General features: G+C 36.2%; 17 protein-coding genes, 6 long non-coding RNA genes and 1 pseudogene across 57 annotated transcripts; 15 read left to right on the top strand and 9 right to left on the bottom strand.

The window, feature by feature from the left end:
- The first annotated feature begins 959 nt into the window (after positions 1-959).
- On the top strand, positions 960-1,752 carry LOC100642915 (peritrophin-1). Its single transcript, XM_003393293.4, has 2 exons — positions 960-1,081; positions 1,254-1,752. The coding sequence occupies exons 1-2, from the start codon at positions 1,075-1,077 to the stop codon at positions 1,577-1,579; spliced, it is 333 nt and encodes a 110-aa protein (XP_003393341.1). The 5' UTR covers positions 960-1,074; the 3' UTR covers positions 1,580-1,752.
- Positions 1,753-3,305: 1,553 nt separating this feature from the next.
- Positions 3,306-4,446, bottom strand: LOC100650232. Its single transcript, XM_020868678.2, has one exon. The coding sequence runs from the start codon at positions 4,444-4,446 to the stop codon at positions 3,313-3,315; it is 1,134 nt and encodes a 377-aa protein (XP_020724337.2). The 3' UTR covers positions 3,306-3,312.
- A 1,508-nt stretch (positions 4,447-5,954) lies between these two features.
- LOC100643150 (peritrophin-1) lies at positions 5,955-11,039 on the top strand. Of its 3 annotated transcripts, none has more exons than XM_003393295.4 (2): positions 5,955-6,083; positions 6,256-6,754. In XM_003393295.4, exons 1-2 carry the CDS (start codon positions 6,077-6,079, stop codon positions 6,597-6,599), a joined length of 351 nt encoding a protein of 116 aa, XP_003393343.1. In that variant the 5' UTR covers positions 5,955-6,076; the 3' UTR covers positions 6,600-6,754. The 3 variants fall into 3 exon arrangements, with proteins under 3 accessions (XP_003393343.1, XP_048266339.1, XP_003393340.1); XM_048410382.1 differs by lacking the exon at positions 6,256-6,754 and adding an exon at positions 10,539-11,039 and having other exon boundaries at positions 5,972-6,083; XM_003393292.4 differs by lacking the exons at positions 5,955-6,083; positions 6,256-6,754 and adding exons at positions 9,810-9,939; positions 10,539-11,039.
- Positions 11,040-11,044: 5 nt separating this feature from the next.
- LOC100652029 (flap endonuclease GEN) lies at positions 11,045-15,825 on the bottom strand. Of its 2 annotated transcripts, none has more exons than XM_003393286.4 (6): positions 15,594-15,825; positions 15,242-15,518; positions 14,886-15,172; positions 14,643-14,804; positions 14,397-14,562; positions 11,045-14,329 (listed from the first exon to the last, which is right to left on the bottom strand). In XM_003393286.4, the coding sequence occupies exons 1-6, from the start codon at positions 15,749-15,751 to the stop codon at positions 13,202-13,204; spliced, it is 2,178 nt and encodes a 725-aa protein (XP_003393334.1). In that variant the 5' UTR covers positions 15,752-15,825; the 3' UTR covers positions 11,045-13,201. The 2 variants fall into 2 exon arrangements, with proteins under 2 accessions (XP_003393334.1, XP_012166393.1); XM_012311003.3 differs by having other exon boundaries at positions 15,242-15,498; positions 15,594-15,735.
- Positions 15,826-19,132: 3,307 nt separating this feature from the next.
- Positions 19,133-21,097, top strand: LOC105665991 (basic proline-rich protein). Its single transcript, XM_012311012.2, has 2 exons — positions 19,133-19,235; positions 19,554-21,097. The coding sequence occupies exons 1-2, from the start codon at positions 19,229-19,231 to the stop codon at positions 20,975-20,977; spliced, it is 1,431 nt and encodes a 476-aa protein (XP_012166402.2). The 5' UTR covers positions 19,133-19,228; the 3' UTR covers positions 20,978-21,097.
- Positions 21,098-23,770: 2,673 nt separating this feature from the next.
- LOC100643273 (SEC23-interacting protein) lies at positions 23,771-47,391 on the top strand. Of its 3 annotated transcripts, none has more exons than XM_003393296.3 (9): positions 23,771-24,150; positions 39,006-39,467; positions 39,573-41,248; positions 41,579-42,064; positions 43,395-43,572; positions 43,934-44,373; positions 44,855-45,218; positions 45,714-46,035; positions 46,442-47,391. In XM_003393296.3, the coding sequence occupies exons 1-9, from the start codon at positions 24,018-24,020 to the stop codon at positions 46,689-46,691; spliced, it is 4,311 nt and encodes a 1,436-aa protein (XP_003393344.2). In that variant the 5' UTR covers positions 23,771-24,017; the 3' UTR covers positions 46,692-47,391. The 3 variants fall into 3 exon arrangements, with proteins under 3 accessions (XP_003393344.2, XP_012166426.2, XP_048265364.1); XM_012311036.2 differs by having other exon boundaries at positions 43,422-43,572; XM_048409407.1 differs by lacking the exon at positions 23,771-24,150 and adding an exon at positions 36,939-37,099.
- Positions 24,768-38,069, bottom strand: LOC105665993. The gene is made up of 13 exons (XM_012311023.3): positions 37,587-38,069; positions 35,814-35,896; positions 35,450-35,541; positions 35,240-35,377; positions 34,656-34,785; positions 32,760-32,966; positions 28,372-28,472; positions 27,971-28,279; positions 27,356-27,696; positions 26,513-26,672; positions 25,881-26,007; positions 25,347-25,520; positions 24,768-25,130 (listed from the first exon to the last, which is right to left on the bottom strand). The coding sequence occupies exons 1-13, from the start codon at positions 37,868-37,870 to the stop codon at positions 24,943-24,945; spliced, it is 2,334 nt and encodes a 777-aa protein (XP_012166413.2). The 5' UTR covers positions 37,871-38,069; the 3' UTR covers positions 24,768-24,942.
- A 41,795-nt stretch (positions 47,392-89,186) lies between the features above and the next one.
- On the top strand, positions 89,187-102,354 carry LOC105666091 (proline-rich extensin-like protein EPR1). 3 transcript variants are annotated; one of them, XM_020863276.2, is made up of 3 exons: positions 89,187-89,552; positions 96,462-97,587; positions 98,548-102,354. In XM_020863276.2, the coding sequence occupies exons 1-3, from the start codon at positions 89,538-89,540 to the stop codon at positions 99,633-99,635; spliced, it is 2,229 nt and encodes a 742-aa protein (XP_020718935.2). In that variant the 5' UTR covers positions 89,187-89,537; the 3' UTR covers positions 99,636-102,354. The 3 variants fall into 3 exon arrangements, with proteins under 3 accessions (XP_020718935.2, XP_012167550.2, XP_048270627.1); XM_012312160.3 differs by having other exon boundaries at positions 96,462-102,354; XM_048414670.1 differs by lacking the exon at positions 89,187-89,552 and adding an exon at positions 95,862-95,882 and having other exon boundaries at positions 96,462-102,354.
- Positions 102,355-134,505: 32,151 nt separating this feature from the next.
- Positions 134,506-138,185, bottom strand: LOC125384835. Of its 2 annotated transcripts, XR_007223654.1 has the most exons (3): positions 135,713-138,185; positions 135,399-135,608; positions 134,506-134,764 (listed from the first exon to the last, which is right to left on the bottom strand). It is a non-coding gene; the product is annotated as an uncharacterized LOC125384835 (long non-coding RNA). The 2 variants fall into 2 exon arrangements; XR_007223648.1 differs by having other exon boundaries at positions 135,399-138,185.
- Positions 138,186-138,689: 504 nt separating this feature from the next.
- On the top strand, positions 138,690-139,996 carry LOC110119925. The gene is made up of 2 exons (XM_020866907.2): positions 138,690-138,839; positions 139,489-139,996. Exons 1-2 carry the CDS (start codon positions 138,833-138,835, stop codon positions 139,749-139,751), a joined length of 270 nt encoding a protein of 89 aa, XP_020722566.1. The 5' UTR covers positions 138,690-138,832; the 3' UTR covers positions 139,752-139,996.
- A 90,037-nt stretch (positions 139,997-230,033) lies between these two features.
- On the top strand, positions 230,034-810,869 carry LOC100643794 (nucleolysin TIAR). 8 transcript variants are annotated; one of them, XR_007223602.1, is made up of 12 exons: positions 230,034-230,315; positions 230,630-230,939; positions 473,372-473,429; positions 672,218-672,305; positions 741,855-741,930; positions 748,618-748,720; positions 781,541-781,721; positions 789,523-789,652; positions 791,896-792,137; positions 797,089-797,269; positions 799,290-799,401; positions 801,273-810,869. XR_007223602.1 is itself a non-coding variant. In XM_048404767.1 (10 exons), exons 1-10 carry the CDS (start codon positions 230,688-230,690, stop codon positions 801,281-801,283), a joined length of 1,344 nt encoding a protein of 447 aa, XP_048260724.1. In that variant the 5' UTR covers positions 230,034-230,687; the 3' UTR covers positions 801,284-810,869. The 8 variants fall into 8 exon arrangements, 3 of the variants coding, with proteins under 3 accessions (XP_048260724.1, XP_048260719.1, XP_048260728.1); XR_007223608.1 differs by lacking the exon at positions 230,630-230,939; XR_007223603.1 differs by lacking the exon at positions 801,273-810,869 and adding an exon at positions 800,488-801,244 and having other exon boundaries at positions 230,034-230,939.
- Positions 244,664-588,013, bottom strand: LOC110119944. 2 transcript variants are annotated; one of them, XR_002308472.2, is made up of 4 exons: positions 587,624-588,013; positions 489,019-489,086; positions 262,998-263,181; positions 244,664-245,516 (listed from the first exon to the last, which is right to left on the bottom strand). It is a non-coding gene; the product is annotated as an uncharacterized LOC110119944 (long non-coding RNA). The 2 variants fall into 2 exon arrangements; XR_007223634.1 differs by lacking the exon at positions 244,664-245,516 and adding an exon at positions 258,574-262,685.
- Positions 369,652-387,350, bottom strand: LOC125384833. Its single transcript, XR_007223640.1, has 2 exons — positions 386,923-387,350; positions 369,652-378,055 (listed from the first exon to the last, which is right to left on the bottom strand). It is a non-coding gene; the product is annotated as an uncharacterized LOC125384833 (long non-coding RNA).
- On the top strand, positions 527,760-532,669 carry LOC125384832. 4 transcript variants are annotated; one of them, XR_007223637.1, is made up of 5 exons: positions 527,762-528,810; positions 528,938-530,715; positions 531,705-531,734; positions 532,013-532,391; positions 532,469-532,669. It is a non-coding gene; the product is annotated as an uncharacterized LOC125384832 (long non-coding RNA). The 4 variants fall into 4 exon arrangements; XR_007223639.1 differs by having other exon boundaries at positions 527,792-528,810; positions 528,938-529,289; positions 530,509-530,715; positions 531,705-532,391; XR_007223638.1 differs by having other exon boundaries at positions 527,760-528,521; positions 531,705-532,391.
- LOC105665998 lies at positions 592,154-596,296 on the bottom strand. 4 transcript variants are annotated; one of them, XR_002308457.2, is made up of 4 exons: positions 595,971-596,296; positions 593,385-593,578; positions 592,963-593,043; positions 592,154-592,865 (listed from the first exon to the last, which is right to left on the bottom strand). It is a non-coding gene; the product is annotated as an uncharacterized LOC105665998 (long non-coding RNA). The 4 variants fall into 4 exon arrangements; XR_007223628.1 differs by having other exon boundaries at positions 593,385-593,551; positions 595,967-596,296; XR_002308459.2 differs by having other exon boundaries at positions 595,967-596,296.
- A 3,490-nt stretch (positions 810,870-814,359) lies between the features above and the next one.
- On the top strand, positions 814,360-815,505 carry LOC100650590 (annotated as a pseudogene).
- Positions 815,506-818,269: 2,764 nt separating this feature from the next.
- LOC105665999 (U4/U6 small nuclear ribonucleoprotein Prp3) lies at positions 818,270-821,004 on the top strand. The gene is made up of 5 exons (XM_012311102.3): positions 818,270-818,543; positions 818,806-819,017; positions 819,128-819,914; positions 819,995-820,352; positions 820,431-821,004. Exons 1-5 carry the CDS (start codon positions 818,399-818,401, stop codon positions 820,825-820,827), a joined length of 1,899 nt encoding a protein of 632 aa, XP_012166492.1. The 5' UTR covers positions 818,270-818,398; the 3' UTR covers positions 820,828-821,004.
- Positions 821,005-821,150: 146 nt separating this feature from the next.
- Positions 821,151-829,991, top strand: LOC100643921 (peroxidasin). Of its 4 annotated transcripts, XM_048404737.1 has the most exons (10): positions 821,151-822,293; positions 822,576-822,654; positions 823,584-823,681; positions 825,123-825,894; positions 826,143-826,570; positions 827,043-827,290; positions 828,653-828,902; positions 829,038-829,156; positions 829,283-829,442; positions 829,544-829,991. In XM_048404737.1, the coding sequence occupies exons 1-10, from the start codon at positions 822,238-822,240 to the stop codon at positions 829,620-829,622; spliced, it is 2,289 nt and encodes a 762-aa protein (XP_048260694.1). In that variant the 5' UTR covers positions 821,151-822,237; the 3' UTR covers positions 829,623-829,991. The 4 variants fall into 4 exon arrangements, with proteins under 4 accessions (XP_048260694.1, XP_048260712.1, XP_048260701.1 ...); XM_048404755.1 differs by lacking the exon at positions 823,584-823,681 and having other exon boundaries at positions 821,151-822,654; XM_048404744.1 differs by lacking the exons at positions 822,576-822,654; positions 823,584-823,681.
- A 1,128-nt stretch (positions 829,992-831,119) lies between these two features.
- Positions 831,120-835,803, top strand: LOC100644048 (heat shock 70 kDa protein cognate 5). Its single transcript, XM_003393301.4, has 11 exons — positions 831,120-831,327; positions 831,739-831,800; positions 831,918-832,063; positions 832,655-832,778; positions 832,872-833,180; positions 833,393-833,555; positions 833,645-834,101; positions 834,282-834,578; positions 834,689-834,876; positions 834,987-835,127; positions 835,209-835,803. Exons 1-11 carry the CDS (start codon positions 831,235-831,237, stop codon positions 835,290-835,292), a joined length of 2,064 nt encoding a protein of 687 aa, XP_003393349.2. The 5' UTR covers positions 831,120-831,234; the 3' UTR covers positions 835,293-835,803.
- A 1,217-nt stretch (positions 835,804-837,020) lies between these two features.
- Positions 837,021-839,350, top strand: LOC100644280 (protein farnesyltransferase/geranylgeranyltransferase type-1 subunit alpha). Its single transcript, XM_012311133.3, has 6 exons — positions 837,021-837,169; positions 837,247-837,404; positions 837,923-838,277; positions 838,369-838,569; positions 838,655-838,838; positions 838,919-839,350. The coding sequence occupies exons 2-6, from the start codon at positions 837,266-837,268 to the stop codon at positions 839,024-839,026; spliced, it is 987 nt and encodes a 328-aa protein (XP_012166523.2). The 5' UTR covers positions 837,021-837,169; positions 837,247-837,265; the 3' UTR covers positions 839,027-839,350.
- An 871-nt stretch (positions 839,351-840,221) lies between these two features.
- Positions 840,222-1,025,407, bottom strand: LOC100644388 (Kv channel-interacting protein 4). Of its 2 annotated transcripts, XM_003393304.4 has the most exons (7): positions 1,025,099-1,025,407; positions 1,022,376-1,022,538; positions 1,022,220-1,022,294; positions 877,241-877,429; positions 867,899-867,972; positions 856,846-857,058; positions 840,222-848,296 (listed from the first exon to the last, which is right to left on the bottom strand). In XM_003393304.4, the coding sequence occupies exons 2-7, from the start codon at positions 1,022,479-1,022,481 to the stop codon at positions 848,186-848,188; spliced, it is 768 nt and encodes a 255-aa protein (XP_003393352.1). In that variant the 5' UTR covers positions 1,022,482-1,022,538; positions 1,025,099-1,025,407; the 3' UTR covers positions 840,222-848,185. The 2 variants fall into 2 exon arrangements, with proteins under 2 accessions (XP_003393352.1, XP_048260753.1); XM_048404796.1 differs by lacking the exons at positions 1,022,220-1,022,294; positions 1,022,376-1,022,538; positions 1,025,099-1,025,407 and adding an exon at positions 878,842-878,995.
- On the bottom strand, positions 887,394-974,693 carry LOC125384823. The gene is made up of 3 exons (XR_007223621.1): positions 974,457-974,693; positions 888,972-889,271; positions 887,394-887,531 (listed from the first exon to the last, which is right to left on the bottom strand). It is a non-coding gene; the product is annotated as an uncharacterized LOC125384823 (long non-coding RNA).
- LOC100644160 lies at positions 1,014,840-1,069,415 on the top strand. 9 transcript variants are annotated; one of them, XR_007223578.1, is made up of 14 exons: positions 1,014,843-1,015,299; positions 1,015,371-1,015,504; positions 1,015,578-1,015,735; positions 1,015,823-1,015,988; positions 1,016,070-1,016,325; positions 1,016,413-1,016,550; positions 1,016,639-1,017,906; positions 1,017,999-1,018,100; positions 1,018,186-1,018,229; positions 1,019,207-1,019,282; positions 1,019,960-1,020,131; positions 1,020,224-1,020,278; positions 1,020,492-1,020,557; positions 1,034,718-1,035,644. XR_007223578.1 is itself a non-coding variant. In XM_048404734.1 (12 exons), exons 1-11 carry the CDS (start codon positions 1,015,275-1,015,277, stop codon positions 1,019,280-1,019,282), a joined length of 2,247 nt encoding a protein of 748 aa, XP_048260691.1. In that variant the 5' UTR covers positions 1,014,840-1,015,274; the 3' UTR covers positions 1,019,960-1,021,210. The 9 variants fall into 9 exon arrangements, 3 of the variants coding, with proteins under 3 accessions (XP_048260691.1, XP_048260673.1, XP_012166590.2); XR_007223575.1 differs by lacking the exon at positions 1,034,718-1,035,644 and adding an exon at positions 1,069,400-1,069,415 and having other exon boundaries at positions 1,019,960-1,020,278; XR_007223574.1 differs by having other exon boundaries at positions 1,019,960-1,020,278.
- A 14,360-nt stretch (positions 1,069,416-1,083,775) lies between these two features.
- Positions 1,083,776-1,107,306, top strand: LOC100644509. The gene is made up of 5 exons (XM_003393305.4): positions 1,083,776-1,086,624; positions 1,092,795-1,093,033; positions 1,101,391-1,101,531; positions 1,102,250-1,102,387; positions 1,103,459-1,107,306. Exons 1-5 carry the CDS (start codon positions 1,086,276-1,086,278, stop codon positions 1,103,669-1,103,671), a joined length of 1,080 nt encoding a protein of 359 aa, XP_003393353.1. The 5' UTR covers positions 1,083,776-1,086,275; the 3' UTR covers positions 1,103,672-1,107,306.
- Positions 1,107,307-1,153,433: the final 46,127 nt, after the last annotated feature.

The raw sequence follows: 1,153,433 nt of genomic DNA on the forward strand, positions 1-1,153,433 counted from the left end.
CATTAAATATCTTTCGCCTATTATCCCGTTTTCGAAAAAATCGAATTTGAAAATTCGTAGCGTATGTCAAATTAATTCTAGACTCACATGTCCCAAACTTATGTTTCCCAAAACGAGTGCATAGACGAAAAAAAGGACATGAACATATTCACTAACGTTGCTTTGATTTGATACCCAAGGTAATCTAATTTATAGACTTTTTCTATTCTGTGTCAGCAACTACAATTTATGCAAAATCGTTTGATAAGTTTTGCTACTTATCATTCGTAAACTCTGTTACATCTTTTCTTTATTTTGTTGTACTTTTATGTTTCATTTATCATTTATAATACTTTATTTTTTGCATAAGCGTACAATTTCATCTAATTCTAAAATAGTAACAAAAGATACCTTCCAATTTTGGACAATTAAAAGCAATAGAAGTAATTACGTAAAAATTATTACGAAAAAAACTCTCTGCTTCAAGCAAAAATTTGATAAAATTTTAGTTCAAAGTAATATCTTGAAATTTGTATTTAACATACCTTTAAAAACGGAATATTTATTGATGTTTTGTTCGATATATTTGACGTTTCTTTCTCCAAGTGTCGAAAATTACTTTCAATGAAGAACGATTCCTTCGTTATGTCATACTTGTATCTTCAGATTAAGAGAAGTATAATATAACGCCGGTCGACAACTTTGAACATTAAACTGTAAAGAGTAAAAATTTAATACGTAAAGCATTTTGCCCTTCGGTATACAAACTAATAAACTAATGTTACATTAGAATTACATATTAGCTCAATTAGAAGTGTAAATATTTTATCGATCTTTCTCTGACAAGAGGACGGTATGATTAGAAACTACATTGACAACTAATGACTGTATGTTACCGCCGCACCTACAATTTTCAATTTTTGATTGTAGTGTTATCACGACACGTTAATATTAATAACCAATTATATACTTGCTTTTTGATAGTCTATCATAAAAAATGTATAACTGACGGATATATAAAGAGACAGGCAGACCTGATCGTCACAACGAAAACAGTGTCGAAGATACTAGAACACAGAACTCTTCAAAGAAAAAATGAAAGGTAAGATAGTTTTGGTTTTAGTTTAATTTAGTTCACGTTAAGATCGATTGGACAAAGAGTAAATTTGGATTTGTTACCAAATATCTTTTCCTCGTCGATATTTTTGGCCTAATCTTAATGTAATAAGTTACCGCATACGATACTAATTAAAAGTGTTCCATAATTGTTTTAGCAATATTTGTGGTTGCACTTTCCGCTCTTTTGGTGGCGTTTGTTTCCGCTACTCCACCACCTGAATGTCCCGATGAAAGCGAAGATGATGATGTTGCCTTATTTCCGAATCCAGACGACTGCGCAAGCTATTATACCTGCATTAGAGAACAACCGTTGTTGATGCAATGCCACCAAGGACTTGAATATAATCCGGTATTGAGAATATGCGACTGGCCAAAGAAAAATGCAACATGTAAACGCCGGCCTATACGACCACCACATTCACCACATGTCTCCACATCCAAATCAACAAAACATGTTGATATCGGCCGCATACCAGTATAAATAACAGTATAGACCCAGAGTGACACCGACCGGAATAATATGAAATCGTAATTTGTTCGAACAGCACAACATGTTGAATATAAAAATATTAATATACAGTAATGTAAACAATATAATGTAGATTGAAAATGTGGCAATTATAGGCAATAAAAAAGCATAAAAATTAACAAATACTTCATTAATTGTCATTTGTATAAATTTAATAAAACAATTACATATGGCAATTTGATTACATTGCTTATTACGTAATTGCAAAAATGTCGATAGAACCGAAAGTGGGCTGATTATGTAGATATGCAATTTCTATATGGTGTAGAAAAAGACTCATGTAGCCAATGCTGCGACTATTTCTTCGATTGGAACATCTAAGTAACGATAAGAACATTTAAGTTATAGCTGTACCTTCTCGTGTACCGGTTTCTGGACCTTGTACACAATGACAATTTTAGTACGCCTTTGTTATTAGCCGATGTCATAAATGTTCTTCGTTATGACAACGCATCGTCCTCACACTTCTCTCGCTGTTTGTCAGTTTCTTGCACGTTTTAATGTTTCAATTCTTGATTACCCGCTTTATATTCCGGATCTCGCTCCGTGCAACAGTTTACTATTACCCAAAGTTAAGAATACCATACAGGGACAGTATTTTGGGGATTAAAAACGATACAGATAGGAAGCAACGTAGATGTTAAAGCCCACTTGAAACAGAGAACCGCAGCACTGTTTTACGTAATGGAGAGGACAATGGATTAAGTGCTAAAGGCTAATAGTTTGAAGCTGACAATATAGATGTTGACGAGGTTTCCAGCAAATCATTTTTATTAGCTTCCATGAACTTTCTTTCCACACCTCGTACATTTCCAATACCTTTTCAATATTACTTCTAATGTAGTACTACTTCTTTAAGCAATTAGATTAACATGTAGCCTCCAATCACCTAATTAAATTTGAGTAGTGTGAAGAATCCCTCGATTATTCCTTCAGCAGAGATTTCTTTTATTAACGAATAAACCATTTGAGTATCCTCTTGAACTAGAGTATCGTATGCAGATACTTTCGCTGGCAATAAAATGAAATTATTTGCAATTTAAAAAGTAAACTTCGAACGATATTTCTGTACCCGAAGGTTTCTCATTGTCCTAATGTCTAGAAACATAGTGCTTTATAAATATCATCCCCTCCTTTTTTGAACACCAAGTAAATATCATGAAGTTTTTATAAGTACGTATGTATCTACAAAAAAGTTGAATCTTAATATATAAAATCGTGTAGCACATCTTATCATTATTTTTATGTTAACAAACTATATATGAGTCCCTTATTTCATTATTACATACTTACAATGTTTAAAAAATGTAATGGAATATACATATAAATTTAGCTTATCATTTTATTCTTTACATAAGTATGAAGATGAGTTTCTTAACGTTGAAAGATTATACTGACATTTTATATGGTAAATTATATTACATTGTAGTAAATTTATATCGTGGTAAGAATTTTATATATTAATTTATATCGATTTTATAAGAAAATATAAGATTTAAAATAATAACGACTTAGTTACTTAGAAATACAAAAGATCTTTTAAAATTATGTTTAACATATTGTGTATGTGCACGAATACTAAAATATGAAGGCAATCAATGGTATTTTGCACTTGTTCTGGTATCTTGTTTTAGTAACTAATTGCATTACGCATTAAATGCATCAATTACGTAAAGAAATTCACTTCATATTAAATGCTGCATGACAAATTCGGTTTCTCTGTCGGTATCATTCATAAGATCATGAAATCCAAGACTAAATCTATCGTTTATTAGCGTAGAAGTTCTTTGAAGTCTTTTCTTCGATTTCTCGCAATTTATTCTGTGATTAAGAGGAATATAGGATTCATTTATATCAGCAAATTCATCAACTGATTGATTATGAATTATATCATTTCTGAAACATTGATCAGAGTTCGTTTCACAATTAACTACGTCATCAACTGTTTTCACATCTTCAGTGTCTTTTTCACATAAATTATTTTCATCTTTAGATGTTTGCACATTTTCCGAAACATTAAATTTGAAGACCCTTTGATTACATATATTGTCTATTATCTCTGACATGTTTACATCATGATCATCGTTCTCGTCAATAAAATCATCCGGTGAAAGTTCGTTAAACATTCTATCCAATGTATTATTTAAGTTTGAATTGATATTCTCTAATTGTAATACTTTTTCGAACTGAGGACCGCGTTTAACTTTATCACTTCTTTTCGGACTTTCTTGTAAATCATCTAATGTTTTACATTTTTTAGATTTTATTGATGTAATACTCATCCTTCGGAAAGATTCTTCTAAAGACGTAGGATCATTTTTGGAAACGAATTCATCAATTTTTCTATTATTTTCTGTTTTTGCATTTCTCTTCTGACGCCTCTTTCCTGCTTTTCGTTTTTTATCACTAGCATCTGTGTCGTTTTGTATTTTCTTTTTATTCGGTCGTTTCTTTGTTTTCGCATTTCTTGCATTTTCAAATGCTTCAACTAATTCTGGATAACATTTTTGTACAGCACTTTGTGGCTCAATACTTGCCAATTCAAATGGAATATCTGCACCATTATCACTCACATTATCTAATGTAATATATTCTTTTAATCTTTTTATCGTACTATGATCAGTCTTCCAAATAATTTCGTAACTCGCAACAGACCTAATATTCCGAACTTTCTTTATTGCTTCAGGTATGTATAAATCGAGCATTGTTAGACGGTTGTCTGCAGAAATACCAGGAAGGTGTACAAGCTGCCAACGGGTCACTAGAGGAAATATCTTCTCAAATGCATATTGTGGTTCCCAAGATAAATATCGTTCCATGAAATCCTAACATAAATCAATTTATAGTATAAATTTAGTAAGAATAAATAAAGTAAACTTATAAAGTTTTATATGAAAACTTAGTACGAATTCATTTACCTGTAGTTATTTTTACTGAATATCTATTCTTACAGGTACTGAAACTCTTTTAATAGGAAATTCATCTATTAATTCTTGGTTTGCAAAAATTTCAATAAGAAGTTTTCTTCGTAAAACAATTTAATTCAACGATAAAGCTCTTTTCTCTCGACAAAAATATATCATAAAAAATACAATATAAATATGCTAGATAAATATGTTGCATAATAATAATATAACAAGCGTACTGGGATGAAATTTCATTCATGATAGTATTAATGTGACTTTCCAAAATGATTAGAACTTTCAAATTGTAGTATTGGATAATTCGTGATGAAAATGAATTGCCATCACACTAAATATACCAACATAAAATATTACCATGATAGAAATATTCTACAAACAAATTATAAGACGAAGGAATAAACATATATCAGATTCCAGAAAAAAATAAAAGAAAAACAATCTTTCATTAAGTGTCTTTCGCCTGTTGTCCCATTTTCGAAAAAGTCGAATTTGAAAATTCGTAGCGTATGTCTAGTCTCACATGTTCTAAACTTATGTTCCCCAGAACGAGTGCATAGACGAAAACAAGGCCATGAACATATTCACTAACGTTGATTTGATTTGCATCCAAGGTAATCTGATTTATAGACTTTTTCTACTCTCTGTCAACAACCATAATTTATACCACAAATGTCAAACGAAAAAATCGTTTGATAAGTTTTGCTACTTATCATTCGTAAATCCTGTTGCATTTTTCCTTTATTTTGTTATACTTTTATGTTTCATTTATCATTTATAATAATTTATTGTTTGCATTAGCATGTTATTCTATCTAATTCTAAGATAGTAACATAAGATACCTTCCAATTTTGGACAATTAAATGCAGTAGAAATAATTATGTAAAAATGATTGCGAAAAAGATTCTCTGCTTTAAGAGAAAATTTAATAAAATTTTTGTACTAACTAATATCTTGATATCTTTATATTTCTCGGAAACGTTATCAACTTTATTAATTAACATTCCTTTAAAAACGAAATATCTATTGATATTTTATTCGATACACTTGACACTTGTTTCTCCAAGTGTTAAAAATTACTTTTGATGAAAGACAATTCCTTGTATCATTAGATTAAGAAAAGTGGTCGACAACTTTGAACAATAAAATGTAAAAAGTAAAAATTTAATACGTAAAGCATTTTGCGCTTCGGCATACGAACTAATAAACTAATGTTACATTAGAATTACATATTAGCTCAATTAGAAGTGTAAATATTTTATCGATCTTTCTCTGACAAGAGGACGGTATGATTAGAAACTACATTGACAACTAATGACTATATGTTACCGCCGCACCTACAATTTTCAATTTTTGATTGTAGTGTTATCGCGACATGTTAATATTAATAACCAATTATATACTTGCTTTTTGATAGTCTATCATAAAAAATGTATAACTGACGGATATATAAAGAGACAGGCAGACCTGATCGTCACAACGAAAACAGTGTCGAAGATACTAGAACACAGAACTCTTCAAAGAAAAAATGAAAGGTAAGATAGTTTTGGTTTTAGTTTAATTTAGTTCACGTTAAGATCGATTGGACAAAGAATAAATTTGGATTTGTTACCAAATATCTTTTCCTCGTCGATATTTTTGATCCAATCTTAATGTAATAAGTTACCACATACGATACTAATTAAAAGTGTTCCATAATTATTTTAGCAATATTTGTGCTTGCACTTACCGCTGTGGTGGCGTTTGCTTCAACTACTCCACCACCTGAATGTCCCAGTGGAAATGGACATATTATGTTCTTGCCGAATCCAGACGATTGCTCATCCTTTTATCAGTGCGATAGAGAGGAACCATTGTTGATGCAATGCAACGAAGGACTTGAATTTAACCCGAAATTGAAAATATGTGATTGGCCTAAGAAATTTGTCTCCTGTAAACGTCAGCCTTCAACGACAGCAGATCCGTCATACCATCACACACATAGTTCCACACCATCGCCAGCAACTAGTTCTGCTTCCCCTGACATGGTACCAGAGGAAGTAACAGTATAGATCCAGAGTGACACCGACCGGAATAATATGCAATCATAATTTGTTCGAACAGTACAGCATGTTGAATATAAAAATATTAATACGCAGTAATGTAAACAATATAATGTAGATTGATAATGTGGCAATTATAGGCAATAAAAAAGCATAAAAATTAACCAATATTTCATTAATTCTAATTTGATTAAATTTAACGTGACAATTACATATGGCAATTTGATTACATTAATTATTACGTAATTGTAAAAATGTCTATAGAACCGAAAATGGGCTGATTATGTAGATATGCAATTTCTATATGGTGTAGAAAAAGACTCATGTAGCCAACGCTGCGACTATTTCTTCGATTGGAACGTCTAAGTAACGATAAGAACATTTAAGTTATAGCCGTATCTATCGTCGATAATCGTCGGTCAGCTCAAATTTCTTAACTATACGACTCGCGGATCTTCTTGTGGATCAGTTTCTGGACCTCGTACGCAGTGACAATTTTAATACGGGCTTGTTATTAGCCGATGTTATAAATGCTCTTCATCATGACAACGCACCACCGCCACACATCGCTCGCTGTTTGCCAGTTTCTTGCACGTTTTAATGTTACAATCCTTGATTACCCGCCCTAGCTTCCGGATCCCGCTCCGTGCAATAGTTCACTATTCCCCAAAGTTAAGAATACCATACAGGGACAATATTTTAGGGATTAAAAACGATACAAATAGGAAGCACGTGGATCCTAAAGCCCACTACAAACGGGGTACCGCATCAGTGTTTTACGCAGTGGAGATGATACTGGATTAAGTGCTGGGGGGTAATACTTTGAAGATGACTGTTACGAAGTACCTACCAGGTGGTGATCAGTCAGGTTGCAACTGGTTGGTTGATGTTGCGACCCTTGAACGCTATTAACGCTCAAGATGGATACAGATTAAAGATGTCTATTAAGCTTGTGTTTAGTAGTTTATTTGAACTGTTTAGTATACATGGTAGAATATGAACTATACGTAACGGTGTTATACTTAGGCCAGTACGTGATGAGTCTATGTGATGAGTCTCGTGCTTGATGGCTACCGAGCTTACATTCTAACTGTCCGTCTAAGGGGTCTGTATTTGTTAACGTTTCCTGTGAAGTGGGAATCTATTCTATCCAATTCTGTAACAATCGAACTGTCGTTGGCGTCTCTCATGTAGTGCATTTTGTGCGTACATGCTCGAGGGTACGTAGCGTAACATCCTGGTTTAGTGTTCCGTTGTCATCGGGTGTTGAGGTTTAGGACACGTGATTCACTTTGGAGCGGACCCGTTGAGCACTTAGGGCGTCACTTAGTCTCTACTCGAAAATGGTATCCCGCTGCGAGTAGCCACGCACATGTTATTTAGCAATTAAATTAGAAAAATTTACCAAATGTCCAGCTGGACAAATTGTAAAATACAAATTAAATAATAATAAAAAAAAACAGCCTCTTGACGATGTCAGTTTTGCAGATATTACAACTTGCGAGGTGAAAATCTCCAACTTTCCAAAAAGAGCAGAAGCATTGTCCGTGTCATAAACTGAGTATCACCGAAAATCTCGAACAGTGAGAGTATAGATTTTAACGAAGTTTCAAACAAATAACTTTTATTAATTCTTTCCGCGGATCTTCTTTCCACACCTCATACTTTTCCAATACTTTTCCAATGCTACTTCTAATATAGTTTACACAATTAGATTAACATGTAGTCTCCAATCACATAATTAAATTTGAATAATGTGAATAATCCTTCGATGATTTCTTAAGTAGAGATTTCTTTTATTAATGGATAAAGCACTTAAGTATCCTCTTGAACTATAGTATCGCACGAAGATACTTTCGCCGGAAATGAAATTAAACTATTTGCAACTTAAAAAGTAAGCTCCAAACGACATTTCTGTACCGGAAGGTTTCTCATTGTTCTAATGTCTAGAAACATAGTGCCTTATAAATATCATCCCCTCTTTTTTTGAACACCACGTAAATATCATGAAGTTTTTATATGTACGTATGTATCTACACAGAAGTTGAATCTTAATATGTAAAAACTTGTAGCGCATCTACTCGCGAATTCATGTAAATATAAGTTGACGACACAATAGGAAACCTTGAATCTATTTCGTTGTATAAGACGAGTTTATTGTCATTCACCACTGTTTGCTGGTCGTTGTCAGATGGGTCTATTTTGTGCTGAACAACGGTACGCATGACTTAACATGAACTCCTGTATTTCTCATCATACGTCACATATATATACATATCTTTATGTATAAACTAGAGAATAGTCATTATCTACGTTTCAACTACACGATGTACATAATAACATACTATTTATTTTTACTATCTATTATATGTAAGTTTGTTAATAATATTTTATTGTAACTACAGTGTATATATGACATTATTAAATTGGACGCAGCACATGAAATGCTGGAGAACGTGCAAGACGTGCATATAATCGCGTATGTTTTAACCGATCAACTGTTTTTATTTAATTTACATCGTTTTGTTTAGGTACTTCGGTATGTATTTAATTTGTCATAGATTATAATTGGTCTTTATAATTACAGATATCAAATGAATGCAACAGCCAGGCTAATACAGACTGATAAACGCCTGTGTCTAAATAATGTTACATGTACATCTTTGATATTTAGTATTGTAGTAATTTATACAGATTATTTTTATTTTAACAAGCAATATATGGGTACTTTATTTCATTACTACATAATTACAGTGTTTAGAAAATGCAATAAAATATATATATGATATTACAAGGTATTCAATTAAAAAGACGATATCACAAGATGTATTTAAAAATGTATAATCTATTTACAACACATTTGACGTTTGTTTCTCCAAGTGTTGAAAATTACTTTTAATGAAGGACAATTCCTTCGTTATATTATTCTTGTATCTTTAGATTAAAAAAAGTGAACAACAACTTTGAACATTGAACTGTAAAAGGTAAAAATTTAATACGTAAAGCATTTTGCGCTTCAGTATACAAACTAATACATTAATGTTACATTACAATTACATATTAGCTCAATTAGATGTGTAAATATTATCTCGATATTTCTCTAAATAGAGAACGATATGATTAGAAACGACATTGACAACTAATAGCTGCATGTTACGCTCCAATTTTTGACTATAGTGTTATCACGACACGTTAAGATTAAGTATCAATTATATACTTGCTTTTTCATAGTCTATCATAAAAAATGTATAACTGACGGATATATAAATGCAAAGGCAGGCCTGATCGTCATAACGACAGCAGCGTGGAAGATACTAGAACACAGAATTCTTCAAAGAAAAAATGAAAGGTAAGATAGTTTTGGTTTTAGTTTAATTTAGTTCACCCCTTTAGTTAACCCCTTGGCCTATAACCACGAACAAGATTCGTGGTAAGGGATTTGTGCCATAAGCGAAAACCACGAGTCAGACTCGTGGTAAAGAATTTGTGCCATAAACGGAACCCACGAGTCTGACTCGTGGTAATTTACAAATTGCTAGTGATTCATTATCCACTTTGAAATAATAAATTGTTTTTGTTAACTGATCAATTGATCATGATCATGCCCTAGACATCTTAAAAACACTATTTGTCCTCAAACGTTGTTTATTATTTCACAATTCCTTTTGTAGCCCCTAAATATACATGTCATAAGTATACATTTTGCGCCAGTTGGGGCACACGGCTGAACAGATGAATGGCACGGCGCACGACCGAACTTCTTGATTACTATGGCTCGCGCAATCGGCAGATAGCGTGTAGGCCAAGGGGTTAAAATTGATTGGTCAAAGAGTAAATTTGGATTTGTTACCAAATATCTTTTCCTCGTCGATATTTGATTTGACCTAATCTTAATGTAATAAGTTATTGCATACGATACTAATTAAAAGTGTTCCATAATTATTTTAGCAATATTTGTGGTTGCACTTACCGCTCTTTTGGTGGCGTTTGTTTCCGCTACTCCACCACCTGAATGTCCCAATGAGGAAGAAGAAGATGTTGCCCTGTTTCCGAATCCAGACGACTGTTCAACCTATTATTCCTGCATTAGAGACACACCGGTGTTAATGCAATGCAACGAAGGACTTGAATTTAACCCGGAATTAAGAGTATGCGATTGGCCAAAGAAAAATGCAAGCTGCAAACGCCGCCCTTCGAGGCCACCACATCCACCACATAGTACCACATCCACAACAACAGAAGGCCTACCTAATACCGAGCCAGTTACAAGAATAGAATAAATCCAGAGTGACACCAACCTGAATAATATGCAATCATAATTTGTTCGAACAGCACAGCATGTTGAATATGAAAATTTTAAAACACACTAATGTAAAGAATATAATCTACATTATATTCTTGCTAATGTAGCAATTATAGGCAATAAAAAAGCATAAAAATTAACAAATACTTCATTAATTGTCATTTGTATAAATTTAATAAGACAATTACATATGGCAATTTGATTACATTGCTTATTACGTAATTGTAAAAATGTCGATAGAACTGAAAATGGGCTGATTATGTAGATATGCAATTCTATATGGTGTAGAAAAAAGACTCATGTAGCCAACGCTGCAACTATTTCTTCGATTGGAACATCTAAGTAACAATAAGAACATTTAAGTTATAGCTGTATCTTCTCGTGTACCGGTTTCTGGACCTTGTACACAATGACAATTTTAGTACGCCTTTGTTATTAGCCGATGTCATAAATGTTCTCCGTCATGACAACGCATCGTCCTCACACTTCTCTCGCTGTTTGCCAGTTTCTTGCACGTTTTAATGTTTCAATTCTTGATTGCCCGCTTTATATTCCGGATCTCGCTCCGTGCAATAGTTTACTATTACCCAAAGTTAAGAATACCATACAGGGACAGTATTTTGGGGATTAAAAACGATACAAATAGGAAGCAACGTAAATGTTAAAGCCCACTTGAAACAAGGAACCACAGCACTGTTTTACGCAATAGAGAGGACACTGGATTAAGTGCTAAAGGGTAATACTTTGAAGCTGACAATATAGATGTTGACGAATTTTACCTAATTTAAACTTGAGTAGTGTGAATAATCCCTCGATGATTCCTTCAGCAGAGATTTCTTATATTAGTGAATAAACCACTTGAGTATCCTCTTGAACTATAGCATCGCATGCAGACACCCCCACCGGCAATACAATTAAATTATTTGCAACTTAAAAAGTAAGCTCCAAACGACATTTCTGTACCGGAAGGTTTTTCATTGTTCTAATGTCTAGAAACATAGTGCCTTATAAATATCATCCCCTCTTTTTTTGAACACCATGTAAATATCATGAAGTTTTTATATGTACGTATGTATCTACACAGAAGTTGAATCTTAATATGTAAAAACTTGTAGCGCATCTACTCGCGAATTCATGTAAATATAAGTTGACGACACAATAGGAAACCTTGAATCTATTTCGTTGTATAAGACGAGTTTATTGTCATTTACCACTGTTTGCTGGTCGTTGTCAGATGGGTCTATTTTGTGCTGAACAACGGTACGCATGGCTTAACACGATCTCCTGTATTTCTCATCATACGTCACATGTATATACATATCTTTATGTATAAACTAGAGAATAGTCATTATCTAGTAGTTTCAACTACACGATGTACATAATAATATATTATTTATTTTTACTACCTATTATATGTAAGTTTGTTAATAATATTTTATTGCAATTACAGTGTATATATGACATTATTAAATTGGACGCAGCACATGAAATGCTGGAGAACGTGCAAGACGTGCATATAATCTCATATGTTTTAACGGATCAACTGTTTTTATTTAATTTACGTCGTTTTGTTTAGGTACTTCGGTATGTATTTAATTTGTGATCGATTATAATTGGTCTTTATAATTACAGATATCAAATGAATGCAACAGCCAGGCTAATACAGACTGATAAACGCCTGTGTCTAAATAATGTTACATGTACGTCTTTGATATTTAGTATTGTAGTAATTTATACTGGTATTTTTTATTTTAACAAGCAATATATGAGTCCTTTATTTTATTACTACATAATTACAGTGTTTAAAAAATGGAATAAAATATGCATATATAACATTATAAGATATTCAATTAAAAAGACGATATCACAAGATGTATTTAAAAATGTACAATCTATTTACAACATTCACTGTACCAAACAATTACTTTGCATTTGAACAAATACGATTTAAACATTTTAAAAGCATATTTTAAAAATATGCGATTAAAACATAGTTCATACAATAACACATAAAATTGGATACATAAATCAATCTTTGTTATTAACACAATCCAAAGTAATTATTGATAAAAAATTTCTTACCTTCACGGTAATATTTCGCTACGTTCCTTAAATTTAGTTTATCATTTTATTACTTACATAAATATGAAGATGAGATTCTCAACGTTAAAAAATTATAGTGGTATTTTATATAGAAATTTAAATCGAATTTATAAGAAAATATAAGATTTAAAATAATAACGACTTAGTTACTTAGAAATACGGAAGACCTTCACTTCAATACGAAAGAACGCACTCATATTAAATGCTACGTGACAAATTCGGTTTCCGGATCTGTATCATTCATAAGATCATCAAATCCAAGACTAAATCTATCGTTTATTAGCGTAGAAGTTCTTTGAAGTCTTTTCTTCGATTTCTCGCAATTTATTCTGTGATTAAGAGGAATATAGGATTCATTTATATCAGCAAATTCATCAACTGATTGATTATGAATTACATCATTTCTGAAACATTGATCAGAGTTCGTTTCACAATTAATTACGTCATCAACTGTTTTCACATCTTCAGTGTCTTTTTCACATAAATTATTTTCATCTTTAGATGTTTGCACATTTTCCGAAACATTAAATTTGAAGACCCTTTGATTACATATATTGTCTATTATCTCTGACATGTTTACATCATGATCATCGTTCTCGTCAATAAAATCATCCGGTGAAAGTTCGTTAAACATTCTATCCAATGTATTATTTAAGTTTGAATTGATATTCTCTAATTGTAATACTTTCTCGAACTGAGGACCGCGTTTAACTTTATTACTTCTTTTCGGACTTTCTTGTAAATCATCTAATGTTTTACATTTTTTAGTTTTTATTGGCGTAATACTCATCCTTCGGAAAGATTCTTCTAAAGACGTAGGATCATTTTTGGAAACGAATTCATCAATTTTTCTATTATTTTCTGTTTTTGCATTTCTCTTCTGACGCCTCTTTTCTGCTTTTCGTTTTTTATCGCTAGCATCTGTATCGTTTTGTATTTTCTTTTTATTCGGTCGTTTCTTTGTTTTCGCATTTCTTGCATTTTCAAATGCTTCAACTAATTCTGGATAACATTTTTGTACAGCACTTTGTGGCTCAATACTTGCCAATTCAAATGGAATATCTGCACCATTATCACTCACATTATCTAATGTAATATATTCTTTTAATCTTTTTATCGTACTATGATCAGTCTTCCAAATAATTTCGTAACTCGCAACAGACCTAATATTCCGAACTTTCTTTATTGCTTCAGGTATGTATAAATCGAACATTGTTAGACGGTTGTCTGCAGAAATGCCAGGAAGGTGTACAAGTTGCCAACGAGTCACTAGAGGAAATATCTTCTCAAATGCATATTGTGGTTCCCAAGATAAATATCGTTCCATGAAATCCTAACATAAATCGAGTTATAGTAAGAATAAATAAAATAAACTTATGAAGTTTTATATTAAAACTTACTATGAATTCATTCACTTGCGGTTGTTTCCACTGAATATCTATTTTTTCAGGTACTGAAGCTTTTTTAATAAGAAATTCATCTATTAATTCTTGGTTTGGAAAATCTTCAATAAGAAGAGCTTTTTTTCGTAAAGCAATTTCATTCAATAATAAAACCCTTTTCTCTCTACAAAAGTATATCATAAAATATACAATATAAATATGCTAGATAAAATATGTTGCATAACAATTATATAACAAACGTACTTATAAGAGTCATGGCATTTCACAGTGGTTCCACATTCTATACAACCTGATTTTGTATGCTTCTGTAGTTTACCACTATGTCCACAAGACGAACATAAATTTGGATTCAGTAATTCTGCTTCTTTATAATCTAAAGTAGTATCGGTCCTCCAACTCTTCATTCTAAAAAATTAATAGTATTTGTACATAATATTTTTGTTAGATAAAAAATACATTTTAAACATACTTTAATTTATATTTTACCGTTCAAGAATATCTTCATCATTTACAATTTTAAAAAGCTTCATAGCAGCTTCTTTACCAACTCCATTCAGTCCATCATTATAATCACAACCACATAATAAAGCTAATGCTATCATTTTATTTCTCCCTAATTCTAATAATCTTTCTATCTTTTCTAATTTATATTCATCTACAGCACCACCTGAACTCCCACGATTTCCTTGAGTACTTGTACAAAAATTTCTGTAAACTGTTTTTGCTCCATATAAAAAGCAATCACTGTCTTGACTTATGCATCCATCAACAAGCTGTAAAAATAATTATTAAAGCAGTAAGTAACTGTGATTCATATCTTTTCATGTATATAAATATTTTACCCCATCTTCATTTAAATAAGCACACATTGCTTCTGCTTCCCCATGTCCTTGTACACACGCTAAACCCATAAGTTGAAGCATTTCCTTGCATTCATTGAGAATTCTATTAAACTGTGTTCTACCTCCTTTAGAAGCAGTTTTTTTCTCGCGAAAACCAGAGCGAACGTCATTTCTCTTTGCAATTGTCTTATGTTTCAAAGTAGGTGCTTTCCCTTCCAATACAAATACTGGAGATATTCCTTGCATGAGGAGAAATGCTGTACGAAAATAGAGATTCCTGTAATAATTATTCAATCGTATTTAACTTTAAATCTAAAAAGATAATAAACATAACCAATGCAAACTCACAAACCTGAGATACATTTTTGGTTGTGCAGAATGATCAGTTACTGTTTGACTATCCACAATCCAACAACTCATGTCAATGGCTACCGTTTTTCCTTGAAGCTCAAACATTGGTTTCCTCTCGCTCAAAGGCGACAAAATATTCCAAAGATCTTTTACTCCCATTTTTACTAATTTGAACTAAAGCTTGTAAACATTTTACTACACGTATTTGTTGGGGTCTATACGCAATTGTGTGTTATGTGATACCATGTTAAAAGGATATAAATCCCTATATAGTAAAGTTAAACACTAGAAAATAGTTTATACTGTTGTATATAGTGTGTTGTATGTGGTATAAGCTTGTAGCTCTCTCTAGCGTGAATATCTTGTACGATAATAGGGTAAAACCTAGCGCGGCGAATTTAACTTTACAACAGCGTAACCGAGGCAACGAAGAAAAGTTGCTTAACAAATTTATTGACTAAGTTTCAAAATTATTTATCAGTAATAACTATGATCACTTTCAAATTTCGTATTTACTTTCGTTACCATGGGAAAGAACATTGTCAATGCATAAGTCGCTTACTCTTTAATATTACAACTTCAATCAAATTAATGTTTATTAGCATTGGTTAATAAGAAATTGTATTATTAGATAACAGACAATCGTAGATTGTCATGTAAAATCCGAGTAGAAAAATGGGCTATTCTGTGACCTAAAAAGTGAGAGAATCGTTAGAATCGTTAAATCGTAGAATCGTTGAGTCATAAAACCGTCACGTTGAAGTCAGAGTCTAAGAAAATTTCATTAAAGCGCAAATCTTTGTTAAAGTCAAATTTTTTGTCAAATTCAATGTATTATAACTCAATTTTAAATATAAATTTTATTCAAGTTAATTTTTCTCGTTGTGTATTTTTTCATTTAAACGTAGAGTTAATTTTTTGAATTGTTTGAAGTTATAACACGAGCAGAGTGTTTCAACACTCCAAAAACTGCAGCGTCGCCAAATTGCCTCAAATCTTGAAAAGGCCACGTAACAATATACTAGCAACATATTTGAGATGATAAAATATAGAAATTTTTGCACGTGTTTGTGCTTTATTCAAGATAAAGACATCTTTTTATTTGCAAGAAACTGATTTCTTTAAAGTATTCTATTAAAACGTCATATCCAAAGCCTTCAATGGGAGTCATTCATATCAAACACATAATTCTGATCCTGGCATTAAATTGAATACTTTTGTTGTAAAATTTTTTTCAAAATAATATATATATATATATTTTCTGAAACCTACTGTTATAACAGATTTTTTCTTTGTTGCTATGAATTAATATATTACCACAGACAAAGTATAACATATAAAAATAATATATACAACGGATGTGTTATCTGATCTATTTATTGTTTCACGTCTTAATTATTTGTGAACTTTATCATTTTGATATTGTTTCCAACATCATCGATTCAACATAAAATAAAACTATGTACAATCACCGACGAATTAGTCAATAGTACAATCATAGATTAATACAAGAGCAGGCTGAAAAATTTCCGGAATGTCAATAACAAATAAACCAACTCCCAACGACGATTCTGGAAACTTTTCAATCTGCTCTCGTATGTACCTACATACAATCATGTTATATTAATTATATTCATGTATCTGAAGAAATATTTTCTATAAATTTATTGCTTATATATTATATGTTTATATATTGTATTTGTTGATCTATATTATATTGCATAATATACTATTATATTTACAAAGCTATCTCCTATCAATAATATTCCTACGCTGCACATATACAATCTTTCGAATCACTTCTTTTCAGATTAACAAAAAATAAAATTACACTATCCATTATGGATTTCCCAATGAAATATCGATAAAGGTAATCGACTATCAATCTACGTGATACAAAAAGCTTTATAAATCGAAAGATTTTTAATTTCTCTATACAATTTTCGATAAGGAAAGATAAATATACAGTCTATATTTTTAACTTTTGTTCACACGCACTTTTGTAATCACGTACACAATATTTCTACTATATATAGTATATTAGTATATATACTAAAATAAGCATTATTTGGCACAAAAGAAAGTAATTGCTTTTATTTACAACTGTAATGGGAATTTAACTCTCTTGTATACATTAAGCCCTTTAGCATCTTTAGTTTAAGAACTTTTTAAATGCATTCAACTTTCTGTTTCTTTTTCAAATTTTCATTCAAATTCTTAATGCAATGAGTTTACACTTTACAATGAGTTTAGGAATGAAGAAATAGAGATATGTACATATTAGTCTACTTTAAAGTATCTGAACACCGTCTAAATAGGTCTAAATTCGTGGTATAAATGATGTCAGGAAGATTTTATACCTTGAAATAGAACAAAAATCAAGAATGACAAAAGTTACGTTATCATAGAACGTAATTTTCATTTCTGAGGTATTTCTTCATTCCTATGAAGATCGAATTTGAAAATTTATCAAATATGTATGTATTTGATTAATTCTTGATTGAAAAAGAGCGCGCAATTAACAAAAGATTATTCTACATGCGAAACTAAGTTGAAAATGTGGAATACAATTTTTTCACCTGTTGTTTCGTTTTCGACAAAACTAAATTAGAAAATTTGTAGCGCGTATGTATCCGAGTTAATTCTCAACTCAGAAGCTTATTTTCTAAAGAAACGAGGCCTCAAACGAAAAACGTAAATACATGTATTTGCCAATGTTAATTTCCATACAAGGTTGTCTATTTTCTGGACTTTTTCTATTCTCTGTCAACAATTATAATTTATAATAAAAGTCATACGAAAAAATCGTTTGATAAGTTTTACCAATGTATTTAACAACCTTGTTGTATCTTTTCTTTATTTGGTTACAGTTTTATGTTCTATTTATTCTTTATAATAGTTTATTGTTATTTCATTTTTTTTCTGATGAATTAATGTAGAATAATTCCTCACTTTTATCAACTGAAGATAATAAAAGTAGTTATATGAGAAGAATTATGAGAAACATTCTCTGCTTGAAAATACCTTCAAATAAAAATATAATTTCAGTTTAAAATAATATTTCAAGATCTTTGTTTCTCTTAAAAACATTATTAATTTAATTAAATTCCTTTAAAAAACAAAATTTATGCCGATGTTTCGTTCGATATATTTGATGTTTGTTTCTTCAAGCGTTGAAAATTACTTTCAATGAAGAACAAATTGTTATTATATTTGATTAATTAATTGATTAACTTTTATATATTTTGAATACATAAAGTATTTTATGCTTTAATATACAAACTGGTATATTAATGTTACACTAGAATTAGATATTAATTCAATTAGAAGTGATTCTAAATAATTTCTGAAATCACTATCTCAAACTTTCTCTGAGAAGGAAATCGATATGATTAGCAGACAATATTGACACTTAATAACGTTACGTTCCAACGATTCATGTAGTAGCTAATTTTTTCTTCGTTAGACTTATCACGATATGATGATAATTATGATTGATAAACAAGTATTTGCTTGCTGATAATCTATTAAAAATACTTATGTAGAATATATAAAGAGAAAGACAAATCTGATCGTCATAACAATAGTAAGAAGGAATAGAATACACGACGAAATTGTGCGCTTTCAAAGGCAAAAATGAAAGGTAAGATAGTTGTAATAATCTCCAATAAAATTGTTCACGTTAAGATTGATCGGAAGAAGTGCAATGGAACATATTAATTTTAGTGAAAATATTTTTCTTATTTACACGTTCGACATTATTTAATTCTCATCTATAAAATCTTCTTCTTTATTATATTATACAAGAAAATGCATATACATAGACATATACATACAGAAACAGAATTTTCATCTTGTCATAACATTTTTCATTTTATATAAAGATTTTGCCGATATTTTTAACTTAATTATTAAATTACTAGATACGATATTAATTAAAATCATCTGATAATCATTATAGCAACGTTCGTGGCAATATTTGCCACACTTTTGGTGACGTTTGCTTCTGCCATCCCACCACAATGTCCAAATAGGGACGGAGAGGATATTGCCTTGTTTCCGAATCCAGATGACTGCTCCACCTACTATTTCTGCAATGCAGGCGTACCGCAGTTAATGGAATGTAGTGAAGGACTGGAATATAATTCGGATTTAAGAGTATGCGATTGGCCAAAAGAGCATGCAGAATGTAAACGTCAGCATTCAAGACCACCACATTCTTCAACAGCCCGTTCTACGGTGACATCTCGCTCTCCACAACCAACTGAATTTGTTGAAGACAGTGCTACTGCATCACCCCGTCCGCCACGACCAAGTAGTTCTGAACCATCTCCACTCAACCCTTCACAAACTCCTACTGATGAACCATCCCGTCCTCCAAGACCATCTCACCCTACTAGACCACCCCCTCCTTCAAGACCAACTGACTCTACTGATGGACCATCCCGTCCTCCAAGACCACCTCACCCTACTAGACCACCCCCTCCTTCAAGACCAACTGACTCTACTGATGGACCATCCCGTCCTCCAAGACCACCTCACCCTACTAGACCATCCCCTCCTTCAAGACCAACTGACTCTACTGATGGACCATCCCGTCCTCCAAGACCACCTCACCCTACTAGACCACACCACCCTTCAAGACCAACTGACTCTACTGATGGACCATCCCGTCCTCCAAGACCACCTCACCCTACTAGACCACACCACTCTTCAAGACCACCTCACCCTACTAGACCATCCCATCCTTCAAGACCAACTCCATCTGTCAGTCCAAGGCCATCTCGTCGACCGAATCCTGATTTCCCTCCACATCGCCCACACCATAAACCACACGACCGACCCCTTCCACCACACCGCCCACCTGGTCCACCACACCACCCACCCGGTCCACCACACCGCCCACCAGGTCCACCACACCACCCACCCGGTCCACCACACCACCCACCCGGTCCACCACATCACCCACCCGGCCCACCACACCACCCACCCGGTCCACCACACCACCCACCCGGTCCACCACATCACCCACCCGGCCCACCACACCACCCACCCGGTCCACCACACCACCCACCCGGTCCACCACACCACCCACCCGGTCCACCTCACCACCCACCCGGTCCACCACACCACCCACCCGGTCCACCACACCACCCTCCCGGTCCACCACACCACCCACCCGGTCCACCACACCACCCTCCCGGTCCACCTCACCGCCCTCCCGGTCCACCTCACCGCCCACCCGGTCCACCACACCACCCACCCAGTTCACCGCACCACCCACCCGGTCCACCACACCGGCCGGGCCTTCCCCCAATACCACACTATCCCCCCTATCCTCATTCCCCTTTTGATGGGCCCATATTTCCAAGATACGAAGAATAACCAATCTTATGATTAAAAGAAGTTGTTCAATGTCACTGAAATTCTTAGTGTGTTTGACAAAAATTATGTATTCAAAATATATTCAATATAGTTGAACTGCAATAAATATTTCTGAATTTATTTCTGTACATTTTATTTATTTCTCAAGTCTTTCGTTTTCATGACACAAATTTTAATTTATATTCAGCATTATGAGAAAATAAGGGAAAGTACGAATAGATAATTATTTCGATTAATTATTTTAATCTTTTTGGAATTTACTACTTATTTTTTAAAATCCATGATATTAAGAATTAGGAGTATTAGAATTCATAGACACTAATAAATGCCAAATTTCATTTGTCGTTTAATACAAGCGACTTAATAGTTCTATTCAATGTGTTCATTTATAATAGTACCGTAGGATCATTGATTTTCAACTGTTTTCAACTTTTTTGAAACATTGAAATACGATTCGTAAAAAATTTGTACAAGTTAATAAAAATTTGCACAAAATATTTTAGATGTAATTTAATCCCGTCTTTCGAAATTGCATCATAATCTGAACTTTATAAATTGAAAACTTAATGAATTCGATAGGAAAAACGTTGTAGAAACACATCACAAAATATTTACCTAATGTTACGCCGCGCAAGACATCTACATTCCATCCCGCGCGGCTTGACAGCCAACGGTCTACGTGCCGTCCTTTAAACCCTCAATAAGCCCAAGGACCCACCATAGACTTGAACTCCTAAAGTCATTGTTCGCACATATACATGAGGTTAAGCTGTTTGCCCGGAAAGAAGTTCATCGCCCTATTCCTAGAAGTGTTTTCAGCCGGCTTTTAGAAAGGTCCTTGGGTTTAGTACGCGCTCTTAAGAATTACGGAGAAAGCGGAGATCTATCTAACGGAAAATTCGAGTTTTCCCATAAACAATGTCGCCTAGGGCCCACGTTGGTAGGGGGCTTCTTCCTTCTATCTTCCTTCCCAACATTGGTCATAACCAATCAGCATCGCGGATCATTGCCCTCACTTTCCTAACTAAAAATGTAAGCAACGAATCCGCGTTCTTCGTTCAAAGGGCACACCCATACCGAGCTTTCCTCCGTAATCACATTAGATAAAACTTTAGAGTTTTGCTTCGGCTCTCAACGTGCCTACAAGGCCGAGAGTTCCTATGGATCTCACAGTGCCTCCAGTTCCGAGTTTTCCTACGAGTCAAAAATCTAACGCCTAACTTCTAACTCTAAATATAACGCCAACGGAACGTAATCCAAGTCCGCGACATTGTCGAACATTCACTTATTCTATTAAGTATCCTACAGTGCTACGTCCACTAATAGACTAAATTCAATTGTAAGAGCCTTGCTCTATATTCTACACATCTATATTATTTTCGTGCGATAAGTTGTTAATTATTTATATCTATTTAATCGTGTAGACTAAGTGTTGGAAATATATACTTTAACTCTGTGAACCACAGTGTTATACTAACTGAATCACCCCTATTATCCTAACGGAAATCAGGGGATCGAACTATTCGTGGTGTCGATTATTGCAATCGTAACGGGAATTTACGACTCCCGTTGACGCGTATTCTCGCGACCGCGTCTCCCCGCGATAGCTCGAAAATACACCTAAGAAAGTATAACACTAACGAATTTTAATGGAACTCAAGTTAAAATTTTATTAAAATATTAATATTGACGAATAAACTAAATTTTTAATTTATTAAAAGTATCAATCATTATTGGATCTGCCTTATTTAACGGAAACCGTTTTGTATGGAGTCTTGTAAAGTGTAATCTACTTGAAAGATGAAAAGTGAAAAGAAAGAAAAGAAAAGGAAACAGTATAACGAAATTTGATCTAATAAATAGTACACGTATCTATTTAAAGTTTATCTCAAACTTATTTACCAAATAGTAAAACAAAAAATAAATCGTTGTATCAATGAAAAATCACATCTTTTATGTCTTATAAATGAAATCGACAAATTGTACTCGAATGTTTGCAATTGTATTTAACTGTGCGATAATTATATACTCATGGTATATTCTTATTATTTTTATCATTAAATAGCTATTTTTAGAAAATTTAATATCTTTTTGTTGTTTGCAATAAATTCTTATGATATTTGATATACAATATATACTGGCAGGCACAACTCTTTCTCAACTGTTTTTTTTATTTATTTATTAAAATTCACAATTTGTCCAATTTGGACATTTGGTGGAATTTTTTAGCGGTTATACAATATATACATGCAGCATTTCATAATATATTTACATTATAACTCTTGTTGAGTTTTGTTTACATAATACTGTAGAAATCAGTTAATAATTAAGTTTAATAAATTTAAAATGAAATTATTAAAATGTTACGATCTTTCGATTTCAAGTATTCACGTACGTATTTAGAATTTCACATTTGTAACTGTATATAAGCGAGAATAAATATTTATGTACTTAATTATGTATGATATATGATTTTAATTTCACACATAGGTTCACAGTATATTCTATTATAACGCAAATTATTTCACGATGATGCATTAAAATATTTTTAGGTGTAATATCTTTTTATTGAATAAGAAAATTATGATAACGATCAAACAATCAATAAATGTACGCAATACGTTTTTGATTAAAAAAATTCCCGAATAATCTCGTTCTTTCTATCTGTAACTTCTATTCAGAGAATTTATTCAAAATATTATTTAAATAACGCACAATTCTGGTTTTCGTGAGAATCACTCTGAAGATAGCTATTGTGGGAAATAACGCATGCGCATCGTGCATGTACATTTCAGTAGAGAGCAGTAGTAACATGGAGTATATCTCTCTGAGCCACGTTTGAGCCTTTAGAACATAGATCTTTAGCTCATACCTCTACTATACACATGTTTACACATATGTATTTAGAGCATACATAAACGTGGCGATATAGGTTAAATGTTTATAGTCTATGGTGGACTAACAGTGTTTTGCAATTCGTAGTTTAGTAATCTTTTGATGGCAGTGTTTCGAGTTGCGTGGTGCCAACGTCACTGCAAACATGAGTGGTAAATCACGTAAAGTGAAAAATCCATTATTATCAGCTGCTGGTGAAGGCTTTCCGTTTGAAAATTACACCGAAAATGCATTTTTGATGCCAGTTACGCCTGCTACACCTGCGGTACTCCGCGATGGTGAGTCTGTTATTGAAACACCTGGGTGGGGCTCTCACAGATTCATATTTTCCTAATCTTGACATGTGATAAAATGTATGAATGATATTTATCACAAAACTAATCATCATTATGTATGTTTTCTTGTTTTTTTGTTTCATTTATTTTCAGGTATCATTCGCATCTCGGCAAACATCTGTGCATGCATAATGTTTGTTACAAGCTGAATGTCAGTTTATTTCTTACTAGATTAGAAATTGTTTTCCAACCTAGATACTTTATTTACTGTACTCAATGCTTGTACGTATGTTGCACAATAAGTATAACTGTTTATTGAATTCTAATGATTTTGAAATTTATATCAGTTTTGACCTTGTATGTATTTGTATGTAATTGTAAAATAAACCAGTTTACCCTTCCTTTTCATTAATTGTGCAATACAATGCAATTCTATTATAACGTAAAGTTTGTAATAGATTTTGTACATTAAGTTTTCCACTGTTCCTTTTGTTGAAATTTGTTTAATTTACAATTACATTAAGTTGCAATTTATACTTTTATCATTAAAATTATAATGCTATAAATTTAAATTGAATTTGATTGTTCTTCAAATATTAAATAAAATCATTGTGTCTGTATATAGAATAAGGTAATATCAACATTTATTAACAACAACTTATGTACATTATTGTAGATATAATTAACAAAAATGTATTCTAATCTAATGTTAGTTTGCAATATTAACTTATATAATAGCAAGAATGAATACAAACTACATCATACTACGATGTATATTTTAGTACTGATAAAGAATTAGAAAGTAGTCCTTTCTGACTGCGTAGGTGGTCTTGATCCATATCGTTGTGTATAAGGCAAGTCATGACTTTTCCTTTTTCGAATGCAATATATAATTAAGACAGTGATCGCAATAATGAATAACAAAGCTATCAATGCTCCTACTGTAATAGCTGCAATCTCAGCTTCTGATAAGTTGTTCCATGCTGAAAAGATTGGTCGTATTTGTTTTATTATGAAAGATACAAATTCTTCATTTCTCCATAGCTATATTATCATGTTTCTTAGAAAGTAATACAAATTCAGAAATATGTTTCTGATATGGGTGCTATAGAGTGTTGCATATTTTGTTCAAAGTTCATATTTATTTATGAAACAAGAAGTTATATCAATAAATGTAACAGCAATGATGCAATAATTACCTGTGACATCTATTGTTATAGTGCTGTAATTATCTAATAAATCTATTGCCGTAATTTTAACTGTCTTATCACAACACGTAGCAGAATAATAGAATGTTACAGGGCTTCTTGTGCCGCTAATAAATTCTGTACGTGGGTAAACATTGTTCAGTGACGGTATCACACGTTTCAAACCTGTATAAAATATTTAACATTTTTCTTTGTAAAATTCAGAAAATTCAGTATAAATAAGATAATTTTTGTTCTGAATACCAGTAAATTTGTACTTCATAAATTAACCATTGGAATATTAGAATATTTAGATTAGAGTTTAGAAGTTAGAGTATAAACACAGAAAATTATTAATAACACTGAGTAGAAAAAAACTATTTAGAAACTTTAATAAGTGCGACGTATTTAAAAATAATGTTTAGAATTAACTTAATGCGATTAGACCAGCAAGTATAATTTATTGCTAATTTCGTTTGTAATGGAAAAGAAGGAAAAAATATCGTTCGTTCTCAGATAAAGCATTGTGTGAAATTCAATTAATACCTGAGTCGTAATCTTGAATTGTAATGTCGACGCTCCAACGGGATTTATAGCATCGGTCTTTTACCAATTTTCCAGCGCAGTTATTATTGAAAGAATATTCAGTAGTTGGTTTTACATCATCGGTTAGCTAGATATTGTGACGTAACGTAATCAAATTTATAATAAAATGTTATCATCAAATTATCGTATTAATAGAAAACGTTATTTGATAAAAATGTATGTTATTGATAATAGCAGAGATATTAATATTTTCATTCGTAAACTCTTCATCAAAAACATTTTATAAATGAAGTTATATATATAGAGAAATACATTTTATAATGTTAATAGTTAAAATTAAAATTATTTAGCATTATTTTATGAAATCTTATTAAACCACAAAGAATATTTTAAGTTGCTACATAGTCTGTATTTTTATACAATATACATTTGCAAATATATTTGCACGACTTTTATTAATGATTTAATAAGCGGGTCTATCGCAAAATTTGAAATATTCAAGATTTTGTATGCTTTAATAAATTACCAAATGAACATTTTAAATTTTAAGGATTTATTTGATAGTGTTTTGTTTGGAAGATATATATTGTCATAATTAATCATTTTTGTGATTAACTTTTTCCAATGATTACCTTTGAAAGTGATCCTTTTACGTATAAATATACAGATTTTTCCTTTATTTCGGTACCCAAGATAAGCAACGTGACAGTATTAGCTGTATCCGGTGCAGCATTATCAGGTACAATCAAATCTACCGCTACGTTGCTCATCTGTCCGGGATATATCCATGTGCTAAAATATAAATAATTAGTAAATAATGAATAGGTTATCATATCGCGTAACGAAAATCCACATGGTGCTAATAACTGGGATGGTATTAAAATTATTCAACAACCAAGCAAAAGTTTTGTTCATTTATACAGTAATGATATTCGCTTAAGTTATTGCATTTTTTCACTAACATCTATAAGTCTATTTGAAATGCATAAAAAAATGTATACAATCTTTTGAAATTGTTTCTATGTAATTAATATTATATGATATTCTTATATGATAGTTTAAATATTTTTATTTGACTTTTGTTATTATCTCATATAATCTAATTATATAATTGATCATACGATGATATTAATTAATGTTATGAGTTGAAATGAAATTCATTTTTCATGATCAAGCAGGAACAGATCAATGAGATTGACGTATGAAGAAAGGATCATACGTATGGATGACGTGTACTTGATAATTACGCATGTATATAAAATAAAACGTTCATTACTTGGATATTAGCAGCAGACAACCTTATTCATTGTATGTCATTAACTTATAAAAGTTAAGTAAAAGAAATAGATTAGTCTCGACTTATCATACAACAATGGTTAAAAAATAAAATAAAAGGGAGACAGATAACTTAAAATATAATTAATCGTTAAAGGCTATCATGGGTGAAATTCGAGTATAAACATAATATAACTTACTAGGCTGGTTGAATGTTGTACAATCTGAAAGGAGTGCTCTTTACTCTGAATACATATCTGACAGGCAAAATACAACTGTTCATCACATCAAATACTATTCTGTGTATCGTTCCTGGTGTAACAAGCAGATTGCTATTTCTGTTTACTTCTATAAGCATTGTTTTCTCCTCGATAATATTTTCATTAGCATAGTTTGCCAATTCCTCGGATAGTTCACGATTATCTAAAGTTTCTATCATCCTCATAGATGTATCAACATTTTTTTGTATTGGTGTTCTGATATCAACGTCGAGGTTATCGATTACTCCAATAGAAGATTTTTTATCAGACTTATCCCATTCCTGAATTAATGATGTGTTATGTTTTACCATGTAAAAGTAAGAATTGCAAGTGAAATAAAATAAAATTAATTTCTTTCTGTTGACAATATGAGGGAAGTAATTATGTGTCGCTAATTTTTTTGTTTTATTTTGAATATTGTTCATTTACGATTAGTGAATGTAAATTTGACACCTAATTGAATCGATTCTAAACTACGTAATTACCTCGTTGTATCATAATTGGGAATAATATTATTCATTTACTTATTATTAATGAGAACTTTATTTTCTTTACCTCTATTGGAATCATTCTTTCAACAAATTTCTCATTCGAAGAATTTGAAGTAACAGTTAAATTTTTATCAATATTTACGATAGTAACATACTCATACAAATTAAGCAGCATGCTTTCAGTACTAGAAGTAATCATCGACAAATCGTATTCTGTTGAAATTTCTTTCCTTATTTGCTTATTTTCATCTCGATCTTGAATAACATATTTTAGTGATCTTTCTCGTGTTATCTTTTTATTCCCCGCTAATTTGTAATTACTTGTAGCATTCAAATTTTGTTGTTCAACCACGGTTATATCAGAATTAATCGGCTGGAAAGATGTATTGCAGGTTGGTGATGTTTCAATACAATTTCTAGTTTCAAATATATTCACAGAATAGTGGCATATTTAGTATACGTTACCATTATTTCATCATTAAATGTCTCCTTTTCATCTCGTGATATATCTGCTTCTTTTTTAATGTTTGAACGATCATATCTATTCGCTTCATCGTTGATGTTTCCTGTAAGAAAGTAACTTTGATTTTATTATAGGGTGGTATAAAAGAATTCGAGTATGTTTCTCAGTAGAAATTTATATAGGAATCTGAATTAACAAACAGATACGAATTTCGTCTATTTAGAAGATCGAAACGGAAATATCTGTTTACATTTTAAGTAATTCTCTTTCGTAATAATGTATGGATTTGAAAAGAGTTTAAATATTTTGAAAAAGTCAAGATCTAATATTTAATATTATAACTAACATCTATGAAATACTCATTGGAAGTAACTTTGAATTGTTTGCTTTCTGTCTAATATTAAAAGATGATATACTTCTCCTTTTTATTTAGATTACATTAACTTGTTCAAGGTAAATGCACAGATTAAAATTTGTGTATGATTATTATGATTTAATTGTTTTCAATGAGATATTGAATGCCTATATTTCAGTTCTGTGTAATTTTCGCAATCTAAACGAAAACAAACGATATGACGAGCATGTGTGTATTTATCACATTTGTTCGAAAACGTTGCATCTTTGGTACGTTAATTACAATATCTATAACATTATCTCCTAGCTAAATAGCAATGAACTAACGTATGTAAATTCTTCAGCTGATATCAATATTTTCTTCAAATTATTGTCGTCGATATCTTCTACCATTGAGAAACTTAAATAAATACGTGTGTGCATTAACGTAATATGTATTGATTAGAATTGTTCGAGAGATAGTAGAATCGAATTCGTTAGAAAAACATTTTTCAATTGTGTAATATCGTGCGCAATATTTGAATATTACTAACTTTAATTATATTTCATTTCAAATTCGTAACATTCAAAGTCAAGTATCTTTAAACTTATTTCCTTTTAACTTGTATATAACTATATACTTCGAATTAAAAGATTGGTCGATATACAAGCTAAGAATTCCTCTCGAAACCTATGCAAATTCTTCGGACAATTTTGCCAAGATAATAGACAGTATGTACTTAAAAACTTGAAAAATAGTTACTACTACAAGTAACTAGAAGCTAATACAAGCTTCCAGTTTAATTATCATCACTAAAAATAAGTATTCTTCTTGCAGTTATATGTCCAATGTCTGAATCACGGCGTAAACGACAATTGTTTTTAGCAAATCACGTTCCCGTAATAATTCGAACTTACGACTTGCGGTTTGTTTCTGCAGAAGCTATGAATTGAAACTTAGCATTATTTCAATTTATAGCTCCTATCTCACTAGTTATTTCGAACGTATATTTACGAAAATTTATATCTTTTGTGGAATCAACTTAAAAAATAGAATTTCAATACAGACTTGTTCCATCTTTTAAGTATTATAACGGATACCGTACTGTGTACTTATGTTTTGTATATCTTTTGGCATTATGTAATACATTCTTTTTATTCTGTATTTGTAACTTTCAGTTTGCCATACATGCATAATCATTCGTAGTCTAATAATCAAATTTACATATGAAATAGTTTATTCAATACAACATTTCTTCCTTTTGAAAGAGGCTCAATCAGAGATAAAAAAAAGCCAGGTGTCGTGCAATAAGATTTAAAACCGTCAACACATTCATCGTCAGTATCGTCGGTGAGATGAGACTGAATAAGACGACGATACATCAGACACGAACGTGTTGATAGCACTGATATATCAAGCGAGCACGTAACGCGTACGAAATCAGAAACAAAGCACATAGTCAAGGTACAACCAATTTGGTAATAATAGAACAGCACATTTGCAAATGGGTTAATTACGAATGCAGCCTGTTTCACAGAAATCCTGTTTTGTGCGTTCCCACACGTGTACTTAATTTTTTCATTGTATCTGTTCGATTTCGATGATTCATAAAGAAGAAATAAAAAGTAGGAGAAGGAATTGGCGAATCTTGATCTTCTCTTCCTGCATCTCGCGTGCGTCAGCTAAACGCGCAAGCTGGCTGATCAAAGGGCAGCTCGCCGTCGCGTATTGCACAACTTTTCGTGTATCTCTGAGCCAGAAAACAACGTTTCGGTTGGCAGTTGTCAGATGTGCGGCGCGTCGTTAGCAAGTCTCTTCAACGCGTTACGACGTGGTGGCAAATACGAACGCGACGGCGTTTGCCGACAGTTCGCGATATAAGTTTACGTTAGTTAGACCATCGGGGCCGATCTGTCGGATGTATGTGGTCTTTGGAATCTGTTAAATTTCAAACGATCGCCACGTTTACGTTATTGTCGATTGATCGTCGTTTCATAAGGTTGCCTAGGTAAGCTCTCGATATCTTGGTAATTGAGAATTTTAATCCTTTACACTCGGAATGCCGGTTATTCTGATGCGACTTTTTCTGTGTCGTAAATGCGGATCTGGTAAACTTAGCCATTTCACACAATTATTAGGCACGAACTTTGTATTTAGGAATATTTTCTTTTCCATTCAGAAGTATTGTCACGTAATTGATTCAGATGCATGTCAAAGGCGTTTAGAAAGAGCTAAAAAATCAAATTTGGAAGTGATAAGAACTCTATCAGCGAATATCTTAATTCTTTCAGCATCGAAGTGGAACATTTTAATTTATTCTTTTAAATAGAATTTCTGGTTTGAAATTCTTTCGCAACCACTCTTTCGAGTAATCATCCGAGCAATTGTTTCGAAATGTGTCAAACTTTATAAATTATGAAATGTAAATTATATTTTAACGCACAGTTATATATAATATATAAATGAAGTAATCGTACATTTTTCATATGAATTTGGTATTTAATTGCCGTGGTAATTAAGAAAGATGTTAAAATTCTTCCCAAGTGCAAACGGTTCATTGCAACCGGATTGTTGTATCACAACGATAAGACAATAACCTAGTTGAATCATCGTCAGGGAACACCTCGGTGGTATTCGAACGTAACAAGTGCACTTGTAACAAGTGTTCTAGCTGCATGTTATGCAACAACAATGATTTTAGTATAACATCCTTGACAGTGATAGTAATAATGATTATATCTACTTAGTATCGCTTTTTTCGTTCGTGTCTATACGATGCTATATATATCGATGTTGAATATGCGATCATCTTTACATAGACGGCTGGAGATTTGGAGACACGTGTTAAATACATAAATTATTTTATTGTATTCGTATCGATGTTTTCCATATATTGAGATAATTTTATGCACGCTGTTCGCAAAAAGTAACGCGTAATTTGTATTCAGCTTTCTAAATTTAAATACTACTATTTTTATTTATTTTATTTAAGGTCGAGCCAATCATTTTTTTAATGGCCATTTAAATTTAATATCTGTTTAAAAGATATGTTTTTATGCACCGAACGTTTCTGGTTGTTTGGGTATATTCGTAACGATACTTTCTTAATAAAAATTTTCCATTTATGGGCACGATATCGTTGGATGCTTATCTGCGGGTAGAGAGATTCGAATATAGTAAGCATTTTGGAATATCATGGAAATAGATTTTTCACCCAGTTGTTTATACAACATCGTATCAGTGTTGTTATATCTATTCCATCATACGTTTATATCATACTTCAATCATTTTACTCGTTTTTAATCGTGACATTGAAAAAAGAGGGATGTTCGTTAACGACTTAATTCTAAATATATAAATGTTTTACAAATATGCTTTTTAGATGGCATTTCGTCACAAATATCGTTTAATTATATTTTGAAACAAAGATTTCGTGTGAATTACATGATTTTGTGCAAACAAATGTTTTGTATTTAAATCTCTTATACATGTTTACATTACCAGTCTTTGTAATTAACAATTGATTTAAAATCATACGTGTGGTGTTGCTATTAATTCTGAAATTCTTATCGTTGTACAATTTAATGTATACTACTGTTTCCGTGATATTATATAACTTTCGAAATCTAAGTTCCTTTCACTCGTATGTAACAATTTCCTTTCTTATTATTTTCTTTATTAAGTCGCGCATCAATCACAAGTATGAAGTTCTCTTTTGATTTTCCCTCAACTGTACTTCATTTTATTTTATAAAAAGACTATAAACTTTTTAAATTTAATAAACGTATCAACCATATTTCTTAACTAAACACGTTCAAACATTATTTTCTTTAAAACGACGCCTTAAACAGAAAAAATATTGTACCTAAATTTACACATAGCAAACTTTCCCGGTCGATTTTCTCAACAATAGAGCCTTAAAGGAACAAAGTCTATTCTATATCTTCGATCTATTTTTCCACGTGGAATCATCCCTTCTCGATTATATCAACGAAGATCAAAGGGACACGCTGTATTTCGATAAACTAAAGATTCAAATTAAAAATTCTCACTCACCGTTCGATGATAGATTCGGCGAAAACAGTTTGTCTGCGTCATTCTCTTCCAGACCCTGCACGACAAAGCGATATTTTGAACCTTCCACCCCTACAAGTTTCATCCGCCACTCGCCAGGTGGCGCATTCCGTGTGTCAATTCTCACTCCGTCCGGATCTCCCTTATGCGTCCAAGATATTGCTGTTACGTCCGTTGACACTGTTGCGTCTGTTAATTAGAATATACAAAGTACGTGCACATAGCGATCTGTTTCGCGAGTATTTTCCATCTTTGGCTGTATTCGCGAGAAAGACGTTCCTCGAGTATGCGAATAATATTTCGGGATGATTTCGAGCGATCTAACAGCTTGACGAGAAATCGACGATAAACACGCGCGGAATAATAATCGCTGGATTCGTGTGGCGATAATATGACGATTATGGGTGCGAAACGAGGAGAATCGTTCGCTGTAACGTAGCGAATGCGGCCGGAATTCTCCGAGACGACTATGCGGTCGATACGATGAACAGTAGGCTGGTTGAAAGTGTTCGTGAACGAGGAAAAGCCAAGGGAAAAGACAGTGGTGTTTCGTTCGATTGAAAATCACTCGTTAAGGTGGTTTCTAAGCGAATACGTACATAGGTGACTACATAGGAACGATCGTTTTACTCGCAGAAGATTCGTGTTATTTTTGCTCTGTGTGGGAAAGTGTTTTAGGGTTAGCGTAAATGGCTTGACAGCATTGGCGAGTTAATTCCAAGCGTAAATGGAAATTTGTACGAATATCGGGAATAAGTTTGTTGTGGAAGAGAAACCAAGGTAGAAGCTTTGTTCGATCTGAGATCATCTAAGTGACTACGTGGATAGATCGATCGTCTTATTTGCAGGAAATTCGTGTTATTTTTCCACTGTGCGGAGCAGCGTTTTAGGGTGAACATAGTTGGCTCGTCAGTGTTGCGGGTTAATTCTTAATCTATGGAAATTCGTACGAATATTGTTAGTTTTATTGTGGAAGAAACACCAAAGATATTGGGAGCAAAACAGTGGCATTTCCTTTGATTTGAGACTATCCCTTTCAAGGCAATTCTAGGTGAGTAGGTGAATCGGTCGTTTTACCTACGAAAGATTTGTCAGCGTTAAAAATTGGACAGTGTTTGCGAGTTAATGGTGCATAGGGGTGCGTGGAAATTTGTGCTATATTGGTTAGGTTTATCGTGTTTGTAACAGAGTTGAGAATTTGATACGAAGCTAGTGAAGGAAAGAAAAAAGAGATATCACAATCTAAGATTAGTAATTTAAAGGAAAAATAGTTGGTGTTTGTGGTCTTCGTTAATACGTTAACACAGTGATGGGTACTTTTTGAACATAGATCTATAGCGATATAAATCGTTATCTTGCCATAAACGGAAACGTAGATGATGTAAAATGACAATTTGTTGTGTATATGTCAAAGAAAACTGTACCCACGCTAAAGTGACCGATATCTTTTTTAGTACAAGTGTGTTGTTCATCAGTTACACTTTTGCCGATACGACTTTGATAAGTATTTGTTATTAATTCGTGCAGTTTTTCTCATTTACATAAAACGAACGTGTTAAATGAAATCTTATGTTTCGCGTGTAATAAATATGCGTACAGGATAAATAACACGGCACATTAAACATGGACATGAAAATTGCCGAGTGCTATTAATTCACCTGCTAATCTACGTACTAAGGATCGAAGATTATTTTTAGTTTATAATGCATAACTAAATTGGCCGTGTAGTATTAAAACACGTGGCTCGAGCTGCTATTGCGTCGACGTAAACGGATTTACGTTTGATGAACTGGTTAATTTGCTGTTAATTCGATTTATCGAATTGATTTCGACCTGCTGCTTCTCTAAAATTTGATCAAGCGTTTAAGACAAACTTACCCATGGGTATTTGAAGCAGTGCGTTCGAAACATTTCCATCGATGTCTACGATGATTCGATGAATTGTACTGTTCACTAAGAAATTCATTTGCGTTTGTCCGTTCAAATTATATTTTTCTGTTATTTTTATCTGTAAAAAAATATTTAAGAAACACTTGTTATATTGTTAAATATATTTAAATATATGTAACTGTATATTCTGCTCAGACATTGACAGTAATAAATATGTACAAAAAAATGTTCATTAAATTATTTTATAATTTAAAATAAAACAAAAATTCATATAACATTTTTCCAAGACAACGGTATTTATATAATATCACTAATTAATGTCCCTGCTATAGAATATTCCTTTTCTTGTTGTTACGGAGAATTAGATATATAGATGTAGTTATTCTGTTGTTTATTTAATTAATTTTAAGACATAACCCGAGATCTATAAAATATTCATGTGATTCGGATATTCTGTACGAAGGATTAGTTCTAATTTTCGTTGTTCAAAATACGCCTGGTCTGAATTTCACGTTTCTCCCGTAACATATACATTTCGTGAATAAATTTAAAGTAATAGAAATAATAATTACGCCAACAGGATCGATGACCCTGCTCCGATCGTTTTTATTTCTCTCGTTATTTTTCACGTTTGGTTGGAACTCCTCTCTGTCTGCGTAATTCGAGGCAGTTCCTGTTTCAGTGGTGTTACAATTTAGGTCAAGGTAAATCTAAAAGCATAAAGAAGACGATGAGTGCTATTTAAACGGCAGCGCTATTGTGGAAATTTTGTTGAACCGTACCTGACAATTTTTGACGATGTTATTCAAATTTCGTGTATCCGTCGATTCTGTTTTTAATAGTAATTGCGAATGATCTTTTGGTCGAGGTTGATCTAAAATATTTCAGCATGCAAGTTACTTTCTCATAGGTTTGTTCCTATTTAATGAATTTTATTGAAGCTTAGTTGAAGCTGCGTCGAAAGTAGACAACTAAGCTGATTAGTTTGCTATACAATTAATTACTAATTACATAAAAACTATGATAGTATAAATGTCAATAGATTGGGGTTAGGTTAAAAATTAAATCCATAAAGCATGACCGTTTTACAGTTTTCACATGTTGTTTTGAAATTATAATTACTTTTTGCATGTTAATGTATCTTACCTAACATATTTACGTCGTCAGTCCAAAAGACATTGATATATTGTTTATTAACTCCGTCCTTGTTGTATCTATCAATGCAGTACCTTTATGATAAATTTTATTTTATTATTTACTATCTTAAATACATGATAAACAATGTTATTTAACATTTAATATTGTACATATTAGAATTTTCTTGTAATCATCAAGTGCACGTAACGTACGACTTAAGATCTAATTTCTACGTTTTTTATAAGAAATGTGCTTCAAATTTTTTGACAATTCCACCAAATGTCCAAATTGGACAAATTGTGAATTTCAATAAATAAAAAAAAAAAAATTTTTTTTGAAATTGCCTTTAGAAATATGTTAATATACCGCGCAAGTTTAAAGTCACTTTTACTGATATGCGAGCGTACAGCATTTCGCAACAATGTGCGTTTTTAGTTACTTCAAATAGGTCGAATACATAAAATTCATTAGATATATGTAAATTTTTGTAGTTCACTGCATTAGATATTTATTCAGTAGTTTTATTAGGTTCTTGGACAAGTTACGAATTGTCGGCTATTTGTCATTAAGATAAGTCGAATATTTCAGTACAAGTTGGTTGCGTTATCACTAAAATAGTTATACGAATGATTTTTGTGAAATTTTTCTACATTTCCTCTTTATTTTATATCCCATTCATAATTATTGTTATGTCGCGCAAGACATTGCACTTCATCCCGCGCTGCTTGGCAGCCAACGGTATACGAGCCGTCCTTTGAACCCTCAATAAGCTCAAGGACCCACCATAAACTTGAACTTCTAAAGTCATTGTTCGCACATATACCTGACGTTAAGCTATTTGCCCGGAAAGACTTTCTAAACCCAGAAGTGTTTTCGGCCGGCTTTTAGAAAGGTCCTTGGGTTTAGTACGCGCTCTTAAGAATTACGGTAAAAGCGGAGATCTACCTAACGGAAAATTCGAGTTTTCCCATAAACAGAGACTTCAATTAGTAACATTGGTAGGAGGTTCCGTTCCCCCTCAGCACTTATTAATATCGACTAACCAATGGACATAACAGATCATTGCCCTCACCTTACTGATGAAAAGTGTGAGCAACGAATCCGTTTTCTTCGCTCAAAAACCACACCCACACCGAGCTTTCCTCCGTAATTGCACGAGAGCAAAGAGTGAGTCTACTTCATACAGTCAAAATCTGGTCATTCGGTTGAGTTAAAGTCGGGTGGTCTGTTCAGTCGCCATTTCTATTACAACATGAGGGCCTTCATCTCTAACTCTCGTCTACGTCCTTTATATCGTACGTAATAGTGTAAATCAGTGGTGTGATAAAATTGGAAATATTCATTTTTATAACCCAGTTAATCGCGGTGTTATACTACAACAACCACCCTTATTATCCTAACCGAAATAAGGGGGGTTAAACTATTCGTGGTATCAATTATTACAATCGTAACGGGAATTTACGACTCTCGTTGGCGTGTTTTCTAGCGACCGTATCTCCCCGCGATAGCTCGAATTTATATTTATGAAGAGTGATTACTTTGAATACTTAGGTCTCCTCTTGAAGATATGAAATATGTTAAAGATTTCACTGTTCAAGGAAATTCAGAAAATATACAAATGCAAGAAAATTGATGTATGGATTTAAAAATACTCATGAATTGCCTTATGAGCATCAAAGAATTCATTCATCACGTCCCAATTAATGATTCTTTGATCCTCGATGATTCCGTGCAAGAAAATTCCAAAGATCAATTCTTAATAGATCCTCGCGATCACCTCACCTGGAACACGCGTCCGTAGAGGAAACTAAAATTCCATCATCACCGTTATTTTCTAATTGTTTAAAAACTTCCGTATCCACTGAACGCTGTATTGTACGAATCCAATGAGGTGCCTGTGGAGCTTTCGAATCTAACGATTGTCTGAAAAGCGTCCAGTTTTTTCTCGAATCTCCATCGATATTTCCAATAGGATTCACAATCGACGTATCGTCGAAAACTATCGCGCATTTGATACACATCAAATAACAAACAAACAAGAACCAGAAACACGTTAACGCTGACATGATATCGTTCGATGTTTCGGGAACACTGTGGTCAGAAAACTCGTCGTAAAAATGTGGCAGTTACTTATAAAGTTGCGGGCGTAGCCGTTTACAAAAGGGTAAGGTGTCTTGTCAATTAGGTGGACGATAACGTGGTCGCAAAGTAAATGTAGGTGTAAACGCGGCATATTGCACAATCACAGGTGTTTGATGTGAACGCGTGTACAGGATGTGAGATCGGCTATAGAAATCGGTAATACGAGATCCGACAGGATGTCAGCACAATCGTACGCGTAAGAAAAGATACAGGCAATTATCTTTGCCATCGGGATTTACGTTCATTGTATCCTGTCCAATATTGACAGTTTGTGAATAATCCAGTCGAGGTATCAGCTTATTGGGGGATTCACGGTTAATATAGCAAAGAATGAGATTGTGGATGGCTTTAGAACTGTAACAGGTTATGATTGCTGAGCTACGTCGTTTCTACGTCATGTAAATAGAGAATTTTCAGGAACTTGGGTAATTTATATGGCGTTGCGTCAGATTTTAAGCATCGAGATTAAGCACGCAGGTTTTGCTTCGTAAGAAGACAGATTTAAACTTCAGATTTTATTAAAGATTAAAGATAGAGCAGGGTTGCCTGAGATGTTTGTTATTCTGTTCGGTATTAGCGCGAGGAATTTACAGCGATGAAAAGTTAAAAATTATGCGTTCCTTGAAAAAGCGAGGTAATAGGTTTGTATTAAGGGTATTTGTTGTGATTAAAAGGTTGATATAGCATGTATAATTTTTGTGCAATAATTATACTCGAGATATTATTGTTTTACATAAATAAGGAATTCATTTGTTAATTTATTCATACGTTAGATTTTATTAAATTTTCATGATTTACACGTATAATTCTGTCTAATAAGATAATATTAGATTCGTTGCTCTCTAACATGTATGTGAATAATTTGTTTTACATGAAATCCAAACGTATTTTAAGTAACAATTGTAGAAAAATATAATCCTACTCGTATCATTATCAATCTTATTACTCACCATAATTAATCTTGATTTATTTTAGAAAAGAAACACTTGCGAAGAAAATTATCTCTATATCATAAAACTGTTTTATACTTTCTAAAATATCGTCAAATTTTGTTTTCAGCTGTTGAACCGAACAACCTCGTAGGTCAGGAGCCGGCGAGTTTACAGAATTCAACGACATCGGCAACTGCAGCCGATGCGGATAGTGAATTCACGCCAATACCCTTGCATCCTGAAGAAAGCAAGAATCCACCAACGAGTCAGCCAACGAAACAAGGCTACCTCACCTCCATTCTTTCCTCTTTGCCGAATTTATCATTGTCATCGATTACCGGCGACAATTCGACATCTCAGGCGAATCAAGGAATCGAGAAAGCAATCGGTGTACAGAATACAAATCCTTATGTGCCTTCGCATGATCGTAACTCATTGAGGGATACGTCACCTCCTGTAGTCGCCAATTTTCACGATCCCCGACGCACGAATTTTGCAGGATCCGTCGAAGTTAATTCTGGAATTAGCGGAAGTTTGTCAGCCCCGCCACAACCGACGGTGCCACCTACGCTTCCTTCGTCAACAAATGGTAAATTTATTAGATTTTTTAGAAAGTTACGAATATTAGGGGTATCCAGGTAATTGGCTTAAATAAATAATATATAATACAATAATCCTTTTTCTTTCGTTTCAGGATCCATTTCATATCGGCTTGGCAATCAAAGACGTCTTAAATACGCACCGCCGCCTGATTTAACATCAAACGCGTCCAAACAATATTCCGCCCCGGTAACTCAGCTGTTAACCATATCGAATATCGCAACACCTAATATATTCAATCCAAACGAATCTATCGCGCCAGTTCCAAGTTACCAACCCGTTGAAACGTCGATTTCCACCAATTCACCGTCGTTACAACGTTCCACGCCGGAATATCTGTCACAGGCCAACTCTTTGCAAGAGTCTTTTAGGTCCAGTCCAGTGGCAGCAACAGTTCCTTACAGCTCTACCGGCACTTCGCGAAGTATAACGCCTCAAAATCAAAATTCGGGTTCCGAAACTGTTCCTGTCGTCGACAGACCAAACGTTCCTCTGTCGTCTGCCCGGACAATTCCTCTGCAAGTTCCGGATCCGATTACTCCACAGAATACTCCGGCCAACGTTTCTTACTACGCGTTTGACGCATACGCTGGTCAACGAGATTTCCCCCCGAAGACGGTCAACTTAGAAAAAGAACCGGTGGTAACGAAGAGTCAAACAGACTCGCCTTTGCCAGTTTTGAAGGATAGTACTGTGAGACCTAGCGCGGAGGCGAAACCTTCTGTAACCTTTGCGCCAGTGTCTGCGGTTCAAGTTTCGGAGAAGTTGGAACACTTGCTTGCCGAACGAAAGGAAGATTCACCAGATTTACCCACCGAGACGTCAACGAAAGTCGAGGAAAGTGAAAAACAGTGTGAAATCACTGAGAGTTTCGACGATGTAAATTTAACTAGTGCTGAGGACAAGTACGATTTACCGAAATCTGACGCGTTGAGTAATGCGTTTGTAAGACAGGAGGCTTCAGAGGCGATACAGCCAACGATACCTTCGCAGGAAGTGCACACAGATCTCGAAAAGTTCGATGCACCGCAGAGTCATGGTGTTCCATCGAACGTGCAACCCCCACAACAATATTATCAACCCCAGTCTTTCGCATCAAGTGGTGACTTCTTTGTGGGAAAGCTGCCAGACCAGAGGTTGAGTTCTTCTGTAGCGGTTGCTTCAGTCGCCAGCACATTCCCCGGTCCCTCAAACAATTTCGCACAATCTGCGAGCTCATTCTTCGCTACACCGAAGGAGGATACCAGCTCGTTTCCTACTTTCCAGTACAAAGAACATAGCACGAATGCCTCTGTAGACGTATTTTATTCAGGAAACGATTTGCAACAAGTGTCGTTTGGTAGTTCGATCGATTCCAGTTTCGCTAGTCCTTCGATACCCGCAGCTCAGTCGCCGTGGGACGGTAATCAAACTTCTCAGACTGTGATTGCAACATGTAACGCGTCTGCTCAACAACCGCAACAGCCTTTGTTTTACAATCCCGCACAATTTCAAGAATTACCGCAATACACACCTGCAAGCCACTTGTACGGGCCACCAGTGCAAAATATAACAACGAATCACGCTCAACACTATTTCAATAATTTCGCTGGACCAGCGCAAACGTACGATATAACGAGTGGAATTGGCATCGAATTTCCTACTACGCCTCCTGTGACGGCAACCGTACCTGAACCCACAGGTTCGGCTACGCTGAATCCAGTTCAGATGTCAGTTAACCCATTGGGTGGACGCGACAATATTGACGGTTTTCCTAATATTCAGAACTTGGTGAGACACGCAATTGTATTTATATGATATAATTTGTATTTTATAATAATTCCGTGAGATTATTTCCATCGCTATACTGCTATCTTTTTATGCACTTAATGAATGCCTACATTATACAAAAATATACAAAATATCCACAATAGAGTACTGTTTGTAATTTCTATTTAAGTTTTAGCTGTTCATATTAAGATATAGATCCGCAAGTCTATCCATAACCATTATCTAACTCATAAGAATAATATAGTCTTTTAATCCATGATCGTTCTATTAAGAGAATATTTTTTATTTATTCCATATTTTATGTATTCTATATTTTGCGATTAATTTTAGGTTGCTGACTCTATGGATAAACGCATGCAGTACAGAGAAGTGTACCACCATTGGTTTTATCGCAAGAAGGTGGAACACAAAGTGCTATGGCTTCCGTTCTCCATGCAAGACAGCTTGCGTTTAGAAGACGTTCACAACTCCAGCGAAATCACTCCTGAAACGACAGTTGCTACTGACGGAGGTCGTTACGACGTGGACATTTTACGTCGTCAGAGATCCCCTGTTTATTGGAATGGAGAATCGACGGAAGTGAGACGATGTTCTTGGTTCTTCAAAGGACCAACCGAGTCAAAATACGTTCCTTACGACGAAAGCATTGCTGCCAAACTCGAGGAAGAGTACAAACAAGCATGTCTGTCGAACAATTGGAACCGAAGGATCGACTTGAACAGCGGAGAATACATCATCTTTCACAGTGCCACAGTTCAGGCCCATTATTTGACAGCTACATCACCAGAATTGGCAGCTTCGTGGGGCAATAGCGCGGTAAATTATACATATTACTGTATCTTTTTCTTGTTGTGCTGTTTTTTTATTTAAACGTACCATTTTCTTTTTTTATTAGTATTCTGCTGTATCAATGTCTTATTAATGTGTTATGGAATGTATAGTATATGGAAAAATTAAACTGAGATCGAATATATTAATGCATTACAGTCTGTCGTTGGGTGTAGAAAAGTTAATTTTGAAAAGTAGATTAAAATTTAAAAGCAAGCAAAAAATTAATATTTATTTGATATCATAAAGGGTTACCATAAAAGAGTATTGCTTTTTAAAAAGCATTCGGAATTAATCAATTTTATTCTACATTGTTCTTTTTTTTTTTTTTGTTCACATGTATAATATTAATTCCCCATCGATTGTATACTTCTGTCTAATTAGAGATTAGGAAAATTCATGTATACGTCACAAGTTGTTCAAAGTCGATTTTCCCAAAAACGATGTCTCTAACGCAATTTTGTTATTATTGATTTTCCTTTGTCCGTTTGCACCATGAATTGTGAGACACCTTGTATTAGATAATTATTTCGCATGTATAAATATATATGCTAATTCTGATGTTTATTTTATACTGTTGTCTCATACATTTGTATTTTGGGTACAAAGATTAAAAGTATTATTTGATCTTCTAGTCAACTAAATGTACAAATATGTGCACATGAATTATAATGTGTCTTAAGTAGTATGCGTAGAATTTTCAATGTGCTTTAACATTTATGTTCTGTTTTGTTTTAATTATTATGTTTTATCTTTTTTGTGTGTGTAGGATCACGATATTTTATACTAAACACTTTAAATAGATGCTTATTTTTTGAATGCCACACTTTTCCAGTTTATACTAAATGCTTGACATTTAAGTATTTTGCTAAATATTTTCGAAATATTATTATGCTAATTTTAGAATAAAATTTAAATTTGAAATAAGTTAAAAGAAAAGATACATTTTAAATGAAGTTACATTTTATGGAAAATAGTTTGTGGTCAAATAAAAAAAAAAAACGACTTTATTCTGCAGGCTCTATAAATTAAGTATAACGCATAACTGGAAGATGACTACTTAATAAATTGCATACTTGGCGATTTAAATATATTTTAGGCTCTTTGAACTAAATCTTTGTTGCTGGAAGAGTTCGCTATAATTTCATCAGCATAGTAAACAATTTATAAAATAATCGTTGATTTTCTAGCTATCGTTCAGCCCAACATAAACTGTTATCTTTGCAGGCATGTCACGCATTCATTTTTATTCCGATTATTTTCTTTTTCATTACGCACGAATGGTTCTGTTGGAAATGTTGAATCGCAATTTGTCCAGGGCTCAGAGGACAGTGCATATTTACAGGGTGCTGGTAGTAGGCCTAAGGTGATAAAAAGAGGCCTTGACGAGTTCCACATCGAAGATGGCGAGCCTGAGAAAGTGGATCATCTTCTGTTCATCGTTCATGGCATTGGGAGCGTTTGTGACTTGAAATTCCGAACCGTGGAAGAAGTTGGTACGATCAGGATTATTTTTATAAATTTTCGCTATTCCTTTAAATATAAACTTATACTACTTCTAAAAATTCTACTTTCTTAGTGAGGAAATTCTGAACGACATGATAAATAAAAAGTAATATTGTGTTAAATTGTTAAATGTATGAAAAATAATTTTATACTTTTGCATGATAAACAAGTCCTAGTACTAAAGCTTCTGACGCAATTTACTTGATTTGCCATTTTCTCTTATTTTTTTCCAAGAAGCTTCTCGAATAATAAATAATAGAAATACATTGTAATAATTATTTGTATTGGTAATAAGTTCAATGTAATAACAATTTAATGGTGATACTAATAACTCGTGTTATGGATTTACAGTCGACGAATTTCGAAGTATTTCGCTGCAGTTAGTCCAGTCACATTATCGAACCGCCAGTGAACAGAGAATCGTGAATAGAATAGAAGTTTTACCAATCTCGTGGCACACGACACTTCATTCCGAGGATACTGGGATCGATAAAAAATTACAAGCGATCACTTTGGAGAGTATACCGAAATTACGACATTTCACCAATGACACGTTGCTCGACATACTTTTCTATACTAGTCCCGTATATTGTCAAACCATCACAGAGACGGTTGGAAATGAAATAAACAGATTAGCCGCTCTTTTCAAAAAACGTAACCCGGATTTCGATGGTGGAATATATCTGGGTGGCCATTCTTTAGGTAGTTTAATTTTATTTGATCTGCTGTGCCATCAGAACCCGCTGTCGGATGATACATCGTGCGATGACAGTGAAACTAACGAAGAGCAAGTATGTAAATCATGTTTACTCGATTTTAAAAGGCGAAATTAAATAAAAAAGAGAATTTAGAAAAACGATCGAACAAGTTTTTGATTAAAGAATGCGCGAAGAAATCTTTTTATTTATTTTCATTTTTATATTTTGAGAAATGATTAATTTCAGAGAAATCTTTCCTGTTAAAGTTGCCGATGGAAACCAATTTTCATACGTTGCTTGTATACCTATTACTCCACGCGTCCAGTCAGAATTAATTTTTCTAAATTCTTGCAACTTGATTTATTATAATTACATTACACTTTCATATAAACTGACAGTTCTGAAAATCTTACGGATCATTTTAAAAATTAGAATAGCACAGTTTTGGAAATAAATAGTGATATTTAAACTGTGTAAACTGCGAACGATAATTATTAAAAAGTTAATCATAAACTTTTATTATCACTCGATTTACTTTTAGTTTATAACGACAGTTTAATTCTGTTTGTTTCAGAATCGAGAAAATATCGATCCCTCTAAATTATCCGATCATGTAGCGAAACGACGTCTCAGTAAAAAGATAAGCTACGTAGTAGGTTCTGCCGGAACGGGTCAGCCTTATATACACTATACACAGTTACATTTTCACCCACGTGCCTTTTTCGCTCTCGGTAGTCCAATTGGTATGTTCGTGACAGTTCGTGGCATTGATATGCTCGGGGAAGACTTTGTATTACCAACGTGCCCCGCCTTTTTCAACATATTTCACCCGTTCGACCCAGTAGCTTATAGAGTCGAAGCACTCATTAATCCAGATGCTCCTAAATATCGACCAATGTTGATTCCCCATCATAAGGGACGTAAGAGAATGCATTTAGGTGAGTATTCATTTGAGACTTACAAAATCTATTTCGGATCAATTAAACAATTTTTACTTCATATTTCAAAAGAGATATTTTAGAGCATTCTAGTAACATATTATTTGTGGTATGGTTTTATTTACTTGTCGTGTCCTTATATGCAATAAAATTCATTCCAACGTTCTTTCAAGTATCTCTACATTTGTTTCCATTAAAAATTTAGTGTTTCCGTAAATTAATATAAAGTTAATTTATAGTTATGCATTTTCAAATTGTAATTTGAAGTAAATAGAGATTAGTACAAATTTACTAACATAAAACGAAACAGAATTCTTTATAATATTTTGTAAGAATTCCTTTTGAAGCATTTTCGCCCCTACTTATTGCAAAATATGTCATAGAAGTTTTAATGTGATAAACAATTTATAAATTGAAAATAGTATACGACCGGAGATAAAATTAGAGAAATAAAAAATACGTAAAAGATGTTGCTATAATTTGTGTATCTTGTAGAATTAAAGGAAACAATGGCACGAGTCGGCGCGGATCTGAAGCAGAGGCTACTGGATTCCGTAAGAAGTACATGGAATTCTGTCTATCAGTTGGCGGTGTTTCACAGATCAGATAATAACACACTCGAGCGTGAAATAGATAAAGTTATGGAAGAACAGTTGCAACAAACAGTTTCGGATCAACAAACTAACGACGACATCGATGTTGAGCTTAAAGTGGGCAACCTAAATGGTGGGCGAAGAATAGATTACGTCCTTCAAGAAGCTCCGTTCGAGTACATTAACGAGTACATTTTTGCATTGACAAGTCACGTCTGTTACTGGTTAGTAAAATTGTTCAAATCGTATTAGAAGTTATTGAAAAATCTTCTTGAAGGCTTCATGTAAAGCTTCGTATATATAAATAGGAAATTAATTATTACTTAAATTTTAATTACTATTACTTAGTTTTTTAAAGTTTAAAATAGTATGTGCTAATATTTTCATATGTTAATTTATATCTTTATGAACACGTCTAAAAGAGTAGAACTTAGGCAGAGATTTGCTTGACTCTCTAAATATTATAACGACTACTGTACTTTTTGTGTAACGCTATTATGTGTATTTTCTATGTTTTTGCACCTTTAAATTTCCCATTGATGTAAACGCACTCACACTCTTCCAATGAGTATTCTAGGTACTTTGTAGAAAATTCTTAATTAACTCGAAACGTTATATATTTCTGTCTAGGGAGTCTGAAGATACTATGCTGATGATTTTAAAGGAAATATATGGCTCCGTTGGCATTCAGACAGACGCACAACTTCCACAGCAAACGTTGTGCGTAGAACGGCTGTCCCCATCGCCAACCTTGTCGTCATCCTCTAAATGTGACGGGATACCGCCTATGGCACGTGTCATTGGAATGAATCCTACTACACCTATATCTGAGAAACCTGTTAGTCCACCGCCTAAAAGTGGATTTGTTAAAAAGTCATGATCAAAATGGAATCGCTAAGTTTCCTGGGAACAGTTCAAGATAACGAAAGGCAGAGCGATGTTCAGAATCATTTAATCGCTACCTATCAGGTTGATGCGGGCATTGTACCTGACGATAACGCTAGTTACAAATTTTACGATTACTAAGAATCAAATTTTCCTGTTTCCTGAGGAGATGTTATCAAATCTGTGCTATAACGTTGTAAAGTATTGTCCAAGTGGATTGTTCCTCCGTGTGTTCTCAAATACACCGTTTAGATTCGTCGACCTATGTGACAACGTTCAAATATCAAACGATTAATTAAAAGCATCGTGTATTAAGAAGCGATTTAAATGAATCATGATATTCATTCTAAGTCCTAGGCGAACCGTGAAAATTATACATATAGGATTGAAGCGTTGGTCTTAAGTTGATATACACGGTACGTTGTCGCACTCTAAAGATATTGTAATATTCATCGAAGGAATTCGAAGGATACTAACATAGGGCAAGCGAACGCAAGTGAGAGATTTGTAATGCAAAAAAAAAGGTTATATATAATATAAGGATTAATCGCATATTGTTTATTGTAAATATATGATTTATAAATGAATACAAGTTAAATAGATTATAAAGTTTTTCAAAATGTGCTTGCATTATGAGAATTTAACTCTACGTTCTCATTAATGTAAGAATTTTAATAAAATACCATATTCTTCTACTTGTTAGATTTATTATCGTCTCGCACCTTGCCCCTCCATACGTTTTTATTTCTTGTATGGTATGGCCACTTTTTCGTAATCTTTGTATTCGTTGTCAAGTTTCACTGTTTCATTTATTTAACATGTGCTTCAAGAAACGAGCGATTTTGTTACTACGTCTCATTTCGAAAAGATTTTTCACTCTTCATGTACGTCCCATTCGCAGTTTAGACAAACTTCTGTTAAAAACGAAAAAAATATTTACATCAAGCTTTATATCAATGCATAATGAAAGAAAAGAATGAAACGAGCCAATAAGATGCATTGAAACGTTGAAAAACGGGACTAAATAGTTTTATATTCTTGTTAGATTAATGTCAAGAACAAGTTGCTGGAATCAACATGAAGAATAGTTGTCGAAAAATAATGCTTTACGTGTCACGTCAGTAATTTCCAACTATCTCGTCATACTTGCTAACATCATCTTACGCCAATTCAACGATTCTCTACGTATTTCACTCTTTTAGAATTTTACTTTCGGTGTATTTGCATTCGTCATCAAGATCATTCCGCGAGACGAACCAGGCGCGTTCCTTGTCGCTTATTTTCGTCTTGTAGAAAAATTCCCTCATAGAATCGTTAATCTCCGGTCAGGTCTTCCATGTGCTTTGGAACGTTGCTACACGTCCCGCAGGATCATCGAATGGTGTTAGCTTATCGCGCGAGCAGTTTTTAGTTAGCCGACATAAAAAAAAGAGTGGTTCGGCACATGCACGGGTATCACGAAACGCTAATTAATTGCGATGCAAGCCCACAGGGTCTACGGGCTCTGCTTTGCATTTTGCGTGCAGTCCCTCGTAAAACTACATGGCTGTCAGCCCGGGCGAATTTCAAGATGATTTATCGTCTTGGCAAAACTAAGTTTTTCGCGATACTTCGCGGAGGTTCTGAAAGGCGCGGGCAATGCCTTTATACATGCAACTATACTCGGTGCTGTTGGTTTACGCGGCTCGACGTCGTTGATCGACTTGTGTTTTATGTTCCTTCCATCCAACTCTGGCCACTGCTCCAACATGTTCCCTCTTCTCGCCTCTCAAACGTCGTTCGCTGAGTTTCCCCGTTGGCTTTCACGCGAAATGCTTCTGCGTCGTTGAACTATTATATTATCGGTATTTATGCAGGATAATGACCACCTCCGGCGCTAACTTTGGTAGCACGGAAACTTATCACGTTGTAAATATACGTATGTATTTGAATGCGATGGAGTCGTGTAGATTGCACGTCGAATACAATTTTATGCGAGTCACGGTATTTCTATTACTTCGTGCGATCAATTCGAATGAAAAATGGAAAAGGAAGAACCGGTGACGATAAAATTCAACGAGATTAAGTTTCTTTTCTACCAGTTGGTGCCTTGTTATATTCAGCGTTTGAAAGCTCGCACGAGATCATTGATTCAACGTTCTGAGAGATTATAAGGGACATGTAATCCTGAACTGATCACGTTGTTCTTTTGTGTTGCATTATATTTTATGCTATACACACGTGCAATTTTTGAATGCAACGTTTTGATTAATTATATTCATTTGCTTAATAATTTGTACCAACAATGTGCCCTAATACTTACGTCATCTAATTACGTATAATGTGTACTGTTGTTTTATTTGTATTTTAAACGATCCATTTATGAACGTAACGCGTTATTTAAATAACGTGAAATCTGTTACTCGTGGAAATATGGAAAAGAACGTTATGACGAACGATTATCATATTAGCTTCCTGGCATATCGAAATGATCGAATTCAACATTATCTTTCGTTCGTGTGCGCTTGTTTACGATCGTGTTACAACGTAAAATTGTAATGCGCTACCGAATACAACGTTTCGCTTCTCTATACAGAAGCAACCGCATCAGAGGAGAGACGTTTATGTCCAGCTGTTGTAGCAGAAAGTAAAGTAGAGGGTGAGATTTTACAACGAGCCTCGGCTGGAGTGATTTATATTTTGAAAAAGCTGCATGACATTTACGATATCTAGTCGCAAATTATTTATAGCGGCTGCTTGTGTCGAGAGCAGCTCGCGATCCGTATCTTCCTTTTGTTAGAAGATTCTCAGTGATCGCAAAAACGACAAAATTCACCTCCGTCGCTTGAAACACGAGATAAGAATAAAAATTAAACGTTCGAACTAAAGATATACCTTGAACTTTTGCGAATTATCTATTGTCCATCCAATTATTTCAACTGGTTGAAAGTAAATTTTGACTTTGAAGTTGAATTTATCGCAGATACTTACGGTTAGTTCGAAGTTCATTTCACTTTCGCAGTTTCGACGAGATTATTAAAAGGGGAAAAGTGCGGGTAAATTGAGTGCAACTTCGTCTCTAATGTCAATGACATTCACCGCTGTTTTAGTCCAACTGCGTTTATTCTAGGACAGCGACAGAGAAATTAATAGCACAAATTTAGTTTTTAGATTTCAGATTTTAAACTTTCACGATGGTGAGATGTCACGATATTTTTGCTCCTCTGGTTTTTCGCAAAGTGCAAGTGCAACAGCGACACGAACGCTTCCGAGGAGCAATGCATATTTAGTTTCAGTTCACTTTAATCCGAAAAGAACGTTTACCTTTCTGAAGACCATGCTACTTCTGCTTCCACTTCTTGGGAATTCGACGACAACGCATGGACGTTAATAATTCTTGACGTAATTTTGAAAGTTTGGATTTTTGCCTGTTTCCATTTTGACTCTGTCGACGGGTCAAGCTACACAGCTTTCTGGCACGAATCCATTTGTCGCTCTTTTCTGGAATCATAAACCGCTCCCCGCTTTTCTTTATCAACATTTGGCGATCAAATTCGAGTTTCCAATTAATCTTCGACTTTTGGCCAATGCACGCATTTATGACCGCCTTAACGTGGACCAGCATTTGCTAAAATAACGTGCTGACACTGATAACAGACTCCCGAAATTGTTCGTATTCTCTCATTTTCCGATTTATTTTCATGTTTTTCAACATGTTTTACGTTTGGTTATTTCTGCAACGATTTTTATCAATATTTGAACCGAATTAAACGATCATCTTTTATCAATTTTATTTAATAACAGATACTGTATCAGCCAGGTATGTTCGTATTGGCCTGTATTACGTTTCTAGATGTATAATCGCAAAATAATTTTCTTTTGCGAATTTAGCAATATTTTTAACACTTATCCTTATACGTTACTTTCAACGTTATTCTTATATTTATTATTATTTATTTGTATTCTTCCATTGATTTCCATTAATAAATGAATAATGGATTAGCATTAAAATAAATAATTATCTTTCGGTTGTATAATATGTTTTTGCTTACATGTTTCGTTTCGTTTCGAAAATATGTTTGTTCAGAAAATACCTGTTCCCGTGGAATTTTTGTGGAAAGGAATGTTACTTTTCTTTAAAGGAACTTCTTTGACAAGTGTTCTTATGAAACAAATATTTTAAAATTTGTGTAATAAAAGTTTCATGAAAACAAGTTATCTTAGAATATATATTCCAAAAAAGGTTTCATAGGATAAATAAAAATACCAATATATTATTAATATATCATATACTAGTTATATTTAACAATATCATATTGTTCATATGGTTATTTAGTACATAGTATATAAATCATAACATGATTAATTAACCGTTTTATAAAAAGTATTGAGCAGAAAAGAGAACTTGTCAAGATTAACAATTAAATAACATCTTTTTATAATTTAAATAAACTGAAATACACAGAAATTCTATAATATACGAGGGTATATTATCTACGTAAATTATTTAATAATTACTATGTAAATAATCTGTGAATTATCTACGTAAATATTACAAATAAACAATATATTCAGAATATCAATTAGACTGTAACAATTGTTTAATATCATTGTACTACTATTCACGGGATGATATTTAGCATTTGTTACAATAATCGAGAATTTCCTGAATATTGATGAACAAAATTCCTCTTATAAAAAAAATGTTTATTCGTTTATTTTACAAGTTCTATTCGCAGTAAAAGCTTCATTTTCAAGAACTTTTCTTTCCTGTTCTCATCGGAACTTAGAACGTGTGAACAGGTGAATTTTGAACAGAATCTATCAAAAAATTCCATAACTCTTCCTATTCCCTATAAATATCACTACATACTGTGACTTAATTTAGATTCCGTGCAGACTAACGGGCGTAATCTTCAAGCCGCCCCGTGGCAATAGACTTTCGATTCATTTCGGGTGAACGCCGTCAATTTGAAGAAAACGCGAGGCAACGAGCCGAGGCATAGCGAATTGTTCCGTTCCGCGAACCTCGTCACGTCTTAATTTCGCGAAACCGCGAAAACCTACAAGAACCGTGGCTTTCTCAAGACCATGCTAATGTTTCCAGAGGCACAAGCACGTGTACGTGTTCAACTGAGAACGCGTGCAAGTCTCTCGCAGCTCCAACGAACGAGAGACGGATTCACCTCGAAGCATAATTGCAGCAAAGAGCGGACATTGCTCGGCTGCGCCAAGAACCCCCGAGGTTTGTACACTTTTCTCCTTGATTCTCGTCAGATTTCGCCTTCTCGCTCTTATTTTTTCCTCCCTTTTTTTCCACCACAACCACCTTTCATCTTCTCCTGCTCGTTATATATTATTTCCCTTCCATACCAGTAGATTGCATGCGGCCAACTCGAGATATACGCTCGCCTTACGTGCACGCTTCTCGTGCGCGACTTAACACGTGTACATCATCCACCTTCGTGTGTACATCGCGCGAACCTTCTTTACCTCGTCTCCGCAGTTCTGTGCCGCCACCTGTTTTTTCCCATTTTTTTCTTCTTCCATCGTTCTGTTGAAGAACGTTGGCCCGTAACGCTAAATAACTTTTCCTCTAATGGTGGAGAAACGAGGCATTTCTCGCGGCTCTCGTTCGGCGAAACAGCGGCTAGTTAGTATCGCACGTTCGAGAGCTATTTATAGGAACGGAAATTTGGCGTGTAAAACTGTTAAATAGATAGTACGTTTATATTGTACGTGCGAGAGTGAGCGAGCAGACACATGTATGCATCCTCTCCCTAGAGTGTATGTGAGCGTGGCAGGATGTCCAGGTCTCAGTTGAGACAAAAGAGCGACTAGAAGAAAATAAACAAGCAAACGAGTGTGTTGTCGAGTCCATCAAAGAGTAACCTACGTGTAGAGCTAAATTTAGATAATTTGTAAATAAATTTTAACTTTTTGTTCTCTCCAAATCCTCTCTATACCTTAACGAAAACAAATTTATAGAGAATAACCGAGTTTCGAATAGCAATGGAATTTACTGTATTTGCAACAGACGTGTCTAGCACGTATATGACTCGTGAATTTGTTTGAACAGCGAAGATAAGAAAAATAACGGTGGCCACTTGGAGATTAAAATAAACGGAACGAGGTGGAGGAATCTGGCGAATCGTTAAATCCAACCCGTTCCTCGACGTTTCGTACGATTACAAATTCCCATGCATACGGGAACATTAAAATCGTTATTCGGTGAAGTATTCGTGGCACCATCATTCTTGCCGACATTGTCGTCGCCCATCTCCCTACGTTTTGACAGTTAATGTGTATCAATGTGTTGTGTATTTCACATAAGCAGCACGCCAGGTATTTACGTTTATTAGCTATAAACGCTCCGCGGGTGGAACTCACCCCCCGAAGAATTTATGGCTCAGGTTCTTACGAAGATACGCTTCTAGATGGGACATGGTCTCGTGCGTTATGGCAGCGATCTTAGATCAAATCGTCGGGAACGTCATTGTATCGATTCACGCGTGTCCGCCTAAGACTATACGAGCACTTTTCCTTCGATTGCTGTCGATACGTTAAAAACAGCTTATTCTCTTCAAGATTGCTACCTATAGATGGTAGCAAAGAAGATGAAAGATCTTTGCTGATTGAGAAAATAAATTACGTAAAATATAATACTTTATGAATGTAGGATATTCTGATACCTTCAAGGTAAGTAGCTAAGTCCGGACCAGTTTGTTTTGTTATAAAGTCGTGGTGTTTTATGTGATTCTGTGAAGATATATACAGCTTTGCAATTTCATTAATCGACGATTTATGTATGCATTTAGGAATAATAAACGTTAAGTATAAAGATACGTGCTACTAATTGATCAGAGTAAAGATGTAGAATTTTAGGGTAATTAAAGTTACGGATCCACTTTCGTGCAAAAGACCGAAGAATTTTCTTGTCACATGCAGAACAAAAGCAATATATGTACATGCTCATACTTGAAGAATTCCATCCGAAATGTTAGCTACGAAGAATTATGCTTCGTGATGAATCGCCATTTCTAATGCGCATAATGAATCTTGATGATTTATACAAAGAATTTTTCAGCTCGTAACAATAGAGTGGTTCTTGCAACTACAGGAAGACATATCACGTTCCTATGTTATTCGCCTTATATCTTCATCCCGTAACGTTGCACGTGTCTTTCGCTGTACGAGATATAGATCGTGATTTTACAGTTTACATAAATTACAGAGAACAACATTTCATTTCATTGTATGTTACTATTCGTCTGTTTTTTACGTAAAAAAAAAATACTATTAGAAACTCTTACCAACTTTGCAAATAATATTCCAGTGAGATATTCAACGAGTATAAATAATTTTACGAAGTATCGATGCCTGAAGTATTGTACAATATGGATATTTCAAGGAATATCGATATTGAAAATTGATGCTTAAAATTCCGATACCTTTCGATACTTCCGTTTGGAGTACTTTGATATCGAATTGTTTGAATATCATAAATATGTATTGATATCGGCCCAGTCACAAACCAAGCAGTCACGTGTTTAATGACAACTAAAAATACGTGGCGTACACGTTCGAATATGATATATGGAGTTTTCGTCGTATGAAAATCATCATAAAAATGCAACGAATGCATTTCACTGTTGCGTTGCGTTACGCGCGTTGAACTTGAAATATTTAACGAAATTTTCGAATATTCCCGTACTTCTCGGGATCCGCCGTAATACACGTTAAATTCAAAGCATCTATAGCACGCTAAATATGCGAGATTGCAATTAAACAGATGTCGCACGTATTCGCATCGTAGCACAAAGTTGGCTCGTGACTCAAATTAATAGAATATCGTCTCATTGGTTGAAAGCGTCGCTTTGAGGATACGGATACCTTGCGATGTTTTAATTTATTCGACCAATTCGCTGTATCGATTTTATCATTAATTAAAGGATAATTAGGAATTCTTTGCTTTAATAATGATAATTTCATGTACAGCCTGATTGCGTTTATTTAAATTTGGAATGATTGGCACGAGGAAATTAACAGACTACAATTTGATAATTTCGAACAATATAATTCAATAAATTGCTGTATTTGAAAGAAACTAAGAATATATATTAGCATTCTTATTATTTCGTTTCTGATAGTCATTTTTCTTGTTTCATTGTTTCATTGATAATATTATCTGAAAATTGCTTCGTTATCAATTTGATGATATCGAACAATACGATTCAGTGAAGCGCTTCATTAAAAGGAAAGATTTAAAAGAAAATTAATAATATAACATTACCATTCTTATACGTTTGTTTGCAATAGGTGTTTCTTGTTTAATCATTTCATTTTTATATTATTGTCCGTTACATTTCTGTTTTCTGTTCCCTGCATTTACTCTTATCAATTCCCCTTTCTTCTGTACTTTACTACCGCAATTTCTGTATTTCCATTTTCTCTAATTGTATATTTCCCCTGCCTATCCCTTTCAATTTCTTCAACCCTGTATTATGTCTTTATTTCTATCGGGCTATTTCTCAGCAACCAACACCAAAAAATGTTTTCATCGTATCATTCGATTAAAATTTTATGGAGGGTTAAACACAAGAAACGTTGTTTACATTTCTTACATACATATACATACATCGTTGTTTGCCAAAGAAACGTCAGTTTTGGGAAAAGAAGAGGCTTTTCAAAATTTACAAAGCAATCTTCGCGAGTCATTTCAACGACATTACAAGGCAAAACAACGCAAGTTATATCGGTCTAACTAAGGCCAGAACTGATGGAATTGTAAATGTATCGTTTGAGATTTGTTGAATTGTTGCCATTATCAGTGCCAAGCAGCGATGTATTATATGACACGTAGAAAAATCAGATAATTATAACATTAGCCACCGTTCGAAATTTACACTTGCCGTGAATTCTCCGCGTATTTTTGCTATGGTTGCACAATGGTTACGGTAGAACGCGTGGCATACAAACGACGCTGAAATGTCGTTAAACAGACGTCTCACGTATACGCGTCGCGGTGCAAAGTCCGACCGTCATTCGAATTAATAGAAACACCAGCCGCCTTAAAGTTAAAAGCAGCCCTCGTAGCTGGAAAAACATTGCGCGTTCGCGTAAATGGCCAGTCACATTTTAGTCGTTGCGACAAAGAAAGCCTGTGTCGAATGGTCGTACGAAATGTCCTCTTTTTCAATAAGAAATAGAACATAAATGAAGGTGTTACCGTTAAATTAAAAATGACCTGGCATTGCTACGGTACGCAGGTTTGCTCATTTTACACACGTTCGTGACTCGGACACGTTCTTAATCCCATTACAAAAATCGCGAACAAGCATATCACTAAAATTCGCTCATCATTTAGTGGATAATTTATTAAAAGGAACCAGCAATAAGTTACATGTTGTTAGAATTATTTGGAAAATTTATTACTTGCCAGAATTCTTATAGAATCTGCGTAGGTGATAGTATCATATCTTCATCCTAGCTTCATATTAAGCGATGTAATTGATGTGTTCTGTCACCAATCTTGGAACTTGTTTAAAATAACGCAGCCTTGGATTCGAAGGTCGCGTGTTTCCAAATTGGACCATGCTGCTGACCGTCGAGTTATAACTTCGGTTAAATGCCCGAACATTATCCGATAAGGTTCGAGGATAAACCAACTACAGTACTCGCTTACTGAATTTTCCTTGCAGATGTGTCTCATTGTTTCGCGATGAAGCAATACCTAGACGAAAGTCGTATAAAGGAAAAGGGATACGTTTGAAATGCAAAATAGGAGAAAATGGTGTATCGTTTATTGTTAGTTCTGACTTAAGATGTTCTTATATCCGATGTTGCTGCGAATATTTGCCAAACGAGGTACAGAAGCACTCTTCTGTGATAGACGTTCCCACGATGGTTCTCAACAGTTATGTTTATTTGAAGGTTTTTCTGCGGCAAGCTACAGAAAGGCCGGATAGTAGGATCGCGAGACGGACAGCGGATTCGGATAAGACGGTTGAGAATCAGCGTCTCGTGACTTTGGCGAACATCCAGCAAGATGGGACGCGTCTTTTCCTTGTTGCCTCAGCCGCGGAGCGACGACAACGAAAACGCGGATCTTTCATGATTTGACAGCGCGAAAGAAGCAACGAAGAAGGAACGAAAGTGTCGCGAAGTAGTACTTATACAGCAAAAGTTTTTCCTCCTTTTGGCCGCTTGGGACTTTGAACTTCGCGCTACGTGATCGACGACCTCGGCTCTGCTTCTTCCTTCGCTTCTATCGTATCGTGAATGATTGTCAAAGAGTAAAGTGGATTAACATGAGATTAAGATTAGATTTTCTTTATTGTGTTCTGTAGTTTTGGTGTTTCGAACGTTCGAAGGGAATTGAAATGAAAGAACCGAGTGTGAAATGTTGGAAATATCGACAGGAAATACAAGAAAAGCGCGTTATATAAAGACTCGATAATTTCAAAGATTTTAATGATTAAATAATTCACATTGATAGAAGCGTGGGCTATGTTAAGCGAGTATTCGTAGCGAGATTTGACGTTGAAAATTTAAATTTTAAGATGAAAAAGAAAATAAAGACGGTGAACGTAAAAGAAGTTTGAGACGATTATCTTTAAATAATTATGAACCTGCAGGTTAAACGCAAAAATATAGTAAAATGTAATACTTTGCTAGAAAAGCCGGTAATATACCTACTGCCTTTAGACAAAGATTGAAATAATATTCCAAGGGAATATTAACAACGTGCTAGTTATCTTAGTCGGGTAACGCGTGCTGCTCGATCTAATCTCGAGCAAAGTATATCTATGGAATGCTTGAATTTTCAGATGTGCAATTATTCTAATAATTAACGTTGGTGGATCATAAGTGTATCATGCAGTTCGAAAGGGTCAGGCCCAGTTCGGTTTATTTCAAATGTACATTTACACGTGCAAGTTCTGGTCGAGTACACTCATCCTCGTTTTGGCCTTGTACACGTTGCCGATATCCGCCTCGAGCATTCGGGTTATTTCCACGAATGATACATGGCCAGAAAACTATATTGAACGCTTGTAAAGCGCGATAAGTTATGGGAAACCGGTATAATGAGCATGCACGTGATGGTTTTATTCAGAATGCAAAAATCCATCCTCGTATCAGCATAAAATTACCTGGGTATTTAATTAATCAAAATCCGATCCTCTCGTAATTTGTTTCAACTACCAGTTCGTGTTTCGTTGTGGTACATTTCAGGTTTATTTAACACACTGACGGTCACGATGATCATCGGTGATCCATGTTGTTGAATTATTTGCAACGATTAAAATAAGAAATTTCATCGACTGAGTTAACAACGCGAGTGACTTGGATCACGATGTTAGAGAAAAAGCGTGCAAGTGCGATATAATACACTGCGAAAATTATATGCTATGGTGTATTGTAGTATACTTCATTCTACTGTTGTTCCTACAGCAAAATATATGAAATTCACGTGACAGTCGATGGTGGACGCTTTTTAATAAAATTCTACTGTACTAGAAACACGAGTAACGAGATTGTCGATCGTTGAAGATGTTGCATACTATGTTTTCATAAGAAACGATATTTCTAACAATACCATACAAAATTAATGTCTGTCGAATATTTTATTCAAGTATTGGTCGATGAAGAAGATCGTTCAGTATGCGTTATACGTTTCTGCATTGACATACGTATTTTTACGTAGTCTTTTTTTAAACTATTATAATAAATTATATATAGGACATAGAGTAATCATCCGGCTAATTAGCCGAAAGCCAACGCCGACGATCCATCATCGATCCTAAGGCTTAAAGTAAAATAGCATCGCGTTGATCCAAATATGTCAGAAATAACACTGCCATCATTAGACTACGGAATACCGGTTCTCAGAATTGAGAAATTGTCTGTTCACACGAAATGCTCGTTAACGCGTCAAAAAAATATGGCCAGCATCCAGAAGCATCGTGCAAAAAGCTTGTATCGATGTTTCCTTGCCAGAGACTTGTGGATCGGTCGTAGACTGGGGCTTGGCCCGGGACGAACATCGTTACGTGTCGATCAGAGGTGAGACCGCGCACAAACGGAGAGCGTGGGATATAAAAAGTATCGAGAGTCTGTTAGAAGGTGGGACAGGAGGGGGTGAGCCAGGTTTAGCGGTCGTCAGAGCGGCTGCTGAACAATAAAACGATAAATCAGAAGAACGGAAAAATAAGGGGCTAAAATAGAAAAAGCTTGTAGAGTAGATTTGGAGACGGGCCAGGGGAACGTGCAGTCACTGGATGACTCTGTGGCCTTTGCGGCTCCCCTTTTGCCTGTCTTCAGTTCTACCGCTTTCTTCTATTTCCTTTGCTCTTCTTGCACCTACGTAATGCCGTTCCGCGCGCTACTTTCGCCTCTACTCCCTTCTCTCTCCTCCTTTTTCTCTCCTTTTTCGTTCTTTCTTTTTGTTTTCACAACCCACCCCACAATCCCGTTTGCCTTTATTCGTTGACGCCGCTCGTGCTCCTTTCTTCTTGCTGTTACAACAACCCTTTTCTCGTACCAGTCGCCACCTAGAGCTGCCTACACAATCCACCGGTTCGCCTCGTAAGTCGCACAGCTTGGATAGTTCCTATAATAAAAGCTCATACGTAACACTCGGTTTAAGGTTAGCGGACTTCAGAGCGGACCTCTTCTTCCACGTTTTATACTTGATCTTCTTAGATTTTTCGTAATCCATCCTGTCATTCTTCTTTGTACACCGATTAAAGTGCTCCCCTTGTTTCGAATCGTTTTAAGACGCTTGGAAACGCGGTCGCGCTTTGTCGAGTCTTTCCTTTTGCCTGTTCGTTGATTCGTTTATGTCAGCCGACGATCGTTTTTGTTTATATACTTGTGAAAGAACGAGCAACTCTTTCAACTTGTTGATAATAAGGCGATGATCAAATAGACGAGATAAATATATTTGAAAGGATTGGAAATGTTGTGAACGCGTAGCTTATGGCCAAAAGAGAAATAAATACAAAAAGTAAATATAGATGGTGTGTATTTATCTAAAAGGATTTCAGTATAATTTTTTCCAGTCTTCATGAATATGTAATAACGGATTTTAACATTTGAAAGAATACAGATATATGCTACGAAATTGTATTCTATTCTATTTGTGAATTGCTGGCTCGTATATTATAACAGTTTAACGACTAATACCTTTCATGAAGTATTTTAAACTAGAAGTCGTATGCTTTATTAAACTTTTCAAGGTAGGCGTATCCGAATATAATATCACATTCTCGCAGTCTGTATTATCGAAATTTTTAATAAAAGGTCCTGAATATCATGAAATATTGGAATATAGATTATTTTAATTAACAACATTCATGGAAATTGAGAATGGAATCATTGATAATCCAACTTTTATTGAACTTGCAAGCACAAAACAAGATAGTTTCTATATATATATATATATTATTGAAGTTATCTCCAAATTGAATTTCCAATTCACGTCAATGCCTTTTTAGGGTAAACTTCGTCGTGTTAATTACCGATAGGGTCTCTTTGTTTTAAAACTCGAAAATCACGTGAACCAAGGGGGCTCGTTTAAAATTCTGTTGGGGTTGGTTACGGCAATAAAATACAATAATGAGAAGTTTGTTAAACGAAATCAGAGAGAGAGAGAGAGAGAGAGCGAGCTGATTGTTGAAATCAGGTCTTTTTTTATGTTCAAACTCGATCCAAGTTAATTACAAAGATCGCATTATATTTTTCATTCAATCCGGCGGCTAATGTAACAACGAAGTTAATAACGATGTGCTGTTCTGTACAAGCAAGCAAAATCTCCGATCGTGTCTGTTCATGTTAGTAATTAGCAGATTAATTAGAGCGATCGTCAAATCGTGGCGTTCGTAAACGATATAAATTCGAAAGTATAACACGCAATTATATTCCATTGGTAGAGGTTAATCAAGCATACAACCGACAAAAACGTGTCAATTAGTTGGTTTCTCCGTTCGGGTTTCATTAATTAGCTGGAAAAATGTTATTTCTATGATACCAGCAGGAATACGGGATTGTAACATACCTATTTAAATTTTATTCCCTCCGAGAATCATTTTGCTCCGCTTATTTTTCCGGCTGTATGGTAATTATGAAACTTTATTAACTGTCCGCCTTTCTGGAGCAATTTCTGTCCCGAATATTAATGAGAAAACACACATATTCGAAAAGTGCGAGGGATTCGAATTTTCGCACATTGTTTCTTTTCTATTTTCTTTTGCAAAATTTACTTCGCTATTTATGGTAATAAGAATTCATCTGTATATTTGTATACGTACGTATTTCTAATTAAAATTAAAATTTTTAACGAATCAATATTACGTACAGGCTTACGTCAGAAATAATTTTCTTCTCGTTTTCAAAACGTGGAGTTTCGGTTTGAAAGACGTTTATTGGAATTCTAAAAACTATCACTTCGAATTGAATTGAAATGAAAGATTGCAAATTATGGAGTAACCGCGACGGTTTCATATTTTAAATTCCATCGGTGAACCGTAGAAGGAAGTCAACAGGTTAGTACGATAACGAAATATCGCTTGATATTGAAGACACAAGTTGAGCAAGTTAGCTGAAATTATATGAAGATCAGTGATGGAGTGAAACCATGTAAACTTCTTGAAAGATCGCTGAAATTACTACGGCAGAAGTAACGGAGTTTTAGTTACAAATCATTCGTATAACTTTTAATTTTCTAAATTACATTCGCCCAACATTTATAACACAAACAAGCGTAAAAATGTACGATGGTTGATACTATTGATTGTGTAACGTAAGGAAATATACTTTCCTAAGGCACTTTTACACCGTTCAGGTGCAATTGATTTTCTTTCTCGTATTAAATCTATTTCGTATTTTCGGCCATAGAGTTTTCGTTTCTTGTATTCTCTTCGCTGTTGAGAACGATTAATGCAAATTTTATCGCCAGATATCGCGAGCACGTATCCCGATGCAATAACTTGGCTTGTCGTTGTCCTTTGCAAGCTGCGCGTCCTGACGCGATTAGAATTAATTAATTACCCATCGTTGATTTTTAATAATCTTTCCCAAGAAAGCATGTAGAGCAGAATTCAAATCTGGTTATTATTTAGAAGACAAGAATATAAATAGTTCTAGTAACTACATGGTTATCCTAGGTCAAAATCATCTATATTCGTATTATTGTAAAGCGAAATACTTGTTCTATTATGGCTTTGTACTCTATGTTACGACGGCTTAGGTTTCTTCGTACATAGATTTAATTTTCTAACAAAAGTATTGAAATAAACTTTTAATTGTACGAGTAAAAGTTTAGGCAAAAATTTATTTTACTCATAATAATAAAAAGAGGATAGATACGAGTACGATGGCACTGAACAAATAAGACACTCAATTATTATCTCATTCAATTATGTTAATTACATACTTAATCTTAATTTCGTTATTTAATTACGTATCTATTAATTCTATCAATTGAATAATTATAGGAAAAGAGTTTGTAAGAAATTGAAAATGTATATAATAAATATACATGTTATATTACAAATATATAAATTACTTTTTAAACAGAATAGATTCACGTATGAGAAAACGTAACAAAATTCGTTATAATAATTAGCCCATTAATACAACAGGAACCTTAATTCGCTTGAAATAACTTTTAATCATCGCATTAATCACTTAAAAGTGAAACGATTGTACTTTCTCATAATTCATCTATATAAATTAAAAGTATCTAATTAAAAGATTAAAATATTTATTTAACACATATGAAATGGCTATTAAATTACTGTCAAGTCATAACGTGCATATTGCAAGCATATATTCGATCAGAATATAACGGGAAACAAGTAAATACGTCGATGTAGCGTGCAATATTAAATATTATCAGGGTGGTGACGAGCAAGGTGGAAACACGAAAGAAACACGAAAAAGGAGGCCAGCAAGAAAGTTGTAAGGCCAATGTTCGAGAGTCAAGTTTGGCACATCGACTTTCTTCTTCGCCAAACAGGTTCTGACATCAGAGTATATTTGAGTCTCGTGGAATTGATGTTATTCGGAACTCGATGCGATGTTCCTTGTTATTTTAAAACGTTCTCCACGATTGTTCCTACAATGCTTTTAATTACAGACTGAAGCATTTGTATCGCTCATAAATATTTAAAATTTCTTTATGGGTTGCAGAGATGAAGCGGAGAAAGTACTATGTATTGAACGTATAACAAAGCAATGGAAAAACGACGACAAAGAATGGGTGCATGATTGATGCGAGAAGAGTTTATTTATTGAACAGAAATTGACACATAAAGTGTTTTAAATATTGTTTAGAGGTTTATCGAAATTATTTCTTCTCACTGAAGAAAGAAAAATTTTATAATTGCTCGTTATTTGTTTATAATTAACTTTTGAATAAATAACGTTGTCATTGCATTTTCCAATGTTTCAATGCCACAACGATATTGTATTATAATATCGTTTGATGTAGTATATAGTCTGAATGGTTGATTTTATATAATTTATCCATTAAACATGCACAGTGAAAATTCATTATTGTACTAGCGTTATTTGGTATCGTTGTTTTAAGTTTCAGTTTTCCTTGTGATCTGTTTATCTTTTCACTCAACTTTCAATTGTTCTTTCAATTTCTTTTCTCTTTTTAACTTAGCATCATTTATAGCTAATAAATTGAAGCAATAGAAGAAAGTTTATAAATAAATCGTGATCAGGTGATACTCGACATAGTACTCACGTTCTACATTCACATTTACAATTGGATTTTACTTATTAATTTCATACGAACGCGTAAAGTGAGCATTTTCCCTGGATGATTAATATTGAATTATTGAGAGAGAATCGTCTTTTTATAACTGAAATTCTGTTTCAGTGAAACTATTTAAAAAGTTCTGGCAGCAGATTCATTGCCGCGAATAATATGCGCGGATTATATTGAATTGTTTTCTTAAATAACACGCGTGAAAAATTGTTCTTGCGTTTGATACATTTCTATGTGCATATATCATTTGACCAAACATTTTACGAAGTCTTCATTAAAAATGATAATTAGAGTTTTAATGAGAAATTAATATGCAGCGGAACAATATTGAAGTCATTAAATGCACAAAACGTCCTCAAATATGTTAATATACCTCAAAACGTATCAGCACGGATCAATCAACTTAACGATATTCGCGAAGATATATTTTGTATGGTATAGCACATTGTTAAGGCGTAAGATTCAGAAGATAGTAAATGTGACAATTTTTCACTCTATTCTTACCTTTATGGAATTCCACTTTTATCATTAATACCATTACGTTCAATGGGATTTTGTACGAATCAAAATGAAATTGCGAGTTGCAGGAAACAGCGTAAGACGTAAAATATGAATGAGTGAAAGTAAGTTGTACATCCAGATAAAGACAGACAATGCAAAATTACTGCGTTCTATGAGAAGATTAAGAACTGATTTATTAGATCAGCTCTTCTATCATCGTTATTATCTATTATCTACTATATTATATAATCCATTACATTCTATCCCATTATTTAATCTATTTGAAGATTAGATAATTAAGAAAGAAACCCTACGAAGTATTAATACAATTAATGATCTAAGATACTGAGATTTTACTTTTGTGAACTACACGGTTCGTTTTTTTATTAGTTCAAATACTTCTGCAGATTAGTCTTGTTATGATATAGTTATTATTATGTTACATATTAATAGATAGAGATGTTATCGTACAAAGTTATTGTATTTTAATAAAAATGTTATTTTTCTAGGGTATATAAAAACTTTTGCAAGTGACTGTAAGTATTACAGATCTTAACAATACTTGCTTTTCTTGCAACTTCCGAAACACGGTTCTACGTACAATGTAGAATAAAACGTTGGTTTGTGCACGTGATTCGATTTTCCAAAAGCAAGGTAAATACACAAATCGATGATTCAGTCGAGTTTTCTGGTAATAGGGGGTCACAGTAACCAAGCAGAAATTGAACAAAAAGTAAGGTATAGGTAGAAAAATAAAAGAAATCAAAAAATGGGGATGTAGACATATTCGATTCTAACCACGAAACCCAATACAGACCAAAACGTTACGGTCAAAAATTTTTATGAAACTTTTATTAAAGGAAACGTTGTACAGTCGATGGTTAAATTCATTCGGCGTGTAAAAATAAATATTTCTCCAATTTTAACAAAATACAATTGAATCGCATCGATACCGTAATATTATATAAATCTGCTTTTTAAATTAATTTGTTTGTCAGATAAATTGTCGAAAATTGAAACACAGATTTCAAACAACTTTCCAAATGAAATAATTGAAGTTTAATGAATTACATCAAATAACACATAATATTGAAATATATCGAGTACAGTAATACAACAAATACATCGATGTTACAAATGCTAAAAGAATCTAATTGTAAATCGTGAAAAAAGATACAAGGAAAAAACTTGTTATCACTCTACCTGTCATATGTCGTTCATCCATGTTACACAAATATTGTAAATCTTTTATTTAAATACAAATAATCCTTGAGTAGAGCGATCAGCAAGATATCGTTCACCAGGCAAAAGTAAATCCATTCTCTCCCTACTCGTCTAATTCCTTCGTCCTAGGTTTTGAGAAAGATCAAATTTAAAAAATTCATCGAATGAGCCTAACTCGTCATCCTGTGAAATTCTCAACTCAAGAACATCCATAAATGGAATCTTAGAAAATTGAAAAATTAACGATCTCTATCCAAAGACTGACCAAAAATTGCCAGTTCCACGTGTCGATGAATCATCGATGCAGCAGTCTCGTTGGCCGAAACGCAATTCAATTACCAAGTATCGTCGGCCCTTTTCCAAGAACCGTAACCCGTAAGAATTATTAGGTTAGAGCGTTCGCGAGGATTCGAAATCGATTCAGTAGGACAGGATATCGAGCAAGGGCGAAACGTGACGCTGGATCCATCTAAGCGAAGATCTTTCGATTTAAAGTCTGTCTGTGCGGAAGGGGTGTTCGGGGTTCCGATAGGATATAGGATACGGCCGCGTAGTTTCGACGGTGGTGAGGCTGGTTCAAGTTTCCAGAGGAAAAGAGAGTAGTAGAGTCGGCGGAGGGCCTTTTCGCTTTTCCTGGAATTTTATCTGTCTACGGAGGGATACCGGTCCGCCGTGGCGCGGAGGGCCACAGTGAAGTGGTTGGGGCTATAATACCGGCAGGGCTAAGATAAGACAAGACACGGCAGGGGAGAGAAAGGGGGCAAGTTCGTCCGTCACTACAGCGAAATTCCGTCCGCAATCTCTGAAGGAATCTTTGGTATCCCAGCAGCCAGCGGGTGTACAAGCTTACTCCTCTTAGCCGAGCTTCGTAGCTTGGCAGCCTCGTGAAGTTCGTGAAAGACGCGCTCTGTCGCGCGCGCATGAACGCTGGCAAGCGCGAAAAGGTCAGCCGGTGTGTTCTAAAGGATGGACAGGAAGAGAACGGGCAACAAACGAAGGTACGAATGAAGGGACGAGCCTCGATTTTTCTTTCCTCGCCGCGGACGAGCGAGAAAAAGAACGGAAGGACAGTGAGGGAGAGAGGGAGACAATACCGATTGATAGAGCAATAGTTTCATTTTGCGCCGAGAAAACGAAGCAGACAAAACTGAGAACAGCACGGGAATTCTGTTCCTCGGTTGCCATTGGTTCGATTCTATCCTCTTCCTCTTTCTTTTTCCTGTCTGTTTCTCGGACTTGCACGTTCCACGTTCCTTCGTTTCTCGCTTTTACTAAAACTACTTTTACTCGTTGCCTTTCTCCTCTTCGTCGAGCCATATCCATCCACGATCTATCCGTTCCCTCCTCATGTTGCGTTTCACGGGACACCGGTCGTCGAGATGGCTCGTCCTTGACTGATGCGGAAATTAAACGAACGACCTACATTGCCGAAAATCTGACGTTTAATAAAGAACAAGAGCGATACCTTTCGCCGGCTGCACGTACCACTTGGATTTGAATTAATTCGCCAGGCTATCGCGCCGCGTTACGGATACGATAAGGGCTCGATACGACGGCTTCCGTTAAGGAAAATTAGTTGCGCCTCGTTCGTGACCGTTCGCACTGCGTATACGACTATGGCTGTTCTACTGTTTCGAGTTAATGAATTGAAACTGCTCTTTCCGTTGCAAAGCAGTATATTTTTCTTTTTTTCTTTCCTTTAGAGAATGGCGCGTTTTACATTTTAAGGAAAGAACAGCGAGTGTAACACAAAGAGATCGTAGCGATAAAATTATTAGTGGAATAACAGAGAAAGAATGGAAATTTCTTTGTTATAGATTCTTCCCGAAGGACGCTTAAGTGGCAAATTGCACGAGATTTCTCACAGTAACTAATTTTTTCGCGACTTTCCATATCAGCTGATGATGAAACAGCTTTAGAAATATCGAGTGTTGTGGTATTAAAAATTAGAGAAAATTAAATGACACAGTGTTTTCTTCACAGATTCACAGTTGTTTGCAGGGTTCATGAAAGGTAATTTATTTGAACTCTCACTTTCAAAATGCTGCGCTCTATAAAATGGATGCAGCTAATATCTATCGGGGAATACTTTCATTTTGTTGGAGCGTGCTCGCTGTCGGTTCTTATATAGTTTCTTCGAAATTTCAAACGGAAAAGGATTTCTTGTGCGAAGATCGATAAAAAATTATTACGATTACAAACGGAATAAACCAATATTTCCTGCTTTCATTATTTATGTAACTATAATTGGATTATCAAACGTATCGATGAAAATGCAGTGAAAGGATTAACAATTTCTTTTTAAGTATGTTCATAACGAAAATAGGAAAAAGTTTATTAAAGCGTTCAACTGAATTGTAATTGTTTCACTTAATTGTACGTAGACTTTCTGACTATAAGCGACCATAAATTTTACCTATCTCTTATGTTACAGAAATACTTTATAACAAAACGTAATACAGTAATATATAAAAGTAATATAGTAAAATAGGAATAATAGTTTTCTCACACCTATAATTACATGTCTTCAAATACGTATCTACATAAGTTTCAAATACTAAGTACTCAAAAAAGAACGTAATACAGCGCAAAATTCATTCAAGCGATATACGTCTCATCGTAATGGAATCGTCAGCGACTTAAAAAAAAAGAAAAAAAAGAAAAAAAATCGTAAGACTGGCGTTTTTCAAACGACGCGATGTAAATTAATGCGTCTTATGGGGTAACGAGCAAACTTTCGCGACCAGGGGCTCGTTTTATTTGATCAAATAACTTTAAAAGTCGGTATTGCAAGACGACACAGTTTACAACGTTTTCTGCTGAAATATTCATCAGAAAAAAGAAAGGTGATGCGAGTTCGCGCGGCTTCTTCTCGAACTTGCTGACCTAATACATTCTTGAGCTTCGTTTTCCTACTCTTTACGCGACACCAGTTTTAGAACTTTCGGGTTTGTAGCATCACCAAGCAGCCAGCATGTTTGTTATATAATACTTCAAGACTCGATGTGCCCCGCGTGGCCTTGAAATTAATACACAATGAGCTCTGCTGCTTTTTGAGATTGCACCATCTTCCAGAAAACTTTGCCTGTTGCCGGGAAAAATAGGAAAATGCTTTGTACCTCGAGTAAATATGTATGTACGTATAAAAGTAACAGATTAGATTAGAAACCTCTACAATTAAAATAACTATTAGGTAGAATTTTGATCTTTTAAATTTACAATCTGTTAGACAGTCGACAATGAAGATATTTAAAATAATTTATAATTAAAATAAACGATACAAAAAATATCGAAATGAAAAATAAAATGACAAGAAGTTTTATCTGTTTAAGTAAAAAATCTGTCATCTAGTCGTTGGTACGCTTGTATCGGATTAATTTATTTAATTATGCAACCGTTGCTGGTAGAGTTCTTTATCTCTGTTATTATTGAGGACGACGGGGTGTCATGTAACGCGTAGTTAATATTATTCCGTCATCAAATCATTAACAATGGCGTCACGTCAATTACGTCGTGAAGGAATTCACGTAATAGGGAAATTAACTCATCGTTCATTTTCTCCAGGAAGCTGGTGGTTCGAATTGTCTGGTCGCAGTTCAAACTCCAAAGATATTTGCATATCTTCGATCTGAAAACAAAGTCACGCTTGACCCTGTTACACATGAAAGCAGGTACATACGTAAGAAAATTCGATCGCATGGCCACGCAAATATAATTATTAGTTTCCTTGATGGCAGTGATCCTAAAATTTCTGTAACTACAACCTGTAATCGAAGGCTAGAAATAGCTATGTCATTATGAGCAGTAGCAACCTGTTAAAACGGTAATAATGCCGCATTACTATTTGATAATATTGTAGGTAACAAATATTTTTCCGCTACTTTGAAAATTTATTATTCTTTAGATATACACATGTTGAATGATTCTTCGAATGACATAATGTTTTTACTTGTCAGATTCACTTACATAAATACATATATATGTGCATGTTCGTGGATAATTGCAAAATTACATAGATAATTACATAACTACAGAATGCAATCTAGGAACTGCTTTATTAAAAGCAATATCCTTGAAACTTTCTATAAGAGCGAAGCTCGTTTGTCACAAATTATAACGCGCAGAACCAAATTACAATACGTGCCATTATTATATCCTTCTCTTATAACTTACCAATATGATTATCATTTCTTAGCAATGAGTCTAAAACATTTCTACAAAAGACGCGCGAACGTAATTTCCTAAATGTAATATTATAAGTAAAGTAAAAAAAAGAATTTTCTATGAATTACGGATTATCTGATATATTTAGATTCGACAAAACTCTTCTTACCATTCATCGACCTGCACGCGGAATTTCACCGATTTCGGTCACACAGTTGCAGCGCTCGTTTTCACAAAAATTTCACGCGTGCTCCACTTCGAAAAACTCTCTGGTGTTTTACGAACGACTGCCGAAAAATTGCTTGCTAATGTAGAACGAACGTAAAACAGGGAAAGTCTCTAACGCTTTCGGTGCGCGAAGCTATCTTTTCGTGAACAAGCCAGTAGGGTACCGTTACGAACTACTCGATCGGACGACTTTTCGTGGTATACGCAGGTATTACGTGATGAAATCCATTCCCAATAAGAAGATTAAAATATACGAAATGCCTGAACGAAGCGGAGAGCACGAGAGATTGGACACGGTAGGAGAAGATACTTTCTCCGGCCGTCGGTTCTTCGTTCCCGTGAAATGTCTTCGACTCCACTCGACGGGAATCGACATAAAGCAATCAACTTTGTGGTTCGAGAGTATCGAATTTGTTGCCTTCGTTTTTTCGTTCCTTCCCCAAAGACGACGTTCATAACGTTTTATGATTTTATTTTCCTTGCACAGCCTGTAATACCATGACTACTGTTCGATGAAATGCGATTATTAAATGCAAGCGATACGTCGCTATTTGTTTATTAAATCGTTTTGTAACAGTTTATCCAATATTAAATTACCAACGATAAATTTACGTAATATATAAATAAGTGTAATTATTAAATTAATTGCAAATACTGAGGACGAGTTTGTACTATTTTCGTCTTGCTGTCGTAACAAATAAGAATGATCATTTACCATTTAATTTTGTATTTCTTCGTGAAGACAGTTGATTGATATACTTGTATTATAATGATAGCTAGAATTCTTCGAACGTTTCTTATAATTTTTCCAATTCAAATCTATTCTATTAATTAATTTTAGTTATTTCTTTGAAGTAATGACACTATTTCCACACGTTTTGCCTTTTGCATATCGTTTAACCCACGCAGAAGTCACTCGTTCATTTTCTTTGCTTTTCTTATTTGCACCAGGCGACGAATAATGGTCGAATAGCTGAATTTCATTCGATTTCTTTTACCGCTTACTTTGGATTATTTCCAGTAATCTGTTCGAGACTATTGTTTCGATGCTATTTCCTGGCTTTTCCCTTTAAGCAAACTTACATGGTTCGCCAGAACAATGCGATTTATTTAACAAAACTGAAACAACGAAATAGGAAGGCGGGTGTTTGCACATTTCAATGAAATTTACAAAACCGGTTCTCTTAAAAATAGCGCCGAAACAAATTGGGTATAGGTACGTGTCGGTATGCATTTATACAATTGAAATAAAGCCTTTTGCGTGCATACACCTGCTCGACTTTCCTAAATTCGTTTGACTAAACAATCGTATCGGAAGAAGCTGACAGCATTTAGAGATCTCTTCGGTATTGCAATTGCTGGGACGAAACGCGATGATACTTCACGTGTATCAATCCAATGCAACGAATAATAAAACCGATAAAATCCTTGTTAAATATATTTAACATGCTAAGAACCTTATTAAGTTTGATTTATAATGTACGATACGAGTATTCTAATTGAATAATTCATTCACATCGTTGAAAATATTTTACTCCTTTAACCCCTTTAATCTTAATCTTTTAGTTCAGTTAGAAATTTATCTTATTTTATTGCAAAAAATTTAATACTGTGACATGTGAGAAATACTGTGACAGTGAAGCTATTAATGGATAAAATTGGTTAAAAATTTGTAGAACCGATATTTCATATACGCCCATCTAATAGCTATTTTAAAAGTATATTTTCAATCAATGTTACGATAGCGTGGATAAGCGGTAAATAAGCATAAATAAAACGTCGTTATATCACATGGATCATTGAACCGTATACGTAGCCGTGCATTGATTTGGTCATTACAGGAACTCGAACCTGATTTCACGCTCCGTATCGTCTAGCAACGGAAGGGTGCAGGAATCTGGATTGTCTGGTTACGGTTACGATCGGTTAGGCCTTCGACCACGTGTGACAGCTCGACACCTTGGCCTTTTGCCCTTCCATCTCGTTACGTAGCCGTGACACTGGCAGATCGCATTCGAATTGAATTGCGGAACTTGGACGAGAAGTTGTTCGGTTCGAAAGGCAGATAGATCGAACAGGATTGAACGATCACACGGATCTGTTATGTATCACGACACAGTAGAATGATGCATAGAGTACAATTGCTTTTGCATCGATTGTTTTACGATATGAGGGAGTTCTTGCAAAATAATTTGCAAACTAATAATAATCAGTGAATTCTGTAATTTTACGATTTCACGCAAGAATAACTGACATTGAGTCGTTCAGATAATTAGAAAGAAACAGCTACGCTTGAATTGCACCTGTTCTTTTTTTGTTTTGTGTTATTATTTTATTGCAATTATTTGAGTGTCTCGATAATTACTTCAAAAAATAAAAATTACATTCGATGAAAATTTCACGTGACGCGTTGAATTACGACGATTGTTAAAAGAATGCCATTGGCCGAAATTGGCGGGCAAAATATCAGATAGATTCTTTTGACTTCGAATCGAACGTTTAGGGTACGCAATTTTCTCAAACGACGAAACTTTTCCATTTCGGTTCGCAAACGATATTTCGAGATTTCATCGACGTTGGGCAAAGTTGCTTCGTAAAATAACGTTTCGTGTATCCGCGATAGAGCGAGCATGCGAGTATCAACGTAAAAATTACGAAAAGTAGGTGACCCCGGTCCGCGAATATACAATCTTGCAAAAATGTCCGGAAATCATATTCAAAAAGATATTCGTATGTGGGCCATGAACGAGCCCCAGGGAGTATGTCAGAATTCTCGTTTCGTAAGTGAATGGCGTCCTTTCCAATAAGAAAGTGGTCTCGATACGAGATTCCTGTGGTAACAGCTCGATTTTTGGAAATTGTTACACGAGCGTTAATCGCGTGAACTCGTTTTCTCCCCACTTTTTCTTTCTCTTTCCTTCAAAGAAAGTCAGTACGCAAGTATCTACGTCTGGTCGCGACACGAAACGTTAATGACAAATATTGATCATACTAATAGACGCAAGAAGCGTGACATTTTGCAAGATGAACAACATTTTTTTTACGTTACATAAATCATTCGCTAATATTTGCTTCCTTAGTTCTCTCTCCTTGTTTGAAGAAACGTCGTAACAGAAAAACGATAAACGGGGGAGGATACAGTTTGTTACGTAACGCCTCGGTGAAATTCCTCGTTCATTCGTTGATCGAAGTATAATTACGGTACTGAAAGAAATGTATATGGTGCAGAAAAATTTCAATTGCAAGTACCAATTTATTTCGACGAACGTGTTAGACGTACAAGCATGATAACGTTCGCTATGAGGCACGTACACGAGGCACAAGATTTTATATAAAAAAAGTTTTGCTCAAATGTAGAAGTTGATTCTTTACATTATCAAATGTTTCTAGTAGTTATTCCAAATATTTGAAGTGAAAGTTGAATAAACGAAGAGTTTCCTACTCTGTGAACTCCAAAAGTTTGAAAGAGATCTTCTCACTTAAAATCATTTCTACGTTCTTTTTTGAAGTTAATAATATTACCACGAAGGGTCAAACGATTCGCACTGTTACATAAAATATCATACTTTTTACAAATTATACTTTTTGTATACATATATTTTTCACACGTGTTATACCTTCTATTCTATTCCATCAATAAATAGTATAAATATACTGAATACAACGATTGAACGAACAATTGAGATAGTACCTGATAAATTAATGTGTACTATTTTATCACCCACAATTTAAAAATGTACAAATTTAATAATAATATTAAAGTATACGCACGTAAAACGAAACTTTCAAAATATGCAGTAAAATTTTTCAAGTTATATGAATAAATAGAGGTAGACAATTACTGTTTTAATTGTTCGTTTATGTTCATTTTTTGTAATTTATTTGTATATATTTGAAATATTTAAAAACTATAGTATTATATCTACAAAACATATTGTGTCGAGTTTACGTGTGTTTAAAGCATATTTCTCGCTCTTTTATCTTCTTTTCTTGAAAATGAATGAAATAATTTTTGCTCTCACTCGTGCAATAGAAAGTAACAAAATCGACTGAAATATTTTCACAGCTGACATGAACGAACGATGACGCATAGGACACGACACCGTGCGTCAGAAAATTCAGGAAGTTATTGCTCATTCGAAAAGAGAATATCGGAAACGAAAGTCCCTCATGGCCCTGTGCACCACGCAACAAGAAAATTTCTCCTGATGCATGATTCCATGAATGCACTTTCCGATCTAGCGTATGCGACACTGGATCGTAATGTGCACGAACGAGCACGTGCACCAGGTGTTAAGAATTTATTTCGTTTTTAACGACGGCGTGATTAACATTTGCGAAAAAAGAATACCAATTTGCCTGAACTTTAAAAAATGCCACCAGTGATACGTTGAAAATCCTGTTAAATATTTATGGAGAAGCGAAGGCATGCGCATATAATTAAAATATTACAAATCTAAAGTTCTAATATAATTTTATATTGTGTACAATTAAGAGGTCTTGAATTGGAAAACTAAATTATAAAGTAGTGATCTTAGTTGAGTAAAAATTCTAATAAAACATTTTAATGAAAATTCTTATTCGATTAACGTTTTCAAATTTTACATATAAGCTCGACAATTTATACGATACATAAACATTTTAAGATATTTTAACATTTGATTATTTTTGACAAATTATATTAGTATGTTATATCCGCGTATTATTTGAAAATTCTTTTCGCAATATAAATTATGAAACATCAAAAAGCAAACGCAAGTTTAGAAAGCAACTATTTAATACTTGTATTTATAATTGCTTAAAATAATCGCGTTAATCACTTTACCTATAGCAATTTAACCGCAATTATTTCTTTATGAAATTACGTCTTTCTTAGGACGAATGATTTTTATTTTATTGTTTACGACAGGTATAATATCTACCGTAATTGATAATTAATTGTAAATATTTGCACACTCCTCAATGATTTATTTGTAACGAACGAAATAAATCTCTTGCACGTAGCGGTTTCACATCCTTGTGTAACTTGCATCACTTTTTACACTTTCAAAATGAAACAATGAACAACAAATGCATTGTTAAGTAATTCCCAAATAAAATATTGCGGTCCTTATTTCTTCCAATCTTTTCCTTGCATTCATTGAAAGTCTTCGTACAAGTACATAGAAATAGATCATCTGTATACTTTTCCCAATTACATAATTATTGTCGTTCAAGATTTGCTGCTAATTTTTCCTTGCATAACGGGTGTAGGTATAATTTGCTAAATTAAGTAAGAGGAACATGTATGTATCCAATTAAACATTTGATTTACAGATTATCTTTTAGTAACAATATAATCTCTCATCGTTTTTTTTATTCCATATTCTCATCAATATTTCAAACCTTCAGATAATACTAACACCAGCGGTTATATACAGAGTGTTCACGTTATATCTTAGCGCGAACTATAAGTATGAGGAAAACATGAAACAGGAACAGGATGAATGGTTCGAAGTGAACTATATATTCATGATAGATTTATCGCAAAAATGTATGTACTATTTATCGACATTCTACGAAGAAAAGTACTAGGATAACATGCTTGAAAACTCATTAGTTTAAAAGATATTTTAACTTTAGTTTTGTAGTATTTATCGTATATAAGACAAAGTTGTGTAATAAAACATAAATACACCCGCATTATGTCTTCCTCTAAACAATTCAAAATATTTATCAAATATTTAACAATTTAAATATTTACAATTTAAAATATCATTCAAATTAATCAGTTTTCGATTATGTTACCAAATGATCATGCTATGATCACGCCTGATCGATCAGTTTATATGTTAATATCTTCTTTCGTGAAATGACGAGAGGATTCGATGTAAACAAAAAAAAAAAAAAAAAAAAAAAAAAAAAAAAAAAAAAAAAAAAATGTGAATAAAATAACAGGCATTTAAAAAAATATTGCAACCGCAAAATACGAAAAAAATATTATCGTGAATACATAGGTCACATTGAACCATTTATCCTTTTTCATTGTTTACGAGAAAAATGCTGCAAACTAATAGCGTAAACAGTGTATACGTATATATATATATATATATCTTACATTAATTTATTCGGCGAAATTGAAACTTAATTCTTTAGCGTTGTCCTAAGGTATGAAAGAGCATTTATCTCACTTTACGTACGCCTTGCGACAAATTGTAAATTGTATACGGAACGAATTCATTTGGACATGTCCGCAATACATACTGTGAATGGAGGAAAAGGTTCCTCGTGCCGAGATAACTGTTCGCCATTTTCTCTTTGCTCTTTTCCTGTTCGTCTATTTTCACTTTATCCCTTTACAATTTTCCGTTCCTCTGCGACAAGTAAATTTCATTTCACACCAATCACAGAACAACTTGTTAATTTGATTACAGTTGTGTACGCCTTTATATCTATTTGCTCTTTTCTTCTTTTTTAAGTACAAATATATGTATAAAATGTTGTTGATATTTAAAGATTAGATTTTTCGATTTTATCAATCGATTCTATTTACGATAAATGTTACTTACTAATAAAATTTGCACGATTAATAAGAGTATAAGATATTAGTTATCGTCTCGCGACTTATTAATTAAATTACTATTTGAGCGAATAGCTTGTTTCCCTAACTTATTCTTTCGCCGAAGAAAGCTATATCTCGAAATTAAATAACGATTAAAATATAATTTATTATGCATATGCAATTATTCCTTATAAATGTAAGAGGCATGACATTTCGAATTACAAAATTTATTGCTTCTTTTTACATTTATATTTCCTTAATACAGATCTTGCTTTGCATATCTGTCCAGATAAAATGCAAATTATGTATGTGGACATTTTGCAACTATGTAAATATTCTGCATCTTGTCTAGCCAATATGCTAGTCTCGTTTTACCTTATGTATTGCACATAATACAACATGTAATTACATAATTCCATAATTAAATGTTTCAAATATAAGCTTTCGATTATTTACACAGGTTTGTGTAAGTAACAAATTTTCCAATATAATATGAATTCTAGAGCCGACGCATAATTAATTTATAAACTCGAACGCGCTTTTCAAATAGGAATGTTTGCGATCTTCACACCGGGATCCATGCACAGGTCCGTTGCACCGGACGAAATCGTATCAATTAATCGTAAACAACGGTGGTCGAAACGTTGGGTCGCAAGGCCGACGATCGATCGGTGGCAGCCTGTACGTGACAGTTTATTCAGCCAAATCGGGTACACAGCATTCTTATTCAACGAACACGCGGTCCGTGTTGCACGAGGCTCGAACTTAATTACACCGCGATGAGCATTTACAACGCAACAGTGCAGGAGCATTTGTCTCTCAGCTCGCGAGCGTTAACGACAAATTGCGAATTGCATTCGGAACGAATTCATTTGGCCGCGTCCGGAATGGCGAGGAACGGAGGTGAAGGTTTCTCATGCCAAGGCAACACGACTATCAGCGCCTCTCCGTTCCGCTCCTATTCCGACTCTTATCCATCCGAGTCCCAGGATTCTCGTTTTCATCGTGGTGAAGTGTATCGTTGACCGTTTACCTTCTCTTTCACCGTAGCTTCTTTTTAGCGCGATGAACAGTCGCAACTGGCGGGCGACCGGATTTTCCGGAGAAAGGAACTTCTACTGTCGATGTTTTGGTCCGCGAACCGGAACGAATCGACTCGAGCACGTAGCGAATCACGGGATCAACCTCGTGGTTCACGCAGCGGCGAGTCACGGGACTCGTTACAGCCTGGGGCTCCACGCCGCGTAATCGCTCCGCGATTTACCGATGGGAGATTTACCTTACGCTCGGTTTAGAAAGCGCACTACGGATCACGCGCTCGATGATTCCTTCCCGCGCTCCCTCTAATCACCCAGAAATCTCTACTTATTTTTCTTTTCCCATCTTTCACTCATTGAGTTTCGGTCGTTCTCTTATGACATTCCTTCGTCTTTTTCGTCGTCGCGCGCGCCTGATACATTGTAATGGGAACCGCGTGATGCAACTGTGACACGAACACGAGCGACATATCAACGGATTGGTGGATACGTGTAATCGCGAACGGGACTACGATTTCTCTGATCGATGGAAGAATGAAAGTTCCGGTTGGGAGATCAGAACGGCTGCAGGCACTGATGAAACTGTCGGATGCTAGAGTTCATTGGGTACCGGGACGTTCGGTTGCCATTGTCGTCTCGCGTGCCATTTTTTTCGCAGCCGCTTTCATGATTCTTCCGACGAGCCTTTCGCATCGCGGGAACGTAATACGTGCCATGGCGAGATTGATTTTATTGTTATTGCGAAAGGCAGTTCGCCGAATCGTGATTTCGTTTGCGCGATCGCTTATGCTCGTTGTAAACGGAAATTATTGATAAAAGAGGTATGAGCAATGTTACAAGTTGAGCTCGGCTATGTATTTATTTTTGGAAGGCTCTGAAATATTCAAATCGACGATTAAAAAAATTGATTCGATATACGAATCATAAACTATTAGATATAGAAAATTAATTTTCTTAATTAGAATTTGATGGAGATTAATCTAAACAGAAAATAATTTCTACTAATATATTACTCGCGATTACGGTTGCCAATAATCGATTAATGCAAATTTTACGAAATAGTACGAATGAATTTGGTTTCCTTTTCTGTAATAATTTTGCTCATACGTATATGCTATACTAGAACCCGTTTGTTTATGTGTTGTTTGGTACACGGTCTTAATTATAAACGAACGTACAACGTCGGATGGTTTACAATAACCGGTTAAAAAGCATAACAGGTGCAAAGCAAGTTCATGCGACAAGGACGCTTTCACAAGCCTTTGGCGGCTATTTAATGGACATGCGGAACTCCCGCAAAAGTTTAATATTCCTTTTAATTGTTCCCGGTAAAACTAGACTATTAGTTGTATCGTTTCAATAAACGATTACCTTATAATTCAGCAAGAATATGTCAATCATCGATAGAACAGAAGTAATAACACAACGGTTACTTACATTCGACTAATATAAAACAAGAAATCGTGTACAATACTGTCCCTACAAACAGCCAGAATAATAAGGAAGCTTAATTTCTATTTTACATTCGACGGTAACACAATGAACTCTGCAGAAGAAGCGTACGATCGGATACGTGTCTTGCATCCTCACGATGATGTCTGCTCAGGTGTAACAGTCTGATACACGTGTAAGTAGAGATGCTTAAAGCGGTCGGTGAATCCCATGCTTGGAATTCAGTCTCTCGAGTCTGGAGAAAGTACTGTGCGTTCGAGCGACCCTGAAACCGAAGCTTGTTCACAAGAATGTATATTAATGAGTACGGTGAACAGTCAGCAGAAAACATGAAAGAAGCAAAGGAAGCATACACGGTACTTTCTTTCCTCCCATTTTTTCCTAACGATTCGTACATGGTGGTAAAATGTGCAAAGTGTTTCAGCGTTTCTCGCTTCTTTCGAGAAAACTTCTGAAAACCGTTAGGGAAACAGAAAACGTTTAAACGAAGATCTGGTTTCCTTCTTATTTTCTGTATAAAGGAAGTTACTATTTAAAACACAAATTGTCGTAGCAACTGGTAATGCGTATCGGCGTGTTTGCAGGAAGCAAAGCGCCTTTGTGTTCTCTGTAAGGAATGATTACGTTCTGCATGTTTTAGCAATAAAACAAAGTTGAGCCGCGACTCGGTTGATGAAGTGGCCACTTCCCAGAACATCACTTTCGCTCACAGAAGCTTCCTTATTCGAGATAAAAGTAAATATTTCCATACGAAAAAGCAAGTATTTACAGAATGTCTTTGAACGCGTGGCATAACCACGAAAAAGGTAAAATTGTTTTGAGGAAAGTGATTTGAGAATGTACGGTGAGGTGTATTTGAAAATAGTTAAGAAAATTGATGTTGCGTGTACGCGTGTGAGAAAACAAACGTAATACGATCTTTATACATATATAATTGATTCAGAAACTTACTGTCAAAAATAATAATTACATCTGCCTATTATTAAATATACCTGGTTATATTAATTTCTATCGTTATAAGTTACTTTTTAAATAACAGAGGTCTGAAGAAATCAACCACTAAATCGTTTACGTTTCCTTCTGGTAAATCTTCACCTGGCAAAAATCCAAAATTCTGATCAGGCCAACTCTTTCTAACAATATATGTCAAATCCCGCAGGTAATCCTGACATTTATAAACGAGAATGTACATGCTCCAGCCCATTACTAACGTCCGGTGATACCAGGATTTCACCGGGTGACTCACTCGGTTGGTATCGGTCTGGTGAAAACTCTGAGGTTCCGCGTTTAAATTGTAAATTTCGATCCATAGCCGGTTGCATACGCGTCTGATCGAGGTTTCGACCCAAAACTGCGTAAGAATTCCACAGTGAGGCCACTTCCTGGCCGCTGGCGGCTGACGTAGTCCGCTTTCGATTCGCAGACTGCGTAAGAGTCGCGGTATGCAAAGTCGAGTACGTGCACAGTTCGCGATGCAACGCGGCAATGAAAGTTTCGCCTGCACTCGGACCACATAAATAGAGCAGCAAATTACGACATTACGTTTCCATTGCCAGCAACGAGATATTACACGACGCGCCTATTACGCTTATGCGATCGTTAAAAGCTGTTCGCGCATCCGGGGATACCCTGAGATCTATGATAGTAATAGTTTCCTGTGATTACCGATCCATGTTGAGTGCTAAGTAACTTCAAAACGATTCGATACACGTCTCAGATTTTTTTAAGCATTGAAACTGCTTCGCTTAATGATTTCTATTTTGAGATAACGTGGAAGCGAAATCGTGGAAACTGACTTTCTTCCGTTAGCAAATCGTGCAACGAATAATTACAAGTAACCGAACGATGTTCTGTGTAAAAGGAGTTACGAGCTGATTTTTTGGGAAAGTGTTTTAGATTGTAACAAACGTTTGCCATTATTCGGTCAAAACGAATGTTTCAAGAACTTTCTAGTATTTAGTTTGTCGGTTTTTGCGATGGCAGGCACGAAATGATATGAAGACATCGAGATAAGAGATTGTACCGTACATTTGTTAATAATTCTATTTTATTGCTGGACTTTCTAATAACTTTCATAATGGATTTAGTTGATATGTATAATTACAGTTATAATAATCCATTTAGACAGATGGGAATGTAGTATTTTCACTTTAAATATGAATTGCACTTTTTGTTCACAAGTATTAACACATTCGCTTTCATATGAGAGGAGAAGAGAATTAAATTGAAGTTGAAATGTTCCTGCGAGGTTGCGATTAAATATCATTTTGAGATTTAGCAGTAACTTCGTCAATGCCAATATTAAATAAGCATTGAGAACTTTTACAACCATAACAACTTTTTGGGAATAGGAAGTGATGTCATAGCAAACTCCATTTTTAATATTGCATGTATTAAAATGTACACGTGCACAGATTATGAGTCATATTATAATTGAACTTCTGAATTATTCATGAGTTAAAAGCTATTGAATTTTTTTCGAATTTTGTTATTATGGTTGTACATATCTATTCTATTTCATTATAGAGTAAGATTAGATTAATTTCATTAATGATAAATTTATGTTTATTTATATTTCATACACTTCTATTGTAACTTTTATAGACAATTAAAATGTGATTATTTTATATTGGTTAAATCTACGATAAATTAATAGCTAAACCATTACAATTTTATTAGTTCATTTGGAATTTAAAGATAAGTAGTGTACATCTTTATTCGTAAATATATAACTTCCTGAAATGGAAACTTTCTCTGTGAAATTAAGCTAAATGACATTTTCACAGGAAATATCTAGAAATTTTGCTACAATATTATTTATTACATAGCGAATTAATCGTAATTGTAGAAAGAAATATATATATGTTGATGGAATTTCACCTTTTCACTGATAGAGACCTAATTAGTAAAAAGCCCCCCTCGCAATTTGTAAACTTTAATTGGAAAATATTTGTTAGAAAAAACTTTTTTTTCATTTGTTTCATTTATTTCGTCACTAATCCTGTTTCGTGCGAGAGACCACTAATTAGTATACTTGTAAGCTATAATTCGAATCTCGTCTAATTTCACTAATATCAGTTCCATTATGCAAAAGATCTCAGACGATGTTAACTTCCAAACGAAACACCTGGGCCCAGAAAAAAATTGAATCGAATCGAACATCAAACACTTAAAATTATCGAAAGGATTCGAGGTCATCGCCAACTGTTACAAGTCGATGATAAAAAAAAAACAAAGGTTGTGATTATTGGATGTTAATTTATTACAAGTGATTCAGTCCTACTTTAAAATCTCTGACATCATAGCGACAACCATACATAGCCAGGCATTATTCGAATCGAATTAAATATGTCAGCCAATGTCGGAGCTGGCAACCATCGAGACATATTTCAATACCAATTATGGGGAAGGAAAACAGGAAACCCGAAGGAATAACGAATTTAAGTGGTTTGAGACTGCGCGTTTCATGGACTAGTCATTCACGTGCAAAACCAAATTCGAACAGTCTGAGGAGCTTTCAGGGAATAAAAGTACCTTAACTGGCGACTACCTGAGTAAAACGTGGTAGATGATAGGCAAGGGGAGGGGGAGAGCTAGATGATAAACTCCGGTAAAACACGAACGCTGTAAACTTTCTCCGATAATGGCCGACATCAAACCAATTTCGCGCCCGCGTCATTATCCGATATATTGTTGACGACGACGAAGAGAAAAACATTGGTACTGCTACGTGGTCAAGTTTCCAGTTGTCGATATGTCGTTTATCGAAAGGCAGACAACATACGCGTTACTTATCTTCACTAGTTTCACCGTCGAGCTGTATTTAATCATCTTTAACGAAATTCTATAAAGAAGAATTTCGGCTACCTACGAGAGAAAATTTCGATGATTTATTTTCGCCTAAAATTTTGGTAAATAATAGACACGCTACGCTGGAGACTACACGCGAAAAGTTCTCGTTTTTTTTTAATATTTGTGCTTTCGCTTTTTCCCCATGGGGCATGTCCGCTCTGAAAATTGTTGGCTCGAATGGCCGCACACAAGTCCGTACGATTCTTCCATATTTGTTTCATTTATGAGACGAGAGTAAAAGGAAGTAAACTACGGGGCTTAAGCGAATACTTGATGCACGGTAGTCTCATTATTGCATTGTGATGTCCTCGAATGTCTCGTTACATCGCTCGATTATGGTAGCAATCGTGTTACAAAAATTTTGCTCCTTCTTTTTTACGAGGACGAATTTATGCAAGGGAAATACCTCCAGCGACATATTTTCTTCTCCCAATGTAGAAGGTGCTTTTCCGTAGAAGGTGTACACTCACGTTCTACGAAATACGTCGTTCAACCATAAAACAACGCGTACGTGTATTTTCCTGAATATTTTAATTCATATTCTATTTCGTCATTGGGTATTTACGTTCTGGTTTCTTATACAGAATACATTATTTAACCACGAATTCTGGTATACACAGTTTGTCTGCGTACATTCAACGAATATTGTGTCCATCTTACTAGAAGCAACAAAAAATCTACCTCGTGTCACAGAGTCGTTTATACTTATACGTGACATCAGTACCAAAATTATTTTGAACTTATTGATTATATATTTTTCTATATTAATAATTCCTCGTCAGAGAAACATGAAAAACGGAAGAAACAGTACATTAACAACCTTAATCTTTGGATACACTGCACTAACCAACAAACTATCTTACAAGTATTCGAGTTGCGAAATAGTTCTCCAACCGCGTGCGAAGCTACTTTATAACAGTAGTTAGAGCAAGAGCATCGAGACAATAAATACCATTCTTGGCCTGTTACAATTAAAAAATATTCGAATGCAAAATAAATCGATAGTTGAAGAGAATAAAAAAAGAAAGGAAAATGAAGAGGTGAAAACATCGGTAACACGAGTGAACAAGATTTTAACGCTACAATTGTCTAGAGATCTCGGTGTAAAAATTTCCATCCGGCAGATCTGCGCGAGACGAATTTTTCTGCGTGACAATGGTATTCGTCGTTATTTATCAGGCTTTAAAAGCGTGGACAGCTTACGTTACATTGTAAAGTTCCATTGCTGGCAGGTCTACTTTCAGTGGCATAAACCAAACATTAATTCGGTCGAGTCACTCCTGGATAGGTAAATGCGAATTGGACCAGCTGTGCTCATATACCGCCAGCCAGATATTTAACTCATTTAGCAGCGAGATCAGGTGCAATAAGCCAACAGCTTCTGATAAATGACTCGTATCGGTATTTACCAGATTTTCCGATATTATAATAATTTCCTCCTAATTAATCTGCCTGCACTACAATCTGTGTATTGATTTACTAAATTGTCTAAGATTGCTAATGAGCGATCGCACCGGCGTCTTTCTTATTTAACATCTGAACACAGTTCAGTGCACCTGCCAAGTGTCTCCGATGATTTTATTATTTATAATCATCGCTGGTACACATTGTATTTACGATAAAATACTATAGAACGATAAAGCCAATTTTTCGAAGGTTAATACGTGACAACAAAATCTACGTATTGATCGTCAAAGCATGGGAAATCGTTTTTCTGCTTCCCAAGCTTCTTATCTTTCGATTGTTTAATTTCTAAATTACCAATCGATTAAAAAAGACTGTTTTATACGTTTTATAGCCAGATGAAAACAGGAAAACTGTTGCAGTTAGTTCAAACTTAATATTTATATCTAGAGCAGCTAGAAAAGGTATTTGCACATAGTCTTAATTTCTAAGGAAATTAACGCACTAATGTCTAAATTAGCAATCGATTAAAAAAGACTGTTTTATACGTTTTATAGCCAGATAAAAACAGGAAAACTGTTGCAGTTAGTTCAAACTTAATATTTATATCTAGAGCAGCTAGAAAAGGTATTTGCACATAGTCTTAATTTCTAAGGAAATTAACGCACTAATGTCTAAATTACCAATCGATTAAAAAAGACTGTTTTATACGTTTTATAGCCAGATAAAAACAGGAAAACTGTTGCAGTTAGTTCAAACTTAATATTTATATCTAGAGCGGCTAGAAAAGGTATTTGCACATAGTCTTAATTTCTAAGGAAATTAACGCACTTCTGTTGGAGATTCTACACGTTTCGTTTCTAGGATGTGGATATTTTGTAGTCATATAAAATACGATTACCGGATTGCATATTTTAAATACTTAACAAATAAGAAAAGAGGTTCCGGAATTTCCTAGCGTTTCTTCGATTTGAAACGTTCGCTTCGTTCAAAGATTTCTCCGGACGTACATATATAAGCAGCACGAATGACCTCGAGGAAGAAGAAAGAAGAAAGTTTCAGCTGGGCGTACGAGATGATGCTGCCGCACCTGCGCGCATTCCATTCTGCGTGACCCTAAAATTTCAACGTTTGCTGTGCGTTCAACTTGACCGTGGATGGCGAACCGGGTCCGATACCTTCACCTTGGCCGGATCTCTATGCGACGTAGACGAATGCGCGATCACACGGCTCCGTACGCGGGCCTTGAGCGTGAAAGGGAACGACACCACTGATAATAATCGTCCGTTGAATATTCAGCGAAAATTTCTCGGCCAAATGACAAATTTACACACGCCACGCGTGAATTTTCGAGAAAGTGTTCGAAGATCTGCCGCTTCTTCGACAATGACACGCCATAATCGATTTACTTTTAATCGTTAAGATCGTTGTTCCGCTGTTATTAACGTTTACGCTTCTTTTCACAGATTCATCTAACAGCTTCGGCCTCGACTGACATGTATAGGACGATACTTCGGTCGAAGAGGGAGAAGAAGCGCAGTGAAAGTTTCGAACGCGTATTTATTTTGTGATTCATCGTGAAATACTTACCTCTTTGTGGACGACGAGGTGGTAATTAGCTTTGTGTCACAGTGTGTATACTGGTAATTTGCTTTAATTTGTATTCTTACAATTTTACATGTAAAGGAAGGATTTGAAATAGTCAAGGAACGTAGTTATCATTGATAATAACTTTCACTGGAATTTTAAATTGTAATATAAATTTTGGTGAAAATTGTTCTCTGTGGATTGTAATTTCTACTTGCTGATTCACACGCGATATGAAACGAATAAAGACCTTGAAATTATATACTCGCTGTACAAATATTTTGAAATCTAACCAATGTCATTGATACGTCGTATATCGCGGTGAAACTTATGCAATGCATCTTGGAGAGCATTCGAACTGTCGCTTGCATCTCGGTCGATGACCTTTCAGTATGAAACGGACGGAACTAGATAAAAACCTGTAGTAGTCAACTTTTCTTTGCTCTGATATATGGATGGAAATTTATCAAGCGAAGGGCGCTTCGTTTTGCTGGTCATACTAGAATGTTCATTTAGTTCGTGCAGAATATAAATGCAGAATATAAGACAACAAAAATCAACGATGTCGTAAAAGTTTCGACATGTGGAGGGAACTCTCAATCCTCTTACGATATTAATTCACACTCGTAAAACGTAGATACTTTCACACCTTCTGTTACCTAAAAATATATTTAACATACTTATTATCGTCGTTTAAACACTCTAGTCATAACACAAACTTACGTCGACTAGTTATATAACCTTTCTCCGTATCACTGATACTATCATTCTCCTATTTTCCAAATTATACACTCCTGTACATGAAAATTATACGCTCCTGTTAAAAGTTCCTCCATTCGATTATATAAATGATCGTACGCATGAAAATACAACCCCTTCTCTTACTTATACATCCGCCTATCTCATCCATAATGTATTAACGTCGGGCAATATTCACCTGTATTTGCGAACAGAGCGGCAGCAATTACATATCAATTTCCGGCGGAATCTTCGTTTCATTTCGGGGCTGCGAATCAGCGCTCTCCAAATAACACCGGAAACAAAAGAGAAGCCGCGTGTTTGGTAAATAAAAATAGAACGAGAGGGGAAAAATGGTAGCCGGATCGTGTTTCGTTGGACAATTAATTCCAGTGTCGCGATTAGTCGCCTTCATCGCTTTTGCATAGTGCACAGACATCCGGGTGAAACAATTTTGTTTGCGGCTCTTTCGTTATTTCGGAGGCTTTTGCGTCGGTAGAGTTGGCGGGCGCAGCATCCACGGCCAAGCAAAGCGAAACCCGCGAGGGGCGGCACTTTTGCGCTGAATTATTGATGTCAACGTAATGGACCTCAATGGGGCTGCGCAGATATACACACGGCGCTTCATCTTGCATGCACGCGCCACGGAACTACGCTTCTATCCTCTTTTTCTACATACACGTACATGACGTCTTTAAAACGAGACACGTCGTGGTCGGATTAATTCAGCTTCGTCTCTCCGTATCTCGAATTCGAAAACCACAAATCGAGGGAAAGGCCAATAACGTTTAACCGGGGGACGATGATAAATTATTGCTACCATGAAGCTTGAATTTTTCAAGCCGCAAATATTTGATCATTCGATTTAATTTTTGTTGGACGTTGAAAGAAATATTCGAAATTTATAATTAGAGGTTTTAATCGCTTAGAAACTATTTGAGCTACGATACCAGTTGTACCGTATGAAATTGCCGATCATGGAATAATTAATGTTGATATTGAACGTGATTAATAAACTTCATATGGTTTACACTTTTACTCGTAATATACGAAGGTTATTTATAAATTTAAATTTATTTTATTAAATAACTTTCCGTTGAGAATTAATTCATTCCTTATTTTTTTTTTTGTATAATAGTTCTTCCTATATATTTACGATGAATGATAACTTATATGTTCTCTCTACCATGCAAATTCTCAATATATGTAAATTCATACAGTTCAGCATAAATTACATTGACACGACATTATTTCTACCACACTATGATAACTATGTATGGAACTGAAATTCATTTAATTCGTACACATCAGGAATTCCGTCAGAGATTATATCATGCGAGACCTTGGAAGACGTACTTGGCAAACTAAGATGTCTACGGTTCACTTCTAGAACGTTTATATATATCCTCGCGTTTTGTTAATTAAGAAACCGTGCATATGTAAGTTACATGCAATTTGTAGCTTGCACAAGTACAGCGGAAAGAGAGGATGCTTACGTTACTCAAAGTGCTGCGTATGTACATAAGACAGAACCGGAAGCGTACTCTATACGCGTAACCGACAAGTACACCTCTTACACCAGTTGAATTTCTCTCGTAACCAGGATCGAAGGTCGACTACGAACTACAAGCCTTTGGTTACCACATCGTAAACTATTCGGCGAGAGAGGTTACACTCTGTTCAGTTTGATTTTGACGAAATCACCTATTTCCACTTGTTCGAATTCGACACAAGCGGAGCTGTGAAACGGGTCGCATTTCTATTTCATTGTGTTCTGTGCACCTCACTGCGCTGATGTGAGAATTACATTACTATTGTACTATAATTAACTACTTGAGCGAAACTTCAATCAACCGATGTTCCACGGTCGGTGAATCGTCGGTCGTGAATTTATAGCGAACGAAGTAACAATTTTTTATCTTATTGCTAGTCACTTTAAAGAACCTACGGATACTTTTTTGTAGAAAAAGTTTTTAGAAAATGTTCGAAACGTAATAATTAACCGGTGTAACTGTGGTTGCTACAACTGTTCTCGTATAGCAGTCCTATGATGCGTGTAAAGCGTTGCGTTGCATACAAATTTTTCTTCTAAGTCACGACACGCATTCGTCTGTGGATTATAGACCCTCGATTTTAAGACCTTACCAGCTCACGTGACGATAAGGAATAAAAGTTTCTACACGATTTGTTAATTGGGTGCTTAACAGTATGTTATTTATGGCGTGCGTGATCTGAACTGGCTCTGTGCAGAGAACTTGTGGTGAATAATATTTTCATTCTTAGGCCTTATAATGGTACAGTGATAATGTCGAGGACAGCAATTTTTTCGCGTTTAAAAGTTCTCGAAGAACGAGATTTTTACTGTTTAATCGTAAAGACAGATTTATTTTAAACATGAAATATGATGAAACCATTAAAAATAAAAATATGAATATTCCAATATCCGCATCGTTATCTACTGAAATAAATCAATCTTCTGTCGTTCGCAGCAAAATTTTCAATCGTAGTAACCTTGACAAACACTTTCAAGAATTCTCAGTTTCAACCCATTCACATGCCACCACTCCTCAAATTCTTGTCGCAAAAGTATTCCGCGGAAATGTTAAACAGGATGTTACATTGGTCGAACAATTTCTCGACACTCGCAATTTCGATGATACATTGTTCGACATCGGTGCAGAATGCTCGGGATACGAGTTTATCGATATAACTTTACGTATTCGCACGGGACCGATAAGCATCATCGGTCCAGCACTTCCGTGTGCATCTTTCTTCTCCAAGTCGGAGGCAGGGCTAGCCTACTTTCTCTACAAAGAGAATTTTTAACCGACGCGACGTGTGAGGGTTTCCCCTCTCCCTGTGTTCTCGTCCTGAACATCACCGCGACTCTCTTCCTCCCTCTCTCCTCCCTTTCTCTCATTTTCTCTCTTCCCCTCTGCCCCTTCGCCGTCGCCGTCTCTGTTCATTACTCCTCGTGCTCTTGCTCTCTCCTCTCTGGTTTGTCGTTTCCTCGATTTACTCGACAAGCTCAGCCGAGAATTCCTCCGGCTTAGTACCTCTCTCAGAGTCTATATAAGCGGAGTGTTCATACAAGACCGAGCATTTTTTGTGTTAGTAGTGACGGAGTCGTGGGTCTCCTCCATCAAAGAGGTTGACTACCGGTCGGAGAGTGTGAGGATGGTGTGCACGATGCGACACGGTAGGACCGCGTTCGATTGAGCCTGAGGAAACGCTGAAACGAGGAACGCCGCGCTCTGTCTTTTTTTCGGTGTGCCGACAAATCAATAAAAAGAAAGCGATTTGCCGTTTAATTTGTGTACAGTGCTGGCAGCAATTTGCGCGGGTGCAACCATGCTTCGAAGCAAGGTAGGTGATCGTGGATCTTCGAATATCATCGATCATTGCGCGAACGACGCTTCTTTATTATTTTTTCGTTCGACGAACGGTTCGTGTGTTGTTCAGTGCTTTGACAGCAGGATCGCGATTTCGCCAAGTTTCTTCTTTCGTTCTTTGATGTTTGATGGATCGTTTGGAGTGATCAAGGTGGACCGACGATCTGTGATTGCGACACGAATTCGTACCGCTGCGCTGTTGCAATTGAACGGAAGGATTTCCGACACGAAAACAGTAGTTTTGTCGTAGATGTAATTTTCTCCTCGGGTCGAGAGCTGGGAAAGTTTGTTACTCGCTAATCTTTATGCTGATGATTTCTCGCTGTTATATTCGGTAAAGTTAGCATGCGGTATCCGGCGTAGGTGTATTTCCTAATTGAGCGTGACGAACTGTAATAATTTAAATTAATTTCTGCTCGTATAAACTATCCTCTATATTTCTTGCTAACAGATATAGCTTAATTGCGATTGTAAATATGAATATTCCGAATGGTGAACAATTACTTCTATCAACTGGTATCATTGTATTATAGACGACCACTTTGGATTACGTTTGAATTAGATTATTTAATGTTGTATCGCATATAATATACAGTTAATGCAGAATGTAGACTAAGTAATTTAAAATTAAGCAATTGAAACCAAAGTGTCGTGGATCATCTAACCTTTAAGGATACTAGTTGAAAAATTAATTTTGCTTAATTTTACGATTATAAAAGCTTAGAATTAAATTCTTATAAAAGAGCTAATATAGCACTAGAAATATGAATATGGTGTACATTTTTTTTTTTTTTAATATCACGGTGTACTTTGACTCCTTATAAAATGTTCTTCAACACTCGACAAACCATTTAATCGGAGCGAAAAATACAGTTTCGCGGAAAACGTTAATCCCGTTAATCCCTGAATTTAAATTTCGTGCGAAAAAGGGGCGCGCAAATTACAAAATGTGGTCTAAGTGGTAGGAGCGTATTCATTATCGATAATTGCACGGCGACGATTTTAAAGCACAGATTAAATAATCGTAGGTTTCTTATCGGCTCTTGATAACCATTCACCCAGCGTTTCTTATTCTTAATTCACCGTTCCGGTGTCATTAATTTTAAGCAGTTACTCTTCCTTTCGACTGACACCTTTCATGTTCAGGAATATCTGCTATTAAGCACGTGTATCATTAACTGATCACGTTAAGAGCAACAAAATCTGTAAATTTTTTTCTCACCGCGTCGAGTGGAAAATAAAATGAAATAATAGCTGTTAGTTTTTAAGACTATTGAGATATTAACGACAGCAAATACGAATGAAAAGTCCAGGAACGTAGAGTTAGTTAACGGAACTTCTGAACGTGAAAGTAAAAAATGTCTTAGCTACTGAATTAATCGTGGACAATGTTACGTCAACATTATAAGAATAACTAAACGTGATTATACCTTTCGCTGCTCAATTAAGACTGAAGGTATAGAAAGCAGTAATTTTAGTTTAAAGTTATGGCAATCGACAGATATTTGCTGGCATAGGAACGATGGCGAAGTATTGAAATATAATTAGAGAAATTTGATAATGTAAAAGTAACAACTGAAAAGCTGAATTTCAAATGTCAATCATTGCTTGCTGATTCAGGAAGTTGGCCTATGTTACAAAATAAAGTAAAACTTACAGTTTTCTTTATATAAAATATCATTAAAAGAAATGGCAAACTTCACGCTAGTGTTTTTAACTCTTTATTTTCTGTTTTGTGAAACTTTACATTGCTTATCGTGCATATGTATCTACTAATTTCACAACAAATCACCTCGGCTTTACTAGACTGTAAAATTGCCAGAATTATACGTTACAGAGTTACAGAGGATTCTTAGCAATAACGTCTACCGTTTTCCTTGACAAAATGCATAGGAAAGCTATAATAATAAATATGAAAAATATTGCATAAAGCATCTGCAAACCAACTAGGCAGAAATTGTTTAAAACGTAAGAGTCTGATGGAACAAATTACTTCTTGTGCTAAAAACTAGCTGCTGTGAAGCGCAACCGTTTCATTCCGTAGTCTCATCGACTCTCTGTCGTGTACTTGATTAGCATTCCAAGTGGAATGTCCTACACAATATTTACATTCTATTTAGCAATAAAAATCCAAGTGGAATGTCCTACACAGTATTTACATTTCATCTAGCAATAAAAATCTTGTCATTATGAAATCGAAACGTGAAGAGCTTTTCAGATAATTCAACTTCTTATGACGACATTTATTTCGTCGAAGCTGACAAACGCTAAACTAAACGAGAATAGTGATCAATGCTGTACCATTTAGCGTACGCTACGCTAATTTACGCTTTTGTCGAACCGACCGGTTAGCCACAGCGACGGCCAACGATCCATGATTCTTAATCTGTTCCAAACAGAGTTTTGTTCGCTTATGAATAGATAGCACTGCATTTATGAAAAAGATGGAAAAATACAAGGAATGCATATTATCTAGCGTCTAAAAGTATTTGCATATACAATTTCGCAAAATCAAATATTTATAGTCATATGAAAGTATTACTAAATGACGCGAAATTTAATATACTAATTAACTAATAAAATTAATAAAAGTATAGCAATGATACTGGTTATAAATGTTACGATAAATACGATGATGCACAAATATTTTTCGTAGTCACTGTAGATAAGTATATAACATTAGATTACTAACTAATTACTATGGGAACTTACCATATTAGCTTACCAGCTAATAAAATACATCATGGGAAGCATATAACTTTTAATCGTTTCTTTCTCTCTTTCTTCGAAAAGTTTACCGATTTACGAAATCACGAGTGCATGTGCATCGAAGAAACAGGGGAAGCGGAAACAGCGAATAAGTTTGGTCGCGCGCGCAGAGAAAAGTTGGAGTTCGCACGTGGAAGGAAGCTAAATAAACATCGGATTTTCCGATGAATCGTATCGTATCGTTCGATAAGAAGTGATGGCTTCCACCGCGTTACGTGCACTTGTGCTACGTGGTCGGAATATATGACTATGCATGAAGGAGGTGTTTGACCTAGTCACAATCTGCCTACATCGATGCATTCGACCGTCTACTCGTTCTGGTTACAACATACGTTTAAACTATTGCACACGCGAGCACAGTTTGCGCCTCAATAAGTGGGCGCATCGTTAAGAGCGAGTCTTTGCAACGCTACGTGAAAATGATATAGAAAGAGATTGCATCAAGGACCAACCATTTGTAATCGAAGGAAACGTGAAATTTATTTATTTTTAATTATTATACACAGTCCTCGCCCATCGGTACGATCTTTTTTCTATTACATGTAGCCTTCAGTTAAGCAAGCTATATTTGACTATACGTAAGCGAGAGATATTTTGTCATATGAAAGTGATATAGAAAGAGGTAACATAAGACGATCAACCATTTGCATCCGAAGAATGAAAAGTACACTCTTATTACAGCAATTTTTCTCGTATTACATCTAACTTTCAGTTAGGCAGACCATATTCAACTATACGTGGACGATCGAGATTTTGCTCTTGAATATCTACTTTCACTCGAACAAGTTCAAGTAATATTATATGTAATACTCTATATTAAAATAAATGATTTAGTATTTATTGTAAATAATTATTTGTATATTAATATTCATTCTGTTATCGATGTATAGTACTTAAAGAAGAGGTAAATTGTTAAATATTCTGATGAAAGAAAAATATAAAGATTTGAAAATGCTCTCAGAGTTCATCAATCAATGCTATTTTTGTGACAAATGCTTCCAACTCACGCTATCTGCGGTAACAGCGTAACTTATTACCTGTCACATAGTTATAAGAGGTTGTAATTCATATTTTTCTTTTTTATCAGAATAAAGTTGAAATCGAAGCCCTTCGTGTTTTAGTTTTACAATCATCAATGTAATAAGCAAGGTTTATTTTTTTCTTTTTAGACAGAATATATACACCTTAAGCTTTACATATATTATAAGTTTTTATACAGGATAAGATTTGTGTAAAAAATGAGGATTGTATAAGAGTCAGAATTCTTTTTCGCTTTGTTTGTAATACATACATATAATTCATTTGGGTACATAAATCCATATAATGAGAATCGATAAAGTAATAAATTCATTTAATTTGTTATGTGCTACTACCAATTTGAAATGAGAAAAATGTAAATTAAACGTTCCTAAAGTTATCATACTACACAAAATACACAATAATATAAAGAAAAAGTAATGGACGATGGATGCACATTTACATAGATTACATTTATACATTATGAGATAGATGAATCTATAAAAATGCAAATTTATGTATTTTATAGAAAATATAATTGTTGAACAAGTAGCAAACACAGTCAGTACGAAAACCTCCTCCTATCCTTAAATTGCATCAAATCAAGTTTTACATTTAATTGATCTTACACATAGTTTAAAGAAATGCCTCAATTCATTAACTTGTTCAATAAAATAATTAACAAAAATAATGTAATATACAATGTCTCGGAAGAATACATACACTTATTATTCGAATACGAAATATTGAAGAAGGTACAAGCAATGTATTAATATACAAGTTCTTGTCTCCTATTTTTCCCTAGTATCGATGAAGTCATCATATAATCATTTCATCATAAAGTTATCATTATTATAAAATTCATTCTGACACTGATGAAGTAAAAGGTTCTGCAGTTTCCGATATAATTTCATTTTCAGGGTTTTGTGACTCGAATGTTTATATTTTCCTTGATTCATTCTAAAAATATGTTAACATACTATGGAAGTTTGAAATCGTTAAAAATTTCAAAAACGTGTAATATTTCTAGAAAAAATATAGCAAAGATATTTCTCGAATACATTCTCAAATTACATATTAGACACTTTAATAATACGGAAATCCCAATGAATAAGAACGTTTAGAAAGACAAAGATACAAATAAAAATTTAAGATAAGATTTATACTCAGATGCCTCTTCACTCCATGTTTATTCTTGCATTGCACTTCTCGTTGATGCACTTGGGAGAAAGTGCGGCATATTATGTTAACCTTGCATCTCGGTCATTGTGCCACTTAAGATTTCCAAGGATGGCTTCTTGATGACATTTACAGCTTCAAACTTGTGCGTTGCTTCTTGTTTCTTATCTAGTATCTTTTATAGAAAACGATCTGGTTGTCACAGTGGAATGAATATCTATTACCGTAAAAAGAGATATAAACCTCTCCCAGTTCCATTTGTCCTCAAAATAATTTTACGAGATATCGAACGATCTTCATTTCATTTTATAGTACAACAGCGTTTCATTAGTACATTTATAGTACAAAAGTAATCTTCGTTTTTGCCTATTAAATGTAACAAACTGTAATATTTACAATGCTTACTGCACTTTATTCGTTTAATCGTAATAATGAAGTCAGTTAACTTCCTTTCGATCATTTCAATTCTTATTCAACCCTCTGGTAGTAAAGCAAAACGACGAAGAATATAAAATAAACGATTTAGAGAATACCTCTTCGTTTTCAAGGCTTCTTACGTTTCTGGTTTCAGACATAAACAAATACATAATTTCAATTTTTTATTGGTAATGAATATTCATAATAGCATAATAACAAATCATGTATTTCTCGTAATTTAACGAGAAAGAATTTCAAGGTGACGATGTATTTAAGTATCAAGTAATATTTCGTCAACGTTATATGAAATTTTTGATAACAAAGTTTTATTTTGTGTGATCCATTTATCTATCAGAGTAACACTTGTTTAACATTGCGATGAAACGAAATCCAGAACTATCGGAGATTGAAGTGAAAATACTACTTTTCTCAGTCATATTCCCATACATTATACGCCATCTTTGTAATTAACGTAATTATTTACGGGTGCCTGCGTTTAATACTTACAGTGAGTAAATGCAGGTTCATATAATTCTCACATGCATCGGGATGACTAGTTCGCCTTGCGCCAACCGAGGTTGTAAACTAGCTTAAAGTCTCTCACGGCCTTCAATTTGGAACCATAGACAATGTGTGCTGGCACGAGCGAAATGTGCACACGATACCGAGCTACACTTATGTTCCTAACCAACTAATTAGAACAGGAGAAGATGTTAGACTACTAGTTAACTGTCAAACCTAAAAATTTCAGTAATCTAGTATTTATCTTGAAGCATAACGAGAAAAGATATTTAATCACGTTGAACAAAACAATTTTGATCAATGATTAAAGTTGATACCTTGAAATCTCCTTTCAAGATAACGAAATGTACAGAAGATAAAAAGCTGAATAATAGACAGTACAATTGATAAAGTCTGCTTGGTAATACCAGTTTTCTCATTGAATAAGATATCGAATACATTAGAACAGTAGATAATACGGTTCTTAAATTTTGTAGGAATGTATTGATCACATTCTCAGTACACGCACATATTCGTGAAATGTTTACTTTCTCTAATCTCGTTACTTACTTATTTAGTACAAACAATTATAATAAATTGCATATTATTTACGCTCCAGTTAAGCTTTGTTGTACTTCAAGCGATAACCATAACTATTATCATTTAATAAATAACTAGTTATCTGTTGCTTTGGTTACACTATATTAATCTTACTGCATTCTTTGCATCGTTGTAAACCGAAACGTGCTTTTTATTCTTAACAAGTTTGAAGAAAGAATGGAAGAATCATTATTGATAGGTATCGTTTCCGTTTCAATTGTACCTCTCATAATACATTTTATGCATATAGTAAATCTTAATGCACGTTAAAACAAGAGTGAGATCGGGACATAAAAATTTGAGGATTAAAGCGTAGCAGGATTAAAGAAGCAATGTGTTTTACATTGAACATCGTCAAACTATGACAAAAGAAAAGTTGAAGAATTCGGTTTGATTTCAGATGGCAATTACGCTGCTCTGCGTTCTGCTGATCGGACACCACGTCCAGGCAGTGGTTAACAAGGCGCAACCCCAAGTGCTTGCTAACAAGGAAGAAGAGAAATCGAACGAAATTAAGGCTAACGAAAGGATAAGCAATTATGGTCCACCTGCTGACGACTATGGACCACCGATCGGATCAAATATTAAAGGACCAGCACCGGTTTACGGCCCACCGGAACTAGTAGGTGATCAAGGGCCAACACCTATATATCCGCCACCACCGCCAGACATTCCACCACCTGTCTACGGACCACCATTATCTTCATATGGACCGCCACGAATTATTAAACCGCTTCATGTTCCACCGAAACAAAGTTTCGGCCCTCCTTTGTCTCCGTTGCCTTCGAAGCTGAGTTTTGGCTCGCTGAAACTTCATTACGGGCCACCGAAGCAACATTATGGACCACCGTATTCATTCGCTTCGTTTAGGCCACCGAAACTTCAATACGGTCCGCCATTGAAATTCACGTCCTCTGTGTCTAATCAATACATAGCCGTGGGATCTTCGAGTCTTGGGCCAACGAAACCGGCACACGGACCTGCCATTCCCGTATCTCTCGATACCTATGGCGCGCCTCCGCAAAAACTTGCTGTTCAATTTACTTCTCAACCGAATGACAACTACGGACCACCTCCTCCACCATCGCTTCCGGTGGTGCCCGAGGCACAGTATGGACCACCTGCTGGTGATCTGTATAGGCCACCTCCACCAATTCCTCCACCAGGAGTGCCAGCACCACCTACACCGCCCGATATAAAGTACGACGGCTGGCAACCTATTGCTGGATTGACCAATCAACATGGACAACCTGCGAACACTTACGGACCTCCATCCGATGAGCACAGGATTCTGGATGGCCATTCCGTGGGTGTGCACATTGGACAGACTACGAGCAACGTTATCGAGAATCCAAATGTACCAAATGATTCTTATGGAGTTCCAATTCACAATCCTGAGGCTCAAGACTTGAAAACCTCGGTGAAGTCTAATTCTAACGATAATAAAGGCTTACCACCGCCACCACTACCGGAATACGAACCATTCCACAACGAAAACCCACCAAAGAAGGAACATCCTCAAACAGGTGTGCATGGTCAGCTTAATTTACAATACGAAGTGCCCAAGGTAGAACCGCTTTCTATCGTAAAGACCGTTGGATTCGAGTTGTTACCTACAAATCCGTCAGTAACTTCGGATCATAGTGCAGGATTACCCACGTTAAAGTTACCCGTGCTTGATACCGGATCTCATTTGAATCACGGCAGTGGAGACTCTCACGCGTTCCATAATCTAGGAAATGATTTGTCGCTATCGCAAATATCTGTAAACGGCCTCTCCAATAACTATGGCCCGCCATTATCAAGCATTTCCTTTGGAAAATTGAATTCCATCGAATCGGGCATTCCTTTGCCACCACCTCCTGTTCTCGATTCATACGGCGCCCCTCCTCCTTCATCCTATTCGCCTAATGGTCCTTATCCAGCTGCCGAAGCAGGTCGAGCATCGTCGTTTGCTTCTTTCGCATTACACGGTAGCTCGCTTTTTAAGCAAAATTTGCATTACCATCGTCCCCACGGATCGTTTAGACATCCATTACCCCTTCCAGGTACCCTGATTCCTCCAAGAAACCGTGAACCGATTAAGTTCAAAGAATCCGTTCCTAGCGGACTTTTGACTAACCTTAACCGTTACTTGCCACCGCTGAGACACGTTGAGCTAGCCAAAGCGCCAAAAACTTACCTTCCGCCCTTATCGTTCGAACAGCAGTTACCTGCCCTCCATGCTCCAGTTGCTTTCAACAAACTACCTAGTGTCAGCTTGAATTCGCCAATAGCAGCTCCGAATGCCCAATATGGCACGCCATTATCCTTCAGCAACTTTAACACTCCAGCGCCAGTGTTGACGTACGGAGCGCCTAACTTTGGACCCGCTTCTTCCTTCGTCTCCACCTCCACTGGCTTTGGCAACAATTTATACGACAGCATCAGCAACACCATAACTACCACGTATGGCACCCCGGTAGTGAATTTACCGTTGTCGACAGGTGGTGGACATGATTGCGGTTTCGAACAGACGACTGGTACGCAGTATAGCTTTGAGGATCTCGGAAGCCACGCGTTAAACGTCGGCTCTCATGGCTCAAGTTTCGGGGCCGCTCTTTCCACTGGTCTCAATCAGAATTCGCTGTTTAAGGAGGGTTCCTTGTCAAACGGTTTTAGTGGGTTGGATATCACGCAGTCGATAGGTCAGCTAAGCCTAGAAAACATAGAGCAACCGAAAACCAACCTGAAGGACAGCTACGGCAGTTCGATAGGCGTGAGCTATGCCACTTCTGAAAACACGGACAACGTTTTGTCCAGCGACCACAGTCAATCGGCTGAAGTCACGAACGTACTTTCGGCGCCACCCGCTATACAATCTCAAGAGTCGTTCTCCTCGAACGCTCATTTCCAACAGGAGAACAGCGGGATAAAAGCTGAAGCGTTAACCGCGAGCTTGAACGAGCAAGGATACAGCCATGCAAAGAACCTAGCCTCGAACGAAGTGGACGCTAGTCAATTTCTGAATACCCACGAAGGCAGCGAAGCTCTGTCCCTGGCGAAGGGACTGACGGCCAATGGAGCCGACGGTTTCGAAGTTCAAGGTTCCAAGGGAACGTACACGTTGCAAATCCAAGCTGCTGATGGAGGATTAGGAACGGAGAATTCGGATGGTAGTATCAGGCATGATCAGGTGCTGTCTAATGGGCTCTTGCAGGATATCCTCGCGGCTATCGAACAGCCTGAACAAGGGCAGATACAAGTTCAAGGTCATCCGGAAGCACAGCAATTACAGCACGTGTTCAGCGATTTACCACAGGCTGGAAACATCGAAGTTCCTAAAGGACATTACATCACGGTAGCAGAGAACAATCAAAGGAAAGATTCTGATGAATTAGGTGGACAAGCTGACGATAGGAGCGAAGCCGAATTTAATAAAGGAGAGTCCACGAAAAAGGAGGCTGTCGCTCTTTTCTTCAACAATCAATACGGTGACTCGAGGAAAGAGATAAGGTCGGTGGCGAAAAACGAGAACGTGGCAACTGTTCTTTCGAACGATGGGAAGATTGTTAGCGGGACAAAGTCCTCTTAAATCATATCGTTTGTCTAGGAAATACTTTCGTTGATAGATTCTTTGGTAATGTATGGTAATTTATGTAACGAACAGACTTTCGTCCTCTTTCGCATTACCAAGTTAAGCCACGGTACTACGAGACTGAGGCGCAAAATTTGAAATCGTTCCGCGTAGAAGTTATTAATTAAAGTCATTAAGTTAAAGACTATATTTTTAATTACAAAATATTTAAATTTTATATATCATATATAAATATTATAGTTACAAAATGTCCTATTGCTAGAAACGAACTCAAAATCGCGCTCGCTTTCGATCGTTTCCGCCAGATTGCAATCTACAAACGGATTTGATTACTCTTTGCACCATAACGATTATCATTGATTACTGATTCGTGAGAAACATCTTGAGCTTACATTCCATTTTAGAGCATGCCAGAATGAAATGGAAGCCACAAATGGCCTAACATTCCGCTAGGAAGCGAAAACGATGATCGTTTCTTCAGAAATATATCGATGACAGGTTGTGAAGCCGAACGGTTTACTCACGAAATTCTCTTTCTTCGGCGAAACGGTAATCGCGTAACGTCATCGGCGAATCTCATTCTCCTTTCTTTCTTCTCACGCGAACATACTTCATGTTCGCGAAGGCAGATCCTATCAGAGTTTAATTGCGACACAAGCAAGCACCGAAAGTCCTCGAGTGTTCCTCCGTTCCTTTCCGAAGAACCATTCTACTCGCCTTTTCACTCGAAAACTCTTTAGGAGATGGAGAGGTTTCATGTGAACGAAAGCAAGTAAAAGTATCAGAGCGATCCGTTTCGGGGTCGACGAGCAATCGTGTCATGGCCATTCGCGCGAGCCAACACATCTTAGAATCGACGTCTTCTAATCGCTCGATTGACGCACGAGTGTCTAACGCGACAAGAATTTAGATCGATTACAAATTTACATTACAGATTTAGGTCGTTCGATTACAAATCGTCGTCGTTTGAGAAATAAAAGGCGAGAGATGGCCGTATCGAGCAACTTTCATCGTTGACGTTCGGGCACGTGATCGAACGAGAACGCCAGTCTCTCGCGCACTTCCACATCTTTAACCTTCACCGAGGTGAAAGTTCAGTACCTCGTCCAACAGCTTCGTGGTAGTGATACCTACCTTTTGCGAGAATCTCGTTTCCAGTGAAACGCATTGCTCGACTCTGCGGGCGTTCAACGAGCGCGATACACACGGTTTTGCATACCTTTGTGACAATAACAGGTAGATATGCATATATCTAGTCCGTTGTTTCTCGATGAGATACGCTATACCCAGTTATACACCGCACTAGAGGGGATGACTTTTTAGGCGTCTCGGCTTGCTCGGGGTATGCTAATCGTATTGAAAATAGAAACACCGTTACGTGGTACGTGGAACTTCAGCGAGATCTTGTTAATTGTAGAGTACCCTCGCGTTAATATTAGATACTTTTAATAGAAACACGCTACGTTGGACGCAATTTTTCATCATTTGCAATGACAATTACATTGTAATTTAATTTATTTACCTACACACACGTATACGTTATATTATATTCTGTGCAGAACAGAGAAGAAGATAATATGGGAGCCTGTTTTGCTTTTAAGTAATTTTTCAAGAAGTAGATTTACTATTATTGTCAGAAATAAATTTCTGCGCTTCAGGGTTTTCGGAACGTTGGTTTCAGATGACTAGTATTATAGCATATAGCAGATTAAACGTATAGAAGCAGATAATGCATATAGCTTCTCGCTTATGAATCGAACAAATGACATTTCCTTACGACAAATAAGAAGAATTCCACATTGTCATTCTTAAATATTTTCGACAATTTTTTGCCGAGTCTGGTAGTTCAGTTAAGATTACTAAATATTTTGTTTCTTTACTTCTATATCATTATGTATATTTATAGTTATGCCATCGTGCATGATACTTAAGATATTATTCTCAATGCGAGGTTCTAATTTACTAACAGGATTCTATATTGCTACTTTTTCCTACAATATTTATAATATGTGTATCGCTTAATTTAGCAACGTAATTTCGTTTGAATAGAACAGTTAGAACGTCTTTATAAGTGGACGCATTTAGAAGTACAAGCACCCAAAGATACACGAGTCATCCTCGTGTAAAGAAGCAGTAAAACTCAGCCGCCTGACACGTTGATAACGCGATCTAACAAGCTGAAATACAACTGGCCAGAGATATAGGTAATAAAATGTTAACGCGTTCGCATGTGCGCTCATCGACGCGAGCTTAAAACCAGCTGCGTATCGCAGCGTATACGCATTCCGTATTCGGAGTAGTCTTAAACTTCTTCTACTTTTATAGTGCTGCCTGGCAAATGGTTATGCATAACTTGGTGTATTGCAGATACGTAAAATAAGTAGAGCGTATAAGCTTAAGAGAGATGCTCATTGTTAAGAAATACGCAGTGACGATGCTGCCAAGCCATAAAACACGTCAACTCGCTCCTAACTTCTTTCCACCTCTATGTTCTTCCTTCCTTCCTTCTTTCCCTCTCTCTTTTTTTTAATGGATTAATTTATTATTTTATGTACGTAACGTCTCGTGCATATGGCTCACCGTACGCACGATACGTCCAATCGACGTTATTAGTTTGTTGAACATAGCGCGCGTACGACTGTATTTTATATATATATACATGTATTTGTTTACGAGGTTGCGTTAAGTATGTAAATATACGACCTATTTGTAAATAGAAAATCTTCTTTATTTCGCGGCCTTTTTTAATTCCTACTTCCTTTTAACGTGATCGTGGAACTCCTTTTCATTGGAACTATTTTGTATGTGTGACTGGCTTTGCCACTTCTTTCAAATCTCATCCACACAACCGAACAACAGGAGTTTCAGTTCAATCGCATCATCTCTATTATCAGTTGCGAACGAAACGCAACAGCAACTAAAAGAAGATCTGCAGAATCAGGAAATAGCAGTCGTTAAACGTTACCTCGTTCCGAAAGACACTTATGTACGGACAGCCGATAGAATTTCCAAGCATCTGGCGTTCCGTTTATCTCGATCCGTTTTTCCCATCACGCTGTTCATTCCACTGACCGTAATGTCGACTTTCAGCGACCGACATTTACCTTTCGGGTTCGCGGATTTGTTACACGGTAAAGGGCCATCTATTCCATGATAAGAATTTTAAATATCGCTAAAACGAATTTCAAAGCAGCTACGAAATATCGCGAGAATGATTGTTTAATAAATAAATTCGTGCTACCGATATCTTTCAGCGAATTATTCATTGAAAATGACAATTGCAGAAAATATCTTTCAAGTCGGATGTTATAAAAAATTTCTGATTTCTTAAGTTCTTCATAATTCAAAGAGATTCTAATGACTGGGCGGTGGACATTTATATAAATGATGTGTCGAGAGGTGGGATTTCATAGACAGAGAATATCGTTGATTTGCTAGAAAAGTGTCACAACCGAGAACGGTATATCCTTCAGAAAATCAGGTTTAAAATAGAAGAGTTAAAGTAGAAAATTATTAATCTACTATTCAACTACGTATTTAGCAATGAAAACATTCACTTTCTCTTATAATTTAGGTCGTACTCGTTTACATGTATATATATGTATTTATAAAAGCTAGAGGTTCTATTATATTTATTTAATAAATAATGTATTATTTCATATATTGCTTGTAAGATTAATTAATCTACGAGGATCTTGAGTGTTTATTACGAGGAAACGAGTAAGTAGGCACGATGTTCGCTCGGTAGCACGATGTACAAACGAAAACGTACGAGGGGAATTAGGCATCTGCCACTAAGTAGGATTACGGTTATGTAAATGAAACGCTATCGTGCCGGTTAGGTTAGCTAGCGCGGACAGTTAGCGTGTCCTAGCGCTGGTCGAAATTGCTTCTCGTACACTTTCCATCGTGTCTCCGGTTCCCTTCCGCTTTTCCACCGCTTCTTTCCCTTCAACCCTTCAATTGGCTCGACCTCGCACGGTTCTCTTCGTTTCCTCCATTATTCCGTTCTTCGCGCAGCAGACAATGCGATCATAAGGCTTCCTTTGCAAACTGAAACTCCACTAAACTATGGGAATGTTCGCACGTTTTCGGTTATAAAACCGGGCGCGTACGGTAACGCGAAGATTTCCGCTCGGTTAATTTGCCCCAGAGACGCGTTAATTGTTCGTTTTGCCGATTTTCAACGTCTTTCGTCGTTGGTCGTCCAGCGATACGACTAATGAAAACGTGTAACCTTAACAGAGGATTGTAAATAGTCGTTTGATGTTATTGCATATAATTTTCCCTTTATCTGTTGGTACAATGTTCGCTTTCAATGTAGTTAAAATTTCTCAGGTTACTTCGCCAGAAATGTCGTCTTTCATTTTGCATTTTGAGTTTCTAAAGGAAAATCAAATGGTAATTGTCGAAACTTACAGTTAGCAAATTATAAAGGGCATTTAAAGCTATTACATCATTCGCTCTGTTCTCCGAATTTAATATGAACAGATTTCCATTTACTTCGATCGTCATGCTAAAATTCTATAAAAAATTTAGTCTAACAGGGAAACAAACGAAACCTCAAAGCAAAGAACATTTTCATATCTTTCCAACAGAGCAATCGAAAATTACGAAAAATATGCAACATAGATAATACATTATTCGTTAGTAAATGCGATACAATTTTTGTTTTTTCAAGCTCTAAACAAAAAGAATGCTATTATTGTTCTGGATTCTGAAATCGGAATGTCTGTTAACGAATCGTGTTTACAATAATTTATTATATTTATTATATTTCATACTTGTCATCATTGTGCCATGACATAAAACTGTTACCAATTTACATAATAATTGCTTGGCAGACGCGTTGTATAAATGAATTTTCTACGTCGTCTTCTCCTTCTGATTCTTGCCAAATGTACCTTGCTCGTTACAAACTTGAAATGCTTTCCTAGTTCACGGATATTCAAGAATCCGAGCAATTCGTGCATCATTCCGCGTCGTTTGCAAGGTAAATCCATGCTTGTTCCACAAATTATGATTGCGCGCCTTAATCCAGTCGCTCGTACGAATCTCTCGTTCCTCGTTCTTTCCGAAATATTCCTGCAGTTCGCTTCCTGTCGCTTCGTTACGCAACAGAACGCATTCGCATACGAGGAATCCATGTCGCGAAATACCGGGCTCAAAGATAGGATCGTCGCACACGAAAGACACGCGAGCAGAACGTTCTTTCACGGAACTTTCGTAACCATGACGAGTGTAAAGACTCGTTCAGATTAATTAAGTTACTTGAATTCAAGTCACATGAATTCGCTTCAAATTCGCGTGGATAGGAATCTTTTAAAAAGTAACATTAATTCAAGACACCCGACTTCAGATGAATACCCACTTGGAAATGTTTAAAATGTTGTCGGAGATCGTACAAGAAGCGAAACACAAAATTAAATCGCCTTTAGCAATAATTTAACAATTGATAATATTGGTAAATTGATAAATTACACACGAATAATGCTCGGTAATTTTTAAATGTAGCGACAGATCAAACTGTCGGCTTTAATACTTTTGGATTTACTATGCAACGAGAAAGTTTATTACTATCGATATTAGTTTACTGATTTTCAGCATATTTGGAAAGGAACTTGTCTTTCAATCACTCATTCATTGATTCACTCAAATTTCCAAGGTGTATTCGATTGTCAGTCCAGTGTACGCATACCGTTTCCTGCGAAAGCTCACGAGTATATTTTTGTTTGCAGCATTCGATTGCTTTGATCAGGATACTCGGCGAATGTTTCGATATGAATGTTCGTAAACGTTTATAGAAACGCGCATTCGATGAATACACGGCGTAAAATCCTCGTGGTTGCGCGAACCGCTCCGATGAACGACATTAAGTACGAAGAGGACAAACTGGCGTAACGCGGTTGCTGCGTGTCAACAACGACGACAACGATGAAAACGACGTCGAAACGCGAATTTCGTTAGCGCTCAGACAAGCTCGAAGGAACCGTAACGACTTCCTTCTCGTGTAGCTTTAATCGAAAGTCGTATCACCGGGCTGTTGGCTGTTCGTGGAAAGCTGGTGACGAGAAGGGATTGCCAGAGATCTCGAAGGAGGGTTTTCACGGGTAGCCAGGGGGAACGTATGCATTTCTCGCGGAGCTCGGAAGTGCTTTATTTCCATAGTGAGGCGGTATCCGTACACACCGACAGTCATACTGATCTCGAGAGATACGTCGTTGCCTCCTGGGTGGTATATACGGAATATAAGGCGACTCCAAGAAGAGAAAGAGGAAGAGAGAGTCTCAGGCGTATCGTTGGTCGGTATGCTTAGCGCAGCCCGTTCGCCGATGGCAAGATTGTCTTTCTTTCGGAATGGCGAATAGTTGCTAAAAGTAGAATCTAAGGAAATAAAGTAGCCCCACTGGCTGCCTCTTTTAGAATCGCTTCGACGTTACTTGACAGTATGTATACCTTGCTGCATCTTGTACATATATGTCCCGCCTTAGAGTTATGCGAGTGTGAACATACATGTCGGATGTGGTGAACGTCCCGTTGTAAGAGAAATAATTCTACTACGTGAAATTTAGCATGTGTTTTTAACAATTTGATCGATTCAACGTCGTTACCGCTCTATCGGGGAACGTATTATTCACTCATCCGGAGTAGAATGGCTCTGAATATTTCAGTTTAGAGGAAGAAAGTATTCCCACGGGCTCGCGCACACACGATTGTAATGCATACCTTTGAGGACACTTTGAACGTTCCGTTCATGGAGCTCCTTTTGTCTCGACTTCTCGTTTGTGAGCGATTCGTTTCTATTACCTTTACGGGATGGAAGGAATTATTTGAAGGTAACAGGATGTCTGATAGCGAACTAACGGACCAATGAATTTGCGGAGTATTCGTAGTTTGAAGAAGTTTCCTATCTAGTATTTTGTTTCATTTACGCTCTATTAATAATACTAAACTTTGAGGACAGTACAATATATAATTTCATTTACAATCTTATTATTATACCGCAAATTAAATAAAAGAATTATTTTCGTATATTTTAATAACGATCAATAAACAATATTGTATATGTATCTAAAACAAAATTCTTCAGTAAAATGAAACTATTTGTATATCCAGTGAAAGGATATTACCATAATAGAAAAATAAATGTGATATATCAAATTTCCAATAAATATTCAAGTTTCTAACACGTTCACTATCAGACCGATTTTTTATCATTTTCCGTTCACAGTGGATTGGGGTTAGCTGTCCCCCGTGTTGTCGAAGCAAACAGTTCCTTTTATAACTTATAATGTTTACAATACTTATAACAATTGCAAGACTGAGAAGATAATCATAACTAAGGAAGATTTTCCGCATGGAATTTTGAATTCGAAAAAGAATTTTTAGATTTACATGGGAACCAAATGTACACTGTAACGCTATAGGAGAACGTAGTTTGTTCGACGGTAAGTGGAGGAAGGTAATGGAAGACGTTTACCAAAAACAGAATACCTGACCTTTCCGAGAACATTTTTCAAACGAAAGGGGAACGAGCACCACTTTTGAATATAAGGGTAATATTAATAATGTACGCAGATACAAACAGAATATTAATAACAAATCTAGGAAACTATAGTGAAATATTATTTTTATAATTTTCTGCTCTTAACGCTTGAAAACCCATTTAACAGTTTTGATATTCTTTCAACATGCAAAACTAAGTTCATTTGCGTCGTGATATTTTTGAGAAACATGCGTGATATGTTTAAAAAGTAGCAATTCATAGTAGCAGAAGTAGCATTTCAATAATCAACAATTATTTCATTCCATCATATATCTTCTAAATTAAGTCTTAAACATTTATATAATTATATTCCTATTATTTAATATGTTTTTAAAATGTAATTTTAGAATAAAATACGAAACATAAATTTATATACATTAATTGTCTCGTATATGGTTCGTGTGCAAAACTTATGATTTATATGCTCGCTGATGCAATTATTCCATGGTACAGTATGTCTATTAGAACCGCACAGTGATAGAAGCTGTAAATGTCACTTGCCAGATGATACTCTAATTAGCTGCATAATTGAGAAATATTGGAAATTTAAGGATATGACAACTTTAAATGGACACGCATACAATTTCTCATTAAGTCAGTCGAATTAGCAATACACTATTTCATTTGCATAATTAATTTATTGCCGGATGAGCCGTCACAAGTGACAGTCGGGAACGATAATATATTGCTGCTTTGGCCGCGGGAATGAAATCCCAGCTATAAGTCTTATGCCGTAAGTCCTGTGTATTCATTTTTATACTACCAATTCAATGTTCTGTTAAATTGATTTCCACGTTTAATTAAATAAATTAATAAATCAAATTGGACTATCGAGCGTTTCCGTGATAAAACAACATCTTCTATAAATTTTTATTTAATATCCTCAGAAAAAAGAACCAAGATGTTTGTATATACCATATACGCATACCTTTGTTTCTGACAAAATTACAAAATAAACGGAGCTACCATAACTTTATTGCTTCTTATTGTTATAGCTAAATATTGCATAATATAATTATACGAATCTATACTACGAGTACAATTAAAGTTTACAGTCGAAGGTAATACGTTATTTTAACATTCGCTCTACCGACAGAAAACGATACCTCCATCGATAGAATATTCCTTTAATGAAATTAAAGAGGGAAAGGCACTTCGATGAGAAGATGGCCATGGAGTATAGAATAATTCCCAATCGATATAAAACGGACGGATTACGAGGAACTCCTACGCAGGGCTTTCAATTTCTCGCGGAATCTTTCGTTCTATTTCCACGCGTTTAGCCGTGCGCCAGCCCCTTTACTGGCAACGTATACAACGATTCTCGGGAAGATCGCTGGAATTCATAGACGTCGGCCGGAATATTGTTCCGCTTGATCGATCGACAGTTCAACGGGGTTAATCGGAAAATCTCCGTACAAAATCCGGCCCCAAGGGGGGAGAACGACGGCTACGGGACGACTGAAGTACACGCTGCGTAACAACGAAAGATGACAGGCAACGACGCCAGAGTGCGACGAAGCGCGAGAAACAGCACGGGGACCGTAGGGTGACAGAAGAAAGGAGAGGCTCGACGCTCTAAACGGAAATAGCGGGAGAGGGAAAGAGATAGAGAAAGGAAAAGGGTAATAGCAAAGGGAAAGCGAAGAGGAAGAAGGAACGAGTCTAGAAGGAATTCCATAAAAATCGGTGAAATATGCATAGTACCGCGGAACGTGGAGGAGCGTCGCGACGTCGTCGAGTGTCCCGGGGGAAGCGGGAATCCCAGCACGAAGAAGAGAACGAATTGCAAGTAGAAGAAAAAGAACGGGCGGAGGGAAGAAGAGTGGCAGTGAACGGTGAAGGAAGAAGATGCAGTGCGAGGCGGCTGAAACGAGAGCTGAAGGAGGGGTATTCTAGGAGGCGGCGCGCGACAGATAAAGGAAAGAAGGTCGGAGAGCGAACATTTGGAACGTCTTCTCGAACGAAATCTAATTTCGGTCCCACGACGAAACTAAGCTATTTTCTCCGCAATATGCACGCGCAACGCCGTGCGCAAGTGTTCCGCCGATGTTTTTCACCCTTTGTGCGTTCACACCCCCCTGCCCCTCTTCTGTCATGTTAGCTCTCTTATCATCGGGAAAACTGGAATTTCTGCACGGAACGGAGGAGATCGATAAAGTTTTTCCTGTCATAATCCGTCGTTTTGCTAAACGGTCCACGTATACTTCACCACTATTGTAATTAGATTGCGAATTTCTATGCAAATTTATATTCTACGAAGGCGACTAAAATGATAGAACTTAAGCAGAGTTTTGCTTATTAAAAGTCACAATGAGTACTTTGTTTTTGACAGTATATATATTTTCATGCATTCTGTGCATTTTTACATATTTAAATTTCACATACATGTATAAAAATTCGCGATCTAATTATAGTTAATCAAGTCCAATTACGAACCAACATTGCTAAGCTACTAAAATTGGAACAATGTATGTATGTATTTATACAAAATTTTCTGTACGTATTATACATGATGTAAAAGAGGCTTGTCAGTCGATAATGATTTATATTGCGATAGGTAATAGGATTGCATTGTAATTTATTTAATTATTATAAGTAATTAACATACTCTTAAAACAGTAAGGTGTAGGAGAAACGTTCTGTTTGTAAGATCCTTATATAAGTGGTAGAGGAAACCCAACTTGCGTCGGACCTGTTGTACAGTGCTTACGTAGACAACTCTTGGACAAATATACGAGACAAACTTTGAACGCGTTTGCATTGCCATACAGTGGCAAGTGCCTAGATAGAACTTTGCTTGAGTCGCAATCACCGATGTTTATCGGTCGAATCAATAGACTAACGTAAAACAGGAAATAGTTACGGGTTAACGGGAAATATGTTTCATTTACATGTAATATAGGGATACATTAAGATATTGTCAGAGAAAGATCCCCAAAGAAATTATTACTTAAGTATTGTAAATTTTTTTAAAATAATATATAATGAACTTAAATAACCAATGTAAAAGTGTTTATTATTTGTTTACACGCAACTACCTCTTTAATATTTGATGAAACTATTTGTAATTCAAAAAACCATTTGCTAATTATTGTATATACTCTAAAAGAAAAGAACGAACACTTGAGTGGTTATTAATATAATAGTTATATTCATTTACAATCTTGTTTTCATTTTTATTGGTCATTTATAAGCCGCTATAAAATAACTTGCTACTTAGAAATGATATAAGATGTTACATCAAAATTACAAAGAGAATTATAAAAGAAACAAATTGCTCAGATATGCATTCGATATTAGGTTCTTTTGTTCTGCTACTCTCCTACCGAGAAGATATTTTTATTTTCCTTACTTTGTGATCAGATCATCAAAGTTCGATATCCTTGGTCTCGTACAATATTGGATTATTCCCAATTAAAATCACTAGTTTATTGTGGAATATATTCCACTTTTAATAAATACCTAATGTTCTTCATATTCTGCAATCATTTTCAAATATTCATTTTACATAATACCGTTGAAACTCATTTTCGACCAAAGTACGAACATATTTTATAATATCTACATTTCTCGTTTAGAAGCAAGCGAATGCAAATGACTTTGAAAGAAGACGGTATTTCAGAACTCTCAGATTATTTTAATCAGTATCCTTTCATACAAACTTTCATATTTTCCTAATCCGTAGCAAAGGAGCTGAGATTAAGAATATACTGCATTTATGTTATTAGTGGTATTAAATAAATACCTCAATTTTATGGTTGCTCTTGCAACCAAGAGGAATAGCTGTTTCATTAATCCATCCGAATATAATAAATATATTATACCATAGAAATAGAAGAAAAAGTGAAATTGTTGAATATATTTGGTAGGTTTGTAGGGGTAATTGTGTAGACATCGATTTACTAATTTTATAGCGTCGCTTAAAATCATCAATTTCAAGTACAGTAATTAAAAATATAGCTACTTTCACGCTATGTAACTCACAGATTAATCTACATTCCTCTCCACAACGTTGTCATTCTTCTTCAACGAAAAGAAGCTATAGAAGCACAAGCGACATAAATAAAATGTAGAAATAAAAGCTGTCTTATCGTCTCCTTATTATTTCATGTATTTGCACCGACGTATCAATTATCCCGAATGGTTATAGCATCCACTACCACTTTATCCAAAACCAGAATGTCAATCAAAATGTCACGATTCATTTATTTCTGGCTTCTGGCGCGATGAAACAAAAGTACGAAAAGTCGCTCTTTCACCAGCGACTTTCGCGTTCCGAGAAGATGCTGTTGTTTGTTGCAGCGTTACACCAGTTTCCTTTCTTTCTTTCAAAGAACGAGGAAAGAAAAAAAAAAGAAGAAGAAACAAAAGGCTCCTCGTGGCGTTCGTACTGCGCGGTCGAGAGAACTATCGAGAATCGGGGGAAACAGCGAAGAAGTGTACCGAAATGGGCAAGCTAGTGTCTTCGTGTGCGGCCAAGCTGCTAACAGGAAAGCACGAGGGTTTCTGCTTCTGCCCTCTCATAATTAAGCCCGGCGTTGGTTTTTGATGGCCACTAAAAATGTCGCAGAGGGTCGAATGGTTAAGGAGTTTCACCAAGGCAAGGGATGTCGACTTCGAGCGGTTTTCCACATAGGTGGGGATGAAAGGGGTGGTGGACTCGTTCTTTGTCTCGATTCGAGTATGAGAAACGAAGAAGGAGGAAGCGGCAGAGAGAAACATGCGATAAAGGGAGCGAGAGAAGAGAGGAGCAGCCCTTATGTTCTGATATTAGCAATAGCTAGTCTCGTAAAGTCGACTGTGCGGCAATTCGAGTCACTTTGCGAACCCTTTATATACCCGACTGCTCTCTTTCGCGAACCGTGGAGAATGTAACGCGGTGGAGAAAAGGGGAAAGGGGTGGGCGTTGAAATACTGGTGGGAGCAGTGATTTTAATGCGGGCGGTTCTTAAATTTTACGTCACTTACCCATCCATGGTTCAGTCGGCTCGACTGCAAGACCAGCATCGCTTCCTTGTGGACGCGACGCAGAACGCAGGATTAAACTGTACCGAGGTAAACCTGTACCAAGGTTTCCTCTGGTGTTAATTCGGTTATGCGGGTTAGAGAGTCGAGGGTACCCGCCGCGCCACCCTTTCCACCGTTTCGAGCATTTCAGTTAGCTCTTCTGAAAAGTTGTTCTATACTGTGTCCTCTGCGAGATACCGCTTAAGGGAGACGTGATAATACGTTTGGTCCAAGCGAGCTGCAGTTCGAATGGAAGTACAGAATGATTCAGTTTCACGCGTTGGAAAAGGTAAATGGCCACGGCTGGTTCAAAATATTTTCTACATAAATTGTATCAAATATTTAATATTAGATACATGTCTAACGTCTGAAAATATCTTCATGCGATTACATTAAATTTTATGTCACATGATTGTCAGTTCTTAACATAGCAGTTTCATAAGCTAAAAGGATAAATGGCTAAGTTTAAAATAAGATGATTAATATTATTAATACTATAAAATTACTGTTAATATATAAATATTGGATAAAAATATTTTTTCGTGGTTTAGGTTAAAACGCTTGAAAATGATTGTCAGAGTGTTGTTGTTTACGATTCTTAACATATTATAGAATCAGCACATTCTGATTTTTAATTCTGATTTCACGTGAAGATGTACATATGCAGTACCGTTCAGGAGTATGCGAATACTTGCGTATTTCTGATAGGCTATAATTCAATTAAAGAATTACGGGTATAAAGATGTACGAATTTTGTTCGGGAAATAATCGCGATTATTCGAAAGATTTAGTTAAACTTGCTACCGTATCCAATAACATTTAATCCTTTCGGTAAGGTAATTGAACAAATAGAAGGAGAGGAAAGTTAGCGAATGGATCGAAGATCGCGAAGATAGGTAGAACTTTTTACTGCGCCGCGCCTCTTTGATTTAATAAGTTCATTACCTAATGAACAGGTGTACGAAGCAAGCTACCCTTCCCTATCGTAGCGAGCTTACTAGCATCGGTCACCCTTCGATAATCAATACTTTTAATTACTGCATTTTTATGAATTCGGCTGTAGTTTAGCCTTAATTGGATACGAAATCGACGATATCGTCGCCCATATCCCGACCAATTTTCACGCTTCTAATTAATATACCGAGAACTAATTTATCGAACGATATTCATGAATGCTTCTGCGACACCATTTATTGCCTTTGTGCTTCCGCCTCTTGGTTTACTGTTAAGATTTCACGCTCTGTAAACGTTGATCATCCAGAATAATTGTTCTTTTAATGCCTTTGCTAAAGTTGAGGATAAAGAGAGTAATATATATTAAACGATGCAATCAATTTTACAATATAATTATTTCATTGTTTAAAATTTCTTAACTTAGGATTTAGCTTTTATAATAACATTTTTCTAGTTTCCTTCAGTTTCTTAGTTTCCTTTTCTGACATTTCATTTTTATAGTATAAATACTCTTGTTGTATAATATTATTCCTATACTCGTTGCATATCAAACATTATACACAAAATGGTTCAGTTCCTTTCGAAATACGTGGAGATACAGTAACGTATGTGGGAGTTATATAACATAATTATTACATTATTCTTACATAATTGTTTACAATACGATTATTTCTTTGTTCAAAATGTACTAATTTAGAATTTAGTTTAGATCGATTTAGTTTCCTTGGTGCATTTGGTTTCCTTAGTTTTCTCTTCTAGAATTCAGTTTTTACTTTATAATATACTCTCACTGTATAGTACTTTTACTGTATAATATTACTCTTATAACTTCAGAACATTATGCACGAAATAGTTGAGTGCCGCTCAAAGTCCACGGGTTCAGGGTGAAATATGTAGAACCGGTGTGAACGTTTTAAGCCTTTAATCTCTTGAGACAAAGAAGACGAGGAACATTGGCCGTAACCGTGGCTTTAGCTTCTTTCTTTCTTTCTCTTCTTCTTTCTTGCCCTTTTTCATTCCGTGTTCGTCGACCCTCTTTCACGAGCGCGATTGTCGTGAATTAGTGGAAAGAGATAACAAAGAAAGAATTAAGATTCGTACACACCAGCGTGGCTTAATGTATGCACCACGGAAACTTTTTTTAAATCGTCCGCTTCAACCCCGGTGCTTGCTAATGGTTGCTGAAACTCCCTGAAAATTCCTTACTTGCTGCTCAGGTCATCCGGATGGATAACGACGAACGCAAACCGCTTTAATTTATCGGAATACTTCGCGAGTTGTTTTTCGAGATCTTTTGTTAGCCCTTCCCATCTCTTTCTTCTTTTCCGATCGATACGTTTTACGATACAAACAATGATAGAAGGTTTAGGCTGGTAAGAAGACGTTGACAACGAGGTAATTAAAAGAATGATTACATCGACGAAAATGATGTTTAATGGGAAGACATTGAATGGGCAGTTTATGGAAAATAAATGATTACATGTACGCACACATACACACAAGCTATTGAATTAAAACACTCAATATTTTCAATATTTTTCACTCTTTTAATACAATTGGGAGGCGTGAGCAAAATTCTCATTATTTTGACAAACATATAGAATGTTTATTCTCCAATTGCGCAGTCCAGTAATCAAGCGCGTTACACAGGTGATTTGACCAAGGTTCCGGATATTCTCAATGGCATTCAAATCGCTTGACAGGCAAATGTGACCATTTAAAGGTTAATTTTACCGTGATATTTCATATATCGTATTGATATTAACAAAACTTTACTCAAACAGATTTCAAAGGGCAGTTATAAAGAATTACGAGTTAATATGAAAACATTAATAAATCCGTACGTTCCTATAAGTGCGTTATTAACAAAGCTAATTACGCAGAATTCGAAATTCATTGACTTATTATTATACAGCATAAATAACCATCGTTTGGAAGATTAACTCTTACAGATTAACTCTATAACTAACATTCCACAACGAGCCATGCGTTCTAGTAAAACAGACACATCGAAGCAAGAACTTACAGCATCAATGATCATTTAAAATTCAAAGGCACTTAATAAAAACGGGCCTTCTCCATGTTTGCCCTTCTTCAGGAAAGCAAACAGGTATTTCAAAGCTTAAAGATGTCGAAAATTTACATCATATCTATTCCACCATGTTGTAAGTATAGTTTCTAATTATTAGAACGTACTTTTATCTGAAAGTTTGAGGAATTTAACGAGAGTCTTTTCCGTTATGGGCTCTTCAATTATTTTTGTGCATGGCTTCGACGCGGTCGATGACCGATCATACGCGGAGTTATACTACTAACCGCGCCGTTAATCGCATCATAGGAAGCATGTATGCTTTGATTGCTTCGCTGTTCGTTCTCGTTCTCTACCGAAAGAGTTTCTCTCTTCTTCGTGTTGGTCCAATCTCGAAGGTGCTATTTCCTTCTCGTTTCTCCATCCTCTCTCCTCTTCGTGCCTTCCTGTACCCTTTCTCTTTTGCACGCGCGCGTTCACCCCTTTCTCATTCTCCCGCTTCGCGTGTCTCTCTTTCCGGGAAGCGTTAATTAACCCGCGCGAGCCGGCATCAAATAAATTTCGGTTAGAACGTGAGAAGCAACAAATCTGAGTCAGGTGGTGTCAACTACGGCGAATGCGAGCCACCTCTTACTTGAGTTACTTCAGCGCCAGGCTTTTGTGGTTTGCTACGGTATTATAACGCGGTACGCACGTGTACGCATAAATATATATACACGTTCGTATCATACGTATGCGTGTGCGCAGGCTCACATATGTATAGGGTGTTTCAAAAATGTTACGGAATATTTAAACATAAGGCCAGTGTGTCGTGACAAGGATTAAAGGTTGTAAATTCATTTTTCCCAAGATTTAATTTAATTTAACGTTAACGCTATTTTAATCGCCGTCAATGCTTCGGGATTATGTCATATATAATGCAAAACAAGAGGAAGATTCATATAAGTGTGATATAAACCCTGAGATTCACCTTTATTGAGATCTAATTCATAGTAGCACACTTTACATCTTATAACTATATCATCGCTTATAGAAACTACTATATTATTATATATATTAACAATACTATTAACGTTATAGGAAGAGCATTTAGGTTATTTTAATCTATTAAAGGACCAGTAAATATTATTAGTATCATTAATAAGTATAATTATTTGCACGTCTTTGACTTCTGAGGGGTACGAATATATTTCGTGTTTCGTGTAACGTAATAGCACGGTATTTTCCAGCGATGTATCATTTTGACATAGAAAAGGATAACAACAAGGGAAATATTAGAAGAAAAAAGCTGGCAGCACTGTCAAATGAATTTGACTTAAGCACTTACGCCCGCGTGTGTCTATGTGAAACTTATACCGAAGCTTTTTGAAACACTCGGTACATGTGCCCATATATGTATATATGTATACGTATGTATACAGAAAATGAGAGAGGAGCGGAAAGGGAGAAAGAGCTAAGCGAGAAAGAAAGTATTATACGAGAGAACGAGGAAGTTGACGCGGGGGATGCTGGGGGGACAGGGACAGAAGAAAGGGGCTTGAAGGGGGTCGTAGCTACCAACAGCGTCACCGCATCTCCTGCGCGTCCTAATTAGAGAAATTTAAATTCATAGCCACCCCATGGCGCTGAACTTACCCCTGGCTCACTCTCCCTCTCTCTTGTTCTTCTGCCAACCCCGTTCACTTTTCGTTTCCTCGCCGCTTTCACCTTCTCTCTTCTCCTCTGCTCCATACACCTCCGTCTTTTTCCACTTTTCACTTCCCCCTTCTCTTTCCCCTTCACCCTTCCATTCTCCTCTCCCTCTCCGCAACCGTCTTTCCGGCTTTTATCCCGCGTCCAAGCCCGAAGCGCGACGCACATTCCTTAACTAAAGCAATTACGAATCGCCTCCTTCGTGACTCGGCCGACTTACGCCAAAAGATAACGTCATTTTCCATCAGCCTTCCTTAGCAGCCCACTACCTTCTTTAAAGGCCCCTTCGTTTCTCCCGTTACCGATCTAACCGCGCGTGTCTGCGCGATCTAAATGATGAAACGTCTTCCTCGTTAGAAAATGATTAATCGCGCCATTGTTCGTACGATAGAGACATCAACAAACAAAATAGTTTATCGAAAGCGGAGGAAGTATTTTAATGTGTACAGGTGTATGTAAAGGAATATAGACGATAAGATACATATGTACATGCATGGACAATACGGGGAAAGGAACGTTTAAGTTGGTAAAGCAATAATTCAGACAGCTCCTGATTCTACTTTCCATTACATTTTCCTTACGCTTCTATGCGGAAGCGAATTTTACTCTTTATACCCGGCCGTCACAAGTTGCCAGCGAGCAGACAAGATAAATAGTGAAGAAGACAAATAGTTCAACTTTTAAAGTCAAATACATATTTCATCGTATATGAAATCCGCTTCCAGCAGCAGAGAACGTTATAGCATACTGATTTTTGCGTTGGCTTTAACGGTTCCGATGAAGTGGATGTGAGATTAACATGATATATAATTTATTGATAAATTAGTATCATTGAACTTTTTAGCGGTAACAACTGTTGTTTTTAGCCTTCTGCTTTCATGATCGAATTTATGTTCTCTTCGTTGTTTGGAAAAAACACGTATATGTATTTTAGAAATATTTTCTATGTTGAAACAGGAATTCAAGAATCCACTGGTAACGTTGTAGTTGTCAATGGATGGAAAATTTAGGTAGAGGAAGAAAGTTAGGCTACATATACGCTTTCTCAAGTCCAAACAAAGTTTTAACAATTTTTTGACAGCAAATTTTGTTTGGGTTAAGTTTCGGTTATTCATGAGATGTCTATCATACGAGTTTTCCAATCTCTCTGTCTTCTTCTTTTTTCGCTACTATTAAAGTTCTTACTTAAAGCTTTCTTGAAACATCTTGATAGAATAAATCACAGTTTTACTAATAATATTAAATTTTATACTTAATGTCCCCTCCTATTTAAAATGAAATTTTAATTTATCCCATAATCTCCCCAGGATCGCAAAATTTAAACGCGCAATTCGCCGTATTCTAGCGAAGCAGCTAAACCCAAAACAATTGTTGAAGTTATACTGATCGGAAGCGATTTTTGCAGAAGGGAGAAAAAACATAGCAGACAGATAAATGGACGATTTTGATCCAGGGTTTGACGTGTAGCTGCGTAGCCGTACGCATTATATTTTACACATAAATTTCACGGACTGGCACGTTTTACTGGTATTCAATCAAGCTTAAATGCTACAGGTACTATTTTTTATCGTTTAAAACAATCTTGAGAGGTGTAACAAAAAATATTGCCAAAACACTACAGCAATAATGAAAAAAGAATAACCACATTTTGTGCCATGGAGTTTTATATCGTTCAGACATAACTATGATAATATAATAATATAAATAACATCTATAATAATTCATGAAAGTATTCGAATACTTACGACAAAATTCTCTTATGAATATATTCTGTACATTATGCCATACTTGCTAAAGTTTCGTTAGCGCTGTAAGACAAAACTGTTATAATTATAATAGTAGATAAAATTTAAAACTAATCCGAAAATGTATGTAGGAATTATAAGACATTTTATCGTAAAAATACACTCAATGAAAAATTAGTATACGACATGAATAATGATCTTAAACATGTAATTAATGCTAAAGATAGCCTCACTAAATATAATGGCTTATAGCAAACAATCAATTAATAAAACATTTTCGTGATCTTTGCGAAATTTACCTATGCTTCCAAAAATTATCTTGTAACTTCTATAGTGAGCAATTGACTGTTCAAACACTTTGACGATCTTGGCGAAATCTTTACTTGCAATAAACATTTTCTAACTTCAATATACATTTTCATATCCGTTTCAAATTTTACCAATGTAACCACGATAGTCGTGTCTTGTTATCGACATTTTAATATATTTTGTATAACGCACACATAAAATGCTTCTAGCTGCGTTCGAATACTTTCGTGGAATATTAACAACGGCTGAGAGAGTTTCGTACAATAGAAGCGACAAGTACACAGAATAACGCGTTAACCTTCCTTTATGCAGTCGTACAAGGGCTTAAGTTGTCGAATTCCCTGTATCCTCAGTCAATCTACCAGGGATGAATTAACGACGAGAGGTGGGAATAGGGCGAATGAACTGGGTAGTTCAGAGCGGAAATTCGTAGGGTAAGCCCCTGGGTGATCTCTAGAGTGGTCACTAATACTCCCTAAGAACGCCTAGTGGAAGCTGTGGAACGTTGTTCCCTATCAGTTCGTACTGCCTACCGACACTGAATGCATTCCTTCTTGATTAGGATCCCTTCCAAGGGCCGATTTGCTCGCATTTAGAGATCCGCCTGATTCTATTGGCCGGGCATGGCGGTATCAATTGACTGTGATCTAAGAACCTCTATTTAATATTGGTTATTTAGCCTTCGTACTGCTTCATCGCGCGGAATGATTGCTACGTTGTGAATTTTCTATATATATTGTATTGTATATATCATTGTTTTACTTATTTTGTATTGTGTACAAACATTGTTTAGTACTCTGTATTTTTTCGCTATATAAGTGGCTTTCCATCTTGAAACGATTGTAACTGTTTTATTTATCATTTGGTTTGAGTAAAGTTTATGTTATTAGCGTTAAAGTATGAAAGAATTCCGAAATACATAAAATAATGTAAATTAAAATACCTTTCAATATCAATCTTTATCATTTACCTTATCTTTTATTTTAGGTAGGTATTTTTTTATAACTATAACAAATTATTTATAATTATTTACATAGTATCTTAATAGAAGTAGCGTGTACCTAAACATTTGCGTAATCTGTGTAACAACATTGTTCGTTATTGTTTAGTTTGTTTATACAAATTTACCACTTAACAATCATGTTTCAGCTTATTTTTAGTAAACACATCTTTCTTCACGCGCAAACGCTTGAATTATATTATTGTCCATTTTTGTTTCATGGAAAATTATGTGCCGAAAGACACCCGCGTTTAAACCATTTCCTGACGGAAGCGAATCATTTGTATGCTGAAGTTCTTAACTAGAAAGCTCTTTTCAGGGTCTAAAATTTTTCAATTTAGTATTCTCTTTCATGGCGTTTCAACGTATCGTGAAAAGTTTGCTTCTGTCCAGGGACATATTTCTACCCAAGGGTAGCTTTTTGCGAGAGCACCAACTAAAAGCTAGTATAAATCATAGGGTAACTGGACAGTCGTTTACAAAAGAGTCCTTCGAAGTCTCAGAATTGCCTTGGACTGAGTAAACCAAGCAAAAAAGCTTTCGCTGAATTAGCTAAAATCTGTTACACAAATAATCTTACATTGCATGCGACATTATTTCTACGACTGCCACCATTATTACTTCGATAGTAAATATTATTTTCAATCGTTATCAACATATTTTAATAAATATTTCGATGAATACATTGTATCATATTATACTTCTATACGTACGTTGTGCGGAATTTTTGGTGAGATGAATAGTTCAAACCTCAGTTACGATTATACTCTGTCGACCCATGTTTATTATGGACAGAACTGAGAAAACATCTGAATAGAAAGCTTTCTCACTCACATTATAATGGACATTTTACTTTGATTATTTTGTATATTTTTGCATATTATGTATTTTATCGTATTACGTATTAGTTATTATAACTTTGGAAAAAGTTATTAATAACTTCTACATGTTACAAACACCCACAACTAGAATGCAACGGATAACCTTAATTCGCTCAATATTAACGAACCACATCGACTAAAGCTCGTTAACGCAACATCCAATCATCACGTACCCTTCGATCAATCATGCCAAGCACAGTATCCTCCTCCTTACGTTCACTTATCGGTCTGATCAAAGCGCTGAACAAGATTACTTTCGTCGTTCGCTGAAAAGCAGATCCCGGGTAAACAGGCACACGATATAACCGTCGAAGATGTCAGTTATGTAAATTCGTGGTTTTTAAGCGCACGTGGATGTCGCGGTAGCGGTGTTATTCTTTACCCCCTCATAAAGGTGGCACCGGACACAGATGATAGGTACTATACAGGTTACATACTCGAACAGCGATTCGAAGCACGTTGTACTTCTGGCCAACTACGACTAGCAGGTAGAGGTGGCAGTCTAGGGTGCTCAGAGCCGAAGTTTCGAGGGAGCTAGACAGCAGCATCGTTGCCGTTGGTTAATTTGCATCCCTTAATGAGTCGCTCACGTAACGCCCTTATCTTTACACTTTGCCCTGCTGTCCCCTCCCCACGTCGTTCCTCCTTCCTCGTTGCCACCCTGCCAAAGCTTCCCTTCTTCCAACGAAACGAGTCGGTCGTCTTCCCTTCTTCAACTGTTTTCTTGTCATTCGGCCTTGTTATTTCTAAGTTGCGGCCCTTCCCGCCGTCCGTCTCTTCCATCGTAGCTCGCTCGCCTGTGTTGCTTCTCACCCTTCCTCGTGACCGACCCTTCGATCTCTCGAGGGTCTCACCGTGTAAGAACACGGTGCGCTGGCCACGGGCAATAGGCATCAGGTATTCATTCAGAACCGAACAACAAGGGTGGCTTCCCGTGACTTCTCCTACGTACTGTAGGCGGTTCATTGAATTATTTTTGTCTGTTGATCCGGCAGCAGTCGTTTTCGTATCTCCGTGTACACATCGGGAGCTTTTATCGGGAACAGAAGCTTTTCATTGGACATTCGATACTTGGCTGTTGTCTTTAACTTGTCGATTATTAGCGTGGAATGCTTCGTTTTAGGTGGAGTTGGGATGAAATTTATATGAACGCTTCTAACGAGAAGTAAATTTTGTGATAAGGAATAATGAGGTTCTGGTCATCATCTGGATTAAATTGTAAGGGTCGACTTTGAACGGAAAATTATGTGCTTTCTATATTTAGACAAGTAAAGTGCGATAGCTAAAAATGTAGCACTGTAAGGGCAGAAGATGGGAAGATACTCTATCATTTACAAAAATAAAATTTTCTTCGTATCTTAAACGTACACATTTTGCACAGCATCCGTGAAATGTACATTTTTACAGATTCCAACAATTCGAATAATCGTTGAGTGACAAACTGTTTTTGATTTTTATCGCCCTATTCGTGTCGTAGGGAAACGATCCCCCTCTTTATCGCGCGTGCTTCACCACGGCACAAGAAACAATTTTCTTCCCCCTTTCCTCTTTCATTTCACCCTATCGCTTTGAATTGAAATTTTCTCGATAGATAAACGATTTTCGCATGCAGTAAACGTCGATCTACACCGACAAAGACAGACAAATATTATTTAACAATTTTAGACTACGTAGACAATCAATTAATCATATTTTATAGGATACACTTTATTCACCTTGGATATTAAATTATTAATGAAATCTTAATATATTAACAGTTTAGAAGATAGAATTCCATATGCAGAATGTAATGATAAAAAGCTACTTTATTTAATAATTCTCAGTATCACACATATTATATTAGTACATAATGCATTATTCACATGATTTTCAAATGTTATTAGTATAATGGATAACATATTTAAACGATCATATTATAATAACATAATGTACGTTGCAAATAAATTAATTGTATTTAGATATGAATGGTATCGATATAGTATGATTTTATGTCACGAAATTCTAATATGTTCAAGACAAGGCAAACGTAATATCAAAACCAAAGAAGAATACAGATTTAATTTAAATATATAGCTAATTAGATTAAAGAGTCACATCTAAAAGAAATTTTATATAATCGCAACAATTTTGATGCATCCGGATACCCACGAACGGTAGTGTATCTCCACTATGCACATTTAGAATTAACGCGCTATGGACTTGTGTATTTTTGCCATTCATCGAAAGCCCGTTGCCTGCAGGAACATCTTTCCCTCTAATTTTGTAAGAAGTAAAATTCTGAGGGAATATTAACGACAGGGAGTAACTTCTAAAACACGAGATACTCGGTACCGCATTGTGCCGGCCCTGCTGTAGCAAACAGGCTGCCGCCCTTTTCCGTGCCACTCCTGCTCGGTTATTCTTGGTCGGGTGGCTCGGAAAACGCGACGCGACGCATCTGTTGCCAAATTATTTTGCCCACGGGCCCGTGAAAAATTCCCCCCGGTGCTATTATTGTTCCGTTGCGCGTGAGAATCTAGTTATTTGCTCATTTCATTGTTGCTCGTCGCGGCCTGGCCGGAAAATAAGCGGCGACGGTTTGCTAACCTGCCGCGAGCACCTCCGACGTATCCGCCAGTGATCGGTTCCCGTTAAACGGAAGAACGACGGAATGAGAAATTTCGCGAGATAACAAAGGAGCTAAATGCTTGGATCAAAGGAATATCGATTATCAATCGACTTTCGTTCCGCCCATTTGTCAGGATACCGGCTGATCGACGATTCTCTGATCAGTGTGCGTGAAAATATTTCTTTAGAACGATACGAAATATTGTAGAATATATATTCGCGAAGTTGCACGAATATTTGTAGCTTTTACGTGTGTTACAGATATACGGAACATCTAGAAATTTCATTAGCATTGTAACGAGACACGGCTGGCATAACTATATCGGTTTTTCTATCTGTCTTAGGGTAAAACGCGACAACTGTTTCCATTTGCCTAAACTGTGTCGCGAGCAAACTCAAGCCACAGGAACCTCCAAATTACCGCACGCACAGACAGCGGGCGCGTGTTTCACAGTAAAATGACATCGTAAATTACACGTATTTGTTGCTACAAAGACATCGGATCCTGTCATCCATCTTGAATACACTGTAAACCTAAACCCTCTCTTTATCCATAATTTGTCTTACAAACTGGCCGGGTCCTTGGTTCAGCTCAGGGCAATAAAAAGGAACGACGTCTTGCGTTTCGAGGATGGAAAGACTGGAACATAATCTCTGCCTAATATGTAGAACGTACGAGGGCAATTTCGAAAATTCAGTGAAACGCTGGCCGGCGATGGCATGGTTCGCGCCATAAACGGCCGAGCAGCATTTACGTTGCTAGCGAGGCGACATTATGGAAATAGGTCATCCGCGATGCAAATGGAGAAACTCGATGAGCTCTCTTCAGGTATGAAAGTGGGTCGTAGGTGCGCCGTGGCGATACTACGATACAGTTTCAGGCAACAGACATCGTGTGCAAGGAGGTTAAACGGTTTCAGGAGATCGTTTCATAAGGTGCACCCCGACTACGGACGGATGCTGTTGTCCGATTATTGGGAATTAATGTAAATAGAAGCCGGGCTGGCTCGCCTAAGCCCGATTAAGCGACGTACGCGGCAACTCTTCGAGGAAACTTGCTTCTTCCTCGTCGAGGATCGTCGCTAACATGCTGCGCGATACCTTCGCAAACCCGATTGTTCCTCTTGTCTCTGTTTCCAGCAACGTTCTCCAACCTAAATCCCCCTCCTCCCCTCCGCCTCGCCATTACAAGCGATCGTGCATCGCATGTAGACGCCTTTGAAACAGTACCAGTTACACCGTGTATCGGTGGAACATGTTTCAAAGGAGCGGAAATGACCCTTCCTTAATGCTTCCTTAGCTCAGTACCGTGGACTTGAGTAAATTCCAAATGCGTTGTTTCTTGAATCAGAGAAACTGTTAACTGGCAGACATTGTCAGACAATGTAAAAAGTTTATCGGAAAACACTTTCGTTCGTTATACGCGAGTAATTTACGAACAACGTCGTTATTGCAAATTTATAAGACTGGAGATCTTTTATTAGTTACAAGATATTCAACTTATCTTTGAGCATCGTAGTTTTCAGTAGAAAAATCATCATTTTACATACATATGTATTTCGTCTAATTGTTTCACACACAGTATTTATATAGTATTTTTACTAATTGAAGCAGAATAAATTTCTAAGTACATAACAGTAAAACACATTTATAATGGTTTATCTTAAATTTATTTGAGAAGCTAAAGGAAAAAGGAAGTCATGGAAGATATGTTAAAATATAAATGCAGGTTGAACTTAAATTTTATAATCTATTGTTATAAATAACGGATAATATAGTGATGCACACGCGTAATAGACGTTTCAGACTTTGTAAACTTTTGAAAGATAGAGTTCGATTCCACCGAACAAAACACGTTTCTGCCTGAAACAATGGGGATTCACCCGTCAAATTTGTTAACTATGCAACTTTGTGTAGCATGATGTGTTGTTCCATATCTGACGTATCGCTCAAAGAACGTCACTGCAGCGCTGTTGCTAACTGTTGCATGTCACGAAGTATAGCAAAGCGCTTTACAAGGTGGCATGCACGTTTCCATTTGATGTATGAAACGTCTGACAAATCCTGCGGTGTATTTATAGAACAATCTTGCATTCGACGGAACATTAAATGCCACATTTAATTTTCAAAGCAACTTGCAGCTTGAGCTTCCCAGCGTGGAAGGATGCGTTCTTTTCAATAACGTGACACAATGCGTTTTTCAATCAAAAATGTATTTTTAGCAGTTCGCTGACATTGGCACAAATCTCGGATAAGAAAATCTTTCTTATGAAACTAAGTGATATTTAAATTGTAAAATTATATCGCTTTATTTCATTATTCGTTTCTATTAAATAATACACGCTATTATCCACCTTCGATATTTCGTAAAATTGAACAGCCACACCGGTCTGTTTGCCACAAAGGACACCGGTAACTTGAGAACCGAAAATTCGCCGCGTTTGTTTGCCGTAAACGTTCGCTGGAGCGAATGCAGGTAGGGGATTAACGAAGGATAGATCGCACGTTTAACGTAGTCGCAGTCAAAGAGCTCGGGTGTACGTGCGTCGCGCGAGAGCTTTTGACCCGTTAAAGTTTCCGAACACTCCACTCCTGAAGAAGAGTGAAAGGGTTAGAGAGCGCGATGAAGAGCGGCTGCGAAGGAGTCATGTTTGGATGGGGCGGTGAGGCCTTGGAGGACGCGGCTTGGCTCTCTGCAACGACTTGGAAAGCGCGATAAATAATATCCCGTGCCCATTCGCCGGCCTGCACACAGTGCAAAGGGCGAGTAATTAAATGGAATTATTTAGTGTTATGAAAGGATGCGGTAATAGGAGCAACAGCCACGATACCGTCCAACTCGGTTACGCTACCCTCTTCTTTGATACCCTTGAGTATATGGAAAGGAACCGGGGTGGTTTGTGGAAGAGGTGGAAACGGGGAAGGGGAAGGTGAGACGGCGGCATTAGCGAGCGTAGGATAAAGAGGGAAAGCGACAAAGGTTGGGTGAGCCTCTGTACTCGGGAAGAAAGAGGAGGAAGCGAGGCGAGAGGAGGGAAACGGTGCACGCCGTAAGGGTCGACCGCAATGAATAGTTCATTTCTCTTTGAAACTTTGTTGGAGTGCACGGTGATGATTAGCGGAGACGACGGTGAAATTTGCCAAGTGACCGAGAAGGGCAAGACGCGAGAGTAATTCGCAAACTGGCCTTGAAAATCGGGTAAATACCGCCGAGTTGACGCTCGCTGAGACGTCCTTAATATTCAGAACTCAGAGGCTGAAGAAATTTCACCGAGCGGTTGATCCTTCGAGCGTTGTGTTGGTGCTCGTGCTTGTAGTTGTGCACGTTGCATTAGACGCGCTTCGTATTTGCATACGTTAAATCACATTGACATGGTTTCTCGTTTTAAAGCGATACCGGCACGGTGTAACTTGTATATTTGGAGGCTTATATATTTTGTAGAAAAAGGGATAAAATTATATTTTACATCGAAATGCGAGATTTTTGCATCGAATATTTAAACTTTGTTTCTTTAAGATCAAATTTAAATGAAATATTTAGTTCACAAGTTGAGAATGTACAACACAAGATTATCGTACAAGTTCAAAAGCATTGAACTTGCAAAGGATGATACGTACATAGTCTAGACTAACAATGTTAAATGTATTTCTTGAAAATTCTTGGAACGTTGAATAGCGTCAAGGCTTCAAACAATCGACGTCTGAAAATGAAAAATTCATAGCGAACATGGCATGGAATCTTCTTCGACGTATTCTTTCTTTTCGTCGCCGTTCTCTAAATGTACGTACTTCGTTGTGGACATTGCTGAAATACCACCGTTGTCCTGAATGTCCGTATTCGTCGACAATTTCTTGAAAGCGATTGGCTGCCACTCATATAGGATGTGTAAGATATATTTTTACGATTTCTTGTTTTGAATCGTATGGCCTTTTGATTCTCTATCGCATATTATACTCAAACATGTTATTACAGTATTATCGATATTGATGAATGGAATCGGTAAATGGGAAGAAAAACATGTGATATAACGGCGAGGCTTTGTTTCTTCGTAATAATTTACAAGCTTTTTACTCTTTCGTATATTCTTATTTTCATACCCTTATATATATTCTTATCGAAAAAAATATACCACTGGTTGTTTAACTAAACTGTATGATACGAAAATACGTATATAATATTAAAATAATTTTTTTAATCGGAAATACACTTTATGTATGCTTAACAAATTCTTGTTAATTCAAGTCACCTTTAATATTATAGATTGCAGAGCATCCATATATGTTGCAAGTAGTTTTTCTATACTTAATCATTAGTATTTTATTCGTTCGCTTGTCGAGGACGATATATTTTCCTTGAATTATTTTTTATAATGATGCATTGTCAGAAATTACTAGCGTCTTATAATTTGAAAGTTACTATCTTTTATAAACCATTCGCAGCGAAATACAAATTCATATGCAATTCTTTCTCATCCGAATATGAAATCGAAATTTTTCGATGATAATGTTAACATACTTCGAGGATATGCAAATTTACACGAGTATACTTTTTTCACGTAAAATGTTTCATTGCCTTGAGAAGTTTAAAAAATGAAATGGTTCAAGCAACGATTCTTATGAAATTACATTTATTGGCATATTTAGGTCAATTGATAATCAATTAATTAATATCACTATCGGGAATGTTAGGTTCCAGTTAATTAATAAAGCACTTGCTTCTCAAATTAACTACCGACTAAACAAACACTGGACCCTTCTCTTTATTCGCTTTTTCTGTTCTTTTATATATTCGTCACAGCGTATAGTATGTTTGAAAGCGCAGTGTCGACACATGGAACATGTGTGATAAACGTCACGTCATCTATGTGCCGCTTTATCAGGTCCCTATTTTATATCATCTGCACCAGTGCTACATTACCAATAGTATCTTCTGCATTGGTCAGCCAATATCTGGCATATTGGTGGATACTGATATTTCTGCTTTCCTAACTTACTCTCATGCGAAAATTTTAAACGAGCATCGTAATCTCTGGTTAGAAAAAAGTGCAGCATTAAGGAAGAAAACGATTTATATATGAAAAATATGAAACAAAAGTAATATTGGAATAAGATCGAAACGTAGATAGATCGATATGCTTTCTGGCGTTCGCGTATGCTTATGGTATTCGTGGACCTCTGCTCGCTCGTTTAACGGGGTGAAGTATCTCGAAAATAATAAAACTCCATATTTCACCGAAACTCCCATCGCTGAAGCAGCTATGCAAATTTCAAGAGGGACCTCTCCCCTACTCGTGATCGTAAGAGCGCGCAGATCTGCCACTGACGTTTTTAATTATTCAATAAAAACTTGAACGTCAGTATAGGTAACTATAGGTGAGATGCTCGTAGCTACATTATGTCATCTTTTGATAATTGCTTTGTCGATCGATCTGACGTAAATCATTAATAAATAAAAATTCATTTTATGGCTTTGCGTTATAAATATTTTATCGTAGCTTAAAATGTATTATTATAATGCTAGGTAGGGATAAAATCTTTGACAAAAATATTGCTTAATGATAAGATTACAAATTAAAATATTCGTGACCAATATTTAATAATCACTTTCTATTTAATAATTAATTGCTCAATTTTTATTACTTTATTATACCAAAAAAAATTTTCTTTTCTGAAAAATCATCTATGTTTTAACAAGCACTGTTGTATAATCGTCGAATAAAAATTATTGAATAATTTTAACATCAATACATTTACCAGTATAGTATCGTGGACAGATCGCCTAAGAAATAGCGAGTGAACTATAAACAATGTTGCGAGACCTAAGTGCTGACAGGCCAAAAGGGTCGGAAAACTTCAATGGGTCAAGCGACCCATCAATGCGTCGTCAGTCCTTCACTCGAATAGTTATGCAGGAGAAGGCTTACATGGCCATAATCGCGGACGGTTACGGAACGCGTACGTAGTGGAGGTATGAGAAGACGACAAAGGGATACTTAAGGGAGAAAGACGAATTAATCGGCAGTCGTTAACTGAGAGTCGAGTTATGAGGAGTCGTTAATTGAGAGTCGAATTGTGAGGAGTTAGTTGCGAGTCGGGGGAGCACGAGGTGGGTATGGGTTTCCAGGGTGTAGGACCACGCCCTGGGAAATCCCTATGGATCTGATATTCTCCTACAGCTAGTGGATCCGGCGCGGAGAATTTCGAAGAAGTTGGTGGGCCCATACCTGTCATCTCACCTTCTCGTGGGGCGCCCCGTCATCCTGCACCGGCATTGACCGGGGTAGGGTGCGGAAGAGTGAGTGGCACTAGGAATGAAACTGATGGTGACAACCTCGGCGAAACTTAAATAAATAAATAATATGGATAACAAACGTAAAAGGAATATAGTTTAGGGTACAGGCGAGGGAGACTCCAGTACCGGTGCAGTTGTGGGTAGTCCAGTGGGACCCGCTGTTTCGTCATCTTACGACCACGGCCATTCGGGGCTGGACCGTCAGGCTCCCGGATTAGTTTCTGTGCCTGGCGAGGCGAGGAGGTTATTGAGATTAGCGGACGGACAGGAGGGTACCGTTGTGGCTCCCTCGGATGCCGAACCATCTTCTTTAGAAGGATACTGGAGGGCCCGTACGAATCCATGCTGAGAGGGCAACAGAAGTATATCGCCGTCCGCTCCTACTGCAAGCAAGTCATGCTCGTAAAGGAGCACGCCGAGAGGGAAAAGATGAGAGGACAGCATCCATCGAGAGTGCCATCACGCCGAGGAGGGTTTGGCCTCCCTCGCGGACTTACACGACGGCCCAGGCAGCGTGGCGTTAGGAGGAGTGGTCCCTCCTAACGGCCCAATCAACCAAGGATGACTTCCGATTACACCATCAAGGAGAAGACGAAGGAGTGCCCCAGCAATAATACGAAAGATGGTCCAAGGGCTCTCCTACCAATCATCAGGACGACCATCGTGGAGGTTTTAGCTGGTATGAATGGAGAGCGCGGGGTGCCTATGAAGGTTTCCTCCACGAAAGAAAAAGTTTGTTGCGAGTCGAGAGTTGAGCTGAGAGAGTTGTAAAGAGAGAGAGAGAGAGAGAGAGAGAGTGAGTTGGCGAATTGTTATGAGTTGTAAATTATTAGCTGTGTTATTATTATTATTATATAAAATTATTAATACACGCATAATTTAAATGTTTTCTATCCGTCCTGTATGTTCCTTAGACGTTGCGGTTTGCTAAACGTACTTTGTACTCCTCGGATGCGACCTCGTACGATACGATTCTTTATAAATATCAGATGGCCGTCGAGAGATCTTACGGCACTGCGGTCAAATATTTTTACTATCTCCTGTTCTTTTTGCTCGCCGCAAAACCAAGAATTGTTCCACGCCAAAGGTCAATCCAAATTTCTGTAAGGCTCGTTCGTGCTTGGAGTGATAAAGATATTCCCTTCAATTTTCCACAGAGTTTTTGCTTCAATTTTCAAAGATGTCGAAGACATAAAGCGGTCGGGGAACACTTTATTATATCCTGCGGATTATTGAAACTCTTATGTACTACACATACTGATTCATGGTATTTGAACACTTAACACAATAAATTTTCATGAACATGTGTATTATGCGTCTTACAGGAAACTTTTTACTGAGACGGGATTATCGTAATTAGATTGGTAAAATTTGAAACCAATCCAAAAATGTACATAGAAGTTACGAGACATGTACTGCAAACATACACTCAATAATAAATTAGTATACAATATGAATAGTGATTTTGAACACATAGTTAGTGTTAAATATGGTCTAGTTAAATATCGTGTCTTATTAATATAACGAGTAATTTACTATCCATGCACTTTATTGATACAATATCTGTGACGATAATATTCTTTCTTAATTATCACTAAATTAGAATTTCCATCCATTTCCTTAGTCGTGTTTATAAAAATATGGATTTACATTAAAATCTGCAGTCCAATATAAAGTAGGATCGTATCATAGGAGTAGAGAATTCTGAACGTTTGAAGATTTTCCGTTACATACTCGTTGCTATTATTTCTTTGCTATTTCAGAAATGTAAGAAACATAGAAGGAAAGAAAGAAGAAAGAGAAACGGAAAGAGAGAAGAAAGACTAAAAGAAAGGAGGAAAAGAAAGAAGAAAAAAGTGCAATCAAAGCAATGTGTCTCAAGAGGAAAATTAGGGATCGACTTGTCGTTCGATTAACCATTTTCTCTGATTTCCTGGATCGCTATTCTCTTTTTGATTCCTCGCCCCGCATTGTGGCAATTACCGGCGAGCTGGGAAGCAATGCAGTTAACCAAACAAAAGGCCGTTAAAGCCACCCTCGATATCTGCACCTCTGCTTCCTCTTCTCGTTTATTCCGTTCCAATTTCTCCTTTCAGCTCCGTCAGATATTTCGGTTGATTCTTGTTTTGTACCTTTCAACAGAATGGTATCAGCAACCATTGTCTGTGATTACAGTGATTTTGTGTAAAAGCCATAAAAGGACAATAAAATCATCCTTTGCATATTCCACCTATCATTAATGAAAAACTGTATTTAGATGGCTGCGCGTCCGTTAAATCTTATTGTATGCTGCTTTAATAACGCGAAATGGAATGGCATGGAAGAATTTTAGTGGAAGTTGTGGAATAATACCAAATACGGATTTCCATAATTTCATTCATCGACATGCACAGCATAGCACGGTCGTCTAACGACGGTCTGAGACATTAACGCTGTTTCTTACTAATTTAAGTGTTTTATCAACCGCCGTTATTTCTGTGTCGCGTTCCACAAATAATGATAACGTGATATGAAAAAATCTTGTCCTATATTCTAAACTCGTACGTGTAGAATCCACTCTCTTGTCGATTGTACCACGATTCCTGAGATACTCTGCATAATTAGCGTACAGTTAATCCATTTTCCGAATTAAACAGCTGCGACTCGATTCATCGATTATTCTCTAATCTGCTTTACTACCAACAGGCATCGGTGTCAGACAAAACCATGATGTACACTACTCCAGAGTAACGAGGCTACGTTACAGCCGATCTTGTGTGTCAGAAACAAACGAATTGCAAATATCAGTCGATTTTGACTAGCCGATGACCTGTTAGTGGACAGAGAAAGCAGCATCGGATTGGAAAAAAGAAAAAACGCGTCGATACGCTATCTCGAAGAACAAAGCGTATACGACGACGCTAATCTCGTTGCGAACTCTTCAACTATCCCCGAATCGCCCGCGGCGCTCAAAGATACTCTCGTTAACGGAACCGAACTCGATCAGCGTAGCATGGGCTCGAGTCGGGCAAAACGGGGGGACGGAGGAAAAAAGGCAGATCCACCGAGGCAATGTTAAACGAGGAGGGAGCGTTGCAAATTGATTAACCGACTGATTCGCGGAAATGAAAGCGAACACAGAGCCTGGAAACACAATGGGGGGAGTACGGATCGCGTATCAAGTGGACTCGAGACACTCAAGGGTTAAATGGATCGGCCCGTATGAAGCCGGCTGGCGAGTTAGGAAGGGAAAGCTACGGCGGTCAAAGCGACGCTCGCTTATCTCGCTGGTTATTCAATTATGACAATTTGCTGGAAGGGAGGCTGGTACGTTCCATGCGCCGGCTCACTTTGTACTGGCGGCGGAGGCCGTTTCGCGATAAATTGAGCTCTCAAGGAGGTCTGCGATCGCCGTATATACGTGAATCGGTGTGGAAAAGGTGAATAGGCTTGCAGTAGTTCCGCTGCCACCGCTCTAGAAAGGACAACGATGGTGTGTGTCCCTTTTTCTGTCCTCTTCTACTCTTTCTTCTCCTGCCCCTCTATACTTTCGTTCATCTTCTTCGTGATCATGCTCACGCTTCGTGATCTCATTCGCTCTTTCTCATCCCTATGTACGACAATTCACGCACATATACCTGCACGCATACAGGGCCGAGTGCTCGATATGCAAAATCGCTGAATACGGCCGTAAAACGCAGGCGGCGTGTATGCCAATATGGCGAGCATGCCTGCCACGCTTTTCTCTCGTTCCCTCTGCTATACGAATCGGCGAGCACCAGGAAAATCGAGATATGAACGTTAACGTTACGCCCAAAATGTTCGTCGAAGCTTTTCGCTGCCTCTTTCGTGTCACCAACCACCAGTGTCGGTGGCCAGCTTCCCTTCGTTCATAGGAACCAGAGTTAAATTACGACAAGGCGCATTTAGTTTTTCTTCTTTTATCTGAAATCGTTCACTCTCCGAGCTGCACTCTAGAAAGCTCGCTAGAATGGCAATATTCTTTTTCTTTGGAATTGAGAATTTCTTTTGAAAAGGGAGTCTACAAGCCTATGGTACATGTACATTCCCGCTTAAAAGATTAGTAATTAATTATGCTTAGAAATGATACTTATAATGTTTTCATCTGTATACACAAACATACTAGTTTTTAATGAAATTTTCGTATATCCTCTGCCATTTTGAAACTATGGCTTGGCCCCAGTTGCGAAGGAAGTATTTCAATTATCTGTTTCTTGTGAAAATTTTCAAATAAGTGTACAAGTCCAAAGAAATGAACGAATGAAATCCAAAACTCTCTGACTAAACTAGTCTTCATCTCCATTCGATAAGAGAAGATTCTTGTTAACGCGTTCCTATACTTATTTAAATGGTTGTCGCGTTTAAGCTTTAATTATAGACAATAGAATAAAACGTGTAAAGATAAAATTCGAGCGGGAAATATCAGAAAATATGTACGCTCCGTTTAATTTTGTATCGTGAAAACTAAAGAGCTTTCAGGTAAATAAATAAGAGAAGTTAGTATTCCTCGATAAGAAACAAATAACGGAGAGAACAAATGTTTCATTTATTCAGTGGAATACTGAGAAAGTTAATGAATATTTTTCAAAATTTCATGTTGATAACGTATGATATTTTTCTTTGTTCGCTTTCTTTTATATGCCATTCTTTTAAATCGAAGATAGGATAAGAAATTACTATATTTTTCGCGCAATGTAAATTATATGCGTAATTTTTAAATGCGATATAGGAACAGAAAAAGCCGAGTCATGAACTGAAGAAAAATAAATTGAAAATTTCGAATCGCTAAAAGTACTACTGCATGATGCAAAGATACCTATAATTACACTCAATTAATTAATAAATGCTATAATGAAGACAACGATGTACAAATACTTTCCGTAACCATTGTATGTAAATTTCCAGATTTTTCTTCTCTCTGCAGATTTTCTCCCATTTGAGAATGCCGCGCGTTGTCTTAAGATCCTCAGGAAGAATTTCCAGCGATCAAGTCACATTCTAGTCGGAATGTCTCGTTTCTCGAGGTGAAGCCAAGTTTCACGTGTCGGTACGAACAATCTGCTGTAACAGTCGAAATGGATCGACATTTGCAAATGATTGAATTTAAATTATGGACACGGTGATAGACGAAGACGCGGTTGAAAGTAGTTGGGGGTCAGATTCGGTTCCCCGATCCCACCCCGTAACGAACCGAATTCTTTCCTCGTTACTTCGTACATCTCGTTACGGAGATGGGACGCAGATACGGCGCGATTTTCCGCGATCAAGAATTCCTCGCGTGCTTTCGGACAATAAAGTGTGATTAAATTCGAATTTCAAATGGTACAGAGATCGGGCAGAAACTTAAGGAAGTTGCCACTTTCTTCCCTTTTTACCCCTTTTCTTTTCTCTTTCCCGTCGGATTCGTTTGATCGTCATATCGTCGATTCCTTCCGCTGTAATAGTATTACTCGCTGGCAAATAATTTCGATTAAAACTCGATTGATAAATCCTTCGTGATATACTATATCGCTGGATTATTAGACTCAGAAAATTGGTCAAAGTTATTTTATTGATTTATATTACAGTTCGTAACGTAAAGGTGTTTATTCTCTTGCAAGATTATTTTAATTCTAATTATTATACGTAATTATAATTAAAAATGAATATTATGTATAATATATGTATAAATGTATAATTAATATATTACACTTACTACTAATATTCTGAAATATTTTTCAACAGTATATTTTATATTGAGAACACCAAATGTTCGGAATAGAAAATTCATTCTTCGGATGTATGTCGCGCAAGATATGATAAATGTTAACAGTAAATTTTCATACTAAATGTCAATGAGCGAATGTCCTCAATCACAATCTTCTGTCCACATTACGTTACAATGTTCTGTAGGAAGAACACTTATCTGTATTAAAATCAACAGCGTAAAGACACGATGAAATAAATAAAAGTCACTTCATAGTACTTTAATTAGATAAACGAATATGTTTCGTCAGTCTACATACTTACGAAATTTATGATAATTTGAGAATTTAATTCACTTAGAACGTACTCTGTATGACAATTACACTAGTATAACATGCACTTGCATCCAAAAATATCAGTTCTGTCTGTTCGAATGACGTTTATTGAGATTCTAAAAACAATAATAAAATCTTTAATATGAAGCAAAGAAATGAATAATTTTGATAGATGTATATAGAAAATGATTTGGTGCTTGTAGCTATTTTTCCACATTAATTTGAAACTTTCAAAACAGGAACACTAGGAAATTTAAGACTACATTTTTGTTTCGGAAATACGATAGCTTTGCGTTGTACATGCACTTCGAGATTGAGGTACAAAATGGATTAAATATCAAAGAACATTATCAACAATCTTATCTGTAGTACGTTAGGTGATGTAAGAAAATATTTTTGTAAAATGTCGTCTTATCGATACCATTATCATCGATATCGTTACCTTCAGTTTCTTGATACATTTCTTCTATTATACCTCAAATTTTTTCAGCGTTTCAAAATTTACTGATCGATGATACATGATGCAATTCACGTATATTAATTCCACGTAAATCGAACAAAGTTTATTAACGATAACGTATCTGTATATGTTTGTGCATTTATTAAATTTTCGGTAATTACATAATGAAATTAAATTAGAAAATGAACAAAAATAAAATTTTATCGTTATACTAACCAACTTATGTTAAAACTTTCGCTATGGAAAGGTAGCGGAATAAAAAATTGAATTTCGATCACCATCTCAAGTTTATGTTTTATAAAATCTTGATAAAACGTGAAAAAATTACACATTTTTCACGTGCGTTTGCTTGTAACTGTCTATTTAACACATTGCGCAGTCTCTCATTCATGGTCAACATACATGATACTTGTTTTTAAGATGGCCTAATATGAAATAAATAATTGATAACAATTTCATTCGACCCAGTAATACAATAACAAAACAGTCGATCTTGCTTTATAAATTATCGTTGCTGATAAAAGATAGATTATGGTTGTACAATTTGGCTTGATATTTCTATTACGAATTATGTGTATAACTATATAAAGACAGAAACGAAGAAAAATAATTTATGAAATAGCTTGTATAAAATTAGACGATACCTTTTATTTAATTAAATTTAATTAAATTTATTTCTCTGTTTGTTAGCATAAAATGAATATGAATACCCTTTGTGTATTAATTCATTGATGAATCAAAATTAATATTTCCTTTCTGCTTCAAATAAAGAATATTTCTTTGTTTTACTCCTTGTATGATATACATTTTATTCATATGTATAATTATGTATTTATAGTCTCCATCTATTTAAAGAATTCATATATCTGTATTCATCTTAGTTAACGAATAATATGTAGGAGAGATATATCAGTTATTTATAATAAATATAGGTAATAACTAATTGGCAAAAATTATTCGCAAATTTATATTATTTTACTTTCACATATATTATTATTAAATGGATATATACATTATGATTACAAGTCCACTTCAATCGCGGTATTGTAATCTGCTATTGTTACTTTTACCCTTTATACCGTCTATACACGATATATATCGAAAATTCAGGACAAAATTATTATCCTGCTTCGTTAATTATACGTTTCATTTTCGCTGCATAGCCAAACACACGGAATACATTGAAGCCGTCGCAGCAACGAAATATCCGGCTCGCGTATTCATCGACGGAAAATGCATTAAAATCTTTCTTTGAGGTGTCAAAAAGGTTTTCTTGATCGAGCAGAGAAGATGGAATCCATGTTTACGTTGTACCGTATCCAAGATTCAACGCATTCTAGCATGCCGTTTCATCCGTGAGGCTCATTTCCTAGCGACTTTCCTTCAGGCCGTTCAAAAAAGAAAAAAAAAAGAAATCAATATCGGTCTCTTTTCGCGGCGTTTCGTTGGATCTTATTGCCCTTGCCAAAAGCCACGAGTTACGCAAACCTGGTGTGGTGCATAGAGAATATAAGGGAAAAGCTACGTGCGTGTGCCGTTAAGGAGAAACAGAGAGACGAAATGAGGAACCTGGAGCAGTCCGTTGTGTGGAAGCGTTGGCACACACATTTGTATGGTGGGTTGCTCAACAATAGGCATTGTGCACCCGCCATAACCAGGAACCGAACGCGACAGCACCACGCCGGCATTGTCCGAATGTCAGACAAAGTTCTTTCTCTCTCTCTCTCTCTCTCTCTCTTGCTCGCTCACTCATCTCACCCCTGTAATTCGTATATATAGACGCATTTCTTGTAACATCTCTCTTTCAATGTTTTCACTCGTCCAAATTTTTGCCTCGTTTCTACACAAATAGTCGTCTGTATCGAAGAGAATGCCTATTCTTAGAGAATTCTTCAGAGTATAGTGCGTGATTAATCAGCTTATTAATTCTTTAAATACCCGGTTAACCCCTTAACGTATAATTTCCTTCGACCTAATTGATCGAAAATGCACAATTTGTCTTTAACGATCTTCTTTCTTCGCTATGTAACAATATATTTGTTTTTTGTTATCCTAACGTTACATCTGCCGGTTTTAATACAACAAGATGTAAAACACAAGGAGTAGAAAGTGGAAGAAAACAAGTGTTTCGATAAATACGTTTATTGGTACAGAAGAATATCAATTTACTGTTAGTTTAAATGTTAGTTAACCGCGCCTCACACGAGCATGAATATTAAAATGCAAGAGTATAAACTTTACTTTATCATCGATACAATTAAATTCCCTAAATCGTGCTGTTTTCCTGATGATGCGAATTATCGAAAATTGATCTCGTTACGTTACTTTTTCACGGACAAAATTCCTGAACTAACATTTTAATAATAACGAATCTTCTTGGAAGTATTTAAAAAGAAGAGATTGATCGCAAATTTATCAGTTTATCTTCGATCTCCGGACGTGGTAACTTACTTATACTTCAATAGCGTTTATCATGACTTGATTGATAACGAAATCCAACAAAGCAGAGAGCCGAATATCGTATATAGATAGCGACATTTAATTGGTCAATAGAGTATATAAAGCGAATCTGGAATTTGGTCAGGCAAGTTGTGTCTACGACAATACAGAGTTTGGACACTTAGCGTATTATCTTTTTCGAAAAGCAAAATGAAAGGTAAGCTAATTACTTCACTGAATATCTACGAATAGCTTGTTGGATGATATGTTAGCAAGGAAGAGAAACTGAAATTTGAATTGTTAGGCAAAAATAAATTCGAAATAATCAGAATCGCGATCGTTCGTTTTATTTATTTATTGAAGAGAATAAAAATAGAATCGTAAAAAGTAAAGTAGAATCTCTAGTAGGGAGACAAAGTCCCTTGATTATTCTACTTGGTTATTTCAATTGTTATTGAATCTGTAATTAATCTATTAAATTATCCTTATCCTAAGATTGCAATTGTTTGTTACACCAACTATGATGTTAGCTATACTAGTTCTATACTGTATAACTACATTAGCTGAGCTGTCTTAGTTATACTAACCGTGCTGAATTATTATCAAGTTCTCTAAAATATTATGTATATTTTCTTATTACATATTCTTAATCACGTAACGATTCAATTCTTCCGATTCGTATAAATATTAATAAACACGTGACCGCTTTAACAAAGCGCTCAAATAATCTTATTTTATAAATGGAATCTACCTGTTCCTTGTGTTTCTACCGATTGTAAAACTGATTTTCTGAAAATAATTCTTTCGAAGGTTTGAATCTCGTAGAGGAACGATTTATCACTTGTCTTTTGATTTTCTTATTTTAGCCGCAATTATCATTGCACTTGTGACCTACTTGGTCTATGTAAGCTCTGATGATTCCGTTCTACTGGACTGTGATACCAATATAACGGAGAATCATACAATGGTTCGACACCCATGCAGCTGCACCACTTACTTCGTTTGTCTGACCGACCCACCAATGCCCATGGAATGTCCTTCTGGTCTTTACTTCGATGAAGATAAGCAAGTTTGCAACTACAAAATTAACGTCAATTGCAGAATAAAGCCAGGATGTAGAACTTTCTAAATGTGGTTTAAAAATATTAAAAATATTCAAATGTTATGTATTCATAAATATCACGCTATTATTATTACAAATAATTTATAGAAATGAAAAAAAGAATTTCTGTAGCCATTAAATTGTTCGTTTAATGTTTCAAAAACTCTAATTATTATTGCCGACTCGCATATTTTAAGTTGTCTATTATTCATGTAATACGGTGTATACTTCATTATGTAAAAATAGATTTTATATTATATTTGTTCTTCTTATTTATTACGTTTCATTTCTTTCCATATTCGTCCAGTATTTTGATAAAACTTCTATCCTTAGTTAGAAAAGAAATTTACGTACATACACACTGATAAACAGGTTTATCAATCGAGTAAATCGGCTAAGCCCGTTAGAGTATTAAAACTTGATATTCTAACAAATCCATATCCTTTGTTCTTACCCTTTGAATTTCAAATGAAAGCGGACAACTCACTTAGAATAACAAAGAAGCGTTTCAAATTGTTCGAACGTTTCTTTCCACCTCGCACACATTCGCTAGCAACTGGCCCAGTTTTTCTTTTTTTTTTACGTGAACTCGCTCGTGAACGTTCGTATAAATCAGTTTCGCGGCAAGAGTGTCGCGGAGCTCTCTCAGTTGCAGCTATTAATCATAACAAGTCGTATGGGCGGGGGTGAAACGCTTCCAAGCCTCAGCTGAACTGCATCGGGTCGGTTGTTGCTCGTTTATTCGCACGGAGGACCGAGACTTTACAATTCAATCTCTTCGCCGACATCTATCGAACTCGCTCGTCCTTTCATGAATAAGTCGGGCCGTTTCCGCGAGCAAGTGGAGGAACGGTTCTCGATTCAACATTATCGGCGCGATCGATGGAAACTGGGCGAAGGAGACGGGCGGAAGGAAGATGAAGACGCGATCAGAGCCGGAAGACGATGAGGAACAGATGAAAAGGGGACTTACAAGAGGACTTTCGAATTCTCCAGGGATTGGCCGTGTATCGTGTGCAAAACAGGAGAAGGATGGCGAATCGGGGAACGAAGTCGGAAGAAGGTAGAAGAGGGCTGTTACTCTGGAAAGTGGGCAACGGTGAAAAGGAGACGAAACTAGAGAAAGAGAGATCTCATCAGAGCAGCGACACTTAAATTCCCTATTTCGTTTGGCGCTCAATACAGCTGCCAGGAGTTTGTCGCGTTCCTCGCGTACATCGGCGAACGGTACCGAGCTTCTCGGCGTTCTCGTCCGTCAGTTAATGTCGTATTCTCGATGTAAAAAGGAGAGCGACCGACCAGAAAGGAACGAGAAAGAGAAGGAACGAAGGAACGAAGCGACCGAACGAATCGAGACTTCTTATCGGTACGAGTCAGCTACCGGTTACCAGCATCGTGCACATTCCTTTACCTTCAAACCGCTCTTTTTCTCGCCGTCTCTGCCTCGTCTCTCGTCTACAGTTTCCCACTACTACTTTACCGTTTTCGTCGATTTCCCGCCTTCCTTTTGCCGCTTTTCGCCATTACTTGACGAAATGAATCCGACCTTAAAGCGTGCCACGAGAAATGTTAATGGAACCTATTCTGTGTCGAATTGAAAACCGATTGGATAGTATAGTTATAAGTTCCGGAATAATCACGCAGTGTCCCTAGTAGGTATTAAGATAGCGAATATATCTAATTTTAATTTATCGTTGACCCTTTGGAAAGCGGTGTAACCTGAGTTTCTCGGAAGCCAAATTAATCTATTTCACTTTTTCAAAATTTCTTAATTCTAGCGCTAGAATATATGATCGGTGTTTCTCTTGTCGGAAATCAAGTAAATTACACTTTGTAGGATTTATCAGTTTTGTTTCGGTGCAATGTTGAGCTTTTATCTTGTCTTAAGAAAAATTAAACGATTGTATTCACTGTGATTTGTGTGTATTTAAAAATTCCACCCAATAATTAGGTTAGTTCGCATTGGCCTCGCCTGTCTGAACGCTCGTTGATATTTCATCTGCACAGTTTCTACTGCTTTGAGAAAATATCCCAAGGCTTTGAAAGTTCTCAAGTGAATGATCAAAGAATTGGATGTTTGATTTCCATAAACGATGGTCGAGTCGACAATCTTGCATGTGTATTGTTTGGAATATTATGTCAATGAAAAATGTAAAGCTTCCTTTTCCTATAATCTTTGACGAATAGCATGTATCATAACGTAGGTATAAAAGCTTGTAAGTTTATCTAGAAAATGATTCGATCAATTAATTAACATGATTTGAACTGAATATAATCGTAGAGCCGCAATTCGTCCTAAGCTTACAAATAATTTTAGAGATACATTTAATTTAGAAATATAACATGTAGTATTGTATATATTACACACATATATATTAGTATTGTATATAATACACACATATTTTTATATTAAATATTTTAATATTTTATTTTTGATACGGTGAAATTAAATTGCAAATTGTTGTCATTAAAATCGATAAAGTGTTATTCTATGTACACAACTATCAATTTCTATTCTATATAATTCCAAGACTCGAACTTGATAATCAGAACCACGAGCAGCAAACACTTTCGAAAACTGAAAGCTTCGGCAATACACTTACTTTTCAATTATACATCAATACCGTTTGTTCGCATAATGTATGTTCAGTGCGTGACACAGCTTCCTCGTTATTCCATTCACATTTGCATTCAACTACACGAAAAATGTTTTACGATCCGGGTCAGGTTCGTTTAAACCCGTTGCCACAGCTCGAAGTTGTTGCGCCTAGTTGTTTCGTTTAAATCCTTGGAAGTTCTCGTTTCGTTCTTTTTTACCTTTCGTTCTCTGTTTTCTTCTGTCTCGCTTTATCTGTGGTATATAACAAAGGAAATTCGAAAGGCACGATCGGGTGGTTAATTTATGCTGTCTGTCTTGCTAGGTGGTACGTTCTGTCAAGCTGCTACTCGCGGCAGGAGGTGAGATCAAATTAATAGCCAGACATTTTTCCAACGTAGGGAGCGTACAAGGAACTCGGCAAAGAGGCAAGGCGGAAAAAAGAAAAGGGAACAAGGGAGAAAGGAAAGAATACCGATTATAAAACGCTCAGATGGCGTGCAAAGAACGCGAGGGCCTCCGTTTGCACGAGACACGAGGGAGGCAAGCTCAGGCTTGGCTTGCCCGTAGAGATTGGAGCTTTGTTGCATGTCTCCTTAGACTTGTACATTTATTACACGGCTGGTAATTCTCATTCGACTGGATTATCGTTTTTTAATCGCTCTCTTAGATGGTCTCTTTGTCTGCAGCACTAATTTCCCCATTGAAACTGTATTCTCTAAACGTATTCTATAACAAAGACGATTAACGCGATTATTTCTCTGAAGAGGAAATATAAAATTAGATTTTCTTAAAAATTTGTTATGCAAGCGGTAATTCGTGAGAAACGAAAATTCACGAAATATTAGCTACAACGAAAAGCTTGACGAACTATAACCACAGTTTTCTTCGAGTAGAGTTCCATATGTCATAAAGCTCAAATTTGCTACTCTACGTTCTACTCGTCAGAAGGAATTCGTCAATTCTATCGAGAAGCGATTCAAGGAAACTGAGTCTCTTGAATCGTCTTCATCGTCTGAAAGTTCCTTGAACGTAAAACCCGACGTTAGGATTTAAACTAAAATCATCGAAAAACTTTTTCGAAAACCATTTGAAGAAATTCTTTCGTAGAAAGGGGCAACCTGGCTGCAACGACGAATCAACCAAAATCTTTCTAGTCGTTGAGCAGAATAGGAGGAGAGAGAGATAAGGCTGTGATGTAGTCGCCGGTCATTCTCCGGTATCCCTGAGGAAATCAAATTATCAACACGACCAAGGCCAACTGGTACACGTACTCGTATGATGTAACGAAGGCCGAGCACAGGTGCTGCACTGATATTGGTTTTGCTTCCGAATTTTGTGGACACCTCTTGTAGTCGTAGTCGTACCAGAGGCTTAGCGAGGGCAATTACTCTACTAAATATTCACAAGTTCATTACGAACTGAGTTGAACGCGCGTTCTTCTCTTTATTCCGCCATTCTCCTCTCTTCTTTCCATCTCCGTCTACTTCTCTGTTCTCTCAATTTTTCATCTTCTTCTGTTTCAACGTCTTTGTTACCTCGTATATTCGCAATTCAACGGATTTTGAGTCGTATTTGAACGCTGAATAGTTAGTATACTGCGTCTTGCAACTGTAAGACCATTCTAAAACGTTGAATTCTTCTACGTGCATTTAAACTTACGAACGTGAAACTCGAAAGTGATAATTTGGTTACACAATTGTTTAGGGGAAAAATATTTCACATTTACATTCAACAAAATTCGTTTCCTCGAATTAGTTATTTAAATTGCCTGATATTCGAAGCGCGCTTCAAAATATCCGGTGAGTTCAAATGATTTGAACTTGAAGCTGAATGTCTGAGTACGCGTCTGGTTGTACTACTGAAGGGATTAACAAACGCTCGAAATTTTCCTATTTGTTTACCATTTTTAATTCGCGAGGTCAAATGAAACGGAAAGTTTGAAAACAACGAAACAAAAGGTAGAATTTCAATCGATTTCTAATCCATATTTTTTCAACGCAATTCGCCCGTGCAAACTTAAAAGGGGAGGTGAACGACAGCTTTCAACGTGCAGGTCAGACGCACCGCGGGCTTTCCGACAAAAAGCTCATAAAAATTTAATAGATCGTCCGTTCCGAATGCGACAGCGGGCTTTTTACGGCTTATAAATGCTTCGTTTGACCGAAAACAATTTTTCTCCTGGTTCGAGAGTCGCAGCGGCGCAAACTCGAAACCGGCCAGTTTAGAAACGCTTTCAACGACCAAGCCACTTCTAGCCGACCAGACGAGTAACACGAGTTTTAATTACTCGCCATTGGATTGCCCCCAGGTTTCGGTCGCCTAACGCGATGAACTTCGTAAATAACTGAATCTCTAAAGTTCCGACGCCCGCGTTTCGTCGCATCACATTTTTCTACGCAGCATTTCCGGTTAATCAATCGACTCGCTTATTTATTTTATATAAAAATTTTTTCTTCTAATTTTTTCGATAAGTTAGAGTAATTTTCCTATCTATATTAAGTAGACACTAATGCATCTATGTTGTCTGGTCGTATCAATTACGTGTGTTATTTAAGTAGATTTTTCTTTACTCTGAAGTGGTATCGAACAGCCCGAACACTTTACCAAGAGATCGATTATTTTTTTCTTTTCTTTAATTAACGTTTAACGTTGCGTCAACTGTATCGTTGTTGTGCAAGATTATCGAAAACAGTTCGTAAAAAGTATTATACTGCGCGTGGACGCGTTTCCATATTTACGTTATATAAGATGGCAGATTAATTTTGCTTCTTTTATCAACTTCATTCATATAATCGGTATCAGTGTCGTTTTATATAACAAATTCCTATTCGTTATATAATTAATAAAAAGCTGGGCTTGCCATTACGAAGAATCATGGAATCTATGATATTTTACGACGTTGAAAAGTAAGGCAAAATATCATGGAAATAGAGAAACAGAGGAAACAAAAGCCTGGCACAATGTACTGTTTGAAAGTTTTTGATTCGACACATAGAGAATAGTATAGCGTTATATAATACTACGCGCAAGGCCAAAGTCGACGATGACACATCGGGGATTGATTTCTGGCATATCGCGTTTTACGTGGATTTTCGAGAGGATCACACGTCAGCTATCCAATTCGACGAGGTCCCCGATTAAAATTCGATCGGTTATCATCGGAATGTCGTGTGATATTCCGGCCGAGTTTTATGTGTGGGACCGATAACAATCCGCTGGATTATTGAAACCCACGCATCGATTGATCGACAGCCACGATATCAGGAATTGCTCTGGCCTACACTAGTGCGCCTACGATTCGTTGGTGTACGTGCCGCTTCCGTGCGCTCAGAAAACCACCGTCGCCGTTTCTCTGTGTTCGCCAGCTTTGAAATTTCCGTGTCTAGACTTTTTAGCTGGCTGGAAAATCTGTTACAGGAAAATGTAAACTTTTTATCGATGAAACATCCATTACTTTTTATCATATTGGAACATGCATCAGAAACAGCAGTTTTCGTGGGAAACGATTTTTAACAAGGGGTATGCATTATTATATTCGATGTTATACGCACAGTACTGTAGAAAAATATACACTTTTTCGTTTGGAAACGAGAATTGAAGGAATTCTAGTTAATATTGAGTATGAAGTAATATTGGGCGATATAAAATATTAAATGTTACTCTCTGGTAGTTTGAATTTGACGAATCGATACCAAATATTACATTTTTTATTTTGTTAAATCGTCGTTGTTCACGTTGTACAAGGGAATGAGAAATTTCTGTTAATAAATGAGTAGACAAGATATTAACAAGATTTTTTACATCTTTTTTATATCTTTTTAGTGATTGTAATTAGTAATCGGGAAAAAGTTTAAATGACTTGTTAATGGATTACTCAGTACAGTAAAAAATATTTTCGAAGCATTCAGAAACGGATAGCGTTTATAATATAATGTATTTATTACGATATATCTGTTACTATAATAATATTAAAAATGATTAAACTTGCAACATTTATATATCAATTTGTATCTTGGAATGGATTGAATATACATATATTTCTTTCGTTCTTATTTGCTAGTTTTATCAAAGTTTTGCTCGAAGAAACAAAGTATTTTATCGATAGCTGTAACAACTGGGACAGTAAATTGGTCGACCTTGTGTATTATTGTAAATATTACATCTGAAATGACAACATAAAGTGACTTCAAAATAGATTATATCAAAATCATCGCTATTACCTAATCTTATATACGTATCAAATATATCAGATATCATACATGAGATTCTTGATACAATATACAACAATAAGTGATCCGGCGAGTGTAATTCCATTAAAATTCATCAGAATCGCCGAAGATCTATTTCAACAACTTTAAAGAGCGATAAAGTTTACAACGAAAAAATCTAGAAGATCGAACAAACTTAAAAGACTTGTCGTTATCAACGTCAAAATTTATATTTCTTTTAAACATGCGTATAAATTGAAATTTGCTTGATAATGCAATAGTTTAAACATTTCAAAGTAAATTAAAGTACACCAAAGTCACGTTCCAAGTCCATGTCGGCTGATCCCTGACTTATTTTCTTAACAAAGTACTATAAATGAGCAGCGAATGAAATAGCTAATCAAAATAACGTAACAAAGGTGCGTGATCGCTATCAGTCAATCAATAGTCATCGTGCAATAGCGAATGACGCATTCGTTCCTATTTCTCTGATTTGTGAAATTGTTTCCACGTTTCTTCTATTCGGTACAGCTTGACTTCTAATTTGACGGGTTCATAACAAAAATTACGCTTTTCCACGTTTGCCTTTCTCCAGGAGAGCAGAAGGATACTGCAGTGTCTTCGATTTCTTTCCAACATTTCGTTTCAAACGTTTTTAAGAAAATATCCACCGTTACATAATTTGGATTTGTATTTACATATGATACACCTAGAATACACATGATATATCTAGAAAAGCATTCGGTGGTAAAGTGTTCAAGTACTTTCACGAGTCACTGTGATGATAAAAGAATACGTTCCAATTTCAACCAATATAAAATGTTACTTCTCCACTGATCCCACTGCGTCTATTCAGAGCTCTTATATAACCATGAAGAAACGAATGGAACTTACAAGAAACAATGCAAAAGTATATGTAAAAGATATGGAAAGTATTCTACGAGCGAGTTACTATTCGTCGTACCGAATTTGCGCGATGTTCGGAATCGAATGCAACAGCATCTTTGCGCGGCCATTCGTTGAATTCATGTAGAATCCACTGCCTCATAATCCTATCGACGACTTTATGAAGATATTGCACAGATGCAAAAGAAGGCGGCATAGCGGTTGTAAAGGGGAGGGGAGAGCGTGAGAAAGCCCCTCTCTCTCACTCTTTCTCTCTCAAAGTCGATCTGGATTTACGATATTGGTTGCAACACCACCTGAACCCAGACCCTGGGCGACCCAGCTTTAAACCATCTCAAACCGGTTACCTTACTCCGTAAGCACGTTAGATCGGCTTCCTTTATTTATTTCCACGTCTTGTATTTCCCTTTTCCGCTGGGCCGCGTCTCTCCGCCTTTACGAGTGGACTTGTCGGAATAAGTTATGAGTGTCCTTTATAACATCGTTGCATTACTTATCGAAGGAAAATGGCATCTACCGAACCGCGTTTGCGTCAATAAATTCTGAGGATTGCAGGAGAACCGTTTATTCGCGGACTGGTTAGTGCCTTTGCCGAAGCTATCGATTCGAAGAAAAATTCAGCATCAAAATTTACGTCTCACTGAGTCTTAACGACACGCTCCGTACACCGTCGAAAGCCAATTTTCTTGGTTCTCCTTAATGGATTTACTATATCGCTAATCCAGCACAGGTGCAGTCTATTGTTCCATTCCGACTGATAAGAAATATAGGACTTCGTGATGACATAATTTAGATTTTAAATTTTCACGATATTTATTAGATGACATATTTGCGGTTCTATCAGTTCCGATCGTTCTTTTCGTAGTACGTTTCGCTCTGTTCCGACGTTTCACGGACATTCCGGTCCATTTCTTCAGGGCAGATCCGAAACGGTTTCAGAAGTGAACTGGAATGTTCATAAGACGTCGAAGCAAAGCAGAAGGTACTATCATTTAGCAAATACACGATCGAAAGTCAAGGAACCACAAATATATCACAACGTAATAGACATATTTGGACGTGACGCAATTTTATAATAAGGAAAGAAGATTTAACTGCAACGCATATTTTCGCTCACTGAATATGATGACAAATTTTGAACGCACATTAATAATGAGCGTATATAAGCCAGGAGAATGTATTTTTTAACACGCATTTTTGAGGAGTTGACAGCAGGATTCTTAAAAATTAAAAGACTCGTCAGTTTTACAGAAACATAAATATCAAATACGATTTGAACTTAATCCTCAAGTAGGGAAATAAAATTGTCATATTTACCTATATACATTTTTACCCGTGTGCATTTTCCAGAAAAATTCGCGATATTTCTATAACAGGTAGGGAAAACTTTCAATGGGTAAATTTATGTACCGATAGATAGCAAGGACAATATAAATGAGATTTTAAATATACGTATCGCAAGCTTGTTGTCGTGGGACGCGTGCGCAAGAGAGGCCTGTTCTCCCTTTTAAGCATATTTTCTATTTTCCACGACGAAAGGGACGCGATAAATAATCGACGCATAAATCTCGTCGCGTGGCGCGGACGTATTCGATCGTTTAAAACGGGAGAGGGCAACCGCGCTATTATTTTCTCCGCACACTCCGCCGACGGATTTTCTCGGGAAAATTCACGGCGCGCCTTTCTTTCCGAAACTCGAAAACTTTCCACTGATCGTTATGAATATTTAACGCTAGAAATGGCTTTCCTCTTGACGGTAATCGACCATCAACTACAGTACCGCGACTCGTGTCTTCGTTTCTTCTGGCTTTTAATTCTAGGGATTTGAATATGATACGATTTACAGTAGATTCTTAAAATGTCAATTACTATTGAAAAATATTTAATACTAAAAGGCTATCATGCGTGAAATTTCAGCCAATTTTATGTGTAATACCATCGTGTTGTGGCTCCTAACCGTAGGAAACAATAATTTTTCTACTTTTCGTCTAAAATTGAATAGCAAATTCCTAAATGTAGAAAATATAAAATTATGTTGAGATGAAATTTCATCATTTCATGAAATTTCATGATAGACATAAACGTGATTTGCTTCCGGATATCACTTTCTGTTATCCTTTCCTTTCGGAGTTAATAATAACATTTAAATGAATTACGAATACGCGAGAAACTTCAGAATATATAAATTATAGCGCTTAACTTAAAACGAACACTCACGACGATAACAGGAATATTCTTGCGCAAAAGTAATTTTTCTGCTGTAAATAACAATTTAGGAATTTCTGATTTATGAAACTCGAATCAAATCGGGATCGTAAAACATTTGAACGTATACGTAGCCACGATTCTACCAAGGTACTGAATAAGCGAAATCAATTTTCAAATTGAACTCTTTCATTACCTGTTTACATAAAAGACTTTTATGGAGCTAAGGAAAAAACGAGCCGAAGTCAAGAGCCAAGGCGGTGTGAATTTCATTAAAAATAGCGAACGGCAAACGGTACTGGTTGCAGATGGAGGAGAATGAGAGAGATAATGAATGAATTTATAGTTTTTAATATTTGTTCATTATGCTGCTGCAGAAGGTTGCGCATGGTGAACAGGAGAATGCTGGCGAAGAACATAAACAGCGTTGTTTGCGATAATCTATTATTCTACTTGCTGGTTAAGGGCGTCATTTTCTTACGTGTATACACAAGCTTGGCGTTTCGATTATCTCTAGTGGGCATAAACTTGAAGAAACACAATATACCGTATAATGTGACCATTACATCGCATACCTAGCTAATACATGACATTCTTTCGTGTACAGGAACGTTTTTCAAAAGGTATCTCATTATGCTACGCCGAGGAGCATGAAACGCGCCTTGAATAACTGCTGAAGAACTGAACATAATGGGATTTACACTGGTACGCTAAATATTAATCTTTGATTAGATCATCATTTTTGAAACTGAACGTTCTATTAAGAAATTCTTGTATGTACATACATATATCTTTAATTTCTTTAGATATATCGCAACTTGATGTAACTTTAGAAATTAAAATGTATGGAGTAAAATTCGAAAAAATTTTGTCCATAAAGAGAAATAAATTTTTACAATTTTTCATTTTTCGTTTTAAATTTTTAGTTACTTATTCTACTTTATAAGACCTGAATATTCCGTAAGTAAGTGGAGAAGTTGGAATTCTTATCGGATAAGCGAAATAATTTCACTGAATACAATGAAACGCGATCATACGAAACGAAAAATTTATCTTACAACGTATAATATTGATATTGCGAATACTAAAAATTCAAAGGCCATTTGCAAGCGTGTCGATACGTTAAATTATACTCTCGTTAAAAGCGGCTGAAACTGCGAAAACGTAATGGTTGCTTTTAGTAGCTGTGTTTCATATGTGATGTTCAATTGCCAAAAATCGTACATAATGTACGCGCCGCTTCAACACACGACGCTCATAATAAATTAAGAGGCTTTCAGCAGCCGCGCCTATTAGCAGCAACGGGAAAACAAAATAATACGTGAATATAATTCAATACGTATGTATGCAGACACGCGTATTCCGTGTATTACAGTTCGCGTCCGAAATATGAAAACATGAAAAACGGGAAAACGTATCGCGTAACACATGGAAATATATTTATATCACTGGCACACTGCAATGTGCTACTAGATACTGTGCATTGTTGGAAGCAAATTGCAGTCACAGAGGAACCTGCAGTTAAAAAATATCGACTGGTGTTGATCTTTGTAATTCCAGTTGCTATTTTAATACACAAATAGGTAAGTGAAATTTATCTAATCTTGTAAAGTTCACTTCGATCTTATCAATTCTGATAGCAAATTTATAAAATAGATGATCAACGAAATCTCTTTAATTCCAGTATATCTACAAATATATATACTTAGATAAAACTTACCCAATATTAAGACATATGTTTACAAAAATTCAAACGGTAGTTATGATGTAACCTTAGATAGTAACTTTAATCTTTTAAACGAATATTCCTAAAAAATAAATAATGAAAATGATAGTTTAAAAAGAAGGATTAACTAGAAGAAAATATTTTGGAATGGTTAATACCTACTAAAATAAATACAATAAAAATGAACCTGGTAATTTGCTGAAATACCATACTAAAACACTCACATAAAAAAAAAAACGATCAAAATTGACAATAAAGTTTTACCCGGACCTGGTTGTCATTAGTCGAAACCACATCGACATTTATTTTATTTGTCCACTGATTGATCAGCATTAGGAATAAAGGTAGAACAAGGCCATCGTTCTAGTGACGTTCGAGATAGCTGATGCAGGGCCAAGTGTCAAAGGACGTTGAAGAGTGGCGAAGGGATGGTAGGAGAGAAATGGTGCGGAGGGTGATTTTCGAGGACCCAACAGAACGTACCGTCGGTAATGTCGATGAATAGAGAGGTAATGAATCGTAGTGGACACCAACACGGAAGAGGCGAGGCAATTCTAGGCGTTTGGCTGGCCCTCTTCCCTGAAAAATATATACGTATGTTCGTTCCTCTCTTCCTCTCTCCTTATCGGCTCTCCTTTTCTTTCTCGCAAGACCACAACCTACCCTCTACCTATATCATACGCGATAGCTGCAGTAGGTGAAATAGAGTACATATAGAGTGGTATACCTATTCATATTAAAGCCTCTGAAATCCACCCTCTTATTCAGGCCTATGTTGGCATTCACGTTGGTACCAGACACCAGAAACTGACCACCTATACGCTTTCCGCACGTTCCTGGTATTCTTCTTGTTTCTCTTTATTTATTCTGCTCCTATTCCTGGATACCTGGCCCGTTCCGCGTGCCCGTAAGATATCGTACTACTTTCTGCCAAAACCACCACCGAGCGAAATTAAGACTTTACGTCGCGGATATGGCTCAATAAAGAAAATGAATTCTCGGTTGGACGAGAAGAAAAGATATTTCAGTGTTTCTCTTTCTTATCAATTCTGCAAAATGAGACGGTCAATGGAAAATTAATTAAACTGCTATGCTACAAGAACGACAATTAGATACGACCCATGTCTTGAAATATAGACGTTCAACATTAAAAGTTTAATTAATAGTTATACATTAATTTGTGTTGTATTTTTTGTCATACAATATATTTATAAAAAAGCATTATTAGAAAATACGTAGGTTCAAAAATATTTATCTACTTATATTCATACGTTAAAAAACCAATTTCCTAATATGTAGCTATATGTACATACCTTAGATGCTATTATACACGATAATTCCAACTTTTAAGAAGTATATCTCTTCTCACAATTTCTCATAATTTCTGCCATTTAAACTGTAACACACAGCAAAAGTTCTTTAGAAAGTCGATGTTACATCTCTGGATGTTTCTTTATTATTAATAATGTACGCATATCTTCTTACAATAACCGACTTATTTTCAAACGAAATTTATTCATAATTTAACGCATTCAAAACAATGTATTCAAGAATTGAAGATAAATAGATCGTTCAAGTTTCGTAAAAGTTGCAAATGGTGTACCGATTAATTTACTCAGAGGATCGTCCAAGTATTGGCAGACTTTGAACCGTTGTAGAATTGCAGGATTATTGGCAGTAGTTGTTTATTAATACGTGCTATGCTACTCTACATATGTGTTTCTAAACCCTATCTCTCTATCTGCTCTATATACTGTGATTCTGTTTGTGCTCTGATATATAACTGTGTAGTATATTTAAAGCCAGATGTGTGATTATCTAGCGCATTAATTAAACTCTGATGCGTATTCACGCATACAGTGTACTGTTTAAACTTCTCTATGTATTATTTAAACTGTGTCTTCTCTAGGTATGTGCGGAGTATTTTGGAGATCAAATGAAAATAGAACAATAGCACTCCGCTATAATTTCGTAAGTAACTATACTTATAATTTGATTAATAAGTAAAATTATCTTGCAACCCTACCGTTTCATCTTTTTGAAGATATTCGTACAAAATTCCTACGATAAGACAATCTAAATATATATACAGCATGCCAATGAATTTCATGGAGCATCTGAACATTAATCCAGTCCTTAATCTTTTCCCCGTTCAATTTTTACCGTTGTTTGCTTATCCCGTACAGATATATTAAAATTTTTCCATGACCCGGCCTCGCGTCACCGTGTTGTTGGTTCACGCGACCAACCAAACCGATCGATCGAATTCAGGATTACCAGTACGAGGGAAATCACTTTGCAGCGAGGCCGCTGGAAGAGAAACGCCTCCAGCAACCTTCCAGAAATAACCGAATCATTTAGATTTCGGGGATCTGACAGGGGTTTGGGGTGCCAAGCAGACTGTTGCAAGTTCTAGAAGAGCATGGAGGTAGCGAGGATCGAGAAACGAGGAAGAGGGTGGAAAAGGCAGCGACACTTTTATCGATATCGACGGCCCCGAAGCGGCTACGAAGCGGCCTTCTCCGACCTCTTTACTTTGCCAAGATATACAAACAGCTATATACATAGCTACGTAGGTGATCGCGGCTCTTTGGTAAAGCCGATAGAGGAAATACAAGCAGGGAGAATCCATTTTTGAGTAAGGAAACGGAAGACGCGAATTAGAACGCGCCATAAACTTTATAGTTGAGAGATGTAGGAAATTGTGGGACAGGTTTAATAACGTATTGATTGCGGATATATACCGAAATTCATATTTTTGCCAATAAGATTAAAAATATATTGTGCTAAATATTGTAAGGAATACTATGGGCACTTAATATTTTGTTGCACATTACGGACGTTCTATGTATTTCTGCATTCTAAAATTTCGCATAAACGCGCATAAAAATCCGCAATCTGATCATGTAGACATATTTGACTCTTTTTTGTTGGAATATTTATAGAAGAAATTATTGTTAATTTTCAATATAATCCTTAATCTTAAAAATTACACGTTTTCTTTTAGTTTCTTTTACGAACTGAAAGTTAAGTGCTATATGAGTGATTCTTGATATAATAAAAAATAAAAGGCTTGTTAGGGTTATAAAGCGAAAATGGAAATAAAGTCAAACATAAGCAAAATTTTGGTACCATGAAATTTATCGACAATGTACTGAGTTTTAAAATCTGACTTGTTGCAATTTCTTCTGCTATATTCATATATAAGCAACGTAAAATATTAATTAATTCTATAAAATAGCCTTACTTAACAACCTAAAATAATTACCAAATTGTTCCCTGAAATCTCATAAGAATACAATATTCCTTTCTCAATTTCCCTTCTCTTTTTATTCAACGAAAGTGCAGCTACATAATATATTCGTAACGGTATTGAATTTTAAAATTCTATTGACGCGTGTTTCTTTTCCCGGAATATGTGACAACAATGAGACATTTAACCAGAAGCCAAATCAATAAATTTACTAAGTCTGACTCTCCATAATTTATAGATCAGATAGCGTTTTCTCATACTGTTATAGTTTCTGTATCAAATGTAACAAGTTGACACGCTTGAAACGGAATGCCTTTCAGATTATAGATATAAAATGGAGAGCTCCGTTTTACATCAATCATACAGCTACAATGATAAAAGTCGCAAACATTCAACCTTGACAGCTGATTCAAGAGATAGAGAGTGAAACGTTAAAATTTTTTTACATCCTTTTAATGGCGATACTGAATTTTAAACGCCGTTTTTTTGAAAATCATTGCGTTACTTGGCACTTCCTATAATTTATTTCATTACTACGTATACAATGACTCGCGAAAGTACTTGGACATTTCACCATCCATTATATATATTATATAAAACGTTTTGAAGTTTAATTAACACGGTAATGAAACGCGACTGTTATTATATTGATGAAATTTGAAATCACTCCAAAGATATACATAGAAGCTACAAGACATTTACATAGACAGTAGCCTCATTTTCTTTCTCGTTTCTATCAACGAAGACGATTTTCACATTATCAATACAATTGCGGCAACATCGGCGAAGCACAGTCCTTAATTATCACATTTCGTTCGAATCCAGCAGGTGTTCTGATATTTATAAACGAGATTGTACAATCTCCTATAAAAATGCCAATTTTTCTGACCGATGTCGACGATGTATTTGCAAGAGAAAGAAAGATATTGGCTGGTCGACGGCGAAGACGGACGATTGATTCGGTAAAGGCGCGAAAACGAAAGTAAGCACGCATAGATATGCAAAGACTCGTATGTTCCGGCTGTGGACGGGGCACGCCTATTTGCATACTTCAATACGGTGGCTTGAATGGCAGACTCGCAAGAGACCCATTTTAGATACAGTCCATAACACAGCATTCAAACGGCAGCGTCGGCTTTTTCATTACTCTTTTTTGCGCTTTGCAGCGAAGCTGTAGCCAGGCGAGAGGTTATGCACGGCCCCGTAGCATCCGTCGAGTAACACAGCGTTGTAAAAACCCCATAAAAGTCCGTTTCCTGAGGGGCAATACCGACCGCGCTCCAGGCTCATATCCGTGGCTTAACCATTATCAGCCATTACGTATTTTCATAATATTTTACACCCTAGTGGCGCATCCCACAGTCGTCGGATACATTGTCGTTCCGGATATCGTCGCACGGAGATTTTTCATAGGGCCCCGGCGATGAATGAGAACCAAGCACCGACGAGAACATGCGGAATATCTAGTCACCATCGAGACGTGCTTCTCCTCCGCTCTTCCCTCGTTCTGTATTCCGCGCTCGTCGAAAATGTTCGACGATTTTTTAAGAATTACACCGACGCATTGTTTCGCGACACGAGGTTCCAACATGCTGACAACGAATTTTTCTTCCACCCCCCCCCCCTTTTTTTTAGATTCCATTTCTACCCTTGCACATTTTCATTTTCATCAAGCTTTGAGCTTCTATCGACGCTAACGAATGTTGTACTATGTCGGATAAAATGGAGGAGTTTACTTTAAAATATGAGACATTTTGTATTCTGCGTGGCATCCTTTTGTTCATTTTCCATGCATTCAAGTTGAAGAAAAGAACGTTTTATGTTAATATATGTGCAACAGGAATGCTGGCTTATTTGGCTTGGTAGTTCTGTAAAATATATACAGTGATTTATGAAGATATTTCAACGTTTATCATAGAAAATTGTTATGAGTATGTCGATCTTTTGAAATTCGTTCCTAGAGAAAAAATGTTTAGAAGATAAGTTACATTATTGTGAACTATATACTATGTGCACTTATTCTATTGTCTTTTATAACACACAAACGTGACGGAATTATACATACATATATGATATGACGATCAGTCTACGCTTATGTTACATTTATTATTTCAGACAAAATATGTAAAGTGAAATATGTCCGTAGCATTTTAGCGGAAGTTCATCTGTTCTGGTATTTTTTATTATTCATTGTACGTGTAACACCTTCTGTAAAATTCTTCATGAAATTTCAAGTTTGAAACACCCAGCACTTTTCCATCCTCTAAAAGAGTTTCGAGTAATCTTTTAAACATAGAATATTTTATGAAATAAAAGTATCACGAAACATTTCAAATATCAAAGTTATCAATTTAAATAGATTCTATATTTTAATTACATGGTAATAAAAAATTTGTATTTATTCGATTAATTATTGCCATATGTCTGAGTTTTCTTCCTTCATTCGAGGTTTACATTTCAGGAAGTAACTTTTTGCAGAGTAATTTATTAACTTTATATCACACATTGGAGCCGCTACATAAAAGCTTACAGGATCACCTGGTACACTTTTATCGTTTGCATTAAGGACAACGTGGAAGCTCTTAACGGCTCCCAGCTTTATGTTATCACGAACGCGTTCAAGCTACGGGAAAATATTTAATATAAAAACGTGCATGAAGGCGTATGCAAATTTATGAAATACACCTTAGACAGATTTATAGAACACACTTAATCAATTTAATCGGTTAATTGTGCAAATTAATTGGTATTCGGTATTTTATAACAGTATTATTTCTTCTGTATTTTAATAATTTTGTTTTATTAATTTTATACTACTAATTTATATGTCAAAATTTACGATGAACACTGTTATATGCAATATGAAAGTATTTACTATTTGTAAAAATGAAATTAAAATATTTCCACAAATTGTTACAACACAGATTTTTCGTATTCTCTAATCAACATTTTTATGCTTTTCAATCCTCGTAATCATATCCACATATATGTCAAATTGCAATCGTTCGATCACTTTCGATCATTACGTTCCCCTATAAACCAAATTTAATTTCTACTAATAATCAATAATTGAATGTACAAATAATTTAATAATGAATAATTGACGGACATACGGTAAACAGTGTTAACCACCGTGACCATTCCTGAATTATTTAAAAACCGAAAATAAATTTGTAGGAGGTACACTCCGTCAAAATCAGGATATAATGGATTACTTTTTTCTGATCTCATATACATTTAAAGCAGAACTTTAAACATTTGAAGTGAACACACAAAACATACGACACATTATAGATTGAAATAGCCGTTAGTAACATTTAATAGCAGCAAGACACGTGCTTTTATAGATATTGTCGATCATTATAATAATAAACTCGTGTAATGATACAAGATAAAATATGACCACGATTATTTGCCTGACTTTAATCAATGTGCTTAATTAGGTAACCAATTCAGTTGATTAATCAATTTGACCGGCTGACCTATTTAGTTCATTAACCTGTTTGGCGTATTAACCGCTTAGCTGATTAACTATGGTGGCTGGTTCGGACAATACATTTTGATTAACAAAGTTTCGAAAATACTAACCAGACATCATCTATTCTGCTAACAGTAAATAATATTTTTAAAATGTAGACTTATTTTTCATTCTGAACCTTCTTAACGTGAAATTTCTCTCGCTGTTGACGAACCTTTTTCGTGATTCAAATCATTACCTGATTGAAATCTGACTTAAGTATTTTAGCAATGTTATCTACGATACAAAACGCTTTCTTCTAATCATCAAGTGACATAAAGGTCAGAAAATTAACAAAAATGTACTTATCGTATTTTTCCACTTATCTCACTTATCGAAATAAATATACAACGCGAATCACGTCAAGAAATAAATAATGAAATATTTATAGAATGCAATCGCGATATAACAGAACTATCCAGCAATAAGTTTCTTAAAATCGATATTTCGAATGAACCAACGCGGCGTAATCATCGCCCACAACTTCTCTTAAATCCTCGATGCCATCATAAAATTCCATCAGATCCATCTGTTTTATCTGAAATGGCGGCGATTCCTTTCGGCTTGGAATAAAACGTTCCGCTTTAAGCTGTCAGCGCGGCGATGCACTGACTGTTTTGCTTACGGGTGATGGTAAGCGAGTGCGATAAAAAGCGTCGAAACCGCGATGCCAGAGGAACGGAGAGATCGACGAGAGATTTACCGGCTTGAAACGAGCTATCGAAGGTGCGAGATAGTCCAAGGCGCAGAATACGCGGAATGGTGGATGGGGATCAAGCTGGAGTCGACTGGTAGTCATAAACGACGTGAATCGGAAGAAAAACTGCTAAACGAAAATGCCTGCGCCGGAAGATCGGGCCGAGCGATCTAATGGAGAAAATAATGGATTTTCGGCAATAAAGATCGCCTGACCAGATCAGGTTATCCACCCTTGGCCATCTTACCCTCGATTTCACTCTTTCTGCAGTGAGAAAGGCGTCGTGGAAAGTGGGTCGGTTCCCAAGCTCGCGTATCAAATCGAGACCCACATTTTGCTAACGTGCGTCGTCACCCGGCTACGATAAAATCCTCGTTCAATCGTTTCGATTAGAGATATACTTTAATAAGTTACTGAAAATATTTGTGCTGTATCCGTGATATATCGCGAATGGCGTGCTTCCAAGTTCTGCAAGGAAGATGTCGCGATGCCGTGATTAAATATATTACCACGATTGATTCAAGCAATAGGATTTCAAATTAGTGAATGTATTAATAGATTAATAAAATAATCAAATATTCTATGATCTGTTGATTACGTAAGAAGATGACAAGTATTTCATTTAATCATTCATTTGTTACTAGTTTATGTATATCGTTAACAATCCTATATTTTACATTACAAACTGGTCAAAATTGCCAGAAACTTACAAACGATAGTGTGTCTTCCAGGAATTATCTCATTTGTAATTAATTGAAATTACTGTAACCATTGAAATTATCGAGACACCGAACAAAGACACTTCCATTGTCATCCATACTCCAATACGTAACAGCGTCGTGGAATTCATTGGTCTATCGACGATTATCAATCGCACGATAAACTAAATGTAAACGGGACACCGAATCGTTCCTAGTTTGCGTGGCAGAAGTTCTCAAAATTGAAAACGCGATAGCGATAAAGATAACCTACTATGCCTTTCTATAACGGCGTCTCGGTTCCTGCCCCGTTTCGTGAGCGGAAGTCTGAAGATTTTCAAAGCACCGTGCAAATTGACCTGACGGATTATCGAAGCTTCCTGAGGGCTAATTGATTGTTCATAAAATTTTATGCAAGTTCCTCCGCCCTTCCCCCTCTCCTCTTTCACTGTGCATAGAGTGAAAATTTACCGTTCTCTGGCACGCCAAGTTTCTTCTGCGAGCTGCGTGAATTTCTGCAAGGTACACGTAATGCACCTTTCATGACGAGAGTACAGTGGACTGTTCGCAGGTACGGCTGCATGTTGTTATCCGGCACAGGGGGATGGGCGAACGAGGGATTGGAGGACCGAGTAGACAGGGAAAAAAATTGGGAAAAAATATATATGTATTTAACTGCGGTACACCGAGCGCGCGAAACTTTCTTCTCTATTCTCGAACCTCCGTGGAATGTTGCATCGCGTGACGCAGTCCAGGGCGGAATTTTATTCTGAAATTTCCGTGTCCTCTGTGGTTGCTTTTAAAGCTTGCGGCTTGTGCCGTATGAAACTCGAACGTTTCGTCCATTCCTCCTCCTCGCCCCCTGTTACGGTTCTATATTTAAAAGCGTTTCCCTTGTGTTATGCGTTTCGTATGCTTTAACGTTCCCTTATTTCCTACGTTTCGTGTGATTTCGCCGCTGTTGAACTGTTGATCGCAGTTTAAATTCCTGGCAAAGGGTTCCGCGCGTCGTTAACCGACCCTGAAGAATTTCTATGAACGACGATCAATTATACTCAGTGCTACTGTTGTCGAAATTGGTACGTGGAAGCTATTACGAACTCTGCAGGATCCGTCATAATTGTACCTCTGATGCACATCTCGAAAGTTAAACACCTACGTGTTTTATATATTGCATCAAAAAATACAGGGACTGTAATTGTATGTTCATGAAGAGGAAAGTTAGATCATCACAAGGTATGTATATGAAAACGGTACAAAACATAAGAATGCCCACTATTAATTGGAATATATAATTGACATTTAAATATTAAAAAAACACGGAGCTTCCAACTACTTTCTGACAGCGTAAAACTAAAAGTCTCGCAAAGTCGGATGCAAAATGTACCGTACAATGGCGTAAAGTGGCGTAGATTTCGGCTTTCCATTTAAATGTTTGCAAAAAACACTTGAATCTGAAATCCTGACCATTTGAATATTTTCACCCTGGCATTTCACTATCCTCGTTACTCCAGCATTAATATTTCATGCCTGTATCCTCTCGCAAGGAGATACTTTCGCCTCGTCGTAAGGTATTTTAACTTATAGCACCGCACGGTACTACATATGCGCGCAGCAGTAATCGTCTGAAACCAAAATCTTCGTGCTCAGAATGAAAAAAAAGGCTCGCAGTTATAATGGAACAACACAGTAAATCCCGAGGGAACAACCTCGAACTGGCAACAAAAGGCACGGACACCGGTCGGAGGGCAGAATTAACGACGCAACACATGCGTGCATGTTCGATCCCAGCTGGTGCAGCAGTAGCAGCAACAGCAGTACCATAAGTACACAGAGCTCACGATCCGAAGAGGAAGGAGGGTCGTAGAGAAGCGAGGAAATCTAGCAGGAGAGGAAACGTATTAAGCTAGGATGGAACGAAGAGGACAAGAGGAGAAACGGTAGCGTGCAGTCTATCAGAGATTAGCGGGTCCATCCATTAGGGAGTGATTTAACGTGCGCTGAACGTACGACGGCCCACCATCCACAGATCGCACACACGTTCGCTACGTTACTCGGTCACATATGTGGTATCGATATCGAAGTAGTTGACGCAACAACTATCTCGGTCCTCTATCGTTAAGCACGAGCTAATGCAGAGCAGGAAAGGCTAGTCAGCTCAGACCATAGGTTCAGACGCGTAGGCGGTAGTTAGCGGTCAGCAATGGGCATAATCAGCCGAAATGAAGTACGTGCGCACTGGGGCTACATTCCACGAGGACGTTGAGCATGCCACCCTCTTCCAGCGTGCGGAAGCTTGCCCCTTTTCGACCGCCCTTAACAGCTTCTCCCTTCGACCAGATGAATTCCGTGTAGGAGGCGCGTTTACCCTTTCCTCTTGATCGGTAGATGACCAGTTTGCTTCTGGGACTAACGGCTGACCGGGTCGTAGTAGGCAGCTTGGGGAACGTAGGACAGAACACAGGATGATCGAGGGCGAACCGAGGCTGGAGTGGAGCAGGTACCCGGTGCTGGTCCCAGGGGCGCGATGTGTCGTGCCTAATTACAATGTCCAGCGCTTCCCTCTGTCCAAATACAAACAGCGAGGCTAATGTGGTACCGCCGTCACCGAAATGCAGGCAGCTGGATCGCACCTTGCAACGCTCTGTCAATATCTGTCGATATTGTCCGCCGGTCCGAGCGTCATCGTCCCTTCGAATCGGATATAGCGCGACGGCTAACTATCCGTGGAACCACTCAAGTCGTCGACGCTTTGATTAACCGGCGCAACGAATTGTTGTTTTCCGTTGCTACGTAATTTCTTTTCATGTGGCCAAAGGGAGCACAGTGGAAACGATCGACTAAGTAACAACGTGACGATTTGTTTGCGGAGAAAGTCGGGTAAATTAGTCGGTGAAACGTATAAATTGATTTCGGGAATAAGTGGAGTAACCGATGACTGGTGAATTGGATAGAACTCAAAGGTGGAGTCGCGGCGGAAATTGAATGGCAGGGTGTATATATTTCTTTTTACGATCAAGCAGGAGGGTGAAGATGTTGTAAATATTTCCCTTTCTTAAGAATTATCTTCCAATTGTATTTCAAGAGACCAGTATCGAATAATACACGTGTATCTACAAATTCTGATTGAAGTGACGTAATTAGCACGCAAGTGACAGTTTCCTAATGTAATTGCATCTAACTTTACTGTAAAGTTGGGGAAGTTGAAACAAATCGAAATACCGAAGATTCAATAACAAAAGTACATAGAGTGTAAAATTAAAAGCAAAGACCCTTTCTATTGATCCTTTTTAACACATAATATATGTAATAGCGTCCAATTATTAAATTCATAAGCGACGAAATTTTAGGAGTAACGAGTAACATGAAGCTTGTAACAAAAGAGGTGGGGATGTAATTTTATATCGTATTTTACCGACAAACGACGAATGGAAGTACTGTTGCCAGCGTAAGGGATGGAGGAGAGGGGTACATTTTCGAAATGCAAACCAATTTTCGTCCGTGAGATTAATGGACGGTAGAAACGAACGGCGCCAAATATCACATATTTTCTGGATAATGTGCAACGCTCGTAAATAATAACGGGTTGCCGAATAGTTTTCACGTAAAAAGCAGTCTACCATCGAAAGGGCGTTAAATAGCATTCATTAAAAATCTTTATCGTCCCGCTGTCTGGCACAATTAAAGCGTGTATCCCAATTTACACTTGGCGATTTAAAATTCTACGCGGTGATCGTCGTACGCTTTAAAAATTTTTCAAGTTATTTGAGAAAGAAAAGTGAGAGATACAAAGGATGGAAATTCGTGGTGTGTCGGTGAAAGGGACAAGCGCCCATCGATTAAAGCGAGAACGTAACAAAATTCAAACAGAAGTTGAAACATGATAACCGAAACAAGATTGATGAAATTGTACATAATGTTTACTCGTGTGACAAAAAGCTGTTTTTACGGTATGTCTGTTAACTAACGCTCGTACACGAGATGAAAAATTCCAGGGAATAAAACGCATTCAAAAACGAGGGGAAGATATAAAAGGATCTGTCAGTCCGGTTAAAAATACCGAAATTTTCCTCTGAAATTTTAATATTATATTTATGCAGTACCCCTGTTGGATATTCACAAACTCAAACATTTCAAATACTTAGATAACAAAAGAAGATGTAATATTAATATGGCATTGTTTTTAGCGATCAAGTGAATATGTTTCCAAATAATTAATAAATAAATCTCTTGAGTATAAAATTAATGAAACTGACAATGAAATGGATAAGATATAACACTCTCAAGATTCGAAAAACTAAAGTAGCAGACAGGAAAACTTTATCGTCTAAAATGACATAAGTGAAACACTTCAAATTATGCTTACGTAATATTACTATCGATGATGATTAAAATTTCAGTTGAACACATAAATTTCATATTGTTGATCGTGTTTCTATTATCGTTATGAAAGGAAAATTTTAATGAAACGATACTATCACAGACTTAAGTAAAAACGATAGAGTTAGATCGAGCTTATCAAGCTATTAAAAATGTTTATTCTGTCACGCTATAAAACTCGATCATAAAACCTCGAAATTCGCTCTTGGATCGAGTTTCATTTATCGAGCGTGCTACACCAAAACACGAGACCTTCGCTCCAGTTAGAATACATTTCTGCGTCGCCTTTGATCAGTAAATCGATGTAGTAGTATTAGATTAAAGGAATTGAAAACTGAGTGGAGCTGATTAGGAAAGTTGGGAGTAATTCTCGATCTCGCGCTAACTCCTCAAATTGGACGTCCGGGTTTCCCACTGTTCATTGGACCTGTCGTTCGCTTGTGTGTTTCCGTTTCGTGTCCGCCACCACCAAGATGGGTTACGAGAAGTTAAAGGGCATCCACGATCAACGCGTGATTCGAACAGTAGCCTAGGCGGACATTTGGAAATTTTAGTGGCCATAAGCTCTCTGTGTGGCTATCGAGATTACATAGGTAAACGAGGCAAGGGGATGGCCAATTACCGAAAGCAATTACCGGCTAGCAATTAACGCGAAAGTTACAATAAGTAATTAACGCCCTTGCGACTAGCTACTTGTAATTAACTTACGCCCAGCTGCGTTTTTCCATTATTACGTATTTTTCGACGCAAAAGTACTGCCGGTTCCTGGCACGGGACCGCAACTGCGCTCCACGTTCTCGGAAATGATACCTTTTCAACAGCTTTACAAATCGCATTAAGCGTACGTATATAAGTATTTCGATAATAAAGCACCTGGATTTTCCTAATTTTTAAAATTTCATTAATGTGAATGAATTCTTTCCACGTCGTGTAAAGGCTGAATCATAAATAATCTTTGATCTTTTACTTAACATAATCATTTATAAATCAATATTATAATATAAATATCACGTATTTTCATGTGGTCTTCATTTGTTAAGCAGTTTGAGTATACTATGGCGTAGGTGTCGGTGATAGTTTTGTAGAATTGATTACGCACAGTGATCCATTTTACAAAATACAATTTAGAAGGAACAACTCAGAATACTTTGTATTCTATGATGTTATATGTAGAGTAACGCGCAGTACGAATGAGCGAACACAAAACGATGCATATAGTACATGTACTTCTTGAAAAGATGTATAATTTCTAGAAAACATTCCAGGGAATATAGGACACGCTTGCTTGTAATTCCAAAAATAATTGCCAGAAGTCCGATTAAAAATTTAATTTAGTGATTTCGAAGTTTCTCGTTGACCTAACTATAAAATTTTTAATTTATCGTTCTGATTATACCGCGTTCATCTTGTTCTTCTCTGTGTTTGCAGACAAAGACCGTGACTCATATTCCACAGTGTTTTCATTGCCTTGAAAATAAAGGGAACCTGTAACCATAGCGAACATATTTCTTGGAAAATATATCTGTATCTTGTAACAATGGTGCTTGGACCGTGAACGTTAATAAAATTTACAGCATCTCTCTTTACCGCCTTTCTCTTGATGCCGGCGAGAACGATAAACCGTTATATTACGCTGCCTCGTGATAAACGCAGGGCTCCGGCATTGTTGAAGGGTTGCAGATGAACGTCACATATCATCAACTGCACACGCGTGTCTATATTTATATGAACGCGATATGCATGCCTCTCGCGAATAAACTCGCGTGATAAGGTTTACGATGTTCATTCAGCGAGAGCATTTGTCTGATTTCAGTAGCCACGGAAGGCGGTTCATTTCATCGTTGCGCTAGGCTCCTGAAAGAAATCCCAATTGTTCTACCGAGCTTATGCCCTTAACAACCACGTTGTTACCCACACTATTTTCTTTCCACGCGTGCATACACATATGGATTTGAAAATATAGGGCGTGAAATATCCCGAGTTGTCAAAGTTAAGACTAAAATGATATTTAAATCATTCAGAACGAAATATTTTTTCATCCCTAGAAGAAAAATTCTTTTTAATAAATTATGGATGATAGAAATATATCTTTTCGAATGGTTTTGTGAAAAAGACACGATGTACTAAAATCTATCAAGAGATCAATCTAGCTGAGAACGAATACATTTATCGTTTAATTAATTAGCAATCTATTAAAATATATTGTTGTGGACACGCAACGTCGAGCGTGAACGAATTTTAAGTTACAGAAATTACGAGATAAGGCATAATCACTTTCATGTAATTTAAAATACGGTATAATTATTTGCTTATAAGTTCTTCGATTTATTCTTCGATTTATTCTATTTAGAAAATTGTGTGTGACTTTCCCTTAATATCACCTAATATATATATTATATATTACAAATAAAATGAATTTATATTATACGCATAATTAGAAACAAATATTAAATGCTTGCGATTAATAGCAAAATGAAACAAATGTTCGAGTTTAATCTTTCGATGAAAACCATAGATTCAAAATAGTTTCATCCCTTCGATCGTGGAAACAACATAAAGAAATGTGTTGATATTTCTTTGTATGTGTACGCAAAGAAAGGGTGAAATATTAAAAGGAAAGCAGGCAGAAGGTACTTGGTAGAAGCGGAAAACAAAGCGATTCCCACCCACCCTTATAACCAGGAAGTGATTGCTACGCATTCGTTGAGTTCGTCGACAACGAAGCCGCACTGGCAGCTTTAACAGCCCTCAACCAGAGACTTTTCCCGGGCAAAGTAAGTCCAGAGTTATCTCTCGCTTTCTACAAGCGCCTCTTCATCCACCTTCTTCATCCACCGCAACCGTTTATCTTGATCTCTCATGGAGTTTACAGCTGTTTTATCGTTGCCTCGCAACTTTATCCCCAACCCACAAGTCGTTTTTCCCACCTTCCAGCTGTTTGTTTCAATTTCTTCCCGATACTGAAGAGTGGGATGGCGGTTAAGACAGCGTGGAACCGCGCCGATATCTATACAGGGTTTCTTAATACTTTCGCCGCACGTCATAAGCCGTATGGCGCGACAGCAACCGCGCGTCGACGCCGGATAGGATAAGTTTTGCTCGAGATTTCCAGACCATCCAGTCTCGAAGCAACGGCGGCGCGTTCCTTCGCCTTAGCGGCGTATCCCGATTCTATGTACGGTTAAAGTTCGCTCGTTGACGGTCACAAGCCGTGTTCGCGGTGCACGTCGTGATTTGGTTGCGGGAGAATCAGCGGTAGCAAGCGGGAAGAGGTGAAGGGTGTGTTAGAATGCGGTTTAGAAGAGGAGGATGGATCGGTAGGTGTAGAGAGAAGCAAAATGGTTAGGGGAAGTAAGACCGCCGTGCTCAAGGGTCTGCCAGAGGTTGAGAGAAGGTATTGGGATCCAGCTGGAATAGCTAATGCTCGAATATGTCATAGTTTGGTAGGATGCGGTCAGAATTATACATGCTTTGAGATATACGCGCAAGTTACCTCACATTCTCCTCTATTGCTCTCTCCGTACATACTGCCCCCTTCTAGCTGCTTCCTTTCTTCTCTGATTCTTGGCCCCATCCTAGTCGTGCTTCTTGCATCTACCTGCTTTACACCCTCGATACGTGCTCCCTTCTCTTTAACACCTTCTCTCTCCCTCTTTTCGTCTTATCGTTCTATCTCTCTTTCACTTTTGGTTCACGTCACAAGGCCTCCATTTCATATATGTACCACCACCATCAACAGCCACCAATTCACCACCCTGCTGCGACGTATATCGCGGACCGTAACGCAGAGAGTTACTCGGTTAGTTTAGATTCGCTCAAGCAAGTTTTGATGTCGTGTTCGCCTACTCCATGGCCCCCACCTCTAGCTCCCCGGTCGAATCTCTGTCAGCCGCTCCGTCTACTCATGGCCACCGAATCTCCTTCGGGAACCTAGCTTCTACCTTTCGCGCTAACCATCCAGCAACGACGACTCTCGCAGGCAGCCACCTTCTTCCACCCCTTTTCAGACAACCCCTACCAGAATATCCGAGTTCGCCACTACCGTCGACACATTACTAATGCCGAACTGGTCGTAATAGATTGGATGCCTGGAACTTGGATACGCCAACTAATGTGCCAGGCCAACCCCATTCACTCGTCACTTCCAATACCGTACTTGCACCCCTTTCTGCTCGCATCGCTGCCTGCTTCCTTCGTATTTTAGTCAATGACGCATAGAAATCGAACGTGTCGTGATTGAAGTGTTGTATTTACTATATTTAAGTATGATGTTGGTAATGTGGCAAAGTAATTGAATTATACTATAGAATATTGAAACCTTGTAATAGAAATTTTACTGTTCCGAGATAAATAAACTTAGCTTGTTGCTGGATTTTTGGTTGTCATTATATCGAAGTGTCATAATGGTTGTTATTAAAACAAAGTAAGATTACCATTTTTTAAATATAGATTTCAATTCCTGCTAGACACGAGATTAGAAAAAATTGAACGATAAAAGTGAGTTAATTTTTCGTAAAACAATGCAACTCGATAAAAATTACATAGTCGCACCAGCTACTACGATACAAACACAGGAAGCTACTATACGATTTTTCTACTAACAAAGATAAAGAAAGATTGCACGCTTCGTACATGTCTACTCGAAATCAGCTGAAATCCGCTACAAAATATACTTAACGCAGCGTATAAAGAAAAATTTCAGAAACATCATTCGTTACTACATGACAGTTCGATTAAGCGAAGAAACGGCTCATAAAACGCGACGATACAATCAACGCCGTCAGATACCGTCGTCAGAAATGTAAGCATTACGACCATGATCCTCAAAATATACACAACAAACTAAGGCAGCAGAATAATCCGGGAATCAAAGGTGAAGAAAAAAGGATTTCTTATGCACGAGGTGATGCCTATTCCGCAATGCGGTCTTAAGCGTGCGACTGAGTGGTGCGATCGCTAAGGAAAGTGCGCTGGCATTTCGCTATGTAACGAGGGGAATTAACCCCAAGTTTAAGCGCGATACAGCCGCCGACTTTACTTACCTACCCGTGTCCCATACCACCGGACTACCCCGTCGCCAGCAGCTCCGCACCAGTTCGCTCACCTCTTCCGGCGCGTATTCCTGTACTTACTTCTGCCTTTCTTCCGAGTCAGAATACTCGCAGCCCGCAACCATAGTCTCCGCGACGCTCGTTAGCTCGAATTATACTTTCCCGGGACTCGGTCGAGAAACGACGACGCGACATGGCGAACGTGACCGTGCGCGGCGAGTAATTCTCCGGTAGATTATTAATACGACCTAGTAGCAGCTCTGTTCGCGTTGCTCGTAGATTTGTATTCGACGATCGTCGACGTTCTATCAGTCTCTGTCCCGGATACCGCGACGAACCAAATGATGGAACAATACCGCCGTACCGACTGCGTGACATCGCCGTTATCTTGTTACCCTTCATAGGATGCGTCACTTGCCTCACTGTTTCCGGGTTATTGTCGATGATGACTGATACCGATACTACGAATTACGCGTACCTCCGCACGTTTGTCTACTCTGCTAAGGAGATGTCCTGATACGCGGCTCGACTCCACGTTGCATACGAAACAACCTACAGATTTATTGCACGCTATGTATATCCGCGTACGTATATCTACGGTGAAACGTGTATCCTTGCAGCCCAGTTAGGTTCATTGTACTTTTCTCTCAGTTGTTGAAATATTTATCTAGAAATGAGATAATTATTGGAGTAAATTCTGACTCGTATAACAAAAGGAAAATCTATAAAAAGCTCGTAGTTTTTTCTTTCTTTAACTTTAGAAGCTGTTTTGAAGTAGGTCTATGAATATCTCTTTACTCGGTTCCTTGCGAGACAGAAGTAAAATTGGGATTTCCTTTTCGTCTTATTAAATAGTGAATGCAGTTTTTGCGGCATGTATTTTTATATAGGAAATCGAACCGACTTTGAGACAGTAAAATATTGACAGAGTACATGATTTAACTGTTTGGAGAGTACTTTTAAATAAAGTACCGAGGAAGGGGAAATATAATTCCAATAGTGATAAGAATAATCATTCCATAAATATAATATTATAATAAGATGTAAATTATTCGATTCTTATAACTTAATTAATACGAGCATATTTAAGAACGACTTATTTGAGATGTAGCTTTCCAGTGCTTGGAAGATTTAGTATTTAGATAATAGAAGCTTTAATTTAAGAAATCTATGGATAAGCTTAAACTTTTATAGAAATATTTACATATTTTCAGGTATTAAAGCACATTACTACATATATATGTATAAAGCTTTGGCAGTTAAGAATAAGATCCTTTAGACAAATATAAATTTTATACATCGTTTCCTGTACTTACCTTCCTTTTGTGAAAGGACACAATTTTGTTACTTTTCTACTGAATTCAATTTGTAAATTCACATTTGTCAATATCGCGTTACTAGAAAATGACAGAGAAAAGAGCTTGTAAAATTTTTACATCCTCTAATAAAAGATCGCCAACTTTTCGTCTCGAACGAACATGCAAATACTCTAGCATTTGCGTAAGATGCTAAATTGAAATTGAAGAAGTTGAATTTAGTGTATAGAGTCTTATGTGTTTGTTTTCTTAAAAAATATTCATTCTATCATTATGTCGGCCAAAATTTGAATGTACTTGAACGTTGTTAAGAGAATCAAACAGGGAAAGGATACACGCTAAACGTAATATCTCGAGGGAATTTATGTATATATTGTTTATACAAGACTACGTATCCACTTAAGGTGATTGTGTCCGTGTTGTGTACCGTGCAAACACTAACGTGGAAACGCACATTACTTACCGTAACAGATCTATTAACTGAATGCTGTGCGAGATGCATCGACGGTCATTCGGCACACTGATAGTACAATGCTCATATTGAAATTAAATGACGGACAGATGGATTGGCAATTCCATTTCCAGACATTACGGCGATGGACGCGTTTGATAAGGAAAGCAGAGCGTAGATGTGCTAGCAACATTGTGCTTTATGACGTATAAAAATGTTTTTATGCTAAATAAAAGCCGGGTTAGTGCGCTAGGGAAACAGTTTCAAGCATAATGAAGAATACAAGGAAGCAAGGTAACAAAAAAGAAGGAAACATAAAAGAAGAGATAACTTCAAAATGTAAAGGAAATTTGTATCTTTACTTTGCGGATCACGGTCGATATACAATTTTTTGTTCCGCTATTTAATGCAAAAATTAACGCGATTCACTGGGTATCTCCTTGATTGAATAAACAAAGTTCAATGAATTTCGATAATTTCATTCGTGTATAAGCCATGAGTACAGGTGTGACTTATCCTATTTTTCGTTTATGTTCTTCAAATATTATTTAACATGGTAAAAAAAAAAAAATTTATCAGAGATGTGTCGATCCTTTTAGATTAGTGCTATTGGTATTAAATTTTCAAATTTGTTTATCTTTCTAAGCTAGTGATAATCCATTTTGTAACGCGAATAATGATAAATCAGTAAATAAGTAAATATTCACTTTATTCTATTACGTAACAATGGCAAACGATTAGAACGACGTAGTCACATGGTTGAGCAACTAATCGGTTAGTCAAATTGGCAATCGCGCGGATAAATAGGTCAACCGTATTGGTTGTTTGCCTGAATTTCTAAACGCCAGTTTCGATATATTGGTTAGACAGTTCCGGATAAATCGGTACATTGTAAGATGATGTGCAGGGCGTTTGTCCGATATTGCATGCTACATAATATAACATAGGCTTATACAGAGAGTTTCAAAATGATAAAATCCGATAAACAATTATATAAACTCTCATATTAATTAACACGTGTTCACTTACCATAAAACCTACCTCTTATCTCCTACTTCTACTGTTATTTATACTTACACATTAGTTCACATTTAATATTAAACGCCGAAATAGCTTTAACAATTGGTTGGACCATCTCGCTCGACTCATATCTCGGTATTTATCTTCAGCCATCAGCGGAATAACAAACCCTTAAGCAATCAAATTTTCCAAACAGCATCGAGGAAATAATTCGACGTACCATAGAAGTCACGTCTATCCATCGAAATGTGTAACGAACAGAAAAAGGCAGCATCGAGCAAAGGCGGCGGCGCGAGCAAAGAAATAGAGAAAGAAAGGGACGCAGCGGCAGAAGATTATCGGGCAACGAGGTTATCGAGGATACCTTAAATTCAATTTCCATCGGTGACGAAAAGTCCGTGAAATACCTACCTTGTTGCGGTGTCACGTTGCCGGAGAACGAGAACACCACGACGACTATCTGACGTACTTAAGACTCGGACGACACATTTGTACCGAGTTACTTTCGTATTAATGCGAAGCAACACCGTGAAATTGCCTACATCCGAGACAGTTCACATGCTTAGACCTCGTTGCTCGTACCGTTCCGGCCACGATCTTCCTCGATTTTCAGCCTTTACCAGAATCGAATTAGCAAAGTATATCTGTTGCGAGAGAGACGCATCTCACGCTACAGATTGATCGTGCCGAGTTTCCGGCGAGTTTCGAGCGTTAATGCGACTCATCGTTCTTCTTCGTGTCCTGTTCTAGGAAGAAATTTGTTCTACTTCACGGCAGTGCCTCGAGGATTTCTCGCTGGGAAATATTCTTCTTTGGCTATGGTGCTGCGTCGGATCTACGAACCGTGTTCTCCGCACTAGAAACGAAGTACCACACCTGACGAATTAGGCGTTGACAAAAGTCTTGGTTAAAATTATTGTCTACGTAAGTTTGTTTTTCGCTTTTCCTCATTCGTTATCTATTTCGTCTCAAGTATTTACAATGCGTATTGCTTTATACTGTTTGCTTAGTTAATACAAGAAGGACGATTTTCTTTAATAACTTTTGGCAAGAATGGTTCTATTAATATAGATTTATTTAGCAAATGAACTCGATAGCTCTGATTACGTCGAGTCGTAAAGAAGAATTTGTAGCGGCACATGAGCTATAGGACAATTCGAGCCGCGTTGTTGTCTTGCCTCGGAGTACCAACATCGTTAGGTTAGACATAATGTAATAATAAACCAACTCCGGGCAAAACAGTATCGCCGCTACGTGTAATCGTCAAATAAAGGCAAATGCAAACTTTCCGATACCCCGTCGACCAGTATAAATAAACGAACACGATCGTAAGTTGACCAGTTTTTCAGTCTCAGTCTTCAGTGATTTTATTAGCGATCAACACACAGTCTTTAGCGAATCAGTTTTAACGTTTTAACGAGCCGTATCGAGCAATCTACGGTTGACTCTGTATTTATAATTATTTAAAAATATATTTGATGGTTTCAATATCGAGTAATCTCGTCATTTAAACTACCACACGACCAATCATCCTGTACAAATTATTGAATACACTAAGGAAAGAAAAATGTATGTATGTAGGATAGAAAATCGTCTTATTCTTACGTTTATACGCATATAAAGATTTCAACTACATGGTACACAATTCTGATTTGTGTCATAACAAAGCTCAGAAACCAAACGCGGATACTATTCTTATTTTGAAAACAGGGGACACGATGTCATCGTAAATAGAAACGTATGAAAACGTTGAAGCGTTTCACGAAGGATACTTGGATCAGAAATCAAAGAACGGATGCTCTTTGTAACCATGCGGAAGATATGTCACCGTATGAATATCGGAAAAGAGAAGATACGAGTCGCAGAAACGGAAATCAGTTGGGAGCAGCAAGTTACGATTGAGATTTAAGTTATTGACAAGCTACTTTGGCGAACCTCCGTCGAAATCTGCTTGGTTTATCCCAGAGGCCCACTGCTTCTGATTTCCCTGAGGAGCCAACCCTTGAGAAACCATTCTTTTGTCCACAATGACTCCCTGCCCTTGCGGCACTTCATCTCCATTGCGAAGCTCTCGCGTTTGCTATTGGCGGCTACGTGTCACCACTATCGAACAACCACTTTTCGCACTCCTCTAAATGTCGATGCTTAAGAAATAATCACGAACCATTCTACAACCTGTTACTCTCCTCTTAAGACACGTTTCGGCAAACAACTTGATAATTACGTTCTTCGATTCTATGTTTAAGTATCGTAATTCCTCGATTTTGCACAATGATTTATTCATGAAGCGATTGCCTCCAATTAGAGAATATCAATGAATATGTAATATTATTATCAAGAACATAATAAGTTCCTTCTCGTATCGTAAAGAATTCCAATTTTTAGCATCCTAGTTTTCTGTATTAAAATATAAGTTTATTTATGAAGTATCTTTCATCAATTAAAACTTTTACTACTGCTAACGCGATCATATATTATATCCTCGGTGAAACAAAATACTAACTCAGTACCATTATCTTTCTTCCTTCTTTCTTTACTTAATTCTTTACTTAACCATTAGTCGTTGCGTATATTTTTAAAAAATTAAAGATATTTATATAAACAAATGCTTATAGATAATTAACAAAATGGAGCACTTTATATTTTTATTTCATAGGGTAATTAACTCTTTCAATAATATCAATAATGAAGGTAAAATGTAAACGTTAGAATTTGTATTGTAATTTCAATTAGATAGTAATGACTAAAGTACATTTAATTGATTTGACGACATCGTTCGAAGAAATAGGCTCACTGCGTCATGCTAAGACAAGCTATTAAAATACTTCGAACGTGATGACCGTCCAATTCGAATCGTAGAGAACTGTACGATTCAGCCACGATAGCAATAATAATGACAGTAATAAGATCACGAACCACTATTGCCGCAATAATGACATTGGGATTGGTACGCTGCCGGACTTGCCTCCCTAATAAAACAGAAGTTGTTGCAATTCCATCGTTTATGGTTGAATGGCACGCGACCACTTCGCTTCCTATTGTAAATATTAGCTGCTACTTGTTCCGAGGAGAGATGTATAAGGTCCTCCTCGAGTTGATCTAGTTACACGATTATTCTTCATGGTGCATGCTTGTCGACCGTATAGAAACCGATTGTTCGCTTCGTACTTCCAATCAAGTTTCCTACGATAATTGCAGCGATGATTGCATAAAATGAACTGTATCAAAGATCATGTGTACTCGTATCGATTTTTCTGACATTTCTCTGATACTTCGAAGTACAGTACTATTCATATAAATATTTAACGGCTTGTGAGGCAATACTAAAAGAACTGTGACAATAGCAAACGATAGGAAATAGATTGTAAACGAAGATAACAGGTGGGTGAGCAATCTGACAAATACTTTTCCGTTGACCCTTTTTTATTTTAACGTCACTACGTTTACAACTTCGAAAAAGGATCTCATACTTTTTGAAAATAATTCGACTCATACGAATTACGATTGATCAATATGGAATGGAGGTACGAGTATTGTTGATAATTCTCTTTCTTTCTAATAAAAACTTATTCATTTGTACAAAGAGTGTGTGAATATTTCTGACGATAAATAGCATCCATAAAAATTTTTCATTGTTCGTTATAACGGTAGTCTTCCAACAATGCAGTGAATTTATGAAGTATGCTATACTATAAAAATTTATGACACATGAAACTTTATAATGCGTAATTTACTGACGCATATATTTGCTTTGACAATTCCATAGATATACATATTATACTATTCCATAGATATATATACACCTATATATATAGCTATATATTTGGTAATAAACTATCGAGATTAATTCAACGTTGAAACATAGCAATATTTGGGACTGCACGTAATAACGTGAAAATGTTAAACGTATTTATAGAATAAGAGTAATATTACTCATTATTTATTTCCATTATTTCTGAACTCTTTCGAAAAAGAACTGAAATGTTGAAGCCCGCCATTCCTTCATATTACTCCGTCAAAAAATTAAACACACGCCGTTCCAATAGTGTACATTTCGGAAATTAGAATAAAGTTTAATATTCCTGAGCTGAAATAACTAAATATCGGGCTTTAAGCGCGCTATGGGTTTCATCAGAAGTGGTGGAACACATTTTGTCCTGCTTTCCCTCGTTCCGCCAAACAACTTCTCCCAACTATCTCTAAACGGATAGAACGAAAACAAAAAGGAAGAATGTAACGCAAAAAAAAAGAAAAAAAGAAAAAAGAGGAGAACCGAGTAGAGAAATGCAAATGAACGACGTTCAACTCTTTTCTAGCGTAGCCGATTTAATTAAAATGCAAACACGCGTGCCGGTCGTCAGTCGGGTCGTTTTACTATCGCAGAATTACTACTTCGTAAGCAAAATAAGAGAAACGATTGATTCTCGCGATCGCGTACGACACCTACCAACGTTTCCTATTCCGTGTCGGTCTTTTTCCGACGCCGCGTCTATCTTGAAGCAAAGCTGTCGGTAGAATGGCCGATTCGAACGAGGGAAACACGAACGAATCAACGAACGAACGGAACGACGAACGATGGTCAGCGGTACGAACGGTGGACATTTCGCCCATTTCGCTTGAAACCCCCCTGCCCCTCTATCGCTCGACACGTAGTATATTTTATCGCATTACTGGCATTGTTGCATCAGTTCCCGTCTATACCCCCGTGGTCACCATTCTCTCTCTCTCTCTCTCTCTCTCTCTCTTTCCCTTTCTCACCTCTCTCTCTCTTCTCTCTGTCTGTTCGTGTGTCCCCTTCGTTCGTTCGCTCGTTCGTTCGTTCCCCTTTCCCTCTGGCCCGAACACCATTCCACGAGGATTAAATATTGACTGCGATTCTGATTTATAGTAATTGCCGGAGGGAACGGGATAGCGAGAAAGTGAGATGAAACGGGCTGATTCGAGTGGGACGGAACGATTGAACCGAGGGGCGGTGGGTGAAAGAGGGCGAACGGATTGGTGTGAGGGAAACTGGACTGGTTTCGGGGGTAGATGACGGGGAAAGGGGCATTGGAGGTATAGCAGGAGGTGGAGGAAAGCCATTCCCGTGCCGCTTTCCCTCGCTGACAGATGCATTTGCCAAAGCGTTGCGGACGTTTCTGGCTCGTTCTACGTCGTCACGCAGCCTGTCGTTATTATAGCGCATTTTTATTTAGCGACTGTTACCGTTCATCCCGCTTCCCGGAATTCCTCTGTAATACTATCGTTCGGAATAATCGAGGAATTTATCGCTGAACATCTTCGCCAGTGAATAACAGTAAATCAGACATCGTCAGATTTTTTTAGCGAGGCGTATCGAACTTCTCGTTTTCGCCTGAGATTTCTTTTCTTTTTTTTTTTTTTTTTTTGTAGAAACACGGCTCCTGTTTCTCCATACGTCGATTCATCATTTATAGGAGCAATTGCAGTTCCAAGTATCTCTTGAAGATGGAATGATCGTGGGAGGATTTTTATCTGTGATGAATAGAAATCTTGCAATTACTCGACGAGGAAAGAAAATATAAAGTTCATTAACGACTAAGTAAAAATTGTAACGTACACTGTAATGTATAATCAGTTATCGGCTTGCCTTTCAATACGTAGTGAAACCAAATAGAATTATAATAAACATGCTATTTGTAGAGCCACGTTTTTTAGTCACTTTTGTTCCTTTTAAATTCTGTATAACGCGATAATTCTTCAAATTTTTGAAACGACACGTCTCAGAGAAGCAAAAATTTCTGTTTCCAGCCGCATAAATGTTTAATAAATGCTCATGGTTGAAAGCTACAATCTTATTTTATAAGCAGTAGGAAAGCATACGCATATTGTGCGTCATATAAAAGCACATTTTCTACGTTCAAACATTTATACCGTATACTGCACCGGAATAAAAGTGTCAAATTTTTAACAGACGAAGGTAGACGCATTACTATCGTATCGTCGGATAAAATTACCTTACACCAGAATATGATGACGTTGTATGAAAGTTTGCTTCAGATTTTCAAGCGATTATTTCGCTGTATTGCCGCGCGTGTGCAGCTCTAGCGATTAATTATCTGTTAATTACTACTAATTAAGGGAAATAATGAGATGGCAGTATGGTGGAGGGTAGAAAGCGAGTGACGTGATGGGACAAGCTGGAGGAGAGTAAGCAACCCGGGGAAGGATAACAGGAGGAGAGACGGAAACTGGTCACCGGCTACCAGTTGAGAAGGGTGATTTAGTGAGGGAACAGCAGGCGGCGCCCGATTATTTTTGGTTTTAGCCGTGGTGGCCATTATTTTTGGTCTGCCGCTTGCCGCAACTTGGACTCTGCTCGGCCAGAAATTCAGTGTGACCGAGTTCAAAGTACGCAAAAAGCCTGGCTACCTCGGCGAAAACTACACGCGAACGTGACGGACGAATTGTAGATTTCTCGTGACATCGTTAAAGACGAACTTCCTGCGGTAGAACACGGAATTCTGCATCAGCTGTCGGACTGCTCGCCGAATAACACTGGCATATTCGTTGTTGTACCGAGGCAAGCATGGAATGCTGCCTGCGAGAAAGCGAATCGTCGCGAATGCTGTCTGCAATTGACAGCGTTAGGATATTCGAGAAATTTTAATTGGTTTCTGTGTATAAATAAACCTTGGAAATGTAGAATAGATTGTTTCGTAAATTAAAGAGTACCATTGTTTTTTCAATGTATTTACTATATTTGCTACATTTATATTCGCATATAAATTGATCTTCAACTGTTATTAGCTACACGAATTTGTGTTGAATTTAAGTTGGAGTTAATTTTAGAATATTAAATTTTAATTTTTATATCACATTCTACACGATGAATGTTATTAATACTCTCCATTACGTGAAGCATAGAATACAAACTGAACTGAAGTACTCTAAAATTATATTTAATTCTGATCAACTTGGCTCAGACAGAAATATAGACCATTTATGATTCGATGATACTAATTCAGGATTAATTTCGTTTATTGTAATTTTATACCTTGCAAAAATACATATATAAATATAGTTACGTAGCTGTTCATGAAAGTATTCACACACTTATAGATACTTTATGGACTCAGAAATGCTAGTGACGAGAGTTTATCAAATGTAATTTTGTATGACTATGTATTTCTCTTGAATTATAATAAATATTCTATTCTACCTACTAAATTTTTTAAATACCACGAAAACCTAATTTAAATTTTCAATTGTCGTTATTCTATTATCTAAGAATGAATAAAAGCCACGTATAATACCTTTTATGAAATGTTCTTCTAATGTTCATTGGGGCCATTGAAGCGAATGAGATCTATCATAATTACCATCTCCCACATGTCTAGCTTTTTTCACACATATACACATCTATAAAAGGAAGAAGATAGGCGAACCTAGACGCACTGGATTACGTTTCGAAGCTGATAACTTATGAAGTTGAATGACAGACGGATATCAGTGCTGTAGAGTAGAAGAACGGACTTACCGGTAGTTTGTGAAAAATGAAATAAATGATGGAGAAGCACCCCTTGGCGCTGCTAGCAGTTCGGCCCGTCAGACGTTTTTATTAATTCCTCTCAGATACAATTAGTTGGTCTATTCGTCAGACGCGTTTCATTAAGTTTCCCTTTCCATCTTTCTTTTACCAACTCTTTACCCCTTTTCTCGCCTGTCGTACACTTTATCCTTCTTTACTCGAGGATACGAAACGGGCAACTGCTGCGAAAGAAATTTCCCCGCTTTCGTAACTTCTGGAGACGATACCAACGCGTATCTCGAGAAACGATTAATTTCGTAATGGTTGTAGATATTCTAAATGAAATTTCGTATTCAACTTCTCGATATTTATCTTCGATACGGTAAACATAAACTTTAGTATACATGTATGTTTAGTGCGTTATAAAATTAAGGTAATACATTTTAATCATTCGCATTTTAAAAAGATTCTGAAACTTTTTATAATACTACCTTTTTTATTTGAGAAAAAGGAAACAAAATGAACGTTTATATTTTGTATGGAATTGGACCGAATTTTCTATTATCAACATCCCATGAGAATATGAGGGGTTAATAGTATCATTTAAAATAGAAGATACTGAGGTCTCGAAGTAAAACATGTTCAAGCGTGACGGAAAAAATGAATTGAAGCACTTTTTTAAAAAACAAACTAAAGTCAGAATATCAGAGCAGAGATAAAGTCATCAGTAGGTTTATCAGAAACTGTTCAACTCATATTACTTTCCTTTCAAAACAAATAATCTGTTCCGTCGTACAGGAAAAATAATTTCGTTTCTTTTTAAGACACGGGGCTGTTACATGAATGGAAATCTATTACGGAATTAATGGGCGATTTTCTGCGAAGGGAATGGCTACGTTTTCGCGAACTTCGCAGATTGCCAAGCATTGCCAAGTGACCGTTTAGCTTGCGGCGCCGAGAATTACATGCACCACGATTCGTTCGATTTAAATTATCAGGTGCTTCGCGGCTCGACGAACAAATTCTATGGTACCTGCAACGTGAGAGTGAGAAGGGAAATGTTCAGGCTTGTTTTAGTATGAGAAAAAGGAAAACGAAACAGATAAAAGGAGAAAGGAGGAAGGATGAAGAAAGAAAGAAAAAAAGCGCACCTCAGGGAAAAGGAACAAGCGCGAAATAGAAATAAAAAAGAAAGACTACTCTAACGTGGAAAATAAAAAGAAAAGAACAAATTTTCGTAGTATTGCCTGTTAAATTTTAATGACTAGAAAGATTTTACATCTTCAGTCACCGTTAACTTTCGATAACAATTTCGATAATTTGGAGAAATTATCTGCGTAATTTCTTCGACGAATTTTTACGTGCGCTATTGATAAACCGGGATAATAGATAACTATTTCAATATATACTTGAAATCGTTTTAATTATCGAATCATATTCACTGAAAACCAGAGGTGGCTTTTCTAAATTACAACTTTTAACGCTCCTTCATGCTAAAATGATAGGTTTCAAATTTCTGACTTGTACAATTACTAAAAAGGATACAGGTGCTTTTAGTAAAATTAATTTTGACTTTTATTGAGAAAAACGATTATACATATTATTTATTATACCTAGACCCTTTAACCACATCACATAGTAAACTTCTATTAAGTTAATTCAAACGCAGTACCGCCAATCACACACTCTCGTTTCCACTTTACATAGAACATACACGTGTACGTAGCCGTCTCAATGTTAATACAGAGACGATATCGGCTTCTGACGACAAATCACATATACCAACATGACGTCACCGTTAGCTGTAGGTACATCGTATAGTTTGAAATTCATCAAAAATTAATAGTTCTAGTATTAATTCCACAATAGCTTTACGAGTTAAATTGAAAACGAACATTCCATGGAGCGATTTATTATAAAGAAAACTAGACAATCGGAAAGAATTTACGTCACAGCGACATAATCGTAAAATTCTTTCATTACGAATTGCCTCTTCTAGAAAAAGCATGTATACCAATGAACGTGTATTCCAAATAAGCAAAGCATTTTGTACGGTGATCTAGGTATTTTGCTTTCTCTGAATTTGCTTCTGAAAAGGAAACGTTGTTGGATCCGGGCTTACATGAAACTGCCAGCGCAGCGGCCAAGTAGTCGAAAAGAGTACAGGTCAGACTCGCGGCGCATATAAGGAGCGGTAATTGAGTTGTTTGTTAAGTCACAGACAAAGCACGATAGCACTGGAGCAACGAGAAAAAGAAAGGCGAAAACAGAAAACGGAAAGAGGATTCGAAGGACGAATGAGACACAGAGATACTCAACGTCAAAAAGGAAAAAGGAAAATAGGAAGGGAATGGATAAAAAATGAGAGCGTCAGATTGGGCCGAGTTGGAAATGAAACAGAACCGTGCATCAACACGGGAGGAAGAAAGAGAAAGAGCAGATGGCCGATGCACGTTGGCCTCTAATGGAAATTAAATAAAAGAGAATCGAATGAACTGTAACCAAAATTGTGTTCGCCCGATGGAAAACAAAGAGCCGACTATGGCTGGGGAATGGTCGATGGTACGAAAAGCAAGCCAAAGAGAGACAGAGAGTCACACGAGGAAGGTTTGGCGGGTTAGAGGGGACGATGAGCGACGGACCAGAAGCATCGACGTTGGATAGGGCAGAGGGGGTTGAAGGAGAGGGAGAGAGTGAGGGTTTAAAGAGAGGGAGTTGGAGTCTCGTTTCACGATCGGAGGGAGGACAGGGAAAGAAAGTAGCGGGACGTTGGAGAAATGGAGGAATTGCAGGAGAGGAAGTCGACTGTGGGCCGGGGTGGCGACCGGAGAAATACGTATCCAGTTAGTTTTACACTGTGGCTCCAATTGATTCGAAATCGATTGTCGTTCGAACGATTCTCAATTGATCGATTACGGAGGGTGGGCCGCAAAGAGGGCTACAGCCAGCTTCACGGCACCCTCGTGCCGGTGCGCCGCACCGCACCACGCCGTCAGCCTTCGGCTAAAAGAGAGAGAAAGAGAGTTTAGCCTCCAGGAGGACTTACTCTAAGCCAACGCCAATTGCATCCCGTTTTTTACGCTCGCTTGTTTCGACATGCCTTTACGATCGCCCAATTGTATCCTCTCCTCTTTTCTTCCTCTACGATGTTACTTTAATTTTTTCGCCGTCTTGCTCGAATTTCTTCTACGATTTTACGCTCAGCCTTTCACCCATCCTCGTTTTTCTTTCTTTTTTTTCAATTTACGCTACCGCTCCCGGTTTGTTTGCTCAACGCATTGCGATCACAGAGTATCGATCGGTTATCCTGTACCGCTCGCGATTTTATCCATGCCGTTATAGCTTGCTTGATCAAAGGATATTTAAATGGTGCCGATGACATTTCGAGAAAATGTTTATCCGTTGGTTGAAAGGAGTAGAAATTATGTGGATAAGTTATACAGGAAATTTAGTTTTATCAAATTTTAATGGATAGCACACGATAGATGTATCATTTAACATCATTTAAGTTTTATATAAACGAATGTCTTTAGACAGAATATAAAAAATTCGCATTTAATACTATTATTTATCAATCAAACGTTCAAACTCATTTCTTGAATGTGTTCAGAGCATGCACATTTTCTTGTATTACGTTCTGTTACGAACGGGAGCATTAATTTTTCTTACTTGCGACAGCAACATCATATTATATTTTCACATTCACTTGTATCTTCGTTCTCTCATGAAGCACATTGCATTCTGAAATTAAATAGCTACGGATGTCCCGTTTGTTCTTCTTTTTGAGGGAGATGGTATTACAATTTTTGCAGTAATAAGCACAAAGCTAATGACCTGCGACAATGTTAATATTATGTTTCAGTTAGTAAATCTATGGATAATATGTATAAAAGTAGAAAAATTAAATGTAATAATTTTGATACGCATTATCCTATAACGTTATTATTATGGAAATGAAATATTTCTTATTAAGGACAGTATTTCAGTTTTGTGCATACGAGATTATATAAATTTTATAATTTTTTTGTTTTTCGTATCATTGAATTTAATAAGAACAGATTTTGTACTTAATACATTAACATATTTCTGTAACTAATAAGATTTATCTTAATGTTTGAATATATCGATAAGAGGTTACTGAATTACGTCAATTACGAGTTTTAATATTCAAATATTAAAATTTAATCTTCTTCGTCTGTTTCAGAGTTTCATCTAATTCAAAGTAATGTACCATTCTGTTCAGCAACTACTACGGTGTATAGTTATGTAAATACGAAATCTGAAGCCAGAAAATCAATCAATTCCAGTTTACCTCGGTTAATCTACGCCAATCTTCCGCCCACCTTAATCAATTCAATCTCCCTGAACCTTCCACCGATGACAAATAACAATTTCACCAACTTACAAATTCGCAGTTTCAGAAATCAACAATATCTTGAAGCATTGATATAAATTTATACTTGCCTCTTCAAGATTCTAATAACTATCTCAAAGCAATATGATAAAAATTGTTTTCTTATTCCTATTTGACAAATTTCTTTGAGTAATTTATGAATTGCTCAAAAAATTACCCTCTCTTTTGCTAACTTTCTTACATTCTTTAAATTATAATTTAAATATTTTATATTTAAATATTTAACAAATATCATCCCTTATCCCTTTAATACATTGTTAATAAAGAATAACATGTCTGTATTGTCCTATTATTTGTGAACGATGCGAACAGTTGCATGCAATTTCTATAAAATTTTGTTTTTTCTTATTTTTATTAAGAGAATTTAGGAAACTAAATATTTATTTCTTCACGCAATGAAATTTTTAACATTGAATTTCTTTGGCTGTATATTAAGTTTAGAAAATAAGATATTTTATTTACCATTTCTTCTTCTTCTTTTTTTTTGAGAAAATTTAAAACCGATAGTCCTAGAGATAAATAATGCTAACACACGAGTAATTCGTTGAACTTTCAGTTTGCGTGTTACTGTTGGTTGTTTATTACAGACAACGCAACAGGAAGCACACGTTGAGCCGCAAGCCGTTCTCATCATTAAGCGTGTACGGTCTGCCTGCTGCGATCCATGTTAATTAAATCGGTTGACGTACACATCGTGCGTCCAACGATATACATAGACCAAGTCTCGCATCCGTTACTGCGTACCGCAAGTTAGACGAGCTGAAACTTTGTCACGTTCAGAGATTGACGATTAATTCGTCCTTCGCCGCGGAAATTGAAACTTCCAACACCCGAAAATATTTCGTGTAATCACACTTCTATGTATATCTAAAGATGATTAACATTTAAGTACTTTATCTATTTGTAATTGCTTCAATTATGGATTAATGATTTGTTCTTATATTACAGCTTCGCTACTAATCGAATTTCTATTATTTACGCTAAATATTAACAAATAACTGTCGTACAAAATCAATTTCTCTGTTTACAAGTTTTACACGATTCTTAGCGTTGATAGCGTAGCGTAAATAGAATAAAAGACCTACTTGGATCAAAATTATTCTTACCGCAACAAACAATTGACAACTTCTTCGTAGAAAAGAACCAGTTGTTTAAAGAAAGTTTTAATAATTTCCAATGAGATTCGAGTACTTTTTACAGCAACATTTGATTTCAATCGGTAAGGTATTGAAACGCAGTAAAAGAAGCTAGTTAAATACGTGCCATGGTAAATCCCACCTCTGGCGTGTAACGTATCGATAATCCTCCATGGTTCAATAATTCAATCGTCCCGAGGAGCGGCCGACACAAATCATTTCCCTTTCCTATCGATCCCCTCGATAACTCTGTCAATAATAATCACATTCACGCTTCTCTCTTCCATTCACCTCGAACAATCTCTCTGCTCAGGCTGAAATCGAGGCTCGTAAAACTGTTCTTCGACGAATCAATTAAGCAAGGACAAAAGTGAGGGTGAGGAACGCTTAAGGAGAGTCGGTGGCGGTCTTCGTTGTAGAAAGACGATCTTACTGGATTTTTGGTGACAAACGCGAGCCAGTCCCGCACAGTCTTGCAAGACAACACGTGAAGGACAAAAGACAAAAGTGGCGTGGAAATGGCGGCGGTACGGTTTAGAAAGGACTCGCTGCAGTTCTGAAATAATGAAAGGGTGTTTATCCAGAATTAGGTCCAACCCCAGTGGTACCCCCATAGTCCATCGTTCGCTCATTCAGACAAATTAGCCCAGCGGCGGCCCTTTGTAGTTTCGCGATTCAAAGCGCGTGTTACTCTTACCAACGCGCATTCGTGTTAGCAGAGCTCTTCAACACTTCATTTAGACGGGACGCGCTGCCTCGCCGAAAGAATATAAAGGATCTCTCATCTTTTTCTTTCCCCCTTTTTCCCTTTTCACGACAGTGCTTATCGACGTAACTCGCGAGACTCCCTCAATTTTTGGATTCTTCCATCCGTGCTTCGTCGAGAGTTCGGTCATCTGTCTTGAATTATCATCGTGTGTGCGTGTTTGCATGAAAATGTTCGTTCGACGAGAAAAGTGGAGAATATTAAGAGGGAACAGTAAGTTCCGTAAAATAGATGAGGAAGGTAGCGATGTTTCCAGGTAACCGCGAGATCTTTATTCTGTTAGAAATAGTTTGATAACAGTTTGAGTATGATTATGGTCGTTTTTTAGTGGTTAAGGTACATTAGACGAGTATCAGAAATATGATTTGACCACCGATGTATCTGAGATTTTTAACTAAGAAGGTTCCATCAGAAAGTGCTATTACGACTGAAAGAAGTTGTATCGTTACTAAACAATTCTTGTAGTGTTGCAGTTTTGTATCGAGTGAGAGTTCAATGTCCTAAACATCATTTTAAATCCAATGATATGATATTAGAGATTCAAAATTTAATTTTGTAAGTAACGTTGATTTCTATGATTCATTCGAATACAAGGGTAACATAAAATCAGTTGTAAGCCAGTAACTATGATTTTAGATGAGATCAACAACTATCATTTCAGATGAGATTAAATGCAAGATTGATGTACAAAAATTAATTTCGACAAATTTAATACCTGAAATTGATACAATTATTAAAGAACTCTTCCATTGTAGATAACAGCCCATAGTATAAGTCAGTATAAAGATGTGAATCAGTGTCCCTATTTGAAGGCTTCAATCCTGAAATAATTAAGTCAGACAAACTAATTATTAAATACACACACGCAGTCATACGTATCGTGTAATACGTGCAAAACTGTGCGGACATCTGCGATCGCATACAATTTCCATGTGGAGCAGATATCACGAGGTGCATTAATTTAGCGATACAAGTGCACTCTAATTGTATCGAACGCTCTGTAAACTGATACGGCTAAAAAGCGTCCTATGACACGCAAAATTGATTCGACATTTTCATATTCTTCATAAACAGTCCACGGAGAAAATTCATGAGTTTCAATACTCGAGATTAATGCTAATGCTCTTGTGAATACATATTCTGTGTCATGTTTATCTGTCTTTGAGCATAGAGAATTGTTGCATTACAAATATTGACTGAATTCTAAAGGACGTGTCTGTATTTGAGATAAAAATATCTTAAAATATGTAAAATGAAATAATTTAGGTCTTCGTAATCTATTATTGCACATTTTTAGCTTTTTACTGAACGATAGCGATTAAACTCAAACTTATAAAAGTGTAATGTTAGTTTGATGGCAATGTTGGCCAAAATTATATTACAGAAAGTTAATCACTCAAAATCGAGTTTGATTTATACGATTGACGAAATTAGTTGACAATGGATGCTGTAAAAATTCATCATTAATTGTTATGCTTTGATAGAAATTTAATCAAAGTTCTATTTGATGCATACGAATATCTACTATTAATTGCATACTGTCAACAACTGAGGCTCATTGATATCATTAGATTTGAAATCACGCTAAATTATTAATTTTGCGGTGAAGAGAATTTTAATAGTTAATCGTTCATCTAATCGATGATGATTGTGAAACTATCGTTGATTGTGAAATATAGAATGTAGAATACCTGTGAGTGAAGAAAATTTGTTTTCGTGGGATGTATCCAACTTCGAACTGATCTTAATAAAATGCTTGTTCAAACACTTCGTTCCATTTAATTGGTTTTCAAATATAGAATGCTTAATATCTATTATAACGTGAAGTGGAATTGAATTCGATGCTCAGCTAAAGACTACGTTTGCAGTCATTGGTAATTACCGCTAATCAGTCGAACGTCATTGTCAAACGGAATCAATAAACCACTAGATTTAATGCGCAGATAATTGTACAATGTTAACTAATTTAAATTGATTGTAAGTGTTAACCACATTGATAATATAAATATGTTCGAGGTACCTGAAGTGCTATCAGCAATATTAACCAATAAATGTAAAATGTGTAAATATTAATAATAAATGTAAATAATAATATTTATGATACACGATGTAAAATAATTATCTGCACGTGTTCGTTCGTTTTTCGGGAAAGATGCTATATAATTCCAAATGTTTAAAAAAACAATTTTCAGTAAGAATAAATTTTAAAATTTCTGATTTCCATAATATTTAATATAAAAACTATTGAAAAAAATATATTAATAATACAGGAAAATTGTTTCATCCCGATAAAATTATAAAGCCGATTAATAGAATAAATACCTAATTCTTATATAAATATACATAAATTCCACATACTATTTGATATTAGATTCTATGGAAAGCATTTTCGTACATTTCACAAATTACTTTATTTCAATTTAGAAGGACTATAAGACTGGCGCATCTTGGCAGAAAAACAAGCCCCTTCGATCGCAGCCAACACAAGTTAAAAGATTAACTGCATATTTTCACGTCTAAATTCGGTGTAAAGTGTACTGTAGGGCATTTAGCGGATAATATAAACGCGACAGCTGGAATAAAGTTACTTTATAGCGTCATTTAGTAACAGCTGGCAGCAGTGACAATAGTATTATTCCTGTGTATCTGAAATATGATGCGCATTTAAGCTAACCTTGATAAAGGGAAAAAAAAGGAAGCTTCAGGACGATGCTACGAATAGCGCTGTCACGTGTAAATTTGCATCGATAATTTCATAAAAATCGTTCTTTAAACAAATTTTGTCAAAGTTACTTAACTGTTTCGCCAGTTTAAATGCCAGGTCTTTAATCCATTTCAACGCTACTCCGTTTCTCACTGAACTTTAGAATGATGAAACATTTTTGAAGATTAATACAAGATAACTAGGACAATTAATTTTATTAAGAAAGAAACTCAAGATTTACGTTAATCGTGTTGACTAATTATTATATATATATATATATATCTCGAAGATTTTCTATGTTCTTTTCTATGCTTTCGAGTCTTATTGATATATACATAAATCAATTTCTTCTGATTATCGTTATACGCATGAATGAATTAATAATTAAAAAAAATTCTCCTTACAAAAATTATTTTCTTTTTACTTCCTTTTTATTTCCTATAACTTTTTACTTCCAATGCAAACACAGCTACGCTTTGCTCTTTGTGTATTTTATTTTAAACATTTGTTATTTATTAAAGAAATGTTTAAATAAACCAATAAATAACGTTAAGTCATCCATTCAATAAAGTGTATCGCGTCAATCCATTAATCTCGCGAATTAAAAGAAAATTAATTACCGTCGCTGCAGCTCGAATGGGCTGCGATGATGAACGATGAGCAACAAGGAACAAAACTTATAAAATACACAAAAATTAAAGAGGAGTCAAAGTCAATGTAAATAATAAATAGCTTAGCTTGCTAAACACATTTTATATTACATATACATATATCCCAGATATTCACTGCATTGTTAATTCAATTTTTTCTGTGGTAACTACATCGTAGAATTTTATACATTTACAGAAAATTTGAAGCTACGAAAGACCACTGAATACGAAAAGATCGCAGAAAATACATAAAACGTTCAAGATGAAGTACCTGTTATAATATTTAATAGGTAAAATTATTTTCTACCTAATAACAATAAGGTCCATGTCTTACAATTAATTCTATTTATAAAAATATGAATTTGCATGAATATTGGCAATCCAATAATAACGTACAAAATTACATATTTGTTACGAAAGAATATTAAGAAATATATTACGAAGCAAATAAGTGTTATTTAACAGTAGCTATATTCCAGTAAAACTCAACAAAGTCAAGGGTTCCTTTTTTCGGCAGGATGAATATTACGAAGGAAGGAAGCAGAGAATTAAACATGACCGGAAGGAAGTTCTTCCTCTGAACGCGTAGTTTAAACTTACGGCGGGATAAAGTTACATGTACTCCCAGAAGTGTTCAAAAATTTTAGCTCGACTTTTGACGCAGTGTAAAGAGCTTGGTATATATAAGCCTATTTTCAACCTTTAATGGATTCTTTTCCTTATACTCTTCTCTTCCCACTTTATTTCCTTTTAGGATGAAAAACTTCATACCTGTTATAGATTTCTTGTATTAATATTACTTATGAGCTACTTTGCGAGGAAGTAGAAGGGTAGAAGTGCCCATTAGGCGAAGTATTTCGTCTATCCTAACTTCGTGGATAAGAATACTTCTAATTTTCACATTAAAGAGGATAAGAAGGATGGCTTTTTACCTAACATTGTAACTTCGCGTATTGATAATCATTTCTGAAATTTACAGTTTCGAAAGTTTTATAAATTAAGCCAAGGGTAGCTACGTAGCTTTTAGTAACAATGAAAGAAAATTGCTGGCATGTAATAACTTTCAAATATGAAAATAGAAATCGATGAATTTAGAAATTAAAATATAACACTAAAAGTGGAACTAATTCCTAAATTCAATCATTTTCCGATTATTTAAAAAGATTGTATTATATGAAAAATAAATATATCCCTTTCAATAGCAACATAGCATACGCCGTTCTACCAAGAGATATTTATTTTAATCTTGTCAATTTTTATAACGTAGGATTAACTGACAACGTGCTGAATTCGAAAAATTCTCCCATAAAAAATGGAAAATGTGACTTACCGTACTTTTCCCCTCTCATATATCACAACATGACACGATTCACGTTTTTCGCGCTAACATTGATATAAATAAGTATCAAACAGATCTTAAATATTAAAATAAACAACATTACATTTTTCTATGGCTAGTAAATATCCATTTTCACAAAGCAACACACGGTCCTCACGATAATACTAGAAAAAGAAAATACATATATATATAACTTAATTCAATAGTAAAATAAACGCCTAAGTAAAAACGCTTAAGTTAAAACACTTTCCGTTCCAGATAGGAAAGGAAAGAAAAACATTGATATGTATTAATTCACTCTTCAGCATCTCCATTCGCACCCCGATTGAGTTCGTTTAGAAAAATAGCCACGGTGGTCTCGACAGGTCAAGATTGACCGGCAAATGCTGATTGGAATTCTGTGAGACGCGAATCGACAGATCGTTTAAAACGAACGCGAATCTATCTGACTGGATGAGGTACTATCTCTGTTCGGTTCATCCCTATCTCGTTCCTTGCCGTGCTCTCGCCGAGACAGGTTAAATATTCAGTTCCGGCAGGTTAAAGATTCGAGGAGGGTTCAGACCCTGATGTCGCTCGCCTCGCGTTACGTCTCGTATAAAGGAACACGAAAATCCGTTCCTCGTGAATTACACCGACGTCCTGTCCCATCCGTTATCCGAGCCACCCCCGTTTCCCGGTAATTAACTATCAATTCGTTGGATCGCTACTCGAGGACCGGTTATATTTTCGACCTGCTTTCTTCCTGCTTTCCAACTTCATCTACTTGACCATTTGTTTTAAGGCAGAGGATTGTGTACCAACTTATTTCCTGGAACATTGATACGTATTGGTCTAAAGGGCTCATATATCTGATTCTTCTAGTTCTGTAATGTGATTGGTAACATTTTATCAATTATTTTGTTCATTTCGTTACGTATTATTTTGTTTTTTAAATGTTCTTTCTGTACATACAGAATATATAGATTTCTATAATAAAATTTAATATAAATTGAAAAAATAAAGTAAAAACAATTCTGTTCAGATATTGCTTATCTATATTTCTCTTTGCGCGAAGGTATTATATTTTCTATTTTATGATAAATACTTTCAACTCATATGCATAGAACATATTGAAAACTGAAATACTTTTATCTTTATACTAGTCGTTTCGATATTATAACGCTTCTCGCATCTTTGTATTTTGCACAACACCGTCAACACCGGACGTTATTCGAAATATCGTCCCGTCTCAAATATCTACTCAGTTTTCAACTCCAATAGTGTTCGCATCGTTTGATTTTTAAGAAGCGGATGAACTACCAAGCTTTCTCTTTGCTAGGGTAAGCAGGTGAAAAGAAAAACGAAATTACATAAATATTCATAAGAACGAAAATCCTATATTTATCTTCACAAATGGAGATGCATTTATTATCGGCGCGTCCCTGATGGCGAATTCCATTAAAACGCTATACGTTGTACTGAAACAAACGATTATTGAATTAATCAATTAAACAAAAATCATCGACGCCGATGTACGTGATTTTCGATAATTTGTAGCAGAATGCGGTGTTCGGATTTTTTTTCTCTTCTTTTTTTTTTATGTTACCCTACGTGTCTTTATGCATACTCTCTCGTGGCAATTGGCGTGCTGCACAAGGTTCAAGTGTTTTAATTTTTAATCTCCATTTAGGATAATGCCATTAACACGCTAATTGTATTGGTACGAGTATAGGATTTCGACCTTTTTGGTCCATCATTCTCGGATTTATATTTAAAACGTACACCACCCCGACATTGTTAAATAAAACAAACGCGCGCGCGCGCGCGCGCTACGATCCGATTAAATATGAAACCATAATTGATTTACAAAGCCGAAATGAATGTGTACCCATTTACAATTCTTAATAATACACGCACAAATATATACGATACTGAGCTCTTGTTTCCATTTAAATCGACAGAGACGCGACATTTCATGACGTTAATGTTATTTTCAACACGAGAAATATCGAGCTGAACCGAATGAAAAATGCATCGATTCTTTGGTCATTCATTATCGATGCTTTTTTACTTGTATCTCGTGTACAGTCGCGTTATAATTTTATTCCGAATCGCCGTTCTTCAGCCATAAAATTATGTTTAAAATATGTTTTATTAGAAATTATCGTGACTTAGTAACCGATGTAACTGTTCTCATGTATAATACTTTCCTTCGTCATGATGTGTGGGCGAATAATGGCAGCTTTCATTTGTATATATTATCGTTGTTGCATTGTATAAATAATCTAAGCGGAAAATATTTGAATTCGTAAAAAGCAAAATTAATAGCTTTTGCATTAATTTTTCCTTTTGTACGTAAAAAATTTACTGTTATTGTCCCCAGCAATTTGCACGAGGAATGGAACATTTAACAAAATTGCACAAGTAATAGAAGATTTATAGTGAAGGGAAATAAAATTTATGAATTCATGAGCTACTATTAATTTTAATCGAATATTATAACGTATGTAGAAATAGGTACAGTTTGTTATACTACAAGAATATTTGTATAACCATGTTGATTATTAATTTATTTGTATATTTTCTTACTGACTATTAACTCTGAAATTCTACATTCATTGAGAGCTAGTTGTGGGACTATAAGCAAGTTTTCAATATTCGTTTGAAACATTTATTTGTCACGCTTCAGATAGAAGAATTATGGAAAACAATAAAAGTCACTGAATTTATCTTGCATATCTGAATGCGAGTTTTGCAGATTGATGTAAGCACAAAAATGCGATACTTCAAGAGTCTGTAATAGTAATTTAGAAAATTTCAACTTCAATAGGATGAAATATTTTTTCTCCTGGACATGTTTCTACATATTTTATAAAGTTGTTATTAATTACTAATGAAAACACTGATAATGTTTATAGCAAGTATAGAAATTAATTAAAAGATGTACATCGTTGTTTTCATATGTGGACTATATAAATAAGCCATGTTCATAGATTTCTCTAGTTAGGTTTGATTAAATGACTGAGTTCTCTTGAGTTCCCTTTTCCCGGGATATAATTCAGTATGCCCGTGGGAGAAAGTCACAGGGTTGGAAAACCACTAAACGCGCATCCTTGCAGGACTACCAGGTCTATAAATTTAACTGCTCAAGTAGTTAGGCGAATGAACTATTATCTTGCAAGAGAGATTATCTGTTTCTCTTGAACAAGTAAATATTTTACAGACGAAACTTTAATCCATATATGCTTCAAAATTATTGTATCTCATCGGGCAAAAATCATCACGTTTCCAATGAAATTCCTTAAACTTCGCTATTTTTCCAATAATTATTTATTGATAAGTATCCTAAAGGTACATAAATTCACTAACGGAACAAACAATCTACGTAAGTGATAATTTTTAATGTAGAAGATACATGACTCTAATGAAGTTTTTATGACGCGTGAAGAAATATTTTTTTCAAATTATTTCATTCGCGTCATTCATTTTATTCATACATGTATAAGCAACCAGAAAGAATGAAAAAAAAGACGCGATTTAAATATTCCCCGTATTTCCAATTCATGTTATTATTTCATATACGTGCATGTACGTTGTCTTTGTGGAAGGAATCATTTGAAGTTTCACAAAAACACCTTTCTCGACAAAAAGAAGAAAAATGTAAAGACCAAGAAAGCAGAGCCACCCTTCTTGACGCACCGAAAAACCTCGATGATTTGTGCGACGCATCTGCATTTTAATTACTCTGAATAATTCTCTGCATAATCTTAATCTCGCAAACTTGCCGAAGTTACACTCGGTTCTTCGCGTCTCGATTCCCCCTTTTCGCTCTCTATTCCGAATCCATGGCGGTCAATTTGACTAATCATGATTACCGCAGGATTGTTATGAGCAGAGTGTTAGAATTCAGATGAATTCCGAATTTCTGGTCGAAGTTTTGCCGAATGTCGTTGGAATAAAATTATAACCATATTTATATTTCGAACTGGTGCGCGCCAGTAGCCATCATTTTATGCGAAGTAAATATTAATGCGAGCGAGATGTATGGATATATAGAAAATTTCACCTAATTGGTATATATAATTACTTTATAGAATATATTCATAACGCGTAATAATATTTTCTAGAAGACGCTGGATCAGGCATTCTTGTGTAAAAATTTGAAATGAAAATTCAATTCTTTTGTTAATATTTTATAAAATTTTTAGATGAAGCGCATGAAATATTTCGATTGTAATTAACGATATTTCGTTAATGTAAATTTGTAACCTTGTATAACTGTTTCCTTAAAATAAATTAATATAAAAGTAGATGCGAAGTAAGAAATTTTTAATAATCGGAAAGACAGGCAATTTAACTGACTTGTTAAGGAAAATTATCAAGTGAAAACGGACTGTTTATAGTCAGACGCGTTCTCTAATCAATATATACGTATGCTTCTATATAAAAATTTTAATTTAGATGAATTATACTTTATATAAAATATTTGACATTAAGTACAGGTGTAAGAATCATTAACAATCTCATTAAAATTACACGTGGAGATAGGGAGAACTTTTTGTATTAAATAAGTTTATTGAACTACATTTTTTGAGTAATGTCAGAAATTAAACTAGTTTATCGATATCATTAGTAACAAAAACTAAGATTTAGCATACATACATATGACATGTGTATATGCATATTCAACAGAAATTAAATTTGTGGGAAACTAAATCCTCGATATTTCTCCAGTAATTGTATTTAATACATTTAACGAAAGTTAGTATGCGACGCGATGTTAAAACCTGCGCATATACGAAAAGAAGGAATACGATGATAAAATATTTAGTGCATTGAAAATCACGTCAAATAAAATTTAGTAAATAATTAAGAACTATTTATATTTAAACAGTGCAATTATATTTTATCCACCCTGTAAAATGTACATTATTTTATTTAAATCCTAAACTCCAAGATAGTTGTTGCGCTGGTAATGGTTGACCGTAACATTAATCAAAATTTAAATGGATACGAAGCACCTTTGCTTGCGATTTTAAAAAGTTTCGGGCCACCGCTACGCCACAGCGAAACGAAAAATTCAGGTATTGTTTAAATGAACGATATAAATCGTTCAGGTTTTTCTCACGTTTAAACTCTCGCGGGCAGAATATCGTGCCTTTTTCCTTTTTTGTTTTTATTAACCAGCTGCATTTATCACAGTCCGGAGGATGGATGAGTCTTGAGGGCAGAACCCTACCGCCGTCGCGTTATTTTTTCCCTTGGCTGAATATTTGTCTCTATCCAACGAAGAAAGGGTTGGTAAGCGGATCGCGGTAGAAGGGTGTCAGTCGCTTATTAAAAAAAAACCCCTTTGGTCTTGAACACAGCCAGCCTTTGTCCCCTTCTCCTTCTTTTCGTGACAATGCGCAATCATTAAGGCTCCCTTGCGAAAGAAGCGCTAAGAAAACGATCAAATTGCAAGCCCATAAAACTTCAAGGCATTCCAGTTGCAACATTGAACGTGGCTGAATCGATGACGCCGGAAATAATTGTAACACGTACAGGTAACTCGGTTACGCTAATGCGTTTTTACATTTACGCAGGAATAACCGTCGACTGGTAAATGGAATTTATGCTAATCGCAGTGATTTTAAGTTGCGATTTCTATAACTTTCGCGATCCATATGCACGAATTATCATTAAGCCCTGTTTAATAGTTACTGTAATGTATACGATCATTAAACAGCGGCCACGGATTTCGGTTCAATTTTGCATTTGGAAGCTGCTAAATACCGAAATGCGAAATTACAATTAGTTGTTAATGCCCTCGTTGTTCCATAAGAAACGTAATCGCCGTCCACAGTCTGCGGATAGAGGTAATTGAAATAGTGATCGATTTATTGAAACAACTAAAATGTAAAAATACCTTGTTTTTGCAATAGAATTCAATACCGAAATGAAATATTTTAAATCATTCAGAAAATTGAAGAAATAAACGTGTCAAAGAAAGCAATTGATATTAGAACGTACATTTTATTTGTAAATTTTGTTTCGTATAAGTTTGCAAATAATTTCGTGGCGTACTGTATGTTAGGTTAAATTATCACTCTTAACGATAAGAATAAAAGCTACCGAAATGTCTCACGACCTAATTTATGGAAATTCCTTATCTCCGAATAATGTCCATAAAAACCTAAGTGACATATTCAAAATGAGGGAACGGTTCAAAATGAAGAACAGAACGGGGTCGGGAACAGTGTCCAAACTCGAGTCGAAAACAGAGAATCCAGAATAGTGAATGGAGCAAAAAGCAAGAACTACGAGGAACCTATAAGCCGCAAGCCTGCAAAATTAATGTCTTGAATTGTTAGGGTTGCCGTTATCGTCTCTGAATATTGTACAATGGCGCCGTCTAAAATTTTCTTACTGGTTCGACGTATCGCCCAAAGTGACAGACTTGCGACTGTGAAAATATGCTGCATACTGATTACGTATTTGGCGAATGATTCTTAGTACTAGAAAACTCTTTGTCTATGTTCGGTTGTCTCAAAAGACGACACATCTTGCTTAGTCTCCGGCAATAGTTCAATGACTCGATGGTTCTTACTCTTGAAACTAAATCTTGTGGAAGATATCCAGGTCCGAGAAGAGAAAGAAGGTGTGAAGGACAGGTGTACGCGTAAGGATGAGATACCGGTGGTTGGCGGTAGGTGTGTCTCGGGAAGTGGGACCTATCTATTAAGGAACGTGGCAAAGCAGCGGAGGAGGAAGCTGTTCGGTCTAAAACTTGTACCTACCTAGAACTTTGCGTGAAATGCGCCTGAAGCACATCCTGCCGCGTCTCCTTCATCCTGTCTTCCATATTAACGTTCGTTCCTCCCTCCCCCGTGTCTTCTATACAGATTCCCTTTTCTTCCTTCTCCGCCAGACCTCGTCAAGTTGTTGGCGCAGCCAGCAAGGAATCGGTAAAGACGTTCTCCTGCCTTTTGTGAATTTTGCTTCTAATCAACGTGATACGTCGTGTATTTTCAATCGTTTCTGAATCGTCAATTTTGGTAGGATCTTGCAGCAGAGAGTGGCGGAGAGTATTTGAATACTTAAAGGAATCTTTCTCGAAATGCATGTACCTACATTACGTGAGTATATCATACGAGTAGTATCGATTTTAAATAATTTCACAAAGGAAAGTTAAAGCTTGGTGTATATTTGTATCGAATGTTATACTAACACAGTGACACCATTCTATAATTTCTTTAACGAAGGTCAGTTTCGTTTTTATCGCATTCTATGAAAGAAATACGTACGTCAAATATTTTGAAAACAAATACACTCGAAGCAACATTATACAGATCAGATTTTATCAAGAAAAGAATCAAGTAACCCAAAGATGTTCAGTAATCGATATGAGAGAACACTTCCAATACCTTCATCTTCCTCTATCTAAAGGAAAAATGTCTTTTACAATAAAACTAACAACTACAACGGATACAATGATGTGAAAAGTAGTACTCGACGTCGTAACATCAGCCTGTCTCGTACGTACCATGGCAAAGCACCATGGCCACACTTAATTGGATTAAGAAACTGGAAATTCCGAGTGTATTTGGTATGCCGACCGCGGAGGACAGTCGGTTGGACGGCAGCCTAATTCCCGGAGACCGAATACCCGGCGATAGCGCTGTTACAACTGGTTGAACGAGTGATGTTTGTCGAAATCAAGCAATCAACCCTAACCAGGCCGAGCAAAAGATTATTTCTGGCAAGCATTCGCAAAAATTAAACTGACCATTTTCTCTCCGGTCACTGCTATCCTGTGTTTCCGCGTTCTATCTCATGTTGTCTCTACCGGACCGAAACTCGAAACCAAAGGAGAGTCCACGAACCACTTTGCTCGACCGAGTTACCCAACAGTTTGTGTCGCTGATGGAATAATGGTCCATTTGGGATGCACGTGCTGTTGCAGTATCCTCCTAAACCCGTCGCGCTGCAGTTCTCCCCGCACGTATTTACATGTTTCGAACAATTAATATTTATGCCCTCTGCATCGCATCCTCTGCTCACCGATGCTCTTTCAACGCCCGATGTTCTGACCTTCGCGACGGACTTTAACACCACAGTGAATTCGTTTAGAATGTGCATAAGTCCGTCTGATCCAAATGCGTTGGCCAAATGTTTTAAAATGTCCTAGTCTCTCCCTCAATGTGATTTAAGTCTAAGCCGCAAAGCAAAAGTTTCCTGAGATTATTCAGTTTTTAAATGGGAAGATTACAAGATGCAGAAGCTGTTTATGCATTTTGAAAGGATAATCATTTGGTCATACGAAGTTTATGAGAACGCATATAACTGCGAGAATAGGATGGTGTATATAGACGTAATTTTAATGAAAAGGAAGGTAATATAGTATTTTCTTATTGATTTTCTCATTTCGATATTACTTGTCATAATGATACGTTAATGAAAGGTTGCCAAAATATTGATGATATTACTAATATTGCAAAATTGGTTGGTAATAAGATTTTTATTAGTTTAATAAAATTTTTCATTTCTAAATAACCCGACTGTATTCTATTTAACTCATAATATAACTTTAAAAATCCATACTAATCTATCATAACTTTTCTAACAGATTTATGTTTTTGTCGTTTCTTCATGAATTAGCGAACGTGCGCGCCGTTGCTCGCTTTTGCACGAGCATTCGCATACAGAGTACGGTGTAATGACATAATGACGTGACACTAGGTAACTTCGTTTTCTCGAAGCATTTAGTTTCGACAAAACTACGTTATATGCAACTCAACGTTGTAAAGTGTGCTTTACCCGATGTTACTCTCCTCTATACTACAAAGCGTATTTTTCCATCCTCTATTTCTTTACCGTAGCGTTACTTAACGTTGTAACACAGCGTTGCTTTCTCCCGCAATCACAATGACATAGGAGGAATGAAACGTGTTCTTGTTTGAAGATATTTGATAACGTTGAGTTCACTAACATTCTGTTCAAATGAGTTATGAGAATGATACTTATAATACCATATGAAGAATAACAAATAATACATATGGCTTGATCAGGAGTTGATTATGATTAAACATTTCGTTTATATTGCCAGTTATCGGTTCTTTAGCAAGTATACTAATTTTCTCGTCATACGTTGGGAAAATCTACATGGTTTCTATTTGCGGTATTAGAGAACATTGCTTGTCGTTTGCAGCTTTAAAGGTATCAAAGGATTTATGAATTTATGGTACATCTAAACACTTTCACAATAGTTTTGTCGATATATTGGAAATATATCTACTAACTGTTTTCTGTCTTTTATTGACACCAGCTTTCAAAGACCGGAATCAATGAGAAAACTATTTCATAAATCAATTAACAAACTTCTCCTTTCCACCCTCAATCTCCTTTTCCTCCAATTAAGTACTTTCTACCTGGATTACAATGCTAGTTATTTACGTAGACCAATTATACGATAGAAGGTTGAACTTGTAATTGGAAGATACTTTCAGTCGCATCAAGTATTTATATACATCGAAACAAATTCAGTCATTTCATAAAACCTATCGTTACGTTAACTGTTTCAGTAGCCATAAATTCTAGGTTCTTGGTAATTATTTGATTAGGATTATTATCATTTAATACAAAGTTAAATAAATTATATATAAATTGTAATATTCTTCGGAATTATATGCGTATCTTGAAATAAAGAACGAAAGAGGAATGGAACTACAACTGTTGTACTTTATTATAATTTTAGAAGAGGAAAAGATACACATTCTATGCCTTATGGTACATATTCACTAGAAGAGCGAGTAGTACATGTTTACAAGACTCTTACGTCGAATGCATGGTACGTCAAGGTGAGGAAACTTCTCAATCTAAAGAGCTCTTCGAGAAGAGGGTTAGAGGACAAGTGGCGAATGCTTTGATGCGAGTCGTAACATTCCAACGCAAATAGAAAGATCACTCGAAAGAGAAGTAATATGTGTGAATAGTGAAAAATGTATACGGGGAACTAAGAGAAAGAGAACTAACGATTATAAAAATTTGATACCGATGAAAATAAAATGTGGAATCCGATACTTCACAGGAAAGTAAGCATACTCGTGCAAATACATTTTTAGCCGTTGTAATTATTTTATTATTACATGCAACTGTTTATTACCTCAACCGGGTCGTGTCATCATGTAACTCAATATAGGGATATTACTTAAGTATAGAGTATAGAATATGGATTCCATTCGTTAAAAATTCAGCAAATTCGCCTCAATTTCGCTCAAAACTAGCTCAATCCCAACTATCAAGAAATGCATTATCCCAACCTTACGGACAGATGTTTGTACACGGTGAAGTAGGCGAGCGGCTATAAAACGAAGGTGCCCAGTTCGAGGCGCGAAATTTTCATATTGAAAAAGAGCAGCGTAAGATGGAAGCCGAACGCGCCGCGAGCATGGCAGCGTTCTTATGCGATCTGGCTGGTCGTAAATACTTCAGTACTGACGCGTGCAATATTAGAAGTGCAGAAGCTATAGGTAGCAGCATCACCCGGCCACTCGACGAGCGGATGGCCACGGGTATCCGAGCGTACACGCGCCTACACATGAACACGGCCGGGACTTACCGGAAGATTTATGTTGCTTACCTCCGCGTGTGTACGCGCGCGAAAAGCGCGAACGTTTACGGGCCGCTCTGAGTATCGTAGAAATCATTTACTCAGGCATCGATTTCCTACACGTCCGACGCGCTCTCCTGCCATTCGTACTTTAACGATTCATTTGCAACACACGGCACAGGCCATCTCCCCCGTTTCTCCGCACCATCGTCGGTCGAAACGAACACAGAGTCGAAAAAGGGTATGGCAAAGTTCGTAGGTGGCCTTGGTCGTTTCGCGAGAATACGAGCGTGGCTGGTTATTAGAGGAACGGCAACGGTTTTTACTTCTTCTCTCCCTTGATTTCTCGTGCTCGACTTCCGTGACCCGTTATGCAGAAACGGACGGGGCGCGCGGAGATTTACGGACGGGTATAGGGACAAGCTGCAGAGATTACTTCGCTTTTTTAGATGGCCACTTTCCACGTGAATTATTGTTCTTCCCGGCGCGTACCGATTGCATTTTAAATTCTTCGCCAGAGCACACGGCCGATTGGAAAGTTCGAGTTCCAGAATGTCCTACTCGCTCTTCCACTTCTCCTGTCCTTTGGGAGTTTTTACGAGGTGCGTTTCTTGTATTAGTTTTGCCGCTGATGATACGAGTATTGGGTTTGTTTAATTGTACCGTCTTTCTTGCGAAAGAGAAGATATATTGAAGGTTACGCATACGATATGTCCGATTTTTATTATCATTTTATTTTGTTTACGATTGTCATATTTCGTTAATTATGCTTATAAAAATATAAAATCGTATGAACTTTCGTAATCTACTGATTATAAGAAGTAAAACTAGCGGAGTTTCGTTTATCCATATTGTTGCAACTAACGTGCACTTTGTCAAACATACGCCAGTGCCATGTGATTTAGATTGATCACCAAAGAGGCAACATTTTCCTCATGGAAAATGAAACGCATTCCTGTGTACCCGTATCGTACGCTTCATTAATTCGCACTAATGATTCAGTTCGTATCCTTAGAACGCGAAGAGACTCGCTAGTAGAGCTTTTAGTCATTCATTCGTTAGCTCACGTCCTTTAGGTGGAAATAAATTATGGCCAAATAACACGGTATTTATATTTTACAGGCGGTCCGTCTGCGCGACGTCGATAAAGTCTCTTTACCCGATTCTGTTTTTCGCTGGCTTACACGCCGCCATTCGACTGTGCACCATCGGCTACCACCGGTTAAAACGACAAATCGTATTTACCATCTACACGGCAAACATCACCGCCGCGGTAAATATCCATTAATTGAAACGTGCTGAGTAAACGGCAAACAAATTGATTCTACAACGACGAACAATATATTAATATCGATTTCTCGCGGCAAAGAAAGCCACGATCGATTCGTCGTTTAATGCTTCTGTACCGTGTGTGCATGACCTTCCAGGTCTTTTGTATATACGCGAAGTCCCATTTTAATCTTATTACATCAATCGGTTCATTTTCCAATTACAGTACAAGTTCGTTTATCCGAAACCCATTTATACGGACCAGTTTTTGTCTACCGTCAGTTATATGAACTCGTAACTGAACCTCTATTATCCGAACCATGCTCAAACGTACTTTCAATTACACGAACGCGTCATCTGAAGTCGTACACGTTTTCTCTAGGCTGACATATAGTTTAACACAATTTGTGCCGAAATTATTGTTCAATGTGTGTTATCCGAATGGCAGCCTCTAATATCGAAACTCATAGCAGCAGCTAGTAGGGATAGTAAGTGAGCCTCTATTCTCCGAACTTATCGATCATGCGAAATATTTTATCCCTCGGTCGGTTCGGATAAACGAACTTCTTCTGTATTTGTGTTGTATAAAAAATTTCTTAATTTGGAGGAATCCTACCATAGAAGATTGGATCATAAAAATTCGGAGATCGTAGCAGGATTAATCTCCTTCCCAAACTATTCATTATTGAGACTAAACTGTGATTTCGTATACTGAGATTCAACAATCATATATGTTCGGAAAAAGTTTTGCGTTGTATTTTTACTTGATCGAGATAGGTTTCTTTTTTCGATACAAAAGCTGAACCACTACGATTTCGGATTTTATGGAAATATGTATAAATTTTGTAAGGAAGGAAGAGTGTTAGTTTTATAAATGTCATTTTATGTATATAATTGATTTTATTAGAATGGAATTCTTCGCTCTTCCTTGCTGCACAATTTTCTTTTATATATTTTTCAGCCAATATATCCCTGCAATCACATCTAACTATATATCGATTTGTATTAATTCGATCGTTGTCAATCGCAACATTCATATAAATTAAATTTAATTAACTCTAATTAATTCTGAGTCAATAATTATTACACTAGTAAATTAATAACTAATGACATAATAATCTGCAATCATTAACGTTACTATTCCCACGTAATGTATTAATTACCATTTCTGTTATTATTTCTAGATAATCTATTAATTGCTATCCCTGTTACCATTCCTGGATAATGTATTAATTTTCTATTTCGCAAATGAATAGACTTGCCTTGTTATTGAATATGTAACGATAAGGTTACAAATTAATTCCACAATATTATTAACAACAACCTGTTATTTCGACGATATACCCGATGTTCATAATTCTAAAAATAGTTTTGATCTTTTCTTTATAGATTCCTTTGAATGTCGAATAACTGGATATTGAGAAATTATGTTGAGAAAGTGTGAAACAAAAATTGTTTCTTTTATTCAGTCAAAATTTTTTATATTCAACATTGTATCGTAGTAATTTCAGAAATAACGTTTTCAGCCAAAAAATACTTTATCCAACAGTCATTTAAAAAGGAAAATGCTACTGTTTCGCTGTTAAACAGAGATTTCCCGACAATTTTAACGAGAAAACAGGTCAGCTCGTAAAATTTTGAAAAAAACGAGCAGCGCTCACAGTTTAATACCACTACGGGGAACAATAGCAAAGTATTAATTATGAAACATGTGAACATATAAAATGGTCAAAATCTGTATTACGCCCGGGAACAAAATATTTTATATTTTTAGTCTCTCAAATTACCGATACAACAAAGTAATATTTTAAGGTTACAAACGTACAACAGTCAAAGAATGTGCAACTGAAACCTCTTTATCGTTTCAGACACTGTATAAACTAGAAACGAGGCAACAGCAACACTTCATATTACGTCCAAGTTATTTATTCCGATAATTAAAATTAACTGGCGCTGATAGATACATATTAAAGCAAGATAAAGCCTGAAATGACTAACGTTACGTCGATATGTAATTTTGGGCTGATTTTATAGTCCACGGTAATTTAGAATTCCGCAGTAATATTTTAAATGCTATCTACGACTATGCTTGACTGTACGGGTTAGTCCGCATGGGACATCCCAATATAGGAAGAATAATCAGTTTGTATTGCGCTATTGCCAGCGTGAAGTTATACGTTATTGCCAAGATAACGTAGCAATGGAGTGTTTATTTAACCCGTGACGCTATTTAGATCGTGATCAGACGATAAATGTTACATTGCCTATCAATATTTGATATCGGTATCACTTTCACGCTCGGTTTACTTTTTCTTTTTTGCTGTTTCGCGTCAGCTCGTTCGAACTAACGTAAAAAGAAAGTTCGCAATATTCGATACTAGCGTGTTTCCCTTCAACTGAACTTTTTTTTATGGAAACGATAATTGATCGACTTGGCCGATTAGGGTCGATTAGAAAAATCCAGAATACATGTATATATTAGATCGCTCGGAAAGGTCGTTCCGATTTTCGAGGAATTTGTTCAACATGAAACATCATATCCAAGAATATCCATATGCGTAAAAGATAGAAAAAGTTTTATGGAACAAAATTGCATCTATATAATTCAATAAATTCTTATATCAGATGGAAATGTAAATCCGGAATGAACATTCCGGCCAACTCAATAATACATGGATATAATACTCGAATAAACAATTGATCCATTATCACTTAAGATATTATTAATCAAAAATCAATCAATCAAAAATAAAAAATCTTATTGTTATTAAGATAGAATTGTTTTCAAGGAAAGTTACAAATTGAGATACGATTTTCAATATAGAACACGTGAATTTACAGCAAAAGTAAATTTGCGTCTCTCTTCAATTTTAATATCATATCTATGTATATTTCATCTTTTTAAGATTACACCTCGAAAATTAGATATACTATTTTTCTTAAAAATTAGAATTTACAGAAGTGCTTAAATTACTGTGGTAAAAGAAGTAAGATTGCACGTTTAATGTCGTTCGTTAATTGTTCACGTTAACATCTACAAATAATCGACAGATTCAATTCTCATTCTAATTCAACCGCGTCATTATTAAATCGTCGAAAGCTTAAACCAAGCTTACTTCTGGCCAACTATCTCAACCTGAATCTGGAAAGCCCGATTGTCCTGCGTATACCGTTAACGAGTAAATTCACGATCCGTGTAACGCTAGGTTCGCGTAACGGCAACTATGAATTACAATATCTAAGCGTCGATCACAGACGATCGCGGGAGAATCAGTGTCGGTGTTGGTTCGTTTCACGAGTCATTTGTTGGTGGACGAGCGCTTTGTACACCGCAGGATTCGCATAATGCGCATGGCAGGGTGTCGTTTAGGCGAATGGCTCTATTTACCCATTTGCCGTGACAGTGGCAGGGGCCATCATCGTCTCGGTGAAAAACAGAGAAAGTACGCTGTCGTCGAGGGAAACGGAGAAAAACCGTTTGGAAAGGGAGGAAAGAACGTGAAAGTGGTGGAAGAAAAGGAAGGGAAGAAAGCATCCACGACGAGGTAGTTAACTTGATTAATCGCATATTTATGTATCAGCCCACTTAACCGAGCCGGTAGCTTTCTTCTTAAGCCCCGACCTGCTCCTCTTAGAACCAGCCCTTGCACACTACTCCGACGTAGAGCTCTGCCTTGTCTTAACGTTGAAATAATGCAGGCGAAATAAGGTCGGCTAAAATGTTTAGAGAACTAAGCGCGGCGCCGAGCCTTAAATCACCGTCCGACGACGTCGACTGTCTCCCCTGCTCTTCTTTTACTTTTACCTCTATCTTTTTCTCTTTTCCTTCTACTACCTTTTTTTCTCAATTTTTTCCCTTTCTTCTTCTTCTTCTTCCTTCCCGATATATTTTTTTCTTTCTCCCTTATACTTTTTCCTTACGTTTCTCCACCTATCTATTTCTCTTTCTCTCAGTCTCTCTCTCTCTCTCTCTCCCTCTCTCTCTTTCTTTCTCTTTTCTGCTCTCGGTCTTTCTGAACCTCTTTTAACTCGGGCATCCACCTCATGCCACTCTGGCTTCCCTCGCGACGAAAGCTCTGAAGTTTAAAAAGCTCGGCAAGCCTCGAGCGTGGACCGCCCCGTTCCTGGTTCGTGAGGTATTAGCGGCTGGATACGAAAATTAATTAAGGTCCTCCGGGGTAGTTTCGCGACGCAGCCATCGCCAACAGAGAGGACTTCTCGTCATCATCGACCGTCTCGCGACACGTTCGCCGCTCGTAGTTTGAAATTCTCGTGAAAGAAAGCTCTAGCTTCAAACGGTTTGATCCGGTTTCGCGAATCGTCGTAAATTGTCGTATGTTCCGGTTGATACAATATTATTTCACAAATTCCTTCTATTGTTTTCTTGGTAGTATTTTGAGTAATTCTTTGTATTCCAATTACATGTAGAATAACATTTTTGTCAGGAATGTAGGATTTTTCACTTGGTCAAATTTTTTGAATATCTTTTTAAAAAGCCGAGTGTGTAAATAGCCTACTGAGCTATTTATAAATATTTATAGAACATATTTAGATACGTATTAAAGACTAATTGCTCTAATGTTAACATTTATTTATTATATGCTATATAATCTGTTTACAAAATTAGAGCATAAAATTATGTTGTAAAACATGCTATCACCTATGCTAATTACAATTTCAAATTAGAAATATAATTAGTTTAATTATCTCAAGGGTAATGTATTTATTTATTATGTAAATTATTGTGAATGCGGTTGGTAATTTCAGTGCCTGGCTTACGATAAAGAAATGTTTATTAATGCTAATGTATTTTAAGAGGAGGTAACTTTTACTATAATCTACACTTGTGTCACAAAATTTTGAATGCATGGAGTGAAACAACAAAGCAGGTACAATATACAAAACTCATGAATCGATATCCGAGCGTCTGTGATTACGGGACGCAATTTGTTGGCAGGTGAAGTTGGGTAAGAAATATTCAAATAGACTGTTTAATATTCAACGATAATTTACAAGTAAATTGTAGATTTATTTTTCAGTCTTTTATAAGCATCTTTTTACACATATCAATGCATTTAAATTAGCCATTTTTATTTTCTACCACTACTATGATAACGCATAGGTTGGTTAACGAACGAAAAATAAAGTGTGTGACAAATAATCTTTGAGTAAATTACATATTTCTTCTGCGTCGAGTTCATCGTAAGTTCAATCGATTCAATAAGGAGTCAAGTATTAAATCGTTACATTTTTTACTAAATAAAGATGCAACTAACTTAACATTTTCATAGGGTAAATTGTAAAATTTGTTTTAAATTCACTAAATGTAAATTTTGCTTCTTATGCTCTGGTTTTTATCTAACTTAAGTATATATTACTAAAGTATATATTATTGTCATGTGCAACATTATAATTATATGTGCAACTGATATTTTATATAACAGATCCATTACATTCCATTTATTTCAGTTAGATATTTCATTTTCTATTATACTTTAAGAGTTTCATATTTCTTATAGATTTTGTATGGATTATGCATCCAAAAATTATGCAATTCCAATACGACTATAAACAATCGATTAAACAAAAAGTTTCTTTCGTTTCATTACGCCTGGTAAAACGATATAGACCTTATCTCCTCCCTTAAATCGCCGTGGAAAACAAACAGCGGTTGTAACACTTTTGTATGTTGTCTTCCTGACAAACTATCGCGGTTAGTAGGATAAATCAGAGTGGTTGAAATGCTAAACCAACTACATTACAAGCACAGACGTAAATTATATCGCGACGGATGCGCCACGTCACCTGCAGGCAGCACTGATATTTATCTATTGAGCGTGGAAATTGAAAGTGTTGCTAGCAGAAAATAAAGTGAGTGGCAACTTGAAAGTTCGAGAATACACGTCGACTCCCAACATTTCAATCGCTTTAGCCGCGTAACATTCAAATTTTTTGAACGCGTACAAAGGGAAATTGAATTTTAGTTTTGTATACGTCAGATAAATTTTTCAATTTAAAATTGGTATCGCAAATTATTTCCGTTATTTGCATATCAATGTAGGCGAGCGAAATTTTATATTGGAATGTTTCTTTCAATCCTACAACTTTTATAGGTGTGATATTTTAGATTGCTATTTCTGATTACGAAGATATATCAGATAGACAGAACTGATGTACATACATGATTCATCTAAAAGTTGTATAGTTCTAGAGTTATAATACTACCAGTCACAGCTTTGTTTTTCCACCTTTCTTCCTCGCGCATGAAATTTCGGATTTGCTCCTGTAATCACAAGGAACAAGGATAGAAATGACACGTGGAACGGGGACTCGTGAACTCCATACGTTCTGTTTATACTTCACCATGCGTCACAGGGGTGGGAAAGTGTATCAATATTCTATACACTGGCGCGATAGCAACGATATTTAAAAGTAATCCAGAAAAATCACCTGCCGCGCGACATTCGAGGAATTTGTTGTCGCTTTCAATAACACGAGTCGCCGCGTGAAATGGAACGGCTTATAAATCCTGCAGGTGCGACAAAACTATTTCCACATGCGAGAAATGGGGCTTCAGGAGAGAGGGGAGGGGTTGAGGACGAAAAAGGAGAGGGGACGAGAGAAGGGTGGAAAACGGCAAGGTCGAAAGGATACCGCGTGGAATCCTAAACGATTCGTTTGCCATCCGACTCTCCTCCCCTTCTTCTTCTTCGTCTGTTCTAGAATCCACGCTAAGCGACGCGTGCCGAGCTGCAATCTAGTCCTTCGTCTTCTTACTCTGCCGTGGAATCCCTTTCCCTCGGATATCCTCGAAAGCTCCAAGAAGCACGATGATTCCGTTCGTCTTGAAACGGTCTTCCTAATCTTCTCTGGAATCTCCTTTCGGAACAGAACCCCGCCTTCTCTCTGCACCAGCGTCGAATGGCGAGTCCTGAAAGGGCGGCACGATTCCAAAACTTCAAACCCCCACACGCTTTTGGAATCCTCGTTCGCGCGCTCGTTTCCAACGAATATCATCGGATTTTGAGGGGCGTTGATAACTTGATCTGTTTGAAAGGTCCTACGAAAGGTCGTTCGCTAGCCGAGACCATTCGAAGATGCGACCGCGCACGATCGAGGGGAAGAAATTCATGTTTGATTGTTTGAAGGTTCGTACGTACGTGGAATACAGATTTGTGGAACAGCGGACTCCTATTTTTGAATTTAGATTTTTGGTCATCTTGTGGTAAGTTGAAATAAAATGTAGGAAGGTAGGGATTATTTAAATCGCTTGAGCTTCTATATTATAAAATTCAATTTTAAGCTATCCACAGAATAATCATACTTGTTACATGTTATGAGACGGTATTAGCGTTTGACGTTGTAACGAAAAAATGGGAAGATATGGTGTAGTTTAGGTACAAGCAAATAACACTGACGATAAAACTGATGATTGAGTTATGGTACATGTATATGCAGATGCATGCATATGGTATATGCAGAGATAATAAAACAAAGAGTAATTTATTTGTGTACAGTTCCATTCATTCCGTTACGTCGATAATTTGCAACCTGTTAATATGAGTATAATATTCGAACATATCGTGCAGTAAATTTAATGTGTCTGCTATTTTAAGAAATATAGATGTGTTGCCAATAGTAAGTCTGACAGTGCTATATTTAAGGATTAAAAGGGATGTTGATATTTAATGATTTCAACAGGGAATGGAAATTAATTAGGTTTTATTATTTTCGTAGAAGTCTATGTAACTGTTGATTAATGTATTTCGAAGAACAAGATTATGTAATAAATAAAGAAACAAATATTACGGAGCTAATTAATTGCATGTAACAGCTTGAAAATTTAAGAAACAAATTTAAGTATTTATTTTTTATGTTATATTATCTTTCTTACATTTCTCTATATGCGTAAGATGATTATCATTATTTGAAAGTAATATGTATTCATTTTCTGTTTTCATGAGATCTCGTGAATCAGAATTATCCTAATTATTTTATTGAATAATAATTGAATCGTGCATGTTAAATCGCAATATCGATGAAATAAAAATAGACTAACAGTTTATTACAAACATTCGCTTTACATTCTCGTATGAAGCGAAAATACCTTATTAATTTCAGAAATAAAGATGCTGGTTTACTTTGGCTTCTCTAATGCATAATATGATGTGACATTTCAAAGAAATGTCAACAGTTTTATTGTCATAGTTCAGTTGAATCCTTCCTTTATAATATCATACTTTATTTTTGAAAGTTGCGGAGTGCAATGACGTCTTTGATCTAGAAATCCTTCTTTGGAATATTGCGCTTTCTGCATACCCTCAGGTGCAAGTATAACGATTCCTTCATCTTGAAAATGTCCTTCATGTTCAACACGAAAATCTAGATTCTTTGACGTATCTTCATAAAGTTATATTCTCTCGCCATTGCCCTAATTAATTACGCTCGAAGTGTAAAAGTTTAAACAAAGAAATGCAAATGTCATTTTATTTACCGATACTTTTGTACAATGCAATTCACGAAAGTAGATTTTATTTAAGTCGGGGAAACAATGAAAATTTACATTGCAGTGGCAAATATGAGATTTCAATACAAACATTTGATCATAAACATCATTGCACAAATTTGCAAGAAAGCTAATAACAGCTATTACCATATATTGTTGTGCCATTAGATATTTACTTATACACGTGCATGTAATTATTGATTATTAAAAGTAGTTACATTTGGATTATACGTATAATGCAACCGCGTTGACAATAGCGTAATCCAGCAAATGCAGGAGAATATAAAATGGAATAACTTGTAGCAATATTTTGATTCTACAGTCATAAAACGTTTCTCTTTCCTTGCGAATATTCCGACGATATACATAACTTTATTTCTGGAGACATTCTAGTCAAAATACACTACAGCTATATAAAGGCCAATCTAAGTTTACAAACGAGAATTGCATTATAAAAACAAGAGAACGGATGACTTTATCAAACTACGAATGATTTTATTCATGGCACAGCACCCACCCCGTTTTAAAATTGCAAACTCGAATACACATGTAGTGCATTGTTTATAAACCGACGAAATATCGGCGTTCTATAAATTTTGCAACAAAACGTTTCGTACAGCCGAAAAGTTAGCATGAAGCGAAAGAGTGCCAGACCACGCTATGGATTATCGATATCCCAGCCGTGGAATGGCCACAATTTCGAATTATTAATTACGTTTCTGTCTCCGTGCCCGGTTAATGTTAATGAATCCTCCTTCGTGAATTTTCTGTTTAAATTATGAACGTGCCGGGGCAATATTCGACGTTGAACGCGCGTGTATACGTTCGAAAACGTGTGGCGCGAAAGACTCCGACAAATGCTGTTTGAACAAATGCGAGCAGAGGTTCCTGCGCGCCATATAATGTTCCCACACAAAGAGCATTCGATGCTTTATTTAAAAACACATTGTTCAAATTCACAGGGTGTTAAAAAAAGTGGTCGATATTTATAAGCTGCGATTTTAGATATCAAGATAATGAAGAAAGTTCACGTATGAAAATATCATTCGAGGTTTATTTTTCGAGTTACAAATAATTCATTTTTGCCTTAAAAATACAATAGTAATTACGTAGGTTATTGTTTAGGGGCTATTACAGGAGGAACTTTATGGCAGCATTTTAAATTAAGCAATTAGTTAAACAAGTGGAATTATCATTCATATATCCAACACTGATTATATTTGTTTTATCATTCTTCGTACCATTCTATTTTTCTAGAGCAAGAACTAAACCGTTTATAACCTGAAAAATAAGCTATAATTTCGAATGACGTTTTCTTGCATAAACATTTTTTCATTGTCTTGATATTCAGAATCATATTTCATAAATATGCCTCTGTACTTTTTCAGCACCCTGTATTTAGCTTAGCATTTTGCATGGTTTACAACGACAAACTTTTCGGTAATCAATAATAAATCTACTTTAGTCGAGCCGGTTGATCCGCGAGCGAACGGTTAATTGGTAATTACATTGAAACAAATTATTCAAGTCGTAACATCTTCGTGGGTCCCCGATGGCTAATATCCGGGTAATGGGACGAGGTGCCTTCATCTCAGTTCGCTGCGGAGAGGATGGACGAAAGAGAGATAGAAGATAGGTCAAAGTAGGGGTGAACAGACGAAGAAGGAGTGGCCGAGAAGTGTGAAGTTATTCCGACGAGGGGCAATTGATAAGAGGGGACGAAATGATTGAGATATAAATTCACGCTCCGACAAGCTGAGGAATTAATATTTCTAATTCATGAGCCGCTCGTAAAGAATTAAGTTGATATAAACAGTCGATGAAAGCGCCCGTAGCGACGTTTTCGAAATTAATTCTACTTTAATTAATTTACTTTGCAGTTATGCATATTCCGTAGATTAAATTTTACTTAATTAAATTCATAATAATTATTAGTGTTTGATTGTAATAAATGCAAATACTGTATATTATCCGTTGCATATATAAAAGAGTTTCGAAAATAATTTTTCGGCAAAAATATCTGTTCTGTCGCGCAACACATCTGCACGCCATCCCGCGCGGCTTGCCAACCACCGGTCTACCTGCCGTCCTTCTAACACTCCATAGGCCCAAGGACCCACTATAAAGTTGCAATTCTAGCTGCATTGTTCGCACACATGGTCTAAGCACATCTGTTTGCCAGAAGAGACTTTCTAATTCCAGAAGTATTTTCGGCCGGTTTTTAGAATTATGTGCTCTTAAGAATTACGAAGAAAGCGGAGATATACCTAACGAAAAATCTGAGTGTCCCTGTGAACAATGTCGCCTAGGACCCAAGTTGGTAGGAGGTTTCTTCCTCCTCTCTTCCTTCCTAACATTGGTCCCAACCAATCGACATCGCGGATTATTGCCCTCACTCTACTAACTAAAAATGTAAGCAACGAATCCGCGTTCTTCGTTCAAAGGGCACACCCATACCAAGCTTTCCTCCTTATTCACATTAGAATAAGCTTCAGAGTTTTCCATCGTCTCTCACGGTGACTAGAGTTCCTGCATTCCCTACAACTCTCACCGTTCCTATATCTCTCACATTTTCCTACCACAGTAAAAGATCTAACGTCTAACTTCTAACATTAAGTCTCATACCGTTCTAAGTCATTAAGTGTTTATATCTATCCAATCGTGTATACTAAGTGTTGGAAATATAAATTTTAACTCTGTGAGCCACAGTGTTATCATACCTGAATCACCCCTATTATCTTAATCGAAATACGGGGATCGAACTATTCGTGGTGTCGATCATTCTAATCGTAACGGGAATTTACGACTCCCGTTGGCGCGTATTCTAACGACCGCGTCTCCCCGCGATAGCTCGAAAATACATGGTCCTTCGAGCCGGATCACGTGCCATCAAAGAAGTGCACTGACCAGTGACTATACAGTGTCACGTGAAATCCACATTCCAACACCTAGTCAACTGACCAAAGGAGCCGCCACCGGAGAGGAACACCTCCTTCGTTCAGCATCTACACGAGACCACGCCACACTGTAGCGAGTAAAAATCGACTGTCAGACCAACGCCCATTTGATCAAGGTAAGATCGTTCCTACCATTAAAATCAAACATGGCTCAACCTGACTCGATCAGCACATTGCGGCGGAGACGAAACGGCCTCGCCAACCGCTTTACAATCACGAAGCGCCAACTCGATGAATACGAAGAGTCTGGGCAAGTAAACAAGGGCTACTTAGTATCTTGCCGCAATTCGTTCGACGAGTATTGGAGGAAATTAAGCGCGGTTCAAGGCGAGCTAGAAGTGTTAGATCAGGGGGAAATTGCTTGTAGAGCCTCTTTGTTGCAAGAGCATCTGGAGATTAACACACGACTCATAGATCTCTTTGACCAAATACCAGCAACAACTCCCTCGACAACAAAAACACGCGACTCATGCGTGAACCCTGAGCCGACACCAATCACTTTACCAGAGGTCAGCTTGCCTCAGTTCGACGGTGCCTTCGAGAACTGGACCTATTCCTATGACACGTTTTCATCCACAGTGGACCGCAATGAACATTTGACCGAAGTGCAAAAAGTCCAACACGAGTCGACGCATCAAGTCGAAGCTGTCCAACTCGAGATAGAATTATTAGACTCGGATGGACAATCGCGCGATCTCGAAATCAGAGAGCAATATGAAGATATATACGAGCGGCTAAGACGTAACCAACGTGTCGCACGGCAAGCCCCGTCATCGAGACCGAGAACCAGTGAATCCGTCGCTGCTATCAAATCGCCACGAAATGTCTTCATTCAACCAACCTCTCACGATCCACTGGACCGGAAGGAAGTGAATCCCGTCCAGGACAACAAGAATCAAACTCCGCCGACGGGGAACACCACTTTACATATTACACCTGACATGGACGTCATAGCAGAGAATCTTTCTCCGGGCCCTAACGTGAAGAACTCTCCATCGCCATGGCGGCGAGGAGCCACGCCTGCGAGTGACCCAGATCGAGATAATCTCCACGCTATTACTACTATGACTAATCATTTAATTGTCGGTAGTTTTCAGAACGCGCCAGCTGATTTCAACACTTGTCCACTAAGCCCACAGATCACTACGTCGGACAAATCGCTGATTTTGTCTTTTGCGGATTGTTGGACTACGCCGGTACAACTACCAGCCATCAGCGAGAAGGCGCAATCCGAAGGGGTCAACGGGGGGAGCCTCATCCCTCAATCAACCATGACCTCCTTCACGTTTCCACAGCCGAAACAAGAACGAGGATGTCCAAATGATATGCAATACTTTCACGGGTCTGATGTTGCAGAAATACCATATAAGAAAGGCGAAACCTGCTCGAGGTCTTACCATGAAACAAGCTACGATACGTGGGACAAGACAACTCAATTGGGCCAAATCATCGGGGGGAGCTCAGTTCCCCAATCAAACACAAAACTCTGCGACGTGTTTGAACCTGTACCATGCATCATCGGAGTTTCATTCAATGACACCTCGTGGGCCGAGGTGTTCCACAATACTTCATGGGCCAAGCTGTTTCACGACGCGTCCTGGATCGTGAATTTCATCGCGCCCTCCGCGCGACGTCGAACCAGACTCCAGGACAGACGAATACCCTCAGCGCACCGGCCTTTCGGTCGTATCATCAAATTCCTCCTGGCGACCACGACATCTTCTGGACGGCCACAGTCCACATGGCAGCAACAATCAACAAGAAGGCGGATAGGAGATTTAATTAACTCTACCTCTACAGAATTTTGATCAGTGCCCTCTCAACGGGGGGAGGATGTTCTGTCGCGCAACACATCTGCACGCCATCCCGCGCGGCTTGCCAACCACCGGTCTACCTGCCGTCCTTCTAACACTCCATAGGCCCAAGGACCCACTATAAAGTTGCAATTCTAGCTGCATTGTTCGCACACATGGTCTAAGCACATCTGTTTGCCAGAAGAGACTTTCTAATTCCAGAAGTATTTTCGGCCGGTTTTTAGAATTATGTGCTCTTAAGAATTACGAAGAAAGCGGAGATATACCTAACGAAAAATCTGAGTGTCCCTGTGAACAATGTCGCCTAGGACCCAAGTTGGTAGGAGGTTTCTTCCTCCTCTCTTCCTTCCTAACATTGGTCCCAACCAATCGACATCGCGGATTATTGCCCTCACTCTACTAACTAAAAATGTAAGCAACGAATCCGCGTTCTTCGTTCAAAGGGCACACCCATACCAAGCTTTCCTCCTTATTCACATTAGAATAAGCTTCAGAGTTTTCCATCGTCTCTCACGGTGACTAGAGTTCCTGCATTCCCTACAACTCTCACCGTTCCTATATCTCTCACATTTTCCTACCACAGTAAAAGATCTAACGTCTAACTTCTAACATTAAGTCTCATACCGTTCTAAGTCATTAAGTGTTTATATCTATCCAATCGTGTATACTAAGTGTTGGAAATATAAATTTTAACTCTGTGAGCCACAGTGTTATCATACCTGAATCACCCCTATTATCTTAATCGAAATACGGGGATCGAACTATTCGTGGTGTCGATCATTCTAATCGTAACGGGAATTTACGACTCCCGTTGGCGCGTATTCTAACGACCGCGTCTCCCCGCGATAGCTCGAAAATACAATATCTTTCGCTATTATTCGTTAATATTAATCTTCCAATAAATATACATAAATTAACATACATACATAAATTATTGTTTTTAAATTTATTTCGATTTCTAGTAAAAAAAGACAACGTATAGTTTAACGATTAAACCGATTGACAGGGATATTAATGCAAATCAAATATAACAATATTCTAATATTAGAAATTATTTCGCATTCATAATATTACGAAGAAATATAGCTTTTAGTAGAAGTAGGCTCGTTGTACAATACGTAGGCGACACCTGATAACATACGGTCCATTTTCACTTGATTCGCTATATATGTGTTTTGTGCTCTCATAGGTTAGTCTATATTACACATTATATTTGAATATATTATCCGAATAATATATTATCTTGAACATTATTTCACATCGAATCGTATCATCGATCTACTCAGTCGAAAGACATTCAACAAACGAAAGCTCCAAGCCGAAAATTCCAAGCCGAAAGAAGAGACAGACAAAAGAACTACGCACGCAACATGAATCCTTGACAGACACGAATCGCGGGACCGCTCTTTCGAACGGCACGTCACGAAGCGGGGACACCGGAGGGGTGAAACGATTCTATACTTGACTTAATTTTCATTCAGAGCATTCCACGACGGCAGGAATTTCGGGCCATTAAGCACTCGCTATCTTTCGACGGGCTTGCCGTGCGTAACGCGAAGGGCGAGCCTATAACCGCGGACGACGCGGTAGTTAGACTACACGCAGTAACCCCCGTCGCCCATTTTAAAGCGAGACTTCCTTCTCGCAGACTCAGGACCGAAGCTTCTCCTCTCCCCTCCCCCGCCTTTCCCCCTCTTCTGCTAGTCGGTCGAGCCCATCTCTCCCTTGTGTCAGAATTATTCCGTATAATTATATTCGTTTCGGAACGACACCCTCGGGGCTCGAAATTGAAATTGAGCTTTCTTGCGATCGCAAGGAGAGAACCGTCTCGGTTCTCTCGACGAAGACGAGCCGAATTTTCGTTCTAAGATAGAACAGGAAGAGCCAAGACGGAAGAAACGTGCGTGAGTTGCGTGTAAGAAAGATAGAGGCAGGTCGTGCCGTGTCTACCGGCAGACTGGCTATGGTTTTCTGTAGCCGCGAGCCAAGCTTCCGTTCTTTGCCCTTAGTTCCTGTTTTTCCGCTTGCTCTACCCCCAAATCCCCACGTCTTAATCTTCCCTGGAATTTCGCCGCGCTCCCTCCGGCTATGCAAAGGACCGCAGCGAGGGGCGAACCGTTCGTCATGCTGTTCCTGCGTATCAGAAAGCGAGACGTCTGTGTTATCCACACAGCTTCTCTAACTCCTCCTGTCAATCGGTCGGTTATGCTTCTCTTTAGATTTCTCCGTTGACAAGCTCGATACTCCGACGTGGATAGTGATTTCATTTCCTATGGAACGGTACACGTTCTCGTGATAAGCGTTCTCATGCTCCGGTCTTCTGAAGAATCTATGTTATGGCTTTGACTATATTTTGCGAAGAAGGGTTTGAAGGAACAAACGCAAGTTTAACATGTGTACCGCTTGTCGGTTTTTTATTATTTGTAATTCTATGTCGTAAATAAGTTTCATACTAAAACTATTTCTTTATTGCAACACGGTACGTACATTCTTTGCGTGAATAGTTGTGTAGTACAAAATACGAAATTTATTTGGTTGTGCGATATGTAGCGGTACATGAGTCAATGGAAGATTTAAATCGGCAGAGACTCATATTATCGTGCCTTGGAATATCAACGTTGTTTTGGTTTGCTAGGTTCCAAGGTAAACAAACTCGGGCAAAATATTATTGTCGCTATTTGTAATCGTCAACCGGAGTCTTTTTATAATAACAGACGAACGTGTTCTCTGGGACAGTTTTTAATAATAGAGTAATTAGTAAATAGAGGAGTAGAATTGTTTTGAGCGAGCAACGACTACGACCAGTGTACACTATTTCTGTACTTGTACTTATAGTAATTTTCATATAATCGACTATTACAATTTTATCACTCGTTTCTTTATTAAACACGTTTAATGAATCTCAGGTAATTATTGTAATTTATGTAAGCAATCAACGAAACGTTTACGCAGCATTTAAACGAAATCGTTGGATCGAAAAAATAGCGAATATACTATTCTTCAATACTTATCTTTGGTTACACCTTCCCTTGGTTCGAATGTGAAAAACACGATTAAACTTGCAATTATTTAAGACAGTTCACGGTTTTGGGTTGCAAAACATGATCAATGGGAGCTAAAATAAATTCTAAGAAAAACTAACGATCATTGTTATTATTTTTTAGCCTATCTATAGTAGCTTCGTTATCGTTTGTAAAGAAACAAGTTAAAGAAACGTAACTTAATTTATTCGGTAAATTTATTCGCACAGTATCAGTATGTTTTTCGAATCTTGATGAAGCTAATTACGAAACATTGGAACGAAAGAATAATTGGATCCGATTCAAATCTTGAAGCCTCGTTTGATAATTCGAACAATTCGCGCGGCTAAGATTCAAAATTTTCGTAATTATAAAAGTTTAACAGTTTTGGAAAATGTTCCTTTTCAATGCTTACTTCGTAATATTCTTTTATCAGATAGAGTAATAATTATTAATCTGACGTAATACAGTTTTTCAGATGGAGAAATTATCGATTTAAATGGCATCTATTTTCAAATATAGTTCGATTTTAGAAATGTGTATAAAGAGCATATATAACACATAGCATTTGCTAAAACGTTTTTTTTTTTGTTGCTTATTGCAATCTCACTTTGCTGAATTTTCACGCACGAATTTAGTATAGGTTTTTCGTTCGGTCGGCAATCGAGCTGTCCCAAATGCAGTTTCGTCCTGATCAGCAGAAATTAGCATAGCTAATTTATGTCGGCGTATAAATAACATGTTTATCGTTATAATTTATGCGCGTTGCAACGCATCCTATCGACGCGCACGGCAAACAAATTTGAGAGCGGTAAGTGATCGATGCGCGTTTTGCATCCTAATTCAAAAAGCCCGTTAGCGTTTTTAATCATGGCAGTTTTGCTGTCCCAATAACCACAGCTGCGAAAAATCCGCGTTAACTAATGTAGGCGCTCCCATCGTTTCACAGTAACTTTAAATTGTGAAAATTATTAGTAAATTAGGTGGGTGTTTTTACATTGTGCACATTAAGGTGCTTACTCGTGATGAAATTTCAAGCGGCAACGTTTAAATTTTCGTTGAAATTCACGTTACTCTTTTAGGAGCTAGAGTGTAAGCATGTGTACACAAATAAAGTAAAAAATAACATATATCTACGTTTCTTAACAAGCTTTAATCAATTTTTTGTATTTAAATAATTAGAAGAATTTTTTTGTTAATACATTCGAAGAAAAATGCAATGTAGAAAAACATTTGATATAAAATATGTTCTTGAAATACGATGATTTATCCAATTGTATATTCTTTATAATATTCATAACTATCTCAAGGAACAGAAATTTTGCAAGCTAATTTGGATTGTTAGTGTATTGTTGAAACGAATAATTACCTATTTTACAAGCGAATACAATTCTAAACATTGAAAATTAAATACTATAAATGTACATTAACAACGTAATCATTGGTTTTTATTTTAAATACTAAAAATGAGTAAAATATTATTTTAAATCACTGTAATACCTTTAATACCATTAGTTGAATAATTTCTTCTGAAGTATTATTATTCCATGTATGGTTATGTATAATTCCATTTCTTATCATAATAATTATTTACTGACACAAATTGCGTGTGTAATTCATATTATCAGCGATTTATATTTAACATAAAAGAATAGCACTTACGGTTCTATGTTCTCTAAACCTACTGATTGTAGTGTTTGCTTAAACAGTATGCATGTATTATGAATTAAATTAACCATTTTTAATCTCCGGTGGTTATACTGTACTGTTTTAAATCACGCGACCAGATGCGTAAGCACATAAAGCCACTGCAAATTATCCGTAATTTGTGAGGAAAAAGAGGCAAGCGTTATTTTAATAATTTATTCGGCGAGCAGCCATTAACTATTACCATTTCACTACAGAAACGGTTTTGTTATTAAACAAAATTAAAACCGCTCCCGTTGTTTCACATTTGCTATCAACAATTAGTATCACAATTATCAAAGTAAACTTTGACGAATAAAATATTAATACGAACTATTGCAAGTTGTCATTGCGTTACAGGTATGCAATTTTTATTAAATGTAAGTATACAAAAAGTAACATATGAAAGTTTATATTTTAATCTCGTATCAATTAAGCAGATTTTCGAATAATAATAAACAACACCTCTTTGTTATAGTATTTTCTTTTATACATCATGCTCTTACGTCTACAATTATCTGACATTCCTTTAATATTAAACTTTCAATCGCATACAGGTATCAATATACGTATTTGCTGTATTTATTAGATCTGAGAATTAATTAGATCCGACTATATCGAATTCCGTACCATTAATAGTCCATACGTTCATAGGACTACAAACCTACTGTGAAAGAAGCTAATACTTTCTGCTGTCACTGTATACGCATTTTTATATAACAATAACTTTCAGGCACTACTCTCACAAACGACGTACGCTAGAGAGTCAGCTAATAATCGAAAACGACACATGTTACGCGACATCGAGTTTCGTATCAAAAGCTTTCAAAGTCGTTAACCACACGTCTCTGTTTCGTCGTCACCAGCCTGGTCGGTGCCTCGTCGAAAGTTATAGTCAGTTTCAATTTCTGTCCGATGCCACGGTCTGCCAACAGGATCGACGTCGTAGTATTAGGGGCGAGATCGCGGCTGGCGCGAGCGTTACACGCGCGGAAAGAGCCCGTTGCCTGCGAAATTGCGGCACGGGTTCGCCTGGAAATCGCGTCAACTCGCGTTTACGCGCAATCGATGCATTTTGCTCTCCCCTCGCGGCGCAACGATAACTCGTTATTCGCTCGCCCCGATACACGCGTGTATATGGACAGACTTGTGGGATCCAAGAGTCACATTGAGGGATGAGAAAGAGCCAGACATATAGAAAGAGAGAGAGAGAAATAGAGGGGGAGGGGAGAGAAGAGGGGTAGTCAGAACAGGAGGAGGAAGGACACGTGGACCGAACCCTCTGTCACGTACGAGTACGAGTGGGATAGGTCTGTACGATATGCAGCCATTTGCATACATATAGGGTCATTATAAATATACCGACTCCCTATATCCCTGTCTCTCCATCGTCCGGCCCATCAGGAGCAGAGGTGCTCGCAAACTGTCCGATGGCCCCGCTTATCCGTTATTGCGTTCACCGCCTTCGCAGTCATCACCTCTACGGATTTAACCTGTTTTCGAGTCTCAGTGGACATTTTGGCCTCGAACAAGCGTTTTTCACCGAGATTAAAGCAGCTTTGGCGTACAAGCCATTGACGTTCAATTGACCAGAATGGAAGAAATAAGAAACAAAATATTTATTACATTCGGTGGTTTCAAGTAAATCGACAAGACTGTTTTACCTTGATTATTTCGATCATTCTATTTTGTTCATTATATTATTTTGGTATTTTTATACAATTCTTCTGCAAGGAAAAAGGTCGAAGATAGTGCGTGTGATAGATAGGAAAGTGATGATGATAAGTGATGGTGTTCTTTTATTTCAGAATCAAAGGGATTGAGCAGAACAGAACGGAGATTGAAGGCAAAGCAGATATTCTTCTCCGAATGAAGAATATTCTTCGTAGAGAAGTTGATGGCGGCGTATTAACTACTTAAGTACTTCTTTGTACTTGCAGGAATTAATTATAAACGTTCTAAAAGGAAACAGATCCTCTAAAAAGCTGGCGATTTTGCCAGATATTAGCAACTTGCTCATATCATAAATTCATCGACTTAACGATACTTCTCCTAAATTGCTTAATTGAGGTACCAAATCCTTATGAGCTCAGAATCTTTCAATATTTTTTCAGTTTATCTCAACTTGCATTTTTATTTCATTCCATATACAGCAATTATTATATTAAAACACATGTATTATATCACAATTATACTTTATTACGTATATTACAATTACCACAACGTATGTAAAATACCTAAAAGTATAATACTCGTCGTAAAACTTAACAGGTAAAACTTAGGTTCCATTTCTCTAATCATATCACTAAACATATGAATTTACAATTTACCACATTCACTACGACTTCACTGCTTCGACACTTTATCACTTTTAACGCTTGAAATTTAACCACGTAACAGCTAAGGAAACAGCAAGAATAATCCGTCAAACGTAACCGAGATGACAATATGCCGATGAGTAAGAGCTGGTAAGGAACAATCACGTTGGCAACCGTACATTTTCCCGTCTCAATAGGAATAAATAAGAATCGTTACAGAATTTGAACGGCAGAGCGAAACTGCAGAGAGCAGCGACAAACGACGGTAACGACGCACGTCGTTCGAGTGACGTGTGAAAGGTTCTTAATGGCGCGTCTATTTTCTACGGTTTGCCGTAGCTTTTCGGTGGCAACCGGTGAAAAATACTCGAAACCTGGGGAAGCCGTGATCCTTGAACGGCTCGCGGTATAACGCGGCCGCGTGCTCGCCGCGTCCTATTAACATATTCCCCAGCAACGAGTAGTAAACTCTTTTCTCTGGGCAGGGGAACACGGAACACACCGCTATAAATGGCACCGCTGATGGGTTTGCGCGGAGCGTCAACGCTCGCGGGCCAGAGTTAGGGGTAGGTGCGCATTACAAATGCTAATGGGAAGCGCATAGTAGATGTTCCGCATAGAATACATTACCGTCTCGTTCCTCAGTCATTAGCCGTGAAAATACGAAATTTACCGGACGCAAAGTGCAGGTCGTGCTTGCTGCTCGCACTTTGTCCTGCGGCAAATATCGATGACTCGTCGAAACGCAAAGACGTGGAAAGCAGCTAAATATCAGCCTCTTCTTCCTCTTTTTGCTGTTCGAGAGTTTCTTTGATTCCTAAGGAGAAGAGGGAGGAGTATTTGATTCCTCCGAGACTTTGAGTATTACATGCTCACGAATATTTGAACGTTTGCTTACTTTTAAGGAGGTGTAATTTGATTATAAAATTTAGCGGAGATCATGCGAGAAAGACGTATAAATACATTTTCGTGTATTTTTTGATTTCAGTGTTGGTTTATTATTGTTATTAAAATAGAACGATTTCAATATGATATGATTGGAAATGAAAATATCCTGTTAGGTCTGAAAATGTATGTGTCTTCAAAATGGTTAATCAATTGACACACTTTTGTGGCAGTCGAATATAATTATTAAGACAAGTAACATTATTATATGTTTAATATTTGAATATTATGGCGCGTAATATTTCTCAAACATTTTGTTGAGAACTATGACAAAAATACAGGTTTTCTCTTCAAGAACAATAAACATTTGTAACATAGGATTTTTATATGTAAGAAGATTGTATTTTTTATTTTAAAATGATGAAAACCAATAATAACTTAATAATTCTATAAGGAAATGTGAAACATTAGTTTTATTAAATTGTCGTTACTGGAACATTTGTGTAATGTTACTACCAAAGTGTCAGAATATGTGCTATGAACTGTAGCGCAATTTTGTGTGTTAAATGTTCGAGATACATAGAAGATTATAGGGTATTATGAGTTTCGCTAGTTGTAAAGCGCGTTATTGTGATCATGAAGCATTTAAAGCTTTGAGAAGAGAAATTCTTGGTTTATGGATAACGTGAAAACTACATAATTTAGAAATTTATGTTAAATACAAGAGTAACTAAACTATATAATGATTAATATTGAAAGCTACTGAATCAGAAATATTTTATCGATTAATTGTGTTATTATGCGATACATAGAACGTATCCTGCAAGATAATATTCAAGTTGGAATTTAATCGCATTAGTTAAAATATTTGCTGCTTAAATGAACTTATCATACATCTACAAGAATTTTTATTTATACAAATATAAGAATTTGAGTTTCATTCGAGCAAAGTAATTTTAAAGGTCTCTAATCTATTAACACGTAACAATAATTCAAGGAAATTGATTTTTCTCAAAGTTATATCAATAGTAAAAACTCGGAGATAAAACGTATCATCAAACATAATAAATATAATATAACAAACGTATATATTTGGAATCACTATCACCATTGGTATGAAATTTCATTGTTATAAAATAAAAAAAAATACTTTGAATACAAAAAGTACTGGAAATTAATCTGAATTAGATAAAATCATAAAATTCATCCAGGACTAATTAGAAATAATCGCAAGTGTACGATGTCGCAGAACTATATTCTACTATTTTAACGATATATATATCCTGACTGACTGGTTTCTCTATTAAACGGAGGAACAAATAAAATCGGGACAAAATTCTATTTCGCCTAACGCATATCATTGTTAATACAAGTTAATTGCCGTGGTTCTGAAAGCACCAATTTAACAATGACCGATGTGAGGCATAATTAATAAATTCGAACTGTTCTAGCGATGCGATTGAAAATACGAAATGTTCAAATCACAGGGTGTGTATGCGTGCCAGTGAATGGTTGGGCGTCGATGATTGCTTGACGGTCGATTGACGAGAATTCATCGAGGATTTAATTACAGGGACGTGCGTGATTTCTTCCACGACAATGACCGCGAGCAATTTTTAATTAACACACGTGACAAAGTGGACAAAAATGACGGGTGCCGATCGATGCGTCACTAACCGCAGGTCTTTGGTTATTCCCGCCTCGTAGTCAACTAACGAAGACGGGAAAGAACAAATTAATTTGCCCCGTCTCGCCGAAGAGTAAAAGATCCTTCTTCTTTTTTTACATTTCGCGTGAAAGGTTCAGAATTTTAAATTTCTATAAACTTCAGAATTAGAACGTGATGGAGACAATTAATTTTTTCACTAACGTGTAAAAAATTTTGCCTTAAAATCTTGGGATTTATTCTAAAATTCTGCCGCGCCGGCCATAAATAGGCGCACACCTATATTATATTTATTGAAAAACACGAACAAATTTTACTTTATTTAAAATATTTTACGTTACAAGGCGCGCATGGTACGAATGAAATAAAAGGTTTTGAATAAAATAACTAAAAAATGAAAACGGCGAGAAACATTTAATTTGAACTACGAGTAAATATTAAAAGGTATTCCAGTAGTTATATATATTTAAATAATGAGATAGAAATAAAATAATAATACGGGCAATTCTTATTCTCAAAATAATCTCAATTCTTTCAAAATACTTTCTCTTCGAATCGTTCTTCCAATAATTTACATAGAAATCTCTTGTTTTTCAATCATACTGTATTTTTGAAGATCTCACACGCACAATACCTACACACGCGTGTACTATTTTACCACGCGCAATCAAATTTCCACGTAACACCATTCATCATATCCTATTTGTACATTTCCCAAATCGCTCATCACTCGTTATTGATGTTTTAACATAAACATTTGCCCAGTTCTTTAATACTTGTCAACAGAGTAGATTTTCGCTCCTATATAATTAAAAATGAAAAGAATAGTCGCAACAAAGTTCTACGAAATTTATTTTGTAAACAAATATAGAAATGCGGATGAAGTTTGCGAGTACCTCAACACACTGTTGCAAACCGATAATAAAGAATATTGAACATAACGTGACATTCATTCCTCTTTGTTAGCGTTGAACACATACTATGCATATTTTACTGCAAATCACATTGTATATAAATCCCATTGTTGCATACGTAGGCGACACTTTATAAAACATGGATGAGTTATGACGTATTACGTAAATATATCGATAGACTTGACGTGATGGAAGTGTTGCTAGAAATCTGAATGTAACTGGAAGTTATGTAACTTCGCTGCGAATAAAGAAACAGGAGCAGCATTTATTGCGAATGTGATGACAAGAGAATATTCGATTCGAACACAAAATATGTCAATTCATTTTAACTTAAATACATGCGTTCATTTTCAACATCTACGTTTATTCGATACATTTCTAACTCAATACAAGTGTCTCTTTCACAATAAAGATTCGAAAGAAAGCTAAAAAAATTGTATTCGTCGACTTGTATTAAAACGGAATCACTAATCGTACAAAGTTGTAAATAATAAAAGTTGTTAATAACCATAAGTATATACATACTCATTTTTCATATATTTTCCACTGAGAACTTAATTCACAAGAAAAAGAACAAAACCATCATCAAATACATATGAAATATTCCTCTGGTTTTCACAAATCGTTGACACAAACTTATCGAAACTTATCGAGTTATTAACCAATAACAGATAATCTCTAGGAATTTCGGTAGGTGAAAATCAGAGGGAACGCAAGATAAAAAAAAAATAGGGGATTGCGAAGGACGATAAAATTGATAATTAAAAAGCGGTGCAGGTGAAACAATACCAAGAGCAGTAACACGAACAGCCGTTTCCAAGGCCCGAGCTAGGGCGCTTTGCGCGCCCTCGGTCTCCCAAACGTCCGATCTACCCTCTCTTCCACCACCTCGAGGGAACGAAGGAACGAACCAGGCTCCCTCCACCTACCACCCACACGCCCCACCAGCCCGACGGACCACCCCTCCAGTTACCACCGCCGCCGCTGCCGCCGCCGTCGTCGCCACCACCGCGATACATTGCGATACACGGTTCTTGTCTCCACGCTACCTACCTACGTGCAGGTCACAGCGCTCCACCAAATCCATAGCTCGCTACGCACTAGGCCACTAGGCAGCATCCTCCTCTCGCCTCCACGTTCTGTGTTAGTCCATTTTTCCCCCCTACGCTCTCGCCCGTACGCCTCGATCCCTCGTGTCAAAGACGCGCTCTCTCGTCTACGTCCTCGCGCCGACCACAACCACCAATACAGCCGCGGTTCGTAAACACAACAAGCCACACGACGACGCACGCGTACAAAGAGGTACGTTTCACGGACCAATTCGTTTTTACGTCGTTCTTCGGCGTGATCTTGATCCAGCAGGATCTTTTCAACGAGGGAAGACCGTTCCAACGGCGCGAGTGTCGATTCAGCTGTTTGTGTTTCACTGGGCAACCACTATTGTGAATTGTGTTTCCTAGTGCATATTTCAGTGTTTACCCGGGTGTTTGACAGTGAAGAACCGGTCGAGCACGTGCGACCACGAATGATTCGCGAGATTCTGTTGCGGCCCGTCGGATGGATGTTTCGCTCGCTGGAAATCGGTTTCGCGAAGCTTCTCGTGAATCTGACAAAAACAGATTTGACGAATCCTTCGATTTCCTTACGCATGGTAAAGTATTTGGATTCGTTGCAACAAACGTGCTATTAATCTTGCAGACGAAATATAAAAATTGACGGCTGCTGCGAGTTCCTCTCAATATCGTTGTGTCGCCGTTGACAAAAACTAGAATTCTAAGTAATTAGGAAAATTGGAGAGATCACACGATCTACTTGTGCAACCGAATGCTGACTAGTGAATTTCGTGTGATCGGAGGCAACGCGAAAATTTAGTGAAATATAAAGAATTGTTCTTGATTCGAGTGATTCAAGTAAAGAAAGTGAAAAGATACCAACGACAATAGCGCAGTAATCTGATCGACGGTATAAATCTTCCAAATAATCATTCGACGCTACTGAGATTCTGTCCACGTTGACTGCGGCGTAAGCCTTTCCGACGTACCACCTTGTCACTCGTTCCACGCTTGGTTAGTTCCATCTGTCGACTAAACCGCCACGAGGAAGTTCACGGAGTAGAAATAACGCAAAAACGATAGAAATAAGGTATACTCGTGTAGTATCTATAAAATTACGTCGGTTGGTACGATATAAAGAAAATACAACGAACGAACACCCAGCAAACTACATGCACTGCAAACAGAAGATAAAACAGAGGAATTCCGTTTCGGCCGAGAGATATCGACGCCAAGAAGAAAGATTCTCCGCAACCGATGCGGTAAAGCTCCAGAGAAAAGTAGTTAAACTCAAGGTAGTACGAGCCACGTGAAACTGGCCGCTATTTTGCCGGGCCGTGCCGCTTGTAGAGGCTCGAAACCCCCTGGTTTCCCGCGCACAGCACGAGCCGAGCACACACAACCACCCCGACCAACCAACCAACGAGTCTACCCACCGCCACCAGCCCCTACACACAACAACCCAACGAAGCATCCCCCACTCTGAATCGCACAACAGCCTGAGCGGAAGTGCTAGTCAGTCGGCGAGCGACCTTCCAACATTACGGGTTAGGTTCCCTCTTTTTCCACCCGCCGTGTCTTCGTCCTCGTTTACAGAATCGCGAGGACGTGCTGCCTGATTAAGTTTCACACGAAGAAAAAGAAGAACATCTCGATAGATAACGATTCGGTATCTCGGTAGTGAGATCGCGATCTCTGTTGCTACGACGCTGAACGCGACAATGACGCGGAGCGTCTTCCGCAATTGATACATTCGTGGAAGATCGAGATAAATAGTGTAACGGATGAAGGTCCAGGGAGCCAAGGCTAAAGGGATTGTAGATATGCCATTGTAATCGTTGATGACACTTTTTCTTAAGGTGTACCACCGCGGTTGTAGTGTTCTTCATCGAGAAACGCGTTTCAAAAAGAACGTCGGGTAAACAACGTTCCGTGATTCCGTTTTCTATATAGTTCCGTACGTGAGCGTAATATCTGGTGAATGTAAAAAAAAAAGAAACAGTGTTCCTAGTTTGAATTCGCTGGGCCGGAAGCATCGTACTCATCTACAGTGGAAGTGCTGAACGAGCAGCTGGGCTTTTTACTTTTACAAAAGTTGGTTAATAGTGCGCCGACTTTATGAGGAAACGTTACTAGTAACTGAGCGCAAACACAGCTTTTCAACAAATACAGTTATCTCGAGGGGGAAACAAGAGAGCAATCAATTGTATACTTGTTGAACCGGCAAACCCGGCGTCTTTAATATTTGATACCGGCTTATACCGCGACTCATTCCACCACTTTACTCAACTGTAGGAAGTTTCTGTTGGCAATACAACACCGTTAACTTCTACCGAGACCAAACCTGTCGCGGAGGAAACGTTCGTTCCCCATTCGTATTTGTGCCGGCAATCCGAAAGATCGACGTGCGAGGCTACTCAAGTCGACCACGTGGTTATGAGTGTGCATCGACCACGCCGAGAGTTCTCGATACGTATCAAGGAAGTTTTCGGTAAACCGTTTGTTTCTTGTGTAACATTTTAAGACGTTCGAAGAGTGCGCTCGAACACATAAAGACTGATTATAGTGATTCGTAATTATATATCCGTTTACCGATTTCTAACTTTGTGTAAGCAACGTGTCAACGAAGTTCAACGGTGTGAACATATTTATACAACGATAACGGATAGTTTGACAAATAACCGCATCTAGTCAAAGCATTAGGTGACTTTAATCGTTTTATCCGCGAAAATCTTGTCGATCAAATAGCTAATACGAAAAAAGTGAGGTAGTGAAAAATAGGCAAAGTCGAAGTGAAGCGGCTGAGGATTTTATTAACGAGTAATCCAGCAACGAAGCAAACTCCCGAGTGTCTCGAAGATTAACGATAATTAAAAAACCGGTGTAAGTTGGTTACCCCGAGGAAGCTGCAAAGTAGCAAGATCCCACCCGCAGGAGATCGTGAACTTAAAGAGACCCAGGTGGAAGTGGTCCAGTCCGGGTCAACGATCGGCGTTAGTAGATCGTATCAGACCCCTCAGCAAGGAGGGTGGGTGCAGTGGTGCAGTGGTTGCAGAAGGGCCAGCGAGGTTGGGGTGGCCTCGTCTACAGGCGCCTTGGCACCGAGTGCACCGGGCCCCGGGGCTGCAGTGGTGGGCTGCTTGGTTGGGGTGTACCCGTGTTCTCCCTCCTCCACGGGGCCCAGGGGCCCCATAACTCATCACTTCCAGGCTATTCCGAGTCAACAACAACCGATTGGTTGCCGTGCCTGTTGCTGCGTGCATAGCAATCACCAGCCAGCTTCGGTCCAGCTTACCAGTCAGCGGGGCGGCCTATCGCTGAGGGTAGCGAGGGTGGCGTCCACCACCTCCGTCCGAGCCGCCCCCTACGCCCACCCCCAGCACCAGGGGCTGGGGCAGGAGTGCAGGTAATAATAAATTACTAAACATACATTGTAGCTTCACTTCGACACGTATAGTACTCTACTACTACTACCACTACTACTACTCCTAGTACTACTATTACTACAACTACTACAAATATTAACCACTACCATTACTACTTCTACCTGTACTACTACCGCTACATCCGCTTCTACTCTGCTTGTCGTCGTCGTCGGCAGTGTTTGATAAAATAAAAAAAAGTACAATATAATAAAAGTATAACGTAGTAGCACGTCGAAGTAACAAACACGGTTGATGGAGTAAAAGAGTTATCCAAAACCAAAAACGCACAAAAAAGGTGTAGGGAGGAGACGGGGGCATTGGGTGGAGGTGGTGCGCACATCCTCGGCAGCCCGATGCTGTTCGTCCCGTTCACGGTGCCCACCTTCCCCGCGACGCATCATCAGACGACCCACCCTGCGCATCAGACGCATCATCAACAGCTACAAGCCACTACCCAGAATCCGGTGCAGCAGCCGCAACAACTCACGCAGCTCAATCAGCTGAGCCACCTGAATCATCAAGGCATTGTACCGGCTACGACCAACCAGCCGACCATACACAGCACCAGCTGTTCGCCGCAGCAACAAGCAACCACACCGAATAAGGTAAAAACAATGTTACATCACTTTCTCATGCTCTTCTATTGGATGCACGATTCCTATTCGTCCCAATGAAGTGGAAAAATCGTTGAAATATCCGTACTTTTCGGCTTATCTTGAAGCTGCCATACCGCGAACACTGGTCGGGTTTGTAGGTCATTTATTATTTGAGCAACAGTAAAGCGGTACACGCTGAAAATATTTTCTTAGTTCCTTAGATCTCACAAATAATCTCTGATTAATCTTCTGACACTTTTACATTGAATTGACCGTTTCGATTTTCTGCTGTTATTGATATTATAGAATAACATCCGATATTATGTTTAATACCTGATGAAGAACGCGTGGCTAATGATATAGGAGAACGGAGATAAAAACTTCAACACAATACAAAATTGTGTTGCATTCAATACAAAAAATATTAACAATATGCAAACTTTTATATACTGTCGGGCATAAGAATTAGAATATCCTATTCCTTATATTTATTAATCAACTCTGATCAATTTTACTTTAATTTGAATACTTTAAGATTATGAAGTATGTATGATGCAAATGATGTAGCAGATCTATGATAAGATAACGAGTATTCAATTTATGCTAAATATCATCACGAGTATCCTAATGCTTATAGCTGATACTATATGTATAACACTACTTTGATAGAAACTATAAACGTATACGAAAGCTTAAAGCTAAAACACCAACCTCTATAAAACGACACTTTAGAGAAATAAAAATAATGTACAGCAATACAATTCAATTATTTTAAATACTTTCTCAAAAAAGATATTTTGTATTATATTATGCGAACAAAGGAGTTTTACCGTTATTGTCTTTCTCAATAGCATGATCATTAAGTTACGCCAAAAGTTAATTACGGTTTATGAACTGTTTCGATTTTACATTTATCAAAGTTATTTACCATTAATGACAGTTTTAATTACGGCGATATGCAAAAAACGCTCTTCACGTTGAAGCGAAACGTTCGATGGATTTTCGTTTCGGAGCTCGGAGGAATATCGCACGCAACAATCCTCCAATCCATCATTGCTGATCGTGACAGTTAAAAAATAATGTGCGTGTCTCAATAGTCAGGACAGAGCCGTTTATCATCGAGTTACCAGAATTCCAGTTCGCTGGTTTACATATCGGTGATTCAATTCGAGCTATTCAGTTAAATGTAAAATCGGAACTGACCAACTATAAATAAAATAACAATTCACTGTTCATGTAATCTATTCTGCGTGTATACTGTTTCATTAGCTGACCTTGTCTGCGCGTGTTTATTTATTGAAAACCGGCTTATTATCCTGTTGTTGCATAAATCTATTACCAATAACACGTGTTAATGTGCAAATTATGGTCTTGCACATTATCGTGCACTGGGAGTTTTGTAAAATTATTGTGATCATAATTATTATTACGTGCAGATAACTTTCATGATCTTACTTTTGAAAATTAATTTCTCTCATTTTCTCCTCTGTATAATATTTTGTTCCATTCCTTGTCTTTAATTGTTATTACTTATCGTTAATCAAAGAAAATATTATTTTCACTTCTCACACGATGCTTAATATTTATAAGTTTACTTTGTTATTTATTCGTGAAATTACTAAAGTATCATAAATTGTCAAGAATTAAAGTAGAACACTTATATCTCATAAACTTATAAAATTGTTGATAGAAGGAAACTATATGCTAATAATATGGAAATTCATTGGAATATTCACAGCTAACGCAAACGATAGTATTTTATGAATAATCATCCCCACGATCGATAATTGTTTACTCGGAACAACCTAAAGTTTGTTATAATCACAGATAGAAGCAGTGCAACGATGGATTTTTCCAAAGCACAGTAGATTTCACTTCTTTAAAATATTCATAGAGAAAAGTCATCATACTTTCCTTCTATCTTTGAAGTAATACTTTTTATTTTTTACTTTATTCGTGTAGCGATGTATTTTTCCATAACTATAGCTTATCAAACGCGAAAAGCAAGCCAAATATTCACGCATATTAATGTCCTTAATTAAAATGTCTGTGATATTACCACTGTTTTCGAATCTGAATGGATATTTTATCTAAACTTGATACTTACAATTCATAACTTGCTTCCAGAAGCTATTCAGAAGTTTCATACTTTTTGAATCAATTTTGAATCATTGATACGTTTCTTCCTTCTTTTTATATTAAGATTTAATGCAAAAGGATATGTTTCTAAAAATAAAAGAAATAAGGAAGAACCACAAAAAGTTAAATTTTTCTGAGTACATTATCATCGTACTATTTAACTCATTCTGTTACATTATTTTTTTTTTTACATTAAAAGATGTGTCGAGTGTGTTCTATGCAAGTTAGGTTTTATTATTATCGCCATCTAATAATGCCATTGCAATATCATTGCTGCAAACAATAATATTTCTGTTCTTCACTTAGTACTGAATAATGGATAAAACGGAGGATTCTTCGACATTATTAACTTTTTCATTTAAAAGATATATATTGTTATTAGGGTGAAAATTTAATTCATGATATCCTTTAAAGGTTGAAAGCCTCTTCTGTTTATTGAAACATAAGTAATATCGAAATATAAAAATTCAAAGATCACAGCGGAGCTTAACATGTGCAACGAACGTATAGTAACTGACTATAGTATATAGCACGATAATATCGCATAATCCATCGTATATTAAGTCTTATATCGATTGGCCGTTTAATCGTTATCATAATCTCAGTGACGCTTGACAATAACCTAAAGGATATAATAACTTTTAATTGATATCTATCGATATCGACATTTCTTTGTTTCGATCTCGATTCTTGTGACGGTATCGCTGCGAGAACGATGCAAGAGTCCTATTGCTTCTTTCATTCTTCTCGCCCGCGTTTCCTCGCAGCAACGCGCTTTTATTATCCTGGCCGTGGTTCAAGTCAATTTTCTTTAGCGAGCCATAACTCGCCAGCTGAGTTACTCTTGGGCAAGCATCGTCGAGATACGCAGAGAGCGCGACACGAACTCGTTGCCAGCCAGCGAGAACTTCCTTTAATTCTTAGAGTCTGGCAATCCGCGGGTGGCGTTTCCTCTTCCTTGTGCCGCTTCTTGGAATGCCACTACAGAAGCCGCATGGGACTTCTTGAAACGATACGACCTTCTCCCCGTTGGCGCCGGATTGTCGATGAGAAGAAAAGACGTATTCTTACGATACGAGTTATCAATTACTAAACACATTCAAACATATTCTGATTCTACAGTTACTTACTTTTTTCATTGCGGCAACGATCGAAAGGGAGTTACGCGTCAATTATACGATGCTATGCAGGAAGAACATTGTAGGAAACCTTATTTAATTTTGTAACCGGATAACTAGGCAATTTTCAACTCTTCGCGCTTTGAAAATTGTTATAATAGACCGACTTTAGCACGCTTTTACAGTTTTCAACGATTTTGGTTTGAAAAAAAAAACATTATAAATGTTTGTAAATTTTTGTAAGTATCCTTGTTATTTTTTTTCATATTTTTTCATATTTTATTTTACATTGTTAACGTTGCTATAATAGCATCCGTAGAGTAGAAAGAATTGAATGAATACTTTTGAAGTAAATAGAATGAACTCAGAGCTCTTATTACGATGATCGAAGTGTTTGAAACATATTGTATGTAATCGCATACCAGATAAGGGAACACAATATTCGCTACAATATTTCAGAAATATGAAGTCGAATAGGACATACATAATATGTTTATGAATGGCCCTTGAAGTAAGTTCTAACACTGAGACACCATGGGTATATGTAGTTAATTTTTCGAAACATATTATCAAGCAAAAATTTATAATATTAATCCAATAAAATGTTAGTCTTACTATTCTTCCAAATGCAAATAGTAAAGTATGATTTATATCACTATATACGATATAATTTTAATCAAAGATATAAGTCAAAAGTAAACTTCATTTAAATGTATAGTATGCAAATACCAAGACCAAAAGTAAAAATATAAGAAAAATGTAAATGTAAGAAATAAGTTGTATTTTCACGCGAATAACAAGTAACAACATCTTCTTCCTCTGCAACTTTAAAATCCACCTTCTTATTCAGTCTATCAATACCTTCCAACTGACTGCAAAGTGGGTCATCAAACTTTGTATAAAAATCGTTGCGACGTTCTGATATATTTTGTTAGACGGCTACAATCGTTACTCGAAGTTTCGAGTAAAAAAGGACATAGTTTGTCGATTGTTCTCTGCAACAATTGCAACAATTTCATGCGTGTCGATTATCGAGCGCAATTAATGAGAATAGGAATAAATCTTTAAGATAAGGTGTAGCTTTCATCCAATAAAGGGTTTGAAGTCTGTAGGTAGGTTTTCACGGAAGAATGAAGAAACGATAAAGAAGAGAGGTAGCCGGTGAAGGGAGGGAATAGCAGAATTTCTAAAGCAAGGGAAATAGCTGGTACAGCGGTAGAAGGTCGTGTAGAAGGAACAGGAAGACTTTGAGAGTTGTTCGCGTAACTTTATTAATTAAAGGCCGTTAGTCCTTGTTGCTCGATACATCTTATATACCTACCACGGTCGTGGTTCTCATATACAAAGAAGAATGAGCAACCTGTCCCTTCATCTATTCTGTCTCTTGGCGTCTTGTTCAATGTTCTTACCCCGCGTATCGATCATCGTCAATGTCCACCGTAGTTCACGATGGATCGTGCATCGTGTTATTGCTCCTCAAAAGATCTCGCTTCCTTTATTGTGTTTAGCACAATCATTTTGGATCTTCCCTTTACGAGCATCGTCGCATTGGATTACTTTAAAGGAGTTATGCATTCAGAGAGAAATTTTATTGACGACAAGGCTTGACAGATCTTCTTTGTCTTCTTTATCAGGCTGTATCTCACAAGAATAAAGTTCCATTTGCATGGATATGTTTTTCACTATTAGAGATTTGTACAGAATTTTCGTGTTTGGTAAACTTATTTTTATTTGTTGTAGATTTTTAATATCTTCTAATGACCAAGCAAACACGAATGACAAAAATTCTGTTCTATCTGACTTTTCAAAAGACAAAACAGAAACATGAAGGTAATGCGTGGTTTGCTAAATTACAGAGAACGTTTGATATCGAACTAATCAACGTAGGTTCCTGTACTTGCAGTAAAACAGAGAATATGCAAAGAGAATATGGAGCTTCGTATTACGTACGTGAATATCGAAAGGCATTTCGAGGCAACTATTATACAGAAGTTAGATGCTTCAGATGAAACTAAAACCATTAGGTAAAAATTGAAACATTCAAACGCGAACACTGTTTCAAACAACTTAAATAAAAATTAGAATATTCGAAAATGAGCGTCATTTCAAATTACTTTATTACAATGGTTGGTCCAGATTCAAATATTTCTCAAACTAGAAATAGTAGTAGTATATTAGGGAAAGTGGTAGTATACTAAGAAAAGCTTTTCACGAATAATGAGGTATACAAGTGAAAGTCGCGGCGTCTCGTCGGTCATAGCGCGTTTCCTTCGTGGCGACCGCGTGACTGTTCACCAGCAGCATCCTAGAGCGGCGGAATTATTGCGGTTCACCGGGCCGTTACGCGTCCCTTTTCTTCGTAGCCGCGTGCATTCTCTCCAGGCGTCTATTAACGTCGTCGTGCGAAAAACACTACGCGAAAAAGTAATTATGGCCGAGCTGGGCAACGGTAACCGGCGGAAGAAAGGAGCGGCGCGCGACAAAGGACAACCGGTTAGCGCTTGCCATAATTAGGAAATTGCTTCTCGCATGGTAAAAATGTATCGTGGCGAAGAAAGCGCAGAAGGAACTCATTACGGGAGCGATGCTCGGGGGCGGGCAGGGATATGATGAGGGTGGTTGGGAAGAAGTAGAGCGGTGGTAGGGATGTGGGAGGAAGGACTATGGTGGAGGAAAGTTAGCTAAAGGTAGGAGGCAGGATGGTTGGGACGGTGGCGAGTGGAACGGGGGGTTGCGTAGCCGTTTTCAAGGGAAAGCGACGCGGAGGTTGCTCATGGTGGAAAGGAGCGAGGCGCGCGAGGGGAAGATCAAAGCACTGGAGATGATTTCATTACGACACGCCACTCGTCTACTACGTTGAAATATCAAAAGAGTGGCGGCCTCATACAAGTACGCCAGTCGTCGGCGCGCGGCTCCGCTCGGCGCGGCGTGTGGAAGTTTTCAGCACAATGCTTTTCTTGTCAGGCTAAAGAGAAAGGAAAAACGTATACGGCTATCGCGGAAAGGAGTAGGATAGAACGAAGGAAAAAGCTGCTGCACGAAAGTAACCCTCGCCGTTCTGATTCCCGAGACCATCTCTCCCCCTTCTTCTCTACTTCTTCTCCCTTTGCCCCGAAGGGAAGAATATTATTAGTTCAAGCTGCTGCCTATTGTCGAAATAAGTTCGACCGAGATGTCAGATAAAGATACGCAGTCGATGCACTGGATTTGTTTGGCGTCTATGAAATTCAGTTTTACGGCGCGATCGTTCAATTTTTCATGATCGTCCTGATGCGTTCGGTGCGACTGCATGCTGTGTACGCTGCACGCTGTCAAAGGCATGGGGCAGGAAGTTTATGGAACATTTGAAACCACGTTTTGGAACATTCAGTCACGTGACATACTTATTGTGGATAGTGAAAAAACTTTAACTATTTATATGTGTATATAAAAATACGATCTTTTGTTCGGATATGATTTTTTATTATACCAATATAAAACTTATTTTACTTTCTGTGTTCAATACGTCATATTAACCAACCAATATATTCATAACTAACCTTTTTTAAAGGATATCTACCTCGAATCTTTCGTCGATATGTATCAATTTTTAGATTAAAGGTGATATATAATTTGTTTTTTTTAATGAAGTTCTATCAAATTTCCCCTTTGTTCAGGAATTTCATAATTTCATATTTTCGCTAATTTCCAACATTTCAGGGTTTATGAAGAATGGCGTAATTTCATATTTTGTTCTTTTTTTCTTTTTTCCTACGTATATTGCACTCCAATTATGAGTAATCAACGCCGTAATTACGAGGGTTTAATAACACATTTCGCTTTTAGTATTTCTGCTTTAATGTTTCAAGCTTCTTTTCTTAACGATGCTACAGCTTCTTACCTAGATCACGCAACTTAAGTAATTTCATTCACGATAATAGTGTTAAGTGCAATCTCAATTATTTGTTCACTTTTACAAAATAAAAACACTATTTATGATAGTAATATTCTATTATTTTTATTAATCAGAATTAATTAGATTAAATTAGAAGATGGAAAGTATAAAGAGGGTATAATTCAATTTTGTCCAATAAATGAGTTTTCAATAAATAGTTCCTGAATTGTATATTATAAAAGTTAAAATGGCAATGTCCAATTATTTTCCTTTAACGATCTTCCGTCGTACCTATCTCAATCTTCTTTTAACTGAATGAACATTGATCAAGTCCTGGCTAGTCTGAACACTTCATTACAATTCTAGCCACGTACAAGTTAAATTTTCACGTGTCATTCTTCAAATCGGTCTACATTTGTAACTGACTTTGTTAATTGATCAAGACGATGCAGTATGCCGAACAATAAACGTACGAAAAACTGCCCCATTCGAGAATAATCGGTTTATTAATTCACTTTAGCTTTGGATAATTGATGAAATTCAGCGCAGCTGTGAAGCTTTTAGCGGACAGATTCTCCAAGTTTTTCACATTGCCGACAGGGGCGAACGGAGAAAAAAAGCAGCTAGCGAAGAAGAAAAACTCACAAGCTCAATTAACGTAACCAAGTTTTATAACAATATCGTGTTTGGTTTCATTTTAACCAGGAAAATCTTACCAGTATGCTAATGAGATTTTTATCAACAAAAAATTAGGAATAAAAAGAGTTTCGCCGTTTCGTTATTAGTGTTTCACCGATACGAAGGCGATACAGATCTTTCCAGGGGAAGCCACTACCGTGTCACATTACTCGCTTAACTGGTTCAAGGGGAAACACCTCCAGTAGTGGGGATAAACCATGAACAATTAACGGGCAGATCCTAGCGAACAATTATAGAGTTTCTACTAAATCACAACACCGTTTGCAATTCAAATAATATGTGAAAGCAGAACGCAGGTGAACAATGATGCTATTTCTATAATTTTCATATACAAACTCATCTGAATATCAATATTGTTTTTGACTGCTATGATAACATAATAATAAAAATAGCCGATATATTTAAGAAAGTAAGGATTGTGTGTGGGTTTGCCTTAATCCCGAGTAACTGCGCTAGGAGTCATATGATAGTAAGTTAATCAAGTACATAGTCTTAAATTCCTACGTATAAAATTATAAGATACATTTTTCTTTTTATTTTTAATTTTGATGGTAGTCATTTATGAAAAGAGCTTCGTGATGCAAGTAAGACACGATAAATACATATTCAAGAATAATTTCCCGAAAGCAGTGATAGAATATTTAATTTAATTATTGGCTCAAATAAACGGAATATAAGAACCTGAATTACATTAAATATTCTGGGCGTGCCGCGGGGTAGGCTGGCCGGAAAAATATATATATATTCCCTAGTAATTCCAGCCTTGCACACAGCGGAGGCGTACGTAGCGAAATCGCGAAGGATTCTGAAGCAAACGTGGAAAGTTGTTACTAACTGGAAATATGATACTCGGGCATTGCCGAGAAGTGTATTATCGCCTGCCACGAACTCTACATATTACTCAACTTTCGAAGTTCCGGCTGTAGCGGTTCCAACTGATAGCAGTTTAGAAAATAATCAGTCGAGCTATGTACCTACGTTCTCCTTTCGAACGGGTCGAGTAGTACGCGCGACTGCGTGACTAATCGTCTCTCCTTGGTGTAGCTCGTTAAACCCTTTGATCGACGAGCAAATTTTTCAGCCCTTTACCCTTTTAATATCCCTTCTATCCCGGTGCTTCCGACTCTCGTCCTCCGCGGCCGTTTATCGTCCACAGGTCTCCGGTTGTATCCGTTAACAACCGGCGATCACGTAGAATTACGCGCCGAAAGGGAAGCCCGCAAGGGACACGATACAATTCCGCGGGATTTCGATGGTCCACGGATATCTGGCCTCGTCAGATCGATCTGATACGACGTTTAGTCTTGGAGCGCGCGCGCGCACACACACATTCTCGGATGGGTCAGTAATTAAAATGAAATTCCTAAAAAAGAAGCCGGTAGCCAGCCCCCCTCCCGTAATGGATACAGCGCAGCGGGGACCATCATAAAATTTTACAAATGAGCGTACCGAAGTGGTGGCTTACGGAGAACGGCACTGGGCAGGGGTAGGGGGCAGGACAGAAATAAAAAAGTAGATAGCAAAAGCGAGAACAAAAAAAGGACACTCCGAACACAGCTACATGCCGCTGCTGTTGTTAGTGTCTGCTCGTCCTCCACCTCCATCATTTCCTCCTCCACCTCTTCCTGCTTCGTCTCCACCTCCGCCGTGCTGCACTCGTACCGCAGATACAAACAAACAGCGGGTCATACAGGCGAAGTAACAAATGCCGGACATTTACATTTAGCAGCGAGGGTGGCCTTCTCTCTTTCTTCATCTCTCTGCTTTTTTTCTCTTTCTTTCTCCTTAACGTTATTCCCGCGCCATTCGGTCCGCTTGTTCTCCGTTGTGTTCTTTCTTTTTTCGCGTGTCCTCTCCCCCTCTTTTTTCCTCTTTCTCTATTTCACCTATCTGGTTTCGCTTTCCCCCCTCTATCCCTCTCTTTCTCCCCCTTATTCGCGGGTTGAACGCGTCTGGTAACGAGAACGCGCGTGTGTGCAGGTTGCATTATGTACGGTGGCTCCGTACAGTCCACGGTTAACACAGCGTCGGCCTTCCTGGCACTTGCAAATTTTCCGCTTTTAAATGTTAATTTCAGCGTAATCGATGGTACTCGCTGGGCCGGGCTACCAGCATGCTCAGTCTGACACCCTCTGCCCTTTCCGTCCATCGAGCCTCACCATCGTAGAACATACTGGTCCAACGCGGTTGCCCTTGTTAAGCGGCAAATCGATAGAACTAAAAACTGTTGGATGTACTCTGTCAATGCAAATTCCGTCGAAGCAATATCTTTGCACGGTTCATTCAGTGGGTAGTTTTAGAAAATTTGTAGCGGACGTATAAATAAGTTGCGTAAATGAAAATTTTATCGCGTCCTTGCGGTGTATGTTCTTCTTTAACAGTAGAATCTCGAATATTTCAGCTTAGATAAAACCTCGCTAGCGACCAGGTTCAAAGCATACAATTTTCTTCGTTTCGTTCTCGTTCATTTAACATGTGATTGAAATTACGACACATAATTAGAGTTCTATACAAAATATACAATTGTCTATTAATTTGTTAAAAAGTGCAAATACAGCTACGAACCTTTTGTAAGTACGACAATGCGACAGAAATGTGAAAGGTCATAAAATACCAAAGTGGACTAGCGACGAGGGAGTTGAATGAAACAGATGATGCTATTATGATCAAAATAGTATAAATATTTAGAATAAAGGAAAAGTATATGGTCTAGATAATCTTGTCCTATGAATTATATTCATTCGCGTATTATCACGTAACTCTTTAATTGTAATCATTCAGCGCGGTATATAACGTTGAATTAACTCATGTACATACAGCTCGTATTTTAAAACTCCCGTTATAACATTAATAATGTATCGTAAGCACGCATCAAAATTTAACACGGCTGAGAAATATCGCTGATAATTAGCGTCATAAAACGAACAACATAGGACAATCTCGATGTGGTTACACATTCAAGAGCGGCGCAACGACACGGATAAGTTCCAATAGCTACTTGCGTAATTGTTAATCGAATCAACATTATAAGTGGAAACGTGACAGAAAATTGATGAGCACGACGTATGCAAGTTGGTAGGTATGCAAAACAGAATCTGGCTAATACTGACAACCGACCTCTACTCATTCAGCGAATTACAGATGTGCTTCGCTGGCTGGTAACTACGAGTGTCCAATTACTTCCTGTTAACCGTCCGATTGTCGTCCATCGCCATGCAATGATACTTCTACCTCGAAATAAGCCGTGCTGCGGGCCAGTCACTGCCGCCGACATTCTGCTTAATATAATTACGAAGTATCGATCCTATCCGGTACAAGCGACAAGAGAGAGAAGAGGACGAAGGATTGTTAAACGTTTTGGATAATGTCATTATCTAATCGAAAAAACGCGCGTTTCATCTGTTACTCTTGAAACGCTCTTTTTTCTGTCTTGATCGTCCAAATTTGCATCTTCAGTAGTAGTAGACACTGTCGTAGTCGTAGACATTTTGTAGAGGGAAGCATATTGCTTTGAGATTTGGAATGGATTTCAAGATAATGCGAGACCATTGGAACTTCTTACGTTCAGATTCAATTGTTTCGTATCTCATTCAGTAGTGTCTCGTATAGTGTTAGAGTTTTATAGTGCTTTTGTTTTCACGGTTTCTATATTATAAGACATAAAAATCAAGATACAATTTGGTGGAGAAAAAGTGATCTTTTATTCTCGATAGAAGTGGAATCGCAAGAAGCAAAGTCTAAACTATGTGGAGGAGAAAATGAGATTTCAAAATCCAACTTCATACACTCGATTATAAAACATTACTTGATCTGTACTGACAGAGGGTCACTACACACACTTTCATTATACGCGCTACGTCGTTTTGTGTCTCGAATGAAAGGCCAGATTTGTAAAATAACCTTCGATATTCAACGATATTTCGCAATACAGGTACAAAAAAAAGTAAAAAACAGTCACGTAACATTAACGTATCTTACGCAACTTTTACTTTCTTCTGGTATATCGATGAATTTGTTAGCTCGTTCAGCCTCGCCGTCCAACGAGGCATCGCAAGGATCGAAGTTACTCATCGACATCGCAGCGCATAAAGCAGCTAGGAAAGTTGAAAACAAAGTGGCAGTACGAAATAAGGCGGCATAAAGCAGGGGATGCACGGGGTTGGCGGTTAGAAGGGAGAGTACGCGGGCAACACGCGAGGATAAGAGGGTTGGGTAGAGGCGGAGGGACTCGTTATGCACGAAACGCATTACTTTTATCTCGAGCAAGCCGAGAGTGGCGCCGAATTGCAATCAATTTTTTGTCTTTCTTTCTCAGCCCCACTCATCGCTCACCCTCTTCTTCCTCTGCCTTCTTCTCCCCTCCGCCCAACCGGCTCTCTCATTTTATCCGCAGTCCACTCAGTTCCATTCCTTTTGGTTCCGTTCTGAACTGATCCGTGCCTGGCCTGGGCCGTGTTTCGTTCGTTCGTTCGCTCATTCGTTCAGGATGGCTGGCTGGCGTTACCCCGTGCAACCGGAATTTGCATCCCGAATCCCACTATTTGCATTTCAATTCCACGAGACTCTCGCCACCGCCGCTGCCACCGCCACTGCCAAACGGCGGCTACAAACATAAATACGAATTCAAGGGTCCACAAATGACTATATCTCGCATAACTTCACGAACGATTCTGTGTATCCTGATTAGGTCCGGTTACCGCGGACTATACCGTTTCCTGTTCCACTTACGTACGCCACGGGATTTTGGAATTTCAAGAACGGAGCCGGGATTAAATCGCCCACCGCTGCTACCTCTTTACCTTTTTTATCGTTTAATATCGGTGTTACACGTTTTCTTCGTTGCACAGTTATAATATATAACTGCGTATTCCATTGCTTTGAAAAAGATTTTTATCTTCGGCGAAAAAATGTTGTATGCAAGGGACAGTTGAATAGGCTCATGATCGACTGGAAATGAAACAGTAATTGAAATAAAGCCAAGGTGTGCTGTGTTTTTTCTTTTTTTCCAATTTATAGCTGAATGAAAGTACGGTTGCCTGGTCGTTGAATTATACGCTGAAATTTATTTATCGGGAATTCTATTAAAGTTTAATATAGCGTGTATTTAAAATAACTGTGTTTCCGTTGCATTTGCTTTTGCATTTATATACCTTTATAATGACATGGCTGAAATACACGTATTAAACAGAATAATGCTTCGGAATTTTAACAAAAAGGGAACGATCTCTAGTGTACTGTCATAAATATTGCTCGTATCGTCGCGAATTTCCGTCTATTAAGAATACTAAAGAAGTTGGAAAGGTTGATCTACCAATAATTAGAAGTTCAATCGATACGGTAATTATTATATCTTCAAAATAAAATAATTGAATTACTATTTGTAGCCTCCTTTTGAATAGTAAGATTTGTTATGGAAAATGTTTTTTAAGTAATCGTAATTACTTCATTGAGCAATCCATTAAATTGTAAATGAAAATAATTAAATAAAGTGTATTTTTAGTATACACTTATTGCATATATTCCAAACATATAATCGACTCTATAATTAGTGGGATTAAACTGATAATATAGGATAACAAGAATAATAAGATAAATCATAACAAGATAAATCATATAACAGCGCATCATTAAATTAATCTGTGCAGTCATTAGGGTATATGAAAAAGAACCTTTGGTGAAGAATACGATGAGTTTCACCCAACTTTCCCTTTTCAATAATGCAATTACACTTACGCCGTATATAAGCAAACTTCTACGGGAACATGAATAATTGAAATAGTTGCAACAATTACTTACAAATTTCATCTCCTTAAAAAGTGTATGTATTATAAGAAATGAAAAATATTATAAGAATTAGATTTGTCAGATTTGTTAATTATATAACTTTTTTACTCTATCGCCTCTATAAAGAAATACAGAAAATTATGAAACACATCCCCCGTAACCAATATAATTTCAAAATATATTTAAACAATCGCTTCAACGACGAATATTAAATAGACGCCAAACAATGACCATAGTAAAACAAAAATTACGTCGGTATCTAGAATAGAATGAATAACGTTTATTTCTAGGCTAGCGTAACGTTGTTTCGTGCGAACGAGTTTTCCGTTTTGGAAAACGGGACCCCGGCATAATCCGGCGATCCGATCTGAAAATCCCGCGTGCACCGAACGTTGATGGCCGCGATCGAACCGCGTCCGATGGAACTGTTGGTCGCGTCGCGGCAAAAACGTTAATGCGACGTCTTCCCCAACGTGTGCGCCTCGAAGTACATCCGGTGATTTATCTACGCTGATACACGATAGTAGCCGCGTACACCGCATCAGTGTAACTAACCCCTTCACTCTGGAGAGCCCCTAAGGCGATGCTCTCTTCGACGCTCACGCTCGGATCGATCACATGTGCAGCGGTGTCTCTTCTCTCCTTCTATCCAGTCGCTGGTATCCATCGGTCTCTCTTTCTCGTGCATCAAGTTGGTCGATCGTGATCGTCAAAGGGTCGCTCACTCGTAATCAGTCGTGCGAGGGCTCACGCACGTCCTATCGCGACTATCGGGGTCGTTAACCCCCCACCCCCTAACCGTTCAACCCTCCACCACCGCCACCTCCATTTCTACCTCCTTCGCCATCACCTTCTCAACCTCCTCCTACACCTTGCTAACCTCCGACCCTCTTCTTCGACCTCCTCCTCCTCCTCCTCCTCCTTCACCTTCTCTACTTCCACCTTCTCTTCGTCGAACGATGCACGATCTCTCTGCAACAACATGCAGGCCCTCGTTCAAAGGCGTTGCCTGTGCTCTGAAACCCCGTTTCACGGGCAGCTGGATCTCAGGTGAGACGTGAACGGACAAGAGAAAATACGGGGATACAGCAAGAAGGAAAATAAGGATCGTGCAGCAGGTACTCGTGCGTGTCGATCGCTTTTCTGGATTTTGAATCATGACGCTTGCCTCCCTCGGCTGCTGCCTTCCTCTTTGATCTTTAGACACGTCGTTTATCGACGAGATCGTTATTTAGTTCTTTTCTCTCCTTGATCGAGACGAATCGAGAAGATGCACCGCGACTAGAGACGAGCACGGTTATGGGTTTTATTAAACGGGTGAGCGAGTTTCTACGAGCGCGCTATAATCATGATGGCTATCAAAGTTTATCGTAGTTATCGGTCAATAATTAACCGTATTATTGCCAGGTCATCAAATTCGGCTATCGCGAGCCATTAATAGCTCGCCGATTTAGGTCTAGCTGCAAATTTTCCGTTATCTCCGTAATATGGAGTTTAATTTGCTGTTTGTGTTTCGTAGTGGTATTCTCGTTAGGCGTTCGTTACCGTGTTATTTTCGTCTTTAATGATAGTTATATATAGAGATGATTGTGTAGACTGAAAGCTTAATGAGTACACGTATTAAAATGGAAGATTATTGGAATAGAGGATTTACCGATGAAGAATTAACGAGACGCAGAATTATTGAAGGATGGTTATTGATTCTAACTAATTTTAATTATTATATTCTCTTTCAAAAAATATTAATAGTTCATTAAGGATGTCTAACGTTCCATTAGATTAAGTAATCTTCTTTTTTCTAATGACACTGTTGAAGTTTCGTCTAGAGTGATACTTACAGTTGACTTCAGAAAGTTATAGATAGTTTTAATAAAAAAATTTGATTAGAAAGTATATGAGAATTTAACATTTACACCTGTAAATTTTTACATCGATCACTGAACGTTACAAATATTCAGAAATGCTGAGCGTCACGTGATTCTGTTTTCCCATTTTCCCTCTGTTGCCTTACGAGGAAAAACGACCATAGTGAGACACCGAAGACACGGCTAGTAGATTGCAAATGAGAGCTTTCGCAGTAGCTGTATGTATTTCCTTACTGAGGATTTTAATCCCGCGGGCAACGCGATGCCGGTTTAACGTCCAGAGATTCCAGTGCTCTCTACGTTTTGCCGCTTCTTTCGCGATTATCCGTATTTCACTTTCCTCTCCTTAGTCTGTTCTCAATGTGAACATTCTCTTCGCGGTCCGTTTGGCGCGAATAAAATATTCACCTGTACAGCAACTTGGATTATTTGAGTTCGGATTGCTTGCGTGTAGAATGTCAGAATGACAATGCGCGAATTACCTTGTTCAAAATCTATCGCGCGTATTACAATACGTTTATAATATACATTTGTCTTTATGAAAATTGACACATGCACAAGCTGAATTATTTAAGAACGAACGAGGAAAGACATTGAAGTTTGAAATAACTGCGGACACAGAGTCGCCGTTGTAACTCATCCTTTCTTCTCTCGATGAATCGTTGTCGCGGTGGAAATTGATTGATGAAACGAGAATCGGGATGGAAGAGAGAAATGAGAGAAACTGAATGTTGGATAAAGGATGTCACGCATAGAAAGCATTAATTGCGAGAGATAAAAACGTTTGAAGTTACAAGTAAAGGGTATATGTTAAACGATATATTTTATTTGAACTGATTTTTAACTGCCTGTCAGGGAAAAAGGATCTAACGAAAAATAATTAAAACGTCAAATATTGTTAAACGTTTGTTAAATAATATGTAGCAAATATATGCATCTACTATTTCTCATTTATATGACTACAGTATTAGTATGAATATACGGTAGTACATACACGATCGAAAGAGAATTACATCCTTGATCCTATACGTTGATTGGATACGAAATTCTTGACATATCGGTTACATCGAAATTGGTAGATCAATGATCACTGGTAATCAAGAAGGTTACGTGGCTCTCGTTACTAATCAATGTAATGGAGTACGACGAACATCTCGCATAACAGCGACGATGTCCGGGCTGCTGTAATTGCTTTCGATTGTTGCTTATATGTATATGTATATGGAACATTTGGCTGGAACCAGAGACGCGTTATTATTGTAAACACAAGCAGGGATATACGAACTATGAAACGAGGAGCGTTTAACGGATATCCGTTACATCTTCGCTTGATCTGCTTGGTATCTTCGAATTAGATCAAACCACTTATTATGTGCTTGAAATTTTTTATTACGGGAATAAATAGTCATAAAATTAACGTTTTATATGTTTGCATAAAAAGTCATCTCAATACAATTCGATCGAAAGGAACATCGAATGCAAACGATTGGCACCTTGACATTTTTTGCATGACGTGTTTGTATGACAAGGTATGTAAGTAAATTGAATCTGTGTGACAGTAAAATTTTCCAAAGGTTACTGATCATTTTACTTTAATTGAAACCTTTCAACAACACGAGAGATACAATAAGAGAGAGAGATCGTAAAATCTCATTGATCTTCGTCATCTGTACCCTTTAGATGCTTAAATTACACGATGTCATCAAACACAGGACAGTGAAAGTTGAACGGGGATTGCGCATGTTTGAAAATATTTAAAACTTCTCCCGGGCGTTTAATTAGGACACGTTCGCCCGAAGTTGGCAGAATTATGTTTGCACAGCGCTTAGCAAATATTACTCTGCACAATCCCTTCATAAATATTCCAGAGCCGCGATAAACTAACATATGAGTTCCTTCGATCAAACTTAATCTGTGCAACTCGCGAATTCTCTTGGCGTTAATTAATTCACACGCACGCGAATAAAAGAAAAAAGAACGGGGAAACTAGGAAGGTAGAGGAGAAGAAAAAAGAAAAAAAAAAACGTTGACGATAAAGAAACGCACCCAGAAGTATTTTAATCATTCGTGACAGTTCCGCGTAGGCGATGGTTGCACGCAAACTACATGAAACGTTCAAAAATGTGTTAGGCTGGAATAGAGCCGGAAATAAAGAATTACCGAGCGCACGAGTAATCAAAACGATCGTATTTTCTTCGACACAATTCAAGTGTTTACGAGTTTTCCACGACACGGCTAACCTTTGTCTACGAGATATATTTCCTAGTTTGCGAGGACCTGATATCTCCTATGGGACAGAGACTGTGGACAAGCACCTGCTTGCTCCCAAGATGGTCTTAACACAATACCAGCCGCGCTCTGCTAGTAGCTGGCCTGGTTCAAATAGCTCGTTGCACGCCGGTAAACTACCCGTGCAAACGGTAAACTCAAATAAATCATGAACCTCTGAAGAGACTTCGGGATGCGTTCATTAAAAAATTCATCGAGTCGCTCGCCATTGAATCGTGGTAACAGTCGGAGCAGCAGCTGGCTGCGTGACGAACGAATGCCATGGGAATTCCGTCGAACGGCCGTAATTGGAAACTGATTTGTATTCCGAGCTTTAAGATAATCACACGTTGTAATAGGTATTCACGCGGCAGCTTCTAATTAATTGCCGGTCGTGTACGCGTATCATCTGTAATTGTTTACCTTCGTCACTTTAATTATTAATTATAACGAACAAGCTGCCAGGCAAGTTTCATTTAATTGGATACGTCCACGCTCAATATGGAGTTACTCGGGGAAGTGGAAGCTGGGTCTTGCAAAATTTTCTGTATGTAAACCAATTAATGGCTGCCGTTAGGTGGAATTTTATGCCACGGGATGGAACATAATTCGCTTAACAGAGGAAGAAGCGCGGGCGAACACCGCGTATATACAAGAACCTAGAGGAATTGCGTGTTTACGCGTAAAGTTTTCACTGGCCCTGACAGAGCTTCGCTGGGTGTCAGGATCGTTGGCGACCTATTCGAAATCACACTTTTTCAGGCGCCGTTTCAGCAGGTAACCTGCAATAACCAGATAATAGTTAGCCGAGATCCGAATTTATTTCGTCAGTGCACAGTTGGCTTTCAGCGTTCAATGATAATAGGATAATCGATGAAACTGTCACCTCGTACAAGAGGCGGTCCGATAGGCGGGATTCTGGCGTATTTCAACGAGACAAACCGAAGCCACAGTACGCAGCGTTAAATAATTGCTTGGTATCCGTTCGATTCTCGAGGGTGATTCGAATGGCGGGATTGTCGATGAACCGGGGTGAAGCGAGGCTGCTCGAAATGGAAAACCACGAAAAAAATTGAAGCAACAAAGAGACCGAACAGAAAGAGGGCTGGGTGAGAGGGCGGGAAACGCGGGAAAGAGAGCGACACGAACAGAGGCAGGGGTGAGATAGAGCGAGAAGGAGAGGGGGTGGGATATCAGGTTGGAAGAACAGAGAGATCGGCGATAAACGAATCAACGATCGTCAGCCACAGGCTGACCGCCGACCGCGCCCCGACGCTCTGCGCCAACGAGAAATTGAAAATGGAAATGTTTAATTGCCCGAAAACACGATGCCGCTCTCCACTGCGTCGTTTTATATTTTTCGCCACTTCTACGATGCCGCCGTACGTACCGATCGTGTGTTTTACCAAAGGGTTCGTTTGTTTATTGCGGACAACGGAATCTTTTTGTACTTTAAATCGCAACATATCTTTCGTATTTATAATTGAAACGTTGCTTGTTCATTGACAGGGCATAATATGTTTGGCGCGTTACTGAAATGCCATTGAAGTGTTGTTAAGTAGTTTCTGTTCATTTCAATTTCGATATAGTGGATGCCAGTATATAAAGCATTATAATTCCGTATTTATAAAAATATTTATAATAGCAAAAAATGTTAATAGTATGGAAGTGATAAATATAAATTGTTATTTCCTATTCGGCATATTAGAATTACGTTTTGGTATAACATAACTATTATATTCAATTAAAAGGTATAACATCTGCTCGTTCTCAAGTATATACATGTATATATATATCTTCGTATATATTCCCTTTTCTGTGTATACCTTTTACGTTGCTCGTATAATTCAACAATTTTATGTAAGAAAGAATCGAGAATCGATTAAAATTATATGAACAGTACATCTACGAAATCAATTCAACAAAACGTAAATCGAACTCAAACACGGATCAAATCATGAAAAAATCAAAGTGTCTACGTTACATCCCCTTGTTGTTCCCATTCAAAGAACTGGTCATTAATCAAGCATGAAAGTAGTTTAAGTATCCGTTGTGCGTTTTATATCGCGTTCCAGTGTTGCCAATTTCTACAAGTTTGATCGAGAATTTATCCGTTCTATCATCCACGGATAATAGATGGGAAACGTTGGCCCGTTGCATCGTGATAAATAGGATGCAAGGGTAGCTGAAGAGAATCGATGGAAGACGTCAGACAAGATAGAGGGCTTCTCGAGAAATTGCCATAGACACGGAAATGTGACGAAGGCTGACGAAGCCCCTCTGAGCTACGGATAAATACGGATGTCTTATTATTTCCTCTCGGAGAGCAACAGCTATGACGAGCGACCGGATGCTGGGATCAAACCCCTTGTACTTTCTCTCTTAGCGCCAAAGCGTGTCACGTTCTACCGAGTAGCATTCGGGTTAATTAACCGCCGCAGAAAAGCTCGTGTTTCCCTGCAGTTTAGGTGCGCCTGATTTGCATGTAGAAGTTCATATCGCGAACCACGGGGTCGTTGGAACGTTTTTGTATAGGCGAGAAAAGAAATCTCTAGGCGAGTATGCCTGATATCTGCCTCGCTGTTTAGAAGAAAATTACGACGGCCTTTTTCGTAAATTTTCGTAATTTACGGTGAACTGAACTTGAATTTCGTTGGGAAATTTGAATACCACTAGGGTTGCTTTTGGGTAGAACCTATACTATAATGTGTAAAGGGTAATTTGTGAGAGGTGATAAAAAAATATCACCGAAATAAACAGGTACGCGGATGGTGTTTGAGCATACGAAGTTGAAAATTAATTCGGAGAAAACGTGAAAGGTTCTGCAATTTGTTTTATTATCACGAAGATGTAATATGTCGAAAATACAGAATAAAATGTTTCAGCCTGTAGCTTCGTTTACGAGAAAATCTAGTTTGAAAATTCATGAGGTACGTGTACGTTTAACTATCTCCTCCAATTCCTCCGTTCGTTTCAATTTAGTCTGATAATTTGTGAGATGAATTAATTAAACTATTTGAAAAGTGTACAGTATATTTTATCCTGTGCGCTTAATCAATGGTTAATACAAACACAGATGGTATAGAAATGTAATCAAACGTATGTAATAGATTTCCAATCTTGATTTTCTTGAAACCTCAAATCAAAAATATTTGTCATAAATTTTCATAAAAGAATTCTTCCTTTATACATTTAAAATCATTGTTTCGATCGTCATATAATGAGTTATATGTGACGCTTTGCATATGAGGGAACCTATTTTTAATTCTTTAACGAAGATACCATCCAACTTGGCTGTATCATCATTGGTTAATCTGCAATATTTACCTGGCATGTTGGCATTGCAACATGTTTGTCGAGTACAAATAATAGATCTTTATCAATAAAAAAACTTAATTACTCGTACAATCCGTAAATCCACGCTAACTGGAAGAACATTTTTATTTCTTTCAGCAAATACTCGCACATCCCACGCAGCTAAAATAACCGATGCCTTTTTATATAACTGTATATTTAATAACACGGTGCAACATACGAGTTTAAGCTGTAATTTGAATTACAAAGTAGCACGGAGAACTGGAAAAAGTGGGCGAGATTTTTAAACACGTTGCTTTTTAAGGGATTCGTTTTAAATTTACACTTAGAGAGCATTGTTCAAAGGAGAGACAAAAACTCACGGCATTATGTTCTTTATCTAGAAGTTTACATTCCCAAGGAAGCGTGTTTTGAAACCGTGTTTGTACAGTCAAGTTGGGCAATGTATGCACGGGTAGCTGAAACGTAGCTTGAAACGTAACGTTACTAGGCACCTTTGTCGCGTCTGGCCTGTGAAGCCTCCCGGTGCGGTGCCTCGTTATCTTTTTATCTGGTACTCGTCCCACCCTTCTTCTAGAAAGAGGGACGAAAGGGAAGAACGAAGGGAAGAGTCAGGCGAGCGCACATGAGACACCCACATTAATTATTTTTCTTCGTCCTTTTGTTTTTCCCAGTCTCGCGACTCTTAGCCTGCCCGCCATTTTGCGAGACGTCACTGACCGCAGATATCCAGCTGAAATACACGTAGATGTTTCCTTAAATGGATTGCCCGTCTTTGTCAAAACGTCCAAAAATTCGCGACCGTAACCCCTGCGACTATATATACATGTACTCGCGATATAGATGCCCGTTTTATATATTGTTAATAATTTAACGACCGCTTGACTTTTTAATCTACATCGATTTATGTAATTACAACGTTGATGAAAGTAATGCTTGAAATAATAAGCATGTTATTTATTGAGCCATCGAATTAAATTTGCGTTTTGAATACATTATAAGGGTAGTAAGTACGAATTTACTGGTTATCGTGAAGTCATTAAAATTTAAATGACATTTTACTATTCGCTTTCATCGTGATTTATAAATGTACGTTAGCCACAAGTATATTGAAATAATCCGCGTTATTCAATCCATACAGATGTACAGGAAATTTCTGTAGGTGTAAATGTAATTAGTTAACATTCTCCTGAAATTTTGGATACTAATATTTCCTATACCCAAACAAATTCAAACAATTTCCCTGCAATCATTTCTTCAATGATATATATATCTTTCATCCTGAATAAGAAGCTTTCCCGATTCTAGAAAATTTAAATTAATACATTATTCGATGAATATATATTGTTAGTATCTGAATAATTTTTTAAATACTGTTCCTATATACCTTATATCGCATTTATCCTTTCCAACGGTTAAAACTGATATAATTAAAATTAATCTTCTCTATTAATAGTTAATTCCAGGGATATCTTTTAGCTAAGAAACGAGCAAGCTAGCTGGCTGATGCGTGACAAACAACGTCTTACGCAATACGCGACTAATCATATTTTAATCGGTGATTATCCGTTAAGTGGCCTAAACGGCAACGGTTTTGCCACAAGATGCGCCGAGCAAAAGCATTTTTGAATTCGATAGCATCCGTAAGTCTTTCACGTTCAAGAAGCACATTCTGCAACGTGTCTTCAATTTTATCTAATAAAATGGAAGCTAGCGCCTTGTTAAGCCACCCTTTGGCGCTTGCTAGTAAATTAATGAGCTCACTGCAACACTACACCGTGCAAACCCTTATACCGTCCCAACCACCCCGTGCTTCCCACCCGCCCCCTTTACTCCGTTGCCAGTCTACTCGCTCTACGCTCTCCTCGGTCTACTCTCGAAACCAGCATTAAATCATACATCAGCGCACGATGTGGCGGATGACGAGGAGGAACGGGTCTGGAGAAGAGTAAAACGGGAAATGCTAACGGGGTGGAGAGGGTGTCGCGTATCCTAGTAACCATCACACGGCGAGACCAGACTTTGATAGGGTTTAGAAGAAAACGCTATAAAATATTTCGATCAGATTATTATTATGATTGATAAATTTTTGGAAACGTAGCTAGTTGTTAGTCAATTTTAAATGTAAAATATCGAGCAGGGTAAATATTAAACATGTATCAAAAATTCTCTCGAATCGTATTTTATAACGAAAATATCGAAAGCATGTCCCTATAAAAATTTGTGTGAGCAATTTAAAAGAAAAATAGAGTACGGTATTTGACTGACGTTTTTATTTAAACTTGCAGCACGTATTATTTTCAATTTGAAAAATTTTTCCGAAATATATATATCGTAGGCAATACGTTACAATTTATTATGGAAGCAATATTCGTGGCGAAACGTGTTTGCGAATATAAATAATCATTCTTCATCCAATATTCGCGATATTGTACGGGTACCTGGCTGGTAAAGGAAAATACATCATTTGATTTCGATAAATTGCAACCTCTAAGAGCAACAAGAGCTTAGAAATGAACAGCATTTATTCCGAAATCCCATTATAACCGGTAGTACCATTTCATCCACGTGAAAATCTACATTACGCATTGCTTATTGGGATTCAGTTGAAGTTATTTCACGGCCGCGTCGTGTAGATTAAGTCTTAAACATGCGGAATCTAGCCGAGAGCATGCAGAGAGGAAAAAGGGTTAACGCGCTGGCCGGAAGAAGGTCCGAGTGTGGTCAGCTCGTGTAATCCCCCTTTAAAACCGACAAGAATTAACTTTAGCACATCGCAAATTCGCACCACATTTTGCGGCTATTATGAATTTAAGCACTCTCCGTTTTGCGAGGTGTAAAGGATTCTGAAATGAACTCGTACGGTCAGCGACAAAAATGGCCCAGCAAGATGGCGATACGAAATGTTATTCAGGAAACAAGAGAAAATCAACGAACGCGGAAAATACTTAACAACGTGAAAAAAAAAAAGGAATGAAATACAAAACGTTGAATCATATTAAACAACTTTTATAAGCGCTATCTGCTTATTTTGTGCTTTATCTTTTTCAGTCTGGTAATTCTGATATTTCTCTAGCAGGAATATAACAATAAATATCTTTTCTAATAAAATACACAAGCATTTCCACAATTCATTATATTCTAATGTTTCCTATTTCTTGATAATTTTTCATTGGCGTGTAATTGCGTGATATTTTAAAGTTACCTTCAAGTTTGCATGAGCACAAAATGCAAAATTTTATTAAGAAGGTCGCATTGTAATGATAACAAATTCAGTAGAAAGTTTCAAAAGATATTTTTTAACATGTTGAAAGTTACCCCATTAACTCGCTACATTTAATCAATAACAATAATCAATCGACTAATCGAATAAGTTTATTATCTCTGATATACCTTTGTGTGTACGAATAAATTTCTAACTTTCACAAAATTAAAGGAAATACAAAAATTAAATGGCAAAATATCCCTACATCTTTTCAAGAAGAAAGTTACCGAAGACATATATTCAAGTAGGAAACGTATTTAATAGTAATCAACTAATAATTTATTCGTAATAATCTGCTTCCGACCGTTAAAATAACGACTATAAAATGTAGTAATTATACACCAAACTCGAGGAAAGGAGAATGACGCGTAACAAGAAGAACAATATGCAAGATTTCTGAGTTTAATAGATCTGACGAAAAGGGCAATGAAGTTATAACATGGTTTTCCATGGTTTTGAACTGGTGAGGATAGGGGTTGCTGGTTCTTCTCTCTTCCGACTACAGGCCGGAACTGGCCTTCTAACCTCGTTAACACACCCATCTTTCGTGCCGCGAACGAGCGAGGTTCGCCGATTTCATTACCAAAATGCTCCGCCCGGAAGTAATCAATTATTTCGAGTCAACGCAACGACTAGACCGTAGATGTGTCTCATACGCGTGGATCCTTCCATCTTATCGTGTTTTCAATTCCGTCACTCATGCAAGTGTCATAGGAAGTTGTGATCGATAGCACTTAAGAGATCATATATTATTTAATACTTGTGTGATTCTTCTACACAGTATACGTGTTGCTGCAATATAACGAAGTTGTTACGTTAAAAGAATATTTTCTTTAGTGAAAGTTCAAATTGAATTTTTAAGCGATAACCTAGTTTGACGAAATAACGTATGTAGTTTAAAAATAATTGGTAGTTTTGTTTATTCGCTTATTATTTATTTTAAGGTCGTGCCCATGCGAAAGGATCATTAGTAACTATATTAGCTCGTATGGATTTAGATCTACGACTTAAATAAAGCGAGATAAATAAAATGATAAATGTATACGCTAAGTAAGAACATGATGTTGAGTTTAAAGCAAATCTCTTTTCTGTACCGCAACATATGTTCAATTGCAAATACCAAGTACTTTCTTGCACAATGTTTGTTTCTGATTTTAAAAATTCTACTTGCAATATATATATATATATATATCCTTCGATATTTATCACTATTTCGCCATCCTTTGGAGTACGTTGCCTCTATTATTTAATAATTATTCGATTCACATTGCAGAATAATTTTAACGTATTTATAGCTGCATTTAAAAGTTGGAGCATTCAACCGATCGTGACAAGTATTCGTCGGTACCGAGACCTCGACAGCAGACACTTTATACCCGTAGACCTTACGGCATGTCGCTCCGCAAGTTCGCGACGCTTTCGTGACTCGCATGCGAGTCACTAGTTATCGTCGAGATTATATCATCCCCCCCGTGAACACGGTATGCCATATTGACCGTTAGTTGCTTATTAGTGTCGTTCCTTCGTCATCGACCAGGCACGTTACACATTTCGAAAAAATACGTGGTTATACGTGCAAAAATTCAATGGAAATTTGCGGTTTCGTGGTATTTTCGAACACCTACCGAAATTAACTACTGATTAGTGGTAGAAGCATCTCAGCTTATAATTTGCCTACTTTCCCTAATACTTCAGATTTATTGCTTTATAAAGAATCTCACGCCTCAAATATCGGAGAATTTTTAATCAACTCTAAATTGATAAAAGAAGAAAGAGACGGTGTTTATGGAAAATTTGACTTCTCAAGCAGTTCTACTGTCGAATTCTTTTATCTGTAGCTAAATGTACGTAAAATTTATAATTTGTATCACTTTATGTGTATTACTGGTTTAATTACGCTCATACAACTTGTAATTATATTAATGAGAAGTTGGTATTTCGCTGAACAAGATGGAATGCGTGTATATGGTTTTATTTTATCCGTCTGAAGTACTACAACGATCCCAACGAACAACGATTATGACAGAATTTCATTCAATAAATTATTAAAGGATATCATTAATCAAAAAATATTATTCGAGCCAAATTTGTCATTATATATAATAATAACTCGTCATTTTGTTAAAAAACGACAGAACTTGCATATGAATCTAATATTTCTTACGCTCAATGAAAACAAGAGGAGACAACCACTGTGAATGCAAGCCAGCGTCGGTATTCAGGTTCCAAAAAAAAAAGAATCGCTCATATAAAATGTACTTGGAACTCCAGAATCTTCTTATAGAATTAGCGATTCTCAACGACAATTCCAAACAACAGCGGTGTCTTTCGTTTGGTATCCACGACACACCAACGTTCTAGCTTGTCCAACCTGGCTTGTCGACGTGACACAGTCTCGCAGGCGTTCGCATCAGATTTAATTATTCTAGAGACGATCACATGCGGTAATTCGCTACGCGCATCGCATTCATACACCGCGGCGTACGCCGCTCTTGATTTTCCATTTTCCTCGAAATCGGCGTCAAACGCTGTTACGAGTGTTACGGTCACGAAACACAGAACGTACAATTGCGCCCTATCAAGCCCGACGATCTATCAATTAATTAACGAAAATCACGTTTTTGCCAAACGGAAGAGCTGGTTTCTACATCCTCTATTTCGGGGATGAAACCGTGGAGATTCGTTCGTCATGCGCAACTCACTGCCGATACTCGCCGGCGTCGTGGCTGGAGACGCGTTCGGCCTCGCCGCGAATTACCGGATATCTTAATGAGTACCGTAATTAATACGGCGGCAGATGAGGGAGGGATGTTGCGCAGGACGAGGGGTCGAGATAGCGCTTAACCGAAACGTACGGGCTTTGTCACGGACGTGTACAAGATAACCGTATATCTGCTGTGAAATGCAAACCGAGGCGACGACCACCGTGGACATCCCGCTGTGCTATACCAGAATAGGATTGCGGTAGATCGGCGCCGACGAAGCGCTCATCTACGCGCCACCCTCCTCTACGGTGATACTCGACAGCCACGTTCTAATGCCTGCCGTTTGAATGGTGCCTGGCGCGTGCAATGCCGGGACACGGCAATTACCAGCCGTGTGATTAGAACGTTAAGAAGTTCGAAGTCTTAGGGACGTGAATTGGCGTGTTTGCACGGGAGGGGAAATAGTATGTTGCAAGAAATTTACATACAGTTTGCTGCGAGTGTTGTTGCTGGGGAAGGAGTCGCCATTATCTCAAAGGCTTATCTCAACCTTTCGAAACGATAATCGGCAAATATTATTATAGTGTTCTGTTGTTTTATTTTTTATTTATTGTTGGTCGGAGAGTAATATTAGATTAGAATAGAATAATAGAATAAAAGAGGATGACAATATGTATACAATGCTGAATGTACGATTAGGTACAGTTTGTACGGAAGGTTTGTAAGGAATGTGATGTAAGGTCGAAAGTATTGTTAATTGCTGTAAGCGAAAGGTATACTATGCGTTATGTTTTAAAAAATGTGCATTTTACAGAATACAAAAAATAGATGCTAAAGCAGACGTATAATAACGCGTCATTAAAGGGAAATGATTTTACACGCACGCACAATATAAAAAGTAATATACATATGAATACCACAACGATGTTTATGAATATATATGGAGCTTAATGAATGTTGTAATTTGAAGCGTAATTGTTGCGCGATATGCATAAAATACTTATTAACGTACGATTGCCGAAGCAGCAGAACAACTGTATGCAGCTCGATTAAAAAAACATGCAAAAGAATGCGCGGCGTGATATCAATTAATTCAAAAACACTACACAAAAATGTATACGCAATAACTGACATAAATAGCAATCACCGGTATAAACTCATCGTTCATAGTTCTCATATTCGCCCTTAAACCCCTGAGTCCTTTCTCGTCGAAATAATCATACGATAACTTTCCACTAATTAACGTTAGGTTGCGTTTATCAAGAAATCTAATTAACACAACAGCCGTTAAATCATTTCTCTTGATTATCCGCGGGTTATAAATTATCGTATTGTAGGCATAACCCCCAGAATACTCACGTAATTAACATTCAGAGGCGCTGGAAATGGAAGTACAAACTAAAAGAAAGGAACGAAAGAAAAAAAAAAAAAGAAGGAACGACTTTATGAGATTAATTTAGCTCGTTGAAATGAATTTTTGAAAAGGTTCGTCTACCAGCGAGCTTAAATAGCTGGATATTCATAGATCGTTGCAACGCGAAACACTGATGTAGTTTCTCCTTCTTCCTTTTTTCTCTCCTTTCCTTTTCCTTTTTTTTTTCTTTTTTTTATTTTCCACCGTAATCACTTTCATCGAAAATGCGGCGAGTTGGAGTGCGAAAGTTTTACGTTGCCCCTAACACGAGGCAATCCTGCCGATCCTCATTGCCTTCCAACGCTGGGCATCTAATAAATATTAACAAGAACCACGACGAGATGGTAATCCGCAAAAGTTTTTCTTTGTGGATAGACTGCCAAGGGGATGTAACATGGCGCGGCGAGACGAGGATTCGGTTAGGGAAAGGGTAGCGACTCGGCAAGGAGTAGTTGAGCGAAGCGAAGAAAGACGGCTGGATAATTCAGACAAGAGGGCGCACAATGAAAATTTGACAATGTAAATTATCCTGTTATTCTTCTTCTTTTATTAACTCGCTTCCGTCTTCTAGGTACCTATCCGCGGAAGTTGCCGCGAAGAACTTTTGAAACGCTATTCCACATCGCCTGAATGAATAGGAAGCTGTTGCCAACTGTTCTAATATCTGTTGCACACGCTAAGAGAAAAATCCTCGCAATTAACACGTTTCTCCGAATTGTGCGAACTTTGTGATATACCGTGACTTGAGGATGAAAATAATTCGTGAAACTAAATTTAAACTTGATGATATGACACCGGAATTCGATTAATTTAATGAGCTGGAATTTAAAATAGAAGCTTTCACATCTTTTTATACATACAAACATGCCTTATTTAAACATGTATATAGCCAATTAAACATATCGTACATTAAAGTATTTTACATCAAAGGAAACAACTAATTCAAACTCATTTCAATGAATAATCGTTATCTTAACTCACATTACCGTACCTTTCAGGTCCACTAAATGCTTTCATCGAGTCCAGAATATTCCGCGTCGTTCATATTCAATGGGCTTCGAGTGGCTCGCCTCATCGTATCGTTTTCACTCGGCCGGTCATAAAACGCGACATTAATTCCGCGCGAGCTTCTTATTTTCTCGCCAGCTTTTCATACATTTCTTCCAGGATGGAAGAACGATCACAGCCACGAGATCTTCTCGTGTTTTTACGAGCCGAAGCTCGTCCATTCCCCTTCGCCATCGTATCACCCTCCCAACAGCTCTACATCCGTTATTTTCTCATTACTTTTTGGACGGTTATCGTTCACGAAAACGGAACTTCTTCTAGCAGGATCTTGCAAAGTTAATTCGTTCAACCTTGTCATTGTACTCGGATAATTTTAACAGATCGTCGATTGAAAACTAACCGCTTGGCCCTGTATTAAGCGGTCGAAAATCAGTGCTTTCGATACGCTGTAGGTCGCAGGGGGAAAGGCGTGCTTGAGCCGAACGGAGCAACGCAGGGCTATTCTAAGGGCTCGAGATTACAAGGCATTGTTCCCGTGCCACCCTTTGTCTCAAATTTACCCTTCCTCGACCAACCTTCACCACCTTTTTCAACCCCCGTTCGCCGCCTATCTCGTTCTTCTTTGTATTTTTAATTCGCAACTTTGTAACCAGCCCTGTCTCACTCCTACATCGAACGTCTCGCCTGCTACCGTCCTTCCTTTTTCGCCTGGCTTTTCCCGGACCCTAACGTTCCGTTTCCACTGGCCGACCCTCGATCCAATCCATGGGTGTCGTCGTCGTCGTCGACCTTCGTCAACGATTATTTCTCCGAGGAAATCTGGCCCTCCACGGTTGGGAAACCGTTTTGCATTTATTCGCTCGCTGGAATAACGTTGAACTGGGAGTTTACATTGGCCGTGAATGTACCAATGTAATTTTAAAGCGATTCTGGCAAGGCTGCGGAGAGATATCCGGTTACGCGGATCGTTAGACAAAGTTTGTCAAAGCAACGCGAAATGGTAATTTCGAGTTAGAATATGAAATATATTAACGTATATCATGGTACAATATATTAACATACGATAACGAAGCAAAATCGGAATGTTTAATTAGACCGTGATCAAGGTAGAAGAAGTTCGTACGTTATCTAAGATAATTCCTTGATATTTTAATGGAAATCTAGAAGATCTTCCTCGCAGAAAAATTATAGAATATAAGAATAGTTTGTGTGAAATCATCAGTACCTTCTTTGACACGTAACAAAGCGATCACGAGAAGTTATCTCAATTCAGTGATTCGTTAACGAAAATCGTAGCAGAATATTGATTAAACGCAATAATGTAAGAAGAAGAGGTTTCACTTTTCACAAGCTTCGCCACAGTATATCAAATAACGTCAAATTTAGTCATTGCAGACTTCGAACCCGCACCACTTACAACCGCAAATCTTTCTCTTTTTTTCTTTTTTTTTTTTTTTCTTTAAGAATCTCAATCAATACTTCAACCTAATATATAAATAACGCCTAAGTGGCAATGATAGACCTTCTATCTATCGAAGCGTAATGTTGCTCCGAGTAAAGAAAAGAACGGTAACGGACAGCGTAGACACAGTGTCGTGAAATCCGCTGCATAATTGTAAGACCATAATACCGAAGGACGAACGGGTTTACACGGTAGACGGGATTTCTGCAGTTCGCTAAGGAACGGCGAAAACCCATTATAGATAACGAGAGCCAGAAAGAGAGACAAAGTCGAGTGGTGGGGTAGTGCACGAAGTGAAATCGAGGTGCTGGTGTACGAAAAGGCCCAATACGCCTCCTCCAAGGATTTGCGAAACGATTCCCCGCTACGACTTTGAAGTCGTTCGCCGCTAAAAGACAGAGACAGAGAGAAAGAGAGAGAGAGAAAGAGAGAGAGGAAGGGATAGAGGAAAGGCTCTGTAGTCGCCGCTTGCATCTCTCCGGCCATCGCCGCCAGTAAAATGACATCTCCGAAGGAGGAAAGTAGAGTGGATATCCGGTGTGCTCCATGCAATTGGAAACTTTTAGTAAATGTAAACCGTTTCGTGCTCGAGTAGATACAATCCGGTGCTAACCCAGTATCCGCTACCCTCCTGCACCCTTTAGCCTCGCTTTTAAATCTCTCTTTTGCTCCTTCTTTCTTACCTATCCACGCGAGCCCGAACGACACCTAGCCCAGCTGTGCACGTTCAGAGAGATGCACACAAGTCGTCTGACCGGATCGGAACTTGTGTTTCTCCCTCATCGAAGAACCCTCTATCGGTTGGTCGATGCATCAGGCGAGAGGATACAGAAACGGGACTAAAAGGGAAATTGTAAAGTACGTCGCTTAGAAATTCGCGAACGGGCGAGAAGAACGGGAAAACGAGGAAAGAGAAAGAATGGTGCTCGGTTCGGTACAATTCGCCCCGCCACGTTCACCGGTTCCACGATCCACAGTCTCGATAGTCCGATTAAAACCGACTCTAAAATCCCGTCCCAACCTACCGAACCTATTGCGCCGCTGCTATTCCGTTTTATTGTTCGACGTACCATATGCATAGCAATAACTATGTCCGCCCCCTACCGATATCGAGTAGCTCTCGCGTTTCGCCACGTTTCAACCTTACTTACCTTTCGCTGTTGCTGACTCCTTACGACCTTCGAATTTCCATAGTTTCTCGAGAGTGTCGCGGTTTCACGCTGTTTACATCTTTTTCGATCCCTCCCGTCGTTTTACGATTCGTTTTTGTTCCTCGTCCTCTCGTTTGTGCTTTTTGCTTTAGACTTCTTTTAGTAGCTTCCGATGTCCTGGGATCTGTAATTGAACGTTACTTACAGGATTGTAAAGCTTCCACGTTTTTACGGTTCGTACAGCGCGACCGATTGAAAATCGTGCTGATGCTCAGTCGAGATTCTGACAATCTGAATTTAGTCGATATAAAAATTTATATTGTGTACTACGAAAGAAATGGTCTTCAATAAACGGAAGAATTTTAAGAAAAATACATTTCTATTACCATATTTTGTTACAACGTTTCGATAAAGGTAGCAAACAAAATTTCCATTTACAGTTTCCAAAACTTGACGAAGATCGTACACATAATAACAGAGAATATTATCTGTAAAGTATCTGCGACAAATGTCAGTAATATTTAAAAAATAACATCCATCATAATTCTAGGAAACGTATATTCAAGAATTTCGTATAAACAGAATATTTCACGCTAAGAAACACAACTCCAATGAAATAGGCCATTTCAAGGCAACTATCCGTCACTATAAACCAAAGTAGCCACGGAATCGTCTCGGTGCCTCGCACTGCCTACTACCGACGACGAAACGAAGAAGCGAGATTGAAAGTGATTAAGACCGGGCGGTGGGTGGCCGGAACTACTGTGCGTGCATGCAAACGCAGCATAGTAGGTCACAGTGACGTTAAAGGGTTATCAAATAGCCGTAGTATAAAGCGTTTGGGCGGCGAAAGGGCGAAGGGTGAGTCGGAGCCGCGTCGTATTGGCATACGGATGCTTACAGTTGGGCCTGTGAACACGTGTAGCCGAGCTGCACATCGCTAGCTGTCTGACAGTTTGGCATGTTGCCTTCCACCACCACTAGTACCGGCTCCGCCACCGGCATCGCCATCGCCAGTATCAGGGACGCTGCGTATCGGCTAGTTGTCCTCGTGTCGACACGCGACACGTTACCATGCTTCCACATGTATGCACACGCAGGTGTTTAACGCCACGGGAAATCGGTCAATCGGTAACATAGTATCTCGACGCCACCTGTAAGTGTATAAAGAGTATACAAAGAGCGCTGTGGTCCGCTCAAAACCTCGGAATATCATGCCGTTGTAGCGTCAGGTTGTATTTTCTCTATGAATTCGGCTATTTTATGGGACTTGGGACGATGGTATGTGGAAAACACTAGCGGACTAGCGACTGGGGTGAATTCGATCACTGTTGTTCCCGTTGTGTTGCACGGATGTTGGCTCGATCGTGTTCGTTTACATTCGATTTTTAGAAAAGTATAATGGTAGGTATGTAGGAGAGCTGCTGGTGTATAACACAATGTGACGTGTTAGGGAATGATGAATGAAACGGTTTTGTTGCTCTTGCTTCATGGTTGTGGCAACTGGATTTTTGTTTTTGTAAAGATGCGAAACGTTTTGGCAGATTTTGCGGAAAATAAAAGATTTTTGTTTATTTACGGGGCAAACGACGCGACGCATAACGGTGCGTTTGTTTTATTTACGGATTGATGAATATCGTGACAGAGAAATATTTTTCCGAATAAATTGCGCGCGATTATCTGATAAAATATGAACGATATAAAAAAACATCAAAGCATGGAATGTCCATGGTATTAGGGTGCACGGCACGTATATATTCGCATTTTATTGCATTTTACTTTCAAATTTTATTTGACGATACTTTGCCGTATTTATCCTCTTACTTCTGTTTAACTTTTTATTTGCTCTTTTAATGGAAAAAAATGTAAGTCTCACAAAGGATAAAAATATAGAAAACGAGTAATATTTTAGATATTATTAAATACAATTTAGTTAACTGCAAGACCAGATAATTTGTTACAAGCCGAGTTTCGTGTAACGGTATATTTCATCAGGACGAAAGTGTCCGTGTGGCGTTAATTTTGCGGACAAACGGGACAAATACGTTTCAGTTCAGATGTTTCGATCGAAGTTTATATTGTAACATTAGATTAACTTTGTTTAGATTAATAACATCGACTTGATGACATTATGATACTATAATAAAAATGTCTAAATACCTATATAATCATAGAAAAGGATGATCAGACAAGTACTTTTTATAATTATATTTTCAGTGTACATTCTTTTGCCTAGTGAATTTATGAGAGTCATTGCAAAACTATTATAGTTATCTATTTAACGCGCACGATACTACATTTTCAAATTTGTTTCTCTTGAAAATGAAATATCTTATGAAAAAGTTTTATTTTGCATTTTTTACTTATTTTCATTATTTTTTTATTTACTTCGTGCAGTTTAAACCTCTGTCGATTATTTACTCCGGTGCAGTCCGGAATTAAGCCAAATTTAAATTATACTTGTCAAATCTCGATTTTCTCGAAAAACGGAGCCACAGATGAACCAATATTATGCCAAATTTCTTTCTTTCTATTTTTTCTCATAAAATCACCCGCTTCCCGCTTGTTCTACGATCACTGCCCCATCCTCTGTACTTACCAACAATAGTCTTTTCATCCGATACGAACTTCTAATACACGACAGCGCTGATATTGACTGATTATGCTTCACGAAATGAACTTACGCTGAAACCAGAACACCGAATAGTTGCACATGGTGGCGTGGAGTACCTATACCGGAATCCAGTGATCCGGGTAAAGAATTCTCGCACGTGACATCAGACTTAAACGGTCGTCCCTGAAAAGGAGTCGATGGTTTCCCAGATTCGAATGTCGCGATACTGTCCATGGCGGGTTCCTATGGGAAAATTATTCTCCGCGTCGCGCAGACCCGATATCGCAAGCCGCATGATATCTCCATAGCAGCGGATTTCTACGACGATTTCGCCTATTTGCAATAACAGTTCGCTTGCCGAAGAATGAAAACGCGACGTGTCGTCGGTCGCCAAGCGGAATAAGGAACATGGCGTTCACCGGTGGGACGTGCTCCGCGACTGGGATAACCTTTATTTCGCGCCGCCACTGTTACCGAATGGAAATTAGATCGACGTTTACGTATGAGACGTGTAAATCGATACTGCACAGATTTAAATAATGCAGCCGCGGGTAACAGCGTGTGTCGGGAGTCGATGCCAGGGAATTTCGAGAACCGTTTTCGCGATAAATTCTGATTCGTGGACATGGAAAATAGGGTTTCTTCGCGGATACGAAAATGTAAAAGCGTAAGGAGATTGTTGCGGTAGATAGCGGGTATTGGAAGATCATCGCTCTATTTGTACAACGTAACTGATTTATGCAGTATTCGAATGCACGGAATCTTTTGCTGGTACATCTGCACGTGTTTGTTTAGGAATAAAGTGTTTCGTGTAATTTTACAAATATGAGCTAGTATTTGTGATGCTGAATATTTCGATATGTTAGCGAGTGTGTTGAATGAACGAAGAAGATAAATGGATTGGGCAAATAAGACTGTAACACTTGTTAAAAAATGTAAGCACATTTGCGTGATTAGAACGGATGACCGAAGAAAGTCATGAAAAATTACGAATCGTTAATCAGTTTCGCGACAGTTTTATATATTTTGCATTTGATAAATCGCCACGTATAATAACTAATGAGACACTTCCTTTTGCACTTTCACACCGCACTGTTCCAAAGATAAATCAAACAAACGTACATACACTGTTCCTATAGGCTAACAAGTTCAACAAACTTTAGACCAAATTACTCTATCAACCTTGGCATAAATTTCGCAATTAGACAACATAATCGCGTTTAAAGAAACGATATTCGAATGGGTGCCACGAAGACATTTATTCAGCGAGGCACTACGCTTAATTTGTCGGCGAAGAAGAAACAGGCTAATTGGATTACACCGTAGCGCCGGAGCAGCGTTTTTACAACATTGGCCGGAATGAAGAATGCAAAAGGGAATGATGTACGTAGCTACGTCGGGTGGAAGTAAAAACGAGGGTGAAAAAAGAGTAGAGGGAGTGAGAGGACGTGAAGTAAATCCAGCGTAGCGTGGCATCACCGACCCAGGAACTACATGGACCGTGGTGGTCAACGTACCATAACATTATATCTATCCCATGTAGCCTATAGCTACTATTTCTTTTGGACATGTGACTGGAAACCAACCCTTAGGTATCACCAGCAGCGCAGGACAATGTGCTTGACTTAGCCTGATCTTATTTTCCTCCCCGAGACACAACGGTAATTCCATATATGAAATCATATTTCCGAAGTCTCCCGACGTCACGGCATGTCTTGGGGCCTGGTCCGATTATTTTTCCCTTACAATGGACGATATGGTTCACACATCAAATTATTTCAATAATATCAACATGATTTTACGAATAATAATATCTCTTTAAAAATAGATTCTGCAAAAATCTGCATGCATTGCGTAGAAAATAGAATAAATTTTCAAATCTATATGAAAAAATGTCAGCGTTCTCAATGAAATGCTTCACATCGTTTAGGAGAAAGAAAAAAATCGCAAAAATACATCGCATAAATTATACAGGTAATGTTCTCCAAGATATCGCAAATACGCTTTGAACAATGAAAATCGTTCTATTACAAACAAACGTTTGAAAATTTCTCTTATTTTCGTCTCTCTCTCTCTCTCTCCCTCTTGTACAATCTAACATAGATTGTTTCCTGCTTGAGAAAGGATAGAAATTAAAATAAGAACGGCGCATGGATTCAAGCTTCGCCCCATCACCAGTTCCGTTTCCGGCAATTGTGCTTATATTCTTCGTTTCTTTCAATCGTCCGTTGTGCCCTGAACGTAGCGGTTGTACAAATGTTTCGTTTCGTTGGAGCAAAGTATTTTTATTCGAGCGGTATAGCGGTATAGACAGGTAAAGAGAAGCGTGGTGGAAGTACCTGAGAAAGTGGGGGATTTGCGTAGTTGAAGAGCGAAAAAGAGAACGGGAGAGCTTATCAAGAGCTTTAAGTTTTGCTCACAGAAGCAGTGAAGCAGGGGAGCACGGTCTCTGGCTTAATCCTGTATTGTAAACTAGACAGCATACAACGGCAAGTTTTCTACCTTGTGCCACTCACCTTCTATACTTGTTATTTCCTTTCTTTACCGCCCACCTTCCCAGAAGGGTGAAAGACATCATGGGTTAATCTGTCCTCTGGGAATAACTCGAAACACAGAACAAAAGCTTCCGTTCTTTTAGCTTTTCTCTCCCTCTCTTTCTTCCCTCTCAGCTCCACCGTTCTTTGAACATAATCTTAACCCTTTGCGCAATCAACGATACGTTCTCTTTTTGTTCGCCTCTTTATCCGCTCCGTGTAAGTCTTTAAGTGGAATTTGCTTAAGCATCATCAGAGGTGCGAGATGTAAATACGCGCGTTCTGTTTTGCGGCGTGTAGCCTTTGTTGGGAAATGAGAGACATTTATTAAAGTAATTTGCTCAAACAAATATTTATACACAGCCACTGTTTCTTGTGTATTATATCGAATGCTATATTCGTGGGTTAGAAGAAGTCTAATCGTGTTTCCTTTAATTTCATTTAGCAGATTATTTGAAAATAAGATTTTGGGCATTTTAACATCCTTCGCTTGGTTTAGCGTCGATATCCATTTTAGCAAAAGGAAGTTTCAGCTTCAAGAAACGTTACTTTCTTAAAAAGATTAAAATGGAAAATGGAAAATTAAATTGGGAATCATATTTATATTAATAGCAATAAAAACGGTTTTGAAAGCATAAATTATTTGGTTAATTGAGACATATACAGACAATGTACACTATAGGAATAATCACGTATTGTTGTAACGCAGGAATGGTAACATACCATTGTCAATTATTGGCTTATTTGCATGTTTGATTACCAAAAGTAGTTGAATTTGATTTGCATTAGTGATCAAATGAATACGAGATAACATATAATAAAGGGATGCAGTGGTCGAAAAGCATATAATAATTAGAGGATACAAAGAGTAATCGTAGTTAAACAAATTTGTCTGCAATGTATTATAATGACACATAATATTTTAATTCCATCGCAGTAAAACGTTCTCTCCTCTTTGTAAATGTTCCTGCAATACGCACTTCATATTCAGGGTTAATATCATAAGAAAGAGGATTTATTTCTCCATGTACTCTCAAATTTTCGCGTTTATGCTAAATCATGTCTACGACTTCGTATTCCAGCCACGTGTCGCGTCTTACATAGTTCGGCATAAAGCTAGCCTTATATTCGTCGGCGCGATGTAAGCGCGCGTGAATCTTTTCAATTCTGAGCAGTATATAAATTACAAGACCAAGTCTCTTTCGTGTTTTCATACTTGAGCGGAACTCTTTGCGATCTCGGTTAAATGGTCCGTCCTTGTAAAAAGCTTACTTGCTGGATGTTAAAACCTACGCCTGTTAGATTTCTTGCTTATGGTGCAATAAATGTATACAACTGGAAGAAGGTAACTTACCCCTATGTATAGCCGTGATGGGAGAAGATGAGCGGGCAGGTAGCTGCCCGCCGCTACTTTCATACATTTATTTATGAAGCGCTATGAATAAATGGATGCTGGCCCTCCTCTCCCGCTTAGTGTTTCAGAAAGCTGATATCGTGTTGTTCGTACACGGACATAGCGAATATAATGGTTGTTCGGGGGAGTACCTTGTCAAATCGATTAGCTCATTTCTCGGTGTCTGCCTTCTTTCCACCATGTTTTGGACAGAATTTTCAAAGGATAGCAGGTATGTGATAATTTTGAAAAATTTTCATCCGGTAGAAATCCTTCGCGTAAATTTTTACTTAAAAATCTCTGCTTTTATTAAAGAATTCAATTGCCCTTGTAAAAACATGAAACGTCGCGACAACTCCACACTGATAAGCTTACCAATAAAAAATATTTTCGTATATACGTGACAGCTCTAATTAAATAAAGGGAATAAATCTGCTCAAAATCTTAACAGTTCAAAAACCATCGTCACGAAGGAGGCAGATTAATAAACGCGATAAGCTGTACGCTGGCGCACCGAAAAATATTCTACTTCCTTAATTTCCGACAAATTTCACCCATTCCCTAATTAAGCAAACAGAGAGCAAGAGAAAGAGAGAGGGGGAGAACATAGGGATGAAGGAAGAGAGAGAAAGAGCAAGTCTCGGAGGGTGGCCACGGAGTGTCGTTCATCATGCCAGTCGTTTTATCGCCTCCACGTTCGACCGATTCGAAGAACGAGAAAATACAAAGTCAAAGGGCCGGAAGACACGAAGAATTCGAAGGAACAGCCGTTTCATCGAAGGAAATTCGCTCGCCGCTTCTTTTCCGGTTCGCCTAACCTGAAAAACGGTATTCTACTTCCCGCGTACTTTGAGTCGCGTCACGAAGCAGCGTGAAGTTCGGGAGCGTCAAAGTGAGAGGACGGTCCCTGTGCGAGCATGATGGCGGCAACGTGTCGAGGGGGTGAAAAGGTCGTGCAAAGGGATGAGCATGTAATTAACGAGTATTCTCAATAAGATGGTCGTCAGGTTAGAGGAGAGAAAGAGAAAGAGAAAGTGAGAGAGAGCATAGCAGAGCTGAAGACCGCGTCGAAAGAGAAAGCTCAAAGCTTCGAACGCCTCGCGCGTTCATCTGTTAAATAAAATACACTTAAATGCCGTGCGTGAAAACTATTGACTCCTCGGCCCTGCCTTTAACCTCCTGTTTCTTCCATCTCTGCTCGGGCGTGCCCTGCACGAGGCAGCTTAATGAGCGTCGCTCTCGTCTCGTTGGAAACCATCCTGCCTCTACGTATTTCTTTTATTTAGGCTGTCCCTCTTCTTTTTGCTCTTTAGCCTTCTTCTATTTTCTCTCTTCTTTATATCTTTCTGTCCGCGTCAACGCGTGACAGGAAGCACGGTGTCTGGCGAAACGAGATGCCACTGAAAAATGCGTAAATGTATCGGGCAAACGAGGACGAAGTATCGTATTATTGGAAGAACCGTAAGTCGTGTTTTGGCGAACGCTTGCAAAGTTCGTTCCATCAACAGGTTTCGAGAATACGAACTAGTTTCGGTTGGCTTTGTACTTGAAAGAAGCCTAGGGAATCTGTATCACGGAATTTAATTTAACTGTCGTCGCTGTCGAATCGTTGAAGCAATTCTGTAGAACTACGAAATTATTATTACAGGCATTTAAGGTGCATTGTGTGTAATATCGAATTTTCACGTTTAAACTAGTAACTAAACTAATTTCTATAATGGTTAAAATCATCTCTTTGTCAATTCTCCGCTGCGCCTTAATCATTATAGTATAACTTTTCATTATTATGTTTACGCTTATTTTTATTTCTTTGGATTCTTAGTTCATATATTGTTTCCTGCGCAATTATTAAAGAATCAAATAAATTCTACTTCGTTCATTAAAATTATAGAATAACTTCCACATATATAATTACGTTCCTTCAATGGAAACAATGCTAATGAACAATGAATTTATAAAAGTTACGATTTCACGACACGAAGGATCTTTTCTTTTACTGCCGCTCTATTTGTGTATATATAGTAATAACTTTGCGAAAAAGTCTGAAACTTTCTCATCATGAAGAAACTACAAGAACTTTCTTAGTCATCTTATATTTTATCTGTACTCGTAATAGAATCGATTATTGTTGCTATTACAAAATTCTGCATAAACAACAATAAACAACATAAAGAAATACTATCTAGAGAGAATAAACAGAAAGTGTTATTTCTATTTAACGATAAAATAAATTAACGTATAAACGGAGAGCATATTGAACGAATACAGACAATCAGCATTACAACCACGTAATATCGGTTGGACTGTCGCGTCATTAACGTGTCATTCCCCTTGTTCAGCGGTCGTCCTATTTTCTTTCGTTTTATTTTATTTGTCTTCTATGCCAGGGTTCTATTTACGACAGACCAGCACGTCGTCGTCAACGTCATCGCATAGTAGTTGTTCTCTCCTGATTCGTTCCATTTCGTTTCGCCCCGTTCACCGAGCTTCTACTCATCTCGCTTCGCCACCCGGAAAATAGATATTATTATACCGGATGCGCTCCTCGTGTATTGTAGATACGTCCGATAAATATCAGGGACGAAGCGTCTTGTAGCTATACCGTGGATAGACATGGTCGTCTTTTATGCGATGGCAGATTTCAACCTGGTAAAGACGTGTGTATAGGATACATCAACGCAAAGAATGCCGTATTATGCGAAAGCTAATGTAATATCAATACCGATATATCGTATGACTTTGCTTGTGGCACTTGATGATCGATTGTTGTCCACTGAATTTGATTACACAAAGAAGACGTAATGGTTTGCACTTAAATTATTGTGTTGCTATTGTGTACAAGATCCATATAACAGATTTTCTACATGTAGATTTATGGAATATTTTACCAGGGTTTACTAATATTTTATATAGAAGCGCCACATTTCATTTTAATTAAAAACATAATGAACGCTTGTAGCTATATTTGTTTCTAAAATTACAAATAACCGCTCGAATAAACTTGTCACTGTGATATTTACATGTGCGTTAATATTCAAGGTATATATCTACGTCACAGAAAGTCTATAACTTTATGAAACCGGGAACAGATACCTGGTTTCAATCAGACGCTAGTCGGTGGCGAGCAATAAAAGCTGTTGATAGAGAAAGGGATAATATACGGAAAGCGAGTTTCACTTCGGCAGAAAAATGTTCATCGTACGGTCGATAGTAAAAGGTAATAAGTCGGCGTATCGTAAATATAGACAAACCTTCATAAATTGAAATGAGAATCGTCAGGCTTTATATTCATACTGCGATTGGACTTTCTCAGCGCATTACTTTCATAATTCCGCGAGATTAGTTTTTGAAATGTTTTATGTTAAATTTATGTAGTATACTTCATGCAGTATTCGAACTGAAATAACAAATTCACATTCAAAACAATTAGGGAATAAATGCAGTAGGAAACATTCGATTTGTAATAAGTGTCATTATAAATATATAATGGTTATTTCAATAATCATTTTAGCTGGATATGAATTTCAATTGGAAGAATTTAAAAATAAGGAACGAAGCGGATAATAAAGATACTTTATACAAAGAGGATAATTTATTTTTCATACTATTCTTAGTAGAAGTGGAAAAGCATTTCGTCGCTAGATTAGGATCAACATAACGAAATAGGAACATAGGCTGTGTATAGGAAGTGAGTTTGAGCCAGCGCCAAAGGGGATGAGCGAGCCGACAACCCTTTACATTTTAATTACGCCCGTCTTAAAAGCCAATAAAGTCCTCGGTAGAATAGCAGCGTTCGTCAGGTTTGCTCAACCTCGGACGCGTCATGGGAATCTCACGAAATCAGTGCACCGTGAACGATGGCATTGTCCTAACGAAAGGCTGAGAACCACCGCGGAGGCCTAGCCGCCTGCCTCTCAGACATCTTCGAGCAAGCTTATCCGTCCATTTAGCTTCTCGCGCACACACGCATCGCTGTGAACAATATCCCTTTATCACTGATACGTTCCGTTTCGGATTCTTCTTTGCGCCTCTCCTTTTTCTCTTCTCGCTTTCGTATTCAAACGATGATCTTTTTATGCCGTGGACTCTCGTGTCGATCGCTCTTCGCGACAAAGTCGATGCTTCCGGATCCTCGAGTATTGTTGAAAAGAGGTATGCATTGATTACAGGGATTCCATGGTAAATTGTTATGTGTATTATATATCGTTTGTATATTATTTTTGTTTTTGACATACTTTCTAATATAGGACGAGATCATTCAATTATATAAGCATACATAAATTTATAACAGAATGTTTAATTTTTATTTGAGATTAACAATAAACGTGTATTTCACAGCTGTTTTTTAAAAGTAATGTTTCAAAGTTTCTTTCAGTTCGAGGTATGCATTTTATTGAGCAAAAACGTATACCTTGTTACTAGTTGAAAAATTTATAACATATGGTAAATTGTAAGGTGCCCTGTAATCAATTATTGAATATACATTTCGATAATGAATTCGATCAGTTTAGGTCAATTTAATTTTTCTTCGTTTATTTTTGATATCATCATCGATTTTCATATGCTATTTGACATTATTTAATTTGTCAAAGTTAACCTATATATATAGTATATATATATATACACTAAGAATTAATTAAACATTACATCACTGTGTATCCTCTTTATACCGAAAGATTATAATTTTCTGGTTTCAGTATCCTAAATGAGATGGTAATGAATGTGCATACGCTTTGAAGTTTCTTTGTCATTTTTGCGTTTTATAACCATCCAGTTGAATATTGCGCAAAGGGAATTACAAAGAGAAACTGTAACCGTGTCGACTGATTCTTGACGAAGGAACTGCGCAAAATGTTAGAATTCCATGAATAACATTGTAGAATATCGTAACGGGCATAGAAGTAAAATTACATCCGCAGCTGCCAGGAAGTTTACGGTTTTAAAATGTATCGTAAAACTTTTTGCTATCAAAAATCTTTTTCAGCCTTGTATATCTTAATGTTACACGTAACGTAGGAATTATATTTGTTCAACGATACGCTTCCGCACTTAAATCTCCTTCTCGCCCTGATAAATTTACTCTCCTTCGTTTATTAGAAATATCGATTAAAGAGAAATATTTATATAGAAATATTTCATTATACGAAATATTTATGTTCAAAAGAAGAGATATCGTATGCGTAAAATTGATAGAAGGACGAGGCAAAGGGAACATTCAAACTAAAATTTGCAAGGCTATCAAAATTTTTCGTCCACAGACTGAAATATAACGTTACCTTTGACATTCGAGGCAGTGTATCAATCAAGAAAGGCAGCTATCGCATGATCACAACGCTATCATTCCGACGATATGCGATACCACACGTCCTCTTTCTATATCTATGAATTCCCTCTACGTGCAGGCTGTCCAGGCTGTTAAATTCTTCCAATTTCGGTGCGCAATGTATTTTTCTATGGAACTATCGTTTATGATTTTTACTCCTGTGATCCTTCTTTGAGCCATCAATTTCCTTTCATGAATTTATTTCCGCCCTATCTTACATTTTCATCGTAACATTTGCAATAAGTAATGAAATGCAGCTATGTTTTTTTCATTTAATAACGAACTATTATTTTTATCTATGTATATACATATATTACCACTTAGGTGTGTTACGACTATCGATAATCAATACGGAGCTTACTTTGTTCCTAGATGCTTTTTCCCCTAGTTTTTGCAACGTCAAACCGTATATTGATATACTGACTTGCTTGCGTAAACTTATTCTGTCGTTTACTTCCACGTTATCGTGTAGTAAACGAGGGTCAAGCTAGGTTAAACGTCATACACACGCGAAGACTCAATTTAAAGAGCTACCACAAGGAAGATCATGCCAACGTGCAAAGTTAATAACACTCTGGATGCGACGTATTGATAGAAATCTAAATAAAACAAATATCGAACACCTACTATGTATTATTGTAATTAGCAGTATATTTTGTCTGTTGACTTTAACTATCTGCTCAAACTTAATTTGCCGTAATTGGTAGATTGCTATTTAATTCTTAAAATTCGTAATTAAAAATTCTAGTGTGACGGAATTCGTGGAGGTGTATAAAATAGGATAAATTATTGTAATTTGAAAGGTAACTAATATTTGTTACTTAAATATGTATAATAATTTATCAAATTCCATAGACACACTCGTATAGTAAGCTTGATGAATTAGGTATATTTTCAATTTTTAATGTACTTAATTATGTTACCGATGCCTTACTTAATTATTCAGAAAATTTTCGAAACGTATCGTACAAACCATCAACACCATTTTATGAAAGCATACATTCAGATAATACAACTTCGCCCTTTGCATTTTATTCTCTACAATTTTATATTGAAATAAATTTATATTTAGATATTTTATAGTTCTTCTTATAGTATCTACAGTTTGCTTTACATATCTACGGTCGAAATAGATAAATAAAACAAATATTCGTTTTCCCAAAGTCAGCAACTTTTATCGAGCAAGGTTTCGCGAGAACGTAATCACCGAACATTGTTCGCTTTTAATGAACACACTCTCGAGTTAGTTCGGCGAACATCAGTAGGATAATTCGCCGGTTCTCATACTGTACACGTTCAGCTTCACTTTGATGACAGCGCGTTTTAGAATCGACACCTCAGGGTTTCTCATCGAACTAAGTTTCATTGTCGGAGACGTATGCTTTCCCGTTTAGGAGGACAAGTTTTGGAGATAGCTTCCTCGAGAGCTAGCGGCACGAAACTCCCGCGGCGCAAAGTCTGGCTCCGAGTTAGATTAAGCCGTGGCCAGTAAGCCACCTTCAGAAATTGCTCGTTGCCCTTCGGATTTCATTAGCGTTTCAAGCGAATCTCATATTCTGCAAAGTGCTTTTCCAGAAATTTGCGGTTCTGTGGACGCCTAACTCGAGCAGAATGAGCGCCCTTTTTTCTTCACTGTTTGAGATACGGGCCGTTTCGTGGGCGGAGAAAAAAATTATAATTCTTAATTGAACATCTTCGTTGAAATACGCTTTCGGCTAAGTTCGTATCTTTTTTACGATCTTTTATGAAAACTGAAGGATTTAATAAAAATGAAACCAACTATATTCACTAAAGTAGTCTTCCGTTGGATTGGTATAATTAAAAAATAATATTTAATAAGCAGAAAAAGACAACGGTAGCTAATATTACCTCATTTTCGTTATAATTACATCTAGTTTAACCACCAATGGTTTAGCTAATAAAATGGAACTGGGGTTAGTGTGAGAACATAGTAAAACCTAAAACGAACTGTACATGAAACGTTTTAAATGTTGTATAGTAAGGTTAACGAGGACTAACTGAACCTCATAAAGAGGGTTTATGAAACAATAAAAATCAAATGTATCGTCAATAAGGATGAGTTACGGAACGTAGTTAAATTTCGTGCAACCGGTATAACATCGTCGAGCAAATAGCGTAATAAATATGTTTCCACAAACAGAAACGTTTGTTTCATGTTTCCCATTATCCACCCGGAAAATAGGTTGTTAAGTCTGAGCCAATAATTCGAATGTCACGCGAGCTTCCGTTTAGCAAACGGAATTCTTGTAACACCATTCTGTAACAGAAGTTCCGTATCTGTAATTAAGTAAGAAGATGAGAAACATCAAACGTTTAGAGACCTTTGATGTTCAATTGGCTGTTACGTGTGAATACTACTGGACGAAAGCGACCTCTCTTCGAGTAGAGTGTGAATTTCGCCGATCAGGGCATGATTAATAGCAGTAAATTGGAGGCTTCTACGTTTCGCGCAATAGGACAAGTCGCTTGGATGATACGTATGGGAACTATACCGCTTTCAAAGTGTTACGTGGCTGTTCCGATCGTTTTCCCACCTCGTCGCCTTTGTGTAGATTACATGTGATTTTCATTATATTCTCGTACTATGATATCGAATGATTAAGTGAATATTTAATAGGAAAATATTAGACGAGTGGAAAATTTTACGTGATAAAAGTATTTAATTATATTTTTAATATATCCATCTACATATGGACAGTTATGTACCTACAATTATGTACAATTTATTCCTGAAACGAATCTCACATATTACAGAACTCTCTGCATATCATGAAAATTTATATTCAAAATCGATTATAACGAAAAAATGAATTAATATTCGGACGAATGAATCACGCATTTTTGTAAATTTTATTTCAATGAAACATTTTATTAAAATGCAAGCAAATACAAATACAAATATAATATATAAATATGATTGGTAGATTTTATTTCGTGTTTGTTATTTGTTGAGCATTCTTGGACAATCGCTCGGTTAGTTGAAATGCTTACAGATTTAAATGTAAGAGGACGAACATTATTAATAGTAATGTAGCACAGTGACGAACTTTTAGATCGTTTGTTGCGAATTTATGAAATCTAACTACCTCTCCATATCTCTCAAACATCGGTAATTTCATGAATGCTGACGTTCTCGCCGCCTCATAGTACTCCAGGACGGATTTTGATGGAGAATCCGATTATCGAAAATCGGGGTTCGGAAACCGAGGAAGCGGAAATATAGCAAAATTAGCTGCTTACCGGTTCCTCGCCTCTTCTTCCGTTCCAACAATTCCCAGATAGTAGGTATGAAAGGTGCCACGCGCTTGTGTATGTACGAATAAAACTTTATTGGATTGCTCGAAATTGTTGTTTACTAAGAACAACTTCGTGTGAATATATTATTCTAGTACTGATTTCATTTGTACCATTCAACGTGAATGTACTATTTTATAACTTGTCTTATCATTAATCTTATTTTGCCCTCGATAAAATTCTCTTTGTCAGAGAAGGCCTCACAGAGACTTTATTTTAATTAAAATATTTTAAAAAGTATTGAAAAAAGTAATAAAACTTTAATAAAAGTTCGAGGGAAAATTGATTCGGTGAAATATTAATAAAAATTGCAATAAAAGTTAGTATTATTATAATGTACAATGATACGTGATAGAAAGATGAATCTCGAACACGAATTTCTATATTTCTAGGCAAAGTAACAAATCCATGTAACTACATAGGCGCTCTTAGCTGCCTTTTCGAAACGCTGCATCTTCGTGCTCTGCGTATTTGAAATCTTATGCCACACTGACAAATTTAATCATGTCTCATTTTTTATCTTAAAATAACATAAAAAATCAGGTTTAACACTACTCTTCATCGCACAGGCGTTCCTGTTTCATATTTTGGAATCGGGCCTCATGGTGTATCGTGGAAAGCAGGATGACTGGAGGGTTCTAGCGGTGACAGGACAAAATTACCGTTGTCGGTAAATGGATTAGCCGGACAGATATTACGAGCGTAGGGGCTCTTTGATGAGCGCCAGTTCGTTTATCGTTAATTTACAATGGTACCTCGTGCCCCTTCTCTTGGCCAGGACGCCCCATCGACCCCGACACATGAGAATATCCACCCATACCACTTAACTGTCTCCTACCTCGAATCGAATTCGAGTATGACCGGAAATCCCACCCCTTTCCGTCGGCTCGGCCACCAATTATTGCATTGGTAATCGATTGGATTATCAAAGTTTTGATAACGCATCCGAGCTCTTCCGGCTGCGCGGCCCGCCGCACTGCGCCACCCTCGGCACACCCTTCATCCTATCTCCCTCGTTACCATTCCACTGTGTTCCACGCCATGGCAAATTATTTGCTCCGACGAAGCATGAATTCCAACCGTAATTACATTTCGCCTGATATTCAATTAGGACTACCGGCTCGTCCGACGCGGCTATCAGGAACGGAGAAAAAAGAACGAACGATTGAAAGCAGTCTATAAGGGAAACCATACGCCAGCGTATGGGGACGCAGGACCGGAAGCGTCGGTTTGCTGATGAAACTCGGGACCTTCGGTACCGCGCGCCGATGGCATTTAACGCACGTAACAGCTTTTTCTTCTGGTACTAGCTTGTAAAATCTTTCGAAATACTGACGTACTTGACCGCGTTAGGCGAGGGAATGTACATGCGAAGTTAACTCACTTGAAACGTTCAATATTAAAGTTTCATTCTTGTCTGGAGTTTGTAATAATCGTATTCGGACGATTTGAGGTGAATATAATTGTAGGAGTAATACAAATCTGATTATCATTGTAATACGTTTATTTCGTATTATTCTGATGATTTTATTGAACGATGGATACATTAATGTATCTTCTATATAAAATGTGTATACGAATGCGAAATTAAAAACGGTACTAATAGCGCTAAATTTGGAAACTGTAATAAAATCTTCGATTACACGTTTCCACTCGTTTTTATGAGAGGCAATGAATACGTACATAGAAAAAGATTGCCTTTGTGTAAAGCAGCTCATCACCTTTTTATTTCTTTAACTCACGTAACCTTCCGTGATAACACATGATATAGAGTGTGCTTGAATTTGAGGATCTCGCGTGTATACGGTCAGCGTCAGCAAACAACGGTGGTTATATTTCAATATCTCGGGCAGTTTTCTTCTTGCTGTTATTTCAGTGGAACTGCCTTGAAATATAACTAAATCTCAAACGCCAAAATTTATTTGCATTACATTTAATTATTTGGATCAATTTTCCCCATAACTCATCTAATATACATATGCATACAGAGAAAAGAAAATCATGTTAAAGATAGTAACAGTAAAGCAGAAAAGTTTCCAAAATATAATTCACAAATAAACCACATATGCCTTTTTTACATCATGTAATAAAATTACACTTAAACAACTCTCATAGGAAAACTTTCCCCTACTTCATAGAATTATCGATCATCCTGTAGTCTCGTGTCGCGCTCATGAACGATCATGAACGAACGCACGATACGATAGGCATAACGAAATTGTGGTCGAGAGGGTTGTAACACAGAATAAGTAACGGTTAGTGTCATCAATAAATATCGAGTCACGTGGTTCTATGCTGTAGCGTTAAGTTGATCACTTCCGGTAAAGATCGCAGCGTGTCGCAGCACGACAACCATAAATCCTGTATACTCCAGGACGATGCGACGGGCATCTGGTTCCACGACCGTTTTTCACCAGACACGGAGTGCCCCGTACGTATACACACGCTCTTCGTGGACAGATTACCGTGGCACTAGCGGCAGTCACACGCCGGAGGCTCCCGAGGGAGTTTAATTTGCAGTAATGGGCGCATCCTCGCACGAGCGAAAGATTAAAAGCACCCACCGCCACGGCACAGACCACCCCTATCGCCACCCCTTCGTCAGCCTCACCATCTTCTCGACTCACCGACCAAATGGCTGTTCGCCCCGTACCCGTCAGAAAGGAACCAGTTCAGATACCATTTAGCGCTTTCCACGCTTTATCCTCGCCGCTTTCCCGCTTCTCCTTATCCCTCCGCGTCAGAGCCAACCGGTCTCGTTGCTCTCCTGATTAAATGCGAAATTCCACTCAGTTCTTTCGCGTTCATCAGTTCGAGCTTCAACCCACTCCCCCACTCTCCGTTTATTCCCGCCTCATCTCTAGACACTTTCCTTCCCTCTTGCGTTTCCTTCTACCACCGCTCTTTTCTTATTCTTCGACTTGCTTGTTTTCCCTCTACGCGTCTTTCTTTCTTACCGTTTCTATCTTTCTTCGATACAGCCCGTCCCTGTTCTCACGGATGAACAACCCCTGCTTCCTCGTTTCTACTCGCCAGGCAAGAGGGGCTGCGCACGGCTACGTGGATATTGCCTGCTGTTACGAGCGCGAAAGACGTTCACATCGCGCGGATATTTGTTTAACGCTAATTGGAAAATGCTTCGGCCTTATCGCTCTTCTCGCCCGCCGATATTCCAACCGTCTCCCTTCTCCCGTCTCCAGTGTGGTAACTAGTTTAACTGAAAGTGGTGCACGAGTACACATTTTGCACGTGCATCCTGTAGCACCCGAATTCTACTGTCCCGTTCGTTTCCCCATCTCGCTTCGATTTCTTGTCTTTCGTTCTACGGCTGAAAATCGAGTCACGTTTCTTCCCTCGTTTACTTATCCCGAGTAGTTGGTAATTAGCGTTAAGTATTTTGACCGACTAAAGTGGTGTGAGCATGCAATTGGTTGCGAGACAATAGTGGATGATAGTTTCATTGAAACGCTACTTTCTCTGTATTTAAAAATAATATGTCTGTCGATCTTTGTTCTTATAAAGTTGCAGATGGAATTAGCGGTAATAGATGGGAATTAATTTTTAACTGAATAGTATCTAAGTTATGAAATGAATAATATTAATTATGCAATGGTTATAATAAAATAGTCATTAATGTAGTTGATATTGTCTTAAAATAGCGCAGAATATACTTGGTTATCTTACATATATGACGTGAAATAAAAGCAGCCAGTGTTCGTTAATCCGGCCTGATTCGTGACTGACTTATACTACTTAAAACAAGAGAAACACTGACGTTACCACTCTTAAAAGGTAAATATTAGGTTGCCCCAAAAGTTCCTTTCGTTTTATAAGGAAATACTAGATGCACAACATTTTCTGTTTTATATTATTTTATTCAATTACGTTTGATCCACTTTATTATATTACTACAAAATGGATCATACATAAATTCATGAAATAATATAAAATAAAAAATATTGTGCATCCATTATTTCACTTACGAAACGAAAGAAACTTTTTGGACAACCTAATATATACTGTACAGTAAAAGTTATACATAACGATGTACTGTAGGTGTAGATAATACATTAAGATGCTAAATAGAACGAAAAAAGAAAAAAATAGACAATACCAGAAGTTGTAAGTAATATTCACTGGCTGGCTTGCAATACCATCGTGATTTCCATCTTCCTCTTGGATAAAGAGACAAAAATCTCAAGTAGTTCCTGACCTATAAACTTGTTTTCATTACCTCTATCAAATCAAAGGCTAAATCTTCAATATTCTTCTATTCTTTGTACACATGCTATTCAGAGATCACTATCTCTTTGTATACGTATTAAGGTAGAATATTCACAGGGTAAATATAAAAATACACAAAGCTCTTTTTAAGTATATAGACACCACTATCCTATATAGTGCAACGTCCCACTGTCGCGACAGCATCCCCGACGAAACTCGAATCGCTTTGTATCGATAGTAATATTCTTGGTGAAAAACAAGTCTCGTTGAAGAACAAGCTGGAGTCGGTAGTTTTCTTTTTCTCTTTTTGCCGAGCTACAGCTCTCGTAACGGCAATGATTTGTAATCTGCCCTTTCCAATCACGCCACCACGCTCACTCTGCAAAGATGTACCGTGGAAGTTCTGTTCGTCAATGAGAAGATAGAAAAAAAGAGGAGAGAAAGCGTTTCTTTATGTACCGCGGGTTGTGTTTCTGCGAAGTTCAGTGATGCGGCTGCAAAATGGTGGCTTTGCTTCATGCTTTTGACGTACGATGATTCATCGTTCCCGTACCATTTGTCTCAATGCAGTCTCATTTGCCGAAGTCTCGCGAGACGCCAATTCCAATTGCGAACTGCATCCGAGGCTTCTGAGACGCGTAAAAGTGAGCCAACTGTGCGTATGCTTGCTTTCCCTTCCTTCCGCAGTTTTTCTTTATGTTCCCCCCTTTTCGTTAAGACGAATCGAAATTAAACTGTCTATCGGGAATACGATCAACGCGTCATTTATTGCGAGACAGTTTCCCTCTTCTTTCGTCTGTCCGACTAGTATCATATTTTAGTATCTCTGTAGTCTCAGACACTTCATCTGGTAGCTACAAATAGTTGGAAAATCAGGTGCTGTAGGAAAAGATATTTCAAACAAAAGCAGCATAGTGTCAAAGGGAACATAAAATACAGTAATTAATTATTTGTTAGCTTCCTTTCTCATCGACGTTACTTTCAATTCTTCAAATGGGATACGTAATATTTCTTTTGAAATATTTTCAAGGTATCAAATGTGTATTATTCCTAAATCATTGGAAATCATATATTTTAGTGAATTGTCAAACACACGAAAATTTATACTTGGTTATTTAGAAATTATTATTTGACAAAATCATTACTCCTATCGAAGTTTCAGGTACTGTACGTACTGTATGTATCGTAAAATATCTTCTGAGACCGTAATTTTTAATTATCCCGAGTGTAAGGCACATGATCATCTCTTCGTCGAATTAAATGAATTTCAAATTTCTTTGCAAAGAGATTTAATTTCAATTAATTTACAAAGGCACGAATTCTCACGGTTGTTAAAAAATTAGTAGCTTGTAAATTCGACGGAAATTGAGGCACAATAAAGAGCTACTTGCCTTTCATAATGTGCTAAATTACGTAGTCAAGCATAACGCGAGTTTAATTATTAATTCACAGCGATCCGCGAAAATCGAGCCTGAGATAGAAGGGATAAATGCCGTAAATATTACAACGAGAAGGGGAGATTTCATGGGAAACAATCGAGATTCAGTTCCTCCGTTGCCGAGGTTCGCGTGTGTTAGTGGTGGATACGGACTTTACTAGAACAAAGCAAAATCTTCGTCTGCAGGATAAATTACAGTACGGTATAGTAAAGTGTACTAACCAGAGACTAAAGAGAATTATACACCATGATACTGCAGTACACTTTACAGGGTCGTTATTGCACGTTCTCTGCCGTACTTTTGTTACTATCCTGTTCGTGTATTTAAGGGTACGGTGATAAACATAACGTAATACTCTGTTTTATGGAATTTGTAAATTCAAATACCCATTAGTAGCGTAGTGTGCATTGCGTTTACTTAAATACGTTTGCCTCAGAGATACGCATTTTTGAGAATATTACAGCAATTGTTATTTGTTGAAAGGAAATTATTGTCGTATTCTATAAAAACTCGTCCTTTAATACTAAGTTAATTAGTGAGAAGAGCAATTTTATGATACAAATATAAATACACAACAAAATAGTTGAATTTTTGCAAAATAAATTTCCTTTGAGTTTGAAATGCCTTGTAGAAAAGTTTGGGAAAGTTTGCAGAGGTTGAACTACGTGAAACATTTTTATATAATAAGCTCATTTTGTTAGTCTCGGCTGTATCCCAAGAATATATTTCTACTTTATATTTAACTGATAAGAAATTTAGTAATATGAAATTACGAAAAGCTATGTTCGAATAATTGAACTAAATATTAATATATATGATGCGATCGATCAGTTTCAAGTTACGAACGATGAATTTAAATATTAAAAGTAATTAAATTTGACATATTACGAGAACAAATGGCGCTCTGTTATTACCAATGCAAGTCAATTATGTTACACGTGTATCATGAAAAATAGTATTAGTATCATCATCTATTCAAAATACGTAAAGTGCTTTGTATTATAAAATTCCACATTCCGGCGGGCAATTTAAAGCAATTTTCGCATCGTGCTATCAAAGCCTAATGACGATGACACGGATGAAATAAACGCGGAAGGAATCACCTTTTAGCGCGGAGAGCGCATTACAAAGGCACGTATAACCACCGCTGGTCACTGTCAATTTGTTTGCGCTTATTCTCCAACGGGGATGACGCTGGTCCAACGACGAGTGCACACGAACAACGAACCCATTTAATCGAGTGATTTATTCAGGACATGATCATTAATAGAAGAACATTACTCTCGCGTCAGGAATCAATAGACGGTCGGCTGAAACACGCCTGTACAACACAGGGTTGGCGGTTCGACGAGGAGGCGAGAGAGAAATGGAGGGTTGGCGAAAAAGGGAGGGAACACTGATTGAAGTCGAAAGAGGGAACGAGATCGAAACCGGAGAACGAACGCATCGGCGAACGAAACGGGAGAATTTCACGAAGAAAAGAGAGGCACACAGGAAATCGGTGTACGTTCTCTGAAACATAATCGCCCTTCCGCCTCCCCTTTCTCGTTTCATCCTTTATCTCTTGTACGTAACTTTTTGCCTGTCCCGCACCCTAGCTCTAGCCACCACTTCTTGTCGCGACGCCGTGTCGTTCGAACGCTAAACAGCTCGACTAAATCATGGAAACAAAACCGAAACAAACCGAAATAAATTGCACAGGTAATGCATTCAGGCTGCAAATGATTATTCCAGATCCGTCGGGTTCAGCCTGCCTGCGGTTTTCCGCAAACCGCCGTGCTTGCCGTACCCCGGTTACACCCTTCACTCCGTCCGCTAAATCACCTCCCACCGTTCTCCACCACGTAGTCTCGCGTGTCCATTTCTACATACAGAACTGTCTCTACAACCTTCTATTTGATCTCGTCACTCGAAACATAATTAGCTGTACGACAACTCAATTGGGAATTCGATATAGAGAATAGATTTTTTGTTCTTTCAATGAATTTATCGACCGTTTGGTAATGCTAGGTAGCATTGGTCGATTGCCATTAAACAAGATTTGTGTTTATTACACGATCATGGGCGATTGCTGTGTTTGGGGGCTTAGAATTTAGCGTTTCTACTATACGCCTGATAAGATCTGGATTGTACGTGACCGAACAGTTGCTCTCCGGATATCTTATATAGCCACGCGTGTTTAGTTCTCATAGGTTACACTTTTTCTTGTCCGAATGGCGGATTACCATGTTATGAATTACAGAATTTCTAGTGAATTTCTATCAACTAACAATTACCGCGATCAAATCGAAGCAAAGGAAAATGTCTACGGACGAGATTGCCGTTCGATCTGCCAAATAGAACGATTCAGTTCGTCTTTCAAAAAAGCAACCCACTGAAGGCCGTAATTGATGGAGGAATTATTATTAGAAACTCACGTAGACACGAGGTTGATATACATCGTGCAGAATTCTTAAACGTGTACAATGTTTTAGATAGACAGTTAGTACAATAGCATTCTACCATTCGGGTTGTAGAACTTAAACAATAAATCATGCCCCGTACGTTGTCGTAAAACCTACCGCCGTACAACATCCACGGTAATCACTAAAAAGCAAACTTTCATAAAGTAATTTACTATGTGAAATTTCCCTTCGGAGCTGGATCAACGCTCAACGTTCGCGACGAGACGTCGCGAAGTAATACGACTTGTCAGCCTATATTGGCTTGTAACACATATTGTTACGACCGGCAGCATCCTAAGGCGACGTTATACATCCGGGGACGCACACATACCGCAACGAAGAGAGACGCGTGACAGCTAGGCTCGGTGCAGCGACAAGATTAAGGAGCGGGGTATTTACCTCGACAAGGTGACAGGATCGGGGACGGAGTCGAAGTAACGGGATGGCTCTACGTGAAGATTTATGATTGTTACGCTGCAGGCAGTGAATGGTGGAATGTAATAGTCAGACCGTTGCTTCCCTAGGGGCCCAGAGGAGACACACGGTCCAGCAGACGAGGGTTAGCCCGCAGCTTCGTAGGTTTCCGTAACACGGGTCTAATAGCTCGTTTGATCCGCTCCTGTTTCACGTAGCCGGCTGCTCTCTCGCCTTGCTTCCGTCTTGTTTTATCTCTGCTTGGGCTCCTCGCGGTCGTTGCAAACCCACCCCGGCTATAAGAAACGTCGTTAAACGGCGCATCTTCTGTCAATGGCCAGAGCACCATGATTGTTGCCGCGGTTTTCTGGCTCGATTAATTTAATCAGAAGATTAAAGCGTAATCTCGTGGAAGTAGTATACACCCTGCGAGAATGTTTCAAAAATGGAACATTTTCTAATACATATACATATGTATATTTGAAAAATAATTGAAGGAATATAGAAAAACTAAATGAAGAAACAGTAACTAACAACATCTATCAATTTAATTTCATATGTTTTACAGATATCAGCCATTTGAAGTTTAATTAATTCCTCATGAAAGTGAAAAATATAGAAACATATGGCGCGACAATGTACAAACTCGGATCTCATTTAAAGAAAGCCATAAACACAAACATCATCGATCATTTGTAATTTCGCTGAAAATAGCGCATACAATAGTAAACTGGAAGGAAGCAACTTCGATGAAACCGCCGAGGGGCGACGAAGGGACAAAGGAACGAGAAGAAAGTATTCAACAGGGAGGGGAAGTTTTTTCTTTATCCGAGGCAATTCATTCTTCCGAAACGGACAAATGTTGAAACGCAGTAACGCCTAATAATGTAAACTCCAGATAAATGAATGGGTGAAGGTAAGACCCTTGTCGTCCTCGGGGCGATGGCGGAGGGATCGACTCGCGAAGACTGGTTCGCGAAGGAACGATTCACCGAAGTCAAGAAGGGAGAGCCCGAATCGGCTATGGAGAAAAAGAGAGAGAAAGAGAGAGAGTGAGGAAGGGATGTAGCACGAATAGCATGGTATGGGGAATAAGAGGATGGTCCTTAAAAGTTGGAGAAGAGCTGCTCTCTACTGGCGGCAGCTAGAGCGGGAGTTGTTATCTAATTTTACTCTCAACGCTTCTTCGATTTATTCGCCAACTTCTCGGCGCATTACAATATGCTGCTAACGGAGGCCGGATCGTCCTCCACGTCCGTTCTGATCCTGCTTTCACCCTCTTCCGTTTGCTTCCCTATCTTTTAGTCGCTGCTCGACAGAGAACCCCTCCGAGCCCCTGCTATACACATTCTTCCACCCCCTTCGTTTGATTTTACCAAACACTTTCTTGTTTCCTCTCGATGAGCTGATCAACTGTTTCTTTAACCTTCTTAGCGCCTTGATTTCGCCGCGATACTCGCGCAGAGGGTTGCATTTAACGTAGTCGAGGTACAATGTAAGATTGAACTTTTGACTTCGAATCTTACGTTAGGACTTTCACAGATAATTTGTAACCTATGAATACTTGTCATATTTTAGACAAATTAGGTCAGTTCATAAGGTAGCACGTATTTTTAGTTGTAACAAGAAGACAATAACGTGGGAAATTATGATTAGTTTCAGTCTGCAATACGTTTTATTGTATTACATAAATATATATCTGAATGTAATGTATAAGTGAAAGATGGCTATCAATTAAATTGTCAGAAGTACGTGTGAAGTATATGTTCGATACTATATGTAGTTTGTTACTTGAAGATAATAAAAATTGTTTTGATACGAGTTAGCTTTCTTATAACACACGATTAAAAAAACACTCAATAATAAAATATTTTCAACAAATTAAATCGTTATTTTAAATGGTAAAAACACAGAAATATCGAATATTTAGACGGAATATTTGAATATTTAGACGGAAACTCCTACAGATTTTCCGTTTTCCCTACAGCATAGCAACTGACGCTCGGATCTCTCGCAAAAAATAAGCATTTCTCTTTTACCTTTCAAACCTGTACCATTTTAGAAATGATCTTCCTCCTCTCATCTTGGCTCATCCGCGAACCGCTTTGACGAAAGAAAGTCGCTTTCGTACCATTATTACCTGTATTATTTGCGTCTCTACATGTCGTGCGTTATATTCAAAAATGGAAACAAAGACGATAATGTAATCGCGGCTGTACGAGAGACGAGCACGCACGTTTAAAACGTCTGGGTTGACGTTTGGCTGGAAGCTGAAGCAAGTTACAGGAAGTTTCACTGTAGTTGATCACGAGTGAAGTGACCCTGTTCGCGATCCGAGGCCGCATACCGAACGTAGCTGGTAACATTCTTGAAAGCCGCTCGTTTAAGAGCATTTAACTGGACGGCAGACAGAAACAACGATCAAAGATGCGGTGAACAATACGGAAAGAAATGTAGACCGATCGGGTTTTCAAAGAAGAAGAAAAGTCCGGCTCACCGGATACAATCGATCTTCGCCTCGGGGAAACACTTGTCCGACTTATTCTCCGGACGAACACGTCTTTTCGACTCCTTGCTGGTACAATTGTGCTTGTAAACTATTTTAATTACGGCTTTGTTACCATCCAGTTACGCTAGAAGTTCACCAGTTAACCGAACTATCTTGAAATTTTTTGCTCCTCCTCTGGTCTGTCCGTAGAGTGAAACGAACTTAAAGGGATCTCGAAGTGCAATGAGACAGAGAGAAGTGGTTAAGAAACGAAGGATGGACCAAAGATTGTAACGGAACTATGTTGATATATAAGAAGGGGAAAAAGAGTCAAAGGAGAGTTATATTAGTATTTTAATGTTTTGTTAGAACTTTGTGTCATTATTTTAACGCTTTATTCGAACGTTGTGTTATAAAAATATTTTTAAAAGAGGCAAAAATTTATCAAATGGAATATGAAGTTATGTACCTTTGGTAGTAAGAAAATTTAATAAACATAAATTCATATAATACTTTTCATTTACTATATTAAATTTCAGATATAATATTTTGATACGACGTCAATTTTCGTTTTAATATTGTTACACACGTTTCTCTGGAAAATGTATGGAAAATTCAGCAACTTTAACATTCTTGATTAAAATATACATATAAACTATTTATAAAACGTATGTTACAACTGATATTATGGAAGTATTTTCAAATCATAAAAAACTCATTGAAGAGCCCGCACCCACGTCATATTCGTAAAACCAGTGCGTTTCTTCATCCAATTACTTTCCCTTTGAAGTCAGTTCAATATTCACGAAAGTATATTTTTAAAATTATTCGTACAAAGGATTAACGACAGTTCGTTGAAAATTATCGCACAAAGTATCGACAAGTCCTTCAAATCGGGGCCCAATCTGCCGCAAACATGTTTTACATTCCATTTGAGAACCTCGACCATACGGAATTTGGAAAATCTATGCAATTTCCACGGAACTTTGAAATTATTACGAACTTGCCGAATCGATCAGGTCAAAAAATAGGGGGAAAAAAGGGAGCTATTAATACGAATCTAAAAGTAGCCAGTGGACGTGCAAAATTTATTGGGAGGTGGGTCGGGAGGAGGGAACGTGATAGAAAGGGGTGGAAGATCGAATAGGAGGGAGGGTAACCGTTTGAAATTTTCGGGAAAATTACAACCGAAATTCTTCCACACTCCACGGTTACACGCGTAACGTTCATCGAGTTCACTCCAGCGTGGAGGGCTGTTACACTTGATCAAAGCCGACGTGTACAGTTACGTACATTCGATCCTTTCTATCTCTCGCTCCCTCGCCATCGAGGTTCGCCCTCGTCCGCGCCTCTGTCATCGTATGGGCGCGCTTCAGCCGCGCTATTTGCATATTACCGGCGTGCGGCGTGCCGGCAACAGGCCATCGAAATACCGCTTGCCTCTCTTTCTTCCTCTCTCTCTCTCTCTCTCTCTCTCTTTCTCTGCTCTTTACGCCACTGTTACCTGTTCCGGTTTCCTATCGCCATCTAAAAGGGAAAAACGCGTTCGTCGCATTCTCTCTCACAAAAATTTCAATACCGTGCACCCGAAATCTCGAGTCGTGTGCTACTCAGCTTCACGTCGACCAGTATAATAGAAATGAGATATTGGCGAATTGACCGACCTGGATTACGCGAGAAAGTCAGTTTGAAGGAACCTCGTTCATAGACATGTGTTGTGTGACAGAAGTATATGAAATTTACAAAATCGATTCTTCTTTGCATCTTGATTGCGTGAAGGTAAAAGGGTAAGGTAAACAATGTGTGCGACATTTTGGAAAACTAAGCTGAATTTAATTTTTCTAACTTTCTTTATTCGTATAGCGGTTAGTGTATGCATTTGATAAAAGTTGTATCTGTATAGGTTAATATTGTAGAAGTATCTCGAGCCAAATATAAAATAAAAGGCAATGAAAATCATGAAATTATGTTTTTCGATATTTGTCTCTTTATCCTCTTACTTTCGTTTTATTAATTTCTTTATCATAAAATGAAGTGTACAGACACTGTTCGCAATCTATTGTACATTTTACTAGAAGTGGAATTTATGGAACAATAAATAGAAACTCGTGCGGAAAATATGTTTGTCCCACCACATGGAAGAATATAATGAGCAAGCACATGTGCAAGGAGAATTGTACAGTTCTTTAAAAAGAACAAGTTCGAAAAAATAGGTACTATTAAACAAGACCTAAATTCCTTACTTTCTAACATGGGCATATTTCCCTACACTAATATCAAAATGATAGAAGTTTAGAAGAATTTCTTGCTGAGATTCATTGTGAATTACTTTCATTGCTCTTCGTACTAAATTTTAGCTCAATATCAAAATCGACAAATTTGTCATATCTTTAATATTACAAAAACTATGTAAATTACCAAATTTTGTCAAGATATAACCTGGAAGATTATTGCGGACAATATATAATCCTGTACTTATCATATTCCACCTACAAATAGCTTGTGCATTTAGGAATGTTATCCTCCATGAATGCAAAATTTTGATCTATTAATCATTTCTTTGACAATTTGGACCAATTGCCACGTCCTATATAAAGTCAGAATATATTGTAATACTTATCAAGATATGTCTGTGTATTAAAGTTTTAATTATCTTAACAAATACGTCTGAAATGATTAATGAATCTCAACGTTAGTATACATAATGATACAGTTGTGCGGCAAATTTCTACACAACACGTAGCATTTAAAACTCTTCAGAATTTCTTAGCAGTAAAGCTGGAACGAGCGATTCCGGGTGTCGCAAACTAGTTATCGTGTCTTTTATCGATACGAAACTTTAACCGTTCCCATAATCACGTATCGCGAAGTTGATCCCCTTTCCTCTATCTCGTGTCCAACCCGCCTTTCCTTTATTTCCTTTATTTTCCCTTGTTTTCACCGCGAATCCCGAACAAAGCTGTGCTCGTTTGTGACGAGCGTTGTCCGACCCGTTGCCATCCACGCCGTTTGCCGCTCAACGACGCCCGGGGCTCAGGGGATACGATGAAGTTTCCAAGTTAAAAATTGTTTAAATTGTCGGTTAACAGTTAGCCGCCGGGGCTAATGAAACGTGGAGGCCCGACTATCAAACCCTGGCTACAACCACCCGACGCCAGCCAGCCTCTTTTCACGATGTACTATACCAACCCTTTGACCACGTCAGTCGCTACACGAACACGCGCCGAGAACTTCGCAATCACTTTTCGTCCGTTGGACGTGCCGTGAGGATAGCTTCGTCCTCACCTCTCCTCTACGTTTCCTTCTTTTTCCATCCATGCACTCGCAAACCGCGTACGAATCGTGCTTTTGACAAGTCAGCTTTGGCCGTTACGTGACTGCTCGCACGATGTCGCTACATAGACGGTTAATTAATGTAATATTAAATTGAGGAAGTTGGGTATTTGGCCGTTCAGAGTTGTAAATATTAATGTCTCACGTGAGTTAATCAATTCTACTTTCCTTCTTAGATTGTGATTTTTGAGAAAAAACTTCTGGTAGTTTTAAAGTTTCAAAATTAACGAAATGGATTCCCTTTGTTTTTGATTTTGTCATGTAATGGTTGTACGAACGCTTCGAATAAATTTAAAGCCGTAATATAGTTATCGGGTTGACATAAATGGCTAATAGCAATTATTGAATAGATATAAAACATGCTTTTAAATGAAAAGTAACTGTTGGCGATAACAGGTATGAATGCGGAAGTCTTTTCGTCAGTAGACAAGGAAAGACAGCAACTGCTGGAAAGCAGAAACCATTGCACATATGTATGTCTGCCGCGTTCTATCGCGTTGATGTTATTCTTCTTCTGTTTCTCTCATTTTGAATAAACTCGAATATCTTTCTGCATTTTACTTCATTTATCTTTTCCTCTCTCTATTTTATTATAATTTGTCACTGTCTGTCCGTGAATCAAGATTTATTCGAAGAGTTATTTGAAATTACTGACTAACACCATGACAATACGTGAATAGAAAATTGTCATATTTAATTCTATCAGTTATTTAAAATGATAAGTAAATGCAAAAATTCATCATCAGCTAGCTCTATATAAAAAATACCATACTAAGGTCTCGATAATTTTACGAAAATGTTACGTCAACACTTTTATCAGAAATTATTGTTTCAACCTAATTGATACCTTAAACTTCCACCTGAGATAGTTGAAAATGGTTAAACAACCAACTGATTGGAATGAAAAAAAAAAAAAAAATCGTTCAGCTTGTCCGTTACGCGCGAAGTTCAACTTCTCGAAGACAAGCGACAGAGTCTCGAGACCGAAAGTTACGAAACTTATAATCGAGGAACTTTTTAATTTATCTTGGTCCACGAATTACGATGACACACCTTGTCGTTAGTTTCGATCATGTTGCTGCTTCCTAGATAGACGTGTATGTGGTACGTGCATGTGCTCGCAATATCTTCCGTGTATACTTGCTACATTCCAATGGGGCGTCTAAAAATATGAACTTTAGTTTTGCTTTAGTTCAACTTAGAAAATTAATTAATGTTTTACGACTACAGTTCGTAAATGTGAAAGAATTATCCTCATGAATCCTTCCTACTACGGGACCAACGATAGCGATAGAAGTACGAATGAAGCGATAGAGAAGGAAGGATTGAGCCGCCTATTTGTACGCTTAAGAGCACGCACGTGGTACGTAAGAACGAGCTACTTTCGGAAATCAAGTCACGAATATCGCGTTGAAACAACTGAAGCGATTCTAGGTATCCTGGAATCCGGGATTCGCGGATAATCCTACCACGGCCACGCTTCGATCTTGGCGCGATGTTAAACGACATTGTAAAGAAAGAAAGCAGTAGCGGAGCTAAACGATTGAGACGAAGTAGTGAGACGAGTAGGAACGAGTAAGTCATGGTGATGTTTCAAATACTCAATTAACAAAAAGGCATCTCTGAAAGTAGAGGAAACAGTGGAATTTTATAATTTTTACAGTTTACAGATAGCGAGTGATACTTTTACTAAAAAATGTATATTTTTAGCACAGTAGGGAGTGGGGATATTTTGGGAAATAAATATCTATGGTTTTTTCTTGTTCTTCATTGTTATTAATTTTATATTATATCGTATTGTAGTGTTTATAACGCGTTTCTAATACCATTTATATTTGTACAAGTTATCATTAAACACCTTGCTTATACAATAATTCAGACGATCGAATTATTGACTCGTACTACTGAAATTCAGTTGAACGTTCAGTTGCATTTATCAAACTTAACAAAGCTGACTTTTATGTCTAAGAGACTTGTTAGGGGAATGTTACCATAGAATGCGGTTAATAATCTTGTTTAATGTCTTAATTGATAACAGATAACATAAGAGAAACAGATAACTTTAAATTTATTTAATATCAGGCAATATATTAGAGTTTTAATTTATGCACCTTAAAGGGATTTCTAATGTATCTACTACTATAACTGTCGTATTTTAACAAGGAGGTTGCTATCTTTATTCGCTTAAGAAGTAAAAAAAAATATGCTTTAAGTAGAAATTGTTCCATAGTGAAACTGATAGTAGATGCTAGTGTCGTATTATATTGCTATTGTCGTACATTATTATCGTTTTCGAAACAGTGAAACTGTACGATCAACAAAAATTGACCCATACGGTGCAAGAATTACAGCAATTACAATTTTCCCAAAAACAGAAAAAGACGCAAGATGCGTCCAATGTCAAATCACAGCAAAATACACATTCTGTTACCATTGTTGAACGTACCTATCAAATGCCAATATCGATAATCGATATCCGTTTTGTGAAATTTAAACGTAATTATTGCAATCAATGAAACTTACTTCGGTCGTCAATTTCATGTAATCCTATATTGTACGTATATTCGACTGCAATGATAATTAAACATTTACTCCTTCGTTTAACATTTTGTTCGCAGTTCTCTTTTGCATCATATTTGTAAAGAATATGTGAGGATATTTTATTAAAATTGATATAACGAGGAAAATAGAAATTAATAACAAATTACAATAAATTGGAATTTATTGTTATTTCCTTAATAACTTTTTATTTCGTGAAACGAATATCAGGCAAATAATACTGTCATATGTAAGCCAATATAATTTTGCTCAATTATTAAACATAATAAAATTACAGTCTCTAAAGTTTAATGCGCAGCACATGTTCAGCTTCCACCCTAACTTATAATTCATGCTAGAACCCCGGGGTTTTTAACCTTTTCTTCGCATTCTATAATGAGCGAGGGGTGCAGGAAGCGTATCATAAAACATGACCCTACAATTAACCGATTCCTTGATTACCCATTCCGTTTTCGAGTTGAAATATCTTGTTTCCAGCCAGAAGTTAATTTACTGCTCATTAATGTTAGTTCATTTTACGAAAATCTTTTTTCAAGCGTTTTATCGAAAGTGTTCAGTTTAAAATACTTTGATTTTGTATTTTCGTATTAAAATTATTCAAATACTGTTACCACTTCTGTCCCTGCGATATTTTATATTACCAAATTTAATTCTAATTTAGACGTACCTACACTTTTATCTCTCTCTACGATGTGAGATCTGTTTCTAAATCTACTTCTTTTGATGTATCTCATTTACATATTAGTCGTGTTATATATATATAACTGCTCAATATACATTATGATTTAATCAATGCATTTGTAAACGGATCTTCAAAAGCTATTAAAAAAAGAAAAATGATAAACATTTCGCATATATGTCACCTATTATTAAATTCGGACAGAATCAAATTTCGAGCAGACTTGTGAATCTACCAGTCTAGTGTATTTATGTACAAAACAAGCGCTTTGCAATTCGAATTCAAAAGATACAAATTACCGCGTCATCACGAGTAGTCTAATTATCACGCTTCATCCTACCAAAATAATCCAACATTGGAATTACATAAAATGTAGTTGAAAGTCCTCGTCCGGGGTGAAGGTTCGATAATCTGGAATATACAAATCATTGCGCCAAGAAACACCATGCATTCTAGAAACAACAACTGTCATCCATCGAGATACGTATGTACATATTCCTATTACCATCTTTCGCGTTATTACCGTGAGCAGTAAAGTGATGAACGTTAGAGGCGCGCCACGGAGGCGAAGCTCACCGAGAAGAGTAATATTGTCACGGATATTACCCGGCCAGTAGAAATACGTTGTCTCTCTCGATGGTCACGATCGTTGGAGTGTTTAGTCTAGTGTCCTCGGCTGTTGTGACAATCCATCCGCGCGCAAGCACAAAGACACACACGCACGATCACACGCACACAGGTAGGAATATCTCTCTGGCCACGCAGATAGGTGGAACGGGAGCACGTAGCAGCAGCAGTACCAGCAGCCGGGGACCGCGACGATGGAATGGGTTCTCTCTCTGTCGGTTCTAGGGGGACGATGGAAGCGTCGGCGGGCGAGAGTTAGGACAGAGGCATACACAGCAGGAGAGACGACGTACGTGTTCGGGATTACGGCGATCAATGCGGTAAGCCCTGTTTGTTTTGCGCTGGACCCACCCACACTCGTGCAAACATCCATCGCCACGTTGTTCCGAAATCAGCCATCTGTAGATTTCATTCATTGCTATGGTCTCCGTTTGCTCCGGAGGCGGGAGTATCCGACCGACGTCGTTGTCTGGCTGCCTGCTTCGATGTTTTCTTTTTTTCCTGCAACCTATGGAGAGGTTGTTCGACGTCGACACGTGGCTACCACCGCGGGGCTGCTGCTCATGTACGACGTCAACCTAGAGATTCGATTACCAGAACGATGTTGACCGTTGGTATGTTCATGTTTTCGTTTGAACTGTTTTTACCCTCCATAACTGGAGTTTTTCTTATTTATAGGGAGAAAGAGTTGTAATTGATTGCAGTTTTAAAGTTCGATCCGAGAAAAAAAATTAGTAATAAACAGTCGATACAATTTGTTTGGTGTATGTTATAGTTATAAAGTGAAATGATATATGCAAAATCAGATTTAGAAACAATAAATATATAGGCGTGTGCGTGTGTGTAAAACTTTTAACATATTTTTCGTGTTATCGAACAGTGAGAAGAATGCATCAAATAAACCACTTCATTCCTTTTTGATTGAAACGTGATATATGGACATTTAACATAATCAGTCGAAATCAAAGGAATTTCTAATCAAAGCAACCAGCATTCCTATTTACCGAAGTGTAATAGAAACTCGTTATATATTTTCCTGCCATTTTTGACAAATTATTTGATCTCATTTTTCAAAGTTGGTTTTGGCTTGACAACGACCAGGATTATAGAGTCAAATTTATCGAGTATTCGAATATTTAGAACGGTCCACGATAAATCTGAAATCGATAGAGCGATTACATAACAACGGCCGCTGTCCTTGTACAAGGGTGTTCGAAAGGGACGAAGAGGACCACCACTGAAATTATAATTACACGCAATTCAGCGCGGGCCGCGTTTTGATTTTTCAATTTCACCGGTGCGTCCGTCAAGCGCACCGCATTCCGCACGATAGCCCAACTGAACGAAGCTCTGCGTCAACCAACCTACACGAACGTTCTACGCCTCTGTGTCTCGTCGGTGGTAATGGAAAATCATGGGAGAAGTAAAACGCGAACTCGTTTCGCCTCCGTCCGCGGAGCGCGGTATATTTTTCACGCAACTCATAGTCGAACTCGAAAACGGGATTTCGGCCGCGCCGCTGGCGGCTCGTGGATATTAAAAGTCCATCCGGGACGGAATTCGGTACGCGAACCATGAAAATGCACCGACGGTGAGCGGAAGTCGCTTGTATCGACGAGAATCGTCGCGGTTACATTATTCTCCATGCCGTTTTTTTATTTTCGTCGTATCGTTGACTTTTATAGGAAAAGTTTCACGCTGCAGCCAGTGGTCGGTAGAGAAACCAAACCCGAAATTGCGACAACTAGTGACAGACATGGACAGAACGTGAACCAAGATTGAGAAGTATCGAGAAAAATGCTGGGCGTAGTTTGGCCAGCGGAAGAAATTTAGCGATACGGGAACTTTAGCGTTTAAGGGAGATTGGACTTTGCAAAGAAACCTTTAGCTTACCGTATGGTCTACTTTCTTGTCTTGGCTAACCGTCCGATTATTTCACCCCAACGATATTACCTTCCAAGCAGCAGTTCTACGTATACACGTTTACACGGAGTCGCGTTGCTCGTTACCATGTATCGACTTGAAATCGTATCACTTGGTTTCCGCACGTGACCGTGTACGTGTACATACGATCACCGACGAGGTGATCCCACAGAAATAGGCTACATATTTCCCCTCGTACGTACGGAGAAATATCTTGGATAAAGCATGAGCGATTTGAAGGGGAAGATGCGGTGCAAGGATGAATTTGTTTCGGCGATCAATGTTTCTGAACTTATCGCGGTTTTCCGCAAGATTGTACGCGTGTGTGTATGTGATTCTTATATAAGAAATGCATTTTGGCATAGAGAGAAACGAGGGCAAGGCTGCTTTAAATATCGTAATTTAACTGAGCGATAATTCTGATTGTAATTTTCAATTTTAAATCATATTTTACCTGAGAAATAATTAAGAAACATCTTATATAATTTTGTATCACATACGAGAAAAATTAAATATAAATTCATCCGTGTCCTTCACTTAAGGATCGAGGTAACATATTCTGCATTATCATCGACAACGATGTTAAATTAATCATGAAATCATTAAGCTGTTACTCCCCAAAGAAGCGATATCTAAATGAAACACAAATTGATCCTCATTTCCGGATTCAACAGCCGCATTTTGACAAGGAGAAAACTAAACTAACATTTGATACGTGAAATTTGTACGCGCATTAACTAGCACGACATATCGCCGGCGTTGAATCTCCTCCATAAAGACACCTAACTACCTATACGAGCATTAACCAACAGATGAGACTAATTACGCGTAACAGCATTCATCAAGGTGTTGATTTCCTAAATTAAGCCTAACTATACTCGAATCCGTCGATGAATGAGCCATCTCTATGTGCACATCTGCCATATCTAGAATTAATTCCAGACGGTGTACTTGATATTTAAGGGAGAAGCGAAGAGGTAAAACGAAAAAAGGCGAAGCGGCGCTTCTCATACAGCAACTTCGTTTCCCTTTGCCGTTTCGAAAGCGGAACGCGAGGTTAAATCATGTGGACGACCAATGGACCGGAAGAGCGAAAGGGAGAAAGAGTAAGAGAGCGAGATCTGCGCCACTGCATCGCCTCAACCAGTCGATCCTACTTATTTCAATAGCTTTCTCTTGCTCCTCGTTTGAATAAACTGCATCTACTGCACGCGTACCCTTTCGTAGCTAGATGCTCGTGGTTATGTGAATTCACGTATGAAATTCGCGTGGAGCCAAAACATGCAATGCCGCCTGGTTCCGTGGGTTCCTTGTTACGAGGACTGATACTTCATCATAGGGAATGGCAAGCGAGATGGCCAGAACAGCGGGACGAGCTTTTGCGCAGTTTACATTTGTTATGAACTGCCCCTAGGACGCATCCCGGGCTGCCATGAAAAATCGAACATTTTAATTTCTCTGGCCGTGGTTGATTACCGTGCCGGGCCACGCCGCGCCGCGCCGTGGATGCACGCAGTACGTGGCCTCCGCTTTATGAATGGCGTTCCTGATAACGTTTGCGGTAAAACTGAAATAATACCTACGTCGCTACCGCTATTGTTTCGCGAAGTTGCGCGATCGCGACTACTGATACAGAGAATGGACGCGGAAATAAAAACGATAAACTGTGCAAAAATCATGCACGTCCGCGGTGCCTTCGCTATTAATCCCCTACCTATGAAAGTTACGTTTTGTTTCAATGATGCGCCACTGGCTCGATCGTAAATCGTTCAGAATCTTATCAGTCAGAAGCTTATATAGCTCAATTATGACCGATAGATAGGTTACGTTTGGCCGAAGCTTTTTATCACTGTTAGGAATGATTTATACGCAATCGTATATATCTACGAAAGGACTATTTAATGCTAGGACTATCAACTTTGTCAGAATGACGAATCTCAGATTTTTTTACGACAGAACAAAATATAATGGGCGACCGCTAAATTTAATGTACAACCGAACGATATTTTATATATAGCAATCCAACATTGGCAACGATCAAGTGCAGAAGAAAAATGTATAATATAACATTCGTTCACCATACACCACATAAAACACCCTTCTTCTAGGTGAGAAAAATTTAAAGCAGCAACAATACATCTCGCTTTATCCAGCAGTCAATTTTCGTAACCTCAGCAGTCTATATTTCGGTATGCTTTCCATCTCCGGCAGCCTTTCTTTCCCTTTCGCGAGTATGCCTCTTCGCCAACGACCGTGCCGGGTATTAGTCGACCGGAATTGGGGTGCAAAATTCTCGAAGTCTGGCTCTGAAGTATTTATGAAGGTGTACCCACCTTCGGCTTCTCATTCTTCGTCATCACCCCCCTCCTCTTGTTTCGCTCGTTCTTTTCTCCCTCCGACCGTTTTTCATTTCCATCATTCCCTCGCTCTTGCTCCCTCGCTGTCTGACGTTCGCTCACTTCTTCCCTCGTCTACGGTTTCCTCTTTTGTCTGGCCGGTGCGCTACCAACCACCTTCCATCTGCTCGTATCGCCAAAGAACCGAGAGAGTTAATCCGAGGTCTCCATCCGCGGGACTCGAGCAAAAACTAAGCGAGCTGCACCTCTTCCTTTCAACGTTTTTTCCCTCTTCCAGCAGTCAGGTTAGCCATGCTGTCGATCGCGCCTAATCTCTATCCGATATCTCGATCCGCGGTCGCTAGTCGATGAAAAGAGCGCGATCGTTCGACTTGCTGTTAGCAGCTATTCTCAGCGGGTCGAACATGTGCGGTGGAGGAGGAACGATTGCGTCGTGAAGCTGAACGATTGGTTGTATTGCGGAAGATGAAGGAGAAGAAAAAGAAGGTGTGTTCGCCGATGAGAAAAGCGCAACGATAATGCACGACAGCGTGCGAGTAGTAGTCGCGACTAGAGTAGAGTCGTAGACAGGTAGACATTTTTAATGGCTCTGCTCAGCTCGTTAATAATTCTATAGGATTATGCGTTCAACGACACCTTGAAATCGGATTAGAAGGATCGTGTTTCTCTGCCGTACGTACGCGTTTAATCGCGTCATTCTTCATTCTTCGCGGTGTTATTCGCCAAGCTAATCCCGCGCGAGTTAACGGCCTGACTTCTTTCAGTTTCTGCAGCCTTATTATCCACGTATGCCTTGTGCGATATGCTTGTGTATAAATGTTCGTCGCGTTCAAGTCGCTTTTGTTGAATTACCTGCTGCCTTGTACGCCTGCGTCTATACGTAGACGTGAACAAGAAACAGGGAGAAATAGTATTCCTGTGCGATTTTACGGCGCGGTTGTTTATTTACGAGGGATATTTCTTTGCATTGGCGCTTTGTTATGAACGCTACTGCTTGAGAAAATCCAGACACTTTGCTTTTTTCCTGTGATTTTCCCTGTTATTTTTAGACTTGCTTTTGTTGTGATATAATTTACGTATAGAAATATGGTTAAAAGGATTTGTTTTACGTGTTTAGTAAAAAGAATCATCCTCCGTATATGATATAATATAATATGAACAAATTGACAGTAATATGAAACCGTAATGGCAAAATTATAATTGAAAGGGGTTTGAAAGATACAAAAGATCTCTAAGAAGAGTAACGATTGATAGTTTGAAATAGAATTGAAAGTGCGTACAATGGTAAAAGCATGGCAAGAACAGACGGAAAGAGAAGGGGCGAAAAGAACGAAAGAATGGAAGTAGAAATACAGGCCAGTAGCCATCTCTCAAACTTACGAAGCTACGTATCCGGTGTATATTTTGCTGGATGTTTTCATATATACTGACGTGAACGAGGGAAAAGAAGAGGCCGCACTCCGTTGCTGTAAAACAGAGCATTATTATCCTTCTAGTCCATTACCCAGGACACTACGGAGGCCGGGAAACCGGCTGGAAGAGGACGCTATAGCAAAAACCAAAAACCCGGGCAACTACGGGCAAGGGCCATTGACTCCAACACTACCGCCTTTCAACCTTCGACGTGATTTATCTCCGGATTCCTGGTTTTCGACTTCCATCTCTCGTTCGAATGCTTCGATCGAACGCCACCTCTCGCTTTTCCTGTTTCGTTATTCCCGTGTTTCATCCCTTTCCCAGATTTTAATATCTCTCTTCTTTCTGTCGATAACTCCTATCATACGTTTCGTGTGTTACATACACGATTCAATGAACCGTATCTTTTTCAACGTTTATATTTACCTAGGTAAACTTGTGGGTAACGATAAGTACATACGTGCTGCAGAATCATATTTTAAAAAGTTCAAAGGATTTCGATTTCGATTCCATTCTGTTAATAAGCAGGCTTGACTTTTATGTAAATGAGATATTTAGAAGATAGTATTCTATATTTTGGTTTGTTGTGGAATAATAAAGCTTGGATCGTGTCATGAAATAATCATGCATTAGTTAACCAAATGATTTTGTAACGAATGAAATGCTGCTCTATGTTATTTTTATTTAATGTAATTAGTCGCATGATTGTTTATTCCATTATATCAACTACGTATGTCAGTATTATAAAGTCCGTTACATAATCAGATTTATATACTCATTATTCAAAGATAATTGAAATGGGAACAATTCCAAGAGAAATTCTGCTGTTACGTTGTAAAGTAATCCGGATTTATTGTTCGCGAATTAAATATATGAAAAATAGAATTTCAGATGAAAAATTATCTGCAAGTTTGATTATAGACGTTGAGTGAAACAAGATCTATTTGATTCCAACATACGATTACTTTGCTACATAAAGAGATTTGTGTTTAGGAATTCTGCTGATTGTTCTGAAGTCTTTATCCGTTGTTTATACAATTACTACGAAATAAACGTAAAGTATGCAATTAGGTTTTTAATTATCAATTGATGACAAGAATTAAATACTCCCAAACTTAATGAAATATTATTAATATTGTAATTAACTACGTCTTTCAGTAAGATGGAAAAATTTTATAGGAATGAATTAAAGCGGTAATTGGTATATCATAAATCAATAAACGGTGCTTCGTTTGCATAAAATTTTCACTTATATCTGGGCGTTATTTATATCGATGATCGATTACGTTGCGTACGAAAAACGCGTTTGTATACGTTTCATTAATAAATCACGAGCGGTGGAAATTTTTGCATGTAAAGCAACGACGTAAATTAAAAATAAATACGCAATCAAGGTGGACGTAATGTCTGTTGCATCGAACTAATGAGGATGGCCGCTCATTTACATTGAATCAATAATCAAGAAATTATATCTGCATACAAATGTTCACACATATGGCGCCGCTATTTTTGTAAATGTCATAAAAAGCGTACCGGAACCGGCGAGCGTGCAGTTTAAAATGAATTCCGTTGATTGAATTTAGGAACATTTCGAACGCGCACGTTGTCTCTGTGTTTTATTTTAGATTTCAACGAAATTCAAATTTTTATATCTTTGCTTTTCAGAAGATATGCTAAGTCGCGAATTTTATCTTTTTTTAACGTCCATATAAACTTTATCAGACTGCACATTTAAATTATTAATCTAATGGATAGTCATAAAATAAGTCATAAATTTCCAAAACAAGACACATGCTCATCAATTACATTTTTAGTTAGATATATAAGTTTGAGATTGAGGTAAGAGAAATCGTCCCGATAATTTCTACAATATCAAAAAAATGGACTTGTGTAACTATATATGATGACAGCGATCGCGATCATAAAAAAACAATCTTCCTCTTCGAACGTATTGAGAGAAACACGAGACGAGGAACGCAAACAAAGTGCCTGCCAGAGAATACGTTCAGCCTTGTTCCCACGGAAATAACCACGGCAAATTGACTCGATTTCCCCGAGAACTTTCGAAAACCCGTTATAGAGTCTCGAGCATTACGTGCCCTTTGAAGCCTGCACATTTTTTTCAAAGTTCGTTACTACTTTAACGGCAGCGTGATCAAACACACGAGTCGAAGCGAAACTCTACGGTTCACAATAAGTCGACGGCCCGGTCCCGATGATGCTCCAAAAAGTTGCACAAAGCTCGCTGCGTTCTGACAACTGCTTTGAAAAGCCTCGAAAAACCTTTTTCCCTTTTACCTTGATCCCATCAGGCTGAAATACCTATGAGGTACGCGTTCACGGCCGTGGAAAGTTTCCCAGTTCCGCGGCGGTGTACGTATCCATCGCTGAAATATCTCGAAAAGTCTACCCTCTGGCGGCCGGGCAACATAATATCAGTCTCGCCGGAATCTAAGCATATTTAAGCCAGCGCGCCGGCGGAAGAAGAAATATATAGGAACGGTCGACGAGCGTGTGGCGCGGAGGTTGACGCTGAACCCCCGGGAAGATGGAAGTGCAGGGGTGACTGCATACCCCACTTTTTTATACAGCCGCGTCGAGAAAGGTTATGAACACGAAGTTTGAGGCATATGAATAAAGTGGCCAAGTTTTTGCCGCGCTATATCACCGGGTAATGTTCGCGGCCGTTTCAAAGCATTATATACATACGTTACGGCTGATGTAACCGGCTAATGCTCGAAGTTCTTTCTTCGACGGCGTGGCAGGAACATTTAATCGCGTTTGAGTAATTACGTACTGGCAGGCGATGAGTGACGCCGCTGCTGGCTGTAACTTCTTTCATTTTGAGGGGCTGAATGGGAAGCCGGGAGACGGCTACGAGGCGGTTGGCAGCGCGGGGAGGACAGCCAGTTCCGAATCGCTGGAGCATTTTTCTTTTTTACGGCTAATGGCGTTGAAATTTGAGCTCTTTATGTGTGTACGAATGGTACGTGCAAGTTTTCTTGTTGGTTTTGCGTGCCAGTACGAGCTTCGGCCCGGTAACAGACTAACGAAATTGTGGGAAAATGGGCTGGAAGGGGGTGCAAAAGAGTTTCGATAGTTTGAAGGTGATAGGGTGCTTGCGTTGCATATTCTTTTCCGTAATTGGTCATTCATTACGAGATCGTTTGTTCGAAACGATCAGCTTATATTCAGCGTTCGTGGTTCTATCTGTTTCGATAAGATACCTTGGATTTTGCAGAGTATTGATTTTAATTTGCGAATATGATAAAATTTGTTCTATATCTTATGACAGCGTTTGAAAGAGCGTGGCTAATTAGCAATTTCCACGTTCATTTTTACGCTTAAGCTCTTATCCATTCTTCATTTTAATTTAATTTCCACATTTTATTATCAGAAATGAAAAAAGCAATTTCTGAACATTCTGTACGTTCGAACAGCATTGTTCACATCATTCGCTGCTTTTCCTGTATCACGATATTGCAAAGGTAAAATTCATTGTTTCTTTTGTAACGCAATATTGCAAAAAGGTAAAATTTACGGATTTGTATTTACAACATAAAAAATACTTATGAACCACAAAATTTCATATCCGTAACCATGTAGATTTGATAATATAAACCGTTACAATAGTAGCGATATCATTAACAACATAGTAACGACATTGTTAAGGAACTCTTATTGTTCAAATGCGCAGAATATATTACAGAGCGCTTTCCATTCGCCGCATTTTTATCTAAAAAATAACGACAGTGCCATTGAGGTATCTGGCTCTTCATCGAGTAAACCGAGTGAAATCCTAATTAAACCAGCGATAAAGTCTCACAAAGAAGGATTTCGTTATTTATTCCCGGGGGAGACGGAGTAACTGCGCGGAGGGACGCGCTCGCGTGGGCGGACATACATTACCAGGCCGTAGGAATGATTCGATTCGACGCGCAATTAATCAGATTGCGATTTGCGTATCTCTGTGCGCGTGTCCCTCGGGCGTCCTCACTTTATTCCCATGTATCGTCGAGCTCTACCACGATGGTTTGCATTCCAACTGCATCGTTCGCGTCTTTACAACGTGCTGCAGACCGCGGTCGAGCCCTATTCCCCTCACTTTTTTCCACCTTTTTCTCCTCCTCTTTATTATTCGCGAAGCCTAATCAAGAAGAGTAAACGCAGAGAACGAAGAGCTGCGCAGAAAGCTGGATAAGCGGGGGAGAAAGGTGGAAGACAGAGACACGTGGTGGAAGCGTGTGTTATAGGGGTGAGCTAGAAACGAATCGATGCATTACCCAGAACAGTCGTTCAGTCGTTGACTGAAAATGAAGAAAAAGAGGAGCAAAGAGAGAGAGAGAGAGAGAGAGAAGAAGAGAAGCATGAATTGACACTTGGACGAAGATGGATGAAGAGAGTCAGATTGAAAGAAGGGGTTGGGGAGGGAGATCGATAAAAAGAAAACGTGGAAGGAACGAATGCTTATGTATAACTCGCGCCGGTGGCTGTACTGCACGTGTATGGCTGTGTTTAAGTGTGTACGAGCAACCAGGAAAAGGTAAAAAGAAATGCTTGGGAAGTACGGAGCAAGCAGAGGAGAGGGACGAAGAGAAATGGCAGGGTACACCGTGCTGGTATATGGTAGGGTAGTTAGCCAATCGCGCTGCACTGCTACACCGGATGAATATCAATGAGGGAAAAGCCACCCATCGCGTTTTACAATTTTCTTCCGCTTGTGTCTGAGAAATAGAGGACACGGTGGAATGCAGGGAGTAGAGGAAAGTCGTGCCAGGATCGCTTGTTTACGCAGGGATTGATTGAAAACGCGGTTTCTCATCGAGCAATCCAGTTAGGAACTTACGTGAAACTTGAAGGTGAGATTGATCAAGAATTTCTTTATTACTCCCGGCTGTAGCGGCAATCGTGGTTTCAGTTATTTACATTTCCCAGTGAAAGAAATGGAGGATACAAATTATTTTAAATGTTCGAATCAAACGTACGAGCTTAGCTAGTGGACCAACATGGTTTATTCGAATGGGAAAACGACTTTTTAAATCATATAGCATAAAATGTATTAGATCGTTACTTTCTACAAATTTTTTATCGGAAAATATTTATTAAAATATTGTAGTTCAATATCTTTTCTTAGTTGAAATTTCAAATTAATGTTCAAATAAAACGGACGCATACATTTAATACGATCATGCTAGCGGTCAATAACCTACCAATTTTTCATGTTTAAAAAGATTAAAATGTTTTATCTCTGTTTTTTATTGCATATTGTCCATGAATTTATTAATTAAAATAGGGAACGTTATACGTGATATGAGCGCATGCATGTCGTTTGTTAACGAAATCATTTGTATAAAGAGCAATACGAAATCCCTCGTGAAGCTAGCATTCATCGAAGCTCAATATAAAGCAGAATTGAATATGAACGTGGATTTTTGCAGTGCGTGACTCATCATTTCATTAAAATTCGTTCGGCGAAACCGGCGCTGTTTTACGAACGTACAAACAAAATAGCCAGACTAATAGCTGCTGCTGCATTGTTGTGAGCTGAAAAAGGCAAGCTACAAAAGCCAGGGGAAGGGATGAAAGAAGAGAAAATGTACAATCCAACGCGAAACATCGACGATAACCAACGTACGTGCTCTGTTGTCTAACGAAATCTTATCTTTATCGTTTCCTACATTGCATTTCTGCACCAGTTTCTAAGACATTTGCGAATTGTTCGGAAATACTATTTTGTCGTCAGTTTATTGTGCTTGACAGATATTTCTTCATGCGTTTGATTCAATGGCAGACTTGAAAAATATGTAGCTGCACAGAAAATTCCTAAAGCAGCTGAGAGAAAACAACGGAAAGAGTGACAAAAATCATTTCCTTTCTTTCAAACATTAATTCTACATTTATGAAGCGTTTAATGTCATCAATGTTCCAATTTTTATTCTCGTCGCTATACATACGTATGTTCATTATACTATCAACGTTGATTTTATTGATCTGATATTTTGAATAAATTCGCGCAACTTCTTGATATTTTCACTATTACAGTTAACAGATACAAATACCACATTGTATATCTAGTGTAACAGCCATGCATAAAACATATTTGAGTTTGAGTGCAAATTTTCATTTTCTTGCGCGTACAGGATGATCCCAGGATGCAAAGAAAAAAATATTACATTTTCTTACTGCGAAGAAGCAGGTACTGCGCTTTTACTTCTACCTCTTGGTGAAGTTCAGTAGCGTGACCGGAGCAATTTATGACTTTGTCGATTCAATTAGATTTTTTTTTACATCGAACACTTGTTGAGAGGACCGTCATAAATAAAGAAAAAGAGAAAATGTTTTGCGACAGCGTGCGCGCAATTACCGAACGGACAAGGACTCGAATTTAAACAAGGGATTTTTTCGAAAAGCGATGAAGATTAAATGAAAACGTAAATATAAGGTTGATTCCATTAATCTTTCGCTTACCCTATTCTAGTTTCTGTGCTACACCTTTTCCCTCAGACGTGCTTGTTTTCAAAGAAACTAACGGACGGGAGAGTTAAGCGGAAGCTGAAAGGTGAACGAAGAGTAATAGATGGCTGAAGGAAGAATATGCTATAAAGAGATTGAGAAATGAAAAATGATGCTAAACAAGAAAAATAGACGAACGAGGATCGAAGAATAAGCAACGTCATATTGGAGAAGTTGCTCATTCATTGAAACAATCACAAATTAGGACACAGATTAAAACATATGCAATTTTATTTTCATACGACAATAGTAATGTTTCTGAAATAATATAGTAGTTGTATTTTGTATACATATATGATCCAATGCCCCAATTAAAAAATAATACGTATAATACAAAAATTACACAAATTTTCTATTACTAAATCATACTTTAACACTGTTTCGTCTTCTATAAAAAATAATTTCAACAATTTTTTACGCAGATCAATACATGTGATGCACGATTATTGCAATTAAAATATAATTTAATATTATACGAAATAATTTTTAACAACGAAAATTGACGTTCGCGTCAATTGCACAAACATTTTCAACTAATACTATAAAAATAGAGGATACAAATTCCTGGTTAAGTTATTTAAGATACGAACTGCCAGCGCATCACGTGTCTAGTCGAAATAGGTGGTTGCTATCATTATGTGCTTACGGGCTAAATCTGTGGTGCATTAAACGAATTTACGCTACAGCAGAGTCCTTGCAATTACATACACATAGATGGCATTACAAGAAGCCTGGTTGTACGCTCTCTCAATGAAGTACCGTTGCACAAGTAGCACTCGTGTTCCTTTTCCGACGAAATGTTGTATTACACGTGTTTACAAACGAGAGCAGAACAAATCTCGAGCCTCTGTTAGTTTTATTTTTATTGACGCGGTGAATACGTTCGCAAACGGATAGGACATTTACTCCGAATTTTACAGCGTCTTGTTTGAGCTTCTGAAAAAAGTACGACGGTAAATAAGCTAAAGTTCCAGTTAAGATTTACAGTTTGTTTATCGTTCTTTATTACTTCTCGACGCGTCATTGTGTTTATCTTTCGACATCAACTTATTCTAAAATATCTATGGAGATTATTAAAAAAGGTTGACTACCACTTTTCATGTACAATGAAATTTTAATAACATTTAACGTATAAGATTATTAGTCTAATAACGAAAAAGTTATGTTTTTTTATATATTGTTATATGTATATGTTTTAGAGCTAAGTTTTGCATATACTATAATTATTCTATAATTGATAGTAATGGATTTCTGTCTTCTAAATTAACTGAAAATTATAAATATTAATATCTACTTTTGAAAGAATTCGTGTAAACTTAAATCGGAACCGTGTAACGTTTTCTGTGTAAATTATTTTCTTGCGGTGATAACAAATGTCATTCGAGTGAAAGCAGCAGCGAAAACATGAAATGGAATTTCTTGATCTTTCTCCTGGGAAAGCATGAAACCATCGGTCTCAGAGGTAAAGCGATGAATCTCGTCAGTGCGAAAATCCAAATCATGTCGATTTATTTCGACAGAGCGGAATAGAAGACTGAAATGCTTACACGAAAGATTTAGTAGAGCACGGTAACCTGTCTTAAAAGGTAAAGATATCGTTTCACGTTTTCTTCTCGATTTTCCGGAGACTGTTCCTCCCGTTGTAAATCTTATTTTACGTCTGATTTTGTGAATAATAATGAACATTGATTGTTAATAAAGACACAAAGATTTATAGACGATATACAGCACTCTACAATACTGATTTTATACTAAAAAATATTTTATGAATGACACGTTGATATCTTGCCTCTATTGTAAACTGTACAAATTCGATTAAAGTTTATTGAAACTTAAAAAATCATTTACAAAAGAAAATCTGTAAGAACTTCTACGTTTTGTGAATTAAAATTTTCGTTCGTTTACATAATAATAAGAACGTAAGTTTAATTCATTGGAAATATTTTCAATCGCGATATATGTAACACTTTCAAAAAATAAAATAAGCTCAAAACAAATAGGAGAGAGATATAGAATTTTGGAATATCCATCGCTATTTCATTTATTTAATTATTAAAATACTAGAGATAGAAATACGTTGGAGTACACTCATCGTTGAATTTCAATTACACTATACAAGAGAGTTTTCAAACAATTTTTGTTCAATCCAAACAACGTATCGGAATTCCTGTCTTCACGTGTCGATTTTATCTCGCTAAAATCCTGGCCAAGTTGTTCGCTGCACCGAAATCGATTAACCCGAAATCGCTTCCTATATTGTTACCAATTTCATGGTCATTCTATTTCCGTTTGCTGGGACGCTGTAACGCGTGTCGAGTATCTTTTGAGCCGAAAAGGAATCGCAAACACGTCTGGAATCAAGCCATAACTTAAAACGAGGAAACCACCGGAGGCAGAGCAGAGGGTACAATGAAATAAGATGTGTCGTGAGCGCTTCTTTATCCACGGTGATCCTGCTCCCTGAAGCTTATCTTTGCATTTGCGAGGCGTATACGAACACATACCCTTGTCTCTCTGACTCTTTCTACCGTGTTGTCCACCAATCTGCCTCTTTCTTTCTTCTTTCTCTGTTTCTCTTCGTCTCGCAGAACAGTCTGTTCACATGTGTGTACCAGTGGAGCACGAAGGCTGGTAAACTAAATCAAAGAATTTCACGGATTTACCGACATGCAATCCCGGGTTACCGCGAATGCACGGTCTCCGTAACCTCCGGTAGAATATTTCTCGGAACACGGCAGTTTTCCCTTCCTGCCGGAAGACCACTTCGTGAGAAAAACCTCTCCCCCGGGTATTACCGATCTTTCGACCTCGTTTCTTCGTTGCCTCGTAACTCTCTCGTTGCTTGTTATCGTTCCTTATCTCGGTTAACTTTAAACGGCCGTACATAGGAGTTATCACGCCTCCTCTAAACTGTTTCAAAACCTAACCCCTTCGAACGACGTCGCCGGAGGCCCCCAAATCATTATTGCTGTCTGCTCTAAATTGAAAGCTTCTGGATATTAGAAATAATATTAGACATTTTAACGGATACTTTATCCGATCGATTATGTCACTGGTTATTGAATAGCGGTCGTGACAAAATTCGTAATGCTATCGGGTTATCGACGGCCGTTCTCTGATATTCTTTTATTTACAATATTTACCTCGTTCTTTTATCGAATCGTAGTTTTCTTCCCGCTAGAAACTTTCTTCAATCCGAGGAAAATATTAGAAGAACTGTCATTGGTATGCGTGACTTTGCATTTGAATTTTTTGTATAAAGATCTTTGTTATACATTAGTCGTTTCATCAGTTCATTGTATATTTTTATACGTAATATCGCATGTGTATCTCGAAATTAATATGATAGCAATCAATAAAAAACAATTTTTCTCACAAATTAAAAAAGAATTCAATTCTAAGAGGACTAAGAGAACTCTGATTACTTCAGTTTTAATTACGAAACAATGGAACTTTATCTAGGAACAGGTGGTTTATGTATTAAAAAGATTGGACAAAGGAGCGTTCTTGTGGAATTGCCAAGAAATCTGTCAATAACATTTGTTATATACTGAAAATCAATACTTCACTAAGTATATGAGTGCTTGTACCTACGAATACTGTCCTTCTACGGGAAACAGTACTTTAACTTATTGAATTTTTCGATATGTGTTTATGCCGCAAGTACAAGGATTTCGTAGGGCGACTTCTAAATATGTGTACGTGTGTGTATATATATATGTTCATAAAGCAGAATTCGTTTTGTCTGAAGCAGCAGAATTGTATACAAGTGAATTTTTAACGAAGTAATTCGTCGGTTAAGCTTTAGATTGTCAACGTCTCTAATGTAAAATAATCTCCTTATTCTCAAATTTTCTATTTATTAACTCATCGCTACATTCTTTCTGAAGATATCTGACATAAATTCCTTCATAAATTCTTCTATAACACGACAGCTTTTCAATTCTTACAATTTTTATCGCGTGATATACCTTTATTAATCTACGAATAGTACGAAGCCTTCGTAAGATTATATCTCGTCGGTGATTACTGCAATAAAGTCCATATCAGCGTTGACCTCGACACCGAGCAGAAGCGGACCAAGTATCGTCGATATTGACAATTTCCTATCGTCGATCGAGCTGTCGATCGCTTCACGCTCACGGGCGTTACCATTGTCAAGCATTGAGCAATGTCGTTTCACCTGCGATTGTTATTGTTTGATGCGACGTATTACGGCGTGCCGTATCAAACACGAGCCTCGTGCCATTACGCCAATTCCATCGATCAGGCCGGCGTAGCATTTGTCAAGTTAACGGAACGGTGAAGACGATAAGAATTTTCGACCTCGCGAGATACAACATACTAAAGCGGAGTGGAAGGAGGAAGTAATGAAATTTGATAAAGTTATACCACGAGGTTTCCTCGTTTCCGTAAAGAAATATACGATATCGTATGGATGGACGCGATAAATAAAATTCAGGTGGGAAGAAAAAGAAAGCTAGACGAAAGACGATGTTGGGGACTCGTGAGAGTGCGGCGCCACGATAGAAACGGCGACGATGGAAGATGTAAGACGGTAAGCGGTCCAACGATTTACGCTTTACGCTCTACGTCCTGAGAGGGTGCAGCACGACGTCTTATGCGTTTCTCGTTCGCTGCTTGCCCGTTTGTGCCTTTATATTGTTGGCGTGCATGCGCCGCAAGGCAATGCTGTAAATGTATAACACCTACTGTGCGTACATCGCCCTATAAAGCGCCGCGGCACCGCTTCATAACTCGCGCCACACGCAACCCGTTTTCACATTGCATCACGTCGTTGCGTCCCCACCGTCGTCAAGTTGAAACTCGACGATGATAATGTCGGGTACGGAAACTGTGGAAAGGCGGAGAAAAGGCGAAATGATGAAACGTGGCTAAAGAAGAAGACATTGAAAATGGATGAAGGGTAGAGCATGTAGAAAGAATAGGAGCAGAGTGGAGAATGAAAATAAGAACGAAAGGAGGATGCCATATACAATTCGTATATACAAACCTCGCGAGACATTTAGGATGCACATCCGGTTGGAAAGATGGCCGACCGTCGACTTCCGGCGCGGCAGGGAGCTGACTTTCGCATTACCATTGTGTGCCAACTCGCACAAAGATTCTCTCTCCGCCGACCTCCTTCTCATTCTCTCTCCCTCTCTCTCTCTTTCTCCTTTTCTCTCCCCTTTTCTCGCCTTCCTTCCCTACCCCGTCCTATCCTTTTTCAACCGTCGACGCCTCTGTCTGCTTCTTACACGAATTTTAGTCCGCGTCGACTTTGTAACGTTCGTGTTCATCGACAATTTAATTTCTTCGTAATCTGCGTTTGAACAAAGGAATTCGCGTGGAAACTCCCTGGGAAATGGTTCTTGCAGGAGATCGTGGAGTTAAATGCTGTTTAACGGTTCCAATTTCTACTTACATTCCTGTTTATTGTAGCTAATTGGCAGATCTGTAACGCTCTGTTTGAATTATTTTGTAATAGGCAGAAATCAGAGTAGGATATTTTTGATGTATTTCACCTTTTTCAGGACGGAACTCTTTTAGTTTATGAGAAAGACAGTATCTTTTTGTTAATTGTTAACAATAGGAATATTATTTTCCAGATGGTTTTGTAAAGGAGACATAGTGTATTAAAATTTGGAGCTAGTTTTACCAAAAACGAATACTTTCATCGTTTAGTTGTTAATAATTTATGAAACTATAATTATGCGTAGATATCATGCGACATACTACGAATATAATCGGCAATATTCTTCTTCAAAGTATAAGCTGTGCAACGATATAAGACGATGAATATTAATCTCGTTCATAAACTTTTAATCTCGTTTTAAATTTCGACGAGAAACCTTCACTCGTGCTGCATCGAACGTGTCAATTTGGGCGTTGCTATATTCGCTCGTTAATTGCAACCTATAATTTATTAGTAACATTTTTATCACGGTAATTTTTCATTGAACAACTTATTATTACTTAGCAGCAGACGATAAATTACCTCTTCGTACGATAAACTTTTTCGTTACACCCCTGCCAACTTGGAAACCTCCTCCATCACTTTTATCGTTACCTAAAAACTCGCGTCAACGATTGCGAGCATTGGCAAGCGAGAAGACGAGGCTATTGTCTCGGAACAAAGGCAAATTAACGTTTCCATTTTATTAAATTTATATCGATTTAACGATGATCTAAGCGATGCCTCGTTTACCACTCGGCTCGAAACCAATTTTTGCGTATATACTCGGTCAATCTGAAGAGTAGCCGTATATTATGCTACAATCCTGTTACACATTCTCTCCTTCTCTCCATCTCCTTTTTGCCAATTAGAGTATTAACGATTTATCGGCCAGGATTTTGGCATACTATGACTCGGCCATCTCGGCTGATGCTGTCGGCGTATATACGATAAAGTTCTTGCTTAAAGTCCCTGCCCGTTTAAGATATTCCCGTCTGTTATATAGCTGGGGCTGGCTAAAACATTCGGAAATAAGAGATGGGGAGACCACTCTCCTGATATCCCTTGGGATGAGACGTTACGTTCCTCTGAGCCGAACGCACCCTTATCTTCGCGCAGCCTAGCCACCGCCTATTTTAAAGGACCACCCTGCTCGTCATATTCCTTGTCTACTGCAACTCTGGAAAATGTAGGCCCTGACCTTTCGAGCTCCTTGTATTTTAAGATACTATAATATTTATACAGACGTCGCTGAGTTTCAAAGCGGTATTTTTAGAAGAAGCTTGCGTAACTTGAGGCGAAATATCCACGAGAAGTTTGTTTTGTGAGTACTTCTATAACTGTTTTTACAAATCATATTTTGCAAACAACAGGGTAGTAACAAGATTTTGATGAATTCTTTTAAAATTATATGAACGATTGGGCAGATATAATTACTTTATTATTAAGAATTCTATTTAATAGCAATCTGTAAGAAATTTACAAAAAAGATTAATAAACTGTATTTGCACAGTTCGAATATCGTTTTACATAAGCACATATTTTCGATAGTTATAAAATTTTATTTCATTTCGATGCTTATGTTAGTTGATGCAATAATTATTAACAAATATTTTTTCTACAATAAGAATTATCATAAAATTAATAATAATAAATAATAAAATACATATTTCTATTCTAAAATGTTCAACGAAATATCAATTATTCAGAAAATGAAACTACAAGTTTATGTTTGAAGCGAAAAAGTCCTACTTAAAAAGTAGCTTCTAAATGTAACAGGTAAAAAATTGTACGACTCCTCAGAACACTACATACGACATTGTCTATTTATCTACACGTAGATAATAAGAAACGACTAAAACTAATAGCAAAGAAGATGGGGTTCATATAAGATGTCATCCGCAGAACTACAACAATTAATCGTATCCCAAAGCCTCGCTAGTGGAGGCCACATGTTCCTCGAGTAATTCTAATAACTCCAACTGCGTTGGCCGTAGGGACACGTACCCTGACAATTCTCAAACAGTCGTAACCAGGGCGGGAAGACAAACACAGAACTCAAACGAATTACTCGAAGTTGGCCAGGCGTATTTAAAATTCCTCCGTCTTACCAGCTTGACAGTCTCACGGTCCGTCGACCACGGGGTTGTCGAAACACGCTCCGGGGTCCTTTTCCAAAGTCCACCGAAATTTTTGCGCCAACTCCGTCGTCCATGCAAACATACACCGTGTCTCGCACTACCAATATTTGGCACATACATATTCTGGTTGCTACCGGTAGGTAGTCACCAGTTACGAAACGAGGGACGTACCACGGCATACCGTAGACTCTACGGCGTAGACGGAGAGGAGTTACGGCCGAGGACGGGAGAATTGTAATCGCCAAGGTGTACTTCGAGCTACGTCCCACACTCCTCTTTGGCCGCGGTGTGTAGCTTTCGTGTGGCGATACCGTATCTCGAAGTTCAATGTTTGCTCAGCTTGATTCATACCCCTTGGCCCACTCATCCCTGTTATCCTCCGCTCTTCACGCTGCCCCCAGCGGCCTCGATCCGCTCAAGCTCCGCTCTCGCAAAAGCCCATAGTCCTGCCCACGGCCTTCGTCTCCTTTCACTCTCTTTGCACGCATACATATGCAGACACGTGTACACAGAGTCCCGTGAGAGACATAGGCGAGTGGACGCGTGGGCGTAAGGTATTTTGAATTTCATAGATGTTATGCCAAACGGCCGGTGTTCAATCGTTGCTCGTGGGAGCCGGTGAGTCAATCCTTATGATTAGTCGGTCTTGTTTGGAAAATCACAGTGGCTGATTGTGATCAATGTTACGGAGGTATGGTAAATTTGTTGTGCTACAAAGATGTCAGAAATTTCTTAAGGGCACGTTGGGTACAAAAATATGTCAAAATTAAAATCTCGTTATGTACTATTGGAGGATATGAAAGTGGAATTTTAAGTTAATTTCGAGGTTTTAATTCTTAATAAACATAACGTTCGAACACTTTTATGACATTTATATAATTCAATGTTTGCTCTGTTTGACTGGTACCCATTGGGTCATTCATCTCTGTTATCCCACGCTGTTCAACCATTTTTAACGATTAAGTTTCGCGTATTCTTTACAATTGTCGCATGTATCTGTATAATTGCGAGAAGAATAAAAATAATCATAGTCGGTGCTTTCAGCGTGGTTTATCCAGAAACAAATATCATTTAAACGAAGATAAAGTAATCATTAGAAAGCGATATTGAAGCACTAAGAATATTCATTTCGAGAGGAAGTGGTAATTATAAGCTGAGGATCTGTGGAGAGGATCAAGTGGATGAAAATAACAGAACGAGGATTTTCCTTTAGATAGCCGTTTCTTCAGTCTGACACCTTTCATTTATCGTAACTTCTCCCTCTGGACCCTTCAATCATTGATCAATCGAGTGTTTACATAGCTATTAGGGAATATCCCTTTTCCTTTGTTTGAATTACGTGAAATTTCCAATTTACTCAACCACTAAATGTACTCACAATACGATTAAGAATTTATAACACGAAAAATAACCGAAGAATGTTTTAATGTCTCAAGTCGATAACCGTTGAATGGCAATTACTGTAATTGCAAAATCAGAATGCTCCTTATGATTCGATTTGAAAATAAAATCCTAAGTTCATATTACTCAAACATAAATTATCTTTGTAAAATTTAGAAACTAGGAGATATTTTTTTCAAAATTAACATCAGCTTCTCCTTCTTTCACAAAACAAATAGAAAGATCTCAAATTTTATAATTGTCCAAAATAATTGTTTGTAATATAATTAAATTATTTGTAACATTGAAACAAACAGTGAACCTATTTTTACACAAAATATCAGTTACACAGTTGTTTACCAATGAACTTCATTATTTAAGTATACTTCTCAATCGAGGAAGAGAAAGAAATTAATCGGTGGTTCTCCGATAGTATCTAAAGTAAACCATCCTATAAAAACCAGCGCAATTTAGCCAAGAGATAGCGAGTACATTTTCAATGTTACGTGACTCTAAACATAACAAGCTTAACGACATATGCCTAATGTCTTGGAAATTGTGAACATATATACTGTACATAAGGTTGAGGGACACAATTCAGCTTGAAATTCCCTGGCAACCGCGGTGCCCCGGGAAAAGCGTAAATTGCGAAACACGCTAGAACAAGAACTTACGTACGGGGTAATAAGAAAATTTGAGGACGGTGCACGATGCTATTTGTCATTGTCAGCCTGACCTCGAATGCTACGGGCCGGTATGCTACGTTGTTCTATTTCTGTGCTTTTAACAATATTGTACATCACGCGTTCGTGCATTTCCTTTTCCTCGGGTTCTTTTGTTGGCGGCTCTTCCTCGGCTTCAACTACGCTCAGTCACTTAAGTCACTTGACGATATATCTTCATGTAGTAAGAAACAATCAGTCACAGATCGCCATTAACGTAATTTACTAGATGGTATAATTGTTAGCTTGTTATCTAAATAGAATTTTGTTCTGTTAAACGAAAACAAGCGTGGACAATATTGGTCAGTACTCGTCTAGCTATGGCGAAGTAACGATGTACAATATACTTATTCAGTTAATAATTGTTATTTCGTACAATGTAATATGAATAATTTGAGAAATATACTATTGAAATTACGAAAGTTCGATGATATATGAAGTTATTATTGATGTAGCAATGAGCAGTATTTTATAGTTTGTAAATAATTTTAACTTGGCATTATATTTTGTTACAGGTAAGGATTATGAGTGCTGTTGCTTGACTTGAAATCTAGAGCTTTTATTCCGGATTCATCGAATGTAGGTAATATAGTTTTAATGTTTTAATTTCTAATATAGTTTTACCATTTCCTTTTTTTTTTTTTTGTACTTCAAAGCAAATATAGTTCGTTTCTAACGTTGCATGGGTTATTCTAACTGCATAGATAAGTCTTAAATAGATTATTCTATTTAAGTTCTATTATATACTTATATATAATCTACAACTTAAACTGAATTTTCAGTAATAAGTCCCTCATTTTTGTAAGAATTAAGAATAATAATTCTAAACTGTGAAAATGAGTTAAGTTTTCAATTTAATCGATGCTTTGACAAGTACTTAAAATATTGTTATTATCAATAGTTTACGCGCATGATAATTACATATAATAGTTACATGCATATAATTGACCATGATTATTTCTTACAGATGTAATTGTTCATTATGGATATATTTAATAAATGCATGTTACAATCTAATTTAATCGAGATCCTATGTCGATAACTATGAATTTAGATGCAGCAAACTTCCTTGTACGCAATTAAATAACTAAGTTAATAGTATCTACTGATCAATTTTCTAATTAATCTAAGCTAATTTATCAATTGATTAGCGTTACTAATAAAAAAAAAAATAAAAATTTGGCAAAACACGATTTTCATTTATTTTATTTTTTCGCTAATGATATTTTACTAATTATATCATTGTCGGCTTGAGAAGGGGGGAAATAGAGAAAGCTGTTTCAAAGAAAATTGTAAATGTTTTATCAGCGAATCTAAAACGTTACAGATATTTCGAATAAATTTAATATATTTCACTGAAAGCCTGCAGCGTATATTGAAATACCCGGTCGGTATAAAATTGATTTCGCAATTATGTCGGCTATCAGGGCGTGTCCATCATCGCATCCATGTAATATAATAGATATTTTCAAGGTACAGTGAAGATAGTCATTCAATTTTGATCTCACGCCAGTCCCATTTGACAACGACCAACAACCGATAATAGAACGTAATCACGTACAGCGGCGGATCAGCACAGTAAAAGTGAAAACCAACTCTTGTGCACCTGTTCGTACCCATGTTCGATTAGCGATGAATTATCTCCTGTGAAACTTCCTTACTTTCGACTCTACCTGTTGGCTCAAATTGCACTGTCTCATTGAAACTGTGTGCATTATTACATCATAAATCAAAAATTCGTACATGGATCCTTGTTTGTAGATCCTTGATAGTGATCTCAATTTCAATTTAATTTCTCGATTTTTACTTTTAAAAATTGAATATCATATACAAGAATTATGATAGATTAATTTGAGTGTAGCTATCATTAGAAATACTGTAACGTGTTAAATATAAAATCAAATAAATCTAAGGATAAATTCGGTAATTTATACTATACACGCGTTACATTCAAATTTAATTATTTTCATTCCAAAATTTAATATTACGTTGCGTTGCGGAATTATTCATAAAGAATGCAATTAAATTAAAGAAATCATATTTATGCGTAGTTGTTGAACATGAATAAAATTTCAAACAACAATAGAATACAAAGACGATTTTTTCTTAAAGTTGTCTTTCATTATCTTTTCGTTCAAAAATTTAATAATTTATTTAATTGCGTTATAGAATTGCTTATAAAGAAAAGGTGAATAAAATGTCAACCAACAATAGAATACAAAGACAATTTTTTCTTAAAGTTGTTCATGGCGTTCATTGCGTTCATAGATTTGCTTATAAATAGACAGGCGGAGAAAAACACAACTTCAAAAGAAAATTCCTGTTGTATTGTATTGTTATCTGAGATCTCTCATTTGTATTCAGCAAGTATGCATAAATGTAATGTCGTGACTGGTGTTGGTGTAACCTGTAATATTTAAAATAATTATATACTGTATAATAAAGCATTTTACTGAAACATATATTTTGTTGTTTCATGATTCCCATTGAGGCAACTGTTAAAGTAACAAGTAAAGTTCAAAATATTTCGAACCGTACAAATAGAAGATCAGTAAGCTCTACGAGCTATTGAACGTAATTTTTAAGTTCCCCGATTTCCCGAATAACACGTTGTACTGAAATTACTTTTAATCACTTGTGTCAAATGCAGCGCTTGGAACAACCTCGTAGATCCAATTCATTCTGAATTTACTGTGTCTTGCATTAGACACGTGATCGATGGTTACAAATTTCCTGCGGAAAGCTAAGCAACCACATGTACGTTATTTTATCGGGAAAAAAAGCGTCCCGCCTGTTGGACTCATTTACTCTAAATGTGAATTCATTTTCGTGAGAGATTAAAGCCGTATAGTAAAATTTACGTTAAATAGATTGCATTGTTTTAGTGTAAAATGGAAAATAAACTTGTTGCACTGTACGTATTTTAACAACATATTTTAATTCTGTTAAGTCAAAGTATATATTTGGACTGAAATATTTTTAACCTTTTATTCTTTCTGACCTTTAATTACTTCCATACATTCATGAACAATTATTCTTTAAACGAAATATAGAAGATGCAATATAGACACATTTTACCATTCCTTACAAAACTAATAGTGTTGCCTTTAATTATCGTTTCTATTTTAATAATTCCTTTTAGAAATTATTTAAATGTTAACACAGATTGAACATCGTAAAGTGAAATAATCATATTAACCTTATTATAGATTCACATGAAGCACGATATAAAGTTATTTCACTAATTAACATCGATAATGAATATAAACAAATGTCACGTTGGTTCCTACAAATTGAACAGTTATTACAATTGCACGATGTCATAAAACTCAGCAAAACGTTTCGCTGAATTAAGCCGTGACATCTGACTGTTCGCCTGGAAATGTTACAGCTTGAAATTACAAAGTGCACGGTCGCAATACGATTACCTTGTCACAATGGTAGTGCAGAGCACTGGTAAGAGCATAAATGTATCAAGCGAGCGATAAACATAAGATGGTCAATTACACGGCATGAAGAAACGGTTGTAGCGGTACCAACGAGTGAACAGAAAAGAGTACCGCGGGGAGTGGGTGGGGAGAGGGGTGGAATAGATAGGAGGGAAGAGAAATACGTGATGTAGATATTAAGTTGGTCGGTCTTACCATCGTGCCGAGGGTTATATCGCGCTGCGCTCGTTTATAACGCGGCTGGTTATAGAACGGACAATATCTTTATCTTTACGAGGCCCTAATGTTTTTAATTTCACGACGGATTATCGTAAACGAAACAAGTCATGGGTGCAGAACGGAAGCGGGTCCCTGGGCTGCTGGCTCGTTCTGTGGCACTTCGTTAACGGGTGCACGTAAACCTTGCCATTATAACGTAACCGCCAGTTAAATATTAACCGTTTCACGATATACGATGATGGAGACCAAAACGCGAGCGGAACCTCCTCTTCTTACCGCTTCTCGCCAAGGCTATGCTAATCAGATCAAGGTACGCGTATACCGTTCTGTAATTTCGTAAGCGACAAATTGGCTGGCCGAGCGCAACATCGATCGCACTGTGGTCACGCTGACAGAAAATCCGCGGGTTGGAATTTAGGACGAGCTATCATCTGCCAGAAGTGCTCGATCATAGCAGCTATCGCAAGAAATTGTTCGGTTACCGATGACTGCATAATGAGATCGGGGATTAGATATCGCTGATGAAAGTATTTATACACTGACACGATTATCGCATTGTCATCTTTCTTTCTGATTATGGTGTAGGAAGTTACGGAGTTTCCTTATATGGAATTATCGAGCAGAGTCTTATCTGTGAATGGGGTTTAAACAGAGAAATCTCTTCATTCGTCTTGCGCTAATTTTTATGTTATTTCCACCGCTACTATTTGTGAAGTTGAATTTCACACAGCAGGAAACTTGTATATGTTTATTTTTGTACTGTAAGGTAACGTGTTAGAACATGGCTGAGATGTTAAAAGGAGATTAAAATAGGATGAAGGTTATTGAGAAACTTAAGTGAAAGAAAATTGAAGTTTATAGAAATGTAGGATGCAGAAATGTAAATCCATACTACTTAAGAAGGCTGCAATACCATATTACATTTTACTTCGAGATATTTTCATTTTTGCATCGTAATATATTTTTAATCTTTACGGTTTTCCGCTATTCTTTATGCCTAAATACGTACCTGATATATACGAACGGATGAACTCGACTTTTTATCTTATGCAAGATATAACAAATTCGCAGCGTACGATGCTTTAATTTACAACGATTTATAACAGCTAGGCACATCGTTACTTTTTTTTTTCAACCCAGAGTCATAGTAAATTCTAGGTAGCCAAGTCACAGAGAACATGAGCTACTGTAAAAACAGACAAAGGGCCGTTTTTTATCCTCACTGCACAAAGGCTAGGCTAACATATAGCTGGCCGTATATTACTGCTCGTAAATAAATGTAAGCCGTTATTTATTCAAACCATTTTTAGATGCAATATACGACTTGATTCAAATTTTTTATTTTATTTATTTATTATAATAAAAGCGTATTAGTATTATATTGGTTTATTTACCTGTGTGATTTATAGTTTTTCGTGGAATTCATCGTATCAATACTAATGCTCCGTTTTATTTTATTTTCTATAAAAATATCAATATTCATATAATTAAAGCATGACCTATAATAAACTGACTGAAATTACTGTTTACGATTGCCTATTGCGATTATATTTCACATGAATTAATATTCATGTGAACAGATTAATATGGGAAATGGCTACTTTATAACATAAATACATTTATTATTATACCACGAATATTTCGACGTTTACTTACCACTAAAAGTCACTTATTTTGAAAATGGCCTTTCACGAAAATGATGCTCCATACCAAAGAGACAAGTTTATTCCATCGTGTTGTAGCAACGAATGGAATTCCCTGTTGCTACAGAACATCGCGATTTTCAGTCCATCTTGTATCTGAATTAAACAATTCGCACATGTCTGGGCGAGCCCCGATGACGCAGTAATTCTCTTTGTTAGAAAGCATGACGGGAATTCGAAGAACCTGTCGCGACAAGGCTTGCATATTAAATTTGCGTTACAGTACCGAGATCGCCGTTAATTGGGTTACCGGCAGAATCACTAGACACGCCTGTCATACTAATTACCATAAGATCGGTAGGTACGTCGCGTGAATAGAAATAATTCTTTTCTGTCGGCCGTTGTCGAAGCCTCGCTTCTCTTTCCCGTAAATCTTTCCCGTCCGAAATTTCCCCAAAGCTTTCCCCCCACTAGTAGAGAACCAGTTAAACAGATTTGTAAAAAATGCTTCATCCAAGATCTCTCGAAATTATTTAGAGTCATTTTGTGCAAAGCAGAATATCAAAACCAGGGCTGCAACCGAATTTATGGCGGTCCACGGGCGAGCGCTTTATATCGCAAACGCCTTTATGTCTTTCAGTCGACGGTCAGATAAGTACCCGCTCAGTTGTCAAAGATTCGGCATAGCCTCTGTGTACGTTGCGGAGAGGCAAAACCGTCTTGTTATAGACCGACTTCCATGTAAAATCTTCTTTACAAAGGTGAATAACAAGTTCGTGGCCTCTACCCTTTGCCCTTGCCCCTCTCGACGCGCCACTATAAATAAGCGTATTGAAATTGTACTTGTACTTCGTGCACCTTGCAGTTTCTATCGCGGGTACATAAGCCTCTTTTCCGTTCTCTTACACATGGCAGAGGCTGCGCGGCAGTTTCGTTGGTTGCTTCTGTAACATGCTTCAAAAAGATTGTTCTACTGTACTTTTCTCTTCTTTTCCTTCGTTCCACGGCCTGTCCTGTTTTGCGACAGGGCTTTCTTTCTTCGGCTCTCTTCCAAAGATTTCTCTTCCAAAGAATGAGAGTCACGGAAGAGATAGATAAACAAGAATGTCGTTAAGTTGTGAGACGCGATTGTTTTTAGTTACGTCGATTAAGAGACTGCAAAATATGTCGTCGTGACGATGACTAAAGTAAAGTAACTAGTCTTCTTTGTGAATAGCGAATTTGTACAGTTATGCAGTGATGATTTAATTACTATAGATTCATCATATAAATTTCCTAAGGAATGTGAACCCATGTATTTACGTAAAAATTTTAACAGCTTCGGTTGAAAATTCTAACAATTTAACAGACTCTGTTGTCAAGAAATTGATATCTACTGCACTAATTTTGAATGAATTAGAAAATTATCAAAAAACCATATACACACAACAACAAAAGTAATTTCAAGTTTTAAATTGCCAATGAAAATAAAAAAGAAACTCTCTGTCGATCTTTTTATTCCCTTAAGACGGCAACTCTTGTTACGAACTGTTCCATCGTCTTAAATTCACGACTCACAAACCCAGAAGAGCTGCATTACTTACAAAATGACCCGATACATTAATCGACCACAATTTGTTATTCTAATGCAATTCTCGGTAACCCCCGATTATTCAACCTCAGAATGACGAACAATAATTCGATCGTTTCTACTTAACCCAACAACTATCATCTTTTACAAAGCGTAGCGAGCCGGCTAAAGTAACCACCGAGTCTGGTCCTTAATCTTGGCTAGGGGAACGGAAAGAAAGAGAACGTAAGTGGAAAAAGAGGGGAATGGAGCACGGTGCAAGGACTTTCGGTGTGTAACTCCGGTCCAAGGGCAAAGGAGAAAGAGAGAGTTGGTCGAGCTGGGGGCGAACGGGTCGACTACCTCGTGAAATAACAATTCGGTTTCGATCGCGAGGAGTCTGGAAATTTTCATCTCCGCCTGGAGGCATGAGGCGCTTGGTAGGAGGGTTAGATCTACATCCGTCGTAGTCGGAGGTACAAGAGCGAGAGTAAAAGAGAGCAGAGGATAGATCTAAAGGGGGTGAGTGGTGAGGTGAGCTGAGTCAAAGAGAGTAAGGGAGATAGAAGGAGAGCAGAGAACCAGATCGTAGGGAGAGGGGGTGTGGGTGCAGAGGTGGTAAGGAAGACTAGGGGATGAAACTGGTGAACGAGAGGGGCATAACGGGGGGAGGGTGGCGAGCGAGAAGAAGAGAGCGAAGGGTTTAAAATAATAGTAGAACACAGAGGCTGAGTCGGTCGCGCGAGGAGAGTGAGGAGAGGGCTCCGCCCCGCGAAATATGGCGAGCTTCGCCAGGACGTGATTGGGTGACGGGAGGACCTCGAAGCTTGCAAGCCAAGACATTGGTGCCCCCTTTCCGCGTAGCTACCCCCTTTTTAACCACCCTCAGGCACCCAGTGGTACCCTCTTACTACATATAACCTCTTGCACTTTCTCCCTCGTTTTATCTTTCTCCAATGTCCCTGGCCTTCCTTCTCCCCTTTTGACTAGGCCCAGTCGAGTACCCTTGTCCATTGTCTCGGTTACGCGGACGATCAACCTTCGATATTCTTTACCATGCGTTTATCGCCACGTGCTACGGTAATTTCCTGCTCGACTAGTGGAAGACGTAGCTAGTAGTCGCGGTACGCGCATAGTCAGACAGTCGACAGTGTTACTACTTAAGAACGTATGGATCTCTATTTTTGATTATTAAAATGTAAAACAGTTTTGTTCTCGTTGAAAGCTTGATTGAAGTATCATGGAAATTTCATTCTTGTTATTATATTTATTAGTAGAAATTATTTTCTATATCTTTGAACGATTGTTTAAATTGCATAGTGTTGAAATATTATGTATTTCGTATTTCATTAATTACTACCATTATCTGGAAACAGTTGAAGTTTCGTTGAAAACGGAACACAATATCCGCGAAAAATTGGTTACAATTCACTTTCACTAGGTATTTCGTTAAAAATGTTCTTGTTCTAGGTGAAAATAACTGTAGGAAAAGTATGGGAAATATGCATATATTTCGCATTTATTTCATCTTGAAGTATTTAATGGATGAAAGAAATAACTCTTGCTCTTAGTTATGCAAATGAAGTTCATTCGAAATACTTCGTAATAATGATATTTGTATATTGTTTATTTATTCAATGAATGTGCCATTGTAAAGTAACGTGATACGTAACGAGAAGGAGATTAAAAACCAGAAGTTGAAAGTGAAATTCTGTGAATTCAAACATTTTTATTTTCGCAACCTAGTTTTGATTCAGTAGAAACGTAAAGAAACGCAAAGATTTTGAAAAACATTTAAATAGAGAAGATATTTATGAATCACTTTCTCCATTTTAGTTCACCTTCTTTAAATTTATGTATTTCTTCCACGAAAATATTTTAAGACAGGATTGGTGTCCAAATTAAATACAGATATTTTATGATCGAAAACCTTGCAATTTTCTTTGGCAGATACTACAAAAATAAATTTCATATATAATATCGCGATATTCTTATGTGAATCATCTGTACTTATGATGACTACCTATCCTAACTCTGAAGTCCATAAACCTTCCTCTAAAAGAAACTAATTACGTACTGCATGAAATAATTAGAGGACTATAAATACACTAGTTAAGTAAATAGAAGCGAAGGAAGTACTTGATACTCTGATATACAGATCGCTATATTATGCATGCAATATAATAAAAATTTATCTCATACAAAGGGAGTAGATGTATACTTATTATATGTATGAATCTATCCTATTATATACCATATATATGTACATGCATAGAAATCAAAATATTCTGGAAAACTATGCCCTAGTTATATTGATTGGTGGAGAAAAATATTCAATCTATCAATACCGAATCCATATTTACCGTCGAAACGAATGAACGAAACAACGATATACCGTGACAATAAAACTACTTGTATAAAACTATCCAAACTTCCAATACCGAAATCGTATTTATGCTTCAAAAAAAAAAAAAAAACAAAAACGAATCGTACACCGATATACCACGAATGCAAAACTAATTATATAAAAATCATTAATCCACCAATATGAGAACCGTATTTACATTCCAAGCATAAGAATGAAATACAAATACACCATGAATGTTGAATCTCGTCTTATCGCATAGTAATCATCGTAGCAGTGTTAAGAGTATAGCTGTACCTAGGTCTAGTATGGTAATCAGCCTCGTATGCCACGAAATGTCCTTATCGAGTGTCTGGTCAGGCACGGTGGAGGCTCGTTCGATGTCCCTTTTGTATGCGGAAATCGTACACGGCGCGAGAGGTGGAATTCGGTTCAGGTTCGAGGTGGTCAGCAGAACGAGTTTCCGGTCTGGAGACCCGATAATCTCGGTTGTGCTGTTCCACGCATGGAGTTGTCAATCAGGGTTGATGGTGTCCCGCTGGAACGTCCGCTGTCTGTCCGACTCGTCGACGGATATATACGAGGTCCGGACACTGCACGACATCCGCAGTATTCATGCGATCTATCTGATCGTCTTCCCGTTCACGGCCACCACTATGATCAGTCCGGCTGCGCACTATACCTGGATGTTGCATTAGCAATTGTTCCGCTCTATTAGAGTGTGCCACTGCACCGACGGAGGTAACTTCTATGGTTGCGCAAGGCATGATAAATAGAATTCGGTCGGGTTTGTTTAGAGACTGTCAGTCGCTGCACTGGATACGGCGTTGCATGGAATTTATGTTAATTTCGTGCTACTAGAGAGATACTAAATTATATCTGTACTTGTTGAGCTGAAAATAGATATGAAATTATTAATGCCTTCAGCGGTGGGATATATTCGATATAATGTATTGGTAGTATACAGGGTGTTCTTGTTTTTTTAAACTTACAAAAGTAAGAATACGTTGTTTAAAAATTTCGTTTCATAAGAAAAAAGATAAGAAACAAAATTGTTAATAACAATGACTGAAACCTTGCCACAGGAACATTCATGGCTATGATCATTACTTTTTTCCTCAAATAAAATTAATCTCTCATATAACAGCCCGCTGTCAACAAAATATGCCAAATTCACGTAATCACCCCCTCCACTGTTTAACAACTATAATACGTAATAATCAATTTCGTACGGATAAAAGCAAATAATAAAATCCTTAATAATAAGAATGATAGCAAACATTCTCACAAAATTATGCACACCTTTAATCATTATTTTATTTAAATTCAAATAATCTTCCATATAAGCAATGTTAAAACATGTTACGTTCCACAAAATCACATTCTCCATTAATTTAACAATTTTGTGCAATATTCCTCTTTATAAAAAATAACGTTACATAGATACACGTTATTGCACAGTGAGAGAGAGAGACAGAGAGAGACAGAGAGCCGAACAGGTATGCGTCTGTAAAATTCCTTTGATGCTACACCACGCGCACGATCGAGCAAGCATTTCAAGAGAATTTCGAGCGTGTTCGATGCATTTCGCACCCTCCTTTCTCGTGGTCTCGAAAACGAACGTGAGCGAGCGGAGCTCGAATTAGCGTGAGATTTCGAGCGGGTTTGATGGTAATTGGAAGCAGCCGTTTTTGCCATTTCGTTGCAATCGGTGGGTTGGTAGACAGATACGCGATAGGTACTTGTTTGCGGAGGGTACGGATAGATTAATCATCCGTTAAGCTTGGGCAAGACGTGTTCGCGTCGGTGGTTATTCCGGCTTAATCCAGCACGCTCACCCCTTTATGCCGGAGACTTCCCTTCTTTAGTATCATCCCCCGTGACTGTTGTGAAAGAGACGTAACCCAAGAGCTGCGCGTTGCGACAAGTTACGCCTACTTCAATACAGGCCGGATTACGTAAGTCCGCAATCTCACGCCTTTGTCTTCTTAATCTTGTTCGGTTGGTACGTTAATTCTTTCTGTGAAACGGATGGTTACGGATGGGCTATAGATTGGCTCGTTCCTTTGCGTTGTTCAGATAAATTGCGACCAGATACTGTATTAATTAGCCGATACGATCGAGAATATTTATATTTCTCAAAGGAAAAAGAAAAGAAAAAGAATAAAAAGTTTATTAAGTTCAAGTTTAAAGAAGTGAATTTTATAACAACACTAAAGTTAGTAGGAATTTTTATCACAGTTTTATTCTTGGTTAGGTAAATAATTCTGTTTATTATTAATTTAATATGTGTTTACTAAAACATATATTAATTGATTAAAATTTTTATGTAATGATATTATTGAAATTAGGTATCTTCCCGTAATTTATAAACTTCTCGTAACTCGACAATGGCACTTTTCATCGTTCATTTTCTATTGCAAAAATTTCATTTCCATCGTTATTTTATGAAATATAATGAACTAGAACAAAATATAGGAAACGAACGAAGCAGGAAGCTGAAGCAAAATTCGAATTAAAAAATTCCCTGATTGGCATCAAAGGATTTTATTACGAAAATTCTATTAAAATTTTAAAAGCAGGTTTCCATTCAGATTTGCGTGCATACTCTATTATTTAATTGTCTCTCTCTCTCTCTGTCGTTGGCTAAAAATATAATTTTCAGCCCAACAGCGAATTGAATAAAACAGCAATACCGTTGTCTATTTTAATGTACCATCCACAAGGTGTTTCAAAAAGTTCGAGTCAAGCTTCAGAAACATATACCTAATATTCATTAAAACATAGAGAACAGTCTTAACAAATATGGATACGATAATTAATAACAGAACATAATTTAATTGGTAGTACTTGAGCATCAGATTGAGAACTCAAAGAAACGACATTTGATAAGCACTCAATACATAGGGGAATATGGGGCAGAACAGGGTACCATTTTTTAAATATATTATTCATTTCTATATATTAAGGATTGAAATTTGAAAGTATTTGCATGTGATACTATAAGTTTTTAACAATCTGATGCATACAAAATATGGTGGAGAAAATAAAGTATTCTTTCAAAGAATAAAGTTATAGAAATGATAATCAGAAAGCTCACACCATCCAAAGCCAATTTTTCAAAATAAATATACAAATCTTTAAATGAAAAGAAAACAAACTTTGTATGTAGAATAAAATAAAGGCATTAAAAAGCTTCATGTCAGTATTTCAAATATCTCGAACAATAATTAAATTATTTTTTTTCGTAGTTAAAATCTCATCGAAATCACCCGTATACCAATAAACAGTATCTCGTTTTAAATAATTCTGTCTACCTATCGTAATCGATCTTGTTTTCCAATTTCATCAATCATTCCTTCAAAATTAAATATTTAAAGAATCGTATTCAGGGAACAATTTTTCAACAACCTGTATTACCTCATTGCCCATTTCAGTCCATATTCACCTACATGCTTCTTAAGTTGTTATTATTAGTATACAACTTTTGAAATATCCTATAGATGCACACAGGCACGTTTTATTTATTACAGCGTTCACGTTCCAGCAGCTGTTTCGCGCTTTCGAAAACTTTGTAACTATAATGACGCGTAAAGAGGTAGACGAAGAAAGTGGCGAAGGGTGGCGAGACCTTAAAGCTTCGAGAAGGGGTTTGCATGGTCAAACCATGACCTAAGCCATCAGCAACTTGGTTCGTCGGGAACATGTAACACGTCGCACGTTCCCTCGCGTTCTTACTTTCCCTGTGAGTCGAGATAGGCGATACTATTTCGTGCAATATCCACGAACTACGCAACCTCTCCGCTGCTCTCTTTTCCATACAAGCTCGCATCGATTTTGCGGTATAAACATGAGCACTGATTGTATCGCTATAATCGTGATCTCTAAACCAAGTTTGACCGCCTTGCGCAGACTTAAACATTTTTTTTCCACGGAGATCCAAGATTATACGGAACGCTCAGTTTACAAAATTATATTCTAAATCTACTTTGAAATTGTTTGCCAGGCAGTTTGGCTCGTAGTTCTTTTGTACGGCGATTCGGGACTTGTTGCGAGATCTCAGATCAAACTTTCTTTGCTGTTTCCACTTTACTTTTAAGTTACATGCAGGCAATTAAATGAAAAACTGTGTAGCGATGCAAATGAAAGGTTCTTTTTCACAAACGATACACGCGGGATGAGTAATTTAAATTGAATTCTATGATTTCTTCACAATTTAGATTTGATTTCTCCTTCTAAATTTTCTAAAGTGATTTTTCAAGATATGGTAGCAAAAAAAGATTCACATAAGCATTGAATGGTTTCAATGGAGAACATAGTTTGACGTTATAATATAATCAGTTTCCCAGTATTTTGGCAGCTTTCGAATATCTTTTTAGTTTGTCGAAATATTTATGTTTACGTAGAATTCAGATTCTAATACGTACATTTATAATCGTTTCATATACTTTGAATAATTTATACATATGTATATACAATTACTATTCCTACGTAATACCAATTTTTAACTTCTTTAGTTGAAATCCTATATTTGCTGTTCATTCGTGCAAACTTCCTTTAAGCCTCGCAAGAGCTGTAATGCAATCAAAACTTGGTGGCGAAGTGACGAAGTATCAGAATAACTTCTCTGTTGTTGTATCGAAGTTTTGTGAAAATTGTAGAATACTTTGCATATTAAGCAATAATTGTTTAAATTCAGCATAAACTTGGCAGAAATAGGAGCAAGAAAGGAAGTGCTTAGTACTGATATGAAAGTACTTCGTTCGTTTTATCCGCGAATCACTTGAGCGAGAAAAAACAAAACAACGACATTTCGGTTAGAGACGAGGACCAAAAGAAAGAAGAAAATTTCATAGCGTCGATCCCAGGGCTTTCGAGTAACGTCGTCGTAGAGACGATGCAGGACGCACCTGAGCGCCCCTTTCTCACTCGTCCTCTCCTCTCTGAGTGGCTTAGAAAAAAACTGTCGCTCAAGAAATTTAAGATGCTTTCAAAAAGGCGACGTTCTCGCATAATGAAATACCCATCTATTTATGCTCCCTCCGAAAATGCTGCTTTCAAGCGCCACGATATTTCTGCGGAAAGACGTGCCTTTATCTAACATCTTCGACTAAAAAGAAGAGAAAGAAAAAGGGCAGGAAATAAGATTTAATTTCACGCACATTATTAGAACAAGGGACACGGCTTGGTATTATGAAGTAAAATATAGCGCTCTTTCGGTTAAATTTATTCAATGAAGTGAGTAGATTCAGAAACGGTTGACCTAATTTCATTCAAACTACTGCCACGTCACACTACGGAAGTATTTAACCACGATACTCTGGCAAGAATTAAAGTGTAACAAAATTTAATCGGAGAAAAAACAGAGAGTTGGAGAACCTGATAGACGAAATTAAATGAAAATAAAGTTGAAATAAAGAAAAATACGTACCTAGGATCTATGTTAACTATATCAGCACAAGAATATATTGGTTTATTGGTTACCATGGTTTAATTATCTAACTTGTACATTTTACTAATTGCATCGTTTATCGAAGCAAATAAGAGCGACAGTCATCAAAGATATAAACGACCAAGAAAATGTAAACTTAATGAAACTATTAGAAACATTTCCAGGGAAGTATTTGCATGTCCGCAACGATCGACAGTATTTGTACGTGCCAACACAGTGCGGAAAGCATTGGACAAAAATTAAAATAATCTTTGTTCGATATTGATCTTATTATTTATTGATATCATAATTAAGTAAGTAAGTAACATAAATGTAAACAATAAAAATCGTTCGTACATTAAAATTTAATTACTTGGAAATTATCTCACTCGTTCATTATACATTCTTGGTTGGCAATTTTTATCGAATAGTGTTTGTTACATCTTAAATATAGAGAATTTGAGAAAAAATATGTATAATTTTAATTTCCAATTGAAAAATGTCTTTTTTGCTTTAAAAAGCAATTAAAAACTATAAAAATGCTTTGCTGTATAACTTTTTTGCTGCTAAAAACTGCTACACTGGATGTTCTTCATCTTTTTCTTTTAGTGAAATCCATTCGTAATTGCGACTCGATTGAAGAGTGAATTTCTGACTACATTTATTCCGAGAAAATTTTTAAAGTTACGCAAAATGTCTGTGTTTTTTTTTTTTTTTTTTTTTTACTAAATGTCAGTACAGTATCTGACGAAATGGAAGGGAAGATAAATGATTTCTGCATGACACTTACGAAAAAATGGAGAGATTGTTCCTGGCATCGGCATTATTCACTTAAACGTTACCATGTGTGGCTAGGCAAGGAAATAAATAATCACGATATTTAAACCGAGCCAGGAAATAGAAAAAATATTAATAATAATTTGACAAACATACTTTTACTTACCTCGGATCGTCTGATATTAAATTTCAGAGAAACTGCACATTATACGGAATTTTTTATCCTCGTCCCGAATCTTCATTCAAATCTCTCACTGTGGAACGTGAGGACGTACGTACGTTGCCTATAGTCGTGCGAATATTTGCCTGCAAACCTACGAATTCTCATTTTCGTCCTGAGTCCTTGTTCAAATGCCGTATTGTCGCTCGAACGAAGCGTCATATCAATAGCGAAGCTTTAAACATCGCACGCATGTGGGTGCATTAACAGCAAAATCAATACAGCAAAAATCAAGCCGTGGTGTTGATTCTGGTTGTACTGATTTCACCTCATCGTTAGTCGGCTGTTTCGAGCTGCCAATTCGGCTACCCTTCTCTATCTACCAACACCCTTTCGCTGCACATTACACGGGAAAGATGTACGAGGGGAATATCGACAGCCAATGTCCACTGGAAATTGTCCCAGTACCTTTACGAAGGACTGACCGGAGGAAGCCCTATAATTGACCGACGCGGTGTCGATTCAATAAAAAATTGCAACGGTGTGCAGTTTTATGAAAAACTGCGGACGCGTAGATTGGTAGAAATTGCAATGTCGTGGCACGGTCATTTTGCCATTCTATAGTATCTGCGATAGAATGTACTGCCAGTGAGTTGTTTATTACTACGGATAGAATGGTAATGAGAGCTTAAATTTCCAGACGAAACCCAGAAGCCATGTTAAAATAAATTTTTCTTCCAAAAGTTACTTTATTGTTCCTTGTCTAAAAAATTAGAAGAAAGAAAATCTCTACAACCCGATGATTTTCGCTTTTTCTTTGAGATTTAAGTTACTAAGATGTTGCTGTATTATTCGTGATCTGTGTAGAGATATAACTTCAGTTTACGATGCTACGATATAAATTCGAGCATTCATTTTGGATGAATTTAATACAAATAAAATGTTAATAGGAATAAATATCAATTTCAATTGTAAACGCGCAATGAAGAGATTTCGCATTTATCGCAGTAAATGATGGTGCATTGGAATTGTAACTTGTAACTTGTAAACTTTGCGAATTTCGATTGCTGATATATCAAATTACTAATAAAATTAAAGTAAAGCGTTTAAGCGGGTGCAAAAGTGATACGCAAAATTCACTTTCATAATTGTTACTCAATCTGATTATGACAATGCGAAATATTTGCCTCGTGCAAATTATGATACATTGCAATGAATTTATCGTAACTGTCTCGCAATAATTTTTCGATGCAATGAATTTGCAACGTATTATCGACGAAATTAATTATTAATTGTCGTAAATACGATTTGATGTAGTCACTGTTGTATGAATCGATTAAAAGAGAGATAAATTATTTCCAAGAATGCAGATACAATTCGAAAAGTGTACAATCTCTATAAAATTAATACTTTATATATGTAGGAATACATCCAGCTTAGAAATTTCTTCTAAATCGATAGAAAAGCTTCTGACGTTGATTTAAACGGAGATAGGTATTGAAATAAAAGCAATAATTTAGACAATGTTATTGATACATGATATATGCGACAAAAAACATTATTCAATATCACGTCATATGATAATCGATATACATGACATCATATATAAAATATCTGATAAATAATGATATCGATATATTATTGCATAAGCAATTGCCTACTGAAAGTAACGCTATTAACTATTACAAGGCATATCTTTAAAGTGTGTCATCTAATTTCTAATTTCGATTAATAACTCGTAATAATCGATTGTTCTCCCTTTGGTCACGCATGCATTGTATTCGGTTTACATAGGTGCGCTCTGTCTACAGTGAAAGCACCTACTTTCTACACGATGAAATGTTAAAGCCAACTGAAGCGTTGGACCCATGAATAACAAATGCACAATCTCTAGTCTCTCCTGGCACCTTGGCCCCTTACTTGGCGACGGGCTGAGAAGTTTTCCACCCTCTCCGGCGAACCTGGAAAACTTTTAACTGGATACATTACCTGCTTGACTACCGCCGGCTTTCCTTTTTTATCGCGAGGGAGGCTTTTAAACTCCTACGGTACCTTGGTGCAGCACCGCCGTTATTAGAGATTTCATGGTGAAACCGGGGGAAAATAATGAATAATTGTCGTGACCGTCGTCGTTAGGGCTTTTGTTCCAACGAGCTTGTAATTCTTCGATTCCTCCCGATCCTCGATTTGTGAAACGATTTCCCTGAATTATTACCATTCTCGCGATTGCGTTGCAATTGCTCTTTTGATGAATGTTACAAGTTACAATAACGCTTTCTGTTTGCTGCGTAGTTTGAACTTTATGAACATTTAGGACGCTGATCGATCTACACTTGAATTCTTTAAACGATACGTTCAAATTATCCTCTTAATATCTTTTAAAACAATAATTCGAGTGTAATTTTTCAAAGACGATTGGACTATGTAAGATTTGTACGATTAAATGATAGAAAGAAGATTAAATAATTAAGAACAAATATATACGATATTTGTGTTTATTTTGTACGAGCTCTGATGTATCTTAATTTTCACTAACGTAATTTGTTTCTTCGATTTATTATAGTAATTACCCTCGTTCTTGTGTATATCGTGCTTGCTTGGTTGAGGCACGGTGGTGCGGCTTTGTGATTAAGTAACTACAAGAGTCCAACCCTTAAAGTACAGGTCTGAAGTAGTTTCCACAAAGATTCGAGAAAACTAGATTCCGCTGTGTGATTACTGGTTTAGAATTGTTTATTTCCTTTAGTAGAGTGGATAAATTACAGGCTGTGATACGACACTGTGATTATATTAGTATAATTTTTAGTATTTGCAGTATTTGAAAATTCAGCTTAATATGCATGTACAAAGTACTATACTATAGTAGCACGTACACTTTTATCTTTGAATAACTGATAGTGAAGTTTATGAGGCGAAATTGAACAGTAGTCTTGAGACTTATATTTTTGCATCATTTACGTATATAACGCAAAATTATAATAATAATTATTATAGTATAATTAGTACAAAGAGTTAAAATGTTAGGTAAACCGGAATGAGGTAGCGTCACGTACAATGGAAAAGAATGAAAATTAGGGAAGAATAAATGGATTAACAATAACGAATATGAAAACGAAATTGAAGGCACATTAAATTATACGTCTCGCACGCATGCTAGATGCGAATGATAGAAACCTGCTTGCTGCAGAATGACATCGTAATTAGTAAGTTAAACAAGATGAATAATTTCGTTCTTGCCGAGTCTGGAGAACCAGTTTTCAACTGTTTCTCTAAAAGCGTTATTTCTCGTCGGTACTTGCCAACTTTCTTCCGGGGAATCCGTTTTTTCCCAGGATACTTATAAGAACTTTTATATAAATGAATAAAATTATTCCTCTATGGAAGTTAAATTACTTTAGAAAAGTTTCCGGTAAAAGGGAATTTACAATAGATAAGTACAAGCATACCGCTTTATTTGCATTTAATCCGACATCCGGATTTTCAAGGCTGTAATTTCGCATGTGTCACAGTGTCGCGGTGTCAATTTGTAGGAGTCGAACGTGCGATTGTATTATCCTCAGCGTTTACATATTATGAATTTTACATATGAATCTATAGCGTTAAATATTCGTCGACGATAATTCGTCAGTTTGACAAAGAATGAATTAAAAAATTTACGTGAGAAAGTTAATTTATAATTATAACAGGCAGCTGTCCTACATTTATAAGCTTCTCTTTTATGTGTTCCTCTATAGTAGACAAGAATTCTTGGTGTTGGAAGAACGACAATACAGAATAATGGTTTTCAATAATACGTAACGCGGTTGCATAATGCGAGAAAATAATTATTACACGATTTTTATGTAATCGCGTTACAGGAAATTACGCAGCGTTCGATAAAATCATTATTTCTCATTATTTCAATGGTTACGATGTGTACAGCTATTCTAAGTAACGTCAAATAAGTATTATTTTCTTATTGACATTATATTACAATTTTCGAAGCAACAATCACTCGCTAAATATCGTTCCACCTAAAGGAGTTAAATGTTTATCGAACGGAGGAATGTCTGCAAGATCTACTGTTTATTGTACATTTTTCAATCCGCGCAATGATTCCACGTAAAAAAATGAATCGCTTCGAAAAGTCCGGAAGCGTTCTCTTCCGGTTGCGTTTTCCGCTAATTAATTCCATTCTTTCCCCGTTTACCTACTTATCTGGCTTGCGTTGCTTATTAATTTCGCAATGTATCGTAGGGCAAATAATATCATTACCTTTCGTTTACACAAAGATCCGCGCGCATTGCTCGTAGTTATGCGTTTTCCTTGTGTGCATTGGTTACCGAAAGCATGCTCGAGGGCAACAATACAATTCGCATAATCCCATCCGGCAAAGGGCGTTAATGCGCCGCTTTAATTAGCAGAGAAGCTATTGCGATTCACGTTGAAAATGTATTTATCGCGACAAGGAGGCACCGACTAAGGAAGGGTGTAGATGGTGGGAGTTGAGAGAAGAGGCGAAAGATTATATTTTTATGTACCGAGGCAAATGAATCTCCCTGATTATGAGTTGCGAAATCCTACCTGGCCGACCGTGACTGCTTCTCTTGCCCCTTGCCGCTTTTGCCTCTCCTCCAGCCCCTCCTAACCCCTCTTACCTCCATCTAAGAACTCAAGCAAATATTGGTTTTGTCTAGTGGCCCCTGCGATTTGCATAATTAAATCTTGAGGGAGAGAAAGAGGAGGGGACGAGGCGCGGGGCGAGGGGCGAAGCCAGTAACGGGGTAGAAGAAGCGAGGGAACGAAGCGCAAAACTCGTGACCGGTCGGTGGATGCGAAAATAGGAATAATTAAAACTCGGCCAGTTTATTTACTGGGCTCCCTGAGCACGAGGCTTGGCCCGCCATGCCACGGAGATTTATTAAGGGCCGCTGACACACCGCGACGAGAACTGCACGGTTTTTTCTAAGCGTTTCCTGAAAAGACGACGCTTCATAAAGCACACCGGCATCTCTTCCGCGATCAGATTAATGAGGCTATTACGGATCTCGCGAAATGAGAGTATTCTCACAGAATAAGCCGTACATCGTGCGCAGTTAATGAAAATTTATTGATGCAACGGGACTGCGTAATTCGGGTATCAGGACGCTCGTGTGATCCTGAATCTCTGCGTGACGTTAATTCAGTACAGTTTGATACGTTTTTTATTTTCTTGTCTCGTATTAAGACACACGCCATTGAAGTATACTTAGCATTAATGTAACAGTATTCGTGTAGATCCTACGTAACACATGTATGGATCTTATATTTAATACACACTATGATGTGTATCTAATTATATACATCTAAAATACTCACAAACACAAATACTAATATATATCATTTGTCTAATACTTCACATGTTTTGTATTGATTTTACGTTACACTTTAGCGAAAGATTTGTGCGAAAACATTTCTACAATTTTAGTTCCGGCCACAAACTTTCTACGAAATACTTGTCGTGCATTTTTGTCGAAGAAAGAAGTTTCCATAATCCTATTATATCGCAAATCCTATTAAATTACACTGCTTAATCTCGTTTTTGTCTATAACGTTTAGAGCATAACAATGCGATGGTTCAGTTGTGTCGTAATCAGATTAAAAGGAATATTACAAAGTTACAAGAATTGAATAAATTCGTAGTAGGATAACGTGCAATTTTAGCAATTTTTTCCTACATTTTTAATAAAATATTATTTTACCAAAGGTCAATACATTCTTTCTATGTTAATGTCACCAATCAAGATGATGTGTATTTAAAATAAAAGATCTTATTACCATTAAGAAAATTGTATTAATGTTCTTTTAAAGAATAGTTTATTATTAATGCAGAAAAATGTATACATACACACATATTTATTGCTGTCGTATATTTTTACATTTATTATAAATATTTCATTTTTCGAACTTTTCGCATCGTCTTTCGAATCGGCCAATTATAATTAAGATAACCGTTAAATTTCAAGTAAAACTTGAGAGGCTTAAAATACCTTTAGAATGAAAATTCTAATTAATATATTAAACAAAAATGGCAACTTTCGTAACAACTTGGATCAACGAGATTAAAAACTACTTTTACTCTAATTAAAACAGCGTGTGGAGACCGTTGGAAATATCTGGCCATCGAGTTTTACGTACACTTCCACTGAAGATGATTTAGGGTAAAATAACTTTACAATCAGAATTTCGCAAAGTTTCGATTAAAATTGCTCGTACACTGCTGCCGGACTTTCTAATATAGCTATGTAAACTTTAGGTTCGACCTACTGCACCAAACAGTTTAGACCTCCTCGCTTCCACTTCTGTGAACTTCTCAAACACAAACTTTGATCTCGAAATCACAAAAACGTGCGCGCGTTAAGCTTCTCTCGTCATTCGGATTGATATTTAAGTTGTTCCTAACTTGTCTTGATATTAAGCTGCGAACTGAAAAGTTTATCGTTCATTAAACACCGAAGATCGGAGTTCAAGCCCTTGACAGATTAGTTATGGATTCGATTTTAATACGCGGGATTTCCACGAAATTTCAACTAAATTTATCGACCACGATAAACTGTGTATGCATACTGGTGCTACGTATGTGCACGCGTGTTCATAAACGAGGCAAGTTTCACGAAGAACGGAATACCTAGTCTCTTTTCCAGGCCGTTTCAGACCATTATGATAAATGGCGCATTAATGTTGCAGCTTGATCAGAGATAGACAAGCAAGCGGTCGTTTAACGTATCGTGCCGTGTATTCGTACTACGTTCGACGATGTATCGCATTAAATATTTCTAAGCCTTTCACTTCGGCGACTTTGTTTCCAGACGAAAATATTTACGCGATGCGGCGACTCGTTGTATGTCATCGGTGGAAGTAGAATGTTGCGAGGAAATGCGTGGAATATTGCGATGCATATATTTGCGCTTGCAGGAAAATTCCTCGAAAATCAAAATTATATTCCAAATCGCGCGGATAAGTTTCACATGCAAGGATATATTTATGTTAATTTTAAATGTAAGGCATTTAGATATGGAATATTCCACTTTCTTTCTCGACGAAATTTAGATTTTTAATTACGTAGAAAAAAAATATTTGATATATTACGTGTGCTTGAAAAATTCTAGAAAATTTGTTTTTTGATATTATAAAATTGATATTGTAATTTAATTAGAGTAAAAGACTATGTAGGATATGTTAAAAAAATTTAGAAGTTCCCTAGTCATTTATCTCTTTCATTCTCAATGGGCATACCTAATATTATGCTCGATTAAGTTATTAAACGATCAGTATGTTTATTTCCAGTAAAACCAAATTAAATTTCAATGCATTATATTCTCTTTTCATAACTATCCAACAAAATACATTTCTATTATTAATGATTGTTAAAATATAATTTTTCTTGCAGAATCAAAAAAGATTTAAAATGGTTCTATCTTATCACACTATATATTGTACATGAAACCTCTTCGTCAACCACTTAATCCTACATCAAATATTTGTCAGCATTAGTGCCACTAAATTAATACGTTGAAACAAAGTTCCAGACGCAAGACCTTTTAATCCTGTTATCGCGTTATACATTTACAACAGCTGATCGTTTGTGAAACAGCAGGAAACAGTTACGATTCAATTGAATCTCACGGATTTGGCCAATTGAGAATGAGTTGGTAGACACATAAGAACGAACGACTAGAGCTGTCGTGGCAAACCTTATGCATCCGCTAACATTATTCTCTTTCGTAACTCAGCCGGATTTGCTCGCTGCGGCCACTGGCTGCACAGCAGAAAATTTATTGCCAACTACCTATCTGGCTGGTAGGCGCATAAGAACCGCGAAGCGGCGTGTAATTAGCAACCTAGGAATCTCGACGCTTTACGCCGTCTACGGATCTTAATTGCGCTCGCACGTGGCGCGGACGAGCATTATTTTTCTGTAATTATATAGGAACAGTCTCATGTTGCATCATCTGAAACTCGTAGCATTTTCGCTGCGTAGGAACCATTTAACACCTGGACCATGTAATTAGCCTGTACACTTATCTATCACGATTTGACGAGTAAATTCGTTCGATGATTTCGAAATAGTAATGTAGTATTTATAGCGCTTGATATTTTTTCAATTAAGAAAAGGATAGTAACGTTCTTGGTATACTTTCTTAATTTTCTCACCTTCCAATTATAGATAATTGTATTTCATTTCATTAACAGGATTTATTAATTAATTAGGATATTTGAAATATAGATAGCTTCATTGGGTCTTTACGAGTCTTGATTTTATAGTCATTACGAGGTAAAATATTTCACAATAGTGGTATTACGAAAACAAGAATGAGAGACTATATTTGGACGTGTATTCCTAGTCGGGAATAAATATTCGAGTTCGTAATTCATTTCTAACAATTATTAGATTTATGCATGTCATTTAAAGTCAGAATTCCTGCAGAGTATATGAGAAATTTATGTTCAATGTCGTTGATATATCAGAACTAAACGAAAGCAAATAAATATAATTCTAAATCGAAAATAATACAAAATCGAAATATATAAACTCCAAATTTGTAGAACTGTGATCAAATTTATATTATTTCAAACTTTATTCGTTCAACTTATAAAATGAATTTCTATTATCGCCAGTACGTTGATACAAAAATTAAAGCCAGGAATTAAAATAGTCAATTTAAAAGTCTCGAAGTATCTCTGATTTCGTGAGCAAGTATTTTAAAATCCAGTATTTGAAAAAGATACACGTTCCATTTTTTGCGTATGACGTTCCATTCGCAGATTACTAGCACTTGAAGCGATGTAGGAGGTTTGTAAAACAACGCAGAAATTAAATACTTGACTGAAAGCATCATTTGCCTGGTAGGAGGCACGATGAGTGATGATACACACTTCCCTAAAATTGCTAGCCGAAGAGAGGGACAACCGAACATCGGGCCACGTTCCCCTTTAGGTTTTGCGGATGATAGATATTGTGAATGACGCTGAGAGCGAGCAGTAATTGTTACATCGCATGTCTGGAACGGGGAAGTAGGAGAGAAGTGAATCGCCTAGGATTGATTTATTGCCGCTGAAGTGCATGTAAAACGCACTTCGACCACCTTTGTACTACTCCCGCAAATAATGTCCGATATCTATCTTTTTATTATCATTTGATTGCAATGCAATATTTTGTGTTAGCTGTGATGTTTTAGAATTTCGGACATTGTTGGATTTATTAATATTTTTGTATATCCTTTTACTTTGTTTTATAACTGTATCGTAAACGAAACCGTCTTTTTTAAGCTTGTTCAACTTTTACAGTATATTATTTGTACGATGAAATATTAACGATTATCCTTTATATTCCCTTTCTTGATTTTTACAGAACGTTATTTTTATGATGAGACATTAACGATTATCCTTTTTAACACTATGTTTCCTTTGTTATAATAAAAGATTAAAATAATACCAATATTAAATAAAAAAAATTTTAATATAAAAGATTCAAATGCTTGATCGATACAATCTAAAAACCAATAAAAACATCCTAATGGAATACATAAATAGACCATTTCAAAATATATATTCACGGCATGAGAGAGCAAAATTTCATTTGGAGAGTATTCCAAACAACTTGCAGGTTTCATGAAAATGTTATATTTTCATGAGAACGCTTCCATAATTGAACGAGAACGTCGCTCGACCCTTCAATGTTTCGGAAATCGATGGACAGGTGTACAGTGTACAGGCGTGTCGTTTTATTCGTAAATGAGAAAGGGCCATGAGTTTGATCGCAAGAGTAGAGAACAGGTCTCGTTAGTTACATTAAGGCGTACATGTGCACGTGATTGCGATACGATATATCTCGTTCATGCCGATAGTTAACGATAATTGGAAACATCCCTTGCGCATCGCCGTATCGATTTTACCGGCACGATTGAGGAAATGGGTATGGGAAGAATTAAGGACTAAAATTATCCTTTGGTCGATTCTTGGCCCATTGTCATTCCCATCCCTTCGCCTAAGACTTTTCAGTAATTGCCAATTACACTAACTGCGGATTATGGATGCCAAGCGGACTCGTGGAATTAAACAATTTCACAGGTTGCGCGTATTAACACTGTATACATTGATAAAATTGAGTATTGCTATAGCACAACAAAGTATTTTGCACGATTAATTCGCAAAATCGATATTTTTAATTGATCTTAAAAGTTATTTGCATGTTCGTGTATCTTTCCCTATAGTTAACTAATTAAGTTAAACTAATTTATAGATTACAGTAGTAATATCGAAAGAATTCAGCTTTGCATTATTCGAGTAACTACTGTGTATAATTTGAAGGGCGTAATTTGAAAAAATTCTTATTCGTCGTATTCACCGTCTCGAATTGGACATTCAAAAATATCTTCGAAATTGTCCCTTCACATTTTTGTCTCCAACGTTTTAGTTGATTTAACGAAGCAAAATAAAATACCAAGTACTTTTCATGCCACAACGAAAAATAATCTGATTATAATACCTGCTCGCAAGCGTAATGACTCAAAATAGTTCAAAGTAGGGAAAATGAGAGTTCGTTACCGTCAATTGAATCGAAACCTGCCCGATAAGCCGGTCGCCCGAGATACAGGTGCGTGCGTATCAATACTTAATTTTCTCAAAACAACCAACTTGTTCGTCGCATGCGAACATAACTTCTAAACAGCCAGTAAAACTCCAGCGAAATCGCATTGTAACTGCTAATTCGTGCTAATACTACGAGAAAATAGGGAACGAGGCAGTTTGTTTTATCATCGATTCGACGTCTAACTTTTCCAACGTTTAGTACGCTACCCCACCATATTCCATTAATTTTCTTCTCTTGATAGTACATTTACGTAAAATGTTTATTATCCGTACTCGCGTTTCTCCGCGTTGTTTCGTTCGATTTTTTTTTTTTTTTTTTTTCTCCTTTAAGGACACCCACGGACAAAGTTCTTTCCCTTTAGAAAGGCAGGGTTTCGAGAACATTTATAAAAGGATTTAATATACGTACGCGAAAAGAGGTGACGGTGGAGGATGGATATCACAGGGGAATAGCGAGGTTAGATTAAACTCGTGTAGGAACGGCGCCTCCTGGGATGGCCGGAGCTTAAACAGTTTTAATCTATGCCTAGGAACCTCACGTGAAAACAAATCGCGGCCTTATCACCACCTGTGAGGTAGATAACAACTTTTCTCTCGCTCCCGCTTCACCCGCTCCTCTTTTATTCCTTGATTTTCCTCCCGCGTATCTCCGTGTCCCTCCCACAACCCTCTATCCACCCTGGCAACCCCTTTCTTTCCGTCTCATTTACGCTTGTTTCTCTTTCTCTTTCTCTCTTTCTTTCTCTATTCTCTTCTATACACATCCAACCCTTGATTCCGACTCTTTTCGCGTTACCATTCTCTCTTACTCGTCGGCTTTCATCGTTCACTCCCGGTCGCCCATCTTTCCCTCTTCCTCTTCGATTCTATCTTTTGTTTCCGGCCTCCCTTGACCTCTCCCTTCCTGTTCCTCCGCTGTCCTTGTCTCTCGGCTGCTCGCATGAACTACGAACGAACGACCATACGGCGCAGCCGTCGGATGCGCCGATTAAACTTTCGAAAACTGTTTGCATGAATAGCCAAGCGTTTCCCGCACATGTGCCGCTGCTGAGTACTGACAATTAACACGCTGGAAATAGAGAAACCGGCCGAGCGACAGGCTTCCTTTTCGCGATACATCCCCTCGTGGAGAAAGGGATGTATGCTAACTACGCGTAGGCGTAGACTTCGTTTAGCGAAATGGGATTCTAGGCCGATTCGATACAGCTGCAGTTTTGTGAAAGTCGCGGGGCTCGGATAGAATAGAAGTCAAACCGAGTTTGTCGTTTGAATGAAAAAACGCGCGCACGAGTTGAATTTTCTCGTTTTATTCTGATCGTCGTAATCAGTTCCATGAGAATCATTCGCATTGCGAAATTGGTCAGACTTATATAATACACGATATATGTAGATCGATACAGATGCATACTTTGTTTTTAGTGTGTCTTTATATGATGAGCTACATCATACATATAAATTACATTTATCTATTTATGGATTTAAGTTTACTTTGTTTGTGAAAATGATCAGACATGATAATGTTGTCCATTTTACTCCTAACTACAATCAAATTAATTTCTCTGTCAAGATATTGTCGAAACGTGTAATATACCCTTATGCCTTTCAATAAAACGTCTTCATAAACCAGATTGATCTCATTTTCCTTGTATCTATGCATCGCAAGTATCCACTGTCTCGTTTCCTTATAACTGTAACCACAAGTTCCTTTAAGAAGCGGCAATCAAGACGATGCAATCACCATCACTGTTTGTAACCTGTAATACTGTGCATTCTGCAACGTGGCCCGTAAAAACCTCCCAGCGGCTGTGTAACAGACGACCGAGATGTTTCGCATGATCACTGACCACAAGAATATTTTTTTTACGATATTGGACGCTGTTCTGTTACGTACTCCTTGAAATGGGCAATAAAGTCGCATAGAAACTGAGTCCTTAATAAAACGGCGACCCCCATAGTTCTCCGCCAAACGTGATTTTCCTTCCCCTCAAAATCGAGCAGGAATATTGGCGAAAGTGAGGGGAGAAGGAAGCATAGACGAATCCTCTTCCGCGCTCGTGAAAAAAAGACGAGAAGGCTTCATAGGCAGACAGACTGACAATTGTTTTCCCAGTGCGCGGATTTTGTTGGCGTGAATTTGTTACGGCAGGGAAACGACCGAGGGGAAGAACGAATTAACTGTTACCTGCAAATTACGACGCAGCGAGTTCAACAAATGAAAGCTGGATGAAACGACGAAGAATGCAGCTTACACAACTAACAAAGCAATCGCGATGCTCGGGGAAAAACACTTTGAAGAAATCATATTACAAATGTCGCTCCGTGATTAGCGCAGCAAGAGACATTTTTCGAAATGAAGTATTTATCGCGACGTCTTTATTGCTGTACAACGTAGAATAAAAACATGATTTTATAAAATTGATTCAAGATGACAATGATGTATGCATTTGTTCTGAAAGATTTAATACGTGAAACTTATAGTTGCATGGTATTTCGATTTTCGAAAACTCTAATTAATTACGCTAACGTAGCACTTAACGAGTTAAGCATTCAACGAAGATACTAGTACACCACGCAATATTCATCTCTGTCTCGCGTTTCCGTTAGTTCGTTTCTTTGAGCCACAAAAGCGTAAGCCCTTGAATATTCGCACAAAACACAATACAAAACTCAACGATGCGCGAGAAACCCTTCAATTGATAATTAAAAATGCCCTTGCCTCTGGAAGCGATTCTTAATGAACGCCTCTTCTCACCTCCGATCCGTTATTTAAACGTTCCCGTCTTAAGGCAGTCTCTTTCATTCGTTTGCTCATTCTTTCATAAACAGCTTATTAAAGTAGATCGTGCAATAAAGAAACCAACTGACGCTTCGATATTCCTCCGTGGACCGAGTCACCCTTCCTCCCTTAACCGATATCTTCTATCGGCGTATCCTGGCACAAGCACGGCTACTTATTCACGCGGTGAGCGAGCCGGATTAGCCAATAAATCGAGTCCGAAAGAGGAAATTCATTAACCCACAACGATAAATAACCGGGCATACCGCCACCAATGGTTTTCGCGAAACAATAGTTATAGTATATTTATGCAAAGTTTCTAGGTGCACAGGTGGATGTGAGAGGGTATGAGAAAAGGGTGAAGGGGTAAGTCTGGGGCAACCCAGGACGATGAACGGGATGGAAAGGTAGAAAGGGTGCCATTGTGTTTCCATGGTGCTATTATAAAGCTCAGTCTCTTGGGATATACGATGCTTCGCGTCCCGGTGATTCCTCATTCGTCCCTTCTTCTCTGTTTCTTCTCCATTCTGTTTCATCCTTTCGCTCTCTTCCTCCCTGTTCGTTCTCCGTTGTTCTTTGCGAGGCGGCTATGTTATTACTGAGATAATTATACGTATGTACAAAGCCGCGGAATTGAAATAAGGGAGGAAAATCGAGGACGTGGTAAGAACAAGAAGATTCGACAATGAGGAAACTGGTGGAAGAAAAGTCGCGATAAATTTGGAAATAAAGGGGAAAGAAAGGTTAATGGAACGACAATGAGTTGTGGAACGATTCCACTTACGGTCGACGGTGAAACGAGTTTTGAGGGGGTGTGTTTGCGTAAAAATATCGGGCATACGTTTTATCGCGACCCGAGAGATTTAAAGCGCAACGAATCGATTTCGCTGGAAAAATGTTTCCCGTGAAATATGCCTCCCCGTGAAAAGAAGAGTTGAACCGATATTACATATATTTCAGACGCGTTTGAGGCAATAACATTTGTTACGCTTAAAGTTCAACTTGTTTTCTTTTATATTTATTTATATCTATTTACATGCGTGCCAAATTTATCGAGTAATTCTAATCAACAGAAAACACAATAATTGTAGTCAACTGTTAAAAATTACTATGTATATGTATAATACGTTACTATATGCCATTTGAGTTTATTCAGAAGAATTAATTACATAATGAAAATTTCTAAAAGAATATCTCCAAAACTATAGAAATAATCAACGATTATTCGAGTCACTTTACAGTCTGAAAACAAAACTAGAGTTCCAAAAGAAGTACAGGGGTCGATTGTTAAAACGATAAACGGGCACACCATCATAAATGCATTTCGTATTTGACTGCCAAGAAGTATGAATAATTTAAGCGAACTCGAGGCCAAAAGAAACTCGAGGAAACAAAGACAGCACGAGCTTTGGGCTGGAAGCTGGACTAACTGAGGGTGCAGATCAGGAAGGAGTAGTGAAGCGACAACGAGGTTGTACGGTAGGACGATTTCATTCGTGAGCAAAATGGTGTCCGGCGGAGAAACTCCAAAGTGTTCTTGCAAGAACCGCGCCGATCCACTCCGTAGTGTCAAGTTTCCAAATTTCCGGCCGTTACAAGGTATACGCCAGAGAAGTACGCCAGCAGTGCAAAGAGGGGAATAGCGAGTCAAGAGCAAAAGGGGCAAGTTTCTGTTTGACTCCAGACTCTCCATCTTCTGCTACTCGAAACTCTCCGCTCTTCCCTCTTTCCCTATTGTGTCAACGTATCTCCTTTTCTACTTTTCCCGTATCATTCATCTTTTTCTTTCACGCGTTATCTTCCTCTCTATATGCACATCGATCTTTCCTTCTTGTTCTTCTTGTTCTCTCCACTTACATTCCTATGGCTGTCGCATCCGTCCTAAGATTCTAGCTGGGTGCTAACGGTTTATTTCGATTTGGACCTACGGGAAATTAGTCGAAACTCCCTCGAGGTAGATGGCATCTAGAGAGGAATCTCTTTACCGCACTCTGATTCACCTTTAAAATCATCTCGAGACCGGAATGAAACCTACTCGGCTCGCGTTCGGATTTTGCGACGATAGTTGAAACTTCGAAAATGGAACGAAGTAGCAGCGAGTAATGTGAAAAGGTTGCTAATATTTGAACGAAATTTCACGGGCTAACGGAATACATTTTCTTGCATTTTCGCCGCATTTGCATGTCAGATTTTGAAACAGAAGGTGAATCATAACTTTATCGGATTCTACAATCGATAGAGCAAATGCGAATTTTTAGTTCCATTGATCACATACGTTATATGTTTTCAACCATGTTAACGTTTATTTTGCCTTATTTTTCATTTAATCATTCGAAACTTTTAATCGAGTGTATTTTAGTCGGAAAATAATTTATGAACTTTAGGAGAGACAATCGATGCATTGTCTCCAAAAACCTTGAGCGCATCAAGCTTCCTAGAACTTTGAAATACCTCAAATATTATTCAAATCTTCGAGGTATTGGAAATCTTAAAAGTTTTGAAACACACACACGTATACACACACACACACACACTTTAGAAGTCTTATAAAGTCTTAAAAGTCACGAGGGATCTTGAAACTTTCAAGAAAATTGAAAATTTTACGTGTATCTGTACGGTATGCGCTGCATTTGTTTTTCTGTGTTCCAAGTGAACTTGTACGTATTTTCTTCCTTGTTAATCAATTGGATAAGATAGTATTGGACTAAAAGTCAAAGGAAATTTTGAAAAACAAGAGAATTCTCTAAACTTGAGGGCATCATAAAATACAGTCATTGCCTGATATCTTTTGTCGTTGACTTATACTACTAGCTGTGAGAAGATAACTCAGCAGCGTACATAATGACTAATAAAATTACAATTAACATATTCCAAGTGAAATTTCAAATATATAAAACATGGGAATTTTGCTTTAAATAGAATATTTAATAATAGCATATTGGTGAGAACTACGATCTCAAAAAATCCTTCAACGTTAAAGTTCACCACATTTTTAGAATTACGGTTTAGAAACTTATGAAATATTTAATCTTATGTTAATGAAGTGTCCACATTGTGTGACAATACGTAAATATATGGTTGTGTTATTAAAATTACACAAACGAATTTTTACTTCGATTTGGATTCAACATAGAAAATCGATTATGATTATGAAACTTTAATTTGTTTTCGATATTAACTGCATAGAGAACTTTTAAAATTTTCAAAACCTATAAGTTCAGGAACTTGGAATATCGTGCAAAGCTTACGTATGCAATTGAAAAGTATTGACAGCTGTGATACTTACAGTTACTATAATCTTCTATTATTAAATATAAGGTATATCCCTAAATTAACTTGAAAGTGTTTAATAAAGTGAAAAATTTCGACCTAAAAATCCCATGAATATATAAATGTTTCAATCAAATTTTGTTTAAATTAGATAAAATGTCCGTATTTAAACTTTCTATTCATGTACTGCTTCGACAGGATATAAAGCAGCATATAACGATATACACACCCTGGATATATGAAAATCACATTTTAGGTTTAAGACGACGCCTCCAGTAAGAATAGAGAGGTTTAGAAACTTTCCATGGATTCCTGGCACGAGATACTGTCGTTACAGCTGAACAGAATTTATTATGTTCCATGTGCCAGAATACTTAAACCAAAATTGTTTCCAGTAAATTAATAATGCAAACACCGTTGCGAGAATAATTTGTTAATTTTTATTAGATCTCAGAGATATAGAATTTTTTGAAACTTTTCTTCTTCACTATTTAAAACTGGAATTTAACATTTAGAGCAATTCAATGGTTCAGGTATTAATTATATACAGGTTAAATATAAATAATATAATTTATATAAAATATTAATCAATTGTTATGTCCGATTTGTTTATTTTGTATTATTTTAGCAATAATTTCAGCTGTACCAACATTTTTTCGTTTAAGAAATAGAAATTCGTTTAACTTCGATACATTTCTAAATACGTATTTCAACATTGAGAAATTAAATTCGAACGCATAAATTATTACGTACATTGTAAAATTTCATTGTGAATGTCTCTTTAATATTTTCGGTATATATTTAAAATATAAATTTCAAATAATTTTACTTGAATTTGATACAAAATATTAGTACTTTACACAAATATTTATTATTTAAATTAATATACATATTATTCAAATATATAATACATACATATTGTACAAATTAAGGAAACTCTGTTTCGCCGTTTAAATGAAAAACACATCCCACTGTTTAATAAGTTGACAAATATTCTTGCATTACGTTTATCAGATTATCTGGCGAATAATTTTTAACAATAGCCCTGTTCCCGATATCAAGCCAAATTCTATTCCGGTTGTCTGGGTCTCTGCTTCGATGACAAAAGTTTTCAGCGCGAAACACAAAGAACGCCAGGAAAATAATAGAAAGAAGAGAGGAAGCGTTCAGGAAACGCGATTTCAAGCTACGCCAGGCACAATATCCTCCAAGATACTGCGAATCCGGTGTTCTTGATTTTTTTTCTTGAATTTGCTTCGTCCTTGTATGTTCCTTAGATATCGCCGAGCGTTTTCTATGCTGAGTATAGTCACATTATAGGAAAAAGAGCGGCCAGATGAAATGGCATAAGGCCTGTGCTGCGGTTCGCGTAGGTAAAAATACACCTAAACGAGAAATACTCGCGATATCGATGCTCCTATCGTCTAGCGTGGCCTACCTCGCATCAGTGTGACACGCGTGTGTGGCAATTTACAGATATACGTGTGAGCGACGCTATCTAAATCGGAATCTAGAAATCAATGTCTCGTCCCCGTTCAAAGCATGTGCCACACTATGGTTTCTATGGAGGATGAACCGACTCGGATCCATCGGAACATCGAAATTAGAATGCGTCTTTTGAAAACATCCGATTGAACGTTAACGATACGTCAATGAATACTCCGCGGTAGTTTCGTTCAAACTTTACGAGGTCTGATCAAAAAGATCGAGAGCATCGTTCGTCAATGACAGCAGGAATGATGTATAAAATTAAAATATACAGGGATTCATTGCATCGATCCTTTTGTTATAAATTACCCATATTTTATTGAGTTAGACCTCCTGTGTAATTTTTTTTTTTGTGAAATATTTAGTATTTTATGCTCACTGTGACTAGTAAGTTGTGGATTTTTATTCATTTTCTAAATTCATATTCTTAGAATGACATTTGAAACAACGGGAGCTAAATAGAAATTTCGTTTACCATCTAAATATTATAATACGTATTTTAATTAAAATATTCTGTGTATTTTTTAATATTATGTACATTCTATACATTTATAGTTATCATAAATGTATAAACATTCGCAGTTTAATATCGAAGTGTAGGATACCTCTTCTAAAGAAAAAATATAAAACATATACTTTAAAAGATACAGAATATAATTCCTTGTTTTACTAAAATAAATCCATCGAAATAAAATATTGAGAATTTATGTGATCCGTTATGCGTGTGAAAATAATTCCGACCAACTATTACGTCAGAAAAAGTTAATAACAACTGATTTATATAAAAAAAATCCCTTTTTGAACCATCATAAAATACCCTAAAATCCCCTTAGAATCTTTTGATCAGACCTTGTATATTAAGTGTATATACCTCCTTCGATCGCTGTATTCTATTGAACCTAGCTGGTTTATATATATAACGCAAACTTCGTGAAACTTTCGAATAATAATACTATGTATACTTTCCGTGATTGATTGCTCGATAAACGTGGGTTACCGCTAAGGTGCGCGTAACTTTGTTAGTTCACTAGTAATTAGTGGATTGCTCCGAAAGGAGATAAAAGTTTCTTCATACCTGATGACTGTTAGTAATTAGTATGATACATCTGAAGAAAATAGAATTATAGTGTACGGCGGAAAACTTGTTCACGGTTGTGTATTATGATTTTATTACATATTTCGTTATTCGATCATGCGTTTATTCAATATCATTATTGCTTCGTTGAAATTAAATACTCCAGTTTGTTTGTAAATTTGTATTCACAAATATTAAAGATTACGTGAAGTTCTTTTCAAATAGCGAATTACTTAAAGCGATTTATCTAGCCCTATACTTATTAAGAAATGTTTAACTTAGCGATCCATTTTCTTCAGTGCTAAATTCACCGAACTTAAATCTTTAAAGTTAAATCTTTTAGTAATAACGTTAAACGATGAACAAAGATCTGTATATAAATTAATAAATAACAACTTTTCGCCTAATGTCGTCGTTATTTACCGAATTTCTGCGGTATGTTCTACAACCCCAAACAATTACAAATTGAAACTTGCATTCACTACATTATATCTCTATTATATTATATTACGTTTGTGTTCAAATCAACATAATATTTCTCAAAATCCTATATACGCATATTATTTTTAACATCTCAGATTATTTTCTGTAGAACATAAGATCTGCATTTTATATCCCATGCCGATACTTACATTTCGATACCCGATACAAATCCCTTAAATGCCATCGTTACCTTTATCCCGGGCTGTAAAATTTTACTCGAAACGACGTGACTAAGGCAACGGCACGACAATCCGATATCAACTAACAATCATACAGGGGCCAGAAAAGTACCGGTCAAATGATAAGGGGGGCTTTGGCTTTGGAATGGTACGATCACGCCCGTTGCCACTGAGGTTTTTGGCGAATAGTGCGGTAGTCGGAAGTTAAAGGGGATATGACCGAAGAACGTAATGAATATATTTGCATATCGGGGCCGTTACCGAACCGTTACTGGTACAAGGTATGCCGGAGTACAAGTCTGTCCGACTGCCAAATATGCATGCATCTCGCCTGGGGCCAAACCGTCCGCAACGCTTCAAACCGACCGCCATGCATATAACGCTCGGAAGAGAGAATTGTCGATTAGTTTGCAAACTAGGGACCGTGCATTCCGTAACGCGTCTATATACGTCTGTCTATCTGCTCGAGCATGGAATTTCGCGCTTAGCTTTGTCGTACGTTGCCCGATCAAGTTGATCGTCTCTATATGGGTCACAAAGACGCGTGTACACACGCGTTCGAATAAAACGTTGCAGATATATGTGTAGTATCGTGCACGAAGCCCTGACTACTTACTAGAGAGGTTATTTTCGAACGAGGTTCGAGCTTTGACACGTGAACGCTATAAAGTACGCGGAGTTGCGGCTTACTTTCGCATGTTACGCGTCGTGCACGCGGCTTCAAGCGAATGGAGGATTTATGGAAATTACGCAGACGATTAGGTGTGTCGCGCATTTAGTTAACAACGATAGGTGTTTTGTTGGCGGCCGGAGTTTGCGGTTAAATTTTATCGGGATTTTATTGCCTATGACCTGCTTACGCGTCATCGTTGAAGTGTGATAAGCAACACGGAAACACGTTCGCTAGAAAATTTATCAATAATTGTTCTAATTTCTTGTAGAAACAAAAGCATGTTATCCTTCTATCGAATATTTAATTGTTTCACGTTCTTATAGGAGTTTACATTATTTTAGTTATTTCGCAACTATAGTTAATTATCCTTTAATTTAGTTTTTAACGACGTCAATCGTCAGAACAAAATTACCTGGGAAAATCATAAAAATTTGATTAATTCAACACTCGGCGAATTTCCTTTTCGCGCCTTACATTTATCGGGAAGGATATGAGCCAAGGGTAACGACACGAAGCGTCGACGATTTCACAATGGACGTGTCTAGCGTTAGGTAATGGGTAACGGAGCCCTTTCGGACTTTAAAAGTTCGATAATTGCCGGGGACACGTCTGCCGGTAAAATCGGGCCGACCGCAGCCTTTGTGGTCTAGTCCCTTCTCGTTCTTCATTCTCGGTTCTCCCATTCTCTCGTTGACGGCCCTCGGTCGCCTGTAAAAGTCAGCATATTTCAGCTTCCCGCGAACCTCGTCTCGCCGAGGCTGACCGAGAATTGGAGGTGGTAGGAAAATGAGAAAGAGAGCGAAAGAGAGAGCGAAAGAGGGAAAAAAGAGAAAATGAGAAAGAGATCGTGGCGCGTGAAACAGGCCGAGAGCAATGAAGCGATTCGAAGGACGCAGACAGCGTGGACGACAACGGGGTGCGAAAGCTCGTAGGTAAAAATACTTCCAAACGGAAAAAAAGTAGAGATTAATGATAGCGTAGGAATAATGATAATAGCATCAAACAAATTCATACAACCGTTTATCTCAAACAATAATATTTTTCTATAATAAAATTCTGAAATATTTCAAAGTGTACAAAGTTCTAGTGTTCTGATTTTTTGTTACTGATTTTAAAGAGCTTGAAAAGCTCCCTCCATGATTATCTCGGACGATCGCGCCTTTTTGTATTAATTTATTTATATACGAGACAAACCCTTTGGTACATAAAAAATACCAAGTAGAAGAAGAAAAAACACATTGTTACACATGGAAAAGTTAAGAACAAATTACTATTGTATGATAGAGATTGGCCAAATAGATCGATCTTCTGGCGTATAAAGATGGTATGGATCAGTTGCTCGATTTATACAGACAAAACATGTGAATGCTGTTTAGACAGACGTTTCAGGAATTAAAGAATGTTTGGATAGGCGAAGATATCTGGCTTGCAAAGATATTAGTGATGACTTAAAAATAGAATTTGGTCGATTACAACACGGAGAGGGACGTAACAGGGAGGTTTGTTGATCTTCACATTCCTCGCGTTTATATTTCAACCAAACCGCGGTGTTTCACAAGATGTACAATCTTAAAAGTTTTGTAAATAACTTTTCTGAAAAGCAGCATTGTCCTCTCACAAGACCATCCAGTACGTGTTCTTAATTGTCTCTGTGCAGGTTTTTCACAGAAATTCAAGGCCACATATTCGATCGGCGTTTTTCGAGGATCGGTATAACAAACGAAAATTGCTGTTGGTGCGGTTCATCCAGCGAGGGGTGAAAAATGGGTTGAATGGCACCGGTGGCACTGCACCGCCTAGCGAAATTAAAACTCTAATTCGACCGGACAATATCCAATTACGGGTCTCGCATGGATATTAATTTCTAGCTTTTATTCCTGTTTATCTTGCTGGAACGTACCGCACGGCCTACGCGACTCGCAGCTCTAACGATATTTGATCAGCGCAGAAATTTGATGTTGCGATTCTGATATTTAGGGGCGTTATGAAATTTCCCCGGACGAAGAAATACGAGGGAAAGAATTCCCGGCGGGATTACCTTTCCCAGCGTATCCTTTTTCTAATTTCGTACTTTTCTTTTGGCTAATTTGCTACTGGCGCGATTACGTCTGATTTCATTTTATTCTGTGCAGAAGTTCTTTTAATTACCAATCTTATTGTATACACTCTTCCAAAACATTCTTTACATTTATCTGTAAAATTTCTAAAAATTATATCGACGTTCTTGAGTTTTCTATTTACATATCTCATACCAATATAAACAATGTTCGTGCCTTATCTCACTATAGAACTCTGTTCTATACATATGTCTATGTGCTATTAATAAAAAGTTGGAATTTTATCTGTATTAAGTCTTCCATCAATTTTATTATTAACTCGAAATTAATGTTACAGATATCAGTATTGATTTCCTCTCTGGTGGAAAGTTATTACGCGTTCTGTGTATTTGTATAGCTTCAAACGTTATATAAATGTATAAAAATTTGCAGTCTGAATATTATCATAACTAAATTCGAATCAAGATAAGATTAAACGAAAATATCCTATTTACTAAGCTTTCTATTCTTCCATCAAGCATACACGAAGGGTAACGAATGAACGTAAGAACCATTTCAGGTGGATTTCGAGCGATCCTTTCCGTCAGAGAAACGTTAAGTCAGGATATTTTCCTTTGACAAACGCGCCTTCATTGGCCCCTTATTCGTGACTGTTCGTCTATGAAATGCCTTCAATCGAATCAACGTGCAATCACCTAAATTCCTCGAGAATTTAATCAGAACGTGAGCTCTCTGTCCGTCGGCTCTCACTTGCTTTTGGCTCGCTCTCTTTCTCCTTCTCCCTGCCTCACTCTCTTTGTATCTCTTTCCTGCTCTGCGGTGGCTACTGGTTTCCGGACAATAATTTCGCCGCGCATGTTGGTTCTCCGGTCACGTGCATGGACTCCCAGTGGCTTCTTACAAGTTCAACGGACAAGTTTGGCTCTTTTCGTCTTTCGATATTTAGGTTTCAGCCCTTGCACAGTAAAAGTTATCGCGTATTCGTACGTACAGGATATTTTACGTTTTTATCTTTATATCATTTGCCCGCACGTGTTACGCAGAAAATAATTGTGCAAATGAATTGTTTGATTCGATGTTTTCCACTTGCTATTGAAAACTGGTTATTTTTCTTTCTGACTATTACGAGGAGAAAGGTGGGTTTCAACGAGGATTAAATTACAGAATCCCGAGATTTGGAAAACGGTATCGTAATTGTCCTTACAATTGTTTTCCGCTGTGGTTTTGTGTATGTGTGATATTACCTTGAACGGTTGTTGTACTGATAAGAGTTTATTATAGCAAATGAGCTATCCTTTGAATTATTTTTTTAAAATAATTTCAATTAAATGGAAAAACCTAGTGTCGTTTAGCCTATATTTACGAACGTGTATATGCTGTTATAAATGAAATAATTGCCGTTTAATTACTCGTGTGTATAATACATAAAATAATTATTATCGCAAGTAAATATGCAGTTTATTGTATTCTTTGTAACAATTTGAAAAAAATATGTTTCATCGCACATTTGTGAATTTTATATTAGATTGATCTATGATTTGGTTTAGAAATAAGAGAGAGTTATAAATTGTTGAAACAAATAAATAAATATATGTTATATAAATTCAAAAGATACGTTGTTTGAAGTTATTTTATCAACAGAATATGTTTTTTGCAAAACGTATTTACGAAAAATGTTTTTGAAGCAACGGCAAACATTACAACAGTATCAACCGCATTCGAAGCAGAATTCGAAACACGGCTTACGCCACAGCTGTTGGAACATTTGCAAACTTGAAGGTAAATAGAAGCAGTCGGTGTTGCACACGATTTAGACTATTCTGAAAGATCGAATATTGAAATGGTAAAGAATTAGCAATGTCTGCGTGACGATACATGTTTTAATAGCTCAATCATGCTATGTATATTCTTCATTTCCTCCTCCCCTCCCTTTAATTTTATTTATTTGATATTTATAAGAGTTAATCGTCATCGATAGAACATAAATGTGAGAAAGCTCAAACATATGTAAACGGTCCAAGCTGTACGGAAAATTGCGGAAATATTATTAATAATCACGTTACGAACTATGCTTGTATTTCGAAATGTGGCCCAAAGGAATCTATTTATTCTAGCGAAATTTTAAATAAATATAATATATATTTTTTAGATTATATTTTATATATAAATGCACATATAACGTACAGTAATTTCAGAGGATGCATTTCCTTTCAGGCTGCTTGTTTGATTTAACCTTTTATAGGTAGAATTTTATCTGCCTACAAAGAAATAGCTCTCCACTTAAAAATTTGGTAAATAATAAATATCACGAGTAAGTGATGTAATGTTAGTACAATGACATAGTAATAAAATGTAGTAATAGAATGGTACAAGATAAACATAAAAAAATAATAAAATTAAAGAGAATACTCAGGTGGGTATATAATTTCCATATCACAGATTCTGGTGGGTTAACTAATAAATTTTTGAAACCAAACTAGTGAAACTTTACATAAAGACCCCGTACAGTTATCGTACGTTAAGTATTTTTATCTGAAAACTAAATGTAAGTTACAATTTAAACAAGATATAATCCTCAAGTGTAGAAATAGTTAATAATACGCATAAAATCATTATAACCGATATAAATACAGATTGCGCAGTGCAGTAATAAAGCGTGATTATTATAATATTTAATTTGAATGCGATCCATACCGCTCAATCTTTCATGTACAACATACTGTTTATATAAAAATCTCTGAGTACTACCAACCTGTCCACAAAATTAATGTTATACACGATTAAATTGTACGGTTTTCCCTCTATCTTTCGCGAGATTAAAGCGCGCTGTTTCACCTTTCTTTCGCATGGAAATAAATTAAGAGAATTATACACTATATCACAGACAACTGTAATCTCGTAGCGCGATCGTTCAGAACTCTTTAAACGTAATCCATCACGAAACATGCAAAAACAGTAACACGTAAACCGTGTGTAAGGGAATCATTTCTTTCCGCCATAAATATCCAGCCACGACACGATAGCATCGACGAAATATTTTGAAACAAGCCCCACAACGACAAGTGGCGAGGTCCGATCAAACTTCGGTTTAGCAATGTTCGTTTGCTGTATTTCAACCGCATTGTTTGATAGCTGAGACGGTAGCCTTGGCGTATACGTGTTTCCTCGATTTCCACGGGCCGATCAATTTTATAAAAGAGATACGTGAAGTAGGTGGTGGGCCACTCGAGACAGAGAAAGAGAAATGTAGATGCAGATAGATAAAGCCGGAGTAGAAAGAAAGTACATCGGAAAGAAGGAAAAAGAAGAACGAAGGAAAGGTAGACAGGGAACCCAGGGAGACGCGCTTGTTTCGGAATAAACAGATAGCACCGATCGCGGTCTGAATATCAAACAGCTCATGGCTCGCTTTTCCATGGAACACGAAAATGTTATCCCTCTGTTATAGCCAGCTTCGAAACGTATTCCTACCGCGACGCGTATACGTCGTCGTAACACCAGACCGAGGACTCGCAACGGAGAACAGAACGAGTGTAGATATCTATCCGCTACTTTCTTCTATTGCAAGAGACAAGGGACACTAAAAGTTAACCCCGTCGACCAGGGCCACCACCCCTCTGGCAAACCTATAGGTAAGATATCCAGTTCGATGTACAAGCGAAAACTGCATTCCAAGTTCCTTCTGCCCCATCAGGGGAGCTCCTCTTTTTCCACTTCTTTCTTTTCGCTTGTTTCTCTCGTCTCGTTTCTCCTGCTCCTAACCTTCTCTGCTCCTATTCCTTCTCACGTTGATACTTCTCTCTTTCTTGCATCATTTCCTTGGGACTCACATTTCTCCACTAACCTCTCTGCCCCGTATATACCTGGTATTGGTAGCATAGAGAGCATCGGCGTACCGAAGATACGAGAAGTGACTTTTCGTGGACTCCCGCGATACGTTCCCCCGAGAGCCAGGATTGTTAAAACTTTTCCCTCGGTCTGCAAGGAAATATAAAAATGCACCTGAGACCCCGATAACGCGTGTCCGTGATAGGAACAACAAGAACGCGGTGGCGGTTCGTCCCGCGTTCACCTCCCTCAGATCGTAACTGCGTCGTTAATAAAGTTCGTCCGGGAACAAGTTTTATAGATTTTGATTTACGCGCCGGCTCTGGATGTTCTGTCTCGTCATAATGGGGCAATTTACGTTGAACGGTATAAAGCGGCCCGTTTTATCAAACGCGCGTTTATTTTGTATCGCGCGCTGGAATTCGCGCCGATGCAGCGTCGAAAATTCTCATTTCCATCGGCGGAGAAATATTCAACGCGATCGTTCGCGTGCCTACTTTTCCGATTCTAAATAGAAAGTTAAAGGCATTACGTTTGTTTCACACGTGTAATATACCGTATCATAATTTCCTTCTATATCAAACAACGCAATCCAGAACAGTCACGTTTCACGTTTTAAATCTCAAATTGCGATGAATCGATCTGTGTCTGAATAATCGTAATCGAATAAACACGAGAATTCTGACCGTTTTCTTTTCTCCTTCACAAAACTGCTGGTTTCCGCGAATGTATTGAATAATTGTTCGTCATTCGTGAAAATAAGAACTACAGATTGTTCGTGCGCAAATTGAATATTCTGTGACGGATTAGGAAGAAACTCGATGTCGCGGATGTCGCCCTGCGAGAACCACTCCATTCCCTTCATCCGATTTTCGACGTCCCGCGGGACGAGCTTTATTATTCGCAAACAACGTAGTGTTCCGGCTTCCTAATTTGCAATAATTCTAAATTATCCCATTTCGTAGCCGGAGACAGGCGGAAGACGGAAACGGAGTAGAAGAGGAGAGGAAGAAAAATGCTCTCGGGGAACGAGTCTTTTTATTACCCTATTAATCCCAACTAGCGCCTTATTTTTAAATTAACATTTTTATCTCCGGAGAAAACAAGCTTCTCTCTCGTCTCCTTTTCGTCTATTCCGTCCTCTCGTTCAGCACATCTCCCCAACCCCTAGCCCCCTACCCTGCCCTTTGTCTTTTCGCGATGCTCTTTCATTCTTCCTTTTCTCGGTTCTCCTCCCGCTCGAAACCTCATTTTAGCATCTTTATCTCCAACAGCTCTCGTAAAACACAGGATTATGGGGCTGAATTCTATTATCGTGGGCAGCTAGCGAATCGGAACCGGTAAAGAGCAGCTTTCAAAGTATCATTAAGTATGCCTGCGAAGCTGCGTCTCCGGCTGCATAGCCTTTGATACACGAGAAAACAACGACTCCTTGGATTTCTTCCTGTTTTATCGTCCAAAAATGTAAATCCGATGCACAGACGATACTGCATACATGCATAACGCATAGTTTAAAAAAATTATCGGCCAGACGAAATTTTCAAGCGTAAAGCGAACAATGCATGCATGGTGCCGTCTAATAACGGTGAAAACTTCGTCCAATTATGTGTCTGGAATAATAATGGCATAGTAGAAAAAATGTAGAAATTATTGCATAATTTACTCGTCAGTTTTTTGCTCCGTAATTATGATAATGTCCGATCAAACTTAAATATTATCGAACGGTGTTCTTTGCCACAATATCTAAAAATTTCATGTCGCTGGACGCGCATAGTCAAAAAAAACGATTACGAAAATCTTCGAGAAGTTGAGAAGCCATGTTAAATATTAAATGCTTCGATAAGACTTTTATTTTATTTCTTCTGCCGCGAATACGAATATACAGAATTAGAGTGTGAATATGTAACAATGCTCTTTGTTGTTTTTAATAAAAATGTATTAAGCGGGCTGGTTGTTTTTTAACTGTCTGTAATGTTCAAGGCGTTTTTAATGAATTCACATTGGGCGAATTCACATTGTAGAGTACAACTTTCGCGAACATCGAATCAGTTTATGCGAACGAGCAACCTCTTTTTGTGAGTAATGGTACTTGAGCTAAGTTTAAGTTTAATGCCTTAACAATGAGATTCAAAGAGACTCTTAAAGCAGATGAGTAATAAAAGGGAGAAGCAGATAATACTGAAGAAACCTAGATGGTCATTCGCCGCGTAAAGTGTCTTATTTTTATAGAATAATAAAAGCAGTAGATTTTCTTAAGCATTCCACGATCCTTAAGAAAAACGGGGCCGCCTTTTTTCTTTGTCACGATTTTCATGCCAACATTTAAGGATTTTCTGAGATAATCCTTAATATAGCAAATTTAGATAGTCCCAACATTTTATGATAATCAACGTTCTTTATTAAGAAAATCAGTAAGTATGCGCGTATAATCTTTTTCAAATTTAAATTTATATTGTATTATAATAGTAAGAGTTATCTGTAATTACATGTATAAGTATACATTAGAAACCAACAATTGAACATTTTTATCTACAAGAATAACGTATATTTGTACGATTATATGATAAAATTCATGTATTCCTATCTTTTTATCTTCTATCGATTCCAGTTGATAAAATCTGATCATGACGTGTGTTCTCAAAACCACTTCTTAAAACGCGTCTGGATATGTGCAAGAGTTATGAATATCTGCTGGCGCAAGTTTAAGAGGTTAAGTCATGAAATCGGCACGTCGAATTGGATTTTTTCCACGCGGAAGCTCACACGAAGGGGAACATTCGCCAGAAACGAAAAAGTATTGTCGTTTCCGGCACAGAGAAAGGGGCAATTTTCCACGATTCTATTCGAGCTCTTCGAATATTCGCATTTCAATACGTTTGTACGTATTCGATTTGCAATTGCAAGCAGAAAATTGGACATTTCTATAATTCTGACAAGTTTCCTGTTTCAATCGGATGTATTAGTAAAAAAGCTGTATGTATAACATGGATCACATGAATCCCAGTCAGTAATCATTATACTATTTTTTTTCTCAGCATAAATCTCTATAAAAGTATAGAAAATATACTTGTAATTTAAATGGATCATCGTTCAAACAAGTACTAAATGATTGCTCTTATCTTCTTCGTAATCGTTTGACTATAGTTTATAAAGTTGTAAATTTGTCCCTTTTTATTCAAAATAAATATAATTTAAGGACGGTATATGATAAATCAAGGACATATTGCAAAATTGTATGTAGTACATGAAATAATGGATGACAACATAGATAGACACTCACCCTTATCATTAAGATCTCGAATGCGATTTGAAAGATCTTTCCTATGAGATTATGTAATAAATGACCTAAGTTTCTGCCGCCTTAATATATGACAGCAGCGTGAAATAGGTGGTGCTAATGCTATCAGCTATTGACACAGCCGACAGACTGGCGCTGCTAGGGAGTTAAGGTTTCCCTACACTGTTACCTTCGAGGGGTTGACTACTATAACTGAATTGATTCTAGATAGTCCCAGACAAATCCCCGACGCCCTTGCCCATCCGTCCAGTGTTATTCTTACACAGTGGCGCCGAAAAGCTGGTACCACTAGATTCATTTCGACGTCTTCTTCAAACATAATATTTCGTCTTGTTCAAATGTCACGTCATGTGTCTCGCTGATCGCAAGCAGTATATTCATCCACGAGCACGAACATTTCGCTGATTCTATTTAAGCATATACATTTCTTACCGTCTATCTTCTCTCGTTGTGTAGAAGAGTCAATTCGACTGGCGGAAACCAAGATAACGGGGCACGTACGGAACTTTACTTATCTCGGTTGTGCAATATTCGACCCCGACAGAAATTTATCAACATTGTTCGTTATTTGGACGGAGATGTGAGGAATAAAAGGAGAAAATGTTATTCTTGAGAATTACGCCAGTGGCTGATGGTTTGACCTCGAAATATAGCTAGCCAAAGAAAGGAATGGTCAGAAACGCGTCACGTAGGTGTGCAGGTTTCGAGGTGTTGATATTACGGTGTTCCCTCATATTCCTTCAGGATCGTGGATTTCATTTTTTATTATATTCTCGGTGTCTTCCAATTTTTCCTAAAATCCTAAAAATCCTAACATTCTTAAAAGAATATTGTTCATATACTTGAAGAGCATATTTAATACACTTATATGAATATACAGAAGATTCTGTGAATAGTATCATTTTAGAAGCAAAAGTGTTCTTAATTTTTATATTATCTTATCGTCTAATAGAATGATCGAAGATACGATATCTACTATGCAATGCCTCATATCGTAAATTTAAAGTAGATCAACATCTTATAACGAATTTATTCAAAGATTTAATAGGAAGATTTGATAGATTCCGCGGTTCCACTTTTTCAGGTAGCATGATTTATTGAGAGCTTCAATTAAAGTTAAAAAAGAAAGCGATTTTAATCAGCAACACGAGGAGAGAAACCTGACATCTGTTCATGTAATAGATGAAAATCTATGAAACTTCAGGCAACGACGGCGTGCACTAATAAAAACGTTTAATCTTCCAATGAACAACGTTGCGATTTAAGTTGAAGATAAGTCAAGTGACTAAACACCGAACAAAACGATCATGATAAAAAGCTTAATAATCCTCCTAATGAAAAAGCAAATGATAAATAACACACAATAAGGCGGAAAAAAAAAGAAAAATTACACGAGACTGACACGAACCATAATGTTTCATACCTTAAACGTGGAAGTACTTGATCGAACTGACTGTGTGAGTCCGGGTAAATATTGACAGTGCATAATCGAACGTGTCGATGGCAGGCTAGGAGGAAATGTTCAGGTACCAGCGTAAACGGGGGAAAGAAAGGAGAGGGTGAACGTACAAAATTACACGAGAGAAAGGATAGGAGGAAGGGAGACAAAACAGAGGAAAGGTTAGAGAACGAAAGAGGGAGAAGAGAGGGACTCCGGGCGAACAAGGGTAAGGGTGTGCAGGTGGATTAAATTTGCGCGAGTATGTTGTACACCATGAATATGGAGGGCCTCGTTACTATACGTACCTACCATTCTCTCGTATAGTATACTTGCAGTATGCACATACTAGAGACAAGAGACACCACCATGTCCCTTCTTTTCCGACTGTCTCTCTTCCTCTTCCATATCTCCGTTGACTCTCTCAGTCATGCAAATACGTACACGCATACACATTTCGTCTCTGTCTCTCTTCTCCTGTAGCAAGCCGCTGTTGGTTTTATCGTTTAACACGGAGTTACCGTAAATTTCGCCGGAGAATCCTGGTCTGGCTGGTAGTTAGCTCGGTCGAATGTTAATCCTAATGCTACGGCCATGGCCGAGAATGTATCGCCGTATCTCAAGGCAAAAGCCACCACCTTCGCCCGTTTCGTGTCTTGAATCTTCTCGCTGCAAGATTTGCTGTTTCACTGGCGTTGTTTGCGTTACAGATACATACGATATGCAAGCTGGATCTACCATGACGGGCAGATTTTATTCGACGAACTTCTGTCTCTTTATTTCTACATTTTAGCTCCGAGGATAATCCTGTACATCTTGAGTCTTTCATGTTTACTTACATTGCTGTATTATTTGAAATGTTCTATAAGATAGTCGAATAATTCCGTATTGAAGATCGAAGATTATACAGGGATTAGACTTCTAATGTAAAATTTATTTACTTACGTTGAATTTATTTGAATCTTTATTTGAAATTATTATACGCAGAAAATAGATTTGTATCAAAATTTACAAGAACTATCAATAACGTCATGAATTTATACTTGAATGTAAAATTATATAAAAAAAAAATTGAGATTTAATTAATTTGAAATATCTGTATCGGTCATATGTAAACTGTATTCGAGACTTCTATTCTGTTTGTTATAGTATAACGTTATCGGAAGTACATAAAAATAATATTCACCATGATCAATGTGGTAGTTCTGTTGTCTGATACTGTAAAAAAAAAAAAAGATGAAAAATATCAAATATTAAAAAAATTCCGAAATTGCGATTCATATCATAAAAGTCAGGTCTGTTCCATTTGTTTTGAATATATCATATATCTTTTCACCACCATTTTACAAAAGTTCAAACGATTGTATTAATGTCAAATAAAATTAGTTTTTATCGGTATTTAATTTAAAAAACACTCGTCAGACCTTCAAAGAGATTTTTCGTTGTAATATGTTTCAGACATCAAACGCGGTTACGATTCAAAGCGTTGAATTCCCTAACAGTTTTTTTCACATTTTTATAATGTAGTAACTGTTTGATTGCATGTCAATGTACAAATATTCTACTGATATATTAAACTTTTATATCTCTGTTATATACAAATATATTCTACTTGTTATCTATTCATTACGAATCAACTTATGTTTATATTTTTAAAAATTCGTGAAAATTATTCGAAACAATTGGAAAGTCAGAAAGCGTGCTGCAACAACGAGATTTCATATCAATGCAAAATTTCACAGTAATGAAAACGCATATTTAGAGTCTATATTTAGTAAAATAAAAAATATATTCTCTTTTATATAAGGTCTTTTATTTCTTTGCCATCTCATAAACTTGTATCTATTTCTATTACAACAGATCGATACCTTTGAAAATTTAATCTAAAATTTAATTCAACAATTAAAACTTATATATACGGAATAGATTAATTACCGTTATAAATATCACCTAAACTTTTTTTCAAATACCATAAAAACAGCTATCATATTTAAATTTGCAAGCAATACTTTACTACTTTACTCTAATCTCTGTCGGAACATCAATATCGCACAAAGCAACGTCATTACTTCGCGAAAGTAAAGTTCGTGGCGTTTCGATCTCGCCATTAGAAGGATAATTTCTTCCTGGAAAAGCTGTTCAGCCGGTGGCGATGTAAGCGAAACGATCGGTCGAACGAGAGATCGAGCTGGACTAGGGGGATGGCGTTCAATTTCGTCAACTGGCAAGGTACGAAGGAGTCGTTTAACTACTAACAGGGTGAGACGTAAGAAAGGAAACGACGGAGGAAGGAAATTCGCGGGCGACCAAGGCTGGGCTAAGGGTGGAGAAACTGAACGACGAAAGGCTGGGGGAGGGGGTAGGAGGACAGGAGAAACGTCGAATAGAAGCAAGGATAGCAGCGGTAACAATTTGCCGGGCATGTTGAGATGATCCTAAAGTTGGCCCCAGGCGAGCCAATAATTGCAAACAATTATCGTACATCTCGACTTGGCTTCGCACCGCTTCGCTAGGTCTACTCGCCTCTTACATTCGGAAAACAATTGTCCCCGCGATTTCGTAAGCCATAAGAGACCAGCTTCTATCTCCGCTTTGCAATGGTTACACGACACCACCGAGTTTAAGTAAATGATGATAGTTGCCACGGAAATTTACTGACGTAATTTTTCGAAACCCCCGAACCCTAATGTGCACCCCTTTTTCTTTTCGCCTTTCTTCTGCCTCGGCTCAGCCTCTTCCTTCGACACCCTTTCGCGCTTTCCTTTTCTCTCTATCGGACACCGCTCGCAGGGTAAATGATTTCGAAGTAAATTGCTGTGCGGAGAAGGTTAAACCGAACTCCGCCTCCCGGCAATCTAGCCTTTGATTCTTTCAACCTAAAACACGTCCGTGCAGTTAAGGTACAATGCGCGATCCATCTGAGCATCAACGAAACGAAGTACAGGTGCGCCTTTCGAGTAGCTTTTGAGGAAGCGAACGCAAAGATCTTATCTTACGTGGAGTTGAAATAACAGCAGGGCCTCAATGTGTAGAACTAACAAAGGTACGAGGATAGTGCTCGGTCGTGCTCACGAACGTTTTGTGTTTTTCGTTCATCTCCTTTTTTCTCTCGCTTCTTAGATTTTACCTCACTTCCTGCCGTTGCCATGAACCATCAAATATCGCGCACACTTTCCCAACCCGAAAGCTTTCATCGATGTTACACGTTTTATTTGTACCGAAGATATTCGAACAATGATGGCCGCGAACGGAACTACTGCTGTCCCACTATCGATTATGTATCAGGAAATCTGTTTCACATGGTACATGCTAACTTTATTTTTGTATCATTCGAAATTAATTGTAACATTCGTTGTAAAATAGAGGTTGTTGAAAATAAAAAATCTTCTCTGATATACAAAGTTGTGTCGTGATTAATCTGAGTAGTTAAGATTCTAATGGACAATTAAAATTATTGTTTCTACTGTCAAGTTGGTTTTAACACAATTTGTTAATTTCACAACAATTTTTATGTAAATACTGTCGTAATAGCATACTAAATAATACAAAGAGCACATTTTAAAGTTGTCTTGGCGAAATGGATAGCGGTGTTCCTCGTAGTTCACTTATTCCCTCTGATAAATCTGCAGACTTTTTACTCAGGATTTTACGGGTGTTCGAGCCCGATATGAGCAGATCTCTCTTTTTCTAATCCTGTTCTCGTTCTCCTTTCTCGTGTTCCTCCCGTGTCTGTCGTCACTCTTTCTGTCTGTCCTGCTAACGGCGGGGACATGTGGTGGCAAATAACGTGTGATTGATTTCGCAAAAACCATACCCTCGGATAGGGTCGCCGGTGGTTGGTACAAATTGAAAAATAAGTTACACGTGTCCACTCGAACGTGTCCGCCCCTCTATTCCGGCGCGTCGAGTCCGAGAATGGGAGTCTCGCGGTGTGTTACGTTTATCGTAATGTAGGGTCCGTCACGGAAAGACATTGATTTTTATAGCATGCATGTATGATATCTGATAATTGCGTGGAGAGTAAAAGATCGGTGCTTGTAACACGAGTCAATTGTGCTTAAATAAAAAGCAATAGTGTTAGGCTATAGAAAATAGAGAGATTTCCGACATATGAATTTAGTATAAAGATAGGTATAATTCGTTAATATAAATGTTAGTACATTTTGATACGAAATTTGTCTATTTGTTCAAAACATAAGATATATCAATAATACATACTTTAGTTTCAGTTTGTATTATTTTTAGTGGATAAAAGACAAAAGGAAATGGTGAGTAAATAACATGGAAAACCACCTTCTGCGATGAATGTGCACATGTCCTTTACATTAAGTTCAGATTATTTAGCGATGATCAATCGAAGATAATAAATTATACTGTCCATAGGGTTGTTGGACACTAATTAGGTCTACCAAACTAGAACATTTTTAGACCGCGTTGCAACGACACTCTCTAACTTCTTTGGATTTTCGTCTTTTTATGTTTTCTTCATTGTCTTACAAGTTTACTTATGATGCACGAAGCTTTTCCTCTATTCAAATGTTTCTATATATTTAAACAAAGAAGCTATATTAAATATTACTCGTCAGTAGTAATTATTAACGATTTTAATTAACAATGTCAGTTTTGCATGATTTTTTTATCTTAACAATTCTAAGATATTTGAAATTTGTCATACATCAGAATTATTAACATTATTATCGTATCGTTTAGTATTAATATTATCACTTAATATTATCTAACACACTTATTAACGAATATGTTTTTGTTTTTAATTGTATTATTATTAACTTATTAATGTTTCGAAATCTGATCTCTATTCTTTGCTTTCATCTTAATATGCTTCTGAAGAAATTGCTCGTCTTTGTACGTACAATTTTGACTTCCTTCCCCATTTCAATTTATCCCAGTACTTATTCTGCTTTCAGTACCATCAGTTTTACACGCAATTTTACTCCTTAACAAACCTTACATATTATTTAATCTAATTGAATTCATAGAAACTGTGGATGAACGTACGTACGTACGTACATTGATTACAAGAACGTACGCTGTACGTTCTGTTGAAGTAAATTAATTCTTATTATGTCACTTGTTACGAAAACCTCCGCTGTTTTGCATTTAACACGGTCCTCGCATTTTGTACGCTGAACTTTCTGCTAAGTTAAATAAATTTCCCATGCGATTTATATGCCGCAGCTAAACCATAGGTGTTCCCAATTTTACTGAGAAATTCATACTAGATTCGATTACACTTCGGTTGCTTTATATTATACAAGCACAACACACGCGTACACTACATCGCATTAGAACATTTACTGCTTTCAATAAAATACAGTTTAATTACGGAAGTGCAGATAAAGACACGATTTCGCTATGTATAGTTGCAACATATTAATTACTGATTATGTAATTATAAATTAAATTATAAAGAAAATGTGACTTCATTCCTTTATTTCTGTTATTCAAGTTATATTTAGAATACCCGTGTAATTTTTAAAGCCTTTACGCTGACCCGTATACCTAAAAGAGAAATTTTTTATAGTAAGCATGAAGATACATTTTTTCCCTTTTCATTACAGCTGTGACTTGCATTCGGAATTAGGAGCATTCAACGTTAATTTCTTTCACAATTTTATCTCGAATTGCAATATTATAACGGTTTGGATTCTGTCTTGATTTACATTCACATGAATGTCGATTTAATTTCATATATTCTACGTATATATTCTGCTAAATAATGTTTAATATTTACGCACGTAATACTTAATACATAATATCTAAATACGTATTTAATTTGCTCATAATTACATATTTTATTTGTACATACCATGTATGTACTCTTGCATCGCTGAATTACTGTGTAGTTTTGTCGCTTGCATATAAAAGAACAGGGAAGAAAACGATGCACTGCATTCCAAGTTGGAAGGTAGGTGATTCACGTGCAAAGAGGTGGGCATTAATTAATTATAAATAATGAGCAACAACGTTTAACTTGCCAATAGTCTGGTCTCTTGAAGATCAAGTAATTTCATAGGATGACAAACACGTTTTCTTGCCAATTAATAGATGATTAATTGCTAGGGTGACACTCTGGATTTTACCATAACATTCTCTTCTACGTTATTACAACCTACTCTTTACCCACGCCATTGTAATTACAACGATGTTTTCATGAAATAATGTATTCAAGACTTGACGTAGCGAAAATGCTAATTACTAAATCTGCTATGCGTTCACCTGGCAGACAATCTTAAACAGTTTCCGTGCATCCTTTTTTGGTTAATTTCCCTTTTTACGTATGATTAGGATTTGTTATATAATTTTAACTTAATTACGAATATCAACATTTTCGATTCTAACTGGAATTAGAATAAATTCGGCTATTTTTTCTTTATGACCATTGCTAATTAATGCATTATAGGTTCGTGATAATGTTTAAAACTATTTGCTTACTTTAGATCATTTACTTTGAACGTAGTATAATTTCTTCATAATTGTGTATATTATAAATTATGTATGTACATACTATTAGTATTATTATGTATATTTAAAGTAAAAATAACTTTCTGGTTGAAAAGAAGCTTGAATTATGCTGTTATACAATATCGTAATCTCAAATTCCCAAACTCTTGTCTTTGAAATCTCGATGTTCGTAATTTTTAAACTTCTTTGTACAAACATGTAAACTGTAAACTCAGCAATTCCTTGAATTTAACGGATTTTGCAGCTGAAAATCTTTAATTTCGCGATACACGAAACTTCCAGACCTAGTATATAGGAATATTATCGGAATCCTTTGTTCCACGACATAGCTATTCCAAGAATTCGATTGTTAAAGCGAAACTGCACGCGTACGATCGCGCTGGTATACATAACCACGGTGGTTCACCTCCGCGATTCGTTCGTTTCCGGTGATTGCGCAGTGATTGCGACGTCACTCACAAAATCAGCCGGTCTGCGCTTGGCAAATTAACGCAATTTCCAAAACAAACGGGCTTTACCTGCCCTCCGCGCCTAGAGTGTGCTCGGTGCATGTGGCATGTACGCTACGTATATAGGGTTTAATTGCGAACTCCGCAGCAAACGCCACTCGTTTATTACATCCAGAAAAATACGAAGAAAGTCACACTGAAATCTAGCGTGCGTTCCCTGTTGTTTCAGTAAACTGGCAGAAATAGTCTCCACTCTTGAGCAATAAGCGAAGATTTTTTGTGAGGTGTATTGGACCAAAACTTTGCGAGTTCGATATAAAAACAAAGCAAGGAGAATGGTAAGAATGGGCACACATTACAGAAATTCACTCAGAATTATTTATGTACAACGCAAATTGAAGAAAATAATATGTTAAACGTTTCAATGGTTGCAATGTATTTCATTTTACGAATTTCCAGGTTATTGCGACAAACATTTTCTTTTAGAATGAAGTATCATTTTTGCGATACGGTATGCTGTTAGCCACTTTAAATCGCGCGCCTGACACTTTTGCCCAACCACCCCAATATTCTACCCTCGAATCCTCCGCCCGAGGCTTTTCTACCCTACATTTCAATCAGTGTTCTTGACAGGCCCTCCTTCAACTTGATGTAAGAACCACTTTTCCTCTTGGCAAATTAATTGCCAAATTAACCATGAGAAATTAATCTTCACTTGATCAAAGCTAACCAGAACGAGAAATTCTTCTAAATTTTTTCGCATAGGTATCTGCCATTCCTATTTGTGAATGTTCCAACAAACCTAGACGAGCCTTGGTGAAATTAGCACATCGTATAAGAGTACTCGTAAGGTTATTTATACAAATCACGAATTTTAGAAAAATGTGTGAAATAATGATAACAAATAAGAATTTTTAACTCGTCTAAAAGTAAGATCTTAGTAATGTAAATTTCCATTTACCGTCAATTAACTTCCATTGTTAATGTTCAAGTTTCAGGATTTCACAAGCATGTGTACAGATGATTATTAAGCAATTCCTTAATTTAAATTGTAGCTTTGATTTTAAGCTAGCTGTAACTCGATATTGCACTAATTAATTTTTGCTGAAAATTCTAATTACCAATCTACGTGCCTAATGAATATCATGAGCACCCTTCCATTGCACCCTTAACACGTTTTCAGTTGAAGTAGGTGTGACGATATCCAAACTAACTCCAAGTGGATAGAAATTCGATAATGGTATAGAATCTCCTTCTATATTTGACTTTTTTATCGTCAGATTATTACAAGTATGTAATTTTATAATTAAATCATCGCAAACTCAAATAAATCACGATACAGCTAGAAAGAAACACACGCACTCTTGTTATCTTCACGGACTCATTTTGGAATCTTCAATCCTCTTTAGAACTTATAATTCGATTAATATTCCTACCATGTATGCAACATTGCGTGACATTTTCCACCTGAATCTAATACAAAACGCTGCAAAAGTTCCTCTACGCTTATTCACCAAACGGCCGAGTATTAATTTTTCTGCCGATAGTAATCAACACGAACGGATCTCGGCCGCGATATTATTCCTCAGTGCCGGTTGCCTCAGAAACGGCAATCTGATTACTTCAGGAAGATTTAATTACCTCAAACAATCCTGCAATTCAAGTTACTTCCATGGGTTAAGAAAGCGCAATGGACGGAATCAAAGAATCACAAGAGTTCGGCTTCGTTTAAGAACGATCGTGAAGACTGAGTGAATGAGTGGGAGAGAGAGAACTCTCCTCCAGTTTGCGGGGGTTAAAAAACAACAGCGAAGGAATAAAGAGGCGGCACGACATGGATGGGAAATAAGAGGCAAAAGAGGGCAAAGGATAGAAGCTGTCGGGAAAAAGGGAAGCGCGGTATTCCCGAGGAGACCATTGGTAAACTATGTATTCGTTGAACCGATTGAAAGCCACTGTAGCGCGCTACGAAAGGGATACAAAAGAAACGTTGAGGCCGCAATAAAAGCTGGCCGTAAAGCGAGTTTTTATTTCGCAAAGTCGGACGAGTGACCCGCGGGGTTTCGTCGCTTCTTCGTCCCACCCTTTCTTTCGAACCAGCATCGCTGTCTCTGTGCTCTTTCTCTAGCCTTCCTCTCTGTGTTCTTCCTGCATTTGTGGCGCGCGCGCGCGCGCCAGGCAGCGGCGATTCTTTCCTTTACTTTTCGAGTCTCAGCACTGCGCCCTTCCACGCGTTGTTACTTTATTTATTTAGTGCATTCGTGCCTCCTCTGCTGTTCGGGCGAACAATCCACACCGGCGAAAACTGAAATAACCACGAGGGTACTGCCTCGCTATACAGGCCGTTTCATAGATGAATTTATTGCCCGGCCTAGCTTCGCTGTGACTTGGAAAGTTGTTATGAATTCGAAGCGGAATATACAGGCGGCGAAGTTGCCGAGATAACATTCTGGCCGGGCATTTTCTGACAAATTTATACGGGGACGATTATTGAAAGTTATAATAATAACAGCGCTTCGCGTTTTGTGCGAAGTTTACGTAACAACGATTAGTGGAAGTTCGAGCGAGAACGGCGCGGCCTCCAGCCGCCTCCATGGGCATCGTGTAAGCGGAATCAGCGATAAAAGCGATTACTGACTTGTTTCACTGAATGCTAGACAGGTCGCGATCGTGGCTGTACCCCTTATACAACGCACGAATATAACGGGAAGTTACGTTGAATGCCCGGAAATATAATATACAAATAGAGAGGCGAGGTGAAATACCAAGTACTGCTTTATGCTTACTTTGATATTTTACGGTACGAATATTCTTTTATCCTTTTGTCAAGATATAATCAAGTGTATTTTTTTTCTACGTAAACTACGTCTCGTAAAAAGATACAAAGGAAATCAGAAAAAGATTGTACAACTGAGGGTAATTGTATATAAATGATCATGTTTATGAAATAATAGGAAAACCTTATATAGAGCATTTAAAAGTTGATAGTTGTATTATGAACATATGTTTCAATTTACAGTAAATGAATATACTCTGAATTAACTGAATTAAATTTCTATCGTTTCATTATATTTTCTAAATTTTCCACAAAATTATTTTATTTTGGTAAAACAAAGTTTTGTACATATATTTGTAGATATAAAGCAATATAACCCGATGAAAACGTCAAATGGTAAACTATTTGAAATCTACCGATACACTTGCCAAAAATACGCCATCGAATTAAAGCTCTTTTTAAAGAGGAAAGACCGACTGTAGATTTTGGGGATAGACTTTCCAACGTCGTGAAAAACTTTCTCTTCGAAATTTGACAAATTGTATCTTTTGGATTAAAAATGTGCAGTTTATTCTCGTTTCTTTCGCGACGAACGGAATATAAAAAAAACTTGTTTAATTCGGGTCGCATGGAAATTTAACCCCGACTTGTCGTGAAACGTGGAAAATTATCAGGTATATTTCTCGAATTTATTTTTACGTCCTCGTTTTACGTCAGGAACATTTCAGCACTGCTCATTTACAGAGGTGAGCGAAGTCATCTATTTCTCATCGTGAATTTCTCGAACGTGGCACTGTTTCGCGAAATGGAAATACTTGAGCCAAGTGTCTACATCTTTCACAAAGCCTAGCACTCGATTCCTCCATCTTTCCGCTTGTGTTCTCTTCGAAATCTCTCAAATCCTTCGACAATGATACGCGTTTACGATCGTCTGGTGTCTGAATAATTTTTGTAAATTGGCCCCATATGTATGAATGTCCAACCCTCTCGAATTCACAACTAAAAGGGGAGCCAACATTTATATTTTTTACTCGTGAGCCTGCGTTCGTACGTTCGTCCTCTGAAGTCGTCTTGATTCGCGTTCTCGCTTCTTTTCGCCGTCTGTACGATACTTTCCCTCGCTGCTCTACCCTTACCTTGCGCACGCCATTTCAGGAGTGGAATTTTAAAACCGCTCGGTGGAAATAAAACAGCTTTATGGCCACCGTAAGCTCCGGAGCGGCTGGTTGCTTTCCAAAAATATAATGTCTTGCCGGTGTGTCCGCTTCGATATACGTCCGTCTGTCACCTTTACGATGCATCTGGGATATTAACGTAATATTTTTCTTACCGCTCCGAAGATTGGACGCGTATAAACTGGAATTAAAGAATCTCGTATTGCTACCTAGGAAGCTTATTCCTCACGAATGAAATATCAGAGCAAAAATAAAGTAACTGTAAGTCTGTAAGTAAATATATCTTTCTAAATGTAACTTTATAGCTTTAATATATCCAAGTAAACTATGTTAATCATACAAAAGCGAAGGAATTCATTTTTCTCAAAATCAAACACAAACATTATAACGAGATCAAGCATATTGAATATTTTATGCTCACATCTATTTTAGACAGTGAGTTATTTAGTTCATTGAGCAGTGGGATTAGTCCACTTTCGCTCGCAATATCCCTATTAATATCTCTTACGAAAATTAAAAAGTACGGTAAATTATATAATTTAATAAAGAAATACTAAGGTCTATTATTTAACATTTGTAATTGCAGCGAAATTTCGGTTGTATTTAATCAATACGATTGAGCTTAGTAAAACGTGAACTGCAGTGAAATTCATTATCTCGGTATCTGATTTAATATAATTCCAACTACAATACCGCATTGTTCATAACTATACATCAAGTAATGAGTTACAATACGAAAATTGTTGGAAAATATGAGGCAATTGGAATGATTGGAAATGTTAAACTCCCTGAATTCGATCGAATTCCGAATGTTTAAGTGACGCCGAATATGAGAATTTATGCGAGTAAACATAAGTTATTCACCCCAGGCGGGAACAGCTCTATCGCCTCGTTGATATCCTTATATACCATATGAGCGGGAAAGCGCGCCGGAAATGGGAATACCTTGTGACGCTTCCTTCTGAATTTCGATGATGCTTTCTATCATCATACACTATCTGGAGAAATCGTTTCACGAGACAAATAGACGAAGATATATGTCGAATAAAAATGGAAGCAACTGCGATAGCTTTTTCTCTTCGTATAAACAGTAGCAAGCAGCGTATACACGTACATATACGCAACATTTTAAAATATAAATATTATAATTTACAAATAGCAGACTGTTTCTAACATGCTATTTCACGTACAAATTTACTCCTTTGTCAAATAAAAAAATAAAAAACATTGCTCGACATAGAGAGAATAATTCCATTAGTTATATACAACATATTTATTACGTTTAGCGAAAAATTATCAGAAATTGTGTCGACAGCCTTCAAAAAACATATTTTAGAGAACAAAGCATCTAATTAATTATTTACAAATCATAGATGATACTTTCCTATATTTTGTATTTCCTCGTAGATAATTATTTATGAAATGGGCTATGTGATACTCTACAAGATACGACTAAATGAAAATACCAAAAGATAATTTCCTCTAGACTATCGGTCAACTCTGATCGCGCCAACTTTATTACGATACACGATTAAACGTCCCTGTACGATATCTCAGCAATAAATAGAAATTTCATTAAAACGAATCTTAACGACATTTGAAAAAAAATCCCATTTTACAGAATACCTTCTTTAGCCTCATATCCTATGCTATCAGCCGGTGATAGGGAATGTGGGTTAGGTATATACGTAGTGTAATGATGCATTAAAACTGGTAATAGCGAATGCCACAGTACGGTTAGAACCGATGGCCACTTTATGGTTAGATTTTAAACAAAATACGAAACCCGTAAAGCGATGGTCGTTAAGCACGCCGGGTATCCTACGTCCACAGACCGCTCACCCTTCGGCCTCTCCATTCGATCCTTCTGGTCATCTTGCGGTGAACGAACGGTCCGATACCAGGCCGACCCTTAAAAGCCCACTCCATCAAAAGGGTAGCTTTTATACCTTCTATATTTACGAGGGATGTTTCTTCTTCCGCCGCCGGCTTCCTTGCGATAAGAGTTACAGTCTCTGCTATATCGACCTGTCTTCTGTTCACGACCGCCTTCGTCTTTCAAAAAGTCGAGCAGGACACGTGCTGACAATCCAGCCTGAATTTTTTCTTACTGTAATTACGAAGCAATGTTTTCAAATGTCGATTATTGGTTTGCATAGGACAAAGTCGACCAAAAATTAACTCCCACTGTGTAAACGTGAGTATCTCGTGTCCCGGTTAATTCAAATATAAAGCTCCACCTCTGTGTGTATTTTATTTTTTATTATTTACCACGTAATGTATTTAAACAGATCAAAAATATTATGACAATCTTTATTCAGAATATTTGAAGACGTTATGTGAATTTTTTTAGAGCTCTTAGAGAGTCTTAGCCATTGGAAAATGCATCGAAGATGAAAGAGCTACGTTTACGTAATAAGAGCTGTATGAATATTCATAAGATTTCTATTTGATAACCGATATCTTTTAATGTTCTTTTCAGTGCTATTGCGTAATGATGATAAAATTCTGTATGATTGCAAGCAACAATTCTATAAACAATAGCTACATCGTAAAGCTCGATAAATATCAATTTTTCCTGCACATTATTTCACAATAAAGTTGTATTCGTGCTCTTCCACCTCTCGTTGTTTTCACATAAACCGGCTTCGCATACTTGAATACAATTGCAGAGCGAGAAACAGAAAGGCTCTGTTATCGCTAACAGTGCTGTGAACATGGACAACGGTAAATGCACCACGAGAGGCAAGGTAAATATTTGCAACTAACGGGCGAATACTTCGTACATACCATCATAAAACATGCACGGACAAGTAAATTTCATCGTATTTGGGACAGCGTTAGGAAATCTAGCTGAAATTTCGTTGCATTTACAATAAACGAATCCATTAATTAATGAAATCCTGGTTTCCAGTGTGATTAAACGAACTACAACCTCTAATTTGTTCACATTTCCAGTGATATATCTTATCGTTAATCTAATTATTTCATGATGCAAATATAGAAGACGGTATCTGAACAGTTATTTTCTTCAAACGTATATAATTTATGGAATCAAAATATGGAAATCGTAAATTATAACTCGATAAAATATTATTTTAAATATATACCTCTGTTCATAGCTATCAGATTTATTCTAAACATACACCTGTGTTCATAACTTAGAATATTTAGCAAATCTTAAGTAACTGGAAAATTGTTATTCACGTTTCTGCTACAATATGTAACAGTAAATAGTTCCCATGAATACTATTCTAAAAATAACAACTATTAACTTGCACGTAAATAGAATGGTAAACGAATGGGGAAAGTTATCGCTTTGCAAGATTTATTTTCCACATTCCACTCATTCAGCCTCCTATCAGAAATCATTGCCTCGATTGTCTCATAAATTCTGCCTCCCCCCTTTATTTAAACAAAACGGTTCATCGTTCGAAAGGCTGTATGGGAGAAGAATCACGGAGGTTAGCACACGGCTTTGAAATGATATCGAGCCCGATACGCTAGACCATAAATTTTTTTCTCCTCGCTCTCCTTTTTCGCATGGTTAGCTCGTTCGCGCTCATTGACTGCATGATTATGCAGTGAACTCATGCCGCCCGCCGGTTCGAAGGTCCGCATATTTTTATGCACGTCGCCTAGACGAGACTTTGTGGAGGGCTGCGTATAAAGAAGGGAGAAAAGAAAAAGCGCTCGAAAAATATATCCAGCACACGCCCTGCGCGGCACGCAGTTGTGTGTTACCTTCGTTATCCGTATTAACATAATCGCCGGAGCAGAAAGTCGGCAGGCGAACGTTCACTCGCGCACCGAGCCAAGAATCGATCGTAGCACGAAATATGCAAACCAAATTGCATTTCACCACCGCGAGCTTTGATCGGCCCGCGATCTCTTGAAGGCTTAATGACAAAATACTACGCAAACATCATTCGCGGCTGAAGCGAGACCGCGCGCGTGCTCTTGCAAACCGAAACTTCGCTCCTACCTGGTGATTAATAGCGTTTCTTTAACGCGAGACGAAAGAAAGCCACGAGGGAAGTCTTCAATGCGCTTTATTCGCGATAATCGTTGTGCGTCTCTACCGTCGTCCAGGCGAGCAAAACTTTTAACCCGCTTAACGGAGGCTGAACTAGAAGTGGAACGTAAAATCTCTTGGAAAGTCGCGTTAAATACCGTTACGAAAGAAATATGCATGTACGTAAGTATCACGTCTGCGCTCACCGTTTCCTCAGAATTTCATGGAATTAAATCCTATCCTTCTTTCTCTCTCTCTCTCTCTCTCTCTCTCTTTCTCTTTTGATAAGGACAATAACGTGAGCGAAAATGCAGATTTCATACGTTACCCTGAAATATCAATTCTCGCTTCCAATTAGTCTGGAACTCATTGTCAATATTAATACTAGAATTATCGATTTTTAATACGTGCAAGATCACTTTTCAGAAATCTCTCAAACTACGTGAATATAAATAAGACGAACGTATCAGGCTACAGATTTACCTGAAATTCCGCTGGTTAGTCTAGGAGAATGTGTTAGCGTAGCTGAAGCAAAGTGGAAGAAGGCAAAGAAAGAGAGGCATGCACTGTGAGTAACAAAAACGGCGAAAACACGGTAAATAACGGGGAAGCCTAATGTTGCATGAACGCGATAAACCGTAATCTGCGGTATATACATATCGTGGAAAAAGGCTGCATGCGGCGATCGGTGGCGCGGTCTGCTCGGTATCGAGGGGCTACCATTCATCCCCTCGTTCTAAATAAATAACAACCGATAGATAGCACGACGGAGGGACGAAAGACGTGGAACAGTGGAAGTTCGGGTCGTCGGAAGTGGTACAGAGAAGCGGAGGAAGCGGAGAAAAACGGGGCAAGGGCGACTCTCGAGACATAGGAAATGGTCGTTTCGTCTACGGACAGGGGAGGCGGCTCGCATTTCTCTCCGGAAGCCCGACGACAAATCGCTTTGACGTGGCTGTCGGTTGGAAAATTTCGCTCCTTCTGAGGTTACCGCTTGGGAACACGTGATCGCTCATTGCCCGCCGCGCCAGATTTCTGTCACGTCCATTTGTCCGGAGTCCGTAGCCCTGGCCAGACTCTACAACGGATCAAATCTGATCGAGCGTGTCCCGGCTTTCGATGTATGTATTTACTGTTTAAACGAATTAATACCAGCACAGTTTACGGGTTATTAATTCGCGGTCGGTGCGCTTGATTTAGTAACGTCCCACGGGAATCGAAGTTGGCTAGAGCGGTTACGGAACCGTGTAACAGATAACGAAGAAACAATTTCACGCCATTGTGAGATTTTTAGATTGATATCTTGACTTCTAGGTATTTTGTTTTACGTCTTGACAAACTTTCCTGTTTAAGCTTCGGTATAGGATTTGTTGTTTGCAATATGTTATTTTGATATTTAGAATGTAACCTGACCTAACAATTGTAAGACAGAGCATCCTATCTGAATCAGAGCGTCAGTGTCTGAGTAATGGCATTGTCAGATAATAGATTGGTCACTTTCCTCATATTAAATTTCGCCTAATCGGAATTAAAGAGATCAATTAAATTAATATTAAAATTGTTTCAATATTCAAATAAAGATTTTAACATAAGTTGGCAACTGTACGATCATAGTTCTACATACATAGAATGTATCTAAAGGTGCATATTACGTACAGAGGATTCTAAAAAGGCACTCGAGGTTCTATAAAAGTTCGAGTACCGAACCGCTGTATATTTTCGATGTTTGCAACCAAACGTTTCCAGCAAAATATTTCGTGCTCAATGCAAGTATCTCAACAAACTTCATTTAAAGTTGTACGAAATAATTTCGTCGAGCTTTTGTCATCGAGTCGTTGGTAAATGAACTTGAACGAAGGGTTGACAAATATATGCTTGATAACTGAATATACGGACGTATGTATACGAGCAATTAATTGTCAAAATACATGAAATATCAAGGCAGTGGAATACCTGGCTATTTTAAAATATGCTTATCATATTCAGGTTATCTTTATTATCGAAGTTGATTTTTATGGGCTGGCGTGTTTGTCTCTGAACGCGAACAAATTTTTGCAGGGACCCCGCAACTCTTCCAAAGTCATCCGATTTGGTTCTTTTTCCGCTGGATTATTCCTCGGATTTGCATGAAAATGAAACTTTCATAGATGGGCGAAATTAATGAATTTTAATAAGGGATTCTGTCCCTCGGTCGGTCGTCCTTTTTCTCCTGTTCACTATATCGTCTTCGCCCCATTATCGTCAGATAAATTAAATGCGCTAACGCTGCCAAAAAAACTTCGATTTTGCTCGATTTGCTCCTTGCTTCACCCTTTCGTTTAACGTCGTCACGTTTCTCTGTCTTTTACTTACCCTTTCCCCTTCCTCTATCCCCTTTTCCATCCTTTCAACTCCGACTTGATTAAGATTCATCAAGTTGCACAACGAAATGAAATGCCAACAGCTGTACAAAAGGACTATTGATCTTTCGTTAAAGCATGCACGCAAGTGAAAATAATTCACGCGAACTGTTTCTTTTGTAGAAATTTCCGATTGTTATCTAACATAGTTTTATGTATTTAATATCTGATGAAATACTGGACGATAGACTTTCTACTAGTATTAAGGGAACACGATGTTTGGACAACGATTCGCAAAGTTCGACGTGTTCGTTTCGCATACAAAAAGTTGCTTCGATTCTACCAACTATTTCGCTATTCCCACACTGTTCGTTTTTATACGCGCTATTATTTCTCTGACTATTGAAACTAGGAACCAATCTCTCTTATGAAAGTTATTCGATTTGATGGACGAAACTTAATAGAATTAATCGTATAATAGAATAATAGAACAGAATAGAAGAGAATTAGAAGCTAAAAAAGAGATTGTAGAACATGTATTGCATGATACAATAATATTTTATGCGAAATATTGATAACTATTTCAAACACTAAGCCAACGTCGCGCACAGAATCGATTTCTTGAAATAATCTGTCTCGCGTATTCACCGGAGCCTTTCAACAGCCTAATCGTGAGTTATCTGGTTTCAGGTAAGAGACGTTCCGGAGACCGTATAAGTCGTCGACTCACGATGATTCCCGACGATCCAAGGCAGTAAGGTAGGCCGCGTTATTCTATAAATATCTTAGATTATCCGCAAGCACAATCTGACCTTTCTCAATCCGTCAACGAGTCGACGAAGTCGCGCACTACTTTCTTCCCTTGCCCGATGAATAGGGGGTGATGTATAGAGGATCCTGGCGAGAACGGGCGAGCGAGGGTGCAAGGAAGGACGCCTCGTGGACCGAGGATAGGGAGAAACGTTGGTGAAACGATGAAGGAGAAAATGAGAGGGAAGAGAGGGCGAAGGTAGGAGCGAGAGTTTATAAGTTGGTAATTTGAGGCACGGGGCACGTACGCGGATCCAGATCTTTGCGGCGCCGAAATAAATCAGCCACCTACGACCCCAGCTCCTTTCTCTTCGTCTCCGCCGCGACTTCCTCTTACCACTTCTCTTTCTCTTTCTCTTTCACCTTCTTCTTCAGCCGCACTAGCCCGCCGTCCCCTTCTCGATCTTCGTGCAAGACCGCGGTTATTTATTCGAGAATTACCGTCGCTTATAATAAGCCCCTCTTTATTCTGCAGCGCCGTGACAGCCATGGCACTCACGATGGAACAGATTTTCCAGTGATTTAATGGAGCCTCCGTGAAAATACAGACCGTACACACGGGCCTGTCCTCCTTTATCTCGGTGAAAAAACGATTACCGTCAGATATATCGATCTCCGCTGGCCGGATCTTCTCGGAAAACGAGCGCTCCTCGTTTTGTTACTCGCAGATGTTGCTACGTTATCCAGTACAGTCTCTTTCGCTTTCCGTGCACCTCGTTGACCCATCTGCGAGGAATTACCGAGACGGTGTATCGACCTGGTGAGATTTTAAGTGTCTCTTCCGAGTTGCTTCGAAGTTAAGATCGGGGTCCGTTGGTAACTGTGTTTTTTCTGCTTGAATTAAATTAATCGAATATGGTTTGGAAATTTAGTTTGGACCAATTTATGTGAATACCATAAAGTCAGATGTACTTGACCGTAAAGAAGAGTAATTAGCAAATGTACAGTTGGACGATTCTTCTCGAAGAATTAATTTTTGTAGGAATATATGTAAAACTTTCCTTTGTAAATAATTTTTATGAAATTCCATAATTGTTTTTGAAACAACGTATTTTAAATTCGTTTAATTCGCGCGCGTTTATATGTGTTCGTGTGTGTATGTATGTGTTGCATGTCCAGTACAAAATATTGGAGTAGAAATGCCAGATATAGATTGCCAAACAATACAGTCATTCACATGTACAACAACGTTCAAACACCACGATATATTTACCTGCTACGAATCCTTCGAGAGCGTGATGTAACAATTGCGAAAAGCGGAATCCGAAAAATACAGAAAAATTCTGAATAAAATGAAAGAGTCCAAGAACAACAAACGGATCAAACATCGACAGTCATGACGAAGTACGAAGCATCACGATAGAATAGAAACGCGTTGAACTGAAGGACAGAGAGACAAAACGGACAACACTTTTGCAGGTATCGTAGAGAGCGTACGTGATCGCGCATTGAATCTCATTGGTGATAGCCGCGAGTGGCGGGTAATATATCCAGTGCAGTCAAGCCCCTTCCTTCTGTGCCCTCCCGGGCCCTCACCCCCTATAACATCAAACCCCGTCCCACGCAATCCAGCCGTCCAGTGTCCCCGGTGTGCGGCCATTGTGCGAAGCTTTGTTCGAACAGTGACGGGGTCACATTAATCTGTCTCTCGCCCCTTCAGCATACCACGTACGTTATACGATGTGCACCGACATACTCCCCATAGGTATACCCCATCATCCCCTTTTACAGTCCCGTCAGGCCACTCCGTGAAAAGTCGATCGATCCAGAATGATCCGACGATCCATCGATATCCGTTGGAGTACCAACGTTCCATTTCTGGTACGATGTGCCAAATGGTTAAACCTTAAATCTCGACCGGAGGCGTCTCAAAGTTGTACCGTTGTTTCGAGCTGACATTTTAAGCAACTACGATCACGCGACAGTCAGCTCCCAGCTATGGCTCCCTCGAGATCCCGTTGCCCATTGTCCGTTGTCTCCTGTTTCGCAGAATCCATGATTCTGCTTTCGAATCGTGTTTTCAAAGTGTACCTCTGTTCCGTTTCTATGGGAGACTTGGCTTTCGCGAATAGTAATGTGTGCATTAATTTTCCAACGAGACGAGATTCCCGATGCCTGTACTTACCGCGATTTTGGCTCATTTTCAAGCCACTCGTATTTTTCTATCGTTAGAAAATCTCTTGAATTTGAGGGAAATGGGAAAAAATTGTTATCAACGTGCGCGATTTCTCGTTTTACGCTAACGATTCTCTTGAAACGTCGAAAGAATTGTTATTGGTTGAAACGAACGTGAAATTAGGTAAAAAAATAATTCAGAAATCGTTAGAAAGCTAAGGATTTTCACTTAGTTAGAGTGATAGACTTTGATATTGCTCGTTCAAACGTTTTCATTGACTCGAGAAGTACGTGGAGCTTTTCTATAGTATGCTGATAAATAAATGTGTTCATAACGTTCTTGCATTAGATAGATGTATAACACTGAGACATAATTCTCTTTTTTTCGTAGATAATAATGTATGTGCGTAGAAAATTATTTTTAGAATCAAATTTTGTTTTTGTTAAACGTGGACAAATTATTTAATACAGTTTTGATAAAAATTCAGAGTAATGGCAATTTTATACTTTTGTTTGACCTAAAGATTAATCTTCAAGAAGCTTTTCTTTAGTTATATCTCAAATTTGATGCACTACGCGAAGGAAACTTTGTGATTTCAATGCATGTTTAGGTACGTAACCGTGAAACGCTATGTGAAACTGGCATGAAACTGTTACATTCTTTATAATTTACTTAATATCAGTGATCATCGAATGGTTACAGTTATTTCAAGTTATTAAATTATACACAACCAATGATTTTAGTTATTTTAAGTTACGCTTTACGTTTCTGTGAAAGAAAAGTTATTGGACACTTTATTGGTATGATGTTACTTGAAATTAAATATACAATTTTATAATCATTTTATAGTTATGATATATATGTAAGTTTTGTAATAGTATATAGTTTAGCATTTTTGTTACGATAAAGTCGGACAACTAGCCATCATGAAGTAAAAAGTAGCAATGGGATATATAATGTTCATTGAATGTATAACAGTCAGATCTAGATGATGACTTTATTCAAAACTAGTACCTAGTAGCCTTTTTTAAACAACGATTGAAATCGGTATTAACATTTACAAAGTGTTTTCCAAATGACAATGAAAATCGCCGTTACAACAAAGGAGTTTAAATCTAGAACATACTGATCTCATTTACATGTGTATAGTTTTATAAATAAATATAAATAGTAGAAACTATTTTATTCTAATCTACCATGCATGAAATCGAAAATGTACTAGCGCTTATTAAAATGTCTAAGAACACAGACAGCAGTAAATATCAGAAGAATATTTGAACATGCATCTATAAATTTCCTATCTCCTTTCGTGCATCTCCAATTGTAGAAAGAGCACGTAATTCTAATTATAAAATAGAAGTCTCCAAACTTTACTAATTTCCGATGTCTGTTTAAGAGAAAATATAGTAAATAAGAAATGCATCCGCGAATGACGATATGGTATTTACATTTGATCGTACATTAGACGTACTAACATTCCAGCGGTACTTAAATATCCTGTTATCTTGTTATCCTAAACCGTGAGACGTGCATAACTTCGTTATATTCACGTACTTCTCGTAGTTGTGAATGAACCGAATTCGTGAATGAATGTAACTATGTAAAGAAGCTATAGATATAGACCCACTACGTCTTAGCAGCTACAACACTTCATTAGCACCCGTTAGCGTAGTGGAGAATCCAAACGGAACACTTACGAGATGGTTGGAAATGACGTCTGTTAACAGTGAAAATATACGTGTTGCGAATAGAGTTGAAAGAGTCACCTCTTCGCGACGAAATGATTCGCTGGCTGTTACATTGTTTCAAGGCTCGATAGAGCGCCGATAGAAGGGGGTGCGTGCGCATTCCTATTTTGAGTTTCGAGACTTCACTCGTTGTATCGTAGCTGTATCGATTCACCCCCACCGGCTGTTCGAGACTGGTGGTGGGGAAACCGGTAGTTAGCCCATTCTGCACGAGGCGAGCTTTTTTCGAATCGAAGAATGGCTTTGTAGTGGTATTTTTAATATATGCTACATATTAAATATATTTCAATTTCTTCATAGTATAGTGTAAAGCATAATAACTAGCATAATGGAAATTTTCATAAATTTGAATAGTTAAAACATGCTTTATCGTAGCTACAATTATACAAGATAATGAAAAAAATGTTACTTTTGTAATTATGAAGTATATGAATTTTAGCAAAAAATATTCACCAAGATCAATAGTAGAGTGGATCATATATATTTGTATACCTTATTCTTTATTTCTGTATTGTCGCATATATATTACGCTATTTGTATGAGTTAAATTGTATTGCAATATGAAAAGGTCGCTTTTGAAACGAATATTGAAGATAAATTAAAAACGTTTGTGAAACTCTGTCGTATACGAGAAACTCGATTAGCGTCCACTTTACAAAGTCAAAGTTTCGACGAGGGTAACATGGACTTGTACAGGCTACCCCCACTTCTTTCTACGCGATCCCCTCCAAGGCTGGGTTAAGCTCACCCCTAAAACCCCTCCAACGAAGGGGTAACATTCGTAGTTCGAGATACGTCCACAAGATGACGCCAGTATTCGCTTTTTCGGCCGAATTCCAGGATCGCGACACCCCTATGTTGATAAGGTGGGAAACATCGGGGGTGGTTGATAAGATTTGAAATTTTCGCGCGACTGCACGAGGCTCCGCTATCTGTTTGAAATCTTGTCGATGTACAGAAGAGAGGTGAGCTCTAACACGAAAAGAGGGTGAAGTGTAGCAAGGACACGCGGAAAGGGTGGCGTGCGTAGGGCGGTGTAGGAGGAGTGTGTGTGTGTGTGTGTGTGTGAGAGAGAGAGAGGGAAAAGGAGAGAAAAAAAAATAATCCTCACGCTACGTACGGGTAGTACAGTAATTTTCAGAGCAGTCGTGCCCGGCTTGCTTGCAGCAGGGTAAGCGTGACTGGAGGCGATAGGATCGAGATCCCGCCGAGCGGATAAGCAGCCGCCAGCCAGGCCGTTTTATTTTCTAGTTTAAAATGTAAAATAACGGGAATTTTGCAAATTACAGCGGCGTGCGTTATTTGTACAAAGTAATGCGGCGAGCGTGCCTGTCCCTTCTTCCGTCTTCCTTGTTCGGTCCTTGCGCTCTTCCACTTCGCGCGTTCACCCCTTACAAATCTAGGCCCCTTAGCATTTCGCTTTTGGAATTCCTAGCTGAGGCACGCTATCATTATTTTTAGGACTGGAATTAATGCATAGGCTCGGATTCTAGTACGAGTCAGCACGGAAACGGAAGAGTTCTTACGACGCGGTAGAAGTTCGCCAAATTACGACGTAATCTCCTCGTTTTCTGTCATGCGAATAAATCATGCTTCATTTACACTAGTTTATCGACTATGCGAATCTGTACCTATGTCGAAAGAATCATATACGGTCTCTTGTTTAGCGTGGCATTTTTCAACTATTCGCTCTATGCAAGTATGTTGTTACTTTTTGTATAATGTTAAGGTATAGGATTAATGGAAAAGTAATGTCGAGTTTTGATCACGCTAACAGATACGGTTTCAACGACTCATATTTCACAATTCAATCCAAAATTATTTTACGAAGCTGATATTCTGTGTTTATAAAACATTACTGTCTGAACTTACTTAGGAGTTGGTGTAGATAGAGCAGCTTTAATAATTAGACATACAGCAGGGTGAAGTTTGTTTTTCATCGATATATCGTATGAATTTAGAAAAGATGGAAATTCAACTATTTGAAATTCTTTCTCGTCGTCCAAGGATTATCATCTTTGTCAGTCGTTATGAAAATATTTTGATGGAAGAAATATAAACAGTTCAGTTAATTTTTCTTCGATTAGTTCAGTTTACTTTCTGCGAAGGCGTCATTAATTCATTTTTCACCCCAATATTAATCTTTCGCCGTTAATGAATATTTGTTGCTTAATATTCGCCACAAAGCTTGGAAATGATTTCAGCGCTGTAAAGTAAAGGATTTTGAAATTAACGTGGTGGTTAGAAGCAATGCATGGCAGGCGTAAGGTTTAAAAGGAGAATTTAATATCAAAGTAACCAGATCCGACTTCATCGTGGGTCTCATGGATCAGTTTACAGCCCTTTGATAATCGGACACCGCGAAACTATTGCACCCCTAAATGCTCTTCTCTGCCATCATACCATGTCACTACGCTTCAAATTCATCGAGGGTAAAATCAATGCAACGTGATGAACAAACGTCAAGCTCTTCATGTGCAATAAGTCTATAAATTTAACATGCGGTTTCTAATCTTTCATTACGACATAAAATTTGATGGAATTCTAAGATATACTTGCTATAACAATTATCCACCTATGTATCAATATACAATAGTAATGTAATAAATACTCGTTTCTTTACGAAATGACTTTCAACCTTAAATAACAAATTTCATGTTTCTTGTTATGAAATAGACACAAATGTGGCAATAATAATTTTATCTTATATATCTTTTTGATATTATATATCTTACAATTTTAATGCAATAATGCAGGAAATGAAAGAAGACGAAATTCTTTTTATAAATACGAAAACTCTGTTGTTAGTATAAAAAATGTGTTAAAAATTGTTGACGTTGAAGGATTAACAACAGCACAACGTAAATACATTTGATAAAAAAACAAGAAAATTGTTTCTTCGGCGCACGTGGGTGCAGAGGAACTTTCGCCGGACCGGTTAGCTAACATCAAAATCAATACCCGCGCAAGGATGTTAGCTCCATCAAAATAAACATCAACACCGGGTTTGCCAACGATAGGTTTGCAGCCTAACTCGAAAATATCGACGACGCTGTGTAATTTTTCACAAAGGACCCCTCAAACATTTCCGTCTCGTCGACAGCGACTGGCCGGCGGGTGTTTACGCTGTGCCACTGGTCTCACAATGCACTCGACGTGTAGCTCTATGGCAATCAAAGTCCGTGGACAGGGTCCACCTGACGGCAGCTTGTGAAATTCAGGTCTGTGAAATATTTTACACGTTTTTTTTCCTCCTCTAGCGTTACACAGAGCATACATGCGATGAAAGTTACGCCGCGTAGGGGACCGGTGACGTGCATTCGCATACATACACGTCCACCTCGCCTACACGTAAAATGAGAAAACCGAGCAGACGTTCGTTCGGCAAGCTCACGAGGAGTCGCGTGAATTCTAGTGCGTGCTTCACGCAACATTGTCCCTATCGGTTCTGTCGAAGAGGTTCTCCGTTCAGTTATTTCTCTTAACGACCAGATAAATAGAACCAAGGACTGGTCTCGTTATTATTTGCAATGATGCGGTTTACTTTTTGGAACTTTGTGGTATAGATCCGTAAACAGGATATTTTGTTGGATATTATGGAATACAGTGTGTTCCTGCATGTGGAATAAGTTATTGGTGTGTGTGGCAGTGGTCCAAAGGTTGTGAAAATTCTATGTGGCTGGTTTTAGTGACAGATATTAAAATATTCTCTATGATTTATATTTTTGTAACTTGTAAGTGATATCTAAACAGCTTCCAGGTTGACGAGTTTGGAGAGGATTATGATATACATATTATTAATCGTGATTAGTTTCCATTTTAAATATTTAATTCAAAATCTGGGAACTAATAATTCTCATAAATGAATAATATGCATATGCATGTACTATCTGTGTGTTAATAATCCACAATAATATAACGATAAAGAAATAAAATAAAAGAAGGATGCAAGAAATACATACGTATCTAATATTTACGTAATACGACAGCAAAAGTGTTTAACCTATCTGTTAGGTTGTGTCCAGAAAATGCTGTTGGAATTTTCTAATCTCGGCGAAGATTCTTAAGAGAAATGTACTTGCTCACTGCTTTTTACACAAGATACCACAAAGTGCGACGAAAAGCGCCCAAAACTGTTGAGTCAATCTCACATACGTACTTTACGTCGTACTCTCAATGTTATCTTTCTTCTTATCTTCTCTTTCACCTGGCGCAATCTTCCCAACTACTTTCAGATCCATTTTACGCATTCGGATCCGTGTTTCGTTTCACCCTTTCGGCGGCATCGAATACAAGACACTAAAGTTTCATTCCTTTCCGTTAAAGTGACTTCCTTAATCGGATTAACGTGCAAATATTCGCGCGGTGGAGGCGACAAAGGACGTCGAACGCCTCCCGTTTCCATGTCGTGCGCCTCACGACGATGCAATTTCCAGGCTCGGATCCGTTTCCGCGTATTAAATCCGCGAGCGAGGCGTTCCTACACGCCGAATCGTTGCGAATGAGATATTGCGACAAGAATCGTGTACCGTATCACTTTACCGTCTAAATAAGATTTCGAAGAATAGAAACGTACCGTGGTGTGGGAGGCAACGGCGTTGTTAAGGTTTGTGGTATTCTCGTTGACACGAGGACGCATGTGTGTTACCAAGAGACACGTAAACGAGACGTTATATCATGATTTTTATTGAAGACTCGAAGCGACGCTCACGCGACGCATGATATCGCTCTGATAATCTGATATTCGTCATATTCTCGTCACGCTACCGAGGAACGATTTAAACGACTTCCAGAGGACAGTATCTTGCCTTGTCTCTGGGACTTTCTAATTTCGAAAGTTTTCAACTAAAATATTTAGAGACATTCTACGGTGGCAAGCAGGAAACTTTCTGTAATGGTACAGTAACACAGAATGTAGATAACATGAGTATGAAAAGAAGATCATTTGGTTTAGGTGGAGAGAATGAGGATCGTTTTATGTATATTGGAATTAATATAAAATTTATTCAATTAATCATTGTTAGAATAATTCTTATTTATTACTTTGTAAATAACTTATAATCAGTGAAACAACAATAATTTCACTAATACAATTAGAGAGATTACTTTCCGTGATAAATAGTAGCATAGTATTAGATTTATCTAATTAGAACATACGTTTGGAACGGTTTGATCTTTTCCCTATTTACGACCTGCAGATGATACAACATGAAAATATACTTTCTGTGACATTTAGATAACGATAAACGACCCATATAAATTTAATATTCCTTTATGCTTCTAATTGTAGCAATAATTTTATAGCAGGTACGTAATGGAATATCCATATAAAGAAAAACGAGATAAAAGCTCTCAAATAGAAATCTTTATTGCATCGATATTCGTTAAGTTGTGTGATCTAATAACAAAACATACCAACATGTTTTAATTACAGCGACAGATTTTTCTACGCAATCAATTTCTGTTATGCAATATTTCCTTACCAATACAGAACAATACCTTTTTATTACGTATTGTTTAACAGATTGCAACGTATGAAATATTTCAAATTTTACTTTTTATAAATATTTCAAAATTTACAAACTTACCAAATGTTTTATGCACTACCTGATACGGTTTAACAAGATTAATTTCAGGAACCTGAAAAATTCTCCGCAACTATTACTGATTTTTTCATCAGTATTTCTAAATCAATAAATAACACACGATATCACTTATCTACGTTCCGCAATTCTGAAACATCGATTTAGTTTACGCACGAATAAATTCTGCACGTTCGTACGTATATCTTGTTCACCAGAAACAATATCACAGCATGCGACCTCAATATGATATTATTTATAAATTTTATTGCCACGATTTATTTCGATTTACATGCTATTACGTCGAGAACGTTGGTTACATGTAATTCGTGTCGTAATAATACATTTCTTAAATTTAGGTGCGAATCGTGCGCGCGCAAAGTTTCGCTTTGTGAGCGATATTATTTTTTCCTGTTCGCCATATGCGGATCAAGCACCTGACCCATGTGTACGACAGAATTTTCGGAAATTGTCGCTAGAGAAAAAAGAGCACGTACGTAGCTTTAATGGCCGCAGCAGGAAGAAATGCTCTTTTTGCGAAACGTTTCCGCAGGACAGCAGATATGAGTTAGATAAATCTGGGACGTTGGTGTTTAACACACACCGTAAAGATGAATCACGAAGCGACGTTTCTGTGGCACAGTAGCACGTACGAAAAGCGTTACTAAGCATTCAGATTCTAAATATAATCTTTTTTTTTTAATATATATTCCTGTACTATTTCTAACTTGAGCAAAATGTATGCCTCATTAATTATTTCAGCCTTTGAAAATTATTGCTTATTCATTCTTCAGTTTCTAAATATTAAATTTATAATTCGATATAATAAAATTATAATAAGTTAACATTAATAAAAAAAATAGTTGATCGATCGTGAAATTAATAAACAAAATTATTGAATCAAACATGAAAGAACATACGCCAAATCAAAAATATCGTACGTGATCAAAACGACTTAACTAGATCCTATCTCTATCTTTTATATTATATTACAAGTTTACACGTCATAATTACCTATTTCAAATCTAAGATGAATCATCTCCATTTATTTCACCGGATATCAAATGTCTTGCTAACACGAACTCCAGAGATCGCAGTTCGTTAAAACAATTTGTCAACCACGATCATGGTTATTCCTTAGAATCATTAAAACAGAATGGAAGTCGTTTCGAAGGACGAGATGGGAAAACTGTAACTATCTGACCGTATAAGGGAAATAGATAAACGATGGTGGTTACGTCACCCCGAGGGGTAGCTTCGTCACGTTAGCTGGAACGGATGTAATGTTAGCGCGATAGGGATGGGATATAGTAGGGTTATATAGCTATTTGCCGTGGGCAAGAAACGACGGGTTGGAGAAGGGTATGAGAGCTTAACTTTGCCTCCTTATTTCCCAACAGACCTGCTTGCTCTGCCCTCTACCCTCACCCATCTTACGAACATTCCTCTTCTTGCATCTCATCCTCGCCCTGTAGCACGCGCGGTCGCGCTACCTATCGTGCTCTATGATTTACAACCAGCGATGCTCATCTTGTAAACAGAGACGGATGCACTTCCCGCGATTCTTCTTTCTTTTTGCAATACGTTTTCCTTCCTTCTCATTTTGGACATTTTGTCCAATGTTATTCACTGAAATTCCCCCTGCTGCGTTTTGGTATTATGCTAAGCGAACACGCAACATTTGGATTCTACGATCGCACAAAAAATATTCCGGCTAGATGAAAATCACGCTTTGTGCTCGGTTACTGATGTTTCATAAAATCATGATGAAACATCGCTACTATATTATATTTTGTTCATTGAGAGACACACTAAGCGGTGTCATTTTTATAGCGTATAATCCAGCTCGTTGAAACATTGTTTGTCTAAAGGTTTTGGGGACGATTAAAAAAATATTACATTTCCACAGAGAGATTATGTTTCTCTATAGTTCATATGTCATCAGGTAAATGGGTACTACGATATAACAATCGCGCGTTCACAATGCGATATATTGATTAGAAAGAATAATTTTTCGGATAATAATTATTGATTAATCCAGCACATACGTGCGTGCATGAATCTCGCTTATCTGTAGAAGAATTTCATTAGAACCATTTGGGGTATAATTAATTATATTTCAGTAGGGGAATATTGCGTAATTAGTGGTAACGAATACGCGATGGTCAATAATGGTTCACTAAAATAGATAACTTTAATTGGCTTGCATTACTTCCTCATAAATTGTCGCTGACGCAATCGTTAATATTTATGCGTTCGTGAAAGTACCGTGTTGTTCCTGCGCTATCGACGAGAAGATCGAAACGAGCTGAAACAGCAGAATGAGAGAGCAGAAACAACGTTGGTACAACAGTCGCTATTACATTCCGTACGATTAAACGACCGTATCTGCGTAGAAAAGATTTAACATTTAAATGTATGCATTGCCTTACCACGTAAAAGGCACTCGATGGAACGTAGTATTTTAGTTGAGAGCACCTAGGTGCCACGCCACTAGTTGCTAAGTGCAAATAGTCAGCTACGGAGCGGGCTCCGAGGTCCCAGACTTATTTCACGGTAGAACGAAGGCAGGATACTTCGGGACGCTGGGAATTCCGAATTCAGATCTGAGAATCCTTCCGCGAATCCATTGCTGAGTGACCTCATCGTCGGCTCTTATTCTCCGCTGTTAACTCCCCTCCTAGATGTGACCATAACCTGTCTACGTGTGCCTAATAAATCCAAATCGTGTCTCAAGTTCTCTGCCACAAATTAGACTGTTCAGTTATTCCATAAATAGTTCATCAATTCATTTCACACCGTGGATGTTTTATGCAACCATTTATCTCCTATAGCGTCTATAGTATTCTGTCTTTTCACCGCATGGTAAATTTAGTACTGTTCCCATGGCAACTGGTTATTTTGATTCCATTGTCTTCGTTACCTATTAACAGGAACGATATTGTTGTTCGTAATAATTCTATTTAGTCTCCGCTGCTAATTGCAGACGAATACTGTGCTTTTTCACATTGCCGTTTATGAATTTTAACTGTGGTGATGCTTTTCAAATAATTACTTGGAGTAATTGTTTTAAAATAACGCTGCCATCGATAAAATGAATGGATATTAAAATTGAAAAAAAAAAAAATGAAATTTCGGCGCAGATTTCATAGAATGAAAGCTGCAGTCTTAATTTTGTAATGGGATTTGTATTAATTTTATCCGGCGGATTTCATATAATCCTTTTATCGAACACATTGATTAATAGATTATACATATGTGTGTATATATACTTTTTGAAATTGACTGAGTAATTAAATTATAATGGATATGCGATTTCCACATATCCAACATGAATTTTGAGCAGTTAAAATCACACGTTTTAATTATCTTATTAAAGTATACAGGTATATATATACAATCATTTCACTCATCCTTAGAACAGATACAAAACACAACTTTGAAAAATAAGAATAACATCGCTTTCCACGGCATTATCAATTAACTTTATTCAAAGCAATTACGATTGAATTTCGTATGTGATATACGATCGAACAAATCAGCAAGCATACAGCAAGCATATAAAACAAAATTACAACTCGATGTAAGATAACTTCGAATTACAGAAACTATGATTACGTTCCTGATAGTAGGTACCCATCGACTGAAGTAAATCACGGACAGTGATCAAATCTGCGTACATATCGTAACTTCCGGGAGTATAGCCAGCCTATCATGGAAATAGCTGGTCGACTGTGCTTCTCGTGGATTTTTTCACTTTCGGTTGTGCCGGCACAGCTTCGCCCCTATCCATCGCACCCTCGTGCAGCAACAAAATGTATGGACACCAAGCGCGAAATGCGACACTTGGTGTCGGATCTCGTAGCAGATTTTACGTATAAATCGTTTTTGACTCGCTGATGGTTATACCAGTGAACCTTCAATTCCGCAGCGTAACCTAATCGCATAGATAAAATTCAGGATCTCGCGATACCCGATGATAGGCTCTGAGATAGGAAAAGAGTGAAAACATCAGGCGCGACAAAATACAGTTGAAAGGTTACACGATCGCTCGATCTACCAGTTATAGGAAAGCCTTGACTGGTCGACAAAGCGTAACTGCACTCTCAAAAGGATGCCTCCGATGTACGTACAATACCTTTGCTTGTATTACCTGTACGTGTGTACGTACGTACTACACCTGCTCCACTCGAATGGATCGATTTCTCGTGTCACTTCCCTCGTTCGTCTGTTCTTTTTTCGTCCAATTATATTTTTCACATGCTCCGTCCTTATCGATGCACCGGCAATAATTATAATCTGATTGAAGATCCAATAGAATCTCGCAGGTAGAATACTGATTTTCGTTACTAATGCACAAAGACAATAAGAATACAGGAGCGTAACATCGTTGAAATCTGTCCTGTAGTTCTAGTATTGACATGTTTATTAAAATTGAAAATGTTGAGAAATTAAAATTTGTTATCAGTTTTACGATAATTCTTTTTTTGCTTCTTCTACTTGCAATTTATATAAAGATAGTAACGAATAACGTGTCTTTAGCGACGAAAAAAAGGATCAGATGAGAAAATGAGAAAAGTTTTATCCTGGTGTCACTGATTTTTGCGCTAACTGAAAGTAATAAATATACAGATTCCTAAAAACATACTAATGTAGGAGGAATATAATATAGAAATATAATACAGAAGGAAGTTCAATGAAAATTTATATTCTTTATCTTATTGCATAGATTAATGAATACTTTGTAAGTATTATATTTCTGTAGAAAGGAAACATGTACAGTTTCTTAATACAGAGTGCCAATTAAATCGATCTATCTATTACCTTAACTATCTTTCTTTAGTGTAGAAATTGTGTAATTTATGTATTTCAATAATGTAATTGAAAGCATACAGTGATACTGTGAGGTATTCTAATCATATGTTTCACTTGCCTCAGGTTTGTAATTGATTCATAAAACAAGTAGACGATACAAGGAACAAAAGAGAAATTAATCGATCACACCAACCAGACGTTTAATCCACCATTTTAGAGTAGCGCGACAGCTTCGCTCGTTTCTCATTGCTGTTTTGCAGACCAGATAACAAAAAGTTTATGGCGTTGTACTGGAACACAGTATACGTACATGAAGGTGCACTATCGAGAGAGCAGGATTGAGAGAGCAGGATTGAGACAGCAGGTTTATAACATGAGTATATTTGCCATAATATTATAAATATTCACAAGACTATCATAAACACTGTGTAATAACTCCACTCCTTTTCTGTGTGATTTTGGTAATGATACCTAAACAATATTGTTCAATCAATATGGTTTATTTCCTGTTATATATTGTAAAATACTATGTATATGTGTGAACGTCTATTATTTTTTACAAATAGAAGTATAGCAAGTTTAATTAATTACGTGCCTCCATATCCTCTCATTTACATTTAAATTAAGTAATGGTTTAAAAGCTAAATTATATATGCCCCGATGAAAAGCATAATTATGCCCTGCTATTTATGCCATGATCGTATATTGATCGCGAGTAAAATACATTTTCAAATGTCTAGAATATTTTCATCTCTCAAGAAATTTAAATTCATACATTATTGTCTCTGATTAGTTATAATAACGTAATATTATGGATTAAAAAAGATTAAATTAATTTAAAAACATATCTGTTACTGTACAAAACCTTCTTTAACTGTTACACTTTTTTTTTAATTCAATATTTGCTAAATGTCTTGAGATTGTGTCACTACAGAAATGCCGAGAACTCAAGTGTATAATTTTTCAAATTGTATATCATATTCCAAATCATATAAGCCGATATATAAAAGGAAAATGATCTGAACTTGTTAGAGTCTCTAGACTCTAAATTACTATGTAAGACGTTGCGTGATCTGACAAATTTTTCAGTCACCGATATTTTTAAGGTTTTGAATACCATGTAACATACATTTATTAAGCCAAAAATGTAGCAAAGAGGGGTTTAACGTTCAATCGGGGGTTCGGACGTGACGACGCGCGATTAGTTCTTGATCTTGATATGTATCGTCTGGTTGGCTTGGTCGAAGACGAAAGAAAAGAGAAACGAACCGTTTTGAATAGCCACTAGCAAGACGTTTAATCTACCATTTTAGCTCGGCATGACAGGTTCTCTCGTTTCTCACTGTCATTTTGTAGACAGTGACAAAAAGTTTATAGCGTGGTGCTAAACAGTAGCACGTAGGTACATAGATTCAAAGCTGGTGGTAGGTGCGAATAGAGAAGATTATATTCGTGACTATGTCGTGGCAAACTCTGCCGCCAGAGACATATTTATTTAGAAGGTTGAATATTAATAGGGTACAATTTAATTATTTAATTATGTAAAGTCGCATCCACCTTACGGTCATTAGTGATTACACGATAATACACAATTACATCACATAATAAATGCATCATCTACCTTGGATTATATTACACAATATAAAAAATACGCATAATGCGTGTGGTAATTCTGGAGCATAGCGATAAGACTTAATTAATTACTGTTAAATCCATAGCTTCGTATATTTTTACTCTACTTTCCAAGGGAATTAATATTAATTTGCTAAGTACAAATATATTTGTGTACTTTTATAGTTAACAGTAAAGAAATTGCAAACTGTTGCCATCAGAAATAATTATATTACGTGTATTTCATGGTGCGCCTTTATTATTTGTCGCAGCTGAGAAATATTTTTCGTTCCCTGCAATTTCCTACGTACAAACGCAGCTCATCTGCTTATTGCCGATGGCACAAAGGATGAAAATTTAAAGAGTAACGTTCCGTCGCTCTTTCGTTTGTTTGCTTCAGCTTCATATCTGTTTTGTATCTTTACTGTACCTTCAGTGATATTGTTGATTGTTGTTACTAAACTATGAACACCGTAACAACTTTGCTCGAAACGTTATTAGTATACTACATATCCATTGGAAGAAGAGATGGTAATCGTAAGACAAACATTGTCAAAAAGATACAAATAAGTTTTGAATAAAAATATACTAATCTTAGCCTTCGTAAATAAACACATAAATGTTTAGTTTTTTAATGTAAAAATCACTTACTTTTCTTATAGTAAATAAAATCCAAGCCAGAAGCTTCTATATATTTTATACGCTATCTGGTACAATTTAAAACCGAGAATTTGGACGAACAAAACAACGATATTAAAAGATAGCAACATTCGATCGATTCGAAGTACAATATTACCTTAAAATTATCATGTACGTTAATACAAAACGCTCTTATACAGGACTCTCAAACATTTCCATTATTTAACTGAACTTATCGAGCCCATTTCTTCTCGTTACAAAGTTCCCACTTAAACCAAATGTAACTTCAATCTCATAAAGCCTTGATATACTTTAAATTCGAGCGTTATAAATATTTGTATGCCAATAAGAAGGCGATTAAATTGAATTCACCGAACAGGCCGGCTAAAACATATACAATAAACGCACACACTCACACGGTGGTGGTTAAGCCGGAGAAGTCGGCCAGTTGAAACCCCAAGGAGCCATGTCGATTTAGAAGTTATCGTTGATTTCGCGAAATAAAAGGAACAGCCAGCAAAACTTTTCATTCGCCGTAAGACCCTGTACATAACTGGCTAGCGGTTTCCTACGATATAACCGACGCGCCGATATACCGATTCCCCAGTATACTTTCCTGGCTGACTGCCGCTAGTCCCGAGGTAGCGATACTCGGACGAACGAACGAGCGGAGGGCGTTAAACGAAACCATTACCCCAACCCGCCGCCATTATTGCTCATTTATCGGTGAAAAGGCGGTGAAACTATTGGCCATAGGCTCGCCGCGACACGATACTCTCACTCTTCTTCCGCTCTTTAACAGTTCCGGCTATCGCCGTTAAGAACATCTTTCTTTCTTCCGCTTCCTCGCCATCGCCTCGCGCCGATAATTACGTAATTGAGTATTATCACCTTTTTTTCATTTTGTCGTTTCAGAAATATCTCGCGGATAATGGCAAGGAGAAAGCCGATTGAGATCGTCGATCTTTAGGAAATTCTTCTATTGTACTCTTTTTCTTTATGTACGTGTGCTACAAATTGCGAATATTCTATACCCCTTTTGTAATCTCGAAGTTTGAATCTTAGAGATTTCGATCGTTCATTAAGTGAAGATTTCTTTTCTCTAATTTAATGCGAATTCATTTGTAACGACTTTGAAACTGCAAGGTGTAATAATGATAAGTACATTCCTTTTACTTCGATATCAATGATTAAGATAATCAGAAAGGGAATATCTTCTTGATCTCACGATAACTCTATGGTGTTGGAAACTTTAAAGCAGCATCGAGCAAAATGTGTATGAAGATATTCACGGATTAAAGTTTCTTTATATTAAATTTTATTTTTTGATAAGAGACATACGATTGAAAGTATTATAACACGATAAAAACTGTTGCTATTCAAACCTTGTACTTTACAAGACTTAAATAGTGTATAATATATTTTCGTGTCCTGTGAAATATTCTATACAGGTGTTACATACTTACGCTGCTTTTAATAAATTGTCAGGTGATAAATAATCTGCTGTACTAAATTATGTTAAATTGAATGCACGGAGTTTGAACTTGCATTGGAGAACCTGTATGCTTAGTTTGATTAATGTATCCCTTGATTATGTTTCAAGATATCAAGTTGTAGCGAAAATCCACACAGATTACGTTTCAACAGGTAGTTTACAAATACTTCCCAATGTTTTGATAATAATTCACTTTCGTGACTTTAATAGAATAATTATACTTATGCTTATAGAGTGAAAAGTGCGTAGTTCATTTTAGTTTATCAATTCATTCAATTATTTATACTTCTTATCGTTCTTTATTTAATAAGATATACCAAGTTAAAGATTATTTATAAAGCTAATGCCCTTACCGATTTCAAGAATCTTGAATTATGTTGTCAAGACTAACATCCTGAACAACTTTTCCCTACACATCTTACCGTCATTCGACTTAGCTTCCGAGATATTCGCAAAAGTTTGTTTCAACGATAGGTATGATTTTGATAATCGAATAGTCATTTCTCTCAAATTACGAAAATATGGCATAAAGTTTACTACGGATTGTATCTGTCTTATTATCTATAATACCTTAAATTGCATCGTAGATTGAAGCGAAATTTTTTGCGGGTATCTCGGAAACTAAAGCAGATCGACGATAACGTGTATAGGAAGAAGTTGTTCGATATGTCGACCTTGACAACATGTTTCAAGGTGTCATCGAAATCGGTGAAGGCGCCTGCTTTGTAAATAATTGCCATTATGTTTTATGTAATTAAAAAACTTCTGCTTCTACTAATTTATTATTCCACGAATACTTGTAACTAGTTTTTCAAACAATTCTTTCATAAATTAAACTGATTACAATTGAAACTGATTTATCATGCTGCATTCTTTCACTCTATAATTTCATGTATAAAGGTTTCGCTCGAAATTAAAAGTTTTCCGTTCGTTGAAGCGAATATGAGATTGAGATATAAACAAATTCGAGAAACACAGCAGGGTTAATGCTATTTGAAATACACGTAGTCAAAGCGAGAACGTTTCAATCGCGTTGAACAAGAATCAATAAAACAATTCGCTGGAAAGTTGGATAGATATAATTACTTCGAAAACCGAGGATGGTAAATTTTAACACGAAGAAATTGCAGTCGAACTCTCTCCATAAAACGGTGGCTGTTTTTTCCGTAAATGGGTTTCCGAGTTCCGTTTGAGGAGTTTCGAGTGTTCGAGAGGTGACGCGATCTCCTCATTCGCTACCTTTCAGACCCATTCAAACGCAACCTGTAGCACCGAAACCGATTTCACGATTGGAACTTTCGAAACTTCGCACTTGTAAACACGACCAAAGAGGATTACAGCAGTTCAGTAGTATTTCCGCTTTGCGAATACGACACAAGGTATGTAACGTTGGGATTGCGTGCTCCACCCGACATGCCGCGATAAACGTTCGAATACGCGTAAACTTGCCTTTCCATTGTATCTTCGCTCCAAGTGCTTCCATACATCCTCACGTGAACGATGCCATGCTTGTTGTTCTTGATTCTGTTTTCATTAACGAGCATGCTAGTAGAATGTATTAATTCTGCTAGATCATTTGAATTTTCATATCTCAATCTTATTTTCGTTTTAACGAAAGGAAAGATTTTCGACGTTTCAAGAAACATTTTAACATGAAGTTGGCGTATTGGCAACAGCTCTTTCAAGTTTTCCTTAAACGTAAGAAAATTTTGAACGCTGGAATAAAACACGATCAGGTTAAAAATGGACCAGAGAACGCGTGATATTAGCGCAAGAACACGATCTACGTCATTGTTTAATATTTGTTCGTTTCGAATAAAATACACCTGGCGAGGTGTATAATTTTGAGATTTTAAACTGTTACCGTGGTTTAGATTTGAAAAGTTTCAATAGATTCTTATAAAACGTATTGTGAAAGTTAACATGCCGTGATACTACTCGTGTGAAGAAAAATAGTCATGAGATTTTCATAAACTATAAATTCACTATTAACATACTTCTGCTACCAGCTCCGCGTACATAAGTACACATTAAGTTTTTGATGCTTCTTTTAGTGGTCTTCAAACTTTGCATATTCGTTCGCCGTTTAATGACTACATTTCCAGCAATACAGTTCCCAGAAACAGTTTTTATTGCAAACCACAATAATCCTGCAGTTGCGTAAATAACTAGAAAAAATTTCTTTGAAAGTTCTATGATAGCCGTATCCATAAACGAGGAAACTTATGCAGTTTGCGCCATCGTAGAGGAGATTGTAGCCTAGCACGTGCATATATGTATACCGACATACTCGTACGATCTGCGACACGCACGTTTACTCGAATATTAGTGCACGCGAGCTTGCGAACGGCAGGGTCCTGTACAAGTATGTATACACCTGTACGTAGGTCCGATAATTAACGAATATGCTAATCAGGCGAATAGAAAAGGAGGGGCCTATAATTAGCTCAGGGCGCGATATAACGGTTACGTTAATTATTCAGTCCTTGTTCTTTACGACCCCGCGACCAACTGTAATTAATTTTCGAATGACGTGACTGCAAGGAGGTTGCATCTATTAGCATTGTCGGGCTACCGAATGACTTATGCATCTGACAGGTGGTACGTTTCCCAAGGTGTCGATATCCGATCGTCATGTTCCGCAATTCATTACTTAACGAACTCGGCTCGAACTATCATCGATATGTCACTTGTTGTCTCGCGCAATGATTTCGACGCCTACAATCGTTCGATTGTATGATATCTCAAAGTTCCTGTCGATGTGGAAGTTTGGCGAAGATGTTTGCATTTAACCTGTCTTGCTCTTCTTCGTTAAAACGTCTTATATATCAAAGAAAACTTAGGAGAAGCTTCATTGTTCCCTTTGTACCATCTTTGCATCTGTTCATCCAATTAAAAATATTTAATCATTGTATCGTAATAGCCTGAGTGATAGAACTTTATTTTAAAAAGTAGAAAATAGGTGGCAACAAGGTAGTAATCGCATCGGATATTTTAATATTTACTGACAAATGTTAGATATTTTCACTGAGAGGGGCAGTGTTAATCAGAGAAGATGAATTAACTGGTTACTCAGGTTCATTATTTCAAAGTGGAATGCAATAATTAGCGAGGAAGATTATATTCCAACACAGTAATATATAAATTATCTGTGAAACATCGCGTTTATTGAAACCAAAACACTGACTGTTGTCAAAATTGCAGAAGTTTGGAAGGTCTGTAGGATTAGATTAGATTAAATATATAATATATAAATATATAGAGCAAACTATAATTCGAAGAAATTTATATACCTGTGAAACTTTAACTATTTCTAACGTCCTTCGATATTTCCAGCATCTAACTGTTTAAAGTACAAGTTACTTTGGACAGTACACAGAATGATATTAATTTTGCTGTCGATTTAGCAATTTCGTGTAATTGTTATATTTAAATGTGAACAGCTCCAACTGGCATTGTATTATCGTAACGGATTAAAATTTAGCTGGCGTTTATTACTCAATAAATATCCGCAAGCATTGCTTTACCTAGTTACACTACGCAACTTACAACGCTATACGTATAAGCATAATGTTCACAAAGTACATTAACCATGATTATCTATCTATATAGAAATTTGTGTTAAGTACAAAATGTATATATTACACATATTTAAATCGTCATACATGTTGCGTAGATATTTGAGGTTCGCAAAACACTATTATTACTATTAAATACTTAATATCATTATTAATTGTGTATTTAAAACTTTTGATTATTTTTGGATTTCTTTCTAGAAACATTGTTAAGATTTTGACGTAAAATATTCGATCGATCGATATATTTTACTTAAATCTTTTTTTATTTCATTGATAAATCTGAAGAATGGAACGACGACGTAATATTTTTACGACGTACACACTCTTATTTTATTTAATGTTATTGTCATTGTATATGACCAAGCATTGTCATTATGATAAATAGAATTTTTCTTTTCAATTCATTTATATCAATTATTTTCGTATTAATGTTGTTTTCAGCCGTTCTAATCGCAAGCTATAAATTTTGATAGTCACTGTTTGATTTTATGCGAGAAATTCACAGAGCAGAGAAAAAGACAGCATCACTATATATTACCTACGAAATAATCTTGCTTCAACTCTATAATATTCTATTAAATATTTCAGAAGGAAATTCGCGAATGTCTAAAAATGCAGCCAAGTGTTGTACATTACTCAAAAGTTTAAATGCATCGAAATACGAAATTTTAATATCAAGGAGTAAAGGATTAATTACACGAAACATTCGTAACGAATTTTCGTTATGCATCGTATGAATATTAATATGAATGTTATTTCATATTTCAGCGTAAAAGTTGTAGCACTTATATTGTATGAGTATCGTAACAACGGCGCTAATGTATTATATGTAGATACGCGAGTTATTAATTCCCGGACATGTAGACACGATGAATCCATTAAGGAATTTTTTTCATTTTAACCGCGGTCGATACTTTTCGATTAACTTCACGTGAAATGGAAGCCCGAGGGCAGCTAATGGTTTCTCCCTCTGCCGTGGCATAAACTCACGTAAAAAACGTACGCGATGGCTGACTTGCAGTGACTGCCCGAATATGGGTTCGTTGAAGTACCGGGGAGGAAAAAATTAGGGTCCAGCTTGGACTGCATAGCGAACGATTAGTCGGGGTGTAATTGCGCGTAAATAAAACGTAGCTTCCTTCTGGTTAACCGATCTCTCGACCAATCTTCCAGCTTGTCTGGTTTATCAGCCACGATAAAAACCTGCTTGGTTAATTTCCTTAACTTCGTTTTTGCAAACAGATCTTATACGTGTGGTCAAGTAAACGCTTCCTTATTTACTTCCACAAACGTTGTCTACAAATTTGTAAGCAGCTTTTTTTAAAGAAGGTTTTCATTCGTTTGGATAATCGCTCTAATTCCCTTGTTTTCTCGTCGATTTCATTCTAGTTCGTTAATTTTTATTGAAAAATTATTTACGAGAATACTTCTACCATTTAGGATAACAGTTTTTAGAAATAAATAAATTTCAGTACTATACCCTAGATTAAAATGTATGAAATATATACCCCATAATATATACAATATGGTCAAATAGAAATGTGATTAAGCGAAAAACTATAATCTTAGTTATAACTTTATATTGTCACTGTACTGTATTATTAATATTTTTTAATCTCATTTTCCTCTGTAAGATTGATAAAATATATCAAGAAGATTATATAATCTAATGATATATATATAAGAATTCTGAAATAAGAAACGTAATAAATGAATATGTTGTATTTAAATTTAATTATATTTAATCACATCCCTTTATTTGGATGAGTGTCAAAATTCACACATTTTTAAAAACTGATTTTAGCGTATGAAAACCACTATTTATTCCTGGTGTTACAATTTAAAATTTTACATGAACATATATGCATTCGTTTTCCCGTACGTACTTTTTACACGATGTAACAGTACTATGATGTCACACACGTGAACCACGTTCTACAAATAGCAGCATAGTAACCAAAAAAAAAAAAAGAAAAAAGAATGTGTCATTCTCCTTGTATTTTTAATATACGAAAATACGTTTATTCTCATTATATAGGATGACTCCATTTATCACGGTGGTCATAAACGCGCTGCGTGAGTGCCGTACAATGTGCGTATAACTTCTATCATCATTTTAAGATTTACGGATCACTCGTTGCCAAAGTTATCTGTGGTGTATTTGTGCGAAAAACAGAGCGACAAATAAAAGCAGGAATATCCGCGGGAGTAACGGCCGCCAATGATAACAAATTCGATCGTCCGGCTAATGGAAATGCATGCGAGTTTTAACAATATACTCGTTAATGTTAATGCCGCGTTAACAGCGAACTGGGATAATTTGGCCGTAGCAAACAAAAGCGCGATTTCGCACGACTACCAGACTGCATTCGCCCTGGTAATGATTATCGGAGATATTTAATTACTTAACAGTTTCCAGGCCGAGACTAATGCGCTACACGGGTCATAACACGTGACATATGCGATATCGCGAAGCATTCATCTTGTATTTATGCTGAGTAGATCGTTCAGTTAGCAATGAGTCGCGCCATGTGAACTGAAAGTATACATATGCATGAAACAAGATGAACGCGATATAGAAATGTCGCAGGAAAGTGGGAGGAAAAAAAGTGGAATTGAACGTCGAAGAAGGGAAATCAGAGGGAAAGGCGGATGCGGTTTTAGAGTGCGACGGGACAATTACACGGAAGCACGATGTAATTCCAATTTCACGCACTAATCAGGCACGACGAGTAATTGCTTTAATCCTGTCGATAATTTGTTCGAATAATTAGTTCGAGTGTTGCCGTACCGTTGGCCGGGATCGATCGACTTTTCACGACCTCTTTCTATGGACGTTCCATGCAATCGACGTCCGTCAAAGACAGTTCTTTGTCAACGTCGCGTGATTCGCGTGTCGGTCTGACTAGTTTTGACATTTACCACTTCGGATCACTAACACACGGTTCATTCATTGGGACGCTCTACGTGCAAACGCCAGTGTTACTCATTGTCAGTTTCTTTATCACTGTTGAAGTAAGCTCTATGCGCTTGGAATTGAATAGTCCCTGTTCTGTTCGAAAGTGTAGTGTCAATTATTATATTTTTACGACATTCTGATAATAACGGATAAAGGAAAATTAATTGAAACGTGAAATTGCAATGACTATCAACTATATTGAGATGAGGCTTAGTGAATTATTTTCATATGCAAAACTCGTCTTTATCTATTTTATAAATGTACATTGAACAAAAGAAACATTGAATATGTGTTAATGAAAGTGGCGCGTTTTTCATATCATTGGTAACTCCCACGATGAGTTTGACGTAATAGTTTAAAAGTAGAATGACCATGATGATTCTTATTTAATGTTGAATCAACTAGATGTCTAAAAAATTTTTATGAAAATGAATTCACTTATATAGAATATTTAGATTCATTAACAAAAAGTACCAGTTAAGTTATATACATTTTATAATATAACTGAATCTTAGTGAAATTATCTAGAATAGTTGTTTAGGAGAAATTTCTATATGTTCAAGTTAAATTATACGACGCAAATAAGGAAGCTACTATATCTATAAATTTTAGCTTCAGCAATGCGCGTAGCTGTCAGATAGGATATAACTACGACCTTCTGATTCCAGAGTTAAATCGTAAGCTCATACATCACAGTCGCATTCCATCCTCCTTTGGTCTATACTTCGTCTCTTGTTCGAAAGGATTTCTGCCCGATAATTCTCTCGCTGACAGCGATTAACGAAGTTGAGTTCGAAATCCTTTTCTCTTCAAGGAACACGAATCACGATCGTATATATAGAATGACATTATTTACGGCATACACATTTGCAAAACTAATATTAATTAAATGACATATATTAATAAATCTTGTGTTCGAATGAAAGTATATAGGTCGTCCGAAAAGTTTCTTTCGTTTCATAAGGTGATAATAGATGAACAACAATTTCTGTTTTGTATTATTTTATTGAATTAGGTATGATCCATTTCGTTAGATTTCTATTATTATGTTCGTGCATAATTCAATAAACTAATATAAAAGAAAAAACATTGTGTATCTATGTATGTTATTTCCTTATCAAACGAAAGAAACTTTTCGGACAACCTAATATAATTATAATGTCAATTTTGAAAATCTTCGAAACTGAAAATCTTTAATCAAGTAAATAACATTCGCAAACTTCTCAAATATAAATTACTAAAACTTTATAGCGGGTTTCACAGCGTTATTGATTTGAGGTACCTAAATAAATCCATCGTATTACGTATAGTAAGCTATTTCATTTGGTATGAAATGGGAATTGCTGCAGTTCATTATCAAACTTAGAGAGTTTTTATTTTATAAGAACAGAAACTAAAATACTTCGTACTTTTTAGTACGTTAGAACGATTGCACAACTTTCCACAAAATAGGCCATTATAAAAATATCGCCTAGAAAAATGTTCTAAAAATTTCTCACCGAACATGCAAGACAATAAAGAGTTGAAGTGTAAAATAGTTGACTTGAAATCGCCACGAACTATCTGCGTATTCTAAGTTTTATTATACTACAGTACTTTTCTCTTTAACCTTTCAACATTTTCAAATTACGAAAAAAATATTATACGCTCGCTACAGCATGAAATACAATATAAAGTATGTTCGCGTGCTATACACGAATATTATAAAAAGAGTTATATTTGCAAAATCAGAAACTGTCAAATCGAATGATTTATTTTACAGACTCGTAGTATTCTTACAGGATAATTATTCTTCTACTTTATACTTATCAGAAGCTTGTATCAAGTTTGCTCAAAAGCGTTGCTTTGCTTCGGCATTACAAAGTCTTGGCTACCCTAGAAATCACCAGACGTCAAGACAGTGGAAGTCCATCTGATAAATCTCCGTCATTTAGTCAGAACCTAGTTAATCTGAGGCAACGAAATGCGAATCGAGTAAGCTGAGCTCAGACGATTTCGGCACTGATGCGACGCTTTAGTTAAAGATTTAGATTAAAAACGGTACGACGAAGGAGAATAATCGTGGGTGGAAAAAACCACAAGGGTAAGTCGTTGGCAAGTGTGGCTGCGATGGTGTCTGGCTGGAGGACAAAAGTTTCGCGTTTACGATACTGGGTCATTTGTTTCTACTTATACTGTGTCCACAATGAGTATCTTATTGTTAGTGTAACACTATCATTACGGAGAACGTGTTGATACCGAAATTGCTTCATTAACGTTATACCGTTGTGTGCTGGTTATAGCTGTTTTAACGATCGACTTACGCCTAATACGTATCAGTTACGTTGACTTTAACGCACCTGCCAATGACTTATTTCGCCGCAACCAGCTGCCCGAACGTAAATTTTCAGAAACGATTATTTTCTAACGTAGTTCACTTTTATTATGTCGCATCGTAATAACTTTAAAATTATCTTCTTATAATATTTTACAATAAAACACACTTTTCGTCATTAAGGTCTGTATGATTTTACGCGTCTGGAAGTTGACTATTTTGAGGTGATATTTTATGCAGTAATGATTGTTTTATTTAAGTTAAGCAACAAAGAATTTTACTCGGTAACATAACGGAAAAATTAATTAGTATGGTGAATCGTAGAACAAATCTGCCCCCATAAAATGTATCATAGTATAAATATGAATTTACACATATTTTAGCATAATATTAGTCTCATTAACATCATATCTGCCGTCTGATATACGCGTTTCATTTTGCGGAATGTTTGTTCACTACGAATCCTTTAATCGTGATTATACGATAAACAAATATAATTAATTACTCTTCATAATTAAAATGTATCTAATATTACGTGCAATGTTAAAGATGTTGTGCCATAATGAAAATACAGGCAACAGGCCCCGAGGCTTAAACCTCTGCTAATGAAATGCGCGAGTTACTATAATAATAACAATATATGGTAATATTAAGATATTGTATATATTCTGCATACTTAATACTTCTTTTAATACCTATCATATATAATATTTATTTTACATAATATTTGGAAAAAATATTTAAAATGAGCTAAAGCGTTATATACATTTTGCAAATTTACATTTATGTTCAATAAACGATATCAAGTAATTTATTAATACTTCTTGTCGCTATTTCTCAAAAAAAAATTTACAGCTATATAATTGTTGAATTATGAACCAACAAGATTTATCTCACTTCTATATTATTTTATTCTCTACGTTCTACCTTCATAAAATTATTGACAATAGGAGTTACGACGATTTTACTTTTTTTTTATCGAAGAAGAAATCTAACACAATTATTTAGTAGAAAGTTATATTTTTGTAATAAGAAATATATTATTCAAATTCCCGAGAAATAATCTTTTTCCAGTCGTATCATGGCACCCTCCCTGTTTTATTTCCCGCAAGATATTCCAGAATAGAAATACTACAGCACGTGCAACAGCAATCTCGCTGGCATATTCACGTTGATTCCGTTGCGGAATCAATTTGAAATATATATGACAAGGCGAAACCACCGTTATAGCGATCAAAGTCGATCCAGCAGGAACTCCCGTCACTTTCGGCAACCTTCCGTTTCAGTTCTGAAATTCTCGAACACGCTGGCGCAGTTTCCACCTTGCCAGTAACGGCTAGACGATTATTTATCTCGCTTCTCACCCCCGCGAAACACATATTTGTTTCTTCCCCGCGAGTCTTTCTCCGGGACGTGGCTCGCGAATTATTAATCAAATCAAGCAATAAGAGCACCCGTATAAATAACGATAGCAGCGAGGGCTCGTGCCCAGGTTGGCTTACGATCTCCTCATCGTCTCGTTCTCTTCGTCGCCCGCGGTTCGCCTCTCGCTTCCGCGCGCACACCACTCCCTTTTCCTCCGTTAGCCAGTTTGCACGATTCTGTGGTCGGTTCTAGCAACGATATCACTGTAGGCGCTACGCGGCGGGCGAGTGTGATTTGTCGCAGCGGATATGAGAGCGGCGAATGCCCCTTTGGACGCAATATTATTTTAAACGATGATATAGGAGGGGCGCGTGGTGCCGCAGAAACCGCGCGTTCTAGCCCTTCCACGTACGGGGTGTAACGCACGAAATGAAAATCGCCGCACGTGTATGAGTGGAACAGCGTCTGTGTCCTCTCTTTCTCTTTCTCTGTACAGCCCACGCGTGTGCACGGCTCGACGAACCACGCTAAATCGGGCTACGTTCCACGATGTCGCCCCGCTTTTGCAGCTCACGCGGCACCAAATTCCGGTCGCGTTTCGCGCAACGAGATCACCCAGGACCCCGTTAGCCACGATTTTTTAGTTAGATGCCGTCCCGTCGAAAGGAAAATAAAACCTCTGCGCCGCCTTTGATAACATTTTTCGCAATCTTTTGCGGAGATTTGATGGGTTCAAATAGCCGCAAATCCAACTCGTGTACTACGTTCTTTAATTTATATGTAGATTCACGTTTTATTGATAATGTTATTGGTACTTAATGGTTGTTCGTGTCTGTTGATATACAGTTTGCCGATATTTGATGTATTTATGGAGTACTTTAATGTAAAATTAATTGCAAATAAATTTGTAAAAATATGCAAAATGTCCAGAGCGAAGAGCTCATTATAAAGTTTGCACGGCTCTATTTCTTGAGTTGTATTTATAAAAATACATACGCAATTTGCACGAATGTGCACATTCTATTGACGAGAAATAGTTGAAATGGAATCGAGCCGATGGTGATTTATACGATGCACTTGTATGTGTATCTATGAACATTTCCCTCTTAGTATATATGGTGAAAGTTACAGTATTCGGGTGATTAGATAGACTTTAAAAAATCTATCACGTGGAGAATACAATTGAATTTTTTCTCATGTATATTCGCTACATTTCTCAATTACTAGTTTTACCAATTATTGGTTTTTCTGTATTTGCCGGTATTTCGTTCCATGTATGCCGTAAATTATTCCACGAAGATACTTCAAATTTTGAGTAAACTTTTCCAATTTAATTCCTATAACATTTTTTTCAATAGAAATTTATACATTGTAGAAATCGATTAATATGATTTTTAATACAACACATAAAACCTACTGGGATTTCCAAATTTTTTCTGTATGTTTCAAATTGTTATCATGAATGGATCAAAAATTTTGATGAATTAATCGTCTCATTGATAACTTCTCCGATTATGTCAGTTTATTGAATATATCATCATTGGATACTGGAAACATCGTAGCGTATGGAACTGCAGATTTGTTCGAAACTAAAATCGCTAAAGCAAAGGGAAGAAATCGGAGTAGTTGTTTTAGATTGACCTCCAATGACTCAGCTTCCGTCATGAGGAAGCTGATAATAACGATTTCGGCATGACTTGTATTTAGGTTTCAATTAATTAAGAGGATTAAAATGGAAAATACTTATGATTGATTTCGAACGATTTGAGCGAAGTAGGACAAATATGTTTTGAAATTTTACACTTCAGTTTACACAGATTTATGACCTTTCTCATTTCTTCTTTTATTTCATCAATTCCCTAGAATAATAAATGTATAGTATTATATAAAATTCTTAGGTCACCTATTAAATAAATATCTTGCCTGTACAAATGAATATAAAAAAATTTGATGTCATTTTAAATCTGTCGTTACTTATCAAGAAATATTCGATTAAAAAATTGTTAACAATTTTGCACAATAAGAACATTGATTAATTTGAAATAATTATTGAAATAAAATGTTGCCTTCGACAGCGAATTTTGCCTTCTTCCAACGTCTTATCAAATAATTTTTTAAGAAGCTCAATTTTGACATCTGCCACTTTTTCTTTAACATTGTAAACTATTTATCTACACCGTTTACATACTTGATTTCATGGCTCATGGCTCATGGTTCATATACGTATGAAAACATTACTTTTCTAAGAATTTTTGAAAAATACAAATTAAGGTATCTTGTGTATTCCTTTACGTGTAACAAGTGTTCTAATATCAACGGTATTAAAATCCGTAGTTAATCTTGGAGTCAGCGTTGAAGTATCCCACGGGTTCACCTGTACTATGACACGAGATAATTATTCGTAATTAACAAGCATGTATACCGTGCCAGGTATTAAACGTTGAACTACAGGAGAGGGACATTGCGATTAAATCAGTATCGTTTAACACTGCTTACATACGGATAATAAATTTGATACAAATACTATATTATCATACTTATCATTTACTGTAATGTATTACATTTTCAATTTTTATGTTGTGCCACAATTAACAAAGGTACAACTCTATCCTCTTATCCAAGTTTTGATCTGATTGATGATATTCATAAAAATATGAATATGCATAAATATCCTCAGTCTTATCCTATATACATCTACATTATGCTATAGTTAAAGCATATACAACACGGCACATGGTACAATAAAAAGTCACAAGGAATATGGAACGATACGTATTGAGTAGTCGAACGCATATCGAAGTTTCTTTTGATTCAGTCATCGCTGCGTCGAATTCTGACCGCGTTCGCTAAAATGAGAGTCACCGTGGCCTGTTTTTCTTTTGAATTTGAATTCCTTCGGCAGAAGAAACTTCGATTACAAAGCATGCCTCTCGTGATATTTCCGAACGTGCTTCGATCCCTTCTACTTATCGTGTGACTTTCCTCCTGATGTCGGCGTGATGCCGATACGACAAGTAGAACAAGCCAGTAATACACAGACAAGCAACTGTGCGTCTCCCTGCTGTTTTTTTTTTTTTTTTTTTTTTTTTTTTACGTAGACAAATTTCTATTATACATACACGAGCGAAAGTGTGTACTGTGTGGCAAAAAGACAGACAGAAGATCGATGCGTGTCGAACTCGTTTCGAGTCTCCGGCTAAATTACGTCTCGAATTCCTGTGATTTCGACGAAAGTCGGGGCAACGAGTTCGAAAATTCTTTCGCGTTACTCTGTGCAACGTTTCGAGCGGCCTCCGTGGAGGTCCTTCTGACATGGCAGCAGCATCTTTCCTGAACTATCGCCGCGTCTGAAATTATCGGCTTGGCAGCAATTCAACAGAAATGTATTATTAAGAGGCTGCGCTTGGCCGGCTACCAGCAGCGCAATTTCCAAAAAGAGAAGTCCATCGGTGCTTCCGGCACTACAGTTTCCTTCAAGGACTTTACTAGCTTTTAATAGCCTCGTAGGAACAGGCGATGGTAATCGTGAATCGAATTTGAATAAATGACACGCGTTCAGTTAGACGCAAAAATCCTACCTCAGGCAACATTCAACGTGATTTCCTCTCGTAGTTATTGACACATTTTCTTCTCTCTATGTAGCATCTTTTTATTTTTCAAGATACGTCGAAGTGTTGGCTTGTTCGTAGCGAAATTCCAGAAAGATTTCAAGGCAATTTCCATAGATCTATATCTTTATCAAATGATATGTAGTTCGTTCTTTCCGATGACTTCTCGTCACGTATTTTTAATTTTTCAAACAAATGTTCTTTCATTAATAAGTTTCTTCAAGCGACCGTTAGACTTGTAGTAGTTACTGGTAATTATACGACTATTTAATTTATCATCTTTGAAAGATTTGTTTCTAGCATTTGGAAATTTTGCAGAAATTCATTATAAATAACCTTCTTTCAACCACACGCAATGCACAATATATTCACAATGAAAAACGCTGCAAACTTATCGCACAATATAATATAAATATTAATATTTACTGCTGGATTAATTAAGAGCCGCAAGGATTGGAAAACAAAAGAAAATAAGATAAATATAAATTTCCTTCGTCGAAGGAGCCCTTCATTTTTTTTATACATATTTCACGTCCAAGTTGTATAGTATAGATTTTTAATATCAATTCTTTCCATGACACAGCATTTTTCAATAAGTACTCCCCGATAAGTAAAAATCAATATTTTACTTGTAACACAATTACCATTTTATCCGCTACTTAAAGACCACTATAATGTACAACAAAAAAAATCTTCAACTATCTACAACGTTTTTCTAATTTTATGCCACATTTACTTTAAGGAAAATGTGGAACAAAAATGCCGCTATTAACATTTCCAATTTGTCAAAATAAGATGAAACGTTTCATGATTTTGTGATGTTTCATATGACTTTTCGATGAAGACACAAATGTAGACGTTTCTCATAATTGAATTAAAAAGGTAGGAAGGAAACTTGCGTGAAAATTGAATAATTTGTTGAACATGCAGGCACTTACGTACTATGGTATTCATTAACGCTTAATAACCACGTTAAATAAAACATTGAGAACGATGTTGCTGGCGAAAATAAAGAGCAAGGGGAGGAAATTCAGGCTAAATTTAACGAATTAAACGTTCGCGAAAAACTCTTCTCTTCTTGCAAAACGGCCTCTGTTGGCGCATACTTGCGCGATACCAACGAACACATGTACACGTACTTTCACGTACACACCTCCACGAGGCTATACATTAAATTGCATCCCTGTTCACCAACAAACTGCCCAAACTGGCTGGCCGCCGACCGGAAGTTTTAACCGGAAGCAGCCAGATGAACGCTGTGCGCGTGACTTACTTCGAATCACGCCAAATTGACTTTCTATCTAGCTTCGCCGAGGTCTGACGTATCTTCTGCAACGAGAATATCGCAAAGCCAGAGAGAAAGATTGGCTAGATGAGAGGGACAGACAATGTGTACGTTGTATCGTGGGTGTACGTGACGAAACCGGCAGGTATTCTCTAATAAGGAAACGTAGTTTCCGATACGAGTAACCGAAACCTATGATACTTTGTTGCTCCTACTATCTCACGAACATCTTCGGTAGATTATGAATTTCTTGATTATCGAGTAGATCATGCGCTTGATACGCGAAGACATTCTGTAGAATACGAGAATGTAATCTATGATTTAACCTTTGACACACGGAATTTCGGTTTGCTATATGTGCCTATATCTAGGACTACGTTAGTAGTTGAGTTTATATGATTTTATGTATGTGTTGATAAAGGTTATTGTTAAGTAGGACGCTTGGGTAAGGAATCATGTAAATGGAAAAAGTCTTTAGATTGAGGAGACTGTAATAACTTTCGTGGTAGCATTTTTACGAGGTACACGAAATGTTAAAAGACATATTATTGTACGTGTATGCTCGTGAAGTTCTAGAGATTTGTAACAAAATATTCTAGACAAATATGAATTTTTATATTTTCTGTATCGTATCTTGTATTTATCTTAGCTTTTTTCCTCAAATATTTCTTCGTTGAGTCATATTCAATCATCTTTTTCATTAGTTTCATGACCAATTAATTAATTTTCATTTTTAATTAATTTTAATTGAAACGTTAGATGAACAATGATAATGTAAAGAATGAATAATTAATCATATTACACATAAGATTCAATGGCTAAAATAATTAATGTGTTTTAAATTTCGTGCACCGAGGACTAATATTAAATCACAAAAAAATAATAATTTTAAATGATTACAAAGGGAATTTACTTTAATAAAACATGAAATACCAATAAAATGTCAATGAAGTTATAGTGTATAAGTGTTTATATGTAAATGTTCATATATTTGTCCAATTAATAAACTACTTCTTTTTACTGTTTTAGCTTATATCGTCTTATAATTATAACTCGAATGTGTCAATGCATTCATAGTTATTACTTTTATATTTTTAGTTACAGTTATACTTTTAGTTATTACTTTTTTTATATTTAGAGTTGCAATTGTGTTAAATTACTCTACAAATAATACTGTAGAATCAAACTATTGACACAGTTTACTTTATTTTTCGAAATAATTAGTTTCCAAATCGTTTACATTGCCTGCATTTGTTAGATTCGTTTAACAATAAAATTCTTTCCAGACATAAAGATACAGAAGAGAAAAATATCAAGCTTCTAAAATATATTTCTATAGTTCTGTAGCATATAAATTGTTCGACATATATACATATATAAATGAATTGTGAAATACATACATTTAAGCATACTAGGTTCGTTGCTAAAATAACTAATCAAAATTCCTCGATTCCTTTTCTCCATGCACGTTATATCGTTGTGTACGGTATTTAATTTGAAACAAGCCCGAGTTAACTCTGCTGCTACTGCAAGTTAATACGATGCAAAAGAGTTTCCAGCTAACGCGTGTGCATATTAATTAACTCCTTCGCAAGAGATGTTACCTCGGGAAAGGGTGAATTGAAGATACGCCAAGGTTGATTATAATTTCTTCGTTCAATTTGTTGTCTACGTACGTACAAATAGATGCCCGCTTTACGGGTACAGTAGGTTTTTGAGGTATCAATTAATTTTTATATATTAATTTTTAGGTAATGTTATTTCATGTTCTAGCATGATACATTGCATAATATTTTCTTGGGAATTTACGAATAACCGCGTGCATGTATTCTTGTTTCGCAGACGCGGTTCATCCTGAAACATCGTATACATTTTACCGCTTGTAAACCGAATCCGGTTTTTTCGCTAAATTAAACAACAATACTTCAACTGTAAATCGACATTTCCAATAACCAGTAGGTAACAAGCGCATTAATTAACATTTATTTTAATAATAATAGACGTGAAATTACAATGTTGTATATCAAGTTGTATCTGTTGTCTTGTATAATGTCAATAACAAGGCAAAAGTGTTGAAATACCGGACAAATTAAAATTATACCATCCATGTAATAATGCATTAGTTGTACGTGCATGACAATCGTTATAGCTTCGCGCGTTTATGATTTGGTAATTAGCAATTTTATCTTTGAAAACGTAAAACGATGTATAAAAGAACATGGTTCAGAATGACTCTAATCACGGTAAAAGGTTTCACGGGATTATCTCTCATCGCGAGCTCTTTCTTTTAAATTTACAGTCAAAAAGGCACTTCAAAGAATGTCACTTTACGTTTTATGTCGCTTTCATTTACGTTACTTCGCTGCACCGTGTATTTACAACGCTTAACTTTTCGCTACGATAATCGTATCTGCAGTATCACAAGTCCCCGACGTACTTAACGAAACAAGAAAAAGCGGGCCACTGTCATCGCCGTTCTGACCCTTTTCTCATCGTTCTGTGTCTTACGTATGCCGAACAACGGGCACGGTTTCATTTCTATCCCTTTTACCGACGTTTTTAGCGCCTCTGGTGTGGTTTCCGGCATTATACGTAATAACGAAATTAAGCCACGCATACTCGCGTATATGAGCAGCCTAAATTACCCGCGGCACTCTTACGCAAAGCATGTATCAACAACGCTCTCGGAACGCTTCGGTTCCTTCCGCTAAACGTAATAAAAGTTTGTGTTATATACACGAGGACTCTGGCTAAAGGGTTTCAGATTTTTCGATAAGTTAAACGTTAAACCAATCTGTGAAATCAGAATAAAGAAAATGTTAATTTAAAGTCTGTTATCGGCTCTTCTTTGCTAATTATCGCTTCCTCGTTCAGACAAAATTGCGTATAATATGCTAATCACCGTTTGAAATTTCGAAAATTATCATTCAAATGTATCGTTATCGTCGAAGGTGAGATAAGTAGGTGTATCCTTCTCGTGCTTTATTATTTGATAAATTAATGCTAACGTAACCTTTTAAGAATATTATTAGTTTGTAGTTTGTCTAACGTTTATTATTCGCATTATGTGTGGAAGTATTTTGTATTTAAAAAAATAACAGATTGTTATTTAGAGGCAACCCGGATACTGAAAATCACGTTATACGTTTAAAGGGCTTAAAAAGCCAACATTATACGTTGCACATCCAAAGTACGTAGTCAGTTGTTAAATGATTTAACAGCACGACAGCTAATTTATCAGAGAAAAATCTGTTAATTCCCCTGTACAATTGCTATCCTTTCCAATACAGCGTGCAATATATCAATATACAATAATTTACAAATTCCAGATACATTAATTCCACGTTTCTCTGTTGCAAAATTAAAAGATATTCGACGGGAGGACTTATTAAAATCGAACGAAAATAATTACGACGAAAGATCGGATAGGACGCGTTATTACACGGAGGCTTGATTATTTCCAAAAATGTCGCGCGCATCTGCGGAACGATAAAACGGAGCGGAGTTAGTATTGAGAGTAAACATTAGCGTCGCTTGTAAAGTTGCCTGAAAAGCAGTTCGTGGGGGTATGCTCGTGGGACGTGCTAAAAATCGGTAATTTGCCTCACAAATAAGCGCGGCCAGACTAATTATTATCCGTAAAACAAACAATGCACGCTTTTATTCGGACCGCGATAAACATCGATAGATAGCCCCGGCATGTATGATGCATGTTTGTACTTATGAGAACGAGCCGGCCAATCAGGTATACGCGAACGGATAGGCAGGTATCCGCATTTTGTACATCACCGGCCTGTATTGGCGTATGCAAAGCTTCCAATATTTGACTAGCCGAAGCTTTTGATTTATACGCGCGTCCAATAAAATACAGGCTTAACTTTAATGCCCTGGATCTGGCTATACGCGCGCTGCATCCGCGTGTGCACGTATATTTACGTCTCTGTGATTGTACACGAATACATAGACACAGGTACAAATACGTGCGTACATAGACGAACAAACAGATACGGGTAGCAGCCACGTAGACAGACTGCTGCCTATCCACCTACCAACTTACCGGCAGGAAAACACAATATGGAACTCCCATCGCGATACTGTTTACCAAGTTTACGAAGGTTCGATGCGATACGTTCGCGTGAAAAATGACCGTCGTAATCGGGATACCGGCTGCTTTTGAAGCAACCCTTCGGATCGGTTCCACGATGCGATCCGTCAATAGGACACGTTTGAAAATATAACGATATTGCGTTTAACGGGAGCAGATATTGCCAACTGCTCTATGCCTCTGTGTGGACGTGCTTACAAGTATTGACAAATATGTCCTACGACGGTAATAGGATAATGGTATTTCAAGTAAACAGCAGAACAACGCGGACAAACGTTATTATCTGACGAACGATAACAAAACCCGTTAGACTGTCTCTTCTTACCTCTTGGTTACGTAATTTATTTAGCTGTTATCGAAACGGGACGTTTCTCGATCGTTGTAATTTTTGAATTTTTTATGCCGTCACGGTAATTGTATTACATTTTCTATCTCTTCGTTAAGAGTTAATTACGGGTATTATATTGTAGAATATGGTAAAAAGTTTAATCGTTTTCGCAATAGTAAACAACTTATTTGTTGTTTATATTTACGTATGACGTCTGATTTTTATTCTAGTACTGTATATTAAGTGAAATAGAAAACAGCTTGGAACGTGCCAAGTTAAATCTATCTCGTTATTACATAATTTCTGCATAATTTAAGGAAAACTTAATTTCCCAAAATCGCTATTAACACAGTCTATATATTTAATAGAATTTATGTCACTTTCTTTTTTTTCCAAACTGTTAGTTACATGGCTAAAAATAATGTCGTTAAATAAATCACTCTTATTAATTGCATTAATGCAAAGGCGTAGATAACGTACAGGCTTAGATATAGATGTGATAAAGTTATCACATGTATATTACTTAACGATATGTACTAAAACAGACAAACTTCTTTAATTCTTATCCACATTCGTAACCCACATGATTGATCAATTTAAGCACCTTTTTCTCATGAGTATGTAAATAATTTAATTTACAACTTGTTGACATTTATTAAGAATAATCTATTTCCAACGCCTTGAAGAATTTGAGAGCAAACTTGCTAAAATTTATTGATAACAATTTCCCCATATAATATGATCTAACAATCTACGTATACCCTTAACTGCACGATAGTAGATGTTTTAATTTATACACATTATTCTCTTTGGTTTGTGTTATTAATACGAATTTTAATATCGATATAAACACAACATTAATACGCTAAAATTAACATTAATCTTAAAAATGTTTGTAACTTCTGATAAGATGTCTATGACTAAGGAAGTTTCTCCAACTCTACTAATCTTTCACCGAGTCCGCAATGTATACTTCTCATTATTATTTCTAAACATTTCCCGGCATATCCGACAGAAATATGTAGCGAAGATTTCCGACGCGTGATTTATATTAATACATCAAGAACGATAAAACATGCACATAATGTAAACTCGTGTTCATTAAGCCAGATGATGCAAATATCGTAAAGTATAGAAACAATACGGAATTAATTATGTGCCACAGATGTTGAACGCTGGGCACCGTTAGAGTTTGTTTTACAAACCGAGAACAGAAAGAAAAACAATGGCTCTAGAGTACACGGTATGTCAAGGAAGTAATTGAAAAATTAATTGAAAATTTCTGGGGTCGTTGTACCGAAATAAACAGGGAGACGTAACGAGAAAAATGTAACGCGAACCAATACGTATGCAGGAGCGTGCGTTCCGCGAAAAGAAGAAAAAGGCTGTTTCCATTTTGCGGCTAACGATTCGATAGAAGGTTTTGATTTTCGTCAGGTAGTATTCGTCTGACGGGTGGCCGAATTCGTTCGGGAGAACCGATTGATTTCCGGGCTTAGGCAAGCACGTGAGTTAAATACGTATCGGGCTTTGCCTCTGGCACTCTTAACATTACCTAACCTTCCTCACCTTTTTGTTCGTTCAATTTCAACTAACGATCTTCCGCTTCTACTGGGATAACCGCCGTCTCGTGAGGATCCTTGACACAGGAGCACCGTGTTTCACCAATTGCTAATCTTTTGCTCTTTCACTAATTGCCAATCTGTACCCAATCTTATCCTCTGCTCTCTGCTGAGAGATCTGTTACTGACATATCTGGATTTAATTTAGTTCACTCGAATGAAAAAAGGTGAATATGACTAATTGGATTAGTTCGGCGAGTATTTGTGTCAAAAGTACATTGTATACATTTATTCGATGGTACGCCATGGTATCTTTTTAAAATTAGAATTGTACGTTGCATCAGGTATAAAGTTATTGGTAGCGCTGCATGATTTTATTAACAAACTTATATCGAGTAAGAGTATTGAAATTGTTAGAAATTAAAGTTAATTAATATTCCCTTGATTATTACTTTTAATCGTTGTGCTATCAACTTATCGATACTGATTCATATTGAATACTTGTATTGCTTCTATCTTCTATGCAATAACAAGAATCCATAGATTTTAAACGAATTTTATGTTTTCTTCGAGCAATCTTAGTTGAGATAGTTTGAAAATGCTTGTGGTTGGCATGGTTTAATACATGAGAAAAGTTACTATACTACGTCATGAGCGCAAATTGTACCGTATAAAAACGGATGTTCTCAAAGTTTACGCTTCAGAATTTCTCATCAGAATGTATGCTTCTCCCCTTAGTTACGCCAAACTCATTCCTCTTCATACGGAAGATGGTGAAACTTTCGGCGAAGACGCAATGTTTGTTTATTTAGTTCGTAATTATCCGTGCCGGAACTGTGCAAAATATGATGTCTTCCGTGAAAACATTCTCCATGGCGAGCTCGAAGGTTTTCTTTATATTATACTTGACAAATGGTGGAAGTAGACGACGAAGAAAATGTACTTGGTCGTTGAACATCGATGAAATTGAATAGGGAGAAATATGAATAATATCTTGCTCAAAGAAACTATCTTCCACGTGTTTCATTTTCTCGCATTTTAATTTTACTTTTATATTTATCACTAATTCATCTATAAAATTTCTAAATAAAAGCATGAACATTTCTGCATTAATAAATTAAATTTTTTATTTATAATATTTTATGAAGGTATTTGTAAACTTTCTGGAATTTCTTTAGCACTGTAATGAGACATAACGAATATAATCATAATTATTATATTTCATTACAGTTGTTTTGTATGATACACACATATAATAAATTTATAAAATGTTTCTATAAGCTTTCAAATACTGAACTATTGTGCATCGTTGCAATATCTTTTACAAATAACATAATTATCTTGCATGATAAATATTGATCTAAATACAAAAATTACTGATGTAAACATAGTTAAACTTCATTAAAATTTGAATCAAGAAATAAGATAAAGTAAATTAATACACTGTCGTGAACTTACAATATTTTCCAAATTTTTTAGCTGTTTAAACAAAATTTTATTGCGAAAAAATCAGGATAGGAATGCTTTTACATATTTTATTAACAGAACTCGTAAAAACATTGATAGAAATTCCACTACATTTGGACCAAAATCTACACTTGATTTAAAAAATATACATTTTCTATGTATCAAACAAAACAAAACAAGATAAGATGAGACGAGACCTGGACTAAACCAGGACTAAACCAGGGATTAAACCTGAACTACACCAGGACGAAACAGAAGAAAATAAAACATATCAAACAATCAGTTTTGCAATAAATATCGGTACATCAGAAATAAAATTATACAAACAACAAACCTAAAAATTTCAATTAAAACATCGTGTAATTATACACCTTCCAGCTATTAAGTTATGGTGAAATTCCTACTTTTCTCGAAGATAATTAAATATAGAAATTATGAATCTACTTAGACAAAGAAAAAAAAAGGAAGAGGAGATAATATAAATATAAAAGAAATATATTAAAAATTGGTGAACTATGAATATTAGTTACTTTTATATTAAAGATTTTTATCACATTTCTCATATTGCTTTTATCAAATTACTGTTTTTTCCTTATCTTACAAATTTCCTATCCTTCTACCTATTGTAAATGTAAAAAATGAAGATTTCTAGCAAAAGCAAAAAACCTATTCCATTCATTCCGACATTTAATTAAACTTAGCATTTAGCTATCCGTATAATAATACATCACAATAATGCGAATAAAAACAATGTGCCATTTTCGTAAAACAATAGCTGCAAAGCGGGTTTAATTTATAAAGTTTGGTATGGCAAATATCAACGAATAACATTACTTTTCGCGAAAGTCGATAGCTACTTGGGATGTATAAACAGATGTCGCGTTCGCACATAAAACGTCCTGGTCTCATGGTATTGTCAGTGAAAACAACAATTAAGTGAGGAGTGCAATCTTTCGGAATTATTGTTATTCCGTTTCGCTTTCTGGAAATAGTTAGGACAAGGTAGTACACGTTCTCGTTGATGGTCTGTTTTAATCATAACCGACAACTTTCTGAATGTTATTCGAAACAGACTTCGAAGTAAAGATTCTTGGATAACAAACGGAACAATCGACGTCTTGAGTGTATGTAAGGTAATTGATCCTAATGAAGCCGAGTGTACGTAGGAAAAGTAATATCTAATTAGATGTCAACACTTTTGGCCAAAGTTTTACGCGGAAATTTTGAAAGTAAAACGGCCAAGTTTCTGGTTAATAGAATCTATAGAAGGCTAATAAAATACGCTGCGTATCTTATTATCTCATGTCAGCGATCTGGTTTTCTTTGGAATGTCTGCTTGTTATATTCGTTATTATTTCTATAGCTGATGGAAAGCAACGCTCACGATGCCTCTGGCTACAATCATTTCGTGCGCCGCTTCTCGTTATCTTATATACGTGGGTATGTTACGGTATCAAGACTGAGGGGACTTTTGTGTTACAAGGATGTGTCCTTAAACATGGAACAGCGTATTCGATATAATGAAGGAGTATTTTCAAACTACGAACATAAAATATTTACAAGTAATTTATTAAAAAAGATTTCGAAACATCTCTGAAGATTTATACAGATTTATTTTATTTCTGATCTGTTGACTTTGTTATAAATTTCCTAGCGGTAATTAATTTCGCAGCTGTTTCATTTACATAATTTCTTACATACACCTTCTTACGTATTTTGTTTGTTCCTTGCTTTAAACTTCACATGATATACATGATATTCACTTTTCATTAACGTAAGAAGCAAACATTTTAACATTTTCAATATATAATATATTCAAACTTCAAACTGATCATTATTCAAACCGGTAAATTAACAAGACAAAATTTGATGAATTTCTCTGACAAAATTACTCCATGAACTGTCATAATGTCATACCAGTTTTCAACTGTAAGTGTTCAAGGATTACATTACTACAAAAATGTTTTCCACAACGAGACTATTTAAAAAGTGAACGATGATGAGCAACTAATTTTCTTGCACGTATCGGGAAGAATACCCTGTCGAGCCAAGTTTCTTTTGGAATATTTTCATCGCGAAGCGACGCGGAGAAAAGGTTGCTCGATGCACAGGCATCCGTTCAACAAATTCGAGCGAAACGAAGAATACTCTAATAGGTAGTCTAAAATAAACAGGAACAGTTCGAGATAACGGTTTCAAGATATTAGGGGGCTTGGCAGAAGTCGGAAATCAAGACTCTGGACTAACTTACAAGGTCGGTGCTCGTGTATCTCCTTAACGAGGAGAGGAGCCTTCGGTGAGAGTGGAGGCAGCGCCGAAGAACAACTCGGTGAGAAACTCAGATTAAAATGAAACATCTCGAAAACTCTCCTCTGCGTGTTTGCCTCGCCGGATGTTTAATCGTCCCGCGAGTTCGTATTGTCCTGTTAGAGTCAGCGTTTCAGGACATTACTTCATCTTAAGAATTAATGCCGATTTATTAGTCGGAGTTATTTTGCAGGTTACGTCACACCACGCCAACGGGGATTTGTATTTGCCAATTTAGATTTGCGTCAGCTACTTCGCTCCGATCATTTTCGCTTACGTTGGTTTAGGGTACTGTACGTTTTAATTAAAATAACCAGTCGTACAAGATCTTAAGAAAATATTGGACGAATACTTAACATATGCCTACCGTGATCATCTACAAATTGGGAGACTGTAACGATTTTCGTTATTTTTGATTTTGATATTTAATTATTTTTTTTTCTTTTTACAATTACTTTATACATGTTGAATAAAATAGGGGTAAGAACACCATCTTTATATACATCTTCTGGCCTGTGACGTTCAAGTATACTAATCTTACGAAAGTTAAAACTTGATCTTATTAATGTTTTCTAGCGCGAAGAATGTACAGTGTGTAGGAAATGTAAAGGTTTCCTCGATGAAAAAGAATTCTGGGAGAAAGGAATGTTTCCTATGACGTTCTAAGAATCGTATATTTTCTATAGATTAACAGAATTCTCATTGCGGATTGTCATTCTCCAGATTCGTAAATATCATTACTTTTCCTTCGTTCAGGATAAGCAAATAGATGGAAAGAGGTATCTAATTAGTAGCGTAGAAAATTGAAGAAAATGAAAAGACAACAAAATCCTGAAAGATGCTGTTTTGTATTTGGAATTAACTTGGTACACTGCACTGCTTTTTAAATCCAAACGAATGATATATTTACCTAATTCTTTAGCGTCTGCTCTGAATATTCCCACGTGACAGCGCAGTTATAATTAATTTAAAAAAATCAAGGAGTACAATTAAATGATTTTTATCAATGGTAATGAAATTGTTTAAATTCAATACGAAAATGTATATATTATACAATTTTACACGTATATGAATGAAGATAAATTATTGAATTTATCCTACGTATAATGAGCAACAACAGATCTAAATGCAATAATACACAAGTAATAAATAATGTGAATAGTAACATCTATTTCACTAATCGGTATTTCGTCATTTTTTACATCTGCAATTTATTTTCAATTTATTTCGAATAAAACAAATATCAACAATTTTAAAAGGACGAAATTAAAAGAAGTTTTTGTTCGTCTAATGTACAAAGACTTCTGTATACGCAGATTGTTGATGACATTCATTAATGAATATTTAAGCATGATAAAGGTCGCTGAACTTTCTTATGTGCAGTTAATATGCGTACATTACTGTTAAATGCATAAACGATCGATATGTATGCCGTGCATACGTATCCTTAGTGGCGTGTAAATATACGTATAATACATATGTAATGTTTATATACTTGTCACATGAAACGTACACGCGTGAGCACTTGGGAAACCTCAGCCATGTACATGCAGACGAGTACACAGATTCCAGCGATATTAACAATGCAACGTGTGCTGGGACCACGCACAGAATGCATAAGCTGCGATTTAGCAACTGCCAGAAAGATTATCCTGTTCTATCGGAGGAAATGTTTTAGATATTTCCGGTTTCCCAGTAATCGTATGTAGATGTTAAACCGTGACACTCCGTGGCCTTTGAATGCTATACGTGGGAATTGTTAATACTTACTGTAACGTACTACCTGAACCTATTACAAAAGAACATGAAAATTTATCGAGCAGTATTTCTTATTTGTATATAAATTCTTTTAAAACGTACAAAACAAATATTCTCAATTATATAAGAGAATCTTTTGACAATAAATTTTATAAACTAACATAAGCTAATACAGTTAATTAATATTCCAATTTATACATAACTAATATAATAAACAAAGGCAAAGATTCTATGATTTGTTAAAATTCATGAAAACGTTAAAATTAATCATTCATTCGTTATAAACCAAACAACGAACCATATTTACATATAGTACTATACTTTTTACGAAATAACAATCTTGTAATGGAGCAATTACGACTAAATCAATGACAGAAGAACAAATTTTTAACTTTAAAACTTTATGTAACAATTAAGTATTCCGTGTAAGCCTGAAGAGTTCAAAAGGAAATATCGATTTTCACTTGAGAATATCTTTTCAATTCTTTTTTTCTTTTTTTTCCGAAAGAGATTTTCCTATTATTTCAGTTCCTTTCGTTATCGCATCCTGTATAAACGAAATCTCGGTGCTTAAAGATTTATAACGCTGGAAAGATTGCAAAGGCTATGTGACACGGAGATTCATGAATATTCATAATGAAAGAACGAAACGGTAATGGCTAGTGATGTCGGACGCCGGTATGATAGCAGGGTCATGACCATGATCGAACGAAACTTAAAAGTCAACAGATCTGTCTCTGACTCATTATATGCTTGATTATAAACGATGACCAACGTTGACAGGACCCCCCGCTTGAGAAGAAATATGACTGGGCTCGATGTAAATCTGAGAAGGTAAAAAAAATTAACGAAAAGTTTTATATATACATTCTTCATCCACCTAAACGTTCAATTAAACAACTCGTTTCATCGATCGTTTCGGCGGAGGATACTTGAATTAAAATGTAGCATCAATCGAGTTACTTCTATTTTTAAGAAAATTAAATTTTCTAGTACAAGATTCATGTTTACATTCAATGGTATTCATGGTAGCCATATTCATGGTAACTTTTTTTTTATTAAACACTTGTATCCTCGACGAAAGTTTATTTCACTTGCACACGAATAAAGAAAGTTAAACAAATGTAAATTTTTCTATATATATATATATATACACACACATACTTATACATAAATGTATGGAAAAATTTACGTATGTTTACTCTTACTGTATCTTCTCTGTAATAAGCATACACTTTGCGTTGCATTACGCCTTTCAAAATGTATTTCACTGGAATACTTCCGTTGATATAGCCCCGTATGGTTGTATCATAAATCAGAATTTTACCTGAGCGTGAGAATAGCCCGGCAGTCGAAGACTTGGCGTGATTCACTCTTATTAAAGCGTTACTTGTATACTTACTGTTATATTCCGGCCATTAGCTGAAATCGTTCGTCGAGACACGTTCGGTCTGAAAACTTGGACGGTTTTTAATTTGCTGGCCGTCACAAACGACTTACGGACAGGCGGCGAAGTCGCAGATATAAACTACTAAACTTTGGCGTATTATGAAAATCACTGAAAGTGCAACTAATAATAAGGAACCGGGTTTCGCGGGAAAAATTTTCGTTCGCATTTATATCGTTATCGTTTCATATACAAACATCGTCAGTAGAAAAATGTAATTTTATATACACTTTTAGATACATATTAAATTAGTTATATAAATTTGAAAGGAGAAAATAAATAGTAGTCTTTGACGTGCAAATAATTTTTATGTTACTTTTAGTAGTTTTAACATTTTTAATACTTTGATCATTTATAGAAATTCGTATAATATTCTTCACGTTAAAATGATTATGAGAATGTTTTAGTAGTAAGTAGTATTACGTAGCTACGTACGAGTTTTATTTTCTCATTCATTTGAAAATTCCACTTACTCAGAAGGCTGAAACTGTTTTCCTGCAATTTATTGTTTAATTAAGCTACAATAGAGAAAGGATCTTTCTGCGGCAAATTTCTCCAGCTCTTTATAAAAATAATACACAATGCCGAGGAGAAAAGTGAATAGATTTTTCAAAGTTTAAAGTAGAACAATAGGATATGAGCATATAGTAAGAAGAAACTGATAAAGTTTACATGGCAATTGTTGCAACTTTCTAAAGATCCAACTTTCTTTCGTCTTATTATCCTTATCAAAATGTTTAAAACCACGTCTCGGAATAAAGTCAGATCTATCATTTTATAGAGTTTTCGATTAATACGATAATAACTGAAAACAGAGCTTTTTAATGCGTGCTTTGGATTATTTCAATAACTTAAAATATCTATTTATGTTTCCAAAAATGTCGCGAGAATTCACTAATAGAAATAATTGTTGTTACAGTTGATAACATATTCCCATACTGTTGTATACAAAGTACCTAAGTACATTATGGAAATAGCCTGCTCACGTGTATGTCGGTAACATTATTAACCTGTAACGTTATCAACTGCAATAATGACATTTGCCCTAGAACAATGATTTATAGGTAACCAATATATTATGTAAATAGGTATATTCATTACGTTCGGATAAAGACGAAAAGGTCATAGGTAAACGTGACTATAATGGGTATGGAACACTGGCGGAAATTGTAAAGTAGAATAAACGCAATTATATTTGTTTCTGTATTACCTGTTTCTGAATTTATTTTAAAGAACCAAAATTATTAATCAATTAAATTAAAATTGATTGGGAAGCCTGCAGTTATATGTTCTTTAATTACTCATTTTAAATCAATTCTTGTTGATAGTGTAATTTATCAGAAGTGCTTTAGCTATTTAGCATCTATATATTTTTTATGTTTATATATTTTTTTCTAAATTTTTCGAAAATGCATCTTTAGCAATTAATCAATAGCAAATCTTTTATTTTATTAATCAGGCTCCGCAGGAGAAATATGCGCATCACGTAACAGATGTAAACGTGAGAAGACACGCTTGTTCACTGTACGTGCGTGAGTGCCTCAAGTACTAACAATACCACCCTGACCTTCCTAATTTGTCCCGAATAGTTTCAATGTCTACAGACCCAACGTGAAATGCTTCGCGAATCGTTGCTTAACGATATTTATAATATTTAGTTCGAAATTAAGGTAAACTGCCTTTGAAAAAATTGTATTTTGTATAAATCAATTGCTATATCGTAAATATTATCAAACACAAAATTGGACATGCGGAGTGTACACAATTAAAAAATCTGTTTATTTTTCAATTAATTGACTCCCTTTTAAATTTTTGAAATGTATTTTTATACCTTTCAACATTTAACCTAATAAAACTATATCTTTATACATTACATTTTATAGTACTTCTTCATCGATGCTATGAAATTTGTGAATACTAAAATCACATGTTATCAAAGAAGACCAACATATTCGTATATATCGGAAACGTAGTCGATATAAAACAAATAATTTTTCGTGAATGAAAATTTATTTTAGAAAAAATAATTTCAAGTACAACGTACAGACGTGAAATATCGAGTTATTGGTGGTAAACGGACGTAGGTAACTAAAAAGGTAACAGATTTTAAGACAAAGTATCCGTAAACTCGCGCCATGGAACCCGAAAACAACACGATATTTTTACAACGATCGTACATGATTCTCGCAGATACAGAAATAATCGGATTACTCCTGTATGAATCGTCGTGCAGTTCGTAACCATTACGTTCCTTGTCCGTGTATCCAGTAGAATATGTTTCGTATGTATAATACATAGAAGAAATGGGCATCGCTGCCGGGCTTGCGGAGAAAACATCAAACAGATCTTCCGCCAAATGCCGCGTCAGTCGTACGTGGGGAATCCGATATTTTATTTTATTCCACTGGCCTTCTCATCCGCTATTTTTCTTTAACGTTTCTTTCTCCCCTCCCTCCCCCCTCCACCTCCCCCCGAGGCTTAAGTCTCGCCATTCGTTTTACCTAGGTATCTCGAACAGAATCGTGGTAGCATTCTTTCTGTTTTTACTTTGCTCCGTTAAAATCGACAGCCAATCGTCGTGATTCTATTGTCTTGCGGCCCTAGCCGCAAATACAAAGGAAATTTAATTTTAAAAACGGAATTGCTACATTACGGCTAAAAGGCATTCGTTGCAAGCTTCTCGGACAGCTACTAATACGATCAGAAAGAATAAATAGCACTGGCTATCAGATCCTACGATGCAGTCTGTCGATGGCATTGAAAATAACCTTTTCCAATGGATTTAAAAGAAATTTACGTTGCAAGATAATCTCCTGTTGCGAAAGATCGAACAGAATAGTTCCATGAAATATGAAAATTAACTGAAGATAGTGCTTAAAGAAGAGATTATTTTTCTATTGACATACAATCTTTTTATTGCCATATTCTCTTGTTTTTCACGTTATTAAATAAAACCACAAAATCCAATAGTAATTCATCGATGCGCAACCACCAACTATAGATTAAAAGTCTCCATTAACGTTCCTGTTATTACGAGTTAGTACTAGAAAAAGCAAAAAGCTTCTTCTCTCTCTCTCTCTCTTTCTCTCATGTAAAGCAAACAGCGTGAAAACAAATTAAACGTTTTCGTATGAATCGATGGAATTTTATAACATGTGGATTTATATTTGTATTTCATTGCTCATTCTCGCGAAATAAAACGAACGATGAATTCAAACATTCCTGAACCGTACGTACCGTTTGTTTATTATTAATATCGCAACTTTTATCGTCACTTTTACCATGTTTTCTTACGTCCGCACCTACTTCACCTTTCAACCGTGAAATATTGTTCTTTCTGTTCATTCTCAGTATCGAACCGCGAATAAATATTACGACCACTGGTTGCTTAAACATTCGAATGAATATTCAGTTACAATGTTGCTAATTGACGATCAGCTGAAGCTACATGTAAAAATGATCAACGGTGTCTTTTTATTTCACCTATTAGGAACGTCCTCGTTGGGAAAAATTGTATTTCAACGACATGTTCGAAAGTAATTTTATTGTTAATTAGTGGAACTTTAAATGCAATATTAAGGTAGGTAGGCGATAAAATTGTCGACCGAAGCATAACGTAATTTTAACCGTGCAGAGCCTGCTCATGGCTGCATCGAAGTCGCTCATGGGCGCACGCACGGCTGAAATTATTGCCAATAAATCTTCGCGATACCCTGGTCGTACTCTTATTGTTTTAACCTCGCAAGCTACAACGATGGAGAAATTAATTGTTATGCAATAGCGCAGAACGTTAGGAGAAAGCGACACTGAACGGCGACTCGTCGATGATTCATGCTTTGCATCTTCCTTTGATAAATTACTTTTTCTGCTATGCTTAAACGGGCTACGGATGTCCAATACGACGACATCCGACGTTCTAACACTCTTACCGTTACTTTATAAGGATCCACGGAGATTTTTCTTGTTTCATAGAAACTAAAATTTCGTAGAACTGTACTTGATAGGTAGACAATTTATTTCGTATGTCGTATCGCTTAATATGAGAAAGAGATCTTCCTGCTTCTTAGACATTACGAGTCATGATATTCTATATATAAAAAAAAAACGCTCCTACATTTCATGAAAACTTGAAAATGTTAATTTCAGTGGAAGAAGCAAAGTATATAAAGAATTTAAACAACAATCGAAATCGCTGAATTACAGAAACTTTTCTCTCGCTTAAACTGATGTTTCGTAAAACAATAACGGTTTCTTTTCGAGGAGCAGTTAATCTCTTTATTCCGTGAGGAGGCGCCCCTCGATTTTCTGCGAACTGTCCGATATAATCTCTATCCATTTGGAGCTATCAAGCGTGTTGCTGTCAGGTGAAAGAAGCACGGAAAGACTGAAAGAGTAAAGTTGGTGGGTGTTCGAAAAAGTATCAGTAGAGGATACCAACCTCTGGCGTGCAAGCCTTTGATCATCCACGAGTCATTCGGATGCGAATTGCTCGGAACTACGTAATTTCACGAGCGTAACCTTCCAAGTATGCCTGGAACTCCGTCTCTGTCCCGCAGGCCGGGAACCTACTAACTGGCCCCTTCCACTGGTGCATCCCCTTGGCTCCCATTTAACTCCCCCGTGGCCTGCGTATTTGCGCAACTTTTTAAATTTCCGGTCGCGGATTGCCTCCGCGGCTCCGCGCCATCCTCCCCTCGTTTTCTTTTTCCGTGGAACAATAAAGCGGACGCGCGCGTTACCGCTCCACGCGATACGATACGATAGGATACGGAACGATACGATACGGAACGATACGATACGATAGAACGCGATGTGATACGATACGCTATACGAGCTCTCGACTCTCTATGTCTACCGGACGTCCATTTCTCATCGGGCCGAATTAGAGAAAATTTCTCACTCGTGCCTCTGATCACCGATACGAGCCATGCTTCGCCTCGCCACCCCCTGTGTTCCCCTATCGACAAACAAATTGGTTTCTTGCAGTAGAAAATTTCGATGCTGCCTTACGGGACGAACCGAACGATCGGTGCACCTCTTTTTCCCGAATATCCATGGATTTTTCCCCTTTAAATTGCTGTTTGTGCATCTACGCTAGCACCCGTTCTTTTCTGTATCGATGCAGCCTGTGCAAGCAGGGGAAACGAGTCTCAATTCGTAATCTTTATGTAATGTGTACATGCACATTTTCGAATGGTCATGATTTTGTTTTCAAGGCTGGTTTCATTAGCCATTTAACATGGTAAAGTCGTAAAGGGAACACAATGTTTTTGCTGGTATTTCTTTCGAAATTTTTGCAATAACTAACGAAGTGTTGCAAGGTTTTAGTGTTTTAATAAAAGAATATCTTTCTCGTTGGATATTCACGTCGCTTTAAATAAAACGCCTGACAAAAGTCTCGCTCATCTAAGATAAATGTAGACTTGTAAATGTGTTAGAAGTATGAAATGGCGCGTACATCTGTATTTTTCACTTAACAAGACATTGTATTTACCTTATTCGTATCTTTGTTACCACTGAAAGTCAAATAGGACTGACCTTTGCGCAATGAAACTACGTAATATTTGTATAAATTACAGGTTAAAGTGAACGAAAAATAAAAATGATACACTAATTTGTATAAAAAAAATTACATTAGAAATTTGAATGCGAAATATCGCAATTTTAAAATAAACGTGAAACAGTTTAATTAATCGTTTCTCTGAACTCGGCAAGATTCTTAACAGCATTTACACAGCATCGTTATTTTTAAAGGAATGCTTTCATTTCAGTAAAACATCTTGTGGATAATTTTCTACCGTACTCGTCGTATTCAAACTCATCAGCTGTATATTTGCGGGAATCTTCTGCTTAACCACTAATACCGCGCTATACCGAAACAGAATTCTTTTCTTGCGGTTCCGCGTCTTCCATAGCAACTTAGTACTGTGGCACGTTCAGCCGGTCGCATTTGCAAGGGTCGAGCTATAGAAAGCGGAAAAACGGCGAGGAAGCAGGGATATTCTGAAAATAATTTCGCAGCCGCGAAAAACATGGCAAACTCGGACGTTAAAGGCAAGTCGTGTAGTCAGTAGAAGCGGAGAAGCTTTCTCTGTGGCTTCTGTATCGCGCTACTAGGGGGTTTTACAATCGTGTACTATGCTAATCCCGAAACATTACGCCCGGTATAAAACATAAAACTCACTCACTCATTCGCTGTCTTCTTCTATTACTTCTCCACTCGTCTACCATTATCGTACCTTCTTCGCTTCTCGTGTCTGCAATACGAATCGTAAAACTTTTCATCTAATAAGCAAATCTTAAAAATGCCTTGACCACGTACCGACCTCGATCGTGATAAATAATCGAGGAACTTACAGATTATTCGCAACTTACAGTCGATTACAGTCATTTGTAAGTACTAAGATATCTACTGATCTCATATAAAAGCTGAAAAGAGATAAATCTACCAAAGTACTATTTTTATGAAAAATAACGATTCAAAATACGGCGAAGAAATTTATGAAAGTTATCTGCGAGAGTTACAATACTTTGAGAAAATTTGAATCAAATAGAAAATAGAGAAGTGCTTGTTAATCTGTTAGCTGTCTTTAACGAGCCCTGTCAGTAATAAAATTGAAAAATAAAACAGTTATTTAATTGCAATTGAATTCAATATTATAACAGCCACACATACTCTGTGTTTCACAAGTATACTCGTCATTGCTTACTTTTTGCTACACATTTTAGGTACACACTATTCAAAGAGGTCGCAACAGCTAACCGGTTAAGAAACTAAATGTGGTTCGTGAAAAAATGATTTATGAAATGTATGGAATCGAGGAACGACGACTACAAATATATATATATATATATATATATATATATATATATATATAGACGGTTCGATACAAATATACAACTCGAGACAATACAAATATATAAAGTTAATTTTGACAAGAGAACGTTCGACGATATAACGTTAACAGCTTGTGGAATCTAACTGGATGCAATTTTATGTGATATCAATGATACTGTTATTTATTGAGTAGAAAGTTTGAAGAAGAAACAGGGTTCTTATTAATAAACCAGAAAATTGTTTATTACCGAATAAAAACGTTTACTGTAGAAAGAAGCACTTTTCTGACTTAAGCTCTAAGAAATAGAGAAGCTTTTTGTGCCATGCAAAAAAGATGACTCTATGCTCTTGAAAATGTAAATGGCCGTAGTTTCAGAATTTAAAATACCTTCATAGATGCATTAGGATTCTTGCTAACCGGGATTTTATGTGACTGGGCAAGGGTTTAATTTAAAGGCAAATTAGGACAATGGTTTTTTGGTAATATGTATAGAAAATTATTATGATAACATAAACGTAATACTTAATGTACTGGTTCTAAGAGTGTCTGACTACAGCAATCCCTTTTCTCCTTAAAATCAGCTTTCTTATTTCCTTAGAAGAAAGAGTTTCTTATTTCTTTTTAGGCAAATGAAAAAATATGCAATGAATTTATGTACCGTTACAATACCATACATGCCTTTTCACGAAATGATTATAAACTAATAGTAATAATATATCGAAAAATTTATCCTGTAGTTCTCTTTAAGGTAGCCTGTTACGAGAAGCGACAGAAGTTGGCGATCGGATTAATTAATTACTACTAAGTTAGGCTAAACATAGGATTAGATTTATTAAATAATATAGATTAACTTGTATAAAATTCCTGTTCGAAGACGAATGTTTAACACATTGTACTTAAGTACTCGATTAAGGGACATCAATTATATAAAAGATTGACTACTTCTCAACTTCGTGCAATGAAGTTCATCGTTATTAATTTACGTAGAAGATGAAGACGGTATGAAATAATAACTTAAACCGTCAAGTTTTGTTATTGAAATTATACAGGGTGAAAATATCGAATAAGGCTTTTTTTTAGAGGGCTTCATTTTCGAGAAAATCGAATTTAAAAATTCCTCGAAGATGCATGTATCAGACTAATGCTTTCTTAAACATACTCAAACTACGAGATGTAGATCGAAAAATTTGATTTTTATATTAACAAAGTCAGAATGCACTGTTACGCCGCGTACCTTTAATTCTTCACGCACGAAGAAAAGAAGGTGGACTCATGAAGCAGGTATTATAATTTATAGCACAGTCCGTGCCACTTCACGCATGCAGCAACGTTGCGATTCGTGTTACTTTGAGTTATTACACAAGCGTATGCCCCACCTAACAAAATTCATTAACTGCGTTATTAAACGAGATTAATCAGTAGCACAGGCAACACGCGTAATCGCTCTAATCTTTCCCCTAACGATTAATAAAACCCTTAGTTTTATATTTCAAACGCGTGTGCGTGACTCTTCAGTTTCGGGTAGTAAAGAGAACGGAAGTAGATTCGAAAAAACATCGAAAGCGTCCAAGCTGCCACCCGTGGGAGCCAGTTATTATAATTTCATTTCGGTAATTATGTACCGTATATGTGCGTCCCGAAATTAATTAAATTAATGCAAGTATGTGGGGAGTGGTATTTTAGATTCCGGCTGTGGTACGTGTGTCAGCTTTCCTAGCGCGTAGATAGCTAGACAGATAAGTACACAAGAGTGAGGCTACGATGTGCTAATTGGGTTAAGTGCCCTATAGCGAAGCGACAACAAATAAGAACATCATAAAGTCCAAATGGACTGGACGGAACAACTGTCCTCTTGTGCTGCTGCACTTTTTCGTTACACCCAACCCGGTTAACATACTTTTTGTTCATACGCGCGCAATAAACGCTGCCCGTGGGTGCCAGAAATTCTGTTGCTCCTATTTCCACTCTCCTCTTGGTTCGCTAGGCATTCCGCACCGTTGCCGCGTGAGAATGCGTTCCAGTTTTTCGTACAGTATATACATTAATTAAGTGCCTTTTCAACGTTTGCTTCGGTTTTGCTATAACATTCAATAAGTTAAAATTATTAGGAATTGTAATAGTAGAAATATTTTTATGTTGGCTGTGTATCTATGATTACAATGTATTTTTACAGGAGAGACTGGATTCAGTTTGGCAGTTTGGCCTCCGAGAGACTTATGTTTGGTGGACGAAATTATATTTTATCTAATTCTCCGAGATCTTAAGACGGAAAACGTCATATTAATTTAGTGAAGTAAATTAAGAAGATAACCACAACTAGCATCTTTTACGTTCTTTCACATCTATGCATACAGAGTTTTATTTATGTACATATTTTGCTTTATCTATACATGTATGTTCCGAATTAATCCAGATACTACTTTTTCGCTAAGGATCGACATTTTCGAGGGAAGATCCATTTCTTCCGCTCTAATTGCGCCCGTCGTACAGATTTAAAGCTGTTTGAAATAAATTTGCAAGCATTACGTCGTCTCTGTGTTCATCGATTTAAGCAAAGCACAGGCCCTTAATGGAAAGCCTGATAAAAATCGAGTTAAGTTCAGGCGGAATTTGCCTCCAGTTAATCGATGACTTAAGAAAGGAAGGGAAGAACAGATTGAAATAATAGGTGGTAGTTTCGCTATACTCGTATAAATTCTGCCGTTGATAATTCCGGTGTTAAAATTAAGTATTATAGAATGCGTCGAATGAGCAATCTTATGCTTTTAGAATCTTGTCATTTTCTTTTACGTGCGTGCATGCGGTAATTAAATTTCCTACAATTTTCATATATAACATCATGCACAGTATCTCTGAAAGTAATTTTAGATAAACTAAATTATCGTACTCGTTTCGAAAAATAAATATCCAAGATTAAAACGCTAATACACACATGGTTTGCGTTAAACATAAAAAAATTCCAAGGGAAAAGGAACAGTTTATTATCATCGATACGCCGTAAAACTCGTAGTACGTATATACTTGTATGTAAAATCCCATATATTGCATATATTCCCATACAATGATGTTTGCATAGTTTGTGTAGTTAGAAAAAGAAACGATAATTTCAGATAGTTAGGTTACATCCTTAGGGTGCCAACTGTGATTTGCTACAATTTTCATATATAACATCATGCACAGTATCTCTAAAAGTAATTTTAGGTAGACTAAATTATCGTACTCGTTTCGAAAAATAAATATCTACGATTAAAACGCTAATGCACAAATGGCTTGCGTTAAACATAAAAAATTCCAAGGGGAAAAGAACAGTTTATTACCATCGATACGCCGTAAAAGTCGTAATACGTATATACTTGCATGTAAAATCGCATATATTTCCATACAGTGATGTTTGCATAGCTTGTGTAGTTAGGAAAAAAAAAACGATAATTTCAGATAGTTAGGTTACACCCTTAGGGTGCTAACTGTGATAAATATGAAAAAGCAGCTTATTACTATGAACAAGTTACAGATTGCTCTTGATTATAGCAAGAAGTGTATTATTTCAAAGAAATAGGAAATAAATACACGTTTCTGTCACTGTTCCAAGATTTATGTAAAAATCATTCATGAATCTATTTCGCATTCGCTATTCACTTGATTACTTCCACGTTTTTTCTTCTCCTCATTATCGCATGCAGATTTAGAAAATATATTTCTTATCCAATATTTATCTTCGCTTGCATACAGATTATGCCTGGTTATGATTTGGTCGATCTACTTTCATTCTGAAAATCTTGTTCTTTCGTGCAATCTTTACAATCATTTCTTCTTTAGAATAGAAGAATTCAATTGAAGATTAGAAATATTGATTCTATTAACAATTACCCAAAATATTCAGCATCAAGAAGCGAGAATTTTTCTCAATGCAATATTCACACACTTTTTATAGTAACATCAGGTCGAATAATAAATTCTCTCGGCGGTGGCTCTGCTCCGCGGAAATACGTCAATTAAACGGAACCGTACGTACGAGTTCATCGCGAACCTTTAAATAATACATGCTCGCGTACAATACCTTTTTTTCTCTCTCTCTCTCTTTCCTCATTTAAAAGCGTTTATCACGGGACGTAACGCCGCGGTGTATACGCGAGGGTTTAGTTAAAAACGGCACATGCCCGTCGGTATCACGTGCAACGATTAAAACATTCCCGATAAAGCAGCGTTTAAATGAGAAAATTATACTCCTTGTCGACGCAGCCTGCAATATTCCCTGAGAGGTGGCCTATATAACATTAACGCGTGCAATAATAGGATTTTACGATTACTTCCTCGATGGAAGGAATTAGTCCAGCGGTCGTCGAGAATCCATTTCGCGTTGTTGTTTCTTCGAGCAAAAAGGAAAGCACGCAGTTGACCGGAAATCCGGCGCAACAGGATGACACAGAGCATTAGTGACCTCGGAGAACCGACAGAAAGGGATGAAAGCACCAGACGTTTTAGACCTTCTAATGTCAAGCCATGAGATCTCCAGAGCTACGAAACTTCAGTTTGAGACGGATTACTGATTTTCTTAGTGGTGCTTGTCCAACTTCTTCGAGGCAAGAAAGTACGCGCATCCGCGGATTTCTTCGTTCAATCTTTCATGGTATTAGTGATTACTGTCGATTATCTTGAACTACTTCTCTTTAGAGAGTCACAGATGAAAAGCTAAAGGGTGTTATAACATATGTAATCGGGAAGAGGGAACGAAGATCTCTTGACCTTTTTTCGATTGAAGTAATATTATTAGTGGATGTCTACAAAGCACGAGTTGCAAGTTGCGACTATTATTATCAGATTCTTTTGCAATATTTATAGCAACAAGTTTCGTAATGGAGCAAATGAACTCGAAGAGTGCTTGGAGAAAACACTGTTAAGTATCAGGGAACAAGCTTTCCAAGAGGAAAAGAAAACTTATGCATTAACGTAGTCCAAATTTATAAAAAAAAAGAACAGAAGTGTACGCGACGTTCTGACATCATTTTCCAAAATTACTACCATTATCTAAAATAACTATTTAGAAAGGGAAATTCGGCATCTAAATTCTACACTGCAGTATTATCGTCGATGTATACATAGAACATTTCCCACTGGAAAATCGAAATTTTTTAATTTTGGCGCTTACAGCGTTTTCTACAAGCACTGTTCAATTGCGCGAGAGTGTTCTTGTATAACATTCAATCAAATGTTTGTCGGTTTGTCGGTGTATAGTAATATATTGAAAATTATTATCAATCGTTTGAAATAATTATTTGTCACTGTTTCTGTATCAAATATTGATAGAATGCAAATAACAAGGGTAAAATAGAAGTGGTTGATAAGTAGTTGTTCATATAATTTTGTCGATTCTTTGTAATGATTATATATCTTCAATACATAATTTCTTTGTAATAATAATATATTTCATAGTTACGTAAAGCGACCTAAGAATTTTACGAGGCTAAGAAGCTAAAATTTGTGAAAGCATTAAACCTCATGATTCTACATAAACCTTTATTTATTCAGCATGCCAGAGATTTAATAAAATTTTTATAAAAATTTACTTTCCGCTCAAAAGTACGTTTTTAATAATATTTTCCTGTGGCGTTGAAAATAAATAACGTAAAAAGTAAACGCATAAATATTAATAAGTTTTTTACGACTATATTTCGCTTATTGCTTTGAATACGTAGAAAATACAAAATTAATTAAGCATCTGCCTTATACGTATAACAGCGTTCGAAATTTTCGTTCCATGTCATGTACATAATCATACAGAATAAAGTAACGTTAATAACAAAATTCGACGATTTTACTATTGCAAACACTCTGTAACAACGCGGCCTGAAAAATACTCGAAAAAGTACTGACTCACAGGCAATCAAAGCCAAAAAATATATTGTACTTAAAGCAGGTATAACTGCAGTTGTATACTGCCGCACATTTAGTCGTAAAAAGTCAAAACTGGACTAGCTTCCCTTTTTCCTGGAGCGCAAAGTGTAACTGCGTCCTCGTAAAACTCGAGTACAGGCGGGCAAGTGAATTTGGCAAAATAGCATTTTACAAAGTTAAGACGTCTAGTATCAACGGTGGAAATGGAGAACGCTAGGCAAAAACTTCATGACTTCGGTCTGCTATAACAACTGCTCTACTCAAAGATGTATGAAATCGTACACCTCCGTGGGTTACCTTAATGTGACTCGTCCCGACTGAAATCGTTTCTGAAAGACGAGTGCCAACTGCCATTAGAAGTTTGATCCGAAACGCTGGGCGGATCTTTCGAACTGTCGCATTATACGTGTTATTATATTCCCCCTCGGGCTCCTTTAAATATTCTCAACTTCTCCGTTGTAATTTTCCAGCGATGTTCCGCTGAAAATCTTTTGTCAGCCAATAAGTCGACGACGAGAAAAAGGTTCTCCCGACAGAAAGAGGACAGGGAGAAAGAGGGAGAAAAAGGATAGTTGGATACGACACCGATACGTTTGATACGAATAATTCAATTTTCGAAGCTCACTCTCGAGGACATTTCTATGCAAAACGAGCTCCGACACAGGAGACTTCCTCTTCGATTATGAATTAGTCTTTGAAACGAAACGTTTTGAACTCCTTCGTTTGCTTTATAACGGACGAAAAGAATCGAAATATTCAGACAGATTTTAAAAGTAATAGATAATGGTGGTAACCTTTATTCGACAACTAATTTTTTATCTTCATGATTGGGCAAAAATATTATAGTAGTATAAATAATTCTATTATTATAATACTATAAATAATTACATCTTTTTTATAATTATATAAAAGAATAAGATCTGGATGAAAGAAGAAATAGTGACAAAAAAAAAAAAAAAAGAAACTAGTCGATTCTTGAAATTCCGTGGAATAACGTTAAAAAAGAAAGTGCAACAATGTTAATTGACAAAGAATGATCGTAACCTAATTGACTCCTAATGGATTAAAGATACTTGCCATGAATTTGAAGTTTTAGTTCATTATTGGAATTTCAGTAATACGTGAGCCATATCTGATGTAAAATTAATAAAACTGAAAACTTGACAACGGAACAATAACAATTTTATATATACCGGTAGCGTAATGAAAGTAAATTAAAATAGTACTAAAAAGTATTAAAAGCTTTTCACAACCTTCAATTTTCAAAGCTCTTTTCATATAACATACGAAACTGGCAAGTTATCGATCCATACACGGATAACAAAGAATGTTCGCAGTTGTGAATACAAACGTTTAGTCAAACGAACAGGAAGCAATTTTTCCGAACGGTAAAATAAACATTTCACCGAGTAAGTTAACAATACTCACCCGAACGGTCACTTCAAGATATTTACTATTATGTCGATAATAGATGGAATTGTACCATATAAAATCTACATTCTCTACATTTAAAAATGAAAAAAGCACGTTATATCTAATTATCCTGAAATATGGAGAAAATTCGAAGTTAACCAAGGATTTATACTTCGAATTAAAAAAAAGAAAAAATAAAGAATGATAAAAGCTACCTGCTCAAACAAGAAGATTCTCTTTCATCCGTGCTGACGCGTTCGTCGTTTAATTGAACGAGCGTATGAATGTTTCTTATGTAAATTAGTCGACTAGTCGAAAAAAGAACAGCTTTTTAAATGTATAGAAATAATTCGAAATTAATGAGAAATATACTTTGAACAAGAATGATTTATAGAATTATTATTCTTATCTGTTGAAACAAGAAGATTCTATTTCGCCCATGTTCGCTCGTTTGTCCAACGCTTAATTGAACGATCGTCAACGTTCTTTATGTAAACTAAATTAGCCGACTAATCGAGAAAAAACCAGTTTTATAATTGATTTAAATAATTCCTGCTCGTCTAAATTAATTCGACCGGGGAACTCGGTTATTCTCAGCGGTAACGAAGTCTCGATTCGTTTCTTCCGTAGCTGACTTCCGAACTACTTGAAACTTCGTATCCACAGGTCATACGGCAGAATGGACTTCTTCGTTACTTTTATAGCATATTTAACGAGCCAAAGAAACCGCGTGCTATCCTTATCCCTGTGAAACTTTTTCCTTCGATAAACCCGCCACGTGCGCGGAATTTGATTAGCTTGATTTAGAAACTACAACACGACGGTTTATTAGCGTCGTTTGCGGTACGACACCGGCCGCTGCTCTTTCATTAGAAATTAATGAGCGACCCGTCGTCGACAACGTCGACCCGTACATCTTTCTCGCTTCTCTCTGCCGGGCCGGAAATTTAGAGGCCACGACAAAAGTTCTCCGCGCCGGTGAATAAAATATGCGCCCGACGAAACCAGCCCGTACACGAATTGCCGGTGAATCAAAATTAAGCTGCTCGCCCCCCATTCCTCCACGACCACGAAGGAAGGAAGCAACTGCGACAGCGATGTGGAATTAAGGGAAACAGAGGGAAATACCTTCTGGAGATTAGACCGAAGGGACGAATAGAATTCTTGAATCGACGATTAGGTTTGGGAACGCCATTTTTCTTCCACATAAAATCGAGGTCATGCTGTAGTCAAACTTCTTCTCCACGTCGAACGTCTACCATTGTCTTCTTTCCTGGGAATCTCCCATTTTTGGATCTTTAATGAAGTACTAACGATCCATTTTTTAACAGTAGCCCAATATTCGAATTCGCTGCAACTATATATTTATACCTCCTGATAGATCACAGTTATTTCTGACGAGTAAATTGTTTTCATTTTCTGGTGTTGGCTTTTGCGAGGGATCTCAATAAATTAAAATCACAAATCGACGCGTCAAGTTTAGAAATCAAACTTCTCGTAATGCGATCGGTTGATTTTACGTATATTTGTACGTTCGCCTCTCTACGTTAATCTTCCTTGGTAATTGCTTATGAAAAGAAAAACTGCTATTGCTAGTAATGTTTTTCTGCTTGAATTATTTAAAAAATGTATACAGTTAATATTTAAATCGATTCGTAAATTCAGCTTCCATAATAAGATCCTCTATAGAATATACAATAAATCTATTCAAAGTAAGGAAGCAACTAGTTTATTGATATTTTATCAATGTTATCCCAAGCACGAAGAAAACAGTCAAATGATATATGTCTTCGACGTCCGGAGATCATCGTCCATTTACGATTTGAAAACTTCATTCCATTTGACATCAAGTAATTAAAAAATATATACCTTTTGTCTATCATGATTACTTTTCTCTTTAACATCTTCCTCGGTTTTACATTCTTTCATATTCTCTTTCCAAACGACAACTAAATTGTACTGTACATGCAATAGTACAGAAAGGGAGAAGCAGCGGCGAAGGCAGTATGGCCTGCTGATAGAATAAGAAGCGTAAGGAATTTCGGGCAAAAGAATGTCCAAAGTATAGGCAAGACTACACAGGCTACTTGTTTACCCGCTGGTAGCTACCTTACATTATTGACAAGCTTGATTATCTTAAGCATACTTTGCGGTGTCGGAAGCTAAAATCTCACCCCCAGGAGAAAATGAGGCGAGCTTGTTTCGGAGTAGCAGGGTTGCTAATATATTTATTAAGAACCTCCGGTACAACCTACTAGCTGCCAGCTTGCCACGAATCTCCGATTCTCCCCTTTTCCCATCCTCTTCTCCGCTTCTTTTTCCCTTATGCATCTAAACCGATTCTCTCCATCTGTCGATATCATCGTCCATCTATAATTACGCAATATCGTATCGAGCTATTATTGCCAATGGAGATCAACAGCGACCGGACATCCGATAATACCGGATATCTGTCAAAGTATAAAAGAGAAAAAAATTATGAAGAAGCAATGGTGCAGTTTATGACGATCCAATGGAGCAACGTATGTGTTTCTTCGTTATAGCAATGGTTATACGCCTGCTCATACGTCCTCGTCGTGACGGATTTTGTTGGTCGTATACATAGAGGCGGAGAGGAACGATTGGTCGAGGCAGCTATTCGATGAGTCGTGGCATGTGAGGTGGTGCACACGACAACGGGTGGGGGATTAGGTAGGTTGCTTGCTGATTCTCGGCCTGCGAAATCTTCGGCAACAGAGAGAAAACTGGCAGGTATTGTGACCCAAATTGCGCGAAGGCTTTCGTGCATCGCCGGCAGCCAGCTTTCGTTGTGGTGGAATCCACAAGGTTGGAAGGAGGTGGAAAACGAACGAGCGTGGACAGGGAGAGGGAATGAACGAAACGGCACAGGTGAGGAACAGGTTCAGACAGAGAGGGAGAAAGAGCTTTCGTGAAAGCTTTAGCTAGCTCCGCCCCTTGCCAATGGCAAGGCACAAGGGTTCGCTTGTCTTCCGGCGCGCTGGCCAATATCAAACTTGCCCGGATGCGCAGCCTCCAAGGTGGACCAATCGGTAAACCGGCGGAAAAACGCGCTTCCGCGTTGTCACGCTGCTCGGACGAAACTTTTGTTATTGGCGTGCGTAAGCGTGAACAAGCGTGAGACATCGATGCACGCTAAAAGACCTTTGTTCCTGCGGCACGTGCTGCACCCCTTTTCTTCTTTCGCTTTTCCCATTGATCCGTTTTGCCACGTTGCTGCCCATCCTTCGTTCATTCGTTGCTTTCCTTTCGTCGCGTCGTTTTACGTTCTGTTTTCACCCCTTGTCTACTCTCTCGTCGTTTCTGCTTGCTTTTTCCACGTTTATTCGATACTCGACGATGAACTCGCTGCTACGAGTCAATGGAAATAATACAATTAGGATTTTTTGTAACCACACTGTGTTACAGACTATGATCGTAATTATTACACGTCTTATGGCCTTTTTAGGTTCGCTGTTTTGTTTTTTGTTTAAAATACACATGAACTGAAATCTCGAATGATTATTATTTACTTGGAAATCTATGAAAGTCCGTTAATTAATTCATAATGATAAAATTTTAAAAGTATAAAATAAGTATCTTTATTATTAAGTATATATATGTAGCTTTCTATATATTTTCTAGTATGGAACGAGAATTGTTAAATTAATTTAAAAGTAAAATAGTAAAATAATATTTATCAGATAAGGTAATTTTCACAAAATGGAATGTTTTATATTTATTTCATTAAACGAATAATATAAATCGACGTAAAAGGAAATTTTCTGTAAGAAACTGTAGAAAATAATAAATCCTTGTCTTCAAAAGAGGTATAATACCAATTCGAATTAACTAAAATCTGTAGTCACTTTCCCTCTGATATATCAATACAGTCCTTACAATTAATTGAAATATCAAAAACACTTGTATATCCATTCACGTTTTTCAAGATAGCGAACAAACTTTATCATTCAAATTACTACAGACATTTCCATAATTTTCAATTTCAGCGATGTTTTATTTCACATACAGATAATAAATATCTATAACCTCGCAGTGAATTCAAAGGTATAAAACACAGTAGTACTAATAACAATTAATAACGAAAAAGTTATAAATTACGTGTCGATATAATACATTGTCGGTATTTTAAAGAAACATCTGCGTACCCGGATTTAAATAATGCATCGATGATTGTGATTACACAGCAATCGATCATGAACTTGGTGGAAATACATCAAAGCCTCTAGACAGGAGAAAATCGAATGCAATAACTTTCACGATATTTTTTTTGGGCGAAACTTCCCTGGAGATAGGCACGTACTTGCCTACGCGGAGTCGTTCCATGTAATAATGCATGCGATGCTCATAATTCTGTCCTCATACTCCACGGATGAACGTATAAAATTTATGTGCAAGAATCTCTCATAAAATAGCAGAAAATTATCGGAATAGACATTCGCTTTAAACACGTGTGCAAACGTCTAGACAACGGACTAGTACGTGCAACAAATATTTCGGCAACGAGTATTCAACGGATTTAAATCATACGACAAACCGACGAACGACAAAGCAAATTCATTTTATTCGATACTGTAACTTTTCTATACTGTCATTGAGTATATTTAGTTTAAGTAATCTTTTACAGAACTTCATTCCTCGCAATTCTTTTGACTTTCATAGTCCCCTTACGTTTGTAGAAAAAAAGAAAGAATTTGAAAAATGTAGAACAAAGATAAAAATGTAATTAAAAGAATAAGAATGCAAAACCTTTGAATATAATAGAAAATCCTGAGCAGAAAATAAAAAATAACATAATACTTGATTATTTCTTATAACAAGAGAAAATCAAAAGCATCAACCATTAAGAAATATAACTTTGAAATTTTCTAAATCTCGCGTTCTATAAGCTTATTTTCCAAATGACTTTTTGTTAGCCAAGGTGGAAACATTCTAATTCAGTAAAAATGTGTATTTCAAATTTCATCGATGATTATAATAGCGCTGTATTTTAAAATAATAGATTACATGTACAAATTGCTTATTATATCAATCTAATATTTTACTCTTAAGTATTTTCCATTGTTTTCAATCTTATATATTAGCCATGTTCTTCTCTTTATGAAACCGATTTTCGATTAACGGACATTATTTAGTGAAGAGCATTTAAGAAGATTTCTTACGTACTGAACAACGATTGAAAAATGTCTTGCTTCAACGGAGCGGGGGAATTAATTTTTCGAATTGTCACGGAAGAACGAACTGACAAATTACTTTTCGTCAATAGACAGAAAGAATACTGCCGATACGTTACAAAATTCGCTTTACGGATGGGATACTTTCAGGAAATAACCGACCTTCCGACATGCCCTTGCCTCTTTTTGCTGGCTGAATTTTCCGTAACTCTGATTACACCGCGAAGCATCCAATTTCATGGACGTTATTTATGTTCGCTTCTTTTATGAGTGATTTCATTAGCAGAAGACGCATTCGTTACAGTAGAGTAAGCAAACATTTCACAACCTTCTGCTGGAAACTGTCGTGTAAATTAACATTTAAATCCGTCCGTCGAGAAGATGTACCTTAATGCTGCTAAGATTTTAAATTTTCTATAAAAGCGAAACATAGTTGCCAGTAAACTACTATTTACCATGAAATATCGTTATCTTGTCTACTAAAAGCTTTACTCCTCGGTATGTATTTTGATCTTCGTACCTTACTTTGTGTACAGATTAAAACATATAAATAACGGTTTCGTTGTATTTTATGTTTTATTAACTTTCATAGGTACCTTATATTTCAAGATCATGAAAGAAACACATGATAAGTGTATCTTTGTTAACTTTTTAATTTTAGTGTCGCTTTAGGATCAAAAAGGAATAGTTTAACAGAAAACAAATTGAAAATGAAAAGGTCCTCTTGGATCCAGGTAAAGATATAGTCGTTGATACAAACAATATTTGTTGATATCTCCAATATTTTGATATCACAGTAAGCAATAATTTTTAAATTACGAATGCGGGAAAATACATGTTTAGTCCTAAAACCAAATAGAGAGATAACTTTGATAACATACTGAATTTTAAAGCTGTTTCACTCTAAAATGTGAAAAATCTGACTGTAATCTCTTGCTTTTGTTTATTTATTTAATCAATACTACATAAACTCTTTGACACACTCAATTTTCGTTAAAACAAAACAATGTTTGTAAATCGATAATCCAAAGGTAGAATATAGAGATAAATTCACTCACGTTCGCGTTGTTTATTTGCTGCATCAATAAAGGAATATGATTTTCTCTAATTGTGTTTACTTTTCGGCCAAAAAATGTTACGAAATGAAAGTATTCCGTATTTAATGGTATAATAAAGCAAGCTCCGATTTTTATCTTTACAGCGTAATTTCACTGCGGCAGACGTTCCTTTACGAATAAAACGAATAATATTTTCGCTGTGCATAAATGCAAAGGGCAGAATAAGCGAAAGACCAAGAACAGGCAATTCCCGGTTAACTGCTTTGTTCCGAAGTTATTTTATAGAAAACAGGAATGCAAGAGATTGAAAAGAAACTGGCTCGTATACCGCGTGTACTCAATACCTTACCCACGATGCAATGTTACTTTATTACATTTTTCTATTAGCACAGTTATCGTTTCAATATACTCGCATAGTAACAGCACAATTGCCATTATTTCCTTTATCGTACAACTTTGACATCTCTTATACCTAACCGAGCGCATTGATTAAATGCAAAAGAACAACTCACAAAGCCGTAGTAGCTCTGGGGTCAGAGGGCACGAACACATGCGTATTCGATAGTAGAGACAGCCAGCGCAACGATAAAAATAAACGAAAAACTACTAAGTAGTTCGAAACCGGGAACAATGCTCTATGCAGTAGAAGATGTACATGCATGGTCAGACGTCCAGAAATAACATCGTTTATTATCGCCTTTGCGTTTTTCTGTTTCATTAACCTGTCTTCGTTTCACTTGTATGTGTTTCCATTGAATTGTAGCGAGTCTTCTAACATGCGATGATACTATCATATTGTTATTCGTTAAATATATTCGATAAAAATAAACGAAAAACTACTAAGTAGTTCGAACAGCGAACAATGTTCTATGCAGTGGAAGATGTACATGCATAGTCAGACGTCCAGAAACAACATCGTTTATTATCGCCTTTACGTTTCCCTGTTTCATTAACCTGTCTTCGTTTCACTTGTATGTGTTTCCATTGAATAGTAGCGAGTCTTCTAACATGCGATGATACTATCATATTGTTATTCGTTTCATTGTTCGGAAAAATGTTTGATTTCGGCACGTTAATTGGTAAAAGAAATCATTCAATCGTCATTTTAATGCGTAAGATGTTTTAATATTAAAATTTGTTTCAATATTATCTACAGCTTCCATTATCAAAAAGAATTTAATTTCTATTCAATGAAGTATGAACTTGCATAAACATGAGGTGTCTACTTACAGCTATCGTCCAGAGAACTAACTCACCTTTAGAGATCATGAGAGTATACTAACCTGAACACTGGAGAGACAAATAAAAAAATAAAAATACAAGAAAAACGGAGCGAAAGAATGGAATTGGCAGTTGACACACGATTGTCTCCATTATTCGCATAAGTCATGTAAATTGATAGTCGACACTGTTTCATGCGATTCGCCGAGTCGAGAGCTTTTAATTCTTTCGTATACAAACGTAATAATGATCGAAGCATCGTAGGACGATATTTGTCATAAAGCACGGTGGGGACACGGTCGATCGATTATTTCTATATTATCAACGCGGCTAGCAGTATGCCAGTCAGAATTTGGACATTTCTATGATCTCGAACATTCGAGTTTGCATAAAGCTTTACTGTTTGACTACCACTACTAGGGATTTTATTTTTATCGCGTTCCGGTAAAGTATTCTGATCGAAATGTAAATTTACGACGGTCTTAAATTCAATTTTTTGTCCCCCCACGGAACGATCGCAACACACATGCATACACGCGAGCTCAATCGTTTTATCTACCATACCATGAACTATGCATATGCATAGCTGCATGTACTTTGTAGCCACTGTATCCGGCTTCAAACATTTTTCAGTGAACCACCTTTAACCTCGATAACGTTTCGAACATCTGGTAAATAATTACCTGTATAACAGAAAGTTTGTCAAAGTTTCAATTTTGAACGGTGGAGATATTTTATAAATATATGCGAGCAAACTAACGAATACAACGTATGTATATGGAATATATAAATGGTCTCCTAAAAATTTTTAATAAAAATATGGAAACTGAAAAATTCTTAATAGGCAAAATACGTAATCCCGATTGCTTGTACGTGTGCGAATTTTGAGCTTCGCGTTGAACGTAAACATACGCTTTATTGATCTTAGTTTGTATGTTATTAAAACGTGCTCTGCAGTTTTGCGCTACACCATTTACGCTAAATTTACCAAAATTTTGCAGGTGAAATTTAAAAAAGGTGTTACTATACAACTTCGGTAACTTCAAAACGAGGATATAAATTTTATAGTTATAAAATGAATTTCGCCTTTTAAAATCCTCCGGCTCCTAAAAGTTTTCACCACTGCATAAGTCTAATGAATATTTCATGTGGTATGTAAGTACTATTTCGCCTAATTTAGGCCACAACGACGGCCATACGATATTCATTACGAACTTGCGAACATTGCAGAGATTGCTCATAAAAAATTAGTAAATTCATGCCAATATGAACCGAACATAATGCGGACATACGTTCGCTATGTTTCTTTTGTAAGCCTGGCAAATATTACCCGGCATAGAATTTTGCGAACCTTTGTCTGAAACGACTTACATAGAAAGTGTTATTCAGTTTTCGGTGTAAAAGAAATGACGCGATATCACGATGCAGAGTGCATGGTAAAGTATCTGGCGAAGGACGAAGGCACGGACGAGGCTCGTGTTTCGGTGAAATCTCTTATTAAAACAGGACAACGGGATAAGGAGACGAGACACGCGAAAGGACGATGCAACAGGAATAAGGTGAATAAGAGCGTTGGGGAGGTAGCCCATGTGATGCGGAAGTACGACGTGTTTTTATCATTTAATTTTGCAGACAAAGACCCGAGGGGCTTTCGTTCACGTAGGTCAAACCCAAAGGAAGCTGCCCTTCCTTCCTGGGACATTATCTTCTTCATTTGCCTCTTCTAGTTAAGAAACGTCCCGTGGGATTAGAGATAGACTTCTTTTGTTTCGAGCACAAAGAGCTCGCTCCGGCTCGGGTTATCGAATAGTTCTTTCAACATCTTTGTTCCGGATGCGACGAAAGATTTAGTTGAATTTCCTAAATAAATAAGCAGGTAAACACTGGCCAGCCTTTAATAATGTGATGGCCTGGCTTGATTACTGGATACTCCCGTAACACAAAAGCCTGATTATAAATAATTAATCAAAGTATATCACAAATATTGAAATAAATATTGAAACATTTATCCTTGTGAGAAAAATTATAATCAGAATTGGTAACTTTCTTGGTAACTGTTAACTTGGTAACTTTCTTGGTAACTGTTAACTTGGTAACTTTCTTGGTAACTGTTAACTTGGTAACTTTCTTGGTAACTGTTAACTTGGTAACTTTCTTGGTAACTGTTAACTTGGTAACTTTCTCCGTCTTAATAGGAGAAAAAAAGATTCTGTTATGTCATTGTTACCAGCTTCTCATTTGCAATAACAAATTACAATTTGTTTCACTAACGACTACATTTTTGTTCATTTCACATCCTATTGTTTTGCTGTGTTATTTCTATATTAAGCTCCTAGACTCTATATCACTTTGTACCATATTACCACGAGTTACTTAACGCGATAAAATCCGAATTATTTCAAAGCTATAGGATACGCTTGATCCGTTATCATCCGGAATATTTCATACAGAAAAAGAGGGGTTCTCTTTGTAGCGCGTAATCAAAATGACATCTCGTATTCTCCTGCGTGTTAAACAATCTTTCAGAACTACAAAAGGATACCAGCTTTAGTCTATAACCTTATAAAATCTTCCTTGGAGGCGCTCGGAAGCCTCTGTCGCTCGCGTGTACCTACGCCAGCCGGTTATACTGAAAGTTTTATGAAAAATGGTAGAGGGCCAGAGATTCAGAGGGAATAGCAGAAGAAGAAACACGCAGAGAACGAAAAGAAAAGGGGTAGTAGGAACGCGAGAGGGCAATGGGACGAGCTGGAGCAGCCAGAGGGAGAGAAGAGAGATCGGTATAGCCTCCACTGGTTCTCGCGGATTGCAAGAGAGCGAGATTGACGTGAATATCCGCTCTCTGCTCAATAAAACACGCGAAACAAAAAGCCACCGTAAAACATCGGTTTAAACTTTCATGCGAGTCTGCCCAGATACTTCTCTTGCTTTCTTCCCTTCTACCACATCTCCTCTATGCTCTCAGCACACGCTGCGTCGCGCTTCTACGTTCTCTGGTCTCGTAGACTTTGCCATGAAAATTTTTCCTCCGGCAGAATGGTCGAGGCTAGGAACACGCGCGCCAGTTGCCGCCATCGCCGACGCTCCGCCTCCACCTTGCGCGGGGAAACATTGTACGGAAGCATTAAACACGAATGTATGAAACCGCGGCACGTGGTGCCGGGCAAAGTAACGTTATTATAGGAAATCGTATCTTCGCGCGGAGAAATGCGCGCTACTGTCTGACTTCAATGTATCAAAGTGTTCGACTGAATCGTACGAAAGCTATTTTCGATACTCGTGCTCGTCGACGATACCTTCTGCCCCGTCTTCGAACATTGTTTTCGCGAAAGAAATTTTAGTTCGTGCCGTGGAGTTTGCGGGAAATCAGTTAAACTTAGATCTGTATAGAATTATTCCTTGTATTTAAACGTTTAGTGTATTTAGTAATTTATTTTGGCTAGAAACGATTATAAATTAATAGGAACGTTCAATAATTGGAAATAATCGAAACAGAGCAGATTAATTATTCTTGGTATTAATAACGTTCGGCGAAGAATTTAGTATCTCTCGAAGCAGTTTAGGCGTGAGACAATTTTTAAATCGACAACTTTCTTCTCTTTTCATTATTCACCGATGTATTTAGAAGCATCTTTGTAACGTTTACTACGTTTTATATGAAAATAAAACTATCACAGATTATTCAATTTGTTATTGAATTTACATTTAAGGCATTTACATCGTTAAACTCATACTAGCTTGAAAATGAGATTATTCAACTGACATAATTTACAAACTCTAACGAATACCATTTATAATCAATTATTATTTTCAATTACGTATATCTATTCTCAATATCATTTCAATGTAAATGTCACAAATATTCCCTAGATTATGAACAGAATGATTTACGATAGCTCTCGTATACATTCTAGGCGTGAATGAAATTCATACAGCGCGAACAGAAGTTGGTGAATGTGTGGAAGGCACTTCCTTCTAGAATGTCAAAGAGACTCCTTAGGGACATACCAGGCTTCTTGTTTACCGGACGCTTCTCTGAAAGCTCTCAAACCTTCCACCGTGGTTGTGCTTGATTTCATTTTTTATCTAATGTCTTTCATCTCATATTTTCTTATATCACGTTGCCATTTCATCTGCCAGTTGGAACAAACGTATTCGAAATAAATAGCCAGTTGCTTGAAATGTAAACTTACGGTAAATTATTCATAAAATATTTCACATAATTTTTCAGAAAATTTATATCAGTACGTAGCTGTTGTAACACGCACGACAAACTATGTGCTCTCGTGTATTCAATATTTGGACTACATCATTCGTGGTTTCAGTTAATTAATTGAAATGAATTTAGCCTATGCTTCCGATTTCTCAACAAATTTATGAGAGTTGATTAATTTGCACAATATTGCATCAGATATGGCAATTCGCGACGTAAATATAAATATCAGAATATCTGTTGTAATGCGTAAATGTTTGTGATGTAGCAATAATGCTTCCGACTAATAAACTATTATGAAACGGTATCGTGCAAATTGTCTTTTATTGTTAAAATCATATATCGTTCTCACTGGCAAAACGTACGGCTCTGATACTAATATAAGCATTACGAGTTATGTGCTCACAGTAATAAATTTATTTTCATCCGTCCGCTGTTGAAATATTCAATTCAATAAGATCAAAGACATAAACAAGATATTTACCATTTACTTATACAGCTCGATATTATTTATTGCCACGTAATTCTTTCACAATGATGGTACTCTATTATGCTATACATTTCCAATTTCGTTTCTTCAGGTATTCATATATGACGCACCATTTGCAACATATGAATTTTACTTATGGTTGCATGAAGCCTAAAAGTAGTCTAAACGTATTAATATATAATTAGTTCTTCGTAAAAATTGGAAGCTGCTATCTTTCATGTTTCAATTCTCAACTAATGTTGTTCATAAGAGACAATAATTACTTCTGTTAAATTCGAGTTAGGTTACCATTGAAACTAATAATCTATATTTTATATGATATATGTCATTGGCAGCGTTTATCACATGCAATACCTTTTTCCTCTTTTTAATTTTTACTTATTTTTTCTTAGCAAGGTGAACAAATGCGTGAAAATTAAAATTTGTTTTATGTGTCTGTATCTACGTTTTAAGGTATAAAAAAAAATTTCGTAAAGACACAGCTTGTAAGTGACTGTTAGAGGAACAAACGCGCCTGTGTAGCTTAAAACGGTGTAATCTGAGGAAAGCGAGAGGGAAAGGAAAAAGATTTTCGGGGGTGCGATGCCGGAAACGTGCTGACGCACTCCGTTTGCCTTCAAACTGAAAGAATGTAATTACTCGAAGGATCAAAGTCAGAGAAACAACGTCCGTGACCTGTGTGCGTCGCTTTCACCCTTCTTGTCGTCGCGCTCGTTCCTTTCGTCGTCGTCTTTCGATGCGGAATTTAAATATCGACGGAAGTATTCACCGTTCGACTTCGGTAGCTCCCCAGTATTCCGCCACCTTTCGTTCCTTGTACTGCCAGTCAAAGAAAGACAACTCGACGCGCGCCACCGTGTCTTTTCCTCTTGTCGTCGTCATTGTCGTCGTTCTCATCGTCGACAAAGTAAGGGAGTAAGGAGGAAAGAGAAAACAGACGATAGAGGGGAAACAAAGGAAGTTATCTACCGTCAACATCCTTAGTGTTTCCCGTTGTCTTCTTTCTCCAAACGACCGTTAAAGTACGCGCGGATATTTTAAAATTCTTGCCTCGCTTTGTTTTTGTCTTACCTCGTTATCCCTATGGTTCGTGAACGCCGTCAGAAATCTCTAGGCCTTCGGAAATAGAATTTTTATGCATTTCCTGTTAAATTTGCTATGAAATTGGAAACAAAAGTATTGCCATACAACAGCTTCTCTTCTAAGATTCTCTGTCAATTTGTAAAAAATATGATTCTATTTAATTCCTTTGTGTAATATAAGAAGCAAAGAGTTGAAAGCCGATCTTCGTTCTTGATACGATTATGTAGAACCTTTATCGAGAATAACTATTACAAGACACCGAAATTTTCAAGTTTTCCTGCTTCAATTCGCAGTTCCAACGTCGATCTTTTGGTTCTAATTGGCTTCGAAACGATCCCAGAAACGATATCCTCTCGAATTTTTTTCGTTAAAAATATTTCGTTATATATCTTTTATTGCTTATCTTTATCCTATGTTCGACAGTTACATCTTAGGAAATAAGCGAATAAGAAACTTGGACCTATCCAAGATTTTATGGCAAAATCTAACCTCTGTCAATATTTTTATCTATCAGCGAAGTAACGTTTCATCGACCTGAAATTTCCTTTCGTTGAGATACATACAACAGTGAAGTTCTATACAGATACAGATTAGATATTAACTGTTTTCAGATACATGAATTGGAAAGGAAAGTTTGTATCAGTATCGAAGTTCTGTCTATCACTGATATCGGTATACCCTCTTGAAGAAAACTATGCCGAAGGTACAGGCGCCGCGATACAGTGGCAACGATGTCACGATGCGTTCTAAACTTAGTGATGAGTGATTAGTTAGTAATTGCTAAACTACTTAGTTAGTTGGTAAACAGTATCAATTAAGTTACATATATCAGAAAACGTTCACAGTTTATCTCCGAAAACATTAATTAGCAGGTCACTTAATAATTCGGTGGATTTTAGGTGTCGATTTTAATCAATTGAAGCTGAATAATAATAAGATTCAGTAAATTATGAATCGTTAAAAATCCAACATTTTACATTCGTTAAAACCTAATTGATTAACAATTCTGTTACTCGTCATCCGATTCGGATATACATAGATAAATATCAAAATGAAGGTGTAGTAAGAGGTTTTAGCTCAGGTTCTTTAAGATTAACTCGAAATCTATCAGAATGGAAACCACGTTTGGATCCTCTCTTTTTAAATTAATATGACAACGGGCTTATTTCAGGAAGTTGCGCACTGCGTATAATACGCTTCGCAATTAAACCGTACTCTGCATTTTATTACGCAAAATAATCAGCGTAACAGGTTTAACGTTCCCTGGGGATCGGTGGAGGAGTTACACAGATAACGTCAACGATGCTTAATATCTCTTAACTGTGTGGCAATACGGTTAACAACTATCGGACTTCATAATTATACATTCAAGTGCATTTATTCGTTCATCCATATTACGTTCGTGCAATTATGTCATATTAACGACCTATAATTCCGCTTGGGGACGCGTGGCCACCGATAAATTCATATCGATTACAGAGGCTCCCTGTCGATGTGAAACTTTACTTTCTTCGTTTCCGAGGAAACACACGCGGACAGGATTAAGACTCTGTTAAATTCAATTGGACGCAATACCCAAGGAACTAGGAACGGCACTTTGCTCGATAAACCACTTGGCCGATTTCCTAGACATTAGCTTTCTTTAAATTGTTATTATTAGCCATCGTCTTTCTTGAGTGTAATTTTACTTTTTACTTGTATAGGAAGTTAACGCTTCAGTTAGATAAGTTTCATCTATAATTTTCTAAATAACAGGTAATTCTGTTTCAGAAATTGTTGAAGATACTTATTCGTCGTTACTAAGCTTCCATAAGATCGTTGCTAGCGCGACGATACTATTTTCCCGCAGAATTCACGAGTGTCTTTCTCATGTGATATTTCATCTAGTTCATAAGCGAATCAGTAGAAATAGAAAATAGAACTGTTTAAAAATCGCTTTGAAATTACATGTAAATACAAGCGAAAGCTTCGTGTTTTATACTTCTCACTTTAGTGAAATAATTTCGATCGCACTCGTTCACACACAGTTGCATTTCTTCGGCGTTTTCTAGAGGGATCATTTAATCAATAGATTCATTTTCAGAATTAACGAATACAATAATTCGTCTAATATTTTCTATTTGTTATATTCGTCACTACAACTGATGGGAGCGAATTTCGACAGATATCACGAGTATAGTTTTGAGAAATTTATCACAGAAGATCTTGTAAAGAAGAATTCAGAAGAAAAAATATTATACTTTAGAAAAACATAAATAATAACAAATTACATACTGGTGTTTTATTATTATACATATTTTATGAATAAGTATGTTGTCAATAAAGTAATAAATATTTGAAAGGAACAGTAAACAATTTCTCTACATTAAGAGATATCAAAATCAGAAAAAAATCAGTATTTCAGTTGAGTCGAGGAGGAATTAGAAAAATATAATTACAGCGCAAAGGATTAAGTAACAAGTAGTGAATACATTAAACTCTGACTTCGTAACTAATTTTGTATCTCGGTATTATATTTTTTTTATCTTTCCTCATACTTGTTGCATGTTATGAAGATATCATTCTGTACTTATTATGTTGGGACAAAGGGTGCATTCTAGTTGCTGTTTGTAGCTGACCTGCGCGATGAAACGTTGATCTAGCTAAAGGGATAAAATATGTAACAAAGACTCTACGTTGGATAAATCATGTAAACACTGTAAACGCAATACACCTTCTATGTTCAATCGGAACCTGTTTCAAGAGTTACCTGAACTATTTACGGCTGTTCAACTTAGTTATTCATCGTACCTGTTTCCTACTCTTCATCGCTTAATGTTTTACGTAACGTTCTACGTTATACGTAATGTCACGATGGATAATATCCAGATAAAGCTAGAAATGTTATAAACGATTTTTCTTTTAGAAACATCGTTGTTTAAAAAAAATATTGGAAAATTTCAATGGATGAAATTTATTCTTTTATTGTTAGACGAAATGTGTTTTAAATAGAAGATTCAATATATTTATTGTATAACTGAAAAATATATTATACTACACACACATGCATTAGCCATAAGATTTTTATATTGGCTCTTATTTCAATGGGTTTGTTGTTTCAAATATTAAAACTTTCCTTGTGAAAAATATATAAAATCCAGATTTTAAGGGATCTCGATGTTTTTGAGAATGAATGTGAGATTTGTTAAAAATATTACGTTACTTTAAAAAACATAAAATAATCGCGCAGCACGAGAGCGTTCAGTGAAGTAATGAAATCGAATATCCGTGTAATAACGAGGAATAAAACTACAAAATATCCTAGTTTTTAAATGGCATTATCGAAATCAGAAACAAAGTCGTACTTCTGCTTTTAAATATTTTTTACCGTTCCCTTCAGAAAAATCTATATACGCGTAAAATCCATGATAGAAAACGAAGAAACTAAGTTATATATATTTTAGAATAATAACATTATACCCATTTTTCAAATCCATTATCCATTACCCATCTATTATTTATATTTATTTAAAGGGAAACGTAACTAATGTTTAAAATAACACGTAATATTACGTAATACATTGGAATGATTTTAAGCGTGTACAAATTATTCTACAATTACAAAATATTGTACAAAAAATCTATTGACCATTCATAAGCATATATAGATTTAGGTTTGTAGATTGTAAAAACGCGATAATAGAAAATGCAGCGTTTCAAAAATCGTTCACATTCATAAATGCTTCTCGTTTGCAAAATCTGTGAAACAAAATTAATATTACAGCTATCGGTGTCATCATCCACCGAAATTAGTAAACATGAGAAGAGATGCGGATGTACTTGTCGGTCCACAAGGGAAAGAAGAGGCAGGCCACGCGTTTAGAATGTTTCGAGAGACGAGGAGCCACTTGAAGAGGAACGCATTCCATAGGGCGGGTGCTTGCGAAAAGAGGCTCCTATCTAAAGCGTTTTCTCGGTGAACCTTAGCGCACGGATACGTGCTTTCTGCGAGGAATGCGTAGGGCATCGCTAGTCGCCGTGCTGCTGTCTCAACTATGGCCAAACTGCGTTTCACGCGGTTCACCGGCGATGCAACGCTAAAAATTCACTGAAAGAAAGAAGGGCTGCACTTCAGACCAGTATATACATCATACATTCAGTCACATTCTCTTAGCCGTTTCCTGTTTTTCAGCTGGCTCCGCCGCCTTTTGTCCCGCCTCTCATTTGATTCTCTTTTGAGCCACACGAGCTAACTGTTGCGCGTTCCTTTTTGTAATTAAATCTGCTGGAAACTACGTCGCGTTTTGAACACCCAAGCACAAGCTCATAATTCACTCGTGTTTGCCAATTTTTCTATTCTCGCTTCTTCATACTTGCTTCTCCACGGCGGAGATTCAAGAATCTTTTCGAGAATCGATCGTAAGGATATCATTAAAAATTCGGTAGGTACAAGGTTTCTCCTTGTCTGCTCGTCGTCGAATGAAATTCGTGCATTCGAATTGGAAACATAATTTTTTAATTTTTATTTCCTTTATCCTTTCTTCTGTTAATAAGCGATAATCTTCTAAATGTAATAATATTAGATAGGTGTTCGTACAATTATTCGCTGTATCTGGAAATTTAACATAACGTTTGGCAGTTGTGCAGCTTGATACATAAATCCATTGAAGTCCAAAGGTTGCTGCGTTTTAACGTTCTGGTATCTGTCTCACCCGACAGATTTCCTGCTAATTGGTTGGAGCGATTATTAAATCTTTTAATAAATCTTCCTTCGAAACTGACTATTTCTGTTTCGTTGTTAATATTTACAAATCTTTCCTTATCATATCGCTTGAAACGAACTATGTGGTGCTTACTATTGCTCCTCACGTTTTTGACCGAAACTTCTTCAATATTTCTATATTAGAATTTGCAGCTGGACCGCACAACTGAATTCCATGTATCTGGATTAATTTTAATCTAGATTTATAAAGACTTTATTTTCTACAGTTTCAGTTTTAATTTATAGTCTAGCGTAATTTTCTTTCTAGAGTTGTGCGAGGAATAAAGCGAACGTCACAGAAGAATATTCCAGTTTCTCATTTATCCATTTATTACAAATTTTCGAGCAACACGATCGTTTGTCGCTTTTGTTTCTATGTTCGTCTCTTCTCGTAGCTTCCGCGTATTTTCAAATGTACCATGGTGTATCACCGTGGTTCCGATCGGTAAAACGATTGAAGACCGATTTACATAAACCAGTTTCTTCACTTGTGATTTACTTTTTAGGTCAACTCCATTTCGGCTGCATCATTTTACGTAGAACATTGCGCCGAATAGAATATTCAAATTTCGCAATTGGTTCTCCCACCCCTCTCCCGTTCCGCTTTTGCTTGGAATTTAGTTTTTCGTCATAAACTTTCATCTTCGCTTTTCATAAAAGGGAAAATTTCATTGCTGCCCCAAAACCTACGCATTCTCTTTTGCGACACGCTCTGTAACTGTATAGAATTTTAAATCGCTAGAAAGTTAAATTTCTTGTAACGGGCAAACTCACGTCGGCAGAACGCACAGAATAAAATAAATAAAAAGAAAACAAAAGAAAAGAAAAATGAAGGAACAGTTGTCGAAATCGCCATACTTAATTGCACCATGTCCATGGCTGTTTTATTTAACGTTTTCGCTCTCCTTGCATATTTTAGTGCGATTCCCAGAATTGCTAGGGTAGACAGACGTTCAACGTGCGTACGATGATACTCTACAAGAAACGATTTATGAGGATCGATATATTATTGAAGAAATGGTTGAAACGAGGCACACGGGATACATATTCGACTCACTACTTGCTTATAATATTAATCAGGGATCGTTTCTGGCCCTTTAAATGGATTTTGTGATAGACAGGCAAAATAATAAAGAAATTGTAACCTAAGTAACTATTCATTTACGGACTATTTTACAGACTCCTTTTCTTTTTATTAAAATGTAACCGTTAAATATACAAATTAATAACTATCGTAAAAAACAAATATATTTAGTCTTTACTGACCGTAGTGCGTAAAATATGCATAAAATTGGACATTTCAGTTACGATAGAATATTTAAAAATTTGGTATTCGAAATTATTACGAGAGCGAAATGATAAATTTATATATATATGAATTAACAATTGATATGTCTTTTCATGTGTGCTTCACAGAAATAACACTAATATTTTTATTAACGCGAAGAATTAATGACGATTATTTTATTTCTTACCTTTTTTCATTTCACTTTTCACGAATTGAATCGTGCACTATACTTTAACAAATATCATCATTGTTCAAACGTTTCTAACAATGTGTAGGCGTATTTCTATTAAGACTAGGATATATACGAGTACATCTTCGTTGATATTTCTAATTTTAATTTCACCCATAAGAAACATTCAACTCACAATTTTGTGCTAAAGGCCTCTCCTCGAACAGCTGATTAATTATCAATCTGCTGGTATATAGAACAAATATATTGATGAATATATGTGAAATAATTAAAAAGTGTTTACCTACGATCTATAGAAATATAAAACTAGCTCATTAAAATTTGTCACATTGAAATAAAATGTATGCATCCAGCAACGAAAGACAAGGAGAATTTGTCACATTACGTGAACACGTAGCCCGAAAATATGCGAATTTTACTTACCTGTGAACGTGCGAACGTGGCCAATGAATTTTGATTTTTATCCCGAACCTCGTCGCGTCAGTGTCAATAAACACATAAATCGCTTCATTATAGTACCACAAATCTATCATCGCGAAATGATCGCTGTTATTACGAGTGTTTGCAATTGGTTTGGAGGATATCTGACTACGAACGTAAATTCGTATGGCGTGTGAAAATCGAATATCGTCCCAGTGAATCTCACTGGCCCATTCGATCGACCGGCGGACAGTACGATTCCTCGTGAATTTTTCTGTCCGAAGCTGTTTGATAAAACGTCCAATCTATAGCGAGAGAACAGACCGAGCCATTTCGTTGCTAGAGATATGCAGGCCCGGCTGAATAGCCACGTAGTTGTGTACACCCTTGGTAATACATAATAAGATACGAACGGAGGGCATGCAGCATAATCATATATCATAGGTTAGTGCGGTAGGGCGAAGTATTCCTCCGTTTCTGGACGAACTGCCCCGCACACCACCATAGCTTGTGCACAATCACTGTCCCTACCAACCGCTGCTACCAGCATATCGCACGAAAGACTACATCGTTGTAACGGAGCTTCGCATACTTTCCTATAAAATACGAAGCTTTGTCGTAATTCTTAAATTCGCGTGGACTTGGCTGGATGTGTACGAAACAAACAAGAATTCGCGTTGGCGAAGTTAACAAAGAGAAGTTTCGTGGTAAACAGAACTGTTAGAAACTGTTTTTAGTTGCTTGTGAACCGTGCCATCAAGTTCACTTTATTCTTCGTTCTAGGATAGTCTTGTTTTTAATCAACACCGTGGTTGTTAACGTTTCGAGAAAATCCTTAACAAGAAATTGAAACGCAAAGTCAAGGACATATCAATGAGGATTATTCGTACTTTCCGAGAAATTAAGGAATTTATTGGAGAATATGACTGAAAGAAACGCAGGAAGTCTTTAACTACAAAACACTTTCTATCGATTTCAGGGAAGGAGTGAAGTAATTTGAGTAAAAAGACACAGAAACGGTCATTCCCAAAGGAAATTTCCTTTATTTAGAGGCAGCAGCCAATGTGTTAAAGGTTTTCAGAAGTCGTAGACTACTAACGCTTCCTTTTCTTTTCACTTTTCTCGTTCTCCTTCGTCGAGAATCGCTTAAGCTGCGGTAAGGTGTACACGTGGATCGACGTCGATGTTAGAGGAGAAGTGTGTGCGCTTGTGCGTTACCTGACATTTCCAACCAGTTTCCTCAACCTCTTTAACACGAACGGAGGTTTGCCCGGCGTACACTATCGACGAGTAAATGGTTTGAATGAATAACGGGATCATGGAAAGACAGAAAATGTGACTTATCGTGTTTTTCAATTTTCGCCTTTATATTTAATATAACGATTCCGATATTTGCGATATTCGTTTAAATTAAAAGAAATCGTAATGAGAAATCAGGTAATAAAATTGCAGAAACTAGAATTATAGAAACATAGCTCTTTTTAAATAGTCGACAAAAATAGAACGAAACGGACAAAATATTTTCATTCTCGTTATATATCTATATGTTCAAAAAATTTACGAGATAAATGTTTTATAATAATAAAATTTGTTTATTATATTCAGTAATATCATGATGAACGCATGGCCATTATTGAACTGTGTGATATTGTCTGCAGATACAATCATTCGTCGAAAGAGATACAATCACAGCATGTTTGTGGACGAAATAGAGAATATCCGATAAAAATCGTATGTACATTCGAAGAACCTGAACACACGGTTTCTTTAAAGCTCGAGCTGAACGCTGCAAAAATTTATATGACGCATTACACTATGAAACGCTTTATTGACGTAGTAAAATATATTATGAGGAAGGATCGTTCGTGCTTAGTTAGCAGAAATTTTTTTACCCTATAGTCAATAACTCACTGACTTAGAATAATTTAGGTCACCAGCTTAAAACAGAAAAGGCCGCTATCATTTGCAACTGGTCTATCTTGAGAATCAAGGAGAAAATTGTGAAATTTATGCGCCTGTGCCTCGTACAGAGTTAGAATCGGACGAAGGAAAGAAATTCGTCAACCATTCTCACGCGATATACAAATACTAGAAACTTGGTCTTTATTAGCATAAGAAATTCAATTAGAAGTGGCGACTGAAGTAATACAGTTTAGTTATCGGTGTAGTTTCTGTTTAGAATGCAGTAATGCAAATTCCAAAGCAAAGTATAATCTGCATTCTATTTAACATTATTATTAGTTTCGCTATTATTCTGTGACGACATTTTTCACGATGTACACTATCAAAAGTATTTGCGCATCTGCTTGGAATTCAATCGAACAACTGATATGTTTGTTATATTTTCAGAATTATGACAGAAGAATGTTTCTCTACTTCTTGCTATAACGATTAAATACTTTGTTAAATTTAAGCCGGAACTTCGTTTTTATTCGTTTATACCATAGAGTTTTAATTCGTACTTCGCAGAATTTATATAAATTTTCTAATATAATTAACGAAATGCATATTTCGTTCATTCTAAGTGCCCTAACAATATTTAGCAATCGTACTGTTTTACCAGTTTATTTATGCTAATTAGTATTTACCATTACTTTCATGAATATCTGCTAACAATTACACATAGAGCGATTTTAATCGAAACTATTTAACTTTTGTTAACCACCATGTGTAATTACCTAAGCTAAGATCGAAAGCCACAGAAAATTAGATTCAAGAGTTTCACTCGATACTTGACCGATATACTTCACATACCAGCGATAATGTGGAAATGTCTAAATGCTTGCGAACGATAGTGTTGGTGTCGATAGTCAGGATAAAATCTGTGACAGAACCGGTAAGAAGAATCGTCAGAAGATGTAGCCAAGAGAGACAGAAAGTATGTGGTTGCACGACATCGCGAGGAAAGTAACCCCGTGTCTCGTAAATTCCTTACGATAGCATTTCCGTGACTTATTACCGGGGCAGGCGAGAAACGTCGGTGGTGCCGCGGCGACTAATGGCGCCATGTGGTTGGAAAATAAGAAGATATAAGTAAGAAAACGTACAAGCAAGCTTGTAGGGGAGGTAGGAGAGTTGGGATGGCTGCAACCGACCGTAATGTCGGACGACAACGGAAGAAGCAGCCTCCCTTCGTCATGTGAAAGTCCGAAACGACCTTCCACCATTAAATATACTTATGTAAGATAGTAGCCCGTGGCCAGCCAGCCGCGTATCAATCACGATAATAGGACAATAAATATCTGACCGACAGTCGACTGGCCAGCTAAGGTCAAAAGTGCAGCAGCTTGCAATTTCTGCCCGACTTCCTGCCGATGCCCGTGCTCACTAACTCAACCTTCGCGTCCGCAATATGTAATCGGTTCTCTATCGCGGCCTAAGCCTCGCATTAAAGTACCATGTCGAACCCTGGTATTTCTGCGATCGAGTATGCTACGCTTTGCCAACCGGTTCGATAGTCGCCCGTGCCGGATTGTACTTGCTTGCTGTAGAAGAAAACGCGATTCAAAAATCTTGAGCTCGCTATTTCTACCTTTTGATATTATTTCGTGAACTCGGTCGAGCTTGTATTTAAGTTGCTGAAACCGGGATAGGAAATGTTTTACTCGAAGCAGCTGTGCGTAAAGTTAGCAATGAATTACTTTATACCACTGGCAGTTATTACTTGAATCAATATATCGTACGTTTATTGTTTCTTTATATGTTAGGTATATCGTATAATACAATAAAATTATATTAGAATCTTTTCCTTGAAACTTCAGTCAAAACTTCAAACACAATATGTAATTTGTTCAATAAATTCAAGTTGACAAATAATCAAATTATGACTGTTTGTTATATGAGCGGGTTCGCGAATTGCATGAAACTATTTTAACAATACCTCGTATATCGTCGCACGTATATCAATATTGTGTCATTAACAAAGATAGGATGCATTCCCTCAATTGTCAATATCCATCTGTGTGTTTACCATGAACCTTCCAGGCGCAAGTTAAAAAATCTCTCGTTGATCGACTAGAGCAGATCTCGTGGGACAACCCGTTGACACATAAATATGACACACCGTTAGAGGTGGGCATGAGTCGCGCGCGCATTAACCGTGCAAAACTACGGCATATAAACTTCCTCCTTTGCCGGCGTATAAACCATAAAAGAACGGGGCTCTGGGCCGGCAGACGACCTCGCAACCCGGACTAACTATTAAAAGTTGCAAATTGCTGCAGACACACTGCGGGCCCGACGTTAGCGTACCGGCCGTCTTGGGCACTCCTCCGTCCTATCCTAACTTACTTATCCCGCCAGACTTACTTCCTTACTTACATAGTCACTCGCTTACTTACTTATTCCTAGCCTTGGTATTCCTTATCCTTGCCTCTTTCTGCACCGCAGTTTCCTCGCGTAACATTACTTGTTCATGTTCTTTCCTCGCATCTGCTGCAACTAGTCTACCGGAACTCCCGAAAGGTGTACCAACCAGGTATACTAAACTTTGGATAACGAAACAACTCTCTGCGCGCGTCGTCGTCGTCGTCGTCGTAGTATTATTTTTCGCATTTGTTAAGGGCGAACTTTCGAAACGAGCGCTCGGCCTGCGAAACAGCTGGCCTGTCCCGGCACGATTATGAAGCCGCGTTCACCTATCCGGCCACGTTGATCCGATTATCGACTTATAATTTTCGACAGACAGCAAAATGAAATATTCATTGGACGGGATCGACGAAAACCGATATAAATATTATATCACAGTTCGGCCGCGTTTATCTTTATGTCGGTAATATTTATATACACGTGGAAAATTGCACGGCATCGACGACGATTCCATGTTTTTCAGCCCATTCATTTTCCAAATGTTTCTCGATGGTTTAAATCGCGTTAGCGTTGTATTTCGTTTTGTCATTAGCACAGGGCGAACGCTGTCGTACCAGATTTATTATACGGCTGTCCATATGCTTTGTTGTTTATACGGAAGAACGAAATTCGTTCTTCGTGTGACATTCAGGAGAAGCATTCAGCATAATCTTTCTTGTATTAGAAAAATATGAATGTAATGCGTGACTAAGCTATCTTGTTCGTACGCATGTCAAATTCCGTGGAGAAAAGTAAGCTTACTTCAAATTAGCATGGTAGACGTTAAGAAAAGCAAAGTAGTCATATCACCGTTTTTATTCCTCTGACTACTCAGTTTTCCTTAAATAAAATGTTACGCAGTTTACTCCTTTCTTAATGTACTTGTAACTGCTTCTTCCAATAAATAAATTTACGAAGTTGTGCTATTATGGTTAAATTAATGTAATAAAAAAATTCCCATAATAAGATACAATAAGACAATTGGATACAACACTTTTGCAACAATAATAATAGTAACATACCATAACAGTTTCATGCTTAATGTTGCAAATATGCATTATTGTATGTTAATTTAAAATTTCAAAGTGCATTTGTATATTCTCGAGCAATATTTAGAGACAATTAAATAGTTCGTACGAAGTCAATTAATAATGTCGAGTTTATTTAAAACATATTTTGAATATTTCGTAGGGTATTTGACCAAACTCAGGCACGTTTCATTCTCTTCCGAATTTCATTTGTCAGCGGATAAATATCAATTTAGAGAAGGCCATAAATTTTCTGTTGTATCAGTATTGAGCTACTATACAGTACATCGTCTTTGAAGTACTGTTCAAACATTGATTTTGCACTGCTAAATGTTGGCACAGTTCCATTTTTCCTTCATTTATTAGCATACCTTTGAAATCCATCAATGTCACTAATTGACACTTTGAATCTCAAATAATACGAACTACGGATCAAGCAGTACAAACCGGTGATCTGCAAATTCGAAAATTTTCGCTTCTCTATTTTAACGTCTTTCAGAACTCAATTATCCCGTAATCTTTGATAAAAAAAATGTTCTTTATAGAAAATGAAAAAAAATTCTTTATAGAATTCTTTATAGAAAATGAAACGTAACAAGAACTATTTGTATTTCTTTTTATTAGTTAGTTAGTATCTTTATTTGTTGGAACAGTGACGTAACTAATAGTAAAAATAGCCAAGTTTTTAAGAAAACGGTTTGAAATAAATTTGAAATAAAAAATTATTCGTGGACGTCCTTTAACATTTTGTTTTATAATTGGACCAATGATCCTTGTAATTATGAGGATCTCTGATAAGATATTGTTTATGCGTATTGCTTACTATTAAAAGAAGAATTAAAACAGATGTTAGGTTGTGACGATCTCCCTTTTAAACAGTATAATTTTATTTCTCTTTATTTCTCATCTTAGAAAATGGCCTACTTCTAGACTTGATCTACGCGAATACCTCAAAATCGACAATTTTTTAGATCTGCCTTCATCTGTCACCTCGAATCGACAACGCAAACATTGCTAGTTGTTCGTTTATGACAAACAGCGAGTACAAACGAATCCCATCCCAAGAGGAAACGTAAATCTACCATAAAAATGACAAATCGTGTGATAAACCAGCGTCACATTGCATTACACATCAATTATCGTTGTTGTTCATTTCGATCATCGTCGTTTTCTTTCCAATTGAGCATCGGTATCACGTTGTAATGGCTAATAAAGCAGATGAAACGCGTATTGTTGCACCCGTTCAGCAAGCATACGTGTTGTAATAAAGAGCATTAACGGCATTTATTTTACCAGTTAGTTGTGGCTTTCCATTTCTGCTCACGAATATATCCTATAAAGTATTTTGCAAGCTGCACCATGTTGGTATTCGAACAAAGCATCTCATCGACGTAAACGCTTTATCGACCAGAGTATTTTCCCTATGTACGGGAATTTCATCGTAATTCGGTTTAATTATCTCTTGATTACATCGAATTCAGGAACCGCATAGTTAACGTCGTTCTCCCTGGATATGATCGCAAAAAACACACGAGTAGATAGTTGAACTGGAGGCGTCATGTCATTTGAATAAATGAAAAGATACAAGGCTCTCGTAATCGAATTAGGTCATAGTGATCGGCGATATGGAATAAATGTGAATTTCCATTTTGTATCTGACGTACACCGCCGCTCGTATTAATGCCAACACTTTGATAGAAATTTATGACAAATTTTAATGACAGGAACCGATACTTATAGTTATTTACCCGTTATTAATCAACAAATTATGAATGTAAATTTTGTTTTTAAAGCTAGAAAACTAATGTACAGAGGATATGCAACTATTAATAGTGTAAAGATATAACAAATATGATACGAAAAATTTCTCCTTGTCAGGTATGAAAAATATAAATCAATTCTACTTAACACCATTATAAAGAGATATTTCCTATAATGTCCTCTTATTGTTTCAGCTACAAGTTTGCCTACGGTATTCGATGAAATGTAGGAATTAAGTATACAAAGAATGCCAGCGTGATGATGCAGATAACTAAGAAAATGAAAAGTAGCGATTCAATATTAGCGCTGTATCGTTTGCGTGTATCGTCCGTATGGATGACACAATTTTTCCATTAAGTTCGTCTACGATAGCAACGCATGGCAAGGTTTTACTATATCATTCGTTCAACTATTATTTTACCCTTCCTCCTGTGACTTCTATACATGCCGCGCTTAATATTCCTCACGATTAATTACGACCAGTGTAACCAGTCATAAATTCTAAGCAGCGAGTCTTGTACTCGTAGATATGCATTTAGCTTAGCCTTAGAACTTTGGTTTAGAGGTGAAATCTCAAGTCCTTTGAACTTGCACGCAATAATCACATATACTTGTTAGTAATTCACTCTTGATACCGCTATTCTCTTGTACAGATGTAGATACATATAACTGAGTAACTAGAAATTTACTTTATATTGAAATACATCTGAATAGAGCCGTATTGGAAACAATAATTTGTTCTTTCTGTATGAAATGAACGGAAAATATGCAACAAGGAATTAAATAATTACTATAATAAGATTATAAGTAAATGTGCATCTTCATGAATCATTTATTATGGTTTTGTTCAGAGCTGATTTCGATTCGTTAATGATGATTAATTAAACACGATGATAATTTCATGAATATCTACGTATTTGAATTTATCATTTCAACGAAGTTAAACATATAAATATATTTTATGAAATGATAATTCAGTTTGAATCTAATTGTTTTTCCCGGACTTAATTCTGAAAATCGAATTAATTTTTGTCTTCTCCTTTTTGTAAATGAGTGCTACACAGATATACTTACAATAGAATTTCATTTATATGAACGAAACCTTAGCAGCGCCCGATTAACCGAACTTTGGTTGAGTTCTGATTCAACTATTGGCGAACGTCAATCCAGTTATATCAACGTCTAATGATAAGACGTAAATAGTAGTGGCACGCTTACATATGTGATGCTCTCGCGGGTTTCGCAGTCGATACAAGTTTACAACATTGTTACGTAGATATTTAAGAGCAAATTTTTCATGGATCCTCTTATGAACATAAACTCCTATTAACTGAAGAGGACTCCTATTATATGAACGACCAGATTATATGGTCTATTGTATTATCGTATTAGCAGAGATGATATAGAACGAATTTGAAAGATGATAAAAGCCTCTTTGATTATGTTGATTATGTAAAGAATTACCTATTCGTTTAAAAGACCTTTTAACTGTAAATATTTTCTATAAATATTAAAATATCCCTTGGATTACGTAACACTGAATTGACGAAATTAATTACGACGAAAAATCGTCTTTCAGTTGTACCTTTGAATTGCTTTACTTTCTACTGCACGCTCACCCAGATTCGCAGCTTCTTCGAAATGACCTTCACTATTTATCGAATATCGGCTATGTCGACAGTTGGGTACATCACGATGCATAAAGAATCTAGTTTATGACATCTGTTAAGACCCGACGATACCCAACATGTCCTATTTCCGCCAGTCGAGGTCCTTTCGGCCGTGATATCGCTTCCTGTTGCTGCGGATTACCAGCGGATTACCGTACCGATTTCTAGCGAAAAGATTAACTTGATAATCTGTAAACGAAATTACTCGTCACTTGAGGAAATCCAACTGTCGCAGGAATATGTATAGGGAAACCGCATAGGTGCTTTATCAGCGAAAACGTTTTACGTTTAACGCGTCTGGCTAGTGAACAGACCGGTATAAATTTGATCGTTTCTTTGTCTTGACTTCCACTCTTGGATATAACCCCATTCTTTCACGGCAATCTTTTTATACCGACAATTTACGTGGTGAAATGTGAAATGTTATCTAGGATGTTTCGCGACAGTTGGGCGGCGTTGAACATTGAATTTCTAAAAGGTGGTCTAGCTTTCAGTTGGAGAAGTTTTACCAAAGCTCCGTGAGAATAAAAGGTTTCTTAAGGCAGCAGAATTTTATATATCTAAGCATTGAATTATATAATGTTTCATATATTATTTGTGATATATAACACGTTATTTAATGTATTATACAATGTTCTTATTTCATATTTTATTATATAATATAAAATTTTGTTTATCCTGCTTGCAAAAGAACGGGTCACTTATACTGAAGCTCAATTTCTTGAACATTTTGCATTCTGGAAATAATCTGAAAGAACTCTGCGATATTTATCAACGTTTCCACTACATTATACATTCATTCGTTAGTCAAATGTTTGGAACCTTTTTCACAGGAATACAAATTTTTTGGAAGATATCTAAGAGTAAAATTTTGCTTGGATCAACGATATTCAGTTTATTTCTGAACGATTAATATTGGGAATCTGTGTATAACGAACGAATATATGTACACTGTTTTCAAACCAATATGTCAGACATATGTATTTACTACAAGTATTGATATTTATTACAAGTATTTTCATGAGTTTTCTCTATTTCATAAGCGCAAAAGATAATAGTTACAGATGAGGCAACGATAATTAAATCGCATCAATGTTATATGGAGAGCATGAATTGATAAATCTATTACTGTATGTCAACTAGTTTGTAATTATTAAATTTATCCGAAAGTCATATAAATAGATGGTTAGATAAAACAACGAAATGTTGTATCCTTTTTTGTTCCTCGTTTTATTTCTCATGTATTTTGTAATACATAATTGATACGTATAGTATCGACTACATATCTAAACATTTAAATAAATGTATATTTCTTTGACTGTTTCAGGAGATGAAAGTTAACTGGGCCACGTCTCCGGGAAACCAACCAAAACAGGACACCAGTAGTAAGTAATATACAATTTATATTTTCATTTCCGTATGTAATTGGATGTCGATAATGGTACTTTTCCTTTTCTGTTACATTAGGATTTCGTTACACTATACGCATAACGCACGTTATAGCAGGTCAATTAACTAATATGCAATTTACAAAACTGTATGAGTTTTCAAAAATTGGAACAGTATCAGAGGTATAAAATATAACAATATAAGTTGTAGAAAATGGCGAAATGGAGGTATTCATAAATTAGTCCAAATATTTGGTTGTTATTGGGTTTGCTTTTAATTCCAATAATGTTGTTAAAAAAAATTAAATTATAATCTTACATGTTACGTGATTATTACTAATGAAGTTTTCAGAAGCGTAATTAGCTTTTGCGCATACAATGTTTACACTTAAAATTTGTTTACTATACCCAATGGTACAACGTTGGCTGAAATGTGATCTAAATGAAATAATTAATTTCAACCCTCCATATGAAGCAATACGAAACTAAAATTTTCTTAATACAGTAAGTGCAAATTACTGTTAAATATTGATTGAAACGCTCCAAAAGATTGTGGATCATAATCCTTCTTTGGACACAGGTTCAGCCTATCAAGCGGATATTTTTAAAGACTCTATTACGTAGTACAAACCTTTGTATTAGTAAAAAATGTTTTATTTGACACATGGCCAATATAAAGAAGTCCGTTAATTTGTGTGCGTTGCGATATTCAATTCATCGAGACTCGTTTTATTGAATAGACGATGTAGGTATTTTAAATTCAGCGTTATGCCATACGCTGTCAATATTATGATAATATATTGTTTTTCTAAAACATCATTTAACGCGATAGCGTATGTCAAACAAGTTTATAAATTATTAGGAATACAAATGTTTTTCTTTCATTACTTTCAGGTTTCTTTGCGTTCAATTACGTTCAAAGTATTGTCTGCAACACCAAAATATTTATACCGCTACGTCGTAATATTATACAGCTAGATTTCTACTATTAATTTCATTATTATTTTTAATATTTTATTTACGCTTTCTATTATTTATTCTTTAATTCTTATAAATTCACCATTATTTTCTATTATTATTTATATTATTTGAAATAAGTTATAAGTTGCGTTAATTATTCTTAAGGCATAATTCTTAGAAGAGAATTAAGCGAAACAAGTAGATCCACATTAATTCGATTTGCAGATTCTAGCTAATTCTTTGTGGAATAAATTACTCGTTTATAGCCCCGGAAACTTCACAGTTACTGTGGGAATTGAATATATGTAGGTCTCTAAACATCTTATCGTTGACCTTTAATCCTTTCGCAAGTTCTAGATTGTCCTTATTTAGGCGTTAATTACGGATACTTAAATGGAATTAGTTCCGTGGGTATAGTGTATCAAGTAACACTGTTCTACCAAGGCAACGATTCCAACTTAAAAGAAGTTACATAAAATAGCAACATGGACATAAATGACTTTATATTAAACTATTTACACTATGTAAAACTAAGTAGAAATTTTAGCGTAAAATAGACTACTATTGTATTATTAACCGTCTCTTACTTTCGCAACTTAATCTGCTCCTCGTACGTCAAATTGACACAATGATGAAACATCGATGAAATGAAAGATAAATAATTAATTTTCCTCTTTGTCGTTCACATGCATTCACATTGATCCTCCTTCAGAGTCATCGGATCTCATTCGCACGTATTTGACTTCGCATTATCGTTCTTAGCTTTGTCTCGCGGCGAAGAGAAGAACAAAGAGAAGGCATAAAGCTCTTCCTCCCTTTCTCATATTCACATCAAATTTCGATATTCAAAGCTATACATGTCTAGCTTCATACTAAAGAGGTTGTACGATAAACGCATAATTGTTGTGCAACAATTACGAACCACTGAGATAACCGTCACTGGACTTGGTAAGAATAACGTTGTCTCATAAATATATATATTCCATATTAAAAAAGTAAATCATAAAGTCTGAGATCAATTTTTCTTAGAATAGCGTCATATTTCACGCGAAAAATGTGTACGAGCTGTTGCTAATATTCGAGAAGCTAAGTTAGAGAATATATGTAATTCTGCAAACATTAAAATATTCAGTCTTTCTATTTCAAAGTATTAATTTATTATTGAAGGGTTCGATATTTTTTCACACTTTTCTGGTAAATTAACCGAATTATTAGGTCGTCCGAAAAGTTTCTTTCGTTTTATACGGAAATAATGGATGCACAACATTTTTTTAATTACGTATGATCCATTTTGTTCCATCAAGATAAAGATTACAACGTTCGACAGAATAGGTTTCATGTTTGTATAAAGATACGTTGTCGTAAAAGACGTGTCCGTAAAAGAAAGACACTTTTCGCACAACCTGATACTTGACGCAGCTTACTTATTACGTATACTTTATGCAGCTATCCGATATCACATATTTTAACACTTCATTAGCATTCCTATCTCTAACCGTCAAAATGGAAATAAAAAATATGGTAGCAAAAGTTAGGGGAAAATTGTAGGTGAGAATTTCAGCGATGCGCGTAAGTAGAAAATTATGAATAAAACGCGCAGAATGCCGTATAATCTTTAGAAAGAAGAAAACAAAGTGAGAATTAAATCGATATAGAGCAGAGTAATCATTTTGAGGAACATCTTGCTCGATTTTGCCGAAACAATGATTGAAAAGTTCCGTTATCAGATGGAATATTATACAAAGCAGGTACATATTCATGAATCGGCAAAATTACGGCGTAGAACTTGAAGTAACAGTTTCGTGTATTCGTACTATAATTTCTGCGTATAAGGGCTGTCCGGTACAGCAGTGGTTAGGCATTAAACGTACGTCACTTGGTAAGCTCTTTCGCTCTCTGTTGCCCTATCTACGGAGAAGCACAGCCGCAGACCAGTAAACCCGTCATAAGTACTTCCTTTCTAGGGATTTCCGTCGTTTCTATTTAGCAAGGAAAGAAGAAAAAAAGAGAGAAAGGAAGGAACGAAACAGATAAAACGAAAAGAAAAATTAATATGATTCTACGCAAATATCTTTCAGCATGAATCATTGAAAATTACCTTCTCGAATAACTTCGTTTTATTTCTCGCGTTTTATTACGCAATAGGATTGGCGGATTCGAAATCCTACTACTTTCCGCGAGTTATTGGAAACTATTAAACGGCGGATTGTTCACGGTGTAAAATATTTCTTTGAAACCCGTCCTCTTCTCCGAGATCATGACCTTTTGCGCGAAAGGCAGAGAACCTCCGACGCTTTTGCGCTGGCGCTCGACTCCGTGTTTTCCGTTTCGCTCTTTTGAATTCTGTTTAACGTTGATGTCTCGTTTAATTTCCGTGTTTTGTGCACGCACAAAAGACGGGAAAAATTTCATTATGCCGCAAGTACTTTCAATTAACCGGGAAAACTTATTATAATTAAATACACGCCGACGTTCCATTTGGCTAATTACGTTTGCAAATACCAGAAGTATTTGCTTATCATGGCAGATAATTTGTCCGAGAGCATCGATAATAATATCGAGCAACGTGTGTCAAGTGCCACCTGTTCGAAGAAGGAAACGCTCGTCACAATGTGAAACAATTGTTAAAATATATAATATTTTATAAGTTAAATGGACATTCTTGTATTCAGGAATATTTGTTCGACAAAGCATAATTTAAATTCTTAAAGGTATCCTGTAGTATATATGAATACCAGGAATTCAGAGAGACAAAGAAGATTGTATTTCACATTATTAGACTGTTTAATTTAATTAAGTTTACGGCACAAAATTTAATAAATACGCGTATTTGTTCCATTGTCAAATTAAAATTTGTTCAACGCTTGAAATCTAATTCGAGTGAAAACTGGAAAGAGTTGAATTTAAATTCTGGGCCTATCTACAGTTTCTTATATAAGATGGTGAATATTCCACGATATTTCTTGGATTATTTATTCAACATTCAATCTTGAGTTAAGTTACAAAGCCACGAGATTATCAAAATCCAATAATATTCTATAATTTCTTCGAAATATTTGTGTCGCTTCCGTCCTTTCTTACAGATAGCAGCAAATAAGATTATAAGAAATTAAATTAAAATTAAATATAAAAAGATAAAGTTTAATAAATAAAATTAAATTAAATAATTAATTAAAACAACCAAACGTTCGCTTTCATTACATATTATAAAAATTTACTCGAGTCTTCCAATGTTACAACATTGTCTAACTAAGTTTAATAAAGTATCGGGTAACAACATTGAATATCAGCGATGATATCATAAATAACAGAAGGAGGTCTGCTTATCTTACCTCTCTAGCCTGCCGTACATACGAGAAAGGCCAAAGAGTGAACACGTGTGTCCTTTTCCTATTATACATGTACGGCCGGGCGACGAATGCGTGTGCGTGTTTGAAATTCAGTGAGGGGTGGCGGCAATATTTAACTCAGTCTGAAATTCCTCTTTTTATAGACTTGTAAAACCGTGACAGGCACATGGGACTCGATCCTCTGCCTCCCCTTTCCCCATGTTTCAGCCATATCGTTCTCTGTTCACCCCTTGTTACCCTCGCTCTTCGTCGTACAGTTGCCCCATCTGAAACGGTTAGATGGTGTTCCTGTATCTCTCGTCGTTCTTCCGACCAGCTTTTCCATTGCTGGCCCTCTTCCGTCCTCCCATACTTCTCGAATCCTCCTTCACCCCTGTCCACCCCTTGGCGATCCCCTTTCGAAGCCGCGCCGTACCTCCCCGCGGACAAATGCAAAACTAAAACGCGCCTCCCCTATTCTCTGTGTAAATATGGTCGGGAACTACTGCACGGTCGTTGAACGGGGTGAGCACACTTTTTCCAACCCCACATCCCCTCCCCACCATCGTTTTCCATCCTCTACGATCGCATTCCCTACCCACGTTCACGAAGAGTGGATAGCTGTGTACGCGTTGCGGCTACAACCGAGACGAGGAATACCAAGGCGGCGAAGGCCCACGGTTGTTTTACTTTTCCGTAAGGGGATGCTACGAAACTTCGGCACATTGGTACACCTGCGCATCCTGCAACTGCGGACTCTCACCGTTTACTCGTCGGTCGAGCGTATATTACGCAAGCCTACGAAACCGTGCTACAACTTGCAGCGTATTTGTGCACCGGCAAATATGTACAGTATCATAGCGCGTGATATATGAATCTCTATAGGTTCGTCGTAAGATATTGGCGATCCTGTGTCTGCCTGGAAAAATGCTTCGCGATACGTTAAAGTATATAAGTGAATAAAGGGAATCGATAGGGAAGATCGATGGTTAACGTTTGGTGTTTGCGCGATTTTGTTTCTGGTATGGTTATAGTAGCCATCTATATTTTCGATATAATTTAGGAAATGAGAAACACACGTATTAGTTTCTATAGTTTGTAATAATAGTTTTCGAGGGGGTGGAAATGTGATTGGTTCGAAAGGAACTGCAGCAGAGTAAACTCTATGAATTCAGTAAAAATATATTTAAACAGGAAGCCTACGAGATTCATCCTCACGTATTTTAACACTTTTACCAGGAATAATTATGTAAAGTAACTCTTTTCATTACGATATTTTTCTACACATTGACTTATCATAAATGATTAGGATTTCCTGTTGGAAATCGAAGCTGTATATTAATCAGAAGATCAGGTCATACCGAAATCGTACAAGATCTAACTTACTTCAACCGACGAATGAGAACTTTAGAACGATGATCGTTTATGAACGGTCGTAATGCATGCTTGGAGAATCAGCTACACAGAGGAATATTATCCAAAGATGATATACCGTGTTACGTATAGCTGGAATGTAATGAGAGGAGATTTTGACAGTTATATTCAGCAAAAGAGAAACCTTTCGGACTTTTATGGTTTTAAATCTCCTTCATAATACGCATCATAAAAGGATACAATTTTTATGGTGGCTTGTAACATGTCATCGGGATTTACGTCGAGGACGATGGGATACATGCGAGTAGGTTATTGCAATTGTAACGAGTTGCGCAACATGGCTATGTAATATCTGTAAAATATCATACACATTAATATACTGTTGTTGTACAAAATGTACAAATTTTCAAACTTTTCCTACGTGTAAATTTAAGAACTTGCGGGTACTGTAACTGTAGTTTTAATTATCTTGTTCTAATTAAGAGCTACTTAAAGTAATATCCATTACAATATTCGTGGAAAGGAAACTGCACTCACTGTATCGTACTTTTTTTCACGTCCCATTATAGGTATTTTCAAGCTTTCACCGATAATACAGATATCAAGCGAGACGATGATCTAAACTTTTAAATAAAATTGTCCTGTCACAGAATATCACGGAAAATCCGCACCCAGCAAACAAGCAACCGTGTTCAATGTGTTACAACTACAAGGTTAGAAAATTCTATTCCTCCACGTCTATCGTGGAATAACGAAAAAATCTTGTCCATTTTACAGCGGATCGGAACAAATACATTTTTCACGTGTACGGCAAAAAGCAACGGGACATTCCTTGACCCGTTCCATAGAGTAAGATGTTATTACGACTATTCCGAAAGACGAACTCGTAGAAGGAAGCTGGGCTGAAAAAGAAGGGAATCCACGTTCCATTTTCTTCATATGATCATCGTCGGTGGAGTGTCGCGAAGGAACAAAAAGAGAGCAAAAGTTGCGAGCCTTGAAAGCATAGGATGGCGTTGGTGCACGGTGTAGAACGAAACGAGAGAAAAAGGGCTAGAAAGAGAAAGAAAGCGGATTGGAAGGTCGTGGTGTAGAGCCGGATTGAGCTTGACTGGTAGACTGCGTAATCGCGCATCGTTTTTCCTGCATTATGAATCGCGCCAGGGGATAATCGTGCCAGTATTTACGGAGCTTTTCGGCACAAAGGGGTTACACCGCGAGTCCCACTCCCGTATTCCGTTTATCTCTGGCAAAGCGTTTACCGTTAGACCATAAGCAGCACGCCTTTGCTGTTTATATGCATTACTGGAGCTGTTATCGTTATTAACAAAACACAAGCTGTCTTTCCCGTGTCTCTCATTTTCTGTCACGTACATCCCGCCAATGCCAGTTTCACTCGCTCGGGGCTCGTCGCGCTCGTTCCATCTCTCCGTTTCCCTTTCGCTCCGTTCACGCTCTGTCGTCTAGCGTTTTCGCGTATATACATCTTGTCGCGTGCTTTCTCATTCGCCAACTTGTTTTTTTTTTCATCTCCGTCTCTTCCTCCGCCTCCTTCTCTTCTAACTTCTCCCGCACCTCCTCCCTCGACGTGGTACTTAAATTTAATGACTCGCGAAAGAGCAGGAAATTTCGCGAGTCGTGTTTCTTTATTAATGTACGTGTACGTGGGAATAATGTGTAGGTTTGTGCTGTGAAGCGACCCGTCCACGCAGTGGCCGCTCCTCATCGCGAGCATAAATATTTTTCACTAATTCGCGTCATTAATTCTCGCGCTCGTGTAATTTGTACACTTTCTTCTTTTCTTTCTTTTTTCTCTCTCTCTCTCTCTCTCTCGCACGCGCGCTCTTTCACGTTTTTTATCCTTTTCTCTTTCGCTCAAGCTTCCTTTTAGAACTGTCGCGCGTGAAACGGTTACCCTTCCCGTCGTTTAAAATGATAAGCAACGTTTGTATTACGAATGAATGTATGCCAAACGAATGTTCTGAAATACTCGCGTACGAAATAGGATTTCTAATTAATTATCGCGACGATTTGTTAATTTTTCGAACGAATAGAGCGATTGCTCTTTAATGGTTTTATTTTCAGTTTACTTTTTATCAGAGAAGGTTGCTGTGGCGAAAGTAACGTTCTTTTGTTATAAGCGCGTAACAACACTGTTAAAACGGAAAATGAAACAAACAATGCAAATATAGTTAATTTGATGGAAATGTCTTGGAATCCCTAAGCTCGGCTTATACGTTAGGATATACTAATTAAATATGAAGCATCTGAAAAATATGAAACCAACGTAACCTACGATGAATGTAATTGCATTTTGCGTTTGTAATCTTTGAAGTTTTGACATTCAGACTTTTAAGTTTAAGACTTTGGAGATTACAGAGATTATAAGTACTAAAAAATCATATTGGAAAGTTATGGAGTTTCCCTCTCATTTTCAAGCTCACTTGGCATAATTCAATCACTACGTATTATTTATTCTGATCGATGCAGGACCATTTAAGTGGAAAAAAAGTCTGGTAGCCTCTATAGGAGTGACCAACGTTATACCTACAAGATTACTTCACGTTCGAATAAACAAGTTTTCATGAAGGAATTTCTATCGAGAGACAGCAATTGTAGATAGAGACACCTGCAGATAACATTACTGGTTACAATACAGATACACAAAAAGTTTCAATTTAATCGAATAAAAGCATTCAGTCATTAAAGCATAGAAAAAGTTTGCCAAGAAAAATATACTTAAACGAAAGCTATTCTCGCGGGAAACATCAGAACCGACAAAAATAATCCAAAAATGGGTATTAATAGGGAAACTTTGGTACAGTCGATATTACGTGACGAAGTTTTCACTTGCTTTCCAATTCTCCCGCAACGCAATTCGAGAGCTATCAAACCAACGGATTGATCCATACATATGCATGTACATACACGTGGACTGGCTCGATATTCCAGAAATTCTCACGAGGTATCATTTGTAAGAGTCAAGCACATGCAACGATACGATCGTCAACAAGAAAACCAAGAATCCCTCGTACGTATCGCGAGACGTAAGAAACGGTCATTAATCGGATACGGTGGGTTCCACCAGGTCTCTCGAGTTGTAAACGAGCGAGGGAGGCGTACAGGTGTGTAGTGACATTCGCGTTCGCGCAATAGCCGCGTTTAACTGACGACACGATCAGCTCGATGAACCGAGAGAATAGGATCGGGCGCGGTAGACAAGTGCATCGTGCATTCTCTTTGTCCTCGATGTTGTACGGAAACCGAGGTTCTCGCGCACACGTCCCAGTAGCATCCTGCCTGGACCTCGTGGTGTATCGCGTTACTACCGGTGGTGTGTAGCGTTGTGCGATGAAAGCACTGCGGATGGCATTTGTGGGTAGCGCACGGGTCGACGAGGGAATCGGTAAACCCCCGTGTACGGAGGGCGTCTGCGAGATCAGGCCGCGTGCACGCTGCCATCATATATCGTCTAATAGACACGAGGATACGCGCGGCTTTGCCCTGCAGGCTTATGTCACTTAACCTCTCAACATCGGTGCTCGATTTTGTCGCACGAGATCCGCCGTTGGAGATTACACGAGCCACAATTTATCGCTGGAATTTGTTAGTCGAATCGAGCTGATCTACAACTCCCGGCCTCCATTGGCAAATAGAAAATTTCGTCTCGACCCGGTTGTCTATAGCGGTTGTTCCACTTTCGAAATCCTGTTCGTTGCGTTTCGCGGTTCCCAGATTGCACTGTGATTTTTCGGCCGATCGAAACCAAGCGCGACTAACGCGAGATTGGATAGACGAGTCGAAAGCGCCGAGGCAAATATTGTTTTTTAATATTGTCGAAGTGTCAGCCGATTTTCGACCAGGAAATGAATAACGTCTGGCTGTCCAACGCGACGTTACGCTATGCGACGTAGCAAAAAGGCCAACCGTGTACAATTAGTATATTGCTTATAATACGTACGACGCGTGTGATTATACGCGTAGGAGGGGCATTAACGAACAACGTACAAGGTTTGCTGATAATTACAGGTGCGGAAGGAAAAACACGAGATGATTATTGCGTTTGCCCATCAGGTTCCGCAGCACGGAAAACAATCAGATCCTCGTGCAATTTTTATCCCGGTCGGTTACAAAGGAAATCTGCGCGAAAAAAATTCGCTATTCTTGCGGACACGGCGCTTTAAAGATTATTTTCACGTGCGCCCATCGGCGTTCCGTTGATGGAAGGATACGCGCTTTAATCAAGTTAATGCAACCACGCTCCACCTCTGTTCGCCCGAACTTCGCGTGCACACGCCTCGAGTACGTGTGCACGTGTCCGTGAACACCGATCAGGGTGACTTTTATGAACGTTACACACTTTGGAAACGGTGCCGCCGTGTGCCAACCGGAACCTCAAGCCACAGGCCGTTTCTTACGAGCACGTTTCTCGCAGATTGGTTCGAAGAAAAATGCGGACTCAATTTGGAAACCGTCTTTTCGATATTTTCCAAGGAAGATTTCGACGATTGTCAGACTACCGCGTGACGATGGCGATTTCGGACGTGTAATTGTTTTTTTTTTAACGCAGTTGATTAGATGGTTGATAGGTTTTATAGATTTTCCATATATGGTATTAAAATACCAATACACCAGCAATCCATGGTTCTTACGAGGAAATGTATCATTACGTGTTATTAAGTAAATTACAGATTGTTATTGCCGTTTCTTGTTGCCAGTCGTCATTTCGAACACAACACGTTCACCTCTTTTGATTTCGATCACGTCGAGGTCACCAATTTGAGGTACAAGAGGTAGTGTATGCTGGTTGTAATCGTCGCTAGCTCAATGCCGATCGAAGGAAGGATAACAATACACTGTCTTAGGGAACACGTTCATACATTTATATCGACGAATGTTACCACAAAAAGTTAACCTTCTCATGTAACTCTACCATAACAAGAAACAGCAATAACAATCTGTCTAGAGTTCATTTACCTCTGGACTTTGTAAAGCAAAACAATCTTTAGTATTCAAAGGTACAATAATACGGGTTTCTCCCAGACTTGAGCATTTTTTACGTTCGTACAATATTATCAAAATCCAACGTTTCAAAGAATTGAACTATGCACATTAAAGATGAAGAAATATTTTACACTATTTATGACATATCTTTAATATCTATTGAGATATGTATAATTTTTGTGCTGGACTAGGTCGAATGCGTAGTGGAGATGTTTGTATGTGGATATCAGTGTGTGGAGATATGTGTGTGCACGGCGACTGAGAAACAGATGAATGTAAACAGTTCGGTCGGTTAACAGTCTAAAAAAGGTCGGGTATGAAAGAAAGTGCTAAGACGCGTGCAAGTGTGTATCGATGAATATTCTAGAAATCGTTTATAAAATAAATATGTGTCTACGTTAATAGCAATGCCCAGTGTAAATTTAATGTCTCCATAACAATATTTCGGCCATCAAGATCCACAATTCTCAACAATATCGATATATTTTATTTTCAAATTACCAGCATACCCAAATGTTAGATTACGCGGCAATTTTTCAAAAGTTTGCAAGCAAGTTGGAAATAAAAATTTGCAGTATACTTTTAATTCGTCCTTGAAATTGAGAAATTACCCTGCTAATTTTCGTCGTTAATAAAGATTCGTAAGGGCAAGAAACGAAGTCTCCTGAGTTCGCGGTGCAGCTTGGCGTGAGTTAAAAACGTAGAAGAATTGGCACGGAAGATAAACACGGCCGGACTTGCCCAGTGACCGAACATTACTATGTTAAGAGTTCTCGGGAGAGATGCAGGGGTTGTTGCGTGGTATCCCCCGAACGGACGGAATAACATCGTTGGATAAGACTACGATATTGAACAGTGAGAATCACTGCAATCCCCTGTGTGTGATAACTCAGGTAGCGTGAATAAGCTGACCTCTCTTTGCTAGAATATACCGCCATTTATGCAACAACACAGCATCGCAGTTCTCGCGTCCAACTCTTTACTCTCACATTCGCACAGAATCCAGTATGTGCGCTCTGTACATGGCCAGCGATTTAACATCCTATCGTTTTACGGCACTCGTTAAACGTACAGCGGATACGAATGCTGCTGTATGTGTTCTGATTCCACGCGAATGTCCCTGTCTGCTTTCGTAAAAACTGTCCACATCGGAACAAATACCTTTTTTTTCGGATGCTGTTTTCTGACGCGACGCTATTTCCTGTCATTTTGCGTTCCTGCACGATGGATTGCGACGAGACTCGATTTGTTCCTTCCTTTCGCGTATGCTCATTTCAGAATTACAAATTTCTCGTTGTACGCAGTAATTGCATGATTAATCTTGGTTCTTGTTTGGAAAATAATTATGATTTATATTAACCTGTGAAATCGGATTGATGTTTGCGAGGAAAAGGTACGACTTCCATGTTGATACAAGAAATAATAAAAATGGACAAATGGTGTTTGAAAATAATCTTTCACAAGTAATCTGTTTAAATCGCCTAATCCTAGTGGCTAGACGCAGTTTTCCAATTATCTGTTTTCTAACGTAAAGCGAAACGTAAGGAGAGGTAAGTTCGAACTAGCTCGTGAACTCGCGTTTACAAGCAAGCATTCAAGCAAAAATGATCGTAATAATAAGTTAAATCACAACTTAGAACGTCAGTCAGTGCAATTTGTAACAATAAATATTTATTATGCATTGATAAAATGTCTATCGTTTTAATTTATTAAATTACACGAAACACCACCGAGGGAAAAATACATCGAGACAAACAACATAGTCTTAAGAGTTTGTCGAAAGTATAAAACAAAGTGTCTATATATCGCTTTAAGTTCGATTTGTACAAAAAACAAAGTGTATTTAAAATTGTGTTTCAAAGCGACGATAGGAGCCCGGCTTTCATCGAGTGGCGGAACAATAATTAAATATCAATCGCCGCCGCTCCCCAGAGAGTTTTCTTTCACGTTATAAGTTGTCCACTCCGCTTGACATCGACTTCCAACGCTTAATTGCTTCGACATTCTTTAATTTCACGCGCACTTTGAATGGATGTGATCGCACTGAGTTTCAAAGGCGTCATCGAGACGGTGCACAACTTTTGTCGATAAAAACCACGTTGGGGTTTAGCGGAAAGTGTTCGCGCGAAAGAGCAACGATCACGAGGTGAAATACAGCGTTAACGAAGAAATGAATCACGTCACCGTATATCTACCCCTACAGTTAGCTAACCGAGTAATTTTAAAATGCAGAAATTCACCTGGGGAAGCCTTATCCGCCTTGGAAGGAAAATTATTTTGTCGCCATGACACGTGCCTAGGGGAAAGAAACAAAAAGAGAGATGGGTAAGGAGCTTGCGAACGATATGAAAAACGGAGTTTATGGCGGTTGTAAAGATTATGCCGCAAAGAGTGCCCGATATATACGCGGCCGTGTTTTTTTCTTTTTTTTTTTTTTTTTTTTGTTTCTTTATCCTTTCTACAATGTCTTGTTTCTTTGACTGTTTTACTATAGCATATTCAAAGTTTTGTAGTCGGCAATAAATCAAGTTTGTATCGCTTTGTTTGCACGAATAAATCGATTGGATGGAAAATTGTCTGTCTTTTTTTCGTATAATCCCAGTGACCAGACGCAATTTTCCAATTACTTCTTTTTGTTCGTTGTAATCTAGTCATTATTTTCTCATTTATTTCTGATTTTTATTTCTCATTTAATTCGGTACATTATTTTCTCTTTACTCGGAGGAAACGAATGATTAATACTTTAAGTTTGATTATACATATATCACGTTGAGAATCTACTAAAATAATAGGTTGTCTGAAAAGTTTCTTTTGTCGTCTATTTTTCCGTAAATTATTTGAATTACCAATTATGAATGTACATCATATAATCATAATATCATCATATAAAAATCACAGCACTATCTAACCTGCTATATGTACAACAAATAATAAAAGAATAAAATGGTTCTCACAAGACCGCGATATATATGCGGATGCCGTTATTATTTCCAAAATTCATACGTCACTTTTCACGTTTACGTTTGCTTTAACAACGTTATTCCGATATAATCGATGTTCCACAAACCGAACGAAACTTGTTAACTGCGATTCGATCGAACGAAGCCCCACTGTCGTATCAAAAATCAGGCCGCGAATCATAAATTGACAATGCGTTGGCGGAGACATATTCTAACGTTCTCATCAGTCGAAGACACAGAATTTTATAATTCTTTATTCCCATGGTTTGCAAGCTGCCGCTGACATCGGATGAAACGTCAGTCGGTTGTTCGAAAGCAGCCAGTTTCTGATAGAATTCGTGCGCACGATGCACGTTCGACAAAAACCGCATAGGTGTTTTAAATAAACTGCTACCGGGCATGCCATAAGCTACTCAACGTGTCTGTGGCCATTTTTCCGATACGAACCTGTGGATTAACGGGACACGACCGCTTTAGGCAGGGAAGGTGATGGGAAAAGATTTAACAGAAATTTGCATCGAATCCGGTTCGGCCCAGTAAATATGCAAATTTCACCGAACATCGGGCGTGACTCGTTTTTTGACTGGTAGGAGAAAAAAAAAAGGAGAGCGGCGGGCAAAGACGATAAGTATTGTCCGTGGAAAAATGACATCTCTGACACGGAACAAAGGATGACAGCACGCGAAATCACGGCGAACTTCGGAAATAACGCAACGGTGCCGATTCATTTAAATTTTGATGAATTAATCACGCTTCTAGCGCGACGTTCGTTAGCATAGTACTTTTACTTTAAAATTTATCACTCGACAAAAGTAGTCACAGGATACACGCTCTTTATTCCCTTTCCTGTAATTTATGATCTTTTCTTATTTTTACATACGTCGATATTTTCTTTTATTTAGGAACCATCAAGTGCATTGTAGCCAGCTCCACGGTAATTAATAATAATCCCTGTCGCGATAGAACTACACCGATTTACACTGCATCGGCACTAAAATTTTCCAAATTTTATTACCGCCATAAATTACGATATATCTACGTTATTCATTTTTATTGGCTTCGAGTACAAAATCTTTTTATCTGTGCTAATTTTAATATATGCCATTCACACCTTTCGTGTTTCTACGTTTCATCATTTCTATTAATGGGAAACCGTGAACTAACAATAAATTTTCCAAAGTGACAACCAAATATCAACGTGCTTCTAACCACGTTCGATGAAATTTACGATCATGAATCACGGACAATAGATATTTTTTCGGAATACGAATATTTTTGTACAAATGAAAACGAAAGAGTAGTAAGTTGATACCGATTGGATAGCGCGATTGCAACGAAAAGCCAGCCGACGATAGTTAGCTGCAAGCCCACAGAAGCATCCAGTAAATGGAAACTTCGCAAGCATGCATTTCTCTCTCGTTAGGTGTAATTATCACAGTATCCATTTAATTACATTGTCTTAAGCCAACCAGTAGAAGCACCTGCCAGTAGGTTTAACCTGTATTTCACTCACTAACATTGTCAACATAATTCTCGGCTTATCGTAACTGCTGATCTAGCAGTTACATGTTACACGATAGTGTATCGATGCGCGCTAGTTGTTTGCTAGAATAAAGTAGTGAGTTACAGGTGAAGCGATGCAACCACGAAGCCTAGCCAGGCTGTCGCTCATTTCGCGGTAATTATACACTAATGAGACCTTCCAGACTCGACCCGTTTCGCCTCCAAAAAGTACGACAAGTCGATGGAAAATAAAAAGAGAAACGCTTGCGGCGACCGAACTTGGGTTACGTTCCGTAGCTTCATCAAAAGTATAACGATGACGTTGTATTTTATCAATTTAACATACTCGTTATAACATGGAATACGATAAAAATTTGATTAAGGTACAGGCAGTAAGTAAAATAATGCACAAAAATTACATAAACGCCGTAATATTAAAAAATGTAGGTAACTTACGCATTCTTTTGTGGAGATACAAAAAATGTATTAAAATAGCCGACTCTTTTCGTGTTCGCTACGAAAGTCTGAAACATAAAAAAGTTTCCATAATTTAAAAAGAAAAATTTATTTATCACAGTGCTTTAAATATTTATTTTTGAGTTCAACAAATTTCATAAAATTATAGAGTTTAGACAGAGAAATTAGTAACGACGAAAAGAATATTCGGTAAACTTCCGGATTTCCTTTCCAGATCATAATATGTTGAAAAATAGAATCTAATAATGCAAATAGATCGAAGAGAATTACAAATTGCAACGTTCACCCCGCAAATGGCTTCATCTCACGTAAAATGATACCAACGCGAAGAATATCTTTAGGCAACGGTATTTATAATGAAAAAAGTATCCTAAAAAATTGTTTCATATACGGCTAGCTTTTTCAGATATTTTAGAGTAGACGGTTATTCAAATTGCAATTTGATAAAATAATAACCACATTTTTCTCGTAATGGCTAGTTCGGTTTAAAGTTGCTCCGAAAGAGGAAGATATCGATCATTGCACAACGTTTTATTCTTCCTATTCACGTTATTTTTGCAAAAGGAACTGATAACGCATGCAATAACCGTTTAATTCTCGATGTACGTTAAACACGAAACGAAATTGGAATGCACTCGCATCTAAAACAAGCCTTAGACGATTACGCGGCCGCATATAAATTCTAATAGAGATGATTACATCCTACAACCTAGAATTTTATACTATAAACAGGAGCAACATAGTGAAATCTACATACAAATTGAACTCACTTTCTCCGACATGTATTCGACGTGTATTCGACGTGTATTCGACTTTTCTGCAAACTTTATGCGGTGCAATTAAGTGGTTTCGCTGTTAAAAACTGGCGACTACGATAATCGATATTCACATACCGTCGCCGGGAATGGCGTACGTGCATACGAAGAAAACTTAATGAGACTGCACGCACGGTATAAAAGCAATCACGATACCTGATTAAGCAAAGATTCGCCTCCTACGATTAATCGTGCCGCGTTTTCTTGCTTTTGCATTTAATTGATTACATTTCTTCAAGAAATTCTTAATTGATCGCTAACAGGATCGAGCCGAAGGCTTTATGGAAATGCAAATCGAGCAAAAGGATAGCAGCACCGTCAGGGGATTGGAATTTCAATCATGCGACGTGAATAGAAGATATCCACTCATCAAGTTGCAAATTGAAGAACGATCGTTGGAACATTTTCAAGAATCGAGGACAAGACGTTTTGTCAATGTTATTCTACAAATAAGTCTTGAAACATAACTACATCGGAGCGCTTCTATTGAGATATTGTGCAATGGAATTCTGTGCTATTTAATATTACGAGCATTGTTCTTTCCTTTGCAGCGCGTTTACTGTTTCTATTTAAAGAAATTAAGGTGTCTAAATATCGAAGTTAATCTCCGAACAATTGTACGAAGTAGTAACTTTTGGAAGGTCGCTAAATCTCTTTCTAAATCTGCGAAATAATTCTTTTAAATCGTCTATCAAGTATTACCGAAAGCAGACAGCTACCCACGAAAGAAAAGATATTTCGCAATAATACAAAAATAACGCTTCAATGGGAGTTAATTTATTTCTAAGTTGAAAATGATAAAAGATATTAACGCACTTACTCTCCATTATATTACGTCTGCTTTGCAATATGATAAATAATTCGTTAAAACTGATGTTATCAGATCTTAATTAACCCTGTGAGACTTCACTCTTTCTTACAGGTGAATCGAAACAGAAAGAAATAGAAGTAAATGACTTTATACTATGGAACAAGGAAATATTTCGTGCGATAGCTAGCTGTAAAGACGCTGACACGTTTTAAGACTGCAGAATTAATTTCTCTGAAAGGTATTTCAACAACACTAAACTTGCATCTCACACGCATAATTTTTCTATCCGGCGAAAGACATTTTCTTCACTTGCCAGGTAATATACAGGTAGTTGCCAATGGAGGAGCTCAAGAGTCGTATCTTCATTCCCTATAAACTCCGTGTGGAAATGGGCAGGGCGGTAATAAAGAGTTTAGGTAAAGCTTGAAGGTGACTTGTGGAGAGCTGTTCGTTCGGATAGAGTATGAAATTGCCTTGCATGGTAATACGATGTCTTCTTTATTCACGAAGTCTACAAACAAGCGCGAGAACATCTCGGGGCACTGTGTGCTTCACGCGAAAATATAACCTAAATAACTTAAACGCTCGAACTTTGCGAACGCGCGCGCACGATAACTAGTTTAGTTTCGATTTTGAAAAGCATGCGGATTGTTTTAAATTTGCAGAACGTGCGCCAATGAACGTCGCGTTCTCGTATCTTTCCCATCTGATTATATGTATATACGTATAAAAGAGGCAAAAATACTGCTGAAGATTATGAAAGTCTGTAACCGTTGTTAAGTCGGGTATTTCTATCGTTTATAAACTTTCACGATGCCGTGAGGAGATGGCGGACGATAAAGAGTTCCGGTATCGTTAACTCGCTCCTGTAGGACGCGTTATTCTTTCCCAAGAGGGTTACAAAATTAGCCTTCATCAGGATGCACGGCCCCTTTTTCGACGAAATTGTGCTCCTGGGCCGACATATACCTCGCAATAATTTTGTTGAAAGAAAGTGGAAACGAAGTAACTAACAAACGATAACTAAATGGAGTATCATTATCATACGGCGTATCTTAGATTCGTCAGTACTTGAATATTTGTTTTTTAAAGCGCGAAGGAATGTAATGAGAAGATGCGGTGAAATGTTCGAAAAAACATCTCTTAATATCTCCAGTGAAAAAAAATATTCGTGACTTTGAAAACTTGAAAAAAGTAACCTTTGAAAAAGAAATTCGCAAAACCATGTATTTTCCACATTGTACCAACTAACTTTGTTTTGGCACGATCTATTTCTATCTATGAAAGCAACCAAGGTATTTAGGAATTAGATAAACGAGATATCCTGGATAAGATCGAATAATATTTTAGCTATGAGATATAAATGAGTCGCTTAGAAGTTGGAAATGAGGATGACGAGTTTTCCGATACGTGCACATTGAGAGAATAATGTTAAATATGTAGACAACGTAAGAATCTAGCTTATACGGAGACTATGTTGAAACTTAGAAAGAGTAATAATGGAATTTTTAACGTGATCTTAATTTAACTTTCTAAGCTGTTCAAAAATTCTATCTGCGAATAGAATACTTTACATCGTATGTATTAAACTTACCAATTACTAATTTGAAACTTCAAAAAATTTAGAAAAAGATAGATCAAGTTAAACGATATTCAAAGTTTATTTTCTTCAAAGAATTAAATATTAAGTAACATTTTAACGGAAGTATTCTAATCATGTAGAAGAACAATCCATTCAGAAAGGGAGATTTAGAAAGAATTTTCTTTTTACGCATTTGCACATTTTCGTCTGCAAATCGCATTAAATATATTGAAATACGTTTGTTTCTACGATCGTTTTGATCGTGCCAAAGTATTTAGTTTCCTTATTTGGAACGTTTTGGAACGCTCATATATATTCGTTGAAATGATATTTTGTAACTAAATAGAGGGATATAGTTCTGGAGTAGTTTTACTCGTAAATCAAAACATAAATAAACATATCAGGTTAGTTCTTCACTCTACAATTCAATATAAAACTACAACTGGACAACATAAAATGATTCAACTCAACAACAACGTTCCATACAACGACCACTCCATTCAACGAGCATACGTGCGTTTAGTCTTTCTCTTTTTTACATTCTCTTCCACCCACTTTAAATAAACTGCAAACATTTAGGACACAGTTTGTCACACCCAGGTACTTAAAATCCTGGGTGTCCGTACTCATTTTGACATTTATTATTAAAATACCTTTTACAATAATATATGTATATGTATATGTATACACGTGATTGGACTTACTTTCACAATGAAACGGCGCAACTTCGCCAATATTCTTAACCGTCGATAGGGAACGCTCGAAGAAGTTCCAAGCGTTTAACCAGTCCCAAGAGTATCTTTTCTTTTAAACTCCGAACGTGAGTGTATTCGAGACGAATATTACGTCGGAGCCATCGTATCCCCGCTGAAACGTTGTACAAAAAAGCGGCTGGTAGAAGTGATGGGTAGCCGAAAGCTACCATCGGCAACAGTAAGGCCATCGTATCGTAATATTGGGCAGGTAACGATACCAGCAAACCAACGAAAGAGCTTGGTACGCGAGACCTTGGGGAGCAGTTAGATCGTCAAGATCCTTAAATTAGCAACGACGTAACGACGATACTGGAATCCAGTCGGGTGGAAAGAGGATGGCCGAAGCGGCGCAATTTCGCGCACGGTCGAATCGACTGTGTTGGGCCGCAACGCTACCGCATAGTTCGATATCGAAAAAGTATAAACCAGTGGCTATGCAAATGCGTTTTGGAAACGCTACGCGTTCGTGGTTTCGGTTACGTTGGACGGTCCGAGATCGTGGAAACTTCTCTCAGCCGCCAGTCCGACTGAATAGACGTTTTCCTGGACGCTAGTAGCCATAACTCGTCCGCTCGCATGGTAAAAGGTAACGTTCAAGAGCGTGCCTCGAAACCTATCTGCGCAAATTGCTCGGAAACGCTGGATACTTTGTTTTCAGAGGTTCTCTGTATAACAGTGATACGTATGCATAGGTTAATTTAACGGAAGGTATCTGCACTGGAATTGGTTGTAAAGCTATTCGACCGTGATTAAAGTAATTGGAACGTATCTTAATTAGATTTAAGTGCTTCAAGAATTCTGTGAGATATTCTGTTTGTAGTGAGAAGTGTTAAATGAAAATAGATGGCAAAACGATTGTGTAATAGTCGCGATAATTGAATCGCTATAATTGAAATCCAGCGTGTTTAAATGCAAGTAAATAGTAAAACTGCACGTGCCAGATAATTCCTACTCAAACACTTCGCTATGACTTATGCAATATTGTTTTATGTGGATAAACTGCTCTAATTAAATTAAAAACATCAACACCAGTGCTGATACTCCTCTCGAGAACTTGTAACTTATCTTCTACAGTAAAGTAATGCAGACACAGTCATTCGTAATTTTCATATTAAATTCCTACTACACCGTGGCTTCGATCTGTAAAATTCAAGTCCGTTCCTCTAACAATTTTTAATATTATCTTACCCCTTTCAATCTCGGCATATCTGGCAGCCCTGTACGACCTGTCCTAAGTAGCCATGTCCCCGGGATTGGTAGCATCAACGGTCCGCATTAGCATCGACAATAATTTTCCTTAAACGGGTTTCATTAGCGCGAAGCGGCGGATATCCAGAGGCGTCCGTTCTACGCCTTCGTTTCTGGTATTTTCTAGGTTTTCGTTGTTCGCCAGACGTTTACTTGCCAGTGTAAGGCGCTTCTCGTCATGAACCTGTGGTAGTAAAGTGTATCCCGTCGACGATAATTACCCGTACAGGTCTGTGCAGTAGAAACGGAACGTAGGAAAGGAGAGAGGGTGGCTCGTATTCAGACACACGTCGCTTCCATATGCCGCCTAACAGCGCGCGCTGCTCCTGCCTGTAGCTCGACGGGGACTTCCGTTTATTAAATTCATTTATCTTCCATGAAAATCATGTTTGTAACATGTACCTCTCTAATTGGGCGCATTAAAAATAATTTTCCGCGAACACGCCTTAATATGCAAGCACGCGCGTACCTGCCACTCTGCCCTTGGCCACTCCTCTTCAAGCTTCATCTACACCTCTCTGGCATCCGTGCTCCATCGTACACTGTATAGGTACGTACGTACGGAGCGGACACGAGCGCGCATGGTTTCGCGCGCGAACGTTCTCAGGCTAACGTATCCTCGCGTGAATCCTTTGCGCGTGTGTGCCTACGCAAACGGCGTACAGGCGACGCGAGCGATTACGCTTAGACGTCTGTGTGCCACATCTCTGTGTGTATTTAGATACGTAGCTACATCCAGATGATACATATTTATGATGGAACGTGTGCTGGCTGGCTGAATGTGTACAACTAAACACCAGGAGGCGGGCCGAATAGATTATTTGCATAGCAAATAGCGAGACGCAGTTCTAAGTGGAAACACCAGCCACGTACGCGACTAATCTCATCCTTTTGAATTCCTCGCCCTGTGTTTACGAGGCCATTTCTCGTCTGAGGTATCGCGTCGTCTTCGCCGACGTCACACGCGCTCGTGCGAGAATCTGCTATCGTACTCCTTATCTTCAGACGCACTAAGGAGTTTGTTCACACTCACATTTCCTGGTGTTCAAACATCGCTGGCGTTTAAGAAAGATATGCTATGTGCGTGTCTCTTGCAGGAAATTGTCATTTGCTCTTGGAGAACGCATCGAAGAATGTTTTCCTTTAATTTAACTATTTCGGGTTATATCTTATGACCGACGCCGATATCGATAATTTGTTCAAAGCGATAAAACACGTATAGTGACTTTGTCATTTACTATAGAAATTGTGAAGAAACAACGCAAGAGTAGAATTCAAAAACATATCTCCCTTTGTTTGACCGTATCACGTAACAGGTAAATATTTGACCAAGGAACCTCCTTCACTCATCTCATAGTTCAGAAATTAACAAACTTAAACATCAAGAGCTTTGTAAACGTCAAAATACTGTCACAGTGTTTGACAATCAGGAATATTAATTTTATTATTACGACATAATTTTACCAAGTCATAAAGTACTAATTAGACGATGTATATCCGATTGCAAATGGCCTCAGCCGAAAAAAGATTCAATAATAATCTTCTTCACGATCAGAGGAATTAAGTTTCGTGTCCTCGCCGCCTTACTTAGATGAGTCGATTAAAACACGACAGTGTGATTTATCCTGCTTGTCACCCTCTCACAGTTCCAAACTCGAGTGTTGTGCGCTGGTGTTTGAGGTATAGACTACTCGTCTGAGTACTCATGAGAGTTTTGACATGAACGCGATACTAATTGATGCTTATATGATGCATCGAACTTGTCTTACTGGATGGCTACAGTAGTCAACATCCTGCATAAAAAAAGACCCAAGAATAAATTTCCTTGCGAGCAGAGAAATCAAGGCTATATCTTCAGCGTTCTAACCGAATGCGCCGTGCAATTGATCCTCTTAGCGCAGGTTACGTGGTATAGACTACAGGGTATACGTGGAAGCTTCCATTTAAACGTGATATTATCCGATGATACACTCACAACGGTATTCAAAGACAACTATTACGATTCGATATGTGATTGATGATCAGTAAAAATGCGTTAACAGTGTGCGTTAAATTTCTTCTTTGAATCGGAATATGAATATCCGTTTCGTTTTGTCATGTTTTATAACCAAATATATACTTGGCATAAATATTCTATATCAGTAAATAGAGACAATTAAATGTAAAATATTCGCGCAGCCGCAACAAATATATATTTAACATACTTTTCTTTAGGAGGAAATGCAACAGGTTGGTAGATACTTAAAATATGTAACTATAAAGTACATTTCAAGAAGCACTTGACGCATTACTAAGGCAACGTTAATATTATAATTAAAAGTGCGTGACTTTTAATTATAGGAACTATATACTTAGTTTTGTATTTTTAATATCAAACTAAAAAGATATTTGAAACATATACCTTGCCGTACATACAGACGTATTAAACAGATAATACTCTAAGTTTTCATAACTCCGTCGAACTGGTTTATTCTAAAATTTTCTACCGTGTTTGTTCGCTCAACCACTTCGATAAAATTTGTATTGTACCAGATATATTTTTAACAAACGAATAGTGATCTTTTCTGTCAGCATGTAATATTTGCCTTTCAATTTTGTTCTAAAAATACATGAATATGTTTCACATTTGTGTACGGAGAAGGACATTTTTTAATGTTATTTCCCATTCCTGATATTATTTTGTATTCAAATCGAACAGTATCGTCTTGGAATGGAGAAACAACATAGAAATAAATGACAAAATTATAAATCATACGTCATGAATCAATCATATGAATCCTTCATAAATGCTTTCCCGTATACTAATGGATAAATACTGCATATGGTGTAAATCAATGTATAATGTTATAAAACATGGTATTTATTTATATAGAAACAAAATTGACCATTTAAAATAAATAATACAGAAAATAATGAATCATATAAACGATAACTTTCCATAAATGCACTTTTATTTATCTATATATGCATATTCTCTGATCAAATAAGGTAAATGACTCAAAGGATAAGTTTCAGCGTATTGATATAAAATATTTGTATTTGATCTTTGTTGAAACATTAATAAATTTCCAACTTGATTTAATTCTACTATTTCGAATTTATGTGCGTATAGTGTGTCACAACCGTATTCCTTCTGTAACAAGCGAGAAGATTTGTAGTCCTTAAAGGTGAAATTTCATACTGATAAGTTAGTTTCTCAATTTAAAAATCAATGCAGTCAACCAAATGCAATTTTATGATTATATTAAATATTAAACGAGAAGTAAGACAGTTATTATTTACAATGGTCAAAAATATTACGATGGTATTACTATGAGATAATAATATTATTATAGATTAGATTATTATAGAATAATATTAATATTGCATAATAATATTCGTATGGAATGAAATGTCGAGGGCCTTTAAGGGTTAATATTTTTTGAGAGATAGTTTAGCATATACAATATCTACTTTACTCAAATTTATAAAGTCGATTAAGAATAAAAAAACATGATAGTACCTACAAATGATCCAAAGAACGAAAAAGGAGTAAAGAATTTTTTGTTCCATGAAACGGAACGAAAACCACGAAATTTACTTATATTTGTCATTATCCGAAAAGTACAATAGTACAATAGTAATTGAAACAGTACCTAAATATTGTTAGAAACGTTAACAAACGACATTATTTTTTCAGCTTCCATCATTTGATCGGTCCCTGATAAACGATAAAAAAAAACAGGGACCTCTATTAATTTAACCGGTTTAAATTCGACAGAAAATAACATTAGGGCAAATGTTGTGGCGAATCTCGTGGAATTTGTCATCGTACTGCAAATTCTCGATGAATGATAATGTGCAGGTTTAATGGAATTACCAGGTCCTGAAATTTTCTGGTCGCGTCGACAACGAGCGGCAACGGCCAAGCATACAGAACAATAGCAAACAAAAATATGCAACGATAGTGTACAATTTGCAACACAGATGTGGACGAAACCTTTTAAAAATGTACAGCCCGGCGTGCTTGCTAAATCGCCAGTGATAACGGATAATATACAACGTTCTTGATACAATAGCTTTCAATAATAATTCGTTAAAAAGTCATAGGGAATGGTTGATGAGAGTTATCGTAACGTGTATAAACTGCATAAAGCAAACAACGAACAAAGCGTTTATAAGTACTACGCCTGTAGTACGATGCTTGAAACGATAATGTAAGTGACGTATTAATGATAAAAATTTGTAAAATTATAAACGTTCGCACTTTCCGCGCTATATCTTCGTAACACGTAACGTTATCCTGTACCGATTAACAATTACAGTTACTATCTGAGATCGAATTCCACCGTGAACTGTTATCTACACGTACTGTTAGCTCTCATGTCGAATACAGATTTAATGAATCATCTCCTGGAATTGGTATTCCTCTGTTGGTTTGATTCTCCTCATACGTAGATTATAGTTCCAATTCTAATAACCAATGAAGTTATCAACCAGTACTGAAATGTTTCGTATTCAACATAGCTTGTAAGATTACATTATAACGTAACGAACCGAACGTAAAGCGATTGAATGACATGTACGTAAGATTAAACTTTTGTATCGAGTACAATAAGATTCGTTATCAATTCGATCAAAGATCTAGATCAACAATGATTTAGATGCTAAGAGGGGGAAAAATTAGGAAAGTTACAGAAGCAGATAAAATAATGTTATAGCTGGATCGCGGCTGTGTATGCATTTATGGTAAATCTAAAAATACTGAAATGCACATAATATGCGGATGTACGTGAAATATCCAAAATACAGTTTATTATGATTATTAGATATAATGTACAATAAATAATGTAGGATAAAATAAATCTATGTTGAAACTCTATTTCCTTAGTCGTATTCATAAAAATTTGAATTTGTCTAAACATTTGTTTATGAATGGTCTACAAATGACACTGGAAACAATGCGACGTAAAACCAAAATTTTAAAGAAGTTAATTACACAAGTCCAATTGCGGGACTAGACGAAACGAAACATTGTACATACTTCTGCAACGGAAGTAAACCTCACATGAGATATCAGATGCTTAATAATAATTAAAAAAAAGAAACAACAAAACGAACGTGTGATGCTATATGACCAGCTGTCCTCGTTACGCCGCGCAGTAGATACAGCGATATAAACTCAGACGTGATATGAACGGAAAAAGGAAAGTGGCTTTTAGCCCGGCTCGTAACATTCGTCTCGAACTTGGCAGATTCTAAATTTGCCCGAGTAGTTTCGGATTTTAATAGGGAATAGCCTGGTAGCCGCATATGCAGAGAAATGCCGTGGTTAAGGGGCAAGAGGAGGAAGGGGGTGAAAGCAGATGGGCAGGCAAGATATAGACGTGGAAAGACCGAGTGAGACCAAGAGGCGGGAGGAAGTAGATAGGGTCATCCTGACACGGCAGCCGTTTGTGCTCGTCACACGGTATTTAGAGCTTTAATGCGAGCAGACTGAAATGCAGACCGGACTCGTGTACACGAGGTCGATGGAGTGAGCAGGGTAATGAATAGGGTGTTAGTGAAACACGATGTAACTGCTAACGTTGAAGCGGCCACGCGGCTGTATAACGCGTGGATATCGTAGCTAAAGAACGGCCACGCTTAACTGCACATGTATTGTGCTTGGTGACGTCAACACGTATCGTCTGATAGTTGTTTCAGTAGAACGGCGAAAGCGTGCGAGTCGTTCTTCTCTTTCTTTCCTACGTGTCCGCAGCCGAAATTAAAGTTGAAAGCAGGCTAGAAACGCTGTGGTAGCTAGCAGGGAGGTAATTTGAAAGATACGCGTCTGGAGTAATAGAAATACAGATGTAAGAAAAATAAAACGTTCAATCGTGATTTATTCTTCGTTGTTTGGTACAGTGATGTGGAAAAGTTACGATTAATTGGTATTTTTTGATATCGCGTTACGGCGTTTAGTCGCCATCGAATAAATTGAGTAATAATTGAGTTGTGAATATTTCAGAAGCTTCAAATCATTCCGATATCTTCCTTTTTAAACATTTGTGAAAATATTGTGAAACAAATAGTTTGAAATAGCAGATTTCAGTATTTGAATACGAAATGTCTCTGAACGTGGACGTCTCTTATTACTCACTGATCTGTTCGCATTACATATTTCTATATAAGTGATATATTTAGTAGACTTTCTTGAAATGAATATGTGATTAGTCTTTTTGTAACAGGTTTAATACAGTAAAATATGGTAGATGAATACGTGAGTTGAATACGAAGTATAAAAAGAAGAGAACAGACTTTAATAAAACAATGTATAAACACGAACATTTTAGAAGCTTTAAATCGTTTGACTATCATTTCTCAAAATAATTATAAATACTACAAAACTGTATATATACATATAAAATAAATATTTTCAATTTACAAAGTCTATACTTGAATATATTAAGTACATATTATCCCGGCATAGCATATGATTTCGAAGGGCTAAAATAAATTATAGAAACATTATAAAATTTGCAATCAACTTCTTTTAAATAAAATTCGAGATATTCAATTACCAAAACCATTCGTCGGAAACCATTTCATTAATGCAGTTTCAACTAACCTTCTGTACGCGCATAGACGAAAAACAACGCGCTTGTAAAATGGGGTTAATGGAAAACCTTGTATAACAGTTTCTGTATGTACCTATAAAACAAGATAAATATAAAGCCAGGAAACAGTAGCAGACATTAAATAACACTGCATGTGTCTGATTGCTTGAAACGCGAATACGAGTAGCTTGCATGGATGTTTTGCATCGTAGGAGAAGGCGAAACAAATGGTAATTTTTTCGTCGACATTTGCAAAACTTTGTTTTTCTTCAGTTATTATTTATCAAGGCATATTTCTGGAATGCCCTCGTGCATACATGATTTTTGCGCGTGCTAGGTCAGGCCTGTGTGTGCGCGCATATAGTCAGAGAATACATTGCACTTGTCTTATCGCGTATGCACGATGCTTGGTCTCTGTGGCGCAGCGGTTCTCAACAAAGTCGGCATAAATTATTCAAGAATCGGAGCGGCCCGATGAGCTTATGTAACCAGCTGCCACGAAATCTCAAACGAAATCCACCTGGAAAGATTACAGTTACGGGACTGAACGACGTGTATAATTGCTATATGGTTCGCCTTCGTCGACGATTCTGCATAACTGGTTACTTGAAAAATTTTAAACAATTTATCGATAATTTAGTTACGGTAGAAGTTTGAAAGATACGGTATGTGTGTTTAGAAGACGTTCTAAGCTATTAATCGAGAAAGATAAATAAATTATTTGTCATCCGGCTCGTTAATAGAACTTAATTTATTTAGCTTGAGGGATTTCAGAAATCTCCTGTTACATTACATTTACATTTACAAGGACCAGAACTAATCCGACTGAAATTAATTCGTCTCTATTAATTCTTAATGATCCGGTTGAAAGGTTGGAACGTATAACGAATGACAACGGCGAAAAGGCAATTCGTGACAGTAGAAAATACAGAAGAAACAAATAGCTGTTTCAGTAGAATAAAAATTCTGCCAAACTTTGACAAATGTTTTTAAACGATTCATTTCGACGCGATATACGTATATATGCCGCGTATGGATCAAACTCATATCATATCACGTTCGAAACCGATTTTTAATTATTCTTAATCAACGAAATCAATTTCAAGCTTTTATTTCGGCACAATCGCAATACCATAAAGCTAACAAACCGTAGGCAAGTAGGTTTCGGCAGCATTAACGGTGCAGCGAGCTGGTTGTACACGAGCCGCGAAATTATACAAGGGATTATACGAGACGGATGCAATTCAAACGAATGTAACTCGGTAAAATTGCAAAAGTTCCGGATTTCTCCGCGGCGTGAACACGCATGTATCACTTTATCCCCGATGGGATACATGATAAACACCGAGAGTGGAAAATCTAGTTAAATCCGAAAAAGTTCAGCCATGCAACCGAAAGTTGGTTGGATAGAAGGAAAAAGGCATTTAACGAGAGGACACGGCCAGCGGAACAATGACGATAGCTTGTCAACGACGAAGCGTACGGATACCTTGCGCGCTAGGTAGAAAGAGAAAGAAAAGGAATGGGGTGAAACGAGAAAAATGGAGAACGACTTTTTGAGCACGGCCCTAGCTATGGAAAAATTTGTCGTGGTTTCTCCTACGCTGGCGTAAAAAGCTATGATAATAGAAGCGTAAAGAGGGTCCAGGGTTATTTCATAATTACAGACTGTACTTAGACGAGCGTGCATTACGCCTGCTCCTCTTTTCCTCTCCCGCCTGTACGTGCATATATTCGTATTACGGAATTAAGGGCAGAGGCTTGTTCGTAGCCACGCGAAATCCGCCAAGCAGAGCACTTTCTTCTATTCTTTTGTGGTGCCTACGTTCTTTTTCGGCGACACCGTTACGCCCATTAGCGGGTTATGGGATTTTTTCTTAATTAAACATACAACGGGTCTTGCAACCTTATCCGGGCTCCTTTACCGTCGTCCCCTTCCTTGTTTTCTGAACCACCTCGTTTGTTTTTCCTTCTTTAATCTGCCGCGATCTCGCCGACGCGACCGCCCGAGAAAACTTCCTCTTTCAGCCAGCCACCCGTTAATTAACGTTTAACAACCGATGAATATTCTTTCTTATAATAAACTTATTCAATATATATTTTCAATAGATATTACTCAAAGGAATAGTTGGAAACTTCGATAATTCTTAGGTACCGAAGCGGTAATTATGGGATGAAGAATGTTTCCGTAGATTTGGAGCTATTATATCAAGCAAGGTACAAGCTTCTACTAAAAATATTAATATTATGAATGTTAAATATAAATCGATAGATATATTTTCATTTGTTTTCTTACTCTTATTATCTTTTCCTTGATTAATTTATTTTTCTCTGTATAACATCGATTTTTAATTATTCATATGTCACGAACATCTGATTGCATCGTATTTTATAAGAAGAATTTATTCAAACTCGCTTTATTCCATCTATCGTTTAACTTATTTATTCAAGTTCCTACGATTTCAATAATAACGATAATTTCTTTATAAAATTTACCATACTGTTGTATTTTGTATCAAAAACATGTTATCACGTTTACATGTACAAAGCCTGCGGCGAATCGGTCTACAGTTATCGATCTTGAATACCTTGTGCGCTGCAAGTTCCCAACTAGCAAAGGATCCAATTAATAGATTAATAACTAAAGACATTTATAAATAGCAATTTAACAGGCCATGATCTAACGTTTCGAGAACGCGATAAAACAAGAGAGATCGTTTGCCCCTTCCATCTCCTTGGAATTATTAAGTAATTACTCATTATTAGGTCAGTAGATACGGCATGATGAATAGAGACAAGCGGTGCCTTCGCAGCTATAGATCACGTCAAACGTCACCGCATGTCACGAACGAGTTCCTCTGACGTTGTAGTCGATCTCTCAAGTTCCTTGATTTGATGTATGCGTGCTTCTCTCCTCGGCTTCCCTTTGCTCTCTCGGCCCCCTTTCCACGCATAATCTCTCACTGTACTCGATGACGTTTGCACCGAGGTTTCCCTCGCTGCCACACTGTTGGTGCAGGTCATGGTGTACAAGCATTCCTATAAGCGATAGCATTGTGTGTACACGCTCGTGAGTGAGCGTGTACACAACGTGCCCGTTGCGTATACACGTTCACCCATATACTAGCAACTTCTTGACTGTTTGTACACACTGTGTGTGCTTCACGATGGTCGTATAAAACAGCCTGGATATCGCACCGTTTCCTTCCTTCTCCTCTATTCTACTTCTTACATCTTGCCCCATCACCTTTTTTGCATCTCGCCCCCTTATGTCTCTTTTTCTTTATCGTTTAGAAAAGAATCGGCGTGCAATATCCATAAGCGTGTAAGAAAGTTTGGAGTATCTTGTCGTCCAGTATTCTCCCCGGGAGGTTTAAAATTTCTTCAGCGTCACTGTAGAAGACTTGTCTCTCTCTCTCTCTCTCTCTCTCTCTCTTTCTCTCTTTCTCTCTGTCTCTCAGTGTCGAGCTATTTCCGAGATTCTTGCAGATTTCTCTGTATAATATTTCGTCGGGGCTTTGACCTTTGCTAGATGAATTTTTCTGCTGTCTGCGCATTGACATGTTTCTTATCGGCCACGTAAAAATACATACTTCTCTTCAATGTTATTACTTAGCTATGTAAAAGTATTTGATTTTTAATCTAGAAATTATTGTATAATTAGAGATCTAATTATATCTTCCTTCTCCATTTTCTGCAAATGAAAATGAATTGGTTGTGTTTCCCACATACTCGACTTCAACATATATATACACACACAGTACATACGATTGTACGTACATCTGTATACAATTATAATTTTGCAATATAATTTAATAAGTGTATGCTGGCATAATTACATTCATCTAACGACGAAATTACATCTAATTCTAAATAACGATAAAGATCTTCAAATGGAATAAAAGCTTAAAGTAAAACTTAATCAATATCGTACAAAACATACCTTTACTTTCCACTAAAAAGTATAGAACAGAGTCCATTATAATAATCCGCTATTATCAATTTCGAATAAAATTCCCTCGTTACGTATTCATTAATTTACGGTTTATATAACTATTACTATTTCTTTGCTAAAAAAAAAGACATTCTTCTCGATATACACTTTACAGAATTTCACTTCGCGATCACGAAGTACGATCATTAATCAAGCAACTTCCATTTCTTCTGTCCATACCATCCCCACCTGATTACTATATCCTGTCGAAATCTCTCGCTGCACGGTTCTTGAACATTTCGGATAGCTCGGGTAACTTTGCCATTTCAGCCGTGTCCACGAAGCAGGGCGATCAGAGGTAGACCAACACTCGTATTAAATCGAATACCAACACTCATTAAACTCGCACCTTTCCCTCGTCACAAGCGTTCGCTCGATCGATCGACCACAAGAGAGGTTAAAGAGGTTCAAGTACGCTTTGAAAATCGATGCCACCTAGAACGCCAGAAGCTAGCTAGACTGGTATGAGAACGGTTCGCCTATTAGGCAACCCGGTCTTCGGGATTTTCCTTAGGAATTGGAATCAAGCAGCGTTATGAAAGCAACCTGCCTTATCAATGGAACCGATAATCAAAGCTAAAGCGATTCTTGAAGCAATGCGAACCGACTGGACAAATGATACTCGAAATTATAGCTGCTTATCGATGAAAAAGAAAATTATACAATATTTATATCTTGTTATATATAAATGGAGATAGTTTCTAACATACTTGTATATAGTATAATCATTTATTGTAATTTGTAACAATTTATTCAACATTATGAAATCAACTTAAGATTTAGATCAATCAATAATGAATAAAGATACTAAATTGCTAATAATTATCAATTAATTAATAATAAGCAATTCTTTGCGATGCCATACGTATTCTAGATATTAAGATTGCCAGGTTATTTAACGATTGTAAAATTGACATGGAATATTGCAAATGGCGTACAATTGTTAAAAATATGTATTTTACGAGGCAGAGATACACAATATTCATAGACAAAAGGTACATGGTTTAACGAGTTTATCTCGTAGGTATTTGTGGTAGTTGGCCGAAATATCGCTTTGATCATTTCACAACATTAAGCGCTGTATAATTTGTTTGGTAATTCAATTAATCGCTTTGTTGTAGCAGGCATTAATTAACTAACAAATTTATCTCTAATCGCAATACGGTGTACCGAGTGTAACGCTATTTACAAATTCGCAATACACAGTGCGAACCGTCTACACATGAGCGGTACTCTGGTAATGCAATTCTCTAAACGTTATCCCACAGGGCTCGAAATAGATACGTAGCTACTCGAGAAAATTGCTGCAAATGGAAAACTGGAATTGTCTGCTTGACCGTAAGACCATGAAAATGTCTTTCGCGGAAATTTCAACGCGAAATAACCTCTTAAATGACACTTATATTACCGTTAAAAGCGTGCAAATATTTGTTACCTCTTTAAATTACGCTTTTTACATCCATCCTACATTTTTTCTTCTATATAAAATTTTATAACATCTCTAAGAATATCATCATGCTATTATGTATATATATCTTTGAATAATAGTGTTTAAATAAATGCTGGATGCTGTTACACATACGCAGATACAACTGATATAAGATCATTTTAATTCACTGTATTTATTGTTTAAATTGCCAAATTTGTTGAGATTTCAATCGTGTATACCTTTACCACGTGCCATTTTTGTAATAAAACCTTTAAATGTATTAACCCTCACACGCCTGAATACGCTTTACTGTAATAGATTATATTAATTGATATCGATAAAACTGATAACAAATTTTGATATATTATGATGCAAAGTGATACATTTATAAATTTCGATAAAATACGTTTCACCTTAAAAAGTTAATTATAACGTAATAACTCGAAGGAAAAAGCAGAAACGTAAAGCGACGTGGATAATCTTTAACTTTAAGGGCAATTCTCTGGACGGATCATTGAGCAATTTCAAACTGAGGCGGAGTTAAAGTGAGCGACGCGAATCTGATGCAAAGTTCTAACTGTCGTCTTGCTCGTTCAAGAGTTACAGTTCCAACTATTTGCCTAGTTCCATAGAAAAACGGAGCACTTCCTCAGGTTAATGAGAGACACGCGAGCTCTTCTCAGTCAGGATTCTATTCCTTATCTTGTTAAAGAAGGAAAGTCGATGCCACGGTTTATGAAAACGAATCATGTGTACGTACGTCCCAAAAATCTCATTCGTGTATCGTGAAATAATATCGCAAGAAATTTTTCGTTCGACTATTTAGATACAAAGTTTTACGATCAAATTTTCTACAGAAATTTTTAAAGCCAAAACTTGAATGAAATAAAGTTTGGAAATCGATATAGGTCAAACAGAAAATGCAAAGATCTGTTCCTGAACATAATAATACATTATTTCGTTAAATAAATTTCCCTGCAACCTGCTTTTAGAAGCTCGTGATTGTACAAAATCGCTATACGTATCGTAAGCACATCATGCAGATTGCCTATAGAATTTGACACTATCACACAATCTACTAATTAACGATCAAGCGAGTTTACTATTGATACAAATTCGCATACACGAATTCGCACATACGATAGACGCGTATAATTCGCGTTCCAACGATCGATCCAAGTTTTGCGAAAGTCGGATTCAAGGTTCGGTTTAATTTCGATCACGTGCTGATACGGGAAGGCTATAACGAGCTTGTCGGTGCGAAGAAAACATCTGCACATGAGGGAACGGAGATTTTTCCCGTAGTTGACGGCCGAAAAACTTGACTGACGTCGGAGCAATGTGACAATTATCTTTGACATAAATTTCATTCCGTGCCGCCGCTATGCATTTATCTCGCAGCAGGTGTCCACGAATGCGAATCAGGAGGATTCGTGTGAATCTGGCTGCAACGGAGCACGGTCGAACATTGTTAAAAAGTAGGAATGAGTGATTGCGTATCACGTTCGCGTGTTAAGGACGTCGATACGGCATCGGCCATCAAAAATGCTTAGCTTGTTACATCGTTGTCCCGGGATGACTGATAAGAGATAAGCCTCTTACGCGCCGATGTCTCAGATAATTTACGCTCGTCAAAAAATGCATTTAATCAAACGGCCGTGACATATCGCGCTGCGTGCATTCGCGAGATTCGATCAATCACTGTACAAGCTTGTTGCAGGGTCTCGCTGGATTTACTTAATTTATTTCTTTCGATTGAACGCACACGTGTTTCGGCGTGAAATCCATCGTAAATATAAGATATCGGAGTTGGATTTTAACGCTCGCGGTAAAGAATCAAATTATGGAATCGATATAGCAACTTTCGAATCATGTCCATTCGAATTAATTGTCGTGAAGGACTGTGAATTTGTAAAATTCATTTCACGATATTTTAGAAGTATGACATTTATTTACCGAGAATGCTGTGAATCGAATACTGCAAAGAAATAAGACGATAGGTTACATCTTCCACTTTTCACGGGTGAATAGCCCTAAAATTCAACGGTCACAGTAGTTGTTAATTAAGATTATCTGAGAAACTTCTCTCGTTTGGAACTTGACGTTGAATGCGTCTTAAATACATAGCATCTCCATTTCGCGGGCGACAATAAAATAGAAAAATAACGGAACTGGAAGGGTCGCGTAGCAGAAGCGAATGAAATTTAATTGCGTGGAAACTCCGACGTTAGCTATTGTTAGATGTAGGTATAGAGCACGGGGTTGACGCCACGTAACCCTTGCAGTTTCATAGGGGTTTACTTGAGTCAACCGGGTAATTAGCATGCGCCGTTATACCTAGCTAAGAGGAGAGGATAAGTAAGAGTGAGAAATAGTGATAGGGAGAGAGCTGCATGAAAGGAGAGATTGCGAAGGAAGACAGGAGTTCCAACACGTTGGAACAGTGGAAAGGATGTAAAGGGAGGGTACGCAGGCTGTTTGTTCATTTGTCGTGGGATAATCCTTTCGTACACATCGCGTAAAGATACTACACATGCGTCCGCCGCCGGCGTAACTAAAGCTACTTGTATCCACTTATTTCATAGCTGTATTCTCTGATGCAATTGTTAGTCGAGATGCGCAAAGAAAAAGCATATATCAATTCGAAAAATCCACAGCTTACACGGGCACGAGTTTCATTATGCTAATGCGCGCGAGTTAACGACAGCCTAATCGATAATTATACGTAAAGAGAGCGTTGTTATTCTTTAAACGTCATAGACACCTTTGTTCTAGTCCATTACGAAATTAGTGTTACGAAGACATGATACAATGGAGACAAAGGGACTCGTTCCTTTGAGTATAAAAAGATACATTTCGCTTTACGACACCATACGTTTAAACCGACTTATGAATAATCTTCTTATGTATAATCAGTGTTATCATTCGATTCTTTATATTGTTCCTTAAAATACTGGTATAGTTATTTTACGTGCCGAAGTCTTGAGAAACGATTTCTTATTTATGTATTCCATTGTCGCGTGTACGATATAATTAATTACTTTAAAATATGAAAAACATGATTAGCGACGAAAGTACAGTTCACAGATAGGTATATTTATGTGCAAATAATTTCCGTAACCACTGTATATAAGAAATTTGATCAAATAATTTCTTAATATATATCCACGAATATTTCATATTTACAAACCAAACGTTGCATAATATACTTATTCCCTACAGAATAATAAAACTGTATATGTAAATGTATATGTATAAAATTTATAAAGCTTGAAAAATTGGATAAAAGATGTTGTAATTCTTACACGTGTCCCGATCGATATTCACGCTTTAAGTTTTAACGATATAACCAACAAACAATTAAGCAATCCTAACGGCAAGATAATACAGTTACCATGAATTACGCACAATTTCATCGGAGCAGTCCATAATTAAATTTAAGTAAGTCGTAACGCGCGCGAGATAGAATTAAGTATTCCGAACACAAAGGAGTGGCGCGAGCGGTACATGCTTTGATTCAACTCTGTACTACGTATACAACATTATACGTCATAGTACATGGTGGATTGTTAGGGGTGAAAGGGTTGCAGGAACGAGCGAGTCGGGGGTTGCGTTTCATATTCATTACATCGGTAGCTATTTGTCACAGACTGGTATCGCGCTGAAATACTGGCCGAGATAGCCGGGGTCCCCTGTTGCATTGTTAAAATGTCCCGAGAAAAAAAGCTCCTCTTAAGTCAAGAAAAAAAAGTCCGCCCCGGTTGCCTTTCGCGCGCCCGCTCATCGGTCATGCGTCCATTATTGCTGCTTGCTTAACAGATGCCGTCAGGTTGGGTGAAACGAATTTCCGTGGTCTATCAGCTAATAAGAATAAGCGGCGTCCCATCGACGGAATTCCAACGCGCGCGATTTATTTCCTTGCTGTGTGTAGCGTGACAACCGAAGCTCGTTATGAGCTCGTTCTCTAGTGGATTTGTTCCCGGATGATCGATAATCCCCAGCGTTCCACCAAGTCGGCCACGCTTTTGGTTTTCGAGACGAGAGTGCAGTAAACAGTGAAATGATTTCATCCGCGGTTACGGAGCTTGTCGAGTGTGTAACGACGTGCTCGGTAATTAATCGTCGAAACAAGTAGTGATCGATCGCGCTAATTGACGCGCTCAGTTTTACCATCGACAACACACATCCGTAGGTATATTTAATGCCCTCGATTGGATGCTCCGTAATTCCACGCGCGATGCAAAGAAATTGCAAATAACCGGGTACGATCAGATTGTCGCGATGCAATAGCAATCCATAGCTATACACGCGTCCCTGCGGTGTTTAGTTGACTGGAATCGAGGTCTTAATGCCTTGAAATTCGTCTCGCTGTCCCTACATCGCGGCCGGCCACAGTATAAGAATAACCGATGTTGACACTTTCTCGAGATTAACAAGCCTGATTTATATTCATACATTCATCAATTACATACATATCTAGACCTAACGTGAGTGAGCGAGATATTCTAAGAAGATATTTACATGCACGGAAGGAGGAAAGTATAGACTTCGAGGCCGTGCATATGCGAACGCGAAACATTCTCTTTAACGTGCGATTGCCAGCTTGCTGCTTGGTACATATTTATTTCACGATGATTTGCATATCCTCGTTCTAATACTTTGATAATTTACAAAAGCAAATAATTGGTCATTGGACGAGTATTTTGCATCCGCTTCGCCGTATATCAAAAGCTCGAGAACAACAACTAAGAACTAACTTGAAGATAAATTACTAGCGCTTGACTAATTAAAGAATGGTATCGTGCAAAGTGTATAATCAAGTGTACGATCAAATTTCCATGTGTACGTATAGAATTTCTTCGGATGATTTACAAGAATAAACGCAAGAAATTCGTCAAACTGTCCTAACGATTTTCCATACGTTTGAAAGGCCCGGCAGAAAACCGAGCAAGACCGCGAGTTTCCGCAAGCATCGTTGTAAGCCGCGTGTTGCTCGGACGAAGGCAAAGGATAAATTTCCGCTACTTTTTACGACGTTGGCACGCTACGCGTTAGTTAATAAAACGCGATAGACGCATAGCCGTTGACGCGGGACACCAAGGTGGGGAACGATACGGACACGAATACGCGTAGACGCTATGTATCGTACGAAACGGAGTGAGAAAGAACGAGACGAAGAGGGAGGAAGTGAGGCGGGGATGCGGAAGGGGAGAAAAAAATAATTTGGAAAACCGCGGACACACGATACACCGGTATCTGCAGAGAACCACGCGCACTATGTCACGCGCTCTGGTTTGGGGTGATGGCAGCGGGGTCGCAGGGTGAGCAGAGGGAACAGCGTAAAAGGGGGATGGGCACGGCTACTCTGTCGAGTGGGTGGGTGTTAAACGCAACATTTTTCAGCAGATAAGTCACGTATGTTTAATTATGTATATTACTGCCTGCGGGGCTGAAAACCAGAGCACGACTGCCGCCATTGCCACGCACCCCTCTGTATCCCGCGGTTCTACCACGTCTGACCGCTGCGCCTCTCCCTCCAGTCGACCAGCGCCGCCAGCGAGGGGAAAGGGGTTAGTCGCGAACCCGTTCGCCGCTGTATTTTATTTTAATTATTAATTCCTCGTGTGCGTGGCCCATAGCAATTAGGCAGAGCTGCAGGAATGCCAAATTCCATGGTGGCCGGAGACACCCTCGCGCTCTACCTCTTACCACCGCGTTGCTGTCCACTTGCCGCGTTGCGGAATTGCATTACCCGTTCCTCGTAATTTCCTGACTACTCTTAACTCGACTCGATTCCTATATAAGAAAAGAAGAGGGAAAATTGGTGCTTCCACTTGGTGCTGGTCGGTGGGTGGGGGGTGGGGGTGAGGGGTAATTACGCCGTCGCTCATTAGCATCAGAGGTATCGCGCGTATAAAAGCCGTTTAGTGGCCGCGGTCTATCAACGAGACAGTTTAAGAACTCTTTCCGCAAATTATCGCGATACGTTCTTACGATACAGATTTACTTTGCTTCGTGCGCTCGAGAAACGTGTTTCGCGACACCTGCAAGTGACCTAATTTTCGTTGTTTCGAATTAAGTTGTCTTACGTATAAATATGATAGTTATATCATGGATGACATAAGTGTTAATAGGTTGAAGGTAGTTATTTGCTCGTGAGAAATTTAATGTAGTCGTCAAATATTCAAAAATGATTTTCAAGAATAAAATCACATTGAGTGGTTGAAGTCTTTTTGTCGTCTCAAAATACGCTCGCTACTGTGCGATGAAAATAATTCGAATACTAAAGCTCGCTTGTACTTTGAAACTCCGTGCAAATAAATGTCAAGATTATCTATAGTTAATAGAACAAAATCGATTTAATAATTTAAAAGAATATTTAGCAACACCATATAGGTATTTTAAATTGTAGTAGCGTATTCGTCGGATAAGGTTGACTGCGAACATCGTGAAACCTTTTATACAAGCAACGCTATTCGTTACGCATACGACATGGTTTGCCATTGAAGCAGACTGGCAAATTTTAAAAACCTATCACGCTTCAACGAAAGACTAAAGTGCAAAGAAAAAGAGGCATTTTAATGTACGCATTTGCTATAATTCAAAGTATCAACAAGTTGTTAATAATAAATCGTAGTTTGCATAGCCAATGCTAATCACACGGTACAAAGCGTAATTTCGATGAAACGGGAATTATTCCAGTGAATTCGTATCAATGGGACAGATTTAATTCGGATCCGAAAACAATTCGCGCAACATCCTCATGACCACTTCCGGGCGGGTGCGCGCGCGCTCTCCCGCTTCATTACTAAATAGCGCAGCCGTTTGCGAACTCATGGTTATCAGATTTCCTCGGCTATCTGCTTGACATGAATCGCAGCGAGGCAAGCCGGTATTATTAAGAACTTTCTTCCTCTGGCGCGGTCTTCTGAAGGGTTGAACTTCTCCTCAGGAAAATTTTGGAGAATGGTAATTAACTTCTCTTCGCTCCTTTGGATCCTGATATTTCTTTTCACCTGGTCTTAATAACCAACACATGGAGAGAAAGGGAAAAGGAGGAAGCGAAGAAGAAAAGCGCGAGAGAGGACAAAAAGGACGCGACGAAAAATAAAATAATGATCGAGCTATGTGCCGTCGACGATGACATGCTTTGACGGTGTCGCCTGTTGTCGCTATGCTTTTAATAATTAATATCATTACACACGCTCGAACGGTCAGAAGCAAAATCCACCACCGTGTATGTTATCTTGGGTAGGTGGCTCTTTATGACCATTTAGCCGGGGTCGCATGGTAGATAGCCATCGGCAACGTGCATACACACATCCTGAATTTACGAATACCGCAACAATCAAACGAACACGAAGCAAGAACGATTGCTCTCTAAGCGATTTCTCTCCGCCTCTTTCTTTTTTTTTCGCGAACGATTGGAAACCGCGTGTTTAGTAACGAATATCATGAGATCATATTCGCGTGCTATGTTAAATGTGTGCAAATGTTTAACATCCAGGAGTAATACATTTGAGACGAAATTATTTAGTAAAGATAACATCGTCGTCGCACAAAATACATGTGGTTTCTTTGAAATTTAAAGACAGGTCAATAATGCACGTTAAGTTTTGACACGAAAAGAAGAAATTTGCTATAAATCACGCGTACTCAATGCTAAGATACGTAAATCATTTCAAAAGAAATTGTAACAGCTCCATTTTAAAAATGTTTGATTTCTACGACTGATAACTTTTATAAAAACTAGAATAATGAAACCAGTTAGTCATTGGGAAAATGCACGGAGTCATGACTTGGAATTAATTTTAGCGTCATGCATGACTCGACGAGGAAATTATTCTGATTAAATGTAGGATATTTAGAAATAGCTATATGCGGTTAACGTTGTGTTTAGAAAACATTTCATATGCATCTAATTAACAATTCCTTTTAGAAAGTAATATTTTACAAAACCTTTTAATGGGATTATTAACTATTTAAATGATACGATAACTATACTTCAGGACAAATTGTATATTATTAAAGACAATAATGGTCTGATTGCAAAAAATTTACATATATAATTTCCAATAAAATAACACAAGAGTATATTTTTATACAAAGAATTACAGTGAATGATTTTAAAGCATCTAGTATAAATAATAGAATGCACAATAACTAGTACGAAGCACAAAACGGATAAAACGTCATAAGTATATTTTGTTGCCACTTGAAATTAGAAACACATGACGTAGAAAATAATTTATCTTAACGTTATTACGTATGTAAATCCAAGGAACAGACACACGCCATATAATTAAATGTGGAAATATTTAGAAGAATACTATTGTTTTAACACCTTTCAATACTTGAATCTATAATTCAATGAATCTCCCACATGCTAAGTCGAAGAACTCATATTTTTGTATCCATTAAAATACATATCGATCCATATATATGCTGTTCTAAAAAATTCATCGTTCTTCGTATCGTTGTAAAACAGGTACATGTACATAGTTACAAGTTTTCCCATTCGCGTTTATGCTGTGTAACAGAACCACCGCAGAGGTTAACGGCCAAACATTAATTACCACACCTTCGTCTATTTTATATGAGCGCCAACGGAATGAATTTAAATCGGCGAAATTACTTCGATGCGCGATGTATTTTTGTTTTTTTTTTTTTCTTTTTTCTTCTCGCGAGTTACAAAGCTTTATGCGCGTCGCGTAACCAAAAGCTACGGTCCGACAATATTTTTCATAAGCCGATTCACCCGTTTCCGTCTGGCCTGCTCACGTACCGACCATTCGAATTAATTCTGATTTCCAGAAATCACGAAGTCCCCCTTAAAATGCAGCGATACGCGTTCGTATCGAATGAATTACAACGGAAACTTGCAGACCAACCAGTCGCCATTAGCCCTGTTACGGTGTTAATTTATACCTGATATGATTCACGCATTGCGTAAGGTCAGCTTAGAAATAATAACTATGCGACAAACGGACACGCGTGGGGAAACTGCGGCCGGTTTATCGTAATTCAAACGCGTTATCATCGATCGTGTGGAATATCCACGGAGTAATTAAAAATTTTAATAAAACTCCGGATAAGGAACATAATCAATCACGAGCGTATTAGTCACTGCGAGCATACGTTCACCTAGCCCCTTGCCCGCCCCTTTTTTTCCATGTTTCTGCTTGCTATAATGTGTGCCAACGCGAACAGGGATTGGTAATCCTATTGCATACTCCTGCGCGCCATGACATAAATAAGAAAAGCCTGGAACGTGAAAGCCTAGTTTTACAACGGCATACAACACAGTTACGTAGCGGCGGCCCGCTCATTTGACGAGTTAATAGGCACAGCTTCATTAAGAACGAACGGATAGAACCGGATATACTACTGCTCCCTGTAATTATGCGGTAGATCTTAGTAATTGAGAAAGTTTGTCTAATTCGTGATTTCCTGCCGGTTACCCGACGACACTTTATTGTTCGTTTTAACTTAAATGACTTTTCGGCCATTTTCTCGGGAATTCCATGTAATGCACTGCATCTACGTTTCAGATACCTATGAACATAACGTTTGTTAACATAAAGTTTGTTCAATTATAGAAATTTTGTTAGACTGTTCTGAGAAAGGAGGCAAGGTTATTATAGCTACGATGTTGTAAGGTAATTATACTTTGAAATGAAACTAACAATAAGTATCATTGTCTTACAACTTCTTTTCATCTTTCCGAAGATAGCCTTTTTCAGTTTAATTTCTATCGTTCCTTCTCCTTTTAAATATATCTATGCTGTTGAAATTTCTCGAATTCCCATTAATTACTTTTAGCTAATGAGATAAGCAGCTTCAACGGGAAGTGAACCTTTCCATAAACTTTTGCCAGACTTATGCAACTATCTCGAGGTAAGTTGATACTATTGACAGGTGAAGACGAAGGAATCATGAACGACAAGTTATTTCGTTCACGGATATCCCATAAAATCAGAGCAACCAGAGGTCGGTGTCGCGTATTTAATAATGTAGAGTACCGGATGTTCAGAGCCTGGCATCGAATCTGTTGAGAGAGAAAGACTAAAGAGGGCGAGAATAAGCGAGAGAGGTTTGTTGCTAGGGGTGATCGGGAGTAGACTGGATTAAATATTTCACAACGCATTTCCGCCGTTGCGCCGTAGGGATGGTTAGGATAGGACCAGAGGGCAGTAGAAGAGGAAAAAGGGGAAAAAGTGCTCTGCAATTTTCGAGCAACAGATTCACCAGTTTGAATATGGATTTCTGAACGCGCAAGTGTTCTTCGGAGATTTTGAGTTTCACAATTGATAAAATGTTGCGACACCATTTATACCCGTAAACGTATTGTATACATTCAGATAGAAACGCGATACACCAAATTTCTTATATCAAACATGAAATAGTATACCCTTTATGCGTATGATAAATAAATTACATATCATCGAAAAATATGTGTCTTTTATGTATTTCAGAAAAGAACATTTCAATAAATTTATCTATTAGCAGTCATTAATGTATTTTCTATTTTAAATAACAAAGCCTTTCACCCATATTTATCCCTTTCTAAAGTCCAAAGTAAAAGCTATTCATAAATTTTTATAACGCTCAAATAGAACTATAATCTTTCAAAAAAATCCATCTCGAGTAACAGCACGTGCGAGCTAAATACGATACTTCAGAAGGTACATCTTAATACGGTACAAGCCTATAATACCATTACCAATTAAACCATTATATTATAGCAATTAACATAAATTTTTCAAACGCGTTCCAACCTGTCCGACACACCTTCTGTCCACTATAACCAGTCAGTCACTTAACGTTCTTTCCCAGGAAATATATCAGCCTATGCGCACTTAGAGCCGTAGAACCTGCGACCCTCCTGATCAGCGATCACCGTGCAACCATTAATGCAATACCCCTTAACCTTAGGAACGGTTAGATGGATCGCGTCGGGGGTGCTTTGTTGCGCTATGGCTCGTAATAAACGCGATCCGTTAGTCGGCAGTTGCTCACGTGCACGAATAACTTTATAGATCTCGTCGCAAAGCCGTTACAGACTCATCGTTAGTACTTTATATACTCGATCTATACCGATACGCTATCCGCTTCAATAGTACGGACCAACGAAAAGGATCAGCATGATCGCTCGACTCTCTGCTTCGTCCCCTATCGACCGTAGACATCCTTTACGTTGTAACCCGTTATCATCGCCAGCGTCTACTTCATTTATTATATAGTACAGTAGTGCTGTTTTCCAAGAATTCGTTTACTTTTACGTTAAGCAGCTTTCATAGTCATCATAAGGAAACATCGGGTCATTTATTCATAATTTTACAGGTAAAATGGTATACAATCTCGGTTTTATCTTAACTTTTATATCTTGACGATATCGCCATACCGAGCGATTCATAAATTCACGTCCATACTTTAAGGTGAAGCTACATATTAAAGCGAGTAAAGAACGTAATACGATTATAGGTAAATTCTATGTGGCATTAGTTTTCGAGTTTGGTTAAGAAAACCAGAGACTGATTACGATGATTAAAGAAGATGTTCGATGTTCGTCTCGTGCCACTTAGCCAGCAACCTGCAAAATTATATGACATGTACATTGTACACATAATACAACAATGCAGCTTGAAATAGAAAGAACCAATGTAACTGTACGTTAAGATTCTTACGACACCTTATGACGTTTTCAATTTTCTCAAGTCCATCGTACAACTATAATTACGAAGATAAATTTTTCCTACGTCAACTGAATGGCACCGGTACTTTGCTATTTTTCATGCGAAATATTCACAATTATTACATTTTGCTATTTAACGCGATGTAAGTGGTTTCATGTTAAATTTGATAAAGATAAACAGAGCTACGTCCATTTTCCTGCATCAAGCTCAATATTCTGCCTTTGTCCGGCTCGACCTAAAGTTTCAAAAGTAATTTAAAATTCTAAACGTAAATTCAATATTTGTGTTTAATTGTAACTTCTGCGCAGAGCATGCGATTCCACTTTACAGGGAAAACGCGGCACGAGCAACCTTTTTCTTGTGTTTGCCATGGCGGCCGAATAGTTCGTTAATTTATTTCCAAGTTTACGCGTGCTTACTGCTCTTTTGTGTTTTCGCTAACGTCAGACAGATTGCCATCTAATTTGCCAACATGAATTACGAAGCGACTAAATATCACGCGGACCGTGCAATTTGATTTATACTCGTCGATTTCGCGCAGCGATTATGGAACAGAGATTCAACATAAGCGTTAACTTACGTTTTACCATGCCGGTGAATTATGTTCCATGGTGACGCGTGTATTTCGCTTTTGTTACGATTCAAACGTACACGCGTGCTTTCATCGATGGTTATCGTTTGTTACGCATTTGCTTAAACAAACGTTGTCCCATGCGTTTTAATACCGGTTAATTAATTTCGATCCAACTGCGCGGTATTCTCGTTCGCTGCTGATACGAACGGCGATTTTCGATTAAGTTAAAAATGCTCATAGCTCGACTTTTTCGTCCGTTTCGTACAAAACAAATGATCGTCAACTAGGAGATTGCAATTAACGTTATTACGAGTAACAAATATTTATTCCGGTGTGGGCTATCGTCGTGCCTTGAACGTTTCATTATGTATAAATAAAGGAACGACTATGAGGGAGAACGGTATTATTCAAATCGTTGCGCGTATAAAATATCGAGCGACAAGGGGAATCGGCGCTAGAATGGACGAACGAAAATCAATTTTCATACGAGGCTGTTAGTGGCTTCTGTGCCCGAGGCACATTATTTTACTCCGATCGAAATATACAATTGGCTGGCTTCTTTTCTTTTGGCTGTGGCGCAGAGTGGCGGTCCAACCGAGCGATCGATAAATCCCCAGAAACGAAGAGGTTCCTCATATGAAAAATCTGGAAATCCACTTTGTTATTTATGCGTCCGCTTGCTCGCCAAGATGCAGGGATACTTGTGCATGTGGGACAAGATTATCATTTTTCCTCGGTGAATCCCGGCGAGGCTGCCATTACTTTTGGAGTTCTCGCATGTTCCGACCCTCTTTCGACCTGATTCTACGTCATGAAAGCGAAAAAACTACCACATTTTTTTTAGGTACTAAGTGCAGCCCCCGTTACGACTGTGATTTGCATTAAAGTTATACATGTATTTAGTTACATATATTTGCTAACAACGAGATGCGTAACGAGTTATGATCAGCATATTTCGCAAAATCATCTAAAACCTGATTCTTTGTTAGTTAATAACGTGAAATTATAATCGTCGATATAAATTGTTTCAAAAGTGCAAAAATCCTAGTCATATTAATTAAATAATTGAAAATAATAAAGAAAGTGATTGTAATACAAAGATAGATTTTTATTGCTATGTGCGTGCATACCATACAGAATATCGTTTCATCATGCAACCTTTGTCGAAATTTCAGCTGCGCATGTGCTTGTGTCAATTCGTTTGTCCTGATGCACGAAATGTGATTACTTTGATTATTATCATATACCTCGTGGCTCGTACTGCAATAAACATTACCTTAACCGTAATAACAAATATTATCCTAAAAATATCATATACGATACAAATCGTAATGTTTCCATTCGAAAGTATAATCCAAAATTTGTTAAACCTTGAAATAAAATTGATGCTTCCATTAAAATTTCTAGTGGAAGAACTTTGGAAATCTTGTAAATCGGATGATACAGTATCCTCGCGGTACTTTACGGTAGAAAGTACCTCAGGAGCGTACGGTGGTTCGAGATCAGAGGGGTCGTCGCATTATTTCCATTAGTCCTGAGCCTCTGGCATTAGCTTTAACCATTAATGAGGCGGACTAACCTACACGCGGCTATGTGCGAGCGTGGATATGTTTTGTCGCGCAGGTCAGCCTTATGTGACAAGCCAAACGTACAGTTTATCTCGGACCTTCGCTTGCTCCCCTATATTTACCCCAAAGCCGTATCCTTCCGTCCACAGTTGCTGAATTAACAAGTAATAAGCTGTACGTATGAATACGCCCGTGCTTATGTGACCTCAGCAGAATTACGCGTACCGGATAACGTTGGCAGGAAATGATTTTCTACGCTAATGCGATCGTTTGCAAGGAACTTCTGTTGTTAAACGCGAGAATAAATGCAGTTATGGTTAGAGCGAAATGGTGAAAAATTGATCAACTGTGTCGTGATTCTCAAATTATTTACCTTCCAATTTCGCTATCGTTAAAATTGAAAAATGGGCTGTTACTGTTTTCGGAAAATCTTTCGAATAGAATTGAAACGAAAAATCACGCATATCGATAACGATCCGTTCTTATTTAACCGAAGTTTTGGAAACTTTCTGACAGTAGAATGATTCGTTCGAACGTGTCACAAAGAATGCAGCAGAGGCAAATAAGCGAAAGAAAGTAAAATGTAAGAGGATGAAGCGTTATTTAAATGAATAAAATTTGAGAATTGACTTAAGCATGAATTATAGTTTATTCGTATCTATCAGAAGAGAAAGCAACGATACATGTTAAATCAGGGATACGTATCCAAGAGGAATTGAAGCAAAAGAATGGAATAATCAATGTGTAAAGAATACGAATGAAAAGGAACAAGTAAATACCATGTATAAAGTGATGAATAAGCAAATGTATTCTGTCAGAGTCCTTGTTCTTCTAATTCCTTGCGGTGCCGTTCCATTTGTTTTATTCTCATTGTTCGGAGCAAATTGTATTGCGAAATTCTTGGGTGTAGCGCTTAACACTTCGTAGTGGATTACAAAGCAAAATTCCCGAAAATGTTGCAGCTCCTGTGGTTTCTGCGAATGCTGCTATTCGAGGTAAAGAATTAGAGTATGGTAAGGTCGATAAATTTTATTCACAAATATTGCTGAAACGGAATCAAGCGAGAGAATGTATTTCACGAAAAAGCAAAACTCTCGTTTCGTTTTACACCTTTTTCATTTTTCGGAAATACGGTCAAACGTTTTGCCAATTGAAACAAGTACAAAGCCGAGAAAAATTAAACAATAAAAGCTAGCTCAAACGATGTGTATTTGTTTTTCCGGCTTTTTGCTGACAAATTTGCTAATAAATATACGTAAAACATCAAAATATTGATACGCAATAAAAATATATGGGTCGAGTAAAAGTTAACGTTGAATATTAAATGATTCAATTACTCAGTTTCCGATAAATGCTTTGAAACGCATTGAGAATTGTTAATGGAATAGTGAAAATAAATGAGACCTAACAAACTCTTCAGCAACATCAGCTTTCTAAGCAAAAACGTGTCTCGAATAGTTCTGTGTAATGTAATCCATATTACCTCTGGTAATTAAAACTAAACGATAAACTATTTTAAACATTAGGGACACTTTGAACGCACGAAACACATTTTAACCACTGCGTGACATACGCTTGAGTAGTGAAATTCCGCAGCTTAACAGGATTTCAGCGGCGAAAGACTTTAAGAAGACTTTTTGTTTAAGACTAAACAAAATAAACAAGACACTTTTCAAAAATCTTTTTATAAATCTCGCTGTTCGACGATTGCTATCCTGATAACTTCTACAGCCGTTGTTCCATCAAGGAACAAAAATAAAGAACCTGGGAACCAAAAAAGAAAAAAGAAAAAAATAAAACGGGGAATGATTTTCGTGCGGTTTACGGAGAAATTCAAGCCACGGCCCGCGGGCTGAAACCTGAGAGTCAATCGATGGGTACGTGCACAGGGATCCTTTTCCGAATTCGAATTTATTCGAAAATAATACCGGACCCGTACGGTACAAACAATAAGCCCGGCAGCGCTTTGAACGTGGTGGGCTTCGAAAATTCCACGCGCATTGAAGAGCACAGATGGACGAACGTCCGTGCACAGAAGCGAGAGCGCACGTGCATATTTCCCCAAATGCGTATCTCTTATTCAAATTGCATGGAAAATTCGGTACGTCCGGCCCGGCACAATTTATGGACGGGCCGCACTTTGCGGCGTGTCACGGCCGCTAGCCTGCACCATTGGTAGCTGTAATTGGGATTTATGGGTGCGCACAGTCCTTTATGGTGGCCATGGTACCACACCGTATATACCTGTATTTGTTTCTACGCGCGTAAATAAAGTGAATGCCACTGGAGGAACGGAGATGTATAAAAAGAGAGGGTGAAAGAGAGTGAATGATGTAGAAGGGAACGGAATGAGCAAGGGAGAAAGTGAGCAAGGGAGCGGAGGCATGGAGAAAGAGTAGAAGGCAGGGAGAGAAATCGTATACAACGGGGCACTTGATGTTGCTCCAGACCGAGCTTCCCACGATCGGCATCCATTTTAAACCTATGTACGCATTGTGCTGCCAAACGTAATCGATTTATCGTCTATGATTTCTTGCCATTATACTTTCTCTTCCTATAATCACTCTCGCGTCACTTTTCCTATAATAATAATAATAAAGGTTATGTGGTAAAAGGATATGACATAGCTGTTTGCCGTTTACGCAACATTTAATACGACTTATGACAATAATATTAATATAATTACCATAATTCATATGTGAAATATTAATTATATCTATAATACATTCATTTTATGCTTCCGTTGATATACATATTATTATTATATATACTTGTGGCTATTGCTATAAATATTATCATATTTCTATTTAGAATTTCTATGCAGAAGTACAAAACAGTGTATTTATATTAATAGAAACTGTTCCGAGAGGTAGTTTTGATTGTATAAAAATGTGGTTTCGTTATCGGTATCTGTAAAGTTTCAAATTTTTCTGAATGCTCGAAATGCCGAATTCCCCTTGTTAGATTATTTTGCCAATGATAATAAAGGTTACGAGAAAAACGGATATCGTATAATAATTCAGTATTTTTATAGCGGTATTTAACATAAGTTTAGGTAATTAATTACTGTAATGTCCATACGTGAACGATAAGAATACAATATCGAATATCGTAGAAATCAAGTTATTAAATTAATAGCTATTATTAACCCTATTAGATGTAGAGGTGAGATAGATAACCTTATTAGATATTCATACCTATATGTAGGTGTGATAGGTATCGCTAGAGATAGATATTGGTAGGATATCTCATGTTTGATAAATGTAACGTGAAACCATTCTGGTTTAATTAAATAGCAGTATAATATAATAAATTATACCGATCGTACTATGGAAAAGAAATTAGGCTTAATTGTATTTTCTTTTATCATTAGTTACAGGAGTAATAACTGCCTTCTTGAAAGAAAATTTGGAAGTGTCTTAATGAATCTTCTCTCCGAAGATATATCTAATTTTCAAAATTTCTTCGAGGAAACGAATTTATTTCGCAATCAATTTTTGACATATATTCAAAGACGCTTAAATACAATAAGTATAAGATCGTAAATAAAATACATTAGTATAATTAAAACATTGCAATGTGCAATATTTGTATTAACAATGTATTATATTACTAATCATGTTGCAATAATCTATCAATACTTTTGCGTTAATGATATCCTTGTATTAATATTATATTAATGTATACTAATATTACCTGATTAGTAGTAATGAATATAAAGAAGAGGGATTCTCGTTTAATTTAATCGCGAGAAGATTTATGACTTTGCTTGTATAGCATGGGAATCCTATATTCATTTGTGGTACGATACTTCCACAACTTCAATAACTTCACTACGTGAATTACATATCGCAGAACTGTTTCACGAGCATCAAATGTAATTCAAAATATACTCTTCATATCGGTTGCAAACCAGTAAAGTTTTGTCATCCAGATTTGATTCAAATTTATAACACAGCAAGATAGTTTGGAAACATTTTAGTATACTTTACAGTCCTATGTTTTAGTCGCGCATTGAGATTCAATTGATCGACGATGAACTAGTGACGTGACAGCTATGACGGATAAAATGTATGCAGCTGTCATCCAGTCAGAATCATCCGGAATAAAAAAAAAAGACTTTAATACGTACAATTTTCTAAAATTATATAACAATATAATCTTCGAATTAATAGACAACAAAAAGACTGCAGAGATCATTTACCTACGATTGTTTTGATTCTTCTGTATTTTAAGCTAACGAAAATATAAGATTAGCAACTTGTAGTTCCCTTCCATTTAATTTTACGCGAATTCTAAACATCTCCTGACGTAACCCCTTAATTTATCTTATCTCGAATAACCGAGACCCTAAGTATATACAATGTTAACCACCCAAACTCCAATCTACTCAACACCATCAACAGTAAACGCAGTAGCACAACTGGTTGAGAAGCTACCCTTGTCCATTAGCCGATCAACAAAAAACGAGGGGAAAAGGGAAAGTCGTAAAGGATGACGAAGAAGGAACACAGGCCGCGTGATTGGGCGATCAGCTTCTAGCGTGAGATTGGTTTCTAGGAATACGAGTGATAGGATGAAGTAACATTTCCCTCGAGTGCATAGTATTGCCCCGTGGGTCATAAAGTTTCTGGTGGCACGGGATTCGTGTTCGTCGCGACCCTTCGTACGCTTTCGAAGCATTAAGCTCTCACGGCTCGTCCGTGTGGCGCTCGGCCGTTGGAATATAGCTATGTTTGATTTAGCGCGGAATGTGGCCTGCGGCTAGTGCCACCCAACCTCTTCCAAATTACGTTTACATAAATGACTAACAGTTACCAACAAGCCGAGGATACAACAAACAAACGGGAGCGGACCGGGTTGGCCTCGCTTGGTCTACCGTGGCCTAAGTAAAAACTCGTTAATTAATTAACCTCTCCCTTTCTGTGCAAGCTTTGTGAGCAAACACAGAGACGGCGCGGAGAAATGGACAGAACAGCAGCGCGAACATACCCGGCCAAGGGAAAGGTGTAGCGTATCGTCCTGCTAAACTCCCAGGATGTCCAGACTCAAGAGGCCGTCGGCATGTTGCGGTAACCTGAGCGGACTAGAGCTACTACTCTCTAGGTCTGGAAGTCGCAGCAGTTGTTCCGACGTTACTGCCCCTTCGGCCAATCCTGCCCGTTATCCTTAAACCCACAGCCAGCATATACATTATGTTCTCTCTAAGCAAAACATACCTGCCAGCGTTTGCCCTCAGATTCGACTTTGCAAGGTACGCCCGTTGCCTCGTTGCTTCGGGAATTATGCGCAGGATTGTCAAAAGCTACGCAAAGTTCTACCGTGTGGTAGTTACCTTCGGATTGATATTCGTATTGTTAGGTGGCTAGGGAAACGGTCCACGGTTAAATTATTAGCAACTGATTTACCTTGATCCGGATGTTAAATCAGTACGTCGTTTCAAATTACATTTAAGATGGACCATTAGATCTTCGCGATAGTACGCTGTAACGTCCTTTGATATTTCTAAAATTATTTCGCTCCTAGTTTTAATTTTAGAATTTGTGTCATCTTTTAGTCACGGAAAATGAAAATGTACCCGATAATATCGACTCCTTTAACGGTTAACTTAAGTGTAGATTTAGATGGAATTTCGATCTTGATTGTTTGTTCTCAAAATTTTTATTTTTATGGAAAAAAATTTCCAATATTTAGATTGACAAATCTAAACGCGATGTAAGGAAAACGTAAGCGTGATAATTATTAGCGTAATAATCTTTCGATATTTGACAAGCATTTATACTTAAAATATATCGGTGTAGTATCTAGTCTTGTGCATTGTTGAGATTTATGGACATTGGACTAGATAGCATAGTTTATTATGCAATATCGTGATCGTATCCTGATATCGCTTCCATTGTTGGAGTTTACGACACAATTACGAAATATTGCTGTTTTTGGGTTAAAACGTTTTAATTTTATGTTCAATACCCGTTTAGCCACAATGGCAGTCATCTAGTTTCGCGAATTTAACACCAATAATTTAAAGTTGTATGAGGATCATCCCATGTAACGAACGACGTATATCGGTTCTTTTCTACAGCATAATTTCTTAATTTTGCAAGTAACGTGATAATTCATGCACCTGCAAAACTGCACGCTTAAACGCGAATTGATGAACTTATCAATGTCAATGTAAGTTGTAGTATTGTAAACTTATATTATTTGTGAGAGTTCAAGGTGAATAAGTAGCGTAGATCAAGGATTTTAGGGCCAGTTAAGATAGACAATTCTAAAGTTTTAAACAAATAGAGTCTTTCCCCGTTTGACTCTTTATTTCTGATTCTCTAAGTGTCAAGTATAGAAACATTTCATTACAGATAAATATAATTGCGTTTCTCGTTTAACCCATTGTGAACCAAGTGGTGAAACAATACGAAGAACTAATACCCACGCAACATTGTATTGTACCGTAAATATTTTAATTTCCACAAACTTCAGGAAATTATACGATGTAGGTGGAAAGTGAAATAACGACGAGAAAGGATACACGCCGTAATCGAATCTTCGATACTTCCCTTTATAAACAAGCAAAATACACTGTTAAAAACAGGAAGTGAACGCAACGTTGAAAAGCAAGATTGAACAAAATAAACTGATCAAACAAATTTTAGCGTGATGGATGTACCATTAGTAACGTAATATTTCGATATAATATTTGCAACTTTATTAAACCTTCGCATTTCGACAATTTCCGAAATTATGGATTTTGTTGCAAAAAGGAAAATGTTACAAATGTCTGTTTTATTCATAGCTTTAATTTCTCTTCCATATTTCATCAGTAAAAAGAATATAGACGATAATCTTCGTATTATTCGTATTGCCGTTTCTGTGTACGACAAAGATTTAAAAGATCGAACGATTAATTATTAAAAATAGCACAGTCGTAAGATTAATAATGATTCGTATCACTTTTTATATTTGAAACTAAATCTTATGCTTCTTGATAAAGTTTCACTTTCTGCTCGCAGCTTTGTACGTTTATACAGTTGTTGAGTCATTTTTACATTGATATAAGAAACTGTACGTGAAAGGTGCAAAAAGAATCAAACAAAGAATACACATGTACGTGAAGAAGAAGCTTGCGCATTTAACGGTCCATTCTGTCGCAATATACGCAAGCATCGCGTCATTCGGTTAAACGACGTCCACAGCTAAATGGTTAAGTCGCGTGCAATTAATGTCACGTGCATTATATTAATTAAACGGTTAATTAAGCTTCATAGTCAAATACATAATTAACGTTGCAAATGCAGAGTTGCAAATGTACGAGGTAGCTTTGATTTTAACGTACATACATCTGGTACGATACTGTATCGTCAACAAAATAAGACCTCGACGATTCTTCCAGGAAATTGAATTGTATTTAAAGGTAAACGCGTATTCATGCCGCAATCTTTTTCTCTTTTGTATGTAACATATAACATATTCCCACGGCACGTTTACGTTACCATCGCCCCTGTATTTATCGAAACAGCGTACAACAAGCTACGTTATTTTATATGCGTAACACAATTCCCCGAGGTGGTATATTATGTAAATCATGTGAATTGAGAAACTCTAAATATTGAGCGAATCAAACAGAGAGTTTACGTTGCATCGATTAAGCGTATATCTGTTGATCATATTTACGGTAAATTTCCGACAAGCCTAAGTACTTTGTGGCCCGGTGTACTCCAAGTTCGATCGATCTAATAATTAGGAGACCACTTAATTTGCATTCATAATCATTCGCAAAAATCAATTTAGTTATATAACCCTCGCGTGGACTAATTTGAGAAGGGTTCGTGTCAAAGCAAAAATTAACACTAAAGAGGAAAGTGAAAGGACGCGATACGGGCTGACTCGACCGATGATGATTGCGAATATCGTGCTGAGAGGTAGCAGGATGTGCATGGGAGACAAGGAGAAGGCATTCAAACGTAAAACAGAATGGGGGAAGGAAAGAATCGGCGTAGTTGTAAAGAGAACAGAAGAGAAGGAGAGCATTCTCTATAACGTGGCTAGCAGTTCGCGTTTGCGTTGACCCTGGAGGCTTTCGAGAAACGAAGCGCGTAATTACACGCCCAAGGGCGAGTGCAGTTCCAAGCAACCCTCTAACTCACTCCCCAACTCCCTTCGCTGAGCGACCCTCCTCTCATGCTCTCCACCGCTGGCCTTTCGCTCCCTATAGTCACCCCTCCATATTCCGCGTCGTTCTGAATAAACACTCGGGCGAGCTGACGGATGGACGCGGCTCTCTGTAGGCATATATGTACGTCGATGCGTGCGTCCGTGTGCGTGAACCGTCAGCGAACACGCCGTCAGAAAAATAACGTACTGTGGAATCGGTCGTTTGGCAATTTTTACCAAGTGCAACAGCATCGTTCGGCATCGTTGCGCCGGTAGAAAAGGTGAAATTTAGGAAATAAAAGGGCGGAGAAATACGCGCGGAACCAAGCGCCGCGGGATGCTTTAGAATTTTAGATTTTCTCGGTGGCTCGTTCAGGGTGTTGAACTTGTTGCAGCAGTTTTTAATTATTGAAAGTAACACGGGGAAGTGTGCAACGTGCATACGGTGCAAGCGTTTTACCAGCGAAATTGTTACAGCGTTGCTCATTGTTTCGCCAGCCAGAAAGTACCCTTTTCCGTTTTTTATTTGCCCGGGCTGTGGCTGCAGACGATACGAAACAGTGTTTTTGGGTAATGAAATTAGACGAGCCACCTTTCAATGTGAAATTCAAATCGCAAAAGAACGGCCGCTCGTCGGTATCCTGCGATTCTATGAAATCATTGCTCTTATTTGTATCATCGAATCGTATTTCTCTAGGTGATCACTACGAAAGCCGGAAACGCGCTTGGTGACGGGGAAGTTAAACTATTTGAAAAAGTGTGTCTGTTCGCTTCTTTTAACTGGCCCTCGATCGAGCTTTGAATAAACAGTGGAATGGACAAACCTCTGTATGGTTGTACGTACATTCTATTGAAAGTCACCAAGGCGAAAAAACATGTTATACACGTAATGGACGGTCGTGAAGCGTAACTATAAAAACTGTAAACAGTCATTTTTATTCCTATTCCCATAGTGATACGCATTAAATCGACAGAAGAATATATACGAAAAAGGGGGAGAAATAACAAACGATGAATTATAAGAACTTCGATATTTTCTGCTCGATATTGTTCGATATCATTGAAACGTTTCAACAATGGCATGCTCTTTTTGTAACTTCATTTATCTGAACACCGTTTATTCGAATGAAATTTTAGCTAGTGTGCAATTAACTAAATTCCTGCCTATTGAATCCACTTATATCTCAACGTGAACTCTCATTATTCGAATGAGAAATCATATACTAATGGGGAAAATCATTACACTTTTACCATATGAACTGTCTGTCTGGTTCGACAAGTTGAGAACATTGGAGCTTTACAAACCATAATATATATATAGTTTACTCAATGACATACGACACAATGTTTCTAATTTTCTTTTGTTCAAAAACAATCATTTGGAGATAATATGATATTCAGACGCACATGGATATCATATAAGATATCTCGAGAACATTTAAACATTTTTAGGCATTCCATAAATTTTTACCGTTAACGTCTTCCGTTTATACAAAATGAATTGCTACGTTTGCAATCTTTCGAGAGATCTGAGCCGGGGCTTGAAATTTCTGATCCCGACGACGAGTGATCCTGATGCTTTACATTCTTCAACTTCTTCCCTCTCAGTTTCTCTGCACGTTGCATATTCTCCATTGTTCCAACGATAAAGTCATGTCTACCGTCTGAATACCCTTTGAAATGAAAAATTTTCTTTTCTTTGATTGAATAATTTATGGAGATGTTGCATATAGCTATTTCTATAGAAAAGGATCTAATTATTTCTTTGTGTTTATTATGTATATAATGTATAAGTATTTATTATCAATTTCTCAATGCAAGTGACATATTATTATGTGCACTTTGTTATCTTACAATTCTGTATGTTTATACTATTTACTGCTTGTTTCTGAAAATATTATGAAAGAAACTCGTTACTAGAGATTGTGTATTTGCATGATCAACGATTTTGTTAGCTCTTAAAATACTGATTGTTATTTATGTATTGTATAGATCTTCAGTGTGATAAATTGCATAGAAATTTTATTCTCGTATATACACCTTTCGCAGTTTATCAATAGTACTACATATTTCATAATTTTATACTACTTTATAATTATACTTTATAAAATATCTCGAATCTCCGCTTAAGTGTTACAAATAGGTAACCTTGTTTGTGTCACATTTTCGTATTTTATACTATATTTACTGCACATTTATTATTAATAGCATTGTACGGTTATTCAATTTTTCTTATCAAAGAACCTCACATCGGTCTTTGCGCTACAGAGTTTTCATCTTACTTACGGGACGTCGTTCATCAAGATCAGCTTAACTACTGTCTTATCCCTTTTATACGCATAGAAGCAGCAACTTTAAGAAGTGAACGTCCGCATGGCCAATTGCGGAAAGAACAAGCTTTACCAGGATCAATCAATTTCTCGATGTGGCGTAAACGGAGTGGCTTGAGAAAAGCAACGCGGCAAAGAAGCGAAGGTAGCTGACACCTCCCCTCTAATACCAGATAAGCTGCTTACTATAGATCAGAAGTGATCTTCGATGTTGTATCACGGGCAATATGTTAAGCGTTAGGCGCTTACTTTTATTATCTTCCGTTTATGCCAGGAGAAAATGAAATTTTCCGTGAGATGCCAACGATTCGTCTTGTGGGATTAAGGAGCCCTTTAATTTCCCTAGCGGGAGCCAACGTAGCGCCACCTCTTCTTCCATAACAGCCTTCCTCTTGCATCCGCTTTCAGGAAGGTTGAACGTCACCCTACGAATCCCGTTTCGCGCCACCATCGTCTCATATAACCCAGTAACTCGCGTCTATAGCGTCCGATGGTCACGTTACTTTTTCGAAAGCTAAGCTAATGCGCCCGAATTAAACAGAATTTCCGATGAAGGCACAGCCAGCCAGCCTGTTCTCTGACATGCTAATCACCGAAACGCTCACTTCTTTAGAAAGTTTTTTCCTTTGCCGCTCACGGCTACTATGAATTATGCAGATACTACGTCACTGCTCGTTTCTTCGGATCACCGACGGTTCAAATATATATGAGCACCCGACCGACTAGTGCTCCGCATAAATTCGTAATTACGGACTACGTGCTCCCCCCCTCCCCCGATTCTTCTCATCCGCTGGTCACCTGCGGAATATTCATCCTCATGGTGTATCATAGCACGAGTGTTAGATTTGAATATGACAAATGATCAGCTGCTATTATCGAAGAATTAGAAGAATTAGAAATAGATGTCGTCAATCATTTTTCATGGATTTGTTAAGAGATGCTGAAATAAATTTAACAAATTAGAAGTATGGATATGTTGATCGAAGTATTTCAAATTATTCCATCAAAGAATATTGGTAATGTATTAGAACATATTAATTTTTAGGCTATGATTTCTAAACGTTTGTACACCTATTCTTTGTATAATATATGTTGATTCACATATCTTTACTGATATCATATCATCATTTACAGGTATCATATACCTTTCGATAAAGGACTAAGGTACATGTACTGACATGGATAAAAATGTATTATTTCCTTTATTTATTTCCTTTTCGATATTTCCATACCGAAACTATTGTACTAGTAACAATGTTAAACCTTTAAAGCTTAGACTCAAATTACATAACGTGCATGTACTCTAAACGTGTATTCCCCTCCCCTCTATTAATACAATTAATACTCGATACAATTACTATTCGGAATTTTAAGTAGAAATAACGCTACTACTATAATATTGTATTACCAATTTCGTATCCTTAACTCAATAAAATTTCTAGCACGATTACAGTTCCCGACATGAACGATACCCTTATGTCGAAACTTTTACCGAAAGCGCGAAGACGAGTATCAAATTTTCTGCTGTTTTAACCAACGAGGAACCGAGGAAGCGCGGGATGAAAGAATTCTCGGCAGTTTAGCAGGGGAGGTTTCCTACGTCGATTAGCAACGAGACAACGAGAAGGCAAAGGTTGGACGCAAACGGGAACACCGAGAACACCGACGCCATTCGCTATACTCTCGGACTCCTCCGTTAATTAATAAAGTAGCCGCGTAAACTAACAGTTTTACTGCGGAACCGACAAACTTAATACAAGAGAAACAGCTTTTGTTCCTCCGCAGTAGTGTAACGAAGTCGCCTGTGGAAGCCAGTTCGAGGTACCAGCCAGATTACTCGTTGCATACTTAAAACCTTAACAACTGGGCGCTTTGAGAAAATGCTGGACCATTTTCAGTGCTCCGCCGTGAATCGCTGAGCCTCTCCCGCCCATTCGTCCTACTTCGAAAATTTTTCGCCTGGTAGAAGAAAAAAAAGAGAAAGAAAGAAGACGAGGAAAGACTGAGGGTGGAGGGGAGGGAAAGAGGGAGGGAAGCCGAGTACCGAAGGAGTTTCGTTGCTACTTGAATGCGCACTTTTTACCAATGCGCCCGTTACCAGTTTTTAAAGTAGACGTCGAACTGCTCGAGAAGTTCGAGGGACTATGCTCTTTATTCATGCGTCATTTTGGATTCGTTTGAAGAACAGGAACCGATAACCGGGAAGATGTTTCTCTATTATATAGAAATTATCGATTCTCCTACTCTACGTTTAAATGTACGAAGAAAATAAAGTTCGCTGTTTAAAGGTAAGGACGCGATAGATTTCCCGTGGCCCAGAGGTTTTAATGAATTTCTGATAACTTCGGTGGAACTTGTAGCGTGAAAGTAAAGGAGGACGGTCGTTTCGAAACTATTTCAATGCTAGAAAATTATGTAAATTTCACTGCGGTTATAATTATAAAAACAATAACAAGGACCAAGGATAAAAGAAGCATTTAGTTCGGCCTATTGTTTAGCGACTAGATTTATGAGTCAACTTGCTGTCCTATGGCACTTGCGAGATCTCACCACAAGAATGCTGGCTACTGCCTTTTGCTACCCTCCTAAACATCATTGGAGTGCTTTACGTAGCGACGGTATCGGCGCGCCAACAAACAGCAAGCACTTGCTGATGCTGCTATTGCCACAGCTTGTTTTTCGATGTGCTTTTATTGCGCGTGCCGTGGCAGCTCTCGCGATTAAACCACTAAGTTATGCACGCGTGCGTTTACAGCGCGATACGTTGCCATCACTCGACCATTGCGCCTTCTTTTCACTTTGCCATCTACACGATTTATTTTTTTTTATAGATACCACGAAGAAAATTGTCTGGAAACCTCGGATTCTTACTCGTCTATAGCACATTTACAATACACTTATAAAATAAAGAACGACGCCATGAATTACGATAAAGCATGTAAAAGATCAGTATAACGTCAGCTCCATACATATAAAGTTGCGTAGCCTATGAACGATAACCAAAAGCACTTAATGTTACTTTATAAGTGAATTGTAAACGTACATGCTAATTACATTCAGCGTTAACAGAGGTTCAACTGTCAGTCGAGTTACATGATTACGAGTATTGATCCGTAAGCTTTTATGACGTTTCGTTAGCAATTTCAGTGGCAACGATAATCTTGCTCATTGTAACGCGAGTACCATCGAGCTCGCTCGTTACACATGCAAAACGTGATCCAATTAATAAATTACGGAAAACACTGAACGGTTAATAACGCGACTTCGTAACAGCTAATGACAATGATCGCGCTGAAACACGGCACAGGGAGCCGTGGCTCAAAGGAAGCCAATTACTAATTTAACAAAATAATAACAACAATGCTGGACATTGCGAAACCATGGACAGTGATGGAACAATTTTACTGTTTCGGTGGGGACTCCGTAAGCTTCTTTACAGAATCACAGGTTGGACAAGTGTTCGCGTGTACAGTATACGTATGAACAGTATAGCGGTACAATGTGATAGCATTATTCATCCCCTGGGCACGTTTGACCGAGTGTACTCAAACGAATGTTTCCACTACCATTCCCCCTTTTCAAAGTTTTTTCCAGCCTTTGGATATGGGCCGCACGAATAAGAGCAAGCTTTTCAATTATTAACCAATTTTTTTTTCTTCTTTTTTTGGATAAATTATTCAAGAAAAGAGGCAAACCAAGACGGATTGCCGCTGAAAGAACTGGACCCAGAAACCGAGCGTAAAAAGAAGGGTGATACGATATGATAGGGACGTGGAATACCAATGCACGTAGAAGGTAGTGCAGGTGTGTAAGCACAATAGGAATCGGCTTCGAAAGATGGGGTCTGTGAGAAAATAGAACTCTCGGCGATATTGGCGAAGGTAGGAAAGCCGGAAGACGGAAAGACGACGGAAGGAAGAGACGTTGTCGCGAAAGAAGAGGAGTAAGAGGAAGGGAAAATGGCGTGAAAGGGAAGAAGACAGAAGTATTAAGAAGGAAAATGGAAGAAGAGTACTCGAGTCGTCAATGGTGCACGTGCAGCTTGCAGCTGCAACGCGGCCCGCTAGAATATTACTGGCAGACTATCGCTAAAATATTGTCGACAAAATAACAAGGAAGGAATGAAAAACCCGCGGCAGGTGGGGGAGTTTCCGAATACGGAAAGAAAAATACGTGGAGACGTATCGAGGTGGGCGAATACGCGCGCCGGTATGCGACGATCGTGGGTTAAGGGTGAAAGAGGGTGGAAGGGGAGAAAGGATGGGACGGGGATGAGAAGAGCGCGGGGACATTGCGAGCTGGGTATACAAGTTTCAACGACGCGTTCTTATTTTCTAAACAAACACACGAGCGTAGCGGCGGCCGTTCCCTTTGGTAACGGGTTTATTTCGAGGATTCGTATAAGTGCGCGTACGAATTGTCGTGCGAGTGAAGGTCGTATCGTGGTCGTACCGGCCGGCCTGTTTGTTTGTTTGCGATAGAATAGGTACGGACAGAGTGTACGGTGTGGGAAACTTTTCGCTATTGGAATTCGAAAACGGGTGTATCGGGTCCAATAATGAATTGTCAACAGATAATGCGGAAAGCGACTTTTCCATTTCGCTTTCCCCGCGAGTTGTTTCCTTTGTTTCCGTATAACTTTTTTAAAACGTCCGTCGGGATTGCATTTGATAGACTTTCGTCCGGCTCACCGCTGCTTTCGCGCGTAGCCACGGTCTTCCGTCTTCACCCGTCGAGAAAAACATTTCCACGACTTATAAAAATATCCTACTTTTACAACATTTTACGCGCTAGTTGCTCTTCTATAATCGTGCTTTTCGCTTTAAAGAAAACAAATCCCACCATTGTTTATGATGCCCGGCGTATTTTTCCATGCAGTCCTCCTTCACAGATCAAAACTGGAATGCGAAATGACAGAAAGTTTATTTAGAATGTTTTCAAAATGCATCGAATGTTACGTTTCTATCGATGAATCACGATAGATTCGTTTCGTATTGCAAAAATATATGGCACTTAGTTGCATGAATATTTATTCGCATAAAATAGCAGTTCATGAAAGTATTTGTATATTTGCTGTAGAAAGCCTTCGAGCTCACGAGCCACGATACGTACAATATTTCTTCGTAATATGAATTATCATTTTTTGACACAAAGATAGGAAATAATAAAGTAATTTTACTTTTGATACCAGTAATTGAATTAAGAGCAAGATTAAACATTGCGTTTGTTCACCTTGACGTTATTTATTATTAGAACGCAGCTCTATACACGTCCGTTTCGTTTTCGAGGCCGTACAAGATGTATCAGTAGCAATCGATCGAATGGAACTTCTCATCTTCCAAGTGGTTTAGAATTTCAAGAGCAGAAACATACGCGATAATACACTTGGAGCTGAAAAGTCATGTTCTAGCTGATATTTTAGAGTGGTATCGAGTGGCGGCACAAATAAAATAATGCGGATGAAAGACCTGTACAGAGAGAAATAACACTGAAACGAAAGGTAATACTTAGAAAAGTATTATTTAAGGTAAGAAATATCATATTTCCATAAAAAATAAAACTGTCTAAAAACTGCTTTAATTGCGAATCCATAATAATCATAATAATATTTCACTAGTGTCATTTAAAATTTGTATCTCTTAACAGAAATATATCTACAAAATATTAACATAAATTTAATCGCAGGGAACAAATACATAATTCAATCTAATTAATAACAGGTTTGCTATCTAGTTTAAATTATTTTATTATTGTTCAATTATACATAGAACGTATGAACATAATTTAATCTAAATAGAATCATCGTTAACGACATTAAATAATGTGCTAAATTAAAGAACATTATAGTCCCTTCTCCCTCCACATAAATAACGTACTCTTTAGTGAGATCGATGCATGGTAAGAACGATGGTTCGAGAAGAACCACATATAGAGTTGCCATAGACGCAATATTCGAGTACTTGTCGTTCAGTACAAAGGGTGGACATTATATAGCGTTAAGGAAAATAAAGTGAAATATGCATAGAACATATACGAAATTATATAGATAAGAAATTTGCATTGAAAAGCGTTGTTAACTTACGTGGAAGATTGAAACGATCGACGTCATAGGAAAAATCAGACCACGCGTGTTTGTACATACAAGATAAAGAAAGGATCAAGATTGAGGATCGAGAGTAAAAAGCCGCAAACTACAACACCCCGTGACACACAATAGCTCGAAAACAGAGAGGAACTTACGCAGAGATCAGAAATAAACCCCACTGCAGGGCCAGCGGGCGCATTGCGCAAAACCCCCTTGCCTACTCTGCCCTCTTTCTCTCTCTCTGTTTCTTTCGCTCTCTCCGCTTTTCCATTCATCCCTCTCTCTTTCTCTCTTTCTCTTATCCTTCGCTAGCGGTTGCCACTATTACTCCCTTTCGCCCATTGCACCTCCGTGTCTATAGCCACCTTGTACCACTTATCCCTCACCAGCATTTACCACGTACGATCAAACTTCCCACCTGCTTGCAGTTCCTTCACTCCGGGGCCATTTGTCTATTCAAACCTTCCACCTTCTCCCTCTGCTTTTCGTTGTCATAATTTTGTTCATCTGCTTAGAGGTTTCCAGTTTTGTTTTCTCTTCTCGTTCTTCGTCCGTCTTTGTTTTCCGTCTTTGGTACTTTGTTCGATCCAGTTGCACGCACTCTTTTCACATTTATCGCATCTTATTGGGCACATCACATGGAACTATTTGTGACATTATTGCGAAAGTTGCTATGTTATACGAAGATTAAGGAGTTTTTTAAGAAAGAGATGTTAGAGAAGAGAAACAGAGGGTACATCAAGTTCCATTACAGTTATAATGACGTTAATAGTAGGTTTAAAATATTAAAACTCAGTATATATACGACGCACATTTGTCTCTGTATTTCTTATGAAAATGATATCTAGTACACTGTTCTCTGTTTGTTCATGCGTTGACTCCATTAATATAAATTGTAAAGCTCCTAAGAGATAACCCCGCTCGGGATACACATATAAAATGAGGTTTACCATTAAGAAACTGGGGGATTTACCCTTATACAGAATGCACTTCACGTATTCTTTATGCTCATAGATACTGCAATATCACTCTTCAGTCTATGCCATGTAGTTTAGGGTAAATCTATTCTACACCGTATGTAATTTAGGTTAGTAGATTCTTGGTTTAAACAGTAACGAATAAAAGCGAATTTGCGATTTTCAACACGTATTCTCAAACAGAAATTTCAGATGACCGTGTGTTTCATAAACCTGATTTTAGCAACGAGAAGAATTTATCCTGTGTTTTTGACTTCCTCCTTTTTAACTTGATGCTCTGTGTGCCATCCATAATATGTGTGTGTGCAAAATTTTATTTGGAAATTCGAAATATTAATAAAATTGAAGAGGTCTGGAGCGTGTTTCATTTAATTTAAACCGCACGCACGGATAGAAATGTTTTTCGCAAAATTGTATTTTCAAAACTGGCTGTCGCGATACCTCAAAAACTAATTAACTACTTAACCTCAAATTGTATATACATATTCTATACAAGCACATCTCTTCATCGTTCCTATCGGGATACCTCTCCGTGACAATTTTTACAATGACAAAATTAAAATTAAAAATCTTGTCGAGAAACCAATTTTTTACATTTTGCATGTAGCTATCGTTATAGCTATAATATCTATAACTATACTTGTTATTGATTATTTTTCCACAAAGAACTGGGTGAATAAATAAATCGACGAAGTATACAAATAGAAATATTTTGCAAATTTCTTTAGTCTCTGCTTGATATATTTATAGCTAAATTGAAGTTAAACTGAAAAATAATTAAAGAGAACTTCAAATATTAAACTAGTAATTGCTAATCAACAACGAGATCATAATTGTCCTTATCATACATATTGTTATTGTTGTATAAATTTCTACAAATAACGAAGAGAAATTGAATACTTTCTTAAATTGTCCGTTTTCCGCGGAGTCGCTTATCTTGATAGAAAAACTGTAATATCAGCTCGTTATATCTAGATTAGAGTTTATAAATTACACTTGGGTATATTAATTACACTTTATTTGAGGTTTTCGTGACGTAAAATATTCCTCGCTAAATGATTATGATCAATGCTTGCTAAAAAAATATTAATAAATTTACAGTAAATACTCGTAGTACGACTTCTTTTCTAGGTATTTTCGCGGAACGTCTTCTATGCGTCTGAATAGTGCGATTTCGTACTACTGTCGCGAGCTGAGAGTAGATTATACTAAGAAGTCGGTTTCCGCTTAGAAGCTGTATTAGATTCAGGCAACACGAAACATCTTGACCAATATAAACCTGTTACTTACTTTAAAGTCACTTGTATTCAAGCAGCTTTACTAATCTCAGCGAACTTTATCACAAATATTCGATCAAAAGTATTGATCGATGGAGGCGAAGTTGTACATAAGATTTAATCACAAACAGACTTGTATACTGTACGTCACAAGCTACTTATTGTTTCGTTCTTAAAAGTTATATCATTCCCGTTTACCATTCGTTTCAAGCTATTGTCCTTGATTTTTTCTAAATTATTCTATTCCATCATATATGTACTATAAAAATCCATAGAAAAGTTGTCGCACACGCCAACGCGGCGCAGCAAATACCGTTTTAGCTAACTTTCCACTCGACGCAAACGTCTCTTGTAAATTACCGCGATTTCGAGTGGTCGAGTGGGAAATTGGTTGCGCGTTCACGCCAAAGGGGCAGATATCGCGCGAATAACCATGCGGCCAAGATTGACCGTCGCAATAATCACCGAAACCCACCGTTTTCAGCTAGTTTCTCTGCTATCTTCGATAGTCGATATATGATGGTCTGTGTGCTAGCTTGGTGTGCAGGCATTCGTTAGCATAAAGGAACCACGGCTAACCCCTGACCCGTATCGCGACATTATCGGCCTTCTAGCGCGGTCGTTAACGGAGTAACTGTAATTGAACTGCTGTATACAGACAGCCAGTGGCTCTCTCTTCCTTCCGCTTATTTTCGAAATGCTTAGGCGCTATTCTGATCTTCTCTCGCGATCCTCGTCTTATGTCCCGGAGAAATTGCCCTTACAGTCAAAACTATCGCTGGCCTAATTGATCGGCGGTCCCGTTACGGCTAATCGAAGGATTAAGTCAGCGGAGAGAAAATCGAATGCTAATCTACAAGCACAGAATTTCACTGAAACGCCTCGACAATAATCTGCCATCTATTTAATCTCTGTGTGTACCATGTAGTTTTCGCGAAGCTCGTTCGTATCGAGTGTCCAGTGTAATTAAAGTAAGACAATAGACGTGGGAGCGCATCCCACGAGCTGTTACAGGAACGGTATGTTGCGCGTTTGTAACGATAAAGAAGAGATAAGAGATTGTAACGATAGAGAGAAAATATCAATTTATCGGAAATATTAGATAATATAGAATTAACGACGTTGATTGTGATAATTGATTGAGAGGGTTGATAGAGTTTTTGAACGTAAGTGAAATATGATGGGTTTGGATGTACCCAGCGTTATTTCGTGGAACCTGTGAAAGAAATAGGATCTATGTACTATAATGCGTGGTTTAGAAGACGCATGAGTCCCGTTGATCTTCTTGAATCGATTCTATGAATTTACCTTTGAACGAATGGTATGGTGAATTGGAAACGAGAAAGTACTATATGGTTACGGTCAGTGGATTATGAAATAAATTTATGATACGTTGCGCTGTGCATTATTTCCTATAATATATTTTATGAATCAGTTACACAATACGTGCCAGATCTCCTACGATGGCAACGAGGTTATAACATTCTTTTACTTCGCTTCGAGATTTCTAACAATATTTCCAAAATAACAATTGCAACGGTATATCGAGAATCTTCAATCAAATGCGATATTAATCATCGACGTTGAATATCCTTTTGTCAGAACTCTGTTGCACACATCTTGAAGATAAACAGATATTTATTTCCTATATCATTCATTCTGTATTCTTCGTCATTTTGTTACGCTCTCAGAGGGTAGAAAAAACACACGGTAATGAAACAAAACGTTTTATGTAAATTAATTAATTAATTAATTAAAACTTCTTTTGTAAAAAATAGATCTTCACTGGTTCTTACTGGAATAAGAAGTAGCTTAAATAACTCTGTTAAAGATTCAAATTTACGAAAGTATGGATTTTATTATTTCGAAATAAAGTGTAGAGTATGGCTGTAAATGATCAGGGATTCATTCGCAGTGAGTAAAATTTTAATACGCGGAAGGTACGGCAACAGCATTATTTATGTCGGGCAGAAAGAGGCAGCGAAGAGTAAAAAGTGATTACAAAGCGCAACGATGGCAGATATAGTTGAATCAGATATAGTTTTTATTTATATTCTCTTCTGAAAGACTGTTTATTTTGTATATCATTTGTAAACACGAACGAGAATACGAACCATTGTGCCGTGACAAGGGTAATGCGAGTTTTTACTTCAACATATGAAGTTCGGCTTTTAGGAAAAAATGTTTTTCATACGGGGCGTAATACATTTTTCCGTTTCTAACGGAATATAAAAATATATTAAAAGATTTCATCGAAAATTCTCTTCGTTTCAAGGTAACAAAGATAATTGAGAAATACTTTTCAGGTACGTAGTCGATCGAATTCCTTATTATCGTAAAAGTTACGCAAAACCTTCAGCAGGTAATGACGACCATTTTAAAAAATCTTACGAGTCAGAACCTCGTGACTGTGTTTAGATCAATACAAGCGAGCTTCCCAGAAATTTCTGTCAACTAGCTAGCACGTTATGTATAACTGAGACTAGTTACAATTAAATTAAGTGTCCCTGTTGGATTAATGGTTGAATATTATTCTTCTATAAATTATTAGCTGTCAACAAAAACTCTGTCATTTTATTACGGTACTTCAAATTCAAATATCATACTACCATACTAATTTTAACTGCCGTTTGACGTGTCGACATTTAATTCTTGAAATAGGCTTTTATTTAGCATTTTGCCTGCGATATAACTGCTGGCGCATGTTTAAATCTTATAAAGTGCACGTATTTTTTTTAATATCATAACTCAATAAAACGGTGTTAAAGTTGTTAACACGATTTGTTCTATTCTTGGAGACTATGTCGTGTTATATACCTCATATAAAAAAATTTATATCGAACACGTTTTAAACAAAATGAAATACTAAAGCAAGTCGTGTTTCAACGAATACGACAAATTCGAAATCCGGAAATAATAAGGATTACAAAATCAAAATGGTCAAAGAGTAGAACTTATTGATAACAACGGAGAATTATTAACTTACTAATTCGATTATTGAAAATATTTCAATTTCTATAGATGGAAATACATTTTGTTTAAAAGGGTGTAATTAATCAAAATGTATGAAAAATATTCAGTATTAATACAATACATATAATGATGCTGAAGGAATGGTATTTTTTCTAATAATTAAATTATTTTACTGTAAAATTACCAATAGTAACAGAGGCATTCTTGACAAATTTTTCATTTCCAGTTTGTAGATGGAGCAAGGAGTAAAGGTAACGTTAAAGCTTGAGAAACGTTCAGGAAGGTTTATGTTAATCCGTTTAAAGCCATTTTATTCTGGAAAGGAGGTTAACTTCCTTCCGGAAATAAGTTCCTTCTATCATCTCAATTCCTCTGTTCGAAGGCGTAAGTTACTGCCGTAGATTCCTGTGTTTTCTAGGTATAATAGGTATACGGATTGTTCCTGGAAACAACGAGAGGTACCCGACAGTTTCTAATTTTTTTCCCAGTATTAACTTTCCAGTCTTTAAGCTGTTCCCGTTTAACCCCTTCACTTAACGTCCTTGTGCATTATTGCTTACGCTATTCTCTACTTCCCTCTACGTCCCTTACATCTTTCTTCTTGCTTCTTTTCTTTCACTCGTTCAAAAGCTTGTCTCCTTTAAACTTTATTACCTAAAATATTCCCTTTACTTTCAGCATTGCAGAAAAGGACAATTACTCGTGAAGTACCTGCGAGCTTAAAATTGTACGGTTAAACGTCACGATTAAAATATCGTTACTTTGTTCAAAATGAATGATAAATTGTTCAGATATGCAGAAGAATTTTTGTATCTCGAAATTAAATGTTACACTTTCTTTAGTTCCATTTAATATTAATTCGAGAGATATAACGATAAAGACAATATAATCTTGAAAAATTGAAATTTCAAAAAGCGATATTAAACAGATTCCCGAATTCTTTAATGCTAATATTTATGGATTAAAAAACGTTTTCATTTGTTATCTTGATCGATCATTTTTTTGCATTGCATTTAATGGTATTGCGTTAAGCTGATAGTGTACGAAAAAAACAGATCCTTGAATTCTTTAATGCTAATATTTATGGATTAAAAAACGTTTTCATTTGTTATTTTGATCAGTCATTCTTTTTGCATTGCATTTAATGGTATTGCATTGAGCTGATAGTGTACGAAATAAGTAATGAAAATGTAAACATAACATAAAATGTCATTTCACAGAGACTGCACGAATTCATTGCTCGACGTTTGCTATGTAAATATTGACTGTACCAGTACAGAAACAGGAATGTTCACTGCACGGTTATGCCCTCGGTTACTCTCATACTTTCGTACGAAATGATTCATTTACAAATTTCGCTGTAATTTATACCTTGCAATCCTATATCACGCCATTTACTGTTTTATACGGCACACGATACTTCGTTATTACTCGCCTCGTTTTCCGGATTTTCCGAGGAATTCGACCCAAGGCAAACATCGCCGTTTTGAACGCAAATCATACGGAAAGTAGAATCGGAAAATATTGCATAATTTTGATACGGGTTACGTCGAATGTTCAATTTTAATCAATACAGGAACAAGAAAATGCTATAATTTAAATTATTCCATATCTTAAAAATATCATGTATCAGAAATAAAAGGAAGAGAAAGCCATTGCTTACGCATTGTTAGAATAATCTCTACCTGAATTCATTATAATTAAAAAAACAAAACAATGTTATTAATAAATAATATACGAGACGTAGGAATTCTTGCATCCTCGTATTATCGTGTTTTTCGAATTACTGCCAATATACTGTTAAATCGAATCATACCGAGCGGTAAGATTTATTCGGACGAAGTATTAATTATTTCTTCCTTTCGCCACGAGAAACGTGAAAACCACGTAGAAAAGACACAAGCCAGATATACAGATGGTGCAACGGATACGAGTGAACTCGGGAAAAAACAACGGTCGTTGCTTTTCCATTAATTCGCGGTTAACGACACCCGGTCGGAGCGAGAGACGGGCCAACGAAGGCCAAGGTAGGTGGGGTTGGTGGTCGGCGAGAGTGGATGGCGAAAAGGGCGAACAGGAAAAGCAGCGGAGGCATCTTTCGCGTGCGGGCATACGGTGCAACGTATCCGGGCAGGTATAGAGCGGACAATATACGTGCTTAATGGGAGCTCGCTCGCGAATAACTCGAGGAAACTTCTCGAAATATCACTCCGCTAGTCCCTAAACCAACCGACGCAATGGCCGGTATTCCTGTTGGAAGCGGAATAATATCAGCTGTGGGGGTAGCGTAGCAATTTCATTACCGTAACCACTGGGTAGCCAGGCATTCGTGTGCAACCGACAATGCTCTGCACGTTTATGGAAGGGACAGCCTATACGTGAGATTACACGACTGTTCAAGTAGAGCGGGCCACGTTGTTGTTAATTCACCAGAGAGCTAGAAACTTCGCTGTGGAACGCACGGACGAGTGAACCGTATCGGAGTGACTTCCGGATGAGTCGACGTATCAGAGGGGAAGGGAGACACGTCGTTGCGTCGTACGTGGACGAACGCAGTCGTAGGGCCCTCCCGGGGAAAGGGCCAGAGGGACGATGTAACCAGGAACCCCTTTCCGCCGGTCGGCTATATCCTGAGTGAGTGATCGACGTTGAAGGGTCGCTTCTAAAAAGCCGGATGCTTCCATCGATTTCCTGTGATTAAATTCCACAGGGAACTGAAATATATTAATTGAAAAAAGAATCGAGCCTCGCCAAAGTTTCCGACAGATTCATCTCACCCGGTTGCGTTTGTTCCTACGCCTAGCTCGTTGAAATTCGTAATCGAAATAGAACTTGGATAATAATACGTTTTACGTAACTGATTTTAATCAATTTCCTCATGTGATCGCCGAATATAAATATTCACTTTCAATATAACGATTGATAGTTTGAACCCTGCAAAGATTCTTCCGATTGTTGAAACAAATCCGAAGCAGAATAGCTGGGACGCGAAAAGAGACTGGTGCTATAACTATTCTAGTTAATCATGGATACTTAAGGTATCGCAAGCAACGGTCGTAACTAGCGAACACGTTGAACCGTACACACAATCCGAGTAATTCCCATTACGTATCAACGGTAACGGTAAGAGATATCCTACGGATCATTTATAGTAATTTGGAGCAAGGGAGTGACTGTTGAATTTAAGGGAGCATGGAACACGGAGGTCGGTAATGAAAGAAAAGTGCACGACTTTAATTAGGTTCACTGGGGCTAGAAACAAGCCCCAGAGTTGACAAACTACCTCCATCCACCGGTGTTCTTCTGCGTCTGTGTTCCGTTAACTTAAGGCAGCGTGTTGTTTCCGAGAGCCATGGTGGAAAGGCATAACATCGCCCCCATCATCTCCTAATAAGACCTTGGCTCTCTTATTTAGCTGGAACTTTTCTAGGGAGAAAAGGCAGTAAATTGCGTAACGCTACCTTGAAATTGCCAGTTCCTCTGCTTTGTCTCGGTGCCTTCTTTCATCTCTGAGCAAAACCAGGCACAGGGAAAAAGTACGATTTCTACGGGCGATTATACCGACACGAGACGATACGCTCAATTCCAGACAGAAGGAACGAGCACGTAAATACCTAAATCGTTCGACGTCGGATCCTTCAGTTTCATCTATCTGACTTCCGTACTTCTTCGTAACGATAATGTCCTCGTTTCATCCTACATTTATATCCGAACGGAGAAAATTAATTAAATCCAACATCATTCGAGGTTTAATACTTGCGTGAAGGAAGTTTGGCCTGCGAGCACATCGTTATATTAATTTAATACGCGTTTGAAAGGTTAATTTGAAGTGACTAGAATAGTAGTATTTGTGGCGGCACACGACAACAAATACCGCCACTCGACACTTACTACGCAACGGACACGGCAGTGCAATTGTTAGGCGCCTTAGGTTTCTTGAATGGTTTTGATTCCCGGCGCCTTTAGTCCTATTTTTCTTCCACGCATTAAAATAGAAGAATAATTAGCAGTACCCCAGCAGCGATATCTACAGCCGGCAACTACAATCATCACGGACTACATATATCATCTCATATTCATAGCGTCGAAGATGCCAGGTTAAGAGAGGAGACCAAATGATTACTATACTATCATTGTCGATATTGTGATAGCTACGCCGAGGCGTAATTACAATATTAACAATGTTGCGAATCGTTACTCAGATATAATGCACGAACATCAGGGAAGTACACACGCCGTAAGAATAATTCGAACGAGGACGGAAGGGCACGATCAAATACGTTCGTATGAACATTAAAGTTCCATTCAATTTGTACGTTGCATTTGTCCATTTATCTTTTCATGCAGATCGGCTAGCGATACAATTATAGCGGCAACATTCTCAGCCTCCTCCGTCGTCGTTTCTTAAGTGCGCAAACAACACAGAGGTGATGTTAATTGAATTTCTAGCACGTTAGCATCGATGATAGAAAATAGCGCGACACCGTAAATCGAAAAAGCTTGAACATAAGAAACGTGTTCAGTGTTTGACAAACAAGCCCCGCATTTTATATGCGCATGCATCAGCTTTGTTCGACGGGAACGTATTACTCATACTATCATACCATTGTCTCCACTATCGACTAAAGATGCCATAACTATTTGCTACATCGCTCCAACTGGGACTTTGTTGTAAAAGGTATTCGCATTAACGTCGTTCTTGATAGTTGACGTCTAGTTCATTGATAAGAACAGTAGTATTCCTGGAATACGTCAACTATTTTTCCAAAATTTAGCGATTTAAGAAAATCTGGAATCTCACATTTTGATGATCGTGATAGTTGAACTTGTAAATGTATATTCATCTGCACACGCGAGTGACATAATATCATACAAAGATACACTGGAATCTCAAATACGATCACTTTGACTTTTTATTATTTCGGTATTGTTAACTTTTAGTTTCGAAACTTTAAATCTAGATCTGAACAAGAACAATCTTTCGAATATAATTTAGCAAGAAACATTTAACTGTACGTACTAATTAAATGTTCGTTAGTCCAGTGGCTACATCATATCTATTCCGGAGATGACGTTCAGCATGGTATACCTATTCAAAAAGCGAGCTTCTCATTTGGAAGATATAAGTTTTCCAAAGTATGATAATAAAATAACGTGTGAGCCAAAACTTTCGGACAGCAGTATACTCGTATGTGTCTCGAAGTAGTAGGAATCATCGCGCAACTTCCGTGCAAAGTTCGTACTCGGATAATTGTTATTATCGCGTAGCCGGCTTAATTAGAAGCATCGGAACGGGACGGAGAGGCGGAGGTGAAGTAAATCTTAAGAATTCTCGTGCACGATTTGGCCAGTCATCGTACACACCGGGTGGCGGAAGCCTGTACACACCGGCCAGGTATGGAGATATATTTCGAGACTCAGCGAAACTCTCGTTGCAAATCGTGCGGCACGAACCGGAAAACTTCGTTGTACACGGGAGTCTAACTTCGTTAAGACAAACGTTTTGAACAGAACTCGAGCGTTTTGCACGGCAAAGCGTGTGTCGGTGATGTCAGACCGAGCATTCGCGAGCGAGGGTCAGCGAAGAGGAGCCGGTGGTACGGAAAGCTCACAAAGAAAGTAGAAAAACTTCGACACTTAAATGTTGAACATCCCCGGGACGAAAGGCCCTCCGGCGATTAATAACATTTATGATGAAAGAGACTCGCCAACGTTTTAAGAGAAAATGAATTCCCGTTACGTACGTACTTTTCAAACGGGTTCCCTCGACGTTTTTCCAACCTCCTGCCGTTAAAAGGAACGCAACGCCGGTAGACGATGAGGAGGAAGAACTTGCTTCTATTTATCCTGTAGAATCAATTCTTACCAGGTCGTCGTTGTGTTATCACTTTTTTAAATAGAATGAATATAGCGAGATATTCTCTCATCTTGGCCTTCGCCGTTGTCGTTTTTAATCAATTTTGTAACAATTTAAAAATAGGCTTATTTTGGCGACTATTTTTATGCTACTAGCTAAATCGATACACTATCGGAAATTCAAACGATTCAGAACGATAAAACATTCGACGTTGTGAGAGGAAATAAATGTTCCCGCTATACCTTATCCGCAGTTTCTTTCAATTGTTTCGAGTAACGCGACACTCCGCTTTCATCTTCGATATGAAATTAAGCTTTACAAAATCCATAATAGAAATGAAATTGTTTTATAAATATTTGCAAGGAAGCGGAGAAAATTGTCATTCCGGGCTGAGTGGAAACATAAATTGCGCTTAAAAATGTTGTAGCTCGTTTAGCTAACTTAAAATACATTGGAAATGTGCTAATTATTTCACAGAGCACGCGCCGTTTATACGTACGTTCTACACGCACTTCGCGTAAAAACGAAATATTTTGCGTTATGTTGGATTTATAACAAACATAAGCAGAAGCCTATTATCTTGCAGTACACGATGCCAATGAGAATCTTATTCGATCAATTTTAAATAATCAAAATTAAAATTTGACATGAATTAAATGGCGAATGAATTTAATTAATTTCGTATTTATCGTTTGCATAAAATATACGCATCTTTCATCGAAATATCTTTCACAGGCAAATTACGCGGAGTTTTGTATTACGTTTAACGATCCGTCAGAAATAAGAAAAAAAAAAACAACTCTGGATAGAAATATCCGGTTATAGTATCCAGCCTGACATTCTCCACCTTTTCTCTTTTCCGACCTGAAAGTCCCCAGGCGTCCCCGGAAAATATTTCATGTTCAGTTAATTAGCGTAAGACAAACAGGCGAAAGTTACGGTTTCAATGCGGACAAGGTATTTCTTTCCTATTTTCCGTTTCTCCTCTACCCTCTTTCACTGTCACTACCAGGTAAATAATAGCGGCTAGACATTTAATTTTTCGTTGAAAAAGCGCGTCTTGCAGCCTGAGATACAGATGAGATAGGGATGGAAATAACGCGTTCCATCAATGTTTGCCATACTTTTTTTATATCGTTAATCTTTTCATTAGGAGAATACCGCATTACGTGTTATCGTATAATCTGGGAAATACACGTGTGCATAATTGTAATTCTTATTGCCATAACAAATGTTTCATAGTCTAACATACGTAACGTTGTTTCACTGAACTTTTACATTTCGTGTCATGAACAACTAGCAAATGCTTCGCGAAACTCTATTGATATCCACTGCACGAAAATATGTACATTGTGTAGGTACAACGATAAAATAAAATTTTGAACTTGAGAAAAACGCATCGAATATGCTTTGCTTGATTGTTTCGCTCAAAATTATCCTGTGTACAATAGCTAGAAGAAACATTTGAAAGGGGAAACTGTTAAAAATTTCAGTATCTATTGCATCATCGTTCTATTAAATCATCTCGTAAGTAACGCGGTTGTTCCAATAAAAGCGGAATAGAAAATTTTTTAATAAAATGATAAAATCGTAGAAAAAAAGAATAAATGATTTTTGTAACATTGTTCAAGAATTATCTAAAATTATGGGATATAGGAAGATATCGTATTTCATAAGTACATATACGTACACGTAGTCCCATTGATTATCTTAAAACTTAAAACTGTTATTTTCATTTTTAGAAGTCTATTACAATACTGCCACAAGGATTAACTGGAAACGTCCGTTATAGCTCAGAAACCTTTCAACCGACCATTTAATAACCTCACACATTTGCATGAGAGACTTGGCTACCTTCGTCTAATTCGTTGCGCCGGCTGAATGTAATTACACACACTATTTCCCCAGATTAACAAACTAAACGATATGCACGTCTGAAAACTGCAAGATTACCAGAAATTTGTTATAATAAACTCACAACGCGAGATTACTTGAGAAAAGATTTGCTTCCCAAAAGCCACAAGCATTTCATTATTCCAACACAGAATTCATAATAAATTATTCAACATCCTTAACTATATACCCGGATAATGTTAATACAGCATAAACAAACGATATCGTCGGAAATTTGATTCATGCTGGAATTGATTGTCGTCACGCGTCGTTGATTAACCGATTAACCATCCGGCGCGACGCTAATAAACCAATAACATTAAATCAGGCCGCATTTATGCGGCTATAAAATGAACGTCATGACCACGATGGCGAAATACTCCGGTCTTCATAGAGGACAGTCCGAAGAAACCATAGAGGAAATCAAGATGGTTCGCTGGAGAGTAATCCAGCCGCCGTTCCAGGATAGCGATCCCGGCAACCAGCTCGAAACTCGTAGTCTAATGTTTCATCTCGGCGGCGCGGCGTGCAGGCTTGGAAATTACCGCGGCGCCCGAAGATGTGATCGCAGCCAAGAGCTATCCGTGCGCTCCATTATCATGCAGATATATACGCGTAACAATTCGGGAAGATGTACACGCAACGATCCTCCGTCTCGTCCCTTTCCCTATTTCTCTCTCGTAACGGAGAGAGCATTCCGTGCCTGTAGATTGAGTTCAAAGCGATACGCGCGACTCAGGGTAAGTAGAGAAAGGTGGAGGGAGGGGGAGGGAGGAAAGGAGAGAGAGAGAGAGAGAGACGGAGAAGGCCGTATGCAACAAAAGACAAGGAGGACCGCGGTGGTTGCGGGCGAATACAGAAGCGAACCACGGAAGAAAGGAGAGGAAGAGGTTTCATAAATAAGTTGATAGTTCTATCGGGTACAGCGCGGGCTCGCGCGCGGTTACGAATTAGTACATCAGAGACGGTGTACGCGATCGGGCCGATATCTATCCGGTCCGCACAATGGTTAGTAAAGCAAACGTAAAGCCGAATTGCCGACCGCACGAGTATGGTAGACCACAGTAGCATAATAACCAAGAGTAATGCGTGAATTATTGACTGCTTCCTATCTTCCTACCACCGACTCCGCGCTGCTACGTATACGCGCTCTTGCCTCGCGTCGTTCTCGCGTGCACGCGTACACGCGTTCCCACTCCACCTTTTCCGCTTCCAGTATTAAATGGTTTCGTACACGTAGATTAGCTGCTGTCCACCGCACGAGCAGGACCGTACGTCACAAACCACCAAGGTGCCACGCGTGTACAAGCGTACGTGCATACGCAGGTGTCCGTGTGTTTTCGCACGGGGCTGTCACGGAAAACACGGCAACTCTTGCACACGCGTGGATCGTGTTATCGCGGCCGTTCGTTAAACGGATACATCTGCGAACGGTGCTCGGTGGAACGTGAACAGAGGTGAAGGATTTTCTGGAGCGCTAGAGCGCGTGAATGAATTGGAAGCCACGAAAAATTCATGAATATTGTTAACCCTTTTGCTACTTGTCATTACGTCAACGTGGAAGGGATATTTAATTCTGCCACGGTCTTCGAATTTTCATATCTCAAGCCGGTTTCACTTTTACGAATGAAAAGATTGCGTCAGGCACATTGATTATAGAATTTATGTTCTGAGAAGAAATTTTGTCCGATCATCTAAAATTTCCAATCACCCACGAAATGTTTCTACAGCTATCGTCGGAAATGATCAATGAAGACCGTTGTATCTATTTACGATTACGCATAACTTGCGAGTAGTAAATCAAATTGAGGTGAACTGCTGAACAAGTCACACGACTGATCTATCTGCGTCTGTAATCCTAAATACTTGCACAGAAAGCGATTGGTCACTTGATGAACGTCTAAGGGTTGTTATTACGCAATATGAACTTTAGAGGAGAAAATAGAAAAAAGGAGAATAGGAAGAGTGAATTTGAATTGCTAACCAAGCAATGTTGTAATCTTGCGTGATCTTCTATCCACTGACCTATTTGGTCAACACGTAGTATTATAAATAATTTCCTACAACATTAATTACGAATAATTTACATATAGTATGCGTGATACGCAAAACAAGACGGGAAATTAAAATTTTATATTACATGTTGCAGGGTTTAATTAAAGTTTCTAAAATGAAGTTTTACTTTCATGAGCCGCCGTATATAGTTTCAGTTATACCACAAACAAATATCTCTAATTCGATATATATTCCACGTAGTATGGAATCTATCCAATAGACAAATATTTCAATTCCAACGTTGAAAGTTTCGACGTTGTATGACAGGCCTTCGAGGGATTCATTAAATTGAACTTCTCTAAACAAGACCTCTGTTGTTTCTATCGATGGAAAATACAAGATATCTTACAAACACAGTTAGACATTCTGTTTATAATATGACGAACATTCCTGTTATTTGATATTGATGCCATTTTAATATATTCGTACGATAACTGGGAAAAAACTGGGAACAAATGCACGAATCTTTTAAAGATTCTACTAATTTCCATGTAATTTTGAAATCTCCATGTGTTTTTGTAAATTCAACGTATTATACTAATAATTCATTCGTGTATATTTATCACGATGTAATTATTCATATTTTACAGGCATTATAAATATTTTATCAACATATATTTTAATAATGCTTTAGCAGAGGAAGAGCTGTGCGAATAATTTAAATATTAAAATGAAGTCAAGATGAGATAATCCAAGTGGTACATTAGGAAATAATTGTTAATCTCAAAAATCAAAATTCCCTACTTAAGTTACTTAAAAATGACAGCTAGAAGACATTCCTTCTTATAATAAAATAAAACTTTCTATATACTTAAACACCGTTTTCCTAATATGTCACAGAGAACGTAAGCAAAGTAAAATGTAACTTATGATTGTTAAATGCTGCAACTTTTGTTCAGATCTTTTGTAGGAAACTCAGAAACTCACGCACGTAACGCAAGTTATCACAGCTACTGAGAAGATGAGCAGTTGTATCTCTTCTTTCGGCTGTAAACGTTCTTGTTTCGTAAACTTTTGATGAGTATTTATAATTCTAGATATCGTTCCTCTAGACAGGGCTAAACTTCGAGTGACAAAAGTTAGATCTAATATCACGTACGATGTAACACAGTAATAGTAAAACATTTATGAAACTCGTAAGAATAACAAATCATTTTTCACTGACGCTACAAATAAGGTTCACGTGTTACTGGCAAATTATTTAGAAATGCATATTTCTATCTTTAGGCTTTAGGAACATCTAAATAGATTTTAACAAAATCGGTGATAGAAGATAGTTTTTTATACTAACGATAAATAATAAATTCGGATGTTATAATAGATCGTTTTAACGTTCATTTATCGGTGATTAATATTTTTGTAAATATTCAAGTAGTACAAGATTGGTATATTTGAAAAAAAAACCTTCATTAAAATATAAAGCCTCTGTTTCTGTTGTAGGTAATTTTATTTGTCACTAAAAAGACCATTATAATTTTGCATTAAATTAATGGAAACGTTAAAATGAAGAAATATGTGACTGGTATGTGCAGACAACTGTTAATTATTTTGAATTCGGTCCGCATTTCAAGGTGGATGGCGCACGGCAACGAAGGATATGCGTCTTTTTTTCCTTTCGCACCAAAAAATTTACGCTACCACAGGTAACGTCACCGAAATGAATGCACACATGGAAATAAAACACACGTGTGTTTCCTGGCTGTTAATGACGTATATTCGAATTTTCGTAGCACAAATTGAAATTTATTACTCAGGAAAGGATACACAAACAAAGAGAATCTTTTTCATTTGCGTCATGCACGCACACGCAATTCCCGATTCTTCCTGCAGGCATTTACGAAAATCCTCGATTTACAAATCTTCAACACCAGGATTTACAAATTGCTGATGCGTGAAACGATCGTACAATTGTTTACCTGGTCGAGTGATTCCCCATGACCCAGACTTTCTCTATAAACTACACAAAATACAGAGTGATGAAAAAACCAAATACACGATGTACACATACATTCGTTCAATCGAATTGGCTGTAAAAAGAGAAGGAAGAAAATGAAAAAAAAAAGAAAAAAATTAAAAGCCAAAACTAAAACTCGTTTTCCGAAAAACAAAGTGCGAAACTCAATGTTCTCGGAACAGGAAGTTTCACTCGAAAATGTAACGCAAACATCTTCAACAACGGTATTCCAATTTCGAATATTCTGTTTTCAAAGTTATTTCACTAAAATCTTGCTAAATTTTATCGCGTACTTTTTTTCGTTACTCGTAAACAAGTTATCAAATTTGCTCGAAGAAGAGCTCATCGTTTTTCCCTGAGCAACTGAAAAGTGTAATTTAATGGCCGGCTATAAATTCTTATATACATCATTGCGGCTTGTATAGTCACGCGGACATGCTGTCCCGTTAGTCTTGCGCTTGACATATGTGTATACGCGATAGAGGCATGAACTTCCTATACCTAGTACAAGCTGGGTTGCAGCCGATGTCGCCTATCAGCTCGATGGAGGAGTCATCGATCAAACCTAAGCGAGCGTGGTAACGACGGTGAAACTTGCGAGACAATATCCTGCTTCGAGGTGGATAACTCGTTAAAGGAGCACGCTAATGGACAGACCAGCTGGCGACTATACATGTATAATTGGCCGAAGATTCGCTGTTCGCGTTCATTTATAATATCATTATAGATATGAACTTCGTCCTTTGACGTCTGTAAACGAAACACATAATGCGACGTGTGGCTTTCATTCACGAGTACGGAACTAAGAATATAGAACCAAACAGGTGAATAATAATACGAAATTTATTAATTTGTAAAATACTAAATACCGAGAGTTGAAGAAAGAATAAACGAAAATCTAGCACGGAAATCGATACTTTTAACGGTCGAAATATGGCTATAGATCTGAGGTTCGTTAAAAATTTCTCAAATTAGGCAGACAATACATCCTCGTACACAATAAATGAAGAGATGTATAATATACTCGTAATATATATATATATAAGTAACTTTAATCGAGTACATTTAATCTGTCCCGTATTCAATTCCCTTCAAATAAATATTTTCTAAATTTTGTTTACGTACGAACAGATTATGATAAGCAATTTTAAAACTTAAATATGTATTTTTACACTTATTATGCCATTAGATGTATCTTTGACTTTTTACAAAATTAGACATCTATTTCTGGAAGGCTTGATTTGTAGATACAAAGCTATCCTCCTTTCAATTAACTTAGTCATCAATTACAAGTGAGTGACATTAAAGTGTGACATTAAAATAAAGAGATGAAGAAAAATGGAATTTTTTACATGTATTCTCCATTTAGTGACCCTGTTTCTTTATATCGTCTACGCTACTAAATCGTCCAGTTTAATAAATTGCAACGAACGTTGGTTTAATGAAAAACAGATTAGAATCCACGCCGAAAGAAAGCGCTTCTAGCGACTGTTTAGAAACTGCCCTAACTCCTGACAGTGCTAACGCACCATCACTTTGATGTAGCATCTGAGATGGTAGGGTACGAGGAAGGGATAACTCGGATGAAAAGACGCAGCGGATGAGATGTTACATCCTACCCTCTGGAGAAGACGCAGAGTGGATCTTGTGTTCCGTAGGACAGAGAGAAGAGAGACAAGAGACAGAGTGAGTAAGTGAGGGAGAGCGGGTAAGGAGGGAGTTCGAGCTCTTAATTAGCTACAATTACCGCAACATAGCAATGTCGAGCGAATCGCCCGAGGCTTATCCTCCATCCTTCCATCTACTTCCATCTGTATACCGTTCCTCGTTCCTCTTTCCTGTCCTCTTATTCCTCTTTCCGTATCCTCGTCGTCGCACGGAATCCTATGATTCTCTTGTAGCCGGTACCTCTTTTCGGAACCCCATCTCCGGGTTATTTCCCGTAAAACAGCCAATTTGCGAAGCCAATTTAAACTAATATGCAGAAAATAAAAATCGTGTCGGTTGCTTTCTTTCTACCCGTTTTGAAATTTGCTGCCAGGTAATAGTTGTACTCATGGCGAGTTTCCCCTTTTTCTTCTTCTTTTCTCTTCTTTCTCTTATTCTTTCTTTCGTATTACTTTCATTATTCCATATCGGAACGAAAATTCGAAGAGCATGAGGCGATTGTGATACGAAGAACAGAGAAGGCGGAGGCGTATAGTCGCTACTACTACCACAACCTCGCGTCCGCATCCGCTGTTGTTCGGGATTTTAGTTGGATAATGAGGAATCTTATCTAATATAATGGTACAACCTGCTGTATCGGTATCCTTCAGAGGAAACTTTTATTATTTACCCTGTAACTGTTCTTAACCCACCTTCCTCATCCTTTCGCTCGCGTGTCTTGTACTTTCCCTGCTTTGATAAAGGAGCCCTATCGCTTTTGTTATTTTCGTGCTTCCTGCATAGCAGCATCCTGCCTATAAATGTGTAATTCAATTAGCTGTAACGGAACGTCCTGCATACAAAAATATGTGTTTCTTTACGGCAGCGGATCAAATATGGTAATGTCGAGTAAACTCGTTACCGATTTCGGATTTTGATTCGATTCTTGCTTTAATTCTCAACGAATTGGAAATTAATTACGATGGCGCGTTAACTCGCGCTACCCTGATTTAACGGAGGGGAAAAAATTACGCGGCTGTACGTCATCGTTCGATATTTATGCGATCTGTGCGTGAAACGGTATGTTTATGAATTCCTACATAGATATTTCATTTTATTTTTCAAATAATCTGCAAAATATTTTATCGGTCGTTAGCCAATGGCACCTTTAAATTACTTTTCTTTAATTCGATCAATGCTAACAGTGGATTTTTTTGTTTATGCTATTTCCGCACGTCTGCCGGAAATATGAAATATTCATCTAACGTTTAAAGGATTGGATTTCGACAAATTCTGCAAGCAGTATTAATTTAGAAAAATTGATTGCAACAATTAAATGATCGATTTAACGTTGTACCTCTCCAATTTAAATAAAACGGAGTTGTACCTGACTTTATAAAATATTTTATTAAAAATTAACAACAAAATAATTTCGCCTGATTAGTTTTCCTTCAGCTTATTTCCCATTACGAAAATCTACTTGCATACAGGGCTAACTATTTTAACGAATTAAACGATTCTCTTCAAATTCTACTTTTAAGTGTTTTTTTTCTTCTCTGTCATAAAGAAAATAACAAAACTCTGTTGGTTACCTGATAGTATACGTTCGATCTATGAGTGTACGGGAACAGTATGAAAAAATATGTTTCTGAGTGACAGCAGACACACGTTATTTCGCAATGTATTGCTTGTCGAAGGATAAAGGGAAAGAAGCAAACTCGATGAAAAAGCGAAGGAAAAAGCCTGTCTCGATGAACATGAAGAATAGCGGATTGTATTCTGGCAGGCCGTTGCCAATAGCTCATGGATTCTGTGGCGGTCGGCTACGCGTCACCACGTGTACGTTCCGCATCTCGGTTTGTCTCCTCCTTCCATCGACTCGACAACTGCTACGCCCACGATCACAAACGGAATTATTTATGAGTTTGAACATGAGCCAGAGCTCTTCCGCAAGCCACTAAGACGCTTCCGGACGCTAGTCGCATTCTCTGAATATCGGGATAAGGCGTGGAACCAAGGTGATCCTGCCACATTCTGGAATTTCATCATGATTCGACTTAAATTAAAGATGCATAACGATGCACACGATTCGCATAACAACGGGGCGATAGCAATAAACGTTTCTGCGGTAGCTTTTACTTAACCTTCCTCTGATATCTGTTTATACATTCCAAAGGAATTATTCCTCTCTTTGTTTAGGATGGTCGGTCCCTTGGAATGCAACGATCTGACGAATAGATTCACGTCCGAATTCGAACTTCAGGTCTGCCACTCATTTCTATGAGTTTGGTTGGTTAATTCCAACGATCATTGTTTTAAGAAAATGAATAAGGTGCAGTTGATTAACGGACAAAATATTTGGGAGGAATTATTAATCGTTGGAGAATTCTCATCGCGTGAATATAAGCTTTCTGGTTTCATGATTAATGTAAAAACGCGCAAACCATTTAAGTTTTATTTTTCCTTAAATGTTTTGTAAATAAAAGTATTGAAATTATATCTGTATAAAATTTTTAACGAAAACATTTAATTTTCGAAGCATAAAATTGATATTGTATACAAATTTACAAACCATGAAACTCGTAATTTTATTAAATTATAAGAGAGACATTTGAGTATCTACACCACCAGTTGTGTACATGAATTTGCAAATAAATGTTGCTTCGCGCTTCCAATTGAGTATACTTTATGTTTAAACCATCACACTGCAAATATTTAGCTTCATTTTAATCGTGTAATAATGTTTCGTTTAATGTTACCATTACGAAATTAAAGCCCTAGTGAAGTTCGTCCTATAAAATCATTGTTTAATATCAGAATTAACGACAATATGAGAATTTTATTAAATACAAATCTACGTAACAGGGAACAATCTTCAACGCTCGTATTTCATCTTCTTTTATATTTCACATTTGTTTCATCCTTCAAAAATTCTACAAGCGCTGTGACAAGAGTAGTAAAAAAGTTTTGCGCTACACGCTGGTCCCCGAAAAGGTAAATTCGATATATCTTCTCGAAACTTTAAAAATCCTAGCTTGTCACGAAACGTGTATTTTCAATAATGTAAAACGTACATCGATATTCGGATCCTCGGACTTCACATCGAAAGCGTTTCCTGTTTTAAAAACTGGGAGCTGAGTCGTGCACACGCAAAGCCCTTTCGATGTCGATGCTTGTGATCTATTTTTTAAACAAATCGTACATTCAAGCCGCCTGCCGGTTCCCGTTCCACTTCGCGAACGCTACCATTCGTGCAAGTAGTTTTGTAAATCACGCTAAGTAATGATAGCTAGAAATATTTTCGTTAGCCGGATCACGTGTAACGCGGTGGTTCTTTCCGGAAACGTTGTACGGATTTCATTCGCGTAGGATAAAAAAGAAAAAAGAAAGTGGCGTGAGGCATGCAGTAAAATTTCGACGATTAATTATACGCGGATTCGTTGCGACGAAGCTGAGAATAAACTTGCGTGTTACAAAAGACCATTCTGTGTCACGTATTCTACTCTACTTAACGCGATAGAAACACGCCTTAAATAAGTCGCTTGAAATTATGCTCCAAAAAAATTCCACAAGCGGTTGCATCCATAAATTATAATTATCATTAACAAACGTTATGATCGCAACCGTGTTCCTGGCACCTCGGTCTACTTTCTAGAATTCTATTAACAATCCTCGCGGTTTTCAGAAAATTTTAAACTGTTTCGTGGTTAATAAAAGCTTCTTTATTTGCACTGTCCACATTTAAATATCGTGAATATGGTTGTTACGATTAGTAACATCGAGCTCTCCAACAGTGAATTTTTAATTGCCATCAAATATTCTTTTTCGCTCGTTTCAAATTGCTTTTCCAAGGCAGTACAGAGATAATATAGTTACTGTATCAAAAGAGAGTTAAAATATCCATGGAATTTCTAAGTAAATGTGATTGCAATTTTCATTTTAGCATTTCAATTCTGAAAATGTGAAATCTGAACGCTTTGTTGAAAATTTCGAATTTTACATATTTAATTTTAATCGTCAACACTTGGTTATATAATTAATTTACTCGTGCTTGTCGTGTTTCGTACAATGTTGACGTTAAACAGGAGAGAATAATTACTACGTTCAATAATCGTTTAATACGATTCTTTTCACTCATAACCAACATATCACTTTGTTACTTTGAATTACGATTTCTGAGCAAATATATTCCGTAGCTTCTTTCCTTGCCGTGCATCAATGTTACCGAAAACAGAGGTGAAATCCTTTCAGTATTCGAACCGAGAGTAGCATTGCAATCACTCTAGTTCGATCCAGCACCAGCGAGCGGCGCCACTTAATGGGTAAGTAGATACACACGTTATTGGGTCAGACGTTGCGATCTCTTTCACTAACAATAACACGTAACGTTAGGTAACGAACATGTAATGTTAGGTGATTGTCTGACGATCCAGATAAAGAATTACATACAAGCAGAAAGATAAAGTATTGTAAACAAATGCTCGAAAGTATCTCACGAGTTGTACAGATACGTTTTGATTGTCATTTCAATTTTAAGTTTTATTTCTGAGTAATGCACACAGACTTTGACAGAAATAAAATTGACGTTAGAAGTGCAGATTTCTCTATTACAATCTGTGGCGAAAAAATATCAAGTTCTGAGAAATATTATATTCTAGCACGATCTGCGTAATAAAAAGCCAATCATTACATTTTTATAGTATTATTAATTTAGTATATTTCTACATTATTACTATATTTTCGGATATGTATATCTTTATGCTTACATTTGAGTTTGTTTAAATTATCAGTAGTACGTATAAATCTTCCTTAACGTTATACTTGATTGAAATATTTGTGCAAATTTACAAGAGCTATTATAGAATATAATTCTGTTTTAAGGTATTAATTAATATATTTGAAAGGGATATCAGAAATTTCTACTCATATAATAAATGTTACATATTAGCATATGAAGATATTCATACATAAATATACATATATTATTGAGAATTTCAACTATGAAGTTTTAAATACACTTTCCATAATTGTTTGCCATATCCATTTATTAATCAATCGAGGTCGTTAATAGAAGATAATAACATTAGTCATGAATTGCAGGATATGAACTCTAATTACTCGAGGAATGTTTATATGACAAGTGAAAGACAATAAAATAACTGACTTTAATATTACGTACTTCCAATACGAACTTGTGAACTTTATCCCTCGTGTAGCATTCAATGGTCAATGATACACGTACAGGGGAAAATCTATATAACTGTCGGACAAGTTGAAAGCAAACGTTTTATTTGTCCAAATGTTCGTTAAGTGAGAATAATAAAATACGATAAAGTTTCCAATAAATTGAAAAATTACTCCTCTTGCACATTTGCATAGCATCTATATATTAAATTCGAAGAATAATTGTGAAATAAATACATTGCTAATATATTCATTAAATCCTTTTTCACTGAGTACCTTCGTTAATTAATCGTTTCTACATGAAATACATTTCGAAAATAAAAATAAATATGTATTAATTGGTGAAAGAAAAACATTCTTTTGGAACACCTAAAATAATGGATATCTTGTAGAAATAAAATTTTTGTCATTTAAATACTGAAATAAGCAATCCATTTCCAGATATGCCAATTTTATTCTTTAAATCACAATATAAAATACGATAAAATGAAAAATAAAATTATCCATATACAGCATAAACGATTTACATATTTTAATTGCAGAAGGGAATAAAAATACGAGTATTGATTTAAACATAATGGGCAACGTTGAACAACTATAAAGCAAAAAATGAAATGTCGAGGGAATAAGTGAATTTCTCTTAACGAAAATGAAAAGTATAAAAAATTTTTATAAGGGTATCTTCTGGAACTTATTTCATTTATTTCATGCACACATACTTTCGTTTAGACATGCATACCATTGCTTTAAATAAACGCGGAAGAATCCGACGTAGCTTCTTGGCATACGATTGTAAGTAAAACCATTTGCTTCGAGAGTAGGGAACTCCCTTTGAAAGTAAATTTATTCTGGTAACAGTACCTTCGGTCGAAAATTCTTGAAGAATATTGAAGATTCAACGATAAGATACTTTCCACACAAAGGCAAACAGCTACAAACACTGCGAACGCGTATACTCCTTACGGGCAGATTGTTCGAGGATTCAGCAGCAGATTTCGCTACAGATCTGCGAAATCATGCCATAGCGTTTATACTTAAGCTTGCGCCACGGTTCACCTTCGGCGGTTGTATTACATATGTGGCGAACTTTTTAAATTGTATGATATATAATTTATAAGACACTCGGTCCATAATTACTTTCAAGAAAAAGATCCCTAAATGCATTTTCGTCCTAAGAAAAGAACTCGGAGAATTATGAAAATCCTGAACGTTAAAGGATAAATGGAAGAAAAAATTACTTTCCTTAAGAACTCATGCTTCACATCAATCACTTCTCTTATGAGTTTCACCTGCATTTCACTTTTAAAATAACTGTATAAACATAATGGATATAGTATTGGCAAAATGCGACGTTTCTATAAATACCGGAATCTTTTATTGAAAAATCAAATAAATTATCAGTAACTCGTTTTCTTTTATCAAGGGGCTCCGCACAAACCACTTCAAAGCAGTAGTCGATAACTATTCTTCCAGACATGGAAATAGGGCTGTCAATCGCCGAAAGTTCAAACATCTGTAGACTCCAGGAGAAACGAATATTTCCAGGACATAATGTGAAGTGTTTGCATAGCAGATGGCACTAAGCGAACACGCTTCCTTCGAAGTCACTGTTGCGAATTCTCAATTAATTGGCGATCATTCAGATGCAACTGATCGGTTGATATCGCAAATATTGAACGAGATTAACACTCAAGGTGGAGGTAAATTAAAGATGCGAAGTAGTAGTATGTTTAGTTTAATTATTTATATTCTTTAGTATACAGAAAGAGAATCAGTAGCAAGTTAAGATGCAGAATAATGTTATGTTAAATTAGTTTAGTTGCAGTTTTGAGTAACAGGAAGAGTATGACGCTCTAAGGAAGACTTGTAGAATTGTCTCAAGAAGCTACGTCTGATCCTTATATACAAACTCTCTGTTCCCGGGTTTTCCTTCTTACCTGGCTTTATGGGATGGGAATCTATTATTTCAAATCTTGCAATTGTGTACTCTCGTGGGTGCGTATCCTCAGGTGTTGCTGATTGATGCCAGATGCTTACTTTAGACCTGACCCATCGGGCACTTAAATTGTTTAGTAGCCTCTTAATGAGGTCCGCATCGTAAAGTTTACAACTTGGCAGGTAGAAAGTTCGGAATTTTCCGAAAAAGATAAATGTGCTGTCCGAGTCAAAAACGGATGGCCACTTCAAGTTCCAACAGTTACAAAATTCTTCCACGTGTTCAAATTGGACAAATTGAGAATATAAAGAATTAAATAAAAAAAAAAAAAAAAAACTTCAAATCCCGAACAGTTACAACGCGTCTCGTAGGTCGAAACTTTCGTATACAATCGCGTTGAACACCAGTCAAACTTAACAGCTCCCGTTTCTATAGATATGAAGGATGTAGCATTTATTAAAACATGCAAATAACAGCCAAACGTTAAAAATGTCTATCGATATCATCTTTCGATCGCTTGCAAATTTTCAACCATTTTTCTTAACATCATTTACTTATTACAACAACTGATTTCCTTTTCGATTTAATGTAAAAGAATTAATACACTAAGTACAAGTAATTTCTATCCGCATAAATATGTGTGATATATTCAATAATGTATTACGAGTTTAACTGAAGAAGAAAACTGTACTTGGTATTGAATCAATACTAGAAAGCAAACAGGGAAATCGATAAAGTACTATACACGGTATTTACATTATATTTATCATCCAAATTGAAAATTTACACGCAATCTTGACCATTTCGAAAGAATCCAGATAAGAGGCACGTATGATAATCGACTGAAAAATTTAGATTAAATTTAATATTCGTATGGAAGAAAATAATGCTTTATATAAGCACCTCTAATATGTTTCGAATTGTATCTTATTAAACATTTTCGATAATTGAAAAACTTGATTGAAGTCAGTAAACAGAGTATTATTAATTAATGAATTTTATACTATTGACGTTATCTAATATAAGACCAAGTTGACGTATAACAATGTAATGCACTCATAAGATAAATTTACTAGGATTATAATTTATTGGCTGTACCAATAACAAATATAAGTTACTGATACATTAATTAGTGATTTATTAGAATAACAATTTTCGTGATAACCAATTTACATAAAACGATTTTGCGATTAACGAATGGCATTCACCGATACAATGTGATTCGAATAACATGATTGCCATCCAAGCTTACATTCCATTTGTTGTTTTTATTTAAATCGCATGTAATCAAGTAAAATATAGAAAATAAAGATTATTACACAGCTGATCGCATCCGGCTTTACAACAAACTTTCGATACAATATCTAATTAACATTTTATTCTGAAAAGACAGAAGTATATAATTTCAATATAATTCTTCTATACCTGCTCTAGCATTATTTATCGATATAATATCATATATAATAATGGTATCGATATATATGAATACCATAGATACCTCGTGTTCTATTGATTTGTTCATTTGTTATATACTAAGAATAACCTAGTTTATTTCTTAGTTTCATTACTAAAAAATTTAGCTAATTAAGGTTTGCTTTGCTTGAAATAAATTGCCTTAAGTTCAATGCAATTGGTACGAATTACTGGTAGATAAAAGTACATTTAAAAAAGGCAAAATACAACGGAAAAGAAAAACTGCGACAAAATGAAAAAAACAATTTCTCCTCTACCATTCCGCCCTCAGAAACTTTGATAGTCTAAACATTAATTCAATGGATTCTATCTAATTTATCTATCCGAGTTCTATTTATCTAATCGATTCTAATTACTTTTACTGAAAAATCGCAAACAATGATGCTTCTATTACGATATTCCTCGCTAAAATCTAGAAATACATTACTACTACGAATCCAGGAAAAAATTCAACCGCTCGTAACAATAACGTTTCATATACGATATTCGTTAAAAACGAGGGGAAACAAGAAATGGGAAGTAAACGAGCGGAAGACAAGTAGAGGGAAAAAAAGGAGGAAGCGTGAATAATTCGAAAGGACGAGAGCAGTGGTGCATGGACGCATCGAGCAACCCTTTCAGGTTGGCGGCGAGCGAGCGACTGCTGGCTCGCGTCTTAACTCGTGCGATTCCGCGGACGCTCGGGAACGCCGGCGCCTCTGGGCGTCGCGACGGCGGGCGTCCAGGGCTGGCAGGCTGGCAGGCAGGCAAAGGCAGGCGTCCCTTCGCGCTCTCCCCGCCAGACGAGTTCCGACTCTACGCTCGGCCGGACGTGACGTAACGCGAGCAGCGTGGAGAGCGTAGAGAACGTCGTCGCCGTCATTCTAGTCGTCGTCGACGTAGCCGTCGTCGTTACCGTTCCTGTCAACCCTCTCTCTCTCTCCCTCTTACACACGCACATACATACACACACGTAGTCTTTCTCCCCCTGCGACACAAACACCTCTGTTCTCTCGTGCACGCCGAGATACCGAGCCGTTCGCAACTCGTTGACGTTTCCTCGTCGCAGATCAGTCGAGTGTCAACGACAACAGACGGCACGACGCGCGTCGGCCCTCCCATCACGGTGTAGACGCGCCACGCACGCAGCACCGCGTGCGTTTTCACGCACGCCACTGCGTAACAACGGTGCGTCCACGCTCCAGCTGTAAAATAGACACGAACTGACGGAGTAATTTATCGCGAGCGGGGTCAAGTGCAAGTGAGACGAATATTCCGTACGAACGAGTGAAAAGGAAACTTTGTGGTGTGAGAAAAGATCGAGAAACGGAAGCAGTTTCGGTGGTGGTTCGATTCGGAGGATCAGAAGCGGACCGAGATCACGTGTGATTACTTGGAAAACGACACGCTCGTTACGTTACGGTGGATCGAGAGATCTGTACTGGAAATTGCGATACAAATCGCAGGAACGTCGTAGAGAGAGAGGGAGAAATTTTCGTGATTAGTTGAAGATTAAATTCGTGACGGTATCGCCGATACAGAGAAAAAGGTTAAACGCCGAGAAAGTTTCGAGGGAAGCAAACTCGAGAAAATCGAACAAGATCTTGAACGAAGCAGATGTCAAGAGATATCGGTAGGTCGAAGTGGGGTCGTGCGGCGATGTAAAGTAATGCCGCGAGGGAAAAGAGTTACCGCGATCTTGGCGACGTCGCGATAAATAGATCGCAGACGGTAGTATGCAGTGACTTCTTGATCTCGTCGAAACAACGTACGACAGCTTCCGACAGTCAGTTTAAAATATTACTGATCGAGTAATGCCACGTTCACGGCACATTAACGTCAGCGATTGATCCACGGAAGTTGCGATCGCTGTCACTTGTACGATCTACGCGCACATCCTATACGCTTTCAATCACACGACTTGTCTTACCTGTCTTACCTATCCAACGGTATTGTTTTTCCGATCGAACGATATAACACCGTGGAAAATTCGCTGGGTGCCGCGGACTAGTAATCCTTCCTGGATCACGTGACGAATCGCTGAGAAGACAATAGTTCGCCACGGCGAAATCGGAACCTAGCGAAGATGCTGACTATGTCGACCTTGATGATGCCCACCACGATGACCACCATGACGAATCCTGGACCTATACCGGCACACAGCATGCCGCAGAAGATAGAACCGCCTAAGCTGACCGCAGCAGCTACGCTCACCCACACGGCAACAGCCGGCAACAAATCAGGTACCGCTTTATACTACAGATTTATGGCTTTGCACTATCACTCGAGCGCGACTCTAAGATAAATTTAACCGGTACATTGTGCCGCCGAGTATGCTCCGTTGCTCCTGTCAATCCGTGAACGATATACGTCGCTAAAGTTACACTCTCGCCGTTAGGACGGTCGCGCGAGGTCGGTATCCTTGTTCGGTTTGCGCTCTTTTAAACCGCTTAATGCCCATCCATCAAATTATTGTATTCGAGAGAAGGGAGCTGCGAGCCAGTTAATGTTTCGACACGGTTATCGAGCCGATAACGTCGAACCTTCACGTTCTATTCGTTTTTCGTCTAAACAGCATTCCATTCTCTCTATCGTCTATTTGGAACGAAAAAACCGACGAAAGGAAAAAGTATGTAGGCACCGTCACGCGTTATCCAGCTATGAATGTCGACAAATTTTTCTCTTCTTATGATACTTGTTCGATGTGTAATGTATTTACATCCTCATCGACGTGTAAACAAAATAGCCGAATTAATTTTGCGGTTTACACAACTCCTCCGACGTCGTGTTCACGATACGGCGACAATTTCTGTGGACATATTGCCACGAGGCAAAAACCTACTAAATAAGCTCAGCGTTCTTTAATCGTCTTTATTTATCTCGATTTGCTGTCTCCTCTCTCCTGCTGGTTCCGGCGTAGTTCGAGGTATTGCATGAAACCAACAGCTTCAGAAATTTTTATCCCTTTTTATTTCATACATACCATTTTGATACTTTTGCCGCGAAACTACCGCAATTCTGTGTTCCAATTCCGGCGTCCATAAAAGAAGTGCTAACTTCTTGTAGGGTATGCGAGGGGTTAGGGGGGCGGAAAGTTGGGGGGAGAGAGAGAGAGAGAGTAGCAAGGCCGGCTGATCTGGATGTGACCCGCATAGAAATTGGAATATACGTCTCGGCTTTCTAAGATGCTCGTGAAAGTAATAACGTTGATCGCCAGGAATTAATTGCTCCCATTACGGATGTCGACTTTTCTCGATTAGCGTTCGTGACCGGCCGTTCTCGCGCGACTTCGTTCCCGACCTACCGAAGAGATCTACCAGCGGCCGAGAGCAATTATCTGCCGGTAATTACCGGCTAATAAACATTTACCGTGAGCCCCGACGAAACGTTATAGCTCAATTAAAAATTTATAACTCGGCCGCCGGCTTGACAAAGCCGCGGGAAAAAAAGGGTTGGCTGTTGGCCAGGACTTTGTAGTCGCGACTCGAACGAAATTCCTGCCAGAATCTTTCTTCGTTTCAACGAAAATCCTTTACATCCCGTGCTTTAACGTTGCGTATCGCATCGTCGAAACCGTACAGCGTTCCATCATCCGTAAGTGCTCTCCATTGCATGCAGAACCGCGTGTACCTTCTAATACGCACCGTCTCGTTGTTTCCGCGATTCCGTTTGCATAGCTTCCACGACGAAACGTTCAACGGTACGTCGCGGAAAAATAATTTCACCAGGAATAGATATCTCTGTTTCGTCAACCACGGGTAAACCGAATCTGTCGAGTGGTTGTATCTAGACAAGGGGAACTCTTAACTGTGCGTACTTAGCACGTACCGGTTTGTATCTGGATTACAATGAAAACCGTTGTTACGGCCATGTACCCGCTGTATACACCGTTGTTCAGTTTCGGAACGTCATCAGCGTACTCTTGTCGGTACGTTCAAAAGTTCTACACAGTACTCTAGGACGGTAGAATTCAAAGAGTGCTTGAACCTTTCTCTCGTGTCTCGACTACTATACGCCTTGTTCGTAGGGTTTCTTTTTCGACCGGTATTTACTGTCGCACAGCCGCTCCAATTTTCTCGTTGTTGTTGTAAGTCGAGTACGGCAATTTCATCCATGCGATCGCGACGAGGCTCTGATTACAAATTGCGCTCGCATTGATTTTGCATCGTGAAATTTAGCTCGTTCCTCGTGTTCCTATGGTTATTCGAAATTGCTCGTTAAACCACACGATGCTGTTACGTAGTTTCTTTTCTACCCTCTTTCGTTATTAAAAGTAACGAAAGAAGACGGCAACTGACATTATTACGGAAAGTGATTTTTACGGGTTATCGACGCTGCGAAATAGAGGTTCGTTCAAACGGAGAGATAGTTGCATTATACGGATCGTCGATAATGCCACACGAATGAACTATTTTGATCGAAATCACGCGTCTCAGCATTCGCGGCCATTTGCCGAGCAACGTCTGAAATTTCTATGACGATATCGAAATCCAACTTTCTAAATCATATTTGATTACGTAATTTCCAAGTTCGAATACGCAAAGTTATGTCCGTGTCAATTCCCAGCTATTGATTATCACCGTTATCTTTTATCTAGGACGCATGATAATCGTTAAAGTCGTGTTCCGTAACTAAGAATAGCCTGTATATTGTTACAACGAAGAAAACGATCGCTTACTCGCGATGATATACAATAAAAGTTTAGAGAAGATACTGAGAAAAATCGGAGACTTTATCGTGAAACGATATATTTAGACCTGGATTTGCAGTAAGAGGATATTCCCTGGCTTTCTGTAAATTTACTTTTCTATAAACGCGAGTTTGTTTACGTTTTCGAACAAAGACGTTAAACGATCGTTGGGACTCTGTAATCTTCTAAGATCTGCTTCGGTTATACCTTATTGAAAAAAAAAGCTAGAAAGAAGATACACATATGGGATTCAAATTCCTATACTTCAACTTTTCTATCGATTGACTAAAAGATTGAAAGAAAATCGCAGGACATTTTAATGACAGTTTTAATATTATTATTTATGATTGTATTCAAATGCACTAACAGTAAGTATAGTGTACTATGTATTGCTTTATACATGTACATACGTCTACATACTCATTCACACGGTACGTCTAAGAAATAATTGATACTCTACTTGATATCGTAATTTCCATCGAATTTGCCATTAAAGTAGTCAAACATCTCTTAGAAATGATTATTGGCAAACATAGTTTTATATTAATCGAACGAAGCAAGTCCTTAAAATATTTTCTTGAATATAACGTAATCTTATACTAACTTACGTCAGAACCACGTGTTTTAAACGAAATGCGATTAAAATCTGCAAACGCGTAATTAATCGAAAACCACACAGAATAATACAAGTTCGTTTTTGTTGATTTTATGTCGTTTCATGGCTAATTACAACACTAGCTGTATTATTAATACTGTAAAACATAAAAGTAAAGTTGACCACCATATAAATAAACGACATCGCTGTATCTCGATGATAGAATCTGTTAGCGTCGAGAAACTTGAACGTTTATCCGAGTCAAAAACGGGGGAAAAAAAGAAAGAAAGAAATAGAGAGAAAAAGGAATAAATCGGCGTAATGCATGGCGCGACAGCATTCAAAGGCGTGTTTATCCACGTATGTGTAATCCAGAGCGCGGAATACGTAGAGCTGCCAATAGGGCAATCCCTAGCCGCGCACACTTAGCACGTACTAACTGTAGTTACCGTTACATCGCAAGTGTACGTGTCGTGGGAGCGTAACAAGGGCGCAAGTCCCGGCATCGTGCCACTTCGCCACGTATACTACCTGCGTGGCATGCACGTTAGCTACGTAGGTAAGTGGATGCATGGAATTTATCGAAGACCACCAGACGTCACGGCATTTGGCCCCGTATCGGACTCCAACGTGAATCAATCCTGTTAATTACTTAAGGATTAGATGCTGCTGGTCATCTCATCGTCGAGATCCATCAAAATGCGAGCTTGCCGTTCTTCTTCTTTATCGAGCTACCCATTCCTTGCTTCCCTGCCCTCCGTTACTTTTCCTTAGCTCGTTCACGTTCGCACGCTTCTAGCACTTATCTTGGGGACGCACGCAACGTGCCGGATACATCGACCGCTCTGGGAGCAGGGAATTTTTGCTTTCACGAAGGTGTTAAGGTTCCACGTTTCGCGACCAAACGACTCGTTTGGGATAACGAAGACATCCCAGTGGCACGAAACTGCGCTACGCTGACGAGATGGAATGCTCAATTATTTACAACTGGTGAGAGAGCGTCGGGTGGGAGAAAGGGCGTCGAGAGGGAAGCAACGTGCTCTGATAAGAAAATTAATTCTGTTTACCGATGTTTTATAGGAATAAGGAGCGAAAGTGTAAAGGATTCGTCGCGAAATTATTCCCTTTAGATAGGTCGGAAATTTCGTTAGCGCTCTCGCGTCCACTCAAGGAGCTTCAAGTGAAGTTTGTTGTAGAAGAGGGGGAACTTTCCGTAGTGTACAATTCTTTCTATTATTTAACATAAAGTATTGCAAGAATATGATGATACGCAAGAAAAGTCTTATTCTCTGTGTATTAAATCCAACATATATGTTTAAATGTAATAATATATTGATACATATATTAGTATCACGGGAGTGTATAAATATGTTTTTTCATAGCATCGTATTTATTTTTCAAATTTGTCTCGATGATCGCAAATGCAGATATAGCATTTACATTTAGTCGAATGGATATAGATATTTTATCAGAGAGCAGGCGCCTGTAAACATTTTCAGCTGTTTACATATTGGTAACAGCGAAAAGGCACCCATTAGCATTACACGAAATTCGTCCAAACGCAAGCGAAGAACGTCGTAATTCAGAAATTGAGTTGGACGAAAGGTTGTCAGCATTTACCAGTGTTTCGACTGTGCTCACTTCAAAACGTGTATACTGAAAAGGTTCAAATAGTGAGAGCACCGGCCTTGTCCAATTACACAATTGCTACCCGGAAATTTGCGTTACGGTAAAATGGAACTGTGAAACATTTTGTTCGCGTGAAACGCAAGTGGTATATTGTAAAGAAAGATGTTCGTTTCGTAGAACATAATTGAATTCGAAACACGTAACACCTTCTGACCGAAACCACGAGCAGGATTAAATCGAAAAATATCACGATTAGCAAGGAATACCGTAATTTACCAAGTATTACTACTCTCGAAAGAACTATTTGAAATTATTGATCCCATAAACTCTGGAAATTTATGAACGAGCCGCATTAACGATTCCAGCTAAAGTATCACTATCTATGGCTCTTAAACTCTGCAACGAGATTAACGAGCAACAAAGTTCGGACCAATCGTTCGAAGAACAGAGAGAAACTCGAGAAATTCCAGTTTCCTTTGGCCTCGCCTCGATCTATCAACGCGTATACGATAGAACGAATGCATTTGGTATCGCGTCGGCGGCGGCCGTGTTGGAGAACCATGAGATAAAAAAAGAAGAAACATTGGCTGCGAGAGGTGAGAATGAACGAAAGAGGCAGCAATTTTCCAAGATAGAACAGAAGTCGACAATGGGTACGCCGATGGGAAAGAGGCCGACGACGAAAGCGGAGGCGATGGATGGCTTTAGCTTCGGTTTCCTGACGAGGTTACCGAAGTTTCGTCCGCAGATTCAATTTTAGTTGGCGCGCCAGGCCGCGCCACCACCATCCGCGCCGCTGAATGCTACATAGGTACCTTGCAGGGGTGGTAACCAGCCAGTCTTTCTATATTCACCCTTCCATCCCAACTCTGCCACCCGGTCGTCGCCGGCCTCTTGCCAACGGGCTGCTTCGAGGCCACTTTATTCAGTTCCGCTTAAGTTTTCGCGTTTTCCGCGCCTTCCGCCTGATTGCGGCTTGTTTCGACCTCTCGCTGGTAGTCTCGGTTTCAGCACGGATTTATCGACACGACTCTTCATTCTGACCGAGCTCGTTCGTTACCGCTGCTCACGGATGCGTTTGAATTTGATTATTAATTAATTACACCGTCGGCCGATATAAAGTAACGTTCAATATTGAGCGTTGATCACAGCCACTGCAGTCGCTGTTATGTCGTAACAACTGTTGGCATTGTTAATTCTATAGATAATTGCTATTATTAATTGGTAGAAATTGCGATGGTGCTGATTCGTATCGAACCCTCGAACAGGCGTTATTTTCGTTTCCGCGCAAAATATCGTACTTTCGAATTAATTGAACGTTCCGCGTTTTATTTTTTTTTTTTTTTCGTTTATAGCGCGACTCCGCTTTTACGTGTTTTGTTCGAACTTCGATGACCTATTTTAAATAATTTCCGGAATGTTTTTATTAATACAAAAGCGACGGAAGTTTTTCGTTTTGAACGATCTTCTTTTGTACTTTTCAATATTTCCTGCGCGAGGATTAATTCAATGGTGTATAGTATTCTGACAAAAAGCGATATGACTTCAGAATTTTGTCATAACCGTATACATTATCGAATATATTATATCCTTTTGTTATCAGAAGTATCAAAGAGCATTATATTTTTCCCTGGAAATACAAACTCTCCTATCAGTAGGGACGAGAAATATAATTATACCAAAGGTTTATGAATCGTAATGAATTTAATATTTAAATACCGTTACAAATATTTCATCATATTCAATTTTTGTTTCGAAAGTGACGTAATTCAAAATATCTGATTTTCAGAAAATTTGATCGTGTTAAATATCTATGATGATCATATCTAAATAATTGAATTACTTATTATATATTGCAACGCAAGTGTATATATTTAAGGCATGTGTCGCGACATAAATTATACCAATATTAGATAATCATTGAAAGCATTGATCAGAAACCCAGAAAAAAGGTGACCTTACACGTTATCACGATAATATCTAAAAATATCGTGACTGCCTACTACTCAACTCTATAGACATAGGTGATTGTCAATATCCGCATACCATGAAGGAAAATCTTTAGCACGACGTGTATAGCGCACAAGGTAACGGAAACAAACTCAGAATGATTCGATTTTTTTTAAGCAAAACAAAGAACGTTTTTATGTCTCATAACGAGAGAGAGAGAAAAAAAGAATATTTATTTTCCAAAGTATAAAGGAATAGAGAATAGAATATCGAGATATTTGTTAATGAGTATAATTATAAATATACAACACTGATTATGGTAGCTCATTATAACAAAGAAGTGAGAAACATTCTTCTATTTTTCAAATAATATTCCGTAATATATGATAAGTATAACTACAAAGTTAATAAAAACATTTATACAAACTCCGATTTATCCCTCGTTTTGTTTTTTAGCCAGTTTTGTGTTGTGATGCAACAAATCATATTACTACTTCCATTCATATTCCTATGTTTACGAATTATTCATCATATTTTACTGTTACAATTTAGCTACAACTTCACTATCTCGTATACGCAACCAAATTTATACCGAATGTACGGTTAAAAAACGTTTTAGGAAATAACACACTCTGATTGCAGTTAATGCATGACAACATTCGATCTTCACAATTGAACCGACTAACTAGACTATTCATTGATCGTAGTTAACCGATTTTTAGTTAAAAATGTTGAAGCAAAAATTATTTTATCTGGTCTACTTGCATTCCAAATTTTCATGCTCCAAAAATGTTTACTTATAAAATTGTTCAAATTAATTTCTTTTTTACGATATTAGTCGAAAAAATAATGGCAAATTTCAGTGACATTTTTAGTTAACATATGTGATACTGATAGAATTTTTAAATCAATCTGCATGCTTATATTTAATCTTCTGATTTACATTTCATTTCACGTTACGAAGAGAACCTTTCCCCTTTAGGAGAAGAAAACTAAATTACGCCGAATGCGAGACAGGGTTGCAAATGGGATTTATAAAAATTTAAATGAGAAAAACTGTGCAACGAAGTTTCAAAAGTCGTTATTTTTCTGGAAACATGATGTTATTTTACATACATACAAATAGGGTACATTTCACACTTAGGTATGTTTGCAATGGCCCTTAAGCGGCTAAGGGATTAGCCCGCTTATCACAACGTTGTCGACACGAACACACAGCAATTCGTTGAATGCACCTTGTGTATGTTTCTGTATTATTCTGTATTATTTAAAGGGAAAATGTCATTTTACTTGACGCAACTATTCTGATTTTGAAAAATAACAAAATACATTTCATTTTCTTCGAAAACAGAAATCAAATCCTATTTCCATCGAGTATTGTGCAAGATCAAAAATACTTCGTTCCAAAGAGTTGACACATATGCTACAGTGTGAACTATTGGAAATTAACTGCTTAAGTAGGTATTAGGAATTTATCAGGATCTTCCGGCGCAATTGAATATAACTATTAGCGAAACTTTACAAGTCACAATCACATAAAACGATTGACAAGTATTTAGGAAACAAAACGTTTCCACGTCAGCTTTCATACGCACGGCAAACAAGAAAGAAAGCATCGAGCAAACGTTTGAAAATGTTTGCTCGTATAAAATTCTGTTATAACAATAGCAAACAAACGCATGCAAATATGAGCGAGTTTCGCAGCGAAAAAAAAATAACATGTCCAGCTAAAGTAAACAATATATGACATCGGAAGGGAACGAGATTCGGCAAACCAACGAGATTCGGACGAATCGCAACAAATTTGTCGGAACTGGTGGATCGCAGTGAAAAAGTAAAACTGATTTGCAGCTAATTAACGATATAGCGGTGTTTCCGGTAGCGTCGCAAACGAATTGTAATCTCGCTGCAAAATTGATTATCCGACCAGTTCCATAGAGACGACCGAGCGTATCGTACAGGTAGAGTAGTCACTTCGGGAACAACATTTACCGAGCGGCGTAACGACTGATCCGTCTATTCCCAGTGGCAACGAAAACTCGTAAAACGGTACTTGGAAATTCGCTGCGCCAAGTTAAACTTGATGGAGACGAAGGGGTATAGAGCTAGTGGTGCTAGTGTTGCAGCTAGTGTTGTAGCTAGTGGTACTGCCGGTGTTGTTGCCTGGCCAATCGTGCAGGTTCTACGCTATAGCCGCGAAACACCCAGAGGACCGAATGACTGTCGAGAGGAGTCCGGTTAGTCGCGTTACCAGGCGAAAACCGGAACCGCTACCTGTCGTGACCGGAGAAGTGGCCCGAGAGAGGAAGGAAAACCCCATACCGGCAACGAAATGATATTGTTTTGGCTGAAAATGAGACCTTGGTCGATGCTTAGATAGCATTTCCCTAGTAAAAACCGGACGTACAAGTATCAAACGGTCACGTACACTTGTCCCCCGTTGCTCTTCGAATATATCGGCATGTTACATAGCCACGCATTTACAGAGAAATGGAAGAAGAGACGGAGAGAAGATAGCGAGGGATGACAGGAGGAGGATTCAAGATATCGTCGCGGGGACAAAGATATTCAGTGGCGGACAGAAATATTCGACGATACCTAAGAATACTGGTTCAGTGGCAGGATATAGAGACGGGTGCACCGGTGACGCCAAGATACATCGAAGGAACGAAACATCGCGGAAGTGGACGACGCACCGAATCGAGATCCTACTCGAATATCGGCTCCTATCCTTTTCTATCCGCTTCTGCGGGACGAGGTCTGGTGGATTACACGTGGAAAACCGCATGGATTTGCGTGCAGTTGGCCGGCTGCCTCGACTGCCGAAGCAAAATCTGACCCCCTTTCGGCGACGGATAAATCTAAAATTTGGCATGAGAAGACTCAGCCATGAAAGACGGTCCGTGAGAAAAAGTCTCACCGTTAGACTTGATCGACAACAGACGTGGATTGCTTTTCAGCGAAAAAATGTCTGGTGAGCGTGCGAACGAATACTTTATTTCTTTCTTCTCTTTGATTCGAAGTAATGGAACCTTCTTGAGCATTGTATACTTCTATGGAAACGATGAATTGCGTGTTCAACGCGAACCATTTGAATCTTATATTCTAATTTACCAAGTGAGTGATCACAAAACGATTCTGGAAATTCCGAAAAGTGATCAGCTTGCAAACTAAAATCTACTAGCAGACTGGAATTCCTCGGTAAGAGAAACAGAAGATAAGTTTTGTCATAAAACATCAAGTACTTAGGGTATACACGTATAAAAAGAATAAGTAATTATTTATTATTTAATCTATTATAAACGTATACCACTTATTAGAAATTCTAGAACTTCGAGCTTTGGTATTGTTTAAAGCTAAAAATGCATTAACGTAGTAATCAGATTCTTAATGGTGAGGTCACACAAGGGTTTCTCTTCTGTTTAACTCCATGAATGGATTGAGTGAGGTGAAAAACGTTGAATAGGAAAAGGCAGATATTCTTCTTTCTTTTTCTTTTTCATTCTTTCTTTCTCTTTCTTTCTCTCTTTTCCGTGTCTCTTCGTTATTTTAATTGGTTCATATCAATATGTGAAAAAAATGGAGTTTAATTGTATAGACGTAAACCAAAATGAAGTATAGTTCTATATAGACGATATATAATTTTTTACTAAATTAATGAGATATAACTAATATAATCATTGGGTAAGATAACATTGACAACTAAAATTGACTTTGATCTCAAATTTTAGTTTAATCATATATTATTATTATTCTCATAATTATACTTTAACGTAAGAAATATCTTTGATATGTTTTATTTGGTATCTTTTGTTAATTTCTTACCACCCCCTTATTATTTGATTTGACAAAACTATCGTGGAGCAAACTAATTATAAATTCAAAAATTTTATTTCCGTGATATGTTGAACTTTTTAAGACAGTGTCGCACATTAAACTATGCAAATCGTTGGAAGAAAAAATAACAGTGAAACGTCGTTCCAAATCCATTATTTTTCTACTTAAAAATACAAGAAAAGCTTTTCGTCGTATATAAATTTAAATTAAAATTACTTCATCGGGGAAAGACAAACATCTGTCGTAAAATTTTTTAACGGCCAACACTTCGCTTTACATTCCTAAGTTTGAAGTTCCGATTTGGAAGAATCTTTCTGTTTACTGCAATCCTACATGATATTTATCATATCCTATCCTATTCAAGTTTTGGGTAATAAAATGTTAACACATTTGAACGCTTGAAAACGGTATTATCCGTCAAATCTTTTTCAAGCCGAAAATATCTGAACAGCGAATGCTTCATAAATTATCACTCAATAATCAGCATTTAACGAAGATAATCCTTAACTTTTGATCGACGGTGTATAGTTCAGCGACCAGCAAGTGTCAAACCAGTGCAGTGTAGTATTCACTAGGGTGACAGCTGTTTAGTTGGTTGACTGACTGACTGACTAGATGGCTAACACTATGCTGGCTAGCTAGCTGACAAGAGCATACCATCGTACATCCACCTGTAAAGTAGCAGCTGCAAGCCGCATACGGAAGTCGTGTTCGCTGACTGGATTTGCTTCTCGCGTCTCGAGATACACAATCTATCGTAAATCGGTTTGTTCGATGCAGTGAAATCAACTAACAAAACTTCCTGACATAATAACCGATTAATAATAACTAATATAATATTTTTTTGCAGTAAGTTGACAGATTATAATTTCTCTGATAACATGTAATCTGTAAAATGTAGTTGCATAGATTCGTTCATTTTATTGTTCAACTCTTTACTGCTATGTAGTATTATTACACAGCATTTATTATTTATTAATTATTGCGACTTATAGCTTGTAAAATCTCATTAATAATATTAATTCAATTTTGCAAGCGGAACCACACAGGTTAACAATTGCAATTAGTTACATAGATACAAACATTATACGAGTAGAGAGGATCTAATAAAAGATTGATAGCGAAATAATTGCACAAAATGCAGTTCGTCGGGTTAAGGGTTTTAATTTTGATCACGATCATGTTAATTAGCATTGGTGTAGATTATGGTATGCCAATTGTGGTACACGATAGCTAATTCGCGTATGTGGTATGTATGTAAATTAGTATCGGCGATTCGTTTGCTGTTAATTTTATTGTGAATTCGGAAAGATTCGCGCGCATAATGGGATTCGTTACTATTTAATTGAAAACATTAATATTAATTATTTGTCAGGTTCATTAAACCGCGTTTCTATTAATCGATGTGCTGGCCCAAAAACGTTCGATTCGTAATCGCGTCAAATCGCGTTGTAATCGAAATAAGCGTTTAATATTGCACGGCCGCTTGAAACGCGGCGGATTAATTCGCTTTTGTTTCGTCGATTTTATCTCCCCGCCAGCCTTCGAACGTCTGAAACTTCGGTCGTCTACATTATTTTCAGACTTTTCAAGGGTTTTATACATAGAGCGAATTCTATTATGAGCTCGAAAATTACTTGTAGCGTGAAATTCGCCTTAATCAGATCGTCGCGTGGCGAGAGAGGGTCGTTTGAAAAGACAAGCGTGGACACCGTTCTTCTCTCGAAGCACGTTGCCCCCGCATTAAAATTTGCGGTCATTAGGCACGTTCACGTGTCGCCGTTTTGGTCTTTGTCACCAACAATACACCTTTTCTTCTTTGAATAAGATACGCACTAATAGAATAGGCTTTTGCTCCTAATGTACTATCTAAAATCGATGAAAATTCTATAGAAAACATATAATTCTTGGCTCCGATAACATTTCTTTTAATTCCCTTGAAGATTTCGTTGAAGATTGGCTTTTATTTAAAAAAAAAAAAAAAAAAAACAATAAGTTTGTAGTAGAAACACAAATTTAATTAGTCGCACGATTTGTTCATAAAATCTTTTTAAAATCCTTACATGTTTATCATATGTTTTATATGTTTAACATTCTTTTAACTTTCTTTTTTGTAACAGTTATTTACTTCATTCATGGAATTGAATATCTATTTAAAAAAAAAAAACAGTAAAAATTTCTTTATTTCTCCCATAACATCGTTTTATTTTAAAATTATAATCGAGTCAAGACTAAACATCAGCTTTATCAGCGAATAAACCAGTACGACGAGCGGTGGATCATATTTTGTCAAGTTTCCACGCTCTTTATCGTGTTAAAGTTGTATCATTTCTTGGGCATCGGGTAGCGACTTATTAACGTAACATTTTCTTTGGAAAGGTTGTATCGGTATCCAGAGATCAGGTACAATATGGATGATCGCAACAGGCGACAGATATTGCATTCGCTGTAGCAACAGCCAAAGTGGTTGCTCGCATTAAGTGCGTTTCACGCTTGTGGATTTAAGAGAGCAGCCAGAGGTAGGCTGATCAATATGCTAATATTTTGATGCTTCCACTCCGCTCCGAGAATTGAATTACGCTCGACGAACGAAGATAGATGGAGAGTACGCGAAGAGGGCGGCAGGAAGAAAAGGGGCTGGAAGAGGATGAGATAGAACAGTTTTACGTTTGAAGATAGGTATTACACAAAATACCACTTTCCATTGAGGCGCGTGCGCACGATTAACGTCACTGTAATGCGAGAAACCGCAAATGAATTCATATGCACCATTGTTACTGATACCACGATGAAGCCTACCACATTGTTAAGATACAAACTTGCAACTCCAGAAACCGTTTCTAGTTAAAACATTTTCTTCTTTCGAATTGTATGGTGGGTTGAGATGAATTCTTTCGAATTTCCATAAAAAATTTCAATTGAGAAAAGGCGAACTAACGACGTAAATGAAAAAATTGTACATTTTACAGGTGCCTCAAATTATATGTAATTTATAAATTACATTTACTGACATATTTTTTATCTCACCTTACTGATACAATAAGACAAAGAAGAAATTATAATAGCCGAGAAGATTCTTTGAAAACTATTTCATCAAACTCTAAACACGGCAGAACTTTCATTTAGTAAATTTTAGGGGACAAATATGTTAAATACATACTATATTATTTATCACATTGCTCTAAATTTTACTATCTGCACTGATAATACGAAATAATGAAACAGGCTAGAACAAATGACATAATAAATTCATGGCTTATATTATGAACAAAAACCATTAGCTAAACTAAAATAAAAAATGCGATGAAATATAATTGTGATTATATAAATACGTATTCAATAATTTTACATTACAATTGGTTATGTAAATACAAGCAACGCGTTTGAAAATCTCATCGCAATAACATTAAATATATATAACAGATTTGAATTATAATAATTATTACCGATAAATAGAACAAGAGTTGTTCCGGCGAAGTGGCATTTAAGCGCATTGAAACATTAATCATTAACCGCACCGCAACATGTAATTTTAAACATTTCGAATAGCTGTGAGAAGTACGTGTATGGAAATCGTCATTCAATGTACGAGTGACTTTTATACTTCAAGTCTAGAGTCTGTTGCATCGGGAATGTAGAGCTGCTATCAATGAAATTAATAGCAACAAGGTTTTTAAATCGTTTCATAGATGTAATAGCGTTGAATTTAAAAATGTAAACGCTCCTCAATTATCTATATCACATTGTGAATACGAAGAGAGATCTTTTTTCACGTTTAAGCGAAATGAATGATTTTTATCTGATTCACGTTTTCGACATAACCTGCGACCATGATCTGTCGAATCCCCGATAGGTTAACGAGGAAAGTTTGTTTGCGTATTTATTACTCTCCTAGGGAAGGATACTATCTTAATGCTACGTCATGCGGGTCCTGCCGCGCGAAACATTACGCTTCACCCTTCTCCTGCTACTACACAATCTCACCCGTCCACCCCGTTTATCCGCATACTTTTTCGTTACGGCTCTATCAAAGAACTTCCCCTAACGCTGTACCCTCACCATTTTTAACTCCTATGTTTTAAAGGGGCGATACTTAAATCCGAGCAGTCGTCGTTGCTCTCTATTTTGACGAAGCGAAGCTCCTTTATCGAACTTCAAATTCAAGTGTGAATTATGTATTTACATAGAAGTGAAATAAGAGTGGAAGAAATAGAATAAATATAAGCTGGTATAATAAATATTTCTAATGTTAGAAGCATCTTTAATAATAAAATTAGATGAGGTTACTTTAACAAATAAATTCTCTATTTGATTATCAACTATATAACGTTTGATTAACATTAACTGAGTCTAGCTGAACCTGTATAATAGAAGTAATAAAACAATGTTGATGTAAAATTCGCCAGATTTTGTCTACTCAAGAAATACTTTGTAAGAAATACAGAATCTTCAGTCATTGATAGATTTTGTAATAATGATTAATCAAAATTTATTTTTTTATCTACTAATAAAATCTAAGAAAATCTTTTCTATCCTACCAACCTGTCATACGCAGATGATAAATTTACCAAATAATCAACTAGCATTTTTAATAATATCAGAAGGGAAAAAGGTTGACAGGACCATAAATCACAATTTCTCCAAATTAATACAAAAGAATGTAAGTCCTTATATAATGATAACATCCCCTACGTAACGATAAAATGAAAGAAAATGAAAGGATATCTGAAGGGACATTTTTATCTAGACAGACAATTCTAAAACATTTTCTTAAAAATTAATAAGAGAAAAATGAATAAACCTACGAGATCAGCTTCTCATACGTATTTGTAATTAACATACATATTAGCCAATTACGAAAAGTATAACTTAGGTACCAATATCTTCTATTAATGTTTTTTATACAACATAAATTTCTATCTAACGTAACATATTACTATTTATTGTTTTACTGTTTTCAAACATCATATAATTTTGATAATTTTCTAGTTCAAATTCTTAGTACACATATTTTTTGGAAATAGAATAATATAAATGCGATTCCTCCGGATTCTCAACCTCCCCGCCTCTCTAGAAGTAGCATCTTAAACGATGTACTTGAATCTGTAGTTACAAAGGATTACTGTGCTTCTGTTCACAAGAGCGAATTTCAAGGAACTTGGTTATTAGATCAGGTTCCCATATCCCAAACGCAGTAATAATGTAACTGGATGTTCTAGATAATTTCGATAGGGATCTACTTATTGGAAAAGGCCTGCTCAGGCAAAGAGAGTGTAGTTAAGGAGAAGAGATGGAAAGGGAAACAGAGAAGGCAGAGGAATTGAAACAAGGAATGCCGGTGGCGCGTCGCGTTCCTATCCAGATATCTTCTGGTTTCCGCGAAGCTGTGGGATGTCGCCGTGAAAGATAATTCCTACTGTGAGAACTTCTGTCACCACTTGTTTGCTTCCTCTTTTCGATTAAGATTCTTTTCTACCATGACCAATCTTTTATTTATTACGATTCTTCATGTACTTATTCCAAACATTTTTAACTTTTTATTTTAGTATCTAACTTGAAATTTTATATTAAATGTTTAATTGTTGGTATTTAACGACTTGAGGATAAACGAAAAATTAATAGGGATTAAATACAAAATTTGACTTAAGAGGGGAAGATTAACATTTGAGAAATTCCGATGCTTTTCTTAGGTTAGCTATTCTATCGCAATTATTTTTATTTGGATTCAAACTTCAATCGCAACGCTTATTTTTCTCTAGATATGAAATGTAATAAGGTAAAAATCAATTAGTACGTAAGTTTTGAACAAAAATTAAGTAATATGAAATTTATACATCCGAATGTTCGAGATGTTATAAGGTGATACAAATGGAAAATGGATTCTTCGAATTACGCTATGAAAAGGATTTCTTTAAATTCTTCAGATTTATAAGCTACAGAAATGACATTTGATCCTATTCCAGAAGCAATATTCTTTTTAGTGATACAATTTAATTAATAAAATATATTATACAATATTAATAATTTGTGAATAACTGGAAACTATCCAAGTTTTCGAATGATATCAATTTTTAAATAAGGCTGTGAATATATATACGCTAAAGCGTGTATTGAGAACGGAAAATGTTTCCAACTTTCTTTAAACCGATAAATAAGTTACTTAAAAAGTGAACACACTTATGTGCATGAAACGTAATAAATTTTCCATCACTTTTCCACCGACGTATCTCGTGTGTAGTTTAATACGAATTATACAAAATTAAAAGCTTCCAAGTTTCTACGTTCTTTAATCATCGGCACGCAACATAGTGCACGGTAGACACGTAACAGTCGATATTCTTTACTCTTTCCCAATTCTATGAAACAAGGCAGTGTAAGATCGAGTAACATGAGCGGAATGAACAGAATCGACAACGATCAGCGTGCTTTCTCAAGCACAAGTAACGTGCAAGTAATTGGAAATTGCGCGAGGCAAAAATCGAACCTCGGCATTTCAGTGTAACGAGCGTGTACGAAGTGAACGTTGCACGATAAAAAGGCGTGTGCCGCGCTCCCTGGCTATGCAGTTAAAAAATCATTCAACGACAGCTAACTGATAATTTGAAGCCGGTTATTTCGTGGCAGTTGAATCGGTCACCGTAACCCAAACGCATCATTTCATCCCCGTCGATTCATATATTTCGCGAAGGGTGCTTCCTGCTAGAGTGGCGGCCGATAAGAATCTCGTCCAGCCCGTTTCTATCCGGTTAAAGGCGGCGCCTTCGTCAGGCCACCGTTTATATCTCTGGATCGCTGAAAAAGACCGCGGTCGATTTCGGGAAATCTAAAAATGCCGTCCCGAATTGGGCGTAGTGCGACGTATACGTGCGACAAGGAGCAGATCGTACCGGGGAGATTGCGAGCGAGGTCAGTAAGCGAAGCCAATCAGATTTACGAGGAGGGACATATCATGATCGCCTTTGCGACAATTAGTCACCGTCACCCCCTTTCCACTTGACGGTTCGCGCACAGGCGACCGACCAGTAATGGAAAAGTGGTAAAACCCTCGTAAAAACCGAACTCTGGTTCGGGTATCGCCTGGTCCCTATTACGAGACGTTCATTTTGAAGTTTCAGCGAACGCCACGCCCTAATTTATACTGATTAACTGGCGAGTGCGGCGAAAGCCAATTGCAGGTACAATCAGTACAGATTGGTGTGGTACGGCAACGTTAAAAGACGTATTCAGCAAGTATAACGTGTTCCTTCGTTACTCGATCGAGATATACTCGATTGTTGGTATACCAAATTGCACATTATGGATTAATGATTCGAGACGGTGATGGAGAACGTGTCGGATTGTTGTCGGAACGAGGCAAGTTGAAGGTCAACGCGCACCGCGAAAATAAGAATTTACTTTTAACAGAGAAATAGAAAAGTCTAGCGAGGATCGAGGCGTTGTAAGTGACGTTTTCGTTTAAAACTTTCATCCGTTCGCCGGTGACAAATCGATTTCCAGGCTTCGCGCGTATGATTTGCCTCGAGCCAGACAAATATCCTCTTCCCCATCTGTAGATATGGATTTATCGTGTTCCGATAAATATTAGCGAAAACAATAGAGATTGAAGTATAATATGCTGGCCGTATCACGGATGACAGATAACGTTATGTACCGAAAGTTTCATAAACTAGCCACGATTTAATCGTTCGACCGCGGTTTTGCGAAATTATCGTAAACTGCGATTTAATTGGTTGCGAGTTAAGGATAGCTATAGGAGGTTCGATCGAATTTAAAAAAAAAAAAAAAAAGGAACAAAAGAGGGAGAAAAGCGCTGCACGTTCTTTCAATTACCGTCACGCGAAAACGAGCGGCGTATTAACAAATCCACTGATTTCAATGGGTAATTATTTTTTCAAGAGAAAAACCGGAGTTCCGGTATTTACGCATGCGCTCACCGATATCTCTTGGTCGAGTTACCCGCATTTTATGATCCACCGTTCACCATAGACGGATGAATTCCCATGCGTTTTTGCTCTGACCAACTCGAACGAACCAACCAGCTATCCAGCAGCTCCGGAATAGTGGGTGATGGGCGAGGTGGGAGTCGGGTGGTAGGATAGTGAGCCGGGATCGATGGAGATAATGCCCATTACCCTTAATACGAACTCACTCTTCTTCCATCTCTTCCTCCCTTCACCTTTAACCCCTCGCCAGTCTCTCCTTCACCCAAGCTATTCCATTCTCGTGGCTCTTCGCAATCTGTAACCGATGCTTTTTATCGTCCCCGCTGACTCGATTCGAGAACTCCGCGTTCTCGTCGTTATCATCATTGATCAAAATTTTGAAATCGCGAATGGAGTGTAATACCACTTCCGTGCCCTCCGCCTAACTTGCACAAAGAACTGTACTTGAGACCAATCGCACGTCTATAATTCTACAACCAAGAATTGGAACTCGATACCTGACGTGTTTATTTCGTATATCCTTTTTAATATCTCGTAAATAAATATTTGTTCATGTACCATACAGGGATTTTTCAATACATTTTTTTCTGTTGTGTAACAATTATATATTTTGAGGAATGTTACCTTTCTCTATCGACTATCGTTGTTACATTGGTAAATTTAGCTACTTGGCAATTTAGCAAAAGCATTTCAATAATCAATTACCCATTATGTTAATGTAAATGTTTCAATATTTAGTAAGGACTATTTTCAATACTTAGGTAATATACATATGCCTAAGGCGACTATTCGTGTTATATACTAATTTTTACTAAATATACATATTTGCAGTAAATATCTTGTAGCTTCTAGGTACATTTTCAAATTGATTACAAATTTGATCAATATAATCGCGACAGTCGTGTCTCATTTTGTAATGCAGTAATTTGATGAAATTTCAAGATAGTTTTACATAACGCGGACATGATACAGAGATGAAATTTTTTGTGATAAACATTCAAATACTTTCGTATGATACTATACAGTGTTACTGTATATTGGATTACAGCAATTCAGATATCTATTTCGTTACCAATTAAATTTAATTAAACAATACACTGAATCTTAACGACGTATGAAAAGCCTAATCTAAAGTGCATTTAGGTGTTAAGCGGCGTACTTTGAATACAGGCTTATTTGAATCTTCGATCGTTTAACGATTGCTTACAGCTTACGTAATACGCATCTTTCTATTTCAGTGAATTTATTTTCCCTGGAATCGCATTACAGAGCAATTTTTCGCGAATGCGCAATCACCGATGCGGAAGAGATTCATTGCTTCGCGGAGCTGAACGTAGCTATACACAAGCGTACAGCACTTATCTGAAGTGGAAGCCACAATAAGCTTCCCCGTGAAGGGCTACTCTCTTGTGACTCCGCGCGCGACAAGTTCTTCGTTACTGATTTAATTGTTTTGCTTACCTTTAGAAAACGCAGCCAGTGCTACGAAAACAAAACGAGTCGTGTTGGATGTACCGTGGCGGGAAGTTGTGTGGGTGGACGCGCGAACCTGTTGAGTGTATTCGCGTAGGTGCTGAGTAGCGGATACGTATACGCGCGAAAGTCTGGGGATGTAGTTTCTCGAGGAAATACACGCGAGACACCGTGCTCGTGAGGATTGTAACACGAACAATGAAGAATACATCCGAACTCGGAAAGCTCGCCTGATAATACGTCTGCACCGGTGTGCATTCTTGAGAAAACTTGGAAAAGACCTGCTACGATTTCATACGATTGAAATAACGATTTCGTGCCTCGTGATTAATTTCTGAAGCAGATTTTTCAATTGGCTTGAGCATGAAATTCTCAAACAGGAATTCTTCCATTCCAGAAACGTATAATTGTATAAAATATACAAGCGTAAGATTGTTGAAAATATGTTACGAAATCGATTTAAGATCACTTCCTAATAGAACTTGCACACCGAAGTAAAGTCATTTCTGAGTAGAGGAGTAGAAGGAAAGTACAAAGAAAACTTTAATTTTGAAAGAAAACCCACTCTTTAAATACAATTTTAAGCTCGCTGTTAAACGAGTACAGAATCTCAACTTTGATGAAGTAGAAGTTCTATTTCAATGGCACTCAAATATTTACTTAAATCGACCTTTGCTTGCATCTTTTTCTTCAAATAGAATGTTATTTATACTTATCAGGGATTGTAGACCGCGTGCGACATTCTACAGCGATAAGAGGTATGATTCGCCAAATATTAATAAAGAAAGTAAAGATACAAAAAGTATAGACCATGGTGTACAAGCAGATCAGTAAATATTAAGGATACATCTATATGCAACGTGTATACGTACATATGTAGATACATACTTAGAATATTCTGCTATGCGGTAAACTGTAAAGGATGGTTGGACTCATTGGGCTGGAATAATCGTGTTTGAAGTTAATACGTGGGTATGTTAATACGTGATTGCCTTTTAGCCACTTTGTTGCATGTACCTATTTTAAGATCCTTAAGTACCACTGCACCAGAAAGATTAATACGAATTCTAATATGCTTCTTAAAATTAAAAATGAAAGTTTTAAGTTATTTTAAAATATCTAACTTGAAAAAGAAAAAGTTAGTTCTTTTAGAGGAATTTAATATTCACATCTCAAACGATAAAAAATGTTATTCTGCAGTATAGATTGTTAATTGATTGAACATTTTTTAATTCATGTAAGTTTATTACGCGTATTTGGATATAGTAGTAAATACTTTTGAAAGTAACAACAAATGATTTTTATAAATTGTGTTAGGCTTATCCACGTACTGCATAGCTTTGGGTGCTATATCGATACGTTCTTTTCATCGTAATCGTATATCTGTATTGCGTCGAAATCAAAATACGTTAGCAAAGTAGGCGCAGTATGTTTTTCGAGAACATTCGTTTTCCGCCATATTGTACAGTAAGGCCCCATATGACGTGTTTCCGCATAACGCAAATTCGTACCATATACATATGTACGTATAATGTATATGGCTCATATAACGCTGTTTCTCGTAACATAAGACATATCCCTCGCGTTATAGGCGGTTCCACCGTCCATCCACGATATTATGACAATAATTGAAACGGAGGACTTACCGTAATTCCGATCCAATATCGTAATTCCAAGTTAGAACCGGCACCATAGAACACTTCGTAACCAAAATTTTACACTTTACACATTGTGACCGACCCTGACTGGGGTTCGTTGCGTACTAATAGATGGAATGTTTTCCTCGCGAACGCGATCGAGCCGAACAGAATGTAAACTTACAGATACCAAAACTGAGACGCAATTCGAAGCCGCACAAAATGTAAACATATCGAGCCGGGACACATTTCGTAATGGCGACAGTTATACGTGGGCATACGCAGATGGCGTGTCGCGACGAACGTTTACTATGCAATGCATATGTGTACTATAGTCTTAATCGAATTACTTCAAAGTGATCACGTAGTGTTTATAGAGTTGAGTATAAATCGACGTGAAGTGATAATAAAATTCGTTGGGAAAACGCAACATATAAGAGATTATTTCGGCCAACGAGTAAGTATATTAATGTATGTATGTAATTAATGTATGTTAACTTGCCTGATGAATGGCGATATTCAAGTCGAACGTAGCTTAACTCTCTCCTACACACTGTATCGATTTCGCGTTTCGATTTTCGAATATTTACGCCGTAGGGTTATGACACTACGATAGATAAACTATACTTTCACGGTGTTTCCATTAATAAACGAGCATCGAGTATGTTTTATGCGTATTCGATGGGAAAAAGGGAATTGAAAAGATGCGTTTATGAGTCGGTAATTCGTTCTAGTTCGAATATGTTCTATTCGAATCGCCAATCGATATCGATTAGAATGATCGATCGTCGCGTTTGTCAACGTACAAATTCGTCTCGATGAGTGAGTGAGAAAGTTTGTTTGCCAATTTTTCTGCCAAGTTTTCGAACGACGTAAGACATAATTTCCCCGGGATCACGTTACAGGGAATTTATCTTTGTACGATAATATATTTGGTATGTTTTTAGAAAGTGTGATCGTGCGCGCACGCGTTTCATTGGCAACCGATTCGTCTCTTTCCGTTATGTGCTATTCGTCCCATCAATCAAGTGCAGCAGAAATACAGATTTCAGTGAACAATTGAAATTTCAAGGCCAGCATGCAGCAATCATTTAGTAACTAGGTAAATCATTAAATTAGTCAGTTAAATGTTAAACGATCGAGCGAGGTGAAGGGAAGAGTAATATGAAACAAAAATGGAAGGGAAGTATGAATAATGTACGTGTTAACCATAAGCATATAGTATCTTGTTAATTAATTCTGATTCTGAGATTACCTCAGACATATACACATATAAGTCTAAATACAGATCTTCTCCCTTTATAATATTAAAACATGGATTATTTCTCTTATTATATCAAATAACATCAAATTTGAGAATATTGATGTGTATTACATTTAGTATTCGTCCAAACTCTTAAAAGACATTGTTATTTCTTCATCTAGTATGAAAAGTATTATAAACAAGTGATATTATTGTAATATATCTTATTAAATTTCTATTTTATAGAATTTCAAGATAATCAGTAAGTGTAAAGAAATGGAATATTAGAAATTATTAGTAACTATTGATACTATATTAAATGTGATGAAATATGTTCTATCACAGTATGTAATAATAAGGAAATAGATACATTAGGAAATCGTGACTATTTATGAATTCTCACTCTTTCGATTTCCGTACTTTGTTGTAGGAACATTCCTTTTAAAGAATAATAATATATCAAACAATAGTATAACGAAATTCGACAATTACGTCATACTTGCCTTCCATGTGTCTGAAAATAAATGAGCGTACCAACGCTCTTAATCTGTAGTTTCATAGTCTTTCCAACAATCGTATGGCAATTAAGTGCACCATAACGGAAGTGATTCTGAAAGTTCAGAGATACTGAACTGATAGCGACTCCGGATAACCGATATTAAAGATTGCTTTATAGCCGGGCTTCTCTATGGCCCATGTAAATGAGTCGCACAGTTTAAATAGTTGGTTAGTGCCTATCGTAAGAAATAAAGTCAAAGCCTTACAATCCTAGTTTCATTTTATATTTTTCTTCGACTTTCGACTGAAAATATCGAAAAATATTAGTTTTGTTAAAATTAATTTTTAAAATAATGGTGTACTTTTTTATCTATAATGTAGCATCTATGATCACTTATATAAATGATATAAAAAGGCATTAAATTTTTATTAAAACATGAAAAAAGCATAAGGGTTATTTATATGTAGGTAAAATGTTCACCATTCGGAAAATGCTACCAAAGGAGTCTTATTTTTCAATCGCAATTAGTTTCAAATTATAACGAATATACCTATAGATCACAAGAAATTTTATAATTTACAATAATTTTATCAATATACATTTCCTGTCTTGTAAAAAAAAGTTACTAAAGAGCATCATGAACATCCTTGTCAATTATATCGCAATTTACAATAATGAATATCGATATTCCATCTAAGGTGATATAGGCTAAATAGATTTTCGAACGAACGTTTCCTCGATTCGACGGAAATAACTTTTTCCAGACTTTTTGCTCCAGTGAGGGAAAAAATGAGCGGTTCCATGTCGATTACCTCGCGCCTCGCTGTTCATCCATAACTTTCATCCCTTATTTTCCTGCGGCCAGTGAATCACGCGACTCTCGTTTCCATTTTTCCCGTAGTCGTTGTTCACGCATCAAAAGGTTCGTTACGCGATAAACATGTGTTTCGATACTACGTCTACGTCGTGTTCATGTATTACGTCATCAACTGGTTGGCGATGCGCTTTGAAATTAGTGGCGTAACGTGGTCGAGTGTCTCACTACGGACTAACAATGTCTGTCGCGTGCGCACACGCGTTTATGCCTGTCTATTGTATTCATTTACATTCTGGCAATTTCAAACCAGCGTTGATACCATCTCCATTTTCAATTAATCCTTTAACAACGATGTGGAATATTCTGACACGGAGGATTACGCGCTTCGGTTAGTTGCCTCCGATGTACATTCGATGTACAGATGCTTATTATTTTGTTGTTACCTTCAACTTTATTAGATTTATTAGGTGTATATGGGACTGTCGTTTCTTAGAGATAGAAAGATAGGAAGAAGAATGAAAGATGAGTTAGAAGGATTGAATGCATCACTGATACATAATAATGTTTTAAGAGATATAAACGGAAAATAATTCACGATAACTAACGCGTTATTCTCGAATAAAGAATCAATAACATTTGATCACGTTCTTCTCAATATTACTCGATATTTATCTGAAATACTTTTCGATGTCATGAACAGTATGTTTAAAAAGTAATATTCACTGATACACGCTGCACTGTTATGCGTTTGAAATCCAATCTAGCTTAAGTGGAAATCAGGCGCACTAAATACATATAATTAATTACACATGCGTTATTAACACATTATACGCTTTAATAATCAATTGTATCTTATTGAAATCACAATTAACACTAAGCAATAGTATTACATTTTCAAACAAAAATCTGTCAAAAATTAGAGGACCTAAAGGTAAAACAAGTAATAAAATGCTTCTATGAAGTTTCACAATTGCAAACCAATTTTATTATTACATATTGGCTTAATCGGATCGTAACATGCTATTACGCATAGTTATGATAATTATAAGAAATAAAATCGGAGCAGTTTAATTTGTTTGTAATTTTTTCCTTAAAATATATTTTGCCAAGAATCAACGAATTGTTCAGATACTTTTGAGCGATAGTGTATACTTATTACTCTCATTCTTTCTGTTATGATAAAATAATCTACGTAATTGCAGTGCAGTTTATGCTCATCTATGAAGAAGGAATGGTGATTATTTGCGTTCGCTTGTACACAGTGACGCGACATACTCAACATGGAGTTTTCAAATAATAATAGACCGAATAAACTAATTAACAAACGCATACGACACTCTTCGAAAGTGCACTGCTGCCAGTTGTTTTGCAATACAATACCTATTACTGTCGTTTGCTCTTTCATGCATTCACACCTACTGCTGTGTCCACCTACGAACTCGCAATTGCAGTACAGTGCTGGTGACATTTCCATTTTCAATTAATCCTCTGATGACCGCACAAAATATTTTGTCATTGAAAATTACATATTCTGATAGTTAACTTCCCACGCGCAATGGCTACACCATAATTTCTTTGTTAGAATTTTTACAATAATTTCATACAGTATAAGAAAAATATATTTCCATTTCGAAGAAATTTATTGTTTAATATTGTAGTATTGTCAGGTTATTAATTCCATCTAATTAAAATAATTGTATACATGCGTATTACATTTATTTAGGAAGAAAGGAGAATATTTCATAGTACCATTATTAATATTATATATTTCATAACACTATCGTTAATAATATTATATATATATAGCATTATACATATTGATATATAATATTATTAATATAATATTAGCATTTTACATATAAAATGGTTTGTTTTAATAACAATTTTATTTTAAATTTAAATTACTTGAAATATGGATTGTAAATTTTTAAAAATTGCGAATTTCATCTGCATGTTCATACATGTAAATAATACTATGAAGTTTGTAATTTCATAAACATTAATTTTATTGACATATGCATTTCACTTTGTACACATTATATATTATATTTGTTTAAAAATAAAGAAATATTTCGTGACGTGCAAAAATCTTCTCTCATAACAATTTCAGTTTACATCCAAAGTACGGTAAATTTTTACAGAATTTCAATACGTGTATTCATATTATAAACAATACTAAACAATTAGCAATAAAAGCACATTTATACAAATCATTACACGAAACTTAAATAGTTTATACTTTAGATAACAGTCTATAATCGCTAATTCTATCATATGCAACAACTAATAATTCGAAATTATCTATAACGCATCTATATATTATTAGTAGCCATTATAATTACTACATCATTGTACTAAATATACAATCTCCAGTGTTGTAAATTAATTTCGAATCCTTCAATTATTTCGCATGTATACATACAGTACATGGTAAGCTCTTGTAAACGCGAAATTACATTTTGCGTATCAATGCATTCATATATAATAAAATTAGTATTATTACTAACAATAAGCTAATGTAGTTCCAACCACACAAGTACTTTAAAGGAGCAGTTGAATTCATAGTTTTAGTTCAGATTTAAACCTCTTACCTCTAATCAAGAGCTTGCACCTTTCATTTATTCATACAGTGGTATATCCTGACATAGTTACTTTACTGCTGTTCATTTACCGTTGCAAATGTAAAACGGTACTGCAAATAATAAGAATGAAATTCGTGTACTAAACTGAAGTTTTTATCTTAATTAATTAATATTAAAAATGCGCTTCCTCAGTAATTATCGTATTACTTGCGATTATCCTTTGGGTTTGTTGCAATCATAATGCCGTCAATTCAAATATCCCAATTGGAAGTGACGTTATAAATAGAGCTGAAATCACAGAATTAGTTTTTATACTCCACAATCTACTCGATAATTATATCTAACGTGAAATTTCTAGCCAAGAACGTGAAACTTGAAAAAGTTCTGTTCCACCAATTTCATAGGAAAGTAGGAAGAACGGGAAATAATAATGACGAAAAAGAAATTTCTCCTCTGTACGATTCCAATTTAAATTCACTGGTAAATTATTTAATTTGCCAGTCACGGGCGCTCATTTGTGCGGAATGTAAGTCCGGTTTGCGGTATGTTTGCAAAATCAACCTTGTAACGCGGTCGAGTATTTCGCGATAGTATAACAATGTTTCTGGCGTGCTGGTTCGTTTACTCACATACGTTTATACCTGGCGCTCCGATAATCCACATTCCCAGTAATTTTCAAGCGGCGACAATGTCATCTCCATTTTCAATTAATCCTTTGATGACAACGTGCAATATTCCGGCGGCCGGGTTTACCCAATTTTCCATGGTTACCATTCAACGTGTTCGCAGCAAGACCCTTCGAAAAAGTTTATGAAGAGTACATCTAAAAGTTTGAAGAATAGATTTAACTTTCTTAATGGAATTCGAATTCATTTGCATAATTCGTTATTTTATCCATCCATTCGTTTCCTTTTTGCTCCTTATCGAACAGATTTCGAGCGGTGCTTCTTCGGTCAACCAATACCTTGAGATTTATGTTCTGATCAAATTCAAAGGGCCAGAAGATCCTGTCAACTCTTCGGCTTATGAAATATTACCAGCCATTTATGTTTGTCTTATGAAATTAGTTTATTTTCATGGTGCGCGTAACTCTGTATTCATTTTCCTATAGGAGTAACACGTCATATGCGTCTTTTTACATAATTGAACTAATATTTTCCAAGTTACAAGCTGGAGGTTGTATCGATAAATACTTTTGTATGATAGTCATAAATTTGTTAGTAAAACAAATGAAATTTTTATTAACAGATTTAGGCAATGTAAAAAGTAACTAGGTCTTTGAGGGAGTTGCCAATTCAAAAATATTCGTCGGCTCCCATTACGTAACTATTGTGACAAATTTACAAGATCTATTCAGGCCATCGCCTTATGCCTGCAACAAATATTAAAACTTTGACCTTTTTTTACTTTTCTCAAAAATCTCCAACCCATGTATTCTACATATTTTTGTCAATTTATATTTTATTTCTTTTAGAATTATTATCAGTTTAACTAAACCAGTACAATATGATAGAAACATCATCGAAATTGCCAATCGAATGATCGAATAATCGAAAAAATTTAAGTTAACCATCTAGTTAATGGAAGCTTAAAAAATAGATATTTAATCGCAGAGGCAGTGTTTATTATAACTGAATTGTTAATTTTCATGAACCACATTAGAGTGTTATTTATTTATAAACAAATCGTTAAATTGCTATTCATCAGACTGTTCCGGTAACATTTTTGGAGTATGGTGTTCTTTCAAAGTTAACAGAACGTTCGAAACCAAACAGAAAAAAATAATGAACAATACCTATGCGTATACGTAATTAACTACTTTCAATATTTGTTGAGGAAAGAATAAACTCTTGTCCCCCGATTGAAATCTAATAACGGTACAAATTAAGTATTCATCCGCAATCTACAGTCTGTTTGGAACATTAGTGTTATGATACAGCCAATGACTTGATGACAATAACGATCGATGCATATTCCGTACACTGTACCTGATTATCTGTCATTTTGCATTAATACATATCCAGATCGTTTCGATGGTGTATCTATGAATTTGACTAGTTATTCATGAATCATATAAACTATAAACAGAGATTCAAAAACAGATAATTTAAATGCAGAAGTGATGCACTACAACATCAAATATTATAACACTTCCCTTCGCTCTTTATCATGTTCCACTAGAAAATTGTATTTTCTTAAGATCTACTAAATTTTTTAGATATATCATTTATGATTTATGATTTGTTGTGATTTATGATGTCTTATTTTGATACCATTAAAAATAAATGTTAATAGTAAAAAGTTTTGTAAGAAAGTTTTAACACTTTAGAATGTCAAGGCTGAGAGATAAATGTGTTGTGTGAAACAATTAATATGAAATAATTAATAAATGTATCCCTCCAAATTTATTATTCAAGGATAGTTCGAGTGCTTAAAATATTAAAATTTTATTAAATTAAGTATCCAGTAAATGTATTATTATCTTAAACGTGTATTTGGCTGTATTTTAGAACGCATATACATTACATGAGACATTCCTGTATGATGATGAGAGGGTACAACCTCAGTTCTAACGAATTCATGAATCCCACATGAGAAATGCAACTCAAAATGGACTAGTAAGATTAATTATCCGCGTTACGTGTATTTACAGAGCAAAGGAGTAATATTACAACAGGGGATTAAAATGTTGTAAAATATATATTTGATACGAGATTTCCACTAGATTAACCATTTCAATATATCATTTTAAACATGGCAAAGGTATTTTTATAACAGAATATTCGGAGACAAATATCAAATTTCGTGTCTAAAACGTATTTGCATACGCACATCAAATCACTTTCAATAAACACGAGCTAAGAATTTTAGATTTTTATTTTGCTATAATTTTGTTTTGTAGTTAATCTTCGAGTTTCGGTCGCGTCTTTAATAGTACGTTTGCGCCTTGTTTCATCGTGAACATTTCAGTTCAAAATACAACGGAACGTAGTATTAAAAAACGATGGAAACTCGAAGAATCACAAATGCGTGCGTCGCATAAAGTAATAACTTAAACCTCTTGAGTCTCTCTGGCATATTTTCTAATTTAAAATATATCTATTATATAAAACGCTGCATTTCGCTACTTTTTCTATTACCCAATTCATAAATCCAAGTTCCATTCTCATTAAATAAGTGATTCAAAAGTTTTGAACGTTGATGTATATACCTACGTAATATATGAACGTCCGCCATCCATTATCGGAATCGTTGCTCGTGACGCAAGCAGCAGCAAAAGAAATCTCACGATTAATTAGTCGGAACCGAGTGCACAGAGGAGACGGAAAGAAAGAAGCAATCGAGCGGCACCAAGGGCTCCGACAATACCGCGAATTAAATATTCAACTCTCACCCTTGACACGGTGACGCGCGATATTAGCGTTATAACGTGGTCAAATGTTTCACGACGGAAATGACAACGTGTGCCGCACGCTGGTCTGGCTTGGGCTCACGTTCGCGAGCGCAGCTGCACGCCTGTGTACGTGGCATTGTGTCGACTGTTAAGCATTTGATACGGCCGCCTTCCTGTCGCGCGTCCATTGTCGTTGGCCCGTTCGCGACGTAACCGAGCCAGCCGGCTTCTCGGTGTGCGAATCAGCCAGTGATACGATATGACGATGCTCGCTTCTGTGACAGCGTTTCCCAAACTAATTTACTCGCCGTACGCTCCTCAAGCTTCGCTCTTTCAGTTTTCGAGAAATAGACAGTCGAAATATTGTAGCCGATGTCGTTTTATTCCATCCAATTTTATCATCTATGATCGAATTTGGCTGGGTAATTTTTTTAATGGATAGTGGAAGTTTTTGGATAATATTTGTGTACGTTACTAGTTAAACGTATCCGCCTTATTTTTCACGGAATATAATTAAGTTGCATGATTTCTTCATTAATCTATATGTTCTTTTTGCTCGTTGATAATATTAAAAAAATTGAAATTTGTTAGACACACGGTTAAAACATTTGCATTTTTTATCTTGTTTCTTTTTTTCTTTTTATCGTGTTCCTATATCGTTAAAAAGTTGCCCGCTTCATTTTTATGCCAGTCATTCTTAAAACATTAAAAGTGTTTTTGTTTGTTGAAACGATAGCGAAATTGGAACACAAAAATTTGGATACCGTAGCAAGGTTAAGACGGGTAAGCTTTTTTGCATCCCAAATCTATCGATTCGCCGTGTCATATACGTGCAATCAATGCCTCCACTTTTATGAGACATCGCCATTTATAATCGATATTATTATAAAAGTATAAATAATTTCATTGTCGTAATTTAATTATCTTGCATCTTCGTTCCACCTGCTCCCTGAAGTGAAACTAATAGAGGTAGAAATATGCCATTGTATAGGATGAAGGATTCGCAGCAATGAAATTTATTTATGTATTAAAAACAGAATTGATCTTTTTCTTTTTTGTGGCAGTATTAATGTCGGAAAGTAATGTAATACTTTATGAGCTTTAGGCTTGATTATAAACAAAGATGTCTACAAGAATTATTACTCCATAAAATATTATTTAATGTCCTACTAGAATTTCCGACATATGATTATTTTTAATACCAAATTTTTTAACATATTTTTATTGTTTACTTTACTTATTTTATGATTATACTCTCTTCAAACTCAAGAAATTATTTAATAGCAGAAAAACAGCAATCGAATATGTCTGCAAGAACTTAACAAGATTAATTAATAATTTTCTTAATTTTTAAAAACAGTTTCAAATGCAAAAATACATCACGTAGTAACATCAATTTTTACATTAAGAAAGTAGAATCATTTTGCAATTTAGAGAAGTGTTTAATAATGAATATTTATTTAACGAAGCACATTGGGAAGCGCTGACGTATAGGTGTTTCATCCAGTTTGACGTTTGCTGGTGTACGCCTTTGTATACACGGCGCACATTACCGACCACTGTTGCATGCTTTATAATGACACGAGAATGTGTTTGTACGTGCTTCTTTCTTAACCTAGGTGGTCGAATGCTTTTCAGTATAACTCCAGCCGCTTTAACAATGCCTACGATATTCGGACAATTTTTGCGTCGTTGTGTTCGTTTTCACGTCGCGTGTACTATACCTTCTCATCTAACATGGTGTAGTCTTCACGGTTCGTGTTGATAGGTAATCGATTGATTTCAGTGATAATATTACACGCCCTGCCGCGTCTCTCCTTAACGAACCAATACTGCACGTGTACCCCTTTATTGGTGTCGATAATTGATTATTTTAAGACTCTTTGCCAATTATGTTCGAAAAATAATTATAGAATTGGTGAAAATCGTGCAACAAAATGTTTTTCGCATCGAGTGCGTCGATCGTATAATTTCAGTGAGTTTTGTGCCTATTTGAGTTTGTTAACTTTCGCAACGTGTCGCAACGTTGTATAGATTACGCGTAACTAAGTAACGTGAATACGTTATTGTAACACAGTGTGTGCTAGTGTAGTTTAACGTTTAGTTGTCGATATCTGTATATTTTTGCGAACTTATGCGCTCGTCACTTTGGAAAATCTGTGAAATGTTCGCGTATAATAACGCTGTGTTAATGGGTTAATTACCGTGCTATAGGGCAATCGACAAGAAATCATTGCGCAGCAACGAGGTTTCGAAAGCAAACACGCTCTCGCGATTAATAGACAGACCTACGTTCCAGTCAACAAATCACTAGAATATCTATCGTAATTACACTGTACAGGATACAAATTGACCAGTCCGCAGTTATAGGTCGATTTTATTTGCTGTAGATGTAAAATACGCGGTGCCTTTCCCATTTCTGTTAGCGTTCCGCGCCGGAATATTAATCTTCGTTTGTCGGTTGGTTTTTATGTCGTTGCAATTTGACGTGAAAAGCATTGTAGTTTTCTTCGTGAATTTCTTTCGCCCCGCTCTCTTACGCTACGTTTACCGTTCTTTCGGAACCGATGGATCGAACTTTTTAATAGAATCTTTGTATTCGTGTATCACAAATTCCCTGCTTGAAAAACGTATGTGTTCAAACGTATTGCGACGTATTAATATGAGAATGAACAACATCGGGAATTTGAATTCTTTAAAAGGAATGATGGACGACGGGTGCAATAAAAATGTGTATGTTTATAATGAAATGCTAGTGGAAATGAATTCAGAATATGAAATACAGAATATGAAATAACTAAGAACATAAAGTACGCAAAGGAATTATATATTCGATATTATAAAAAATAGTGGATTCGGATAAAGAAACATTCAGAAGAAATTCATTTTATCTATACAAATGTTTAGAAAAAGTAGAAGTATCTATACACGTTATTGTTCATTTATACGGACAGTAAAAATATGCGCTAGATTATAAAAAATGTATAAGGAAAACATGAGAAGTTTATTTTCGTCGATTTCTTTATTTGTGTATCTTTATGTATTCTTTATTTATGTATATATGTCTTTATTTATTTATGTACTTGATGCCTAAGAAAGTTGGGATACGGATAACTCGTTAGATTTAAAGATATAAATAGATAATAAATTTATGAAATTTCCTAAAGAATCACGGATATATTTAATATTTTAATAATTGATACTTTCTAGATGGCGAATAGAATTCAAACATAAATATTTAATCAATCAAATGTGGTATTGATCATTGACTAAAATTTGCAATCATGTTTTTCCCTACGGTCTTTAAATACAATGTAATTCTATTAAAGGTGTTAAAGATTTTGACAAATATATTTCACAGTTACCAATAGTTACTAGTCATATTAACATAACGATAAATACGTAAATGAAAGGATATTTTAATAATTGTTGTATAGTTCAGTTTTATCACAATTATAAAAAAGGACGAATTATCCATGATAACATTTTTCAATAAACTATCAATGCACAAATTGGCCCTGAAGAGTGCTGCAGTTTAGCAATATGTGCGCAAAAATGTCATCTTACTTGTTGCATTTTTAATGACGCATTCAATTTGACACATACTGTATCGTAGTCCTTTCATGGTTCACACCATTCACGGCTCAAAATGGCATGTAATCGATTCCGGCGATAATTATACGCGTCAATAGTTGGAGCATGACCATGTGACGTTCATTGTTTCTCAGCATGATGATTTCTGCCGGTAATGATCAATAATATAGAGAAGGATATGGAACGCGTCGGAAATAGGGCGTATAGAGAGAAACAGTGTGAAATGCTAGCGGACATGAAACTGCCAATTACTGAAAACGCGATCAAGACTGATGGCATACAAGTAAAAATTACTGCGGAATTCGTTTTGCACCGGAGAACGTATTTCTCCTGGTAATTTTGAATTACATCGTTCTGAAACATTCATTGCTGAGAAATGTTCACTTCCTGTCACAGTCAAGATACTACAAGTCATTCAAATTATAATACTTTCTTCGTAATAAATCACATGAATTTTGAATTGAACAAACGATAATGACAAATATTAAATTCACAAAAGAAACATGTATTAACTTCGATTCATTTTTTAAAATTCGCTCGGAGGAACTTCAATATCAATTCTGTTCGACCAAATAAAGCTATTGCTTTCTCTCAAGTACCTTCTCTCAAAAAGAAGTAAACATTTACATAGAGCATTTGTTTCTTTCCTTTTCAATATCTTAAAAGATAATTGTATTCGAACGTAACGCACTGACTCGAGTATGGCTACTAAATTTATTACGACGCGCTTAATGTCATTCACATAATATCCAGAACGTCAAGATATTGTAATGAAGTTAGCAAACCTAACTAAAAGCTAAAAATACTTGCTGTCAATCTTATCGCCGATAAACTAAAAAAAAAACACAATTCTTGCATGACTTGTAAGCTATAAAAGAAGCTCACAAAAAGAAATAGAAGCATGACAATTTCATAGAAACTTTTCGCGTACGGCCACGATCGTACGAGAACGTTACGATATAAGAAGAAGGAGAGCGCTGTGCGTTCTCGAGACTTTTAAGTTCATTTCCTCAAACTACGAAATCCGTTTAAAGTACGAAAACCCTAAAGCTATCCAAGCGTAAAGCAACGACGGCGTAATCAAATGGAGACCACGTAAGCGGTCAGCGATCGTTTTTATCTATCCGAGTTTGCGGCATGCAATCAGTGAGGCGCCCGTTGACTCGTGACGCTTCCGGTCCAGGCTTCCGGTCCGTGGAACCGCACCGTTTCCGTTCGGCTGCCCAGCCCACCGATCTGGCCGGTCGTCGTCGTATATCGTGGATCCGTGTCCGAGAAGCACTATCGAAATCAGTGCCAGCGTCTCGTCAACGTGAAACACAGGCATCATACCAGTTCGATCCCCGGGGATAATCGAGTCGAGTGATTTTCGTTGTTGTTGCAGAGCAACGGCGTGGCGCCTCGTCTGCGTCCGTTCTGTGTCGATCGAGGATCGAACATCTAATGTACGTGCCAGAAACGAGGTTACGCGCGATTTTCGAGCCAATCTACGGGCACCAGACGATCTGGCTGCTTGGAAATTGATCGGCTAACAAGTCGCCTGAATCGTATGCGATACTCTACGATGTTCAATTAGTTGCAACGTGGAAAATACATGCATGACGCGTGTTATAGGCGATAATTGTGTGCGCAGTGATTTCGTTCTTTCTTCGTTCTAAATTTCATGGTTCTTCGATGAATTCGTTTGAGATGGATGAAATGGTTATTGGAGAAAGGATGCGTCTACACCGGAAACTACTTACAAAACGATCGTGATCGCTTAACAAGCCTTCTTTAAGTTATTTATCGCTGAAAGTTCTTCGCGAAAGTGTTGAAAGTTACGACTGATGATGGAAATGCATCGTTTTACAGTGCTTTCGATTTTTATGTCTCTCTGTCGCGAAAGTTTCGATTAACGAGTGCTTCTATTCTCTGAATGAATTGTATACCAATCTCAATTGAACTGTAAGGAATATCTGCGTTGCTGTGAAAGACGAAATGCAGGGTATTATCGGTGTTATCGAAGATGATTTAATAGCATCCATTATCTTTATATCTCCGTCGCTTTTTCCAGAGAATATCAAATATTATTGAAAGTTATTCGTAAAATTTATTATCGTAAAATTTATGACCATACCTCCGTAATGATATTTTATAATGAATAATTTCCGTTAAAGAACATATATCGAATAAATATTAACAAGTATAAAGAGTGTACATGATTATTACTAATTTCTTATCTCGTATTCAGTTCAAAATTACCAATTATTATTCTTGGAATATTTAGTTGAATCAGGCAACGATACACGAATACAAAGAAGAACTTGAAAATCGAATAAGAGAAGCTTATAAAGCCATGAGATACGATAACAGAGTATCAGGGAGTACATTACCGTGCTAGATAGTAATTCGAATCGATTTTCAAGCAACAAAAGCCATTCACGATTTCAATAATCGTAACATTACAAACAGGCGATTATTCCGAGAATTTCGCGCTTGATATTCCACATTCGTTGTATGACGACGTTGGAAGAGCGTTCTGAACGGTGAGCCGAACGGTAAACAGCGTTATGCACGTTTCTCGGGCGTTAGCTGAACATGGGGAGGCGATGAGCCGGTTATATTGCTGAATATACACCTAAAGTTTGGATCGCGATGGCTGACCGGTGTTCTAATCTGGCCGGAGGTCAAACTGGATAATCAGCGTCGATCATCGTCGAGCGAGAAAAGTAGTAATCGCTGAACTAAGCAAACCGGCGCCGATCCCCCGTGTGTACAGGTGTATGTGTATGTTTGTGTTGCGCTACGTTGGACGCGAAAATGGCGGTGGTACCGGGTAAGAATAAATTGAAAATGGGCAGTGCGGGCCGATACTACAGCGCCTATCTCATCTACGACGTGGCGAACTCGTGCCTGGCCGCGTTGCACGCCAAGATGCCTCCTCCGGTTGTCGTCACGCGAACCAACCCTCCGTCTCCTATGCACGTCCAGAACCCCCGTAAGTTTTCTTCGCTTTCTGTTTTCTATTTTCCATGGCAGCTGCTCCGCCAACGAGAGTGTGTTACGTCGAAAACCAACCCAGTCGCTAGCTACGTTTCAACCGTCAGAATTTTACCATTGTGTCGTAATTATCAAGGAAATAGCAGCAGGAAGGAAACGATAGGCAGGTTATTCCGAGATAAAGAACGGGTTTCGTTTCGTGTTATGACCGCTTTGTCTGAAGTTTATGCAGCAATTTTGTATTTGATAGAGAAAAGTTGGATATAAGATGTAGGGAGATGAACCCATAGGGTTTCGAAGCAACACCTATAACATTAAAGATTCAATATTCAAATGCGCTTAGTGTTCGTAAATGATAGTAGCATGTCATAGTAATGACTAGAGTGGTAATACTTTTTAACGCTATAACCATAGTTTATATCAGTAACGTAATACTTTTCTGCAGAAAAGAACTATTACATACAAAATAGTGATAAGTACAACAATAGACCGAGATAAAAAATAAGGAATATCAATATAGACCAATTTAACATTGTAACACAAGGCTACTGATTGTGGTGTTCCCTTTTAGATTGATATTTTGTGGTTTTAAAATGTTGTTATCAGGTTCTGTACGTTTCATTTTCATAGTATCAAATTTTGTTCATATAAAGGCATTACTCTAAATAACACGAAACTTAATGTACCTACTTGGCTGTAATTAATTGGTATGTAAATGTTAGAATAACGTGTTAGGACAATACGCTGCTTTTCGCAGCGTAGTGTCCAAAATTTGACCAAAATTTCTCGAACGTATCTCGATAGAAAGCTTCGTAACACCAATTACCCTCATCCTTCTGAAGAAATTAATCTCATCTTCCCTTTAACGATACCGTTGACGTTAAACCGGCTAACCGTCGATTCTGAGCAAACGCGATAATATCAGCCACGCTAACTCTCTTCCAATCCCCTCAGAGTTGGGCTTTTCTTCTTCGATTCTTTCGTACGCCTACTTGCTCTCGATGGGCATCTCTCTTTTGTTCGGTGGCAAGTGGCGCGCGAGGCAAAGAGGTAAGAAGGCATAGGTGCCGGCGCAGGAAAGGGTGGAAACACCCTACGAGACGGGATAGCGTGTCTGTTTTGATTTATAAGAATTCGCCACGAACCTCTAACCTACCTTCCTAAGTCTGGCCTCACTCCTGCCTCTTCTAGATCGAGCTAGATCAACTCCCCCACCACCCGTTGCACCTATCTCGCGCGTGAATAATAGGCAGGTACCCAACTGCCCGTCTTTCCGTTAACCTCGCCTCGTCCTTCACGTCTCCTTCTTCTTTTTCTTTATCCTCCCTCTTTGCCACTGTCTCCCGTGACGGTGCACCGATCATTCTTCTCCGCGGACAACGGACGAGTTTCGCTTCGTTGTCGGTCAACTAAACTATCTATCAACGAACGCTTCGATCGTACAACCCTCGATATAGAGTATGCTGGAATCTTTGGATAATATCGTGGTGGTCGTGTATTATGTACGTTGTTGTCCAATTTCGGAGTGTGTTTTAAAGCGAAGCTGTTACGAGTATCGCTCAACCGATCCAGGACCAACGTTGCGTCGAGATAATTGTGATTTATTTTTTCAGCCAATTCACATTGAAACTTATTGAATTTGTATTTTTTTCTTTTTTTGTTACTTCTCCTATTTAGATAAAAGGAGTAAATATGCAATGTGATACAAGTTAATGTATGCAGGGTTTTGGAGAATTACCTCGTTGGGATATTAATATACATATATATCTCCAATATCTTTTTATATTGGAATTATACACAGATAATTCAAGATTCTTTGTTGGTATAATAATATCAAATATTTAACTCCATCTGCAGATGTTGAATCGGACTAAATTTTCATGCATAAATGAAACTTAGCGGAGAATTAAACACGCTTGTGTCATCTTCCAATAACAATGCATCTCATTTATATTCTATCAATGATCCAATTTAGCTCTTTATAAGCTCTTTGTATAATTCTTCAACCTTTCTCTTCATCTATATATGGCTATTAATTTCTTGTTACGAAATAATCAATTTGATTGGTCGAGTATTAAACAACGAATTGCTAATCATTTAATTGAATCTTTATTACTCTCGAGTTTTCTATTCTCAGTAAGTAAAAGCGTATGAAATTAAATTCTTGGAAAGTAAAATCCTCGTTAATTTTACCAGTAGATCAATAAACTTACTCCTACAAAATTTCTATTATAATTTCTATTTTTCTTATAAGTATATTACATCTACTTGTATTCCTCAAAAATATATTATTTTTTGCGTGAATATTTCATATAGAAATTCACGAGGGTACTTGAATACTTGTTATAAAAAATTTTCATGGATACATTACATACACCATACAAAACTCTTCAAAATTCAATTAATACCGTGTTAATTATGACTTGGTAAAATCTGAAAAAAATCTTGACACGTATTGCAATCGTGTATTTGACAGATAGATTTGACAAGGTACCTGTTAAAAAAATGTACGTTTTCCTTTCGATTCTATTCTCATCATACTTTACATAGGTATACGTATATACCCATAAACTTCAAAACTGCTTCAAGTTTCATTCTTCGGAATAATGAGGTTACAAGAGACATAAAAATTGTACAAAGAATTCTGAATACACTTTCTCACGCGTCGTTTCGTCGCTTCCTACGAAGGAACAACACCTCGATCGACATTCTAACAAAATTTCAGGAAAACCGTTCGAATTTGAAAAGGAGCAGAAAATAAATTTGTCGAAGCAGTGAAACTTTCCTTTCCCCGTTTTCCCTTCTTCTTCGTTCCTGCATCTCGTGGGCGCGCACCGATCGTTCTTCTCGTGGACGACGGTCTATGTACTTCGATCTCGTCATTGGTCAACGGGACGATCTATCAACGTTTGTGCCAGAACAAGAACCGTTACAAAACATTAGCGAGTCACGGAAGATTTTGCATTGACGTCTCGCAAGAGTGTACATATATCGGGACGTGTCATCAATCTTTTTACTTTAATGCACGCCAGTTAGACTCCCTGTGCCGTAGTCGAGACGAGTCGCGCAATGCTCCAGAGATGATGTTCGTCCATTTTCAGATGTCACACCCTAGCATTTGTAAACGTTACCGTTTGTCTGTCGTAATTAAACAGTTTTACGTAATGAGCTTAGCTCACGAGTCTGACATCTTTGATTCTAATATAATGTACGTTAGTAACTGACATATTATTTTCGTTTTGCAGAAAAAGGTTAAATCGTGTATTCTTTAGCATCGTCAACGTAGGGAATTGAAAAAAGAGGGAAATATTCTAATTTAATTTCTGTATACATTTTCCATGTTACAAGGTACTAAAATAGCTCTATGCTGAATTTTCAAAATCGTTTCAAAATCTAACTCGCATCTCTTCTCTTTACAAAGGGAAATAATGTAATAATATATCGATTTTATTTTCACCTCACAAAGCGAGAAAATGGTATTGAACGCGCTTCGAAATATAGAGAGTAGTGCAAGAAACGTGTTACAAGTATATTTTAATGTTTCTTGTTAATGTTATGAACGTGTATACGGAGACAACATCGTGCTACGGCGTAGAAAAGTCGTTGAAAAAAAATGCTCACGGTGATCTAGACGAAGAACAAATACCGTTATTGGTCGGTGACAGGAAATGAAATGTCTACAAACTTTTTCGATATACGCTTGTCGACCTACTTATTTTCTGAATGAAAGCTTTCATAGTTGCACACCGTACTAGCATAATACAGCTGTCGGTTTTAATCTATACAATTACCGACGCTTCTAAAAAAAAACTTTTCGTCTTCATACACGCCTTACGTTTTCCAATAATGCACCTTTGAACGGTTTCAATTTATCGAGTTTCACAGACACGCATACGACAAAAAAAATTTGTATTCAAGTTCGTATTTTCATACCTAAAAATGAAAAGTGATCTTCCGTTGCGCTAAATGGTATAGACGTTTCGAATTAGTTTTTAAATTGCACAGTTTCAAGAGATTATTTTATGCTTTATTAATACAATGTATTCACGAGAATAAGAATGTGTTAAGAACCCTTGAAACGTAAAAACGTTACGTTAAATTTCAGCCGAGATACTTGGTCCATTTTATACTATACTATACATATACGTGAATTCGTGGAGGATTAATTTGACTTTTCAGCGTAACATGGTAAATTGTTTCATTCGTTGGTTTTGAGGACGATTACCTCTGAAAAATTTCAATCTACTGTCTGAAACATGTTAAAACTTTTCCATCTCTGTTACTTTCATCTCAAAATTTATTTAAACGATATGATATAGCATACGTTTGGAGCGTTTCGTATTCGTGTTATTCCACTGTTATCGACTTTACTCCTCATCCGAGAAACCCTTTTTATATTGTACCATGCTAATATAAGTTTCTACCCTGAAGACAAATTTTATTGCGTTTTAGACAAGATTATAGATAAGTTTTTGTCACTGGACATTGTCAAACAAGAATTATGTTTAACAAAGAGATATAAATGATACAGTAACAATAATATAGTAAGGGTCACTCTTATTTATCATCGAATCATATACACATATAGTTATAATCGTACAAAATCTTTTATGATATTTCTTACGAGCGTTCTTAAAGAAGAGACAGTTTTCTAAAGAAACTTTCATATGGCGGATAATTGTGGCAAAGTGATAAAAACGAAGCACGCTACTTCCTCTATTCCCCAGACATGGATATATCGTTTTGACAAAAAGGGAAAGGTTGTATCACAGAATTCGGTAATGAAGCTAAAAAGCTTTGAACATTGGCACACTCAAAGCGAGCACTGGCAAGCTGTAAAGCGAATTAATGTGTTCTCGTTATTCGCGTACCGTGTTTCACTGTTAACTCGTAAAAAATTTTAATCCTTCGGTTAAGCCGTGATTGAAAGTTCAATCAGAGACGAAAATTGCACTTTGAGTAGGTACGTGGAAATTCTACAGGTCGTACCGGCTCATAAACAGAAAACGATTCCTCGAGTCCGAGACGAGCGTTGGCAGCAACGCGTATAACCAGCTTTCGTGCACGTTCGAATTTAGATAAAAATCAGCAGCTTTATGGCCGGTAGATTTTTTCGTCGATCTGCCCGGCGTAAATGCGAGGGTAGTTACGAAACACCCGCCGTGCCCGATGAAAATAACGAATTAATAATGAAAATACTTTCGTTTGAAAAGGGCGTGTGTGAAGATCTTAATTTAAATGAACAGTAAATTTCCGATTGCGCGGAAGCCCGATATTACGTACAATCCGGCCACTGTCGCCAGCCGGTTCGTATCGGTAGCTCGAATTATTACCTTTATCTTAATTAAAACGGAAAGTGGTCCGTGAGCCATGCAGGTCGCTCGTAAAGCGTCTTACTTTGATTGCAGAAACAATACTTTGCTAACCTCGTGGTCAACGATCTATCTATCGTTTTCATACCTAGCAATTCTCATCTTTTCTCTTCTTCAGATATTCCCATATAGCCTAATGATTCTATTAAGTTCTCAAATTATTTAAACACCCACATATATGCATCATATTCAAGAAAAAATTTGTATATTAACGCTTAATATTTAGATTTTAATGTATGGTAATGAAAATTGTTCGAGTTCATGTAGGACTAGGTTTGGGTTAGTTTCGATATTCTATTTAACCATTCGTTTCTTCTTTTTTCGCTGTTCGTAAGAGACTCTTAATAAGAGTTCCAAAATTTGTAGAATCAAAGTAACGATTAGCTGTTAACGCTTATTAGGAGAAGACCATAGATGTCAGATGACTAATTTTAATGACTATGTATCAGTGATCAAAAGCTTCCAGTTTCTATATGGAAGTAACTTGAAAAGAGAAATTAAATACAAGAGTTTCGTTCGGTGTCCAAACACTGGGACTCTCTGTTTATTGCCATTGATAATTTTTGAGTTTTGATTATAGCAATCATATTTGAAATATTTCTGAAATCAAATACTATTAACTGGAATATATGATGATGAATAATTGCCTCTGTTTCGAAAATTCGACAAAACATAGAAACCAAAAGTTCAATACACGTAATCGTTGTGTAAATGTAAGGTTTCTATAGTATCAGATATTTCACGCGATCGTATTATCGAGCATTTTCTGCGGATTTCGATTTTCGTTATAAATCGGGTGCATCGTTCAATTTTCTTCGACGCAAATGAAAAACATGAAAATGCAAAGTATTCATTATTGAAGTTTCAATATCCACCGGTAAAGTGTTGCACTTTGTTCCAGCCGGTCTCTCAATTTAATCGTACTCCCGACTGTACATTTTAAAATAACAATCCTATTCCGGGCCACGAAAATTTTATACCCATACTCTCAGATATTTGTGGGGTCAGGTCAGTATTACTCCCTCGGGCGCACCGCGGCGGTCCCCTTCTACGTAAAATAGTTCCGCGCAAACCGTTCGCGAGAAAAATAACACTCACTTCCAAAAAATCGGTTTACTACTCTGACGATAAGATAAAACTGGACGTCGCATACATCGCGCATAATGTGACTCTTTCGTTATTGCGTCTTAAACGCAACACGTAGACGACGCTTGGTAAGTTTTCAGAATGCTGCGAAGCGTACATTTAACAAGTTGCACAAGAAATTAACAAAAATGGTCTTGTCGTTCTGAAAAAGTTTCCATAAGTGTTTAAATACTTTCGCGAGCCGTCGTGCGTATATAACAGATGTAAGATTGTAGTATTGCTTCTTTCTTTAAAATTTGTCTACTTGAATAAAAACTATTAAAATGTTATTCGTATTCTCTAAAATAATGCAAGGTCACGTTCGTATTTCAGAGATAAACCGTGTGACAGATCTCGTAGCACGTAGTAGAATCGATGATTCGATCTGGATCGATTCGTACAGTAGATTTCTCGAACTGCTATCGAAATTTCATGATGTAACGACATCTCGGAAGGTAACAGCGTTTGGAAAGCATCGAGCTGAAATGTATTGGCGGCGTGGGTGCATATATCGAATGTATCGATGGAGAAGCTTCTGGTCGGTTTGTATCGTAGGGTCCCAGTCAAACGTTGCCCGCTTACAAGCTCTCTCCTTGGCATGTGAAAAAGAAGGTGCGCGATAGAGGAAAGTGGAGTTATCCGCGGACGCAACAGTAACGAGAAGCCGATGCTCGTTTTCCAAGGAACGAATTTTAGTTTGACGTAATGGCGGATCGTAGCAGCAATTTTATGAGATGTGAAATTAACCCTCTAACTGACTGGTTCGGACCAGGTCAAGCCGAAATCAGTTTGCGAGACGAAGATTCGAAAAACCGATCATGTATCAGGTCAGAAAATCAATATCATTGCGAGTTCTATCTAGCGAAAGCAAAGGGAACGTTTCAGCATGCCAAATGGAATGTTACGTCCGCGTATTGATTGACGCTGGCAAAATAGGGGTTGTACGAGAGATTCGACTCGTACAGTTATTAGAGTCCTACGAACTATTCGATTACAGGAATTTCATAGTTCGCTGCTCGCACCGCCACCGTTTTATGTAACTATTATTATACCTGTTAATTCGACTGTTCCGTGGCTGTTTGCGCGGAAGCGTTTGCCGTTGCTTATGCGGGACGACCGTTCCGCCAGCCAGCCAGTGATGTCGTGCGTTAAACGCCTGTAAATTAAATAAGCCCGCTCGAGAAATAGGCTTCCGACGAAATCTCTCGAGGAAGTGTGATTAACTGGATTTTTTCGAGCAAGCGGTATTAACGTCGCGTTGAGTAGCATTGCGCGTGTTAAAAAGGGTTATAATTAGATGTGCTTTGAATTACAGACTTCGCCTCGTTGTTTTCTCCGCGATCTTTGTCAATAAAACGGAGTTGTTTTTCCGTCGAATGTCGGCGTGACGGTGTTTTCCATTAATTTTGTCAAAAGAGAACGTTACAAAGGAGAATGAAGTTTGGAGTTGGATCGCGTAATCGAACGCCTGACTGATAAGTCATTAATGTTAGGGCCGGGATACTTGGAATAAGTTTCAGTTTATTTCACCGGCGAATAAATTTAATTTCCTCGAGTTTAAATAAGATTTAACCAACGAAACGTCCACTTTGTTTCCACCCTCATTTAACTTTGAAAGCTTAAATTCCTCGCTTTCGAAAATGATTAGTCGTCCCACGAAATTCCCAGCTTCTGTCCCGTCTGACGAGACACTTCTATTCAGAAACTGCTTTTCATATTACTTTCGCTATATTCCAAGATAAAATTAAAAGAAGAAGAAAAAACGGTCGGGAAAAAGGAAAACGTCGTTGGTAAGAACAACGCGTCGTTCTCGTAAGAAGTTAATTTCATTTCTGTTGCAACTTTCTTCGTGACTAGACGTATTCCCGGAGGACACGCGCGGATAGAAATACCGAATTTCCAGCAGACAGCTTAGCAATGTACTCACATGGATTAAACGGAACCTTTTTACATTATCCGACTACCGTCAGGAACATCCGGCTTTTTTGTTTCGTTCCGCCCTCGATCTTGCATCCACGTCGCCCTTCCATCATTTTTTTTACGTTCGTTCCGCTCCCGTTTCCCTGTCCCACCCCATCCTCGTCTGGCGTAGCGTTGATCTCTTCTTTACCTTGGTTGGGCGTCTTATGGTCCACTGCATCTTGCAGATTCGTTTCCTCGGCTTAGCCGTTCTTGCCGGATCCAGCGCTGTCGCTTAATTACCAGCCGTTTACGTCTTAATTGTTAATTTAGCGCGTTACGTTATTCTTCGCGGTGCTCGTTAAAGGTGAAAATGCGGGTCGGTTACGTCGCTAGACGGGGAAATGAGATTTCTCTTGAGAACCGCGAAACGGAAACGAGAGAAACAAGGACAGTACAGGGCGGACCGAGCGAAGAAGAGACGAGAAAGAAAAAAATGGAAGAACGCTGCACTTTAACGCGACTATGCCGTTAATGGAACGTTGTAAAATGTATAGGAGAGCGAGAGAGAGAAAAGAGTGAGAAGTATAAAACTCCGGCTGCGCGATAAGAACGGTTGAAAGATAACAAGTTTACTGCCAGATGTTAACAAGTGTCTCATTTTGAGTACTTTTCGCGAATGCTCCCGATTGCTGCGCGAAGCCTTGCGAAAAGTAGCGCCAATGAGGGAAAATATTTAACGTACAATGCCAACAAACGAACTGTGTTCGTGCTTATCAGTAACTTTTGTTCCCTTTCATAATTCTAAGGTAAGATAAACTCCGTGTACAAAGATGAGTCACTGAATAAGTTATGTTCAATATAAAAAAAAATGAAGAACGTATGAAAGAAACTCCTTTTAGCGTCGGTATGAACTACGAATTACTAGTTTTCATGATAATTGTCAAGAGTCTGTATACATTTATCGCAGGAAAAAATTCAATTTATGAATTTGTGGTTTCTTCGATGTATTCTAACGTGATTATTTCTTTATTTTCAAGACTTTTCAGGTTCATTTTAGTGAATTTGTGGTGTCGCATAGAAAAAATCGGTAGTTTCAAATTTTGTTGCAAATATTGGACGTTGATAATTGCGACACGTAGGATGAAATTACAATTTTGATATTTTAGCGCTGTATTTGACGAATTGTCTGATTCGCTGTTGTGTTTGTTATTTGTACTGAAATACTATCCAAAATATACACGAAAATATAGTTATTTTCCATTTCGTAAATTTAAAACAGTAAAAATTTTATCTGTAACCGGCTGTGTTAGAATTAATTGAAACTTCAAAATTAAACAAACAGTCATATCAGTAAAATTTTAATACTTCTGCTATGCTAACAGTGAAAATTAGTGAATTTATTATGAAACGCATACTTTATTATTTAATAAACTCCGTCTATAAACAAGGCACACAAAATTCGTTCAGTAGTCGACGTATTAATAAAACCAAAAGCGATGTAAACAGAGATTTTACATCAGGTTAACTACCATTCCAGCTTACGTTTCACCGTGGAAATTTAATTTCGAGGCCTATTCGTTATTATGCTTTGCTGAACATGCTCCTTAATTACATCACATTAATATGTACTCAATACGTAACAAACTGCGGCACAAGTGCCAGCGGCAAGTCATCGAAGTTTCTCAAACGCTTTGCCAGAGATTCGATATAAGTATTCCAAAGTATAGTAATTCACGTTCCTACCTGTGACTGCATATCGGTGGTCAAGGTCCTCTTCTCGTTAGGTTAGACAGTGGTATTTTCCCTATATATTTCAGGGTCGGTGAAGAGTGCAGGTGGCTCTCCTACCTCCGTCTCTGTCTTTCTCCGTGACCCTTCGCCGTTCGTTCTATCCTTCTTCGTCTCGCTTCTTGCGCAACCCACAGGAGAATATTTTGGTCACGTAGCAGCCATCGTTCTCTCTCAAATGCCGGAGCTTCCAAGCTCCGCGCTCAGTGCACCTCTCTGAGTGATATTTTGTCATTTAATCCTCTCTCGATGTTGAACGCCGTGCTCCTCGACGTTCTTCTCTTCTCCCTTCGCACGGTCTCTCTAATTTCCCGGAGAAGACACGTCGACTATTATCCATGGGCTGCTGGCATGTCCTTTGCTATGTCACCCTTGCCACCCGGTATCTATGCTGCCCTTTCGTAAAGTTTCCGAAGGTACATTGGTCTCGGCAGCAGGGCATCGAACTCCCAATCCTCTCGTTGAATCCCGATGGCGTAACAACGGCTTGTTCTGCGGGTTACACGAATGACCTAGCGACGATTTTTCTTCGCTGGATTCTGCCCTTTCCCTCCATCTCTCCCCACGTATCGCCCTTTCCCCTCTATTTTGCCTCTCTTTCTCTCTCCTCGTGCCTGCACTCTGGCTTCACTACTTTCTCCCTTTCTTTTGGTCTTGTTCTTCTCCTCTCGTCTTTCAAACCATGTTCTCTTTCTTCCACCATTGTTGTCTACCTCCATTGTCATTCGTCGCGCGAGCGGCTCGGCCGATAGCGCGGAACGGATTAACCCGTCTTTGTCGATGATACCTAGAAAGGAGGAGCCTCTTCTTCGTCCATCGGAGCTGTGCAATTAACGTCAAACGTCCTCTCGTACGTTCGGCTTCCCTTTTATGCTTTTGAATCGAAGACGGCCGAATTAGAGGTTCGCTGGGTATCATTTCAGAGTTATTAACGTTGATGGCGGTGTTGAATTTGTGATATCGGACTGAACGTAATTTCGAGTTTATCTCATCGAGGCTGATCTACATCTAGACCGGAGGAATGCGTTGCCGCCTGCGGTTCATTGTATTTAACATTTCAACGGATAGGAACAGGGACAGCTTTGTTGAAAGCATAGAAAGGCAGTTTTCGATTATGTGTGAATTATTGGCGCGCCGTTATCATACGCTGAATCTAACGTCACAGTAATTTTACTAATATTTGCGAGTTATTTCGTTGACTGAAATAAATATCCTAGGTATTTGGAAAAATATAGTTTCGAGCGTTAATTGATTTTAAGAAATTTATCGATCACTCTGACAGCAGTTTTGTACTTTATGAAAGATATTTGCGGTATTTTTAAAGCTACTTTAGAAGGTACAATTGGTACAGTGATTCACGAAAGTATTTGAACTGTGACTTGATGCCATGGACAATTTTCATGATTCTATCGTAGGTGTTATATAATATATTTTGAAACAGTAGCGCTATTAATCAGACGCGAGTTACGCGATGTCGGTGTGCGATTCGACAAGTATACATCTCTAATGATATTTCAAAATGTTTTGTATAACGTACATAATATGTATACCTGTTCGTAAAAGATGTCCATGCGTATTCAAATACTTTTGTGGAGCCACTGTATTTTTAGAACGTAGAATGTTCGTATTGTATTGATCTTAAAATACTAAGCAAGTTTTAATATTCGTATTTTCAGCGGTAGAACATTTATGTTACGTAATAGTAAAAATTCACAATTTACTGAATAATTAGCATGGCGATTCGCAAACAAAATTTGTTTCCATTGCCAGGGGAAGCTTATGGTATTAATTGTCGTAGAAACTTGCTTGTCGGCAAAGCAACGATTAAAATTCAAAGGGATTTAAAATACCCGCGGGTTGAGATATAATTATATCTCGCATAATATCGGGGAAAAGAAGCCGTACAGTCACATAAAGAGATAAACGCGGTACAAAATTATCAATTATTCGCGGGTAAAATTCTGCTGCTGGCCATTAGCTTTGTCATTATTAATTTATGCTTAAACACACAGAGTGTTCGCTTTTAACCGCGACATTAAACGCCGAAAAGAGGAGGACAAATGGTATTTATTTAGATTGAGGTAGAATGAACAAATCGAAATAAGCGATCTTCGCTCTTTGCACATAAACAGTGTAAATTTATAATCGCGCTCGAACATTGCTTTTAAACATCGCAACTTGGCGTACACGGTGAAACTAAAATAATTTCTGAAATGAGATGCATACATTCGGTCGCATACAAAAGTACTCACCCCTTAAATATAAAATATTGTAGAAAAAATTTTAACTCTACGAACTTTTTTGACGCATTAACACGCGTATTGTTAAAATATAACACGATTTATTTACTTCCACCTTTATTAAGGAGGAAGAAACGAAAAAATATAAAATACAAAATGCAATTAGTATTACGAAAATTACACACGCCCGTTATACGTACACGAAATTGTAAATATAATGACATAATGAAAAATTATGAAAAATTTAACAAGGGTGACTTCTGTGATGAACTTTTCCACCGACGAGTGGCAAATCGTGAATTCTAGATTCTTGTTGAGTAAATTTTTACGATCTTATAATTTGAAAATATTATAAATCCGCGAATGTACGATTTTACGGTTTCAGTTACATCAGATTGAGTTACATCAGACTGTTTATATTTTGTCAAATATAATTTGTAGAATCCACCGTTCACATTACTTGTTTTATTGTCAAACTTGCTACAGTTACGCGAGAGAATTTATTGGCACCGGTAGTGTGTAACTTGAGGCTTGTTCCGCTAATAATATTAGTTCTAAAATTTCGCTAATAATATTAGTTCAATTGTGCAAGTGGTCCCTGGTGAAATGGAAGGATCTTAAATTGCCATGGTGTTCGCACCATGATGCTTGCTGTTAGCAGAGGTAAATTTATTAGTCCCGGTTTCTATTTATAAACTAATAGTGATTTATAAACGACGGCAAAACAATGGTAAGGCACAACCATGAATCAATGCCACCAACGGGGAAACGTTTCGCGTAGTTTCCCGAAACACGTTAAGCCTTTGCGAAAATTAAAGAGCTTTCGTGGAAATTACGAGGGACACGGTAAATCAGGCCAACCGGTTACGTCAAAATTGCATACTATTGGGACACGAGGTATTGGGGAAATATTTAAGTTCAGCTGGAAACCCTCGTGTAACCGTAATATTATCTTTTTCGCCGTTGCCGCTGGATGTATTAGACTTTAAATTAAAGTCAGAAATGAGATACGAGTTTGGATACGAGCTTTGATGATATTTGAATTACCAGTGACGCGCTCTCGATCGAGTTGAATTCACTGTCATTTCAACCGTTATTCTTCTCAATTTTACACGTGTCATTTTTGACTTATTGTTAAATCCGACTGGAAATGGATTTTCTCTCTTTTAAATTAAGCTGGTCAATTTGAACAATACGACGGAAAATATCGTCACGTCATCGGAGGAAGGGCATGGATTCGTTGTTTATGATAACTAAAAATATCGAAGCGATATTTTCTGCTGTATTTTCGATCCTTTAATTTTTCTTTTCGATACATAAGTATAATGACCAGTATGTAAATAGGAAAAATCCTAATATCAAAAAGTTAACTCAATCTTAATCCGTTAAATAACTTTACAAGTTCGAAATAACTTTACAAGTTCGAAATAACTTTACAGTTACGAAAAAAAGGAAATAATTGCTATTGATATAGAGACTTTGTTAAAGTATTAGATTTCTTCTTGTTGGTTAAAACGAGAATCTGGTTCAGACGTAAAAATTCAACGACTGTAACAGGACTTTGTAATTTCCAATTTATCTTAATCTATTTATAATTAGTGTATATGTGTATACATGTAAATAACCTCTTTGTGAATCGTAAACGTTTAAGTCTTACTTGATGCTGTCTTACGTGTAATTCGTGTCATGAATTTCAACTCGAGACATGTATTTGATATGTGGCTGGTAAAAAAGTAAGAAAGAAGAGACGAGAGGAATAGAGAAGAGAGAGGGAGAAGTTCCTTCGTTATGCAGCAGCTTTAAGTCTAGGCTATGACAAAAAGAAATAGAGATCAGCAGCGTGGATAAAGATAGTTAAACAGGTTTTACTGACAATGGATGCAGCGTAAGTAGGTCAGAGAATAATGGTAAGGTGGAGTAATGGTCTTGTTGAGTGAAACTGCAGGATGTAAGCATGCATTTCCGTTTGCGAGAATAGTTTGGTCTCATCTCAATTGCGTTTCAATATAGGTTGGACGTATTTCGCATTTTGCTGAATGCGAATACTTAAAGCCCGATCATTCAACAAATCAACTACTTAAAACTACCTCAGTGATATATTAATTACTTTGAGATCATAGAACCGTAAATATATCACGTTTTCCCGTATAATACTATTTATTTCTTGAAATTTTTGTAGAAATTTGTATCATTCCATCTTTAAATAGATAGAAAAATATTTCTTAAGTGTTCTTTTATCACAGTTTCTACATGAAATAAAACAATAATTAAACATATGGAAATTAATATTCTTAGATATAAATTTCAGTGAAAAGCGACAAAAATAAGATTACTCAATGTAAGACGAGAGCAAAAATCATCACATTCGTCGCTTGAAATCTAATTCGATCGCTTCCATTCTATATGTTCCTTCGGGAGAAAACCCGACCAATTTCATCTTTCACTAATTTCTTAAAAATTAAAAAAAGAAAAAAATAGAATTCGTTACATAAAAATTACCAACGGATCTGTACAAGTTTCCGAGTTCTTTCTATTCGATCGACAAACCAGTGATTTTCATTTGCCGTTACATTTATTCCAGCGGTTAACGGCTATATTAATCGGCAGAGAGGACTATAGAAGGAACTAAAAACGGAAAGCCAACGACGGAGGAGGATCATATTCGCGATCGTAACTATACCAATTCGTTTCCCTGCCTATAATCCACCACTTTGCTCCTTTTATTTGCCGAGATAGATAAACGGCTTTCGTGTCTCTTGGAATAACCGGCTGCGATACTGCGGCATGAAATTGGACGACACTGTCACAAGAATCGCATTAGTCGTCGGGGAGGTAGCGTGCTGGAAAGTGCACACACAAGCTAATTACAGGACGACACGAATGTCTCTAATTACTTTTATTCCAATTCCAACGAAATTTGTTGGAGCGGGAATCCCCGTGGGCACGTATAGATCCCTCAGGTGTGGAAGTAGCCGCGGACATTCGTATGTATTCGCGTCTACGCGGCTACCTTCCCTTCCAATGTGTGCAGAGTGTAAATTCGCACGCACGTCTGTTTGCATGTGCACCACATCTATCCGTGGGCCGCGCTTCCTATCGCTATTAAAATCCGCGATCGAGGATAATCCGCAAATTGACCGAAATCTCGATGACAAAGCGTCGCTAGTCCTGGTCAGCGGTTTCACGGGTTCGTGTACGATACACGCGTGCATACGCCACGCCGGTTTGAAACTCGATCGACCAAAATAAAGGTTGATTTTCATCGATCGGCAGCGTCTATCTGATTTTAGTCTGCACTCATTCGCGCTCTTCAGTCGCGCGAGACCGTTTTGTTCTTTCGGTACGTGTACCGGCGGTTCCCATGCGCACGTTACCCGACAATGATTTTTCGGTGTTGTTCCGAAAATTAACGGCAGTTTTCACTCGGCTGTTCGTTTTCGTTTGTGTTTACGCTCGTACTGAATCACCCACGTATTTCAGCCGTCTACAAGGAAAATCTGATTGTACAGTGTCTCTTCTCTGTTTCTCTTTTTGAAATCTCATTCGCGCGAAATATTTTGTTCACTTTGATATACCGTGGCTTAAAATTGAAAATTAGAAGTTCGTTGTTGGCATAAGATTATTCAAAATTTTAATTAATGTCGATAGTGTCATAGAATAGTAGCATACGATATTGAACTTTATTGAAAAATTAGTTGTGATTTAGTTATTATACGGTTTCCCATCTGGCTATATAACTATACGTAATTACGCATAATGACCCTTCGTTATTATGAAATTATGTATTAAAACCTACTAAGTATAGGAACACGTGCAGTAGTACATGTCAATAATACAGAATTATCTATCTGGATTTATAAGATTTTACATAGTTCTGTTTTATAAAACTGAAAACAAACATAATGAGCATACCAAGAAAGAGAAACTATTTCACGCGAAATGATCCCAGTCTACCATAATAATTAAATAAACATACTTCAAGCAGTATTCGATGAAAGACACGTAATTGTGATTCAAAGTGGCCCGTCATAATGGACGTAGAATATTAATTAGCATTTAAGTGTTGCGAAGAAGAACAGGGAAAGAGGCAGAAGGAAAAGGTCTACTTAAGAAAGGTTAACTCGTTAATTCTGCCTGATGCCAATTGAATTTACGCTCTTACGAGGTTTTCAACGTCTGGCGTGACAAATATTAATCAAGTTCAATATTTCAATAGTTCGTTAATAGTTTCAGTTTTATTAAACATATATTATGTAATAAAAATTAATAATGAATAACGAAGTTCATATGTAAATAAATAATTATACCGAAAAACGAATTAAAGAAATAATTATATGGATAATGACAATCTATTTTACGTTATAAAAGTATCACTGCAATGAAGTTATGTTAATTAGCAGTGACAAATGTGTCGACAAAGAAAGATGGAAAATACATCGTCGATCGTACGTTTTATTCAGTGGATCCTGTTATTTTAGCAGTCCAAGTAAACGCTAGAACGAGAGATCTTGATTTTCGATGGTAGTAGCATGATAAACTTTCGCGTACATATATTTACAGCCGAAAACGTGTAATCCAGGCGAAATCGATATTTCACTTGATTACACTTTTCTTTGTTGCACCGGCAGTCAGAAGTTCAAAGAGTTTTCATTAATTAATATGCAAATTTGAATGGGAAACAACGACCGCGCCGTTTGATCAATGGTAAACAGTACAGCTGTATTGTTTTCGCGTTGCACAAATATCATTAATATATATAATAATTCTGTCAGTATGTCTGTAATCCTGACATGTTAATTTGTAATTTGACAGAGGCAATGTGTTTGAAATTATGCATGTTCCACGGGACCTCATAAAATCAGTGAATCTTTTAGCACAAAGTTCCTCGGTTTTCATCGTTCAGATCTCACGGCGACCGTGATTTTTAACGAGACGTTTAACAGACTTTCGCCAGATTACAAAAGCGAAATTCTGTTTGCATCGTTGAAGCGTATTACGTGTTTCACAACTGGAAGAAAGAATGACTTGCAGGGAGCATGTGTTCCATTTCAATGGAAATATTTACATGAAAGCACTTCAACGGTAGCAAATGAAATTTCATCGTCTCGTTGGACTTCGAAAAGAGCTACTTGTATATTCCTTTCTCAATTTTCATTGTAACCGCAAAGGTGATGAAAAATAAAAATGCAACGCGACAGATAGTATTTATTTTATTACGATGAAACTAGCCTACTGCTATACGTCTTAAGAATATAATTATAATTAATTAATGAAATTTAATACGTTAAACAAACAACTTTCTATTATCCGTTCAAGGATGTTTAAAAGGTATTGGTCGAATAAAGGACTCGATCTACCTCAACTTGCACCAATTATAAGTTACGAACAGCAAACGGTCTCAGCTTAGAAACTCTCCGTTATACCGTGTTCCGCTTGATTAAAGACCGTCTATTATCTTACGAAGAATAATGTCACGCGTCACAATTCATTTTTTCCAACAATTTCTCGTTGTGACTCGTAACGAACGAAATTAGATTTAACCTAGTTTCATCTCGCTAATAACTAACAAATGTCGTATCAGTGACAATATCTGGAGTAAAATTATTTTAGTTTTCATTACATTTTACTTTATCGTTTAATAGTATTTTGTTGCGCTTAATCCTTTCATACTCGATTTTGCGTATACAATATCGCAGCTTAACAAGTTACTAACTTATTAAGTCATAAATAAAAGGATCGCAGATCGACGCTACCAATCTGTTATCGCTATTAGATAATTCAACCTGACGACTTGAATGTTCTTTTCAAGGGAATATCTCGTGGAATAAAATATCGGAAAGCTTCGTTTAAATGACTGACATTCGGCGATTTCCAATATTTTATTGCCGTGTATAAATTATTCATACTTGTAGCGCAAGTGACATAAATTCCTAAAGATACCTGTTTCAAATATTGCGTTGTGTAATTGAAAAATTGCTTCAATCCGTTGAATCGATTATCAATTCTATTTAACGTCACGATAGAAAGACAAACGACACGTTCGAAAACACACTGTCACCAGCCTTTATCGATCCCATCACGGTGCCATGTTTTACAACTCATTAACGTTAACACCGTACAAATTGAAATTAACAACGCGACCAGCTAAAGGCTCAACAAAGTTAAGTTTCGCATATCCGATCTGCTTATAATTTCATTACGAATCCTTTGTCTTCGTAATGGAATGAATTCCTTCCACGTAGCCGATATATAATCTTGTAACGCGAGAACACGGTCCACTAACCGCCAAATCATTTTAATCAATAATTCAGTCGCGCAGCGAATTATCGAGGCGACCGGTTGCCGAAGGATACCGAAGAGAAATTCAAAGAGCGCGTTTCGCTTAGCCAGGATACGAAAGATCGGTTTTCGTCGGTCCTTACAGTTTTTCTAAGTATACGTCAGTCTACTTCGTCCTGGTCAAAGGGAAAGCGCGAGCGGTATGGTTGCTTTTTAGCCTCTTTAGTTTTTCATCACGAGCTCAAAGGAGATATTATGGGGAATAGGAAAAAGAGTAGGAGAATGAAGCTACTCTATTTCTCTCCTTTTCCTCCAGTTTGTTACTTTTCCTTCGTTCTCGCAGCCTCTTTTTCTTCGGATGCTATTTGAAAATACTGTGGGCCGGTAAAGAGGTTCCAACGAGCGCAAACTGGCGAAGCTTGACAGGCGACCGGCTAAACGGCTTAGTGGCTTGATAATTCGAACATGGCTAACCTCGTAACAAACCCGGTTCTCGATCCATAAATCGGTGAAACGAAGACAAAACGCGCGCGTGGGTCGAGTGAAGTTGAGAGTAATAGATAGGGAGGAGTAGATCTTCCACGGAATACTAAATGAACGCGAATAGAAGCCTCTCTCAGTCACATGTTCCCTTACCCAGTGTTTCAACTCTCGACCTTTAATATTCCCCTAACCTATCCCCATTCGCTCGGATCCTTACTCTTCTTTCTCCTTTCCACTGATTCCCCTCTAGTCAATCTCTAGAGCCATGTCTCCGTTCCACCGTGCTCCTTCTTCCTCGGCGTACTACTATGGCAAGTCTTTCCAGCAATATTCCTCAGACTACCCAATTTTACGTGAGACCTGCCAGGAATAACTGAATTCGATTCGTTCGAGTGGCCGAAAGCAACGGGAGAAAGTGTCGGGATCGTTACGACCCTATTGATTCTTTTTCCTGGATACGTTCGCTTATCGATTCGCGCGATTTCAAATAGCCATAAGGCCGCGTTCAAGGCTCTCATGAAACCGAGTTATCGTTCAGATTTATAACTTGGTAATTGGAATCCTTTTCGAAACAGATTCAACCATCGATAGATCTTTCTTTCGAAATTAATGAAAGACTGTAAGGTTTCATTTTTCTTTGGAATCATGTTTCCATTATTATTATGTATTGTCAGGGACATGATTTCTTGGTATTCTTATATTATATTACAAGAGGAAAGTTTCAATTGTTTAAGTGTTTTCTCGCTTCAATTTTATGCTAAAGATTTTCTTAAAACGTTAAGAATCCGTTTCGCGGTTCAGACAGAAGCAAAATTTAGGCAAAAGATTCGATTGCAACACGAGTATCGTATATAAATGAATCGAGAAGCTTGTCAAGTAATTAGATAGATACCCAAGCTTCAATTTTTTCTAATAATCTTTACATATCGCGGCGAATGAAGTAGTTGAAATCTTGAAGAGCTTCAAATCGTGCGATCGCTATGGCGTTCACGGAAGCAAAGGAAAGCATGTAACGTTTTATGACTTCTAGAAACGAGTATGTTAAAACGCGTTAGTTAGAAACGCCAATTAATCTACGATACAAATTAAATTGACGTTTGTGTTAAAGTTTCTAAAATTCGTTCATTAGTAGCAGAAAGTTAAATTAAAAACTTGAAGGTGGATCTACTCCAGTCGCTCAACATATGCAGACAGTATTTGCTTCCATTTCTTTTCCCTCACATTTGCAAGCTTCGCGATGCTTTTACGGTTCGTACGTATTAACATTTCCATTTCTTTTAAGAAAATTATTTTTCATGTACGTGGTATTCGCGTGTATATTCAGCTGTGGTTGGTTTCACAAAAGAATTCGGCTTTCAAACGATTCAAAAATTATTGCCACTATCGTTTTGTTATACTTCGTATCCTATTGTGGCGCGTTTGTCAAAAATTCTGTTGAAATTTCTTTATTGTTCGACAAAGATAAAATCTTATTGAGCTTAGAAAAGACAGTTTCGATGGAACCTTAAGAACTTGGGAACTAATAGCTATGATGGTTTAAGAGAAGGACCAAACGAATGAACAAAGTCGCGGAAACTTCCGGACGCTTGTCAAAGTTCGTCGCGAAGTAGACCGATGAACAGGATACGCTATGTCTAATTGAGGGACAGAAAGAAACGATTGCGGTGGACAACCTTGAACTTCACTAGATCTTTCCTTTTTTACGCTTTCTTTGTCAGCATAGTGAGATCTTTGGTTTAAGACGATCCTGATGAAAATTAGAAAATAGTTTCTGAAACAAAGTTGAATCAAATTTTCATTTGGAAAAAGGAAACTTCCACTTAAGATCCTTCATTGTTTGCAAGCTTTGGTTGTAAGCCTCGATCGTAGAGTATTTGTTACAAAAATAACAGTTCACATATGTAGGTAGTCTATAGAAACAATAGCAATAATACAGAAATCATGAAACTCAGAAATAACGTTCACATTAACTGGTTTCATAGTTGAGCTTCAATTTAACCAAGCTTCCAAGCTAACTATAAAATTTATATCCAACTTTCTACGCGTTATAGTGAAACTCAATTCTATAATGTTGACAAATTTTACACTGCTGAACTTTATAACTACTAAAACATTCTGTATTTTTTATTTAATGTAACTTCGAAGCTACGTTTCTCATTCGTTGGTTGGTAATTGTTAAAAATTTGTATATCTATCTATTTAGAAAATATTGATTGATATTTAATATTTCAAATATTATGTTTTATATAATTGTATATTTCGTTGTGAAAAAATTATGCAACGAAAGAAACTTTTGGGACAACCTAATGTTTCACTGAATGCACATAAAACAACTTATGATTATAACAAAGAATTTTATTTTTGTTACTCATTATATATTCTGTATATCTAATCCAAAATATATTTTATATAAATATATTACTGAAATCTCATGAAGCATAGTCGAACACGTTTCTCGTAAAAAGCTTGACAGCATATTAAATAGGAGACTCTGATGAAAATCTGAATCTGATTTAAACGAATGTTAGGATCAGTTGAAACATTTATCCAAAAACACGGTGTCTGTAAATAACGTAGAAATTTTATTTAATTACACTTTATCGATGAAGTTATCGTGCTGTTGATTATAAAAATTCTTTATTGCATAAGAGCTCTAATTATGATAATATATAGTTTCTTAATCCTTATTCAGATTTGTATAACTTTTTATAGTTACCCTAATACTTATAAACAAACTTGGTTTCTAAACTTGAAATAAATATTCAAATCGCATCTGTATAAGTTTTATAAACTGTTCAGAAACTCGTTAAATTTTTCGTAGCACCAGTTCAAATTCTGTTGCAAAGCACATTCGAAAGTGTCGTTAGTGTTGCGTCAGCAACATCAAGACTGTCGATAGTAAACCATAACCACGACCGCGTGGACGTTGATTATGACAACAAAGGAAAGTTGAATCGCGGAAGGGTGACAGGAGCACGGCCGAATAAAAACCAGCTTCAGTTTTGGCGTCAATGGGTAACACGAACACGGCTGTTCGTATAGGACATCGGTGGACGCATTCGACGCACCGGACGTGCCCGTGTGCCCGTTTCATAAATTCTCGTTGGCGTAATTTGACTCAGTGCATTTCATCCCCTTTATTACATCGTTGGTTCAGAAGTACCGCTCGCGCAGATTCGTGAAATTTTTCCTGACATAATGACTTTCCGCGAAATACGTCGTTCTCCGCGAATGTTACGAAAATTGCGCGGCGACAGTAGCGAACAAAGCGGCGAAACTATTTTGTGTTTCACGCGACGAATGCTGCTGGCCTATCACCCAAAGAATTCCCAAACGATTTTAAAGCTAGCCAAGGTAATCGAATATTTTCGATCTTCTGTTGCCAGATGCTTTTAAAGATAATTGGAATTGAAGAATTTATTGCGATAATTTGAAATAACTGCCAGTTAAAAATATCTGCTTAATTTCTATTAAATAACACGATATATTGAATAACTCGAACAATTTATTTGTGTTTTAATCGAATTACTTTCATCTTCTGTGCTTTATATTTTGTTCTTCCATAGCATACTGAATTTTTCGATTCTATGAACTGTATCACAGTATTTTCAATCGGATTTAGTGAATAAGGAAATATCTAGGCATATTTGTTTTAGAATATTCCTTTTTTTTTTAACTAGCGAAACAAATTATTTGTTGGAGAAAACTGCTAAATCATTCTGTTTATTTTTCCAGAGATTTTACATTGTAATATATAAATTTATTTCGAACAGTAAAAGAAAGATAACAAAATTCCATGTTCAACCAACGTTATCTGTTTTTTTATTGGAGGAGAATCAAATTATTTTACCCAGCTGCTTTTACGTATCTAATTATTTAGCAGACACGAACTATTTTAACAGCGGTTAGGAAATACGGGGAAAAAATAAAACTTAATTTTGCGCCATTTGTTCGAAGGTGAAAGGGGTTAGCATGGAGGGAGGCGGCAGTGCTGTAGAGACCATCAGGCGACGCATTGGACGCACCAGTCGTACTCGCGTGGCCATTTCATAAATTCTCGTTTGTGTAATTTGACTCACTACATTTCAACCCGTTTATTACATCGTCGGTGTAGAAGTCGCGGTCACACAGATTCGCGGTAAATTTTCACTGAAGCAATGACTTCCGACAAATAACACCATATTTTCTGGTTACTACAAAAACCAAACGGCGGAAAACAGCAGCCGACGGTCTTTCAAAGTTGCACGAACGAGCCACGTCTCGTTGGTTACATTTCATTATTTCCGAAACGTGATTCAACGACAGAAAACCGGTTGTCCTCTTTCCTCCAAGCTTCCTTCTAAGTTGACCCCAAAAATGATCCGATTTTTCCCGTTAGCTATCGAGAAAAATGAATTCGTTGTTTACTAATCCGAAAACAATGCAATAATGAAACTCAAATATTTTTGAGCTTCGCTACCGGCGGAAAGCCAACACGTATGGGCTGTTACGCGTTCGGAGATGAGCACAACGTGCATAGTAAATGGATCGACCAATATTTGCGGGCTTTTGGCAAACAATCAAACAAACAGAAGCCGTACGCCATGTTCGAACTAAATGTTAGTTAGCGCAAGTCAGGTGTGTGTTATTTCCATTAGTAGCGACCGTGATTGTGTGGCTGTAACGTGCGCCATCCCTTGTTAGACTCTGAGTACACACTAGTCCGATGTATACTTAAGGTTCTGAACATTTATATGTGTGTACAGACGATGTGTGTACGACTTTAGCCTCGTGCGACGATTTCCTCGACGCTCTTTTGCGTCGTCTAATTGTAAGCGTCTCCAAATATCATTGACCCCATTTACATTCCCGGAGTACGCGCGTTGACCACCTGCCCGAGTTTAGTTTTGCGACACGCGTATCTTTGCGAGCTCGAAAGTACAGGAACTAAAACTAAATTTACCCGAGAAAAATCGAGTGTTATACGAACCGCGCATTTACAAACAAAGAATTCTGGGTTTAGCGACATTCGAACGATATCAGTTCAAATTCCGCTAATATATGTAAGTACGTTGTATACATTATGCAGCTTTGTGTTGAAATTCATTTCGGTTATTTTATATCTTTTGAACGTGATATTATTATCGGGTTACCTAGATCGAGATATATTGCTCGCAAGGGAAATTAGCAAATTATAGCTGGTTCTGTATCTGATATATACATAAAGAATATTCGATTCAATTTCAAATATACACGATGTGCAACAGCTACTATTATTTCCTTAAAATAATTCCAACTTATAATTTTGCTAAATAAAAGCCAGGACAGCGAACGTAAATAGTTGCGTCTAAAACTCGAATGTTATGTATAAAAATAGATATTATCCTAAGGCCAATCAATTACCCCTCTAATTAATTCTCCGAACGCGTAATTTCATAAGATTCATAAATATGTCTACGGTGCGTGATTGATTCGTGTCAGCGATGTCATTCTCGGACGAGTCAGAGATACGCGGCCGGTTGAATGGCATCAATCACTCGTCCACTATGCAAGAATCAGAACGATGCGTGGAAAAATGCTGGATTCGGCCAGCGATACGTATATTACGCAGCCAGACAGTGACGAGTTAATTTCGGTAACACGGAAGCGCGTTCTTCCGAAACAAGTTCACCTTCGTGCGCGCTGCCCGACCAAATCAACGATACATCCCGAAAAACGAAGATCGTAACTCAACCGGCCGCCGCCGTAGTATTTTTCTTCGGTGCGGTAAAATCCATCGGACAGATTGAATCGTTGCGGACAAACCGGACGCGTTCGTGTATGGTACCGGCTACCTGGAAGCGACTTTGATAAAGTTAACGGGCTGGTCATGGAGGCCGCATGCACGACGCGAAGAGGGTTGACGGCGAAGCGTCGGTGGGGTCGGAGATGCGGCCGGTGGCAAATGTCCTTCGCGCGAGAAAGTTTATATCGTAGCACGATGCAGTGACGCGACGGATGAATTTTCAGGACAATACCGTGGCAGGAAAGTCAGATACCGAGGGTGGGATGGGCGGAGCGGGATCGGTTCTGGCTGTGAAAGAGGGGAAAAAAAGCGGCGACGGTTTACGCAGACCGTGGTGGCCAGTAGCCGCGTTTTACGTATTTACGGCGGGTACACACTCGCGCGTACAGGCCGCATAACTCACAGTCTGGTGACCCATATCCAACTAATTTTCAGATAATTAATATTTCAGTCGCGGCTTTGTTACGCGCGAGTTAATTTCGATTTGGCCACGTTTCAGTTTCCTGCAGTCCTCTGCTACCGCCCATTCCATGCCGCGCGAAACGCCCACCCTCCCACATTATCTCTTTTACCCTCGTATCCTACCACCGCCACTCTAGGCTTGGCTTTCTCTCTCCCTTCCTCTCTTTCTCTGTCGGCTGTCTTTCTCTCGCCTTCTCACCGTTCACAAACCATCCCCAGTCCATCGCCAGTCTCTCTTTCTAATTTACAGTCTTCCTCGTTCTCTCTCTCTATCTATCTATCTGTCTATCTCTCTCTCTTTGCTTAACGCCGCTCTACCCTTTCCCCTCGGTTAAGCCGTTTCCCGTGAAAAGCACCGGCCAACCAACCGTGCGCATTCGTACGCGAAGTGCGTGCATAATTTATTTTCAGCGTGCTTTACCTTCGGCAACCGCTGAAACGACCGGCCTGGAACGCTTGTCCGCCAACGATTTCAAATTCACCTACCGGAATTGCGTGTCACTTGTTGTGCTTTCATTTCGTTGCCCGATGAGGAACGAATAACAATTCGCGTCTTACCGGCGGGTCTGATTTATCGTACTGTTCGATCACTGAATTGCTGCGTTTCGGACCAAATCCATTACCGAAATACGAATTTGGGGATTTTGCCGGATTTCGTGACATGGTCTGCTATTGAAAATCCGACAAAGAGAAGGTTAACGTGTTTCTTGAACCACTGTTACGTCTTATTAAACTGCAGATTCTTATGTAAACGTAAAAGATGCAAAAATCCATACAATACGTGAAAATATATAAAATATCGAAAATGTAATACCCATTACGATATTTAATACGATCTATCTTTTACATTATTTTTACAAAAATGTAGATTTGCATTAAAATCCGCAATCTGCTTATCATGTACACCATACGTAAACGTTGTGCACGCTTAACTATATTTTCCATTGAAGTACTCGCTCGAATACTATATATTTTATGTAATTTCATGTATCTTTTACGCGTAGTAATTCTTGATACAAGTGGAGCATGGGAGATTATTGTATACAAGTGGATAGAGTAATTTTTTGCCATACAAAGCTTCGTTCTCTAGAAAAATTGCTTTGAAAATCAATCGACTACGCACGATTAATATCTAACAATAAGCTACAGACTGCTACCATAACTGTGCCTATACATAATGCAATGTAAGGGCTTGTAGTAGTAAATAGGCTCTTGTATATTATATCGATCTATAGTAAAAGCAATTACGCGAAGTATTACTTAGAAGACATAGACGTGTATTCGATCTGAAAAACAAAATTACGTGTGATAGAAAGTTATTGTATGATTTTAATTTGTTTCGAGCTATCGAATTTTCTGCGGCACGCTCGAATCGCGATCCATCCTTTTAACTTCAACTTTTTCCATTCTTGATGGATAACATTAATATCCGTATGATCTATAGACTTTATATACAGAATCATTACATATTGTCGTATCGTACATTCAATTTTTGTCTCTTATTTGTAACCTACTTTGTTAAAAAGTTGCCTTTCACAATAAGGACATCTATCTCCGAAATGAAGTTAAAGATTAAGTAATATAATCATTTCAAACTGTGATTCGAATATATGTTAAGGATCTATTACGTGTCTATATATATTGTTACTAATTTATACACACCTGTACAATATCATCTATATTGTCAAAGAAAATTTATTATTTCATTTCGAAATAAAATATTTCTTCTAGTACTAACTTTACGTTATATAAGAAAATTATTTGTAGAACGTGAATATTAGATTTTTAGCAATGCGTTCTATGCAATAAACTTAGCATAAAAATTTGTCTTGTCAAATAGGACCTTTATAATTGTAAATAATTTGTAGTTAATTGTTTTCTACGATGATTCTCTTAAACAAATTATGCTCAAAATATTATTTATCTGTTAACGCTAGGGGAATAACAATACAAGTTTACATAACATTCGTGATACTTCATTCGGAATAGTGTTCAATGGGAATTAATTAAGTCTGTGTTTATACGTTTGCATCAATATAGCGTATTGTAAATTTACAGAATTGAGAGCATAAATGTGTGATCCATCGCCTAGCATACATTCGAAAAAACATGCTATTTATTGGTCACTGTACGACTTTCAGCTTCTGCATGTATTATAACAAGCACAATGGGCACATGAAACATTAATTATACGTGCAGTATGTCGAACCAGTTTGCGAATAGTATATTTATATTCTAACCGGTGTTTTGGCTCGATTAATTGAGATACATGTTGAACCGCTACAAATCAACTCATTAACGTTTCATATCCTTGCATAGATTGCTCGCACAGAGATAAAGCGGCTTGTGTAGATTTAGTTGGTTTAAACGCATTTACAGCTCTATTTTGGCTTCATTGAATAAATTATATAGGACATACTAGATATTAAAAATTCTGTTAATCGGATAGATTAAATGAAAACATAATATTACAAGTAAAGTGTGACATGTGTGATATTAATTCAATCATTACCTTTCTAACATTTGTTAGAATTATGGCAGAATTATTAATTCGGTCTAATAACATTTTATCTTGATCTAATGGTTAAATATTTATGCTTTAATTTCTTTATGTCTATTTTGATGAATCTGGCACAGTGTAATGCGTTATTTTATTAGCGAAATTTATCGGTAAGAAAAATAATATCCAACCATAAATTGTGATTGTGAATATTTATGCATCGGTAGAAACTTTGGAGATCCGAATGTAATATACATATATAATATGCAAAAGTAATAAAATATTCAAAGCATAATATTCGTTGTATTATTTAATAAATGAAACAGGTGTTTGGTTCTATTCACAAAATCATCAATTTTTAAAATTAACAGATTCAAATGTCTCTTCTGTCATTTTTGATTTACAATCTTAAAGAATTTTTTCATAATAGTAAGAAACATATTTCGCGAAATATGTAATTTTTAATGCAATATAATAAGGTTCAATGTATTAATAAAGAAGTTAAAGTTAAGAAGGAAAGGTTAGAAAGTCAGACATATTCACATAGATATGCAGATTAGAGTACTTTGGTCTCTGATAGTTTCGTATTATCTTGTTTACCTAGTCATTCGTCGCTACAAATAATATTAGCACGAGTTCGTAGTTTTTTAACGTTATGGAGGCTACGTTTGTCTTATCAAAATATTCAGAGGATAGATCACCACAAGTGAGACTGTACTCGTTGGGGGTTGATGGTTCAGGATTAGGTTGGGAGTCTTCGCGTCACCAGGAAATGGCGACCGTTTCCTCTTCGTAGCCCACCCACTGCTCCTCTTCCCGCTGAGAGTTTAACTATGCAGTGTCTCTCAACCTATTGCAATACTTTCTTCTCTAAATGAGGAATAATGTTCTCAGCTTTGAAAAGAAATCTCTTCGATGGTTTTCCTCCTTCCTTTAAAGCGCTTTTATCTGGAACGTGATTTTTCTTGTAAAGTAACATATCCATTTAGTTTGTTTCCTTGCTTCCACAAAAATAATATCTTTCGAAAGACACGAGCGCCGCGTTCATAAATAACATTGCGATTGAAATAAATGACATTTACATTCTGTTCTTTAATATAGCGCTTTTGAAAAGGAATTCCAGGAATACGCTTAACGTTTATTTTCGTCGCCGTTACTTCCACTTAGATTTTACAAGTTCATGAAATCACCATATAAAGAAGTTATACATGCATTATTTATTATAATTATGTCCTTTGTATATAAGAATATACCCAAATATGTCCATACTTCTCTTTTCCGCAATATTGATGACATTTCAAGAAGCATTCAGAACAATATGATATATCATTGCTTGGTGCTTAACCGATTAAACAATTTCACTTTGCCTACTGGCGATGAATACAGAACAATCCTTTACGTACGATGGCTCTATCCAGTTTGCGGAGAAATGCTCAGCAGAAAAGCAGCAGAGGAAGAACTGTAAAACATACAAATCCTCGGAAACAGACGTGTACACATGTCAGCTGGCGAGTACATAGAATTGAACGTGTACGCGCGGCAGTATCATGGCGTAGATATTGGCTTCTTTGCCCGACCGCATCGATATCGCATATCGGGCTACAATTTCTCAGATCATTACACCTTGGCCAACATTGGAAAAAGGGGTGGGTGGATTTAAATCATGCAACGACCGTCGCCATCCATCGGCAAGTATTCCTTTTCTGACTTTTCTGTGTCACCACGCGGCCACGCTGCCAGTGTCAGGCAAAAGCAAATGGGAAAAGGGGCGAAACCAGCCCGGTCTGACTACGTGTCACTGAATTTAAACGTCTGCTTAAGCCGCTTCCCTACATTTGGATCATCGTGGTGTCTGTACGGCGCGCGTCCACGCTTATTGGCGTTGCACACGATCACCGCGTGCACACACGTTCGCGAACGTGGTCGCATTGTTTTTCGATTCGAGTGTGCAGATGGTCTGCGTTGACTAGAATCGATCGCAGTTTCCTACAAAGAAATTCCGTTCCTCTGTGTTCGGTATTGGACGAGAGAAACTTTAAGCGTCTTCGGTGAGATCATAAGCTACATGGTATCTCCATAAGATGCTATACATATAATATATAATAGAAATTCGAATATTTTAGTGCACGCGAAATCAATTTAAAATGACGATTTGGTATTTACTTTGATTTCTAATTACGAAATAAAAGAAGAATAGTGGAGAACTTAAATATCGTAGAAAATGGAAATTTATTATCTTGAAAGCAATTTTCTCACTAATATCGAAATTAGTATACAATCGAATGCTATCGAAAAACGCTTGCAAATTAAAACAAAGTATTACCAAAAAGTAACACGCGATAAAAATTGATTTCTTAAATTCTTCTTTGCGAATATTGAAGTGTTCAGATAATTGAATACATTGAACGATCGGTTTGAAATTTATTTATTAATTCGACGTTGCTTTGTAGTACATTCGTAATATTTTATCGAGATCCAACAGTTGTAAAGCGAACATTTTTCAGTAGAGTTACAACTCCGAGAAACAGGGGAAAATATTTCGTTCTATCGATTCCTTCAAACCGGCATGCAAACAGACACCAAGAAGCGGCGTTCTATTTTAATTCTCTTCGCTTCTTCTCCGCGCGCATTGTTTCTCGCGGATGCTATCAAACACAACCTCGGCTTTTATTGAAACATATCACCGATTGTGGTAAAAGGACTCCGCTCGTAGTCGTTACCGCGAAAGAAACGACGAAGAACGGAGGACGGTCGAGTCGAAGAGTAAGATTGGATTCTGCGTTCCGTTCGAATACGTACTGGTACGAAGAAAATCGTGAGCCACCGTTCCGTCTTACTCAGCAGACATCTCGGGCATTCGGTTCGAAAGGATACTTTCGTAGGTATCACGATAGAGTAGAAGTAGGTGGGTATTACCAAGAAAGGAGACCGATCGAACCGTTCGAATCGAATTTTGAAGAAACGACCAAACTGCCTCTTCAATGGAGCAAAGATCGTGTGGCATGACAAACACTAGATAGAAAGGGAATAACATTGTTGATCCATAGGAGATCCAATGTATTAAATAATATTTCAAATAGGAGAGAAATAATTTTTGACACGCCTTTGCTCGAAGGATACACCAAACATTTGGACAAATTATAAAACTGTTCGAATTAAAAACAAGTATTTATTGTTGAATTTCAATTCTTATTATATCATAGCGATTGAGATATACGTTTGGAGAAGTTCAAAAAGTCAATGTGTATAGTACTATGATTTGTTTTTAAATTATATGAATTGAATTATAAGTTTAATCGAAGAACTAATTGAAAAGAAAATTGGACGTCCTATTTTGAACGTGCACACGAGAAGATAGCGAAAGAAAAACGGAAAGCGACGAAGGAAATCGAGGGAGATAAAAATTTGGTAGAGACAAGAATAGAGAAAGGAGCGTTCCTCGCGGGGTAGGAAGTATGAAAATGAGTATTACGGTGAAAATTCCGTTCGAAAGGAAGTTTATAGAAACGGACAAAGTGGCTGTTCGATCGAGGGTCGTGCAAACACGAAGTGCAAAGATTTCGCACAGAGGGAAGGAGCAGATCGGTGGCTAGATAAGATGATAGAAATAGAGAGAGGAGGGTGCGAGCAGACAGGAGAGAAGCAAAGCTATCAGCGTCTCGGGAGCAATATCGTAATTAACCATAGTCGATGAATGCGAAATCCCGGACGAGCAGCGGCAAGATCGAGAGTAAAGATCGACCGGTCGAAAGTAGAAGAAGGAGGCGTTCGACAGGGGGGCGTGGGATGGATAGATAGGAAGGAATGAGAGGTGAGCAGGTAAGGTGAGGCAAGGCAAGGCAAGGCAAGGTAAGGCAAGGCAAGGCAAGGCAAGGAAGGAAAGGACTTGAGTTTGCACAAATCAGGCTAACTTAGCTTAGCACCGATTCCTGAAGAGAACCGCGTCTGCTACCGTTGGAACAGCCAATACCCGACGGGGCTGCCGGCGGATCCTGACTTTGTTGGCTGCCGCGTCTCGCTCTCGCTCTCACCAGTTCTCAATAAGCCAAAAGATGAGAGCAAATATTGGCGGGCGGCTAAAGTAGGGCGGGGGATTGCGAGAACGACGACGAATGCAAAAAAACGTCGCTGTGAAAGATAAGGAAAAAGTCACGGTGGCCCCCGAATCGCTTAGCTCGTATTACGAAGAACGAAGAACAGCCGGAAAAGAAAGTCGAAATCGGTGGGAAAAAGGGCGGAACCGAGGAAGAGGTGGGATGTTGGTGACGCGAAAGAAGTTGAAGGAGCGCTGGTGGAAACCACCGAGGTGGCTAGAGCTGCCTGTCTACCTCTCTTGGGATGAAGAAGCCTGGAAAAAGAGAAAGGAGAGGAGAGCCTGGTTACCCGGGTAAGAAAGAACCGAACCGGCGCGGCGAACGGAGAATAAAAGAAATAAAGATAGAAAACAGAGGGCAGAGGGTGTGTGGTAGCAAGGCGGACAAACGGATAGGCAGGGGCGAAGGCGTCGAGTGCGCTTATTTGTCTTGACACGAATTTATTTTCCCGTCCGAAGAAACTCGGGATGACGCTCGGCCTCCATCGCGGCCGTCTCATGGGATAGTTATTCCACTTTGTTATGTCACAGCGCCCTGCGGTGACGAAGAGTACGCATCAACTCTGTACTGACGCCAGATAATTCTCAATTTTAAAGACCGCTTCTTTAAATGTTTCTTGTCAAAACTGTTAGAGAAATTGTTCGCCTTATTAGCGAATACGGTAGTACATAATTTTCAGAGAAGAAGCTTTAATTTAACGAGTAGCCCTGCGTAACGTGAAACAAAAAGATAAAATTTAGTGTATATTATCTCCGTACGATACCATGTGTGGAATTAAAAATTTGATGTTCTCTGCTTTTTGCTGGCAAAATTTCATTTTGTGTAAATATGTGTCGTAACTTTGTGTCGCAAGGTAACAATATTATCTCGCAATTATCTGGATATAAGAGAGAGACAGAAATATGTAGGAGACAGTATGGAGGACATTTTGGACACGAAAGAGAACGATACGATGGAGGAAGAGGAACGACAAGTATGAGCTTGGTATCTGCCCCTGGTGCTATGTACGTGTTTAAATACGTGTATACACACGAGATTACCAGCCGTGGTTATGTTTGTAACTGGCTCGCTCGTCCGAAATCTATGTGTGTTTGCACAGAAATATTGGTCTCGTCAACCGGGCTACTTGAATTATATATATACATTGTATACCGATAGAGAAAATTTGCGTACAAAACATCTAATTTATTATCAGTGTACTGAAAGTTAACAGACTATTCCATTTGTTTTGATAATGAAATTATTTCGTGTAATATTAATTACAAACAAAACATAAATTGTTGCCTATGTGTAGTATTACGCAGGAATACAGTAAAATCGCTTATTATATTTTTTAATCCATTTTACTTGTTATATGCTTTTCTTTATTATTCCAGTGTAGAGTTGTTTTCTGTTTATCGTCCAAATAATCTACTTCTTAATTAAAACCTATATTTTCGAAACACAAAAAAAAAAAATAAGTATTTCCTAACTATAACTATTAAGCACAATCTGCATTTGGAAATTATAATTAAGTTACAAATTATAATTTCAATACGGAACGTCAGAAGATGTAATTATTATTCTTAACTATAACTTTAAACATAACTAATTTGATTGGTTTACAAAAATTTCCTAATTTTTCATAGAAACATTATTTATTTAATTAAATACCACACGCTTTGCAAATATGTGATTTCTAAATCATACTTATAGAATGCACCAGTAATACGTATACCTACGACAAATTCATATGATTTTTCAAAGTAAATCATGATTATGATTTTTCTTCTGGTTGGCAAGAACGTAGAGCTATTCGTTTTATAGGATACCATTTTTATACTGAATAAATAGGATTACGTCGCTTCGAAAGCAATCACGTCCTTCGCATTACTACCATAACCGAAAATGAACCAGCTTTGACAAAAGTAGCACTATTTCAAACAAACTACGTAGAGATAATCTTCTACTTCCTCGCGGCATTCACGTACCGGCAATATTTTTCTAACAACTAAAATGAACATTTTCGTTGTTCAAATGAATCAAGATAAATACGTTCTTCGAAGTGATATCTTGTGTTCGCATTATTCAAACACAATCACCAGATACATTAATAATCCAATTCTATTTCCCAATTCTAAAACTTATCTTGTTAAGAACTCGTCGGTTTCAAATCGTCTGTTAATGTAAATAAGAATTGCGAAAGAATTAGTGGGGATAAAGTTTTTATTTCTTTATTCTTATTCCCTTGGTTTGCTTAGTCAAAGTAAAAGATGAAAGTATAAATAATTTTGGAGATTGCTGATGAAAATTAATAATATCTTGTGAAGTTTGAAACGTTTTCCCTTAACGATCGAATTTTATACCAACAACAACTTATTTTAATATGTATTCATCTGCTTCATAGTGTAGAATATAAATGTGTGGCATAATTCCATTATATCTTCCCATTAATTTCTGCAGTAAAGCGATTCTTGAAATAGAATCCAAGAAAGTTTCTTCCAAGCGCAACTAACAACCATTACTAAGAGTCAACGTAACGCTATTCTAAAAATAGAATTACGTGCTTATGAAAAAGATTACACTTGCAAATTGTAACTGTGACGTTTCGAGTATAGTATCGACAGTTTTTATTAAGCGTTAGATAATATACTGAAATAATTTTCTTCGACTAATGACACATTTCATATAATATTTATTTCAACTATATTTAGATATATACGATATTGAAAGATATAACTTTAAACTAGAAACATATAGAACCAGGTTACGCTCAAGATTTAAACACGAGTTAGGTTCAGTTGGTCAACCTAGTTGGTGAACATCGATTCACAAACTTTGCCGTAACTTGGTCCATTTTAAAGACACCACAATGAAATTTGGAGAACACGTGTAAAGACAAATGAGAAATCTATTTATACGTTGTACGTAATGGATGCCTTTAACCGTCCTCATTCAACGATACAATCGCGACTGAATAATAACACTAACGTATTCCCTGCAATATTTAATATTTACAATATTTCGTATTTAACATATGGAAAAGAAAATATACGCGTACCTTGCAGAAGAATACAAATAAAAATCCCTCAGTAAGAAATATATCAAGATTATTGAAATCATCGTGAAACATCGTTTGGGTGTTAGTTTCCGAATTGTGTCACGCATCGAATTACTTCAGTAGCGTCAAACGTTGATCTACCTTACCGTAGACGAATATACGAGCCACATCAGGTATATTGTCAATAAGCGATGAAAATTCTTAATAATCGTCAAGTCAAGTCGCTTGGAACCGCAGAACGCGGAACCGGGATCTCGTCTCCAACAAAGTCGCGTCGTCTTGTTGGAAAAGCGAGACTCTATCGTTTCACATCGATCGAACATACATGTGGAGGAGAGGGGGCAGGGGCTCGTCTCTGAATTCGATAGAATAGTTGGGATGTCCTGCAGTGTCGGCTTAATTAAAGCTTGCTGGTGCTCGTGACTTCTCTCTTGTCCTGGACACGTAAATTCGAGATGGCAGCGTGCGTGGTTTCTCAGCGAGTAGGATAAGGAGAAGCGAGCGGGACGTTATATAGGGGTTGAATTGAGTCTGGTTAGAAAATGGCACGGAAGCAACTAACTCCCCGGCAGCGACGCGGCCTGAAACGAGAGCGTGGCAACGGGGAAACCCGGTGGGACGAGAACAGGAGGTTCAGAGATCGGGGAACGAGAAACGGAGAACAGAGAACGGAGAACGAGGGAAGAAGGTTTCTCGGTTGGATAGAATATGTGGGACCATCTAGCATGCCGCTCACGTGCCTCTAACTGCCACGGTGTGTCTGTTCTCCGCCCTGGCGAGCATTGTGAGCTATACTTTAGGCCGGCAGCTACAGCTACCAGGCCACCTTAACCTCCGGACGCCGATCACATAGACGTAGTACCTCTGTCCTCCAAGGCTATCCTTCGCCGTACTTCATCTATCGAATTTCTTCTCTCTTTTCTGAGAACCCGTCTGTCTAACAACGAGCCGGTAAACACGCGACGAGCCAGGAATCCAAAAACCAACCGAGAACTCTCGAGGCAGCCTCGATTGTTCCTAGATAAAAGTCGCATTTTGCGGCAGGATACGAACCGGAGTGCACCGTAATCCTCCAATTAAATCTTTGTTGTACTTTCAGATGTGGTTCCGTGTACTTCGTGTTCGAGTTGACGTTGTTGCAAACCGGATGTTGACGAGGCGTTGTGAACGTGGTAGAGTCGTAAGCTGTCGTCAGCGAGCGATCCTTTTTTCCAAACAACGCTTCACAGGCCTGTTTCGAGGATCTCGTTAAAGCCGGCTACCTAATTGCTTCGCGTAGTTCGTTTTGTCGTATAGAACATCTTAAATAGATTTTCGTCGACCTGCCATCTCTAATAGAATGACCGTCTTTTTTCTCCCCAGATTAATTACTTGCAAGTTAAATCGTGCAAAGCAGTTTAAAAGTAATTATTCCAGTATACTCTTTCGATAATATCTCGTTAAAGTATAAAAACTTCGCGAGATGGAGCACTGTGTCTCGTTATTTCTGCACGGGCGACGCTTTCTTTTCAACTTGGGCATCGCAGCCGGTACGCTGTTTATCGCGCGCGATAGTTTACGAAAACGTATGTGTGCGTGAACGCTAAAAGTTCGTAATTATCATATGCAACAGTGCATGCATACATATTCATCGATAGTACATCTAATGATATTTCTCAACCAATTACTATGTTAATAAGGAAATATTTACAAAACAAGTCGTGGACTGACGCAACTGTGCGTGACATATTTTTAAATTTTATGAATTCGACTGAAGAATTTACACCTTACCATTTCGCGCCATTTCTATGCGTGCCTATAAAAAGGGAAGTTTAAGACTTCGTCTTATAGCATCTTATTTCTTATTCCGGTTAGCTCGTTCTAATTGTAACCATTGATTTTTCTAAAGCTATTGCACGCATGAATAAAATTCAATTCACGTACATACATTACTTTGCCATTTCTGACACTATAATTTATTTTTTTACTATAGTTATATACATTTTTTGTTATCTAAGTTAATACATTGACGAAGATACGTATTCGAAATTACTAGTCCACTGTAGAAATTTTCTGTCCGTTGAACGTTTTGCTTGATTTCCAAAATAATAAAAGAAAAGGAGAATTTTTAAGGAGTAAAAAGGAGAGAAAGATTTTTTAATCAGGATGTTTCTTTGGAGGATGCAGAACGAAGCATCGTATAATTATCAAGTTCACATATATGAAACATACATCATGTATATAATATTTTACCATAATATCGTTTCTTCTTAATGAACTCATGTACAATGTATTACTGACCATTGTGTGCGTGTGTGCGTGTGTGTGTGGTAACAAAGTCAAAGTATAAAAATTTTCACGAGACTCGAAAGGTTTCGTGGCACGATTGCATCTCGCCGGAACATTAACTTCCGGTGCATGTTTACCCAGTACTTTTAATTTATCCGGAGATAATCAGTTGGCGAATCAGTGCGGCTGGAATCACGATACGAGGAAGCTCTACAAAATATACCAGTCTTATAACGCTTGCATTGATCGGCCGGTGCTGCTTACTGTGGGGTTTACAGGGAAATCGCATTAAGTTTAGCCGCGACGCGATTCATAATTCCATTATTAACCCTCGCGAAAGCGGCCCGGGGTTGAGTCGCTTTGTTCGCTTTTGAACGAACGGTTTTACGTTATCCAGCAGCTTCCTAAGTTCGAACCCAATTGCAGACGTGGGTGAAAAAAAGGGTTGGGGGGAGGGGAAAAGAGGAGAACGTCGAAGACCGCCGCTTGAAGCCAATAGATCGAAAAATCGGCGTTAACATCAGTATAGCTCGTAGTACACCGTTAAAGGGTTTAACTCGGCCCGGTGAATTATAATTTCGCCCTCGACATGAAAGATTTTATGGTTAATCAATTACCGTAGTAAAGCATCGACGTTAAATCGGTGACGCAGGAAAAGCGGCGGGGGACAAGGATACAAAGTGGAAAATCGATAGAAGAGACAAACCTTTCTTTTTATCGTTAAGCCTAGATTCGCAATGTCGGCTGCTGGCTGACCCCATTACCTCTAAAACGCGCCTTTTAGAGGCAGAGATAAAATATCCAAACGAAATGATACCTTCAAGACCATAATTTTACTTGCCTCGTGATGTTTCCAGTATTGTTTCATGAAAACACTTAGTTTCGTTATTTCGTTTGTTACAGCGAAACTTCGAGTTTACTTTTAATTTCAAATTCGAACATTAATCTCTATAGATATTTTAAGCTTTTTGATTGAATGAGATAAAAATGAGCAACAACTTTCAATTGATAGAGTGGTGTACGTGCTCTGTAATCGTACGTACGATCTTATAGAAGAAAAATAGTATGAATTGTAATTGCGAAATCGTGTTAATAATTACTCACTTGTTTAACTTTCTTATATATTATTTACCATACAAAAGTTAATATTTATTTGCATGAATATTTACTTGAACAAAAGAAACCTCGATTATTCTACGTGAAAAGTTAACATCGATATTTGTTTAAAAATGTTACACTTCGCAATCATGATATTCCCAAATTTCGTATTCTGTATTTCCGTTTGGTAAATCTAACATGCAAATTTTCGTTTTTTGATATTTAGCTTTCTACAACGTGGTAAGTACTCGAGCGATGCACGATGAAATAGATTTCCCGAATATACGTACGAATAAATATTTAAGTGGTCGTACCAGCAGGAACATTATGAAATAACGTTTTAATTTCACTGGTAAATTTTTTACTCGAAAGTTGAATTTTTCAACGACGCCAGGCTTGTAAAATTTTCGTTTACCGGTTATCCACGATACACAGAGACAGGGGAATAGAAATTAACAAAATGGAATGGAACATCAAGTTCGTAATAATACAGTAAGTACGTTGCGTGTTCCTCTCTGAAATTTCACTCCTCGTTGCCAACTCTTCTGACGGAAAATGAATTTCAAACATCTCCGCGGTTTATATCACTCAGCGATTTCCGTGGGCCGTATCTCCATAGAATCGACGTTGAACGTATGCACATTTATATTTGTCAGGACATCTGGAAACGGACATCCACATCCCGGCCACGTTCATCGGGCCACGGGAATACTGGGTCCTGAGCGCCGATTCACGAAAGCGTACCACGTCAAATGTTCGTTCATCGTATCGCGTAGCTGGCTGCGCGCGTAACTCGCAGAAACGTGGAAAATATACGAACCTCTTTAAATGGAGGCATACGCAGAGACTAACGGTGGCATACGTAAGCGTTTTACCTGCCTTCTACGCGCCTTTTCTCTTTCTGCTGTCTTTCTTTCTTTTCTTTTTTCTTCTTTCTTTTTTTCGTTCCAACTCTCTTTCCCTCTCCCTTGCTCGGTCTCTTTGTCTCTCCTTGGTAAATCCATCAATTTGAAATGCAGACAGGAAGCGGTCTTGACTGGCAGAAGGGTGAAAGGCAGGGGATGCGCGGCAACCGCTGTAGCAAAAGAAGGGGGCGGAGGGGGTTAACGCGATGGTAGCAGGTAGGAAAGAAGGGTAGGAGGGCACGGCAGGCATCCGGGCAACCAGGCAGGCAAGTCTTCGCTATAGAATGCATTGAATCGCACCGAAATAAAAACAGCCTTTTGAATGTTTTATATACAAGACTGCACCCGACCACAGTTCCACCCCTCTTTTTCTGCCGCCCACGTGCGCAATCCCCTTTGCGTTATCAAACTCCCCAACCTTATACCAACGAGGCTTCCGTCTACCTCGAACTCTGCTCGTTACCCTACTCTTTCGCCCTCGTCCATCCCCTGCATCCCCCCTCCCCCCACCCTCCTACGTCTGGCTTCCGCCACCGCGAACCTCACCCGCCACCCACTGTGTGCCCTCTTTTCCATTCGTTCCTTTGCGCCGCCGTTCATTTTTTTCCGCGAATGCACGCTTTGCAACAGTGCATCGTGCCAGATTGAGCACACTTGTGCGTGCTTTTAGAGCTCCGGAGACTGAAAGAAAAAGGAATGCGGATCGTTTGAAATGTTTATAGGTTCCTTTTTGCGCCCCTTTTCGCGCCGTTTCGATCGATGCACCGGTTCGCAAATTAATTGACAATGGCCCCCGCTCGGATACTGCAGCATTTCGACGCACGATTCCTGCTTTATACATACCCGCAGGTTTAGGCTTAGACATCGGCCGGCGTATGCTTCCCGTTCACGCTTCGAAAGTTCTCGAACTCTTGTGTTTTTTTGCCTAAAAACGGCCTTGGTCTAGATTCGCTGGAAAGTTTCGCGGGTAAACATCGCTCCATCTCGCTGCCATCTCGTTCGCCTATGTCAGATCCGAGTAATACGATCGTCATTGTGCATCTCTGTTCCACAGTATTCACTCATCGAAGGTCAATATAGCATTGACGCAATAATATGTATAAACTTTGTTTGTAGTCTTCCTTCGATTAACCAATTGACTGCATTTGACAAATATACTCGTGGTCGTTTGTATTTATTTACGCATTGTACGACCTAACCCCATGAGACATTTCTAAAACTAAATTCCGTAGTTAACTGGTTTATTTACATTATGGGGCTTTACTTTTAGTATTGTGGTGATGAAGAGGAATATGGAGGATTTATTTCATATTTTCTGTTTTTTTTTTTTTTTTTTATATATTTATCTTTTCCTTCATCTAGATACTGTGGTTTTATGACGTTTAAATGAATTGGTGTCTGTATGGCATTGTGGCGAATTATTTATTTTCGAAGTGATGGAAATTTTATTTATGATTCTAACATATTTTTTTATATCTTTGATACACATAATTCGATAATTCCTATATGTATTTCATTTAGTTAAAGATTTCGTTACGGTGAAACTATTATAGGAATGTAGTGCGAAATCGTAGTTAGCAAGCATCGTTTCATGTTACAATATTATTCCCTCGAGTCTAATATCTTGATTAAGCTTTGCTTGAACAAAGAAACAAATTAATCATTCGCAACATTTCAAACCCAAATGTAGGTAAATTTATTTTCCCTTTGCTTCAAACGATTCAGAGCAGTTTGCGGTGGCTCTAGTATCATATATCCCGCCAAATTTTTCCACTGAATAGGAAATCAATTAGCGATTAACTCAGAATAAAGGGGGACGATAAACAGCTACAGTTAATTCGCCATTGAGCGCGAATCGTAACGGAGCTGTTATTTATGGTCGAAACGAGACCATTGACTGAAAAATCTGGAAACATTGACTGCGTTAATCTTCCACCGTTAAAGGACACGTCTCTAGAAATTTAGTCTGCGGGCTAAAAATATAAATACTCCTTTAAGGCATTAGTGGGCACGGTGTAAAGGAGACGCGGTTGAAAAGAAGGTGTGCGAAGCGTTGCACGGATCGAGTCTTTTAATTGCTCTATACGCTTGGGATGGGCCGATATGAAAGCACTGGACTACTTAGAGGTTTTAGAGCCTGTAAATAACGTCTCTTTAGCCGACGGTTAAATTAAAGAGAACTGAGGGAAGCACAGAAAGTATGTAGAATATTATGTACAGTGACTACAAAAAGTATTGCCACGTATTGGCGATCCTTATTTTCTCAGTGAAGCAATTTTCTTTTATCAAGCTGTAAATTTCATTTTCGTAGTATCAAATTTTAATATAGTACTGTCGTGTGACAAAATGATACAAAATTTGATACATTTGGACCTAATTAATCAATCACTCTACCTGCTATAATAAATACAATTCCGTGCCAATACTTTTTTTAGGCACTGTGTACTGCCAGAACGAACGTGGCAAACGATTAAACTCGTATTATTTATTTTAAATGTCATTGAGTAGTGGTGAAAGAAGTTTTCCTTATGCTATTTTCACCACATTCATAGTCCGCGTTTGTTCTATGCTCCCTTTATGACTGTCGTTTTCACCGTAAATGCTCCTAGGTCCTTTATTCTCGCACTTTGGCCAGTTGCGCCCTATACCAGTCATCCTGTAGAAAGTTTCACGTCGGGCTGTTTGTCAGAAACCCTCGTAGGTTAGGTTGGCAGGTGCAGCAGCGGCTAGGTATGGACCACGGCTAGCTGGCGATTAATGGAAAACGACATAAGCTACCCTGATTCCGGCGTCCTTGCCGCTAATGACCTCGAACACCGTCAGAAAGCGGTGAGATCTTCGTTTCACTCATTAACGGCGAAACCGTACAGGTTGGAGATTCCCGGTGTCACAGATGGGAAGGATTCGAAACTCTCCAGGAACGAAATTCCGAGGGTTTATTCGGCAAGCGCGCAAACACTATTCCGAAAGCGACGCCCCGGAAATAGCGTCTCCTTCGTTACGCTCGTTTAAGCGTTCATGCGGAAATTAAAAGTTATAATGGATTTTGAACGCATTCGTTTCCTTCCTTACATATTTGTACCTTTAAGAATGGTTATTATATGCCGAAAGTTGCAGGTTTCAGGTATTCAGAATTTTGCAATCTCAGATGGTGGTAGATACTTGTAAGAATAAATTTCACGATGAAAATTATAATCAGGATATTTTTCTTTCTTAATGTTTTGTAACGTCTGGAAGTTAGTGATGATTACAAAATAGAAGTATGTCGTATAGTTATTAATACGATGCCATATTATGTCGAGTGTAATTGCTACTTGTGTTCTGTATAAATTGTCTCTGTTGCTGGTTTCTTCTTATTACCGTCTTTTCTTCATTCTTCTCCTCTCATAAAGCTGCTTTAAAAAAAATTAAAATACAATTTCACTTGGCTGATATGGAAAAATTACGTTCTCGAGCGTTAAAAATACAGAGGCAACAGCAATGTAAATAACGCCTATGTAAGAAAATTAATTTTTCAAATACGCGCTACAAGGTGAAAACTCTGAAATGAAAATTGAGAGTAGTAACTGAATTATCATTGTTTCAGATGGAAATATAGTTCTTGTCGCGATGACTGCGTAGTACGTAGTTTCAAACGTTGTTTAAATGATTGTATTTGTTCATTGAACTAGCTACTTCCCATACACTGTTGTTTACAATGAATAATTTCCAACAAGCCGATAACAAAACATCGTACATTGCTAATAATTTTCGATGTATCTTAACTTTATGTATCATACTTTGTGTTAGAAAATATTAACTAAGAAACGAGATTAAAGGAATATTATTATTGCAAATGGTATCACACTAACGAGAAGTAACCAAAAAGAAAAATACAATTCTACGGAAGAATTCCGGTGCAAATAAAAGAAATTGAAGGTTTTCACTCTATCTAGTAAGCTAAACTTCCAACAGCTCTTAATTATCGAATAATTAGTGCGAAGTATCGTTCGAGACTCGAATGTTAATCTCGCCTTCCCTTTATCTACGACGAATCGATAATGTCTGAATCACCTGGAAATTACTTAATTTAAAAAATCTCGTTTCCGCGTCTTCAATTAAAATATTTTCTGATTTACATCAACGGCGCGGTGTACCCGAACGAGATAACTTGGATGTTACGGTCATGCCGTGAAATATTCCGCGTATTAGCGCAGGCTCGTTAGATTGTCCTGACGTTAAGTGCTACTTACTAACGAACCTTTACCATCGCTCAAACGTCGCGGATATTAATATTCTAAGCTTTGTGTTTTGGCAACGCAAATGAGATTCTGCAAATGTCTTTCAAGAAATAAATGTAGTTACATAAAATACACAACATCGTGGTTCAAAAGTTTTAGCGTAACCATCTCTGACTACGAAGTACGTATTAACATAGAGGCTGCAGAAGAAAAACACGATATCTTTTATAGAATAACAACTGTAAAATTCAATACAATATCAATCCTATGTGAACGTTACCTTTTCATTCGATATCGAGAATAATCAGTAAGTTTTATTAGACATTTTTCTACTATGTCCAACCAAGAAGAATAAAACGTTAACGTCGTAATAATTGTCAAAATTTAAGAATATTCAAACTTTTGGAGGTAACCGATAATAATAATCTGCGTAGATTATCGTAGAAAAAGAGAGCATCCGATAAAATTCGAATAATGGAGACGATATCAAAATTGGCTTAGTGGAATGAACGATTAGGAAAACAGAATAAATCTCTATTGCTTTAAACGCTTGGGGACACTATTTTTCCCATAGAAAACTAAGCATCGATGTTTGATCGACACGGATATATATACCTCGAACACCATATACACAGGCTCGATGGTGGACTTCATAATAGTGCGTATCAGTGAAACACGAGCGTGGCAGGAGAGAGGTATTCAATAGTATACAACAGTACGACATGCTACCCAATTATAGATATCCCACGGTCGAACTTCGGACGGTTGTATAACTAGTTCGACGTTACTCAACAGATATGTCGTTACGGTAGCACTGTTAACAAGAATGAATATAATGGAGAAGTCGACGCGCGATGCTTTTCCCTACTGGGACACTGGAAAAGCGAAATTAGGGCTTGGAGGACGTACAACGCTCGACCATGGAATTTAAAAAAAATATGCTTCTCACACATTTGACGCTTTGTTACTTTTTAAGTAGGAGTTAATTCTTTGAACTTAATGACACAGTCGTTCTAGTCATACATTACATGTTGCAAAGTTTAATTTTGAAGGAATGCATTGCATCAAATGAAAATGAACTTACCGTTATAGTTGTTTATAGCGAGAGAAATTCTATCTTGAGTTGTTTTTATTAAGAATTCGGAATAGGAAAATTGTTTAATTTCTATGTCATCCTTTGCGCTTACCTGTTAACGAAGCTTTAATATTTTACCTGTAATGGAATATTTTACACACGTACAAATATTAAACCAGTCAGTATTCACACTGGAAACGTAGATGCTTTTATATAATTTTCAACTCAGTCAGAGTGAAAATTGAACACCATTTAGCACTGTAATCAAATATAATTTCAGTTAAGGTTAATTTGAACGCATTTAACTGCAGCAGGTATGCGTGCTCAACAGTATGTTTTATTAATATATTATATTTTCACATGTGGCTTAAGATATTTAATTAGTCGTCATTAATCCCACTATGATAAGGGAGCGATATTACAATCAAATTAAATTTCAATAGAAAACACAGTTATACGTGTATTAATCCTAAATATAATTATAGAAACAATAATTGCAAAAATTGTGGAATTTTATGAGATTCATTATATGAATTAACTTTTGTTTCATAACACGAAGTGATACTCTTAATCTCACATTAAATATTAGTAACGACTGAACATCAAACTATTGATAATACATACATATATCATAATTAATTACATTTCCAAAGAATATTAATGAGCGCAACGTGCTCGCAGTCAGTTCTAATACTCACGCATTCCTAAATAAGATACTTCTTCCGCTTTTACATTAGAGCGCGAGATACTTCTTCGAAAAGATTAATACAACAAAAGATTAATACGCGAGAGATTTCGCCCAATATAAATACAAAACGATTAACAATGCTAAATCATAGAATGTATTATACCTTTAAAAACAAAACTTTTTATTACATACGCAAAATTTCGTTTAATATCGTCACATAAATGACATTCGATATCGTAAGATATTTATTTCATCCACCGATAGGAAGCGACTGAAAGAAATCCAGGCGAATTTGTGATAAAGTTCCGATGGAAACGACAAGTCGATCGAACGAAACGATCGATATGCTGCGAGTAACGCAACAATAAAAGCGTCGTACAACGATACCGCTTGATTGCCAAACTTGAGTGGTTTACCCGAACGAAGCCAAAAGTTTCTCCCCCTCGATATGTTCTATCAGCAGCCCTTCCCTTGTTCCTTGGTACTCGCGCCTTACTGCCGCCGGTGGTTAGTTTTCGGATATGGGTAATAGTAATTCGTTTCAGTTTCGGCGCGCGAGACCTGTGGGGTGGGTTCTTAAATCATCAGATAATTACTTTGGTAATTAATTACAACTCTGTTGGGCCGTGGACCCACCAGCCACGCCAGTAGTAAAGTAAGGGAGAGAGCGTGCTCCACTAATAAACGAGCCGTCGACGCGCCCCTCACTCTTTTCACCGACATCCACCGTCCAACCCACTTTCCATTATTCTTCCTATTATAAATCACTCATCAACTTTTTTTAACTTCTGCCCCACCCTCGCGCCCGTATTCCTCCGCTACCCACTTCCGTCGCAAGAACCGGAAAGCTGTGGCCGGTGTCGCTCAAAAATCCAAGCTCTCTGTCTCTGACGAACGAAAGAACGATCGTTTTCTCGTTTCTACAGCGGTAATTATACCGTTCGATCGATCAGCTGGTCTTGTCGAATCTTCTTTTCAGCTTCGACGATATTTTGACAGGTTACACGCAAGTTGAGATTGTCTTTAGTATCGATCGTTTTGTATCTTAGTATTTTTTACGTAGCCAGTGTGAAATTCGAATATTGGATGTAACACAATAAGTATATGATTAACATCATATCGTTCGGATTAATTTGTTCGGTATGAACATTTTTTTTAAATAAAGTACGCTCTCTCTAGTTTCTAATGGAATTCCACGATTGGTGCATTTTGATGCTGAACGTTGATGAAAAATATTTGTGTTCTGGGTATTACAACATTAAATTTTTAAACGTATTTGCTTATGTAAATTATCTTTCTCGATCTAAATTTGTATATTTCTAGAATTATCAGAATAATAGTTTACCGAAATGCTGTCTGCTTCGCTGAAATTTATCGTGCAAAGGGAAAATTGAAATCAATAAATCGACTGATCGATCATTCATTTACACGTGTTCTCTTTTCATCCGACGCGCACAAATTTACCAAGATTTATAGATCCCTTTACCGTTATTTGATTGTTAGGTCATACGCCCCAGCAGCATTGACCAGTCTAACCATAGGAGATGTTGGCAGGGTTATAAACAGCTCACTTGAGCCACTATAGAACCAACGTCCATAAATCTACGTGGTCAAGCACGTTTGATGACTGAAATATGATCTGCAGGCGAAGTTGTTTTCACCTGTCAATCAAGCGTATCTTCCTTATGAATACTTGACAAGTCTTTGTCTACGAGCGAAATGGTAAACTCTAAATTGTATTACTCGTAACTGGTTCAGAGCTTTGATATTTCGAGAACAGACTAATATCTTCCAGTGATGAAGATATTGTTCTGAAATTTCAAACGATATATCTTGATATAGTTTGTTTGTCGCTTTTATACTCGCGATTTTTCAATTTTACAATCGTATTTGAGAAATAATCTCAATATATAGAGAAATTCGAAAACCCTCCTTTTGCTTGTTATTTTTCTTGGGAGGAGATACGAATTTTATTGAGAATCATAAAGAAGATGGATGGGATTGAAGGAACAATTTAATCTTGAATAATTTATTACGCACTTCGATGTTTCTCACTGACAAAGATCAGGCACTGCTCACCGTGCGAGGAAAGCAGCGAACAAAAGTTCTAGATTACAATACCAGCAACATGTAACACCTCCGCTCTAGTTATTCTAGTACAATTTCTACACATTAATTTTACCACAGTAACATTATCATTCCGAATTATCATTTTTTCCCCTTCAAAATCTCCCTCCTGACAGAGCTAAAACGTATTCTGCATAAATCAACCTTCAACCCTCGTGCCACACAAATTACACGCAACTCCCGCTTAAGGTATCTCGTTTGCGATCTAACGCTTCTTTACTGAAATGTTCCCACGCACGATTCACAGGCGCCGAGGTAATTCATTAAGGGAAGCAAGAAAAGCGGAACTCTTTAATCAGTTGCGAAATCCATTGCATTGATCCGTCCAGGGAGGGGTGGGGAGGGGAGGGGTTAGGTGAAGTCACATTTACCGCAACGTACCGTACGACATAGATATCCGCGACGCAAGTTTGACGACACAGGAGCCAGAAGTTCTTTGGTAGATCATGACAACTTAGAGTCAAGCGCAGCGGGGATGTTTATAAGATACGACTCAATCCAGGAAGTTGCGGGGATGTCTAGATGCGGAAACTAGCGTTCGCATAAGTTCCTGGGACGGTCGTCCATTAGTTAATTGTGGTTTCCGGATCAGTATTCTGGCAGGCATCGCGTGTTTCCACGGTGGATTGCTAAGCGAGAACGGCTTAAGAGCGCGGCGGTGCAGGAAGTAGGAGTGTAACGGGAGCGTAGGTGGGCTGGGTGACGTCGCACGGGGTCTAAGGGTAAGGGAGTTTGACAAACCCTACGGTACCTAGCGCTGATCAATGCAAGCAATCAGTCTTGTTCCGCTGCCTCGACATGACAGCGTACCCATCTTCTGAATACCCGGTCGCTCTTTGTTCTCAATTTCACCCTCCTCTTATCGGTAAGCCAACCGGGTTTCCCCTCTCCCTCCCTCCCCCCCTTAACCGTTACGCAAACTTTTCTGATCGTTTCAGTTATCGGAGCTTTTCGGGGTGGGAGAAAAGTGTCCGAGTCTCGTGCGAAAACTCCTCTTTTCTGTCTGCCGTTATCGCCCCTCGAAAGAGTTACGCGATCGCATATACGTATCAAAAGAAAAGCAATGCCGATTTGTTTTATCGAAGATTGTCACGAGCGTTGAAACCTCCACGATGATTCGTTCCCGTGTAAACAATTTATTGCCGGAATTTTCGTTGATTGATTTGTCGCTCGTTTAAACAATCATATTTATATCCTGACGTTGAAATATTCAACGCTATATATTTTATCATTGTATGTATATTTCTTCAAGAATTATCATATCATCGTGTATGAATTCTAATTTTAAGCAAGACAAGTGTAAAAAGAAAGCGGTGAATTTAATACATTTTAGTGGAACAAATTCTTGTTGTATGTACTTAAAATTGTTATTTCTTCGTAATTTGATATTGGTTCACTGTGTACGGAATTTAAAAGCAACTACGTCATTTATTATTCTAGTAAATACATTGCACGTATCACAAAATATGCGTATAATTCAATTCGATGAGAATAGTATCTGGAAAGAATAGTATAACAATTATCATTTTCTTAAATTTACGCTTGCCATTGTATTCTCACTTTCTCACCAATTTTCCACCGCTCCTACATTTGGCCTACAAAATTCTCAGCTTCTCCATATCCGTGGTATCGAGAAACAATCACGTACATATATACAGCAATTTCTGTAAATTCCACGAAATCCGATGGCTTAGATTTTGGCTAGGAAGCTGGTTGCAGTGGCTGTAGTCGTACGAAAGCGACCGTCAGCTATGAGATAGCAGAGAAACATGCCTTTCCTTCGACACGGTGAATAAAGCAGAGATGATAGTATTCCATCGCGATGAATAAATTGGTAATCGAGTTATCGGTATTCGCGGCGAATGGAGGTGTCGAGAAATTCAAAATCCATTTGAAGTGGTCGAAGTTGTTGGAGCTGGTTTCGGGTACGCGACGCATGTCAGAGAACTTACGCCGACAGGGGATAGCAGTCTCCTCAAGGCGATAATGTTGCAAATTTATATTCCGATGGCGATCGAGCAAAGCTGCTGAATGTGCACTCTTGGCCGCGACTGGCCTGCTCTTCCTGGGATGCCATTCTCACCACCACCACGTAAACCACTTCCATCGGGTCTTTTTCCTCGTCTACTCCTTCTCGACTTTCCTACCTTTTGTGAACGTCACACAGTTCGACGGTACTCAAGCCTCTTGCGTCAATCACCAATTGACAATCAATTTTTCATACTATTCGCATTTCTTCGTCCTGCTCATGGTGCCGCGTTCTTCTTCTTCCTATCCGGTTTTCTCCTGTCTTTCGACTGTCGACCAATGACGAAAGAAATGAATCGACGATAACGGAGACAACTTCATTTCTTCGGCGAATTGAATTTGTAACGCGAATGTTTCTCTTCTTCCTTTCCAGCTATTAATCGTCTCTCGTGGATATAATGTTATTTCGAGCGAGCCGATGCTCTCGTGCCGATGTTTTTGGCAATTATTGGCAGATGTGGATATCGTAGCCGCGATATAAAACACGAACGAACGAAAACGCTGAATATCTTGCAACTTCTGTGTGCATTTTCGCGATTGGTTTCACATTTTACCACTACAATCGTAACAGTCGTATCTCGTTGCAATCCTAATTATTTTCAAAATGTTTTATACGATACATATCCAAAGTCTTCTATGATAAGTGCTTCGATATTTTAGCGAGTTACTATATATATATGATACTATATATACTATATATATATTCGAACAAGATTTCGAAGTTGAAGTTTAAACGCAAAATATTTGGGTACAGGAAATTGAATATTAAAATATGTCTAGATTTATCTAGTCAGAAAGAGACAGAAAGAGAGAGAGAGAAATATATTGTATTATTTAAGAAAGTACGTTTCACGATAATTACAAGATTTCCACTGATAAATATTCGAATAATTACGTTCGTAATTATTAAATGTAATGTTTCTAGTACTTCCACCAATGTTTCCGGGAATCTGCAAAACGGATTTACAAAATTGGCATTCGAGTTTTTAATTGAAATGCGAGCCAAGTTGCGCGGAATATTTTTGAATATTTTTATTGCTGTTCGTGAAAAATTATTAATTTTTGCTTTTCGGTAATGTGCCAGCGAATATTGTAGGACCTTTTTTTTTTTTTAAATTATTTTCACAATAAAGAGCAGATTTTCAGGAACACATTAAATAAACCACTTTTCTCTGTAACGCAAATGCTTTGCGGGATTCGGATTTAAATGAAATATTCAATTCCAAATCTGATCGCGAAATCCACGGTTGATGTAATTCGCCTCTGGAAACGTTTAATCGCATGTCCCATTACAACAGCGTATTTCGAATGAATATTGATATTATAAAAAGCAAGCATAATTAATAGAACGTTCGATATTTTGTGGGAACGATTTATGCGTTGTACTTTGGATAAATATAATTTTAGAATTATGAATTATTAGTTTTTTAATTATTCAGGCTTAGCTTGCACGCAATTTGTGTGTGTCTGTTGGGATGAATAAAATAAAATAGCTGTGTATAATGTATAACTTTGTTAATATTTCTGAGACGAGCTAATAGGATACATTAGTGTTCTCAGTTAGATATTTCTGCTCATATACCGTAGCCGTAAATGTCCTTATCGCTGAAAGCAGGCCATCAACGTAACAGACGTTTAATCACGCGAACACACGGTAAAATTTTCTTCCCGGGAAGTGTCGTAAATTAGGAAACTTCGAATTGGTTTTCGATCATCTCGGGACATGACATAGAAAATTTAGAAATGATGCAGCATCGAGAACAATGTAGACGAGCATTTACCTCCTTAGCATTCTATTAATATAGATATGTCTATTAGTGATAAAATTGAATCGCTTTATTTTACAGTATTCTGTATACTATATATATTCATGCTTTTTCATCATTTTAAACTTTAAATACTCCATCGCGATATCTAACTTATTCCAATGAAAATTGTGATAAGTATCGCAGTAGATAATTATACCACATCATCGTAATTGTGTTCTGATTGACATAATCATAGGTATTAGAATATGCTGATCTAATACACAAACGCTATAGTCGACACTGATTATCGGGTAAATTATGTTTGTCGATCGAATTTTGTGTTTAATAAACACAATTTATATAAGACGATTTATGTAAACCACCAATTACGAATTTGTAAAAACTACTCGTACGAGATATAGAAAGAATAATGAATTAATAATTATCTCGTATAATTATAACTTTCCACTATTTTGAAAATAATTGCCACATAATCAGAACAAAATCCATAAAGGGACAAACATTCGAACGCAACGACGTTTCCCGGCGCACGTATCTGCTTGGGCGTATTTAAAGGCAATTTCTGTCTCATCTTCCTTCCGTTCTATTTGAACGCTATTTAAGCGAAGTCTCGACGACGTCCACGCGCAAAAAGACTCTCTTTCCAATGCCTTGTAGACGACGATGTATCCGCACGACGACGTCCCGCTAAGCGGCGCCCGCAAAAGCTGTCGTCGGTGGTTTCCAGGAGTTTTTAGACTACCTAGATCGATAGGAACGCCTGGACGAGTGTCGAAGAGACGATGGGGAAAACGGTGCGAGGCAGAGAGTTGGATAGTTGGGGGTAGGTGGGTGTGAATAGGTTGAGAAGTGGTGGACGCCACTTTGTGCTGCATCGACATGAATTTGTATTCCTCTGGAGCTGGTCGGTCACCGTTCTCACTTCTCTTTCTCTCGCTGTCCTACGTTGCATTCGACATACCCACCATTCCCTCTCTTCCTCTTTCTTTTTCTTCGTTTCCGAGCCATACATGGTCTGTCCTTCTTTTTCTTTCGGGAAATTCTATGTAAAAAGACATTACATCTGTGCCGTTGCTTCGACCATTGTCTCAAAAGCGACACGTTCCGAATACAAAAAGAGCCTTTCGCCTGGATCAATCCACAATCGATTTGACAGCGTTCTTTTACATCGTATTTGGACCTACGACGTATTATACGTGTATATCGTATAACGTCATTTTATGGAAACTTTCAGTGTCGCCTAACTATTTAGTGATAATATATCGTAATAAACTTTACTGCCGTTAAGGTATACGCTATCTTTATATTATCATCAGAGGACTAGGAATTTAACACGACAGAAAGGAGATTACATCGATATAGGCCACGTTTATTTCACGTTCAGCTAACCTACTTCTAAAACTTCGATTTTGAACCGCAACGTTTTGGGCTACTTATAATAATTGTTCGCCATTGAAAGCCACGAACACGTGAAAAATCGTACTCGAAATTCACAAATATTTGACAAATCGTAATCACGATGATGAACCCTTTTGCAGGATTTCAATCTTCTTTTCAGCCCGTGAGAAACGTTATCTTTTATTAATTATTAATAATAATAACACATTTTATCGGGCGATTTTATAATGCTGACTTAATGCACTAAAATTTTAAACCAATTTTACAGAAAACAGATACGTTTGTCGTTCAATTAATTAATAACACATGAGTCAATGTTACACGTACAACGTTACATATACATATAAAATGGTTAGGAATAACAATTTCTTACACGTTATACGTGCATGTTAAAAACAGAAAGATGTAACTGTCTGGTAAAACGGTAGGAAAGAGGTAAATTTACATAATTTCCTAGAAACTTTGCATCCGAGTGTTCATGTTAACAGACACTCTCGCGAATCAGCAAATACGATCGGTATTACAATTCGATCGGGCGAGCTTCTGCTAAACGATATTCATATCACGAGAAAGTGCTTGCGGCGCAAAAAGCCAACTGCGACGTGACACTCGCTGAACCCTGTAATCGCGATCCTCTTTTCGATCATCGTAAAAAGAGCATTTCCCTTTCCTGCCTCCTCTATCACTTCCCCCGAACTCCTCCAACTGACAGCCTTCCGCCTACCATCGCTTAAACTCGACCCAAGGGTGGTCACGCAGTGGTCGATACTCGACATCGGTTCGGCCACTCGCAAACATTTGCTGTGTAATCGACGAGATTTCGCTCGAGTAATGGATCAAGCTAAAGTTAATACTTTACACATATAGGTGTGTTGACGTTGTTAACTTATTAGGCCGGACAGCTTCTTGGAGCGCGGCCAGCAACCGTTCCAATGATAAATAAGAATCCATGTTTAATCGCTCGAAAAAGCGTTCGCGTTACAACTTCCCCGAAGAATACTATTGCTTTAGCGGATAAAGTAGGTTTTCAACGCAGATTAGAATTTGAGCGATATATCAAACGTTTAATCCTTTCACTGGTCGGACCTAAAAATCCTACGGGCGCAATGAGATTTATATTGGTTTACTTTATATTGGCTCGCAACACGAAGGCACTTGATTCTCTGACTATTCTTTCAGCTAACTGAATTATAGGAATCCACTGCAGTTGCATTAACGTTGTTTCAGTTTGTAATCGTTTAACTTTTAAAAAGATCGCTTTAGTTGAATGTACGTGGACAGGTGTTGGCTCGTGATAAGACGATACAATGAGACAGTGAAAATTATATTTAATGGAAATCTTTACTCTAAGAGTATATCGATTCTATATGTTCAATTGTTAGCTAACGTTGGACTTTGACTCTTAACTTTCATCCTAAGAGATTAAATTAACAATCATTTATTCTTGCATACATCTCTGTACTTTAATTTTTATCGCTCGAAGACATTTCTAAAAGATATTCAAACACATTCATCCAAACTCTCGTCACGTATCTTTTGTTCGCATCCCAACTCTATCTCTCTAACTTTAACATTCTAGACTCTAAAACACGTATCTTTCATGCGCACCTCTATCGCTCTACTAAACGTTCTCAACTCAATATAAGTTCTATCGTTCTGGCGTGTACGATATACATACGAATTTGATATTCAACATCCACGTAATTACAATTATTTCAACTTTCTCGAATAAAGAAATTCCTTGGTTCTAAGATAGATTGAAGGACACAATGGACGAATAATCCTTCTGAAGTCTAACAGATCTCCCCGCTTAACCTTCCGTACGATATTTTCTCGAGAAACAGTTCGGCCGAAGAAAAAGCCACGTTCATTTCTCTCGCAGAAGATTATAGCATCCACCGAATTGCATTAAACCGGCTGATTCCCGAGGAACACGTATCCTGGCAGCCGTGCAATAAAAGCAAGAAACGACGAGACCAGGCTGACGCGTATTTGACGCGCGAAACGACTCGAAATTAATATCTTGTCATCCGGATATCTACGCGGAGCATAATCGCGAAGCCAGTCATTCACAGTCAAACTTTCTCCATTACGACCTCGACGTAAATATGTACCGTGGTTAATCGCCTTTTCCGGAAAGTTTTGCTCGTAGCGACGAACCATTCTATCGGTTTGTCACTCGTCAACGATGCCATTGTGCCCTGCTATTTCACCTCTAACCTCCTGACCCCTGCGCCCAGTAGCACCCCTCGCGACAGCTAACGCTTTACTAGCTGCTCGCAGTCAGCTACGTCGATAGATGGAGCGTATCCATAATGCGACGAGCTTAGCACGCGCGTGTTAGGATCGTCCCGGTACAACCGGGCAGATTGAGGCTTAGAGCGACGGCAAACAGCATCAATTTGGCATTGCGCCACCACGCACGCTGATGGATACACGATAGGTGTGTATACACTGGTCTCATACGTGTACTGGTCCTTACGAATACGTACTTCAGACGCGCGTCCTGCACAGACCGTTTAATTAAGCTGATTCCAGGCTAAGATACGTTTGCGTTCCTGTCGTGTACTTAGTGCGTTCTTTTAGATACACTGCTGGCCATAAATGTTGGAATAGTTGGATCTTCCTACACCGTTGAATTAATATTAACAAATTTCACGAGTAATAGGTCGCACATTGTCTTGTGTTTTTACATTACGTTGAAATTTCTGATTTATTCTGTGAAAGAGATTGACGACTATTAATTAATATAGCAATAGGAAGCTACTATTGTACATATGCAAAGAAAGATTTACGTATTTGTTATTACATCGCAATTCAATTTGCATTTCAATTTGTCCATCTATTCAGTTTTACTTATAAAGTTGTATAAATAATCACAATATTGCTATAAAAATTCTAGTTCGATATTATTATTATTACGAACGATTAGTTCACGTAACTAACGAGCACATAATTATCATCTATTATTTTTTCTGTCTAGCAGTATTTGTATATTTTTCACCATCGACTCTATAATTTAAGATTTATCGTTATTTACCATTGTTCTCTAATTGAAATGTTATATCAATATATACAAACAGAGCAACTATAACCGCGGGAATGTGGAACAGCCGTAGCAATAGGAAAGGAATTGTTAGTGATCGATAATGCGTTTCAGGAAATGTGCAAACAAAATTTACTAGTATCAGTGGCAATTTGTATCGGATGGTATTGTGCATACGTGTTGTACAATGACTGCAATGGAGTTCGAACTAGGCATTAACTAACGTGTGACATTACTGAACTACTTAATTAAATCGCTTCAACGTATGAATGCGCCGTTGCATAGGGAACAAATGTCGACGCCTACGCAAATCGTATCACTGATTGATCGAACAACTCCATTGTTCGAAGGAACCTTATGATTTATAGCGATCTTATTATAACGCGGCAACGCGTTGATTAAAATCGATTAGAGTCGTTGGAAACGTCATCGGTTTAATTTATTCACGACGAGAACGTATGCAAATAAGAAGATGAAAATAATACAGAAAGCTGGATTTCACGATTTAACGCGTTTCGAGGTGAAAATACAACGATAACGTATTCTATAATTTACATTTATTGCTCTCCGTCTTCTCAATTATACGTGTTTAACTAAATTGGCGATCGATCATTTCTGGCAATGCACTATATCGTGCTTACGGAAATTTATAGCTAAAATTGGATACTCGTAATGGAAATTCGCAGATTACTCGTGCTGCGTGCGTACGGATTACGCGCTGAAACTATATGTATATGTACGTAGTTCGAAACTGGCATTAGTCAAATGTAGATTTAAATGCATTTAGAGCTATTCCATTAAACTGATTCTATACAAACGCTACTAAATAGGGGAAAACCAAATATTGATAATCGCGGTGATATTTGCTAACTGCATTAATACTTGACACTTGCTGCTGATGATCGCTATGTCAAGGGATAATAAAAAAAATGTAATTATTATTACAATTGTTGTTATATTTGTAATGCGTTATTTTCCTGTCTTTACAACGTTCATAATTGATATGCCAATTGAAGTTAATTATATTGGAAAATAAAACGGAGAAAGATACGTCGAACTTATAAAACATATTATAGCATAAATATTGTCATAGTTTGTTAAAATTGATCTTGTGCCATGTTATCCATGACACGTTTCGTAATTAACTTAATTAAACTTTATGTTTCTATATAGATTATATTTGGTTAAATGATCATTTGACTAAAGACAGCCAAAAATTCTACAGAAATTAGTTAGTCCGTCGTTTAATTTCTAAATAGTTTTTGAAAAATCGTTCGTGTATTAAAAAGGAGTAAATAAAATTAAAAGAACAAAATGTGGGAAAACCTTTCGTGTAATATAGCGATGATTAGCGTCACACATGTACTGTATGCAGGAAATTGCATAGGAAATTACATCTTTCCTGTGAATACATCCCGCATGAAGTAACCGAAACGACTACACTCTATGTATTTAACTAATAGTTGATGTTGCGAAATTATACACGGGTATAAAATATTATTTATATCAACTTGCTATTACAAATATTTCTATCTCTTTCGACAAACACGGGGATGGAAAAGATTAAGTAATTTACTAATATAGATTTAACAATAGATAACTTTTCAAATAACTTTTCCATTTACAAAGTATAAGTATAGCTTTTACATTTTTGGTTTTCTACTAATGTTACTTTGCCTTGTAGGGCGAATAAATTATTTTTTTCTCTTTTAAGTAGTACGAAACAGATTGGTAAAAATTATAATACATTACTCATATGTAATGCACATATTTTACACATATAGGAGCACAGCCACCACTTTTGTCAGAAATTATGGGTAAATATGAAAGCATTCGCTCGGAAAACAGCGCTTATAAATGTACCATAATTCCTCGAACCATTCTTGTCCTTATAGCGTATGGAAAATCAATAGAATGTGAATCAAATTCTTCTTTAATAGACTGTGAAATCAAATTGAAATAAATTTTAAAGAGACCATGTCCCGTTACCACTGAACTATTATTTTAAAGATAGCAAAGAAGATTATGAATAGCCGTAACTAATTATTAGCATTTGGAATTTATGTATTTTTATTCTTATATTCATCACTATGCTCCTAATTATGCCTTATGTTTCATTACTTCGCTTTCGACAAGTAGCGTCACAAGATATATATATTTAATTCATCTACTTAAATCTATTGCTAAGTAAAATTCATTGTAACTAATTATATTTCAATGCAAGGTAAAAAAAATTCCGCTCTTCAAGAGAACTGCGGTATGTGCAGTTTCACCAGCAAAATTCGCTAAAGATATTTTCATTGATCTTACTAAAAATTCCAGGAATATTTAAAAAATTAAAAGAGAGAATAATTCAAAGCATTTGAACAATTCTATTTGAAAAAACTATTCAAACGCACGCCCCTTCTAATCTACAAATTTTAAAAGCCGTTTCAATATCAAATACAGCATACCAACCACGCGCCCTAAAAATTAGTCGGGAGAAACCAAGATAGCGAAGGTCGCCTCCCACCCTGTGCAAAGTACTTTTGCCCATGAAACTATCGACATTCGTTTTCGCGATTAGATGTGGTCGCGTGATAGACGATGGCCAGCAATGAACATGATCAGCAAAGGACCGCCTCCAGAATATCGAGAAAATCCGAGGATGAACGTAGCAACGGCAATTCCGGCGTTATCTACGCTCGTCTAGGGACAATGCATCATGCATCGCGTTGCCGTTGCTGCCGTTGCTGCCGTCGTAGGAGCCAGTGCTGGCAGTATACCATCGGCCATAGCGCAGTTTGAGCTATGCATTGGCCAATATGTCGTTCATCCCCTAAATCACGACGATTTACAGTTGAACACGGCAGCGTTATCGATGCTGGTTCGTCTGTACCTAACCTTACGCTCTTTCGTTTGTCACACCATTGACGAATTAAAAACTACCATGTGGGGGAGGGGGAAACGGCCTCGAGACGCGTGTACACAACTCGCTTGCATTTTTCTCTTCTCGCTGTTGCAACGCTTTGTTCCGACGCGACCGACCAACAGTTTATCCGTATTTCGTTCGGACAATAACGTGTCAAAGATAGCGACCGGCAGACAAAGGGGAGAAATAGCTGCGCGCTGTTAGGACCGAACGGAAGAACGGAACAGGCCGAGGCCGTAACAGTTTGTTGCGTTCCTTCGGATCTACGGCCTTCGACTTGCGTGCGAATTGAAACACACGCCGTTCTTGATATTAAACGTTTCTTCTGTTCGTGTTTCCGTGAAATAAAACGTTTCCTTGCGAAACTGTCGCTCGAATACCTTCTGCTTTATTTAGATACATGAGATAGTCATGTAGGAAAGGTAACACGAATTTAATGATTGTGATATCTATGCGATGTCGAAGACTTGATGACACTCACGTATAGGGTGTTCTAAGGAAACGCATGACGTACACGTTGTAAAAGGTTAATTGAAAATATATTATACAATTTTTGTTATAAGCGCATATAAGGCTCCGTTGTCAAGGAGATCGATTTCGAAAATATACCAAGCATGCGTATACTTTGCTCGACATTAATAAACCAAAATCAATAAACTGATGCGTACCTGGTACGCGATATTTTATATCGATAACAAACCAGTATGATAATAATTAAGAAGCATACAACACGAGCAGAAAGAGATCTACGTGTGCAAGGAATCAAGTGTATTTGATATATCTTCAAAGTCAATTTTCATAAGGAAAACTTACTTTAAGTATTAAAACTTATTTCATTTGATCCTTCATTTTGAATTTATTTTTTGTCAGTAATACTATATCTCATGCGACGTTTTGCATACTAAACCTAGTATTTTTAAAACCTAGCACGAAAATACTTTTAAACGAAAAATCTCTATCGATTAAAATATAATCAAATCCTATCACGTCTTTTAATAGTTACATTTTAAATTTATAGTAGTGGCTGTATAAAAGCGTTAGAATTTTTCTGGCTGATTAATTAACTATAGATACATAACTACGGACACATTTTTGAATCCAATTTCTAGAGCTGTCGCTCTAGAATACTTGATGTGACAAATGCAGGAATATTTGATTACCCTTTAGACTCTATTATTTTTGGAATTAAATCTATAGCTTGATATGTCCCCGAACGTTTTCTGTAATTTCATAGTAGCTAAAAATTTATCGAATATGATTTGTACCGCTTCGCTTGGAGGAACAATACGCGGACAGTGATAAATCACGAAATATTTTAGTATTTGTCAATGATTTATTGAACAATGCGATCGTAAAATCGTCAATCCGCGGATAAGAATTATTTGCACGTCGTGGTGCCATTACAGACGAAAAATGAAACGCCGTCACATTTCGTTTTTATCTAAAAATTATACTTAGCCGCGCCGATAATGGATCGGGGCAAACCGTCACGTGTAAAGCTCGGCCGCGTTCAATATTTTAAATTGTTTACTCTTCGTGATAGAATCCAAAATTCTCTGGTCGGCAACTGATTGCACTGACTGTGGCTCGTCGTTCCATTGGCAGAGACAATTTTTCGCCATAGAGCAAGCATTCACTGCGTTCACGCGAGAACGTTCTTGCCAACAGAACGATCAATTTATCACAAAGTGCTTCTATTATGCGTTCCACAATACACTTTCGATTCCGTGGCATTGTTACGAACGGACCAGAACGAATCGTGAGACCAGCCACCGGTAACTGAATGCATCGTGAAAAGGCGCCCTCCATTCCAAACAAGCAGGTTAATTGAAGTAGGGCATCAATCGTTTCGAAACGTCATTAATTAAGAAGTTGATTATCGTTTGTCATCGTCTTGCGCGTTGTACGTTTTACATTTACCGATTGTCGACTATTTCACTAATTTTTCCCATCGTCCGCAAAATGAGATTGAGTCTGTCAAATGTCGATACTTTGTTTGCTTAAGGAAGTTAAACTTGAAGATTATGAAAGTAGCTTCGACGACAAATTTCAAGTTGGTAGAATTTAAACGTCTATTCGCAAATTTTATTATACGAAGAAATAAAAAAAAGAAAAAATTCTTTGATAATAAGCAGGCGTTACGGCGGCGAATCTTACGGCTCGTTTTCTTTGGCGAATCGATGGCTGATGTCTTGGTAGAAATCGCAGCGATACCCGATACCATTGGTGGAAAAATTCTCTCGCCAGAAACAATTGACTAAATGTCCCGACGAGAGTCAATCTGGTTCAGGTCCCACAGGAAAGCTTGGTAACTGTTTATTACCGACGGCGAGAAATAGAACAAGAATCACGAGGAATTGGAGGGATGAGATCAGTGGTGAATACAAATGTGAGAATTAAACGTTGATTGGCCGCAACTCGTTCGACTTTGTGTGATTCGTTGGTTGGATTTTAAATCGATTTAAATTAGAAGATATTATTTTACATTCGTAGCCTTTTTCCTATTTTATACGATTCTCCATATTATTCTTTTACCTAAACTAAAATTTATATTTGATTTTTCTTGATAGTAAGAACATCTTTTTTTATTATACTTATAATAGTACATTTAATAATTTAATTCGGTTCCTTCTTGTCTGACCTCTTCATACAGAAATGATTCGGCCAATTTAATATGAATTGAAAATAGATTGAGCAGTTGGTTGTTAAATAGGCTGACAATATGCAGATTTCTTTTAGTTATGCTACTATCAATGCTAAGAAGTATAATAGTAAGCCTAAGGTAATCTCGCCATTAATTTAAACCGGTCATGATAATTAATAATTACTATTACGGAACTGATGTTGGCACTCTTCTGTTTTGACAAATAACAAACTATCTAGGTTGGCGACGTTTTGTTATATACAATGTCCGTCATTTAATTTTATCGGGACACGCCGGATATCCATTTAGAAAATTGTGCGTGTTAAAAAACAGAAGTAATATAGAGGAATGAGCGTGGGTGACAAACATTTCCTATCACGAAGCACGCAATGATAACCATAACAGAACTATATTAAAGAAATAGACACAACACATGAGATACCGCACGCAATCGCGCGTATATCACCGGCAATGAGAGCCTAAAATTAGCCTGTATAGAAACAAACTTTGCATGCAAAAAAAAGAGTATTATCTAAATGCTGAAACTTGTGACATGATACGCTTTTAAAAGTGCTGTTCGCGTGTCGGTAATAATTCCATTTTATTTGAAGGTGCGACTCGTCTTATTATATATATATATATATGTTATATTAAAAATAATCATCTAGTACCTGATACCGCTGTAATTGAAGAAATTACAGGACAAAAATTAGAGGACAGTTCTATTTTCCAATAATTTAAGTAAACCAACAAAGATGAAATCGATCAAACTCGAGTCAATCTTCCAAACGTGCTATAAAATTATAGCCAACTAATACCTAGTAAAATGCTTCCCTACTTTCGAATATAAAACTTTCGAGTATAAAACATATCTTTTGTTTTTCTTTTCCTTCGGATACATATAATTTAAATGTTAAAATCGCTTTCTTATTCTTGCTATTACTAACCTGGATACCGTTCAATTATTAACTAAGAAAAACGGCGGCGCACGTTCTATCAAATATTGACAACTTTCTCTCCATTGAATGTCCCGAAAGAAAAATAACTTTCAATTTTCTTGATCGTTCCGCGGCTATTAATGGCCCTCTGCCGGAGGGTCGAGGGAACGTGACGTGATTGTAAAATCATATGTAACGAAAAAAAACAGGTCACGAATACAGAATGGTCGCGTGTCAGCTGCGTGGTGACCCATATTTCTCGACGAGGAACGTAAGCCAAGTCCAGGCTTATGGGCACCACGTGTGCATCGATGCACCGCTAGGTCTGGAAGCGACCAACCAAACCGAGATTCAATTCTGTTCACCCTGCTAGGTTTTCGCCGCATGGAGAATTAATAGAGGTTTCTCTCCGTGTTGGTAACATGGCTACCATGCTCTGATCGTAGAGGCTAGGTACATACGTTTCCTTGAACGTGGACGCGTGCGTGCAAGTCTCAAGGGCCGCCAGTAGTCTCTCTAAATCAACGTTTCACAGTTGCCTCGCAAAATTAAGGAAATCCTTGATCTACGAGCCAACCGTTTCTCGATTCTTGATCTATGCCCTACGGGATCGCTTCGAACTTTTGTGCATCCCTCTTCGCATTGTCCTGCTTCAATGGAACTGACTTCTGACCCCGCTCCCCGTAGCAGTCGCATTCCATTCTTACCCTTCCTGACCGTATAGAAATGTCTCGTAAGTTCAACTGCGTTCGTATTATACGAATCGTCCAGTGATACGTATTGCGACCAAGAAAGTCCGTGCTGAAATTGCCAGTTTATCTTGCAACCTGACGCAACGTTGCGCTTGTCCCGATGTGCTGTACATCAACGGAGATTTGTATACGTTCGATTGTGGCTCGATCGAATGGTGCACGGTCGTAAAAACTTGAGATTGCCCCGTTTCAAAGCCAGCTATTGCGGTTTCCTTTTTCTAACGTGATGGCAAACCGTGACTTAAAACTGCTTTGTAATATCGGCTGCACGGTCACGGTTTTTAATCGATTTCATCGTTTTACAGGGCTCTAGACAAATTAAAATCCTGAGTATTAAAAGCACTTACTGCATCGGAGATAATTGAGTTTAAAAAGGGGAAAATAATACGGAATATAGAAATTGCAAAGACTTGATTTGCAAAGAGAGTGAAAGGATTTTTAACAATTCATTAACAGCATTTTTACTCAAAATTCTTTATTTATTTATTACGGATATATTGTATATTGTGATACCAAAGTAACAATTTTCTTGTCACTATATTCTACAGGTTTTACGGATTGTACGATGATTCGGTTAATGATAAATTATTTGAAACTTCTAGATGCTAATGAAGATGACATTTCACTGTATAATTTTAAATTGTACGCAGTTGCCTTTACGGCTAGCACAGCAAAGATAATGTTAAGCGTAGAATGTTTCAAAGAATGCGTTCCCCTTTCGTCCACAAGAATCTAGCTATACGTTAATTGTAAAACTAACATCCTTAGAGTTCGAAACTGTGATAATCCGCGACAGTGTTGCAACAACATAATTACTAATGAATACATGGTGAGAAAATGAAGGAAAGCAACATCGAACAACTTCGAGTTTCAATCTGCGCACTACGTTATTGCGCATTCAAATCCGCTATGTAAAATTTAATGTAAAGCAATCCAGGCTAATTAATTAATTAATACACTACGTCTTTTCTCTACCAGAGACAATTTTTGGGAGGCAGGGAATTCAGGATTCGTAACGAGGATTGATTCGTAAATATTAGGATACTTGTTAATCTTATACAAGATGTGTCAATTAAGGCAGATTATTATGGAAATGACTTACTTGTTCAGAAAATTTTAATCACATAAGATAACGATTAAAGTGTACAGTGAATATTTGTCAAAACTACTTCTAGAAGTTATTATAAAGTCAAAAATTATACGTTGTCCGTCACAATGCGTTAATCTGGACTTCGTTAAAAGTATTTATGCACATATATATTTGTATATAAATGTATCAATGGATTTTCAATATAAATATAACGACGCATTAAGAAAGCTGCAAAATATCACCAAAAAATAACTGATCAAATAGACGATATTGACATACGCGATAAGTCGATTTCCTTAGTTAAAGATTAACAAGAAAACATTTAGCGAGATGCTTATAAACGTTGCACACACGCGCATAAGCATTGCATGCAGCCAACACCATAACGTGACTTTGGTAGTAGCCTTATTTCACAACGTATTCACGTTTTCCATTGGCGATATCCCACGATCGTAACGATCAGCGTGATAATAATGACGTTTATACGTTCATACCTAGCGTCGACATTGCAATCGCAGCGAACATCGATGACGGTGACGATAATAAAGCTGTGCCACAATTCCGTCGTCAAATGAGAATCATCGTCCTGTCGGAAGGTAGAGGGAAAGAGATAAAGAGAGGCTTGGCAGCAATAATAAATGATGCCCCATTGCCGCTGCTTTATTGAAAATCCAGTTTCCCGCTTAAACGACCCCGAATAGGTAGGTGTGTCGTGACTTTTGATGCCGACGTCGAATTTTTTCTGACCGGCCAACTGTCAAATGTCACTGCTTCCGTCCGAGTCTTGCCCTCGCTGCAATAATTTTTTTTTACTGATAAGACTAACACTGCTGCGTTTAAAAAATTGAAAGAGCCGTTTTAGCGTTTTCATCGTGCGTTTGTATAAATTGTCGAAGCCAGAACGATAACATTGTGTTTGGTCGCGGTGGTTAAATTAAAAATGAAATATCGAAACATCGTCGAAATACCAATTTTCACAAGCGTCTGTAATTCGTTTACGGTGTATACGTGGAACGTAAATCATTATTAAATATGTAACAAATGAATTGAAAGTAGAGGTTTCTACACTTCCTACATTGCTAAGGCAACGTGAATGCTAATCGAGGCGCACATATTTCAGATTTTATCTTGAGAGATTTGAAACTTGATATCGAAGAATAAATTTCTATGCGAAATATGGAGTGTTCGTTTGCAGAAATCATTTCAAAGATATTGGTAATATTAGAAGCTGTTAAAAATTGTATTTCATTGGATTTCTCTTCTGGTTTGAAAGAGGCAAACTTGTGTTGCCTCTGCCGATCGCGTTTGAGGCTAATGTTCACAATAAATTTTTATACAGGCAGACAGCTAATAGAAAATTCAATAACGTTCCGATGTGGTTCTATATCCACCTTAGTGCAGGTCTCTTCATATAAATATGACAATAAATAGTACGAGATATCGTTGAAAACGCACGTCGCTATATTTTATCTCCGTCCTCCGTTCCTCCATTTATTTCCGTGTCGACATGACTGAACCATATCAGAAAGTGATATAGACACGAACGCGGTAGACTGCTAGAATAGAAGCTGTTACGTTTCGAGTAATAATTTAGTGGATATCTTGTCTAGAAACTCTCTGTCTGAGAATCTGGTGAAGAATGTTCAACGAAGATCATTTGTATACGAAAATGATTTATGCGCATTTGCCGGGGCGAAATGTTTCGTGCATCAATAACGAAAAGTGGAGCAACCCTTGGCAATTTGTAAACAACGCAGTGAATAAATTTTATTATTACACGGCGCATAAATTCAAATCTAATTACAATAAATTTATTCTTTGTTAATATGATACAATCTTTAACAAATGTTATGTATCCTAATCTATATATATCTGTACGTATAAAAATATTTTACGCTGTATTTTCGACTCGTTCGATCATATAAAATCACATCTTCTTCTATTCTTACCAAACATCCTGCATAACAAACAAAGACGCAGGCTTTTCGGAATAAAATTGATTCGAATATACGAGTCTATTAAAGAAACAATATTTTGAACAGTCAAAGAGTATGAAAAACGTGTTCACGCTATCAAGTTCAAAGCACGAGGCTGGAAACGAAGCCGTCGGCAAAATAAAGTTTTGTCAATTTCCTGCTGATTTCCTAATAGTCCGAAGATCCCGGTGCGATGTGATGGTGCTGGCAGTGGAACGCGGAGGGGAAGATGACGAGGTTCGGGCTAATTCACGAGAATGGGCCACTGTGTGTGCCCACCGGAACCTCCAACCAGTGAGGATAGACCATCAAACCGATTGTAATCAGACCACCCTCCGTTTCCAACGCTCCCAACGCCTACCTTGGCCCTCTATACTTTCCTCTGGCGAAATACTCGGTTCGTAGTAACTGACGTCCGGACCGGGTAGCTCCTATAGCTGTAACTCGATTTTCGACTACTCATCCTGACCTACCCGTTGCCGAATAACCTGCGGGAGGTGATGAAATGAGTAGAAGGTAGCGAGTAACAGAAGGGACAACGGCAGAGAGGATATTGGCTAGAAGGAAATGTTTATCCAGACCATTTTTCCATTTTCGATCATGGAGCGTCCATCCTAAGGAACAGAAAGAAAGATCGTCTTGGCTGTACGGACCTTAGGATCGTCCATCTGTCCGTCTGTCCTATCACGCATGCAGATCGATAGCCAATTTAACCGCAAAGGGCTCTCTCTCTCTTTCTCTCTACGAAACGACAGAATCGAATCGAGCTAACCAACCGGATGATCGAGTTGCTTTTTGATCAAATTCAAATTCGTAAGTTGAAGTTGTACCGTTTGGTAAAGGTCTGCGAACAGGCGACCACGGCGGGGAAAAAAATGCAAATGGGGTCAACAAACCGGGCACGTCAATAGTAGAAACGGGGAATGTACCTTAAAACTGTGGAGCAAAGTGGAGCAATTAGGGATAGAGTAAACGAACCAGATTTCGCGGCGGCAAAATGCATATTCAGCGAACTCGGAACAACCGGGCCGCTGTACTAAATCGACGGTTTTACTGCGTCTTTCCTGCTTGGTGGCGCAAATATTATTTATTGCCTTACAAAATTTCCATAGCTTCACATTAAAGATTCCCATAACTCGTCGAACGGTGCAGTTTTCAATCTTGTCTGAGTCAGCGTTGAACATGATCGTCTTTAATATGCGTGTACACTTCACCACAGAGTGCTACACCGCGTTGGCCTGTTGTGCCAGCTTCTCTTCGAATTTTGTTGTCGATAATGTATTCCTGTTCACGGGGCATCGCATATGGCCTCGATCGTTATTTGTATTGCCGTTTACGGGACCCGTTTGATGGCCACTGTCACCTAATTTAATATTTAACGTTGTGGATTATTATAATTTTATTCGTCGCCGCAACTCGTACGAACTCATCCTATCGAAACCTATCAGTATCATCGACATTGAGCTTATTTGAAAATCAATGCTATACTTGCTGTTGGTAAATTCGGTTAAAGGAACGTGTTTGCGTATGATATTAATTGCTCGTTTACAACAGTGTTCCGATTAATCAAGAGAGGTAGAATTATTCGAAAATCTGTGCGATCTTTCACCACGCGGCATATTAGTTTATTCGCTTCTCTTTTTATGATGTTTGTCGTCGAATTCCGATTTACTCGAATAAGCATATTCGTTGTTTTTTCAGTTGTAGAAATATAATCCGAATGTTTGCTTGTTTCGAAATTGGAAAATTATTGTCTTTTTTCTACTCTATTTATCGATATTAGCAGTTTCCATTTTCGGATAAAAAGTATTTTATGCAGCATGAACGAAGCATGAAACTTAGAGAATAACGAAGTTGGTTGAAACAATTATTTTCTAAGCATTTTCGCTGAAAATAGAACGATTGGTTAATTATTTTTTATCACATATAATACTCAATTACAAAATATTCGACCTACTATAAAACTAACGAAACAACCTCTTAATTACAATTCAACGAGAATTGTTGTAATGTTTGTCGAAAGCAAATAGATAATATCAAGAAAATTACGACTACTTTGTATTTGGAGTTCTTCCACTTCAAACGTCATCTTTAATAGCATCTCTATCATTTTGAAGACATTCAAACCAATAAAACGGCATGTGACATTAATACGTGATTAATACTTAACCACCGATATTAATACGACGTGCAACTTCCTTGTGATTTCTTCATTTTACTTAAAATTTGTTCTTGTAATATTCTCTGGCAACAAAATTTAAAAAAGAGAATTATAGAGAAAAAGAGAACAATACTTTTATAAACACATTAAGTCAATTTCTGAAACATTATAATCACTCAGTACGTCAACAGAAATTCAGTCTTGTTTTTATTATTTTATTTCATTTTCCATTGCTCCCGGTATACTTTCAAATATCAAAAAGTTCTTTAAAAATATGTAACTTTCGATCGAGTGCTGCGTCTTAAATATTATTCTTGGTATTTTCGGTTTGCTTAACAAACACCGCCATTCCACAAGGTAAACAGCCCTTAAAGCTTTGATGGAAAGATATTTTCGGTATCCCGTTATTTTTACACGACGCAATCTAGACGTTGACTTTCCACCGTGATTCCGCTTCCAATTGAATTTTCTTGTTGAGATACATAGCGGGGTCGGTGTTTCCCGGCGTTCTTTAGCGAGTTTGCATAACAAAGTAAGAACAGTCGGGCGCATTATTAGAATACACGGGATTTTATCTAATGTATATAGCGAGACTAGCCGCCGTTAAATTACTCTTGCAATTTTAATAGAAACAATGAAAGCATGTTTACCCTCGCGTCCAATTTTGTGCTCGCCCGCTGTTCCGCCGGCTCTATAACGCAAAGACTGCCTCGAATATTTAAAGACTAAACAATACTTTGCTTCTGATTTTCTAATTTAAAATTGTTTGCCAGCTGCCGAATATCCCGACCGTGAATTAATTCCGACTATCGCGAACCGTCGTGGTTTTATCGGGCCACAAATTCATCCAATTTTCCATGAAACGCAAGGATAAAGGTATACACGCTGTATACGTCGCTGTTCCAGTGAATAAGTCAATTGTGAAGAATTTTTTATGTTTGCTGTGAATTTCGACAATCCGAATTTGTATTATCGTCTAACGATTGACGAAATTGTTATTTTTGACGAAATAGCAATATATCGTTGAAAGGAAAGATTACGTTTATTGCAATACGAATTAATCGAATGAATAACGTTGACTGACGAAGCTTAAATAAATCGTGAGTTTTGTTTCTATTTGTGGTAGAAAATGTTTTACGTTTTGGCTTCTAAATTCTATGTGTGCAATTTGACGGTTCGGATATTAAATAAAATATATGAAATATATCTTGAAACGTAACAGGGATTTATATAGAATTATAAAATAAATGTTACTCCGACTATTCATATTATTACTGTATTTTCAACCATTTTTATCGTTACGCTTCTTTTCAAAGAATTCTTTTTAACGATTTCACGTATATCTTTTTCAGAACACTACCACATATTCGTAGGAGATCTGAGCCCAGAGATCGAGACGCAGACCTTGAGGGAAGCCTTCGCTCCTTTCGGCGAAATCTCGTAAGTCCTCTTAATCTCGCTCATTAAAGACGACTTACCGTTCTCTTCGTAGTATACGAGTGATAATATAGCGATATAACGTGAACGCTGATCTTACGTGCATGCAACAATAACTAGCCGTGCTGCGGTTCAGAAACATTTTATACAGCCAAATCTTCCAGTTGTCTTTATTTTTGTCCAGTGTACAAATACTTGCATTATCATATATTACGGCTGTCGCGCATAATATGTACAAAGAATACGGGTAATTATTTTATTAATTAATTAATTGTTTTATTACCTGACAGCGTGTTTGTCATTAGGAATTATAGTCATACGATAAAAGAAGAAGGATGATAATGTCTGAAACGTCTACTTTAACTCGAGAAAAGAAGCAACAATTTTTAATCTTGTTTTTGTTAATTACCATTAAATCACGGTTTTATTTTAATTTGAAATTAAATCGACACTTAAATACAAAAAAGCTACGTTTTCGTTATCGATATTTAATATCAATATTCTATATTTTGCTAATCTTTAATAGAGAGTTTGTGCCAAAAATTCTTTTCATAGAAAGGTAGATTTGTTTCAATTTCACCAGGTAGTTGCTATATTATCGATATAAAGTAAAGATGAGACCAAGTGGAAGGAAGATCGTAACAGTAGGTATTTTCAGGATGGATACATTCTATAGTATACTCGAAATGTGTCAATATTCCTGGATAACTTTATGCAGTGTACAATCAACTCTATTGTTGACAATTGTATTGTCCTCTTCTGTTGATTCTAAGAGAAAGGACCAACAGTTGCAGTTAAATTGAGCAAATTCTGTTTGAAGTATGGGAAAGAGAAGGAAGATCTGAATATTTCGTTTTATCAATCGCGCGGATTTCGCCGATCTATTTCCCCTTCAACGATCGTTATGCATTGACGTTTGCACGTTTAAAAAATACGATGCGGGGTTATTGGTCGAATACGCGCGGTTTTCAATGTCTAATAGCAAAAACGAACAGACAGAGAGGAGCAGAGAAAAGAAGAAAAAGGACAGTACGAATCGTATGCGGTTCCATATGTAAATCATAAATTCGTGCAAGCATCGATGTCACGCGTATTTTTAATTTAACATCGCAACGTGAGATATATTTTTTTCCTCGTACGCACGTGGTTGTTTAAATATTCACTGCGCTTTCAGTCGTGAAATCACATTCGCCAAAGTGTGTATAGTATTTTGTTATCGTGCCTGCATGAAATATTATATTTCGCCGCCGCATGGAATTCCATGCCTGAGCCGTAAATGATATTAACCATTTGCTGATATTTTAACATCGAAATGACAGGCGCATATTGATCGAATTCACGCATAAAAAAAAAAACTCCATCAGCAGCGAGATCACGGTTTTATGTCATCGAGCCTAGCCTGCATTGAATATTTCGCAATGAGTTACGTGTTTTTACTACGTACATTGCACCGTAATAACGATTTTCTTATACCCTCTGTTTTTATTATTATTATTATTATTTATTTACACTCTCGGACTTATAACGAGATTTATGGAACAACGTAGTTTTACTTTTTCTCAATTCCCAGAAACTCCAAATTATCCCGCGGTCAGTTGGGTGCATTGTGCAATTATATGTACAGTATCATTGTCTGGGAAGTTCGTTACTTTTTTGACAAATGGTATATTCTCTTGTGGATTTGTTGAGATTAGAAGTGAATTATTTATTATGAATTTCTGTTACATAATGAAATACTATATAAATAACGGGCTAATGTGGAACAAATATTGCTTCCAATTAGGAAGTAAATGCGCCAATTAATGAATCAGAGATTGATCAGTGCAAAATAGAAAATCTAATTGCTCATTATTAACGATTTGTAACTGTAAAAAATGGTTCCTTAAGACGTTCGTATTATGTACTTAATTACCACAACATGGTTATCCGCGATAGCTAACTATGATCTAAAGTTCATGTGCACCGTTTACAATTCACGATACAATTTACATACGCCGTTTACAATTTGCAATTTTACCATAGTATCGTACAGTACCGTTCATGAATATGCCACGCAAAATTGTACAATATCCATTATAAAAATATTTGTAGGATTATAAGAAGAGCGCGAAGAATTATCATTTTATCCTCCGACACGTAGTGTTCCCACTGACACGTCTGAAAACTATGAAAACAGGTGAGAACTTTCGACAATATTTTCGACACATTAAATTGCATTTCGACTCTTCGCAAAGACAAAAACAAAATTGACATTTTCAAATCAATTTGCCAAAGTGAAGCGAAATGTTCGAGATAATCGTATATCGCACGAATCCGATAAAACGAACGAAACTTGACAAGAAATGGGAAAAATAACAAAAAAAAAAACCAGCCAGAAGCTTTAAGAGAATTAAAAAAAAAAAAAAACCTAATCTCGAATAATGCACCTATATCTCCGGATACCCGTGTTCGATCGTGGAATGGGGCTTTTCATACGCGCAGCGTTCCATCGTCAAAAAGAGAGGGTAGCGGGGAAAAAAAAGAAGAAAAAAAACCAAAAATAGTGCTCGTTTAAACCCTGACATTTGGTGGTACTCTTAATCTCCGAAATCCCCGTGTATCTCCGGGAAGCATTCGTTTGACAGGAAAATCCGGCGGTAAGTTCCGAGATCGTGGACCTCGATGTGAAATCCGAACTTAGGGTGACATTCGCGTTTCGGCGGCGAAACAGCTGGAAGTAGTAGGTACAGTTCGCGTCGCTTGCCACAAGGAGACGGCAGAAAAATGGGGCCCTCCGGTAAAATCGATTCAAACTCTCTCCACGAGTACCTAAGCCGCGCTTTAAAAAGCTAGTGAAAAATTGCCAGCGGTTTTCCTCTTTCATTTTGTTTTCCCGCGCCGTCCTCGTGTCCCCCACCTCCTCGTCCCTCTAACCGTCGTGTTTCCACCCCTGCATGCTGCCAACCCCTTGTCGGCCCCACGACCGCCTTACCCTCTTTCTATGCACCTTCCACCTCCGGTTTCTTTTTCTTCCGCTCCCACGTTGCACACTCTTTCTTGACCGGCCTGCGCCAGAAACGCTTTTCTTATCCAGCTCACAGTGTATGGCAAACACTTCAGATTAATTGTATGCTCTCCCTGTGGCTGCCGATCGGTCCGTCGCTCGACACCTTCGCAAAATCGGTTGTCGAGAATTCTGCCACCCTTAATCGAAATACCCTATCCATCATTTCGAACCAACGGAGAAAAAGCGAAGTTTTATCATTTTTTCGCCGTGTCTTTGTTCTTCTGCGTTTAATTTAAAATATTTGATCGTTGTTTCGTAACAGTCAGCGTGGTAATAACGTTAACCGAAACATAAAGAACGAGCACGGGGAATTTCAAATATTTCAACGTGTCAAAAAATTGAAAGAATGATTGTTAAACGAATGAAGATAAAATTTAACTGATCTAACTGGCACGAGTTATGATTTTCCGCATTAATGATTCACTAGTTTCCAACAGCAGGGTTTGGAAGATTATTTAGAAATATATGTTACGTAAAGTATCACTTAGAATTCCCACGTTAATTCTTCCGCTATAATCTTTGTTTCTGAGCTGCTGCTAGAACCTCTCTAATTGCCCTGAAGAATCCTCGTATCCGTGCAAGGATAGGCGAACTAGCACATATGAATAACAGCCGCTTGTTAGCCACACCAACACGCCGCTGCATTTCTAAAACTTCTACTTTTCAAACGTCGCAGTTACACTCCGCTGAAAAACTCTCCGACTGCCACAATGCAGACAATGACATTTGAGTTTTTAACCCGGAGGGGTTTCTTCAGATTTTACCCGTACTCGTTTGTGTACGTAACGTACACGTTAAAAGGATATATACGCGAAGCCGGAGAATGTATACACGAGCAAATAAGCGTGCGAACGTGACTGGAAAATGGATGATAACGAGGAATCGCGAGCCATAGTGGACAGGATTGTAAATTAGAGGAGGAAAAGTTTGCGAAAAGAATGGAGTAGCGAAAGTACGGGACGAGAACGAGCTTTGAGAAACGCTACATTGTCGTTTATCGTTGCGTATCGTTTCCTTGAATATCGTTTTATGTTCGTGTCACGGTTGTTATCTTTGTGCTTGTTATCATACTGCCGAGAAAGTTAAAGACACATCCGTTTAAATGAAAAATTTGTCACAGTTATAATTAATAGTCATATACTTGCGCAATTTGTTTTATCTATCGTTTGATCGGTCGACGTCACTTTGAATTAGCTATATATTTGTAGTCAACGCACGGTTAACGAAAATACTCAATTTACGATATTCGTCGCGTTAGCAAGTTCGTTAGTTCTTTTCTGGATTTTTGAATTTCCTAGAAATTATTATAAAAATATGAAATTTAAGAGATTTGTATTTATTCTGATACGATTAAAATGTATGCAAATACGCATCGCGTTCAACAAATCTTCTTACATTGTAACATGCAGAATGTCTCGTAATTGATAGTACAAAGCGAATGGAAGTTCTATACGGAAAAAAATGTAGAACCGTAGAATAATATTTTTTTGATACGATTTGTTTTTGAAAAAATTGGCTGCAAATATTTGCGTTGTAACTATCAAAGTCAACGAAAACAAAGTCCCGGATGAAAAAATTCTGCTTTGTTTTTTTCCCAATGTTTTTGTACGTATGTACGGAACCTTGTTTTGCTAGTATCACAATTGCAAGACGCGTTTCTTATTACTATTTCTAGTAGGAAATTATTTTATGGCGATGTATACACGTACATGGTGTGCAAATGTGCAGAATCGCTTGGATAAATATATAAACAGTTATTCGAGAAATGTTAATTACCATATTATTTTATCCGAACATATTTTGACCAAGGTTTACATTTATTATTTTAGAAGATGCAGAATTTATTATAATGATGTTACATTAAACGTGGTTATAGCCCCTTTTTCAACAAGTAATGTAATTTAGAATTGGAGACGAAAAAATGTGTAATACGGTCATAAATATTAATGAGAAGCACGTTAAGCTACATTAAGCTAATTAAGAAATATACGTATTCTAAAGAGGAATACATGTCTGAACTGTGTTGCATAAAATATTATCAACTGTTTTCTCAACGCTACTACAAATAACAATAATATTCTCTTCTCGCGTGTACGTTGAGATTCAGTAGAAATTTTAACATAAAATACGCCATACCCTCTATAGACTCTGCTTTAAGATAGGGTGATAACTTCGTCGTTTTCTTAAACGAGGTAACGCAAGAATTCTTGCATTCTGAGATAAGTCGTTTGACAGTAAGCAAACATTTATACGGATATTCTCTTCGCGTCTTACGAGACTACGATATTATGTTGAATTTTGATATTTACAGTAAGAGAATCGAAACTTATTTTTCGCCCTTTGTTATCTTTATCGCGTCCGTTTGGTTCTAAAAATATAAAAAATATGGAAAGTTTCGCAGGTATTCCTTCAAAAACATATATTCCATTCAAAAGAATAACCGCTTTAATCGTAAGGACAATCTAGCGCATGTTACGTGTGTCGCATAAAACGATTTAACAAAGCGTAAAATGTTAAGGAGGAACTTTATTGTTTCCCTTGGTAGTTCCCCGGAGAGTAGTCCGCAGTTTCATTCGAATTGCTTTTTAATAAGCTATAGCCAATGTTCGACCTTGCCTACATGGATTTGAATGTTTTTACACTGAGAAAACTTTTACTTTTCTTACGAATATTAAGTATATTTTAACGTTATTATAACAATAGAAATTTTTCACAATATAATTGCGTATACAGGAAATCATATCGTTTAAACGTGTCTGCTAAATGCTCTTTATCGCTACTTTGACATAAAAAGTCTGTATAATAGAAGCAATAAGACTGCAATAGCCCCACGTAACTATTCACTAGAGAGATAGACTTAGGTAGAAGGCGTGCAGTTAAACCGCGTTTCAATTAACACATATGTATATACATTCATTACGCGGAGACCAGCTCGCTATAGAAACGACAGCAGCAACGTCTACCTAGAACTCGATACTTCCGGCATGGACCGTGTATTTTAGGCAATCCGGTACAGCGTTAGGCTGTTAATATCGCAGCTTGGTCTCAGTGGGAGAACCAAAGCTCGCTTTTGGGTTTAAATGGCGGCTAAGTAAGCTCTGGCCCCGCTTTTCTCTCTCGCCTCCTTTTGCTCCTTCGCTCTTCACTCTTAACCACCCTTCGCCGTAACGCGCGCCAACTAATACGTATAACTGCACCTTGCGGTTGCCACCACCACTGACGCATAGACAAATACGAACGGCAAACCTCTCAAATATCATTTTTCCGCCGTCTTAAAACGCGTATTCACTAGCAAACATATAGCAAACTTGAGTTATTCGAGCCACCTAAGCTTCGACATTTTTAAATTTAATCTTAAACTTCGCAGAAAATAATTAAACTTGTTGTATATTATGGAACACCGTTAGCTTCGATCGAATATTAAGCGGATTTTGGGCAGATTAATTTTATCGTCAAAATATTTGGTCGCTGTTTGAGCATGAGCCGTTCCTTGTTCCAATGACAATAGACATTTTACAATCTTATTTTTAGGATTAAAGAATCACCGTGAACGCGACAGATGCTTGAAACAATGGATTTCGATTATTGGTGCAAGATTGCGTGAGGCTACATACTTGAAAGTCAGTCGTAAATGAGGGTAGAAAATACACCTCAGAGGATTTAATGGATTGGTCAAATCTTTCTTCCAAATAAGATTTTGATGAATTTTTAAATGGACCGTTCAAGAATGTTGGTATAAGAGCTTGGCAACAGACAGATTTTTATAACTACAGCCTTTGGACTTAAAATTAGATAGAAATAAATACAACTAATTAAGTCATATAGATATCTAACGCTGTTTAAACTTTTTTAAGAGTCAGAGCTCTTAAGAATTATTTCTACAGAACTCTTGAACTTTGTGGTATTAGAATTTTGCAGATTTCGTAGAATCACGCCCACTTTTGGATTCAGAAGTTTGTGATAGATCACAGTCGTTATTTTTCTTAAGTATAGATATTTAGAAATAAATTTTTTAATTTATATGCTAAGCACCTGACTCTATATTGTCTCTTTCTTTCTTCTCATTCTAGTTTAATGTCGCGCAGATTCTAACTTACGATATTTATAATACACGACGGCGTAGTTAACGTCAGGTTCTTTTACGCCTTGCCGGCTTCCTTCTAGCTGCCGGTTAACAACATTTTACTTGGCAAAGTCTGTGAATACTCGCCAACACGTACGCGTACGTGAAAAATAAACAGACAGCAAGGGTAGGAACGAGCGTGATGTCGATATGGTCTCGCGAGGTCGTCACAAGTATAACGAGCAGCAGTCGACGTGTCCCTCGGCGACGAGAAACACGTTGCCCTGTGCGAGATTTCGTTATTAATATTTAACTGCGCCCCGGAAAGATTAAAAAGTTTCAGGAATTTTAATATAGCCACCCCCGGGGGAGTCGTTTCCATACACAGACCGTTGCCAGACGCATACGGCCGAGTTTTCCTGCGGCGCTGCGAATAAACGTGTGTACGTGTTCACCAACACGAACCTGGATATTTACGCGTGTGCGCGGACCCGCTGCTGGCCGCTAAATAGCGATACGAACGTCGAGGAGCTGATTCCACGTAATAAAAATGATGAGGGTAAAAGAAAGTGTCCAGCAAAGTCATTTCGTTGCGCTTCGTTGTCACTTGATCGTTGCGCGATATCTGTTAAGATTGAATTCTTCCCACAGTAGGTTTGTTCTTTCAAAGTGCGACGTGAGATATAATTGGAGAATTTATGTAAAGAAGTAGGTTGAAATAACCTTCTCTTCTATTTTTATTACTTTGAGAACTGAAAATACAATAGAAAACTGGATGGACCGTGAAGAATAGAATGAAATGAACTGGATGAAATGAACGAATGGAATTAATGAATAGTTTTTAACAAAATGCCGTGTAACGACGCTATTCTATAGTATTTTTTGCGTGAAAACAAGTTATTAAATGTGATAGATGTTTTCAAATAAATAGAATGAAACAGTTTTTAATACGAAATATGTATAATAGAAAAATGTATTGATATTATTATAATATAACAGTTGTTCGTGCCGATTCATTTCCGATACTCGAACAATTCATATTTCAGACAATCGTTTAGGTATTTGAAAAACGATAAAAATGATAGGGAGAGTGTGATAAAACTTCATATCCTAAAAGTTTTTATATTGTTATTTCCGATAGACGAGATTTTGTGTACTATCGTGCAACGAATGATGCAAACAACCATCAAACATTCACTATTATTTTTTTTGGATAAAGTGATTTTTCCATACGTCTCGCATGTTTATCTTTATCAAATCATTGTAACTATCATTCACGATTGACTCCTATGTACAATCCACTTTTCATCGAACTATTATACTGACGAAATTTCGACCAAATGATAGTTTTATTATTAGAGTCTTGTGCAATGTGACAATTATTTGTAGTTGCTTGATTTATCTTTAATTCCGAATGGATACCATAATCGTCATTAATCCGAGAGAAAATGATCAACTTGTAATTACAATTTCGCTGCTTAAACTGATAAGGGCGACTGGACGTTCACTAATAAATTAGAATCGAAATTAGTAAAATTCGTGAACGTTAGTAACATCCATGAATAATTAGCTGCCTTCATGATACCAAAGTGATATATACGTTGAACGTGACACCTGCAATTATAAGATCAAAGATAACACGACTTTATGATACCTCAGTTGCTACAAAGGAGCAAGAAACATCAAACTCTTCGGTTAATTCTTGGAAATTAGAAGTCCTTCTGATAACAAATGAAATTGCTAAAAACAATATATATTACAGCATATAATCTGAAACATTTAATCTTCAAAATAGCAAAAGAATTCCTAAGTTAATTACGTGAAACGCGTACTGCCATATTCTATACTATAGCGAACAGTCATCTCTGTTTCCATGAAAATTCCTATTTCCAAACAATCAGCTTTCTATTATCCGCAATGCAATTTGCCAAACAAACTAACAAAATCAAATTCTCGGAATTAAAAAGTCAATCCGTGGATTATTTGTAGCGCTAACAGCAGGATTTTACGGACTCTCGTTATCAATTTCGCAGCAGCAGCATGTTTCCATTGATCCAGTGATCATCAGCGGACAGATTCGCGGTGTTGGTTGCTCGTTGTTCGTTAACGCTCGATTGAACGCAATCCCCTACAGAGATGCAAGTATATCGTATCGAAAGTTCTCGAGCTGATCGCAAGGTCGAATCCGACATCCGGCTACTAAAGTTATCCTCTTGGTTCGATTCGCGACCGTACATTACGAGCTGTTGCCGAAAATGCACCGTCTCTTTCGACGCGACGTCGTTACGAATCGGCAGTTTCCGATGAAACTTTTCCTTTGATGTTCGTTTTATTGCCATTTGCATCCGACTTTGCTTGTCTGGCTTAGTCGGTAATGTTTGCCGATGCTCGTTTATCCGCGGCTAGTTGTTGTTGATAAGGTAATAATGCTTCTTCGCCACGAAGAAATGCACGGTTGTTAAATCTTCCCTGCTATGTATCACGAAGTTTCTCACCCCGAAATTTCAGGTATTCGATTCGTAGTTGTAGTAAATTATGTGTGTTGGTCGTTTGGTAAATTCTTTTGGATGATAATAATCCGTGTGTGATTTGAATACACGCTGCACTATATTCTTCTTACGGTGGTTTTATTTCGAGTAATATTGTTTCGCATGATAATTATTTACATATTATTGATTTACATATAACGTATAATAATTACATATATTATCAATGTACGATAAATAATGTATAAATACATCCACGTAACCGGACGAAATTACATTTTTAGAGAGAAATGGGAAAGTAATTTCATATGTGGAATATGGCTGGAGGGCTGGAGGCTTAATCATGGCAAGAATTATGAACTGTATAAACATACGCGCGCGTATATGTACTTAAAATTGCAGCGTACTTTACATTGAAAATACAGAACTATATTTAGCATCCGATGTGCTAATCTTCTTATCAAAAGCTATTGATCGAAGATTTTAGTACAGTATACACATATATGAAGGACTAACTGGCAGAGGCCAGCTTATTGCTTGCAATCTAATCGCTAGCAGAAGCAAACATTTGATTCCCATGCGCTTACCTTTGCCATGTAACAGATTTCCAATTACGGTTTCGTGTAATCATTTAGCTACTAATAAGCCAATAGGTAAATAACAAAGTGTTTCTGTTTGCCACAGAGAAAAACGTAACTATGGTACACTGAAAGAAAGTAAAATCTTTGCCTTGAATGTTAAAGCATCAATTATTGAAGTTTGAATAAAAAATTGAATACAACCTTGCACTCGTCATCTAATGGTCGTCTACTATTAATCTAATTCGACTATTTAAATTCGAGCAAGATATAATATCGTAAAGCGTATCACTAATTTAATTTGAATAATACTTGAAAAACAACGACGTAATATCCAAATCGCTGTACAAACAATGTTTCAATGGTACAGTTATATTTTTCCAATCTCTCAGTCCATTTTTCGAACTTGGATCACTTTTTCCTTTCTTCCTGCTGCTTTTTTCTTTTCTTCCCTTCCTTCCTCTTTTTTTTTTACATCAAACCACTCCCGGCGACAGCAACGAAATTTATGCATGTACGACGATAGAATAATATTTTTACTCTCCTATCGACCCTCCGCGTTCCAGAAATAACACGGTAGTAACGCGGAAAACGCTTTTCAAATGTCCTCCTTAAAATCGCACCAAATACAGCTGCTATTTCTTGGCAGGCATAAAGAAGAGGGGGCGCGAAAAGTGGCGGCGTACCACCGAAAAGATAAAAAAAGAAAGCGAAAAACGGGACTGCTTTACTTCGCAGATCGTCGCCGTTGCAGAAAGGCGTGTAAAGAGGTGACAGAGTTTGGGATGAGGGGAGAGGATGGGAACCAAGAAGGAAGGGTGGTTGGAAAAGTTGACAGCTTCCGAAAGTTTCGACACCCTGTAGAGAAAGCGACAGCTCGATTAGTTTGCAAACGACCGTACTTTTGCCCAAGATCTTTATCCGTAAAAGTACGAACAACTTTCGCATACTATCGGCTAGATAGAGCTAAGGGATACGACTGGTTCAATTGTAATGTCCGGACATAATAATTCAGCTTTCACTGTTTCCTTGTATTATTCCTTTCTTTTTCTCTTCTACTCTCTTTCTCCCTCTTTTCTCCTCCACTTTTGCACTTGTTTTGCTCCTTTGCTTTTCGGGCGCGGAAGAGGCTGTTCTTCTTTTATCGTCGTCTTCCTCTTCTTCTTATTCTCCAATCGTGGCGCACAATTGATGAGCAGCGCTCGATAGTTTCACCGATCGAAGTTTTTTAATTGCACCGATACAGCCTGGACTTTTTCAATTCTGCCACTGCCAACGAATATATGTTTTATCGTTTTAATTGAGCTATTTTACCGTCATTATCCGGCGGAAGATCGTCTCGGAGCTGAATTTTTTCTACTCCAGCCCGATTGTTATATTATACCGGTTGTAGGACTGCAAATAACAGCGAGAATTATAGCTGATTTGTAAAAGTTCCGCTGTGTCAAAAACTTTACTCGATAATAGTATTGTTATCGTTCAATTTGATTCGACGGTGATTTAATTTCGTGCATATTAACTCGGGGCTTGGGCAATCGAATTTCCAATTATTTCTGCTAATATATTAAGCAAGGAAATGTCTGTTTTCGTATAATTTGTTATATAATTATAGTTTTTACAGATGTGAATTTCTGCCGCTTTTTAAATTTCCTATAATTCCCCTTGAAACCCGATGGCTTCAGTTTTCTTCGTTTACCAGTGCACATGTCAGCCTCTGTACGGAAACCAAACCCTAAAGTGGACGAAGGATCAAAGCAAAATCCGACGAAATAGCTTACCCCACCGGATATCGAGTTTCGAGGGTGGAAGAGAATTATTACTTACAGAGCTTTCACTGGCTGCGTACTTACTTACCCTCTTATTGGCTATCCCAAAGCATTCCAGTATTTCTCATACTGACCGAACTGCTATTTACTTGTCAACACATTTTATTCTGCTCTGTGCAATAATACCAATCTCAAACAATAACTACCACAAATCATATCTTACTTGTATACTTAAAACTTTAACTATTGATAACGTATAACGAGTATCGGCATGGTCTCTTAAACAGAAACATTATTATTGAAATACTTGATATATCACGGATTGAATTTTTTAATTTTAATTTCTCTCTGTATTCGAAAATTGTGATAGCATCTTTCCATGATCGATTTACATTTAAAAATAAAATGAGGGAATTTGATCGATTAAATTATCCTGTCGATCATCCGATCTTCTCGGTGTATAGGTATATTAATTGAAAATGAGCAAGTATCTGTCGGTAATCAATCAGCAATTTATTTTCTCGTGTTTCAATTCTTCGTTACCTTCCTATTAGTCTTTTGCTTTCCTTGTAAAACTTCCATCGCGACAAGTTCTATCGTTCGAAACTCGATAAGCATCGCATTGCTTTTCAGACGATCTATCAAATGTCTGAATATTAATGCCAGTCAGCGTAGATGATCACATTATACGTCTAAACCGCAGAGACGGTCACCAAAACTATGAGATCGTTGCATAACAGGCAACGGAACCGAATCAAAGTAATTGATATTTTGCAAGAAGATTGATTTATAGATACAGGACTGTTTATAGGTCTAGATCCGTACACTTGGCGAGTGTTGCGAATGTGCGGTCACTTGATTTATTACCCCTTAAGATTATCACTCCTTCATGTACCAAGAACTATTCCTCGTCTTCACCCTCTAACCGGCTCTTAGAGCTTCTGCTACTTCTCCCAGCGGTTTGAGACTTCCTGCCAGGGTTTACAAAGTGAATCTACGGTCTAGAGTTCTGGCTAGGAGTTGAAATTCATAGATCAGTCACAATCCGACGAGAGAAATCTGTGATGGTCTATGTAACTAGCGAGGAGGATATTTCTCATCCGATGATGATATAAATCTGGTAATTATATTTCATTCATAAAAATATCTCTGAAAGCTGTATAAAAATTTCTGGTATGAATAACGTATTTCGTCTTAATTTTAAATTATACTCACACATCTGTGAAATAAATAAGGAATATATCGCTTTACTTCTTGATTTCTTTTCATGTCGATTATTGCAAAGCAAGCTTTTTATAAAATCTTTCAGAACTGTTTTCCAGCGCGTTCCTTTTTTAGGTTCAAGTTAATAAAATCCAAAAACGAACTTTCAGAAAAACGAAATAACTTGATGAATTCACACACTAACGACACCTACTCTATGTTAATCCTTCGAAGATGCAACGAAGTGATAAAGAATTTCCAATGACCAACATAAAAAATCATTATTTCTTTATCCGTAAGATTTCTTGCATTTCCGACGCCAGATGCAAAATATGCATACTTTCGGCTCATCGTCGGTAATGAATACTAATAATCGCGTTATCTATAATTACCTTTGAGATGCCAGGTGTACAGCACTATATTTGACGGATGTTTGCCTTGCGCTACGCTGTGAAAAGGTTGAACCCATTTACGAAAAAGAATTTTCCCGAATGCATCCCCGCTATAAAACACCGAACGCTTTTACCTATATAATTAACACCTACTCTCCGCAAGAGCCACGGTAATCCTATTTTTCTTGTAACATTGACGGAATTGCATATAGAGATGCAACGCGGCGTCGTTGCGTTGAGGGTGCAGTAGGAGGCAGTCGTAGAGGGTGATATTCCGTGAAATGATTCAAGGAAGTCGGCGAATAATGCGCTTCGCTGGTTCGGCGGTAGGCACTTAAAATCCGGAGACTGGAGTCCTTTGCCTCCGGTCTGAACGTCCGGGGATTCTACCCCAGATCCCAGTGCCGGGTTATAATAGTAATAGTAGCCGGTCGCCAGCGCCCGAATCTACCGAACGAGCGGTGCACTCGGACTTGAGACGTTGTCAGGGTTTAAATCTTTCCTCTCTTACCTCCCAGCTCCCTGCATCACCACCGCCATCCTTTCCTCTTCGCTCCCTGACTTCGCTACGACCGACCACCCAGTTGCTCTCTGCTTCTGCCTCTCTACCCCACGGCCGTCTCTCAACAAACTGACCCCGTAAACTTAGCCTCACCCCAACCATCTCTTCAACCCTCTTCTACTGCCTCTCTCCCCTTCTGGTCTCCGGCTCATATTCTCCTTCTCCTTCTTCTTCTTCCGTCTCTGTCTTCGTCTCTGTCACTCTGACACCGTCTCGTTTCGACCAACCTCCTTAGCCACGACCACATCGCTGCTTCGTTCCTCGGCAAATAGTCAAAGAGAATTCGGTCCAACGAAGCAGTGACATAGTTATGACCGCCTTTAACGTACCTACGTGCCGCATTCGTAATTGTCTCGTTTGTCCCGCGTAGGCGCTCGCAAGTTTATCGGCGAACCGGCAACTGTACGGTGAGATAGGTTGATAGGCGAAGATGTATTCGTTCGAGCGAGGATTGCGTGCGCTCTTTGGACGCGTTCTATGTCGCAGATAGCTAATTGATACATCTTTTTCTTCGAGATCACTCGGATGTTTTTATGGGACATACTATACGTGACGTGATACAGAGAGTATAATTAATCGATAGCCGAGGAAATTGTGTTTCAGATACGAAGACGAATGAATTAATAGAAATATGGAGATGAAATCTCAGTGAAGGTTTTAGATGAAATATTTGGCAAGGACTTTAGGAAAAAAGACGAACTTAAAATTTGTAAGTGTTAATTTGTTACTCCATAGATTAATCTACGATCTTTACTATATGTCGGCGACGTGGTTCGATTCTTGAAATTAATTCCATTAAAAGTTACTATCTGGTAAATCTGAAAATATCTTTTTTATGACTAAATTTATGTAAATCGCCTAAAATTCAGTCGACGTAAACGGGTAGGGGGTATAAGAGTTTTCCTGTAAACGGTTTTCCGAAGTTATCAAAGGGAACATTCGCGGAAGGGATAAGAGGGGAAGATGTGTAATGGCTTGACTCTTCCGGTAGGAAGTTTTCAGGATGTTTGACGGCGGGTGAACTGGCCAAGCATGTCTGAGGTAGGGTTTGGTAGGTAGGTCAACGAGTATGAAATTTCAATGAGGCAGCTACTCTCCGTCACCACGGAAGAATCCCCCGGCACGCGTATAGTCCACCGGGGCTGAAATTATGCTTAGAGTCTGAAATATCGAGCGTAGAAGGGCGTACTACGAGCTTAGTCGTGGAAGAGAGAAAGAGAGAAATAGAGAGAGGGCGGTAAAAGGAAAAAGGGGACAGAAAGATCTGGTAAGAGATCGCATCGTGCATTCTCTTTGTAAACCTTGCTAAGGATCTCCGGCTACTCCTTGCCCTGTGCAGATAGAAAGAAGAAGATAGGACCGAGGAACATCCAAAAACAGCCCACGTACGAGTTCCGCTTTGAAGCTCGATATCTTGTTTGCCAGAAGTCGAAGCCGGTGAAATCAATGTTACGCGCAATTCTTGTCTCAGACCTTTTAGTTTTACTATTTTTCCCCTCTTTTTCTACCGCTTCTCCTTTTTTTGCCTCCTTAATTTGCCTTCTATTTACGTGACTTCGTAGACCCAGCGAGTTAAATCGTATTCTCAGAAATGTTCGCCATGTATCTCTCTCCTTTTTTTTCGATCCTACAGCTTCTTACTTCACTTATATAAAACGGCATTTGCATTCGAATTTTCCAGGCGTCTTATTTGTTTGCACATTGTTATAACGGTATTATATTTTCAAAAGGAATCCTACTTTCCTCGTATTTTAACCTTTTCTTGTAGAATCGCGCGAAGATATCAGCTTGTAGAAAGTATTTTAACATGACTACAAAAAGGTATTCGTTTCTTATTACCATATTTCTCTGCTATCGTTTCAGTAGCTCCGTTATGTAGTAAATAAGTTGCCTGGCAAAAGTATTTGGAAAGTAGGTCTACCGAAAAACGAATTCCTTCTCCTTAACTTTATTCCAAACAATACGGTCCCTATAATACACTACCTACAGCATCGAAGAAGCTTCAAGCGGATGCGGAAGGTTGAACAGTTTGAAACGCGGAAAACATCATTCAGCAAGAGAATTTTAAGTCACGACGAAGAAGCAGTGTTTAATTAAAAATAAAGAAACGGCCAGGCAAGGCGGAACGAAACGGACAAAGCCAGAAATTAGGAATAGCGGTATAGAGGAGTACTTTGCTCATTAGGTTAGAAAAGTGTGCGCTTATAACACAGACTCTTCCACGAGTAGGCTTCTCGACAGTTTGTCTTTTTCTATCTCTCTTCTCCGTTTCACCGCGCCTCGTCGGTCCTGCTTCTCAAACTCTTCCACGACTTCCTCTCTTGTTCCTGCAGCTTTCTTGTTTCGGTATGTTATTCTTGACTCGTTCGTACTACGGTAGGCGTTGGTAGACGTAGAAGAAGGAAAAGCGGACAGAGAAAGTAAGAATAAGACCAGGTCGGTAGCCAGGGTACGTCTACCACGTCAACTTACCATTCCGTGCCTCGAGAGAGGAAGTAGCAAGGAAAAGAAGCTGCCTCGAAGTGGAAGCGTGTCGACGCTAGGTCCAGGCAGGCACTTGTTGTCCGACTAAAATATTCAAGCCACTCGACGGCACAATGATATGTGTCTGCCCTTTTCCCTACTTGGCTCTTCTAGCTTTCAGTCTAGCGAGTCGAATGGTTTCCATGGCTCCTCCAGCTACTTCCAATTCGGCTCAGTTTGCCGGATATCCTACGACCTGGAAAAGCATCCCGTTCGTTGCCGCGGGTCCTTCGTAGATTTCGAGAGTTCCTCGTGTCTATCCGGTGTTAACGTATTCATATCGGGCAAACCGTATGAATCGTGGCATAGGCTGGCACGATGTACGGACCTCCGTGGCTTGCACATTACTGGTAGATGCAATCTGAAACAGTTCACTAATTCCGCTCGATGTATCGGCAGCGATTTGTTCGATCCCGGAACTCGGTAATCAGTATCGTTTCCATGAATAACGTCGTTCAATCTACCGCAATCCCGTCACGGTATTGTGCGCTCGTTCAAACGGTTCTTTTGTCCGGAAGAGTGAGGATTGATTTCTTCTTCTTACGGTCGATTGCTTATGGGAATTGACGAGATCTACCGAACACCAGGAAAAATTGATGCACTTAATAACGCGCCAGGATAAACTGTACGAGCAGTGAATGGCCTGACGAGACTCTCTAAGTTTGACAGTTATTTATCGAACGAAGAAGAGTACGGATTAACTGACGTTGTGATTAAATGGAGCGGAGATTTTTCTGTATGAAGTGTATGAAACGAAATCTTTTTTTAATTGATTTGTTGAATATACCTTCGTAACTTTATATATAAATCACAATTTTTACTTTGAAACAGTGCGATTTGAATGGAATTCTATTTACCAAATAAAATAAATTTTAGGTAGAAATAATGCAACTTTTGAGAGTTACGAAGGTTATTACAAAGTTGCTGAGACCGACATCTTTTTACCTAAACAATGTTCATTTAACCTTTATTTTGATACAATTTATAATAATCGCAAATTTCAAATTATTTTATTAATAATTCACATTTGTATGATTAACGTACTATTAGCCATAAAACCACGTAAACGATTATTGATAAAACAGAACGATTATACATTTTGTCCGCGCGAAGAACAATCAAAGATTGTTCACAATCAACATTGATATGTTCACTATAACATAAATGATACGTACACACGTACATACAAAAAATAGAATAGATGATATTTGGTCCACTGCAGTCAACAATATCGTACGAGGAATTCGGAACATTCAGAGACGTACCAAAAAGCGGGCCACCTTCGATGAAAAAGTAGGTAATAACACGATGCTGGTATGCGCGATATACCTGCACACGTTAAAAGGAAACGTAATAAACAGATGATCCGTCGATATACATACTTTCAATCGTAATTACAAGCTAGGATGGGAAAGAGAGGATAACAGTGAACGAGAGAGCGAGAAAAGGGAAGAGAAAGCTGGCCGAAGCCAAGCAGGACGCGATGTTCAATTGGCAACTTTTTTCATTAGCGCATCGAAACCGAAGCGAAACGAAAGCTAGGCGAGGCCAGTCGAGTCGGGGCTACCAGACGCGCGTTGAGCGCGGCGTGGCGCGTCGAGAAAGAAGTAGGAACGAGCTCTTGCCGGACGTTAGCGGTGGCAGTACTTGGCCAACTGGCTTGAACAAAGAGGACCTCGAAAGGGATGCGGAATGAGCGCACGAGTCAGAGAAACAGATAAAGGCAGCGACGGCGGGTCGGGTATTCACGATCGGACGCAACACGTAAAACGATGCAGCCCCAGAAACGGCAGCCTTTCTATGAAAGTGCCTTTCCCCGCTTCACCAATAACGCACACCTCCCTCTGTAACTGTACCGAGCAGCAGCAGCAACAGCAGCAGTAGCAGCAGTAGCAACAGCAGCAGCAGCAGCAGTAGCAGCAGCGGTAGTAACAGGACTGCTACATGGTAGATCGAGTGGCCAGCAAAGGGACAGAGGGAAACCTGTACTAGGGTGACTGAAGCTGTGTGTACGTCCACGCTGGAGACGAGATGGAAGGAGGAACGACGTGGTAGAAGAGAGAGGAGAGAGAGAGAGAGAGAGAGAAAGCACGGGCGAGAGCTCTTTGAATACAACCGCGATTCGTGTCGGTTCGTTGGTCGACCGAGGCTAGCTCGAGGGGCCGAGCAAGCTCGAAGCTCCACGAAGAGAAGGGGTGGAATTGGTACGAATATTTAAATGCCGAGGGATTTGAAAAGACTCTTCTTGGACGTTGCTCCCTCGACCGCTCTGCCTCTTCGTCCACCTATCGCCAGGAAGAGCCTTGAACGTAGAATGGTTGCAACTCGGACCTCTAAAAAACCAACGAAAAGAAGGAGGTCGAGAATCTGGGAGGGCTGGAGAAAAGGTAAAGGAAGGACGAGAAAGAAGAAGAAAGACAGAAACCAGGAGCTAGCTGACTGAGCTCCCAAGTGTGCGTCCCTCTCATTCTGTGTATATGTTTGTGAATGAATCCGTGAACGTGACTGTCTGCAGTCAAAGTTGCGGAAGCCAGGGGAAAGAGTCAGGATATTAAGGACTGACCTATTCGCGTGAACTCCTAAGTTTTCTTGTGGTTCCTGCCGAGAATGGTTCGCAAATTTTTTCATTCGGATATTCTTTTCGTCCCTGGGTCCTGGTCAATTTCCTTCCCTTGACATCGTCGAACATTGCTAATGTAAACTATATCGAGCTCTATGGAGTTAAGCAAATGTTACATAAACGAATGTCTACGGAGTCGAGTAAAAATAAAGAATGATGAAATTGGCCTGAGAGACTAAAGCTGTAACGTATATAGAGTGTATAGTTATATGTATTTAACGTGATAATCTCATAGTGCTTCCCGATACTGAGAATAGTTAACATTTTGAGGGCAAAATCTTCTTCTTGTTGCCATAAGTTTCGAGCTCTGAAACCATTCCGATTTACAACGCTTATGTATGATTAAACGGCGTTTTGATTTATCAGAGAAACCTAATATTCTTGGAATCGCTTAATTTAATTTAACGGAAAGTTATTAATTAATTCAGTCAATTTTCGTGTCATCGCGTGTTTATTAACGGCCGTACGACGTTCATTTGCGTCAATGTATAAAATTAAGCTTCAAAATGCATAATTAATGTCCCTCAGAACTGTAAAGGGAGTACAATTTATTACCTATCCTGGAATATTTTCATACCGTACGCGGCATAAAGTATTTCATGTTCCAGTTTTAAACTAGCACTTTCATCTTGCTTTTCATGGAAAAAAACGAGTTCCATCTAACTTGATAATTACCTATACATCTCTCGTAGTCGAACTTTCAGAGTATTTTATAATTCCATTAACGACAATTAACAAACGGAAATTTCAGATCGGGAACTTACATTAGTGGCGTTTTAATCTACAAACATTTACATAATGGCATAAATAGCCACTTAATTCTTTAAATGGAATAAGCTTTAAATTATCGAATGTTCGAATTATATATATGTATCTGTTTGTGTCCAACAAATTTACAAATATAATTGCATGTTTTATTGCACATGTATGTATTAACATATACATTCTCCATAGTATTCCTTATTTTAAAGTCAGTTGAAAAAGATTTAAAATATAAAAATAGTGCATATTTATAATAGTAAGTATATTTTAATTGAAGTATATAGCAATATTACATAAGAAAGTACGTAAGCACAAAAAAGATTTGTAACAAATCACCGTAATAATTTTCTGCTGATTCGACTTACGCAGATATTATTATAATTCAAGGTTGTTAATTGCATTGTAATATTTGATAATCTGCTTTCTACGTTCTTACATCAAGTAAGTAATATTGGGATATTTTGTACCAGATGTTCCAGTTAGGTTTTTTAGAACATCATGAAATCGATTAAAAATCGATACCCTCTGGAGCGTCATTCATTCAGTGAGTTGTTTAACCATAACGCTCCTATAATTCCCTAGAGTTCCATAGAAATATGCTTTATTATCGAAATGTGTTGCGGGACCCATACATGTTGTTGATAGTATAACGAAGAAACCTTTTGCAAACAGTATACTATATATACGCTATAATTTATGACTATTTTTTAGAATACGCAGCTCTGTTACTACAGCTATCTCATTATTAATATCCAGTTGTTGAACAACTTCAAATAATTAACTTAACCATCGATATTTGCATTATATTTCCAATAAAATTTTGTTTATTTGTGGTCAAGACACGTATATATATTTCCTCTTATTTGCATATTGAATTAATTCGAATGTTATTTAAAATTGGAATAAATAATTTATTGTTGTCAGTTCCCAATTATTTTGTTAAAATGAATGCGAGATTGTATTCCTATTTTTAAACTGAAATGAATGAAATTTATAATATAATTTTGAAGATTTATATTATATTTTGTAATTGAATGTTTTAAATTGAATCTTAAGATTTCACGAAGAGAAACATCATGGCTCTAATATTATAGTTGTTATTTACTTTTTGATAGATATTTCTGTGAAAATTTCAATATTAAAAATATAGGTAAAATGGTATTCTTTATTAAATTATATATGTATTGCTTAAATTCTTTTATTAGAAATTTACCAATCTCAAAATGCTATTTCTCACAACTAATCTCTTCAATATATTGTATTTCCATATGTTCAATCAATAAAACAATTATGTGTCCTCATCTTCATTGGTGCAGAAACTGAACATTCCACAGTTCTACCGAAATTTATGCATATAATTCATTAAATTAAAGACAAATGGAGTATACTACAAATTAATAAAATGCAATCGACATACATAACATTTTTACAAAGCCATTCAAACGTTTAACTGCATCTTTCCATTAAATGTATTGGCATCGTGTAAAATTCAGAAACAAAGAGTATACCGTTGTAACTAAAATACGAAGACTAAAAGAGAAAAATATGATAATTAAACATTTATCAACTTCTGATTTTATATCATTTTATGGCTAAACAGAAGAATTTTAATATAACATAATGGAAAATGAAAACCTAATTTCTACTAATTTCCTACTAATTATTCCTTCCTACTAATTTCAACGATGCAGGTCTCCGAAAAACAAATAAGTTGATAAATTATGACAAAAGAAAAATATTCAAGCGAATAAAAACAACGAAACTCGTCTAGCAGTACGTTCGCGAACGTCTTATGACAAAGAAATCTCAAAATGCGATATCTTTAGACAACGGTAATCGACGAACTAAATCTAAGAATCGCATGCACACATAGCTCACCAAACAAAATAAAATATGAACGTAAAAAAAGGATTTATTGCACACAAAAAAAAGCTTGTCATTTGCGTGTGGCGTATAATTTAGTATAGTTGATTCTTGGTGGATGTCGGCGCTCGGGTCGGAACGACGATCCCTAAAAATAATAGGGTGTACGTAGAACGCATACCGAGAGCTGTCCATCTTTTCTCGACATGTCGGGTAAGATCAGGTAGCGCCATTAGAAGGGTAAAGCGGGCAGAAGGGTCGAGGTTGATATAAACTCATATTTTGGTCACTCCGGCGAGCTTTAATAAAGAAAGCTCTCTCTCGCTACGACGCAGGCGGTCCGATGAGAGTCGGTGTACCGTGAATCGTGTGCCGGCTATATAGATACCCGGTACCTGTCAGAGAGCTCCACGTTATACATCCCTTTGGTATATGCGCGTAGGTACAGACATATACGTGCGCGACACATAAAAGCGTATAGCATGGGTGAGCGAGCGACCAGGACGGTGATGTGGAAGCGGATAGGATAAGGTAAAGAAAGAAGCTAGGTCGAAAGAGGATACATAGCATGGCGGTGTAGTGTTGTGAGATGGAGCGAAGGTAGCAGCCAGAGGCTGGAAGTCATAGCCTGAGAAGGCTCACGAACTAAGAAGCTCGCGAGAGAGCTCGCGATATTAGTTTCCACATTTTGAAAAATCCCGTCACCTAACACGTCGCCTCGTCGTCACTCGTCTGCCCTTCGCTTCCATCCCCTTCCCTTTCCCCTGTGGCCCCATAGCTTCTTTTTGCCCAAACTCTTGCCTGCCTTCGTAGCCACCCAGCGGTACGCTTCAACCTATACTGTTATTTGCATACCCACCACCCGCTACGGTTCGCATGAATATGGATGTGGACGTGGCTCTGGATGCTCGTCGTGCAGCCTTGCACACCGAAATTTCGGCGGGATCTTGGTCGGAATTTCGGGTCGTAAACGTTCCTCGTATTATACGCGAACAGTTACGTGGATTACGCGGCGCATAGTGGTGGCGGCAGCTCGATCCGCGTTCCATCGAAAAAACGCACCTTTCCCGCTTTAACGTCTCTAAGCTTCTTCGTGTATTTTTGTTCGACTACGACGATTATTGCAATTTTCATACGGTAGGTGGACGATAATCGGAAGGACACGTTATATAGACGTCGTGAATGATGTATCCAACTCGCGCTTATTCACGTGCGAAAGAAACGCTATGAAAGCGACACTCTCCTATAGCCTTCCGAGCATCGGTAATGTGACTTAAGTGGTTGGCTAGAAATTTACAATCCATTACCGTTTTATTTCCTTGGCTTGGTGAAATTTTGATCATTTGAATCGATGGAGTAACACGTATGATTTAAATATTGGATATAAATTGAGTCCTGTAAAAACGCACACATTTTCAGAAAACGATATTTCGAGATAGCTGTTAATTACTCACTTAGCTAGCTTCGCAGAAGCTCTAGTATTGTATAAGTAAGCTTTAATACGATATTTTTTCTATATATTGACATAAAATATTTTATGTTTTGAAATTACATTAACGAAAAATGCCACATTGCATTTGGAAAAGAAAGCAGTTGGAAGCTTTTATGGAAGATATTCGAAATGTAGTAAAGTACATAATGTCAAAAAATGATGTTTATTAATAAGTACATGAAGCGTATTAGGCGCTATATTCTAACACTGTTTCTCTTTAGCTAGTAAATAAACGAAGGACAGTGTTTCAACTTTGATTGATTGCGTACATATACTGCAGATTTTAAACATTACGTTGTAATATTATAATAACAAAACGATAAAAAGAATAGGATTACGTACATTAAATTCACCGACAAGAAGTATTATCAATTCAAACGAATTAATTTGTTTGAGCAGCATATTAGAACGAACTAACAATTCCAGACCTAAAAGAAAGAAGATATAACGTTGGAATATTAAACTTCGTCGCATTAAACAGTACTATAGTCATCTTACACTGTTTCAGCTTGCAAATGCAAAAATAAAATATCACGTGTGCCAATAACACAGTGTTAATAAGTGCGCGTAAAATGCAGCTTGTTATTCGTATGTGATCTCATTGGAAATGTTGAAGGAATAATAAGATTATCTGCCGCTCTGTACCATTTAACGTACGATATGCATATAGATCTGGAAATGCATTCCTCCAGATACATAGTACATACATATGCATTTGCAGTAGCTTATATCTCGATGTCGTTTCGATATCATCGTGCAGGAGATGCACGTGCGTATACATACGCGTCTACACGGATGTACGGAGTTTCGCTCGCCTCGCTTACGACCGTACATTCTATGGGGAAATATTGGCTGCATATAATGCATTCGAACACACGTATACACGTATACGTGTAATTGTGTTGTACTTATTTGCGACTAACACGGTGTACGGTGCGTGTGCACGCGTTGTAAATGTTTGAAGGGAGTTGGAAGTTTGTTCGGAAGGGATTGTCCTTGGGATCGTGGACGAAAGAATGAATATATACGAATAAAAGGGGCGAGAGAAGCAATACACGGCGAGATCGAACCCCGAGTTTCGTGACTACGGTTGTTAGATTACTTTGCGAGTGTAATGCTAGTTACTAAGATTGAAGCGGACGCATAAATAAGGGAATCCACGCTGATTAATAATTCATTCTCGTTTACGTCGTTACAGATATAACAGCAATTTCAGTCAGAAGTACAAGCAATACAAGAAAATGGAGCGGTGCTTGATAAGTAATAAATTCATTTTCACGCGCGATTAGATCTAGGAGAGAGTAAGAATACGAGGTGAATAAAAAAATAGAAAAAAAATGTGGTTTATAGGAATAACAATGGCCGTAGAAGGGCCTTCGTTTTTAACTATTGTTAAAGATACCAATACTTTTTTTGTTATTGAATTGGTGCGCCATGTCTCTACGCTATCAAATGTTTCTAATCTTTTCTCTGGTATAAGTGAAATTCTTAATATAATTCAGACAATGACTGATGAAACAAATCTTGTATCATTTTTTATATTATACTTTACTTGCCTACATTTTATATAGCGTATCGTTCCTTCGTATTTGAAAACCCGTTAAAACGAAAAATATGAGGTAATTTGTTATAAAAAGGATGATCGTTAAAGCGGTAGTAATTAAAATAGTATCTATGTATCATAAATGGCATCGAAGATAGAAAAAAGGGGTGCTAGTTAACTATTGCAAAATTGTGTTTACATAGGTTCAATCGCAAAAGTACAGGAAAATATATATTTGTCAATTCCATCGTGTGGACGGAATTGTACAAAGTACCGCGTATACAAAATGTCTGCTAGTTGACGATAACGAGGCGTTAAGCTTCATCAAAATTAATGCGAAGCAAGAGATCTCTCGTTAAGTCTTCTCATTAAAAATAATTTGACATAAATAAGACCAACTGCTATAAATAAAACCGCGCTTTAAGCAAATACGGTTTCAAGTACAATCGAAATTATTTCTATATGACACCAACGAATTTAAGTGTCCGATTTTCTATCTCATAAAATTTTAATGTCGAAGCCTCAAAATGGTTATATTTTCTTCCTAGCCAGCGACTGTATAAAATTTAATCAAACAAGATGCAGGGGTATTTTATACGATTAATTTAAGTTTACGTCCAGAGGTTTAACTGGTATGCAAGCGCTTTGTAGACAAATTCCATGCAGCACTTTACGAGGAACATAAACACGTAGCTGTATATAAAATTAGATAAAACAGTACTTTGATGAGATAGTCTTCGCTTAATAAGTCGTAGCTAACCAAGCTGAGAAAGGGTGAGATATATTCATCCCTTCTCGCGACGAAAATAAATCTTATGCATGAATTAAATACACCCTGGAAAGGGTGAAAAAGAAAAAGGGGAAAGAGTGAGAGATTAATTTATTATGCTCTCGTTGGAATTAAACATGCCGTACATATAGCGGGTACACTCATACACGGCCTCGAGCAATATATTTTTATAAATAGAAAATCCATTAATTCGTTACACTGTCGTACATTTGATACAAACTTTCAGAAGAACATGTGACGCAAGTATAATATTTATTGTTGCTGGAAACGATTTTACAATGGAATTTACAAGATGTGAAAGATAACATGCCGCGTAACAATAATTTTATCGGTGAAATGATTCCATTTTTCTCTCTCTTTTTTTTCTCTCTCTCTTTTTTTTAATATACATACGTTCGAAATCATCGTGCATTTGAAATTCATGTTTCGACAAATTGAACACGGAAATCGTAAATATTTCATATGCTTGAATACTTTTAGGACGATGTCCATTTGTACTGTTTATTCTGCATTTAAACAAGTTGTACAAATTTCATTTATGATAAACATTATGCGATATCTGTACGGGCCATCAAGTGACATTACAATAACTTCATTTCAAATCGAAAAAAAAGTAATACGATACGTCCATTTGGTCCATTTCACGCGGAAAAATAAAATTTATATCTGACAATGAAAATCGTTTAAATAATCGAGAATGGTAATCGTAATACACTGCTGACGAATTATATTTCTCCATTCGTGTGAAACCACCTTGCGTTTGAAAAATTACCAGTAATCAATCTTTGCGAACTGATGTACGAGCATTTGATTAAAAGCGTAGGATTACGGAGTCTTATTAGGCAAACGAACCTATCTATCTATGCCAATATCTATTTCCAAGCCTGCTTATCCTTCACATATTGCAGGCCACTATATGTTCTGAGAGTAGCGTGTTTATTTACCTGTAGTTACACGGTGCATGCGCGAACAGCTTTTAATTATATTTAATGAGCTACAGACACCTGTAGTCATCTCTGGAGACGTGATGAAACGAGAATCATGGAACGCAGTTATTGACACGGTTTGAACAAATGGCAATTAGCGTCCGTATACTCTTACTAGGTGTGAATTTGCTGGACGAAGCAACATTAACGCGATCGATCACTGTTAAGCGTGTTACACATGCATACCGAGCTAAATATATTCTCACTTTCATCTCATAACGTAAATGCACGAAATATAGCTTGGATAGTTGATAATCTTCTAGCACACGGCAAACAGGCAATTTACATATTTACTAATTTATACCTATAAATCATCTGAAACATAGATTTCATATATTTGAATGTCAATTAAGTATAGATTACAAAAGATAGAACAGCTTTCAACAGTTGTTATCTTTATGTTTCATTTGTAGATTGGAAGGTCTCGTTTCTCGCTCCATTACTTTACTTTATTTCGATACTTCTTCGATATTTCATTTTCGTTTTTATGCATTATATTTTTGTACATGTAAACGACAGAAAAGTACAATTTTTATTCCGTGTGATTTGTGATAAATTTAGCAAAGTTAAAATAATTTCTCAATATTGATGTATAAACGCCACGTGTCCATGTTTGTCGTTGAAATCTCTATATCCTCGAGTAACTTCTTTCAAATGCCCTAAATATTATACATAGTATAGTATTATACGGTTCTTTCAACGGACATGTGCATCCTACATACGTTTCATTGGTCAGCATTTTCAATTCATAAAATATAGATGAAAGTTGCCATTGTAATATGTTATAAACTGCAACCAAATTTATCGAACTTATTGGGTAGGTGTATATCGTACGAATCTGCAACATGCTTTCGTGGGAAATAGCCGTTCATCAAGGATAAGACGTGTAAGCGTGGTATGTGATACGTACATATAGCGTTTTTGAATGAATATGTCCTAGTTCTCTGAAATTAGCGCAAATTTCTCTGATCCCAGGCAAATTCTACTCGTTGTTTTCGCACGTGTATCTCTAAATTCCTCGATATCTATATCTGTTCGTGCGAAACAAAATCAGAATCAATCGTTTGCCTTCGCTCGTGCTTCTCGTAGTCTAATCCATAATTAACTTCGTATCATTACCTTTTAACTTTTATTCTCACGAACAAGGAGAATTCTAATCATCGTAGATTAAAACAATGTCTGCTATTGGCTGTTACACACAAAATTCATTTTGGCATTAGTTCCTACATGCTACGCTCATAAATTTCAACTTCACATCGCGAGTATTAATCGATGCATATCACCACAAAGCTCTTACACCGCTTTCAACCTAACTTGCTGATTCCACTTCGTTATAGGTACTTCTCAATCTAATTTGCCCGGTACCGATGAACGTGGCCGAAAAAAGGAAATGAAGGCAAGAACGATAGAGAAACGTGAAACGGCTATCCGGCGGAACGTTAAATCATTACGAAATAAACGTTTTCATTTCGTTCGCGTTTCGTGATAGAGAAAAAAAAGAAGGTGAGGGCGAAGGGGAAGTAACGAAGGAATCAGAACAGTGAAATTTATAGTCTCGCGGCAGTTACGCTTAACAAGGTGACCATTGCGATTGCGATCGCGAAACGTTCGGTTATCCCTGCGAATCGTTCTTTCTCGCCACGGGGTATCGACATATAGCCGAGGCGTCCGATACCCATGTAACAATTAGAATTGCGGGTGAGTTTGGGGTTGACCGCGACAAAGCGTGCACCAGCGAAGTATTGAGCCGTGTATTTCACGGTTCCCCCGGCCCTCTTGTCCCTCAGCTTGTCTGCCATTCAGTCACACACGCACGACTAACCAGCAACCACCCACACTCTATCGTATAGCCGAACACAAGCGCAATTGCAAGGCCAGCGGCCCTCGCCAGCCAAGCCTGCTCTTTCTAGAACAGACAGTTTGTACAGGCATAGTTATATCTATGCTCCGTCGATCGTATGTTCAAGCTGATCTACACCAACGTACCTGAAACCAATACCGGCCCTGAAGCGCGGACTGGAACGACCCTCTCTCACCGAGAACAGATTGGCCACGGCTGTGTTGCACCGTTCCCGAATACACGAAAACACTCAAATGCTTTGGAATCGAAGGATCTATGAGCCTGGCAAACGGTGCTCAGCGCGACTGTTGATTGAACCATTTCGGCCTGGAGTTACGCCTCTTGAAGCTTTGATAAAAATCCGCAAAGGGTTTAGTTCAAGCGGTTAAGGGAAATCACGCGATCTACCATTTTCTCTGTTTCATAGCTTTTAATTTTGCCACGCGTGTTTCATAGAGAGACGTTCCCGTTGAAGTTGCGCGACAAAAAGTGTAGCGATACGGTTTAATTTGTAGCTGAAACGGTTTCGTTTCTGAACGTGGTCCACTCTCCTCTCCCCCCTGTACCACCCCTTTTACTTTTATTCTCTGAACGGATTTTAATATGAAATTCCCTTCGGAAATAATTTCAAGTCGCTGGAAAATTATGTTCGAATTTTCACGAATAGCACGATTCCAGAAATATAATTACGCGATACGCTCTAACGTTCTATGTTCTGATATCTGCGGCCAGCAATGTGATACTGCGTAATTCTCGACAGTAAAGAGCTGTCAGATACATCCACGGAAATGAAATTTCTCGTAAAAATAGCAGTGAATATTAAAAATTGTAATAAATAATTATTCGATATATATAATTAGATATAACGAAACACTAAGTTGAAACACACAGGATATGTATAATATAACGAAAGATGAAAGTGGGAACATCTGGAAGATTCAAATACGAACATAGAAGCGACGTCCGATGCATATGCTAATCATCGATGACGCTTAAAATCCAAAGTGAATTTTCAAAAGAATAGTGATTCCTCGAACACGATTTCCATACGCCTCCTTTGACCCGTGGCAACAGTATAAATTGGCGATCGACTCAAGCGAGCCATATATCAAAAATTACCTCATGTACGTGCGACTACATACATGCGCGCACACACGTGGGTGAAAACGTTCTGCATGAAACCGCACTCCACACCACTTAACTTATAACCCATTCGAACAGGACGCTCCATTTGCCAACGTTTCTTCCAGGGCAGTCGGCATTGATTTTTGATAAGTCAATCGCTTCGTTTCCTACTCTCACCAAGGCCGTGCTATTTCTCACAATGGAATATTCTTACTCTTTGCCTCACGATCCTCAGGCTATCACACAGAATCGACTTTTTCCAAGAAAAATGACGGCCAACTGAATCGTGGCTACGTTATCTACCGGTTTATAACAAATTTGTCATGATTTTTCTTCCGGTGCTCCCTCGATTCCCTGGTTGCGCATTTTGTAACGACATGCAAGCGCTACAAGTTTCGGAACAAGGGGTATCGTGGCAGATTTAGGAACGACGTCGAACGAATGCGAATCTCCAGAGAGTACAGCTCTACACAGCAGTCCATACCCTTTCACAGCATTCGATTCTGGTTTGTTTCAATAAACAGTACCTTTCGTCTATTATTCTCGGTCTTTGTGCTCCCAGCTACGTAGACGCCTTCGCCCTTGACAACATTTCCAATCTTCGTCGCGACATTTATGCCTCTTCAAAACGAATAGTTTGGACGTCGTGTAAACACATGGTTGATTTCGTAAAAAAAGCAAGTCTTCTCTGCCTCGTTCGTGATATTACAGAACCGTTCATCGGAAAATTTACTTTGACCGATGCCACAACGAAGGGCGAGATCTGTTCGGGCGAGGCCTTTTCCAGTTTCATCTTAGACAAAGCACTTGTCTTCTCGATAGACATCAATTCTTCGAACATCTCGCGTGCTCACTTTTATTCTTCCGTAGAATTAGAAATCCACGGAACATGTTATTACGTGATGAAACAGGCGAAAATTATTTAAGAATACGAATGACAAAATTCGTGCAGTAATGTTTTGACGAGTACGCTATTAGTAACATCGAAATATAATACTTATATTCGCATAATGCTATTCGTTGAGTTGTATGCTTAAAAGAAAAATCTTATTTCAGAAAAATATGTGTAGGAATTAAAAATTCAAATTCACCTTCGCCATGTAATCATAAAAGATAAACGATAATGAATAGACTGCTTCTTATATTTGTAGAAAATTTAGCGATATAGAAATGTACGTAATATGCAAAAATACATGTATAAAGTAGATAATAGATGAAACACATCTCTTTATACAAATATGAATTTGCAGGCCAGTAATAAACCAGAAAAAATATTTTGAATCAAAACTTGTATCGTGTTGCAAGAAAAAAAAAAGTATCCGGGAATTCTGTGTAACATTTTTCGAGTCCACTATTAATTTTCATTCATAATGGAATTCAATGCATATCACTGGCTTCGTAATTCAGCAGACGCACGAGCATCAAGGAAACTCGACGAAGAATAGCACAAAATCTTAATCTTTCGTAGATCCTCGTCAAGCAAAAAAAGGAAGGGAGAAGATGGGGAAAAAAGAGAAGAAAAGGGAATCCTAGAGATTCTTTTTTTTTTTTCTTCCGCTGACCGATCTCTCTGGAGGACTCATATAAAGAAGGATGAATCGTTTGTGGAGTTCCATTTCTCCTAGCTGACTCGGATTAAAAATCTATTATTTATGCACTTCTTATCTTATCTACCCGCCGTTTTCACCTTTGGTCGATTTCCTTCCTAAATTCTTCAAAAGAATAGGGTTCTATTTACAGTTAGCTCGTTTGCCAAGAGTGTTGGCGTGTCTTCGTGACATAAAAAACTAAGCAGCTTCTTAAATCACGTTATAGTCGGAAGTCCGTGTGCGCATCCGGCCGAAAGAAGTTCACGCTTTCATTAATGTTAACACTTCAGCTAAGGAAACCGTTCTGCCTCGCTCGAAAGACACGAACGTTTAACGAGAAACTAGCGTGAAGTATTCGAATAGAATTAGGAAACAGACACTGTTAACACTGCACGGAAGTATGTTTGCCTGTGAAAGCGGTAAATACAAGGAAGCTGGCTCTATCCATTCCATTATAATTTTCCTCAATGTGTTGTTACACGTTAACGTAGTCAGCATAGATAATCAAACCTTTCACGCCCTTTCACGCCCTTTCACGCCCTCTCACGTCTATAAGCAACGTTACACTTTAAAATGTCAGCAAGTAATTGAACGATAGATATATTTATTCGCGATAGAACTGTCCCTAATTTCAGTGCATCTACGTCTTCTTTAGAATAGTATAAAGAAGAGACGTGTTTCTATTGTCAACAATTGACAAATAAATCTTCCATTAACATTTTGTCCTTTACTTCGTTCTTAGACATATTCTAATATCTAAAAAGAAAACACGTGTATTGGTAATTATACTATGGTAAATATTAATAAATAAGATAGCAAACATTCCAAGTGAAATAAAGTATTTATTTTAGCTGATTCTTTCTAAACAAAGAGATATTCATGTATTTCCGTGAGAGTTACCATCCAAGTAACAGTTACCTTTATATCTACGTATAGACATAGAAAATTAAGTAACACAGCTTCTGATCTTAGCGAGTAATAGAATGCAATATCGCGAAGGTGAGACGCTTCAAAAGCTCTGAAGCGCAAGGATGGCATCTTGGTCGCCGACACCGGACCAGCCATTGGCCTTTACCAATGCCTGTATCACCGAGGCTAAGAGTTTGTTACCCTTCTATAGAGTACGGTTCGAGAAACTTGACGAACCTTACACATAGGTTGCCACGCTAGATGTAGATTGAAGTGTAAATCAGCCTCGACGGAGTGACGCTTTCTATCCTCTTCCTTCTGCTTCGTATCATGCTCGATCTCTTCAGTCTCCTCAACTTTCTTGCAACCCCTATCGCCTCATACCCCGCGTGCATCCCCTTTCCTTGCCCCCGTCCAAATCCCTCCTTCTGCCAACTATTTCGACGATGTCGAAACAACCTGACGAAATTCCTTCCCCTGTCCCGATCTTCCTCTCCTTCTCTTTCTAGTCTTTCGTTAGTCCTTCTTACATCTTCGCCTAAGCATGATAGCTCTCAAGTAACCAGTTCCAGCTCACGTTGAGACAGAAAACAATGGCAGTCGAAGAGCAATGGAGAAAGAAAATAATGGGGCGACGGGAGGACGGACAGAGGGAAAAATAAAGAGAGCGCGAAGAGCCGGTAGCCGAGCCAGAAGGAGAGCGAGTGTAGTAGAACTAGCCGTGCTCACCCCAACACCAGTCATGGCCCTCCGCGGTTCGAATGAGTTCCGCTCTTCTTCCTTCCGGTCGACAAATTGAAATCGTCAGACCGGGAAAACTCCACCGAAATCCACGTTCGTGAGGAAGGCGCCAGGCGGCAAGAGTGGAAGAAGAATCGGGTGGACGAGCGTGGAATACGGGAAGAAGACACGAACACAAACACTTAAAGGGAAAGAAAGAGGGAGCTTGGGGATGGAAAAGGGACACAGCGATGGAACAAGCTGGACAACAGAGACAAAAGAACGAGGAACGGGAGAGAGAGAGAGAGGAGGATAAATTCCGGCGATCGTGACGGAGACAAGTAGAAAGACTGAAACAGTGTGAGAGGGTGGAGGAAGGGGTGAGAGAGAATACCTGGGTCCCAACGTGCTCGTAACCGGCGACGTTGCTTTACCGGACGATATTTCACCTAGTAATTATCTTAGCGTGCAACGCGATAGTGCGAGGCGGCTGCCAGTATTAATGCCCACTGATAATGTACCAATACTGTCCCATGCGCCGTACAGGGAGACCTGAGTAATAGACAGCTCAAATGCACTGTACCGACCGTCCATTCCTAAGATATTCAACAGAGTGGATTACGACCTCGTATTACGTCTGTGGTCACTCGGACCATCGATTGATGACGGGGAATATGTTCGTTAGATCTTCGATCGGCTTTCTTGCCGATAGATAAACCACGTAATTAACGAGGCATTAATAACGTCTGTTTGCTCAGAAGGTTAATTAACACTGTGATTTCTTTTAACGTAAAGTCGTGGTTGCACCATCCTTCAAAAATATCTAGAGATCTGTTCAGTCTTGGCGAGATGAATTTTCATAATAACATTATCAATAAATCGAATTGCAATGATTTTATCCTTTACAATCGTCACATCCGCGATGATAGATTGTTAGGATGCAATTAAATCGATTTTTAAAAGCCACTATGGAATAATATTAGGTCATCCCATAAGTTCATTCCGTTTTTCGAGCGATTATATATATTAAGGTTGTTTACATACCTTTCAGTTTCATGAAAAAATGTAATCCCCCTCTCGTTGTACAACTTCTTCCCATTTTTCAAGTGCATTGGTCCCTTATCGCCGTATGTTTATAAATCGACACATGAAATGTATACACAAAAGTCGGCACGAACTTATGGGACGACCTAATAAAACGCGTTATCTTGAGATTCTTTAATTTTTGCATTATAAGTTGGATTAAGAAGAGAATTATCTTCTGAAATAAAAAAAGAAAAAAAAACACCCGACGTTGATGTAAACAGTGGTATTTAAATATTATGTATATATAATAAGTAGAGAAATGTGTCATTGACGAGTTTATTGAATGGGTAATTTAGATGGTACGTCTGGTAATTCCATAGGAAATGTGATAGGTGCTGCTGCTAATTATTACTTTGCTATTAATTCGTACACTTTGATAGAATTCTTTGGTACAGATCGACAAAGACGTTTGGAAACTTATACGACGGTAATGTAACTACATTTCTCGTGTCGAATATTTCGACGGATATGCGGAAGAGATCTGATTAAAGAAAGAATGAAACTGCAATAATCGCGATGAAACACAGTTTTACTTTATAGTCACTTGAAATAGATTTGCTAGATTAATACGATTCTCCTGAAAATTCTTCGCAATAAAAACTTTGTTCTACTATTCGTGTAAAGAAATTTTTCAAGTTCTGGAATGTCAGATTTCTACTATCCTCTTTTCTGATAAATTCGATACTTTTATTAAACATGGAACGAATGATTGAATTTTTTTTCTTTTAGAATGATTACGAATGTTGGTCCAATCTTTTAGAAGCGATAATGACACAATTTGCAACGAATATAAAATTTTATACGTATTCTTCTTTAGTACGAAATTCGGTTTTAGTTTTGATATTCATAGGGAGGATAGTCCAACTCGAAGGAACCGTAATAAAATTCGCAAAAATATTATGGCCTCGTAAAAGTCACGCGGGGATAGTAGGAAAATTGTGCATTTACGATTCTGTTATTACGTATCGAATAAACTGGAATGTGTGTCAATAAATACCTGTCATTTCATTCGACGAAAATGCTAGAATTCTAAATTGCATAAAAATCAATTTTGTGCTTTAATAATATTGCATTTATATTTTTATAACAGCAAATTTAATAACATAAAATCGATCGTCATTGTGAAATATTTTTGCTTATAGTACTACGAATTTTTTAATCTTAAGTTTATTTTTGGAAGGAATTTATTTCCTATATAATCATATATTTATATTATATATTTATATATGATTATATAGAATATCTTTTTAACATACACAGACGTTCTAATCTCTCAGAGATATCTTTGGTATAAAATTAAAATAAATGTTTATGCGTATCAATAGCAATTCTTTCATATTTTCCTCAAACTAACGACATAAATATACATTTATGGTTAAAAATAATTCAAAAAACACAGAAGGATTATACAGAAACATTTCGTATCGACCTTACATTGTTTTAAAAATGATCCATCCTCTAATTGTTCTAAGGAAAAATGAAAGAATTATTCCGTTTTTCTCCACTTTACGCTTTTTGTAAAAATCACATCTCATTATAGCGGATAATTACATTAAATAAATTCAGTAATATTGCTATTTGTAGCATGAGATAAGTGAGCTAGTGTCACTCGTTCAAATAAGGAAGGTATCGTGTTATAAGAACATTGTCGAGTAACGTTCTCTTTGCAAAACAGAAGCTACTTTCGTTCCGCCTTGAAATTTCATACATAGAAAAACAAGGGTTTATAATCAGGAAATTGCAATACTTCATCAAACTAATGGCGAGTCTCGCCCAAACGAATGAGCGTGTTTAATGGACATACATAAAGTGGATTTAATAATGCGGTTGCTCATTTATCAGCGTAATGACGGCGAAAGAAATTTAATGCAGAAATCACAAGTATTTCTAACAAGAAGCTTCGAATTTCTATTATATTTCTGGCACAGCACGTGTTGAATATATATCTATTTGTATACATATAGAAAATAGTAACTAATCATCATTCATATTTCAGACAAATAGCGTTTAATTATTTATCGTAACAAGTAAAATAATTAACGAAAAATGAAGGAGAATGAACAAGGTTCGATTCTTTCATTTCATTATTTCAGTAAATAATGTTGATTTTTCGTAAATCACGAAACTAAATGTATTCATATAATACACGTAAAAGAAGGAGAAGCGATAATCCGGGAATAGTAAAACATAGACCAATTACAAAGTAAACAGTGTAAAGTGCAAATTTAGTACAAAATCCAAGCAATGTGTAAAAATTATTTGCATTGTGTTTCATTATTTTTGCATCTTTTATCATTCTACGTGCTTTACAACCTGTAGTTTTGTACGAAACTTTATTTATTGGCAATATTTTCCCTTTAAATGTCAACTAACGCGTTCAAAGCCTGAAATCCTACAAACAATAGGAATGAAACGTTACAACGATCTATCTCAATTGCTTTACGTTGCTAGCCAAAAGTTTCATCATTTGATGAATATGCTTCGTAAGATTACATTTGGACATTTGATGAATTATTGCACACAGAATATAATACTTTTTTATTATCTGCAGTACCTTAAATTATTTTCAAAAATTTATTTACAGTTCGTGTAATAATTAACGTTGTAGATACGTTTTGCACACGAGCTACCTCGAACGACTTTTTCGATAAAGTATCTTTGTTTCAGCTTAGACTTTCGGAAAAGTCGACTATTTGCACTCATGCACGTTAACGAAACAAAATGCACGATAAAGTAACCATTATGAAGTAATTTTTATTACATTTTTCGAGATAAAGATAAAAACACATGGCTGTGAGTATTATGCTTTAGCAATGAAAAATGTAGCGAAGTAAAATTGTTAACAACGTAAATAAGAAAATAATTATTTTGTTTAATGATACGTGTCTGTTTGTTAAGGTTCTTAAAATTAGATGTTGAAACAACTGAATTGTCAGAACTTTTGAAATTCTTCATTAAATAGTAATAAAATAAAAATTCAGACTCCTCTCGGGAACGAGTTGCCTGTAGTTAACGGATAAACTACATCAGTTCAGGTCGGTTGTAACTTTGTAACGTTACATTCGACTCCGGCTAATGTTACAACCATGTTTGTGAACTTTAATTACAGATTTTCCCCGATGACATGCTTGAAAGTACAAAGTACAATGGAAATTACACTGGGCAAAAACTAAATTGAAAGATAAAAATTAAAAATTAAGAGAAATAGAAAGTGCACATTTATCGGGGAAAAATTTATATTATAATTTTTAAGTATTGAGAGACAACAATTTTATGATGTCCGAAAGTTATTTAATTCACTGCATATTTCACCTTTACGTATACACACATATGTACGTATCAGAAGTCTTCACAATTATTTGACAATTTGCTTACGAACGATTAAAATTGTTAAAAGCCACGTTATTTGCAATCTCTTCGCATATAAACATTAGAACATAAAATATAAAATATAGATATTTATTAATTCTTTATTCCTTTTCCACAAACCAGTATTAACAACGTGCGGAAGGAATAAAGCTCGAATATTTGTTACTGTAACACGATGCCTTCGTAAAAAAAAGAGAAATCCGTGGAATCTCGATAATAAAACACGCTTTGGCCATAAAATTTAACGAGTGGTATACAGAGAGGGAGTAAGAGAGAGAAAGAAAGAGAGAGAGAGAGAAGCGTGGCAATGGACGAAACCATGCGATAACAGGAATCATCGCAGGTGTCTCGCTTAACAAAGCTTATTCGAATAATTATGAACGATGGCACGTAGGTAGATTCGCGTGAATGGCCACTTTTCGCAAGTCAAAGCATCTTTCTGCGCGGCTGTCGCCAAAGGATATTGGAGTGACGTTCATAAGGCACAAAGCTAACGAGAACGCAATTGGCGCGCGCGTGTAAGTACACTGCATACAAGGCACGCGAGAGTTGTGAATGATGAAGTAGAGAAAGGGGAAAGGACGATAGAGGTGGTGCACGAGGTGAGAGAGAACGAACAGTGCACACCGTCACGTAAATCTGGACGAGGGGTGCTGGGCACGCTTGTACGTGGGTTGTCCGTGGCCAAACAATGTCTGTCCGAAACAGCCGCGATTTCTCTTATCGCGCATTCAAACGCTAAATAATGGCGCAACTTCTCCTTGGTCAACACCGACAACTCGGCTAGCCGCTCGGCCGACCAGCACGCGGCCACCACTATTGCAGATCCCATGAACAGTGAGCAGAATTTCATGCCCGTTCATCCCCCTGCCTTCTATCCTATCCACCTCCTCCCCCTTTACGCCATTTTCCTCATCGGTACGCGCAGCTCGCAACGTCCATGCGATTCGTCGATCGGGAAATTTTACTCAAACTATTCGACGCGAGTACGCTCTATACGAATCGAACAACGCCTGTTGTAATAAAGAAGTTGCAGCGTATGACAACTACGCTTTCTGAATGAACTCGTTCGCGTTTCATGGGAAACACTCGTAGCTGGTAATTGGCTGGCGGATTCGAGCATGCGAAACAACGTAACGTGCAATAGAAGCGAGCAGTATAAGCGCAAGGTTTCAATGTATAATTTTACGATTACATTCTATTTTAGAGCATGGAAAATTGGAATCAACCGGAATGGTGTTGGCGAGTTCTTCTTTCTTCTTATCTGCGTTATATCATCTAATCTTTGATTACTGCTATTCGAAGCGTAGTTAACACAGAGAACGAGAAACACGGATTTCGTTTACCTTACAGTGCTACGTTTTTAAGCTTATCCGGAGTTGAGAAAGAAAAGAACACTTAGAACCTAACAGATAAAGATTATCATATATTTAACTGTATTAGTTGCAATTCTTTTAGAACATAGTTTTTGGAACACAGATATAAAAATATCTATTTAGCCGGAGATTTTAGCGATTATTGTTCTTTGAGATTATTTTCACATCATATTTACCGTGGATGTATAAAAAAGCTCGTCGATTGTATTTGAATTAAGTAACTCGTAGATAATGCCTAAACCATTTCTACACGTATCTCCATATACACGCGTTCCTCTTTTATCGTTACATCTTTTTTAATAGTCTCCGAAGGACGCTGTTCGAATTTCAATCAATGTCCTTTTTCTCGTTTCGTCGTTACACAAAACTCACTTTTCATCTGCCGTGACCAGACGCTGGAAAAAATCTTTTTGAATTTGTCTAGCATGAAGCGAAACACGAATACAGGGGCGGTTCAGTAAATTTCTCGGTGACAGTTGGGTGACAGAGACACGTTGTGCTTTGAACTAAATCTACTTTTGTAAAGATAGCTCGCAACACTTGAATCGTGAATTCCAAACTCGAATGCAACGTCACGAATAGTCAATCCTGAATTTTCGTTAGTTTTGTCACCTATGTACTAGACACTTTCTCACGTGCTATCTTCGAAGTTGAAATTCACAGGTTTTTAAACTATCGACGACATGTACGAAACAGTTACAGACCTATGGCCAAGTGCGAGACGACTGGTTTTTCCTGCATCTGTTGCTCTGTGACCAAATTGAAGCTCGTATGTACACATGTAGCATGCAGTATCATACATGCACTACGCCACTAGTCGTTTCAAACGTTTGTAAAAATCTGTCTGAATACGCGACCATCAAAAAACCGACGAAAATAGCTTGTTTCAAACTTCTTTACTCTCCAGACCTGCTTTTTATTTGGAAACTCTCTTAAGAATAATAACACGAATTAAGTAGCGAGTAAAAATTAAATTAATTTCCAAGATCTACATAGGCGATATACCCATACCGTGAATCTGAATTTTTAGTAGAATTTGTTGACAGTGAAGTGAGAGAAATTCTACGGCTTAAAATAAGACGAAAATGAAGAACAGAATTGCGTTAGAGGCTTCATCTCCGAGAAAACCGTGTTTGAAAACTTGTCAAATATATATGCTAGCTTCATTTATGCCATGAATTCAGTAGCCTACGATGTATTTTGACAACTAGGAACAGTATTCGTAGATAATTCGTATCTTTTGTGTATCACATAGCCAAATATAATTATTTAACACGAAAACAATTTAGTTGTACGTAAAAGTTACTTGAATTGAGACAATGAAAACTTCGTGTTCGCAGAAGGCTTGTTTGCACGAACAATGAAACATTACAATTCTCTCTAACCAGTGTAAAGCGTGCATCATGAGGTATGTAGTTTAGTACACATTGCTTTATTGAGTCAATCGAGGTGATTACCACTGCAGGTGTTCCAAGACAATCGTCTTTTCGAAGTTAATCGTCTAATGAGAAGTGTTTCACTTGTTTCATTCATAGAATCCCATTCACCGCTAAATGATACTATTGTTTTCTAATCAAATCACATGTTACTCTCACGTCGTATAAACATAATTTCTTTTTACATAAAGATTTTCTGACAATTGTTTGATTGCAATTGTAGAATATACAGGAAAAGCAATGGTCAAATGTTATTTACTCTAGGAATAAATACACATAAAAATGTGTCAATGAAATTTATTATATTATTTGAATTAGAAATTTTACATATCTGTCACTCAGAATGATAGTGATGCATTAACAATCTTATTAAAAACAAAACCGTACCACATACATGTTGAAGATAATTTTAATGTACTAGTATAACAATGAAGTATTTCCATATGTACTATATATATATGTATTGTACTACTTTTACCATATTAAAAGAGGTGATATATTTTTACATTGAATATTCGTCAATATTCTTCTCGGAAAATCAGTAATGAGAGTTACATCACTATATAACAATGATACTTATGCTACTTGGTTAGCAAATTAAATTGTATTCTACACTTTTAATCTATTTTTGCATAAGAAATATGCAACTTAAGGTTAAGAATTGTGTTTATGTGTTTAGTCATTTCATTAAACATTTTTCAATTAGATCTACGTAAATATGAATAACAAACAAAAGAACGATATTTGAAAAATATTTAACAATTGTGTAGTGCATGTTCGAAACGTTCCGGAATGTATATGTTGATACAGTAATTTGATTGAATTATTTTAATAAACGTTTCAATTTTATTGCAAATATTCCTATAAAATATTTCTGATATTGGCAGCATGTTAAAATGAAAGGTATCTGCTCGTGCATGAACTAAATATTAAAGTCAAACAGAATATTCAATTTGCACAGAGATTAGTATTTAACAGGAATTCAAGTATCGGATGAATTGTAATTGCGAAAGAAGGTTAATTTCAGAAAGTAATATGAAAAGATTTACACATAGCTTAGTAAGGACTATTAAAAAATATTTTGAACATCATTTTTGCGACATGCGCTATTTGGAGAAATCTAAATTAGAAGATTATCTGAAAGATTCGTTCTCTGACTCATCAATATTATTTTGTTGTAAAATTATTTACAATCAAAAAAAAAATATATATACGCTGATATACTAAAAATTATAAATGCTACGTTTTAAAATAAAACAATTAAAATAGCTTCGCATGGAAAAGAGATATTAAAATTTTTGTTCTCCGTTTGTGCACATGGCAAATGCCATTTAAAATACATGACAACTAATTGGTTTTAAATAAACATTGTATATACAGTCTTTTACGCTTCAATACGTATACATAATTTGGTTAAAATCTACTCAAATAATTCGTATATTCATATATTTCGCACACGTATAATATTCCTCTTTATAAAATTCAACGATACATGAGTTGACAGTTAAAAACGACGTTCCCGAATAGAGACAACAAACACATCACGTAGTTAATAACTTTTGTGCGAGTCAATACAATAATATGCGACACACACGGGAGAATGGTGTGCACACTGGACGCGAGAAGTCATTTTCACATCATATAATACCAAGCTATAGAACAGTAATCAGAGAGATAGGCATGGAAAGTGAGGCAGTGATAGGTAGTGATAGTGGTTAGCGGACATCCGTTGAACACATATTTGGTCAGGGATCAGAGTGAATAATCCCTCGGATTACCCCTGGTTTTCACCTCCAATCGTACCCCCATCATTGCCTACGTTCGAACTATCCGCTCATCCGATTGGAATATCGACCACGGATTTAAACGCCTTTCTGTCGAATTTCCAAATCTGCGGATCGACTTTGGTTTCTGCTCAAATACCAGCAGCAATAAGTACTAGTAGGTACTTTCGATCCTGCAAATATTATGAACAATCATCGAACGTGACAGTGTTCCAGCAGTCAAGCATTTTCTGTTCGATTGAAATTTCTACAATAATAATGAATCGTTTGGAAAAGGAAATTATTTCCAACAATATGAAATATTTAATTTAAACTCTTGGCACGTTTTTATTAAACACGCATTTAAAGGAGATATTATAGAAATTTATTATCTCTTATACTGACTACTTTGCTTGAAAGAAAATTTTCAATTTACAAGTAAATCTCTTGTCGTGCAAGGTTTTTAGTTTTTATTTATTTAGGTCTGTCGTACGAGGTTAGTTGCTAGTTGTTTAAGGAAATGTCAGCTATTTATTGCTAGGATATAATTTCATTTATTTCAACTAAGTTACAACTTTATTTTCTACCATGATATATTTTCATGTCTTGAAAAAATGAAGAACGTTATATGATGAAAAATGATATTGGACTAAATAACTGTATTATGTGAATCCACAATCAAATATGTTATCTGTATGAAACATCTTCACATTGCAGGCTTAAGGCATCTACATGTCCCTAAAAAAATTTAAGAAAAGCAGGACATTAAGCAAACCAATAAAACCTAGCAGCTAAGATCAAGTATGTACATTGTTTACCTCGTTAAAAAGGCTGAGACTAGAATCGGTGTTCTGTCTGCTAGAATAAAGTGTGTTCTTACAATTTGAAACAAGTCGAGTATTCCACAAGTGTTCTGTCGCATTCTACGACAAGTCGACGATATTCTTCAGAGTTGTTCCATCAAGAACAAGAAGTACCTTTCAACTCGTCACGAAGTTTTTTTCACAACTGCAACAGTTAACTCTTTACAGAAATATAGAGTGAATCATACAATTCGGGCAAACTACATCTCGTATTTGATCAAAAGAAGTGAAATAGAAAAAACGAACGCTATGATAAAGTTTATTTTTCTTTGACCTCACATTGTTCGTAACTGCACCTGTGACGTATATACCTGCTCTTTTTCTTTATGAAAACAAGTAAATTTGTTTTCTCGATGAATTGATTCTCCATGATATTCTCTATACAAATGTTACGTTAAAACATTACGGAACATTGAAAGAAAATTCTGCTATCGCAACGCGTTTGATAACTTCGGACAGGCGCAGTGTATCATTAGAAATATGAAATTTTTAGAAATATAAAATCTCGCACCATTGTTACAAAGATGCAACGATGTCACAGCTCTAGTCTCCGCTGGATCTAAAGGTCGCACAATATTATAATTGTGATTTGACAGTTCTGTATTTTTAATAGATGCAAATTTTGCAACAATGACGCTAAGACAGTGTCGAAGTGCAGTACCACTGCAAAATGGCAACGACAATGCATTACCCATTTGCATTCTACCTCTCGTATCTTTAATAAAGTGATCACATGCTCATACGTATTCTATTGGGTTGGCAACTAAGTGATTACGGATTTTGTCAATACCACCTAATGAAAAAATCCGCAATCATATAGTTGCCAACTTAATACCATTAAAGATATAAACCTACAAAATCATACACCTACCACCACCAGTGCAATGTTGCAACGACGCGATGTCGCGTTATTCATCTACACCGGATCTAAAAGGTTCAATTTCCAGAGCTGCAAATGCGGCTAGTAAGATGGTTTCCTAGCTTTGATCGTAGAAAATAGACGGTAGCCGGTTCGGTTAGCCGGTCGGTAAGAAGGGATGGGACTCTCTTCACACATACACACACAAGTAACAAGGCAGGAAAGTCGAGTTGCACGATGCGATGTGTATACTATAGAGGAAGAGACCTGGGTCGATACCTGTTGATACTTCGTTCAAATAAAAGTCAACTTGTACGGCGAGTGGTTTAAAAGTCACACACACACATACACACGCGCGCAGCCAGGCTGACGTGTTTCCTACCGTCGTCGTCGTCGTCGTCGTCGTAGTCGTCGTAGTCGTCGTAGTCGTCGTCGTTGTAGTCGTCGTCGTCGTCGTCGTGCTCCTCCTCGTCGTCGTCGTCCTCTTTCACGGAGTTTCTTCTAGGGCGGTGGAAGTATAGTTCGAGAAGACGAGAAGAGTAAAGGGTAGTCAGAGGATGACTCTCGAGTACACGATAAAGTTGGAGAAACTTTCGTGGATACTGCCGATGGGGAACGTCTGTTCCTTCTGGCGTTTTATTATTTTAACGCTTCTGATACCAAAACCCGTGCCTGTTTCTCCATCCGTCTACTTCGTGGTTTTGTTTTTCAAACAGGCACGTCCGTTGTTCTCGTTGATGCGGTCGCGATTCTCTTATCGTAGCTTCGAATCGAGGAATCGTTGCTTCTCGACGAGAATTCAACTTTCTGATAGCATCTCTCGTTTGTTTGATGTATTAAAAATAATAAACAATACTTAATACAAAGTTAATATGGGACAAAGTTACATCGAAGATTATAATTTCGTTGCTTATTGTAGTTTTGAACGAAGCACTGTTTATCAAATTTTTAACTAATCGCACGAAGTCGATGATGAAATAGCGGATATGTATTAATCGTAAGTTTAATTCAGTTTTGAAGAAAGGAGGAACAAGAATTCTCGTTTACCTTTATCTTGTGATCGTAGCGGGTATTATTCCCCTGGATACAAGCTGCGTTACAAAATTTTAAGTAGATTTTCATTCACGCAAAAGTAATACCCAAGAAATCCATAAGAAGCCTTAACTTAATCCACTTCTCTCGTTTTTATTTCCTTGAGTAAAGGATCGACTCAACTGGCAGGTTCCAGTTAAATACTTTATATTTCTTTTAATAACTTCCTTCGTAAAACTTATCTCAATTTACCGCTGCCTGCAAACTTTCATTATTCTCGTTGCACCCCTTTCTCTCTCTTGTAGAGCGAGTAGAGACGAGAAAGACGAGCTCCGAGAGTAAGTCAACTGAACGAAATTCATATTCGATATTCTTTGATCGCCCCGTGATAGAAATCTAGAGCGACGAATGTATAAATGCGCAGACCGTGCTGATATAGGAAGAATTAAAACGCAACCAACCACCCTGCTTCTCCGTGTCGTCTTTCGCTATTATTTTCTACGGCATTCACCATCTTGGATATTAAAACTGCAAAACAATCGCGATGCTGCAATGAATAGACTGCGTTCAACCAACGGACTTGATGGTCCGGACATTTTAGAATAGATACATGAACTCTCACAACCAAAAAGTTGTTAGTCTCGTGGAAAGTGTTCTTTGACAGAGTCGTGTCTCAGGGAAAAAAAGGAAATATTAATTTTGACGGAGTATGAGGAATAGTCACCGCGTGTTCATCGTGAGAAAATTCCAAGGGAGAATGCTACCTTAGATATTTCTATAATAAAAAGGGAGCACGAGGTTGAATTTAATAAATTCGAACTTACCATGCTAGGTGTAAGTTGACACGTTGATTATTTTTCACGATAACCTTACAAATGATGTTGTGTAATTTATATATTTTTCTTTGTAATAGCTTAATTAAAAATTTGTGTAAATGGATTTTAAAGTATAGAAAGAGAATGAACGTAAATATATGTGTCTTCCCTTTGCATTTTTTAAATACGTTTCTTTCTAAATATTTGTATTACTAGCTTCACTTTTCCGGTTTTTAATTTAATTTCACATGCGCTTCTAAATTCAACGAGATACGTTCCAACTATTTTAATTTCAAGAGTATTCTACAGCTTAATTTAACCTCAGAAACTTAACCCAGGTATCGACAAATTCTACTAATTAATGTATCTACTACTATGGACGCATAACGCAAGAACACATACAAACAAAGTTCATATTCAGTTTGCTGTAATTAATGATTAGTAGCTATTCGACAATTTACATACGTAACTTAAAACATAATTCAGAAATTGTTGAGTGCGTCTTATTCAAACTTACAAATAGAAACAATTTTTGCGAACATTAATTTATATAAAATTCAATTTTGACATTATATTCAAGCTATTTGAATTCTTTCTAAACTTCTTTCTAATTTAAGAAATAATTACGCGTATGTGCTCAAACCAAACACATATCTCTACAGAGCAAGATATAGCAAGTGCAAAATCTACATACGTACATCCGTTAAATTTTAATACTTTGTTTTTGCCAACGTCAAACATTTCATTTGGTATAATAGCTCTGCTTTCACAGAAAACAGACCAATGATAAAACATTAAAAATTCTAATATTATACGTACATATCGCTGTACTACGCTTGAAACGAGAAATCTCAGAAGACATAATTCTTGAATGAAAAATTAAACTGCTAGATATCAGGTTGTTTTCATTATGGATTGTTTTTGCCAGTTTGTGAAATTCGGGGTATAAAAGTCGAGATAGATTTTGCATAGGAATAACAAACCGAACTGGCAAACATCGCGAAACATGAATACATATGTCTCGATTTTGATGTCGAACGTTGAAATGCGAAGCCGTTGTAACTTCGGAATTTCGTCCATACGGTCCGAATGCGATGGCGGATATCTTATCGATCGTGATGTGTGGAAGTTTGACATGGAAATTTCGGCGCATACTTTCGAACGGTAATGATTGAAGTTTCGTTAAAACTTTTGCACGAGGAAAAACTGTTGGCCAGGCTGACTGCGTCGATCTATCATTCGAAAATGTAAATTTTCATTGTTTGGAAGAGTCGTGTTCGAACAGCAGGACGGAAAAATCGGAATTGTTTGCAGACCGTTGCATTTAAATTTCGTCAAAATAGATTATGAAAAATAATCCGTCTGTTCAAATAATATCAAAGTACGGCATGCATTTGCAAGAGAAATCCAAATGATATTACGTAGAACGTTACATTAATAAATAAATTCTTATAAACACGAGTTATTATGTTCTATCTTAAAATCAGTTGGAAAAGCGTGTATTGGGTTTGATCAAAATCCGTACCTCGAAAATATTCATCGCAAATATTTTAATACTTTTCAAACATTTCATTACGATTCTGTGCAAAGTAAAATTTATTCAAATAAATATCACAGTGATACTATTTGTACAGAATTACTCTTTCCATCGTTCGTTCGTTCGGTCCTCCAGGAATTTTCGAAATGTTTTTTATATAACGTACATAATATATCAATAAAAAGTTTCTGAGTATTCAAAATGCTTTCGTATGCCACTGCACAATACATACAGTACGTATTATAAACCATATCCAACAACCGTCTGCAGAAAATCGTTAAAACACATTTCTGTTCATAAAACTTTTTTTTTTCACAAACGTGATACCGTCCCCGGACTCGTTTAAGATCTGTCAACGAGCACATCGAAAGTCAAAGCATTATCAAAACATTCTGGTAAAAGATATTTCATCTGGGAGAAAAGTTGTGTAAGCGCCGAGGGGATGAATGCAACGCGCAATATCGGTTGCTTTGTTTCCATTCGCCGTGTTACGGCTTCGTATAATAAGAAATCGCGGGCGGGCTCGTTTGTTTGGGCGAAGATATCGGTATACGGTGCTCGAAAATCGTGGAAGACGCGTGTGAGAAGTAACGCCAATAGAAAGGAAAGGTTTGGTAGTGAGTCTGGTCGCGGAAGAGGAGATTCGCCATTCAGTCGGTCGGTCGGCTCGTGGCATCCTCATTAAAAATAATCAATATTGCAATATTAACAAATGCCCCTCGCGGCTTTACCAATTGCCCGTCGTCGTCGCGACTTCGCCGCATTTTCCTCGTTTCCCTCTTAAAAATCAATACGCCCGACCAGCCCAGCACGCCACATCGTGGAATTATAGAAGACATTTTTAAATGCGTCACGTCAACTCCCAGATGGATCCTGCGAACGTGCCACGATATTATTTGTTCGCCAACTGTACTTTCAAATGAACGGACTGCCGGCGAAACTGCTGGGAAATATGGAATGGCCGGTTGCAACTGAACGCGGGAAACTGCATGGAAATATGAATCGAAACGTTGTTCCTCTCACCGAGTACTGTTACGTTTTTAGTTCTCTCGTCGCTTGAGAATGTGTTTGAATGTTGATTTCCGGGTGAGAAAAAATCTTTGAAATAAAAGTTTATCGTGGAATACGCGAAGGAATGTTGAAATATCGTCATTCACGCGTGACGTGTTGCGCTGTTAAATAATATTTGCATACAGGATAGTGTGCGGCTCGATGAAATCGTATTAATGTAAATAGCATATTTACGAGAGGAATAAAAAGTTTATGGTGAAATTTATGAAAATATTTAACATTTTCCAGCCGTTGGTTTATCTTAGACCTTTTATTACTGAAATACCAGAGGGAAAGACAAAGAAAAGTTTATATTAGAAACTACCCTTGTCGATTTCTACCTTTCAAATATCCTTAACTTTTGAACAAAATATTTATTATACCATGTAATCGTATTTGGCGTTATGTGTAATTAAATCGTAATTATCGTATGTTATTAGGTCATCCCATAAGTTCGTGCCGACCTTTGTGTATACATTTCATATTTTAAAGAAAAACAAGAGAACGCTTATCGAGACGGAATAATGAAAAATGGGAAGAAGTTGTACAACGAGAGGGGGATTACATTTTTTCATGAAACTGAAAAACTTTTATGTAAACAATCTTAACATATATAACCGTTCGAAAAATGGCACGAACTTATGGGATGACCTAATAAATCGTGAAAGAAAAATTGATTGTACCTTAGAAATTGAAATCGCAAGATAAATGACAATGTTAGTTATGGGATCACTCGGTAAACTACTTCTTACGGTATCCGTTTCGCCATGTTGCGAATTTCGTTTCTGATTTCTAAAACGCGTCGTTATTTGAAAGCTCGAAAAATTTAACAGGATATCCTTTTTATTACGAACACCTGAAATGGCTAGTTTGCTCGGATCGTTTTATCATGCCGATGGTAACGCATTGTACGCCCAATTATATCAAGGGTTATACGTCGAAAAAAATTCATATTGGAAGAAAAGCCACGAAATCCAATTTCCTCGGGGCGAGAAACTCGGGTATCCGTGGCAATCGTTTCCTAAAATGTACTTTACGCTGGCCGTAAAAAACGGAAGCGGAAAATTTTTCTCCTTTCGGTAAACTTTCGAAGTCGCGTTTCCCTTTCGGTTTTCATTGTCGTACTCTCAGGGATCCACTTCAGGTAAAATTCCGACTCGAACAAAGAACGATCAACCATTCAGTTTGAATCGCGGCCCTCTCGAGAATACCTTCGACATTAAATACCAACGATCCCATCGGGATGAACACAAAAAAAAATTTTTTTTTTCAATTTAACGGTTCGATTTCGCGAGATACTATCTACTCGAATTCAAGTCGTTTGAGTTAAACCTCATTCCGATTAACCAAGTTACTTGAGTTCGATTTCAGTTCCAGTAACCTGATTCCAAAGGGATACCTAATAGGAAATAAAAAGGGAACAATTACGTATTGAATGTATATGTGAAATGTTCGTTATAATGTTAATCATAATCGAGGATTACGGAGGAAAACATGTCGAACATATTTTCCTGACTTTTTTATTTTAATGTCGCTCTATAGTTAAGAAACACTGTAATACAGGACAGATAAAAATGGAAAGATCCCGTTAGATTGGGCTTAAGCCGAAAGTATAATTGTTGAAACAGACGATATTTGAAGCCAAGTGAATGACAGTTTCAGACTGATTTCAAATTAGATGAACTTAAATTGTATGAATTCAGATAACTTGAAAGGAGCTTCAAAGTAACGTGAATAAGAAAATGAAGGAACAGGACGTGCACGTATATAAAATATTAATTCCTATGAATTTTCAAAATTAAGAAGGCAGCTGCAATATCTAAATTTTACATTGTATTTGGATATATATTTATTTATGATGATATTCGAAAGTTTTACATTCAGAAACATTTATCGTCTATAGCTTCCTCGCATTACCAAAAAGTGAAACTTCCTTTTTAATAGAGAACACATTAGAAATATTACTTACGCGAGGTATGTGTGCCAATATTAATAAAAGTCGCTGTATTTCGAGTCATTACTCTACGGATATTATCATCGTCTAATAACACGGCATCCTTTCCCGGTTTAAAGCTTCCCTCGGAATGATTAAATCCATTGGTTGACTTCATTTATCGTCATTACTCTCTGGTAGAGTAGAGAAGCCTCGAATGTAACTGAACTGCCATTCTCCCAGCGACATTCTCGTACCACCTATTTCGAGTGAGAATTGTCGGTCCGCGTGACTCGACCCAAATAAAAAGAAAACCGCGCATAAATTAATTCGCTGACTAGAACGGCCAGTCTTTTTTCTTCCGGTACGTTAGAAGAGGAGACACGTTTAACTGGCGAAGCCGAAGGAAAGAGGGAAGGGTAGCTGTCGCCCCGAAGCGGGCAAAGTTGGCTCGTGTCGAGGGTGAGCACGGGTCGCGAGGAGGTCTGGTCGCCAGTGGTAGGTTGAATGTCGAAAACTGTTCAGGTCGAAGTGGAAAGAGCCAGCGGTGAGCGAATCTGGTGGGTTGGCGGCAAGCCATAAACCTTCCCCGCGTAATCTGGATAGCTTTATAGATTTCTAATAAAATAACGCATTAAATCAGGCGCAGCCCGACTGATTGGCTCACCGAACGAAATCGACTCTACATCCGTGACGCGCACGTATTGCAATCGAACCGACATTTATTATCCCTGGCAAACGACCACTAAATGTTGAATGATCTCCTAGCGCAAACAGAGAGAACATGTAAGTAGTATATGGTGGCCCAGTGGTACATAGAAGTAGACACGAAGGATCAAGGGTTTCGCACGTTTGTTCTGAGGTATGTTCTCTGGTCAGTTGAAATTGAAGTGTAAGGAAAACCACCCTTGGCGATTCTTGCCCCTTTCTAAAAAAAGAGAGAAATACTGTAGCTTCTTTAATCTTTGCCTGATAGATTTCTATTTCTTTTCGAAGTAATATTCGTCACATTATATAATTGCTGCGAGCGTTATCTGCGGTAGTGCGAAAAAATTATGTCGAATTAAATCATAAAATTGCGAATAATAAGATTGTTTTTAATGAAGGATAAGATTAATATAACAAACGATGTATTTCCATATCTTTAAATAAGGAAAGCAAGCAATATACTTTTCTAAATAGAATCATCTTGATATGTGACTCTTCGTCTAAGAAAGTAACGTAATTGATGATTTTTAAATTCCGTCTCCTCGAAAACTGAGTCTTGAATGAAAAAGGTACGTTGTATCACATATATTGTGTTATTATATCACGTATGCGTTTGTACATAATTGTGGTTCCTATCATACTTTGTAGGTTCTCGATATTCACCGAATGATACACAGGCAGGAACTAAATTCATGAATGAACAGCTAAACCAGGATGCATGTAGCGTATACTTTATTGGTTTAGGATTATGTTGCTTCTAATACGCGTCACTGTAGCAATGTTTCAACGACCATTCCGAAACATTCATCTAGTAAAATTTGCATACGCTTACGATGGATCGTTTAGTTTGAAACAGCAAGAGTTAACAACTCCTGTTAATTATTTGTTGATACGATTCGCAAATCTACGTTGTCTGTACTTGATCTATGAAATATTTCTCGCAGCATTTTATCGTACTTCGCGATAGTTCTGATTAAATTAATAGTTCGAATACATCAGAACACACGTTTCGCACAATACATAACATACATCTCTGAAGATTGATAATATGCAAAAACATCTGATTATAACTGTAAAATTTACAAAATGCACATTTGTGCACGAAAGTTGAAATAGATTCTAAATAAATTATACTATTTATTTTTACAGTAAAACACGTATAAATTCGTTGCTTAATTGAAAAACGCAGTTTCGTTTAATCTGTGCGATATAAATGTTAGTAAACTGAGGAGATATAACACACAAATCTGCTCATAATATCGAAAAATATTCTTTAATACGTGTATTTTCTAGAATTTATTCTAAAACAGTATTCTACACGAACATGACTATAATCATAAATCTTAAGATAATCTTAAAATATATCTTTTTCGTCGTATTTATTTACATGTATTATCGAATACATCGATACTGAATATGCTTTCATATCCCTTATTACTTATATATATATAGAAAGAATTGTTTGCAAGTTTCCATGCTCTTAATATGACAATTACCAATTACGTTATTAACAACACGATAATTCTACTAACATTCGTAGTATCCCAAGACAATCTTATGTACATTGAACTATCCTTAACAATCCTTAATATCCCTAACTATACTATACTTGATATTTTACTAAAAAATTATTTTTTAGTTTATTATTAATGTATTATTTCAAAGCGTTATTCGTTAAATTATAGCGTAACCATTAGTCATTTCAACAGTGTGACTGATCTACATCATCGATGCTTCTGAATTGAAGTCATAAAAAATGTCGCCCTCGTGACAATTTAGCAATTCATAGTACAAGAGGAAGCAGAAAGGTTGCGTGGCTGCTTACAGATTACCGAAAAAGGCAAGTCGCCAAATAGAAAGCGAATAAGGCGGGTCGTACCGCTGAGCGAGCGAGCGGAATAAATTCTTGTATCAAGATTCGAATAAATGCATTCGAAGCCGCGAGCAAACTTCCATCCCACGTGGGATGCGGGCTCGCAATACCACCAACTACACCCCTCCGTTTTCTCGTTGTATCTTACTCTTCAAGCCATCTTCCCATCGCGTTCCTCTACCTGATCTCGAATAAAATATCCTAAAGGAATTTCGAGCGAATATACGCTACACACGCCGAGCGTTTCTTGCAAACGTGTACCACCTGAAATGTGGACCGCTACTGTTCGAGTCAGTGGGAGCATTCGATGCATTTAAGGATACACGCGCGATTCGCGATTCCTCGTTGGTAATTCGAAAGCTTCTGAAGTATTATTAGCCACAAAGTCATTGTCGAATTTATAAGTGTTTTCATTATTTTTATTATTAGCGTGAAAGGTACATTATGATTTTGTCAGGTCCTTTCCAGATATTTTTGAGAAGATTTCATAAAATTGGATTCCAATAAAATGTTTCGGGCAAATTGAATCTACGAATTCCTCGCGTATATTTTGATACGCATTTGGTGAAAGTAAAAACGGTGAGTAGCGGTAAATATGTATAAAATACTTGTATTGTATTTTTAAAGACGTTTTGTCATTGTCTTTCGTAAAAATGGATTACTATAGTTTCTTTTTTAAAGAATCTAAACTATTACATTGAGCTATTGTAAAAGAGAAAAGCTTCGATTTTTTAAAACTACGAAAGTGGTATAACCCTTTAATACATTTTAATGATAAATGTTTTTTAGTTAGATGCAAATAAATGTATCAATAAATGTTTTCGTTCAAAACGATATCAGGGGGAAACAACGAATGGTATTGAAACAGGAATTAAAAATCATTTCGATATAGCTCATGGCATTTGATTGATGTTAAATGAAATAGCAAAAGGCAAATGTGTCACGGGATGATTAAAGCGCGATTAAGAAACGTAAAAAACTGTTTCTCAACGCTGAAATTTGTATAAGCATCTTTGAATAATCATATCGGTAAGATTTACTAGCCTCTTGTGCAGAATTTGTTCGCTTACAGCAAGAAATGCAGATATCGCGAGTTCCGAATCTTCCGATTGATCTGATCTTGATGTTGGCTAGGAAATTTTTGAAATTTGTAAAACGAACAAATACAAAGTTTCAAGCACTTTTATTCTACAAATATTTGTAAGGCTTTGAAACTTTTCCGCTTCATAGAGTCGACTTGCCTTTTTACTTTCGTGCTTCAATTGATTTCCTTTCCTGCTGTGCCTTCTTTAGGGAACTCGCCAAACTCTCCTTCAAATAGAACGCAGAAATTTGCGATTTCATTGGATAAATGCGCATTTAACTAAATAATTTATCAAATTCAACTAACATTCTAGGAAGTTATTAATATTATAAAATCGTATATTACAAATTGTTCAAAAACTTGTGCAGTTAAAAAGAAATATTTCCACACACCTCTGATACAGATATGATATTTTAGGAAAAACCATTTCCTCATTCTAATCACATACCGAGATGAAGATATATCATCGTTAATAGCTTCATTTGTATCATCGATACAATGTTAAAATTTATCAAAAGGAAAAAAACTTGCCTTCGAAAATGGTTAAATAAAAACTCAAAATTGGGTGTCAAATCGAAGAAAATAATAATTATTATCGATGCAAATAGCGTAGAGATTCGTGTTTCGAATAATATAAAAAACTTATAAACTTTTGACAAATTAGTAAAAAATGAAGTTACTTTTGGCTTCTTATCTTTAAATCCTTTCCACTTATCAATGTCAAAAAAGATTCACGATTCACCTAGACGCGTTCTCGCTCGATCTAGCACAATTTCAGTTGACGTAACTTCAAAGCCGTTTAATCCTCTTAACGAAGCCATACAGAGGGACAAGCTACAGTCTCACCCCTTGTGTTTAGCATCTTAACCCTTCGTTATTTTGGCTCTTGCCGAAGTTAACCTCAAGAAAGGAGATTGTAAGTTCGCGTGTATGGACCATCAACCGCACCTCGATAGATGCAAACTTTCTCGAACTATGGCCGATTCGCTGTTAACTCGGCCTGGCAACTTGTTTTACCCATCTACAAAGCCACCGTAACGTCTTCGAAGAAATAACGAGCTTCGCTTCCGACTAACTGATAAAAGTTGAAACCTAGAGCAATGCGTAACTTTTCCCAGTGTAGTTGTTATTATCAGCAGATACAGAATCTTCTTTGTTATATAATCGAAAAAAATATTATTATCGTAATTAGAAATTTATTATTTTCTTAGTCAATTAGTTTTGTTAGTTTAGTTATGCCATTATTTAGGAATCGCTTATTTCCTTACGTCGTAAGTAATTTTTTCATAAATATTTTCATTCGTTATTTTCGTCAGCGTCTGATTAGTTAATATTTTGTTAATCGTGAGAAAGTTTGACAAATTGATGATCGTGAAAGATATCACGTTAAACATCTACTGTTTGGAATAAAAAGATAGTATATAACATACATACAAGTACTATAGTTTAACGCTACATTTGATATAATGATAACGATGCAATCGTAATTCCGCAAGTTCAACGAATAAAATATAAATATTACTTTTCATTGGTCGTAAAATTGACTTTTGCAATCTACCGTAATATCTTTTATCTAAACAATTTGAAAAATAAAATGATAGATCACACGTATAAAGACTTGAGATGTCTACTTTGTAACGAAACAGAAATATAATATTCAACTGTGATCCCTAACGGTATATATTTCTTGTTTTTAAATAATATAATCGTCATTAATTCTAGAATAGAAATTCTAACAAAATCTTTCACGTGTACTCTTGTTGCATCAACAAAATCTTATTATGTAACAAAAATACATTATCAAATGAATCTGTAACATTTATAACGAACTAGATTTGAATCGACTACCATGGGAAGATTGATATTACACTCATTTAAAGCTAAATTAATAGCACTAGCTACCTTGATTTAATATAGGTTCATAGCTGAGAGCATACAATACATATTAATGAGTTGAACTTCATATTTCAATAGAATATACCCATTCTCCATACTACCAAAATTATTAAAGCATAATTTTCACCCAAGGATACTTCACTTTTGAATTAATTTATTACATCTATCAAATTTGAATACCGCGGATAATTCTTGAATACGCTATTTATAGAGGAAACCGTTGGTTTGAAACCTTTAACAAGTTAAAACAAGATAGAGCAATCTAGCATGATGACAAATCTAAAATTCGTCTAATCCACCGCATCCAAAAATAATAAACGATATATAACGACATACAAAGATAACAATAAATGGAACACACAGTTCTTTCATTTTTCTTCATATAAATAGACATTTTGAATAGACATTCTGTATACGCGCTATCATTTTACGTCACGCTTTATTTCGATACACTAAAAGGAACATTTGCACACCAATCGTACGGCTATTTACATATATTATATCATTGGAGAAGAGATAGTATTTATATTTGTTAAACGAAGGGAATTACGAGTTGAACATTAATGGCAAAACGAGAACGTGCCTGTGCACATATTTTTGCTAGGATATAAAAACGGTGAACGTATGAAAGCAGAAATAAAACATCGCAACGGTTACTTGTTTCGCGGACGAAGATAAGTGACAAAACTCTGACGTAAAAGTTTCGAGCCATAATTAGGTTCTGTGCAAATTGTAATTTCGGTCACGCACACAACTATATACATACGTATGTACATATACATGCGAACGAAAAAATTCTCGTCGTGGTCGCTCACCTATGCTATGTAGTAGGGCAAAAACGCAAAGCAAATTACGATAGAAACTCGACGAAATAAAAACTGGGAAATAATGTATGCTAACCATATTCGTCGAATGTGCGTCGACGAGATAAAAAAGAATATAACACAGCGAGCGTGCTCGTTGCAACGGCTAAACGAACGAAAACCCGACGAACAAACAAAATTTTCCAGCTTGCAGGGATAAAGACATGGTCGAGGGTAAAATTACACGACGTGTTAGCGCCTTCGGTAATCAGATAATTTTATTGTTTAACGACCAGGATATCCGCTCTCATCTTGACGTAATCCAACAGGCGCCATTCAAAGGTCATAAAACAGCAATGCAATTACCGGACAGAGAATCGCGAAGTGGTCGAAAATGCAGCAACGGGCAAAGGGTAGAACAGGGTGAGAGTAGGGTGGGGATGTGCAAGAGGGTGAGATAGGGCGTGGAGAGAATAGAGGATTCTTTCCATGCCTCAAAACAGAAGTACTACACCGGCTAATAGCCTCGTTCGAGTACTGGCCATTCGACAACGTGTAGAATACTGCGGGCGTTACAACGTGTACGTCACCCGTTGATAGCGATACGCTGGTGAAACGAGCATCGGTAAAACCCATCACTAACTTGTATGACACACATCCCATATTGTTATCTCGTTTTTCGGACCTGCCCCTTGCCAAGGTGATAAAATACGTGCAAACTGAAAACATAAATGATGTTTAAAATAAAATTGGGCTGCCCGCGTTTGTTAGCGTTCTTGTTATAAGTCTTCTTATTGGATCGATCGTTGTGATATCGATGCTAATTGAAGAGTGCTCCGAAGATTTTAAAATATTAAGTTGTAACGTAAATTTGATCGCTTCGGATTATTCTGGGAGATCTTTTATGGTTTACATAAAATTGAATGTCAATCCGGGCGCTTTCGTTTCGCGTGTGTTTTCCTTGAAACAGCGTTGAAAGTCCTTCGGTATACTTTTTGCAATGGATAGGTAGAAATAGGAAAGTTTCGCGTTCATTAATTTTCTAAAAGCGAGTCAGATTTTCAAAGATCATTTTAAGTCAGCGCTTTCGTCGAATATTTTACTTTGTATAGTCTTTGCTGGGGGCCAGCAAAACACGGTTTAAACTTCATCGACAACTTCTTTGTTCTTTGTTTTCTCCCCAGCTGTTCATTAATTACTGCTTTGAGATTTAAATGATTAATAAGTTTCAGAGAAAAGTAATGTTGATTTTACACTTCGTAGAATTTGTATTGTAAATAGATAAGATTTCCAGAATGATAACGATACGTTTCGTTAATTTTATATCGTAAAAAGTTTCGCTTGAAAGATTTCACGTCATTTTCCTTTAAATCTTCCCTTTCAACGACGACGTGATATCTCTTCCTATCTCAGGTCGGTTTAATATTATACAATTACTTAGAAACGAATAGCAACAAATTTACCGATGCAACTGTCCATCTACAAAAGCATCCACAGTCGTTTGCGATTAAAGTAGCTTTAACGAATATGAGTAATTGCTTCGTTACATGCGATTTTCCTGATAGTAGAATTATCCCTCGATCTGTATCGTTGGATCGTAGATGACATACAATAGTTTGAGTTAAGTTATTTAATTTTAACGTATTTCTTTTTATACACTCGCATAATTGAATAGGTACAAGTAAAAAGGTATATCATAAAATTTAATTACATCAATACATTCAAAATAGACGGCAGACTTTGTGGTTGATAATCTGATGCGATGTAAGCACCACTTTCTTTTCCTACAAACTTAATTACCGTCTCTACGCAATCGAATTCGCGCGTTACGGATATTCTTTTTCAAAATTTTGCAAACGATTCAGAAATTCAGTATGACGTATGACAAATGAAATTCGTTCATAACATGCTTTCAAGGATTTCGCGGCACGATAATTGTCGCGTAAACAACAGGATGGATTCCATTACGCGTAAAGAATGCACCAGGACTCGGCAGAAATACGGCCGGAAGCTTAAATGCAATGAAATGCGCGGCTCAAAAAATTACGAGCTGTTTATTTCCCGGTTAGATCGCGTTAGCGGCCGTTGCTTTTTAAAATTCTGCTCTAATTAATTTGCCCATTTGTTCGTCTGCGTTACTCCGAATTTCCCTCCCGTCCATTTTCTCGCTCAAAAAGCTTTTCGCCGTATTTGACGGGCAAAAAAACAAAACCACGATACGCTGACCAACGTACCACGTTGTAATGTCATATAAATGATATACACGTACATCCATGTCCACACCCATTGTGGTTTACGATTTTGTACGAATTATAGTTTCCGACTAACCCGCGATATGAGCTCTCTATCTCTCTCTATCTATCTCTATCTATCTATTTATCTATCTATCTCTATCTCTCTGTTTCAAAAATATAACATTCTCGCAAAGTTTATTATTAGAACTTCCTTACACGATTGAACTAATATTATTAGCGAACCTTTACAAGTCACAAATTAGAAATTATAATAATATTAATTATTGATACTAAAATAAGAAAAAAAGAAAAAAGTAAACGAAGAAGAAGAGGAGAAGAAAAATTGAAAAGATGGGACCGGCGATTTTCTCAGCTCATCGAATGGCAATAATTCACCATTAAGCGTGGCCGTACTGCAAGAACGACAATGCAGATCGCTTCATATCGTAAACATTACACGCATATCACGCACCGGTGCAGAGAAAGCCCATAAATTCTCAATACTTGGCTTACCGCCCGAATGAATTCGGTGCCGACAAAGTTCGCAAAATAGCGCGAGCGTAATCAGCAGCGCGTTATCGGTCCTCGCCTACGATTCTAGTGTGTAGCCTTTTGTGCGGCCACCGCGGACAGTCGGGGAGCAATAAATATGTTATTAAAATTACCATAACCCCGTTCGCCGGGAGTAAAACAGCGCATTTTGCAGTTAATTTTCCAGTTATCTAGGTAATAATCTCGCTTACGCCAGACCCGGTTAACCCTTTGGTTATAGAGGTGAACGGCGAAAGAGGGATGAGAACGATAGGGGCGAAAGGTAAATCGGTGAACAGGGGTAAAAAGGGTTTATAATGGTCTGCAACGATGCCGCGTTTCTAAAATGCCACCGCGTCACGTTATTGACTGCAAGTTGAGTATCGTTTAACGTTTGATTGTTTTCGCGTTAATTTCATTATGTGGCAAACATTATTAACGATCTTCCATTTGTTCGTTCGAGTAACCAGCATATCTGAGTTGTCGATTTACGCGTACTTGCTAGATACAAATATAAACTAGGGCAAGTTCGGGTCGTGCTTTTAATTTCAAGGTAATTTACAGCGAATCTATGAAAAGCTGATTTTGAGAATACGTGTGTGGTAATTAAAAGCATTAAAATACAGAGAAACGGTATAATATTCAATGATATTCAAAATATCAAAAATGAAATATTAACAAATACCTACTTAAGTTCCATTTCTTTAGTTACATTTGTAAGAATTTGAATTTCTGAAACTATTCACAGTCGATATGTAAACTATGCATATACATAGTCACAACATGTACACCTCGATTTGTATGTGGAAAATCTTTTTGATTTAGTATTGGATGCGACAGTTATCTCAAACTGTTAGGAAAACGACTAAAATCTAAGCACATTTTCGTATACGCAAAGTAATAAAACGTTTTGTACAATACAAATATATGAACTTTATAATTAATTGGGCACACATTTTTGAGTATATATTTTGATATAACGAACACGGTGTCGCTAAAGTTTATGGGACTGAACCTATTACGATTTTAAAAAGTAAGGATTTTATTCATACGTTTGTATTGTAAAGTGGAATTTAAATAGCCAGAACCATGGGCAATAAAAAAGATCTACGGTGGACGTTCAAAAATCCTTCTAAAATTTTAAAACTACATTAAAATATTATACTTGTTTAATCCAGTATTTCGAAACTAGACTTTAAGCTCTTTATATTTATTAAACCGAGAATGGCTTAAATATTAATTTAACTAATTTAAAATTACAATAAATCTAACATACACATTACGTAAAGGTTTAATCTTACTTACTATTAACTCTATCGCGATCCACGAACTTTTTTTATATCCCAATCTTTTCATACACTTCTACTATTTCAAGCATAAATCTAATTATTTTAGCATAAAGTTGAAACATAATTTCATGCATATCGAGAACGATCCTTTCGTATTTTCATCAAACCGAAGGAACGGTTTAACAGCCTAAAAACACGACTGATATTCGAAAATGGTCCGAGAAACTCAGCAAGGATTAAGATTATAAAAAATTATATAAATCTATATCTACAGAAATGAGAACATAAAAGTTTTACTACTCTTTAATATTAGGGGCGAATTATTCCAAAATAAAAGTAATATTAAACGCATGAATGTCTTGGTTATCAGCGAGTTGGTCTAAAATAAAACAATCTTACAACAATCAGTACGCTTTATCGCGGTTTCACAATCAGAAGCCATTTCAAAGTGCTCGAGAAGTCAAATTTAAGAAGGTGTAAAAGGTAAATTATTCCGTGCAAAGCCCGGTGTTGTACTTGCGTCTAAAGTAAATAGGATAATTGCAGTTACCGAGAAGTTAAATAAGACGAACTCGCTGTAGGGGGTTGCTACAGTAATTATGTAGTAATGTATTATACTGCTACCGCAACTTACAATTAGAAGTGTATTTCTTGCTCAATGTATACGCGCTGTTATTTCGAAATGACGAGTATATGGCATCATAATATATTAAACAAGTATTTCAACGTAACCATTTGATAGAGCTAAACATCGATTAATTTCCATTAATTGCATACTTGTTTCTGAAATGGATAGAAATTAAAAAAAAATCTATAGACGGTAGAATAATAATTTTATTAGATCTGTAAAAGAAGAAATGGAAAGGATATTAGAATTTTACGTAATAAAAAGAAATAGAAATACATTTTTCATAGAAATAATCCTGGATACTGAAAATCTGATTGGCATTAAATATATTATCCATTTAAACGCAGAAATATCAAAATAATATTTTCTCTCAAACAAATATTCCCTGGTACCCAATATTTCCAGATATCAGAAACTCGGCTAAAAGAATATAGTCACGCTCCTCGCTTACAGTTCTCGCGCAATTATTCAAACTTAACCCCGCAGAATTCCAAATACTCGAGCGCTCGCCTATACGTTGGTACGTCGAGGAATCTCAAGTAATCTGTGTTAGTCGATTTCAGTCACGCGTATACTCTGGCCGGAATTATTCGCATCACGATCCACCAAATTTCATAAGCACCATAAATCAACATGCTTCTGATTTCGATCGACAGTTTCGACGGATCTTGACGAATTAAGCGAGAGAAGGTACGACTATGAGGAAAAGGAGGTAAGAAAAGGAGCGCGTTGGGAACATTAATAAGCGGTTTAGACGCGTCAACGAGGGAAATACGAACTGGTCTGTCGAAGCGGTCGAGGAAGAACGAGTTTCCACGACGACCAGTTTCATTTATCGCGATCTCGAAATCGAAGCCCACTCTAGAATCTTCGAGAGTCCCTGGGTAGTAAGTGAACACACGACTTTGTTCCAACCCCATCTACCTCTGCCCAAGCCAGCCAGCAGGACCGGGGCCAACCTATCCCACCGACAATTAGTTCGCGCGCTCGGCATTGAGTGCACTTAGTGAAAAGTAAGCAAACTCCCCCCTTTCCACTTCCGCTCCCCCGCCGCACGCCCTTTCGTTTTCATCCGATACCGGAATAGTTTCTACCGGCAGCACGATAACTCCGTCGTCTACCTCACCGATGCCTTGTTTCAAGGACTACCGAGATATCGAACGTCTTTCCGCTCTTCTTTCATTTCTCCTAACCTCGTTCCATTCTTTTCCTTCTCTTTCCTCATTTTTCCTTTTCCACGTTCTTGCTTTCTGGTTTCGCGAATTCGTCACCTAAGCTCGCTATGTTCAGCAGTACGGTATTATTTGCAGTGTCGCGTGTTCTCGCGCGAACCTCGTCGACGCACACCGCTGCTATACGAGACAACGGGAAACGTTTTTCCCCCTTCCCCATTCGAAATTGCCGATTGTTAGAGGCGAAGCGATATCGACCCAGGTGGAATTATTGGATTACGATATTTCCCGCGAATTCTCGGAACTGTAATCGATTTAATCGGTTCCGGTTACATCGTTTAGGCCAAACGGTATTTTCACCATAGTCCAAGTTTATAGAGACGATTGAAAACGAACTTTTTCTTTCTCGCGTTTCGTGGTATCTTCTTTATAGATTTAGAATTGCGCGCGGCGTTTGTAAATACGCGATTGTTAAACCAAATCATTTAGCTCGCAATTCGTTTCGCAAAGCTAGATACTAATTTTTTAATTCAAGAGATCGTGTTGTACAGTGTATAAAACTATGTGTAAAAGACGTATACAAAATTTAGCCTGTGAGGAAAATACGTTACGTGTTCTATTCTGATACAGTGGAACTTCGGCTACCAGAATTAATCATCACACGTTAGTTATCGAATTAGCGCAAAAAGATGTTAAAATGCTTTCCGAGTGCAAAACTCGCAGACTTTAGAACTACGTACGATATTATCTGCATATTTACCATCTACCACTGCTTCCCAACTATCTAACACAAACATACCAACTTATGTAAGAAGCGTAATGTAACGAAGACGTAGAGACACGTGCCAACAACGACGAACGATAACGATCAAGCCGAACAAGCAGAGTGACACTCTGCGCGAGTGATTAGCAGGTTAGATTGATGAAGCCCGAGCAACCAGCATTCATATCTCGTGGTTCTCTCCGATGCTTTTCCTCCTTCGAAAGCGATATTCTTCGCCATCGGTTCCGTTCGATTCTTACCTATACGATAAGGTGGAAGATTTTGCGGTACAAAGATTTTTCGCGCTGACGCATCTTCCTTTTTATTATTGGTAATTAATGAGTTCGAGTCCCTGTGCGATGAGAAAAACTGCTTCTATAGCAGCTACTAGATTGCCACGTAGCGCTGACAGGGGATGAAAAAGTACCAGGCGATGACAGTTAACGCGTAAAAGTTTCACGGGTTGGAAACACATGGACAAAAAGACAAGATTCTACCCACAATCCATGCTACGTTATTGTTCTTTGACATGCATGCTGTTCGAGATAGTCAGATAAGACGAGACAACGTTGCATTTATACGGAACTCTTATTATTCCAGTTTTGCCGTACAAAAACGCTTTACAGGTTCGTGTAATACAAATAGACTTTCTTAAAAAAAGAACAAAAACTAAACTCGTTTTATATAGTCGATTTAACAAATATACTAGCGCCAACAAAAGCGTATTGGATATTAGGCGAAACAATTAATTGTAAACATAGAGTATATTATCGTAGTTTCAGCTAGCTGCAATGAATATACGAGACAAATCCCAATAGGCTGAATTGGCTATGTCGAATATTGTAAGTACTATTCTCGTAATTACAGCCTTGTGACGTTCGATACAATTAATTATATACACCGATATCTAGCATGAAACTAACATGAAAGAAATAACTCGCTAATTTCATTATACTTTAGGCTACCTATCTAAAAAATAAAAATACACTAAATCAATATAACCCTAAAAAAGAGAGATCTAGCACATAACTCATTATTAACTAGGAATGTAAGGTAAGGAATTGATGATTTTATGTATTTAAAGAAACAGTATCTTCGCAAATAGTTATAGAAATAAGCAAATAAAATTTTGTATTTAAATAGACCAATTTCATTGAATGTTGTACTCTTTATCTCCATCGTAGTCCCACATTCAAATGTGACATAAAACAAAGTTCATACACACGTACTACCACAATTACTATAAAAACACGATACTCGTACATTGCTCATTGTCAGTTAATTTTCTCTTCCCTTCTGGCCAATCTTCTTATACATTTCATTTACGTACTAAGAAACTCATACATATTGGAATTGTTGATCAAATCATCAAACTCATATGTATATGTAGATATAATATCAGTCGTAAAACGGTTCTCGTGGAAGTTGCGTGAAACTGCTTCGCGATAGTCGCGGACCAGTTTTACGGTGCTCCGGTTTCAAACTCGACTAGGCTACGAGCCAATAAATAAAACACGTCGTGGCAAGGATCGCGACAGCCCGATGGAATAAAGACTTGCTCGGGATTGATAGGATGAAAGACATGCCTGGCTTTCGTATGACCGGACGCTGTGTCTAGGGCGTGGAATTTGAATCATCGGTGCTGGGCAACGACGAGATTCAACCTGACGGCCATCGCGCGTGTTCGGCCACTACGTTTCGCAATAAATTCAAACTAACTCTTTATCCTATCTGGGTTTTGTCGTGCAGGCTGCGTATCTACCGCCATTGTCGCGGTTATATCACGCGACCAAAGAGGAAGGGAGGGTGTCGCTGGATCTCGACAGCTCTCGATGGAACTTGAATTAAATTTCGAGATTTATCGCGTCAATAACCGTGCATTAATTTACGATTTTTAGCGGTGAAAACGTAAATCCATGGCGTTGCTGGCGATTGTTTCGTTCCTCGTGAAGTGTCGCGCATAGAACACGAACGAAAAGAGGGAACGAAAAGAGGACCGATCGTATTTAAAGGGGTGAGGCGTGATGCGCCGAGGGGAAGTACAGGCGAGACGAGAGAAGGGGACAGCACTAGGAGGTTGGAATGGGTGGACAGGGGTTGAAACGCGCAATGAGAACGTGCAGCGGGGAGAGTTCGCGGCTGCTATATCGAATGAGGAAGAACGAAGGGTGGGAGACTTGAAGTGTGGGCAACGACATATGCGACTGGCGTGCTCTACATCTAACTTATATTGACTATTACTCATGTTCGTGTACTGTGACATTCGCCGGCATTCACTGAAAAGTCGCAGGAAACAATGGCGCGATTTGGCTGGCACGCGGATCACTCGAAAGAAGATTCGCTGCTACGTTTGCTCTGTAATTTGTAAGAAATATTTGGTAAAAGATCGCGTTACGGCCGCCTTTGATATGATGGTTTTGCCCATCTCGAACAGGGAACATTTTTACGAAGGCAACAAATTTATAGAGAATTTTGTCAATTTGTCGTAGAGACCTGGGTGAAAAATATAATTATTACTAATTACTTCTATATATATAGATGTTCATAAACTAATAGCTTTTATATATATATATACATATATACATATTACGTATATGGTAATAATCAGAAAGATTGAAGACTTTAGATGTTCATAGTTCTTGCCCACGTACTTTACCGAAGAATAAAAGGTTTTTAACTAACACAGGTATAAAATCAATCCTTTCGTTGTAAAATGTACTTATATTGTAAATGAATCTAGCGAATATGATTCAGCTTAATCATTTTTCAATTTTATTCTACTCTTTAACACATAATTCATCACATAGATATCGACTATATTGAATTTGAAAAGGTGAAAGAGGAAGCTACTACTCTGCTACAATTAATATAATTTGTTCGGAATATATAAATGAAAATCACATGGAATTAAAATCAGTTTTTTAATTTAAGCATTGATATTCCTTCTTTTATAATAAAATTGCAATCATTATATATGAAATGATACCACGAAAATTTCAAATATCATTTCTTCGCGAATCCGCAGTGGGTTAATCATTGAAGACGCGCTCTGTTCTTTATTACGTAAAAACGAGGACGATTAAGGGCTGACTAAATACTGACGTCGACGTGAAAAGCAATTTAAGCGAGTATAAGTATTTAGTGGCGAAGAGAGAAAGTAAATGCATAACTCCGCTGAAAGGCCGTGTTTACTGTTGACCGCAACTTTGTTTAGCTTCTTGCGCAACATAGTAGTTTTGAGTAAAATTTACTCGAAACTAGTGCTTGTCCGGTCTCTTCGTACTTGACCTTCTTAACTCGGTTTATTGCATGGCGGAGAATGTAACGTGGAAAATGTAGAATGAAATTAAAGAAACTTCGCATGCAACACAATTATATCTGTAATTATCTTGTGTTCCATTAGAAATGGAAGTTGAGATTTTGTGAGAAAAATTAAATATTTTTAATTTGTTATTTGCCGAGTTAATCCGTCATTTAAATGATATTTTGGCTAATCCTTTTACGTATAATTTCATTTTTCTTACAAATAAATTATACATTATAAATCTGGTATTTAATCCTGCTACGTTTCTCGCGTCAGTTTCAATTTCGTATCATTTTCAAGGATTTCTATGCTAAACATTTCCTAGAACGTTAAACATTTTCTTCTCGTTTGAAATTATAATGAGATCGAGGCATAAAGAATTCTTGGATAGAAATAAAGCAACTTGTCTGTAGGCAGTTTCGTTGCTTCGACTAATTATTCACGATTCATATACGGTAATTAAACTTATTTTTGTATTTCATTTAGCATCCGATTCGTGCACGAAGCGTGTTTTATAATCGTTTTGTTTTACTCGTGCCTATACCTATCTGTTATTTCGTTTCGTTGCGTTCAGTTCTTTCGAATCGCGCGCTGTAAGCGATTAATTGCTCTAGTGACTGAGGAAATTGCTAGAAAACAAGTAAAACCGAAAAGGTTGCATATAACAGAGAGAAAGAAGATAAACTAGGATGAGAAACTAACGTAATACTGCTCCCTGAATCACGTAATTTTGCTTGCCTACTCTTTCATCCCTTTTCGCGTTCTGTCTTTTTGCCCAACGCTTTTTCAATCTTTCTTGGAGCTCGACTCTTTCCTTTTCCAATTTCAATTTTTTCCTCCGCCTCCCCAAGATTCCGATATCTGCTACTGCTTTTCACAATTTTATCCAGTTGCATTATGGAAAATGTTCTTTGCCGACCCTTTTAAGCGTAATAAGTTAAGTCGCGATAAAAATGTTCCGCGCATTACGTGTCTAATGATTACTCTTCCGGTCGAAAAAAGGATCGAGTCCTTCCATTTCGAGGAACCGGCGCGGGAGAGTGTAACGAAGATAAATACAACATTGTCAAACCGCTGCTTTCTGCAATCATTTTAATGCATTTGGAACAAACTGGATGGCTTTCTTAGGGCGTTTGTCCTTTTTGCCAGATATTATTTGAATAAAATATTTTGATAAACTTGAATGTATCATCTAACATTGGAAATATACGAAGGGTCCACGAGAAAAAGTGGGAATGCCAAGTTTTGGCATTTCTCAGAAGATGAACATTTATTTTTCAATATATATAACGTCACAATTTCGTATCTCCTCACAGATATTACGTCAAGATAAAACATTATATTTTTCATTCCATACTGCATCATTTTCAACTTTTACTTATAATTTTAAATAATATATAACACGTTAAATTGTAAAAGATGAAAATGTAAGTTGTATACCTCAATTTCTTATAACTATCGTAAAACTCGGAAAATTTTAATCAAATTTTAACGCGACAGAGCCACATAGGACCGTACGAAAAAATGTTAGACTTAAAATTCGTTAAAATTGACATTCAATTTTAAAATACGATAGATAATTTTTCATACAGAAAGGACCGCTTAAATTCCTTCGTAATTAGTCCAGGTATATCGCTACGTATAATCAAATTTTTGTTACAGTCAATAGCAGCCATAAATAAAATAGATTCGCTCTCGAAAAAATCAAATACAAAATTAATATAAAAATACCAAAGCGTTATAAATGATCTTCTCGTTGATAATGGAAACAAAGTAACAACATCCTTTTTCGTCAAACTTTTCTCTTTTTCATTGAATTCTATCGTATAGTACGCAACGAAAAATAAATTAGAGACGATACGAGACGACAAATTAGTCAGACCTATAACCTGAAACTTTATTCGAGCCGCATGCCAGCTTCCACTGGCCGAAAGAATATTTTATTTAAGTCGAGAGAAGAACGACGCAGAGGAGTTACCCCGTGCACGAGTATTCCTAATTTTGTCTGACAGGCATTGCTGGAATCTTAATTATGAGGAAGAATTTGAGGGCGTCCAACAACTGGGCTCCAACTCGCTCGACAATGTTGTTGGCAGTTTTCGGGGGAACACGAAATGCTTCGAAATTCGCCGGCACGTGGAATAAATTGAACCCATCGTTCAGCCGTTATTAATTCATAATAACTGGTCAAGAGCAGATTTTTCGGTCCCGCGAAATTCTGAAAAACCATTACATCTCATTAACCGGCCGGTGGGAAAAGCAACGCGCTATTAGAGAGGTGTCTCGTTAAGTTCGAAAAAGAGCTGCTTCCGCTAATCTGTTGCTTTCGTGTTACATTGTATCGGGGAAATGAGGTAAATGGAATGATTGCCAAATGTCACGGAACCCCTATCTGTTAATTCAAGGTAATAACAAGATTATAGTGCGTACTGCTTTCTTGTAACTTATTTCTGGTTTTTCGATCAGTTTACGAAGTAGGTGTGATTACTTATTTATTTCAACTTACAACTACGTTACAACATGAAAAAAAAAAGAAATGGAATATATTGGAAATTTTGAATTGTTTTAATTAAATCACCAGGAGCCGTAGAATGTACAATGATGATATTTTAATGAGAGATATTTAATGAGGATAGACTTAATTAACCGTGTTACAATCCATTGACATGGACACTATGTTTGATTATTTAAAACTACGCGAGGTTCTCCCGATAGATGAAATTTCATTCTTTTTCAAAAAAAAAAATCTTCTATACACCCGTAACTAAATAAATGGACAGGATGTAATAGAAATAGTTGCATATTTTAAGTTCGTTCTTGGTTATTCAATACGAGGGAATAATACTCGTACGTTCAATGTTCAATCTTGTGAAAATTGCTTGAACTTTTCGATTGAAAACGAGTGCTGGGGTTTCCTCGTTGGATTTCGCTCTCTCGTATTGTATGCATGAAATAAGTATAAATATTATGGAAAAAATGTAAAAAGTATTGTAAATTATCTAATTTAATGTAACCTTGTTGGATGTTATACGATTAGCAGAATTTAAATCTCTGGATTTTACTTTGGTTAATTAGAGATATGTTCAATGTTGCATGGAATGCTGAAACGTTATTTTCGTACCACTAATATCGCTGTTAAAAAAAGCTTAATTAAAATTTAGAAAGATGGAAGGTTGATTATGGAAATGAGCCTTTGAACATGGAAAAAACTTTCGCGTTATATTACCGCAAGTAATTTTCAAGCACACTAGAAAATTTATATTTAACAAATGAACTTGTTTCTGTTGCAGAGATTGCAGAGTTGTAAGAGATCCACAGACGCTCAAATCCAAAGGATATGGGTTCGTTTCCTTTGTTAAAAAAGCGGTAAGTCTTACACAAGTTTAATTACGTTTATTATTAACTTGCTCGACCATAAAGTAATTATTTTAAATAATGCAAATTTACCGAAATTTCAAAGGATATGAAATTGTAGCTAAGATAATAATTTTAACAAGAGAAAATGAGCCTTAGCTACGATATAAGCTTGTTTTCCTCTTCTTTATTCTTCTTCTTTTTTGCAAATTGCCTTTCCAAAAAATATTGGAAATCTATAGCACAAGTAAAATTGTAGTTACTATCTCTTCTATCGTAGATTCTATATATATATCACAACTAAAAGCCTTTCCCATTAACTGCAAACACTTCCACTAATATAGTGTACACAATAAGCATCATAATTAATTAAAAGCACCAGGTAATCCTAATATCTGGTAAAAAATGAATGCTTAAAATGGTTCATATTTCTCAATTTAAAGAACCAATATCAACAGACATGAAACTAAGAATAACATTTCGTCATCTAACTAATGTTCCTTTCAAATCGAAGACAAACCAAACGATATTAACTTCACCTGAAACTTGAAGAAAGCATTTCTCGTGAGCATGAATATTATATTTGAATCTCTGAATTACATCCTATGCAAAGTACGTAATGAAAACAATTACACAATTTATTTATTAATATAAATGAAACCGTTGTGGAAAGAAAAATACCAAGAACATCGACTATATGCTTCTGTACACTGTACACGTTTTCCTTATCCGTGTCTCCGTAACTCGAGAACTCCGTAACTCTGTAACTCGCGCGAGAAATTTCGTTGATTAAATAGGAAAGAGGGTCCAACGCGTGACGCTTTAAAGTATCATTTTTCGAAAGGAGACGGGTCGTGTGGAACGACTTTTACCGTGACCCGCCAAAATCCGCGACGTAAATCACGGCGAAGTTAAATGTACGACCGTAAGTAAAAGAAGCCTTGCCACCGTTTATGGTGAGGTTATTCGTCGGGGCGACTGCCCCCAAGGTACGGACCCTCTCGTTTCCCCTCTGTTTTAATGTTCTATCGATCTGGACCACCGCCGGCACCTGCCTCACACCCACGGTATTACTATTGCCGAAGTATAAATTTTCCGGGTGTCTCCGTTAACCTCGAGGAACACGCGAAAATTTCTCCACTTCACTCTTCCCCGCCCCTTGGCTCACCTCTTTCGCCCCCGACCCTTACAACACTCGTATCCTACTGCCACTATATCCTTCGACCGCCGGATACACATACCTAAATCGCGGGCTCTGATCATCGTCCAACATCCTGGCTCTCTTAAGATGTACGAGGAAATGCGAATTCCCCGGATTCTCGTTTTCCTTCGGCCTCGATTATGTTACTCGAGATCGCTGCGTTTAATGAGCATCGAACCGTGTAACTCGCATCTAGGTTCCCCGAGCAACGTTGGCGAGAGAGCCTTTGGCACGGATAGAATTTTTGATTAATGCGCGAGAAAGCAGAAAACCGGAGTGACGAAATTGTGGGTACGTTTGGTTAGTGGGAGAAATAGTCTTTCTTTTTATTATTAATTTTAATATTGCTTCGACGTCGAAGTCATTTGGCATCGCCGTACGCTTCTTCGTTTATATTCTATATCGTTAATTAGGATTTGGTAATTTACAGATTTTGGTGTAGCTATGGCGTGAATGAAGATCGCGCAGGATTTATTAACTTTTCTTCTGAATTTAATCGTCTGTTCATATCGTTTGGCAGATTTACTATTCTTTTCGTAGCGTCGCAGTTTTTCCACTGCAGTATGACATGCTCGATGGTAGTTGGTATATTACGTTATATCGTTCAAAGATTGGGGTTCTTGCTTATCTAATAAGCATGAGTGGGTTAGAGCCGCGTGACCTATCCTAATTCTACTGATTATGGTTTGTAGATCAACAAGAAACACCTGTTTCAATCGATTGAAATCTGTAACATATGAAACAGAGGATTTTCTTGTATTAATCTTCTGAATCTCTTCTTTGCGATAAATATTTTCATCTTTGCAGATGCAAAATAAGATGCAAATAATGATAAGCTTTGAACCAATTTAAATGCTTGATGACGGATTGCTTTTACACAAATACCAGTAATTTTCGAATTCTGGTCAATTTGTTCTTTCTTTTTATTATATGATGTTAGCAACTTGTAGAATGTTCTTAACCAATTCTCATTGAGAATTCTTGCTACTTGATTCTAGCTGCTTCCAACTTTTATAGCTTCACTGCAGATCAATAAATTGGACGTTATTACTTTTTATGCCGCAAGACACATCGCTACGTTAATAATAATTTTAACTACACCGATTAATGGCACGAAATTAAAGTTTAACGCAATTATAGAGATACATTATATACTTTTATCAGAGGAACTCGGGCCATAGAAATTAACCAAATAAGCGGCAGAATAAAATTATGTTCCACGGAAAATGTAAAAGTTTGTGGAGAAATATGACAAATTCGAGAAATTTTTTAATAGTGATGAATCAATGAGATATATCGTTCTCCTTTTTCATTAAAACGTAAATGATACTTTGCTTGTTAATATTTAGGATTTCTCGTACTTTTTTAAGTTTTCAACTACATTGCATACTTGTAAGGACTTTTACGGATTAAATTATGTCGCACCTCTTCTTTCAGATCTTCTGTTTCTTTCCCCTAAAATCTTTTTAAACGCGTTTGAAGTACGTAAATATCATTGAGAAACTGAAAATACCGTGTGGAAGACGAAATAAAAATAGCATTGCACGATAGTGTACAAACACGCGTACAAAATGACGCCAACAGCGAAATCAGCGAGAGGTTCGGCCACTTTAAACGACAAGAAGCAGAATCGATAAATCCGTCGGCAATAAATCAAGAAATCGGGAGGAAAAAAGGCTTTCATAACGTTCCGTCGATAAAATCCCAGCTGGAATAAGGTCGGAAGCCGATGCGGGAGAAGAGCAAAAAATTCATTTCATATTCTTAATTTCCACGTGGCTGTTGATTCCAAAATTTCCGGTGTCGACATAATATTCCCATAAAATATCCGATCGATGGATCCCGGTTCGTGTTCGAAATCTCGGAACCATGTCTTTAACGATCGATAGAAACTCGAAATCGGTCGAAAAAGCCTCGACAGATCGGATGGCCACGTCTCTCGTCCACGTGAAAACAGGCGTGTCTATATATATATGTGTACCTATGTTTGTGAGTGTCTATGTTTCTTTAGAGCCACGTAATCCGACGTCGCATGCCACCATGGAGCCTATGACTTAGTAATGCGTGTAAAGCAGCTGGGTGTCGCTGCTCGGGGAGTCACGAATGGCCTATAGGCGTCTCAGGCCGTACAAGAAATTCGATTTGATGTGTGCTTAGACAGCTGGAACTAGGCAGGTCTGGGCGACGAGGTCGGTAGGACGGCCGACGCGGCACGGCGTGTCGTATAAACGGTCTGGTCACGGAAAGTGGAAGGGGCTACGAAGGTGCATTCAGCCGTTCCTACTCGTCCAGGGGTTAGGGTGTCGGAGGCTAGGAAACTGCAAGTTATCGACCGTAGTTTAGAATCGGCTTAGAGGCGAGCATTCGGTCTGTCGGTCTATCTAGGCTAACCACGCGAACGCGCGACGTCATATCGGGAATGGAAATTCGAATCGGAAATACTTTATCCTACGAAGGGAATTGGGGAGGGGGAAGGGGGCAGGCCAACGATGTCGTAGGATAAGAAGCACAGAGAAAAGTAGAAAGGTCTGCTTGAAGATGACGGTGATGCCAATGGTATGATGCTAAGTTCCTCGCGGTATTCGAGAGGAAAGAAGAGAACGAGACGAGAGAGCGATGGAAGGTAACGGTTGGGGAAACGAGGCAAAAGGCAGACCCAAGAGTCCTCGAAATGGCGCAAATGGCGATAAGGGTGGGGTACCACCGGAATGCCACTAGGAAAGAAGGGAAACATCCCCTCTTTCGTACATACTCCCGAAGAGCTTTTCGAACAGTCAACCTTTTCGGGGGGATTCCTTCGCGACGGAAGAATATTTTTAGATTTCCTATCCGTCCTTCTTCGCATCAGAGCCGTCCAACTGCCAGCGGCACGCTGTCACGGACTACTCGCATTTACGTGAAATACGCGCGGTTGTGTGCGTCACAACCGATGTCGTTCTCTGTTATTCCACATCCATTTCTTCTCTACGGCCGTCTTACCACGGGTTACCGTTCTGCTTTTGCCTCTTCCTGCCTCCCGTCTTCGCTGTCTCCTTCTGTTCACTCCCACGATTCTTCCTTATTTTTCATACGAATCCTGTAATGGACTTATGGATAGACGGATACGAGTGCCTGTTTTGTTACCCATCTCCGGAGCAAACTGCATCATCTCTCTCCTGGCTAACGCTGTCGCCACGCGATAACTTCGAAAGTGTTTTTTTACTAAAAAACGAAGGCTTATTTTACGTTCGATCGAAAATCGAACATATAGCGGTAATCGAAGATTCGCTTGCTGGATATATTCCCATGGATTTCGAAGAATCGAGGGGAGATACGGCAGATCGGAGAGAATTTCGAAGCTCGTATTAAGTTCACCCGCATCGAGAAACATCATGGAGAAAGGAACGACTCCGTGGTCTCAAATTTCTAATACCATCTGCAATAAATTCTTTATTCTCTACGCTGTATTGCATTTGTGAATGGTTCTCTCTTAGAAAGATTAAAACTCTTACTATATTTGAGATAACAATTCCTCATAACACGTACTTCCTAATACGATAGAATTCCATTTGTCTGAACTCGTGCGAAATAAATAAGAATAAATAGGATTTCACCAATTTTCCCTATTATTTTTCGTTCACACATAATAAGGAGTCAAATAAGTGGATTCAATCTGTACGAATTCAGTTAATTTATTAAGTAGAATTTCAGTCTAACGAATAAGGTTCAGATAAATGTACTGTATGTAGATCAGCGATCGATCTTTGTATCTAACGATTGTAATGATAAACATGCTAGTATCGTTTAATATGTAAATATAGAAAATGGAAAAAATACTTAGGATGGAAAAATTATTAGAATTTATCGCAAAAAGTAAAAATAACCCGATATTGTGAATGTAAGCTGGAAAAAGGAAAGTAGATCTATTGCATCGACAATTGTCGTGCTAACTATTTCTATTTCCATTCGATGGCTATGTATACATATACATGTACATTTAGCGTAAGTGATATATATGTACATATGTATTTATTACGTCTGTTCCATGCAGAGAACAGTAATAGACCACTTTTCTCAATCCACTCGAGCTATGCTTCTAAAACCAGAGCAGTAGTAAATAAAAGTTACGGCTACCATCTTGTATACTGCGAGTTACGGCCTCTAGCTGTTGGTCGTAACGTTTCACCTTTTTGTTTATTCCAGTTCTCGATCTCTTTTTTAACGCAAGGCAACACACTTACTTCGTGACTTCTCCTTTATAGGCTGTGTAAACATTCGATAATGTTTCAGAAAAATGTAATCGCTGCATCGGCATATCGTAATACATATTTAGTATACGTATGAAATACAGTAGGCAATAAACTGATTTCTGCACGATTTTTACAAAACTGCGATGTATAAGATATGTAACATGTAAGAATTCAAAGTTACATCGCTTTCAGAAGTTACATAGTATCAAACCTTTAGAAATGAGATGATGAATTAATTCTGATTTAATTGATAAATCTAGTTAGTGAAACTATCGAATTTTATTGAGGCAAGATTTGGTTTATAATGAAATAGTAAAGACTAATGCAAACTTGCCAACTACCCTTACTTTAAATTCGTTTGACGGTGGATTATTGGAAATCAGCTAGTGAATTTTAATCCTTCAATTACTTACAAATTTCATGAATTCGATCGTACTTCAATCTTATGAAACTGTGGAATAAAGTCCAACAGTGTTTAAAATCCTATTGGATCAATTTTTAATTACTTAAATTGAATTGTTTGTATTAATTTGGTAAGGAAGCATGAAGTGTAAAAATGTAACTGAATTCATTAGCAGATAGTAGACAGATAAGAAGACTGATTAGAACTAGATAAGCTGATATTATAATAATTATATAAAATTTTTAACTCCAACATTATATAAACAGTTTTATACAAAAGATAGATAAATGAATATAAACGTTAAACTTATCGCGACTAAATACCATTGTAACTATAATTTCAAATCACTACTATATCTTGAATATACTATGTACGTAGAACGTGGCTGGTCACCGGTTGTCTACAACTGAACCAATTTGCAACGCAAGCACTGGTTGAGAGAGGCACATTTTTAAGGACGCTGAAAAATTTGTGAAACAAGATAGAACCATTAATTTTAGATGATGTCATTAATAGAAAGGTGGCACTTTAATATTGAATAAGCCGCTGCACAGGCGAAAAATGATGACTATAACGCATTCGTAGTTACAACATGTATGTAGTATGTACAACATGTATGTAACAACGTGTATCCATTTAATTGCTGTCTAAAAATAAAAATCTTTTTAATTCGACGATTGAATCGTTTACAAAATTACATACAAATTTTTGGTATATTGATATTTTATAAATTAATTTGAAATAATTTTTACCATATAGCGTATAGTTGTGTACTATTGTACTAAGCTATCGTCGTTGCTTTATTTCAAGTATAGTTTAGTAACGTTCTCTAGTTTTAAGGTACAGTTTTGCTTGCATTGTTTCAGGAAGCGGAAAGTGCCATCGGTGCCATGAATGGACAATGGCTCGGTAGCAGGAGTATTCGAACGAATTGGGCGACTCGCAAACCCCCTGCGCCAAAATCCGAAGGTGAGTATTGACGTACATGTAACTTTTTCAGATCTTTATTGTACACAACAGTGGTGCATGATTGCCTTTGCAATAAACGAATCATACAATCGAGAATCCAGGGAAAGATACGTATCCATTTCTGATATATCATGGTTTATACGTACACATCTTTTGAGATAGGAAAAATGGCACAGTGATACGTACACATATAACACACTCAACTTCTATCTACACTATAGTGACCTATACATATACATTTAAAAAACAGATGTCGATATTCGTACACGAAAATGTTCGTAAAACCTGCATTCGATAGTTACACAAATATTACAAACAAACAAATAGAAGATTAAGACTTTGTTATGAAACAATGAATTCGTGAAATTGATCATTTCGGATACCTGAAAATATATTTAAACGAGCGAAGAAACAGATAGAAATATATAAACGAGAAGGAAGGAGAATGGAATTTGAAGATAGTAGTTTTTCAGTGAAACCGTTGAAGTAGCGTCACCCTTAAGACGGTCTGTCGTGCATACGAAAGCGGCAAAGGGAAATTAAATATCGCGGTGGCCCTTCACGAGCGCGGAATTTTCGCCGACGCAGCCGGAATTCGATTAGGTCCAGTCGGTTGGTCCGCTAGAGAAAGCTTTCACCACGTCATTCGGGAAAGCTTAAAACGGTTTCACCACGAACGATTGCTCCGCAAAGGCGATGGTGACGTTCCGGCCTGTTCGAGGGTTTGTTAATCGATACCGCGACACGGATTTCGAGGGCATTTTTGTTCCTTCGCGAAACAACGTAGACGAGAAAGCGAGAATCGTCGCGAGGCGCGAACATCAGTCTTGCGAACCTCGAATTGAATAATCGTGTTCATTCTCATTTTTGATGATCGTTCGTCACCTTTACGCGACAGCCACGTTTATTATGAATCTCAAATAGAATTACCTTGATCATCCTCATTTTTTAATGACCGTTCGTCAGTTTGCTTTGTCATCATCGTTATTCACCGGTGAACAGCCGCGTTTATTGTGAATCTCAAATAGAGTCATCTTGTCCATCCTCATTTTTAACGACCGTCCGTCAGTTTACTTTATTGTCATCATTATTCACTGGTAAACAGCCAAAGCCGCGTTTATTGATGTTGTCCGAATCACTTTCCAGACATTCGCGCTCTCAAATATATTTGTATCGTCATTTACCGATTTTTAAAATAATCTCTCTTTTAGATAAAAATAGCAAGACGGGAAATTGTTGTTAAAAATTAATCATTTTCCAGGAGAAATGAAATAACGATCGAACGTAAACAAAATAAGTTATTATTTTATAAGTTCGAAAAAGCGTTTGGAAACAAATGTTTACAGAGTATTTATTTCAATTTCTTCAAACTGTAGAAGCTATGTAGAAGAAAGAATAGCAACATGAATATTATTGAGCAAATTTTACAAATCCCTCTTCGTAATTACAATGTGGATCAAATAGGGTTCAATAATATAAATCGACTAAAAAGAAATTATAAATGAAATGTTGCGTTAACGTAATTTTTTCGCGTTAATGTTTTTTATTGGAACGTCTCGTATGTGAATATATAATATAACCTTAAAACGGATGAATGCAATGTATAGTGTGGATCGATGACGAAACAAAGAAGAAAAATAGTGCTTCACGGTGACACAGCGCGTAACGCGGCCTACGTAAACAGGTGGAAATATTAAAAAAAAAAAGGAGAGGGGAGGAAAAAGAGCGCAACGGGTTATAATAGAAGCCCGCGTGTCTACAATTAATGCGAGCCACTCATTCATGCTATTTTATCACGCCTTTTTGTTTTCGTTTACTCGAATAAGTTAGCGTATATTGTTCACGTATATACCGCTTACCTTTATGTTTACCAGCGACAAGATCCGATTTTATGCCTTGGGAACATAAAGACGTTGTTTTTTCGCGACCTAAACACGCGACCTTAATAAGTTGATCGTTCGGATCTAGCTTGCGTTGCAACGTGAAATACCTTCTCAAGCTTTATGCAGAAAATATATTTTAGATTAAAGTTCGTATCGTTTATATATTCGATAATTTATTCAATATTTTCCCGTACCATAATTATCGCGTTGTAGGAAAATTATTATATTGGTATTTATGTATTCATAATTTAATTTAAGCAATTTTATTTTTTATTGTGAATAATAACATGCGAATAATATTGTGAACTGAATTCTGCCTTTAAAATCAAGACTTCTACATTAAACGATACGGAAAAGAGGTATAATTTATCATTACGATGTGATATAAGATACGATGTAAAGTTGTCTTTTTGAGTAACATTCATTTTACTGAAATATCTTGTTTCATTATTTTTTGATATTTTTTAATAATTCTTCCGCCACGAACTAATAACAAACAATTCTATCTCTTAAAGTGATACTTATCAAATTCATTGTACAGTTTCTATAAATTAAGTAATAAAGAGTGCAATTACATAATCTGCAAAGCTTCATTGTTAATTAACTTCATTGAAACTGAAAAAACAATTTCACAGCGACGATAGCTAACTCCGCACAAGAGGGTATTTCCAAATTAATTGAAAGGAATTGTACGAATTGCAGCCTCACCGTGGCTCGAGATATAGGGCAACGGGTGATTTACGCGTTCGTTGGCATAATCGTCATTAGCTTGATAATTAGCACTGTTAAAGACAAGGGCCCGATGAAAGTATAAAGCTCCAAGTCGAGGCAGGATAGTAAGAATCCAATTGAAGTTATGAACTAAACGCATAATGAGCTTGGAGGTAGCACTCCGAGACCCAAGTAAGTATTATTATATTATCATAAGCGGCTCTTCGTCGTCGACCCAAGGACTCCCATCGTCCAGCCTGGTAGTCACCTCCGACCCCTCTACTAACTAATTTCATTCCGCAAGTCTTTAATTAGTATTCGTCGCGAAGCGTCCAAACTTTTTCACTAGACGAGCTAGGGCTCGCCGTCTCGTCCTACCGGGACCGTTCACCCGTATTTGCATAGGCCAAATTCACAGAGAATACTTTCTTGCCGACCACCTTTCGACGCTTAATATTCCTCGTTGGCTGGCTCTTCTAAATCTCGCATCAGGAAAAATGATTACTCGTTAATGAAATTTTTCCCCTCGTCTACTATACACGTACGTAGCTAAAAATTCATTTGTTCTACCGTGTCGTGCTATTTTATTTATATGTGCTAGCAGATGGAATTAAATCGAAGCTCGGAGAAACAACGCGATGAAATGTAAAATGTGAATTATTTTCGTGAAATTTCCTTTCTAATAGTCGAATCGAATTGACTCTTTCCAATTGATATTGGAAGCAGCAAGTTTCGATTTTCTGTTTTCCTAATTATTTGCAACGTGCGGCTACTTTTGGCAAGATAGCTTCTATTGGTATCTATTTATTTTCAATTATATTAATTACATTCTGCATATCGTATATTTAATTTACAATGTAGCCATTCGCGGGGAGTGACACATGTCTGACACGTGGATGTCAGTAGTATTAACGTCCGTATTATCGGGGTAATATTCTACTGTAAAACGCGTTTCTATATTCAGCCCACTTTCTACTTCTTTTACAAAGAACTTGTACCATTTTCTGCATCGACATTTTAAACGTACATGTATATGCTATATCTAAGCATTATTGTGACATTTTTTTGTACGTTCGAGTACGATATATGATTTTTTGATACGTTCGAGCTAGTAACGAAGTACAGAGGCAATTGTAACTTTACTGCTTTACTGAAAATTGATGTTCTTCGCGTTTAAAAAAAAAAACGATGGCAAAAGTGTTGCAACATTTTTGGGACAGGTGAAGTTATATAAGATTCCCAAAAAGTTTGTAGCTTTTCGAAGAGTTTATTCCCGTCTTCAGGATATTTATTAGCAGTAAAATCTGAAAAAATTGAAGCTTCGAAATATGGGCCAAGGTCAACCGTAGCCGGGTAGCTCGTCGTTTAATCCAAAGCATTTGAAATCTTGCTGGCAATCTTTCGAGTTTTAACAAAACCTTCGAGATTCGAGCGAGCAACTTGGCGCTGGCTAAACAGAATTTCTTTTATAATGTCAATGACCACTCATTTTCACACAATATGGTTAGATTTATATTTCTATATACGAGACTTATTTCGTCAAATTTCTGTTGATGAGATTCTTACGAGCAAATAATATATTTGTGCATTCATAGATATCTGAATAACTTTGATTCGTAGTAACAATACATAAATATCAGTACAATGTTTAAAACAGATATAAACTAGCAGATTCTAACGTGATACTCGTAAACTTTTATACGAAATCGACATATAATAAATTTAGATTATTTTTATTTCAAAATTTACCAGTAGCAGTTAACTTTTAGAAGCTCGTTACAGAACTAAATTCGAGATATATGAGAAAAGCAGAATCAACTCGATTATAAATAAAAATCGAGAAATGTTAACGTTCTCGAACTTTAAGACATCTTTTTCTTGACAATTCTTGTGTGTTCCTACCACTGTCGCTTTTCTATTTCTTGGTATTTCATTTGTCATTTTCCATTTCTCACTTTTTCTAATGTCTTTTATCATAAGGCTCATTTATTCATTTATCAAGCCTTATCTTACCCCGCGCAAGTGAGAAATTCTGACACGCACGAGACCAGCATATAAACGTTAAAAGTTTATCCGGTTACCAATCTGATTGTTATTCAATTCAGTTATATCTTTCAATGGCTTCTTTAAAACCAATATTTCAACAAATTCTTTTTAACTTTTTTTTTTAATTTAATTACCAATTGTCGAGTATCGAAATAAAGAATATAATGAAAATAGTATGAAGCATTTTGACGTGACAAAACTTAGCAAGTTTGTATAAATCGTCGCTGTGTGATTCTTGCGTGTTTCAATCATTGCTAACAGAATTAGTTAAATGATACAAGAATAACTGTTGACGTTTCGCTGTACTGTCATTAATCGTGTTAATTATAGTTTATCGATAAAAAAACACCACCCACGTAGTGTTGAGATTGCTATGAAGTGACTCTCGTGACATTCAACCTTAATATTGGATCGGTTTATATGCAATTTATTATTTATCTGAACCTATTCGCGAGAGTCGCTGGCTTAAAGCTCGTTACTCCATAACAACAAGAACACTCGAGACAGTAAATAGTCTCAATATAATGCATGCGCTTAAATAGCGCAGTTCAATGCCGAGGTGAGTGCTTTTAATGGAACAACCGCTCCACCAGACAATGCAATATTACGTCTCGTAGCTTATACACGAAGAATTTCCCATTTTTCTGAAGCACGGCTAAAGGAAAGAAAAGGTGAACGAGTAACATAACGTTCGAATAGAAAGTTATTTCGCGATGCGCTAGCACACATCGTTTCAGATAATTGTTTAATTCGATAAAAGGCTGCCTCATTTAAATCCTTCGCGTTAGCAGACGTTTAGCGTTTAATATTCCATGGAATTACGGTGAAGGAAGAAATGAAATAATTCTTAAAATCTTCGTTTGTGTAATAGAATGAATTGATAACGTTTATACCACGTACGTTAGGTGGTACATAAGAGAAATAGAAGTAATATGTTGCACGGAATCCTTTTCTAGTCGTAATAGCATAAAAGAAAAAGAAAGAAGGGAGAAATTAGAGACAGCACAGTTGGGGCAAAGTAGCATTTAATTTGAGAGAGTCCCGAAGTTCGTCAGCAACTAGGTCAATATTTTATAGCCCCAGCAATTAGATAATTTTGCGGTCAGGCAAAAATACGATTGCTGGCGTGTGAAAGAGACTAACTTGGGCTTGGGTTAATGTCGAAAGTTTGTATCGCCGCCGACTCTGAATCGTTCGTAACCAAACCATGACTGCTGTCGATTTCGCATCGCTACTCTTTAAAAGAATCAACGACGTTCTTTCATTTTCCGACTTTTAATCTCTGAAACGAAACTTATCGCAAAAGATATAAAACTGAAACTTGCCATACCGTATTAAAAGCCAGCGGAAGTAACGAGAGCTCGAAGACGAAGCTCCTTTTTAAAAATACCGGTATTAGGTCTAAATGTACTTTCTTTGTGTTTCACAGAACTTTCATCATCGTTATTACCCTTTTAATAACTTTGATCTAAATTCGGCAGGTCAAGTCGAAAAGTTTCAAATTATTTTAATACCGATAAACTAATTCGCGTATGGTCGCATTTTAAAAGTAGGATTAAACTGTTCCAATTAAATATCGTAAGTTCTTATGTAATTGAGATATTTACATTTGATTTCTATGGACTACATACACATGTATATACTATGTGATTCAATAATATATATATGTTAAATAATTTAATATTAGTAATTTAATAATCATGTGTGTACATATACGTAAATATAAAATATTTATGTTGAAATGATAGGAAACAAAAAAATCTGCATCATAATCTCTGCTAAACTAGTGTGTAGGACACATACCGCACAAAAAAATATACCACGGATATATTATATCATAAATTTTAGATAATGAATAATTATCAATTTTCAATTTGCAATTGGAAGCGAAATACAAAATAAGAGAAAGCAAGCATATGAAATTAATGACGGTTGTATTACAGTTACATTGCAGTTATCGTGTATCATTCGTATAATTTCCATTATACCAAGTATTTCTTAACAAAAGTCAATTACGTAGCACTGTAATATTCAGAAATTGAAACGATCCTAATTTAGAAAATTAAGTACATTTGACAAATCGATATAGTGAATATGATGAACTATAGTAGCAGAATAATAGAATACATCATACCACCAACCATATCAAACACGATTAAGTTACTAATTGTTAGTAATTGTATCAACTGTATTATCGGGGGATGCAATATTACGAGTAGGTAATATCGTAACGCGAGGAAATTATACGAGGGTTTTCATATCCATTCGTATTAAAAATGTAATAAATTACATAAAATTAACATCACATATATATCAATGTCTAATAATCGAAGTACACATGTTTATACAAATTTATATTCTTATCGACCGAACAAAAGAAATATATGAACTGTGACATCTATCATTATCGTATAGAATTTTAATTTCTATTTATGTTCGTCATAATTTATTAAAGGGAACACGACGACACCGGTAAATAACTCAGAAACTGGCAGAACTTTTGCATCCGCTTAATATTACGTAACAACATTGTTAATCACTAAATTCAGAATGACTTTATACGTTCGTGAAATCGTTTGTTTCGTGTACAGCAACCTAATGTATGCGTTGGAAAATTTACAAACTCGCACAAAGTTGCACGCGAACAGGCAAAGGCGGAAAAATACGAGAGAAAGAGTAGAAAGGGAGGAGGAAGAAGAACAGGAGTATCGTAAACGAACGAAAAAGAACCAATGAATTTCGTCTTTATAGACCGTAAATAACAACACATAATTAACCCGTCTTTCTTCCACTTCGCCGCGTTTCTTCAGCGGATCGCATGGGCAGTTAGCTATCCAGACCTGAATATACGCCTATAAAACCGAGGCTGTAAAGTAGCGTATACACGGAAGGTTCGAAGGAAATTAACGCCAATTCATCTGACCAATTTTCATCGCCGATATACGGCTAATAGTGCGTATAGATGGTACACGCACGCGAATGGATTTGCGAACGCAGGTTTAACGCAACATTAACGCACCGGAACACCAGTCCATCAACGGTGACGTAAAGCCGACGTGGCGGCGTTGAATAAGCGGGCCAGTCCGTTTGCTACGGTTAAGTGTTGAGTCGTGTTGGAAATTGGCGGCGTGCTTCCCGACACTAAAGTGCGCAAGAGCTCGCGCGTACAAGGGATACGTCGTTCCACGAAACCCCTAGCCGTATTCTGCCTGAATACGACCAGTATCGAATGCGTGCCATCGACTTCTAGGTACAACCGTGCCATCGTTCAAGAAAACGAGACACCAGAATCCATCGCTTCCCTTAAATCGATCCTTCATCCCCTGATTTCTCTTGCAATCTGCATTTGTCCCCTCCAGTGAAACTAATAATTCAGTTTCTAGCGTTTTTAGTGGAAGAAACTGAATTGTTAAGTTTTTACAATTTTGAGAAAGAGCGTTGAATTTCCTAGGAATTTTGCATTGAGCGTAGAACGTACGAAATACCATTTCGATGGAAATAGTATACGATTCGAAACTATACAATAGCAATTGTCATTCGTGTGATCGAGGACTTTTGATTGGAACGATGACGTTTCAAAGGAAGACAACTGGCGTAAGTATATTAAATGGTTTATATTACGAATATCGAAACAACAGAAACGTAAAAGGTTGTCGACTCAATATGCTTGGAAATGAAATTAAAAGGATATTGCAAAATAAGATGTACGTGCCACCTATGTGTCATCGACTGACGTCGTAATTGTCTCTTATTCCATGTCTTTTTCCGCCATCGACCGACATCACGTTCTGACACTTCCATAATTACGTGGTTAATAAACTATCAGTTAGGTATTGCCAAAGCCTTTCGTTTTATTCATAATACGAACAGGAAGCTATACGATAGTATCGTACAGAATCCGGTTTGATTTTTATTCGTCATATTTTAAGTGTAATAGTTTTGCTTCCTACAATTATACCCAATTCCTCGCTTTCCAGTAAAGATCGACCCAACTTTAATAAATATAATAAGGATTTTAGTGTATAGTTATAATTTAATAAATAAAAAGTATAAGATGAGATAACGATAATTATATTTGTGTTACGCATGCCTCTAGTAGAAAGAAACAATTGAAAAAAATGTGAAGTTGTAAGTAATCCGTGGATATGATAATATGGACATTAACAAAAATTGCAATTAAAAATCAACGTATCATTAATTACTGCTCTTCTGTCTGGAAGATCTTCTCGATGCTCGTTTATATTTTTTCTTTAAATAATAATTCCCTTTTTAAAATTTCCAATTAGACAAGAGTATTTAGAATATATTGAGCAAGTGTGTGCGTGTATTTACATAACGATTTTACTCTATTTATCTAACGCAAAATTCAAGCTTCGGTAACTAAATTAAATAAATGTCCCAGTCATGTTTCACGCACGTTTGTTTCGGTGATTTTTTCACCGCATTCGTATACAGATCTCTGTCTACCTTTGCTTTATCGTAGTGCAAACTTTAACGCGATACTGTACATCGAGCTTCTATTACAAGGCAGTTGTCGGCGCTTTTCTCACGATCGAAGGTAGAACCGAGTTCGGAAATCCAAGAAGTTGGGGACCACTTAGAAAGTGCTCGAGCACGCTTAATATTAAATTACGCACCGTTCTTGAACTTTCTCGCTAAATAGAAACTTTGAATATTTAGTTGTAATAAGAATATTCGGTTAGTACCGTATTTGGAACGCTGGACCTGAAATTCTTTAGAAGCTCTATTTTTCATCATGAACGCCAAAATTCCATTGATACGCTAACCGTCTATACGAAACCACATTTATAGGCATACAGGGTTTATTTTATTACCAACGGAGAATATTATTATCCGGATCTCAAATTACAATACGAATGAAACGCGACTAACTGCAATTGCAAATAATTATCTGTCCAATAGGAAAGAAACTATCTCCTTTAAAATGGTTCTTGTTTAACGTTAATCCGTCTTTTTATCGGTGAGTTATCGTAGTTTATACCAAAGCGTAATTTCGAACGTTCCATTATCCCTTTCTCCCTTGTACGATCGAACCACCCACTTGCACGTCTTCGCTGACCTATCGCAAGCTTAACACCTGCACGACGGTCAGCAAAGGCAGCCAAGTCAGCGGATTTTTTTTTTTTTATTATTATTACACACTCGCGACGTGTGCGTCCAAGGAGAAAAAATTGGGTCAGGGCGTTTCCAAGAATTTTAGTCGCCATTCAGCATCTCTTACGTTTTAAACGCTACACTCTGAAGTGGTATATATAGATCTGTAGGAGCGATTGAAATATCAACTTAAATCCAAGTATGTCTTCAACTGAATGCTCTTCTTTGTCCTAGCTTGTCCCAAAGTGGATTTACTTTGGAAATTTCTCGGTTCTTCCGGCTTCAATTTACTTTTCAAAGACAACTGTTCAATTGTTAACGCGTTGAAGGACGCTTCGATTTCGATTAATTAGGTTATTCTATTTATAGAGGAATCTCTGTAATAGAGGTATTACTGCGTCTACGTAGTAAGAATTGTAACATGGAAATAATAAAAGAGATAGGAGAAGGATGGTGAATTAATTATTGTTGTAAATTATAATGTATACTTAACCAGAAGAAATATGCTGTGTACGTTTGAATTAAATTTGTAAAGAGTGTTAATTAAAAGTACTATTCTTTAAATACTTAGCAGTATGCAATTTTTAAAGTTTGCTGAAGATATGTAAATATAATATATTCATTTATTTTATGCATAACATCATTGACGTAACATATGAATGTGGAAAATGTTTTAAATAACTAGCTTTTTCTTCGACATTCATTTCCTTCAATATGTATATAGAGTTAAAACGATGAAAATAAACGTACTTCGAGTTTTATAACGTTTTCAAAATAGCCTGAAACTATCGAAGAAAATTGACGATTGTCTCGAAAGAAGAATTAGCAAGTACACGGATAACCGAAGAAAACGTAAAGCAAAAGAAAATCATTTCATTGCTTGTTTGCACGCGAAAACGCGTTTTGTTCGTACGAACGTGTAGAATAACGATTCCAGTTAAAACCATTTCGACATCAATATCTTTTTTTCTTTTTATGTTCGTCATAGGTAATACCACTCGTCATAATATGGCTATCCGTGAGTTATGTTTCGAGGCAACGTCGAAAGGCGATCTCGAAAGCGCACGCACGCTAAATCGTTAACAACCGGCGATAATTACTTTTATAGCCTAAGGGGTGAGTCAAGTGCTCTTTTCTCTAGCAGCGCGAGCGCGTGGCATCGGTGTACGCTAAGTGTACATCGCACTGTGCTCACACATGCGTGCCTGTGGGTGAAATACCTGCGGTGCTCGGATGAAACGTCAACAAACGAAACGGCCTACCAACAACAGAGACGAGTGCACCCTCCATTTGAGGGAAACCCCTACCCTCTTACCACTGCATTCTCCCTCTAACTTTCTATTTCCCTATTTCTCTCTGTCTGTCTGTCTCTCTCTCTGTCTCTGTCTCTCTCTCTCTCTCATCGTCTCATTCTCTCATTCGTTTTCCAACAATCCAGCTTCGCCTGTAGGGGATGAACCTAGGTCTCTGCTTGTTGCGCCGACGGCTGGCCAGTCGGTTGTTTCGACGAGAGTTTTTGATTGGTTGCCCGTATCACAACAGCCCGCGGCTAAGCGTACATCGAAACAGCATGAATAGTAAATTGGTTGGAATTGCTACAGAACGAAAATTCTATATCCCTTAGGAAATGAGCCACGGGCTGCGTGCGTGAGTCGCGTCGCAGCAACTCTGCCGATAAATTGCAAAAATGCCAACTTAAACGTGGCCGAGATCGAGAGAAAATTTGTTTGAGATTTACAGCGTAAACTCGACCAACGACACCGAATCGGCGCGAACGTGAAAATGATCACGTGTCCTGTAAGCATGCTTCACACGAACACACACACACACGCGTATATATCGATAACCGGACGGTACGGTGAAATTGGCTTCGATAGAGCGATCCGAAACTGGGATTAACCATCGAGTGCGGCGGAACGGGCGCAAAGCGTGGTATTTGCTCGGAAAGACTGCGATGAAATCTCGTGGCATGATGTAACGCGACTGCTGCGGATGCAAAGTGTCTGCTCAAAGCGTATCTGTATCACTTGAAATTTTGTTTGAACTACCGATGTCCGCTTTCAGCGGCGATAAATAAATTCAACCGCAAACAAAGCATTCTAATTTATCGGTAGGCCAATATTTGTGCTCTCGTTTGCGCCCTGTTTCGTATGAATTCCGGGCTTCGTGCACGGCAATCGAAGGATTGAAATAATGTATTCACCCTTGCAAATGATCTTTGTTTGCGCTTTAATTTAAGGAGATGCAATTCAAACGAAATTGTTGTCTTTAGCACAGAGATACGAACGTTGTATTCCTATCCATCAAGTTGTGAAACATAAGCGCCACTCGCGAGATTTTTAAAGTTGTTGATAAATCATTCATAAACCGACAACGCGAGAAAACATATTTTCTGCTTCTTTGTAAGGGAGCAATTTTTAAATTCAATTTTTAAATTCACATTGTCAATCGATGTCAAATCAACAATATCCTTCTATTTAATTTCAGGATTAACTATGCGCTTCTATTAATTCGATGATTAACGAGAGACTTGAAAGATTGCTCTCTAAAAAGTTGGCAAATCTGACAAGAATAGATCTATCGCTTTTGTTACGAATGTCTGAAGTGGTAGAAGCGTAAAACGCTGCTTAACAGAACAACCTGCAGAAGCATAATAGAATTTCGATCTTTGCGCGAAATTGATGAAAATTGTTGGTGAACGATGCATCGAACGCGAATGTCAACACGGATTCTAATTCAGATTCGTTTAAGCTGAGTGTACATCGTTCGAAAAGTATCGATCCCGTGCGCCTTGACAAGCATATATTCCCCCGGAAACTTTCGCTCCAAAGTAGCAATTTAACTTATCTCATTAAGATAATACAATAAGGTAATACAGTTCGCGCAGCCGCACGATCGACAGAAATTGTTAGCCGCAATTTAAACGAGTGAGAAGAGAGGAGCAAACTATTACCGCGCGCGAGCTCTTTAAACTATTCGAACGGAGAAGTTGCAATTCCTTCTGCTCCAGTATCTCCGGGTCAGTTTGACTTCCTGACTCGGTAATGCGGCGAGATGTAAAACTTTCGGACAGAATACGAAATCCGCGCGTGATTCGAATTAAGGGAACGCAGAAGGGGACAGCTCGTTCGTTCTTCGAGTTCGACGTAAAGCCATGGCGCATCCGTGGCTCGGGAAGAGAAAACGCTGCGACATTTCCAAAGAGAAAGTTCCGCTCGCGAATAGCAAAAGAACGAATTCAACGTAGGAACATGGTCTCTCGCACCTTGTGTCCGTCGGAAGCTGCCAAATTGGAGAAAATTGGAAGCTTTGTTATTTACAATTGAGTCGAGAACGAAAGCGAATGAGCGGAATAGAAGGGATGAAGCTTAGCGCCGCTTTAAATCCTTGACTCGCTGTTAGTTCTTCCTCTTTCCAAGCGTCCTTCTTTCTCCTCTCCCACCCTTTTCACCTCCCCGAGGGTGCATCCAGAGAGCGTGAAATGCGAAAGGTATCGAGGAAGATAGGGGACACGTAGGTACGTCGATCGATAAACTGTTAAAGCAACGAGCATACTCGATAAAGTTTCATATCGAGTTTCTCGTCGCTCATCGAATTATTCGCGAAGAATAATAGTTCTTAAATGATTCGGCGTTTCGGCCATTACGCTTCAGCCACATGTGTCTAACCGCGAAAGTTTAGCAGTCTAGCAGCTGTTTCTGCAGCTTCGGCCCGCATACATATATCGTCCGGAACTCCTTTCTTTTCTTCTTTTTCTTTTTTTTTCTTTTTTTTTTTTTTTTGTCTAGCCTCTCCGCTCATAAAGTCGGTAATTACACGTATAATAGAGTTACTGAAAAAGTAGTTCCTTCCAGAGCATCTCCCGCTTACCCTTATTACTATGGATATTGCAACTTACAATGCAGCTAACAATAAATGATGAACGAAATATTTTATAAAGGGAAGGTGAAAAGTTAACCCCGCGGTGGCATTATGAAGGTGAGAAAATGGCGGAGGCTTTTATGAATAAATTACGGTCCGACCTATTGTAGTTTTATCTGAACTCGTAATTTTGTTATGGCTCAAAACACTTTTTCCGTGTCTCTAACTTCTTTAACGTTCTTCGAGTGTAGTAGCTGGTAGGAACAGTATTTTCTCGGCTAATTTGATGAACTATAAAACGTAGTCATAACAGTCTAATGGTAAGTATGTAATTGCCTAATACCAAATTAACTTTCGCATTCTTTTAACGATCTTCGCAGAGAGCTCGTTTGTTAAAAAGATATAAAACACCGATGTGACGTTTCACCTAGTTATACGTATTAAAAATTACCCAGACAGCTATATACTCCATAAAACTTCTAACTTTAAAGGGTGTCCTAGTTGTTTATAATGAGTTATCTTAAAAAAAGATCATATAAATCAATGATACTAATTACGTCACATACAACATGCATTGCATAAGGAAAACAAAACTATCGGTTTTTCAAAAATAAAATAAAATAATTCGATTAAATAGCCACTACGAATACTCATCGACATCGCGATATTGATCTTTCCATCGTGCTGTGACAGTGAACAATTTACCTTCTTGGAACGAGCTTTCTTGACCATAGAGATTAAAAATGAAGGTAATATTATAGAAACATTTGTTCGCCTAACAGTTCTTTCGCCGATAAATTTTTCCCAATTGGTTTATTGATCGAATTCGGCCAGTCTCGGCATCCCAAAGTAACCAATTACACGGTAAATTTTCCAACATCGGTACAGACCATCGGGGGGAATGCATTTGGTGACCTCTTTCGAAGGTGGTGATACTTCGAAACCTGACCTGTACAGGTAGAACACACGGTCCCGTAGGTATTGTTGCGAGAAGTGCTTGCAGTAGAGATGTATTTCGCACCAGAGACAATGTATCCTAGCCATGTATCTTTTCTGTACTACCTTCTCGGACTGCAGCTAAACAGTAGGTCGTTGCAAGATCCATTCGCCCATTAAAACATCCAGACGGTCCTTTTTTCAAGCAGCAATTGAAAGCCATTCCTCCTACTATGGTACATTGAAACTTATCTTAAAGTACAGGCTTCGCGGCGGTATAAGCAACGAAAATAGAGTTAGACCTTTAAAAAGTTGTTTCCTTAACACAATTTACGTAATCCCTTTATTTTGTCAAACGTGTATAGAACTTTTATAGTCCGAGTCTAATGGATCAAACGAAATACAATCATTCGAATTACAATTTTCTACAGAAATATTTGAGAATACCAAATTTGATAATTATTTTCTATACAATTTGCTTATATACATAATATATTTTATCGATAAATACGACAATTTTATCAGACGGATGAATAGCTGAATTAATAAATAGTCTTCGATAAATATAAGTTCAAATAACTTCTTGAACATTTACTGACGATGTAATAAAATAAAACATTCATTTCGAAAATAAATATTATTAAAACTACTACGGAAAAGAGTAGAGTCGTGAGAAAATCAAATTTACGCGCATCGTAAGATGAATTGAACGGACGTGTACGATTCTGAGAAGAAGAATATCAACACGAAAAACGGACACCCGCGGTAATAATCGGTAAGCGAGAGCGAATTGACAGTGTCAGGGTTAAAATTAGATTCCCGGTAGCGAAGATCGATCGAGTTTGCCAGAGAGAGACGCTGTGCGCGCATGGTCGCCCGATCCGATCCCAAAAACTTTGACGATTATACAAATCGTACCGATAAACCTACTCCGTTCGCCCGCAATTTCGCTGCCGGATTTCCGATGTAAATCGGCGCTCGTTTGTTCCCTCTGCGACGTCTACTTCGATTCGCCCAATCAAGATCGTACATCACTCTCCGGGGTCGCGAGTGCACCAGCTAGACCGTGTATCTTTTTGCATGAAAATAGACCAAGGAAATTATTATTGCAAATAGCTTTGATATATCGCTGTCCAGCGAACTAAGAGTGTTCCGCGGAAGGAAACGGAAAAGATACTGTAACTTGCAGGGAAACAATGTTTCGCGATAAACTTTGCTCCTCCCTCTTCGGTTATCGCGGTTACTTCGCTCAACGCTCTAATTTGCAACGATCTCTCCGCTAGTTGTATAAAAACATAGCAACTATTCTCTAATATTCTCATGCGTTTTATGTAGAGAATGAGTCGGGAAAAGTGAAAAGCGCCTGAAATAACTCGTTATCTATTGACTTTGTCAGGAAACGTTGAAAGTGAATTTATTGTATTTAAGAGATTTAGTCAGACGACAAAGACAACGTATTAGTTGTACATAGGTTAATAGCCTTGTGTAAGAATGTGCAGCTGGATCGACTGATGTTAGAAAAAATATATGGCGACTATGAAAAATCTCAAAGTTATTGGAGGAACTGAAATGTATTCGTCTAACCAGGCGTCTTAGATACAATAAATTTTACTTGAAACTTTTTCTTAATATAGTCAATAAATAACGAGTTATTTTCAGATGGTGGTTTTTACACGCTCACATTGTATACATATGTGTATATGTGTGCATATTATTCGTTTAATTCTACGACTCTTTGCCATTTGTTTGTCGATTGATTGATATAATTCTTGCAAAGAATTCATTATATCGTAAATGTTAAACACACTGGCCATGCGCTACAAAAACAAAAAAAGTATTTGCAGAAAGATTGAATTGATTATCTCGTTTCTGATTGACTCGTGTGTTCTATAGAAACTGATTTCAATCACGATGTGTGTATATGATGGTTGATTGACTTTTCGATTCTGGATTGCGAACTCTGTCGTATTCGAGTTGGAACATGAAATATATAATGTTTGCCGAGCACTGGTTCGATATAATGAAAGTAGAAGGGAGAAGTTAAAAAGTCGAAAATGATTGCATATTCAAATGAAGTTTGCAGAGCAAGAAGGTAAGGCTTTTTTTCTGCAAACGATCGGTAAAACTAGAGAGATGTTGAGAAACGAAAGGAAAAAGGAGAAAACAATGGCAGCAACAAGCTCAAGATTGTTAGCTTGTTTAATCGAATAACTGGTTTCTAAAAGTTTTGAAAGGTTCCAAGTTTGGAACGGTTTATAATTTTTATGCCCTCTAACTCTTTCGTTCGACTATAACACGATGAAATCAAGTATTCCAACACTCTCGCTATATTAATTAATCATCGTCGCAGAAAGCTCGATTAACTGGAAGAAAAGTGTAAAAATTCGATTGCACCCGCTTCAATGCATATCAGACATCAGACGATCGAAGCAATAAGTATGGTCGACGTTTTGTTCAAGAAAATTGAAGCCTATTTTTCTGTGTCAACTTTTTAATTCATGGCATAATCCGAGGACAGAAGCGTTGCAAGCCTTTAGGTATGCATAAAATCGTGGCAATTTCGCGACCATTTAATCGCGGCGCAGGGGCAAGAGGAGGGTAAATGATGGTCGGACGCGGAGGAAACGACGATCGTCGCTAGATACAACACAGCCACTGCTGCCAGCAAAGATGGATAAGTAAAGAGAGAACGAAGGAAAGAGTCTGTGTTAGCTGGAAACTCGAATGGATGTTTGTGGTAGTAACCGGTGGGTGGTTGCGGGGGAGAATCACCGCTACAGCCACTAACCCATCCCTATGTCGTTGGTCGAGCAATCACAGCTATCAGCACCTTCGTATTAGAGCGAACTTCCACCATAATACGCTTTTCCTGCTCGCAAAGTCCTTTTTTTCAGTATTTCACAAGTATCGTTTTCTCGGATAGATTACTCTCGCTGGATACGACAATCGCATGAAACGGACGACCGTATGTTCCGCGATTAGAAAGACTTTCGCTTCCGAAACTTTCGATAACACCGAACAAATCGTCACCGGTGCTTCGTTTAAGCTTAAGCAAAGCAATTCGAGAAAGTTCGCATATTTAGAACGAGTCGTGGGAGTTTAGTTTTTACGTGCGAGCAGGGTCGTTTGTTTTTCTGGAATTTATGGAAAAACTGATAATTAGGTCAATTGCGATTGTAAAATTTTAAGAGAACTTCAAGAATCTAAGACTCTTAGGAAATTTAAATTAGTTCTGTAACGACTTCTGGTAGTAATGCGACTTCTGGTATTGTAAACGAAATTACTTTTTGTAATGTGATATCATTATTTTCTTTTTTTTTTTCCTTTGAGTAGCCACTTCTTGCCATAAGTGGACGTTCTTCGGAATAGGAATAAATAGAAGTTGTGACGTTCATCGAAATTCATTTGTGAAATTCAACAAGTGAATTTGTTCATTTGATACACAACGCGTCATTTAATCGATTGATCAGGCTACATTTCAATCCCAATGTAAATTTAAAAAATCCATGCACGTGAGTGTTAAGAACAGATGTCGGAAAAGTAATTCATTTCCAAGATTAATTTATCACTTAAAATTAATCAAACTTCCGAAATAACATGTACGTAAATAATATGGTAATTACATTTCATTACACGCATATCAGTCGATATATATTCAATACATGCATATCAGTAACGATATAAATATTATATTTCATTCACAATTATTCTCCTATTTCAATAATACAATCCATCTTAAATTTGATTATTTAAGTGCCATTTAACAATACCCTATAACGCACACTTACAAACAAACGTACATACGTTCGACCAATGAAACTATCTCCACCAGCAACTAGACAAAGAAATCAAACGACAAGAGCAACTTAATATTCTCAACCAAGATAGATCCAAGCATAACTTCCTATCGTTTAATTCTACCTCGCATCACACTTAAGATTAAAAATTCTCATTGCCAATCCTCCGAACGAAATCATTTCCGAACGGTACTCGAATCGGATTCGCTTACATGGAATACTTACACGGCTCGGTAAAAGAAGGACGAACGCGCGTGTAAAACTCCGGCATATAATTACCCTGGCATACGAAATGAAATTCCTGAGGGTTGCGGCCTGCTGGGAACATAGTGAATGACTCAGTGTTGGGAGGCTGGTTCGGCTGGAGATGCCGAACACGTTGGTATAGTGTCGAGGACGAAGGAGTTGGAGAAGGGTTGCAGCTGGTGGGTAAGCGTTGGTGCCTGTAGGTGGTGGCCAGAGCTTGCAGAGATGCGGATCGAAGGTAATATAGGCACATACGCGAAAGGCGAACGAAGGTGCAGAGAGAGGATTGGTTTTCCCGTTTCGATAAAGCGGCGGGAGGCCATTTCGTCGTCGAGTGCGGAACGCTGTTGAACACCCCCGTGGCTCTTTAAGCGTTCGGATCGGTTTCCCTTGCACATACTCGCCGTCTCTCTGTCTCTGTTCAACGTGCGCGGTTCACCCTCTTTGCTTTCCTTTTCTTCTTACATGCCTCTGGGTGCGCACTTTCTCTCGGTGTCGTGCATGAAGCTTCCTCCTGTCGCTGTGTACCTAGCGTACATACACCGCCGGTCTCTGTCTTTCTCCAACACGTTTACGGTCTTGCGTGTATCAATATTTGACAGTGTAGTGTATACACGTTCCTGTGCATTTCAGTTACGTAATTATGTGTTTATGTGGCTCTTCTTCCATCCTCCTTTGCAAATGTTTTTACACCTGTTTACCAATGTTTAGCGACCCGTGTGCGTGTGTGTGTGTGCATACTTACTGTCGAACTTGAAGGCTAAAAAGGTCGTTGGTATCGAGCAACAATTTTCAACCTTTCTCGTCATACAGCACGTAAACTAATTGCTAAAATTCTACGGCACGCCGAAAGGTGTATTACATTTCGAGACAGGGCATTTACAACGGATGGCTATTGTTGTCTTTATTTAACAATCTGAGAAAACGGAGGTCAGTATCCCTGATCGTTTAGTCAGCTATCGGATGTTCGAAAAATTCTTGCGGTGGGGAAATTCTTCCGCTTGAAAATCGAGGGTGCGGAGGACACGGTAGCAGAGGTTGTACAGGTGTTTTAAATGTTTTGTCAGAATGCGACAGTGGTGTTAAACGTTTTATCAGAATTCGAATTAATTCGGATCAGTCGTTGCTAAAGCAGCAAGTAGGAACGACTCAATACACAGAAACGCGTATTGGACACCTTTATCGGGGCCACTAATCTATTAAGGCAAGTCGGAGAAGGGCGAAAGCTCGAATTTATGCCGCGACTACAAATCTTGGCTTGGCCCGACGCGCAGAGAAGGGAGTTGAAAACCACGTAGAACGGAGCACGAAGCACCAGGCCAGACCTGGCTCTACGAGCCTCCTTGAGTTCCAGATTCTACTACGGTAATCGATTGCCAGACGAAAACACCTCTATTAGAAATCCACAACCGTCTTACGGCCACCGCGCGCTCGTCGAGTATAGAAGTAAATCTTGGTTAATGGTCTATACTTGTAGCGCCGCTGGCAACAACAACAATTACCTTCTCTCTTGAAAGAATTAACTACTAACAAATAACATTTGACGGAGATAACCGAAACAATCAAGGAGGGACTATACATAGATACATTCATCGTGATATTTAAGCATAGTTTTCTTGGAGTTAATATTATTCCAAAATATAATATGTATAAACTAAATTTTACGATACCAGCGAAGAGAATGGTTGTAACAAAAATTTTTTAACCGACAGATATATTTGTGACAGAGCCGCGGACGACGCTTAATACAATGTAGTTCACATAAGATTAGATTAATTGCCATTAAAGGGAGTACATAAATATAAAGGGTGTCTCACGAAACTAGGGCAAACTGTATTTTTAAAATCATTAGCGACGAGGGAAAATGTCATAAGGCAAAATGAAATGGTATGGAATGAAGCATGTCTGCGAATTAACTTTATATATTTTTACGCATCTGAAAAGTGGAATTGCACAAAATTGCACTTTTATAAAAACACTATGTTCTTAACTGCGCTAATCGATACAACTTTTCATTTCTTGGGAAAAAGTATCCAAGTACCCATATATATATATATGCAGCATAACATTATTGATCTAAAAGAAGTGCGCGCTATAATAAATCTTCGGACGATCCTGTATTACATTCTGAATATTTTTTCATTCTTTCCTTTATATTGCCGAACATATGAGTTTTATACCTATACATAACTTTTCATGTTCCTAGCGAAATACATCGCTGAATATCTCTACACTTAAGAGATAAATATTGTACTCTTGCCTTGTAAAAATGCATAAAATTAATTCCAGAACATGCTTCGTTCCATATCAGTTCATTTTACCTTGTGACATTTTTCTCATCTCGAACCGTTTCGAAGATATAGTTGTTCCACTTACGCAAGACACACACATCGACACAATCATACGAATGTTGCTTTTCGATATAAAACTTTGTTTCCGCCACTTTAACCCTTAATTATCTAAACGATATGTAATAATATCTATTATAATTTATAATATATTTATAATAGATAATTATCTATTATCGTTAAACCTGGTCTCAAATTATAGCGTATGGTGTTTTCCTTACAAGACCGTCCAGAGAAATATATTTCTACGATTACTAAATAATAAGAATATAACAATACGCGCAGGGTAAGAGAGACTTGGTACAATTTTCGTGTCTTTTTCTTATAAATATCAACGTATCGAAGCTATTATACCCAAACCAATACCCAAACATTCATTATGCATTCAAATATCTTTCCCATCGACAAATGCCCTGAACATTAAAACACGGAAAGGAAGTTTGAAAAAGATCTTCGACTAAACTTCATTTCCAAAATATTCGAGTAACGTCACTCTTTATCGGCGCCCGATTTGGTATTAACTTAATCAATAGTGGCGGCAAGAGCGAAGAAACGTATAGCCGTACGTGTTTACAATTCAATCACCGGCCTGCCTCTTTACACCGCGTGCAGAGCGTCGTTACTGTAACAGATGAAGGTTAAGAGCGGCCATAAATTTTCTTTTCAACTTCGTTTATCCGTGCAGAAGATTCTCGCGCATCGGTCGTATCCGTGGTGGGACGCGTATAACGACGAGCCAGCAGATAATATCACAGACGAAGAGGAGAAGATAGGCTGTGGCTGGTTGCCGTGTAGGCGATAATCACAGTAGCGGCACGGCGAGTACGAAACAACGCTCATAAATAATAGTCGAGTAACCCTTCCACGTACGTTTGGATGCCGCGGCCGAGAGTTTTGGCGTGTTCACGTTTCGAAGCACGGTTTTCCCGTGGAACGAAACCGCCTATCCCAAGATTATACGGAAACTTTAACGGCCACGGTTACTCAGCCGTCTCGGCAAAGTATGGTAGGCGTGGTTTGAACCCGCGGGTTTATTAATCCTGATAATGTCCCTGCGGGGAACATGCGTCCGTGTTTATTGTTCAAGAATGCTCAGTAGTATAGGGCTTTACGTTCGTAACCCTGAAGCAGACCGACCTCCCAATTCCCTGTAATTAAATCTGGAGTGCTCATTTTAAAGATTATTAAACGGCCTCGTTGAATGAGAGACGTACTTAGCAAGTACTGTTTCGTTGCTCGAGTTCGGGCGCACGGGGCTAACGCGTGCTGCAAATCGAACAGTCAGCAGAGTAATAGCTTGTTTATGGCTGCGAGCAAGATGAAATTGATAGTGGCGCGTATTGTCGCGATAAGATCGATAGATGGTAATGCAAAGTGACGGAGGGGAATAAGCTGCTTGTAAGAAAACATTAGAGCCGTTACAGCTTTTTTAGCGGCATGTTACGCGAAACGAGAAGATCGTAAACCCTTTTTCCAGTTCTAGTGAACGAAACATTCCGTGGCAAATATAACGTTAAAATCTTACAGATGAAATAGAGATATCTTACGTTTTATTATAAACAGTGGATTATTTAAACGATTGGAAGTCGATACAAGAGCTACTAAAATGCCTAAAATGTTGCAAGTTATAATGTATGGTAACTTGTAATATTAATCGATGCAAGCAGTCGACAAACAAACTTATGTTTGTTTAAGGTTTGTAAATAAACGGAGATATGAATCTTGGCGTTTTCTCGTAAAGATTGTTATCTCATGAAAGAAAATTTGATCTTAAAATTTTACAGCTTGATTGTAACATCAACTTAGAAATTATATTCGATCTCATCGTACGTTAATACATCGTACAATACCGTCCATAAAAAGACGTATCGCGCTATTTATAACATAATCTGAAGAGATGGAAGGAACTGGCCCGGAAATACTCAGTTTTTTGTCATTATGAGTGGATCCATTAAATTGTCGTTAGTACTTGAACAGCATAAGAATGTACAAACTACAGTCAAAGTAGTAAGCGAGAGACATAATACAAGGAAAAAAGAAATCCATTCAAAGACGAAGGTCGTTAAATGCTGCACGTTTGCAGAAAGAAGCTCATGATTGAACGTATCTTTTCTACATTTCTTATATGATTCATAGAATCGAAACTTTGCGTAGCTAGTCATTGAAAATATTTTAACATTCAATTGGACAAATAATCTAATTAATTTATAAACTAACAGTAGATCCTGAGTATCATATTTGTAATATATGTTATCGCTAATTTCACCGAGTTGTCATATTTATAGCCTCGGAATAGAATTGAAAATGCAACAATTTTCAATTCCAATTGAAATACCTTTCGTTATAATCTCTTAACAGTTAAAAGTATATTTTCTTTATAAACTGCAAGGTATTATACATATATTTTTATCCAATATACTGAGGAACAAGTTTATTAAAACCTTTGCATGATAAAACATGATTCTTAATTAAATTTTGAAGTTTAAAATCCTCTTAGATATTTGTTCAAATCCATTTAAAAGTTTTTCCAATTTCTGAAAAGATTTATTTAACTTGAGGCTCTTTAGCGAGAAAGACCAATATAAAGAACATAATCACATTCAAAATAGAATTTCTTTTCTCCCTTATATCGATTCTATAATCCTTGAAACATCATTTTTTCGATAGATTCTTGACAAATATAAACGACCATTCTGAAAATATAATCGACGAAAGAAGAAACATCGAATACCTTTGTTTCTGTCAAAACGGCAATTAACGTTAAACAATAACGACCACTTAAAGGAACATGCATAATAACGATTGTATTCTATAGGAAGCGTCGACGCACTTGGCAATTTTCTCGTACGTGTCGTTTTAACACGGATATTTTGCAGGAGGGTGATACATACGGCAGGAGTTAAGGCCAATAGCAAAGAAAAGAGAAAAAGAAAAAGAAAGGGAGAGGGAGTGAGGGCTTAGACAAGTGTGTAAGTGTAACCAAAACTCAAAGCAAGCTAGCTACGAACGTTATCTAATTTACCCTTTACTACAAAATATGTTTCATACTTTTTTCTTACTTTTTTATCTCTTTCTAATACCATTACTTCTTCTAACTTTTCGAATACCTTGATATTACATTACTTATATCTTTGTTGTACTTATTATTACCATAATTATACTATACATTCTCTTTAACTTTCCATTTTTCACTCTTCGTACTTTATATTATACGTTCTTGCGTGGAGAAAAATATCAGCACCGCTACCTGTTGTTGCAGCCATAAGATATTACGATAAACCAACCGGAAGTGGAGGCATCGAGTCGATGCCGATCTTGGCATCGACTTAAGTCGTTGCCCGTTGATTTAAAGTAATATCCTATCGCTATTATTTTTCTCCGTGTATATACAGCTGTTCTCTCTTTCGTCCTTATTATTATTCTTTTTTTTTTTTTTTTGTCTTGTTGAAAAATCATCGACACTCTATTATACAAGTATTCTTAGACGCGTACTATATTAATCAACGATTCGAAAAACTTTTGCAAGATAGATTTATAAACGATTGTTTATTTCAAGGAACGTTTCGATATAGATATTTCGAGTCGTGTGTGTCTTAACGTTACGAGTGAGCGAACTGCTGTTTAGTATTTGATTAGAAGTATTGTATCGGATTGGTAGTCTTGTTTGGTCGTCTTGTTCAGGGCACTGAAAGAAAAGAAACAAGTCTTTATTAACGTGTAGTATTTAGAAACATCGGTGAAAATATCCTGTCAAATATGTTGCACAAATTAATCATCAATTTAATTTCCAATCTACACTTCTACCGATTCGAACGAATTTCTCAGGTTTGCCAAGCGTTATACGCGAGTAAGAGAACACGCGTAAAAGGAATAATAAAAACGGAAGCATAATAGACGACAAAGATATTTAAATGCCTAGTGAGAATTTTCCTTATCTTACAATTAGCCTTACATTTAATCCTGCTACCGCTTTCGAATTTTTATATCTCAGTCTTATTCTCGTTTCAGCGGAAAAAAGAAACGTTTCATATTTTAACGCTTTGATATAAAATCAGAATAAAAATGATGCTTTCATATTTTCCTTAAATTTGAGAAATCTTTTAACGCTAGAAGAACACATTTAAGTGGAAAATGATCCATGCAATGCAACAGTGCTAGTAAGAAGACAAAAAAATATGCCATTAACGATATTAAGCAAGGATATGTAATACAAGGATATTGCTAAGCAATATGAACGAATTAACTTACGCTAATTGGATAATTTTTATCGATGGTCGAGAATGCTATACGTTTTTAAAGCAACGAATCCTTTTTTTCAGCACTCTGCATACGTACGTATATACATGTACAACGCGTGTGCATACGATAGAATGTAGCATATATAATACATACGTGTATGTACGTATTTAGCGACGTCATCGTTCGAATTTCGTTGAAAGTAATTTTCTGTGTCGTAACGTTTTATAATACAATAACGTTTTATGATACAATGTACACATTGGCTTCAGTATGCATGCTCGTCTATTTTTCTCTGTTTGAAAAATATTTTGACATGAGAATATTCTAAATTGTGCAACAAAATACATATAAAATAGAATGATAGGCAAAGCTACGGGATAAACGCGTTGGGAGAAAAGAGAAAGAGAGAAAGAAGTTGTACAAGTTGAGCAAGGTAAAACGGACGCTAAAGTACGCTGAATCTTTCTTCACTTTTTTCCTTCACTTTTAATAATTTCTTTTGTCTTTTTTTTAGTTTCTTAGTACTTTCACCTCTATTATTCCGCTGATTTAGTTAGTTAGAATCGAGGAACGGAGTAATCTTACGCTTCGTAAAAGATACAAATGTGTATGCACAAATCCTAGTAATAATTGCGAAGTAACATTGAACACGACAATTAGCAACTCGTGTGATATTTCGCACAATCTGTTGTACTATTTTGTAACTATATTGTATGTCATTTTTTCCTTGTACTCACGTGCACTTTTACCTACGTGCACACTACTGCGTCGAATTGTGGTTATTAAATTTCGCCTTGGAAGATTTTACTCTTAACACTGTTCTAGTAATAACACATTTTTTTTTAGTCTTACTCAATCTACTTGATCATAGATTAGTGTTATGTAACATACACTGTAAAATGGCGAAACGAACATTATTTTATACCTAAAGTAATATTAATGTTACAGTATTGTCGATGAACATGAAACGAAGAATTCAGAAGGAACGATTTGAAAAATAATAATTTTTAATAGTGTTTATAATATCGAATACAAAAAATACACACTTTGAACTTTTTATAGGTAATAAATAATGGTAATTGCATTACGTTTTGTGATAACGGGAACTCGTGATATGAAATTTCTAATACGTTATATTTGTTTTGCATAAAATGGATAATAGATACGATATTATCCATAAACGTTGTTTTTAAATTTAATATACGTGTCATTGAAGACTTTTGTATATTTTTCTTTAGTAGGAAAATCATGTTACACGTTTAAGTTGGTTCGATTCACAGGCGTAATTGGAGGCTTTAAAACGTCGAAAATTAAGTTGGCAAAGCACTAGGAAAGGGAATGGTTCATACTTCACGTTTTACCTTTATATTTATCCTTTAAAATTCGCCTATACTAGATATAATGACGCTACTCGCTTTCGAATAATCGTATTCTACGAGCGTCATTATGATTGCAAAATAGGGCTGTTATCGCAGACAATGACTTAAGCGCTTCTTCAGTACCGCAAAACGGATAACAATTACGGAACAACAATTACCAGGTGCTGTGGTAAACCAAGAAAGAAAGACAAGTAAGAAAGAAGAAAAGGGAAGGACAATAAGAGAAGCTAAGGGCAGGATGGAGGGCGAGGAGGGAGAGAAAGAGAGCAGAAAAGCAATTTTTATCTTTTCATCCCGGTCGATATAACGCTTTAACAGGCCAGCGGAAAGTTATAAATACGGCGTCAGCCTGGGAACTAATTATTCAAATATCTGTAGATGGGCGGCAGTAAAGAAAAAGGAGACAGACAGAGGGAGAGCCGATGTCCACTTAAAGGCTGCTAGCATGAATTTACTCCGGGGGAATATTGGCGCGCTACGGGGGTAGCCAGTGCCAACGAAACTTCAAGTATCTACGTTATTTAAGGGGGGTACGAGATACGTACATTCGAGTTCCATCGTCGACCACTAGAGATTCCATTCGCCATAAAATGGAGAAAAGTGGAAACTTCCTTCCCGAGTGTAAGAAAGAACGAGAGAAGATATTGCGAAAGTCCAACATCGTCGGCCCTTCTTTTTTCCTTTCTCACTTTTCTGTTTTCCACCCTTTCTTCGTTTTCTCTTTCTTCCCTGCAATTCTCGACGCTCTTTCTCTCTCTCTTTCTTTCGCCTCTCTATTATTTTCTGTTCTCCTTCTTTTTTTCTTGTCTTGTCTCCATCCCCTTGTCGACGTTCTGTCCTTTTTTTCTTTCCATTTGATCTTGAAACTCCGGGACGCTACCGGTTCGCACGAGACTGGCACGGTCAAGGGAAAATTTCGAGTTTACCTCCTGAATTTCTTGTTGATCTTTCATCTGTTCGGGCTGTACCTGTCGGAACTGGCTGGCTAGCAAGTTATCGAGAATTCAGCCAAGTAAAAAGTTCCTAGATCCGCGCGATAAATCTAGTTAGCCGATCGCCAAGTTGTTCCCCCGGCCAGATAAGAATAAAGTTTCAGCGAGCATGCTCGGGTCGCCATTGATTGAGTGTGTGGAAGTTCGATTTAGCCGCGTTCGTGTAATCAGCTGCCTAATGAGCCGAACGCGGAACCTACAGGCTCTCCCGGTAATGGCGAGCCTTATGCCGACTATGTCTAAGCCACCAGCCATAAATCACGGATCACCTTCGCAACGACACGGCGAATCGAAGGGTCCAGTAAATATAGTAGCAGATAGATTTCCTTAAACGAGATATATCCGCTTCTGATGGCCGGTCGCGCACGCGAAATATAGGTCACTTATTGAAAGATGGTACGGAGGAAATGACGCAGGAAATTTCCTTGCTACGAGGTGTCACTTACTTTCACTATTGAATTTTCATGACTATTTTGAGAACGCGTCAACGTGAACATCGAGCAGTCGAAAGTGGTATTATCGCGAGTTTTATGCGTTTCATCTATTTTCGCGAATAACTTTCGTATATTATTCGCAATTTGTGCTTATGTTTTAGAAGAAAATTCATGTTTATTTTTCTCAAGTAAATATTGCGTTATGGAAGAAAAAATTGAGGACGAAGTATGCACTTCGCGCCAAGTATGTAACTGATAAACTTGTTACGTTTTATCAGGAATACCACAATTACATGGCTAGTAAACTTATTTTAATGTAATTGTATGGCTATATATTTCATTTCTATGTCATTTGCAACAAAAAAAAATTTCTACTTTTGTATACGATTATTTAATATATTAATTGGATGATTTTTTTATACGATCACATTAGATCTTATTCAAACATTGTCATTCTTAAAAAAAATGAAGAGAACTCTTCTATTTAGAGATAAAAGAAATTCCTCTTTATTTAAACAACGAAACATTGCATTAATCAAAAAAAAAAAAAAAAAAAAAATGCAACGATATTAATTCGAATAATACACGTTCATTTTTATTCTATCGTTAAGCAATATTTTATGAAAACGCTGGAATTATTTTAGATTAACTGTATTTCAATTGTACGGTTGTATATACATATATAAATCTGCTTTTTTAGTATATACAATCTGAAACAAGAGCTGATTACGAATCACTCAAAAGTCGATAAACTTTCAACGTGAATAAGCCCGGATAAAATTTTTGATCGCAAATGGTTACTCTTTCTATCTAAGGAAGCCTTTCGGGCGAACCGATCTCATCTCTACGATCTTTTCTTTTAAAGCTGATTTTCATTCAAAGAGTCTTGCCAGTATGAAAGCTTTATCATAGTATGGATCTATAGTAACTCCTCAATTTTTCAGCCTACTATCCCTTAAAGCTTTCGTGGCAATTTTTCGTATAGATCATCCGATATGAATTTCGATTTTTTCAACATTAAATCCGGGGAACGAAAAAGTATATTCGACAAGATCAGTTGGCTTTCTTTCCTATTAACTTAGAAATCGTAGATTAGCGATCAGATGTTATAGCTATCCTCTTGATCGATGGCTTCTCACGCGGAAAGCGTAAAAAGCATTATTATTAATGTAATTCCTAAAAATTTGCTTAAAAGACTTTTAAAAAAGATTTAGAAATCTTGTTGGAAAATTGATATTTGGAATTTTTCGTAAACACGAAAAGATCTGCGATTAATGCACGTTTAGGCAAAAAACAATTTTTTCAATTTGTAGTCTTTTTAGAAAGGATAAAATGTCCGACTTACAATTTAATATGCGTATTTTCGTATTATATTTATACAATTTTATATGTGATTTTTCAAGTTAAGTTAAATTCCTATTATACAACACTACACGGATAAAATATATAATAAAAACATAGGTCATTTGATTTATGTAACACATACTTTCTCTGCAATAAGTAACATTATGTATATAGTTTGTTGAAACACATTTCATGACTAAGAGATTGTGCGTGACATGGCAAATTTTACGGATGAAATACTTTTGTACAATAGTACAGATGCTTCGGTACAGATAACTTCTAGTGTGATTACTGATAACAAAATCTTACACATAAAAATAAAGATTCCTGTTATCGCAAAATATGTAAATAAATAAGCATGCAATCATACACAAAGAATAAAAGATTTCTTGTCGAAGAAATTTTATTCCTTCTATACACACCGTTCGGGGAATATTTTACAAGTTACCTAATATTACATGGAAACAAGAACGTCGGTTTCTGTTCTTATTTTCTAATCTCATCCATCAAAAAACCATCCTTGCATTTTCCACCGATCGGTGTTCCGATAATCGACCGTTCCGTTAATTAGAATTCTATAATAATCGATACTCTATTGTATAATTAATAGAAACGACAGTCAAGATGGTAGAAGTTATCAGTTTTGCCAAAATCTCACAAAGATTGGTCTCACAAATCTCACATAGATAAAAGCCACAATTTCTTCGTCCGAAGAAAATTAAATTATATGAAAAACGAGATATTAAAAATCCAATCGTTAATCAAACTCCTAGAACCTGTTACCATTTGTAGCGTTTAGCTCATTCAGCACCTTTGTCGCGTGATTTCATCGACCGACCGCATATCCTGTAATCTCTAAACGTCTCAAATAATGAAAGAGGAAAATTTACAGGCAATATCTAATGTTCGCGAAACGAGCAACGCTTTGACATTCGCCGTTCGGTCGACATCGATCGTCGAAAGCGTGGCAGTTCGAGGCCTCGTAAAAAGGAAATAATAATTTCATGGACACAAGAGAAAAATCGATATTATAGTGGCTACGTAAGCGTTTTAGCGGGAAGAAAATTTTTTAAAGCGAACCGATAACGCATGGGGGAGAAGGATGGGACAGAGAAGGAAGAAGGGAGTTTGAGACATTCCGAGAATACTGAGAATAACATTCAGGGGGCAATAAAGAGATAATGCCGAGCTTTCAGAAACGAAGAGAACGTCCCCCTGGTAAGTTCTTAACGGAACGTTCCAACGTCCTGAGAACCTTCTATCCTCGAACGAGGCAATTACAGGCTGTGGTTTACCGGTCGCGTTTACACCCATAGTCTGCTACCTTAGTATAGGCTAAGCCCCCGTACGATCGTAAACTTAGCTGACGGGGTTCAACCTCTTTGGCATTGCCGTTCGATATCTCGAACGGCTAGCCTGCTGCACCGAGTTCCGCGTCGTCAAACCTGACCCGTTTCTCCGGGTATCACCGATGCTAAAACAGCAAAGCAGACGCACCGGATAATAGTAAACAGATATCGGTGAAGTTAGTTTCTTTAACGTGTGCAAATTTTTCTTCGTTTACAGATAGAACCGATTATATTTTCTTACGATAGGAAACTAATCGATAAAATTGAATATCGCATGCATCGATGACTTTGTATCGTGTACCAGCTCAGTTTCTTAATTTTTAATTTTGCACTGAGTAGCGACATTGTTGCAGAGTTCTAAGATTATTAAAGCACTGGTAATTAGATAATTGCATGTTGTATTTTTCTTTTTCTTTTTTTTTTTTGCCGCTTCAATATGAGGAACGAAAGAAATTAAAAGCGTAAATTCGATAAACTATCGACAAAATTTGCTGTCTAACGTTATCATTATTTGAGAATGCAGATATCATATATTATTGAAGATAGGTAGAGAGACTATAAATAAAGCAAACGTGCATGTAACTGTGTATACTTTCTAAAAGATAGTATCTTTTCATCGCTATTATATATTCTAAACCCATTAATTATCAATGGAGTATTCACGAATAAAAATTATATAAAACATTTCATTTTATCGTACCGGCTCTTTTTTTCTCATACAAGTTGTAGATGCATGCGTTCCATTAAGGTCCATTATTCTGGAAAACCATTCGGTTGTCAATATTCTATCATAAATATTATAACACATTGAACTCACACAATGTAGGTATATTCAAAGTAAATATTTTAATCCCTTTAAAATGCGTAGTATTTCAAATAATATAAATCACATTGAGACGGAATGCTGGTTACGTGTGAATATTTCTTTTATCGACACGTTTTAATATAGCCGAACACTGGATGCATAACCATATTAAATCAAAAATATTGAAATACATTAAAACGTCGAATATTTCTTTAGAATGGAGCAATTTTAAATCTCAGCTTTAAATGTTGAGTCAGAGAAAGATTTTCCATAATTCGAACGCACATCAGTTTTGCATTAGCTTTTACTCTGACAATAAGTATCGGAGCTTTCGATGAACTTATACATAGTTTATACATTAAACGTTCTCGAATGCGGTAGAAACGTCGAAATAACAGTTTTTTTGAAAATGTAAAAAAGAAAGTTGTTAATCTTCCGCTAGGTTTTCCTCGAGTTCCTTACTTTGTTAAAGTTACGAAACATTTCGGGCGTGATTAATACATTGCATAAATTAAATAGTGTTTTTTTTTTTTTTTGTTCATACTTTCAATGAAGGTTATTAATGATCAAACTACGAACTAAGTTTCTAAAGATAAAGCAATCAGGGATTTTAACTGGTTCACCAAATGGTGAAGATATTGATTATGCAGCCTGCCATTTAATAGCTCTATCAGACTGGTATCGGGATTAAAAAGCATTTAATATTCCGGCGATCGAATTTTATAACGTCGTTGCCATTCTCCACATATTTTATTTGCAATATTACAATTAATTTCCGCAGCACAGCAAAGTTATATCTGGCAAACTTTGCAGCTAATTAGACTTAAGTGTAACTTTGATGTAAATTCGCGAAGCTAGTGAACTTTGCAAGGAACTTTAGATTACAAATTTGACAGTGTTAACGACTTTATTAATGTATCGGCATTGACGGAAGATCAATTTCTACTTTAAATATCCGAAATTCTAATTAATTATCCAATTTTATGCTAATCGGACGTTATTAACATAAGACAATTTTCTCTACATTTTAATGTTCTTTACCAATTATCTTACTTCATTAAGATTTCATTATTATGTCCAACTGACAGTGACAAAAAAAAGTGTATGATATATCTAAAGTATGTTAGAAAATTCTAAAGACATATGCATACAAATGTATGTTGAGTAACTAATATTTTAGAATGTTTAATGTAAAACATATAATGTATTAACAGGTAACGTAATCAAAAGAAAACACAAACAGACAAATATTTGTCATCACTTCGATCCACAGCATTATCTTGATAATGGAGTAAATCTAAATTTAACTAACATTTTTTATTTATTTATTTGCAGCAAACGCAAAACCATTGACATTCGATGAAGTGTACAATCAAAGTAGTCCGACCAACTGTACAGTATACTGCGGTGGACTAACTAATGGTCTAACAGAAGAACTAATGCAAAAAACTTTCTCGCCTTTTGGATCCATCCAAGAGATTCGTGTATTCAAGGACAAGGGTTATGCTTTTATCAGGTAAACGTTAAATTTTTACATTATCTTCGCAAATTTATAACATACAGTTTCCATATAAGAGTTCACGTATAAAACTGGCTACGTATAAAAATCATGCGATAGTTGCTGTTAATATTTTCGTTTGATTAGTCGTTTATAATACAGAAAATAAAGCTGTGTACACGTGCAATGCTTCGAGCGGACGAAATTTACACAAATAACAATTGAAATGTTTCGTAATTAAAACTACAAAATTCGTGAAAACATTCGTAAAAATGTAATACGATATCGCATCTATAATAACGCGAACAATAATTAACTGGCAAACTTTTCCAGCGTGAAATCCTAGCAAGGTATAATTTTCTATTTTTATTCTTTTAATCCACGGTAAAGTTCCTTGGTGGTTCAACGATTGTTTTAGAAAATTAGTGGTCTACAAAACTTGTAGTATATACGAAGACAAGCGCAACGTGGGCAGTTCTTTCGAAACTTATTAATTTCAAAAGTTTGCTCGCGTAAGTGTACAGCTCCGACGATCTCTCGATTCTTGACGTCCCTGAAGACTGTGGCGCATTGTTGTTGAAATGTCGTGGTGATATACGTTACGTGTAATATCTCTCGGAGATGTCAGTGCGACGGGAAGTCCCCACGGTGAAGGTAGTAGCGTTGAAGTACGCCGCAGTCAGAGATCATCGCGTGGAAGAAAGCGAGCAAAACGGGAGTTAAGCTGATCGATAGAAAAAGTTCTCACGTACAACGCCGAGTTTGAGATAATAAATTCTTCACGCTAAAGCCGGATTTCCTTCCGGCGGACAAAAAGTTTTAGGACCGGCTATTCTAATTGCTAGATATATTAAAGTTATTAGTTTTGCAAACTAATAATAAGACTCATAAAAAGTTATTTGTAGACTGGTCGTAGTCGATCTCCGGAAATCATTTGTCTTAAAAGTTTATTAATTAACGTTATCTTTCTATGATATACATATGTCCTTATTTGTTGGGAAAAATATTCTACTTAAAATATTGTGCCTTATTCCTAGGTCAACAATAAAATATAAATTCATGGTATGTAGAATAAATATAAATGATAAAACTTGTGGAAGAAAATTCTTCTTAAATTAAAATAATTAACTCATAATTATGTCATATGCTAATCTATCTACTTTGGCCTCCTCGCTACCATTTACATATCACCATCTTTCTCGTATGTTGTTGTAGTATGTAGAAGCTATATTAGTCTCTATATAAGATTGCTCCAATTTCTACATATAATTAATATCATAATTTTTCCATAAATTACATATAATTTGATCATATAATTAAACAACGAATGCGTTTATGCAAATTCATACGTTTATGAACATAATTAAAGAATTTGCACTTAAATGTGCTTTTTCTTTTAAATATTTGTAACAACCAGCATATATTGTGTGTGTATATATATATATATATATATTACGTGTACTCTACTATTTTTATACATTTAAATTTTTCATAACGCACGAATATTCGCAGTCAGATTATATGAAAAATATGAAAATTGAGTGGATCTTATAGGAGAGACGCTAAATACATCAATTATAAAATCGCGAGTGAAAAATGAATACTATAAGAGACAGATATTTAATGGAACGGAAGGGACGATAAATTCACTTAATAAATATCGACGTAAAAAACGTATAGTTTAATTAACCGTACTTTACGTCGGTTTAATAAAATGCTAAAAAGTATAAATTCGAGCCAACGTTCCTTTTTGCCAAATTTCGCTTGGCAAGCGTCTAAAATCGAAAAGCAAGAGGCAGGATGCGTCACGAAGTTTACCGAGTACACTGATAACACGATGATGTCTTTAACCGAACTTTTGGCATCTGACAGGGATGCAATGATGCTTTCAAAATTGATAGCTGATTTCGGAATGCGGCCAGAATCACTTGCGTATTCAATCGATATCTTCGAATATCGGTACGTCGTCATACAATTAGAGTGAAAATAATCATGACTCTGCAATTTCAGAGACCACGTACTGCAATCATGAACTTCTCTCATTTGCCTCCAGGCAAATTGTGCGTGATACAATCCGTTCCACGTGTGATTAGTTTCAGTTTTCAATTCAAGTCGTCGTGCGGTAATAAAGACAATTTACTTTTAACGGCAGCTGTGAAATTATTTTTGTTCGAGAGTTTTAATTCTATAAAATAAAAACTTGTGATACTAATGAAACTGTAAAATAGATTTGTACAAGTACGGGGCATACATAGCTGAGTCCTTAAATTATTAATATTTCAAATGTATTTTTATTAAACTAAAATAAACTAATACATAATAATAATAATTGTTTATAGTATATATATTATATACAGGATGCGGTCGAATAATACGTACAAGCAGGCACGAGATGATTCCTTATGGAAAAATAAGAACAAAATATGGAATAGAATTTTTTCAGTTAAGGCTTGGTTTACGAGAAAATCGAGTTTAAAAATTTATGAAGTATATTTGAATATGGCTCTATCCGGACTAGGCAGGATTAAATAATCGACAGGAAGTTATTCTACGTGTAAAAATAAGTCGAAAACGTAGAATAACATTTTTTCTCAAGACGCTTTGTTTGCGAGAAAAATAAATTTGAAAATTTATCATACGCGTGTACTAGGTCGGTTCTTAACTAAACGTGTTCGAACTTTATTTTCTTGAAAATGAAGCCCCGAACGGACAAATTTTATTCTAAATTTTCGACTTATCTTTACACCTCCTGAACAATCTCCTGTCAAGTATATTTGCTAAATTTTCAAACTTGATTTCCTCGAAACCTAAACCTGAAATGAAAAAATTTTATTCCATATTTTATTTTTATTTTTTCATAAAAAATCAACTCGTGTTCGCTTGTATACGTTATTTGGCTGCACCCTGTATACTATAATAAATAAGGTATTGTTCTCTCATATAGTTGTCTTTCTTTCACAATCTTCAAAGCAATTGTTGTATCTTACGTACAGCTTTGAGGTCGTAAAGGCTCAACCAGTTATGAAAGTCGTAAGTTTTATCACTTTATCCACATTTTTAAAGTTCACATAGCGATCATTCTCATCGTATTTATAAAAGCGAGAATTATTGAACGTCTGGCATACATTTAACGTAAATGAGATTGCACGATGGAACGTATTATTATCTAATTGTACCATCAACATAGTTAACATGGATGCGAAAAATTTATAAATATGTACATTATGTGTATAGTACATATTTTATCTAAAAACGAATAAGCGTATCAGTTATTTTTGTATTTGTAGTAAATTCTTATACCTTATGATAACGTACAATTCTTATGCATTCCTCCATAGATAATCTCACTCGAATTTTCAAGCGAAAATAGCAAAGATATATTTTATAAAAAATTAGTCAGAAATGATTTTCTACTTCTACGAAAAAGTTCTAATTGATTTTGTTCTTCAGCTATGTATTCCAATCCATCTTTCGCCCCTCATTTCAATTACTGTGATTTATTACTAATAGATAGGTAACGACAGCTTATCCGACAAGTTATTCTGCAATACAATTCATTGAAATAATGATCGGCGCGATCAATATATTATCGTTTCCATCGATATACGAGAATAAGGTGGCATTCACAAGCATCGTAATTTTTTTCTACTTTCTCACACTTTGCCACGTAAATACACATATACGCTACAGAGAGTAGACAATACAAGTTCCAATAATTGAATTCTATTGTCAAGAGAAATGAAGGCTATCAAATAACTCGGATGACTCAAGGAATCGCCTCTGATTCACGACTAATGCCTTCGCGGCTACTTACGTGGGGGAGAGAATGTATATCGTTCTCTGATCGCTAATCATATTTACCGTCTTGCTCGTCCCTTTCTCTCTTTCTAGCTCCTTTGTTGCACGTGGTATATACGCCTATCACACACGCATACCTTCTGTGGCAGCCAATCACACGTTCTAAAGTTCACGTGTTATGTTATCGCAATAACGGCATACATCATCACGCAATACCTTTAAATGTCCATTTCACGATTAGCCATTGTTAGAATGCAATATGGCGATATTTTGCGTGACGGAAGAACGATCATAATGGACGCGAGTAACAAAGATCGACAGATCGAAGAAACATTTTCACTTTCGATGTACATACATATATATCGTACCAATATCTTTTAATCCTTTTACGGTATAATAAAGCGGCGAAAAATTCAAAATGGGCAATTCATAGAATAATCAATGTTTCTCAAATATGATTTCTTTAAACTCAGAAATTTCTACCACTTGTGTCATTCATTAACAACAAATTGACTCACAGAAACGAATATGTAATTCGTATTTCGAGAACTAATCATTGATCTTAGCGTAATGAAATTGCGATAAAAATCGTGATAAATAGAATCGAGCATTCGATTTTACTTCTGAGAAGCATATTTCATAGTTCGCTCAAGATTCTCTTTAAAAGAGTTTAAAGGCGATCAATTTTCCTCCTGAATCGGAAAACCAGGAAGAGTATGAGAAGACGGATTCAAAACAAGCGATGCTTGTGGAAGAAAAAGGCGGATCATAAGGAGGCGAAAAAACTCTTTCTTCGTAGCAGTTCCTTCGAGTCTGACTTGGTCGATGTTTCTCGCGCACGTTCTATGCTGTTCGGCATCATTCTTCTTTCTTGTAGTCCCGCCGCTAGCAACCGCTGTTACCCCAGTATCTCTTCGTATGTCTTCTGCAGTTCCGCCACCCGCGGACAATGTCCGTCGTTCGGATATCTTCCGTCTAATTGCTCTTCCCTCTTTCATTCTTCTATAGTCAGAAACTCCGGAAACGAATATCTCGGGATGACGTATGGACTTACTCTTGGATACACTGTATAGATCGTTGCAGAGGAGTGAAAAAGAAGTATGGAGGATGTAAGAGAGGCGAAGAAAAAGAGAGAGAGAGGTCCTTTCTTCTCGGTGAAAAGAAAGAATCTTATCTACTACTGGTTATCGGTCGAGCTTTGGACGATGTGAGAACGAGGCGATGGCAGAAAAGGGGTTGGTTGCTGACGATGACCATCCTTCGTCGTACTCGAAGACGTGGATGGAGAATGAACTCCTGGACGGAGCTCCTATTGTGGCAGTCCCGGGCGAGGATGTTAAAAGTGACCTAATCTCTCGATAAATTCGATGATTTTTCGTTGGTCCTCGCTGGCAGCCGGTGTCGTATTCGTCAATCCACGATCGAGCTCTCGTGAGACGCTCAAGCGACGAAAATTGATCGAATTTTGTTGGGAAACGTGCTTGGAATGGACAGCCGATAACTGATATACGTTTTAAAGTAACTGGATATGGGATACGAGCATTGAAAGTGCTACCACCTAGTATTCGAATACTCCCAATCTTCTTTTTTTTTTTTTTTTACAAATATTAGCCTGCTCTTCTTTACGACATTTTGTATTTTAATATCGATGCAGATATTTTGCTGTGAATTTTATTTTTCAAAATATTGCTATTTAGTTTTCCTATTTACGATATAAATTGAATATGTTTCGTTTCAATTCAGTTTTTATATTATATGTATTATTATCCGTTCATGAAGCCTATAAAAAGAGGAATAAACGATAGCTTTTACCTACTTTGTTAAATTCAAATTCATTTATCCAAGTTATAACAACTAAGTGTAATAAAGTGTATAATTAAAAATGTTCGCGTGTACTGGAAGTTATAATAACGCGACTCGCTGCTGTTTCTTGCAATTGACAGTAAAATGATCAGCGAAACGATATTTTACTTGGCACAATAAAGCTTTCGAATCATAAATACGAAATAAATTATTCCCGTTACAAAATCAGTTTATCTGGCCACGTAATTGAATGCTTTACAAAGCACGTTATCCATTGCTGGGATTTATACGTGCAAACCTGAATCCAAAGCGTTTCTCAAGAAACAATAAAGTTACTTCGCTCATTGCTACGTTCGTCAAACAATTCAAAGGCATGTACAATACACAAAAACAGGTATTACGTTAAAAGAAACCATTTATCAATCAGAGTTACCGCTTGATTCTGAAGACTGCTATTTAAAAATGCATCTTTCTATACAATCTGTGACACAGCATCCACGATGTACAAGGAATAGAGTATAATATACAAAAGATTTCATACAGATCAAATTAAACGTAACGAAATAATAGAATTTCAACTTAACAATATCTTGCCTAAATACCTTGTTATATTCTGCTAAAAAAAAAAAAAAAAAAGAAAAGACACGATATGCGAGAATTAATTATTGTCCTTTACTTTTATAGTTTAAAGTTTCTCGAACTCGCTGCATCGTAATGCAACCCCGTTCATTAACGAACGGAAACTGCAGCCTGAATCCTGCAGGGCAAGCATCCGTATATAAGATTATCTTTATAATGCCTCTAAAAACGACGTGTTTATGTCCGGCCACACGGCATAACGTACCCCCTTCAGCAGCCGGTTACATAGACGACATTTACGAGGACATACCACCCCCTCGGCCCATCTGAATCTTGGTTGAATGCCAAATGGCAAACCTTAACCTCGCCGTAATTGAAGGACTCGATAAATAAAGGCTACGTCTGCGTTTTCAGTAATGCGATCCGGCTGTTATCCGGTGCGAGCAGCGGCATTTTGATTTTCGCCTGGTGTAATAAATAAATAATCCGCGACAAAGAGGAAGATAAAGCCGACCGATAGGAGTAGCAGCAGGCCATGCGGTTAACTCGGTCGTTATCGACAAAATGATAATATCACCGAGGGTAGAGGGTGTTTGTTCACATGCTCGATACACTTTGAACGCTCTCCAAACTGTATGAAATTCAAAGTAGCACCGCACGATATACATATACGTGAAACTACGATTTAACATGGAATCTCTAGATCCACGGGTATAATCTAGATTCGGCGGGATTCACAATTATCGTGCTTATTCGTGCGCACGGTAAACTCGCATAAATTAAACTGCAAGAGTCGCTGAGAGCACTAGTAGCCGACCATTTCGTTAAAGCTACGATAATAAGGTTCCGTGTAACTGGCGGAAAAAAGTGCAGCCAGATCGTGCTACATATTTTTCCTCACAGGCGTGTACGCGTATTTGTAAATTCCGTCTATCCTCGTAACACGTGGCGGCAGCAAATACGCTTGAAACGAATTTTTAACGCCCGTCCTTTAATTGCTTTTTAGAAACAGGCTACTATATGCATAATTGTCTTTACATATCATCGCCAGCTCTCCTCTCAGCTGTCTCTAACAAAAATCCGAAATTTCGATGTTGCCTCTCTAGGGATAATTTGATGTAACGTGTTATAAAGATTTATTAAAAAATATTACAGCGCGAGATCGTAGATTTCAACGAAGTCCCTTTCCATTTTCTCTTCGTCTCTTTCCTTTGGGAATTTTGGACAGTATTACTTAAATAAAATATGTGAAATATTGGGACAGTTAAGATAAAGAATTGATGTAATCCAAACCCTCATTTAGTACTATTGGACGATAGATAATTCACAAACGTTTGAAATAAACTACTTCATTTTTAAGTATTTTGTGAAACGTGATGAAATTGTTCAATACGCGACACTAGAAAAGATTTGATGACAAAGACACATTTTTTGTCTATCGAATAATTCTTTTGTCGAAATAATTGCTCTTATTTATCTGTCTGTCAGCACAGGCGGATTTAAAATGGAAAGAGACATTGTTCGTTTGAAATAATTGACGATCGTCGAATTCGTTGAACCTTAAAAATTATTAAGTGTGAAAGCATTTGAACGAAACGTTGAGAGCTAATCTGAAATTCGTGGTTTGGTTGTATTTCAGGTTTTCTACCAAAGAATCGGCGACACACGCTATTGTGGCAGTACACAACACCGACATCAATGGTCAAACGGTGAAATGTAGCTGGGGCAAGGAGAGCGGGGATCCGAACAATGCCCAGCAAACCGGACAGGTAAACGTTCGCTCTTTTATCGACCTCTCATGGAAAGAGGAAGCAATGAAATTCGCGACAGAATTCTGGATAAAGTTTGAAACGAGACGCTTAAGATAAAATTTCAAATAAAGTTTCCAATCACTTCTTCCATCGATCGCGGAAAATGGCAACAACGCTGGCCAACTAAGAAAGGGAAATAAAAGGCCTTTGTACATTCTCTTTCGTAATTCTTCGAATACAGTGTGTGAAAAATGAATAAAGATACAGAATATTGTAACGGGGATAAAAATGGGGATACTTTCAGAATTCATACTATACGTATATCATGATTAATACGAAAGATCGAATGAAATCGATATGACTTCAAGGAGAATATCCTTCAGCAGGTTTATGCTCGAACTATGTTTTAACCTCGAGATATGTGCCAAAGATCCTAGCAATTAATACCAAGTCCACTTCGAACTAGAACATGAGTTCGGTTTGAATTAGGGATTGAGATATCTTGGCAAATGCATTATCATATAAGTCCGTTCGATCGTATTGTATATATGTCCTTGGTAAGCATTCTATATAATTGAAACTAAATAAGAGGCAAGCACGATTTCAAAATAGGTCTCTTAAATTATCGTGCGATTTTTATTTTTACTATTTACTAAATTACAAGCGAAAACAAGTAAACCGAAATACACGAAAAATGTTCATTTCATTAAGGATACGTATCTTAATAAGATTAACAAGAAGAATATTTCTCATTTCGTTAAACATACAATACATACTAATATCTGCGAACGTTGATCGAATCGAAGAGAAACGCAAGGCACAAACGTATCGCGCCTCGTTACCAAGAATAAATCGCAAAAAGCAGCCTCCTACGAGATATTGGAAAAAGGAAATAGTTACAGTATTCGATTGCCTGTTTCATCCGGTTCGGGCTTTGCGTTCAGTGCATGACCGACTGGTACCAGCCTAGTAGAAGAGTAAAAACGGAAGGAGGAAGGGAGGACAGGGAATCGGGCAAGATTCCGGTCTATTCACGGGTCTTGCTCTAAAGTGTGTCTGTCGGGTCTCTTAGCAATTAGCGCCGGTAGGACGAGTAAGTACGTCCGATCTGGGAATGGTAGCCGAAGTACGCCCTCTTCTCCCTTGTACTCTCCTCAGCAGTACTTCCGTCCATCCATCCACTGTTACTCGGCCCGTGACATCGCTCTAATTGATCCCTATTCCCATAACGCGCTTCTCCCACGAGTAGTACCGGGATATCGCATTACTACGTATCTCATCATGCCTCAGTCTCATACTCGACGCAGTTGGTCTGCTTTCATGTTCGATCTCCTTCTTAACCTGGCTAAATTAATCGCCAGGTGGTGCACAGGATAATTCACGTCTCAAGATTTTGGCTTGTTCACATGCAGCTTTAGAGGGTGTGAACGTTTAGATTCCGATAAAATTTCTGAAAATGCAGTGAGTTACGAAAGTATCCAAACACTTGCAGAAGTATTTTATGAATATATTGGGTTGTAAAACGATTGATATTGCATCGATGCATTTAGAATGCGCATGGAAGTATCAAGTAAATCCAGTTTTCTTGATTTCATAATTTCCTTGTTACTTGAAGACCAGAAAGAAGTATTTATCTAATAGCCTGTATGATATAATTTCATCGAAATGATTAAAAACACAAGAAACTTCAAATATTCCGATACAACTTAAAAGATTTAGGAATGCTGGGTACCTAGGATATTCCCGTTAAAGAGAACAGCACTGGATAAAAGAAGCAACACTTCGTACATATATAACATACTTTTCTCCAATTCCTAATATCATTTGTACTAAATATACGCAAATACAAAACGTAGATGCCTTGTTGGTCATATGGCATCGTAACATTTAAGAATCAGGCAAACGTTACAAAAATTAGTTACCTTCCAAGAATCTACAATCTATAAAAACAAAATTAGCATTTCTTCTTCCTTTCTATTTTCAATCCGACCGATCCAATCCATTTCCCACGCGAACAATATTTCCATCGAAAGATTTTTCCAGTAACCATCCACAGGGAAAATTCCTATGAACTTAACGGCAGCGCATTACAATAAACGCGGAGTCTTTGATGCAATAACGATTTAACGGCATATATGAGGCATTAAGATGAGTTTTAAACGAGCAGTATTAGCATCTTTAACCGTATAGAGATGGTTAAGCATAAAATCTAGGCGATGCTCCTAGTCTTTTTTATTTCATTGATCACTGTGCTCTTCCAGGCGTTATCGTCGGCGACGTACCCATACTACGCGGCGGCAGCAGCTGCCGCCGCGGCGGCGGCAGGCGTCGCGGGTGTCGGAGGCGTCGGTGGCGTCGGCGGAGCTGGCCAGCTAGGATACTGGTATCCGCCCCAATCTTATCCTACGACAGCGACGCAGATGCAAGCTGGTGGCTTCCTCCAAGGAATGCAAGGATATACTTATGGACAGTTCGCCGGATATCAACAGGCGCAGTACATGGGGTAAGCTCCCTTATGCTTTTACCGTACAGGATAATTCTGTGATACTATACACTATCGGCTAGATACTTAAGTTCGTTACAAATGGTGAGGATAAACGTGACTTTTATTTCGTAAATTGTATTTTTCTTGCATTGAATTTGGTAATATAATTTTATGTAATGTAATCGTCAAGAAGGTAATATAATTTTAATTTGAAAAAATAGAATTGAAATGTCATTAGAACCGCAGTGTTTTTTTCTTCTGATGTATGGCTACTTCACTGTGAAATGATATGGAATGAGTTATGTAGCGTCAGTATGGACTCGCTGAATTTATCATATTTCCTTGATATAGGTGTTAATGAATAGTAAACACCTATGAATAGTATTACTCTTGAATCTTCTTTTATATATATCATATTTTTTATAGATGAGATTCACTAAATATTATTTATACATTGGCACACATTTCGAATTGTTGGAAGTGTAGAAGCAGTATTTAATTAAAGAATTAAATTTCCTATATAATATTTTAATATTTGTCTTCTTGAGAGGTAAAATATTTCAAATTAATATTAATGTACTGCATACTTCAAAAAATAATCTAGAAGACACGGTGACATACAATCTAATTTAATTGCTGTCTTTATTTCTTTATTTATAAACTAATTATCTGTACCTTATACTAACAAAAAGAATTATAGTGCAATAGTGGAGAAGTATTAAATATCCGTTATGAATCAAATTATCAGTTTTAACATGAAAACGTACTCCTACTGCTCTGTTATCATTAACAAACTACTAAATATATTAAAAATGAATAATAACTAACAAAACTTTTAGAGACGAAATATAAACGAAATGAAAACAATATGGCAAAAACCTTTTAGAAGATGTTCATCCTACTTAAAACCTACACCAACATGTTGAATATAGTGTAACCCCTAACCATCCTAGTCTCATCATTGATCTTAATCAATTAGGCGAAGTACCGAGTAGCTAATATATACCACTAAACGTAAACATAGCTCAGTAGGTCAAGTCAGTTCTTATAACATCGTAAGTTAAAACGTTGGCTGAAGTTAATGTACGTCGCTAATGTTCATGGCACAATAGTCTGCAAATGACCGATGAAAATTGCACATTATTATACATCGTTGAATTCGTAGTGAAATCCCCGACAGAAATAAACTAACATTTCCTGCGAAATGCTAAAAAAAGGTATAGAGTTATAGTCTTTAAAAATTCTCAATTTCTATGTACAGTGGTAAATAATTAATAACTTTATGTTTTTACTAAGTGTAAGAATAAAATTACCTAATAGTTATGTATAATAAATCTGTGATATTGATAAAAGGATCTCAGAACTTGTGATATTTTCATGTAATATTTCCATTCTGTTCTAATTATGATTACAAAATTATAGATGAGATATATCTGATATCTGAAAGATATTTGATTTTATTACAAAAGTCAGTGATAGAAAACTGGAAAGCTATACTTTCCTGTCAACTATTTTCAACTTTTAATTTCTCACACGTGTATTAATAATCAATGATCAAAAAGTCAATTTACTACTCAATAAAAAAAATAGCTTTTACTCTACTATTTACGTAAATGTGAAAAACAAACGAATGCTATTCTTACCGATTTGTTACCGATCTGATTTGTTACGAGTATCTATTGTCTTCGTTTTCGTACACATACCTATCTTTCTGTACAAAGAACCAGGATCAATTGCAGCTAGATAGTTATTCGAACCTAGGTAGTTACTGCACAAGCAGTTACTTGAAACGAAACTATGTACTTTTGTTGAAACGAGTTAAGTGACAGCAATTCGTTTGATTCCAGAAAATAAAAGTAGACAAACTTTAACAATACGCTGCTCGATTTTCTGTTTCAATTTCCCGAACGAAGACAGTAGCTTCACACATATCGACTATTTATATATATAAATATACGATATAAAGAATATATTTATTATTATATAATTGGTAACTTTGTATACCAATAAGATTTTATAGCTTCTTTATAAATATCTTTCGTGAATTATTAATATTTCATTCGCTTTAAAGTTATAATACAAATTATTTCAAACAACAAATATGCTTGCTTTATCTAACGCGATATTATATCAAATTTTGCTAGTACGAACGATTATATCAGGCTAAGACTTCCGGCTATGCTGGTAATAAAACGGTGAATAAATTTAATTGAAAATTTGACGATGTCATAAAATAGTAAATATTGCCAGCCTTTAAACTGTAACCTGAGAATGTGTAGAGCACAAAAGAGCACAACTTTTAAGGATCACATAGTATAAAGGCCAAGGTAATTTCTAGGATAGAATATCTTTCGACGCTTTTACGATCTATGAAATGACGCCCTTAAAGTGGGTATCCGAATGCTTCTGGAGTATTCTCAGGACTGTAAAGTAGAAATGGTACACGTTCGAAATAAACTAAAGCTCTCAATTGTGTGCATCATACGCTGAAGGGTTGGGACTGTCATTTTACACTCCCTATGAGATTTGAGCGGCACAAAAGCCCAGGAAACGTCAGACATACTATACATTATTTTTAAATATCACCTGGCATTAAATTTATCCTTGACAAATCGATGGAATTTGAATAAGATGCACCAGTTGAGCTTAAGATAGATCACAAAACACGAAGAGAGGAAAGGGAAAGAGTATCTCGAGAATAATAAAGTAACTTCAGAAAATGTTTACTGACTATTGAGCTTCTTGTTTTACTACGTGCCGTATAATTGATGGCATTTAATCAATCCCCAAATCACCACATTAAATCAGTTCACTCGAATTTACATATCCTTTGGCGAATTTAACCATATTCGAGTTTCCATTTACGTCTAACCTGCGTCACATTTGCTAGCTATAGCAACTAAATTTATTTACTTGTATCATAAATGAAGTCATTTGCATTCCCCGAAATAATTACGTATTATATATTATGTAATTTATATATAGGTACATACAATGCTTGGTATATTTGATTTAGAATTACACTTGAACTATCAAATCCATAGAAATGACAATTTCTGATTGCGTTTACAGTTACTAAAGATACGCAACTTACTTTCATCAAATTTAATATTGACTTTTATTGAAGAAACATTATAGAAACATCTGTCTATTTCCATTATAATACTTGTAATTCAATTACCAATATATTAATCCATTACGGGCAAAGCATTGGAAAAATATATAAAAATAGAGTAGGCACAACGCTATTGAAATATAATAATTCTTGTGCAAATAAAAAGATATATCAATTATTATACACACGTTTAAAGAATATTTTTACAGCCCGATCACTATTACCAAAGCTTGAATATGGATCGTGAAAATTGTAGTTTTCGATCGATATAAGTAGAGAGAAACATAAAACGCCGTGATAACATTACAATTTTATTCCTCAAATTTTTATAGGATGCCTAACCGATCGGATTGTTAAACGAAATAGCGAACGGGTACATGGTTGCACTCTTAACACAGATATCAAATCGAATTTGTGCATTTGCCGATCGCGCAATTTTTAGAGATTACGCGGCAAGAACGAACGGGGTGCTTTCTGGCAAGCAGAATATCTTTCAGCGTTCTTACGATCCGTGAAATGGCACCCTTAAAGACCGTACCCGAATGCCTTTCAAGCATTACCAGGATTGTAAACCAGTAATGTAACACATCCTAGATAACCTAAAGTTTTCAGTTGCGTGCATCGTACGGGAAAGGGTTTGAAACCTTTATGTAACGATACATATATTCATGAATCTGGAACGTGCGATTTTATGTTTAAACCGTGCCGTCTGGAAAATAAAACGTTTTCGTTATAACATCTCTATATATTGTGGTGAAAAGAGTTAACGAATTGTTAAATATTCCCAACACTTTCAATAAATATAATCACATTTGAAAATAGAACATCCGTCAAAACAGCCACTGAGACATTCTCGAGAGAATTTTCGAAAGAAAGAAAATGGTCAATAATTGTAAAACTTCAAATACGAATACAGTATGCGAACGTCTCATTGCTTCTTTAACTCGTGTCCAAAATCATTTTAAAATTCAGAAAAACTGGTGTAGATTTTCTATGCTGTATTTGCTAAATATTTAGTTTACTTGTTTTTGTAACATCTGTAAAGTGAAACAAACGATCAAAGTCCCTATCTTTAATCACTGCAGGTAAGAGTTGTTCGATTCGATAATTTGAAAATATTGCATACACGTAGTTTGTTTGTACGATAAATTTATCTTTACGATATTCGTTGTGTTCGTGTACAACTTTATAAATTGTGTCAAAAGTATTATCAGAGAGTAGGCGTTGACGTTACATAATTCATAGCCATAAAAGATCTCGTGTTATAACATTGGAACGTAAATATGATATAAAGCTGTCAGTTTACCACTAAACGTTATATTACAACGATTTTAAATGATACGCTACCCATAATTAGATATGTGATATGAGCGATTTTACCTTCGTTTCTTGTCGTATAAATTTCACCTAATAACTAATGCACGTATTTTAGAAACTTACTGATAAACAAGTGTCCAGCTACTTTTCAACGATAGTGTACATAGTAATATTCGACTATTACTTTTCCACAAATTATTAGCAAATTGCGGATATTCATGAAAATTCATATCTTCATAAACACTGGCAAAGAAATGATACCTAACCGGAAATTTAATTAATCTACTAAATATTACACTTGATATTATATTTTGTATATTTTACATATTCTTGCATATTATGTGCATTTGTATGCATTTTTGCATCATTAGATCTCCCAGAAATGCACAAAAAACCAGACTTTAATTATCGCAAATCCGACGTAAGTTATTATCACGTTGTTCATTTTGAATTGCAAAACTCGCGACAATTTACAAGCTTTCGACCGAAGTTGTTTATTTGCACGGAAATTACATGTAGAAACTTGTGTAAATACAGAATGGGAATGGGTGTCCACGCTGCTGGCACGGCAGCAGGTTGGGGCCAGGGATTACCTGGGGGACCACAGTTACCGCCACACCATGCCACGACGGTCACGGCACCCCCAGGGGTGCAAGCCGCACCCCCACCACCACCACCTCCGGCACAAATGATGGCCTACCCGATGCAACAGTTCCAGGTAACCATTACTTTTCTCTCTCTCTCTCTTTTCCTATCCACGTGCATACTTTGTTACCTTTTGTATCTTTTACTCGAACCTATACTTGTATCTCGTACTTTGCTTTATATATTTTTGCATCAACTGTCGTCATTTTGATCCATTCGTTGAAAAACCATCGATCGAAATGCATCGTTGCAAATGTATAGTAACGATTCGTACGCAAGGGAACAGCTTTATTTTCGTATGAGAGAAGGTTATACATACGATATTAACCCTTGGAAGCTGTTATCAAAAAATGCTTGTAGTTTATAGCATCGCGTGTTGAATTTTATCTCAGGATATCTTTCCTATTTTAAACATCGATAAAGCTAAATAAATATAATCAAGTGTTCTATCGTTATTCGATATTAGGCAAGAAAGAAAAAAAGTTATTGTTTACAAAAATCACGAATAACACCATTGTTTTATTACAGGATGGTAGTATCGAGTTTATTTGGGGTGAAATTTCATCCATAATAGCCTTTAAAATGTTAAATAGAAAGAAAAACCTTTGAGTAAAAATATAACAATCTCTTTCAGTTTCTATCCTGATTTTCATCTTTCTTGCAAGGGATCATCCTCAAATTTCACGTTAACATATATTTCTGTTAAGTATGCTGATAATCGAGATTCTAGTTTATTTTGTATAATACCTGAAGCAAAAAAGGTATCATTCGACTTTGATACTGTTCCCAAATTTTGTCACATTAACTCGGAACAAATCACTGTGATAAATATAATAATAATAATAATAATAATAATAGACATGGTAAAGTGATATATTTGTTCGTGTTTTAAAAATTGATCACGTATCAACGATCATTTTTATCGAATCGATAGTGAATGAATGGATCAAATTATAATGACAATTTTATAAAATCTAGTCTTGGCTTCTGTATACAGTACAGGATTTATTGAGATGATTGAATGATGTTGATTGCGAAAATTTGTGTTAAGAGTGGCTTTCCAATAGAACTGTTAATAGGACCCCATTATCTCGATGAATGTGACAGATAAAATCTTTTTGTGTTTTTTTATTCCAGTTGTCTGAAATTCCAATATGTCATGTGTTATGTAATGAATGCCACACCTTCGTGCTACATGTATGGATTTCAGTACATGTTTTCATACATATACGTCGATTCATTAACCACGCTTGATTACGCTTTGCTCTAATAACGAACTTTTCAAGTAATCACTTGCATGGATCTTATAATCATTTGTTCCAGAATCTTGTTATAATTGTGCTTCGTAGAATGCTAATCGCCTGAACGTATTGTCAGTATTTTATTTGTAACTGTTACAACTCCATTAACATATATAATTGTTACTTCTCATTTAGTTATCATTCCAAAATATTAAAAAAGGAAGTAGAAATTATATTATAATCATATTTGTTAAGCATTTTGTTAAGCATATTGTAATTTAACGGTATATTGAAGGTAACTTTTTGAACACTAAAGTGAAAATAGTCTATTTAATAATTGTTAACTTGAAATTCAAGCATATCTAAAACTGAAAACGTATTATGTCTAATATTACATAATTTTGTAATAACGTTTTACGTTATATTTCAGTTATTTTGTTATAAGCAAACAGAGTAAATTAAAACAAACCTAATTCTACTTTATTTCTAAAATATCGTTTTTATTGATCGTTCTATTTGAGTTTTTCTCTGAATTAAATTTAATATATTTTATACTGAAATATAACAACACATGTATAATATACGTACACATATAATATTATCTATAGACCGATATTTATCAATTAAACTTCTTTTTAACAATTTTTAGGTTGATTTAGAAGTGGAATTAAATAAAGAAGTCTAAGTTAAGGGTACCCTTATTATTTGCGATAAGAGTTAATGAATTTCGACAGGCTGCATATAAGCTTTCTAGGAAGTTTAGATTAAGAAATCGTATAATGGAATTACTCTACTTTAAACGACACTTTCTAGTGATATAAGGAATTTATATTGTATTTTCTTTAATTTCAGTATGTATTTGAAGATGTAAGAGGGCCTAGCAATACATATTCGAGATGAGGGAATACTAATGAAAAAGAGTTATAAAGCCTATCAAGATCCTGCATAAGAATCTTTCATCACAGTAAATATTTTTGTATCTTAGTTATCATACAGTATGAAGTTTTCCAAAACCTTTCATTGTAATAAATATTTTTGTATCGTAGTTAACATACAGTAAGAAATTTTACCATTTTATCACTTGATTAAAAAGCTTCTCTTTGTATATTAAATTTAAATCTTGATAATATCAAATGTTTGAAAGTATGTTTCTATACAATTTCTTTGGTTTGTTAAAATTTTCAAAGATCTTAGTATGCAAGACCTTGTATGCAAGTGATATGCTTAATGAAAATTGTAAATGAACCGACGCAAAGAATAATACTACATAAACAAAATTCAACTTATTAATTATTCCTGTTTTAGTATGTTATGTTTCTTATAATATAGATAATCCAAATGCTTAACAAATTTTCACAAAATTTTAATACAAATCATTTTAATCGGTATATAATTTAAAATTAAAGATTATTACGAGTCGTATTTTCAATATACTCGACAGCAAATTTTGCTAAACAGAAAATGATGTAATCATGCTTAATGCAAGCTTATATAAGTGTGCCTAAGCATTACATTCACTATCATACTCTTTCGCATGATACTTAATGTGCACGAATATTAATTGTCATATAAAGGCTGAACTACACGCTTATTCGGCTTTGTTTATCTAAACTCGAGTATCTCGCTGAATTCTTTCAAATTGTCACAATACATAAAAAAATAAAATGCTATGAAAAAAAATACGATGATGGTGTCTCGAGTTTAACGATGCGATACTGTAAAATATACAACATACAACACGTACAAATTAATAACGAATAATTCATTTACATTTTCTATAACATAATAGAAGGTATAAAAATTATTAAAAAATATTTGTAAATCGATAGAGATAAAATTATCTCGATCTTGTTAATCGATAGAGAAAAATATTTGTAAATCGACCGAGATTTTTAACTTTTTACCATGGCTGTTATAAGATTGCAAAAATTAGAATTGTTGAAAAGTTAAAAAGCTAAGGAAATGTTACATTGAATTGTTCGTTATTAAAGAGGAGAGATACTCGAAACCATCCGAGGGATTATTTTTATTTACATATTTCGATTCGCAGGCACAGTGATCGCTACCACTATCATCGCACGGCCTGGCTTATCCTTACTTTCAAATATCACTTTGCGTCAAGGAAACTGCATCTACAACCTGGCTCAACCTCGTATTCAACCAGAAAAGTGTCGCTGGAGAACGTATCTATAAAATGGATATCATCGTTGCGTATGAAATTGCAACTGAATGGAAGAAACGCAAGAAACAAAAGCGAGAGAGTGAACGAAAGTCTCGTTATACCAATAATATCGTCGCTAATATTTTTATTGGAATTATCCTTCTGAAATCGATCCATAGTTTCATAATCGGTCCATAAGAGAATGAATAGTTTATTGATCGAACACCACATTTAAATAATCTGAAAACGTTTACACCACACTGATACATTCCTCTGAGCGTTGTCAAAGCCAAGCAACACAATTATCTTAGGGTAATAATGTGTTTAATTAATTGCTCACACTTTTACAACATTGAAAGCAATTGAGGTTGAGTCACGGTAAAGGTAGATTCAGATCGATCAGTCTACGTGTGTTGGAATGCGAAGGATATGTGAGAGGCATAAGGAGAGATAGAGAAACAAGAATGAAATGATTTTTAGAATTAAAAAGGAAAGAGCGAGAGGAAAAACGAAAGTGTGGAATGTGCGAATGAAACGTGTGAAAGATAGAGAGAGGTAGAGTGAAAGAGAGAAAGTTGTCGAGAATATTTCTATTATTTTCTTGAAATTCGGACCAAGACTTAACCAGCGTTTGTGTGTTCAAATGGTAAAGTGTGTTCTTGGTTGCGGTCCAGCTAGCGGATGAGGACTGGCTGACGCCTAGCCTTCTAGTGTGATGGTAAGCAAGTACACCCCACCAACAGGAACAACTTCTACAGCAACAACAGTTACCACCACCACCACCACCATTATCACCACTACCACAACTACCAACAACAACAAAATTTCCGTCACCATCGACGCCACCGCGACAGCAAAAGCAACAAAAATCATGCCGCTTCCGGCTTGATGAAACATAAAAGCAGAGGGCAGAAATTGCCAAACGTAGTTAACGATCGCTTTAATGAACAGAGCAAGGGGGAAAAAAAGTATGACAGGAAAAGGGGATGAATTCTTATCTATAAAAGCATTTCTTAAAGTAAACGATAAAAAAAGACAAAAAAATGTAAGGAGAGAATGACAAAAAAAAAAGAGAGTACTTCCAGATTCCCTTAAAATTTTCACGTCCAATATAACCGGCAACCTTTACGGGAAAGAAAACTAACTGGTACCGTCAACAAGTCGGAGGTATCCTCTCGTCCAGTCTGTAGGGTAATGTAGTGTCTCTCTCGGCTTGAATTAATAGATAGCGTTGCCGTCACGGTAGTGTCAAAAGCTTCAGTAATGAAACACGAATTCCGGGATACGCGGACCACCATGTGATCATCAAAGACAGTTTGTAGCGTAAACAACCAATATTTTGTGTGTTGTATCGTCCACAAAGGACTGATTACGGAAGAGACGAACGAGTTGACGCATGTTGAACAAGCTCGTGATTTGCACTTTCCGCCATTTAATCGACGCTAAACTCCTTTATCGACGATAAACTCCTAAAAAGAGAAAAAAAAAAAGAGCGAAAGAAAAGCGATAGAACGCCGCCAGTTATCGACCCGTAACCCGGATTCATTATTTTTGTAGTTTGGGCTTAACAGTGAAAATTAATAAGTCGAAAACGTAAAAAGAAACTGTAAACGCGTTACTCGGAGCGCAAACCAGCGACCGTCAAGTAATCGTGCTGTATAAATGATAAATAAAAGAAATCGATAAACACGTGCACACTCGTGAAGATTATATAAAGTAAATTTAACAGAAAAAAAAGTTATTATAAACGAAATTCAACAATTAGCTAGTTAGGTAGGTATGTTATAATAAAAAGTTACTCGAGGACGATTCGAAATTCGGCGGCAAGGCGGAAACAGACCTTCAGAAATTCAACGATTCCGCGTTCCTGAGGAACTGTTTAAACGTACAACCACTCGACTATCGTGAACCACGGAACTGAAAGATCCACGTGTCTTAATCCATTTTCCGCCACTGCGAGGACTTCTTCCTTCGGTTATTATATTTATTATCAGACTCGAGGCCAAAAGACAAATCATGCGCGAAGTCTTCGCAGAACAGTCGAAGAGCCGTTTTTATTATTCGACTTGATCCTTTTGACGCGGCACTTAGACAGTTGGATATTTTTATAAAAGATCAGCCGTATGCGCCGAGGGGTGTCGACCGATGCTGTTGGCGTGCCGATCTCGCGATTAAGATAAAACAAACGTAACACACGATACAATAAAAAAAAATGCAAGATAAAAGGATATGAAAGGATGGAAGGAAGCGACGATTGGACAAAGCGTCATCTAGCGATCGATCGATTCCAATCAATCGTGTCGGGTCTACCGTGGTTTTTAACTTATACCTTAGATTTTTATATAATACGAATACCATAGAACCAAAGGGAAAAATCTCGACTTTAAGACGCTTAAGCAATAAATCACTAAGCTTAGGAAAGCGAAGAAACAAACAGTTTATCCCTGCGTCTCTCTACTGTAACTCGCTCTCAGCTATTCAGCTTGTGAGCCACGAATTCGTAACAACGAAGGGGTACATAGATCGGAGAGAAGGGACACGACGCGAGTTTTAAGAAATCGATAAGAGAAAAAGAAAAAAAGAGAAAGAGAAATGATGGAATGAATCGGTAAATGGTCTGTCCGACGTCCCGAATTTCGACTTGGCCAATCTAACGAAACAAAAGAAATAAAAAAAAAAAACGAAATCGAAACAAGTGTAAGTAAGAAACAAGTGTAAGCATGCGTGGATACGCTCGCGCGTACGAACGAGAGAATGTTAGGAAGAGAGAACGAGGGTGAGCGAACGAGAGTCTGCGAATAATGAGAAATTATACAACAAGCGAGAGACGAGAAAAAAAGATTAAACAATTCGTAGATAGACACATTGCACAAACAGCACGAAAGTTAGATTAGAGATCCGTCGAGTTCCTTCCTCGCGAACGCGTATCCTGTCCTCCGATTGAATCTTTCAAAGGTTGTTCTCTCTTTGTGTAATTCCGTCGGAATCGGAAAACAAAATCCCTCAGCCTTTAAACCGTTGCTATATATGTATATAGTAGCGAACAAAGAAACGAGAGAAGAGATCGTTAGAAAAGAAAAGAAACAGGTTAGGGATTAAGAAAAAATGAACGCGAAGACCGACGACGGTTTAACAAGTATAACGAGGACGAAGTAATCCCATCTGATTTGCCTATCTATGATCCCCGCTTTAGACCTTCGTAACCTGTCCATACTTACTCCATGCTTCGTCTCTTTCAGTTTTAAGCACGATCCGATGCTTCCGTATCGTACTTCTTCTGTTTCGCCGTCGACCGTTCGAAATCACCCTTTGATAGACGCCTACTCTCTCTTTCTCTCCCTCTCCCTCTCTCTTTCTCTCTTGCTCTCTCTCTCTCTCTCTCCTTGCGCCCGTGTTTGTACGGTGTCTTTTTTTCTCAATAATGAAACTGTCTCATCATACGAGCGCGTCGTCGGGTGCAAAGCCATGAGTTTCGTTATGATACGATGAATCCCGTAGGATTTAGACGAGCGAACCGAATAACGGATAGAGAAACGAAAGAAATAGAGACGAGCAAAAAGAAGAAAAAGAAAAGAAAGAGGGGATAAAGGGGATGAGGAAGAATGGAAAACGGGCAAAGGAAAAGGAGAAAAATAGAGAAAGGGGGAAGAAAACGGGGAGAGAGATAAAGAGAGATGGACGACTTTGTTATTAATCAAAAGATAGACGACGGATCGTGCTTTAAACGAATCAAAAGCGTTCAACGTTTTCGAATCAAAAAACGCGACGATCAAAGAACGATACAGGGACGTTTGCGAGACGTTAGAATTGATGAGATCGCGAGAGCATCGAATACAAGAGAATGACGAAATCAAACCCGCTTGGGACAACGTAGCATTTAGGAAATATCAGTAAATTTACTAATTTCCCGAACGATTCGATACGTAGTACGTGGATATGGATATAAAAGGTGTGCCTTCAGTCCATCTCGCGGACCACAAATATTTCGTACCATTAATTCCTTGTAAACTAATATTGTTCTATTCGGCGAGAGAAAACGAGCAAACGTTTCTATGCCTGAAACATAAAACGTATGTAAGTATATAAATCTGACAACTACGCGTAATTCGATAATCTCTTAGTGTCTTCCCAGTACGAAAAGCATCTCGACAGAACTTCACAAATTTTACGTAGCACGATCATTTGTTAAAATTTATTACGATTTATAGATGTTCGATTTTATTATTGAAATTGTTAAATTAATTGAATTAGTTGACTAATTTTCATTTAAATTTGACTATCCGGTTAACTCGGATATTTCTTGACGTTTATTTTTCAAACGGCGAATCTTCGTCCGATTATTCATATTCCTATGTAGTTTTCAAATTGACACTCTGTATACTCTATACGAGATCAGTGGAATATATTCATTCGGATAAATTGTTTCGTGTCGATAAGTTAAGGCGAGAACTATACAGATGAATCAAAAATTTGTACAATGGAGAAATTTTTATCGTGTACTTAAAACATAAGGATTGTGGCCCAAGATTTAAAACCAACACCAAACATATTTCACTCTATGCCCGTCAATTGTTTTATAATTGATAAACACGAGAGAGGTAAGAGCCATTTGTAAAAAAAAAAGAAAAAGAAATTACACGAACATACAACGAAGTGATACAAAATTCAATAACACGTTATCGTGAAGCGCGGACGTGAATCATTGGCTATTCCAAACAGTAACGGAGTTCTGTTTCTCGACACAAACGTAATGAAATACACAGCCTAAAGGACACGGTACCGATCGCGAGGAAGAAACGAAAGAATTATAAATAAATATATACATACATATAAATACAAAAAAATATATTATATATATATATATATAAATAAATAAATACCAAAACGTGCAGCGACGACGAAAGCTGTTATTTTGAATCGTCGTAAGTGAAAAAAGAAAGCGCTGTGCGTGAGATAAAAAAAGAAATAGCTTTTAAGAGACGACATAAGGACATAAGTGAAACAAAATATCGTGTACATTATTAGTTAGGCGAACAAACAAGAAAAAAAATAAAAATATAGGTTATTTTTCTGAAAAGTGGAACGAGCGAGAGAAAAAGGGAAAAGGGCGGCGAATAAAATGGCAGGTAAGAGTTAGAATGTACGACGTAAATCGTAGCGTGAATTTAAGGGGCAGCGCGAGGCGTCGTATTGAAAGAAAGTCGATTAAAGGGGGGTGGGGGATGAAGGAGAAAATCAAATCATACGTCTGGTACACTCTACTCTTACGTCCTTCGGCCGTATAATCACTCCCCTTGCCAGAAAGTTCACTTCTCGACTCGATTCCACTTTCAACGGGAAGAAAGAGAGTGGTCCCCCACTCTTTTAAAGAATCAGCGGGGATCCTCGTCCTGTAAAAAGTATTTGAAGAATGACGCCTTAAGCATTAAGGCGTGTATAGAACTTACCGCTAGTCTCGAGTACGTTGTCTAGGTAATAAAGCGAATGAAGCTAGCCAAGTAAAAGGAGAAAAAATAAAGAAATACACGGCGCAGCGTCAAAGGGGAAACCAAATGTAGTATAAAGTGATAAGTAGATAATTAATGTAATTTAATTAGTAGAAGATACCACGGGGTTTTGGAAAGTAACGACCACGAAGCGAGAGTGGAATCGAGGAAAACCGTGTAAAGAAATTTAGGCAAAAAAGGGTGAGAATGATGCGAACAATACAGAAGGATGAGAGCAAGAGAGAATGGGAGAGAGAGAATGCACGCTAGAGTGATATGTCTAATAGAAAATGGTCAAATCCATTTATGGTACCTAAGTCATGTGCGTAATCACGCCCAGAAAAAGGAATACAAAATGACACGTACATTGACACTCGTACAGGTAAAACGCACGCACGCACGCACGCACAAACACACGTACACGTATGTAAATACACACGTACAAACAAAATCACATTCTCTACACGGCAGCGTACGTATAGAGAACGTAGCGGCGAGAAACTTAACAACAACTCTAGGCTTAGTAATCTAGTCTAGCTTGACGATCGCTAAGTTAACAAATAAGAAGAAGAAAAGAAACGTTCACGAAAAAAAAAAATGAATAGCGCAATAACTATATCCGCAAATCACATCGAGCACCGTTACACGACATATACACACACGCACACATAAATACTACACGTAAACGTAAAACACAACAAGGCATAAACACGGAAATAAAAATATATAGGAAACAAGCTGCGGCTGCTGCCTCCATCCTTCGTCCGTGTTCTCGAGACGCAAACTCTAGAATTTCTACAGCCCTGTAACGCGTCCGATATTTCGCAATTCTCGCCGTTTCAAGAATTTTTACCGTCGTGTCGTTTAAGCTTCAGCAAGCTGGCATACCAGCTGCCTAGCCGTTATCGAATCACGACATTCTCGCGTTACCACGACCCAGTTCCTTCTTTTTTTTTACCAACCTCCTCTCCTATTCTTCTTTCACACTTACTGGCATCTTCGACTTTCTTTCATTACTACGTATCACGTCTTTGTGACATTCTTTTGTCCCGACGTCCTTTCTTCTTCGTTTTGTCTTCTGGCTTCCTTGCCATCCTTCTGTGCCGAACGACCGAATCGCTCTACAAATGATTTCCTACACAGAAGGATTCCTCTCGTGGAGATTTACCAAATATGATAGCCGACAATCATTCAAGAAACATACACTTAGAGACTTGTACGTGTTCCTCTCATCGAGGACTAAGTGAAAATAATTAACCAAGTTCCAGTATGCTTTCACGCGACGTCTTACGAACAATGGACAGAGAGGATTATCGGCATCGGCGGCGAAGGAAAATAGGAAACGCCATCGCATCGGTTTTGTCGAACGCCCTGTTAATATTCTATGTATCGAATCACCACATCTTCGCTTTTAACAAATATACAACGAAACACTGTTTCAATGCGTCAAAAGCGTTACACGCGCATAAAGCACATATAAAACATATCACTGCGTTGTTTAGCAAAGTCCGTGAATCTTCGTTAGAAGTCGTAGAAAGAAACAACAGATGTAACGTTGTTGATAGATCCAGTGGCGTAAGTCGCAAGTATTGGCCGCTTAAAGCGGTTTTTGTTCTTGATGGAAGTGAAACGGTGAATGAAAATATGAAGTTTGTATGGTAGAGTTAGGAAATTTAAACAGAATGGTTGTTAAGTATCTCGTATTGTTTCGTAGACAACCTCTATAATTAAAATTGGTAACGTAGTTACATTCCTATATAAAATTCTTCGTTCTTGTACATGCTTCGTGAACAAAATGTTTTCATGATTGAAATTGATTTAACTATTTCGTATAGGAGAAATTTATTTTACGTAGAAGTTATCCTTTTACGCAATTTGTCAACCGTTCCTTCGACCATGCGCAGACAGACGGACTGCGTGTACCTATCTTACCGTCCTATAAAATAACATTGTTTAAGAGTAGTTACATTTGTTTAAAAATGTTACTCTGAGATGATACGCGCCAAATAAGATCACGGCATATACAGTAATTAAACGATCATGTAACGTTGTACATATATAGAGTCGTTTCGCATATGTAGCAAGAATCTAGAGAAATACGACGTAGAAAACTATAGATAACTACCAGATCTAGGTAACCGTACGATTTAGTCACAGCTATTGCTGATTCTTTGTAGCAGCCCGCAGTGGAATATTCGTCTGTCCTTTGTGTACAAAGAAGATTTTGTGTTTGTACAAATGAAAGAAAAAGAAAATTGGTGAACAAAATTGTGTATTTAACCGTTTGCGCTTGTTTAATGTTGTACAAATAATATCGCATCGGATTCTGAAACATCGTAAAAAGAGCGTAGAAGTCATGTTGGTAGATTAAACATAACATGAAAATATCGTCGTCGATAATTGTTAACCATGAAATACAACGCATGTAAGTAGGCCAAGCAGAGAAACGTAATACTTTAGTGAATGCACATAAACGCAAGAATTCCTGCTTTTATCGTCGATAACTTGGCTCTCCTTTCGTTCAAATTCATAGTAGGAAAAAAAATATAGAATGTTACGAGCGCAATGAAAATGATTCAAGTGTTTAACAAATGGATGACATGCACGGTTTTCTTTATTCACGGGGAAATAAAAACGTCAAACACCGGGAAATCTAATCTTGAACTTTCGAAAAGTTTATCCGCTTGAATTCAATCATCACCTGTAACGTCATCTTGTCAATCGGAAACTGGCAAAAGGGTAGGAAGGCAGCAGTCAAGCCACTCTAGAATATCGACGCAGAGTACCGTGAAAACAGTTTAGCGTTAACACAAGAATGTTTAACAGAAATTTGTAAGAGATGATGCACACAGCGAAAGAAAGCAAAAGTAGGAGCCGTAAGCGTAGTCACCGAGCATACCTTAAAATAACATATGTATATGATCATATAAATATATATATTACAAAAAAAAGACTACAAAAAACCAACACGCGCATCTATATGTGTATACATACATACGTCTATATGTATATGTATATATACACACACGTATAATACAAAAAAAAAATATGTATATTATATATACATACCAGATATAAATGTGTAAGAAGATAATAGCCGACAACTAGAGATTATATCGAGTATAAGCTTAGAAACGAGAACAGGAAAAGGGGGCGGAAGACGCGTCACCTGTTAACGCGTACTCCGCGACATACTGTGTTAAATACCCTTAGCCGTAAGGAAACTTCAAAACCATTGAAACGTATCTCGTGAAAGAAACAGACACGAGAGAAAATGTTGTGGCCAGCCTGCCGGACCCCCTGAGCCCCTAAAAATATGAATATGTAATACGTTTGCTGCATCGAATGAAAGGAACGCAACGATATTACGAGAGCGAAAGGAGAAGAAAAAAAAAAAGAGAGAAAGCGATCAAGCGCATGAGAAAGAAAATACGTGTATGTATCGGTTAGCAAGTGAGTGAATAAATGAACAAGAGTGAGCGTGTGTGAGAGAGAAAGTGTGAACGATAGAAATTCACGCGCCTCGACGGCAAAAAGACAAGTTCTTCGGAGAGACAAAAGTTTAATAATAAACGCTAATTACGATCACGTCCGATTCATACAGAGATTACGACGTTCCTTCATTGTTTCGTAGTGTTTCGTACGATCCGACGTGCGCGTCACGGGGTCCATTATTATATCGTATAAACCCCTTCCCACTCCCATTCCAACCCCCCAGCGCGGTATGCGGCATATCACTTACGACCGTACGCTAAGGAGTAAGGTGCCTTTTTTTCACTTCATCGTGTGTATGTATTTCGGGGTTAAAACAAGCGAACAAAATAAAGAAACCAAAAAAAAAGAAAATAAAAAGAAAACGCGAGTAAACAAAGGGGGGAAAATCCAACGTAAGATTTTATGTATCACGTGTAGAAACGGCACGACGGAGCTCAAGGGAAGGGGCATGTGACATCCATCCATCGTACGTCGTCCGACATACTTTCACGTCGCGAAGATCCCTTTCCAAAACTCTAATGCGAAGCGTTGAACGGCATTGTGAACAATGATGTAATCGAGAATTCGAAATGTATTTCCGCGATTCGATGAACGGCCCGCGGGGTCCCATGGCAGCCTCGTTGCATATACTTAAGCTTAGGAGATGTGCAGTCGCTGGACACAGCTCAAGGAGCAACAACCAGGCAAAACCTTGTATAATGTACTTACATGTAATTTCTAACGACGTGACAGAGATGATACGTGATAACGTATCAGGTGCGCGTGCGCGAATACAGGCCAATACACACATACACATATATGTACACGCATATACCTATAAAATAGTAAAATACACGTACACGTGAAACAGATAGACACATAGGAATGGATGATACAAACGTACACTTTATACACGAATCACACAGGTGACATTACTTAAAAAAAGAAAAGAAAAAAAATAGATGCACACGTGCACGTGCACATAGAGAAAAATGATGGAAGATACCTCCAAAAGACAATTTTCACAGGATATAACAATGGAAACGCGAGACGCCCTGGGACGTGCGTGAAAAAAAAAACGTGTATGATATTATGTATACATAATATAGCATATAAAGTATATTATAAATAATGATGAATATAAATAAAAAATATATATATAAATACTATGAAGAAGTAAACAAAGTATAAATATGAAGGAAGTATATAAACGAGAATATAGGATAAAACACGCTTAGGCTTAAGAGTATAAGATATTATTATGATGATATATGGTTGGTTTATAATGTAAAATATATTATAGAAAATGTATATTGTTATTTTTATTCCTGATTAACCCCAAAATACCGCATATCCGTATAACTTTTTAATATATAAAATTTTATATTACCTAACAACAATTTACCAAACAAGTAGAAATCTCCATTTAAACCTTTTACACAGTTTTATAGATTTTCTTAGACTTCTACCAATGTGTTTACTCAATTTTTCGCCTTTATCTAATTACTTACATAAATGAATTCCACAATATCTTAATCTTCCTACGTCATTTGCTAAGAGAGGTTCAACGTCAAATGATAAACGAGAATGAAAAATGAATTATACCTTTAACTACCTTCATGATTTTATTCTGTATGTTTGCATACCTTCATGAACTTTCATAATCAAGATTTTCTCAACGATTGTGAATATGTAATAATATATTGTTCGTTGATAGAAATCCATATTAGATACGACAAGCTTATTCGGACACTAAGAGCATTGTAGATTAAATGTAGATTATGTGAACGACACGAACAAGTACAATGACTAGAAGATTAACGATATAACCAAAGCATAAGTTCTGTCTGACGTTATCAAACATATCATCCCAGAGAATGGTATGTATAGTTTACGGTTTTCCTTTCGCGTATCACGACAATTGAGATCTCTTTCAACAAGTCATTAATGGTTGCTAATAAAAGTTATATTCGTGCAAAGAAGAAATTAACAAGAGGTAAGAGAAAATATATAATATCTTTCTTATTTTGACTTTATTCTGAGATTAATACGTCTAACTTTTTATTATTATAAATACTTTCACGATGCTAAATAATATTGATTCATTTTGTGTCTGATATTGTGTAATAAAAAATACTAATAAATATTACATATATGTGATATTTAACTACATGACCTCTAAACTCTAGCAACTATTAACTTTAATTAGCATCAAACTAGTTATTTTTGTATCCAATATCCCTCCCAAATATACGTTACGTATATACATTATAGTGCAGAATGTTTTATATAACAGACACAGAATATACATAAAAGTTTCGCTGTGTGTTCAAAATACTTTCGTAAACCAGTGTATATGTCTCCTTATGTAGTATCTAAGCATTTAATAAGTATTATTAAATATATATCAAATGCACGACACAAAGTGTTACATCGTACAAGGATGCGACAGAACGTTAATTAAAACGGAATCATCCTCTGGCATTCGCTATTATAATCATATTTAGATATTCGGAACACTCAAAGTGACTGTACGGTTTTACTGTCACCGGAATAACGACATTTTGAAATAGAAACGACGCGCCGGTGAATTCGGATCGCGGATGAAGAAACACCGGTGTAATTAGTGTTGCCGTTGCCAGCGTCACGCGGGCGCATCATCACAAAATTGAAAACGAACGAACAAACCGATGGCCCGTCGCCGTGATGGGAGAGATGTGCCAAGAGACGGGAATATCCACGCGAATCGACTGTCTCGATGCTGGTTCACTCATACGCGGTTGTTTGGCCGTGAACGTACATGAAATCCTCTGTTTGGATACACGGTATGGATATAGGCACGTTTAATTGCGAGATAGGGGTGCGGTGCTCGGTTATGTTAGCGAAACTGACGAACACACGGACATGACAACCGAGAAAGTTTGAACTTCCTGTCCTTGGACGTGCGCTACGCTACGCTTCGGTTTAATTTCTAAAGTGTTGCGTTATTTTTAAAGATAAGGACTCCAAGTGGAAAGCCTGTTTGACTAATATACATATAGCGATTCAGGAAAGTATTTGAATACCTAACATAGAAAACTTTCGAATTTCATTATGCTATAATGAGATTATCGTAATTATGTTATGACACGATGTATGTGTGACATATGTATATAACACGATGTAATTTAATCACAAATTGAAAAGAAATTTGCAGTTATTTTATTGTTGTGTATAGTAAAATATTATGACATGATGATTTCTAAAACCTAATGTACAGTAACAAAATTGGTATTCATAATTCGTCGAACTTTGCACAACCATTTTGTTATTTAAAGATCTCTTCCTTCTCAGATAGTTTAATCTTCTGAATTATAAGTCAAATAAAAGAAATTCTTTTTCAACTAACACAAAGACTGTTCATCGTACTTTTCGTACAATTTTATAGGGCATCTTCTATTATGATTATCTCTGACATTTCCTTTCCGTCACGTGTTTGTATTGTGTAAGCATTATGACACGTTATGAAATCAAAGTAGGTACCATTTGATCATCATCGATAATGCACGCTTCTGCTTCTAATAGCTTTGAAACTTTCACCATTAAACCGACGACTAAAGAAAAACAAAATTGATCAATTTTATATTATGGCCCAAATACTTTCGAAGGATAATACACGAAATAGATTTGTAAATTTCGAGCAAAGAAGCTATCGAATTTCCGGTATCTTCGGAAACGATAACATTTGTACTTAGTTAGAAGCAACTAACTTGTACAAGCTGTACGTTATGCATAATGAGCACGCTCTCGCAAATTGTTAGATGGATAGCTATATACTCATAGGAAGTGCGTTCACCTATACAGGTAAATGTACGGGTCTGTATATATCGAATACCCAACGGACGGCAGAACGTACAAGAGAATAGCGTAGTATAAAGCATAAACTACAATTAGCGGTAATCCGCGTGACACGGGCATGGCACCCTTTGCGCATATTAAAGCATTAGCTACCGAGTCATACGAGCGAACCGTACATCATTTCGGGACGTGGCCACGTCTGCCAGTAAAATCGTTAAATTTACGAAGAAACACGACTGACCCGATACTGACTGAATATTAGTATTACGGATGGCGATGTACGTTTCGGTATTCCGCGCGGACAGTGGAGCTGCCACTAGCGGCATCGATATCGCGTCGCACGCGATGAAAATGTACGCTTTTCTAACACCACCGAAAAAAAAGAACCCGGTTACCGAGATAAATTACAAATGAAATTCGATGAGAAAGCTCTTTTTGGTATAGACGCCGTAGAGTGGAAAGTAATTGGTAATTTTGGTTTTAATCTTATCTCGCGTTCGACGAAGGATTAACGGCTTTGCGTCGAACTGTAAGACCGGTTTCATACGGCGATACGCGTACGTATCGTAATACACATATACGTAGCGTATTTTTATAAACTTGGAAAATTCCAACAATTTACAGAAAGAATTTATATGAAAGCCCAGTTAGAATACTTACGGAATGAGATTAGCCAAATTGTTAAAAAGATTCGTGTAAGTCAAAAATTGCAAAATTGCAAAATACAACTAAATTGGCGTACGTGAAAAGCTTGTAGCGAAAATCTGCCTAATGTAGAATGGTGGGATTCTGTTTTGTTAGCAAGAAGATATCCGAACAAAGACGAGCCCATTATTGTTGAAAGTTTCACTATCTGAAATTTTGCAGAACATCCCACGCAAATATGGTCACCAGGTACACACTATCTATTTTTTAGAGAACGCTTATTTCATATTTTTGGCTAACTCTTTGAAATCAAATATATATGCCCGCATATTGAATGAAAAGGGAGCGCAAGAAATTACGTAGGCAAAATAGGCGTGAGGCATTTAAAGAACAAGAAAAAATACTTGACCCTCCTCTAGAGCTGAAATTACGAATTTCGAATCTTATACGTATTAGGTACACAAGCTGTATAAGATCCTACGAAAATAGAAGCACACATCCGATAACAAACAGCTAAAAGATTAAACACGAAGATGCTAACGCAGCTCGAAAATTTACTGCTGATCAGTGATGGGACAAAAAGACAAGAAAAATTAAAGAGGATACCACGATTTGTGTACATGTAGCAGTTTACAGAATACGTAGTCTTTTAAATAACGCTTCAAAGAAATTCAAAGTGGAAATAAATCGCAAAACAGTGTTGTGTAATACTCTTATGAGACGCAATATTGTTGTTGTTGATGAAGAAGCCAAAGAATTAAATAAATATAAACGATTAATGATGTATCGTGCCCAGCGAGAAAAAGATATTATAAAAGACAGGGTCGGAAATGATACGCCGAATAAACGCGTTCTGGTATGAAAAAGTAGTAATACGCAATATCATTTTGAAAAAATTGAACTCAAAGTTTGCCTAAGTGAAAAAAGTGCTCGGAAATACTTTAATAAACACGAAGCGCAAGAGTACTGGGATTTAGCCTTAGCTTAGCATAGAATATTAATAATGAATACATATGGATATTAAAAGGACATTTTTGCTACGACATTTGCCAGGACCTTATTAACTTTTAATTACTTTATTAACATTTTTTTACAATTTAATCAATTTCCTTAGAAAGTAGTTCTTTCTATTTTATTAGAATCATTTTCTTTAATACATTTTCTTCTTCTATTTTCAATGATAAAATTTTAACAAGATCTTGCAATAAACTTAATTCAAACGTAATTAACTGCGACGCTTTCACAACAAACTAATGAACTTCGAGTGTCATAAGTACAATAATCGATACCGTGGTCGTAGAATATCTTGCGCGAAAGATATTTCTATTAATTGCAAAAAACGAGCAGCTTTCAACCGAAGTTACCAATCCTCTTTATACAGTTCCAGCCAGGTAAGCTTTCTTAAGGCTATTTAAAGAGGTTTAATCAATGTATTTCTCAGTGAAGGTAACTCGATTCCTTCCAGTATTTGTCCACACTGAATCCGCAGTTTTTGTAAAATTCCCGCTCGATAGCAGCCTAAAACAACAGTTACGAGTTTCAATTTCTTCGTTTCAATTAACAGAAAAGTTTAGAACAACAGTTTCGAATGAAACAAATGTGGTTCCTAGAATTGGCCTCATCGGTCACCAAGGAAGCGTGGAACAGCATAGTTCCCTCTACCATTCTCATTTGCGGTTGTCGGTCCACTGCTATTCGACTATCCTCCACAGCTGTTTTCATCCCCTATACCCTCATACATTTCGTTGTAACAAGTTTACATGATACTGTAAGTCTTATTGAACTCGTTCAATACTTAACATGATTTAACGCTATATATTTTAAAATATACCGACACCTTTCTACTTCCTTTCCAAATGTTATGAAACTAAAATTGGGTAGATCAAAATTGTTAAAAATTCCATTGAATTTCCTCATTAGCTTGTTACTCTATTAGGAACAATACTTTTTAGAATTCTATTTACATATATTTTTTTCTTGTCAAATAAATTATTAATCGTCCGTCAAGTTCTATCCATCGTATTCCACTCTATCTAATGAACAGTAAATTAATTAATTCACTAAAATTATTGAAATAAGATAAGGAAGAATAACAAAAAAAATAAAATCATGAAAAATTTACTATGATGGCAATTTAATACGAACATTACAAACGTAACAAAAGTTCTATTATCAATTGAATGTTATTTGTACATCACATTAATAAATCAAATGTTTAGAAACTTTCTGCTTCAAAAAGATATATAATTTTCATAAATTTTCATATTAATAACCATATGCGCGGAGATATAATGTAGAAATTATTGATAACTACAGTGAGGTAAATGTCTAAAGTAACAAATTTTTCAGAACCATCACATATGCTATTTTGTGGATTTGCATCACTAGTTTCATGTAAAGTTGGTATCGTAACTTTGCGTGGGTTGTATCTAGATTCATTACGCGCGAGTGACCTCTTAGGAATTTCTATCATACTCTGCAGCAACAGATGTCCAGTGTCTAAAGTCTAAAGAGCTGGTTTCAGAAGTTTACGTAAAACATTTGTCTCTTTCACAAGATTCATATATTGTAATAATTATCACATATTGCGTTATTAACAATTTATTAATAAAGCCCATTAAATTAATATGAAACAAAAATATATATATATATATATATATATATATATATAGTAAAAAGTAGCTTTCAGAAGGAGGCCTACATAAAAGAATGTATAAAACAATGAGGTATAAAAGATACTATATTTTTACCTTCAAACATTCTGATTGAATTAATTTATAACATTTCTACTTTTCAAAACAAAGCAAAATAATAATACTTCAAAAAATTTAAATCAGGACTTGTTAAAAAATTTTAACGTTCTTTTTACATAACAATTGTTTTCTTTCTTCCACCCATTTTGATTATATAAATGTATACATCTAATCCATTTACATATTTTAGTACAGTGATCATTTTATATTACATACTAATAAATACGAGAGCCGTGTAGAAAATAATATCCATCTACATATAGAACCCATATAACACGATAGAATGTGCTTAAGTCTAAGTGCTATAAAACTCACCTAGTTTTATTCATGTCAATCTTTTCAAAATGCATTTGTATTGTTATTATTTCAAAACGGATATTACTTTCTGGGCGACTCTCATATGTTAAAAAAATATTACAATTTTTCAAAATTAACCTATTGTTTATTTTCATTTTTAAATAGTACACCACTACGTATTCTCCCCAGGTCTTATTATAGTAGTAAAACTGATTTTAAAAATTTCCTATATTCAGTTTTCACTAGCATTACATACTCTAGGAATATTTTCGTGAACATCCCGGGAAACTTATTGGTATTACCTGAGATATATTACCACGACGACTGAAGACTCCTGAATAACTAAATAACAATTACGGTGCTGCAATGTGACGTCGGTAATATTTACGTATGTTTACAAATATCTAATTTGGAAAAAAATATTGTTTTATAAACAGATATTATGATAACCCTTTAACTTATAGAGGTTATGTCGTGAAGTACCTAATTTTGTATTAAATTGAGAGATTTATAAAAAAATTAATTCCATTCTCTTATACATAGGTTCAGCAACTCTTCCAATTTTTGGTGGTGGGGGGATGTTATCATTTTGATGTACATATTTTAATTCCCTTACTAGCCACATGATGACGCCATTATGAAACTCCTTTAGCACGCGCATACGCGTTTGTCATTAGTAACAGAAGTAATGCATTATTTGACTCAAAATTTGAAAATGAAAGTAAGCAATTAATAATCAACGGAAAGTTATTGTTCATTCAAAACATTTTAAAATAAATGAAACAGGATAAAGATAATTCTACTACTATATTATTATAACGACATAAAATGTGTACTACAGAATTACCAGGAGAAAGTATGTTACCACGATTATCTCTTTGAATCATTTCTTTTTTCATTATGATCCTTAAAATGTTTTTCGTATATCAACTGTAAGTTAAATTTTGTTATACAAGGAATGGCTTTCGCCCATTTCTTTTCTAAATCAACATTTTTAAGTTTTTTGGATAACGAATCCTTTGCAACACGACACAGTACACGCATTTTTTTCTCTTTACTTTCTCCTGTTTCTCCTTTCTATTCGAATATGTAGCGGGAGGCGCAGTAGTCGCTAGACCGCTACAAATGCACATGCGCACTTGGGTAGTTTTATGATCGCGCCACTATACGGTTAGTAAAGGAATTAATATTACAGATGCATATGACATCAAAATGATATCCCCTTCGAACCTATGTATAATGTATATTGTATACGACCGTGATCATCGTAATTAATTCTTTACAACAAATATTGACATATTTAATAAAATGGCATTAACAAGGAAAGAAATAGATGAAATGAAACCACAAATCGAGAAAGCAGTACATAAATTTCTCGGTTTTGGGGAACCTGCTATTGTTACCACGGCTGTCAATTGTATGACTTCAGGTTATGATAAACGCAAAACGGCAGGTTTGTAATAATCACTTACATGATTATCAATCATCACATCATTTGATTGTATTATTTATTAATTATACTATAACACTATTTATTAATTGTGTTATTATTATACTATTCACATACATTCCTATTTGATCGTAGCATAGAATGAAGTGCATCAGAATTATATCTTCTTATAAACAATTTAATATGAGTAATCATAAGCTTTATTATAAATATGTAATTTCTATGACACAAATAATATACTTTTATAATGTTCCCAATATTATAGATAAATTATCTGCTTTATTGGAAGACAAAAAGGCTTTAAAATTGACAGAAAAAATATTCACAATATACGATGATGCCAAAGCAGCACAGAAAAGTAAAAAACGAAATCATGTGGAAGATAAAGATAAGGACAAAGATGCAAAGAAACCTAGATTTAAGGATGATGAAGTCAAAAATGAAAAAACAACAGAAGCACAGCTATCTGCAGATAAGGTATAAACTCATGTCAATGTGAACTAATATAAACATGTTAATATATTTACTATATTAATTCATATAGTATTATTGCTTTTATTTTATATTATTTTATTATTTTTATTTAGATAAAACAAATGATGGCAAATGCCCAAAGAGAAATCGAGGAAAGGAAAAGAGCATTGAAAGCTATAAAACAAGAAGAAGTTGCCCCAGCAAAACCTCTACTTAAAGCACGAGATTCTTTACCAACAGTAGGAAGCATGTATAATCAAGGTTTATTAAGTAAAACAGATTCTGACAAAGCAAGAAAAATTGCTGCTTTGCAAGCACAAATTAGAAGTAAACTAAGCTCCGGATTACTTGGAAATGTTAGTGTCCCAGATAAACCAACTCCACTAATTTTGGATGAATCTGGCAGAACTGTAGATATAACCGGCAAGGAAGTGCAACTCACACAAGTGGTACCAACATTAAAAGCTAATATTCGAGCAAAAAAACGTGAAGAATTTAAAGCCCAATTGCAAGAATCAAAAGGTCCAGAAGAAATTCAAGACACCCACTTTTTTGATAATAGGATAGGTGTCAAACCGGCAGTGCGAGGCAAACGGACACTCAAATTTCACGAACCTGGAAAATTCCAGCAATTAGCAGAAAGAATTCGTATGAAAGCCCAATTAGAAAAATTGCAAAATGAGATTAGTCAAATTGCCAGAAAGACTGGTATAAGTTCTGCAACTAAATTGGCGCTCATAGCGCCGAAAACAGAAGCTCTTAGTGAAGATGTGCCTAATGTAGAATGGTGGGATTCTGTTATATTAACAGGAGGATATCCGAACGAAGATGAATCTACTACTATTAAAAGTTCTACTATCACAAATCTTGTAGAACATCCCACGCAAATGCGACCACCAAGTATGCACTACTTAATACCTTTTTTAGAGATCGCTTATTTCAAATATGTAATTTTGGTTAATTATTTTTTTTCATTTTAGCTGACCCTTTGAAACCAATATATATGCCTGTATTTTTAACGAAAAAGGAACGCAAGAAATTACGTAGGCAAAATAGACGAGAGGCATGGAAAGAAGAACAAGAGAAAATAAGATTAGGTCTTGAACCTCCTCCAGAACCAAAATTACGAATTTCGAATCTTATGCGAGTATTAGGTACAGAAGCCGTACAAGATCCTACGAAAATAGAAGCTCATGTCCGACAACAAATGGCAAAAAGATTAAAGGCACACGAGGATGCTAATGCAGCTCGAAGACTTACTGCTGATCAGCGACGGGAAAAGAAGGCAAGAAAAATTAAAGAGGATACCACGCTTGGTGTACATGTAGCTGTTTATAGGTGAGCTTAAAGACACATAACACATCTAACTATATAATACATATACGTATCATGTAAAAAGTAATACTGTCATTACAGAATACGTGATCTTCTAAATAATGCTTCGAAAAAGTTTAAAGTGGAAACAAACGCAAAGCAACTTTATCTAACAGGCTGTGTAATGCTCTTCCGAGATTGCAATGTTGTTGTTGTTGAAGGAGGAGCCAAACAATTAAGTAAATACAAACGACTAATGATGAACCGGATTAAATGGGAGGAAGATATTATAAAAGATAATGGAAATGATGTGCCGAACAAATGTGTTCTTGTATGGGAAGGTACTAGTAAACAACGTCATTTTGGAGAAATCAAATTCAAAGTTTGCCCGATTGAAAAAATGGCGCGTGAACATTTCAAGAAACATCAAGTAGAACATTATTGGGACTTAGCATATAGTGGAGCAGTACTTGAAAATACAGACGATGTTCATTCTTAGAAACGGTTTTTGTAATTACAGTAATAAATATTAACACCATGATATGAACACAATCATAGATAATTTCAATACATTTTAAATAAACAATTATTATGGGAGCAAAAGATAGCAAGAAATGAATAATGTAAACAGTGATACATGGAGCGAAAATAAAAGTGCTCAAAGCCTCTCTAGTAACATCTTTGAACAGTTATAGAAACCCTGGATCCAAGATATAAAATTTAATTTTCAAAAGAAGTTATTTGTTATTTATTTATTATATCCAATCTAGGAAAAGATTTTTTATCCATTATTATATAAATTTTTCTTTGAAGAACTTTACTGTTTATTACGAATACAGGAAAGTTAACTACAAAAATATTATACTTCTTATTAATTAGGAATAAGGATTTTCAAAAATATTATTAAAGAATGTATTGAACATATTAATATAAAATTGTATAACTTTCATCTGCTATCATTGACCTTTAAGTAAGCCAGTTTCATAATCACGAAGTACATATTATTTTACTTATCTTTCTCTTTTACATACCAATATGTAATATTAAATTCACGTTTATGAGGCAAAAATTTTCATATTCAATAAGAAATGTGATCATTACTTAACTTTGATTATTTTTGAAACAACTGACAACTGTTTGTTGAAAACAGATACAGATTGTTATTAGCATACAAATAATTCTTATAAAGTTGTTTCATTCTCTTAATTTCAATCTATCTCCCTACGCGCGCCATAAATAATCGCACGAGACGCGTAATACATACTATTTTACGGATTGCCGCATCAAGATTGTAGGCATATATAAGACTGTGCATAACCAATGCAGTTAATCATTCGCAACGTCGTCCCCAAGAATCTTAATCTTTGGATAACGTTATAGTCGAGCCTATAAGTGTCAATTAGCACAGTATAATGGCACCAAGACCCTATGCGAGAGGTACGCTGTAAAAGAACACGCATGTAATTATGCACATACAGCGTGCTATGTACACAAAAGTGCTAATGTACTTTGGATCCTTGAAACTGTACGTCCAACCGCGACTACGGATAACATAGACTATGAAAGGTAAACCTTGGTCTTGTTCATAATACCAATCCGGTTGCAGGAATGATGCGCTTTTACCGTATTTATAAGAGTTATATATGTTGGTTCAGCGTACCTTGTTGACACCCTATACTAGCGTGATTCTTACTGGGCCCCACTCTTTAAACCCACGGAACGGACTGCAGTTTTACTTTCGTTCGAGGATCGGTCTCAGTTCAGGTTTACCGCTCCGTGCTCTTGCGTATACTCGGCGCGGTTCTTGCGAAATTTTACGAGGCAAATGAATTCTGTTGTACGTTGTTGTAATTAATGTACAATCAATTACTGCTTGTCAATTACTACTGATACGATAGTTTTGGAAAAAATGTACTTGTGTGTGAAACGAAGACCGGTCAACGGTATATTTCTTTTCCTGTCACGGTGAGTGTTTCCGCTTTCATTTTGCGAGATAAACGATATCTCGACTACATACTTCAGTACATCTCGAATCGCGACCTATGATTACAACTACATACATGAATAATTTTTGTGAATAAAGTTGTTTCATCCGAATGTTTGACATAATTTAACGTTTGAAGCTGATTTTTCCATTTGGATTCCTAAAATAATGTCAACATTACAGATAATTACGTGTTTAAAATTTCATCTAGCATATTAATTAATTAATGAAAGGAAACTAAAGATATTTTAAAAATTCATTAGTAATGTGCCGCCTACTTTCTCAGTGAGTGGATTTGGCATAGATCATAGAAACACGTGTGTGTCAGCAAAACAAACATGTGTGAGTATAATCACTCAATGCACAGTGACTTATTTTCCTAATAAAAGTTACATAATTTATTTTTTGAAGTTGTTACAAGCAAATATTTTGTAATTTATATTTTATATATTATTTCAATATTTAGTTTACAATGTAATCTTAATGCTAGAAAAAAGATCACATGTACTTGTATTTATATTTGAATAAATATTAATTTCGTAGTAAATATTAATAATACTATTAATATAAACAAATTTTTGACATATATAACTCTTGGAAAGCTTCACCCGTTTATCTAACAATATAATAACATTTATTTTGTACTTGCATCAGATTGACATTTATAAATATTCTTATTAAGAAGAATTATTAATGTTCGTGCAAGAAAATGTATATTTTATATGAGATACAATTTAAAACAGATTTAATGATATGCCGATGTATCAGAAAGCTAACTTTTAGCTATAAATCTTTCAAAATAGAAATTTATTGCGTTGAATATCTTTATCATCATGTCATCAAAAGTTTGTCAAAAAAAAATATTGTGAAACATGTTTTTCTTAAAGGTCATGGTTCCTTCTACATTTTTTATTATTATTTTTAAATCAATATTTATATGCATATATTTTTTAGGCAATGTTCTTGACATATAATTAAAAGACAGTGAATAAAAAATTCCAAAATTTCAAAGTAATTACTAGTAAAAAAAATATATGAAATCATATGAGATATAAATTTTTAGAAACTCTAAAATAGTAGATTATATATACAACCAGAAATTTTTTTTACATATACTTTAATTGTACTTATATGTGTGTACCTACTTAAAAATAGAGAAACACGAAGAATCGTCAAATAATTAATATAGATATAGCATTAATGATTTACCAACATCAGTGTTATCAAATCATATCTCAAAATAACGTGTATACACGATTATTTATTTTTAGTGGGAATTTGAAAATTTTCTTCAGCAAGAGCAAACCAAGTTTCCAAATAACTTTCATCGATTTGTACAGGCACTATTCATGGACGCAGAAAAGATTACGTAAGAAAGTCACAAAAGAAGCAGGAAAGAGTTAAATGTCAAACAACGAATCTTCTTTAATCTCTTCTTAAGGTCGCCCGTGTATCCCATCGGTATGATTAAAAAAATAGCTAAGTACCACACTTAACTCCAAGATATATGTGGATGAAAGGATGAATGAATTTAATATTAAATAAGACGACGCGATAAATAGAATGACGAACAGTGCTCCGCACAGAATGAGGCGAAATGCCATCTCCTAGACAAGGTCTCTAAGATCCATTGCAGTATCTGCAATAGAACAGACATTAATCAGTCACGCGATTTGCTTCGTGTCGGTATCGTTTTTTATTAACGAGAAGATTAATCTATGGAGAAATTATAATACGAATTTTTTTCTATGTATATTTAATTGTATCGTGTGAAAAATTAGCTATTTTTGTCACATACTCCATTTCAATTGCAATGCGGATGTAGAAACGACAAGAACTTCTAATCCGAATGTGCCCAACCCTATAATTGTGTTTTTAATGGTTGATTCTATCGCGTCATTGTCAAGTTAGGTAATAACACAACCATTGAATTTACATGACAATTATTAGGTAACGTCAAGGTATACTACTGTATAATAGAAGTTATACACGATTTCTCACGAGTTCACTTCAAGTGGAAGGTACAAGATTATCATGGTGTTCTCAACACCTTCTATATTCTCACAATCTTAATAATCAGGGGTTTCATACTGCTACGAAAGTTTCAGCTTTTGTCACGTTTAATTAGTCATTTTCTTTTCCTTCAGTACGAAGAAAGTAATTAATAAGAAAGAAATATAATGTAAGTTTCGATATAGAAAAATATTTTGTACTATCGTTATAATATGTAATTGATATAAATAATTAAATATAAAAAATCAGTTCATATACATTACCATTTATTGCTTGGCAAACAAAGTTCTTATCTTTGTTATGATTAGATTCCTTTAACGGTGATCTTGATGACCCATAAGATTATAAAATACCAATAGGTATTTATCCTAACAATGATTGTACTGCTTGTAACAAGAAATGAATGTTACCTTTTCGTTCTCACGATACTGGTAGTAAAGTTATTTTCTATGGGTATGTTATTCCCAAGTTTATTATAGATAATTGATGAATTTTTTTCTCACAAGATTACTCTCGAACGAACTAGAATTGCTGCAAGAATCTGCATTTATTATCGCATAAACGCTTTCTGTTCCCACAGTTTTATTTCTTTTAAAGGTCTGCCATTGCCATTGAATTTTAATATTATATATAAACCGTTACCATCGTTTTCACTATCAAAAACTGAAGCTTAACTACAAGTGGAAACAATATACATAATGAGATAAAAACAGACCGATCGTAATATTCGAATAATTATGCGCGGTAATATAAGTAGAGACAAGCTATATTTTCTATCTTCAGATTTCGATTCGCAGATTCCTTGCCACGTTGGTACTCATCAAAGGTACTACATTACCGTCAAATATGTTACTGGATCTGGGTAGGCGTACAAATATTTCGATGGAGAAATACGATCAGGCGGAGCGAGCAATCCTGAACTCGCGGACACATTTGAATCAAGGTTCTCCTTCATGGTACCTCGGTGTGTCACATGAAATGACCGAACACGCTCAGAATCTCTCAAGAAAAGCTCTACGGATAGAAACGATGGCCGTAATGCTGGTAGAAGCTTTGAACATGTCATCAAAAGAAGCATCTTCCGTATTACCATCGGTAACTGCCATCAGTTGTCCTGACTCGCCTACATATTTGCAAGTGATGGCCAGCTGCAAGATGATCGATCCTCGCTATAGAACGCACAGCGGGAAATGCAATAACGGTTTGCATCCGACTTGGGGCGCAGCTCTAGAAGCTTATATACGGTTCTTGCCAACTGAATACGTCGATGGTGTTTCTCTACCGCGTATAGATTTACCTAGCGCCAGAGACGTCTCTTTGAGAGTTCATTCCGGAGGATCCGATCTTAAACATCCGTATCTAATGGCGCTCACCGCGCTCTTTGGTCAATTCCTCATTCACGATCTCGCGCACACGCCAAAGATGGAACTACCCGATGGGGCGAGACTAAAATGTTGCGACGTGGATTACGAACACTTTCATCCGGAATGTTTTCCAATCCGAGCCAATAATGTTGTCGGCTGCATGGAATATTCTAGATCGGCGCCGCACCCAGGAAATTCGCTACAGGTAATTGAAATATAGCGTGTGAATGAAATCCCTTGCAGGAACTCTTTGCAGGAATTCCTGATATGTAATATGTTTACTAAGTATTGGATAAATGGCAAAGTCCTGTCGGTTCTGGTATTATCAATTCAGCAGCATTGTTTTATTCAATAAATTATGATGGATTTGAGTAGAAATTAATTTTGTTCTTCTTAGTTAAAATGTCTTAACGCGGTACTTACCAAACAGCGTAAAAGTATTTTTCTACGTAGGGATGCAAATTGGGTCCTCGGCAGCAGATCAACCAAGCGTCATCCTACTTAGACCTTTCCCCTATTTATGGGAGTTCCGAAGATGTAGCGCAAGCTCTGCGATCCGGCAAGGGTGGTTTGCTTAATACACAGAGGAAGAACTTGCCCATGCCTTCGCCTAAGTATGAAAGTTGCAGAAGCGCGAACAAAGCTTTTCCATGTTTCTTTAGTGGGGATTCACGGGTAAACGAGAACCCCGGTCTCACTCTAATGCATGTACTTTTTCTGCGTGAACATAATCGAGTTGCTACAGAGCTAGGACGACTGAATCCTCACTGGGATGACGAGAGACTCTATCAGGAAGCAAGAAGGATCGTTATCGCAGAAATGGAGCATATAACTTATAACGAGTTTCTACCCGTTGTTCTCGGAGAAACGACTCTCGACAAGTACGTGTTCTCTCTTTCCTTTTATAATTAATTTCACAGATTAACACTTTCATTCGTTACATACGCACCACAAAATTTTAATTCGGTCTTATTAATAATTGTATAGTTATTTCATTGATATGGCTATAACCCATAACTATTTAGACACTTACAATAGTACATTTCAATCTAAAGGTTCATATATTCGTTATATTTCCAAAATTATGACTGAAAAACGTTCTTCTACTGTCAGTTTGTTATCTGCTATCATAGCTGGAATCAAATACTCTTATTATTTAACTATTGTTCTCATCGATATTTTCTACTATTTTATATGGTTGGCTGAAATAAGACCAGAGATTCAAATTAAACCTTACAGTTTCATTTCTAGTATACTTGCATATTTACAATAATTTGATAGTGTCTAGATACTTATGGATGTTAGTGTATATATGTGTATGTAAAATGATTCGATTTTTTGGAAAATTGGAAGATATCAGTTACGCTTAACGCATCGAGGATACTTTCGAGGCTACGATACTCGAACGGATGCGACACTTTCAAACGCTGCCGCCTCTGCTGGACTCTTCTTCATTGCCACGCTGACCCCAAAAACCCTCGACCTAGTTGACTCGCGATCGGCGTTAAAGTCTGGAGAAAGGTCCTTACTATCGGCCTTCTACGCTCCGCAAGAGTTCTATGAAGCTGGTGCTATTGATCGCCTGATTGCTGGCGCTACAGGTCAGTTGAAATTACATATAAATATAATTTTAATGAAAAACATCCCTAAGCATACGTACATCTCATAAGATTTAATCATCGAAAGATGCATGTACATGTAGCTAATAGAGTTCGATGTGATAGTACAAGATACGATTAGTCCGGTGTACGTCTGACTGTAGGTTTCACAAGATCAATTATTTTATTGAACATAAATTACATGCTGTAAATACACGAGGATTCTGCTATGATATGCCAAATGGTAGTGGATATGTACTCCGTTTCATGAACAAAAAATATGTTTTAAACTATTCTAAAAAATTATTAAAAATCATAATAATTATACAGATAAAGATCATCAAGGTACCGTTAAGCTACCTTATATATTAATCATAGATTTATTGAAAATTTCTAATTGTAAACATTTTTCTATTAAAATATAGTTAACTTTCAACAATTTTTGACAATCGACTGTGATATTACAGGACTTCCCAATATCTTTTTTTAATATCGAATAGTATGCTATTTTAAAAACTTTATAAGACTTAAATAAATTTCTTTGCTCAATTTCATATTTAGTATAACTAATATTTATATTAAGGAATTGATTATATATCAAGTAAAATTCTAATTATATCTAGTCAGTTAAATGAATACTATAATTGATTAACTATAAAAACTAAACTCGATTGTGATTGCGTAATTGATAATATTTGATTGTTTAGTCTTTAAAATTAATTTTTCGTTCGTATTTGTTCCTCCAATCAAAACAAAAGAAATAGTTACGGTTAATGTACAATAATGTGTGTCAATCCAAATGGCATTAGTTCAAGTAAATTATTTGACTCGTAGTTATTTATTGTTAGAGTCGTTTGTACAGTCGTTTGTTGCTTCAAATGGCAAAGTTTTTAACGCAACCTTTCGAAGTATGCATCAGTTACAGAATGTAATAGACTATTTACATTAAGTGATCCTTACTATCTGTAGGTTCGAAGATTCATAACAGTCTAGACCTTTAGATACAAAAATTCATAATTTTTAAATTATATAATAACATATCCCGATGACATAATGAGCGATGATCGAAATGATATATTGCCATGTAAAATCATTTATTCGAATAAGAATTCTGTTAGGATATTACACTCTGTGAAATAGAAAACTAAAACGGTTTTATCCAATTTATATTTTCATTGTACATATCAACTATGATTTTAAGATTTTATAATAATATTTAAAAGGACAATGTTAAAATGTGTTAAAAATATATATAGAATTTAGATAAAAATTTTTTTAAATATTGTTACGATCTGCTAACACATTGCCCCATGAGAACTTGGTTTTAATGACGATCTAGGATGCAAGATTTAATTTCCGCGACAGCGGGACATTCTAGGAAGCCATTGCCACCAGGACTGAATGAAATACTTTTGGAACGATATTTCCATGATGGAAAAAGCAACGATATTCCCGTGGATTACGCTGCGCAGATCATACAACAGGGAAGGGATCATGGTTTGCCACCTTATGTCAGATGGCGATCATTTTGTAATTTAACATATGTCAGTAGTTTTGAACATCTTAGAGGAGCAATGTCCAAAGATACTATAGAAAGACTTCGAAATGTTTATAAGTAAGATATAATTATAATAATTTATTATTTGAACCTGAATACATTTTTATAAATTTATAATTTATATTTAATAATTTGTATCATTAACTAGTTGTTGAAACGAGTATTATTTACAGTTTCTTTTTCAATTTACAGAAATGTAGAGGATATAGATTTAGTAACAGGATTGCTTTCGGAAGCACCATTACCTGACTCAGTCTTAGGACCAACGTTTCTTTGTTTATTGGGCCTTACTTTTCGGAATATTCGTTTTGGTAAGTGATCCGCGATGTCTATATTCATTACAAAAGTATGTAAAACTCTTCACTTTGGAAGTATATATTTTATGATTAATTTTAATGTAACATGATTAATGTAACATCTCATAAATTATAATACAGGTGACAGATATTGGTATGAGAATGGAAATACCCCAGGATCGTTTACCTTATATCAATTAGAAGAGATCCGAAAAGTCACAATGGCACAAATATTATGTTACAATGGTGAAAGATTGAATTGGGTGCAACCTAGAGCGTTTCTTCTAAGAGATCGTTTTTTGTAAGTTTATTGCTTTATTTTTATTTGAATAAACGTTTAAAATAATAGATATAGTTATTTTCCTCAGACAAAAGGAATAATCAGTCAATATTAATTTTTAGAAACGAAGTGATAAACTGTACGATACACAAAAGCGGATCGCCGAATCTTTCATTTTGGAAAGAAAGGAATAATTCATAACTTTTTTGCTATTCGTAATTGTATATAGCAAATATTACATAGCTATTATTAACAGAAAACGCTAGAACTTATGTTAATCAACATTGTTCCTTATCATAGAAACTATAAATTCCTATATTTCATTTTCTTTTCCAAGACGATTAATTAAAAAAAATTTATTAAATCAAAAATGAATAAAAGTAATTATAAATGAAACACACATTTGCTACTTACTACTTAAGAATTATGTATTTGATGCACATGCTAATGTGTATCTCATTCACTATGTCGTATTTAATATTTTTTATACATTTTGTAATAACTACAACTATAACTACATTAATAATGACTGTATTTAAAAAATACATACAATACAAAAATTTTAAAAATATATCATTGAAATATAAATACTCCTATATTTTCTGTACATAAAATAATATCAAATATCTTTCAGAATTGACAGATTATAGAAAATAATATATAGTTAAAGAACAATAAAAAATATCAAAATACAGAAATGTTTTTATTTCTATAATAATTATTCCTATATAGAAATAGATTTCTCGTAATATACATATATAAAACTGTTCGGAATTTTGAGTGGCCGTCCGTTTATGGCAGGAGCAGGCCCATTCCCTTCTTTAGGAAATTCCCGAAATGTCCTCCCCGAGCTGTAAACCTAATGTTCGAAGGTCAGCTAAGAAACCCTTGGAAAGGACCAGATCGATCGATCGGTTTGACCTGGCCGGTTGCTCTTTAGTCAATAATTGGTAATAAAAACATTTTCATTCATTTTTATCATTACAATAAAATCAATAGCTACCAACAATTATTTAATGTCCAAAAAATTAAACAAGAGAATAATAGATTATTACTTAAAACAATGTAACGAGAAGTATTTGTCAATAAAAACTTTATACTTCAGATTAGTTCACATTAAAAATTTTTGCAATATATACGATATCAAATAAAAATATTATAGTGTACTTATATAATTAATATACTTTTTTTATACTTTTTAATACTTTTTTTTTTATATTTCTAAATAAAGCACATTTTAAAATAACATTTATTCATAATTAATTGTATGTCTTGTAAATATCAAGCAAATTATTATTTTACTATTATTAATTGTATTACATAACTGCGATATCGCGCGGCATCACCTTTTAAATTCCGGAAACAACTAGATGTAATACCTCCATAGACAATTTTCATTGCTAAATAATCATATCTTTTACTTTTTATAATAAAGTAATGAAATATAACAATATTATAATAATTTAAATATTATATAATATATTTTATTTCCCTGATTTCAGATTTATATCATTTGTTTGATTAATGATTACGATATCTATACTGTTGTGGAATATTCGGGGTAATTCTCGAGTAACGAACAGCACGAAGGCCATGGAATACGTTGATTCGTAAATTCTTCCAGAGCGGAGTACTTATTGGCCAAATAATACTTTCTACATTGGTCAACAAAATGGAAGGTTCCTACTGCGCGCATGGTTTGCGCATTGTACTAGTCTCTCTGAAGGTTGCATCATTACACATAAAGTTGGAGTATTCGCGTCTCTTTTTAAGTTTCTTATAAATTTGAAAGGATAAAACGTATAAAATCAAAATGTTGACCGCTGCAAGGTTGTTAACTCGTAGTTGTAGCAATATAACCTACGACATTACTAGAAAACAACAATTCAGTACAATTGTTAAAAATGTAAGTTTCGATGGCGATTTGCGGCACGGCGTGCAATTGCATTTATCGAATATTTTTATCTTGTATTGAATTTGTACAATTATTTGATCATGTAATAGGATTAAGTTTATTATTTCATATCTATCTTTATTTTTTCAATGTTTTCTATAGCTAAATGTTCTTTTAATCAATATTAAGCATTAGCTATTTCGTAGCCGGCACGTGACCTGCCTTTAACAAAAATTATATATTTTTATATATTTTAAATTAATTTTATAAAAAGATAGCATGATATTTATTATAATTGCTTCTTTCTTATATGTTATTTATAACAAATGTTACAGGAAATTTTTTTTGTATTATAATTAATTGTGTTATAGTAGGATGCATTAAATATAACATTTAGAATACGTAAATTAAAATATTTTTCAGGCTGCGGTTCCTGCATTGGCGGTACCCCAACGATTTACAGATCTGCAACAATATAGATACAAGTAAATTGCTCATGTTATAATTATTTTACGCATTAAAATTGTATTTAATTCTTATGTATTGTTAATAATGTAACTATGTTTTTAAATATCATGAATGAAAATCTATTATTTACTTAGATCCGAAGGCGTGAAAGGTGCAGTTATTGGCATTGATCTTGGAACAACATTTTCATGTGTAGCAGTTATGGAAGGAAAACAAGCCAAAGTTATAGAAAATGCAGAAGGATCACGAACAACTCCATCTTATGTAGCATTTACTAAAGGTCAGAATTAAAAATTTTATTTTCTTAAATATTGCAACATTAAAATTTTAAACATATTTTTATTGTAGTAAAATATGTCTTCTCATACATGAAATAAATATTTAATAATTTACATTATCGATAATTCACATTTATATATGCTAGTAAAATCAGTGACTTACATAAGTTCGTAAAGAAAGTTCATAAGACATATAAGACACAGCTTATTAAATATGTTTATTCACCTCTTTTGTATTAATTTGTGAAAAAGGTCTTATTGTGTTATTCAGTTATGCCGTGTTTTTTTATCTGTTTGTACTGTACTGAAATAACTGTTTTTGATCCGAACAAATACAAATATACAAATAAAATTTATTCAAAGGCTATATAGTATATAAATAAAACTAAAAGTGAATGAAATATTGATTTTTAGTTATGTTAAGTAAAATATAATTTGTACAATAAATACAATATTCTAATTCATTTCTATTTATAATAATACAAGTAGAATTGAAACATTAAAACATGAGATACCAAAACCTATTTGATTTATGATACTGATTCCAAGTTTTTGTTTTAATGAAATTAAATTATAAACTTGTTAACTTTCAGATGATGAACGTTTAGTTGGTATGCCAGCTAAACGTCAGGCAGTTACAAATTCAGCAAACACATTTTATGCTACAAAACGATTAATTGGACGAAAATTCGACGATCCTGAAGTCAAAAAGGATATGTATGTACATTTTGTACGTGTGTGTATGTGTGCGCGCGCGCGTACATGTATGTGTTAATAAATGTAATTTTTTTTTAATCATTATAATTTTAGGAAAACTGTGTCTTATAAAATTGTTCGAGCTTCTAATGGAGATGCATGGGTACAAGGAGGTGATGGTAAACTATATTCCCCTAGTCAAATTGGTGCATTTGTACTCATAAAGATGAAGGAAACTGCAGAATCGTATTTAAGTACACCAGTAAAAAATGCTGTAATTACTGTTCCTGCATATTTCAATGATTCCCAAAGACAAGCTACCAAGGATGCTGGTCAAATTTCGGGGCTTAATGTACTTAGGGTAATTAATGAACCAACAGCAGCTGCCCTTGCATATGGCATGGATAAAACAGAAGATAAAATGTGAGAATTTTAATATTTTTAATTATATTGTAAACTTAATATTAATGCATATAAAGTACATCAAAACAAGAATGATGCCATTATTTTTCGTCTCTTAGAACTATTGCATTATACATGCTGAATTTATTTTCTGACTATTTTTATAAAATATTATTCATTATTTTGATTAATGAAAAAAGCATACTCTTTAAATATATGGTATATTCTTTTAGCATTGCAGTGTACGATTTAGGAGGTGGTACTTTTGATATTTCAATTTTGGAAATCCAAAAAGGAGTCTTTGAGGTTAAATCCACAAATGGAGACACCTTTTTAGGAGGTGAAGACTTTGATAATGCATTAGTTAATTATCTTGTATCAGAATTTAAAAAAGAGGTAAATATATTGAAGTAATCTGTATTATTTTTAATATGTACTAAAAGTGATTATATATGATATTTTAACATTTTCATTTTTGTGTACAGCAAGGCATAGATATAACTAAAGACACAATGGCAATGCAAAGGTTAAAGGAAGCAGCTGAGAAGGCAAAGATTGAATTGTCTAGTTCTTTACAAACTGATATAAATTTACCTTATTTAACTATGGACTCTAGTGGGCCAAAACATTTAAACCTCAAGCTTTCAAGAAGTAAATTCGAAAGTCTTGTTGCTGATTTAATTAAACGTACTATTCAGCCATGTCAAAAAGCACTTTCTGATGCTGAAGTAACGAAGTCTGACATTGGTGAAGTATTATTAGTTGGTGGTATGACAAGAGTACCTAAAGTTCAACAAACTGTACAAGATATTTTTGGACGGCAACCATCCAAGGCAGTAAACCCCGATGAAGCTGTTGCTGTAGGTGCTGCTGTTCAAGGTGGTGTCCTTGCTGGGGATGTAACAGATGTTCTTCTTTTGGACGTTACCCCTCTGTCACTTGGTAAATGATTCTTTCTTTATATATTTCATCAAAATTATTTTTAGACTATGATGCTTATAACAACTAATCTTCTCTCTGAACAAAATGAAGATCTTAATCTCCTGAGTTTTGATGAAATAAATTTTTTATTTTTTAGTTATGGTCATAGAATTGTTGAAGTTTAATGTTTGTATTATTTAGGTATTGAAACACTGGGTGGCGTTTTCACACGATTAATTTCTCGAAATACAACGATTCCTACCAAAAAGAGCCAAGTATTCTCTACAGCTGCTGATGGTCAGACTCAAGTAGAAATCAAAGTACACCAAGGCGAACGAGAAATGGCTAGCGATAATAAACTTTTGGGACAATTTACTCTTGTTGGAATTCCACCCGCGCCTAGAGGAGTACCACAAATAGAAGTCACATTTGACATTGATGCCAATGGCATTGTTCACGTATCTGCTAGAGATAAAGGAACTGGAAAAGAACAACAAAGTATGTAAATGTATAAATTAAATCCAGTATATTTTTTTACGAATGAATTAAGTTTTTATACACACAAACAAAATTATTTTATTTATTCAATTTTTATTTTTTATTTACAGTCGTTATTCAATCAAGTGGCGGTCTTAGTAAAGATGAAATTGAAAACATGGTGAAAAATGCTGAACAATATGCCAAGCAAGATAAAATAAAAAAAGAAAGAGTTGAAGCTGTGAATCAAGCTGAGGGAATCATTCACGATACAGAATCCAAATTGGAGGAATTTAAAGCACAATTGCCACAAGACGAAGTAAGGCTTTATATATAGTATTATTACATACATGGTATACGATATTATATGATATACCATGTCAAATCAATTTCCCTTTCGTCATAATACCATTTAACAATGATTTATAGTGTGACAAACTCAGAGAATTGGTTGCAAAAATGCGAGAAACATTAGCTAAGAAAGACGATACGGAACCAGAAGAGATCAAGAGACAGACAAATGAATTACAACAAGCTAGTCTTAAGTTGTTTGAAATGGCGTATAAGAAAGTGCGTACTTTATTTATTATTAAAATATTGATTATTACTAAATTCATTATATTTATTAAATTTATTTGACTATATATATAGATGGCCGCAGAACGAGAAGGACAAAGTCAAAATCAACATCAGCAACAGGAAGATGGGCCTGAAAAGAAGGAAGAGAAGAATTAATCCAAGAATTAAATATGTACCAAATTTTCATTATGTACGTAAAGTGAAACTTTGAAAGAAAGAAAGAAATGCTATACATAGTACGTTATTTATTATGCATTACAATTTTGTGAAAAGTAAAATTGTAAACTTTGTATATAACTGCTTGCATTATAGCATTTGTTGCTATCATATTTTGTATCATTACATGCAAAAAGTGTCAAAACATAATTTTCATTGGTTTCAAACACTTGGCCATATATAACAACAGTAATGAAAATTGGTAGCTCAAAAAAATGCGATTGTAAAACTGTTGATTCAGTATGAATGTGGGAGAAAATACTAAGAGAATGCGATGAATGCTCGATACAAAACAGATTATTCCTTAGAAAGTACGCGATATGTAGATTATTTTAGGTAATATTGTATTATGACATATGATGTTATTAAAATTTTTTATTTGAAACACACTGCTCTAGAATATAACTACAATGTTTTTGATGTGTTATCTAATAAATTTATGAAAAAGTAATATATTTGTAAATATATGCAAAGTGTCTTACTATAAAATTGTATAAAATGTTTTTGCAACTGTTAAAAATAGTAATTACTTTAAAAATAGTAATACTTTAACATTTATTAAGATCTATCAATAATGAATTTCATTTTTTTTATTGAAATATATCCTAAATTTTCTTTGAAATATTTTTACAATTTATATTTATATATTTCAGAAATCTTGGTTACCATTGAACAAGATACTTCTATTTAAAAATAAAAATATTGAGATATTTCACAATATTTGAATCATATTCATAAATTTGCATTCTTTAATACATTAAACTTCAGTTAAATTGGTTTTTAATATATAGATGAAATACATTTTTGTTTTTTTGTGTGAGAAAAAGTGTATATATCCAAACAAAATATTGAATAATTTGAGAAAAAATTTTATATAAGAAGTAGTTTGTAATTTGTAATTCTATAAGACATTTATGTATATTTTAAACAATTGTTTTTTGGAATTGTTAGGAATTACATAGTTATAATAATAAAATCAATCGTATATGTACAAATACGTACAAGTAATAATAAAGTGTGATTAAAGCATAATATTAAACATAAAATTATTATAGAACCTCAAATATCATATATACTTATACGTATAGTTCCTATATCTATTGAGAAGAAAATACAAACTCCAATAATGGTTATAGGTAAAATACGCAGCAGAAATAATAATTCTTATAAAGATTATTTCACGCTCTTTATGTGTACTCTATACTTGTAATTACTGTAATCATATAAACATAATAAGATATAACCGATTTTAACATTAGCCGTACTGGATAACATATGAAGTATCGAAAGTGCAACTTTTAGTGTTTCGCAATAGAGATTATCGATAAAAAAGATAAATATGGAAATAACGTATAAATATTATAATTGTAGTGAGCAGAAGTAATATATAAATAGTATTATTTTTGTGGATATATTGTATTTATATCTTTTTTATCAGGAATAAAAAAAAAATGGATATGATAAGATTTTATATATAGTCCATCCAACGACATAAAGTCAGATTAGCTATAGGCACATATAGAAGTTTGGTCGTTTGACTGCTAGAGGCGGTAATTTGTGGAACATACTTTTGACCGAATTTCTCATCGGCGATCTCCTTATTCATCTCTAGCAGTGTAACATATACCATAGATAGTAAAATGTATTATAAATTTTCAATACTTTGGTGTATGGGGTATATTGAAATAAACCTACAGTCGTGGAATAGAACATATCGAAATTATCGATTGTAATAAAAAATATATCGATAGTTTTCGATAGCGGAAATTATCGATACATTATCGACATTTCACTATATGTAATGGAGGCTTTAACAGGTTTGAAAAGATAAAACATAAAACTGATATTGTAATTCAGTTGTGGAAGTAGATTTTCATTTTTGTCGTTTTACTAGCCTTTTGTAAAAATAAAAAATGATGGAAAGCTCTGACGAAAGTTCCGAAGAGACAAGTTGGGTATTATACAGAGATCGTGAAGAATGGAGAGATGTGGTTCCTGTACCGCAGGATGACGGCCCTAATCCTATTGTCTCAATTGCTTATTCTGAGAAATGTAAGTATTTTATATGTTTTATGGAATGTACGTTATGTTCAAATAACAATAAGTTCTATTTTGTCTGTATTTTATTCTTGATCATGATTCGCTGCCTTATAACCTAACCTTATACATATACTTTAAAATATAACAGATAAGTATTTAAGTAGGTGTTAAAATAGAAAAATAAAATTGTAAATTAATGCAATATCGCATTGTTTATTATGAAATATATCATATTAAGTCTTAATTATATCTGTTTTATGGTTAGAAAGAGAAAGTAAATATTACATAAATAGTTCAGATAATAAAAGTAAATTATGAAAATCTGTACAAAAAACATGTGTATTATTATTTTTTGTAGAAAACAGATCATAATGTTTAGAAATTAAAAAATATTCCATCCATGTTCCTATATATTTCTGATAATTATATATAATATTTGCTTCAATATGAACAAAATCCATTATTTTCATTTAATATTAAATTAATACATATAATATTTCTATTAACTAAAATTTTATTATTGTTTTAAGTTAGGGACTCGTATGACTATTTCCGGGCTATCTTAAAATCTGGTGAAAAGTCGGAGCGTGCACTAGCTTTAACAGAAGATTGTATCTACCTTAATCCTGCAAATTATACAGTATGGCAATACAGGAGGGAGATACTTAGAGCTCTCGGCAAAGAATTGCGAGATGAATTAAAATCTACTAATATACTAACGGAATATAATTCTAAGAACTATCAAGTGTGGCATCATAGGAAACTTATTGTTGAATGGCTTCAAGATGCTAGTGGGGAACTAGAATTTACAGAAAATATTTTAAAAATTGATGCAAAGAATTATCATGTTTGGCAGCATCGTCAATGGTGTATAAAAACATTTAAGTTAGTATATCTTGTTTATCTTTATTATGTTTGTTAATTTATGATTTCAGGTACTAACTAATAACAAATCCTTTATTTATGTAATGTACAGTTTATTTGATAAAGAGTTGGAATATACAGAACATTTATTGAACGAAGATGTTCGTAATAATTCTGCTTGGAATCAACGTTATTTTGTAATAAATAACACAACTAAGTTTGAACAAGATATAATTGACAGAGAAATTGATTATGCCTTAGATAAAATAGAATTAGTTAAAGGCAATGAAAGTGCTTGGAATTACCTTCGAGGGTACTGTTTGTCATTGTTTTTTATATAATTCACATTTGTAAATTACGTAATTTAATTAATGTATGAATTATATACCATATTTTAGTATTTTGATGCATGATAGCAATGGTTTGGCTTATAATGAAAAAGTAAGACAGAAATGTGAAGACCTGTATAATGCTGGCTGCCGTGTTAATCATTTATTGGCCTGTATTATAGACATTTGTCAAGAAAAACCAATAACAGATGAGTCACCAGATTCAATATTTCATATTAATAATGCTCTTAAGGTATTTTCATTTTTACTTGTATAAATATTTATGCATTATATTAATATAATTTATAATTATATGTATAATTACAACTTTAGCTATGTAAAGAATTATCTGAGAAACATGATACAATAAGAAGGAGATATTGGGATTTTTTTGGACAACAATTATTGGATAAAATGAAGTCAGAGTCTATAAGTACATAGTTTATTCTACATTTTTATAAAAACACCACTTTAATTAATATAATTTAATTAATTCATATATTTGGAAGGAACTGTGTATTATATGTTTGAAATACATATTGATATATGAAGCATATTGTTCATAAAATTTGATAATACATTTCAGTCAATATTATTAATTAACATAAATCACTTTACAAATAAGAGTTAGTGTCTGAAAAGATTTTATAAGATATACACAAGAAAGTCATAATACTTTCTGCAATATTTTTAAGTGTAACAAAAAAATAAATAAGTTGTGTAACTATGGATGGGAAAATAAAAAATGGTGAAGACTTTTATAAAGTATAGTTTTTTTTCGTTGTTAGTACCTTATTCTTGATAGGTATACTATTAAAAAAGGATATAAAACAATCAACATTGATTATCTATTTATTTATAAAATAGTTACATACTTTCAAGTATAATACAATAACTAGTTAAGGTAATCATATCAATATATTTATATAGACTTTGTTATAATTAAAGTAATTATGAACGCAGCGTTCCAAACGATGATTTTGTCGCCAAAAATATATTCGTGTGTTTTTAAAACTTTAATTTATTTCAGTAAGTATAAACTCAAATTCATTCGTTGATGCCAGTGTTTTAAATATTAATGGCCACCCCTTTGAGGCAGTGTTAAAATTTCTAATAAGGAAAGTGAATATCGTTGCAAAGAAGCAATGGCAGTGATTACACTTCTTAAATCAAACTATATTTATGTTTCGAAAAAATTATAAATAATCTTGCATATAAATTATATTTGCGAAAGGTCGACTCCAGTACTTGATAAATATCTTACGAAAATAAAACAATAAACGTACGTTCTCTCATACAAAATCAAGTGAAATTATATATAAATTTAAAGATTATTTAGGGTAGCCTTTTCGTATAATACGGAAATGTGAATTTAATGTATTACTATTTTCATATATCAATAGAATCAAATTATTTGTAATTATTTGTACACATTAGTAAATAATACAGAAGACTTTTAACGTATGTATACCCTCTTTGATATTTAGCTTCCAACAAATATGTGAGACATTTAAAATCAAAACTCGCCAAGTCCGATCGACTTTGTTAACTATACAAAACAATAATAACAATGAATCACGAAATGAATTATCAAAACAAGAAATGGATTTGGTGGGTATTGATTCCAGACGCCTCGTAATATTATAAGTTTTTAATAGAATAATCGATATTACACATGACACAAATTTTTTAACGATATGTGTAAATAACAAAGTAACATTAATTTTTAATTGCCAATATATGCATATTAGACGATACGTGACACGCGAAAATTACACGATTAAAGTTTCCGAGAACGTATATTTAAGGCAAAATTAAGAAACGATCGATGTTTTCATTTCGATGAAAGAATTTTACTGGTACAACTGAATTCCACACGCAACGAAACATACTTCCGATGCACGATGCTTGTAGACTGGGCATTGTTTTCTTAAAGTTCTCTATCCTAACATTTAACAATCAACATTCAAACGAATAATCCGATTATATGCTTGTACCGATCGGAAACAAATCCTCCTCTATGCTATTAAAAGAAAAATATGAATTTATTTTCAGCGCATAGCTTTCATGATTATTTTACAACGTTTACTCTTTTCAATTTCAAATTTTCGAAACGCTCATAAAGAAGATCGCTTCCATCGGTACGTTAATGCTACAAGATATACGTAGTTATTACCACGGATTATATTACATATATATTTTCTTTACACTGAAAATATACCGTCGTATGAATATTTTTACCTTTCTCTCTCTCTCTCTCTCTCCCCCTCTCTTTCTTCATTTTCTTTGTTTAAATTTCTTTACTTGTAACATATCGTATAAGTATTTGTTTTGTCAACTCGCTGTGATTAGCGCACGGTGCCTGAAAACACGCATATCGTCTTACCTCTTCTTCAACTTTCAAACTATTTAAACAATTAATCCGAGGTATTACACACACACGTAGGTTACATTGAAAAGATCGATACTAACGCTGTTTAATAATGAAAAACGTATGATTATTTAACTTTCCTTGCGTGCACGCGATGTTACCCAAATTCTTCCCTCTAATATTCGTGATTCGAGTAATTATCAGGTTCTCGTGAACAACACTTTGCCTCCCGGAAAATGTATACCGTTTTTCATTGCTAAATATTAGTCGAAGTTAGGATGGTTGAGTTAAATTGTTAAGTTGCATAATAAATAACCGAGAGTGTCCATTCATTTTTTTAACATTCACTGAGTTGAGCAGTAGGGCATTTTGATATCAACGTTTAGTCTCGGATGCATTCAAATCTATACGAATTAGAAATCTCGCAGGAATAGCGAAATCTTGTACAGCGTGCAAACGGTTTCTCCATTTCGCTCGAGGAGATTGAAAGTTAACATACATCGAAATCAATCTTACGTTTCCTAAAGAATCGATTGGACAAGATTTATAAGAGTAAGGTATCTCCAATTCTTATCTAAACTTTCTTATGTAAACGCGTAATTCTTCTGGTACATGGTTTTTTCGTGCGCCGTGTAACACAGTCAGTTATATTTTTATGTCCTCGATTAATATTCTTTTCTTAATGAATACATAATCTATACGTTTGGACCATCTGTCAGCCAGTACAAGCACAGCCCGACCATAATCTTCCACTGTTTTATTTAGTAGCTTTCTGCGAGTACTCATATTGGCCGTGATCGGCTCAATGACCCTTTAAACTTTAAACACCTCTCGTCACTTTAGTTGATTTCCTTTTATGGGACACCGAGCCCTTTGCACGAATCAATTCCCTTTCGATTTCTCTGTCCAGCAGTTACAATACTATTATACTTCTAGTAGATACCACCGAAAATATCCTCGATAAAGATGCGAGTAGCTATCGAGAAGGAGATAGATTTCGTATAGAGAAGATAGATCATTGAATCCTATTCGAATAGTATGTGCCTACGTTACGATAGACGAGATATTATATAATATTTTGTATCCCTCACGAATCCTTTCGTCGTTTAAAATAGAGCCAATTGAACAAGTTTTCATTGTACGTGGATATCAATTATCGTTATATTTTTCTCGCTAAAAGTGCCGCGATGAAAAATTAGGTAATCAATTTTATATTAAATTTTGCGTTCCATTACATATTCTCCTAATTTTAACGTATGAACCTTTTATATCTAGAACGCAAGATTGCTTGCTATTACGTTACGTCGTGAAGAATACTTCCCAGCGACTATTACTCGTCTATTATTAACCGTTTTAATAGAAAATTCACGATTATACCTATTTTAAACATCGTTTCCAGTTGTAATATAGCAGAAGAGTTCATGGATACTAGTTGGCTGGAGCCATTTTTTGAGCAACGATCGAGAGAAAATCGTACATCTGACGCATGCTCGAGTGCTTGCTCGTGGAGCGATGCATTAAGAAGTGAACGGAACACATCTCGACTTGGCCTTTGAGATAGCCAGACGGAATAATATAGTTGAGGAAAGGATAACCGACGTGGAAATGGCACGGTAGATATTTTCCCTTAATGGCCTTCAGTGACCAATATCCGTGAACTTTAGTACGACACTTCCTTTTGGATATTTTATTCCCTTTCGTACATGAAATGTAACACTAAAATATCATACGAGAAATAGATACTCGAAATTCACAAGAATTCCAAATAACATACGTACGTACATTGAAAATGAAAAATGATGTTTAAACCGGTTGAAAATATTTGCGTAAGGTGTGTGTGGTAACGCAGTAGCAAGAATCTTGCAGACCATTTACACGAATGCGACGAAAGCAAGATCGCGACGCTACAGACGGTTAAATGGCTCTTTAGTATTTGTTGGAGAGTTGGTGCTATTTGCATTATAATGATCATCTATTTGCTCGAAATTATATAGAATGAAAATCACGAACGCTCGAGTGATGCATGCACGTAGAAACGATTTCGATGCAACGTTTCGAGCCTGTTTTTATTGTCTACATCGATGAACTTAAGAAAAACGTCTTCCATACTTTTCCTTGATCGCGTCCTAAAAAATATGAATTCTGGTCCTTGGGAAAAATACCAGAAAAATACTCTGCGAGATCGTTCGAAAAAGGAATATCCTTTCCAGTATCCTTCGTAGCATATGTAACACGTATTAGGTTGTCCGAAAGGTGTCTTTCTTTTATAGACACGTCCTTTACGACGATGCATAACACCTACGACAAACATGAAACCTAATCTGTCGAACGTTGTGATCTTTATTTTGATAGAACGAAATGGATCATACATAATTCGATAAAATAATATAAAACGGAAAATATTGCGCATTCATTATTTCCTTATAAAACGAAAGAAGCTTTTCGAACGACCTAATAAGATGCAAATTTTTAAGTAACACTGTAGGGCCTGTCGTCGGTGAGATCGCCAATTCAATTTTCACCTTTGCTGTGAGTTTCTTCTCCGTTATTTGAGAGTATTTCTCTGATTTTTTCTTACATGCGTTACCTCGCTTTCAAGGCGTTCTAAAAGACACGTCAAATACGTATATAATAATTCTGGCTAACGATCGATAACGGTACAGTAGTTGCTGTTTATCGGTCAAGTTTTTCTAATCATAGATACAGGATCTTACAGACGCAATGCTCTAGACACACTATAAGTAAGACAAGACAATTTACTGTTAGTGATGATGTATGGTTCGCGCGTGTACGCGCTTTGTATGTATGTGAATACGATCGTGTTTTTAATTGCGTATTTAATATGTATACGTGTACGAAAACATGCACGCGAGTTGACTAAGTATAGGATAGAGTTAATATGATACAATGAAATTGTGCTTTCGAAAGGATAGTGTGTTTTTGAAATAGCATCATTACGCTTTCAATTGGTGTGCCACTTTACAGAATTTTTTCTTCCTGGATTTGTACGACTAGCTGAATTTCGTCTTAAAAAAATAATAATAGTTACTTCGATACTCGAATCAGTGGGAAATAGGAAACTTAACAACCTATTAGACCTATCGTATTCTCAATCAACGTGGCGTGGGCGTGAGACATTTCACGCTTCATCTCTGACATCTAATTTCTACGTTTGGTTGAGGTTGAAAATATCTAGATAACATAATTACGCCGTTCCATTTGTCTTTTCTATACTTACTTCAGTAACTTCAAAGACATGCGGTAGTGATCGAGTTGATACGAGGCAACGCCTTGAAATGCTTGCCTCAATTTTTATACGTAAGTCTTATCGTCTAAGTGTAGGCGCTGCTAAAAATCTGCACTAGATCTGCGCTAGATCTATTTCCATGTCCTTTCCATTAAATTCCCGTTTCCATAAAGTATTCGTTCACGATTTTCCTTTCCTCTTGCTTATAGCCACGTTTCTTATCGATGCATCGTGCAATTTTTTGTTTTCGTATCGCTGTTAGGAAAATTAAGTAACAGAGAATTATAACGCGAATTCGATGTCAAACGAAGCATATGGTTGTTTCACGATTCGCGTAACATTTTATCACAAATGTACGATAGAAAAGAAAGTTTGACTAGCGGTTCTTCGGACTGTTCCGTTGCTTTTTCGCTTATGTCTTGTTCCTTTTTTCTCAAGACGCGTTGAACTTTATAGTAGATCCGAAGTTTTCGATGCATCGCGAGTTTTATTCCGTTCGTTCAAGTTTACCGACCTTATTTACAAGTTAATCAGAAGTAGGCAGTGATGGAAAATGATTAAATATATTTCGCTCGGCAATCGTCATTGCCCTTTGCGGACGCTTTGGTCTAGTCATCGCAAAACTTTAGTAATTACAATAAAATTCGGTATCGTAGGTTGCTGATCGAAGATCTTTTGAATGGGAAATCAATAGACTGTTCCCGCGTTTCTTTCTTTTATCTCTGTCTTTCTCTTATTCACCATCTTTTTCTCTGTTTCTTTCTCGATCTTGTTCTCTTCCCTGACCATTCATCTTTCTGTTTCGTTCTCTCTCTTTAGCAGCACGCAGTCTTTACGAGCTAAATTCTTACCACGATTAATAATTCATTTACCTGTCACAAAAATAAATACTTTTATTATATCGCTTAATCTACTTGCTTACGTACTAGAAACAACGAGTCCCGCTTAACATGGCCAGCTGTTTTAGCGGCTTTTTACGATATCTCTTTTTTCTTATACTTTCTACGTGTCTCATGCTAATTATTTCACTTTTTTTCTCTTTGTTCTCTTCGTGTATTCTCGCCGACCGGTTTTCCTTTACTAAATTCTGTCGCGCGTTTCGATCAACCTTTTCGATACGGCGCTCGTCCGCCGTGTATCACCTGATGACAGCGTACAGGCGTAGCAATTATTATCGCGACTGACTTTATCGACGCTCGTACCGAACAGGTTCAACGTGCCGATTCGTGTGTCTTATTATCGTTAAAAATCGTACTCAACGTTTACTGCTACCCGTTTTTATTTGCCACGCTGGGAAGAACACCTTGCGACGAATACGTGACCTATCTCCGCTCGCTACATTGTCTCGTCTTGCAAACTAAAAATATCTACCGGTAATTCGCAATCTCGTCGAAATCGACGAATAAAATCTACGATCGTTTTATATCTAATACGAATTAAGTTTGAGATTTCTCGCGGCTCTGGGGAATTAGGAATGCTCGCTCTCACAAGAAACAATGGTGGTATCAAAAATGAAACGAAACGAGGGACAGTTTTTGTGATATTCTCGGCAATGATGACACGCGAATAAAAAGAAACGCCTCGTTTGCATTTAAAAACAGCGTGAATCTCTACGAGAACGGATAGTCTAATACGTAAAATGTAAATGTAAAAGCTATGCCTCGACGTAACGAGCAATAGCCTCGTAAAAAAATATGGTCGTCGTAGAAAACTAGACTACGTCGTTATCGTAAGTCGTTAAGAATCCATATGTTACCGTGCATGCGTGTTTTTCAATATAAAATATCAGCTAAAGTGAAGATGTCTCTCCTTCTTCCATTTCTTCTTCGTCGAAATACATTTGTTGTTTAAGTAAAGAATAAAGAATAAAGGTAAAACAAATGTAAGTTAAGCTCAATTATTTCCACACAAATGTCTGTGTTTCTTCCTTTTTTTTTTTTATACCTTTCCTATAGAACTATAATATATGTATTTTTTGGCACGAATAATGCCGAATGCCACGTACAATTTACGTCAAGTCTCAATGGCACAGTTGCTTCTTTCCTCATTTTATTATTTTTGCTTTCTCGAAATTTGCATATTTGTTCATCGTTTGTAGCGCGCGTTCTTTAAAAAGTGAACTGTCGGGCACAGTTCGCAACAAGTTCCGATCATAACTACTAACGATCATATGGTATATTATCTGTTTTTTGTTTTTTTCTTTTTTTTCGTTTAACGCTTTTCTTATTCATCTCTCATCTAATCCTTCCTTACCTAGCGAAACGCACACTGGACAACTAGAACTACGAATATCGAAAGTACAATCTCTTCTATTCTTAGGACCATTTCGTGATCTTCGGTTTGAAAGGGTTGTTTAACGCGACCATGTTACAGAAAAAAAGTGTGTAGGTTGGAACAAAAGTTCGTAGCGTTTTTCCACAGCGACGTGATGAACGCGTGAAATGTCACCATTTCAAAATGAAGCACGTGTTACACGTTCTCTAACGTTTCGCCGCATTCTGACATTTTAACCAGCTAACTGCGTTCAACCTGTATACACGTCAATCCAAAACTTTATTTCTCTGCGGTTGACGCGTATACTCGTCATGTAAACAAAAAAATTACCATTTACTGTAAAAATTCAAAATCTTGATAAAAAGTAACATAAATGACATTTAGCGGTACGTTTCCTTTATACCTTTAGTAGAACTGTTGTGTATTTTATAAAAAAAAAAAAAAAACAGTTTGATTATTTGATTATTCTCCGTGTTATACTTCGTATAATGTATTGCTCTTTATAAATTCAGTTGATTATTTTCTCCAATGTATCTCCATCTCTGTACTTCACTGCGTGTATCGGCTATTCCCCGAATTATTTTGTTTTTTGGCAATTTTAACATTTTTAATAATAATACCCTTTTCAACGATGAATTGTGAATCTTTTTATCGTTCTACTTTTTCCATAAAATTTTTATAAGCTTTCGCCTTGCGTTCGACGTGTATACTCGCCATTGCCTGTATGAAACTTTTAAAACTAAATTCCGCTGTCAACTGGTTAACGCGACTTTCTCTGCAATTTGACCGTGTTTACGTTAAAAGTAAAGACGAACGAAAGTAAGCTGCATTTTCGTCATTCGACGCTCTGCTAATATAGATGGGAAGAAACGTCGTACAAACAGTAAAAAAGATATGTATAATTTATAGAGACGCTGCTGTAGCTGAGAACATTGTTTCGAAATGGCTAGATCGGTTCAAAAGTGGAAAATCTGATCGACGTTCCGCCAGATCTACGGTATTATATGCTCGACAATGACCAAATCGTAACGCTAATTGAAAATACGTGACGCGACACATCGCATGGTATACAGGGTGCAGCAGATGCTTCCACCATAAGCTTCCAATGCGAAAATTATATACGATCATCGCCATGTCCCTTGCCCGGTAGGAACTGACGGTTGACATTATATCGTGTACAAGAACAGTGACAGTAGGTAGCTATCTGCAGCGAGATCTATCGTATAACGCCAGTCATCAATCGATTGTACGCGTACTAGATTGATTTTCAAATGTATTTTCTCCGAAAACGAAGCCTCTAACGTAATTTTGTTATTGCCGATTTTGTTTGATCCTCTGATCTTGTTTGTATCAACGTGAATTTTGCCCCAGTCTGTATACGTTATTGAATAAATCTACGTAGAAAAGAATTCGATACATTCAAACACCGTCTTTGAATTTCACCTGATAAACGCTACGAATTTCAGTTAATGATAGGCGCTTTTGTTCCAACCGGATCATACATCATTCGTTCGTACATCGTTTTCCTTCGAGCCGCTTCGACGTCGGAAATTCGAGATTCGGCGAGTCTATCTCTCGGTCGAAATCTTCGTAATAACCTTGAGGAAATTCCCCTGGTCCAGGAGATAAGGTACAACGTTGAGCGATATATTCCTAAATCAACAGAAACTCTTTAGGTCCATGGCATGTATCGTGGTCGCGCCGAGTGTCAGAAGGCCGTGTCCAAAGCAGCCATACTCGTTGAAATATCGGGATCGGCGCGACACGCTTCTAAGAATTCCGATAGCGTCACCACTCCATCTTTGTTCCCATCCATCTTCTGCAACAATCGTAAATATTCATGTTCTTTCTCAATTCTCTACGGCTGGATAGAATGTGACGAAAGGATCGATCTAGTTTTACGGAATCTAAATCCTTGTACGAACAGAATCCATTTGTTTAACTCGATATAACGTTGGTTGTCAACGCGAATTTGAAATACGTTGGTGTGAAAAGATTCCCGTGAACTTCTCTTCGTGTTATGTACGAGTCTGTTAATTATTATCTCGGCATAAAAAGCATCGCATTCCTCGTCGACTTGAAGAAAAATATCAAATAAAGCATAATTGTTCCTTGCCAAAATATGGAAAATCAGTTCTGTTTGATTTCTGACGCAGGCTAATTTTCACTGGAGGTGTAAGGTAAATCATTCTTATTGTTCTTACATATACGAAGTATGCTTAAAATGAAGGAAGGCGAAAGAAATACGAATATTAATATTCGTTTTTTTAATAATTTAATGAGGTGGATATGTCGTGATAGGTGCGGAAGGAATACTTAGATATATTCAACAATAAATATTTATTTCACAATATATTCTGGGCGTACACTGACGCGCAGAACTCGCGGTTAACAGTTAGGCTACTGGTCAATGTGTTTTGATGCGACGGGAGTTTGGCGATGATTGCGCGAGATGCCAAAGGCTTGGAGCGTTGATTGACTGGGACCGTGCGATTGTAACGACCGTTGTGTGTCGACTCTATGTAACAGACTGACTTTCCGTCACGATGATGCTGCGAAGGAAAACTGTGATGGGGTGTATCTAAGGATGCGAGATCATCGGATTCGTTGAGTAAAGCTTTGGTTCGGAAAGTGAGGGAAATGTACGTCTCTGTTTATTGGCTAATTTTGTGTTTTGGCTAAGTTGCCAGCGGGAAGCGTCGTACGTGAGAGAAAGCAGATTTCCCGTAGTAGGTGGTAGACTTAGAGACTGATAAAACAAAGACTATTTGTCTCTTTGGAGGACCTTAGCTAAAATAAATCCTAAGATTTATAGCGGGTCCTTAGGCTAGCTGAAAATATTCGGTACGAATGTATCGGCACCTGGCAATCATCTTGTGATTCCTGGCAGGAATAGGGTCTTCAACAGCAAGTAATTCCAACATTGAAATACTTCAACGCTTCCAATCGAAAACGCTAAGATCCCTAATAAATGCACCTTGGTATGTTACCAAAAAAACAATCCACCGCGATCTCAAGATACCCACAGTCAAAGAAGAAATATACAAATTCTGAAGCAGATATAACACAAGGATCAACAACCATCACAACCCATTAGTCAGCCAACTACTTGACACGACGGACCAAATCCGCAGACTAAAAAGAAAATACCCTTTAGATTGAATCATTAGATCCAACTAGAATCAACAATATAAACTATTATAAACCATGTCATTGTATCACGCCAGATGAAATTACTGAAAATTCTTAACGAGAATTGATTGTAAATATTCTAACAAATGGAAAGTTTACTGTCGAGTGCCGCCATAGAAAAAAGACAAAATACTATAATCTATCGCAGATATGTATCGTGCCAAAAAGGTCTACGATTCACGATATATGCATATATGTAGATGCATAGTATGTATTAGGTTGTCCGAAAAGTTTCTTTCGTTTTATGAGGAAATAATAGACGTACAATGTATTTTGTTTTATATTATTTTGTCGAATTACGTAGGATCCATTTTGTTCTGTTGAGATAAACGACGCGATATTTCACAGATTTGGTTTCACGTTTGTATGAAGGTACACTGTTGTAAGAAGCACGTTTGCGAAAGAAAGACACTTTTCGGACAACCTAATATATTTATCCATTGTAACACGAAGAGAAATTCGGGAAACTTTTTCATTTGACTATATTTTGCCCTGGAAGCTCAAATAGATTGAAATATATTATACCACGGCATTTAATTTTTAGAAAACATTATACTGCCTTTGAATACTCTTCATTTTTTGACAATGTTATCCATGAAATTTATTTTATTTTAATTATTCTAAAATACTTACCATAACCGATGACCACCGGGCAGTTAACGTGTTAGAGATCAGAGTTACGTACGTTAACGAAACATTTTATTTGTAATTTTTTTCTCATGACTTTACACGAGAAGAATTATTATTATTGAATTCTACTGAATTTATATCGTAACTACAAAAAGGAAATTTAAGAATCTGCGTAACATTTCCCTCGTTATTACTTCATGCTCCATCCAGATCCTACAATTTTATGAAATTTGGAGAGAGCAAGTAATGTTGTATCACGTGAGAGCGATAATAATTTCATAAGAAACCTTATTATCGGTACGTTTCAGTTTTTAATGCGCTGAAAATATCTGTTATTTAAAATTTTTAAAGTTAATGGTATTTTGTAAAATTTCCAAGTTTCCTTTAACCCTTACAAATTTGGTAATTAATGATGTTAAACGTCCGAACTAGAGAACGTAAACTTTTGCGTAAGTGGTTAATGCTTTGACTGAATGTAAAGTTCAAACTACGTTGAAACGTTACACACTATGCTGAAAACGTCGGCGCTCATTAGTATTCTAGGAGAAATGGTTGAAGACAAAAGGATGGTATCTGCAAAGCTCGTGTGTAATTCGAGAACCGTGTTTCGCAAACTGCAGAAATCGAATGCCACGGATACTAGCTTATTGCTAATCGATAGTACGCTGTGTTTGTACAGAATTTCCCTTGGATAATGGAAAGTGACACTTATAATAATCACGTACGTCTTACAAAATTAAAATCAAAGTATCCTTCAAACTTTGATTGTAATATATTGAATAATAATATTATATAATAATATAAAATTTCAATAAATTGAATTGACCTGTATATGTATAAGTATAATTTTTCATACGATTAAAAACTAAATAATTTTATTAAATTATTAAAAATCTTATCCAAATATAGTTGAGTTCATTGATTTCAGTATTTTGAATAAATAGCAATAATAATAATTTATTTCATTTTGACGTGGATTTTCTTAACGAAAAGCTCGACTCGCTTACGATTTTTTTAATCACACACCTTCTCATTCGTCCTTCCTTTATTCTTATGTTATCCTTAACCCAGTTACTACATACTAAGAGTTACAGAGCACGCCAGAAGTTCTTCCTATTCTAAAACTATTATTTCCGTCAGCAGCCCCTATTGCTAACCGTCTGCTTATTGCACCTTTTAATCTTGGGTATTTCTTCCACAATTTCTTTCTCCGTCTCTTTCTATCCTTATTCTTTCCTGCTCCTATCTTTCATCCGTCAGAATCTTTTCCACACTCGTGTTGTATTCTTTCTACCCCGGTGCAGTCTACCACCAGATGTTTTAACGTCCCAATATCCTTCTTGCAGATTTTACACATTCTTTCCTGTTCCGACCTTCGATATTTGTTCTCCTCTTCTACGTTTCCACATGTCACTTTAACTGTGATGCTTTGCTTTCCTCCTTCTCTGTTTTCTTTAAATAGCGCGCTGCCATTTTGACATCTTTCACACGTTTATACAGAATAAATATTATGTACATATCGAGTAAAAATTAATACGGAATATTTTAGTTTTCAATGATATAGATTTACTTTAGAAAACTAGAAGGAGAAATTTAATAACAAGCTTACTTTGGACGTTGCTATTAATCATGGTTCTAAGCTAACACTTCATTAAACTTGGTAGATATTGTGTTGTGTTGCAGTCGGTATCAGTTTTCCCAAGTGAAGTTTTCTTCTAATGACACGCGAAAGCTCTAACGACACGTTATTTAATAACGTGTTTGTTGTTATTTAACGACTGGTGTTGTTTAATAATTTTAAGTAAAAAGAGGATATCGTTAAATTGGCAGTTTTAAAAGAAGGTCGTCGAATTATGAATATTAATAACGTATGAGTATTATTAGTAACGTATATTTTATTTCATGTGTTTTATTGGCCAGGTAAATCGAGAAATAAAAATTTACATTCATCAATTTGTGCATTGGAATTCGTATATTGCATTTTATCGTGCATCATTCAATAACGTAATGGACGCCGTCACATTTATCGAAACGTAGGTTCTTCATATAAACATAAATTCAATATTCATATTATGTGATGTGATACTCTTTAATCAAACATGTTTTTAGATTTCATTAATTAGAAACGTATAGACTTTCATAATGTAATTTCCTGCGATAAATTAAGAAGCTCTTTTTATTTTAATTTACTGTTTCGTTCGTACGAGATTTAATAACTCTGCCAACAAATGATAATGATATTGTTAATAAGAGAAGAAACAATTTTGTAAATGGTCACCGCGTGTAAACGAACATTTTGGATGTAATTAATTTTGAGGCATTTTGAGGCTAAATTTCGAAGACAATAAAATAGCAAAACAGATAATATTCATCTTTACTTTAACATTGTAATTTTATATTCGTGTTATTAATCGTACGGTGCGGCATTCTGAGATCCAAACTCTAATATTGTGGCAACAGTGAATTGGCATTTTCAAGACCTTTCACTATATTTGACAAAATCATGCCGTTAATGATTAAAAATAGACGCAACTCTGGCATAAATATAAAATATCGCTTTAGGTGAAATCAATAATCTACGATTATTTAAAATCTCGAAGTCTTAAAATCTTGAAAGTATCTCGTCGCGCTAAGTAACTAATTTAAATTTATTTGTGTACATCATTGAAGCCGCTTGACCCTGTTTTTAAACATAACATGATCCGCATGTTTGACTGGGCGTAAAGAGCTCTCGAAAGCTCGGTAGCGGCTTTTAGAAACAATGGATCTGATTTAAACCTCGATCCTTTCTCTACGTTCTATACGTTGCTCATTTTTAATTAAAAGTCTATACGGAGTAACGAACGGCGTATGGCGTAGCTGCTCACATCAGTTACATCTGCTTTCTTACTGATTAATTAGCACCGATTGTATCTACCGCACCACGAAGCGTCATCGTCGTTTGTTGAAACCCGGAATCGTATACCGGAAGCAGGAAGAACGCCGTTGTGACAAAGGTGTTGTCAGAGTTTCAATGCGAATACGTTTGCTATTTCGTTATTAGGATTGTGAATTTGGTCTGTGTAGATACGTATATACGCTTATGTATTTTCAACGAAACAATTCTTATACAACACAAGTACAAATTTGTAGTATAATATCCTTTTTGCAGTTTCTTATGGAAGTACAATACCTATAAAGAAGTACAGTAATTCATTCGGACACGTTGGACAGTAAAGTGTACTGGTATTGGATACCGATGAAGAAAAGTAATCGATAGAAACGAAATATCAACCACTTTAAACTTCGTATTCTTCTTTTGTATCGTGGAGGAACAAACTTTAAATTGGCAATTCCATGTTGCTGCCGGTTGCTTCTGTCCTCGTTCGTCGAAAATGCAAGAATACATCTGTTTTGTAGGTCATAGGAAAATCGAAAAATTACGTGTTGATGTATAAGAATATTTCTAACGTTCGTGTCTCATGTAGATTTAATAAAAAGTCAATAAGAGTATCGGAAATAATGCTAAGAATATGATTGCAGCGAATAAATTGTTAGGATTCATATAATTTTCTCTTCTCTAGTTCCAAGCATACGACCATATACTTTTAAACTTACGTTCGTTCTTGTGTCTTTTTCTTTTTCTTTTTTTCACGCTTGATATAAATATGTAAAAATCGATAATCTGATTATAACGAAGATATGGATATATATCTCCAAGTTTCATTGATCTGGCGTCGAATGAAGCGTTCATATTCCTGAATTTCATAGAACTAATGAACATTTTGTCGAATGAACACGGCGAAGTTCGGTAGCTTTAGCAACAAGATTCAAAAAGTATAGACTACGAAGCGCTTAGAGAACTTTGAACATTTAGTCAGTGCACGTCAGTGCATGTTTTGCAATGCGATTTCACGTTAGAATCGTACTAGTTTCCTCGCCACTCATCCCCCGGTTCGTGTTTGTTAGTTCTCTTAGCTCTTTGTGCATATATGTGCATGCATATGTGAACGCGAAAACCGGTAACCGTAAACAAGCCGTTTACCCTTGGATTTCGTACGAGCTTTGCCAATAAATTCGCGTCACCATTCCTCTTGGCAAAAGTTTAACATTCATGACGTTTGCGCATAAACATGATCAAGCTACAGCAAGCACTCGAGACGAAGATTGGAAATTATCAATTGATTATGCAACAAATAATTACAGTATTTTACCGTTGAATTGCTTGTTAATTCGTTTACTCTACGTACATATACAGTGGCTCACGAAAGCCACTTCGAACTGTGAACGCTTGTCGTAGAAAATTTTTATGTGTATATCGTACATACTGTATGAAACATTCTAAAGTTCCAGCATCACTGTAATGAGAGTCGAATATTATAATAATATCGGCAAAGCTTGAAATAATTCTGGAAGAAAACAATATTTAGTGATATTTAGTGTAAATATATATTTTGCTTTAACTGTATGTCTATGAACTTTATTTTACAGTTCAATTTATTGCAACGTAATCTATCCAATTTATTAGATATGTATCTTAAAAGATGTTTCCATGTTATTATAATGTAAATTGATGTAACAGAAAATAAATAACAAGTTCAATCTCTTCTAGTTTTTAACTCGCGATTAGGCTATTTTCATAATTACTAATACGATTATGTTACGTATTTGAAAGATTTTCTAAATATTTGGACATACACGTGCTTTGATACACTTACTTGTTGAATATTACTCTTGCAAATTAGTAAAAAAAAGTATTGGTAAAAAAGAATGATCGTAATTATACTATGATATATTTATCTTTTCTTTTCGTAAAATATTCAATTGAAATTGAGAACATCTCAAGACGAAGGATAACAGGAACTTCTTTCTCATAAATCAGTGGTATGGGGTTCGCACCAAAATTGTCTCGCTGAAACGAATCGCCTTTTATCCGACGTAGAAAAAAGATAACAGAGACAAGGGTACGAGTACATCATCGCAGACATTGTCATTCGCGGCTAACAATGTGACAGTCGCTAAAAAGAAAGGCTTTTCCTTGCATCATTGAAATCGACTGGATGCTTTACGAGCACTCGTTTTCCTTCGTCAAAGTGAACGAACAAGCTTGTCAAAGCCTGTGAAAACTTTCTGTCTATTGTTACCCTCTATGATGAAAGATCATCGGGTAGCTCATCGATTTTCTAGCTGTCGCACTGTACCGGCGACTCTTCAATTCGACAAATTAATTGTCAACTATATAGGTTAAGCTGTTTGATGTACTTTGTACAAAGATAAAAATCGGAATTTCTCGTAACACGATTGTACGATGTACAATGAAGCTTACCATGTATACTTGTAACAATTTCAAATGAACGTGTTCAAATGAGAAAATATTATACTGCTACTCGATCCATGTTCTAACGTATATACAGGGTGGTTGGTAACTGGTGGTACAAGCGGAAAGGGGGTGATTCTACGCGAAAAAAGAAGTCGAAAATATAGAATAAAAATTTTTCGTTTGAGGCTTTGTTTTCGAGAAAATCAACTTTGAATTTTTGCTCGGTACGCGTGCACTTTATCACATCGCGTTATAACGGATCTCATATGTTGCCCATTCTGCCGAACACAAACTTCTGCTCTTCTAATTAAATTTCTATGAACACTTTCTAACGTATTCGATTGTTTTAAAGTATGGAAGGCTACAATAATATTTTCCGTTATAACGAGACGTGATAAAGAGTACGCGTACCGAGCGAAAATTCAAAGTCGACTTTCTCAAAAACAGAGCCTCAAACGAAAAATTATTATTCTATATTTTCAACTTCTTTTTTTGCGTAGAATCACCTCCTTTCCGCTTGTACCACCAGTTACCAACCACCCTGTATATGTCTGTTCTTTTTAATTTAATAGTAAGGCTAACAAAGTAATTTCGACGCGAATGATGAATGCATAATAAGAAGAAAATAATTATAACTTTTCTTTTACAATATTTCTATGTACGTAGTTTTCCGACAGTATACAGCTGATGCTTTGTCAGATGGTCTATGGAACGAATATGCTTTCGATGTTCATGAAACATGGCACAAGAGTAATATCATATGGAGAAAAGTACAGAAATAGCATGTACAGATGTAAGTACGTAATAGCTGACAAAGTTTCATTTTATATTAAATAACTCGTAAGAAATGTTATAAAGTACCGATTTGTGTTTCGAAACTTTGAGATTCTGTACTTCACTAACTGTAATTTAACCGCAAGCAATGTTCTTCTTTGCCGCGAAAGTTTTTTAATTTAATTTATCGCGATGTGTTTTAAAATTGCTTTTTGATTTATGATATTTTAAATTGCACTTTATACTGAGTTTTATATCGAATCGTTCTCTAGGGAAGGTTTATGAATTTAATTATGTACCAAGGGTTGCACATTAAGTTTCTAATTAACGTATTGGTGTAACATGTAACATACGAACACAATAATGTAACGTAATGTACTACCGTTGTGCAAACTTTAATCGAACTTTAATCAAAGTTCGCGCATGAATATCTGCACGATAAGGAAATCTGCACAATAGGGAAAAATTCATACCTGAAACATTCGATCTACTTTCTCTCGTACACCGTCATGGTCCATATTCGGGTCAGAAAATTTTCCCATCAGCTCGTATACAGCTGTCACGATGTCCGTCATTTCCTCCCTTGTGATGCAACCGTCGCCATTGATGTCGTAAAGGGAAAACGTCCAGCGCAGCTTCTCGTCGATGGAACCACGAGACAGTATGCTGAGACCAGTAACGAAGTCCTACAACATCGGAATAAAATTGGTCTTTGCTGTATTAGATACCACATCTCGTATATTGGAATTGTTCGCTATTTCGTGCACGGACAAAATGTCCATAATAGAGAACGAAGAGGAGAAACAATAAAACGATATGAAATATGAATATTGGAAATGAGCATCGTGCGTTAAATTAACGTACCAGAATATTCAGAATAGAAGTCTGTCTATAACTGTTATAACAAAAATTTAAAAAGTCGAAGTATAAAAATTCACATCATAGCTTAAATGATTTTGGTTAGACACGATGATTATTATTATAAACGATTACAATCTTCCGTCCGTTTTTTTCTTTTTTATTATCTATGACGGAATTTTATTTATTAAAAGCAAAAGTTGTTTTCGTTATTCTTGGCTCTCGTCAATTTTCACTAATATTATTGATCATTAGTATAATTAATATAATCGCGCTTCGAAAAATAAAGTTTCGAAATTGTTGATATATTCAGTTGCTGCGTTATGAATATCATAGGAATTGAAACGTAATGAAATATTCACGATAGAGAATGGAAAAGGGAATAAAATACCACGAACATCGTTCGTGTGTTTAATTAATGAACGAGAAGTCGATTTAAATAGATTATCGTGGATTTAGCTTGTATACTTTAGTTAAAATTCGATTTACACCTTCATTTCGATTGGATGATACCATACCATAGAATATAGACTGCAACTAATGGTATGTCGTTTAATTGGGAAAGCCATTGATATCTAGAGCTCTCTATCACCTAGGGAACTGTTTTATTGAAACAGCCCATTACGACGAGATTTAAAACTTGTGTTTCTATCAATGTTTGTAGATATATTACATAACTATTTATAATAGATCGATCGGCATTGTTTATTGTATTTAAGTAATTTATTTATTAATTTATTTAACTAATTATATTATTTATTGCATTGAAATTATATTTAATCTTCATCCCACTTCTTTGCTCGTACGTGATCTCGACTTTGAACCATTTAATTTCAAGGTATTTGATTTTAATTTGTACAATTAATGTTGTTTTCACAGTAAAATAGACGAATTTTTCTATCTCAGAGGCATGACAATTTTCGTTTCGGAACAAGAATGTAAAACGTATCGAATTATTCACCGTTTCTTACACGAGTTTTGTCATTACCCGACTATACGCATTATCGTATTCCGCGTTACTGATATCGCACAAAAGATAGTGATTAAAATAATGTTTTCGAGTTCCTCTCGCTTGATACCAAAAAATAGATGTAACGAGAAATCCATTAACGTAAGAAGACGTTGGTAGCCGCTGTATCGCTTTCGTAAAATTTCGATTTTGTTCACGCGAGAAAGAGATTAAATCGAAATCAAAGTGCACACGCGAAAAGCCCATTTAATCGCGCGATAATTGACTGTCCGACGATAACGACAGATACTACATCGTCCCACGGGTAATAAACTTTAATGCCAGTTCGCCAACTTACGAGCCGGAAACTCGCTACGATGTGAAAGCGTACACTGCTGCTCATAAGTACGTGGACAGCTTGCAGGATTTTTATTAACAATACGCGAATGTGTTACTAAAATATGATGCACGAATTAGCGGTAAATTGACGATGGAAAACGATATTTACAATCTTCTTATGAAATCAGCAGACACATTAACGATCATAAACATTCACGCATTTTCATCGATTTATAATAACACTATGTGGATTTTACCAAAGCGTACGAATTAATTTAGTAAAAATCAAGAAACGGTAATCACTGTTATAAAAGACTGATTTGTGCCTTGGTTCATTTGACTGAAAATCGATAGATTCTCTGGAAAATATCTTCGCTATGAGATTCTACCTAACGATTTAAGCGGTTTCCCTACGATGTGAATATTTTATTAAAAAACTCAAATACATATATTGAAACTAAAGGTACTAAAGTATCCTTTTGTTTTTTTAAAAGAAGGCAAACGCGGAGAAGGTTCGTTTTTGTTACGAGTTGCTCATTTGTAATTTTCTAAGTAAATTTCACTCTGCCAAAAGGGCTGAAATACATTGAGCAGAAAACCAGGAAGCCAAAACGGCGTTTTGCTTGAAAAAAAAAAGAAAAAATGAGCCGTGGATCGACGTTGCTCTGAGTTCTACGTTCGTAACTTCGTAAATAAATTGCGTTCTGTACAAAATTAAAATATATCGAGCGAAAATGAAAAATACCAGAGAATTATCGCGGTAAATAAAACGTGGGCGTTAGGCGTACAAGTAGCTCGAACCACAGACTAACTATTTCCAATGCAGACGCAATAATTATTATGGAAATTCTAGCAGAAGTTTGAATGGCGATAGAAGATGGAGGAGCTGGCTCGTAGTAGCTTTCGTCTCTGTTCCATTGTACCACTCGTTCACGCTTGACTTTACGCCGGAAGAGAATGATTGCAGCGACACTGTGTCTCCGTTTCCGTACGCTCTACATATGCGAAAGCGCAATTTCGACTACACTCACCAAGAAAAGTGGGCATTGACGTTGCATGGCGTTTTAAAATAGACCAAGCGTTTCGTGCTTTCAGCGAAATTTAAATTATCACAAAAAAGGGCTCCATTAAAGATCAAAAGTGTGAGATCGTTTAACGTGACACTGTAAATATTTCTAGTTAGTAGACGATATTTGTTCTGTGTAGAAAATTAATTTCTCGAAAATTCTGCGGGTATTCTATGATTCCGAAGTTATTTTCATTTTTCATAATTTTTGTCTAGTTATTACTCTCGATACGTTAAAACTAGGTTACAGATATATATCAATTTAATTAAAACGTTCGATATTTATGTGTAATTTTAAATACATATTTATGTATCTTCATTCGCAAGGAAGTACAACACGATTTGATAATTTGTACATGCATTTGCATGCATTACTTTGCCCCTAAACATACGAAGAATTCCACGGTTCTTTTATCCAGGAGAATCTTTTAATTTTAAACGAATTTCCTCCTTTTAATGAATTACCTTTGCAAAACGGCTTAAAGCGACAAGCACAAGCGCATAAATACTGTGATTAAAGAGACCAAAATTTTCCCTTAATTTTAAAGGATACCATATCACAGTACGAACAGTACGTTGTTAGTAACTTCTTTATACATTAAAGAGATGTATTCGTCGGCGCTATTAGCGTGGCTCATTTCGAACAGCATAGAGAGCAAAGAGCACTAACGGGTTCGAGAGATGAAACGAGGAAAGCGAAAGATGAGAACAGGAAGCGGATTTTTTGCAAAATTGAGAGAAAAGTTTCATAAAGAGGAATTACGCAGTCGGTTCAAATTTTATCATATACCGAGAAATTCACGTTGAAGTTCGCGTTTAAGGCCTCGAATTTATTTTCTTTACGAGTATACGAACAGCAAGCCGTTTATATTTACGGACAGCATTTTGTTAAAAATAAATGAGAAACTAAAAGTGGGAAAGGAATATGAAAATCAACAAGGCGAAGCAAAAGATTCTAATTATCACGTATCTCACGATGGAATATTACGATAGTGGAATTTTAAAATAATACAGATTTTTTAACGATGTATAAAATAGATTTTGAAATAACTTTAACGTGTATTTAAAATGATTCACGAATAATCCGTGAATGAAATTTATCTAGTAATTTTGTAGTCGATATGGTTGAAATTCAATATTTCAAGTTGTTAAAGGAAGAAAAACAGTATGGAGTTTAATTATATATTCAAAGCTGTCTATTAATCATGAAATTTCGTTCTATGCTTCCGACTTATTATTTTTACATAGAGTTATTCTCTTCTCGGTTGTATTAGTAACAACAACCCGTATAAAATGGATATTACACATTGAATGTAAAATGTACGGTGGAAAAGTGTCACGTTTCTGAGCGAATCCATAGAACACCGGGAAAAAAAGCGTGTCTTGGGAAGTGCAGTTTGTTACAAGTTGTTATTTCAATTGGTCCGAAGGATGACTTCAAAGTGCAACATTTAAACTGTAAAAGATACTGAATGGCAATCGAATTTCCGGAAACATGATGACCTACTTTTTCTTTGAAAATACGCACACCAGTCTGGCGATAGTGAAAAGGGAGAACGCTGAATCAGCGTTTATCATTGAACAGAATGCAGGTGTCAAAGCTTGGAGTAGGTCAGTGAAGACCAACGACCGAAGGGTACAATTGTCGTGAGAGAGAAGAGAACGTGAAATGCTTAAAATTATACTGTCTCTTTGCATAGCAATATATTTTAGTGACCGAAAAATATATCAAAAAATATCGTAAAAATGTAAATAACAAGAATGCTATGTTATAAGAATTATGCAAATATTTCTCAGATAATGGTATTTATAATATCATAATTTTTTAAATAAATATCAGTATTATATAGCACTGCTATTAATCTCTATACTTTTATAAGCCATGATTTTAAATACCAAGAATTTGTTCAATCTGATTTCTACATGTATAGTCACTAATCCTATCTAAAGTGTTGTTTCTATTAGGTGTTACAAAGATCGAAATAAATCAGTGGCAACGATACTTAATCTTAGTTACGTACAAAGTTTAAATTTTCATGGACCTTTCCAGCCGCTTTTCTATCCTTATTTTGCACTTTGTATCGCGCTTTTCTTTGGAAACAAGGCTTTTTACGTGTTTCTAATAAATCTTCATTTGCGTTAATCAAATTGACTGTTCCACGTTTACACGACGCAACAGTTTAATACAAATTAGTACAAAGGAAAATAATCGAAACTTCTAAATTTAGTTATAATATAATTTAAATAGTTTAGAAAAAGAAAAGTGTAGATATAATATCGTATAGGTATAAAAAAAGTATATAGATACTATCATCTGCACGATATCAGCGCAAGGGATAATAAAGTTTCAAATAACGAAGTTACGAAGTATAATAAAGAAAAATACATGAAAAACGTGCTTCATAATACGTTGTTACTCGGTTTGCGACTGCTATTCGGTCGTATTCTAGCCACGGGAACGCTTTCATTGAAGTTTTGATTATTACCAAGAGACACGTTATATTGTCTTCTACATGTCGTCGACAACTTTATGATACGAGTAAACGTAAAAAGCCAGGCAGCCTCTGCCTCGCTTATGAATAAATTGTCTTCGTGCACCAAGACAAACGAAGTAATTTGTCGCGTACTTTATTCGATGTCGCGTATACAACGTGCTCAACTTTGCAACAATGGCTTCGACATCTTCCAGTACGATGTAATTGAAAACTGTAAAAAGAATTAATAATAACGCCCTATAACACGAGTCACGCCGCGTACACGCCACGGCCAAAAGCACTTTGGAGTTCATGCTCATGGGACAAATTGGATTAGCACACGCTTCAATTATGGCAAATTGAGTTACGACGGCGTTTTTTCATTCGAAAGCAATCGATGGAGAGCGTTTCGTGCGTTGCACGAACCAGTTAAAGATACTCGATGTTCGAGTTACGGGCATTTTGTCGGATCGGAAGCAGACAGTTGTAACGTTGTTTGTTTCCGCGTGTTAATCCTTTAACGTACAATTTTTTCCGATCTGACCGGTCAAATGTGCACAATTTTGTTTCAGCGGAATTGTTTCATGGTTATAAACTAATATATTTTTTGTATTGTTATTGCTACATTTTCCTTTCTTTTTTTTTTTATAAGATTAATACTATAAGGTCGAGATGACCCAGTTCGATTATACGATAATATCTTGTAGTGATAAAAGTAAAACATTGACCTATTTGATAATGTCCCTGTAGATATACTATAACAGCATCGTTGAACGAAACTTTTAATGGTCAATGGTTAGGAAAAGGTGAACCTGTGACATGCTTCCCGCGATTACTCGACCTATGGCCTTTAGATTTTTGTTCTATGGGGTCGTATGAAACTGAAGATGCGTTTGCATGGAAAATCTAATATACGTAAGTTGTTGAAGATGACCAACGAAGTTGTTGTTAATATAGAAGAATGTAAAAATTGGTAATTAACGTGCAGCGTACTAATGATTTTCGAGGTCATCTTATAATAAAAATTTCAACCTCGAATATTGAAACATTATAAGAGAAAGAGAGAGAGATTATAGGTGACATAATTAATTTATTAAAAAATTCACTATGGCATAAATTTTAATTTATATTACATTTATGTTATACGCTTATTTCAATTCGTCAAATTCAATAATTGCGAAAGTATAATTACCTTCGAGATTCACTGTATATTCTATTACTTTCACAAACCTTTATCTTCATCTTTTTAATTTTCGCATTCTTAATAAGAATGTGTTTGCTAACTTTGTTTTTGCGTAAAGTGAGCTTAATAGCGAACATTAATTTCCAATTTGAACAAGGCTGTATAGTGAACGTGTAGGCAAATAAGCCTGTAGCGTAAGTAAGCATTATAACGCCGAAGTAGGAATGCTTTGGTCACAAATATAGCAGATACATTCGCAACAGTCCTAATCGCAAACAGCGATGCTCGCCGGAATAAATAGCGATTGTTGATTTAGGTCTTCGTGATTATGCCGCCAGCGATTTAACGTTGAACACGATTTCGATTGAGCTTAAAGGACAAAACGCATTGAGTGGGACATTGTGAATTTAGTCATGAACGTCTATGCAATGGATGATTATTTAACGAAAATTGAATTTATCGATCGACTGAAAGACTCAATCTACTTGACCAGTGCATAAAGTATGTGTCTGATTTGATTAGTATTTACATCCAGTTCTAGAACTTTTTTTAAATGATTATCGAGATAAAGTACAAATGTATTTTATCACAAATATCAAATTTTTTACATTTACATATTAACAAAAAATAACTTTAAATTTGCTTTAAAATGCTATTAACGCATTTCGAGAAATAATGAAAAATTTCGAAACATCTATGTTAAAAACATGCTTAGGTACTATACATTGAGGCTTTCTAAAACAATACGATTGAGCTAAAAATCGGTGAACTCGTTTTTGTCGTCTTGAGGAAGACGACCGGTGTAGAAGCAAAATGTACCATCGAGTCGAAGATGGAGGAGTCATGTCGTGCTGAGATAAAAATTTCTCTACAAAAAGTATCGTACCGTAAAGCAGTAGCGGTGATCTGCACGCGTTCGCAGATTTTAGGGTGAGCTCGTAATGCGATTCGGCTCGATAAGGACGTGTATTACCCGAAAGTGTTACTGGACCAATAGCAGTTCCAGTTCAAGATAACGTATGTCGTAGGATAAAGCTGTCTTCCCCTGGTCAATTTTAGAAACTGTGAAAGAAAGCTGGGAACGATTCTTTGAAACGACCTGGTGAAGCATTTATATTCTGTTCTTTTACACGCGAAATTTTACAACGTAAAACTTTTCTAGTGTCGATGTATTATTAACATTTGAATCTTCTTTCGTTGGTGAAACGTGTGACAAGAAGGAGAAAAATGTTATTGCTTTTATATGATCTCGGTATATTTGATTAAAAATTATAGTAAATTCTCAGACGTGATGTTAATTTTATTTGTCCTAAAATAAGAAGCTAACATTCTGTTATGTTGGAAGGTTATTCCATAATTTTGGAAGGATATTCCATAATTTTGGAATGTTATTTCATAGGACATTCTGATAAATTTGTTCGATCTATTAACCGTAGAAAGTTTCCAGGACGTAAAATGTCGACTCAGGTTTTACTTCTCTGAAATTGAAACATTCTACTTTTAAAGAGGAAACTATGTTTCGAGAAATTTTAATACCATCGAGCAAAGTATTGGAGTTTGCATTTCACCTTTGCAGACAAACGCACAGCGGTACGTATTAAGAGAAGAGATTTCCGATTAATTCTTTCGAAATTCATAATTTTTTATCTAGAATTTCATCTTAATTATCGAGTTTCAGTTAAATTTTAATTACATTTCTGTTAAAGAAGATGTGTCAGCTGATATTCTTAGATATTTTATTAATATGTTACCATCTCATAAATACCAGTATAAACATATGTTCAATTAAATTACCTAATTAAGTGAAAAAAAGTAGAATGGTTAATAATGTCAATTATTAATATTAAGAAAAAAAGGAAAAACGAAAGAAAATATTATTATATAATACAGAGCTTTATTGTAATCGAACCTCATATGGTTAAGACATACCGCAACGAGAACACAATCCATTTTCGATTTTCCGCCATTGTCAGAGCAGCAAAAAGAGCGGACGCTCGAAAGTTGACTTATATTGTTCTATAAACAAGCCTGTGTGTACGTGGTTAAAGAGAATCTGATAAAAGGAGTTAATTAAAGGAGGTTGGACGTCAAAGGCTACTGTAGAAGCTTTATTGTGTGCCGAAGAAAACGAAAAGAACAGACGGGAGAAAATGTTTGCGATGTAAAAAGCTACTGCAATGTGTGAGCTTCGGGCAACCCGAGGTTTAATTACACAAGGTACATCTTCAGCCCGAAGCGTTCAGAGATAATTATGTTAGTTGGTAATTATCTTCGAACGACTTCCCCTCAGTTTTCTTATTTCTCGATTCTCGAAATAATAAACAGAAGGGGAGGAACGGCTGCACCGTCGGCAAATTAACCGCGAATTATCGATTAATTGGACTGCACCATCGATTGATTGGAAAACTTAGTTAGATCTATGGTGCTCGTTAGTGGCATCCTGCTAGTGGCAATTATCGTTAATCTCCGTCGAATATTTGTTCGAAGCACACTTGCCAATTGAACGGTGCGAATGGCTAATTGTACAAGGGCGACAATAATTCGCGTGATGAATATGGGACGTTGAAATGCTTGCTTCAACAAGCGATGCATGAACAACGTTTAAGCATCGGTCATATGGCGCTATCATGTGTAATTCGTATCGGAGCAAAGGAAATGAAATTTCCTCTATCGCTATCATAACCATTTTTATATTTTGCTTATTAATCTTTTCATTTTTATTTCGTTCGTTAAGGTATTTGTTCTGCGAGTATAATGGCTTAATCTGACTCTACATTGTCAATTCTTTGTATGAAAACTAGGTCATCGAGAATTCATGCGAAATCACATCCTTGAAGCTTTTATTTTTACAAATATACAAACAACTGTTCCAACTATTTCACTTAACAGACGAATGTATTATGCAATAGAGATAGACTTTTTAAGAGCGTAGAACGGTGAAAAGATCAGGCTTGGAGATAAACGACCTAGTTTATCGATGTAGCGTGAAAAAATATGTTTATCTACGGAGGATTATGGGTATACTTAACGATTTTAAACGATGCATGGGATTCTAATTTATAGGAGCTAGCGGAACGCAAGTAGTTTTACTTAACGATTAATCGTTATAATGTTAAGTAACATCTACTTTTCAATATATCGTTATAATTATTTTTTCGTATTGTTAGCGTGCGCTGGAAATATTCGATTATGCCTTTAACGTTATTGCGGTAAACGTTATTATATTATTTTATATATCATACTTCGTTTTTGCCAATGTGCTATCGCGCAGAAATTCCTTTGTCTCGACATTGACATGTTAATTGTTTTCGCTTTAAATCGTTGCTGTATATTTTAAATATTTTAGATTCCACGCGAAATTTATAACATATCCTCTTTCCGAAATGGTAAATATTAGGTTATATCGTTATTAGTTAAGTTACTATGTAAGAGAGTTTTATTCTTTTCTCAAACATTATTACAAAATAGAAGAAGAGAAGTGACACAAGAAACATGTGTTTAGAAATACTTCTCAATGAACGTGTGCTATAAAACATTAATCTACTAAATCTTTAGTTGAAAAAAACATGTAATTTTAAGGATTCATGTTCCTAAAGTACATAGTGCTATTGTAGATTCTCTCTTATTTATCAGAACATCTATGTCAGAGAAATTATAGTGTTCTACGGTCACGGTAGATATAGATATCACACTAAACTACACCCTTTACTTTGACTTCAATAAATCAACGTACAACACTTGCGTCTTTTAATGTTAATTTGTATTTGTACATTCTATATTACTGAATAAAATATATTTAAAAAATATTTTAGGCAAGTATTTTTTCTAATGATAATTTAACAGTTTAAATACTGGCAACAAAGATGCGTAACAATCGTTTGAGAGTATCGAAAGTTCATAATGGGCAATTCCGTTTATACGATATCTTGTAGATAATGAGACTTTCTGTCAGTGTAATTCTGGTTTTAAATGTAGTTAACGTTGCGAATTGGTAGTTTTTTTTTTCTACGGCTTGTAATAATTAGATCTGAAAGTGGCTCATTTTTTCCCTTGGAAGTAGAATTGAGTGCTTTGTTGAAAATCGATCGCCGTTAATATCCTATCCTTATTTGCACATACTTTCAACAGCTTTCCGAGTAACGACGCTGCTGATTGGATTTTAATTCAGTTTCAAAGCAAATTTTTCACTGTTTACGATGAATCTCGATGCTTTCATACTACAGTGTTTTTATTTCCATGTTCGATGAATTTTTAGAACAGATTTTTACGACAGATTTTAAAGATTCTCGAAACAAAATTCCTTTAGCTTTTGCCTACAAATATCGTATTTGTTTCTTCGTTAAAGTTAGTACTTAAATTTAGTTTTATCGCTTCTTATGTTGTTTTTTTTATTTCCATAGTTTTTTTCTAAGTTGTATAACAATAACCACTTTGAATTTTTAAAGCACACGGAGTATTGCACCTTAACCGAATATATATTTTTTAAATTTTACGTTCCAATTTATTTTATTTTAAGATGAAATAATTTAATACTTTTAATCATTCGAATTTTTAAGTAAATATTATTTAATTTGATAGTTTAGAATTTGGATAATAGAATTACACGAGTAAATAAAGTTAACAGTAAATAATGTAACACATACTAGAACGTACTTACCTCAAAACTGAGAATACCGCTATGGTCCTGGTCCAAGGTGTTGAAAACGTAATGTGCATACTGGCTAGTATTAGCTGGAAAAGTAAATAAAGGTAGATATTTTAATCACGTTCGTGGAATACTTGTATAGTTATACTTCACTAGGAAAAATAAATTATTGCTTATGTTAATCCTTTCAAGTACCTTCGAAACTATTGAGGTGATGTGCGTGACAGGTATAGAAGAATCACTCGATATTGTTCAACAATAATTATTTATTAGTTTATGTTCGTGATGTACACTCGTGCGCAGAACGCGCGATACAATTATCGGTTCGCGGTTACCAGTTCGAGCTCGGTGTGATACGTTTCGCGGTGCGATTCAAATTGGGACGATTGTACCAGATGTCGAGAAATTCGGATTCGCTATTACGGCCAACTACCAACGATCAATTCGGATCGATGTCTCTCAACTCGCGGATCACGACAGAATGATTTTTTGTCGCGATGATGCTCCTTAGGAAAACTGTGATTGGGTGTGTCTAAGGATACGGAATCATCGGATTCGTTAAGGAAAGTGTTAGTTCGGAAAGTGAGGGAAATGGACGTCGCTGTTAATTGGCTAAGTTTTGAGTTGGTGGTTGAAAAGGGATGTTAACCACCCTTGAGAGAAAGTTGCTAGCGAGGAGCGTCGTACGTGGAAAAGGAAAAGCAGATTTCCTGTGTTTTCCCGTAGTGGATGGTATGTGTAGGGACTGTTGAAACAAAGACTATTTGTCCCTTTAGAGAACCTTAGCTACATAAATCCTAAGATTTATAGCGGGTTCTTAGGCTAGCTGAAAATATTCGGTGGAAATGTATCGACATCTGGCAATTATCTTGTTCGAAGGGTGGAGTCTTTGTGTAACGAGCCACGGGACAGAAACCGTTGGGAAGTTTGCTGATACGTTGGAAAGTGTTTTAGATAAAGACTGAATAATTTTAAGGGAAATATATGTAGATAAAATTAAAAAAACAAAACTATGAATATTCTATTGTGTTAATTGTACCAACTCGACTCTATAATTTCGTCTTGTATATAAATTGCAATATAAATATAATTTACGAATAACAGATTTCACATTCATAGAATTAGAAATGACGTTGAAGAGATAAAAGTGGTAACACATAATAAAAAGGTCACAGCCGCAAGAGACAGATAGAACTGTCTTCTTTAACACATTTTCCGTTAACATAAAATGTCATTACTAAACGAAAAGCTACATAATATACAAGCATGGGAAACATCGATCGAAACAGTATTTTAAATATAATATTTATAACGCAAATATTTTACAATTCTTAGTTAATTTTTTAAACGTCATCAAAATTAACTTCGTATTTCTACTTTAAAGAAGATACGTCGAAAAGAAAACCCTTGGCAATAATAATTTTGAGCGTCTACCGAATATACATAGGAGTACAGCCTTAATAAGCACTTGAATTTCTCAGATGGTAAATACTCGGTGACCTTTCTAAGGAAACCTTTCCAGATCGTCGAATTTAACATGGTAAATTGAAACTCTACCGGTGTGCGCTAATAACTTCTACTTGTCCAACAGAAGTTCAATTCAGAGCAGAGGTTCATACTCGAAATTATTTGACGGAGATGCCACTTTATTTCTGTTAGAAGAGACACGTTTCTTTCGTGACGATTTTGCCTCTCTTCGAAGGAAAATCGTTATCCTATCAAACAATATAAATCGATATTATGGAAAACTTGTAGTTATAATACATATTCTTTGAGAAAAGTACATTTTGAATAATCTATTATTCGTAGTTTTCAATGGAAATATATGTATAGAATTTAAAGAAACGAGGATAGCAGTTTGATATTTTATGAAACAACTGAATGTTGGTAAATTTACATTTATTATATGCATATTCGTAGCATGTTCATTCAAAGTCGCTAAAATAACCAAAATAATTATGTAAAGATGAGATAAAACTTGAATGAAAATGAGATACGTATTCAATACGACTACAAATTAGGAAACATTATGAAAAATCATTGAGAAATGTTATTTGTTACTTGTGACCTTGTTAATTACATTTTTAAAAAATGATTAAAAGAATTATATAACAATTTAATAAAATGTATAATTCCAAAAATTGAACGACGATATTTTACACGTCTTTCGTTATAGGAGAGTTTTCGTAGAGAAGTGTCAAGGTTAAGGAATGTCAGTCTCGTCTTTACTTAAGCAGAAATCTCGGAGGTGCTGCTTCAATTGAAAGGATTCGTCTAGAAATTAGTACTCGACTCCTTCCAGCGAATTATCACAGTGGGACTCTTGTGCTAGCACGAGCACCAGCGTAAAGCAGATTAACTCGTTAAAGTTGTCAAGCTTGTACGAATTAGGCTTCTAGAGGAAGACAGATATGCTATTACTTAATGGCAGGACAAAAATCAAAAATTAGTTTTGTGTTCCAAATGTCACCCTGTCACAAACTATAAAGAGATTAATACTAATTAATTCTTTATCTAATTTTTAAGCTTTCCGCCAAATGTAAAAACTTTGAGTCCTTTAAGAATATAATATTTAATAGAATTTGCAAATTCGTTGATTTTAAAGTAAAGAAGTATGTACACATAAATAGAATGTATCTCGTGGGAAATAATTTACAACACCTGCAATTAAAAACAAAATCGCTTTTTTTTTGCATTTGCGCATTGGAAGCTATTTATTATGATAAATAGATCTTTTCTAAATGTTTATAAATTTCCTTATTTTCTACAAACTGTCCTCTTTTTTAAATACATGTATTGATCTTTATTTTCGAGAATATTATAATTATTTTTATTCTGTTTTTATCTTTGACTGTTCGTGTTTATAGCCAATTAAAATCGTATGTACATATCTATAGGATGGTTTCAATTCCTATATATAACTGGAATTGAAACCATCAAAGTGACGATATTGCTCGTATAAATGTATATATGTATGTACCAAGTCTATACAAACATGCGATATTAAATTGGAAATAGTTATTGAACTAGATTTCTCTAAGTTATGAAACTTATCAAATTTATCCGTTTGTCGTTGGTAAATGAATTCTGATGATCTTTTTTATCCCATTGATTGTTTAACAAAATAGATTTAATCGAATACATTAGTAAAAATATAATACGATTGATATCGAACAATAAAAGTTTCTCATAAAAAGTCTAAGATATCTTTTGTATTTTTCAAGTAATATTTATACGGTTGAGATAAGTTTCGTTTACTGTGAAAATTCTTGGGACATTTTTCACTAGAACGGGAATTCGATGCAGCGACGTTTGCGCTTGGGGGTAAAGTGGTAATATTTTTATGGTAAAAGACCTGCTCAGAGACCAAATTCTTCGAAGGCAAACTCTAATCTACATTCTAGCTCTTTTCGAAATTTTTACTCGATATAGGGAATTGAAAAGTAAATGAATGTGAAATTATCCATTTGGAATTGAAAATTCGAAACACGAGTATTTTGCACACATCTGATTTTTCATCTAATCTATGAAGTTTAGAAAAATTAATTAGAATCAGTTTTTGAATAATTTTCTTTATTAAAGATTAGTTGCGCTGTGTAATATGAATATTTTATAAGAGTATACTTTTGCTACATAAATAATGGCAAAAGAGAGGAAGAAGAAGAAGAAATAAGAGAAAAGTATAAAGAATAGTAAAAGAAGAATGATATTGTCAAAGCAATGAATAGTTTTTTAGGAGAGTAAAAGTTTGCAGATCAAACTTACATTTTTCAGGGATTTGGGAAGTTATATTCTTTTAAAGAACGGAAATGGATACCTATTGAATACTAACAATAACTTTCCCCACTTGCATTTCGTCTGATATTCTTTCTTACAACTTTATACGAGTTTCCTGTTTACTATGGAAGAATTTGGGAACCATATTATAAGTTAAATTTGTTCGTCGCACAAGGATTCTATTTTATGATGAAAATAGACTTTTACTATCTTCTAAATTGAACAACGAGTCAATTTCGACTTCATTTTCTAAACAACGGTTTATAGCGCGTATACCTGTACTAATTTTACATATTACAAGCTTCAAATCGAGAAACTGGACGTTTTTAGAGGCTACTTTATTATTTTATATTTTATACCTTTTTTAAGAATACACCTAAGTTTATACGATATATTTCTATTGTTTAGCATTTAAAACATATTTATATTATTAATTTTTCATTTTCTAGGAGCAATTATAATATATTATGTATTTTTTATATGCTTCGAAAAATTGTATTTCTCTGCCATTAATAATAAGGCTCATCATATTTTCACATTTTTCAATTTATAACATTACTGTGCCAACGATTTTTAATTATTCTTATACTGTTGAAAAGTTAAATTATTTTAATTGCGCTGAAAAGATCAGATTTTACTGAATAACGTGACTTTAAAGCATTTAATTTTATATATAAATTATAATTCAAAACGTGCGTTGGGTATTATTAGCTTTTTAACATTTAGATGATCATTTTGAAACGAGAATACTTTGTTATATAAATTATAATGCTCCAAGCTTTTAAGGAAATGAATATTTTTCGCAAAGATTATAAAGATACTTCGCCATATTTATTATGTCAATATATCTAATTGATTTCAAATCCTACACGAATAAAATTTCAAATCTATATTTGACGTGAAATATTGTATTTTTATATATCGATATTAAATGTGATCTATTTAAATATCGTACATTATACTATATCAGACATATACAATTTTCCAAAGTTAGACGATAGCTGCTGTAAGCAACCTTATAGCGAAAATTTACTATTCAGCAAAACGAGTGGTATCGTGTTGTCATAATTCACCTCTTCGACTTTCGACTATCGATCCAAACCTTAGAACGTCCTTTTGTCATTGAACATTCCCTCCGACAGATCCAAAGGTATAAATCTCATTTCATTGCACGAACATACATGAGAGTTTCGTTTACCTTCTCGAAACGCTTGAGGGCTTTTAGATAAGTACAAACATGTATCTCTCTGATAAGAAGCAGGGATAGACGCTCGCGGCTGATCCTTTTGACCCTTGTACATCCGCTAGCATTTACAACCATATATTTCTGCATTGTATTTTCTTACGGAAAATTGATTGTTATTGAAAAAAATTCGATATATAGCCATGTATTATTTTCCTAATATTATAACTGTTTCTGTCAAGCAAATATCATTAATCAAATTATTTTTTGAAATTGTTCGGTTGTTTTATTGGAAACGAAACAAAAATGTACGAGAGTGACCTAATTAAGTATATTGCTCTTAAATTCCTACACAGAACACGTATTTTTTATAATACTGAAATTTCGAAATTTCGATTTTGGCAACGTGCATTCATGAAAATGTTGAGAATCTACAAAAAAATGTGCTACCATGGAAACCTTTAATTGAAATTTCAACATGAGAAACAAGAATGTATCTAGTCGCTCAGTTCTGTATTTGGCTGTGATAACGAAGTCGGTGTTCTTATATGATGTAGCGTACAATATTTGATATAATATGTACATAAAATAGCGCATCATATCGCATATGTTATACGTGGAACGCAGAGGAACACAGGCGAATACAATGGTGCGAAACCCAGATTAACAGTCATAAAACTCACTGTGCTTTGCGACGCTGTATTCGGGTCAGCGCCGATTGGGTAGCACAAGCTTCCTAATACAACATGAAAAAATGAAAAGAGAGAAAAGAAATATAATAAGCTCTTCGAGGTTTTTGACAAAATATTTCTGCTCCACAAATTCCGGATTTAATCAACCGTTTTACTTCAGGAAGGTTATCTCATCAGAGCTGCACCAAATCAGGCACTTAGTTTTCGAAAAATGACAAACAAAGAAAGAAGGCTATTTTTCAGAGAAACAACTGATCTCACAGAGAGTTACAGGCGAGAATCTTTACGTATAGGTTTACTTTTATTCACGCAAATTCGATTAATGATGGAATTGTCGGGATTTCTTGATATAGATCGAAAAGACACAATAAGAGACTCATGAACATACTACGTGTTGTATAGAAGGACTTGAAAATGGATTTACAGTAGTCGCAGAATTAGAAGTAATTGATCGAGTCGTCGCGTCGCTGAGTTATAATTTAGTCGATCGTGAAACTGAACATCTGGTATCAAGTCTGGCTGGTATGAGTAGAACCGACGAAATGCCAGAACCATGTTGCCATCGGATATATCTTACATCCAAAAGTTTCAGGTAGTCAATTGAATTCTATTTGCCATATTTGATAGTATGGACTAGTGCTGCTTTTATTGTCACTCTTAGAACAAAAAGTACATTAAAATTATAACTTGCTCTATTGGCGATAATAATTTAATTGTTTAAATAGATAATTTATTTTCGTTTCTTATTTAATGAATGCTTAAAGCTCTCTCTCTCTCTATCTCTCTCTATTAAGGGTAAAAATAATTTTGTTTTATCCTTTTTATATTTTTACTAATGAATATTATAATTAATAATCATGATTATATATAATGGTAATAAAATATTATAATTACAATAAAGTTGCTATTTGTAGTGAAAGTTAATTACATTTGTAAGATAGGAAGCTAATAATAATAAACTCTATTTAGCGTTTGTAATGAATTTTTAGTATATCATAATTTTTCCCGATAACAATAATTTTACAGCAATCAGTTTGATGATCTTCCTTGACGTTACTATCGCGAATGTAAATGAAACTAATATCCTACACCTATAAATTGTAGGAAATGTTGGAGGTGAAATTGTAACACGTGAGATACTATAGCTGTTGTACACGCAACTATTATGCAAAACAACCGCGTATGGAATAGTCGAATTTATCCTCTCGGTAATTACTATCGAGATTTACGAAAAACTATGTGGATTTCACATTTATTTACTATTACTAACGAAGTAGAAATATAATTTAATTACCTTTCAATAGAATCTAATTATTTAAAATTTCACTACTGAAATATTTATATGATTTAAGTATAAATAAATTCCTGTTCCTTAATTTTCCTTATAGAAATAAATATTTTTTCTATTATAATATATGACAAAATTGTAATTCTTCTTTCTTAAATTTATCTACATTGCTTTAGATAAAAGCTCATAAATACACTGTAGCTAAATATGTGCCTCTTAAATTTTTAATTAAAAAAAGTTTCTGCTTTAACGTTTTGTTTAGAGTTTTTCCATAAATAAAGTTAGAGTTTTAAGGCTACATAAATCATTGCATATTGTTGGTTTTCGTCGACGAAGAATAAACGGTTGGAATTTGTACGCTTGTTGGAACATTTTTTCTCAGATTTTGAGGTTTGTCCTCCGTAAATTCTCGATCGTTCTTCCTTTTGTATCGAACGACAAACAAATGACGGTATCGATACGACATGCAGCACTCAGCCATAAAATTGTTCGCGAAGAGAAATTGTCACTATCAGGGGATCGAAGGTCGTCTTGTGTACTTACAGCTGCGTACAAAGTAGTACGACACTTCAGCCATGTGTGCTCGTTGCCAACAAAAATGCTTTAATCGATAATGCCATCAAGATTGAGTTTAAAATCCGATATACACGTTTAAAATAATCGTTGACCAAAAATCTTAGGTTTTTACCTTAGTCAAACCAATAAAACTTCTAATGCTTTCTCAAAATCGCGTTTAACAATAAATTTACTCTTTTCGTTGCGGATTAAAGACTTTGAATATTAGAACGTCGACTACGAACGATTTCGTACTATAATTTAACTTCTACCGGTACTATATTGCTCTCCGCATACATATATCAACTTTTTTTATATAGGAGAATTGAAGGATTTTCCACAAAATTTTTTTTTGTTACGAACAACTTTTTGCGGTGCAGTAATTTTGTTCTACAACACGGTTTAAAAGGTTCTGTTATCTTCTTAATTTATCGATATCATTATTGTAAATATCGTACTACGAAGTATAATAAAGCAAATAATAGCTAAGTTTCGGTCCATGGTTGTTCCTAAAATGTAGATTAGTTATTTCCTTTTTACAGTGACCAACACGTGTTAATTAAAGCGAAGATAATTGATCCGTCAATCAAAAACTGCAGTGACATTTTTAGGACAGCTTTCTGAATATACTAACGCAACGTTCACTCTGAAATACATACCGCATATTACATACATGGTAGCAAATCGATAGTTATAAGCAACAAAGCGATATGTTATATATGAAAACAATTAAACAATGAAATTCGTATGGCAGTTCTATTCTCTCGAACAAATGTACAATACAAAATTATAATATAAATGTTGGAAATGTGATATAGTAACTTATATGTAAATGTCGTTGAATTAAAAATTTTATTGCTTAGACTACTTTTCTTCTGAGCCCTTCGATTGATTGAATGCGCCATAAATTCTAAATAAGGTAGAATAGGGGTCTTTGTCGTTAGGGGAATTTAAAGCAAGCTTTTCGCAAGTTACACAGAAGCCTTGGATAGCACAAAAATATTTGAAATCGATAGAAAGCCATTCACTGACGAATATCGATATCGTTTTTACGGATAAAGAGAAACGCTGAAACGTAGGACGATTTTGATACGAGAGTTTGTTACCATGGTAACTATATCTGCATTCAACGAAGTATCGTGGGTCTATTTGCTCTATTCGATTGTGCTTTCTCTCCCATTGTGTTTTTCTTTACCCAGTATCTACACGCATATAGCTAGCCTATTGTTTATGGTTTTCGTCGAAGCTCCGCGTTACTGCGAAGCAGAGGGAATTTAAATGTGAATACACACTTCGAATAAACAGAATGGAATAGTATTCGTCTGGTCCTTATATTCGAATTTCACATCAACATACCTTTTAATCCAACACTAGTTTTTATTTATCGAATAAATAAGTATAGTATTTCCAATCACTTCTCTCGTACTTATAATTAGATTTTACCATTTCTCCTTTTAATTTAAAAAGAAATATGCTCATGTACACGATTGATTAAAAAATGACTCAAAGGACGTACTAGAGTTATATATTCAAAATTACAAATTATTTAATCCCGTAAAAGAATACTGTGCAACATAGTGATGTAACTATATATCGTTATACGATTACATGTTATTTTCTAACATTTTATATACGTATAAAATATAATTTCCTTTATTTATTTCTCCATGCTATTGATAGTATTACGCCATAGAAATCACAAAAGTTGGATAGAGTCGAGTTGGAGAAAGTTAGTTTGTGCATCCCTAGCTGAACGAATTAAAATGCTGTGTTCATTTTCCGCTAAGTTTCCGCCACGTATCCGTCATTAATTAAAACGATGGTAAAATCTTTCGGATATTATGCCATAATGCACCCACCTCCTTGCGGAAAGAACTGTGAGTAGATGCACTTGAAAGTTTCCTCTCTGACGACTCCCGTGGGACATTCTGCCTTGAAGCCACGATATATTCTCTTCAGCTCTGCCTCGGTGAATCTCGTAGCTCGACAAAGACTCGCCAACGAGTCGGGTCTATATCTCGGGGTCTGTTCCTCTTCGTACTCCGAGTCTGCAAAATCGAAATCAAAGGTTTCTGTTAATTATGGAAAAAACTTGCCGAGCACATTCGCCCTTTGCAATTTATTTTCCGCAGTACAGTGATAGTAACTTTAAATTGCAAAAATACGTATGTAGGATGTTTCATTAATTTCGGTATTTCAAATAACACGCGAAAATATTGTGCATGAAAGTTTCAAGATTGACAAAAGTACATAATATTTTTATACATTGAACACGTTTGCTTAGAAAGGTAGCCGTCAGTTTGTTTTTAGCTGTCTTCGGATATTGTAAGTACACATGTACTCTATGAACGATGTCCTGAATGAAAATACTTTACCTTTTTTTTTATTTAATTCTGACTTTATCATAGCTATTTACTACATAACATATTTAGCTAATATTGAAAATTTATACAGATAATGTTAATTATCATACACGTTTCGCACATTATTTGTTCGCAAATGCAATATATACCTCCTTCTGATCATGTGCATATAGTGAAAAAGAGTACATAGTACATTCATTAAGGCGAACGATTTTTCTATAGACAGTATCGTGCAATTCGTGTGGTTCGAGTTACTTGTAAATTATTTGTTGTGTAACCTTTGGGATGAAGAAGAGAATACCAAGCAATAAATCAATTCTGTGCTATTCTGCTTTTGTATTAAAGTATAAAATTTATTGATGTTTCCTGTTGTTCAAGTGAATTTTTTTCTACGCTTCGTAGAATTCGGAAATAACAAATATTCAATAGAACCATTACGCTTGTAGGATATTCAATGAATAGTTATAAATGTTCATAAAATTCGTTGACTACAATTAATTTGTTGGGCATACAAACTTAATTGTACGATTATTAATTTAATAATCGTACAATTTTGCCAGTATAGCGAAAGAAAAATGCCCTTTATAGATTTCTACAGATCGTCAAATTAAACAATATATCGTGTTTCCAATATTTATTCGCGTTATTTTTTAGAACAAAGCACGAAACATTTCACAAAAAAGGAACTAAAAGAAATTTTCACGTCACTCATCCTTGACAAATAATAAACAATGTAAGGGCAATATTTTATGATTTTAGAAGTGACATTAAATAATCATATTTGATATTATACATATATAATTACATAACATTAATACTGCAACATTCAAACTATCAAATTTGAAACATGGTTAAATTAGGAAACGTGGTTATAATTAGTACAGTACACATATGTAAAGTATGATATTTCTATTACTGTACGATATATCATAAAATATTATAAGACGCGTTAGTTCCCTAATAATAATATAAATCAAAAATTTCCAAACAGATCCCGTGATAAGAAGATACTACTTTATAATGTGCATTTATTTTATTACTCACTTTAATTTTGTTGAAAATTTCATTGAAATAATATGTAAAAGATGTTCAAATACCTTCATCAGCTATTGCGTCTACTAAAAATTTGAAGTATTTCAAGCGACACATTAGAATATTCCGTATTTACACGTAATTTGTCGTTTTGAACAGAACGACGAATGGTTTGAAATTCTTTCTTTCCAACTCTAATAGTAACACTTTAGCTGAACGATATAAAACGTCGGACAATTAATATTCGCACGTGTGTGTTTCTTTACGGTCGTAAAAAAAAAAAAAAAAAAAAAAGAAGGATTCGAGGCACGTACGATCGATGCGCGTAGACGATTCACCAGTCATGACTAACAGTACCTCTTGCACATTTAAATGAATTTTCCGCGAGTGGCGTGCAACGAGCAACCTATTGTCAGCTTGTTTCGATGCACACCGACGTATGCTTTTATTCGTTCCGATTAAACGAGGCGTTGAATTGCAGCCCGGAAAATGCTTTCCAGAATTCATTTACCTTTCATGCGAACGAAAGGCGGTGGCTTGTGCGAGTAACAGTAAAGAAATTTATTGGAAGCTGTTCCATCGATAGGAAGTATCAACCTACTTTTTTTAGACATTGCTGTTGAACGATTATAATTTGCGTCGAAACGTTGCTTCCTTCAAATACAATCAATTTTTATACGTATTCAATATGAAAAAGAAATTGTCAAATCGATACATTTGTTGATTGTTATTGAGTAATATCTCACTTTCTGGAAGAGATAAATGTCCCTCCTTTTTGTTTGTCATTTATACTTTCTGATGATTTTCTATCAGGAAAGACTAAGACTGGTTGGCACTGGTGAACTGGTGAACGTTAAATTCTTCTTATTAAGTAAGCTATCTTTTATGCCTTTATAATACAATTTCCGAAGTTTCGAAATTATAAAATTTACAAAATAATACTATACATATACAGCGATTAGAAAAAGTACTCGCACACACCCTTCTTCTCCGACGAAGTGTTCTTTTATTGCATTCTATGTATTTCATTTTGGTACCAAATATCATAGTATCAAACTTTGTAATCATATAAAACTACATGACACGAAGTTTAATATACTTGGGCCTAATTATATTACATGCAATGGTGTGCCTATACCTTTTTTTGCCACTGTATATTGTTCTTCCTATTATATAAATACTCTCAGTCAGGAGTTTTCAATTAAACTGGGATAAATTATAATATCGTTTTAAGAAGGTTTCGGAAACTCTCTAAGTAGCGATTTAAATTTTTCACGAGCCTCAGTTAAGCACAATACGGCCAAACGAGAAAAACCCGTAAAGCAATGATAGTCACTCAACGAGGCATCGGAAGAAGAAGGTCGATTGGAGGTAAGTCGAACACAATAACCCTTGAAACACGTGAAACAAAGGCGTACGTGCACATACAGAGGAAGAAGCATGTAGGAATATCATGCAACATAGATGGCTGGGTAAAGCACGTAAGCAAGTTGAAGGCCCCTCGCAACAGAAGCTCGGGAGACTCACACGTTTCAGGAAAATGTGTTCTAACCACTTCGTGGGATACGATTCTAGAGTACGATGATGCACGCGATAAATTGCTACGAACTTTGTAAAACATATTTGTATTCTGATACGTAACTTGCTCAATCTCCAAATATCGACGTGGTTTTGAACGCACAGAGACTCACGAAAGTATTTGGATGTTTATTGTATGAAATGTTTTTGAATACATTGTAATAAGATCGTAGAAGAATGATTTGATGAGTACATTTTTGTCGAATTTTTAATTTTTAATTTTGAAAGAGAGATTAATTAATTTCGAAATAAATAGTCAATATCGTTAAAGAATTGAAATGGAGAACAGTTTCAATTGGAATTATGTTCCCAATATAACGGTTTAGAATATATTTCTCACTTCCCGTTCAATCCTAGTTGATAGTCCACGATTCATGATGGTGGAACATTCAATTTGAATACATGACAATCGGAAAACCCGCCTCTCTGCGTTGCTGAATTTTTGATGGAGACTAACTACAATCCTGTCAAAATGTCGGCAATCTTTTCTAAATAGATATACTCCAAGCTGTGTCAGAAGTTTTAAACAATACTGCCTGTATGGAAATTTCTTAAAAGTTCAAAAGTATAAACTTTAAAAGCATGAAATAAACTCGATGTGAGTCAAAAAATTTAGAAAGGATTTTAACGGAACAAAAAAAAAAAAAAAGGATTTAATTTACCTTAAAAGCATACATTGATTATTTCAGTCATTGGTGTTTTAAAAGCATACATTGATTATTTCAGTCATGGTGTCATTTGCAATTTTAATTTAATAATAATTATTTACTTCAGTAAAATATAGCTAATAGGAACACGTATAAAAGAAAATGGTATATCGTTGAAGTGAACGCTACTGGAATTTTACTCTCTCATTTTTAGTGTTCTGTATAATACACATTCTATACTCATGTATTCTATACTACAACAATTTCATCTTCTATAACTTTAAACTATATTTTAGAAAGGAACATGTGCTGAAGAAAATTCTATTGTAATTCAAAAATATGCTATAAAGTGCTCTGCAAACTAGTATAATTTCAACTAAAATATTCGTACACAGGGTGTCCGGTTTATTATATATTAAATATATAATTTATAAATATTTTAAAAAATATGAATAATACAATACAAATATTTTAGAGAATGATTGGCATATACTATACTCTTGTGTACTTGCGGTGACTTTAAAACCTCACATAAAGAAAATGTTAAAATTTGTATACTGATACCTCCATTTTTTACTATACATTCTCGCAGCTGACATTCAGTAGTTTCCAGAACATTACAAACTCCTGTCTTTTGCACCATCCGCTACCAAGATATGAATTTTAGAATTCGATGCGTTGTCAGCATTAGCGTTATCCGATGTACACCGGAGAAATATTTTTCATCGTGCTGTTACTGGTATGGCATTGTCGAAAAACAAGGTTGCAGTTTTCTAACGTTTCTAAAACAGTTAGTCCATTCCAATCAGCACTTCTAGGTAATATTTTGTATTTCTCTGTCAAATCTTGAAGGTTTACCTATGTCACAAGTATATAGCGTTTTGAAAACGTCTGAATATCAGCTCGAAGGATACGTAATAGGAGATGGAGGTGTTTGCTTAAAAATTATAATATTATCCTCGCAGAAAGTTTCAAAATCACCGCAAGGTCAAATACGCAAGGGTATAGTATGCCCCTCTCTATGTCACGCAATTTTTGTCTAAAACATTTGTTCATCATTTTTATCATCATTTCTTTTTTCATCATTCACGTTTTTCGAGACATTTAAGCAATTCTAGATAAACTGGACACATCGTATACATACACATATACATAAACGAATACTTCTATAGAATTTTTATCATGCAAAGATACATTAAATAAGAATACTTTCAACGATAAGCTAGCGAAATACCTAAAGCGAATTTCACGCCGGTCCACGCCTGTCGAACGTAATTGATCAACCTCCTGTAGAGAGGTCTTGGTGGTCTTTTCGTTGGAGCACCTTCCTCTTCGTCGCCTTGGCCATCGTTTTCCAAGGTTCCCGGAGGTGGTCCCACGCCTGTGAGTGTGCCAACCTGGTTCCTCTCGCCAAGAATATTTACTACTTCCCGTAGCTCAGGCGCTACGCCCTGCAGTCCTGGAGAGTAATTCGCGGGGGCGACGCCTGAACCAAGAAGGCTCGCGCCGCCCCCGCGACCTCTACCACGGCCCCGGCTACCTCGACCCCAGGTGGTACCGGTACCTTCGAGATTATACAGCGAGTTACGCTTAAACGTGACGAGATTTCGAAGAATACCGATATTTTGCATGGGCTTGATGCGCAACGACGCGCAATGATATGCGATATAATACTAAACTCACGATTTACCCAAAAGCAAAGAGACCATGTTTACAGCGAGAGATTAATTTATGTTCGTTTGAATTCGTTGTTTCATAGCGTAAAGTAGTACGTTGCGCAGGTATGTTGAATATTATCGGTTGTTTTGTGAAATTTTTGTGGAAATGTATAGAGTGTGTTTCAGCGCTCGATACGTACATGATCTGTATTACATTTCTTTTCACATTCGCGAAAGGGTGATTTTCGTAGATAAAGTATCTCGGAATTAGGTTGTGGATGTTTATACAAATGCCTACTTTTACAGGAAATTGTTTGATCGATGATTTCGTAACATCGTATTTTGCTCGAAGACAAGAATACTTCGAATTCCTTTTCGTGCGTGATTAATAAACACGAAGAATTGAATACTATGTTACACTTTCCTAAATTTTATCAGTGTTACCAATATTTAAGAGCTTAAGTTAGACACGAATATAAATATTAGTAAAAAAATTTTTTGTTATATTTGTAATGTTATAATAAACTTTCTTGTTATACCTATATATATTTCGCAAACTGTAACAAGACGTAACAAGAAATGACATTTCTCGAGCTTTCACGTATTCAGAAGCATTGTCTGACAAAAAGGTGTGGTTCGTCCTTTGCTGCGCGTAGTCAACGTACCCTACTATTATTCTGGTCGGTAGTTTTCTTGATCCTGGCTGTTTAGCTTATTTCCCTTCATTTATCACGCTTAGCTTGAACTCGAGGCACATTTCTGTTTGCTACCTTACACGCAACAACAGTCGGATAAGGGTAGTTTCAAGGAAGGAAGCCAGAGATCATGTAGTTTCGAGACACTGACGTAACTTCTATCAAAACCTCTGTACTGAAACACGCTGCTACTCTCTAGATCTCTAGACATAAGGCAACATAGAGATTAGAGCGAGACGCAATGAAACGACAATGTTCTTGACAAGATATATACGTTTTGGGTAAATCACAGGCGAGAGTCACGTCCGCGTCGCATGAAACTTGCTGAATTTTTAACGAGAACATGGGAACGGCATTAAAAATATGAGATTCAGCTTCAGTTGAAGAATTTCATGAAACAGGCGTTAAAACATTCATGAGAATGAAAAAGTTCAATTAACGCGAATCCGAGAGTTATCGATCTGCCCCGTGCCCTGTGAACGTTTTCTATTCCTGTTTACGGCTTCAAGTGCGGTTAATATATATATAAAAATGTTTCCACTGACCGTAATAGTTTTATTTAGTCGGATAAAATATTTTCTGCTTAGCTTCTTTTAGCATCGTTCCTGATCGAAATTCACAAAGGTGGATTTTGTAAAGTTGAATTTATGAATTACAATTTGTATCAAAATATGGAAGTGCTGTTTGTAATTAAAGTCACGCTGAACATCTTGGATGCTTGCCAATTAATTATAAAATATAAAAACAAAATATGTTATATAGAATACAAAAGAGAATTCTGAAAAAAGATTAATTACAATTTGCATAAAAATGGCGTCAAACGTAATGCTATTGTATCTAAAGTTTGATGAAGATTTTGGATGTTTGTAAATGAATTATTACTAGTAATTGAGAGTTACATATTTCATATTCCTTAATTACGAATTATTGTTAACAATACGTATTCAAATCAAGTTGTATTAATTATGTTGAATGCATAATGTCCGACGATAAACTACCTTAAACAATGATTAACGTTCTAATTTCATTGTTCCTTTGAGAAGATTCATTGAGGAATTTCTATCAAATAATGCATTCCAAAATTGGCATAAATTGACCATAATGTTCATACCAGTGTGCATCTGTTTGCATAACTCAGAGTGACGTGTAATAAACATAATAAACGCGCCTACTTGTGTAAGCGACCGATTTGTAATAAACTTTAAATAATTAGAAACGGTAGCTATGGAAACAAATTATGTGCTTGAATGATAACAGTGGATGGAACACATTCATACATTAAATAAGCTGTAATTGTGTTCCGGAATTAAGCGGTGGTGCCACAGTAGTAATAATGTTAACTGACTTTGAAACAAGGTATTACTAGAATAGTACAGGGCAATGGTAATTAGTTCTTTAATTAGTTAAATTGCTTAATTGAAAGGCAATTATTCCACGTAACCGTGTTTAAACTAATTAACGAAATCAATTGTCCATCACTGAAACCAAGATATTAAATTAATCACTAACTATCAGCTATTAGTTTCAGATTGGAATACAGTGATTTCTATATTTATGCAAATGAACTATTTATTTTCTTAAAGAAAGAGATACGAGATGTTCTTGTCTCAATTTGCATGGATTTATCAATTAACTATTTAGTTCGAACTCTGTTAAAATAAATAAAATAAAAAAGGAATCAATTTATATAATAAGTAAGTAAAGTAAATAAGTAAAGAGAGTTTGTGATAATTTACCACTAATTTAGGTACTGGATATTACCTATAATTTGATCAAGTAAATGCTCTAATCACGATCAGGTATGTTTGCCATAAGTCGGATATAGACAAAGAGAATGACCATAATGGCCTAGATACTCTGTGACGTGGAATAAGATGTTTAGGCTGTGTCTGAGAATGACGTACATCACTGCATACGATGGATATTACATTTACTACCCGATATAAGCTATTATATTAATAATTTATAATTTATTAGAATGAATACTTAGATAATTTTATTGAAAAACACAACAACCATTGCGTAATTATAATTTGATATGAACAAATTACAATATGCAAACCTATAATTTTGTATTTCACTTAGTAGATCGTGGATAGTCATTGTAAAAGCAAAGAATGGCATTTATATCGATATTTTGAAAATAATATTATTACTGTATTATTAACTTTACTGTAGGTTAAGTATATATACCTTTCAAACAGCTTCGTATACTCCGTAATACTGGTTATATTGAATATAAGATGTAACTGAGCGTAGAATTAATCTGCTAGTTTTATCAATATTTATTAAAATAATAATTTGAAATATTATGTCGGATGAGTGTCAGAAGTAATATTGTATTCTAGAAGCTTTTATGCAAGGCAAATTTTCTGTGTAAAGTTTGATCCTAACGGGTGAAATTTACTGAAAGGTTGAATAAAGCACTAAGCCTCTACAAGCGAAGACAAGTCTAACACATTTAACCTGGCACGCTAGATAAGATTGAGAACAGTCAACTAGGTGTCTTTCCTTATCCACTATGCATACGGTCTGTTCAATACGATAACGTTATAATAACTATGTTAAATTTTTTAATGGACAATTTTTATTTATTTACATTATCAATGAAAAATATGAAACATAACAATTATATGGGTTTATGTAATTTTCTAAAACAGTTTTTTGACTTTTCATCAAATTTATTCAATACAAAACTACTAAAAGAGCTATTTCACGTAATGCACGTAAGCATCAATGTATAAAGCATATAAAATATACAGATCATAAAGTAGAATATAAAACGTTATTTGTAGCCACCTCTTGTGTATTTCGATCAGCATATAAATCCAATGTTCTCGTTTTTGATTAAAACGATAGGAATTATATTCCAAAGATTTAATATTGCGTCTGTCTAAGTACATCCGTTAAATAATAGCCTCAAATATTTGTATTAAAGTACGTAAAAGGTATATTCTTACATAACATTGCATTCAATTATTTTCAAAGTTGACAAAGCATTTGCGATTATCCTTTTTATCATGAGAAATGATATTTTTGATTATCGAATAATATTGAAAATGAATTTTGATGAATTTTCAAATGAGAATGAAATTTTATGTTTCGAAGCAAATCGTGATATTTTTATTAGAACAATAATCTACTAGTCATTTAAATGCCTATATTAATAACATGTATCTAAATCTATCAAATAGTAATAATGCTATAAAACATGTTTATTCTTTTCAATAATATATCTGTTGTATCTTTTACAGTAAATAATTTGCCGATCTACACTATCCCAGGAAATTCTTCAATTATTCTATAATTATATATCCTCTATTATATTCTTTTTCAATATTTCGTAATTTCCCCGATTCTATTAGAACATCTTTTTAATTGATTGCTGCAGAAAAAGTTTCATTACTTACGTGAAATTTTCTATGGTTTCCTCTTATTTCTAGTTCAACTAATAATTAAAAGTTTCAATTATTTTACGAAATTACATTCAACATATCACATGAAATTTTAATATAATAATTAATATTTCGATTTAACTTGTTATGCAATGTTGTTATAAATACAATCACTAATACTTGTATATCAATTAATAATATTTATATTTACAAATAAGCAAATTGAATTTAATTATAAGAACTTGCTTGTACTTCGGTACAATATGCTAAACATACAAAATAACAAAAGATAACTAATTATTTTCCATAAAAAAAATAATAAAATCTGACTTGAAGTTATGACTATGCAAGCTATAAACGGATTACGATATTAATTCTCACGTTTCATTGGAAGAATCAGAAAAATATAGAAAATATCACACTGTAGATAATTGCTCGAATAAAAATTCGTGAAGATAACATTTATCTTTTTCGGGTTGAAGAAGATACCTTGACGCTTTTTATAGGAGGGGAGCCCCACCACAGAGCCACAACCCCCCGCACTCCCCGCGACAGAGGAGCTGATGGTGGCAAGACAGGGAGCTCCCCGACCGCCACCTCCGCGTCGTTCCAAGTCACGGCGTCTGCACCCACCTCCGCCCCCACCACCACCGCCACCCCCGGCGGACAACACCACGACGGGTCCAGGGGTACGTTTACGTGCCCCTTCTCGTGCGGAGCCCCTTTTTTCAGAGGAGGGCCCCGCGATCTCCTGACGCCGTACTCGCAGGCTTCTTCGAATCCTGCAATAAATTTGTTCTCGTTCTTTCTTTGTTTCTCTATCTTCAATTATCTTTGAAGTATTCTCGAATTTACATGAAACTTTGCTACTTGGAAATGAAAGTAGAGCGGAATCTCGATTATCAGAACATCGATAACGCTTAAAAATATTATAAACGGCCTCTCATACGAAAAATGAGTTATTCGATTTAAAGAAATCGCTGCATTACGCATATATATTTCTAACGAATGCAAAGATTACCGCGAATCGTTTCATTCTATATCGTGACATGTATTCCATTGCTAGATCGTGCTTTAATGTTGTATGAACTGAACTTTGCAGCTGATCTTTCCCTATGGCATGTCGGTATTAGCTACTGCTATGCATTTGAAATCGATCGATGTCAGCGATTTTTCTTACTTTCCTAGTATACTTTACAGCTGGCAGTAACGCATTTTCCAGCCGGATACATTCACGATCTCGGAATTCGTGAGGAATAGTGGAGGATTGCGATTTAAAACGGCTCTTTCTACGCATATCTTTTCTACAGCCGTCGAGTTCGCTGGGCAAATCGAGTTTCCATCAGCCTGCTTCAAAACAGCTCTTCCTATTCAATTTTTGTTTTCATCGGATTCTAATAACCTACGTGCTTCTCCGTTAACGCTGCACTTCTCTTCTTTCAACGACAAGCTATTGTAATTTAATGTGAATGCACTTAGCTTACGATAGTAATTACAACTGTTCTGTGTTATGAATCTTTATTGTACAAGATTATTTCTCACATTTGTATAATTAATTGAATACAGTGAAGCGTTCCGTACTCGAACAGTCATCGTCTGAATATCCTAGACAACGAACGAATTAATCAAGTTACCCGGAATCAAACAACTTTGAGATACTTTGTCTGCGTGAACTTATTATTTCACATAAATCGAATCCTTCTTTAAAGTTTGATCATTTGAATTTATATCGAATAACTTGATTTCTGTGGATGCACACTTGGGCAGAAATTACTTGAATAATTGAAATCAAGCTTAATATCTGTATATTCCATTGTTCGAACATGTAATTAATATAGTAAAATGGAAAAGACGCATTCGAGTTCGCATTCGACGAAGTTAATCATGTTTATAAACTCTTATATATTTTCTACCATAAGCTCTGTACAGTTTTGTTTAAGTCCTTTGAATTTTAATTATCATTTCGATCCGAGCAGTGGTTCATCAAGTATTAATTAATAAAATTTCAGAGCCCGATGTACGTTAAGCAAATACACTTTAATCGTAAATGAAAAGAGGATAAATTGATTTAGAAATAGGTACGAGATTTCAGCTGGTCCGTATGTAACTGTCTCGGTAAAAGGTAAACCGGTCCACTTTTAATTTTCATTATGAACAGAATCACTCCCTGAGAAATTGGGACACGGAGAAAATGGAATTTTTCGACGTAGTTACGTGCTCACCCTTTCTCGCGTACAACCACGTTGTTCCCTCTCTTCAGAGATGGAGTGTTTAAATTAACCCCTCGGATATTAGTTTTGTCGATCAGGTATCCGAAACCCACGATGTGTTAATGGATTAGATACACATGCGTTAATTTCGTTGATAGTTTACGGTGTTTCCCTTTTCACGGAGAATGCTATTTTCCCGATGCTTTTACGACTTAAGACGATGCGGAGGAATCCTCAGAGTTGTCATAATGGGCACACTGGTTAGTTATGGATAATTAGTTTGGCTTCGCGTTGATCTCGCTTTGTTAGAACCTGAAATCAATAAAGAGAAGCATATCTGTTAGTTTTGCATGAAAACGTAACTATTGTTAACATGGTGTTAATAAGACTAGTGTTAATAACGAAGTAAGTAAAATAAGAAATTGTTATGATTGGCATATGAACGTGTTTACACATTTATTTAATAATTAAATATAAAAAAAATAGACAGAACGCATACAATACGCAAAATTATACAAAATATCAAAAGTATCGTGTAACACTCGTTAAAATTTTGGAAGGGTCAAATTTTCTGTTTGGGTTTTGTTTCTCTAGTTATCATGAAATCTAATTTGTTAGAAGTATCTTCTATCAAGTATACAACATTTGCGATGTTTATATAGTCTGTGAGAGAAGGTAGAAGTTATCCTAAATCAATCTGTATAACAATCTAGATTAGTCAGCTGTAAACGAGGCGATTTCTTTCACTTGTAAAAGATAGAGATATATAAACTAAGATGATAAGAGTAGTTATCCTCGGATTAACTAGCATGCGAGAAATATTACTTTAAGTAGGATAATTGTAAATTTACCATACTTTGTGGACGACAAACGTGGTAAGAACTGTTTGTTCGTGGGGTGTAAATGTAAGTAACACACTTTGTGGTGTGTTGGTTTTCTGAGTGTGGAAAATACAATTTTTAAATTACAATTCGCTGTTTTTCTAAGAATATCTGTGTATTCATAATAACTCACGATTATACACTACATTATTGACTTTGTACCTTTAAGTTATTCTCACAAAATTAATTTGCGATCCATTTTGAAAATAAATACCTCGATAAAAATCATCCCAGTCATTGCAAACAGTTGAAAATTCCAGCTTATATATTCGATTTTATATTTGCAACGTTATTCTATCCAAATCACGTTCGCACGTAAAGTAGTAGAATAATAACACGTACGATGTAAGTATTACTTTCCTTTATTTTCAGAATATATGTATTTCAAGCGTATAAAAGCGAATACCTTGCCAAGAATGATGTCAACGATTTATAAGTAATTACAGATAAAATTCGTTTAATCTTCGTGCAAATACAAGGAAATATGCAAAACGTGTAGTAATAACTAATTGCTCGGGGACAAGAACTAACAAGATTTCGACCCACAGAAACTCGAATACGCGTTCCTTGTCTGTATTCATTGAACACGGTTTATGTACAATGCACATGTGTCCAAGCGATAAAGTCGGGGCCAGGGCGCTCGTAAAAGTACCACTAGAACGAAGATCTTCGAGATCACTTGGAACAGAGGACCTTGTGTTCTGTGCACTTTGTAGGTATATCCTCTTATTCTCGATTCTGGCCAAAAGCTGGACGGTTCGAGAAGTGGAAGCACAGAACAGATACTCTATCTTTTAGAGAATTCATCGAGGCAATATGAAAATCGTGCGAGTGAATCTGGGTCGTGCAATTGAACAATCATCAAGACCAACTAAGCAGTAGAAAATAGCCAATAGCGTTTTATCATTGAGAAGTTTTGTTCTTATGGTAGAATTAAAAAATTCTTGAAATTTTATTTCATTTTCATCGCTATACCAATTTGAGAGTTTGAATTTAATCGCGTATTCCAACTCCTATAGATATTATTCTACTAGTTTCATAATTAATCAAATAGTAACTTCATTCTCTGCCAAGACACGTTTTTATGATTTGAAAAAATATAGCAAACTTTTTATAATGATATATGCCGTGGTTTTTCGTTTTCCCAGAAATCGTAATAATTTCAATTTATTGCGGAATTACTACGTGCAATGCAAGCTTATGATAATCCAGAATATTCAACATCTTTGAACATGGAGGAGGCGCATATCGAACGAAAAGAATTCACGTAGTTTCAAGTCTAGGTATTACCACGGGTTTTCAAGAATTCTATAAAAAATGGAGACAAGAAGAATACCTAACCAAGAGAGAAATATAAACTGTTCGTGAATATTCTATCGAAAGAGCTCCAGCTACAAATACACTCTCGTCCATAAGTATTTGAATAATTGTGATTCCATTAAAAGAAATATATTTTTATTGATAATATAAAAAACATATATATTTTCAAACTTATAATAAAAGAAATTTCTCCACTGTTAATTTCCCACTTTTTGTCATAGCTGAGATCAAATGTTGTTAAATTTAAATTATAACGAAGAATATGTCTGCATCGCTTGTTCGAGGGGTGTTTTATATATTTGCAACAATGTGGAAGTGTTGAAATGTATGTAAATGACACATGACAAGCGAGATGTTTCTGCATCGCCTCATCCAGAAAATGTCTATCAATCGCTTATTTAAATGTTCCGTCAGAGGCTTGGTATTTGTATGCGCGTCACGTAAAGATTATACAGTATAAACAGGCGGAATGTAACATTTTTCAAGCATTCATACATTCATACATACCGATACGGTGCGGGCTTTAAATGTGCGAACATTGATTTTATCACAAATTCGACGTTCCAATAAATTCCAACCAATAATCAATCATACTTTGTTTTCTATTGTGTCGTCAATTGTATATATCTTTTTATTTATTTTTTTATGTAAAAGAGTATATATTCCTAGCAATAAAGTTATTGCAACGTGTTTTGGTATAATGGTGTATACGAACATGGTGATCCTGAACGTTATTTGGAATTTGGAATTGACCTTTTCTGATAAAATTCTAACACTGAGTCGAAATTACTCGTTTTTTTCTCATTCGGTTATTTTTACTGGAAGATATGGTATATATTCATTAATCGAGGTCCTTTCACCGTTTGTCTTTAAAATAGGGCAGTACAGTGAATGTGAAAGTACTACAAGCGAGAAAAAGATAATACCCGGTACAAAAATAAATCAAACGTATGGAATAGAATTTTTCCATCCGAAGTTTAGTTTCCGAGAAAATCGATTTTGAAAATCCGCTGCGTGTCCGTGCATTCACGTCTGTACGTATTGTTCCTGCTTACAATGTCTACGTTACTTTTACGAATAACCAGTGTCAAGAAAACGCGCAGAAATATTTTAACAATTATTTTGAAACCTATTTTCTCCCAGGAGTAATACGTGTTAAATGTTTGAGGCATTTCAAAACAAAATGTTTTGTTATGTATATATTTGGCAAAATCACGCATTTCAGGAATATAGCAACTATAATTATACAATTATGATGAAATTTTATTTGTTATGGCCTAAAACTATTCAATAGATCCAGTTCGAACAATTAATTATAGCTTCAATTATTGTAAATGCAAATCTATCTTTTGTTAAAAGGTATTGTTGTTAGAAAACAAACGAATGATAGAAATATTAAGCAATATCAATGACACTAGTACGTAATTCGTACTCGTCCATATCGACAAATCGGGCAAGATTTATTAAATCGTAATTCTCTCACTTTTTACGTTATGCTGTTGGAAAATGGAATAGACATCTGTCTAAGGTTAGCCATGAAATCGACAATTTTTCATGGATATCTGCCAACCTACGTGACTAAATTGCATTATCCGCTCTAATTTCCAGCTATCAGGGTACTCGTTAATAGTGAAGCTTTAGCACGTAATTGCAGCAATTCCTTTAACTACGTCCAAGGGAATATCTGTCAATTTTAGACCCGCCTCCCCGTTGATATTTCGTTCTTACAAATCCGTAAGAGATCCAGAAAAATAATATGGCTATGATACAAACGTGAAACTAGATTTTTATACTAACGAATAAAATAACTTTGATTTTTTTTCCAGCATCGTTATATTGTTATGAATAATATACGTTATCTTTTTGCACGAGCAAAGTAGAACAGGGGTGTACTAAGGATATAAAAATAACAGAAAAAGTTCATATAAACATATATCCAATACGACCTTGTTTTTAATCGTGTTTTGTCTTCTGACTATTTCTTACGTGTATAGATATAATCCAGTCGTACATAGATTTACTGTTTCTCTGCAAGATTCGAATGCAGCGAGATATCGGAGGAATTTATAAAATTGTAAACACTAACGAGTATGGAGTGTACATTCCGATGATGGAAGTGGCGAAAGCGTCTGCACGTGGAAAACGAACTACGTGATCGATCGCGACAGTCGTATAAGGTTTATTCCTTTCCCCCGAAACCCATTCCTATCTGCTCGAACGACTATCTCTTTATATTACCAGTTTCCACTCTGAATTTCACCGCACGACCATCACGATGGACCACTTTTCTTTCCACCCAATCTTCTTCTTGGATTCGTTGATGGTTTCCAATGTAGGTTTTCCGTTGGTGTTGCCGACGATCGAGAAAACGATAAAAAAAAGGCATTGGGGGAAGAATGCAAAAAAGAATGGAGACGATAAAGAAAATGGAGGACAACGAATTAGAGAATGTTACGGCTCGAAAAAGGAAGAAGTTCTATTACGAACTGATCGTGCGCCTATCAGGAAAGCTAAATGTGAAATAAGTAAAAAACATTGCTACTAGAATGTCGTAGGATAACAAGGCATTGCACTACGTGAACATCGGTTGCTTGATAAATCAATACTTCCGGTCGGTAGATTCTTCTGGTTCTCTGTCAGAGTAGCTAACATTTATGCGAAATCCACTAATCGTAGGTGCGTTTAATACTATTGTAATAGAACTGTTTTAATTCGAGGCGCTCTAAGACACAAACATTACAGAAATATCGAGTAACAAACTGATATTACGATTACATATCTGTATATACATTACTGTTAAATATCTTTCTACGTAAATTACGCAAGTTCTCTAGAACACGACAGATTCTTCCTAACGATAGAACGAGGTTACACCGAAAATACGCTGATATGCTACTAGCAATAAATTCGAATAAGGATCCGAGTAATTATTACGTGACTTATTACGTGTTACTTTGTACTGCAGTCCTCTTCTTTTGAACTTATCGATACACAGTATCTTAGAGAGTTACAGTAATTTTCGAAAGGTGAAAGGACGAGGTTGCGAAACTATTTTAGTACGAAATAAAACTGCGTTTAGATATATAAATAATTTTAAAGTATAGAACGCATGGACCAAATATAATTACGCAGATATTGATAAACGTATATCAATAAGTTATCAATAATTTATAACTAATCGTTAAAGTAATTAACTCGTATATATATTGCGATTCAAGAATTATATAATTTCATTATTGTATATATAATAAAAATACATATTATGTACATATATTTATTTGTATAATAAGGAAATTAATTCCTGAATCATAAAACATATAAAAGCGCTATTACGATAGGAACGCGTTACCGTGGAAATTGTAAGCGTTGACCATCGCAATTTCTTATTCACCTGGCAATCGTATCACGGTGTTACTTGGTGTATCGTCGTGACTCATGTTCTCACTGTAAATCAGGCTTTAAAGTTAGAAGATTTATGAACGCGGCACGAACGAACCCGACCCTGGTCGAGACCGGGGAGTGAACTTGTCTCGTGTGGAGGTCAGCCAAGGAAGACATCGTCGCCACCTTCTACAAATCTTCCAGCCTAGTGGCAGTCTCTGCAGGAATGTCTCGCTATTGGATACTCCGAGCTACGATGTGGTTGCGGCCTATAATTTTCACTGGTACGCCGAAGAAGACAGAGATATCGCGCGCGTGGGCCTTAGACATTTCGGTCGAACGATTTACATAACAGATATTTTATGTGCACGTAACTTATATCGTGCAGCACTTCATCGTACCGAAGCTGACCGATTTACCGCGCATAAATTAGCCCAACTCTAACGACAGAACGGAGTCGTCTCTAGTATATACATATGCACGCTGCGGCTAGCTAGTTCACGCGCAATACCACGTTACCCCAGCCAACGGACAATCGAGTTTACTTTCGAAGAAGAATCCCCGGGGAATGGAAGCTTCCAGAGCCTTCAGACGTCGCTCTCCATTATCGTTCGTGCGCCTTCATTCCCTACCGATGCATTATTTACTTTGGAACGCGCGATGTTCGACCGGCCACTTTATCAGGACGTGCTTCGCAATGTAAATGGCGGTTAATTAATGTGCTATTTTAATTAATGTGTAATATGACGGTATAGGAACATTTAAATGAAATGTCAAAAATGGTACAGAATAAGTTGAAAACGTAGAAGAACAACGCTTTATCTTAGGAAAAAGAATAAACCAATTAATCCATTTGTGGCTCCGAGGAGTGACGAACTTTTTTGGATTATAGCGTTAATGTTATTCGAAATAAAAAAGGTATGAAACATTATCAAAAATTAGCGTATTTATCTCAATGAAACAGTCCTTATCACGTGTGAAATCCTTTCCTTTTGTAGGAAACATTACTTTGAGTTTCACGTGTTAAACATTAAGATACTTTAGACAAAATTATAGCGATGTACAATTTATAATATCTACGACCCAGTCAATTATTCTCTGCGTCATATTTTATTGAAAGATTCAAAGGATTTTTTACGATAAAAAAATAGAGCTATGAAATTCTGAAGAAGCTTATATTTCGCTGGAATTCAATTTATGGTCTTCTGAAATTCAATCGGTCGATTCGACTTCAAGCAGTTCCAGCCAATAGTAGGCAAAGTCTATTCGATCAGTTAAAATATAGTCTGTTGCCGGTGAGTAATCTTTGGCATCTCCGAGGACGCTTAAGTTAGAGCAAATACCACCGTATTCCTTCAAGAGAGTCACGGATGCACGAAGCTGTGCAAAGCTGTATAAATCTTGGCTAAGCCGCGTCATTGCATTGTCTCTGGAAGGCACCTTCATCCTGAGTACATTTGCTGTTTCATAGGAAACTCGAATCTAACTAACAACACTTACATCGGATGTTTCTAAACGAATTATTTCGAATCCTAGTCGCTCCACAATTCCTATTGAAGTGCAATCCTTTTATCGTTAGTCTCTCAATGCTAATTTTTGTAGGTATTTTGTCCATTCAGTATTGTTAGAAAAATTTCTTACTTATAACACAGTCATGTTTTCACTTGTGTCTCACATCAACTTTTACGTATATAATAGTTTTATTTTATTAATAGCATTATTATTAGTGTACATTAATAAAAATGATAAGAAGTGGAACGAAAATATTCGTTTAATCTTTTGGAATTCTTAATTACTATTGCTGGGAGGATTAAATGCGAGAATCACTTTCGGTTAGATAGGTAGATATAAGGTAGATTTTATGATTGACTTTAATCTGCATATACTAGCGTTTGTTACACGAGAAACAAAAGCTGAGATAAAATTAAATAATTCAACATGAACGTTCTAACATAATAATTATTATTGTAGTAACAGTCACGTATTAGTAATTAACTCAGTTACACTATAATATTTCAACATAATAAGGTTAAGTAACTTAATTTGTATTCTGAAATCAACAGTACCATTGACATTAATTAAAATGAGCCCATTAAGAGTCAAATAAAATGTAATATTTAGATAGATATCTATACCGTGGGTAGAAAATAATTTATTTTATAGCTAAATATTTGTACTCGTATTTCTTCGTTATTGTTGTTGTTATATACATTAGTTACTGTAATAATTATTGCAAATAATATGATCGATACTAAATTCCAAAACGGTGATATAGTTAAAAAATTTAAACACCTCCCATTTACCGTACTTACCAGTTTAAAAAATGCTGACATAATGTAAAAATTTAAGTACATTCAGTTTGCTCTATTTACATGGAGTCGTCTGCGACTAGATGACAAATGGCATAAGCAAGTGTCAAAAGAAGGTGCGACAATAGAGGCAATATGAAAGGATAATAAAACATGTTAACACTGAAGAGCGAGCAACGGTAGAATTTAACTTGAGTGTACAATAGTGTCGCTTAAGCGAATCGTTAAATCTTTTCACGTAGTTGACTAAAGCGAACATTTTCTGTATTTGCATCTTATTCGGCGACCTTATTATCATAGAGAGGCCATTTTATTCTTGCTTAAACAAGACATTCAGCTTGACCAACATTCTTCTCTTTTATCTTGCATACTATTTTCATTTCCATAATAATCTCTTCTCATTTATGGATTAATTATACAACTAATTTTAACGATGTATTAAGAAGTATTAGGTTGTGTAATAAATTTATTTATCATTCAGTGTTACGTTTCCAAGAATATTATAACGTTAAAAAAGATTTACATGTTAATCAAAATTGATTTCATCGTAGAATGCGTATTCGATAAGAATATTTTGTATACCGTATAATAATATGTGATACAAGCTTTTTAGCTTCAACGTAGAATACTTTCGTCTTAAATACGATGAAAAAGGAAATGTCTCCAAAAAATACAGTTTTTTTAATTACGTCTGCACATTATACGTATGTACTGATATTTATCTGCCTCATCGTGGCCACAAGAAACACGAAAATGGTTATGAAAAAGGAAAAGAACGATTCTAATTCTAGAAAATAGAGAAATACGCGTATCAACCACCGTGTAACCTCATTTTTGTTTTGTTATCATCCATTACGAAGTCTTTAAGAGGCCAAGAGCTTTAATATACGCGAAGGATATTCTCAAGCACAGCGTGAAATACAGAACGACCGAGAAAATAGTAGTTCTTCTTCGGTAAGTATATTCGATAATCAAATGTATTATTATATAAGAGTGTTTTTATTTTATTCAAAAATGTTACAAAGTCATTTAATTCAATTGAGTGCCTGAAATTCTTTGTTCGTATTTCTATTTCCTTGTGATCGTGTGAATTGCACCATTGCATTGTTTTTCTACATAGATGCATTGTTGCGTTTCTCTAAACCAGCTATTTCACGCAGCCATGCTTAAATGTAAATGGAACTAAGCCAAGTGAGAAAGTGAGCGAAGCGCGATTTTTTTTACAATGCATGTTGTGCGCTGGCCTTTAATTTTTCAAATGCAGCTGCTGAAAATGGGAATTAAAACATGACCAGTGCAATTTCCACGATCATGTTACCTGTACCTTTGCAATGAATTTTTTAGGACGGAAATATTACCAAAATGTTTATTAAACTACATGTACCGTATTATACGGAATCCAAGCTACTGACATGATAATATCGGCGGAAATTTTATGCGATCGTTAACACCGTAATTTCAGTTTTATATTTTAGAAAATTACGCTGTAAGCTTAAACAGCATGTTTAATATTATTTTAACGCACTGTGCGATGTTTTTATTTAGTATTATCTAAAGATTGGAAAAATGTTTCGTGTATTAACTGTCTGAATATTTTTATAATATGGGAATTAACTATCCTCCTTCTTTCTCTGTTATTTAAGCGATATATGCAATGAAAAGAATATTCCTTTAAATTAGTTTAATACTTCGTGGTACTTTCAACTGGTATTTTCTAGGAAGAATTGGAAAATTATTACGCGTATTAAATATTTGTATATATTTATGATATGTGAATTAACTATTCCTTCTTTTCTTTCATTCTTTAAACATTTTGTGCAATTAGTAAATTATCCTTGCATGCTTTATATTTAGAAATTACACTCTACTATAATATAGTTGCTTATATCTCTGTTTGAAATATGAAGCGTAAAAATAAAATTTATGTATATTGTAATACCGATATTTTCCAGAAGAACAAACTTTTGTGAATAAAAATGTAACAATTTATCTCAATTCTTATTCCCGTTTTCCAATTTCTCTCACGCGAAATCATCCAACCATTCAAATTTTTCGTTGATTGATCCTCCAATAATCAATATCTTACTCTATATAAAATACATAAATACAAATACTGCATCTAAAAAATTATCGACCTTGAATTTGCATCGCGTTTACATTTAATAAAAATTGCGTTAATCAGAGAATTAATCATACACTATAATCAAAGTCTATGGAATACCGTAACAATAGGGTTGTACTACAGACAATAATTAGAGTTTACATTGGTATTGCAAAGCTAATACCGCGGCTAGATTGGTGCACACAAAACGGAATTGCCGTACTCTCTTTGTGATTAATCCAATATGTTCAAATGGTGAAAAAGAATCATTTAATTTCCAAAAATCTTGTTATCGCTTTAATCTCTGTTATTGCTATAGAATAATTATTTTAGTAATCACGAAAAGATATTCGGCAAACACTAAAATTTGCATGTAGTATCTTGCAAATTTTTCCCATTTCTCTAACTCTTCATAATCGATTAAATTCTCTTATAGTTGATCGGTACTTTTAAATCTTCAAATAAAATTGGAATTTACGGGCTTTAGATGACCAGGAAGAAATTTTACGAAATTGAAATATCATGATATTCCAGGAAATATAATTATTCTATCATATTGATTATCTATGCCATTAGCGAATATAATATGTCAATTTATCTTTGAAACTTTTATTGGTATCGACGCTTCCGTAATATCTATTAAAATTTCATCAATTTTATAGCGTTCTCATCCCAACAGAATTCTAGTTACTTGGAAGCATACATAGCTGACACGTGGTATACATAAATCACTAAAGTTTGTCTGATTTTCGTTTCAGTACTCTGAATACAAATATTACATTATACCAAAAATTAATAGCTTTAGAAATTTGGAATGGAATCGAACCTTGAAAGGAGAATTAATGGCACTGTTAACTACATTTGTTCGTTCTACGTATATATAATATTTAATACTTCAATAATTATATAATAATTGTCTAACATTGATCGATATAAATGAATATCCAAAATGTACGTCTTGTTCAAATATCTCCATTATTAAGTTTGTTATATGCTGTACACTCTATACACAATACAGATAAATCAGGATTAATAATTTCTTTTCAACGCATTATCATGACTAGAGAATTCATTAATTTTATACGTCTGAAAAATTATATAAGCCGGATAAACACTCTGTGTATTCAAGCCAACATTTCCACATTGATGATATTAATCTCGAGTCTATACAATCATAATTTCATTCTATTTTTCAAACAGTAATATACCCTGCAGGAGTCTAAATGATTTTCTGCTATGAGAAAGCTTCGAAGGAAGATACGTAGTCAGATTTATAATACAGGCAGGATATAACACACGTTTCTGAAGGATACTAAATTTAATTTAAACCACTCTAAATAAGGTCGCCTGAGAGTATTTAATTAAACGATCAAGTGTCAACGAACCTTCGTTAACAGTGGCTCAAGGCGTGACACTGTTTGATGTACTATTTGATATCCTATTCCCTACACGGCATAACTTGATATTGGCCGGTTCACCGCTATTACGCGGTTCGGCTATTAGGCCTTCGTCCTCGATTATTCTCTACACCGTTACAATTTCGATTCTCGTCTCCATCGTCTCTATCGATCTTCTCCCAAGCAGGAAACACGGTCACCAGATTACCTGTTCGTCACAGTTGACGCTTTTCAGATGGCCATGTTACACATTAACAGCTAATTGAAGGAGACAATTCCTTCTGTTGTTCGAATCCCGGCATCTTCTATTCTACCCGTTTCACACATCTAGAGAAAGCGATACGATATGTTACATTGTATTCGAACGCATGCTATCTCGCAATTACGAGAGAAAGCAGTACAAATTCGCAGTCTTGGCGGAAAATTTTTGCATCGGTAGCATAAACTGCTGCGTTTACTATAGCGTCTTACTCTAAGTCCGTTATGAATATCGTGTGTTGGTCCGGGTAATATCACTGTACCTAAATGAAATTCTACGAGTCACAAGTTACAAGTATCAAGATGAAATTTCGTACAAGGAAATTTTATAAATTCCAATTTATCTAATAGATATAGTTTTATAGTAACTTTTTTTAGAAAAATTGATGATGATACACAATGTAAAATGTTATTGTTCGTGATATTATGCGTTAAATGTTTCATATCAATTTTTCCAGCCTATATATTTTGATTTGATTCATTACATCTCTTTTAAATAGCTAATCATCGCCACAGTAATTAACTGGAAAAAATTGCAGACCGTGCAAAACCAAAAATTGTACGCTTTGAAGGCAGAACTACACGGGCAAGCACTCAGCATGATGAATAGCTATACGAGGTATGAGTTAATGTTCCAAGAAATTCCTACACCCGCCACTGTCCATAAGGGTTGATAAATATGCTATGCAAAGGCGTTTAACCGCAGAAACCACAGCTATTTCCCTTTGCATGACTTCCTTCGTAAAAGCTCGAACACTTATCCTTACTTGCTGTTAAACGCCAAAACATGTTCCTTTCGTCTGGAATGTAATTTCGTTCGAATGATTAAAATAGTTTCACTAATCGTATCTTTTGATCTTTCTCCATTGTTCCTTTATTCTTTCAAAGTAGATTTTAAAAATGTGTAGTTTAATAAAATTCAGATTTTTTCAAAGATACTTTTTCATCAAACACATTGAATAATTTTCTTTTTTAATCTTTCGTTAATGATCTTTCGTTCTATTACAATAAATGTTAAAAATATTAAATTCAATTTAATTAGTCTCGAAATTAAGACACTTTCGAGTTGTTACTTTTAATTTATATGGAATATATATTGGCGATAAAAACATTTGTCTTTTACATTTATCAACAGACTTTTATTAAAAATTTAATATTGTAAAATATATTTTTGTGTAAATTATTAGAAATAAATACATGGATCTTTTGATATCTGGACGTTATTTAATTTAACAAGGTGTTGAATTTAATGATATTTATAATGTGTGTACTGCAAAACCGTGATCTTGACTTTAATTGCATGAATCGTTATTTTGTCGAGATAGTATCAAGTAGCCCGTAAAATCACGTTGAAACCCGATTATGCGGTAATTAACGTCCGACACAGTTTGAGCTAATTGTATTCAGGTCCAAGGACTGAGATTGATCTTTGCACATCGATATTCCCTTTGAAAAATCTTCATCTAGAAAATAAAAAATTTCTGACCAAAAGATATTTCAATCAATACACACAGAGTTTGATTTTTAAGATATGATTTACGATTGTGTAATATAAAATATGCGATCAGTAATAAAAGTACCTGATAGTAATTGGACTACGTGAAAGTTTTATAATTTTTCTATTCAAAATTTGTTCCTTTATAGAAGTAATCTCCTACGGAAGATTAGTTAAAAACTGCGAATGTTCGACCTAGTTCAAGATATCGCGAATAATAAAACCATCGAATTTTAAAGAAACTAATTTAACATAGAAGATATCCCAAAAATTAACGTGTCTCAAATATATGATATATTTATCTATATAAATAACGTATTTAACGAAGAAAATATGCAACATGTAGCCAAGGTAACGTTAATAGCAGAGAGACAATCTTTTCAGTGGAACCACAGTTTCCAAGAAAATCACTTATATCAGCCTCTAATTTTCCCTGCGAAAAATTCAATAACACTTTAAAAACTTTAAAAAGTTCCACAGAATGTACCGGACAGAGAAAACCCAGTAGGAAAATTGGGATGACCTCTTCAAATTGCGACGTTCACAGAATCCCGATGGCTGTTCTTGTACGACATTGCAAAAAATCCTCCTTATTCTAAAAGAACCAGCTTAAGCTTTCTCGTTGCGCGTGAATTTACGCCGCGTCAATTACCATTAAAAGGGATAAGACTGGAAAAGTTTCGTGAGACTGGAAATTCAGTGTGAACGTTTATTGCGACTGAGTGAGTTTTCAGTGTCTGGGGTGCGTAGAAAAACCGGATAGATCTTTGAAAGTAGAGTGTAAAAGAATATTGCATTAGAGATTTAATTTACTTTTGCATAAGAAATTACTTCCTGTTCGCGTTTGAAAGACGTTCGGCCATACTCTGTACAAGTCGATGCATATTTTCTTATCCTACATTCGATGCATAGTAACCAGAATTGTGTAGCTAAAGGAGATATTTCCTTTAGCAAAGAATATAAAGACAGCGGAAGGAAATGGGCGGAACCTGGATAAATGATGGATGTGTCGCAACTGTTGCGAACTTGTAAAAGGATTGGCGAGATCACAGCCTCTTCTTCGGCACTATAGGCCGCGAAGCTATCGGGCAACAGGTAGAATAATACATTACTTACGTGGCTAGTAAGCTGCGACCTAACCATGCCAAAATCGCTAGTTGCACAGCGTTACCGAACTGCACCCGTCGTTAAAGCTGCAGCCCAGCGTGGAACTGATGCCAACGAAGCGATACAGAACAGTCGGTGAAACGATAATAGAGATTGCTACGTTATCATTGTGATAATCGGCTAATCGATTGAGTGCTGGTAATTAAACTTGAAAGACTAGATTTTGGAGGAACTAGGATCTACACGCAACACGTGTGGTTTGTTTCGTGGTTCGACTATCAAACCGTGCTATTCTCCATTCCGCATTTATTCGAAACGTGTACTTTTGGGACACACATAAGCAAGAAGAATATTCGTTTTAGTTACTGTTATTTCCAGTTATATTTCATTTTTACGATACCACGCTTTTTAATATTTATGATCCATGAACTAGTGTAAGATCTAGACGTACATATGTATACGTAGTAAACTTGACATTTTGAAAATTAGAAATCCTGTTAAACTGATTCGAAACTTTCATAATTTAGAGCTTAATTCCGAAACTGTTTCATGTGAATGCATAATTGGTTGGCACAGTAGGTATGTAGAAGTTTATAATTAACAGAAGTATAAACTATCTAACATTTACAGAGGATAGCAAACAAATGTAGGGAGCGTAAAGTTATAATCAGGCTTGGAAGTTAGTTTGAAATTAAAAGCGATAATGTAACATAAATGTCATTATTACGGTCATTACTTCAACTAATGGAACAATAACAACAATCTTCGAACAATAAATCCGATTGCTAGAGAAAATCAATCTTCACCGTGCTGATTTATTATTCAAGTACGTTTTTTTCCAAAATATCCTTTTTGCTCTAATATTCTTTCAATCTTAATTGAGTTTTAATAATTGAAGAAGTGAAAACTTGTGTACACCACCGCAATCAAGGCGCAACTATCGCTTTTAACGTTTAGTCTTTATTGAAAGTAAGTTCCATAATATCAAGTTTTAAAAAATCAATTATCTGAAAGCTACCGATGAAATGAAATTGATAAACGCTGGCATAAATATCTTTTGCCGAGAATATATATCGTCTATTTCCTTTAATAAATATTTACGTTTAATCCTAATTGATTTTCTCCTCCCGTTATCACACACTTTTAACCTTTGCTGTTTTTTCCGGTCGGCTATCCGAAAATTCATTTATCGAAAACGATTTGCATTTTTATTGTTCCAGATAATGAATTCCGCATTACCATTTCAAAATGAAACAGGTACCTTTATTTTTTAGTGATCACCGTTCGCGTGTATATTTGTAAACACTGATTACACGAATGCCAACGGTGTATTCAAGGAAATCATTGAACTAAATCACCGTTATGATATCTATGCTCTGCAATCGCGAGCAAACGAATGTTTTTCATTTTCCGTGTTACACTTATTTTCCTAGGGGAACCGTTGTCGTTTGAGAAAATGGAATAATTATGTTTCGCGTTATTTCAAGCTATAAGATAAAAAGAAAAATTACGACAGATTATTTTAATTAATTATATGACAGGTTCCTTTTTTTATTTAAAATAGACCACTTAGACAGATATCCGTTTCGAAAAATTACCATTGATTATCTCAAGTAATTGCAGTTACCAACGAAATTGTGAAACCTAGGTAATATTAATTTAACTTGATATAAATATAAACCGATTATATCGTACTACACGTGGGATATCATAATTTATGCTACCGTATATTGAAATTATAAACCTTATTTACATGCAACAAAGCAGTGAAAGGACTCGCAAATTGGAACTTCCGACAAACTAGATTAAGATATGAACCCTTTCATGAAATTTTCTAAAATTGAATTAAACTTCATAATTCAAGTAACTTTATAATTTGTTATTGTATCAAATTAAATTCCTAGGCTGGACTATATCATTTTTTAGCTACTATATCATTTTAAAAATTGAACCAAATTGAGGGCGTCCATGGAATAACCAATTTGATCCGATTAGGCCATAATCGGCCTAGCAAAACTATTACCTGCACGATCTTGAATATTTGTCAGATTAAAACCTATCGAACACCAATATGTATTTTTATTGTCGTTTGATAATATATTTTGTAAGAATATTTATACTCGCTTCTATAAATTATTATACTTTATAAACTTTAATCTATTTCAGAATTTTAGTGCAAGCTATTAAAGTTACTTTTAATTAAAAAGACATTTTTAATAGAAATCGATATCCGGTCATGATAAATTAGAAATATTTAAAGTCAGTGACTTCGTAAAATTTCGTATTTTTTAAAATGCATATCCAAGCTTTTTTCTGCCTGAATAAATTCGAATAGCTTGACAAAAATCACACGTTACATTGCACATGCTGAAATTTTCTCATGACTCGTTTCTTTCGTAAATATATTCATTTATATTCATGCTTTAACGAGTTTACGGTTGTGCAAACATTGAAATTGACGTCGATCAATTATAAACATGTTTTCTCACCTCTCTCGACAGTCTGACAAGTTTTAATATGAATTTTAATAACTTTTTGATTGGATGAAAATTCTATGTTAATAAAAAAATTATTGAATGCTAGTCATAGAACGATTCGTCCTATCAAAATGATGTAGATAGCACGTATTCGTTAAGCGAAAATAATATATTTTTTTAAAGATATCCAGAATATATCAACAAATAACAGATAATATCTAAACAATGTAAATGAAAAATCGTTCGATATAAATTATTATTTATTATATATAGTGAAGCATTATTTTGACTGTATTAACTACAATGTTATTTATTATATTAAATTTTGTATGATTCAAGATAATTTGTTTTATGATTCCAGTATAATTTACTTTGATAATTTTATTGTCTATTTGGTGATTAATCTATTAAACAACGGAAAATATAAAAATCTAATATCTGTGGCAAATAAATGGTAAATACGTACATAGCTGAAGAGAAATAGAACTTTGTTCTTGACTAAAGTAATTCTTGTCAGCTATTAGCTGCTTTCAGGAGAAAAGCTTTCGTAAATAAGGTATTTGCGTATTTCACTTTGGCACTATGCCCATCACTAAACATCTCAAACGTTGGCTGCACTTCTACTCTTCTACTCAAGATTGAACATCGTATAAAATATATTTCCTACATTTTTTTTTTTTCAATCTACTGACTCTGTATGATTTTACCAGATATCATAGAATCATACAAATTTCCGGTAGCTTATTAAATGAAATAATATAAAAGCTACCTTTATGTAGATTCATATTTTTGAGTATATTGCCAAGTATTATAGAAAGCACTATATCTTGGATATTTTATTTATTTTTTCATATTATGCGCGTTCAATTGTAAGACTTTCAAATTTCCAATAAATGTATGAAAATCCACGATTGTGGAAATCTTTACGAACGTAACGAAAAATTTCTGCCCAAAAAGGATAAGAACAATAATAAATTCAGCTGACCTGATCTACTACCTCGGACTACATTAAAGGAAGCATCATAGATACGTCCCATTTTTACGATTTCCTTAGTTTTAGTATCGTGGGTATACGGTTCGGTCGAACTGAATTTGACGTTAAGCTGGGAGACAAAGGGATGAAAGTTGTTCCGGGCACGAGTTGTATACTACAGATCAGAGTGATAAAGGAACTTCGAATCGTAAGACTGTTCGTGGAAACTTTTAGCATTCTCGAGGAAATCAGAGTTCCTAACGAGTGCCGCTCGGTCCACTGTCATTTCGAACGAATGTAGGTCAAACCGATTGGCACTTTTCCAGCCAGCAAGCTGGACTGGTGGACCCACCTTGTTCAAGTGCTGACGATCGTGATTTCCCTTTCGCCAAAGACGTGACCGTAATATTTCAAACTTCCGGATACCTCTCTTATCAACGTGCATGTGAAAGAAGGACTGATTCACGCCTTCCTATCTATGCTTTCTCTAACATTTCTTTCGTCATAGAAAATGAATACGAAACGAATGGAATTCACAAAGGGACATTCCAAGCAGGCGGATGAATGTTAGTGAAACTTACGTGGAAAATATTTCTCAAGAAAATGTCTAACGCTTGTGTTTTTTTTATGGGTAAACATTTATATCGATGAGATGAAAATAACTCTGGTTTAAACTGGTGGGTTGAAAGCATATTTTTGAGAATAACGTGGGAAGTAGCGTGGGAATAAAGCGTGTAGCAACAACTCACGCACAAATTTTGAAAAAGAGTTATTAATTTGAAAAATATATTAGGGATTAGAGCTTTTCTGGACATCCATTTTCACATAAATTTGTATAGGATAGGATAATGATTATTATTGTATTAAATTATATTCTATTATATTCTATTAAATATCTGGAATGATACCAATGTACAATATGTCGAATTTAGTAATACTAATTGTTTTAAAATTCTTATAAATAATAATGTATTATCGTTAATATTCATTATATCGTAAGAGATTTGTCCTCTTATGTTGGACACTCAACTTAAAACTTTTCTACTGAGAAAAGAGATTTATTAGAGAAATTCTACGTATAGACTACCGACAAGAGTATAATAAGAAAATAGAAAGTATTTTCTGACAGATATACATTTAAGAGACCAATAATAAAGAGATAAATGTTAAAGATAAATGGCTAATATGAAAAATTTTGCATGTGACCATGTAATGAACGAAGGCAGATGAAAACCTAGGTATGCGCCAAAATTAGATTACTTTATAGCAATTTTACATTGCCTGGCGCTTTTTAATTTTTCTACTACGCAGCGATCTTTACCGCGGTATTATATTTTCAACATGACTAGCGCATGGTGGAAACTGATAGTTCCTCTTTTCTACGGCGTGCCGATGAAAAGAAAATTTGAAATATTAGGTTCTCATGATGCAAGAGTATAAAATGGATAATATGTTTTCAGTAAATTAGGGAAGATAATCATAATTATGGATCCTTGTTAAATAGTATAAAATTAAAATGTTATAAGACATCAATAATATCTTATGAAAATACGTTAGGTCGTTTAATTATCCTAAGGATATTCAACTTGTACTTTGTTTTAAATATTTTTTAGTTGGTACAGCAATTCTTTTACTACACTAAGGTACTGTCAGATAAAAGTTACTTTTATTATAATCCAATCAGATTTAGTTGTACTTTAACTCATGAACATATTATTCATTAGATTAAGATCAGCTATTTTCGACGATAATGCATATTCTAGAATTGTAGATCATTTTATTCATTCATACAAATAGATTGAAAATCTTGTTTTGATATTTAAATTGCAAGTATTAAACGTTTCATAACATAAAATAAACAGTAAGCTGATTATATATAATATTTTGCAATCTATTTATTTTTATATATTCCATTTTATTCTTTTCTGAAATTGTACACATTTTAAATGATTACAGCTTGTTGCCAGACAGATAATTCATGTAGAAAACACCTCTTTAACAGAAGCTAATATTTTCCACTATAATCACTGTCCACTATAATTATTTCCAGGTAATTAAATATCCAGTGAATATTTTCTAAGAAAGGTGATTTAAACAGAATCTTCTATCTCTGATAGACTGTAAGAATAATCCTAGAATACGACAACTTGACTAAAAAATTACAGTTCTGATTCTCTTCGGAATTGCACGCGAAGTGATAAGAATTAATTCTGACGCTGATTCGAATTCACGCAAAACAATTAACACGAGAAAAAGGAAAAGAATACCTGTAATGTAGCTATGATTGATAGTCATGGCCTGTCAAAAATACATACGAATTGCAAATGAACGTCAGAAATGGCATGCAACGTCGTTCATGTAAATTGACATATTGCTAAAACGCGTTTAGCGGTAGACTGTCGCGACTGTAAAGTGACACGTGTTGCTTGTATCCACAGAATCTAACAGGCTACGGTTGTGGATAACAACATTCTGAAATTTTACTCATTTCCGAATAAATGCTGAAATGTTGTCTGACCTGTCTATCAAACATGCAATGTGACTTGAACAATAAGTTCTCTGCAACGTGCCCTCCACAAAGCCGTTTTCCAGTGTCTGTCATTTACAGATCACATAATATTATTTGACAAATGAGCAAAAGCTCGGATATTGTCAGACACGTTGCCCAATTTTGATTTATTTTGACGTTAAACGTTATCTTCCATCTGCTTGGAAGTACAATATTTTTCAAAACACCCTACATTTTTATTAAACAGAACGGACTCGATTCATCAAAGGATATCTCGTAATTGTGACGATAATCTTTATTATGAACACGACTGTGCTATCAAAGATACGAATGGAATTGCGGTTCAAACAAAAGTACGTAATCAACGTTTTCGAATAACCGAGAGGAAACGTCTATATGACCGTGCATTAATGAAATCGTGGATTTCCAACTGTAATACACGCGGCGCGATAAAATCCTTTTCAGCAAACACATATTTAAGTACAATAGCCCAAACATTATGGGCTGTACCATTTCCTGTATCGTTTCCTATTTGAAAGGTGATTATTTCCCTTTTCAAATGTGCTCATTGATCCTCTCATAAAAAATGCTTATTGTTTCCTTCTTGTGCATTTATTATCCGAAAAAGGATGAAAAATGAAAGAGAAAATAAAGAATATAGGATGAACTTTTCGAGGAATACTCCGTTTCGAGGAATAAGAAAATTAGGGGTTGGAAATTGAGCGGATAGGTGGTTGAAGCTTGGTATAACACGTTTTTCTATCGATGAGCTATCAAATAATAATCCACCACCGAATAAATTCAAGGATACCTATACACTTTTTCTTTCTTTATATACAAGTATATATAACTTTTTATATAGAAAGTGAGCTTTATCTATGTCTTAAAATCCTAGATCTCTTCGTTATCACTCAATGTAAAGTTGAAATAAACTACCATCGAGCGGTTCAAAATCCTCAATAAAGAAAACCTGTCTCTGACATTAATCTCGGGAGAACGAAATCCGGATCGAGCACTTTCTTTCTCACTCGAAGTAATCGCATCTATCCGTTTGATTTCGACAACTCCGGGGTCCATAGACGAGTGACAGAAAGAGGCACGATCGGTGGGCACGTTCTCTCGCCGTTGAAAAGGAAAAGGAGTCGCAGTAATTTGATCCGTAGTGAAAAAGCCTACGGGTATGTGTCGTGTCGCGTGGCTGAAAAATTGGGTCTTCTTTGATGGAGCGTCGGTGGGCGTGTTGCGTTCAGGCAAAAAGGAACGAGAGTCCTCGCTCGCTGGCTACAAACAAAACGAGCAAACCACGGTAAATATCCATGACAGATAGGCAATTTAAGTTCCACGACGGATCCAGATAAGCGTCTTTGTTGATAGGACGGACGCGAAATCATTTGTCATCGGCCACAATGCGCTGTCAAAAGGTAAAGCCGGACAGGCCAGTTACCATTTCTCTCATTGTCATCATTATGATGGATTACTAGCTAGCACCTTATTCCATCATCCTCTACACCCTAAGGTCTGTTCGATTTGCTTCTGGTCGGTTTATAGTTGCGACCAATCAGCCAACTCCCAAGATTTTTTGACAAAGTTTTCAAATATACGCCGTATGAATATTTATCGCGAGCCAAGAAATCAACTTTCAAATGAGCGAACCACATTTTAATGAAAATTCATAGGATCCGCGGGCCTCGATATTGGAATATATGATTGAATTTTGCGTGGGGATATTTTTACAAAAATTGAAACGGCAAAGTTAAATATAATCTAGATTCGCTATTCATCGTTTCGTTTACTGTAAATGGAAGGGTTCCGGGAATAAGGAGGAAATACGCTTTTTGTACATATTTTTAGATGTACGCGGCCTGCTTCAGAAAGTAATGACGCTTGCTTTCTATCTTGGATCGGTGAGTTTGATAAATTTTTTAATATTCATATATTAAATTACGTCGTTATTAAATTGCAGATTTTTATGCATCTATAACAAGTTTGGTGGCGTAAAGATCCACAGAATATACATAATATGCAAAAATATATAAATATCTAAAATATCTTATTCCTTATTTAATATATGAAATAATTGTCTACTTATTATTAATTTTCCACCTTTTTAATTGTATCCATAAAAATATGGATTCTATAAATATCCATAATCTAAATATTACAGCACTGTAATAGTCATGAACAAATATTTCGTATAACAAATACAACATGAATATTAAAGCTTTAAGCGTTTAGATACGTTTTTTAGGCCAGTGTATCTCAAAAACTTAAGTTAAATGCCCTCTAATAAACTAATAAGATAATCTTTGCATATATCATTTATATTTGCTCTAGTATATATTTTCAAACACCACGTATATAATTCATAGTCAGCTTGACACACTTAGAATAAATAGATATTTGCAAGAGCATCCTCCTCCGAATTAGAATTTGTTGGAGTCGTTTCCCACAAATTCAAGAACATTTCCTGTAGCTTTGGCTATTGATACCCCTGAGAATTCCCCGACAGAAAGGAAAAAGAACGCAATCCACCAGGTCGACGTAACCCTAGAAAAACGCCTGTTGTTTCTTTTCCCTGAGATCCTCGTGGGTTATCTGGTTCCATTTTATTCCAACGTTGGATCGGCGGGATGCGCCACTTTCTCGATTCGTAAGGATCAATGCAATCTCCCCGATAACGTCTATGTAAAAAGATCTCGAGTAAAGAGTGACTTGCGGTGCTCCTTTCTCTTTCTCTCTGTATTTTTTCCTCTACCTTTTCCTCTTCTTTAGCGAAAGAGAAGAAATCTCACGTGAAAACGTCGTGACCTGCTTCGTGAGTAGATACCGTTTCACAAATGCCCGCAGATCCAAAGTGAACAACGTCGTCAAAACGCACTGCACGAATGGATTTCTCCCATATTATAAAAAGTTCCTCGGTACACGATCAGACAGTTAGGTTTTACACCAATTTAAACTTTCTATGCAAATGCAATCAGCTTTTCTTTAATTACACACACTCACTAACCGCAAACGGGCCATGGCTTTAATTTCTAATCGCTGACTCGCTTGCTAAAATTGCCTCCAGCGTTTGTGAATTCGTTCTAGTTTACCATCAAACAGTTGTATGCTATTTACAATTATTTTTCGAGCATTCGGGAACGTTTGAATTTTGTGTTAACACGCAAAATGCCATAGACTCAACATATTCTTTTTTCGTGACAAATATTTCAGAATTTCATGTTTGCCAGGAGAATTTCCTTTTAACTTCGTTGCAATTTTCGAATTTTTATGTTTCAATCTGGTTCTTAATGTAGTAAACTAAACAGATTTTGAACGCTTTAAGAAAATATTTAACACGAAATTGAATGGAAAATTCGCGCACAGAAAATTTAGAAAGTTTAAAATATTACGAAATATTAGGTGTTAATGTGAAATTCATTTCTGCAAGTATTTATGTTTTACGAAACCGAAATATAATCTGCCTTTTTTTCAAATAAAGTATTATAATCTATTTTATAAAATGAAAAACTGTATATTATTTTTAAACTGATTTCAAGTTCTGCGTCGTCTGCTATACACAGGATATAATCTTGTCATAACATCAATATTATCCTCTTCAGAAAAAATGAACTGAATCAAAATTTCATGCTTTCAAAGAAAACGCAAGATGGATTGAAGATATCTCTTAAAGTACAAATGGAGACATAACAGCAGCGTGAAGAGTGCTGCTCTCTCTTCAAGTAGATATATAAACTCGTTCCTCCTTTTTTTAGTGTCGTAACGTATTTTATTTTTATTTTCAATTTCTCTTTACGTTTTACATTTTTGCCCGCAGACAAACTTTTGTCTTACAAATCGACTTTCTTATTTTTCATTAATCTCATTATTTTATTACGGTATTACCATCGTAGTCGAATCAGAAGATTAAACGAATTATATCTGCAGAGAATGTTTACCAAATGAAGCGTTTTTTTTTTTTTTTTTTTTTTTTTTTTAGTAAAAGCTAAAATCTTCTCTCAGCAGATTGTCAATTAGGTTGCCTCTCGCTCTGAGAGGTATAATTTCTTAAACCTTTTCCAAGGGAGGCAGTATAACTTACTAATTAAAGAATCTTTTGAGCGAAAATTAAAATATCTCCGACCACAGAGTTTATAAGAGACGAAGATAACAAAGCTTTAGACGAAACTTCGTACAAAGATAAAACTCTTTTTTAATTTTGTTCTCAGGAGGATAATTGAACGTCTGAATATGGTTGAACTACTCTACTGTAATTGCGAGTAACGCGTGTTAGAATGGTTACTTTCACAAAAAGTTTACAAAAGATCATCATGTATCATGTTACAGATATCGTGCTTATAAAAAATGTACAGTGAGTCATGAAAGTATTCGTACATTTTTAAAATATGACATTTTTTCGCAATATTATTTATTTTTTCGCAATAGTGATTCCAAAATTCTTATAACGTATTCGAATAATTAAGCTAATTTAAATGGGAGCAAAATGGAATAATTAAACTGAACTAATCTATCGTGTATTTAGTACATTACAGTTAGTTCAAAACAAAGTGAAATAACTAAGTTCCGCTGATCCAGCATACATGATCCTAACCAAATATCAAGTTAAATTACGTTTCTCTAGAAAATCTTACTCAGTTCGTAGTATCATAAATTTTCTTTAGCCTGAGTGCTTAACTTCGACTTAGGACGTCCCCTGAACCACCAGCACCCTTTTCTTTGCACCAATCAAAATACTGTCGAAAAGACTGGGGATGATTCCAGAATACCTTCCTAGTTTCACGATTTCGTCCCAGTCATTTGCGAAGATTTATGTTAGCAGTCAGTCTTCAAATCGCAAGTAAAACATTGTTGGTTTGAAGAGAAATGAACTGTGAAATAAAATGTCTAAAATTTAATAGAAAATGAATATTCCATGGCCAGTGTCATCCATCATTTTTACCGAAATATCATATATGAGACAAATATTAAGAATAAGTTAAAGTAAACAAATATCATATTAAATTACTAAATTTGATCACTGGAGTTGATTTTATCAAAATACGCAGTGTTCATTAGAATAAAGTCACGTTCTAAAGTTTCCGATTTATTTTGTACGTTATTATATAACAACGATTATTTTAACAAATACAGATATACGTTGAGAACCTTTTTATTATTTTCATATGGTAAATTCATTTTAAAAAACAAGCTATTTTATAATTACCTTACAAAGTATGTGTAAGTATACTAAGTATGATATTCTAAAGCGGAAAAAGCTATAATACTCTATCTAAAGATATACATGTAAACAAAATAACTTGAACACCCCGGTACGTTTGTTTAATATCTCGTTTGAAATCAAATATTCCGTATAAGATTGATGTTTTCAATAAAATAAAAATTTCAAATACTATAGTATTAAAGAAGACGACGACAGAATCGTTATAAGTTTATATTTTCTTCAACAGAAATTCAGTTGCGAATGTTAAGGCTTCAAATTGACGTGCAATTGCAGCCATGTCACGTACAAAGGAATGATAGGAAAGGCGCAGCACGGATTTCCGATAAAGGTAATATAAAAGTACGTATTCTTCGATCCAGAGGCTTTGAAACGATCCGCCAGGAAAAATAAACATTCGCAAAAGTGTTCCTGCAAATCTTCACAGCGGGTATATGTAAACATACAGTGCATTCCAAATGCATCTTCCAGGCAAACGCTTAGTCAGCGACGACGCGAGAGACGTATGCGAATGCAAAACAACTGCGAGAGAAATATTTCGAATTGCTTTCAATGTATCCAGTGTCTGAGGCGCTAATGGATACTTTGTCATTTTTAAATATTATACTTCTGCTTCGTTTGATGTTTCGACGCGGCTCTTTTAATACAAATATTATAACGTAGGTATTGTAGCGTCGCATTATATAATTTCATTTGATAAATGTGGAGATACATACTGTACAGGATACTCATTATGTTCCTAATGTACGAAATTTATTTTTCAAGTAAAATATATTTCTACTTTAACAATACGATAATTTACATATTATGCGTTGGTTTAATGAATAAATACAGCAATGACAATATCCAATTAAAAATTGAACGTATGAGTAATGACGAACACGTTTATATAAAACTAAATTAAATACTAGCAAGCTATAATAATATTATATAGTATAGTTAATATTTATGAATGCAAGTCATAAGTGTAGATTAATGACAGTATAATATATAAAATAGTTTTAACAAAGTTCAACATTAAATAAAACGTTCTACGGGATAAAGAATTCACGATTATACCGTTGAAAAATGAATCATGAATAGTTGAACAGGAAGAATAAAATAGTAAATGGAAAGGGAGAAGAGAAATATACATATGTATGTTCTTGGAAGTTCCATTTTCGTCTTACCACTGAAAGGCTTTTTCTTGTGCGAAAAAATGAAGATATAGAAAGAACATTTTTGGGATGTCTATAGAAAAGCCATTTCGTAACTGACAATGCGCTATTATGTTCTTAACCAGTTTTCCCCTCTCTTGTTGTATCTTTCTGATAGATTTATATCCACCGATCAGGCTCGAATATCGTGTTCTGTTTGCGAATTAATGTTTCCAACCCTAGTTTACCAAAATGGATCTATATCAAACAAATAATATTAGCTTAAACCTATTTATTGTTGGATTATTTAGAAAATATCGTATAGTCAAAGAATTTAGTTTAGAATATTGTAATTAGATTTTTATACATCGACAGAATCTCTGAATATTATTTATACAATTTGTAACTTCTTGTATAGATTGTTATGTAAGTTTATTATTGGCATTTTACAGAGAAACGAAGAAATGTGTATCGACTAGTCTCATATGCAATGCAATTTATTTGAGAAACAAGTTTGTAAAGTAAGAATGTTATTAAAAAAAGTTTTACAACAAACAATTGTAGAAATAAGAAAAAATACTGTTACTGTTAAACGTATACCTGCGTATTGCAGGAGACTGCATTGTTTATGAAATAATCTAATACATATAGTTATATGTATTATAAAAATAACAGAATGTCAGTTACTTAAATAAAGTCTTTTTTACTAACTGAATAATGATAAAATTGTCAAGTGAATTATTATAAGTAAAATACAGCTTGATTGAAATTCAATAACAGCTGGCATACGACAGTGGATACTCCATACTCGACGTCTGACTAATTGTATACCAATATCACTTATGAGGAGTGCTTGAAACAACTATGTACGGTAGAGTACATCTCACAACTAATTAATGAGAAATATTAATAAATTAATGTTTCTATCAAATGGAAAATTTGATTTTTGTAAAATGACACAAAACCTCTTGACTTTAACTTCATGATAATTATCTGTCCATCTGAAATCGCGTTTACTTTAATGCGAAGTTCATTTACATTATGCACAAATATATAAAATTCAAAGGAAAAATTAAATTGTGTTAAACCTATTTGTATAATATTACAATAGAAATGTGCAATATCTATTTGTCATGTGCCTGTTAAATGAAATAAACTTTTCACCATTTTCCCGAAATTTTTAGTTAGCTTCGTTCCTATAAACAGTATGACTTCGACGGATCTTGTACGTCTATACCTTATACGTTCGTTTGGAGTTCGATAGATTCATCAATTTGATATCTTTGAAACGATTGTGCTTCTTTCGACACTTTATAGCTAACTCGTTCAATTCGTTGCAGATTACAAGATTCGCCACACCGATTGAAAATTGGTAGTGCGCTTCGAGTAGATCTGATTTGACTAGACCATTTTTTGGAAGAAGAGCATAAAACCAAATATAAGATTAGAATCTAGGTGAAATGAAAGTAAACTTCTTTAGCACATTACTATTTGTACTCTATTATTTCGATAACACGAAAATGGAACGTTTTAGCAAACAATTTTAAATCAACTAAAACAATAAATAAAATTTTATTAATGTTTTTAGTAAAATGTTGATTAATAATAAGATAATATAAGAAACGTAATTTTAAATAGCCATCAGTATATACCTATATGTGTATAATTTTAAATATCATTTTTAGATGCGTGCTATTTCAAATTGTTCATCGTTGATTTTATATTTTCCATGTTTATTGCCATTTTCCAATAAGCTTTATAGCTTGACCGTAATTAATATGTAAATAATTAATCGCGCTCAGAAATTACGCGGAATTATTCAATTTCATTCTGCTTTTATTTTTATTTTTTTATTAATATTTAAAATGTCGCCAACGTGAATATTTGTTGCATCTCGAGGATGAGAGTTTCTCAATTTGTCAATCGAATACTGATTGCGAAACTACGCTGAAACACAAGCTCACAGATTGCAGCTATTCACACGTTGATCGTGTATTACTTCGGAAGCCTGCACGAAATCCGAAGAAACATGCTTCAATGTGATTAACAAACCAAACCAACGTCTTTGAATTTCAGTAGTTTCGACGACCTGATCTGATCGGCCTACCAGGAAATGGAATTACACTGGAAAAGAAACGATTTTAACGAGAAATGGATAGCATTTCGATTCGAACTTTACGGTCATGACAAAAGCGATCCGGTTTCAGTCGTTTCGCGTGACTATAAATGTATTTTTGCTTACCAAAGCTACGTCTTCCCAGTCTATTTATTTCCTGTAATAGTTAACCTCTAGTATATTTATTGGGGATAAATTAAACTTGAAGATGTGAAAGCTAAATTTGTAGAATTTTATGGTACATAATTTTAATATTTTGTTATTCGAACGACGCTATATTCACGAGCTTATCTACTTGAAATAAACGAAATGCTAGTCATTTTATTCATGTGGAATGTATGTAGGGTATACAACAGAGTATGACTATAAAAGGTACGGTAATAATAAATTTCGAAGCTTGTTAATTTCCTTTAATATATGCCGTATATTATGTGTGCTTGCAAATTATGGCAAGCTATCTCGTATTTATTAGCAATGGAATTCATTGATACGTACAAAGAGTTCATCACGCGTTTGAATGAAAATATTAAAATTTTAATGTTCGTTATACCCTCCTAGAAATGCGATTTAAATTCCTGTAAGTATCTCTCTAAAGTATAATAACTAATTATAGACAGCAATTGTTACGAAATAGTCTTGAAATCTTATTAATATTCCATTATGATTTCAAACTGAAAAGTATTAAAAGTATTAATTCGTACGCAAATATGAATTGAGCAAATGAAACTTTTAGCGAGGAATTTTATATGATCGTTTCCAGTTACAGATAATTTGACCTTTAATGAAATTCTCAAAATTGAGCAAATTATATGTATACGTAATGAAGGTGCATGGATATGTAGAAAAAGTGAACTTCAAAGACTACAATGGAACCTTTTCGAAGGCAATGAGACGGTGAATTACTAGAATCAATCAAATAAATGTACTTAACGAGGTTATAATAGAGAGTATCCTCTATTTTCTCAGTTTGGCCCATCTACCACATTTTATTCGCGTTTTCTCCTAATATCATTATAATATCATTATAATTTAATATAATTCTGACTGGCAGTAACTTATATAAATTTATATCAATTGATATTGATAACTGCACAAGCATTCAATAATATCTATTATCTTTGTTTCATCATGTCGAAATACAATCATATCTATTGTATTTAAATGTTGGTTTACTTACAACATAATTTTAAATGTATTTTAGCACACGAAAATACTTTAAGCAAATACATAAATCGTTTTAAACACTTGATAAAACATCCAATTTATATACTAATTTTGATGCATCACAGAATTCTTCATTTCAACAAAAGGAAAAAACATTAAGGCAAAATACAGTCATTTTTAGTAAGACTATCCTAAACTATAATATCTGGTATATTGTCCTGCTAAAAATACTGAGAGTAATCATCTCGTCGATGGCCTTGTAAAAAGATAGTCGATAGATACTATCAAAAGTCCTAGTGAATCAATAAAAGATAAAAATTTGTCTTTGTCTGTAATAGTTTAAGAGAAAACAGCTCGTAACACTCCTAGCTGGGTCCACCGTATATTATGCTTTATAGCGTCCTGTTTGTTCTCGATAACTGGCAAATAAAAATTCAGTTCGATTTATCACATAGTTCGACGTGACATAAAATCCAGAAAAAGGCATTTGGCTTAAAACGGTAACCATGGCAACAGGTGGTACATTCTTATGACTCTTTCTCGTCCGTATGGACGTCCTACAATTTCCCCTTAACCCTTTAGAATTCGTATTCATGGATGAGCAGAACCATCTGTCGGAAACGGTAAGGGTGTAACAGTCAATTAAATACCAAGAACTTCTCTTACTTCAGAGCTACTTGAGTGGAAACATTAAATCACCATTTTTGTAGCCTTTCCAATATTATCACCACACAGTAGTCAGTAACGTTAGAATTTCAAAATGTTACATGTGAATTATTATATATACTCGCATATTTTAATAACTCGAAATATCAAAGTGTTATTATCATAGTAGATGTTTCACGTCAGTTATAACGTGTAGTATTTCAATAACGTCGAATTCTATTGTATTCATGTAACATGTGATTACGAGAAGTATTTCCTCGTTACCTCTTCTTTTATCTTCGTTCTATAACTTCGTGAATTTTGAAGAAATTACGGAATTTTATAACACAACGATAAATTATTCGTTTGCAAATTATAGACCTTCTTCTTGTACGATGCATTTATTATTGTAATACATTTCTGTATCTTAACAAAACTACTTGTTTTATTTATATTCGTTTAATAACATTGCGTCAATGAGAAATTGTTCTTAATGAGTTAAAAAACAAGACTCAACCAAGTATTCACGCAGAAATCTGGTTACGCGTGATAGCAAAATTTTCCCAGTAGTGAAAATCTGTTTTAAGCGATCGTGAATAGCGGAGTCTATTGTTCGATTGGAAACGAGCTTTCCATATGCAAAAATATTTCGGTGCTTGCAAAGAGCATTTCATTTAAAAAATTCACCGAACCACCGAATCCGGTGACCGTCCTCTTCCCCCATGGTGACCCGAAAGCGGAACATCGGTTGGTCGCGACACGGCCAGACCTATTGAAATATGTGAATAGCAACGTTGATGATCCTTGCTGCACGTTGACGACGCATTGCTGGAATGTAGGTGGCAATTGCAGTTCCTAAATCAATGTTCCACATCAATTTACTCGAGTTACGTCGATATATCCTGTCTGATAGATGACGCACGAGTAGAACGTTTCTGTGCTGATTGATACTGCCCGGTACTTGTCGTGGGCTCGCTACTCAATTACATCCCGCTACTTGTCCTATCGATCCAAGTAATACTGCACCCGGTACTACCGCCACCACGAACGCCGCGAATCACCAGGACAATGGCAAACGCCCATATATATTTGCCGTGCACGTGAAACCGATCCGATCCGATCCTAGCTCTTTCTCGCTGCCTTCAGCCTCACTTCCACCATCCAACGCTCCAACTATCACCGACGTCGCTCTGTTCGAAATTGTTTGCCGTCACTTGCAATTCCATTTCGTCCAAGTGCGTTTAGAGATTTCGAGAGCACGCCACAGGTAAATCGTAACCGATGTCTGCCGGACATCGAATAGACAGATCTCATCGGGAAACAATCTCCATTCTTTCTCGGTTTCTATTTCGCCGTCTTCCCGCCAGTATTCGATCCTGTCAAAAACAATGTTTCAATATCCACTAACGTGCAGATATATATATATTGTGCGATCTAACGTTTCTTATGCCGATGAGAGTTGGTATTGATATTCCTGATCGGTTTTCAGATTTCCAGATTTAGTTTCCAACGGTTGTTAAATCTGATATTAGATTTTCAATTTTCTTCCTTTGTATTTGTGGTATCGTATACGTTTCATTTCTAAAAAGTTCAACGCTTCTATTTTTTTCAATTTTTAGCAATTAATTAAGCGACTCTAATTAATAGTTAGGCGCATGAGTTGGAAAGCTGCGAGTCTGCATATTTGCACACTTATACGTATAAGTGTGTTATATTTTTTGAAGAAAATTACCCAATACAATAAATTGTTATTGAATGTACTCTAGCAGCTGGACAAGAATCGAGTAACTTTTTACATTCAAACGTTACTTCAAACTAAAATAGTTTCGTAAATAATTATATAAGATAGATTACACTAAATATTTTTACAGGAATGAAAAACATTGTGAAAAGATTTGGAGAAATTGCTCATGCATATAGAAAAATAACTCAGATATATTTGAATATTTTTTACATCGCATTCTTTCTCAAAATAATATCATTTCTCCTCTATTTCGTATTATTTCTCACAACAATATCATTTCCCTTCCATATTATATTATTTCTCAAAATAATATCATTTTCCTCCTATTCCATATTGTTTCACAAAATAATACCATTATATAATTCCCTCCTATTTGAACTTTGAGTTAAATGTATTAATTAAATTTGTACTGTATGCCATTAATTTATCATCCCAATTAGCCGTGGAGAACGATTTTGAGCAGCGCTCGAAAAATAAAAAATCGAAAGTCGAAAAATAGATACAGAAATTATCTCGACGATCATCCTTTTGCAAAGATTAATGTACGGATTAGCAGGATTGTGCCATTAACGCGAGAAATAGATTAAAAGTAACAAGGCTGTGTCTATAGCGATAAAGAAAGGTCACATAATTAAAAGTTCAGCCCTCGCGGAATGTAAACGTCGCATAAAAATGGCAATCTAAATTTTATCTCTCCGGATTCTTAATTAAAAGTTGAAAATCGATCCTTTCTACTTTATTAGATCGAGCTCAGTAAATCGCAAGTTGTTGACCTAGCCTCGTATTTTCTGTACTTTCCAAAAGCATGATAACTTTTTCGAGTAGCAGGCTACGTGCCAGAAGACCTTGCACATGCTGCGAACATGACAGCGATATTTGCACGTAGTGGGTAACCACGTTGTTACGACGGAGCTAATACTCGAAGCCTTGTCATTTATAAAACTTTCAGCTTTTTAGGTTATAGCCAACGAGAATCAAATTTTCCTCGAAGAATAATCTAACCCACGACGACGAAAAAATTTCGCTCCATCAAAATTTCAGATGTACGCAGTCTTTCCTTCCTCGGCTGACAAACTTTCGCTGGCGTTTTGAATCTACTATAAAACTTTCCATGCAAGTGAATCTTCTCTATAGTTTCATGGTTGATTTATAATTCATTCGTATTTCAGAAACGGAGCTTCGTTTCGTTCGTGCTTTCATTTATGTCCCCCTTTTTCGTGAATTTTAACGTTACAGGAAGTTTTTAAGGCCTTTTAGATAAAAAAGAAGAGTACAACATTTTTCTAAGAATTTATCTATCGTTCAAACCTGCTTTACTTATGAAGGTTAATGAATACTTCATATTCGATCAGTACTTACTTTGCTACCTTTCATCACTTATATATCTTCTATTATATTTTTCATAGATCCTCGAGAACAACTAAACAACTAATATGCTCTTGCCTGGAACAACATTTTCACCGTTATTTCTCTAAAAACGAGACTTGCTTTAGAACAAGGTTTATATTTATTGTTATGGTTTAATTCATACTTTTATGGAATATCACCTCTTGGCCGAGTGCGAATTATGGAACGCGAGTTACATGCCATACCGCATTTTACCTTTTAAGAGTCTAGCATGCCGTGTAATTCCACTATGAGTTTGTTGTTCCACGATTTCCGCTTGCGTTCTCATGCGAATATATTACACGGGCGAATAAACGGAAAGCATTCGTCCGCGAGATTCGCAGTTTTGAATCTCCGAGTGATATCGCGCGATGAATATAACATCGGATCGCACCGATTGGCCGCACATTTTAAAAGTCACTGAACATTAAATTACTGATGAAACGTTCGAGTTCTCATCTGACCTCAAAACTATATCATTTCTCCAAGGGTTAACGACCAGTATCGTTACAATCGTTGTCTCTCATTAATTTGGATCGTCTAATAAGTTTTTACGATAATTGAAAGTTAGAAATAATCGTGTCGTTAACTTGGATTGTCAACTTGCGCTGTAAATTGCTGCTAGATATATGAAACGTCTATTAGAAATGAGCAATATGTTCGCTATTTTACTGACGTTATTCAAGGAGTCTTCAAATGTGTAAGAAATAACAAAAAAGAAGAAAAATAATACACGTCAGAAATAGAATAATAAGAAGATTCGAATATATCGTTTCTATCAAAATTTCGCTATCAAATCAAGTAATACTTTTATGTTTATATGTATATTATTGGTACATATAATAATATTATTATATTATTATTTATTATTAATATTATTATTATATTTTTATTATATTAATTATTTTATTATATTAATATTATTTTAATATTATTATTATAATAATATTTAAATATATTCATCTGTATTTATCATTTTTATCATTCTTAATAATTAGAAAAAAAATAGCGTGCATACGTTTAAACATGCTATTTACTTATTGAGTAATTAGATGTTTCAGACAGTAACGCAGACAAGCCATATCGTTATAGTATACCAGATTTAGTGTCAATACATTAATTGCTAATGGATTTGTAACTAATTTCTGATTTGAATAGTTTAATGGAAACCATTGACCTTAAAAGTATCACTAATCAGTTCAACACGGTTATATCCATTAATCAGCAATTTGGTTATCAACTCAAATTGTTCGATTAATACCATCAACCTTAAAATATTCTGTGCCACTCTAGTATTTTTTAGAATCGGGAATTCGATCAAAAGAATGTGTTTTTAGTACAATTAAAACTACCAAAACCTTTTACACGATTTTGATTTAACGCTGTTCAAACGATACTATTTTAAAAGTTTTTCATTTGAATCGAACCATTAAACCGTATGCGTTTGAAGCTTCTCTTGGTGGATATATTTCTCTTGGATTTTCACTCTGATTTTAGTTTATATTTTCTCTGGAATTTAATTAGCAGTTGGGGCTATTTTCTTAATTTTATTCTGTTTTACGGAATAACTCTATAAAACGTACTGCAATCGGAATGAAGTAGCAATACTGGATTTTGAGAATTCCCTTCAGTACATCAAATTACGTGATATTCTTCTCGGTTGAATCTTCGATACAGACGTTAGTCTTGCTCTCATTGCATGCTTGAAGTTACTATTTGATCGAGTGAAGTTTCTAACGCGTATTCAAACGAATAGAATTCAAATAGAAATTCAGTTAAAGATTTCAATTTAGTCTGCTTGAAAATTTAACTTATTATTACTGCTTTTCTCTAAAAATTTTGTAAAAAGAAAATTCACTCTAATATTATTATTAATCGTTATTGTTAGGCAACGTCATTGGAATCATAAAATGCAATTCAAATTGAAATGAAAATTCGAGAAAGCGCTGATTCGATTTGGAATTTAATCCGAAATTGTAAAATGTAATATACTTTTGTGCTTGTAAACTACAATGAGAAGATAATTAAAAATTTCCTCCTAATCTTATATATTACTAAAAAGAAATCCAAATATAAGCTAAAACTGGAATGAGATATTCAAACACCTAAAAGGAACTTCAAATAAACGCTGTGAATAGCGCGTGTACTTCATCAAAAATTTCTATAAAAACGTTTACGAATTGTTCCGAGGGGCAGCTATATCCCATGTACGATTTCTATAGTTTTTCAAACACTTTGAAAGCGCTTGTCATTTTACATTCACATATAATTCCATTGAATTTATGATCAGAGAAGTTCCATCGAAGAACAGTGGAATTTAACGACAAACAGGTCCGATCAATTTCCAGGTTCGATCAATTCAATTCGGAATAATGGAAAGCATCCATCACGGTGAATCTCCGAACGACAGAGCAGCTTTCGTTACGTTTCCTAACATCAGATCTCTTAATCCCAGGCTTATCGCCGTGAACTGAATTGGATCATACCATATTCTGTTTGCACCTGGCTTGAACGAAAACGAAGTCGTTTCAGCAATTAAAACGATATTTTCTTAGGAATTTCGACGCAAACTTGATAAGCACACGCCATGATCGACAATGATCTTATTGCTTAAATTAAATATAAAGTATAATTCTACAGAAGGATATCTGGATACTTGCTCGTATTTGACATATATTTTAATCATAAAATTAAAACAATAAAAGATTTAAATAGATCGAACTGCAATAATTGTACCGATACATTATGATCAACATCTATGTTTCGTAATTTTATATAATACCACGAGGTGTGTTATTTCAGACAATTTCAAGCAATTTCAAACCAATTTTAGAAGGATAGTTAGGATTGGTTCGTAATAATTTGTTTGGTAATCCTCCGAGTTTATGCTATTCGATACTACAATACATTGTACAGATGGCACTATGTAGTTATAACATTCAGTGATTCGATAAAATCAAAGTTATCAAGCATTATAATTTCCATTTACTTTCATTCGCAGATACGACGTTATTTATTCCGTTCTGCATATTTTTTCAACAATTATTCATGTTAGTACCTTCCTCTTAAATACGTATAAAAATAGTGCAAGGGCTTAGTTAGCATTACCAGTATTACTTCATTACTGTATTACACATTATTCAAAGTATGAATAGATACTGATACGATGTATTAACTAACTGTATGTTAATGGAAGTTCATACAAATTACCACTAGCGGAAAATTCATACCGAACGAAAATATCTTGCGGTGTTAAACGGTTATTACAATTCCAAGGAGAAGAAATATTCGTTAGATAAATGTTTGCAGAATAATGTTGTTCCACGAAGATATATAAACAATTTGCAAAGTAAATTACCGCCAAAGCTATTACAATATTACATTCCTTAATTGAACGTAATAAAAATAAATTCGTCTAAATGTTTAGTGCGAAAGATGTTAAACTTGGTGGTTGGAAGTAGGTCACAAGTTTAAATTAAAGAGATATGTAACTGGAAACGCGTCTTAACCTCGAAGGGAAGAACTATGAATAAATAAATAAATAAATAAATAAAGAAATAATAATAAAATTATTTTCGATGATAGCTATCTTCAAATTTTTCCAAAATTTTACCTCCAAACGAAACTTTCCTAACTAATATAAAATAATAGAATTGTAATCCCAAAGATATGTTGTAATTTTTACACATATGATCAATTGTAATACGCTTAAACCGCGAGCATTATGTTTATGATATAAAGATGTAAACAATGTACAATATTTTAATATTATAATTTTTAGATACTGCAGAATATTATATTATCTACTACAAGTAGCAGCTTTCCTTTTTATTATTTAAACTTATTTATATTTTATTATATAGGTCACAGGCACAATTGCAAACTTATTACATGTTTTCAATATCAGAAAATGGATTTAGAAACGTAACTATTTCGTTTCAACGAATGATACGCCATGTTCGATTAATACATTGGGTTATAATTGATTTGTGTTTACACGTCTCTTATAAATATGCAAATATTCAATACAGTGGCTGTATTGGATTATCTTGAAACGTGAATAATTGTGTTAGTGAAGTTTCGTACCATTTCATAAATAACTCACATTAACCATGTATCACTAAAATCACTAAAAAGATATTGAAAAGATAATGCATATCAAAGTATAGTCGAACATATTGGAATGTAAAATATAAAATTCTACATATCCCTATTTAAAATTAACAAGAAATTACTATTTTTATCTTCTACAAAACAAGTCAGCGACGTGTGCACGTTTATATCGTAAATAAATTTTAGAAACACAGAAATGTTAAGAAACTTGGAGTTGCTTCTTGTGCTTCTAACCAGAATGTCTGTAATAACGTAATTCAGCGTAAGTGCCACAGTAGTTTTTAAAAGTACTTTTATTTCGCGGTCTATTTCATTTATCCTTTCCTACGTAGATTCTGGAACAAAGTATGCCACAGAATAATGCTGAATTTTACAAAGTTATAAAAAAATCTTTTACTGCCAAAGGAATTTACGATAGAATTGCGATCAATACACAAAGAAGCTTTGCAGTAAAAGATGATCGATATTATTTCATCGACGCAATAAAATTAGAAGGAAGTAGAATATTTCGATTATTTTCAAACAATTGAATCTCATGGCAATTTAAATCTTTATTATTGTTTTATAGCGAGTAAATAACATTTTTACGAGATTAGTATTTATGTTTATGAAATTATTATAGGCACAATGTCTGTGCTTTTATAGCAACGCATCTACATGAAAAGTTTTACTTTTTTCTCACATTAAAGTAACTTTAACTTTGACGACTTAATTCGTGTTGCGGAAAGTTTTGGATTTTATGCTTGCAGTTTCATTTGTTACATTTACAATGTAATACAAAAATTTAAGAAGCTAGATTGAAATTCTAACCAAAAATTACTCGGAAAGCAATATCGTTGTTAATAAAAGAATAGGACGTAAATAGTAGGATGATAAATAACGAATACGGATATTTATTCGTGTGAACTAATTTGAATATTTCATATATTTTTACAAACTACGTGTATTCTGTGCATTTGTGCATTCCAAAATTTTTCACAAATCCATAAATATTCGCAATATCCTTGACGGAAATATTACTATTCCTACGTCATTAGCTGTAAGAACTATTTGAAACGTATTCAAATTTCCTATTTCCTTACTCGATCATATTTTATTATTTCATTTTCAAATGATGAAGGTGCGAATTGTTCGCTGTCGATGTATTCTTCTTATCTATCTCCTTACCTATAGTATAAAATATTTATACTTCAAATATACGAAACAGCATATGGTTCTATTTCTCAAGGAGATGCACTATAAGAAGAACAACGTTTCTCGTATTACTTTCATGCATTCATTTCTTTCTGTGCATCAAGATAGATCAACGAAAAAAGAAGAAAAAAAAAAGGAAACAATCAGAGCCTTTGTGACTTTCAAAGAACTCATTTCCGTGAGGCTTCGCGTTCATCATAACTGTGTGTTGGTTTGTGAGACGACTAAATCAAAAGGATTTCTATTTCGATAAAGCAAGTAAATAAAATCCAGGCTGCGGCTGGAAAGTGAGGATGGAACGGGAGCACACTCTTCTCCCGTGTGGCGTTCGCGGATTACTCGTGATTTGTTCCCAATGTGTAGCGTGCTGCGATGGAAACGATCTCGATAAATCTCACGAAATGAAATACAAACTTCAACGCGCCTCAGATTCGCGAGGGATTTTCAGCGTCCAGTGGAACGGAAGCCGACAGTTTCTTCGGGAATAGCGAGAAACTTCGATTCGTCGAACTTTGCGTTTGCCAAAGACTTTTAAAGAAATAGTACTTGTTATGATACATACACGAACTGACGAAAGGAATTCGAACATTTGTAGGCACCTTTTGTATGGATATAAAGTATATGTTATGCTATAAATTTATATAATTTATATTATAAATACATAATTTTCAGATTTTATTGGTACTGTTATGAGATCCGATTATCGTAATTATCTATAGAAATTACAAGATATTTGGTAGAATATATTCAATATTTTGCAGAGATCGCGAAAGCATTTAAACGATCAATTACCTATTATACAAATAGACAATTGATGAAATAAGACAGCGATGAAAATAGATAGTGGAACCATATTTATCGTATTATTAAATATGAATATAAAATGCGACTATGTGTATTCATTTTTTGCTAAATATATGTTTGCAATAAATATCTCTTAATCTCTGTACGCGTTCTCTGATTGGTTCACGATGAAAAGATAACAGCATAAGGTTTGCAAAGAACGATCGATTTATCAAATTTTATGCTACTGTTTTTCACTCATTATCATGACCTACTTCTCGCTGGAAGAAGGATACTACTGGGAATTAATTTCTCGATGAAATCATAATATTATTTCTCCTGAGCTGGATATTTTTCTGATACGTTCAATATTCCTTTTTCAACAACGTCTTTTTTTAAAGTTTTGTCAAAACATTCGTGAAAATATTTGAAAATTTAAAACAGACGAAAACTCGTCAAATACCATCTCCAATGAAATTATATACAACACAAGTTTCGCTTAAACATTGCAACTGCTGAAATCTTTAGGACAAGCCTTTCGTATAAATGATACAGTTCAATTAATGATTTCAATCGAGTCGTTAATAATTTATTATGATGGTTGATCTGGCTGCAAACAATCTGCTTAAAAATTCATTTTACTGTTAATCTTAACGATCAATCAATATTATATCGGCATCCTGGCTTCATTATTTTTCTTCTGCGAATTGAAGCGAATAACATGAGAGATTTTGCCATTTCCCGGCAGCTTTTCTTTCTGCGTCGAAAGTTTATTAACCTTGCCAGATTCTATTTTCAGGCTTTTCATTTCCCCAACAAACCAGCCTTCCTTACTTGCTTTCCTACAGAATACTCTGTCTGGCCTGAAACTTTTCTGCGTAGCCTCCACTATGAGCTTCAGTTACGGAAACCAGTCTGGCTCTTCGTTACGATAGAGCTTTTATTATCGCGCAAACAAATAGAAATAAAGGACAAAGCGGAATTTGTTCCATTTTCAAGCCGATATTCGTACATCTTCTCGAAGCACCAGGTTGTTCAATGTGCGAAATTGTCAAAGAGAATTACAGGTTGTGAGATTTTTCTTGCTTTAATGTTTTCACGAGACTGTATTTCTTTCTGTTCGCTTGATAATGCTAACGAATATAACAATTGTTTGCCCTCTCAATTTTGGTAATTTGAAATTTTTCTTTTGAAAAACGGAAAGAAATATCGGACTAGGAAAAAATATGTCAGACAAAAGTTTTGTATTTTACTGACACGTAATAACAACGCGTTGCAAATATACATACAATAGAGTAGCTCACGAAAGCAATTGAATAATTATAAATACATTTTATAAATATATTATTTATGTTGTATAAAATGTTTTGAAACTTCATTAGAATTTCCTTATGCTGTAATATCTTAGTTTATATTATTTATTAAATGAATCAATCCATTTAATCCATTTATGCATTTAAATTAATTATCTACCTATTGGGATTATAAAGAAATTTATAACGTTATTAGAGAAATATTTTTTACAATACTAGATTACGCGTATATTTTATCCGTTTTCGTGTTCAACATTAATCCCTTGCTGCCAACATATCTCGAGGGATGCACAATACATACATTTTTCCTATTATCTTCTTTTTGCATGTACGGATCCCCATTCTGATTTATTATCTGCGTTTAAACTACACGTAAATTATATCTTTTTGTACTAAACGTTCTTAACTTTTCTGCAGAGTAAATTCTCAGATTAATCCACTTTATTTCACTTTTCTTCTATTGTTTTACGTACACCAGTAACAGAGAAATCATTTCCAGACTAATCTACTTTCCTTTCTCTTAGTTCTATATACGTTTTACACATATATTTGAATCTAACATTTGCACGTATATTAAAAAGTTAAATGAATGGGCATATTTCCCTGGCAAAGCTACTTTTCACGAAATATAACATATTATACCATACAACATATGTATATCAATTGGTTCGTTTTGATGAGCAGAGTACGAAAATATAAAAATTATTTTTTGAAAGCTATTTTTTAGTGAAGAAACAAATGAATAAAAGAATTTGATGTCGACCTACATGTTTGTATTTAATTATGAATAACAGCATATTAACAGTGAATTGGAATATTTAAAAAAAAATACTGCTAATAATTGATTTTTGCTTATCTGAAGTGAGAAAATTTTAGAAAAGGTCAATTCGTCGAAAAATATTTTATACGCGTTATCAGCTGTCTGTCAGTCGCTGAAAATTTATTTGTATCAGATAGTGCTTACTTTTCGTTTCTATTTCTATCAAAAATCGATAACCAATGGTGTATTTCTCGATATTAATGATTGGAATCGATTAAAGTATCACACGAACGACATATTTTATTACACAATGTATTATTTAAATACAATAAATAAAAGGACTTCTATGATGAATAGTCTTGGTACTTCTGCAATCTATGCGTTAAAATGATTCGATCAATGTTATATCTCATAAAATGTGATTTTGCTAGGCTAATGTCGACCCTAACATTTACACGAGTACTGAGAAATTAATTAATTGTTAATTATTACATTCACGTGTGCGCTTACCAGTCGTCGGAAACCTTCGAAACCATTGATGTGTATTAATTATAATATTAATTATCACTGATGCATAACTTTCATAACGTCACTGGTCACTTTACATCACAATACGAACACTATTTACTTTGTTTCGCAGTAAAACTCTTACGTGACGAATAACGTACGATCAAAATGGTGTTATCAGCGCAAGAGGAGAAACGCGACTGTCCTGACTGACACGTAAATCTAAGCTCGCCTTGACTTACCCGCCGAGGTCAACAGGAAATACAACAAAAATATTTTCTATTTGGATCCTCTGACAGAGATGTAAACGTGATGTATAAACCCTGCCGGCATATTCGTATTTTGGAACTTCGAAACCTTGAATTGCTGCAGCTGACCGTTCGTGCACGAAAACAATCAACTTTTATGTAGGATTTGCACAAACTTAGGTCAATAACAGTGAAGTCAATAATGCGTTTCCTGAATCTACAGCTTCGGTATTATTTACATGGTAAATCGCGTATCTGTTCCTAACTAGTGAGAATCTACAAAAAATGAGAGAGCTTCGAAAATCATTGGGAAACTGTTGAAACATTTTGCAATTATATTTAAACGGCAAATATAGTTGTGTAATAATTCCAAGGGACACGATTTAAATCATATGGTCTGACTATTTTCTTCGTTGAATTCCCACAGACTTGATCTATTCGAAAATTTATGAAAACGCAAACTGTATCCACCGCTGAACGTGAGATCCTTATTCTATGAACTAGAGATTGAAGCTAGTTTATACGTGTACCTTTAACCTGAAAGATGTAATTTCTAACTATTAATCGCCTACAATTAGTGTTCCAAACCACAAGTACTCGAGAGAAATAGTAAATCCATGATGTAACAACTTTTTAGAAAAGCTAATGTAAAACCATATAATTTTCTATGAGGTGTTATATAACAGCAAGTTTCACCAAATAATACGTTGATATCTTATAAACGATGCACGTAAAACAATCACAAAATTTGCATATATTATCGACTCAGAAGATACTGAAAAGTATACCCCTACTGGTGCTTTTGATTTAAATCGATAATTCAATTGATTCTGAAAATATGTATTATAATAGACATATCTTACCATAGATGACTATAAATGGAGTGGTCTGACATACATCTTTTTCCAAGAATAGTAAATAAATTTCTGATGTTAATATAATGTTAATAACTTCTATATTAACTACAATGCAAAAACAAAATTTCTGCAAAATTTCAAATAACTTTCATGCGGTGCTATGATATTGGTGTTATATTCAGGGGTTATGCGATGAGCAAGTCATCATATTACGACCGATCCAACAGGGATATCGGTAATTTAAGAAGTCTATAAATTTTGCCGAAATAGCTTTTCCGAAGTGTGATATTTCGTTTTATTGAAAAATATATGCGAACAAACGTTCAATATTAAATTATTCGGAAACGAAACGTCATACTTATTTTCTCGTGTTGATCCATTTCTTTTTAGATGCATATAAGCTATGAATTTTCGAACATGACCTACATAAATGTGCACTTGTTACGTTATTTTAGTTAGACAAATGAACGATGATTGCAGAAACTAATATTAAAATATAGCACTTTGGATTCTATGTCACATCAGGTATATTAAATTTGTAAGCGTGTAGAATAAATTTAGTTATCCAAATTGCTTCGTTTATACATATGTGAAGTGTATTCCTTTATCTGACATTAGTATAACAACAATATCAATTGCGTATTTTAACATTTGAGTGAAAACCGTAGATAATACAATAAATACAAACAAATAAATAACTTTTAAAAATATGTTTATACCTTTACTCGTGACATTTCAAACATAACACTTGATGTATAATGATAATTAAAATTGAAGTATCATTCAGATTATACGTTTCACGACGTTGAAAGCAATATGTTTTTCATTGCAATTACTTTGCAATTTATTTTGTAATTAAAATATTCCAGTGTTATCTGGCTGTTATTCATTTTGGATATGAATTAACGAGTTGGAAAAGGTATTACCATTCGGCAAAGTGGCATGAATACGATGGTATATGCAAAATAATTATGATTTATTTTAAAAAGATAACAATATATTGAAACGAATTATATAACAACATAGTATTGTTCTATTCGATTGTATTATATCAGATTTAATTCCGTAATTGTTTTTGTCACAGAAATTTGTAACTGATTTTTCCCATTTATTCCTTGCTTAATTTCAATCTCTCTCAAATTAAATAAAAATCTAAATAGATAGTAATTTAACGCTAAATTTTAATTCAACAATTTATTTATTATTACTATAAATTCTAATTATGTTACCTATTAATAACTATAGTTTCTCTACAAGTTGAAGAAGAATTTTTTCTATCTAAACTATTATCTTATACACTATGCAGATAGATTAAAGACGAAGAAATTAGATACATTTGTTGGAAACTCCGATGAAATGTGCCGTATTTTTCATTGCGTACAAAATCAAATCACGTTATTTATCAATGCACGGTTTCTTCTTGTGACTCAGTAATTAAATTATCTTTAATCGGAAATAGATCGCTTTTATCTTTGTTGTAAGTCATTTCAATTATTGGGCATGGATGCAGTTAACTGACAACTTTTTCATTGGAGAGAAATTAAAAGAAAAAGAGAAGGGACGAAAGAGAGAGAAAGTAGATACGCCAATAGCAACTTTTCCAGTAATGGATGAAATTTTAGTGCAAAGTTTCTTTAATACCATTTCAAGAACTGTTGAAAAGCCATTCCAATCCGCTCTTCAGAAATTTCTAGTTTTATACCACGTACCTACGTTATCGAGACTGCGATAAATGAAAATTTCGTAATTACAAGCAACAAAATTTAATTTCTTCTGACTGGACGTTCTTCTCTTACCCCTTTAACGTATATTGGTTGTAAAACTGAAATCCATAAATTCGAGAGGCACTTGCCAGTGGCATGTGCATACATTATCCTTAACACAAGTCATATACTGTCGAAATTTATACGCACACGTATAACTTGTCCGTGTGAAATATTACCAGCTATTTCCCGAAGATTTAATGGTAACTACAAAATTAGTTGATGTTCAACAATTCGTTAAATTAATAACGAATAGTTTAATAACACGAGTAAGATACGTTTTTCAATTTCTCATACGAGGGGAAACGAGACAACTTACTTAATTTCCTGATCTAATTTTCTGAATAGGAGAAAATTACGTTAATTGTAACACGTTGATAAATTGTCCAATAACATCGTGCTAAATACTATATTTTGTTTACGGACGCATAAAATAATTCATGAGTTGTAGAAAGATTTAAATGTTATTTTCAAGCGATATTTATTAGATGCAACTCGTTTAAATTACAAAACAGGTGGCTTAATAATGGAAATGATTTCCCGTAAAACACAGATCTACTTAATTCAGCTTGAACTCGCGAAGCATTCGAAGTTATAATACCGCGTTGGCAACTACATTTCCTCTTCCAGATTACTATTCGGAAAGGAGATCTCTTTTTACATCGATGGCAATTCGAAACGCTTTATTTGAAGGGCGGTATCGCATCCAGTATGCAGGATATTGTCTCTAGATCAATGAAGTTGCATGTCGTAACACGACACTATCTTCGTTTCATGAAAATATTTGAAAGGCGACGTACGTTTGAAATCTGAGGATCAATAGAGCTAGGATACCTATTTGTCACGTAAATTGGAATCCAATTCAGAAATGGTCAGTGAAGGTTCAAATAAAAGCAATCGTCTCAAGAGACTAATAAAACTGAAACTGGGTAGAAATGGAGAAAATCTGTTTACGAAAGGGAGGTTCTCTATTCGATAAAACGTAATCGATCAACCAGATAATATTGAAGATACGAGACTGCTATGTATCGAAAAGAGAATACTGCCTTTTCATATCCTGTTTTTAATAAAATAATGCTTCGATATTGAATAAAAATAATAGAATTTATTCGTAAATAGCGTAAGTCGTAGCCTGTTATTTAGTAAACTTGGAATAAACTTAAACGAATATTGTAATTACAAAATGAAATTAATTCTTATTTACCGTACCTATCATAAAGAAAATTAAATTATACTCTCTTGAACACTTTATCGCAGATTTGTTTCATTAAAACTTATATTTCGAAGTGGCAAGTATCCCGTAACTTATCGACAGCAGTGTACACCCTAATAAATTAATCTACTACTACCTCGTTACTGCTACCCTTATCAATTTTATTACGGAAACCGTATACATTTTAAATTAAAATGTAATCTTTCAAATAATTGCGCTATTATTATGCAAACGTCAATCTTTAACGAAAACATTGGAGTTCTACAATAACCGAGCAAGAAGATCTCGATATGTACACAATGTAGGCTGCTAGGAAGGTTGGTGAACTGTCTGAATGGAGCTAGCTGAAAAGACACTTGATAACGAATCGATCGATCGACCCATCGCTTTACCGATGATGATTTTATTCATGCCTAACAGCCGGGTGACCGGTTAAGTGGTATTCGAAGACACGGCCCGCGGATGAACGCTCTTCAAAGGGACGAATAGCCGAAGAAAGATGGAAAGAAGGAAGAGGAAGTGGCGGTGGATTGCTGACTGGTTGAAAAATTAATGGGTCGAGTGTCGAGAAAGTTCAGCGAGATCGGCTAAGAGAGAAACCAAAAGAGAAGAGCGCGGACAGTTTGGCTCGGGATGTCGTTATTGAATGGCTTCGTTTAAATAAATTTCCCTAGCGAGGCGGAGCGGCCGAAGCATTCGTTATTTTTCACCAAACTGTCCTTGTGAAATGCAGTTTCGTGCCACAATCGGATATTGGCGGCTAAACTACTATTTATCCCTCAACTTCTTCCGTATATCTTCCTCCTCTCTTGTTCCACCAACACACGGTGAGATTGCACAATCAATCCACGAGCGCATACTACGGCAACGGACCGATCAATTCGCTAACTTTTAAATAATGAAGCTATGTTTCTGTACAGGTACAGTCGGAGACAAAAATAAATGAACATGTAAAAAGTTATAACTTTCAATTGTTAACCTTTAATTAAACGCTAATTAATATTCACTATTATTTCCATCAGTATTTACTAACTACTGTATATGGTTCCTCCAGATGATGCTTCGAGGAGAAAAGAAAATGCAAACTTAAGTAAAAATAATCTTTGGTTTTAAATTGGTGTGCAATGTAGAGATAAAATTGGTAGTAAAATTATTAATGAGAAAAGATTTAAAACATATAAAAGTTCCAAAATGCACGTCTGAGATACGTTTGATATCGATTTCCGTGTGCTGCTTCCTCCTTTTTCTTCTTTTTCCTCTCGTTTTCAACTTTCGTTTAGTTTTGAACTAGTAACTGACTTTTTACGATCCTTTCATGCACAGAATAGATCCTTCGAAGGAAAAAGACACAGTTGCAAGCCAATTGATAGGAAAGAAGAAGAAATTTTCAGAAATGAGATGCTTTATTTAAGTCCTTAATTGTTATACATTTTATCATCGATTGTCCATTCTATGATCAATAAAAAATCCAAATATCTTTCCAATGTTCCATTATTCGCAGCAATCCTAACTTTGCTGATTTTCAACTTCTCTTCTAGAGAACATTAGTATGATCTCAAACGGCGACAAACACGTTGACTGTGCAAGCTTTAGTAGGCTAAGCTTTAGTAACAAGCTTTAGTAAGCCGAGTTTGTTCACCATGAACGTTTGAAATCCGTGTTTTGAAACTCTTTGTAGGTCTCGTCAATCCATCAAGTTTTTCCGTCGTTACCAACTTTGTAAAACGGCGCAATGCACACAACCCGATCAAAACGAGTATACAGTGTTCCAACGAAATAACTAGTATCGATATTTTAGACCATATCTCGGTAACGAAGCTGAACCGATCTGTTATTTATACAACATTTTTTGTACCAAATATACTGGCGAGGTTTGTCGGTTTATTCACGGAACACCCTGTATATGTGCAATAATATTTCTGCGACGAAATAAAAAAAAGTGGGTTAAGCCAAAAAAGCGATTTTCCACCAGAGATGCAAAACATTGCAAACGTTTTGCAAGATCAGGGTTTTTACAATTGTTTTTCCTTTTTTGTTATTCATGTCCAATGCTCTTTTGTACGTAACTTTTATGACGATTTATTACTTATAATAAATAATCACAACGATTGATGCGACTGTAAATTATCAATTGAAAAAATTCGTTGCTCGTACCATCGTATCAGAAAAAATATGATAATCGTTATTGCTTGTTTCAAGATCTATCGCGTAAAAACAAATTTTTAATGCATTTAAAGTGAAAACTTTTCATTATAGAACATTAGAATCGTTTAGAAAATGTTCATTCATGCAATTAATCTTGATAGATACTCGTTAGTTCCAATATACAGGATATATGGAGCATAGTGTCACCCATGAACTCTTTGCATCTTTACTTTCTGTTCTTAGACCTGCTAGCACAGCTCGTTACGTGATAACATGTGCATGAACCACGTAGTAGTAGGTACATAGCTTGTGTATAGTACGAGACAATGTCTGTTGCAGATCTAGTTTCGCCAGAAGCAAAATATGCGTCCAGCGTGCAACACGTTCACTGTTTACGCCCAGGATGCGTACACACGAACACCTTTGTTAACATTCCGCTTTACATTAGCTCTTAATTCTGGCAGACAGAAGTTGCAAGTTGATGACTCTGACACGTTGGCAGCGGTACGAAAACGAAGAATTACGTACGTAATTTCTGTTTTGTCCTTTGTGCGGAAGAGTATTGTTCAGGTCAATGGTGAGTTAACATTTCCTTATTCGTACAAAGATCGCGAGAACAGAAAAAAATTTTATAAAAATATGAAAGAATTTTTCTTCATTTGTGTCTTAGTGAAACGAAATGAATCGTTAGATTATGCTTTGCGAAAATACCGCCGACAGTTGAGACTTAACCGCTAACCCGTGACAATTATACGGAGTTTATGTTTCATTGAGCTGAGTGAGAAGGTTCAAATTAATTTTCAGATAACAAAGGAATTATTAGATTTATGTGTTAATTAGATTATATTATCATAGAGTAATGGTCGCTATAAATGAAGGAGAAACGTTAAAAGCTTTATGAAAAGAGTTTCATCATTTTATCTGCAACGTGTTGTGATCTGATACTTTTATAAACGTAATATAATTTTTAATAAAAAAGGAAACCTAATTATTTCGCAGTACACGTGTACATTTTTTACACTGATTTATCATTAGGCTTTTATGACACGGGTATGAATTGCATTTTCTCGTCTACAGCATGGAAGAAGCATGACACTCCTGAAGATTCATCATTTTCGGATTAATTTGATGGAAAATCGGAAGAATATTTCAAAGGGTAATATTCATGAAGCGATGATAGGATAGAAATCGTTTGAAAGATCGTTGAAGCACTCAACCGTCGTGTGAAAGAGCTAGTACTATTAAAGTCTGAGGAAGGAAGCGACGCTTTATCTAGATAGGATATCGATTAACTTTAATGCAAGTGTCTTCAATAACAGCCAAGAAGAACGATGGAAGAAAAACGCGATTGACTGTTAATGAGGTTAATCGAAACGCACAAAATCAGTTCAGCGCCATAGATTTCTCTCGCTTCAACAAAAAGATGTCGTCATAAGAAAAACGATACATCGATTACTTTCTACATATTCGAAATAATATTAGTATAATCAAACAAAATAACAAATATAAAAGAAAAATTGTAAATATCCATACGATAAATTAACTAGAAGCAAAAATCATACATTGGGACGGTAATACATAAATTGCTTGTTCCTTAGTGGAATATTATTGCTTCGACGATTAAACATAGGTTGTAGTATCAGAAATTATGTTTGACTTCATAGAAGTGGCTGGCTGTTTCATCAAGGCAAGATTATGCCGCAGATCTTACATGGAACAGCGAACAACAAATTTCATTTTGAATATTTCAGACGTTCAAAGGCATAATATGACTCAAAAGCGAAATTATAAAGGTGCAGTGATGCATGAAAGTTGTCAGGCCTTGCCCGGCAGGTCTTTAGAGATGCATAGAATTCTTTAATGAAAACGTGGAAACGTTTCTATGCATATAAGAGTGTTCGTGGCAAAGACCGGTTACGTGTCATCCGCAGAAACTCTCCTATTCTATCATTTTACTGCATCTTTATGAAGCTTTTGTTAAACGATTGAATTAACAGAGATAAAATGGATCTAAGCCCGTTGTTTACAGCATCTACTGTGGATGATACGTTTGATAAATGTTTCATTCCTCAGCGTGACTGTCGCTTTGTACGTCGCGAAACACTCATGAAGACACCACTCCTTGCTAAAAGGTATGAAAGATTGGAAATTGAATTGTGAAATACATATTTTCTAATTAAAATGATTGTTAGATCGGAGGTGATGCTTCTAACTGAAAAATTGTATATTGAAATATTAAAATGACTGTTTTGATTTATTCTTAATGCTGGAAACATTTTGATTTTTCATAAAGGGGTTATTTCGTGGCACAACGTATGTACGTTCTTCGATACAAGATAAAACACGAATTACAAATACATTATTTTCTTAAATCAGCAGATTGCAATTTTTCAAAAATTTGTTTTCTACTACAGATTTAGAGAGTAAAAAAGTATTACGTGGTATGCTGAGTAGAGTTTATAACGGGAGACTGTAACGACGATGCAGGTCGGGTTGCTATAGTCTTGCGTACTCACTTGCACGAAGGGGCTTTGTAAGCGATCCAGGAATGTCAGTGCGGGTATGAGATGCAGGATATTAATCATGTACTATAGGAATGTCTCGTTTTCTATGAGCAAAAAATTGTTATTATATTAAACTAGTCACAAAAGAACATTTATCTTCTTTTAAAAATCAAGAACTTACGATTAGCTATATTTGTTAATGGAAATAATCATTTTTGCTAGGCTGGGCTTTCTAATACTAAAACTATGACGATCGCCTAGTTCCAAACGTCATTTTCATATCCAGGATTGACAATATGTGATTTTTGTAAAACAACAAAATTGTCAATTTTAAAAATATTTCAATTTTGAGTAAAGTACGAACAAATCTTTTATTGATATATGCGTGATTTCCTGTTCCAATTTTACGATCAAAGTTTAAGTATCAAACTTCGAGAATCACGGCAGAATTATTATCGCCTGATAGCAACTACGAAAATTTCGCGAACGTTGCATAATACTTCAGGAAGAATCACTATCAGCGTGATTACATGTAAGCGAACTGAGTGCGATGATGAAAGGGATCGATGATTCACGCATCACGTGACGGCATTTTCACCGGTGTCCATTGGAGTCGAAAGCCGGATTGATTGATGATATTGAACAACGTAGATCAGTTGGACAGTCTGCTGCTTTGCAAGACAATGATCGGTTCTTTCCATTGGCCCTTATATCGCGGCGGACATCCGGAGAAAGGCGGCGTGACGACCTTCGACCCTTGCTCACTCTCATATTCGCTGACAGCTGCATGAATAAAATATGGACGCGGTGCTGAGAGCTGCATTAGCGTTCGAGTCGCTACACATTTAACGGCTGTGCTCCCTATCTGTTGCCATTTCGCAAACAATTTCCACCGAGCGAATCGCCGTTGCTTGTCGAGCCAACAAACAGGTGCATTTAAGCGGCGGTTAAAGGCGTGTGCAGATGTCGATGGTGAAAGGCTAATGATATATCTCTATCGTTTGAACAAGGACTGAGGAAACTGAGCACTGGACATCAAATCTTCCTGCGTTTAACGTAATTTGATGGATGGGAAGTGAAGCAAACAACGATGAGTCTAATATTATTTTATATACTTAACATGGTGTGTAGGAATAATTGTATTCGGTATAAACTAAATTCCTTATTATTTGGGTTAATAGGCTTAAATAAAAAATTGCTGCTTCGCTATAATATATTTGCAATGTGTGTATATAAATAGGAAAAATCCTCACATCAAATTTAACTTAATTTAGTTGATAATTATTACTTGAAAGAAAAATTTAGATCATATAATTTGTAATGCTTCAAAGTACAAGAAATGTATTCTTAAATTCCACGTTGTAGAAAACAAAATGGAAATAAAATTTCTTATAATACGATTAGTTAAACTTAGGAATGGGCATTTCCTCATTTATACGTTTCTTACTGTATGTTGATTTGACATTATTCATTTGAATTTTCTATATTTCAAGAATCGATAGTCGATATACTGACCAGGGTAATTGGTTAAAGATATTGAAGTTCTACTCTCTTCTTTCCTTCTTATTATTGAAATTATGTAGCAGTTTCAGCGTCTTCTCCTTTCACTCAGAGTATATAATTAATGTCTTTAACTTTTCAGAAATCAAACGCCATTGTACACGATACTTGGCTCATATAATTATTACTGCACGTGCTATATAGAACTCGAATTCTTCTTTAATCTCATAATAAGAAAAGAAGATAAATATTTCCGATTTTACAGATGATTAAAAAAGATTAAAAGTAGAGAAACTGTAATGGTAACAAAAATGAGAAGATGGACGGAATACAAGAAATCTGATAATCTCTTCACTCTTTTTTGAATAGAATATTTAGTTTCATTTATATTTGATTTATACCAGTGATGTATGTATTCTAATGTAATGTACTTAACATAATTAGTGAAGGTATATATCACTAGTCATTGAGTACATAAGATTTTAAATATCCCTGACTTTTTGTTTTGGCTAGTAAATAAGAGAAAGTAAAGAACAATTCGTTCTCGAGGAAAAATTGATGGCGTGACTGGCAGATTTGTACGTAGCCCTATTACAGCTTCTGCACTCTACGTTCTAAACCTTACAGTCTTTTACCAGCTCGATTTTTTTGAAGATGTCTGGAAGGCCTTAAACTTAACGCTTTTCTTCACATCCGTTTCCCTCAGCCTTTCCCTTGGCCCAAGCACCCTACCGTCTTAATCCCCACCATTTTCTGCACACCTGAGTGCGCCCTAAGTGCGCGTATCTTCAGACCACCGCAACAGCGACTGGTTATCACATTCACGTTTCTCTAACCTTTCATCGTGAATTCCCCAGCTTTCTATTTTCACGGGGATATAGTTCCGTTGAGATAAATAGAGCACGGGAAATGAGGTGCGAAAGAAAGGTATATATGCATACAATTTTCTCCCGATCTTTTGCGACCTTTCGTTTCCCTGTTATAGTATTATACTCGAGTTTGTTATACGAATTAAACCACCCCAATTTTTGTAAATTTCATTCTAAGGATACGTGATTAGCGTTGAACTTTTCAAAGTAGCAAATAATTTTTACTAAATTCCAAGAACATTCTTTGGCAATCGTAACATTCAACACACGTACTTCTTCTTTTATGCTTTTGTATTTGTGTCAAACAATCTGTAAACGTTTCTAAATTGCCTGTATCGATCATGTAACGGATAGAAACATTGCAAACAAATGTTTCTGGTTATCAAGCAATTTGGGAATGAAAGGGTAAGGCAAATTCCACAGTCGGCTGCCGTGGGACGTAATCCTACGTATGTACATATATACCATTAGCTATTATTGACTCGCGGAACGGTGTTGTCACAAATTGTCACTTGGGAGATTCTCTGGAAATTTCAACGCGACCGTGTCACGCCCATCGTTGACCGTGATATTCGGAAAATCCGATTATGTGTTTCGTCGTAAAGGAAACGTTTTCACCTCCATTAGAGAAGGACAAGCAAGGAAATGTCCTTTCTTCTTTGAGACAGTTTATAATAGGCTTAGAATAGATCTTTGATGTTGAGATAGAAGTTTGTATATTCCGTAATTTGATGCAAAACCATTGATGTATTTATATTAGTAACAGGAATGGCAATAGTGCATCTATGACGTCGCACGTTAACCTAATTCCAGTTGCATATTGACGTGACTTCTCTAAAACGTAGCATATTAAAGAGCTGGTATGATGCCAACATTTCTTTGCTGCTTAAAAAAAAAATTGTGTATACCTGCTCTAAACTGAAATTTCTATAAACAGAGATTTAATCCTGTGAAACGAAACTTTCAATATCATGTGCACTATTCTTAAAATTCAGTTGATCTGTGACACATATTTACAATATACAGTTCCAACTCCTACTCATATAAATTTATTCAAAAAGTATACTATATAAAGCTTCGAATAAAATTAAAAATATACTGAAAAATATAAAAGAAGTGTTATTGGTTAGTGGTTCTTAATCTTTCTGCCTTTTGAGGGTACAGAATTTATCATACAGAGAATATATGTTTCCGATACAATCAATAGCTACTTAATAAATGCTTACGTACTTCCTTTCGTAGATAAGATTATTTACAATTAGAATGCGGTTTGAAAAGCGTATGTCAAAAGTTGTCAGATATGCCAATACCAAGACAAACTTACACTGCTGTTTGTTATGATACGTTATTTCAGTGCAATGGTGCATATCTCTTTCAACATAGTGGTATCGACTGATTTGTATTTAGTATTTATATTCTAGCTCATATATATCAAATAACGGTAAATATTTTCTTTAATCATTATGTGTTAATGTACACTAATTAATGCCCGAGATTTTCACAATTAATTAAATTGGTATGATAATAGATTATAGAAATTATGCATTTTTCTGTTATTTGATTAAATATTGAACTTTGTTAAAGAAACGAATCTTATAAATACTTACGAAATTTACGGAAAGCGTAATATTTACTGGTGTTGAAGAACTATCTTACTAAGATCAAAATAAACCTCAAACAGCTACTCACCTGTAACAAAAAAATGTGAGTAATTAACAAAAAGTAAAAATAAAGTCCTTAATAATAATGTTAAGAGTAAGAAAAAATATACAAATTTCTTAATACACAATTGCAATGTTTATTTGTTTAGTTTAATCGAATAAAATAATTCCATCGTAATTATCAAGAAACATTGTATCGTGCAAAATAAAATGGAAAGTGTATCATAATTTTATGTAAAATTTTATAAAAATGTTAACCAGTGCTTTTGCTTATTTTACATCCTTTCAAACTTTCCTTCATTTTGTACCGAATATGCAAGTTTATTAATGTATTTATTTTTACCAAATATATAAATAGCTGAGAGAAAGCCATTACTTCTCCTTAATTTAAATGCTTTTTATTCTTTAATTGCTTTTGATAGCTCCATTCTGAAAGCAATGACTTCCTTCGAAACTAGAATTGGCTTAAAACGCATTTTAATATATCTCTCTTTACGGTCTATGCATACTAATTACCACGTAATAGAATAATCGATTTCATTTCAGCGGATTTACTTTTCTCCCCTTGAGAAAAGGCATCCAGCATCGTTATCGCATTTAAATGATTGCTATAAGGCATTTATGAAAATAAAATGTTTATAAAAAGTTGCTAAAATTTTGTTTGACTTTTGGAGCTCAATTGCAACATACAAAATAACATATGATTATAATTAAACCAATTTGTGTGCGGTATATTGTAATACTTTATATTGTAATTGTACTGAAATAAGACGAAAATAAAATTATTCAAAAATATAGAGAATAACCGTAGTAAAATACATTTAGTTACGCGTTATAGATAAAACTTTGTAATATTTTAATTACACTAAAACAAAAGGTTTTCCCTGGCTTTGGATAAATATGTGCTAGCCTGCATTATGCGAGGCAAAAGAATATGAGCATTCACATAGTCTAGAAATATTTGCCAAATAGGTACATTAGCCGCTGGTTTCCGGAATAACCAGCGATCTAAAGGCCACAAAAGAATGCGGCTGTTACAATACACAGATTCATGTGAATATATATACTCGCGTCTGCTTAATATATTTTCTCTCACACGAAAAGAGTTTCCCATCCTTTAGACTATCTGGCACTGATATTCCTTGGAAAGCAGAGTCAAGGAATATGTCACATTATAAAGCATCCTTATATGGTCAGGATAACAGAATTCGGTGACAACCGCCGTACAATACCTTTTCATTCTGATACCCTATTCTCTGCACCTACACAAGCATCCATAGCATCGATTAGGTGAACATATTATTATTTATTTTTATTTATTAAATTTTTATTTATTTTAGTTTCTTTTATTAAAATTAGAATAGACTTATTAGAATTAGGCGTATCTAGTTATATATACGCTCAATAGAAAATAATTTTTAAATGCATAATTACGCAAATTTCCTCCGATTTGATGTTACTGAATAAATGTTGATGTTACGAAACATACATTGGTATCTTCCAAAGTTATATAAATTCTATATTCATAAACTTTTGTACGCCTGTACTTAATAGGAAATCAATATTGGAAAACTTTTTAACGCTACAATATAATTATTAGTCGCTTGATTCATAAGCGAAATGAGACTGAAATTTTCTCGGCATCTCGCTTTTAAATGATAAAGTGGAAACTTCCTTTGGCTGGAAACTTTTCTACGGTATCGTCACCGTGGGTAAGACATATAACGAAACAAACTACTGGAGACATTCTGTGTAAGATCGTTTTAATTGCTCTCTAAGGAATTTATAGAAAGCCAGATGTTGACAATAACATTGCTTCCAAGGCGATGGAATTTGAACAAGTGCCAAGGGAAATTTTTTCCTGTTCGTATAATCTACCTTTTTCTAATATTTTAACCGTAACATTTACAGTTACATGCAAAAGTCGTGTATACGTAGATTTATAGTTGTGTCTAATATTTGAAAAATTAACAATTATCAATTATAAATATAAATTATAAAATTTTCATATGAATAACAGCTATTAACATTTACTTGAATTATTTTATTATATTTTTAGATACAGTTAACTCCGCTATACTCTTTTACTCAAAATTTGGTCAAAATATTATATGAAAAAAATCATTTCAGTCTTATGGTAACTATCTGCTTAAAATATTACAAAGCCTTTTCGTTTCACTGAGACGAAAAGAAAAATAAGATTTGATTAAATTCGTATTTATAACTTTATTTAACACTTTATCACAACTTTCTATATACGCAGAGATTTCTGCGAAATTTCGCAAAAATATAAACAACTTAATTAACGGCAAAACGACTTTATTCCGCGTATCTATAACTGTACGAACAGTATACCCTGTAAACGAATTCTATTCCGTCAACATAACAAAACTTGAGCTATACGTATTTTATGTTCCTCCGAAAATTTGTTTTCTCGCTTCATTTTACCCAACCTCTCGTTTCCACGTACGAATATCACGCGAGAATATTCGCTCCGTAAATTCTGCAACGGAAACGTACTTGATTTTTTGCACGAGATAGAATTTTCCCGAATTTATACGATACCTTTCTTGTCCTTCGCCGGCATACTTTTCAACGTTCCTTCGTTTCCGAAACGCGTTTCCTTTTTGTATGCACATGACATTCCCCTCCCATGTTAAATCAGAAGCACGCAAGGCAAAATTTCAATCCTTCATACGTTCGCCCATTATAGTACCAAATAAAATGTAGTTCCTTTCTTCGACTAATGGGGGTACATGGTTATTTCTCTTACCCAACTTTTATCCGAATAATACGTCTGGAAATTGTACTTTTAAAACATTTTAATACGTTTTATTTATTATTATTTCTGTAATTGATAGATATGAAGGAGAATAAAGTAATATTTTGATTTAACATGGCAACATGTTTACTGTACAAGGAAGTTTTTGATGTTATCGAATTGCAATTTTTTATTGGCTTTATTAAATTATAAAAGTAACATTTCATTACTCCTATCGCATGAAAAATATAAAATTCACATGGAAAGAAACGAGATGCTTGGAAATGTAATCCAAGAGCTTCATCACAGACGATTCAGCAACAAATAAAATATGCGGAACAGTATTTGGATTCCCTTCCACGTTTGTTTACAATTGCATTGCTCTTTTTATCTCTTATTTTGCATTTCCACCTTTGGACAAGCACATTTACAAAATGTAAAACTGCTCAGAAAGAATAGAACGAAGACGTAGTACGTGCTCTTTAATTCCTTTGGTAAATGTGCTTTCACTCCTAATTTGGAGTTAATTAGCAAACTGTAGAGGGACTACTCAGACTTTGTCAGACGCTTGCATTTCGTTTAAGCAATTTTATTTATTAGCTTATTTCCGCGTTAAACAACATCGCTACGAAGCGTACTAAATGCATTCCCACTTTTAGTAAATGCTCGGGAACAGTCCGCTAATAAATGTTTTCGTTTCTTAGGTTTCTTTGAGAATTACAATCAAGTGTAATTAATGCAATAAGCCAGAGCTCTAAAAACTGTTTAAGAATCTTAAAGTACTAAGCGTTGCGAAAAAGCTAATGGTTACAAAAGGTTTTAACAAGCTTTCCAGATTTTAAAACTTTTATTAAATTCCGCAAAGACTTACAACAAATTCTTTCGAATCTTTATTTCGTGACAACAACGTCGCGATAATTCTTCGTCGCCTCTGATTCATTGCCAGTAATTCGTCTAATTAATTCGCCCGATGCATACATCGATGTCGTTAATATAAGTCGTTGGCTGTAAGAGAAATTCTTCATTTTTATCGCTCAACGAATTTAAAAAATCGCGTTACTACGTTATAATTCCCACTGGAGTGTGACACGTATTTCACGTTCCTAACGTTTTTAATAATTTCTGTACGGCTGAAAAATTCTCTGCAATACGTGGCCTCTTTGCCCCAATTTCGTTTCTTGACAATTGAAAAAAAAGAGAAGGGAAAGAAAAGAGTGCCGGTATGTATGATCAACATCAATGGAAAACGTTAAGAGCGCTGTTCACGGCTCCTACAATTAATTACCGCATTTAATGCCCGTTTCCACGCGCGAAATGTCGTCACAATGGTAAACGCCATTTCAGAGCAGCGCCATTATGTTTCGACTTCGTTGGCTAATAAACGAAAGTGAGGAATTAGGATGTAAAAATCTATTGAAATTTATCGCCTTTTTGCCTCGCATTTGCCCCTACGAAACACGCTGCACGCGTTTAACGAGAAACAATTGCTTCGTAACGAAACTGCCGTGAAATTTGAATATACATTCGCGTTGATACGTTCTTAATTGCCAGCCACTTTTTTTAAGGAGTACGCAGTTATGCATCTCGCGCATTCATTTCGCAAGCGCTTACTTTCTTAATTCTGAGAGACGTAAAACGTTTAAGATCTGTTTAGGTGAATTGAATTAACAAGTAAATTAGAGTAGACCAGTAAATTAGAGAAAAAGGACTGTATTTTGTTGGACAGAACGTTTAAAGTTTTACTAAATTTGTATCGCTTCACTTGGACAACACATCCCAAAAATTAGAACGCAATGTCGAGGTAAATGTAAAATATCCTAGAGAAATTTTCTTCCAATAAAAATTTAATTAATATTCCGGAGAATTTATTTTTCCCAATAAAAACACTTAACTGTGAGAGACACGTTCTTGATAATACTTCCGAGACAGATTGCAGTCATTATACTTAAATATCTTCAGTTGTCTTTGTTTAAATGCAACTACGTATAAACGAGAGAGCATTAAGAAAGGTTTATTTCTACGATTATTTCTTACATCTACCTGTACGCTTCTTACACTTTGCTCTCATTTCTCATACACAAGGAAAAGGACGATATTACGAGAAACAAGAGGAAATTAGTTCTTTCCAACGTGCCGTTGTGTCTATAATAATACATGAATTTCTAGGATTTGTAAATTAAATTTACATGTAATGAAAAAGGCGAACGAGGCAAGATTAATTGACGCGTATAAAAAACGATGAACATAATATCCGAGGAATCCTTCGAACGTTCATCTTGTCTATAAATATCTGTACTGAAAGAAAGTAAAATCCTTCACATAATTTAAAGGCAGAGACGAATTTAGACGAGAAGGAACTTAAGAAATAGGTCGAGGAAAATTGAGCACGATATATCGGTCGTCTTAGGAACAGAAAGGATAATACTATGATTCCAGATGGTGAACAGAGTGCTTGAAAATATGGAAATATTATATTATATGTAGGAAAAAAAGTTCAAGTAATAAAATTAACAATAAGTAACACAATATCAGAGATTTCATAAAGGAAATATTTTTATTTATAGTCGTTCCGATAACGAAATAAAATTTATCGAAATTAACAAATTTTAAGAGGAAATGTAATAGGAGGATGCTAGAAAGATACAATCGGGCAAGTAAGAATTCAAACTTGTTAAGTACAAATATGATCGTTGTTATTATGAGGAGTGGTAGCGCTTTGTACGAACGAATCGCAGTTCGGCATGATATAGAAGCTAAAAATCAATATCTGTTACCAAAACTGCTTCACAGAGTGACCAGAAATCGAGTATCCGCGAGAAAGAGCGTATTTTTCTACGCGAATGGAAAGAATACACTGGTTGCGTAACTTTCGATATTGTACATACACAGGAGTACTATCAATTTCCTGAAATTTAGGCTTAAAATAACAAATTTAAAGGTAAGTTAGGATAATAATAAGTATCTACATAATAAAAATATAATTAATATAATCTATAATTTCCTCCATTGTTCTTCTTCATTAGTTTGTATATTTGTAAATTACTTTTAAATCGTATTAATTGGAATGAATATATTAATTTTTCAATTTGAGAAAAGGGGAAAAAACATGAGTTGAACTAATACTTAAAACGTGTTTGAAAGATATGACATCTCTGTTTGAAATGTTGGGAATAACGAAAGCGTCATTGGTTGAAAGTGCACTTTAAAAAATTGTCAATAAATTTTATTTTTTCATATGGCGAACGTCATTGCGAGAAGATGAACAACTGGTTAAAAATATGAAGAGAATGAGTGGGTGGAGAATTTCTAAAAGATACACGACATACAATGAAATTTTGAATTTAAGATTCTTTTTGATAATAAAAAATAGAAAGAATTAATTTTATTGCACCAAAAGTTGAGAAGATTATTCGTATGGTATTATATTACATAAAATATTTTATCATTTCAAATAAAATAATAATTCTGAAAGGTTTTGATAATTTCAATTAACAATTTTTCAGATTCTCTTAAACTCATCTTTATCCCCTAGGATCGTTAGTATAGACCAATATTGTTATCAGTTATATCATGCATATGAAAAATAAACACTGAAATAAAACGAGTTACATAGCAAAACCTCGTATAGTTGATAAAATTGGTCGTGTATAACAACAATTTTAGTTATTTCTCACTGAATCAAATCAATCAAAAAAGTAGGATACGCCCAAGCGGAAAAAATAAATCAATATAAAATTTCACAGTACAAAAATATAGATAAAAATATTAAATATCTCAGTATTTAAAAAAAGTATATTAAAAGATATGGTTCTATTTTCCAATATTATATATCTTGTGTACTATGCGCATAAAAAGTCTTCCTCAAAAGTATCACTTTGTTTTCAGTATGTAGAATACTTGTATTTGCTCACAAAGATATGAGAAGATATAAAAAGACAAACCCTTGCATTTTCATTAGTATCTTTTGGTATCATATTTTCGTTTTGAGGCATCTTTGGTATCTTTGATATTACGATACAATCTCTAAAGTATTTAATAAACAGAAATAACATCATGATCAAATAAAAAGTGTAAAAATCTATCTCCAATCTTCCATACATTGAACAAAATCGTTCTGTCTTCACCATTTAAATCGATCGGATAAAGTGTTTCTGTCAGTTTGTCAATTCTTTCTGCTTGAAAGAATATTCGAAACATAAACGCAGATGAAATTTATTTGCGGCATTTTATATTTTCAAACGATACAAATGGCATGTGCATGAATTCTAAATGTAAAATGCATCGGAAAGTAATCGTTTCTACGTTTTACTCTACGTTTTACTACACGGATTAGATATAGAAACGAAGTTTAATGGCAGAGCATTAAAAGCTTTAATTCTGCACGTACCCGAAAAAGAATAGTGGAGACAGGCTCCAGTATCGACATTCATTTATACTCATTTAACAAAGACTGGAAAAGTATCGAAACTTGGAAAATTAGTTTCGCGTAAATCAACTATATCCAGAGTGTGAACAACTGAACATTCGCGTCTTATTGAGAGCTCGATCGGTCAGTCATCCATTACTCTATAGTAAATTGTTGCTAGTCATTAAAGAAAGGTCAATATAAAGCTTGCACACTTTGTCGAAAACGCGATGAAAGATGTATCTCGAACACGATGTATATACATACGTATGATTAATATTTGTATAGGTTTCATATAGAAATTGGAGAATTTTCTCGGAGAAAGCCAAGTCATCATATTTAATTTTTAATCATACAACTTTTTTATTACGTTCTCAACGGAAGCTTTTAATTATTCATACACTATATTCTGGCAATTAACCCTTCGTCTGTAAACTTTATTTCTACTGACGTCGTCCGTTTAATTTGGTTGCTGAATTTTTTTTTAAAGTTTCCGTGTTTTAAAATACTCCCAAAAATTGTTGAATCCACTTCCAAGCTTCTGGAATATCATCCGACAGTTTTTATTGCTATATGTGTTACCTTAACTTTTTTAAGCAAAATAGAATTTAAACAAACTTATGGAAAAAATGAAAAATTGCTTAAAATAACTGGTCGACAGTGACCCAGTATACAGATAGAATGCTAAATATATATATACTATATTCATATTTATTAGATAGGTACATGTGAAGTAAACAGCTTCTCTGAAGTTTGCTTTCGATGAACCAATATAATTAAATTATGATTTGTTAATTATCATATTAAACGTAAAGATAAAATAAAATTATAATTTTGCCTTCCTATTATTCTTTTAACACCTGTCTTAAAAATTATAAACATTTCCATACCCAACATATCCAGTTAACGCTTTGAGATTCGCAGAATTTTAAACTCTAAACCAAACTAACTTTTATTATTACGTATTGGCTTTTAAAGATCAATTTTATCGAACAATTTTATTGTTCTGTAATAAAAATATATCTAATACAGCGAAAAGTAAACGAACACTCGAATAGTTTTGAGCGATAGTATACATCTCCGTGTCACAAATGTGCAATGTCGATGGCGTCGATAGTCGACGATCGATGGTCGATACTGCGCATGAAGAAAACTAACTGTGGGAATACAATTCGTTATTGTCATTCGTTTCTATCGCTTCACCAAGCAGCCACTTAATTTTCATTCGTGCATTTTGCCGGTAACGACGCTATCATAATGCGGGATATGATAACATTTTTCCACCGCTATCTCCGATGCTCGCGATGATGAATGGTCGCGTTCATCTGATAGTCATCTTATAGCGAGCTAGTTTGCTTCCTTCTGGACGCAAAACTCCTTCGTCCCGAGATGTTCTCTTCTCTTCAGCTTAAAAAGAAGAGAAACGCAGGAACATCAATCAACATTTCAGATGCAGACTATGAATTCACGAATATTGTCCTTTCGAACGTGTTACAATATTCAGGCATGTGTATACACGTATCTGACGGAATTATCTTCTGTTTAAACAATGGCAGAATATCGATCGCGTATGTTTGAATATCTTAATTGCCTCCTGTGAGAAATGTAGTACGCTAGAATGACCGCGTTTCTTTTAACTTCGTCGTTAACATCTCTCCTATGAATTGCGATTTAAAACGAAATAAAATGAAATAAGAATACGAGGAAATAATTTATTCGTATCCAGATTGGAATATATGAAATGATCGAATCCTTAGCCATTTATATCTTGCTATATTGTAAAAAGCGTTGTTGAGCTCGTAAATACTAGGACATTCACTGGTATTGTTCGAAATACGATATTCGATCTAGGACATCAGAAAAAATGGATTAATCAGAATTTTGTATTCTTACAAAATAATCATACAAAATATTCGATAAAAGTCGGCAGAAGCTGTTTACAAGGATTGTGAAAAGGTAACGAATTAACAATTAAGTAATGCAATCTGCGGAATAAGTCTGCGTATATTAAAAATATAGTCTTTATTATAAATATTATTTTGACCATAAAAAATTTCTTATTTATAGTATAAATGTTCTTTTTTACAGTCTTTTATTTTTCACAGCTCAACCTTTAACAGACACATTTTCGTTCCGCATTTTTCTCGTACAAACGGCCCACTTTGGGTCGTTAACAAGTTCAACGTAGAATTCCTAGAACACTTGAAAATCGATCACCTATATATGTATACTGCACGAAACCATTCATATTCGTATTTAAAACATATCCTCTATTTTTCAGTCACATCTACATAGATAGGTATATGAACGACAATTTTTTTCTTTTTTTTTTTATATCAAACGTTTCTGAAATGGTACAAGTACAATTCAGCATACAAAAAGCTTGCAAGTACGTGTACAGATTTGACAATTTTCTACATGATGAATATTACAGATTTAACATAACATACCTAACATTTGTACGTGTCTCGTGGCTTTGTATTGTACTATACACGATGTATATTTTCTTTATATTCACAACGTGTAAAATAAATTTCACTAAATTGAATTAAATTTTATTAAATTTTTATGTTGCATTCCACACGAAACTTTTTCGTGAAAAATGGTTATATAGTCTGTTATTGACATTCCTTTCTTTTAATTTTTAAAAACTTAAACAATGTTTCTATTCGGCTTATTAAATCTCGCAAGAGAATTCTGAAGCGTAAAAGCTATTTTCTTTTTAATATTTTACTATATTTCAAAATATTGATTGCTAATACTCTTATCGTAATTTTTTATTCTCAATTACAAGTTAACACTGTGTTGTTGAATCGATTGATAATGACATTACAATTGATAGTAGTCCATGCACAGTATATATAAATAAAGTTATAATATATCTCTTTGCTTTAGGCATTAGAATGTGTAGAAATTGCAATTTTGCAAAGTGAAAAACCTCCTCGACGTTGCTTCTACAAACTTCCTATTTCCTAAATCGTTGATGCTGGAGGTGATTGTTCCGGCTTAAATTGTCTATTGCTGCGAAGGTCCACTGTGTCCAATTACAGCGGGTTCACGGAGCACTTGGAAAAAGCAATCAATGTTGGTGAACCGCAAAGGTATTTTGCTGCGCGATAATGCAATCCCGTATTTCGTTTTTGTGATCTGTGTCAAGCTTCAAACTTACGAATAGGAACTTCTTATATATCTTCCGTATTCTCTTGACGTTAGTTCTTTGCGCTATTATCTCTTTTTAGACTTTAATAATCTGCAAACTCTACAGTTCAAAAACAGGAATAATGAAAATGTCTGTTGATTTTGTACAGTCCGACGAAACAAAAAAAAAAAAAAGGAAAGAAATATGGAGAGTTTCGTAATCAATTTTATGAAACACGCATTTGGTTGTAATAGACTATTTTTGAATCGAACTTTAGCATTCAGAATTGAGAACGATTTCTTTCAACAATTGTAACAATATTTTCTTTATTTTCCATGTTCGTCGTGTTCTCGTTAGCTGAGAGTGTCATAAACGTGGTCACTTCGGAAAGGTCATTAGCGACGCGTAATGGTCCAATCGGTCGAGAATCGACCAAAGGAATTTCGGTTATCCTTACCCAACCGTTTCGAGGACTCACGTTCGTCCAATCTCTCCTCAGAGACAGCGGAAAAAGGATCAGCCTGGAATGTCACTTCGAGATAATTTGAATTTATCCCGGAAACGAAACGCCTCCAGCAACGTCCTTTAATTCTTAAATTTCACAAACTCGTTGGAAGTTTAAGTCGAAGTGAATGTCTCTTTTCTCGGCTTAATAATTCAAACAGATGTGGCTGTCTTATTTTAATTTTCGCATAAGCGGAAGAAACCCATCTGAATATAACACATTGCATAGCACGGATACTTTACGAAAAACTCAACATATATTTTTTTAAAAGAACCAAAAGAAACCCAGAAGTAGAATACAAGATGAAAGTCGTTTGCGATAGTACATATTTTATAAACGAGATCTATATTTAGAGGCAAACTTACACGGTAGAAATGTAACAGATTGTCTGAATGATCTCACAGGGGCGTAGAAATCTAACGATTCAAGCAGGGGTGGACAGCAAATGAAACCATTTGTTAACTTAAAGAGGAGGATCAATTACCACGGCCATCCTAATTCAAGGATCTCAAGTTTTAAATTTGGATTGTGCATAGAATTTATGTCGCAGTTTATCGCAAGTTTTCACGTTCAAATTTCGTTCATTCAATTACAGCGATTTAGTGATCATACATTCCAGTTTGCGCTACAAACGTCTTTTACAATTAACATTCTCGTTGCTAAACTGTCTTTCAAAATCGAACTGTTTAACAGGATTTTCAGATGTAATATCTTCATTAACACGGGAATTTCCAACGTGCTGAAGCATAAGCGTGAACGTATACAGCATAGGCCGCTTTAAACTCTACACAACCATGGAAATAAAGGTATCGTATACATGCATGCAAGCATATCGTGTAGATGCAAATTAATCGATCTCCCGTTGATCGATCTTGCGTGTCAAATGATCGTGTCAATTAAAGAAAATTTATCGGAGACCTATCGAGCAACGTCAAGGTGACACCCCACGCCAGCTTAAATTCCCCTTAAGCCCGATAAATCGGCAGGAGCGGTTCGAAAGTCCTAGCAAACCGCTGTTCGCTATACGCGTTGTCGTAAATAATTCCCAGCATCCGTGCTATGTTGCTGACATCGTAGAAAGTTTGGTTCTGCGGTTGCGACAGGAAAATGTGTCGATGTCGAAGTCTCGCATTTAAAGCAAACATGATCGAGAACATTTTTCCGAGGATAGACTTTCAACCTTATTGTCGTATTCACACGTGTAAACTATACGTCGTTTATAGGTTGACTGTTTGTATAAAAAATGTTAAAATTGATATGTTATAGACCAGTGCAATACCGTAATACACATGTAAATAATATATATGTATATTCGTACATGCGTTATATGTATTCAACATGCATCGAAGAGGAAATCCTAGTAACCTCGAGAATATAAGAGTGGATTTTGATACTATTCCAAATAGTTTTTCATACTGCATTCTAATACCTTCGAAAGTCACCTTTATAGAATAAAAGATTTCATAACAGCTTCTAAGCTTTTTCTACAAAACTCGCTCCAGTTAAGCATAATCCTGTTAGCAACACGGTTTTTATTTAAAACTGCAATGATATATTGATATTTTATTTCAATTGGACATAGTTGACAAACTTGCACCGACAATGTAATTAAAATCATATGTGTGAAAAGCAAGCTTGTACTTTGAGTTGGTGGCACGTGAAAAATATTTCAAAACAATCTTCTTTTTAAATCGTTTTATCGTAATTGTTGTATAGAATTTCTCTTTGGCTGCATTTACTATTCAACCCAGTTTCTTTGTGTACAATTTCGCTTTATAAGCTAGTTAATTGTCTAAAAGTACAAGAGTAGTTTTAGTATCCCCGGTACATTCATACATACAATTAACTGGTAGGTCTTATTCTAGAAATGCTTTCAGTGCAAATACGCAGCATGAGTCTCAAATTGCCCTATAAGTTCAGTAAATGGAAAATGTAATTCCAAATAAGATATACAGGGCGAGTCACTTAACTCGATTACCTTAAGTCATTCACAAATTATTTGTTATATAGATTTCACAAGAATTCACACAATTAATCATTTAGCCAGATCTTCATGGGAAAATTTCATCGCCTATAGATTTTTTATTTTCCTCTGAAGTACTAATTTATTTTACTCAGTAGAATGTTTTCAAAGTGTTATTCGAGTTTTACATCTTGATGTCATGTTATCTATTTTAATAATCATGTGATTTTGGCCAATTGCAATGTAACAGAAATATGCATTTGTCATTAATTTCAATTCATCTAACATGACACAAGCACTCTTCCATAATATGTGTCTCATATGTTATGTCAGAGGCAACACATTACACATGTTGATATAACACGCAATATTGAATAAAATAAACATGTACATATGTACGTAAACTCATGACAATGAACATATAACATTCATTTTCAAGTTACATCGCATTTCTCGAATAGCTATGTGTACGTATTTTCCTTGTTAATGAACAAGAGTTTTATGCTTACGGACGTAAAATATTCTACGTTTCAAAAGCAAACAAATGACGTTATTCTTAAAAGATAGATTAAAGGTCGTATGTTTTCTAACGACATTAATAACCACTTCGTTATACTGCATCTTAAACGATAACACTAAAAAGAGATAAAATTTTCTATACACAGGAAATTAAATAAATCGATGCTTTGCGTACCTGTTTGTAATTTTATATGATTATGCTTTCATAGATTTATTAAAGTTATTATCAAGTCTCTTTTATTCTCTAACATGTTATAGTGACGTGAAATACTAATTTGTCAGACTTAATCCTGTTTGCGTCATGCCATCGATTGTAATCTGGTATAACGCAAGTGTGAACGATCTTTGTACTCGGTACGTTCACTTTAATAAAATATAGCGTAGAATTTAGGATGCAATAGATATACGTACATTGTATACAGGAAGGCAATCAGTTCTATCTAAGCAGGTATATAATCTTGCAATACTAAAATATTATAATTACAATTGTTGTTTAAATAAATATATATAATAAATATATAATTAAATATAATGTATATATATATTATATTTAAGATATATAACATACATATGTATCATGTTTAAAATGCAGCAAAAAAACATCTAATCTAATAATTAGTTATATACACGAGTATTAATTTGAAACATACTCTTGTACTATACGTCGCATATTATACATATATACAAATATATTATATATTAATATTTCCACTGTGCACGTTTCGTTGTTTTACGTTATGTTTCAAAGTTGGATTCCGATAGGAGAAATTCATTGGTTTTACGAAACTCGAAGAAAATCATAAAAAACACAGATTCCGAGCATTGGCGACGAAATTCGATTGTTTTCATCACAGAATAGCGATATTTGGTCAGTTTAGTTTCGATTTAACATGTCTGGTCCTCGTTCGTATCTACGAGACTTAAGTTTCTTATTGTTGAAAGAGATGTAGATCAATAAATATACAAGCCATTAAAAATTAGAAAATTAAATTTCCACGTAAATGTAGATGGTATAAATTGAATTTCTATTTCCTATGTTAATGTAGATATTGGAAATTGGACGGATATCTGAGATTTTTATTGATCGAGCGAATTAAAAATAAGCGAAAAAATTGGAAAGTGGAATGTGATGTTGGAAAGCGTCGAGTTGGAAAATTCCAGGTAAAAAGGGGAGCGTATAACCTGCAGTAAACTAATAAATACAACAAAATTTAAAATGTTAGGATTATGAATATTAAAAGATGCTAGTAGTAAGGTTCACGATAAAAAAATTCTGTGTTCCTAGCTTCATATTTTACACTTTTATACTCTGTGACTTGTATGCAAAAGTCTGTATCTTTATTCTTAAAAACTGAAATATTTTCAGTCACTGGAGTGTCCTCTTTTCATATCAATGACTCTCTTCTCGTCTTTCGACTACTTTCATTCAGTAAGTTTTATTGTTTCTAGTTTCTCAAAGTTTTTACAGCCATTGGAACGTGATTGGTTTTAAAATCAAAATCTCTTTTGGACAATGTCGTTTGTCACTTTTTACATGTGATATCTATCGCGACACTGTCGCTAAAAATAGGACAAATCACTTCAGCAATTTCAGCAACGTTTTTATTGAGCTGAAACGCAAGGAAAATACATTGTTGAAAATTTACTTTATTATTTCATTTACACCACAATTAAGATATTAAACGTAGATATTATATTATTTAATGTTTTATGCATTATATCTTCATTTTTAAGATGTATTATTCTGTAATCTGTATTCTGTATTCTGTAATGAATTATCCTGAATTCAAATGATATGTATCTATTTTTAATTTATATTTACTTTCATAATGTCTTCATCTTTTTCTATATAGTGTTAGAATGTTATCTACTGAATGAAAAACGAACTTCAACATCATTTCATAAAATTTATTTGGAAAACTTTCCTCTATTGTACATATTTTACCAAATTTTGCAACTGAGAATTTAATATCAGTAAATTTGAAACTTTAATATAAATTCAGCCTCAATGTAAATTACAGTGTAATGAATTTTACTGAAATTTCATCAGAACATTAACATGTATATAGAAACTACTAATTAATTTTAGATTCACATGAATGAACGACTGTTCGGTTGAATGTTATTGGCGTGCAGTTTTAAAAGAGCAATAGGTGAAAAGCGGATAAACAATTATACTCAAGGGACTAAATATTGAGATAAATTGCGTTAATCACGTTACAATATAATTTGATTTCGTTCTATTAATAAACGTTTTCCTCTATGTCGCAAATGTACCTAGAATATTATGTAACATTTTGATGAACATTTGCCAACATTTAATTAAATTTTATATACGAACGGCGCATAAATTATTAACGCTTCAATAAAATAATAGCAATTCCCTTTTAGAATAACTATTATTTTATTACAAAAATTAACATTTATATTTACATTATAAAAAATACATATGCCATGACGTGTATCATATATAATATTTTATTAAATATTTTCAATAACATATTTAAGAATACTTTGTACAGAATCATAATTATATAAAATAAAGTCCTGCATGGTGTTATTATCCCTAATTGATTAATGGAGAGCTGTAATTTCTGCAGTTTATTTAAACTTTCCATTCTGCTGCAGAAACTTGTTGGAAACTGTTCGAGGACAAGAATAATTATGCGATTTATCATTACTTCGACACGAAATGTCGAAAAATGGCGCGTAGTGGTAAGCCGACTGGAAACAGTTGGAAGATTCATGAATAGTTGCGAAGTGTCAACTGAAAAATGTCCTAGTCGTTCAATCAATTGCCAGAAGTCTAGGCACAAGGCGATTGATTAAAGATCATGGATATGTGTGCAATAAATAAAACTGGCGTGCGGTTTTCGCTTATTCACGCGGTCGCATGGTGGCAACATATTTGTTTCATGGATTTAGGAAATGCTACTGATATCCATAATTCGGAATTTCTGCTGATGTTAAATCGAACCATATTTCTCAAGCTTATGAGAAGTTTCGTCTTATCCCATTGCTCGTATCTATCTATTCGTTCGCCCAACAGCGATTCCTTATCTTCGTAGTAGCAGGAACAGGGATTCAAGAAACTTGCAACTAGCCTGTTTATTTCTATGTGCAGCTTCTTCACCGAAACGGATCTGCATCCTTCAAATCGTCTATTTGTGGTGTGTCTGCGTGTGAATATGTGAAAAGTACGTTTCACTGATAGAATTGTTAAGAAAAGAAAAAGAATATAACTATAGACTACTTCCCTTATCTATACAACCTCACGTCTCACACATCTAACACGTAATTTGGTTCTTTGGAACATAAGTCAATGGAATAATAAAAGATCAATACAGAGAAAAGATAAACAGTTATACTTGCAAATTCTTTTACTAAACGTAAATAATAAAATTTCCTAATATTCAGTTATATGTTCGATTATAGATACATTGTTAAAATAAATAAATTAGTAATTACTTTTTACATTATCTAAAGATTTCTTTAATATCGCAGTAATTTTCATACACAGGGTATTTTATATTTTCGTTACATGTTTTCAATAAAATACTTAATAAATTATCATCTACATTTATACATATATAATACTTTTCTATTACTTTTATTCGTGCAATTTAATGAACTCATTTGTTGAGAAAAATCTGAGGCATCATATATACAAGATGCAAAAAGATTTTAAAATACGTGCAGACAAAAGAATTTTGTCAGAATGAAAAGGAATGCAAAGTAGGCATGAATATTCTACATGTAGATAATAATCAGATCACGTATGCAAATATGCTGTGAACGAAGAAAATTCTAAATCCATGTCGTTTCTGCAAGGTATTAAGCTATTTTTCCATCAAGATTGTACGTTTTTATTTTGACAGTTCATTGGAAATCTTCAAGATACGACATTCACACGTATCTACAATCTACATATGTAAGGTGAATTTCACGTGGAAACAGATGGGTGCATTTTTGCATACGAAATCATGTGAAAGAATGCGCGCGATCGATCATGCTCTACATGCTCCACAAATTTCACGATAAGGCAGAAAAATAAAATCAGCAAAGTTGGAAAATTTAATCACACTGAATCAGAATTTTATTTATGTATCTACATCGATACTTTTGATCGAGAAAGGAAAAATTTCCCGAAGGAAAGCGATTGAAACTGAACACCAGTACTTTTCACAAAAATACAACAATATCATCGCCGAGTTTTGTTAAAATCGTTCTTTAAATCAATCCTATCGATTTAAAATTCGTCGTTCTGTTGCGGCTATTAAAAGGAAACGCATCCAACTATTGCAGACACTGTTAATTTTGGAAGTTTCAAGGGGAAAACGGTACGGTACTTCAATTTTATCATCCTTTAAAATGCATTCAGAACCTACATGCGTGTAAATTGGTACTTAGCAAGACCATAGGAAGCCACCTGTTACGTAATGATCATACTCTGCATCCAACTCTTTTCCATCTTATTTTGGCATATGCGGTAAAAATTTACTGACAGATTGTGAAACTTATTTGCCTACCAAATACGATACATGTAATTGAATATAGACACACTTGTACGAAATTTACGTATTAGAACACAATGTATTTAACTCAGTGTATTATACGTGTGTATTATTTGCATATACAGTTGATTGTAGTTTGATAATTTCAAGTTCTGCATGATTTATTGTCACCTGTATTGCACATATTATGCAAATACGTCTAAATTCCAGTTAGTCCAAAGATGTTCATTTCAGATATCTATCGATCTCAACATAATACCATTACCACACTATCAGCATTCAGTCCGTTGATAATTCAATAATACCCTTGTTATTTGCTACTTCCAAATACTTTCGGAATTCGCAGATTGGAAACTACTGTTTGTTAAAATTAATTTCGATGCAAGTTTTAGATAAGATATAACATTGGAAACAATGGTGATAATTCGGACAAATATAAAATACAATTTCCCAATAATTACTATTTTTAAATACTGTCTTTGAATCGAAATTAGTTTATCGTTGATATTTAAATTTCGAATCAATAATTATGCTATTTAATAAATACATAAAGAAACAACTTTTATATTTTATATATATATATATATCTCATTCTTAGCATTCCTAACTTTTGTACGTCAGATGCTATTCATTCACAAAGAAGAAAAATTGTATGATAATTGTTTATAAAGAGGATAGAAGGAGAAATTATATAACATAAAAATTAAGAAAAAGAATGAAACATATACGAATTATTTTTAAACTATATTATAAAAGGGATAATTATACAGAATATTTAAATATAATATTATACTACTTCGCCTGATGTCAAGAACCGTTTTAATACAGAAATATCTACAATTTAGATATAAAAACTTTTATACAAGTTCCTTTTTAACATTTTTATGGGTTGAATTCGAGCCCGAAATTATTCCTTTACAGCAACTGGTTCCACAACGTTAAGTAGTCAAACAATTAACTACAATGTTCAGAAGGGGTATTTAAAGGACAATATAAACGTGAAGATAAAGGAAAATAGGTGTAACAAAAGCTTTTTGTGAATTGCAACTGCATCCTATCTCGTGTTTTCCGTGTATATTTATTATCGTTTCCTTTAAAACTTTGCCCCTGTATTATTCTTGTCGTGTACTTATTTCCATACAACTTACGATCCTAAGCATATTTAAATCTTTAGAATGCACCAAACGGTGGAATGTTTGACGTCCTTGCAACGTCAACAGTTCGTTAGCAATTTGTATGGCGATGCTACTGTACAAAAGCTACTGGGTCGATATTTCGCACACGCTTCTATTAACCTTTAAGAATTTCCTAATCATGTTGCCTGCCTAATTAATCGGCGCTCATTTCCGATGCAACCAAATTAGCGGTTTACGGAGAAAAAGCGTTTTACAATCTATCTCGTGAATATTTAACGCTTAACTTCTTTAGATCATGTTGGAAGCTAAATGCGATTGTAATTATTCGAAATCTGAGACAAATAGCTCTGTCTTATACTTATTGCCAAATTGAGGAAATATAATTGAATCCAAAAATTAAAAGACATTGAAGAAATATTTGTTGATAATTTGCGAAATAATAATCGCGTCTCCTTTTCTAATTATATTAAGTATGAATATAAGAAGACACATTTACTATTATCAACAAATTATAATTACAAAATTTAAATTTTCCGATAAATTGATTGAAACGTATAATACCCTGCTGCGCACAGCTCGTATTTCACTTTCTCATCACACAGTCCTTAGATTAAATATATCCACTACCATATGTATCGCTTTTCCTTTGAATCTCTCATTTAATACCGTGCCTTTATTCATCCCTGATTAAGCCTCACCCACTAAGTTTTATTGTTCACAGACGTAATAAATACAGCATATAAAACTTTTGATATCGGAGAGCGAGGCATTCGTCGTATCGGCAAAGCACTTTCCCATAAAATTTTTCCGTAAAGCCTTCGAACGATACGATATTAAAGGAAAAGTATGCGCCATATGACGATAGTCGACGTTCGAATAACGATGAACTTATGCGAGAATTCCTTCAGACATATAGCACCGGTTGGTATCCTGCCGCTGTTCCGCCGATTAACGTTATATCGTAGTGTCCGTGAATTTTCATGCAAATCTCCATACGAGGTATATAGGTAATGGTAACTAACTTCCCTCCCTCGCTGCGAATCAATGGACATTAATTGAAATAGAAGCAAAGCAGGCGGACCAAGATCCACGACGGCTGCTGCATTATGCAACACTATAAAGACTGTGAGAATATTCAGGAGGGGTCGCGAGATAGACGTTTGTAGACCTAGCTTTGTCTCAAAGGCGACCGGAAAGTCAGTGACGCCGTTCTTTGGGGATCAAGAAATTCCCGGGTGTCTCCAAGGCGACCACCGTAGATGGACACTTTTACTCGACGTAAGTTGGCTTGTTTCTGGAAAACAAGCTCGTAAATATATCCTAGGAGTAGGCTCTCTATGCCAGTAAGCAGTCGACAGTATCGATATCCTCCTAGGAATAACGACCGGGGTAATGATATTCTACTTCCTCTCAAGGGCACCTTTGTAATATGATTTCACCCCGATAATTCAACGAATCTTGCCCCGACAGGTAGATCCTTGATCAAATTTATATAACTTTCTCCAACCTATTCTCGTTTTATTTCTGCCACCAGTATATTGGAACAGAAATATAGTGCAGGAAATTTAGTTTTTGTATAAATTGATATCTATGTGTTTATCTATAAGGAATGTAATTTTGTAAAAATATATATATGACGATTATAAGTGTACAAAAGTGTCATTAGTATAGGGAAATAAATAAGATATCTAAAATAAAGTTTACGTTATATATTTCATAATTGTGTTTGTGAAAATATGAAATTATATAAACAGCAAAGAAGCAGCTATTTAAAAATAGAAACTTTGCTGTGTGAGTGTACTTATTATTTATTAATTTATGTTACGATGAGTTTTTATCTTGAGAAGGGATTGTTGCATAAAAATATTAATCGATGCAATATAATGCAAGTATAATGATTATTAAATAGGATATTTCGCGAAAGAATTAACATTTGTATTAAAGTATCATTTTAAAGAGGAGTTTGCAGTTGTACATTTTGATGTATGGGTATTACGACCTACTTTTATGATATCTATGATTTTCGAATTTTTATGTTACGTTCTCTTATTTTCAAAGTTAGAAAGATAAAATATAATATGAAAGCGTATTATACATAGCTCGTAGTTCGGATGTTGGACAGTGCGAACGGTAGAAGTAAAATTAGATAGCTTGCGATTATTCTTACAGAAAGATGATTGGAATATCTGGGTTAATTCCAGTTCTTCCTATTAAAATATGACATTTCTCCGACTAATCGTAACGAATCATAATTTTGCATCTTATATGAAAGAAAAAATCCAATTAAAGAAATTTTTGATAAAAGCAGTTAGTGAAATATTCTTAAAAATCGTATATTTTACAGTAACTGTTTCAGTTTGCACGTTTATATGAAACTAAATAGTTTTTGATAACTTCATTCAATTTTTTTCACTATTACATATACTAATTCGTTTAAATCCTAATTAGTTCCATATTTTAACTTATCGTAATTACAATCACCTATGTTTGTAATAGAAATTGTAATATGGCTATAAGATATAAGAGAAGTAACAGTAAATATGCGAAATAAATTCCGATTGACGTGACGATGAAACCACATATAAATTGGCATCTCTGATACCAGTGATACGAACGTTCAAAGTCAATGCAGTCGGTACTCTGCGAACTTTAGTAACTCTCCAAAAGTTAAACTGCAACTAAACCGTATGTTTATCGTGCAAATACTTCTAAATTGACGAAACGAATTCCTAAAATACTTAGAATTTCCTCTTTCATTCTTCAAATTATTTGTCGACGAAATGTGTACCGCTATATTTTATATGAATATACTAACTTATCGAAACTCTAATTATTTACGAAACCATAATTACAGAGAAAAAAATGTTCCACAATAATTAAAAAGTTTTGCAAGCATAACGATAAAGCTTTAGCTACCTCGTTTTTTTTAGTTGTATTCGCGAGTTTGTAGCATAAATATCATGTTCTATAATTAATTGGAAGTTGGAAGATTTATATTTAGTATTTTATGATCATCTTCAAATCTCTGCTATCTCTCAAAATAGACGATCATTCTTTGGACATATTTCTCTTTTAAATTTTCTAAATTTTCATATGTTTTGAAAAAAGATCTAATACAATACACGTGTGTCGCACGTTTCAAAACAGCTTCATTTTCCATAATTACATCATTCTGGTTTCAAAGCTGCCCTACGTTAGTCTACGTTCTTGGAGTGCAAACATTGTGACACAGGGAAATTTCATCAAAAGACGAACACATTCACGCAAGTGAACTTTTATCAACGCATATTTAAATCAGGTGAAATTGTAATAACTCGAAATTCGTAATTCGAAACGTAAAATGCTGGTCTCCTAGGTTGAAATTTTTCCTTCTTTTTAAATTAGAAACTGCGTTCGTCGATTGTTCCCATTGCTCTGTTTACGTGTATTCGAAATAAACAAAAGGAAGCAACCGATGCAGACCGCTGCTTTACAAAGGAGAATGAAACTTAGCTTCAAGAAGCTAATATGAACGAAACAAAAGAGAAAGAGGAAGAATGAAGGAACGGTAACATTTCTTGTGCGTGAAACACCCGTTTAGTTTTTTACAATTGACCATTGAAAACAGGGGCACAGGTGAAGCGTTTAATTTCCCGCTTTGAAAAATATAACGCACGCGCGTTTAACCCTTGTAATTTCCGAATATGCTGGCTGAATTTAATTGAAACTGCGTGTACAACCGGTTAATGAAAAGCACTTCACAACACGGGGATCGATTCGATCTTCAAACCATGTACGTAGGACCAGTTTCATTAACGCGAGATTAATGAACTGACCGGCTTACAAAAGGTAATTACACGGCACAGTATTGCACACTCTGCTAGCAGGAAAAAATGATGTTCAAATAGAGGCAAGTCCTCGCACGTTTTTATAAATCACGAATTAGGCTGCCATTTTGCTTTGGCTTAATGAAACGGCTTTGGCTTAACGTAATGAAACAGAATTTCAGGCAACCTGTCAACCGTGTAATCTTTCCTCGTTCTGTTCTACTCACACATCGTAAATACGTTAAAACAGAGAAATTAAACATGCAAAACGGTAGAAATGTTTTCGTGTAAGAAAAAAATGAAAATGTGATATAGAAAATTTAAATGGAAATAAAATGGTGATTTTTGTGACACGTGTGCGTAGCGCGTAGAAAGCGAGATAAAGTTAATTTCACATTTTATTGATGTTGAAATTTCTAAAACATTGAAATTATAAAATTTTAAGTCGTTGGAGATTTAAGTTTGCAACTTTATGGATCAACGAAAGATGTAGTCATAAATTATTGACTATACATATACAGTACTGTGTAAAACTCTCAGATCATGTACCTTGATGGTTTGGTAATAGCAACATGCAGCAGCCAAGCTTAAGATGTTTCTTTCATGATGTTGCTCATCTATAATTTCTTCCGATTTACATCCACTGTTTTCAATGTTATTTTTTAAACGTTATATAATATAACGTAATATTTTTTCAATGTTATATAATTCAATTAATTAAACTCTTATTATTAATTGTATTATCGCAGTCAATTCTACGTTTAAAACAGAATGTACTAAAAAGATGAAGATCTATAGTAATTTATCAAAGGAAAGGTATTATTCATATACCATTAGATTAAAAGAGAATAAGTTTATCAGTTACTTCAGGTAAAAGAAAAAGTGAAAAAAAGTTTACTTCAGCGTTACAGCTCAAAGTGATTTCACATGTTTAATCGAAAAATATTTGAAATATCGAAGTAATCGGAAACATTCGGTTCTAAAGTTTTAAAACTCCGCACACTTTTAAGAAAATATCGGTTCATCGCTTTGATCTTGGTATTAAAAATTAACTTTCAAACTCGTGTACAGATCTCCGCCCCATTCCGATTCTCTTTCCTAAATATCGATCCGCGTCAAAAAGTGACTGCCGAAGATAGCAGTTGCATCAAGATGTCTCTAACAGCCAGCTCGTTTTACAAAAACCCATCGAAAACCTTGAAGTTGTCGAACTTGGACATTGCCGCTTTGGCATAAGCTTTCACAAAAGTTTTGTGTACCGTACACTAGCGATACTGAAAAACTCCTTCAAATAATTTCAGCAACGAACGAGAGGTGCCAAATGAGAACAAGATAAATTAGGTCGAACTAGAAATTTCGTATGTGTTTATTAAACGTGCTGGATTATTATATACTTAATGGATATACTATTTTGACACATTTAATTGCAATAAAAGGAATCGAAATAAATTCACGGATAAAGAAAACGAAATACTATGTAATTACTAAGCGTATGAACCTACAAAGGCGTATAAATTGAACGTTACTTTCAAACAAATATATTTCAATGAATGAAAATAAAATATCAACCCCTTACTAATAAATATTTTTGCATTATAATATATACACTTGAAATGATATTTCAAGCTCGCTTCCTACAATAATATTATCGTAGCTACAACATACCTGCAAGATTGAAAGCATGAATTTTCTCTTTAAACGTAATTCAAACATCATATTTATACAACGACGACGCTCTTAAGTATCAAAGAAGAACTTGCAAACTTTTAAGAAGCAATTATACTACTATGAAATCTGGTTAAAGTAACGGGAATTTTCCAGGAACTTTTTCAATAATATAATATGACAAAACCAGGACAATTTCCTCTGAAAATTCTTTGAGACTTTGACAAGGGGAATTTCCTCTCGTTTTCGCATGTTGCAAGCTGATGTCGCACGAGTTAATCTGACCTATCGAATCCTGGGAACATCTGGTACAAACTACAATTCTTCAGAGAATAGAAATCGAAGAACCTAAGAGGCGATTCCTGGAAAATTTTCTTCCCGCGTTGATTCACCGGAATGAAGACTGTGCAGCCAGGTCTACGAGACCAAGTTAGATGAATCAAGTTTCGCTGGTGGATTCGAAGAGTGGGAAAAGGAGTAGAGGACGTTCCGTGGAAAAGTTGCGAACTTCGCCAAGAATCCAATATCAGGGACGACCGTTTACAGGATTGGAAAGTAATGTTTGCACATCATTCTGTCGGTTAACTTCGAGGGCAAGAATCACCGTGTCCACCGGACCTCGTAAACGGAGCCAAACATTGCGTTATTTTGTTTCTTTTTTTTTTTTTTCGAAACGCGAAACGGCATTTTAGCTGGCTGCAATCTACCTTGCAATAACATTGAACGTTTCACTTCGTAAACCGTGCGATTTATATATGAAGGAACAATGAACGTCGAGCAGTGGATACTTTTGTTAACATTTTGACGGCCACGATAAATCTTGCCTTATCATAATGGCTATTATTAGTATTGTAAATCACGGCATATAAATAATGTTTGTATATATGTGTGGCGAAAGTTATCTCGTAAATAATTTTAACGATGTTAATTATTCTTCCGATTAAACTTTTGCTGCATCTGTGATATTTCCTGTTTTTAAATAGTGCAAGTTTGATTATCAAATAAAAGTAATCTGCGATTGTTATAGTAAATAGGTCTTTTGCCTATTTATTTGTCAATAAATAATGGAAAAAGAAATTCCAGTAAAACAAATTATCTTAAATTTGTTAACTGTTGTAAATTATTATTATAGGTATTATTTATCTTGACTTCACACAATCCTGAAAAGAGGATACATACAATATGAGGATATTTAACTTACAGTTCGTAAGTTTCCAAACATTTGTATACAGAAATATATATTAATTTTCTTTTATGTCTGAATCCATAACAAACTATAGTTCCCTTTGTTTTATACAAAAAAAATTAATTAATTTCTTTAAAAGTAATCATTGCAAGATCATCATTGCAATCATAACGAAGAAAGTAGCGATTCTATGTGGAAAATAAGTTGGAAATATAGAACGTTTGTTCATATGCAGTTTGTTTTCAAGAAATATCGACATAGAAGTGTACTAAGCTAAAGAGTGTGTATATGTGTGTGTGTTTGTATGCATAAACTACTTATTGCACTTTAAATATGCTATAAAAGTATTAAAACACAGCAATTACTATAATGTACAAGTATGGCTTCCACGACCGTTGATTAATTAACTAATAATTTGTTAATTACATTTAACCGATCCACTTGACGACGCATCTGTAATCACGTCACGTATTTTAATAACGTGCTTAACGAGCTTTAAAATTTATGTATTAAATCTTTACCGTAATAAACAAAATCTAAACCTATTACGCGTATATTGTAATTTTCAAAATTTTTAACATTTTTATTCCTTATATATAAATACTGTATTGTTTAACAATAAGAATACATTAACGATTTTTACTCGATATTAGAGATCTTCTATTAACACTGTACTATTGAACGTTAAATTTCTATTAACGATTTCTATTCGATTTTAGACACCCTGTTATAATACTGTATTATCTAACAATAAAAGTATGGCGAAGATTTTTTTACCCTATTTCTTGTATCTTACAGCCTTGGTTCAATTTTTCACTGCTGTTAGCAGTACATGTTTAGAAAACAGGAGAGGAACTCAATACCTTTCATAATTAATGGTGACTGCACGTATTCCATCCTTGTTCTTTTTCCTTTCTTCACGCTCTTTCCTTTATTTTGGTTTTATTTCGTTATTTATTATAGGATAAGCGATGTCATTACTAATTAGTCTTGTTATGTTTGAACACGCCGACACTACATTATATTATTTTATGTTAACTAATAACAGAAGCATAGGAAACCGCCGAAGGCAGAATGAAATGAAATACCAAAGCTTAATAACACGTAAAATGACCTTTTTTTATTATCGATAGCTATGCTTTGATTAAAATCTACGTAAATATGAACGCCAGAGAAGATTATTCATGAAATTGTCTAAAACTTTGATTTTCGGCAAATATCGAAACACAAACTGAATCTCATAGGTAAAATTCGAATATACATACGTGTACTGATGTAAAATAATTTCAAACTGAAACTATTAATCATAATTTATACTGGAATTAAATTAAAATATCATTTAAAATGAAACATTTAATATAATTGTAATATAGGATTTAATAACTATATAGATATAAATATTATATTACAATTATACATATATATATACAATTATTATTTATATATATTTATATTATTTATATAAATATAAATTAATATTATGAAATTATAATGTACAGTATTATTATAATATCACAAAATTAAGTAATATGATAATTAATATAGTAAATTCATATCAACTAGAACGTTGTAAGTATATTAAAAAATTTTTCTATTGAAAGTAAGTAAGTCATGTAAAATTTAATTTGTTGATGAATACAATTATAAAAATTGAACTTTCACACGCAAATTAAGAATTCTAGATGTCTTGCATTTAACTTACACTATACAATATAACTAGTAAAAGAGTAAAAACTAGTAAAAGCTCTATACCTTTAATATTTTCGAGATTTACCAATTACTCCAGGCTTTCAAGTAGCAAATTTAGCGAAAAAAATTTGCAACGCCGGATTAAGTCATTTTGCTTACGTCAACAACAGGCTGAGAGTAATTAATACGCTAGAAGGGAAGCCGTAGGTGATCCCAAGACGTAGTAAATTTCTACAGGCCTAGCGGAACGGTGCTAAATACGAAATTACCAGCAAACTCCATGCAGTCGCGTCTCAAGTGATAAAATTAAGACCATCGTGTAACGCAACGCCAAAGACTTTAATTACAACGCCTTTCGAGCGCGGTGAAAAGTGCAGTGGGGAAATCAAAAGAACAGTACTAATTGAGATTCACCGCGCCCACATACTATGATATTTTTCCCGGTGCCCGCGTTCTACGTTTCTTCGCGTTTTGCCCTGCATCCGTATCGGAAACCGTTTTTCTGTTTAATGGCGTTCATCCTTATCTTCACATACGATCCTGCGGAAAAACTTTTAGCTATCTTCAACGCGATCAACCACAACGACGATATATAATTTCGGTCGTTACGAAATACATTCAAAGTGCGCTTTTTATTCGAAGATGATTTAAGAATGAAAGAAGCGACATTTCATTTGGAACTCACAATAATAAATTTTACATTTAGTTGAATAGATTTGTTGAGCCTCTCTAGTAAATTTGTTGATCGTTTCGTAAATTTTTGATAGAACTGTTTTCTTTTAATCGAATATAGTGATATGACATAACTGAAACATGTGGTAGTTTGCTATCAAAAATGTTACTTCAATCCAGAGAAATTTCTTTCATACAGATATTAAATTACATTTTGACATTAATCGTAGCAGTAACGACACATATGTAAATAAGTTCCCTGCTTTGCCTGCGCAGCTTTGTTTGGATTTAATATATGCATAGCTTAAATTTTGCTATATTGAAATGTTTTCCATAATGAAATTTTTTTAATGTAGTACAAGTTTTAAGTCTAAAATGAGAATAACACGATATGTTAGATGCCTTAATATAAAAATACGAAATAAAAATGTTCTATTTTGATATTAAGTTCATATAACACTGAAATGTATGGAATTTTTGCAGATGTTATTGCCTAATAATTGTTTTCAGCAGAAAGTTGTATTGAATTCCTTAGAAAAACACAGTGTAGTTACATGATTAAAGCCAATTATAGTTTGTAACGTATCTACGATTTATATTGAAAATTAATTTGAAGCTGCACATACATTTAATACATACATAAATAATATACATGTTCTTTTTAATTCTAGCGCTAATAGCGAAGAAACTAGGAAAAGATAAGAAGCTAATAGACATATAAGGTGAAAAAGCTATAAAAAAATTAAGAATAGTAATAAACTGTATTATAGTAGATACAGACGAAGGTATCGAACGCTAAAGTTCAACTGACCCACGTATTACGAAAATTAATAATTCCCCCGTCGTTTGCGAATAAGTAAACCGAAGAACACACTAACTAAATTAACTTCGAGTAATTGAACTTCTTCCTAAAACAAGTTATTACATCAACGTTATTAGTACCGGAAAGAAAGTTTAAATTTGCATAAAGTTTCGTGGAGCACTGAGTCGAATAGTGGGTGTTCACATTGTTGGCACACAAACTTTTTCACTGGTACAACCAAGTTTCGCGGAATACTTACTTTCATAATCTTCCAATATATTGCTTCCACTTGTACGACACATTTCATAAATTATTTTATTAGTTCCTGTTTAACTTGAAACACCAGGTTCGATACAGCTCACAGAATTTAGAAAGCATCAAATCGTATGTATGGTCCTATAGGGAAGATTGATTCATGTACGCGTAAAGTAGGCAAAATGTTCACAACTGAGTTATGGAAACCGGAAACTCGCTGTTCAACTTCTTGACTGCGATAAACTACCCTACCAATTTGTTTATTCGATGAAGTGAAGCTGTACATACATACTTTGGAAATACGTGACATCAAACTCTCGATTATCCTTTAAAACATGATCCGGAACGTATGCTTTTAAAATTAATTAAAATTGTACTAAACTATATATATAATATATCATTATTATTAAATATGTATTATATATAATATATACACACATTCTGTAAAATAAAAGAAAATCGTTTTGTTTGTGATATAATATTTATTTTGCAATTTTAATAGAATATAGTAGTCGGAGTAACTTTGCTTTTTTTTGAAGATATCAATTAAGTTAAAAGTAAATTTTGGAAAAGAATAATGGTGCCATTATTAAAATATTTTTAGAGTTTAAACGAAAGCTACATTTTATAAGCGAAAAAATTTCCGCGATTACCGTGTAGCGTACGAGTCAGAAAATAGCTTTGATATATCTTGCTTTGATGCGCGTCTCTAAATACCGAAGAATATTCCATATACGCGGGTAAATTCAACGTTTAATGAAATTCAAAGCGACCGCTTTCATTGTCATTTATGATTTCACCCATTTCCTGTGAAACTGACAAGCTAGGCTTACTTTAATGAAAAGCAGCAGCCTGTCGCGTATCCTTCTTTCCATTTAAAGAGTACCCGAGGCAGTGATCGAGTCTCCGGGTTAAGTAAAAATCTTGTTGATGAAACAACTTCATTTCAGAGTTTTCACGGTGCTTCGGTATGACGGCTTAGCGTATCCGTTGCAATTACGGAAACAACTTGCTCTGCCGCTTGTAACTTTCAGGGACAAAGGACACCTATCGCAGCTTTCATTAACCAAATGGAGCCGGAGGACGCGGTGTATCGAAAATGCGGTCGCATCGACGATCCAAAGCAAATAGAAGAACAACGAAATCGGATAAACTAGCGTTCTATTCTCGATCAGCACGTACAACACCGCGTTTCAGCTTCTTTAATAACATAATCACACGAATATTCTTCGAATACGCTGTACCTTTGGAATAAAGAAAAAGAAAAGAACAGAACGTGAAAGCAACGATTTTATTAAACCAGTATAGAACGACGGATACGTAGAAATTCGTGGAAAATGGACTTGCCACCATGTTACGCGACGTTGTCGAATGTTTTAATTAACACGAGCACACACAGGAAGAGAAAGTTTGAAAGTAAAGAAAGTACTCACCAAAGAGGACCGCGTGTAGTCGCGTCACGTTGAAAGGGAAAAGAGTAATCGCGACAACAAGAAGAATCGGCGGGTGTAAGACGCGCGTGGCAGCCACTCGAAGAACTCTCGAGTCACAAGCGAGAGCGTAAAGAGAAAAAAAAAGGAAACGGAAAGTTCGGATTCTCAGCGAGACGACGAGAAGTGTGCGCGTGATTGCGTGTCGGGGCGCGGACTGAACGACTGGGAGAGTACGGTCGTCTCTGGTTGTCCCACCCCATGCTCTCCTCAAACCATCCCCACTCTGCATCCCGCCATGAAGCTCCAAAGCTCCCCACGATCCCACACCCTCAACACTTCCAGTACCGTTCGTCGTCAGCGCCAACGCCCTTGCGCACTGGGGACGTCTACGAAACGTGGCCTCGTCGGTCCTTCGCCACTCGACACCTTCAATTTTACATTGCACCTTTCCCCTTCTTTCACTTTCCCGCTTTAATTATTATCTCCCCTTCCCCATACTCCGTCGCGAATGCCAAAAAAATGCATTACCCCAAGATAATTGACCGTTAAACGACGTATAACAGGGGCTGACTGTTATTTATTTCCCAATGGAGTCCGGACGGAGCCGCGTAAAGAGATAGCTTCTTAGTTTATGTTTGACGTTTTATTGCGCCATTCAGACGTGCTATGTAAGGACGAAAGATCTTAAGGGGAACTCGAAGTTTTTTAACTTGCAAGGTATTTGTAGGATCAAATTAAAGCGGCGAATGAAGTAAATTTTTTTCTCGAATATACGAAAGTTTTTGTTTTATTTAAGAAGTACGTTGTATCAGTGGATTTTGTAACTACGGTGTATAAAAATTATTGCGTTAATACATTAGCTTTCTCTAGAACGATATAGTTTTTGCTAAGATAGTAGATATGTAAGAGAAGAAGAATATTTTCTAGTGAGACTTCGTCTTTAACGAGATTAACGAAACTTTTTACAGTTGGGACTGGATTGGAACAAAGAATAACAAGGAACAATAGTTACTACAAAATATGTTAATGCGATTCATAGAATTTTTCTCTCATAGAACGTATGATATATGTAGATGTACGAAAAGAGTCGTTCTTTGGAAAAGTTTAATTTGAAACCAGCTAGACGATCTTTCAACCCTCGGAACTTCCAGATATATTGCAGTTGCTTTCTTCTTCGTGAACTTATGTGGCTTTTATCTCGCGTTACATCAACCTCCATCACAGTCTGTCACTTTCATTCTCGATCTACCTTTCACGAACTTGGCAAACTTGTGAACCGTTATGAAATTGTATACGTTTAAGCTGCCTACACTTTTTATTCTTGCATTTCTTTTATTCTCTTTCTTGAAGCAAAGAAACTTCTTTTATTCAAATATTTTATAAAATTTCATGTTCCTAATGATCAGAACTGCGTAAATGAAGCAGCTACTGAAATCTAATTTCCTTAATATCTATTGTACCATCTTTTATATGAATATCATTGTTATCAAATATAGCACTTTGAGAATTGTTCTTAAAATATTATTTGGTACATAAATTCGTACATTTTACTACAAAAGTTTCCATGTACCTTATAATGTACCCTATAAGAACTACTTTAAAGACGAAAAAAGAACTCCGTAATACACTGACATAATATAGTTAGGAATGGTAAGATTGTACGAGCACAATTTTTTTCCTATGCATGTGTTTGAATATTTTTAACTATCATTTTACAACAAACTAAAATTTTTTTTGGTAAAAATGAGTCTTTTATGGGATATGTAAAGATTTTCACGAACGACTGTATACCGTTAGCACAAATCTATATAATGGACCGGGATCCTACTTAGGAATAATGTTAAAAGACTAATCGACCATTTTGTCTGCATCATCGCTGAAATTTTTGTAACTATGATATAATGAACATGCGAGAATCTTATCGGCATTGTCACGATATAAATTTACGACTATAATATATTCTCAAGAATCATTATAATTCAACTGCGATCCCACGATTCTGGCAAATCAAGTTGGCTTAACGTATAAGAATATTTTCTTTGGAGTCTGATCGGGTCTCGAGATTACGTGAAAGGTCCTGTTGGACCGATGCATCTCGAAGGATAAGTCGAGATTCCCGTTTTCTCATACTGGAATTGCTCGCGGTTAAAGTGCTATCAGTGATTCAAAGTTAGCGAAGTGTCGAAGATCGTCGAAGAAAATAATGGCGAGCGATAGAGGGAGGATAGGTCGAAATCCTTTTGAGTTTCGGCAAGTACAAGAACAGCAGAACAACTTAGAAGTGTCTTATCACGATCCCAGATCGTGATAAAAGCAAAATCACTTCAACGATCGTGATTCGCAGGAAGATGAATTTGATGGTATGATTAATGTACGAATAATTACATCATTAGATTGTGTAATATATTAATTTATAATGGTATGACTATATTTAAAAAGACGTATCGATTATCATAGTCGTTATAGCAAAATATTTCTGCTGCAAACAATTATTAAAGTACATGAAAATGTAATAATACGTAGGAACAAGGTCGGAAGATAGATAGGAAGTGGCAGAACTTCATATTCCAATTCAATTAATTCCTCTGTATTGATTTCTGATACGTAGGGCAGACATTACTGTCCATCATCTAAAAAGTAAGTTATATCAACGGAGGAATTTATTTAAAAATAATTATGAGTCTGTAAACCACAAGATTCTACAGAGTCTAATTTTTCTCATAATATAAAAATGATCGACAACAATTTACGATTGATCACTATAACTGTATGGTAAATTTCAGCATAAAGGTATATTCCAATTTATCGTTTATTTCTCTGTAAATAGGGGACTCATATTCTGTTTTTATTGCTAATACTTTCCTATGTGAATTCGTATAACAGATATGAATACTTTCCAAATAATATTAATATGGAAAATGGAAAGGAAATCAATAGCAAGAATAATCTATATAATTTTAATATTAAATTTAAAACTTAAATCGTTATTATCAGCAACATTCAAATTTTGAGGTAGAGTATTGCATCCAGTTGCAATGCTTTCTCCGATCCACTCCGAAACTAACATTAAGCCAGCTTATAGATACAATTGAAGGATTTACAACGGCTGTGGGAGTACTAGAAATTCATTCATAGTCCTCTCAATACTCGCAAGGTAAAATTATTAGCTTGAATGATTGGCTATTAATCGATCGACGTTAATCGCCTTCGCGATGGTCTAGACTAATTCCAGGAAAAATATTTCTGTTACAAACCTCCGTGACCTGAACAGATATGGGTACATAAATAGATGTTGTATAGATAACGTAACAAATTAATGAATTACTAAATAAATATTAAATAATTACTAAATAAATGTTAAAAATCGAAGTTCGAACATTTCGTTATATATGTATGTAAATCCAATTTTTCTGATAAATACTTTTTCTTATTTTATCAATCATTTCTATCTGTTGAATCGACGTAAATGAATATCAATCATTTAGTTGCGTAAAAAATATACGACAACAAAATTGAAAGGACAGCTAGATATCACTCGATTAATGATGTGATAAAAGAAAAGCGATGGAGGTGGACAAAGGCACGCGTAAATAGACGATAACCAACAATAGGTCGGTCACCTCGGGAAATATATGAGAAACAAAGGCTGATGACTGGCTAGACGTATTGATTTGCTATTTTCAGAGATGACGATGTAGGTATTTATCTTTAGCAAGAAAGCGCCTTTTCTTCGCGGTGCTCTTATCGCTATCTTGTAGCTTGGCTGAGGCGTATAGACGAGCAGAGTGCACTCGCGAACCTGGCACGCGTCGTTTCATTGTACGAGATGCATCGCATCGTAGCGTACAAAGATCACCTGGTATGCATAGGGTGTCGTAAAAGAAGCTTCGCCACTTTGTTTTTAAATAATTTATAAACGAAATGTTACAAAAATGGAGTTCGTATAATATTCAGTTATCTACGTTTTTATTACTATTAATCTGTATTTCTACATACTTTATATTTTTCCAATCTATTTTCAACTTACGCAACATATGTGTAAGTGTTTTCGAATAAAATTCATGCTTCCAAAGTATATTTCGCAGTATATCTTTTATCAATGGATATTTTTTACTTTATTGGATCATTTTGTCAATTATATATGAAACACGATACCAGCCAAATGACCATTTCTAGCTGTTTTACAAACGTATGTACGTACGTGCATCAATAATATTTCTCGTAACACGTTCCATATATTACTTGTTCAATTTCCTGACGAATATTGTGACTTTAATTGCTTTAAGTGAGGAATTATGGCGGGCTTGTTCGCAGAGATCTTTCCTTTTAAATATCGCCAAAGAAACAAGTCTACAACCATTAGGCCAAACGAATTTTTTTCACTAGCTAATGACTATGTCGATTTTAATCCTGTTCTTGCCTGAATGCATAGTAATCGTAAATCCGTTATTGTTCCCTTTGTATTTCGTATTTTTATTAAAACTTTCTAGTAAAGCTTTGGGGGACTTTTATGCTTAATTATCGCTGTACCAGAACGGACCGCTGACCGCAGAATCCAATTTCTAGAGGCGCCGGGATTGTTTAACGCTAAGCGTGAAGTAAATCGACGAAGACTCGGCGAAGTAACCGGGGAACTTTGACGAAAATGATACATCAAACTTGCATTTATAAACTTGTACTTTGTACGAATGTACCGCCCGAGTTAAAACTTTCGCAAAGACAAGTTGACGTGGTTAGATTTGGAAAAAGTGAGATTTTCACGCTAATCGAAAACAAGTCCGAGCGAAGAAGACCGTTTTTTGATTATCCTAACGATTGATCTATGGCTGTCGTACGAGATGGAAATTGATTAGGATTGGACCTTCCTGAAATCGTACAATCTTATAAGTGACGTAACAAGTGTAGAAGGAATGCGAAAGTAAAAAGCAGGAGGCACACGTTGACACGAACGTCGCGACATGCAAACATCGAAAACACGAACAACATTCATAAAATATATCTGCAAAATTTGACTGTTAAACACGGACACTCTGTATGTTTACGATAATGTGAAGGTATCCAAATGTAATATTTATGGGCGATGATGTGCGTGTATCTATACAGTGTGTCGCAACAGGCATGGTACAATTGGCAAAGAGACGATTCATATGACGTTTTTTTTTTTATATAATGCTTCGTTTTCGAGAAAATCAAGTTATTTGAAGCGTGATATGACGAAATTTTATTTCACATATACTATCAACGTTTTTATCACGTATGATTGTACTGTGAATGCTGGGGCATCCTATACGTAGAAGCAGTGCATTTTTGCATCGCAACGTAGTCAAACCAATTTGTAAGGAAGCGTCTAACACGGTATTTGATCTGACGATTTTACACTACATTGCGACCAAATGTTGTAGAAAGAATCAGTCAGTTTAAGCAATACTTTATGAAAATTTAGTACATTCCTTATGAAAATTTAGTACCTTTATAAGAGCACATAAGTTTTATGTTGAAAGCGCAGGAGCATTGTGTGGATCTGTCTTGTCTTAGATTCTCGCAGAATCATAACACATTTGTATGTATGTAGCTGTACATCTTTAATGCGTAGCAATGTTTGCACGAAGCGACGCGATCATGTGACCTCAATAAATCTTTCCGCAAAATATTGTTACAGCAAATTGTACCAATACTATTACACTCGTATACCATGCGCGTCCTGTAAGAATAAAAAGGGTAGCAGGCGAGAAGCTACAACGAAAAGTAAAAATCTTGCATTTACTAATTTTTGTGATATAAAATAGATACAATTTTTTAATGCAACAGCTGCAGAAAGTATTTGCATACCGTTGTTGGATTTATTATATAGCATTCACTAATTGATTTATTATATAATTATTAGTGTTTGCATATTAATTAATTAGGTTCGAGTAAAATTATGTTCGGTCCGATTATGAAATTTTTTGCGATCTGATATTTTCCATCCGAATCCGTTCTTTTCATTTTAAACTCAGAATAAATTATTATGAAAAATGCGATGCATTTTCTAATAAGTATTTTGAAGGATGGAAAAGATAACTGCACTCTGTCACTCAAGCAGGAAATTCCAGACTATTACATGTTTTGTACCAAAATTTTATTTTCAAATAAATATGGATTTTTATAAAAATCTCTTTAATGTAAATTAGACTCGTTGGAATAATCCAATTGAAACATTTTTCGCCTGGAATATAAGTAATATAGGGAAAAAGAATTAATGACTAACTTTGGTACTACACCTCATTATAATCTATCACTGTCGAAATTTAACTTACATGGAATTTATATCTATGGTATTATATAGAGTGGCCCAATAAAAATAAGCACATGGAATATTTCTAGAATTACAAACTGAAAGAAATATTTTTTAAATATTTTTCGGGATATATAGAATACTAATAAAATATAAAATCAGTTCTATACGGTACGTTTTTGCAACGTATCATAGTATTATATTTACGTGCAAATAGTGTGCAAACGAAACGTGTGCAATTACCAAAATTGCAGCTTCCCGTTGTAAACCCTGCCTTTTTGGATGATATATTCTGACATTTCGCCAGGACTGCACATAGCTTTATCAAAGATTGAATGACAAACATACCGATACTGGGGTGTCTTCGGAGAAGACACGGTTTACATCCAGAAGCTCCAATTTCGATAATTGTATTATATGTTGTGAAAGCTTTAGATGTGTGGCTATTTCTTGAAATGGTTTATGTGTTATTACTTACTTGATACTTAATTTTGGCGATACACAAATAATTTCGCTTTCTATATTTCACTTTAAATTACTACAATTTCAACTTAAATTATATTGTCAACAGAAAATAGTTATTTCTCAAAAGTCAAAAAGAATGTTGTTTCATGCGAATGTTTATCGCTGCAAGTTGTAGATAACTTTGTATACGGGGTGTCCCACAGGTTTTCATACAAACTTTGATATCATGTTGTACAGTTAGAAATGGTGCTAAAGTTTCAACAAAAGTCTTTAAAAGTTTTATCAAAAGGCTATAACAAAAGTATAATACGTGAAGAAACTGACGATGGACTTATTTTTAACACAATAAAGAAAAAAAACGAATAAATAATATTTATGCTATGTAAACTAAGTCATAAAACACATTGGAAGAAATAAAACTCTATGAGACACTCTGATATAATTAAATTTATGAACTGAATGCAACCCTTCGCAGAGAATAATTACTGAATTGTAATAAAATGGAAAACTTAATCAGTCTCTAAATAATGAAAATAATTAAGGGATTCAAATTGTCTTTGAATCATTACCTCTACAGCTGTATTTTACAAACAATAAATACCAAGTTATTTACCTCATCATGGCTATAATCAAGTGTAATGACAAATAAAGTAATTATATGAACAATGGGCGTCTCTTTTCGTCAACTGAATTTAAATTGCAAATAGCATTAATTATTCATTAACTAATTTCGTCTTAGTTGGTATATCATACACGTGAATCTTTTTATCATCGAAATATTTATAGCTCCGTTGCGTGATGAAAATAATATGGCTCACAAAAAAATAGAAATGATTTTAATTTTCTGATATTATTAATCTAATATTATTTTGAACTATTGTTTACTGATTGAATTTACAACTCTTATGAACTGGATACTATCATCTATGATAACAAAAAGACGAAAGAAAATCGATTGTACCTACAATCGAATGAAGTATTACTTATATTACTTTTTATAATCGGATTTCTAAATCCTGAGATTATCGAACGAAGACTTTAAAGTTTAATGAAGCTTAATCGAAACTAATTCTCAAGTTGATACCTTCACCCAATTATAAACGTAACAAGTCATTACCGTTTCCTGATTAGTCAAAGGGAATTTCTTACGGGAAGTTCAATAGTTCATGTGCCCAGAAAATTCAATTATTAAGCTAACTATAAGTTTGGTATGATCTTCCCAAACCTAAGCTTCGAATAGCAAAGCATTTCATCTTAAAGAAACAATATCATTACCTACTTAATTACATTCACAATTACTTTCTTAGGCATTTACTAATAATATCATATTAATATTTTTTTCGTACTAAAATAATCAATTGAGTGTGTTAATATCTTGATACAAGAATTTTACAAATTTGTTGCTGTCATAGAAAATTATTCTTTACCATATTTTAGTGTGTATTTAAATATTTCATAATTTAAGAGAGCGTCGTTTTTTTTTAATAGCTTATCGTTAATAATTTATGATTTTTTAAATATATATCTCGTGCCTGAAAATAATACTTAACAACTTAGAATACACTATGGTGAAAAGGAAAACTGAAAATATTAACATATTAAAGGTACTGTTCCTAAATATGCCTGATAATTAATTTATAATCCGAATAAATAAATGTTTCTTGCATAGCAGCTGAAGACAATTTAAGGATTAAAATTGTTTCCAGCACAGACGAGTTAAGAATTGAAATTATTTTCAGCACAGGCTGGTTAAGAATTCCTTTTTACCAGAACATCTTCGGCATTCCGAAACTATTCGTCTGACGATTGTCAGAATGTCTTTTTTGAACGAAGGAAATGTTCGATATTTTTAAACAACAGCTAAATGTTCCAATGAAACTTTCATGAAGTATCAGATAAGGACATTTTAACCAGCAAATTCTTTTAATCGTATCTAGGTCAAACAACGAAGAATTTCCGACGTGGCGATCCCTTCTGATAGAATCCATCAGAATTGTGTTTGTCGTGTATTTCGAACGAAATTAAAGTATTTTAATTAAATCGTTATTCAAGCATACTTGCCAATTATGTGCAAGATTGTTTTAATAACTGGGCCATGTTCTAGTCCCTCGTTCTAAGTGAAGATTAAAAAAATATTGCAAGAAAGATTTTTTCTTGGTTTAAAGAAACTTTACTACTTTATAATATACTTTTTATTCGCTAGCATATTACTATATATGCGAGATGCTACCGCGTCTTGTTTCTTATCATTTTTAAATTATATACTATAATTATAATAAATAGTTACTTGTTTAAAGTATAATAAATATTTCATTGGTACTAAATCCAATCATATTTCACTTATTTTGCTCCACTTAGCTTAATCAAATAAACCATTCTTTCAAGTTCCTTTCTATTTCTTTTCTTTCTCTCAAGCTCTTCTCATTATATTCGCAACAGATATGACAGATTATGATATTTCTTGTGATACATTTCTGTAACTGTCATTGAATTGTAGTTAATACATAACCGTATATTTCACGAGTATCATATAATGACAATCATAGCAATTCCAGGTATAATTATGAATAACACTTTCTACAGTTGCCGAGTGTTTGATTTATAAGAAGCTGAAAAAGTTGAGAAATGACGTAGAAATAAATTAGGCAAGCGTTCCTGATGAGAAATTTGAAGGATAAGCTGCAAAGTAATTTCAAATGGAATGAAGTAATTTATCAAGTTGAACAGAATATAAACTCGAGGGAATAAATCCCATTTGTGGTTTTCGAACTTACTAGGCCATGTTCGCGAAATGAGCATAATTAATAACGTAATATTTCTAATTAGTTCCATGAGCAATATATAGGAAATATTAAGGCAATACAAATCAATTTCTGTTAATCAACTTATTTGAGGACGCCGATTGAAAGTGCATTTTTAATCGCGATTGCGTGAATGCAATAAATGATTTCTCCTGAAGTTACAAATTACTCGTTTGAGTAATAAAAGTATCATACAAATGTTGCTCGTATATTATTAGATCGTTGCGGATGAAATGGCAAAGTTCGTAATGAAACCGCCAGTGTTCATAGCTTTCTTTAGAGATAATAATTAATCAAATTATGATTTACCGAATTCAATATATTTTAACCATTTTCTGACAGAGCTACAAAGTTTAGTTGATCGTTATTGATAACTTTTTAGTGTATTTTTTATATGTTTATTTCTGAATGCGAACTTTTTACATCAGTGGTGAATTGTCAAGAATTTTGCTGAGAACTGAAGTAAAAAATTAAATTCTACGATCTTTACAGAGAGAAGGAGAGGAAGAGAACAGAGGAGAGAAAGAGAGAGAGAGAAACAGAGAAAAAGATTTTAGTTTCTTCGAACGGTTGTGTATAGGTATTTGTATTACTTTAATCTCCGGATTTAATTAATTTAATTTTACCGCTCAGCAAATATTGGGATAATGTGTAATACAATTCGCAATTTGGATTTGCGTGGTATCTGAATAAATATCTTATTTTAACTAATAATCTTTTTAAGCAAAATAGTTAGCTGACTTGAATGGTAAATATATAAACATTTCGTTCTTTCCTAAGTATAAAAGAATTAAACACATAAACCTTTCAGAATTCTCTCAGTCGTTGAAACAAGTATAAGTATAATATACAATTACTTTTAGATAAAGGGTCATATTAAAGTACATACTTGACGAATAGATAGCTTTAAAGCTGATATTCTTAAATACATTTCAGCTAGAATAGAAATTATTTCATGTATTGTTTTCAAATTTCTACTAGAATAAAATTACACTTTAAACGAAAATTGTATAAATAATGTAGCAAAGCTTAAAATTAAAATAAAATTAATAAAGTGGCAATTAAAACAGTTATATATATAGGAAATGGTGATTTTGAGAATAGAATCATTTCTATAGTTCCGAGTTTCTTGTTCGGTTTATACTATTGTCCCTAGTTCTTGGACTTTAATGCAAAACGCTATCTGCATATAAAAACATTTAGGATCATTAATTTTCGAGATAGATGCGGCCACAATCTATTGTCATTAAGTTCACTCCAATGATTTGGAAGGCATTCGATAAGCTACTCTTAAATGACATTTCGCTAACGATAAGAACTTCCATTTATTAAAGCATTCGTCCATGTACTCAAAATATCAAGAATATGTAGAAAAGTTTTCACACCGATGAACTTTAGGCTTCAGACAAAACATAAAACGTATAAAATCTCTGTTAAAAGTGTTATTCCATTCACACAAGGTATTTAACGCTATCATAAAAATTTTGCCTCGTTTTAATGCTAAGGACTATTACATTCCTGTATTATACTATAACGAACAAGTACTGTACGAGTCTTTACGTGTATTCCAAGTTTTTCCAATCAAATTTCGTCACTACGAATACAAACCAGAAAAATATTATTCGAGCATAAATTTACGTTAAAAGTTGTGTCTTTACAAAATACAGAGACAATACCAACAAACTTGCGATCATTACGTCAGAAGAAAAGAGTAGGTGCGCGATCAATATGTCCACTAGGTGTTAATATCTTATTTCAAAATGTTAAACGTATCGATTTTGCTTTGCCGTAATGAATCCACCAGCTCTTCGTATCAGTTCACCACATGCTCTTTCGAAGTTATCAACACATAAAATTCGAATGATGCGCAATCAAGCAATATTGGAAACCCAAGTATTGTTCTGCTTACACTTTCTATTTTTATGATAATTGTTTAATAAAACGGAACGTTCTGTATATGTAGGATGAGACAATAATTTTATTTATCTAAAATATCTCCACCATTTCCATAGGAATATGAGAAAATATTATTTCTAAATATTCTATGGTATCAAGAGATTCAAAGTTTACTTTTACTGATATACGCTGTGATGATAACAACAATTGAAACACTCTATTTTTTATTGTACAATTGCTATTATATTTGGTATAGAACTTTAGAGTGTAATGTGATTGGAATTTAGGGGTTTGTATAAAACTACCTGACCTCGATCGTGTATGCGAGGAGACGGAGAAAAATTGATAGTCACGCTCTTCCCGCTTGACAATTAATATAAATTCTCGAACTCTTCGACATTACCCTCCCTGAGAAAGAGATAATGGAGAAAAGGAAAAGATTTATTTTGTTCGTGCTTATTGCCATTTCGTGTATGTCTTTACTCACCGATCCAGAATTAGATGTGTTAGTTGATCGACATGTTTCTATCTATCATTTCCAATCACAGTTGTGCATAGTCCGGTATATTGTATGATGATTCAGTATATTGCACTGAAACTTGATTGGTTTCTTCTGTATAGCTGTTTGGGTATAAATTCGCCTATTTCTATACGCGACTGTTATCGTTCGGATAGCCAAGTATCTATCTCGTGCAGAAACCTCTGCGCAATATGGCCTTTCCAATTGCGGTTCTGACATGTGGTATCTAGGATATTTTGAGTGCATACGTTTGCTACCACATCCACTACACTTCGAACTATTCCACCGATTTTGTTTTGTTTTTCTTGAACTGCTCCATGGAAAGAGCTTTTCCATTATGTTGTATTCAATCTCGCCTTGTAATTAGGATTGGTTTCTTATCGCTGTTGTAACATGTATATACACGAACAGAGTGACTAGTGATGTACTCAAGAAACTTTGCCAACGAGTTCAAAGGTCAAGCAACAAGTTCGATCACCAAGTTTTATTTATATCGAGATTTATTTAATTTTTAATTTTCAATATATTTAAATTTATCTATTGAAACATAGAAATCTCATCATACGGTAATAATACAAATTCTATCTCGAAAAATTCGATATAGTTACTAATAATTTAATATTTCTTATATCACTCATTTTGTAAAATTATATCGATATCAGTGTAGTATACATATGCAGAGTGAAAGATACGAATACATAATATAATTGTACATATTTGCAAAAAGAATTTAGATGTATACATATGTACTGAGATACTAAAAAACATTTGCAGTTCTTAGATACGTGAATGAAGCTCCTTGCATTATAGGTTTTAACGACAAAACATAAAATTTTATCGTTGCATTTTTTCCACACCATATTCTCTGGTTGTTTCTTCACGGTAATTCGGTTTACTCATTAAATCTTCCTTACCTTCGGGTCATACAAAGTGAAACAAGAGAGTCGTGCTTTTCTATTGAAAAAGACAGACCTTAAGAAATATTAGGAAGATGAGCTAACTAACTACGAAGCTTTAATGAAACGAAGCGAATACTAAGCGAACGGTATTCAAAAGTCTTGGAATGAAATTTTACCCTCTTACATTCGAAATTATCATTGAAGAAAAATAGTTAGATATGCAACTTCCCTTTGTAAGCATATTCCCTTTCATTATATTTCACAATACGACACGCAAAATAGGAAACTTCAGATTTATTATGTAAGAGGATTTATTGTACATCCTACTTACGTTGTTGAAACAAGGACTCCACTTTAATCTTCCAGTAAAGTAGCGAATAGTTGTAAGTAAAAATATGCGTTACGTAGAGTTACTGCTACAGGATACGAAAAATCGATTGTAGGAGAGCGCTAAAGCTAACAAATTGCTAACTTGGTTGCTCACATTGAAATAAAATGCTTAAAAAAGCTAAGTTTCGAAGTAAAATAAATAAAATTCCATGTTCCTACTAAGCATACCTGCCATAAGTATTTTATTATATTAAACTCTATATCATAGATTATGTTACTCACGTAAACAAATATACATATGGAATAATAATCTATTGAACACCTTGATGTCCGAATATTAAATGAATCGTTGTATAAACGAATGGACGAAAACTAACATATTATACACGTACATATAAATACGGAATCGTATGATATTGAAAATCTTGTAAAAGCGTAACGTTTTTTTCAAAGTTGCCAGTTCTAACGCGGTGTGCTATAAAGCTCTCGACTGGTGTACCACTGACTAACGCGCTCGTTGAAGTGTGCTTCGAGCCGCGTGCCTTTGATGCAAAAGACGTTGGAAGCTGGTTTCCGGGGTGACGGGTTTCAAGCTCCTTTTTTAGCGTTTACCGTATTATTCGCCGAAATACGTACACTCCTCCGACAGAAAGGAATCCTTTTCTCTGGTGTATCCTCTGCATGCTCGGCTAAACATACTAGTCCAATCCGATCCTGTTGTCCGTCGCGATTCGTATGCCATTCGGATTTTCCGAAACACCGGTAGCGAATCGCTCACGAAAAATAGGGGACAGCTTTCTAAAAGAGGATTATTATGATTCAGCGCATTACCATACCGACTTATACAACTATGCGTTGCGTGCGTTGAATAACGATTTCAAGCACTAAAACGCTCTGAGTTTTTACCTCGATACTTGGATTAATCGGTGATCACTTTTGTTCGGGCGATTCTGATGATCGAAAGCTTCTGAATAATGGAAAACTGTGTGAATAGTGGTAAACGACCGTGGCAAAAATTATAATTGTACCTATAATTATTTTTAAATTGCATTTCGCAAAATTTCGTGGAAAGACAATAGTCGATTAAACTTTGGATAGTGAGATATTTCTTAGTTTAATGTTAATATTTGAATTTTTTTATAATTCCTCTAATAAATCACAGTATTTTATTTTTATATTACATTCGTTATATATGATTTATAACGTGAGAGGAGAAGATGATCGATGCACCCACTTTGGATCATATTGTTGCGTGTTGCAAATTTCCTCTGGGTTTTGGTGCATATATTCCGCAGTGCTTGCCAGAAATTATAATTTGACCCTATTTCGCTATAAGATATACTATATTATATAGCAGATGATTAAATGATTATTTTCTAGGCAATTCCGGGGCTTCCAAAGCCATGTAATATCACATATCAAACTGTATATTCGCGGTCGTAGCAATAGCAACACCATATTCTATATTTGTTTATTTAGCGTCTCTGCGAAGAAAGGTTTCATTACATTTAATAAAACACACCTTCGCAAGATGAACAAAATAAGATGAACATAGCAAGTATTCTTGTAAGTACTGTGATCAATTACAACTAAAATTCCTTTCTGCTATTTTTTCTACTAACTTTTATTCTTAAATACTCTTATTTTTCTTCTCTGTAAATATTAAAGAAAGAATAAAGAAAAGTTGTTGCGATTGATGTAAATTTGATCAATTTGCTGTTACGTCCAGTTGCATATTTTGACATGCCATCATCGTTAAGACAAAATCTATAAACAGCGCAGTTAACCAACTAATGGATGACCTACTTCCCAATAACGCGAGAGCGAAAGGATAAAAAAACCTTTTATCGACTTCGAGAACGGTGGAAGGAGCGAAAAACTGCAACGATAAAAATGCTTGTTCTTATGCGACCATATACAGTTTCGACCTATATATGTATAATTTGTGTAAAACAAAGTTTCTGAACAGTAAACGTAATTTTTGTGTGTTTAATGTGAAAATAGTACGAATGACTTCTCCAATGAATAATACAACGATATGACAATAAGGATTCGTATAGCTATAAACAACCTGAACAAAATCTTAAAAGTGCCTCAACTTGAAGAAAATTCAGTTTATTACAAAACATGTCCGTTGAAATCGAATAACTTCGATTGAATTAATTAGAACATTACTTCAAAATTTAATTAAATCTTTACTATGTTTCCACAAGAAAGGAAAATTCTTTATATATAACGGTATAGATTTAAAGTTAATCTGATCGATTAATAACATTTATGATGGAATTTTACAAAATCAAATAAAATTTATTTTATCAGCAAAGGATAGATAAAAATGACTATAGCTGAAGACTTATAAGTACCATCATTCATATTTATATTTTAACTCCTACATGTAATCATAGTAAATTGTAACAAAACTTAAATATATAGATGTGAAACTGGCGCATATGTAACAAATGATTTGAATTAACAAAATTATTCTATATAAATATTTTATATACGTAAAAAAATGATAATGCGCGTTGTATTGTACAATTGGATGTTGCATCAAAATTTTATTAAAGTTCGTAATCTTCACTGAAACGGAGGTATACACACGCATTTGAATTTTTGATATAGGAAAAACTGGGACGGTGAATTCTGTTGTTTAAACGCTGACTCTTAATTCGTTTTTCATTTTTCTTTTTTTCAAATAACCCAAATTCCTAAGAGGATTTCTTCGGAACACGTTGAAGCTTTACATCATAATCGGGTCTCATAGAAATTCGAAGCAAAATACGATCAATGAAGATTCCGGGTGGCATAAACGTGCCCGAGAATCGTGCTAACCGGTACAGAGAACGTGTCAGATATCTGTTTTGGACAGGCAGCAGAATCCATCGTCTCCTTAGCTATCATCCGTACTAATTGGCTCCTTGTTTTCTCGGGTCTTGGTTTCTATTGACTGAGAAGATAGCATATACTGCAAAGAACTTAGTACTATCTTCACTTCAATGACAAAGTTATAATCAAATACTTTCCTAACATCAGAGAATTGTATTTCCATAACAAGCAACAACGAAATTGTGAAAATTTGATTAACGTATACAATTCTAATAATAATGTATACAACATTCTAAGAAAAAATTACAATATAAAGATAATTATATTTTGTTGATTAGTTATGCAATGACATCAAGTAAATTATTTATAGAAATATATATATATATGTATGTGTGTTTAATTATTGATTGTTAAGTGAGCAATTTCATTAAGAAAAATTTTCAAGAAAAGAAAGGCAGAATTTAATTTTGTTCCTTAGGAACGCTAATTTAATGTTATACTACTGAAATGCTAGTACTCAACAGCTTATTTATAATATGATTATTTGATATGTGTAAAATGTACATTATTCGTATTCATTATTTATACTACATATATCATGACAAGTATGTATTTTCTATGCAGCAAGCACGTGTTGTCGACGAAATTGAAATCATTCCATCAACCACCAAGTATTCAGCATCTCCAAGCCACGTGCATATCTAAATTGAATTCTCAACTGTGTCTCCGGAATGTATAATATTCCCAGAATTAATCATTTATTCCACACGACTGGAACTCTTGCAACGAACCGCATAAAACTGTTATAGATATATACAAGATCATTTTGAATAACATTTATGATGGAAACGCGTTTCAATACTAGCAATTAACAGGAGAAGGAAATTTGTAAATTAATAGAATTGTTTTATATCCCATTTCATATTAGATCTACCACCAAAATGACAGATTTTAGATCTTTTCTTGGATATCGTAGATACATTCAATCATTCGGGTTAATCATTGCAATTTATAACAAATGTTCGAAGTGATAACATATTTGTAGCCCTATCACGTACCATTACTATTTCTGCATCAAATCTTCTTTTGAAGTATCGAAAATGAAAATCATGACGCTTCTGCCAATATGCTCCTTCTTCCATTGTCATATTTCCGATATGTGTCGTAATTCTTTAATGGAAGATGCACATGTACATACAAAACGTGAATTGGCAGAAGAGAATCTCCTACATGGTGACACAATAATCCTCCGTGTCGATTTCATATGGTTACCATACCATTAAACTTTTTTCTTCAAAAAGAATTTTTTAAGCAATTATTTAAAAAAAATCGGAGATCATTGTTGAATAATGAATATGATAGCCATGGTGGTTATCAATTTCAATTAAATATTTATATTATAGTAAATTAAATTACCGAATAATTAAAATCAAGATGAAATCAATAAGACAGCTAAAAAGCAAATAATTGTATCTAAAGTCATATTTGTCTAAGTCAATTAAGGATTATTAACTCCTGCTCTGATCAGCGAACAAAACGTATGCAGGATTGACTTTACAAAATTAATTAGCTGCAGGAAAGTTTCTCAGATCATTGGATCATTATATGAAAGGTCACAATTAATGAAACGTCAAATTGAGGCTAAAACAAATCTGTTATATTTTATACTTCATTAAGTTCAAGATCATATTTTATGGCCCTGTCTTACTCGCAAACTCATTTAATCCACTTTTAAGGAGAAGCTGTGACTCTAAATTTAATTATAGAAATATAATATATCTTACTTGGCGTTTCTCCTTTGACTTATAAAAAGTTGTTGACTGTTATAGAAATGAATATTACAATCGCTACTTCTGATCTAAATGAGAATTTTCACGAATAGATATTATTTCAGATAATTTAAAACGATATTAGGATTTTATTACATTATTTTAAACCACATCTAATTGCAAATAAAGTTTACATATTTAGAAAATATTAAATTTAAAATATATATGGACCATATACCATACGACCATCTCTTCCTAGTTCACCGCTTACTCCATTTAGTCTTCTATCTGATTATTAGTTTTGTCCGATAAAATATCAAAAATATTACATTAAGGAAACAAAACAGACGACAAATATTATTTCATTACGTTTCTCTCTGTATTTTAGTAATTTTCTGTAATTTAAGGAAGAAAATACGACAAGTAGTCTGAGCGGGATTATCTCGACTAAACTTCGAGAGTCAAGTTCAAGGAAAATTATGAAATTATTCCACGATATCTTCCACAGCCGTTCATTTTTCTGCGCATGTACACTGAATGTCTGTTCTCGTTCTTGTGACAGTCGGGAAGATTAATATCTCCACTGGTGCTATTAATATCGTTAAGTCGAAAAAACGGGGCTTGCGAGGCAACTTTAACTTCGTAATTTATCGGCTGGACTGTCACGATCTTCGTTTCTTCCTTACTTCCCATATTACCAAACGAGACAGAAGGGAAAAAAGGAAGGAAGTCGTTTGAACTCCGAGAAAATTGTCCGGACTTCGGGCACTCAGGGAAGAAGAGACGGAATAAACGGAAGGAATCTCGGCCTTTTTGTAAGTAAGCATGTATTTGTACTATGTAACACGCAAAGGATAAGTACTTCATCTTAAATTTCACATTTTTTTAGAGCGATTGTAGCACGTGTAATTGCTGATGTCAGAATTATAATTACCCGTGAGATTAAATAGCCATACAATTTTTATTAGTTCTACATAAAGATAATTGTTACATAACTTATATTCTTATTTGTACAACCCCTCAATCGAATTAGGACTATTTAAAGCACTCAACATCTACTCTTTTTTAATAAAATTGAAAGTTGTCAGTGAACGGATACTTAAACTGTTATAAACGAGTAAACTAAAAACTTATTAAAAATTCTGGGATCCATTGTTTCGTTTCGAAAACTCTATTCATAATTCCGTGTTAAGCTTTCTCTTTCTCTTCAATACGTTTTTCCGTTCATCAACGGTGAACTTTGTAAGTTATGCTTTTTACAAGGCGACGCATAGTTCATCGAAAAATATAATCATTGTTGCTAAATAATAAACCGGCTTTTTAGATACACAGTGCTAAAGTAACGCTGTTGTTAAAATGTAACAGCTACCGAATTTTATATTTATGACACGTACGTGATTTTTTGCTGCTTTGGGATTAACCTAAAATATCTACCACTTGATGACCAGAAAATCACCGAAATTCCGATCGAAATTGGAGGATTTAAATTCAGGATCTCTCCCTGTCCTCCGATCACTTCGATTGACACATCGAAAATTCGAGGATGTCAGATCTCGAAAGGCCGTAAACGAACCGTTTGAGGACTCGTTTTCCCAATTTAAGCACGCGTGCAACGTTTCTGCATTGCATGGCTGCATATTCTATGCAGCAAGCTTGTGCATAACGTATGCAAAATTCAGGACATCGCCCAAAAAATCCTCATTGGCATTTTCCCACCTACGCTTCCGGTCCCCGAACTCTTCAAAATCGCATTGCTACGAAAAATTGGAATATTTTGCAGAACGTTGGATTACTTTCTCAAATTCAAGAATTCACAAACCATCAAATTGCAAAGTATTTACATTTAGAATTTATTCGAAATTCTATGTTACAGTTACTTGCATTTTCATAAATTCGTGTTTTTATATTTTGGTTATTCATAATAAATTTTACATCGTGCTTGTTTAACCTTTAATTGGTATCGTTGAATCATGGTTCATCACATCACTTTAGGATAAAATTTTCAATTTAATTTATATTCCTTATTTAAAGAATAGCAATTTTATCTAAACATTAACAATTCTCGTCGCATAAAATACAAAGTGCAAGATGCGATTAAATATCTTAAAATTAAATAATCTAAGCTTCCATGTATGTTTATAACTCATAGTAATCGAGTGAAAGTTAAGATTGTAAATTATTTCTCTAACACTTGAATATTTCTTTCTTTATTTATTATATACTGGCGAACCCCGTTAGTGTTCGTAAACTGAATAGCGTGCGCAGTTAGACAATCAGTAAAATCGATGCAATTTACAAAAGCTTAAGTACAGAAATCTTTAAAAAAAAGTCGAACAACATACAAAACTTATTAGCATTGGACGGACACAATTTGCTTATAAATATAAGTGGTACGCAATTAACAAAGTAAATAAAAGTAAAAAGTAAATAAACGTAAGTTGTGGAAGTGCTCGCGTAAAGCTAAATTATCTCAAAGATGCGTGAATTTTAATTAACTTTGAGACTTTCGAACAATATATAAAGCTATTAATCTATTTAGCATGAAACGATTAAGTCGACTGCAGTCTTACGAGATTCAAGAGATTTAAGATTCAAACTACACGAGATCGGTGTGTAGTTGTGGTCCATTTCTGGATTCCTTCCCAATCTGAAAGAGGCAAATCTGAGAAACCTGTGTTGCACTCTTTCCAACAGCTGCCTGTACGTTACCTGGCCCGATGACCAGATCGTCGAAGTTTATTCTAAACGCAGCCTAACAAGCGAGCAGCAAAGCAGCTTAATGTAGCGGGTTTCCTAAGAAAATCTAACATCTTGTATGACTCTCTTACAATAGACTGAAAATGACGTGAGAAATCTAAGAGAGACGTGAAACGAACACCTACATCGCATATCTCAGACTCTAGAGACAGGAGAATCACGCCTAGAATATGTTACACTTCGTATTATAGCGTATTAATTTGACTCTTTCTTTAATTAACTTTTGAGTTAGTAAAATTATTAATCGTTATTTCTTAGAAATAGATAGAAATTCTGTATTATTAAAAAAAGTAGAAAATAAAATTAAATATGTATTGAGATATAGGTGACATATATCAATATGTTAATGTTTGAAATTATTTTGCCAGAGATGAATATTGAACTCGTTGCATTTACAATTAATTCCAGAAATGACGTCACTTTCGATTTTAGGACATGCTATTTATTTTACATTGCCGTCTCTCTTTCAAATACTTTAATTATTACGCTCGTATCATAATTATATTCGGAACAATAAATATTGTAAATCATATTTATTCTATTCGCAAAGAAACTAGGATATGGAAAAAAGACTCTTGTGTACAAATATTTCATATAGGCGTTATTTAATTCACAGAAATGAAATGATATTGTTTCTGATTTTTACAGATTGTAAAAAATGTTATTAAAATTTAAAACAAAGAAATTATTTATTATTGCTTATGTAATGGAATATCCTCTGCCCTCCAAAAAAAAAAAAGGAAAAAGGAAAAAGACTGAAAATATCTGCGAAAAGAAGTATTTGTACACGCTTTTTTATCCTGGACACGGAATGGTAGTTTATTTTACGGAAATTCTAAAAAAAATTCAATATCTATGTAGTTTTTATACTTTTATACGACGCACTTTGACCCGTATATCTACGTCTTTGTTGTCTTTATTGTGTTCTTTATTTCTTGGAATAGATTCCATAACTTTTTGTGAAAGTTTTGCCTCTTGTATTACTTTTCGTCGAACAAAAGAAGTCAAGTTCTATATATAAGTATATTCGCATGTTCAAGTGAAATCTGGTAATCTTGAAAATCACATAATCGATTTCACCCATCATCATGCTTGAATATGATACTCGCTTAGTCAATATATTCAACGAAAACCTAATTTGTTGTTATTTCGTAACTTTGTTATAACTCGAGCCTACGTTTATACAACATTTTGTTGTTATTTTTATTTTTATTCCTAAAATATGCTGACTAAATTTTGTTGAAAAAACTGGGTCTCTCAATATTTTTCTCATGAAAAATCATACGACATAAAGTAGATGGGAGCATTGCTCAGACTTAGATTCATGTATAAAATTTTTACGCACGTGTCCAATCTAAATGAATACGAATTTATGTGTATAACAACACACATAAAATAGTCGAAGGAACGTATGATCAGTATTAAACAACAATAGAACTAAAACCATAAATAAACTATACAATAAAGTATAAAGTATAGACTATGAACAAAGCTATACAATACGCTATAAAACACTAAAAGAGAATAATGACATAATATTGCAATAAATAAATATTTCACATTTTAAACAACAACGCAGAAACGTGAACTTGCATTAAGAAATTCTTAGTAAAAAATCTATAGATAGCTTAAAATTGGAAAGGAAATAACAATTAATTCAAAAGTTTTTCAGCAAAAGACGTAACAAAAAAAAGGTCAAGCAATTCCCATAAATAGATCTTTAAGCTAACAGCAGGCATGTGAAGTGTACATTGATATCAGAAGGTGACAAAATAAAAGACAGCTCATACAATAACAATAAAATAGAAGGAATTAAGTTCAAAAACGAACATGAACAAATATAATATCGAAGCCGAGAAATGACATACCACATTCGTTGTTCATCGGTCAGTCGTATTCTTTTTGGCTCATATAACGAGAGATAAACGATTTTCACAGCAAAATGTCTGATGTTTTTCGTGAAGATTTGGACTGTCAAGAAGATTTATCGTGGCACGTCGTTCGTTCGCACAACGCACTAACTAATATATTTCCAACGAATTCTTTACACGAATCCTACTTTTTCTCAGACAGTTTATAAAATATTAGTAGAAATATACTTTAAATAAAAATAACCTATTGATCTTTAGTAAAAACGTTTACTTAATTTGTATTTGTAATTGAACGTCTATTCAATTTTCAGTCAAATTTTATTTTAAATGTTAAGGAAGAGGAGAAGGAATTTACGTGATCTATTTAAAACAAAAAGAAAGAAAGAAAGGTTTAAATGTAAGTTGATGGGATCTTAATAAATAAATGGAATGTGAATTTAAAAAAGTCTCTATGCTTTTAGATAACGAGTAAACCGTAGAAAATTGTATATAACGTGTTTCAGTTCATTGGATACGAATTAATTACGAAACTTTTATTCCTATCTTCGTTAAATAAGTTAAGTAGTGACCTTAACTAGAATTTAGTTACAAACATCGTGAACAACTGAAACCTCAAATTGTCAAACTTAATTTTTACAAGCAAGTTGCACTGGCAAATGCGAGTCTGGATTACGGTTAGTTGAATCACCTGAACAATTTTTGCGAAAACGAGTAACAGTCTTTCATAATAAATTTTACACGGTTAATATAATTTAGAAAATATTTAATTTTAAAGTGGAAGATAACACAATATTCGAGTACCTTACTAATATTAACTTATTATTAGTCTAAATGCATATATCCTCTCGACAAACATAAATTTATAAAATTGAGTACTACACTATTTCAAATAATTCGATTATTAATATTCATGTTGATGGCCAATTAGTAATCCATAAGCGCGATTAAGTATGTAATATAATTACACGCATTCATATTGCACAAATTCAATGATGTTAAATCTTTCGATGTATACAATATTTGAGCAATATTCTCCCATCTGTTTCTATTACCTCTATTACTCCCCACCTACTAATTCCTATTTCTTAACCGAGATTTACTACTATCGTTGTCCGTAAGAAAGTTGTAATAAAGTAAAAATAAATCACATACCACGAAGGTTAGAAATATATCTCATTCAAAGCTTCTAGTGTGAAACTTAAACAAACTCAAATAAAAAAGAGCATCAAACGCGTTTACTATATCGAATATCTTCAATTGAACCAGTAACAATACAACGTAAATAATAGAGTTCGAGTCTGAGAAAGTCAAGGATGAGTTTCTCGAAAATTTATTCTGGAAAAATGTTTCGCCGCGGGCACTGGGATTACACCAATAGCGGAGCAAAGAGAGTCGCTAGAACAAAACTTCTCTCGCATATTCGAGTGCTGGATAGAATAATGAACAATTGGAGATATTCCAGATGCCTCCTAGCTTCCCCGAAAACTCTCTGGCAGTTCGTTATCAAAGAAGAAGAAGGAGAAGAAGAAGAAGAAGGATATCCCTTATATTATGCGTCCCTCCGACGTGTTTTCGCGTGCACGTAAAGGAATATTGATAGAGGTATTCCGTGATCTAAACCGTTCGTATATTCCGGAACATCGAAATGAAGATTCATCAGAAATCATTCATTTATAGCCGAAATGACTAATAAGGAAAAAAGGTAATACCACAAATGGTATAACGGAAAGAACAAAGTGGATGATACCGCAGCAACGTTAGCGTCAGCAACTGTGCCGTAGCCAACGAGTCAACGAGGGATGTAAGAGGTTTACAGTTGCTAGGCAACCTGTTGCCACGGGCACCCGCCACACTACCATCAGAGAATTCAGTGGGTTACGATCTTGCGTACAGGACGAGTGAAGTGAAGCGAGGATAAGAGATAAGACTGGAATCGTAACTGTATGGATTGTACATCTATCTGCATTTGTTTCGAAGCCTTGAACAATTTTAATGAACGTGTTAAAACTTTACAAATATTTGAGACGATCGGTGTCAAACAAAAAACTTAAATAAATACTACTACAGTACTAACGTATTCAACAAACTATGTGTACTTCCCGATATTTTTAACTTGAATTCCATGTGTAAGATACAACGTCTTAAACGTGTAAAAGTTGTATCACGTATCATTGCACACGATGAGGTGTTAAATTGATATTTATCTTGATTAGACGCATGCTTTAATCTCCAATCATCGTTGTACACATGCCCATCTGCGAGACACTGCTCAGTAGTATAACTCAACATCATGCCAGTCGTGGAAGACTATAGGTTCATCAGCTTATTGAATTCATCACTTTACAAATTAACTATGTTCTTTACAGCTTATTAAATGAAATGATGGACCTACCATAATTATCACAAAAAGATAGCCGTTTAATTAAATGTTTGTAAACGATTGGAATACACAAATATGCCAGTTATTTTCAATCATTTTACATTAAACGAAACATACACATGTACATGTAGAAAAGGGGGGAAAACAGTAAATTCATAGGAAACATTATAGGCTTCGAATTAAACTTGGGAGATCATTCCCCGTGAACTCGTTTCAGCAGTTGATATCGCTTTGCAAGCAATTTGCATTCCAAATCCTTTTACTAAAATAGACCTTTCTTGGAGCAGCGGATAATTTATAAAGATAGAACGTCACGATATTCAAATTAACTTGAAACCATATTGATAAACGATACTCCAGTGAAAACATTTTTATTCTTCAGTTATTTTTAACGGCGAGTATTGTAAAATAGAAGAAACTTCCTGAGGAATAAAGATATGTTTCGTATTATTTTTTGAAAGTTAATAATGAAAGGGAAGTAATTTCGATGGTTTTAAAGATTTCCAATATGTATACTTATAATATTTAGCTATCGAAATTGCAGTAAATAATACGTTGCGTCTATCTACCTATAATACGTTTATTAATAACGTTCAAGCTACGTGCATAATCTAATCACAAGCCAATCTCCGACATATATTATGTATGTGCGTATCACCCAAGAATTCAAATATATAAATTGTTCTGATATACATAGTTCGCGGTATACTATAATAATAAATACACACATGCATGTAACGTGTTATAAAAGTCAGAATTGTTTATTGCTAGTACAGTGCAATACGAAAAAGCTTCAGTCTTAAATTTGTTGTTAGATATAATAGTAATTAAATTATAAATAATTATAAATAAAGTAGAGATTCAAATATTTTAAATATTTTATCATTTATGTAGAATATATACTTTTAGAAATTAATTAAATTTCATATAAACACGTGGCCAAAATTAATTAAGGATATGTTTTCAACGCTCCAGCCGCAGGCAATTTTCATACTTCTTTGTACAAAATCGCGAATGAAATTTATAATTATATAAATAGGTGTATATAGATATGTATATACTTTGTATAGATTTAATTCACTACAAAAAGACGCAATGCGATAATAGCATGGCCCACTGAAATTAACAAAATAAACAGAACGTGATTTCGATTGAAGAGTTAAGAAAAATAGGTAGCTTTTCTAAAAACGCTTTACGATATACTAATTCAATAAAAAGATATTTCTTTCTGCTAGTATTAAATTTGATTTAATTATGTAAGAGATACGCTTCCTATAATTTAAAATTTGAATTATACTGCCTTTAAGATTGTTCATTTGTGAAAGAAATAATATATTATCATTGTTAATATAGTAGCTAATGTAATAGTACTACTAATGTTGATACTTTATCTCCTTCGAGATATTATTTCGAGTATATTGTACTTCGAGATGATTTCCTGCAAGGATTTTCACGTATACGAAATGATGTTTTAATTTTTTTATATAAAAATATGCAGCAAAGATATATAAGTATTACATCATATATTCATATATTATATTTTATTTTTTCAAACACTTTCCAGTTCACGCTCGTAGGAGGTACATCATTCGTTGAAAATCAAATTAAATTATTTGCGTAACTCGCTGGTTCTAATGAATAAATATTTCCAGAATCTCAAGTTAAATACATTTTGAAATGTTCGTATCCTTTTCGCGAAACAATTTTCGCATGGTCGTTAAACCACCATTTTAGAGTTATATCAGCTGTAAGTTACGGATGGGTCACTGTATGTGTTAAATTGTTTATGAAGTTAAAAATGCTGAGCCTCTCATTTATCCAGCATCGTGAATGAAAATATGTACACGAGAAAGTTTTATTCTGCTATGTAACACTTTGAAAGCCAACTCTCTAGTGAGCAAAGGCATACACATACACACACGTGCAACAATCGATGTTGATATTGAATTAAAGATCGTGTATACACATATACACACGTACATCGACAAACTCTTCTGCTGGAAATTGCTTTTGTGAAAAAAGAATATTAGGATATATAAATTTATGCTAATAAGTTATTTGTAAAATCATTCTTTGTTAATAACTGTAACAACGCTATAAAATTTAGCTCTGATATAAAATAACTTCGCGCAAACGGATAGAAAATTTTTAATGTAGCCTAAAATTTCGTTAAAGTAACAAATACCAACATTTCTTAAGCAAGTAAGCTTATATCAAAGTGATAAATGTAGTTATTCTACATGTAGTGAGCGTTAAACCGCAATTCCCAACAAAGACAAATTAGGACTACAGGCTAGGTGAACATTTTGCAAACAATCGAGGACAGTCAACAATCTCGTCACGTTCGCCTATGGGTTTGGATCTGGTTAACCAATTCGATAGATGCACAACCAGGAACTCGTTCCATCCGGTACGATATGCAGCTTTCCGCTGTCCATTACACAGATAAAATTGTATCTCCTACAGTTACGTGCACAATGTTTCACCAAACTCTTCCGTCAATACCTGTTATAGGCCATCAAGCCTAGACAATGTCAAATGGAATATGTTATATGTAACTCAAGTCATAAAATGAAAATTATACATATGAATAAGATTTTTACGAACATAGAAACTATATTTTGCTAAAAAAAAGAAAAATACTTCAGATATCGATATGCTATCTTTTTTAAACTAAAAAGGACAAACGTTTTAATCATTTGAGATGCGATAAGTTTGAAATAATAGCTGTTGCCAAATACAGAGAAATTTATTTTGAACATATTATTTCTCTAGAGTTAAGGATTTATTACTAAAAATAATTTTTACAAACTTTTTATGCGTAAGTCTGGTAAGAATGAATCTTTTTCTTAATGATCTTGACCAATTATTACATTTCATATGGAATTGACAAAGTGATCTAATGCTTACGAACGGAGATGTACATTTTGTATTTCGAAGAATACAGTTTATCAGGCTCTATAATATGTATCAATTTATACAAACTCGCTCATATATCTTGTTAATTATAACAAGAGGAAACGACACTTATATAAATTAACCGATATCACTCTCCTTTCATAATTGCTACAATTGCTTATCACACATTTGCGTCTCACTATAATCTTCTCACACTCCCACAATCTGGGACGTTCACGAATTCCCGCCGGTATAACTCCCACTTCATTCATTGCTCTCCCAATTCATTCTCTACCAATTACTTATACATTTACTTGTAATATTAATTGACCTACATATTGAAATAAACTGTCCTACTGAAACAATTTTTTTTAAATAACTGCCTGTTATATATTTTGCATATGACGCTTAATATCACGTATAAATTAAGAGGGAAAAACAGTGCGTAAAGCACGCTCTCCACACCTCATAAATTCCATTTCCCTAATTTCCATATATTTCGATACTTGAAGGTAGTTCTTTGTAAAGCAGAACTCTGCAAATTAATTCGCTGCTGGTGTCTGCTCAACGGAGCATAGAAAACAGCGGTTGATTTCGAACAAACGAGTGTACTGCGATAATATATGTGCGAGGTGTCCATTAATTTTGAGGCTCGTGGACATTTTGCTATTGCTTTTCGACGAATCTTGTTCGATCGATGTATCGTGATACATATTTCAGGAAATTATTTCTATTGCATGTAAATAAAATATTTTTACAAAGTCTATAAATACATTACATTTTTTCATAAAAAATACTTTCATCAACTAGACGCTTCTCTCCTGATATTAGAAAAGATGAACATTATTCAATAGATCAATGAAAACGCATCAAGTAAAATTAACGCATAACTAACGCGTTAAGTTGAAAGTACTAACGTCAATAAAACGAAAAAATAGCGAATAAAATATTTATGAAATTTATTAAATTAATGTATCGATTATTAAGTTAATCTGATCCATTATAATCTACCAGTTTTCATTCATTGAGACAAATCGACAACAACACTCTAAACCAGTCGAATCTCTTGATATCAAGCCTTGGTTTGTCATGTTTGCTAAATATTGTTTCGAACTTGTACGGAGCTGTCTTCGAACTCCTTCATCATACAAATCTCTCTTCCATTATGGTCTGTATTATGAGAAATGCCGTGAATCAATACAACCTAATACATATACATTAAATTGATTTAAATATTTTCCTGAATATATTCGATTTGCAGATAAATAAACGATACTTTACAGCATTAAAAGAGAATAATTTTAATTCCTAATCGACATGCTTATCATTTGTACGAACTACGCTGATCGTGCTACGTACACATAAACAAATTCCATTTCCTCGGCATCAATCAATCGAATACGTTATTTGCTTTCCATCAGTTCTACTATTCAGTGATTCCTCGAAAAGTTAACAGCTTCCTCGAATAAACAGTAAACATCGATGGAAATAGAGTATTGACGAAGATTTTCCACTTCGTACCACATTCCGCAATATACGTTCGGCGTATTAAAAGTTTCCAATAGAAAGACCAAAAAGAAAACATCGCTTGTGCGTTGCTTTGTGGTCATTCGAAAATAATGTTTACTCTGTTCGAATGGAAAAAATATCGCCCATGGTATACGTGTAGTGATCGCTCCAGACAGTGAAAGAAGCGTCGGAAGAGCATAGCCGAAATGAAAAAGAGACAAAGAAGAACAATCTTCAATTTGTGCTGCAGATTATTGCGACTAACGTGGCATTTCCCTCGATTTGCCGTGGCCCGATTAAACGACTCCCTACGACGTCGTTATCGACATCCGAATTACCGGACATAGGGGAAAGGGTGGGTAGGCAGGGAAGACAAATAGCAATGAGATGAAATATTTTATGGGACTCCAGTTGAATATTTTATTGCAATTCGAAGATTTGGCTTACGAACATAACGTTAGTATATATAACTCTAGGTGGATTTAAAATAATGCCACTTAGAAATAGGGCAATTATAATAATAGATAGGAGAATTTATTCTACAAGTATTAAGAAATCAAAATAATTTATATAATTAAAAAGTCAAAATAATTTATAGAAAGTTCAATGATGCAAAACTCTACAAAATGCACATAATATGCAAAAATATACGAAATATCCAAAATGTAGTACACGTTATGATATTTAGTGAATAAGATAAATATTTGCATACGGGTAGGATTCATTTGTTTAAACGTTTTTTATTTAAGGACTTTTGTCTACGTGAATAGATAGCCCATAATACAGTGAATTTATGCGTGTCAATTATTCTCAAATGCATAGTGTTGCTACTTGGCAGCATATCTATATTTCCTAATGTACCGGACATATAACGCTTATTGCATAGTGTGCTCTAATGTACTACCATGGTATAGAGCATAGGCGTACGCGAATAAATGGATCGTCTGCACAAAATAAACTTTTTTATTTTAAGCTTACCCGTCACGGCCTAAATATTTCAGTGTTATTTGTATCTACTGTTTACTTTTATATTTAGAAAATTATTACGTTGAAATGATTTAAAAATTGCGATACACAATGAACGAGGTAGATAGTTGTTCGAAATAATTTGTTTGCATGTGTCACACATATTGTAGTTATCTGACAAGGACCTATTTCTCTAAATAAAAAACATTTTGTAAACGTTAGGTGGATTAGCCTCATTCGTCGTTTCTACAATTTTGTAACACATAAATGTGTCAGTTCGAAATATTTTACTACTTTTGAAAAAATTAGGCATTTAGGAACTAAGAAGATCAAAAACTGTTAAATAAGTTAGTTTCTTCTCTCATTTTTTAACCTTCCGTACAAATTCTATTTTTAAAAAACACTCAAATTTTTCATTTTGGAAATTTTATTACTATGTACTGACGTTACTATAATCGATCGTGTCATTAATCAACTTTCTAATAATCGAGATTCTGCTGCAATTTGTTCGAAGTGTATATAAAGCCGAATATAGAACCGAATATAAAACCGCAGAAGAAGTATGTTCCACAAAGATTCTATCAAATAACTTATAAAAGGGTTTAGAACCTCCCAAATACTTTCTCAGTGAAAAACTAAAATAAAACGTTTCTTTATACTGTCTAAAAACTAGCGCGCGTGTAAAGTGTAGATATAATCAGTGCTTTTACCTCTGGGATACATCCTTCTAAGGATGAGAATAGGACAAAAAAGAAGTGACAGCGAAAAAGAATTATGTATTTAGAACGAAAGTGTGCAAACTGGAAAATCAAACTTCCTCGTTTTCAGCTACATTATTTAGCAGCAATGTTCTGATGGAAGTTTGCTTCGTACATTTTTCACAAGAAAGCTATGAAGCTTCATTCTTCGAGAAAGATCACCCTTACTTCACTCAGAGTACGTCACCACCAAATACAGGAAACGAAATATACTGTCTTCCGATTCGGATAATAATAAAATACCATTATTCTAGCGTTTGCCTTTCTCGAACGTACAGAAATACACGAATGAAATTTCAACCGTAAAATCAGTATGTAAAAGCTATTTTCACACTTGAGTTAAATTCATATTCATATTCATAAACACTATTCATATAAAAAAATATGTCGTTTTAACGAAAGACGTTTAAGCTTTTTTAAACGATATTAAGTATTCGTAATTTTTAACAAAATATGATCATAATTATAAATGAGTACATTTATGATTACAATATATAGAACTATATGGTTCTATTTATGCGTGAACAACTAGATGTGTCAAATATTTATCGGTTCAATTAAAACGTTCAACTTTGTTGGTTCATTTATATGAATGATTTAAATTGGTAAAGTTAATAAATAATAAAGTTAATAGAATTATCATTGTATCTTTTATTTTAAAAATTGTGTAATAAATGACTGAGGTCGTCTATATACGTAATCAAAAAATAATATTCATAAATATAGTCGTGAATATTAAAAAATCACAATATGGGTAGGATGGAATATAATTAAAAGCATACATCATCACTGATATCAAGCACATGGTATCAAACAATGATACATCGTCGTTCGATGTTATACAGGTAAAAAATTTATTCGTATCGGAAATAAAGTATAAATAAGTAACGTACTGGCAAATTTTTGTTCTTATTTGTTTTGAAAATTAATCATTTTACCACAATTTTAATAAAAGGAATAAAATTGGAATTATAAAAAGCACTTATAACTGGAAATACATAACTTCGAATGATGCTGTAAAGAATTAATTTCGCCTATTTTGTTAAATCATCTATAACACCTTGCACAGAGAAATGAAATGATCTATGAACTACTTCACGTAAAATTATTCTATCATCGAGTTTCCTTTAAACACAAAATAAACATAGCTAACATTTTTCGTTGTTATCCTTGAATAAATTTTACTCTCCTGTCTTTATTTTCTCATTTAAATTTTTCAAAAATATATTGCTGCATACACATAAGAACTGAAAGAAAGTGTCGGTCCTCATAGAGGAAATCGAACATGTGATATCTCGTTCCTGTCAGTTGAGCCAACCAACCCCTAAGCAAGTTCGCGCAAGCGTCCTCGATAATTTCTCACAGACTCCTTCTTTCTAAATAAGGAAATTCCGATCCTACATGTATATACATACAATGTATTTAACAAACATATTAATAAAACATATTCGTTCACATTTCAAACAACTCTTTTCTAATGTTAAATCATTAACTTTTTCATTTCGAAAAATATTTCGAGAACTATTTAACTGATTTTTAATAATAAGATTTTTTGTTAGTAATGAAAAGATCTTAAAACAACTTTGCAAAAGTTGCTGAAAAATCTGTTCTCTAAAATATGTTTCGCATGAAACACCTAATACAGACCAAATATTTCCATCCTTGTGTGCAGCAAATCTCATTCACAATCTAAATATCATTCCAAGGATAAAGCTTCCAATCTTCGTATTTTTCTCGCAAATAACATGAAGCAATTCCAATAACAACTCGTCGGAAACAATTCGTTCATAGCATAAGACAAGCATCTGGTCATAAAGCTGAATCCTCGACGGCATACAACGAATACATATATCGAATAACGATTCTAACGCATGCGACAGATGTAGAACATGGAACCAGCGCGCGTTCTATATCATTACTTTCGTAATTCAACGTATCTGTGATTTCCATAGAAATCTTTCATACTCCCCGGTAGCGTGACGACAAACAATTGTAACTTCTACAAAATCTGGATAAAAGTACATTACATTTGCCCCAAATTTCTACATGAAATTTATATAAAATATGTATACGTTATTGCTAGTACATTGAATATACTTAAAAGCAAATTTTTATAAATACAGTTAAGGAAACGGATAATGTTACCTAAATATTATAATGCATACTTCCTCTCGGATACTTTGTATATTTTAGAATATTATTATGCATCCTGTACGTTTTCACGCATTTAAATAATCCACATAATGTCTAATGATAATAAGTATACACAGGACTTTCATGCATTTATGGAAAATTTCAATGTACAAAAACGTAAAGAGTGCGCATAATATGCAAAAATATACAGAACATTTACAGTGAAGTATATACACGTTATAAAGTTTACAGGATGAAATAAATCCATTTAGGTTTCATTCTTTCATTCGTCCTTCATAAAGAAATGATTTTGTCTATTGTTTAGCAATGAGATTCGTGAACTCGTAAATCAAAAATATTACTCGCAGATACATGTACGATAACGCCAAGGGAATGATTTTTATGTAGTAAATACTTATCTGCTTCTCTCTCATATACCTTGACTTTTATCAGAAATAGACGTTTGTTGTATCTCTGTGACACAAAGAGGGACTGGAACAATTAATGAAGCTGGAATTATAAAGCGAGAGTTGCAGATGACTCGTTCCATCTTGTAACAATTGGAAGAAGGGAAACATTTCGCGGAAAGGAATAATTGCTGCTGTTGGTAGCTACTGCTATTGGAAGAAACGTTTAATCACAAGTACATCAGTGTTTGAATTTCCATTTCATTACTCATCGTATTCCCGCAATATTTAGCAATCCAAGATGTTTATCTTTCCTTATTTACTTATCCTTTTTTTTAAATAAAAGAGAGATCCAAATACGCTGAATTAATTAATTGAATGAAGATTGTTGTCATTACAAAAACTTTCGAACAATGTGCCCAGAATACGACGTACGTATCGTTTATTAGTATCCTTTCCTTTTGTATTAAATCCTATCTTTAGTTGCACGCGCTTTTAGTTTTGCCATGATATTCTCCTTTAACAGCAATCTAACTAATATTAGAAACCTAGAAATACGAACAGCGACTAGAAATGCAAGTATGTACGTGAGTCTTGAAAAAGAAAGAAAAATCAATAAAACGCTGTAGCTCAATGGAAAGAAGCAATAAATATTCTATACGTGTATCTATATATGCATGAGAAGAATAGGCACTGAGACATTAACACTTGAATGGAAAAAATTCTAATGCAATTTCTTAGAAAGATTTTAGTACAAGCAATTTACCTAATCCCTAGAAAAAAAGATAATGTTATAAGATCAACTACAAAAATTTTTTTAATATATTTTAATACCATAATCTTTATGCTATAGTATATCGTTTCAACTAACAATTCAAGAACATAGTTAAAACATTTATGAATTTACATGATATTAGAAATACTACAACATATCTAACAATACATCTTATAATGTATATATCTTTGGAAAACAAGAATTCTAAAAATACTTAAACTACTATAAGAATGGTAACTGCATAATTTATTGAAATTTATTGTACACGTATAGGTAATAAAACAAAAATAAAAGGAACATGTGTATATAAGTGCAACATTTTTATGTACGATCAACACTTTTCGCTAATATTTTAAAGATACAAATTCTCGTTGCTTCTTTTAGTATCATGCATTATACTTTCTAAAAGAAAACATTCAAAGCTTTCAACAGCAACCAGCCAGCTTCAATAGCCAGCAGTTACATTTCCTTTCACGTTTTTCGATATTCCCATCGTTACGGATAAATTCCGATCGTGTATCAATGTGGCTTCGATCTTCACTGGCTTTCAAACTACAATTTTCGGTAATATTCGAGTGACCATTGGTGGAGTACACGTAAAAATTTCGCAAATGTAACCAATTTTTGAAATTTTCGTTTTTTTCGTGCTTTCTGTTGCATAACGGAACGATGACTGAACGGAAACTACTCACATACAGTACATTTTAGTCCCTTCATCCATGAGCTTCCGGTGATGTGACGCTTTTATCACTCATTCGGATTTCATTTTTATCAAAAAGATCGTGTCTCCTATTGCGTCACGTATCAGAACGTGCAAAGATATTGTAATAGAGAATTCTAACTCTTTTAAAACTGATTATTTATATTTCGTGATTTCTGCAATTTTACTAATGACATTAATCGACCTTTTAAACACTTATTGCGACCTTTTACGTATTAAAGAACATCAAACAAAATTAATATAAGGTACAACAAAATCATCATTTTTTCTTATCCATAAAAGCAAATGCATTTTTTTAATGATCAGATTAATTATAAAGGTGATGGCGCACATTTTAAATTATTTTCTTTAGCTACATTTTACTCTCATAGAATACAGAAATAATTGTAAGATTTACCTGTGATTTCGTTCGCTATATTTAAGCAAGGCACTGCTACCATGATTGTTATCCAGAACACTTGCGAAACAATGCTTCAAACTTGTTAAAATGCCAACACCTGTTTCTGAAATTCCCTAAGGGTAACCTTAATCTCTCAGGCGAACCAAAATCGGGCCGGTCAGTCGACTTTGATAATGAAGCACTTAAGACTTTGGGTGACGTACACCATTATTTAGCGGAAGAGATTGTAGAAAGTTCGGATTCATTCATCGCTACTTAACGAGGATTTATGAGAGAGCAAAGTTCGAAAATTTGGCGAACAAATTCCAACCAGATTACCAGTAATCGTGCGTCGACTAATAAATATTTGAATTTAAGAAATGAATATGCATGATTTTTCATGATATTATAATGTTCGTAGAACCATTTCAAGAAATGTATTTCTATTATTCGTAATTAATAAGAAAAGCAATTTTTCATATAGGCTAGAAAAAATTCGGTCCCGAAAGTATTAACTATAGTTCAGATTTTTACCAGTAAATGCCACCTCGTCTTAGTCTCGTTCTCGAAAACCTATAAATTTGCATTCACTGTAAGCACTTTGAGTTATATTCATGGATAAAAAAGTGTGATTTATTAGAAAGAAGCAGTCATAAAATACTTAATATTAAGATAGAATTAAAAAAAATGTATTTGGTATTAAAATTACAAAATTCTAATTTAATATACACATAAAAATAAACATTCTTATTATAATTGTGACATTTAAATAGTTTTCTTAAAAAATTCTGATTTTAATCGTAAATAAAATTGTGCAAGTCACATATACGAATTATACGATTTTCGAATTTTGTTATCTGAATATAAAATTGACAAAACTTGAAATTCATAATACGTATAAAAAAAGCTTCACATGTATCTATTTATTAATCTATTTAATTTTTCTGATATTAAACATCATAAATATCCATATACAATAACTTTAAGGAATTACATTAGAAACTTGTACTAATAAATTCATTACTTTCCACAATTATTATTTACGTCTCATTGATATATAACAATAATAATTTATTGTAAATTCCATGATCAAATTTCAAATATCCCTCACAACATATCCACGCGAGAAATTAAACCTATTCGCGTCATGCTATTAATAATTTTCGTTCACATATAAATTGTGATTTTTGGTAGATAAAGTGAAAAGATAGAGGATCGTTTGTTGAAAATATTATAGCAATCACATCAGGAAAATGAATAATAAAGTGATGGTATTCACCGTATAGAGGGCGTCGGTAACTCGGTCAAATTAACATTCTCTAGCTGACACTGCGTTAATTGCAAAAGTTTTCTTGGGCGATGAAAGTGATAAAGTGTCGACTAAAGCTATGGCTGTGTAAAGCAGCCTGCATAACAGGGAGATCGTTGTCGAGTACGGTAGAACTTTTCATCGTTGCGAATAAAAGTAGATCAAGCTTCAGTCGCATAGAACAGCGAGATTAAGAAACGTCTCGAGTGAACACTTTGAAATACGATAGAGGTCAATGCCAATCCCTTGAGGGATTCCTTTTACATCAAAAAGTATTTTCGTTTTCTTGAATTTATTGGAATCGACGGAAATACAAAAAAAAAAAAAAAAAAAAATCGAAATAAACTGTAAAAATGAACCACTTGTTAAGCTGTAGATTATATTAACGTTTTGCGATTTTTCTAAATTGATAAACATAAATATGACGCATCGAACTTTTGTATTGGAAAATCATATCGATCCTTTTATATCAAAGAATCAAGTACGACCTTTTGTTCCTATTCGTTTATTCTGACTATATAGAGTTTGATGCTTCTCTAATATTCCTTATTATTGATGCATATGTCGTGTCGAAGCAATTATTTAAATAATACTATCGACAAAACTGTTACAATTTTATCTTTATCCGTTTTGAGAAAATGACTTAAAAAGTTAACGAAAGCAGTGGATGATGTATTTGAGATAGTCGTCATTACTTAAAATAAAAGCACTTCTGACAGGAAATAAATTTTAAATACTAATACAAAATAAGAAGGCGATGACAGAACAAACGAATGATATTTTGTATCTACTATTCACCATAAATTACATGGGAGCGATGTATAACACAAGAAGGGTCATGAGGGATCAGACTCTAGATGCCTACCCAGCCAACGGTCTCGTTAATTGCTATGACACAATTTCAGGTTCATGATATGTCAATAGCTAAGGGAGTTAGGGTTCTATAAATGCACATGCTTACCAAATGTGAATTAATTAATGACTTTCAACGCCCGCCTTACAGGGACAATGCACCTTTGCTGATAACTCTAAAAGATAACTCTAGAACTTATCGATCTACGTATATATAGAAGATCTAAGTTTTCAAATGACTTAACAAATTGGTAAAAAATTAGTATATCGATATTAATTTTGTAAATTCATTTAAATATCCATATATTGGCATATATTACTTCTGGAAAGTTAGGGATTGATTAATGGTTAAATACAAATAGTTCGGCTATAAATACTCATAAAACACAATTAACCGTAACAATAATATGTATGTAATACATAATAACATATATATATGTAAATATCTTGTTTTTGGAGTAAAACAATGGACAAAATACGGATCATAATGTGTTCGGCTAATTTCAAACATAAATTGACATCTAATAAATATTACTTAATAGCACTGTTAGTAACTAATTTCTGAATGAGTTCATGAAATCGCCCGTTTCATATTATGCAATAACCTATCTAATATTTCACATATTTACCTATTATCACCTATCTAATATTCAAATATTTCACATTATCTTAAAACATGATTTCTCGGATTCGGATACTTCGGTGGTTAAATGAATAAGCAACTTGAAGGGATACTACGATACCAAATTACAAACTCATATGTAGCTGTTGTACTGTTTGAATATTTAACGATAATTGGATTTAGTATCTCGATTTGAACATTCGGGAAATTTGTGCACGATCTGCACCACTAATGTTCGTTAACTCTCTTTCAGTTAATTAAACACATAGTATTTTCGCAAACACATATATAGATCTGTACGGCATTTCGAATAGCGCTGTCTCAGTTGAAAACACTTTTAATGAGTCGATCAATATTCGTACATACAACGAAATCAGCCCCGAGCTCTTCAGTTTAAGCCTACTGAAGATCCATTTACATACATGAAGCGTTACTTCCATGCTTGTTAACCTCCTTTCTTCGCAGTAGGAAATAAGCCAAGAAGGTGGACTTCGCGAAGCAATTCGTCGAGGATCATTACGTAACATGAAGGCATATTAATATTTGTGTCCGATATTCTATTAAATGTAGAACTACTCTACATATTCTCAATAAAAATTTTATATATTTTTGTATCGTTATTCTCTTTTATCACATTTATAAGTTTATTTTTCCAAAGATCGTGGTTTCGCTTAAAAATAGACTTAAAGAAATAATTAGAAATAAAAGCAAGAAATAAAAATAATTCTGATAAATAAAATTACATAAGATGATGCGTAAAATGTGTTGAAATTTAATATAAATCATGATTTATTAACTAATGTCCATAAACACGTTTTTATATAAACATATCGCTGTATTAAAATATCTCTGCTTATACTATCGAAGTTTTTAAAATAAAGCATCACAGAATAAACCTTTATGTAAACTGAGCTAAGAAGGAAATTGCTGTGCTCAAACAGCCTCTCTTCCACTTATCTGACTGCTGTCACCCTCTTCCTTCCCAGAAAACTAAAACTGACATTAAATGCTATCTCTTCCATAAATTTAAATCTATTATATATATGTAGAAACTAATATTTAAAACATATATTAACCAATGAGGAGATCGTGGAGAAAAGATTAATATAGAAACAAAAAGAAATAATCCGTTGATCTTATTACCTTTCACTGTTGATCAAATGTATTTCTTCGAAAAAAGAAAATGTTTAATGAATTATTATAGAGAAATTCTTGGAATAGAGGATATTCCCTGATTAACTCAACTATTATTATTAGAATTTGTATTCCTGTTTTCTCCTAGAATATACATTCATACACGAGTGTACTCGTATTCCTTAACACATTCGTTATTTATTATCAATAGAAGCTTTTTTTTTTAATTAAAATTATTTATATGTAACAGAACTTCATCCTCGCAATTTACCTTTAAGAATTGCAAATTAAACCATTTATCCTTCTTAAAAAGGTACTCCATTTTCATGATGTCATATAAACTTATCGATTACTCTTACTTAGTCCAAATGCAGCATATTGAGGTCATAATGACTCAAGATATATTTGTCGAATTATAGGAAGATGCGCTCGTTATAATATGTGTTTGTCTTTCTTAACGATAATAATTGATTTACATACAAATTTAACATTACGAATTCAGCAAATTTCTCTGCGATTTTATAATGTATTTTTTGTAAGTATATACAATTATTTAAAAAACACATATGTACTCATAATATAAAAATCTATAAAATATCAAAAGGTACGATATATTTAATTTGTGTTTCAAGCGAATTACCAGCCGTTATTACAAAGATTAAGTTTGCACAAGATAAAACATTATTTTTATTCATACGTGTCCGTGTACGCGCGTGTGCCTCGATCACAATTTGTATACTACTAACGGACTCTATTCACGATACTGTGAAACTACTCTTACCATTTTCATATCACATGCGATATTACCGGCTCAGTCCAAAGAAATGCATATACATTTATGAATGTATGTATATATATCTAATCGCAAAGTTAAGTTATTTTTGCTATGTTATTTCTAAAATGAAAATAATAAATTTATTAAAATAATTCATTATTTCGTATTGTTACTTTTTATTTTATTTTAAATCAAATGTGCTCAAGTCTATATCATATTCATAATTTCATAATTACATTTAATTTGAACATTTAAATCCCTGTTACTGTTTTATAAAATTGTTATAATCTTATTCTATAGCGGATCAGTAAGGTCACAAACAGAAATATCAACGGGGCTCTGGAATTCATATTTAAGAGCGTACTGATATTATGTCTATTTTATTTTACATCTATACTTTGTTTGCAATAAAAACCTTTTGAATTTCGAACAAAAAGAAATCTTTAATAGAGGTGTCTTTGTTTTGTACTAAATAGAGCTGATGAATTAGTACACTGAACTTGATACAAAGAAAATTTAATTAATCATTAATTTTATCTAATAAGGCATAAAAACTGATGTCACTCGTTGATTGGTGTTACATTATAATATTTACTATACGAATGTCATGTTCTTTTTCTATTCCCTCTTCGTTTTTCCAGTTCTCTCATGCACACACTGTCTTTATATATATATCCATAATGTAAACATGCAACCTAACCAATATACCGTATGCCGGACTACGAGCGAGTCAACTTATTGTAGATAAGTGAACTAAGTCAATTAAGTGTAACTTTCTAATTGTAGATTACAATGTGGTACTTGATTAATGAACAAGGTACGTTCTGTTATCGATTAAGTAATAGATCAACCATAAATGACAATGTTATTCCAACTTTTGTATTTTAGGTGCCCGCATATATTTAAAACCAAATCAAGAGACGTTAATCGGCAGGAAGAAAGCTGACATTGTTTTGCCAAATGATAAATCAATCAGCAAGGAACATGCCTCAATTAGTGTTACAAAATTAGAGGAAATAAGGGTATTTTTAAACAGGAAATATAATATAATAAGAAAATGCTGTTTACAAAATACAAATTTTTATATTGTTTCAGGGTAATGAACCAACATCTATATGTAAACTAAAAGACTTAAAGTCAAAATATGGTACTTTTATCCTTCATGAACATGACATAATACAACTAACTGAAACTGAATGTATTTTAAAACATCAAGATACAATAAGATTTGGTTTACAGAACCATGTATTTAAGTAAGTTTCATTTTTTTTTACTTTTTTTTATCTAAAAATGTTACATATAAATATAAGTCTTCTATATGGAGAAAATTTACATATTAGGGTGATATATGTACCTATAATAACAACAGTATCTACTTTATGTGATGACGAGATAGAAAGATTAAAACAATTGATGGAAGAAATTGATGGTGTAATAATTACTGATAGCGATTGGAGAAGGGCATCCACTTATTTAACAGTAGGAAATGCTATTTTAACACTGAAGGTATTTTCCTTGAGAAAATTTTTTAATTTGGGTAATTTATTTCCTAATCGAATGTGTATTACTAATTTGGATATATAACAGCTTGCCTCTGCTATGGCTTCTGCTTTACCAATAGTGACAATGAAATATTGGGACGAAGTTAAATTTGCAATAGATAATGGTCGGCAACTTCCAGATTCAAATAATTTTGTTCCACCAATTGGTGAACCATTAATCGCTAAAAGAAAGGTATTGATTTCTCCAAACGAGAAAAGAACAACGTTATTTGAAAATTTAACATTTATACATTTTAGTACAACTCAATATAGGAAATATAAGAAAATTATTAGAATAGCAGGTAAATACCAAACATTGAAAATTGTATCCATGACTTATCTGAATAAAATATTATTAAATACTGTTCTTAATAAGAAATATATTTTAGGTGGAATATCACAATTATTTGAAAGAGCAGACCTAACAACTACAGAATTTTGTAGCCCAAATGTGATTGTATTACAATATTCAGACAATGATTCAACACAGATCACGGAAAGTATTTTCTGTATATATCATTCAATACGTAAGTGATTACTACACATTATAAAATAATTTGAGCATTATCTTTTATTGGTCATATGTACTTAATTATCCTGTGCTTCCTTCTTCAGAACAAGCATTGAAAGCAAATAATTATAGAATGATAGCTGAAGTTGAAATTTGTCTTGCAATATTGCATTGTTCGACAGAAAAATATTGCAATCCTATGTATAAATTCGCAAAGCTTTTAAAAAGATCAGAACGAAAAAATGATTCATGTGAGATTTTAAATCTTGATACACAAGATGAAACAGCCAAAGTGTCAGAATTACCAACTTCTTCGTTTTCGATATCGATACCCGTAAAACACCGTATTATTCCTGAAACATTGGATATCAATCAAGAATCATTACCAAATGTAAGTGGTGTTGTCATACAACCTACAGAAGAGCAAAAATGTAATAAAATACAATGCATAAGAAAAGCTCCTAATGATACTTCAGCAATGGAAAATATGCAAGTTACACGATCAAGAGTAATTTCCAATGTTTCGGCAACGACATCCGTGAAAATAAGACAACGTATTATTCCTGAAACATTGAGTAGCATCAGTAGTCAAGAATCACAATCAGATGTACATTATATTTTCACACAACCTACAGGAAAGCAAAGATATAATGAAATACAGTGCATAAAAGAAACTCCTACTGATGCTTCAGCAACAGTGAAAAATGTGCAAGTTACACAACCAATTATTATTCCTGAAACATTGAGCAGCATTAGTAGCCAAGAATTACAATCAAATGCAAATTTTGCTGGTACACAACCTACGAAAAAGCAAAAATGTAATAAATTTCAATACATAGACGAAACTCCTGATGCTTCAGCAACAGAGGCAAGTATGCAAGATACACGATCTAATGAAAACAATTCGACTTTTCCTAACTTATTCTCACAAATCATTCGATATTCTAACCATGATAATCAGAATTTACACAAACACGGTAATATACAGGATAAGAGACAATCAAAAGAAGTAATAATCTTAAGTGACGATGAAACTGAACTAAATACAGTACAACAAAATAAAAATAATAACACGAATTCTAATAAAGATTTCATACATAATATATCGAATAATATATTTAAGACAAATAATTCAAGAGATGAAAATAGGCAAATGCCACAAACAGCTCGATTAACTGATAATCGTATAACTGCCACAAATTTAAAAGAAATGTGCAAAGTCGATGAAAAAATAGAATTAAAAAATGTGCGCCCTGTAACACTAGAAGTAGAAGAAAAGCATAATGTAGAAACGACATGTTCAGGAAATTCAATTACACCATATATAACAGAACCACTAAATACACCTGAAGATCCTCCTATATGTTCTGTGGTAAGTTTAATAGATATATAACATTCATTAGAAAATTCTAAAGTAGGGGGTTCTATTGTATAAGTATATCATTTTTTACTTCAAAATTTCAGGAAAAAGAAAAAAGGAAACATAAAGAACAAAATGTTATAAATTCCGCATTACAAAGTAATTCGTCACTTCGAGCTCATCCTAATTTCAAAGTGTTCAAAAAGGTAAATTATAAGATACTTTTAGGCTATTTTCTATTTAGAAATATTGAAAGTAATGTAAGAATATTAATAAGTTTTATTAATTTAGGTTCCTGCTATAGTTCCTCAGAAAAGGATAAAAATCGATAATATGTATGTATGGAATAAATATAATATAACAAATGAGAATTTATATTAAGATATAAAAATTGTATTAAACTTCGAAATAATATTTTTATGTTGTAAAGAATATTATTTTTCTAATTCGAATTGTAAGAAAGTGATATTTCTATGTTAATTTAATTTATATTATTTTCTTTTATAATATATTATTATTTAAAATAATTTCATAAGTACCTTGAACATTAAGAATTACTGTATTTAAAATACAACTGTGTAAATACTATATATATATATATATATATATATATAGTATATATATGTTGAAAATCAAATACATTATGTTTTTATATTTTAATAAGAAAACAGGTTCTATAATGATAGTATGTACAGCATTATTCATTTAAATCTAACATACATCATCTAGGATCTACATGAGAACGTCAATAACGTAAGATTACAACACACGTCACATATATGCATTGCACTCTCACTACTACAGTTATGTGCCGATGTTACAAGTATAGAGTTATATAAATGATAGGAGATGTATGTATGTATGTATGAATGTATGTACTTACATAGCTTGAATTGCAGCCATAAAACTTGAAGTTTGATCACAGAAAAAAATTACATTTATCAATCGACATCTTTCTCACTAAATCTCACAGCATTTAAAGCACAGAATTATCCGATGTAACGATATGTAACGCTCTTTTGCGATCAAAATTAATTAGTGAACTCGAAAGGAGTAAACTTTACTTGTCTCTAATTGTAAGCAAAGAACTTGTAACTAGCTAACTAAATACATACATTTATATCTGCAACTTTTTAAAAAACTGTAATGTCTAAAAATTTAAAAGTACACTTATTATATAAATATTAAAAAAAGAATTAAAGACCGTCACTTTCGTGAAACTAGTGAAACTATAGAATGTGCAATCGCTAATTACTAATTACATACCGCGATATTCGATTATGTCATCGATATAATTTCTCGTGGTCGATAGATTGGTGGCGTCTTGGAGAAACGTTAGTTTTACGCGGGAAGTCCAGCGAAACGGAACATCATCCAGATCCCATTAGGTAAAAGTTAAAATTATCAGTTTTAAAATTTCTTTCTACATTGTCGAATATGTCTATTAATTAGATTAAAGGATTATTAGAGTTACATATATGTAATTCAATCATGGAAGTTGATATATGAAAATAGAGCAGGTGAAATATATATCGTGAAGAGTAAAATATCTTTTCGTATTGTACGACTTAAGAGGCCAAGGAACAGTTGAATATAATTAACATAATTCTTAATATTCTTAATAATTGTACTAAACTGATACTTTAATATATAATCTCATATCAAAAAGTAAAGTAGATTGATAGAAGTATTAGATTTACATATTATATTCTTATTTATTTATTAAATAAATAATTGTTGATTAACGGTATATTACGATAATTAGTAAAAATTAGAAGTTTCTAATAAAGTTCCGACGAATATGTAATTGATGCTATTACAACAGTAGATTGCTATTATTTGCTATATGGAGATTGATATTACAATATTAATCTTATACGAATCACGATTTTTATATGTATCATGGTTAAGTATTCTTGATTGACAATCCTTGATAAACATGATTTTTAGCTACTACGTAGTATAACTGTTTTTGTCACAAACTGGCATTCGATATATATATATATGTGTGTTCTAATATAGCTTTTCTAAATTTCTTCTAATATAATCCTTTATTCATTTTCAGGGAACATTCGTGGCCGTGTGTAATGTGATCGGCAGAGTCAGTGTTTGCTACGTAAAGTTATTTCCAATATTTTTCAGATTAAGATAGTTCTTAGTGATCAGTAAATTGAATCAGAACTCATACGCGAGTTTAGAGCCAGTGTTTGTTTGCCGCTTGTAATTTAAACGAGCAAGTTAATAGTCTTTTATTTTTCTTTTTTTACACACACACACGCGCACGCACACACATACAGATATATTCTTCTTTTTAAATACTCTTTTCCAGTATTAGAATCACCCCTCCCCTCAAAAGGATCCAACCTCTTTAAAAACCAAGAACAGTGAGTATCTTTATATATTATATACCACTCTGTCTTATTTTTAGCTTAAATTGCTATTAATAATGAAGGTAATTTAATGAAGTTCAAAATTTGTATTCTTTACTGAAATAAAATCAGAATTTCAACATTTATTGTTACTAAAGTTCTAAATCTAATAAAGTTCCATCTTTCTTTTGTTAAAGATTTTTTACAACTACCATTTTAATTATGCAGATCGGTGCCTTCATGATGTTTCCCGGGCTAAGATAATACTAATAACAATATTCTTCGCATCTAGTGGTAAGTCGCATGCATTTTTATTCTTAATTACTTAATCATATCGTAGGGCGAAAGATTCGAATCGACACGAGTGACTGGTTATATTACGTAGATCTTCTAGCGAGCATAATGACCACGGATATTTACCCGCAGTATGGTAACATTTTGTGTGTTTTAGTTATTAGTTCAAGATAGAATCTTCTTGTATATTGTATTTTTTGACGATTAAAATTTTATATCAGTAGTATTAATATAAACTGGATGACTTCAAAGTAACATTTAATGTTTACAGAAGTTATCACGTAAGTGAATGTTAACATTGAATTGCGTATTTTGTAATAGAGAAATCCGATATTCTCTAATTTCGTTGCAATAAATATATTACATCTGTGTTACCGTAATATTTTGAGTGATTTATGTTTAAGTATAATTTTAAATACTCACTACGATATGAAAGTTCAGTGTTCGTCATGTGTCAGATATTAAATACAAGAAGAATTGTATTTAATAATTTAATGGCGAAAGGCAGATTTCAAAATCAAAGCAACAAATTTTGCTTCGATGATGGAATCGCTTATAGATACTTTACCTTATGAATACTTACGTCTAATGTAATGTTAAATATTACATTACAGTGAGTTTGTCTTTTTATAAATAAATTTGTTGTTTATCTACAACCTTTTTCTTTTAATGATAATATTTCAATAATTTATTAAACTAATGGAGTAGAGTAAAGAGTTCTAGTAATTTAAAACAAAATTTCAAAATACGAATTGAAAGACCACTGGCCCGTTAGATAAAAGATAGATACATATCACCTTTTTAGCTCAGGATTTTTAAGTTTAACCCTTTCCGTCACCTTCTAGGGCCTCATTCACGTATTTAGATGCAACTTGGATGAGGTACTGCAGTGAACATAAATGTTAAATTTAACTTGAATTGGAATTACGAATTATAAGATACTGCTATTGTTCTTAGAATTTTTTTATTATAGACTGCTATAATTTCTTATAAAATATTATTAGGATTAGTTGTATTTTGCTTTAGTTAAAATTTAATTAAGAAGACATTAATTAATTAACTTTGTAGTATTATGATTTATAAATATCACGCATATTAAACGTTTCTATCGAGATATATAATTACAGTTATTTTTACTGAATGCATTTTAAGAATTAATATTGTGATATAATATTAAAAATATTATTATATAGCTAATGAACTTAAATAGTAAATTATTTATTTCTTAACGAGTCTATTATTCCATTCATTGACATTTTTATTTATTACGTCCGAAAATTTTCTGAAAATATTTTTAAAATAAATTATTTTACCTTTTACAAAGTTTTACTTCCCAACTATAGGTAACAACTACATCTATTTCTAAAACTTGTATAAATATAGTAATTAGATATTATAAATGAGAATTATATATATTAGACAGCGATACATTTTACACGGCAAATATAATAATATTAGATAAATATTATATTGCATATTTGTCTTCTCATCTTCAACGCAAAAAATTTCTTTCTTACCACTTGTAGATAAAGATGAATTTTTAAAATAAATAAGTATTGTAATTTTAATATTTATTGATAAAATGTCAAATTATCTATTAAAATGCGTATATAAAAATTGTTATTGAATTATACAATTTCACTTGCAAACATAGACACTTACAGAAATAGTGATCCCCATAGTCATCCGTATTCTTGTATTCTTTTCCATCAATCTCGGCTTCGATTTTGCGCCAAACTTGGATAAAAATAATACAAATAAGCATATTATTTAGTCGCAAAATTTTTAAAATTTTTTTATTGATGTAGATTTACTTACCATTTCTGAGAAATTTTCTAATACTTGTTTTATGAGGTATTCTATTAGGTCTAGGTGGTTTTGTATTTTGTTCTGCGATTGAGCTTATATCGTCCTCCATATCCATGTTGATATTATGTATTTGTGGATAAGTGAATCACAGCGAGAAAGGAATAGATGTGTACTAAAAATAAATAATAATACAATTTACGTTAATACAACTGTTGCAATGTGATTAACTTTGGTTTGTACAAAAACCCACACTTTATTATTCTTCTTTGATTGATCGAATATTGCATTGTATCTTTCTTCAAGTATATTTTTCTTTCAACCGTTGGTAGTTTATTTAGAAGAAGAATTCTTACTAGAATACTCATGTTTGTTATTAACTTAGAATTTATTAACATTCAGTATCTAATACAATACAATATTACATACTACTTAATAAATAATTTCTTATTTGAGGAAACTATTTAATTGTTTTTGTTATCTATGGATATGGAAATCATGAGAATATTTCATATGTTCATCTTATTAACACCACTGTTCACGCTATTACATTATTTACGTAAAATATGAAAATGATGCTTGCTAAAAGTTAAAGTACTCCAAATTATCATCTATTAGAATGGTCACTAATTATTCTAAATATTAAGGTAAATATAAATTTATTTGCATTATTTACATTGTATTAAATCTTCGAGGTTTTAGTTTCGTTCTTGTTGGCCAATTCTAACGTTTCAAAAGCAAAGAAAACATATGCAAATGCATATTCCTGACCTTCCGCAACAAGTAATTCAGTTTTGTGCTAAACGAAGATGAATACCAGCAAAGCGAGATTTCAAGAGCTAAGAATTGAACACCAAAAAATCTACGTGTTCATCTTCAAGAAAATTTTTCGATTCAGTTTAGTTTCCGAAATATAAACATGTATAGATTATAATAATGGATTACCCTGTACATTAAACTATAGGAACAAAGTCTTAACTTCTTACTTAGTTTAACTTTAACTTAACTTAACTTTTACTGCTTTCTAAGTTCTTTAATATTAATATTCTTATTTTATTATTCTCTTCTTAACATTCTTTAATATCAATATATTACATATTATTTATTTCTCAAGTTATTCGTTTTTCCAAGTTAAGGGAAGAAACTTTATTTCTTCAATCTATAGTATCATAAGTACAAATATGCAGTTCAGTGGAACATATGAGACACTGCATAATATGTATTCTTGCACATAGCAGTATTTCATATTCAATACAGTGTCATAATAAATTTTTGCTAATAGAATTTGGACGTATTTCAAGAATTTAATGTGATAAGTATATCCGTTTATAAAATTACTAATGGCTCGTTTGTATGCTGTTGACCTAGTTATTACATGTGACACAAACTTATCTCTTCTACATCCATACTGATTGCATAAACGATATTTGCTTGTGCAATCTTGCACAGTCAGGAAGATGCATATTTTTTATTAAATAAAATACATTTCGTAAGACAGATCTGTACATTTGGGTTTAATGTAGATCATGTTAGCAGGTTATAAGTATATTGCAATATATAATAATAATAGTTTCAATCGATAAAGTCTTATCAGATTTATGTTATACAATTTTTACGAATAAAGCGATTCCAAATTTTATAAGCAATTTCTTAGTTTATCAATAACAAAGTTTAACTTTCTATTCTTTAATAGATTTGAAAAATCTGCAAATATCTACTATCGCTTATATTTTTAATATGTTAGAATTTTAAGAAAAATATTGAGATTACATTAGTTATAAATAAAAAGAACTAATATAGCTATAGTTATAAATAAAAAGTAATATATGTAGCTATTCGTTTTATAAGTTTTCTAAGTAAACTCGACAAACGCAACTCACGATAAATTTAACTCTGATAACGTCTTATTATCTTGTTTACGATGTTTAAGCAATTATCATAAACTGCTATGCAAATTTCAATCTTTACAAATCTCAACCCTTTCTTATATGTCATAAACTTCTAAGATTTTTTATGACTATAAATTTATTTTTAATGCCATTGAAAGTCATATATGTGGCGCTGGTGCAATATGAATAATATAATAATTATATTAGATTGATAAATAAATAAATAGTGTATACATAACCTGATAACCTGATACTACTATTTCCTTGGAAATTTGAAGCTCTGATTTCTTGCACGACAAAATTATAATATACGTTTTCAAAATACAACTTTCTTAGATTTTAATAGTTAGCTATTATAGGTAGTTTTTACCAACATTTACTTTGGTAGCTATTTGCGGGAAGGATGAAATTGTGCGTAGAAGAAATGAAATAACATTCTAGAAATCGATAGATAGATAGATATGAATCTTCGGAATAAGTGTATTCTTTTGCCAAGAAAAAGACAATCTCATTCAAGCGATGAAAGGAAATGGTCAGTGTAATATTCCTGTTCGGTTTACGCAGTTTTATTACGTCGGTTAGGTGCAAAACATACGATAGCCTAACTACAGATGCATACATTTTTAACTTATACATCATAACTTTGTTTCTATCTGTGCAATATTTAATAAATAGCTACTATAACATTGTTGCGCAATCTTAAATGTCAATTCAATGTCACATGAATTTTATATCAAAATTTTGATATCACAAAATAGTAAAAAATTTACACGACGGTATTAAGAACATGTATTGGTGACGTTATTAAATAAAATATAAACATAAGGTACGAACAAGAAAACTTACGTTTTATAACACAATCATCACGTGGCTTCGAGTTGCAATTTCTTCAAGGATTTCAACGGAATATTTCTCAACCACTCTATTCATATAGTCTGCTGTGCAACATGCAATTTACATAAAATCAACATCGCTGGTCCTCAGGTTACACCTAGCACACTAATTTACAAATCAATCGTACGTATATAAAAAAAATATTGTCGGCCGCGAAGATATCCAACCGAAGAATATGAAAGAAGTACGATCCACGAACGTGGCGATGATTGGCGAATGCCAAACTGCAAACTAAAATCTTCGCAATCTTCGTTGGTTGTAGGATAACGAAAGGCTATTCGCGGGTTACTTTGAACTTGGCTGAATAGCGAGCGGAAGAAGAAACTTTGGCCAGAGGCCAAATCCTCCTACGCGACGTCATATTTTTTAACGTAAAACAAAAAGATTTTAACGTAACCAATAGATACATTATCGACTTTGACATGGTTAGTATAATCGAATACACAAATCGTAAAACTATGTGTGTTTTGATATCCTTACGTCTTGAATTCAGAAGAAATAAGAAATAGTTTGCAGTAGGAATGTCGTAACTTGTAGCTTCGTTATTATAGCTCCTACGAATAACAAAACTAGGAAAATTATTTACATATTTGTTGATTTGCCAAGTTGGCAGTTCTCAGTGTCACCTGTAATTATCCTAACGTGAGAAATATTTACAAAACCTAGTTTTCTTCCATCGATAATAAAATTACGTACCTAAATATTCGTCAAAACTAGAAGAGATATATTAGGGAATTATTAAGAAATCTTTAAGAATTCTAAATCTTAAACTTGCACAATGATTGGAGGACATATTTGTGGCTGTTCGAATTTCGATCGTAGCTGTCGCTGTCTTATTTTCAAGTTTGGTGGTTCAAAGCTGAAACGTTCGTACCAATTTCTCCAACAGTATATCGAAACCTTCTATTGTCTGAAATTACTCACGACGATGAATCGCAATATGAAATATAAAAGACGTGTTCTCAAAACGGTGACAACTCAATTAACACTTTGATCGCCGCTGAGACCACATTGGCGTCATTTGTAATATGTCAAGTTATATGTTAATAGTTGCTGCTACCATATAAGCGTCATTTGTTGTCAATTATTGACAAATAAGGGCAAGTTGGTTAAAGCTACGCGCTAATAACGCAGCCTGATAGAGCTTGAGAAAACATAAGCGGAACATAATTCTTAGCAGAAAGATTCAAATTTCCCATGTCTTCAAATCTAACATTCATACACTACTCCTATCGGTACGAATGATACCTAGGAATTCTTTTATCAAATATCATATACACCTGCATAAACCGACATTCTGCCACATTTACCCCGAAACAACGTAGAACGATCGAAGCGACACGATGAAGTCCGAAACAGGGGCAAAGCGTCGGGCAATGACAGAGCAAGAAGAAGAAGGGTTGCGTGCAGAGCGCGACGGCCGCGTTTTAAAAGCGCGCTTTGTCGCCATGCAACGGGTAACTGTACAGCCTCGGTCCGTGGCTCCTGGTCGTTTGACGGAAAGCGGCGAATTCCAGATAGTAACTGTCGTCGGCAGAATCATCGGTCAGCCTAGAAGGAAGGCATTTAATACCCTTTAGCGAGCGCGCCCGGTCGAGGCGAGTATCGCGCGAGCACGCAAGAAAGCCCAGCTCGGCGTATACAGCACAGTTAGCCTGGCTGCTTGTACAGAGACCGGCTTCTACTAAGAAATTTATATGGCGGCTTACCAGCAATTGCACAGCCACCCTGCCGCGAGTTCGTTTATCGGATGCTGCGCTAATTGGACCACCGGCCAATGCCAATGGACCGTGCTCGTGATTGCGCCTCGTGGACGCGGTCTACTGTCCACACCGAGGATTTCGTCCTTCCCAACCATTCCGCGGCAATGTTGTTCTTTTCGACGGTTTTTGCCGCAACTCCGCTGCTCCGCTGTAATTCGACAGACTTCTTTAACGAATGAGACGCGAAACGTTTCCTCATCCGGGAATTTATGGCTGGATTCGGATCGTTCGGTAAACGTACAGCAAACGTGCGATCTTGATGGAAAATAAGAGGTCTCTGTCTTTTAAAATGTATTAGGGTGAATACGGGAGAGATGCCGTATTGTTGGTATTTCGAAGATGAAAGAGAAAAATGACGGATCTATTGCTTTCATATGGTTTGTTTGGTTATTTCTAATATACGAAATGTTTGTACGAAACGTCTTATATAAAACAGTTTTCCAAGAACAATATCATTACAATCTGATTCCGTCCTTGCACGATGGATAGTTTACCAAGAAAAAAATTGATCAGTTTCAAACAACATCTAGTATAAATAATAAATTATTTCCAAATCATATCGAAAACTCCGACTAAACCGTGTTAGATCGAGTTGTATCGTGTAAGAAGAGAATTGCGGGTTTCTTCTAGACCACGCTGAATTGAAATTGTAAGAAAAATGTCGAAATGAAAGCAGAACTGGGTGTACGAGTTTCTCATGCAACTAATCGAAGCCGCACGGCAATAACGAGCAGAAAAGCTGCGACTGCGTGAAATCGGCTGGCATCAAGGTGGTGCGACAAAATAGCTGTCTTGTTCGCATTCTATAGAGAAGGCACGAGCACGTCCCACCAGGTGAAATATTATACAGATGTTAGGAGGGAAAAAATGGGCGTCCTGACGGGCGGCCGTTTGTGTTAGGACCGTAAGGCAGTTGTAAAATATTTAGGAGTCATCCCGCCCAGTTGTAAAGCCAGAGCTGGGCACAATGCTCCGTGATCTTTTTCACGGCACTTCACCATCCACAATGACTGACCCATGGCTTTAAAGGTGTGTCAAGATTCTAGTATTCTTTCAGGCTACGCAAACTGCCTCTGTTTCTTTCGTTACGCTTGACTTTCGATGTCACTGACGAACGAATAAATGGCTAATTTTAAAATAGGTCCATGCAAAAAAACTGACAAAATGTTACAATAATGGGTTAACAAGACATTGAAATTTTCGAATAAGATCTTTCTTGTCGAGTTGTGTTTTAGATTCGTTTATTAACTGCTGTGCTGTGCATATGTATGAATTTACATCCTTTGTCAAACTCTGTTTTAAAATATAGATTGGCAACGTAAAGTATAGATTTGGCAGTTCTGAAAAAAACTCATCTTCTAGATAGATTTGATATTACGTGCAACGTATAAATTATTGTTAGGAATGTTGGTACGATCAAAAATACAAAATGAAGAGTCTATATCCGATTCAATTTCTGAATATTTGTTTCTTACGAATAGAAAATTAACGAAATGACAAATTTTACGAATCAAGTTATTATTAAATGATTGATATTAAATCGAAAGCTGGTAACTTATCTTGTAAAACACAAAGTGCTTGGGAAATAAGAGGTCAGCAGCTGATACTTCGAGTACCAGGTGATCGAGGAAGAGAATTGGAAGAGACGCGTGTTCTGCAGTGAATATCGAAGAATTGATCTCGTGTAGAGATCGCAATTTTAAGCTATTCGAATGTTCCACCTTTCTGTCTGCCACAGCTGTAACAAGACCATAAACTAGAAGAAAGTTGGTTCTGTCAGTCAAGCTTGGATAGTTACATTGTCCATTTTCTTTAGCCGTTCAGCTACGTAGTAAAGTTGTTAACATCTATCAGATGTAAGAATTCCTAAAATAAACGCAACAGTCCCTAAAATATATCTGAATTGCTTTACTTCTATAAAAGTTTCTATAAAAACGCAAACAAATAGATTAATTGTTAATATAATTAAATCATTGAACAAATATTATTAACTGGTTATATATTATACGTATAATACATTATTTTCATATTTAAACCACCAAGATATCAACTCTGAAAATTAATACCTCGAAAATGGTTTCTATAGAAGGTCACAGATAAATCGCGTTTTGAAAAGAAAAACGCTTAGATTATCAATTATAAAATATGAGAAATAAAGATCAATATGATCAATGTGTTCTCAGTAATCAATCGTTTCAGTTCGATATTTCATACACAACGATCTTTCTATCTTTGATCTTTGATCTTAATGCTCGTTACGCTCGCTTAAGTATTTTTCCATTTTCATCTATCAATTTCTTAGTTTTCATTAATTTTGGTCTTTTATTATACGCTCAATTACCAAACGTTAAACGATTGAAAACATAGATTCGTCACACAAAACATGGATAAAAACCTTGTACGTTCTGAAAGCAGCTGATAATTGATGATAAAGAAAAATGCAGTAATAAGTGTCAATTATCATTGTTGCAACGCGAACGCTTGTTTACCGCAGTTTCATCGACGGCTCGATCTTTCGACGATGATTTATAAATCGGATGAAATTCACGATGGTACATCGATGAGAACCGCGAGAAAGGAATGCCGATGCTGGCAGCTACGGTTGACGAGGGCATTAAGTAGAGGAGGAGAGGACATCAGAAAGAGGGAGACTCACATTGTAAATTAATGCCGGGACTCTTTAGCTAAATTAATTGCGCCAATGGTAATTACACTTAGAACGCGCCGGTCTGTTCGCATCCTGCTTTAAACGGTGCTAGTACTTCTTCTATGAGCTGTTTTCTTGCGTTCTCTCGTCTCCTCCCATTTTGTTCTGAGAGCGTACCAGCCTCTCTTGTACAACGACAGGACCGTGTGCCAACCTGTTCGACGATAGTCACAGTCTCCATTGACTGTCCGTACAAGCGTGAAACACGTGTTCGCACACGCACAAATATAATTAGTTGGACATTTTTGCGGAGACCGAGGCGATACTATGTTCGTTCGCCTCTTTCACTTTGCGACACGCATACCACAATTGTATTTGTCGTCGGGAGGTACTATTCAAGCGAATCAAACGTGTTCTGGTTTTGTCTACAGTTTCCATAGTCTTTAATGCGATGAACGTCTGAAGCCCGTTGATATGTCATTCCATTTTCTTAGAACGAGACGATCGACGTTGTAGTCGAAATTCGTGTAACAGACTTTCACGATTCCTTTCTTTTCTCTAGAGAACATTGTCCTTGTATCATCGTTCTTCCATATTTACGATATAATATCGCAAATTAATAGGAGATATTATTTTTAAATTAACAGATAGTACAGATTAAATTCGAAATTTATTTCACTGTTTCACTTTCTTTTCCATAGAACATTATCCTTGTGTCATTAGTTTTTTGTTATCCATCGTATAATATTATAAATCAATCGAAATATTTTTCAACTAATAAATAGTACAAATCAACTATTTATTTTTATTATTTTTAATTCATTTTCCAAATATATATTAAAAATAACGAGGAAGAAACGAATACGTCAAGTTTGAAATAAATCTAAATTCCAGTTTTTGGACCAACATCGAAAATTTATTAGAATCTTGCAATCTTCTATGGAGAATATATATATCATTGATATCGAACGAGTATATTATATATCTCCTGTTTATTTTAAAAGTAGTACACATATACATTACGTTATATTGTAAATCAAGTGCCTAGGTAATATGTAGATATATTCTAAATTGCTCCTCATTCATATGGAACAACGTGGCTGCACACGACGGGGTTGAAAGTTCATGACGATCATTTTCACGGCGAGTTACATAGAGTTGCGGATGATAGGTCCGCGACGTTTGCTCCGAAAGGAAAGGTCCCCTTCGTGGATGAAAGAAACGGCAAACACAGGGAGAACTACCGAGAGAGGAAGAAGGACAAGGCAGGAATGGGGAGGAATGATGCAAAGGGGGAGACGAAGCGAAGCTTGGCACAGAGTTTGTTTCTCATGCTATGCTTCGCGGGTATTGGAAGGTGCAGGAAGAGAAATCGTACGGCTGAGAAATCTGCGACAAAATGGAAGAGGGACGAGAGGAGAGATGGAACGACGAAGAGACGAAAAGGGAAAAAGAGATGAAAAGAGACCTGTGTAGGTAGGAGCACAGGGAAAGAAAGGAGGAAAGAAAGGAAGAAAGAAGAAGGAAGAGAAAGAAAGAAAGAGAGTCGTGAAGGAAAAGGCGATGGTGGTAGGCGGAGAAGGGAAGAGGAGGACCGTTTATCGGACATACCTTGGGGCCACCCTGGCGTCTAATTGCGTGTAATGCACTCCCGACTTGCCAAGCCTCGAGTTGCCGCCAGAGGAGAGTCGAGCGAAAAACTCGGGTCGCGCAACGGCAAAACCCTGGCGATCGCGAGGACGCGGTGCTATGTCCGGCACGCTCGGACCCACACGACGAAGATGATCGGGACACGAGGTGCTGCTTGACGAGGACAGTGAAGACCACGTTCTCCAGGACATCGATCTCCACGTGCACGGGAATATCGTGTCTTTTCCGCTCGGCCCGCGTCCTAGTCCATTGGAATGTCACCACCACCTTCGAACTGCTAAAATGAAGACGTGTTCTTTGCCGGGTTCGAACCACCTGGGAATATGATTCTTGATCGCGGTCGTCGATGCTTGTTACTAGATTATAAGATTCAAATAAACTGGACGAATTTCGTGTTTCAGATCTGTTAGCATGTACAGTTTTGTTGCGAATGGGATAGGATCGGTATCGATTGTTTATTAGATACTTCGTTTGCGTTTATTGAGAGTTAGTAACAAATTAGCAATACAAGTTTAAGTTAAGCTTCTAGAAAAAGGTTTGATACAAAGTCAATCTACAAAGAAAGTAGTTTAAAAAGTTTGTTCAAATATATTTCATTTTTAGTCAAATATACACATAGTGAATTAAAACATTTACCTTTGTATCTCACAATTTAAATAACAAAATGATCGTTTCGTTACTAAGGGTACATGAACATTTAGTTGCAATGTCTCATTGTCTTCTTACGATAATTTATAAATAAAATTTAGCAAGGAATATGTAATTCGTTATCTAAAATCTTTGACTAAATCACGTAAGCTACTACTGTCGAGGTAACACTGGACACCGTTACGATAGAAAATCTTATAAAAACTTGTTACAAAATCAAAAGATATAAGAATATAAGATACGAGAAAGATACAACAATTATATAAGAACAAGTTATAAGAATGTATCGTACAGCACGAATATAAAAACAACTTGTTACATGTTCAAGGTAATTGTTTCGTTATATGTATAGTATAGACGGAGTTTAGGTCACGTCAAACAGTCATCTCCGATAATTTCATCTACTTTTATAGGATGGCGCTTAGTCTCTCTACAAATCAGAAGTTCCGAATTGAAAATGAGTTTAAAAGAGGACGTTTGGATTCTCACAAGGCGGCGTCCTTTAATCGCGCGATGATCTCCTCGAGGTCTTCTGAAGAACCGGTGGGGAGTCATCCGGTGGGGCGAGAGACAACTACGACGGCGATCATTTAGCGTAGCTAAGATCTGTCGGTAGAAATTTTTTGTCGCGACAGCTTATTATGAATAATGATTTATATCTGGTCTGGCAGGGTGTTCCTCTCAATCGAGTGAACGAGCCGCGGCTACAGGGTCGAAATAAAGACAGATTAAAGGGGGTCGTGACAGAGCAAGGGAGACCAACCGAGGGGTTAATAACGGTCGCGTGTTGTAATACCTGCCATTATCCACAAACCGACCGCCTAACAAGCTACCTGCTAATAATACATGACGACGCGGCACACATGATCACGTGCGTGATCTTATTACTTGACTCCCCTCGAATTTTTGTCATTGCGATACCTAATCACCAGTACGATAGTTCTAGCCGATCGATCGCGATATACGCAGATCGTGGGGAGCTGTAACGACGATTATAGCACGACGTATCGAAAGTAAGCAGACAAACGTGAATCATTATTTAGTGGAGCATAGTATTGGAAATACAATGAGGTGTAAGGCATAGATTCTCTAAGAAACGAAACTTTTCCATTACAAATATTTTATTCGCACCTATGCTATAAATTATCAAAACAGTTGAATTTCGTAAATAGACTTTCGTTCGATTTTTAACCTTCTTGGTATAAGATTTTTTTCTGGGATGAAGCTCTCTTTCTATAAGATCTGAAATCAAACACAAGATACGAATGGTAGATAAACGATATATCTAGTAACATACGATCATTTGAAAGTTTTTAACTACGCAAGATAAATTCTTTGTTTATTTTATTTTGAATTGACTATTTCATTCTTTGCTCTCACTTTTTACACGCTTCATTGTCAAAGGAATGAAGATCTTTCCAGAATCCCAATTTCATCTTCGATTTCTAGATAAACATCGACAATGGTAAAAATGCTAAGATTATTATTAGATATTTTTTTCTTTAACAAACCCGTTACGTAGAACTAAAAGTCGAGTTAGGTGAGCCACGTTTGTATTTTTCTAAATATGTGCTGTTTCGATCGGAAAGTTCTATAAAGAAATCTCGTCGAACTAAAACAGAAATAATCTATCGGCAGTTATATCTTCCTTATAATAAGGAAGATCCACTTGCACAAGTTATTCTTCGAATTAACGCTTATTACAGAAGACCAAGGTAAAGCAAATCAGCTTTGTTAACGTAAGAAGGCAAGTAGGTGGCTGGATCCGCGCAAAAGGTACTCCGCAAAAGTCAATTAGTAACGGAACAATTATATCCGGTCGAATGGATCGCTTCCAATCTCTCCTTGCATTACCTTCCTTGCACAACTTGGCTTCACCTGTCATCGGCCAACGATCCGCCAGTGAAATAATCAACCGAATGAAGAGAACGAGAAGAAGGTGGAGAAGGAGCAGCTTTTACGAGTTGTGAAATAACAGGGCGCAAGTATGACCATCAACTTCTCACCGATAGTTTTCCGTCGCTTGCTAATCCTTTTTCTTCGTTCCTCTGGGAATAGAGAGATTCTTTGCGCGTTATTCAGTATGACTCGAGTGACATGATTTATGAGGAAACCTAATTTAGTTGACGAAAAAGTGTGTATTTTACAGTGTATGATTTTTGTAATAAGACTGCGGACATTTATGTAAATTCATATTGTTATAAACACTGGAGAAATGGTACCCGGGCAGAGATTATGCTTTATTTCCCAACTATTATAACAGAGGTACTTATCTTGGATATTTTATATATCTTTACACAGTACGCGCATTCTGCACATTTTTGCACACTTGAATTTCTCACAAATCCATGAAATGTAAAAAACTGCAGTCTAGTAATACGTTTGTGACGTACAAATGGAAGGGAAATTTATTATTGAAATTAATCATCGCTTTTGTTAGCAACGATAATAATTTTAGTAATAATTCGTAACATCGTTAACGTAGATTTGCATAAATATCGATCTAACATAAAACTATCAACGAGGTCGCCTAATTTGTTAATAGGAAGTTTCCTTATTTTAATTTGTTAGTTGAACGTATCGATGACTATAGAAAATTTCAATTATTCTACCGATTGACTATAACGCGCGTACTTTGACGTGAACAATTCTTATGTATGAAAATTTCAACCCTAAAAAGTTTCTTCAAGCAACGACGATTTGTAACATTAATCAACTTGTTAGGAGTTTTACAACTTGTTTACTAAACTTTAGCTTCAACCATTAATAAGCTCGGTACAAATGGACGTTCGAACATTGACGTTCGTTCGTCGGCTATTGGAAGAGAAACAATGTACTTAGAAGTTTCTCAATCGTTTTGTAGCGAGCATGGCCTGCCTCCATCTATGCGTGTGCACAGTGGATCCGTTCGCTGGTCGGATGCAATTACGGATCGGGGCCGGACCGAGAAAAACGCCCAGTGCATCGCTTGCCAATTACTGGAAGGAAAGGCAAGGGAGTCTCCAATTTGCTACTAACTTCTCTCAACGAAGGGCGGAAGCGGCACGGAAGGGTGTGGCACCAGTTACCGAACGCGAATTGCACGGAAGCCTTTGCGAATGTGAACCGAGTGCAACAGTATTTATTAATCTCTCAAATGGTCACTCTTGAAGAAATTAATTGTGTAAATTGAAGTAAATCAATTTGAGCGCGATAATAATGATCCACAATGTGTTGAATTAAAAGTTTGATTAAAGCACGGTACATGATACGTAGATTAAGGATTAAATTTATATTTAACATACGAAATGCTCGTTTGAACTCATTTTTTACTTAAATTACGCGAAACATTGCCGGGGGAAACACAATGTAACATTTTGACGTGTAACACGAACGTTGATAACGTTCTGTTACAACGGAAAATAACAAGCTTTCTTTATCGCGTATTTCACGGTAGAAAATGTGATCGATTGGCGTACGTGATGGTGAAACTGATACTAAAGATAGGCACGCGAAGTACAAATGTCAGAGTAAATCAATAATATAAAGGAACGTTGCTGCGAAATACGGAACAAGTACTATAATAAATACACTAGATCATAAGAATTCTAAAATTAAACAGAACAACGTATAAATAGTACGCTTAGACTGAGATATTAAACCTACTACAAAAATGCTATATCAAAAATACATCCAATGTTAAAAATAGAATTCGATAATGTTACAAATAACCACTAATGTACACAACAACGTGTAAACGAAAAAACTTTTTGGCCAAGTTAAAATAAATTCACCGAAGAAAGTTGCAAATTTTGATCTATCGTTGTTCCTTGATGGATCAATCCCCAATGATATTTTTAATCGATAGAACGATCATCTGATTACATCGACTAAATGTTAACATATTTCGCATTGATTACACAAAAATACATCTGTTTCGTATGATCGCTTAATCGTTCATATAAAAGTATGTCGTCCTTCTACTTATCTATAACGTATTATTTCCTACTTCTTCTCTCAAGTACCTCATCGATTATAACAGTGTTTTAAAAGGATAATCGTAAATCTAAATACAAGAATTTTGTACAAGGTGGATATACTTTAAGGTAATCAGCGATGAAACGATATTACGAAAAAAAAAAAGGTATTTTTACGTGACCAGCAGGAGACGTGTTAATAAGCAAATCAGCTCGTTTCGTAAACGAGAATAAGGTGGACGACGTATCGTTCGAGCGATACGATGGCATACAGATCATTCGTTTCGAGGACGCGGAGTCGGAATGAAAGAACGTGGGTGCGAGACACGAGCGAGCTGTGTCGAGCAGGTAATCGAAAATGCGATGCGAGTGCCACGCCGGCGGTCTTTGTCGGCAAGCCTGCACGAGCAAATGCAAAAGGCATGAATGCAGCTGAAACGGCACGAGCCGGCACGAAAGGCGTACGGTAGAGAACGACGTCTGCTGACGCAGACCGAGGCTTCCTCTTTGGCCAGACTTCCTGTCAGAAATGATCGTCGCGATTCGCGCGAGCCAACCGTTCATTCCGACCTTATGATTACATTCTCGATCAGCTCCAGTGATCAAATAATGCCACTCACTTGTCATCATTTTCTTTTCTATTCGTACAATTGTCCTTTAATGTCGTCGCATCCTGATTGAATAACGTTGCGTTTCTTAATATTGTTTCTAGTGTAGGTAATATTATTATTTACTATTTTTATAATGTTATCTACTATTTTTATGAATATATACGAGCGAAAAAAGAGAGCATAAATAGAGATTTGATTTAATTAGCATTTTCCAATTAGCATTTTACTTTGTACATTTTTATGAATTAGATACGTTAGCTACGTTTTGTACATTCTTAAATATTAAATTTTAAATTTCCATTAATTCATAAATACGCGCAGTCTATTAATAATTAAACACACGATTTAAGTATTACTGAATATTATAGTTGTATAAATAATAGTAGTATAGGCAAATAATAGTTGCCTAAAATCACAAATGACAACTTTTAAAATAACTTTCTTTATATTCTGATTATAAGTGCCACTTTTACAGATGTATATTGAATCAACTTAAAAAGTATATTGAATCCCATAACTTTCATTGAATTGTATACGTATTTTACACCGTACAGTCAGAGAACCCAAAATAAGGCGTAGTAACAAGCGCATCATGAATGAAACCCGTGGAATGTCATTGAGAAACAGCCTGAACGCAACACGATGACATTAGTATATGCCAACGCATTATCTGCTTACTTCGTTACGTTACGTTCCTTTTCGACAAAATCGCAAAAAGAAACGCGGCCGAACATATATAAAACCAGCATTAATTTTATGCAAATACATAGGAGTTTCGAAAATTCATTTTCTCAATAAACTCGTTTGATTCGCTCGATCAAGTACAATAAAGATTTATACGAGTTAAGAGACTTTTCCCTTCGTACCTTGGTATTCTGCTAATTCGATGTGATGCACGAATCATCGTAGGTGGTCGAAGATGGAGGTGTGGGAGTTCGTTTCACGATGCCGAAAATCGCGACATCTTCGACACCGCATCGACATCCGGAGGAAGGCGCCTCGGTTGCGCATATTAATTATGCTACTTATCGATGCTAATTAATTCTTCTAATTAACTAGGCGACGCAGTAACGCGCCGTTAACGCCTTTCATTTATATATCATATGGCACATAGACAACTTTTACATACTTCTTTGCGTCATATTGGCCTCCGATATCAAGAAGCTTTGCTTCGATTATTATGTAAATCGATCAACGCGTTTCACCGATCGTTTATGCACATGCGCATTTATGGGTCACTCGATACACAGAGAAGAAATGAGAACGTCACAAGTGAGAAAAATCTTTTCGTTCTTTTACATTTTCACTTGTTAAGCAGGGAGAACGAGTTAACTCGTTACTCGGATTTCCAATCTCTTGAATATAACAATTTCTTTATTCATACATGGATCTGTTAGTTTTTAATACGTCGTATAGTGTATCATACAGTGAATAAAAATCGAAATAATCATTGTTCGATTTTGATCTTATTATTCGATGATATCATCAGTCTGTAAGTGGCATAGATGTAAACGATAATTCCCTCTAAAATCGATAGAGGATTAGTAAACATCATTTGTACATCAAAATCTAATCGCTTGAAAATTAGCTCACTCATTCAATTATATATTCTTGCTAAATAGCGTTTGTTACATCTTGAGCAAAGATATGTACAATGTTAATTTCTAGTTTAAAAATTCCTTTCTTTCTTTAAAGAACGATCTTAAAAGAACACGGTCCAAATTATCCTATAATTTTAGTTGTTCTGTGTCAAGAAGATATTGTACCACATTGCTATATAACTTTTTTCTGCTATAAACTATTACGTTGGATGTTGTTTATTTTTCTAGCAAAATCCATTCGTAATCGAGACTTGGTTGGGGAGTGAAATTCTGATCACATTTATTCCAAACAAATTTTTTAAGTTATACAAACTCCCTGTCCTTTGCTAAGTGTCAACACAATATCTTATGGAATAAAAGGGAGGATAAATGACTTGTGCATGATCCTTACGAAATAATAGAAAGATTGTCCTTGGTATCAGCACTATTTGCTTAAACGTCACCGCGTGTGGTTGGTTAAGGAAATGAATATTCAACTGAAACAGGGGGTAACTAAAATGTTAACAAAAGTTACTCGTGTCACATCCTTTGATATCAAGTTTCTAGAAAGCTGTACATTCGAATTATACGCATTTGTTGATTTTTGTCCCGAATCCTCATTCGAATGCCGCACTGTGGAACGTGGAAACGTGGTCTGCAAACGTGCGAACGTCGCCTGCGAACGTGGACTGCGAACCTGCGAACGTGGACTGCGAACGTGCGACCGTGGCAAACGTGGTCTACGAACATCACCAGCGAATTTTGATTTTTATCCCAAATTCTCATTCAAATGCAGTACTGTGCGTGTCATTTCCATTAGAAATAAACCATATCGTACTTATATTTGCAAAAATTAAGATTGACCCAATTAGAATATCATCGTTAGTTACTAATCCTGAAATTATAAATATTCTCGGCTAAGAGACTCGGACGACAGATTAAACAGGTCAAATAGACGGATTAAGAGATTAATAAATATAATACAGAAAAAAACGAAATCCCATTTATTAATTCCCTTGTCAGAACTCGCAAGATATATTAATTTTTATTGATAAGTTGACGAAATACGCGTGACGCATTTCCGTGACGTAGCGTTACGTCACTGGGAAACCCGGAAAGGATAGGGCGGTATTCTTCCGACGAATATTTCCGACAGTATCCCTTTGGCGCAAAAACCAGAAAGGAGATCCGGTAGGCTGGTTGTTTCGTCGAAGGACAAGATTTTTGCGTCGGCGTGAGCTGCCGTTAAAACGACAAATTATCCATCTTGTAGTACAAGGTTCCTCCACCTAACCGATAGAGTAAAGATTTCTGAAGCAGGGAGGAGGGCAGATCCATCCCTTCCAACGTTCCGCGGATTCTTCCCGGACAGATTTGGTGGGAGAGATGGCTGTCGAGTGGGAAACCCGGCGAACCATCGGAGGGGAAGTGGATTGACTTACGAGAGATTCTTGCACAAGTGCTCGCAATGCAACGGCGAGAACCTCCCGCAAAAGGATTTACGACATTACTTTCATTCTTCCTCTAGAGATTTTGTCCGGGCCGATTTCTAAGGGCCCGTGTGCTTCTCACCGTCAATGACTACCTGTTTCCATTTCTGACAAGATTTAATTAACGTGCTACGAGGCTCCGATTCCTTAGACACCGTTTTAATATCGACGCTGGTTGCTTAGAATAACACGTTGAAATTGATATGTGTGATACGATTGTAGTGGAAAAGTTTAGAACCTGATTTGGGTTGGGTTTGGGTTATCGAGACGATATTGTTTATTTAAATTATATATCTTCTACTTCTTTCCAACGATTTCATTTCGTTCTTCAAATTATCCTCGAATATATGGTGTGATAAATAGTAAAAATGTTTTAATTTAACCAGGCTTTCTTGTTACCTCTTATTGACAATTTTAAAGTATTTTCAAATAATAAGATATGACGAGTAGTGAAATTATTTTAGTTTTTTAAGCAAGTAAAAGAATTCGTAGCTCTGTCCGTTACATTTTATCTACTAATTTTTCACGTCATATGATAATCGTTTTTTTAATAGAAGTGTAAAGTAATTCGAGTAAAAGCAATCACAACTACCATAAAAATGAACAGGAAGTTTCATTAATCAATCAATGTTGAGGTAAAGTCTCAATCAAAACTTGTGCCAGAGAAGTTAACTTAAACTTCAATTTACTTTTAAAATTGCAACATTTCGAATTGTAATAGCGTGGTACCAAAATGGCGCACGCAGTGGGACGCCGCTAAAAATTACCGGATACGAATTCTTTTAAAACTTATCATTATAGTTCTATGATGAAATAAAGTATTAACATATCACGGAAATATTCGATCTCGTACATTGATCACGTTATATGGAAGAATTCGATGTTTAGACATCTGGGAACTTGAGCAACATTGAGGCTGAGACAGACTCACTACCGACAGGGTCGATGTCCGGCGAAGGCCGCTAACGACGCCTAATCTTTTCCAAGAAGTTGTCACAACTCGCCGCTCTTCTGGTATCGAGCCACGTTCAGGATCAGCTTAAGCTTCTCGATGTACTGTACTTGGAGTAACTTATAACTTATCCAATGAACAAATAGCAGCGATTAACGTAACTTTCAAACGTTATTTATATATCGATTTCGTTCTTTTTTTTCGGAAAAAATATAAAAATTGACGGCAATAAGAATTTAGAGCGTCGTTTCATTTCAACAATTTAATGGTACTTTCTTTTTAGAGAAAGTGCGGCTGTTCTCTGAGATGTGAGGTATATAGCATAATAAAGGGACAACAATGCGTCTGTTATATGTATTTTATATTGTTTCTGAATCGACATAATTCAGATGAAAGTAAGTGATTGGTGTTATATCATTTTTGTCAAATAGCTTGAATATTAAAGAACTGTCTTTACTAATTCCATCTGCTAATTCAAATTTTGTAGCGATATTGTATTCCAGAATCTAAAATGATTATAATTTATTATAATGACTTCTTATAATATTATTTTCAATTTTATTAAAGAATTTAGCGTCTCAAGTTGAATAAAATTTTATTTCAAATACTACTACAGTAGATTTAGACTATGTGTTACTCATCAAGTAATCGTTAGTAAAATTTTGGAAATTTCTGTATTAAAGACACGCTTAAATCCATCGATATAAAATTAATATAAAACATTAATTACGAACGTTAACAAATCAGTTTTTTCATGTTACTATTCTAAGTCAAAGTAGCCGAGTGGTGACATCCTCACCGCAACTAATGTCTTGTCATCTCATCCCTAATCTATTCTACATGTGTATATCTACCTTTTTTACTCTTTGCAACCCATCAACTGATTCGCCATTTTGTCGCGATGTTGTAATAATAATGGCTACCTGTTATACATTTCCAGTAAGCTCGCTACTGAAAAAGTATGGGCTGCACTTGGAATCCTTGTGCTGAGATTTCATTTGCATGATACCGTCTTGGAACACGTCCAACGTGTAACAGAATTCTGTAAGTAATAGAAACTGGACACTCATAGATATATCTTAGCTGAAGTCTGTCCTGGCTGTTTTAAATGAATACGATATTCGCTATTTCCAAAGGATGCACAATGCAGATTGAAGTGGTTAGGACAATTTCAAATCTGCCTTTCGAGCATCCTGGTCCAGGTACTGATCTGCTGGAGGCTGATGGGGCGTGGCACCAGAAGATGCGGGTTCTGCCATTGGCTCGTACCTGTTAAACCATTCACTGCTACAATTGCTCTCTCTACTACACCGATACTGTAACTTTATCGATCGCTTCACACTCAAATTGAAAGGTCAAATAGTGCTGCTGTTCCAACCAGTGGTGATTTTTATATCTCTTCGAAAGTATAATTCTACAGCAATTCATCTCAATTTGTTTGGAATGAGACGATATATGAGATATTCTTTTAGACTCTTAATCTTACCAGACTAGTTTTCGTTCTTTATCTGCCTTACTTATCTGCAGTCGTGCATAAATACAGCAGATAGATATCAAGAGAAAAAGTAGGCAAGTGCTTATATATATCTTCACCTGCATCTTTCTAGTGCACGTTCAACTTTTGAAAGGAATTCGTTCCACGTACGAGAATGAAATCGTGGAAGGCATAGCCTGGTTCTGCGTAAAGTGTCGCCAATTCCAGCAAATCATGAAAATTCATAGGTATCGCTTTCACGGAACGAATTACGAGACAGCCTGGCAGTTTTTCCACGAACCAGCTCAAGTGAAAGAATCGAAGGCAAACCTGTTGTAAAAGAGTTGTAGTAAATATTATTTATTTACCGAGTCACTGACGATCGGTTGATGGAACTTTAAAAGATAGTGTGTAGGTTAAGAGGTAGATTTTGTCATCAATATCAACAAATCCATCGTCTTCCTCTATAGTCTTGTCTTATGGACTCTGCAACATACAGAGTGTCCCAAGTTTAAATGATCGGGAAACAAGAAGAAGAAGTTGCATAAACATGTGTCTGTGAACGCTTTATTACGTTAGAAGAAGTTGATTTATATTTCCATTTCAAAGTGCCGCCCTTCGTTTTGGACACAAGCTTGTTATCATAGGGAAATTGACTCTATTACACTTCGAATTTCATGTTTATCTTGCTGTTGCAATTGTGAACAAATGCTGATTTATTCAATGAATGAACCATTAATCTTTTCTATTGCTTCTTGTCGCGACGCTGTTTCCCACTGATAAAATACTGACGATGTAAGATTTGATGACCTCGTGGAACAGATAATGTGTTCTGCCCGACTAATTTTTCACGATGTTTTTCTAGTGCCTTTGGGTTTCATATTTCTGTTATACCTTTTTTATAAAACGTCAGCAGACCTATGTTTATATAATATTTTTTCTTATCTCCACCTTCTTATCTTCATTAGGACATATTGGAGACATTTGATCGTTCAAACTTCTGGGGCACGTTGCATAATTGAAGCTTGACAAAATCATATGTTTTACGACTGATAATAATGACAGTGTTTATTTGGCAACGTGTAACCCCGTTGAGCAATGAAAAGAGATACATTACGTGATATTGATTAAACAAACAATGAATCTTTGATTTCTGATAGTTCCCAAACAAATTATCTTGAAATAGGTGTTTACATGAATCGTTTCCTGTTTGACCTCTTAAGCATGCTGTATCTATTAACTTTTTGGATTATACCACACGTGTATAAATATGGATTAGAAGAAGTCATACAATAACGTTAGTGTAACGTATTTTAATAATTTAACTTATGATAAAGGATACAGAATTTTTTGATGCAACATAAAATATAAAAAATGAATTCTACGCAACATGATATTATGAAATTGTTACTAACAGTATAATAATAATAAACAGTATAATAATTTTAGTCCTATATTTGTTAGTTTAGGATTTTATAAAACTAATCTTCGAAAATGTCTGAGAAATTTTATCTTTATAAAGAAAGTTTCGAATTTTAATTAAAGAAATTATAGTAAATTTTAAATTAAATTACGATTAACACGCCTATACTTAGAAATGTACTTAGAAATGTCTTTCGTTTTAGTTGTCGTGCACGAATTGATAGGTATCTGCAGGTTCTTATTAATAGATACACATAGAGTCGACCGTAACAGTTTAATTTTGAACGAACTCTTACGGTTTACGAAGTACTATGATAAAGAAAGTGATTAAATAAATTTAATAAAATTAATACTATCCATTTACTACTTATTTTTTCAAATACATATATTTCATTAACTTTCGCATAACAGTATTAATACAAGATATTTTGATCATATAATAAATAAATAAACGGATGCGAAAATTTACGATTACCTTAATATTTTAAATTCAAATTACTTCGCATGTAAAATCACTGAGACAACTAAAATATTGATTTTATCAATATCAAACTTATTTCTCTCATATATGTGGTGCGCGACTTGATAATCGTCCCGCTGAGATGCATCGTTATATGAGTATTGAACCCCTGTTAAGATATCAAACGTTTGATTAAGTTAAAAATAAAACTAATCGTCAACATAACTTGATGCAATTTCCGTAACAAATGTTTTTGGCGTAGATAGTAAGTAAGGGGCTTACATCTTGTTCCCTGATCGTTATATAAGTCACAATTTACATCAAGTTGTATCCAATTAATACAAAAAATAAGAATACGTAATATGTACAGAACATTTGTAAAGAATCCACTCAACTTAATACGTCATTTAGCAAAATGTGTTCTTAGTTCTCAATAATGAATTTTCAAAAATTTGATCGGGAATCTAACTAGAAAAAATTAAACATGATAAGATAAAATCATAATAGCCTAATATGTACGTAGATTACAACACTGCGAAGTTTAACAATTATGTTTAATGACAAACATAAATATTGATATGTAAGTACATTTCGTAAGAGCTGACTTTAATGGCATAATTTAATATCCTTACCTGTTAGATTCTTATCTATTAGTATTGTTCGTTAGCCATAATATGTAATTTATATATGTGATATAAAACAAATGTTACTTATCATATTTCTGCGGAATTTATCTGGAATTTACGATATTGTAATATTACGTAATTCAATCTAAAAATAATCTTTATTCCATCGAGAATAAATTTTACACGTAAAAGCACATATTTTGTTAGATATATATAGCTGAAAGTAAGATAAAGATCAAGAATAATAAAATTACGTTGGAGAGTTCATTTCAGCAGAAATTTTATTTGGAAATATCCAATATACATGAATTTGCCAAATTCGCAACTAGGTAGGAATTTACAGGAAATTGTTCTACGAAAGATTTATGATTTTCTCGAAAATAAAGCCTCCAACGCAATTCTGTTGTTCCTGGTTTTCGTCGTATTTCGAGACATAAAATCTGACTATCTTCGCTTCTGGCACAAATTTAGACTGTGTTTATATACATATTTTTAGAAATAGTTTTTCAAAAATAGACTCACAAAACGTAGTTCTAAAATAGTTTGCATATTTAATGATCTTTAGTCGTAAAAATGAAAGAAACAATCTATCAGATTCTTAAGAGATACGAAAAATTGAATAAAACAACATACGTAATATGATACACCAGTCCAAGCTTCCTTCTTAAATTTACACAGTGAATTATCATTCATTATTTATTAACTAATTAATAATAATTATTACCTAATTAATAATTAACATAATTTGACCGAGCAATTAATGCAACATTTAAATATAAGAAAAACCAAGAAAGACACTTTTCACTCGGTTTAACCCCAACATTTTCCTACGTTTCTACTTCTATGAGATCAGCTCTATATTCCTTGCCCTAAAAACGAGAATCTCAAATTTTCAACTGAAATAACGATTTACAAAACATGTTATCATATCACTTATCTTCCTAATCACAATTCATGATTCGGTAATCGTATCGTCGCTCAGATACCGTTATATTAATCAAAATAATCAGTCGCGATAATTCAATGTGTATCTGGCTAAGTATCAAGGTTCAGGTAGATAAAAATCGAAAGGAAGAGAATGAAAGAAAGGAGGGAAGAGAAATAATTCTCGCGGGGTTCAGGAAAAGCGTTCACGTGAAAGGCGCACGCTCGATTTACATGGAAGTAATAACACGCCCGCGCACTAATTTGCATGCAAATAAAGGTCGCCAACGAGAGAGCGCAGACGCCCCACTCTCACGCGATTCTGAACACGGTCGCAGCAGAACACATATCTACATAGTGGCGCGGAGGAGGCACCTATGTGTACGTTGTTACCAATACGACGCTAACTTAGACCGATATGCACAACCGTCCGCCTTGTTCTCGGTGATCTTTCACGACGGCAGTTCGTTTCTAGCATCGTACGTAACTCAGTCACGCGTGATCTTCCAAAATTTTCCGGAAATCGCGTCGCGACACGTGTCTCGAGCTTTTCGCCGGATATCCGTCAGGTAGGACAAGACAAGCCGAAGTGGTGGCCAGCCGTTTAACCAGCTTACTGTGTCGTTTGCGCTTCTGGCACCGTTATTCCGTCCTTGAAAAGATACCAGTCTTACAAGAAGCATCTAGACATTGAGAAGCCGCAGTGTTCGCGCGATCGTCAGATTCCATCGATCCGATCGATTCTTGGACATTTAACCAGAAACGCCGGTGTTTGAATACGTGCTTGGGATTCATCGATCTCGCTATTCGGATCTCCCATCGAACAAATTCTCACGGTTCCGAGCGGTATGTTGTCTTTAATATTCAGTTTTATTGATTCGTTTGTGTTTTGTTTTTATTACATGTTTTACCAACAGTTGTATGAATGAAGGTTATGAAAGTAGTATTATGAATGCAAGTCTTTATGCACGCAAGTAACGATCGAATGTTCCTGTTCATAGTAGATGTTTGATAAAATTATCGCCTCTGAATACAAGATTTAAATAGTAAGTTTTAATAGATAAGTAATTCATTTCGTATCATTGTGTTATCAAAGAAAAGTTCAATGAAAATCTCGAATTAGACACTCCATAGTAGGCTTTATTTGTTCGAAAGGAACGCCCAGCAAGTTTTAAGGTTAGGATTGTTTTATAAGTATAAGGATATATACTTCCTGGTAGCTAATTTGTTTTTAGACCACAGCCGTGTAGTTTATCCTGTCTAGTATGTTTAGCAACGTGGTAGGTGTCGGTTCACATCAAACGAACACGCAATAGATATTAATAGTCTGTTCCTCGTTATCGAAATTCCTGAACTAGAAAATCGTCAAACACGATTCCATTCTTTGTATAGCGTCGTAATAATTATTGCTACGTGGACAGCGTAGCTGTAACAGTGTGAACGTATTATGTAAGAGAAAGTCCTTGACTGCCGGCCGCAAATAACCTCTACTTCCTTCTACGATCGTTACGTTACGTATCGTAAAATCGAAATTATCAATGCTTCCATTAATTGAACCAGATTTGGCTTGGTGAGAGGTTCTATGCAAGATATAAATCATCGATTGTATAATAACTACATTTTCGTGGTTCCTTGCCAACAGGTATCGCGTATACTTTCTGTCGTAACGTGTGACGCAGAACGCCGAACACGTTGGAATATTAAACGAGTGTGGATTTATGAATTGTTTCGTCATATGTTTTTATACGGTGCATTGTACTCTAAGTTTAATACCAAAGCTATGATTTGTTAGACTATAGATCCTTTTTATTAAGTATTTGAAAAGCGAGATGCATGCTGCTGCGATATTAAATTTTTTTACTATTTGATATACCATATATTACGCAAAAAGAGAACTATGTCCATTGAATAGATAATGTTTATTAACACATAAGTGTTTTGATATATTAAAAGAGAGTAGTACAAATACGAGAGAATTCCAAGTAAAGTGAATACGCGAATAAGTAAAATAAATCTCTGTTTAGCTTTTCTTTTTTTAATTATTTTCATGACATGAATATGCATAAACATCCATAGTTCGGTGATTTTTTATATTAAATTTTTAGTATCAAATTTTTACCACTTCTTTACGTTCAGTCCAATAATGCTTTTGGATATTTCACTGATGTTCTTAGATGTTTATCTTACAGAACAGTATATAATTTGGATCTTTAGATTTTTTTATTATTTATATCAATAATTACTGTTTATTTTCTTATCAGTAAACTGTAAATTTGAAATACGTGACATTTATATAAAAAATTATTTCTTCCCTTTTTGTTTGCAAAAGAGTGTAGATTTGAGATTACATGTTTCTAAAATATTTTACTGGCAGTCAGCTTGCGTGTAACTGCTTCCAAGCGAACGTCACAAAAGACATTTATTGTGCTAATAAAAATGGCCTGAATACCAACACTAAATGAGATACAGCAATTAAAGGCAATCGTCTTTTTTATACTTACATAACGCTGCGCTCTATATTATACAGATTAATATTTGTGTAATATTGTACACTAACATCGCAGATATCACTGATATCAGGGATTAACATTATCACCATTGCATACGTAGTACATGTACTATACTTTTGAAAACTGCGATATTATCTTAACCATTATCGATCCATGAGAAATAGTGAGAGAACTAGTCACCTAAAGGTAGTTTGATGTATATAAATAGGAACATAACAGAGCGATTTGTCGACTTTTTTTAACGAAAATTTTACGTAATATTTTTAAATGAACCGACACTTTTATTCAAATGCATAGGTATATTGTTACGTAGTATTTTTATTATACTATTTTATGTATTGGTATATAGTACTTTTATAGCATGAAATAATTGACCAAGTTTAAGACGGTTATTGTCTTCTTTCTTTTTTAATATCATTCGCAATATTCAAATTTATGTCAATATTAGAACTGCAAATATACGTAGGAAACGAAGTATTTACGTAAATTTTCAATACACAGAAATCAATCGGGAAGTGGCATTTAAATCTATGTAAATTAATGTCGAATACGAATTATCTATGACGTAAAGAAACCCTTCCTCTTCCAATGTTCAAATTACATAATTTACGTATATCATATAATCATGATCATCTTTTTCCTTCTGTTATGGTTACTAGCATAAGCATCATAACCTTCAGCTGAAGCAACACTTACAAGCTACATATTTTCTACTTATACTTACACTTTAAATCACTGCTGATGATCAATCACTTAACCATCACTATTACACTATGCACATATTTCCATTGAAAAATCACACACTATCGAGTCGTCCACTTAAAGTCTATAACATCATCGCGTTTACTAGTTTTCGTTTCAATTCATGACTATTATAATAATTAGTATTACAATGTCGTTTATACATTATTATATATGGACTATGGAAAACTATTGAACTTCAAAATTAGTCCTGCACTTTGCAAAATGGTCATAACAATTATAGTATTAAAATTTTTAATGCATTAATAATTTTTATAATAAACTGTTTATAATTTGCTTATAATTCGGAAGCAAAAATTCAATATATAAATAATATATATTGTATATGAAAATGAGAAAGTTATTTTAATAATTGGTGGTAAGGTACGAAGTAACTTGACTACAATCACTTAAAACAAGTATAACAATCTATCTTTAACATTCTCGTGAGATCATGCTGTTTTGTGGTACTGTACGACAGTATCTATCGATAAGAATAATCTTAAATAAGTCTTCATACGTATAAGTGCTTACGTAATTTATTGTAGCAATGTTAAAGAACCAAGAATATTCATTGTGTATTATAAAGTTTTTTACGTAATGTAGATATACTGAATAATTTCACGTAATATCGATAACATGCTTTTTGAAAAATTTTTATTTCTTATATTTTTGGTAAAAACGGTTCTTTTGAAAGAATTATCTAATCGAGTCAATCTTATTTTTTAAGCACTTCGAGCCTTATATAAATACTCATAAATAAATTATTGTTAACGATAATTAACATAATTAACATAATTAAGGCAATCAAAATATTAACAAGACAGGAGCTATGTGCATATCCCTCTGAAACTGATGTACTCAATATGATTGCTAAAATTGGCTCAAACTCTTTCAGAGGTCGACGCCAAGTCTGAAATCGATAAGTCGAGCCTGACGTAGTTACGTTAGTTGTGTCAGTTATCGAGCTGCACTTTAATTTCAGTTTTACTACTGCCAAAACACGGGAAATGTTCTTTTGAATTTGTATACGGCCACAAAATGTTATATAAAGTGTGTTGTATTCTATCGGTAGCTAACGAACAGACAATACTTCAGGTAGCTTTCTACGTCGTTTCCTGTTTCCAAAAGACAGTAAAGTTTTTGCAATACTTAGTATATATTATTAAGAACTTGATACTTTCTGAAAATCAAAATTGCGCTTATTTTATGCCAAATCAAAGTACGTATTTGTATTACATTGAAGGGTAGAAATTGGAAAATACATTACAACAGGGCAAAAATCGTGTTAAACATTTTTAGTTAATATTAAAATTCTTTTAGTAAACGAGCATTAGACTAGATGTAAGATATTAAAATAATATATGTATACACCTGTGTACATCATTTGTATTTAATGATGAATTTGTTTTTCTATCTACCCATAAATTGCAGTTGAAACTGAAACTAAATTTAGTTACAAATACAAGTTCTTCTTGTCATTATCATTTGTCAGAGTCGAAACTATATTTCACGTAAAGAAAGCATTTGGAAATGAAGAAAAATAAACATTCCATATTCATTTTCTATTTTTAATTTTAACTTTAAATTCGGTATAAATCATGACATTGAAAGAATTTTTTCTTTTGAACGAATATCCATAAATATCGTGCTGGTATAATATAGTGCAAACAAAATATTGTTCTAGTAATGGAATTTAACTATTATATACAAATTTAGCTGTAAGCTTACAATTCAGCTTAATCTTACGAAGAAAGGCCAAGTAACATTTACACGATAATGTGATTTACACGGTATTATATTTAAGTTACGTCGGAGGCAACATAAAGCTCAATTTTTATATTATGCAACATTGAACTGACACTGTATCGTGTTATTCAAATTATATATTTATAGAATTCGCTCATAATTAGGTATATTTATAAGCGAGTTATTTCTAGGAAATTAATCATATTTTAGTTCTACCTTTTTCATTGATAAAATGTGTTAAAACTAGTGCGCTTTCAGTGCAAGCTTCTATTCAAACTCATGTATGTCACGTGCATACACAACCACGTGGTTTTTTCCACAGTCGATACAGAAGAATCAGTCAATCGGTAAAGAAGTTCGCTATAGTTCAAATTATGTGCACTATCATTTATGCTAATATGCGTACCTTCTGACATAGTATGTATTTGAATCACTATTTCTGTGTAGATATTCAAGCGGGTTAATCATTTCTTCTACAGATGTCTCCATACATGCGAATAATGTGATTAAGCTGTTTTTTATTTTTATATTCGTATTTTAAATTACACGGTAATATTTGTTAACGTAACAACATTGCGATTAAGCATACAATTGCTTTTAACTTGCCATAATTTATGTAAAGAAAGTACATCTTAACCATAAACGTAACTACAATTTAGTGGACTAAACTGGAGTACAACTAGATTAGAAGATAAACATATTATATTTTTGTTTAGTTTATTTAGTTATTTCACTAAACAAAAATAATGCGATATTATTAAATGAAGATACAGATAAAGATAAGGACAAAAATTAACGAGAAGTGTCGTACGTTTTTTAATGACACAAAATACACACCTATTCAATTTCCATATATATTTCAACTGTATCTTTTAATATACGATAGTTTTCTAAATTTGAAGTTTTAAAATTACATATAAATTACACGCATAGAGAATTAAAAATCTTATCCAACAGAAGATGACTAACAAATGATCTATTTTACGTTTGGAGCTATACTTATTTTTAGTCGACACTGTTTTTCATGAATAATTTATAAAAGTTCAGTATAAAGTTTAGAAACAGTTAATAGTTGCATGAAATTAAAGATTATTATATTACTTATTCTTCTCTCTCTCTCTCTCTCTCTGGATCCGTAATTGAAGAATATAATATACATAAATATTTATAGAGATGAAATTAGTTTTAATTGTGTTATATTTATATCCAGAAAATATGTGTCTAGCCATTTTAAATATCCACTCATTCCTGTTTTACCACTGTCCTGCAAACAATGAGACACGTGTGCCACAGGATATCACGGTAATAGGATAACAGTATACCGAAATATACTGCGCGTACTACGATGAAATTCAACCGAGTATTTGTATTTTATTCACGGAGATGTAATGCGAGAAATAAAGCAGGGCATTAAAGAAACTAACCATCGCATAAACTTGTGCGACAAGTTTCGTTCACACGACACTGACAACCTCAAGTTCAATGTAGAATTAAAAACAGCTAAATTTCGGTGAATATCTTCGTAGCATATATTTCGATACAAACTTTACGATTTACTTACAATTCAAATTTTTATCAATCATTTTATATGAATTAATATCATTTAAGAAAAGGTATTCTCTTCTCTCTTTTTTTAAATAGATTGTTTACTATAATACATTACTAGCGATGCAGTTGAAATTACAGATTTCACAATTTTTAAAAAAGATCGATATTTTTTACAATGTTTCTCAGTTATAATACTTCACAAAAATTTGTCAAATTATCCTTTACCGAAGGGCAATTAATATCAAAATATGATCTAGCAATAGAAATCTGTAAAATATTATTTTACAATTAAAATTTTGAGTTTGCAATTGTCTTTTATGTTTATTTTTCTGGGACTATGTATACAGAAACCTCTTTTACTACTCGAGAGAAAAAATTAAATGAATCATGCCGTAGAAACGCGCATATCGCACAAATTCCTGTTGCATTTGCTTGCCATCGGGCAGGCCGTGGAAACTTTGGTGATAATTCTTCAAAACATATAAATAGACCTATATACGGTTATATGTAAAACTATAGAAGATATAAACAAGTAACTCGAAGAGATCTTGAACTAATGAAAATAAGCTGTACAATATACATATGAACACTGTTATTACTTAATCAAATTGCTGACTTCATCTTAGCATTTCTGCAATCTTAGATGATTCTACATCTCGATTGTCTCTAATCCTAGTCTCCGGTTACGTCCAGTATCCAACTGATGCATTCTTTTCAAAAATATCACTACTGTACAATAAGTTTTATTGTATGTGTGATGGAGATTATGTAATGAAAAATTTGCTATTATTAAAGTATGTAATATATTGCTTTCCGTTAAAATATATAATGATTAAGAATTCATACTATTACATATGTATGAATTTTACGTGTTTTATGAGTTTCTACTCTACATTTATCTCGTGACTCATTCTTCGTGATAATGACTCACATACGTTATCGTATGGAGACACAGATACTTCGAACCTGCTTCGTTCTAATCTAATTCATGAATTTTTTTATTACATATTGTTGTATCCATATCTATGTTCTGTAAATACTTTCTTTGATATTATTCTGCTCCATTTTAAGCAAAAAAAAAAAATCGTATTATTTAGATACATAAGTATTTATAAGATTGCTGTAATCAAAATTATCAGCTATCTATTATGTATGTCATATCCTGTAAAATTCCAATGCATATTGCTATTATCCACGGTAGATTTCCATGTTCGTTTTCATTTGTTTCTCTAAATCTGTGCACTCTATTTCATTTTAAAAATTTGTTACCATATATTTGATAAAAATTGACGTTATTCAAATTTATTTATTTCAGCTTTATCTATTGGCTTTAACAGTAAACCTATTGTACTTGATACACATATTATAAACTTTTTTTAGAAATTTTGATCCTTATGGCTATAACTTAATTTACACGTATATTTAACTTTTATTTCACTCTTTAATATTTCTTTGGCTCCTTGACCTGTTGCCTGTTATTTTCTCTTATTCCCTATACTTGTCAATTTATAGTTAAAAAATTCCACTAACTGAACGTTTATACACATTCGTATTTTTATGGCTGTAATGAATAAAGAAAAAAAAATAGAACCCAAATAGAGATTAGTTTCATACTTTAAATATTATAACGAGTACTATATTAGCTTAAGATATTTTGTATATCCTTAATCTTTACGTGTTGTATATATTCTGCATATTTTAGCATATGGTATAAATGCATAAATCTTAAAAGCATGAATAGTCTATTTTTAACGTGCGCCTTGTGCACAAACTTCATGCTATGTAAACAGAAAAGCGACACATGTTTTCGTGTCAATCAGCAAGTCAAACAATCAGCCGTCTGTATAAGAAATCTCCTAACATTTCGCAACAAAGATAAGACACTTTTCTCGGGGAAACACTCGAGCCTTACGAAGAGAAGCTCGGCTATCGGATAAAATTCGGATTTATAAGCGCCTATAGAACTTGATCCTGCCGGTAGTTTTGGCTATTAAACGTGAAGAGCAAGCAAGTATCGATGAAGTCCGCGAATACCTGGCAAGTACGAATACCGTAGCGCCCTCCTACCAACGTAACGAATCAAGCGGCCGACACTCATGGTCAGCAGGCCAAGGTCAGCGGTCTTTGCCGCATTGTCAGATAGAGAGACAGAGAAAGAAAAAAGGGACAGATAAAGAGGCAAAAAGTAAGAGAGAGGAAGCAGGACACGATACATAAGCGCGAGACACGCGTCGTGTGCACACGTATATGATACGCGAGCGATGTGTGAGCGTGGAGGGGGATGGTTAAGAGGGACGCACACGAGCGCAATCGCGGCCTTAAACTTTTCGCACGCACGATTCCTTCGTGTGTCACTGACCACATGTTGCGCGCCAGTACACACGAGCGCGCGCACCCACGTGTACGAGTCTCCGCTCTTCCACGCTCGTGTCGCCAGTGAATAATACGCAGTCCGCCTTAACCGTGACCGAGTATCAATGATATTCGGCTGATTCTTTTCTTCTTTCATACACTTATAGAGTTTCCTTTGATTAGAGATAACTAATTTAGTAGTTGGATACTTGTATTGTGAGAAATTAACTAATACACTTTGTTACGTAAACTGATTCAATGATGGCTAATTATATATTTTACTTATCAGTTAATCGGGTTATCTCTTAACGAGAAACCTTTATAATTGGACTACGTTATGGGTATTTATATTTGCATTGGATATCTATGAATTTTCGCATTTTTTATGAATATATAAAGAAATGAAATCTAAATAGGAATTTATTTCATTCTCTGGATGTTATAACGAATGCTTTATTTTGCATATTTTTGCAATTTTGTATCTACAAATTTCCTGTAAACGAATAATAGTCGTCAGTCTATTTGTGATCATAGAATTAAAAGTTGATAAAGAGAATCAATTTCAATGAAGTTTATTTTAATCTTCATAGATATAAATATGATATAATTTATTATAAAAAAGGAAATGTGTGTCAAAGGATATTGAATGTGTAAGTAAAGAAATTATTATGTACGGAGACTGGAAATCCGGCTGACGAATTTACTCGTCTTTCTTGCTTAAGGGGGCATTCTCCTGTGAACGTTGCAAAATTTAACAGTTTTCACATGATATTTTTTACATGACAGTGGTAGAATCTTTTCAGATACAATTTTTAAACAAGTGATTATCGCGGGCGAGATAAAACCGAGAAACAATTAAAACTGTATAAAAAGTATTAAATAAAGTATGGAAAAGATTGTAACGTTAGACGTATCATTGCTTTAAAAAGCATTCATGAGAATTATTAAATTTTGCCACTTTCGCAGGAGAATGTTCCTTTAACTGGTTAAAAATGGCAATAAATAATAGAAAAATACTGAATATCGAAATTGGAATTATTCTCTTACATCAGAGAGAAACAAAATATTCCATACGGTATAAGGAAGCCTAATTACGTAAACGAGTGAATAATCCCGTACAATTAAGTACATACGTATACGTATACGTGTATGCATTTACTCATCTAGACACGTAAACTCTCAAAGGAAACTTTCATACATCAACGCAAACAAATCAATAAGAATCTTTTGAATTTGCCTAATCATGTAGGTAAGGTTCTTTAAATTACGCTAAAGAATTACGCTACGTTCCATTAAAATTTATAACATTGAAATAATATCGTATAAGATGCTCTAATTAAAAGTTACAAACCTTTTTTCCCGAAATCATAGCAGTTATTAATATTAACTTTTCTTTTTTATCAAGACTATGTCGTGTCATTTTCTATTATCAAAGCCTGATAACCTTGAATTATAAAAATACACTACTTTTTGTAGAATTTTCCATCATGTTCGTTCGAGCGATGAAAATGATGCTCATTAAAGACATTTTTCTGTTATAAATGAAGCAGTTTTCTATTAACGAAGGCCAATATCACGAGTTCTAGGTACTAACTATTATGACGTTTGCGAACGTGACGTTGACATCATCAAAATTTCCACAAAGACCAGCAGCAAAGGTATAGAAAAAATAGACCTGATTAACAATTCTTAGAGACGTGTCTCTTCGAGATCGCGATTGATCTTCCATTCACAGAATCATTTCCAGAATGAAATTCCTACCGCGTTATGTGCGAAGATGGAAAACTTCGATTCATTGTTTAAAGGCATGGGTGAGAAAAATTAAGCTGCTATCTGAGATACATGGAACATAGTTAATGAAAATAATGGAAAATTATATGTTTTTGACAAAGTTTACATTTAAATAACACAGTATCGTTGTATATATCTTTCATTGTAAAAGGTAAATAGGACATACAATTTAAATATTTGTGTTTCATTCATAATGTTATCATTATTCATATGTTATGGAGGAAATAAAAAAAGACATTTCATTAATAATATAATATTTCAAAATTATAATAGTAAGGGAATTGAACTTAAAGTATAAAAAAATGAATCTTATACTTCATTAAATTTCTTTAAAAAAAGTATCTTATTTCTGTGGTCATTATTTTCTTTTACGTTTGAAAAGTTACATATTGTAGAAGATACGTATGTAGGTATATTATTTTTCGAACAGAAATTTGCACGTATTCAAGATGCAATCGATCGATTTATTTCTCACGTCGAAGAGAAAAGATCGCCCAGTATGTGAATTTGGAAACCAATGATTCATATTGGCCTTATTACGTTGCACTTTCACTCACTCGCGACTGTCTCCACTTTCACGCTGAAAGGTGTGTTGCAGTGATTCTTTCAGGCCATGTCTCGCAAGTGACACTGCTCTTAGTGACGTCACAACGATTGCTATTACATCTCGCTATGCCATTTTTTCTCGGATTGTGTCAAGAATCTGAAAAATCTATTAACGTCGAACATATGATTTTCCGCTAACAAATCCAAACTCTTGCCAGAATTATTTGAAGTTCTACTAGAAACAGAGAGGATTCCCGGAAACGTTTCATTTTTCCTTTACATTGTTTCATAATGTGTAAGAATTCACTTTCAATCTGATTATCCATTATGAAATTATTACAATATCTTAAAGAAAATATATAACAGTATGATAGATGGGAAAAATCACTTTTATAATTGTTTTAAAATAAAATATCGGGTTAACGTTCTCAATCCAACGTAATTAGTATCTTAAATCACGTAATTTTATAATATGAATTAAGTCAGAACTATGAAAGAAATTTTTTTCAAGCGGAACCAGATTTCTGAGAAAGACGTCATTAAAGATTAATCGAGTACGCATGAACTTAATTGACATCACAGATATTCCACGATAAATTGTATATTAAACTTTTATACTTATTCCGACAATTTTATGTGCTCTTCAAATATATCTACTTTTAACGTCATTGATTAATGCAAAGACCCGTACGTAAAAAATGATATGAAAAGTATTGCAAGGAATTCGCTTAGTTAGAAAAGATCTCCGGTAATTGAACGATACTTCGATTTTTTAAAACGAACGTATCATCTAAATCAAAATTTAAAACCACGAAATCTTCTATTCTGCGTGTAAGACATAGTTCACCATCAAATGTGTCGTCATATTTATTAAAATGCTGTGCTTTAAATATCGCCAGAAATAAGTGGCTAATTTTAAAATAACAGAATGAAGCGATTTAGTGTTCCGTGATGATTACTGTGTCGTTCGAACGGTCAAAGGAACAAATTCTGAATACTAAATCTGAGCGTGATTTGTGTTCCATCTCCCAAGCGTTCATAGGAGGATCTAGAAATCGATCGACCGAACTAACGGTTGGAATTACCGGCGCGCTTCGTTGTGCAACCTTCTTGACGTCACTCGGTCGTTACACTTGCTTGCGACTGATTCATACACGTCATGGCGTTGCGCGCCGCGCTCGTCGTCTTCTCTTCCTTCACGTTGCAGGAATATCGCCGCGGAACGTTTCTTGTATCGAGCACTGATTTAGTTTGTTTCTCGACGAGCTCGTCTAGAAACGCGCGCGCTATTTCCGCGTAAACGGAATACTGCGAAAATCGAACGTCCCTCTGACACTGTAAATGAGACAGTAATTAATTGGAGATGTCGTTATCAATCTGTTCATTTTTAATTAACCTTTTTTTTTTCTTTTTTGAATGTTAGGTAATACAAGACAATTTCTGAGAACAATGTTCTGTATAATACACACGGGTAAAGTAGAGAATTATTATGAAAGTATATATATATCTTTAACAGCTTTTTAAAGAGAGAATAAAAAAGGATGGAAAGTTGTTATTTATATAAAATACCAATTCGTCTTTGGAAATAATGATTTCAATTTAATTATGACTTGATTGAAGATAAAAATATATGATATTGGAAGCACAATATAGAGTTTTATTTTAATTGATATCAGAGATTTCTATTATTATTATTGATTCTATCACGAGGCAAAATACTGTATACTCTAATTCTGTGTTAGAATGTTAGTACAAATTGCAGTGCTTACATTCGTATTTATTGTCACTTTTTTGTGAGTGTCAAGATGCTAATAAAGCATTAGTAGTGTTGGAAAATAGATAGGAATAACTATTTCTTATTTCAACAGCTTAATTTCGATCACAAATTGCAAAAGCGCTTTCAAATAGGCTGATATAAAAATATCAATAACTAATCAAAATATGCGGAACACTTTTTATGACCACATCGACAAGGAAGGTCAATGAATCAATTGACTTATCGTCAATGTAATGACGATTTAATTCGTGTAATTGCTATAGATAACACGTATACATGCATCAAACACTTGTTCGATATGTTTTTAAGTTCATGAAAAAGAAATCGATGATAAGTGTTCTGTCTGATGTAGGACGTATCTGTTCCTCTTAGTCCAATGAAAAAAAAGAGGTCAGTATTGTGAGATAACGTGCGTCAGATCACGGACGCCGTTAACGTAATAATTTATCCAACATATTATTCAACTCTCGTGCGTATGCGCGCACATAGGAACGTGTCTGTGTGGAAAAACTCGGGATTTACCGTGGCGAACATTTACTTACACTTGAGCTCCCTAGAAGATCCTTACTGCACTTGTACTTTGTACGACATTGCATAGCATACCGGAAAATTATGCATTTGTGATAGAGGAAATGTACACTCGAGATGTGTGGCATATTCGAAAGATATTGTCATCGTTCGAAACAAGATTGATAAATTTACTTTTCGATCATTGTTGTGATTCATGTAAAATCCATTCGTGTAAATCCTTTGTATATATATAAAACAAGTGGTATCAACATTTATTTGTTTCTTCAAATTAATTGAAAAGTAATTAGTTGTACGTTACCTAGTTTCTTTTAATTTTTTCATATAAGGAGAAATGATTTTTCTTCGAATTCTTTTACTATACGATTATCAGATTATACGATTATCAGGTGTTTTATTATTTTTATTTGAATAAATAATTTCTCGAGATAATTTCTAATTCTATTATCAGATAGGTACTTACAAATGTCCTTTGTTGAAATAAAAATGAGAGCAGATGCTGGGGAGTTGTAAAAGAACTTAGATTTATTGTTTATGATTAAAATGTATAAAAATTTAAATTATTTTTAAAGTAAGAATCTTAATGATCGTACATTATTGTTGCCTTTAAAACCATTAAACGTCATGTTCGCTTGAATGGTTGAAGTGAGTTGTAGCGTTTACAGAATATCCGTCGCCAGGCGAACGATTATTTGCCTAGCATAAACTTAAAATATCTGCATGCGCATGTTATTTGTCTTCGGTAATTCTACTTCTAAACTTGTAATCCGCCGATAGTATTGCATGTAAACAAACACTTAATATGTTATCATAAGTTATCTATTAGAACTCTTCGATATATAACTACGAATAAAAAATAAAAAAATATATAATGATAAATAGGAACAAATGATACAATGAAATTTCAAAAAAATAAATTTTTGTCACAATCAAAAAAAAAATAAAAATAAAAAAAAAGAGGATTCAGCCCTGAAGATATTAAATTTTCCATAAGCGTATAAACATCCGCAATTTAATTACTGTATCATCGATATATTTGGATAAAAAATAGTGAACTGCATGCAGGTGTAACTGCAAGTAAAAATAGCCATTTCGAAAGCTACGTACTACGTAAAATGAAAGAAAGAGCTGAAGAATTTAGGTTAACGTAAGCGAGACATCTGATGCAATATGGACAAATGTTTTGATAGACAGATTTCCTATTAAGCTTTCGATTTAGTGTATAAAGCATTCGCTTCTCCATTGAGAATGCAATCTGAACCAAATCCTATAAAAAGAAAGAGAGAAAGAGAGCGATGTGACAAACAAGTGGAAGTAAAAAGAAGATCGTTTTAGGTGAATATAATAAGCATTTACCTGATGAACGAAGGTGCACAGGGAAACAGGTCAAAACCTGCACAGACGTGCGTAAGAACAAACGACGAACCAAACCCGGTATTCCAAAGTAGGTCGATCGTATAGTGAGAGTGTCCTCGTAGGTCGATCGTGTAACGCCAAACTTTTGCTCTCCGAAGCAACGTTATTGCCAACGTGGAATCAAGCTGATTATCTTATGCTTCTAAACACAGTGATATTTATAATCTTGGTTAATATGTTAACTAGTAATATCAGTGAATTAACGAATAACGATCGTAGATTTCTATGACCACAAATAGCTACTCATGATTTTATAATTAAAAGTGGAATAGGGCAAACAATTGATTTGTATAATTTGAAATATTCACTTGTACTTTCTTCACTGTTGCATATAAGAAAATGTATTAATAATAATAACCTTTAGTCAGTGACTTGTAAAACCTCGCTAATAACTAGGCTGCAGACATATATGCAAATTCATATTTTTATGAATATTTATCTTTGATTAAAAAATCGGAACTTAGGTAGAAGATTGTTTTCTATCTATCAAATATCGTAAAAGGTATTATACTTTGGATGTTTGATATGTTTCTGCATATTATCAGCTTTCTGACTATTTTTTGAATTTTTAAAGTTCCCATAAATTCATAAAATGCCGCAGTTTACTAATAATATTAGTTCGGTTGTGCAAAAGAGTTTGGCAAACTCTATTCACAACCTAAGAAAAATTTCGAATTCTAAGTTAGAAAACTGGGAAGATTGCATCTTCTTGTCTTTATGTGATTTCTTGTACGAATAATTATATATATAATTATATATAAAAGTATGAAATGAATGAGAAAAACTTATTATAATTGACGATAAACGATTTATTATAATTCCGCTATGTATCATTCTCTGTCGTGTACATTTTTCCTTTATACAGCACATTAAACTACTGTTTAACTAATCGCAAGATTTTTATCAACTAAAACAAGCAGTTGTCCATTCCGCTGCCTTATCTACATAATATAATGTCGTTTATAGACCGTAATCGCTTCATTCAATGGATAATCATATACGGTACGTTCAGTTTAAGAGGAAGATGATCTGGTTACTGAGAAACTCTGTAGTTGGCTTCTCGGAGTCGCATAATGACTCAGCAATCGCGTTGGGGTTTACCTATGGTCTTCTTCGGACCGTGAAGCTATTATCCGCGGGAACTCGACGCACGTACGAGCCGTTTTCACACTCGTTTAATCGCCAGGCATCACACGGGTTAATTTATAGAAGTTACACTTGCATAAACATGTTTATATTTTAGCATCGATAAAAACCCTTTGTTACACAATAGAATGTTAATTTTTAATTTGCGTTCTGCGTTAAATATTATATGCATTATGGAATGGATTTAATGATTAGCTACAATCAGCATAACAGGTATAATTATGGTAATTTCCTTGTAAAGGATAATATATAAACTTTTTGTCGGGTTCTTATAACTTGTCATATGAAAAGTCCTAATTCTTAATATGTTATACACGTATGTACATAGTTAAATAAATTTTCAACAGTAAATTGCATCTATGCTATTTATTTGAAATATGTATATAGATAAGAATGTATGTATATATTCTTAATGTAATAATATTCCTTTCACCAATAACATGCTAAATAATACTATTTTTTTTTTTTTTTTAATAATTATATTACATTTACAAACTGGGGCTCTGTTGAACGAACCAGCAAATTTGATAATGTGGATATCGTGAGCGTGCGGATAACACTCACTAGTGAAATGATGATATTAAATTACAAGTTGTACAATTCAAATTTACTTTATCTTCTGATAAAACTGATATGTATTTGCATAAACTTCCCAATATGTGCAACCAAATTTACCCTATAATTACACATACGCTTACATTTATTTGTAATTATATATTTCAAATAATAATATACAATGTGTGGACATGAAAAACTAAATATCCAAAATTTCCAAAATAACATTTTATTAACACAACAAGTCTGCTGTTACTATAAACGTTAACATCTTTGTGTTCCTCTTTCGGTAGTATTCCAAGCATAAGCATCTAAACATTTAAGAACATTAGCGTTTTCGGTCCGCTGTTCCTTTCCTTCTTTTTTTTTTTTTCCTACAAAAAACTAATTTCGAAGAACGCGGAGCTCGTTTCTCGTGAGATATACATATTGCAAGCAGCTCTCTTCGGGCATAACATGACTGGGCTCACGTTCGCGACAAAGTTTATGGTCGGACGAAAAAAATGATACGGGTATGCTAATTCGCCACGCGAACCAGTAATATTGAAGTCAGGATCGTCACGCGTCACTGACCGAAACGGTCCGGTACGAGACTCAGGATGTTAGAACGGCGATAATTCTCGTTGACACGGGACGTCGTGGTCGTCGTCAAGTGTGAGAATCGTGGTTACGATCGTGGATCAGTCATTCACGACGGTAAATACATTTTCGAGACAGGAAAATATCGTTGCGAATGTCGTTAAATATTCTTACGGTCGCGTCGTAGACAACGACAAACGGGAAAGATCCTTGTATTTTTTCCATGTCACCTTCGGCCAAGTGACTGGTCACCCAGAAATTATTGCAACTTCATGTCGAGTATGTTGTAACGCTTTAACGATGGGACGTAACCTCGATCGAGAATCGAAGGTGAGTTTCTTCGGAAGCGAATGACTCGAACGGAGCACCGTTTTTCCGCTGTCGACCTACGAGACGAGTAAGCCGATCTAAACTTTAAGTGTACTTTTTATGATGGTCGAGAAAATTATGGTTATAAATGTATACTGCACGACTTCTTCCTCCTCTTTCACCTTGGTATGGAAATTATGTCGTCGAATAGAAAGAAAGCTATACGAGTGAAGTACAAATAGATGCAGTCCAATTCGTCGGTATTAGGACGTTATGAAAACCTTTAAAAATGATCATCTGATACAAAAAAAAAAGATTAATATTATAATAGTAACTTTATCAACAATATATCAACGTCCATACAACGAAATTAATTCTCTTCGTGTCTATGACTGACACGTCTTTTGATCATCATTTTGATCAATTTCGACATTTGTATTATTATTATATATTAATCGTTTCTCTTGATTTTACAGTGGAGATTCAAATTTTAAGTAGACTTCTTGTAGTATTCATTTACTCCATACACTTTGTTATAGTCTTTATATACAAAATATCGAACAACTCTCCTCTCCATTCAAATTTCCGACTACGTTTTCAATAAATTTCAAAGTTTCAATAATAAATTCCAAAACACGCGAATAACACAAATACTCGTTTAACACTTTTGTACGTAGAGACAATGAAATCATAATCGTGCCATAAACGTTAATTATTTCGATGCAATCGTTTCAGAGTTAACCGTTAAAAGTTAGTAATACACGCAACAATGATTTTGATCATGCGAAGAGAATATAAATTGTATTAAATTATGTTTTATTCGTGTACACATATCTTGGTCAATCGGTGAGTTGCACAAAATGAAAGAAATTGGCGTCAGGCGGTTACACCGGAACAAAACTGTTCAGGACATGAAATGTTTGTAACGGGACCTGATCTTGCGCAATAGTCCAAAACGAGAGCCGATCATGACTAAACGTGTACTGAACGTGGGCCCAACACGTGGACATTCCGGACGACCGCAGAATTCACTTACAATGATTCAGAGCATACCACCAAGATCCGGTGTACAAATTGCGAAATGTTCCATTTCGACTTTCGGAACGTCTAAAAATAATAAATTTTCATCTAATCAAATAATCAACTTGTTTCTCTGAAGTACGGGCAAATGTTTAGAGACGTTACTGGCAAACATTTATTGAGTGTATTTTTCGCACGTTATTAAGCGCACGTAAGCGGATATTCTTTGACGAAACCATTAGAAAATGCCTCGTAATCGTGCTTCGTAAAGCAAGTTGATATATAATATGAAAGAGAAATTGTAACAGGTAGTATATTTATGTATAATAAAATTCTGATATTTTTATTAAAATTAAGAAACTGGCGACATTGCAATGGTAACAGTGTATTTTCTCTTTATCTATTGTTTAATAATTTAATGATGCAATTTGTAATTTAATTCGTAATTTTTGTTAAATACGTGCAAGATAAACGAACGTCTGAAACGACGATTCTGGACAATCTCTAATATTTCAAACTTCAAATAAGTATTTAAATATTTGGTATATTTAGAATCGAAAAAATAATCGAAATTGGTATTAGATCAGTATTCAATTTCATTGTACATGTGTCGCTGTGAATCACCGGGACATTCCCTAACTGTTTTTTACGAGGAAATTTAGCTAATGTAAAATGTAAAAGAATGTGTATTGTATGTAGTATTTGGAGAAGCTTATGCAAATTTTAGAACAGTTTAAGGAAATTTTGTAAAACTAATTCTGTAGAAAATGAACCAAGAGGTAGACCAGAGAATGTAGTCCATAATATTTTAAAACAGAAAATGTGAGATATTATTGAAAATAATCTACAACTAATATTCCAAAATAAAAGTAGACTTTTACTTTTTACAATTACTCGTCGGCTGGTGCGAACAGAAAAGGTAAAGAGAATAGACAAATGAGTTCTGCATGAGTTATATGATATGCAGAAGTTATGGCAATTAAAGATGACTGCTTATTTTGCTGTTTCGTAGAAATAAACAGGTTATATTATGAAATATGAGATTCTATTAAGTGCTCTATACCTTCGACTTCGCTCTTATGGATTATTATCTTTGCAAATAGTTTCTTAATTTGTGCATCGATCATTTTTATAAGTATATTTATAATTAAATAGAATTAATATTTATACGTGGATGAAATATTAAATTAGACTGCCGATATTTATGCACTTATAAAAAATATGGAACACAAATATGGAATACAAAAATATACAAGGTATTTAGAATATACATGGTACTTATTATAATATTTGCATTACATTTCGCGGAATAAATCTCTATTTAAAACCCATTTCCTTAACTGTATTTACACAAATATGCATTTGCATAAAGATCTAACGACAATATAAGAATGACAATGACATGAAAATTATTTTAATTAAATATACAATCTTTTGAAAAACTTCGTGTGTTTGAAGTTTTGCTTAAAAAAACATTTCACGTGCATTCCACTACAAAATGCAAAAGTACATAATGGGTTGCATTCAGAATCGAAGGTAGTGTAGAAATTTAACGTTTAAATTGTCGCATGTTAGAAATGACTCGATACGCGTTCTTTTTTGGATGCTAATTTCCATATTTGTCTATGGCTTTCTGTTCTATGTAAAAGTCACATAACGTATTCCTAAAATTTAGCAGGCTCATATTGAAAAAGATACGACCTCGAAACCGCAACTGTCTGTGGAATTCAGCCTACTCTCGATAAGAATGAGGTCAGAAAAGCGTTTCTTCCGCGAGTAGGTTCGTCGATTCCGCAAGACCTTCGGTTTCCGCGTCCGAGACATTGCTCCGAGATGAATGGAACATTCCTGGAATTGATCCGCGATGATTCAACTCCAGGACGTACAAACCCGTTTACTATGTCTCTCCTTCATGAACCTACCCCGAAAAAATTTAGTTCCTACCTGTATATCTAGTGAAATGCCAAACTCTTTACTTCCACCGGAAATTCCAAGGATTATAATCTCGGTCACGCTTTCTCAACCCTTATATAGTCAACCGCAATGCTGCGGTTATACAAGTTAATAAATAAAAGCTGAAAGCTAGAATATTTAAAATATTTGCATAAATTTCTTTGGAGACTAGAAAGACACACACAAAAAAAAGGACTGAAAGTAAACAATTAGAAAGGAATACAGAAGTGGATACGAGAGAGAAATTAAGAATGAATAATGCGTGACTGAGGAACAAAGTATCAATGGCACGCAGTTGCGTAGAATCTGCTCACTATCAGAGTAACTGCAAAGAGCGACGTAAGGTGATATTCATTGAGGAAGAATATTATGACAAACCGATACCATAATAGCTTTTCTCTTTGAATGGTTTCCTCTTACGTTTCAATGCATTTCTAACAAACAACAGACAACTCGCGAAATTGTGCTAACTAAAAGAATTCTCACAGATGCTAGATCGTTTATTGTTAATAATAATTTTTGGACTTTATTTTGAACCATTCGTTTCACACAAAGTGATTAATGCAGTATAATCACAGTACGAAACAAATTGATATTACTAATAATTAAATGCGAGTTTAGAATAATTATATTTGTTGCACGCGTGTTCGATACACCAGTAAAGCATATTGCATCGTTGTTTTAATTAATACATCCCCGTCAAACCAAGATAAATAGCATCAAGACAACCAACAATTTTCTAAATAAACTGACACGGATAAAAAGCCTGAGAACACGAACGTGTTATTAAAAACGCATTTATCTCAACGATTTCTCGATATTCTTTATGCAGCTCCCAATTTTACCAACAAACAAGTTAGCGTTACATGCAGTTTATCATGCTCGTCGTCGAAGATACGCACGAAGGATAGTTAAATTCCTGTGAACACGATTTTAAAGTTGATTCGAAAGCTGATGAACTTCCTGTATTATATCATTGATTCAATCGATACGACTATGTAGTCGCGTTGAATGAACGTGGTTATGAATGAACGCACGATGTCCGGGCACGTGTTGTTGACGGTAGCGCAATCGCGTAGGGCCTGTTGGCAATCTTATCGGAAGCAAACGGCTGTCCGAATGGATGGAGGGAAAGAGAGAACGGAAAGCGGTGGAGGAAAGGCAAGAGAAAGAGTGGAAGAGAGGAAAAGAGGAAGAAACGTGGGGTGATCTGGAGGAGAATGTGTGGCACGATGCCACCGAGGTGGTTTCGTGCACAGGTGCACCCTGTGAGAGGGTAACACGATATCGTGCGATCTTTCGACCTCGAGTGAGGATCCGCCATTACGACCCTGAAGGGCGCAGCTAGCGTACGCGATGAATCACCCGGAGGAAATGATGTGCACATACAGACGCTTCGAGACCGACAAGTGTAAGCCAGCTTGTGTGCACCGGCCTCTCAAACCACGCGCCATCGTGAGAGCGTTCGAGAGCTTATGCTGCACGTGATCGCGACTTCTCGCTATCTTTGCCACCCGACGGATATTTTTGCGCTCTTTTGCTTGCGCACATAAGCCTTCGCGTTCTTTTCCTACTCGATCGATGAAGTTGCATTCGACACTTTATTTCAGGTATATTATATTAGGTATATATTATTTTGACGCTAAAATTATTATTGACGAACATTAGATCAATTAACTATTTACGATTATTGGCTTTAAATAGAAGCTTTAATAATATAGGTCTCTAATAAAATCTTCGAAACATAAGATAACATAGTTTCGTTTATGATTACGTGATTAGTAAGCTTGAACTTTGTTTCACAATTATGACGTCCACTTATATCTATCACGTGTAATTATAATGTCTCGTAACTTCGCTCATAAGTATAAATACAGTTTGATTGATTTTCAATAATAAGGAACTTATTAGCAGTAATATATCGTAATAAAATATACTATTCGACATGACTGACGATTTGTATACCGGTTTGTGCACAACAAGTGGAATAAGACAGGAACAAAGTGACTAGTATTATTAACATATAGTTTATATGAAGCTATATTAACAATTTCGCAAAAATGAGAAACTAATTTTTGCAGATGTCTATCCTCTTTTTCCTCAAAATTATAGCCTCCCACTTTATGCGTTAAAAAAACCACAGCTTTAATTATAAAGATACTACTTTCTTTCCCGTGTCGATTATAATTATACCTGTGTATCTAAATATACACCCGTGGCCAAGAAATACATAATTATGATAAAAAGAAACAGCCACTTCTTCACACGTCGGTATTCCAATGAACGCAAGTATGTATAGAATTATAAGCATTATATATTGTTATGATAATGTAGTATGAGAACATAATAAAATATGCAGTTGAATACTAAAACAAAAGCTCCGAGAAGACTGGCTTTTCTCAGTATGCAGTGTCAAGAAAATGCAAACGATACATGATTTACAAATGCCATTCGCACGGCTGTCCCAGGCGGTGCACACTCTACTGAAATACAGGGTGATTACGGGGAAACGAGCGCAACAGGTGCCGTGTTGTCTGCACTGGGAATCTTTTATAATCTTATCTCAACACCTCAGCCCCTTGATTTCATGGTATTTCTTTCAGGAGCGCCGTGCAAAATGAGACACAACGACATAAACTATCAGATTGGTGCATACCTATGCGTATACACGATCTTTTTCAAATGAAACTTTGCTAGTTTTTTCAAAGTATTTATTATAAAGTATTTGTTCAATTGTTGGTGGGCCAGTGTTGGAAGCCTAAATAAACAAATATAAATAAAGATACATATATTTAATTAAATAAATATATTTATATAATATATAAAAATATGGATATACCGAGACGTTAGATTCAAAGAAAGAACGTTTTTTATGTACCAATCTGATATTTAAAATATAATCTACTTCTATTGAAGTGATATATAATTTTGTTGTCATCGACGCTCTTTATAAGTGTATAAAACAGAATTAATGAACAAAAAATGACGAAAACAACAAGAACAATTTTTGAAAGGTAGAAGAAAAGAAACGACAATGTAACGACTTAACTTCGCGTATCTTGATCAACGAGTTCAACATCTAAGAGAACATGATTCAAAACCTGTGATTAAGGAACAATATCTGCATACTCGAAGGATGACTACTCTTTTTCTCGCTGACCATTTATTACCACAGCGGTAAGCCTGACGCGTAGAGTAACTAAAAGCCGCAGGATAAATATAGGGATATACCAGGATAAAATGCTCCTTAGTGCATGACGACTATTACATAAAACTTAAAAATATCTTATTATGTATCGTACGACGTTTCAAGCGAATATAAAATAGATGAAGATACTAATGTACTTTGATTTCTTGATATTACATTTTACTATCTTTTATACTTTATCGTCGCGTCCTTAAACTCGTTTCTCATGTATTTGGATGTTTTTTTTATCACAAATATTATTATTTGTTATAGACACTTGATAATTTTGTAATGCCCAAAGAAACTAATTTAATTTCTATTTTTTCTTTTTTTTTTGTTACAGAGCCAACTCAAGGAGCTTTCAATTTAAAAGAAAGGTAAGTCATATATAATACAATACATAATAACTAGACTGTAAAGCTGTATAAAAATTTATATTCTTTTGAAATTAATTAAAAGAGTGGGATTTTAAATGAAAGTTTGTTTCGCCCCATTAAATATCATAATGAGTACTTTATTTTGGATATTTTGTATAATTCTGCATATGATCTACATTCTATGCATTTTTGCTATCTTAATTCGACTTGTCAAGATACAAAAACTGAATCATCAAGGAGTGGAGAGTCATAGCTACTCATGGTTTCCTGAGCTACTGAAAAATATCCGATTTACGTGACTAACTTTGAATGCCATTGCCAAATAACGGCATATTCTTTAAGAAGGGACAATACGTAATATGTAGGTTCATTCATGGAAATCTGAGAGATTCGCAGTGACGTAGCTTCCATGACGTTACATCGCAATTCCAGTAGGCGGACTTCGTCATCGTAGTAAAATTTTTCACCTACGCGAAACTCGTAAAATCGATAGCATTACATTTGAGCATTGTGCAATCTGTGTGCTACATATGAGGGATTTGGAATTTCCAAGTGATAATTCTTCTTTCAAACAAATCAACATTTGCACGTGCTTAGTAAAGACAGTAAAATTAATATGCTTTGCCGTTTACAACTCTCTTTTAACTTTCTTAGAAGGGTACAACGTAAACGATTCATTTAAGCTGTCATAAATTGTGCGAAGATGTATAAGATCCACATAACTTAAAACTAAACTGAGTCTTTGAAGACAGTTAACGCTAGAACAACTACTGTCTAACGTATATTCAAATATGCATTGTACATAAATTATTCTAGTCAGAATTTTATAACAAGAATAAAATAGATACGTACATATAATCATATTTCAAATTTAAAGTCTACGTTAATCGTGCAGTAGCAGCGTCTGCATAAATATGTTCGTGTGTCTTGGTCAGATTTAGTATTTCTCATATCAAATATTTATAATTTTAACAATTTCATTGCTTGATGAAGCCTTCAATTAGGAATTTATTTATGCATTTACCTTGTAAGAGTGCTTGTGAATATGAAATGGAATATATGAATAAATATTGGAAAAACTAGTTTATGATTAACAGAAGAAAACTCGTGATTATATAATTATAAATAAGTTCAATTTAGTTTTAAAGAATCACTCGTTTCATAAAATTAGAAACAGTTTCATAAAAAGAAAGTCATGAGATTTTGTAAAAAAAAAAAAAAAGAAAAAAAAAAGAAACGTGCAGACTCTAACACTTTGAAATATTTGATGAAGCGTATCTATACTTCGGAACATAAGCCATTTATAGGCAAGATGTTGCAAAGGCGATATATTTCTTTCATTTACAGTTAGAGGAAGTAGAGGAATAAACGTGTAAACGAGCTAATTACAAATTCAGTATATAAGCTAAATTCCATGATGTTTACCTGCATTTTAATTACAGTAGTTGGGAATACGTATTCTTGTGATCAAGATTAATAATCATTCTTTCCTTTCGCGTTCGCCAATCCACGATTTCAAAGATGTAGAACTCATACATAAGTCAACACCGTACTATTTATAATACTATGAATTTTTATAGAAGTTGGATTTTCTTACGAAATTTTATACATCTTTTATATGTATAACTTTGTTATATACATCTATTATCGTTACTTCCATACTGTATGCCTGCAACGTACTTCGTATAGAAGAAACTTGAAAATTATATTAAAATTCACATAAATCACATATCGTTAGTAATTCTAATTTTGATTTAATTGATATCGTAAAATAGCGTTATATAAATTCTCTACTCTAACTTTTCAATAACAAATCCTTATGCTTAGTCATTTATGTAGCTATCATCTCTTCGTGTGCAACTTTAAAAGATTTGTTCTTCTCACCAGAATGCGTCATGATAACATTGTGCATCAGCTAAAAAAGTCTGCTATTCTTAGGTCGAGGAAGTCCCTCGTAGTGACGTAAATAACGTAATTTCTGTGAGGAAAGAAACGTTACTGTCCGGAAGCGGACGTGTGATCAGACTTATAAGACGTAGCCTTAAAATCCCTTTCGTGGAAAAATCTTCCGAAAATAAGGATATTGGCTAGACGGAAATGAATTCTATTTTCATCGACAGTTATAAATTACAATAGGTCAATTGTACTTATTAAACACGTGAATAATCACATCTATGACTTTCGTCATGCGTAATTTCTATCATAGAGAATTTATTCTGCAAGTATGTTTTTCTAATTAGAACGATATTTAATTAATAACGTAATAAATATATATGTGACCAATGACTGTCCAAATTCTATTATTTTATTATTTCTCCTTTGAATACTTTAAAGGCCGTATAACCTTCGATACGCGGATATAGATAAAAGCAATCGATAAAATTAATTTCGCGAGATCGATATCTCCAATAAAATTAGCTGTCGTTATTTTTCTTCTAGAGAAAATGCAACTTCACTGTGACATAATTGGAAAATCCTCGTAGCCCATTGTACTTCTAACATACTCATCGAGAATAAAATCGTTCCTAGCAATCGACCGAAGAGCGATTTTAGATATTCAAGAATGGCTGGTAGGAGTTTCCACGTGTGTCATTGCGCTTTCGTGGTTTCTAGACCACATTAAACTTTCCGTTATATAGAAAACACTTACATAAGTATTTATTCATTGCTTTTTATAACGTTTCGAAAAGAACGATATTCCGTACACAAATGTTTCTTCGTCAAACAAGAGAAGCAACATAATAGATAGCCGTTAATGATAAAAAAGAGCTGTTTGCTTTACTTTACGTCTTTGGCTCCTGTGAAATTTTACTAGACATTTGGACCTAACAGATTCTTCCAACTTCTAGCTATTTTATGTCAAAACAATGATTCTAGATTAGATGAAAATGCCATAGAACGGCATTTAGTATCGTCAGATGACAAAAAATTCTAAAATCAACAAAAATGTACCTACTTGCGTCCCTTTTCTGTGTTCTTCACATCTCAGTAGCAGCGAATGTATTAATCCACGATCCAACGTATTGCAAAATTCTCAATTAGCCTATAAACCATGAAACAATACGCAATAAGTATCTGAAACTTGTAATCTGCATAACAATCATGTCTCTCTCTGGAGCTTGTGCATTTTCTAGATCGCAAGTGAAGGCACACTTGCGCAAAATGGAGCGATGTCGATTCGCTGATGATTTCGCGAGCATACCAGGTGGATGAGCATTTGCAGTGGGTGCGGTAGCTAGATCGCGATCGGTCGAACACGCTGATCGGCCTTTGGTGACAGAAATGGCCGACAATTATGCGAGCCAAGCCCGCGAGATGAGCTAACGCACGCGGTCGGCATCGCGACGGACCCGTAGCCGCTTTCCCTGGTCTTCTCTTCGCGCGGCTTCGTGATCACGCGCTAAAAATAATAGCAGACAGGCACGGCCAGACGAGCCGAAGGCGAGTGTGAATCAATCCCCGGAGGAAGTAGCGGCTCGCGCGGTTCCTTACTGCCTTACTCATTTACGACTCGGCCACTACGATTATATACATATATAACGCCGATTTTGACTGGCGATTTTGGATGCACTTCATCCACCGACCATTACACCGAAGTCGAAACTCTACTTGAGATTCGTAAAAATAGCTGTTCATCGAGCAATATACGTTGTACGTTTCGTTTCGTTTCTCGTGGCGATAGACTCGTGTCTGTGCAATTCTATGCTGGATACGCGCCGATCATGAATGATGAATCTTTAGTGCGATTGGAAAGCAATTTTCCTTATTCTAATTGCGATAAATTGCAGAATGTTTATATGGTTTTATGCGGAAAATTATCCTCAATTCAATCTGCTCAAAAGTAGTATTGAAAGAAATTTGCATTATCGGTCATCGAAAACAGCAATTTACTGCAATAATACAAATGATTACGTTTATAACTTCGATCATACTATGAGTTAATAACATTCAATGTCTTGTGGGATAGCGCTCGCTTAATAAAGATTATTCACATTCTTCTTATTACTTAATGACATACGTAGCACATAATAGACTTTTAACAAAACACACGAACATTTAATGCAAACTTCTACACCGATACTTCTTATTATTCCTGAAGAGACATCACAATGGATATCATCATTCTTTACAAAATTTCCTTTGTCCTTTTTGCTTACCATCATAGACTGTCCGGATATTTACGTAAGAGACGGAACCTAATCATATTTTCTTTAATAAGTATTATAGCGAGTACTTTATTTTGCATATTTTAATATTATACGCATTCTGAATATTTTTGTACCTTGAAATCTCCTATAAATACATAAAAATGGCCAGTTTGCTTATCAGTATACACACAGAGTCGGGAAACGAATTTTCATTAACGATCGTTTTAATGCCGAAAGGACAATGTATAATGCATATTTCGAACGTCGTGCGTTGAAAGACAAATGAAGTTTAATTTTAAAGCTTGATTGAATGGATTGCAACAACTGGCTGATAAAGCGCGATCGTTCAAGGATGTGTTTCCGGTTTTTACGGTTACACCGCCTAAAATTAAACCCGCTGATTTAAACTGAGCGCCGCCGATCATCGCACAACTTTAAACTCGTGACATTGGTTCTACGATATTTACATACAAGAATCTCTCTCGATGACTTGTTGATTCTCTATAATCTCGCGATTCCGTGAAGTAGTACTGAAATTCTTATACTCTATGATTTACCGTCAATTTTATCCATCTTGAGAACTTTACACGTCGCTGTCTCTAATAACACCAGAATCGATTGTTAGTAGAGGTAAGTATATAATATTCACATGTACACATTTGAAGTCGATAATGACTATAACAGCGAACAAACGAACGTTTGTAAAATTCATTAAAACGTTCTAGTATTCTCGTTAGAAAAATAATTATCTTGGTATTTATTTCTAGTACTTGTATTATTTTTCATATATAATATATCTCAATATAATTTCAATATAACAAAGCTATTGTTATATTATTATATCCATCGTTGAGTTACGCTATTATTAGTTATTTTTGATACTTTACCGTGATTATGCATATTATAGAATCAGTTGATCCTTCTACCACTATAACCTTTTCGCTATGTATAAATTAGTATTGCAAGCATGGTAATCTAGTGGACAAAAGCACAATAAAACACTGTAGTACAGACACATTGATAAAACATATTCTTTGTCACAGACGTATTGAATCGTTGTATTAATTTACATCCTCTTCATCGCGTATTTACATCTCATTGTCAAATTCAAAACTCCGTGTATTTTTACGACTCGTGTATTACGTCGACCTTTTTTCATTCAAGAAATAAATTGTTCAAAATGTTTAACTTCGCGGATGAGTTAAAAATCACGAAATTTGAAAAAAGTGTTCGTGTTAATTAGTGTAAAATACGTATGTAAACGTCTACATACCTGTGAATATGTATAGCACACGTCAGTATATATCGTGGCGGGCAGTGAAAATTCCATCAACAGTGAACGTGTTAATCTGCGATTTACAAACATTCAGACGAATTCCTGCCGGTATATGATCAACATCGAAGCCATTCAGATTTATATCGATTTCGGTAAAAGATTCGGCTAGAGGCTATATCGCGGGAAAATTAGCCACGTGTTATATATTACTATAGAAGGGCGTAGTGGCACAAAGGTTGTCGGTATTCGCGAGGAGTGCGATTTTCCAGTGGTTGGCTCAGCTGATCGGCTCGTGCCGCGAGAAAAGACGCGGCAGTGCGTGTTAGAACGTGCGATCGTGCAAACGACATTCACGGTCGGATAACGTACGTCGGGTGAAATGCTCGAACGTGATCGCGACGTGAATGTTCCATGGCGTGGGACTCGTCGCCTGAGGATCTACGCTGCAATGTATCGTGGAATGCCGCCTGTAAGTCTTACTAAACGATGACCATTCTTTCTACCTTAAACATGCCGAGAGATTACCTTACGTACGTGTTCAGGTGGAAATATCGATGTTTGGAGGTTGCGGCAAAAACGAAATGATATATCTGTTTCCGTCGAATCTGCAATTAATTAATTTGAACGAAATATAAACATCGAACGATGAGAAACTGTTTGGTGAAAAAATGTATCGATCGAAAATAATTTTATGTATATTCGTATCGTCTTTGTATGTATACAGTAAACATTACAGACGTTTACGTACATCCAACAGAATAAAATAGATAAAGTTTGATCGGTATTAAGGCCAATTTGGCTTAATTGAAGTTAATGAATAAACAAAGACAAATAATTTATTGTAAAATCGAGATTAGTTATAACGTATAATTTACTTATTACACTCTCGACTTTCTTCGATCTTTCACTTTTATCGAGATACGTTTCAAACGATTGATTTAACGATCTGTATAATTGTATAATGTTGTAATAATAATAATAATAATTATAAGCATCCCGGGATTTTGCTAAATTACTTTTTAAATATAGGATGAAATTAAAAAATTGAGCTTGGACACACAAACGTGACTCTGTTTGTCTACAAAAACTTGAAAGGAAAATAAGTATTATCAAAATTAAGCAAACACTATCTAAAGTAATAAACACTATAATGACAGCATACATAAATTTGTACTTTCATAATTGCATATGTGCATAAACGCATGTGTAAATACAAGTATTCTCATGGTCGGTCAAGAACGTCTGTGTGTAAAAACACAAAGACGCTAATCACTCGTGATAGGTTAACAACGCATTAATTTTTTTTCCAGTTGCGACTTCTCATTATGGTATGTACGCATCAGCAAGAAAATCAAGTCGTATAATGTAGAAAAAGAGTCTAGTCGTTTCAATAGAATCGTCGAAACAAGATTTGTATAAAATTGGAAGATTCTAACGAGATTACGAGATACATATTTTAATACGAAAACAGTGTGATTCTACGTATTCATTCCCAGCGAACTGTCACTGTCTTTTGTTTACCTCCTTTGGCGTCGTCGTGTTTTCATTGATATGCGTGCGCGAGCCAGCTTCGTCGATTTACTATCCTTCCAATTCTCCGCGACCGTTGTATCCACAAAAAATTATCGATCCTTTCGAATGTGAATTAATCTCGGAGACGTTTTATGTCACGCGGCCATCCATATGGCAAGTAATTTCTCGGTGCGTCGCAAAAAACATTCGCTGACACGAACACACCGATAAATGAACGCTGATTTCACGGCCCAGAAAATTCTTAAATCACCGCTGCCTCGATGCTGACCTCTCTCCATCGCACCGGTAAGCGATTTTATTTCGTTTCAATCTAATACACTCTGACCTGCGCTTCCGTTCAACTTCGTCCAAATTAGTCATGTTACCTGCCTTCAAGTAGTTGGCCACTACTTTACCAGTGTAAACCTGTTATGGTATTATACTTGACCTGGAATGCACTTTTTAATATTCTTCATACCGATTCCTTTATTCTTATCGGTCGTATTCTGTCCTATATAATACTCCGTTGCTCAATAAGTTAACAAGATTTAATAAGAAATTCTAATTCAAATGTTCTATAATTCGTTCACCAATGAAGGCATCAAATTTAAAAAGAAATGTTTTTTATCCATGGCATTTCTATTTAATTAAATCATATCTCTGCCAAGCGATGGACATTAATAAACATATTAACGTAACGAATGTTCACTGAAGGTATTACAGTGAACACTATTATACGTAACTAAGCTGTAGACAATATCGTTGCATATAAATCATAAACAAATTGTACAATTAAGCATAACATTAGGGTTACGCGTGACTATTGAAGTTCATGTACCAATAGACAAAGTTAATAACAAAATCTATATGAATACCGTAATCGCGTGAAATTTTCTACTGATATATGATCACTGAGCAACAAAGAAACGTTCAGGAATGGTAAAGTGGCAGGAATGGTTTGGGAGCAGAATCGCGTTTGCGATTGACCCGCTATCTGTTTCTTTGGGTTTCATGCGGCCGGTATACCTCGGGTATTGAATATTGCGCCAGGCAACGAGAGTGGTTCTGGGTGGTCCTTGTGCGGCCGAAATGTTAAGCAGAAAGGGCAAAACGGACAGCAAGACGGTCACAGAAAGAGCGAGATAAAGAAAGAGAGAAAACGTGCAGGTCCCTATTGGGTTCTCGGCGTGCCTTTCGTACCCCTGGAATGTGGCCGATGTCTCTATCCGCTTCTTGCAGCGGCCGCGATCACGGGGACCACACGAATCGATAATTGCCTCTTTCGAAAAATTGCTCCCGCCTTTTCCACTTGGACCAGTTAAACGTCGTTTTTCTGGGCAACGCGTCGGTACGCGCCTCGAATTCGCTCGCGTAATACCGAGCGCGAAAACCTGACCGGTTGAAGAAGCGAGATCCAAAGTACGCGGGTTCTGTCATCGGGATGTTCCGAGCCGGAGGGTCCAACGAACTTCGCTCTCGAATGTCGTCACTCGGTCGAATTAGTTCTCCTTATACATATAACAATAGACGTTTGTACTTATTCGTTGAGTTTGAAATAATGGCGATAGCTTAACAATAGAATTGAAACCGATGTCTAAATATTTTATACATAAATATTTTGAATTATAACGATGCAGTGGAACATGAATTATTAGAACGTAGATTAACGAGACGATGCATTATTGGACGAGCGAATAGAAAATTCACAAAGAAGAAATCGTTGTGTTTTTGCTTGAAAACTTTGGCTCTTATTTAATATTAACATATATAAAGAAGTTCAGAAGGAATGCCATATGCAAACAAAGTTCGATTCCATATTTGTGAGAAATTGAATTGCACTTAATATTGAGAGTATCGAAGCGAAGTGTTCGATATAATATTGAAAGACGAAAAGAATCTTTACTTAGGTTCGTTATTCGTACTCATAGCAGCATTACTTCGGCATAACGTATTAGACTTGACTATATGTCAAAAAAGAAAAAAAGGAAAAAAAGAAATAAGCTAAAAGGATGTAAAATTAACAACATTATGCAAACGCAAGTATGGGGAGGACAAACAGGAGTACGAACGCGCTAAAGATGCTGAAAGATGGTAACGTTAAATGCACCGATGTTCATTGCTTGTCAACGAACATGTCATTTACTATATTTAGAAAAGATGTTCGTCGCAAGAAGAGGTACACGCGAACGTATTCTTTTCCGGCATCGTTTTTCAATATTATTTTATAACGATCGTCGAACGAACTAACGAACGAATCCATTATATCGATGTAATGTTTCACTTAACAGTCGATGGTCAGAATGCACGATTCCGACTATTCTCTTTCATTTCCGTCGAAGCGATTATCGGTTATGATGACAGACATTACGCGATAATGCGTGACTACTCGCGTAACAGCGTGATACCAAATTAGGCTAATTTGCATAGCTAACATACACCATGAGCGTGGATCGTGGCAAATGTTAGCAGAAGACGAATTCGTCACGCACCGGTTGCGTATGTCAGCTTCCACTGCTTATTTTCGGAAAAACACGCGTATTTCCTGCGAAACAATAATCCATGTTGACTCACTAATCAACCGGCTCGAACCGCGCTGCTCTCGTTCCTCCGGCTTCTTTTCGCTTGTCCTTTTTTTTTGTTTTGGCCAAGCGCCACGAGGAACTCGTACGTTTTCTGGGTAACGTCTAGTCACCACTTAAACTCAGTGTAACGTATTTGAACCGGAAACAAAATCCTGCATGCAAATAATCAAACTAGATGTCCACGTGTGACGCACACGATTAATTTCTCACAGCGACGATGACAGACAGATTTGTAAAATATGTATTACGTAGTTGCTAATTTTAGTATAAAAAGTGATTCGTCTCGTGAGATTTATTATAATACCTTCGATCGGATATGCTTGCGTTATTATTACGAGCAGCAGGAATATGTGGCACAAACTTGTTTGGCGAGTATGTTGCAGTAAGGTCAGTTTTTCTATTGTAAGTCAAGGAAGAAATGATACTAATTACTCGGAAGTCGCAACAAAAAATTAATGTAGCGTATTTGAAATAAAGTTGTAAGTGCAACAAGTAAATCGGGATAAATTAAATGTTATACTAGCTTGTATTACGTTCGTATGTAAATAAAATTGATACCAAAAGATTTTTAAATAATCCATTCACATTTCATGTGCGAAGAGAAATTCTTGAATCTTAATAATTTAATTCAACACGTTTTCTAAGATACGGAGGAACTTGAACAAAGTTTTGTGTAAGAAGTTAGATCCAAGTAATTGATGTTCAAAAAGGTTGGAACAAATAATTGAGAAAAAGCTACGGCCAAGAGAACTGCACGTACAAACTAATAATAAATTCGATAAAAAGTGATTATTAGAATTTCATGAGCAGGACGCCGTTTATATCTATATTTTTAGAGATAATTCAATGTGCTTAAAAGAGGTAAATAATGAAAATTCAAGATTTTCTATTAGCTTTGTAACGCGGTATTTGCGCTAAACGCGCACTTCTACGTTTCTTCTACAATGTTCATGCCGCGCGCGGCTACGTTTTCCCGTTATCATCGGGAGTCATGATTCTGATGTGATAACTTATATTATGTATACATAACAAGAATCATGTGTATACGTAGTACGCAACTCAAGATTGCTCGCGAACCTACTGAAAAATCTCGTGAGGACGGTCACGTACATCTTACTGTTTAAATCAAAATGCAACTCCTCGCAGAATGTGTCACTGACGAAGCTCACACCTGTTTATTATTAATCGTGGAAGATGTTAATCAGATTCCGATCAGAACGCCAATAAACGATGCCGACCATTATAAATACACAGTTTTATTACCCGAAGAGTACAATTTACACGATAAACTTGCTCATCAGTTTTTCCGTGTTTAAATTATTTTTCCATTTCACGTTGTATTCCGGGCAATTTGGAATCAGCTGATTTTCTTCTAACTTTCTAATAAACTTTAAACTTGCGTTTACATCTTTTCTTCCTTTGTACCGATAGAACATTCCGACAATGTTTGTCTATCATGGAAAAAGCTAGGACATCCTGTATTCGTCTTAATCTTGCATTTACTTCCAATGAAGGTTGTCTTGTCAATCTTTCAAGAACCTAAAACAACGTGATCGCTAAAGCTTAAAAGCATATGATACGTGTTCTCGATAACGACGAACTCCGCGTGATCGCATTTATAGTTCCGTTAAACAAACATATAGTCACGTATCGTCGTTGCATACTTATAAAATTATCATATAGAAAATTATCGTGGTCCACCTGAGAATTTTAGATACGGTGTGAATTCGTAGAGCGGCAAGGGCCGAGCTGAAATACCGAGCGTTATCGAGGCCGTGAACGATTGAATCATGATGTATGTACGAGTACGCACGCGACAGTCAAGACGCGACTTCCAGGAGAAGGTATTAACAACGGTTCGAATTGGCACGCGTACTTCCCCAGCAGACGACCTGCATAATCCTACAAGAGTTGAGCAATGGTAGAAAGGACTGTACGATTGTCGGATCGAATGATTGAATTATGTACTTAATTACACGGCTAACATTCATCCCTTTTATGACATGACATAATGAGTTTTGATTGAATGGGGTTGCTTACATTACATAAGAACAATAACAGATTTCTCGCAATAATCGAATAACGGAATTCTATAAACCTTGCTGTTATTATCAATTACGCGTAATTTTGTTCTTAGATATCCAGATACTTTATAACTTCTTTGGAGTGTATAATGGGAAATATATTTAAAGGAATTGGATATAAAGGTAACATAAAATAAAGGATGAGACGTTATGGGAACAATAATGCACTAAATTTGATTTATTCATTATGGATTTCCCATACGTGAATCAGAAAGGAACACTTTTAAATTGAGCACTATTGCGAATTTTAATAACAGGATTCTACAATCGTCAAGACCATTTCGTTTAGATTATTCGTAAACGTTAATTATTAAAAAATATAATATAACGGTATAAAAAGATAATATGATACATAAACATTTAAAAAATTGATATTCAATACACCTCCAATTCTCATAATATAAATAAGTTTCATTCATCCTGTCTTAATTTCTTCAATGGTTCAATTCGTATGGTTCAGATGTAATACTAACTAGGATGACTATCTTTTTATTATATAACAGAGTATTCTAATGTATCGGGATACACATGCATAGTCATACACGAGGTATTCCTCGAACAGCGTTTCTTATGCACTTGACCCCGAAAATTAACGTGACGTAGACAGCGTAGACGTCTGCTTTCGTAGGCGCGAAATCATTTCGCAACTATTGGCGAGACCGCCGTAATCATTGCGAAAACTCGCACGTCATCCCGTTAACCAGTTTATACCATAAACCAATAGCGGCGAAAGTAGAAGAAAGGCACGGGAGGAGAGGTTGGCCTTGATTCGAAATTTGTCCCTTCTACTTTCAAGATCGCTTCTATTTTTACCGTAAAATACGTGCTTCACGAGATTTTTGATCTCCTGTGACGTCACACACGTAATAAAAAAATAGTTGCGTTGTTACGTGGTATAATCCGTGGCACCATAACCTACAAATCGTTAGCCCGATCGTTCTCACTCGTAACGTGATTTCTAAAGCGAGTGTAATAGAAATCGCTTAGTCATCTAGAAATCCTTTCTCTATCGATTCTTGTACTATAACACGTACGTCAATTCAGTATTAACTGTTATAATAGTCTAAACTACTTACACCTGCGTTGTGCGAATAGAGAAATTTAAAGATTTGAAAAGGGCAACGTTAAAATGAAAAATAAAATGAATTAAAGACACCGTATTACTGTTTATATTGGGTTATAAAATTGTACACAGAGGTATAACAATATTTATTATATGTATTAGGTCGATATGCTTTTGTTTATCGATGTACTTACTAAAAATCTTAAAACAAAGAATCTCACTATAAATAAAAAGATCACTGTCCCATATGAAATTCTCGATACTTAGACACCGTTTACACACTGACTTATCAAAATCATACAATTAACACGAATTTACTAACTCATTACTGAGAAGTATGACATGTTTGCGCTACTGGAGAAGCTTCCGAAAACAAATCTGCGAAATAGATGTCATGGTCTTTTGACTTACACGCCTTTGTCCTACCGAGAAAGATCGTTCGCTCCTTTTCGGAAATAGTAGCGTTCGTCACTAACGAAACTGCTGCTCATCCCTCTCTTCGATCTAATGGGGGTTTCACGCAGAATTACGATTACGAGATACGAGTAAGGGAAGACTCGGTGAAAGGAAACGTGATCACTGATTTCAAGTGAGAGGAAAAAGAGGACACAGGGGTAACTTTCAGAAGGGGAAGGTTTATTATCGAGGTGGGCCGATCGCACACGCGAGATGAGTACACGGTTAGGTGAACATGCAACTAATTGATCTGAGATTTAACGACATCCACATCGATAACAATTATGTTCTCAAACATGTCAAACGAAAAGGAGCGTCCGCGTAGAAAGAAAGAAAAAGAAGATATTAGATAAATCGTAGATAAAATCGCAAACTAGATATTATCGTTTCTTTGATACCTTAACCCGTTACAAATTCTAATAATAATTTTTTGGTTATATTCATCTTCTTATTTACAGAAATGTTTTTTATCATTTTATATATTTGTATCTGCAAAGGCTGCAATTAATATCTCTCTGTTAACGTTCAACAATTATAGAAATTTTTGATTAATAAATTACTCGATTAACAGATAAAAACACATGTAGAAATCTCGACAATGTTGCTATTATAATACCTATAAATGTGTGAAACATCTATTGCATTCTGGCTTCGATATTGCGACGAGATGAGTGATGATCGATTACGAATTCCTTTGAGAAGGCTGAATCAAGAAAAACCTGTATTATCACGAACATTCATACATAGAACACGTTAATAATAGATAAGCAGACGTATAACTATGCAAATGAGTCATTCAGTTATGATAAGTTGGTTTTAATGCGTCTAGCATCGCGAGAGGGTAAGATACTCCGCTAAAAGAATCGACGTAAAGCGCTCATTGTCATTGCCATGTTCATCGAACATTTTGCTCGATACGTTCGTTATCACCAGAATCTCAACAGCAATTAATCCATGTTGTTGCGCGGGCATCGAGATGCTGTAATTATTACTATTATCGTCATCTTCTCTATTATTAGCGTTATTCCACGGTGTTATGTCTACGGAAACATGCTTACCGTGCATAACCGCGTACACACTTACGCGCGAGTACGCTTACTCTGACGTAGTCAAAAGTCACGAGCCACGGTTCTCGCTTATTAATTGCATGTTCGAGAGGCCAAACGTTCGTCTTCGCGTAATGGATGCTACATGCAAAAGTCTCGATGCGGTGGCGACATGCCTTGGATTACCAACGACCACGGTAATTAACAGAATCACGCGTACAACACCGCTAATGACGCACACGTTCACCTGTGGGATGCCCCCTGCCACGGAAAACTTGCTCTCAGAAACGGATTTATTTATAAAAACATTAATGCACCGCTGATTCTTATGGAGGAAACGAACCAACTAACGACGTGTCTTCTGTTCCGAGTACGGAAAAAGCGCTCGCGTGCCAACGACGGAACGTTCTTGCAGCTGTGAGGACCTAGCCTTCTCTAGACGACATACCACCGATGTCTGTCCTGAGGATCAACCAGGCGTAGGATGTAAAACCGCGTAACTATCTCTGCCTTTTAGACGTTTGCACGCTCGGCGAAATTTACAATCGTTCGTTAACATACTGACAAACGCGAGGAGAAGGAAGATTCGATCTATCTACTTTCTTTCGCGAAATACAAAAGTTACGTAATAACGAAGAAGTAGGTTCAAACTAACGAAGAAATCAATCTGACAAAATATTAAAATGAAAAAATCTCGTTGCAAAGATTTCATATTTACTTCTAAGAGACTTTAGAGAGCAGTATATAAAGAGTGTTAAACAAATATGGGAAATTAACGGTAATCTTACGGATTTCGGATCGGTAGAAGACCCATTCGATTGTTGGAAAGGAGGAAAATAAAAATGCAGCATCCGTTTGAAGGACGATGTCCAATGATCTGTGGCAGATGGTATCACGGTGCACCTGTGAGTAGCGCGGTTAGAGGAGCCGCGGAACGTGCCGGTGTAGCATCGAGCTTCCAGCAAGCTGATCGTGAGGCGAAGACGAGATCGGTTCGTTTAGATGCCCGGCTTCTACGACGTGAAAAGTGGGGGTAAACCGATGGAAGGTGTTTAGTGGGGATAGTTGGTCGCTCGCGGGGAGTTATGAATGAGTCGTGGAGTCCTGACCCACGAGTGTCACGTGGTGGGAGAGGCGGTAGTGGTGAGCGTGAAGTAAAGGGGAGGGATGCGATCGGAGGCAGGAGGCGGTAGAGCGCGGAGGAGGCGGAGGAGCAAAAGGAAAAGAAGGCCGGGGGAAGAAAGAAGAATAGAAAAGAAGCAAGAAGTAATGAGAGAGGAGTGCGAGAGAGACGAGGGAGGGAGGGAGAGGAGAAGGAGAGAGAAAGAAACGAGAAAGCGAGTGATCAAGGAAGGGCAAGGATGATAGTGGGGGTACTTAGGATTGACCGAAAGCGGGGTGTGGGCCACGTGCTTCGGTGCCTTTATACAATCGTATATAGGCACCGGTCGACCGAGTGGCCACTACCATACACTGATAGTCATACACTCAGGCCGCACGAGATAAAAGAGGAAAAGAACGACGTCGCGTCGGTCGAGGAAGAAGAAGGAAAAGAGGAAAGAGAACGAAAGAGAATACAATAGATAGAGAAGGAACGGACAAGAGAAACGACCTACCGACAAGCAAGGCAGACAGACAGAAGTCCACCTTCCACTTCCATTCCCTTACGCAGGTTCACTCCTACTATAACGACGAACGAACAGCCTGCCTCTGCTCGCTCGCCTGCCTATAGCTGGCTTCTCCTTCTCTGTTTCTATACCTACCTACCTACCTACCTTCTCTGCGCCGTGGTTAACTCGGACAGAGGCGAGAGGTGATACACTCGATACAGTCAGCCAGACGAGGGCGACGAAGACCTCAGTCACCTCCTGACATTCGGTATGGTACGACCTTACCCCACTGGCGTGCAACTAAGAAGGTATCGCCAAAAAGAGGGTTGAGAACATCCAAGAAGATCTCCGAGACTCGAGATCAAACGAAGACAGCCGGTGAAAGGGATAATCACCCACGAACAAGAGGCAACTGGGAAAAACCGAGAATAGGGACGCTAAACGAAAGAAAAGAAAGCATCTCCGCTGTTACCACCGCTACCGCACGGACCACCCTTAACGGTGTACCGAGCCGCTGATTCTTTTTCCTTTCCACGCGAACCTCCCCGCCACATTCTTAAGCACCTACCGCTCCCCTCCTCCTACCATCTTCTGAGACAGCTCTCGTAACCCCCTTCCCCCCTCGTATAAGAATCAGTGCATCGCGTGTGTCGGGACCAGTGCCAAACGGCTTGTGATTCTGTGCGGACAGTTTTTCAAGTGTGATCACACGTTCCACCCGATAACCCAAACCATCGACAACTCCTATGATTTAGCCAAGAGCGTGGGCTAAATCAGGGTCCTGTCTTCTAACAACTCGTTATTTGCTTTCTCAACGATACCGCATCGTAGAAAACAGACGCTATCTATTATAATAACAGTGCATTTTCCATGCGACTCGTATCTGTCAACTACGTAAATACACGCTCGATGACAGGGTACCACTGACCCGCGCCTTCACGCAGCCAGTACGGTATACATCGGTGCTGCGACACGCGAGGATAGATACGTCTCGCTTGCTCCTTGGCTGCCACGCGCCACCGCGAGTGCCTGCGTGCGACGAGAGTGATCAAGTGCTATGCGAATATGACAGTTGAGGAGGATACGACGATCGCTTACGATCGACAAATGACAATGGAGGCCATTCTAGTTCGTGACCAAAGGACCACATCGCACAGAGTTCTTGACCATCGTACCTCGTCGAACGGTCTAAACAACACTACTGCGTCCAACAACATGACAACGTCCACTAAATGGTACAAACCTATTTTGGATAAGAATCCATGTTACGCAGCGGATGTCGCTCCGAGAATAAAAAGAAACGATCAAAAGAAGAGACACTTATCGTGTGATTCGTGCCCTGTACCTGCTTTTTACGACGATCGAGGGATACGATCGAGATACAACGCATCCGTCACTGCGACCACGTGGCTGAGTAAGTCCAACTACTTACTACTGAACACGATGATGTTTCGATATCAACGATTGCCAAGAAAATGTGCGCGGTAACTGTTCTTTCTCTATGTTTTTCTTTCTTCTCTGCATAATTGGCAACTCGATATGTTATATTGGTCTAAAAATTTATCGAAACTAACGTATCTGTCTCGTCAAAATGCAACTTTGAGCGCTAATGTTTTTTACAAGCACGATTCTTTTCTATTTTATTCGCGCTCAATGTTTAAGGCGATCTGTTGGGACAGACGACAATTTTTGGTCCTGAATAATTTTTGTAGAACGATTTGACATTGACGAAAATGCCGACGTACGTTTTATTTCATGTCAGGGAAGCAAAAGAAGAATTTTCACCAGATATTCGTAACTAATTTGTCAAGAAATGTCTCACTGCGATATTTCAAATCATTTCTGACAAAATTTGTGGTCACGGTCAAAAAGCGAATATCAGGCAATTAGTCAAGAAATTCTACTTTATGCTCTAAACGAGACTACTCTTTTTTTATCTTGACCGAATGTTTATTGTCAAAGTAAAGATTGCGTCCTTTTTCCAGCTGTAACGTGTACTCTAAATCTGTACACTTTGAGATATTCTCCGTTCATTTCTACAACTAATTTACATATTTCTTACATTAATAACTCTAACAGCTCGTATAGCGGTCGTCGTCCTTAACAGATAAATCAGTTTACTCATCGTACGTGTAATTAATACGATATTTTTAATTTTTCTTTCGCTCTTTAATCAATTATCTCAAGAATAACACTAGGAACTCTGTCCTTTGATACTTATTAAAACAAATCGGTTAATTGCTTTATGAAGTGAATCAACTAATAACTGACTACTAGTGGACTTATGAGCCTAGTATTGACTGAATTTACATGTATTTTTTTATCTTTCATCTATTGAATTGCACTTCGTAGACACCAGTCAACGTACAACAAATAACAGTTGGCAAAAAAACATATATTGTTATATAGGTGTCATTTATTAACGCTCTATGTCTCTGTCCGTTCAATGTGCAATGTACATCAACACACCTGACGCTGACTCACGTAAAATCAATACTTTCTTACGTAATGATCGTTCAGCATCTTTCCCGGGGTCTGAAATCTTCTTCGTTCATTCGACGCTTTTACTTTTATCCATTCAACGCTAACAGGACGCGTTCATCATGATAAAACGAACACAAACGTACCTTGTTCTTACTATTTCCGATATTCTCTAAGCTGACTGTAATACGGAGTAAAGACTGTTGCAGGAGATTCTGTTCGTACAAGAATCACCTGTTGCAATGTGCTTCGATTCGACATTAACGACAGTTAATGTGATATCGATACGCGTCACAGAATTCGACTTTCGAGATGCATCATAAAAGTGGGAGATAATACACGAGTTCTGAAACTTTAACGTAGCAGTCACCACGTAAACGTGATCATATAATGTTTTCTTCTTTTCTTGATCCTTTGTCCCTACTGACATTCTCTCTCGCGGTTTGACGTCACTATTGAACAAGTCGATGAACGCATTAGTCATTCTCCTTGTAACGGTCCTTCTTATCGATTCTTCTTTGCCCGTTGTTTCCTTCGAAATTCATCCGATTGCATATATTGATTGTATTCTTTTCCATTTACAACTGTTCTGTAACGATGAATTACGTAGAATGGAGCGTGATATAACTAAGCACGATGACAAATTTGATGCGAAATCGGTAAAAAATGTGACATCGATTCGAAGAGCGACGTACGCGCTCGACACACCCACCTGTTGAACACTCGCGAGTCTACGGAGAGTCCTGACTGATGCCGCGCGCCGGTTCGTAAAATTTTCATGCGTCATGTTGCTGCCGTGTTCCGTGCAACAGTTCCCTAAAGCTATACAAAATTGAATAATGCGCCATTTTGCACGCAATTCCACTCGTTAACCGGTATATTTTTTGAGCACAGGTATTATTACATGAGAAATGACAAATTTAACGAAGATGACTAAATGGTAAAATCCTTGTCGATAGTATATATTTTACGGTAGAACCTCGATTATCGAAAAGCTGATTAATCTAAATCGTTAGTTAATAGAAAACTTGAGAAATAGAAGGAAAACGGGAAAATTAGAACACAAACTGAAAGAAATTGTTACACTTCCCTTTAGAAGCTTTTGTTCCTATTCATACCAATAATCGAATCGTTTAGAAATCAGCCTGATTAATTCCATAAATCGAGAAATAGAGGAAAGTTTTGCAAAGATTATTTTTCCTTCATTTTGGACTTTATTTAATCGTATATTTGCATAATGTAACTATGAAATTATATGTAAGAAATTACATTCGATTATTCGAACAAAGTCTATGGAGAACGCCTTTGGAGAAGCAAGATTTTACCGTATTTGATAATATTCCTGAAACGAATACCTACCATACCAAGACTAAAGACAGAACGATTTCTTACTTCGTAAAGAGTTTATTTGAAAAAACGTAGAGACATTTTCAATGTACGAGTTACTTCATCTTCGTCGACTAGAAGGTTACGTTCGACTAAAATAAGAGCTGAAAGTATTCAGCGTGTATGGAACAAGATTCTATTGATCAGGACTAAGTGATCAGCTCTGATTTTGAAATTTGTTCGGTGTCAAAGTATGTTGAAGTGAGAAATGGCAAACAAGGAACAAGAATAGTCGGAAAAGGGCGTGTAATAAATCGGCGAACGTATAGGTACACTTGGCGCGCATCGCGACCTACCGCAACGCGCTTCGGTCCGGGCACGAACACGATCAGGTTGATAAGGGGGTGGCGGGACGGGCGTAATGGGGTATAATTGTCGCGAGCAATGCGAGGACAGTGCGTCATTACCGCATTTTTCACCATCTTCTTGCCGACCAACAGCAGAGATGCGCTTGCACCGGTGTCCACCGGCTTTGCGCGCCTTACTTTTTTCCACGCAACCGCGGGTTCTCAGGAATTTCGTTGGAACGCCGTCGCCGAGCGTCGTCGTTGAGGTAGGTCCTAGCTGTACCGTCTACATCGTCCAGGCCACACGGGGCGAAAGTACAAAAGATGCGAACGTCGACCGTTAGATGACCGTCTACCGAATATCCGCGGTAAATCGCGCGATTCGATGAAGAACACTAGACCGGTTCATTTGTCACTCGTCTAGAAGCTCGTTTAAAAGCTTCGTTTCACTCATTAAGAAGCAAGTAGTGAATTAATATGTAAAAGTTACGTAAATGCGACGTTATCAAAAAAACGTAAATGAAGTAAATTAGTGTCTCGTTAAATTACAAAAGCCGTATTAGGATTATAAGCTATTTACTATAACTATATTTATATTATATAAATATAAAGTCCGTCATACTAATCGTACAAAATGAATTTCTATAATTTGAAATAAAGATTTTGTCATATTGTTGTAAGATACTTTGATATTTTCAAAGTTTCATTATTATAATTGTAGGATCTAGATGAAGGAAGAAATAGCAACAAAAAAGATATCGATCGAATTATTGAAATTCCTTCTTGTAATTGCTACGTGAATTTAATAAAGTAAATTGATTTGAAAAAATTACATAGGAAATCATTCCTTATGAAACGTTAACATGCACCAATTTTTGGTTGCCTACATAAGAAATAAATAATATTTATCTCCGAGATAGCCGAGATATGTACATTGTACATACTGAGTTTGTGAACGAAGCATATCGGATGATGCATTCCAGCTGGCAAGGTTGCACGTTACGAGCCACAGGTGGCTCTTTGAGTTTCTTACGGCTTAAGAATGCGATCTTGCTCGAAACAGCACATATCATCGTAATTCCCTTTCCGGACAAATTTGGCCGGCACGGAGGACATATCGTATGGCAATTAACTTTCAGCGGTGTAAAAACGCGGCGCAATTAAAGAAACTGGAGAAAGTACACGATGCGTATACGAACGACAAGTAAGGAAATATAATCGTAGACGCTGAGATCATTTACCTCGACGATGGGAACTTCTGTACGGTAAAAATACTTGCCGCATTATTCAACAGACTCTTTTTCCAAAGTATGTACACATTTCTTTCGGCATGTTTTAACTGAAAATTGTAGACTCGACGATATCGTTTCCACGCTGCTGCAAAGATCCTAATTGCGCCGTTTAACCGTCTTAATCGCTGTTCTGCTGACTTGACTGTTTCGAGGCTGTTTTGCCGCTGAAATTCACCGAAACGCGTAAAAACATTCGCGCGTGGCGTTTTCCGCTATATTGCATTCGTATAACGGCGCAATTCAAAATACGTCGCAATTCAAAATGTATCGTAACGCAGAAAGAAATTGTCTGAAAAACATGCGCGTGTGTTTATCATCAGGTTCGGTGCAACTGCACGTATAAACAAATTCACGTGATTTCCATCGAAACTTGCTACAGTCTGCGAATACGTGATTTGTGACCTATGTATCTATCTTCCAGGGAATTCCAATCCAATCTGTCCGATTAGAGTTAACACGTGTGTCTTCTAATTTCTTGTCACACGTATCTGTCCATCGAATTATCGAGAATGAGTCCGTCGTTGTTCACGTTAATCGAGGCTTTTAACATCCGAAAGGAGATTCGAGGATTATGTTAGGTATGTAGTAGGAAGAAAGGATATCACCGTTAGACACGGTGCACACGACGACACGGATTTCATGGTTACTTCAGGGCGCAAACTTCCCCGCGGCAAATTACTCTCTCACTAAGACGCGAAACGCACTTAAGAGCCGCTTATTAATATGCGTTAAGTGTCCGAGGTGTCTCCCTGCCCTCCTCCTCGTTCCCTCCTTTTCGCTGTATCCTTCTTTCTCTTTCTTCGTCCGCTTATTTTTCTCCTTGCGACTCGAGAACGCGTCCGTCATGCGCGTTGCATCACGCGTAGCTGCACATTAAAATTAAATTCGTTAGCGCCCGTACGATCGCACAACATACCTACATTTTCTAGTCCTTGATACGACCGTTACACACCGGCCGATAGTTTTTCTAATTCATTCGCGGCTAGTCTTTAGCGTATTCGCGAATATCGCCGCGAATGAAAAGTAATCGCATCGGTGATGCATCGAAATCGTGCTAATTGGCAGGTAACGAGCGAGCGACAAATTGAAACTGCAAATGATAGAACGTCGAGCGAAACGGTTGAACTTGACAAACGACAAAAATCCTCTGCGTTGATATTCTCAGCGATCTATCATAATATTTGATCGGAGTATTTTAATGTATCACGGTTGACCGGACTTTGATACTTCGTTGGCAAATAACGCTGTTTAGACAGATCGACGACGTTTATACGCGGATATCGGAACGATTCTAGCGTTACAAATCAAATATAAAGGTATTCGCTTGAAGCGTGCATACTCGTCAGCGTCGGGAAAGAAAGACGACGATATTTAAACGAAGGAAGAGAACTCGTACGCGGTAGACTGCGGTGGTTATACATCCTCCGAATGCGTACGCGACTGCTGATGGTTTGTCGTCGTAGCGGTGCACGTGATCCCAGGCCCCTCATCAAGGGTCGTAACTCGTGAAATAATGCGACGACGAATTCGCGTGGATGTAATTCGACGAGCGGTGATCCCGAAACTGCCGGATGATCATAAGACGGCCTCGATCGAAATCTACCATTTAGGCGCTTACTATCGACGAAGACAGCATCAAAGGGTGGGGGGAAGGTAGAAGAAACAAGCCGGAAGCTCCAGGATGATTTCTCTCGAGGGCATCCTCCCCAAGAGTCTCACGTCAAATCGTTGATTACTACCAACCAGTGAGCTGGTTCTTATCTTCTTAATACATGGACAATTCCGTTAATAACGTACCGCGGCAGTTATCCATGAATTGGAAATAAGAGCAATGGAACCGAAATAAGCCACCGATACCAACGAAATTAACCCAACTGCTTTTTCGACGTTTTCATTCTATTCGATTCTGATGTACTTCGTGTCGCGATGTGTATATATATACGAAGACGTATAAAAGTCTCAACATTGAACTTGCTACTAGGTAATCCTTTAAACCAACTGTAAGACCACAGTTGGACGATTACTTTCTTTACCGATCAAAATATATCGCTGAAAAGCGACCGATAAAATAGTTATTTCATAGAAATCTTGTATCGCGTTGATCATGTAATCATTTCGTTGTTCAATTTCACTTTCAGGGTTAGGTAGTCTTTTGCTGACCCTGCTCGTGGTCTCGGTGCACAGCGCTCCGACGATGACCCTCGAGGGTAGACGACATAACTCTCCCCCGAAATGGGTGAATCCTTGTGGCCTCGCTGCCGAAGATTTTACCGGTGATTTGGACGTGGTGCAGCTTACAGACTCGCAGCTTCTGCAACAAGTTGTCCTTCAAGCGAAAACAGCACTGTCGCACGCGGAACTTTTTCGTGATGATTACGTGAGTACAGATTGCACGTTCATCTTCCTCTTTTCTCTTTCGTTTAGCGCGCGCGCGCGCATGTATACTCGTCGTCGTTCCCCTCGGAGAAACATTTTCGAAATGCTTCGAATATTTTTCGGGATATCTTCGGTGCGATCCAACTCGCGCGCGGTATCGCCGATCAGAGACGAAGATTAAGTTCATCAATGGTTCAATAATTACTGACGTGACTTCTGGTGAGGATCGGACGGGGAAAGGGGACATCGAGCGGAAGGCAGTTATGGCAGTACTTCCGGTCGTACGGACGTTGATCGTAGAGTCGCACAGACCTTCGAAAGAGATCTCGGACTTACGAATCGTCTTTTGTAGCCGCTCGAGAATATGCTTTCGAATTCGATATTACGCCGCTTTGTTTTCCTTCGTAAATATCTTATACTAGTGAATTTTAGCATTATAAAATGTCTATGATCTGAGGAAAAGTAAATACATTAAACCATATAATACATATACGGAGAAAATGAAAGTGGAGCGTGCCATAGGTGTAAATGAAAACGAAATCTTAGAAATAACTCGAGGATAATTTATTCTCTAATATTCTATAAATTGTTTTACCGTTAACGATCTATTTTAACTCTTTGGAGAATATTATTCTCGAATTTGCTCGAGAATTATATTCTTCTAGCATGATTCTTTGCTATCTTAGTTATTATCTATATTTACCGATTACGTTTTCCTTATTTTTAATTCATCGATTTGAAAGCAGTAAAAATGTAATTACTAAATATATAAACGATGCTCGTTTGGCAAAGTGGAAAAGCAAACTCTCTCTTATTTTAATCTTGCAACTATCAAATAAACGATTTCGATGAAATATATAATTCTTTTCGCTGTTCACTTGCTTGTATTCTCACCAAATTTTAATCACCAAGTCGTTATTTTAAAAAATAGCCTGTTCTTGTTACGTAATTAGACGGTGACAGTCGTCGATTCCGCCGTGTATTCGAACATTCGAACATTGGTTTTCTTGCAGGATGGATTGGAAAGTGGTCAGGATAAAATTACCCCGTTTCTCTTATTGCCAGTATTACGCGTAATTTTTATTACTCGTAATTGCACATTGGAAATACAGAGTTATAATCGGCGGAAATAAAATTGTTCGAACGGGAGAAAAACTGTTCGATTTCAGTCGCATATCCGATATAACGATCATTGTCGCTGTTTGTCACTGTATTGTGTACCGGCAGGTAGCTCTCGGCCACGTTTTTTTGCGTATATCATCAAACATGTAAGCGATCTTTGGGGGAAAAAAATAGATTCGTGCGACCGCGCACGGAGATCCTTCGTTTCGAAAGAATCTTCCCAGCCCGATCGTGCCTTATTATCTCTAACCAAGGACAATAAATCACGGACCGGGTTCGGCCTCTCGTTGCTCAAGGTTTCTCTTCTGAAACGATCCGAAAGAAGAGACGTGGAAACCGCAGGATCGAAGGTACGGTTACACACGCGAAACTTTACTCTCGTTTTTTAGGATAGATTAAGCTCGTCCCCCTAGTTATACATCGTGCACACGTGTCGACACGATTCCGGGTCTCTATAACTGCGCGTCCTTACGCGCCCGCCAAATTCTTAGACTCACCTGACTCATCCTTGACCATTCTACATGCGCTTCCTGTTTCTTCATATCATACACTGAGCGACTGTGGCGTGAATTAAAATATCGATTATATCGCGTACTCAAGCTATTACTTCTAATAGATATACTTAGCAAGATTGTTAGTGCGTCGAACGAAATGATAATCACTGGTAAGTCACTGGCAGCAAAACTATAAATCTATAATGGAATGCGAGTTTTATAATACAGCTGGAGGAACATTCAACGCGCGATTGGTACCGAATGTCCATTACTAAACGACGAAAGGTCCGATTCCTATGCTTATGCCGCTAATATTTGCCTACGCGAGGCGAGTGTACGACAGCGAGAATTAGCATTCATCGCGTGCGACCATAAAGGGTATTTGTGTGTCTCTTCGTACGTATAGGGCTCGTTCCGCCCTGTGGTTCCACCAAAGTCACCGTTACATCATCGTTCCGCGATACTCGATACCGATGTTTTCTAAGTCAGCGCATAATCCGATATCGTTTGGTTCGCTAACGATCTTTCTCTTTCTCCTTCTTCTCCTCCTCCCCCTCCTTCGTTCTCTGTCTTATTCTGGCCCTTCTTGGGAAAACGAACGGCTTTGAACAGCAGGTTGTGCCATTTAGGTAGAAACGTGTTCTACCAAGACAGAATTATCTTCGTTCTGCTCGACATTTATCCAACTTTCTCAGAGCCAATCGAAGCTTCGGCAGGGGGCCTCTAAGGACGCTCGTGTTGATACCGATTCTAGGCGACGTACTGTCTGGTGGTCCAGTGACGTCACCGTCCACCTCGTTATCGTTTAGACGTCGACAGACACTCTGTAGAGCGCAGGGAAAAGGTAGATTAGCAAGGGATACCGAGAAGCAAGGAAGTTCGTGAGACTGATCGCTCTCGCATGCACGTGGCGTGTTTTGCGATACAGTTTCGATCCGCGAATCCTTTGTGCGCGAACCTTGCTACGTATTTGTATCAGATATTTTAATCGACATGAGTGACTTTCGTTAACATTTATCACGCTTGAAAATATTCGAAATAGTCGCGTATTAGGTTTAGGTGAACCGCTGGCTATTAAGTAGTATAGGAGATTTCTTGGTATTCGATTGCACACTTCCAACTGTTTGTATTTTTAATTATTTCATCACAAATCCTTTTAATTATTATTATATTACTTTATCATAAGTAATTTTATCATAATTAATTCGATTTTTATCGCATCGAATATCTATTAATGGAAAAAATTAACAAGCGAAAAACCATGCTTTCGGGTAAACATAGATTTGTGTGACACGTCCTTGTAAGACGTTCGTGAGCAAGTATGGGTGATTACATATCCGATATTCTGTTCTTCGTAGATAGGAAGTCCGACGTCTACGAGTCGCGTATATGCGCGTCGGTACGTGAAGGAATCGGATAAAATATCGGAAGCGGAGGATTCCAATAAATCAGAATCGGAAGCTGCCCCTCCCCGCCAAGGATGGGGCATCTATACACCACACCGGCACTCTGCCTGCATACTAAAGCGCAGACCGGATATACAACCCGCCAGTGCATTTACTCACCTCGATACATTCAGTACGCACTACGACACGTATTTTCTGCTACTCGGTTGGCTGGATGTCGATCCGTACGGTTTCATTTAATGCTGACATATTTTTCAAATATGTAGGTAGAGAATCGTTTTACCTACAAAATATTACTACGAGTATCATACTTTAAGTGTTTTTTATTATCTTTGCACGTTCGTATGTCCCATAAATGCATAAAGATTTATAGCCTAATAATTATCAATTCGAACGTAACCAATACGAACTCCGCCACGTTCTTTCAGTCGTTTTCGACTCAATTATACTTTTACCCGAGGTTAAAAAATATCTTCAGTTTGAACAAAATATGAAACAAGTTTATTGGTACGCGCGATTTCGAATTAAACGTTTTCCTGAAACGTTAAAGATACTTCTCGTTTGTTAAAACGAGAGCACGATTGGAATATAAAAATTCGCGAGGATCGTAGACAGAGTGAAAAAGCTAGACTTAGAACTTCCAAGAGAATTTATTCGATTCACCAGTTCGTCTTACGAGTTCCTTTCCCAGAAAATTCCTAAAAATTCGTAGATCTAGAAATATTCTGAAACGAAAGTAGAATTAATCGAGCGGGAAAGTTCGAAATTGAAAAGATTTTCATTCGCGTGAAGCATTCCCTTTGTGCCTCGTGGAGTCGCGAGCACAGAGCGAGCCATTCGATCGGTTCGAGGCCGTCGCACCGAAATTTTATAACTTCTAATAAGCGGTGGAGCGGTGAAGCCGCGCTAGAAGAAAGACTGAGAGGCTAATTGATTTTGACGGGTCCTCTGGAGTACCACAGAGACCATACCTACTCTCGCCAGCCTACTTCCTGTCAGTTTTCAGCCCGGTTTTACGATTATTCGTGCCTCGGTGTGGCCGAGGAGACTTTTACGAGGCACAAAAGACCCGCGTCTCAGATTTGCTCGCCGCCAGTGGTTGTTAGCGACAATTCCTTTCATTCTTCGTTGTTTCTTCTCCCTTTCCTATTCGTTCGCTCGCTAAAACCATTTCGTGACCGCCTTCCAACAAGCAACAATACGAGAAACCCACGCATTTCACCTGACCTGCGGATATTCGCGATTCGTTCGGTTTCGAAATCGATAAAACACCACTTTTTTTTTATAACTTCTTTAGTTCCTGTGGCTCGCAGCTGTGTATACCGTTGACTATAAGTATTTCGACACAGTCGAATTATCGCAAATTTACAAAATCGAACGAAACACTTTAGTCCAATTTTGGCCTCTGGTCTTATCTCAAATAATCATATACGGTTACTAGATATTAACAATAAAAATAATAGTTAACATCAATTAGTATAGAGAAGGGATTAATAATTGAAAATGGCTGTTCACTGTTCAGACCTTAAAGCGATTGAAATACGTATCACTAGCCAGGGACAATCTGAAAAGTTTTTATAAATTTCATGAAGCGTCAACTGTTCGTTGCAGATAATCATAGGATTAGAGCGATACAGGAATATGTTTCGGCTTTTGGTTTAAATTTGCCAGAGCGTTTAATTCTCAATTAAGTAGAGACACTTTGTTCGATCACAATCATGAAAATATAATAAAGATGAGAGACTCGTGGTTAACTAACGAACATCGGCAGAAGTAAAACGTGCCGATGGAATTCCAGTAGATCATTTGAACACTTCAATTCGGGATGAAGCGGATAGGCTGCAAGATCAATTCAGAAATGAACTTGTAAGAATACGTTTTAACGTGTATTTATTATACCGTTCGTTATACGCGGGAACCTTTCGCGTAAAATAATCATAAAATTATTTAATTACCCATTTCGGTGCCTGTTCATGAAGCCCCTGCGCGTATTGAAGGCTACCCTGGACAGTCAATGTTGTACACGCTTGGTGATAATAATAGTTCGTGACGCAATCAATGACAGCTCGGTTTTAATCATCGTGTTTAATGTTTCCAATACAAAGTCTCCATTTTGAAAGGTATCTGTGTCCTCTCGAAGGGTTTCGTAATGATTTGGGCGTGGAAAGGGATCGATTACCGATCGAAGAAAACGACCAGCTTTAAATACGACAGGCTCACACTGTTGTGTGAGGATTCGACTCACCGAGTGGTTCGTTTCATCTTTCGATTTTCTGCCGTTTTCTATTTTCGTGTTTATCTTTCCGCGATACACTTCAAACTTAAATTTTAGGTACAGTGGCCCGCGAACATCTTCTATGGATACATTAGGTATATGTGTCATATATGAAACATATTGAAATTTCATCAGCGTGTTACAGCGTTAATAAAATTTCAAAATATTTTACATGACACGCGTAATGTTAACATTTCTGTGGTCATTGGTCAAATGCTGTTACGAACCACTGTACGTTTCAAGATATTTGGAGGGTCGCAATCGTAGTGGTGTAAGTCAGTGCTCTGCTACTTTTCATCAGGTAGTGTTCTACGTTCGTTATTCTAAAAATTCATTAGAATTTCTCGAGTCGCGAGAAAGTATCTTGGCGAAGAACGAAATTACAACTTGATTGTTTTTAAGTTTAATTTTAACAGTCGAAGTATTTACATGAGGGAATTTAAATTCCAAAAATGTTGACTTATACTACTAGGATTTCCAGCCCGACATTTCTTTCGATTCATATATTTTTCAAATTCTGCAAATTGCGAATATAGAAACGTATTTCGATTTACTTCTTACTTCTTATTGGCTGATTAACCTCTGATCTACTAACTGATGGTTCGTTTTATTAATAAACAATTTATCGAAATTATTGCTGGCAGCCGCATAGTTCTCAGGTTGCCGCATAGTTCTCTAGTTGTTTGCTTGTCAAAGTATTATCGCAGTCTGCAGCTCGTGAGAGTAGTATCGCATGATGATTATTTCCATTCCTGGGCCAGATAAGAGCCTGGATAACTACGTTATCTTTGTGCGGGCCAGCTGGTCCGAGATGCGAGGTCGAAGACACATTCGATGATACAATAAGTGCTTATTTCAGCTCGAGACAGATCGATTTTTTTAAATCTATTTAAAATAGTAGTTTCAACGTGAAAGCATTTATAGTGTAATCACTAAGTGATTCAATCGACGGGTTTGATTATTTACCGTGATACAATGGCATACCAAAGTCGAAACTCTCAATGAAGCCATTACGAGATTACGAGTATTTACAATTTACGTTTCACTATGTTTCAAGATTATAGAAATAAAATACGAAGGCAACGAATGAAAATTCCTGTCATTTACAGAACAGAAATATTAACATTCAATGCCAGCATATAATTAATGAAAAATCCCTACATAGATTAGAAGCATTTTTCAAATCTGCCTCCGCGTCAAATCTGCTACCAGCTTCTCGTCTTGCAAAATTCGAGTGAATCGATACAAACATTGATATACAGTTACCTATATGAACGTCAATGTTGTTACATCGATCAAAATATCGGATTACTTTTCTATCGCAGTTTCGACTTCCTTTGGCTAAAGTCAACTTCCTTGCACAATCGCGGCTGGGTCGTCGAACGAGTCCTACAATCCTTGTCCATTGAATTAGGATCACACATGCACATATTTCACCTTTCTGATTACAATAGCGATTGCTAATAATTAGACACGATATCAGAGTATATTCATCTGCTACGAATTTTCTCAACAATCTAATATAATATGTATGTACATAATACCCGAGTGATTAACAAACGTTATCATTAGTCACTCGTTCACGTATCCAAATTTTATCCAAGAACTGAACAACTAAAAAATGTTAAAAGTTCCGGGCGATTCTAATTCCGAGTAATCGACCGGTAACCGTACTGTACCATGAAACGAGAATTTTCGCGCGAAACGAGTTTGGACGCGTGCCGATGCGACCTTGTGATCGCGTTAGATCCTTTTATATTGGGTACGCGGCGCTTAAAGTTTCGCGGAACGTAGGCTGTAATGGAGCATCCCGAAGTCGTGACACGATACGCGCGAGGGCTTCTCCCTTCCTTTCAGCTCGTTACTCGACTCTGTAAGTACATACTCGTTCGCATGGTTCGTGATTCATAACGTTCAGACCGATGGAACCTGTACTTGGGTAACGCAATTAGCGGGACTAGCCTGGCGCCTGAGCTTCCAAGTAATTTCTTGGTAACGATCTAGCTTTTACACAAGCTGAGCCACCTTGGTATTCCCAAAAAATGAACGACGTAGCTCGAGGCGGGCGCGTGCACCGTTCGCATGGGGACTCGCGATGCGCTTACTCATCCGTCAGCATGGTTTGTCCACGTTCCCATCGTACCAGGAACGAGGGATATCGAGAGAGGTTGTGCTCGTGAACGAGGCGCTGCTCCCTGTTTAATCGGTGACTAAACTCGCTAACCTGTTATTGAACCATACTGCTCCCATAATGAAGGTGCAGTGCGAAAATTTTGCATATATATGAACCAGTTTGGATACGACGCGATCGCGTTAACTTTCACAATAAAGACATTTGGTGTTTCATGGCCGATCATTGGTACCTTTGACGCACGAATATAGGGTATTTGCACGTCGCATAACAGTTAACACGAAGAAAAATGTACGTTCTTCGTTAAGAACTTTGTTGCTCTGTATACGATCTTTCATCATCGATGCTGCATTCTCCGCTCTTTTTGTTTGTTTTCCTTTTTCCTAATCGATAAATTATCGACTTTGAATATAAACGAGTAATAACGTCTATGCAAGTTAAGTTTGATGTCATTCGTCACGTGTTGTTTCATAAGGAAAACATATAATGTTCAGCTAATATGCGTAATTTTTTTTTGAAAGGTACAAAAAGGCATCAAAACAACGCAGCTGAGGTAGTTACGATCTAGTAAATCTAGTACGACGACTTTGTAAGTAGAATGAATACTGTCGGACACGATTTATTATGGAAGAGTAGATTAGAACATTTTTTAAGCTTTTTTCTTGTTTACTTTTTATAAGTTTTCTACCGGGGGAAAGACGACAGGTGAAATTTAATTATTAGTTATTACATGGGTTGTGGTTGAAGATTCTGAAGAGAATTTGATTTATTTTTATATAACGAATCATCTGCTCTCAGATTGTACGATATTTTCAACCGCATTTCGATGTATAATGTCTTTTTGTAATTTGAAAATTATTTTAAAATATGTCACTTCTCTAGACAAACATCATTTTAATCACACGTACAATTTTTTTCGTGATTTTACAGGCTAGACGAACGTTCAACATCGACTTCGCCGATCTACACTCATCGTTTAAAAACAGTCATTACGATTGGCTTCCCGGGCAACAGCAAATTCCCAAGCAACTAGGAGAACAGCTGGAGCAAGAATTTCTAGACAAATTAGAAGTATGTATAGATAGCAGTTTCTTCTTTTTTCCTCCTTGTTTACTTCTTTTTTCTTCACTAACAGAATGCGAGTAGCAGAAATAAAGACAGTAATTAACGAAACGTTTAATTTCGAGTGACTTGTTATTTAACATTCAATTAATCAAGTCATCATGCTCTAAAGATCTAGTATTAGATTTACATTTATCGTCTTTGTGAAATTGGTTCTGCTAATGCATTCTATGCTAATATAATCTCCTAGCTTTATACATTATTTTTCATTTACGCGTGTTAAGTAGAAAAATTACATATTTTAATAGTTTTAATAATAAAAAATAAAGTATTATTAGACATTATGTAATTTTGTCATAGATTGAGTAGCAAAACTGACGTAATTAAGTATAGAATTTAAACAAATTTTCGTAAAAGCATTGGGAGTAAAAGTGAACTAAGCCACATTTTTCTCTGAATATGAGCTTACAGTAACGATTTATTCCAATAAACTGTATTAGTTATATTCAGTGGAGGAATTAATTTCTTCCAAATAAACTTCAGATAATATAACAAAGTCCCTTGTAGTATCTTTATGTAATACTTTTATGTTCACGTTGAATAGCTAGTTACAAAGTTCGTTGAATGTTAAGATCAGTCCATTTTTGCTGTTCTCTTGAATCAATCCAAATGCAAATTATTTTTCAGAGATACACTTAAATTAAAAAATAATTTCTTGTTTTCACAGCTTGATACGGCCTTGATCGATACGTATGAATATATGCAAAAGTTTGCAGTGGGTCTAGAACAGGTAGTTTGGGATCAAGAAGATTTAAACCTTCAGTTTAGCAAGCAATTTAAGGCCACCGAAACTGCACTGCGAACGGTGAGTGTACATTTACGTTGAAACACTTTGTCTTGGAGAACACTAGTCTAAGTTATGATATTTTATTTCCCGTTCACTTTATTTTTTCTGATAAAAAAAAAAACAAGTTACTGAACAGCTTTCACAATGGTACCATCTCACTGAATGCTATTAGCCTGAATCACGTTACCTTCTATTGTCGCAAACGCGATAAAAAAGATACTTTGCTTTTACGAGTTTGACGCAAAACTTACGCGACTAAACACTCGAACCTCGTGAAAAAGTTTATAGCTCTATCGTCCGTTCGACCAATCTGGATCGCTGTTCTGTCCAGTCAACTTCCACTCGATTTCTCTGATTTCTTATTATCGGTTCTTTTTCCAGCCATTTAACATTGAGAGAACAAAGCATTATATACCTCGAATATTTTTCGATACATTTGTTACATTATACAACGTAGATTATGAATTATTATGTATTCATACTAATGATCAATATTACACACTACGATTCTTTAAACATTTGTTCAATCCTTTATTAGTCTGATACGAGTCAAATCGCCAACGTGTAAAATATATATTTTTCCTGCCAAAATTACCGCACTTCTCGCTGACCGTCTCTGCTACTCTTACAACGCAAGACCATTTGTTAGCCAAGCTTTTTACCAGTAATTAATTAATTACTCATTTATCGGAGATCTAAGCTATAGCATTGCTTGCATTCCATATTTCAATGTTTTTATGCTCGTTCGAATCGAAACATCAATTCCACTGAATTTGTATGGAATACGTTCACTAGATTAGTAAATATCTATCTATTCATTTCCAAATCTAAGGAGATGTTCAGTTAATAGTCTGCGGATATTTGTCTCGCTTACGGAAAGTTTAAGTATACAGAAATATATAGAATATATGCACTATACAAAAATGTATGGAATATTTAAAGTATTCGTAAAGTATTCTCTGATTGTTCTTACAAAAGCACAAATCATTTTTGACATCCGCGTTCCAATTAATATTTGTCTCCTACGCATAGAAAGCACTTCGATGTTCACCAGAACGAACCGTAACATTAGGAAATATACATTTGCAGGTGCTGTGCGAGCTGCAAGTGGCATTGGTGGAGCGGCAGCTATCTCCACGGCCAGACGTGTCACGCGACATCATGAAGTCGGATATTCGTGGCTTGGCATCTTCAGAGACGTTCCGCAGGTTACGCGACTGGGTAATCTTTCGGGACTACATGAACGGACTGGAATACGTGGTGCAAGTGTTCGAGCACTTACTCCGCGGTCTGCAGTCCTGAGGATGGCAAGGCGGAAGCCGAAGAAGGGCTACCAGGCGACGACTCGCCCATCTCAGGAAACCGGAACAGTTCAACCTGGATGGCCAACTCTCGTCATGAGGTTGGAGAAGAAAGTGGGTAACGGGGGAAGAACCTAGGCATGCTCTGCCAAGCAAGCCCAGGGGCTACCTACCCTTCTCGGTTCCAGTGAGATGTGTCTCCATGGCGACGATCGGCCTATCCGTCGGCCACAGATCAGCTAGTGATGCTGCATCACAGTGAAACCGACAGATATACCGTATCGTCGGAACGCGAAAGTGTGCGTGTGTATCTGTATCAAGTTGACTAGTATGACTTTGAGACAGAGAATCGACGAAAATCGTTCACGAATCTCGTCAATAACATACACCGCCCGTCGTTGATGCTCACCGAGATTCCACAGTGAGGCAACCAAGGAGATAGTGTGAACAACAAGAAACAGAGAGTCGTACGATGAGCAGCCCATTGGCTTTCGCCGCCGTAGTTCACGAACGTGTGTGAATATTACTCGATTTCGTACGCGCTTACACCTAGTACGCGTCATATATATCACGCGTGAAAATCCATGTCCAAAGTATAATTATTATATAGAAGAGGATCGCTGAAGATGACAGACACCAGTCCCGTGCAACATCTTACCGTTCCTTGAGATTTCCACCATCGAGCAAAGCGTTGTACTCTTAAGTTTCTTCTGATTTATCAGTTCTTTCACGTTTGGTATCGCTGCTCTGACATTGTGTTCTTAAATTACTCGTGTGCATCGATCGATTTTTAGAAAATCGCTCATAACGTTTAGCATTTTATCGGCTTAATAATCCATTCTAATATTTTATACCGTTAAACGTAAATTTCTTTCTTCTTATTTAACAGAACGATATCTGATTTTACTCGGTAATTTTACTCACATTTTACTCCATGGTATCTCACTTTTAATCGGCGTGGATTTATAATATAAAGGTTTATACAATTGGGCGAACTGATTCTCCTTGAGCACTAATCATCGATGATCATTCTGTCCATTTGGACAATGTATCAATGTGTTTTCTCTTTCGAATAATTCTCTTTTAAAAACGGAGTTGCTTCGTTCGTGTTCGAAAGTTTCAAAGCAGCGGCACCAACAAATATTTCACTGTCATTTTCATTCAGGGATTCATTGAGGGAAAAGAAACGAACAAGGCGTGAAAGAAGTTGAACCGACAGGGAGAGAGGAAAGGATTCAGAGGGAATCCGTCTAAACGAGCTTGTGCACCGCAACGGTATTATATCATAAGTATACAAGAAAATACAGTATTCGCGCTTTAACTTAGACTATGCGTGTCGTGCGAGAAGGAAGTAAGAGAAATTTCTGCGTATGTGCTATGCCGCGTGATATCACGCGCGAACCCTGAAAAAAGGTACAGCACGGCGTCGATTGAATCATCGACGACGAAAGAAAACAAATCTCTCGACGAACCATCCGCGCCCACTCTTAATCCTACATGATAATTTATTGACTAACTGTAATATTATTATATTCGTATTTATTCAGATTATTTATTTTATTTTTGTAAAGATTTTACATGTCTGATTAACTGTATTTAAAGTGTCTAGTTGAGCTTAAAATTACCTAGAGTATAGGAAAGATACAGAAGGATATATATTATTATTATTAATTATTATTATTAATATTATTAGTAGAATTTTAATAGTATCATTAGGGGAAGAAGGAAACGCATCGACGCGGCCGACGCCATTTTACGTTACGCGCCGCGCTGCTGCTGCAACTCCCTTCGCTCGACGTACCTTTCAACGGTATGAACATTTAAAATTTCATAACGATACATACGATCCGCAACGTCCGTTTCTCCCGCTCTTTTTATCCGTTGTGATGATTTATTTTCAACGATTGATTCTAAATCAATTTTATCCGGTATTGGTTCAATGGATGGACTTTTGCGACAAAATTTCTTTTCCTTCTTTATTCTTTTTTCTTATTTCTCTTTTTTTTTGTTTTATATATATATACATATATATAGTGCCTGACACTTCCGTTTTTGATCTAACGATATCCGAGACTGTTGCAGGCTGAAGAAAACGTAATCTTCGATGACTCGAAAGTATTATAATTTTATCAGTAATTCAACTGCATTTCATCTTCTGTACTAGGATTTTAATCTTTCGTAAAATTCGTTTATTTTTACTACCACCGATTTTTACTGAAACTTTACTATTTCACTTTCCCTTTTTATTCCATACACTTTCCTGTCTAGAAGAAAGCGTCGCGTAAGGTATCACTTCGACATTTGCTCGAAGACGGTCGACTTCACAGACTTTTCGTACTTACAATCCGAAACTTGGATACGAGTAAGCGCGCTCCGTTCCGCAAAAGAAAGGACCGTTTACTTTCATATTTAATTTTCATGTCATTGGCGGCCTATAAGCTTACCATAGATAGTTAGTATAAAGCGTGCTAAAAGTTCACGACTGGTCGCACTGTTCGTGTGATTTTGTAAAGTGTACGCGGATGCACGTTATACGAGACGCACTTTCAATCCGATATCATCGTATCTGTGATATGCATCGTCGAACGTCGCTCACACGATTAATTATTATCATCGTCGAATTGTACTAACTGATTTTTCCGAGTTCTGATTCCGTCGAAGGGGAGGGAAAGGAAGAAAGATAATTGGAGGATGTATCAAAAGAAGGCGCTTATGCGTGCTGATATAAAAGAACACGAGAGAGGGAGAGAAAGGCCGATGTGTGTGGCAATGTCGATCTCACGAATCGATCTCGAATGCGCATTTCATTTTATCACTGCTATTTTATATATTTTTTATTTAGTAGATCGTCACTTATTCTTTGACGGTATCGATCATTTTTTTTTAGCTTCTTTTTCATTTTCTTCTCTTATTTTTTCTCTCTCTCTTTTACATAAGGAAGACTGCCATTTTAGTTAGAATCGTTCCAATCATCGTAGGATACGAATCTATTTAAAAATCGTTTGACATTCGAGAAGAAAAGAGGTCGCAAATTTGTAAACGCTAGGAGGAACTTCGGCAATTGCACGTATTAATCAGAAAGCAGCAGCGCAGCCTGTTCGAGCGTCGATTAGCAAAATAATCCTACCGATTGCCGATATGGATTCTGTCTTTTTATTTCTCTTTGAATTCGAATTCGATCAACTTTTTATTCGAATCTAATTTCGCGTCGAATCACCGCGCGCACGCTATTTCTTTGTCAAATTTTTCCCGTCTTTTGTCATTAGACGCGGTGTATTTATGTAAAGATACGTGGAACGTGTCTATGAAAAAAAAAATGAAGGAAAAAGGAAGCTCATTTTTCCTATGGAATTGAATTGGATGAAATGATCGTTGATTCAAACGATTGGAAGAATATTAGTGTAGGTTCCGGTGATGCGTTTCACGGGCACATTCTACGTGATTGATACGGGCGATATAAAATTTTGCGTAAAATAATTACTGATCGCTTGGTATATGTTGTACATAAACAGATTTGATGATATAGAAGCTGCAAAGTATAATTATATATGTGAATATGTAATATGTACACGAGCCCCTACCCTAGAACGTCCGCTCTGTTGTATCATATTAAACCAAAGACAGTTCAACATGGTATATCTTGCGTTTCATTTCACTTTGGCGATACTTTCCAATCCTGTTGCGTATTTTCCTTCGTTTGAGAGATAAATTAGAAAGTATGATAAGATGTTTTATTTTTTAAGTGTTCAGTGTATCCAAATATCGAATATTTTATTATAATGCATGGTAATTTATTGGCGCGAACTCCAGTATTCTTGACAGTATTCTTATTATATTTATCAGGTGGAAAATAAAAGTTTTAATTTATATTTTAATCGATTGCTTTTAATATTTATCGAAGAAAACAGAAACACGATAACAATTAAATTGCTATTAAGCAATGTAAAAGTACAGTTATTGGCAATTAGCGGTTTTCGATAAAACATCAACTCTCTCATTTCAAATTTTCTTTTATTCTCTGTACATGTCCAGAATTACACGTTCGTAATTGAATAATGAGAATCTTTGTTACTCGAACGTTCTATTATTCGGACATTATATATTTTATTAAAATATTATACCTATATATGTAATGAATATACAATGTCTATCTTTTTTTATAAAGCGATATTTCTTCGCAATGATTCGGTGTAATCGATATAGAAATAACACAGATGTATTGTCAGGGCCTTATTACACGAAATACAAAAATACAATGATTGCGATGCATTCTATAAAACTTTCATTCAATAACCGAGCACGTCCATCGGACAAAGTTACTTTCCAAAACATTTTGAATAATAATCAAAGAGTAAATGAAACCAGTGATAGCAGTAATGAAGAGGTATCACTTCGTTTCGTGGTATTTACAGCACCGGAAAAAGGCTTCTTAAAAGGTTGGAGGCTTAAAAGGAATGTGACATAAAAGAACTAAGGACACAGGTGAAAAGAATGATAAGTCACATTTTGTCGTCAACCAGTTCCACGTTAAAGCTAGATATCTTTTCGTTTGACTTTGAAACTTCCTGAATATTTAAAAAATATAAATGACGTTGTTTAATTACATCGAACTAGTATCAACGACAAAGTAACGTTACTCGTCTCTTACAAAAGGCCGTGAACCTATCACCCATTTCCAAAAGCTGGCACCTTTGAATCTAATCAGGTTTTTTCCTTCCTCGACTATTTCGTATTGAAATACTTCTTTTTTAGTCAAATGACAGAAAAGTCAGAGTTAACAAAAATGGAGTTTTAGATTTTAAACTTCCACGACGATTAAACGAAAGAAGTTGGTACGTTTCGCTTTGTTCCAACGTTTCATGAACATTCCGATTCCCTTTTTCAGGGAAGATCCGAGACAAGATTGAAAGCTGAAGAATCACGCGTGGTACGTGATCCAATCATCGTGAAAGCTCGCGTTCTGAAATTACAAATATCAAGAATGAAATTACCATATTTCTGGCGTGGCTTCCTGTAAAGTTGTAACACGTTCTTCGGTTTCGATTTTCTTGTCATGACGGTGCGTATCGATCGTCGCTCGATCCCGTTGCTGAATTTGCTAGTCGAGCAAGAACGACTGGTCGTTTCCCATGATCAATGGCCGAGTCGTTGTGCGTTCGGTGCTGTCTACGTCTTCGATGTTTGAGAGGAAACGCGTAAGTACATGATCATCGTCCCGGGCACGGCTCTGTCCCAAGCCGCCGTGTTTACCTATGCTGTTAGCTCGTTGTCATCGCTCTCCCAACTTACCTTCTCATAAGGATTTCCACTTCACTCGTGCTGACCGTCTGTTTGACGATCCCTGCCCGCCTTCCCTTCTATGTCCTCGCCCAGGTGGTTTCCCGAGCGCCGCCAAGGTGTCAATGTTTTGCCTAGCCATTAAGATCGTTAGTCCTCCTTCCTGTATCGTTGCGTATATTTGGTTGGAGAACGATCCTGGCGATCGAATTTTATCATAATCACGCTTCGAGCAAACTAGCTTGTTCAGCATTAGTCGAATACGAACTTTGGAAGTAATTATGAAACACTTGGTGGCTGGGATTATGGTAATTATAGAATTTCGTGACTTGTACCAATTTTGATTATTTCACAGCAGTCTTTTTTAAAAAGGTTTTACATCTATCATCTCTGTTAAGCGTAAGAGAAAGAGGAGAAGCACGAGAGACGATATAAGTTTCGTTGTTTTATCAAGAAAGTGTTTACAACGTTTTCTTCTTTCGTCAAAATAAATAAAACTATGTTATTTTCTCAATTCGCTCGGTGTTTTAAATTTAGCGAAGAAGTTAGACGGAGTTGGATTTCGCTAAATAACTATTTCCATCGTTTAAAAAATTGTTGGCCCAGATCTAACTCAAGCTTTTTAACAGATTTCCAACGTTGTATCGTTTAAAGTGAAAAGACGCGGAAAGTAAAAGGAATAAGAGAAATTACGGTATTGAACTCATCTCGACCGCAGACGGTTACTAATAATCTTTTCGCTCTTTTATTCCCAACACGTCTAATAATAAGAAGACGTATACCGAAAACAGGCGCGAAAATGTGAAAAGAAGAGTAAAGTAGAAAAGTGAAATCGCGCGGTGATTCAGAGGAGCCGAGCGTGTTTTGAAATATTGTCAGAGAAGATATAAATATTCATACGGCCCGTTACAAAGAGATGATCGGAAAGCAGACAAGTATTTAAAGGTGGTTAACAAGGCGGCAGCGAACAGTGGAATCCGAAAGGTCCGGCGCATACATACCGGTGGACCCAATGGCAGAGGGCCGAAAAGGATGATTCGCCGGTGTCTTCGTTGATGATGCAGGTAGGGATCGACGATCGGATCTCATGCGGCGAGGTATGAATGAGTCGTGAGAAGAGGCCAAAAAAATCGGTCGGTACCATGAATGGCTGGGAAAACTGCGACGTTCCTGCGGAGAATCATACTCTCTCTCTCTCGCTCTCTTTCTTCATCTTCCATTTCCTTGCGGCTGTTCTTTTTTCGTTTTGCCCGATCCTCGATGACGGCGAAGTGCCGACGATCCTTTTGCACTTCGTTTCTGAAGCGAGTCCTGGGAGCGGACCGGAATCGTCTAGCCTCCGTTGCCGCGGGCAAATACTTCGGCTCCTTTCAGCTCGAAAAAAATAGGAGGCCTCGTTGTAATTAGGACAGTGCGCCCGCATGGCCTGTTGGACGGAGTCTCCACCACCTCCTCACCATTCTCCTTCATCACCCGCTATCTCGCTTCTCCTGTCTTTTTCCATTCTCCGGTAGCTCTCTCTTTCCTGTTATCCCTATCCTTTACCATCTTCTCTTTTACTCGCTTCCTCTGTCGTCCTTGAATACCCGAAGGCATCTTGCCGCTACATTCCTAGTGACCCTCGAGACAACTTTCAATAACGTTGAGACAAAAGGCTTCCAAAGTTGAGTGGTGCTGTGGCGGGGCGCCGTGCAACCCATTGCATGTGTGGACGTAACGCCTCGCGTGTGATGCCAGAATTCGACGATTGGGGTTGCTCCGTGTTTAAAAGGACGTTGATCGTTGCCATGCCGATTGGAATCGGATCAGCAATACACAGTGGTTTACGAAGGTATTTCAACACTTGTAGACGTCTTTTATCAATGCGTCGTGTATGTTATTCGAAACAGCTTGAAATTTCATTGTAGCTGTGGTGCAACACGACTGTCGTTATTATATATATTATATTATTATGTTAACACACAAGATACATCTTCTCATCTTAAACTAGAAAAACTTACCGAATGTCCAGCTGGACAAATTGTAAATTACAAATTAAATAATAAAAAAAGAGAAAAAAGATACATCTTCTCTTCGTTTGTATCGATGGTGTAACTTACCGACTTGTTAAGGAAAGTTTAGGAAATGTTCTAGTTCTTCCAAAGTGAAATCTGTCAACTGAAATTGTAGGGATCGCACTCAGGAAAGCAAATATATGACTATTTTTAAGAACTGTGGATTGAGAGGCAGTTCCGTGCTAATAGCTTTCACCCCTCATCCTATTACTCCGGACACCATGCTTTAGAACGATTTAGATTTATTATTTTGACAGGCTAGTTAGGAAAACACGCCTGGCTAACCTAAGTAAGTATCTGCCTTGTCTAAACGTATATAGCATGAAAGTTAATAATAGTTTCGTAGCTGTAGTCTTTTTCCCTTGTGAAGACAAATTCAGTGAGACGTGGTAAACGACGAACGACTCTAATAGAAATACTATGGGATATTTGAATATCGGACGAAACGATACGTGACGAAAACGTTGCTCGTGTGCACCTACGCCGATTAATAAATTTGTCACAGTATCGAAACGTCGCGAGATCAACCCTTGGAAAAGTTGGCAATCTTTGACCGACAAAGTGACGAAGCTAACGCTGAAAAATCGAAAAATCGTGCGTGATACGTATATTAGTCGGTTTGTCTCGCTAGGAATCTAGATAGGAGCATGATGTGAAGCATCGGAGGACGCGGTTTCTCTCGGTCAATGTCGAGATGGCTTCAGAGAAAAGAGGTGCCGTTCGTGGGAACCGTGAGACCGCTTCCGAGAAGGCTGAACAGCACGTAGACATCGGCTGGAAAAAAGAAGGTGGATGGAAGATTGGAACGTGGAGGGACGATCGGCATTATGGAAATTCGGCTGTTTCGCAATATTAGCGTCGGTGTGGTACAGCGACGGTTGTGAGGGAACGATGATCGCGTCGCGGTGGTTCGAGCCACGATTTCGACCAGCTGCTCTGGGCCAACGAGATGCATTTTGTCGCGAGATAACGCGGCGTGGACGATTCGGGCACGTGGGTGGGACAGCCGATAACCGGTGAAACACACGAACACTTTTAACGACTAATTGCCGTAGATAGGAGCGTTCGAGAAGCTGGGTGTGGAACTGGTATAATATCGTCGATCGTCCTCGCAAAATGCATGGGAACCGGAGTCATCTGGCCGAGGCGTGCGTCATCATTCCTGTATCCATGTGGATTTCCATAACGATCTTGATCTGCATGTGCAACCTGCTACCGTGAAGAACGATGACGGCCAGAAATGAAAGACCGAACGGTGTCGGACTACTATTTTCAATGACTATAGCTTTCCTCGATCCTGTTACATTGCGATCATTAGACTGTGAATGTTTATGTATCCATATGGAAAATTTAATGATAAAAGAGACGTATAAAAGGTAAGTAGGAGTTAGGACATTTAGCAGATGAAGTAAGGTTCTCTATTTAGGTTCCATTTCCTTAGTTACATACAGTGACTGATGAAAGTATTCGATGAAGTATTTCTATTAATTTGCAGAAGTTGTTCATAAATATATCATAAATATATTCATTGCCACTATATTAGGACAAGACGATCATGGTAAATATAATTATATTGGTAAAATTTGAAAGGAATTTGTAAACGTGTATAAAAGTTACGAGATATTTTATTGCAGGCATAAATATATTTCGTAAAATCAAATATTTACCACACTAGTACGTCACAGTATTTAGCAAGGCCATCATCAACGCTGATTACGTGTTCAAACTCATCGTTCCTTTACACTTTACAAGTGAAATACATACATTTTCAAATTGCCTTCAAATTTTATCAATATAATCGCTGTTATCGCGAATAATCAAAAGCGTATACCGCTGCTTCCTTCGTTCCCTATTACGAAACTAACGATAGAAATTTCTGAATGACAAAATTTCTGAAATAATTACTCGATGATATAACCGGGCAGAGCGTCGTTTCACGAGTTAAAGAAAATACATGGTCCGTCGTGCTTTGTCGAGCCATTACGGATCGTTACAGATCTCTGAGACCCTTATGGGAAGTAGTCGCGGCTCGAAGGTAGTCGGTTTAGTGGCGGTGGCGAAGGTTTAAGAACGTAGTCTGAAGCGGGACGACGAGGTCGCGACATCGTGACCACGGCCAGCCACTGATTTACATATTGTCCACCAGTGAAGCAGCATCGCGGCTCTTTGTTTTGGAATGCCTGCCGAGAGCGAGGAGAGGAGCCTTCCATCTTCGTTTTTCTCGGCTCGGACTCTCTTTTTCTCTCTACTTCGTTCGTAATAGCGTCCAGATCCCGACGCCGGTGCTATCCACCGAACCACCAACGTCGATCTCCCCGAGAACTCAGAGAGAAGGCGTCGGGGTAATGCATTCTCATTTTTCGAACGGCGACACCCTTTCTGTTGTTCCATTCGCTGTAAACGAGCAAGGCCGACGATCAGCAGATTAGAAAATTCTTCGAGTCGCGCGTCGTTGATTCCCACGGATAATGGCAAACGTACGTGCAAACGCTGTACCAATTGTTTTCCTTTTCTTTACTCTCTTGTCGCTTTCAAGATCTAAAGGTATGATCGCAAATTTTTCAATGTTTCTTATTATTTTTGAATAATTGACGTAACGCTAGACAAACACGTAGTTGGTAGAAATGCGGTGTATCTATGATTTTTGTATGATACGGCCGATTTTTCTCGTCGTATTGTGATTTCAAACAGAAGTTCGTCGAATCGAACATCGATTAAAATTAAAATTTTGTACACATAGCGTTGGACAAACAGGTAAATTTTGCATCCCAATCGGAAACAGCATCCAGTGCAACGTTCTGTGAATTTCAACAACAAAATATCAGTTCATTTTTATTCCTTTCCTAAAAACGATACGATATTCTTCAATTTAGAAGTGTTCATTTCTGTACTTCCTACTAGTTACTCAATTACTTGACACGACGGATCAGATCCACGGGCTAAAAAGACATTACCCTCTAGATTTAAACATTAGATTCAACTAGAATCAAACATACGATAAATACTTATTATCCGAGTTGTAGTACCACGCCAGAATAATTTGCTTATAATTCTCAATGATAATTGATTGTAAAATTCTTCCAAATAAAAAAAAGAAAAAAATTTGTGTACTTATTCTCCGCTTAGTGTGAAAATATTCCCTAAAATCTATGAATCTCTTTCTTTATCTTGTAATTCTGTAGATGCGAGAAAATCTTTATACTTGGATTTATATCAATGAAACGTCGAGAAGAAAAGTTTCCATTTACGTACAGATAGACAGCAGCAAATTTGGAGAATTACGCGCGATACGTGTAGCACGCAAACGTATCTAAAATATACAAAATGTAATTACGATATTTTTTTTTATTTAGAAGAATTTTACAGTCAATTCTCATTGAGATTTATAAGTGAATTAAATGACGATATCTAGCGAGTGAAATTTCTACTTGCGCTTCATTTTCTTTTCTTCCTTTTTTCAAGCGTATTCGTAAACATATGAATTTCCATAAACGTTCACGATCCACTCATAATTCACGCTAACGAAACAGAGAGATTTGTCGATTTTAACGCATCAGTGATACTCGACAAATGGCCATTCGGACGTATTCAATGCAAATGAAGGAGACGCGTCTGTCAGTCCGCTAAGAAGGTATTGACACTTTCTTTCGTGCTATTCTCCCGAGTAAAAACGAGGATTTGGAGAGCCGTGGAACATCGATTACGGAACTATCGGTTAACCCCTTGCCAGGTGGATGCGTAGAAGACGCCCGGTGGTACGAAGAGCTGTAAAACTGATCCCACGTGGCGGATTAAGGCGTTGCAAAAAGCAAATAAGCAAACTACGACGGGCTGCAGATAATGGAAACAGCAGGTTAAGGGTTCTTTGCTTCGGATTCTTTTTCAGATATAACTGCGCGTTCGTTTGTCCATTTTTCTAATGCACTAAATCAAAAGTCCTTGGCACCTTTAGTTTTGCTGCTTTTACAATACGACAGCGCCGACATAATACAGGCGCCGCTTTTTGCTAAAGAATCGCGTGACGAATCTTCAGGGATAACGGATTTACCGTAGACGCGATTTTCTGTCAGGCGAAAGTATACCGAGGCAAACATCGTCGTCATGCATTTTGCACAGCGAAAAAAATTGCAGGGTACAGAATATTTGACATGGTTATTCCAAAACTGAAAATTAGTCATTGTCAATTTTGTTCTTCTTCGTTCGATTAAGATGTTTAGCCGTCAGTCAGTCGTTGGAAAAGTACATTGAATCTTCTTGGATTCTTTGGTTCGAAGATACGAACATTCTTAGAATAGGTAAAATGAACTCACGAGGTATTGTTAATGCTAAATACACGATTTATAGCAATCGATATTTTTCGGAATAGTCAAAGTCACAGCAGAATTTTCAACGTAATAACAAACATACGATTTACATTGTAAACAGAGATAGAAGAATTATTTTGATAGTACGAAATTTAATTTAATTTTCATCTTATAAGAAATGAAAAATGTCACTAATGTTCTTTCCTACGATCTTCGTACGTATCAACTTGATATAAATCGTAACAGCTGGTGTATTTAATTTCTTGAAACTATACAGTTGTTCAGAAGCTTCGTATCGTTTGCGGTAGAGTCTGTTATAGTTTACATATTCTCGACACTTGTATTCTGTCTTAAATTCGATAAGATTGGAAGAAGACATCAGATATAATCAAAATACCGCGGAAAGCTTGGAAACGACGAAGCACGAATAAATTAAAGTACTCTCAGTGATAATTCCTCGGAGCCTAGTAATAAATAATCTCCGGAAACTACAAATAGACTCGACGCTAGATCGGCCGTGTTCTTTGAGGACGTCAAGCGGCGGAAATGCTCCTCATAGTTCTGATTCGAGTCTCCCGCAGGCAAAAAACGGAGCGATCCGTAATTTAGCATCTACTCTCTTTCTCCCTCTCTCTTTCTCTCTCTGTCTCAGAAACACTGTGTTTCAGGACACGTAAACATGTTCGATGAGTAATAGCGAGAACGTTCGCATGCGGTCTGGAGAAATACGCGCGTTGCGAAAATACGCGATGAATTAGCTGCGAAGAGGCGAGAAGGAGAGAGCGAAAGACGAACGAATGGTTGGAAAAGGATAAAGGCGGAGAACGCGAGATGTTAAAACGAAAAACTCGTATGGGATGAAGACCTTTAGGAAAGGCTTGCCAAACCGCAAAACCTGCCGTGAATCGAGCATTTCAGAATCGATGTTGTCCAGTTTGCCAGGCCGTTCTGGCTGCCGCGCCTTTCCTCTTCATCGTCCCACTTGTTGCCGACCGCAGCCGGGCACGAGGCTCATGCTGATGCCTTGTTAACATCCGCGAAACGACCATCAAGAATCCCAAAGAGCTTGCCGCATTAGAACCGGCTGGGAGAAGGAAGAAGCTGCTTTGGATGACTGGCTTCCATGTAGATTTGTCACACACATACGTACAACACATACAAAAGCAATAATATCGCCTGCTTTTATATACTTCGGCCGAATAATGTTAAAAGGATTCCTATAACATTATGAGCAGGCAATTTCCAGACCCGAGTAATGGCGACAGATAGAGAAGAGATTGTAAACAGTTCGATTTCGTTTCTTGTTATTTGAAATCCTGCGACCAATAGGCTCTAAATCACATTACGAAAGATACTGCAAAGCACTTGGTACGTACATGCAACTTTCCATGAAATAGACTTTGCGAATACGATGAGCGCGTGAGACAAAGTTGTTGAAAATTCAATGCGACAGTCGTGAAATTGGTTGCAGCGAAGATCGAGGAAATTGTGAAGTACTTTTAATTGATCGTTTACAATCGCACGAATCGAAATCATCACCGATATTTCACTATTTCACTTGCATCGTTTAATTTGAATTCTTCGCATCTTTCGTAGAAAAGAAATTAATATATCGAAGTATGACGATACCAAATGGAATGTTTGTTGCCCTATGAAATAATCTACAGTATTTAACCCGAACAATTTGTGTACCGTACGTGTCAAACAATATCTAAATTTTCAGGTAACAAAACCAAGCAACGTTTGTATCAAATCCTTCGCTCCTCTACAATGGCTATTTCTACATTGTTAAATTTCACATCTTTCACACAGTTTGCGACGGTCGTTAAATCATACCGAGGACAAATCCTGTGGCCCAGCCACAGTTATTTTGGTTGTTCCGTTTGTGGTATTTGGTTTTGTGGTACCGCGTCGACCAGGCGCAAAATATGCGGAGTCGAGGTGAGGAGAGATCTCGTCGGCGGGATGAAACGAGATCACCCGCACGTGGGAAAGTGCGAGGTTTGACCGTGGGGGGTCTTGGTCCTGTCCTATCCTGTCCCGTCTTGTACCCTCTCTCGTTCTTCCTCTCCCTCCATTTCGCCCACTCTTTGCTTCCACAACAGAGCTGTCCCCGCAATGCGGAATCGTATTTCTTTCGGCAGAGCTGTCCAAGGTATAAGCCAGTCGGTAGGTAGCTCTAGAGTCCCTTCATAACGGCGTCTGTATGAACACTCTGTAACTATGTTACCCGCCATTTTGTCGCGCATCAACGAACATGATTGTTAAGCGTCAAGTCAGATGAAACGCGATTCAGTGTAATTTCAGCCGCGCAATTAGCTAGCGGTCGACCGTCAGATTGAAATAGATCATCGAGAGAATGACCGAGAATATGTTTGATTTTAATCCTGTGATTCGAATTTTTAAATTTCGATTCTTGTTCTCGTTTTAGTCTCTTAACACTAGAACTACCAAAACCAGTCAAAATGACTGGGTTTTTAAAAAAAATACGTAATAATAGAATATTTTTATAGTTATTGATTTATTACTTTCTTACAGAAGGAATCCCTGTCATGTAGTACATTTTTGGTATTATTAATCCCTTCGGGACCATGATCGACCTAAAGGAAGGTTGACACATTTATAGAATTGTAGAATCAGTCATTTTGACTGCTGTGGCATTTCTAGCGTTAGCATCAGCGATCTAGCGATCGATCCGGAATTTTCCTGATAACTAATATCATCATATCGAATGATACACAGAAAAAATTTATAAAACGCGTGGCAAGTTGTAGAAAACGAGGAAACTGGTTAATTGGAGTTCGATAAACACATTACAGGACCCTTTTACACTTTGACAAGTAGCAGTCATTTTCACTGGTATTGGTACAAGTAGCCTTTATACAAAATTATTTTGAGTTTGAATACATAAAGAACAAAATAAAATTCATTATATTATTCTTTTAGTTATCTTTACGAAATCATCACATCAATCATTATATCACTGCGAAAAAAAATATAACATGAAGTAGGAATTTTAAAATAAAATTGTAGAACTAGACAATTTGACTGGTGCGGTAGTTCTAGTGTTAATTGGAGAGATTTATATGTAGTCGATCGTTAAAAAATTGGAAACGTATAGGAAAGAGAAAATTCTTATTATTAGCTTAAAAATGATATATAATGATACGTTTCATACGGATGTTAAAAAATGTAATATATAATAAAATAGATAATAAAATATTTCTCGAGAAAGATTTATAAAATCTACGCGACAGAATCGGGTATTTCAGACGTTATAACCAGTATCTTTAAAATAGAATTGAATTTAAAGGATTTAAAGCGAAGTGAGACAAGTGGGATCAAATATGTAACTTTTTATTTTACCTTGCACTTGGAATAAACATGTGTGCAATTATTATTGAACAAACGTAACAATTTCTCAAACAGCGCTCGACCACGCATTCGTGTCTCCGGGATTCTTTGTCGAAGCAAATCACGCAGAATTCAATTATGTAAACTCTTACATTATTATCTACCACGTTGTACAATTCCTTTGCGATACGGTGCAATGATTATACACGCACACACATGTATAAACTAATGCAACATATACGCGTGAATCATCACGAATAATCAACTTAAACTTGAAATACCTGAGAGAATCGGTAATTTTTTCTCAAGGTCCAGACCACTGTGGCTACTTTTGTTCTCTCGGCTCCTAACAGAATGTACCTGTTGTAACGCTCGTAGAGCCGCCCTCTATTAATGCACGCATATTTGTATCCAAGCATCTCCGATTACCACGAGCGGGGGCTGCTTTTCGACCTGGACCACCGGCGATACACACAGAAGGATTGCTTTAATTTTTCCGACACTCGTGTCAAATACATCACGGCCCAGGCGATAATATGTTAGCGACCGAAACTCTACCTAGTAGCTCGTGCTTTGACGTTTCTATATCGTTCCCGTGACTAAGGCTTGGTTATCGTGTTAAGGATTGCAACGACTATTCAATTTCTCGACTCTTTTCGTAACAAAATGAGCAACTGCTCGAAACTGGATCGAAATATAACGGTCTTATTCGAGGAAGTAAGAATCATCTATTTTTAACGCATCGAACATGTATCCGACGTCAGTTGTTTCCCGAAAGGAAAGCTAATTGAAATAAAACAAGTCTAATGAATCGTTGGAGCAGAGACAGTTGCCGGTGGATTATCCGAGAAAAGCGACCTAATAAGCCAACGGGTGTAGAAGATCGATCCTATATTTCATATAACAGAAGACGCTCGCTGTATCGAACGCGTCATCGATTGCAGTGGTTGGGTGGCGAGAGAATCTCGTTTCTCGTTAGTCTGGTGAGAGGGTCGGGCACTATCGTGTTGCTTGAAGAGACGTTCAAAGATCCGAAGGTGACGATATCGAACGTGAGTCGCCAACGACGGTGCTGATGACCTGCACGGAGGCTCGACGTATGTTTTATATAGACAATCGCCAACTAGACCAGCTATTAGTTGTTAACAGTATTAAACAGAGCTGCAGAATGAAAATAAATTTTTAACGCGTACCGTTTATTATTAACGTTAGTCTGTGTAGAATTTTAAAAAGATAATAGCAAAATATTTCTTATTTAACGTATAAAGTGTCATATAGTGTCATATAGTGTCATGTAACATTATAATTGTTTTTTAAATATATTTTTAAATCGTATGAACATGGATAATTTTCTAATGGTTGTTGTATTAAAAAGAAGACATTTCTCTATTTTTAACAACTCTTTCAAATAACCTGTTCAATAAATAAAATTTGAAAATTTCAACGTAATATAGCGGACTCTTATCGGTAAAATCGTATTATATTAGTTTCTTGGAAATCCAATTTTATATTTTCGCTTAATACTACGTTTATTAAATAAACGCGAAATATTATATCTTCTAAACTCGTATTGCAACAAGATAATAATTACATTTTGTCATATCGTCAAGTATCGACTACACCAAAGGCAATGGAATTTATTATGAATCATATATATCCAATGTCAAGACGATTTATATTGATTTATTCGTTTGTAGTACATCGTGTAAAGCATTTACAAAGAACCATAATAAGAAGTTCATTGAAAATAATCCGTCTCATATCTCCCTGTCATTTTCCTCCTGCCGAGTTGTCCGCATCGTCGAATAAACGTAAGCTCTGTCCATTCACGAACGCGTCACAATGCACCTAACTAGCAGATTTCTATCGCCCAAACCCAAAAGGTATACGCGATTATCGTAGAAAAATCCCAGCTAACCGACGTGATCGACGGCGTCCCATTTTACAGGGGTGGTTTCTACGTTTAGTGTAGTACCGACACTTATGTGGACATATATAGATGTATCGGTGAAAAGAAGACAGCGCGTTGACAGGAAAAAGAGAGGAACAGAGTCGAGCACGACAAGCTGGCGCCACTTTAGGTCCATCCACGTCCTTTCTCCACCGTCTCTTCATCTTCTTTTCCTCGTCCGCTCTTCTCTTTTTCACTGGTCTCTCACTCCAGACTCTTCTATCGAGTACCAAGAGGCCGACAATCCCTTTCGGATTTGCCAACATTCCTTCACACGCTAAATGCGTAACAATAGGCTTGTTTGGGCTGTGATTTAGGGGCCAGTTCGACGTTTTGTCCATCGAACATGGTTAGCCCACTTCTTTGTCGCTCTTTTCGGTTATTATTTATCTTTGATTCACCGGGAAACTGAAGCACCCTCTTTTGTGTCGTGGCTTTCCTTTCGCTTTGTATGATCCTTCCTTCGCGACCCGCCTTATCGTTCCATCTTTTTGTCGACTTGTTTCAACTTGTGTATACTATATGCGCTATCAGATTATGCACGTTCTATTGTTTTGCTACGCATTTACCATTACATTGCTGCGTCGAAACTGCTTGACGTGGAATTAAGCGAAAGCGATCGAAAGACGTTAAGAATCCTTAGACTTTAGACCAAGAATCGTGTAAAACTGCAATTTTCGCCATTCTTAACCGATTTAGATGAAATTCTTAGCACGCATATACCTGACGAAAATCTCCAAAATATGTTGTTTAGATATTAATTACAGGTCCAGATAAAAAGGCTGTAAAAACGGCCTCTACTTCTTTCTTCGTAGATCCGATTAATTGCAACTTTGTCAAAATTCTTTTTACGCGTCATCTAGTAAACTAATGCTTCTAATTTTTTTTAGAGAAAAGTCAAGTCGTTTAGCTCAATTTTAAAAAAGTTATTGGATTTCAAAGAGTCTACGAATACCTTTTACACCCACTGTGATTACAAGTAAATTCAAACGATCTAACCATGATATTTCTGTTGCTTTATCTTTAGCTTCAAATATTTGTATAATAATCTATTAATATAAAATAAATTTCTTCTGTATTAATTTTAAAGGAAAAGGTATATTTTTACAACGTTTACGTAATAAACAGTACAATGATATCAACCGCTAAAAATTGTTCCGCAATATTTAAACGCCATATACGTATAACGTAAAAGTGATTAGACTACAATCCTCATCGAAACATTTACAACTTGTTATTATACAAATGTATGCTGGAATTTTATTTCTCAGTTTTTCGGTTAGAACGTGAAAGCACTAATGATGGTTAATTGTACGTACGACGTGTATTTACGGTTCTTGTAGTGTAATACACATATTAGTGCTTAATATCTGTAATTAAACGATGCTTCTTATTGGCACAACTCTCGACACTTGGGGCAAATGTAATGGCGTGAAAATGCTTGTGCTACTTAAGTAGTGGCATCAAGTGGCGTCACGCTCCGCCCTCTTGGTTTCACGCTCCTCAAACTTCGCCGATCTGCGAACATAATCTGCGAGCAAATCGGGATTTCACGGACCGACTGTTGCGGATGCTTCTCAAGAGATCTACGAAGGCCCTTCACCATCTCTGAACCTACCGACACGTTAGGAACATGGTCTACGTCAAGTGTCTGGGTAACGCATTAGCAGCAATCACGTAGTAAATCAAGTCGACAGAAGATGTTACTGTCTCAATGTGTGCGTAGTGTAATGAAATGATGATATAATTATCGTTATTTTATCGGCGCAAAGACATATAAATATCAACTGTTTTATAATCATAATGTTTCTTAATTCCTTGATTTATAATAAATAATAAGAACTAGCTTACTTTATCGCCAGCTCATTGAAAAATATCTTACTGATTATAGCTGAATATAATGATACACTGATATACTGAATATAATAAATATCTTACTGATTTCTAATACTTCTTAAGTGAGATCATACGAACGTATAGCAATGTATTGTTTTTAGATACTTGAATTGCGAAACGCAAAGTACCTAAAGTACTTAACTGCTTTCTTTATCGAATATTTGTTATCAAATCATTTACTTGTCTATTAGTTTCTGCTTTTAATCTATCTATATTACACACTGGTAGTTAAAAGAGGCGTCAGAAATTTAGCAACTAATGAGGAAACAACTTTAGTTTTAGGGGATCATTCCTGTACAATGGACAAAAGTTAGATTTATTTTTAAATTAAATATTCCATATGTTATATAGAAACATGCACATTAACAAAGGAAACGTGGAGTGATCGGTGAAGAAATTCCTGTTGAAGAGCGTGCAGTGGTGGAGTGGTCGTGAGCAATGGCACTCGCGATTTCACTAGCAAGCAGATCGTATGCCGAGGCACGTCTGGGCCACATAGGCCGTGGAACCCTGAAGGGCTCCATACAACGTAACAGACCACGATGCAATAACGCGCGTTGCGCGACGTTGGCGACAACGCGCCGGCAAATTGTATGCACGCTCTGGTACATTGTTTGTGGCCGAGCATTCAAGACGGTCAGCCATGAACTACGGTTTGCCAGCTCGACGAAGGCGATTGCTCGAGAACCGTGATTGGTAGGAAGTCAGCACCTTGTATGTTCAAAACACTCTTATACGTATATTAAGTTGTCGTTTTTTAAAAATAAAATGTTTAACGGTACAGTTTCTTTAAAATGTCATATATTCAATAGAAATAATTTCCGTATGATCTAGTACTCATTCTCCATGACCGATTATATCAGAGTTGTACGAATTATCTGTTAAAAGTTAGAGCAGCTTTTGGAATTAAAAAATTCTCGGAAGAAAGTTAATACAGTTTCTCGTAGGATAATTTTTGGATCAGAAACTTTTCAAATGGAAAAGAAGACGTCTTCGACTAAATTTATGTTTCCGATACTTTCCATGAAATTTTTCACAGATTTGAAAACTCACGTGAGAAAATCATACGGATATTCTAATTATTCGGACAATTAAGCTTTTTAATATTACACGCTTACATCACTTAGGATTGTTATACTAAAGTGGCCAAAGGTAGCAATCCATAATTTTCCATAGAAATTTTACAAAGTCTACAGTGATATATTTTTGGGATTTGAATGATTTTGTCTAAGTTACAATAAGATCTGTTCTTTTCTTACATCATGTATTCAACCTACGTAACTATCAGTTTCATTTCCTTACAATTAGTACACGTTTTACACTTTAATCGACAATAGTCATAACGTTGCAATATTTTCGTCACTTCTTCGCTCCTATTCATCTTCTTAGTATGAGAACTACACCTTTCGAATATACTTGATAACTACGTACTATGCAGTGTTCGAATATACACAGTATAAGATCGTGAACAATAATGAAAAAGTAATTCTTAAATTTCTCCGCGCTCGAATATTTATTTGCCTTTCCAAGATTCATACCCGAAATACGTGATTTCTGAAGAACGTACCAGAACGATATACCTACAAGATTTCGGAAATGTACGCGATTAAGCGTGTTTCGGAATGAAAGGCATCCGAAGCAAGCAAAACGGCCAGGTGATTAAAGGATCGGACGCGCGTGTTCACCGTGGACCTGTAGTTTAGAGAGAAAAGGAAAAAAGTCAGTACATCAAAATCGCATCTGGCGAAGGTGAAGGCGAAGGCGGATTGTGGGCCTGCATTGTCGAGGAGTGTGCATTGTAGCCGACGGCTCAAAGTTAAGTGCCGCCAAAGGAAGGCGGAGAAAAGGAAAAAAGAGAAGAAAAGAGGGTAAGAAGACGAGAGGAAGGTAAGTTTCGGAGTTGTGCGCATTCCCGAGGAACCCGCAGGACGATCGGTGGATCATTCGAGTACACTTCCTGGGCTCCATTGTCGTTTCAACGCCTTTCATTGGCGTGCCAGTAGACCCCACACGGTGATTCCGACAGGAAGATGGACCTAGCACCTTCGAAAACGCGCATACCTACCTGGGGATAAGAAGCGACGCAAAACGCGTGAATATAAATGGCGCACGGGATCTTTTTTCCGACTAGAGCGAACGCCGGATGTCGAAAAGCTGTTCGTCAACCTAATGAACCGCCTTCGAAATTTACTGAATTTCCAACTGATTTCATGCCGTCTTTCACACGGTCACGCTTTGTGAGACGCCTGCAGAGATGGTAAGATCAGGGGATCTATGGACAGAATGATTTTCCACTGGTTAACCTACCTATTACACGTTGCTTATACCAAGGTTCAGGAATTATTACAGAGTCAGGCAAGGAATGGTTCCTTTTCAAAAATAGACCGGATGCGAGAATCTATGCAATTTGTCCAACAGGGTATCGTGTAAATTATTTTAGCGGCATTGTTTATATCACGATGCTTTCGTTAGAACGAAACCTCACTGGAAGGAATCTGTATAGGAATTAGGTTTGTTATTGAGGAACAAGTTTATTAAGATGCTTTCTGTAATTTCGAAATAAATTTACCGCGTGTAGTTTTATAGCTACAGTGATTGCGTAATTCTTTCGTCGCAGACACGTCGAGCAATAAGTTAGATTTTAATTCTCGCTTCCTTGGTAACGAAGTGTACTATCTTCCATTTGATAACATATCGAATAGCCACCTCTATTCGAGAAGAAATCGAACGACGACATATTAATAACTGAGAAAATTGGAAATTTCAGTTACGTCGTTACTGCAACGAATGAGCGAGATCATGTTGAACAAATTACAAAAGCTGAAACGATTCGTGTCAAGGAAACGCAAACAGAGCGAGCGGACAATTTGGCAGGATTAACAAGGTACAAGAGAGTGAGATCCTTGGAAGGATACACAGCTCCCAATTCCCTGATTCACGACTGTGTCGGGCCCCGTAAAGCCATCAAACCTGGCAAATATTTGGTCTGAGGAAGAGAGGAGGACAGAAGCAAGAGAGGAAGGCGCGTTGGCGGGGCCCTAAACTCATCATAGGCACGAGACCCCCTTAATGAAATTATAGGGGGGGCGCTGCAGGCCAATTAGCGTGAGAATGTCGAGCGGCGGTGGTGTTAGGGGGTGTCGGATAGAAGATCCTAACTTGTACGATGAACGAAGAGAATTCAGGTCGGAGCGAGAAGCATCGATCTTCCGAGGCTATCTTTGTCGTTTCGTTAGGACCTACCTGAGTAGCCCCGGGGACTCATCGTCGGGACCAAACACGACGGTTTTCGGGTCCCGAGAGTGCCTTATTCCTCAGTGTTGTATGTGGCTATTGAGTTGTCGGGCCCGCGGGGGACACATACCGAAACCTCGTGAAACACGATCGGACACGGATGCACACGAGCACGCAAACAAACAGAACTATTCTTCTATAGGCAGGGGGAGCCACACCGGTATCCGATTGATCTCTTTCTTCCTTCCTTCTCGGCCTTCTCTGCTGTTCTCTTTTCCTCTTCTGCTCTTTTCCTTTGCTGCTTTTATTCCTCTCTCCACCCTTCCTTAAGTAGACACCGTGATAATTTAACTCTCGATTTCTTTCAGCTACATACTCACGACCTGTTTAGATTTGTTACCGAGTCCGAATCAATTTACGGCGCTCTTTAGGAGAAAGCGTCCGTCCCCTGGGGCGGACCGATTTCCTTCGTTTATTTTGCGAAACGCCGTGCCGGCCTTTCGCTTCCGTAATTTTCTTGTTAGTGAAGTTTTGTGTAATGTTATTAAGTAATTAGCGATCGTTAGACGGAGAATTTTTATTCGTAAGAAGTTTACATGTATAGAATGCGCGTGGAATATAAATGTACATAAAATAGCCAAAATACGAAGTATGAAATTATTATAGCTAGATACTTGTTTTCTGTTTATTTAATCACACTATTATTAGTTTGATGAGAGTTCACGGGAGAACTTTTTACCATGAGAAGTGCAATATTTAGAAGGTATATTTCCATTTATTGTGAACATAGTTCTTCTATCGCCACTTTCATAGGGTTCTGTATAATTAATGCAAATTGCATTATCTATATCATTACATGGTAAACAATTCTTTTAATAAACAATTAATAGATTCTAATCAGTTTTGTAAAAATCTAATGTCCTTTCTGTTTGAATCCAATTTCATCAAATTGATATTCATAAGAAAAAAAATCATTGAAAAATTCCGGTTCTGCATTTTACACTTTGACAAAAGCAAAATACATTTGCTTCCAAAATATTATCGAATGAATGAAAGGAATTGTAATGGAATGAAACTTTCTGGACAAAATCATACATAGCCAGGAATTGATTCTAAAATGACACTGACGAAAATAAACGTGAATCATATACCCTAATGCAGTAGTATAGCAACGGCGTCACTGTGGAATCACAAGCATTCACACATTAAGATTGCAAGATGTTCGACAAGAAGGCAAAGAACACCTAGTCTACCGAAAAGACGATGACGGCGCGATATGCATAGAGAGTCTGATAACCCTGAGGAGCGTCAAAAGCAGTTAACCCCTAGTAAGAGTGGGGCCACGTTCCATCCTGGTCCAAACGATATCGAGCCTCATAATCTCGATCCGGTTTAAACCGAAAAAATGTCACGGTCTCTCGTGGGATATGCTAAGGGCGGGACGTGAAGCTATGTCGTTCTCTCGCGAGGGTGCCATGCCACTTTCCCACCCTTCTTCTGGCGGACATCGTTGAGCAGCGTTCGCACGAGAGGAAACTAGCATAAATGCGTTTACTGCGACAAAAGCTAACCATTTTTGACTCCCACCAATCCTTGCGAGGCTTTCTCGCGCTTTAGTTCGGTTCGTTTCTAAAAGCGGCCACTTTGACTGGTTTCGGGTCCCCGTCTATCTGATCGTTCGAGACGAGGAGAAGAAGGAGAAGAAAAAAAAAGCCGGTAAAATCATGATGTTGTCAGCCCCAGAAGGCGGCTACCCACAAAGCTCCAAGGTGGCCCTTTAGTTAGGAGGAGAATTCGGGGCCCACGCCACGGGGGTCTGACCAAAGCTAATAGAGAAATCACCCTGGCGCTGATACTTCCCACTATTGGTAACGCCGTTTCGACGAGCTGTACCAATAAGAGGACCTACCTCCTACGAGCCTCGTAAATCCAAGGCTTATACGGTTCACGTCTAACTAAAGATGGCCCTCCCTCCCTCGCCCTCCCCGAAAACGTGTTCTTTCTCTCCTCTTTTGCCGACATTACGAGTCGACGGCTACTTTTCAATCGATGATTCTCCATTGCTACAGGAAATCGATCGTTTGTCAAATCTAATGCGCGGAATAATCGATGTTATGATTCGACGAGTTTTGGATCATTTGTTATCGGACAATTAGGCGGGCTAGATTCCGCGCTAAGCTGTCAGATTGAATAATCTTTCGGTGGTAGCTGCTACGGAGTATCATCGATGTATCGCTACCACATACGGTACCTATTATTTCTTGTCGTTGCTTATAATCAGGTTGGTTTGAAATTATTTTTATTGTTATTTACATATGTCACGGCTGATTACGTTGGAATTGCCGCTTAAACGCAAAGCACTGTAAGATTGGTGCGATCGGAAGATTGCGAGGATAAGTTACGTTTGATAAGAATTACAGGAGCATCGAGACTTCGGAAATCGCTTTGGCTAAATGTTGGCATATATTTTTTAAAATAACGCGGTTAAATGCATTGAATATTAGTTAGCAAAATTCAAGAAAGAGGAACGTTACAGGATTTGTAAAACATGAAGTGATACGAAAAATCATGTTTCTGGCTTCTCTTAAATTAACTATAAATTGATGCACAGCTTTGTTTTCATTCAATTTGTCTTAAACAAACGAATTTGTCTTTTTGTTAAATATTACGTTCGATGAAAAACGAGCATTCGAAATTTTGGAGTGGATTGCTTTGAAAGTTTAACGAGGCGTCAATTTGAAACGAAAGGTAAGTCACACATTCGAGGGCGAGAGAGAAATGTATCGTACGGTTGATGGCGGCTGAGAGCCGTGAAAAATTAAGGGCGTGCGACGACGTGATTTGTGGCTGCAAGCAAACTACAAGAGCGAACGTTTGTTGGTGCCGCCACGCAGCGTAGTCCCTTTACACGCAAGTGCGTGCCTACCTTGGCACAGCAGTAAGTGCATCAGTAACAAGGATACTTTACACAAGCGTAATGTGTTGTCAAACACTTGACATCGTAGTAGACATGTGAGTTTCAGTGCAGCGCCTTCCGACTTCTGCTAATTGATGTCACCATCGATTTGTGTGACATAAATCAGCTTCCAAATATTGATACAGTTTCTTAAACTTTATAATATGGCTATTATAACAAATTATAAACGATCCACTGCTGTGATAGGAGAATTGAGACACTCGGAATGAGGGCAAAAATCGGGTTTACTACATTCTTTTATAGCATTAATTCACCCCAATAAATTGTATCAGTCATATTAATGTGGAGGAATTTGTTTTTCCCAAACCATGGCTAGATAACAATGGAAAATGAAAAAATTTTTGCATTGAATATCTTGTGTTTGCGCTTATTCTAGACAATGTATTCATATATTAGAAATCGATATTTCTAATGTTAACTTAGTTTACATATCAACAATTTCATTCGACCAAACAAAATACCAAAAACTCATAAATCACGAAGTAACTCAAACGCGCGCAAACAAGAAACGAATTTATTCGAACAAACGTCCTAATTTGCTAGCAACATCTATCTTACGGTTCATCAATTCAACAAAGTCTACAAGATGGTCTCCGCTTCACCGAAAAAGCATGTCATTTCCACAAAAACGGGTTTCCAGCTCGGATCTGAAAAAGGTGGCCTAACGTGGGAAAGCAAAGTAGCGAACGTTTCGTCAGCCGCGGTCTGCCGGTTTTGATCTCGCTCGAATGAATGAGAGATACGACGCTTGCCTACGGCTACCAGGGCCATGTTCATTGAGCTCCCATCTCATTCTATTTTCGAGAGTTGAGCAGCACGAGAACGAGCAAAAAAGAAGAAAACAGTGGAAGAAGGAGGTGGAAAGAAAGGAACAAGAAGAATCAACAGCAGCAGCAGCAGCAGCAGCAACAGCAGCAGCAGGATAAGGAGCTAGAAAAAGGAAAGCAGCGGAGAGAAGAGCAAAGCTCGAAGGAGCTGGCTGTGGTTCGTTCGTTCGGCCTGAACTGTTTCTGGTGTCGCGTTACCATGGACTCCACAAAGGATCGCGCATGATTCTTATCTGAGTATCGCCTAACTTGTTAACATACCTAACCTGCCTGAGGAGCTCACGGAGGATTCACCCGGCACCTCCGGGACAACTCAATTCCACCAGTCCTTGTCTTACCAACGTGAACCACCGCTCTTTCACTCTCCGTCTCGCTTGTTCATTCCGTTTTTTCGTATCTTGCCTCTATCCGTTCTCTCTTCTCTTCCCTTTTTCCACCGCCTATTCCCGTTTTTAATGGTGCTGAGTTAAGATAACGACCTTGTACGCATTTGGACGCTTATGCTCCGTTTATATCGACCGACTTGGGCCTAGATCGGCCATCTGCTAATGCATCGCACGCAAAAGACGAATGAAGAAGGCCCCCGAGACATGAATATTTATCTGTTCCGATTGGAGAAGCACTTTTGCCAAAGGAAACGTGCCGTGCTTAAATACCGTTCGCCGGCCCCGTCCAAAGTCCCGTATTCGAGGCTTTCACGCGTGTTCAGCTGCTTTCGATACGCGACTCTCGATCCTCCTTGCCCTCTGATTACACTCTGTCTCTTTCGTGTTACCAAAGGGTAAAGAGAGAGAAGAAGAGATTAAGGGTTAGTCGAATTTATTTAAATGCAATTTGTCTAAAGTGCGTCCTGATTCCTCTTAATCGACTGTTAATCGAACGTTAAATTCCTTGAAAGCGAAGAAGATGGTATTTCGTGACAGTACTTGAACACTTATACTTATGAATATTCTTATTCATATTAATATTTTCGTAGTTTTCGTGAGCAATCTGAGTTCGTATCTACGTTTAATTTTGTTACTGCTCGAGGCTTTAACGAAATCTGACAAAATCTACGATACTTGATCGTGTCTCTTGAATTGAAGAGAATCTTCAGGAAGAATAAAAGTTCGTTTGGAAGGAATTCATCGGTGAAACTTTGATGGAATCGTAAAAGATTCCAGGTTGCTTACAGAGGATTATAAGGTTCTTTTTGTTTTTCAGTAACTTAGCATATAACAATTCTTCTAACGAATCGAAAGGCCACTTTTATTATTGCGTATTAGCTTTAAAAATTCAATCGATCCGAGTCACACGATATATCATATATATGATTGCAGTTTTATTATCTATAACTTTATAAATTAAATACGTCTCGTGAAAAATAAATAAGTACCCGGATAGCATTTAACGGTAACGTGCATAGAGATAATAATACCTGTAGAATCAGCATATCACGCAATGCAAAAAGGTAAGAACTGGTGAGTATGCATCTAATTTCGGACAAACAGCGGAAGCCTGATCAAATGTCAAACAGAGGCGCCGCGATGCACGTCTACGACGAAAAAGGTTGCTGGTCGAGAGCGTAGGACGAAACGCGAGGCAAGGTAGACAAGACTGATAACGTTCACGAGGAATAAAGCTCGGCGAGTTTACGCTCGTTAAAATGTCGCCGGTGGACAGAACGAGTAAGTCATCCTCGGTTTATGCTAATCTCGCTGCCGGCTAGCCTCCACGGTCAATAAATTCCGGAAAAATATGCCCCAATTACCGAAATGACTCATCAAGTAATTGCGTATAAAACAAACCGCCCCGCAGGAGATGGCCACGCCACGATAACGGGGTTGCCTTTGCATTCGGAGCACACACTGAGACCAAATAAGAACGTAGATAAGGCATACTTTCCCAAGGCCCTCGGAACGATCGACCAGATTTACTGTAACCGTGTCGGAATTTGGGCAAACGTCGCTTCTGCTGGCTATCGCTTATTACGCCATAATGAGAAAAGGTTTAGAATAACTTGAATACCGAATTACCTAATTAAACGAATTATCAATCTACGACTCGAATGCAAAAGAATTTGAAAAATTTATTATAAATTAATCATTATAATTAACGGAAAGTTGCAAGTATGTCGGAGGTAAAAGATGTTTGAAAAGTTGAAAAGTTAATTTAATCATTGGATTTTTTATACAAGAGTTAAATATTTTTATCGTGTTTTGTTAGCACTTACGTTTAGGCTCCTTAGTGTCATTCCTTCGCCAGCATCCCTGTAAGCATGGTTGCGCGTCTCTAAGGGCGCTGCACTTATAAATAAGGTAAACTATGTTAGGTTTTCCAACAAACTTAACGAAACCATGTATTAATTCTGTACATACAGGTTACGTAGATATATGTATATATATATATACACATAATATTAATATTATGTTGACTGTGAATGCAAATTTTTGTTTACAACAAAATACTTGTAGTTAAATAACAGCCCATAAGATCGTTTAATTTTCGAACTAGTGGCAATAATATTTAACATACGATATGTAGTAATATCGAGAAATTGAATGCATATCAAAAATCGTATATTTCGTTTTTAACAATTTTAAAATTGCAAGCTCCCAGGAAGAGTCTCCACCGTGTCAAATAGCGAAACTACCTCAATACTTGATCGGTATCAAAGGTTTCTACGTTAACGTCATTGAGTTAGTACAAAGTAACCTTTCCCTTTCAATAAAACTGCTTTTCTCTTCTATCAACTCTTATCCCTTACTTCTTACCGGCAAAGAATCACCAAAACAAAGTACCTCTTCCACCGTCCTATTTCATCCAACCACGCCTAATATCTGCAAAAAGACAGCACGTTGAATCATCAATCCACCGTCCACGCAATATGCTACCAATCTTCCAAGCATCGTACCTTCGCGGTAACGTAGCCGCTACTCTTATACCTCGTCTGTTCCGCTACTTTTATGTACAGAGATACCAACCGACGCAATTTACCGCGTCAACTAGAGGGACGTATAAATTAGATTTCACGATAACACAATAAATTGCGCCGAATGCATGTAAACGTCGAGTGGTTAGTTGGCAGAACGATATTTCACGTTCGTTCACGAGTTGGATCGTCGCGGGTTGGACGCGTCTCGGCTTCGAATGGGTAATAAAGGTTCGCACGATTCCCGAATCGAGTGATTTAAAATTTCATAAAAGCAGCCCTCGCGTACCGTTTGTTGGATGTGGCATGGTACAATGTGTGTACGAGGTCTGGTGGCTATCCACGACGTAGAGAGCCGAGGGCAGAGGCGCAATGGTAGTCGCAAGCAGCTAAATAAATCGTGGGAAAGGCCCGCGGCTACCTAGAACTTTTACGGCCGATCGTTTGCTGGTGGCGCGCGAGGAGACCCGCGAGGCGGCGAACCGATTTACCAACTCGCTTCCACGAAAACCGATCGCCGGCTCTACTTATTGCGTTTATTCAGCCCATTGCCTTCTGCGACGTTACGGATTGTCAGGGGGCGTGTCTAAAGCTGTTTGCTAACGGTGCTCCTTTTTTGCTGCAGCCAAGCGCGATACCCACGTCCGTATCCGCGGACGGATTTTCTTGACACGCGTGGCGGACTTTCGACTTTCGCGGGGATCGAGAGATCCTCGCCGGCTAGAAAAGTACGATTGACGCGTTTCACTTGACCGAAGCCTTCGAGCGGCGAGTCCCCGGTTTCAAATCAAACAAGGTGGACCCTGAGAGTTTTGCATAACGCGACGGCTCGCTTTCTTCGAGGTGTCTAGCGAGCTGACATTGCCGGAAGAACCGGCCGGAGGAAATCTGCCGGTAATAGGAGCTCGGTAACGTTAAGATTATTTTATCATCTTGATCGAGTATAGTCATGGAAAGTAATTCTTCGGTGATTTTGTCAGGAATGTTCTATACAGATAACGTCACGTAGGAGTTCGATCAGAGAACAAAGATGAATATATCAGGAGAAAAAGTGACCATAGCTCGTTACAATGAAAATTTAGATCTTAACATTCTGTCTAATAATTTACATCGCATGAGAATTATTTGTCCGTGAATTGGTAATCTGCAAACTGGAAGTAAATGCACATAATGTCAAGCAACATTTCATTTCTTCGGTAAATTTGTAAAGGTGATTGATAATAATTTATTAGACGATAGAAATCATAGATACGTATATTGCTTATGCAAAGAGTACGAGAAGCTCAACCTACGTTCTGAAATATGTCAATTCAAAATCATTCGTTTCCTCTTTCAACATATTTGTCAATAAAAATTATGCTCAATGTCTACTACGTTATATTAGAGCGACATCGATAAGATATTTAAATCGGACTATCGAGCGAGATGTAAATCCATCGTTCCATTCTTATTCTATCTACGACTGAATCTACGCTACGGAAACTCGTTTTCTGATTATTGAAACATATATTAAATACGAATATTAATTTTACTCTCTAAATATTATGACAATAATACTTGTGTAATTTACATTATATTAATATTTTATATATTCTTGCATATTTAAATCTTCTATAAATGCATAAATATTCCCACTCTAGTTATTACATTTCATTTTGACAATTCGGAATATCACTGGATTCCATTCTGTTTTATAATCCAGTTGATAGCAGCCTGCAATGTATTTTTCGTAAGTGATAAAAAGCTAATACGTGAACCCCTTTCACTTACAGTGGATGGTCGTTGTATTGTGTTATCTTCCTCAATACCAACCCCCTTCGCAACAAACAGAAATTCCTTTCTCGCTTTCTCTCTTCTAGTCTCGACAGTTAAATGAATTCTCGACTCACTGGCCTTCCGACGATATATTTCACATTTTATGATTTGTAGAATGTTCTCGCCTGCCTTCGGTCGTCTTTTTTAATCACCAGACCAATCAACCGGTAACCACAAGCTCACACTATGGCCGAAGAAACGCGTTAGTGGCAGAGCGGCAGTAAAAATTATTCAAAGGAGCGTGACTCGCGTCTCTCCTATATTTATCTAGCTTCGTTTCAAGATATTAATAAAACTGTTGGTGCTCATCACTATTTTTCTAAACATAATGTGTCATCGACCACAGAAAAATAATTCATAACCATTAATTAAAAAAAAAAAAAAACGGATTAATAAAAAATTAAGAATTGATAGTACATGAGAAGATTAAGATAGCAAGTTTAAAAAGAAAATTAAAAATTGTCTACAAACGTGGCAAATGAAAATTTGGACGTAAATTAATGATACAGCCTACAAATAACGACAAATATACAACATACAAATACTCGTGAAAATATTTGAACATTTATCACTGGATAGCGTATTTTTATGTATTTGTGGAACAATTTAAAATGAATAACATATTCGAAATATAATACTCGTTATAATTTCCAGTAGTTTCTCTACTTGCGTTACATCTTTTTACATGTTTTATACACATCTATTTATTATATTCGTAAAAATGCGAACAACAGAACGTCACAGACAGTACGTAAACGTTGCATACTACGTTCAAACAAATAACAAGAAATAAATCAAAAATATGAAAAGTTACTTTACTTTCCCGAATTCTGCTATCAGCAGTTACCGGGTGATCGAAAATTCGCAAGAGACACGAGAGAAAGCGGGGGAGTAGTTTACGCGAGTCCTCTATAGGAAGGACGAAACAAAGGGAGCGCTCACGTCCAATTACATGACGTTCCTTTAATTATGCAGCACCGGTGGACCGGCCACGGACAGTTCGTAGGAGGTAACCAACGGCTTTAATTTGGGTCTCAGGAGTTTCGCTGGAGCCCGCTGCCCGGGGCGCCATACGTGGGAATATAACCTGGTCCACGGATGGATCGGTATGGGTGGCCGTCTACACCACGTTCCTCCGTGTCCTTGGTCCTTAGCCCAAGATAGTCGTCCGGTTCTGTCTTCTTTTGCGGTTGCTCTCCCGCGCAAACTGAGAGCTCTCTTCTCCGTGTAGAAACGAGAGCTCGCTAGGCTGACCGTGCCGCGCCGGAATTACCTGCAACTTGCCGCTTTCTAATCAGCTCGTTTTTACCGGTTAGCGAATTTTACCCCTGCGTCGTAACCAGATCGGCCGACTCTAGTTAACCAGCGACTCTGACCAGATCACGAGACGCGATCGAACAATTAGGAACTAATCAAGCTGCTTGCATCATTCTTTAGAATATATTTTAGCTGTTCCGCGTTGTCAGATTTCGCGTTAGTTTTAGTATAGGATTTCTTAATGTTGAATACATTCGTTATTGCGTAACGTTTGAATTATCCGATAATATACGGGAATTGTCGTAAACTTTATTTCCTCGATGTTATTTATGAAGATCTGCTGCACGATTGGCCCATACGATAATAAAAGATTTTATTGTCGAATCAATCTCAATCTTTGATATTTATAAATTGACATTTCGTAATAAACGTTGGCGAGATATGTATAAATGTACTAGAAAAAATGGCAAGAAGTTATAAATAGTGCTAATGACAGTAGTGGCGATTGTAACGATAGAATTCAGTTAACGATATTTACATTAACCTTCCCAGTGCATTCTATCCTACTGATATAAATATCCGAGCGCATCATCCTCCAATGCATATTTCATACGCAATGAACGTCATCCTAGAACTGAAACGAAAACACGATATTAGCCGCAAAGCCGGCTGTAATATCTCAATGACAATAAAATGAGATTACCATTGTGAAAGTGAAATCCTTTGGAGCCGAGGGAACGCGGCAGTGGTGTACACCATTCTAGATTCGAAAAGGACCGAGAGAAAGATAGTGCTTCGTAAATAGAGATCAGAAGGGAATCAGCGACCCATTGAGCCGGTCGAGATCTCGCAGCCGTCGAAAATGCCAACGTACGATCGTACGTTTTCGCGGTCGACAATATGCGCGTAATGCTAATCCACCTTCATTGCTCTGTGCGCAGCACTTAAAAGAAACGGCTCGCCATCGAATATCGCGCTTAATGCGTCGCTACGATGTGGTCCGTTTGTCACACTTCTAACCGAGCTAACACTACAGGCCAAAGACTAACGTCGGTTCTTGTCTTTTGTTCAGCCAGTTGGTTGAATTTTAATGACAGCCACGACTAAGATAAACCTCGGCGACGACGTCGATCATCGTTTGATCACGGTCCACACAACGAAATTCATGGTTGAAAATTGCAGCCTGATAAATTGTTGGCTGATCAGGTTGATACCTCGAAAGCTTCAGAGCACTCGAATGGCCTCCTTTCATCAAAAGAATGATATACGGAGATCTTAAATTGGAGTTTGGCCGCTCCAATTTCGACGCAGCCGGAATAATGCCACCGACTCTGCTGTAGAGGTTAAAGGGTGACATTGTACATCTTGTACGGAGTCACACGCACGGGTTCCATCCTGCGGACGGTAGAGTGGCCTGCATTCCACTAAAGGGATACTGCTCGAATTTGAATATCGGTCGATCAGCCGAGTCGTCCGACGATCTACCTCGAAAGCGTGCTACCCGTTCAGCAACCTGTGACCCCTTTTATTCATTCGTGCGGTCCATTCTAAGAGGCAACGAGACATTCTGATGATATTTTCGGGTACCTTGTTACGTAAAGTTCCAGCAACTTTTACTTTCTCGTTATGTTGCTATATACGAGTATCAAAACGATAAATAATTCAAAATCGAATGGATATTTGTTAATTGATAGATATACGTTAATTACGATAACTCGAAATAATTATATAAATCTCAGTAAAGTAAACACGAATTGTATTTATGAAGCGTATAGTATAGAAGAATAAAACCATAATAAAATGTATAAAACTTTATATCAAGAATATTAATATACAATACAAACGATTAATAATATTAAGAGTTAATAAAATAACATTCTAATCGTGGGATATAATTGAAGATAAATGAACAGGCACGTGAAACACGCCAGTTTCTGTATAATTATCTCCATATAACGATATTTCAAATCTCTATACGAATTAGAAATGTTTTACGAATTTGTTCGTCTGATCTTCTTGTGTTCATTAAGAAAAGCATTGATAATATCTGACACTAGTTAGCGTTAATTATGGAATCAATTAGCAGCAATAAGTTACGTTACCGAAACGAACGATCAGTAGAATTTGGACATCTTATTTTAAGATCGATTAAAGTATTAAATTACCGCTAATTTCTTGGTCGATTTAATTATGATAATGATTTCCGATGAAGAGATTGGCCATGGTACGTGTCACAGAAGATTGCGTCGTATTTTGCACGAATCACCGTATCTACTCCAGATTCGAAGTGTGTGAAAACTATATGACAAGTTAATAACCTTCTGACGATCAGATAAGTCGGTGTTTTATCGTATTTCACCCGTGGAGACCTGTTTCCCTCCTACGCCGTTTCCTTATGTCGAACGACAAAGCGAATCCGGCTTTACATATTTTAATGAGAAATTGCAAGAGTTGCAGATCGTATTTTTTTCTTTTTTTCCTTCTTTTTTTTTTTGTAAACACCGCCGACTGAGAGAGGCCGTATTTGAAATACTTTTTTTATGGTTTATACGAAAGCGCGAATAATTTTTAATACAATTTATATTTAACCGTAATAATATTATACTTGATAAATTGCAAGATTCCGATTAACTGTCATTTGTATGTTACTAGATTACTGTGTTATTACTGCCAACGATCTGCAATTAAAAATTTTCTTTTTTTTATAAGGGCAATTGAAATCTCCGTGAAGACATTGCTTTACAATTGAGTCGTATACATATTATACATCATCGATTAAATTACAATCACAATTAAAATACATTGTTTTTTTTTTTAAATTGTTAAATTACAGTTGAACGCAACAAATGATTTACAGTTAGGTTTAGATATCGTGATAAAAGTTGTGTCTTTACTAAATTGTATAATGTAAATTTAAATATAAATAGTTATTTATCTTATACGCATGTTAGCGTTGAGTATAGTAATAAGCCATGAAAAATTTAATTAGTGAGTTAATATATTTTCGAAAGGTTAAGCAATTATCATTAATCAGTTATTTTATACCACCTGTTTCGAGGATTTTTCCCTATATCCCAATTTGAACAATATTTTACATGATACGGACGCGCGGTTCGTTATATCGATATTATATTGTACATATGTAAATCGAAAGTTCCACATATATGAACATAAAGAAAGATAAGTTTCCATTATTATTAACAACTATTAAAAAATATATCTTTATGAGACTGAACAAATATTCAAACCTATAACGATTAATAGTTAGCTTAGAAGTTGGCTATTTAATGCTAAATTTGCTTCGTTCCTTCGATAACGCTTTTAGAAATTCAAATTAGTAACGTAATATGCACCGGCTGTTGCATTGTACGCGATAAGTAACACAACAGAAACACGATACAATACAAGACGCTCGTTATTATTAACTTACAACTGTAACTTCCAAAAACAGTGAGGTGTCACGTACCCAGCAGAAACATGAAATCGTAGCGAATACGCGCGGCGTAAAAACGGAACCGTAACAATGCGACTTTTTTCAGAAAGGGATGAAAGGAGGGGCAGAGTACGCGCAGCAAACGTTGAACGCTCAGCAGGAAGAATTATAAACGAGTTTCAACTCTCAGATAATTACAATTTACGCGTAACGTTGAAAGAATCTCAGTGGCAGTGGAAGAAGGAGCCGTGGTAGCAAAAGAGCCTGGGACAGTTGGATACCTACATTGTCCGCCGGCATCCTAAGATCTACGCCACGAAGGTGTTTACGCGGTTTCTGAGAAGCGCACTTCGTTTTTGCTACGACCTGTTCCTCCGTTCCTGCGTCGTCGGTGTCCTCGGATCGAAGACCGTTTCCTCTTGCTTACCTACCGCCTTTACTTCCCTGGCGGTCGCTTAATGACTGTCCAGTGACAAATAAACCCGAGCAGCTAGTTCCAGATGTTCGCCCTCAACAGCGGATCGTTGTTTTGCTTGTTGAGATAATTGTCTATCGGAGAAACTGGGCTCGAGACTTCGAATCGCACTGCTGCACGCGTCTTTCGCTAATGCTCGCAATTGCGATCACTAGGACTCGCTGGCGCGTTGTTAATGTTTCACGGGTTTCTAACTTTGAATTATCGTTCCAGCAGTGTGCTTTTGTCTCTTCTCGTGCCTGTCCGTGGCGATCGAAGATATAGGAACAGGACGAGTAGGGTTTTAAGTATGAGATTGAGAGATTTATATTCCTATCGAAAGTTCGCCTTATGTAGGAAAGCATTAGGAGTTCTATTATTCTCCCCATATAGAAATTAATTTTTCTATTTGATTTCTATAGAAATTAATTTTTCGTATTTTATAAAATTTTCTTTCGGGTCCTTGAAAACTCTTGATGTGCCTTTGATACGTTCTGATATCCAGACTATGCGGATAAACCGACTTATAAACGAATAAAGCATGCAATGCAAAACAAATAATAAGTTCTTAATTTAGGATTCGTCTCCTACAGCTTACGTTACTAAACAAGAGATTATGCAATTAAAAATAACGTGTTTTTCGAAACAAAATACAAATATACACAGCTTTACCTTCATACAAGTTTAAAGACAATCTTGAATAAGATTTATCGATAATATTTTATTGAGAAACAAGCAAAGTGATTCTTTCAGTAACGCGAATGCTCTTATACACATCTGTACACTCTAATTCGAATTGCGGAGAACGTGGACTACATATTATATCTATCTATCAAGCTGTCTCGCGTTCGCGATACCATCGATTGAACATTGCGGAGCAAAGAGTCGAAACCGCATGGTCCGTGTTTTCAAAGCCACCGGTATGCGGACATGAAAGATTAGACAGCGATTCCGCGTTGATACGCGTGCGCTTCGAGCGTAAGGATTCTGATTCGAGGCAACAGGTCGTTGAAAACGTTTCACAGGGCGCGGCCATGAAGCCGCGAAGGGTGAGAAAAGGAAGGGGAGAAGTAGCGAATAACGAACAAGATGGGTCTCGAACGAGATCCTGGCATGGATCCGAGAACGTTCTAACCGGTGTATTTCGGTATAATTTTCGGCGCTGCTCGATCTTTATGCAGATCGGGAGCAAACATCTAGTCGGACCGGCTGATTGGTATTCTCCAAGGCACGCGGCTCATCACTTTCCCCCCAGATTTATCGTTCAAAATTCAGCCCCGCATTTTTATATTGATAATCACTCAGGAGGGCGCACGAAAGGGGAACAGAGGGACAAAGAATGTGGGATGGGTGAGTGCAGTCACGACAGTGACGTCATGCCAGTTATGGTAGCGTATCGTTCAGTGTGGGTAGGCCAGAGGAGGGCTCTACTGCTCTTTCAACTACCTTTCTCTTTGCTTCTCCTTCTCTATCTTTATCCATCTTCCTTCTTTTCGTTCGATTAATGGTGCATCTGCATGCACAATTTAGTCATTCGGCTAACCGTTCGTTAATTCATCCTTTTTTACGTTGTACGTGCTCTTCGTGACTATGTGCGTGTTTTACACACTGTATACGCATCATCTCGAATTTCGGGAAAAAGAAAGAAACCAGATCCAACGACAGACATGCTAAGTTGCGAAACAATTACCCTTGCCTCTGCGAACCGGCTTCTGCGAATTAATGTAATTTCCGTAATTTAGTTGACAGAATGACTTTCACACGTTATTTGTATAAATTACGTATCACCGTTTGTCATGATAACCAATCAAACGTATATTTTATACGTCGTTGGAGCAAGAACTTATTTGTTAAGTCATTGTATATGTAATTCAAGATCATAGAAGGACGTAAGAAGTATAGTCTTCTCGACTTGTTTATTTTAATATCGCATTATGATTAAAAAAAGATATTTTGTTATAAAAATAGTTATAAATGAATGAAAAGAACCGGTGAGGTCCAAAGACAAACATTCTTTTAAATATATTCAATATTTTTATATTATGACAAGCAATATTGGAGAGTGAAAGAACAGATCTTTGGTCTTAAGATCAAACATAACATAGAAACATGGGGATAATTGTCTTAAAACTACTGCTCTGTAAAAACTGTGAAACGTAAAAATTGTAATCACGATCTAATTCAGATCTACAGTTTAATATTGTAATCTACGCGTTCGTGTTACATGCAGTTTTCTTTGAATTCTTAATGTTGTAACGTTTGTGCAATCACGGTGTACTAATCGAATTGCCTTTATTCCTACAATTCACAGACCGGCCGACACGAAATGTCTTGATGTTAATCGCAATACAGAATTTGTACGTGACCTTTCGAACATTGTTTCCATCGCGATCTATACTTGTCCATTATTCGTTCGATGATATGCAAATTCAGATGTTGCTGCTTACAGCAAACTTCACCAAAGGCATTGAAAATAACTGAATAAGCAATTTCCACTAAAGAAAGAAATTTATTCTGAATATATGCATGAAGCATATACGTGAAATATGTTGGTGCAGCTATTATGCTTTACTTCGTTGCAGTCTTGTGACACTCTTATGAAGTTTCGCGGAACATACTGTGAAATAGCAAATGTATTATTTTATCATTAATAAATTACGAAAATTTCTCACATACTATATGCAATTTAATATTCCAAAGTATTCTCCTATTTCATTTCTACTTCGTTCCAATGATTTATTCTATGTTCAAAGTATACGATTCGAACTGTGAATCATTATGCTTCTAATTATAATTTATTTAAAATTAAGACATGGCCCATTCCGAATATGCCATAATCGTATCGTTTATATTGCTTTATGACCAATTAAGAACGACGATATACTTCAAACTAATAACGACAGATTCGCCCAATTTTTATCATAAATTGGAAATGTTAATTTAGTGATGGAGGGTGAAACGTGGAAGTGGCACGAGAAAAAGGAAAGCGGACAATATATGAAGGTTATTAACATGTTTTGAGAGTAAGTAGGGAAAGAAAGACGAAGCGCGTTGAGTTCGTCAACCTGGCACCATGTCAGGTGACTTTTTGTGAACCGCCCACGACAAGCGCGTAGACGTGTAAGAAGAAATAAGAATTGTTCTTCGATCTTCCTTTCTTATTTTACGGATAAACATGTTAATCATAAATGATTATTGGATATAAATGATTCTTTGATTTTTGTATTATACTATCTTTTCGGCTCATTTTATATATATTTTACTTTTTTACTTTGACTGTGATTTTGAAACATTGTACACCATTTTTATGCAGAGACTTTCAATAAAAAAATTAATCACTCGTTATTTACAATTCGTTAACATACCTCCAAAAATATTCCTTCTATATTGCTGTAATTTGCTACAAAATTATTACTCAAAATTCCAATCTTACATCTATGTGTATATAAATAATAAATTATGGCAAGATGGTACAATAAAAGCGATACAGTGACATCATGTTAGAAGATTTAGCGATTAAGGACGCTGGTGAACGTGACTGAACACACGAAAACGAAGAATTCTGAATATTTGAGACTTTTTATTTACGTAAACGTAAAAGAATTCAGGAAGTATATTCCTCTGAAATTTTTAATTTATGCATATGGTTATATATATACGCGTGGCTCTGATGATAAAATGGTTCTGCTATTAGCAGTAGTTATGGCAAATCTTTATATACTTACTCACTACAATAAAATAGTCTTGTAATCCTCTCCACATTGCATACTTATAATGTTATATATATATGTATTTTCTGTTTCATTCTTAATAATTACTTTTAAATTAAAAACGTAACCAAAACCGATATCGGTATCTAAATCTACGCAATGTTTAATTTATATACAAAGTTTCAGTATACGTATTCTTTCTAGAAAGTAGATTTAAACTGTGGGCAAACACCGTTTCATACTATTCAAATATAGGTGTAACACAAATCTACTCTTTAACTATTTTTAATGTACCTACATATTACCTTAACCCATTAAAGACAAAAGTCACGTTACCGTAACGTTTCATTTACGAATTCCTATTAATTTTTAATTTATTATTTTTTTCGTGATTATAAAAAGCATATTAAGCAATGGACCGTGGTTAATATTATTTTCTACGTGATATTTAAAATATTAAGATATTTATGATATTTAAAAAAAATGTAGGCTGCAATGTCACACATCGTCTAATTTCCTACCTAAATATTCAATTCGTGATCAGGCGCAATCTATGTCACATACAAGTTGAGGCTGTAAAATATGTCAACTAAACAAATTTTTCCTAACAAAAGCCATCTATATATTTTCACAACTCTGTTCGATGGAATAAGCAAACGAGTGAGTGAGCGTATGATGTTGTATATCGTTTCTTCATCCAACTCTTGTTAATACCATGTGTTCGGCCCATAAACACGAAGGGTTATGAAGCAATTAGGGATTTCCCTCTTGATCGTTATCGAAGCTAAAACTCGTGTAAATTTCTGTGCCCTGTTGCGGTGCAGTTCCACGTACAACAACTCGATATAACTTTACGTCGTGAGATTTTCTAGGCTTAACGAGGGCGGTGATTCGTCGGAGCAGGATATTTTCACTGCGTTCGTCAGGTTCGCGGCGCGTAGAATGACGTAGCCTAGGGTAAACACGAAGAACGACCGGTTGTCCGCTGATAAGGGTACAACACGAAGGGTAGGAGGAACTATGGAGACGGTAAACTAAGCCGATAAGGTATGCAGGTGTCTCGATGCTGATCCACGAGAAGTCTGACGCCGTATAAGTAAGGTGGTAACGTTCTCGGAGCGACAGTTTATCCGACCGATGACATAATCGTGTCACGTCTGAACTATACCACCTGCACGATTGCTATCGCGACTAATGCATGCGTGGCAAAAGCCGACTCTTTCCAAGTGGTAACTACGCTGGGAAAAATGGATGCGAGGAATTTAATGTTGAAGGTTCTGCACCCGCTATGTCGCCTTGTTTTCATTACGGGATGGAGTTTGTGCGCCATTCGTCGTCCGTGATGGGATTGAGTTCGATACGAAGTCAAGAATTCAAGTCAATATCCGGTTTCTGATATGTCTATTACTAGGTCTAAATATTCTACGTATAAATCGATGTAATTCAAACGATACCATGTAGTGTATGTATATGTATGTAAATAAAAATGAATGTTAATTTGGGCAGAAATATCTGTATACTTTTAGTAATCGTAAAAAAGAAAAATCTGAAAACCAGGCTTAATAGCTCTAATGTTAAAATAGAATGTTAAAAGTAACGTTAAAAGTTTCATTTCATGATATCTGATTTGGCATTTTCTGTATTTAAAAGGTATATAGACGTATACAGGCTAATTTGGAAGTTTGAGTATGTACTCCCTTGTTCACCGGTATTATGTCACGTGATAAGTTCGTACAGAATGTAATAATTAAACTGGATTATTAAAAGAAGAATTAATTGGCTAGAATTATTCGTAAGTGCAACGTAACAAAATATTCTAAAAGATATTTATAAGAGTTTTAGAAAAAGAATAAATTAATATATGTTGATGTCTAGAATCTGTTCATAAACTTCATTGAGAAAATGTTAAATGAATCATGTTTCAAATAATCGAGTTTTGTAAAAGTACTTGAACTTTGAAAGAAAAAGTTATTACGTATAATATACAATGCAAGTTTGCTGGAATTTAATGTTCATTCATTGTACAAAGAGACAGCTATCGCAAAGCTATCACGGATTAATCTTCTGATTAAAATACTCATGAAAGATCTAGATCTATTTGTTCAAGATACGATTGTATTCGAAAGAACCACTTGCATTTCTCAAAGTGTGTACGTATGTACTACGTATTTATACAGTGTTGGAATGTCTATGCTTGAATCTACTTAAAAGTATAATTTCTTCTCGTCGAAGTATTTATGAAATGTCTAAAATCTTACAGTTAGATTCAAACTTTTAATATACCTGATTTTATTGTTACTATTCATTATTATTACGATTTTATTCCAATCCTTTACTATCCCTAAATATTATATACATTTTAACTAATATCGAATTTTTTGGCTAAATTTTGTGAAAATATACGATAAGATCTCTATCTAAAGTATATGAATCACTCAGAAGCCAAACAGATGATTTTCTGAAAGTTTCTTAATTTCGTTATTACGATACGTTGGTGTTTAATTTTTCAGAATCCAATTAATTAACTTTGATACAGTTGATTAGTTTGGCTTCTGTGTGGCTCATATTATACAGTGTGTTACACACAGATGGGACAAGCGATACATGTACGTTCAGTGTATTTTCAATCCTACCTCATAGTTTTCCATTGTTGAAAAGATTTCTTAAGTTTGAGGAAAGTGTAGAAGGGTCGTTATTATTACGTGTGATTTCTCGATTCAATTTAATGTTAAAGCTTTCCTTGCAAGATTAAAAATTATTTTGTTTGTTGGAGTAGAGACGACATTTAAACAGTTGTTTATCTTTTTTATTTAATTTTGTGTTTGGCTTCTAAAACGACGAATTACTTGCTATCTAAGCTTTTTAAATTGATAGAAATAGGAAATACATATTATTATATAATATACCACACAAGTGGTTCATATTATTGATATTGTATCATGTTAAGAAATATCATATACAGCAAATTATCGTTGATATTCTGAAACCATAATTCTCAAAGTTTATCTAACCTTTTGTAATTTTCTGAAAATCGCAAAGTAAACGGTTGTAAATCACAGAAGCATACATAAACTTTTCACTGCATCACTAACAATAGACGTTACGCAGTAAGATGAAAATGAACGACTGGAGCTGTGTGATAACGTTGTAAAAATTACACCAAGAAATTAAGGGAAATTTTCACAGAAGTTATTACTGGATACAGCTTGAAATCATAGTGATCCACGTTATTGTCATTTCCTCTGTTTCTAGAAAATACGAAAAATTGTAGAATAACGCTTGTATATAACTTAAAAAGTGCATCTCTGCAAGGTATGATATTATTCCTTCTTATTTCTTGCCTTACCTCGTACGCATTTTAACGCAAAAGTATAACATAGATTGTGTAAGGAAAATTGCAACACGTTAATGATACATATGAAAAAGCAATTAGCGTTTCTTTTTTGTCTTATCAGGTAATATCCAAGTTCCTCATCTGTAAGAAAAGCAACTAAAAAAGAGGGTAAAATACACGAGTCATTTTGTACGGTCTTAAAAGATCGAAGGGATTAGGAGAAGATTTGGCTAAAAGATTTTATCTATACCTTTGACGTTACTACGTATTGTCAACGTCATCAGTGCAGGTATGAATATCCGCAATTAGCTATAGTAATTAATACCATTTATCTGCAACACCGTAATACAAATTGCGTGGTGTTGATCATTTGTAAACATGCATTGCACCAGATCTCTGTTTTTATAGATAAATGACGACGTAAAAAGGCGTTATATCTGATCTGGCCGCAATTACCAACTGGCTGATTCATAACGCGCGGGCGTTCACGCGCGATCGTTTGAGTCGCTTTCAACGACTCGATCAATTTCCGACCAGAATGAATTTTGTACCTCGGGACACCCGCGTACGGACACCTTTATTGTTCCCGTTTTTTTTTTTTTTTTTTTTTACTTCCTTTTCCTTTAATATTCTCAATCGACATCAAATCAACCTTTTTACTGATTACGAGGCCCGGATCTCCTTGAATTTTAGATCCTTGGATTAACCTTTTGGCCCGACAGCAAATACCACTTTATACCGATTCGGATTATTAGATTGTTCTGTTTGGATTCGACAATGGATGCGCCTGTGATGGCGATGGAGTGTCAAGAAAAAGAAATGGACCGATCAAGTTTCAGTGAAATATTTCAAAAACCCATCAGGATTCGGTATAAAATATATTTTCTAATGTTATATATAGTGAAACATATCGCAATTATCTCGAGAGTTTCTACGATTTTTGTTCTATATGAAAAATTAATATTCTTGTAATAGGAATACACTATAAGGGAAAGGCGTATCTAACGTTTTGGAACTTATGAATAAAAACGTACGATTTGAAAACATTTTCTTTCAAAATGAATGACCGCGGGATCTCGGAGAATGCCCTCTTCTGGATCTTAGCAAGGTGAAAGAAGAGACAATGCACATCTTTAATTTTTGTTCTCGCCGACGCAGTTTTTACTTCTCAGTCCCTATCATACGTATTTTATTGCAAAATACGTTGCCTGTCCTTTGCATGCAGGCAAACTTGAAATAAAGAGGTATATCTTATTATACACATTGTCTCTTATTACTCCATATTGTTTCAGGCCAGTGGAAGAATAATTTAATTCAGTAAGGATACGTATTATAAGATTGTTGTTCGAAGGTTTTCATAAGAATTCAAGAAGATATAAGTAGAATCACTTTTGCGACTTTATATGTAATAAGGAGACAAAAGGTGTTCGGTTCGCCTAACAAGATGTTTAGTGTATTTATTCATCAAAAATAAGTACGTGTATACAAATATCAACATGGGATATTAATAATGTCGAAATTATTAACTTGCCGTCGGGTAGATTTAAAAAATTAGAAAACCTGAATTATTCTTCAAAATGATCGACGTGCGATATTGACATTCGTTGAGCCAGTCGATACGTCTCTGAGTGGATAAGGGAAGTCATTTAATAGCGTCATGAGAACTTGGAACGTAGAGAATGCGATCTAATATTAGTTTATCGACCGGAGTTTCGGGAACGCGTAAATTTGGTCGGGTCTGCAGTTTAGCTGATTCATCCTGCAGGTCTTCTGACGGGCGAAGACCACCGAGTCGAGAATTCCGGGTGAATCACTGACATTCAATACAACCGATAATCGCGTTACGATCCAGCACGATTCCGTCGTGCGTAGGCATCAAAACCTCTGTGAGGTTCTCTCAGGTTAGATCAGTTCTAATTTTACGAGTTATCGGTTTTAGCTTCGGGACATAGCGCGCGGAGTTCATTTTCGAGCCGTCAACTCGTTAGCTAGCGGACACCTCCGATGTATTGGTGAATTAGTCGCTGCTTAAGTAGTTATTACTATGTCTCAATTCAGAAGTCATTGGCTGACCGTAGGGCAATTAAATTAGCATCACCGGCCTCGATGGATCGTAACTTCCATTCAGTGGCCTACTCCTCGTCAGGTGTGTCATTTTTATACCTGCTGAATGAAAAGCACCGCTAGGTATCCGTTGGCTAAGCTACCGCCGTGATTTGCATTAAATCGATTAATTAAAAGGTGGACCGAGGTTGGGCCCGATTTATGGCTCGGAACTGTTCCTGGCGTTTTGTCGACGTGGAAAATTGTTCGTCTACATTTTTCGCCGTTTGCTAATAAATATTTAACGATACCGAGGCAAAATTTAAAGTTATTATTTAAAATTTATATCAAATCGATGGTTATAAAATGGTTATTTAAATTAATTATTTAAAATTTATATCAAATCGATGGTTATCGTTTTTTAAAGTTAAAATTTTAATCGCGCATGCCTTTGTTTAAAGAAATTGGGTCAGTTATTACATTTACTCCAAAACTAGACAAGATTAAGTAAGTAATGCGCAAAAGGTATGAAAGAATATCATTGAGTCTAATATTTTATATGCTAAAGAAGATATACGTATCGATGTAACAGTAATTGTATTAAAAGGTAAATTGTAAATGAATAATTCAAATAATAATTCAAGTACTAAGGCTTTGTTAAAGTAGAATATACTTTAAAATCTTTGGGCGTGAGTATGATTTCTTCAAACCGTTATGCGTTAGATCAGAATAACTTGCACATAATTCAATGTGAATGTGAAAACATTTTAACTCTACAAAGTCACACAGGAGAATAACAAAGAAATAATATAAATATTCTCAGATAATTTAAATCATTCGTCATCAAGCAGCCACTTCTCATAAAGCAAGGTGCTAATTTGTGCAAAGATAAGAAGTCTTTCCGTAAACGGGCCGCGTTGATGGCCATTCCATCATCCAGTTTCTCCCGAAAGAAATATTTCTTTTTTTTTTTTTCTTTTGCTTGAAAACCGATTGAACGGTCGTCTGACCGCACAGACACCGGTTGTCTCGTATTATCTTCAAATTAATTTCTAATCCTGCCATCGTCGAAGGATTTAATGGATGTACGGTGTTCAAAGGTTGGCAAGGCATGCGTGGTCGTATCCGAGATTGACCGCCGTAGGAAAGCAGGATTCAGTGTATGTTTACAAGGACTGACGTCATTTGCCTAGGGCGACACGTGTTGCCAGCCTGTCTGGCCCGGTCGTACCACTGCTGTGCTGGTCGTGATCCTTGATAACGAAAAAAACACCAGCTTCGATCCTTTGGAGTTTGCGTGCGCGCACGTATGCGCCTCGAACTGCTGCTTTCGGTAATCAACACCTCCTCGTATACGAGCGTCTTCTTTTATACGAGCCTGTCCGCTTTGATGAAGCGATCGCGATTATGTTAAATCGATAAACGATAGAATTCGACGAGGTATACGGGTGAGCAGAACGTTGAAGAAAGTACAATATATAGAGAAACAGAAACCGTGGTAAGTAAATTCGTGCTGGTTGGCGCGAATACAGTATCACGCAATAAAATACGCCTTCATTCAGATTTAATACGTCGAGGAATGCGTTTGAGGTTACTGTTTTCGACGCTAATGAAAATGAGAAAAGGGCAACCTCGTTATTTATGACTTGGTACGATATTATGCATACACCTGCGTCGTAGAAAAGAACCGGGCGTGTTTATGTGCAAACACGCATTTATCCACGGTTACTTCATTCAGCTGCATAGATAATATACGTTTACTCCGGCCAAATCAAATTCCGATTATGTGACATAAGAAGCGAGGAATCGAGACGGCTCGTCTGTTGTAATTGACGTTCCGAGGAGCAGACGAAGTGAAAGGAAAGGAAAAGCAAATCGTAGATTTTGATCGTTCGATTTTGAATATTTAAATTGAGAGAGGAAATCTCAGTTCGATCAATTTATGCGAAATTGATTTGAAGATAATTATCATCTCCTTCAACTTGGATAAGTAAAAAAGTATTTTGATATTATTTTACATATGTATATATTGCTTTTCTAAATTTGATTAAATTAGTACTATTCACTAATATTTATGACATTGAAGTTACATTAATTGTATCTTAAATTTATGCTAATTCTTTACTTTGTCTATAATTTGAAGCAAAAATAAGAGTATAATTTCTCGCATATGGCATTGTTATCGTTTCTCTTGCAGCAAAAATGGGTACGTACATACTATTCATTACATATATTCATAGGTATGCATTTACCATAACCTCGAGCAGCTGCTGACCTATCATTGATGCAAATTAGTTGACTTACTTGCTACCGAGCATCATGGAGATAGTTTATAAAATCTTGCTACCATTCGATATGAACTATCCCAAGGTATTGTAATAAATTTCATGTAAAAAATGGCTCTCAAAGATATAAATCTATTTAAGTATAAATCAAAATAAGAACTCCCATTTGCTGTGAAATCGTGGAACGTATTATGCGTATAAAACTGATGCATTCAGATGAAATGCATTTCTTTCGTGCAATGTCGGAGATATATTGTTACATGTTTTTCGAACGTACCGTTGTTTACAGCGGAGCTGTGTAATGTGAAGAAGGTTGAGCCTGTTTAATTGCTTTCCGCATATTAGGATACGCAGTACGGATAATTCGCAACGGTAAGAAGTTTGCGAACAAAAATGGAAACCAGTGGACGCGTAGCGGTATAATCGCGTTGCTTTGCGCTGCGAACCGTTCGATTATTATTGCACGAAATAAGTCCAAGTGAAACCAAGATACTTTTCTTACTTCTTGTGCATCTGTGTTCATTGCTCACGACCGGGAACCGAAACGGTCGTCTTACTTATCGTTGCCGATTAACGATCCGTTGCAAGTTGCAAATAGTTGCTGTGCTGAACCGCAGAAATCAAAACTGTATTTATGATCGGGACACTGGATCATAACTGTCGGATTATAAGCCGATTTCCTTAATTATGATACGCCATCATGGAGGTGAGCCAGCGCTTTCAACATTCCCTCGTAATACATACATTGTATCTATCTGCGAAATCGTTTTACAGAAACGCAGCCATGTTCAGGTAATACGACTTGATTAATACCGATACGATATTAAATAGATTACGAGTATTTGTGGGTTTATAGAAAACTAAAATGTGCAAAAGTGTATAAAATATACGTGATTTATTATAATACGCTAAATATTCGAAGTATTTGTTGTAGCATTTAGACTACGACGTAAATCTCCGCTATTTATATTTGCAAACGTATAAATTTGTCAATCTTTTCGTTGTTACCGAAATGGAAAATTAATTGAACAAATTTTGCTGGGAAGAATCGCGTTTAAAATTTGTTATCGATAGCCGTAACTTGGAAATCTGTAAATAGAAGGATACGGTTTTTAACGAAGATATCGATGGTTTAAAATATGGTACTAAATTATATAAAAAAGGACATTGACGAAGTTGAAAAATTGAGCATCGTAAAAATGTAAATCATGAGATACAATAGATGATTGAAAAATTTGGTGATTAATACCGACGCTTATAACACTTTGTATGTAGAAATCCGTTTGTAACGTTTGAAAATAGACTAGAGATTTCTAAACAGTTTCATTTCTATTCAATATTTTTTATAAAACGATATTTTCATTGAATGCTTTTAAGAGGAAGTGTTCACGTGTGTCCCGGTGTTTTGAATTGAATCTTTGTGCTTTTAGTTGCGGTGCGGTGGTGCAAACGTATTATTCATGAGTCAGTGATTTCGATGTGTAGGATGCAGCGAGACACGCGCGAAAGGGCAGCGACATAGACTACCAAGATCGAGACATTCTATAAATGATTCATGAGTAGAAAATGCATTCTTGCTAATTTAATTGCTGATATAGAATAATAAAAATAAAGCAATGACAGTGATGCATTGTGAAGCAAAACGATAACAAAGGAAGCTCTAAATTAAATGGATTTCAACACCGATCCTACTTTACAATTTCGATCAAATATTCATTTCGGAATGAACTCTGACGAATGCAATTTCATCACTTATGCATATTTAGTTTAACATGCAGTGATATTAGATACTTGAATGCAATCAATTTTCAAATTAATGTTCGCAAACTTTTATGAAGATCGAAACATTATTTGTCTTGCACATTATATTTCCATATATTGCATTACATTCTTTTTTATTTTATTAAAATTCGATTTCTAGATATAACATAACATATGTCACGAGAAACTTTATTCTTCTAAATCCACAGGTCCCTTTATACCGATGAATAATACTACAGGGATGTAAACAGGTACGGTGCAACAATGAGAAGCTTGTACATACGTTGTTCGAGTTGGCCCCTATGTTAAATCGCGTTTCCCCTTTGCCAAACTTCTCTACAGTTTGCAAACCAAACCATTAACAGCAAGCTCTGGGTATTTTTCAAGTAGAATGAATTCTCCGCCTACGAACGGTGTCACTCCTCCGGGTTCGTCCCTCGAACTGTGAAACCGGGTCGTAAGGTACACGTAAGATGCAGTTATCGTGCTCTCGCCCTGAGCATTACCGTCGCGAATTTCGAGCGTAACAACGTATCCGTGCTGCCGCGATATAATTCTCGAAGGCCCGGTGCTGCGCGTACACGCGTCCCGGTAATTGCTCGTTCCGGGGGCGTTGCGATATATACTACCGCTCAAAAGTATCCTGACACTTGCTTATTTTCGACAACATGTATTTTATTTAGAAAATTACGAATAAAATCAAACTACGATGATTTTATCCTTCGTAGCCATCATATGGCGGGCATCATATCTTTTTGCACATTTCAATTTTTCATAAACGTATGGATAACAGTGGTCTGTTCGTTATCACAAAGTAACTTTCTTTTAGACGAATGTAGAACGAAAAGACAAACTTTTGTCAATACAATTAAGGAAATGTTTAAAT

The sequence above is a fragment of the Bombus terrestris genome, chromosome 1, assembly GCF_910591885.1.
Source record: "Bombus terrestris chromosome 1, iyBomTerr1.2, whole genome shotgun sequence".
NCBI lineage: Eukaryota > Metazoa > Arthropoda > Insecta > Hymenoptera > Apidae > Bombus > Bombus terrestris.

What these genes read in the sequence shown, in the direction of transcription:
- LOC100650232 (XM_020868678.2), bottom strand. Translation starts at nt 4,446, where the DNA reads ATGGAACGATATTTATCTTGGGAACCACAATATGCATTTGAGAAGATA.
- LOC100652029 (XM_003393286.4), bottom strand. Translation starts at nt 15,751, where the DNA reads ATGGGAGTAAAAGATCTTTGGAATATTTTGTCGCCTTTGAGCGAGAGG. An exon ending in CAACCAAAAATGTATCTCAG is followed by an intron (nt 15,519 to 15,593) that starts GTTTGTGAGTTT and finishes TAATTATTACAG; the next exon opens with GAATCTCTATTTTCGTACAG. An exon ending in AAATGCCATGACTCTTATAA is followed by an intron (nt 14,563 to 14,642) that starts GTACGTTTGTTA and finishes ATACTTTTGTAG; the next exon opens with AGAGAAAAGGGTTTTATTAT.
- LOC100643273 (XM_003393296.3), top strand. Translation starts at nt 24,018, where the DNA reads ATGAGTGGTAAATCACGTAAAGTGAAAAATCCATTATTATCAGCTGCT. An exon ending in GCTTCCTTCGTCAACAAATG is followed by an intron (nt 39,468 to 39,572) that starts GTAAATTTATTA and finishes CTTTCGTTTCAG; the next exon opens with GATCCATTTCATATCGGCTT. An exon ending in ACGTAAGAGAATGCATTTAG is followed by an intron (nt 45,219 to 45,713) that starts GTGAGTATTCAT and finishes TGTATCTTGTAG; the next exon opens with AATTAAAGGAAACAATGGCA.
- LOC105665993 (XM_012311023.3), bottom strand. Translation starts at nt 37,870, where the DNA reads ATGTCAGCGTTAACGTGTTTCTGGTTCTTGTTTGTTTGTTATTTGATG. An exon ending in TGACGACGTAAATATGTTAG is followed by an intron (nt 35,542 to 35,813) that starts GTAAGATACATT and finishes GAAATATTTTAG; the next exon opens with ATCAACCTCGACCAAAAGAT. An exon ending in TAAAAGGATCACTTTCAAAG is followed by an intron (nt 26,008 to 26,512) that starts GTAATCATTGGA and finishes CACAATATCTAG; the next exon opens with CTAACCGATGATGTAAAACC.
- LOC100643794 (XM_048404762.1), top strand. Translation starts at nt 230,688, where the DNA reads ATGCTGTTCGTCCCGTTCACGGTGCCCACCTTCCCCGCGACGCATCAT. An exon ending in AAGGGTTATGCTTTTATCAG is followed by an intron (nt 781,722 to 789,522) that starts GTAAACGTTAAA and finishes GTTGTATTTCAG; the next exon opens with GTTTTCTACCAAAGAATCGG. An exon ending in ACCCGATGCAACAGTTCCAG is followed by an intron (nt 797,270 to 801,272) that starts GTAACCATTACT and finishes GTTGCGGTCCAG; the next exon opens with CTAGCGGATGAGGACTGGCT.
- LOC105665999 (XM_012311102.3), top strand. Translation starts at nt 818,399, where the DNA reads ATGGCATTAACAAGGAAAGAAATAGATGAAATGAAACCACAAATCGAG. An exon ending in TGATAAACGCAAAACGGCAG is followed by an intron (nt 818,544 to 818,805) that starts GTTTGTAATAAT and finishes CCAATATTATAG; the next exon opens with ATAAATTATCTGCTTTATTG. An exon ending in GTACATGTAGCTGTTTATAG is followed by an intron (nt 820,353 to 820,430) that starts GTGAGCTTAAAG and finishes CTGTCATTACAG; the next exon opens with AATACGTGATCTTCTAAATA.
- LOC100643921 (XM_048404737.1), top strand. Translation starts at nt 822,238, where the DNA reads ATGTACTTGTGTGTGAAACGAAGACCGGTCAACGGTATATTTCTTTTC. An exon ending in GGAGAAACGACTCTCGACAA is followed by an intron (nt 826,571 to 827,042) that starts GTACGTGTTCTC and finishes GAAAATTGGAAG; the next exon opens with ATATCAGTTACGCTTAACGC. An exon ending in TTTTCGGAATATTCGTTTTG is followed by an intron (nt 829,157 to 829,282) that starts GTAAGTGATCCG and finishes ATTATAATACAG; the next exon opens with GTGACAGATATTGGTATGAG.
- LOC100644048 (XM_003393301.4), top strand. Translation starts at nt 831,235, where the DNA reads ATGTTGACCGCTGCAAGGTTGTTAACTCGTAGTTGTAGCAATATAACC. An exon ending in CTGCAACAATATAGATACAA is followed by an intron (nt 831,801 to 831,917) that starts GTAAATTGCTCA and finishes TTATTTACTTAG; the next exon opens with ATCCGAAGGCGTGAAAGGTG. An exon ending in CCTGAAGTCAAAAAGGATAT is followed by an intron (nt 832,779 to 832,871) that starts GTATGTACATTT and finishes TTATAATTTTAG; the next exon opens with GAAAACTGTGTCTTATAAAA.
- LOC100644280 (XM_012311133.3), top strand. Translation starts at nt 837,266, where the DNA reads ATGATGGAAAGCTCTGACGAAAGTTCCGAAGAGACAAGTTGGGTATTA. An exon ending in AATTGCTTATTCTGAGAAAT is followed by an intron (nt 837,405 to 837,922) that starts GTAAGTATTTTA and finishes TATTGTTTTAAG; the next exon opens with TTAGGGACTCGTATGACTAT. An exon ending in GCTTGGAATTACCTTCGAGG is followed by an intron (nt 838,570 to 838,654) that starts GTACTGTTTGTC and finishes ACCATATTTTAG; the next exon opens with TATTTTGATGCATGATAGCA.
- LOC100644160 (XM_048404716.1), top strand. Translation starts at nt 1,015,275, where the DNA reads ATGTGGTACTTGATTAATGAACAAG. An exon ending in CAAAATTAGAGGAAATAAGG is followed by an intron (nt 1,015,505 to 1,015,577) that starts GTATTTTTAAAC and finishes ATATTGTTTCAG; the next exon opens with GGTAATGAACCAACATCTAT. An exon ending in CTGTATATATCATTCAATAC is followed by an intron (nt 1,016,551 to 1,016,638) that starts GTAAGTGATTAC and finishes TTCCTTCTTCAG; the next exon opens with AACAAGCATTGAAAGCAAAT.
- LOC100644388 (XM_003393304.4), bottom strand. Translation starts at nt 1,022,481, where the DNA reads ATGGATATGGAGGACGATATAAGCTCAATCGCAGAACAAAATACAAAA. An exon ending in CTATGGGGATCACTATTTCT is followed by an intron (nt 877,430 to 1,022,219) that starts GTAAGTGTCTAT and finishes TCGATTTTGCAG; the next exon opens with ACTCGGAGTACGAAGAGGAA. An exon ending in AAGTAGATCGAATGTTTCAG is followed by an intron (nt 848,297 to 856,845) that starts GTATGAATTTTT and finishes CGATTGTTGCAG; the next exon opens with AAGATGGATGGGAACAAAGA.
- LOC100644509 (XM_003393305.4), top strand. Translation starts at nt 1,086,276, where the DNA reads ATGACAGTTGAGGAGGATACGACGATCGCTTACGATCGACAAATGACA. An exon ending in CACTGCGACCACGTGGCTGA is followed by an intron (nt 1,086,625 to 1,092,794) that starts GTAAGTCCAACT and finishes TTTCACTTTCAG; the next exon opens with GGTTAGGTAGTCTTTTGCTG. An exon ending in AATTTCTAGACAAATTAGAA is followed by an intron (nt 1,101,532 to 1,102,249) that starts GTATGTATAGAT and finishes TTGTTTTCACAG; the next exon opens with CTTGATACGGCCTTGATCGA.